The sequence below is a fragment of the Cordyceps javanica genome, chromosome 2, assembly GCF_051103115.1.
Source record: "Cordyceps javanica chromosome 2, complete sequence".
Lineage (NCBI taxonomy): Eukaryota > Fungi > Ascomycota > Sordariomycetes > Hypocreales > Cordycipitaceae > Cordyceps > Cordyceps javanica.
In genome coordinates this window covers 3,608,653-4,686,431 of record NC_139296.1, presented here as the reverse complement: position 1 = coordinate 4,686,431, position 1,077,779 = coordinate 3,608,653, and the positions used below count along the sequence as shown (strand labels likewise).

The 1,077,779-nt window shown below is 52.2% G+C and overlaps 305 protein-coding genes and 3 non-coding genes across 308 annotated transcripts; 159 read left to right on the top strand and 149 right to left on the bottom strand.

Moving 5' to 3' along the window:
- Positions 1–607: 607 nt before the first annotated feature.
- On the bottom strand, positions 608–2,356 carry V2A60_003894 (uncharacterized protein; the record flags this gene model as incomplete). The annotated part of the gene is made up of 1 exon (XM_083255219.1): positions 608–2,356. The coding sequence occupies one exon, from the start codon at positions 2,354–2,356 to the stop codon at positions 608–610; it is 1,749 nt and encodes a 582-aa protein (XP_083111345.1).
- A 3,229-nt stretch (positions 2,357–5,585) lies between these two features.
- Positions 5,586–5,771, bottom strand: V2A60_003893 (uncharacterized protein; the record flags this gene model as incomplete). Its single annotated transcript, XM_083255218.1, has 1 exon — positions 5,586–5,771. The coding sequence occupies one exon, from the start codon at positions 5,769–5,771 to the stop codon at positions 5,586–5,588; it is 186 nt and encodes a 61-aa protein (XP_083111344.1).
- Positions 5,772–15,544: 9,773 nt separating this feature from the next.
- V2A60_003892 (uncharacterized protein) lies at positions 15,545–17,195 on the bottom strand (the record flags this gene model as incomplete). The annotated part of the gene is made up of 3 exons (XM_083255217.1): positions 15,545–15,703; positions 16,226–16,721; positions 16,783–17,195. 3 exons carry the CDS (start codon positions 17,193–17,195, stop codon positions 15,545–15,547), a joined length of 1,068 nt encoding a protein of 355 aa, XP_083111343.1.
- A 690-nt stretch (positions 17,196–17,885) lies between these two features.
- V2A60_003891 (uncharacterized protein) lies at positions 17,886–18,452 on the bottom strand (the record flags this gene model as incomplete). The annotated part of the gene is made up of 1 exon (XM_083255216.1): positions 17,886–18,452. The coding sequence occupies one exon, from the start codon at positions 18,450–18,452 to the stop codon at positions 17,886–17,888; it is 567 nt and encodes a 188-aa protein (XP_083111342.1).
- A 6,901-nt stretch (positions 18,453–25,353) lies between these two features.
- On the bottom strand, positions 25,354–26,169 carry V2A60_003890 (cytochrome b5-like heme/steroid binding domain-containing protein; the record flags this gene model as incomplete). The annotated part of the gene is made up of 4 exons (XM_083255215.1): positions 25,354–25,535; positions 25,714–25,771; positions 25,828–25,862; positions 26,079–26,169. The coding sequence occupies 4 exons, from the start codon at positions 26,167–26,169 to the stop codon at positions 25,354–25,356; spliced, it is 366 nt and encodes a 121-aa protein (XP_083111341.1).
- A 552-nt stretch (positions 26,170–26,721) lies between these two features.
- On the top strand, positions 26,722–28,054 carry V2A60_003889 (uncharacterized protein; the record flags this gene model as incomplete). Its single annotated transcript, XM_083255214.1, has 2 exons — positions 26,722–26,789; positions 26,851–28,054. The coding sequence occupies 2 exons, from the start codon at positions 26,722–26,724 to the stop codon at positions 28,052–28,054; spliced, it is 1,272 nt and encodes a 423-aa protein (XP_083111340.1).
- Positions 28,055–34,848: 6,794 nt separating this feature from the next.
- On the top strand, positions 34,849–36,044 carry V2A60_003888 (bZIP transcription factor; the record flags this gene model as incomplete). The annotated part of the gene is made up of 3 exons (XM_083255213.1): positions 34,849–35,133; positions 35,210–35,437; positions 35,589–36,044. 3 exons carry the CDS (start codon positions 34,849–34,851, stop codon positions 36,042–36,044), a joined length of 969 nt encoding a protein of 322 aa, XP_083111339.1.
- An 809-nt stretch (positions 36,045–36,853) lies between these two features.
- Positions 36,854–38,550, bottom strand: V2A60_003887 (RAD52 DNA repair protein RADC; the record flags this gene model as incomplete). Its single annotated transcript, XM_083255212.1, has 3 exons — positions 36,854–37,638; positions 37,743–38,455; positions 38,543–38,550. 3 exons carry the CDS (start codon positions 38,548–38,550, stop codon positions 36,854–36,856), a joined length of 1,506 nt encoding a protein of 501 aa, XP_083111338.1.
- Positions 38,551–39,310: 760 nt separating this feature from the next.
- Positions 39,311–40,120, bottom strand: V2A60_003886 (Cut8 six-helix bundle-domain-containing protein; the record flags this gene model as incomplete). Its single annotated transcript, XM_083255211.1, has 1 exon — positions 39,311–40,120. The coding sequence occupies one exon, from the start codon at positions 40,118–40,120 to the stop codon at positions 39,311–39,313; it is 810 nt and encodes a 269-aa protein (XP_083111337.1).
- A 1,526-nt stretch (positions 40,121–41,646) lies between these two features.
- Positions 41,647–43,479, bottom strand: V2A60_003885 (general substrate transporter; the record flags this gene model as incomplete). Its single annotated transcript, XM_083255210.1, has 3 exons — positions 41,647–42,974; positions 43,052–43,337; positions 43,399–43,479. The coding sequence occupies 3 exons, from the start codon at positions 43,477–43,479 to the stop codon at positions 41,647–41,649; spliced, it is 1,695 nt and encodes a 564-aa protein (XP_083111336.1).
- A 777-nt stretch (positions 43,480–44,256) lies between these two features.
- On the top strand, positions 44,257–44,825 carry V2A60_003884 (P-loop containing nucleoside triphosphate hydrolase protein; the record flags this gene model as incomplete). The annotated part of the gene is made up of 2 exons (XM_083255209.1): positions 44,257–44,457; positions 44,508–44,825. The coding sequence occupies 2 exons, from the start codon at positions 44,257–44,259 to the stop codon at positions 44,823–44,825; spliced, it is 519 nt and encodes a 172-aa protein (XP_083111335.1).
- Positions 44,826–45,268: 443 nt separating this feature from the next.
- Positions 45,269–46,570, bottom strand: V2A60_003883 (transcription factor domain-containing protein; the record flags this gene model as incomplete). The annotated part of the gene is made up of 3 exons (XM_083255208.1): positions 45,269–45,584; positions 45,634–46,118; positions 46,169–46,570. 3 exons carry the CDS (start codon positions 46,568–46,570, stop codon positions 45,269–45,271), a joined length of 1,203 nt encoding a protein of 400 aa, XP_083111334.1.
- A 2,666-nt stretch (positions 46,571–49,236) lies between these two features.
- On the top strand, positions 49,237–50,045 carry V2A60_003882 (uncharacterized protein; the record flags this gene model as incomplete). Its single annotated transcript, XM_083255207.1, has 2 exons — positions 49,237–49,549; positions 49,609–50,045. 2 exons carry the CDS (start codon positions 49,237–49,239, stop codon positions 50,043–50,045), a joined length of 750 nt encoding a protein of 249 aa, XP_083111333.1.
- A 1,011-nt stretch (positions 50,046–51,056) lies between these two features.
- On the top strand, positions 51,057–52,280 carry V2A60_003881 (uncharacterized protein; the record flags this gene model as incomplete). The annotated part of the gene is made up of 1 exon (XM_083255206.1): positions 51,057–52,280. One exon carries the CDS (start codon positions 51,057–51,059, stop codon positions 52,278–52,280), a length of 1,224 nt encoding a protein of 407 aa, XP_083111332.1.
- A 268-nt stretch (positions 52,281–52,548) lies between these two features.
- On the top strand, positions 52,549–53,352 carry V2A60_003880 (uncharacterized protein; the record flags this gene model as incomplete). The annotated part of the gene is made up of 3 exons (XM_083255205.1): positions 52,549–52,595; positions 52,651–52,671; positions 52,737–53,352. 3 exons carry the CDS (start codon positions 52,549–52,551, stop codon positions 53,350–53,352), a joined length of 684 nt encoding a protein of 227 aa, XP_083111331.1.
- A 287-nt stretch (positions 53,353–53,639) lies between these two features.
- V2A60_003879 (uncharacterized protein) lies at positions 53,640–55,847 on the bottom strand (the record flags this gene model as incomplete). The annotated part of the gene is made up of 1 exon (XM_083255204.1): positions 53,640–55,847. The coding sequence occupies one exon, from the start codon at positions 55,845–55,847 to the stop codon at positions 53,640–53,642; it is 2,208 nt and encodes a 735-aa protein (XP_083111330.1).
- A 2,092-nt stretch (positions 55,848–57,939) lies between these two features.
- V2A60_003878 (TRAMP complex RNA-binding subunit) lies at positions 57,940–59,561 on the bottom strand (the record flags this gene model as incomplete). Its single annotated transcript, XM_083255203.1, has 3 exons — positions 57,940–57,989; positions 58,034–58,336; positions 58,694–59,561. The coding sequence occupies 3 exons, from the start codon at positions 59,559–59,561 to the stop codon at positions 57,940–57,942; spliced, it is 1,221 nt and encodes a 406-aa protein (XP_083111329.1).
- Positions 59,562–61,982: 2,421 nt separating this feature from the next.
- Positions 61,983–62,731, top strand: V2A60_003877 (ORMDL family-domain-containing protein; the record flags this gene model as incomplete). The annotated part of the gene is made up of 3 exons (XM_083255202.1): positions 61,983–62,121; positions 62,200–62,558; positions 62,681–62,731. 3 exons carry the CDS (start codon positions 61,983–61,985, stop codon positions 62,729–62,731), a joined length of 549 nt encoding a protein of 182 aa, XP_083111328.1.
- A 939-nt stretch (positions 62,732–63,670) lies between these two features.
- Positions 63,671–64,285, top strand: V2A60_003876 (uncharacterized protein; the record flags this gene model as incomplete). Its single annotated transcript, XM_083255201.1, has 1 exon — positions 63,671–64,285. The coding sequence occupies one exon, from the start codon at positions 63,671–63,673 to the stop codon at positions 64,283–64,285; it is 615 nt and encodes a 204-aa protein (XP_083111327.1).
- Positions 64,286–66,692: 2,407 nt separating this feature from the next.
- V2A60_003875 (actin cortical patch SUR7/pH-response regulator pali) lies at positions 66,693–67,707 on the bottom strand (the record flags this gene model as incomplete). The annotated part of the gene is made up of 2 exons (XM_083255200.1): positions 66,693–67,203; positions 67,520–67,707. The coding sequence occupies 2 exons, from the start codon at positions 67,705–67,707 to the stop codon at positions 66,693–66,695; spliced, it is 699 nt and encodes a 232-aa protein (XP_083111326.1).
- A 2,849-nt stretch (positions 67,708–70,556) lies between these two features.
- On the bottom strand, positions 70,557–71,382 carry V2A60_003874 (uncharacterized protein; the record flags this gene model as incomplete). Its single annotated transcript, XM_083255199.1, has 2 exons — positions 70,557–71,162; positions 71,224–71,382. The coding sequence occupies 2 exons, from the start codon at positions 71,380–71,382 to the stop codon at positions 70,557–70,559; spliced, it is 765 nt and encodes a 254-aa protein (XP_083111325.1).
- Positions 71,383–71,843: 461 nt separating this feature from the next.
- On the top strand, positions 71,844–73,982 carry V2A60_003873 (mediator of RNA polymerase II transcription subunit 1-domain-containing protein; the record flags this gene model as incomplete). Its single annotated transcript, XM_083255198.1, has 2 exons — positions 71,844–72,245; positions 72,300–73,982. 2 exons carry the CDS (start codon positions 71,844–71,846, stop codon positions 73,980–73,982), a joined length of 2,085 nt encoding a protein of 694 aa, XP_083111324.1.
- A 184-nt stretch (positions 73,983–74,166) lies between these two features.
- On the bottom strand, positions 74,167–75,396 carry V2A60_003872 (uncharacterized protein; the record flags this gene model as incomplete). The annotated part of the gene is made up of 1 exon (XM_083255197.1): positions 74,167–75,396. The coding sequence occupies one exon, from the start codon at positions 75,394–75,396 to the stop codon at positions 74,167–74,169; it is 1,230 nt and encodes a 409-aa protein (XP_083111323.1).
- Positions 75,397–77,411: 2,015 nt separating this feature from the next.
- On the bottom strand, positions 77,412–78,843 carry V2A60_003871 (methionyl-tRNA formyltransferase; the record flags this gene model as incomplete). The annotated part of the gene is made up of 4 exons (XM_083255196.1): positions 77,412–78,132; positions 78,201–78,316; positions 78,369–78,439; positions 78,534–78,843. The coding sequence occupies 4 exons, from the start codon at positions 78,841–78,843 to the stop codon at positions 77,412–77,414; spliced, it is 1,218 nt and encodes a 405-aa protein (XP_083111322.1).
- Positions 78,844–79,115: 272 nt separating this feature from the next.
- Positions 79,116–80,273, bottom strand: V2A60_003870 (uncharacterized protein; the record flags this gene model as incomplete). Its single annotated transcript, XM_083255195.1, has 2 exons — positions 79,116–80,183; positions 80,256–80,273. 2 exons carry the CDS (start codon positions 80,271–80,273, stop codon positions 79,116–79,118), a joined length of 1,086 nt encoding a protein of 361 aa, XP_083111321.1.
- A 723-nt stretch (positions 80,274–80,996) lies between these two features.
- Positions 80,997–83,281, bottom strand: V2A60_003869 (DUF3405 domain-containing protein; the record flags this gene model as incomplete). Its single annotated transcript, XM_083255194.1, has 2 exons — positions 80,997–82,896; positions 82,947–83,281. 2 exons carry the CDS (start codon positions 83,279–83,281, stop codon positions 80,997–80,999), a joined length of 2,235 nt encoding a protein of 744 aa, XP_083111320.1.
- Positions 83,282–87,633: 4,352 nt separating this feature from the next.
- V2A60_003868 (LIM domain-containing protein) lies at positions 87,634–89,918 on the bottom strand (the record flags this gene model as incomplete). Its single annotated transcript, XM_083255193.1, has 2 exons — positions 87,634–89,567; positions 89,648–89,918. 2 exons carry the CDS (start codon positions 89,916–89,918, stop codon positions 87,634–87,636), a joined length of 2,205 nt encoding a protein of 734 aa, XP_083111319.1.
- Positions 89,919–96,628: 6,710 nt separating this feature from the next.
- V2A60_003867 (uncharacterized protein) lies at positions 96,629–96,889 on the top strand (the record flags this gene model as incomplete). Its single annotated transcript, XM_083255192.1, has 1 exon — positions 96,629–96,889. The coding sequence occupies one exon, from the start codon at positions 96,629–96,631 to the stop codon at positions 96,887–96,889; it is 261 nt and encodes an 86-aa protein (XP_083111318.1).
- Positions 96,890–102,460: 5,571 nt separating this feature from the next.
- V2A60_003866 (inositol-3-phosphate synthase INO1) lies at positions 102,461–104,071 on the top strand (the record flags this gene model as incomplete). Its single annotated transcript, XM_083255191.1, has 1 exon — positions 102,461–104,071. One exon carries the CDS (start codon positions 102,461–102,463, stop codon positions 104,069–104,071), a length of 1,611 nt encoding a protein of 536 aa, XP_083111317.1.
- A 456-nt stretch (positions 104,072–104,527) lies between these two features.
- Positions 104,528–104,601, top strand: V2A60_003865. The gene has a single exon. It is a non-coding gene; the product is annotated as a tRNA-Val (tRNA).
- Positions 104,602–105,529: 928 nt separating this feature from the next.
- On the top strand, positions 105,530–109,511 carry V2A60_003864 (MRC1-like domain-containing protein; the record flags this gene model as incomplete). Its single annotated transcript, XM_083255190.1, has 2 exons — positions 105,530–108,396; positions 108,455–109,511. 2 exons carry the CDS (start codon positions 105,530–105,532, stop codon positions 109,509–109,511), a joined length of 3,924 nt encoding a protein of 1,307 aa, XP_083111316.1.
- Positions 109,512–109,937: 426 nt separating this feature from the next.
- On the bottom strand, positions 109,938–111,848 carry V2A60_003863 (ABC1 family-domain-containing protein; the record flags this gene model as incomplete). The annotated part of the gene is made up of 3 exons (XM_083255189.1): positions 109,938–111,257; positions 111,316–111,466; positions 111,526–111,848. The coding sequence occupies 3 exons, from the start codon at positions 111,846–111,848 to the stop codon at positions 109,938–109,940; spliced, it is 1,794 nt and encodes a 597-aa protein (XP_083111315.1).
- Positions 111,849–112,631: 783 nt separating this feature from the next.
- V2A60_003862 (uncharacterized protein) lies at positions 112,632–113,470 on the top strand (the record flags this gene model as incomplete). The annotated part of the gene is made up of 2 exons (XM_083255188.1): positions 112,632–113,015; positions 113,081–113,470. 2 exons carry the CDS (start codon positions 112,632–112,634, stop codon positions 113,468–113,470), a joined length of 774 nt encoding a protein of 257 aa, XP_083111314.1.
- A 581-nt stretch (positions 113,471–114,051) lies between these two features.
- V2A60_003861 (Pex19 protein family-domain-containing protein) lies at positions 114,052–115,301 on the bottom strand (the record flags this gene model as incomplete). The annotated part of the gene is made up of 4 exons (XM_083255187.1): positions 114,052–114,150; positions 114,212–114,745; positions 114,847–115,079; positions 115,145–115,301. The coding sequence occupies 4 exons, from the start codon at positions 115,299–115,301 to the stop codon at positions 114,052–114,054; spliced, it is 1,023 nt and encodes a 340-aa protein (XP_083111313.1).
- A 792-nt stretch (positions 115,302–116,093) lies between these two features.
- Positions 116,094–120,387, top strand: V2A60_003860 (uncharacterized protein; the record flags this gene model as incomplete). The annotated part of the gene is made up of 13 exons (XM_083255186.1): positions 116,094–116,128; positions 116,191–116,351; positions 116,420–116,443; positions 116,510–116,759; positions 118,131–118,181; positions 118,257–118,282; positions 118,345–118,371; positions 118,426–118,461; positions 118,522–118,670; positions 118,760–119,752; positions 119,808–120,091; positions 120,150–120,254; positions 120,345–120,387. The coding sequence occupies 13 exons, from the start codon at positions 116,094–116,096 to the stop codon at positions 120,385–120,387; spliced, it is 2,184 nt and encodes a 727-aa protein (XP_083111312.1).
- Positions 120,388–121,787: 1,400 nt separating this feature from the next.
- V2A60_003859 (eukaryotic porin/Tom40) lies at positions 121,788–123,203 on the top strand (the record flags this gene model as incomplete). Its single annotated transcript, XM_083255185.1, has 4 exons — positions 121,788–121,832; positions 122,069–122,312; positions 122,480–123,102; positions 123,174–123,203. The coding sequence occupies 4 exons, from the start codon at positions 121,788–121,790 to the stop codon at positions 123,201–123,203; spliced, it is 942 nt and encodes a 313-aa protein (XP_083111311.1).
- Positions 123,204–123,713: 510 nt separating this feature from the next.
- On the bottom strand, positions 123,714–124,898 carry V2A60_003858 (J domain-containing protein; the record flags this gene model as incomplete). The annotated part of the gene is made up of 2 exons (XM_083255184.1): positions 123,714–124,464; positions 124,558–124,898. The coding sequence occupies 2 exons, from the start codon at positions 124,896–124,898 to the stop codon at positions 123,714–123,716; spliced, it is 1,092 nt and encodes a 363-aa protein (XP_083111310.1).
- Positions 124,899–125,730: 832 nt separating this feature from the next.
- On the bottom strand, positions 125,731–127,357 carry V2A60_003857 (Zn(II)2Cys6 transcription factor domain-containing protein; the record flags this gene model as incomplete). The annotated part of the gene is made up of 3 exons (XM_083255183.1): positions 125,731–126,657; positions 126,741–127,070; positions 127,235–127,357. The coding sequence occupies 3 exons, from the start codon at positions 127,355–127,357 to the stop codon at positions 125,731–125,733; spliced, it is 1,380 nt and encodes a 459-aa protein (XP_083111309.1).
- Positions 127,358–128,573: 1,216 nt separating this feature from the next.
- V2A60_003856 (CVNH domain-containing protein) lies at positions 128,574–129,152 on the bottom strand (the record flags this gene model as incomplete). Its single annotated transcript, XM_083255182.1, has 3 exons — positions 128,574–128,617; positions 128,694–128,800; positions 128,902–129,152. The coding sequence occupies 3 exons, from the start codon at positions 129,150–129,152 to the stop codon at positions 128,574–128,576; spliced, it is 402 nt and encodes a 133-aa protein (XP_083111308.1).
- Positions 129,153–130,738: 1,586 nt separating this feature from the next.
- Positions 130,739–134,045, bottom strand: V2A60_003855 (DEAD/DEAH box helicase; the record flags this gene model as incomplete). The annotated part of the gene is made up of 2 exons (XM_083255181.1): positions 130,739–133,706; positions 133,762–134,045. 2 exons carry the CDS (start codon positions 134,043–134,045, stop codon positions 130,739–130,741), a joined length of 3,252 nt encoding a protein of 1,083 aa, XP_083111307.1.
- A 626-nt stretch (positions 134,046–134,671) lies between these two features.
- On the top strand, positions 134,672–135,632 carry V2A60_003854 (snoRNA-binding rRNA-processing protein IMP4; the record flags this gene model as incomplete). The annotated part of the gene is made up of 2 exons (XM_083255180.1): positions 134,672–134,680; positions 134,745–135,632. The coding sequence occupies 2 exons, from the start codon at positions 134,672–134,674 to the stop codon at positions 135,630–135,632; spliced, it is 897 nt and encodes a 298-aa protein (XP_083111306.1).
- Positions 135,633–137,584: 1,952 nt separating this feature from the next.
- Positions 137,585–138,846, top strand: V2A60_003853 (t-SNARE; the record flags this gene model as incomplete). Its single annotated transcript, XM_083255179.1, has 3 exons — positions 137,585–137,653; positions 137,855–138,397; positions 138,493–138,846. The coding sequence occupies 3 exons, from the start codon at positions 137,585–137,587 to the stop codon at positions 138,844–138,846; spliced, it is 966 nt and encodes a 321-aa protein (XP_083111305.1).
- A 1,122-nt stretch (positions 138,847–139,968) lies between these two features.
- V2A60_003852 (uncharacterized protein) lies at positions 139,969–141,935 on the bottom strand (the record flags this gene model as incomplete). Its single annotated transcript, XM_083255178.1, has 2 exons — positions 139,969–141,654; positions 141,750–141,935. 2 exons carry the CDS (start codon positions 141,933–141,935, stop codon positions 139,969–139,971), a joined length of 1,872 nt encoding a protein of 623 aa, XP_083111304.1.
- Positions 141,936–142,913: 978 nt separating this feature from the next.
- V2A60_003851 (aminotransferase class IV-domain-containing protein) lies at positions 142,914–143,809 on the top strand (the record flags this gene model as incomplete). The annotated part of the gene is made up of 2 exons (XM_083255177.1): positions 142,914–143,626; positions 143,680–143,809. The coding sequence occupies 2 exons, from the start codon at positions 142,914–142,916 to the stop codon at positions 143,807–143,809; spliced, it is 843 nt and encodes a 280-aa protein (XP_083111303.1).
- Positions 143,810–144,260: 451 nt separating this feature from the next.
- On the top strand, positions 144,261–146,710 carry V2A60_003850 (uncharacterized protein; the record flags this gene model as incomplete). Its single annotated transcript, XM_083255176.1, has 5 exons — positions 144,261–144,353; positions 144,455–144,727; positions 144,799–144,845; positions 145,196–145,754; positions 145,814–146,710. 5 exons carry the CDS (start codon positions 144,261–144,263, stop codon positions 146,708–146,710), a joined length of 1,869 nt encoding a protein of 622 aa, XP_083111302.1.
- A 123-nt stretch (positions 146,711–146,833) lies between these two features.
- Positions 146,834–148,328, bottom strand: V2A60_003849 (P-loop containing nucleoside triphosphate hydrolase protein; the record flags this gene model as incomplete). Its single annotated transcript, XM_083255175.1, has 4 exons — positions 146,834–146,863; positions 146,923–148,042; positions 148,150–148,159; positions 148,235–148,328. 4 exons carry the CDS (start codon positions 148,326–148,328, stop codon positions 146,834–146,836), a joined length of 1,254 nt encoding a protein of 417 aa, XP_083111301.1.
- A 422-nt stretch (positions 148,329–148,750) lies between these two features.
- On the top strand, positions 148,751–150,553 carry V2A60_003848 (cytochrome c lysine N-methyltransferase; the record flags this gene model as incomplete). Its single annotated transcript, XM_083255174.1, has 4 exons — positions 148,751–149,020; positions 149,080–149,268; positions 149,329–150,237; positions 150,428–150,553. The coding sequence occupies 4 exons, from the start codon at positions 148,751–148,753 to the stop codon at positions 150,551–150,553; spliced, it is 1,494 nt and encodes a 497-aa protein (XP_083111300.1).
- A 517-nt stretch (positions 150,554–151,070) lies between these two features.
- Positions 151,071–158,882, bottom strand: V2A60_003847 (type I polyketide synthase; the record flags this gene model as incomplete). Its single annotated transcript, XM_083255173.1, has 6 exons — positions 151,071–151,892; positions 151,944–158,001; positions 158,053–158,386; positions 158,444–158,501; positions 158,554–158,640; positions 158,706–158,882. 6 exons carry the CDS (start codon positions 158,880–158,882, stop codon positions 151,071–151,073), a joined length of 7,536 nt encoding a protein of 2,511 aa, XP_083111299.1.
- A 614-nt stretch (positions 158,883–159,496) lies between these two features.
- Positions 159,497–160,926, bottom strand: V2A60_003846 (FAD-dependent oxidoreductase; the record flags this gene model as incomplete). Its single annotated transcript, XM_083255172.1, has 3 exons — positions 159,497–160,108; positions 160,158–160,363; positions 160,425–160,926. The coding sequence occupies 3 exons, from the start codon at positions 160,924–160,926 to the stop codon at positions 159,497–159,499; spliced, it is 1,320 nt and encodes a 439-aa protein (XP_083111298.1).
- Positions 160,927–161,927: 1,001 nt separating this feature from the next.
- Positions 161,928–163,640, top strand: V2A60_003845 (fatty acid desaturase; the record flags this gene model as incomplete). Its single annotated transcript, XM_083255171.1, has 1 exon — positions 161,928–163,640. The coding sequence occupies one exon, from the start codon at positions 161,928–161,930 to the stop codon at positions 163,638–163,640; it is 1,713 nt and encodes a 570-aa protein (XP_083111297.1).
- Positions 163,641–164,861: 1,221 nt separating this feature from the next.
- Positions 164,862–171,017, top strand: V2A60_003844 (uncharacterized protein; the record flags this gene model as incomplete). Its single annotated transcript, XM_083255170.1, has 2 exons — positions 164,862–166,869; positions 167,077–171,017. The coding sequence occupies 2 exons, from the start codon at positions 164,862–164,864 to the stop codon at positions 171,015–171,017; spliced, it is 5,949 nt and encodes a 1,982-aa protein (XP_083111296.1).
- A 2,642-nt stretch (positions 171,018–173,659) lies between these two features.
- On the top strand, positions 173,660–176,524 carry V2A60_003843 (transcription factor domain-containing protein; the record flags this gene model as incomplete). The annotated part of the gene is made up of 4 exons (XM_083255169.1): positions 173,660–174,161; positions 174,264–174,861; positions 174,919–175,276; positions 175,331–176,524. 4 exons carry the CDS (start codon positions 173,660–173,662, stop codon positions 176,522–176,524), a joined length of 2,652 nt encoding a protein of 883 aa, XP_083111295.1.
- An 820-nt stretch (positions 176,525–177,344) lies between these two features.
- V2A60_003842 (PLC-like phosphodiesterase) lies at positions 177,345–178,834 on the top strand (the record flags this gene model as incomplete). Its single annotated transcript, XM_083255168.1, has 5 exons — positions 177,345–177,381; positions 177,532–177,725; positions 177,838–178,017; positions 178,085–178,189; positions 178,262–178,834. The coding sequence occupies 5 exons, from the start codon at positions 177,345–177,347 to the stop codon at positions 178,832–178,834; spliced, it is 1,089 nt and encodes a 362-aa protein (XP_083111294.1).
- Positions 178,835–179,812: 978 nt separating this feature from the next.
- V2A60_003841 (uncharacterized protein) lies at positions 179,813–181,829 on the bottom strand (the record flags this gene model as incomplete). The annotated part of the gene is made up of 4 exons (XM_083255167.1): positions 179,813–180,598; positions 180,648–180,784; positions 180,838–181,559; positions 181,663–181,829. The coding sequence occupies 4 exons, from the start codon at positions 181,827–181,829 to the stop codon at positions 179,813–179,815; spliced, it is 1,812 nt and encodes a 603-aa protein (XP_083111293.1).
- A 574-nt stretch (positions 181,830–182,403) lies between these two features.
- V2A60_003840 (ubiquinone biosynthesis protein COQ7-domain-containing protein) lies at positions 182,404–183,141 on the top strand (the record flags this gene model as incomplete). Its single annotated transcript, XM_083255166.1, has 1 exon — positions 182,404–183,141. The coding sequence occupies one exon, from the start codon at positions 182,404–182,406 to the stop codon at positions 183,139–183,141; it is 738 nt and encodes a 245-aa protein (XP_083111292.1).
- A 383-nt stretch (positions 183,142–183,524) lies between these two features.
- V2A60_003839 (uncharacterized protein) lies at positions 183,525–188,809 on the bottom strand (the record flags this gene model as incomplete). Its single annotated transcript, XM_083255165.1, has 2 exons — positions 183,525–183,531; positions 183,579–188,809. 2 exons carry the CDS (start codon positions 188,807–188,809, stop codon positions 183,525–183,527), a joined length of 5,238 nt encoding a protein of 1,745 aa, XP_083111291.1.
- A 2,194-nt stretch (positions 188,810–191,003) lies between these two features.
- On the bottom strand, positions 191,004–192,225 carry V2A60_003838 (uncharacterized protein; the record flags this gene model as incomplete). Its single annotated transcript, XM_083255164.1, has 2 exons — positions 191,004–191,336; positions 191,437–192,225. The coding sequence occupies 2 exons, from the start codon at positions 192,223–192,225 to the stop codon at positions 191,004–191,006; spliced, it is 1,122 nt and encodes a 373-aa protein (XP_083111290.1).
- Positions 192,226–197,318: 5,093 nt separating this feature from the next.
- V2A60_003837 (uncharacterized protein) lies at positions 197,319–199,256 on the top strand (the record flags this gene model as incomplete). The annotated part of the gene is made up of 3 exons (XM_083255163.1): positions 197,319–197,630; positions 197,760–197,868; positions 198,055–199,256. 3 exons carry the CDS (start codon positions 197,319–197,321, stop codon positions 199,254–199,256), a joined length of 1,623 nt encoding a protein of 540 aa, XP_083111289.1.
- Positions 199,257–200,586: 1,330 nt separating this feature from the next.
- Positions 200,587–202,598, top strand: V2A60_003836 (ergosterol biosynthesis ERG4/ERG24 family-domain-containing protein; the record flags this gene model as incomplete). The annotated part of the gene is made up of 3 exons (XM_083255162.1): positions 200,587–200,621; positions 200,807–202,526; positions 202,587–202,598. 3 exons carry the CDS (start codon positions 200,587–200,589, stop codon positions 202,596–202,598), a joined length of 1,767 nt encoding a protein of 588 aa, XP_083111288.1.
- Positions 202,599–203,515: 917 nt separating this feature from the next.
- On the bottom strand, positions 203,516–204,391 carry V2A60_003835 (H(+)-transporting V0 sector ATPase subunit c; the record flags this gene model as incomplete). The annotated part of the gene is made up of 5 exons (XM_083255161.1): positions 203,516–203,580; positions 203,631–203,891; positions 203,952–204,081; positions 204,202–204,214; positions 204,375–204,391. The coding sequence occupies 5 exons, from the start codon at positions 204,389–204,391 to the stop codon at positions 203,516–203,518; spliced, it is 486 nt and encodes a 161-aa protein (XP_083111287.1).
- Positions 204,392–207,181: 2,790 nt separating this feature from the next.
- Positions 207,182–208,822, bottom strand: V2A60_003834 (uncharacterized protein; the record flags this gene model as incomplete). Its single annotated transcript, XM_083255160.1, has 1 exon — positions 207,182–208,822. One exon carries the CDS (start codon positions 208,820–208,822, stop codon positions 207,182–207,184), a length of 1,641 nt encoding a protein of 546 aa, XP_083111286.1.
- Positions 208,823–210,460: 1,638 nt separating this feature from the next.
- V2A60_003833 (uncharacterized protein) lies at positions 210,461–210,947 on the top strand (the record flags this gene model as incomplete). The annotated part of the gene is made up of 3 exons (XM_083255159.1): positions 210,461–210,682; positions 210,743–210,831; positions 210,896–210,947. 3 exons carry the CDS (start codon positions 210,461–210,463, stop codon positions 210,945–210,947), a joined length of 363 nt encoding a protein of 120 aa, XP_083111285.1.
- A 13,510-nt stretch (positions 210,948–224,457) lies between these two features.
- Positions 224,458–227,370, top strand: V2A60_003832 (SacI homology domain-containing protein; the record flags this gene model as incomplete). The annotated part of the gene is made up of 3 exons (XM_083255158.1): positions 224,458–224,656; positions 224,707–226,459; positions 226,506–227,370. The coding sequence occupies 3 exons, from the start codon at positions 224,458–224,460 to the stop codon at positions 227,368–227,370; spliced, it is 2,817 nt and encodes a 938-aa protein (XP_083111284.1).
- Positions 227,371–227,438: 68 nt separating this feature from the next.
- On the bottom strand, positions 227,439–228,614 carry V2A60_003831 (uncharacterized protein; the record flags this gene model as incomplete). The annotated part of the gene is made up of 1 exon (XM_083255157.1): positions 227,439–228,614. One exon carries the CDS (start codon positions 228,612–228,614, stop codon positions 227,439–227,441), a length of 1,176 nt encoding a protein of 391 aa, XP_083111283.1.
- A 2,867-nt stretch (positions 228,615–231,481) lies between these two features.
- On the top strand, positions 231,482–232,553 carry V2A60_003830 (uncharacterized protein; the record flags this gene model as incomplete). The annotated part of the gene is made up of 2 exons (XM_083255156.1): positions 231,482–231,885; positions 231,977–232,553. 2 exons carry the CDS (start codon positions 231,482–231,484, stop codon positions 232,551–232,553), a joined length of 981 nt encoding a protein of 326 aa, XP_083111282.1.
- A 2,136-nt stretch (positions 232,554–234,689) lies between these two features.
- Positions 234,690–236,905, top strand: V2A60_003829 (CASC3/Barentsz eIF4AIII binding-domain-containing protein; the record flags this gene model as incomplete). Its single annotated transcript, XM_083255155.1, has 2 exons — positions 234,690–235,324; positions 235,399–236,905. 2 exons carry the CDS (start codon positions 234,690–234,692, stop codon positions 236,903–236,905), a joined length of 2,142 nt encoding a protein of 713 aa, XP_083111281.1.
- Positions 236,906–239,021: 2,116 nt separating this feature from the next.
- Positions 239,022–239,603, top strand: V2A60_003828 (DUF5308 domain-containing protein; the record flags this gene model as incomplete). The annotated part of the gene is made up of 1 exon (XM_083255154.1): positions 239,022–239,603. The coding sequence occupies one exon, from the start codon at positions 239,022–239,024 to the stop codon at positions 239,601–239,603; it is 582 nt and encodes a 193-aa protein (XP_083111280.1).
- Positions 239,604–242,944: 3,341 nt separating this feature from the next.
- V2A60_003827 (uncharacterized protein) lies at positions 242,945–245,580 on the top strand (the record flags this gene model as incomplete). The annotated part of the gene is made up of 3 exons (XM_083255153.1): positions 242,945–243,064; positions 243,160–244,000; positions 244,058–245,580. 3 exons carry the CDS (start codon positions 242,945–242,947, stop codon positions 245,578–245,580), a joined length of 2,484 nt encoding a protein of 827 aa, XP_083111279.1.
- A 1,369-nt stretch (positions 245,581–246,949) lies between these two features.
- V2A60_003826 (gamma-tubulin) lies at positions 246,950–253,158 on the top strand (the record flags this gene model as incomplete). The annotated part of the gene is made up of 7 exons (XM_083255152.1): positions 246,950–250,013; positions 250,067–250,578; positions 251,378–251,533; positions 251,700–251,882; positions 251,998–252,291; positions 252,367–252,831; positions 252,931–253,158. 7 exons carry the CDS (start codon positions 246,950–246,952, stop codon positions 253,156–253,158), a joined length of 4,902 nt encoding a protein of 1,633 aa, XP_083111278.1.
- A 1,502-nt stretch (positions 253,159–254,660) lies between these two features.
- Positions 254,661–254,939, top strand: V2A60_003825 (uncharacterized protein; the record flags this gene model as incomplete). The annotated part of the gene is made up of 1 exon (XM_083255151.1): positions 254,661–254,939. The coding sequence occupies one exon, from the start codon at positions 254,661–254,663 to the stop codon at positions 254,937–254,939; it is 279 nt and encodes a 92-aa protein (XP_083111277.1).
- Positions 254,940–255,510: 571 nt separating this feature from the next.
- On the top strand, positions 255,511–256,641 carry V2A60_003824 (metal-dependent protein hydrolase; the record flags this gene model as incomplete). Its single annotated transcript, XM_083255150.1, has 1 exon — positions 255,511–256,641. The coding sequence occupies one exon, from the start codon at positions 255,511–255,513 to the stop codon at positions 256,639–256,641; it is 1,131 nt and encodes a 376-aa protein (XP_083111276.1).
- A 931-nt stretch (positions 256,642–257,572) lies between these two features.
- V2A60_003823 (camp-regulated phosphoprotein/endosulfine conserved region-domain-containing protein) lies at positions 257,573–258,263 on the bottom strand (the record flags this gene model as incomplete). The annotated part of the gene is made up of 2 exons (XM_083255149.1): positions 257,573–258,061; positions 258,225–258,263. 2 exons carry the CDS (start codon positions 258,261–258,263, stop codon positions 257,573–257,575), a joined length of 528 nt encoding a protein of 175 aa, XP_083111275.1.
- A 2,711-nt stretch (positions 258,264–260,974) lies between these two features.
- Positions 260,975–263,504, top strand: V2A60_003822 (glutamate--cysteine ligase; the record flags this gene model as incomplete). Its single annotated transcript, XM_083255148.1, has 5 exons — positions 260,975–260,985; positions 261,092–261,164; positions 261,227–261,292; positions 261,360–261,511; positions 261,572–263,504. The coding sequence occupies 5 exons, from the start codon at positions 260,975–260,977 to the stop codon at positions 263,502–263,504; spliced, it is 2,235 nt and encodes a 744-aa protein (XP_083111274.1).
- An 835-nt stretch (positions 263,505–264,339) lies between these two features.
- V2A60_003821 (uncharacterized protein) lies at positions 264,340–264,999 on the top strand (the record flags this gene model as incomplete). The annotated part of the gene is made up of 2 exons (XM_083255147.1): positions 264,340–264,696; positions 264,817–264,999. The coding sequence occupies 2 exons, from the start codon at positions 264,340–264,342 to the stop codon at positions 264,997–264,999; spliced, it is 540 nt and encodes a 179-aa protein (XP_083111273.1).
- Positions 265,000–265,487: 488 nt separating this feature from the next.
- V2A60_003820 (phytanoyl-CoA dioxygenase family protein) lies at positions 265,488–266,555 on the top strand (the record flags this gene model as incomplete). Its single annotated transcript, XM_083255146.1, has 1 exon — positions 265,488–266,555. The coding sequence occupies one exon, from the start codon at positions 265,488–265,490 to the stop codon at positions 266,553–266,555; it is 1,068 nt and encodes a 355-aa protein (XP_083111272.1).
- A 365-nt stretch (positions 266,556–266,920) lies between these two features.
- V2A60_003819 (WKF domain-containing protein) lies at positions 266,921–268,198 on the bottom strand (the record flags this gene model as incomplete). The annotated part of the gene is made up of 1 exon (XM_083255145.1): positions 266,921–268,198. The coding sequence occupies one exon, from the start codon at positions 268,196–268,198 to the stop codon at positions 266,921–266,923; it is 1,278 nt and encodes a 425-aa protein (XP_083111271.1).
- Positions 268,199–268,787: 589 nt separating this feature from the next.
- On the top strand, positions 268,788–269,819 carry V2A60_003818 (proteasome core particle subunit alpha 1; the record flags this gene model as incomplete). Its single annotated transcript, XM_083255144.1, has 5 exons — positions 268,788–268,794; positions 268,869–268,928; positions 269,018–269,112; positions 269,165–269,377; positions 269,433–269,819. The coding sequence occupies 5 exons, from the start codon at positions 268,788–268,790 to the stop codon at positions 269,817–269,819; spliced, it is 762 nt and encodes a 253-aa protein (XP_083111270.1).
- Positions 269,820–271,945: 2,126 nt separating this feature from the next.
- Positions 271,946–272,257, top strand: V2A60_003817 (uncharacterized protein; the record flags this gene model as incomplete). The annotated part of the gene is made up of 1 exon (XM_083255143.1): positions 271,946–272,257. One exon carries the CDS (start codon positions 271,946–271,948, stop codon positions 272,255–272,257), a length of 312 nt encoding a protein of 103 aa, XP_083111269.1.
- Positions 272,258–273,574: 1,317 nt separating this feature from the next.
- Positions 273,575–274,412, bottom strand: V2A60_003816 (uncharacterized protein; the record flags this gene model as incomplete). The annotated part of the gene is made up of 4 exons (XM_083255142.1): positions 273,575–273,703; positions 273,833–274,001; positions 274,087–274,321; positions 274,403–274,412. The coding sequence occupies 4 exons, from the start codon at positions 274,410–274,412 to the stop codon at positions 273,575–273,577; spliced, it is 543 nt and encodes a 180-aa protein (XP_083111268.1).
- A 6,555-nt stretch (positions 274,413–280,967) lies between these two features.
- Positions 280,968–282,001, bottom strand: V2A60_003815 (TOR complex subunit LST8; the record flags this gene model as incomplete). Its single annotated transcript, XM_083255141.1, has 2 exons — positions 280,968–281,381; positions 281,453–282,001. The coding sequence occupies 2 exons, from the start codon at positions 281,999–282,001 to the stop codon at positions 280,968–280,970; spliced, it is 963 nt and encodes a 320-aa protein (XP_083111267.1).
- Positions 282,002–285,581: 3,580 nt separating this feature from the next.
- On the top strand, positions 285,582–286,724 carry V2A60_003814 (carbon-nitrogen hydrolase; the record flags this gene model as incomplete). Its single annotated transcript, XM_083255140.1, has 1 exon — positions 285,582–286,724. The coding sequence occupies one exon, from the start codon at positions 285,582–285,584 to the stop codon at positions 286,722–286,724; it is 1,143 nt and encodes a 380-aa protein (XP_083111266.1).
- A 247-nt stretch (positions 286,725–286,971) lies between these two features.
- Positions 286,972–288,503, bottom strand: V2A60_003813 (spermidine synthase; the record flags this gene model as incomplete). Its single annotated transcript, XM_083255139.1, has 4 exons — positions 286,972–287,249; positions 287,608–287,848; positions 287,931–288,259; positions 288,473–288,503. 4 exons carry the CDS (start codon positions 288,501–288,503, stop codon positions 286,972–286,974), a joined length of 879 nt encoding a protein of 292 aa, XP_083111265.1.
- A 7,216-nt stretch (positions 288,504–295,719) lies between these two features.
- V2A60_003812 (guanine nucleotide binding protein, alpha subunit) lies at positions 295,720–297,321 on the top strand (the record flags this gene model as incomplete). The annotated part of the gene is made up of 5 exons (XM_083255138.1): positions 295,720–295,834; positions 296,068–296,252; positions 296,405–296,490; positions 296,635–296,893; positions 296,977–297,321. The coding sequence occupies 5 exons, from the start codon at positions 295,720–295,722 to the stop codon at positions 297,319–297,321; spliced, it is 990 nt and encodes a 329-aa protein (XP_083111264.1).
- A 1,666-nt stretch (positions 297,322–298,987) lies between these two features.
- On the top strand, positions 298,988–302,019 carry V2A60_003811 (beta-glucosidase; the record flags this gene model as incomplete). The annotated part of the gene is made up of 6 exons (XM_083255137.1): positions 298,988–299,132; positions 299,245–299,503; positions 299,700–299,922; positions 300,090–300,193; positions 300,257–300,553; positions 300,624–302,019. 6 exons carry the CDS (start codon positions 298,988–298,990, stop codon positions 302,017–302,019), a joined length of 2,424 nt encoding a protein of 807 aa, XP_083111263.1.
- Positions 302,020–302,459: 440 nt separating this feature from the next.
- Positions 302,460–303,845, bottom strand: V2A60_003810 (interferon-related developmental regulator-domain-containing protein; the record flags this gene model as incomplete). The annotated part of the gene is made up of 1 exon (XM_083255136.1): positions 302,460–303,845. One exon carries the CDS (start codon positions 303,843–303,845, stop codon positions 302,460–302,462), a length of 1,386 nt encoding a protein of 461 aa, XP_083111262.1.
- Positions 303,846–307,008: 3,163 nt separating this feature from the next.
- V2A60_003809 (uncharacterized protein) lies at positions 307,009–307,693 on the bottom strand (the record flags this gene model as incomplete). The annotated part of the gene is made up of 3 exons (XM_083255135.1): positions 307,009–307,217; positions 307,320–307,408; positions 307,476–307,693. The coding sequence occupies 3 exons, from the start codon at positions 307,691–307,693 to the stop codon at positions 307,009–307,011; spliced, it is 516 nt and encodes a 171-aa protein (XP_083111261.1).
- Positions 307,694–309,380: 1,687 nt separating this feature from the next.
- V2A60_003808 (uncharacterized protein) lies at positions 309,381–310,944 on the top strand (the record flags this gene model as incomplete). The annotated part of the gene is made up of 4 exons (XM_083255134.1): positions 309,381–309,408; positions 309,479–309,684; positions 309,743–309,975; positions 310,029–310,944. The coding sequence occupies 4 exons, from the start codon at positions 309,381–309,383 to the stop codon at positions 310,942–310,944; spliced, it is 1,383 nt and encodes a 460-aa protein (XP_083111260.1).
- Positions 310,945–327,582: 16,638 nt separating this feature from the next.
- V2A60_003807 (uncharacterized protein) lies at positions 327,583–329,388 on the bottom strand (the record flags this gene model as incomplete). The annotated part of the gene is made up of 2 exons (XM_083255133.1): positions 327,583–328,953; positions 329,008–329,388. 2 exons carry the CDS (start codon positions 329,386–329,388, stop codon positions 327,583–327,585), a joined length of 1,752 nt encoding a protein of 583 aa, XP_083111259.1.
- Positions 329,389–329,595: 207 nt separating this feature from the next.
- On the top strand, positions 329,596–331,826 carry V2A60_003806 (uncharacterized protein; the record flags this gene model as incomplete). Its single annotated transcript, XM_083255132.1, has 5 exons — positions 329,596–329,881; positions 329,931–330,576; positions 330,623–331,471; positions 331,531–331,579; positions 331,638–331,826. 5 exons carry the CDS (start codon positions 329,596–329,598, stop codon positions 331,824–331,826), a joined length of 2,019 nt encoding a protein of 672 aa, XP_083111258.1.
- Positions 331,827–337,729: 5,903 nt separating this feature from the next.
- Positions 337,730–337,978, bottom strand: V2A60_003805 (uncharacterized protein; the record flags this gene model as incomplete). Its single annotated transcript, XM_083255131.1, has 1 exon — positions 337,730–337,978. One exon carries the CDS (start codon positions 337,976–337,978, stop codon positions 337,730–337,732), a length of 249 nt encoding a protein of 82 aa, XP_083111257.1.
- Positions 337,979–338,711: 733 nt separating this feature from the next.
- On the bottom strand, positions 338,712–339,464 carry V2A60_003804 (NYN domain-containing protein; the record flags this gene model as incomplete). Its single annotated transcript, XM_083255130.1, has 1 exon — positions 338,712–339,464. The coding sequence occupies one exon, from the start codon at positions 339,462–339,464 to the stop codon at positions 338,712–338,714; it is 753 nt and encodes a 250-aa protein (XP_083111256.1).
- Positions 339,465–349,260: 9,796 nt separating this feature from the next.
- Positions 349,261–349,668, top strand: V2A60_003803 (uncharacterized protein; the record flags this gene model as incomplete). Its single annotated transcript, XM_083255129.1, has 1 exon — positions 349,261–349,668. The coding sequence occupies one exon, from the start codon at positions 349,261–349,263 to the stop codon at positions 349,666–349,668; it is 408 nt and encodes a 135-aa protein (XP_083111255.1).
- A 2,914-nt stretch (positions 349,669–352,582) lies between these two features.
- On the bottom strand, positions 352,583–355,645 carry V2A60_003802 (tetratricopeptide repeat protein; the record flags this gene model as incomplete). Its single annotated transcript, XM_083255128.1, has 2 exons — positions 352,583–355,485; positions 355,540–355,645. The coding sequence occupies 2 exons, from the start codon at positions 355,643–355,645 to the stop codon at positions 352,583–352,585; spliced, it is 3,009 nt and encodes a 1,002-aa protein (XP_083111254.1).
- A 296-nt stretch (positions 355,646–355,941) lies between these two features.
- On the top strand, positions 355,942–357,009 carry V2A60_003801 (5'-methylthioadenosine/S-adenosylhomocysteine nucleosidase family protein; the record flags this gene model as incomplete). The annotated part of the gene is made up of 1 exon (XM_083255127.1): positions 355,942–357,009. One exon carries the CDS (start codon positions 355,942–355,944, stop codon positions 357,007–357,009), a length of 1,068 nt encoding a protein of 355 aa, XP_083111253.1.
- A 2,487-nt stretch (positions 357,010–359,496) lies between these two features.
- On the top strand, positions 359,497–363,063 carry V2A60_003800 (uncharacterized protein; the record flags this gene model as incomplete). The annotated part of the gene is made up of 2 exons (XM_083255126.1): positions 359,497–359,602; positions 359,657–363,063. The coding sequence occupies 2 exons, from the start codon at positions 359,497–359,499 to the stop codon at positions 363,061–363,063; spliced, it is 3,513 nt and encodes a 1,170-aa protein (XP_083111252.1).
- A 3,442-nt stretch (positions 363,064–366,505) lies between these two features.
- V2A60_003799 (uncharacterized protein) lies at positions 366,506–367,180 on the bottom strand (the record flags this gene model as incomplete). Its single annotated transcript, XM_083255125.1, has 1 exon — positions 366,506–367,180. One exon carries the CDS (start codon positions 367,178–367,180, stop codon positions 366,506–366,508), a length of 675 nt encoding a protein of 224 aa, XP_083111251.1.
- Positions 367,181–368,902: 1,722 nt separating this feature from the next.
- On the bottom strand, positions 368,903–369,351 carry V2A60_003798 (uncharacterized protein; the record flags this gene model as incomplete). The annotated part of the gene is made up of 2 exons (XM_083255124.1): positions 368,903–369,209; positions 369,260–369,351. The coding sequence occupies 2 exons, from the start codon at positions 369,349–369,351 to the stop codon at positions 368,903–368,905; spliced, it is 399 nt and encodes a 132-aa protein (XP_083111250.1).
- Positions 369,352–377,858: 8,507 nt separating this feature from the next.
- Positions 377,859–378,428, bottom strand: V2A60_003797 (ankyrin repeat domain-containing protein; the record flags this gene model as incomplete). Its single annotated transcript, XM_083255123.1, has 1 exon — positions 377,859–378,428. One exon carries the CDS (start codon positions 378,426–378,428, stop codon positions 377,859–377,861), a length of 570 nt encoding a protein of 189 aa, XP_083111249.1.
- A 1,537-nt stretch (positions 378,429–379,965) lies between these two features.
- V2A60_003796 (uncharacterized protein) lies at positions 379,966–380,444 on the bottom strand (the record flags this gene model as incomplete). Its single annotated transcript, XM_083255122.1, has 2 exons — positions 379,966–380,299; positions 380,350–380,444. The coding sequence occupies 2 exons, from the start codon at positions 380,442–380,444 to the stop codon at positions 379,966–379,968; spliced, it is 429 nt and encodes a 142-aa protein (XP_083111248.1).
- Positions 380,445–382,560: 2,116 nt separating this feature from the next.
- On the bottom strand, positions 382,561–383,055 carry V2A60_003795 (uncharacterized protein; the record flags this gene model as incomplete). Its single annotated transcript, XM_083255121.1, has 1 exon — positions 382,561–383,055. The coding sequence occupies one exon, from the start codon at positions 383,053–383,055 to the stop codon at positions 382,561–382,563; it is 495 nt and encodes a 164-aa protein (XP_083111247.1).
- Positions 383,056–387,110: 4,055 nt separating this feature from the next.
- Positions 387,111–388,916, bottom strand: V2A60_003794 (uncharacterized protein; the record flags this gene model as incomplete). The annotated part of the gene is made up of 4 exons (XM_083255120.1): positions 387,111–387,311; positions 387,370–387,988; positions 388,192–388,865; positions 388,911–388,916. The coding sequence occupies 4 exons, from the start codon at positions 388,914–388,916 to the stop codon at positions 387,111–387,113; spliced, it is 1,500 nt and encodes a 499-aa protein (XP_083111246.1).
- A 3,158-nt stretch (positions 388,917–392,074) lies between these two features.
- On the top strand, positions 392,075–393,401 carry V2A60_003793 (uncharacterized protein; the record flags this gene model as incomplete). The annotated part of the gene is made up of 2 exons (XM_083255119.1): positions 392,075–392,743; positions 393,321–393,401. 2 exons carry the CDS (start codon positions 392,075–392,077, stop codon positions 393,399–393,401), a joined length of 750 nt encoding a protein of 249 aa, XP_083111245.1.
- Positions 393,402–394,248: 847 nt separating this feature from the next.
- V2A60_003792 (uncharacterized protein) lies at positions 394,249–395,145 on the bottom strand (the record flags this gene model as incomplete). Its single annotated transcript, XM_083255118.1, has 1 exon — positions 394,249–395,145. The coding sequence occupies one exon, from the start codon at positions 395,143–395,145 to the stop codon at positions 394,249–394,251; it is 897 nt and encodes a 298-aa protein (XP_083111244.1).
- Positions 395,146–395,356: 211 nt separating this feature from the next.
- On the bottom strand, positions 395,357–400,788 carry V2A60_003791 (uncharacterized protein; the record flags this gene model as incomplete). Its single annotated transcript, XM_083255117.1, has 5 exons — positions 395,357–395,715; positions 395,846–395,939; positions 395,985–396,785; positions 396,838–397,059; positions 400,009–400,788. The coding sequence occupies 5 exons, from the start codon at positions 400,786–400,788 to the stop codon at positions 395,357–395,359; spliced, it is 2,256 nt and encodes a 751-aa protein (XP_083111243.1).
- A 3,512-nt stretch (positions 400,789–404,300) lies between these two features.
- V2A60_003790 (uncharacterized protein) lies at positions 404,301–406,637 on the top strand (the record flags this gene model as incomplete). The annotated part of the gene is made up of 1 exon (XM_083255116.1): positions 404,301–406,637. The coding sequence occupies one exon, from the start codon at positions 404,301–404,303 to the stop codon at positions 406,635–406,637; it is 2,337 nt and encodes a 778-aa protein (XP_083111242.1).
- A 1,808-nt stretch (positions 406,638–408,445) lies between these two features.
- Positions 408,446–409,100, bottom strand: V2A60_003789 (class I SAM-dependent methyltransferase; the record flags this gene model as incomplete). The annotated part of the gene is made up of 4 exons (XM_083255115.1): positions 408,446–408,599; positions 408,651–408,707; positions 408,760–408,911; positions 408,969–409,100. 4 exons carry the CDS (start codon positions 409,098–409,100, stop codon positions 408,446–408,448), a joined length of 495 nt encoding a protein of 164 aa, XP_083111241.1.
- Positions 409,101–414,050: 4,950 nt separating this feature from the next.
- Positions 414,051–414,203, top strand: V2A60_003788 (uncharacterized protein; the record flags this gene model as incomplete). The annotated part of the gene is made up of 1 exon (XM_083255114.1): positions 414,051–414,203. The coding sequence occupies one exon, from the start codon at positions 414,051–414,053 to the stop codon at positions 414,201–414,203; it is 153 nt and encodes a 50-aa protein (XP_083111240.1).
- A 323-nt stretch (positions 414,204–414,526) lies between these two features.
- Positions 414,527–415,945, bottom strand: V2A60_003787 (uncharacterized protein; the record flags this gene model as incomplete). The annotated part of the gene is made up of 1 exon (XM_083255113.1): positions 414,527–415,945. The coding sequence occupies one exon, from the start codon at positions 415,943–415,945 to the stop codon at positions 414,527–414,529; it is 1,419 nt and encodes a 472-aa protein (XP_083111239.1).
- Positions 415,946–419,620: 3,675 nt separating this feature from the next.
- Positions 419,621–420,154, bottom strand: V2A60_003786 (uncharacterized protein; the record flags this gene model as incomplete). Its single annotated transcript, XM_083255112.1, has 2 exons — positions 419,621–420,068; positions 420,123–420,154. 2 exons carry the CDS (start codon positions 420,152–420,154, stop codon positions 419,621–419,623), a joined length of 480 nt encoding a protein of 159 aa, XP_083111238.1.
- A 1,114-nt stretch (positions 420,155–421,268) lies between these two features.
- On the bottom strand, positions 421,269–423,940 carry V2A60_003785 (Gti1/Pac2 family protein; the record flags this gene model as incomplete). The annotated part of the gene is made up of 4 exons (XM_083255111.1): positions 421,269–421,452; positions 421,561–423,018; positions 423,073–423,138; positions 423,828–423,940. 4 exons carry the CDS (start codon positions 423,938–423,940, stop codon positions 421,269–421,271), a joined length of 1,821 nt encoding a protein of 606 aa, XP_083111237.1.
- Positions 423,941–431,649: 7,709 nt separating this feature from the next.
- On the top strand, positions 431,650–433,352 carry V2A60_003784 (uncharacterized protein; the record flags this gene model as incomplete). The annotated part of the gene is made up of 2 exons (XM_083255110.1): positions 431,650–432,287; positions 432,335–433,352. 2 exons carry the CDS (start codon positions 431,650–431,652, stop codon positions 433,350–433,352), a joined length of 1,656 nt encoding a protein of 551 aa, XP_083111236.1.
- Positions 433,353–441,616: 8,264 nt separating this feature from the next.
- On the top strand, positions 441,617–442,225 carry V2A60_003783 (uncharacterized protein; the record flags this gene model as incomplete). The annotated part of the gene is made up of 1 exon (XM_083255109.1): positions 441,617–442,225. One exon carries the CDS (start codon positions 441,617–441,619, stop codon positions 442,223–442,225), a length of 609 nt encoding a protein of 202 aa, XP_083111235.1.
- Positions 442,226–450,626: 8,401 nt separating this feature from the next.
- V2A60_003782 (uncharacterized protein) lies at positions 450,627–451,898 on the bottom strand (the record flags this gene model as incomplete). The annotated part of the gene is made up of 2 exons (XM_083255108.1): positions 450,627–451,097; positions 451,125–451,898. The coding sequence occupies 2 exons, from the start codon at positions 451,896–451,898 to the stop codon at positions 450,627–450,629; spliced, it is 1,245 nt and encodes a 414-aa protein (XP_083111234.1).
- Positions 451,899–484,560: 32,662 nt separating this feature from the next.
- V2A60_003781 (GATA-type transcription factor) lies at positions 484,561–485,945 on the top strand (the record flags this gene model as incomplete). The annotated part of the gene is made up of 3 exons (XM_083255107.1): positions 484,561–485,304; positions 485,394–485,699; positions 485,766–485,945. 3 exons carry the CDS (start codon positions 484,561–484,563, stop codon positions 485,943–485,945), a joined length of 1,230 nt encoding a protein of 409 aa, XP_083111233.1.
- Positions 485,946–500,379: 14,434 nt separating this feature from the next.
- On the bottom strand, positions 500,380–501,282 carry V2A60_003780 (uncharacterized protein; the record flags this gene model as incomplete). The annotated part of the gene is made up of 1 exon (XM_083255106.1): positions 500,380–501,282. One exon carries the CDS (start codon positions 501,280–501,282, stop codon positions 500,380–500,382), a length of 903 nt encoding a protein of 300 aa, XP_083111232.1.
- A 527-nt stretch (positions 501,283–501,809) lies between these two features.
- Positions 501,810–502,226, top strand: V2A60_003779 (uncharacterized protein; the record flags this gene model as incomplete). Its single annotated transcript, XM_083255105.1, has 1 exon — positions 501,810–502,226. One exon carries the CDS (start codon positions 501,810–501,812, stop codon positions 502,224–502,226), a length of 417 nt encoding a protein of 138 aa, XP_083111231.1.
- A 576-nt stretch (positions 502,227–502,802) lies between these two features.
- Positions 502,803–503,171, top strand: V2A60_003778 (uncharacterized protein; the record flags this gene model as incomplete). The annotated part of the gene is made up of 1 exon (XM_083255104.1): positions 502,803–503,171. The coding sequence occupies one exon, from the start codon at positions 502,803–502,805 to the stop codon at positions 503,169–503,171; it is 369 nt and encodes a 122-aa protein (XP_083111230.1).
- A 1,030-nt stretch (positions 503,172–504,201) lies between these two features.
- Positions 504,202–505,545, bottom strand: V2A60_003777 (FAD-dependent oxidoreductase; the record flags this gene model as incomplete). The annotated part of the gene is made up of 2 exons (XM_083255103.1): positions 504,202–505,377; positions 505,477–505,545. 2 exons carry the CDS (start codon positions 505,543–505,545, stop codon positions 504,202–504,204), a joined length of 1,245 nt encoding a protein of 414 aa, XP_083111229.1.
- A 2,187-nt stretch (positions 505,546–507,732) lies between these two features.
- Positions 507,733–508,779, top strand: V2A60_003776 (alpha/beta hydrolase; the record flags this gene model as incomplete). The annotated part of the gene is made up of 1 exon (XM_083255102.1): positions 507,733–508,779. One exon carries the CDS (start codon positions 507,733–507,735, stop codon positions 508,777–508,779), a length of 1,047 nt encoding a protein of 348 aa, XP_083111228.1.
- Positions 508,780–511,742: 2,963 nt separating this feature from the next.
- V2A60_003775 (Zn(II)2Cys6 transcription factor) lies at positions 511,743–513,596 on the top strand (the record flags this gene model as incomplete). The annotated part of the gene is made up of 1 exon (XM_083255101.1): positions 511,743–513,596. The coding sequence occupies one exon, from the start codon at positions 511,743–511,745 to the stop codon at positions 513,594–513,596; it is 1,854 nt and encodes a 617-aa protein (XP_083111227.1).
- Positions 513,597–513,946: 350 nt separating this feature from the next.
- On the bottom strand, positions 513,947–515,254 carry V2A60_003774 (uncharacterized protein; the record flags this gene model as incomplete). The annotated part of the gene is made up of 1 exon (XM_083255100.1): positions 513,947–515,254. The coding sequence occupies one exon, from the start codon at positions 515,252–515,254 to the stop codon at positions 513,947–513,949; it is 1,308 nt and encodes a 435-aa protein (XP_083111226.1).
- A 1,688-nt stretch (positions 515,255–516,942) lies between these two features.
- On the top strand, positions 516,943–517,365 carry V2A60_003773 (uncharacterized protein; the record flags this gene model as incomplete). The annotated part of the gene is made up of 1 exon (XM_083255099.1): positions 516,943–517,365. One exon carries the CDS (start codon positions 516,943–516,945, stop codon positions 517,363–517,365), a length of 423 nt encoding a protein of 140 aa, XP_083111225.1.
- Positions 517,366–519,097: 1,732 nt separating this feature from the next.
- Positions 519,098–520,561, top strand: V2A60_003772 (major facilitator superfamily domain-containing protein; the record flags this gene model as incomplete). The annotated part of the gene is made up of 1 exon (XM_083255098.1): positions 519,098–520,561. One exon carries the CDS (start codon positions 519,098–519,100, stop codon positions 520,559–520,561), a length of 1,464 nt encoding a protein of 487 aa, XP_083111224.1.
- A 2,232-nt stretch (positions 520,562–522,793) lies between these two features.
- V2A60_003771 (uncharacterized protein) lies at positions 522,794–523,906 on the top strand (the record flags this gene model as incomplete). The annotated part of the gene is made up of 1 exon (XM_083255097.1): positions 522,794–523,906. The coding sequence occupies one exon, from the start codon at positions 522,794–522,796 to the stop codon at positions 523,904–523,906; it is 1,113 nt and encodes a 370-aa protein (XP_083111223.1).
- A 773-nt stretch (positions 523,907–524,679) lies between these two features.
- On the top strand, positions 524,680–526,413 carry V2A60_003770 (uncharacterized protein; the record flags this gene model as incomplete). The annotated part of the gene is made up of 1 exon (XM_083255096.1): positions 524,680–526,413. One exon carries the CDS (start codon positions 524,680–524,682, stop codon positions 526,411–526,413), a length of 1,734 nt encoding a protein of 577 aa, XP_083111222.1.
- Positions 526,414–526,600: 187 nt separating this feature from the next.
- V2A60_003769 (phosphotransferase family protein) lies at positions 526,601–527,539 on the top strand (the record flags this gene model as incomplete). Its single annotated transcript, XM_083255095.1, has 1 exon — positions 526,601–527,539. One exon carries the CDS (start codon positions 526,601–526,603, stop codon positions 527,537–527,539), a length of 939 nt encoding a protein of 312 aa, XP_083111221.1.
- Positions 527,540–527,916: 377 nt separating this feature from the next.
- On the top strand, positions 527,917–529,074 carry V2A60_003768 (sepiapterin reductase family protein IRC24; the record flags this gene model as incomplete). The annotated part of the gene is made up of 5 exons (XM_083255094.1): positions 527,917–527,967; positions 528,040–528,346; positions 528,418–528,519; positions 528,597–528,824; positions 528,881–529,074. 5 exons carry the CDS (start codon positions 527,917–527,919, stop codon positions 529,072–529,074), a joined length of 882 nt encoding a protein of 293 aa, XP_083111220.1.
- Positions 529,075–529,133: 59 nt separating this feature from the next.
- Positions 529,134–530,287, bottom strand: V2A60_003767 (uncharacterized protein; the record flags this gene model as incomplete). The annotated part of the gene is made up of 3 exons (XM_083255093.1): positions 529,134–529,181; positions 529,234–529,739; positions 529,891–530,287. The coding sequence occupies 3 exons, from the start codon at positions 530,285–530,287 to the stop codon at positions 529,134–529,136; spliced, it is 951 nt and encodes a 316-aa protein (XP_083111219.1).
- A 1,952-nt stretch (positions 530,288–532,239) lies between these two features.
- On the top strand, positions 532,240–533,771 carry V2A60_003766 (MCT family MFS transporter; the record flags this gene model as incomplete). Its single annotated transcript, XM_083255092.1, has 5 exons — positions 532,240–532,432; positions 532,486–532,577; positions 532,627–532,811; positions 532,862–533,350; positions 533,402–533,771. 5 exons carry the CDS (start codon positions 532,240–532,242, stop codon positions 533,769–533,771), a joined length of 1,329 nt encoding a protein of 442 aa, XP_083111218.1.
- A 1,888-nt stretch (positions 533,772–535,659) lies between these two features.
- V2A60_003765 (uncharacterized protein) lies at positions 535,660–537,170 on the top strand (the record flags this gene model as incomplete). The annotated part of the gene is made up of 3 exons (XM_083255091.1): positions 535,660–536,608; positions 536,696–536,824; positions 536,920–537,170. The coding sequence occupies 3 exons, from the start codon at positions 535,660–535,662 to the stop codon at positions 537,168–537,170; spliced, it is 1,329 nt and encodes a 442-aa protein (XP_083111217.1).
- Positions 537,171–539,490: 2,320 nt separating this feature from the next.
- V2A60_003764 (5'-methylthioadenosine/S-adenosylhomocysteine nucleosidase family protein) lies at positions 539,491–541,543 on the top strand (the record flags this gene model as incomplete). Its single annotated transcript, XM_083255090.1, has 2 exons — positions 539,491–541,411; positions 541,527–541,543. The coding sequence occupies 2 exons, from the start codon at positions 539,491–539,493 to the stop codon at positions 541,541–541,543; spliced, it is 1,938 nt and encodes a 645-aa protein (XP_083111216.1).
- Positions 541,544–543,023: 1,480 nt separating this feature from the next.
- V2A60_003763 (uncharacterized protein) lies at positions 543,024–543,548 on the top strand (the record flags this gene model as incomplete). The annotated part of the gene is made up of 1 exon (XM_083255089.1): positions 543,024–543,548. The coding sequence occupies one exon, from the start codon at positions 543,024–543,026 to the stop codon at positions 543,546–543,548; it is 525 nt and encodes a 174-aa protein (XP_083111215.1).
- A 120-nt stretch (positions 543,549–543,668) lies between these two features.
- Positions 543,669–545,618, bottom strand: V2A60_003762 (arylsulfotransferase family protein; the record flags this gene model as incomplete). Its single annotated transcript, XM_083255088.1, has 2 exons — positions 543,669–545,012; positions 545,154–545,618. 2 exons carry the CDS (start codon positions 545,616–545,618, stop codon positions 543,669–543,671), a joined length of 1,809 nt encoding a protein of 602 aa, XP_083111214.1.
- Positions 545,619–546,714: 1,096 nt separating this feature from the next.
- On the bottom strand, positions 546,715–546,788 carry V2A60_003761. Its single transcript has one exon. It is a non-coding gene; the product is annotated as a tRNA-Val (tRNA).
- A 1,775-nt stretch (positions 546,789–548,563) lies between these two features.
- On the top strand, positions 548,564–551,020 carry V2A60_003760 (ankyrin repeat-containing domain protein; the record flags this gene model as incomplete). Its single annotated transcript, XM_083255087.1, has 2 exons — positions 548,564–549,348; positions 550,243–551,020. The coding sequence occupies 2 exons, from the start codon at positions 548,564–548,566 to the stop codon at positions 551,018–551,020; spliced, it is 1,563 nt and encodes a 520-aa protein (XP_083111213.1).
- A 355-nt stretch (positions 551,021–551,375) lies between these two features.
- On the bottom strand, positions 551,376–552,173 carry V2A60_003759 (uncharacterized protein; the record flags this gene model as incomplete). Its single annotated transcript, XM_083255086.1, has 1 exon — positions 551,376–552,173. One exon carries the CDS (start codon positions 552,171–552,173, stop codon positions 551,376–551,378), a length of 798 nt encoding a protein of 265 aa, XP_083111212.1.
- A 197-nt stretch (positions 552,174–552,370) lies between these two features.
- On the bottom strand, positions 552,371–553,051 carry V2A60_003758 (uncharacterized protein; the record flags this gene model as incomplete). The annotated part of the gene is made up of 3 exons (XM_083255085.1): positions 552,371–552,571; positions 552,622–552,734; positions 552,805–553,051. The coding sequence occupies 3 exons, from the start codon at positions 553,049–553,051 to the stop codon at positions 552,371–552,373; spliced, it is 561 nt and encodes a 186-aa protein (XP_083111211.1).
- A 4,546-nt stretch (positions 553,052–557,597) lies between these two features.
- On the top strand, positions 557,598–559,585 carry V2A60_003757 (sugar porter family MFS transporter; the record flags this gene model as incomplete). Its single annotated transcript, XM_083255084.1, has 2 exons — positions 557,598–558,100; positions 558,199–559,585. The coding sequence occupies 2 exons, from the start codon at positions 557,598–557,600 to the stop codon at positions 559,583–559,585; spliced, it is 1,890 nt and encodes a 629-aa protein (XP_083111210.1).
- Positions 559,586–560,231: 646 nt separating this feature from the next.
- Positions 560,232–564,439, bottom strand: V2A60_003756 (P-loop containing nucleoside triphosphate hydrolase protein; the record flags this gene model as incomplete). The annotated part of the gene is made up of 2 exons (XM_083255083.1): positions 560,232–562,577; positions 562,628–564,439. The coding sequence occupies 2 exons, from the start codon at positions 564,437–564,439 to the stop codon at positions 560,232–560,234; spliced, it is 4,158 nt and encodes a 1,385-aa protein (XP_083111209.1).
- A 1,559-nt stretch (positions 564,440–565,998) lies between these two features.
- V2A60_003755 (uncharacterized protein) lies at positions 565,999–566,637 on the bottom strand (the record flags this gene model as incomplete). The annotated part of the gene is made up of 1 exon (XM_083255082.1): positions 565,999–566,637. The coding sequence occupies one exon, from the start codon at positions 566,635–566,637 to the stop codon at positions 565,999–566,001; it is 639 nt and encodes a 212-aa protein (XP_083111208.1).
- A 346-nt stretch (positions 566,638–566,983) lies between these two features.
- V2A60_003754 (allantoinase) lies at positions 566,984–568,576 on the bottom strand (the record flags this gene model as incomplete). The annotated part of the gene is made up of 2 exons (XM_083255081.1): positions 566,984–568,003; positions 568,076–568,576. 2 exons carry the CDS (start codon positions 568,574–568,576, stop codon positions 566,984–566,986), a joined length of 1,521 nt encoding a protein of 506 aa, XP_083111207.1.
- Positions 568,577–569,712: 1,136 nt separating this feature from the next.
- On the bottom strand, positions 569,713–571,111 carry V2A60_003753 (trans-hexaprenyltranstransferase; the record flags this gene model as incomplete). The annotated part of the gene is made up of 2 exons (XM_083255080.1): positions 569,713–569,874; positions 569,930–571,111. 2 exons carry the CDS (start codon positions 571,109–571,111, stop codon positions 569,713–569,715), a joined length of 1,344 nt encoding a protein of 447 aa, XP_083111206.1.
- Positions 571,112–571,701: 590 nt separating this feature from the next.
- Positions 571,702–572,579, top strand: V2A60_003752 (endoplasmic reticulum-based factor for assembly of V-ATPase-domain-containing protein; the record flags this gene model as incomplete). The annotated part of the gene is made up of 2 exons (XM_083255079.1): positions 571,702–571,935; positions 572,004–572,579. 2 exons carry the CDS (start codon positions 571,702–571,704, stop codon positions 572,577–572,579), a joined length of 810 nt encoding a protein of 269 aa, XP_083111205.1.
- A 536-nt stretch (positions 572,580–573,115) lies between these two features.
- V2A60_003751 (C2H2-type zinc finger protein) lies at positions 573,116–573,993 on the top strand (the record flags this gene model as incomplete). The annotated part of the gene is made up of 2 exons (XM_083255078.1): positions 573,116–573,153; positions 573,213–573,993. The coding sequence occupies 2 exons, from the start codon at positions 573,116–573,118 to the stop codon at positions 573,991–573,993; spliced, it is 819 nt and encodes a 272-aa protein (XP_083111204.1).
- Positions 573,994–577,451: 3,458 nt separating this feature from the next.
- V2A60_003750 (uncharacterized protein) lies at positions 577,452–581,118 on the bottom strand (the record flags this gene model as incomplete). The annotated part of the gene is made up of 4 exons (XM_083255077.1): positions 577,452–578,121; positions 578,174–578,254; positions 578,310–578,740; positions 578,803–581,118. The coding sequence occupies 4 exons, from the start codon at positions 581,116–581,118 to the stop codon at positions 577,452–577,454; spliced, it is 3,498 nt and encodes a 1,165-aa protein (XP_083111203.1).
- Positions 581,119–582,594: 1,476 nt separating this feature from the next.
- On the bottom strand, positions 582,595–584,138 carry V2A60_003749 (uncharacterized protein; the record flags this gene model as incomplete). Its single annotated transcript, XM_083255076.1, has 2 exons — positions 582,595–583,869; positions 583,938–584,138. 2 exons carry the CDS (start codon positions 584,136–584,138, stop codon positions 582,595–582,597), a joined length of 1,476 nt encoding a protein of 491 aa, XP_083111202.1.
- Positions 584,139–585,057: 919 nt separating this feature from the next.
- Positions 585,058–587,283, top strand: V2A60_003748 (uncharacterized protein; the record flags this gene model as incomplete). The annotated part of the gene is made up of 4 exons (XM_083255075.1): positions 585,058–585,299; positions 585,391–585,844; positions 585,898–586,271; positions 586,341–587,283. 4 exons carry the CDS (start codon positions 585,058–585,060, stop codon positions 587,281–587,283), a joined length of 2,013 nt encoding a protein of 670 aa, XP_083111201.1.
- Positions 587,284–589,524: 2,241 nt separating this feature from the next.
- Positions 589,525–591,527, top strand: V2A60_003747 (uncharacterized protein; the record flags this gene model as incomplete). Its single annotated transcript, XM_083255074.1, has 5 exons — positions 589,525–589,562; positions 589,640–590,176; positions 590,232–590,417; positions 590,478–590,755; positions 590,806–591,527. The coding sequence occupies 5 exons, from the start codon at positions 589,525–589,527 to the stop codon at positions 591,525–591,527; spliced, it is 1,761 nt and encodes a 586-aa protein (XP_083111200.1).
- A 497-nt stretch (positions 591,528–592,024) lies between these two features.
- Positions 592,025–593,075, bottom strand: V2A60_003746 (nuclear pore complex assembly-domain-containing protein; the record flags this gene model as incomplete). The annotated part of the gene is made up of 3 exons (XM_083255073.1): positions 592,025–592,555; positions 592,623–592,858; positions 592,922–593,075. 3 exons carry the CDS (start codon positions 593,073–593,075, stop codon positions 592,025–592,027), a joined length of 921 nt encoding a protein of 306 aa, XP_083111199.1.
- An 832-nt stretch (positions 593,076–593,907) lies between these two features.
- V2A60_003745 (condensin subunit SMC4) lies at positions 593,908–598,586 on the top strand (the record flags this gene model as incomplete). The annotated part of the gene is made up of 3 exons (XM_083255072.1): positions 593,908–594,861; positions 594,914–598,252; positions 598,359–598,586. 3 exons carry the CDS (start codon positions 593,908–593,910, stop codon positions 598,584–598,586), a joined length of 4,521 nt encoding a protein of 1,506 aa, XP_083111198.1.
- A 599-nt stretch (positions 598,587–599,185) lies between these two features.
- On the top strand, positions 599,186–601,526 carry V2A60_003744 (uncharacterized protein; the record flags this gene model as incomplete). Its single annotated transcript, XM_083255071.1, has 3 exons — positions 599,186–599,401; positions 599,458–599,534; positions 599,591–601,526. 3 exons carry the CDS (start codon positions 599,186–599,188, stop codon positions 601,524–601,526), a joined length of 2,229 nt encoding a protein of 742 aa, XP_083111197.1.
- A 414-nt stretch (positions 601,527–601,940) lies between these two features.
- Positions 601,941–602,659, bottom strand: V2A60_003743 (40S ribosomal protein eS26; the record flags this gene model as incomplete). Its single annotated transcript, XM_083255070.1, has 4 exons — positions 601,941–602,040; positions 602,195–602,297; positions 602,370–602,497; positions 602,547–602,659. The coding sequence occupies 4 exons, from the start codon at positions 602,657–602,659 to the stop codon at positions 601,941–601,943; spliced, it is 444 nt and encodes a 147-aa protein (XP_083111196.1).
- Positions 602,660–603,458: 799 nt separating this feature from the next.
- Positions 603,459–603,985, top strand: V2A60_003742 (ubiquitin family-domain-containing protein; the record flags this gene model as incomplete). Its single annotated transcript, XM_083255069.1, has 2 exons — positions 603,459–603,833; positions 603,899–603,985. 2 exons carry the CDS (start codon positions 603,459–603,461, stop codon positions 603,983–603,985), a joined length of 462 nt encoding a protein of 153 aa, XP_083111195.1.
- Positions 603,986–604,848: 863 nt separating this feature from the next.
- V2A60_003741 (snoRNP complex protein NOP56) lies at positions 604,849–606,502 on the bottom strand (the record flags this gene model as incomplete). The annotated part of the gene is made up of 3 exons (XM_083255068.1): positions 604,849–605,076; positions 605,134–606,253; positions 606,333–606,502. The coding sequence occupies 3 exons, from the start codon at positions 606,500–606,502 to the stop codon at positions 604,849–604,851; spliced, it is 1,518 nt and encodes a 505-aa protein (XP_083111194.1).
- Positions 606,503–606,911: 409 nt separating this feature from the next.
- Positions 606,912–608,238, bottom strand: V2A60_003740 (glycoside hydrolase superfamily; the record flags this gene model as incomplete). Its single annotated transcript, XM_083255067.1, has 3 exons — positions 606,912–607,962; positions 608,032–608,133; positions 608,204–608,238. 3 exons carry the CDS (start codon positions 608,236–608,238, stop codon positions 606,912–606,914), a joined length of 1,188 nt encoding a protein of 395 aa, XP_083111193.1.
- Positions 608,239–609,374: 1,136 nt separating this feature from the next.
- V2A60_003739 (Mpv17/PMP22 family protein) lies at positions 609,375–610,267 on the bottom strand (the record flags this gene model as incomplete). The annotated part of the gene is made up of 2 exons (XM_083255066.1): positions 609,375–609,780; positions 609,846–610,267. 2 exons carry the CDS (start codon positions 610,265–610,267, stop codon positions 609,375–609,377), a joined length of 828 nt encoding a protein of 275 aa, XP_083111192.1.
- Positions 610,268–611,082: 815 nt separating this feature from the next.
- Positions 611,083–612,774, top strand: V2A60_003738 (uncharacterized protein; the record flags this gene model as incomplete). Its single annotated transcript, XM_083255065.1, has 1 exon — positions 611,083–612,774. The coding sequence occupies one exon, from the start codon at positions 611,083–611,085 to the stop codon at positions 612,772–612,774; it is 1,692 nt and encodes a 563-aa protein (XP_083111191.1).
- A 200-nt stretch (positions 612,775–612,974) lies between these two features.
- On the bottom strand, positions 612,975–615,116 carry V2A60_003737 (uncharacterized protein; the record flags this gene model as incomplete). Its single annotated transcript, XM_083255064.1, has 1 exon — positions 612,975–615,116. One exon carries the CDS (start codon positions 615,114–615,116, stop codon positions 612,975–612,977), a length of 2,142 nt encoding a protein of 713 aa, XP_083111190.1.
- A 1,583-nt stretch (positions 615,117–616,699) lies between these two features.
- On the top strand, positions 616,700–621,739 carry V2A60_003736 (Metallo-dependent phosphatase-like protein; the record flags this gene model as incomplete). Its single annotated transcript, XM_083255063.1, has 6 exons — positions 616,700–617,061; positions 617,117–617,806; positions 617,865–618,305; positions 618,360–618,825; positions 618,880–619,100; positions 620,089–621,739. The coding sequence occupies 6 exons, from the start codon at positions 616,700–616,702 to the stop codon at positions 621,737–621,739; spliced, it is 3,831 nt and encodes a 1,276-aa protein (XP_083111189.1).
- A 666-nt stretch (positions 621,740–622,405) lies between these two features.
- V2A60_003735 (fungal specific transcription factor domain-containing protein) lies at positions 622,406–624,624 on the top strand (the record flags this gene model as incomplete). Its single annotated transcript, XM_083255062.1, has 4 exons — positions 622,406–622,525; positions 622,594–622,679; positions 622,751–623,874; positions 623,930–624,624. The coding sequence occupies 4 exons, from the start codon at positions 622,406–622,408 to the stop codon at positions 624,622–624,624; spliced, it is 2,025 nt and encodes a 674-aa protein (XP_083111188.1).
- A 428-nt stretch (positions 624,625–625,052) lies between these two features.
- On the bottom strand, positions 625,053–626,971 carry V2A60_003734 (uncharacterized protein; the record flags this gene model as incomplete). The annotated part of the gene is made up of 5 exons (XM_083255061.1): positions 625,053–625,911; positions 625,973–626,580; positions 626,638–626,744; positions 626,802–626,870; positions 626,923–626,971. The coding sequence occupies 5 exons, from the start codon at positions 626,969–626,971 to the stop codon at positions 625,053–625,055; spliced, it is 1,692 nt and encodes a 563-aa protein (XP_083111187.1).
- A 4,536-nt stretch (positions 626,972–631,507) lies between these two features.
- Positions 631,508–633,232, top strand: V2A60_003733 (uncharacterized protein; the record flags this gene model as incomplete). Its single annotated transcript, XM_083255060.1, has 1 exon — positions 631,508–633,232. The coding sequence occupies one exon, from the start codon at positions 631,508–631,510 to the stop codon at positions 633,230–633,232; it is 1,725 nt and encodes a 574-aa protein (XP_083111186.1).
- Positions 633,233–633,801: 569 nt separating this feature from the next.
- Positions 633,802–635,522, bottom strand: V2A60_003732 (serine carboxypeptidase S28-domain-containing protein; the record flags this gene model as incomplete). The annotated part of the gene is made up of 2 exons (XM_083255059.1): positions 633,802–634,258; positions 634,327–635,522. 2 exons carry the CDS (start codon positions 635,520–635,522, stop codon positions 633,802–633,804), a joined length of 1,653 nt encoding a protein of 550 aa, XP_083111185.1.
- Positions 635,523–638,328: 2,806 nt separating this feature from the next.
- Positions 638,329–640,089, top strand: V2A60_003731 (major facilitator superfamily domain-containing protein; the record flags this gene model as incomplete). The annotated part of the gene is made up of 4 exons (XM_083255058.1): positions 638,329–638,613; positions 638,704–638,950; positions 639,056–639,135; positions 639,202–640,089. The coding sequence occupies 4 exons, from the start codon at positions 638,329–638,331 to the stop codon at positions 640,087–640,089; spliced, it is 1,500 nt and encodes a 499-aa protein (XP_083111184.1).
- Positions 640,090–641,864: 1,775 nt separating this feature from the next.
- V2A60_003730 (aspartic peptidase domain-containing protein) lies at positions 641,865–643,128 on the top strand (the record flags this gene model as incomplete). Its single annotated transcript, XM_083255057.1, has 2 exons — positions 641,865–642,150; positions 642,248–643,128. The coding sequence occupies 2 exons, from the start codon at positions 641,865–641,867 to the stop codon at positions 643,126–643,128; spliced, it is 1,167 nt and encodes a 388-aa protein (XP_083111183.1).
- A 1,152-nt stretch (positions 643,129–644,280) lies between these two features.
- On the top strand, positions 644,281–645,017 carry V2A60_003729 (uncharacterized protein; the record flags this gene model as incomplete). The annotated part of the gene is made up of 2 exons (XM_083255056.1): positions 644,281–644,287; positions 644,425–645,017. 2 exons carry the CDS (start codon positions 644,281–644,283, stop codon positions 645,015–645,017), a joined length of 600 nt encoding a protein of 199 aa, XP_083111182.1.
- A 183-nt stretch (positions 645,018–645,200) lies between these two features.
- V2A60_003728 (uncharacterized protein) lies at positions 645,201–645,683 on the bottom strand (the record flags this gene model as incomplete). Its single annotated transcript, XM_083255055.1, has 4 exons — positions 645,201–645,313; positions 645,385–645,496; positions 645,557–645,574; positions 645,636–645,683. 4 exons carry the CDS (start codon positions 645,681–645,683, stop codon positions 645,201–645,203), a joined length of 291 nt encoding a protein of 96 aa, XP_083111181.1.
- A 352-nt stretch (positions 645,684–646,035) lies between these two features.
- On the bottom strand, positions 646,036–646,545 carry V2A60_003727 (DUF1993 domain-containing protein; the record flags this gene model as incomplete). The annotated part of the gene is made up of 1 exon (XM_083255054.1): positions 646,036–646,545. One exon carries the CDS (start codon positions 646,543–646,545, stop codon positions 646,036–646,038), a length of 510 nt encoding a protein of 169 aa, XP_083111180.1.
- A 1,645-nt stretch (positions 646,546–648,190) lies between these two features.
- On the bottom strand, positions 648,191–649,943 carry V2A60_003726 (DUF1479 domain-containing protein; the record flags this gene model as incomplete). Its single annotated transcript, XM_083255053.1, has 3 exons — positions 648,191–648,513; positions 648,680–649,402; positions 649,499–649,943. The coding sequence occupies 3 exons, from the start codon at positions 649,941–649,943 to the stop codon at positions 648,191–648,193; spliced, it is 1,491 nt and encodes a 496-aa protein (XP_083111179.1).
- Positions 649,944–650,411: 468 nt separating this feature from the next.
- Positions 650,412–651,108, top strand: V2A60_003725 (uncharacterized protein; the record flags this gene model as incomplete). Its single annotated transcript, XM_083255052.1, has 2 exons — positions 650,412–650,824; positions 650,862–651,108. The coding sequence occupies 2 exons, from the start codon at positions 650,412–650,414 to the stop codon at positions 651,106–651,108; spliced, it is 660 nt and encodes a 219-aa protein (XP_083111178.1).
- Positions 651,109–651,610: 502 nt separating this feature from the next.
- Positions 651,611–655,957, bottom strand: V2A60_003724 (uncharacterized protein; the record flags this gene model as incomplete). The annotated part of the gene is made up of 1 exon (XM_083255051.1): positions 651,611–655,957. One exon carries the CDS (start codon positions 655,955–655,957, stop codon positions 651,611–651,613), a length of 4,347 nt encoding a protein of 1,448 aa, XP_083111177.1.
- A 1,791-nt stretch (positions 655,958–657,748) lies between these two features.
- V2A60_003723 (uncharacterized protein) lies at positions 657,749–658,269 on the bottom strand (the record flags this gene model as incomplete). The annotated part of the gene is made up of 3 exons (XM_083255050.1): positions 657,749–657,779; positions 657,868–657,967; positions 658,089–658,269. 3 exons carry the CDS (start codon positions 658,267–658,269, stop codon positions 657,749–657,751), a joined length of 312 nt encoding a protein of 103 aa, XP_083111176.1.
- A 1,683-nt stretch (positions 658,270–659,952) lies between these two features.
- Positions 659,953–660,908, bottom strand: V2A60_003722 (uncharacterized protein; the record flags this gene model as incomplete). Its single annotated transcript, XM_083255049.1, has 2 exons — positions 659,953–660,453; positions 660,516–660,908. 2 exons carry the CDS (start codon positions 660,906–660,908, stop codon positions 659,953–659,955), a joined length of 894 nt encoding a protein of 297 aa, XP_083111175.1.
- Positions 660,909–662,195: 1,287 nt separating this feature from the next.
- On the bottom strand, positions 662,196–662,859 carry V2A60_003721 (uncharacterized protein; the record flags this gene model as incomplete). Its single annotated transcript, XM_083255048.1, has 2 exons — positions 662,196–662,293; positions 662,388–662,859. The coding sequence occupies 2 exons, from the start codon at positions 662,857–662,859 to the stop codon at positions 662,196–662,198; spliced, it is 570 nt and encodes a 189-aa protein (XP_083111174.1).
- Positions 662,860–663,801: 942 nt separating this feature from the next.
- Positions 663,802–664,957, bottom strand: V2A60_003720 (uncharacterized protein; the record flags this gene model as incomplete). The annotated part of the gene is made up of 3 exons (XM_083255047.1): positions 663,802–664,111; positions 664,195–664,778; positions 664,883–664,957. The coding sequence occupies 3 exons, from the start codon at positions 664,955–664,957 to the stop codon at positions 663,802–663,804; spliced, it is 969 nt and encodes a 322-aa protein (XP_083111173.1).
- A 5,143-nt stretch (positions 664,958–670,100) lies between these two features.
- Positions 670,101–672,127, top strand: V2A60_003719 (uncharacterized protein; the record flags this gene model as incomplete). Its single annotated transcript, XM_083255046.1, has 3 exons — positions 670,101–670,243; positions 670,312–670,898; positions 671,004–672,127. The coding sequence occupies 3 exons, from the start codon at positions 670,101–670,103 to the stop codon at positions 672,125–672,127; spliced, it is 1,854 nt and encodes a 617-aa protein (XP_083111172.1).
- Positions 672,128–673,029: 902 nt separating this feature from the next.
- Positions 673,030–674,957, bottom strand: V2A60_003718 (uncharacterized protein; the record flags this gene model as incomplete). Its single annotated transcript, XM_083255045.1, has 2 exons — positions 673,030–674,582; positions 674,675–674,957. The coding sequence occupies 2 exons, from the start codon at positions 674,955–674,957 to the stop codon at positions 673,030–673,032; spliced, it is 1,836 nt and encodes a 611-aa protein (XP_083111171.1).
- Positions 674,958–675,392: 435 nt separating this feature from the next.
- On the bottom strand, positions 675,393–676,822 carry V2A60_003717 (AAA family ATPase VPS4; the record flags this gene model as incomplete). Its single annotated transcript, XM_083255044.1, has 3 exons — positions 675,393–675,614; positions 675,692–676,142; positions 676,200–676,822. The coding sequence occupies 3 exons, from the start codon at positions 676,820–676,822 to the stop codon at positions 675,393–675,395; spliced, it is 1,296 nt and encodes a 431-aa protein (XP_083111170.1).
- A 418-nt stretch (positions 676,823–677,240) lies between these two features.
- V2A60_003716 (tubulin-binding prefolding complex subunit YKE2) lies at positions 677,241–677,775 on the top strand (the record flags this gene model as incomplete). The annotated part of the gene is made up of 4 exons (XM_083255043.1): positions 677,241–677,307; positions 677,355–677,425; positions 677,478–677,602; positions 677,658–677,775. The coding sequence occupies 4 exons, from the start codon at positions 677,241–677,243 to the stop codon at positions 677,773–677,775; spliced, it is 381 nt and encodes a 126-aa protein (XP_083111169.1).
- Positions 677,776–678,382: 607 nt separating this feature from the next.
- On the top strand, positions 678,383–680,077 carry V2A60_003715 (AMSH-like ubiquitin thioesterase; the record flags this gene model as incomplete). The annotated part of the gene is made up of 3 exons (XM_083255042.1): positions 678,383–678,520; positions 678,590–679,830; positions 679,897–680,077. The coding sequence occupies 3 exons, from the start codon at positions 678,383–678,385 to the stop codon at positions 680,075–680,077; spliced, it is 1,560 nt and encodes a 519-aa protein (XP_083111168.1).
- Positions 680,078–681,898: 1,821 nt separating this feature from the next.
- On the top strand, positions 681,899–682,573 carry V2A60_003714 (heme peroxidase; the record flags this gene model as incomplete). Its single annotated transcript, XM_083255041.1, has 1 exon — positions 681,899–682,573. One exon carries the CDS (start codon positions 681,899–681,901, stop codon positions 682,571–682,573), a length of 675 nt encoding a protein of 224 aa, XP_083111167.1.
- Positions 682,574–684,008: 1,435 nt separating this feature from the next.
- V2A60_003713 (uncharacterized protein) lies at positions 684,009–686,815 on the bottom strand (the record flags this gene model as incomplete). The annotated part of the gene is made up of 4 exons (XM_083255040.1): positions 684,009–686,311; positions 686,377–686,458; positions 686,511–686,654; positions 686,753–686,815. 4 exons carry the CDS (start codon positions 686,813–686,815, stop codon positions 684,009–684,011), a joined length of 2,592 nt encoding a protein of 863 aa, XP_083111166.1.
- Positions 686,816–690,075: 3,260 nt separating this feature from the next.
- On the bottom strand, positions 690,076–691,788 carry V2A60_003712 (uncharacterized protein; the record flags this gene model as incomplete). Its single annotated transcript, XM_083255039.1, has 3 exons — positions 690,076–690,502; positions 690,598–691,580; positions 691,639–691,788. 3 exons carry the CDS (start codon positions 691,786–691,788, stop codon positions 690,076–690,078), a joined length of 1,560 nt encoding a protein of 519 aa, XP_083111165.1.
- Positions 691,789–692,446: 658 nt separating this feature from the next.
- Positions 692,447–693,669, top strand: V2A60_003711 (uncharacterized protein; the record flags this gene model as incomplete). Its single annotated transcript, XM_083255038.1, has 4 exons — positions 692,447–692,617; positions 692,676–692,766; positions 692,819–693,196; positions 693,251–693,669. The coding sequence occupies 4 exons, from the start codon at positions 692,447–692,449 to the stop codon at positions 693,667–693,669; spliced, it is 1,059 nt and encodes a 352-aa protein (XP_083111164.1).
- Positions 693,670–694,399: 730 nt separating this feature from the next.
- V2A60_003710 (glycosyl hydrolase) lies at positions 694,400–696,197 on the bottom strand (the record flags this gene model as incomplete). The annotated part of the gene is made up of 2 exons (XM_083255037.1): positions 694,400–695,680; positions 695,736–696,197. 2 exons carry the CDS (start codon positions 696,195–696,197, stop codon positions 694,400–694,402), a joined length of 1,743 nt encoding a protein of 580 aa, XP_083111163.1.
- A 1,282-nt stretch (positions 696,198–697,479) lies between these two features.
- Positions 697,480–701,108, top strand: V2A60_003709 (chitin synthase class II; the record flags this gene model as incomplete). The annotated part of the gene is made up of 3 exons (XM_083255036.1): positions 697,480–697,622; positions 698,187–699,868; positions 699,937–701,108. The coding sequence occupies 3 exons, from the start codon at positions 697,480–697,482 to the stop codon at positions 701,106–701,108; spliced, it is 2,997 nt and encodes a 998-aa protein (XP_083111162.1).
- A 779-nt stretch (positions 701,109–701,887) lies between these two features.
- On the bottom strand, positions 701,888–706,892 carry V2A60_003708 (sulfite reductase (NADPH) subunit beta; the record flags this gene model as incomplete). The annotated part of the gene is made up of 3 exons (XM_083255035.1): positions 701,888–706,297; positions 706,570–706,718; positions 706,847–706,892. 3 exons carry the CDS (start codon positions 706,890–706,892, stop codon positions 701,888–701,890), a joined length of 4,605 nt encoding a protein of 1,534 aa, XP_083111161.1.
- A 2,327-nt stretch (positions 706,893–709,219) lies between these two features.
- V2A60_003707 (Inositolphosphorylceramide synthase subunit Kei1-domain-containing protein) lies at positions 709,220–710,162 on the bottom strand (the record flags this gene model as incomplete). The annotated part of the gene is made up of 2 exons (XM_083255034.1): positions 709,220–709,954; positions 710,118–710,162. 2 exons carry the CDS (start codon positions 710,160–710,162, stop codon positions 709,220–709,222), a joined length of 780 nt encoding a protein of 259 aa, XP_083111160.1.
- An 835-nt stretch (positions 710,163–710,997) lies between these two features.
- On the top strand, positions 710,998–711,921 carry V2A60_003706 (ribose-5-phosphate isomerase RKI1; the record flags this gene model as incomplete). Its single annotated transcript, XM_083255033.1, has 2 exons — positions 710,998–711,403; positions 711,479–711,921. The coding sequence occupies 2 exons, from the start codon at positions 710,998–711,000 to the stop codon at positions 711,919–711,921; spliced, it is 849 nt and encodes a 282-aa protein (XP_083111159.1).
- A 324-nt stretch (positions 711,922–712,245) lies between these two features.
- Positions 712,246–713,162, bottom strand: V2A60_003705 (Rab family GTPase YPT6; the record flags this gene model as incomplete). Its single annotated transcript, XM_083255032.1, has 6 exons — positions 712,246–712,301; positions 712,353–712,631; positions 712,685–712,814; positions 712,883–712,971; positions 713,041–713,066; positions 713,116–713,162. The coding sequence occupies 6 exons, from the start codon at positions 713,160–713,162 to the stop codon at positions 712,246–712,248; spliced, it is 627 nt and encodes a 208-aa protein (XP_083111158.1).
- A 646-nt stretch (positions 713,163–713,808) lies between these two features.
- V2A60_003704 (ribosome biogenesis protein Nop53/GLTSCR2) lies at positions 713,809–715,223 on the top strand (the record flags this gene model as incomplete). Its single annotated transcript, XM_083255031.1, has 2 exons — positions 713,809–713,963; positions 714,059–715,223. 2 exons carry the CDS (start codon positions 713,809–713,811, stop codon positions 715,221–715,223), a joined length of 1,320 nt encoding a protein of 439 aa, XP_083111157.1.
- Positions 715,224–715,636: 413 nt separating this feature from the next.
- On the bottom strand, positions 715,637–717,803 carry V2A60_003703 (uncharacterized protein; the record flags this gene model as incomplete). The annotated part of the gene is made up of 2 exons (XM_083255030.1): positions 715,637–715,653; positions 715,724–717,803. 2 exons carry the CDS (start codon positions 717,801–717,803, stop codon positions 715,637–715,639), a joined length of 2,097 nt encoding a protein of 698 aa, XP_083111156.1.
- A 1,033-nt stretch (positions 717,804–718,836) lies between these two features.
- Positions 718,837–720,657, bottom strand: V2A60_003702 (uridine kinase family-domain-containing protein; the record flags this gene model as incomplete). Its single annotated transcript, XM_083255029.1, has 9 exons — positions 718,837–719,320; positions 719,377–719,608; positions 719,661–719,730; positions 719,785–719,870; positions 719,929–719,971; positions 720,033–720,177; positions 720,238–720,287; positions 720,345–720,422; positions 720,487–720,657. The coding sequence occupies 9 exons, from the start codon at positions 720,655–720,657 to the stop codon at positions 718,837–718,839; spliced, it is 1,359 nt and encodes a 452-aa protein (XP_083111155.1).
- A 10,827-nt stretch (positions 720,658–731,484) lies between these two features.
- On the top strand, positions 731,485–732,525 carry V2A60_003701 (basic helix-loop-helix domain-containing protein; the record flags this gene model as incomplete). The annotated part of the gene is made up of 1 exon (XM_083255028.1): positions 731,485–732,525. The coding sequence occupies one exon, from the start codon at positions 731,485–731,487 to the stop codon at positions 732,523–732,525; it is 1,041 nt and encodes a 346-aa protein (XP_083111154.1).
- Positions 732,526–733,945: 1,420 nt separating this feature from the next.
- V2A60_003700 (cell wall mannoprotein 1 family protein) lies at positions 733,946–734,482 on the top strand (the record flags this gene model as incomplete). The annotated part of the gene is made up of 1 exon (XM_083255027.1): positions 733,946–734,482. One exon carries the CDS (start codon positions 733,946–733,948, stop codon positions 734,480–734,482), a length of 537 nt encoding a protein of 178 aa, XP_083111153.1.
- Positions 734,483–735,099: 617 nt separating this feature from the next.
- On the bottom strand, positions 735,100–735,897 carry V2A60_003699 (cell wall mannoprotein 1 family protein; the record flags this gene model as incomplete). The annotated part of the gene is made up of 1 exon (XM_083255026.1): positions 735,100–735,897. One exon carries the CDS (start codon positions 735,895–735,897, stop codon positions 735,100–735,102), a length of 798 nt encoding a protein of 265 aa, XP_083111152.1.
- A 2,097-nt stretch (positions 735,898–737,994) lies between these two features.
- V2A60_003698 (cell wall mannoprotein 1 family protein) lies at positions 737,995–738,636 on the bottom strand (the record flags this gene model as incomplete). Its single annotated transcript, XM_083255025.1, has 1 exon — positions 737,995–738,636. The coding sequence occupies one exon, from the start codon at positions 738,634–738,636 to the stop codon at positions 737,995–737,997; it is 642 nt and encodes a 213-aa protein (XP_083111151.1).
- Positions 738,637–739,489: 853 nt separating this feature from the next.
- On the top strand, positions 739,490–741,312 carry V2A60_003697 (uncharacterized protein; the record flags this gene model as incomplete). The annotated part of the gene is made up of 5 exons (XM_083255024.1): positions 739,490–739,613; positions 739,680–740,194; positions 740,260–740,422; positions 740,475–741,183; positions 741,309–741,312. The coding sequence occupies 5 exons, from the start codon at positions 739,490–739,492 to the stop codon at positions 741,310–741,312; spliced, it is 1,515 nt and encodes a 504-aa protein (XP_083111150.1).
- Positions 741,313–741,801: 489 nt separating this feature from the next.
- On the bottom strand, positions 741,802–742,381 carry V2A60_003696 (cell wall mannoprotein 1 family protein; the record flags this gene model as incomplete). Its single annotated transcript, XM_083255023.1, has 2 exons — positions 741,802–741,809; positions 741,865–742,381. The coding sequence occupies 2 exons, from the start codon at positions 742,379–742,381 to the stop codon at positions 741,802–741,804; spliced, it is 525 nt and encodes a 174-aa protein (XP_083111149.1).
- Positions 742,382–742,796: 415 nt separating this feature from the next.
- On the top strand, positions 742,797–745,295 carry V2A60_003695 (uncharacterized protein; the record flags this gene model as incomplete). Its single annotated transcript, XM_083255022.1, has 4 exons — positions 742,797–742,860; positions 742,910–743,196; positions 743,332–743,670; positions 744,738–745,295. The coding sequence occupies 4 exons, from the start codon at positions 742,797–742,799 to the stop codon at positions 745,293–745,295; spliced, it is 1,248 nt and encodes a 415-aa protein (XP_083111148.1).
- A 698-nt stretch (positions 745,296–745,993) lies between these two features.
- V2A60_003694 (cell wall mannoprotein 1 family protein) lies at positions 745,994–746,572 on the bottom strand (the record flags this gene model as incomplete). Its single annotated transcript, XM_083255021.1, has 1 exon — positions 745,994–746,572. One exon carries the CDS (start codon positions 746,570–746,572, stop codon positions 745,994–745,996), a length of 579 nt encoding a protein of 192 aa, XP_083111147.1.
- Positions 746,573–747,570: 998 nt separating this feature from the next.
- Positions 747,571–748,404, top strand: V2A60_003693 (cell wall mannoprotein 1 family protein; the record flags this gene model as incomplete). The annotated part of the gene is made up of 1 exon (XM_083255020.1): positions 747,571–748,404. The coding sequence occupies one exon, from the start codon at positions 747,571–747,573 to the stop codon at positions 748,402–748,404; it is 834 nt and encodes a 277-aa protein (XP_083111146.1).
- Positions 748,405–748,614: 210 nt separating this feature from the next.
- V2A60_003692 (uncharacterized protein) lies at positions 748,615–749,133 on the bottom strand (the record flags this gene model as incomplete). The annotated part of the gene is made up of 1 exon (XM_083255019.1): positions 748,615–749,133. One exon carries the CDS (start codon positions 749,131–749,133, stop codon positions 748,615–748,617), a length of 519 nt encoding a protein of 172 aa, XP_083111145.1.
- Positions 749,134–750,626: 1,493 nt separating this feature from the next.
- V2A60_003691 (sterol desaturase family protein) lies at positions 750,627–751,673 on the bottom strand (the record flags this gene model as incomplete). The annotated part of the gene is made up of 1 exon (XM_083255018.1): positions 750,627–751,673. One exon carries the CDS (start codon positions 751,671–751,673, stop codon positions 750,627–750,629), a length of 1,047 nt encoding a protein of 348 aa, XP_083111144.1.
- A 1,619-nt stretch (positions 751,674–753,292) lies between these two features.
- V2A60_003690 (CTLH/CRA C-terminal to lish motif domain-containing protein) lies at positions 753,293–754,493 on the top strand (the record flags this gene model as incomplete). Its single annotated transcript, XM_083255017.1, has 4 exons — positions 753,293–753,295; positions 753,354–753,430; positions 753,640–753,835; positions 754,020–754,493. The coding sequence occupies 4 exons, from the start codon at positions 753,293–753,295 to the stop codon at positions 754,491–754,493; spliced, it is 750 nt and encodes a 249-aa protein (XP_083111143.1).
- Positions 754,494–754,869: 376 nt separating this feature from the next.
- On the bottom strand, positions 754,870–755,610 carry V2A60_003689 (ETC complex I subunit conserved region-domain-containing protein; the record flags this gene model as incomplete). The annotated part of the gene is made up of 3 exons (XM_083255016.1): positions 754,870–755,179; positions 755,255–755,359; positions 755,423–755,610. The coding sequence occupies 3 exons, from the start codon at positions 755,608–755,610 to the stop codon at positions 754,870–754,872; spliced, it is 603 nt and encodes a 200-aa protein (XP_083111142.1).
- A 349-nt stretch (positions 755,611–755,959) lies between these two features.
- Positions 755,960–756,685, top strand: V2A60_003688 (F1F0 ATP synthase subunit f; the record flags this gene model as incomplete). The annotated part of the gene is made up of 5 exons (XM_083255015.1): positions 755,960–756,007; positions 756,093–756,107; positions 756,284–756,434; positions 756,520–756,585; positions 756,660–756,685. 5 exons carry the CDS (start codon positions 755,960–755,962, stop codon positions 756,683–756,685), a joined length of 306 nt encoding a protein of 101 aa, XP_083111141.1.
- A 1,695-nt stretch (positions 756,686–758,380) lies between these two features.
- V2A60_003687 (uncharacterized protein) lies at positions 758,381–762,043 on the top strand (the record flags this gene model as incomplete). The annotated part of the gene is made up of 3 exons (XM_083255014.1): positions 758,381–758,443; positions 758,592–759,072; positions 759,141–762,043. 3 exons carry the CDS (start codon positions 758,381–758,383, stop codon positions 762,041–762,043), a joined length of 3,447 nt encoding a protein of 1,148 aa, XP_083111140.1.
- A 1,214-nt stretch (positions 762,044–763,257) lies between these two features.
- On the bottom strand, positions 763,258–766,201 carry V2A60_003686 (MCM DNA helicase complex subunit MCM6; the record flags this gene model as incomplete). The annotated part of the gene is made up of 2 exons (XM_083255013.1): positions 763,258–765,862; positions 765,930–766,201. 2 exons carry the CDS (start codon positions 766,199–766,201, stop codon positions 763,258–763,260), a joined length of 2,877 nt encoding a protein of 958 aa, XP_083111139.1.
- An 863-nt stretch (positions 766,202–767,064) lies between these two features.
- Positions 767,065–767,718, bottom strand: V2A60_003685 (ribonuclease H2 subunit C; the record flags this gene model as incomplete). The annotated part of the gene is made up of 3 exons (XM_083255012.1): positions 767,065–767,106; positions 767,211–767,473; positions 767,580–767,718. 3 exons carry the CDS (start codon positions 767,716–767,718, stop codon positions 767,065–767,067), a joined length of 444 nt encoding a protein of 147 aa, XP_083111138.1.
- A 1,796-nt stretch (positions 767,719–769,514) lies between these two features.
- Positions 769,515–771,158, top strand: V2A60_003684 (uncharacterized protein; the record flags this gene model as incomplete). The annotated part of the gene is made up of 4 exons (XM_083255011.1): positions 769,515–769,916; positions 769,994–770,667; positions 770,734–770,989; positions 771,048–771,158. The coding sequence occupies 4 exons, from the start codon at positions 769,515–769,517 to the stop codon at positions 771,156–771,158; spliced, it is 1,443 nt and encodes a 480-aa protein (XP_083111137.1).
- Positions 771,159–771,369: 211 nt separating this feature from the next.
- Positions 771,370–772,491, bottom strand: V2A60_003683 (3'-5' exonuclease; the record flags this gene model as incomplete). Its single annotated transcript, XM_083255010.1, has 1 exon — positions 771,370–772,491. One exon carries the CDS (start codon positions 772,489–772,491, stop codon positions 771,370–771,372), a length of 1,122 nt encoding a protein of 373 aa, XP_083111136.1.
- An 806-nt stretch (positions 772,492–773,297) lies between these two features.
- On the top strand, positions 773,298–774,800 carry V2A60_003682 (NuA4 histone acetyltransferase complex catalytic subunit ESA1; the record flags this gene model as incomplete). Its single annotated transcript, XM_083255009.1, has 1 exon — positions 773,298–774,800. The coding sequence occupies one exon, from the start codon at positions 773,298–773,300 to the stop codon at positions 774,798–774,800; it is 1,503 nt and encodes a 500-aa protein (XP_083111135.1).
- Positions 774,801–774,997: 197 nt separating this feature from the next.
- Positions 774,998–775,571, bottom strand: V2A60_003681 (uncharacterized protein; the record flags this gene model as incomplete). The annotated part of the gene is made up of 4 exons (XM_083255008.1): positions 774,998–775,100; positions 775,160–775,213; positions 775,346–775,425; positions 775,485–775,571. The coding sequence occupies 4 exons, from the start codon at positions 775,569–775,571 to the stop codon at positions 774,998–775,000; spliced, it is 324 nt and encodes a 107-aa protein (XP_083111134.1).
- A 1,031-nt stretch (positions 775,572–776,602) lies between these two features.
- Positions 776,603–778,391, top strand: V2A60_003680 (glycoside hydrolase family 125 protein; the record flags this gene model as incomplete). Its single annotated transcript, XM_083255007.1, has 3 exons — positions 776,603–776,730; positions 776,832–778,039; positions 778,105–778,391. The coding sequence occupies 3 exons, from the start codon at positions 776,603–776,605 to the stop codon at positions 778,389–778,391; spliced, it is 1,623 nt and encodes a 540-aa protein (XP_083111133.1).
- Positions 778,392–779,142: 751 nt separating this feature from the next.
- On the top strand, positions 779,143–780,592 carry V2A60_003679 (Snf7-domain-containing protein; the record flags this gene model as incomplete). Its single annotated transcript, XM_083255006.1, has 2 exons — positions 779,143–779,192; positions 779,272–780,592. The coding sequence occupies 2 exons, from the start codon at positions 779,143–779,145 to the stop codon at positions 780,590–780,592; spliced, it is 1,371 nt and encodes a 456-aa protein (XP_083111132.1).
- Positions 780,593–780,901: 309 nt separating this feature from the next.
- V2A60_003678 (uncharacterized protein) lies at positions 780,902–782,235 on the bottom strand (the record flags this gene model as incomplete). Its single annotated transcript, XM_083255005.1, has 2 exons — positions 780,902–781,689; positions 781,743–782,235. 2 exons carry the CDS (start codon positions 782,233–782,235, stop codon positions 780,902–780,904), a joined length of 1,281 nt encoding a protein of 426 aa, XP_083111131.1.
- A 425-nt stretch (positions 782,236–782,660) lies between these two features.
- Positions 782,661–784,164, top strand: V2A60_003677 (DNA polymerase subunit Cdc27; the record flags this gene model as incomplete). The annotated part of the gene is made up of 5 exons (XM_083255004.1): positions 782,661–782,714; positions 782,770–782,825; positions 782,875–783,071; positions 783,123–783,935; positions 783,992–784,164. 5 exons carry the CDS (start codon positions 782,661–782,663, stop codon positions 784,162–784,164), a joined length of 1,293 nt encoding a protein of 430 aa, XP_083111130.1.
- A 102-nt stretch (positions 784,165–784,266) lies between these two features.
- On the bottom strand, positions 784,267–785,754 carry V2A60_003676 (pyridoxal phosphate-dependent transferase; the record flags this gene model as incomplete). Its single annotated transcript, XM_083255003.1, has 2 exons — positions 784,267–785,184; positions 785,281–785,754. 2 exons carry the CDS (start codon positions 785,752–785,754, stop codon positions 784,267–784,269), a joined length of 1,392 nt encoding a protein of 463 aa, XP_083111129.1.
- Positions 785,755–786,368: 614 nt separating this feature from the next.
- V2A60_003675 (beta-lactamase/transpeptidase-like protein) lies at positions 786,369–787,550 on the top strand (the record flags this gene model as incomplete). The annotated part of the gene is made up of 1 exon (XM_083255002.1): positions 786,369–787,550. One exon carries the CDS (start codon positions 786,369–786,371, stop codon positions 787,548–787,550), a length of 1,182 nt encoding a protein of 393 aa, XP_083111128.1.
- Positions 787,551–788,310: 760 nt separating this feature from the next.
- V2A60_003674 (ER-golgi trafficking TRAPP I complex 85 kDa subunit-domain-containing protein) lies at positions 788,311–790,617 on the bottom strand (the record flags this gene model as incomplete). The annotated part of the gene is made up of 1 exon (XM_083255001.1): positions 788,311–790,617. One exon carries the CDS (start codon positions 790,615–790,617, stop codon positions 788,311–788,313), a length of 2,307 nt encoding a protein of 768 aa, XP_083111127.1.
- Positions 790,618–791,027: 410 nt separating this feature from the next.
- V2A60_003673 (Pre-mRNA-splicing factor of RES complex-domain-containing protein) lies at positions 791,028–792,005 on the top strand (the record flags this gene model as incomplete). The annotated part of the gene is made up of 1 exon (XM_083255000.1): positions 791,028–792,005. One exon carries the CDS (start codon positions 791,028–791,030, stop codon positions 792,003–792,005), a length of 978 nt encoding a protein of 325 aa, XP_083111126.1.
- Positions 792,006–792,286: 281 nt separating this feature from the next.
- V2A60_003672 (transcription factor IIF subunit TFG1) lies at positions 792,287–794,378 on the bottom strand (the record flags this gene model as incomplete). Its single annotated transcript, XM_083254999.1, has 3 exons — positions 792,287–792,498; positions 792,556–793,006; positions 793,059–794,378. 3 exons carry the CDS (start codon positions 794,376–794,378, stop codon positions 792,287–792,289), a joined length of 1,983 nt encoding a protein of 660 aa, XP_083111125.1.
- An 829-nt stretch (positions 794,379–795,207) lies between these two features.
- V2A60_003671 (uncharacterized protein) lies at positions 795,208–796,334 on the top strand (the record flags this gene model as incomplete). The annotated part of the gene is made up of 2 exons (XM_083254998.1): positions 795,208–795,658; positions 795,718–796,334. The coding sequence occupies 2 exons, from the start codon at positions 795,208–795,210 to the stop codon at positions 796,332–796,334; spliced, it is 1,068 nt and encodes a 355-aa protein (XP_083111124.1).
- A 1,902-nt stretch (positions 796,335–798,236) lies between these two features.
- On the top strand, positions 798,237–801,380 carry V2A60_003670 (uncharacterized protein; the record flags this gene model as incomplete). The annotated part of the gene is made up of 1 exon (XM_083254997.1): positions 798,237–801,380. The coding sequence occupies one exon, from the start codon at positions 798,237–798,239 to the stop codon at positions 801,378–801,380; it is 3,144 nt and encodes a 1,047-aa protein (XP_083111123.1).
- A 179-nt stretch (positions 801,381–801,559) lies between these two features.
- Positions 801,560–803,391, bottom strand: V2A60_003669 (XPG domain containing-domain-containing protein; the record flags this gene model as incomplete). The annotated part of the gene is made up of 2 exons (XM_083254996.1): positions 801,560–803,102; positions 803,183–803,391. The coding sequence occupies 2 exons, from the start codon at positions 803,389–803,391 to the stop codon at positions 801,560–801,562; spliced, it is 1,752 nt and encodes a 583-aa protein (XP_083111122.1).
- Positions 803,392–803,950: 559 nt separating this feature from the next.
- On the top strand, positions 803,951–805,577 carry V2A60_003668 (ribose phosphate diphosphokinase subunit PRS1; the record flags this gene model as incomplete). The annotated part of the gene is made up of 3 exons (XM_083254995.1): positions 803,951–804,061; positions 804,136–804,283; positions 804,355–805,577. The coding sequence occupies 3 exons, from the start codon at positions 803,951–803,953 to the stop codon at positions 805,575–805,577; spliced, it is 1,482 nt and encodes a 493-aa protein (XP_083111121.1).
- A 782-nt stretch (positions 805,578–806,359) lies between these two features.
- V2A60_003667 (uncharacterized protein) lies at positions 806,360–807,552 on the bottom strand (the record flags this gene model as incomplete). Its single annotated transcript, XM_083254994.1, has 5 exons — positions 806,360–806,401; positions 806,459–806,567; positions 806,651–806,706; positions 806,782–807,091; positions 807,221–807,552. 5 exons carry the CDS (start codon positions 807,550–807,552, stop codon positions 806,360–806,362), a joined length of 849 nt encoding a protein of 282 aa, XP_083111120.1.
- Positions 807,553–808,770: 1,218 nt separating this feature from the next.
- V2A60_003666 (heterokaryon incompatibility protein-domain-containing protein) lies at positions 808,771–811,629 on the top strand (the record flags this gene model as incomplete). Its single annotated transcript, XM_083254993.1, has 1 exon — positions 808,771–811,629. One exon carries the CDS (start codon positions 808,771–808,773, stop codon positions 811,627–811,629), a length of 2,859 nt encoding a protein of 952 aa, XP_083111119.1.
- Positions 811,630–811,809: 180 nt separating this feature from the next.
- V2A60_003665 (uncharacterized protein) lies at positions 811,810–812,556 on the bottom strand (the record flags this gene model as incomplete). The annotated part of the gene is made up of 3 exons (XM_083254992.1): positions 811,810–811,823; positions 811,858–812,253; positions 812,307–812,556. 3 exons carry the CDS (start codon positions 812,554–812,556, stop codon positions 811,810–811,812), a joined length of 660 nt encoding a protein of 219 aa, XP_083111118.1.
- A 503-nt stretch (positions 812,557–813,059) lies between these two features.
- On the bottom strand, positions 813,060–813,793 carry V2A60_003664 (uncharacterized protein; the record flags this gene model as incomplete). Its single annotated transcript, XM_083254991.1, has 3 exons — positions 813,060–813,232; positions 813,293–813,588; positions 813,639–813,793. The coding sequence occupies 3 exons, from the start codon at positions 813,791–813,793 to the stop codon at positions 813,060–813,062; spliced, it is 624 nt and encodes a 207-aa protein (XP_083111117.1).
- Positions 813,794–815,843: 2,050 nt separating this feature from the next.
- V2A60_003663 (uncharacterized protein) lies at positions 815,844–819,089 on the top strand (the record flags this gene model as incomplete). Its single annotated transcript, XM_083254990.1, has 7 exons — positions 815,844–816,021; positions 816,082–816,251; positions 816,302–816,874; positions 816,922–817,222; positions 817,278–817,398; positions 818,058–818,761; positions 818,848–819,089. 7 exons carry the CDS (start codon positions 815,844–815,846, stop codon positions 819,087–819,089), a joined length of 2,289 nt encoding a protein of 762 aa, XP_083111116.1.
- A 1,213-nt stretch (positions 819,090–820,302) lies between these two features.
- Positions 820,303–821,012, top strand: V2A60_003662 (uncharacterized protein; the record flags this gene model as incomplete). Its single annotated transcript, XM_083254989.1, has 2 exons — positions 820,303–820,580; positions 820,655–821,012. The coding sequence occupies 2 exons, from the start codon at positions 820,303–820,305 to the stop codon at positions 821,010–821,012; spliced, it is 636 nt and encodes a 211-aa protein (XP_083111115.1).
- Positions 821,013–822,200: 1,188 nt separating this feature from the next.
- Positions 822,201–824,323, top strand: V2A60_003661 (apyrase domain-containing protein; the record flags this gene model as incomplete). Its single annotated transcript, XM_083254988.1, has 2 exons — positions 822,201–822,222; positions 822,300–824,323. 2 exons carry the CDS (start codon positions 822,201–822,203, stop codon positions 824,321–824,323), a joined length of 2,046 nt encoding a protein of 681 aa, XP_083111114.1.
- A 526-nt stretch (positions 824,324–824,849) lies between these two features.
- V2A60_003660 (OPI10 family protein) lies at positions 824,850–825,554 on the bottom strand (the record flags this gene model as incomplete). Its single annotated transcript, XM_083254987.1, has 1 exon — positions 824,850–825,554. One exon carries the CDS (start codon positions 825,552–825,554, stop codon positions 824,850–824,852), a length of 705 nt encoding a protein of 234 aa, XP_083111113.1.
- A 2,022-nt stretch (positions 825,555–827,576) lies between these two features.
- Positions 827,577–829,211, top strand: V2A60_003659 (saccharopine dehydrogenase (NADP+, L-glutamate-forming); the record flags this gene model as incomplete). The annotated part of the gene is made up of 6 exons (XM_083254986.1): positions 827,577–828,271; positions 828,340–828,611; positions 828,665–828,774; positions 828,824–828,965; positions 829,025–829,130; positions 829,181–829,211. 6 exons carry the CDS (start codon positions 827,577–827,579, stop codon positions 829,209–829,211), a joined length of 1,356 nt encoding a protein of 451 aa, XP_083111112.1.
- Positions 829,212–829,848: 637 nt separating this feature from the next.
- V2A60_003658 (NUDIX hydrolase domain-like protein) lies at positions 829,849–830,949 on the top strand (the record flags this gene model as incomplete). Its single annotated transcript, XM_083254985.1, has 2 exons — positions 829,849–829,889; positions 829,995–830,949. The coding sequence occupies 2 exons, from the start codon at positions 829,849–829,851 to the stop codon at positions 830,947–830,949; spliced, it is 996 nt and encodes a 331-aa protein (XP_083111111.1).
- Positions 830,950–831,204: 255 nt separating this feature from the next.
- On the bottom strand, positions 831,205–831,769 carry V2A60_003657 (DNA-directed RNA polymerase core subunit RPB8; the record flags this gene model as incomplete). Its single annotated transcript, XM_083254984.1, has 2 exons — positions 831,205–831,310; positions 831,417–831,769. The coding sequence occupies 2 exons, from the start codon at positions 831,767–831,769 to the stop codon at positions 831,205–831,207; spliced, it is 459 nt and encodes a 152-aa protein (XP_083111110.1).
- An 867-nt stretch (positions 831,770–832,636) lies between these two features.
- Positions 832,637–833,822, top strand: V2A60_003656 (elongator complex protein 4; the record flags this gene model as incomplete). The annotated part of the gene is made up of 2 exons (XM_083254983.1): positions 832,637–833,069; positions 833,125–833,822. 2 exons carry the CDS (start codon positions 832,637–832,639, stop codon positions 833,820–833,822), a joined length of 1,131 nt encoding a protein of 376 aa, XP_083111109.1.
- A 452-nt stretch (positions 833,823–834,274) lies between these two features.
- V2A60_003655 (tRNA-intron endonuclease family protein) lies at positions 834,275–835,219 on the top strand (the record flags this gene model as incomplete). The annotated part of the gene is made up of 1 exon (XM_083254982.1): positions 834,275–835,219. One exon carries the CDS (start codon positions 834,275–834,277, stop codon positions 835,217–835,219), a length of 945 nt encoding a protein of 314 aa, XP_083111108.1.
- A 353-nt stretch (positions 835,220–835,572) lies between these two features.
- On the bottom strand, positions 835,573–840,460 carry V2A60_003654 (uncharacterized protein; the record flags this gene model as incomplete). The annotated part of the gene is made up of 4 exons (XM_083254981.1): positions 835,573–838,739; positions 838,780–838,795; positions 839,745–840,289; positions 840,343–840,460. The coding sequence occupies 4 exons, from the start codon at positions 840,458–840,460 to the stop codon at positions 835,573–835,575; spliced, it is 3,846 nt and encodes a 1,281-aa protein (XP_083111107.1).
- A 1,981-nt stretch (positions 840,461–842,441) lies between these two features.
- Positions 842,442–844,126, top strand: V2A60_003653 (Anp1-domain-containing protein; the record flags this gene model as incomplete). The annotated part of the gene is made up of 5 exons (XM_083254980.1): positions 842,442–842,515; positions 842,621–843,300; positions 843,353–843,672; positions 843,731–843,826; positions 843,911–844,126. 5 exons carry the CDS (start codon positions 842,442–842,444, stop codon positions 844,124–844,126), a joined length of 1,386 nt encoding a protein of 461 aa, XP_083111106.1.
- Positions 844,127–845,221: 1,095 nt separating this feature from the next.
- Positions 845,222–850,249, top strand: V2A60_003652 (uncharacterized protein; the record flags this gene model as incomplete). The annotated part of the gene is made up of 4 exons (XM_083254979.1): positions 845,222–845,663; positions 845,731–848,261; positions 848,318–849,826; positions 849,884–850,249. The coding sequence occupies 4 exons, from the start codon at positions 845,222–845,224 to the stop codon at positions 850,247–850,249; spliced, it is 4,848 nt and encodes a 1,615-aa protein (XP_083111105.1).
- Positions 850,250–851,069: 820 nt separating this feature from the next.
- V2A60_003651 (uncharacterized protein) lies at positions 851,070–855,673 on the top strand (the record flags this gene model as incomplete). The annotated part of the gene is made up of 4 exons (XM_083254978.1): positions 851,070–851,267; positions 851,362–854,181; positions 854,242–854,852; positions 854,908–855,673. The coding sequence occupies 4 exons, from the start codon at positions 851,070–851,072 to the stop codon at positions 855,671–855,673; spliced, it is 4,395 nt and encodes a 1,464-aa protein (XP_083111104.1).
- A 427-nt stretch (positions 855,674–856,100) lies between these two features.
- On the top strand, positions 856,101–859,208 carry V2A60_003650 (phosphatidylinositol-3,5-bisphosphate 5-phosphatase; the record flags this gene model as incomplete). The annotated part of the gene is made up of 1 exon (XM_083254977.1): positions 856,101–859,208. One exon carries the CDS (start codon positions 856,101–856,103, stop codon positions 859,206–859,208), a length of 3,108 nt encoding a protein of 1,035 aa, XP_083111103.1.
- Positions 859,209–859,324: 116 nt separating this feature from the next.
- On the bottom strand, positions 859,325–861,007 carry V2A60_003649 (Tti2 family protein; the record flags this gene model as incomplete). The annotated part of the gene is made up of 6 exons (XM_083254976.1): positions 859,325–859,399; positions 859,450–859,605; positions 859,689–860,141; positions 860,211–860,747; positions 860,803–860,852; positions 860,920–861,007. The coding sequence occupies 6 exons, from the start codon at positions 861,005–861,007 to the stop codon at positions 859,325–859,327; spliced, it is 1,359 nt and encodes a 452-aa protein (XP_083111102.1).
- Positions 861,008–861,464: 457 nt separating this feature from the next.
- Positions 861,465–863,113, bottom strand: V2A60_003648 (uncharacterized protein; the record flags this gene model as incomplete). The annotated part of the gene is made up of 2 exons (XM_083254975.1): positions 861,465–862,318; positions 862,375–863,113. 2 exons carry the CDS (start codon positions 863,111–863,113, stop codon positions 861,465–861,467), a joined length of 1,593 nt encoding a protein of 530 aa, XP_083111101.1.
- Positions 863,114–864,875: 1,762 nt separating this feature from the next.
- Positions 864,876–865,619, top strand: V2A60_003647 (uncharacterized protein; the record flags this gene model as incomplete). Its single annotated transcript, XM_083254974.1, has 1 exon — positions 864,876–865,619. The coding sequence occupies one exon, from the start codon at positions 864,876–864,878 to the stop codon at positions 865,617–865,619; it is 744 nt and encodes a 247-aa protein (XP_083111100.1).
- A 2,004-nt stretch (positions 865,620–867,623) lies between these two features.
- On the top strand, positions 867,624–872,467 carry V2A60_003646 (uncharacterized protein; the record flags this gene model as incomplete). Its single annotated transcript, XM_083254973.1, has 8 exons — positions 867,624–868,359; positions 869,031–869,264; positions 869,317–870,038; positions 870,111–870,273; positions 870,335–870,694; positions 870,750–871,665; positions 871,725–871,817; positions 871,879–872,467. The coding sequence occupies 8 exons, from the start codon at positions 867,624–867,626 to the stop codon at positions 872,465–872,467; spliced, it is 3,813 nt and encodes a 1,270-aa protein (XP_083111099.1).
- A 4,163-nt stretch (positions 872,468–876,630) lies between these two features.
- V2A60_003645 (uncharacterized protein) lies at positions 876,631–877,375 on the top strand (the record flags this gene model as incomplete). The annotated part of the gene is made up of 2 exons (XM_083254972.1): positions 876,631–876,751; positions 877,233–877,375. The coding sequence occupies 2 exons, from the start codon at positions 876,631–876,633 to the stop codon at positions 877,373–877,375; spliced, it is 264 nt and encodes an 87-aa protein (XP_083111098.1).
- Positions 877,376–878,182: 807 nt separating this feature from the next.
- V2A60_003644 (mRNA splicing protein SYF1) lies at positions 878,183–880,795 on the bottom strand (the record flags this gene model as incomplete). The annotated part of the gene is made up of 3 exons (XM_083254971.1): positions 878,183–880,450; positions 880,515–880,685; positions 880,739–880,795. 3 exons carry the CDS (start codon positions 880,793–880,795, stop codon positions 878,183–878,185), a joined length of 2,496 nt encoding a protein of 831 aa, XP_083111097.1.
- A 561-nt stretch (positions 880,796–881,356) lies between these two features.
- Positions 881,357–882,439, top strand: V2A60_003643 (H(+)-transporting V1 sector ATPase subunit D; the record flags this gene model as incomplete). The annotated part of the gene is made up of 6 exons (XM_083254970.1): positions 881,357–881,371; positions 881,427–881,539; positions 881,607–881,617; positions 881,680–882,054; positions 882,111–882,217; positions 882,275–882,439. The coding sequence occupies 6 exons, from the start codon at positions 881,357–881,359 to the stop codon at positions 882,437–882,439; spliced, it is 786 nt and encodes a 261-aa protein (XP_083111096.1).
- Positions 882,440–882,835: 396 nt separating this feature from the next.
- V2A60_003642 (U1A/U2B'/SNF family RNA-binding protein) lies at positions 882,836–883,827 on the bottom strand (the record flags this gene model as incomplete). Its single annotated transcript, XM_083254969.1, has 3 exons — positions 882,836–883,224; positions 883,376–883,689; positions 883,802–883,827. The coding sequence occupies 3 exons, from the start codon at positions 883,825–883,827 to the stop codon at positions 882,836–882,838; spliced, it is 729 nt and encodes a 242-aa protein (XP_083111095.1).
- Positions 883,828–884,634: 807 nt separating this feature from the next.
- Positions 884,635–886,131, bottom strand: V2A60_003641 (uncharacterized protein; the record flags this gene model as incomplete). Its single annotated transcript, XM_083254968.1, has 2 exons — positions 884,635–885,075; positions 885,142–886,131. The coding sequence occupies 2 exons, from the start codon at positions 886,129–886,131 to the stop codon at positions 884,635–884,637; spliced, it is 1,431 nt and encodes a 476-aa protein (XP_083111094.1).
- Positions 886,132–889,164: 3,033 nt separating this feature from the next.
- Positions 889,165–893,263, bottom strand: V2A60_003640 (uncharacterized protein; the record flags this gene model as incomplete). Its single annotated transcript, XM_083254967.1, has 3 exons — positions 889,165–889,239; positions 889,321–889,467; positions 889,526–893,263. 3 exons carry the CDS (start codon positions 893,261–893,263, stop codon positions 889,165–889,167), a joined length of 3,960 nt encoding a protein of 1,319 aa, XP_083111093.1.
- Positions 893,264–895,052: 1,789 nt separating this feature from the next.
- V2A60_003639 (uncharacterized protein) lies at positions 895,053–896,899 on the bottom strand (the record flags this gene model as incomplete). The annotated part of the gene is made up of 4 exons (XM_083254966.1): positions 895,053–895,314; positions 895,373–895,786; positions 895,845–896,254; positions 896,324–896,899. The coding sequence occupies 4 exons, from the start codon at positions 896,897–896,899 to the stop codon at positions 895,053–895,055; spliced, it is 1,662 nt and encodes a 553-aa protein (XP_083111092.1).
- Positions 896,900–897,831: 932 nt separating this feature from the next.
- Positions 897,832–899,655, top strand: V2A60_003638 (NAD(P)/FAD-dependent oxidoreductase; the record flags this gene model as incomplete). The annotated part of the gene is made up of 8 exons (XM_083254965.1): positions 897,832–897,865; positions 897,958–898,002; positions 898,074–898,177; positions 898,229–898,757; positions 898,808–899,055; positions 899,103–899,318; positions 899,369–899,461; positions 899,518–899,655. 8 exons carry the CDS (start codon positions 897,832–897,834, stop codon positions 899,653–899,655), a joined length of 1,407 nt encoding a protein of 468 aa, XP_083111091.1.
- Positions 899,656–899,828: 173 nt separating this feature from the next.
- V2A60_003637 (flavin monoamine oxidase family protein) lies at positions 899,829–901,652 on the bottom strand (the record flags this gene model as incomplete). Its single annotated transcript, XM_083254964.1, has 1 exon — positions 899,829–901,652. One exon carries the CDS (start codon positions 901,650–901,652, stop codon positions 899,829–899,831), a length of 1,824 nt encoding a protein of 607 aa, XP_083111090.1.
- A 766-nt stretch (positions 901,653–902,418) lies between these two features.
- On the top strand, positions 902,419–905,138 carry V2A60_003636 (uncharacterized protein; the record flags this gene model as incomplete). The annotated part of the gene is made up of 5 exons (XM_083254963.1): positions 902,419–902,698; positions 902,749–903,345; positions 903,396–903,491; positions 903,541–904,349; positions 904,767–905,138. 5 exons carry the CDS (start codon positions 902,419–902,421, stop codon positions 905,136–905,138), a joined length of 2,154 nt encoding a protein of 717 aa, XP_083111089.1.
- Positions 905,139–906,692: 1,554 nt separating this feature from the next.
- Positions 906,693–908,094, top strand: V2A60_003635 (peptidylprolyl isomerase RRD1; the record flags this gene model as incomplete). Its single annotated transcript, XM_083254962.1, has 2 exons — positions 906,693–907,375; positions 907,434–908,094. 2 exons carry the CDS (start codon positions 906,693–906,695, stop codon positions 908,092–908,094), a joined length of 1,344 nt encoding a protein of 447 aa, XP_083111088.1.
- A 312-nt stretch (positions 908,095–908,406) lies between these two features.
- On the bottom strand, positions 908,407–909,037 carry V2A60_003634 (uncharacterized protein; the record flags this gene model as incomplete). Its single annotated transcript, XM_083254961.1, has 3 exons — positions 908,407–908,540; positions 908,602–908,661; positions 908,743–909,037. 3 exons carry the CDS (start codon positions 909,035–909,037, stop codon positions 908,407–908,409), a joined length of 489 nt encoding a protein of 162 aa, XP_083111087.1.
- A 1,094-nt stretch (positions 909,038–910,131) lies between these two features.
- Positions 910,132–910,213, bottom strand: V2A60_003633. Its single transcript has one exon. It is a non-coding gene; the product is annotated as a tRNA-Pro (tRNA).
- An 820-nt stretch (positions 910,214–911,033) lies between these two features.
- On the bottom strand, positions 911,034–912,468 carry V2A60_003632 (S8 family peptidase; the record flags this gene model as incomplete). The annotated part of the gene is made up of 4 exons (XM_083254960.1): positions 911,034–911,759; positions 911,858–911,910; positions 911,991–912,123; positions 912,184–912,468. 4 exons carry the CDS (start codon positions 912,466–912,468, stop codon positions 911,034–911,036), a joined length of 1,197 nt encoding a protein of 398 aa, XP_083111086.1.
- An 8,405-nt stretch (positions 912,469–920,873) lies between these two features.
- Positions 920,874–921,197, top strand: V2A60_003631 (uncharacterized protein; the record flags this gene model as incomplete). Its single annotated transcript, XM_083254959.1, has 1 exon — positions 920,874–921,197. The coding sequence occupies one exon, from the start codon at positions 920,874–920,876 to the stop codon at positions 921,195–921,197; it is 324 nt and encodes a 107-aa protein (XP_083111085.1).
- Positions 921,198–921,786: 589 nt separating this feature from the next.
- V2A60_003630 (Six-hairpin glycosidase-like protein) lies at positions 921,787–924,333 on the bottom strand (the record flags this gene model as incomplete). The annotated part of the gene is made up of 1 exon (XM_083254958.1): positions 921,787–924,333. One exon carries the CDS (start codon positions 924,331–924,333, stop codon positions 921,787–921,789), a length of 2,547 nt encoding a protein of 848 aa, XP_083111084.1.
- Positions 924,334–926,130: 1,797 nt separating this feature from the next.
- Positions 926,131–927,652, top strand: V2A60_003629 (alpha/beta hydrolase; the record flags this gene model as incomplete). Its single annotated transcript, XM_083254957.1, has 5 exons — positions 926,131–926,520; positions 926,644–926,790; positions 926,882–927,209; positions 927,313–927,494; positions 927,554–927,652. 5 exons carry the CDS (start codon positions 926,131–926,133, stop codon positions 927,650–927,652), a joined length of 1,146 nt encoding a protein of 381 aa, XP_083111083.1.
- Positions 927,653–928,388: 736 nt separating this feature from the next.
- V2A60_003628 (uncharacterized protein) lies at positions 928,389–929,434 on the bottom strand (the record flags this gene model as incomplete). The annotated part of the gene is made up of 2 exons (XM_083254956.1): positions 928,389–928,824; positions 929,049–929,434. 2 exons carry the CDS (start codon positions 929,432–929,434, stop codon positions 928,389–928,391), a joined length of 822 nt encoding a protein of 273 aa, XP_083111082.1.
- Positions 929,435–932,044: 2,610 nt separating this feature from the next.
- Positions 932,045–934,522, top strand: V2A60_003627 (major facilitator superfamily domain-containing protein; the record flags this gene model as incomplete). Its single annotated transcript, XM_083254955.1, has 3 exons — positions 932,045–932,222; positions 932,294–933,053; positions 933,106–934,522. 3 exons carry the CDS (start codon positions 932,045–932,047, stop codon positions 934,520–934,522), a joined length of 2,355 nt encoding a protein of 784 aa, XP_083111081.1.
- A 541-nt stretch (positions 934,523–935,063) lies between these two features.
- Positions 935,064–936,594, top strand: V2A60_003626 (uncharacterized protein; the record flags this gene model as incomplete). The annotated part of the gene is made up of 3 exons (XM_083254954.1): positions 935,064–935,459; positions 935,806–936,123; positions 936,238–936,594. The coding sequence occupies 3 exons, from the start codon at positions 935,064–935,066 to the stop codon at positions 936,592–936,594; spliced, it is 1,071 nt and encodes a 356-aa protein (XP_083111080.1).
- An 836-nt stretch (positions 936,595–937,430) lies between these two features.
- Positions 937,431–941,601, bottom strand: V2A60_003625 (OPT oligopeptide transporter protein-domain-containing protein; the record flags this gene model as incomplete). The annotated part of the gene is made up of 4 exons (XM_083254953.1): positions 937,431–937,570; positions 937,684–937,755; positions 939,134–940,970; positions 941,053–941,601. 4 exons carry the CDS (start codon positions 941,599–941,601, stop codon positions 937,431–937,433), a joined length of 2,598 nt encoding a protein of 865 aa, XP_083111079.1.
- Positions 941,602–943,780: 2,179 nt separating this feature from the next.
- On the bottom strand, positions 943,781–944,810 carry V2A60_003624 (uncharacterized protein; the record flags this gene model as incomplete). The annotated part of the gene is made up of 3 exons (XM_083254952.1): positions 943,781–944,120; positions 944,217–944,491; positions 944,595–944,810. The coding sequence occupies 3 exons, from the start codon at positions 944,808–944,810 to the stop codon at positions 943,781–943,783; spliced, it is 831 nt and encodes a 276-aa protein (XP_083111078.1).
- Positions 944,811–948,084: 3,274 nt separating this feature from the next.
- Positions 948,085–949,316, top strand: V2A60_003623 (uncharacterized protein; the record flags this gene model as incomplete). The annotated part of the gene is made up of 3 exons (XM_083254951.1): positions 948,085–948,128; positions 948,194–948,485; positions 948,564–949,316. The coding sequence occupies 3 exons, from the start codon at positions 948,085–948,087 to the stop codon at positions 949,314–949,316; spliced, it is 1,089 nt and encodes a 362-aa protein (XP_083111077.1).
- An 8,149-nt stretch (positions 949,317–957,465) lies between these two features.
- On the top strand, positions 957,466–962,688 carry V2A60_003622 (ketopantoate reductase PanE/ApbA-domain-containing protein; the record flags this gene model as incomplete). Its single annotated transcript, XM_083254950.1, has 4 exons — positions 957,466–957,494; positions 960,390–960,430; positions 960,515–960,947; positions 961,023–962,688. 4 exons carry the CDS (start codon positions 957,466–957,468, stop codon positions 962,686–962,688), a joined length of 2,169 nt encoding a protein of 722 aa, XP_083111076.1.
- Positions 962,689–964,895: 2,207 nt separating this feature from the next.
- Positions 964,896–965,636, bottom strand: V2A60_003621 (ribonuclease P protein subunit RPR2; the record flags this gene model as incomplete). Its single annotated transcript, XM_083254949.1, has 1 exon — positions 964,896–965,636. One exon carries the CDS (start codon positions 965,634–965,636, stop codon positions 964,896–964,898), a length of 741 nt encoding a protein of 246 aa, XP_083111075.1.
- Positions 965,637–966,293: 657 nt separating this feature from the next.
- On the top strand, positions 966,294–968,498 carry V2A60_003620 (ATP-dependent RNA helicase SUB2; the record flags this gene model as incomplete). Its single annotated transcript, XM_083254948.1, has 4 exons — positions 966,294–966,513; positions 967,306–967,716; positions 967,769–968,387; positions 968,450–968,498. 4 exons carry the CDS (start codon positions 966,294–966,296, stop codon positions 968,496–968,498), a joined length of 1,299 nt encoding a protein of 432 aa, XP_083111074.1.
- An 8,385-nt stretch (positions 968,499–976,883) lies between these two features.
- On the top strand, positions 976,884–978,956 carry V2A60_003619 (cyclin family protein; the record flags this gene model as incomplete). Its single annotated transcript, XM_083254947.1, has 2 exons — positions 976,884–977,265; positions 977,338–978,956. The coding sequence occupies 2 exons, from the start codon at positions 976,884–976,886 to the stop codon at positions 978,954–978,956; spliced, it is 2,001 nt and encodes a 666-aa protein (XP_083111073.1).
- Positions 978,957–979,784: 828 nt separating this feature from the next.
- V2A60_003618 (uncharacterized protein) lies at positions 979,785–980,486 on the bottom strand (the record flags this gene model as incomplete). The annotated part of the gene is made up of 1 exon (XM_083254946.1): positions 979,785–980,486. One exon carries the CDS (start codon positions 980,484–980,486, stop codon positions 979,785–979,787), a length of 702 nt encoding a protein of 233 aa, XP_083111072.1.
- Positions 980,487–981,554: 1,068 nt separating this feature from the next.
- V2A60_003617 (uncharacterized protein) lies at positions 981,555–982,904 on the top strand (the record flags this gene model as incomplete). The annotated part of the gene is made up of 1 exon (XM_083254945.1): positions 981,555–982,904. One exon carries the CDS (start codon positions 981,555–981,557, stop codon positions 982,902–982,904), a length of 1,350 nt encoding a protein of 449 aa, XP_083111071.1.
- Positions 982,905–983,072: 168 nt separating this feature from the next.
- On the bottom strand, positions 983,073–984,945 carry V2A60_003616 (Fructosamine kinase-domain-containing protein; the record flags this gene model as incomplete). The annotated part of the gene is made up of 4 exons (XM_083254944.1): positions 983,073–983,208; positions 983,256–983,312; positions 983,379–983,505; positions 984,402–984,945. The coding sequence occupies 4 exons, from the start codon at positions 984,943–984,945 to the stop codon at positions 983,073–983,075; spliced, it is 864 nt and encodes a 287-aa protein (XP_083111070.1).
- Positions 984,946–985,476: 531 nt separating this feature from the next.
- On the bottom strand, positions 985,477–986,013 carry V2A60_003615 (cytidine deaminase-like protein; the record flags this gene model as incomplete). Its single annotated transcript, XM_083254943.1, has 1 exon — positions 985,477–986,013. The coding sequence occupies one exon, from the start codon at positions 986,011–986,013 to the stop codon at positions 985,477–985,479; it is 537 nt and encodes a 178-aa protein (XP_083111069.1).
- Positions 986,014–990,303: 4,290 nt separating this feature from the next.
- On the top strand, positions 990,304–994,363 carry V2A60_003614 (Oxysterol-binding protein-domain-containing protein; the record flags this gene model as incomplete). Its single annotated transcript, XM_083254942.1, has 3 exons — positions 990,304–990,323; positions 990,572–993,098; positions 993,149–994,363. 3 exons carry the CDS (start codon positions 990,304–990,306, stop codon positions 994,361–994,363), a joined length of 3,762 nt encoding a protein of 1,253 aa, XP_083111068.1.
- A 1,110-nt stretch (positions 994,364–995,473) lies between these two features.
- Positions 995,474–996,772, top strand: V2A60_003613 (thioesterase-like superfamily-domain-containing protein; the record flags this gene model as incomplete). Its single annotated transcript, XM_083254941.1, has 2 exons — positions 995,474–995,596; positions 995,759–996,772. The coding sequence occupies 2 exons, from the start codon at positions 995,474–995,476 to the stop codon at positions 996,770–996,772; spliced, it is 1,137 nt and encodes a 378-aa protein (XP_083111067.1).
- A 1,421-nt stretch (positions 996,773–998,193) lies between these two features.
- V2A60_003612 (uncharacterized protein) lies at positions 998,194–999,096 on the top strand (the record flags this gene model as incomplete). Its single annotated transcript, XM_083254940.1, has 1 exon — positions 998,194–999,096. One exon carries the CDS (start codon positions 998,194–998,196, stop codon positions 999,094–999,096), a length of 903 nt encoding a protein of 300 aa, XP_083111066.1.
- A 1,810-nt stretch (positions 999,097–1,000,906) lies between these two features.
- On the top strand, positions 1,000,907–1,002,561 carry V2A60_003611 (aspartic peptidase domain-containing protein; the record flags this gene model as incomplete). The annotated part of the gene is made up of 3 exons (XM_083254939.1): positions 1,000,907–1,001,237; positions 1,001,362–1,002,375; positions 1,002,440–1,002,561. The coding sequence occupies 3 exons, from the start codon at positions 1,000,907–1,000,909 to the stop codon at positions 1,002,559–1,002,561; spliced, it is 1,467 nt and encodes a 488-aa protein (XP_083111065.1).
- A 777-nt stretch (positions 1,002,562–1,003,338) lies between these two features.
- Positions 1,003,339–1,004,013, top strand: V2A60_003610 (uncharacterized protein; the record flags this gene model as incomplete). The annotated part of the gene is made up of 3 exons (XM_083254938.1): positions 1,003,339–1,003,541; positions 1,003,680–1,003,816; positions 1,003,925–1,004,013. The coding sequence occupies 3 exons, from the start codon at positions 1,003,339–1,003,341 to the stop codon at positions 1,004,011–1,004,013; spliced, it is 429 nt and encodes a 142-aa protein (XP_083111064.1).
- A 319-nt stretch (positions 1,004,014–1,004,332) lies between these two features.
- On the bottom strand, positions 1,004,333–1,005,013 carry V2A60_003609 (Molybdopterin biosynthesis MoaE; the record flags this gene model as incomplete). Its single annotated transcript, XM_083254937.1, has 2 exons — positions 1,004,333–1,004,682; positions 1,004,872–1,005,013. 2 exons carry the CDS (start codon positions 1,005,011–1,005,013, stop codon positions 1,004,333–1,004,335), a joined length of 492 nt encoding a protein of 163 aa, XP_083111063.1.
- Positions 1,005,014–1,006,677: 1,664 nt separating this feature from the next.
- On the top strand, positions 1,006,678–1,009,082 carry V2A60_003608 (uncharacterized protein; the record flags this gene model as incomplete). The annotated part of the gene is made up of 5 exons (XM_083254936.1): positions 1,006,678–1,007,019; positions 1,007,166–1,007,241; positions 1,007,293–1,007,495; positions 1,007,546–1,008,994; positions 1,009,047–1,009,082. The coding sequence occupies 5 exons, from the start codon at positions 1,006,678–1,006,680 to the stop codon at positions 1,009,080–1,009,082; spliced, it is 2,106 nt and encodes a 701-aa protein (XP_083111062.1).
- Positions 1,009,083–1,009,551: 469 nt separating this feature from the next.
- Positions 1,009,552–1,011,058, top strand: V2A60_003607 (WD40-repeat-containing domain protein; the record flags this gene model as incomplete). Its single annotated transcript, XM_083254935.1, has 2 exons — positions 1,009,552–1,009,648; positions 1,009,722–1,011,058. The coding sequence occupies 2 exons, from the start codon at positions 1,009,552–1,009,554 to the stop codon at positions 1,011,056–1,011,058; spliced, it is 1,434 nt and encodes a 477-aa protein (XP_083111061.1).
- Positions 1,011,059–1,011,264: 206 nt separating this feature from the next.
- V2A60_003606 (ribonuclease H-like domain-containing protein) lies at positions 1,011,265–1,013,044 on the bottom strand (the record flags this gene model as incomplete). The annotated part of the gene is made up of 2 exons (XM_083254934.1): positions 1,011,265–1,011,911; positions 1,011,985–1,013,044. 2 exons carry the CDS (start codon positions 1,013,042–1,013,044, stop codon positions 1,011,265–1,011,267), a joined length of 1,707 nt encoding a protein of 568 aa, XP_083111060.1.
- A 591-nt stretch (positions 1,013,045–1,013,635) lies between these two features.
- On the top strand, positions 1,013,636–1,014,162 carry V2A60_003605 (U6 snRNA-associated Sm-like protein LSm5; the record flags this gene model as incomplete). The annotated part of the gene is made up of 6 exons (XM_083254933.1): positions 1,013,636–1,013,660; positions 1,013,715–1,013,771; positions 1,013,835–1,013,873; positions 1,013,933–1,013,960; positions 1,014,010–1,014,073; positions 1,014,127–1,014,162. The coding sequence occupies 6 exons, from the start codon at positions 1,013,636–1,013,638 to the stop codon at positions 1,014,160–1,014,162; spliced, it is 249 nt and encodes an 82-aa protein (XP_083111059.1).
- Positions 1,014,163–1,014,526: 364 nt separating this feature from the next.
- Positions 1,014,527–1,015,134, bottom strand: V2A60_003604 (DNA-directed RNA polymerase II core subunit RPB11; the record flags this gene model as incomplete). The annotated part of the gene is made up of 4 exons (XM_083254932.1): positions 1,014,527–1,014,726; positions 1,014,791–1,014,901; positions 1,014,967–1,015,025; positions 1,015,118–1,015,134. The coding sequence occupies 4 exons, from the start codon at positions 1,015,132–1,015,134 to the stop codon at positions 1,014,527–1,014,529; spliced, it is 387 nt and encodes a 128-aa protein (XP_083111058.1).
- An 850-nt stretch (positions 1,015,135–1,015,984) lies between these two features.
- Positions 1,015,985–1,016,583, top strand: V2A60_003603 (MAPEG family protein; the record flags this gene model as incomplete). Its single annotated transcript, XM_083254931.1, has 3 exons — positions 1,015,985–1,016,014; positions 1,016,077–1,016,211; positions 1,016,296–1,016,583. 3 exons carry the CDS (start codon positions 1,015,985–1,015,987, stop codon positions 1,016,581–1,016,583), a joined length of 453 nt encoding a protein of 150 aa, XP_083111057.1.
- A 337-nt stretch (positions 1,016,584–1,016,920) lies between these two features.
- Positions 1,016,921–1,017,991, top strand: V2A60_003602 (S-adenosylmethionine-dependent methyltransferase; the record flags this gene model as incomplete). The annotated part of the gene is made up of 1 exon (XM_083254930.1): positions 1,016,921–1,017,991. One exon carries the CDS (start codon positions 1,016,921–1,016,923, stop codon positions 1,017,989–1,017,991), a length of 1,071 nt encoding a protein of 356 aa, XP_083111056.1.
- A 457-nt stretch (positions 1,017,992–1,018,448) lies between these two features.
- V2A60_003601 (peptidase family M41-domain-containing protein) lies at positions 1,018,449–1,021,115 on the top strand (the record flags this gene model as incomplete). The annotated part of the gene is made up of 1 exon (XM_083254929.1): positions 1,018,449–1,021,115. One exon carries the CDS (start codon positions 1,018,449–1,018,451, stop codon positions 1,021,113–1,021,115), a length of 2,667 nt encoding a protein of 888 aa, XP_083111055.1.
- Positions 1,021,116–1,021,922: 807 nt separating this feature from the next.
- On the top strand, positions 1,021,923–1,023,330 carry V2A60_003600 (uncharacterized protein; the record flags this gene model as incomplete). Its single annotated transcript, XM_083254928.1, has 2 exons — positions 1,021,923–1,022,493; positions 1,022,567–1,023,330. The coding sequence occupies 2 exons, from the start codon at positions 1,021,923–1,021,925 to the stop codon at positions 1,023,328–1,023,330; spliced, it is 1,335 nt and encodes a 444-aa protein (XP_083111054.1).
- Positions 1,023,331–1,024,074: 744 nt separating this feature from the next.
- V2A60_003599 (major facilitator superfamily domain-containing protein) lies at positions 1,024,075–1,025,864 on the top strand (the record flags this gene model as incomplete). The annotated part of the gene is made up of 2 exons (XM_083254927.1): positions 1,024,075–1,024,438; positions 1,024,531–1,025,864. 2 exons carry the CDS (start codon positions 1,024,075–1,024,077, stop codon positions 1,025,862–1,025,864), a joined length of 1,698 nt encoding a protein of 565 aa, XP_083111053.1.
- Positions 1,025,865–1,027,134: 1,270 nt separating this feature from the next.
- Positions 1,027,135–1,029,421, top strand: V2A60_003598 (HCO3 transporter family-domain-containing protein; the record flags this gene model as incomplete). The annotated part of the gene is made up of 5 exons (XM_083254926.1): positions 1,027,135–1,027,388; positions 1,027,471–1,027,606; positions 1,027,643–1,027,770; positions 1,027,856–1,028,343; positions 1,028,424–1,029,421. The coding sequence occupies 5 exons, from the start codon at positions 1,027,135–1,027,137 to the stop codon at positions 1,029,419–1,029,421; spliced, it is 2,004 nt and encodes a 667-aa protein (XP_083111052.1).
- A 300-nt stretch (positions 1,029,422–1,029,721) lies between these two features.
- Positions 1,029,722–1,033,259, bottom strand: V2A60_003597 (timeless protein-domain-containing protein; the record flags this gene model as incomplete). The annotated part of the gene is made up of 2 exons (XM_083254925.1): positions 1,029,722–1,033,126; positions 1,033,185–1,033,259. 2 exons carry the CDS (start codon positions 1,033,257–1,033,259, stop codon positions 1,029,722–1,029,724), a joined length of 3,480 nt encoding a protein of 1,159 aa, XP_083111051.1.
- Positions 1,033,260–1,033,952: 693 nt separating this feature from the next.
- On the top strand, positions 1,033,953–1,035,044 carry V2A60_003596 (3-hydroxyacyl-CoA dehydrogenase; the record flags this gene model as incomplete). The annotated part of the gene is made up of 3 exons (XM_083254924.1): positions 1,033,953–1,034,078; positions 1,034,155–1,034,254; positions 1,034,314–1,035,044. The coding sequence occupies 3 exons, from the start codon at positions 1,033,953–1,033,955 to the stop codon at positions 1,035,042–1,035,044; spliced, it is 957 nt and encodes a 318-aa protein (XP_083111050.1).
- Positions 1,035,045–1,035,211: 167 nt separating this feature from the next.
- V2A60_003595 (acyl-CoA dehydrogenase family protein) lies at positions 1,035,212–1,036,712 on the bottom strand (the record flags this gene model as incomplete). Its single annotated transcript, XM_083254923.1, has 3 exons — positions 1,035,212–1,035,953; positions 1,036,028–1,036,278; positions 1,036,356–1,036,712. 3 exons carry the CDS (start codon positions 1,036,710–1,036,712, stop codon positions 1,035,212–1,035,214), a joined length of 1,350 nt encoding a protein of 449 aa, XP_083111049.1.
- An 8,565-nt stretch (positions 1,036,713–1,045,277) lies between these two features.
- V2A60_003594 (homeobox domain-containing protein) lies at positions 1,045,278–1,046,931 on the top strand (the record flags this gene model as incomplete). The annotated part of the gene is made up of 4 exons (XM_083254922.1): positions 1,045,278–1,045,456; positions 1,045,511–1,045,648; positions 1,045,715–1,046,388; positions 1,046,450–1,046,931. 4 exons carry the CDS (start codon positions 1,045,278–1,045,280, stop codon positions 1,046,929–1,046,931), a joined length of 1,473 nt encoding a protein of 490 aa, XP_083111048.1.
- Positions 1,046,932–1,048,782: 1,851 nt separating this feature from the next.
- On the top strand, positions 1,048,783–1,050,027 carry V2A60_003593 (Rox3 mediator complex subunit-domain-containing protein; the record flags this gene model as incomplete). The annotated part of the gene is made up of 3 exons (XM_083254921.1): positions 1,048,783–1,049,089; positions 1,049,221–1,049,888; positions 1,049,956–1,050,027. 3 exons carry the CDS (start codon positions 1,048,783–1,048,785, stop codon positions 1,050,025–1,050,027), a joined length of 1,047 nt encoding a protein of 348 aa, XP_083111047.1.
- Positions 1,050,028–1,051,613: 1,586 nt separating this feature from the next.
- On the bottom strand, positions 1,051,614–1,054,710 carry V2A60_003592 (transcription factor domain-containing protein; the record flags this gene model as incomplete). The annotated part of the gene is made up of 6 exons (XM_083254920.1): positions 1,051,614–1,052,403; positions 1,052,456–1,053,692; positions 1,053,749–1,054,063; positions 1,054,138–1,054,202; positions 1,054,273–1,054,400; positions 1,054,516–1,054,710. 6 exons carry the CDS (start codon positions 1,054,708–1,054,710, stop codon positions 1,051,614–1,051,616), a joined length of 2,730 nt encoding a protein of 909 aa, XP_083111046.1.
- Positions 1,054,711–1,059,841: 5,131 nt separating this feature from the next.
- Positions 1,059,842–1,061,551, bottom strand: V2A60_003591 (uncharacterized protein; the record flags this gene model as incomplete). Its single annotated transcript, XM_083254919.1, has 1 exon — positions 1,059,842–1,061,551. One exon carries the CDS (start codon positions 1,061,549–1,061,551, stop codon positions 1,059,842–1,059,844), a length of 1,710 nt encoding a protein of 569 aa, XP_083111045.1.
- A 4,124-nt stretch (positions 1,061,552–1,065,675) lies between these two features.
- On the top strand, positions 1,065,676–1,067,316 carry V2A60_003590 (uncharacterized protein; the record flags this gene model as incomplete). The annotated part of the gene is made up of 1 exon (XM_083254918.1): positions 1,065,676–1,067,316. The coding sequence occupies one exon, from the start codon at positions 1,065,676–1,065,678 to the stop codon at positions 1,067,314–1,067,316; it is 1,641 nt and encodes a 546-aa protein (XP_083111044.1).
- A 529-nt stretch (positions 1,067,317–1,067,845) lies between these two features.
- V2A60_003589 (heterokaryon incompatibility protein-domain-containing protein) lies at positions 1,067,846–1,070,503 on the bottom strand (the record flags this gene model as incomplete). Its single annotated transcript, XM_083254917.1, has 1 exon — positions 1,067,846–1,070,503. The coding sequence occupies one exon, from the start codon at positions 1,070,501–1,070,503 to the stop codon at positions 1,067,846–1,067,848; it is 2,658 nt and encodes an 885-aa protein (XP_083111043.1).
- Positions 1,070,504–1,071,828: 1,325 nt separating this feature from the next.
- Positions 1,071,829–1,073,703, bottom strand: V2A60_003588 (uncharacterized protein; the record flags this gene model as incomplete). Its single annotated transcript, XM_083254916.1, has 3 exons — positions 1,071,829–1,071,921; positions 1,072,001–1,073,217; positions 1,073,298–1,073,703. The coding sequence occupies 3 exons, from the start codon at positions 1,073,701–1,073,703 to the stop codon at positions 1,071,829–1,071,831; spliced, it is 1,716 nt and encodes a 571-aa protein (XP_083111042.1).
- Positions 1,073,704–1,075,412: 1,709 nt separating this feature from the next.
- V2A60_003587 (P-loop containing nucleoside triphosphate hydrolase protein) lies at positions 1,075,413–1,077,486 on the bottom strand (the record flags this gene model as incomplete). Its single annotated transcript, XM_083254915.1, has 2 exons — positions 1,075,413–1,077,234; positions 1,077,293–1,077,486. 2 exons carry the CDS (start codon positions 1,077,484–1,077,486, stop codon positions 1,075,413–1,075,415), a joined length of 2,016 nt encoding a protein of 671 aa, XP_083111041.1.
- Positions 1,077,487–1,077,779: the final 293 nt, after the last annotated feature.

Genomic DNA, 1,077,779 nt, shown 5'->3' with positions numbered 1-1,077,779 from the left:
CGCCGCTCGTGGTCGTGGGTCATGACTGACGTTTGTCGACGATCATGACGAGTGCATTACATGTGAATTTTCCTTCTTCTTTCTTTCGTCTTTCGTCTTTCGTCTTCCTTCTTCCTCTTCGAGTACACGAAAGTAGCCGGTCTACAACGTTCGATGCTGACAAACTCTGCAAAATCACAACAAGACCAAAACGCAAGGAGGAGAGACGACGGCGATAAACGACCACGGGGCTTCCGTCGAGCATAGTTTTCTGTTCTCATATTTTTCCAAAATAATGAAATATTGATTTATAGTTCGTACCATTTCATAATGTTGTGAAACATCCAGCTATATAGTATAAACAAAGGAAACAATAGAATAAAAAGTGATACAAAGTTACATCCCGTGTTTGTTCAACTAGAAATGGTATAAAAACATAGAGGAAAAATGAACATTTGGGAGCAAGAGAAAAGAGATACATTCCAATTTATCCCAGTGTATCCCCAACAAGCACTCAAAAGAAGATAATGCAACCTGTATAATGGACAAATAAACCCGCTTCGCTAAAAGAAAAGACGCGTGACAGTGTGAATCCAGTAAATAATGGCCTCTCTATTCTTTTCCTCCGTCATGAACGGCTCCAGGCGATGCAGTCCTCGCCCTCGGCGTCCTCCTCGCCGGCGGCGTGTCGAGCCATTGATGCTCGGCGAGCGGCCGCCGAGGAGACGCTAGTGCGGGAGCGGCCGCCACGGGAGCTACCACCTTCGCCGCGGAGAGGATTGCACAGCTTCCAGGAGCCGTTGGAGGTCTGGCGTGTGACGTTGACGCCTTCGCTGGCGGCCCAGTCGGTGAGAGTCCAGTCGCCGGGACCGCCAAAGGTCACTGGAGGCTCCTCACCGGCGGCGGCGCGCTCGAGGTGGCAAGCAACATGCTCCATGCGGTCGTCCCACGCGTTGGGGCCGTGAAACTCAGAGGGACAGCCGGGGGCGGGGCACATCATGAAGCGAGGCAGCGTGCAGCGGGTGCGGGCGGCGTTCGCCTGGAGTTCGCGCATGCGGTCCTCGATCTCGCTGGGGATGACCCTTCTCGAGCCAGAGCCCATCACGGGGCTGCCCTCGGGAGCAAGGTGCATGCGGCGAATATGCTGAGTGTAGAGATCTTTGCGGTTGAAGATGGAGCCAAAGGCGGGAAGCGAGGCGGCGCGAGAGCGGGTAGAAGGCCCACGGGTCTGGCCGCAGGTTCCTTCGGTGCAGATCCAGTAGCGGAGAGCAAGGTGCTGCGAAGCAACATGGCGCTTCCACTCGTTCTTGGAGGCAAAACGCGAAGTGCAGCCAGCGTAGTGGAAGACGCAAAGAAGCGGTCTTGTGTGCTCGGACTTGATGTGCTTTTGCAGAGCAGGGATATCGCGGAATGACGCCTTGCAGTCCTTGCACTCGGGAGTGGCATTGTCTGTCAGAGTCTTCATAGAAGGAAGGGTGGTAGTGGTGGTGGAAGCTGGACTCGGGTAAGGCAAGAGGGTCTGGGAAGAGCGGCCAACACTGACGGGGGATGGGCGGCGCTGCTGCTGCTTCTTCATGTCACGGCTGTTTGTCTTGCGGGAGATGGAAACGGAGGAAGCGCGTGTGTTGGTTGTGGCGTCATCGCCAGTGCTGAAAGAAGAAGGGCTCGAGTGTCTAGCATCGCTGTCGATCGAGGGCACCAGCAAGCCAGAAAAGGCGTCGCTGTGTTGACTGAAGCCGCGGGGCACAGAGTTGGCAGCGCTGTTACTCAGGTCGCGACCGTAGGGGAGAGGAGCCATGGAAACAAAGGCAGGGTATGCGCTGCTAGTGGAAGTGGTGAGCAGATCGTCAGAAGAGTGCATGGCCGGCTGGTTTTCGAAACCAGCACCAAGGTGTGCAATTTGGGAAGCTTGGATGCTCGAACATGACATGTCCTGCGCAGCGTAGCTGTCGTAGTATGGAGCAACGCCACCGTTCCACGACTGGTGGTAGGACTTGTCGGTGTCGGACAGCATCGTGGACCAGTCTTCAGGTGTGCTAGGGCCGTGGGAGCTCTCCATGGGAAAGTCGCTTTCAATGGAGTGGCTGAGGAGGCTCTGAGTAGGCGAAGACAATGGTAGGTTGTAGGCGGTACCGTGCTGAAGTGTCGCGGTCTTGCTATCGTATGTGATGGGGTCGAAGTGGGAGACAGTCTCTGTGGTGTTGTACGCAGCAACAGGGTTCTGCATAGTAGAGTGGTAGCTAGAAGCGTCGCCAGCAAAGTGGGCAGACTCTTCAAGAGCAGCAGGGGAAATGGATCGAAGGTCGTCAAATGTCAGCGGCTGGTTGACAGCAGGCAGAGTGATTTGGAAGTTGTTGGGAGAACTTTGGGCCAGCATTCTGTCCCGAACAGAAGAGAGGAGGCGGAAACAGGCAGAATATATGCGGGCCAACGACAGGCAGAAGGGTGGGTGGGAGGGGAGGGGGCCAAAAACGTGAACGCAGGATTCGTTGGTGGCAGAGTGAGTCGAGCGGCGGCAGCGTTTCTATTTGGCTGCAGATGGCGGCTAGCGTAGAATAATGCCTGCAGCGGCACGTATTGCTATCTTCGGACAAGCTGAGGTGTGTGGGCAGCAGGTGGTCGGCACCGAATGTGATGCGTGAGTGAGTGAGTATGCGTGGACAGGTGGGTATCTCGTAGAGTTGAGGTTTGAAGAAGTCTGTGGACTGATTGATGATCGAAAGAGATTCGAGATGAGACCAGAGGGATGCGGACCAGAGATATATATTCTGCAAAAGAAGCAGATGCAACGATGTAAGGGTCCACCACAACCTCGTCAAGAAGCTCTGGGCTGGAATTGGGGGGAAGGGGCGTGTGAGTCCATCTCGTAGCTGAGGCGTGTAATGGAGCGTCTTCCTTAGATCGATGGAGATGGTTTTATTTTTATTTTATTTTCTTGAATGTCCTAGCAGTCGAGGTACTTAGCAAGCACCATTACGAGATCGGCCGCCAACTAACAGCCCAGCGGCTTCGCCTCGCCTGACCTGCCGACGACCGAGAGGGGGGTGGAAGACTTGCCTCGTTCAAGTTGCCTCGTTTATCCTACCACACGCCCCTCCTTCACGCCCATAGCAGTGGACTTGGGGCCCCTATATCGCCTCCGCTGAACCTCCGCAGCCCTAGCCAACTAGTCTCGTAGACTCATTTAGGAAAGGGCCGAACGGTCCACTGTCCTAGGCTTAACCTTGATGTGTAGGCCTCTCGAAAAGGCACAATGCTAACTCCGGCGAGCCCCAAGCGGAAGAGGCGTTGTACGAGGAGGCGTTTCGAGGGCGTCTTCGTGGTCGCCAATTTTAGACAGTACCAGCAACGACGTGCCATGCGGCGGTCAAGAAAGATCCGGGCAAGTACCAGCAGAATCTAATTAGCGGCTGTTATGCAAAAAGACACCCTCTTGGTGGTTCCATCAGCGAAAACGTCTGGTTCTTAGCCTGCGATTGCTCGTCCCCGCCCCGCAATAGACGATGTACGGATTACACTGTCTTGCACGTTATCCAAAAGCCCAGGGCGCAAGGCGGAAGATGCGCATAACGGGAGAGGGATGGGCACCTCCAGTCCACCGATGTTGGCGACAGGGACGCTGTTGCCATGTGTGCAGAGAAGCAAGGGGTCTCCCCCACTAGGGTCAATAATAACGCTACTGGTAGTTGCGGATTGGCTGGCATGTCACCTGGACCTCGTTTACCAACTGAGACGAGGTGCTGCATAGTGCTTGATTGCTGCACTGCAGCAGGCAACTTGCCCTGGTCAAACCAACTGGCTACGCTCTTCAGGAGCGCATTCGGCCCCCAGAGCCAAACCCCTTAAGGGAATATGATTGATATGAGGCTCACACGTCTAGCTTACGCAGTCGTATCGCACCCAGAACGTGGCAGAAGATGGAAGTTTGTTGGCTCAGCGACCTTTAGGACTCGGCCGACAAGTTGGCCAAGAAAGATCAAGACGGAAACTTTTGCGCGCTCAAGTTTCTGGGGGCAACTACTGGGTCCGATTTGAACCGGTATTGGCCAACTCTTGTGAGATTGTACGAAGCTGCTGCCGATGAATCGTTCGGACATGCCCCGTCTGGGGACTAAAATAGTGCGTTCCCTGTAATGTGTATCACAGGCAGTGAGGGGACTGCACTGACTGGCCTCTTGAGCAGTGAGTGCCAAAGTGTGTTCGACTCGTCCAACTGCGGCTTGTCGTACCAGTGTGGTTCTGCCGTAGTTGGCATGGCTTATCGGTGAGTATTCCGCCTTCCGGCCCCCCTGCGCCCGGTCGATAGCTGTCGACTGGTGCTAATATCCACTAGTGTCAGTGACGCGACAACAGATTGCGTAATGATGGGCCGCACCAAGTCGCACGCAACAGTGTTGGGGCCTGCTACCACTGCGGTGAGGTGATGTGCAGAAGGCTTCAGCACTCTCCATGGGCCCATGGCACTGTTGCGAGCAAAGCGACGGGCAGTCCGGGCAAGTAAGACTTTGCCGAGTCTCAAGTCTACAGCTGTAGAGATCTGCCACTGCAGCAGAGACACCAGGATCAAACCCCTCCCTCCCGTGGTAGCACTCTGTGCTGCCATGTCAAGTGGTCATCTTGGGTGCTCGAAAGTACCGGATTCCTGTCCGAGGGTCGAAAAGGACGCCAAAAATCAGGCAGCGCCTTAGCTGGAGCGGCGACAGGCACCCAAGCCAGAGTGCTTTTTGGTGCCCTTTCTACAGGGCTGAGAACCACATGGGGGCGTGCGGGCGGGCCGGGTTAAAATTTGGTTACGTAGTGAAGCCAGGCTGGCAACTCGTTCAGATCGCCCCAACTGCAACTGGGGCGATAGCTGATTTAGAATTCGAGGCGAGCCCAGGCGGAAGAGGGGCAAAAAAGGTATGCCAAATTATCAATGTAAACGAAATGGAGGGCCTCTGCCCGTCTGGTAAGCCAAGATTGGTGATACTAATAACTCTTACCGAGCCGGATTTGGTTCGGGAATCATTCTTCTCTCTCCTGCGCCGCTTGGCAGGGGTAGGTTATCGTTAGATGCTGGCGTCGAAAGGCTCTCTGGTCGATTTTGCCTGATGTGGAATCTGGCGATGGAGGCTGTGCCTAGACTGGCGGCGACTGCCATTTGCGTTAAGCTGAGACTTGGGATCGCGGCCAGCGTGATGCCCAATGCTTCACAACAGCATAGCCTATTTCAACTCCATTACAACTTTTGGTACCTGAGGATTTGCATGTGTTTTGGGCAGCGCGGGCCAATGTCTAAGTTGATGCTGACCAACTGCGTCGCACAGGGGGGCACTTCCCAGCCTTTTGTTTGCGGTACCGCCTGCATGCATGTCGCAGCAGGCCGAGTCAGTCAGCGCATAGGATGAGTGACGGAAGCATCGACATGAATTCCAGAAGCGAGCTAAACGAGGTGAGCGCAGGTCACTTTTAGCTGTCGCTGGGGACTGGGTGGTGGTGACTGACTCTATGATGCCAAGTTGCGTCGCAGACTGCAGTCAGCCGTTTGCCTTGGATTGCACAAATGCCAATTAAGGTTGCATTCTTCTTGTCCATTCATTTGACTCTGGCCATGATGACTCTATGCACTAAAACTCGTTTGCGTTGCCCGTCCGGTTGTGCGGGACTTGGCCATCGTTTAAAAAAGAATCCGGCGGGTAATATTCCGCTTTGCTGGAGCGTACGGGGTACACGACCACTTGTGATGGCGCGGCCACTTGGGAGAGTTTCTGTGGGCGGAAACATACGGGCATGCTTCTTGTTGGATTGGCCATGGCGGCCCATAGAACCAGGGAGCAGGGGTTGATGGTGGTGATGGTGAAGCGCGAAGCTACATATGTAGTAGTAAAGTAAAAGCGTTTTGGTGATGTGTGGAAGGTGCAAGGGGGGTGTGGCCAGTTGACGACCAGTAAAAAGCGCAGGTAGCGCGCCGGCCTTGAACTGCCCTGGGGCGGCTCGGTGGTAAGCTAAGTTGGTGGTTGGTGGTTTGGTGGTTGTCACAGCGGGCCAGGCAGGGTTACAAACGAGAAGGCCCGCTGGTGCAAGCTCATTATTACTGAGTAAGAAAAGAACCAGAGGGTGCTTTGTCATGAGGAGGTCGCCACCCGTGGCCAATCAGAAAGACTCAGTGCCGAGAATAAATGGGTCAGATTTCAACAACACATCAGAGCAGCGGCGGCTGATTGATTTCCCTACCTTCCCAGCCAAGCTACCTACCCAGGCATCCAGGGTGCCTATCGAGGCAGCCTAACTATTTACTTCAAATCTCCTACAGATTATGGAGGGTTGCAATAGGTAAAGGTGACAAGTAGATAGGGAGGTAGGTAGGTAACCAGTACTCAGTAAGTACACTGGGTTGATGGGGCACGGCACAGAACTGTCCACCACTAACTTATTATTGTGCCTCCTCAGAGAGGCTAGCTGGAAAGCAGGTTCCAGGTGACCACACTTGCTGCATGGCCCCCTAATAAGGTAAAGCAAGCCCGTCATCAGTGGGCTGAATCCCTGGAAACTCGGAAACTCGAGCCCCCCCCTTCCTCAGCATACTCAGTACACTAGTTAGTTAGGATGATGGGTGATGTGCATCCCAAAAGCTTGACCACAGCACAGCAGCAAGGCAGAGAGAGTACCGAGTAAGATGGTTGACGCTGCTGTTTCGACCTCATCAGCCCGGTCCCGGTCCCGTCTTCTGCTCTTTCCCCCCTCTTCTCTCCTCGGGACCAGAACAAGGGGGCGTGAGAGATGGCCTCTGCGGGATCCCTGCTAGAACATGCACTGACTGCTCATCGGCCAAGTCGACTTGGCAGGATGAAGCGCCCTGCACCACACCACCACCACCTTGCCAAAAAAAAGACGCGCAGCGCTGGGATCGCCCCCTCCCATTCGCGACCTTCTCTTTAGGAATCAAGTCATGCCTTGGATTCTGGTCAAGGCGACCGGTGAGTGCTGATTATCTTTGGATATCTGTGACTCTTGTTTGTGAGACGCATCAGCCACCCCCCTCTTGACGAAAATGGGACCAGCCGCACAGCGCATCGACACATCACGGATCACACGCTCCCTTCCCCTCGTCTCCCCATCCGTCATCCGTAGCCTTCCCGTGTTGGCCCTCTGCGGGTTTGATCGATTTCCAGATTCACAGGGGAGCAAGTAATAACGGCATGGCACTGCCCCCTCCCCGAAAATCATGGGCTGGCAAACCAGCTGCGCCCCCCGCGCGCATTGGGGGCGGGCCAAGAGAATGATACTTCCACCGCGGCGTTTTGCTTGGAGTGTGGGCGCTCAGTAACATGGTAATCTTTTTCTCGAATCCATCTCCTGCGTGTTTTCGGGCAATATCCACAGTCATATTCCCCACGAGCTCGTACACCTCGTGGTTAGGTACTGTTGCAATTCTGACTGCAGATGTCCTGCTCTCGCACTGCTGCAGGGCATACGCAGTGGTGCAGCGGGCGACGAAACGGGTTATTCGTGGCGCTGTGACTCAACAGCATCGTATAAATTAAATCCCCGAGGAAACAAAAATAGCATTGACTGGCTAGTCCAGTATGTTCCCACCACGGCATGTAGTTTGTCGCTACTCACTAATCTGTAGTTAGTACGTTGTATGTAGGGCTATCCGCTGACTAGGAACCTATACGACAGCGTGTTGTTACCTTTGTACTTCAACAACGCAGGGCTCTTTTTTCTCGTTTATGTTTCCGACTAGAGTGATGTATGAAGTCTACGGAAGAACGTTCTGGAATCTTTTTATTTTGGATCGTTTTGTGTAGTACCACACAGTAGATATGTACGATGATTGAAAGGATACCAGCTGGTTGTCGGGCGTCATCTCATGACCTGTGTCAGCCTAGCATAGTAGCAGTTCGGCATACGCTTGTTGGTTGACGACAGGCGACCGACCACAGCTCTACGGCGAACTACGGAGAAGAACCCCCCCTCCCAAAAGTAGGGAAGAGGCAGAGACTCAGAAGCTGAACATCCCGCATCACAGTGAAGATTCAACAATAATAGACGTCAGCAGCTGCATCTGAAACCCCCTACAACCCCGAAACATAGCTGGATGATAAAACTTCAGCTCACTCAATCTCTGGCATGCCAAGCGCACGTACACGCAAAGAAAAGCAAAACGCACAGAATAAAGAAAGAAAAAGCAAAACACAATGCCAAATGGGAAATAGTCGCCGCCCGGTCCCCTCGGCCGGCACTGGGAGCCTGTTTTACGCACAGTCTGATCTAGGCACCTGGCCTAGGGCAGGATGCAGATGTGTGATGAAAATAATAAGACACAGAAAAGGCGAAATGTCTCGCGGTTTTCCCATACTCCGCAATGCCCGCGGACTTTTGCCCGTCGCTTTGGCCCTCATCTTCCTCCGGGAAGGGGACCGGCCAGGGAGGAGGGGGGGGGGGAGGTAACCTGGCTGTCTGGGACAAGCAGTTCACGCCACAACGACTTGCAGAAAGACAAAAGCACAAATGACGGACACGCTAGAAAAAGAGGAGGCGAGTATTGAGCTGAATGGGGATACCCATTTGTTTCTCAATCATCCGCCCTCTAATTAACCTAATCCGAAAAGGCGACATCCGGCCGCACCCCTGCGCTGGAAACAAAAAAAAAAGAAAAGATGTTCAAAGCAGTTCTTCAGAAAATGGCACCAGGAGCATCAAGCTTACGGCCCCCATGGAGCTACCGTGTATATCTATCGCTGGTTGGTCGCCTCGAAGCGAATCTCAGCTACGCAGCCTGATATTTGGTTGAAATCGTCATTTTGATCGTGGGACCAAGGAAAACAAGCGGGAAACAAGGGATCCAAGGCGCAGGGCTCAGAGAAAAACCATGTACCCAGTACCGAGTATCATGACCACCTTGCACCCCCCCTGATCAATTGAGCGATGGCGCGTAGGACATAGGTACATATTCAACACACACACACACACAGAGCAACAGCTGCGCCTACCCCCGATACTCTCGGCCGACCGAGCTGACAAACCGGACGACAAGGGAGGATAGGGAGGATACTGACTGAGTAGGCCAATGGTGAAGAGGAAAGATGGAGACATTGGGGCCCCAGGAGTCGGGGGCAGGGGGGTCATGGGCACCTTTTGCAACGTCTATGTACAGATTATAGTTGACCGATTGGCAGCACACGCACACACACACTCACACAAACTGTAAGTGCCTCCCCACAGGCAGAGCAGATTGCCATGGCCATGAAACCAATCTTTCAAAACCCACTTTGAACGAAGATTAGCGTCTCTTATGGGTCCACGCCCCTCCCTCCCCCCGGCCACGGTCTTCTCCCGTGGCGCTGTCAAAAAAGGGCCCAAATGGTTGCACCCGCCATCTAGCGCGATGCTACCCACACCTGCTGCGACTTTGACAGCTGGGCTGCTGGTTGTGGCTGTTGTTGTGGTTGTACTGACTGGGTACCTAGTTTGCGAGTGTGAGAGGGGTTTCCGACTTGTACCCATGTCCGCTCCTTGGGCTGTTCTTGTTTTGGATATTCGTGCAGAACTACAACAAATACAAGTGAAATTACTCCAGGACTACCTAGATTGATTGGTATTATTCGAGGGGAGAAAAGCGACAAGGGACGGCATCAATGCAACTCATTTCCGCACCTCTGCAATCACCACAAGCCGCAACAAGCCAATTTTCCTTCTCACTCGCGCAACACACTACCTGCATAGTGAATCGGAAAATTATCAGAGGAAAGAATACCCTGGGAAAGTAATGCCCACAACCGAGGGGTGGTGATGGTGGCGGCGGCGGCGGCGGCGGGCGGACGTGGCGCGACCGCTTTGTAGCAAGGCAAAGGCCCCCCCCCCCCCCCCCCCCCCCCCCCCCCAAAAAAAGGAAGATGTGAAAGTAAACGACCCCCAAAACGGTTCCGGGGAGAAAGGCGAGCTTTTCCCCGATTCGTATAACACCGAGACATGTTTTGGGGGATAACTATTTGTAGCAGCAGCACCAGCAATAGTAGTGGTAGCTAGGTAGTTAGTAAGTACATGGCGCATTGGTAAGAACAGCAACAGCACACTCTATCGATACGATCGGCAAGGCAGAACCACAGGCAGAAAAACGGCAAGACTGGTCAAAACATTCTCTCTCTCTCCAAGACAACTCGTCACAACAAGAAGGGAGTTTTGTCGCACGCCACATGCAGGTTTCGTTCACCTCGTTTAGGAGAAAGGGCGAGAGGCAAAGGGGGGTTGGTATAGCTGATATGGGCAAAGCTGGACATCTATAGCGATGACGGGCGCGCGCGCGTGTGCGTGTGTGTGTGTGTGTGTGTGTGTCGGTCTGTCTTACGGCACCGCCGCGGACCATGCTTTCCCGGAAATTTAATCATTGAGAAATAAGATTTTCTGTACAAAATAACGTAAAAGTACAAGACTAGAGTGGCTAGAAAGCTATTGCATAGGTCCCAATGCACACACACACACACAAAAGTTCAATGGTGGCATGTACACACAAAAGTAAAGGTCCTTTTGTATTTGGCGTATGAGAGGGAGGGTGCGTGTGCGAGTGCGTGTGCGTATGCGACAAGGCAGAAAGAACGCGAAGGGGGGGGATTGTGAATCATCTGACGCAGACCAGACAGAGAGGGCTATACACGCGTCGCACACGTTTTCACCTTCTTTGGATCGCATTCTCCCTCTTGTTCTTCCTAGTTCGCAGCAAAGATCTACTGGGCATGTCATTGTCATGTACATGACGCAGCCGATGCTCGGGTAATCTCCCCTCCCCCTCCCCCATCCAACGGGGATGGATGGATATATGATGGATGGGCGTGCGGGTGTGCGGGTGTGCGGGTGTGTCGTTCGGGCACGTCCCGAAGCTAAGGAAGTAAAATAGAAATAAAAATAAAATCAAAACAGAATATGCAAGGATGCTGCAAGGGATCCCCTTCCAATGGATAGATTTGGTGCGATGTAGAAAAATAAAATAATAATTCGTCCTTTTTTTGCGAGTATTTTTTCTGCGCTTGGGGCGCGCGCCCGTCGATCGAGGCGAAGCTGACATGCCCGGGCGACAAACGTTGGTCGGGTGGGTGGTCAGCGAGTAGGAAAGTGAAAAAAAAAAAAAAAAAAAAAACGGAGATGAAGTGAATCAAACTAGACTAAGAAAAAAAAGATACTGGTACAAGAACCGATTTTCTTTCGGCCGGCACGGACGGAAAGAGGACAGGGGAGGGGGGGTGTTGCTCCAATCTGTCCGAGATGAGCGTACCAAGGACAAGTTTGGCTCTTCAACCCTGCTTTTGTCCACGCTGTGCCAAATTTTTTTGTTTTGATAAGCCAACACCACTACGACTACGGAAATTCCGCAGCACCAAAATCACGATGAACCCTTGTGGTTATATGGATTACAAAAGCAAAGAACAGAAAAGGAAAAGCCATGTCTTGCTCTGCAACGTGCAGAAGGTGGGGAAGTAGCCCCACTATAGACGAGGACCCGATATCCGGTTCCGCGACGGCGTAGATATCCACCATCCACATCATAACTCGCCCGTTACGATAATATACACAGACCTCTCCACTTAACTATGAAAAGTATCAGTACAGTTATTTTATTTTCATTTTATTTTTCCTCTCTCCCTCTCTTTATAGCACCGGAAATCTCTTTCCCCGTATCGCTACTGGTCAACAGTGATACCATCTACCCCGGGGAGGGGCGCGCGGCTTCGGGGTCGGCTTCGGGGTTACCAACGTCCACCACGCCTTGCCCGCACTGAATACCCAACTTGGCGGCGGCGGGCTTTCCCCGTCGTGGAGTCACCACACACACTGCCCGCCTCAGCTGCGCAAAGCTCACCCTCTCTTATTTCCTCTGTATGAGACGCCCTCCCTCCCTCCCTCTCGACCGCACACCTCCCCACGGGGATGCACTTGTCGTCCTTTTTTAATTGTCATCACTTCACTCTTCGTATTGGAGTTTTTTTCATCTTTGAGAAAAAAAAAACTGCAAGAAAGAAGGGGAGAAAAAAAAGTGGGCGCATACCTCAGAAATGTTAGGAAATTGAGGTGGCGGCGGCCGGCCCCCCCGTCTTCCTAATAAAAGAAGAACAAGATCCAGGCCATGGAATCAAGACGTCAGTCAGATAAGGCAAACACGGTTGGATGCAGGGCCTCGGAGAAAAATTGAGGGGGGAGGGGGAAGGGAGGGGGGTTCGAGCTTCCTTCCGCACTCATGGCTGCAGGACAAGTATTGTCCTGCCCTATGGCCATCACTAGGCAGCTTTTTTTTTAATGTTTCACATTTCTTTATTTATTCTCTTATTCTTATTCCGTTTTTTTTTCTTGCATACTTGTGCCTCTTTACCTTCTCTACAAATAGACTATAATCCACCATACCACAACTCACTACCTTGCTCCTCCACCTTTCTTTCCTTGCAACTCTCCTGCATGTCTCTCTTCTATTTTAGAGGTATAACTCCGCTATGGGTATGCAGATTATACGTTGCGAGGTACGCAAGCTCTTTTTTTTTTTTTTTTTTTTTCTTCATTGCACTAGTACCGTAGTCTCTTTCCGCTACTTCTCTGCCCTACCAGCCTGCCTAACGAACGGGGGAGCGTCCCCACTTAGAGTTATCAGACCCGCATTTTCGTGCATCTAAACCAATGGCAAAAACGTATTGACGAGGTGGGGAAAACGCTTTCAAAGCAAAGTTGCGCGTGGCCTTTCCCCACTTCAATCTTGTCTTCTCCCCCCAGAGCTCTCTTGGCCCTACCAACTATCAGTAGTAAAAACAAGTACTATCCTCCAGTACTGGTAGCTTGAAATATATACACTCACCCCTCCCCTCCTCGTCTCAGCCACTGTCTAGAACCGTAGCTATCTCCGGCGGAGGGCGGCGGCGCGACGCACGTTTACGCACAGAAGAGAAACAAGAGTCATTCCCTTGCTACCATTGCATAAGCTATTCAGACTCCAAGTCGAACCTCTCTTTGCGACGGCAAGGAAATATCTCCATTTTCTGTCTTTTCGAGTCGACTTTCTTTTTTCACAGGTCGTCTGTGACTTTATTTTGCCTCTCGTCATTTTTCTTTTCTAGACCTCCTCCCCTTTTTTGCCGTCTTGGCATTACCAAGAGAAATAAACTGTATGAATCGAAGCCAACATGGTAGACATGAAGGGAAAAATAAAACCCCGTCCAACAGGGACCTGGTTCCGCCCTGTGGGGTTTACTTTACCTCTATAACATGTCACCGATGCAGTTGACGACAAACCATCCTTGCCTCCCTCTATGCGCTTGTATTTATTTGCTCAATAACGATGAGAAATGACGATGAAAAATGATGACGCATTTTTCCTTTTTTTTTTTCTGATTTGTTTTTTTATTTTTTTGCTTTCCCTTTTGGTTCCGTCGGCCGCCGCTGGCTAGCCCTATGACGCCCGGTTTGATAATCTCGTCTCCGTCATGCGATGCCCTTGTCCATATACCCACCACAGCGCGCGCGCGCGCGCATGCACCCACATCAGGGCACCTATGTAGCGCCCCCCTCTCTTTTTCTCCTTCTCACTCGCGAAACCTACAGGGTACCCTTTTTTTTCTGGTTCGGTTCTTACCGCTTTGAGAAAATCGAGCCGCAGGGACAAATAACCATCTTCAAACCACAAAAAAAAAAAATTGGCCGTTCACAAAGCCAAGGTTCAGTTGGTCCCCCCAACGTAGGTAGGCGGCGGGCCCCTCTAGCCCTCCCCGCCCTGCCCGTTCAACACACCAAGTTTGGCCTAGCGCCTTTTCCTAACTTTGCTAGTGCTAGTAGAATACGCACCTGGGGACAACCTACAACCTAGTTCATAAGTTGGAACTGGGCCGGGAAAAGCGTCTAGATGCGCGACTGTTGGATACAATTCTGGCGCTTCCCATTGGTTGCTTACCCTTTTGTCTACTCTTCTCGCTTTCTGTTCCCCCCATTTGCCAAATTGAGGAAACCTCCCTCGTCTGCTACCAGTACTTCGCCCCCATGAGATACCTAGTCTGCCTCCACCTCTCCTCCCCCCCCTCCCTGTCTGCCTGCCGCCCTGCACAGCCGCTCATCGCACCGCATCACGACTGGTCAAGACTCGGTCCTCCCCTCCAACATGCTCGCGGAGCAACGAACCGACTACGGAAACCCTCTACTCCGGAACGCCCTGTTTGGCTGTTGTACGACCCCCAAAACTCTTCAACTCTGCCACCACATCGAGCAACCCCCCCCCTCCCGCTCCCCTCTCCGCCCTTGTGTATCTGTAGGGCCACAGGGGAAGCCGGCCGGACGAATTAAAAATAAATGGCCATACTCCTCGCATGTGGCTGGAAGGAACTTTTGACGTGCGGCTGCCATAATTAGCAGAAAACGGAACCAGCATTCTACCGGTCTTTGTCATCTGCTTCGTCATCGCACACGCCCTACACCCATCTTCTCGTCTGAAATCACCCTTTTAGTCTCGCCGGTCAGTTTTTGTATTTTCGAGCAACAAAGCTTCTATCCTCGCTCACTCCTCTAGCAATATTGCCGTAAAGGAGAGAAAAAAAAAGGAAAAAGAGGAAACAAGAGATACACGCCATAGCGTATAGTAGTTGGTGCTAGCTTGGCCTAAAAGCTGCCGAGTTATGGCCGGGTTCTAGTTCTCTGGCATCTTCTCTCCATGCTCCATGCACGCCACCACCATCTCACTCACCCACATCGTCATCACCCTACTATGTATATGTCCGCCCCAATCTCTTCAGCTCCGAAAAGCATATATTGAGCTTTTTACCAACAACGTAACCACACCCGTAGCCACGCAATCCTAGTACCGTTACATCTGCGTCTGCTTTAGTACAAAAACACCGCTCGTAATTCGTACCCTCCCACCTTCTCTCCCTGCTTAGTTTGAGCTTCATGCTCCGCTCGTCTATCTTCACCTCCGCGAGCTTCTCGACTCTGCGCTTCTGAAAATGGGAGGGGGGAGTGGATGTCTGACATGGCTGCCACGTGAATCATATTGTGCTTTGCGTCCGCCTCTTTTCCCCCCATCCTACACAAAGCCACGCCCGTTTCAGGCTTGCCCGGCAGTCCTCCGCCCCCAACTGTGTTGGTGCTCCTCTACCAGAGAACGGGCGTCATGGAAATCTGCAATAAGATCTATTCCACGTCAGAAACAAGTCCTGTCCCACCCCCTCGACGAGTGGCCCCCCCTCTGGAATCAATTAGCATCCCCGTGTTCCCAGCCGGTAATGTTGGTCAATTTCCTCCTTGTTGGCAAAGAACTGTCTGGCAGAGAGCAGCGCTGACGGACCTCGTCCGAGAGCCATCACCAAGGCAGAGTCCATACCCGGCCCCCTTGGTAGACTGCCATGCCCGCCGCCACACGCCCAACCATGTACTATAGGATCACGTTCAAAAGTTCCTCGTATACAACTACCCTGGACAACATCCCAGCTGAGGCTGCATCTACACCATTGTTGATCTTTCTGCTTCATACATACACAAACTGTTTTTGCCTAGCAAAAGCTCACCCTCTACTGCGTCAAGGGACATTTACCTATTTCATTTTGGTTCATTATTCATTTCTTCAATTCAGTAGCTTGTCAGAATATACCGTCAGCACCCAAATCCCTGCGGCCTTATCTGTGAACCGTCCGGCTCTGCCGTGCGGGTTCAATCGGTAGTCGCCAGATCCTCTCCAGCCTGCTCCTCTCCCGATGCCCATCATGGCCGCGCCAGCCTCGTCCTGTTTCCTGGTTATGTTAGCCCCCAACTGCATAGTGCATCCTTCTGCCCACTTTCCTCAGCTAAGCTCCAGCGGGCGCCCTACTGGGAATGCCATAGCCTGCGACGTGGAATGCCATGCTACTTGATATGCACCCCTGATCCTCTAGTCTACTTCCTTCTCGCTAACGACAATGGGTGTATGCAAAAGAAATCCAAATGACGCCCCCCAAATGCAAACTCCGTGTCCAGCCCCATGTATATTACACTGCCCATGATGGCTCATTATTCAGCATTGTCCGCCCTGCTTGCGGCTTGGTCATTGCCCTTCATTATTCATCTCCCATTCAGATCGTACAGCTCATCTTTGGCCAACGCGCTTCGAAGGGCGAATCCCGTATCCATCACGCGTCTCACCGCATCACTAGCATCAACGACTGCTCGCTACCCATGGTACGTCGGCCCGTTTTCGGGGGCGACAATCTGCATGCTCCGAGCCTTTCCGCTTGTTCGGCGTTTCGTTGCTTGTAGTCGTGCTCCGTACGCTTGCAGTGGCACTCATTTGATCCACCCGTCGACGAGTGTCTTCCTTCATCTGGTCTTCCAGAAATCGCCATTCACTCTTGTCCATCTTCTGAAGGCTGCCCTTACCAAACAGGTGACCATCGATATGATCAAATCGTCGACTCCAATGCGTGCCATTGCTGCTATCTTCCTGAACCATTAAATCGTCAATTTCAATTACCCGCATGCAAAAACCGCACCAAAACTTGGCATCGCATTGCCTCCCGATCCTACAGCTTTGTGCTCTTGACTGAAGGTCTTCACCGTGGACCATTTCGTGCGCCCCCATAAGATGCTGCAAAAATGTAAGCCGGTCCTCACAGATGGCAACGCAGCCATCTTCATCGCATGCCCAGGCATCCACGGGTTCATGTTGCCCGCTCTCGTGCCTTTTCCAGTCGTTTTTGCTACCAAAGCTCTTGCCACAAGCTTTCACTGTGCAGCCGTAGGGTCTGTCATGCCTCTTCATGTGCTTCCTAGTTGTATCATTAGTAAATGCTCCGTTCCGGCGCAAGATGCGCCAAAACTCTAGCTCACTTAAGCTCACAAGCTCGATTGCAGACTTTGTCGCACTGGCTGCATTCGTAGCGAGATTTGCAGCCCACACTTTCCTCTGGATCGTTGGCATTCTGTGCGATCTGCTTTTTGGCGTAAAGAGCTTGTTCAAGGAGCTCTAAAGGAAATGTTCCTAAATGATCTACAAGCTGTGATGTTGTCCAGCCCTCGTTGACCAAAGCATCATGGCTGAGTGCATCGACCTTTTGAGAACTTGCAGCGGTCAAATTCTCCCGGGGAGCACTGGAGCTGAATATGCTGCTGGCTTTGGGAGAGTACACTACTCGTGTCTCATCACCGGCACTCACATCTTGGCTTGGCGGCCCCTCCTGAACTGCAATTGGATAGCTGGTGTTGCTGGCCCTTGACGAGACAAAGATACCACCATTGGTCATTTGAATCGACGGTGTCGCGAACGATGGGCTACCAAAACCTGGCAGCTGATGTCCTTGCAGTGAGGCAACACTTTCGGGACCAAAACATATGCCAGTCGGCCTGGTATAACCTTGAAAGGATAGGTGCCGCGGGGTGGCATGTGAATGGCCATCGATTGAGAAGTCATACGATGCGTCTGAAACAATTGCGCTGGTTGCTTGTGGGGTTTGATATTGGGGTTGATCTACGTCCATTAGAGTAGATTCCGCAACATGGCTGTCTGTACCCGGTAGTTGTATATCAGGTAGGTCTTCAGATGGCGTCACCTCACTCGACGGTGCGGTGGTTCCGACACGTGGTTCCAATCTATGCTAAGGATTAAAAGACATACTTATAGGTAGGGATTCGGACGGGCTGGACTTACTTGACCCAATACTCAGCATCAGCAGCGTCGGGTGAAATGTCACGTCCATGGACCTTGGACATGTGGGTGCGAAAATTATCTTTCCGAATCCAAACTTTTGGCTGTGAGGCCCCAGCGCAATCCCCGAGAGTGCATTTATAGCCAAAGTTTGCCTCTTTGTGGACTGAGAATTTATGTCTTTGCAAATCGTTGGGTGTGCCAAATCCGTCCATGGCTTTGCTACAGTTGGGATAATTGCAACGATGCGGACGCGAATGACTCAGTGCATGTTTTCTGCAGGTGCTTGTTAGGAAAACTGAGGCGTCCGGATGCCATGTAGCGATACGTACTTGAGACTGGACTGGCTTTTGCAGGTCTTGTTACACTGGAGGCATTTGAAGGGCCCGCGATAGCCCGTTGCAGCCGTCGTGGTGGAAAAGGTGCTCGCAACCTCCATTGCGTCGTCTTGCATGGAAGGCATGTGGGGTCCCGGGTTGCTGATCTGAAAGCTGTTCAACAGCTGCTGCATATGTGCCGCACCGGCTGTCTCTTGGCTAGTGCCAGTGAATAAGAAAGTGTCTTCATATTGATAGCGTGCATCTTCCGGAGCCGACTCGGGGACTGTACCATCCTCTGACTGAAGATGGGAATAGCTCATGAGAGCGAATGAGTTTTGAGTGCTTGGACGAGATGGCCGCTGCTGACCAAGGGCGTTCCATGGTTCAGAGTGCGGCGCTTGAATCATGTCGGTTATGCTGGGGTCATTTAACATAGTGCCCCATGAAGGGTTTGCTTGCAGCTGCTGTGTATCCATGGCATCGGCAGTGTTGGGCGGCCAGGCCGAAGCAGTTGTCCCATGTTGGCTGTGGTTCATACTCGGATGCGCTTATTCAAGTGTATAGCGGAGCAGCGCGGCTGTGTGAGCGGCAGGCAAGGCTCTGCTGGGATCCAGTATACTGCGAGAGACGCTAGAGCAAGCGAGTATGTGGGCGCGGCTCGAAGCAGTGTTTTTGGGGGTGGCGTGGGCGAAGGTAGAAAAGGTGGCGAGGTCAATATCAGGAGGATTGTCTTTGGGACGGGCGGGAATGGCACGCCAGGCAGCAACGGGATTGGGCGGTGATGGCGGGTCTTGGTGTTGTGTCCAGCACAGCAGCGTTGGAAATATAAACAGGTCGCTAATGCACAAGTAGAAATTTTCAGATTTGCTAAGGGGGGAGGTTAGAGATGACGAAGCAGAAGATGATGATATATGATGAGGTCGATAAACAAAAAATGCAAAGCTTGGATGTTGAGAGTAGAAGGTAGGATAGGAAGAAAAAAGAAAGGGCCAGAGATGATGTGCAGAAGCCCAACTAATAAGCAAAACGGGCGGAGGACTGGCAGCGAGACGCTTTGCACTGGGCAGCTGGCAAAGTTGCATGCCGCTTTTGTGACAAACGGCCCATCATGGCATGCTGCTTTGTTTTAGCGTCGTACTGGGCTGAGCCTTACTAGGCGAACTGGTGAGTGGACTGTGGAGGGGGTCCTAAAGGAAGCACTAGGAGCTTCATCGGGCATGCACCCGCATCGCCGGGAGCTGGGCGCAGCAGCTTCGAGCCGCAGCACTGCCACCATGCAGGTCGCGATTGAGGTCGCTGTGACGGGGATGAGGGTTTGGCGATAATTATTTTGTGATGTATCCAAATCAGACTGACCCCGTTGATGGTTGAACTGGCAGACTCAGACTGGCGCTGTTTGGTGACGCCGCCCCTCGCACTACGTAGATGAGTGTACAGCTGCGCTTGCGACAAGTAACGTGACAAAGTAGGGAGCGAGTGTCAGTGCGACAGAGATTTCACATTCATTCCGATTTTACAATGCACTAATACACCGGAGACCAAATTGGGATGAGATTCAAGAGCAGTCCGAGAACAAGGCGATGGACAGGTACGACAGTCGTCTTGCATACTTACCTACTGCCTTTGTAAGTAATAAGTAAGTAAGTACTTTAGTGTATAGAATAAGGTAGGCAAGTACAGGGTTATCTTGGTACAATGCAGGTGGTACAGCTTACTGTGCTATAGGAAGTACTATCTTACCTACTCACGTGGTTGATTGGTACTCGTACGGGGTAAGTACCTAAGTTACTTACAGATTACTTACCTACCTACCTACCTAACTTGCTCAATAATACTTACTGGCTCAGTACACTTGGGTAACCAGAATTTACTAGGCCAGTATCAACTAAGTAGTTCCCATAACGTACGCGCCTACAATACTCCCTCACCAACAAATTGCAAAATTCAAGCCACTGACTGACACGTATCAACACGTCCACTTGTACAAGTACTCTGTTCGATCATCCTATTCGTGTAACTGGTCGGCCTTGTCCTGCTGACCACTCTCATATACTTGAACCCGACGTTGTCTAATAAACGGCGACGCCATGACGGACACCTCCGCGCCCATGCTCGTCCCCTCCCCCCGTGGGGCCGTATCGAAATTCCTTCCCTACCTAAAAGCGGCGCGGCCGTCTCTCTCTGTCTCTCTACTTATCCCGTTCCTACTGTGACTGACAGGGCATCGAGCAGACTCGCACGCGCATAGGGTTTTTGCGTCATGGCTTTTTGTTCTCCCAGCCCTTGTGCAACCATGGCTTGAACTGCTATTGGTAAGCCGCGTAGTCTATCAAAATACTTTTCGGGAGCTTCTCGTAAAATGACCTTGTTGTGACATGATGCGCCGTCATGTGCTGCTGCTGTGCAACTTTAGGGCAGTCTGTTAGTAGTAATTCTGTACCTAGCCAGTCGACTGAAATTGCCAGCGTGAAAGGGAACATGGAATTTCTCGAGACGCTTTTGCAGCACAGCAAGGGGGAGAGAAAAAAGAAAGAAAAAAAACCTCATAATCCTTCCGTGATCCTTCTACTTGCTCTACCCCAAGCATGGTCCGAAAATATACTTTATTAGTTCATGCTCTCACTTCGTCACTCCCCAATTTACTCAACGACTGCAAAACGAGGTGCGAACCGCAAGGCAACCCGCAAGGCAACCAACTTACTAGCGTGGTCCCGGCCGCATAACGGGCCGCCTGCAAGTTGCACGGGCTCAGCCTGCCTACCGTCTTGTCCGTCTGTGCCCGACGCCGTGATGAGCTTCACCGGAAGTTTCGACCAACTCTGGCCTGTTACCACGTAAAGGGTCTTTCATTTGCGCTATTAACAATCCCTCATAATCTGTACAAAACCAGTTTTGTATCGAAACAAGTTCGGAAGGCCGAACGATGGCGCAGTCTGCACTGCCCTCGACGGATTTGACACAAGAATGAATGACGTTTGTTTTTTCTCCTCTCTGGAGGCAATTCCAGCCCACCTTGCACTTCTCTGAAACTGATAAGTAGCCAGACGGGCAAGTTCTGACAAAAAAAAGATCGTTACAAAGGAAGAGCCGAGCGCTGTTACAAACACATTTCGCATCTACCCAAGGCTTAATGACATCACTTCGAAAGAATGCGAGTGGGTGTTGCAGAATCGACGTTTCCTCTGGGCTAACCATTTATACGGTGCTTCATGCCCAATCGGACCCCCTTGATGTGGCCCAAACCATTGTTCGTTCGGTCGAGAAAACCGTCTGTCACAGCTACGTGGCACAATAATATATGCGCCACTGCTGAACACTGTTCACATGGCCAAGGGACGATTTTGTCAAAGGGCAAAAAAGAGAGAGAAAAAAAGAAAGAAAGAGGAAGAAAAAGAAATAACTTTTACCCATTGACCGCGTGTGGTGTGCAAGACTCCAGCATGCACCGGCCAGGGTCTTTTGGCCGCCTGCTAGCACTTTTCCCTGCCGGTGGCTGAGCCAGCGGGCTGGTCCCGATAGGAGAGGTTGCAGATGGAAATATTTGCCCGTCAAGCGCAGCACCCGGCAACATGGTGTGCGTGCTGCAGAATCTGGAAATGCTGCTTGCTGCATGACCCATGAGAAGCGAACAAAGCCTTTTTCTGCCACAGAGCGCGCGCGGCACTCTCAAAGTGTCCCCTTTCCTCTTTCCTCGTGTGTCGCATTGCGTTTCGCAGCCGGAGAATGAAGACAAAAAAAAAACCTCCCTTGCCCTCTACCCCTAATACTGATTTACTCCTGCTTTTCTCACTCTTGGCTGCAAGAAAGAGAGCCGACGCGGCGCGTGGGTCTTTCGCAGTCTCACAAAAGTGTGGCAGGGCGGGTCACCGTGGTTGCAACTTGCGCCCATCAACCAGTTGCCAGTCCACTCACTTTGACTCGCAAGGACTGGCTGGCAGCTGCTATCAGCCCAGCCATAACCATCCATCCCACTCACATGTTTGAAACTGCGTGAAAGAAATCGCATACCCCTGTCACTTGTACATTTGCGGGTCATCCCTGATCCCCGGGGAACTTGGTCTTCAACTCCGGGGTTCAGCAGTCGTCCACTGTCACACGGTATTTTCCATTTCCGGACCCCAACGCCCTGCACATTGTGAACCCCAGCACTTTCCATATATTCTCGAATCTTCAGTCGCCCACCGGGGTCAGCAGCCTGATCAGTCGTTCAGACATCAACTATGCCACAGGGCCTCCCGCCGTTCCTGTCTTTTTCCCCTCATGGCCGTAGCTGCCGCAGTATATATAGTGTGAGAACCATTTGGGTACCGCCGGTTGCAGTCGAAGCAAGCGATTCCTAGGCATTACCTCATCAAGACCCATGACGTCTGACTGTGGGTAAAAATATCCCACCCACTCAGATGCAGGCGGATTGAAGCGGCTTTACCATGATGCAGTGCGCCCTTCAGATGCAGCCAAATCGGCCGCTAGGGATGCTGGCTTGTCCCAAGTTCCGCGATTTGGACTACATGCCCCCCCCCCTGGTAACTTCAACACTTGTAATATGGGGACCTCTACATCCATGGCCGTCAACATTACATCTGTGTGTTATGAGTCCATGGCTTGCTCCGTTGTGGCGCATGGGGTATTCCTTTTGTTCCTCTATTAAGACCTATAGATGCACCTCGACACCACAATCACACACGAGCTCGCTCTCGAGACCAGCCGCGTGCTCGGCAACTCGGACTGACATGGATTACGTGACGCAATGACGGAGCTTTGATCTGCCGGCTATGATCAACGCCACGTCGTTTGTGAAATCGCGTGCCTACCGAGGCCCTAGATGTCGTGCGCCGTATTCAACGTCCGTTATTGTCCGGAGGGTATCACAGCATGAGCCCATCAGATCGAATACTTCAATTCCCTGCAGGCACCAGATCGCTGATGCGGAACGGCAAGCGACTATTGCTGGGGTACAGCCATAGGCGGTCAATGGTGTCTTGATTCATGCCTGCTGCAGCTCTGGCGGTTGAATTGCCAGTGCTCTTTCCCCGTCTTTATGTTGAATGCTATTCTCCAGGACTTGGATTATCCACCCCGGCACTTTCAGTCTTGTACACACCCACTCGGGTTAGCTCGCTGCAGAAGAGCCAAGGGTGGCATCAAGCAGGCTCCAGCTCTTTCGGTAGTTGATGTTACTTTCAGCGCAAGAAAACCAGTGGCATGCCAATGAGGAGACACCCTCAAGACAACCTTGGACACATACGGACGAAAGGCCAAGGGTGTATTTGTGTCTCATCCTCCTTGCCATTGTGGCTACTCTATGCGGAAGACTCCTCGACTACTACGGAAACTGGCTGATATCAGACTGGTGCACCCCTATTGAGGAGGGAGGGTTATGAGACTGGGGATGCATAGCTGTATGGACTCATTGCTAGCTCATCCTTTCTTGAGACATGAGAGGAGGAGACCTTGCGCTGGGAAGTTGAGCTGGAAGAAGCCACAATTTCGAGTATAAAAGGCCCAAGCTCGTCTTGTAGTTTAGTTTTCAATCCTGATTCTCTGCATCTCGACTTGGTTCTCCGAAACACATCAAGAACTGCCCTTCCTCGCCCTTGCAGACCACTCGTCCCTTTCTGCGGCACAGACAGAAATCCAACCCTGCACTGTTGAAGCAGGACCAGCATACCGCATTGCTTGTATAGTGCAGTGAGAGAAGTTCTTCGCTTTCTATTCCCTGTCGTCATGTGCGACTTTGAAGAGTTCATCTTCACCTGCGGCCACAACGCTCTCAGCTTGAAAGCCTACTGTCACCAATCGCGCAACCATCCCCGACATGAGTGTAATAGTGTCAAACGTCTGCGCAACAGCTGGTTCCAAGAACGTCTCTGCAACCAATGTGCCAATGTAGTGAGAAACAATGGCCCTAGAACCGGCGGCGCAGGTCCCGGCCGCCACAACAAGGACTCTCGCGGCCCGTTTGTCCGCAACGAGGGAGAGTATCATCACTGGCAATGAAGACATCTATGACGCTCTTTGCCCATATCAATGTATCTTTGTTTTGTCTGGGGCGCAACCATGATGCCTTGAGAGTTCGTTCAGGACTTCTCTCGGTTTCTATTGGGGTGGGCAGGTACACTTGTGACTGGAGCGGCTGGAATGAATGAATGCACGCTTGATAATGGGGAGGATGCACCACGCACGCACTGGCTGATACTCCAATGCCTGTAATCTTTTGCTTTTTGTTGCTTCTTTAGTTGGCCGTTGTTAGCATAACTTCAATACTAGTTGCAAGCTTTCAGCTACAGATGTGTTGCTTCGAAACGCGTGTACCATTTCGACTGTCTCGTAAACGACATCCACAGCAATATAGAGAAGATTCTCCAAGCATAGTCCCCCCCCCATCATGTGTATGCTGCTTGGTGATAATGCACATGTCGGCTCTCACAAGACATACCGCCCACCATCTGAAGTCTACTTCGCAGACACAGCCAAGGGTAAAGGAGGAGACTGATGCGTTCCTTTTTGCCACGAAGCCAGGCACCACCACTACCGGTCTGTCTCACAAGAACTCCATTGGCAATAGGCTGCGATGACCAGCCGTTCCCGCCATACAGTACGCCACCGCGAGACTTGCTCAGCTCCGTTGACCAAGTACTCGCTGGTCACTCAGTCGGTAGCGCAATCGAGAGCCTTGCACATGCGCGGGGGTTTCATTGTTGTCGTCTTGGTGTGTGGCTGCGCCGCTACCACACTTAATCCCTGCAGGACTTTGAGACCTGCCTTGTTCAAAATCCCGATGCGGATGACGCGCGCCTTTCAACTTTTTGCCGATATATGCTGCTGCGTATTCCTCTACTGTTCTCTCGATGAGAATGAGTATCATGACCGGTTCTCCAGTATCGCAGAGTTTCTGCAAGTATCAAAGCTCGCACGACTTTGCACGTGCAGCCCTATCTGCTGTTGACCGGGGTAGCCGATTGACATTCTGAGTTCCGGGTACTCGGGTCGGCTTTGTGCAACCTCGACGCGCTGCATATTTCCCAAAGTGCCCCATCCTACCGAGAAAATGCAACATCCGACCCGAGACAGGGCACGGAAGCTGAGATGACTGCCGACGTACCTGATGGCGGAGTTCTGCCTTCAGTTGGAGACGGGAACGGTGCACGCTTTCATATCTACTTAGCCTGCCCTCTCAATCCCTTAGACTCAGATAGTTTCAAGAAAGAAAAGGAAATTAAAGGAGCGAAGAGGTCGGTGGATGTGGTGAATTTTGGGAAAGAGTTTTGCATTTTTTGAATTACTATGCCCCCCTTCCGCCGCAGACCAGGTGGACGTATCTAAAAGCGGGAGAAAGCTAGCGAGAATCGTTATTTTTGTTAAACTCGCCGTACCGTCTCACACTCTCTGTTTGCGCAACGAAAAGCGCATTACCCCTCATAGCCTGCTCCCGAGTTCCTAGTCCATATTCGTAGCACCGGCGACAACGCCCACAACGTTGTAACGCTTGGAGAAGAATGTGACCCAGTCATTGAGAACGCCCTTTTCCTTTTCACTAAGGGTTGACCAGTCGGCAACAACGTCTTCCGGCTTCGTCGAAGTCATGCCCAGAGCGCGGGAGGCATCCTTGCCAGTGAAGACTACGGGGTATGAGTGAGCATGCGTCAGCGCGCTGTAAGACGTACTTTGAACAGTAATCAACCGATTCTGCGTTCAATAGAGCCATTTGGGCTTCTCAATAGGCAAAAAAGAAAGCAGTATGCCCGCCCCCGGGGATAAACGCTTCGCACACCGATAGTGCAAGATAGGGTCACATACCGTGGTAGGCTTTGCCAGGCAGATACGAAGCGTTGCCAGTCACATCATACACCTTGCCCTGTATTCAAAGTATGAGAACTTGCTGTTGATATTTTGTGGGAGTCCAGAAAATACCTTGATGGCGACATAAATTTTGTCGCTGTCGACACCTGTGAGCACGCCACGGTCAGCCACTGCGTCTGTATGGGGGCAACTTGAAAAGTGGTCTAGCTTCGCGCGCTTCCGAATGCCTTTGAAGCATGGAATATTTTCCGAAGCACTCAAAGTTCTCTGCCTTTGTCATCGAAATCCAGAATCTGGCCGGCTTTGTAGCTCTCACGTGCAGTTGGGCGCCGGTCTTCGCGGGGACTCTTCGCATGACGTACCGTTGCATTTGGCCAGCTCCTCAACGGTGATGGGGTCGTCCTTTGGAGGGTTGAGCTGAACAGGCTCCTTCGGTTCGAATTTTCCGGCCATTTTAGAAGATTTGAGTTGTCACGGAGGTACTGTAAAGTGATTTGTATAATTTGAGCTCGTGATGCCTGCATTGCCAGCCGAGGAAGCCCTCCCCCACTATCCAATCCTCGGCCCGCAATTTCTGATGTGTACGCACGGACCAACTCAGATCATCAACTGCTTGCAACCGTCATTCTTTTTCTCGGGTGTTGAAATAAAAGGAACCAAGCTTTACCACCAAGCCCATCGGCGGACGGCCGCGCATCACAACACATAGCGCTGGGAGTGCATTAATTCGAAATGTCTGGACTTGTAGTTGCATCGCTGCGGCCTATTACGAGCCGATCATTGCGGCATGCAACGACTGGGCTGCTATCCATTCACGTCGCATCACGAAGCTCCAGCGCCCATTTCCGCTTCGTCGTTTTGTTGCCACCATGGAAGAAGCATCAGTCTACAAACGTGGGGGATGGGGCGCAAAAGAATGTACCCCAAAACAAACCACAAAAGGTGACCTTTCGCCAATTTGCAGGACGCGCTCTGGGTGCTGGACTGAGGAACCTCGCGTTTGCGATGAGTCCCAGGGGTATCAAACAGGCGTACAAAGACTCGCCCGGATCGACCTCCTTTGCCATCGTACTGTGAGTTACTATTGAACAGCTGAATAATCTACACTACGGGCTTATGCTGACGTCGACCCAGGCTTCTCATCACTCTCGGAATCAGCGCCGTCGCACTGAGGAGTTTCTATGCTCACTTTTATAACAACAAGATCAGCAAATACCCCGAACCTGTCGCGAATACCCTCAGACGAGCAATATATTACAGCAATTATGCGCCCGACCCCGAATTGGCGCTCAAATTCTACAAGAAAGCAATGCAGCAATGCGCCGAAATCGGACTGGACCCGTTCTCGGACGAAGTTCTCGGCATTCGCATCCAGGTGTCTGCTTGGCTTCAGCAGCTGGAAAATTACACGTCAAGCGGTGAGGTCCTCGAGTCGGTGTTGGCCGATTGCCGAAAATGGATCAGTGTAATGGAGAAATCTGTGGAAGAAGGCCAGGTGGACAAGAACGGCCATTACATTGATTCTTCGAATCTAGCCGATGTGAAGGATCTAAGTGAGAAAGATGCCACAGCGGCTAGCAACAGTGAACCTGTGGCCAAGGATGAAGAGCCGCAAACTCAACGCGAGACACTTTGGCGCAAGCGAGAGCGCTTGCTAGCTACGTCCGTCAAGACTGCCGTTGCTCTAGGGGAGCTTTACGCTGATGAGCACGTCCTGAAGCCGGAGAAGGCGACTGAGCACTTTGTATGGGCTGTTGAAACGACTCTTAAAGAGTTCAAGCGTCGGCGAAGCGAAGGAAAACAGCCCGGTGAGGAATCCTGGCTGACTCCAACAGAAGTTGGCGGTGCAATGGAGTCTCTTGGGCGAGATTACGAGCGCAAGTCGCAATTTCACTTGGCTATTCCTCTATTCTTCCAGGCACTCCGTCTGTGTGAGGTCCCGTGCCATCGCGCCGTCGTCATGAACAATCTGGCAGCGTCATTTGCACAGATTCCCGTCTCGTTCTTGTCGGGTGCTCTATCTGATGGTCTCAAGGAGCTTGAGAGCAGCGAAATGCCAAAGACTCGAGCAGAATGCCTCGAGGCTGCGGAGAGATGGGCAAAAGGCGCGTACATGCACGGTAATGACGTAAAGGGCGAGGAGCGTACGCCGGAGTGTGACGAGGCGTGCGCTGTGGCCCTATGCAACTGGGGAGATGTGGCAGCTATGCTTGGAAAGACGGCCGTGGCCAGGAAAAAGTACCAAGAGTGCATCGAATTGAGCAATAAGCTCGAATTCACGGACGGGGCCAAGCAGGCGGCAGACGGCCTGGAGAAACTCAACAAGAGCTCCAACTAAGGGACTAGCCGACAGCAATCGGTGTACCCTATATTTGGTAAACTCGAAACCAAGCCCGCAAGAAACATGACTTTTTGACACCGATAGCGTCCATGAGAGGCTACGGATGTTAGGTGGGATAAATCTGGACCAATTGCCCGACACCTTGGTGATATTCAGGATCTAGGAGGCTGGTATGCGCGTCAGCAAATACGGACATAATACTCTACTTTTTTGGGGTGGTTCAAGAACATGTATACTAGAAGTCTCATTGGAAGAAACGCGATGGGAGGATGCGAACTAGTAAAGAACGCACGAGCCAGGCAACGCCGCATGAGTTTGCCTCCCTACCACCTTCCTTTTCTGAATAATGCCGAGCTGAAGAACAGGGCGATGGGTAAACTTCTGCGGCAAGTCGTATGGGCTGTATCCTGTGTTGGGGGTGTGGCGTGGTAGAGAGGGGTGCATGGTGCTTGGTATGACGAGAAGGTCTATGACGGTTGACGGTCACGCCCCTACACAAGCCCAGCAGCATACGCAGCGGCAAGTAGACGCCACGGGACTATAGTACTGTCGAGATGACAGAGAAACCAGGCAAAATTGAAGCAGGCGCCGGAGGCGCCTACACCGCCCGGCAGGGGGCTCGCTCTACAAGGTTTCTATATATGGTTGTAGATGATGGCTGTGTAGACTGCGATCCGCGAAGTGCCTTGATAACTGCTGCGCCTTGCTGGGCTTGCCTCATTATTGGGGAATGCTCTGGGGCAAGGCGCACAAATCTCGGCGATCGGGCGAGGCCATGTAGCCAGTCGGCCTACAAGCAAATCGCTATGGGGGCCACATGGCTTACTGATTCAGGAGTACAGGTCTGTCAGTCATTGGGGTGGGCCATCTCGAGAGGGTCCCTTATTCAGTTATATACTCACTTGTATATTTGCACTGGCGGCCGTTTCATTCTATGCAGCGCCAGTAAGCAGAGGGCGTGGTGTCTCGTTCGCCTAGTCATTCTGGGCAAACACGTAGGCATCTGATTGCAGCTGTGTGTAGATGAAGCCGACTGTAAAGTAATACCAGTACAAATAGATCTTCAGAATTTACTTTCTTTGGGACTATGCTACTTCTGATAGGACTTTGGAGTCTTGTTACGGCACCTGGTGCTGGCCGGCTGAGAAACAACTGGGAGCAAGTGTCGCCGGAGATTAAATATAAATTACCAAACAGCCTCTGATAAAACAGCAGTCTAGCATGCAAGTCGAGTAGACTTACATTTTACTGGCGAAAGCATGGACTCTCCGTTTGGATCTGGCAAAGGAGGATCGTAACATGATGCCAAATGTGTGCAAGATCATACGTCCCTCACCCCCCCCCCCTCCCCTGCTTATCAGCCACGCAGTGTACGCAGGTGCGCTCGCGTGTACATGCACGAAAAAGGCTGCAACGGAAAACACAGCAAATACTCCTCAGTAGATCGAGGTGCAGCGTGGGAAGGGGGGTGTAGGCAGTTGTGCAGCGACGTGGCGTGCAGCTAGTGCGAGGCGCAAGCGCCACGGCTCGAAGCAGGCTTCCTGATGTCTCGACGCCGCCGCTCTCGGCTTTTGCGGAGGGACTTGCTACGAGGGAACGCGACGACGCTAATAATGATGCAATGGTGAAGAGGGAACTACTTTTTCTTGCGATATCCCAGCGGCGTTGCGGCTTGTCAAATGGTTTTTCTCCGCCAACGACCGAATAGACGCGAAGTCCGCATGTGAGATCCCGGTCCCACGAAGAACCCCGGTAATCATACACGAGCGACCAAACCAAAAGAAAAAAGAAAAAGGCCAAGATGGAGCAATGTGGTATTTTCATAAATTCAAGCTTTTCAGCAGTGAAAGTATTCAACAACAAATATACGCAAAACAACCTAGTTTTCTCGCAGCCGTCAGCAAGCGACACGTCGCGTGGACTCCTCCATGCATCCGCGGAGTGGGCATCTGGACCCGAGTCGGGGGCCTCTACCACAAACGCAAGCGAGCAATGCATGATGGATGCTGTTGCTTATTCGATGATAACATGCAAATGCAATGATATAGTTAGCTCGGAACCACGGGCTCGGGAGGTGGGGGGGTCGTGTAAGGTGCAGGCCAAGAAAAAGGTGGCCGTCAACAGGAATCGGATGGCCGACGAGGTTGCGTCCGAGCAAGCAGGATCGCCTTCAGCTAGGCCTGCTGATCCACAAACAAGGCGTGAAGGCGGTTTGGGCTGGATGCGGCAAGGGGGCGTGCGAGACGGACTCGACAGCAGCATGGTAGGCAGCGGCCGGACAAATGGTCCTGCTGCGAAATGGCTTGCCGGTATGGAGGATCCCAGGTGGCTGGTGAATCAGTCTCGTTCGAGGTTGCCGGCTTGTCTGGAATCTGGCTTCCATGCTCGTGGCCAAGTCGCCAAGCAGCTCGGACCAGTCAATCATGCCCAGAAACGATGAAAGCCGGTTGTCGCAGGACGATTCACTCTGTGTGCAACCCTAATTGGCCAGCGGAATCGCGGTAGAGTCACCTTTTACACCGGCAATGCTATGATATGATGCTCACATATGTAAAATCTAATGTAAATCTCGGAGTCTCCTTGGTTTTTCTGGAGCTGCAGTACTGTCTCGTTGTTGCACATGCTTCTCTTTGACGTACCAACCCGGGAGACTGGTTTGTCCTAGTTTGACTGTCGACAACCTAGGGAGCCTAGCTGGAGATGGAGAAATAAGTTCCAGGATTTCGGGGTTGACTCGGAGCGGGGAATTCCCGAGCTTGCCGGGGAGCTCTCAGAAAATGTATTGCTGATCAGGCTGCGTTCGTGCAGAGCAGAGCCCTACGAGCACCAGTAGGGCCTTTTTCGTTTCAAGCCCCCCCTCTCCCTCTCATCGGGCACCGGGCGAGCTCTTCTATGATTTTCTTTTTGCCGGCAAGAGAGATGTAGAATGGTTCTTCGTACGGAAAGGCACAAGCATTGGCAGTAGCAATGGTAATTGAGGGTGGATTGTACCGACCAGACTAAAGCTGCTCATTTTCCATGCCTGCATACAGCCATATACAATGTACTCAGTACTAATAGGAAGATGAGCTGCCAAGACTCTATATCCCGAAGAAAGACATACACTCAAGGTTCCATATGCCCATTGTACCACCTGGGACGCAGCGGCACTGCTCCTTTGTTCCTGCAGGTAGTCTCGGACAAGTCTAGCAGCCTGGTTTGCCGGCCGGGGCCACGCGCTGTTCTTGCTGTAGTCGGATTCTTAGCACAGAAAGGAAACCATTGCGAGCCAAACCAATCTGGTCCGTAAAAGGGATGAAAGTAAAACAGGGCAACGGCCGCTGCTATTGGCCCGCCCGCCAATGTGCTGCGCCAACCACATCGTCAAGTGACTTGCCGCCCCGACGTTGAAAGGGGGGGGGGCGCGTCCTTGCAAGATCTGACTTGCAGGTTCTGAGGAAGCCACACAGCAATCAGTCGCACGAACTTGGCCGTCAGGAACCCAAATTCGTGGTTGTCAAATGTGCGTGTGCATTTGTGTGTATGTGTGTGTGTGTATGCACTTGGACGAAGCCACCCACACCGTGATCCGACTAGCTGGCGATGCGCCGCCCCAGACAAGAGAGAATAAGGCTGCGGAGGCTGCAGCTAGACGAACGGTGGCGCAGAGCTAGTCTATTCTAGTCGCGGGTGTGTGATCGTTGAGCTTTATTGTTACTGAAGTGTGGCACGAGTTGTTGCCAGGGGAGCTTCAGACACGACCACCAGAACTGTTTCTCAAGGCTAGAGCAGGCACGGCAAGCTTGATAATCCGATGGCCCTCTTTGCTTGGCAGATCTGCTTCTTCTTTGATGAAACGGACCGAGCTGACTGGTGCTGGGACAAGACGCTTCTCCAGCTTGGGGTCCGCGGCTGCTGGGGGGGGGGGGGGGGGCGGCTTTCGCCTCGCTTCAACGGTCAGGAATAGCGAAGCCCTGGCGCAAGTGACAACTTGCTGCGCAGACACGGTCCTCGGAAGCGATGTCCTGGAAAGCCAATGACCCCCGGCCGAATACACCTAGCTCACTCGTGAGACAGAACCTCGTTGACGGTGACTTGTACGAGTTTTGATGCTCAGTCCAGCTGGCCGTCGCCCCGTACCGGTAACTCTACGATGCGCCGCTGGGCTTCACACTAAAGACCGTCAATAGTCAATGGGAAAACGGTCCTGCTGGGTTGCTCTGCCAATGAGATGGCAGGGTAGGTAGCTTAGATCGCTCTTGGGTCAAGTCTCGCCGGCCGGACCAGCACGTCTGGCCGGGTCGTGTCCGTGGCCAGCGACTTCAGCCTTTGCCGATGTTGCGGATTTGCGGCATCAAGTGCCGCCCCAATCGATTCCGTGTGGGAATCTGCGCAGTAGTAAACGAGGCCTTCTGTCTCCCACAGGGTCCACTAGTTAACCCCAATTCTCCCCTAGTCATGCCGATATTGCCTTGCGTACGGAGTACACTCTATGCACACCAGCCATCCAAGACGAGCCGTCCACCCCCTTCCTGCCCCCCGCTCCCACGCTCTCTGCCTGCAGCTTTGCCATGTGGTTTTTTTTTTCTTTGCTGCGAGGTTTCCCTTATCTGCAAGCTTGATGCGCCTCGATTGTATAAGTTGTGACAGCAAGCGAGCGAAAGGGGATTTGCGTCTAGTCCGCAGCTTTGATCTCGGCCGGTCTTGGCAGCATCTCGATCACGGCCAGTGAATGACAACGATAAAAATAGAAAGAAACAGAACCTGTACTGGTACGACGAAGACGATGGGTGGGGGAAGAAATTAAAAACAAAAAAAAAAGAAAATGAACCCAGTACAGCGACGATCTCACTAGGCTATGATCCAGGCGGCGACAAGGCAAGAAAAGACCGAGCCCGGAAACTAGTTTGCTCGTCACCTCCCCCCTTCATTATTCTGACTCCGCCGGCTCTAGTCCGCCTTGCATCTCAGCTACAAAGTATCAGTAGTAACCAGACCCCGGGGACCCCCCCCCCCTCAAGTCGACGCCTACCACTCCACAGTCTCGTCTGCGGCAATACCCTTGCTGGACCCATGTGGAGTTTATTAGTGACATGCCCTGGGGGGCGCGAGAGAGAGACACAAGGGGGGGGGGGGGCGTGCAGGGCAATCTGGGCGGAATACTGGTAGAAAAGGATGGGCTAACCCATTTGCCGGCTCTGGAGAGCTAATGCATGTAGACGACGGCGCCATGCCCGACTTGGCACCGGCCGAGGACTGGACATGGGGACAGGGGGAGCAAGGAACCAAGGTCAGACAATTTTCATCTACTTACACGTTGACATGTTCTAGTCTGTTGAAACTGGGTCGTCGCGGGCCTGCCCCAGGGCGTGCCAGGACAATCTAAGCGCTGGATGAAGCGATAAGGGAACAGACTTATACGTTAGCAAATAGGGAAAAAAAGCCCTTCCCGCGTCCGAGTATACATTTGCCAGTATGGACAATCTGTACCTGGTTAGGAAATCCCTGCTGACCATCAACTAATCACGAGAATGCCTGGTGCCCAGTGCCCACCACACCTCTTCTACCCCGTCTCTGTCTTATACCGATTGTTGACTGGATGGCTTTCCTGTTGTCGTGCTACTACTCAGTAGTTAGTTGGTATCTACTTATGACCTTGGTATGGCGGTGTTCAAGAAATCGTCAGGGCCCATCTTTGCCATTCAAGGACCGGCGCAGAGCTGTCGTCAGGCCCCCGGAGGCGAGGAGGAGGAGGGAGAGGGGGGGGGGGGGGGGGGGGGGGGGACGGAGGAAGTTATACAGAACTTGCCCACGCAAAGGCGTCCACTCGTCGCCTCATACGCCCACCGCCGCCGCCCATGTTCCCATGTCATTCCCACTCACTGCCGGTGACTTTTTGTCTCTCTATTTCTCTCTCTCTCTCTCATTTTTTTTTTTTTTTGAATACTAAGTACATCTCCAACCCCGCAGAATGTCCTTCTGGCCTACTTATTTCTCACCTTGCGCCTAGCCTTGAGTCGAAACCATTCCTGCTTCCCACCACCTTACCCGAAGCTCATCACAACTTTACAACTTGTGTGCGCCGAAATGATGCAAGTACACGCCAATCCGGTATGTTGAATCTCACTCATGCCCAATGCACACACACCCCTCATGGCCCGGTTCACCTGGGACACTTACACATGCATTTACACACTCATATGCAACACTATATACACACACACACGCTGTTATTCCATGTAGCCAAGTGGTTTTGCAGATACACTCCCTATTGGAGTCACAGAGATGGTCCTTCAGGAAGCAGTCCTGTGTCCCCTTGCCACACATCTCACGCCCCCCCTTCCAAAAAAAGCATGCGATATCCGGGATGCTCGCACCTCTCCACCCTAGCTATGGTTACGCCTAGGACTGTGAGGCGGTATTCGGGGTCCCAATTGGCCCAAACATCAATCCGTTGGTCTTATAGCGTACACTCCGGCAAGGCTGGCCTGCGACCTTCTTGAGGAGCGAGGTCGTCGTCTGCTCGAACGGGGGCCGAAGCTGTGCAAGGTAGTAGTTGGTATCCATGCCCAGCCAGGCACACTCCACCACCACCACCAACAGATGCCCGTCATCTCGACGGGCATCTTGAATTCCCTTTTATATCTGCCAGATGGCCCTCCATTCCCCCCCCATTCGACTTCCCATCTCATTATTATCCATTCCCCAGGCCTTGAACTCCCCCTCCCCCTTGTGCTGTGCTGTGCTTTTCCAAACTCCCAGATGCCCATCCGCCATTGCGGAATACCCTCGCACCAACCGGCAACGCAACCATGACCAAGCTCTCAGCCTCCCGCAGGGGTAGCTCCGCGGCCGCAACTCAGAGCCTCTCGTCGCTGCCCGGTGATGATGTGCTGTTCCTCTCCTCGGCCGACTGGGTGGCTGGCTTGAGCCTGGGCTCCCCATATGCCAACCCGATACCTCTGTCTCTTGCGCCGTCTCCCCCCCAGTCGACGTCACAGCTCACACCACTCACGCCTCACTCACAGTCGTCGCAACTTCACATGTTCCCCGACATGCCGGTGCCTACATTCGAACACGGTCATTATCTGGCTGTGGTAAGTCGTCCTTTCTTCTTTTTCACCCTGGTGTGTGAATGTGCTTCATAAATGACATCTAACACCGCCGTTGCAGAACTCACAACTTCCCTGGTCTTCCGACTCTCTCTTGGTACCTCCCCTGCATCATGACGTGTCGAGTCAAGGCAGCAGCCCCGAAGCCAGACTGCCTTCCGAGTCGCCCTCGTTCCTGGACGCAGACGGAGATGCAGAGACGCCGTCAGCCGCAGCCACAGAAGAACCCAAAAAGCCCAAACGGAGCCGTCCCAATCGCTACAAGAACGCGCCACCCGCCGTGATCCAAGTACGTCTCCGGGCTGCACACATTGCAACTTTGAACACCATCAGTTTCCCGTACCCCCCGTTTCTCAAACTCACCCTCTTTTTTCTTTCCCCTTGCATCCATCCATCTCGAATCGATTGTGCAAGATTTGCTGACATTGACGGACGGCCAGCGCCGGAGAGCCGCCAACCGAAAATCACAGCGTGCCTACCGCAAGCGCAAGGACGACCGCATCGCCGAGCTCGAGGAGCTCCTCAGCCAGGCCAACAAGCGCGAGCAGGAAATGGGCCGCGCGTACATGACGCTCCGCGCCGAGTACGAGCAGCTGCTCGTGATTGGAAGCCCAGACTCGAGTAGCAACAACAACCACCACCATGGTCGGTCCCCCAGCATCGCCAGCACGTCATGCACGGCAGCATCAGCATCGGCAGCAGCAGCAGCAGCAGCGACAGCCACGGCTGAGGAAGAGGAGGCCGCGTCGACCTTTCTAGCTCTGGCCGCCTTTGCACATCCAAACGTCGACGGCAGCCACGGGCTATCGCCCCAGCTAGCACATAACCCGCAGCACCCGCAGCAACCGGCATCATCTCCACACCTCCTCTCCGTCTACCCACCACCCCCGATGTGACGCGCGCAGGTACTCGTGGACTGTCCTGTGATTTCCGGGCCTTTTTTCCCTTTTCCTTTTCCCTTCCCATTCGCCCCCTCAGCCCTGTCACAGTTGCATGGTGTCATTCGCGCGCGCATGATTACCCTACGCCACCGTATACTGCTCTCTCTCCCTCTCGCATCAAGTCATGATATCAAGAGCGGGACAGCGAACTGTTGCTACAAGTACTTTTTTTTTTTGCATATTCACCCTCCTTACTTTTTGTCTGCAGCGCATAGTAGTGATGGTTTGCCACAATTATGCAGTTTGTCTTTTTTCTTATTCTTTTCTACTGTTTGAATTTTGGTATTCTATTCATAGATTTCACACATCGTGAGAAGTACGCTTCAGTATGACCATGAAGTTGTTCTGCTAGACCGGGGATGCCTTTTCTGTTTTGTCGTTGTGTGCTTGAGTTTACGGAGTTCGGTAGTTTCATGGCAAAATAATGCGTTTATTGACTGGTTAATGATACTGCCGCAGTTTGCCTCGAGGGATGGATGTCTCCGTTGAAAGGACTAAGCCAAATCTCGAACCTACTCTCCCTTAGAAAAGCAATGTCGAATTCAGACATGGATAGAAAGAGGACGGGACATGATATTCGCTATATATTGCATGCATTTGCGCAGCAAAATTAATCGGTGATATGAAAATGTTAAGCCCAACGCCACCAGAAACTCCTAAACGTCCATCATTGAGGTCGCCAAGTCTTGGGCTATTTTCTGAGATAACTCCCAAGAGCAGAAATAAGAGCAGAAAAAGAAAAAGAGCCCAAGAAGAAAACATAATTATGCCATTTTTTGCCGCTTCGTGTCAAGACCATCGGGTACCGCAACACCAGAAGCTGACACAGGTCCATTGGGTGGAATATCACTCAACGGCACCCGTGGCACATTTCCCTCACCCTGCCCGAGCGGCCGCTTCATCGTCGGTGGCTTGTACGAGTTCCGGTTCGCCAGCGGGCTTGCAGGGCCACCTGGCGCCCCAATCCTACGAGCATGGTCCAGACCAGGGTGAACGACGTGTCCCTTTGAAGCAAGTCCGCCAGCTGCGGTTGTGGCCGAAGTTCCCAAACCACCATGTGGCCCTGCTGCTGCCGATAACCGACTAGGAGTGGCAGCGCTCGAGCTGCCAGTTTGGCTCGGTGGCGGAACATGCTGTCCAGAGCGTGTTAGGGGTTTTGATGACGAGTGGTCAATGCCCGGCGTCTTTCGTATCGAGGGGCTCTCTGCCTTGGGGTTGAAGAGTTGTTGCTTGTTGGGTGGGATGCTGGAGCTCTGGTTCGCATCCACAGTAACAGCACGTGCCGAAAAGAATGCAGCTGCTGGTTCTCCGGCGCCGCCCGCCCCATTTAAAGGAGCTGCCGGTGCTGCGGCCGTGCCGTTACCTGCTGCGTGTCTGTGATGCTGAGGGTTGGGGGTCTGAGGGGCTGGTGGGCGTTGGTTGGATTGTTGTGCAGCCTTGCTGGCCTGCTGTTGTCTTGTTTTTGGCCCGGAAGGTACAGCTGCGACCGGTACTACAACTTCATCCGGATGGCCCTCCTCAGACACACAAAAATCTGCCTCGTCAAATTCTAACACATGTACCCCGTTAGCACCATTCTCTGCTTTTGTTTTTGTCACGCCAGAACTTCCATTCGTATTCATCGATAGCAACGAACGCAACGAACGCACTTACCACCTAGAAAGTCCTCAAATGACTCTGAAGCTTCTGCTTTAGCCGCCGCCGCCGCTGACGCGAATGACGAGGCAGAAGTAGAATCCGACTCGGCAGCCGCTGCTGCTGGCATCATGACTGTGGCCGGTGTCTCTTTCTTGACAAAATCCGAATGGCGATGTAGATTATCCTGGTCAAACTTCTTCACCGGCTGCGCCTTGATCTTGGTCACCTGTTTGACATAGTCCTGATCGTAGATGCAGTTGCCCAGAACGTTGCCGAAGCTGCGCAGCGTGCGCTTGAGCGCGTCAGTGGTGCCCTCCTTCTTGGCCTTTTCAAAGGCCATGGCCTTTCCGCGCGCATTTTCGATGGATCCGTAACCGATGTCCTCATGGTACGTGCCGTCCCGCAGCGTGATGCGCACAATGACGCTGAGGCCGATGCTGACGCGCTGCGTCTGCGGGTTCTCGTCGGCAAAGTCGACTTGGATATTTTGTATGGACGAGGACCAGCCATTGAAGCCAAAGATCTCGTTGGCCAAGCCGATGCATTTTTCGGCAGTCAGGTAGTGCACGCGGGATCCTCCCGGGCCGGCGCGCGACGAGATGTATTCGGGGCCGAGCTGCTTATCAAGGCGGAGCGATATGGTGGCAATATCTTTGGCAGTCCACTCCGAGATTCGTGGCTTGGTTTCCTCGTATGGGTTGGCCCATGCCTTGTGCTGGTCGCCTGGACTGTCGAGATAAGTAAAGTCAGCTTGTAAATCGAACCGTGAATAGTGGTAAGCCAGGCGTTTGCGGCGAGCTCAGTGAGAGACGTACGCAGGCATTTTATAAGCTAGATAAAAGTTGCACCATCAAGTTGTACTGTTATAGCGTATTCCAAGAGTAGTTTGAGCAAACAGAGTGTGCAAATAATATTTGGGCCGGCGTCTTGTCGTTTGGTAGATAATCGCGGTTGTTGAAAGATGTAGTCGCGTTCACACTGTCGCGCCTTGACAGGTAAACACGTGAGTAGGTTGGTAGTAGTGGGGGGTCCTACTAGATGGCCGCCACCCACACCTCCGCCACGATTCCACCACCAGCGCCATAATAAAAGTTCGGAGTATTGTTCGAAGCACTCTACCAGTATAATAGCACATTTATGAGGGTAGTATTGTAGAAATTTGTGTTAAATGTTCGGCGGGCTCTAAGCGCCCTTTATTTTGGTTCTCTCATAAAAGAGAGGTCTACCAGTCGTTCCACACCATCTACGGAGTACACCATCTCCAACTAGGAATAAATCCACAAATAAGGAGAGCAGATATTTCTCAAAAGAAAATGAACCTGTTTTGCCAAGAAATGATCAAAACCAAAGCATTCAAAAACAAAACGCCAATTCCATTCCGTGATGCGCAGAAAAGCCAAGTCCGGAGTCTATGCTAGTGTCCATGAATGCCAGATGAAATCTCATAAATAAACGTGTCGTGTCATGCATGCCGTGGGTGCCATATTGAATGTACCCTGGTCCCTTTGGTATCTGTATATGTCGGCTGTATGTGTTGGCCATTATGTGCTATTAGTTGGCTGCGTCCAAATTGGTCATGTCGTCTACCAGGGTCCGACCCGCACGGGAGAGCCGTAGGAGCCGGACATGATCTGATTCAGGATGGAACCTTGGTCATTGGTGTTTTGGTTGGGTCCGGAACCCATCCATCCAACACTGCTTGCCATGGCGGAGATGGCTCCGGCAAGACGGCCCCCAGACTGTTCGTTGTGTCTGTTGAGAGCCTGATCCCAACCATCAGAGTGAAGGTTGAAGCCACCAGCTCGCTTGCCAGCTTCATTGATGACAAGGGCCCAGGCTCTGGAAATATCGTCGTAAGCACAGTCCTTGTGGTGGCGGTAGGCTTGAGGTTCCCAGTCGGGCAGCTCATGGATCAGCTTGGTGGCCTGATCGAGAAATTCCAGGGACTTGGTCGGTTGTGTTTCAGTGGGAGGCAAGAATTGGGGCGTAAAATCGGCGATAGCGTCAACGAGTGCCACTAAAGGCTCCTTGACACGATAGTAGGTGTATTCAGCACTGCTGTTTCCGTAGGGGATGGAGCCGTTGAGCTTGTCCTGATATCGACGCAAGACCTCCAGAGCAGCGTCGACTGAGGGACGAGGAGCCTGGGTGACGACTTCGTGACCGATCTGAGGGTGCGACTCGCAAATCCTTTCGAGTACGGTGCGAAGCTGGTCGGTATCGAGGGTTTCAAGGAGTCTGGGTAAGTTGAGAGGTCGGCCGGTTATCTCGTTTGACCGTACTTTTTTCGAGGGCCTGGCAATGCTGCGTGGTTGTACGGCCGGAGAATTGACGGGAGACATGTTCTCATCGCCATCGCCGTCTTCGTCGGCTTTTCGTTTACGGTTGGCCATGTTGTGGAAAGGGGATTCTTTGGGGGGTGCCGTCGTTAGCATGGGTGGCCGACTGCACGGGCGGAGAGCCCAAGACATGGCTGGCCGGATGCAAGGGAGAGGACTCACGAGATCGCTGGGGAGACTGGCGAGGACTTTCGTGCTGGTGAGGAAAGACGGGCGGCTGCGGTGAGAGAAGAAGGTTCATGGTGCAGTGGTGGTAATGGTGATGACGACGACGGCGACGACGACTGGGTGGGTGGCCGCTTAAGTTCAAGGCTGGGTGCGTTTGCTCGGAACGATAAGTTTAGATTGTGAGGAGCGACGAGGCAGCACCAGGGCGTGAGCGTCTGGCCTCAGCTCCTCGATGCCGGCAGAGTGATGAAAGAAGGATAAAAACAGCAACGATGAAACAGCAACGGGCGCTCGTTGGTTTGCTGGGAGAGCGGAGAGGAGGAGAGAGAGAAAAAAGGGCTGAAAGGACCGGCGACTCAAGGGCAATGGGATTGGATTATGAGAGGCTTTTTGTTGTGGAGCAGCATGGTTTGCCGCGGTGACGAGTGGGCAGGCAGAGTTGGCCAGCGATGGTCCAGCTTGGGTGAGCGAGAGTGAGAGGTGAGCCTTTGGGCAGCCCAAGCGCCCCAAAAAACTCAAGCCACACGTGACGGCCTAAAGGAGGGTATCTAGGTAGGTAGGTAGGTATAGGTACCTATTATGCGACTACTGAGTACCCGATGGTGGGCGGGCATGGGGTTGTATGGGGTTGATGGGCAGCTTATTACTGGTACAGCGGGCGCACGCTACTACTTCTCGGCACGTACAGGTTCCCTTGGGGGTAGATTAGCACGAAAATGGCCAAAAACTGCAAGCCATGCAGCCCGGACTTGGTTGTGGCGGCCGTCCAGTTCACGGCAGTTGCTTTCCATGGCTTGGACAGTCGTGTGCCAGTCCAGCGTTGCAGCCACTGTGGCTCGCGGTGGCTCGCTGCCAGTTCGCTGTGGCACCCGCTGTGGCTCCATCGGGTCATCTTGCTGTGATGGCGGCATAACGCCAGACACTTCTCAGTCTTTCTCCATCACTCGGCCTCGACGCTTTCCGTGTCCGTGTCCGTCTCCTTGGCGGCTAGCTATACATTGACACTCATACACAGCCCGAAAAAGCTTCGCGATCCTCGCCAGTCAAAAAAAAATTACGTCAAAGACGCCGTGCCGGCTGACGCTAGTTTGTATCTCACACTACCCGGCTGCCCGGTTGCCTCAAGTGTGCTCGTGCACTTGCCAACTTGGCCCGCCCATCATGCAGCCATGGCTAGCCCTTTCAGTAGAGGTGCCAATCTCATCTTTTGGCAATAAACCCCCTGTTGGTCTATATACAATCGCCCTGGTACATTGGACTGTGCAGATCCCCATGGCGGCCCAGAAACGCACAACAATCAACCCAGCCCGCACAGTGCCGTCGATGTTAAACTCGTGCCACCTTTCTACCCAGTTCGCACCAGGACCAGACAATTATAGAAAACAGCCATGCCTTCCGAACAAAGAAAGAAACTATACTATAGTCGAGGAAGCTTTCTCATCTGCCTCAGGCTTGCTAGGCAGGGGGTCTTCCGGCAAACCCATCGCTGCTACGATGCCCATCAACCTTGTCTTTTCTTCATGCGCTGCAGAGTCTCCGAACACGACGTCCATGTCTTCGAGGCTCTTTCCACGAGTCTCAGGCACCCAAAAATATACAAAGAGGAATGACAAAAGACTAAATGCAGCAAAGAAGATATATGTTCCCCAGCCAATACTCTCGAGCATGCGAGGCGTGACCAGTCCAATGATGAAGTTGCACATCCATGTAGTACTAGTCGTGATAGCCATCGCCTTTGATCGGCTGCCTAGAGTAAAAATTTCTGACGGCAGTACCCATCCAATCGGCGCAAATGAATAGGAGAAGTTCACATCGTAGATATAGATGAATGCAATACCAGCCCAGCCGGCAGCCTTGTGATTGACCAGCGACGATCCGTAACCGCCAATGATGCCGCCAACAATGACCAGAGAGGCAAACGTGCCAGCCGCACCGCACAGTAAGAGTGGGCGCCGTCCGATCCTGTCAATGAAAAACACTGCCGGCAGTGTGGAGAGGGTGTTGACAATGCCATAGACGCCGGTGGCAAGCAGGCTGGACGTATTGCCGGTTAATCCTAGCTGTGCAAACATGCGCGGCGCATAATAAATGATTGCGTTGCATCCGATGAATTGCTGGAAAAACATGATGCAGCAGCCGATACCAAGCCGCTTGAATGCTGGCCATGTCGAGACGAGTGTGGCGTATTGGCAGGCCATGAGGGAGATTCCTGATTTGCCTGGGAACTTGTCTTCCCACAAAGACTCGTCGAATAACACTTCTGCCTTGATGGCGGCGTACTCGGAACGGATTGAATCGGTATCAGCATGGACGCGCCGCAACTTGGCCAGAGCGGCCAGCGCCTGGTCCTTTTTGTTGCGCATGACGAAGAAGCGCGGCGACTCGGGAAAGAAAACCATGCCTGCACCGAGGACAAGCGCTGGCACAATCTGAAGAGCAAGGGGGACTCTCCAGGCAGCGTCAGACTGTCCCGTGCATCCACCTGGGCCAACATCCTGCCGAGGGTCAAAAGCAGGAACCTCTGCACTACCACCGGTATACGGGATGCCGGGTGCGCAGCGATGCCCGCCAATGTACTGTGTTCCATATTCCAGCCAGTAACTGACGAGGATGCCGAGCGTGATGCTAAGCTGCTGGAGTACGACCAACGTGCCGCGGATATTTGGCGTCGACACTTCGGACATGTACATCGGCACGACCATGGTCAGCATACCCACGGCGAGACCGGCCACACCACGGCCTAATGCCCGTTGTTCAGCAAAAGTGAGGAACGATTTGGGGGGAGGGGGAGGGGGAGGCTCTTGATCATGTACTTACCAGCGAATAGCATGGAAATGGAGTCTGCACCAGCTTGAAAGGCAGAGCCAATGGTGAAGATTACAATGGCGAGTAGAATGGAACCTTTTCGACCCAGGTAGTCTGCGACGGGGCCGTTGATCAGAGACCCGAACCACGCACACAAGAGCAGCGTCGAGACGAACCAGCCCTGGAAGCCAGCGTCTAGGTAAATGCGCGGGAAGCGAGCGGCAAAAGACTCCATTGTCAGAATGCCGGACACGACGCCTTGGTCGTAACCGAAAAGAAACCCGCCCAGACTAGCAAACTGGTTCGTTGTTAGCTGATGTCCTTTCTTGGCGAGCGGGAACAGGGGAGTAGGAGCTTACGAGAGACAACCCAAAGACGTATGGGTTGTCGCGCAAAAGGCGCCATGTATTGTTGCTCTTTGCGCCGCCGCCGCCGCTCATTGCATCGGCTGGCTGTCCGTGATTCATTCTGGTGGTTTTCGAATCTTCTAGCGGCAACTAGTTGACATCCACCTTGAGGAATCCGGGGAAGAAGACGATGACGAGACGATCTTGGCCTAGAAAATCCGGGGATGCTGTATGATGAGATGATACCAGTACTTATACCCACGACGCAAGGCCTGTACCAACCCGGGAAAAAAAAAAGAAAAAAAAAAGTCCTATGCAAAAATCGGCCCAGGCGGGGGGTTTCTCCAAGCGACGAGTGGAGGAGCTGCCCGGACTACTGTAGTCCGGGGCTAATAACCGTACATGACTGACTGCCGGAGTGACTGCCCGGAGCACAGTGCTCCGGTGTGGCGCTGGCGGAATTACATGCAAGTATGGATGCAGACAACTAAAGAAGTAATTCGTATGATTGTACTTGACTACTGCACTGCAGGCGATTTTGCAGGGGTTCTTTATAACAGTGCACACAGTTCTTTCTTTTCCTTGTTCTTTTTTTTATCCCAAAAATATTAGGGCTAAAGGTGTTTGCGACTGGCAGGAAAGTTGCCTCTTGAACATCTGCTCGGAGATATTGTGGAGGGTGCCACCCAACGTTCAGTCTTGGACTCACAGTTGAGGGTCGTCCCCGGACCACTGTGTTCCTTGTAGATTCTAGAATGTCATGACCAGGCCTGAATACAGGAAAACCTGTTGCTTTGTTTCCTGTCACCTACTTGGTCGAGTTTTGGACTTGTCGAGAAATTATATTTTCGGGCAGAGCCCCTCCACAGAATGAAAAAAGATTTGGCCCAGACCACTACGATGCTGAGACAGCGGGTCAATCATCTATTGGAGCTGCAAAAGGGCTCTCCGAGGAACCGCGTCTTGATTGCCTTGGCCGGTGTGCCGGGTTCTGGCAAAAGCACAATCTCGGATGCGCTGATCCAAGACCTAATGAGGCACGGGATTGGAGAAGTTGCAGTTCTCCCCATGGTATGCGATGCACCGGCCGGAATCATTTTGCTTCTCTACTAACCAGTCAGGACGGTTTCCACTTCTCCCTCGCTACACTTTCTTCCTTTTTGGACCCCGATGAGGCTTTGCGACGACGAGGGGCACCATTCACGTTCAATGCAGATGGTTTCGTGGAGCTAGTGCTGCGCCTTAGAGCAATGCCAGTGACCATGGATGAGTCCGAAACTACCATCACCGCACCTAGTTTTGATCATGCCATTAAAGATCCCGTGCCAGATGCTATAGCCATTTCGTCTCGCACAAAAGTTGTCATCATAGAAGGCAACTATACGCTTCTCGACCGTGAGCCATGGAGCAAGATCTCTCAGGCGGTCGATGACAAGTAAGTACTTCTTTGCTTGTCGGATACCAAACTCTCCGCACCGCGCTTACTGGTCGATAGGTGGTTTGTCAATGTAGCACCCGATGTCGTAAGAGAGCGCTTGGCATTGCGGCACTTGAGAGCCGGGATCGAATCAACGAGAGAGGCAGCACTATTTCGGGCTGAAGAAAATGATATTCCCAACGGCGAGTACGTCAGATCACACTTGATCTGTCCCGATATCTACATTCAGGATCTCTGAATGTGGCCTTGTGTCTCCTTTGCTGAGCGGCAAGAATGTATGCCCGCGGCTGACTGGGACACTGATTTCTCCAGCATCTATTACCCTACCGCGGACTTTGAATTAGTTCCCGATTGTCCATTTTCACAATAAACAAAATATTGACCCGTCTTCCACTTTGATTTCGTCCAGCTGAGATACATGCAATCTCTTTTTGGTCCGCCGCGTTATTCTGGCATATAGTCAAAATCGGGCCAGTCAAACGTATTGAAGGCCTCATTTGCAGATTCAGGCCATGTCGAAAAGTCTAAAAACGAAGCATCAGGCTGCATATTCAGCCAATCTTCAGTCGTGACAATTTGCTCCGGTACAATGATGTCCAGGATATCTGCGCAGCGGCCTGCAAACTGATTGCCGGCGAATACATCGCGAAAGATGTGTCGTGCAGTCTTAAACTCTTGATGTCTCTTTGTCGACTCCAACGCTTCTTTGTCACCAATAATTGCCAGGCCAACGATTAGTGAAGCATGGAATGTAAAATAGCTAGACATGTCAGTATGTTATTGTCCTTGTATTCTTTGAAGCCCCTTACATCGAATACCAAGTAACGAGCGCAGTGATTTCGTGGTGTTTGGTATACTTCTCGATCGATTCGATCGTTGCGCTGGCAGCGGACATGGCGATTGCGCTACATTGCTCATTGACGCCGTTGGGAAGCCCCAAAACATGACCTCTGCGTCTCTCAACTGCCCGTCTCAGAAGCACTTCGCGGAAGACTATAATCTTAAGGTTCCAAAAACGCCACCATAAGCGTGCCCTATTGAAGTAGAAACCTGGCTCCGCAGACATTTGGTCGTCGTCGCCGTCTAGTCGCATATATCGTGGCAATGAGTCACACCATTCATCCAGGGTTCCATTCATCATCAAAGCTTCTTCTGGCGAAACACCTGACGATGAAAGAAGACGATTCGAGATGAAGTTGGACTTCACATGTAGCCGGCTCTGATGTCTCATGCCTGAATATAATGTTGGTCCATCCCATTCTACAGGTGGAATTTCGGTTGTGTCTGTAAGGTCCTGCGTTACGTCAGCAAGTTTCACAAATACTAAAGTTTGGAAATGACTACCTTATCATGAATATTGCGGACGGGATATACGTCCATAGCCTCCTCCCCGGGAAGCAGAATTGGCCGACCAAACGTAGTTGAAGCACCACTGTCAAACATGTACAAACCCCACCAAACCCGTCGGCGTATTTCTCGCTGCAGCGGGCCAATCTTCCAATTGGGCAATTCTCTATGTAAGCCAAGGCTGATGGCCATGCGCACAGCAAGCCCTAGAAAATTGGAACCGGTGTTGGGCTTGTTGCGCTTCTGAACCAAATTGCCGAGCAGGACTAGAGCTTGCACGAATGTTAAATCCGCGCCTCCGAATAATGACCTATCCTCCGAGAATGATAAAGCTCGGTGGTAGAGCTGGTCATCAAGCGCACTGTCGGCGTCATTGGCACACCATGCCCCGAGCGCCATGATAGTATGAAGCAACATCTGCCACGAAGGCCGCTGCGGACGTAGATGAGCCTCGTCGAGTTGTGCCCTGAATGCTGCTTCGTGGACGAACGGATAGCAAAGATGGTAAACGGAGAAGTAGCGGTCCACTAGGTTGTCCGTTATGTGCCGGGTTATGACCGCGGTATTCAGCCGTGAGTTCTCCGGTAAGGGATGACTTCTCAAGTGGTCAGTGAAGAGAGTTCCCGACTGACCAATCCAGAATAGCAGAGATCTGACAAAATACACGCCAGCCGTTGAACCTGCGGAATTCAGCAAAGTACGAAATTTTTTTCTTTTCCTGAAAAGGAGAGAACGCGCTACATACCCAAGTATCCAGCACCTCTCGGCTCAACGGAAAGCGATGCCATCCCATCAACAATCTCATGCACGTTTTCGTGCCAATCGAAGCCATCTGCTTCTTCCGGCACGGCTTCTGAGATGTCAATATGTGTGGCACTGCCTTGCGATATGCTCTTTCTTGATGCTAAGGCAATGGGAGGTTGCGCACGCGATGCTTGTTGCGATAACGCCGCATCGATATTGATTTCTGGGAGGAGCTGGCTAAACAAGCCTTCTACACGGGCCAGACGGTTCTCGACCTCCGTGAGGTGCCTGGTGATGGTAAGTATTCGCGCACAATTGGTACTATGCGATGGTAGCCTACGATCGAGTGAGCGGAGATCTATGGGTTCTGCCGCTGTAATGGCACGTTTCGCCATATCGTGTGCAAACACTACATGTTGGCCGCTCTTTTGAGCACTACAGTTGTGAGTTGAAGGTTGTGTTGGGCGAGGGGCTATTAGACTTACTCGAAGCCTCTTGATCCGACAATAATCACACTTGCTTGGTATTAGCTCCGCGAACACATGCTCGCAGGCGAAGTATGCTTACTGCTAAGCTTCTAATTGAGGAAGGTGATTGACCTGCCATACTATGCACCAAGGGTGTGCAGAGCAATGGAACATTGGAATCGTGTTTTTGTACACTCCTGAGCACGGATTATATCTAATAAGTTCGGTAAATAGCTTCGATATTCGTCGTTGGATACTTCAGGTAACCCCTCGGGTTGCTGGGTTCTGAGTACTGGACGTGTCGGAACAATCATTATCCGCCAGCTTCCTGCTGAAGCGAGTGGCTACTTACCAATCGCTACCCTATAGTGAATGTTGTAGAGCAATACTACAGAATGATTACGTTCCATGCACATCGATCATGCTACTCACCTAATTGAGGTAAATATTGAATTTACAGACATACAAGCATTGGAAAATAGTATTTTGTAGGCCGTTCATTGTTCTTGCAACGTCATAAGCAAGCCTCCATTGACCTGTCAAGCAGCAAACTTGCCAATGTAACGGCGACCGGCCGTTTCCGTTGATCTCTTCGCCCTTCTCCCCACCCTGTTCTTATGATGGACCTATCACAGTGCCATGATCAGCTTTCTCAATACATTGTACTATATTTTGTTGTCGGGAGATGTAGTAAGCAGGGAATTCGGGCTTGGCGCTGGTACTGATCGCCAAGCTTACATGTTGACTACTGGGTAGAGCAACTAGTTGGCTAATAATAATAAGCTGCTAATTTGGGAGTAGGCCATGCAAGTGTTCGATACTACCCAACCCAGAGCACCGATAGCACCATCTAAAATCAGTTGGCTGCCTCCGGCGGATTGTCTTGCCCAATGGTCGCGTTTTACTGTTTGCTGTGCAGTCAGGATATTCTATGGTAGCAACAACAAAGCGAGAAAATGCGCTCATCGACCGAGGAGTAGGCAGCCCTGCAGCTTCATTAATAATGTAAGCCGAGGGTGTCATGACACGTTAAACGTTGGGATTCCGCACAAAGCCCGCGGCTACAAGCCGAAGTTGGGTTGAGCTGCATTTAAAGCTATCGAACACGCCTTTGCCCGAGATCGGCTTTCGCATTCATGCTGATTGTATCGCCAACCAGAAAGCCTTGCTAGGCAAACCAGGATATTTCCATATTGTGGCTGGACAGAATGGCAAGCGGGGTTCCCAATTGCCTCTGCAACAACTCAGCCCTCTTGGCAACCGGGATAGTGTGAGCCTGCTCCACCACTTTGCCGCAGTTGGGCAATGATGGACGGTTGTCTTCCATCCGCCCTCATTCAGGTACTTGGGTCAACAGCGAGAGCCCGAAGCCCATCGCGAATAGCGAAGCTAATCCGACGACACACGTAATATTTTCTATTCTTGGGGCTCCGCGCATCAGATCGTGGCTGAGCAGCTCTGATGATTACTTGAGATCCTGGTAAAGAATAGATCCTGAGATTGAGTTGCAGAGACTCTAATTATAGTTGTGCTGTGAAACAGAAATTGGGTTGTGACAAGGAGCATCTAGTTACCTCTCATGCGTCCTCACTCCTCCTCCCTTGTACCCCAGCAAAGGCGCCCACATCCACAACATCCTTCCCAGTGGCAGTATCCATGACGTGTTGGCGGAAGGATTCATTGGTACGTACTATTTTTGGTCGTTCTGGAATATCATGTATTTATTAATGCTTCCAATCCCTCTTCGAGTTTCATAATCTCCCCATCTCAGATTACTCCCACACTTCCATTCACCAAAGCTGCACATCAAGATCAGGTTAAAAACTCTAAATCCATTTCACTTACATCGCCAGCATGCGCCACACCACCACCATCGCTCTAGCCATTGCCCAGTTTGTCCTTGGCGCTAATGCGGACGTTGACCTGGACATCGACGATGTGCCCACGTCTTGCAAGGCCATCTGCAGGCCGATTACCACACTCTCGGACAGGTGTGATGTAGACCTGCGCAGTGACAATGACCGCGATGAGCACCTCCTCCAGAACCAGTGCATTTGCACCAACAAGAGCTTCGACGTTGGCAAGATTGCTGCTCTCTGTGCCGATTGCATGCACCAGTCCCGGAAGCCGAAGCGTGACGACCACGCGGACAAGGATGACCTAAGGGGTATGTAGCTGCTCATGTCTCTCTCGCAGACCAGAAGCTAATTACAACTGCGCACTCAGACATTGACGAGATTCTTTCTGTGTGTGGCTTCTCCAGCACCACGTACAACGCGGCAGCAGCCAGCACCGAGGTCGCCAGTGTCACGGTCGATGTCACTCGTCCCACCGACGTTAGCCAGCTCACCACCACGATCGATCGCAGCCACCCTGCCACCGGAGGTGCCGGCGGCGGTGGCAGCAGTGCCACGGCCACTTCGTCGGGCCAGTCCGGACGGCCTACCTCAGCCGCATCGAGCAGCAGCGTCAGCGGCACCGCATCGGCACCTGGGACAACTGCGACCGTGGCCCAGACTTCTGGCAGCAGCCCTCAGTCCTCCGGTGCCTCAAGTTCCAGCGCGGCTGCTTCGTCGACGACCCCTAACGCCGCCGCCGCCGTGACAGCCCAGGCCGTCTACGCAGTAGGTGGCCTGGTTGCCGCAGCCTATCTTATGGTTTAAGCTAAGGCTATGGGGGATAAGATTGAGGATACTAGCGCAGTGAGGGCAGATTAACGATGTCTGTACACCGTCTTTGCCTCTGTCGTGCTCTTTTTCGTTGTTATATGTCACGACTTCACGACTAATGTAGTCTGTTTTCTACTTTACAGCACCATAGCTTACTTGATGATGAATGCTAGTATATCTTTGCAAAGAAAGATTCCCTAAATGCTCATTTACAGCTCATCCTGCTTTGAAATTCCTGATTGCCATTTTCCACTCAATTGTGCGTTGCGACGAAGTTTGCAAATTTGACAGAGATATGCAAGAGACCTATCTGAGTCGCAGCGCAATGCGTGCTATCGTCCATCAAAGGTCATACGATCTGCGAGGTACCAGCCACGCTATGAAATTATTCGACGACAGCCTCGACAAGCTGAAGGCTAGCTTCGTTTTTTACATAAGTTGCTAAGACAAGTGGAGGTGCTTCGAAGTGCGGCTTGACAAGCAATGTTAATGATATTTTCTCGAGATTGGTGAGCGAGATTCCCATAATGACCAAATCAAGCAGAAAGAAGGATTGTGTTACCGATGCCGCTTGACGGATAAACATATTTCATCGTGTGAGACTTCTTCGAGTCCGTACGGCGGTAGCACCAACTGTCACCACTACCGGCGTGGCTGGGTACACGAAAACCAGACACCATTGCCTGGCTGATATGAGTACCAATTTGGGCCATGCAGGCAATGATCAGAAAAGACTGGAAAACTCTCATATACTGAAACGGATAGTTCTCCAATATTTTCATTTGAAAGTGACCGTCATCCTCCAATAACACAAGTAGTGAGCTCTACGGAAACAGTACGTACCTTGCGACGATAAGCCTTATCGGCCCCAGGCCCAAAAAAATTTCTGCCAAAGTACTGGCGGGACGGAATTTGGAAGCCGTCCAGAATATATTATCTTTTGGGAACCATTTTCATTTTCTCTACAAGAGTCGTTTCCGCTAGAGCTATTTCTGCACTAATCCCATGTCCTCCGACGACAAGGAAATGTCCCCCGTGGACGTTGCGCCCGAGAGCAATGCCTCGAAGCGCAAGGCTGATGTCGAGGAGATCGAAGTTGATCTCGCAGCCCCCGAGCCGCCATCGAAACGCGCGCGTCGTGCGATGAAGAAAGGCAAAAGTGTTACCTCGAAAGCGAAAAAGGACAACGATAACAACGATCTCGAAGGTGAAGAACCCGCGAACAAGGACAAGAAAGACGATAAGGCGGCCCGCTCGGAACACGGCGTCTGGATTGGCAACCTGCGCTTCACCGTGACGCCGCAAGAGCTGCGTCAGTGGCTCATTGACAATTCAGGAGGCGTTCTTACCACTGAGATGATTACGCGCGTGAAGCTACCGCTGTCGAAGACGCCCGGCCGTGACAAAAACGAACCGCCGACCAACAAGGGCTTTGCCTATGTCGACTTTTCCGACGTTGGCGGCAAAGTCGCCGCCATTGCACTGTCAGAAACCGAGTGGCATGGCCGCCGATTACTGATAAAGGACTCCAAATCATACGAGGGCCGTCCGAAAAAAGAGCCCGAGGCGAAGGAGGATGGCGCCGAGGGCCGGAAAGGCTTGCAGCCCACCGTAGACCCTAACGCCAGCCGCAAGGTCTTTGTCGGCAACATGAGCTTCAAGACGACCGAGGAGGACGTGCGACGCAACTTTGAAAAATGCGGCGAGATTGAATGGGCCAAGATCGCGACCTTTGAAGACACGGGCAAATGCAAGGGCTACGGTTGGGTCAAGTTCAAGGAGGCCGAGGCTGCTGCGTGGGCGGTCAAGGGCTTTGTCAAGATCAAGGAGGCCGTCGAGACGGAAGACGATTTCCGTGATGACGTCGCCGGCGCCAGTGGCGACGACGACGATGACGAGAAGGATGAGGACGCAAAGGAAGCCAAGAAGAAGAACGGCCAGCAGCAGAAGCAGTTCAAGACGCGCAAGTGGTACGTTAACCGCATGCTCGGCCGCGAACTTAAACTCGAGCTGGCCGAGGACGACCAGGCCCGCTACAAGAAACGATTCGGCAAGGACAGGCCGGCCAACGCGGCCAATGGCGGCGGCGGGCAGCGCGGACCGCGTGAGGGTGGTGGCGATAGAAGACAGTACCGGCCCAAGAAGGCAGAGGGCGCAGAGGATATCCAGACGGCGCGACTGACGGGCAGAGTGGTTGAGCATACGGGCAGCAAGGTCACGTTTGATTAAACACTCTTGGTGTTGGGGGTTTTATAAAATGTCTCATGATAAATTTAGCGATTTTACAAGGAACAAAATTAGCATATGGAGAGAATAATTGTTACGACCTTGGGATTGAACTAGTGGGTTGCTTGTTAGCTTCTGTTCTCCGCGTCCGATGACGACCCCGCATCCGCTGGACCTGTGATGTATACCACGATTGGCATCGTGCATTCGTGATGGAACATCCTAATGAGTAACTTTCATCCGATTGGTTACCTAAGGAGTGTTGATGACCATGTATGAATCTCGAGTCACATTCACCCTTGACACAATATGCCCTTGGTAGGCTTACTTGCCGTCTCCTCACCTGCACTACGACTGACATATTTCTTTCAAGGACATACTTGGCAAAGGGAAGGTAATGATGATATCAGTTTTCCTAGCAATGTTTAGAATATGATGCTCAGACAAACCAATCCACAGAGTCAACGAAGCTCTTCAGCAGGTCCGCATCAGCGAGAATGGCCAAAAGGTCAACTTCACGCTCTACTTTGAGCCCTACCAGCTGTATCCCGACTTCCCCGACAGCGTGGACAAGAACGAGTGGTACCTCGCCAACAAGCACATGGGCAACGCGGACGCGCAGCGCCTCTACCAGGCGCACATGACGGACATGCTCGCGCCGGCGGGCGTCTCGCTCCGCTTCGGCGGCCGCATGGGCAACACGCTGCAGGCGCACCGCGTCCTGCAGCACTTCCAGGACGCGGCGCACGGCGGCACCGAGGCCCGGACGGGCCGGCTCGTCGAGGCGCTGTACGCGCGCTACTTTGCGCGGGAGCAGCACCCGGCCGCGGAGGAGACGCTCGTCGCGGCCTGCGTGGAGGCGGGCGTCGACGAGGCCGAGGCGCACCGGGTCGTGGCAGACAAGGACCTGGGGCTGCGGCAGGTCAAGGACCGGCTGCGGTCCAACGGGCAGGACGTGGACGCGGTGCCCGTGGTCACGGTGGAGGGGAGGCGGAGGGACCTCACGCTGACGGGTGCCAAGGAGGTGGCAGACTACGTCAAGGCGCTGCAGACGATTATCAAGGAAAGTTCGTAAAGGGCGGGCAGTCATCACAATGTGTATTTCAATTGGTGGATACTGAATGTGTCATGTATTTTGAAAGATTGTACGCTAGAAAAGATGAGAAAATACATGTTAATGACAGGAATGATGTGCATTCGAAAGAAAAGAAATATTGAAAAAGGAAGAAGAAGAAGAAGGGAAAAAAAGAGTGCATATGTCCAAGGCCGTCAGTGCTAAGTTCGTGATATTCATTACATACACTCTTTGGAAGCGTGTCTGCCATGACGACCCGTGAGTGTGAGTTGACTGCTCTGTTCGTCTTACGCGCGACTAAACATGAGCGGGACCATCGCCGTCTGACTGTCCATGGTGCGCCTGTCCTCGAGAACAAAGTCGCTGTTGCCGGTGTAGTAGCTGCTTGTGCCAGAGAGTAGGTCCCGGCCGGCCATCAGGCGACACGCCGCGACGGCGCCGTTATTACCAGCGCCGCCATGACTGTGGCTTTGGCCATGGCTGTGGTCGTGTCCGTGAGCCTGACGGTAGATGCTACCGTCGCCGCTCGGCCTGTGCCTTTTGGAGAACTCGCGCGTCAGCTTCGTCATGAGGGCGTCCTTGGCGCGCTGCAGAGCGCTGACGCGCGCGGCCGCGTCCTCGGCGAGCAGTCGGTGCGCCTCTTCCTGCTCGAGGTTGCGCTGCACGGCGGTGATGCCGTCGTCGACAGCGACACAGCCGCCGCCAGGCGATGAGGCCGCCGCCGCCGCCGCGCGCGCCGCGTGCGGGTCGTACACGGTGGGCTGCAGCAGCACCGGCTGCGGGTCAGCGGAGAGGATGGGCGGCGAGATGAAGGGGTCGGGAATGGGGGCCGCGCGGATCGTCTCGAGGGATGGTTTGTGCTGCGACAGGCCGGACGACGAGGACTGAGACGGGCGGCGGCGGCGCAGGAGGGAGGAGAAGGATGAGGAGGGAGATGGCTGCGAGGAGGAGGAGGAGTGGGAACGGGGTAGAGGTGGAGGTCGGGGAGGGGTCGTCTTCGGGTCAGGATCGCTGGTGCTTCTGCTGTGCTTGCGCTTGCTGCGGTGGTGCTCGTCGTGGTGCCCATGGTGACGATGGTGGTGCTTGGAGCGCTTCTTCTTTCTGATTCTGGTTGTGAAGCCCATGCTGGCCTCGCTGACCTGGCCCGTGGCGGCCATCTCCCCACTCAGCTCCTCAATGACCGTCTTTTCGTCGTCATCGAAGCCGTAAGCGCCAATGTCGAGCTCGAGCAGCTCCCTGCCGACAGCCGCGACGGCCGCACTGGGGCTAGGCAGCTCGTCGTCATCTTCGGCACTGTCGCCCGTGACCAGGTCGCACTGCGAGGCCGCGGCGAGGCCGCTGTGGGACCACTTGCGCTCCTCGCTTACGGGAGCGAGGGCCTCGTCCCAGCGGCCGTTGCCGGTGAGGGAGACGTTCTCAAAGTCGTACTCCTTGACGGTGGCCTGGTGGGCGCTGATGAGGTGGCGCAGCTGCGGCGCGTTCATGGCCGTGTTGCGGATCTGCAAGTAGCGCAGGGCGGGCATGTGGATGGGCGCGCGCGAGGGCCGGACGGGCAGCGGCGACATGGGCGAGGTGACCTCGTGGAAGAGCTTCTTGGAGGCGCGCGGCGCCGCGAAGAGCGGGTCGGCGGCGAGCGCGATGGGACACGGGCCCTTGGCGCCGACCCAGGCGAAGGAGAGCTTCTCGAGGCGCGGCGCGAGCGCGCGGATGTAGTCGTCGATGATTTTGAGGTGGTCCCGGCCCGGCGAGGCGCTGCCAAAGTCCCACGACTCGACAGACATGTGCAGCTTGCGGATCTGCTGCCAGCGGCGGCCGGCCGAGGGCACGCTGCCGATGCCGTTGACGTGGCGCAGGTACGTGAGCGCCGCGGGGTGCAGCGACGAGAGGGACAGCTTGTGCAGGGTGGTGAGGGGCGCGCGCTCGACGGCGATGCGCAGGCTGATGAGGGCGTAGTCGACAATGTCGCGGCGGTAGCGCTCAGCCGGGTTCTGGCCGGGACAGCGGACCGTCAGGTGGCGGATGCCGGCGAGGCGGGACAAGGCGTGGATGAAGCTCGGCACGTTGGTCGCCGCGTGGAACAGTGGCGGGTACTGCTGCGTGAGGATGTCGCCGAGCTCCGTGCTGGCGTACTTGGGCCGCGTGAGCGCCGAGCCCATGCTCGTGTGCGGCGTGTACAGGAAGCTGATCTCGCGGCCCGTCTCCGGGTGGATGAGGGGCGGCAAAAAGGTGGCGTCCGAGTGCGGCAGGTAAAAGGTGAGGTGCTCGACGTGGTGCCCGATGCGGCCGAGCGCCGCCACTCGGCACGGCTTGGTAAAGGTGTTGGCCGTAAAGGTGATGTGCACACGGGTGAAGAGCCGTTTCGTGAGCAGGTTGCAGCAGGCCGAGGAGGACTGCCGGACGGCGCAGAGGTCGCTGGTGGAGAGGAGTGGCAGGAGGCGGTCTTTGATGTGGTCGCTTCTCAAGAGGGCGAGAAACTGCTGTTCTGTGGACGCCATATCGGTCTCATTGGGTGGGCTGGGCTGGGCAGGACAGAAGGATGAATATAGTAGCTGGAGATATTTGGAGTGATGGGGATAAGTCGTTTGATGGTTGCATACAAGTGTTGCTGGTGTTACTGTTTTGATACTCACGAGTGAGAGCAAGTCTGGTGTTAGTCAAGTCAAGTTACTGAATAGCAACGCTGTCTCTTGACCGGCTGTCGTTGCAACAAAGAATGAATAACAAAGAATCAAGGCCACAAAAAGTGGCCACCCAGAAAGGGAAGCAGCAAGGTCGGTATATATCCCGACCATGACCCTCTTGACTGATCGTTCTACTTTCCATGCACTCCTGCGCGGGCATCATTTTCCCTCCACCTTCCACCTGCCTGCAGAGGGACTTGCATCCAGCCACGCACCTCAAAAGGTAAGCTTGTTCTACGGCATAGCACGAAAACGAAACGAAACGAACGCCACCCGACCAGGGGGAGTGGTTTCTCGATAGCGCTGGGGCGACAGAGCAGTACGACGGCGGGGGGGAAGAAGAGCGGCGGGGCCTTGAAGAAAGAGAGCTCGCGCGAGATTCGCGCACCGATTGGCCCACGCTCGTCGGGCTTCGTGAGCAAAAGGATGCAGCATCGTCGCTGCGGAGACTGGCCGTTGAATGGTCGGTGAGTGAACGAGAAAGAACCCTTGTCATGCCGCAGCTGCAGTAGCCTCGGGTTGCTTGGCTTGTGTAAGTGGCCTCGATGGCCAATCAGCTCCGCGAAACAATGGGGTTTATGCGTGAGCTTTTTTTTTTCCTTTCCGTGCAGGGCTGCCGATGTCCTGTCATCCAACGGGATGCTTCCCAACTGGCTTGGATCTGGGCGGAGAATTGGCGTTTGACCGCGATGCGTAGGCGTAGCCTTCGCGTTGTCGACCAATCAAAAGCGCGCATCTCGACGCGGGGCCGGGGATTTGGGTCGCGTGTGTCAGATCGCGGATCGCGCCGCGCCATGCGCCAAACCTTGCACGAGAATCCGCTGCAACGTTCCAGTTGATTCTTGTTTTTGCTTGAGTCATATTTGGTGGCGGGAGGGGGGACAAACCAATTGCGTTGTCAAGGTTGACAGTTGAATGTCTGCCATACCTCTTCGACACCCACTTGGCCACAAGGCCATTATGATATCCAATGAGTCGTCGATAGTGAGTGGCACGCTGAAAACAGTGTGCACCCCTTTGTTTCTCATCACATCCGTCTTCTAGGACCAGCGATTGGTCTTGCCCTCCCTAATTTCGTCCCTTTTCAACCATGTCCACGCTTATGCCAAAGATCTTTTGACTCAGGGCGAGGCCAAGCGCCGCCTGAGAACAGTGTTGCATGTGGGGAAATCCAAAGTCGTTATTTATTGTGGCGTTTGCAAACGAGTCAAGATGTTTCTGCACCAGAGAAGAGTAATCTTTCAATGTGAACCTGATACGCCTGTATCTAAGCAACCCCGTAGCGAAAATTGGAAATGGATGTGATGCGGCTGTGCGAGGCCGTGACCTCTATATACTATGCATGCGCCGGCGATGCCCAATCTTGACCAGCCTCACCGCATAATCGTGTACGGCCATTTCTACGGAACGGGCGGCTGCCTTGGCCACCAGTGCTTGATGCATAGTGCGTTATCCGGGCCGGATAGCCACCAAGGCTCCGTTAAATGATGACGTGTAAAACGGATAGCGGCTCGGGTAAGGTGCCATGGAGCCGTGCATGCATCTTGCTCATATCACCGTAGCCAACAACGCAAAGCAAACGCTTGCATGACACGAATGATGAGATCTTCAAGAATGGAATGTAGCCAATTGTACTCGATAAATGCCCTTGGGTATCGTAATAATGGTTCTAGATAGTCTCTGTCCGTGCTTCCTTTTCTACACACCATGCAGAAGAATGATAATGATACATGCCATAGCGCGTTTTCAGCATACTCATCGCCGTCCCCGTCCTCTTCCACCTCCACCTCCACCCCCACCTCCACGTCCGCCTCGGCCACGGGGCGGACCACCCCGTCCACGGGTATGACCACCGCGGCGGGAATCTCCCCTTGGCGGAGGTGGCGGGGGTGGCGGTGGCCCACGACTACTCCGTGAAGCTGGCGGCTTTGGGGGTAGTGACGGTGGCGGTCCCCGCTGGTGTCTAGCATAGTTGGACGTGCCCGGAGGTGGAGGATGACTCGGCGGTGGCAGTGGAGGAGGCGGGCCGGGGGGCAGCGGCGGTTGGACGGCGTGGCCTCCCGCAGTAGGCATCTGAATGTTGGTCGACATTTGCATACGACCCAGCGGCGGCCGTCGCTGTCGCGGTGCTGCTCGCTGGCTGAGCAGGTCCGTATCAGAGTCGTCGCTCTCCGAGTAGTGCACATTCAGGGCGCGAGCCGAAGGACCTCGTGCCATCTTAGCCTGTTGTCGACCTGTGTTGGGTTTCGCACGAAGGTGCAGGCTGGCAGCCTCCTCGATGGACTCGTTGCCACAATTGGCATCTATGAACAAATCTCGATTTCGCAGTGTCCAGGATGGATTGAAGGGTCGATTGCCCTTCTGCGAACAGTCCGACGCAAAGTGGTTCCGCGAGCCGCACGCTGCACAGGATGCCTGAATTGCAACTACGGGTAGCACGACATCTGCATTGGTATGGAACGATCGCCAAGGTTCTGTGCATTCACCTTCAAGATGAGTCTCCATCCCGCAATAGGCACATGCCAAACCCTCCTCCTTCGTCATGGCCAACTTTTCCACGCAGGATGAAGTCTCGTGACCAAGTTGTCGGCATTTTCCGCATCGAACCTGAATGGCTTTGCAGCTGAATGCCCAGTGATCAACTTCTCCGCAGAACTTACATTTCGAATGGCTGCAGGCGTCAGCGACGTGCCCTTTGCGGCCGCACAGAACGCACATTTCGGCAGCATCTTCAGCAGAGGGAAAGTATCGACGCTGCTCAGCTGTTGGTTGTCTCGCAGGGGCTGCTTCACCACTCTCTTTTATCGCAGCATCGTTGGTGTGGCCATTAGCAGGCTGGCCAGTTTCAAGCAGCGCCGACTCAGTAGGTTCGTATTCCGGCGAGTCGGCGACTTCGCCATCCTCGACGTCGTCTACCTGATTGCCAGGCTCAGAAGACGGTGGTTTGGCGTTTGCAAGAAGCATGGAGATTTTTCCCGACTCCTCCATGGCACGAATAGTCTGCTTAGCTGTTCTCTTCTTAGGAGGCTTCAGGCCGCTGTGTACATCAATGTAGTGGCCAAAGGCGGAAACAACTGTCGCAGGCTTGATCTCAGCCAAAGAATCGAAATTTGTTGTGCATAGGACGGTAGACCAATTCGAGACGCGATCTACCCAAGACCCTTCCTTCTTCCGTGAGAGCGCTGGCAGCTTCAGGCTCACCGCATCAGTTGTGAAGAGCGGCGGGTCCGAAGGAACGAATGATTTGGCACTGTCCTTGAGCTGGCTGTCTGATTGCCCGGATTGGCTACTGACGGACTTTGAAATGCTGTCCTCTATTTCTCCTTCCTCGGAGCCCTTGCTCGCATTGCTGCTGAGCGACAGGCGGCTGAGCCTGCGGCGCTTGGATGCATGAGAGGACTGATCATCCTCGACGTCGGAGCCATCGACGTCGGCTAATGATCTCTTTTCGACGTGGCTAGTCTCTTCTTCGCTGTCGCTGCCCCCCATACTAATAACATCGCCGGGAATTTGTTCTTCTGCAGCCATGGTGAAAGGGAGGCTGCAGGTGATCGCAAGTCATATGATGCTGCTCTTCCGCGAGTTTGCGCCTCAATGTGAAACAAAGCAGAGATGAGTACACCAACAGCCTCGCCATCCAGCTCGGTCCTCAATGGTATACCGGGAATAGTCTTCAGAGTCAAATTGGTGCGTAATAACGTAACTGTCGCAACACGAACCAAAAAAATGTCGGCGCGAGACGCGGCAGAGCCAATCTTCGCAAAAGTTGGCGCCCCACTGCAGAAGGAGCCGCCTGGGAAGCAGCGGATACATAGGCAAGCATGGCAACGGGTCTAGGTTAACCCGCGCCGGTAGCACGAACTGGTGACTGGCAAATGTGGACTGCCGGGACATAAATTCCCATCAGGTAATTTGGAGGAAAGTGAACAGGGGCGGGGGGTCCTATAGCCCTTGGACGATCTAGACTCATTGTATTTTGCCGTGTAGTTTTGTAGATGATGTCGCGTGGCAAAACAAATGATAGACTGGGAGAAGGAAGCAAAGTTTGCCTGAAACCCAACCGCGCGCTGTTCATTCTAGGCAAAGTCAACTTAACAACCAACGGGCCAATGTACCAAGGCGTGGTGCTATTCGAATCAATCTGTTTTCATTTTTGAGATGTCCTCTCCACCTTTGGGTTGGCTGTGTAATAAGGGGCACTAATGGGTTTCTGCAGCGGGTAACCTAACAACGGCTCCCAGAAGTCGGTGAGAGGTCGGGGGTGTGAGATGGAGAAATTCGTCTCTGCGTAGAATATCGAATGTCGCTTGCTCTTGATAATCAGATCGGCTGGTCATAAGCTTCCTTGCAGATGATGTCGCGATAACGCAATGCTGGTGCAGGTGTGTTGGAAAAAGAGTTGAACCTCAGCGCTGGGAATCAGTGATCTACAGAAGCAAACCAGAACCACTGTAGAACAGCAGCGACAAGCTTTATGGTCCCCTCCAAAGTGCATCGATTGCAGGAGGGGCAAGCATCCGGTCTGGCGTGGATGGATGGATGCTGGTGCAAGCGTGTTGTGCGTCTCGGTAAGGAGTACTGAGTACATGAGGAAGAGAGGGCGAGGCGCAGCGATTGGTATGTCTCGGATAGTAGCAAAGACTCTCGACATGTGTCTGCCAGTCTTGTATATCACGATCTTTCTTTTTCTCCTCGTAGTTGTCGTTGTAATTTGTCGACTTGGTAATATCCTTGCTCTGCAGTGCCTCCCTACATGGACTACTAGGTAGTATGGTGGTGAGCAGCTAGGTAGCATCAGGCCACAGTGGCAGCTGGCTTGTGATGAGGTTCTAGACAGGGTCCATGTCCACAAGAGGTACCGACTTGCCTGGGGTAGGTAAGACAGGTACTTACTTTGATTAGTATAGGCCAGGTTCCTGCCTAGCGTCCCAAGTCATCTCCCGCGCAAACACCACTGTCGACCACTGCAAACCATCAGCGCATTGGTCCCTTATCAACTCTGCCTATAAGAAAGTACCTGGTACCCTTACTTGCCTTGTGCAGTACCAAAAAGATACCTGCGTACCACCAATGACTGCCCCTCTAAGTAAGTTACAGCTCACTTACTCTTCAATTGAATACTTCCTCCCCGTTCCTTTTCCTGCAATAGTAGTAGCTGGAAAATCGTGATAACTACTAGTAATTACTGGTATTACGAACCCCTTCGCCCCCATCGCCACCCGCTAGCCAGAGCGCTAGCAACCGTCCTTCACGGTTCTTAACACGACCACCCCTCTCCCCTCTGCGCTAGTCGGTGCAAGCGCCAGTTCCTGCTGCCTCTGACTGGCTGCCTGCCCACTGGGTGCTGCCCCATACAGCTCGTTTCCTGTCACAAGGCCGCCTCGCCACACGCAAGCCTCCTCTTGCCTCAACATTTGACCGTTACTTTTCCTTGTTTCATTCGTTTTCTCTTCCATTCTGTTTTCGAACCAAGTCTTTTTGTTAATTTCTATCAACACCAACCCACGGCATACTTGTTCCAATCAGTCGCGCCGTACACACTACGCTCGCGCTCCCGACGATACCGAAGTCTCCTGCTTCAACCTTTCCCCCCTCTTCGAATAGCCTTTGGCCAAGAAACCTGCCCCAGTGGCCAATTATCTCGCCTTTACGCCAACATCCAGCGGAACTGCCCTGGACTTTTGAGAGTCCCTTCATCTGTTCCACTGCGTCACTTGACACTGTCGTTCGCTACACATCTCCCCGCCCCCGAGAACCTCTCCGACTCTCCCGACATCGCTCCGTCCTCTTCGTCTCATACACCAGGAACAGTCCATCGATTTCCTCACTTGCGGCTTGCGCAGTACCTAAATAAATACCGCCAAGCTGGCTTCTCCAACTCTTCTGCAGCCTACCGTGTCTTACGACGCTAGGACGAATCCTCCGCGCTCTGGAAGCGCCTACCTCGACATGGACGATAAGACCCCCGGCCGTCGCAGACGCTCCAGCAGCATCCTCCAGGTCTATCACGAACCCCCCGAGACGCTCGAACAAATCTCCGACCAGGCTGCTCTTCCCAATCTCAATGCAAACTGGACCAACGCAAAGGGTACGCCAATCTTGCCTCCCATGACCGCTTCGCTTGGTATTTTGTTGTCACGAGACCCGTACTGACCTGTCACTGCAGGAGCGTGGACCATTCATTTTGTTTTGATAGCATGCCTCAAAATATTTTACGACGTCATTCCTGGAGTCTCGCAAGAGACATCATGGACTCTGACCAACATCACCTACATGGTCGGTTCCTACATCATGTTCCACTATGTCCGAGGAGTCCCATTCGAATTCAATAGCGGCGCCTTCGATAACCTCAACATGTGGGAACAAATCGACAACGGTGCCCAGTACACACCCACCAAGAAATTCCTCCTCAGTGTCCCTATTGTGCTCTTTCTCCTGAGCACCCATTACACCCACTACGACCTGGCCTATTTCATCATCAACTTTTTGGCCGTCTTGGCTGTTATTATTCCCAAGCTTCCCTTTGTAAGTGAATCTTGAATATCTAGAGTGTCGTGTCGTCTCTTTTCCTGTTTCTTGATAGCCTTTTGGCGCATCTGAGTATAACGGACAATCTCGGCGAGTCATAGTGGCTAACTTGTTTGCAGAGCCATCGCATGCGCTTTGGCCTTTTCTCAGGTCTCCCGGAGGACGAGTAAATGATCGATACCGGTGTCAAGCGCCATTAGTGGCAGTGTGTCAAAAATGTTTAATTCAAGTTGTTGGGCTGGCAGAAAACCGTGGCTACAGGACGCGGGGAGTTGAGAGAGTGGCATTTACATATAGCGAGCATTATCCTTTTTGTGGCTTTTATTCCCCACTAGAAGAATTTTTCCATCTATCATGTTCCTTACTTGTCCACCTGCGTCGTTGGTACCTTGCATGCGTTCGGCTCGGTCTCCGAGAGAGGCCAAGAAGAAGTTGCGCAAGCTGCTTTGGGCGTCCAAGCCATCATTTGGCCACTTTGGAAGACGTGATGATGGCCACGCTTTGCGACTTTGACGCAATATCATTGGCTGGTCTGCGGACATGTCAACTTGAGACCGGCGCCGGAGGAAATTAGCGTTTGCCGGCGTCTAGCAGACGCAACGCCAGGCGGCCGCCGGCCAACATCACGGCGTCATACATGCGAGGGTTGCCCAGTGGTTGTTGGCCCCGACCACCAACACTGAAAAGTCAGTCGTCGCGCAGCTTTGCTGTTGGCCGGGAGGCTGGCATCGGTGGCAGACCGGCTCTACCCAATCCCGCCGCGTGATCCCCCAAGTCTCTGGCGTACCATGACGGATCCGTCTTGAAGGCTGGGGATGGTGACGGCGTCAAAAGATGCAAGAGTCTAGACAACTCTACTTTCGTCCTGCGCGGACCGCCCATTGTTTACCACTGTACCGATACTTGACCGGTCTGCATGTGAGCATGCAGGGCCTCTTTGATGGTCTATATAAACCCAGGACGCCTCTCATCTTAGAAACTATCGTTTCTTGCCCCTTCTCGTGACGAACCAACTACACTCGTTTTCTTCGATTTTTCCCAACTGAGCCTCTTGTCCCCAACCGCTGTCCTTTTTTTTTTACCCCTCTTGACCACCATCTCCCATCAAGATGCGTTTCACTGCCGCCACCGTCCTTGCTGTTGCCAGCGTCGTCGCCGCCAACGACATGTCCCAGCCCGCGGGCTCTTACACGCCGGCGACGACCCCTACCATGACACCCGTTGCCTCTTCCACGCCTTACACTGGAGGCGGCAGCAGCAGCAGCAGCAGCAGCTCGTACCACCATCACCACCACCACAGCAGCAGCAGCAGCAGCATGTACATGCCGCCCTCCGGCACCATGTCGCACCACTCGCACCACTCGCACCACACGCCCAAGCCCTCGAGCACCCACAAGACGGAGACGCACCGTCACTACACCTCGTCGGGCCACCACCACCACCACCACCACTCGAGCTCGTCGGCCTACCCGTCCGGCACCCCGGCCACCACCAAGAACCACCCTCACCACCCTCACCACCCTCGCCCCAGCCCTACCTCCTCCGCCAAGCACCCTAACCACGAGTACCCCAAGCCGTCGGGCAAAGGCAACAGCACCACCACCGGCGGCAACGGCAAGCCCCACCCCACCCAGCCCATGGTCGTCACCGGCGATGCCCCTTCGGCCGGTGTTGAGCTGGCCGCTGTCATGGCCGGTCTCGGCGCCGTGTTCGTCTTCCTGTAAGCGTATCTCGTCCCTGCTGCGGTCGAGAACTTACAGGGTGGGTCGTCGTGTAGAAAAGCTGCGTGACGGGTGCCGAGCTGGCCCCGATGACGTCTGGTGCCCTCCGGCGCGTTTCGGGCCGGGAGACGCGCGGAGGGGGGTGGGGCAGAGCCGGACGGTTTGGAATATACAGATTCTGAGACCGGAGCGGTTGTGGCGCAGGACTATTATTGGCTGAGGTGGTTTCTGTTCGCAGTCTAGGTTGGACAAACTGAAATTCGATTGGTTTATATTGCGGGGGATATGCTGGATTTACTCGTTGGTAACCTAGGCTTGACAAAGAGGCGGTAATTGAGGGTAATAATATGTTAGGTAGTAACAAGGCTCCCAGAGCTTGAATTTCATCTTCTTTGTTGGAAAATTTGCCGTCATCACTCTCTGTTGGCGTGGCCAAACGAGATGGCTTCGTTGTGCAAGTTGTTTCGTCGCTGTCGGCGGTGCCATGGTTTGAAAAAGTGCAATGAAGACGCTGCCGGCTGGTTATATGAATCTGTACGGGAGCAGTGAGTCCTACATCCGCGTATGTTTGCAGATGGAGCCTCAACGGCAAGGAGGTCAAGGCCCAAACACGGCCACGTTAATTACGTAGGGGCTACAGCTTCGCGAACTCGTGTTTTGGGGACTAACTAGCCTCGTCTTATAATTTGTGACTTGGTAGTTATGGCGGTCGTGTCGTCGCTATTGTTGTCAGGTTAGCTTTCCGAAAGAGACACTACCTGCCCACACGCCTCCAACTGGATAGTGCGTCTCAGCCTACCAAGATGTTTACAGAGCGACAGTCGGGATAGTATTGCAGCGGTGGTAGGTCAGCCCGAACCTCTCGCTTGCCCTCGATATAAAAGAACATTCTTTGTTGGGAGGGTGTTCACAGCAAAGTTGGTAGGGCTCGAGTTCACTCTACACGGAGCGCTTCCAAGTAACACCATTGGCGCGGTCAAAACGTCGAGTGCAGCAATATGGCTGGTGTGAACAACAAGGACTAACCAGACATATCGTGCCTATTCAGATGTAAAGCTGCGCCAAGATGCGGAGTGTGCCGGTTAGGCTGAGCATGGTGACAGTGGAAGATGCGACAGCTGCTTGGCGTTCCCCTAATAGTACACACGTCACCAACGTGGTCTGGACTAGGTCACCAGCGAAGCTTCTTGGTGTGCCAAGAGGGCTGGCGACGCTGTTTCGGCATGCCCATGTGCCTCCTGGTTCAATATCTGAAACGCAGAATCTGTTCGTCCCCCCCCTTCGTGTTCGCCCGCCTTTACTTCATCCGCAGTCGCAGTCATGTACTGACAGGTATCGGCCACTGGTGAGCAGAACCGGTGCGTTGCATTCCTCCTCAAACCGGCCTCATACTCCTGGGTGCAGACAAAAATGCACCGAGACCCGAGATGGCTGCTGGCGATGACCATTTTCTCTCTAGGCACGTAGGGTTCGGCATTTCTCGACCAAGGTGGAATGAGACACGTCCAAGCGGGGGTTGGCCCGGGTGGGTAGGTTATGCGACCAGCTCATCCACGCCAGGCGCTCAATGCGACGACGCATGACCAGCAGATGCAGACGTGGCAAGGGAGAGAGAGAGGTTGAGAGCAAAGAAGGGAGGGGGGAAGGACAGCCCAATCACAATGAGAGAAAAAAAAACAGCGCGATGTGACATGCAGAAGTCTGATGATGGAGAGATTGGGATTCTTATGCGCCATCGCTCGCGTACGTATGTTACCACACCACACAGCCAGCTTTTCAGCCTCTGATTTGCCATCGCTAGACTAGTCAGAGCAGGGGCATTTGAGCCCGCTTGGGCCGAGACGATGCGGTCAAAGTCTAGAAAACAAGGCAGAGTACGGAGTACTACGGTACATCTAGATGAGATCTCGCCGATTGGAGGCGGCGCGCCGAAAATGCAGTGAAAAGAAGCTAGTGGTCTACTGCACCAGTGTGGTGGGTGGCACACAAGCTCGTACAGCCGACGACAGATTCGCGATTCGAAACAGGACAGGGCAATACTCCAATATATGTTTTATTATCAGTGTGTATAGAAACTCGCATCAAGTCAAACGACCACGTCACGAGTCAGTGGGATATCATTGCTTCTTGTACACAAAAACGCGTCAAGCATAAACACTCCAAAACCAGCCGGAGAGACGAGCATTACATCATCATCAGCAGGCACAGCCAGAAATTAAGATTAGGAACCCATTACCACGTCCGACCCTCCTCCAGTACTTTTTCGTTGGCGTTGTGAGCCAAAGGGTCTGCACATAACCGTAGTTGTAGAAGAAGCAAGCTTCATCGCCGCCACGCGCGAGCATGGCATGGACGTTGGCGCCGCACAAGCGCCCCCAGAGCTGTCGTGCACGCCAGCAAGCCTCTTGCTCTAACGGCGCTGCCAAAACTTCTTCTTGGGGACGGTCGAGTCGGCGAAGCCGGCCTCCTGCTTGTGGGCGGCGTCGGGCTTGTTCTTGTTGCGCTTGCTGGCGCAGCAGCTGAGGAAGACGATGACGGTGGCGAAGAAGGAGGTGACGAGGGCGGCGACGACGCACCAGAGGGCGGAGCCGTAGGTGGCGTGGTTGCCGCGGACCTCGTTGACGCGGTGGTGGACGATGCTGAGGGCAGTGAAGTCGCAGGCCAGGGCGACAACGGTGACGATGAAGGTGATGCCGGACAGCACCGAGGCGGTGAAGGAGGAGATGACGTGGGTGCCGATGACGGCGAGGAGGAAGCCGATGAAGGACAGGATGGCACCGACGGGGTGCAGCACCATGACGCGGGTCAGGCCCGAGGCCGTGTTGCGGCCGACGGAGCCATTGTCGACCTGGCTGTCGACGCTGCGGATGAGGCGCAGGGGGTTGTAGCCGAGGTGGCGATGGCAGTAGTCAGACTGGCCACTGCAGAGGAAAAAGGTTGTTAGCGACTCAATTGATCGGGGAAATACCAGAGCGCCATGATTCAAAGGAACAAGGTAATTTAAAAGAAAAATGCGAGAGAGCATTGCTCAAGCTCTCTTGGCGCGTTTGCTTGAGCTTATCGCCGCCCGGTGGGACCCCCAATTGACCGTCCGGGAGGAGCCCGTCTCGGCGGCGTTGGCGCGAATGGGAGTGGGCTGCGAGATGAGCTCATGGTGGGGAACAGCAGGCAGGCTAGGCTGAAATGAAAGGGGGAAAAAGGCTAAGTAATAATTCGCCCAAAACAGAAGTCACTTACTCGTACATCTGGCAGTAACCAAATGAACCAAACGTCATGCGCTCCGTGTCGAGGCCGTCGCGGAAGCTGACCTTGAGGAGGGCCAGGTTGTTGACGACGGGCGAGGAGATGGACGCCACGAGGAGGAGAATGGCCGTGACGAGGAGCAGCAGCGTGCCAATGTGGTGAACACCGAGAAGGATACCCATTGTGGCGGTCTTGGTCTTGGTCTTGGTGTCTTGTTGTTGTTTTTCAGGCAAGCCTTTCTTTTCTTTTCTTTCAAGGGACGACGTCAAAAAGAGACACGACAAGGGGGGAGAGCTTCGTTTTTTCTTGTGATGTGATATATTTTGCGTGACAGGAAAAGAAAAGAAGGGAAAAGGAAAAAAAGAATCGAGAAAGGGAGTGTCCCGGGGAGGAGCGAGCTCATATAGCAAGCCAGATTTGGGGGTGGGCAAAGGGCCAAATGGTTTCACGGGCCAGACACACGCACACACACCGCAGAGCTCATCGATTGGCAACCTGGGCGTGCATGTTCGCATCTGGTCTAGTCCAAGGTAACGAGACAAGGCAAGACAGGAAAGAAACCGCACTAACGTTAGACTGGGGAACCGACCAAGCTGGACAAGAGGAGGAGAGGGGGGGGGGAACGGCAAGGCGGCCTCCTCGAGGTGAGCAAGTGAGGTCACTAGCTGGTTACCAATAGAGGACGGGGGGGAGGGATCCAGCTGGTAGCCAGCGAAGCAGCGGTGATGCTTTGCTGTTGGCAATGACGTTGACATGACCCAATTGCCGAAGCTTGGGCACACGGCGCGCCGCAGCAAGCAGCCACTTGTATTGGGTCTGATGAACCCTGCCCACGTTTTCTTTGACGTACCCGGCCCTCTTCTATATAATGCTATATAGATGACGGGAAAATCAAAATAAAATCAAGGATTCAAAGTAGAAGAATTGCTTCACAAAAGCAGTCTGGAAGCCTGCGCCGCGGTGACGAGGGCGTATCTGTCCTGCTGGTTTTGAAAGGGTAAATACAACCACCACATCCCATCGGGCCATCAAAGGCACGATCGGTATGCAGGCGCAAAGAAAAAAAAAACAGACTAAGGGGAGGGGGTCCTATAGGTTGATTGCACCAAAGCACGAAACTGGGTCCGCGCGCCGCTCGCAACACTATACCGGTAGCTATAGTTATGGCTCGGCAAGATGAGCACCGCCGCGCAGCCCCGATGCCCCGAGGGAGGTGGGTGGGTTTGTGGGATAGCGTCGCAGAACTTTACACACATTACAGGCATTACACTCTAGAGTTTGACGGAAGAAGCCCAAAAGAAGAAGAAGGGGAAAAAAAAGGAAAAAGAAGAAGAAAAGAGGACGCTGCGGATAGAGAACCGAGGACTCTAGCACGTAGCGCTGAATTCTCGTTTTTGCGCTCAGGTGCTCCAAGCTGGCCAGTCAAAGCTCCAACAATAAACTTTTTGTTTTCATCGAGAGAATCGGCTGCCCACCTCTTTCCGTCCCGCTCCTCCACCCCCCTGCTCAGCGTAAAAAAAATTATTCAAGCTGTTACAGAGTCAGAGTGTCATGCCATGTCGGGCGGCCAGCGCAATCACAAGTTGATTAGGTTTTTTTTTTTTTTTTTTTTTTTGCAAAGCCACACACAGCACAACGCCCAATCCCTGCAGAGCTCTCCACCACCACCTTAACCCCCCCGGCAGCGGCCAACTTTTGCCTTGGGAAAAAAACTACGGATAGAGATATTACTATTACACAGGTGACGGCGTTTGGAATTCCTCACTAGTCGACCCCAGCATAATTACATCTCTCGCCGCATGGTTGCTCTGTTACTTTAGCTGGCAAGCTACCGAGAGCTTGGTATTGGTAGCCGAGGAGCTTTCTTGCTAGTTTAAATGAGACTCGAGGTTTTAGCGTCGCCCAACGTCGCTGTGACGACTTTATGTTTTTAAATGAAAGAGTTCCACTCGAAGCCAACAAAGCTATGCTTGTTTCAAAACATGGGCCCTTTTCTCTCTCCCTCTCTCCCTCTCTCCCTCTCTCTCATCATCCTTGTCTGAGCCGAGATTGAAAAGATTCAAATAAAAAAGAAATAAAAAGTATTCTTGTTGTCGTAGGGCTCTCCGACTGGGGCGGCACCCGGAAGGGGGGCGGGCTCTTCATTAACTACACAGACGCCTCAACCAGTAACGGCCCCTTCTTGCCTTTTGCTTTCTCCCCCTTTCACTGCTTCGGCTCACTCAATTCGAGACGCAATACTCATGGATTTCTACCGCTGCGCCATGTATGTCATGTGCATGTGCATCATGGTGTCCCTGTGCATGTAGATGTACTAGCATGCACCTTGTCATTACATGTGCACTCTATCCTCGGCACCACTTCCATACTCACCACCCTGGCCCAGATGAGCATGGCCCCATCCAACGCCATCATCGATTGCCCAGCACCACTGCCCGCCGATCACTGACTGGTCACTACCGACACTCGAACCCATGGTCGTTATTTTGGCCCCCGTCTGTACTTACCAGTAGCTGGCTGGCTGCTCAGCGCGCGCGCCATCCATCTGTCTGAGGCTCAAGGTCCTGTCGAGTGTGTGTATTTCTCCCAGTACATCGGCTTGTGAAAATAGACGTTAAAAACCAAGGCAACCAAACGGGGAAAGGCGTGACTGTGACTGTCTGTTCCCCTTCAACCCATTCTCGCCAGCGGGGGGGGGGGGGGGGGGGGGGGGGCGTCCTCGTCCAACTTTCTTCTTGTTCCTTGCTTGATCCCAACGCGGCACTATTACGTAGCTTGCAGCCCAAACCGGGCCGGCACCCGTGCTCAGCCACAATATTCTCACGGCATCGTGTTCCGATTGTGGCCGTGCTCTTGTTGCCAGCCACGCCGCGTCACAGTACACACATTGGTGGGCTCCGGAGCAAACCGAACATTTTTCGAAGTCGTCGACGTAACTGACCCGCCGCGCCGCCTCGCAGTGTCGAAGTTCGTTGACTTGGGCAGCAATTGCCGGTTTTGTATTCATCTATATTATATGCAAATTTTTATTTTATTTTCTCCGCCGCGGTATCGGCGAAAATTTGGGCATGTCGGCGGCCGCGGCCATTTGCCCTGGTATCTGTTGCTTTCGTTCTAGTCGCTGCCGCATCGTATCCCTGGGCGCGTCTGGCGCCGCAGGCTTGACGTGCCAGTAGCACAGTCCCTTTTTCAACAGCGTATCGGGAAGCGTCTCCCGCAGCGCCATCACCGCAAAGGACTTGTCTGCCTCGTATCCGTCCGGCCAGCTGGTGTGCTCCGTCGCCTTGCTCGCCGCCCTGCCGTGGTCGTAGTCGCGCGCGGGACCAATGGTTAGCACGAACTCGCGCGTCTCGAAATCGACGCCGTGTTCATCAGAATCCTGTTCCTGCTGCCTTTGCTGCTCAGTCTGCTGCTGCTGCTGCTCCTCCTCCTCCTCTTCTCGGCCACTCTTGGCCACCCGTGTCTGGAATTCGATTCGAGGTTGCGTCGTGGACTCTGTCAGGCTTTGAAGCTGTCGCGCGCGCTGCTCAGGCTCGATTCGAGGCAGCGATATGTGGCATGCTATTGGGCTCAGGTGCGTGAGCGCCTTGGCTGTGTCTTCACTTCTCGTAACGGAAATGTATCGATTTGCTTCCATCTGAAACATCCAAAAGTCAGCGCGGCAGAGCCCTCGGCGGGATGAAGCATGTCTCGCCTACAACATTCTCTCTCCTGAAAATATCAATTGGGCCGTATTTTTGGAGAACTTGTAATATCGACCGTCGCTCGGCAAATGTCGACGGCGCGGGGGATATCACGACCCGTATTGACCTGCTAGCCAAACGGCTGTTGATAGCGCGAAACGGCGCCGACGCCATTGTTTGTTTGTATCGTGGCTGCGTATATGAAACTGAGATCACTGGTTGCGATGATTATGCTTCAAAGGTCACCGTTGACCGGTCTCGACCCAAGATTCTCATGTAGTTTCGGCGACGTTGATACCAGCGCAAGCCTTTTTGCCCCGGTCGCAGTCGCGAAAAGCTATTGTGGGGCTGCTCGCACGACGGCCAGAGCAAACGCCAGCCTTTTGCGTCTCGGCATCTGCCATGAGCCAAAACCAAACTTGCAACACCACGTCGGTGACTTCATTTCAAGACTCAATTCAGCTAACTTCACCTACTCCACTCCAAATACCTGAAGCGCTGCAGATACTTCTACACGCTGCAAATTGTCACCACGGCAGTAACCTGGTAGCCTCTGGCTACCGGCTCGTAACACCGTCCAACCGTACGCCGCACTCGATCCGACCCGACGCATCTGCAACACGACCGCATCTACAATGTCGACACCGACGCCGGCGGCCATGAAGCACGCGCCCTCGCAGCAGGGGCGCACTCCTTCAGGCCAGCAGGGCCGCACACCGTCACACTTTCCAGCGGCCACCCCGCCAGTCTCCACGCCCTTCAACGCCGCGCAGGCCGCCTTCTCTCCTCGTGGCCAGCACTCGTCGCCACAGCATGTTAAAAAATCGCCTGCTACTATGGGAATGACCGGCCAATCGACAATGTCATCACTCAATTTCGACAGCCCTTCGACAGCGGCGGCGATGGGTGCTCTCGTTATGGGAAACGGCTTCGACATGGGTCTGGAGGGCGTTGCTGGCCTCGACGGCGTCAGTGCTGCTTACGCCAGTGAAGAGGAGAAGCTACGTCGTCTAGAGAATATAATCAAAATGCTCAATGTACGATTTTGTCACTGACATGTGCACGGAGCGCATTCACTAATCTGGGTGTAGGAGAAGAAGGGCATGGTGAGCGAAGCCGGCCTGGAGCGACTCGCTCAACGACTCGGCATGGAGCTTCTCTCCGAAGAACACTCTACCCCGGGAGGCCGCAAAACGAAAACGTTGGCTATTGCTGGGTCTGCTGTCGCCCTCGACATTGTGTTGGACAACAACATTGTTCAGAATGCGACGCTTTCATACCACGGAAACGCAGACTCCGTCACCAAGCACATCGATGCCGCAAGCCAGATACTTCTCAAAGACCTTCAACTTCTTCCTGGTCAAAGCCCTCTCACGAAAACGCTAGAGCGGTTCGCTACCAATTTTGAGCGCCTTGCGAAACTGGATAAGCTCAGTATTGTTCCAGGGCTGGATTGCCACGAGGCGCTGGCGAAAATGTATTCTAGCCTGGAGCGCTTGCATGAATGGGACATGGAGCAACTGCGGCGGGATCACGTCATGGCTAGCAAGCCAGATTTTCTGATAGCAAGTGCTGCCATGTGCACCAAGCACGGCAATCCAGTCATGCATGAGCGCGGCCAGGTTGGCTTGGCTCTCCAGTACTGGAAAGAAAGAAGATTTGTCGCAGAACCAAAGGGTCAAGACATTAGTGACAAGAGCAAAGTATGGTCTATGCTCCTTGGCTGTGCTGCAATCGATGGCGTGGGACTACCACCTGCGCGGGTGTCAGAGACTTGGATCTCCAATGACATTGTCAAGCAAGACGACTTGGCTGACAATTCAACTCCCGTCCTTGACTGGCAGGAGCCTGAACATGTTTCATTGCCTCAAACTGACGAAAACAAAGACGCTGGCATGGACCTGCTCCAGGCCGATCTCTCCACTACGAGAGTGCCGCGTGTCATGTTCACAGCCACCTTTGATCCACCCGTCATACTTCCCCAGACGGAATGGGCGCGCCTTTACGCGCTTGCGGGTATTGAGCCGCCCAACATGAATCCGTCCAACGACTTCAACCGTCAACCGCCTACCTTTGACGCGCTGTTCTTTCCGCTAACGCCTGGCACGCGGCAAGACCCGAGCGAGGCCCGGACCATTGTTCGCAGACACCGAGTACCCATGATCAACACGTACAATGACTCCCTGACCAAGACGCATAAGAACAGCTTGTTCATCTACAAGCCCATATACTCGCAAGAACTATCGGAGCTGCCATTCGGACACCCCCGTCAGCTTGTTGAAATGCTCCCTGTCCTTCGCCAGTATGCATTTTTGTCAACGCTGCTTGAGAGCAGCTTCGGTCGGGAAGAAGCGTCTGCAACTGAGAGCAAGACCGAATCAAGCATGCAGGAGAATGGGGTTGAAGATTCGGATACCCGGACCATGAAGGATCAGCTCGCTGACTTTATGAACCCGGATGATACTGAAGCGAAAGCGCACAGTGGTATTCCGATCAGCGTTCCGGCAGATCTCTCACTCGACGTCATCCTTTGGGTTCATCCCTCGCCCCACATGCAGGTTGTCTTTCCCATGCGCAATACCACAGCCAACATAACTTTGAGCATCCTAGAAGGAGGACTGGTACAGATCATTCACGAAAATGTCATTGGCGAGGAACCCGGCCCCGTCAAGGAGATTAATGGAAGAAACGTCACGAGAGGGCAACTCGCCAAGGTGCTGGAGCATCTCGAAGATCTAAGCAAATGGGCAGAGTGGATTCGATCTCGGTTGTAAGATAGACTTTGTGAGGCGTCGACGACGAAAATGCATTCATGATACCCTTGGTTTACTGTGGTCCACATTTTGATGATGAAATGCTCTCGCTTTATTCCTATCTAATGAAACACAAATGGATATCTAGCTGAACAATGCTGGAAAAGGAAGGAAGGAACCATAGGAATCAATGGCAACAAAGACTCTAAGAAGAGGGCAAACGCGCCTTGGGCCACGTCGGCGTATCCGCAAACCACCGCGACCGATACAACGATTGCGGATATGTCAGCCCCGGTTGCAGCTGGCCGTTCTCGAGCAAGTTGATCTGGTTCGACGTGACGTCCTGCCAGGCAGCCTGCACGTACAGCACGTTGTTGTTGCCATCGATGCTCAGCGACTTGATGTCGGAGCGCGGCAGCGACTGGCCATTGGCGCCGACGCGGCTGTCGACGGGTGTGAAGCCCGGCAGGTACTTGGCGGCGACGCTGGCCCCGCTCTCAAACGTCTGCGAGGCAATGTCGAAGACGTGCAGGTCCGTATCGGTCGAGAGGAGCAGCTGACGGCGGCCGGGCACGCCCGTCATGTCGTGGCCGCCGTCCCACCAGCCGGCGTACTCGGTGCCGTTCCACTCCGTGTCGAGGGCGACGGCGCCGCCGGTGACGTTGTAGGCGTACGTCGGCTGCGTCTGGAACGCGCCGCGCGTGTACCGGTAGCCGTTGAGGGCCGACACCGAGGCCGCCGCGCCCGAGGGGTCCGCGCTGCTGCCCAAGCCCCAGAGCAGGCCGCCCTGCTCGTCCCAGACAAGGCCGTGCACGGCGGGCAGCAGGTTGAGGGACTGCACGGGCGCAGCGCCGGCCTGCAGGCCGGCCGACACGTTGAAGACGAGGATCGTGGCGTCCATGTTGGCCGTCGTCGTGGCGATGGCGACCTTGCCGTCGGGCACGAGCTCCAGGCTGTGCGTGTTGGACATGTCGTCCTGGTCGAGGCACACGCCGAACGTGACCTGCTTGTCCTGGCCGCCGCCGCCCGGCACGCGGCTAATCATGAGCGCCGCCGCGTTGTAGATGGTCAGCACGCTCTGGCCCCCGTTGGCCCATTTCGCCTCGGGCACCGCCGTCGGCGACTGGATGCAGGCGAGCAGGTCCGCGGGCATGCCCTGCTGCGCGGCCGCGTCGGCGGCGCTCCACGTCCACGACGGGTTGCCGTCGACGTCGTGGATGACAATCTGCGCGTCGGCCGTATCGTTGGCGTACAGGCCCGTGATGACCTGCGAGAGCGCCATGCCCGTCGGCACGGACTGCAGCGCGCGAAACGGACCCCTGCCAGGCGGCGAGGGCCGGCGCGGCGCGGCGGTGACAATGCATGTGAGGGCTGAACAGATAGCAATCGCGACCGACCGCAGCGAGAGTATGCGGGTTTGTGTTGATCGTGTCATTATGAGGTGGTGACTTGCACGGCGCTGTCACCGTAGTTTGGACTGATGGTGGTGAAGTAGTTGCACACAATATACTCAAGACAGCCGATCAGGTATGGGAGGAGCAGATCAGCACTGTATAGTCTCTATCAATTGATACGCAGTTTCTTTCTTGTTCAATCACAATCATCATAGATCACGGGCGGCGACGCCATTTATAAATGACGATCTGCGGGCAGTATCAACCGCCGAGCAGCGGCGCTCTCGCATCTATACGACGCAACCCCAGAAGCACCGACGTGTGTGCCGGCATGAACTTGCCGCTTCGCTTCTCCGGAGGCATACGCAATGATTTGCCAATGCCATTGTGGGTTAGCTGCCGTTATCTGGTCCCAGCGGCGGGCAGGCAAAAAAAGATTAAAAAAGTACAGCTGATGCTCACACGACAGCCCCCGACGCTACTCTACTCTAGCTCAGGAGTCAAAATAGCTGCTCGACCCGCCAACGCGTGGCGCTCGCAGGCCTACTGCCATGAAACTTGATGACGACGCACGCGAAGCTGTCCTGTGCCAGCGCCTGAAGAGCTGAGCAGCTTACCTGCAGGCGACTGGGGGTTGTTGTTCATTTAATTTTTTTCTTCTTTGGGCGAAATCTAGACTCGGATCGTGGCTAAATCGGTCTCACGTACACATGGACAACTTTTTTTTTTTGTCTCAACACAATGGGCCATCCATCGTATCGTACGCCACTTTTTAGACACTTGATGCACATCCAATTCTGGAGCCGCGACGACGTCATTAGAAAGCTTGGCAATGGTCTGTGAAGAGCGGCCGAAAAAAAAAAGAAAAAGAAAAACATCAAGGCTTGGCACAAAAAAAAAAGGTAAACCAGGAAACCGGCGCAACAGCTTCACTGGTGATGGCGGCGCCGACGCGGCGCCGGGATGTGGCGGGCGGCGGCGGCGGTGGCTTGCCCAGCTCTTGCACAGAGGCCGCGTCAGAAGCCGCGGTGTCACTCGCTGGGCCGGCGCCCCGCTCCTCAGTGCCGATGAAGCCGGTGTGGCTTGGTATTTCATTTTGGCGATTGGGTTTTTAAGCAGAAGAGGGGGGGGGGGTCATTTGCGTTGTGCCCCTTGTCAGTAGATGAAGTACTGGTAAGTCAGGCCCGCGCGCGCAAAGGGGAGACGGAAGGGGCGAAAGCAGAAGAAGGGAGAAACATGTCGTATTATTAGCTCTTTGCTGTCCTTTGCGAATTAGGGTTTGTGAGGCGCTTTCTTGGCGGGCTCTCTGGCGACTGACTCGTCGTTGGGCGGGCCCAAAACGGTAATTCGTCGTGCGACTACTGGTAGGTTATACTTGGAGGGAAAGCATAATTGACGCCGGTCAAACTCGTCGGAACTTGTACCAACCGAAGCTTTTGCGTCATGGCAATGGGAGTGAGTGCATACGACGGTGACATCACCTTGGGTGTATGGAAGATTTATTCCAGAACGAATGATGATCAAATGCATTTGAAAAATTTAGGGCGACTCCAGTAGCAGTTTCTTTTTCTTTTCTCTCCCGTGGTGCCTCGTAGGTTGGTAGCCCGTGATGATGCGGCTGAAGCTGGAAAGCCCTTACATTTGAGCCACAGGCGCGCTCTGTCTCTGGACTTTGACGGCGGTCCAATTTCCCAATGTATCGATGTAAACGCCCGCTTTATCCGTCCAGCCGGCGCTATTTCCGTCGTCGGTACTGGATGGCACTGCTTTGATAGGGCTCGCATTCGCCAATCTCAGGCGGTAACTTGTAGGGCGATGGCAGTAGCAGAGAGGATTCGCTGGGCAATTGCCGAAAGGACGGACGGCCTTGTTGCCAAGAGATGCCGTACAGGGGCGAGGACAAGCGCATGACTGTTGGGATAGAGAAGCACATCCGACATGAGCGAAAAATAGACCAGAAGGCGGCCAGGCTTGACGCGGAAGAAGACCGCGAGCTGCAAGTTCCAATACCGAGATGCTATACAAGTACAAATGACGGTGTAATATACAAACACTTTCACGAGCAATCTCGGAAAAGTGTCCTCAGTGCCGTGACGGCAGGTTTCTCACCTTCACCTTCCATTTTTGCCTTTTCCACGCCGATCCACGCGCCTTGGCCGTCCTCAAAGTAGCAGACGCCGGACGAGGCGTCGACCTTTACCCTGACGTCCTTGCTGGCATCCGTCCTCGCCGCCATGACCCGGATAAGCTGCTCCTTGTGAATCTGCGCCACGGCCTCGGCCGAGACGGCGCTGTCCTTTGTGAACAGCACCCTCTTGGTGGCCGCCGCGCCCGCGTCTCTGCCGGCAGCACCCGCCACCACGCCGCGCATCCACACCGCGCCAAACACGTTGAGCCTCCTGGTCCAGTCGTCCGCCCGCCACGCCGTCCAGTCCACCTCCGTGTCCGCCTTGGTGGTCTTGGGCGCGTGGACCAGCTCCTGGAGGCCCTCTCCCTCTGCCGGCCGCCGCTCGGGTGGTGCCCAGCCGGCGCTCTCGTGCGGCGGGACGTGCACGCCGTCGCGCAAGCCTTGGACCAGCATCGCGGCGCCACGCACGGCGAGGTCGTGCTTGAGTTCGTCAAAGGGCTGCTCGCGTTGTATGGGCACGCCGGGGGCGGGCGTCTGCGCGAGAATGGTGCCGTGGTCAAAGGACTTGGGGTCCAACGTCTGCAGCGAGACACCAGTGTATCGGTCCCCGCGAAGAAAGGCGTGGTGTATCGGTGCCGGACCACGCAGACTAGCTTGTGCGTTAGTGTGTACATTTTTCTGTACAAAAATTGAAGTAATCTTCCGAGATTGACTCACTGAGGGAGCAGTGAAGGATGAACATTCAAACCGCCATACTTTGCGGATGAGAGTATCCTAGGAGGCACAAAGAGTCCAAACGATACAGCAACGACCAAGTTGGTATCCCGAGGAAGCTACAAAATCCATCAGCTATTTGTGTCGGATTGGGTTGTACGTGAAGCGTACCGTCCAATCTCGGAACGTCTTTCTCTCGTGAATCGTCAGCCCCAGCTCTTGCGCGAGCTCTTTGCAGGGCACTACATGAATCAGCAAACCGGTTTCCCCCCTCAAAACCAAAAAAAAACTGTAGTAATTTGTACAGATGTAGCGAAATCTCGCCTGTTTTCATACCTTGTGCCATTTTTTTGAACCCTCTGCCCACCCTCTTCCCCGGCAGCACCATCACCTCAAGCCTCTCCACTAGCGCCTTGCTGCGCTGGTGCTCCGCGTGCAGCGCCTTGAGCGACTCGCAGCTAAACGCGTCGGAGCCGCAGAACAGGATCCGCAGAGCTTCGGACGTCTCCTTGGTGAGGGCCTTGGAGGTGGCGAAGCGCCGGATACGTGCGACGGTCTGCTGCAGGCAGGCCCACGCGATGCGGTGCTGGCAGCCCCCCGGCGCCGAGGGCAATACCGCGCGGCGGCGGAGGCTGTGTATGATCATGAGTGGCACAGTATGGCGGAGCTACAAGAGCGGATGCATTGGTACAAGAGCAAGGGCAAAGAGCATCACTTTTTTTTTTTGGCCCGGTCTTGACGCTTCGTAGCATGTATTTGGTGAGCTTTCCAGACCAGAGAGATCTTGGAGGTAGATCGCGTTTGTTGCAAGCCCGCTTTAATGCATCATCATCGCATTTACATCTCGTTCTCTCAGTTCATGACAATTTGGAACATAAGTATTTCATTGACTCTTTGTGGTTATTAATAAACACACATTTAACCTTCCAGTGATTCCACACTCCAGTCGCATGCCACAGTCCACTCTTCGCCTAGATGCACGTCCCACGCCGGCGCCGGCATGATCCTCAACACGCTGCCTTCCTTGACCATTCGCACGCTGCTGCCTCCCGCGAGGATGTAATTCTGCACCTCGCTTTCGCTTTCGCTTTTCGCCGATCCCCGAGTCAACACCCGTCCCTTCACTAGGTGCATCCTCGTTCCCAATCTGGCCTCTTCTACCAGCAGCCGGACAATGGCCGCCGGGTCGTCGCCGCCGACCGCCTCCCAGCCCTTGACCTCGGAGAGCAGGCCCTGAAGCTGGGAAGCGAGCCCCCCTGGGACGTACCTTGCGCCCCGGCGCGGCGGCGAGAACGGCGCGGCGTGCAGTCCGGTGCGGCCGCGTTGGTCCTGGGCGAGCAGCTCATCTTCGGGTGCGGGCTTGAAGCGCGGTGCCGCTTGGAATGTAGGCTGCTGCGCTGGTGGCCGTGTCCGTGTCCTATCTTCCACGTCATCGTCTTCATCTTCTTGCTCCAACTTGCATCCATCCTCGGAGACATCTGTGTCTGAAGAGTGAGTAGCTACCATGCGCGTCCTCACTGGCGACGCCGAGTCCGGCAATCGGCGCCGCTTCACAGGCGGCGTGCCAGCATCCTCGTGCAAGTGGTCCACCTTGGCATCTGACACCCCAACATCCTCCTCTCCATACTTGACTTTACTCTGGTAATCCCCTTGAATCGTTGCGTCGCTCTCCTCCTCCATCTCATGCCTGCTGCTCCCACTACTGGATGACTCCTCGACCTCCTGAGACGCCAGACTGCCCGCGTACGAGTCCACCTCGATGGAATCCGAAACAATGTCCCGTCCGTCGGAGCGCGCCACGTCGGCCACGCTGCTCTGCGACTGCGAGGCCCCGACATCAGCCTCCTCGACGTCTTCCATCTGCCTCGTCGCGGTCTGCGTGGAGCCGAAGCGCGGCGTGGACTGGAAGCGCATCGGCGTCGGCGTCGAGTGCGGAAGCTGCGACGACGCGGGGCGCTTGGTCAGAAAACGCCGCGGCGTGGGGGTCTTTTGATATCCCGTGTTAATTTCTGCGGCGCTTGGAGCACATAGAAGCGTGAAAGTGACTCGCTAACTTACAGAGGGAGGCGGCTTCATTATGAATGGAATTTGCGTGACGCCAAAGATGCCGATCCTACCGACGCCTGGCCACTATCATCCGTATCGCATATTGCCGTAGTCGTAATCCAACTAGAACCAAGTCTACATTTAACCAAAGATGGGCGGAAAACTACGTACCGCGCGGTTGATAAGATGCCGCATGCGCGCGTTCGTATGTTCAGTCCAAAATCGTGAGCATCCGGGTATGTTGACAGCGGAGTGCCCTTAAGTGGGGAGCGCCCACTCACAGCACAGCAACCTGTTGGTAAAGACCAGTAAGTCGAAAGTCGACAAACTATTTCGAACAAATTATATTTTACAAGTTATTTGCCAACTATCATATCAAGCCTATCTTTTAAGGGCCATCCGGTAGCAGTCTCTAAACCCAAAGTTCCACGTATCATGCTTGTGCCACCGTATCCTGCTCCAGATAAAGCAGAAAAGTAAACCAGAAAAATGCCTTCAAGTAATTCTAACACGAGAGATAGAAAAGGAGGAAAGAAAATGCAGAAGAACAAAGATCAAAGAATGAAAAGAAGGTCATGGCAACTCCAGGCTGTAGACGTTCTATCCAAATATCGCACGGTTCAAGACTCCAGAGCTGTGCAAGTCTTCAGCTACCACAAACTCGGTCTTAATGCATGGACAAAATATGAGATTGCTTTTTCAAGTAAGAGTTCCGCAGTCCGTATCGACTGCCGCGTATATAAAAAGGGCATATTAGCCGTACCCAAGATCGAAGCCAGAAGCGTGGCCCTTCTTTGTCGGCTCCGTATTCTTGACAGGGTGAAGCATGATGGAAGGCAAGCACGGGCGGCCATTGTATTTCTCCCACCGGGCGCCGCCAATGCCAGTATCCTCCCAACCCATCCAGTTGTTGAAGAGGCGGTTAGGAGGCTCGGCGCGATAGTACCACGTAGTGCCCTGGTATCGACGCTCGCGGCCCCATCCCATTGCACTGCCATAGCCTCCGGAGGCACCACCAGGACCAGCATTGAACCACTTGTTGACAAATGAACCGGTCCATTCGCGGTCCATGAAGACTGGTTGGGGGGCAAAGACGGCTTTGAGCCCATGATGTAGGGCCACCGTTTGCGGAGTCATCTCTGAGGCGACGTGGTTGCCACGCATATTTTCGGTATGCATCAAGCTGAGCAGGCGTTTCGAGATGCGGGAGTGCGTGACGATCGTCGCCCGTCTGGGAATATCTTCTCTTGGGTGACTGTCATCGCTGTAGCCCCAAATGTCTCCGCTCATGATCCACAGGCTATTGATCACGTTGAATATGGGACCGACGGTAATTAAATCCGCATCTTCTCCGACGCCCCATTCGTAATTATCCTGAGATGGTGTAGTAGGCGGCGTTGGCCCTTGTGGATTGATGAATGGCAAGTCTGGAGGACCCCATACAATATTGTCGCCATATTCTTCTTCGATTGACTCTCGAAAGGCAGTGTCGTAGTCACCGTGATACTCGGGAATGTACCACCGCTCGTTTCTCTCCCAGAGGCCTTTTCGGGGCTGCCTTTGCGCAAACTTGTGGATGTTGTCAAGCAAGTCATATAGGTGGCCGGTGTAACGAAAATCCATTTCCCAATTCCAGATGAATTCGAATTCTGGGTAATCGTAGCTGAACTTTTGCACCGACAGCCATTGCGCACTGTGGACATCTCGTTCGTAGTCGTCCTTCATTTCAGTGTAGATTTCTTTGATCGATTGGTCGTTCCAAAGAACAGTAATTCCGTGGAATTCGACAGGAATATGTTCGAAAAGCACTTGTTGATAGTCTACATGGCTCCCAAAAATGTCTTTGGAACCATCCTTGACCTGTACGAGCAGAAACACTTGGTACTCTCCGCCTGATTTCAGAGAAAGCTCGGTGATTAAGGCGCGAATATTTTGCTTGTCGTTTTCTGTATAACTTTTGCCGGTATACGAGCGCAACAGGACAGCAGTGCGGTTTTCCGTTCTGTATCGCGGTCTGGCTTCGACCGTTGTAGTATCAGACGGTATTGTGTCCTCAGACTGCGAGTCGCGGGCTTGGATAGAGACTTGAGTGTTTTTAGGAGTCGACTGGGCGGGAATAAATCGTTGGGTCTCGGGATATACAGCAAGGTATTTATCATGGCTGCTCGCGTGGTTCCTGTAACGTTTTGAGTTGCTCTCTGCGCATGTTCTCTGCAATCTACCCCAGTCGACTTTGTCCCAGTGCAGAGGCTGCAAACGACCACCGACTTCTTTCGTTTGATCGAGGAGTCCATAGGGGCCGAGTCTTGTTTCCCGCTCCCAACAAATATCGGGATCTAGGTTAAGTGCTGTGTAGCTGCCCATGAGATGCGTGGGAAAATTCTTTGGACGGCCTTTGAATACCATTACGTCTTCGATGTGTCTCCCATTGGCGCCTTTGCACGCAACATAGGGCGCGTAGCCATCAGCCTGCCACCCTTGGCTGTTGTAGCTTGGGTAAGGGTCGAAATGCACAAGTTCGTCCACGCCGTTCCTGATTTTGGTTCCCGAGCCAAATTTGCTAACGAGCTTTCTTGCATGCTCCTCAGTACGGTTATTCTTCTTCTCTAGCGTGGCCAAAGTCTTCCCGTAAATCTGGTTGGAGTTTTTGAGGCTTAGACTCGTCAGTACGCTAAAGAAAAAAAAAGTTGACATCAATCTTACTTGGCTGTCGCTCGGTACAGATATCGCCAGAGTTTGCGTTTGTCCTTTTCGTCCTGCAGGAGGCTAATTTCGCCCGGGCTTCGTTGAGTGCCGTCTTGCTCCGTCCCAGGTTGAACTGCGTTGGGGTCTTCATTGTCGTCAGGATCGCTCCAGTGCCTGATGTCGCTAATATTGAGATCCCAATAAGGAATGGAACCGTCGATCTTGTCGTAATGAAGATCTATCAGTGGCTTCTCCGCGTCTCCGAACAAGCCTATGCCATATTTTTCCCTATCGTGAACAATGCGCAAATCTGCTGAGCGACCGAGGAAGAGAAAACAAGTCATAAAGGCCATGGCCGCGGCAAAGAGTAAAATTCGAGGTCTAAATCCCGGTAGCCTCGAGCGACTTAGCCTGCTCGGGAGTCGGATGATCTTGTCCATTCTGCACTGATGTCGAGGTATGTGTCAAACAAGAAGTGGTCGATGATCTGCGGCCAGTACGGTCCTCGGGTAGCGCGCGAACAAAGAAAAGGCGGATAGAAAGAGTAGAGAGTAACTTAAGGGTGATTTTTGAGAGATTGAACTTGATAGAGGAATGGAATGGGATGTTGGTGCAAACAGTGATGATTGCCGTCGCTCCAGTTCACAACTGGCAGGAAGCATGTAGGCGAAAAGGACGCGCTACACCCACCAAGACTCGACACAGAACAGCGTGACTTACTAGCAGCTCTCACACTGTATATGCTGTATTGCTTCGCGTAAACAACTGGACTTCTGGCGGAATTTTTGAAAGAACGAATGAAAAAAGGGAAGAAGTCACTCAAAAGGGAGGGTGCTCGGCCCTGTTTGGGCGTTTGTAGAAGAGGCAACGCCAGCGGCGGCTTATAAACGTCTTTGCTAGAGCTTTGCTAGAGAATAGAGAGCAAAGCCAAGAAAAATGAAGAAAGAATGTGAAGTTTTGGCGGAAGTGCTCTCCCTTTCTTAGAAGAATTAAATCACTAGTATATGCCAGTCAAAGCCTTTGGGCCCCGGTAACAAGCATGAAGCAGTAGTGAAGGAAAGAAAGAAATAGTACCAATGTGTACGGGAACTGGTTATGGGGGTGGAATAAATATCAAATTCGAAAGCTTTATCAATCTTTCAACCACAGTTTTTTCCATGCCTATCTGCAGTACACGTATGCCCTGGGGTGGACGCATAACTAGGGGTCGGCGGCTGTATTGGGATAGGCACACGTAAACTGAAAATCACTGGGGTCCCAGTCTTGTCTGATGTTACTCGTTTTGGAAGCTCTGCCGGCAGATCAACTTTGGTAGGTTGGCGAGAACGGATGACGCCGCGGATATCGAGAACGGCCGCGCGCCGCGACAACAGATCACCCCGGATCCTTTCCTACTATCAGCTGAAGCTTCAAAGTCATACAGTAGTACTTTCCTTTGAAATGCAAGATACGCTCTCAGAAAACTCCATGCTCGACTTGTACTAGAACTCCATGCTCGACTTGCCTGTCTCTGTTCCGACGCTGAGCAGAGTTCCACTCGGTCCCGCTTGCACCGGTCGTGCCACGGCGCTAGCAGCCGTTGCTATTTGCCATCGAAATCCCAGTGATAAGAACTTGGAACTTGGGTGGATGGTAGTTTGTATATGCGACATAAGTGGTACGTGGCAGATGGGCCGCTTCGAATCGTCTGGTCAGGTTCGCCGCCAGTTTTGAGTGCAAGTCGTAAGGACTAGGACCAATAACTCGTACTCACTACGCCTCTCGTCGTCTTATTCGCAAAACTATCATCAGTCTAGATTTGATGCGAAACTTTGATCAACGGCTCCAAGTTGGTCACGCAATTGATCTACAGGGGGGATTCGTGGTTTGCTGCAGGGAAAGTGGCGCCGCGTATCACTGCCTCGGAGACTGTGCATCTCGCGATACACGCAGATACTCGGGCAGCAGCGATACGATCCATGCATAGAGACCATCAAAACTAAGAAAGCGGAGGTTTCAAATCGGCATACTAAATGGCTAGCTCCATTTCCCCCAGAAAGGCAGTTGCATCGTAGCTACTTCAAGAAGCTGCGGCTCAACGACATTCAAGGCATGTATGCAGCCCGAGTCGCAAATGTAACAGAGCAGAGCGTTGTAAATATGGGCGCGAATAATAAAAAGGAAAGATTGGCGGCTGGGTCTCTCCAAAACTTTGGTGGATTTCGCAGCTACAGAGATGGCACACGATCGTCACTTGGGAGCAGGGATTCTCATAGTATTGCGCAACGATTGCCCAGGAATCTGTCACTGATATACAGCATCAGACCAACAAGGATGGAGTGTAGTTGATTGACTGACTGGCTGCAGTAAAGCCAGTGACCAGGAATGAAGAGTTTGACCCTTCAAATATCCTGCACATGCACCGATTCAAAGCTGTACGAAATGCAAGTGAGCAAAGCTGCCTTTGAAGACTTTCACAAGTCATCTCGTTTCGTTCTGTCAACTTCTTTTCTTCCCTTCACCTGCGGTTAATCGGCATCTGGAGCTTGCGCGTTCTCCTTTTTTTAAAAAAAAAATGGACGGCGATCGCATGCCCACAGGTTCCAGCGCCAAGATGGCCAATGCCTGTAATTGCCGCCGCCCCAGCTCGTCGGACCACTGTTTAGTAACAGACCAAAGAAGGCAAAAGGGTGACGGGGGGGGCAACGCGCGGCGTTGATTCGAGTTGAGCAAGGCCCATACTGCCAGTAGCCTCCGGTTCCTAGCTTCCCGCACTTCCCGCTGATATTTGCAATGAATTGTCCGGTCCGCAAACACCAGACCTCATCTTGGTCCACCCGCAGTGTCTGCAGGGAAAAGACATGGGGAGCAGCCGAGGTGAAGGAGAGCTGCGAAGCCATGACCATCTCTGTCGCAAAGGTAGCAAAGAAACGAGAGGTGAATGGCTTTAATAGCTGGGGGCCAACTACTAAGTACTGCAAGCTGATAAATCGACGAACAGAGAAAGAACTCGAAGCGGCAAAGATCTAAGCTGGTTCTTTATCCACTCTCAAAGGAGGGACAAAATCATCCGAGTCCAGGGAATAACTACCCTTGCTCAGAGCGATAAAGCCTCCAGATGCCAAGACTCTACGGATTACCGAGAGCCTGATTTTTAGGCCAAGTATGCTGAAAATAGCTGAAGAGCCTACCACATTGGGAAGTGATTAAGCACTGAGTACAAGTTTTGCTCGCAGAGCCACGTCTAGTCTGGCATTTGTCCGCGGAAAGCCGCGGTGCCACCATTGTCGCCATTTCTTGGATGACGACTTGCGACCCAATCATCATCCTTTCATGATCCATGTCGCCCGCTCAGTGGCTACTTGGCGTAATGATGGGTGGCCAAGAAATTGGCATGGTCCATCCAACACTCAATTGACGACCAATAAAGAAACAATGGTCGCAAACGGGGGGGTTCTTCCAAGCTGCGCAGCATTTTACTTACTGTTACATGCCAACTAAAAAGCGAACTGAGCGCAATGTCCTGCAACCTGATTTGAGTCAGGAATCAGGGTTCCCGTTGTTCAAGTATCGCTTCTCTCGTGAAGGGGCCTGACCGTTGCATGTCAAGTTCCGGGGGGGGGGCCTCGTAAGCGCGGCATGGCCAAAGCCAAAACAACAACAAAGGCAGCCAGGTCTCCCGAAGAAAAGAAAGGAAAAAAGGAGAGAAAGAAAGAAAGCCCAAAATAAGCCCGGCTGCTTCGGTGACGCGTCAAAGATGCCACAGTTCCAGTTCTGGTGCACGTAGGTCTTCTACACTAGCAAACGCCACAACCCGCGAAGCCTCGGAGATGCCCCGGGCCCGGCACGCATTTTCTTGGTCGGTGTTTTCTTTTATTTATTTATTTTCACAGCTCACACACGCGTACGTTTTACCTGTCACATCCTCCTGCGAAAAAAAAGGCATGTACGCGCTGGCCAAAGATGTCTCTGTCCCAAAGGAGCCCAGTATGATACAAATATTGGGGAGCGTCATGTTTTTGCAGCTTCCCTCGCCCTTGGCCCCGAACAGGTTTCGACGACAAAAAGGACGCTGCACGCAGCCTACAATCACTCCGGGCATCTCGAGGCAGTCAGACAGACAGACAGACGGAGAAATCAATAAATCGTCAAACGCAATGTGCTTATTCCCACAAAAAGGGGGGTATCCCAAGTTCAACTACTGCTAAAACAAAAAACACGACAAAGCCTCGTGAGGCCTGTGGGCAGTGTACTATCCAAAAGCAGAACCGAGAAAAGAATAATCCCCTTGATCCTAATAATAATCCCAAAGAGTATCCCAAGCAGTACTTGGTAAACTGCCACAAAACAAAGTATACCGCAAAAAAAAAGAAGGGAAAAATTCTTATCGTCATCAGCAAACAGAAAAGAAAACGTACAAAGCCCCAAGATTAAATATAGATGCATTTTCAACGAAAAGAATTAAAGCAAAATAGAGAAATGAGACGAGAGCTTTCATGGATGAATGCTACATCCCCTAGCTCTTTTCCTCGCCTTTTCAAGTATGGTGAAATCGAGACACTATTCGGCAAGTAGGGGGTATCATAAGTTGGACAAGAAGCAGTCCAGGTGGGAAATCACGAATTTTCTTCTTCTTCTTCCGTCAGATCGTTTCGAGTTGACCGTGTCCAGCATTTCCGGGTATTCATAAGCCAGGTTTGCGCCACGCGCATTCGTATATGAGAATCTACATCACGCCGATGCGTGTCATGCGCTTGTTGAGACGTCCGCGGCTGCCCGGTGCCACGCCGTATGGGCCTCTCTCCATGCCGGCGCCGACGCCGCGGCTGGCCTGGCCTCCCCTGCCGTCTCTGCTTCTCGGCGGCGCGGGGGCCGCTCTCATCGACTGGCTGCCACCGCCTCTATAATCGGCCTCGACCGGGAAGGGCGGCGACAGCGGCGGCATCTCGCTCTCTACGCGGTGCCAGGCGTCGCGCTCGCAGTACGGCTTGCCGTCAACCTCAAAGTAGCCGTCGGACAGGGAGAGGCCGCAGTCGAGGCAGCGGAAGCAGCCGACGTGGTACTTCACGCGGGCCTCGTCCTCGGCATACTGGCCCTCGATGCCACGGTCGCAGGCGCCGCATAGGCTGCCGTTGAGCTTGTGGTAGTGAATCTCGCAATAGGGCCTGTCACGGTGGACGTAGAACTCGGCCGAAGTAAAAGGTCGCGAGCACGTTGAGCACACGAAACACGCCTTGTGGTACTTGCCCGTCAGGCGGCCATCGGCCGACGAGATGCTCTTGCCCGTGATGGGTCCGCGGCATGCCTTGCAGTCACCGCGCGATGGCGGGTTCACGCCGCCATCACGAGAGCCCTGACGAGAAGGTGCGGGGAGCGGCGAACGCATCGCGGCGCCGTACCGGTCGGATCGGGCGCTGCTGCTGTTGGCGTCGCTGTAGCCGTACTGCCTGGGCGGCGAGCCGTACCGGTCCCCCCGGCCGCCACCAGGAATACCCGACTGGATCGCCGGATCGTACCGGTCTCGAGGCGATGCGCTGTAGGGAGATTCCACGAAGCGGTCGGGTCCACGTTGAGGTGCCTGGATGGCAGGGTCGATTTGAAGCTTGGGGCGCGCATTTTCGCGTCGCGGCGGTGCGCTGTTGTCGGGCTTAGGGGGCTGCCGGGGCTGCCGGGGCCGACTTGCGAAACCAGGGTTGTTTCGCTCCGCGGAGCGATCGGGGCTGTTCTTCGCCGGCAAGTAGCTGTGCTCGCTCTGCGACGAGTAGCCCGAGGACATGGAGTCGGTAGGGGTGTGGTAGGGGTTGCGGATGCCAAACTCCTTGTCGAGATCGACGGAAGAGGTGTTGGATCTGGGCGTGATCAAACTCGTGCGAGGAGGCGGACGTCGCGAGGTATCGGGCCCCATGGACGGCTTGCGACGGACGTCGCTGCCTCTTGGCAGAGGTGCCGATGGGCGGCGCTGCATATCAGGCTGCAGGCCGAAACCTGGAGATCGATTTCCAGGCACATCGTTGGAGCTTGAGGAGCGTGGAAAGGTCTCTGCGCGGGCCATGCCCCGACTACTGGTATCGCCAAGTGCTGGTTCGTTGAAACCACCGTATCCATTCTTTCTGGCGGGTGGCTTCTGCTCGGGAACTGTCAGGTCAGGCAAGGAATCTAGTTGCTGCAGAGAGTCTGTCCTGTCTGGTATTGGTGTCTTGTTAGGGGCTGAAGGTCGACGGCCAGCATCGAGCGCAGCGCCAGCAAAGTCGTTTATACGCTGCAACAATCCAGTCGCCTCCTTGGACGGCTCCTGCTCCGGCTGCGTCTCGACGGGCTTCTCCGGCGGGGCGGATCGAGCGCCGAAGCCGCCGTACCCGCCAGCGATTTCGCCCATGCGCTGAAAGAATGAGGCTGCAGGCGCTTCTTTGGACGGCGGCTCTGTCGCCTCGGTGCTCTCTGGTTCTGGTGTCGGGTTGCCGAAGCCGCCGTAGCCTCCGGGTCGACGGCCGTAGCCTCGGGGGGATCGCTGTCCGTCATCTGGGTTGGCGATTTCCGGGGCATAGTCGTCGTTGAACCTTTTGCTTGCGCCGGAGCGTCGGCTTGGTGTTTTAGGTGAGGTATCGCGGGAGCTGCTGGAATGGCTGGTTGGTGAAATCTGCCCCTGGTTCAGATATCGGTCTGTGAGTGCTGTTAGTGAATCTGCCAGGTGCCACTTAGGTTGAGAATGATTCTGAATGTGTGGAGGAGGTTGTCCATACTTGCAGCTCTCGTGTCTACGGGAGGTGGCGTTTGTAAGTATTTGTTGCGCGTGGTCTGGTAAGCGCTTGCAAATGTTTCCTGAGCCCCGAGGGGAGGCGATACTATGATGCTGTCAGCGTCGGCGCGGGCCACCGAGGCTCGGAGCTCACTACATTCTGGAGTGTCTGGGACATTGCACAAGTGCTCTCCCATCATGGAAATTTCGACGTCATTTCCACATTGTGAGCACTTTATGGTTGGCAAAAACGCCGACTCTCGCGGCAAGGCCATGATGTGCTGGTAGGGCCTCGCCGGTCGTTCCTGCGGAGTGAATACAAAATCGCGTCGTATGTGGTGTTATTGCTTTGGTAATTCAGACATTGGATAGCGAAATGAGCCGGTTGAGGTTTCGCCTTTGTCGTCTTTGCAAAAAAGAAAAGAAAAGAAAAGAACAGGCGACGTAGCGGTTGGTGACTTTGCTGGAATTGTCCGTTTGTAATCCGTATAGTGGCGTGCTTCACCAACTACGTAGTGACTGTCGTTTCTGGAAGCCGTCTCTTTCTTTCCCTCTCTTGTTCTACTACCACGAATGAAACGACGAGAGTTGGCAAGATGGCTTGATGGATCGGTGCAGCAGACTATGTCTTGTTTTCTTTTGTATGGTGTTGTTGCGTTGTTGTGGACAAATCGGAGGCTTTGTTCGAGCAGAGGTTGTACACATGTAGGTGGATAAAGCTATTGGGCGGCCGGAGAGAAAGTGGCGGCGCTGAAGAAGTTACTCAACGTCCACGTGGGTTGAAACGAGGCGCGCATAAAACGCTGAGAGAGAGAGAAAAAAACGCGGTTTCCGGCTGCGTAGTACGGGAAGGAGGAAGAGAAACAGGAGTACGGGGGAGGGAAAAAATTAAAAAGAGGTTTTTGGAAACAAAGTCAGTTAGAGGGACAAGTCTTGGTGATGCGGACAGTGTCTCGAATGCAGAGAGTGGCTGCTTGGCTGGGGTTCGGCAAGGTCCAGTCCCAGCGTTATTAGTTCGTCTGGGCTGGGCTGGCTGGCTGGTCCCCTGACCGACCCTGACTGAGAACTTAGAAGGAGCTCCGCCGGCGGCCGGGTCCTGGTCCTTGGAGAACCACCTGGTCAGGAAGGGTTAGTCCGAAAATTTAAAGATGTGTGAAATAGATGGATAAATAAATAAATAAAAATACCAGCATATATTGGCTGGCGCGCCTTGGCCGTCTCCAGGTAGGTATTAGTACGGTCATGGTGGTGAGCCGGTGGTGGTTGGTTGTGCACGGATACGAGACTTGACAGTCTATTCCTGCCAACTAACCAACTCGGTACTAACTAACACTATACATACAAGGCTCAGGCGCTGCGGTGCGCGCGGTGGATGGCGACAACCTCGGTGATTCGTTACTTGTTCGTCAATGCAAGTATGGAGTGCGGATTAACGAGTACAGATTACTGAGTACAGATTACTGACTAAATGATCAATCGTTCCCTATACGTCCCTATACGTTCCCGAGGTTGCACGCTAGTCACTTGCCATGCCCTCACCTTGTTCTAGTCGCTACACGAGCAACCGCCCGTTGCCATGCACCATCAACAGTCGGCCAATAATAAGTGTCCATGACAAATTTTGAGAGCGACATCATTACTCGGACTGGCAATACTATCCAGACACATTCTCGCTGCGTACTCTGTCTCCATTTTTTTCTTGATTTTTTATTTTCTTCTTTGCTCCTTCTCCCTTGCGCAACACCAAGACAAGATATCAGCCACACATTTGGAGGACAAACGGGTCGACTACTGAGTAAGTAGGTGGTCTGACCAGCACCCACCAAACAAAGACTCCAAAAAAAATACCACCTCGCCACATAATGGACTACTGAGTACTTAATTCTTCCGTCCTCGTCTTCAGTTCAGGACCGTAACAACAAAAAGAAATTGCACGTCGACTGAAAAAGAGATTATAATAGACGAAAGCCCTGTCGTGCCCACAGTTTTGGCATTAGCGCCGCTGGGCCCTGAGTCCGTCCTCCGGTACCTGAAATTGCACGGACATGGCGCGCATAGCGCCAGGTATTAATGTATTTCATCGGTGCTGAATGACTTCAGCATTTCTATTTGCGCCAATAGCTGGCCTGTTTCTCGGCTGCCCTGATTCGGATCTAGTGGATTTGGCCCCTCTCAGAGTCTCGTGTCAGTGTATCCCAATAAACATCACCACCTCGTCTGCGCGCATTCTGGCTGCTCCCCCTTTCCGACCAAGCTCGCTCAAGGGATAACGCCACACCACACACTCACTCACACGCTTCTGCCATGTGCTTGGCAGTGTAAAAAAAGAAACACTTGCAGCAACGGTTGGCTCTTCACTCCCGCAAGACCAATATACTCATCAGTGCCAGCCGTGTCTGGTGAAAGACCCTCCCTTGGTTCGACAACCACGCGACCACTTTTAGTCGCGTGTACGGATTACACGGTCACAAATAAATTGCTCATTGAACTAATCATACATGCAGGCTCGGTTATGAGCCAGTAGTCGCCGATGACTTGGAATGCAATAACGGGCCATTGTGCAAATCTCCCCCCATGGTTCTCGATGTTACGGAGAACAAATCAGGTGTGGACCAGCCCTGGGCTTGGTAAAAAGTAGTCTATTTCCCTCTGGGCCTTTGGCCCCCCCCTTGCCCGTTCACGACTGGGATTGGACTCGATTGAGATACCAGTAGGCCACCGTGAGCCACCCACCCACCCTACCCTTTTCGCGAAGGAGTACAATGACCCTTCTTGGGCCGTGGAACCTGCTCTGAGTGATGTCATTGTGGTAGCATTCCTTAACAATCTGCTGGTTCCAGAAGGCCACCCGTAAGTAGCAAGTAGAGTAATATTCAATGCTGATAAATTGGCAATGGAAATGATGCGGGCGCGCGCGGCTGCATGAGAAAGGGAGCCGACTTTATCGACATTGGGTTTCAGTTGGTAGATGGACCAGCCCAGGATACTATAGTCCTTGGAGCCTGTCTCTCTCGTTGCCGGGTGAAGCCTAATAGTACTTACCCGTCAACGTCTGTACTAAGAAAGCACTGAGTAACAACCCCCCCTCGCATGTACCTTTGTCGTGATGGATCCCAATTCGAGGACAACTCCACTCGGCCCTGCTCTTCAGCATTGTACCTCGAAACCAGCCAACCAGCAGCCCCGATCCAACCCTATTCGAGGTCCCTGTCTTGCTTCCGACTACAGGGGGAGGGGCAATGGGAACCCGTCGTAACAGGTGTTAATATGTACGTTGTCAGGTTCGTGGGACCTTATATATTGTTGCTCTACCGTCGTCTCATGTTTCGATCAATTCCAGCATAGAGATGAGTAAAAGTCGCATGGAAGAAAGAACTCTCTCAAAACCCTCAATATCATTGGACTCTAATTAGTAAGTAACAGTCTGTTCAACCACATCCATCACCTGCAGATGGCATCCTCCAGCAGTTACCAGCTGCAATGCCTCCACCTCCTATACCACGAGGCTCATCCCCCCCCCCCCCCCCTGTCTTCATGTCTTGGTAGATCGGAAATGCTGTACCTCTTGACCAGCGGTGAGCTTCTCTTCCCACAAGTGGCATTAATCAGACACAAGCCACACCACCGTCCAAGCTCCTGCATCTCCCATTTCCCATAGCGCAACTTACAAGACACGACACGCAACACCCACCCTCTGAGCATGGTTCAACGCATCGTCGCCACCTCTCGAACCTGCCAAGCATGCGGAGTTGAGGGGGCCAAACAGTGTTATTGCCTATGCATGGCGCCAGTCTCTGAACTACTTACATGGAGATGTGCTTTGGTTGCATTCGAGTTTTTGCTCCTCTCGAACCGCAAAATCACAGCCTCAGTTTTTGTCACAGTGCATATTTCGTTGATCATCATCTTGACGTTCCCCACACTTTTTGCTCGTAGTGCGTGCGTCCTTGCCAGTAGCCAGGCTGCCAGGGTCCAGCTCACAGATGGCAGCACGCTTGGTACTGAGTAGTACCAGCATCAGTAGTTACCCATCAATGCAGCGCAGCTGTGGGCAGAGCCTCATAGTTGCTTTTTTTTTTTTTCCTTGGTTACTCCCGGCCGCACGATTGGTCTGCGGTGAGCAAGTCCAATGCAGGCAGGGTACCAGTATTATGCGTGCTTCGTATAAGTGCGGTTAGGTATGGGCTCGTTCGGAACACTCCGGCTAAACAGCCTCGCCAACCCTCCCTGCATTCTCCATCGGCATAATGACAGCGTGACAGGCCTAAAGGGCCTAGAATCTTTGCTCTAGCCGTTTATAGAATTACAGCTGTCTGATCACGATTTCTTTAATCATTGAACCCTGCCTGGCCACCAGTTCTACCATTGCAGCGCAATTGTCTGCCCACTTTGGCGCTTACTACAACCAAATGCGAATGGCTTATGCTTGTCGATGACTTTGTCTGCCAGTCATCAACCCTGTCTTTTCCATCACAACGTGCGATTTTCTCGCAAAGGCTTAGACTGTCTGACGGGCCCTCACGAAACAAAGTGCCTTTGTTTCCAGCGGTTTCAGGATCTAAAAACTAGTAGGGAAGGCTGGCATCTCTATCGCAAGTAGATGGAGAGGAAGAAAAAGGAAAGAATAAGAACAGCTCTACTAGGTACAAGTTCTGCATACAAAGGCATTCAGTCGAATTTGTACTGACAACCCGCTTACCGGGACCAGATCAATCACTATTTCTCACAGCTAGATGCTGAAACCTGCGCGCGTCACGAATCTGCCCCAGAGTCACCCATCGGCAGCGCCGTTTGTCCTGCATCATGCGCATGTGGGCACTTGTTGTTTCGCAAACAATTTTCCAAGAAACGTAAAATGACTCTTTAATCACATGTCCGTCGTGCCAACCCCCCATTTTCTGCAACAGTGTGTGAAAAGGCGCTGTGTGACGTCGAAGTTGACATGAAACACCGGGATCATGATACACCATAACCAGTGTCAGCGGCTAGAGGGGGCTGCGGCGGTTAGTCAATTAAACCGCCAACAAGTCACGAGGTCAATGACCAGTGCATGCTGACGAATTTTTTTTTTTTTTCTCTATGGGCGGGGGGGGGGGGGGGGGGGGTTTCGTTACAAGTCATGGCGATACCCAGCGAGCTGTCATGGCAGAGTCAAGTGTCAGCTGGTAGCTTCACTCGAGTGCCCATGACAAGCATCTACTATGCAGAGCCTCACACAGAATTAGAGTTTGCATTCTGACAGCGGCACAGCTGAGAAGCTTCTAATAATGGCCCGGAGTTTACCATTTCGGGTGCAATGTCAGCGACGGGTGCCGGGTAGCTGTCATTCCATAAATCTGCAGCAGTGGTGAAACGGACTTGTTGACAAGCCACCTCCATGTTTTTCTTCACGACCACACGAAACATGCAAGGTAAATCAGCTTCATGCGGCCCATAGAAGCTTGATCCATGCCTCTTTACGGGCTTCTTGATTTTCCCTGGCACTGTCGCGTGACAAAAAAGACCGGTCGCAATTATCCTGAGCGGTGTGCCGGGGTTTATGTGGGTGCGCTGATGCCGCGCCACGGAGGCCGGCAAGATCCACCACGACCACGGCCGGCGCGCGGCGAGGCAAACTCGGAGCCCGCGCCTTTGTCCCGCAATCTCGGAGCATGGACCGAAACGTGAAGAATTACGAGCTGCAACCGAACCTGCTAGCGCCATACGCGCTGCTATTTTTTCGCTTCGGGTCCCAATCAATGGCTGCGGTGCTATAATTATCCCCAGAGAGGGCGGCTCAGCCACGGCGGGCCGCGTTGACAGAAATCCGCCGACAAGGGTCCGTCCTCGACGGTCCACGACGGGCCAAAAAATTCAATAATCAACAAGACCAACACGAACTGTTCCATCTCTAGCTGAACAGAAGGGGGCGCAACCGATACCTAAAAAGAAACTGGCGGATTCTCTTATACGGGATCACTGACGCGTCCAAACTTTCCCCCGCAAGGGCGCGCCCAGTGACGAGCGTGGCGTCAAATGTCTAAATATATGGAATTGAGCGAGCCTTGGAATGTCACCGGCTGAAATTCTTAAAGCAAAGCTATAGACGCGGGTCGTCAATACGAGCGTTAGGTCTGGTCTTGTCGAATAGGATGTGCTCTTTCTTTCGTGGCAGACCGCCCATCACCACACGAGTTGGTTTTGTTGAGCTGTCCACCAGCAATCGTCTCCAACGGGGCATCATATACTACTATTACGAGTTATCTGATATAGCATACCACGCGAATGTACTGTTTGCAACCAAAGGGCGGGAATGCGACCAACGAGTGATGGATGGCGCAGTGGCAGGAGAGTCTTCTGGTACGGCATGCTGCGGGCTATCAGCGGAACGCCATTACTATCCCAACAACAACATCTGTTTATGATAGGACAGCATTTCAATGTAGTTACACAAAGATGAGTGACGGAAGAACATGGTAAACTAGAGTACTACAAAGCGTTGCGCTTCGAAGTTGGCGTCCGATATCTGAGCAGCCAGAGCGTCCGAAGGCCTTGCCGCATTCGTCAACATGCCATGAGCATCGCGGCAAGCTCCCCGTAGCTTCATCTAGAGAAAGTCTGTTATCTTGAGTGGAACACTTACATGCAGCCCATGCTGCCCTCCGCTCTCGCGTGGATTGCCAGCCGCCGCTAAGCCCGAGAAGCTTCGTGAGGCTTGGGCGCGCCATCCAAGTTCTGCTGCGGCGTGTCCGGGGGGGTTGGCTCGCATCACGTATGCGTCTCCTGTGGCGCTTTATCCAACATTCGATGACGGGGTCGAGGGCCCGTTCACCAAAAGAGTTAGCCATTCGAGGCCACGCAAGCGCTCCCGGACCGATATAACTAGAGGCCCTTTTGGCCCGTTGGGATTTCGTTACAATTTCGTTGCAATCTCTTTTAACCCATCTCACCTTGATCAACATCTCATTTTTTTGCTACTGATCCCCTCTACTACGACGTACCGAGGATGCTCGTCAAGACGTCCACGGTGCTCTGCGCCCTCAGCGTCGTTGCTCACGGCGCGCCGAAGCAGCTCCCCCTCGACAAGCACCGTCACCCCAGCGTGGACCGGGACCCCGTCACCATCCGGTGTGGCACCGGCTCCAACACCGAAGAGTGCCCGGCACGCTACAAGTGCACCGCGCCGCCCAACTGCGAGCGATACTTCCAGGGCGTCTTCTACGAGGGCTGCATCGGCACCTGCGTCCCCGACATGCCCGCTCTCTGAACCGCCCCCCCCCGGCGCAAACCAACGACGGAGCAGAGAAAGAGGACGACGACGAACAAGACAAAACAAAAAACCACAAAATTTACCCTTCTTGGCACGGGACAGCTGAAAATCCAACGATGCAATTCTACCCGACTCGTTTATCCACTTGCAAGATAGAGTTTGACGCGTCAGGACAAAGTCCTCGATGTGGGCGAGGGTGCGTAACGCCCCCACATCCCGACAACGCTTGGGGATTGTAGGAGAGCAGGAATATTGGCCTATTTTCTGTCTGTCTTTATTTACTGAATTGAATTGAATTTTTATTTTCCTTTTTCTGGGGAGGGCGGAAACAGAGACTGGGTGGGTCAGGTGGCGAACCGGCAGGCATGGCATGGCATTGCATTTTCAAGATACCACAACCACAGTACATACTGGTGCGCAACATAATATCGTTTTTCGGCTCTTTCTTCATGCTGGTGAATGAGGCCTTTCTTTTCTATAGTGACGTAGTACGAAACACTTGCCATTTGTAGTTACTCTCCGTCCACCATGGTGCCCCTCATCGCCACCAGGACAGCGTGCTGGCTGTGAAGGACAGGGTCCGTAGTGGGCGAAGATGTGTGGTATGCTGTGGTTGCTGAATGAATAGGGAACTGAATCCCTGTGAATAGGTAAACCATAGCGTAGACTACAGAGCTTCCACCGCGTTCTCAATAATCGTGCTCACACCGAGGTCGCTTTCGCTGCCTTCGGTTGTTGTCTACTCATTCATAGTTTGGCATTGTGACTGCGACTGAAGCACCGGGTCGGCCAGAAGCTCTAGTATTCTATCTTTTATCCCAATTATTAAGCTTCCCTGGATAGTGAAACATCTTGAGCACACACGCGTACGAGGTTGGCGCAGACTTGCCTCTGTACCTGTCTACAACCCTGCTGCACAGGTGTGGGTTGCCAACGAACGGTGCCCAGGTGGACGAAGCTAACTTCCCTTGCTGTGATGTTGTACTCTCGAACCAGCCATATTTGGAGACAAGTATCAGTGGTTCTAACTTGCTGTCTTTCTTTTCCACGCCGCCGATTGATCCACCGGCTAAATCAATGAGCTATTTACACTGTTTAATCAAATCGATTCAACTATTAGTCTACACCGTTGCACTATATCTTCGTACTAATAGATCCAGAGTCAGAAAGTAAGTAGCGTTCTATTTCATTGACGAGGTACGGCTATTGGAGCCTTTCAAATCAAAAACAATCGATAAGATGATGTGGCTCTGGTAATGATGGTTGGGGTGGGTGGCTGATGTTGCGGCAGGGCTTGATTTGGTGACGAGTTTGCGCGGAAGAACGAAAGAGGGAGAGAAGAGAGCCGCCTAGAATTCAAGTTCAGCCCACTATCAGTACTTGGTTGGAGCGAAAGTAACCAACTTGCCCTGCCAACCCACAATCTGTCCGGTTTCTAGCACGCACCAAAACCTGTCGTCTACGGATTTTACTCGATGCACCTGCAGTATCGCTAGCCACCCGCCATGAGCCCGTTGCATGCAACACGCTCCGCGACATCAGAGCAGTAGTACACTTCACAGTCGCCTGAAGACTTGCACTTGACAGTGGCGTCAGCGAGCACGGGACTCTTCTTGGACAGGCACTGGCACAAGCCGGTGCCGGTGCCGCCTCGCTCACGGACGGGGCACCCGATCGTGTGGCCGGCCCTCGCAGAAATTCCGCGAAAGAGAACGCTCTCTGACGGCTTATTCTCCCAATTTTGAAACTGTCAAAGCCGCCATGGTTCCTGATCAGTCTGGTGAGCACGGGGCTGGTGAGCACGGGGAATTATCATCAATTTTGAGAAACCGAAAAGTGGTTGCCAACTAGACACTATTGTCTAGGATGTCTTGGGATGCAAGCTTGTCCATCGTCGTACGTGTACCTTCTGCAGTCCCAGTCTTCCTCGCACGACATGTCCGCAGGCGGCTTCGCGGCGGCGGCGCTCCTTCATCAGTAGACCGGAAGCACCCGGGATCATTGCGCTTGACTTGGTCGCTGTCCGACCGGCACTCGAAAATAGGGTCGGGCATCTTCAGGAACGGCGACTGAGTCGGGGGCAAATGGCGGTCACCTCGCCAGAATACGACTACGTAACCAGATCGTGCCGGCCATCATCGTCGCATGTACAAGACGCTTCACCTCTCAGCACGAGATTCTTGATGACCTTGATCCTATGTACGCCCCAGTTGCGACTGACTCGCAGGATGTTATCTTGGTCTTCCTTGGCTTCGTAGTGATGCTTATCGTTGGCGTCGGCATCGGCGAGTTATGCATCTGCAGCGTTCTCGCCGACTCCCGTCTTGGCTGCGTACATTATGCTTGTGAAAGGTTCGCCCGGATCCTGGGCCAAACAGACGCAAAAGGGAGATGAGCCGGCCATGAAATTTGCCGTCCAAACCATTGCTACTCGAGTTGCGAAGCTGGCGGAAAGGGATACCGTCTGGCATTTTGTCTGGGAGCTCTTTTGGTAGCGCACTACATTGTGTGGTATGTTTGGTACTCCAGAAACTCCTCTCGGCAGTTAAAGGGGTCTGGTTCGAGGCCGGTGGCTTCTCTTTTTGTTTTGTGTCAACTTCTGACTTCACCATAGATACGCTTAGAGGTGTCTCGGCGAACTCACTACCTGCTCAGGGCGAACTACGAGACGGAGACGAGGACACGGCTGATGTTGTACGTAGTCATTCTATCTTGCGAAAGAAGAGCAATTTTCAAAGATGCACTAGTTTGAATTGCTTGTACTCTCTATATATGGCGCAACAATGCGGAACCTGAGGTTCGCGTTGCCATTTTATGGCGTCGTGTCGTCTGGTGTAAATGGCAAGCACAAGATACTTTGGCATATAAGCAACACGACGCTGGCTTTGGGGTTGGGGGGGTTGACTACTGGGGCTGGAATTTGTCCAGTGTGTCACCTCTGAGAGAAGAATCTTCACTTCCTTTTCTTCAGATAACTATCTAAAAGGAGGCGGCAGTGCTACTGTGATTCAGACTACTGGTGACGGAGCCTTTATGGCTTATCAGTACTGACCCGTGTGGGACGCCATAAACGGAGCCGTACCCAAGGCAAGCCGCAACATCGTTCTACTGTTGAACAAGGGGTACGAGAAACATCGAATGTATGGAGCTCAGAAAAATATTGATCTGAGAGGGAGGGTGTGCGGTCTTACAAGAGCGGTAAGTGGTGTTGACGGACGTGTCTCTCAGTAGGTCTTGGCAAGACGCCAGAATACATAGTACGGAGTCTGGGTATGTTCAACATCCCGGTAGTATCTTGATACCGCTAACGCTTTATGGAGCGTCCGTCAAACTGCGGTACGGCCAAAAGAGGCAAGCCCGAATGAGAGATACACCTTGAAAGACCCTGCAAGGGTGTAAATCTTTCGTCTTGGCAGCCGGTAGTCATGATCGACGAAACGCAGCTACCAGCGGTGCAAGACAAAAATGCTGTGGTCTAGAGGCGAGAAAACGACAGCCTGATAGTTCCCCTTTGGCGCGCCGCTCGCGTGGTCTGCAACGTCCCGGTTGTGGATAGACACATGGCCGGGCTCGACTATCTGCCGCGAGAGTGCGATTCCTTTGACATGACTACGGGCCTCCAGGGTAAGTACGGCTCGTGGCATGCGGCAACAGACATCAGCGACTTTCCCTACTGGATTTACTGATACTGATAGTACCAGTAAGTAGATGAGTAGCGACTCCTGGTAAATAGCATTTGAATCCCTTTTCAATGGCCATTGTACACAGCAATGAGCTGGTCTCGGCCCACCTTGGCTGTACCATGGAGATGGGTGACAGGAGGCCGAGCCGAGCCGAAGATGGCGGAATCAAAAGTAACACGTCAATTCGATAGTCAGTATCAGGAAAACGGAAAGTTTGTTACTGGTAGTACGGAGATGTCACTATCCGTCTTTATTTTTTCCTCTCATGTTTCGGTAGGACTCATCTCAGGATCTGTTGCGAGCGCCCTGTTGTCTTGGTGCTCTTGTGACAGTTGAGCCGAGGTGCCCAAAGCGTTGGGGCAGCTGGCAGGGCATGGCGGAGGCGGGAAGAAAAAGACTGGGGGTGTGTCGTGTGCCAGCTGCTACCAGTAAATACTGGTCAGTAGTGCGATACAACGGCAAGACAGGCGTGAGTACGGGAAAGACAAGGCACCGGCTGGTCAATTGAGCCCTGTGACGGATTGCTGAATTGAGGATGGTGCTTGTGGAGGGTCTGAGGGTGTCGGTTAATTATTACTGAGTACCAGTAAAGCAACATGCCCCTCGAGTTACCCCTCCTCTAAGTATATGAAGGAGGGCAGCACAATGTACAAACATAAGGTGCTATCATGACATTGAGTAGTTCAAGAAGAAACTAGTTTCCAAATGACATTTTTCCATAATATCCCCCTCCCTCCGTCCTTGAAAATCGAAATGCTGTGTAATAAAATGGTGCCTATTGCAGCCGCTGAATGCCCAAGTCGCCCGGGCAGTCAAGTACCGAGAGATACAGCGAGCACGCCCTGGGCCCGCAGGTAGCTTTTAGTTACGTACTGGTAGTCTGCAGGCGCCTGCATCTTCACCGCTTGACCGCTTCGCTGCCACTGGAGCGGATGGCGCATTTCTTTAATGACATTTAATCCACTGCCATTTTATTACTGGCAACTAGTCTCTGCCAAACCTGACCGCGGCGTGGGGCAACTGCGGTTCTACTGACCACCAAAGTACTTATCCAGCCGTCCAGCTGTCGGGACAGGAACAGGTACGGGGTACCTCGGGTTCGTCCTCATCCTGTTAGCCAGGTACATCTACCCTGTCCTCTGCTTCGCCCTGTCCTCCCGCAAAACTCACCCCGCCACAGAGGTACCTCCCTCCCATCCTCCCCCACGTCTTCGTCTTCGTCTTCCGTCCTCCCTGGCGCATCCGATGGTTCAACGCAGCCAGCCAATCGCAGCCAAGCGTCCGCCACCAAAAAGGTTGAGCCCCTCCAAAAGCCCATGCATGCATGTGCTGCTGCTTTTCTGCTTGCGTTACTCCGTACTGAGTATATCAACCCAACCCGAGCCTGCCCCCATTCTCTCCTGTTTTCTCCTCTTCACCAAAACACCAAAACACCAAAACCCAAGTCAACAAAGCTATCGTCTCTTTTGAGCACCCTAAAAATAACCTTCCCCAATCCAATCTCAGTCTCTTCGTCAATTATCTGTCGCTAGAACTGTCCTCGTCTCGAACCCACCCTCCAAAAACAACACAGACACTTTCTGATCGAGGCATCTATTTCCTCGGTCGCTAAAAAGCCGCCAAGACGTTTTCCAACCTCCTCAACTCGTAAGGCGACCCATTGAGATACTCGCGCAAATTATGAGCGCTCGTCACTTGTTTGACCAACACCGCTGACCCCCTTCCTCCAGGGTTCACCACCCGTTCGCAGGAGCCCGCTGCTCAGCCGACACTGGAGGAGCATCGGACTCGATCGAAACCCAGTAAATCGATCACTGCCAATTCAAGAAGCCTGCCCACTACTCTCAATTCTCGTCAATTCCGCCTCAACCCCAACTAGTCAATCATGGCTCCCCACGCGGAATCCAACAACGGCTCCTCGAACGGGTTGGTTGATGCTGCCGGCATCCCCGCCGCCAGCGTCGCCCCCACCTTCAAGGTCAACTCTCCCAACGTTACCTACACCGACTCGGAGATTCGATCCAAGTACACCTATCGCACCACCAGCGTCGACACCGACGCCAGCGGAAACTTTGTCGCTACTCCCAAGGAGACCCCTTATGAGTTCAAGGTCGAGCGCAAGGTCCCCAAGATCGGCATGATGCTGGTCGGCTGGGGCGGCAACAACGGCACCACCGTCACCGCTGGCATCCTTGCCAACCGCCGCAACCTCAGCTGGGAGACAAAGGAGGGCCCTCGCCAGTCCAACTACTACGGCTCTGTCGTCATGGGCTCGACCCTGAAGCTCGGCACCGACGCCAAGACCAGCAAGGAGATCAACATTCCCTTCCACAACATCCTTCCCATGGTCCACCCCAACGACATCACCATTGGCGGCTGGGACATCAGCAAGATGAACCTAGCCGACGCCATGGACCGCGCTCAGGTTCTCGAGCCCACTCTCAAGGCCCAGGTCAAGAAGGAGATGGTCGACATGGTTCCCCTACCTTCCGTCTACTATCCCGACTTCATTGCCGCCAACCAGGAGGACCGTGCCGACAACGTCCTCGAGGGCAGCAAGGCCTGCATGGCTCATGTGCAGCAGATCCAGACCGACATTCGCCAGTTCAAGGACAAAAACGCCCTCGACAAGGTCATTGTCATGTGGACCGCCAACACGGAACGCTACGCTGACCTTGTCCCCGGCGTCAACGACACCGCAGACAACCTCCTCAAGGCCATCGAGCAGGGCCACGAAGAGGTCTCTCCCTCTACCATTTTTGCTGTTGCTTGTATCCTCGAGGGCACCCCCTTCATCAACGGCTCTCCTCAGAACACCTTTGTTCCTGGTGCCATTGAGCTCGCCGAGAAGCACAACGCCTTCATCGGCGGTGATGACTTCAAGTCCGGCCAGACCAAGATGAAGTCTGCCCTCGTCGACTTCCTCATCAATGCTGGTATCAAGCTCACCTCGATCGCCAGCTACAACCACCTTGGGAACAACGACGGCAAGAACCTGAGCTCTCAGAAGCAGTTCCGTTCCAAGGAGATCTCCAAGTCCAACGTCGTTGACGACATGGTCGAGGCAAACTCTGTTCTCTACAAGCAGGGCGAGCATCCCGACCACTGCGTCGTCATCAAGTACATGCCTGCCGTCGCTGACAACAAGCGTGCCCTCGATGAGTACTACGCCGAGATCTTCATGGGAGGTCACCAGACCATTTCCCTCTTCAACATTTGCGAGGACTCTCTACTTGCCTCGCCCCTCATTATCGATCTTGTCATCATTGCTGAGATGATGACTCGTATTCAGTGGAAGTCTGCTGAAGGCGACTTCAAACAGTTCCACAGCGTTCTGAGCGTCCTCAGCTACATGCTCAAGGCTCCCTTGACCCCACCTGGCACCCCCGTTGTCAATGCTCTTGCCAAACAGCGTGCTGCTCTGACCAATATTTTCCGTGCCTGCGTTGGTCTCGAGCCCGAGTCTGACATGACCCTCGAGCACAAGCTCTTCTGATTCGACCTTGTGTATGCCTCACCCAAGCTACACCATGATGCTGTCTGAAAACTGACTGCTTAACTGCCAAATGAAAACGAAAAGAGAAAAAAAGAATTAAAAAGCAAGGAAATTAAAAAAAAATCGGTAGAGTAGCACAAGCCTGGATCCTGGCTGCGTTGTCAATAAACTACTTCTATCATCCTTTTTTCCCTTGTGAATGCTGTCCAACGTAATTTATCAACTACAGGCTGCGCAGAGTAAAATACCGAACAAGACATTAGATGTACGTCGCACACAATACACAGCCAGTATGCCTACAGTTATTGTTGGCTTAGCCCTCGCCCTGACCAATTAGAGGCCATCATCATCTGCCTGCTTGCACAGGTTCAACAAATAACAATGGCAATCGTGCTTACAGGAGCTGTATTAGTGTATAGTAGTCATTAAGGAAGCGTTCTTCAACAAGCAATAACGGATCCCGTGGTCTAGTTGGTTATGGCATCTCGTTAACACCGAGAAGGTCCCCGGTTCGAGCCCGGGCGGGATCACGCTTTTTTGCTTTTGGCAGCGAAAGTATTGGTTTTTTTACTAGTACATGTGCCATGCCCCCACCACCATCTTGTGATGGGTGCTCGACACGTCCGCGCACACGGCACTTCCACGTACACACCCAAAAAAAAAAAAGAATTTCATATTAATATATCTACTTCTTCAGTTAATTATAAATTTTTTGAAATAAATATAATAGTCATCTATATATAATTACTCTTAAGAATATTGTGATTATGATATGGCCTCGCAGAGGGCTATCTCAGGTCGTGATTACTGTTACATGTGCGCAGTCATTTCTGACTGGAAGCACGTGAAATCTTGCAAGTATTTAAGATAGTTACCATTTCTACTAGATTGACAGAATCAACTATCTACATGCTACTTCTGACCACATACTATGCAAAGTGACGTGCTCGTAGACTCGCGATCCTGTTAACTATTGACACAGTCAGAGAACGGAGGCCCGTCAACATTGACGAGCTACCGGTTGTTATCAGCTTCTAGCTGGTCACTTCTGGCGACCTTCCCGGGTCTAACAAAAGGAGTAGCTAACTACCTTCTGATAATATTTTATAAGGAAAGGTATATGACGGGTATGCTAGGTGGTTGTGTAACTCAAGTATTGCAACAAGCTGGAAAAGTGGGGGCGGGCACGGTACTGATGGGGCGGCGCGTGCCAGGTGTGGGCGGCTGTGGTGGGTGACCGCGTCGCGCGTCCCATTTACTAACTTAAAACCCACCGGCACCTCTTACATCAATTAAACTCCACCTTACCCTCTCTCTCAATTGCATATACATCATTCTTCTATCCTAATGCAGGACTGAAACCTCTTTCTACTACTCTGCTTCTGCTTCTTGCCACTACACCAACCTCGAAGCAGTTGCTTTATCTCCAGGAACCACTTAGAACCCTTCTGACGCGCCATGTCGGCGCCGTCCTCGCCCGCGTCTTCGCGTGAAGGCTCGCCAGCTCCCATGCTGACGCCTCGCTCGAAAATCAGGGCTCTCCTCGCTACTGTCGACAGCAGCGATGAAGACGGCGGTGCTCCTACACAACTAAACAAGGTTTCCGGTCCATCGGTCCGGTCCGCTCTTGCACAGCTAGACGACGACGACGACGACGATGACGAATCCGACATAGAGGTCCGTCCCCGAGGCAGACTCGCGGCCCGTATGCAGGCCAATAGCACATCCCCCAACGAAAAGAGGCCGCAAAACGCGCGCGAACGCGTAAGGCAAATGCTAGAACGCGAGGAGGAGCAGCAACAGACTCAGGAGGAGCCAGACGACGCCAACGATTTACCCGTTGCTCCTCGTCGCCTACAACGTCGCGCTCGCGAAGCCACACCAGATGAACAGCCCATCCTACATGATGAAAGCAATCCTTACAGTCCTGGGCTCTTTGTTTCGTCACCGGCAGGCCCTTCTCCATCTCGCCGCGCGCAGCAAGGCCAGTCTGATTCGGAGAGTGATGATTTACCGGCTGTCAAGTCAGATCGGTTCAAAGCCCTCGTCGAGCGGAAACGCCAGGAGCGCTTGGCCCGCGAGGCCAAGGAAGAGGCTGAGCGAGATGAGCGCCGCGCGCGTCAGGAGAAGCTGTCCTCTGAGCTTGACGGGCTCGACTCCAACGACGACGCCGTGTCCGACATTGACGACGATGAGGGGGGTCATACCTTGACACAAAAGTCAGCCCGTCCATCCCGCAAGGCCAGCAAAAAGGCAATTGAGGAAATGAATCGCGAGACGCAGCGCATGGCCCGAAGCATGCAGTTAGCCCACGAGGCCAAGACGCGAAAGAAGATTACAAAGAGCAGCCTCTTTGAGCGGTTCAATTTCCGACCGAATGGCCAGGATGGAGAGCCTATTGCTCTCGCCCAGCCTGCCAGTTCCAGCCGCCCTGCTACTCCCCAATCCGATGCAGAAATGGAAGATGCCGAAACGCCACCCAGCTCACCCCCATCAGCCAAGAAGGCCGCCGAAGTGCCCACTGCTGTCCAAACTGGGGCGGATGAAGCCGAAGATCTGCCTACGTTGGATGAAATTTCCGTCTCGGTCCTTGCTCAGCCTATCGACAAGGGCAAGGGTAAAGCCATTGAGGTCACCAGAGACCAGCTAACCGCGACTGATCAAACTAAGAAGCGTGTTCGCGTCCGCCTCCCCAATCTCATTAATACACTCACTGTCGACGCAGATGATGAGCTCGAAATTACTGCTACAGTTCAAGACAAGGTCAAGGCAGTCTTTGACAACGTGCCTGTCAAGGCTGCCCAGGAATCACGCTCGTTGCAAGTGCTGCGTGCTCTTGCGCTGGTCCAATCCCCAGACAGGAATCAAAACCGTCGCAGAAAGATCTCAACAGGCCTTACCAACCGCGAACTTCAGGTTTCTCTCCAGCAAAGGGCAAGAGAGCAGGCCAAACTGGAGAGAACCAGGAGACTGGATCTCCTAAAGTCTCAGGGCATTGTTGTCCAGACCATGGAGGAGCGTGAGAAGCAAATGGAAGAGGTGGAGGATATCGTGGCCAAGGCTCGCGAGGAGGTCCAGCGCCTCATGGAACAAGAGCGCGAGGCCGCCAAAAAAGAGAAGAAGGATGGCACCGCCGCTGACCCTCTTGCCTGGGATGACAGTGATGACGAGTATGAGGCTTCTGCAAATGGAGAGGAAGTTGAAGCTATCGAGCTGTCCGGATCGGAAGATGACGAAGGTGATGATGCTGATGACGAGAGTGATGCAGCTAATCCGCTTTTCGATGATGAAGCTGAAGACTCGGATGGCGGGGAGGAAACCAAGGCAATCGATGACGAGGACATGGAGGACGAGGCTGCAGCTCAAACCCGCCGCAGACGTGCCAGAAACGTCGCTATAGTCCTTTCGGACGACGAGGACGAAATGGAGATCAAGGCCACGCCCAAGCCAGCCAAGTTAACCAACCAGATCTCTCCTGCTTCAGCGAATGGCAACTCTCCAGCCGCGCCCGGCTCTGTTCTGCGATCTGCCAAGAAGACATTCATTCCTGGGCTCCCTGTTAAGGGACCGGCCGGCCTCGGGTTGACCCAGATATTTGCCGGCACCATGGACGACAGTCAAATGGGTACCGCCAACGGTCCTACCCAGTCCATGATGCCCGACTTTGATCAGTTCCCAGACTCCAACTTTTCGGCGCCTATGGATCAGCCGGACGACAACATTGTTGAGGATTCGCAGCGTCCAGAGACGCAGGGTGTCACGCAAGGTATCCGCCTTAACATGTCACAGTCACAGATGCACGGTCTTGACAGTCTCATGCGGGACTACCCCGACGAATCACAGACCATTGAGCTCTCGCAAGATGGTGGTTTTCAAGCATATACGCCCCTCAAAGAACGCTTCGTAGAGCCTCCATTCTCCACTGTGGCTACTGACATTATTGGTACAATGGAGGAAGGCCCCCAAGCTTCACCATTGTTGCGACGAGGCAAGCTTCGTCGCAAGGCTGATGTTGAAAAGGCCACTGAGCCTACTCAGCCTATTCCAACTGAAGTTCCCGCCACTGCCCCAGATGCTTTTGCCAAGCTTAAAGAAGAGGCTCGGCAAAAGGAGAAACGCCGCCCAGCAGATGCTTTTAACGCCAAGACAAGCAAAGCCAAAGAGATGGTTGAGCAGGAAGCTATGGAATCCGACGATGAGTACGCTGGTCTTGGTGGCGTTGACGGCGAAGACAGCGACAATGAGTCCACCGCCTCTGTGAAGGAGATGATTGACGATGCCACGGCAAACGATGCCGATGACAGCAAGCTAGCCGCCTTTTATGCGTAAGTAGCTCAACACGATGCATTCGATGCAAAGCGGACATGCACTGACCAATTTTAGCGATCGAGCTCGTGCTGAGGATGAGCAGCAGGTTGAGAAGTTGTTCAAGGATATTACGACGGGTATGCTGCGCCGCAAGCGGGGCGCCGACTATGACCTTTCCGACTCTGACGACGATGGCGAGGCTCGCCGACGTATGAAGCGCCGCCAGTTTGCCAAGATGCAAAAGGCGCTCTTTGCCGATGAGCGCGTCAAGAAGATGGCTGAGAATCCCGGCAACCAGGCTTTCCTTCGTACGATTGAGGACCGCGGCAGCGACGATGAGATGGATATCCTCGAGATTTACGAGTCACCTTCGCAGCGCGACTCGTCACAGTCTCCTGCTCCAGAGTCGCAGAACGCTGCCCAGCAGACGATTCCCGATAGTCAGCCACAGCAGCCCGCTCGTCAGGTACTCGGTGCTGCACAGGCAGGCGGCGAAAACGACAGAGCACCCGCCCGCATGCGCCGGACCAAGAATGCCAAGAAACCCTCCAACATTGGCGAGGTCCGCGAGACGCTGTCCAACCTGCTAGAGGAGCCCGACGCCTCGTTGATACCGGCAACCGAGGCTGGCTCAGACAGCGAAGGCGACGACGACGAAGGCGGTGGACCCCGCAGCAGTAACAAGGAGAATCGCTCTCCGCGACGCACAGTCGCCGGCGTCGTGGACCGCATCAGCCTCAAGAGGGGCAACTCCAACGCGTCGACTAGCAGCGGTCGACTTGCGTTTGCCTCGGCGGCGTCGGCGTCGACCTCGGGCGCCGCGTTCAAGGTACCGCCTCTGCTGCGCCGCGCGACGACCAACTCGTCCATCATGTCGACGGCAGCGAGTAGCACCACTTCCAGCAGCTCAGCTAGCACCGCGGCGCCGGGTGGCGGCTTTGGCGACGAGAAAATGATTAAAAGGGCGGCCGGTAAGCGCAGCGGCGTGGTGAGCCGCCACGCGGTACCGGCCAACGAGGGCCACGCGCGTATACAAGAGAGCGAGCGCCGCCGCGAGGAGAAGAAGATGAAGGGTGCAGAGAAGAGACTTGGTGTCGTGGGAGGACTATTGGGCCGCGGCTCATTTGCATGATGAGCCCTATGTTTTTTAGGCCATCTTCTGGCGTTTCAAGGATAACTGGGAATTACATTAGGGTGCGATCGGAGTTCTGAGGACAGGCATACTGGTAAAGGATTAAAAGTGGGTCATGTGCTTAATTAGGTATAGTTGGGCGCCAAATCGAGAAATCACGGACATCAGGCAATGGTTCGGCCGAAAGAAGCTTAGTGCATACATAACGCTATACCATAATAGGAGGGGCTACCCTCTCGGAAATAGGGCCACTCGGAAATAATGGCTTTGAATTATCAGTAGTTAAAATATGGGTCTATCCTCCGCTCTAGCCAATCAGAGGCCAGGGATTTTGTGCCTTCTTACGCAGGGTTAACACTTTGAGTTGTGTCTATATGTATATATATATGTACATTCTATTCTATCAGAAGCGCCCCCCATCTACAACTACTGTAGTGCGCCCACGCTACTCTTCAGCCCCAGCATGCGCTTGATGCTCAACCACAGCTCAAACACCTCGAGCTTGATCTCGACGCGCATGAGCGACGCCCAGGCCGACACGACGCGGACTGCGTTTGCCGGCCAGAAGAACGACCCCCCTCGCTCACGAATCTTGTCCAGCTGCTCGTAAAAAACGGTCCGCGTGCAGTAACGCGCGAGGATCATGAACGTGCGGATTGGCCCCTGACGTGTGTGCAGGTTCTCGTCGAGGCTGCGCGTCAGATCGTTGGTCTTGAGGATGAGGAGGATGATGCGGGGCACGCGGCTCAGCAGCTGCACCAGGTCGACAATGAGGCCCTCCTGCAGGGACGTCGACATGGCGGCCTCCTCGTCGTCGGTGCGCGACTGCAGGATGGACCCCTGCTTCGAGATGACGCTGTAGTCGCGCCCGGTAATGGCCGACGCGAAAAGAGGAAAGTCCTTGTCGGTGATGCCGGCGACTTCGTGCGCATAGCGCTTCATGCGGTCCATGTCACCGTCGATAACGGCCAGCCACATCTTGGCGTATGACCGGCGCAGCGCCAGCGGGATCTCGCGGTACAGGCCGTGGTCGTATAGGATCACGTCAAAGTTGGGCTTGCCGCTGAAGCCGCGGAAAGAGTCATTCTTGCGGATGGCGAGATTGCCACCGTGCGGATCGCAGTGTAGGGGCGCGCCGTCGCCGAAAATCATCTCGTTGAAGATGCGCGCCAGTGTAGCTGAGACCTCATCCCGGTCGATACCGTTGGCGTCCAGGTACGCCAAGTCGTCCGGGCGACGGCCAGCCTCGCAAGCCATGACAATTATGCGCTTGCGGGCCCAGACAACCTCGGGGATGATGAGCGGGAGGTATGGGATCTTGGCAAAGTGATCGCGCATGGACCGGGCGTTGATGGCCTCCTCCTGGAAGTCGAGCTCCTTGGGCAGCGACACGTCCATCTCTGACGATAACCACTCGAGGTCGTACTCGGGGAAGAAGCGCTTGAGCGTCGAAAAGGTATACTTGGTCAGCGCCAAGTCCAGCGGCGCCCACGCCTGCAGCTCCGGGTGCTGCACCTTGACGGCGACTTGTTGCCCGGACTCGCGGATTGTGGCTAGGTGCACTTGTGCGAGCGACGCGGCGCCGATTGGCTCGTGTGAGAATTCGGAAAAGTACTGCATCAGGTCCTCGCCTGTATCTTTTTTGTACATGGCTTCAATCGACTCGTACGAGGAGACGGGGCACTTGTCTTGAAGTGGAATGAAGGTGGTGGTCCACTCGGAGGGTAAGAGGTAGTTCATTGCGCTCTGCAAATGGGTCAGTATTTGTGAGATAGGCAATTGCTATATGCGTCAATGTGCGTACAAGATGTTGACCGAGCTTGATAAAGATGCCGCCGTTCCTCTCTAGCACCTTCAGAGTGCGTTCGGCGCATCGCTTATGGCACGCTTTGAGAACAGCTTCTTTTTCATCGTCGTTCTCAATTAGAGCTCTCTGGTTCAGTGTGGTGCGGTAACTATAGATTGCCGTTAGTTCACCGTCGCCCTTGAGGGAGTTCATGGGATCCTAGCATACTCGTTGATGCAGATGGCCAGACCAGCGACAACACGACCGCTGCGCTCAGCAGCCTCGTAGGCGCCTTTGATATCGTCGATAAAGGCAAGAGCCGTGACGCCGCCCACGGCCGCACCAGTCGATGCGAACAAGAGCGCTCTGCGCGGCCGGCGCTGCTGCTGCGACGAGCCATGCTTGCCCGTTGTCGAGGAGGCGAAGCGTCTGGTGGCGCCAAAGCGCGTATTCGGCTGGAGGAATTGCGGGAGCTGGCTCTTGCAGGTCGTACAAGTCCATTGGCGAGGACCAAGCCGCCTGGCAAATAAGGAGAGCGAGCAGCTGCTCATGGTGGGCGCTGAATGTCGTGGACTGTGTTGATGTTTGCCGGGGCCAGCCGAAGGGAGCCTTTTTCTTCGGGGGCGTTAGGAGTAAGCGTTGGGGCCAAAGGCTATCATCCTAATAAGCAGTAGATGGAATGCAGGAAGGAGCCACAATATGAATGATATCATCAATGTCCCAGCTTCACGGGAAAACTATAACAATTGATGATTGTGCCTGTGCAGAATGCACAAGATAAAGGCATGGAGTGACAGTCGCGACAAGCTCAACAATTTTTTTTTCGTAGCGTCAGCGCCGTGATTCGCCGAGGGCGGTCCCCCCGTCTCCGTCGGCTTTGACAGGCTCTACTTGGCTACTCAGTAATCAATCTGGAATCGTCCCGCACCTCTCGTACATGACGACGAGCCACGACTTGGAAGAGAATGTCTTGATTCGGCAAAAAAAAATCGCAACAAAAATTGCGATGAATACTTTTAGAACTAAGTCTGCTGTCTTTGATGATATAATTACGTATTTTTGAAGCAGTTTGGTGTCAAGCCAGACACGCTGCAAGCAATTAAGCTGGTACGTCAAGTGGCCGCTTGTATTTACCTCTTTACACGTGACGGCGCGACACTCAACGCGTCCGCTCCACCGGAAATCCCATTAAACGCTGAGACACACGTTCCATTGACAGAGCTTCTCATACTTACTACAGTTCCCCGCGCTTCGCTTTAATCGCCACCCCTTTGAGCGTCCGTTCCTTCCACCTCCTGTCGAAGTTTCCATCTCGCATTTTGTCGAGTTTTTATATGCCAGAAAGCAAGGACGAGCCCACCGTGTCAAAGAACATGCTGTCGTTTGCCCCAGCGCCCATCTTCACGGCCGGTTGGGACCACCACAGGCCAGCCGTCCCGTCCCCGCTGTCTTCCTCGCCGCTGCGCGCCTCATCGCCCCTCGGGCCGCAAGACAGACACGACGATGCTGACGGCAGCGACTCATTTGCGCTGCGCCAGACGCAGTCCTCGCCGATTCAGCCTCCCAAATTCAAGTACGCCGCGCGCGCGACGGCGAGCCGCAACCCGGTGCTGCGCCGGCGCGAGGACGCACAGCAGCAGCGGCGGGCCAATTTTTTGCGCAGCGTGCGCGAAAAGGCCGAGGATAAGGCGTGGCAACGGCGGGACATTGAGGGCCAGGTACGTTGACACACTCTGTTTTTCCTCTTCTTTTCCCTCGGTTCTCAGTCACTGACTGGCCATAGTTTCTCAAAACCAACTGGATTGCCGACATGGATCGCCTATCCCACGACGCGCCAGAGCTCTCCGAGGCGGATATAGAGGACGCTTCGAGCTTTCAGCCCGAGTCGATATGGCAGCAAGACGATATGGGTGATCAAGACATGGACGACGACGACGGCATGGTCGACGAGTACGCCGAGGATGCTGAGGTTGAGGCTCTTTTCTCGTCGTACCAACAACAACAACAGCAGCAGCAGCAAATGCGCTCACCGACGACTCGTCCGATATCTCCTTTCTTGTCCGACGACGAGTACGACGACATCTTTGAAGAGCTGCTGTCGGCAAAGGATATCGATCAGGCCATGCAAACACAACAGCATGCAGATCTGGCAGATCAAATGGATATGGAATAATGTGTACAAAGTAGCTTACTTGAAAGGGTATAAGGGGCGTTCTGGATATCTGGCTTTGCATTTTTTTTTGGCGTTTGTCTTTTTCCGGCATGGCAGTTTGGCGTTGCGGGAGCCACGGCTGTGGCTATTCACATATATATTTATGGATATGTGCTCAGGAAGCCACACTATCAAACTACCATACTACAATGCCCAGATGCTGAGTTCTTGTTTCTACCATGGTCCTCGCTTACGCGGTACATGTGGTTAGCTCACACAGTGGAAAAATGACCGGTCTACTAATCCACTTTGTATTCGCTCGAAGCCTAACGCGTGATAGTCTGTTTCTTGGTGTATGTGGTTGACAAATAGAAGAGGCCGCACTATACTGAGGTTAGATGGAGTAGCCATTCTCGAGAAAAAGTTGATGCTGAGATGGAATAGTTTTTCTTGAAGATGAGCTGATGTCGAGGATAGATTGCTTTATGATGATATGGAGAGAAATCAGGCGAGTCGTAGAATCAGAATGAACTTTGGTATACATGGAAACACAGGTTTTTGGTAGGAGCAAGGATTTTGTGGCAGATGCGCTGGCGGCTCTATTACTGTGGGTTACATTGCTCATCCGCGCCTGCAAAGGCTTCTTGTGCTGTGTCGAGGTCTCCCACCAGATCCGAGGGTGGTGAACCCAGATCCTGCATCTGTCGCCCATCAATGTCAGTATACGTGCGTATGATTTTCCCCAAAGGAAGCACCGCTCACCTTTTGCATGCGCTCCACGATATACTCCCTGTCGGCGGCGTTGGAGTCGGAGTAGGTGCTCGCCTCGAAGCGGGCGACAATCTCGTCGACCAGCACGTGCTGGTCCTGGTAGCGCTTGAGGTCCTCGGCGGGTGTCTTGTCGCGGTGGGTGGCCAGCCAGGAGGGGAACTTGTCGTGGAGCTCCTTCATGGGCTCGTAGAGGATCTCCTTGTTGGTCAGCTGCTCCATCATGCCCATGAGCATCTTGGAGAACTCCTCCTCGCCGCCCTCGCCGCCCGCGCCGCCCGCGCCCGAGGCCATCTGCTTGAGCAGCTCCGACATGAAGTCGTCAGAGCCGCCCGAGGCTGCGGCCGCCGTGGCCTGGTCGCCCGAGTTCTGCATGCGCTCCATGGTGCGCCGGATTGTGTCCTGGAAGGACTCCTCGGCGGCGGCAGTAGGGGGGGCGGTGCTGCCGGCCGCACCCGGAGCAGCGTCGCCGTCGGCGGCGGCAGCCATGTTCTTAAACATGCTCTCAAACTCGGCCTGCATCTCTGGCTATTGTCAGGTGGCGGGGGCGAGGAAGGCCTCGTTAGCAAAATCTAGTTTTTCGCTATTGGTTGTGCCTCGGTGAGTGCGGGTGGGTGAGTACTACATACCGACTTTTCAAGCTCACCGAGCAGGTTTGCCATGCCCGCCTGAAGCTGCTTGGCGAAATCTTCTTCCGTCAAATCTTCGGGGTTGACGGCGCCCTCGGCCTTTGCGCCGGCTTCGGCACCAGGCGCGCCGGCTACAGCTGCAGGAGCAGGAGCAGGAGCAGGAGAAGGAACCGCAGGCGACTCTGTGGGCTTTTTCGCGTCCAGCTTTACAGTCGAAAATTCATCCAGCATATCTAGGCACTTAATGTCAGTATTGTACTTCCGCGCCGATGGAAGAAGGAGTGAGAAGCGAGCTTACCATCCAAGTCATCCAGATCATCCTCATCAGGGTCCGGGACGTCGGCGGGAGCAACCGCGGTCGCGGGAGCGCTCGTGGATGTGGCGGGAGCTTCTGCAGCCTTTGACTCGACATCTTGTTTCCCGGCCTTGGCTGGCGCCGCAGCAGTCGGATCCATGGTGAGGGCGGGTATGTGTGTATGCGGTTGTGCTCTGCTGCTCTATCACAAGCCTCGACTTGCTATCCAGGTAATGACTAACCCCACATGCACCAGGATATGGCACCAAATAGCCGCAGGGCAGAACCAAAGTCTCTTATGTTTTTCTTTTGAAAAAAAAAAGAGAAAGGCCTTGATCAGAGGTATGGAGTAAAACGGACGGTTCGGGAAGAAGGAAATGCGGTGAGTTTGTAGATTTGGGTTTGGCCTGTCACGTCGGAGCGATGGGATGGTTATGCGGAAGGGTTTTGCGCGGGAGCAGCTATTGGGTGTTGAGCCGAGGGAACGCACTAGAACGGCTGGAGGCTTTGGTGTGACTAGTGAGTGAGTGAGCGACCACTGATGGTTGCTGAAGCAGACCCCGCGTACGGAATACAGGCCAGCCCCTCCAAGACGAGGGGCCTACAGTGGCGTCATTAGCTGGTTACAGGGCAATTTTGGAAAGTTCTACGCACCCACTGGTGCGTGGCACGAGTAGTTGGCTTTCGCCTGGGGAATCTGTCCTACTGAACTGCGGCTGTGCCTGTTGTGTGGCGGTGCGACCCCTCCATTCCTTGTCACAGCTAACTCCAAACTTGTGGAGGGCAAAGGTGAAGGGCAGCGGGTTCACTAGGTAATTAGTGCGTGACGGTGACTTGTTGACCAGAATAGCGTCACCTCCCACCAACATGTGCCGTTGCCAACAAGAAAAACCCCCTGCCGAATAACGACTACTTCGAGCGCTGCGAAAAAGAAGAGAAGAGAAAAGAAACGATGGCGCTGTGTCAGAACAGATTACAAGAGGAGCGGTAAGAGACCCCAACTGGTTCTCTCGTCTCAACCGCAAGCTGCTAACTCGTGCACGATACAGCAAGCAATGGCGGCGAGACCACCCGTTCGGCTTCTACGCGCGACCGATGCGCACAAAGGAAGGCATTTTAGATCTGAAGAACTGGGAGTGCGGTGTGCCCGGGAAAGAAAAAACGATTTGGGAGGGCGGCATGTTCAAGCTGACCATGGCCTTCCCCGAAGGTGAGGCTGAACGCGAGACGTGTTGTGTGACGTGGCGAGACTGACCAAACGTGTGCGTGCATGCTCAGAATACCCAACAAAGCCTCCAAAATGTACGTCGCGAACCGCCGGAAAGGCGAGTCAAGGGGGCGAGGCAAAGACTAACAAGACGTGGACAGGCAAATTCGTCCCGCCGCTATTCCACCCCAACGTGTACCCTTCTGGCACCGTGTGCCTGTCGATCCTCAACGAGGAGGAGGCCTGGAAGCCCGCCATCACAGTCAAGCAAATCATGATGGGCATACAGGACCTGCTCAACGATCCGAACCCCGAGTCGCCCGCGCAAGCCGAGGCGTATAACCTGTTTAAGCGCGACAGAGTCGAGTACGAGAAGCGCGTGCGCCGAGTGGTGCGCGAGAATCCGACGCCGTGAGGGGAGGGATGTGGGATACGGAAGTGAAAACCTTTTACAGCTCTCTCTTTTCTCAAACGACGACGTGAAAAGGAAAGAAGAGGGGAATTCACAGTCAAAAATACCAGGCGTTATATGGTGCTAGGCAGCGAAACGAATTATGCATGAAGGGCGATTGGAGGCGGGAAGGAGGTAGGATGGGACAAATGAACATGGCGAAGGAGCGGAGTGGAAATTTGTATAGTGGTAAGCATATGTTGCTCAAAAATTGCATAGGTTTTCTCTTTGTAATGAAAATGTGAGTGAAGTCGTGCGTGATGGCAAGGTCGATCGAGGAAGTCACATTGGAATATTGAGTACCTAGGTAGGTAGTAGGGAGTATGCATTACGAGACGCGGCGGCGACCTGGCGACACGAGAGGCAGGTCAATGCTCAAGGCCAGGTTTAGGTTGATTGGGGAGTAGCCGGCGGGGACCGGGATTATGATTTTCTTTTTTTTTTTCTTTTTTTTTTTTCATACTCAGTAGCTACATCGACTTGCTGGCTAGACAAGTTAAGAACTGGGGAAACGAGATGGGTGCAGGTTATTACTGTAGCAAAGACTGATAGTGTAAGAGTGAGTTGTGGGTGGGTGGTGGTTGTGGGAATCCGAGGTCGGCCGTTTGCGGCGGACATGCGCTGCCGCCCCCAGACAAACAGTTTCGGTGCGGTCAGAGCCTGGCAGTGGAACGGCACCGGCACCTTGACACCTGAGACTCGGTCAAAACAGTGATGGGGAAGAAGAAAAAAGGCGCTACTTAGGTACTGTTGGAAGAGCGCGGTCGGCGCGGTCCCTTATCAGCGACGAGTCAGTCTGGCCAGAAACAGCCAATCGAGGGAGCTGTGCGCAGCGCGGCACCAGCCAGACAGCCAGCGAGCGGCCAGCCAAAAGCTGTCAATCAGTACCTAGGTTAGTACCTACTAACTGAGGCGGTAGGTAGGTAGTTATTGTTAGTTATCTACCAGTAGGTCCGGTAAATAGGTACCTTGGTTTAAGGTATGACTCTTCCCGCACGCCAGTATCTGCGTTCCCCACGCCGCCTTCGGGCACGGGTGGGAAGCTTTCCAAACCCTTTTTTGGACCTTGTATCCTCCCGATCTCTGATCCTCTTCTTCTTCCAATTCTACAATCCAAGGAAGAAAAAAACCACAACCACCAGCAACCATGTGTGGCATCTTTGCTTGCTACCGGTACAGCCTCTCTTCCTTTCCCTTACCTGCTTGTTCTGGCTAGTAAAGGAGGGGCAATCGCATCGACCTTGCCTGCCCCTCCATCGCTCTGCGCGCACACTCGCATATGGCGCTTGGTCACAAGCTTGTTCCGATATTTGCTAACATCATGGCTGTAGTCATCCCGACGTCCAGAAATTCAAGCCCACGGCCCTGCGCCTGTCAAAACTGTAGGTGAACCCTCGTCTGCTTGCAGTCGTCCTTTTTTTGATGAAGAGGAAAGTCACACTGACACAATGCTGCAGAGTCCGCCACCGTGGTCCCGATTGGAGTGAGTCCCAACCGGCACACCAGAGAAAAAAAATCACCATGATGCTAACAATATCTGCGCAGGCGGTAACATCATCTCCAACGACACGAGTATGCTCAATTGGCCTCCCTAATCCCCCCAAAACCACATCACTGACCTTTTAGTCCTTTGCCATGAACGTCTCAGCATTGTCGGCGTCGGTAAGTTGCACGACTGAGTTTTCCTCCCCGCCTTGGCATCCCGTCTCACAAACCTCCCAGAGTCTGGCGCCCAGCCATTGACCAACGCCGACGACTCCATCGTCCTCGCCGTCAACGGAGAGATCTACAACCATCGTCTGATCCGAAAGAACCTCAAGGAGACGTATCACTTCAAGACGCACTCGGATTGCGAAGTCATTATTCCTCTGGTATGAATTCGCCGCTACCCCGCAGCGCACGCTTGACCCTCGGCACGCGAGCGAGTTTGGGCCGCCCGCTAACAGCATTGCGCTCCTAGTACATGGCCTACGACAGCGATGCCGCCGCTCACCTCGATGGCATGTTTTCGTTTGTCCTTTACGACAAGAAGCAGGACCGCGTCATTGCCGCCCGCGACCCTATTGGCATCACCACCTTCTACCAGGGCTGGTCCTGGAAGGAGCCCAACGCCGTCTACTTTGCCTCCGAGCTCAAGTGTCTAGCTTCCGTCTGCGATAAGATTGTCGCCTTCCCCCCTGGCCACGTCTACGACTCCAAGACTGGCGAGACGACGAGATACTTCAAGCCCACGTGGTGGGACCCCGCCAACGTGCCCTCGACACCCGTCGACTACCTGGCCATTCGTCATGGTCTGGAAAAGGCTGTTCGCAAGCGTCTCATGGCTGAGGTGCCTTATGGCGTGCTGCTCTCGGGAGGCTTGGACTCGAGCCTGGTGGCTTCCATTGCCCAGCGCGAGACGCTGCGCCAAAAGAAGCTCGCCATTGAGGCTAGCAAGGAGAAGAGCGCGGCGCACAACGCCGACAAGGGCGAGGGTCTGGTCGGTATCGACGATGACGATCATCTGGAAACCGTCACCTACCTGCCCCAGCTCAACTCGTTCTCGATTGGTCTGCCTGGCTCTCCTGACAACGAGGCCGCCCTCAAGGTTGCCGAGTTCCTCGGCACCAAGCACCACGTCATGACCTTTACCATTGAAGACGGGCTCAACGCCCTGTCCGACGTCATCTACCACCTCGAGACATTTGACGTGACAACAATTCGTGCCTCGACCCCGATGTACCTGCTGTCGCGCAAGATCAAGGCCATGGGCGTCAAGATGGTCCTCAGTGGCGAGGGCAGCGACGAGATCTTTGGCGGCTACCTGTATTTCCATGCCGCACCGGACAAGAAGGCATTCCACGAGGAGACGGTGCGCCGCGTCAAAAACCTGCACCTTGCCGACTGCCTGCGTGCCAACAAGTCGACCTCGGCCTGGGGTCTGGAGGCTCGTGTGCCATTTTTGGACAAGGAGGTGAGATTTGCCTTCATGCGCGCCCATCCGTGTCAATGCGAGCTAACCATGACAGTTCCTGGAAACCACCATGAACATTGACCCTGCGGACAAGATGATCAACAAGGAGCGCATGGAGAAGTACATTCTGCGCAAGGCCTTTGACACGTCGGACGAGCCTGATAACACGCCGTACCTGCCCGAATCGATCTTGTGGCGACAGAAGGAGCAATTTTCGGACGGCGTGGGATACGGATGGATCGACGCGCTCAAGGACACGGCGGAGCTGCACGTCACGGACGAGATGATGAAGAACCCCAAGGCAGAATGGGGAACGGACGTGCCTGACACGAAAGAGGGGTATGTGTGAATGGCGGGCGGGGGTTACGATGTGCGCACTATACTAACGCGAAGATAGTTACTGGTACCGTCTGATGTTTGACGAGCACTTCCCACCTCGCTGTGCCTCGACGGTCATGCGCTGGACGCCGACTTGGTCGAAGCAGTCCGACCCCAGTGGCCGGTGCGTATTCTCAATCCTTTGAAATAGTGCTGTATTGCTATTGCTATGGCGCTATAGTGCGGAACATGTTGGTCGCTAACCTGTTTATAGAGCCATCTCCACTCACAACCAAAAGTACGACAATGCGGCATAGATGTACCGGAATACAGGAGTTTCGAGTCTCACACCTTGGCCCAAGAGGGTCGATGGCCCTCGTATGCTGGATAGAGAAAAAAGTGTAGAACGAGATTTTTTAGCCGGATGGTATGGCTAGAAATGCAAAAGTAATCATGCTATACAAGGGACAATGTCTACATGTGAATCTTTGTCTGTAAATCAAGCGCACTGCTATTGGTTGAGCCTCTTTGGGGAGACCCGAGTCAGGACCGGGGTATATCAGCCACTGCGGGTGAGTAATAGCATGAAAGCTGGAATTTAGTGTTATGCATGGCCTTTGACATGTGTAATGAGACAGTACTGTTGAGTCACCAAGTAGTTAGCTTGTGGCTTTCATGATGCGGCTGATGGGAGGGGTTCTCTGAGCAGTCACGAGGTGCTTCTAGTTTTTGGGTGTTTGTTGGTTCGGAAGGGGAGGGGATGGGGAGATTGCGCGTGACATGGGGTTATTTGCCATGGGCGTTGCTACTTTTTCAAGAGCCATTGCAATTGTGCGGAGTAGAGGTTGAGAATATTTATAAGAAGAAAGAAAGAAACCAAAAAGAGATGCTTTGGGAATGGCTTTATTCGTACGAGTTTCTACTCCGGTAGTGTCCGATCACGTCAAAAAGTGAAGAGAAGCTCAAGAGGCCCATTCTGCCGGCGAATTAAAAAGCCCCCACGTGGAGAGAGGGATGTATGTGATCTGTGACTTGGGAGGGGGGGCAGAGGGGAGGGGAGAGTGTGAGTGGTGATTGTATTTATCCGTACTGAGCAGCATGGCAATGCTGAATTTCCACAGTGGCTTTTGACACCATAATTTGGACGTGATATTACATGCACAGCGTCCAGGGTCTTGTGTCCCTTTTTTTTTTTTTTTTTTTTGGTAGTGAGGCTTAGGCCGCACTGGTGAGGTACCGACCGAGTACTCTTCTCTGCACTGGTAGTAAGTAGCTCCTACGTAATAACGACACGGCAAAGCTGGAGGGCGGCCTGAGCCGTGAGGCTGCCTACCTAATAATAAACAGTCGGCTGATGTCGGGCCCAGGAAAAGAAAGTACCTCTGCAGTACTCCGTCAGCCCGTACATACAGGGCATACATGTGCGCTTGGCTGGTGCTGCAACATCCCGGAACAAGGGCTGGCCAATGGTACCTTGAGCTCTATGAAACCCCTCCCCCCTTCAATTAGTACCTAGCCTCCCCCCCGGGCCATCCATCCCCAACGTTTAGCTCACCCAGGCCTTTACTTTTAGCTCCAAGGCTGCGCCAAATTTGCTTGACACCTTTTCGCTTCCTTCCCTTTTCTCTCTTCACGTCCCAAAACACCCCCCAATCACCATCCAAACAACATCCTGCTTCCTCGTACCAGCTCGTACATCCTCACACTTTCAGCCATCATGTCTGTTCCCGCCTTCTCCGACATTGCCAAGCCGGCCAACGATGTACGTTTTTTTATTCTCTCCAGGAGCCGGGTTCCCCCTTCGGTTGCCCTGTTGTTGTCCCGGTGTTACCCGCGCGTTGTTGAGGGCAACTTTTTTTTCCTTGCTGTCGCTCTCTCCCCCTCCGTGATGGCATTTACCGCGCCTGGCTTGCGCGCCCGTCTCTTCCAATCGCGCGCAAAAGAAAATCAACAAAAGAAATCATGCTAATTCTCTTGCTCTCTGTTCCATAATTACAGCTCCTGAACAAGGACTTCTACCACCTGTCCGCCAGCACCTTTGAGTTCAAGGACACCGCCCCCAATGGCGTTGCCTTCAAGGTCACTGGCAAGTCCAGCCACGACAAGCAGACCTCTGCCGCTGTTAGTCTTGACGTCCCTTGCCATCCAATGCAAATTTCCATTTCCATGCGCCAGCCCGGCGCAAAGCTAACGAACCCTGCTCTCTTTCAGATTGAGGGAAAATACACCGACAAGCCTACCGGTACGGTTCCCACTCATACCCCGACGTTTCAAATCCCGCGCGCAAATCTTGAGGCGACCTCTCGCTGGCCACAAGCCTCGATCGATGTGATCCCACGCGCCGCGTAGCGAAATGGTCCCTCCCCAAAAAAAAGCATCCGACCTACTAACCTTTTCTTTGCTTGCCAGGCCTTACCCTCACCCAGACCTGGAACACCGCCAACGTCCTCGACACCAAGCTTGAGGTCAACGACACCCTCGCCAAGGGCCTGAAGCTTGAGGGTCTCTTCAACTTCCTCCCTGCCACCGCTGCCAAGGGCGCCAAGTTCAACCTGCTCTTCAAGCAGCCCGGCTTCCACGGCCGTGCCTTCTTCGACCTCCTCAAGGGTCCCACCGCCAACATTGACGCCGTTGTCGGCCACGAGGGCTTCCTCGCCGGTGCCTCGGCCGGTTACGACGTCAACAAGGCCGCCATCACCACCTACTCCGCCGCCGTCGGCTACGCCGCCCCCCAGTACAGCGCCGCCGTCACCGCAACCGACAACCTGAGCATCTTTGCCGCCTCGTACTACCACAAGGTCAACTCCCAGGTCGAGGCCGGCGCCAAGGCCACCTGGAACTCCAAGACCGGCAACGCCGTCGGCCTCGAGGTCGCCTCCAAGTACCGCATCGACCCCGTCTCCTTTGCCAAGGTCAAGCTCAACGACCGCGGTATCGCCGCCGTTGGCTACAACGTCCTCCTCCGCGAGGGTGTCACCCTGGGTCTTGGTGGCTCTTTTGATACTCAGAAGCTCGACCAGGCCACTCACAAGGTATGCGTGCTCGAAGACTCGACAGATTTTCAATTCAGCGGGCTAATACTTTCTTTTTTCTCTTTTTGCAGCTCGGTGCCAGCTTCACCTTCTCGGGTTAAATTTACCCTTGATTTCCCCCCTCCTGCGCCCGTAGGCTGTCGATTCTACAGCCTCCTGTACTACCCTACTAGATGCGTGCATTTTGCCCGTGGTTTATCTCGGATGTAGATGTAGAGTTGATACAAGAAAAAAAAGACTACTTTAATGATGTCCTTGGATGGATGATTTTAGACTATCTTCTTTCTTGGCTCTCGAAATCGTGGTGAAAGTGAAAGATAATGATCATGTCTACGTACAGATGGTTGTGCCATTTCGGCTTAGAATTGCTTGACTGGTGTTGGGGCCTGGGTGATTGCGTGATTGCTTGCATGGAAGACTAACATTATTACTGGATTCATAATTGTGATTTGTATTGTCTAGATGATAATGCAGAATCGAGCCCATTTTCTTGCTCGTGTAAATTTGTCAGTCGACCTTGGCATGTATATAGAGGTGTATATTCATATCTTTGCGGAAAAATCAATGAGCCACCACCAGCAAGGGAGGGGGAAATTCGAAGCACCGCTGTCCTAGTACTCCCTCTTCTTCTTCCCGCGCATTGTATTCCAGTACCACACCGGCACCAGCACCGTCGCTCCCAGGATGCCCAGCATGATGGCAAAGTGCGCCCCGAGGCTGGCCTGGGGCTCAAACTCGACGCCCTCCTCGTCCAGGGCCCGCCGGCGCCGCGCCCACCGCCGCTGGTCCTCCTTTTCGTGCGTCCGCCGGTGCGACTCCTTGTCAAAGTGCGGCGGCACGTCGTCCTCGTGCCTGTGAAACCGGCCCCCGGGTGCCTGCTGCGCGGTGAAGGCGTCTGCGGCTGCCGCTGCGGCGGCGGCGGCGTCGTCATAGCGGTAGTTGTCGCCGTAGTCGTTGCTACCCCTGCCGCGGCCCTCGGAGCTTGTGTAGTGCGCGGAGGATGAGGAGGAGGAGGAGGCAGCAGCGTGCTCGTAGGCGCGCCGTCGCTTCTCGGCGTGCTCGCCCCCGCCCCAGGCCCCGTTGCGGTAAAAGGACGGCGGGGGCCCGCGAAAGGTGCCCCGGCGCTTGGACAGGCCCGACGCCGGGCGGCCGCCGGCGGAGTGGTAGCTGGCGGAGTGGTAGGAGCCGTGCTGCGGCGCTCCGGAAGACGAGGGCGGTCGCAGGCGGGCCATGACGTCCCGGTCGTAGACGGCGCGCCGCGAAGGGTCCGAGAGGAGGGTGTAGGACTCGGAGAGGAGGGAAAAGGTTTGCGCGGCGTTGGGGTCGTCGCGGTTGGCGTCTGGGTGGTGCGCCTTGCTGAGCCTGTAAAATGACCTGTGTGTGAGGGATGATTTTTCGTTAGCCAAAGCTGTGGAGAAGGATAGAATACAGACGCATATGAAAGAGAGCACACACTTTTTGATTTCGCCGGGGGTGGCGGACGGCGAGACTTGCAGACGCTCGTAGTGGTTTCGCCTGGCGAGGTCGTGCCGCGTGCTCGCCGTGCAGCGAAACGACCGGCGCTGCTGCTGCTGCTGCTGGTGTGATGCCGGCGAGGTTACCGCCCGGAGACAGTTGGCTGAGACGGCGTAGCAGCTCAGATAGCAGCGCATGGTCTGCGTGCCGTCGACGGCACGGCTTCGACGTCGTTGTGGTGACGATGCCGTTGTCGGCTGTGGCGAGGCTGTCTTGGGCGAGGACGTCGTGGAGCGGAGGAACAGGCGCGGACATGGCGCCGCGCGCGCCAACGCAGCCATTGCTGGGGAGGTCCTTGTTCTTTGAATCGCGTGGCTTCGGGGTTTCTGGTGTTATCTCGTCATCGGAAGGCGGGGGTGGACAGGTCTGCATACAGAAAGTGGTGATTGTTGGGGGAAAGGTTGCTGCTTCACAAACGTCGATGTCATTTTATGGGGCGTGCCGCTCCTGGTGTACACACACCGCGCACCACACCAAACCGAGCAGAAAGCTCGGAGCCGAAAGAAGACGATTGATTTGGTAACGTTCCGCTGTAGATGAGATCTCGATAATCTACGCTGTAGTTTCTTTCTTTTTTATCCAATCAGTGAGAAGGCGATTTATCCCTGTTTATATCGCTTTTCCTATTCGACTCTGATGTATAAGACGGGCACAGTGACCACTTCCGCACCGATATATGCGAACCGCCGACATCGCCGAGTTTGACCTTGATGGCAACAGATGGGTGGGCAGCTGGAAGCCTGGTCACTCGATTCGCCCGTCTACTCGGAAAAACGCATATCAGGCACCTCTAAGACTACTGTGCATTCTGTGACCTTTTTTTTTTTGCCTCTGAAAAGACGATAGCATCACCAAAGTCATTCATCTGCTGAATAAGTGTACATATCAATCATCCCAAGGCTACTGCTTGTCAACTGAATTTGTATGTGAAAGACGTATAAACTGAGTCACAAAGTCACTCGATTATCGAAACAGTATATACAAGGTAAATGTGCAGAAAATGTATAAATCTTGCTCAGTAGTTGTACAGGCATATAATGCGCGGTCATGAAAACGTCGTCAGCATCCCATCGTACGGCAGACACAAAACATCCTCTTCACAGGCCGCCGCCGTTACACATACGGCGCCTCGGCCTCGTCAATCACCTCCTGCGGCCACACCTGCGTCAGCTTGCTCTTCCAAAAGTGCGCCAGCAGCGCCTGCCGCGGCCGCTCCAGCAGCCAGATCAGGTCCCCCATGTCGGCGTGCTCGCGGCGCAGGTGCATGGCGATGGCGAGGCCCTCGACGATGCACCGGAACTTGACCCACCACGCCGGGTACTCGACGAGCTTGGCGTGCCAGTAGGCGAGCAGCAGCATGGCGCGGGGGTCGCGCGCGCGCAGCAGCCGCTTGACGCCGGCGCCGACCTCCATGGGGAACACGAAGAGGCGCGCCCCGGCCTCGACGGTGACGTCGTCGTCGATAATCTGCGAGAGGTACGAGACGGCCCCGTGGTAGACGTTGGTCTCGACGGCCGAGCCGGGCTCGCCGACGCCGAACAGCGCGTAAAAGGCCCGCGGCAGGGCGTGCGGGCGGATCGGCGACAGCCCGGACGGCAGGTGCGCCGTGGCCATGTCGGCGTAAAAGTCGCGGAAGACGCTGTCCGGCCGGCCCAGGTCCGCCACCTCCCACACAATGTCCTTGCCCTGGTTCATGCGCAGCCAGTCGAGGTCCATGGCGTCGTCGGGCGCGCGCAGCGGCCACACCTCACGCGGGTCCAGCGAGTCGACGTTGGCGAAGCACGCGGTCGCGAGCATGGCCGCGCCCATCCACAGCGCGTCCCGCTCCGTCGACGAGATGGAAGACGAAGACGACGGCGAAGACGCCCGCCGTCCGAGAGGGAGCAGTTCTGTGAGTGTCTGCTTGAACATGGTCGCGCTGTGGTACATGTGCCGCGCCATGGTCGCGCCGTCGGACGGCCGCGGCGAGCCCGGAACGACGTTGATGTGGGAGTCTTGGAGCTGCGCGAAGCCAATGTAGATGTGATAGAGGTAGTTGTGCTAGATAGATGGAGAGAGAGAGTGAGGGAGGGAGGGAGTTAGTTTTTCTTGCCGCGTAGTAGGGGATACGGAATCAGACTCACGGCATTCGCCAGCATCATGCAGCGGTTCTTGTTCGCGTCGGCCTCCCCGCCGCCAAAGGTAAGTATTGTATTATGCACAAACCGGCTTACGAGCGCCTTGTCGCTCTGCCGCAGCACGTAGCTGCCCGTGCCCCCTACGATAGGTAACGACGAAGGGAGGACATGCATCATGGTGAGTTTTGGCGGCGGCAGCACTTCCAACTCGGCCGTCGGCGGCTCTAGACTGAATACCTGCTCATACGCCGGCTTCAGCGCCGGCGCTTGTGCTGAGTAGGTGCACGAGAGGCCCGCCGAGGTGCATCGGCTGCACGCTGGCTTTGATTCATCACACTAGCAAAGGCGAGGATGCAGTCAGCATACATGGCGGCCGCTTCAGGGGGGGGGGGGGGGGGTTGGCGCATGTAAGATGAAGCACTAGACTCGCCGATAGCCGAGAAGGGCGGTGCAGGGCGGCAGCGTGGGGATTGACAATATTAAGAACGGGTCGATCTTACTTTGACGCCGCGGAGTTTGCAGTTTGCGCATCCTAGTCGCGATTTCCGATGCGTCCTGCGCTGCCGCACGACAACGGCCTTTGACGTTTCCTCCTTGCCGGCGCCGGACGGCCCATGCGCCATGCCGATGCCTCCGCAAACTTTGCGCCCACTAGTTACCAACTGGGCTGAGAATTTGTCCGATCAATTAATAGCACCGCCTGGTCGGCCCGGTTGCTCACGGAGCTGTCGCGCTGGGGCGTGGTAGCTTGCTCGGACTATAGCGGTGCTCAAAGAGAAGCAGCCCGTCACGGTAGGCGAGGGGGGAAAGCGCTAGTGAAGATCGCGAACGGGATTCCCGAAGGAGTGAAGCTTACAACCTCGATGACTGATCTACCTGCGTGAGCAAAGATCCTTTCGCAACCTCGGTAGCCAAAAGGGCCAGCACGGCCAGCTTATGTACTGGAGCTAAGGGTGGCCCGAATTTGACGCAACGCGCGAGGAGAGGCTAGAGGGCTTGTGCCTTGGTGAGGTTTGATCGATTCCGATATTGATTGGGGGGCCCGGTATTTGGGCAAAGCTGTGACCGATTGGTGGCCGATTGGTGTGGACGTGCGCAAGCGCGGGGCGAGATTGGTCAACAATGGTGGCAGCAGACTGGCGGCGGCGGCGGAGGGCGGCGGCGGTTTCTTGGTTCGGAGATGCAAGGAGATTGCAGAAGAGGTACGAGTCTGAATGTAAGTGAAAACCAAAAGGTTGATTGCAAGAGTCGGCGTCGACTCGGTCACCGCGCAAGTGTACGGTTGCGAGACGTAATGCTCGGGCCTCCTCTTCGCTACCCCCAGCCCAGCCCGGGAACATGCTCCGCCAAGACTATATAACCTTGGTGGCAATTGAACTTTCCCACAACCCGCACGGCGAGTTGCCGTACCCGGAGCGATGATGCGACCCCCGAAAGGACGGGGGCGAAACGCTAGCTGGATTCGAACAGCTCCCGTGGTTGGCTGGCTGTACGAGAGCGACAGGGCTAGCTGCTGCAGGCGAGAAAGAATTATATAGACAATAGGCAATGATGGGCGGGTTGCCATATATGCCCATGTATTACTTCGGCTAATGGGAAAGGGCAGTTTCCACAGAAGCTGCAGGGCAACGCGTGTTAGTGCGGCGAAAGTGCAAGCCAAACCATTTCACATTCTCCAAGTCTGAGGAATTGATCGAATTACTAGGCAAAAACAAAAAGGCCCTGAAGGCTGAGCTGATTATAGCCCTCCTGTTCTACCTTGGCGCACGGAACTCTAGATGAGCTATAGATTAGCTAAAGTATCAAATGGAAGATTCTTGCATTACATTGATAACAAGGCTAGAAGCAGTCCATCTGGCCGTTGACGTTGCAAATGTAGTCATCTACACATACACCAATTAGCGTCCCTGGCTCAGCGTTCGAGACAAAGGCCTTTAGCAATCAAGAATAGAGACTCACTGAGGTTGATGGACGTAGTCGGGGTACCGCCGTTGCCGTCCCCGCACTCGGCGGTCAGCACGCCGTCCTCATACCGAATGTTGACGCACGAGTGTCCGAAGCCGCCCCTACCGAGACGCGCACATGATTAGCCGGGTGCGCGCGCGCGCCCCATGTAGCCTACTACGTCTACTTTTGTGTGTGTGCAGATCAGGGGAGAGAAGCATACTCGTCACTCTGCACCAGGCCGCCGTTGCGGTTGGTGAACTTGCTGTTGAGGTTGAAGAAACCATAGGCCCTGCCGCCGCGGTTGTCGCCACACCCGCCGTCGGCGTGCAGCCACGGCTCGCCGGCGTTGTCGCCCAGGAAGAGCAGCTCGAGGCCGGAGCACGAACCCAGGAAGTTTCTGCACTGCGCACTGGCTGAGACGATGCTCACGGCGGTGCCGAGCGCAGCGAGCATTCGCGGAACGATGGACATGGCTTCTCCGGGGGGGGGGGGGGGGTGCGTGTTTTTGTGTGTAGATGTAATGGGCAAATGGGGAAGGGAAAGATGGGATAGTGACTCTGTATTTGACGGGTACAACCTTTTCTAAATTGACAAGTGCATCATCAGGAAGACAAGGCCTGCTTGATATTACACAAGTCTCGACCAGGAGATGGACTTTGAATCCTTCCAAGCTAGCGTGGTATATTCACATTTCCAACGATACAACCCACCACCCCAAAAAGGCACCTTGATGCAACAGTGCTGACGGAAAAGGAGCCACTTCGATTGCCGAAGTGCGAGCCGGCCTTACTAAAGCAGCAAACAACACTTCTGTTTACGACTGAAGAGCCAAATCCAAATTGGCTGTGCTACTCTGAGAGAAAAAAAAATGGCAAGGCATCCCCGCATAATTGAATACTCTAGATCGACCCGCGATGCTAAGATCTCGATCAGCCACGTCAATGACCCCAATGTTTCCATCGCCAAGGCACACGGCCCCTTTCCAATAGGCTGAATGCTGAATATAAGCAATCAGAACCTCGGGAAAACCCCCCGCTGATGGATCTTGGTGTGGCCGCGGGTCAGCAAGGACGTCCTCGCCCGAACAAGGGCGTAAGCCGCATGCATCAGCCCAGCCTGACATTTTGTCATCATTGCTACGTTAAAACGTACTGAACCGATCATTGTTAACATCCTTTTCTAGCCAAGATTGTTTGCAGTTCGCGCCGCGCGGTGTGGGGGGGGGGGGGGCGAATAAGAACAGAAAACTCTGGCCGTGTTGCAAGTATCTGAGGAGCAAGGCTCCATTTTCCAGTCGATTGAGAAGAGACTGGGCCCCAAGCGATATTGACAACGTAAACGAGTGCTTCATCGCCTGATACGAGTCACCCTGAAACCTTCATCAAGCACAGTCCATGCTTATCCTACAACAACAAGAACCAGTCGACGCAAACCCGTGACAAGTAAAGAGCGAATATCAGTTGATTTGTCTATAAATATAGCAAGGGGCTGTGGAGATACATGACGGGTCGGCAGTCATACCATCGCGCCATGTCTACACCCAGCAGCAGACTTGCCAGCTGCGTCTAAATATATATCTTTTTTCTCCTATTCCTCATCAAACACAACCCCTCCGAGTCTCCATAAAGCAGCGCAATCGCTGGGAACCTTCCACTGCTTTGTTTTGATTTTGGTGAGATCGAGTTTAGAGCCACTCAAGGCTTTAATCTCACCAAGGAAAGTCAAAGCCGGAAAAGGTAGCCGACGGTGGCCATCGGATACGGGAGGGTCCAGTCCTTGTTGAAAAGACTGGTTCACGTCGTCGGGGCGCAAGGTGGCGGATTGACAGAGAAGCTTGTCGCCACACCGCGTGCACCTCGGCCATGTTTGCTGTGTTTGCTTCACATGCAATGCTGGCCCTTGCCGGAAGAGCAGCCTTGTGCAGCCATGAACGGGAGCATAGCTGGACAGTAAGTGGTCTGGTTGACTCTGCCCAAACTGTGCAAGTATTGGCCATCGACCCAAAAAAAGTGTAGTTCACCGAGCGCAAATATGGTGCGTCCTGGATCGTCGGCCCCTCAGTCGTAGCCACCGCCGACTTGGCTGTGGAAAGCGGTACTGACGCTCTTCTCGTCATCATCGTAACGACGTCCGCCGTAACGGTTTCCTGGAGGCATGCGGGCGCCGCTCTCGACGTACTGTCGCAGACGATCGCTCTGCGTGTAGGATATGGCGCGCATGCCCGTGACGGCATCTTGCAGGCCAGCGCCGAGACTAACTCCGCCCTGGCCCACGCCGCGGCTGCCAATGATGCTGGACGAGGCATCCGTGGTTTCGGAATTGGCTACACTCTCGCCGGCGACACTTTCGGTAGCGCGAGCGCGGCCCTTTGCACCTCGACTGGCTTGGGCACCGACGCCGGGAAGACCGGGCCAATGCTCGGGAGCAAAGTTGGAGAACATGGCAGGGAACGCCGTGTTGAGAGCTGCGCCACCAAATGTTGAGCCTTGGATAGAGGAGACATCATCGGGGACGTAGGACATCATGGAGCCAGAGTCAAAGTCGCGCATAGTGCCTGAGCCGTTGAAGCGTCCATTCTGATTCTGATAGCCACCAACTGGAAGCTGGTTAGTGGGTTTCGGTCGATGCGATCGCGGCTTGCTGAACTGGAGAAGGCACTGCTGGAAGTTGGTCAAGGGGCCCTCGACGAAGCAGCGACGGTCACGGAAGTGAGTGAGCAAATTGTACCAGAGCTCGTGCTTGGAAAGGACTCTGGGGTTGCCGAGAATCACCACACCATACTTGGCACGGGTGAGGGCGACGTTGAGACGGCGAGGATCAGACAAGAAACCAATACCTTGGTTCTCATTGGAACGCACGCAGGAAAGGACAATAAAATCTTTTTCGCGGCCCTGGAAGGCATCGACAGATGCAACCTCGACACTCTTGTAGTACTCCTTCTTGGAGGTACCCGAATTCTGCATAGTCGTAACAATGTAGCTTCGTTGGCCTTCGTACGGTGTAATGACACCGATCTCGGAGGGCTTGACACCTGCCTTGAAGAATCGGGTGACGATTTTCTCAACATTGGAAGCTTCCGTTCGGTTGAGATACGAGGTGCCGCTAGTAGAAATTTCTTCGTTGCCAATGTTGGACCAGAACATCATGGGCATCTCGGCAACTGGCCAGGGAAAGTCAACATCCTTTCGGATGCGCTGCTCTTGTGTAACACCATTCTGCAGACTGCCGTCGTAAAACATGTTGGAAGGAAACTCTGACAGGCAAGGATGCATACGGTATTGAGTGTTGAGGAGAATAGGCTGGAGGCGAAGCTGCATGAGACGCTCAAACAGAGACTGACTAAGCCCAGCCTTGGCCGCCTTTTTGTTCATGATGACAGGACCAAGCTGCTTGTGATCGCCGACAAGAACAACTTGTTTGCAGCCCAACATGAGGGGAATGATACATTCAGGCTCTGCAGACTGAGTAGACTCGTCAATGAGTACACTACGAAACTTCAATTTGGACAGACGAGGATCGCCAGCGCCAACGCAGGTGCAGCAAACAACGTCGGCGTTGTTGAGAATCTCTCGTTCAGCCGCCTTGGTCAACTGCCTAAACTTCTTTTCGTCTTGGCTGGAAAGTTCACCAGCCTCGCTCTTGAGCTGCGATAGCTTGGCGAATTCAGTATTGTGCTCCGACATCCGAACCTGCTCGTGCAGAGCAAGGAAGCTGACGGAGGATTCAACATCTTCGCGGGATTTGGCAGTCAATCGAACGACCTTTAGGCCAGTGCGGTGAATGCGCTCGCAGAGCTGATCGACGGCGACGTTGGAAGGCGCGCAAACGAGAACCTGGTTTCCGCTCATCTTGGACAAGTGATAGATGATGGTGGCAGATGTCACAGTCTTACCGGTGCCGGGGGGGCCCTGAATGAGACTGAGCGGCTTCTGAAGGACGGATCGAATCGCGTCGACTTGGCTCTGGTTCAAATCAGGAAGGCCTGGAGCAGACCACTTCTTAGGCAGGTTAGACTTCATAGGCTGCAGTTGAACGTCATGGCCGAGTAGTGTGTGAAAAATAAAACCAGAGACGCTCATGTCGTCGACGGCGAAAGTCTTCATGGCAAGCTGCATACGGTCGTAAGAGGTGGCTTTCCAGACATAGTCGGCCGAGAAGTTGTGTGAAAGGTCGGTTGGGACCGATCTGTCATTGCCAGTCTTACGCAGCTCAAGACAAACCTCGTCGGACTGACTGTTCGGAATCTTCATGACATAACCCACGCCCTGCCAAGACTCTCTGAGCTCGCCGTTGTAGCGAAGCAACATCTCATCACCAACGGCAAGCTTGACTTCTCCGGACTCAATCTTGCGTAAGTTGAAAGTTGCGAGATGTTTATTGTTGAGACCCTGCGACCATTCAACAGTCAAATTATCCTCAGATTGCGCTTCCTTGAGCTTTTTATCATAGTCGGATTCCATTTTCACAAGCGGACCAAAAATGTTTTGATAGTGGAACGCATCGTCGTATTTCAGGAGCACGGGATCGGGGTCATCGTCAACAGTCTGGCCTTTGTCGAGGTCGGAAATGGTAGCGTTGGGTTCCAACTTCCACATCTCCTCGAGGCGCGCAATCGTGTTGGGAGACATGTGGCGGGCGCGCAGCTGCTCGGCTTCGGAGGGAGCGCTGACAAGCCAATCGAGAAAAGCGCGCTCTTTGATCAATGGCTCCCAGCGAGAGGGATCCCAGTTCATATCCTTGTTGGAAGCCGATGCCGCGCAAGGCTGGCGACACAGCAGAACAACGACAGAATCAGATTTTGCAGGTATGAAGCCGAGAAGGAATGAATTCTTGGTGCCGCAGCTGTAGCATTCGAGAATGGTGTCGCCGAGGGCAGACTCTGGGTGAAGCTGGACTTCCTTGTGGCGGGCTCGGACCAGGTGGTTGATAATATGAGAGGAAGTACTGTTGCCGCGAGCGCTGCAAAACCATTTGTTGCAGATCAGACACTTGACGACGGAAGCAGGCGCGTGAATACCGCAGTACCTATGGTATGTTAGCTTGCGCTAGAGCATATGGGTGTTCCGAGAGGACCACCTACGCGCATGCATACGCGGGGAGCTCTTTCTCCTCCTCGGTGTTCTTGAGATTCAATCCCACCATTTCGTCGACTGGAATACTGCCTAAGCTATCATTGTCGTCCTCAAAGGCCTCGGTCTGGTTGTCATCGTCGTCGGCGCGTCGACGACCGCCATGGTCGCCGTACTTGCCATAGAGAAGACGCTCGTCAGGGTCAAGAGTGGAGAGATCGTCATTTCCAGCGTTGATAGCTGCTGCCGAGTCGGAGATCAGGTGGTTGCCAACATGAGTGAAGGCCCCCTCCATAGTGCTTGAGGTCGCGGTCGCGGTCGGGAGGTGGCGTGGTGTAGTTTTCTTTCACTAGCCCAGGTTAATATCACTAGTACGAGAATAACAGTTCAGAAGGGTACAAAAGTAGCACGTGGCACAGCTACAACAATTTCCAAGACTCACGAAATACCAATTATTGCCAGATAAACTCTGGAAGCACACGGGCGGTGCTCAGATGGGGGCTGAGAAAGAAGACGGTAGAAATCGTTTGCGGGAGCGATTCACATCATCGCGGGCAAGGTGGCGGCGGGAACAGGATGGAGGGCCTAGGCTGGCGAGTGCGCAGGTTTAGGAGGCGCTTGGAAGGGTAAAAAATGTCGGTACAAGCTGCGAGATGAGCAATCAGGCTTGAGTTTTTCCGGCCAGCAAGAGTCATAAAAGCCTTGCAGATGCGCAATTCGCCATCTCACCTTTGGCTCTTTCCAAGGCTACTTTACTTTGGTGGGACAATTCGCGTACACGTGATAAGCGGGAGCGCTATCGATAGCGCCTAAAAGTCTAAAGTTTTTGGCTGTACGAGTAGAACTACATTTTTTGGCCAGTCTCTTTACACAGCGGACGGGAATTTATTCAAGGCATAGAAGCCGCCAAAACACTTCAAGATGATGATTGTGAGTGCTCAAAAAGCCCCAGGGTACAGGTTAAAAAATGGAATACTAATTCATTGTCACACAGCGCAAGCAAGCCAGGCAACGGAGAGACTATCTCTACCGGCGCGCCGTCCTACTGCGCGATGCGGAAATCAGCGAAAAAAGAGCCAAGATGAGATCATCACTTGCATCAGGCAAGCCTCTAGACCCCGCCATTGCCAATGATAAATCTCTGCGAAAAGATTACCAGTATGACGAGTCGGCCGACAAGACGACGGCGGAGGAGCTAGACCTCGACGATGAATACGCCCAACTGTCTGGAATTGTCGACCCGCGCATCCTCGTTACGACCTCGCGCGACCCCTCGGCCAGGCTGGCGGCCTTTGCCAAAGAAATTCGTCTTCTTCTGCCGACTGCGATCCGCATGAACCGTGGCAACCTCATCTTGCCCGAGCTTGTGCGCTCTGCCAAGGCGTCTGGATTGTCAGACGTGATTTTGTTGCACGAGCACAGAGGTACACCGACGGCGATGACGCTATCCCATTTTCCCCATGGCCCGACCGTGTCATTTTCACTTCACAACGTCGTTTTGCGACACGACATTCCCGGCAGTGTTCGCGGCACTGTCAGCGAGTCATATCCCCATCTCATCTTTGACGGATTCACGACACCGCTGGGCAAGCGCATCGTCAAAGTATTGAAGCACATTTTTCCGCCACGGGAACCGATTACGAGCAAGAATAAAATGGGGAGCCGTGTGGTGACGTTTAAGAATATCGAGGATAGTATCGAGGTGCGACATCACGTGTTTGTGCGGACGGGTTACGACAGCGTGGAACTGGCAGAGGTTGGCCCGCGGATGACAATGCGACCATTTGAGATTCGATCAGGCACATTGGAGAATAAGGACGGCGACGTCGAGTGGCACCTGTCGCAGTACACGCGGACAGCGAAGAAGAAGAATTACCTGTAAGGGGAGGGGAATACGAACACGATACCCGGACCGACTATCAGAAGGATATCCGACGTGAGGCCGAGAGGAGGAAGGGCTTAAAACTTCGTGATCGCCACCAATCTTGTTGGCACAGACCCGCTCTAGGCTGCGAGATTTCGATACGGTGTGGCTAGCTACATGCGAAGTCGTGCATACAGAACACATTTGGCTTGTAGCAGTCGCCTCCAGGAAAATATGGCAGCGAGCCTAGGGTGTGGTGCGAGGTAGGAGGGTCTGGTTGACACTGTGAGACAGATAACTTTGTTAGAACTAGGCATCGAGATACTGAGTGGCATGGAGCCGGAGTGGATGTCTCGTGGTGTCAATTACCCAAGTCGGGGAAATCAGCACTCTTGTCAATAATGACTGTATATAAACGGAATGAAACAAAATCTTCAAGACATTTGCCATATTCAAAGGTCATATAACCAAAAATGCACTTGATTGGCAATGCTTCAAGTGGGTGGCCAACCTACAGAAATTAAGAGGATGTTTAGGAGAAACCTGTGATACCTAGGTATGCGACGCTGACTTGTAAATGACATTTGCAGTTCAGATATCAGCTAATAAGAAGGACATAAAATACAGTCAAAGAGCAAGAACCGCCCAAAACCCAGAGCATCAGACATTGAATGGAAAACACAGAGACTGGTCCACGAAAAGAGGCTGTGCAGACGCAGACTGCTTGAATTGGTCAGCCTTGAGCTTAGCCACAGCCTCGTTTGGGGCCGAGGGTTTCGGATTGGCGTGGCGCAGTCAAGGAGCAGGACGAATGACTGAATGCGAGCTTCGCAAGAGATCCCCGCCAAGCACGAAACTACCCCAAGGGTCCCTCTTCATTGAAGGAGGCGTTATGCAAGCAGAAAAAAAAGAGACAGCAGAAAAGCTGGCAGCCTAGAGAAAGCGCCACCTGCAGCTTGCGCGTTGCGGTGGCACAACGGAAGAGGACCCCTTGGATACCCACGTACCTACCCAGTAGTTATCTGCTAACTAACCGACATACTTCGTACTTGCCTTCCCACATTGCATGTATCCATCCTGCAACAAGAAAATCCTATTTTTGGGGGGGGTTTTTTTGGGCGCCCGTCATGTCATGTTTTAGCGGGAACCTCGGGCTCGGCAGTGAACGCTGGGTGTTTCTGGTTCTTTTTTTTTTGTTCCGGCTGGGCATGTGGGACGCTGGTCGGGGGATCAGGCAGCCTTTTAGCATTCAAACCTTTTTGTTTTATTTTGTTTTATAAATTAATTCTTGGCTTCTACGGCTGCTGACAGGGTCTGGTCCAGGACGGATGGTATGGGATGGAAAAGAAGTACTTAGCTCAATTGAAAAGCAAACAAAGAGGTATTTTTAAAGGTCTGATTAGTCACTACATTTGCGTAATTACGTTCCGCACATCTTCATCTCCTTTGATTATTAGAAGTGTTATTTTCTTCATCCGTTCTAGATACCCGTCACCTGCCGCCGCCGCCTCCACGGCCTAACTAAATAGGTAGCTAGTTACCTACTTACCTCGAAGCTACCACGACATTTATTACCTGCTACTTACCTTTCATGTACCTACTTGGTTAACCCTGCCAAAGTAGTTACCTACCAAGACGGATCTAGCTTGGGTCCAGTTCCAGTTCGTCATCACCACGAGGAAAGCGGCAAAGATACGCACCTCTCCCGCCAGCCCACCGCACCACAGCCTCTCTGCAACTGCAACAGGTGAAAGGGTACCTTTGCCTGCTTTCATTTTTTTACCTTTCTGTCCACCTCCGCCTCTCCCGTCGTTCTCGATCTTCTCTCCCTCTTCCACCATTCCCGAAGGTTTTTTTTTTACCCCATCGTTCTCGCGCCGGCCTCCTCCCATCATCGCCAATTGCGCATCGGAACCGGGTCGTAACCAACTTGCGCTGTTTGAATTTGCTTCCTCAGCCGCTCGCCCACCATGTCTTACGGCCAACCGAATCCATACCAACAAGCGCCAGCGCAAGAGGCTGGCCAAGGGTATGGCCAGGTACGTTTCCGTTTTTTTTTTCTCTGATATCTGGCTCTGTCGTCACTACTGGCGGAATGCGGCTTCGCCGCCCAGCTCCTCGCTGCGACAACTAGTTGCGGCCCATCCCAGTCACTGCGAATAGCTTCGAGGCAAACCAGATTTGCGCCCGGCGACTCCACGCCAATCCTGTTCCCACGCTAATTGTCTCTCCCTTCCCAGCCCAATCCGTACGCCCAGGACAACTATGAGCTCCAAGACAACCCGCAGACGTCCTCTTACCAGAATGCCGGCGTCCCGTCCAACAGCTCCCAGCAGCCTCTGTCACAGCAAGACTTCCTCGCCCGCGTGCAGTCACTTCGCAACGACATCAACCGCCTGACCGGCGACATTGAGACCATTGGCCAGCTGCACCAGCGCTCCCTCGGCGCCGCCGACCCTCAGGCAGACCAGCAGCTCGAGCAGTACGTCGCCCAGACCCAGGTCCGCAACACCGCCATCAAGGACGGCATCAAGGGCCTCGAGCGCGACCTCGCCCGCACCTCGGACGCCTCCCGCAAGACCAAGCAGACACAGCTCCAGTCCCTCAAGACCTTTTTCAAGTCCGAGCTCGACTCATACCAGAGCATCGAGCGCGAGTACAGGCAAAAATACAGGGAGCAGATCGCCCGGCAGTACCGTATCGTGAACCCGGACGCCTCGGAGCAGGAGGTCCAGCAGGCAACCGAAGCGGACTGGGGCAACGAGGGTGTTTTCCAGACGGCTGTAAGTTCTCTTTCCCCCTCTGCTACACTGCTTTTTTCTACGTGTGCTCTTTCGAATACAACGCCTTAAATAGTAACGCTAATTGGAATTGACAGCTTCGTACAAACCGTTCCGGCCACGCCTCCTCCGTCCTCGGCAACGTTCGCGCCCGCCATAATGAGCTCCAGCGCATCGAGCAGACCCTCGCCGAGCTCGCCATCTTGTACCAGGAGCTGGCCACCATGGTCGAGCAGCAGGAGACCGTCATCGCCGACGCTGAGAACAAGGGCCAAGACGTCGTCGACAACCTCGAGTCCGGCAACCAGCAGGTCGCACAGGCCAACAAGAGCGCCCGCAACCGCCGCAAGCTAAAGTGGTGGTGCTTCTTCATTGTCGTTCTCATCATCATTGCCGCCGTCCTGGGCATCGCCCTGGGCATCACGCTGACTAAGAACGCTACCAAGTCCTGAACCTGACGCAGCGGCAAAGAAGAAGAAGCCGAAGAAGCAGAAGAAAAGACAAGTATATATAAACATACATAGATGAGATGGCTCCGAGGAGGAGAGCCGCAGTTGTGTACAACTGCATACAACAACATCTATATCAGCGGAAATATTTTGCAATTTTGATTCGGACACCAGGCGGCGGGATCACACGCTAATGAGGAGGAAGCTAATCTGCACATCAACGAGATATATCAGACGAGGAAATGTATGTTTTTATGTAATCTTATATAGGAAAAATCTGATGTTTAAACAATCCTGGAGAGTATCAATGGTGGTGAAGCGTACCCGGTGCGGCAGTGAAATCTGCCATCTGGGCTAAACGTGAAAGCGAGATTGGAAACTCGCAGAATTTGCACAGCAAGGTTTGATTGGTAGTAATTACTTAGTAAACAAGGTCCAGATTCCCCTGCGCCATTGTTCGAGAGCATTGCGTTGGCGACAGGTACGTTTGAAACGGCGCTCTGGACACACACGCACACGCACACACACACAAATGAGACACACGTACGGATACATACATACACATACACGTATCATTTCGTCCCAGTGACATGCCAAATAAATACCCTACAGTATGTGCGAGAGAAGTCTTTGGTTCTTTTCCCCTCATTCATTGACGGAGAACGAAAGAGAAACAACAAGAATGATGAATTTTTAGAGAGAGAATAAAAAATGTACACGAGAAAGACGCGCCGCTGTTCTTTTTTTCCCCGCAAGTTGCAAAGATACAAAAAGGAATAAGGAAAATAACAAGGAAACAAGAAAAAAACGGCGGCCTCCCTCTTCGAATGATCCCTTTCTTTGCCACGCCCCGAGACACATTACAAGAGAAAAAAAAAAAGAAAAGAACCTTGCGTCTTTTCATTGTCGTTTTCCTCGCAAGGTTGTGTTGTTTTGACAAGCATTAATGAAATAGACCGTCGTCATGAGTATAGTTCCTCAACATCACCCATCTCTTTTCGCAACCCCGCTTCAGAGACACCATCGTACACTTTGGCTCACACCTTTTGGTTTCTTTTCCTGCTTCCTGGATTATTATAAGGCTGATAAAACCGTGGCCACGGTTCGACGTCATGGACCTTTTTTTTAAGCGCCCATACGCAGGCCGCCCGCGCCACCGGCTCCCGAAGCAGCAAGCTTGGCTGCTAGCTGGGGATACTTTTCGGTGACCTTGACCTGCGTTCTCGTGGCCTCGGCGTAGGAAAGGGCGTTGACAATCTCGCCTTCGGTGCGAGCAAGCTCGGCGGCACGCTCAAAGTATGTGAGGGCCTTGGCGACCTGGTTCTGCTGCAGAAGGAGTTGGGCCATGGTGGCCACAGCAATGTCGCATTCGGGGTCGATAATGAGAGCCTTCTCGCACAAGTTCTCGGCCTCCTTGAAATCCTGCTTCCACTGGAATAGAGCCAGCGCCTTGTTGATCAGGGGCAGCACGTTCATGGACATGGGCTTGGTTTGCTTCTCCATCTCCACGGCAGTGTCAAACTTCTCGACGGCTTCGGCATAATTGCCTTGGTCGAGCAGCAGCTCACCGTAGTAGTTGTACACGTCGGGGACCTTGGGGAAGTTCTTGACGCAGCGACGGAATGTGGCCATCGATGAGGCAATGGAGCCCATCTTGTACTGCGTAACGCCCAGCTGAATGTGGGAGAAGATGAAGTCTTTGTCCAGATCAATCGACTTCTGGTAGTCCTTTTGGGCCTCAGAGAGATCCCCTCTAATGAAATTGGCCTGGGCGCGATGGTAGTAAACATCGGGGTCGTTGGGGTCCTGCTTGAGGGCCTGGGCGAACTCGTTGTCGGCCTGCGCGGTCTCACCAAGCTCGAGGCTGATGCTGGCGTGCTTGATGTAGCTCTGAGTCATGCTAGGGTCGAGTTCAATGCTCTTGTTGAAATCCTCGGTGGCAGCGGCGTGGTCACCGAGAAGGGTGCGCATAGTACCGCGGCAGTTGTAGGCGAGAGCCTCGTTGTCGCCGAGCTCACCAAGCTCAAGAGCCTTTTCAAAAGCAAGACGAGCCTGCTCGTAGCCTGCCGAGGTGCGCTTCTCGAGGCCTTGGAGGCCGTGCTGCAGCTGACCGAGACCGGTATCGAGAGATAGCTCAGCAGAGTCCTCCAGGCCGGCGGGGCGAGGCTTGGGGCGGAAGCTCTGAAGGTAATTGCCGACAAAAATCGGGCTAGGGAGCTTGGCGGTGCGAGAAGCCATCATCTCCTTGGCCTTGACCTCGGCGAACGTCTTGAGCAGGCGCTCAACAGCCTGTGCGGTAGAATCGCTCTTGAAGTTATCAATGATACACGAGGCGGTAAAGTCGAGAAGGGCCTCAGGGTACATTTTCTTATGCTCGTAGGCAGTGGCGCGACGGTTGATAGCCTTGACGTAGTCAGGGTCCATGGTGATGGCGGCGGTGGTGTCCTCGATCACGGTGTCCCATTCGCTCATGGCGCTGTGGCAGGCAGCGCGGTTGGAATAGAAGACGGGATCGGGCTTGCAGAGGATGGCCTTGGTATAGAGATCGATGGCCTTGTTGTATGCCTTGTCGCCGTAGGCCTTGTTGCCGGCCTGCTTGAGCTTGGCAGCATACTCTTCGCGTTGCTGTTGGGTAAGTGTCTGAACAATGGCTTCGTCGACCTCGGGAAGCTCGTCCTCGGCCTGAACGGAGGCGGCTTTGGGTTGGGAGGATGCAGCAGCCGAATTGTTCTCTGCGGCTTTGCGCTCAGCTTCCTTGCGCTTGCGACGTTCTTTCTTGCTAAGCTTGGGAGCTCCGTCGTTCTTCGGTTTCTGTTGTTAAGGACGAATGTTGTCAGATGATGGCCAGGACGGAATTGACTGATCAATGACGTCGAATAGCTTGCTAGGGGTGGGACGCCACTCACAGAGTCCGAGTTAAGATAGTATACAGCACCGGCGCCCGTAATAACTACGGCAACGCCGGCAATGGTGTAGACGACGGCCTTATTCTCGGAAGCCCAGGATGTAATGCGATCCCAGGTGCTAGAGGGAGCGCTGACGGGCACCGCGACCGGGCGGACGGCCGGCATGGAAGGTAAGGGGTTTGACATGGCTGTGGAAAACTAGAATACAGTGCCCGGAAAGAAGAAATGAGTTAAAGGTATAGAGAAGGGTAAGACGCAAGGAAGAAGAAAAGCGCAACAGAAAGAAGCCCGTGATGCAGCGAATGGCAGACGGGAGAACTGATGCGAGTAAAGAGAGCTGTGGCAGCAGAAGCTTTTGGGTCACGTAGGTTAAAAAAAAAGACGATTCCAGCCGAGAGGTGGTGTGTCGTAATTTTGCGGCAGCTCACCTCTGAGAGGGATGCTGGGCTGACCAGCCAATTGCCAGAAGAGCCTGTATTAGTCATGCTTGACCGTTCCGCTGTTGTGACTGCAAACGCTCACTAGAAACGGGGCATCTCTGCACTACTTAGTACTCCGTACAGCGCCGGCTTATAGGCGAAAAGACCGCTACAAGGTCACAGAAAAAAGTTGGGTCTGGCTGAGTTGCCTGAGGCATTGAGCTTGTCAACAGTAACAACTACGGAATATCAAGATTATTGCATGCCATTCATTAATTAATATGGGGGCTTTCTCGTCAGTGTGATGTGCTACTACCTACTCCGTACATTGCATGAAAACAACAGCAAGCGGCTATCAGGAAAGAAGTCAAGTGAGTGCACCACAGTGTGCAGGCCACACAGTTGCGTAACAACGCACATTCGTTCCGAGTCCTCACAATGAAGAAAAATAGAAAAAGAAATTGATGTCTCTCTACTACATCTCCTGGTATTATCATCGTTCTATTAAGTCTCGCCTCATTCGCGCCGCCATGGATATATATATCTGCTTCTGAAGCCCTCAGCCCAGCCCTGGTGGATATCATATCACATAACTACCTTACAGAATGACTCCCTCTCCCGCTAAGAAAATGCGTGCCGTCATACATCCTCATTGCGCATTGTCCCGATAACTGTCTGTCAAAGGCAGTTCCCCCCCGACTATCGAATCTTGTCTCTCCATCCCAGCCTCACCGTAGCACTCGACATGCCTGGAACCGACGACTTTTACATCTTCACCTCGTTGCGCTATGACCCTAGCCTACAACAGGTACCCAGCCGTGGCTTTCAACATGCCTCATGGAATTATAACCACGTATCCCCCTTTTACTGTCTAGACTATCATCGCGATCGCCTGCTTCGAGCAGCCACCCACTGGGGGTGGCAGTCTGCCATGGATGCCCTCTCGGGCGAACAGGCTCTTACGAAGCTCGCCGATTCTGCCAACGAGTTCCTTGGCACGTCTCAGATGACGCCGGTGCGGCTTCAAATAATAGTACATGCCCACGGCACATTTGAATTTCAAAAGTTTGACACTCCAGATGCTTCCTTGGAGAATCTCTTTCCCCTGAGTCTTCCTGCACCGGGTGCAGAGCCAGGAAATATGGAGGCTAGCCGCACCGTTGTGTACGCGCTTCTGCGAGACGAGGCCGCCACTTCGCGCTCGGAATTTACGCATCATAAAACATCGAAGCGAGACATGTATAACGAGGCACGGGCCAGGGCCGGGATTAAGATGGGCGAGCGCAAGGAAGTACTCATAGTCAATGACGAGAATGGCGAGGTCATGGAGGGCAGCATCACCACCCCGTACTTTTGGAGGAACGGGAGGTGGGTTACGCCTCCAATTTCTGCCGAGTTCAGCCCCAACTTCGGCAGTGGGGGTAACAATGGAACATCGAGACGTTATGCCCTCGAAAAGTATGTCTATATCCGTGCCGGCTACTCGGGCCGGTCAGCTAACAGGAAAATAGCAAACTCGCTGTAGAAGAGCCCGTCAAGGCAGAGGCTCTAGTTGACGGCGAAGAATGCTGGATAAGTAACGGTGTGTCCGGCTTTATTGCGGCGCAGTTGCAGCTGAACAAGTACGCAGTTGGAAGATAGTTTCGGGGCAAGCATATCTCGGGACGTTAGTTAGATATCTGGGCGGGATGATCGGGCGTCAACGGTTTGCGCCAACCAATCACTATTTCCAATGAGAAACAGAGGCAAAGAGGATTGTGGCATTCTGGGTCGTGCAAGTTTTAAAAAAGCAAAGAAATCAGTACACATAGAAAAGGCCCCGCTGCCCCCTTATGAGAAGAGTCACCCGCAGGATATCATGCCTTATTAAATATTTTTTTTTAATTAGACTGATGCATATCGGCAGGCGACTTGGGGACTTGGAGGTCTGTACCTATATCAACAAGTGGGCCACAGCCACACGTGCCACAACGCGCCCTGGCATCACCACTACAGCCCAACTGCACTGTGCAACATCCTCCCTCTTGCCAGGATTTTAAAGAAATTCTGCATCTTTGCCATTTTGGCCTGCAGGACATTGCTGTAAGTCAGCATGCCTGCAGCACAGGCAGAGGCTGCCGTCAAGATCGGCCAGGATGAATATCGTGCAAAGCGTTACAAGCACGCTCTGGAACAGTTTACTAGGGTATGTCTATCTGGCTGTTAGGAGTGAGCTTCGAACGCCTCCGTGGCGCCTGTTGCCTTGCGAGGGTGGTCCGAACTGACCTGATTTTTCCATCCTCGTAGGCCATGCGCTTGTGTAAATGCAACCGCGGCATGAAGAGGGACCGCTGCTCATGCAAGAACTTTGAGGCGGTGGCGGACAAGGATGGGTCAATCTTCCACGAAGCTATGTATGTTTGCTCATGTTCTGTCGGAAAAATGTTCAACAAATGCGACAACCCAGTTCATATCAAAGCGCTCGACTACAGAGCAGCCACTTTTGAGTCTCTGAAGGAGCTCGATCGGGCCAGAAGAGACGCCGAATGGATACTGGAGCTTGCTCCTCGCTTTCCCGATGTATGCACGCGCCACTCTCATGATGGGTACCGCTTATTAAATAAATTGCAATAAGCTGACAAATTTAAAAGGGCTATCTACGATTGGGCAAAATTGCTCGTCTCCAGAAGAAAGATGAGTATGCATGGAAGGTGTACAGCGCCGGAGTTGAAGTCGGAAATGCCAATCGCATGGCCACCAGCCCAAAATTTCAAGTCGGTTTCCCTTGCCGCGTTGCCATAAGACCTGTTATTGATGAAGTTCTATACAGCAATTAAATAGCGCTCGGAACAAGCTTCACATGCGATTCTGCCGCAAAGACCCCGTCTTTCTACCCTCAGAATTGTTCGTCTGGATTCTCTCACACTGCAGCCTAGTACAGAGAGTGTAAGTATCACTGAAATGAAAAAAAAAAGGCGGAGGGGGCAGAAAAATAAAAGACAAATCCCCCCCTCTCATGGGAGATATCTACTGACAGTCTCTGTAAAGACGGTGCTTGAGAGTGTCCAAGCAGTGGCAGCGGACACTCACATCACGCGATTTCGCCAGTCTGTGGAAGAATCTCGACTTTACAGGCTCCTCGACACCTCGACGGCCGCCACGCATAGACTTTCTTCGTAATCTCGTCGCCAGTGCCAGACATGACATTCGAAGAATTGTTATCGAAGAGAAGAACCACCGGTTTCAACTTTCCCAAGCCAAGCTCTTCATTCTCTTACAGGGAGCAGCGCGGCTAGAGCATCTCGAGCTCAGCTTTCCTGACCATGCCCTCAGAATACCACCGACAGCGGGGCTTTGCAAAACCCTCAAAACGCTATCACTGAGGCTATTTACCGCGGAACCAAAGAAGCATATTGTTGGCCTGGACTACATACCTGTTTCTGCTTACCCGTTCGAGCTGCTCAACCCCGTGGCGGAGACAATAGAGACCCTCAATCTTTCTGGCCTGCCTATGAGTTGGTTCCGGGAGCAAGATGTGCCATTCATGCCCAACATAAAGAATCTGCGCTTGCAGATGCGCACAGGGTCGACGGCCATGTTCCCAATTGTAAGTTCTTGCCCAACGGGGCAGATGATGGTTTCAATGCGCTAACCTGCAACCCTCAGCTACACATGGGCTCGAAAACCCCTGCGTTGGAACAGCTCTGGCTGCAAGACACACTGCCCGACCGCTCCAGTGACTGGGAGGACCAGTGGAGCAATATCTGGCCCAATTTCAAAGCTCTCATTGTCGTTGCCAGTAATTCGAGCACGGCCGCTCGATTTGCTATTACTGTCATCATCTGCCTACTCTCTTCACTCAACCACGGTTATAAGCTGGAATATATCGATCTGGATCTGCCGTGGAGCCCTAACCCGGATGCCATCGCTATAGAGCCTCTTACTCTCGACCCGGGCCCAGCCATCCAGAAGGTCTGGAACATGTCCGGCACCGTGCTAGACCCCGAGAACAACTGGCAGAATGAATACAGAAGATTAGAGACCATCAGGCTAGCCAACGCCGTGCTGGACCCGGACAGTCTGCAACAAGTCGCCCAGAGCCAGGCAGCCGCCGGCCGGCTTCACACCCTGGATGTCGTGTTCCCGCCAGAGTCCCTCGCCACGCCGGCCGGGGCCGTCAGCTCAGCACATCTCGCAAAGTACGAATGGATTGCCGGCGCGCCGGGGATCCGCTGCATGTCCGTTTCGCAGTTTCGGTTCCGGCCATTCCCCAGGACGCCAGAGGACCTGCCGCTACCGACATTTCTCGCAACATTCCCTAGACTCGAGACGCTGGAGATTCGGTCAGACCACTACGATGAGTCGGAAATGTGCTCTGTGATTTCAGCCATTATAAAGGAAACAAAGACGATAAAACGTATATACCAGAACCAGATACGAGGAACATTGATGGACAGGCTCGGAACGGCGGCAGCGAAGCATGGTGTCAATATCATATTTGGTGAGCGGCCGAGGGAATGGCCTGTTCAGGTCACGCCAGAGCGAAGATCCATAGATACATGAGCAATACTCTGGTCACACCATGCTTTTGGTCATGTTCATCGCGTTCCTATAAAGTCAATATTAACCCATGCTGATGGAAGAACTCCTAGTTGGTACTTTTTGAGAGTGGCTCAAAAATGGCCTTTACCCCCTGCCGACCTTGAATGCAAGCACCTGTTTGTCTGTCAGTACCGGCACGGTACACAACTAGTTGATTTGAGTCGAGAACTTACATCATGCTTCCCAACAGAGACCACATCGTCTTCCGACACTCTCATGTTGCCCACGCCTTCCACATATGCCACTGGCGCGTCCCCCATGATTTTGCGCGCCACATCGCCCACCGTCGACCCCTTCTTCACTAACACGCAGTCTTTGAATACATTCTTGGTATCGTTCGCACCCGTCGTGAATGTCGACACGTTACGCACAGGGAAGACGGGCACCAGGCCCAGCAGCTCCGCCGCCTTGGAGAGCACCTGCACGACGCCGGTGGAGCCGAAGCGGTACAGCACCATGTCCTTGAGGTTCTCTATGCGGTTGCGGTTCTTCTCGTCCAGCTCCTTGAGACCGCCGCCGTCCGGGTCGCCCTGCTCGATCAGGTCCTCGCGCGTGTCGACAAACTCGCTGCCCTCGACGTACTTGATGTAGTTTTGCTTGGCCATCTTGCGCAGGAAGATTTCGGAAATGGCCGAGCACAGCACAATGCTGTTGGGGTCCTGCATCTTGGCAATCTTGGCAATGTTCTTGTCCGCGTCTGGGTGGTCGATCTTGTTGAGAGCGATGACGGTTGGGAACTTTTCGTCAATGAAGGCGTTGACGACGCGCTCGACCGTCTCGTTGGACCACTCTTCAAGCGGCTCCTTGAGCGCCATGCGGTCGAGCGTGCGGTTTACGACGGCCATCGTAGAGCCGTAGCCGGAAAACTGCAGCTGCAGCGTCTCGGCGGCCGTGGCTTTCACGGCGACGTGCCGCCGGCGCAAGGAGCCCCATTTTTGCAGCAGGTTGCCCAGGATCCAGGCGACAACCTCACTGCGCAGCCAGGCAATGTCTACCGAGGGGTCGTACCCGCGCGTCTCCTTGCCCTCGGCGTCGACGGTGCCCGAGGCGTCGACAACGTGGATCAGCGCGTCGGCGTGTCGCAGGTCGTCGAGGAACTTGTTGCCCAACCCCTTTCCCTCGTGCGCGCCGGGGACCAGCCCGGCCACGTCGAGTAGCTCGATCGGTACCGAGCGCCGGCCGTCGACGCACGCGCCGTAGTTCGGCTTGCACCGGTCAGACACATTGAAGCGCGCGCACGCGCAGTCTATTTGCAGGTAGCCGATCGCTCGCTGGGGGTCGATGGTTGTGAAGCTAGACAAGAGGAGGCGCGAGGGCTAGGTGGTTAGAATATCGATAAAGGACTGCAAGGAAGAAGGAGGGGTGCGTAGCGGTCGCAAGACGACTGGGAGGGCGCTCACGGAAAGTTGCCTGGCAGGATTGCGCATGTTAGCACGTCTTAACCATACAAGAGGCCCAGGCAGCTGTGGGAGGTGGATAACGTACCGACTTTGGAACTCGCATCAGTCAAGCTGTTCAGTGTACTGCTTTTACCCGCAGAGGGCTTTCCCACAAGTCCGATGAGGGGATCGCGAGGCATGGCGGGGTATATTTATGCGCAGAGAAGATGGGAACGAGAGGCGGGCCAAAGGCCAAAGGCTTACATGCGGTAGCCCTGTCTCGTCGTCTGAATTGGCACGTAAAGCACAATACCGGTTTCTAGTTAGCCCTGTGGCCCGACAAGTTCTTGTAGAAAGGCGCTTCTCTTGAAGCTAAATAAAAATTTCCATGCCACCATCTCACAGTACATTTTAGGCATGACGTACCGAATTTTGGTGGGGCATTTTGCCGCATAGAAGCTCCGCCCTGCAACGGAAGACTTCTGATTTGAGCTGATACTGTCAAAACAACTTTCACCACGCGTATTGTGACTGCTTTTTTCACATGATAAACAGGAAAAGAATAAATTAGACAAAAGCCTTTCCTCTCGGGCACCTGCACTGCAAAGGAGTCTTCTTCAGCATGGCTGCTTCCTCTCAACTGTCCATCGACTCTCTGCCAACATGGGCCACCCTACAGGATGTGAAGCTCCAGCAGGTGGCAATGCGCCGCATTAACGGTAAAGGCTATGGACTTGTGGCGGAGGATACATTAAATGCCTCGGAAGATGTGAACAAGACCTCTGAAATAATCAGAATCCCCGCCGAACTTGTTTTATCAGGAGAAGCTATCGAAGAGTATGCCAAGGTGGATCACCACTTCAAAGAGCTCATAGAGAAAGCTGGTCGAAAGGTATTTGCACGATACATTTGGCTTCGTTGACCAGGTCTTGGCTGATAGATTCTTCATAGTCGACCCGTCTTGACATTATGCTTTATCTGTTGGTACACATAGTTTCTGCTAGGCATATGGAGGACAAGACCAGACGATGCGTACCAACTCCGTGGACCGAATACATTAAATTTCTACCAAAGCATATTCCCGTCCCTACTTTGTGGTCGGAACCTCATCAGTTGCTTTTGAGAGGAACATCCTTGGAGGTATGCCATATTACGCTGAGAAGAAGATCTAATTGACTTCTGACAACTGATACGCCGCAGGATGCATTGTCTGCGAAAGTCATGGCGCTGGAAAGTGAGTTTGATAAGCTAAGGGATACATCCGCAAATATACCATTTTGGAATCGGTTACTTTGGGAAGAGGATGGAGCAACATTATCCGATTGGCTCCTCGTCGATGCCTGGTACAGATCAAGATGCCTAGAGCTCCCTCAAGCCAGTCACGCCATGGTGCCTGCGCTCGATATGGTGAACCATTCCGCCGATGGCGCGACAGCCTACTACGAAGAAGAGATTGGAGGTGACGTTTCGTTGAGGATCAGGCCGGGCGCTGTCGTTGCTGCGGGAGACGAGATCAACATATCGTACGGGGACAGCAAGTCGGCAGCCGAGATGCTATTTAGCTACGGCTTTTTCGACCCGGAGAGCAAGACGCGGCAGTTGACGCTGCAACTCGACGGCTTCGATGACGACCCGCTTGCCTTGGCGAAGCGACGCGTCTTCGGGGGCGCACCCGTCGTAACGCTCCGTCAGCCCGAAAATAGCGGCGATGATGCCAACGGCGGTAAGCTGTGGGACAGTGGCCTCGTGTATCTCATGTGCGTAAACGAGGAGGATGGACTTGACTTTCGCACCCTGCAAAACGATGCGGGTGACAGGGAGCTGAGAGTTTTCTGGCAGGAGGAGGATGTGACGGAACGCGCTGGCGACTTCGAGACACTGCTCCGAAGTCATCCATTGTGGGCACTCTTCCAGCTCCGGGCCGTGAGCGTGGTCCAGGATAAAGCGATGAACCAACTGGAGAAGCTCGCAGCCGCCCCGAGCAGTGAGCAACTTGGACCCTTGATTGCAGCAGACATTATCGATCAGGCTCATGTAGACCTGGTTGCCGCCCTCAAGGAAATCGAGCACTCTGTGCTTGAAGCCGTGGTGAATCAACTAGAAGAAGAGGTACGTTTTTGCAATTATTCCAAATTTGATATGCCCCCGCAAACCGAAGAAGATACCTTCACCCATACTTCCACTTACCCTCCTCCCTGTATACGCACATGTGTATCCACCCTTACATGATTGTTGTGCTATTATCATTGCTCGAAGAACTTGGAAACTCACATGCAAGGAAATCTTTCCGACGATCTAGAAAGCTCAACTTCTCGAGCACGAGAGTGTGGTGGCGTACTTCGAGTTGATGGAAGACGGTCAAAATGAGTTAGCACAGGATGATGATCCTCCTGCAGTGGCCAGCGGCGATGACGACTTCAGTTAAAGTAATTCTTGAACCTTCCACGATCTCCTCGAATTACACAAGTTTGAAAGCGAGAAAACATGGAGGGATTGGAACTTGGGCATGGTGGCCGCGGGCGCTTCTTCTGACAGCTTCCCGACAACACAGGCCTCTTGCATAGTGCCGCGGGAGATTTACAGAGGCAATACAATGTGAGCGGGAGGTCCCAGAGACTCAAAAGCGGCGCTCTATTGAAACCACTGATCAAGGAATCTAGGTAATGCCATCTTAGAACGCACAAATTTGATACATTGGGGCACGTCGATAGCTCAGCTATTGTGCACAATAAATCCGTTTCTAGTGGGGGTGCATAATGATCTATAATAATCTAATCATTCTATTAACAATATAGTGACCTAATCAAAGAACCTGAGTTCCACGAACGCAAACAGCGACTTATCTATTTGAGTCGTTTGAACCATACCAAACCTGTACTGTGCAGCGGCAACAAGCAGCGTCCACGTTGCCGCGACTTAGCAGAACTAGCACAGGCGTGAATCTACACCTTGAACTGGGGACTTTTGGCTGCAATCACACCGGCCAAAGAGCCTATTGATGTGCTCTGCATAATGTCAAAAATGGAAACCTCCGCGGCAGTCTGCTGAACGAGCATGTTGCGTAGCTCGATCGCGACTAGCGAATCGACACCATACTGTGCTGGCGCATTGGCTATCTCTACTTGATCGACCGGTATCATGAAGATTTCCGAGATCTTGTGTGCAATGGCAGATGAGATATGCTGGGCAGCTTCTTCCGGGGATTTTGCTTTGGCGAGCACATTGGCAAGAGAGTTGGCGCCTCCAGGCTGGTTCGAGGCTGCGCCAGCATCAGTTTCCGGCGGCCTCAGAGGAAGGAACCGCATATCGCGACCGAGCTGCGATTCACCGGTGGCATCCCAATGCGGACCGGGGCGGGCGTCCAGGCCGACCACGATCTGGGGCTCATAAGGGCTGTCAATGGCGCTACTTAGTACCGAGAGGACCTGCTCCTCATGTATGGGCGTGTATCCCACCCTCTGCAGATGGCCCAGGACACCCGAGTTTTCGGCAATGCCGATGCCCTTGACCGCGCCCAGATTGATAGACACAGCTGGAAGGCCATTCGATACCCGCCATCGAGCAAGTGCGTCTTGGTAAGAACCCCCGGCAGCATAGTTGGCCTGGCTAGCGTTTCCTGCCACTGCTACAGCAGACGAAAGAATAACGAAGAAGTCGAGCGAGTCGGGCAAGCAAAATTTTTTATGCAAATTCCACGTGCCGTCAACTTTTGGTTTGGTGGCTATTCGGTAGTCCTCAAAAGTCATACGTTCTAACAGAGTATCCTGTGAGAGCATTAGCGCGGAGTAGCATTCGATGAAAATTCTTGTGCTTACCTTCAGAACCATGGCACCCTGGATAATACCACGGATAGGTGGCAAATTGTCTTTGTTGCATTGGTGTACAGCGCGAGCGAGATCTTGGGCGTCGGAGACATCACAGCTTATGGCTTTGACAAGACATCCCGATTGTCCGAGCTCCTCGGCAAGCTTCGCCGCTTGCTCGCTCTTGCCAGCACTTCTGGATAGCACGACAATAAACCTAGCTCCTTGATCGGCCAACCAGCTAGCGATGGCGCGGCCGATGCCCCCCACGCCACCAATCAACAAATATGTTGCTGTTGGCGATATAATTGGCTTGGACGACAGTTGTCGAGTCAAGACCGTAGCATCCGCGTCCACTGACAGAACGGTTTTGATGCGATCGGCTGTCTGGAGATGGCGAAATGCTTGCACAGCGTTGGTGATAGGGTATGATGCGAAGAGAGGCGCTGGACGGATTGTGCTGTTCTCAATCAGCTCGGCGACTCTTGACATCGTGTGATAGACCTTGTTCGAATTTCGTTGCGCGAGTGAAAGCAGCGAACTCAGTGAGAATGTTGAAAAAGAGGTTGAAGCTTCCAGCAATCGCATGATGGAATTGCTGTAATCTTCCGGGTCGTTCTCTACAATGTCGATGAGATGACCAAAGGGAGCAAGTATTTTGGCATTTTCCTCAGACAGATGTCGAGTCTGTGAACCGAGGACAATATCTATTCCCAGGCCATTGGTGGCATCCAGCACTTGCGCCGTGAATGACGGGTCTTGTCTAGAAAGAATATGGTCTTTGGGAATACCATAGCGCTTTGAGATAAACTCTCGGTCTCCCTCACTTTCCGTCGTCACAAAAACCTCGCTGGTAGTAGCATATGCTACAACGATTGCAGCCTGGCCAACAGATGCCGCGGCGTCATGGATGAGGATGGTCTGATCAGTTCGCATGTGACCAATGTCAATGAGAGACATGTGCGCGATGCAAAAAGATGCCAAAACTGCTGCAGCCTCTTCAAAGTTGACATTCGAGGGTATACGGGTGATGCGGTCCCATGGCGTACATATGGCACCGCTAATATTCCCCTCTGGAACCAAGCCCATGACCCTGTCACCAACGGCGAAGCCTTTGGCACTTGCCTCCTCCCCTAAGCTTTTTATAATCCCAGAGAATTCAACGCCGATGTTTTCGTGATGCAAGCGACCAGAGACAATGTTGAGATCGCGAGTGTTGAGCCCGTAGGCGTGCGTCTCGACATACACCATGGCAGCGGCCAGTTCAGCTGGGTCTAAGCGAGGCTCGGTCTCTACAAACGAGAGAGTATCAAGCTTCCCGGGGGTACAGACACTTAAGCTGTGTGTTGGGCCAAGTTTATGCAGCGGCACAAGTGAAGAGTTTTCCACGTCTGTTTCGTCTAGAGGCGAAACAAGGTGGTTGCGGCCCAGATCATTGACAATACGTGGTATTTCAAGCAGGCCATCTCGCACAGCATACTCGTACTCACCCGCTAGAGATCCACGCGAAATCGCATTTAGGACCCCTGAGATGCCTTCGATATCCATATCCGTCCAGTCTGGTGCGCAGGGATCCAAATCGAGCACCACATACTGGCGGCCAAGGTATTCGCTTCGGGCAGCCCGGAGGAACCCAGCTGCAAGGCCAAGATCTGGCTTCTCGCAATCGACAAAACCGCCTCGCGTGACCCAGAGGAGTGAGCTGCACTTTGTTACCAGAGTCTTTATAGCCTCAAAGGTCTGTGTCCCGGCATCGCGCAGTACCGGTTGACAGAGCTCGCCGAGGAACACGCAGACCTTACCCTGGATTGCCTCTTCCGATACAGACTCAATATCTAGAACATGACTCTTATCAAGTACCGCGAAAGGTAACATTTTGGTGATTTTCGCCAGAAGCAACTCAATCCAAGACGTTGGTGGCGCATTCGAGGATTTGGCGGTGAGGATAGTAATGTCTATCGCCGCAGGCGGCGCAGGCTTATCACTCTTGGGTAGTGTGGTTAGCAACGTGTAGGTTTGCTGGAGGGAACTGCTACCGGGGTCCAACTGCATGAAGTCTATGCCACTGAAGCCTGCGTTCTTGAGCCTCAAATCCCACTCTGCCATGTTCAGTCTTGGGCTTGCTTCACTGCTGTTGGCTTCCCACCATGAAGGCACGAGCCCGAGAACAATGAGCGAATCGAGCTCACATTTCTGTACGCAAGCCACCAAGAGCTTTCCACCTGGTACCAAGAGAGATTCAATGTTTTCCAAAGCGCGGCTGCTCAACTTTTCGGCTGGTGCAATGATAACGTCGTAGGAGCTCACATTGAAAGTATCAGCGTCTGGTTGCTCAGTAATGTCGAGCGTATCAAAAGCCATGGAATCGCTGCACTTCTCCAAGATTTGTTTTGAATTCTCCAAGACCTCGACTGATTCACTGCTTAAGTGATAAAAAGCGCCCGTTGTGCTGAACACCTTTGCCATGCGGGAAGCGATACCGCTGTGTGTTGCGCCAATTTCCAAGACCCGACTGCGTGGCCGTTTATGTAAAGCTTTGCGCAGCAGACTAATAATCACTGAGTAATCTGTTTCGTGTTTCAAAGAGGAAGAGAGGATATCTTTGCCAAACGCATTGCCGACTGTCAATTCACCACGGAGTATATCCGGAAGACGGCTGCCGACACTGCAAAGCAACGCAGCTCGTTCACTCACACTCGACAATTGTTCAGCGGAAAGCTTACAGACTGACAGATCATGCATTGGAGAACGAAGCTGAAAAATGTCTTTAAGCGCCGCCAGGTAGTCACCATGATGCTGCGCAAGATGATTTGCTTCAGGCGTTGATTTGGATGCAAGTGTTTGCTCAATGAAGTATAGCGATAGCTGCTCCAACTTCATGTCCTCTTCTGTGCGCAATATCAATTTGCCAGGAACGTTTAAATCAATATCGCAGTCCCAGACAATCTTGCTGCACAAGATTGGATGCAGGGACTGCGTTACACCCGCACCCAGCGAACGCAGCTGCAGTCCCTGCACCTCAATAGCAGGAGCCCCCCGGTCAAGTACCGAGACATCTGCCTTGATGCCGTGGGGATCGGCGTAGTCGAGAATTGTTTGGCATTGCAAGTTGTGGCCTGTCTTGTTGCTTATTTTGCTCGAGATCCAAATCCGCTCGATTGACTGAAACACCCTAGGACTGGCCTGGCAGAAAGCAGCACCGGGAAGTGCAGTGAATGCAGACTGTGCAACGGCATCTAGCGTGGCAGGATGAATTATATAATCGCGAGGCAACTCAAACTCCATCGCTGTATCTGGCACGGTGATTGTACTTGTGGATCGGAGCTCTTTCTTCGACTGGTGGATGTCGCTGATGTTTCTAAATGTCGGGCCATATTTGATACCCATCAACTCCAGAGTCTTCCACATGTCATCAGGGTCAATTTGTCGCGAACTCCCCAATTTGAAATCCGAAGACAGTGGAGTTCGTAGCTCCTCTAATTCGACTAAGATCTGGCCACTGGCATGGCGCATCCACCTGTTGTCGGAGGAGATGGAATAAACTTCAAATTCGTGCCAAACTTGACCATCAGCTGATTTTTGATCATGTGCTGGGTAAAGCGTGGTTTGGATCTCAATGCCGTCGGATGAATCTGGTACCACAAGCGCTTGTTCCACGCTCATGTTTCGAATGTCATAACCCGATATCGTCTTGTCTTGCGCTCCTCGAGTCAGAGCAAGCTTTTGCGTAGCCGCCTCAATCGCTAGACATACAAAACCACAGCCAGGATACAGGATGATGGATTGAACTGCATGGTCTCTAAGCCATGGAGACTCCGTGGTTCTCAGTGTATGCCGCCAAACCGGCTTCTCGGGGTTTGCTCCGGTCACGAGTGACCCCAGCAACTCATGTGGAGGAAATGCCCGTTGACGTAGGGAGAGGTTGAATCGGGGCTCTGACCAATACCTTGTTTGATGATTCCAAGGATAAGATGGAAGATCAGTCATGACATGCAGTCCCTGGGTACCAGCTGGAAAGTTCACTGCTTCCATATTTAGTGGATAACCTTCTTTCAGCAAGTTTGAAGCGAGAGCTTGTAGAGACTCGACTGCGTGCGAATTTCTGACAAGACTACCATAGTATGGTAACTGAATATTTTCAAACTCTTCAAGTGCCATGATCTCTTTGATGGGGCCCCCAAGAGCAGTGTGCGGGCCAATCTCGACCAGAACGTCAACGCTCTGACTATCAGCATCATCCGTTATGTCGCCATGCACCATCTCGATGAAGGCGTCAACAAACTGGACAGGCTGCAGCAAGCTGCTAACCCAGTGATCCGGTCTAGCGATTTCTCTCGTATTTGTCATTCTGTAACCGGTGACAGGAGAAGAGAATGCGACGGGACCGACAGTTTTGGCTTTAGGCTCTTCCGTGGGCATCGCCTTCAGCGCCCGCCGATAGTCCTTGGCGATAGGTTCCATATGATGAGAGTGATAAGCAATGTCAACACGAAGCCGGCGGGAAAACACATTCTCGGCCTTGAGAATTGCGTCCAGTTCGTCCAGGGCTGTAGCGTCGCCTGCCACTGTCGTACTTGATGGGCTATTAACGCAAGCCACTACAACCCGGCCACTGTCAGTAAGCCGCTCAAAATACTTTGCGACATCGATGTGGCCAACACCAACGGCGAGCATTCCACCCTTTCCTGGCATTTCTGAAGTCATTTCGGCAGAAAGACTGCTTCTGTAGTACGCAATACCCATGCCAAGACGAAGACTGATAGCACCAACCGCATACGCCGCAGCAATTTCACCGCTAGAGTGGCTCGTAACTGCTGAGGGCTTTACTCCCCAGGTCTCAAGTAAGCGGACAAGAGCAATTTGCACCGCAGCACAAATTGGGATGCTAAAAGCAGTTTGATTGACTCTACTCGTGTCCCGATCGCGGCTGAGTTCTTGTAGTAGCGACCAGTCAGCGCCGAGCTCTTGCAGACAAGCGTCGGCTTCCTCAATAGTTTGCCTATATACAGGGTATGTAGTCATCAACTCTCGCCCCATGGCATACCACTGCGCACCTTGACCGGTGAAGATCATGCCAAGGCGTGGTGAATGCGGAGATCGTCGCCGTGGCTTGAACTTTGGTGTCTCGAGGGCCTCGGCGACAGCTTCAAGCCCTTGCAATACTGGAACAGGATAGGCTGAAACGTGGGAGAACAATGTGCGACGTTGTCCAAGCGTGAAAATGAGATTGTCAAGAAGCTTCTCGGGGTCGGTGGTTTGCTCGCTTTCTTTCTGACGAAGGAAAGCAGCTAGCTGAGAAATCATTGCCTCGTGTGCCCGTTCATCCTTGGCACTGACAACGACAATTTTATGCTCGTTGACGAAACGGCCTGATGTGAGATTGCTGGTGTGACGGCGACATGGCATCTTCTTCGCGCGTCTATCCGAAACGTAAACAGCTTCCTCGAGAATGACGTGCGCATTGGCACCTCCGTAGCCGAAATTGTTGACCGAGGCGCGCATAGCTTGCCCCGGAGCAATTGGCCACCTCTCCAGCTCGGTAACAACTTTCAAACGACGCTCATCCAGTTTCAGACTTTTATTCGGTTGCTCAAAATTGATAGAGGGGGGGAGCAAGCCTCGCTCCATAGCCAGCACCACTTTGATGACACTAGCCAGGCCACTTGTCGCTTCAGTGTGGCCTATATTTGTCTTGATCGAGCCTATTCGGAGTGGCTCTTGCCTCTCCTGAGTTTTGAAGACGGTCGAAATCGCACCGATCTCGATTGGGTCGCCAGTAGGGGTGCCAGTTCCGTGGGCCTCAAAGTACTGGGTGTCGCCCGGGTTTAGGCCAGCTTTTGCATAACAGTCTCGCATGAGTGACTCTTGAGCCGCTGGACTGGGTGAGGTCAGTGATTCTGTTTTTCCATCTTGGTTTAGAACCGATTCCCGGATAATAGCACGGATGGGGTCGCCAGCTGCGATGGCATCCGCGAGTCGCTTGAGAACAACTGTGGCAACTCCTTCACCACGTCCGTATCCATTGGCCCGTTGGTCAAAGCTGAAGCACTTTCCATCTGGTGATAGAAAACTGGAAGGACTGTTAGGAAACGTTGAAAATCACGGAGAAAAGGTACTGTACCCAAAAGATCCCAGAGCCTTAAAATTGTCAGGGTTGAGCAGAATATTGGCACCACCGACGATACTCATGTCACTTCCCCTGCTTCTCAAGTTCTCTACTGCCTGGTGAAGGGCCACAAGTGTTGTTGAACAGCCAGTATCAATAGTCATGCTAGCACCGCGAAGGTCGAAAAAGTGCGATATGCGGTTGGAGGCCATGGCAGAGCCAATGCCGGTGATGAAAGATCTAGGCAGGTTGTCCTCATCGCGAACCAACGAGTCCCTGTAGTCGTGGAAAAATGTGCCCGCAAAGACGGAAGTGTTTGATCCTGCAATGTCGCTCAATGCGAGTCCAGCTTTTACGAGTTCTATGTTAGTTTGTTTGGCAGAACATCATGTAGTGGGTGGCCTACCATTCTCCAGTGCCTCGTATACCGATTCCAACTGAAGTCTGAATTGAGGATCCAAGGTCTTCAGCAAGTTAGTAAAATATACTTTGGCAGGAAATAGAGAATATTCTCACAGTAGCAGTCTCAGCGGTGAAATTAAAAAAAGTTGCGTCGAATAAACCCGGGTCTTCTTTCAAGAAATGTCCACCTCGGATATGAGACTGTGCAATATGTCAATGTTTCTGTGCTGCATCAAGAGTAAATTATTGACCAACGGCCTACGTACAGTGCTGAGCTTCTCTCGAGCTGGATGGTACGCTCCAACGGGGTTGAACCGGGATTGTGGAATCTCGCTCCATGCACTCTGACCATTCTCAAGTAGCGACCACAGCTTGTCTGGGCTGGTTGCATCTCCTGAAAACCTGCAACTCAACCCGATAATAGCAACAGAGTCGTCTGCCATATTGGAAAGGTTTTGAACCAGGATGCTCACGCCTAGTTCTCAGCAGTATTCTGGCCAAAAAGACTGTTTTCTTATAAGGTCCTTGTTTACAAAGAAAAGGCGTTGATACCCGCCCCCAAGGCATAAGCAGCCTCATGATCCGCAGGCTGCTCGCTAAGCCACTTTGTAGGACATTCCCTTGCGATACCTAAAGATACATCAGAATTATGGATACACAAGTACAGGTACCTCAGCGGAGTTTTCCAATTCTGTATACTAAAAACATGGCTTGCATGTGGCCGACTAAGCACCTCGGACGAACTCCATGAGAGAGGGCTCTTGGCAGTCGGCAGTATACCGCGCTAGAGGTGGTCATTTACAGTAACTTGCTGATACACACATTATTACAGATAGATTGTCAATTGCGCCACGTCAGCCCAGATACCGCACCAGAGAAGCATGAGGCGAGCAGTTGACGATGCGCAGCTCTCCAGCATGATACGTATCACCGGAGACGTGGCATTTTGCGGATTTACATCGCCTACTTTGTTCTCGTGGTTTGTTTCCTTTTATCTGTATAGTTCCAGACTGGCTTAATATGGATTGTATTGACTCTGCTTGATGCAGAGACTCCCTTAATCAGCCAGCGCTATGTCACGGTCAAATTGCAGTCGAACTTCATCAACCATGCCATCTGCGTCGAACTGCCAAATCTTGCTTGTGCGCGCTTCAGCTTCAAGTTTGAATTTTTTCCCGTCATTTCCGGCCGATGGATCTCTCCACTGAAATATGACGCCCATCTCCCGAGAGCTCTGCACCAGCCATTGTGATCGCTGCAGGCGTACTGCGCTGAACGCTTGCAGCGCGGCTGGGATTGCTAACGTGTTGCTTTTGGAGCTTTGAATAGCAAAATCTACAGCGGAGGCCATTGCCAAGGCATCCTCGATGCCCATGGCGCCACCAGCGCCAAGAAATGGGGTACTTGCATGGGCAGCGTCACCGACAATTGCTACCCGACCATTGGCATAGGTGGATGCGGGATTGTCCGCCATGTCAAAGATGCCCCATTTCATAAGATTTTCCGGGAACTTAGAAACAAGCTCCCGAACAGGAGGGCTGAAATCTTTAAAGGCCTGGACGACCTCCTCGTGGGTCGCGGGTGCCACCATTTTCTTGCCATGACCCCACGGCTCGGGAGTGTAAATGACTGTGGTTAAATTGAGAACGGTAGAGTCGCCGTGCAGCATCTATAAATAGTGAGCAATTTGAAACAGAGTTAATTCGGGTTCCACTCACAGGATACGAGGGGACATATGCATTTGGACCAATGTGAATGCAAAAGTCAGAACCACCTTTGGCATCTCCCAGTATCTCCTTGGCGACAGAAACGGGGAGAACGGTGCGATACCCGACTTGATGTGTGAAACTGGCATAGGCAGCCGGATTATCACTGCCCAACAACAGCTGACGGGTTTTGGAATGTATGCCATCGCAGCCAAGCACTAAGAAGGTCCCAGTTAGTACTAACAGACAGTAATTCATTGCCAACACGTAGAGACTTACAAGCCTCGGCTTCGACGGTTGTATTGTCTGTAAACTTGAGGAGAACCGTCGACCGGTTTGGATCATCGACATATGTGTCTAGCTCCTTATTGAAGCAGGCCGAGCCCTCTGGTAACAGAGCGACCAGCTCGCGCATGAACTCAGATCTCATACAGCACCAATAATCTGTCCCAGGAGCGTCGAGGAGAAAGTGCAGAGCCTCCGGAGCTTGGCAAGCTTCTGCCGTCTTTGGAGTATAGCCATCCCAAAAGCCAAAATGATTTGCCTTGGCGACTCGGCGCAGAGCGTCCAGGACCTCAGGATGAAGGCGCTGCATGCTGCTCCGAGCGACGCTTGTCAGGGCAACACCGGCGCCAATCTCATGCCAGTCGGAGGCACGCTCATAGATGGTGAATGGAATGCCGCGATGGGCCAGGCCAAGGCCCAGGAGAACACCGATCAGCCCACCGCCGACAATGGCTATTGTAGGCGGCTTGCCAGCTTCCAAGCCATCCGTGGACATGATGATACTAGTTGGCAGTTGAGTTATCGACGACTTGTTGATACGGTTGGCAACGTATCGATTTTGGACAAGTATATTGCTGGTGCGGTGACCTATGTCAATGCAGGCTGCAAAGGATCAGGATCTCCATTACCGTTTAACAGCAGTTGGACACGCGCGGCTTTTTGCGCGAATGCCTGGGTATCCGGCACAGAAGTAGATCGTCTAGACCAATTGCCGGCCCATTCGGAGACATGACCACTTTCTCGCAAAACAACGAAAGATACGGACCGCGTCCTGACGACGAGGCTCGGCTCTCAACGAAATACTGGGGAATGGCCAAATGCAACTCGGTGACTGCCTTTTACAGCTGCTGATGGCGCCAGCAAACTCCACCGCCCTGCATGTTACATGCATGTGAAATTGAAGGCGTTCTTATCACGAGTAGGTCGAGCAATGTTGCGTGCAGGCTCTTTGCCTTTTACTCACAACTCTCCGAGCCCTGAGGCTATCCATCATACCATCCACCGTGAATTCAATTTTTCAGGCTAGGGCCTTGTATTTGGGGGCTAATGACAATCGGCCGTTGAGCGCCGCGCGCCGCTAGACCCGCGTAGGCGGGCCGTCTGACGGGAACTTGAAGCCAAACTGGATCTTCGGGCTTTTTACAGTTTTGATGTGCATTTTGTTTCGCGCAAGTCTCCGTTTCGCAGCCATGGAATCATGGTCCGAGTGACGCGGGGATAAGGAGGTGGCGGTTCGTCTGACAAGGATTCTCTTTCTAATCAAGGGCTGGTGCTGATGCAGGCAGCCTCCCTCCCTCAAGGGGCCTCCTCCACGTGATTCTGGTGGTTGGTAGTGCACTTCGGACGCACAACCGCGCGGCGCGGCGCAGTGCAAACACAGTCATCGCTCCTCGGGCTGTGGAAATCTTCATTCCATCAATCCGTCAGGCTGGCCGCGCGTCATCAACCAGACAGACTCTGAATCTGCCATCCTCGCAGCCCGTGTTCCACTGAATAATGGCACCCGCACGAGACCGAGTATTGTCCCGCAGAGACATTGAGGCCCTCATCGCCGATGGCCACAAAATTGTCCTGTTGAGGGGCCAGGTGCTCAAGGTTGACGCTTGGATTCCATATCATCCGGGCGGCGATAAGGCTATCCTGCACATGGTCGGTCGCGATGGTACCGATGAAATTGCGGCTCTGCACTCCAAGACTGCCCAGGCACAGATGCAAAGATACGTGATTGGCAAGATTGATGGACAATGGGAGAATTTCCTGCCCCCAATACAGGGAGGAATCTTCAGACCGCTTCTGCTCCACCAAGATAACCTCAAGCAAGAGCTTCTGGAGCAGGATAACAATCTTGATACCCCATCCAGCAGCTTGTCGGAGCGATCAACGTCGCCGTCACCAGTGTTTGACGCTCAATCTGACAGCGAGCATGTCCGTCTCAGACACCCGGCTGGTAGCAGTCTACCCCCGTCCCAAGCTTCATCGGTCTATTCATCCGAGTCTGAGCCGTCTACTGCCTCAACCAATCACTTCACATCTGCTGAAGCATCGATAGCCCATGCGATTTCGTCCAACCTCTCCATGTATCCTGGGCTCGATCAATGGTCTCAACATGAGGTGGCTATAAAATATCGCGAGCTTGGTGACAAGCTGGAAGAAAGCGGCTTGTATCAGTGCGCGTACGGAAATTACGCCGTTGAGCTTTTCCGATACCTATTCCTCTTTGCCCTCTTCCGCATATTCCTGCACTACTCTTACTTTACCTTGTCCAGCATCAGCCTTGGTCTTTTATGGCATCTACTAGCATTCACCGTGCACGATGCTGGCCATCTCAGCATCACCCATGATTTTCAAGTAGACACTTGCATTGGAATCTTCATCGCGGATTTCTTGGGAGGCCTTTCTATCGGATGGTGGAAGCGCAACCACAACGTCCATCACATAGCGACCAACGTACCAGAACATGACCCCGACATTCAGCATATGCCATTTTTTGCTATATCGTCTCAGTTCTTCAGCTCGCTCTACTCTACCTATTATGAACGCACCATGAAACTCGATTTCGCCGCTCGCTTCTTCATCAGGTATCAGCATTACCTCTACTACCCCATTCTGCTCATGGGCCGATTCAATCTGTACCGACTTGCGTGGTCGTACTTGCTGGACCCTCGACAATCGCCGCAAAAAGGGTCAGCACGCTGGCATCGATACTTGGAGATGAGTGGTCAAGTAGTCTTTTGGTACTGGTTTGGTTATCGTACTCTTTACCTCTCCGTTCCGACATGGTCGGCGCGGTTCGCCTTTCTCTTGGTCTCTCACATGGTTACCGCGCCATTGCACGTGCAGCTGACGCTCAGTCACTTTGCAATGTCAACCGCGGATGCAGGTGTTCAAGAGTCATTTGCGCAAAAAATGGTGCGGACAACGATGGACGTCGATTGTCCCGCTTGGCTTGATTTTATACATGGCGGTCTCAACTTTCAGGTTGTTCACCATTTGTTCCCACGTCTCCCGAGGCACAACCTGCGCCAGGCCCAGAAGTTGGTCAAGGCATTTTGCGATGATGTAGGCATCCCGTACGTGATTTTTACCTTTACGAACGGGAACAAAGAGGTGATCAGCAGACTTGGAGAGGTTGCTCAACAGCTGAAGATTATGCAAGAGTGCCAGCAAAGCGCCGCTAAAGACCTTGTCGAGGGTCGTCAACATCACTGAGCATATTTGCGTTTTGTTGTTATGATTCAAATATGTCACAAAGACCCAATAAAAGTTACACTCGCACAACATAGAATAATCATGCCCATACATGTGGCAATTTCCTTATTAGCAGATGACTGCACCACAAAGTCCGAAAAAATTTACGAATTCAGAATTTTCGCGGCTCCAGGAACAATGTGGCGTCGCCGCCATGACTAACATCTCAGAGACCCTCACGACCCTCTTGGTAATACACAACAACTGGGTCAGCGAGCCTTATTATCAGTAGTGACAAGAAAAAGAAGGCTCCCAGCCCGACGCCGGATGGGGCGAAAATGGAGACATTTTCGCTTGGTGAGGTATATTGCAATGCAGACTTGGCAAGGATGCTAGCTACGTCTTGGATGCCGCCGTTGTACCAGTACCTCCGATCACACTTGAAGGAAGTACACAGGCTGAAACTCGACCCTGACTAGCCCATTGAGCATAGTATGGCGAGGCGTGTTATTTCAGTAGACGTCGAAAGAGCCTCAGGGTTTTCAACTCGCCCAATAGCCGTATATAAAAAGATACTAAGGAGTTCTCCGGGAGGCATATTTATCACTCAAAGGTAGCACAACACATCTATCTTGTTTCTGGGTGAAACCTTTCTCCTTGCAGATATATTCCTTTTCTTTCCTAACTTTGACTGCGAAGTGTCACACACAGTATCGAGCAACTCACAGCACACACTCAGCAGCCACTATGAGTGAGTCGTTGCTGGTATTCGGCTCTCAGGTCGCATACAGTCCTCAAGTCCTACTTGAACTCAAAGAAAAGTTGCAAAACAGCTGCTCATATCAATGGGTACAGCACACTGTGTCAGAACTCCCAGCGTTCTGGGATGCTTTGGCAAAAGAGTTCCCGGACATGAGAGAAAGCGTTCCGGAAGCGAGGTCATTCCTACAAAACTTGGCTGGGTGGCTAAAGAGCACCGATTCTGATACTTTCTTTGAGGAACAAAACAATGTACCAAACGTGGCATTTGTACCCCTTATCGTGCTGGCCCAAATCACAGAATATCGCCAGTATCTGCTCTCCACCGCCACCAATAACAGCCTAGACCCCGATGATCTTCTCGCTAAAAGCCGGGCACCTGCACTTGGATTCTGCCTGGGTTTACTTACATCGTATGCTATCTCCAGTTCTCAAAGTATTAAAGAACTTGAGGCATACGGAGCAGTGGCTGTACGTCTAGCCATGGTCGCTGGCGCTTACAGCGACGCTCAACACGAGCAGAATCCACACAGAACATTCGCAATCGCCTGGACTAGCATCAAGTACAGAGAAGAGCTCCAACGTGTATTGGACAGTATCAGCCCGGAAGCGTACATCTCGGTGCTATTGGACGAGGCCCGCGCAACAGTCACTGTTTCGGAAAGAGCAGCAGCTAGATTCGTCAGAAAAGCGCGCGCCGCCGGTATCGTCTTATCGGACACGGGTTTTCGGGGGGAAATACACAGCCCTAAGCCTCAGTCCAAGGAGATGATCCAGAAGCTTATTGCCTTTTGCAATTCCTCAAAAGGCCTTCGTTTCGCAGATGCAGAAAAGCTTGCTAGGAGCACCTTCACCAACGCTGGTGATGGGGTGCCTATCTCATCGTCGCATTTTACACTTCAGGCACACGCTTTGGAGACCTTGTTCGCCAGGCAATGCAACTGGTACGACACCTTTGCAAGGATAAAGTCAACATATCTTCATGGAAACGAGGGAGCCGTCATTACATTCGGCCCTGATAGATGCCTGCCACCAACTCTGATTCGAGACATGGCTTCTCGCACATTGCACTTTAGCGATGTTCAGCAACAGTTTGCAATCCCATTTCAACATCACATCAGCAACGATGACCAGCTCCATGAGCCGCACAACGAGGATGAAAACGATTGCTATGATTCTGATGACGACGATGCGATTGTTATTGTTGGAATGTCAATAAAGGTTTCCGGAGCGGACGACCTTGATGAGTTCAGCCAGCTCTTGCGCACAGGAACATCTCGGCACGAAAAGGTCACCCGAGACCGCCTCAACTTTGATTCAGTTTTCCGAGAGCCAGACACGCGTGAATACTTTTGCAACTTTGTCGGCGATGTCGACGCCTTTGATCATAAATTCTTCAAGAAAAGCCCGCGCGAATCCGCCGCGATGGATCCCCAACACCGCTTGCTTCTTCAGGCGGCCTATCAGGCTGTGGAACAAGCGGGGATGTTTACTGAAGGATCACGAGCTATTGATGTTGAGGATCAGCCTCAGGATAAGAACCACGTTGGAGTGTATATAGGTTCCCCATCTGTGGACTATGAACACAATGTGGCGACTCATCCGCTGAATGCATTCATGGCCACGGGGAATCTGCAGAGCTATTTACCTGGCCGTGTCGCCAACTATTTTGGCTGGACAGGGCCAGCTATCGCATATGATACGGCTTGCTCATCCTCAGCAGTCGCCATCCACGCAGCGTGCAGTGGTCTGCGGAACCGCGAGTGTTATGCCGCACTGGCCGGAGGCGTCTGCATCCTCACAAACCCACACTGGTTTCAGAATCTGGCGGCAGCCAGCTTCTTAAGTCCCACGGGCCAATGCAAACCTTTTGATGAAAAGGGTGACGGATACTGCCGAGCCGAGGGTATCTCGTGTGTCCTTCTCAAGAGGATGGCCGATGCTCGAGCGGATGGCAACCCCATCCTGGGGAAGCTGGCTAGCATTGCGGTGTACCAGAACCACAACCACACGCCAATCTTTGTCCCGAGCTCTGTATCTTTAACACAGTTATTCGGGGACGTCGTAGCCAAAGCAAACATCTCGCCCGCAGACATCTCCCTCGTCGAGGCCCATGGCACTGGCACGGCAGTAGGAGACCCGGCAGAGTGGACGGCGCTGCGGAAAGCTGTTGGTGGTCCAATTCGGTCGCAGCCATTGCCCATTGGCTCAGTCAAAGGCCATGTTGGCCACACCGAAGGCGCTTCTGGCATGATTTCACTGGTGAAGGTGCTGATGATGATTCACGAGGGGTTCATCCCACCACAAGCAAGCTTCGACAAGCTCAACGCCACGATCAAGGCTGCGGACAACCGTGACATGATGGAAATCGTCACAAAGCTTCGGCACTGGGAAAGCAGCAATAAAGCAATTTTGATCAACAACTATGGAGCTTCGGGATCCAATGCCGCCATGGTAGTTAAATCTCCACACGCATCGAACCAGCAGAAAAGTGCGACAATCATGCAGAGCCGAGAGGGACGCTATCCATTCTTCATCTCTGGGCTTGACACACGCGCAGTAGCAAAATACGCTGCAAAATTACTTCTCATGATTGAAAAGAAACAAAATGCTTCTCTAGCAGACCTGTCTTTCAATATTAATAGACAGAGCAACCCTTACCTACCACACCGGCTACTTTTCCAATGTCGTTCCACAGAGGAGCTTCGAGAAAGACTGGCCGCTGTAAATGATAAAACCGTGCAAAAGGCACCGCCAGAGCGTCCGGTTGTGTTTTGCTTTGGTGGTCAAGTATCAACCTTTGTCGGCCTCGATCGCCAAGTCTTCGACTCAGTCGCAATCCTCCGCCGACACCTCAACAAGTGCGACGCAATTATCCGAAATGATCTGGGTTTAAACAGCATATTTCCCGATATATTTTCTCGTGAGCCTCTTCCAGATGCTGTACGCTTACAAGTCGCTCTGTTCTCCTTGCAGTATTCTTGCGCAAAGAGTTGGATCGACTGCGGGCTAGCGGGCAAGATTGCATGCGTTGTAGGTCATAGCTTTGGCGAGCTTACCGCACTATGCATTTCCGGCATTCTCAGTCTCAAGGATGCTCTCACTTTGGTGGCTCGTCGAGCACAGCTTGTCCATGAGGCTTGGGGCGATGAAAAGGGCAGTATGATGGCTGTCGAGGCGGATGAGCCACTCGTTCACGAACTTCTGGAGATGGCAAGAGAGGATTCAAATCACGCCGCGAACATAGCTTGCTACAACGGCCCACGAAGCTTCACCTTGTCGGGGTCGTCCCAGGCTATTGACAGTGTTGCTAAAGTGATTGCAAGCAACACTCGGTTTGCGAGCCTGAGAAGCAGGAGACTTAAGGTTACAAACGCATTTCACTCTTCGTTGGTCGACCCCCTGATCAGCCGGCTGGAAGAAATTGGCCACGAAATCACTTTCAAGGATCCCGTCATTCCTTTCGAGAGAGCCACCAAAGTGGCTCACTCTGGTTCAATAACAGCAAAGTTTGTCTCGGACCACATGCGTGAGCCGGTATTTTTCTCCCATGCCATCAAACGTATCGTTGCGAGGGAACCCTCAGCCATCTTTCTGGAAGCGGGCTCCAACTCGACCATCACAGCAATGGCTAGTCTCTCAGTCGCTAAAGAAAGTCAGTCGTATCATTTTGAGGCCTTTAATGTCACAAGTGGCAAGAGTACTAGCAGTCTGTGTGATTCGACGCTTTCACTTTGGAGGGAGGGTCTTCATGTCGCTTACTGGCCGCATCATTCCCTGCAGTTGAACGATTACTCTCACATCCTTCTGCCAGCGTACCAGTTTGAGAAGTCGCGCCACTGGATGGACTTCAAGTCCGCATCAGATATTGTCTCAGGGGTTTCCCAGCACTCAAAAGTGGCTGCCACCGACCCTGCGGCCCTGCCACTGTGGGAGTTTGAGGGCTTTCAGGGCGAGGACAGGGCGCGGCCACGCTTTCGCATCAACATAACGTCGGAGAAATTCAAGAAATTGGTCTCCGGTCATATTTTTGCCCACACTGCACCCGTGCTCTCCGGGACGGTCCAGTCAGACATATCTGTAGAGGCCTTGCTGAGCATACATCCCCAATGGAAGCAGCAGGGCATGATTCCATCAATGATTGAAGCCAAAATCCCAACCCCCATTTGCGTCGATTCGTCTCGAAAAGTTTGGGTCGATTATACAGCTCTAGACGCAGAACATACATTATGGCAACTCAACATTTCAAGCACCAGCGCCGACGGCACATCCCCGAGAAAGCATCTCCAAGGACGAATTCATATGAGGTCACCAACCGATGCCTCCTTCGTCTCCCAATTTGCGCGATTTGAGCGCTTGGTTCCTTACGAGCTGTGCACTAAACTCCTGGCAGAGGCGGGCGGACCGGATGTGGAAGTCTTGCAGGGAAGGCAGGTCTACAAGGCATTTTCAGAGTTCATCGAATACTCGGACGACTACAAGGCCATGCACTCTCTAGTCGGTAAACAGTTTGAGTGTGCTGGCAGGATACATAGGCGTCATGCGGGAGACAGCTATCTCGATATTGCGCTCCATGACTCCTTCAAGCAAGTTTCAGGTCTCTACCTGAACTGCATGTCCGATACCAACCCCGGCGAAACGCACATCGGCAGTGAAGTCGAACTTGTTATGCGCTCGCCACGCGGTATTTTAAAACCGGGACAAGACCAGGATGTTTGGCACGTGTATGCACGACACTCGCAAATCTCAGAAAAGGTATTCATGGCAGACAACTTTGTCTTTAATGCCGCAACCGGAGAGCTCGTCGAGGTCATTCTCGGTCTGATCTATACCAGAATGAGCACAGAGACAATGAGGCGGCTTTTGATGAACCTCACAAAAGATCAATGGGCTTTGCAGATGGATACAAGCCCGGCTCAAGAAGTGATTGCCGCACCCACTGCTACGGTCAGACACACTGTTGAGGCAAAAGTCTCAGAGGCGCGAATCCAGGAAAGCGAGCAAGAGCCCCCGACGGCCAGCATAAATCTTGGCCAAGAGGTCAAGAAGGTGATTGCTAGCGTTGTTGGTGCCGATACAAGCTCCATCACGGCCGACACAGAAGCTATCAGTCTCGGCATCGACTCCCTGATGGGCATAGAGCTGCTCCGAGAAGTCAAAGAAGCGTTTGACGTCAAGCTGGATCTTCCAGAGCTTCTTGCTGCCAAAACTGTCAAGGAAATCATCGCACTCATTGCACAAGCTCGGCCTGGCGCATTCAGCACTGTGGCCAGTGGTGACGGGGGTTTCGCTTCTGCTTCAAGCACAGGTGATGTACGATACACCCCCTCCCTCGGCTACGAGCCAGAAACTGATTTTTCTGATGATGCCTCAGATGTAAAGGATGGCGCCCATGCGGCCCAAGAAGAAAAAGGTTATTCGGCGCGTGAGGCTCTGGCCCGGGTCTACGTCACAGAGTTTACATCCGGATGGCAGCTTGCGCCACGCAACCATCGGGCTGTCAGCACATCAAATTCCGATAGCGCAGTTGTTCTTGTCACCGGGGCCACCGGAAGTCTGGGTGTGCATGTCGTCGCCGCTCTTGCCTCACATTCATCCGTTCAAACGGTCGTCTGTGTGAACCGGCGTCGTCCGTCACCGGTCGAAGCTCGCCAGGATGAAGCCTTTGCGGCTCGTGGCATCGTACTAGCAGATGAAGCTCGGTCCAAGTTGCGCATACTAGAAACAGACACGTCGCAGCCTAAACTTGGACTTGCAGACGCAGAGTACCAATGGCTCGCGCAAAACTGCACGCACATCGTCCACAGCGCCTGGCCTCTCAGTGGGTTGCGACCACTGTCAGGCTTCGTACCACAGTTCCATACGATGAGAGCCCTTCTTGACTTGGCCCTTGACATGTCCGTTCACCGCCGTGTCGGCTTCCAGCTTGTCAGCTCACTCAGCGTGGTTGGACTATCAAAGGAGCCCGTCGTGACGGAGGAATGTACCGAAATGGCTTCCGTGCTACCTCCGGGCTATGGTGAAGCAAAATGGGTGTGTGAAAGGATGCTCGACAGGACGCTTCGTCAGCACCCAGACGTTTTCCGGGCAATGGCTGTGCGGCCTGCTCAGATCGCCGGTTCTTCGATCAGCGGAACCTGGAACTCGGTTGAGCAGGTCCCGTTCATCTTCAAATCAGCGCAATCCCTTGGTACGTGGCCGGACCTGCCTGGCACGGTGCGATGGATTCCGGTGGACAAGGTCGCATCTATTATGGTCGATTTGCTGCACATCGATGACCAGATGGCGCCACCCCCTTACCCGATTTATCATATTGATGATCCAACGGGTCGCCCCTGGCAAGAAATATCGGATCTTGCAGCAGATATCCTGCATATTCCTCAAAGTCGGTTCACGTCATTCAACAAGTGGCTTGCTTTGGTGAGCGCTTCGCCCTTGCCCGAGACGGATAACCCGGCCGCAAGATTGGTCGACTTCCTGGCAGAGAATTTTGAGCGACTGTCATGCGGGGGTCTCGTTTTGGACACTGCAAGAACGTATGAACATTCGGCAACGATGCGTGCCCTTGCTCCTGTCAGCAATGAGGTGGTGAAACGCTATATTCAGGCGTGGAAACAGGCTGGCTTCCTGGCTATGTAGATGCTCAGTTCGATACGATGGCTGATCGGAGTCTCGCAGACTTCGTCATCGATCTCAAATGTGCATGCATCCGATTTCGCTTGAAAACTGGATCAGTTGAAGATGCGGCTAGATAGTAGGGCTGTGTTGTAAGCAACCGAAGCCATCATTTCCATAATGTGGGAAAGAGGACACTACCGAGTTATATATCAATACAAATATGAAATTGTTACATTTTTATAATTAAAGCTGTTTCATCAAGACGAAGAGTCGCAGCCCTCTCCTTTGCTCGGCTCACTTCCTAGCCTGCACCTGCGTATCCGAAAGATGGAGGACCAGCCAGGCCGCAGCAAGAGTTGCGAGAGGAAAATGTAAGCAGATTTTCAAATATGCTGGTGATTTTTAGCTAGAAAACAGTATCTATCAATTTTTTTTTTCTTTGTCATGCGAGCTATACATGGTCGATATCTCTCTTCTATGATTCGCCTTTAGCCTCATGAAATGCTACGGTTCACGTCGCCCGCACTAAAACTTTCTGTCGAATCGTAACATCAGTGCTATACCATTTTCAACATTTCTAGAGCAAGGTCTGCGCTGCCTATTGTTATTTGGTGACGGAGCTTCACAGCTCACCGAGTGAAGGATTCTCCGCGAAATAAAATTCGTAGCTATACAATGCCAAGGAGCCTCTGAGTGGCTTCAGGTTGCTTCATGAGGTATCGTTGCATTGAGAAACACAACACGGTCTTTTCAGATCCCTCAGCCACTGCTCTTTTCTAATTGGGGCTAATTTGGGAGAATTGAATATGCCACTCGGAAACTCAGGAGGGGACGTCGAGCCGAGAGCTGAATTAGACTTTGGCCAGGACCTGTCGCAGATCCTGGGGAAATGGGTGATTCGGTTGACTTTGGAAGAGACCAAAGCCACGCGCTCGCGGGGCACGGGGAGGGGGCAAGACTAGACTGATACGAGGAGTTGAAGAGCGATGACGTTCTGCAACGAGCCTATCCAGAGACGGGGGATGTGCTCTTGACAAGGGCAGGGGTTGTTGCGGTCACGATTTTGCGGTCACGATTTCAGCGATTCCGGAACAGCTAGCGAGGCATCTGTCTCGATGTTGGGGTCCGGCACGTTGCAACGGAGAGGGCCAAGCGGTCGTGCATGGCAACACATGATTACATCACCGTCGCGATTCCGACCACTGCAGTTTGGCGTGAATCAACTATCGGGGTGCTAGACTTGGAAAAGGTAAACTCAGGCGCCGCCGCCAGGACAAAGCCAAATTGCACCCGATGCACACACTCTCCCTCCATATCAATTCATCCCTCTCCTCCCCTTCCCCTCCCCTCCCCCCCCCCTTTTAGCTCGAGTCAAACAGGGCATGGCCCACCCCCGGAATTCCAGTTTTCGACGATTCGTGTAGTCGCTAGTTTAAAATTTCGAAACTTGTGAGTGGCTGGCCAAGGCTAATTAGTCCACTCCATGGCTTGCGTGTTGGTACTTAATAGTAGTAGCGGTGGTTACAGGCTTACAGCAACGAGCCTACTACCCAGTAGTCCACGTCGAGAAAGCCTCTCGCGGAAGGGAGACGGGGGGGGGGGCTTACTTTTAGGTCAGTCGGAACCAGCAGGAAGCCGTTGGCAGTTCTCGCTCAACCGGAGAGGTCGCGAATACGGCTAGGAACCTATGGTGGTGGTGGCGTGACACTCTCCACCTCCACCCCAGACGGAAGGGCCATTGTTGGCGTTGGTTTCTGGCCACGCGATGGAGGCTCGCTCGCTGCCCGTCCAAAGGTTGTTGAGACGCTCGAGCCCCTAGGAAAGCGAAGATCTCTGATGGATCATGGCAACGACGCGGACGACGTAGCGGTATTTGGTGGCGACGTGCTCCCCTTGCTCCCCTTGCTTCCCCGGCCTCCCCCGGCGTCTCACTTGTGGGTTCCGGCAGTTTATCCAACCACAGCTGCCGGCTTGCACATATTCATAATGAGAGTATAATAATCGCAGCAACTACTGGTAACTGCTGGTAACTAACCAGTAGCTAACCAGTATCCGTAGTCCGCGTACCCCGTTCCAATATGGGACCTGCCCAGACCCGCACCACATACGGCCCAATCTTTCTTCCTTCAAACTGGGGTAACCTTCCACTTGTTCTTCCCCTTCAATTATTACTCTTCACCACAGTGAGTATCAACAGGCTGCTCGTCTCATTCCCGAGATTTCTTCTCCAATACCAAGTAGCGACTCGTTTTGTGCCATCTTTCACCAAAGTCTCATCGCTATATCCCGCCAGTAGCGCGCCCGTCGCTGTATAAGATCGTCACTTCCGCTTACCCGAGCCACACGACTCGGCGATTCTTAGTCAACACGCTACTCTGCGCTCCCTTTTTCCACACCTTTGTCTTTCCGCTCACGGCAGCCAGTCAGCAACCTCCTTCGACCAAGCAAAAGAAGCCGCAGATAGACGCCCCAATCCAGGGCGAAAAACGCATGAGCCATTTCCCGCGACGGTGCTGCACCAGGACACTGGAAACTCCCCGAGGCTCTGCACGACAAAGACAAGCGAGGGGGGGGGAATAAAAAATCACCTCCCGACCTGGGCCAGCGAGCGCCACAATCCTCCACGCAACAATCCGCCGACCGTTGCGCGAAAATTGCCCAAGATGCCCGGCATCCTGCCCATGAAGGTGATCAAAGTCGGCACCAGCGCCCAGAGCCGCATCGCACAAGCCTGTGACCGCTGTCGCAGCAAAAAGATTCGCTGCGACGGCGTTCGCCCGACCTGCTCGCAATGTGCCAATGTCGGCTTCGAATGTCGCACCAGCGACAAGCTCTCTCGGCGCGCTTTTCCTCGAGGCTACACGGAATCTTTGGAGGAGCGCGTGCGTGCCCTGGAGACGGAAGTTCGCGAGTTGAAGGATTTACTGGACGAAAAGGACGAGAAGATTGACATGCTGTCCACCATGCACAAGGGCGCCCGCCGGCTCTCTATCGCGTCTACGTCGCCAGCGGCTCACCATGATGTAGTCGCAAACGGTAATGCCTCAAAAGATGCAGTTCCCGACAAGGAGGACACATTTCGCGTCCAAGCCTCACCATTGTTGCTCGGTGTGGAGAATTCCGATGCCTACTTCATGGGCGCTTCCAGCGGCCGCACATTCATCAGTACGTTGCTATTTGCTGACAGGACCAACTCTGCATCCTGCGCCTGTCTCTCAATTCTGTGTGCATAGTTTGCTGACTGGACATCTTTGCCCTCCCCGACAGCGGCCCTCAAGCGTAAGCTGCAAGAGAGTGGAAAGCCATGCAGTGAATTCAATCCCGAGGCTTTTCTGCATGTGCAAGGCTGCCCACCACTCACGCCTAACCCACCCGAGGCTTCTCTCAGAATACCACCTCGTCTCTTCACTGACAGATGCGTCAATGTCTACTTTCAGGAATGGGCATCCCTTTTCCCCGCCCTCCACAAGCCCACCTTCTTACGCATTTATGAGGAGTTTGTCGCCGATCCCGAAAAGATCAAGTGCAATTACAAGATTGCCCAACTGCATCTCGTCTTCAGCCTCGCCGGGCTTTCTTCCTCGGCCCCTGACTTGGATCAACTGGCAGCATGTGAACGGCAATGGGTGGCTGCACTCGAGGCAGTTCTTTTGGAAAACACCATGAGCGCTCTCCAGTGCTTGGTGCTTGCGCTTCTATACTGCTCCCTTACCGCCGACTACAGACGTCTCCAGCACTACAAATCCATAGCTGTCGGATTAGCATATCGCCTCGGTCTTCACCAGAGCCAAAAGCGATTTTCTTTTGGCGCGCTTACGCTCGAGACGCGAAAAAAAGTTTTCTGGACACTCTATACCGTCGACTGGTAGGCATCACTACTCTTGACTGCCGTCTCTGGGCACTGTCACTAACACCTTTCCAGCTTTTCTGCTGCCACGCTTGGCCTTCCTAAACTGCTGCGTGAGGATGACTTGCAGGTCGAATATCCCTCCGATACAGATGACGAATACGTCACCGAAAAGGGCTTCCAACCTACTCTTCCTGGCGAGCATACGCGTTTGTCCAGTGCGCTAGCGCTATTCCGCGCTACTCGTATCTTGGCCAAGGTTCTCGAGAAGAACTATCCGTCCGCCACTACCTACGATCTCTCGCTGCAGCAAATGACGGCTTTGGAGACCGAGTTGGATAGCTGGTATGATGCGCTACCGTCACACCTAAAACTGAGGTTTGCACAAGATAAACCATCCACTGATGTAACTGGAAGCCGATCTCCGCTTTTGGTGAGTAACAAAACGGATGCCCCGTAAACCATCTATGCATATTAATGAATTCAGGCACTTGCATACTACTTTATCCGCACTCTCATCTACCGACCTGCCATTGGGTCAGGCCTAGGTGGCAAGTCGGCCCCAGCCCTAATGTCCATTGCCGAGTCGAGCAAACACATTGTCCAGATCTCGGAGCTTCTAGAAGAGCGCAACCTGTCATTCTCGTTTTGTTTAAACAAGGGCGATCTACTGACCATCAGCGCGCTGGCGTTGCTGTACCAAGTTGTGGATCTCAAAGCAGAGAGCAAGCTGGCACGGGAGAGTCAGCGACTTGTCAACTCTGTGGTCCGCACCGTTGATCGGCTGCGGTCACCTGGGTGTGTCGATCTTCGACGAATAGCTAGCACACTTGTATCCATAGACGGGACATCATTGCCGTCGCCCGGTTCTTCACCGTCCAGCCAGCGTCGCAGCTCAGCCTCCAAGTCGCCCACGACAGAGCAGCCAAGAAGACGAAAGAGTGGGCTTGAGAAGCAGCAGACGCAACAAGTACAAGTGCAACACACCGCCGCACAGGGCAAGTCGAGACGGCTAACGATGCCGGTCTTGACTTCCCCGGACGCTGAGCTGGGAGCGATGCGCAGCCGCGACTCATTTGACAGCGTTCAGTCGGAGGGATTTGCGCGAACAGAAGACTTCATGTGCATGTCTCAACTGCCGACCGGCAGCCAGAATGCAAATGCACTCTTAGCAACTCGACCGAATCTCGACTACCTGTCCCTCAATACGACGCCTAATGGGTCCCGTTCGCACTCACCTGGTTCCAAGCAGCAGCTGCCGCTTGACCAACAGGCACAGATCCACCTGGCAAACATGATGACAAACACTCAATTCTCGAGCAAGGTTGCTGGCGTCAGCAACAACGAGTGGGAGGCGCTGTTGGGGTCGATGGAGGGCGGCATGGATAACATGTACAATGCCATCTACGGAGGTGCGACGCTAGTTAATGAGCCGGCGCTGGCAAACAAGACGGGCGAATGGTCGCCTGATTCGTGGGATCTCAGCAGCTTGGGTCTCGGTGATTTCACCGCGTCAGAGGCCCCGCAGAGCGTTCTGAGTCTGAGCGACGAGAGCCTGAGCTCTGGCGAGGAAGTCTCGCCACCTGCCATCGGCCAGCTAGGAGGAAGCTATCAGAAGCAGATGCGGGCTGCCGGTGGCGAACCTTTCAATATGGATGCACTTGATGGTTACTTGATGTGATTGGAATGTTTTGTCGCTGTCGACGATGAGCACTGTGTTTTCTTGGGAGTGGTTTTATACGGATTGGTTTATACGGAGTGGTAGCGACTACGGTTTCTTGGGTTTGATTCGCTGGCGTTGGATGCAAGTTTCATCTTGTTATTTACTCATGGCCACTTTAGGCTTACGACAATGTTATATACTGTTTTGTCCGAAATTGCTGATTGAACATGGTGCGACTCTTTCCGTGTCGGGCGGACACCAGCGTAAACTCCGTAGAGTCGACGCGCGGGGTCGTTACGTCACAGCTTCCAATTAAACCGTTTCTCATGCCAGGCTAATCTCTACATGCCAAGTTGCCGACGACTAGGATTACCTCTCATGTTGAATCGACGGAACCTCGATTTACCGCATGGTAGGAACTTCTTGTTGCAACCCTCAAGCCACCAAGCAGTAGGAACCCTCGCCTAGTGGAGCTGCCATTTGACATGCAATTTGTGCCTTTTTTTTTTGTTTTCCCCCTTTTCCTTGGATAAAATCCTCCCAGAAAGTCTGCCAATGCATTCGAGCGATACTAGACTCTACTCTTGGGCATAGCATGGAAATAGTCACGCGCTGAGATGGTCATTGCTGCCCCTGCACCTCCGGAGCGTGGGCGGAGTTGGTGGGGTTTCCGGGACTCCGCACGCTGCGCTATCTCCGGGAGGCGACGGGCGCGGCAAGCAAGCCGTTTTCATGTATAATGAGCAGATGAATCTTGCCTCTTACATTCTAAGTCTGCCATTTTTTCCCCCTTCCCCTTCTCCGCCCCCCATACGTATACGATAGATACATGGAACGCATGGACCCAGACTTACTCTTTGACGGCCTTCCAGACGGTACGTCTCTCCCAGTCCAACCTCGGCCAACCATTCCACGATCCCGCGACGGCCTTGTTCGCCGCAACGGCGGGAGAGGGGAGTTTACGGGAGAAGGGAAGAAGAGAGAGAAGGAAAAAAAAAGTCTTCCTGACTGATGATTCCTGTTAGCGCCGTTTGCGGCCGCCATACCCTCCGCCAGGAACCCGGCGCGCCTCCTGCCACAGACGGTCGCGCATCGCGGGTACAGGGCGCTGTGGCCGGAAAACAGCCTCGAGGCCATGCGTGCAGCGGTCCGGGCCGGCGCGCACGGCATCGAGACGGATGTGCACCTGACCAGAGACGGCGTCGTTGTCATGTCGCACGTAAGTTGTGTTCTTTTTTCTTTGTCCGCGTCTGGGAAGACCACGGCGGGGGTTTATGAGCTTTCCTCACTGACGATGAATGGGGGTCGGATCGGATCGGGGGGGAATGCAGGACGCCTCACTCAAACGCTGTTTCGGTGTGGAAAAGAAGATTTCCAGCTGCGACTGGGAGTACATCTCGACACTCAAGAGCTTGCGGCCGCCACATCTCGGCATGCCGCGGCTGGGCGACGTCTTGCGGCTCCTGAGGGAGGAAGGCATGGACAAGACGTGGTGTGTTCTCGATATCAAAGTGCGTTTTTTGCCCTCCAAGCCACTGCAGAAAATGTCGCTAATTATCAAGTGTTTTTTTTTGGCAGATTGATGATGATGCGGATCAGCTGCTTTCCAGCATCAAGCACGTCCTGGATGCAGTCAAGGGCCCTGTTCCATGGGAGCAGCGCATCCTCCTCGGCTGCTGGAATGTACGTTAACACACCCTTCTTCTCTGGATTCCGATCAGCCCCGGGCCAAGATCACTGATATTTAAGATGCAGGCCACGTACATCACCGCGGCCCGGCGCATCTTGCCCACGTTTCCCCTGTCGCACATTTCCTGGTCGCGGTCGTACTCGCAGCACTTTGGCGCCGCCATCCCCAACCTCGGGTACAGCCTGCACTTTGCGAACCTCTCGGGCGCGCGGGGCCGAGACTTTTTGCGGCGGGCGCGACACCGCGGCGGAGGCGGAGGCGGAGGGTCGGCCCCCGTCATGACGTGGACCGTCAACCAGGACAACTGGATGAGGTGGCTGCTGGACCGCAACGTGGTCCGCGACGGCCGGGGCACCGGCGGCGGTGGCGGCGCTCCCTCCGTGCGCGTGCTGGACGCCGTCATCACGGACGACCCCAGACACTTCCGGGAGGTGTGCGCGCAGTGGGAGGACGAGCTGGACGGGACGAGGGAGAGGCCACCGCGCGCAGGACTCGCGTCGCGGGTGAGGAGCGGTTGGGGCGAGGGCCTGGAGGCGGCCAAGTTTGCGCTGCTGTGGGTGGTGCTGCAGGTCGTGACGAGGTTCTCAAAGAGGCTGGACACCCTGCCCGATGTATTAATGAAGCGCAAGATGCGGTAGTCGGTGGATGTTGGAATGGGTTGAATGATGATTACGCAGTCATGTTAGACTTTGCCCCGTAGATTATAGACTTTTGCGGCTTGACAATACCAAATTGACTCTCGTTTAGAAATATACACGAATAGAATGATGTGGCAGATGTGGGAAATGGTATGGGTTCATGGCCTTACACGAGGCCGCGAGGCGAAGCTCTACTGTATTGAACTTGCCGATTTTAGCTTCTCGTCGTGCCTTGCTCGAGGCCATTCCACTTGGCATGCTATATATACTATGACAGATCTCAGCTGAATGAGGATGCCAGTTCCTAATTTGGAACGAGATCGTGCCACAGACATGATTAAAGACCAAAAGATTTCCACCGTGACAACCTGTTGGCCTGCTTTGATAAGGGTTTCAGGCTTTTTACCATGCATGGCGTGTGAATTCATCCCATTCTTCATACATCTCATCACTGACCGTTCCACGGTATCTATTCATACCTGAACAGTGCGTGGGCGCGCGCCAGGGCGAGCTCTACCAGCTCCTCTCGCAGGAGCAGGTAGTTGGTCCAAGCCACACCGTTGGAGGCTGGACAAAGACTCCTTCACGACGATTCCCGACCACCGAGAGAGCGAGTCACACATGACGGCAGCAGAAGCAAATGCAAAAAGTAGCAGAGAAGATCTTGTATAGGATGAAAAAATAGCAACAGACCCCCCCCCCTCTCATTCTCCAGAACGCCATTGGCCCTCCCCCATCGGCGGGCACAGAATGCTCAGCAGTATAAAACCCTTGTTGCCCACGAAATAAACGTCTTGCTCCAATTGCTAAGAAGACAAATAAAAATACGAAGAATACAGCTACAATGTCGGTATAGCCCAAGCCCAAGCCTTCCTTGCCTTTCTTCTTTTTTCTTTCTTTTGCGTCCAAGTCTACCCATGCCATCAACCAGAGAGAGAGAAAAAAGAAAAGAAAAGAAAAGAAAAGACTGCCTTTTTGTTAAATTTCAATATCAATATCCAGATCCAGCGACCCAATCACGTCGTCGTCCATCAGCGGCTTATGGATTGTTGGAAGACCCTTGCTGTCCGCCTGGCTCTTGTCCTGCAGCCTGGCCAGGTGCGGCAGCAGCGCCCCGGCCGTCGGCGGCTTCGTCGCCGTCACCGTCGGCGTTCCGTTGCCTGTCGCCGTCGCGGGCGTGCTGACGCCGCTGGCCGGCTTGCTGTCCCCGCCGGCGGCGGTCGATTCGTTGACGTCGTGCACAAACTTGGCCTTGGTGCGCAGGCGGCGCGAGGGGTCTTCCTGGACCATCTCGCCGCGGCTGAGCGACATTTCAATCTCGCGCGCCTTGGCCTTTTCGCGCAGCTGCGCCTTGCGGACGGCCTCCTGGTTCATGCGGCGGTTCTCCTTGTTCCGCGCGGCCAGGCGGTCCTGCTCGCTGGAGATCCTGGTGCTCTCGTGCGACGACTTGGTCGGGCCGAGACTCGTCTTAAAGGCCAGCCGTTGTGTTCCAAGCTTGTCCAGCTCCTCCTGCAGCTCCTGCATGCGCTCGTCGTGGCCGGCGACGGTAGCCTCCTCGAGCAGACGGGCGACACGTTCGCGCTCTGCTGGGTCAAAGCGCTTGCGCAGTTCGTTTCGTCGCGCCAACCGTGCCTTGATCTCCTCATTTGTCCAGTTGTGTGTGAGGAGATTGTTAATCTGGTCAACCTTGCTATTTAGGGCGAGCTTGAGCGGCATCTTGACATTTTCATTGTGGCACGTTACTTGGTAACGGTTCATTTCGTTCTGAAGACAAGTTAGACAGATTTCAGCTTCTGCATATCGCGCACCATACCTCTGTGAATTTGCCACTAGAGGCGGCAATGAAGGGAAATTCCTTAACAGCCTTGCCATGCGCCGCCTTGACATATTGATCCGTTACGAAGGTACCATTTGGACCACTCAGAGCATATGGTCTCCCGGTGGTGAAGCCTGCGTACGGTTAGCCTCCAAGTTCCTAACGCAGACGTCCGAATAGTGCATACCCTTTATAATAGCCATTCTGTACTGCTCCACGCCGGTTTCGGGATGAGGACCCAGAGCAATACGTATGAAGCAGCCTGTAATCGCGGGCTCGAAACCCGGTGTGAAGCACACTTGCGCAAACTCGTTGCGTCCCAGGCGCACCCTCTCAAAGTCGCGCAGCTCCGGCTTGGGCTCGTCCTTCTGCTCTTCCTTCTTTTCCGGAGTACGGGAGCCGCGTCGGTAGTCATCCTCACTCGCCTCATCGTCCGAGTCCCGCCGAGGCGAGTACGCGTCGCGGCGCCGTTCATGGTCCTCCCTGCGCTTCTGCTTGTCGGCTCTGGCTCGACGCAGCGCATCCATGGCCGTTCCGCCGGTGCGCCGCGACGACTTGCCGCGACGGTCCTCGTCGTCATCGTCAAGATCGGCGCTGTCGGCGCTACGCTTCTTCTTGGCCTTGCGCTCATCGTTTTGTGTATCCGTGACCATCTGGCGCAAAAGACGGTTCTGTCGCAGTCGCTCGATCTCGTTGGCACGGTCAGCCAAGATCTGCTCTCGCTCCAGTTCAGGCATCGCCATGATCTCTGCTTTTTCCGACTCGCTTCGAAACTTTCCGTCAACGGGATACTTTTCTTCATCATTGCCGCCGCCGCCAGTACCACGGGCTCTTGATTGCTCATCGTCCGAGTCCGATTCGTCCATGGGTGCCGAGTCTAGGGAGTTGGGTGAGCCAGGCCCTGAGTAGCTGTCCCGCGCGCGTTAGCATAGGTCGCTCATCCTCCCGTCAGGCCGTCATGGCATCCAGCAGTGCCATCATGAATGGCCCGCCGTGGTATATGGTCACTCACGCTTCACCTTCCTCCTCGGAGTCGCCATCGGCCGAATGCCTCGATTTTTTCGTCTTGGAGCCTCTCTTTGCTGGCGGCGACGCGGAGCGTCTACGGTCGACGACCGATCCCTCCGAATCGGAGTCGCCACCAGCAAGATCAAAGAGGTCAGCCTCGAAATCAGCCATTGTGTGAGACGGTTTCGCCGTGGACTGTTTCCCCTGGTCGGTAATTGGTGTCGCTGAAGGTAAAATGGAGGCAATTTTTTATCCGTGGTCGACCGACGGTGACGTGCGGGATGCGTTGCGGCCAACTCTTGTCGTCTAGTATTAGAAATGTGATGTAGGATGCATTTAAAAAGGAGGAGGACTGCCTGCGACCAGGACCGAAAATGACAGAAGAAGAAACGAAAAGGAATGAAAGGGGTGAGAGTTTTTCAGGGCCAGGGGCGAGGAGAGGCGCCTGGTTTTTAGGTGAATGAACAGCCAGCAGCGCGGCGGAAGTACAGTGCTGCAGTGGACGTTCTAGGTTTCGCGGCGCGACGCTGTGCAGCCACACGTGTGGCACTATAATATTGGTGGCACAGCAGCGGAAGGCGGCAGAAGCTTTTTTCCGCCTCGCCCGGTTCACTCAAAGGTGTGCCCACTGTAAAGTTGGTTACAGCTCCGATGCTCCACTGGGGCACATCAGCCCATTCATTCCATGACTTCACTGCCGTCGTCCTTTCAAGCTCATCATCACCACCAATCGGCCCTCTCGATAATGTCCGCCGTACCACGCATAGCCCGGCCCGCACGCCGCCGCCTGTGCACCTGCCCACGACCCTCCATCCGATCCTTTACCACCGCGCCAGCCCGCCTCTTCGCCACGCCGTCCTCCTCCTCCTCCTCCTCCTCCCCCTCCGGCGAAGCTCCGAAGCCGCGCAAGCCGCTCACGGCCGAGCAGCGCGACTTCCTGTCCTCGGCGCTGCGCGTCAACCAGGCGGGCGAGCTCGCGGCGACGCTCATCTACACGGCGCAGACGCCGCCCATTGTGCGCGCGCACCCGCACCTGCGGCCGCTCATGCGGCACATGTACGACCAGGAGGCCGCGCACCTCGCCACCTTCAACGCGCTGATCCACCGGCACCGCGTGCGCCCGACGGCGCTGTACCCGCTCTGGTCGGCCCTCGCCAGCGGCCTCGGCTGGTCCACGGCCGTTCTCGGCCGCGAGGCCGCCATGGCCTGCACCGAGGCCGTCGAGACCGAGATTGGCGGCCACTACAACGAGCAGATCCGCACCCTGCTGGAGATGGTCGCCGCGTGGGAGTCCGAGGGCTACGAGGTCGGCCCCGAGCTCACCGAGCTCATCGCCACGCTGCGGCGGATCCGCGACGAGGAGCTCGAGCACCTCGACCACGCCGTCGAGCATGATGCAAAAAAGGCCGACCCCCACTGGCTGCTCACCGGCGTCATCCGTGCAGGCTGTCGTGGTGCCATCTGGGTGAGCGAAAGGGTTTAAGTCTTTCCCCATCATTCTTTCAAAAAAAAAAACGAACATATTATCAGAGTGGCGGGCGAGTCGCATGTGGAGGAGCGTTCGAGCAACCATGTACCAGAATTTTTCAGTTTCTAAGAAATGAGTGTACGCTATAGAATTTGTATTATCACCATGTATAAACAACTTTGTCTGTTGTCTTCTATTATAATTGCAATGCTATGTTCTCTTGCACAAAAGAAAGTAAAGTATATTGTCAATGCATCTCAGCCAAAAAGACGATCAGCGCCACGCAATGCCATAGAGAAAAATCAAAACTAGAAAATGGGTCGGGTCCATTTCTGTCGAAAGTGTAGCGACAAGGCATATTGCCTACCAGTGAAAAGTCGCCGACGCGCATGGCGACATTAGTTACTACCAGAGTTTAGTATTGAATCATCACGTCTGTGTCGTTGACTTACTAAATCGCCAGCGGTGCAACACCGTCCACCTGGTAGCCCCAGTTGCCGTTGTGTTCTTCGGTAATGAGCCAGTCGTAGGGGAACTCGACAATGTTGCCCTGGATCATCTTCAAAAGACCCTCAGCCTCAGTTCGAGACGGCATTTCGTCGGCGCTCGACCAGCGGCGACTACTCTTAGTGGCCGCGCGGCGTCGCCTCTTAACGGAGCCGAATTGGGCCTGGGCCGCTGCCGTGGCAGTATCCTTCGTGGGCGGCTTCTCAAGGTTGGCAAATGTTGTCGTCTTGCGCTCGAGAGGTTCTGTGTTTGTAGACTGCTTCTCGGCTTCCGCGCCCACCTCGCGTTCGACATCTGCTGCTGCGGCCGGAGCTGCGGCCACCTTCTCTCCCAGGCCCTCTTCCTGATTCTCACCCGTGACGTTGGGGCTGGTGTGCTGGTCATGAAGATCGGCAGCTACCGTCTGCGTTTCCTCGCCCCTGAGATTTGCAAGCGCCTCCAGGTCCGGCACCGTGATGCCAATAGCACCGCTGCTTGCGGTGTGCTTCAGATTACCCCCAGCTTCGCTTGTGGCGTCTTGTTCTTCTGAGGCTGTACGGACTTCCATGCTCTCTTGAAACTTTTTGCCGTATGCAACAAAATCACGATACTCGGCCCATGTCTTGACCTCTGAATCCGGCATGCATCTGAATACCTTGCGATAAAGTTTGGTGTTGTTGCGGGCCACTCTGTTCCATATGTCATCAATAAACTCGGGCGCAATCGGGTCTTTCATGCAGTCTTTTGTGATCGTGGCCCTCTTGATGTCGGCGGCTAGGTAACGGAAGGCACCAAGGTCATCACCATGAATGTCGGCGTCACTAGTCTCAGGGAGCGTGGTCAGCTGGGCCGGTCGAAGCAGGTCCGCGTCGGCAGTGTGGTCGTCAAATGGCGGCAGAGGGGGAAGCTCCTTGTTCTCAGCAGTGATGTCCGGCGATTGATGCTCATGGCCGTGCGAATCCTTGGGCTGGGGCTCCGCCAAGGTACCTTTGCCCATGGAATCGCTGCTGCGGACGAGGAACTCGCGACCACCTACAACGACGGAGTCTCTCCCTTCATCAATACCAGCCTTCTCAGCAGCTTTCCAATGGTCGGGTCCGTGGCCAGAAACATCTCTAAGATGACGCTCAGCGAAAGCGGCGTCACTTTCCCTCTGTTTGCCCTTGTGTTTTCGCCTGAGCTCTTCATCTGATGACGACGATACGGGGTCCACCGCCTTCGCCATTTCGATGTCGAGTTCGTTGTTGAAGCTTCGCAGATGGTGCATTCCAGGATGGGTTGCCTTGCTAGACTCTCCGTTATACGCGCCATTCGGCGACCCGGACTTCTCGGCATAGATACTGTCCATTTGGTCCTCGAACCCTTCCTGGTTGACGTCATTTTCGCGTTCTTCTTCCAAGATTGCATCGGTGTCTAGACCCAGATGCTCTCGCATCAACCTCATGCGCAATGTGTGCGCGAATCTACCAACTTGGTACGGCTTGCCGCCCATTGTGGACCAAATCATGTCGGTATCTCGGACGATCGCGGCGACCTCCGAGTCACGATGACCGACCATGGAGCGCTCGTTGATATTGGCTGAACCGATGAGAGCCACGCGGTCATCCACGATAATCGTCTTGGCATGAATGTACAACTGTTCAGTAACCAATGCATCTGTGCTCAGTATACCCCACTGGCGAAGAGAGAAGAAATCAATGTATTCTTGGGGGTCTATTCCGGCGGCCCGAAGGCGGCCAAAGATGGAATTCTCGCCTCGGCATATGCTCTGTAACTGGCACATGATGATGAGTCGCACGCTCGTGCCTTCTTGCTCGTCGACAGTGTTTTGGAAACCCGGCATTAATGGGATGAGAATGATGCAGCGCCAGCTTTCTCCATTCTCGTGAGCTCGGACGATTCTGTGTACAATCGCGTCGCCGATTCTGTTGACGATGCGGGTGTTGTACGCCTCGGTACTGGAGATGAAGAACTGGTTCTCGATGTAGACAAGATGCTCTGAATCTTCAATCATCTTGATGTATGCAGTTTGGATACTATGCTCCGTTTCTTCTAGCCCGAGGGACCATGTGCTCGCAGATCTCAGAATTTGAACTTCACAAGTGCCCGTCAAACCCAGTGCTTCAAGCTCCTCGAAATTGGCTTCTGGGGGTGGGAGCAGGAACGGCAGAGGTCTGGTAGATTTGCGACCGCGGCGTAGATAGTTCCATCTCTGAACGAAGTGGCGTGTCAGATCACGAGCAGGCTGACCAACAACCTGCATGCCGATATCGTGCCATGGCATTCGGGGGACCTTGGAGCGGTCGTACATTTCCTCGTACGGTTCCGCGAGGCGGAAAAAATCTTGCACACGAGGGTTCGAGTAGTCCTTGCCGGGGAAGAGTTGACAGTGTTCCGCATCCTTTGGCGCGTCAGACACTTCGAAACCAGTCGGCTTATCGTCAACGATAGGATGCTGTGGGCAATCCCATCTACCAAAGCAAAGGTCCACACCACCAGTGAAAGCAACGTCGTGATCGACAATACAAATTTTTTCGTGGTGGGCAAAGAAAAATTGATTCTTCTTGAACTGGTTGGGCGATCGCTGGACAAAGATGTTGGGGTGCAGATTCAGCAGCGAAAATTTTGTGTACTCGGAATCAATGGGAATGGCCGCTTCGACGTTGCGGTAGATGATGACGAAGATTTTGACACCTTCGCGAGCCTTCTTTTGCAAGAGACGATCGAGGCGCCACTTTTGACTAATCGCAGCCGGTCGTCTCATGTACAGTTCGGGACTCAACCACCAGTCATGGATGTAGATGACGTCCCTGGCCATGTTGATGGCGCGAGAGACGTTCCACATGTAGTCGCGGCCGTCAACCAGCCACTGTGCGAAGACGCCTTGACGAACAGGAGCAAAGCTGTCGAATCGCTTCTTCTGAGACCAGACGGTTTCCCGGAGCATCTCACTGATTGACTCTTGAAACTGGCTCGTGATGACATGGTAGCGGGAGAAGAGGCGGACCTTGCGCTCCGAAGTTTTGAGTGTCAGGGTATGATGCTTTGATGGAGAAGCCTCCACTGTTAGGTCAATCTCTTTGTTCTTCTTGGAGGCGATTTGCTTGACGGTGTTTCTCTTCGCGGCGATGGTAAACTTGGAATCCACGAGATAGACATCATAAATGTTCATATTTTCGGGAGAATCGACGCAAACAATGTAGCTCTGGCGCACCAGGAACCACTTGCGGCTGTGACGAGCAATAACCTTGGCGGGTGTCAGCACACGGCGAAAGTCGAGACCCTTAGCAGACTGGATGTGCAGATAGCCTTCCTTGCCGTGATAGCTACCTTCAGCGGCAAGGCGGACACCGAGTGCAGAGAGTTCCAGAAAGCGGCAGAGGCGGTTACTATCGGCTCTGAACATGAGCCAGCGAATCATGCCGGACAAATACTGCTCCAAAGTGCGTCGCTGCTTCTCAACATAACGCTGGCGCATGGCCTCGGGGGTGCTGTCGCTTGGGCCCTCGCCATTGTCGGTGAAGCCGGTTGAGCGGCGCCTCATGCCGAGCATGTTGACGCGAGACCGTTTGCGGCGAGGATGTCGGTTGCCGCCCCCGTCGCTACCGGTAGCATAACCATCATCGCCAGCCGCAGCGTCACCTCCGTCTCTCGTATTGGGCTCTCTGCCGCTAGCCGCCTCCTCATCATCGCTGCTCTCCTCCTTGTCACGCGCACCTCGCAGGTAAGGGAAGAGGGAATAGGGAAATTTGGGCTGTTTGGGGCGTGCAGCCAGGTGTATTTGGCTTGGCAAATACATGTCGTTGTTCAAGGCGAACTTGTAACGGAAATGAAGATTATAGACATCTCGAACGCTGCGAACGACCGTCCAGACCATCCGGCTAGGGCCACTGCCGTACTCCAACTCAATGGTAAAATTCCAATGACGTTGGCTGTCGTCGTCGGGTACGGGGGCGCTGTGCGTAATGTTTAGCTTCAGCTGTTCCAGCAATACTGGGATTCTCTTATTCCCATGTTCATCTCGCTGGATCATGCTGGCAAACATGAGCACGGCAGGGGCACCGGCTCTGAGCTCGGCCATCAACTCGGCAGACTTGTAGTAGTCGAAGCGGTCATCCTTCTTTTGGCGCAAAAGTTTCAAAGTACTCTTTACTTGTCTCCATTTTTGGGCGCCAAAGTTGGACGCACGCTCCGAGTGAAAGAATGGTCTGCGCTGGATGATAGCATCGCCGTCGGATACACCACCGCCTCCAAAGACAGTGATGCGCCGCGTGTGACCATGACGACGGCCGATAACAGCTGAGCTCTCCAACGCCTCGATGTCGGTCTCAGGTTGCGCGACGCCAGCATTCACCCACGAATGACCACGCCTAACAAACGGACGCCGCTTGGCTCGCGGCGGAGCCTCACCTTCGGAAAGAACCTGGTTGTGTGCGGATGTGTCCGGCATGCTGGCACGGCGTCTCAGGAATCTGTGACTAAACACATCGCCATCGTTTGGAAATCTGAAAGGGGAGGTGGGAACCGATCCTTCACCCTTGACAAAACGGCGCATCCTGCGCTTCTTTTTCTTGACAGGTCCAGCGGGTTGTGCTTCATCTGCTTCCTCCTCGACATCGGCGTCAGCTTCACCGTCCATGTCTGCATCGGTCTCTTCCGCCTCTTCGCGCAAGGTGTCAGGCACTCGACCAGCAAAACGCCCAGCGGTGGGGGACGCCGCGGAGACCTGCGCACCGTCCAAGTCGAGAGGGGCAGGTTTCGGCGACTGCAGAGAGTTGGGTGTGAGCGACTTGAGCTTGGACATGATGGAACCGCCTCTCGACTTGGCAGCTTCAGGATTCTCAGCGGAGTTGTGTCGGGAGTGTGATGGTTGGAAATCTGGGGGGTCAAATCGGGCGAACTGGACACGGGCGCTACCGGGAGTACCAGGAGGAATCTGGCCGCCAGGGGTTCCAGGTGCTTCGGCATTTGAATCTGTGGCGTTTCGATGAGGCAACCCAGTAGATAAACTCGGAGGATGGCTTGACAGCGCGGGCACCTCCTTTTCTTGGCTGTTTACGTTGTCCGCCGCGGCGTCCTGCCTGGGCGTGGAGGTGGCAAGTCCCCCTCCAACAACAGGCGGCGTGTAGGGGTCATCGTTTGTCGGGGACTTCTGGGGCGATCGCGAGAATGGCGATACTGAGTCATCGCGGGCCATATTTGGGTCTCGGTACGCAAAGTTTCGCGCGGGACCGGGAGGGTATCGGACGAGGGGTGGTTCGGGTCGCAGATGGAAGCGGCTTGTCGGCCGTCAAAGCTCGAATCCAGACTCGGTCCGGAGAGGCATGAGACAGAAGCCCGTAGAAAGCCAAGTACGAACCGATTTATCGGCAGGCCTGGATCGCGCGGCGGTTGCCGACTAGGAAGTTGCCGCGGAGGCTCGATAGCAGCCAGGGACTGCGTACGGCGGCCACGGGCAACCAGGTACCGACAGCTCTAGTATCGTGACGTAGAACTGCCGTCGGTCGTAGGGCATGTGATTGACTAAAAGGGGCGGTCAAAAAGCAATGTCGTGAAGCGGCCGATACACGTGCGTGGAAGCTACGCGTAGAATTGGTGGCTAAAATAGTAAGTAGTTGGCGGGATTGAGCGTCAACGTCCGAATGACCCTGAACTAGGTACGGACGGAGGGTGCGATTGTGAGGCCGCAAGGGGTGTGGCGTCGCAGTGGCTTGTGAGTGGTCTTGGGGCAGGTGTTGGTGGCTGGGATTGGTTGGGCGAAAGCCAAGTAACTTGGAGCAAATTGCCACACAATCGCCATACGTTGCTGCTCAGAGATACCTACAGGCAGTGTGTCAACATTGTTGCAGGCTACTTACAGATGCTCCTAGGTACTTACCTACTTAGGTGTGCTGCACCTACTGGCTTGAAGAAGTCGTCATAGAGGCACGCCACACTAAAATGAAAAGTTGCAACTAACAAAGGCTAAAAAAAGGCAAAGGCAAACAAAAGAGGAAATAGACAGAAAAACAGAAAATTACTGATCCGGAAAGATCCAGTTGCCTCTTATTGGGCGGTAGTGGCCAAGCAGCCAAGTCGTTCTAGCCTCGGGCCGCACATGGCCACTCTTGATCGGGGCCATCGATTAAAAAAAGGGTTTGTCTAAGCCTTCTCGCAATGATCAGCCGCCTGGAAAATAGATAGAAAAAGAATAGATACTTACAGGACTGATCAGAAGTGGCCAGCCAATCCGCGTCTCTGCCTACTCCATTCTAGCCAACTACGGTAGTCCCATAAGGCTGCAGCTGCTACTACTGTGCGCCCGCCGCCTCAGGCCCAGATGGGCATGATGAATCAACGGGAGCCTCGTCGCATCTGACAGAGCGACAGATGTGCCCTGATCTGGGTAGCAGCATCCTGCCGGCTATTCTGCTCGATGCACACGAGGCTTCGTGCTATCGAACGGCATGACCATGACTCGACATGGAAACAGACACGATCACGACAATAGCATGCCAAGAACCTGGGCCAAATTTAACCGTTCCTCCTCATGTTCGGATCCCGAGGACCATTTACATAGGATGCCTACTATAACCTGCTGTTGGGTTCCAAGTAACTAACCTTGGGGGCCATGCCGCGGGACGCGCGCGCGCCCCAGGACCCCCAGTCCACCACCACGAATTAACGATGGGGGGCCGGCGCGGAAATAATACGGGCATTGCCATCATATGGTGCTGTGAGATATTGTGCATCTACGTATTCGCCCAACGTCATTGCATACATCAGACAGAGTATGCAGTTTGTGTAGGGTGGGAAGCAGACACGGCCAAACAATGCTACCTACGGTCAGCTCTGAAAAATGTACTCCGGTTGCACAACCCGACCCAAAAACCTAATGACGTGAGGAAACGCATGCGCACAAGTCAACCCAAAATAAAAGGTCAAAAAAAAAAAAAGCAAAGACCATGGCGTCTGAATCAGCAGCGTCGCCTTGTCCGCTCCTCGCCTCCCAACGACGGGAGCCTCAGCCTAGGATAATGGATAAAAAAAAACAGGCCGATTCGGCATCGTCGCGATAGATTCCTTGGTCCTAGCGTCATCGCGAGCACCTGAAGCGGGAAGTTACTCTATCCGCAGGAGGTGCCATCGCGCCATGGTATGGTGGTCAGCAATCTCACACGTCAGCAGCACTAGGCCATCGTCGGCTTCCGGGGTGGCTTGCACACCTCATCAGCCATCTCACGCACGTCTTCTGTGGGCCACTTCATGATCGGGAGCCCGTTGATCTCCGAAAAAAAAATCGAAATAAAATACAGTATATACATTTTGTATCAACATTAGAGCTGGTATCGCTATATACACAACGGGGGAGAGGGAAGGAAAACCACACAGAGACTCGTAAAGGCCGCCTTTTAGACTGGGTGCCATGGAGTATTTTGCTCCTCCGAGTGCGGCTTGTCCACTGATACGGAGTATTCCACCGATTTTACAATGCCCTCTTTTGGTAGAATGTTTTCGCTGCTGCCCGAGGTTTGGCTGGATCCCACCACGGTGCTCTTGTGGTTGGCGGAGCGCTTAACATCCTCCATGTGGTACATGTCTCTGCTCGCGCCTGGTTGTCTTGATAGTCTGGAGTTTTTGGACGCTTCGGTTTCGCGGCTGTTGGTCTTGTAACGTCTGTAGCTGAGATCTTTAGCCTTTTTGATAAAGACGGGTGCGAGGAACGGCAGCGAGGTAACCATGTTCTGCATAGCTTTGTTAGTTTTTTTTTCTTTTTTCTTTTTCTTTTTTTTTGCGCCGTCGGCAGATGAGGGAGCGATGCCAGCGGACGGGGCCAGTACTCACACCGACGTTGAACTCAATGACACCCCAGAGGACCAGCATGGTGGAGTTGCCGTCTCCAAAGGAGATGCGGTTGAGCTGCACCAGGCGCAGCACGGAGCAGATTGTGGTGAAGAGGCCGAGCAGGAAGACGCCGACGAGACCGGCCTTTTTGGCGTTTGGGATCTTGAGCGTGAGGAGGACGGGGATCGGCAGGACGGCGACGAGGACGTCGGAGATGATGGTGATGAGGGAGTAGATGAGGGAGGTCTGCGACAGGTTGACGCAGGTCGGGTTCGGGTCGCTGACGGTGAGCTTCCACGAGAAGCTGACGGGCTTGCAGGCAAAGATGAGGGCAAAGGCGCTGCCGAGGTGGCCGAGGAGGACGGCGACGATGGTGACCCAGATGAGGACGCGGTAGTTGCGCTTGCTGGTCGCCTGCAGCAGGCGGAGGTAGCTGATGAGCAGGGCGACCTTGAAGAGGCTGACGCCGAACTGGTAGATGGGCCGGCCGGCAAAGTTGACCTTTTTGTACGTCGAGGCGACGCCCGGGTCGTGGGAGCGCAGCTTGAGCGGCAGACCCAGGCCGTACTTTGTCTGGATAATGGTGAGGACCGAGTACACAAAGGCGAGGACAAAGGACGCGGCGGCGACGTAGTCGTCGGCCATGAGGCCGCGGCCGCGGACGCTCAGCCACAGGCGGAACCCGACGACGGCAAACGAGACGATGGTGAGGACGACGCAGACGGCGACAATGGTCCGCCACTGGGAGATGGCGTCCACCTCGGGCGTGACTTGAGAGACCCAGGTCATGACGGCGGCGGCGATGGTGACTTGTGCATATAAGTTCGGAGGGGGGCTGAGAGATGCTAAATCCAAGGTCCAAGGGGAAAAAACCAAAGGGGGCAGCAAATAATAAAACGAATGGCAAAAGTAGACGAGGGTATCAGCGAGTCAAATAGTAAAAAAGACCTTGCGAGAGAGGAGGAGGGGGGGCAGCGAGCTGCGAGCTGCGACGGATGACGGTAACGAATGTAACTCAAAGCACGTTCATGTCAGATTCTGTGTTTACACACTTTGCATCCCAAATCTCTTCCAAGGCTGTCTCTCTCTCTCTGGCCGTGACTGTGACGACTCGGGCGCGCGCGCCAATGAGACCCGAACCCTGCAGACGACGATTTAGGAAACAGGTGCCAAAGACCAAGTACTCTATGCGAAAAAAAGGGCGGCGTGTGTTGTTATAGACACATTTCATTGGAGAGTTTTGAAAACGGGCAAGGGAGTTTTAAGTATTACAGCTTATGGAGGGAGAGACGACGGGGAGAAACTATTCTTTTTTTTTTTCAAAAAAAAGACCAAAAAAAAACTCATATATTCTATTCTCTGACAATCAGGGCCCTCTTGCACAAAACTAGTGAGGGAGGCTCTACGGAGCTTGTACGGGAAGAGACCAAAAAGGAACAAGTTCAGTGTAATCTGTAGCATTTACGTAGCATGTAAATCCGTGAGTAGATGATGTCCCCCCGGCCCCGGCACTTTGGAGCGACATCCTAGCTTAGCCTTGATGCAGGTAAGCCAAAGTTCTCCACGGCAAAGACAGTCGACCAAACAGCCAGCCTACTAAGTAACACCGCGGTGGTCTTGGAGGCAAGGAGGGTAGGGGGGCTTTTCTCTCTCTTTTCTTTTCTCCTTTTTTTTTTTTTTTATTTCCCAACACTTGGCCTGCCCGAGAAGCGAGAGGAGATGGTGCCGGCGGCGCTAGTTGGAGGCGAGCCACCACCGAAATGGCGGCGCCAGTCCCCATAGCAAAGGGTGGCCACGAGCCAACGATTAACCCGTATTGGTCAAGGGCCGGTTGCAAGAAGAGAGGGGGTTGTTTTTTTTTTTTCGGGATGTCAGCATCCAGATTGCCAGGGTTGATGAAAGAACACGAGAGAGAGAGAGAGAGAGAGAGAGAGACAAAGGACAGGTAAAGGGTCAAGAAGGGCACAGCTAGGGGAGGGAGAGGAGAACAAGCACGGGATGCGGCGGTTACTATCTGGATTTTGCTTCTCAATGTCTCGAATACTAATAGACATTTTGAAGCCAGAGGAAAGAAAAAAGTCGGTCACTCCAATCGTTTTGTGACATTGGAAGAAAGTGGCAAAGAAGTTTTGTGTCAGAGGTATGCATTGGACTAGGCATTGTTTTCTGATTTTTACGCTCTCTCATATCCGTCTAAATGTCCGTCCGTCTGTTTATTTTCTCTACTCATTTTTCCCTTTGGATCCCTCGTCCTTCAGCTACCAAGCTAGATGAAGCGATTACGCTCGACGGGGTCATCGGCCGAAATTTGTCTCAGGCCAAGGGCGGCGCCCTCGTCGGAAGTTGACAAGACATCCCAGCCACAACTGTGACAGCATATACTTCAGTACGGATTACACGGAGGGTAAAAAAAAATAACAATGAAGCCACACAGGGCTGTTACAAAATACACCAAAGAAAAAAAAAGGAAAACGAAAAAAAGGAATCCCTACAAGGTCATCCAAACCGTGACCGAGAAGGGGGAAAATCAAGAACAGCTCCGCCAAAAAGGTTTCCCCCCGGCCCCCCGGCCAGCTCGCTCGCTCGCTTGCCTACTTACCCAGCGGAGCCAAACGAAGCGAAGGAAAACGAGAGCAGGCAATAGAAGCCGTCAGTGGAGTCTTTTCGTTGTCAAGTTGTCAAGTTGTCAACTATTACCAGTACGTAGTAGCCTGGCCGTCCACGAAAAAAAAAAGAACCCCGTCGATCACATCTTCAGCAAAGGCCAGGGCCAGGGCCAGGGTCTCCCCCCCCACCCTCCTTGAAATTGTATCAGTAGTTAGCTCTTACTTTTTTCCCCCCAAGAGTTGTTGACGTGTGTGTGTGTGCGTGTATGTCCTTGTTACATTGGTGTGAGAGGTTTGAGATGTGTCGGGACGGCATTGACGGTCGCAGCCTCTTGGAAGAAGCAAAATGATAATTATACCTACCCACCCACCCTACTTACTTACCCTGCCTCCATCATCTGAAAAGTGCCCCCAAAAAACCAAGCGAAATGGAATTTGCTCCATAGCGGGAGATCGATCTCCTGGAGCCCGCACGGTGATGTGCTGTGGTCGTGCCCAGCGCCGCGCCCACCCGTTCCCGCGCACCCACCAAAAGACGACGCCCACCTTGGCGGGACAAGGAAGATGAGTACAAGACGTCACGAATAACAAGTACAAGCACCAGAGTCCAGACGAGACCAGATTTTTTTTTCTGCACCCGGCGCATAAGAAAGAAGTCTATTGAAAAGATCGGTCCATCAATGGTTTGAATACCACGTCAACGACGACGTTTTTTTTTGGGTGCCTTGGCTTCCGCCTGTGTTGGTGCTGCACTAACTTGCTAGATTCAGGGCTAGCCACAGAAGCACTGTCGACTGTCCACTTCTCCCCTTGGCATCTTTGCAAACTTGTTCACAAGAACGAAAAATGAAAAATTGGAATCCTGTGATGCAAGGTCAAAAAAGAAAAGGAAAGAGAAAGAAAAAAAAATGGAGCTCTCAAATCAATGGTTCGCCGGATCGAGGCATCAAACATCCGTGGAACAAGACAAAGGCGGCGCAGCAATAGCTCTCGACTTGTTATTAATGTTACGTGATATCCGCAACGCCTCCCCCTTCCCCCTCCCCCTTGGCGGACCTTTTGCCTGGTAGGGGAGGCGAGGAAGCTGGGAAGAAAGCGAGTAAGTACTTTTGGGTATCCATAAGTTTCTTGTCATGGTGCTCTTGTAAGTACTATGTAATAACAGGGCCGAGTGGACCGAGCCTTGCGTCAGCCTTGGCAAAAAGAAGAAAAGAAAAAAAAGAAAAAAAAAGAAACGACGTCAAAATGATGTGCCGCTAGGTTGAGTTTGCCGTCACATCAACACCCATTCTCGGCCGGCCCGTTGTCGAGAAGCTCTGGGCTTGTGGTGCAGAGAGTGGCAGGGGAGGATATGCGGCCTGAAATTTGCGACTACTGATACCCACTGGTACCTATAGTTTGGATACTGGGTCGATACCTAGTAACGGCCCTTTTGTCCCTGCGCCATTGCGTTGCATTCTGCCACTCACTCCCACGATGCTACCATTGCCATGGTACGACATTCTTTGCGCAGACGATCCTTTGTCTGTCTGTCTGTCTCTCTCTCTCTCTGTCCCCTTCTCCCTGTCAGTAGTCGTATGACGTCGACATCCAGCCGCACCGGCCCATCCAAGCTTCAGTCAGAATGTCAGGTCTGCTCATCGCTTCGGTAAAGAACCGAAAGCTATTCAACAAAAAACGGGTAAAGAAATAAATGAAAATCAATAAAAGAGCCGCATCTTGATGCAACAACGTGGCAATGCCGCCGCATGCCATACATACACACACACACACACACGCACATGCACACCTAGTTGCCAAGTCCCACCATAACAGCGACACCCGCATGGGAATGGGGCCATCCGTACCAGTAGTGATGGCATGTCCGAACTGGCGAGCAGACTGATACATCAGGCCAGTGCTCCGTACTGGCCAGTACTAGCCAGTACTACCAGCTCAAACGACTTGGCCTGCGGTTCCTCCACCAAGTAGTTACTCGGCCGGTCAAGGGTCCCCTTCTCCGTTGCCACGCAGCAATTGATAAAAAAGAAAAGAAAAGAAAAAAAGAAGAAGGAAAGAAAACGCCACCGGGTTATGGCCAGTGGCGGCCCGCTTCTTTCTGGGTTGATCCCCTACCGATAATAAGCTCTAACTGCATTTCTCTTGGCTCTCTCTCTCTCTCTCTCTCCCAATTGGCCTGAATTTCGTTATGCGACGCAACCCACCTTTTCCAGAGGGAAATTGTCCCAGTTATTCATCAGTGCTAACTACTGATAGTCTAATCCGTACCTACTCGGTTTGTAGTTTCCTCACGTAAAAGCAGGCCAAACTACTTTTTACTTAGCGGCCCTCTTCGTTTCTTTTCTTTTCTTTTTCTTTTTCCTGGCCATTGAAAAGGAGGGAGCTCCGTCGGTATCCAGACATCAGGCGACGGGGGGATGTGGGCGCCGCCCGCGAGGCGGAGGGGGGAATGGATACTAATAGGATATGCGATGGACGGGGACGGATTTGGGTGGATGGATGGATGGATGGGGGAGGGGCCGTTTGCACACTCGCCTTTTGCTCGATGCAAGACCCAGTTGACATGCTCCCATTTCCTTTATTCGACTTGCGAGCTCGAGTTTCTGCCCTGTCCCAAAACACATCAAGTCCCGTTGCTCTATGCATACCCTTGCAATCAATATATGCATGCCGCCGCGTGGTTTATTTTATTTATTCATTTATTTTTTGAACAACTCCTCCCCCCTCCCAAGCCCGCTTAGCCGGAATTGATCAAACTTGACGGGAAGGGACGGTTGCTTTCAACACGAAAAAGGGTTTCCCTCTTTGGGTTGCTAAAAACCCGCGGACCGCTCCAAAAAAAAAAACGAACTTGACATTCAGACAAAAAGGAGACACAAGCCCCGGCTTTATCTTTATTCTACTTTTTTTCTTCTTCTTTCGATTCATATGAATCTCTTTTATCTTCATTTCCGCTCTTTAGACTGTGAGCTCGACACCTCTTGTGTATCCCAATTGCGTGTGTCGACGACCTACACTTCTGCAAGGGGGGCAAACCCACGACCAAAAGAAAAGGAAATACAAAAGACTCGCGGCCTTTGAGCCCTCTCAAGTTTTATCTTCTTCCTTCTTTTCTTTCTTTTTTTTTTAGCCTTCTTCTTATTTCCGGTTCTACACTCCCCCCTCCTCATCTGGAAGTCGTCGCCCATTACCCCCCCTCGGGCCCAAGTTGCAACCCGTTTTCCGAGACAAAACTGGCATACACATACACGGTTCTTTGTCAAACAGCCGCAAACAATGTCCGCCACGGAACCAAACGAAAAGAGCTTCGACGTCAACGAGCGCCCGGGCAGCTCGTCGTCGCCGTCGACCAGCGACAACGCCGCAGCCCATCATCCCGCGGCGGCCGGCAAGGACATGTCCGGCCGCCGCCGCAGCAGCAGCAGCACCGAGGTCGACGCGGCCTGGTTGTTCCTCGACGAGCACCGCGACGTGCCCGGCGTCGACGCCGTTGACCTCAAGAAGCTGCGCGCCCGCATCGACTGGCGCATCGTTCCCATCATGTTTGGCTGCTACACGATGCAGTTCCTCGACAAGGTCATCTACAACGTGAGTCTTTTTGACATCCGGCCGTGTGCATTCCCCCATCATCACCATCCACCAGAACCCTCCCATCGTTACACAGATGGCCAATTGCAAAGCTGACAAGAACTTTCTTTCTTCTTCTTCCGCATATAGTATGCTGCCGTCATGGGCATCAAAAAGGACCTGGACCTCACCGGCAACCGCTTCTCCAACGTTGCCACTTTCCTCTTTGTTGGTCTTCTCTGCTTTGAAATTCCCAACAGTAAGCTTACCCGCGCACACACGTCCCCCCCCCCTTCCCCCCAGTCTCCCTTCCCCTTTGGCAGGTCCACGATGACGCCGCCCGCGACAGTCATGATCAGCTTGGCCGTCGCAAATTTCCTAAGAGAAGAAGAAAAAAAGTTTATTGGTCCCCCGTGATGCTAACATGACCACCTTTGCGCCGCAGTCTACCTTTTGCAAAAGGTCCCGGCCGCCAAGTGGCTCGGCATCAACGTGACGCTCTGGGGCGTGGCGACGGCGTGCGGCGCCGCGGCGCACAACTACCCGAGCATCCTGGCGTCGCGCATCTTCCTGGGCATCTTCGAGGCCACCATCGCGCCGTCGCTGGCGCTCATCAGCAGCCAGTGGTACACCAAGTCGGAGCAGGCGCCGCGCTTCTCCTTCTGGTACCTCGGCCTCGGCTTCGGCCAGATCATCGGCGGCGTGCTGTCGTACGCCTTCCAGCACGTGTCCCCGGCGGCGCCGCTGGCCGGCTGGCGCGTCATGTTCGTCGTGCTGGGCTGCGTCACCGTCGCCATCGGCCTGTCCGTCGTCGCCCTCATCCCCGACACGCCGATGCAGGCGCGCTGGATGTCCGACGCCGAAAAGGTGGCCCTGCTCAAGCACGTCAGCGTCAACCAGACGGGCATCCGCAGCAGCCGCTTCCGCGCCGCCGAGCTCCTCGAGGGCCTGCTCGACGTGCAGATCTGGCTGCAGATCCTCATCACCGTCCTCTTCTCCGTCTCGAGCGGCGTCATCACCACCTACTCGGTCATGCTCATCGGCCAGATCACGCACGACGCCGCCAAGACGCCGGCCCAGAACTCGCAGCACGCCGCCCTCATGAACACGCCCTCGGGCGCCGTCTCCATCTTCTTCATCCTCATGATCGGATACGGCGTGCGCCGCAACTCGCACCGCTGGATGTGGATCCTCGCCTGCATCATCCCGGCCATCATCGGCGGCGCCCTCATGTCCTTCCTGCCCAAGACCAACCACGCCGGCCTGCTGGCGGGCGTCTACCTCGTCAACGCCGTCGTCGCCCCCATGCCCATGCAGTACAACTGGCTCATGGCCAACGTCGCCGGCGCCACCAAGCGCGCCTACTCGGTCGCTATGATCAGCGCCGCCTTCTCCATCGGCAACATCATCGGCCCGCAGACCTTCCAGGCCCGCGACGCGCCCGACTACCGGCCCGCCAAGCTCGCCCTCGTCTTCACCCAGGCCGGCAGCGCCCTCGTCACCATTGCCCTGTTTGCCTACTACGTCTGGGCCAACAAGCGCCGCGCCAGCCGTGCCCCGCGCCAGACCGAGGATCAGTTCATGGACAAGGAGGTGTGGGCAAGAATGACGGACAAGGAGAATCCCACGTTCCGTTACGAGTACTAGCCTCTAGGTCAAGGCTGGAGGTTTGGGGGGTGTAAAGTGCTCGTGTCGGAGTGTGTGGATGAAGTAGGGGGGGAAGGTTATTAATTTTTGTGTGAATAGGTTTTGTGTGATATAACTTGGTGTCCAGTGTCGTCATTGGGCTTGATCATTTACAAGTATGCATTTGACGCAGGGCGTGTCAGCATTCCCATCATTATACATTTTCTTTTATTCTCAATGTCATTTGAGCCAAACTCTGGTTGCAATCGTGTGTTTAACGTGTTCATCATGTATGCTACCATGTTGTACGTGCTTTGGTGGCATAACTTGTAATAGGCAAGCAAAAGTCCCAAGTACCAATGCCACTATACTGTGGTGGTTGCTCTGGTACCTACCGACCTACTAACCTACCAAGGTACCTGGCAGCTCAACCCCTGAGGCGACCCCCACCCGTTGTCAATGAGGGCGCTCAAGGCACGCTCGGGATCCGCGTACCTTTTCAGTTGGAAGAACCAAGTACTGAGAAAGTGATTATTCGCAGTACCTACTAGGTAGGTACCGAGGTAGGCACATAGAGTACTTGTGTTCTCGCCCGCGGCGCTGGACCGGCACTTTCTCGGCGCTGGACATTGCCTAAGGTACCTGCCGACGGCATCTGGTGCTCGAAATCACTGTAAATCCTTCGTTGCTCGGTGAGGTCCGCTAAACAATACTGTGTTGGTACCTGTGAGTAGGGGGCACCAAGGCACCAACCTATAGTGAACCCTACCTAGTACCAAGTTTTTACACTGATTTTACACTGATTTTACACTGATTTTCACACATCTGTCCACAGACTTAGCCAGTTCGGTACGCCCATAGCAATCATCTTGGCAGTTTATAGACAATAGAAAGCATATTCAACAAGAAAAAAAAAAGCCCCCATTTTCAAACGCATAGTCTGCGCCCCTCAAGAAACCTTCAGCGATCCGAGTACGAATAGCCAGCCCAAGCTTGTCCAGCCTGTCCCGTTGTCCCGCCCCTGTCTGGTCCACCTCGAGCCAGCCAACCAGCCAATGATATAACACGTCCCAGCAACCCTGTCGTGTTATTCGCATCGCGCGCGCCCCAACTCAATCTTTCCTTGCAATCTCGTCTCTCGGCGCAACAAGAAGCGGCAAAACCTCTTTCCTCTCCCACCTCTGTCCTTGTCCACTTCCTTGCTTGTCGTGGCGCACCTCACATCGGCGTCCCACGGATCGCTCGGGGGGCCTCAATTGATCCAATTTTTCCTGGTTCCTTCTCTTTTCGCTTCGCCTTCTTCTCCAGACCAACCATATAAGAGGTTCGGCTCGTCCCTGATTCTCCCATCATGTCAGGACGCTATTCCCTACGAGCGACGCCACGGTATGTCCCAGTGCTCCTACTCTTGATCCCTCTCCTTCCTTTCCTTGCTAGCTTCTGTTTCCTTTTTCTTTCTTATCTTCTTCTTTCCTCCACTTGATATTGCCCGTCTATGCACGAGCGTTTCTTGTGTGCGACAGCAATTGCAGTCTGTTTGGAGCCCTCCCCCACTGACAATCCATCCGCAGGAAAAAGGAGCTCTTCGATGGCATGATAGAGACGCCTGCCAAGACACGCTCTTCACGACGCCAATCTTCGTTTCCGCCTGAAGCATCTGACAACGACAACGAATCAGTTGCCCCCGCCTCCCCTGTCAAGTCGGCCGCGCGCTCTCGCTCCCTTCGCCGCCGCACCGTCGCCAAGTCTGACGACGAGCAGGCGCAAGATACCAAGAACACCGACGCACCCACGGAGACCAGAGAGAGCGAGTCTGTCCGATCCAGCAAGATGGAAAACGGCAAAGCATCTGCCAAGGGTGCGCAAAAGCGCGCCGTCTCGCGCCCTCGTACGCCCAAGCAGGAACCAGAAGTGCCGACGGCCGACCATGTCAAGGTCAGCGTCGTAGATGGCTGGAAACCCGGCCAGGACCCCAAGATTGACTACTCGGGCGAGTTTGAATTTGGTGGCTCCCTCGGCACTCTCTCCATGATGGTCTTCTTCCCCATCCTCATGTGGTACATGTGGGTAGGTGCCACCTACTACAACGGCAAGTTTCCCTCGCGCGAGGACGGCATGAGCTGGGCCGACTTTGGCCGCCACCTCGTCCACCTCGTCTACACCGGCGCGTTCCCCCACACCAAGGCATGGCTCTGGTACTGGTCCTACCTCATCTTCGAGGGCGCCTGCTACTGCCTCCTTCCCGGCGTCTGGGGCTACGGCAAGCCGCTGCCCTTCCTCGGTGGTAAGCAGTTGCCCTACTTTTGCAACGCCTACGCAAGCTTCTACTTCACTCTTGCCGTGCTCGCCGGCCTGCACTTTAGCGGCGTCTGGCCGCTGTACACCGCCATTGACGAGTTTGGCCCGCTGCTCTCCGTCGCCATCTTCAGCGGCTTTATCGTCGCCTTTGTCGCCTATTTCTCCGCCCTATACCGCGGCAAGCAGCACCGCATGACCGGCTACCCCATCTACGACTTCTTCATGGGCGCTGAGCTCAACCCTCGCATGTTTGGCATCCTCGACTTCAAAATGTTCTTCGAGGTCCGCATGCCCTGGTACATCCTGCTCATCCTCAGCCTCGGCGCCGCCGCCCGCCAGTACGAGCAGTACGGCTACGTCTCGGGCGAGGTCATGTTCCTCGTCATGGCCCACTACCTCTACGCCAACGCCTGCGCCAAGGGCGAGGAGCTCATCATCACCACCTGGGACATGTACTACGAAAAATGGGGTTTCATGCTCATCTTCTGGAACCTCGCTGGCGTGCCTCTCTCTTACTGCCACTGCACCATCTACCTCGCCAACCACGACCCCGCAGAGTACCGATGGAACCGCGTCGCCCTCACCTTGTTCTATGCCGCCTACCTTTTCTGGTATTGGGTCTGGGACAGCTGCAACTCGCAAAAGAACCGCTTTCGCGCCATGGAGCGCGGCAAGCTCGTCGCCCGCCGCACCTTTCCCCAGGTCCCCTGGCAGACCATTGAGAACCCAAAAATCATCAAGAGTCCTCAGGGCACCATCCTTGTCGATGGCTGGTACGGCCTGGCCCGCAAGATTCATTACACCTCCGACATTTGGTTCTCCATGTCCTGGGGTCTCATTACTGGCTTCGACAGCCCCTTTCCCTGGTTTTACCCCGTCTTCTTTCTCTGCATGATTGCCCACCGCGCCTCGCGTGATATTCATCGCTGCCGTCAAAAGTACGGCGAGGCATGGCTCGAGTATGAGCGTCGTGTGCCCTACCTCTTTATTCCTGTAAGCACCGCCTCTTTGCTCCTCTCCAGAATATTGTCTTTACTAACATGGCTAAACCAGTACGTCTTTTAAAGAGGCTGTTGCAAAAGCAATTCCTCATCTCTTGACAATTTCGTCAGAGCTCGCTCGCCGTTATCTTACTCTATTCAGAGCAGTTCAATCTCTCCAGACGTTTTTTTCTTTTTGAGCCGTTTGGCCTTCCTAATTTTTTTTTTCCTTTGCCTTTCTTGAACGGAATTCATTGTAAATATGATGCCACGCAGAAAACTACCATATCACACAAACACCTTTTAATGATGGGGAAAAGGGGGGCAATAGAGGTAGAATAGGTTTTGTTTCAATTGTTTCCTTTTTTTGGATTAATGATGTTGGCATGAAGAGGGCAGCAAAAACAATACAAATTGTGGTCAATGAAGAAAACAGATCCAATGAGGGATGATGAACATTCGAGTGCCAGGCCTGGCCAGACTTCTTAATAGGTTCTTTCTATTTCTCTCTTTTTTTAATGGCCAATTCAATTTTATCCGGAATGGTTGCAGCCAAGCCTCATGATAAAAAGAATGCAATACGACGACGTTTCATAGATCAGTGTCCTGTCTGGTGTCAAGACTCATAATACTCTGGTAGTGAACTCCTCACGGCCATGATAATGCACAAGGGCGTATTTTAACAAATGCATCTTCTTCAGCCTAGACTAGATCTTCTCCATACAGTTACGGTCTATAACGAGAAACACCTCCAAGGCCAATTCAATCCCTACCTGTCGCTATTGTACATGTACGACGTCTCCGTCTCCTTGATACCTGTTTCGACGCAAATTTCCTTTCCATCCGACACGCATCCATCTTATTTCCATTATAAAATGCGGACAGGATCAAAGTTTGAATCAAGCGCCTCCAAATTGTCTATTGTCACATTGAATGTTGGGACCGCAGCTTTTGGCCTTGATTAAATTGTCAAGCTTGCGGGCCCGTCACTTTCGTCGTTTCTCAACAGCTGACATCGGTGTTTGCCTTGGAGTTCATGAGCAGGGCAACAATGAGACCGTATAGACCTGTTATCTGTTAGAAATGTCTTGAGATGCCCGCATCTGCAGGGACCTACCGAGGACTTCGGCGAAAATGAGAATCAAAATCATGCCGACGAAGAGACGAGGTTGTTGGGCTGTACCACGGACACCAGCATCACCCACAATACCAATGGCAAAACCCGCAGCAAGACCAGCGAGACCGACGGACAGACCAGCACCAAACTGGATGAAACCAGTGTACAGAGGAAGCTTCTGCGTCAGGCCGTCGGAAATCAGGACGGAAACGACCAGACCGTAGATACCAATGATACCAGCCATAATGACAGGGACAATGTCTGGAGCTTGTGTTAGCTTTGCCGGAAATCATTCTCGAATCGGATTGGAGGATTGCGCACTCTTGACGATAAGGTCAGGGCGGAGGACACCCATGGCGGCGATACCAACACCAGACTTGGCGGTACCGTAGGAGGCACCAAGGCAGGTGAAGACAATGGCACAGGTGCAACCCATGGCACCAAAGAAGGGCTGTGATGTTTGTTAGTACATTTCTTTGACGTATCGCCGGTCGGCGATGAATGCTGGGCGGTCGGCTAGCAGCAGGCGGGAAGTCGCTCGAAACCGGTACTGGGTCGTGGGGGTACGAACCGCATAGACGGGGCTGCGATTCGGCATCAGTTAGCTTTGCATGTTTTGAAAAAGTGCTCTCCAGGAGGTTGCAGCGGGTTTCGCGGGGTTGCGGCGATAACAAGAGCTCGAAGCGATGGTCGGGGAGCTTCGAGGCCGCCTACCCCCCTCAAGGGCGGCAAACAGTGACGTACCAAAGATCGGTAGACATGGCGACGGCTATTGTGATTATGAAACAAAAGAGGGAAAGTTAATGACGAATTCGGAGCCTGGGTCGGTCGAGCTCGAGATGGGTCAGCAGCGAGGGTCTCGGGCGATGAGCTGTCGATGTCGCGATTAATGGGTGTGTGATGGTTGAGCAAGGTGACGTTCCCTGGCGACCGAAGCAGCTGGCGGCAGGTTTTGCGCACTGTGGCAGGAGTAACCACCTTACATAACAATCCGCCCCGCAACATCAATTACCCGCTCCGCACCAGGCCTTGTTGGCGGGCGGCGATTGGCTGGCTGGTGCCAGACTCCTTGTCTCGAGGCAATCAACTGCCTGAGCGTCGCTTCGAAAAGGCCGCTACTTGTTACTTATTAGTTGCTGGTTACCAAAATGGTGTAACTCGGATGGCAGCTTTATTCCACGATGGGTGGTGGGTTGCCTTATTGTGCGCCTTGCGACACCCAATGTCGATGCCATTACTGCATTCACTTTGTTCGCATCAAGTTTACAGTGAACAAGAATGTCCAGCACGCCTCGAAAATTGATACAATGCATTGATCCTACCGATGGAGAACACCAGGCGTAGCCTAAAGCCTGAAGTGCATTGGAAGCAACGTACAATTTCGTTCTCAGCTAGTTACCCAATGTGTCAACATTCGCGCGCGGGCACAGCCGCATCGCTCCCCGCCCCGGGCCTGCGCAAGCTGTCGCCAGGCTATGGAATCGAAAATTTGAGACACAAAAACATCTCTTCGCAGCCAGTGTGCCTGCATCATGCACAAGAAGACATTTCAGTGACTCGGCAAGGTCTAACCTGCAGGTCGCATCAGCTTTGCCCATCAACATGGTACCAGCCATGACGCTGTCTCCACATATCGAGGTGGGCGCCCCAGCCACCTGGCCTATTACCCCTATTCTATCACGTAGTAGGTTAAAGGTACCTTACTTTAGCTAGGGTCTATACCTATAAATAGGTATCTTTTCCTTTTATAAAAATTCTCTTTTATAATCCCTTAAAAAATAATAATTTAATTTTATTATATTATTTTATCTCTCTAATTTAACTATATAATTAAACCTATTAATTATTATTAGTATATTTAAATTTATTTATATTATAATAGTTATAAACTTAAGAGATTTAATTTAAATAAATTTTTAATTTTTAATAAATTCTTTTTTTATAATATAAATTATTTATTAATTAATTATCTAGAGTTTATTAATTATTTTTTTAATTATAATTTTTTTTTATTTTAAAGCTTAAAGGTCTTAAGATCTAAGATAAATAGTTTTACATTTTTTAAATATATATAAAGAATTTATATATTTAAGAAAATATTAACTTTATTATATTAAATATTCTAGATAATATTTTAATTAAATTAATATTTTTAAATAAAAATTTTATATAATAAAAATTTAATTAAATATAAAAAATATAATAATAAAATATAAATATTAATAAAGCTATTAAGATAGCTAATAAATATTATAATTATGTATTTAAAGATTATAATTTATATTATAATTTAATAAATATTATAAATATCTAGGTAATTAGTAATATTAGCTAGATTATTTAAAATTAGGTTAAATTTCTTATTTATTTTAATAATATTTTTAAAATATATATTTAAAAGATAAAATAAGTACTTATTTTATTTAATAAAAAAACTAAGAAAAATAAAATATATATTTATTAAACTATATTTAATTAAAAAAAAATTTATAGCTAGAAGCTATTAAAATAATTTAATTTATAAAAGAAAATATATAATAAAATAATAAAATATAAAATATAAAATTCTAAAGATTTAAAAAATTATAATAAAAAAAACTATAAATAGCTATTAAAGAATTATTTAATTTTATATATATTATTTATAATAAATAAAATTCTTTAACTTAAATATTAACCTTTTAATTAAAGGAAATAAAAAAAGAAATAAAATACTTAAAATAATATATCTTTAGAAAAGATTTAATATATATATAATATTGAAAATAACTTTTAATACTTAAGGTAATCTTCTTAAGCTTAAAAATAAGATAGTTATTATAGTTATACTAATAACTAATATTTCTCTAATTAGCTAAGTAATTATAAATAATATCTAAAATATATTTTTAAGTCTTAAGGGCTAGAGATATTCTCTTATAGCCTTTATCTTATTTAATATAAATATTAAAATATACTTAATTAATATTATTTTTATTTAATAAGAGAATATATAAAATAGAAAAAGGCTTTATTATAGCTAAAATAATAAACTTTTAGATTAATAAATATAATATTTAAATATTTAAATAAATATTAAAAGCTAGATTTTTTATATAAAACCTAATACTAAATAGATTATTATTATAAAAAGTTTTTAAACTAATATTATATTTATAAAGCTTTTATATTTTATAAATATATAACTTATAAGATATAATTATATCTTTTACTTAGATATAAATTAAAAAAAAAAATAAAATAACTCTTACTTAAAGATAATCTTTATATTTTTAAGTATAGCTTATTTAAATAAGAAGAAAAGCTTTATAAAAGTATTAACTTATATGCCTCGAGGTGAAACGCGTGCTCGTCGGTGTGGTGCCTGCGGTAAGACTGGCCACAATGCGCGCACTTGTGTAATAGATGTAGAAAGTACTGAGGAAGAGAATTCCGATTAATTTTAGATGATTTCTTATGTGGTGGTTGACTTATTAATGGTTGAAAGCTACAGGGTCTAGGAAGGTGCGCGACTCGCTTGTCTGCGCGACTCGCTTATCAGACACGCTATATCAGTAATAAGCTTGGTATTGTACCAACTCCTTTGTGTTAACCCCGTTCAGTGCATAGGGAACTTCGAAGCTGGGAGCAAGATGGCTCCTATCCACCGCGCCAAGGCCCTCAACTGGATTGTATGAGTACACCTCGGACCCAAACGGGTTCGGCGCTTCCCCCAAGACGTCATAGATGAACTTATTCGCAGCCCTATCGACGCTGACATAGCGTCCCTGGTTGACAAAGTACTCCCTGGATAGTTTGATATGTAGGCGCGGCCTCTGTTTTGGCGCGCGCTCCCGCCAGGAGAGATTGTCTCGCAGGCTCACGAGGAGCTGCGTGTAGCCACAGTCCTCCTCAAAAAATGCCATGTAGCTCACCTCCACGGAGCGAAGTAAAAACGACATTGCCTGTAGTAGCGCCACCAGCTCCGACTGCAGCACCAGGAACCCAGTAATGCCGAAATGCTGTAGATGTGGCCACCTTTTCACCGGAAGCACGCTTATCGGAAAAGCCTCCTCAGCCACCATCCCCTCCAGATCCCCGAGCCCCCCAGGGCAGCCGTGCACGTCAATATCCATGTTGCTCGAGAGAGAAAAGTGCTCCAGGTCCGTGGCGGCACTGAGGGCGTCTCTGAAGAGCCCGGTGCGGAACGCCGGCCATTCGTCCTCCTCCTGAGCGCCAGTGTAGAGGGCGAGGTCGAGGCGTCGGAACCCGGGCCTCGACAGGAGAGAGGCAAAGTCGACATACTCTTGGCACGGCTGGTCAAAGATGTGGCAGTTCATGCCCGTGCGGCGATGGTGTATCGCCATGACAAATTCCGACACGCTGTGCTGGTTGTGTTGCGATAGTGTCCTGAGCACGACACGGAAGCCACGCCAAATGTTCTTGTACTCTTCGAGGGTGCAACCATCGCCATATGTCATCTTGAAGCCATCATTGTCGTTCCACCTATACAGCGGCGGAGAACTCGTTCTTTCCTCGTCACCAGGCCAGCCGCGAGGGATAGGGTATGCAAAGGTATCTGGAAAGGCCCGCAGCATGGGTGTCTGGTACAGTGGGTTTCCTATGTACACGCCATGCGCCGCTGGCGTGAGGGTGATGCACTTCAGGGAAGGAAATCGTTGTAGACCGTATTGTAGGGCCTCAACATCCGAGTCCGAGTTTAAAACCTCGTTTTGCCCGAGTAGGAGCTCCCTGTAGTACTGCCAGCAGTCGTCGAGGCTCATGACATCCTCCGGTATCGTATTACCGTTCCAGCCATCCTCGACAACATCAAACCTCCACATCAAGGCGGCCCTCCTACCTATTTTGAACCACTCTGGGCAGTCTTCATTGGGTCTTTCTCCGGCTCGAATAAGTCCTTGACCTACTTCGTAATCAGCGTCAACGAGCCGCGCATCGTCCCAGACAATCTCTGTGACGTTTTTACGAAAATCGTCATGGTCGGCAATGGCTCGAAAGACTTGTATATTCAATGGGTTGGCGGAAAGAAAGACTCGCTGAAGCCTCAGAGGTACAATATCTCGGATAGCCCTATTTGCTCCTCGAAGGCGTTTGATGTCGCTGTTTGCCAGGTAGGACGTGACGGCAACCAGCAGCTCTTTTGGAAATCTAAGAAGTAAGCATGCTTCATTTCCGTTGTTATTTGAAGACATGCTCCTTTTTCGTCGCTGATTTGCCTTGTGTTGGTTGCGGGAGATGTTTGGGGCAGTTGGAGACGGTGCGGTTGTAAGACTGCGAATCGGCCTCCACCTAACTTCTTAAGTACCCGTCGGCTGGCCGAAAAGGGTGAAGGTTTCTCTAGGTTATTTTCTTAATAAACGAAATATATAGTAGAAGTTATGATAACGATATTCAATAGTCTTTATATAATCTACTAAAAAGCTTAGAAAAGACCTTTATATAAATACTAGTATACGTTTTATCTTAAACATAATAGATTAAGCTAGTATAGAAAGTATTTTATTAGGTTATAGTAGTAAAATAGCCCTTATTATTAGATAAGCTCTAAGAAGCTATCTCTATTAATATTAGATAATAGAGTCTAAGGCCTAAGTATTAGGTTTATTATAGGGGTATAAGTATAAAATTATATTATATAATAAATATAATAAATATAAGCTAATTTTTCTGATTATAATATATATACTCTTACCTATTTTAACCTAGGTTTAGAAATAAAGTTATATAGAAATATACTAGCTATACTAGGTACTTATAATAGTAGCTTAATTCTAAGTTATAGATAGGTCTATTTCTTAGGAAGTAAGTTAGGTTAAATAGCTATAGGGTAGCTAATAAGTAATTTATAGTAGTATTATAGGCTTATAAGTCTATTAAGAGATTAACTCTTAATAGTAGAACTATTACTTAGATTAATTAATAGAGATCTAGACTTCCTAGCTATAGAAATACCTCTTTCGTAAGTACCTATCTGTGACAAACGAACAAAGGATAGCAAGGCGGCCTGTTATGCAGCCACGGGGGAGGACCAGTGGCGCAGGAAGAGGCTGAGAAAGCACCTAGGGTACGAAGGTACAAGCAGACATAGTCACGTGATGGATCAGGAAGGATCGAACTGATCTAAACAGACTTATCGGACGAGCTTAGTCTGATCCAGTGCGACAGGATCAGAAGGGATCAGTATGATCTAAGTCTACAATAGAGAGATAGACGAGTACTTAAGAAGGAAGTATTCCCATAGCCAAGTAGTCTAGATCTCTATTGATTAATCTAAGTAATAGTTCTACTATTGAGAGTTAATCTCTTAACGACCGTTTAACGATACTGCTCAACGTGCTACCCTATAGCTTTAGCCTGACTCACTTCCTAAGAAACAGACTTACTGTAACTTAGATTTAAGCCATCGTTACATTTTGATTAATCCTATTTAGTAAGTTACCCTAAAACCTTAAGTAGCTAATATGTCTACCGAAAGCGGACCTACTACTAATAAAGCCGAAGTGCTTTAGAAACTTCTCGACTGAGTCGGTATCCTCGAGAGAGAGAATACCGAGCTCAAGAAAAGTGCCATAAAGTTTCGAGGGGAGATTAACGACCTCGAAGAAGCGAAGGACAAACTCGAAATCGGACTCAAAATCAAGGACAGCCTTGAAGCCGAGCCTCGAACCGATATGCCAAAATTTCCCAAACCAGTCCCATACGACAGTTATAAGGGAGACGTGAGGAACTTCCTCACCTAGGCAAGAGCTTACCTCCGAGTTAATCACCATACACTCAAGACACCCGAATCTCAAATCCTGTGTATTGGAAACCTCTTGACCGGAAAAGCGATGGAATGGTGGGAACCTACGCTACGAGACTATTTGAAACACGATGACGATTCAACCCGAAATATTGAAACTATCCACGTCTTTGGAGATTACGAAAACTTCGAGGATCGTATCCTCACTGCATTCGGAAACCCTGATGAGCATAAAGAAGCCACTCGACAACTTACCCGACTCAAGCAAACGGGATCTGCAGCTCATTACGCTAGGGAGTTTAAACGGATTGTAGCCAAGCTCAATTGGGGCAATGAACCTAAGATGGAGATTTTCTACTAAGGACTTAAGGAGGAAGTCAAGGACGACATCTATCGAGATGATCGACCTGAACTCTTTGACAATTTCGTGGACCAAGTCATCAAGGCAGATAACCGTCTGTATGAACGACGTCAGGAGAAGAGGGGAGGATCTAGTTACAAAAACATGCTAAAATTTCATAAGTCAAATACTAAGGCACAACGACACACCTCCACCGCATATGGTCATTATGTAGGACCTATGGAACTCGACGCCGTTAATAAAGAAAAGGGGAAAACCTGCTATAATTGTGGTAAGGTAGGACACTTCGCGAATAAGTGCCGAGCCCCGAAGAAGCAATGGAAGCCCGTGAAGGAATAGAAGATTCACGCGGCCAACCGCGAAAACTTGCCTATACGAAACATTAGTATGGCAAATAGCGAAGAATATATCTCCGACACCGAACAATACCTCGATGTGGATGATTACTACTCTGTAGATGATACTACTGAGGAGGGTGAAGATTGGGATTTTGGAACCCAACCAGTGCCAGAAGAAGAGCATGAGGAACACGGTATTCGACCGCCAGCGTACACAACGCAACTCGATTTACCTGATACCTATACGTGTGTTCCATACTCTCAGGTCCCTCAGCCACCAAGTACCCTTACTAGCGCTCTGTCGCTAGGGGAAGGAGACCCTGAGCTAGTAGGAGTTATGATCTACGGTTATGATATATCTGATCCTACGGTCTTAATTCGAAAACTACTCTTAGCGGAAGACGACAACACTGCGCAAACTAGCAAAACCACGGCTCTGCACCCAGCACTTAACCCTATGCACCGAGAACATACGATGATCTCTTGGGTATCGTGCTCACACGATAACTACAGAAGGTACCTGTGGAAGAAGCTTGAATATAGATGGTTTCCGCGACCCAATGGAAGACAAAACCTATATGGACCCTATTTAGAAACTGACCTACGACACTAGAAAGTATGGAGGAGAGACTCTAGAGGACTTATTCTATTAAGGAACATAGAAGTTTACTATGTTGAGGATGAAAACGCATATACTATCCGCGCTATGACCTCACGATACGAGGATATCGGAAACAGTGTAATTGCAACTAACTCGCCTAGCCCGAGTTCGACTAACATAGTAGGCAAGTAAGCAGAAAGCTGCTAAAGCTCTAACAGTACGGAAGATTACCACCGACAACTACGAAAGAAGGAACACGAATAAAAGAAGATTTCGGGAAACGATAACCGTCGTCGTAACTAAGACCGATTCTTCGACGGAGATCTAATAGGTCTCTATGTGTTGCAGACATCGGCAACACGGCGTACCTTATGATTACCATGAGCATCATGGGAAGAAAGATCCAGGCAATGATAGATAGTGGAGCATAAGGAAATTTTATCTCGCCGAATCTCGTCAACAGACTAAGATTGCCCTAGACTATGAAAGACGAGCCCTACCGACTTACGACTGTGGAAGGACGAGCGGTGGATTACGGCTAAGGAGTAGTCGACATGGAAGTTGCGCAGCTACTAGTCGACATACAAGGCACGAAACACCATGTTACCTTAGACATCATAGTGATCTCAAAACACGATGTTATATTAGGGATACCCTGGTTGCGAGCGAGTAATCCCCGAGTCAATTGGAGAACCGGCCAACTTCAATGGGATACGCCAGGATGCGATTACGGCAGGAAGAGCGGCCGCAGAAAGGCACCTTCACCGAATTATGACAGACCTCTAGGAATATATGTGATCACTAGAGAGTCAAAAGCTAAGATAACGGAGATTCCCGAGGAATACTCAAAGTATAGCAAGCTGTTCAGCGACGAGCTAGAAACAGGACTACCGGAGCATTCACGCTAGGACCATAAGATCAAACTCTAGCCCGGTACTGAACTAACGTTCAACAAGATATATCCCCAGAACCCCGAGCAGGACGCAGCACTCGAGGAGTATCTGGAGGAAATGTTACGAAAGGGATACATAAGACCATCAGAGTCCCCAGCAGGACACCTAGTCCTGTGGGTACCGAAGAAGAACGGAAAACTACGACCATGTATCGACTATCGACCACTTAACAAGATCATAATCAAGAATCGATATCCGTTACCACTCACAGTGGAAATACGAGATAAAGTTGGGAAAGCAAAATATTTCACTATACTTAACCTAAGAGGAGCCTATAACCTCATACGAATAAAAAAGGGCCACGAATGGATGATAGCGTTCAGAACTACTAAAGGACACTTTGAATATCTAGTGATACCTTTCGGACTTACTAACGCACCAGCAACGTTCCAGACCATGATCGACACGATCCTACGTAAACAAATCGGAGTATTTGTTGTGGTTTACCTTGACGATATCCTTATCTACTCGAATACCCTTGAGGAGCATAAATAACACGTACACGAGGTACTTCAAACCCTGTAAGATAACAAACTCCTAGTAGAAGCAGCCAAATGCAAGTTCCACCAACGTAGCGTATAATTCCTGGGATTTATTGTTACCCACGGAGAAATATAGATATGTCAAGACAAGATCAAAGCAATCAAGGAATAGCCAACACCAACAAACGTCAGAGACGTGAGAGCGTTCACTGTATTCGTGAACTTTTACCGAAAATTCCTGAAAGGATATGGAGATATATCGCGACCTCTCACTGACCTAACCAAGAAAGACGTTGAATTCAAGTGGACAGAAAAGGAAGAGAAATCCTTCACCACGATTAAAGAACTCGTTATACAGGAACCTATGATGAAAACACCTGATCCAGAGAGACCTTATGAAGTCGAGACCGACGCCTCGGACTATGCCCTTGGCGGATAGCTCGGACAACGAGATGACGAAGGGAGATTGCACCCAGTTGCCTTCTTCTCACAGAAACTCCACGGGCCTGAACTGAACTATGGCATTCACGATAAAGAACTTATGGCCATTATTTAGTGCTTTAAGGAATGGAGACACTATCTCGTAGGAGCAAAACATAAGATTAAAGTCTACACCGATCACAAAAATCTCATATCGTTTTTGACTACGAAAGACCTGAATAAAAGGCAAATCAGATGGTATAAAACCCTCATGGATTATGATTTCGAGATCATATACCGTAAAGGATCCGAAAACGGAAGAGTAGACGCGCTTAGCCAAAGAGAGGACTTAAAATCGGAAGAACAAGTGGACAATGTACCCTTATTACGCGCTACTAAGGATAGGAACCTTGTACTAGGCACCTGAGAAATTAACATTACCTAGCAGGTAAAGCTAGATAAGATATGGATACAACGAATTGCATCACACAGCAAAAACGACAACTACTTGGATAATTGGGAGACAAAAACGCACTTACGCAAGGAAGCGGGAAGCTTCTTATATAACGAACGGCAGTACGTCCCTAGTATACTTTAAGAGTAACTTATCAGAGAAATACACGAACACCCGTTACATGGACATCAGGGTGTGGGGAAAATAATCAGTCGACTAAGGAGATCATACGACTTTCCCAAAAGTAGAAAAATAGTATAACAAGTTATGGACAAATGCGACATTTGCCGAAAAGCAAAAGCAGCACAACACGCTCCTTACGGTAAACTACAGCCAATACCACTACCTAAAAGAGTATAGCAAATAGTCATAATGGATTTTATTGTCAAACTACCAAAATCCAAAGAACCAATGACAGGAGTCACTTACGATAGTATCCTGGTCATAGTGGATAAACTCACGAAATACGCTTATTATATTCCTTATATAGAATCTAGTAATATGAGAGATCTAGCGTATATGTTCTTTAAGACAGTTATCGCATAGCATGGCCTACTGACACGACTTATATTAGACTGAGATAAATTGTTCACGTCAAACTTCTAGAAATGCCTAATAGAAACAATAAAGATTAAGCAAGGCTTATCTACGGCATTCTACCCATAGTTAGACAGATAGACGGAAATCTTAAACTAAGTTCTTGAATAGTACCTACGAAGCTATGTCAACTATCGACAAGATAATTAGGTAGAATGGCTACTACTTGCATAATGGGCTTATAATAGCTCAGAAAACGAAAATATGAAGATGTTATCATTTAGGGCAAACTATGGATTTGACCCTATTATCGAAACATATGCGGCACGCAGTGTGCACGCGCTAGCAGCTATGGCACATATAGCAACGATCACTGAAACACAAAAACACTTATAGTAAGAATAGATATTTCTATAGAATCGAATAAAATACTATGTGGATAAAAAGAGATTGCCAGCGCCAATCCTAGAGGAGGGAGATAAAGTTTACCTTATCCGCAAAAACATCAAAACGAAACGACCTAGTGACAAACTCGACTGGAAGAAAATCGGACCATTCCTTATCAAACGAAAAATATCAGACACTAACTACGAACTATCCTTACCGGAGGGGATGAGAATCTATCCCATATTTCATGTGTTACTATTAGAAAAAGCACTAGATGATTCTACACTCGCTACAAGAATCACGGTAGAGAATACGGACGAATATGAAGTTAAGGAGATACTCAAGGCACGAGGGAACATGAAAAATCGTCAATATCTTATCAAATAGAAAGGATACCCTAACTCCGAAAACACATGGGAGCTAGCAGTAAACCTCAGGAACTGCCCAGACCTGTTACGGCAATTCTACCAGAAGGTAATAAAAATTCGGACGAAACCAGAAGACCTAAATCCATGAGGAACTCGGGTGACTGGTCGGCCATATAAGCTTCTAGCTCGGAACACTCCTGCGCTTCTAGCTTGTCGAGGCTCTTAACACCACGAGCTACTATCTCCGCTACCTTTTAACGAAGGAACTTTTCTTAACGACAAACCCTTTGGAGATGAGCCATCGCACGCTCTAGGTCCTCTTCGGCGGAAGCGCGCTCCTTGTCGAGACGGTCCTTCTCGCGAAGAACTCGAGCATAGGTATTAGAAGAAGTACCGCCTAGATTGCAGTTTGAATAACCCCGTAGTGCGCATTCGCTATAACGATCTTTTCCCTCAGCGACGATGCATTCGCGGTTATTTTGGCGACAAGAATTGCAAGACAGCATAATAAAACCAAAAGCGGTAATAAATTCGGACAGACGTTTGCGATCAACCTTTTGGTTCGGGTAAGACCGCTATTTGGTAATGCGGTTAGAAGGCATGTTAAAAGGATAAGGATGTAAGAGGGAGGGGAACCTACGACGGAGCTACGAAGTCTTAAGGACAAGACCCAAGGAAGAGGGGAATAATATGACAAACGAACAAAGGATAGCAAGGCGGCCTATTATGTAGCCACGGGGGAGGACCAGTGGCGCAGGAAGAGGCTGAGAAAGCACCTAGGGTACGAAGGTACAAGCAGACATAGTCACGTAATGGATCAGGAAGGATCGAACTAATCCAAACAGACTCATCGGACGAGCTTAGTCTGATCTAGTGCGACAGGATTAGAAGGGATTAGTATAATCTAAGTCTATAATAGAGAGATAGACGAGTACTTAAGAAGGAAGTATTCCCATAGCTAAGTAGTCTAGATCTCTATTGATCAATCTAAGCAATAGTTCTACTATTGAGAGTTAATCTCTTAACGACCGTTTAACGATACTGCTCAACGTGCTACCCTGTAGCTTCAGCCTGACTCACTTCCTAAGAAACAGACTTACTATGACTTAGATTTAAGCCATCGTTACACTATCTATCTTTCTATTATAGGCTTAGATTACTTAGATTACTAGTAATCCTAATAATCCTAATATTACCTTAGATTACTACTAGATTACTATAATCTATAGTAATCTAATTATATAACTTGGTATCCTAACTATATAACCCGTAGGTACTACTAGGCTACTTCTTTAGGCTACCCCCCTTAGCTACCCTGCGTAGCGCTTTAGTTTATAATACTATATAGTACTTTAGTTTATAATAGTACTTTACTAGCTAGCCTAGCTACTTTAAACCTTATATAGGTTATAATAAACTACTTTAATATATTTAAGTTATAGACTAGAATAGACCTATATTTATTGATCTATATAAATCTAGTAATTCCCCTAGTCTTTTACTATAGTAATAAGTAAGCTTCTTTATAATATATATATAAATAGAAGAATAATTCTATTAATTTTACTTTAACTATCCTTCTTATTAAATAATAACTTATATTTCTAATCTTTCTACTTCTATCTATTAAGCCTATTACTTATTAACCTTTAATATAAAGATTTAAAAAAAAGAAGTTTATAATCTTAAGGAAAAAGTATAATTAATATATATTAAATATAAGCTTTTTTAAAATATTTATTATTTTACTATTTAATTAATATCTTAGTTAATTTTCTTTATAGCTATTAATAATATATATTTAAAAGAACTAAAATAAGTATAATAATAAAACTTTTAAAATATAATATATATTATATAAATTAATATTTATCAAAATACTAAGAAAATATATCTTATAAATAATTATAATATCTAATAATAGCTTTAATTAGGGAATATATTAAAGTAAGTACCCTAGCTACCTAGCCTATTACCCTTATTCTATTATATAATAGGTTAAAGGTACTTTAATTTAGCTAAGGTCTATACTTATAAATAAGAATTTTTTTTATTAGAATTCTCTTTTATAATTGTAACGATGGCTTAAATCTAAGTCACAGTAAGTCTGTTTCTTAGGAAGTGAGTCAGGCTGAAGCTACAGGGTAGCACGTTGAGCAGTATCGTTAAACGGTCGTTAAGAGATTAACTCTCAATAGTAGAACTATTGCTTAGATTAATCAATAGAGATCTAGACTACTTAGCTATGGGAATACTTCCTTCTTAAGTACTCGTCTATCTCTCTATTATAGACTTAGATCATACTGATCCCTTCTAATCCTATCGCACTGGATTAGACTGAGCTCGTCCGATGAGTCTGTTTGGATTAGTTCGATCCTTCCTGATCTATCACGTGACTATGTCTGCTTATACCTTCATACCCTAGGTGCTTTCTTAGCCTCTTCCTGCGCCACTAGTCCTCCCCCGTGGCTACATAATAGGCCGCCTTGCTATCCTTTGTTCGTTTGTCATATTATTCCCCTCTTCCTTAGGTCTTGTCCTCAAGACTTCGTAGCTCCGTCGTAGGTTCCCCTCCCTCTTACATCCTTATCCTTTCAACATGCCTTCTAACCACATTACCAAACAGCGGTCTCGCCCGAACTAAAAGGTTGATCGCAAACGTCTGTCCGAATTTATTACCGCTTTTGGTTTTATTATGCCGTCTTGCAATTCTTGTCGCCAAAATAACCACGAATGCATCGTCGCTAAGGGAAAAGATCGTTGCAGCGAATGCGCACTGCGGGGTTATTTAAACTATAATCTAGGCGGTACTTCTTCTGATGCCTATGCTCGAGTTCTTCGCGAGAAGGACTATCTCGACAAGGAGCGCGCTTCTGCCGAAGAGGACCTAGAGCGTACGATGGCTTGTCTCCAAAGGGTTCGTCGTTAAGAAAAGTTCCTTCGTTAAAAGGTAGCGGAGATGGTGGCTCGTGGTGTTGAGAGCCTCGACGAGCTAGAAGCGCAGGAGCGTTCCGAGCTAGAAGCTTGTATGGCCGACTAGTTACCTGAGTTCCTCATGGATTTAGGTCTTCTGGTTTCGTCCGAATTTTTGTTGCCTTCTGGTGGAATTACCACAATAGGTCCGGGCAGTTCCTGAGGTTTACTACTAGCTCCTATGTGTTTTCGGAGTTAGGGTATCCTTTCTATTTGATGAGATATTAACGATTTTTTATGTTCCCTCGTGCCTTAAGTATCTCCTCAACTTCGTATTTGTCCGTATTCTCTACCGTGATTCTTATAGCGAGTGTAGAATTATCTAGTGCTTTTTCTAATAGTGACACATGAAATATGGGATAGATTCTTATCCCCTCCGGTAAGGATAGTTCGTAGTTGGTGTCTGATATTTTTCGTTTGATAAGGAACGGTCCGATTTTCTTCTAGTCGAGTTTGTCGCTAGGTCGTTTCGTTTTGATGTTTTTGCGGATGAGGTAAACTTTATCTCCCTCCTCTAGGATTGGCGCTAGTAATCTCTTTTTATCCGCATAGTATTTCATTCGATTCTGTAGAAATATCTATTCTTGCTGTAAGTGTTTTTGTGTTTTAGTGATCGTTGCTGTATGTGCCATAGCTACTAGCGCGTGCATACTGCGTGCCGCATGTGTTTCGATAATAGGGTCAAATCTATAGTTTGCCCTGAATGGTGATATCTTTATATTTTCGTTTTCTAAGCTATTATAAGCCCATTGTGCAAGTGGTAGCCATTCTACCCAATTGTCTTGTCGATAGTTGACATAGCTTCGTAGGTACTATTCAAGAACTTGGTTCAAGATTTCCGTCTGTCCGTCTGACTGTGGGTAGAATGCCGTAGATAAGCCTTGCTTAATCTTCATTGTTTCCATTAGGCATTTCTAGAAGTTTGACGTGAATAATTTGTCTTGGTCTGATATAAGTCGTGTTGGTAGGCCGTGCTGTGTGATAACTGTCTTGAAGAACATATACGCTAGATCTCTCGTATTGCTAGATTCTATGTAAGGAATGTAGTAAGCGTATTTTGTGAGTTTATCCACTATGACCAGGATACTGTCGTAAGTGACTCCTGTCATTGGTTCTTTGGATTTCGGTAGTTTGACGATAAAATCTATTGTGACTGTTTGCCATGCTCTTTTAGGTGGTGGTATTGGCTGTAGTTCACCGTAAGGAGCGTGTCGTGCTGCTTTTGCTTTTCGGCAAATGTCGCATTTGTCCATAACTTGTTATATTATTTTTCTGCTTTCGGGAAAGTCGTATGATCTCCTTAGTCGACTGATTGTTTTCCCCACACCCTGATGTCCATGTAACGGGTATTCGTGTATTTCTCTGACAAGTTGCTCTTGAAGTGTACTGGGGACGTACTGCCGTTCGTTGTACAAGAAGCTTCCCGCTTCCTTACGCAAGTACGTTTTTGTCTCCTAATTGTCTAAGTAGTTGTCGTTTTTGCTGTGTGATGCAATTCGTTGTATCCATGTCTTATCTGGCTTTACCTGCCAGGTAATGTTAATTTCTCGGGTGCCTAGCACAAGGTTCCTATCCTTGGTAGCGCGTAACAAGGGTGCATTGTCCACTTGTTCTTCCGATTTCAAGTCCTCTCTTCGGCTAAGCGCGTCTGCTCTTCCGTTTTTAGATCCTTTACGGTATATGATCTCGAAATCATAATCCGTGAGGGTTTCATACCATCTAATTTGCCTTTTATTTAGGTCTTTCGTGGTCAAAAACGATGTGAGATTTTTGTGATCGGTGTAGACTTTAATCTTATGTTTTGCTCCCACGAGATAGTGTCTCCATTCCTTAAAGCACTGAATGATGGCCATAAGTTCTTTGTCGTGAATGCCATAGTTTAGTTCAGGCCCGTGGAGTTTCTGTGAGAAGAAGGCAACTGGGTGTAATCTCCCTTCGTTATCTCGTTGTCCGAGCTGTCCGCCAAGGGCATAGTCCGAGGCGTTGGTCTCGACTTCATAAGGTCTCTCTGGATCAGGTGTTTTTATTATAGGTTCCTGTGTAACGAGTTCTTTGATCGTGGTGAAGGATTTCTCTTCCTTTTCTATCCACTTGAATTCAACGTCTTTCTTGGTTAGGTCAGTGAGAGGTCGCGATATATCTCCGTATCCTTTTAGGAATTTTCGGTAAAAGTTCACGAATGCAGTAAACGCTCTTACGTCTCTGACGTTTGTTGGTGTTGGCTATTCCTTGATTGCTTTGATCTTGTCTTGACATATCTGTATTTCTCCGTAGGTGATAATAAATCCTAGGAATTGTACGCTACGTTGGTGGAACTTGCATTTGGCTGCTTCCACTAGGAGTTTGTTGTCTTGCAGGGTTTGAAGTACCTCGTGTATGTGTTATTTGTGCTCCTTAAGGGTGTTCGAGTAGATGAGGATGTCGTCAAGGTAAACTACAACAAATACTCCGATTTGTTTGCGTAGGATCGTGTTGATCATGGTCTGGAACGTTGCTGGTGCGTTGGTAAGTCCGAAAGGCATTACTAGATATTCAAAGTGTCCTTTGGTGGTTCTGAACGCTATTATCTATTCGTGGCCCTTTTTCATTCGTATGAGGTTATAGGCTCCTCTTAGGTTAAGTATGGTAAAATATTTTACTTTCCTAACTTTGTCTCGTATTTCCACTGTGAGTAGTAACGGATATCGATTCTTGATTGTGATCTTGTTAAGTAGTCGATAGTCGATGCATGGTCGTAGTTTTCCGTTCTTCTTCGGTACCCACAGGACTAGGTGTCCTGCTGGGGACTCTGATGGTCTTATGTATCCCTTTCGTAATATTTCCTCTAGATACTCCTCGAGTGCTGTGTCCTGCTTGGGGTTCTGGGGATATATCTTGTTAAACGTTGGTTTAGTACCGGGCTAGAGTTTGATCTTATGGTCCTAGCGTGAATGCTCCGGTAGTCCTGTTTCTAGCTCGTCGCTGAATAGCTTGCTATACTTTGAGTATTCCTCGGGAATCTCCGTTGTCTTAGCTTTTGACTCTCTGGTGATTATATATATTCCTAGAGGTCTGTTATGATTCGGTGAAGGTGCCTTTCTGCGGCCGCTCTTCCTGCCATAATCGTATCCTAGCGTATCCTATTGAAGTTAGCCGGTTCTCTAATTGACTCGGGGATTACTCGCTCGTAACTAGGGTATCCCTAATATAACATCGTGTTTTGAGATCACTGTGATATCTAAGGTAACGTGGTGTTTCGTGCCTTGTATGTCGACTGGTAGCTGCGTAACTTCCATGTCGACTACTCCTTGGCCGTAATCCACTGCTCGTCCTTCCACAGTCGTAAGTCGGTAGGGCTCGTCTTTTATAGTCTAGGGCAATCTTAGTCTATTGACGAGATTTGGCGAGATAAAATTTCCTTGTGCTCCACTATCTATTATTGCCTGGATCTTTCTTCCCATGATGCTCATGGTAATTATAAGGTGTGTCGTATTGCCGATGTCTATAACATATAGAGACCTATTAGATCTCCGTCGAAGAATCGGTCTTAGTTACGACGACGGTTGTCGTTTCCTAAAATCTTCTTTTATTCGCGTTCCTTCTTTCGTAGTTATCGGTGGTAATCTTCCGTACTGTTAGAGCTTTGGCAGCTTTCTGCTTGCTTGCCTACTATGTTAGTCGAACTTGGGCTAGGCGAGTTAGTTGTAATTACACTATTTCCGATATCCTCGTATCGTGAGGTCATAACGCGGATAGTGTATGTGTTTTTATCCTCAACATAGTGAACTTCTATGTTCCTTAATAGAACAAGTCCTCTGGAGTCTCTCCTCCATACTTTCTAGTATCGTAGGTCAGTTTCTAAATAGGGTCTATATGGGTTTTGTCTTCTATTAGGTCGCGGAAACTATCTATATTCAAGCTTCTTCTACAGGTGCCTTCTATAGTTGTCGTGTGAGCACGATGCCCAAGAGATTATCGTATGTTCTCGGTGTATAGGGTTGAGTGCTAGGTGCAGAGCCGTGGTTTTGCTAGTTCGCGTAGTGTTATTGTCTTCCGCTGAGAGTAGTTTTCGAATTAAGACCGTAGGATTAGATATATCGTAACTGTGGATCATGACTCCTACTAGCTTAGGGTCTCCTTCCCCTAGCGATAGAGCACTAGTAAGGGTACTTAGTGGCTAAGGGACCTGAGAGTATGGAACACACGTATAGGTATCAGGTAAATCGAGTTGTGTTGTGTACGCTGGCGGTCGAATACCGTATTCCTCATGCTCTTCTTCTAGCACTGGTTGGGTTCCAAAATCCCAATCTTCACCCTCCTTAGTAGTATTATCTACAGAGTGGTAATTATCCGTATCGAGGTATCGTTTGGTGTCGGAGATATATTCTTCGCTGTTTGCCATACTAATGTTTCGTGTAGGTAAGTTTTCGCGGTTGGCTGCGTGAATCTTCTATTCCTTCACGGGCTTCCATTGCTTCTTCGGGGCTTGGCACTTGTTCGCGAAGTGTCCTACCTTACCACAATTATAGTAGGTTTTCCCCTTTTCTTTATTAACGGCGTTGAGTTCCATAGGTCCTGTATGATGACTATATGCGGTGGAGGTGTGTCGTTGTGCCTTAGTATTTGACTTATGAAATTTTGGTATGTTTTTGTAACTAGATCCTCCCCTCTTCTCCTAACGTCGTTCATATAGACGGTTGTCTGCCTTGATGACTTGGTCTACGAAATTATCAAAGAGTTTAGGTCGATTATCTTGATAGATATCGTCCTTGACTTCCTCCTTGAGTCCTTAGTAGAAAATCTCTATCTTAGGTTCATTGCCCTAATTGAGCTTGGCTGTAATCCGTTTAAACTCCCTAGCGTAATGAGCTGTAGATCCCGTTTGCTTGAGTCGGGTAAGTTGTTGAGTGGCTTCTTTGTGCTCATTAGGGTTTCCGAATGCAGTGAGGATACGATCCTCGAAGTTTTCGTAATCTCCAAAGACGTGGATAGTTTCAATATTTCGGGTTAAATCGTCATCGTGTTTCAAATAGTCTCGTAGCGTAGGTTCCCACCATTCCATCGCTTTTCCGGTTAAGAGGTTTCTAATACACAGGATTTGAGATTCGGGTGTCTTAAGTGTATAGTGATTAACTCGGAGGTAAGCTCTTGCCTAGGTAAGGAAGTTCCTCACGTCTCCCTTATAACCGTCGTATAGGACTGGTTTGGGAAATTTTGGCATATCGGTTCGAGGCTTGGCTTTAAGGCCGTCCTTGATTTTGAGTCCGATTTCGAGTTTGTCCTTCGCTTCTTCGAGGTCGTTAATCTCCCCTCGAAACTTTATGGCACTTTTCTTAAGCTCGGTATTCTCTCTCTCGAGGACACCGACTCGGTCGAGAAGTTTCTAAAGCACTTCGGCTTTATTGGTAGTAGGTCCGCTTTCGGTAGACATATTAGCTGCTCAAGGTTTTAGGGTAACTCACTGAATAGGATTGATCAAAATGTAACGATGGCTTAAATCTAAGTCACAGTAAGTCTGTTTCTTAGGAAGTGAGTTAGGCTAAAGCTACAGGGTAGCACGTTAAGTAGTATCGTTAAACGGTCGTTAAGAGATTAACTCTCAATAGTAGAACTATTGCTTAGATTGATTAATAGAGATCTAGACTACTTGGCTATGGGAATACTTCCTTCTTAAGTACTCGTCTATCTCTCTATTGTAGACTTGGATCATACTAATCCCTTCTGATCCTGTCGCACTGGATTAGACTGAGCTCGTCCGATGAGTCTGTTTGGATTAGTTCGATCCTTCCTGATCCATCACGTGACTATGTCTGCTTGTACCTTCGTACCCTAGGTGCTTTCTCAGCCTCTTCCTGCGCCACTGGTCCTCCCCCGTGGCTGCATAACAGGCCGCCTTGCTATCCTTTGTTCGTTTGTCACAATAATCTCTTAAGGAATAGTAATTTAATCCTATTATGCTATTTTATCTCTCTAATTTAGCTATATCATTAAGCCTATTAATTATTATTAGTATCATCAAGCCCACCTACGTTATGACACTATAATACTAGACTGCAGTCGCGTCGGACGCCGAGGCCGCTACCCCCACCGTATGTCATGGACATTTTAGTATAAACATAGTACCTCTACTATTCCTTTTTGCCATGAACACCTGTCGTAGGGACCTGGGTATCTTTCTCTCCCTGGTGGCCTGCTCTCATTCTTCGACGGTCGCGGCTTCGGTATTTTGACTATGCCCGGTATCGCGCGAAAGGTTCTGATTTGCGCCGCTGTAGATGGCCTGATCATCCAGCCGCTGTCCACCAAGGGTCAGCGCCCCTTCAAGCCCGTACAAATAAAATACGCCGATGCATCTATATCATCTGTTCCTAGAGAGCATATTCCAGAAATATCCGCTTCAGACTCTTCTTTTGAAGCTTTTGGCGTGATAGGTAAAAAAAGCTAGCCATCCCCTCTCAGATTACAGCCCTGACATCATCAGGCTTGATTACGGTCTCGAGACTTAGCTACCTTGTCACAATTACCCAGAGGAAACAGGTCGCGCACATATTCGGTTTCCCTGTCTATGTCGTAACCGGCGTCGCAGTCACCCCTTGCACCTCCCAACATGACGCGGCCGCCTCCATCAGCCGTACAGTGAGATGGCTTGATGATCGACCTACTACCGCAGATCAGGATGCCGGTAGCAGTGACGAGGACGTGGAACTACCCTCTGCATCAGCGGACGAAATTGACGATGGTGCAAGTGATGAAGGTGATAACGAGCTTACATCCTCTCGGAGTAGCGTCGCCGAGGATGTCATCCGTCGGAAGGGAAGCTATGGCAGGTTTGCACAACGCTGGTTCAGTGGCCGGGGCTGGACAGTGGACCAGAGACGAACCTTGGGTCTCAGTGATACCTCAAATAACCCAAAATCGCCAGAGACGGCAGGCGAGCCCAGAAAGCTACCAGTTAATGAGGATGACGCTGAGCGACCCGCTACCGCTTTGCTGCCGAAGCTCCTGAGAGCGATGTATCTATTCTTCGGCAAGTCTCAGAGCTTTTACTTCTCCTATGACATCGACATCACACGTCGACTCTCGGATAAAGCGCCAACCGCACAAGTCGACATTCCGATATACCGTCAAGCAGATGAAGTCTTCTTCTGGAATAAACACATGATTGATCCGCTCATCGAAGCTGGCCAAGATGGCCTTATTCTTCCACTCATGCAAGGCTTCGTTGGGCAGAAGACATTCATAGCCGACCGCAGCCCACCTCAAGTCGATGAGCCCAAAACGGAATCGGTTGAGCTAAGCAATCTCACCCCAAAGGAACCGTCGCTCGCTGAAACAGTCTCTGCCAGTGCGCGCAATTCGCTCGAGCTGCGTTCCTCTGAGAGCAAGTACTTTCTAACACTGATATCGCGCCGATCGACCAAGCGCGCAGGTCTGCGCTACTTGCGTCGCGGCATCGACGAGAATGGTTCCACGGCCAACATGGTTGAGACCGAGCAAATTTTATCCCGCTCAACCTGGGACACCTCATTCCCGATATACTCATTTCTCCAGATCCGAGGCAGCATCCCCTTATACTGGACCCAAACTGCGTACGCATTAAAACCCGTGCCTGTTCAACAACATTCGGCGGACGAAAACTACAAGGCATTGAAGATGCACTTTGAGAGCCTAGCAAGAAAGTACGGTCAAGTTCAGATCGTGAACTTGGTTGAGAAACAAGGAGTCGAGAAATCAATTGGCGGTGCGTATGAGAAAAACGTAGAGCGACTGAATGGCGAAGGTAGCTGTGGTGTTGTGCCATTTGAGTGGTTCGATTTTCATCATGCATGCCGTGGCATGAAGTTTGAGAATGTCAGCGACCTACTCTTCTTGCTCAAGGATAAATTGGAGGAGATGGGGAGCACTGTTCGAACGGGTGGCAATGTCACAAGTTCCCAAAGCGGAACTTTCCGTACCAATTGCATGGACTGTCTGGACCGAACCAACGTCTGTCAAAGTTCGTTCGCCAAACATATGCTCGAACTCCAGTTAAAAGCGGAAGGTATAGATATGAGTGCACAATTGGACCAAGAGACAATGTGGTTCAATACACTCTGGGCAGACAATGGCGACGCGGTTTCCAACCAGTATGCTTCGACTGCCGCTATGAAGGGGGACTATACACGCACCCGGAAGCGCAACTACATGGGCGCCTTAAATGACGCCGGTTTATCGCTCGCGCGCTTGTACTCGGGGTACGTTGGATGATCCGGTGCCAGGCATAATACTAATGAATCACAGAATGGTAAATGACTACTTCAGTCAGGCTGCCATAGACTTCCTCTTGGGCAACGTTACCGGCAAGGTGTTTGATGAATTCGAAGCCGACATGATGACCAAGGACCCTGCAGTCTCTGTTACGCGGATGCGCAACCGTGCAGTTGATCTCTGCCAGAAGCGAGTCATTGCCAATGCAGAAGAAGAGGTTCACGGCGGTTGGGTTCTCATTAGTCCCAACGCTGCAGACGTGGTAAAATCGTTCCCGATGGAAGAGGTGGTACTGCTATTAACGGATGCCGCGCTATATCTGTGCCGATTCGACTGGGGTCTCGACAAGGTATCATCATTCGAGCGGATCAATCTAGCAAATGCCACAGGTATCAAATTTGGTACCTACATCTCGTCCACAGTTTCAGCAGCCCACATGGATGAGCTGCGAAACGTCGGATTCGTGCTATCATATCAGCCGGGGAAAAGCGACGTCAAACGGACCAATACCCGAACCATGTCTTCGCAGCAAGACTTGACCGCCACACCAGCTTCAGGTCCTACGGAAAGCAGCGTGAAAAGGCAATCTGGGTTGGGTAGCCTCTTCTCTGCAAGGCCAAAGGGACCGACTGTGAGACAGTTTGCTTTCAAGGCTACCTATGCGGACTCGTCAACAGCGGCAATGCGACCCGGGCCAAAGCAAACAGAAATCCAGCAAGTTGTGACAATCTGTTCCGAAATCGAGAGGCTAGTCTTGGACAGACAACTCCTACAAGGCGGAGAAGAGCCAAGAAGCATCATCGAGAAGGGAGACATAATCTCTCTCGACTCTGCCAAGCGAGATACCGGGTTGCTTGAGCAACTTGGCCACTCTATCAAAAAGCTGGTCTGGGCATAGAGTAGAAACGTGCATGCCATTATGTTAATTAGGTAGCTTTACTTTTCATCATCATAGTTGAACATGAATTATGTCGCTGGCGTTTTTTCTAGCCTGTATAAATGTAGCTGATATCGCATATTCTCCAGTTGTATCGGATATGTCAACTGATCGGAGAGCCGGAACCAGATTGAATCGTGCGATTCCAGCCTCGTCCAGGGCTGCGCCGCGCTCGCCGGGTCCGTGAGCGTGTGGTGCAGCAGCCACTGCATCGGGTATCTCTTCTTGTCCTTGCCCAGCGCGGCCTCGGAGTAGCTCCCTGGGCTGTCGACGACGAGCAGCAGCGACCCGTCCGGCAGCGCCCCCTCCAGCCCCTTGAGGAACTCGGTCGTCTTGGCGATGCCCCCGCTCGTGTACAGCTCGTTGAGCGTAAACATGAGCGTCACCACGACGGCCGTGCTGCTCGTGTCCGCGGGCCCGAGGATGTCGGCCCAGCGGGCCCCCGTGATCTCGAGCGCGTCCTGCTGCAGGACCTGAAGGTGCAGCTGCGGCGGTTCCCCCAGCGTCGCCTCGAGAAGGGGTACGTTGGCGGCCTTGGCGGCGGCGGAGGCGTACTTGGACAGCGGCAGCGGCGCCGTGAGCGCGCCCTGCATCGTGGCCGCGACGCCGTCCCACGGCGCCGAGTCGAGCAGCGTGAGCTCCCCCCGACCGCCGCCGTCGCGCGAAGAAGACTCCCGCTGTGCGAGGAAGCTGGCGAAGGCGACGTGTTCGGCGGCGCACCCACCCACGCAAATCATCTTGGTGCGTCGCCGCGGCGGGCACGACGACGATGACAACGCTGACGGTGACAATGAGGGCGCAGGGGTCCGCGTGAGGTGCGGCGGGAGGTACGTCTCAAAGATGCCCGCGTAGCACAGCGCGCGTGTTGGGCTCCAGCGTGCGGCGTACGCGGCCAGGTAGTCGGTGCGGCCAAACGCGGTGGCAAAGTCGCGACGGAAGAGCGCCTGCTTGATCTCCTGCAGCAGCTGCGGAAACGAGGCCGCGGTGAGCACTGCGTCAAAGGCCGCCGCGAAGTGGTTCAGCAGGCGCTGCTGATGCGGTATGCTGAGCGACGACGCGGGCGCACCATCGCTTTCGGTGACGATGACGCTGCCGCTGCCGCCGCCGCTGTTGGAACCCTTGCTCGCAGTTGTGGTGGCGAGCGACTCTTTTGGTGTTGCCGAGACGGGCACGGCACCTCCACCCGCGGGTTTCTTCCGGGTCATGGTCTCACGATGATTCGATTTGGGCTGAAACGTCAATCCTTCTTCACTGTCCTTGACCTTCCGTCACCTGTGCGCACGGCTGTCAGTTGGCTGTTGCTGCGGCTCGTGGTTGTGGCGGGGAGTTTTTTTTTTTTTTTTCTGGAGCTCTGATGTTCTGTGTCGACTGCTCACGGCGCCAAGATGAGGCCAAGCCAAATCGTAACCAACGGTCATCGAGGCATTGCGCATGACATGGCTTGGGGTAAACCATTCAAATGCAGGATTCAAGATTGCAGCTGCCTCATTCGTTCTTTGTTTCTCCACATGCTCCTCTTGATAAAGAGGTATCTGGATCTTCCCCTTGGGAAAGCGTTGTTGTGTAATCCGTACCGTGGACCTCCAGCATCAGCCTTATTTAGACTCCGTACCACATGTAGGTCACTCATGTCTGATCTCGCTGATTCGCTTTCTTGCGTAATCTTTGGACCAGGCAGAACGAGGCTTAGCTGTAACTCGCGCGAACGCTTGTATTACAATACTTGAAAGAAGATCACGGGCGCGAATGTTATAGAAGTACTGGGATGGAACGCAAAAGACTGTTTTGGGTTACAAAACTAGCCTTCACAATAATTCCTCCTGTACGTCTGCTGCGGGTTGCCATATGTATCACCGGTTAATGTTCAACTTCTTCAGAAGCGCAAGTCATGCTAATCACACAGCGAAGCACAAACAAACAATATGTCTGTCACTTCAGCATCATATGACCAACAGAACACATCGTTCGTAGATATAAAAGGGCAGCTGAACTGTCTCTCATATTGCAGTCAGGTCATGCTTTGTTAGCGCCAGAACGACACAGCCTCGCAACATGTCTCTGACCCTGGATATTTCGCCCGATGGTCTCTTTGAGCCGCCATATCCATCGGAGACAGCATGTTATGAATATGCTCAAAGAGCCATCTTTACGGAAACGGACCCAATCCGAATCGCTTTGCATAGTTGGAATACTTACACCTTGGTATCCAAGCGTCAAATCGTTCAGTTTCGCAAACATCCAGTTCCAGTTGATCGGCCCACACTTCGTAAGATGGCAAAAGGTCACAGCTATTTGATGGGATTTCTCATTTCAGACACAATAAAGTTGGGCGATCTTTATGTATATAAAGGCCCTCACACTTTCATAGATACTCTGAGACCAGAAGATTCGCCCTCGCTGGTGCTTGAGAGCTCACCCATTCATTTCCTGGCGAAATCTCTCACAAGGTTTGTCACGCTTCCTGCCACAGTAGCATACCGTTACTTATAGCGATCTATAAGCTAATACAGGACTCCTAACAGTATGTATGTCAACTCTTTCCTGCACGGCGCGTGTGATGCATCGGCATTAGAGCGGAAAGAGTGGCTGTGCCAATATGAGACGTTATTAGAATACCTGGTGACGCATCTCCCAATGGAGCTGTTTGACTGGGTCAACTATGTCAGAAATAATCTTCAATCGCTCTTTATCGGCAAAGAGCCCTATCCCCTCGTCCTGAGTAATGGAAACGTCGACCGGTCCAACGTCGTTTGCAACAAACGTACGGGTGTGATCACAGCTTGCCTCGACTGGGACTATACCGAAACATGTCCGTTTGGCATGCACATGTCGCATTTTTTCAACTTTCTTGGCTCTCCTATGGACAATCAGCGTTGGTATGTGTCCGACCTTTACAAGGACATACGAAAGTCTTTGCTCGCGACGTTCCGTGAACGGCTAAAGGGGAAGTACAACTCACACTTTGCGGTGGCCGAGTGGCTGGGAATCTTACTGGACAGAAGGAATGGGTTCGGTTGGGTTGATACAAGTCAACTTTTAGACATGGAATCGGAGAGAAGCATCCTGTCTCTTAGTTATCTCAACGCCTACGCCAGGCAGCACGATATACCATTGGGGCAACAGACTGAAGTTGCACAAAAGAAGCTGGAGAGTCTTAGAGAGAGCAGCCTATACAATTTTTCTTAGCACGCCTTGTTGTGGTATACTGCTTTTGAACATCGAAATGAAACATCAATATCGCCCCCCGCCCCCCCCCCCAAAGCAGTAGTGCTCAATGTTTCTTTAATAGTGATGTTTGGTACACGTTTGCCCTATCCACTCGCCGCGCAATCGTGACACAGAACTAGGTAGCAAGGCATGGCTGTTAATTGAGTAGCCGTAGTCCCAGATATAACTGCCAGTCCTGATTTCAAGAATAGCAAAAGAACAACCTAAAGCGGCCTTAATGTCCAGATCTAGGGGAAAGCAGGGCAAAATTGCTTCAGTCCAAACCGAGCAATTTGCCATGACGGCAATACAAAATTATGGCTGCAAGACACTATGAATCGAGCCGTCAACCTATACAAGTTCGGTATGTTGTTCTTATCGACTTGAATGACGTCGTGACTTCAACGACGTAGCTGTAGCACCACCGAAAGCAAAGTCACACCTCGAGAACGGGGCAGGGAAACGCGGTCCTCTATGGAACAGTTGCTTTTCCTGAGAATGTCGCCTGCGACCCATCTATAAGTATTGCGGGGTTTCCAGTTGCAAGTCTGGAAGCAGGTCGTCAGCAGCAGTGTAGGTGGCGGCGCACACCACAGTATCGACCCGGTCTTGATCTCGTTTCAATATTAAGCCCGCGTGACAGCTCTTCTGCGTGATTCACTATGTGCAAATCTATAGCCGCCTGGTTACGATGTCGCACCCAGCGGAGCCCGAGGGAGGGCATCTTGCCGTATCAATCGTGGCACGCCGAATAAGCGCCACGGATTGCCATTATCGTATTACGACATAACGTATAAATGGTCTCAAGTCCTTTTCCCAAGAGCGCTCGAATAGTCTGACAGCAAGACCACCAAGACCGTCCAAGATGCTGTCCAGTGAGAGCACGAACAAGATAATGATTGCCTTGTTCTTCCGCGAGAGGCCCACGCCGACCCAAAAAGAGTGCGATGAGTTTGTACACAAAATTACACAGAGCACTCCTGATTTAGACCTGCTCCAGGGCGGGAGCAGTTATACCGTGCTGGCGGGCGACTCCTACATTGTTCATTTTCGCAAGCCAACGGGGCGGTTGGACCGTGAACTGCTTCGCCAAGCTAGAGAGACGTACGGCGAATACGTGCCGGAGTTTGTCGAAGAGCACAAGCTCGGTGATCTCTGGGTGTACAAGATTACTCGAATGCACGGTGTTCCAGTGTATACGATACGGGTCAATCTCTCCGGCGAAATCGACGAGTCGCCTTTGTGCCGCACAGTTCGAGACTTTGCGAGGTTGGTCAATTTTCTGCCCCAGGAGTCACATTACCCCCAAAAGCAGACAGCAAAGTACTAACAAATCACTCTTCTGATCCAACTTCCGCAGGTTTTGTGCTGCCGGATGGAAGACTCGGCCCGCAAACTTACCGCCACCGCGGGAGACACTGCAGGACGAGTATCTCACTGCGCTGGAGAAAATCAGCCGTCTCCTGCCGGACCGGTTCCAGGCTGGCGTGAGGCTGGCGCAGGACGCAGTTCCTCGACTGTTTGACGGGGACTGGCCGATGGTGATCAACAACGGCAACTTGATGCGCCCGAACATGCTGGTCCGGGACGCGTCGTCGGGGGCGCTGGCGGGCCTGGTCGCGTGGAGCACGGCCGAGGTGAGCCCCTGGGGCATGATGGTGCCCGCCATCGAGACGATTCTGGGGCACACGAACTACGAAGGGACCTGGACGCGGATCGATGGCTATGACCGGCTGCGCCGTCTCTTCCACGACGAGCTGGACCGGGAGCTCGGTTGGCGGGCGCCGGACAGCCGCCTCGACGGGGTATACGTGCTCGGGCTGCTCCTGCAAAAGACGCCGCACTCGCTCGGGAGCTGCTGGCAGGCGCTCGAGGGCGTGTTGCCGGACGGGCACCTGGCGGTGTCATTTCTAACGTCGGCGTTGCTTGATTATTAGAGGTTGTAGGGTGAGGGCAGCGGGGTTGGAAACTGGTGGCCGAGCGAGGCGTCTGTCGCGGAACACAATAGATAAGTCGATGCCTAACGTGTGCGCTGTGAATAACGAGGCGCTGGCGTTGACTTGCACAAGTTGGAGGCTTCTGTAGCCAGTGTTATTCTAGTCCGAATTATTCTTCTTCTTTTTCTGCATAAATTGAGGGAGAGAGTCTTGTGCTGCTGGCATAAGCTTAGGTTGGATAGTGGAATTGCATGAGTATTCGCCTTGGCAGGCCTCGCTATCATGCGTTGTCGGTTGTACTGTGTACCACATTATGTTGAAGGGATGCACCCAACACGCGTGGTAATGTCCGATAAAGAGAGGCACTATCTCTCCTAGAGCCGTCATCGAATGTTGATCAATTGATGCCCAGCTGAGTGCGACATGGTGCAAGCGATCTGGGATGGGTGCTGCTTTAAGGGTGCCCCGTGGTGTAGTACTGAGTAGCATTGCTGCCTCATATGCCTCGTACGGCGTGACAGGCTTGTAGAGTTTGGAGCTGGTCCTTAACCTGTGTTGCTATTCGTTCATTCATTCATTTATTTATTTATTTTTTTGCATGCCATGGCCATTAGTACTGCTTGGATGAAGCCACATGTCAGAGCATAACAATATGATTTCAGACTTTTGGCGTGTCTTTTGCAGATGCCTGCCTGCGGTTGAACCTTCGCCTGGCCCCGTCTTGCCCTGTGTCGATGACGTGCGGAGAGGGCTGTGACGTGCGGTGTTTGGTCGTGTTGGTGGCAGCCTAGGAGGGTTGAATTTTTTTCTTTTTGTTTTCCTTTCTGGCCATTTGGCTGACTCGAAATATGAGCATGTGCAACTGGAAAGAGTCAAATCTTCTCATTGTCTATGTATGTGTTCTGGCAGCCATTAAGCTACAATGGTGTGCCACAGAGGTGGCAGCATGAACAGCGATGGATTGTCTGGGTCCTTTTTGTATGGCATGGAGCAAATCTATATTTGTATGCAGAATGAAGATGAAACAAGTCGATCAGGACACGAAATTCCCTCGCCTATTAATAATAACAGGCCACATGCTGCATTCCACATTCCTCTGGGCCGAGAAGGAGGGAAGAGAAAGGCGGCGCTCAAGCTAAGCCTATTATGGAGTAGCGTGACAGCAATTAGAAACCTTCATCTGTAGTTCAGGCACTAGCATCGCCTGTAGCTCCTGTCGCCTCACGGCCATAACCTTTGTTTACCAACTCGTCAAGAAAGCCAAAATACCTTAAAGAAGTCTGACTAGTATAGTCCTTATTCACTAGGAACCTAATTTCGTTGACGACCCAAAAGAAAGAAAGTTTTGCCCATCTCTAGTGTACGCTTCTCGGCGACGCTGCCTTCCACGGCCGCCCAGCTGATCGACTGTAGAGTAGCTTTGCTGCCAAACTGCTAAAACTGCTGATTTAGCGCTAGTTTTAGCGGCTGCTCCCTCGCGCCAGCAGCTTAGGTAGTACTTACTGCGGCACTCTTTTTATTCGAATACTTGTGTGTACCTTCTCCCTCGCCCTGTTTCCCCGCACATTTCAAGTATCTAGGCAGTACCGCCTATGATGCTTGCCTCGCCCGTTCTCTGCCCATCAACCCAAAGATGGTGCTGCTTTTTTTTTCCTGGCTGTCCTGATTCATCCCATCGTTTCTTATCCTCTATTCCCATACCCACCATCCTCGCCATTTGCTTCTTCTCTTCCCTTGCCTTTTTTTGTCTTCTCTCCCTCTTCTTTCATCAAAGACGCTCCCTCCCCGCAAAGGGCCACCACCAAAGCCGCAGCTCCTTCTTTTCCCCGATCCAGACATCACCCCTCGTCCTCCGTGACGTTGACGACTACGGCCGCTTAACGCCCGCGAAGCTTCTTCCCCCTTCAGCCGTTGCGCGTCCTTCATATCCTCCGATTCTCTATCACGCTGAATTTCCATCATCACCAGCGCTCTTCATTCTTTATCTTCCTCCTCTTTCCTTTTTTTTGTTCATCCATCGGCTTCCTTTGCCGTACGCACCGAACCGCATGACCGTTCTGCGATCCCTTAGCTCGATTGCGACTGTGACACACTGTTTGTCCGTTCTCTCCTCCCTGCTGTAGGCTCTTTGCAGCCATGGCTCCCGTCCCTGGGCGCAGAAACTTGCTTGGCCACCGCCGTCGCGTCGAGGACGAGGATGATGGCCGCCCAGACGGGCTCGATGTCGATGACGACTCCCTGACAGATGGTACCATGGCCACCGACGACCACGATGCCGCCGACAGCGATACCAGCAACATAGAGGACGCCTCTCCTACATCCGGCCTCGCCCAGAATGCCACCAATGGCTCTGCCAAATCACACTCGCAGCGTCTCTCCAAATCTGCGCTCCATCCAGCCCCTGCTATCGCACCGGCCGCATCTATCGCGAATCCGCCGCCCACCGACAGCCAGAAACAGCCACAGCAGACACAAGTCAGTAAAGTTGTGCCATCGCCACCTAAATCCCCTTCCGCGCCTGTCATTGTCAGCTCTTCCTCGGCGATGAATCCCGCTGGTCGTGGACCAAGCGCACGACGCGGCAACGAAAATGATGAATACAAACGCCGGCGAGATCAGGACCCTTCATTTGTTCCTAATAGAGGCGCATTCATCATGCACGACTCCAGGCATGTCCCGGGTCATCTGAATAACGCTTTCCGCCCTTTCAACCGGGGTAGAGGTCGAGGTGGTCGCGGTGGTTTTTCCGGTAACAGCTATAACCGCATAGGGTACGCTTCACACTCCCAACCCATGTCATTATTGCGCTCTTGTCATTGTCCCGTCCTAACGATGCTTGTGATAGTCCAATGTACCCACCGCCAGACCCGACAACGAACTCGCCCTGGCCACATGATATGCATGACGCCGCTTCTATTCCGCATTCTCGCCACTCCCGTCAAGTGTCGGTAGACGAGGGACCGCCAAACGGCAACGGCTACATCCCGACCTGCCAAGAGAGCGCCACGCCCATCAACCGAACTCTGTCGACAGAAAAGCACATTGGAAATGTCCAAGTTCGCGTCCATCTTCCCCCATATGAAAGGGATCCCTCCGTATACTCTGGTATTCAGATGAAGCAGTACACCAAGCTGCCGGATCACCGACCACCGCTTCGTAGGGATAAGCCGGTCCGCATCTCACTTCCCGGGAAGGGTCCAAAATACATTTATCCGGCTTCAGACCGGTCATTCGACTTCATCCCCAGGGCTCTTCGACCTAACCAGCAGCAGCGTGGTCGTGGCAAGCCCAGATCCGGCTTTGGCTCCGTGAGCGGCTTCTCCCGCCGAACCAGCAATTTCGGTGGCAGCTATTATGGTAGCATGTACTCTCCCAGTCTGAACCTCAGTCGTCGGTCATCTATTGTCCACGACAGGGAATTTATGTTCTCGCCAACTGGGTCTGTCGTGTCTCGCGCGCATCCAGGAGATAGGCCTGTCGTTCGTCTCCCCCCTGCCGGACGAATGGACATGATGGCGGACATTGGTAACCAGTTTGGACCGCCTATGCCCATGTCTATGCATGTGCCTATTGCCGTGCCCGCTGCCATGTCCGTGCCCGCTGCCATGCCCGTGGCCATATCCATGCCTATGCAGGAAATACCACCACCAAGCAGGGTGGATGGCAGCTCGATGGACGCCTCAGTACCCGCACTGCCTATGCATCAACCTCGGCCGCAGAAGAACATTTCTGTGGCACACATTGAAACACCCAGCACGCCTCATGGCGGTCCCCCTTTTCAACAGGCCTTCCACCAGCAAGTTCCGGTGCAAGTCAGCGGTGGCTACCCGCCAGACGGCCACTCGAGGAAGCCGTCACATTCACAGCACGTATCTGGTACACCACTGTCGCATATTCCAGAGCGACCTGCACATGCTGTGCCGTTCAACGGCAACGCATACCCTCAGCAAGGCTACTACCAGGGGCCGCCTCAACCTGTGCAGCCCAGCCATCAAGGCTACTATTACCAGGGCGGCTACGCAGGAGGCGGCATGAATGGTCAAGCAAGCGGCTACCCTTCGAATGCACCAAGCCCAATGACTGGCAACTATGCGATGCAGGGTCAAATGGAGCAGCAAGCGAGCCAGCCGGGAGGCACTGCCGGGTCTAATAATCTCGTTGCACAAGAGGTCAACGGCATGGTATACTATTTTGACCCTTCCCAGATGCAACCACCGACGACGTTTCCTCCGTACCCACCGGCGCAGACCTATCCTACGAGCTCCATGGGCATGCACGGGATGATGACTCCCAGCCCCGACACCTTCTATTACCCTCATCCCGCGTCGGGCATGGTTTACTATCCACAGTAGGATTGTGGACCAGTCGATGGAGAGGTGTTGCTCCCTTGCCCTCCGTCATATTGTGCTTTCTTATCCTGATTGTTTCCTGGAGTCTACGAATATGTGGCACTGGGCGTCCATTGATGTATTGTCTTTTTCCCTCTTTTCTCTCATCCCCTTGATGGAGTTTGGACTGAACCAAAACAACCGAATGGATTTCACTTTTTTTTTCTTTTACTTGGCAACGGGGCAAAAACTAGCATGCTTGAGCCTATTTTGATGTCTTTTTTGTTTCTGCTCTGGCCATCATCGATTCTCAAACCCGACTCACCTTTTTCTTTTCGCCGTGATTCTTTCTTGTATTAGCCAGCTTTTGTCGCCGATCTTTGCTTCAGCCCACGGGCATTCTTTCCTGCTTTTGCTGCGGGCCAGCTCCGCCTAATTTTCACCTCTTGGATTCCCTTTACTATTCACGGCCGCCTATGCGCTTTTCCTACCATCATCCTTTCTCTCTCTTTCTATTTCTTTTGTTTTGCTAACCACCCGCGTTGGGCTGGCAACGATGCTCGGTCTGGCATGCGTTTTCTGTTTTGCTCTTTGAGGGAACACCGAAAAGCCGATGGCAATGGCAAAAATACCGGCGTCGGCTGTTTTCTACTGCAGGCTGGGCCTATCTTTCTATCTGCATGATGGACATGGGCTGGTATTGACGCGGAAGGAAGGCCGGATGTTGCCCTTTTTTTTTCTTGTATCCCCCTTGTCTCATGACCTCTTTTTCCTCTTTGGCTTTGACTGGTACATTGGTTTTTATTTTCATGGTAGCGGTGTTGGTGGTGTTCTTGATGGATATGGGTATTTCTTACTTGATTAGAGGCGAAAGAATTCTTTTTCCTCTCTACTTGTCTCATGGCTTTGGACACTGTCGATTAACCCGTATGTGTCTTTTGTGAGGCAACATGTATGAGCACTTGTAGTCTTGCGGTGAAGTGTTTCCGGCATTATGGCCCTGGGGCGATCGCGACCTTGTCGAAGCGGGCAAAAGCAAAGAGAGGCCAACAAAGCGTGCCCACTCGAACCGTTGTAAGAGTTGCTAGTACTGAGTAGTCTATACCATGTCGGCACATTCCCAACCACCAAACTCCATCGCCAAGACGGGGTCAGCCCCTCCAATATAGTAATTTAGCACGAACTAGTCAGTTTTACCCCCCGCCGCCGCGCCAGGCTAAGTATCTTGTCTGCCCGAATTTATATCCCTCGGACACTTTGCTTCTCATGCACAATGACGGAGCTGGGGGGGAGAGGGGGTGGGCGGGGGTGTGCTTGCCTCTCTCTGAGAAAGAAAGAGAGCGGGAAAGCGGGGAGAGAAACTGCAAATGACTCTCTCTCTCTCTCGCTCTCTCGCTCTCTTTGCCCCCAGAGAAAGGAAGGGAGGGGGGGGGCGTTGCTGCGTCCCTCTCTTGAGCTTCTTTTGGTTGCTTCCCCGCTCCGCAAGACTGATACATGGACAATGTGATATTACATCATATAACGCCTACGGCGGCTAATGCAGAAAAATAGAAAAGGAAACGGTACGCAACGGCTTTTTATGCCGAGGAATGCCAATACAGGTGTACAGACAGCCCAGCCCTTGTCGTCGTCACATTTTTATATCCTTGTCCGCATCGCATCAACTCTGCCCCCCCCCCCTGGACCAGATATTTTGCTCATCTTATCTATCCAACCCCCCTTTTCCCCGCATGTTCTGTCCGTGCATCTTGTGATTAGCATCTACCGCTTGGGAAGCCGTTCGCCGATATCCTGCACGCCATCACCCGCAGCACCACAAGCACGGCCACGCCATTTAATATACCAAAATCCCGACCCCTCTCCTCTGTTATATACCGCCACCACTTTTGTGACACCATCGTCTCTCTCTCTCTCTTTTTCTATTCATCCGCGGGCATAGCTCGCCTCCTAATCACCTTTTCTGGGTATATTCTTTTCTCGTTCCTACTCTTGATTTATTTTCTTCGTCTGTTTTTCGTCTTTTCGACAAATCCTCTCGCGATATATCCATCTATACATACACACGTACATACATACATCTATGCATATATATATATATATATACATATATCAAACGTCACAGCACACAAACTAGCACGACATGGCCGACCTTCCTGCGCAGCACCCGTCGCTGTCGCTGCACCTCGCCGACGACGCCCTCACCCCGCTCATCACGTCCTCGCGGTCCCGCGCGCACCTCGAGTCGCTCACGGCGCTGGCGACGTCGGCGCTGACGAGCCAGACGGCCGCTCACCGCGTCGGCATGGGCGCCGTCGAGCGCATCATGGTCGAGTACCCACCGCCCGCCGCCGCCGCCGTCGTCTTGCAGTCCTATCTGCACCCACCATCACCACCACCACCACCAACGTCCACCACTACCGGCTCCGCCGCTGCCGCCGCCGCCGCCGCCGAGCCGTCGCCTTTGGCCCAGGGCGAAAGCAGCATCGGCGGCAGCGGCAGCGGCAGCGGCAGCAGCAGCAACCGCGGCAACAGCGACGGCAGCGCGACGGGGGAAGAGGAAGGAGGGGAATACGAAAAGCAGCAGAGCGCGCCGCGGCTGGTGAGCGTGGTCGTGGCGAGGAGCCCGCAGGAGGCGCGCGAGGCACAGAGGGCCTCGGCCAGGCTGGAGAGGGTCGGGAGGGAGTTTCAGAGCCAGTGGAGCGCGACGGGCGCTTCGTCTTGAAATTTGATTCTTGTCTGGATAGCATGGCGCGCATGCATGGCGTCTTTTGTTTTTTGCTTTTAAGGTTCTTTATTTTTGGAACTTGCTTGGCCTCGGGAGTGCATTGCTTGGGAGTTGTGGCTGCTACCGAATCATCCGCGATGGCGTTTCCTTTGTATACGACTGTAGATATGCATGTTGGTTGGAGTACAATATCAACTACCATTAGCTGCATTGCTTTGCTTTTCTGGGGTTGATCTAATTCATTTCATCTCATTTCATTTCTCCCCCCTTTTTTCATCCGCACGAACCACAGTGGACAATATTGTTAGGTCCTCTGATGCATGACTCCTAGTGACGGGTAGGAGGAGGCTCTGCGAGCCATGGGATGACACATTCAAGTGTTGTTCCGAAACGTCCTCCACCAAACGAGAGCGCAGATGAGACAGAGGTCGTCCTTTGTATTTTGGACTGGCCACTCGCTGGCTACGCATTGTCGAATAGACGCGAATAAGAAACGAGCAGCTCTACTTGCCCTCAGATTCGTGCTTATAGCAGCCTGCAACCTGCGCACACCGGGAGAGCTGCATTTGATGTAATCGTCTGATGAAATGCTGCTTTGCATTCCGTGCGTGTCAAACTAGCACGATTATGCAAGCCATTGCATACACACACTACTTACTACTCCTGTATGAAAAATTGGATATAAATAGAAGTGGTCGTGTGAGCTGCAAAAGTCCCTTGCATCAGCCTCAGAAACGATGTGGCTATGCGCAATATGCTCAAGGGCCGACAGTCGGGGATATGACTTATTCGCGACATGACGGTTTGATATGCTCCGGAGATACGAGAGGAGCTAGATTCATCACGGCACACAGTCTAGTTTGCTAGCCTTGAATCATAGGTTGGTAGCCAAAGGGCAGCGGTAGGTTCTGGCAAAATGTTCATCGTAGTGTGGTGGACAAAGATGATGGTACGCCTGGACGGGAACAGCATCTACAATGACTACGTTGCTGTCGACACGGAGTTGAGCAGTTCCATGAGCCTCTAATGCCGTAAACGAGTGCCTTTGGCCCTTGAGCGGCGTCGCTTCCGCCATGTGAAGCCGGCCATCAGGGCTCGTTGATCTTCCGTCACACCATGTTTCGGGTCTGAGTAGCAGATGGGTGAGTGCTCGCGCAACTTGTTACCTTTGTTGGGTGGGCGGAAAGAAGAATCGCGTGGCACAGGAAGCCGGTAAAAGTCAAGACAGCGCGCATAGACGTGTCAACAGGGCGCGAAACTCTGTCTGAAGAAAAACAAAATCCGGCCGTCGCGTCGGAAAAAAAAAAGCGTGTGCTACTCGTTTATCGTGCAAGTCGTGGTAAGTAGGCCCGAGACCGAGAGGACGGACAAGGGGCGGGAAACAACGAGGGCTAGATAGATCCAGATCATGACGTGATCTATGCGACAGATTTGTTCAGGCGACGGATGGGCTCATGCTGGAAGCTTTGATGGCCTGGGCGTGGACTAGGGATGTTGGCATGCCTTTTTGCTCGCGGCTCGTCGCAGGCTAGATGCGAGGCGGTTGAAAGGACAACAATGTCGGCATCATTCAGTCAGAGGGGGGGGAACTTGTAGTATCATTTGAATAGGATGGTTTTGAATGCATGTACTCCGAACATGGCTTGCATGGCAAGTACTCAGTAATTCAAGTGCGGCGTGTCGGCTTCTGGTGGCGCAGAGGCTAGGCAGCCAGAGAGGAAATGGTGCGCTCCCGGCTCAGAGTCCCGCAAGACACGGCTCGGGTACAGTGCCAGTTACAGTATCCGTACTGAGAGGGCATGACTGAGAGGGCGCCTACGTACTCCGTACTATCAGTACATTGGAAGCTTGGTTAACCTATTAGGCTAGAATATATCCACCCCCGCACGATTGGCCTTTGAGATTGCGAGTTCTGGCGGCTGCCTTTTTGGGGGGGGAGGCGACAAAGGAATGGAGTATTCAAATTACTTGCCATCCATTTTGCCATCGAGTGGCGTAGACAGCTACGTAATCTGCTCTGTGTCTTATCAGCTGCCTAGAGAAGAGGAGAAAAGAAGAGGAAACAAGCACTCCGTAGAAAAGAAGAAAAAAAGAGGAATGAAAGCCGACGATTCCGGAATCCGTATCTCGGTAGCTACGGGGGGGACAGGTGGGTGATGTGGCCCTGCCCTGCAACCCAATACGTAAGGTAACTCAGTACCTATATACCGACCTACCTCCCCACGTCCATGCAGGCCAAGGTCCTTTGATGGATAGACAGCCCCGTTGCACAGCGAAAAGTAATAGCTTGACCGAAAATGCTTCAGGTGGCACAGCATCACTTTTTGTCTCTGCCTGCTACTGCAATCGTCCTGCTTAGGACTGGGCTTGCGGGCCGGCCGGGGCGGGACCAGGGTTCAGATTAGGTGGGCGGGCGAAACAAGCCAGCGCCTTCCAGGCCGTTCAGCCAGCGGCGGCATACTGAGCTCTCAAGAGGGAAAAAAAAAGCAAAAATGGACCAAAAAAAAAAGAACCATTTTTCATCCGTATTGATCAAGTAACTTGCTTTGCCTACCTATCTATGTAGTTGCCCATCAATATGTAGGTAGGTAAATAGATGAGTGGCTAGTCAAGTAATGTTGGCATACGTGCACTCACTGTTCCGTACGAGGACACGCAATCCCCTCTGATCTGGCTGCCTGGGGCCTGGTTAGCACCAACTCAGTGGCTAAACTGTCCCCTCCCACTATCCTCCCACTATCCTCCCACTATCCTCCTCCCAGCAGACCACTAGCAACTCACCAACCCTCGCCCTGCTACACCCCAAAACCCACCCCTTCAGCGGCACACATTGATACCTCCAAGACCCTGACCCGCTGTGACCAAAGTAGGTCATCCTGTCTCCTCTTTTACCGCCTCCGCCTTTCCCCCAAAGCTGCCTCTCCCCTCTCCATCATCCTCCTCTCCTCTCCCCATCACCGCCTGTTTCTTCATCCATCCATTTGGTCCTCGGCGGCATCGAGGGACTGCTCGAGGCTGCTTCATCAAATACTCCTCGCTCTCTCGGCAACCATCACCTGTGTTCTCCTCTTCGTACCTATTCTGTAGCGTGCCAGATTCGCTCCGTCAGTCGGTGACGCACCCCATCTATACATACATTTCCTGCATTCGTCCTAGTTGTAAGTCGGTCGGCCCGCTTCACTGTAGCCCGATCGCCAGCCAAACACACACACACACACACACACACACACGCTCACCTCGCCCGTCCGTCCGTCCGTCCGTCCGTCCGCACCGCCATCTCTCAATCTCTCGGTCTACAAACTAACACCATCTCTTGGAAACAGAGTCCATCTGCAATCATGTCAGCTACGCACGCTGGTCCCGACGCCATGGTCACCGTCAAGGTGACCTACGACGGCACTACCCGCCGAGTCAAGATGCCTCTGCGTGAGATGGTCCCTAGAATTCTCGAGGAGCACGTACGTTTCTCTTGTGATTCTCCTTGCTGCTGGTCGCTATTCGATGAGAGCGGCCAGCAGCCTCGTTGAACGCCCTCCGTACTAACACCGCTTAGATCCGAACCTTCCTGCACATTCCTGCCGACCGCAAGGCCATGGTCGAGAGATACTCCGACTCGGCGGGATCCTTTGTACTCCTTGACTCCTCAAATCTCCCAGTCTACAAGCAGCTCTACCGCGCTGCCAAGGCCAAGTCCAAGCTCAAGCTGCGCGTCACGCTGGTGGAGGAGCCAAAGACCGACGCCGAGCCTGTGTCCACGCCCATCACAGAACCCGTCCCTGCTACCCAGCCAGAGCCCCAGCCCTTCGTTCCGCAGTCTCTAAACCTGCCTCTGCGCAACTGCGGTCCCAGCATGGCCAAGCAGTACGACCCGGCGCTGCTCGCCAAGGCCGCCAGCATGGTTGCTGATCGTGAGGAGCTCCGCAAAGACTTTGAAAGCCGCCTTAGCTGCCTCATGAGCCGCCAATCTCTGAACCCCAGCTCTGCGGATGCCCCCGTTGCGCCTCAGGATCAGCCCAGTCCCGCCATCTACGCCGTCTGCTGCAATATCTGCAGCAAGAGCATCCCCGACGCCCACTATCACTGCTCCACCTGCGACGACGGCGATTTTGATCTCTGCCAGTCTTGCATTGACCAAGGCATCACCTGCAAGAGCGATAACCATTGGCTCATCAAGCGTTCCATCGTTGACGGCACCATTGTCAAGAGCAGCACCGAAAAAATCTCTCCCAAGCCAAAGGCCAAGATGGTGAGGCACGAGCCAAAGATGACCCCCGTCTCGTACTCCGACTCCCTTCTTCCCAGTCCGCCGGTCCAGGTTCCGCAGCCCTCCTTCCTGTCAATCCCTGCTTGCACGGCTTTTGGGCCTATGCGCACCTGCAACACTTGCCTTGCTGGTAAGTTAATCGCGCTGCATTTGCACTGTCCCGCATCCTGAGGCTAACAATTTGTAGAACTCCCCGAGGCCCAGTTCCTGCACTGCCAAAAGTGCGAAGACTTTGACCTTTGCCAGCCCTGCTTCTCGGCAAATTCTCATGGTCACCATCCCATGCACGGCTTTGCCCCGGCCGTTTCGGGCACTGTGATGCCCGACTACATCAACATTAAGATGGCTCCTGGCAGAAACCGCATGCACATGGCCATTTGCGATGGCTGTGACCAGAACATCTGCGGTGTTCGCCACAAGTGCCTTGACTGTCCTGACTGGGACTACTGCAGCGAGTGCGTGGAGAATGCCAACTTTATTCACCCCAACCACCGCTTTGCTGCTCTGTACGAGCCCCTCAACCCGACGCATGCTTGCTCTTCCCTGGAGCCGATGCACATGGGCATTTGCTGTGACGGTCCCCTTTGCAAGTCTTCTGGAGGCTGGCCCACCTACATCAAGGGCACCCGCTACAAGTGTGCCATCTGCCCTGATCTCGACTTCTGCGCAAACTGCGAGGCCAGCCCCGCCAATGATCACAACAATACGCACCCTCTCATCAAGTTCAAGAGTCCCGTCCGCCACGTCAGCGTTACCACAACTGCAGAGCACCAGGACGGTAGACAGCTGCAGGCTCTGGGTGATCGTTTCGAGGCTCACTCTCAAGCCCCTTCTAGCACAAACGCCGTCAACGCTGTGCAGACCGTTGTCGATGTGAAGCCGGAGGAGCCAGAGGAGACCATGAACAAGGAGGAGGTGAAGGAGGAGGAACCGCTTGTTCAGCTCGAAGACGTCCCTCGAGCCAGGGAGGAGACGCTGGAGACCTTCCAGGAGGAGCAGCTTAAGGCTTGCTTTGTCCGTGAGAGCGTGCCTGATGGTACCATACATGGACTGAACCACGTCTTTGAGCAAACCTGGACGCTCCGCAATGACGGAGCTATCCCTTGGCCTGCTGGCTGCGTGGTCAAATTTTCCGGTGGCGACTACATGGGTCACGTAGACTCGACTCACCCCGCGGGCATCTCTGACCTTGTGTCGGCCTCGCAGTCCACCATCTGCTACTCGCAGCTCGCTCCGGGTCAGGAGTTCCAGTTCACCGTGCTCCTGCGCACCCCTGCACGTGCTGGCAAGTTCATCTCGTACTGGCGTCTATGCACTGAGGACGGCTACCGATTCGGCGAGCGTCTGTGGTGCGAGGTCCAGGTTCGGTCTGTCAAGGCCGCCCCTCCCGCCCCTGTTTTTGAAGAGGAAGAGCAGGAGCAGGAGCAGGAGCCCGAGAAGGTCGACGAGTCTCAAGCCAGCAGCACCATGATTTTCCCCAAGTTGGAGAAGGAATCTCCCACCGCTAGCGTACACGAGGAGGCGAAGCTCACACCCACCTCGCACGTGGCCTCGTCGATTCCCAGCGCCATTGCTAGCCCGGCCACAAAATCCTATCTCGATTGGGATGGCTCCGATGACGGCTTCATGACGGATGAGGAGTATGACATTCTTGACGCTTCGGATGAGGAATACCTCGAGGAGCAACACAGGAAGATGATGAAGGAGTAGGCCGCTGCAAGCCAGGGACGATGGAATTGGACTGGTGTTTAGGGAAATTTGACTTTTATTGTTGTAATCTTGACTCGTGGACGGTATGCAGCGCCACTGTACTTTTTTTGTTTTAGTGAAGCTTTTCTTTTCTTTCATTTGTTTTCCATACATGTTTGTCTATTTCAAGGTCTTGATGTATGCAGCCGCCCGAATTGGACGGATGAGCTACAGGACGCCATTCTTTTATTATTTTGCTGGATTAGGAAAGAAATTGACACTGGTATCTGAGAATTGTCGTGTGTGTGTGTGTTTATCTTCATGACACGGAACGGTTCAACATCAGCCTCTACCTCCGCTACCTTGGGGACGTTCATGGAGCAAGTGCCTTGCAGAATGCAGCTTATACGCGAGGGACGATGGGGCCACAACAGGCCATCACCTAGCACTATAGTGTATCCGAGATGTAATGCGTAGTATAAAAACCATTGCTTGATAAATGCTTGAATTAATTGATTCTGTTCGACTCGGAGAATTCCATTTTTCCAGCTGTCAGTACTACCCTACAGTCAGTCGCCGAATTGTTCGCTGGTGGTTGATGCCTGAGGAAAGAAAGCGGGAGTCAGGTGGACCTCTGGCGGGGGTCGGGAGTCGATTGGTTGCAGTTGCTTCTCAGCGTCATTCGCACTAAGCTAGTTCGCACTGGGCTAGCTCGCACTGGGCAGACGTGGGCAGCTGGGGTTCTTTGCTCATTTTGCTCGTGGGCTGTCGTTCACAGGCCACAGGTAACTGCCTAGTCAACTAGTTTATTAGAAGAGTTGGGCGGCCCTCCCTCCCCCCGTTGTGGTGGCTTTTCTTTTTTTTTTTTAAACCCCCTTCTTCACCACAGCAAGCCTTGCCGTGAACGGCTCCGTGTGCATCCGCCTCCCACAACACCAAACAAAGGCTGGACCATCTTTCCCCCCCAGTCCGTCCCTTGTGCGCGCCCAGGTGTTTCCTTTCATCCTCTCAAGGCTAGCCAAACCGCCCATGCATCGGTTCCTGTGACACTGCATTGTTTCCTTTCTTCCTTTCCGCTGCATCTTGCGGGCGCCCGCGTCTTGAAGAGTTCACTCTCGCCTGCGCTGCTGCTGTGGCAACCCACCCCTTAGGAACCGTCGCACTCGGGGGGCACGTTTTTTTTTTTTTTTTTTCGCTGCCCTGGCACGGTGGTCACTGTCAGACGCGACGACCATCAACATCGCACCTGTGCAACGCGGACATTCATCGAAGTACTGCTTTCCCTGCCTTCATCATCATCTCGCGTCGCAATTCTGGTGTCCGCTGCCAAAAATCGACAGGCTGGTTTTGCACTTCGCCACACGCGTTCCGCCCTCCATCTCCTCACATCATGGTCACCTTCGCTTTGCCTGGCGATGGCGACGTCGCCCCGGCCACGAATGGCACGCCACGAGCGCGTCCTCCGCTGCCCTTTGCGAGGCGCACCTATGCTGGCGCTTCCCCCTTCGCCAAGGGTCCGTCGAAGCACCTCGGCACTCCCCAGTCCGCGCCGTCGCGCAGATTCTTCTCCAGCCGAGGCGAAACGCCGTCCAACTCGCTCAACAAGAGCTCCATCACGACTGCACGGAATATCTTCCAGGCCTCGGCCATCTCCGACAGCCCGCCCTCTGGCATCTTCTCACCCAACCTGCCTCAGAGCACCATGAAGAAGGTCTTCGCCCCTGGCGCGACACCCGAACCATCGCGAGTCTACAGAGAGTCGACAGCCAGTGCCGCGCCGCGCGGCATGGCGGCCAAGTCCTCAGACAAGGATCTTTTCCCTATGCGCATCTCGTCGCCGCCCCGCGAACTCACCGGTGAGATTCTCGCTCGCAAGGTTCCCAAGGAATGGAACTCCAAGGGGTCCATCTATGCCGATCAGTTCCTCGGCCACCTCTGCCCCCCGGATCTCGACGAAGAACAGCGGAGACAGTTCTTCTGCATTCTCGACCTCCGCCGCCTGAAATATGCTGCCAACGAGATTTTTGCGCGAAAGGACTGGAAGCTGAATGTCATCAACTTTGCCAAGGAATTCGAGAAGAGTAGAAGCATCATTCTGCTACGCTATGGTCTCTACGAATTTCAAAACGTCAAACCTTCAAAAGAAGTCTTGAAGCGATGGCGCCGCGAGCACGGCCTTCCCGAGCCAGAAGAGGATGAGGCGGAAGCACCTGTCGCGACCCCCTCCAAATCCGCCCCCTCCAAGAAGCGCAAGGCCGATGATGATCTCACCAAGGATGCGGCCGGCAGCGATGCCAACAGCTTTGGCAAACGCCAAACTACCGACAAGGTTGGCCAAGAACCGGCAGCCCCCATCGCCACGCCTCAACCCGCTGGCAAGAACAAGCGCAAGGCCTCTGCTGGCGAGGAGGATCAGCCTCTCAAGCGCTCCACGCCCTCTGCGACCAAGACCCTATTCGAGAAAATTGCCAACAAGTCCACCGGGTCAACCGAGACTTCCGCAGCCCGACCGAGCCCCTTTGCGTCTAAAGCTTCGGCAGGTAGTCTGGCTCGCTCTGTCTTCACCAACATCAAGGCTGGCGCCGGACAGGCTCCCGCTGCTGCTGCTCCTGCAGGAGGCAGTAACATCTTTGGTTATCTCTCCGATGCAAGCTCAGCCAAGAACAGTGGCGTCGATGCCGATTCAGAGAGCGATGCCGATTCTGACGAAAATGAGAGCCCTGATGCGGAGCAGAGCGAGGAGCAAAGCGCTGAGCCTAGTGTAGTTGAGGAAGCTTCTGCGTCTACCGCCGCTGGAGACTCCACCCGCGAGAGTACCCCGGCGCGTAGCCTGTTTGATCGTGTAACCAAGGGCACCGATGGTGAGCCTGTGCGTGCTGCTGAACCTAGCGAGGAGTCCCCTGCCGAGAATTCTGCAGCTGCCGACAAGACCTGGAATCCCAGCACCACACCTCTCAAATTTGCTCCGGCAGGCTCCCAGACCAGCAACCCCTTTGGTGGATCACAGGCCTCCAGCGCGTCTGCCCTGTTTGGCGCGAAGCCCGCTGCCCCAGCTACCGGAAATCTTTTTGGTGCTTCTAAACCAGCCGAGTCTGCTGAACAGTCAGCCGCGCCTGCTTCTGGCGCTAGCAACATTTTTGCCCCCAAGAGCACCGCCCCCTCCAACCTGTTTGGGGCCAAGCCAGCCATTGACAAGCCTGCTGCTCCTGCTGCCGACACTAGCAAAGATGGCGGCGAGTCTGACAAGGAGAACGACTCCCAGCCTGCCAAGAAGCCGGCTTTCGACTTCAAGCCTTCTGCCCCGACATCATCCACAGGCCTGTTCGGTGCCAAGCCTGCCGATACCGCAACAGAGCCGGCCAAACCCGCCTCAAGCCTGTTTGGCGCGGCTGCTGCTAAACCCGCTGGCTCGACCTTGTTCGGCGCGGCGGATAGTGCCAAGGAATCTACCAATTTTACGCCTGCTATGCAGTCATCGACACTCTTCGGTGCTAAGCCTTCCGAGCCTGCAAAACCTGCTTCTACCGAGACGTCGACCCCGACTACTGCCGCACCTCTATTTGGCGCTTCGAGCACAACCGCAACCAACAACCTTTTTGGTGCCGCGTCTGCCGCTCCTTCCAAGCCACTATTTGGTGCCACCGCCCCAAAGCTTGATGCTCCTGCTACCACCGGCCCGACCACCGCTGCACCCATCTTCAGCTTTGGCGGCAACTCGAACACCTCTACTACAGAGACCGCTCCTTCGAAGCCTCTTTTCGCGCCCAAGTCGCCGGAGGCAGCCAAGTCCAACTCTGCAGCCTTGTTTGGCAGCCCTATGAAGCAGGATGAACAGTCTCCCGCGAAGAAGGCGTTCACCGGCGGAACCTCGTCTGCGCCTGGCTCTTTCACTTTTGGAGGAGCAACTAGCGCGCCTTCTGTGAACCTATTTGGGGGCGCTGTGGGTGGTAACACAACGACAAATGGTAACACGTCGGTCTCGTTTGGAGCTACTCCCTCTACCAACAATGGATCGACCAGCTTCGGTTTCAACTTTGGAGGTGGCACTGCCAGCAGCACCGACGGCAACAGCACCAACACCAGCTTCAACAATCCGTTCTCTAGCAACGGCAACAGCCAGTCTAACAACCCTTCGAGCAGCGGCATGTTCAACTTTGGCGGCGGTGCAGCAACCCCGGCAGCGGGATCATCCACGACGTTCCAGTTTGGTAGCGCGGGAGGCGCGTCTGCTCCTAATGGGGGAGGATCCACGTTTGGAGGCAGCAATCAGGCTTCCGGCAGCTCCACGCCGCTATTCGGTGGTGCGGCTCCGGGTGGTGCTCCAGCCTTTAACTTTACAGCTGCCTCTCCCGCTCAGCCGCAGGGTGGCAACATGTTTGGCTCGAGCCAGGCCGCACCATCCTTTGGTGCCAGTCTGCAGCCTCCAATCGGTGGATCCTCTACCACCGGGACCAGTAAGTCTCGAATTCAGAACCGGAAAATCGCTCCGCTAAAGCGTCGGCTGTAGACTCGCCGTTGAACCTGGGCGGAGGCTCGAGTTTGGCGACCACGCCAGCCGCGGGTACTCCTGAACCCAGTACCCAAGCCGAAGCGAACAAAGACGGAAACGAAGACGAAGGTGAGAAGCATGAGCAAATCAACCTCACGGAAGGTGCCGAATCAGATGAAGAGGCCGTGCATGAGGTACGGGCCAAGGTTCTGGGGTTTGCGTCACCTGACGAGCAATCGGATGGTGAAAAGCCCAAGTCCAAAAGCCCATGGACGACAAAGGGAGTTGGGTTACTGCGTGTGCTGAAACACAAGGAGACGAATGCGGTGCGCTTGTTACTGAGAGCTGAGCCGCGAGGCAACGTCGCCATCAACAAGGCGCTGTTACCTGACGTCAAATACAAGCCTGATGGAAAGTACGTGCGCCTGGTGACTTCAAACGAGACTGGCGACGGACTGGAGACTTGGATGCTCCAAGTCAAGACTAAGGATCTGGCCAACTTGTTGGCGGAGGCCTTGGAGAAGAACAAGGTGCATAATAAGACGGATGAATAATAATGGGTGTCGGACATTGGGTTTGGTTTCGGCCCACGGGCCTGGAAATAGCATTTCAGACGGCTACGGTATACAGCCGCAAGGAGAACAAAAAGGTATAGTAATTTTTTTTTCCATTACTGGCTAGCATGAACGGCGTTTTAGAGTATCGAGGCTTTGCTTCTTCACCTGTTATATTACTGGGCAATCTGTCAAACGAGGGAGGCCATTTTCACTGTTCTGTTTATATTGTATTAGGGCCCTACAAATGGGAAAATATATGCATTTGCTTTTGATATAAATAAGTCTTTTGCTTCTGGTGACCGTTGTGAGCTGTAAAATAAGGAGCAGCATTGCCTTGCCGCTGAGAGCCTGTGTCTTAGTTGGTGGGGGAGCCACTGCCCAGTTTCCACCCAAAATGTGTCGCTCAGATGACATCGCGGGGCAAGCTTGATGCGCGTCGCGTTTCCCAAACCCGCAACTTTGACAGTGAACCAACCCCCGAACAACGACCCGCAGCAGCAGCCGAAGAAAATGCCACGGTACGGACGAGACTATATTGATTTACAAACGAGAACCGCTGCAAAAGCTAATCTCCTTGCCTCTTGATTTGTAGGGAGATCATTACGATACAGGCTGGACAGTGCGGTAACAGCAGTCAGTCTTGGCCCCCTCCCCCTTCTCCCCAGCTGGCCCTTTGGCGCAGCAGCAGAAGAAACTCACCATAATGGGAGAGTAAAAGCGACCAAATTGACCTAATTATCTCTCTGCGTGTTCGAAAACAGTTGGAAGTCAGTTCTGGCAGCAGCTCTGCCAGGAACACGGCATTAGCCAAGACGGCAATCTCGAGGACTTTGCGACCGAGGGCGGCGACCGCAAAGACGTTTTCTATTACCAGAGCGACGACACGCGATACATTCCTCGCGCGATTCTGATAGATCTGGAACCAAGGGTACATATTCCTCCTTGTCCAAGCCCTGATCTCTCTGCCTCTCTGGCGACCAGCCTTTTTGGAGAGCATCTAGGCTTGGCCACTGGAAGAGGCGAGGAAAAAGAAGTCATACGTGGGGGTCCCAGTTTGCTAACCTGCTACGGCTGCTATCGCTGCTCACTCTTAGGTCATCAACGGCATCCAGACAGGGCCATACAAGAACATTTACAACCCGGAAAACTTTTACATTGGAAAGAATGGCGTGGGCGCGGCCAACAACTGGGGTGACGGCTACCAGAGCGGCGAGGAGGTGTACGAGGAGATTGTGGAGATGATTGACCGAGAGGCAGACGGCAGTGACTCTCTCGAGGTGAGTTTCGCAACCCCCTCTTTCTTGTTGTCCCCAAAGACTCAGTCCCTACTGCGCGGGGGGCGGATGTCGACTCAGCGAGAGATGGCTAATGACCGAGTTCGTATTCCAATAGGGCTTCATGATGCTGCACTCGATTGCGGGCGGTACGGGCTCCGGGCTGGGCTCCTTTCTTCTCGAGCGCCTCAACGACCAGTTTCCGAAAAAGATTATCCAGACGTACTCTGTCTTCCCGGACACGACCAATGCGGGCGATGTGGTCGTGCACCCATACAACAGCATCCTGTCCATGCGACGCCTAACGCAAAACGCAGACTCGGTTGTGGTACTCGACAACGGCGCACTGTCGCGCATTGCGGCAGATCGGCTGCACGTTGAGAAGCCCTCCTTCCAGCAAACTAACCAGTTGGTGCGTCCTCCCCAACCTCTCCTTGCTTTCATGGTAACACACACATAACCGCCCACTAACGCTCGGCCTGTGCAGGTATCGACGGTCATGTCAGCAAGCACGACGACACTCCGGTACCCCGGGTACATGCACAACGACCTCGTCAGCATTCTGGCGTCGCTCATCCCCACACCGCGGTGCCATTTCCTGATGACGGCGTACACGCCGTTCACGGGAGATCAGGTAGAGCAGGCCAAGACGGTGCGCAAGACGACGGTGCTTGACGTAATGCGACGGCTGCTGCAGCCCAAGAACCGCATGGTGTCGACGGTGCCAGCCAAGAAGAGCTGCTACATCTCCATCCTCAACGTCATCCAAGGCGAGGTTGACCCGACCGACGTGCACAAGAGCCTACTGCGTATCCGTGAGCGCAAGCTGGCAACGTTTATCCCCTGGGGCCCCGCGAGCATCCAGGTGGCGCTGACCAAGAGGAGTCCTTATATTCCCATGAGCCATCGCGTGAGCGGCCTGATGCTGGCCAACCACACCTCGATTGCCACGGTGAGTGATTAACGGTTGTCCTCTACTTTGAGGCTTGGAGAAAAAAAATAGGAGTGTGCCTCCTAGAAAAAAAGTGCAAACTAACATGGACCTGGACAGCTTTTCAAACGCATTGTGAAGCAATACGACGGCATGCGCAAGCGCAACGCCTTCATGGAGGGCTACAAGAAGACGGCACCCTTCTCCGAGAACCTGCACGAGTTTGATGAGGCGCGTGAGGTGGTTGGCGACCTCATTGCCGAGTACGAGGCAGCCGAGGATCAGAACTACCTCAAGGGGGACCTGGCGGAGCCGACGAGTGCGGATAACGACCGGCGAATGACTTGATCTTGAGGGTCGGTTTTGTTCCTGTTGCGTGCGAGGATCTGCAATCTTTTGTTTTAAAATGGCCTCGGGGTTCTTCTAATGTAGAAACGATTTTTGGCGGCCTGTTGCGAGACTAGCTGGGCAGCTTTCATAGGCGTTTTTTGCGAGATTCTTTCATTTAATGATTCCTTTGATGAATGGCAAAATGGATAAGTTTTTGTAAACACTAGGCATCATTTGAATCGGTGAGATTTCTATAGCATACGAATTCATTAGGTGGTACATCTCAGTTTGGCGATGTTGGAGATGTGAATTGTCATGTTTGCTACAATGACATTTGATTTCATAACATTTCACCACGTTTTATGACAATATAATATGGAACATGGCGGAATAGCATGTTATCAGGCTCATGCTAAGAGTAGAACATGGGGCTAGTCGATATATAGTCATGAAATCACCAAGGCATGAAGCTCTGAAGGAGCAGTTCTGGACAGAGAAGGGGGGGAAGGGAGGATGTATATTCATAATAATGCCATGGCGCGACAGAAGACACAGAAACCGTACTCGAGATGATGGACCTTGTAGATCGAAACCAATCCCTATTCTTGTACATCACCACGTCAATCTTCAAGGGCCGTTGTGGCAAGAAGCGTGTGTGATTCGGGTTTATGATTACGGCGCAGAACGTCGTTATTTGACGTTCAAAAAAAAAAAAAACAAACAAAACAAGAAACAAAAACAAAAACAAAAGTTGTCATCGTTTCGCCAGTCACACGACGTTGCGGGCCCTGACCGTGAAATACCACCAGCCTTGTGACAGCTGGTTGTTATATAAGCAGTACAAGAACTGGCCATCTTTTCTTGGGATTCTTGTCCTTTTCTTTTGTCTCCCCTACAATGATCAACTGGTAATTTGGTGGCCATACCCAGCAGCAAAGTCGCTCGCCTTTTTTTTTTTCCAGTTTCTTTTTTTGGTATTGTGTACCCCCCCCCGTCTTAAATGGATGCTGGTGATATCATTCTGTGGAGGTTGTTGACCCTCCTTCCCCTCCACCCGCCCAAGAGGCAACGCACGCAAGCACGCAAACGGAGGAGACGCTCCGAAGGGGGCATCATATAGATCTGGCACTTTCTAAAACGGTGACCCGATTCGAATACGTGGGTATTGCTCAACGTCAAGATGACGATGGCATCAGATGCCGCTCTCTGCTGGGGGGGGGAGGGGAATTGACGTCAGTTGGGTGCTCTGTCAACTCGTCCTGGGTATAAAGAAGGGGTCTGGTCCCTGGGAAATCAAACAAGGCACACGAGCAACAGACTCCATACCAATCTTCACTTTCTCGCATCAAATTCCACGCCAATCCTCTCTCCTATCCGATTAAACCAAATCGAAAAACGTGTACGTTGCCAAGCTTTCTGCCCCCCCCCCAACCCCAAAACCAACTCCCGAGCCAGCCATTGACCAACTACAAGCAGCACCCCTCCATCAATCCATCCATTTCACCCACCTAACCTCCAACATGCCCGAGTCCAAGTCTGAGCAGATTGACCGCGTCAAGGCCAACCTCCCGCTGCCCGAGGACCCGCCGCGCGCGTCCGACTTCAACTCGGCCGACGCCAGCACCGTCAACGTCGGCAGCGGCCGCGTCGGCGGCAACCTGGGCACGTCGGACGCCTCGACGGCGGGACTGCGCGGGCCCGACACCAAGCGCAGCGAGGACACCGACATGTCCAACATTGGACGGCAGGGCGTCGAGGGACTGTCGCACCCTCCCAAGGACGCGGCGGCGTCGAAATAGAGCACCTTGCATGGGCAGAAAGAACAACAACTGGCGTTACTGGGGCTTTCAAAGTTACAATGCGAAAAAAGGGCATTTATAGGATTTTTTTTTTCTCTTGGCCTCATAAAATATATTACCACACATCTGATGCGAAAATGATCCTGGTGAATGTCCGTTAGTTAGTTAATGTCTTGCATGCGACTGGCTGGCCCAGCCGCCACCAACTCCATTCACTTTCCCCACCTCTGCAAGCTCTCAATCCTGCACCACCACCGGGAAAAAAAGATCCAATTAGTTCATAGAGCTTCTCGTCCTGCAAACGCCTTTTTATCTCTCCACTACTTGCTTCCCTCTTCTTTTTTTTCTTCGTTCTCTTCTTCTCTCTCTCCTTTCGCCCCTCGCTTCACTCTACATTGAGGCTTTCTTCATACCCTTTTCCTCCTCCTCCTCCTCCTCCTCCTCCTCCTCCTCGCCTCTCCAACAACCCGTCGCGGCCACCCGGTCCATGCTCCCTCTGTGCCTCCTTCGCCGCACTCTCACCACCACCACCACCACCACCACCACCACCACCACCACTTTAGCACGAACCATGGCCGAGTCGGCTCCCAAGCGCCTCAAGACGGGCGGCGTCCTCATCGGCACGCACAGCGGCCACTTCCACGCCGACGAGGCCCTCGCCGTCCACATGCTGCGCCAGCTGCCCGCCTACGCCGACGCCGGCCTCGTCCGCACCCGCGACCCGGCCGTGCTCGCGACGTGCCACACCGTCGTCGACGTCGGCGGCGAGTACGACGCCGCCCGCCACCGCTACGACCACCACCAGCGCGGCTTCGCCGTCACCTTTCCCGGCCGCCCGACCAAGCTGTCCTCGGCGGGGCTCGTCTTTCTGCACTTTGGCCGCGCCATCATTGCCCAGCGCCTGGCGGCCCAACAGCAGCAACAGCAGCAGCAGACCGAGACCGCGGCCGCGGGATCGGCAGATGAAGACGGCGCCGAGGTGACGCTGCTGCACCGGAAAATCTACGAGAGCTTCGTCGAGGCCCTCGACGCCCACGACAACGGCGTCGCCGTCTACGACCCGGCCGCCGTGGCCGCCGCCGGCCTCACCAAGCGCTTCTCGGACGGCGGCTTCGGCCTCGGCGCCGTGGTCGGCCGCCTCAACCCCAACTGGAACGACCCGCCCGCCGCCGACGCCGACGAGGCCCAGCGCCGCGAGGACGAGCGCTTCCTCGCCGCCAGCCGGCGCATCGGCGAAGAGTTTGACCGCGAGGTCGACTACTACGCGTCGGCGTGGCTGCCCGCCCGCGCCGTCGTCGCCGCCGCCTTTGCCCGCCGCGCCGAGCACGACGCCGACGGCCGCGTCCTCGTCCTCGACGGCCAGAGCGTCCCCTGGAAGGACCACCTCTACACCCTCGAGCAGCAGGCGGCCGAGGAGGGGAGCAGCAGCGCCGGCGCCGGCCGGAGCCCCGTGCTGTACGTGCTGTACCAGGAAAAGCCCGAGCCCGGCGCCAAGTGGCGCATCCAGTGCGTGCCCGAGTCCAAGGACTCGTTTGTCAGCCGCAAGCCCCTCCCTGAGGCCTGGCGCGGCTTCCGCGACGCCGAGCTCGACGCCATTGCCGGCGTTGAGGGTTGCGTCTTTGTCCACGCCGCGGGCTTCATCGGCGGCAACGCGACGTTTGAGGGCGCCAAGGCCATGGTCGCCAAGGCCCTCGCTGCGTGAACGGGAGAGAGAGAGAGGGGCATTACCGAGCAGAGTCATGCCATGAATAAGTATAAAATGTCGAGTGTTGAATTTTCAATTTTGGTGGCCAGAGATTTTGGTTTTACGAATCTCGGGGAAAAACTAAGGACAATAATGATTTCTTTCAAATTATACAGGGCAACAGGAGCCAAAAAGGAAAAAAATCAAAAGGGCATTCATTTCAGTTCTGAAAACAAGGTCATTGATCAACTAGTTAATTTTTCTGTCAACAAACTTACGTGTCAAACGAAGCAAAGTACAGAGTGTTGGAACCTTGAAAAAGGCTGACATAATTTCGCTCCTTACTTGATGAGAAAGAAAAACCTTTCCAATTTTTCTCATACATGATTCTCCTTTTTTTGGTCCCTATTTTCTCTCTCACTTTCCACTATGGAACCAGCCAGTTGTAGCCTACCTAGACATTGCAAGAGGCGCGATGACAGGAGAAAAAAGAAAAAGGAAAAACAAAGAAAAGAGAAGAATAGACAGAAACCAAAAAAGGCAAGAGGCAACAGAGCCTCGCAATTGACAAAAGAAATGGTAAGTAAAAAAGTCCCAGTAAAACGAAAGGTTGATCCAGATAAAGGACTGCTAGTCGCGGCGGGCACTTGTATTGCTCGCCTAGATGGACTTTGTGGACAAGAGAAACGCCGGCATTGTGCAACAAAAAAAGATTGAGTAACATGTTGGAAGAGAAGAGAAGAGAAGGTGACATAGTTGTCCAGTGGATGGGTTCGAGTAGTAAAGAAAGAGGGCCTTGGTCGAGAAAGGAAGCGTCATTCTTATACAGTGTTCCAGAATCCCTCTTGAGCCATAACATGAAAGGGCACGATTACAAGAAAGCGAGGTTTGGTGGGCCTCTGCATCGCTCGAATAGAAAGAAAAAGGTGAGAAGAGAGTTTCAGGCCTCTTATCTGCGGATCGGGATGCCAGCACCACCAGCCGCGACAGGTTCCGCCGGAGCGCTCGCCTTTGCCTGCTCATCCGAGGCCTTTTGAGTATCCTCAGTCTCGCTCGCCGACGTCTCACGATGCAGGAAGCTGCTCTCTTTGACGGGGCTGCCTGCGTGGAAGCCCTGGGGCATGGCGTTGATACCAGCAGCGGCGGCGGTGCCTGCGGGCGCGCTGGCACCACCAATGCCGAGGTGCTTGGGGATAGCACTGGCGCCGCCGTTGCTTCCTGTGTTGACTGGCGAGGAGAGGTGGGGGATGTTTTCGGGGACGGGGTGCTCCGAGCCGACGGCGCCGGCGTCGACGCTGTCGCCCTTGCCGGCCTTGGACATGGCGTAGTCGCCCGAGTCAAAGTACTTGCGCTCTTTGAGGTGCTTGGCGAAGTGGTCGGATCGCGAGGGGAGCTTTCCGTAGAGTCGGAAGAGGCGCTGCTCCTCGGGAGAGAGCGACTGCAGACAACAAAGTGGTTAGTCAAAGTTGGAAATGGTACCCAAGCGGCGCTGTCACGCTGGCTGCTCGTCACATGAGGCGGACGTGTTGATCCAGGGCAAGTGCGCGCATGCTGGTGGGGTGAGGCGGCGTTGCGTAGCAAACATGTTTTTTTTTCCATACCTTGACGTCAATCTTGTTCTTCTGAAGGAGGGGATTCATGGCTGCGATTAAAGATGTGTGTCTCGTAAGGAAAGGACAATAGGATGGTCGAAAAAAAAAGGGCTGTCTGGCCAAATCGCCCGCTCTTTCTGGGCTGCCACGGGAGTCTGGGCAGCTCCGACGGCAAAAAAAAAAAGTCGATGTTGTAGGGAGAGAGAAAGCGGGGTCGTAGTGCTGCGTCACCGTCAAGACGGCAACGATTCGATGGAACCGAGTCTTTTCTGGATGAGTGAGGCCGCGATGTCAGGACAGGGTGTTGCGGAATAGAAGAATGTGATGAGGGGGGCCGAGGATGAGATGAGAAAGGGAAGGACAGTCGAACAAAGTGCAGTTAGGCTAGTGGTGTAGGTAGGTAGGTGGTGTTTGTGTGGTGGTGACGAGCGACGGACGGCGAGTGACGGACGAGTGAGAGGGAGCGCGAGCGCGGGAGAGCTAGAAGGGCGGAGACGGCGCTAGTACGCCCTGGGCGAGCTTCCAGTGGAGTAGGTACAGTGAGTGGTACAGTGGCACAGTGGGCTGCAGCAGATTGCAGGTGCCTCGTTGCCTCCATACAGGTCGGCAAGTGCCAGCTTGCTTAGTGGGTGCCTACCTATTGTTAACCTAGATGTACAGTAGCACCTAGGTGGGGAGTTGCGGCAGTTTCGTTTCGGCGTATAGCAATATCTGCCCCCCCGACGCCCAAGAGCTAGAAACAGCGAGCGGGGCTTGACTGTATCGGGTCAATCTCTTTATCGGGTAGGCGGCGTCGAGGTCACCTGGCTCTGGTTTGCCATTTCAGTACTCGGTAAGTAACATGGTGTTTGGTTGGGGAGCGACAAAGGAAGAGGCAAGGAAGAGGCAAGGAAAGAAGAGATAGGAAACAATAATACACCAAAAAGCAAGGTTTTGTGAATTTAAAGACGGATGCATAATATTGGTATATTGTCTGAGTCGACTGGTCGTGTACAAGTGCCCCGCTGCATAAATGACTTTATTGTGTCCCATAGGTAGGATGCTGCGGATAGCAAGTACAAAGTTACTGGTACCTATCAGTACTAAAAGGCTTGATTAATGAGCTCTCGGTATACTCTGTACTCTGTACAGATACAGCCCACCAAATCGTGAAATCACCAATCTGTAATCCGTACCCGGTAGTTACTGATTGGAGCCGCCCATACGGATACATACAAGACCTGTTGATTTATGGCTCGGCCCGGTGGTTTCCATCCGCTGCCCACGCATCTTTCCTGCGTCTCATCCCATGTCTGACCCGGTGCTGCACGGCCTGCGACATGGCGCACGCAGGCTACGGGACAACGGACGGCGTGTCGCATTTCAGGTGCAGTCTTTCCGCCTGTATTATGTAGTTATAGCAAGGCAGCAGCGGCGACCCGTCTCCGGCCAGCAGCCACAGTTTCCGATGACGCCCTCCGAGCCGTGTTAACAGAGGGGGGGACCCTTGTCTTTCGGGTCCTGCATTTGTAAAGCACAAGAGCGAGAAAGAAAGACCAAAGAAAAAAAAGGAAAAAGAGGACAAGAAGAAAAAGACAAAACCCGCAGAATCTTTATCAGTGGCAACAAATGCCCACGACGATCCAAAGCATGTCCCTGCTCATGACCTTGCAGCCGACAGCCCGGTATCATGGCTTGGTTGACGACAAAGTACAGTAGAATGCCGCCGGCCTTGACAAGTCTTTGGGCCGGTCACATGATGGTTTGCTCAGACTGGTGCGTTCCTGTCAGTTTTTTTTTTTTCATTCTTTACCTTTCCGGAAAACCTTAATCTCTGTAGTAGGTCCAGCAGTTTGAAACATGACGGCAGATTCTCCATTTCATGTTGATTCTATTGTACCAGTACGAATGGCTCATTTCTGCTGCGGTTTGATGGATACAACGCCCAGTCTTGGGAAAATATCCACATCTGATCTTCCTTTTTTGGCGCGGACAATTGGATTTCTAAGCATCGTACAAAATTGAACGACTGACGCAGAGAAGGAAGAAAAAATCCGCTGTTTGGGAGGGGGGGAGCCTAAGAACCATGCTTCTCCACCACTGTTTTGCTGCAAAAGTGACTATGAAAAAACCAATCACGGCTAGCGTTCCGGGGGGGGAAGGCTTATTTTCATAATATTAGAGCCTTCTCAGCCTACATTTTGGCTTTTGAATTGGTAATCCATTGACAAACTTACAAGTGTGTGTTGAGAACCGGAATCGAGCACAAAACGAATTTCAATCATCATTTTGCTATTCAAAAAAAGAAAAGAGAACAAAAACCCTCCTTGTCCAAGACAGTCAAAGACCTCCTACCAGTCACCAAACCGTCCAGCGGAATCCCTCCTTTGCAGCCCGGGCCGTCGCCGCCTACTTCACCACACGGCCGGCCGGACATATCAAAAAACCGCCCATCTCCGCCCACCACACGGCCGCTTTTTTTTTGGTTGCTTTTTTCTTGCCCTCCGCCCTCTACTTGTACGGCTCTTCTCCGGCTTTGCAACTGTCTGTGATTCCACCCCGATTGGGCTGCAGTGCATCATTTAATCATTTTTCTTCTTCTTCTTTAAATTTGCGGCTGTCGTGTCTTGCATCCGCCTGCCGGCTGCAGCTTCCGCCTGCTCTGTCGCAGGTTGCGTCATATATACGACCAGTTGCGTTTTTGCTCTGCCTGCCCCTACTACCCGCCTTCTCTGCGTTCTTACATCCTCCGCTCGTCTCTCTTCCCTTCCATCATCGCGATGGGCTTGCTGTAAGTCGTTCCTCTCTTCTTCAAGTCCCAGCTCACTCCCGGGCACCAGGCCGTGCGAGACTTCTTCCTCTGCTTCTTCTTCTTTTTCGCTGACTTGCCGAGACAGTGCTCTGGGAACGGCGCTGGAGTGGCCCGAGGCCAAGAAACGTGCTGACCAGGTCCGCGCATGGGGTATCAAGGTATGTCTATGCTTACCGGTGGCCGTCGTCGTGTTTCATCTCATAGCTGACACCGGCGACAGCAACTGCTAGAAATCTGGAGCAAGGCCAAGGGCAAGGAACGCGACGCTCTGCTCTGGGGTGATGAGGTACGTCCACTCCAAAACTCATCGCGTCATCCACTCACGTACACTGACCGTCTTGACCACCCTGCAGGTTGAATACCTAGTTGTCAATTACACAAAAGACAACCAAAAAGTTTACCTGTCTCTGCGCCAGGCTGAGATTTTAAAGGCCCTCGCCGCAGACAAGGACCTGGCCCAAGACGGTGGCTGTGTGCCGGCGCTTCAGGATACGGACAGCAAAAAGTACACCCAGACGCCAAGTCTGAAAAATTCAAAAATCAGTTGGCTAACAACCTCGACCAGATCCAATGCTCTTCCCGTCTTTCACCCCGAGTTTGGCCGCTTCATGCTCGAGGCCACCCCCGGCAAACCATGGGGCATTGGCTTCAAGGAGCTTCTCGGCGTCGAGCCAGACATGAAGCTGCGGCGCAAAATCGCCAAGGAGCACATGCTCACCTCCGAATACCCCATCACCCTCACCACATACCCCCGCATTGGCGCGCCAGGACAGTTCACGGACCCTTACTACCCTCCCTCGGGCGACAGACTGCGATCCCAGTTTGTGCCCGATGAAATCGCCAACCCTCACATCCGGTTCCCCACGCTGGCCGCCAATATTCGCTCCCGACGAGGACGTAAAGTGCAGGTCAACGTTCCCATATTCCACGACAAGAATACGCCCAACCCGTGGAAGGATCCCACTGTCAACTACGATCTGCACAAGTTTCCAGAGGATGACGACGTGCGCAACGGCGCAGCTCCGGATAATTTCATCCACATGGACGCCATGGCTTTCGGAATGGGCAGCTGCTGTCTGCAAATTACATTCCAGGCCAAGAATATCAATGAGGGGCGTACTCTCTACGATCAACTAAGCCCGCTGGGTCCCATCATGCTTGCTCTGACAGCCGCGACTCCGATATACAAGGGCTTCCTCGCCGGCACCGACGTGAGGTGGAACCAGATCAGCAGGGCTGTCGACTGCAGAACACCCGAGGAGCTAGGAGAGAAGCCTCTCAAGAATGACCGCTGGAGGATTCCCAAGTCGCGATACGCCTCCAACTCTACATACATTTCTTTGGATCACAGACTCCGGGAGGAGTACATGGACCCGGATCTCGTCTTTGACCCCAAGATCAAGGCGGAGCTCATCAACGGTGGCATGGACGACCGCCTGGCCACGCATTTTGCCCACCTCTTTATCCGCGATCCCATTGTCATCTTCGAAGAGGACCTCCAGGAGCTTGACCTTTCCAAGACGGACCACTTTGAAAACATCCAGTCCACCAACTGGCAGCACATGCGCTTCAAGCCGCCCCCCGCCGAGAACAACATTGGCTGGCGTGTCGAGTTTCGGTCCATGGAGATTCAAGTCACCGACTTTGAAAACGCCGCGTTTTCCGTCTTCATGGTGCTCCTCACCCGTGCCATCCTCTCCTTTGACCTCAACTTTTACATTCCCATCAAAAAGGTCGACGAGAACATGGAGCGCGCGCACAACCTCGACGCCGTGCTCGGCGACAAGTTTTACTTTCGCAAAAACGTCTTTCCCAGCCGGCCATCGCGCGCCAACACCGTTTTCGGCGACGACACCAATGGCACCACCAACGGCAACGGCAATAACAGTAGCAGCCGCCCCGGGTCCCGCTATCCGAGCCGACCCGGTTCCCCCGGCGGCGGCCCCGTGGAGCTCGAGTACGCCGAGATGAGCATCGACGAGATTATCAACGGCTCTGCTGACGGCGAGTTCCCGGGCCTCGTGCCCATTGTCGAGAGCTATCTCGACAGCGTCAACGTCGACGTCGAGACGCGCTGCGAGCTGGCCACGTACCTGAGCCTGATCAGCAAGCGCGCCAGCGGCGAGCTCGACACGGCCGCTCGCTGGATCCGCAACTTTGTCGCCGCCCACCCGGCCTACCGGCAGGACAGCGTCGTCGGCGACGAGATCAACCACGACCTCATCGGCGCCGTCATTGCGCTATGCGAGCGCGAGGCGGCCGGCCGCGACTTTGCCGGGCTCGGCATCCCCGGCCTTCCCAAGCTCCTCGGCAGGTTCCGCGGCGGGTGCGGCTCCGAGGGAGACGAGGCGGCCGAGATGAATGGCGCGGTGGTGAATCATGGCGGGGACCCTGCCACGGAGGCGGGCGAGGGCGCAGTAATTCCCTCCACGGAGACGGAGTCGCCGGCCAAGAAGCGCAAGAGCGACTGGATCGAGGGCGCAGAACAGCAGCAATAATCTATCGCAAGCGGCTGGCCAATCAGAAAAGAACCTTGTATCATTTGATTTTCTTGCATGGCCATCCCACTGGTTGACGCTCTTCCATTTAAATTGGAGAGCATGGCGGTTTCACCATATATCAATACATAGTATACACAACTGACTATAAAACAAAAGCAAAAATTGACCCGAGTAGTCGCACACGTTGAATTGCGCTGACCATGGTCATGCGAGCGACCAAGTCTCATTGGTAGCCCGCCAAACAAAAAGAAGGGATTCAATTCATCCGGCAGGGTAGCAGAAACAACGATTACGCGACAGTGATGTCCAGAGGTCAAAAGGCCAGAGGAGTGAGTGAGGAGTGTGTGTGTGAGTGAGTGGGGCCGGCGTATGCGAATGAATGCCAGGCACCAGCTTTGAGCTCATGTGCCGCAACCGACAGAAGCCAACTTGCCATCTACAGACACCATCTCCTTTACCCCCCCCCCCTCATCGATAAAAGACAGATCGCCACCTCCGTGTTACCTTTTTGCCTCTTTGCGAGAAAAGGACCATGACGCGCGTTTCGGTATACTCTGCGGCCTTGGTCGCCTTTCTAGCTTGTACGTGTATACCAGGTTCCTGGGGCAGTGACGGCACCGTGACAGCTCCACAGCCACCACCCTACTTATCAGTACCCTACCATTATTGCTCGATACGCCCGGAATAACTCCCCCCCTTCCTCTATGCACCGTCTCGCATGCATGCGGCCATGACACCGCGCGCCAGGTCATATCATACGGAAGCCGCGTACAATAAAGGACGAGTTTGCTGACCATGTTTTGATCGGGCGCGCCCCCCAACAGCCGCCGCCATGATCCTGGCCTCGATCGCCATGCCCAACTGGATCGACTACGCCGTGACGACGGCCAAGGGCGACACCATCCGCAAGACCATTGGCCTGCACAGGAGCTGCTCGACGCTCGACGGCTACCGCTGCGCCCCGTACCCGACGGCGGGCCTGTGCCAGTCGGAGCGGCCCTACTTTTGCACCGTCTGGCGCACCACCGGCTGGCTGGCGTCCTTTTCCGTCGTCCTCGCCCTCGCCGGCCTCGTCTCCTTTGGCGTCGCCCTCGGCGGCGGAAAGTACAGGCGCGAGAGCGGCTGGCCCTTTGTCGCGGCGCTGGTCGCCACCTTTGCCGGGGTGCAGCTGATTGTAGTCTCTATTGTGGTGAGTGTCCTGTAATAGTGGCAACACTTGTCCTCCTCCTCCCCCCCTTGTTCACCAGACGGGTGGGAAAAAGAAAGAGAGGAACCACAGGCAAAGGCTGACCGAGGATTCGATTCGCAGGCCTATCTTTTCGACCACGACGACCAGTTTGTCATCCCGGGATGGCAGCTCGGCGCGTCGTGGTACCTGTCGCTATCCAGCGCGCTGCTAGGTATTGCCACAGTGGTGGGCTTGGTGCTGAGCACGTTCCTGCTCCCTCCAGAGGGCGGATACGAGTTCCTGGATGAGCCCATGGATGCCTGATTTCACCCCGCGGACCGAGCAGGAACCCTTGAAACACTTTTATTCACGACTGTACATTATTCTTGGCGGCGTTTGGAACGGGCATATGTATGCAAACACCTTGGGCAGATAAGATTGATGATATTGCGGCGCAGAACTGAACACGGGATAGCCAATAACTGGCATGCTTGCAAGCTTTCTTTTAAAAATTAATATCCAATTTCATGTCTCTTATCAGCCTCCACATCCTTACACAGTCGTAGATTTTACACAAGGTGGGGTGCATTTTCCCCGCGAACGGCCACTTCCGCCAACGTCTTCTCCACAACACTCTGACTACTAGAACCTGACCTATCAAGCAGCCTTCATTTCATCATACCAAGATTCACCAACCTTGCATGCCAAAAGTCTGATCCAACCCTTTGGAGTTTCAATCACATCCCGCCCTCTAAACCTAGAAACCCCCTCTTTGGCCTTGTTCCACTTTTTTCTGTCATTCCCGTTTCATGATGGCGGCCGCGGCTACCGCGTCCCCAGGTGGCGGCGGGCTCTCGGCCGAGCAACTCGCCCGGTTTGACAAGGACGGCTACCTCGTCATCCCCGGCGCGCTCGCGCCGGCCACCGTCTCGTCGCTCCTCGCCGAGACGCACAAGATGCTGGCCGAGTTTCCCATTGAGACGCATCCGCTCACGCGCTTCACCACCGGCGGCGGCGGCGGCGGTGACCGTGAGGATGCGGAGCACGTGGGCGACGACTACTTTCTCGAGTCGGGCGACAAGATCCGCTTCTTCTTCGAGGAGGACGCCTTTGACGCCGCGGGCACGCTCGTGAAACCCAAGGAAAAGGCAATCAACAAGATTGGGCACTGCCTGCACGGGCTGAGCGCCCCGTTTGCGGCCCTCATTGACGACGCGGCCATTGTCCGCGCCGCTACGGCGGCGGCCTCGGCGGCCAGTGGTGGTGGCACGACAACTACTACACCCGTCGTCAGCCCCGCCGCGATCGCGCGGAGCCTCGGCTTCCGCGACCCGCGGTGCCTGCAGAGCATGGTCATCTGCAAGCAGCCCGAGATTGGCGGCGCCGTGCCGCCGCACCAGGACTCGACGTTCCTCTACACGAGCCGCCCGTCCGCCGTCGGCTTCTGGTACGCGCTCGAGGACGCCACGCTCGACAACGGCTGCCTCAGCTTCCTGCCCGGGTCCCACCGCTGGGCGCCGGTCGCCAAGCGCCTGGTGCGCAGGGCCGGCGGCGGCGGCGGCGCCGGCGGCGGCGGCACCGAGATGGTGGACAATGACGGGCCGCGCTTTCCAGACGACGACAACGAGTCCGCCGCCGCCGCCGCCGCCGCCGCTCCTACCGCCCAGGACGACGAGGAGGAGCTGTACGTGCCGGGCGAGGTCCGCGCGGGCGACCTGGTCCTCATCCACGGCAACCTGCTGCACAAGAGCGAGAGGAACACGAGCCCCAAGGGCCGCATCATCTACACCTTTCACATCATCGAGGCGCACGGCACGGAATACGACGAGAGGAACTGGCTGCAGCCGCCCAAGCAGGGTTTCACCAAGCTCTATGCGTGAAAGTTTTCTTTGTCTTCTTGCTTGTACAACGCATAGCAATTCACGGAAATTATGAATGATGACCAAGGCGGAAAGAAACAAAAACACTTCTTGAAACTTTTCAAAGGGGTGTATGGAATTGTATTGGTGTCAAGTATGGAGTGAACCACATCTATCTGATCCGTCTATATGCCAAGTCTAACCATCGCTGAAATGTCACATCATGTACAAATGTAAAGGGACGAGAAAGAGAAGAGAAACAGAAAAACCAATCAAAATCAAAACAGAGTGCAACTTTTCCTTGTCCGTAAATGATGTCGTGATGCAAAAAAGAAAAGAAGAAGCAAAATGCCAAACACTTTTGTATATATCCCCGCCGAACAAGTCTACTTTGATGCCTTCTCTCCCTTGGTAGAAGTAACCTCAGTTTCGTCGTCAGAGTCCTCATCGTCAGAGTCGTCGTCATCGTCTGACGATGACGACGAGCTGCTCGAAGAGTCATCATCCATGTCCTCCTCCGCCTGGTCCTCGTCCTCTGAGCTGCTGTCGTCGCTGCTGCTGCTGCTGGTGTCAGAGCCGGTGCCCGCATCCGAGTCAGAGTCGGAGTCGCTGTCGTCGCTGTCGTCGCTGCTGCTATCGCTGCTGCTGGTGTCGCTGTCGTCCACGTTGGTGCGCAGCTTGCGGCGGCGCTTGCCGGCGATGCCGTTCGTCTTCGCATCGGCGACGGGAGACTTGGCCGTCTTGAGGGGGGCTCGGACGGTCGTGGTGCTGGCATCAGTCTCGTCGCCGTCGGACAGCGTTGCAATGACCATTTCCGCACGCATGCGCTTCACGAGTCGTCGGATGATGACGTCGGCGTCCTGCGCCGTCGTCACGTAGTCAATCTCGGCAAATGTCCTCTTCTTGCTGGCCGCCTTTTGCTGTGCCTCCAGGAAGCCGGCAAGCGCCGCTTCGTAAATCTCTTGCTTGCCGTCGGCGTCGGCGGTGCCTTCCGGAAAGGCGGCCCCACGATCGGTGTTATCTTTGAGGCGAATCGCCAGCGCCGTCTCTCGCAGTCTCATCCTGACAGCACCTTTGATATCATCAATGTAGTCGTAAAAGGAGCCAACGTCGGCAGGCGGGATACCGCTCTCAAAGACGGCCTTGATAAGAGTCGACTGGTGGTTCTTGTTGAACTTCCAGCTGTCCCGCGACGCCACCCAGTGACGAAGGTACTCGAGCGCGGGCCTGGTGTCGGCCGTGGGCTGCGCCTTTTTCTGCTTCTTGGGTGTCAGGCTCTTGCCGCCAGTCTTTTTGGCTGCTTTGGGTAACGGTTTCGCAGGCGTCTTTCGCGCCGTGGTCGAGCCTGGGGCAGCGGTCTTGTTGGTGGGCGTGTCGGCGAAGGCGACGGACTTCTTTCGTGTGAGCTGAGGCGTGGCATCTCCTGTCGATGATCGAGAAAAGTCTCTGCGAGGCTTTTTCGCAGAAAGAGGAGAGGAATAATCTGACGCGGCACTGGCTGTGTGCAGCTTTCTCTTGCCCTGCATGCTGCCCTGCTGGGCACGGTCTGGCTGCCCAACGGCCGGGGTCCCCTTTGCGGGCTCGTTTGCATTGGAGTGCTTAAGCTTGAGGCCCAATTTCTTCCAGGCCGGTGTGACCGTAGTGGCGTCTGTTGAACCGCTCATTTTGAGCTATTTTTCGAGCCCTGAATCCTGAATTTTGATAGTTTTCCGTCGTCGTGTGACGGGAGTAATTTCGTGGTTTGGGTCGCAATGGTTTTTTTTTTCTGGAGCGCGCCCGTCGCACTAACAACGATGCAAGGTTGGGGGCGTACTTGGCGCTTTCGCAGCTACAACCAGAGGTGTAGAGGAATGACAGGTTGAAGAAGATTTGCTGATTCTTCTGAAAGTACGGAAACCTAGGTCGACGATGGCAGGCTCGTGATGGCTGTAAAGGACGCCGCCGACCAGTCACTACTGTTATGGCCCTGTGTAGTTAGTTGACGCCGCGATGAGATTTCTGCCTCAGGACTCCACTCTATCGTTCTCAGGCACCCACCCGCCAGCCAGCGCCAACAAAGCTCCATCATTGCGTTGCGGATTCTAGGCAAGCTTGTGCTAACGCGTCCAGCGAGCTTCATCACTTGCGACTAGCCACCGCAACACCACACACACCGACCTCCATCCGATCATCATCGTCGATTTGCATCTTCCACCGCCCCTCAAAAACCAAGACAGTCAACATTGGCCAGGTCAGGGCCTGCAATTCGTCACAATGTCTGGTATGTCCCTAGCAAGCCTCGCTCGCAAGAGCTGCCGCTTCCGTCCCGAGATGATGCTGATTCTTGCTTTGTAGCCAGCGCATACGACAGACACATTACCATTTTCGCCGACAATGGCCGTCTCTACCAAGTCGGTACGTCTCAACGATTCGCGCGATGCGACACACCGCCGAGCAATCTGCCTCACGGCCACGACGACACTGGAAGCTGATCCAAATTACAGAGTACGCCTTCAAGGCCATCACAGCCGCAAACATCATGTCTGTAGGCATTCGAGGAAAAGACTGCGCCGTTGTTTTGTCGCAAAAGAAGGTCCCCGTACGTCCTGGCACTGCTCCGCGGACTTGAACAAAACTGACATATCGTACAGGATAAGCTGATCGACCCTGCCTCCGTCTCTCACATCTTCAAGATCTCCCCGGGCGTTGGCTGTGTTATTACCGGATCCATCGCCGATGCCAGAGCCTTTGCGCAAAGAGCGCAGGGAGAGGCTGCTGAGTTCCGATACAAATACGGTTACGAGATGCCTGCCGATGCCCTGGCCAAGCGTCTCGCCAATATCAGTCAGGTTTATACGCAAAGAGTATGTGTTTCCGTCGAGTGCCTTGGCTACAACATGATGCTAACAGTTCAATAAGGCTTATATGAGACCTTATGGTGTCGCCACAACCATCATCTCCCTCGACTCCGAGTACGGCCCTCAGCTGTTCAAGTGCGACCCCGCGGGATACTATATCGGATACAAGGGGACCGCGGCTGGACCCAAGCAACAGGAGGCTCTGAACCACCTTGAGAAGAAGCTGCGAAACAAGGAATGCGCCGAAGGCAACTGGGAAGAGGTGGTTGAGTTGGCCATTACAACCCTGGGTACGGTGCTGAGCATGGATTTCAAAAAGGGCGAGATTGAGATTGGCATTGTCGGTGGTCCCCGTGCCGATGGCAAGGAGGGCACGGATCCTGGCTTCCGCATGCTCACTGAAGATGAAATTGACGACCGCTTACAGGCTATTGCGGAGAAGGACTAATTTGGTGTCATGTCGGGACAGCTCGACCTTGTTTTACTAGCCCATAGAGCTTCTGTAATACAATAACAACGCAAAGTACCAAACCCATCGGGGTTGTTCTTGTATCATGTTCAGGAAGCATGTGATGTGAGACTGGCATCCTCAGCCTACCAGACGGCAACCTAAACCATTGGGACTAGCCGACGCTATTCCGGATGGGATACAGAGCAGGGGCTGATACTACGCAAGCCATGCAGGAAGCACGCATATGCGATCATCTAGCCCAGGTCGTTGGTTGCGCCCTATATGCCATTCCTAGTGGCTTCAAGCTGACGCAGTTGCTAGCACGGCTAGCCTGCTGCGTCGCAGTGAGGTGTCCTATGCAAAGTTCGTACAAGAGGACATATGCGGCAAAAATGACCAAGAAGAAGAAAATAAGGCAATATGAAACAAGACTCCACCATTTGAGAATTTGCCACATTGGGAAGACGTGCGACAATTTCATACTTGGTCCAGCGCTTCGTTTGAGGCCCGAGTAGAGACCATTCCTACCATTGTCAACGCCTGTACCAGAACAGCGGCACATACATCGCTTTTCGTACGACACCACCCTGATATTGCACATGGAGTGCTTCAGAGCTTTCTCCTTGTAGTATGATTCGGATGAAGACGACGTCATGGATCTTTAGTAATAACAAAAATCATGCTTTGTATGGATGCTTGGCCACACAAGAGCAATTTTTTTTACGAAAGTCTTTGGTTAGATTCTCTTCATAAACAGTTTATTAGTATATATAGTCAAGATTGGGCCTTGTGTTGTTGTTGTGGAAGTTCAAACGGCAGAGTATCCGGTATTGGCAAGCACTCTTTATCAAAATCACGTTGATGGACTGGCCAATGACAATTAAGCAAGCGGTCTTTCCCAAATTCCCTGTTTTTGGGGCACCAAGTGAGCGAGTTCCACGCGAAAGGTCCGTGTGAAGCATCCCTGAAGGGGAAAATCGTCGTATCGGCCAGGTTTCTGGGTACTGTTTTCAGATCTTATTCGCTCCGGTGGAGGCTGCCTTGACGTTGAGCTCTCGACTCGTGGAGAAAAGGTGCGCGCGAAGCGTCCATCCGGAAGACGACATGGTAAGCATTGGTGAGTCAAGGTGAAAGAGCTTGATATTTTCGTCGTATACTCGTATTGAGCACCGGACTATACGGCTTATGGCACCAGTTGCATGTGGTAGTATAAAGCAACTGTCGGCGCTCGTTTTCCGGACTATATTTTTAGTACATCCGGGAACAGCCCCTATAGACCATCGATAGGCTCGTCGAAGCGCAAGCGGAGAGAATGAAAAAACAAAATGAGCAATTTCCCATTTTCCTGCGGTAGCTTCACGCCCGAGGAACAATTGGCCCTTTTGCTGATGCTGGACAAACGCGCTCCCTCAAATGTGATTGGCGCCTGCGTGAGGTCCGGAGGCTGCCTGAACCCCCGCTTTATTCCCATAAAGGAAAAGCCGGCCAAACCGTTTCGGGCCAAGAAAAAGGCGGGGCTCGCCAATCCCCCAAATAAGTAAAGTTGTCGGGAAAATGCGCGGCCCGCAACGACCTCTCGTCATCATCCCATCCTGCCTGTCTCATCTGCAAGTTGCAAAACCAGTGGTTTATAGCCAGCTGGCGGGCTTCTTGTCTCTGCTTTTTGCTGTGTCGGTGCTACTCATCGCAGTATTTCTCTACTTCACTCTACATCTCCGCAGCTCAGCCGACCACCGAGCTGTCGCTGGCCAATCAATCAGGTCCCCCCCCCCCCCCCCCCCCCCTTGCATCCTATACCGATCTCTGCTGCGTCCATCGCGACGCAGTGAGGCTTGCCTGCGCGGTGCGAGGTGCCACACTTTATACAAGAGGGGCGATTTCGGTGGACGATCACTCTTGCCTTTCCAAGCTGTTGGGATCGGACCCCCTTCACAAGACTATAGCAGAAGCTGGAACTCATCTCCGCAGAGGGGACCCCCGTCGTCGTCACAAGGCCCCCATCGCTTAGCCCTAATTGCGTATCAAGAATCGCGGCTTCTCCATTTCGAGTTGTTGCTTTTGGGCTGCTCGGATTTCACAAACTACTTCTTTTTGGACCTGAGCCTTTCCAAAACTTTGACACAATGGATTCGCTCTCGCCTGGAGACAAGCCCCCTGTCCTCAACTATGTCCTCAGCTTTTTGCTGGTCGGCATCGCGTGGGGCGGCACTACTCCATTCATCAGACGAGCAGCCAAGTCGCACAAGCCCCCCCAACACCAACTTCTCGACGATCCGGCAGTCCAGGCCAGCTGGCTGCGTTCCAAACTCTACGGCGCCTTCTTTTCGGTCGTCGACTTGCTGCGGAACCCACGATACGCCGTTCCACTGCTGCTCAACCTGACCGGGAGCGTTTGGTTCTTCTTGCTGATTGGGCAAGCCGGTACGTTTGTCTAGCTCTTCCTGCCTGGGGTGCCCGAAACATGGCATGCGTACACCGGTGTCGCAGGAATAAAAAAACCATCTTTGTTACTTTTTTTTTTGTGTCTGAGAAACCGGAAACCCGCGGCACACCAAAAGGAGATGTCTGACTGACTATACGCTAACACGACTCGAATCCCGCCAGAACTTAGTCTCACTGTGCCGATAGTAAACACAATGGCATTTCTCTTTACCGTTCTCGGTGAATGGTTGGTAGAGGGTAAAGTCATCAGTAGAGGTACGGCCCCACGGTTACTATCTGCTAGAGGCAAATTCTGCCGGAAACCCGGTTCGCCGTTCGCCGGGAACTCTGGATCCATACTAACAAGTGATGCAGACACTGGTGCTGGGATGCTCCTTTCTTTAGTTGGCATTGCTCTTTGCGTATTTAGTAAGACGTAGTTGACACTGAGTTGCTTTTTTTTTTTTTTTTTTTGGTTGGGTAAGTAAGTAGAGTACTTGAACTCTTGGCGATGGACATTTTTCGCCATAAGTACTTGATAGAGATGAAAATAGATTAAGAAAAGAGATGGAATAATGCAACCTAGTATGAATAATCAATCCGTGACTCCTGGCTATGCAGTTCAGACAGTCAACACCCCTCTCGACAATTCGCCTCTGATGGTAATGTATACAAAGTCCTCGTATTATGACAGCCACGCTGGCCCTTTTATAGCGCATTCAGACTCTCTCCCCCCTTCCCCCCCGGCGGGCCACGTTGCCGGTCATGTTTCGGTGTATGCTTCGACTGACCGTTGGCTGTCCAGTTCTTCGCGGCCTGCCGCGATGGAAAAACAGGTGAGCCCACGTTTCAGTTTTTTTTTTTCCGGTGTGCAGACATGCGACAAGTGCGCTCTATTCGAGCAATCATCATCAGATACAACCCCTCACCTTTTTGTAAAACATCCTCGAGCCCGATGCCCTTTTCAAGACCCCGGGGTCCCGCATGCAGCGACAGAAACAACACCTTGGGAAACAGAGAAAAAAAAAAAAAGAAGACTGCAAAAACAGTTTGCTAGCGCCCGCCGGGCTAGCGACTTAGCCACTCACATCTCCCGTCTCGCCTTGCCTAAATTGGCCTTCCCCCACCCTTGAACAAGCCATACAACAGCCCCGGTCTCAGATTTTTAGTGTCTCCTAGCGTCCGGGAAATTAAAAGAGACAACCGACTTTGACCGTTTTTCACATAACTTGATTAGTCCTGGTCTTATAGTATGATGGTCGTCGTCGTCGTCGTCGTCGTCGCAAGTCGATTAACCAATTTTTGAGGCTCGGCGCAATGCAATAGGCAACTCAGGCGCGCGTACTCAGCCAGTTGACAATGTCATAGAGGCCCGGGTCCTCGACCGTCCAGCGGCCGAGGCTCTGGTCGCCGCTCAGCATATCCAGGTAGACAAACTCGTCTGTGATGTGCTGCAATTCCTGTCAAGAGTTGGCATTTTGACGTTTGACGTATGCGGCAACACGTCAATGGCGCAGCTGTCTCGGTTTCTGAACCCTCAAACGGCTTCGCTCCATCACATGATAAGAAGAAGGGAGGGGCTCACGTACCTGCTGCAATTGAACATCACAAGCGCGCAGGTGCACTTCGTTTGACGGATTGAGACTCCCACTGGAGTCGGTGATTTGCTTGCGGCCACTGATACATCGCTGCGCTGCCATTTGACGCAGGTAAATCTTTTGGGCCTCGTGGCGACGAGCATAAGCATCCAGCAAGACGCTAACACCCAAGGAGTATCCGGTTAAATCATGTGTACAGGTAGTATGGAATAGTTGGAGTAAGGGGGGGAAAGGGCCTGGCTCACTGTTGGAGTTCGAGCTTCTTCTGCTCGTGCTCATTCCGACCGACTGGGAGGGATACATCGGCAGAGCAGTCTAGGATGAACTGCCCGTCTGCGGCGCATTGGCGCAACAAGTCCCATGCCGGCGTGAAGTAGTCTGCCTGGCAAGGAGCGTTTGTGTTGATGGAGGCGATGCAATGCTGGAGATTGCGGAAATCTGACAAAACTTCGGCAACTCGGTGGATGCGATATTCGTTTACTACAGATTTCAGTCAAGCGTCCAACCCCAAAGGTACCAAACTGAGAAAGTATGATCAAAGGCCGAGAGAGTCGGACTTACAATCCCCCATCTCGAGACAGGCGTCATTCAGATTGGAACAGATCAAGTTTGACCAATTGATGCCAGCCAAGGCGGTGGAGGCGAAGAACTGGTAGCTATTCATATGAAGGATCTTCAAGATTCGTAGTGATGGGAGACGGAAACAAGAGAAAGAGATCAAAGGACGAGAGCCCTTATTATACTTGTTTATAAAGCAAGACGAATGCAGAATCACCGGAAAGAGACCTTGAGCATCGCCTGCAGTGGTGGAGAGGTGAAGGAAGGGGGCAGCGTGTATGAAACTATCCAGCTATCCAATCGTCGAGACTGAGACAAAGAACAGGCCCGAAAGGCACCGGTGAAGCGGCCGATTCGAATTGTTGTTTGAGTTGTTCTGAGCAATGACAGGACGAGATTGAGCCCCCAGAGGAGAAACTACAAGTGGCGCTTCGACCTTGATAAAGAGCAACACTTTTCTTTTTTTTTTTTTTTAAATGCAAGAGACCCTTCTCCGCTCCGCCAACGGGGGATGGGGGGACGAGGGGGGGGGGGCAAGGGGAAGAAAAGAGACGGGTGGATGTAGAAAAGCAAGACAGAAATAAGGCTTTTGTGGCTAAGATTTTGGAAGGGGGAGTGTGCGTCCTGGTCGGACGGGCTGATTGATGGATGTGCTGGGGGGGCAGGCAGGGCCTTTGACATGTATAGATTAGCGGTCCATGATTGGCGAGGAGGGAAACGGCGTGGTACTGATGGTCATGACATGGGAGCAGCAGGCAGGAAAAGAAGACAGTTGATATCCATCAGAGCTTGTCAATTGGGGGGGGTTGAGGGGGGACCAGAAGTTCCAGTTCCACATGGCAGGGTGGACAGAGAAGGCGTATATGCAAATGCAAATGCAGCATGGGTCGATATGTTTGCGGCTACACGCCCCTAGCTCTTTTTCCTCCCCTACGGTGTTCGCCGGGCTTGCAGCCTCTTTATTAGTGCTCTTCTTTTCAGAGGGTGTGTGTGTGTGTGTGTGTGTGTGTTTCTTTGCCAGCATCTTGTCTCTTCTGGACATGTCTCGATCAGCATTCGCTACCGATCCACTGATCAAGACAGCATGTCGTCCCGTAGACGAGGGAGTGAGTGTGTGGCTTGCTTGTAAGTAGGTCTACACTCCACACCACACACAATGCCGTCGTCTTCGGGTGCTCCGTTCACCTCAGCCCTCCCCTCCCCCTCCCTCCCCTTGGCCTCTTTCGTACCTTGCAGAGAGATTCTCAGGGCATGCCTACCATTCTGTCGTCATATATTTATTTTTTTGCCCAATCCGCCGTGTTAGTTTTTATTCCCGAGATTTTTTTCTTTTCTTTTCTTTTTTTTTCCCCTTTTAGCATCATCCCGCAGCACCATCTGCTTTTCCATGATAAGAATCGCCGGCACGGCCGAACCCCGTCGCAGTCCGGACATGTATGCCGCTTCTTGTTGCAAGTCCTCCTCAGTTCAACAAAAGCGCAACCCTTTGATGATGATGATGATGGTTTTTTTTTCATGTTTTCCAGCACACAATTACCCGTGGTGGCGCCTTGATATTGCCAGGCAATACTTGGTATTACATGGTAAAAAGGGGGAAAAACGTGAAATAAGTAGAAGATAAAAATAATCTGACAGGACCGGGCCGAAGGGGACCCTCAGAACCCACAGGAGAAGAACCGGGGCAGCGTCATCGTCACCGTGTCCATGGTGATGGGTTAGGAGAAAGCGGGCTTTTACCAATAGCAGAGACAGAGAGAGAGAGAGAGAGCGGAATGACGAAATATCAAACTTGGCTGCCCTCTCCAGCCCTGTCAACGGCGCTGCTCATCGTAATGATGCTGCCAGCCAGTCGCAGCGCTCGACGGGCCGTAACCAGAGAGGCGGATACAGCTGGGAGATCCTGGCCCAGCTGGACAAGCCCCCCCCCTCCCCTGGGACCGAAAGTCTTGCCAGAAATACCAATCGGAGAGTACAGGAGCGCAGAGGGAAAATAAAATAAAATAAAATAAAATAAAATAAAATAAAATAAAATAAAATAAGACTAGAGGATTTTCCGATCCTGCAGTTGTTCCCGCCCCGTTAAGTGGGCTTCTTCTGCCAGCAATACCGGGCGCGCGCCAACTAAACCACAAAGAGCAAAAAGTGCTTGCTTTCCAAGTACCAGTAGATGATGGATGCTCCAAGACTTGCCAATCTACTTGGATGATGTGCTCACGCGTGGGGGGGAACCAATGACGGGGAACCTACATGAAAAGGTTCCCCCCCCATCCATTCGGCGCTGGCACGGTTCAACTTTGGTATGTGCGAATAGACGAGATCTTCCAGCGCCCGCTTGCTTGCTGTGGCTTGCGTCGATGGGCTAGTTTACTGTATAATGGGGTCGGCATGCCCGAGTGTGCGATCAGGGCTCCCTCTCTGCGGGACTCTGTACGTTGTATGCGGTGTACTTGCGTCGAGGGTCGCTCAGTTCTTTTCCTTCCGTTTCTTCTCTCTCTCTGCTGCCGTACGCATGCGTCGGTGGTCATTTTCATGTCTGAATCGACCACTACTTCATTGCTGACACCATAGCGGCACAACTTTCGGCCAGTGCGACGCAGCCAAGGTGTGGTGATGATGATGATGATGATGCAACTCCCCTCCTACCCCCCCCCAAAATGATCGGCGGACAAGTCTGTAGCCTCGCAAGATCCACGTTGCGGGCCGGGACGCTCGGCCGGCAACCATGCTTTTTACGGCGCGAACCACTCAAAAAACCGCCCGTAGATGAAGATTGGTTCGCTCTGCTTGAAATGTTGGTAGCCCTCTTCCTCATTGGGTGTTGTTAGAAAACCGTTCCGACAAAGGGCCATTCGACTTGAATAAACGTTCAAAAAAATCGACTTTGGCCCTCAAAGACGAGCCTAGGTATCCGTAGAGAGACTCCCCTTATACGGCCCTGGCCGGTCCATGAAGAGCCCCCCCCGAGGCAACTTCCGCCCACCCGGGTGGCTTGTCCCGGGACGAGTTTTTTTGGACCCGCGAGAGGGGGGAAGTAGAAGCAAACCCCGCAAAAGTTTCCTAGCCGTTTTTTCTTTTTCCTTTTTTTTTTCTTTTCTTCTTCTTTAAAAAAAAACAAATTCCCTTCTTTTTGGACAAAGGTCCGGTATTTACTTTTAGTATCAGTAGATGATCCGCTAATACTCAGCAAGTCCCGGCTTATTAGTCTTGGTTTATGACCCCCGGCCGGGTTCACATCGTCGTCCAATTTCGCCTTGCCCATGGGTCTTTCGTCCAATGATGGTGCGAGAAGAGGCCTTACGACTGGTGACGAGGCTGATGAGTCTCAAAAAAGTAGGCCACCCTTACTTACCCACCCTTTTGAGAAGCAGTATCAAATCTTTGCAACTCGAGCTGCCAAGGCCGAGGACTCTTATTTTTTTTTTTCTGTCTCCTTCGTCTTGTTTTTGCGTTGTCATCAAGCACTCATGAGTACAGAAGTGGGCCGGATTCGAGCAGGAGAATGTGAAAAAGGACCACCAAAACGGGCGGGCCTGAAGGAAACAGCCAAGCCTTGACGGGTGAGGCATTCGCTAAGAAGCAGCTGTAAAGAAATCGCAGACTGAGGCTGATCACCAAGGCGGCCGCGGCTGGCCCTGTTCTTTCGCAGTACATTGCCGTAGCCAAGAGAACCTACTTACCTCGGGACTCGTTGCAAGATGCCGTCAACGTTGTATTCGAAAGAGGGGGGGGATTTACCTGTACATTGAGTAATACAGTCGAAATGGAAGCTTGGCTACGCTGCGATTTGACGGGCATGGTCTTCTATAGTTACCAAATGCTATTACAAGGCCTTGGCGCTGCGAAGTCCGATAGCTGTACGGAGTACCGCCGCCGCAGGGTAAAATCTCTGCCTCTGCGAATCTCCGTCGGGGCATGCATGCTCCCCAAATCCGGCGGCCTACATATGCATGTCGATTTACAGCAGCCCAGTTTCCCGTAGCTAATGATGCACAGCTACGCCTCTGTCCGCCGACGCCGACTCCGCCTCCTTTACCTATTTTCGCCAACGAGCCTAGAATGGCATGCGTACTGTCATCCCCTTGGCTGCCCCCCGCCCCCCCCCCCCCCGGGCTGTGGAAATAGTTGGCGTTTATCCATAGTTACTAGAGGCATTGGCAAGCCACCCATATACCAGAAATAGCAAAAAATCGGTGTTCCACGTGAGAGAGAGAGAGAGAGAGGGCCACCGGCCGAGGGCAAAGTCGTGCCGTGCAGGGCGCCGCCGGCCGGCCAGGGGGTGCACGAAAGCGGTTGCCAATACACTTTTCTTTTCTTTTCCCTTTTTTTTTTCTTCTTCTTCTTTCACGTCACAAAAAAAGACTGCAACCATCCAAACGAGATGCAAGCTGGGCTGGGCTTATTACCCAGCGCAGCGGCGGCGCGTAACTCCCGCATGAACTGGCGGGCTGCCCGCCCGTTGGCAAACTGGGCCAGGACGACTGCTGGTACTTATTACTACATAGTAGGTACTTACCGCAGGAACCGCAAAAGAGACTCTAGATATGCTCAAATGACTACTCCGTAGGTAGTTAGGGAACACGATCCCGCCCCGGCAACCGGCTTAGGCTCCCCCCCCTTCCCTTCCCTATAGTCAAGCCTCTATTGCCCATAAAAATCATTATATTAGTGGTGTCTTTTTTTTTTCCTTTTTCTTTTTTGAACATTTGGCGGTGCGCGCGCCGAAAACTCCGTTGAAGCGGGCATGGATCACGCCCATGAGCCCTGGCTGCCTTTCAAAATCAACCAATTTGTAATTAGTAATTAGTTTATTGCTTAACAAAAGACGGGTCGGGTGCATACTCAGCCTCGTGCAATCCCAAAAATCTCAGGTGGAAAGGGAAAGGGAAAAAAACAGTCTCCTCACCAGCCGCATGACATTGATGGCTCAGCTCCCAAGCCAGCCGCGGCTGCTAAAACCACAAAAGCAACCTTTTGTTCCGCGGACCATCTAGATCTTGACCCTCTCTTCCCCTATTTTTTTTTTCCCCTCTCGTGTTGCTCTTTGTTCTCCTCACCACACCACACACACCCCTTGGCGTAATTGGTAAAAGTCTCTCTGATGGTTCGATTTTTCCACATCTAGTATCAATTTCTTGCACCAGCTAGCTAGCTTCCCCCCTTCTACCGGACGTATAACGGGGGACCCTTCTCCAGACAGCCACAGGTTTTGTGCGTTCCGCAGTTTGAACATTCAAGAGCCTCGTCCCTCGAGTTTGGCCAATGATCGGTGGTTCGCCCGGGTCTGGTTAGGTATCCACGACGCTAGGTAGCGGGCATGGCTTTCCCAAGATCCTGGACAAGCTGATGGGCCATGTGCAATGAACCGCGATATAGAACCAAGCCACCGATGGCCAGGCACCTCCCTCTCGGGGCTGGCATGTTACATTGAAGCCCACCGTGTTACCAAGACTTACCCCCCCGTCTTTGTTTCTCGGGACAAGCGGATATACAGCATAGCGGCCGGCAACTCTCCGGACTCGAGGCTAGCTGGAAGGCCATGTGCATGGCCTGTCACGGGCTCACAAGACACAGCTCACCCTGACCCTGACACACGATCCGGCATGGGCCATCCAGCCCCCTGATTAAGCATTTGGGGAACAGACTAAAAACTTGGGATGGATGGGGGGGGGGGGATGCCGCACCCCCGTCGCCTTACCCGCGGCGGAGCCATACAGGGGGGCGTGGTCGACCTAGACTTTGCTAATCTGTACTATAACTAACTAGTTAGTCAACCATAAGTGCAAGGCTCCGGCGTGTGTCAAGTTGTCTCCAGCAAATCAGAGACAGAATATAATGATACGGGCAGGACAGTTGTGAACTGGCCATTGTCATTGGCTCATGCATGCCGGCGTCAGCCCTGTATAGACGCGAGCCATTCACAGCTCCTCCGTCTTCAGTCTACACCCGCGCCCCCTAAAAAACAAAAAAAAAAAAACTCGTTCCTGTTTCTCGCAACATCCTGGACAAGCTGAAGGCCAACTCATCGGCTGTCGTTGCCGGATCCACCAGTTACCGCGGAGAACTGCCCCGAGGAAGAAGACAAGGCGGACTTGGGCTGGGTTGCAGTGTGTCGTCATTGCCAAGGGACCGTTTGACAGTAAACAAAAAAAACTTGGCCGTTTCAATGCTCCCGACGAGGCTTTGCCAACGGGTGGTTTGTGCCATGGTTTGCCGCTACTTCCCCGCATCGAGTAACTAGTCATGAGCCGCCTTCTCAACTTGACAAACCAAGAACGGTGCCAGACAAATTAACCAAGCGGCTGCCATTGACAATGTGATTCCGTGAAGCCTAGCGATTGCGATTGACAGCGTCGAGTATCGTGTTTTTACACTCCTTGGTGAGGTTAGTTGACAATTGTATATTCATGGAAATTTGGTATAATGTGTGCATACATCTGGCATGAAAAAGGGAAATACAGCGTCATGAACAACCACCTAACCGTTATACAACCCACGAAGACGCCATACAAAACCTCATACGAGAAAATAAAACAATCAAGCTCCAACAAGATAGCCTAGCAGGTACTGACTACCGTGTTTCGGAGTAGTCGTTCAGGGCTACACAGACGGCCCCCCTATGGTGTCCATTGTATTGTCGTATGATTTGTTGGCTGTGAAGCTCCCAGAGCCGCGCATAGTGATCTGAGCATGCGGTGACGAGGTACGCCGAGTCTGCGCTGAAAGCACAATCCCAGACCCAGCGCTGATGCCCGGTGAGCGTGGCCTCGAGCGGTAGTGCTTTGGGCTGCTCGCCTGGCTTGGACGGACTGTCCTTGATTTCCCATATCTTGGCCGTGTGGTCGGCGCTGCAGGTGGCCAGCTTTTTGACGTCGGGCGAAAGGAGGATGCGGGTAATGTACTCCTTGTGTGCAGAAAAGTGTGTCACGGGCACCATGCGCGTGCCATTGTACTCCTGTTCAATCTTCCAGATAAAGACGTTGCCCTGGGACACGCAATGTCAGCAAAAAAATGACTTGTGCAAAGCAAAAGAGGCGGCATGCAAGGGATGCATACGCTGTTATTAGCGGCGCAGAGAAGCGTGCCGTCGCTTGCGACCGTGACGCTAGACACGGACACGTCCGCCTCGGGCGTCAGCTCATGGGCGCAGGTGTTTTCGGCGAGGTCCCAGACACGGACGTAGCCGGAGCGGTCGCAGCTGATGATCTCGCCCTGGTTGGGATGGATAACGACGTCGTTGGCGGGGCACCCGTGGCTGTAGCTGCGTTGAATTGTGCCGGTGCGAGTCTCCCAGATCTTGACGGTGCCATCCTCGGAGCTCGTCACCATCCATTTGCCCTCGCAGTGGAAGGCGACGCCGGTAATGTTGCCCGTGTGGCCCTCAAAGGTCAGCACGGGGCTCGGGTTCGTGGACTTGATGTCGTAGAGCTTGACGACCTGGTTGCCGGCGGCGGCGAGGTAGCGCTTGTCGGGTGAGATGCACAGACGGTTGACCTGCGAGTCTTGGTGCTGGATCGTGCGGGAGCAGATGCCGGAGAGCGCCTCCCAGAATCTGCGTTGGGGGACAAGTGCGCCCCTACGGTTAGCCAAGGCACGGATGATCATTGCGACCGACGTCAATGTATGGCGATTCGCCGCGGAGAAGAGCTTGCCTGATTGTGTGGTCGTAACCGGCTGGAGCGTATGCCATGCAACGGTCAGCTAGGTGCCCGGAGGCGGAGAAAGAGGGCGCGCAAAGCCCCGGACGTGACGAACCTGTGCAGAGTATCACGGACATGATGGGGCAGTGCCTATAGGAGCCTGCGATCCCGCAGCCTGCGACGCGCCTGGCTTTACGACGGAAAGAGGTCTAATGTAGGTAGGTAAAAGGACCAAAAACAAGGGTGGGCGCAGGGTGCGGGGCTGTCGAGACGATTGATGTTGTGTGAGGTAGTGTTTGCGTAGTTGAAGCTCAGGGCAGTGACGATTTTCTTTTTTAGGTGCATCGGGACCTGGTGTGGAGCTCCGCGCGACAGTTGCACATCCACAGTGCGCAACCCATGTCTGAGCACTAAGAAGGATGGTCTATCCAGCTACAAATAAAAAAAAAAGTTGTACATGCTTTGGATAGATCTTCAGCTGATAAGGTGGTTAAGCAATCATTTATACTCAATCGTAGCTATATTCACGCAGCCAAATGCATCTTTGGCAAAACTCTCCCCAGTTGCTCCCAACTGCTCCAAGTTGCTTCCTGTGGAATGACCTCGTTCGAATTGGTATATATTTCAGTACAATTAGGACAAAAGAAATGATGATATAGAAAAAAGGAAAAGAAAAGAGAAAACTTCCCAGCATTGCTCCACAGCATGTCATGGTGCCAAGGAAAATGTCACGCCGCGCGTTGTCCAGTTGGGGATATCAGCCCATTTCTGCTGGGCAGGGCATACATGGGCGTCGTTGTCATCTTCATTTCATTGATGATACGAGACGCTTCCAGGTCCGGCATGACAGCTATGACCCGGAGCCAGAACTCGGCTGACCTCCCGACCCTCGTTGCCCGGATCCCCGGCGGCCACTAGACGAGCCGCCCATTGTTTCCTGTGCGACTATCATGGAGGCTGGCAAGTCTGCGTATCGCAATCGGGGAAGTCGCACAGCCTGCTCGCTCGTATATCCCGGCGGCACCATGCGCACCATTGATCCTCCGCAGTATTTGCAATCGAAGGCGCTGCGAAGAAGGGATATGGGGTCAGCAACGCCGGCAAGAGCCGCCACCCGTGAAGAGAGAGAGGGGGGGGGGGGGGGGGGGGGAGAGAGCCTACGTTTTTTTGCTGCACATGATGCATAGTACCGGGCTGTAGCTCAAGAGTAAACCGACGTGATATTCCTCATGAAGCGCCGCCATGGAGCCGCTGGGTTTGCATGCAAAAATTATGTTGTCGAAAAACTCCAAATTTGCCAATCAAGAGGATGCAGCTGAAAAGTCAGATGCCAGCTGGTCGAACGAGTCGAAGAATGCGCGGAAATGTACGGAAAGAGGGGGAAAAAGGCAAAGAAAAGAAACAGGCACGCTCGGGAAGTACCATTGCTTATTATCCTCTACTCACGCACATTCACACTGAGCATCACAAGCTTTCGAGCGGTCTGACTGCTTGCAGCACCAGAGACGTTCGAGGCCGCACCACGTTGACACCGTAAATCTTCTTCTCTAAGCGAGTTTGTTTGACGTCTGTAGCACGCAAGTCAAAAGTCATGTGGCATAGTTTAGATTTAATCCCTTTTTTTTTTCTTTTTTTCGGGCCATTGGGAGGCCCTTCCGAAACCGTTCCTTTCGTTTCTCGACTTCCGCCGAATTCCGCCGCACCAAGAGGTTCCGCCAAACGGCCACTTGACCTGGAACGGGCTATAGAAGAAGAAACACGTCATGGCTCTCCGACGCATGGTTGCTTTTTCCCATCTGTAAACGGGTCCCTGCAGCGGGCGGCCGATGGCCGGCCCGACAGGTAGCTGCCTGCTTATTACCTTGACTAGTGGCCTACCCTGTTGAGGTAGGGTAGCATCCAGATATGTGAGCCTTTCTGATAGCACACCGGGTCGCCGACGACGGATTTTTTTCTCTTTTTTTTTCTTTGGTGGGAAGCTGGGAATCCCCGTGTTGCATTGGAAAGTTTAATATCGACTCCAGAAGACGATGAAGATCACGCGCTGCAACGGCTGCTGGGTTGTTTCACATGGGAAGCTACTCGCATGCGTGTGTTAGAGAATTATCCTAGCGCAGCACTCTCCCCCACCAACTCTTTGAAAGGTCGCTTGATCAACGAATATATATTTGCGTTTCTGGTCCAAGACGTCTGATAGGAAGCAAGGCAATGCGGAGGTATATGAGAGACGCCAATGGCAAAGCTTCAAGCCTCTCCCGTAGCGAGCTATAAGCGGAGGGAAGCGGCCGGGGGGGCTTCCGCAGTCGGAGTCAAGCCGCCTCGAACTCCATACTCCAACTTCAGTGTCGGCACTTGTCCAAAACTTTACAGTTGCCAGGAGGAATACCAGTATGACTCAGACTTATTAATAGGCTGCCTGGTGGTGGCAGTGGAACAGCAAGCGCAGTATGTTCTCTGGCGGCCAGAAACGGGGTGGCAAGGTTCCCCCACGAGTCCATGTGCAGTACAACCGGCCAATTATAGGAATATAGAATCGAGTCTCTCCGATTGCTGGCACCTCGGCGGAGCCTTTTCGGTCAACTATCAAGCAGACGTACAAACCATTGCAGGGTGAATACGCCCATGAGAGTATCGGGCAGTTCTTGACCGGCGGCGGGCTTTTTCGAGAATACCGAGAGGAAAAGCGTCAGAATAGGAACCGGCAATCCATACTACATTGCTCGTCAGGCCGACCCAGAAAGCGGTGATGAACTAAAAGGAGCGTAGGAGAGTGTCAATAGGGGAATGGGAAAATAAGGTTTTTTTCTTTCCAAGAGGCCCTGTTTTTGACAGCAGCAAACCCACCGCCACAATTGGTTTGACCACGATGCCTCGGCTTCCAATCTACAGCTCGCCAATCATGAATTTTTTCCGCGTTAAACAATTCAGAGGGGTGCGAGGGGGGTCAGTATACCCGCATGACAGGATCAGCGCAGCTTCCCGCTTGCGTCATTGCTCAGCTATGTACGGCCGGCTCTTTATCATCACAAGTTGACCAGGGTACTATTCGGCAGGGAACAGGGTTCTTCAACTTCAACGTACGAGCGACCCTTTCATGCCTTTTCCAATTCCCACAGCGTGGTGCTTCTTGTGACAGACAGCATTGCTAAAGTGGCATAATACCGGGCCCATTTAGATACCCCCCTTTCCCCCGGGTGGACTTGCCCTGTCATGAATGGTTGAGCACTGCGCACGAAACCGCAAATGGCGTTTCAATTCAACTATTCTACAAACGGTAGCGAGTAAGCAACCTCTCCGGTTTCCAGATCCGCCGCGGGCCTTGCTTGGCCGCCGACGCCCGCCTCACCGACGGCCTACCCGCCCCTCTGAGCAGCGGCGGTCGCTCGGCATTTGCTGTCCGCAAAAGCTGTTCGCTTGTCTCCGCAGCGTCCCTCCCTCCTCCTCCACCCCTGCTCCAACCCCGCGCCTTCCAACATCCGTCTTCCTCCCCCTCCCCCTCACCCCTGCACCCGACCTCATCGCGAATTCCCCCGCAGAGTCTGAGCATGAACAGACCTCTCCTGCGTTGCATCTCCTCCAGACTCAGCAGCAGCAAGGGTAGTAGCGTCTTCCTCGCCGGCGCCCCAACCGCCCACCGTCTCCCAGCTACCACCACCGCCGCCGCCGCCGCCGCCTCCGCCTCCGCAGCTCCCCGGTGCAACGACAACAACACCAGCCGCCTTCCAATCCGCAGGCCCTTCTCTACATCCGCCGCCCGCGCCATGGCCGCGTCGTACACGCCGAGCCCGGTGCTCCAAGTCCCGCGCGTCACCATTGCCTGCGTGCAGCTGGCCTCGGGCGCCGACAAGACGGCCAACCTCGAGCACGCTGCCGAGCAGGTCCGCCGGGCCGCGTCGTCGACGGGCGCCAAGATTGTCGTGCTGCCCGAGTGCTTCAACTCGCCGTACGGCACGAGCTTCTTTCCGACGTACGCCGAGGAGCTGGGGCCGTCCGTGTCGTCGCCGTCGCCGTCGTCGTCTCCGCCTTCCGTCGACCGGGCGCCCTCGTACCACGCCCTCGCCGCCATGGCGCGCGACAACGGCGTCTTCCTCGTCGGGGGCTCGATCCCGGAGCGCGACGGCGACGCCCTCTACAACACGAGCCTGACGTTTGGGCCCGACGGCGCGCTGCTGGCCGCGCACCGCAAGGTCCACCTCTTCGACATTGACATACCCGGCAAGATCACCTTTCGCGAGTCCGAGGTGCTGACGGCCGGCGACGCGCTCACGCTCGTCGACCTGCCCGGGTACGGCACCATCGCCGTCGCCATCTGCTACGACGTGCGCTTCCCGGAGCTGGCGACGGTGGCGGCCCGCCGCGGCGCCTTCGCCCTCGTCTACCCGGGCGCCTTCAACCTCACCACCGGCGCCCTGCACTGGGAGCTGCTGGCGCGCGCCCGCGCCGTCGACAACCAAATCTACGTCGCCGTCTGCAGCCCCGCCCGCGACATGGACGCCGGCTACCACGCCTGGGGCCACTCCATGGTCGTGAGCCCCATGGCCAAGATCCTGGCCGAGGCGCAGGAGACCGAGGCCATCATCAGCGCGGAGCTTGTCAGCGACGAGATTGAGGAAGCGCGCAAGAACATTCCGCTGCGCACGCAACGACGGTTTGACGTATATCCGGATGTAGCTCAGAAGAAGCAGTAGGAAAAAAAAAGCCAAGCAGAGGGAACAATTCACAGTGTATGTGGCGCACGGAACATAGCATAGCATTACTGCAAGTTTAATTGCCTTGAAAAATGGAGCCTATCAAGGCCAAACTTTTATCGTTATATATTGCCTCATGTCTGAATGACTTTTGGGCTAAATTTTCATATCGTTTTGATGGTATATTTCTTCTTTTCACCACACTATTTTCGCCGGCGCTGACCATGTTCCCGAACAAAGACCGCACCTATTGCAGGGCCTTCTTGGCAAAGTTGGGCAGGACAAAGCTGGCCTTGTGAATCTCGGCGTTATAGTAGCGGCACTTGGCCTCCTCCTCGGCGGGAGTCCAGGAGCGGACGGGCACCTTGACGTCGCGGGAGGCGTCCTTGCAGCAGACCATGAAGCCGATCTGGCCCGAGGGGTAGGTGGGGATGGTGGTGTAGGCGTATTCGACGACGGGGAAGATTTCCTTGCAGTCCTTCTTGAGCTGAGTGATGAGGGCGAGGTGAAGCCACTGGTTCTCGGCTGTGAAAAGGAGACAAAATCATGTTAGCGGCAGCCGGAGTAAACAATGAGAGTCCAAAAGATGACCGAATGTGAAATTTGGAACAAAGTCTCAGGAAAGAGAGTTCCTGCCATGACGGAACTACCGAGTGGCGAGTAGGGGTCTGGAAAAGTAGAGCACTTGCTTGTGGACGCGCGACTCTAGGAGCAGGGGAAGACAGCCAACAGGGCGGACATACAGTCCCCCAGCAGTCAGTCATGACGGACGAGGTTTCTGGAAAAGAAAGGGAAAAAAAAGGAATAGATCTCGTCGCTGTCGCCCATGCCCATCATCAAGAACGCGCGCCTCGACTTTTCCGCTGATAAATATGAGACATACAACCTTGAGTGGTGATGACGCCGCCCTCGCGGAGGGCGTCGTGGAGGAGCTGGAAGTAGGGCTTCTGGAAGAGACTCTCAGCGGGGCCTTCGGGGTCGGAAGAGTCGGTGATGATGACGTCGAAGCTGTTCTTGTAGTCGTTGAGGAACTTGAAGCCGTCGCCGATGTGGACGGTGCTCTTGCTGTGGGTGAGGCCGGAAGCCATCTCGGGCAGGAACTGCTTGGAGACGCGGGGGACAGCCTAATTTCAGAATCGGTGTCAGTCTTGGCTCCATGACGACGAGGGAGAAGCGCGGAGCTTGAGACGAAGCGGAAAAGTTTACCTCGTCAATGTCGCAGAGAATGGCCTCCTCGACGCAGTCGTGCTTGACGACCTCGCGGAGGACACCGCCGTCGCCGCCGCCAATGACGAGCACCTTCTTGGGGTTGGGGTGCGAGTTCATGGCGAGGTGGGTGATCATCTCCTGGTAGGAGAACTCGTCGCGCTCGGTGCACTGGATGACGTTGTCGAGGACGAGGACGTGGCCGTAGTCGGTCGACTTGAAGACGAGCACGTCCTGGTACTTGGACTTTTCGTGGTGCAGCACCTTCTCGACCTTGAGAGTCATGGCCTGGCCGGGCCACATGTTGGAGATTTCGCGGAACCAGCCATCTGGGCATATTAGCAATGCAACAATTCAATGATTGCAGACTTTTTAGTTTCGTTTCTTTCTCTTTTTTCCTCCCCTCCTGTTCAAGTATTGCAATGGCTTCGCTCGTCTTGTTCTCCCTCCTCCTGTCATGACGAGGAGGGGTAGCAACGGCGGGGTCAAAGCCACTTCATTTTTTTTTCTGATATTTGCAGGTAGCAAAAAAAAAAACGTACCCTTGATGGTAGGGTGAGTAATCTCAGACATTTTGTATGTGTGTAAAAGGGCCGGAGAGGACCAATTCGGCTGTAATAAAGAAGGAGAAGAAGGAAAACGTGATGGTGAAGGAAAAGGAATTGAGAAATGGCGCGCCGAAAGTCGAGCTGCAAAAGTTTTCCTCATGAGTGCTTGGCTCGTGTGTAGGTCGATAGAGGCCCAATGACAGTCTGGCGGGGTACCAATAAAAACTGCAAAAGAAGGGCGGGAAAAAAAATTTGGGCACCACCACCGTCATTTGGCGGGGCATCACCCAGCTTTACGGGAGCCCGCGGAGCGGCGTGAACAATATTGCCCAGAAGAGGAAATTTCGAGAGATTCTTGTCAGATGGCATCCTCTTATATGTTAAATGGACGTGAGCAGCAGCCATAATTTTCGAGGTACTCGCCGAGGTTCTAGCTCACTGCCTCGGAGCGTCGCCCTTCTCGTCGCCATCTCCATCCCACCAACCCGCCCGACAGTCCTCCCGCCCGCGCCCCCCCTCCCAAAACAGACTCCTCAGATTTCTTCTCCCTTTCAGTCCGATATAATCTGATACAATAGTGCTTGGCTGATTGATATGTGCGGCCTCTCGCCGGAAGGGGACGGGGGGCGCAGATCGTCGCACATCTTTGACACTGCGGCCGCATCCGCTGTCCTGCCGAGAGCCAATCGGAAGACGAGCCGCATGACCAAGAGAGACGAGGGGAAGGACAGAGAGAAAGGATATAAAGACGACGCAAGTCGACCGATGTTCCCAACTTGTTGACATGCCAGGTATTTCAAATTCTACCACCTTGCAGCATTACATGGAGTGTAACAAGCTCCTTTGTCGCAATGCCAACTGGCAAATGACTAAAGCTTTCCCATCGGCATAAACATTGAACGGGAATCCAGCTATGAGCTCGTATCGCTATTCGCTGCGGAGTACCTAGAGCCATGATGCCGCTCATCTACTACATACGGCTCTCGTTTGCGTAGCGTCGCCAATTCCAACTCGATCCGCCGCAATACTACTTGACCGCAGCAGTTGAAAACAACAAGGGTGGGCAGGTTGTGTGCTGCTACATCCTAAGAACGCCTCACTTTTCCTTGCTCGAGGTCTATGCACATCGCAGTCCCCGCACTAACAGCCACTTGACACGACTTGAAGTGCCAAACTTGGGCTTTCTGGAACGGCCAAGCAGCTCGTTGGTGACGGAGCGGGAGCCTAGCCAGTGCCAGTCAATGTCTGCTGCAGTCTGGCGCGGTTGCCCCCTTTGTCCTTGATACTGCCAAGCCAAGTTTCCCTCTGTGATTCCCCTTCCCGCTTCCACGACTGATGAGTAAGAGCGCGAGCTGGAGACGCACGCAAGAGCCGTATAAGTCCTCTTGCAGCGCGCAGCAAACCAATGTAACTCGGCGGACAGGAAAAAAAAGAACGCTGTCAATCCGACTCGCGCAATTTTAAACATCCTCTTCATTTTTTGTCATTCATGAAGACGGATTTCCGTTTTTCCAAAAATTTTTTTTTTTGCTCACTACAGTACTGTTTCGTATGCAATGAGTGCTGTGCATTACAGCTGATGTTCACGTTTTTGTGCATGAAAAGCCCTTGCTTGATATGCACCCTCCTGCCCCTGGGAAGGAGCGCTATGTATGCAGATGGGTAGGCTTGGTGAGTGAGACAATCCATATCATTGCTGTTGATATGCTTGCAGGGGGGGGGGGGGGGGGGGCTTGGTGAGAGAGTGAGACAATCCATATCATTGCTTCTGATGTGCTTTTGGGAAGGGAGGAGCCTTGCTGAACAAGGGGACTGAACACACCATGCCCCCGTCCCGATTGTGCGGTAAACCCCATTGTGCGTGGCTATCGCCTGTTTCTCCTTCGGGGCAGAACGGTTTTTACTCGGCATCCCGAGTCGTTCCAGTCTACCATGATTCTTCTCAAAGCGATGGGGTAAGATTTCATCTTTTGAACGTAACAATGAGGAAACGTAAGCGGTAGTCAGATGTTCCTTTCATTAGTGCATAGTTGGGGCCAAGAGATTGTTTTTTTTTGTAACGGAATGCGCAGCTGACGGAGCGAGCATACAGGACGAAATGGGTTGAGCGGGTTGGCTTTGGAAAGAAGCTGAAAGAAGCGCCATCAGGGGCAACGCGCGATACTTGGTGCCAGTAAGCAAGACCTCGTGGAGAGGGAGCTGGCTTGCTTTGCCAAATCTGGCCGGGCAATGCCGTGTTGTGCAGCAGCGCCGTGGCATGCAGGATATATGATATGTGATGCTCGTGGTACAATGCAAGACAGACTGTAGACATCAAAGACCGTGCGCGCATCCACGAAACGAGTGATTTGGCTTGGCTGCTTGGCTCGAGGCTGCAAAGCCGTCAACCGCCCCCCTCCCTTCCCCCCGAAGGGGTTCAGGGTCACGATCGACGAGGTAATGGGCTTGGATGTACCGCCGCGTTTCAACGGGCAACAGTCTGTTGGGCCGGAACATCCAATGTACCCCATATTTGTTACTCAAAGGATGCAGCGCAATTAATCAAGTACGGATCATCACAGACCTCAACCGACTCTTGACCCACAGCGGCACATTTCACAGCGTTTCTTGAAAATTGCAGCATCCTTGACTTGCTGGAGTTGCCCCCCCCCTTGTCCGTGCTGCCTTGTTGCCTTTGTTTGGGGTTCCACAGCTGCAAATGCTGCCGTTTTTAGCGTTATTGAACGTCTCTCGAGTTCTGGATAGGAGGGCTGGCGCTGCCGCAAGTTGGGACCAACGTTTTCAAGTGCGCAAGCTGTCGAGGGTTGGAGAGAGAAATAAACGCCCGCTGAGCTCTCGGCGTTGATGGGCGTACGCACGAGTACGGATACTGGCATGCAGAAAGTCCTGAGCAAGCTTAACTTCTGGGGCTGTCCATGAAGTCTCTCAAACGGTGCGCTTCATCAAGCCAAGGGCAAATCACTACTTATAAACTGGGGTTGTCCCGAACAGGCACCCACCGCGAAAGAGGTCGGGCGCTGGGAGAAACAAGGCACATACGAAGTGCTGTGGACTATGTACCAGCGAGCGCGCGCCAGTGAACAAATGGTGCAGCGATTTGGGGGCGTTGCGGCGTTGCACCCAGCCCTCCAGTCATCGCAATGGCTGCCCCGATGCCATGGTCATTGACTCATTGGTGACATGCAGGCCCCATAACTACTGCATGTCTCACCACGGGCCATCTGGGGGATATACAAATTACCATCGAGAAGCGCTACCATGTGGCATGTGTACATGTGCATCCTGGCTAGAGACTGAGATAGTTAGGGTCCGGTCTACTTGGATAACTAGGGCGCATTGCATACACGGCAGATCAGTAGATGCGGGTTGATGGGGGCGGCAGCCGCTTTGACGTAAAACGTGTACAGCGCAAAGAGCGGCCTCCCACCACAACTAACCAGGATGGAGAGAGAGAGGCCGGCTTATTATTGCGAAATGGCGGCGAGTGGGCGAGCGAGAGCGGGCGGGCCGTGGTGGCGGCGGCGGCGGGAGGCGGGAAGGCGGGAGGACGGACCACAGGTGACGCCAGCCGCGAAACGGAGGGCGTTTTACTAGCTGGAGTGACGAACTCTGGAGGCGGAATTCTTGCAGACCAGCCATACCTTGGCTTGGAAGGTGTCGTTGTGTTTGTAATGTGACATGCTTGGTGATGCACGGATTATCAGACTGGCATTGCTGTCGAAGGGTGCCCTGAAGCCAAGCCGGTAGAGCAAAGGCGGGGCAGCATCGCCAGGGACAGCGTCGTAGGAGCCTAGGAGGGCGAAAAGGTTAGCTTCTTTGGAACAAACAGCGACGGAAGCTGACGATGGTCTCAGAGTATCTAGCGCACGAGTATACTGCGTTCAGAGCGGCATGTAGCGTGCAGCTATAGGGCGATGATGGGGATGGAAAACAGATGGTGGTATTGATGGTCTTGTTCCGGCCATGGGACCAAAGTACGTGGCATCAACGACACGAAGGTGGCCAAACGGGGGCCAGTCAGGTGGCCCAGTGTGTGTCGAGTATATCAAGGTACCACTGTACCACGCAGCGTTGGGGGTCGCGAATCGGAAAATGCTATGCAAAAGAGAAGGAACACGGCTGGTTCGAGAAGTCAAGCCACTGGACTGGTTGGCAGGATTTGGCATCAATATAATTTGCATGATGTGGGTGGTGCAGATGCGGAGCAAGAGCTTGTTTGAGGCTTTGCAGAAGCAGGGCTGATGAGGGGCGGCGGAGGCGGAGGCGGCGGTGGACGCGCACAAGTGCGTGGTACTAAGTAGTTTGGCTGACTGGGTGGCTGGCTTTTCGTAGCGTGGCTTTCGAATGAGCTTTTATTAGATGCTATTATCCAGTTGGCCTTTTTTTTTTCCTTCTTTTTTCCTTCTCCTCTTTCTCCTGCCCAGTCCAAGACGTGAGACTGTTTTCAAGATTGCAGACTGCAGACGAGCTATATAGACATCAGCCAGACGGGCACGCAGGCAGGCATTGACTCAACCAGCAGGGGGACCAGGTACTGAGCAGTTGCTTACCGAGTACTTGATAGGCACGTCTCGTACGGGTGTCTACTATGTAGCCTGAGCACCCTGCCAGGGGAAGGCGGGTATGGGGGTTCGACTCCTCGTCCCGTGTTAAAAGCAGGAGGTTTTTTCTTTCTTTCTTGGCGTTAGCAGCCTGCCCGGGAAGGATGAACTAGGTAGGGCAATCCTATGCAATCCTTGGCAAATCCAGGGCGGCACGTTTGAGATGGCCAACTAGTTCACCAGCTAAAGGCTAACTAGTTGATCATCAGGTAGGTACCTACTTTTTGAGCCCTGTTATACTTAACTTATATGCTGCATGTCCGGAGATGGGGTTACAGCCGACCGACCGCATTGACTTGGGGCGACTGGGTTTTGAGCTGGGGGGCCGTCATCAAAGATCGCTGAGCCGGCGAATCATGTGATGGGACTGGTCAGTTGGACCGAGGAGATTTGTAGTCGTGGCAATCAGCAAGTAAGTAGGAGGAATACCTCACGGTACATACCGATTACCTGTTTCAATAATACAAGCAAGCGAGCCAGAAAGTCGGCAGAGGTCGAGACGGGTTCCATAGTTCAAAAGAACTCAAACCTGGGCACGAGCCAGGCCTGGTAACGTATAGTTATACTAATAGCATAAAATCAGTCAATGCTGTTCCAAGTGATAGGTGCTTACCAGTACTCCGTATACCGCAGATGATTCGGCAGGGCTCTGTCTGACACGGCCTGGTTACCTTGGTAAGTACTGATCCTAACTAGAGGAGGGCCTTGTACTGATAAGTACTCCGTACTGGCCGGTAGGTAGTACCAATTGAGTAATAAGCCCCTAGGCCCGCTGCCGTCCCGCTCTCATGCCCCTGGTATAATAAAGGCTATGCTCAGCAAGGAATACCAGTAAGTGTGTACTCAGTAAGCCCTGGCCGAGGCTGGATAAAAAATGAAGCAGAGGACAAAAGAAAGAAAGAAGGAGAGAGGGGACAGAAGAAAAGGTCCTCGATTGAACTGAAATATCTCTTGCTTCTTTCTCTCTGCGTCTCTCTGTCTCTGTCTCTCTTTCTCTAAATTTGCCGCTCCCCCCCCGTTTTTGCCCTCCTTCTATAAGTACCTTGCTTTTATCCCCGCTAAGTACAGTGCATTTTGCCAACGCCTACGGAGCACTTAGGTAAGTTCCTAGGTACCTTCCTACCTGTCCTAGGTCATCTGTACCTACTATTAGAATGAATTGAAGCAGAGGGGCAAGAATGATGCAAAATTTTAAACCGCCGCACCCGGAGCATGATGCATCAATCATCTCATCATCAAGCTATTCTGAATTCCATTTTTACGTCGTGCTGGTGCGGACCTGTGGTACTGGTAGTGCGATTGTGCTCCGTGCTCGATGCTACCCAACACACGCTGTCTCTGGGATGCTCGGCCCCGCTACCCGCCATTTCCCAGGGCCGCTAGACGGAAACCAGACTGCTGGGGCCCTTCATCCTCTTTTCTCTCTCACGCTCTCTCTTTCTATTTTTTTTTTTTTTTGTTAATTAATTATTAACTCGGTAACTATTACCTATACAGACAGACAGCCGACTCCAAAGTCAGCTTTGGGTTTGGTCCGCCGGCTTAGGGGGCACCTTGCCAGGTTTTGCTGCCTTTGGGCACTTGCATATACCTACTACTGACTCCTAGTACTGTTTGACTACCTACGTAGTACATACTTATCTGTTCCTCTGTATGGAGTACTCCGTACTCACTTACTTATAGATTACTCCTGATCTAGAATCTGCAAGTGTACAGCGTTGAGGACCCTGGCAGCCACCCCCCGTCCACTCTCTTCTATCAGTACCAGTACCCCTACCAAACCAGGGTCAGCTGCTTCTCGCTCTCTCACTCTCTGCCTCTCTCTTTTTTTTCCCTACTATTCGCGTGCCTCTTCTTTCATATGCCTCAGTACAGCTTCGGTATTTTTTTTTCTCACACCTCTCATCATTGGCTGAGTTCAAGGCTGGTACTGCCGCCAGTCAATCGTTTGGTTATTCATTCCTCAACACCACTGGAGCCTAACCACTAACTACCTACCTACCTACCTAGTACTAAGGTACCTTGGTTATTACCACCACCAGCTTCTGCTAAGCCGAGAAAGAGAAAACGCGCAGACACACCCCCCCAAAAAAAGAAAAGAAAAAAAGTCTCCAGACACTTGCGCCGCGCCTCGGCCAGACTTTACTTTGTCTTGCCACAACCAGCTCACTCCCCTCCCTTGCCATCTCGTGCTGCTACTACCCGTCAATTCCTCAATTCGCGCTTCTCGGTTACGCCTTTTTGTCCTTGAGCCCTGCCTTTTCAACTCGCCAACTCAATACCCTCCACTTCAACCGCCTCACCGGTTCTTCTCTATGCCGCAAGCCGTCGTCGCCCACCATACCAGCTTCATATAAACGCGACCCCTCGTCACACTCCCGCCCTATCGAGTCGTCGTCTTGTCCATCATCTCCTCTCGCCTCGTCCTCGTCGCCCCCGTCGCATTTGCCCTCGTCGCCGGACCCCGCAGGCCGCAATTCCACACAAGCTCGCCCGCCCGCCGCCCACCCGTCCGCCCGCCCGCCAGCCCGCCAGCCAGCCAGCTCATCCGCGAAACTGGCGCCCGCTTCCAATCCCTCCGATAGGTCTTGTAGCCGTCTTGGCTGTGGACGGGTGCTTCCTACCCTGACCTGTGCCGAAATGTGCTTCGGCAGTCGCAAAAGCGACAGTGGCGAGGCTCGCTCCCGCGAGCTCGATCGCATGATCCGTCAGGATGAACGTCGCATGTCCAAGGAGGTCAAACTTTTACTTCTTGGTGAGTTCGATGCTTACTCAACGCCAGCCTCCCAATCGCCTCACCCCTTCTCCCATAATTTTCCCATCCTCAACTCGTACTTTGCCTACGCACCAGCCCCAGCCTGCCTCGCCTGCAGCTCAGCCCATTTGCGCCGGAGTCGGGGCGCTCTGCTCTCCCAAATCCTCGCGAGCTTCTCGAAACCCCTTCTCCTACCTCTGACTCGCAGCGATTAATATATGTACAATTTATAGGGGCCGGAGAATCCGGAAAATCGACTATTCTAAAACAGATGAAGCTCATCTACTCTCAGGGTTTCAGCAAAAGCGAGCGACTCGACTGGAAACCAGTCGTTTTCAGCAATATCGTCCAGTCCTTCCGTACCATTCATGAGGCCATGTCGGAGCTCAACTACGAATTCGACAACCCTGATAATGAGGTAAGATCCCCCGCCACCTCTGACGCAACCTGGCCGCCGCTGCATGCCACGTTTTTTCTGCATTGCTCAGCTCGCGCACAAAAGCACCAGTCACATGTGGCACACGGAGCTGCAGTCCACGCTTACAGAGACACGGCTGACGATACCTGTAGAAATACATGGCCCGCATCCTTGTCGATCACGAAATCAGCCCCGAAGAAAAGCCCCCCCAAGACTACCTGGAACCCATCAAGATCCTGTGGCAAGACAGCGGTGTGAAAAGGGCCATTGCCAAGGGCAACGAATATGCGCTCCACGACAACCTAGCATAGTAAGTTGTGTATCCCGAATGCCGCGCGTCTTCTTGCTGTGGCTGTGTAGCGCAAATACTAATGTGAACCAGCTTCGTCGAGGATATTGACCGCATCTGGGCCGACGGCTACGTTCCCAACGACCAGGATCTCCTACGCTCGCGACTACGAACTACTGGCATCACAGAAACCACCTTCGACCTCGGCCAGCTGACATACCGCATGTTTGACGTTGGCGGTCAACGGTCTGAGCGGAAAAAGTGGATTCACTGTTTCGAAAACGTCAACTGCCTACTCTTTCTCGTCGCCATTAGCGGTTACGACCAGTGCCTGGTAGAGGACAAGGATGGGGTATGTGACGCGCATGCCTTGAGCTTCCCTGCGCGCTATACTCATGCAGGGATCCCGATCCATTGACTAACGCGTGACTGCAGAACCAAATGAACGAGGCCCTGATGCTGTGGGAGTCGATAGCCAACTCGCACTGGTTCACGCGGTCGTCCATGATTCTCTTTCTCAACAAGATGGACCTATTCCGTGAGAAGCTGCCGCGTAGCCCCATTAGCAAATACGGCTTCACCGACTACCACGGCCCGACGGACGACTACAAAGCCGCCAGCAAGTACTTTCTGGACAAGTTCAAGGCCTTGAGCCGTAATCCGGAAAAGGAGATATACGGCCACTTCACCAACGCTACCGACACCAACCTGCTCAAAATTACAATGGGCTCTGTGCAGGACATGATAATACAGCGCAACCTGAAGCAGCTGATACTATAAGCGGGAGTCGCAGCTGCTGCCGGCTTTCTTTTTCTTTCTTTTTTTCTTTGCCGCAATTGCTTTTCTTGTTTCATTTTGCCTCGTCCGATGCAACAGGCCGGTGCTTGAGGCGTTGCATCCACGTGGATGAATCTCATGTATGATTATGGTATTGTTACGGCCTTGCATACTACGTACGCCTTTCATCGGCGACTTTTTCTTTTCTCTCCCTTTATTCAATACCGCAATGACGGACCGGATGCCCATGGCGGAAACAAGAAGAGGAAGGAAAGCGACTCGATTCTGTTTCGGCAAGGACGGCGCCGAAAAAAATACCAAATGACAAAAAGGAGCCTTTTATTTATGGTGATACCCAGAGATGGATTGATAAGGACGGTCCGCCCGTTTTCTTTTTGTTTGTGGAAGTACATTTGAGTTGACGGGTCACAAGAGTTTTGAATGTTCTTTTTAAACTTTCTTGTTTACAATTTTTTTCTACAATTTTTGTCTGAGCGTTACTTTTCTACGTGGAATGTTTTTTTTTTAACCTTTTTTTTTCGGTGGCGCCGTCACGCTCTTGGCCCTATTACTTTTTGGTCTCGTAATCTCGTGGTCTATTGTTTCACTTGAATACATTTGTCCATCAGCCTCGTTATCGTTGTCAATCAGTGTAAAGGCCCTGGGACAAATTTGGACGCAAGACTCAAGGGAACAGAGCCACAGCACTTGCCTCTGCCGAGCGCGCTGCCAGAGTCTGTGATAAAAAGGAGAAGAAGAAGAAGAAGAAGAAGAAGAAGAAAGGACCGACAAGATGTAGTCGACGACTGACGACGAATTTGGGAGGCGACGCGAGCTTCACATGTACAGCTCACAAGCCCACTTTGCTTCGGTCCAGGATGATGAGCCAAGGTAGGCAGGCAAGCAGATTTTGCCCGCATATTTGGATCTGTCTGATAAGAAATGGGACCAGCCGAAAAGATTAAAAAAAAAAAGAATCTGGCTTCCAGCAATGGGCAAGACGATGAGCCAGCCCCCAGGTGGGGACGCAATCGGCATAGGCCGCCCGCCCCCAAGGAAGCTGTACTTGATAATGGGGGGTACAAGTTCCAATTCGGCCACATTAATACCACCCGAATACATCCCTCCCCCCGGTACTTGTTCTTTTTTATCTTCTATTTCTTTCATTAGTTCCTTTTCTGTTTATTTTTTTTTATTTCCTTTGGTTCTTGTTTGGCCCCCAAAGCGCCCCGACAGAGAGAGACACACACACACGCATCCTTGTCTTTTTTTCCCCGCAAAATCGAACTGTCATCGTTAGTCCCCAGGCGGAGGCGGGAGGGAGTCGACAAGGGAGGGGTCAAGTGCCAAAAGCCAAGCTGCCAAGTAACTAGTCGGTTGGTCAGTTGGAGCTTAACCTAGGTAGGTAGGGAACTTTCCCTCGTAGCTGCTTCTCGTGGTACATAGCTAGATAGCTTGCTGCTTGTATTTCCCAAAGCTGCAACAATTTCGGCCCCCGCCCCCCTTCGCTACTGCCTATTGTCATTGACCCATTTCGTCGCCGCACCGATCCGGGGGGGAGAAAGCATCGCGTGTACATCTCCATACATCGCGTTAAACAGCTTTCGAACCGCCACCAAAGGCGCAAAACGGTAGCTAGCCAAACAGACAAGACAGACAGACCAAGGTAATGGTTGCAGCGAGCTCTATCTGTGCTGCGGCCGGTCTGGCTTTTGCTGCTGCTGCTGCCGCCACTGCTGCCGCGTCCGCTTCGAGCGATGCCATTGCCAACGACACGTACTTTTACGGCCAGTCGCCACCCGTCTACCCGTCCCGTAAGCTCTCCCTACAATCTGTCCAAGCAAGAGCCTACGGAAAGGAGAACGGGAAGAAGAATATTCTTGATGTGCTAACTTTGCCGTGACCGGGGCGGCGGCGGGGGAGCAGCGGAGCTGGCAACCACCGCGGGCGGCCGTGTTTGGGCAGACGCCTTCGCAAAGGCCAGGGACCTCGTGTCCCGCATGACGCTCGAGGAAAAGGTCAGCCTCACCGGCGGCGCGTCCGGCGTCGACAATGGCTGCTCCGGCAACGTCGCCAACATCTCCCGGCTCGGCTTCCCCGGCATGTGTCTGAGCGATGCCGGCCAGGGCCTGCGCGCAACCGACTTTGTGAGCTCGTTTCCCAGCGGTGTTCACGTCGGAGCTAGGTGTGTGTGTGTTTTGACATGAAAACCCCCTCCTCTCTCCCTCTCTCTCTCTCTCTTTTGCTCTATTCGCTCTCTTGTTATTTTCTTGCTGCGAGCGAAGTATCACCTTCTTTCCTCGTTGGTTTTGGCTTTTTTTTTCTGCATTTCAGGTCGCTAACCACGCGGTCAACAAACGTGGACCAAAAAACGATAACAGCTGGAACAAAGACTTGACTGCCCGCAGAGGCGCCGCCATGGCCGACGAGTTCAAGAAAAAGGGCGTCAACGTCCTGCTCGGTCCCGTCGTCGGGCCCGCGTGGCGCGTCGCTCTCAGCGGCCGCAACTGGGAGGGCTTTGCCGCGGATCCGTACCTGTCCGGCTCCTTGGCTGCGCAGACCATTGTCGGCGTCCAAGGCCAGGGCGTCATTACCAGTACAAAGGTGCGATCCTCTCCCTCCCTCTCTCTCTCTCTCTCTCTCTCTCTCTCTCTCTCTCTCTCTCTCTCTCTCTCTCTCTCTACATATATATATAGAATCCTCCCCTTCTTCCATCCTAGGCATGAAAGCTCTATAGGTCGCTTCTAACAATTCCTCTTTCGGCTTTGCAGCATTTTGTCGGGAACGAGCAAGAAACCAACAGAAATCCAACCGGCGACGTTCAGTCCGTGTCATCCAATATTGACGACAAGACAATGCACGAGCTGTATCTCTGGTATGCAAGAAATTGAACATCTGCCTTCTCCCTCTACTAATACCAAATTCCTTCTCAACGCAGGCCCTTTCAAGATGCTGTCCACGCTGGCTCCGGCAACATCATGTGTTCCTATCAGCGCATCAACAACTCGTACGGCTGCGCCAACAGCAAAACCATGAACGGCTTTCTCAAGACGGAGCTAGGCTTCCAAGGATTCGTCGTCTCTGACTGGGGAGCCCAGCACACTGGCTACGCTGGTGCCCTGGCGGGCATGGACATGGCCATGCCTGACCCTGGCTCGTTCTGGGGAGACAAACTCGTCGAGTCAGTCAAGAATGGTTCCGTTCCAGAGTCGAGAATCGACGACATGGCGACAAGGTTCGTGTCTTTTGCTTTCTCCCAAAGTCCCAGAAAACTCAGAATATCATGTACTCATGTTTGAGCCCAGAATTCTCACCACCTGGTATCACTTCAAACAAGACGAGGCGTTTCCCAACCCAGGCTTCGGAGTGCCCAAGGACGTGACCCAGCCACACAAGATTGTCGACGCCCGTGACCCCGCGGCGAGCCCTGTCCTTCTCGATGGCGCCGTCGAAGGTCACGTTCTGGTCAAGAACACCAAAAACACGCTTCCGCTCGGGAAGCCGCGGCTTCTCTCCGCATTTGGCTACTCAGCCAAGACGCCCGACTCGTCCGCCCCTGGCGGTGGCATCAAGCTTTTACAGTGGCAGCTGGGCGCCAACACTATCGACGCCAACGAGGCCGTCTCCGCCGCCGTGAGCAACTCTAGCAAAGTGCCAGCCATTGGCATCAACGGCACGCTGTTTAGCGGCTGCGGTTCCGGCGCCACCACCCCAGCCAACGCCGTCTCACCATTTGAGGCCCTCAAGATGCGCGCACACCGCGACGGCACCGCGCTATTCAACGATTTTGCCTCGCCGTTCCCCGTCGTGGATCCAGCCTCGGACGCGTGCGTCGTTTTTGGCAACGCCTTTGCCTGTGAGGCGTACGACCGTCCCGCGCTGCTGGACTCGTACACCGACGACCTCGTCCGGGCCGTCGCCGGCCGCTGCGCCAGGACCATTGTCGTGCTGCACAACGCGGGCCCGCGCGTCGTTGACGCCTTCATCGAGCACGAAAACGTCACGGCCGTCGTGTTTGCCCACCTGCCCGGCCAGGAGTCTGGTCCGGCGCTCGTCTCCCTGCTCTACGGCGAGGCCAACCCCTCCGGCAAGCTGCCCTACACGCTCGCCAGGAAGGAGACTGACTATCCCGCGTTGCGGCCCAGCAAGCCCGAGAATGAAGATGGCGACGGCGGGCGCTTCCGCCTCTTTCCGCAGTCCAACTTTACCGAAGGCGTGTACACGGACTATCGCCACTTTGACAAGGAGAGTATCACGCCGCGGTTCGAGTTCGGCTTTGGCTTGAGCTACACAACCTTTAGTCTGTCCAACGTCGCCGTCCGTCGCGTCGACGGCGGCAACACCCGGGACGAGCATCCCACGGGAGCCGTGATCCCTGGCGGGCCCGCCGATCTCTGGGACAACCTCGTCACCGTCACGGCGGATGTGCGCAACACAGGCACCGCGCACGCCGGCGCCGAGGTGGTACAACTGTACGTCGGTATTCCTGGCGGCGGCGCGCCGGTACGCCAACTTCGCGGCTACGACAAAGTGCACCTGCAGCCCGGAGAGACCAGGACGGCCACCTTTGCCTTGACGCGCCGGGACCTCAGCGTGTGGAGCGTCGAGGCGCAAAAGTGGCAGCTCCGGCGCGGCACGTACACAATTGAGGTTGGCACGAGCAGCAGGGACCTACCTCTCAAAGCGTCCCTGGAGATTTAGCCAAGCTACGGGTTTGACTTTTTTCTTCGGTGTCAACCGTGTAGGGAGAGCATTCATAGTCTAAGAATCGATAATGAATATATTCTCTCTTCGTCAAGTCGGCAAACCTGTACTCATGACTCTATTTAGTGCTAATTTAGGTAGACGATGAGTGCCATATTATCACTCGTATAAGCAAGACGCGCAAAAAAAGCAACCCGGGAAAATCCGACTGTTTTCCCAGCCATGACAACGCCTCGTGTATATATATATCTGTATGCATGTTCTATTGTTAAACCCAGCCCGAGAGAGAAAAAAACGCAAAGGAAAGGTAGACGCAACAGCCAGAAATGACAAAATGCTATCCAAGCGTCGGAAGGACAAACTTTCCCACGCCCATGGCGTCATCACATGGGGTGGGGGATGTGAGAAGATGAGGAAATGGGGTTTTTTTTTTCTTTTCATTCCTTCTTCTTGCGAGCTCTTTTCGCATCATCGGCCGTGTATTCCTGCGTAAAGTTGGCGTCCTCCAGGCACTCGGACACGACGGGGTTGACAAACATGTGCTTGTCGAGGCCGCCGCGGAAGAGCAGCTTCATGAGGGTGACGCGAAAGTAGAGCGACCAGGTGTCGACGCGGGCGGCCCTGTTCTGGAGGCGCAGCTTGTAGCGGTAGCCGTACTCGGCGCGGCCGTCGTCGGTGCGCTGGGCGGGGGGCACGCGCTCGTCCTTTTCGGGCATGTAGAGGGCGGTGGAGTAGTAGGGGCCGACGCCGCGCTCGAGCGAGGTGACGACGCTGGTGAGGGCCTCGCGGAGCTCGCGGCGGGAGCGGCGCGAGGTCGACTTGGCGCTGAGGCGGGCGAGCTCGGCGATGCGGCCGACGAGGCGCTGGGGGTCGTACTGCAGCTGGAAGGGCTTGCCCGTCTCGGCCTCGTGGGCCTTGGAGGACTCGTAGACGAGGGCGACGCACATGGCGGCGTTGGACTGCACCTCGACGTCGGAGCTGTCGAGCTGGTCGGTCAGGGCGTCGATGGCGGCGTCGGCGTAGTCCGAGTAGTCGTCGACGTGGGCGGCGACGAAGCCCCAGGCGAGCAGCGCCGCGGCGACGACGGCGGCGTTGTCGTGGGCCTCGACGCTCTCGCCGTCGGTCTGGACAATGTCGACGAGGTACTCCATGGTCTCGAGCGCGGCGTCCTCGGCGCCGCCGCCGTACAGCACGCTCATGGCGAGGGCGTGGAGCGCCCACACGCGGCAGGCGTCGTCGTCCTCGTCAAGGAGGATCTGCCGGAGCGCCCGCGCGGCGCCCTCGTACACCTCCATGTCCTCGACCGTGCCGAGCGTGATGCAGTACGACTGCAGGCTGAGCAGGCGCTCGCGCGGCGAGTCGCCGCGGTTAGCGCCCTTGAGGAAGGCGTCGGTGAGCGACGCGGCCGCGCCGTCGAGCCAGAGGTGCGTGTCCTCGGAGTAGCGGGTGCGCATGAACCGGACAAAGGCGTCGAGGTACTGCTCGCGGAGCTCCGTGTTGTTGTGCTTGCGGTCCTGGATGGCCTGGAGGAGCGCGTCCGTGTCGAGCGCCGGGCCCGTCGCGCCGTCGTCGCCGGGCGTCTCGAGGGAGTCGGCCGAGTGGATGCTCGACATCATGTCGTCGAGGTCAAAGTCGCTGCCGTCCGAGTCGCTGTCCGAGGCCGGACGGCTGTGCGTGGTCGAGTGCGTGGGCGAGGTCAGCAGAGAGGCCATCGGGGAGCCGGACCCTTGAGGCGTGACGGCGCCCGAGGCACGCCCAGACTTGACGGCCTTGCGGGAGACGGTCTTGTTGCCCTTGAGGGCCTTGACTCTGGCGTGGTTCATGGTGGCGGTGTTTTGTGCGCAGGCGTGCGCGAGCCTAAGGCGGGGGATGGGCCGGAGAGAACTGCTCCGTTCCTTTGCACCTTGCGGGCCGCTTCTTTCTTGGTGTGCAGAGAGCGCGCAGAAGGGGGGGGACGTATCGGGACGACTCCGGGTTCAAAGGGTCAGGTTTATGACGTCGCGCAAGTTTGTCTTCCAGTATCGTGGGTTGATAGTGTTGTGGGGGAGGGGGAAGGTCTCTGGAGGGGCTATCGATCCGAGACGGTGTGTGGCGAGAATATCGTAGGTGCTCGGCGCATGTGGAATTATGATGGATGATGAGAATGGGGACAGACGGGCAACGGCGACGAGGTAGTTGCTGCGGCCGGGGGGGTTCTTATCGAAAGAGGGAAACAAAACAGGTAGTAGGGAGGATGCAGGTTATGAGGTGCGCGCAGAGAAAATCAAGGAAGAAATGCCATGGTCGGTTGAATGGCAAAATGCCGTGTGGCGGGCTGTGGCGGCGTGTGTGGGTTTTTGGCAAGATAGGGCAGCGACCCATGACGTTGACTTGGGATTTTAGCAGGTGAGCAGCTGGCAGCCTAGAAAAGGCAGGCAGGCAAGCAGGCTGGCGCTCGGCGCTAGAGCCAGTGGTGGATGCGCCATTACAGTGCATTTGTCAAACTGATGTACAGCAGGGTTGCGGGTAAGTAGTGCATGCGTTGGGTGTTGGGCCAGCATCGGTATCACGGCCTGAGATTTTCAGGTCGGATTTTATATGGAATATTGTGAGAATACGTAGCTTCAACTGACTGCATGAATAGTAACGCCTGGGCAGAAACGCCTGGGCAGACCGTACTTTACACACACAACAGTGAGTTGCCATGTCATACTTAGGACGTCCTACATACCTTGGGTACCTACCTACGCGCGCGAGGGGTGTTTTTTAACATAGTAATAATACGCTATCACGTAAAAAATGTCTTTTTACTGTCTAGTGAGACTGTCAGAGCATCTAGCACGTGTAGGAGTCAATATGAATTTATTCTGACATATCTGAGCAACTTGACAGTGTTACTAGACAGCAAGGAGACATTGCAAACGGGAGACGCTGTAGGGGCTATGTCAGAAAACACCCCCCTCCCGCGTAGGTACTATACCTACCTACTAGTAAGTAGAGGCTACTTAGAGACAGCTAGGTATATAGGTGCGTATGGTAGGTACCTACTACTTACTCCGGAATGGGAGCGGCCTTACCCCGCCAAATCCGATTTGACCCGCACGCACCCCACCTTGAATTGTCTTATCCATCCCGCCACGCCCGCTACCCGTGCCCGTCTGCCCGTCCATGCCGTCCCCATCCTTCCTCCTACTGAATAACTCGCCCATCCATCATCCACATCCCGACCGCTCATCCTATCGCTGCGGCATGTGCTCGGTCACTTGTCCCTGTTCATGTGCATCTCTCGCATCGAGTCTAAGACAGAGGTAGCCGCTACTCCTGCTGAGCCTCCCCTACAGGCTGCTTGCCATCATGGAGCTCAACGGCTACAAGTAAACAAGCCCTCCCGTTGTCAAGTCGCGCGGGGAGCAGGCCTCGCGACAACGAAGCCCAGTTACTAGCATCCAAAAGCAACATCTTCTCCGTGCCTAACCCTCAATTCCACATCGCAGGTCATGCACGCCAAAGTTACGGTGTAGCCCCAACGAGTGTGTTGACCATGCACACTGCAGGCACAGCGTCGCATTCCCGCGCTCCTGGCAGTCTAGTGCAAGCCACAGGCTCTCTAATCTACACTTACTACCCAGCAGTTTACCCATCAACCTCATCTCGCAGCCCACACTCGATGTGCGCATGCACCAAGTCCACATGACTACATCGCGCTTTGGGGTGTTGCCAAGTTGACGATTGAGGTTGGGCACCTTACCTATGGCGGCTTCGCCCCGTACAGCCGCATTGAAACCTCATTCTATGATAGAAAAAGCTCAAATTTTCCGCGAGGACCTATCTGTTGCAGCATGACCATGGCGGTTAGCACCCGATATACAGTCGACTAACTGTAGAGGGCAGCAGATGATAAACCCTGTTTGGAGGAAGCGTGATCGCCAACTTGACACTATCCCGAACAAGTCTCAGTCAGCCAAGTTCGAATAAATACTATGCAAAAGCGACATCTAGTTCGTTGGTCACTTACTCTGCCACAAGTGACTGGCGCGCTCCCACAGCATCTAGAAGTGGCGTCAAGGTCCGCTTGGCACTTGCAAGCTCTGGACAACCTTCAGTACAACCAGCGGAGGGGCGACCTTTTACGGAAAGGCTTGCGCCGGCCTATTTTTCGAGTACAAAATACGCTGCAAATACACTGAACAGAAGAGTAGCATCGGCTATCGCAAAGACAATGAAGAAAATTTCCGCCATCGTCTGTCTAGGTTTGCCATGATGTCACTAACCCAGAGGCAGAAAAGAGAAAGGCGGCAATGAGAGTTGGGCGCATCTCTAAAAGACTCCAAGATAAACTTGGACTTCCAGAGATGAGTATACCTTCTTTGATGGCGAAAGATGAATGAGGAGCGGTAGGCCGATGGCCACAGCGCAGACGACGGCGTCGCTCTTTATATAATGGTTTTCCCTCTGCGGATTATACGAACCCTACTGTTCTTGGCTTACTCTTGACGGCATTCATTTTTCATTCTCTGCCTATTCGAGGTCAGACCTGGGGAACTAGGAGTCGGCTCGGCTTCTCGCAGCTTTACTGCTAACGGAACGTAAAAGGATTCGCCACCGGAGACGCAACAGGTGACGAATCCTGCAGCGAAGGACACACAGTCATATTTTCAAAAATCGCAAGCAACGTGTGGAATTTATGATACAAGCTGTCGTCTGCTAGGCATACATCATGGTATGAAACTCAGCTGAGATATCTCTTCCGACCTGAGCAGAACAATGGACATGGCGTAGCTTTTATGGCCAACTCGACAGCACAGCATCACCCGCAACCAGCCCAGCCATAGCAACGCTTGCCTGCCATAGTTGCGATCCAATTTTCAAGTCCATAGCCTGCGCACTAGGGATCGCTCGCTCTGATCCATTGAGGTACGCTCCTCTGGTGTGACTGTTATGAAAAAGTGCCCGTAGGACGTCCGACGCAGACTTGGCCGTCGTTCGCAGCTGGCCGTTTGGCCACATCTAAGTCATGATGGGCGCCAGAGCGCTTCTAGCAATGTAGTTGATGATGATGCGCTCAAAAAAGGAGGCGCGTCGTATGATGTTGGAAGGCATAGCTCCGGGATCGAGAACGATGACTTGGATAGCTTGTAGCGCGGAGTCACTGTTGAGCCGTCGCTGAAGTTCTAGCATCTCGCGCAGACGAGGCGTAAGTATTAGGAGATTAGGCTCTATTCGGCTATAGAATTACTCACATTGCAATTGTTAGGCACAGCTTAGAAGCGCCATAGCGTCGCCTCCCGGCCATGGCGTCTTCACCCCCCCCAACGCACCACGCGCCAGCGGCTCGACCCCATCCCTGAGCAGTGGCCTGTATTGGTCTGGATACACAGCTTTCCCATCGAATCGTCGATCTTCGGGGCTGATATGAATCTCATTAGCTAGCAAGATATGTGCGACGGTTGCCCACTGTTTTGCGCCAGTCTTACTCGTGAAGCCAGCTTCCAATCGCTGATATGTGACCGCTCTGCTTGTCCATGCTCTGGAGAAGCAAAAGCACGAGCAAAACTTGGGAAAGGTAGTTGACCTGAAATGCCATGTCGAATCCGTCTTCGGTCTTTGTTTGCGTAGTGTGCTCTTGAAAGCCGGCGTTTAACACCAGCGCTCGAACAGGTGGTAACTTGCCCTCGGCGACGCGAGCGTTCATGTCTGCCGCAAATTGCCGTACATGAGGTAAGTGATCTAAATTCAAGGCTGATCCTTTGTCCTTTTTCTTGTTGATCTGACTTGTTTCGAGGATTCGCTTCAACGCTGTCGCATGGGCTCGATCGCGAACGGTATAAACACGGTGAAGAGATGAACATTCCGAACGAGAAAGGTGAGATGCAACCGCTGAGCCTAATCCGCCCTTGGCTCCAGTAAGAATTATAGTCCTAGTTTTGTTGGCGGGTTGGAGCGACTCGGTCTGCTGATTCAGGGCCATGGTATAGATAAGTGGCCGAAGAGAATCAGTCTGAACTGCAGGAGCCAAGGCCGGCGTACTTGGCTAGAAATAGACGTAGATGGTTTTTTCTCTTGCTATGGTATAGAGGCTTTAGCTCTGTACACTATTGGATTTTTTTATCATTAATTCGGAATCGGAGAAGGGTGGACTTTGGAATCGCAAGGCTGGGCTGGCACTGATAATCCGCAAAGCCGCAAAGCCGCAAAGCCTCGCCATGCTGGCTGCTTGGTTCGGTGCAATATGGCGGACGGCGATTGCAGTATATAGAGAGCAGGATTTTGGTGGTTTAGGATGCCTCACCCGAGTAAAATAGATTCACCAACCGTGGCGTGCCCGGGCCACAGCTCAGAGCCGTCGCGGCCGCCAACAGACATGCTTTAGTTGGCATGTCGTTGTCGTGTCGTTGTAAAATGTAACGAACAAAGGTCCGTGTGTCGCGAAATGCAGGATATGCTAACAGTGCCGAACAGCACATGGTATTTACCCAGGCAGGCCGGTACCAGGCTTGGGGCATTTCATGGCCAGCCTGCTTTTCCTCGCAAGACTAGCCGTCGCACGTTGTACTTGGTTGTTTAAACAGGAGGGTTGCATGACAACGTAGTTGCTACTTTTTGCTCATGTTTTGCGATTCACGTTTTTTCCATGGCAACAGGGGCACCGTAATGGATGACTCTCCAGGTCCTCGATAAGTGACGTACCCATAATTGGGTGGTACTAGGAATGGCATGCTGCACTATCAGTGGGTGAGGCCCTTGCGATAGTGCGTTTGTACTTGCCACAATCTCAGCCAGTAGAACAAATCAAATAGAGTCAGTCAATAGCAAGATGTACTCGAGTCTACGGTTGGTAAGCTCGAACATGATCTTTTTGCGATTTATGTAGGAAAATAAGCGTTTGATAGACTTGACGTTCTCTTTCGTGACCCCTCGTCTCTCATGCCGCACAGTACGTGTTTGACCCCGCGCTAAGCGGCGGGGCTGCTACTGATACACTACTAAATGACTACCTAACGGGCCTACGGGTGCCTAGAGTTTGGCCTTGTGACACTGTGCGTGGAGCCGTGCGTGGAGTCGTGGCCATCGATACCCTCACTCTTGCCCCACCCGCGTCTTCAACTTCGCCATCACTTTCACACGCAATCACGCCTCACTTCCTCGCTTTCAACTGCCTTTCTATTCCTTTTCAAGTGCTGTATCAAGGTGGGCGTCTTTCCACGGAGTCAACGGAGTCCTTGAAGACGCTCCTTCCTAAATTAACAATCGTCTCCGCCGCTGCCGCTGTCACTGCTGCGTACGCTCGTAGCCCGACCGACGTCGAGCCCTTAGCAAGCAAACAACCAACAAACCATCCTCCCTCACGTCTCGTCAAGTGATCTAAAAATCGAACCACCATGCCTGGAGCACTATCAGAAGGCGAAGGTAGGCTCGTTACAACCCAAAACAAGCGCTCCTACTAAATGACACCCCGCTCACGCTTACACAATCATAGTCATCGTCACGCTCTCGTGCCTCGCTCCGACAGCCTTGACATTTCCGCAGCGCAGGCTACTCTTGTCGAACCAACGAAGCTCGCTTTCTATCGGACGAGCTTCAAAGCGTAGTTCTACACTAGAATCTCGAATGTATAATGCCTGGATCGACGCTCCTGTCATGTCGCGACAGCATGCCGAGCTGAAATTGGACTCGCAAAGCCAAGTACGTTATGCGTTCTCTTTTTCTTTGTTTTTCATTTTCTTTGTTAACCCGTCTTCAGACAGTATTCATTCGAGATGTCGGCTCTTTACATGGAACCTTTCACAACGATATTAAACTACGCCGAGGCCAGTCCCAGGCCTTACACAATGGTGACCTACTCAAATTTGGCATTTCCATCGACCGTGGCCACGAAGTGTTTCCGCAGTGTACGATGAGAGTTGGTTTGGAATTCGCCCAACCTGGCCAACAGGCCGCGGTAGAAACTGGCAACCCGCCTACAGATGAGGCTACGTAAGCAAACGCCTGGCCTCACTGGATGGCGCTCGAATGCTAACACGGTATAGATTGCCTCAACCCACCGTATTCCAAGTACCCGACGATAGCGAGTCTGAAGATATGGACTTTGAAGATGATATGGATAGTCACGCTGCGTTTAGCAGCATTGACGATAGCGGCGACGACCCAACTCTCCAGACGGGCGCTGCTATTCTCGCTGAAAATAGTCTAGACCTCGTAGAATTCCGCGGCTTCGACACGACAGACCCTATCGACCTCACTTCTGAGCCAGACTTGATTTCCGAGGATAACCTGCCTAGTTCGAGCAGCCCTCTGTCAGACAACTCTAAATCAGCTGCCCGCAACACCGACTATACGCTTAATACGGTCGAGCTCGACGATTTGGAGTTAGGTACTCTAGATGACGTGTCAGTCACTCTGCCAAGCGACGGCTTTGCTCCTGCATTACAAGTTAAACACGGTGTCAGTCCCGGCACAACCTACAACAATGTGCCGGGAATGGATGGGCCACTCTCCGAGGACCAGCATCTGTCTGCCAGCTCAGAGATAACGCCACTCATGATAACAAGAGCCAAATCACTCGGCGAGTTATCTGGCAAGCTGGAGTATTTTATTGCGAGAGAGCAAAACAAACTACATCTTCAACATGCGATTACGCCACTCGAATTCCAGCCAGAAAAAGAAAACCTGATCAACGATGCTACTAAAGAACAAGAGGCCATGACCGAGAATATCTCGAGGAAACGGAAAGCTGATGAGATTTCGGACTCGGGTCCGCGTGAATCTCAGCCCATTCAATCTACTAATTTACCTCCTGAGGCTTTACCACAAGACATGGCGATCGAGGCTAATGTAGCCGCTTCGTATAAACGAGTCAAAACTGCTGCGGAGTACGTTGGGATCATGGCTATCGGAGGAATAGCCGTAATGACGGCCCTTATCGCGACAGCTCCGACCTTTTGATATTTTGCCTTGTCGGTTACAGATAGCTGAGCGCTGGTGTCTATTTTGACGGACTTGCTGTTACTTTCTTTCTTTCTTTCTCTTTGCGATGATGAATTTTCTCTGCTATATTGTTTTGCTTAGGTATATCATTGTCTTTCTTATGTGATTCAGAGGTAGCGCTATTGATTTTGGAGGATGTTCGGGTGAGTTTTTGGAATGGGTATGATTAGTTACCGCTCTCAGTTTTGGGAATTCCCCTATACCTGGCTTCTTCTTCAGTTTATTCGTCACGCTTATGCGCAATTATCATGTGCATCTTATATTATCACATTTATGTGTAGTAGCCCTGCCTATATCTAACCGTCGTCCACAAGATCAAATTGCCTCATGGTAGCATTGCACGCTATAACGTAGGACATTTTGAATTTATATCGCTAAATTACGGATAAAGTGCAGGTTCACCGCAAATGTGCCTCGAGTTCAGGCGGACACGAGCGCATTTTTTAGAGGTTAGGATGCCGCTTTTGGAGGCCAACTTGCGAAGCGCCGGCCACCTACCAGAACCACACCACCCCGTAATGCAGTAGCGCCTAATTAATTCTAACGGGGGCTCAGCGCATATAAGTTCACCACCGCGATCAGGTTGACGCGAACTGGCCTACTCGCTTAGGTGGCCTACTCGCTTGTGAATTACGTTATTGTTTAATGGTTATTTTTCCTCTTTAAAACCTAATTAAGTAGACTACTATTAAATTAGACTACTATTAAATTAGACTACTACTTTTATTAGTAAAGGGGTAAATATATATTAAGATACTCCCTTAGGTAATTACTGTCTATAGGCTATATATGAGGGTTAGGTGCTTAAGGGACTTTAGTCATAAGATGATCCTTATAGCTGTTGATGATAATGGAATTATCGCTGCCTTATCCCTGCTAGTTCGTTGGCAGCTCTGTTACGAACGATAGGAAGTGACGCAAGGCGACTGGGGAAGTAGCCTAGAAGGACGACCTTATGGCGCCTATAGACTCCCTGATTAGGCCTTATAGTCATGTAACCTTAATAGATTACTAGAGTGAGTAAGCTAATAAGCTATAAAGAGATTATAGGAGTAAGTAAGCCTATAATCTAAGGAATATAATAGAGAGGTAAACTATTATATAAGGAAAGAAGACTATAGCTAGTCTAGATAGTTTAGATCTCTATTAATTAATAATTATATACTAACTAAGTCTTAGCTTATATAGTACTTTTATAGGTTTAGTTAGGGAGGGAAAAAACTAAGTATTAGTAGAAAAACCCTTACTTCTATATTAGACCTATAGTAATCCCTTATAAGTATTATAGCTATAATAGTTAGGAACTACTAGAAAAGGTAACCTTAGGTAATTCTAAGAAATATAAAAGAGTATAATAGGCTATAGCCTAGTCCTAGATAGTTCTCTATTAGGTTTTAGCTAGTTCTATCTTATATCTAGCTTTCTTACTAAGCCCTTTATTATCTTTTTATATATTATACTATCTATTATTATTAACTATTTTCTTTTTTATATTATATTATCCTTATCTAAGCCTAGTTAGGCCCTAGTAGTAAATTAGTAAGTATTAGAAGATAAGATAGGGGAAAAGGAGGAGGCTAGTTTATATACTTATATTTATTTTTATTTTACTTTAGGCTATAAATACTTATAGGTCTATTTTTATTTATATTACTATAAAGTTAGTAAATAACTATTATAATATAATAGTTAGTTAGTAAGTATTATTTTTTAGTTATTATTATTTACTATACTTATAAGCTATTACCTAGGGTATTTATTTATAGTTATATAAGCTATTATTATTCTTAGCCTTTTTTCTTTCTTTTTTCTCTTTTTTTTTCTTAATTAACTTTATTAGTATAAGTACTATCTTACTAATTTTTATATATATATACTTATATATCTTCTAAGTATATCTATATTAATTATTATATATTCTAAAGCTAATAGCCTATAGATCTTATATTTTTTAAGTTATATATTATTATAAATATAATCTTACTAAGTTTACTTAATAGTCTAATTCTTAATTTAAATAATACTAGCTCTAATCTAGGGCTATTATAGTTCTATAGCTAATATTAATAGAGATATTATTATTATTATTATAATTATTATTATTATTATAATAAGTTATCTTTATTATATTATTATTATAATATTATATAAAGGCTATTAGTTTAGGGTACTAATCTTATAGTCTATTATTATTATATCTAGCTTAATTACTATTAGGGCTAATAAGAGGTTATTACTATTACTATTACTAAATAATAAATAAGGCTATAATAGGGCTAGGGGAAGTACTTACCCTAAAAATAAGAAGAAGAAGGTAAGTAAGGCTAAAGTAAGCCTATCTAAGACTATTATAAAGCTATATAATAAACTATATATATAATATATTATATATATAACTAAGGGATTATTTTATTATAGTTAGATTACTAAGACTTAGAAGGATAATAAGTATTATTATAAAGCTAAGATAAGGTTATTTTATTAATTTTCTTTTAGTAAAGATATATATATTTATATATATTATATATATATAACTAAAGTAGTTATATAATCCTATAAATATCTTATACTAGACCTAAGTTAAATATTAATTAAAATAGATTATTAATAAGTACTTATTTAATATTATTATTATTATTTATAAGTTTTTTATAAAGGTAATATAAGCTTATAGTAAGTTTATATTATTTATTATTATTAATAATACTTAATAGCCTTTAATATAATCTTTATATTAAGTCCTAGCCCTATCTAAGTATAGTTATTATAATATTATTATTATTATTACCCTTACCCTAGTATAAGTAATTATCTAAACTTTTATTATTAGCTATAATATAAGACCTTATTAGGTCCTAGCTAATCTCTTACTAATTAAGGGGTTAGCTAAGATATAGTAGATCTTATATTATAGATTTACTAACTAAGACCTTTTCCTAGTAGCCCTAATATAGGGCCTTCCTAGTACTATAAAAATATTAAAAAAGGATTTATACTAGTAGTCTAAGAGCTTAGCTAAGAGCTCTAGTATTAATAATAATACTAGTAATAATAAGGGGGGGGAGGAAAAAGAAGAGAAAGAAAAAGAGAAGAAGTAAGGGTAAGAGGGAGCTATACTAGCCCTAAGAGGGGGCTAGTTATAATAATTTACTTATTTTAATTTTTCCTTTATTTTTAATATATAGCTAATAAAGTATAATAAGGATAAGAGATAAATAGGGGTATATTAGGGCTATTAAGGGCTTATAAATTTTAAGTATTATTTTATTTTATTTTATAATATATAGCTAATAAAGTATAATAAGGGTATTTTAAGGGTAGGATAAGGCTAATAGGGGCCTAGGGAAAAGGAAAGTCAGTATAATACCTAATATCTTATTTTACTTTACTCTAGTTATATAATTCTATATTAGGGCTATAATAGGCTTATATTAATTAATAATTATATACTAACTAAGCCTTTAGCTTATATAGTATTACTATAGATTTAGTTAGGGAGGGAAAAAACTAAGTACTAGTAGAAAAACCCTTATTTCTATATTAGACCTATATTAGTCCTTTATATATACTATAACTATAGTAGTTAGGAGCTACTTAAGAAGGTAGCCCTAGGTAATCTTAAGAAATATAAAATTTTAATAAACCTAAGTATAGCCCCTAGTAGGTTTATATTAAGTTATATTTAGTCTTATCTTATGTCTATTACTATATCTATCTTCTTAGTAGTCCTTAGCCTATCCTACTCCTCTACTAGTATCCTACCCCCTCCTATATTATCCTCTTCTTTCTTATTCCTAGGCCTAGCCTAGCCCCTACGAGTATCTAGTAAGTAATAATAAATAAGGTAAAAAAAAGGGGAAGGCTAGTCTATATACTTATATTTATTATTACTTTACCTTAGGTTATAAATACTTATAGCCTACTATTATCTATACTACTATAAGGCTAGTATATAGCTATTATAGTATAATAGCTAACCTATAAGTATTATTTTCTAGCTCCTATTATTTACTATATCTATAGGCTATTACCTAGGGTATTTACTTATAGTAAGGTAAGCTATTATTATTCCTAGCCTCTTTCTTTTCTTTTTCCTTCCTTTTTCTTCTTAATTAATATTATTAATATAAATACTACCCTATTAATCCTTATATATATATACCTTTATACCCTCTAGGTATACCTATATTAGTTATTATATATTCTATAGCTAATAGCCTATAGATCCTATATTTTTTAAGCTATATATACTATTATAAATATATTCTTATTAATTTCCTAGTTAATCTAATCTTTAATTTAAATTATACTAGCTCTAATCTAAGGCTATTATAGTTCTATAGCTAATACTAATAGAAATATTATTACTATTATTATAACTACTATAGTAAGTTACCTCTATTATATTATTATTATAATATTATATAAGAGCTATTAGTTTAAGGTATTAATCCTTTAGACTATTACTATTAAGCCTAGCTTAACTACTTCTAGGGCTAATAGGGGGCTACTATTATTGCTATTACTAGATAAGTAGAGCTATAATAAGGCTAGGGGGGGTAACTACCCTAAAAATAAGAGAAAGAAGGTAGGTAAGGCTATAGTAAGCCTATCTAAGGCTATTATAGAGCTATATAATAAGCTATACGTATAATATATTATATATATAACTAGGGGGTTACTTTATTATAGTTAGGTCTTTAAGATCTAAAAGAGTAATAGGTATTATTATAGGGCTAGGATAAGGCTATTTTACTAACTTCCTCCTAATAAAGATATATATATTTATATATATTATATATATATAACTAAAGTAGTTATATATTATTATAAGTATCTTATACTAGACCTAAGTTAGATATTAACTAAGGTAGATTATTAATAAGTACTTATTTATTATTATTAATATTACCTATAAGTTCCTTATAAAAATAATATAAGCTTATAATAAGCTTATATTACTTACTATTACTAATAATACCTAATAGCCTTTAGTATAGTCTCTATACTAGGCCCTAGCCCTATCTAGGTATAGCTATTATAGCTTTATTATTACTACTACCCCTACTTTAATATAAGTAGTTATCTAGACCCCTACTATTAGCTATAGTATAAGACCCTATTAGGTCCTAGCTAATCCCTTACTAGCTAAGGGGTTAGCTAAGATTTAGTAGATCTTATACTATAGATTTACTAACTAAGAACTTTTCCTAGTAGCCCTAGTATAGGGCCTTCCTAGTACTATAGAGGTACTAGAGAAGGGCTTATACTAGTAGTCTAAGAGCTTAGCTAAGAGCTTTAGTATTAATAATAATACTAATAATAATAAGAAGAAAGGGGAAGAGGGGGGGAAGGAGAAAGAATAAAAGTAAGGGGGAGCTATACTAGCCCTAGGATAGGGCTAGTTATAATAATTTACTTATTTTAATTTTCCTTTATTTTTAATATATAGCTAGTAAAGTATAATAAGAGTAGGGAGTAGGTAAGGGTATACTAGGGCTACTAGGGGCTTATAAATTCTAAGTCTTATTTTTACTTTATTTTATAATATATAGTTAGTAAAGTATAATAGGGGTACTTTAGGGGTAGGATAGGGCTAGTAGGGGCCTAGGGGAAGAAGTATAAGTATATTACCTAGTATCTTATTTTACTTTACTCTAGCTACTTAATTCTATATTAGGGCTATAATAGGCCTATATTAATAACTAAATAAACTATATTCCTATTACTTCCTTAATATATTATAACTCTTTAGTTATATATCTAATCTAGGGCTATCCTAGCTCTAGTCTTATAAGTAAGTTAACCTTTAGAGGGTAAATATTTACCTTATAATTTATAATATAATCCTTAGGTTATCTAGTATAATTTCTACCTCTTATTAGTCTTATAGTAAGACTAGGTAAGGCCTATAATAAGAATAAGTAGAGTAGTAAAGTATAATATAATAGATATCCTCTAGGCCTATACTATATCTATATTCTAGAGATATTATCCTTAGTATTTTCTTATAGAAGAGAAAGTTATTAAGGCTAATTTTCCTTATATATATCTAAATAATTAGGATAATAAGGTAATATAGGAGAATAAGGAATAGGGCTCCCTAGGCTTTATAATAGAGCTATAGTAGTCTATAGATAGGAAATACTATCCTATACCTAGACTATTATTATTAAGTAGTTTTATATTTCTTCTACTTATAGCTAATCTATTATTAGAGCTATTATATAGTTCTCTTCTAGTCTAGTATTAGTTTTACTATAAGTATATATAGTAGGTTTTTATATAGGTCTATAAGGGGGGGGGTAGGTTTTAGTCTCTAGTATTATTACTAGGTAAGAGGGAATATTCTTATAGCCTACGTAAATATATATTAGAGCTACTCTATAGCCTTATTAGTTTCTTAGTAGAGTAAGATCCTAGCTTTCTATATTATAAAGTATAGGTCTAGTAATAGGACCTATAGTTTAGTTTTAATATAATAAGCTAGGGTAGCTTAGAATATACTTATAACTTTCCTAAGGTAGTTTACCTAGAGGTAGTTAAGTCTTATAGTAGGGCTATATAGCCTCTTCCTATAAGTATACTATACTATAAGACTATAGGTAATAATAGGCTAGATAACCTATAAGTAGATCTCTTAAGTACCTCTATTATAGGGCTCTTATATTATCCTAATAGATAAGTATAGGGTAGCTATTACTAATACTATTTTAGCTCTTACCTCCTTTTCCTAAGCTAATTACTTTAGGGAGTCCTAGAGTTATATACTAAGGAGCTTTATTATTCTTCTTAGTAATATTTCCTAGCTATTTAGCTAGAGCTCTTATAGTCCTATACCTTATTTATACTAGAAATAGATAAGCGAGAATTTTTCTACTAAGAATATTAGGTTATATTACTTAGCTTACCTCTAGTATATCTCCTAAGAGATATAGAGCTATACTATTACTATTAGCTAGTCCTTACTTATACTTAATATATTTATATTATCTATAAACCTAATAGGGAGTAGGCCTAGGGCTATCTTTAGATCTTAATATAGAATACTAAAGAATAATATAAAGAAGATTAGGAAGAGGGAGGACTCTTAGGGAATACCCCTATTAACTACCTATATTAGGGCTAGCTTACTATTAATATAGAGCTATATTATATACCTTACTAGGAAGAACTTAATAACTAATATAAAGGTTAGTAGAAAGTTAAACTTAGCTATAAGCTATACTAGGATAGTATATATTATATAATTAAAAGCCCTAGCTATATCTAGTTATACTAGTAATATATACTTACCTTAAGCTTATACCTAGTATATAACTTTAAGTATAATAATAATTACTATCTTTATAGACTTATTTCTTCTATTACTTATCTAGCTATCTAGTAGGAGCTAATATACTTCTACTATAAGTATTATATAGTCTACTAATATCTTCTTAAAGAGTTTACTAGTTATATTAAATAAGATAATTAACTACTAGCTTTTTATTATCCTAAGTTCTATAGGAGTTTTCCCTAGCTTCTAGAGAATAACTATTATCTTATACTAGTATTATACTAAGAAATAACTAACTATAAGGGTAGATATTAATAAGGCTATTAGGGTATAAGTAAGTAGCTTCCTAAGAGCCTTAAGGAAGCTATAGGGTATATTATTAGGGCCTAGGGTATTATCTAATATATATCCTATAAGGGTAGTAATAACCTCCTCCTCTATAATAAGTTCTAGGAAACTCCTTCTATCTTATAGCTTAGGGGTATATTAGGGCTAATCTAGTATAGTCTTACTTATTAGTTTTAGGGGAAAGAATTTAATTTCTAATATCTTTACTTTTTCTTCTCTTATTAAAGCTAGGGGATAGCTTAGTTAGTTTAATAGTAGGACTATACTAAGCCCCTACTCTTATATATATTATTTTACTTATCTATATTAGTTCTAGAGCTTAGAGAGATTTTTTCTTACTTTATCTAGATATATCCTTTATACTATATATTATATCTTATAGAGTACCTAGGCCTATATTATTATTACCTTATATATAATTTCCTAGTCCTTAGGGGAGTTTATTCTTTTAGCTTACTATTATACTTTATATATTATTTTAACTTACTAGGTAACCTTAGGAGTTTACTATAGGGCTATATAAGTACCTTTTAGTTTTCTTATTAGGACTATACTTTTAATTATTCTCTAGAGCTCTTCTACTAAGGTATTAAAAGTTTTATCTATATCCTTACTTATTACTTATAGGGCTATAGCTATAGTAGGGAGCTATACTATAGCCTTAGTAGTTACTCTTTCTTTATTAATTTTTTATTATTAATAATATAATAAAATAAGGGTAGTTTAAGTACTAATCTTAAGTAATTAGGGAAAGTAGTTAGACCTAGCTAGGGTCTAGTATAGGCTCCTTATTCTTCTATTAAAGGCTATAGATACCTATACTAGGTTAATAGTATTTTATCTTTTACTAGGCTAGGACTATATATAAATATTAAATAATATTACTAGCTTAGTACTAAGGTAGGCTATAGTCTTAACTATTATATCTATATATATTAAGTACCTAGTATATTTATCCTATAAGGGGTAATAGAGGTTAAAGTTACCTATAATAATATAGGGGCTATTTATTACTATTAGCCTACTTAAGAGCTTATTTAGGTTCTCCTTAGGGGTAGTATATATATTAGTAATTATTAGTAATAGTCTTTTAAACTAGATATAATAACTATCTTTATTAGCCTTAGCCTCCTAAGTCCCTAGATTATATTAATAGTATATATAAGTACTTACCTAGCCTTCTTCCTAAAGGAGGTAATATAGGGCTATAGTAGGATAGGGTAAATAATAGCCTAGTACTACTTCTTATATTATTATAATATCTAGCTAGGCCTTACTATAAAGTATAACTAGGATATTCTAGCTTTATTTATAGATATTCTAGGAAAGGATTCTTATCTTAGGTAAGTAGAATAATAATAATCTCTAGTAAGGCCTATATTAAGGATATTATAATCCTCTATATTATAGTAAAAGGAAGTTTATTAGTTTATATTAGCCTTATATTCTAGGCCCCTATAGGATATCCCCTTAGTCTTAGCTCTATATTAGACCTATAATACTTATATAGTAAAGAAGCTTATAATAAGTATAATAAATAAGTATATAACTTATAGCTCTTAAATACTAATAGTCTATAGTTATAGGCTACTTAAGCCCTAGTATATTATAATTTTATAATAGAATAGGCTTAGGCTTATATTAAGTATTCTTCTTTATAGTTATAGTATCTCTCTTTAATTAGCCCTTTTTAGGTAGGATAGTCTATATCTTCTAGGTAATACCTAGAATTATAATAGCTATATTGTTAGAGGTTAACGAGCGATAGGCTTGGTAAATGGAAGTGGAAGGATCGGAAACACGGGTTATCGTTTGGTAAGAAGGATGGTCGAAGTAAAATCGATAAAATCGTTCTTCTATTCATGCGTGCGTCGTAAAGAAGCTTGCTTATTTCTATAGCAAAAGGTATAGGGAATTACTGGATCTATATAGACGAAAAATGTGGGTCTATTCCAGTCTATGACTCGAACGAATTCAAGTGGTTCGTCATGACCTTATATAAGGTTTAAAGTGGCTGGGGTGGCTGGTAAGGTACCTGGTATAGCTAGTGTAATTCTGTATAACTTTAATTCTGAACCTAGGTTAAAATAGGTAAGAGTATATGTGTTATAACGAGAAAAATTAGCTTATTTTTATTATAATTATTATATAATATAATATTCAGTTTATACCCCTATAATCTAGGTTACTATCCTAAAGGGAATAACTAATATAGTCCTAAACTAGCTTAGGCATATTAGTATATTATCTATACCTAATAAGTAATATCTATAATAGTCTTATAGTAGATAGTATATATTAAAGTTACTAATAATTACTTAGGGAGGTTCTTCTCTTAGTATATATATATTAGCTATAGGTAAGAGCTAGTATAGCTTAGCTCTAGGCTTAGAGTATATATAGTTTATTATTAGGGGGGGGTTTTAGAAATATATTTTATAAGTATCTAGGGTAGTAATAGCCTCCTATATATATTATATATATTACTTATAAATATAGGTAACTACCCTCCTATTTACTTATAGCCTATAGTATAGAGCTAAGGTAGGGGTAAGTAAGGGGTAACTAAGCACTACTTCCTATAAGGTAATAATATCTAGTTAATCTTTAGAGTATAGGGCTAACTATATATTAGTATTTAATTTATATATATTCTATAAAAGGATCCTTATTAGAGTATCTAGGTAGTACTAGGTTAAGGTTAATTAGGGAGCTAGTTAGAATTACTATAGAGGTAGGTAAAGGGGGGGGCCCTATTAGGGCTATTAAGCCCTATAATAGTTAAAAGGAGATTATATTAGTCTAGGCTAGAAAGAGGGGGTATTATAGTATAGATAAGGAGCTAGGGGAATACTCCCTTAGGCATAAGCTACTTATAGTCTACTTTAAAGAGGAGGATACTTATAGGGCTTAGGGTTCCCTCTTAGGTATTTATTAAACTTTAAACTATATAGGTTAGAACTAGTAGGTATTATTAGCCTAGGCCTACTACTATTCTATTATAAGGTAAACTTAGGCCTATACTAGATAATTACCTTAGTAGTTTATATATTTCTCTTTTATTAGGTCTATCTAGGCTAAGTAGGGCTTAGGTCTATTATAAGCCTAGCTAGTATACTAGCTATATCTATTAAATTTCTCTAAATAAGAGTATATAATATAGCTAAACCTATAGTACTAGAAGTATTATAGGGGCTAGACTAACTCTACATAAGGCTTATACTAGAAGACCTAGGTATTAAAGAATACTCCTTATTTATATAGCTAGTTTATGCTTATAGTATTATAAATACTAATTATAAGGGCTACTTTTATACTACTTATAGCCTAGGGCTAGTAAGCTTTTACTATAACTATATTAACTTTATTATAGGCTAAGAGAGTAGTTTTAAGGTTAATTATATTATATAGTATCTCTAAGATAAGTATACCCTTAACGATTATTAAGTAAATACGCTAGGCTAGCTATGCCTCTAGGCTAAAGGTAGTCTTAACCTAGGCTTTATCTTTAATATATTTCTTCGTATTATTATAGAAGGAGAGGATAATATCTCTAGAGGGGAGCTATCTTATAGCTACTATAGCCTCCTTATAGAGAGTATAGTTAACTATATTAATAACCTCCTAGGGGGTCTAGTCCTTAATCTTATCTAAGTACTTATAGGCACTAACGAGTAGCTCCCTCTTATACTAGGTAGGTACTAGTTTTACTTAGGGGGTAGTCTAGGGCTACTATATAGCTACCTTAGTATATATATAAGGGGGTTAAAGTATATTAATATTTATCTATATAAGGGTTTCTTTTATAACTACTATAATAGTCATAGTCTTAAGGGGGGTAGTATACTAGGCTAGATTAGGTATAACGTATATATATACTACTACGATTTTCTTAAGTAGGGTTTAAGTAGCTTATTAGTTAGAATCCTTTACTAAGGAGAGAAGCTCTTTTTCTAGTAATTTCTAGCTTTTATTCCTCTATTGAGGTAGTACTATTGCGAGCATGTCCTATTAGAGCTACGTAGCGTTTTTGCCTCTAATCGTGACTTCGTTCGTATTTCTATCTACGCCTACTACTACGTTAGTATGGCTCTATACTAGTATTACCGTAGGATTAGGATAGATATAAATAGTTAATAAATTACCTTCTTTTAATTTTATTAGCGTAATAGGCTTATAATAGGTATATACCTCTTTTCACTTATAAAGATGTTTTATATAAAATAAAATTAGAAAAGTAAGATAATTTATTATACTTAACTTAAAAGGAGCTTATAATCTTATATAAATAAAAGAAGGCTATAAGTAGATAATTATATTTAGAATTATTAAAGAATATTATAAATACCTAGTAATATCTTTTAGACTTACTAATATACTAATAATATTCTAGATTATAATTAATATAATCCTATATAAATAAATTAGAGTATTTATTATAGTTTATCTTAATAATATCCTTATTTACTTAAATATGCTTAAGAAATATAAATAATATATATATAAAGTATTTTAAACCTTATAAGATAATAAACTCTTAGTAGAAATAGCTAAATATAAGTTCTACTAGAATAGTATATAGTTCCTAGGATTTATAATTACCTATAAAGAAGTATAAATATATTAAAATAAGATTAAAGTAATTAAGGAATAGCTAATATTAATAAATATTAAAAATATAAGAGTATTTATTATATTTATAAACTTTTACTAAAAATTCCTAAAAGGATATAGAGATATATTATAACCTCTTACTAACTTAACTAAGAAAGATATTAAATTTAAGTAAATAGAAAAGGAAGAAAAATCCTTTACTATAATTAAAGAACTTATTATATAAAAACCTATAATAAAAATACCTAATCCTAAGAAATCTTATAAAATTAAAATAGATATCTTAGATTATGCCTTTAGTAGATAGCTTAGATAATAAGATAATAAAAGAAGATTATACCTAGTTACCTTCTTCTTATAGAAACTCTATAGACCTAAATTAAACTAAAGTATTTATAATAAAGAACTTATAGCTATTATTTAGTATTTTAAGGAATAAAGATATTATCTTATAAAAATAAAATATAAGATTAAAGTCTATATTAATTATAAAAACTTGATATTATTTTTAACTATAAAAAACCTAAATAAAAGATAAATTAGATAATATAAAACCCTTATAGATTATAACTTTAAAATTATATACTATAAAGAATCTAAAAATAGAAGAATAAACTATAATAGTAGCTTAAATCTAAGTTATAGATAGGTCTATTTCTTAGGAAGTAAGTTAGGTTAAATAGCTATAGGATAGCTAATAAGTAATTTATAATAGTATTATAAGCTTATAAGTCTATTAAGAGATTAACTCTTAATAGTAGAACTATTACTTAGATTAATTAATAGAGATCTAGACTACCTAGTTATTAGAATACTTCTTCCTTAAGTACTTATCTATCTCTTTATTATAAACTTAGATTAGTTCCTATAGACTAATCCTACGATTAGTAGTCCCTACTAATTGTCCGTTTAGTTAGGTCCTACTAAGCTATAGCTTAGTGGTCCTTACTAATCCCTATGATTATGTGACCCTTTGTCCTGTTTTGGCTTATTACGTAGGCGCCCGTCTAGCCCTTCTCATAGGCTGCCTAAGCTACCTTATATTTCCTTTCTATTATTCATAATATAGATATACTTAGCTAAAGAGAAGACTTAAAATTCGAAAAATAAGTAGATAATATACCCTTATTATATATTACTAAGGATAGGAACTTTATACTAGGTACCTAAGAAATTAATATTACCTAGTAGGTAAAGCTAGATAGGACCTAGATATAATAAATTATATTATATAATAAAAATAATAACTACTTAGATAATTAGGAGATAAAAATATACTTATATAAGAAAATAGAAAACTTCTTATATAATAAATAATAATATATCTTTAGTATACTTTAAGAGTAACTTATTAGAGAAATATATAAATACTTATTATATAGATATTAGGATATAGGGAAAATAATAAGTTAACTAAAAAGATTATATAACTTTCCTAAAAGTAAAAAAATAATATAATAAGTTATAGATAAATATAATATTTATTAAAAAGTAAAAGTAATATAATATACTTTTTATAATAAACTATAGCTAGTATTATTACCTAAAAGAGTATAGTAAATAGTTATAATAGATTTTATTATTAAATTATTAAAATCTAAAGAACTAATAATAAGAGTTAGTTATAATAGTATTCTAGTTATAATAAATAAATTTATAAAATATACTTATTATATTCCTTATATAAAATCTAGTAATATAAAAGATCTAGTATATATATTCTATAAAATAGTTATTATATAATATAGTTTACTAATATAACTTATATTAGACTAAGATAAATTATTTATATTAAACTTCTAGAAATACTTAATAGAAATAATAAAGATTAAATAAAGCTTATTTATAGTATTCTACCTATAGTTAGATAAATAGATAAAAATCTTAAACTAAGTTCTTAAATAATATCTATAAAGCTATATTAACTATCGATAAGATAATTAGGTAGAATAGCTATTACTTATATAATAGGCTTATAATAGCTTAGAAAATAAAAATATAAAGATATTACTATTTAGGGTAAACTATAAATTTAATCCTATTATTAAAATATATATAATATATAATATATATATACTAATAGCTATAATATATATAATAATAATTATTAAAATATAAAAATACTTATAATAAGAATAAATATTTCTATAGAATTAAATAAAATATTATATAAATAAAAAAAGATTACTAGTACTAATCCTAGAGGAGGAAGATAAAGTTTACTTTATCTATAAAAATATTAAAATAAAATAACCTAGTAATAAACTTAACTAGAAGAAAATTAGACTATTCCTTATTAAATAAAAAATATTAAATACTAACTATAAACTATTTTTATTTAATAGAATAAAAATTTACCCTATTTTTTATATATTATTACTTAAAAAAGTACTAGATAATTCTATACTTATTATAAGAATTATAGTAGAAAATATAAATAAATATAAAATTAAGAAAATACTTAAGGTATAAGGAAATATTAAGAAATATAAATATCTTATTAAATAGAAAAGATACCTAAACTCTAAAAATACCTAAGAACTTATAAAGAATCTTATAAATTATTTAAACCTATTAAAGGATTTTTACTAATAGTTAGTAAGGGGCCTAGCTTAGGAATCTTACTTAAGCTAAACTATAACTAGTTAGGCTTATTAAGAATACCTAGTACCTATAGGTTATAAATAACCTATTATTTATAAGAGCTTAAGGTAGGAAGGATATTATCCTCCTTATTTAGCTCTTATATACCTTACTTAAATAACTTCTAGCTCTTATTCTTTATTGAATAATAAGTTTTATAGATTTATATTAAATAATTTACTACTTAAGAAAGCTAGACTTATAGCTTAACTAAGTACTCCTTAGCCTTCTCCTTAGTATTATCTAGTTTCTTCTACTATATAAGTAAATATAAAACTAGAAAAATAAATTAGTAAGAAATATATAATAAAAGGAAGGATAAGACCTATAAGAGAATACTACTAGTATACTATTATAAGAATAACTATAGTAGATATACTCCTTATAATATATCTTACTATTAGTAAGGTAGTACTTTAACTAATAGTTAAAATAATAAGTATATAATATCTTAGTATCTTAACTATAAAAAGTAATAAAGGACCTTAGGGTATCTTACTTATTAGACTTTTAGGAATAAGGTTTCTCTATATAACCTAATATATTATTAATATATAATAATAAAGGAAGGAAGTTCTATATACCTATTAAATAGATAGCTAGAATAGGAATAGTAGCTTTAAGGATAAACCTAATAAAAGAGAAGTATTATATTATAAATAATAGGAAGTAATATAAGATAACTAGGGAAGTAGCCTAGAAGGATAACCTTATAATACCTATAAACTCCCTAATTAGGCTTTATAATTATATAACCTTAATAGATTACTAGAGTAAGTAAGCTAGTAAGCTACGAAGGGATTATAGGAGTAAGTAAGCCTATAATCTAAGGAATATAATAGAAAGGTAAACTATTATATAAAGAAAGAAGACTATAGCTAGTCTAGATAGTTTAGATTTTTATTAATTAATTTAAGTAATAGTTCTACTATTAAGAGTTAATCTCTTAATAGACTTATAAGCCTATAATACTACTATAAACTACTTATTAGCTACCCTATAGCTATTTAACCTAACTTACTTCCTAAGAAATAGATCTATCTATGACTTAGATTTAAGCTACTATTATAAGCTTGTCTCTTATATATCTACTTTCTTATATGTGACTCCCCTATGTCCTAGCTAATACCTATTCCCTAATACTAAATAATAAATTAAGGCCTTTAGAGGTGTTATATAGTTATATATTACTAGTACTAATGGTATTTAGAGGTATAGGTGTTATATTATTAGGTATATAGGTAGAATTTATATTTATCTTAGGTATAGTCTATTCTACTATCTATCTATGTAAAATTATAAGGTAGGGTATATTTAATAATATAGAAGAATAATAGAGGAATATAGTTGTGTGTTCCTCTTTAGAGCTATAGGGTAGTATATATTTAGATGCGATAAAGTAAAGGGACGAAAAGAGCCGCGTATAGCCCTGCGCCGAGCGAAGCGAGGAGAAAAAAAAGCCGAGCGCAGCGTTAACCCGAAAGAAAAGAAACTGAATTAATAACTCGTCTCGTCTCATGCAGTTTGACGAGCAGCCTAGGAGCTCAAGCTGCCGTCGTCTTTCTCTCTCACAGGTCTAGTTGTAGCCCGCTCAGCTCTCCAAATCTGATTAGTCCAGCCAGTCTAACGGTTTCCATTTTAGGCAATCTACGGATTACACTGTTACACAAAATAACCTTTATATCTCTTAGTCCATTACATTTCTTGGTTTGTTACATTTCTTGACTCAAATACCCGACATCTTTCTCAAGCCTCAGCACGACCTGATGATAAAACTCCTGGCAAAACGCCTCATTCTCCAGATTGGCCGTGTTGAAGACGTTGTCGAGACACCACCGCACAGCGCCCGCGTACCCCGCCCCGCCGCTCTCCAGCACGCGGTCACGGAGCCGGCTGCCGGCCTCGTATCGCGCGACGATGCCGTTCATGTTCATCTCGACGTCGGTTGGGATGTCTAAATCGGCGATGGTCCGACCGATAATGACTTGGATGAGCAGCGCGCCGAGAGAGAGGATGATGAGGTTGACGGGGCGCTGCGGGGCGTGGCTCGGGTCGAACGATTCGTGTAAGTCGTTTTTTGTGATGAAGGGCGGTTCGGCAGGGAGAGGGCCGGAGAGGAGGCTGACGTCGGCGCGGAGAAAGACAAAGTCGTCGAGGGTGACGACGCGGGGCAGCCAGGGTGTCTTGTACAGGTGCAGGACGCACGTCGCAATGGCGAGGGCGACTTGAAGCTTTCGTTCGTAGTCCAGGTCCATGCCGCCGTGCATAGGCTCATCGAGTAGCTCTCGAAGCGTGACAGGTCTGACAATGTCGGCGGCTTGTGATCGAGGGTAGAGTGAGAAGTTGCGGGTCGCGTCTGTGATGTATCCGTGGCAGTCTGTGGCCAGGGTTTGCCGCGTGATAATGTCCCTGCATAGATTGGAGATGTGTTCTTGTGCATGCGAAGCCATTGTAGGCATGGCAAGCAGCGTCCTAGACGCATCAACCAAGGTTCGCGCCGAGGGCGCCAAGTGAGAGCCTGAGCCCGACGACGCAGACCAGCCTACTCGTTTCGACGTTTTCGGCGCTGCTATTGGCACGCAGGGAGCTGATCGAACAGTTACATTGGTTTCGATGCTTTGTACCCGCAGATCAAACGTGTTCCATCGCGGTGTCTGGCTTTGCACCGCAGCCGCGCTATTCTCCATAGCCGAGCCACTCTCCGTCACGCCATGCGAGCCAAAAGCAACATAAAAGCTAAACCCTTTCGCTACATCTTCTTCCGCATCGCCGGGAACGAGGATGGCTTTCCGTGGGACCAGCTCTAAGCATACCTGGTGCGGTATGAGGCAGTCACAGGTAGTCGCGTTCCAGAGGGCGCGGAATAGGCTCCCGGCGAGCCCGCGGATCAGCTTGATCAGACGGGCCTGCGACCTCGTCCGCCTACTGGATTCCATCCCGCAGTTCTGGTTGGCGAGATCGTGCAAGATCGCGTTGCTCGTCTTGATGCGGTCGATGATGTACTGGTAGTCTTTCTTCTTGAGCGTGAAGGACGCACCACGCTTAAGCTCTCTCAATATCGACGCGCGGTCTTTAATCGACGTCTACACTTACAATATCAGCATCGCAACACCCTGCGCCCGCACTAAAAGACTCACCTTGCCGTTGGCCTGGATGCTCAGCATATCTCTCAACTCCACCGCCGCCTTTTGCATCTCTAACATCTGCCCCTCAAAAGTCGCCGACGACGACCACAGCCGCAGCCGGAGCTGCTCTCTGTACGGCTTCCACTCCGCCCCAAACGGCTTATTAATCAGCTCGTCGATGAGCGAGTACGGCACCACCCCGTCGAGAAGCATCTCGCACGTGGTTCGCAGCCGGACCTGCTCCGTCTCGAGGTCCTGCACTAGGCAACGCAGGTCGCGCTCGATGTGCCGCATGGACGAGAGCAGGGTGCGGTAGCCCTGGACGGCTTCGACGGCGGCGGGGAGGACGCCGAGGACGCCGAGGACGACGCCGATGACCTCGAAGCCGGACATGCTGGTGGTGGGGTTGGTGGGCGATGTGGAGGAGGGCGAGGAGGAGGAGTAGACGAGGCTGAGATGCGGCCCGAGCCGCTACCCGGCACACGTGCCACGAGGCTGCATGGGCGGTTGAGCGGGGTGGCCAGCTGTCGTAAGATTTCCATCAGGAAATCATTTTCCGTCGTTCTTTGTAATGTATTGCGATGCGCTGTCATTGTCGTCATGAAAAACGTACAGCTTGAATCGGGGCCGGCGGAGTCGCGCTTCGCCGTGCTTGTCAACCGAGGCCTCGCGCTGTTCAAGTCGCTCGTGGCAGGATTAGACGATGACATCATCAACCGCTCTGTAGTCGTCTCATTCGCGGCCAAGTTTAAGCTCTGGGCGAGTAGCCTCGGCGCACATCGCTCGTCTGGCAGCCGGTCGCTCGAGTATCGGCTGCGGGATGCGTCTTTTATCCGCAACCACATCCTATCGCTGCTGCAGGACCTTTGCGAGTCCCTCAATGAAGGTGAGCCCAAGAATAGCTCATGTCGATCAAATGCACTGACATTGGCTAGCCGTTTCGTTGATCACTGAAGACGACGCGCCGCTCGTGAGAGAAGAAGCGCCAGATGCGACCCTGGAGGAGCTGGCAGAGTACTTCCAAAACGAAGAAGAGGAAACAGACGAGATGGAAGCGATCGTGAAAAGCATCGAGCACGAGATCAACTGCTTGCTGCGTTTATCTGTCACGATACGAAATCCAGCGCCTCACGATCACTTCAAGTCCCGCGCGGGCGCCGAGATTGTCCACCACTTCAAGCATTGGGACCTGCAACACATCCAGGCCAAGTTTCCCGACGCGGACTCGCACGTCCAGGAGCGGCTGGCCGAAGCGACGTCTCGTCGGCGACAGTACCTTAAATATCGAGAGGAACACACTGTCCGTCTGGCAGACGGGCTGGAAGAGGAGGCTGCGCCAGCCGTGGAGCGCGCAACGACTCTGGCCTCGTCACTGCCTGAGCACTTGAAAGGGCCTCAGGGTCCGATAGAGCCGTTAATGAGCGACAATATATCCGAGGCCTCTGGGACATCGTACGCTACCTCTGTCTCTTCGACGAATCGGCTGCGCGTGCCACCGGTCCCGGCGGAGCATGAGGATGGGCCGATTAAATGCCCGTACTGCCACATGTTTATCCTAGTACGCAACCGCAGCGACTGGAAGTAAGTGCCCTCTCTACTGAAAGATGCCAGCATCTAACGACCCCAGGCGCCACGTCTTTCGCGATGTTCAGCCGTACGTCTGCCTCCAAAAGGACTGCTCCGCTCCAGACCACCTCTACCCGCGCCGCGCCCACTGGATGGCGCATATGAAGACCGAGCACTGGAAAATTTGTCACTGCGCCTTTGGCTGCCCGGGGCTATTTGACTCTGCGAAAGAACTGCAGGCGCATCTGCAGGCGACGCACGGGCAGGACATGTCGGACGCATACCTAGCCAGTCTCGAGAGTCTCAGCGGAAGGGCGGATGCCGCCAAGCCAAGGGAGACATGCCCGCTGTGTGTCAGCTTCTGGTGCGGGTCGGCGAAAAAGTACGAAGAGCATGTAGGACGACACCTGGAGGAACTGGCGCTTTTCGCACTGCCGAGCGCGGGAGACGACGACGAGGGCGAGGGGAGCGAGGAAGAGGGGGACAGTCGAGCCGGCAGCGATGGTGATGTCGTCGTCGAATCTGCATTCGAGGATGAGGATTTCATTCCAGCTACGGCTGGAATGAAGCCGACTGGCGGGCGACACGGCGACGACGACGGGAGCGTGCGGAGAGTGGCCGAGGAGAATGATCATGCCACCGATTCCGAGACTTCCTCAACATACGATGGCCCCTTTCTCAAAGCTGTGAGCATGGATGACCCTTCTCTTGGTGATTGGATAACGCTTGACACGATGCCTTCCGAGCGAGCTCAGCGCTTGCTTGACTTGGCCTTGCGGGAGGGACGCAGGGTTGACGAGAATAGCCGTGCCGCTCGTGGTGATGAATTTCCAGTTGGACTTGGCATGGAGCTGATGACTCTGCGACTCGCGGACGGCTCTCCTGCTTCGCTGGACACTGCCGAGGACTTGTGATGTGGTCCGATTATGAATGCAGACGCTTCCCGCTGCTGCTGGCCTCGTTTGGCAGCGACTGGAACGCCATCGCCAGCCATCTCAAGTTCAAGACCGCCGTCGTGGTAAGCGCTCGCGTCCCCATCCTCCGCCTTGTCCGCGTGCTGACACGATCATTGTCAGGCTAAGAATTATTACACGTGGCTCAAAAATGAATCGCATCCCGAGTGGGAGGGCATCGTTCGGGAAGCCGACGCCAAGCGGATGCGCGGCGAAGAGATGCCACGCCTGCCGCCTGTAAGACGCGTCGTTGAGGGACAGGACGGGAAATTGGTGGATGCATCCGACCTGCCAATACGGGTTTCGTACTAGGAAGACGTTTACGAGACGCCAGATACGCTTCCGGCCTCTGTGACTGTCGTAGATGCTTCCCGGGCCTCTAATGCAGATTTAACACTATCTAATCAAGTCAGCCGGGCCGGGTCCCCGAGACCTGATACCGCAGCCTTGAGGGAACGGTCATACGCCAGATGGAAAGCTGACGGCCGCTGCGAGCAGCACCCTGTGAGGTGACCCGAATCTGCCGGCCCATCGCTGTACGGATCGACTCCCTTGCCTGGACCAGCACTCAACTCTGGTTCTTGCAGATGCGCGAACAGCCAGCTGTCCAATGTTGATTTCGTATGCGCCCATCCCCGCCCCGAACAAGCTCGAGCGTGCACGGTCACAACGCACCTCAACATCGAGCTATCCTCTTAGCTATGATTGCGCTGTCCCGGCGATCGCACACGGCAAAACGTGCTGCCATTATATCATCAGCCCTCAGCAAAGCGGGGTTGCTGACGGCTGTGCGGCTATGGCAATCTGCAAATTCAGTTGGATCAAATGTGCATGGCTTTTTTCCCGACCAGCACGCCGGCAGGGACTTTCGTGTCCACCTTCCCCGTCCTATGGATTTATCTCGAACGCCGGTTTCGGGTTCACGTGACGCGCATGTGTACTCTCAACTCCTGTCCGGGAATGATGGGTCAGACGGACTCTGCTCGAGAGGCGCTCATCACATAGTTCATACAATTTATGTTCTCTCATGTTCTAATTGCTAGTGTCTAAAGTCGTGAACGCTGTCAATCACCGAAGCTTGGTTGACACACTGACTTAGGCTCAGCCGCAGCATACATGGCGATGGCAACAAGTCTAAAGTTTCCAATGTTTTGCCGCAGCAGCCGCGCCAGGCTGGTCACTTGGTGGACTTCGCTCCTTGAGCAAGCAATCAAGCTGATTTATAACTCTGCGCTCGTCCAACAAAGAAATGCTTCGATACTCCACGACAAATCCGTTATCGGCCTCAAACGTTTCCACAAATCGTCTGGGAACCCAACTTCGGTACATGAAGATCTCATTGTCGCCGCTGCCAATAACCCTGCCGCTGCCAATAACCCTCGCCCACGCACCCGGTCGGCCCCGGTCACCGCTCCTCAACATCTCCTGCGCCATCGCTGCCATCATCAATGCTATTTGCGCGTCCTCTTCATCTTTTTGGGGTCTGATGCGAGCGTACTCCTCAGCCCGACGTCTTCTGTTTTCCTTCTCCTCCTCTCCTTTGGCTGTTGGAAGCAAAGTCATTGGGTGTTTTGCCCTCCTCTGTGCCATCTTCGCGAATTCGGTATATGCTACCACTGAACCTGTGGATGGATCATGAAAGACGCCATCTGTGTATACCTTTGACGTAGAATTTCCGTATCGCAGCTGAAGCCTCGTTTTCTGCCTGCCCTCCCGTGGCTGCAGTCCGTACGGTGCAAGTAGCGACGTCATTGCAATTCGCCCCGCCTCCCCATAATGGTACCCCAACTCTTTCACAATGCTTAGTCGCGAGGGCTCATACAGAGACTTTTCCTGACTCGCCGAGGTCTTCTTGCGCGTCCTCTGGAAGTGTACGCCAAATATCTTCTTATCGGCTTCGCTGCAGTATAGCGACAATTTGGTATATGGTGAGTTCCAAAGGTGCTCACCCGACGTTGTCGGTCTGGTGGCGCTTCCGTCGATTGGCCGATGTTTTCCTCGTTTCGTTGGTGTACGCCCGTCGTCGTCAGGATTGAGCTTGCGCTTCGAGCCAACCTCTCCGTCAACTTGCAATGGTCGGCTTGGCACATCCATGATGGCTCCTTCTCCGAATTCTTTACGGGGTCGTTCTCGGTTACAAGCGTGCTTTGTTGACACTCGTGCAGATGTATGTCGATGTTAAGGCTGGGGTGGAGGCGTTCTCGTCCGCCCGATCCTTAGCGGCGGCCGCAGCTTCACGTGACAACGCGTCTTCATCGCGACAATGCAGAGACGTGCCCCGCACCTGTTTCGTTGCCGCTCGACAAGTTGCTTTTTTTCACGGTTGTTTGTCGATAAACAACATCACAGTTCTCGGACACCACTCTCACCAACCCAGTATTGGTATCTGGCCTGGCGTCTACCTTCGTCCATGCCAAAGTCATGTCCGTGCCGCTCGATCCCGAACTCCCTCAAAACGTTGCGCAACTCGCAACCCCGCATGGCGCTCTTGTTCTATTAAACCTTGATGATAGGTTAGGAGCCTCCGCCAGCCAATGGAACCGCAAGGAACTGGTAGCATTTAGGGTATGTAAACATGCCAAAGCTTGGCAGACACGTATTCTATTGCCTTTACGCGACGATCATGACCAATCGTGTCCAAACTGCCGCCCCGAGAACTCATCCTCTCAGCAAGTTCATCTTCACATGCTGCAGCAGGTTCGCACACGTTTTTTCGGACTTCGCACCGCCTCCGAATCTTTCTTGTACAGCCTTCCCGCTGGTCGCTTTCGCCTCGCACTGGCCAGATTAATTCGGTCTGATGTTCGAGATGAAGAGAGGAACTATTCCACCCGTGAAGGTGCTGGTAACAGGCAAGCCGCTCATTATCCCGGTTTTGTACCCTCATCCACGATCCCAATCCCAGAATCCTTATCCCCTGTGTGGCCCTCTTCGTCCGAATATAGTGGTAGTCACGCTAGCGTCCCTCTGGACGACGACTAGAACGAGACCTGCGCTCGCAAACCAGAGGTACTTGTAGCCGAGCTGGCTAAGGAACTCTTCTCCCTATCTCTGTACTTAGTGCTAAAATAACCTTATCCCGAGGAAGAGTATTGCTTTCGCCTAGAGAGCTATTTATCAATGGCCTTGATTGCTGGCATAGCTATTGTCGGCGCCGATGATGGTGGCCTCTGTAAAAAGCGTCTCCTGTCCTCTTCCTGGACTACTGTTTATCTGTCTCTCATCGTGGGTGAATGTAAGCTGGCATCCTAGAACCTTTTTTATGATAACGATAAAGAAAGGTATTTTCCTGTCTTAACTACTAAGGCTCTGGCTTAAGTTGTTGGGGAGGCTGTTACGACCTGGAAGGAATATAGCGATATAGAACTATTCCGTGATGGGTTCGATCTCCCCTTCTGCTAACCTAAACCTACTCCCTAGCTAACTAGCTCGCTTGATGTAGCGTCTATTCCTATATCTGTAATGGCACATTTATCCGTTTCTTCCATTTTGGCTTTGGCTCTCGCTACGCCGAATACTTGGACGTATTAACGGTGGACGCGTAACTAGATCTTGTCCGAAATTATCTAGAAGACATATGCGTTCGTGTATCTAGTACGAAGTGGCTGGACCTTGAGGAGCCTGACGACGTTATTCTCTCTATTTGCCATATACTTACTCGATTGCGCCTGGAAGAGGGTTATGAGGCTGTACCTCCGTCAGAAGCTACGCTAGATTTAGGGATGGAAATATCTTGTACCTCGTCCGAATTAGATTATTCTGTCGAGATGTGAGGGGCTTCTAAACGAGGCTTATCGCGCCTGGCAATAGGAAGGAAAGACTAATAGGTCGGCTTATCTTCTCATGTGCGTGCTGGGTACACTTATTTATAGATGTGGTCGCCGCTATTCTGCAAAGTGCTACGGTGACTGCATGTCGCTTCTCTTTGCCTTCGCATCTCGCACGTAAGCGTGGATTGTGGCTATGGTAATCATTTGAAGGCCATACTCGAGAGGTTGTAAAACGTTCCGTGTGAGCTGTTCGATTCCATGGGCCAACAGAGTATCCGAAGGGCCTCTGCCCTATAGTGCCCTATCTACGTCTCACAGCATTCAGAAGCGCGGCTCAAGTTTGGCAGATGGTATCCTTGGAACATGATGTCTCTTCGTTTGGTGCGATTTTTCCTTGTTCAGACATGCACGCTCCCCGACACGCTCCGAATCCGGCCACAGGCTTCACGGCTCAGGTGTTGGGTACCTGCCGCGACGCGTACCCTGGGCTGCCAGGGTGCCCGGCCTTTGTACCTTCTGGCAGTTCTGGCAGCGCAGTCTCTGCTGTCTTGTACCTCGACGCGTTTGCTGGCTAACGTGCACGCTGGTACAAGGACAGCGCATCCAAACCTCGGCGCGTACGTACATTGCGCGGGTCGGCGTATCTGGGCCGTTCTGCACTGTGCGGGTGCGAATAGCCACTGGGTGATTATCGTCTTGCTCCCCGCAGCTTTTAGGCGTATCAGCGCCCGGCTTATGCAAGACGAAACGACTCGCACATGCCTTCGACCACGGCGGGATTATCGTCCCGCTGCCTCCCGCACCACCGTAGGCAGCAGCTCCCCGCACAGCGGAGAGTAGTGGCGCTACCGAGGACGTTCCTACTGGCGTTGCCCTGGCAAGATCGTGCAATGTGTAGTGGCTGTGCGATGTGTAGCGACTGTGCAATGTGTAGAGCATAATGTCCATAGGAGTCAGTCTCGCCCACAGATGGAATATTAATAAGTTATGCGCGATTATGGATGGATTTTCTGGGGGTTATTTTTCGTCGCGAAACCCAGACCGCAAACCCCGATGTGGAAATGCTGTTGGTGGGTACTGTAATCAGCCGTACGTCGACGTGCCGGCTAGGAAACTAATGGACAATGATCGGTCAAGCTAGTTATTAATAGTCATCAGTAGTAAACAACGTGGAACGCGAGCTGCTGGGATGGAAAGACGAGGTGGAAGTGATCGGAGAACGACAGGAATCAGTGGAATGGATGAGTTGAATAGTCAAATAGCTACTTAGACATAGCTAGTGAGCCCTATTGGCGGGAAACCACCGGGCGTAATAAAACAATGAATGAATGTACAGAGAAGGGCGAAACAAATGTCACACTTTTAGTTAACAAGAATAATAGTGGCAGCCATTTTAGCCTGTGACGTAGCGCCGCCGGATATCCACTAGGTACCCGAAACTCCTTCGTGGGGTAAATGTGCGATTAAACTTAGCTGTTAGTTTCCCATATATGCACCAGTTGTTGCTCTATTACGACAAAATTACCTTTCGGCGATGGCGTAGAAATCCCCCTCCTATCCTGAGCTTTTTCTGCCTAGAAATACGGCATTCAATCAGTTTCTGCCCATGTAGTCTCATTATTGCCGAGGGAAAAAAAAGGTATAATACGGCATAATACAATAGAGCGGCTAGTTCCATCCAACTTGCAAAGAAGCCAAGTGCTACGCCGCTAAAATCGCTGCCTGGACCATTGGTAGGCTTAACTTTTTCTGTATCTTTGCAAGACGCCATTTAATACTTCGGTGGCCGGTTGATACGGTGAATGGTATCGACGAACCGCAATTGGAGCCAACTACAAAGATCACTGAAGCTCTCTGACGAGTGCTGCGTGTCCAACTTTAAGCAAATGCATCGCATCTCGCTAGCCCGATGAATTTCAACGGCGACACCGCGAGATGGAGCGACTCTGACGATGAGGCCGCTCGCACCTCAATGACAGACTGGCCCGTGGAGGAGGTGATAGGGGAAGAGATGATAGATGGGAAAAAGTACTACTGGGTAGTTCGGGAGCCTTCTCTCGTTAGTGAAGCGGATGCTGCAAACTCGAAGCGCTTGATTGAAGAACGGGAAACTCGCAAAAAACTACACCGCGCACAGGCTGCAACGCAACTAGCGAAAGCAATGAGGGAGAGAGTCGGAGATGGGCAATGTGAGGCCTCAAGAAGACATTAAAGTCTTGTCAATATTAATTTTTATATTTCACAAACACTGTCCCTCAGTTGTTTTCCTGAAGCGGCATGAGCAGAGCCAACCATCATCGCCCGTCTACTTTGTCATGAATGTGGCGCACGCAGCTTTCTACTATGCTGGGTGCCACGAACCAACGATGTGTGACAAGTCCACAGAGCAACACCAGGCAGCCGTCCGGATAACACAGCACAAGCTCTTCGGTAATAGCTTCCTGATTAAGTGATGTCGGAGGCGTGCAGGCGCTTGTATCGCGATAAGAATTCCGCGACAGACTCATAATCACCACTAATCATAGTCTGCAGTTTCGTGAGACTTGTGTCCAGGTTCGCAATGATTTGGTGCAGTTGCAGCCCCATTCTGATTTCATTCAAATCAAAGTTTCGTTGCCATCTTTCGAGCTCTGCATCGCCGAAGCGCATCTCGACGTCTTCCGTGCTCGTCTTTCCCATGTCAATGGACCTCATGATGACAAACTGTTGTTACGAGCTTGCTGCCGATCCCGTAAAAACCGAATTGAGGGCCACAGCTGCCCCTAGTCCTTCACGAAAGGCAAGGCCAACCGCTGCTTCTAGCCGTTGTGGCTGCTAGCCATCTTCAAGACCACCACCGCGGAACAGAAATGATCGACCGCACTAAGCCGAGCAAAGGGCAGATGAATAGAGCGTAATCCGTACCATCATCTAAGTAGGTTAGGCATACATGTCGCATCGAAGCCAGACCAGAATCCCGTCTGGCTCGTAGAGTATCACCACTAGTTACGGAAATCTGTTGGCTGGTTCAATCACTTAGTTTCTACTGAGTTTCTTAACAAATTGAAGGTAGTTTCCTCATATTGTATTTGGTTTGAACTAGAGCAAGTGCCGGCTTGTTGGCATGCGCCTTTGGCGGGAGACTGTACCTCTGTATCAGTGAGAAAGAAACATTATTATTACAATGTGAAAAGATAGAACCATGACTATGCATCTGCGATATGCATTGAGAAGAAAAAGAGTTTTTCCCCACAAATACGTGCCCTGCCAACGTAGCACAGGAGACCAAGTATCACGAGGCTTGACGTAAGGAGTAAAAGGTAGGGCGTCTTCGCACAAAGTGTTCAGCGGATCGAACACACCTTGACATTGTCAGTGCTGACTGGTTCGCGGCCCAGAGGCGAGGTTGTAACTGCGGAAGACAAGTGGAGGGTTGGATTTCTGCAGACTAAAGCGTGGTTATTTGTCTTTTACGGGCGTACGGAAGATCTGGCTTCCCTTTGCCAGGGCTCCGGCGACAAATTTCGAAAGTGTTGTCGAGAGCAGCCATCAGATCGGTAAGCTTCCTATGCCCATAATTGCGAGGATCAAAATCCGGGTGTCTCTTCACCATGATATCGCCTATTTCGCAAATGCCTGCCCATCCATCATGGTCTGACGTTGCCTCTGCAGCCGCTCGAAGTAAATCAGCAACGTTTCTGAGATTCTCTTCGGCATGTTCAGTGCTTCCACCATTCGATTCGTCCTCGACCTGTGTTATCATGTGGCTATTAGGTGTCAGATTCTCCACATAGATGAATTTGTTACACGCAGAAACAAATGGCTTCGGTGTCGTGCGAACTCCACAGCCATACACAGTCAGTCCTGACTCTCGAATTCGTGACGCAAGGCGCGTAAAGTCGCTGTCGCTAGACACCAGGCAGAAGCCGTCCAATTGTCGTGAATGTAGCAGATCCATCGCGTCAATGATCATGGCTGCATCTGTCGAATTTTTACCTTTCGTATAGGCGAACTGCTGCATCGGCTGTATCGAGTTTTCGAGTAACTGTTCTTTCCACCCTTTGAGAGTTGGCTCCGTCCAATCACCGTACGCCCTCTTGACACTCGCCGTACCATATTTTGCGACTTCTGCCAAGACCAGGCCCGCCTTGCAAGGCTGTGCGTTATCCGCGTCAATCAACACAGCAATTTTATTTGACATGACGTTCACTGTTTATGAAACGTCAAACTTCGTAGTCTTCCCTTGACGGGCCAAATTCCACGACCAATTGCCAGTGCGCTTTGGCCGGAAATGGAAAGCATCACGTGCTACACTACACTCTAAAACCTATCTGCACCATCTGATTTAGAATTTCATTTGACGTTTCCAGTGTAGAGCGGATGGCCCTACTTGGATTCGCACGATGTGCCTAGCAAAGGTTTGCACCCTTTATTAAATTGGCCTGGTTTCTCCTGGCAGAGATCAACTCGATGGCGTCCCCCCGCCCCACCAAGAAATGGGGAATGCAATCGATGCAAACGGTGTTTGGTTTACAATACGCTGCACTAGAGCTATGAGGAAGGTTTAAACAGAAAGCTTCTGCGCTTGTGATTATCCTTCATCGTTGCCTCAGACACAGAAAGCGGCTGGCTGACACTATCGATCGTCGCTTTTCCGCATATCAATATCAATGGTGCAGCTATCAGAGCTTCCTAGCGAGCTTCAAAGCGAGATCGCTTATAATCTGACGTTTCCCGACAATGCCAACCTCAAGCGCACTTGTCGGCAATTTTGTGGATTGATTCATTTAGATCAAGCCGCGCAGATGGAGGCGGAGAACTCGCCTTACGCCGTGGAAAAAGGCTTGTTTGCTTGCAGCGATTGTCGCCGTCTTCTTCCATCGCAGCGTTTTGCAGATAAGATGATCAAAAGAAGTAGGCGACGTGGTGGCTCGGAGGCGTGGACCAGATTTTGCGTCGATTATGGGGTGACTCCAAGAGGACAGAATTGTAGCCGACGATATACACCGGGCGCCCATATCTCTATACAAAGCATGCACTACCTTCCCGCTAAGATAGAATAAAAGGTTACCTCTCTAAGTTTTAGTACACTCTATCATCTCTCTTTAATACCGTAAAAATCGTTATAGGTGTCGTAGGTTTCTAATATAATAATTTTAGTAGGGTGTATTTTTGCTGCTGCTGAGAGAGCTAGAAATAAAAAGCCTCTAATAAGATTAATATTTTTATTATTAAAATAAATAAAATAAATAATAATATTACCTAATAATATAAATTACTAATTAGTAAAAAAAGATATACTATTAAAGCTAAGGTACTTATTTACTTAACCTAATAAAAGTTAATATTATAATAGCTACTAACTATCTACTATAATAGTTAGTAAGACTTAAAAGACTCCTAATCTACCTTTTTAGTAAAAAGAGTATAAATATTAAGAAGTATATATTTAGATATTTTAAAGATAAGGTAGGTAATATAAGCTAAATTAAGTTAAAAAAGAAGATATTATAAAGACTATATAAAAGCTATAATAATAAAGGAGAATAAAAAAATAAAAGATTAAAAAGATATAAAAGAGAAAAGTAAGAATAAAGGTAAAAGAGAAGAAATAGGTAAAAGTACTATTTATAAATATATATATATATACTACTAGATATTATAAATTATAAATATATTTACTATAATAATCTACTAATTAATATAATTAATATAATTAATATAGTTTATTAATATTTTATTATAATACTTATATAAAAAGGTACATCTTTTTTTAGCCTTTTTTAATCTTTTTCTTTTTTATAATATTATTAGATCCTTTACTCCTTTATCTTATCTACTATTTTACTAAATTATAATATTATAAAACTACTTATATTATTTTATTTATTTTAATTTTTATTACTTTTATTTTTTTATAAAAAGTACTATTAGACCTTACCTATAATTTTATTATTTTCTTTTATATATTTCTTTATATTTTCTATTTTCTTATTATATTTTAATTAATATATTAATAAGTTATTATACTTTTTTTTTATATTATATATTTCTTTTATCTTTTTATTTTTTTATTATTCTCTTTTAGTTTATATTTAGTTTATATTAATTAATAATTATATACTAACTAAGCCTTTAGCTTATATAATACTACTATAGATTTAGTTAGGGAGGGGAAAAACTAAGTACTAATAGAAAAACCCTTACTTCTATATTAGACCTATATTAGTCCCTTATATATACTATAGCTATAGTAGTTAGGAGCTACTAGAGAAGGTAGCCCTAGGTAATCCTAAGAAATATAAAATTTTAATAGACCTAGGTATAGCCCTTAGTAGGTCTATACTAGGTTATGTTTAGTCTTATCTTATATCTATTACTATGTCTATCTTCTTAGTAGTCCTTAGCCTATCCTACTCCTCTACTAGTATCTTACCCCCTCCTATATTATCCTCTTCCCTCTTATTCCTAGGCTTAGTCTAGCCCCTATAAGTATCTAGTAGATAATAATAGATAGGGTAGAAAAAAGAGAAAAGCTAGTCTATATACTTATATTTATTATTACTTTATCTTAGGTTATAAATACTTATAGCCTATTACTATTTATACTACTATAGGGCTAATATATAGCTATTATAGTATAGTAATTAACCTATAAGTATTATTTTCTAGCTCTTATTATTTACTATACTTATAGGCTATTATCTAGGGTATTTATTTATAGTAAGATAAGCTATTATTATTCCTAGCCTCTTTTTTTTCTTTTTCTTTCCTTTCTTTTCTTAATTAATATTATTAGTATAAGTACTATCCTATTAATCCCTATATATATATACCTTTATACTCTCTAGATATACCTATACTAGTTATTATATATTCTATAGCTAATAGCCTATAGATCTTATATTTTTTAAGCTATATATACTATTATAAGTATACTCTTATTAATTTCCTAGTTAATCTAATTCTTAATTTAAATTATACTAGCTCTAATCTAGGGCTACTATAGTTCTATAGCTAATACTAATAAAAATATTACTATTACTACTATAACTATTATAGTAAGTTATCTTTATTATATTATTACTATAGTATTATATAAGGGCTATTAGTTTAGGATACTAATCCTCTAGATTATTACTATTAAGCTTAGCTTAACTATTTCTAGGGCTAATAGGGGGCTATTATTACTACTACTACTAGATAAGTAGGGCTATAATAGGGCTAGGGGGGGTAATTATCCTAAAAATAAGAGGAAGAAGATAGGTAAGGCTATAGTAAGCCTATCTAAGGCTATTATAGAGCTATATAATAAGCTATATATATAATATATTATATATATAACTAAGGGGTTATTTTATTATAGCTAGGTCTCTAAGATCTAGAAGAGTAATAGGTACTATTATAGGGCTAGGATAGGGCTATTTTATTAACTTCCTCCTAGTAAAAATATATATATTTATATATATTATATATATATAGCTAAAGTAGTTATATATTATTATAAATATCTTATACTAAACCTAAGTTAGGTACTAATTAAGGTAGATTATTAATAAGTACTTACTTATTATTACTAATATTACTTATAAGTTTCTTATAAAGATAATATAGGCCTATAGTAGGCTTATATTACTTACTACTACTAATAATACCTAGTAGTTTTTAATATAGTCTCTATACTAGGCCCTAGCCTTATCTAGGTATAGCTACTATAGCTTTATTACTATTATTACTCTTACTTTAATATAGGTAGTTATTTAGACCCCTATTATTAGCTATAGTATAGGACCCTATTAGGTCCTAGCTAATCCCTTACTAGCTAAGGGGTTAGCTAAGATTTAGTAGATCTTATACTATAGATTTACTAACTAAGAACTTTTCCTAGTAGCCCTAGTATAGGGCTTTCTTAGTATTATAGAGATACTAGAGAAGGGCCTATACTAGTAGTCTAAGAGCTTAGCTAAGAGCTTTAGTACTAATAATAGCACTAATAATAATAAGGAGAGAGAGGAAGAGGAGGGGGAAAAGAAAAAGTAAGGGTAAGGGAGAATTATACTAGCCTTAGGATAGGGCTAGTTATAATAATTTACTTATTTTAATTTTCCTTTATTTTTAATATATAGCTAGTAAAGTATAATAAGGATAGGGAGTAGGTAGGGGTATACTAGGGCTACTAGGGGCCTATAAATTCTAAGTCTTATTTTTATTTTATTTTATAATATATAGCTAGTAAAGTATAATAAGAATATTTTAGGGGTAGGATAAGGCTAGTAAGGGCCTAGGGGGAGGGATATAGATATACTACCTAATATCTTATTTTACTTTACTTTAGTTATTTAATTTTATATTAGGGCTATAATAGGCTTATATTAATAACTAAATAAATTATATTCTTATTACTTCCTTAATATATTATAACTTCTTAGTTATATACCTAATCTAGGGCTATCCTAGCTCTAGTCCTATAAGTAAGTTAACCTTTAAAGAGTAAATATCTATCTTATAATCTATAGTATAGTCCTTAGGTTATCTAATATAATTTCTATCTCTTATTAATCCTATAGTAAGACTAAGTAAGGCCTATAATAGGAATAGGTAGAATAGTAGAGTATAATATAGTAGATATCCTCTAGGCCTATACTATATTTATACTCTAGAGATATTATCCCTAGTATTTTCCTATAGAAAAGGAAGTTATTAAGGCTAATTTTCCCTATATATATCTAAATAATTAGGGTAGTAAGGTAGCGTAAGAGGGTAAAGAATAGGGCCCCCTAGGCTTTATAATAAAGCTATAGTAATTTATAGATAGAGAATACTATCCTATACTTAGACTATTACTATTAAGTAGTTTTATATTCCTCCTACTTATAGCTAGTCTACTATTAGAGCTATTATATAACTCCCTTCTAGTTTAATATTAGTTTTACTATAAGTATATATAGTAGGTTCCTATATAGGTCTATAAGGGGGGGTAGGTTTTAGTCTCTAGTATTATCGCTAGGTAAGGGGGAGTATTTTTATAGCTTATATAAATATATATTAGAGCTACTCTATAGCCCTATTAATTTCCTAGTAGAGTAGGGTCCTAGCCTTCTATATTATAAGGTATAAGTCTAGTAGTAGGATCTATAGTTTAGTTTTAATATAATAAGCTAGGGTAGCTTAGAATATACCTATAACCTTCCTAAGGTAGTTTACCTAAAGGTAGTTAAGTCCTATAGTAGGGCTATATAGCCTCTCCCTATAGGTATACTATATTATAAGACTATAGGTAATAATAGGCTAGATAGCCTATAAGTAGATCTCTTAAGTATCTCTATTATAAGGCCTCTATACTATCCTAATAGATAGGTATAGGATAGCTATTATTAATATTACTTTAGCTTTTATTTCCTTTTCCTAAGTTAATTACTTTAAAGAGTTCTAAAGTTATATACTAAGGAGCTTTATTATTTTTCTTAATAATATTTCCTAGCTATTTAACTAGAGCCCCTATAGTCTTATACCTTATTTATATTAGAAATAGATAAGTAAGAATTTTTCTACTAAGAATATTAGGCTATACTACTTAGCCTACCTCTAGTATACCTCCTAAGAAGTATAGAGCTATATTATTACTATTAGCTAGTCCTTACTTATACTTAGTATATTTATATTATTTATAAACCTAATAGGGAGTAGGCCTAGGGCTATCTCTAGATCTTAGTATAGAATATTAAAGAATAATATAAAGAGGATTAGGGAGAGGGGGAACCCTTAGGAAATACCCTTATTAACTACTTATATTAGGGCTAGCTTACTATTAATATAAAGTTATATTATATATTTTATTAGGAAAGACTTAATAATTAATATAAAGGTTAATAGAAAGCTAAACTTAGCTATAAGCTATACTAGGATAGTATATATTATATAATTAAAAGCCCTAGCTATATCTAGTTATACTAGTAATATATACTTACCTTAGGCCTATACCTAGTATATAACTTTAAGTATAATAATAATTACTATTTCTATAGACCTATTCCTTCTATTACCTATCTAGCTATCTAGTAGGAGTTAATATATTTTTATTATAAATACTATATAATTTACTAATATCTTCTTAAAGAGTTTACTAGTTATATTAAGTAGGGTAATTAGCTACTAGCCTTTTACTATCCTAAGTTCTATAAGAGTTTTCCCTAGCTTCTAGAGAATAACTATTATCCTATACTAATATTATACTAGAAAATAACTAGCTATAAGAATAGATATTAGTAGGGCTACTAGGATATAGGTAAGTAGCTTCCTAAGGGCCTTAAGGAAGCTATAGAGTATACTATTAGGGCCTAGGGTATTATCTAATATATATCCTATAAGGGTAGTAATAACCTCTTCCTCTATAATAAATTCTAGGAAGCTTTTTCTATCTTATAGCTTAGGGGTATATTAGGGCTAATTTAGTATAGTCTTACTTATTAGTTTTAGGGAAAAGAATTTAGTTCCTAGTATCTTTACTTTTTCTTCTCTTATTAAAGCTAGGAAATAGCTTAGTTAGTCTAATAATAGGACTATACTAAGCCTTTACTCTTATATATATTACTTTACTTATCTATATTAATTCTAGAGCTTAGAGGAGTCTTTTCTTACTTTATCTAGATATATTCTCTATATTATATATTATGCCTTATAGAGTACTTAGGCCTATATTATTATTACCTTATATATAATTTCTTAATCCCTAAGGGAGTTTATTCTTTTAGCTTATTATTATACCTTATATATTACTTTAACTTTCTAAGTAACCTTAGGGGTTTATTATAAGACTATATAGGTATCTTTTAACTTCCTTATTAGGACTATACTTTTAACTATTCTCTAGAGCTCTTTTACTAAGGTATTAAAAGCTTTATCTATATCCTTACTTATTACCTATAGGGCTATAGCTATAATAGGGAGCTATATTATAGCCTTAGTAGCTACTCTCTTTCTATTAATTTTCTATTACTAATAGTATAATAAAGTAAGGGTAGTTTAGGTACTAATCTTAAGTAATTAAGGGAAGTAATTAGACTTAGCTAAGGTCTAGTATAAGCTCCCTATTCTTTTACTAAGAGCTATAGATACTTATGCTAGGTTAATAGTACTTTATCTTTTACTAGGCTAGGACTATATATAGGTATTAAATAGTATTACTAGCTTAATACTAAGGTAGGCTATAATCTTAATTATTATATTTATATATATTAAGTACCTAGTATATTTATCCTATAGGGGATAATAGAAGTTAAAGTTATCTATAATAGTATAAGGGCTATTTATTATTATTAGCTTACTTAAGAGTCTATTTAGGTCCTCCCTAGGGGTAATATATATATTAATAATTATTAGTAATAGTCTTTTAAACTAGATATAATAGCTATCTTTATTAGCTTTAGCCTCTTAGGTCCCTAGATTATATTAATAATATATATAAGTACTTACCTAGCCCCCTCCCTAAAGGAGGTAATATAGGGCTATAGTAGGGTAGGATAAGTAATAGCCTAGTATTACCTCTTATATTACTATAATATCTAGCTAGGCCTTACTATAAAGTATAACTAGGATATTCTAGCTTTATTTATAGATATTCTAGGAAAAAATCCTTATCTTAGGTAAGTAAGATAATAATAATCTCTAATAGGGCCTATATTAGGGATATTATAGTCCTCTATACTATAGTAAAAGGAAGTTTATTAGTTTATATTAGCCTTATATTCTAAGCCCTTATAGGATATCCTCTTAGTCTTAGCTTTATATTAGACCTATAGTACTTATATAATAAGGAAGCCTATAGTAAGTATAGTAAGTAGGTATATAGCCTATAACTCTTAAATATTAATAGTTTATAGCTATAGACTACTTAAGCCCTAGTATATTATAATTCTATAATAGGGTAGGCTTAGGCTTATATTAGGTATTTTCCTTTATAATTATAATATCTCTCTTTAGTTAGCCCTTTTTAGGTAAGATAGTCTATATCTTCTAGGTAATACCTAGAACTATAATAGCTATATAGTATATTCTTCTTATAGAAGTAGATAATATATTTAAAACTATAATAATTAAAGTATTATTAGAGCTATATTATCTTTAAGTAGGGCTTATAGTAGAATACCTCCTAACTAGAAGGAGTGTGTGAATTCTGGTCTCCTGACGTGGCCTGTGCAGGGCGACTTATGCGTGTGTGCCTGGGTGAGCGTGGTCTATGGCGTCGCGCGACCTGCGCGACCTGCGCGACCTACAAAATCCTGTAACCTGATTGCAGCATTTGGATTATACCAAGAATAGAATGTTGACCGACCGGTTGAAGTAGCCGCCAAGATGAAAAAAGTCCCTATTAGGTATAAGAGGGCCTGCCCGCCCGGTGCGTCCTAGTATTTTTGTCATTCCTTTCCATATTTATCCTAAATCCCCGTCCCCTGTTTATGCGAGGGATGACTGATAGCTATGGGCGCAAGAAAGAACCCGATCGAAATCATCAACCGCGCCCAGTCTAATGGCTTTCGGAGCGGTCAATACCAAGAAGAGGACAAGAAAAGGGGCCTACGAGAGTATGATACAAAAACTTTAGGCGCACAAGACCAAGTTCTTGAAAAATATACTATGTAAGTTATTCGATTCATATTAATAATTATGTGCTAAAGGCTTAGTAGTTGGGCGTTTAAATTCCTAAATAAAGGTATTACAGACTTGAAGGAATACGAGACGTTACTACTTTGTAAGGACGCATCGCTTCCAGAGATCTATCAACTTAAAGATTTTTGGCGATTTTACAAAGATCAGGCTCAAGGCAGATTAAGTGAACGGCCGACAGCCCGAAGCTTAAAGGCCAGCGCGAAAAACTTTAACGGCGGTTTTAAACGACGTACCGGTGGTAGTGTACCTGCTGAAACTATCTCGGAAATCAACCTTGTAAGTTCTCTACCTCTTCATTCTACAATTGCCACTAATAAATCTAGTGGATAGGGAGCTCGCTTACATTCGAGGAGGGAAGTGGTGTTAAGGACATTGAACGACCAAAATATAACTACAAACCACAAGACCTAGACCGCAACCTTAAAGCACTGTGGACCCGAAGCGATATTGGCGTCCGACATGAACGAGAGAGGTTCCAGTTTCACTTCCTTCTTCTCCTGTTCTGCGATAGCGGAGCTCGACGCAACGGCCTTTTTAAGGCAGGAATACCGTACAAAGTAGGTCCGTTTTTCACGAGAATTTAAGTTTTACTAACTTAAAAAGGATATTGAGCTGGTTCTAGAACGACACGACGGGGTTCCCCGGTTTTTTTTCGAGCTTAACCAGCGCACAGTAAAAAATAACAAAGATCCCGCAAATAAGCGGTAAGTATCTAGGCAAATACGAAAGACAACACAGCTAATATACCCAGTTTCGGCGTCACAGGTAGAGAGCATCGACTACTGCGCTATAATGCGGTTTTTTTCCTTCTCCATTTTGCCATCGCTGATGGCGCCTTGGACCTTGACTTCTTCACCCAAATACTCGACGGCAGGGGCGATGGACCAATTGAGTGGAATGAAGCTGCCCTCGAGCTACCCGTTTGCCGCAGCGTTGACAGAAACGGTTGCCTGACATCAGAAGCGATGACGTTCCCTGTTTTTGGACGGGTTTTGAAAAAGGTCTTCATGGGGGAGTACAATTTCGATCGCGCCTCGATGCATATGATTCGAAGAGAGTTAGGAAAACAGTTAGACAGTGAGTACTAAGATAACTGCTGCTGAACTTGCTACTCATTTATTCTTATAGACAGATATACCGCGACAGAAAGATCGCAGCATGTGCTACATAATGATAACCGAATCTTCGGCCAAAGCTATGTAGCTTTCGTATCATCATGCGACGGCTTGGCAGCCTTCATGCGAGAGACCGCGGATCACACCGCCGTGGAATACTTTCAGGGTTTACATCGCTTCCACCAACCCGGCATGCCAGTCAGGCTTCCTGCCGCGATGTTGGCAAAGCTGGAAACCAGCTCAGAACTAGCAGAATATGACAACGAAATAAAACTTGCTGTCGGCCCAGATGCGAAAGCCAAGGCGCAGAGAGCCCGTCAATACGCCGTCAAACGACTGCGAAAGAAAATGCTACAAGAGTATCGAGAAGAATGCTTGAAAACGCTACGAAAGGACCGGCTCATCAATGGCTGCCATACAGTGAATGACACTGTCGACCCGCTTAACCAGGTATTTCCGGAAAAGAGGCGTGTAAGCGCTGCGATGACCAGCGATGAAGAGGAATTCTGCGTCATGGAAGACGCATTACACTTATTAACAATGTCTTCCGAGAGATATCATCGAGCTCGCGAAACTCCGCAGAATGGATTATGCCCTTACTGCGGCATCAATATTTCACAGTAAGTAATCACAACTTTTAAATAGTGGCAGCGCTAATTTATTTTTTAGTCTCTCACGGCGTAACCTTCACATCCACCATTGTCGAAGAGACAAAGTAGCCCAGGAACTCGGCGTTCTGTTCTCAAGGTTAACATTTTGCTATTTTTGCAACGAGTTTTTCACCCCAACGGAGTGGGAGCAAGATTGCCAGAGACATTTGTCGAACTTCCTTGTTCACTGCGGCTCTTTGACGTACCGGCACACCTTGGTCCGTCCCGCGTTCTGCTTACTCTGTATGCAGTCTGATAGGTTGGCCGCAGGCGAGCGATTAAGATACTGGGACAGGGACGTCAAAGCACTTGACCACATTGATCAATCTCACGGCTGGCACTGGACTTGCATCCATTGCAACTTTACTTCAGACAGCAAGGAATCCGGACGTAACCATCTGCTTGATGCTCACGGCTACCAATTTCGCCGTGCAAAAGCCAACGTAATCATATCGGCTGAGTATGATAAGTCAATGGACGAGCTTTGTTCTGACATGAGCTGTGGCCAGAGCGTCAAAAGCCTTGGAACGCTTGACCACTGCGGCGCCTTCTCTCCCGATCATGGTCCAGAAGCAGAAGAAATGGAAACGAATCTCGATATACGGATATTAGACGATTTTACACCATCTCTAGAGTGGTCAGACAGCTCGGATGACGTTGTGAATAGACTAATGGACGAATGGATATCGTTACCTGCGACGCCGTCATCTGTGTTTACTGAACCAGAACACCCGGAAGACGATCCGATGATAGGTCGAACAGGGAGATCGTCATCGCAAGCCATTTCACCGGGACAGAACTACATCGAAGACAAGTTAACGATGGATCCGACCGATCCTAGAGCACCATACTATCTACTTCCCACTCGATTCGACACAGCTTACATGAAAAGCGACAAGACTATTAATCCTCTAGAAACGACAACCAAATCGGAATGGGAGCAACATGCTAGGACAGATTGCACTCAATTCGAAGAGCAGCCACTATGCGTTTCGATACCGCCAACGCGCCAAGAAATTGTTATCGAGCTGAGGCCAGTCCGCAACCGCGAGGAATACGAAAGCTTAGAAGATCTCGCCTCGACAGCTGAAGAAGGAACCGCCCTAATTCAAAGGACTAAAAAGCGAGATCGACTCGGGCTTGCCTTGGACAGCACATCGAAGCATGTCCGATCACGAAATCCAGGAGTGAGCGGCCAAGGGAAGAAAACGCGTCGCGCGCGAATCAGCTTTACCCCCAACGAGGATCGGCTTCTCAGGAAACTGAGGGCCGACCCAACGCTCACATGGGAAAAGATACATGCTCTTTTCAGTATGGAATTTCCTGGCCGGCGCTCTCAGGGAGCATTGCAGGTACATTACTCCACAAAAATGTAGCGTCGACTTTAATTTTGCGGATAGAACTAGTATATTAAGCAACACATAATGAACTATGCCTTAATATTTTTATATTATCTTAGTGATAATTCTTGAAAATTGTTCTAAAGTCCGTATTTTTCTAAACATCTATCAAACGATTCTTGACTACTATAGATTATTGTCGTATAATCCTGCCCGTGATTACTTTTAATTCAAATATGATCCGATCTCGTGGGTTGTTTTCGGTTGAACTTTACTATCCCTAGTGGCACCAACTTCGAGCTCTTAGCTTCGAGGAAGTTATGGACTTCTATTTACAGGTTAATTAGACTCTACAATACGTCTGTATTTTGATGATCTAGCGCCTTGTGAGTTATCTAATAAAAAAATTCGTAACGATGCTATTGAATGCTATCATGGATGCCGTTTTTTCAAGCTCCCTAGCTCAGCCGATTGAGGCCAGGAAGAGGGTACGTGCTAGGCCACGTGCCTCGCAAGTGACCACTTCCTCGCTCCTGCGCCCGTATTCTAGTTAGACTCTTCTTCTTCATCATCAAAAGAAGCACCACTCTCTGAATAAGACTGTTACTATTGTTGTTCATCATCATCATCGTGCCCCTATCGTCGCCCAGTGCACCACAGTACGTACGATGACCCTGTTGATCTCAGCCTGGGCGATGACGGGACCCAGGATAACTCTATTGAGCTTGATTGAGGATCGTACAATATATTTCCTTTCAATTATTATAAATTCCCTGCCTTGCTGCTGAAGCACCCAGCCAAATAGCTATGCTGTGGAAGCGTTAGCTGCAAGTGCAGCTAACCTAGGACGATAGCTGGCACCTTCCCGTGGTGTTCTAGGTCAGTAACAAGTCTGTCTCGTACGAAACAGCTTGTGGAGCGAAGACCAGCTAATTCGGGTAGATGAAATAGTTTTGCGTACATAAGTGATGCTCTCAATGTGTGATAGAATGATGCCGTGATGCTACTTCTTTGTGATTGAAAAGTTGGAGGAAATGTACGAGCTTTTGGCAAGAAAAAAAAAAAGGCAGCTCGAACGTACAACCTTCGCAAAAAAAGAAGAGGACGCATAGGCATTCCGCACACGGTCATCATGTGCAGAATGCCCATGATGCCAGAAGAGCGATAAATTTTGTTCGTCAAGGTTCGTACGGTAGGTCAACAAAAATAACATCGGTCCCAACGTGGCGAGCCACCCTGTGTGGCGAGCCAAATTGCAGGTGCTTAGACTTTCTATCAACCTATACCTCACCCACAGTGATCCACTTGCTTAAATCTTCATAATTTAATCACTAAGCTACCCTTACAATATTCTAGCGCTTCAGATTTGAAAATTTCGCAGGCTTCGTGGTGTAGTTGCCTGCTTAAGAGAATGCCTCCTCTAGCACCTCAGCGTACGGGTATGATAATAAATCTCCACTTGTTTTAAGGCATAACCAACTTGTCGTAGTTTGTACATTTCAACAAAAATTCCTGTTAATTGAATATCAGCACTGTTGCTGACATATACTAATCTACACTAGAACTAGTCCATGTCTCTAGGGTTTTTAACGATAATAGAGTGTATGGGTGCTTCTGGCCAAGGATTCGCTGTTGAGCTAGAACACAGTCCTTCATCATGGCTAGAGCCTCACAGTCCCGGCCTTGAGATTTCCAGGTATGAGCAAGGCTAGCCATGCTGGTCAGCGTGTCGGGATGGTCCGCCCCGAGCTTGGTCTTGCGAGTCTCCATTACTTGCACAAACAGCTTCTCTGCCTCTTCCCACCGGCCTTGGTTCCTGTACGTCGATGCCAGGTTACCCATGCTGGTCAGCGTGGAGGGATGGTCCGCCCCGAGCTTAGCCTGAGAAGTCTCCATTACTTGCACGTCCAGCTTCTCTGCCTCTTCCCACCGGCCTTGGTTCCTGTACGTCGATGCCAGATTACCCATGCTGATCAGCGTGTCGGGATGGTCCGCCCCGAGCTTGGTCTTGCGAGTCTCCATCACCCGCACCTCCAGCTTCTCTGCCTCTTTCCACCGGCCTTGGTTCCAAAACGTCAACGCCAGGTTACCCATGCTGATCAGCGTGTCGAGATGGTCCGCCCCGAGCTTGGTCTTGCGAGTCTCCATCACCCGCACCTCCAGCTTCTCTGCCTCTTTCCACCGGCCTTGGTTCCAAAACGTCAACGCCAGGTTACCCATGCTGGTCAGCGTGGAGGGATGGTCCGCCCCGAGCTTAGCCTGAGAAGTCTCCGTCACCTGCACAAATAGCTTCTCGGCCTCTTCCCACCGGCCTTGGTTCATATACGTCGATGCCAGGTTACCCATGCTGGTCAGCGTGTCGGGATGGTCCGCCCCGAGCTTAGCCTGAGAAGTCTCCATTACTTGCACGTCCAGCTTCTCTGCCTCTTCCCACCGGCCTTGGTTCCTGTACGTCGATGCCAGGTTACCCATGCTGGTCAGCGTGGAGGGATGGTCCGCCCCGAGCTTAGCCTGAGAAGTCTCCATTACTTGCACGTCCAGCTTCTCTGCCTCTTCCCACCGGCCTTGGTTCCTGTACGTCGATGCCAGATTACCCATGCTGGTCAGCGTGGAGGGATGGTCCGCCCCGAGCTTGGTCTTGCAAGTCTCCATCACCTGCACAAACAGCTTCTCGGTCTCTTCCCACCGGCCTTGGTTCATATACGTCGACGCCAGGTTAGCCATGCTGGTCAGCGTGGAGGGATGGTCCGCCCCGAGCTTGGTCTTGCAAGTCTCCATCACCTGCACAAACAGCTTCTCTGCCTCTTCCCACCGGCCTTGGTCCATATACGTCAACGCCAGGTTACCCATGCTGGTCAGCGTGTCGGGATGATCCGCCCCGAGCTTGGTCTTGCGAGTCTCCATCACCTGCACCTCCAATGCTTCCGCTGCCTCCCACATGCCTTGGAGCTTATAGCCCGAAGCCACCATTGCCATACTCCACATCGAATCTTCGTGCTCTGTCCCCAGTATCTTCTCCCGCACTCTCCTCACTTTCACCCCCAGTGACAGCGTATCAGCCCCATTCCCCATTCTCCACGCATACCACGCCGCCTTGTACATGATGGAAGCCCACTCGAGCAACGAGTCCCGAGCTTTTGGCCGCTGCCCCACGGCTGATTTGGCATGCGGAAACAGTTCTTGCCATGCTGCCCAATTCTCATACTCCCCTGTCGGAGCTTCTGCACATAGATTAGAAATAAACTGCTGTTTCCATTTCTCCAACTGTCCGCGAGCTTCAAGCCATTTCCGCGTCGCTAACTGTACCAGAGCATGCATTTCGAAGCTTGTTATGCCTATCTCCGACACAAGCGAGAAATTTCGCAAAATCACCATGTCTGTCTCGAGCTCTTCACCCTGCGTAGACTGCGAACGCTGATCCTCGTCGCTATCCATATCGCTCTCCATGTTGCTATCCATGTTGCTATCCAAGTCGTGCCCCTCCTGTGATCTATTGTCTTCCTGCTCCCTCCCGCATCGCAGCAACCTCCTCGGAATGCCTTGCCGGTCGAAAAAGCTCATCAACGAGAGCAAGTCCGCCGCGGACGGCCGCATCTTGCGGATGTGATCGAATGATATTTGCCATGTAATCAGAATCGCACTCGACGCGCCCCCATCTCGCCACAGATCTCCGCCATCATGTGCCAAAAGCTTCGTCTTCTTGCGCTCGCTCTCTTGAAAATTCGCTAGATATTGTCTGATGGACGCCTGCTGTCCTCTCTCCTGGATATAGGCCGCCGCCTGGCTGATAGCAAGCGGAACACAGTCTAGTGCTTTAACAAGATCCGCCCCTGCATTTTTATCCGACAGACTTCCTAGTCTTTTCTCCAAGAGGGTTAGCGCTTCATTCTCCACCATAGGCCCAATCGCGATCGCATCTTGGCGCCTGCCCACTAGTCGCACTGCCACATCTTGATCGCGCGTTGTGATCACCACCGATCCGTTCCGGCTTTGCGGTATGTATGTCGCCAACGGCTTCTCGGCCGCCGCATCTCCTTTCGTCGGAAAGAATACGTCACCATCATCGGCACTGTCGAGCACTAAAACCCATCGGCCGTTCCGTTCGAAGGACAGCCAGTTGTATACAAGCCGGGGAACATCTGCGTTGGGTTGGTTCCGCCCCGGGAGCTTAACAGCATCGGCTATGGTCTTGAAGCCCTCTTCGACGCGCGCTCGCGTACCGGCGTGGATCCAGAACACCCATATATCATCGTGTTTCTCGGTCAGTCGGTGGGCAAACTCGATGGCCAGCTGCGACTTGCCCACGCCTCCTAGGCCCACTAGGGCCACGCGGCCGGCTAGCTCGGCGCATCGGCGGGCAATCTGGTCGAGAATGTCGCCACGGTCGACGAAATCGGGGTCGCGACGAAAGGGGATCGAGGCAAACGGCTGCGGCGGTGTCTCGGCTCGTTCTAGGCAGTCAGTGCAGGTTCGCCAACATCACGCAACATGGCCGAGCTGCTCACCTAGCGGTTGGTTGAACGTGAACGTCGCGGGACCGTGCAAATGGTTCCCGGCTACGACATTGTGGGCATCGATCCCGTCAAAGTGGCTCGTGCTGGGTGGGGCCATCGCGGGGTATTTAGAATCCCGCACTTGCCATAGGAAGCTAACGGCTTCCCATATGATGGATGGGTAACGACACTTGATTTATATTCAGTTTGATATGGAAAGCATCTCCTGGGATGGATGTATCAGGCCTCACGCCAGACAGCCTGATCACGTGGCAGATTAATTTCCCCCTCCCTCAGCCACAGTGGCTGCCCAGCACTCTTTGATGTCTGATATCTCACTCATCGTCCAGATCTGCCCTCTGATCACGCGAATTTGCACAAGCTAACATTAGAATCTTCTGTGCTATTATCAGAATGGGAATCCTGAATCCGGAACTATATACCGTCGTATGGATTGCCCCCCTCGAGATTGAAGCTCAGGCTGCCCTTCATCTGATGGACGACCGGCATAAGGGCAGATTCCCTGTGGGTCGCGGCGACGACTACGTATTCCATGCTGGCACAATGTGTGGTCATAACGTTGTCGTAGCGACGCTGCCGGCAGGTCAAGAATACGGCACTGGGTCTGCAGGGGCTCTCGCCGGTCAGGTGAAGAAGTTCTTTCCCAATCTCTGGTTTGGATTGTTGGTTGGCGTGGCTGCCGGGCTTCCCAGCCTCTCCCGAACCCCTCCGCGCGACATCCGACTCGGAGACGTTCTTGTCGCTCTCCCAAGCGGCGACAGTGCTGGTTTGATTGCGTATGAGCTAGGAAAAGAAACCGAGGACGGCTTCCAACCGTTACATTTCGGCCACGTACTCGCCACTACGGAGCCGATTGTCCGCGCAGCGATCGGCAGCATTAAGATCAACGCACCGAACGATACCGAAGTCTTCCTTCCTTTTTACGAGACGATCGAAGAAAAGGAGCATGTGGCTGGCAATTTCGCTGACCCTGGTCAAGAGGCGGACAAGCTGTATTATACCGACGCCGATGGGTTGGAGAAACTCGTGGAACGAGCGCCACGTCCGCCTTCAAGACGTACTCGAGTGTGGTACGGGCCAATAGGCTCTGGAGAGAAACTGATGAAGAATGCCTGGAAAAGGGATGAGCTTCGCGACAAGTACGATGTTATTGGCCTCGAAATGGAAGCTGCAGGAACTATGAACAGAATACCCGTAGGGGTCATACGAGGCGTTTGTGACTATGGTGATATGCATAAAAACAAGGAGTGGCAACCATATGCCGCGGCTATGGCAGCTGCATATGCCAAAGCGGTCTTATACGAGATACCGGCTTCTGTGAAGGCTCCTACACATTCACAGGCTCAGACGCAGGCTGAGCAAGCAGATAGTCGATTGCAGTCGACTTATGGCACAATCAATGGACACAATGTGATTATTGGATGGAAATCTCAGGGGCAGACGAATTTAAACTTTTCTTGAAATATTCCATAGTACGTATAGATGCCCGCTACGGCTTAGTCCATCGAATTCAACGACCGCTACCGCCCGTACTATACAGTTGGCTGACTAGAGTGGCAGAGTCACGACGAGCAGCATCCAACGTGTCCACGGACTGCATTGCTACATCGGCGCTATTGGCGCTCTCTGACCTGCCGGCACAACTCCATACTCAATCGGCCCTTTATACATCCAAGTCACTAGGGCTCTCAGTCCTAGCGCATTTATTTCTTGTTCACCTTCCGCAGCCTGTTTTTCGTCTATCCGCAACACCTTCGGCTCCGGCGCATATGGCCTCGGCGTACTGCTCTCCCTCTTGCTCCCACTTTCATTCTTGCCCACGGGAGCTCTTTTCGCCTTTCTGCTCTTTGCAGCTTTCTTGGCCTCCTTCGCTGCCTTTTTAATCTCTCTCGCGACCTCTTTCGCCGCACGCTCTGCTCGTGCCGTCTCAAGGTCCTCATAAGTCATCACCCTCGCCGTGCCTAGTATTTCTGACTTCGTTGACCGGCGAACTTTGGCTTCGTTGTTCATCTGAGTTAAGAATTGGTTATGGTCATGAAGGAGAGCACGCTCGGCAAAGGATAGTTGGGCGGCATTGGTAAGCTTCTGTAAGTGCCTTTGTGGGCGTTGTTTGCTCGTCTCGTCAAGCATATTAGCATCTTGTTGGATTAGATTATGCAGCGACGCAACAGCTTCTGCCGACACTGGTGTTGCAGCTGTTCGCGGTACTTGATCTTGTATACAGGAACCCATGTTTACCTCACACACTCTTGGGGCGGTGAGATGCATTGAGAGGCTTCGGTATATCACAGAGGACCTTGTCTGGGCTGAAGGGAAATAAGCCGGCTTTGGCCCATCCAGCTCGTATGTTCCTAGATGTGAGCGCTTACTCCCGTGCAGGGCTATACAAGTAGGTGAAATGCTCTTTACCGATTGTTCCCACATATCCTCTCTCAAGCCGTTCGACCTGCTCTCGATAGGCTGCTTTTAATAGACCAAACACCGAGACGTCACAGGGCTAGAGCTTATGAGAGGTATGAGAAGGGAGGCGGCACAGGATGATATCATTTGCGAAACAGAACTCTAAGATTTCGAGGGTTTCATGCGTCCCGAAGCCGTCACATATTAGTACCCGTGGCTTCTGATTAGCACGTTCCTTGGTCTAGGGGTCAAAACAAGCTTAAGCCACTGTAAGCTGAGATAGGAGTCGGTATACCCACTCTCGGAGTACGCATAATGCCATCTGGGAGTTTGGTGTGTGCTCCAGTTGGCTCGATGAGTTGACGCAGGCCAAATGATCATTGGGTTTAGATACCTACCATCACCACTCACGCATTCGACAGCTGTGACTCTGGTTCGCTTAACACGTGCGCCTCGATACCCTCGCGGGTTATCTTTACTGACAAGGACTTTCACGGAGTTTAGCTTGGAAAGCATCACCCCACTCTCATCCATATTATACACGTTCTCTTGCAGGACATTCGGGTCCTCTAATACTTTTCCGATGACCTTAAACCGATATAAGACCTTTTTGTAGATGTCGTAACGGTTCCAGTCTAGCGATCCGCCTTTACTCGCTTTGAGCTCTGGGTGGCGTTTGTAGAAGGACTGAGGCCAGTTCCTACCTGGGGCTTTACGTGGTCTGGCTGCCGCGGCCGGCCGTCGACAGGCAAGATTATATGCTATTGGGCCTAGGTGTTTGATACGGACAGGGCGCTCAAGAGTATCTTGTTGTACCAAAAATTTGACAAGAGCTTTTTTTTCTCGGGGATGGAGATCATGTTGGCTTCGGGCTTTCTCTTCGATAGACCGTCGTCCACATGCGCGATGCTGAAGGGTAGTGCGAGCAACATCACCATGATTTGCTAAAGCACGGAATGATTTACGCATACCAGGAGGAACATTCTGTGCTAGTACCTGACTGGCTCTGTCCATGTTTTTATTATATTTTGATGGCCGAAAAGGACGTAAACAAGAGCGTAATGAAGCGATGGACAAGTTCCCGGGCGGTGCTAGGCAGGCCTTCTGGAACCTTCTCTCTTGCCCCACAGTCAATCTAAAAAAACAAGTAAACAAGTGACACGGGCGCTAACCATACCTGACCAGCATGTATGTTGCCAGAATAGTCGTCAAAGTAGCAGACGGTATATAGTTCCGGATTAAGGATTTCCATCCTGATAATAACACAGAAGATTCTAATGTTAGCTTGTGCAAATTCGCGTGATCAGAGGGCAGATCTGGACGATGAGTGAGATATCAGACATCAAAGAGTGCTGGGCAGCCACTGTGGCTGAGGGAGGGGGAAATTAATCTGCCACGTGATCAGGCTGTCTGGCGTGAGGCCTGATACATCCATCCCAGGAGATGCTTTCCATATCAAACTGAATATAAATCAAGTGTCGTTACCCATCCATCATATGGGAAGCCGTTAGCTTCCTATGGCAAGTGCGGGATTCTAAATACCCCGCGATGGCCCCACCCAGCACGAGCCACTTTGACGGGATCGATGCCCACAATGTCGTAGCCGGGAACCATTTGCACGGTCCCGCGACGTTCACGTTCAACCAACCGCTAGGTGAGCAGCTCGGCCATGTTGCGTGATGTTGGCGAACCTGCACTGACTGCCTAGAACGAGCCGAGACACCGCCGCAGCCGTTTGCCTCGATCCCCTTTCGTCGCGACCCCGATTTCGTCGACCGTGGCGACATTCTCGACCAGATTGCCCGCCGATGCGCCGAGCTAGCCGGCCGCGTGGCCCTAGTGGGCCTAGGAGGCGTGGGCAAGTCGCAGCTGGCCATCGAGTTTGCCCACCGACTGACCGAGAAACACGATGATATATGGGTGTTCTGGATCCACGCCGGTACGCGAGCGCGCGTCGAAGAGGGCTTCAAGACCATAGCCGATGCTGTTAAGCTCCCGGGGCGGAACCAACCCAACGCAGATGTTCCCCGGCTTGTATACAACTGGCTGTCCTTCGAACGGAACGGCCGATGGGTTTTAGTGCTCGACAGTGCCGATGATGGTGACGTATTCTTTCCGACGAAAGGAGATGCGGCGGCCGAGAAGCCGTTGGCGACATACATACCGCAAAGCCGGAACGGATCGGTGGTGATCACAACGCGCGATCAAGATGTGGCAGTGCGACTAGTGGGCAGGCGCCAAGATGCGATCGCGATTGGGCCTATGGTGGAGAATGAAGCGCTAACCCTCTTGGAGAAAAGACTAGGAAGTCTGTCGGATAAAAATGCAGGGGCGGATCTTGTTAAAGCACTAGACTGTGTTCCGCTTGCTATCAGCCAGGCGGCGGCCTATATCCAGGAGAGAGGACAGCAGGCGTCCATCAGACAATATCTAGCGAATTTTCAAGAGAGCGAGCGCAAGAAGACGAAGCTTTTGGCACATGATGGCGGAGATCTGTGGCGAGATGGGGGCGCGTCGAGTGCGATTCTGATTACATGGCAAATATCATTCGATCACATCCGCAAGATGCGGCCGTCCGCGGCGGACTTGCTCTCGTTGATGAGCTTTTTCGACCGGCAAGGCATTCCGAGGAGGTTGCTGCGATGCGGGAGGGAGCAGGAAGACAATAGATCACAGGAGGGGCACGACTTGGATAGCAACATGGATAGCAACATGGAGAGCGATATGGATAGCGACGAGGATCAGCGTTCGCAGTCTACGCAGGGTGAAGAGCTCGAGACAGACATGGTGATTTTGCGAAATTTCTCGCTTGTGTCGGAGATAGGCATAACAAGCTTCGAAATGCATGCTCTGGTACAGTTAGCGACGCGGAAATGGCTTGAAGCTCGCGGACAGTTGGAGAAATGGAAACAGCAGTTTATTTCTAATCTATGTGCAGAAGCTCCGACAGGGGAGCATGAGAATTGGGCAGCATGGCAAGAACTGTTTCCGCATGCCAAATCAGCCGTGGGGCAGCGGCCAAAAGCTCGGGACTCGTTGCTCGAGTGGGCTTCCATCATGTACATGGCGGCGTGGTATGCGTGGAGAATGGGGAATGGGGCTGATACGCTGTCACTGGGGGTGAAAGTGAGGAGAGTGCGGGAGAAGATACTGGGGACAGAGCACGAAGATTCGATGTGGAGTATGGCAATGGTGGCTTCGGGCTATAAGCTCCAAGGCATGTGGGAGGCGGCGGAAGCATTGGAGGTGCGGGTGATGGAGACTCGCAAGACCAAGCTCGGGGCGGACCATCCCTCCACGCTGACCAGCATGGCTAACCTGGCATCGACGTATATGAACCAAGGCCGGTGGGAAGAGGCCGAGAAGATGGACGTGCAGGTGACGGAGACTCGCAAGACCAAGCTCGGGGCGGACCATCCCGACACGCTGACCAGCATGGCTAACCTGGCGTCGACGTACAGGAACCAAGGCCGGTGGGAAAAGGCAGAGAAGCTGTTTGTGCAGGTGATGGAGACTCGCAAGACCAAGCTCGGGGCGGACCATCCCTCCACGCTGACCAGCATGGGTAACCTGGCATCGACGTATATGAACCAAGGCCGGTGGGAAGAGGCAGAGAAGCTGTTGGTGCATGTGATGGAGACTTCTCAGACCAAGCTCGGGGCGGATCATCCCGACACGCTGACCAGCATGGCTAGCCTGGCATCGACGTATATGAACCAAGGCCGGTGGGAAGAGGCCGAGAAGCTGTTTGTGCAGGTGATGGAGACTCGCAAGACCAAGCTCGGGGCGGACCATCCCTCCACGCTGACCAGCATGGGTAACCTGGCATCGACGTACAGGAACCAAGGCCGGTGGGAAGAGGCCGAGAAGCTGGACGTGCAGGTGATGGAGACTTGGAAGACCAAGCTCGGGGCGGACCATCCCGACACGCTGACCAGCATGGGTAACCTGGCGTCGACGTACAGGAACCAAGGCCGGTGGGAAGAGGCCGAGAAGCTGGACGTGCAGGTGACGGAGGCTCGCAAGACCAAGCTCGGGGCGGACCATCCCTCCACGCTGACCAGCATGGCTAACCTGGCGTTGACGTATATGAACCAAGGCCGGTGGGAAGAGGCAGAGAAGCTGTTGGTGCATGTGATGGAGACTCGCAAGACCAAGCTCAGGGCGGACCATCCCTCCACGCTGACCAGCATGGCTAACCTGGCGTCGACGTACAGGAACCAAGGCCGGTGGGAAGAGGCCGAGAAGCTGTTTGTGCAGGTGATGGAGACTCGCAAGACCAAGCTCGGGGCGGACCATCCCTCCACGCTGACCAGCATGGGTAACCTGGCATCGACGTACAGGAACCAAGGCCGGTGGGAAGAGGCCGAGAAGCTGGAGGTGCAGGTGATGGAGACTTGCAAGACCAAGCTCGGGGCGGACCATCCCGACACGCTGACCAGCATGGGTAACCTGGCATCGACGTACAGGAATCAAGGCCGGTGGGAAGAGGCCGAGAAGCTGTTTGTGCAGGTGATGGAGACTCGCAAGACCAAGCTCGGGGCGGACCATCCCTCCACGCTGACCATCATGGCCAATCTGGCATCGACGTACAGGAACCAAGGCCGGTGGGAAGAGGCAGAGAAGCTGTTTGTGCATGTGGTGGAGACTTCTCAGACCAAGCTCAGGGCGGATCATCCCGACACGCTGACCAGCATGGCTAGCCTGGCATCGACGTATATGAACCAAGGCCGGTGGGAAGAGGCCGAGAAGCTGTTTGTGCATGTGATGGAGACTCGCAAGACCAAGCTCAGGGCGGACCATCCCGACACGCTGACCAGCATGGCTAACCTGGCGTCGACGTACAGGAACCAAGGTCGGTGGGAAGAGGCAGAGAAGATGGAGGTGCGGGTGATGGAGACTTCTCAGGCTAAGCTCGGGGCGGACCATCCCGACACGCTGACCAGCATGGCTAGCCTTGCTCATACCTGGAAATCTCAAGGCCGGGACTGTGAGGCTCTAGCCATGATGAAGGACTGTGTTCTAGCTCAACAGCAAATCCTTGGCCAGAAGCACCCATACACTCTATCATCGTTAGAAACCCTAGAGACATGGACTAGTTCTAGTGTAGATTAGTATATGTTGGCGTCCGTCATGAACGAGAGAGGTTTCAGTTTCACTTCCTTCTTCTCCTATTTTGCGATAGCGGAGCCCGACGTAACGGCCTTTTCAACGCAGGAATATCGTACAAGGTAAGTCATTGAGTATATGTGCTTAACTGTCACTCACCGAAAAATGATATCGAGCTGGTTCTGGAACGACGCGATGGGGTTCCCCGTTTTTTTTTCAAGCTTAACCAGCGCACCGTGAAGAACAACAAAGATCCCACAAACAGGCGGTTAGTTGCTAGGCTAAGACAAGCACCAGTAGCTGACAGACCCAGTTTCGGCGTTACTGGCCGAGAGCATCGAGTACTGCGCTATAATGCAGTGTTTTTCCTTCTCCATTTTGCCATTGCTGATGGCGCCTTGGACCTTGATTTCTTCACCCAAGTACTCGACGGCAGGGGCGATGGACCAATTGAGTAGAATGAGGCGGCCCTCGAGCTTCCTGTCTGCCGGACCGTTAACAGGAACGGTTGCCTGATATCAGAAGCGATGACACTCGCTGTTTTTGAGAGAGTTTTGAAAAAAGTGTTTATGGGGGAGTACAATTTTGATCGAGCCTCAATGCATATGATAAGAACAGAGCTAGGAAAACAACTAGACAGTGGGTACTGGGATGACTGACGTCTGCTGAGTTTGATACTCATTATTATGACAGACAGATATACTCCGACAGAAAGATCGCAGCATGTACTACATAATGATAACCGAATCTTCGGTCAAAGCTATGTAGCTTTCGTCTCATCGTGCGACGGCTTGGCGGCCTTCATGCGAGAGACTGCAGATCACACTGCTGTGGAATACTTCCAGGGCCTGCATCGCTTTCACCAATCCGGCATGCCAGTCAGACTTCCTGCCGCGATGTTGGCAGAAGTGGAAAGCAGCTCTGAACTGGCAATGTGTGATGATGAAATAAAGTTTGCTGTCGACCCAGATGCAAGAGCAAAGGCGCAGAGGGCTCGTCAATACGCCTTGAAACGACTCCGAAAGAAAGCGCTGCAAGAGCATCGAGAAGAATGCTTGAAAGCGCTGCGAAAAGATCGGCTCATTTATGGCTGCCGCACAGCGAATGACACTATTGATCCGCTGAACCAGGTGTTTCCCGAAAAAAGGCGCGTAAGCGCAGCGATGATCAGCGATGATGAGGAGCTCTGCGTCATGGAAGATGCATTGCACTTGCTGACGATGTCTTCTGAGAGATACCATCGGGCTCGCGAAACTCCACGGAATGGGTTATGCCCCTACTGCGACATAAACGTTTCACAGTCAGTAACGACAACTTTGAGTAACGGCAGCACTAACTCGTTTACCAGTCTCGCACGGCGTAACCTTCACATCCACCATTGCCGAAGCGACAAAGTAGCCCAAGAACTCGGCGTTCTGTTCTCAAAGTTGACGTTTTGCTACTTTTGCGACGAGTTCTACACCCCAACGGAGTGGGAACAGGATTGTCAGAGACATTTATCGAACTCTCTGGTTCACTGCGGCTCTTTAACCTACCGGCACACTTTGGTCCGTCCAGCGTTCTGTCTACTCTGCGCGCAGTCTGATGGTCTGGTAGCAGGCGAGCGATTAAGGTATTGGGACAGGAAAGTCAAAGCACTTGACCACATTGACCAATCTCACGGCTGGCACTGGACTTGTGTACACTGCAACTTTGTATCAGAAAGAAAGGAGTCCGGACGCGACCATCTCAATGACTCTCATGGCTACCAATTTCGACGATCAAAAGTCGATGTGGCAGTGGCGGTTGAGTATGATAAGTCAATGAACGAGGCTTCGTCTGACCTGAGCCGCGATCAGAGCGTCAAAAGCCAAGGAACACTTGATTACTGCGACGCCTTCTCGCACGATCATGACCCGGAAGCAACAGCAGAAATGGTAGATTTGACTTCACATGGCGAGTTTTTGGCAATAAGCCTCGATACACGGACATTGCGTCGTTGCACACCGCCTCGAGAGTGGTCAGAAAGCCCAGAAGACATTATGGAAAGAGCCATGGACGAATGGATATCGTTACCTACAACACCTCTACCTCTGTTTACTAAATCGGAGCAATCATACCCTGACGATGTCTTGACATTGCCTCGGAAAGAGAGACTACCCTCACAACTTGAATCAGCGGGACAAAACTACGAAGATGAGGTCACAATGGTTACCAGTAACCCCAGAGCACCTTATTATCTTCTTCCAACCCCGTTTGACACGGATTACTTGAAGAGCGAAAAGACCACTCATCCCGCGGAACCGATAGTCGAGATGGAATGGGAGCACCACACTGAGGCAGATTGCACTCAATCTATAAGGCAGCCACTATGCGTTTCGGAACTACCTACGCGCCAAAACTTCGTTATCGAGCTGCGACCAGTCAGCAACCGCGAGGATTACGGGCATTTGGACCGTACCTCACACGAAGAAGAGAGTGGCTACAAGTCGCAGTCAGCCCAACGACGGGAATCAAGAGTGAGATACCGAGTGAATAAAATCCGCCGCGCAAGAATACAATTCGCCTTAGATGAGGATCAACTTCTCTAGAAACTAAGAGCTGATCCAACGGTTACATGGGAAAAGATACATCAACTTAGCATAGAATTTCCTGGCTTGCGCTCTCAAGGAGCATTGCAGGTACATTACTCCACGAGACTGCGGCATCGACCTGAACTCTGCGAAAAGGCCTAGGAAATTGGCAATAATAAATATTGTTTCGGCTTTCATGTTTCACAAGGAACCATTCTCATCCAATGAGTGATGAAGAAGTTGAACACTCAAATCCCTGTTTTTCTATACAACTCTCAGAGTGTTGTTGACGACTATAAAAGGCCGTTATATACTCTTGACTTTTACGACTCTCGATTAAAATGTGAAGCGATCTCGTAGTTTGTTTCGTGTAAACTCCACTCCCCTAAGAGCGGTACTAGCTTCAGCCCTTGGCGTCAAAGAAGTCACAGACCTCTATTTTGCAGGATCAATCAGACTTTGCAATGTATTTGTGAAACGCTGGTTCGGCGCTTTGTGCTGCAGAAAGAATTCCCCAGGGTGGCCTTGAGGTGATGGAGGGGCTGCTGCGCGAGAAGCGCGTCAAGATCGAGGCAGAGTATGGTCAGATTTGTACCGCTTGAGCACCCTTAAACAGCACACGTAAATTTGAGCCAATGGGCACCATCCCTCGTCATGGTGAATGAAGATGGCATTCTTTAATATAGTGATACGCGTAAAACGCATACAAGCGTCTAACTTCGCGAGCGCATCTCAATTATCTGACAGCCAGCTACATGGTAACCTATCGACTGGACCCGCACGCCCTCTGGTTCACATCACCATCCTACACCTCCATCTTGTGTCTCCGCCTTAACTACTCCATAGTGCAGTAACAAGCCGGCCAATATGGCCAAACTCAAGTGGCAGTTTAGTAGTTAGGCGCCGGTCCGAAATGTACCGTGGACGGTTCCGTTGTAGTCGATGTACTCCACCGTTACGTTGCGGCCCTTCAACATGCGTTTGTCTCTTGCCTCAAAGTCGAGCGCCATGGCAACGTAGTCTTTTGTTGTCATGCTTTCGAAATTGTTGGCGAATCGGTCGCTCTCTAGCCATACAGAGATTGTGTGTACATTGTTGAAAACCGCCATCCGCTCCAAGCATGCGTCAAGGTCCTCATTCCACGAGCTGCCTTCAAACATGACCTTTCCGATAGCATCCAGCTGAGTGCCGTAGTAGTCGCCCATTTCATTTACAAATTCGGTATTCGTCTCATGTGTGAAGAGAATCACATCCAGGTCGCGTCGAAACGGAGCAGCGGAAGCGCTGATAAGGTCATGCTTCAGCTCCACGTAACGATCCGGATGCTGGCTGGCCAGTGCACGACGTCGTGCAGACTCGCGCTTGCTTTCATTATCGGGCGCTTGGTTTTCCATTAACTCCTCGGAGGTATCTCGCAGCAGGACAATAGAGCGCCTGCCTGCGATGCGTAGATAGAGCAGACTAACGGCAGGCTCCGAGTCGGAATCATCGCCCGGCACAGCGTCGTCCGCTTCGTCTTGCATAGCAAAATGCCATACAAGGGGCTCCTCGTCAAAAATAATGGAAGACATTGCAATTGTCGTTGCGGTTGACTGTCTGGAAAAAGTTGCTTTTGGAAGAATGGTTGTGAGCTTGTTGGTGAACTTGGTTGGTTGGCTGCCGAGTCAATGATGGCCCTGCACTTTTTGTCATCACGGGAAGTATGACAAGGCTGTGGCACGCACCAATAGCAGCCATGCAGCTGGTTATTATCTAAGCAATCCACAATGTTATTTAGAACGATTTTTTGTTTTACAGCGTATGGCCACGGACTTGTGCCCCGGCTGGGGCAAAAGGCCTTGACTAGGAAGAGCCGCAAGCATGCCACACGCCAATGGGGGGGGGGGGGGGACAAGTGGGAGCTCTGGCTGCCTTTCGCAGTGACTGGGGTCTGTTCAATCTCAGCTGCCGCACTCTGGTGCCGGCACCGAAACTGTACGGCAGGAGCTTGAACGAATGTCACTTTGTTCTCAAAAAGATTGATGAACGGGATGATTGATAGAGGTAAGAAAATTGAATTCTTTAATGTTTTTTATGACAATATGCTAATTGCTCCCAGAATTCATCTTCGTTGGAGACATCGCCGAAATTCCATCGTGGCCTGCATGAAGTTTTCATAGTTGGCGGTTCAGCAAGCTATACCATATTAAATGGTCTAGAACTAATTCGACTCAGTTGTGGCTTTTGTGTTCTTCGTTTATTTCACCGTGCAATTTCAAGACCGAGGGTTCGCCGATTGGTTACCGACTAGCTGGGACCAATAGCAAGCGATAACAGCCTTACAACGTTACAGTTTCTCATCCCTTCGTTTTTCAAAAGTGACCAGTTGTTTTACGAGAGTTAATACTCAATGTAGAAGTAACGCAATACATGTGAAAAAAAACGACTCGTAATTTCCAAGGCGGACGCGTCTGCAGCCTACAAGTGTCGCCTGCCTGCCCACCACCAGAACAGCCCCGAACTATGACCCCTGTAGGTCTGCTCGAGTCTCCTTCAGCTTTTCCGGTTCTCTGAAACCGCCAAAACCACAAATTCATTATTTATGTGTTTTCTGACACTCCTCCGCCGTTGACTGCCAGCCACTGTTGTGACCCACTGCGATCCTAAGACAGCCGTTCTCTGTGTAACGGGCAAGCCGCTTGAGCGGCGGCTGTGCCGCCGAGCTTCTAGAACCTTCCATTGATCGAAGCTATAGAAGTGCTGTCATGCTCTCATAAAGTTGATTCACTTTCTTTGCTCTTCATCTTGATAGAAAACAGCATAGGAACTAGATAGTTGAATCAACTTACTAGCGGCCTTTCACACTCTGATCGTAACTCGTCAATCTGCTTGAGCAGTTGCGCATTCTTGGCATCTAGATTCTTCAGTTGCGCACGTAGAACAGCATACTCTGTCGTAAAGACCAATGCCGCGGCATCGTCGAAGAGGCCATGGGCCGGTCGGGGAGGACGTTGCGGTGCGATGTCTTCACGACCATGTTGCGAGAATTCAGTAATATTCGAAGAGTTTTGACTGTATAGTGAGAAGTTTTGGCTTTTCGACTTGCAGCTACGTACGTAGGTCAGACTTTCCGGTATCGCAGGCAGTGGCTTGTTGCTTGACATTATTTCAGATCACCCATCAATAGTTGAAGATGCTACAGACAAAATGAGACCCGTTCAAGGATGTGCATCAGAGAAACTTGGGATATATAGTACTGATACTAAATGAGACTAACAACAGAGTAAGCAGTGCAGGTTGCGCCGCCTTGGCGGCTAACACTGTCTGTTCCAACCGTAGTATGGCGGAGGGTTGATCTCCATTACGTCCTCCTCCCCGTCACTACTGTTATCCTCGGTAAGACTAGTAGTATCTGAGCTATCACCGAAGTCGTCGTTGGACTCAACATTCGAGATATTGTCTGAGATGCACATCTTCAAATTGCACTCTTCTTGTTTTGCCATACGGTGTTCTTGCAGAGCCATGCGCTCTTCCTGTTTAAGCAGCCTCTCTGCCTGTGCCGCTAACTGCTGCTGAAGCTGCGCAATCTTTTCCGTCAGCTTTGCTTCTGAAGCAGAAAGACTATTCATAATGTCAGCCAGCATGTCAGAATAGCTGAATTACTGACTTACGCAGCATTGCAGTTGTGATGGCCAGGCTCAGGGAACATCGAGTTCATGATGCCATCATCGTCGAGGTAAAAAGCGTAGTCGTTGGATGCCATGGTGTGTAACTAATAGTTAGATTGATGATATTTTCTGTCTAGGAAGGAACAATCAAATTTGTACCGGTAATTGATACCTTAAATATTTAGAAACTGAGGGCTGCCCTAGCATCATATGCAGGCGCTTAAGTGCAGATGCCAGAAAACAAATCCTGGCAGCAACTTTCGGACAACCAAAAACTATACCCTGAAATTATTATCACACTTTCCCACCACTCAGTTTCGAAAACAGTAAATCTTAAACCGGTTCCTGATAGGTAAATCGTTTCACTATAAAGTACTGGTAAGGCTTGCTGACTTCATCTCTATTCAGCCTTTTCCTCTACTCAAGATAAAACATGCATCAAACCACCTTAGCTACTATCGTTATGACCTTCGCCACCTTTGTAGCCTCTCAAGTAATACCCACAATCTACCTTTAGAACCCATTATTGAATGTGGTGGCAGGCTCGGAACTTACAGCGAAAATAACCGCTACATCTACTCGGCGCTATCTGGTGGAGCTCGCTTTTAGCGACACCACGTACTTGCCGGTCACTTGGGTCGTTTAGCTCCTTAGGATATGCGGGTGTGGAGATAGCAACTATAATGTGTTCTTGGCTAACGGAACGGCGAATCTCGAAAACACCCCCGTCCAACAGACTGGGGTTGTCCAATGCTCTTATCCCAACCCTACAACACTTCTAACGCAGACACCACTTTCGCCTACGGATTTCTCAACTAGCCGAAGTGTACCGAGTAGTAACTACGAGTCAGCATCAACGGTTTCGGCTGGCCTGACTCCGTTCAATGGTAGCGCTGGTCTAACGGCCTCTGCCGGTACGCCGCCGGTACGCCCTCCGCTACGCCGATCGAGGCCAGTGAGCGCTCATTGAGCTCCACAAGCAACTTGAGCAGGCACAGGCCCCAATCTGCTCCAATCTCCAGCATGGTCAGAACACCCTCTTCGGGGCCTCTAGACCGAGGCACTTTTGGACACAGCCAATGACTAAGTTACAGACAGGGGTCGCAACCACAGCGACAGCCCCGAGCGGCGCAAGTCCGGAGGTCTATACAGGCAAAAGCTCCGTGAATCCAGCCTCGATCCTGCCGTCAAACACACCCTTGGTGAGCCAATGGCACCCAGTAATAGGCCCGTCACAGTCACTGTGACGGCCTGCGCGCCGCCACCAACACGCCAGGTTACCACGGTCGCGTCGCAGTGAGCAGTTCATAAATAGACAGTTCTCGTTATGAGGGGGGGTTCTGCTTAAGTCTCGTCCAAATATGTGCCTCTGATTTCCGTAGTTGACCTCTGGAACCTTCCTCGATACTAGACGCTCGTATTTCTGGCTCACCTCCTTGTAAGGCCCGGGAGGCAAGAGCATAAACCTGCATTAGAATCTGTCATTTCGAGTCTGCTGTCGTAAAATCTGCATTCAAGGAAGGGATTGTCTAAAGGGATTGTTTGAGGGAACTGAGAGGATGCTGCAGGAACATGACGCATGAGGGGAGCTACTGGGCGTGGAACATCACAATGCGGATTGGCACTCGCCCCTCCGTAGTCACACAGGGCGCGTAGGCGTCTTTTAAGCCAGTTAGAAGTTACATGCGCCTAGGTAGTTGTGGCACTCACTGTGCACTCATTCACTCAAATGGATGCAAATAAAGAGCAATTATTTCACTTCACTTTACTTTTTTGTAACAAATTGAAAATAATAATATTAAGGACACGACGTGAGAAATTGCTCGTGAAGCCGCCTAAGCAGTGGCATCTTGCTTGGGTCCAACCACCGCTCAGCTCTTTAGTTCAGGATGCCTGGGAAGACCATTTTTCGTGAGCGCACGACAAGGTAGCACAGCGATGTTGAACTTACGGCAGAGGCCAACCAATACGGTTGCATAATACGTCAATGTATTATCTGCTTTTCATGGTGCGATTCCTGAAAACCGAACCGCAAAGCTCATGCTCTTTCAGAAGAGCAGAAATAGCACCTTCTATACTCATAATCATTCGCTTCGTTCTTTCGACTGTCGCCGGGTACTGTTTTTGTTGTTGCCATCTAGAAACGTCGGCGGCCATTTTAGTTAATCGACGTCGTTTTCGAGCAATAGTCGCGCACAAGGTGCATGTGTCGGGTTGATGGGCTACATCGTAGACCAGCTTCAGCCCGCAAGTTTCGCCAATCCTGTGCTCTTTTGTGCATTGTTGCCGAAATGTACCCCACCTCCAGAAACCACAGGCCCAGACTTTTTGGTCAAAGAAACACATAATAAATAATTTCATAAAAACTCTGCTAAGAGGTTGGCGTTGTTCGAAAAGAGTCGTAGCAGCAGGGCCAACGCAACTATTTCTTGTTGGTACGGACGAGCGACAAGGCTTTGCCAAGTGGGGAGCAGGCCGACTCGGCTGCCCTTGGCGGAGTAATGCAGATCACCTGAAGGGCACATGCTACGCACCCTTTCCACAGCAAGTAAGCCAACAGAACAGTCGGGAAAATCCCAATTGATGAGAATGGTGGTAGCAAACCAGCAAATGCCCGAGATACCGGCTAAAATGAGACACGTATCTGGGCTATGTATTCGTGGATCAACGTAGACAGATAGTATGATATAGACACAAGCAAAGATAGACCAGGCGCTGCAACGTGGAACCAAGATGTACCCATGATCTACCTGATCTAGGTCACCTCCATAGACTAGAACTATCATCTGTCAGCCTATAGGCAGGCTTGAGAGAATAGGTGATTATTATACTTACTGTAGAGAGAGTCAGCTCAACACTGACGAGCGGTGTAAGAACGGTGTGAGTAATGAGGGGCACCCGTGGATATTGAGCTCTGGCCATTATACCTGGCGAACTTCGAAGAGCGGTTATGACAGAAATGAATAACAGACAGAAACAGAATTTATTATGGGAATCCTGTACATGGCCTAAATAGCATAACCCTTGGCAGTATCGGCTCCCACCGAGCCAATCGGCAGCGTACCCGAAACTCCAATTCTGGGGCAAGCCTCAGTGTTGAGTTCTTACACACCAGATTTCCACTCTCGTCCAACTGCAAAGCTATGGAAGGCCAAGAAAATAGTCACACAATTAGTCTTGTGCAGAAGCAGTATAACTGAGAGCTGTGAAAGAGCCGTTTAATATCACCGACAGTCGAGGGCCAGATTGCTGTGCTACATGCCCTACAAGTTTCAGAGGTCCACTGACGATTGTGAGCACTTTTCTAGCATGTCGCCGAAGAAAGAAGTGGCATCATCGTGCATCGGCTTATTTTTGATAATTTTGGCAAGTATAATTAGTGGCTAAGTATGACAATTCTGGTATTAAAATCAAGTTGTTTGTTCGACCTGCATCGCCACATCCATCTGTGCTCAACAAGGCGTCACTTTCTGCGGGTTCAAAAAGATGTATCGTCATCTGGTCGTATCTTTCCGTTGTCAGACCACAAAAGAAATATGATCGGCTCATACGGGGACGACGCTACGTAGAACACGGGCTGGATTCCCCGCGGCCACAACAAAAGGAGGAACATCCTACCCATGACGTTAGCACTTGTTTTGGCATCAAGAACAGACTTCACGAACTTCAGCGACAACCGAGCCAGCCATAACAGTGGCACCTTTGCCAATGATCTTACCAGGCAAGATCGTCACATTTCCCCCAATCCAGCAATCTGAATCAACGATGACTCCTTTGGCGAAATGAATGCCCCGACAAGTTTGGCGGTATCGAGGGTCTGTAGATATCTCCTCGGTATAAATGCTGACACTGGGACCAATTACACTATTGTCGCCAACATGTATACGTCCCGCATCATTAAAGACACAGTTATGCTTAATTGATACGTTCCGGCCAAAAATGATGTTATAACCGTAGTCGCAATGGAAGGGAGCTTCAATAGAAACTTGTGAAGGAGCACTGCAGAGTTCCCCGAGAGCTGGTGGCTGCGATCCTGAGGCCAGCTCACCAAATCTTATCGTTTCCAAGAAGCGATGAGTGTGTTCCTCAATCGAAGCTCCTGTTCTGACAATAGTGTTGAAAAGTCGACAAGACATTGCGGCACGATCACGTTCAAGGCTTAGCTCCTGGTCAAAGTGACAGAACCCATAACCTGTAAGCATTTTTCCTTTCTCGGTAGACCTTCTCGTAGCAATTGGTAGAGCATTCAGACAGCCGTTTCGCTCTGTAGCCGCATATGAGAGGGTCATTTGCGCTACTGCCCGAGGGCTGCTAGCAATAGAGCGCGTGACAGGAAGGATCATGTCCTTTTGTGGTAGTCTGAAGTTGCCGTTCGAGTTTTCATTATGCGGAGGTTCAATGGTCGTAGTAGTGTTATCTCGAATGCTCGGTGCAGAATATCCTGCACAATGATAATTGCCTCTTTCGCAGTTGTAACCTACCGCAAGTTAGTGTTTGATATAGCGCAAGCGATAATAACACGTACATATAGGTTTTGCCTCGTCACATTTCTTCTTTCGTTTGCGGCAGGTAAAACAGCCTGTTTTTGTTCGAGTGGAGAACCTTCGTTGGCGCTTCTTCGCACCAGATTGCAATCCGACATGTATGCTGGACGCTGAAGCAGCTTGATCAGAGTGCCTTTCCGAATGGGAGACTCTCTGTTCGGACTGACTGGATTTTTGCGGAATGAGGAGTTCCTTGATAGAGGCCGGGCGATTCCTTGCAGCTGACTGGCAATAAGGGACCGGGCCACTGTACGTGGCGTCTGTCTGACATCCTGCCTCACCTGTTTCCTCTCCCGATTTGCTGCTATTTCGAAAATCTCTCGTAGAGAAGGTATTGTAGGAGAATTCTGGCGGGAAATTCTCAGTAGAAGGCGAGAGAGATGAGAGCGATGATGCATGGCGGCTTGGCTCAGCTGCTCTGGATGGCGAAGTTGAATTCGTAAGCGTAGAGGTTGGTGTCGAATGCTCGACAGTCATATTTAGCGCGGTGGACCCCGGCATGGTTCAAAAATGTTCATGATTCTTGGACTTAAAGCAGAAAAGCGGCAACAGTCTAGGTTGAACACCTACGGCTTTAGTGTCGCTCATCGAATATGTTGTGAGGCATGTTGGGTTTAATAAGGCAGTCGCGATCCTGTCGCCGACGAACATGGGAGCATTTGATAGGTTCGGTCTCAGCCGAAGTGGGCCAAAGTGAAAGGCAGTCTACCGATTGGTTCGTCAGCCAACGAAAGAGAAGATTTAATATAGAAGACTCGGTATTATAATAAGAAAGCTTGTATTAGAATATCCTGAGAGAAGTTTGACGCATGAGCTAGCCGCCGGAGTTCTCTCGAATCACAACAATATGGATCCCAAGATACAAAAATAGGATAACAAAGAAAACACCGTTGGCGGCTAAAGCGGTTCCGTGATTCGTTATGGAATCGTTCCACTAGTGAATCATGTCAATATATTCAGGAAACAGGAAACGTGCCTGAAAGCGAGTAGAAATTTAAATCGCTTTGCATATCAGCTGCTCCTAGATTATTCTCACCCTGGTTTAAGCAGAACAAGTCATGGCAAGAACAAATAATATCGAGCGCACTGAGTGGAGAGCCCGCTGCAGATCGAAGCTGGCTGAGCATCTAAGTATTCTTGCAGGCGAAGTCTGCCGCGAAATCGACTAACAATTGACAGGGACTCAGCTTGGGATAAGTATTGATCCGGCCAATGTCAGGCTGCTGCCTCAGAGCGACGACCCTTATTCTTGGGTGGCATTTGAAGGAAAAGAAAGTTTGTTCGAGCCAAAATTGTTTCAGAGGCATTTGAGCAAGCTCTCTATAGGCCCCCTCATGGAACTATGTCGCGGGGTTGGAAACACTTTTCGAGCAGTCTCTAGTTCGCATGAATCCGACACTAACAGCGGGAACGCGCGTCTCATCTCAAATGACCAATCAACAAATTTGATGAGTGACATGGCACGGCTGAAAAGAGAGCTCAAAAGGCTCAAACGCAAGAAGGACGGACTAGCACGTCAGAATAAGAGACAAAGAATGCTGATCGCGAAATTCAAGTCTATTGCTCATGGCATTCTTCAAGCCGCATCCGATGTTTCTGTATAATACATTTCTTATTTGCATATTGAAGATATCCTAGTAACATCCTGTGACAGTTGCACCGCGTTTCAGATCTTTAGAGTAGTCAGTGTATTTATTTTTAGTACCACAAGAGAATTTCTCTCGTATGGCCTATTTCCTTGTACTTTTTTCCTGAAAATAGTAATGAGCAGTCCGTAATCAGAAATGAGGTTCAACTCCATAACGGTCAACTCTTGAACTATTTGACTGCATTTTGTGATACTCCCACTTCTGTGCCTCATTTCTAGCATCAAAGCAATCATGGAAGAATGGACTATTGCCTATCGTAAGCCTGGCGGCATTTTTGCATGGCTCGGTTTCTTGAGTGTCGATATAGAAATCTTGTCATTGCGATTTCATCCGGTGTCTGGACGAACATACCAGTCTTCCGTTCGGCGGGATCGCGTCAGCCGCGAAAAGATACAGATGCTCGAGCCAGCTGTTCGAACCATTGTTCAAAGAGTGCTGGAGCAACGCCAAACGCACACATGCTCCGCTAGAGATGATTGGGATCTATTCAATCTCGACGCTCGCACTCTGGTGCCGACTCCCCGACTTTATGGCGACAGCTTGCATGAGTGCCACTTTGTTCTGATGAGGACGAATGAAATTTTCTAACTGGTGAGAACGTAACGGCTATTGTTCTAGTGCTAGTTCAACACTCTAATTACTGCCAGGATCTTTTGTTCAACTTTCAGTCGGCTTCATATCCATTTGAGACAATTGACTTGAAACGCAAAGTTCCGTGCCACTGCCGACGTTGCCACAAGTGCAATGCACTATACAAAAATGTTAGCACAGCCAGATAGTTAATAGAAAATCAGCTACACACGATCTTCAAGTTTCTTCGTTCTAGCAGCCAAGAACTGGAACCGTCGTTGGAGTTCCATGATGGCCTGCATGAGATTGTCGTGACACCCACAAGATGCTGGTAAGGTGACACGGAAAATGGTGGGTCCGGGCCAGCGACGATCAAACATCCCATCTGCATTAGTTAGAGGAGGAGTCAAGGGAGTAATTGGGGTTGCCGGCATGGATGCGCTTTGGCTATCCGTCGCTATTGGGCTTGAGGTATCAGACATTGCTAGAGACGCTGCCATGGCCGGTGGCAACCATTTGTTGCTCCAAATAGGTGACACAGATCTTTATATACTGATTGACACAACTTTTGGAACGCCCTAGTTGCCACTGCCTGCGCCGTCTATGGTCGTATGACTCATTATGGACGCCTGCGGTAAGCGTCCCGATAATATGAGCGCGACGCTTGCTGCCTGTTATTCTACGGTTCGTGAAGCTTGGTGATCGTGTGTGAAAGGCCATGGAATCCGCTAAACCAATCGGCTTGGTACCTTCATCGCCGCTCCACAATACTCGGGGCTGACGAAACAAATCGACTGCTTTCCACGAGAATCGGTAGTGTTCCGGACCAATCGGCTGACTACCTCTAGCATTCGTAACTCTCCGACCGATCGGCTGCGGACCGCGAGAATTACCATGCTCTTAGTCCACCCGGCTGTGCACCATCGCAACCGATAGGTTGCCAAATGGAGACGGTCGTGTAATTTGCATCCGATTGGCTTGCGGTGAGGATTTTGCGTGGTCTAGCTGTTGCCTGGATCACTGCACCTCGAGCTTTAACGTTTGCCAACTATGGGCGGCCTGCCATTTCGTGAGGCAGATTAACTGGCCATGACATGGCTGTGGCTACATATACACAAAAGTCGAACCCCTTTAATTTAAATCATTGAATCATGGATTGGCCCAATTGTGAGTTTCACGACTCGTGAAAGTATATATATCCTCCATGAAACTTTTGACCCGCCAGAGTGGACTTTTTTCACTGTGCTAAATTCAGCATTGTAATTATTATAGAATTGTTACCATAAGAGACAGAAAATTGAGGCTCCCATGATCCAAATAGAAGTTGGCATTCTGATTTTAGGACTCTCTGTGTTATGACCCGAAGAAACAAAGTAGCCCAGGCACATAGCTACACCCTCACCCGGTTTATCAGCAGTTGGTCTATCTCGTATGCGGGTACAGCATTATATCCAGCTATATCTATCGAAAAGCATTGAGCAGGTTTTATTATCTTGGTCTGAATGTCGTTTTCAGTCATACTTTGGTTCGAAGGCTCTCTTATCATAAGTCGTGACCTTCCCATGAGATACTCTGGCTTATTAGTCTCTAGAGCCATATATGCCTCTACCATTATTGGAGTTCCGATATGGGTGGCATTCTTCCTGACAGTCTGCGAGCCGACTGAAATACTCGTTGAATGAATAGTTTCGGTCATGCCACAAGACGTTGGAGGAGTTTTATTTTCCACCGAGGAAGTGGTCACGGGTTTATAATAAACTACCGCCAGCCATGGCAGAGTAGCGAAATGAAGGTCATAATATGAAAGTACATTTTCGAACAGTACGCAAATTATCTAATCTATTTGATCTTTGAGCCTCGCAAGACAGCTTCCATTTCGGGCGACAGAGCCACAATGTCATGTCCAATCTCTGCACCAAAGCCTAGTAAGATTTCGACAATGTCGATGAAGTCTCTTGCGACTGCGAAATACAAAGCTGTTCGCCCGAACTCTCCCCGAACATTGGGATCAGCCCCATGCTGAAGAAGCAGTTGAAGCTGCGGTAGATTATCAGCCTGGGCCGCAACGATCAAAGGCGTGTTAAGGGCAAAGTTCCTATCGTTGAGTAACGCGACGAGACTTTTTGATAAGAAATTGCCAGACAGAAGTATCTGTAAGAGCTTTTGCCCTGATGAATTTTGTGCCAGAACCCCGCCTCCAGATAGGATGTGGATAGCTGTATTTCCACCACGTCCCGGAACGAAAGGATCAACTCCAGTGCTGAGAAACTCCATGAGAGTCTCCGTCTTGTCACATGCAAAGTATTTAGAGGGGGTATTCAAGAGCATGTGAAGTACTCGATCGCCCTTTTGGCCTGGCAGTTCGGGATTCATATTGATGTTGGCAGCGCCGGAAAGGGCAACGATCATGTGTGGCCCTTTCAGACAAGCTTCATATATCATCCACGAGTCTGCCGGAATTATATGAAAGGCATTTTCTTGAACTTGTAGTCGAACAAGGGCTGCGTCGTTGTTCAGAATGGCGTAAAGAATCTGCGAGCAATGAGAAGACATAGGGACGATAAGTGCGGCGGGAAGTGAAAAGAATGGTCATGACCAAAAGTTACCTAAGAATGGACTCGAAACGACTATAGACTTTCTGTTATTTGCTGCTCAAGAGAAAAAGGCAAAGCTTACGCAATAAAGCCTGGGGCTGGATTTGTGCTGCATCGGCGCGAGCCGATCCAATCGGCTCAGCGCCTCCTCCATAATACTTTCCGGAAAAAAAATCATCTCGCTGTACACAGATATAGGGGGAAGCACCCGCGTTAATGAGTCGTGCGGGCTAGGTTATGCGTGACACGAAAAGCACCAATCGGTATGCTGCCTTGCGCTCTTCACAGGTCAATATGTTGGCTGGTCTGCCCAGCGAGCGGAGCTCTCCGTAAAGTGTGTCACACACCTCAGAGATGATGGCACAAAATGCGGCTTTGCACAGCCCAGACTTGTCTTGACTCAGTTGTGGCTTATTCCTGGTTCTTTTGCCTGCTGTCATGCCCGAGAGATTCGCCGATTGGTTTCCCATTATTCGGGTGATCCAATAGCAACGCAAAGCTCCCCTACAACGTCACAATTTGTCATCTTTCGTTTAGTGGATTCGAAAATCCGTTTTTGGTATGTATTGCATGTATCTAATATTAATGCAGAAAAATATCACCCAAAAAAGATCGGATCGTCGTTGCCGAGTCGAAGCTGCTTGCTGCCTAACTTGTTTGCAGGTCCCGCCCATCCTGCACATCGCTATCTGGACAGACCCGAGCCAAACCCCCCTCTAAATCTGCTCGAGTGTCTTTCAGTCTTTTGCGATTCTCTGAAACGACTAGGACCACGTAGCCCATTATGTCTTTCAGCGTCCTCTGGCAAACTTCAGCTGTTGACTGCCAGCATTTTACTGCTTTCTTGAGACTGCAATTCTCGATTTCCATGTCATCGAGCTGTTTAAGAAGTAACCCATTTTCCACTTGCAGGTCATGCAGTTGTCTGCGTAGGATACCATGCTCTATCATATAGTCGCGAGTGTCGCCATCGTCGAAGAGACCGACGGCTGGTCGAGCGGGTTGTACTGGCGGATTATGTTGGCGAGCATGTTGCGGGACGTCGATTGAATTCGATGCATTTCCAGCGGCCTCAGTTTCGCTGTATACTGAAGAAGACTGGCTGTTTGTTTTGCGGCCGCGTACATTGGGCATGAACCCGGGTAACGCGGGGAGTGGTTTGTCAGTTGCCTTCATTGTAGATGTCTAATGTTAAAGACAGCCACGTTATCTAAAAGTCACCTGAAATACCATAGACAAAACAGAATGAATTTGGTGGAGAAAGAGGCTCTACCATACATGTTATTAGCTCTGGCGAACACTAAAAATAAAGAGAATATCGGCACCAGTGTAGGCGGACACCGCCACGGCGTCTAAGGCAGTCTGCTCCAGCCGTAGGGCGGAGGGTTCATGTCCATGGCATCCTCCTCCTCCTCTTCCTCGCTACTGTCGTCTGCAGTAGCACTAGTGCAATCTGAGCTATCACTAAATTCATCATCTGATTCGATGCTTTGGATGTTTCTATCCGCGAGACGCATGTTTAAGATGCGCTCTTCCTGTCTGGCCATGCGGTCTTCTTGCAGAGCCATGCGCTCTTCCTGCTTTTGAAGCCTTTCTTGTTTTGCCGCTGACTGCTGCTGTAGAACCTCAACAAGCTGCCGAAGTTGGGTAATTTCTGTCATCAGTTTTGCTTCCAATGACACAAGGCTGCGGAGTTGTTTAGCGAAATGTCTCGCATGCACGAAAGGCTAACTTACGCGGCGTTGCAGGTTTCATGGTTGGTGTCAGTGAACATTGAGTTCATGAAGCCATCATTGTCGAGGATGAAGGTGTAGTCGCTGTTAGAGTTCATTGTGCTTCTTGGAAAGCGGAGGTGAAAGATTGCAGGTTGTCTGTGGAGAGACAAACGGATGATGCACGGGCAAGCGGCACCTTATGTAGAAATGAAGGCGCACGTACTATCTCCCCCTGGCGCGTAATGCAGATGCTAGGAATCGTTTTCAGAGAGTGGCTTTAGGAAACCGGGAAATTCAAACTCTGGAAACCAGATTATGCTTTCGCGTAGCCAGTCCTAAAGCTAGGGGCATGAAATCGGAAATCGATAACCGGGCGATGTGCAATAAATAAGTTCGCTTGATCCGTTTCTGCTCGCAGCTTTTTTCTCTTTATGTCGAGTTAGAAAGCAATATGCTGCAAAAGAACATCATCGCCATCATTATGACTTTCGCCACGTTTGCATCCTCTCAAGCAACGCCCGCAATCTGCCTCTGGGACCCTGTGCTCAATGTGGCGGCAGGCTCCGAGCTAACGGCGAAAATAACCGCTGCCTCTCCTCAACGCTGTCTAGCGGAGCTCGCTTTTGGCGATGGCACATATTTGCCGATCACTTGGTCATTCAGCGCCTCAGGATGCGCGGGAGTGGAGACAGCAACCATTACATTGCCAAACGGTGTTCCTAACGGGGATGCGTTCATTACGTGGTAGGGAGGAAAGAGAAAATAAAACAAGGCTGGGCCAAACTAACAAGCTATGACAGGGATTGTGCAGGAGATAACACCGCAACTTGCATTCACGTATCTTTGGTCAATGGCACAGGAAATCTCGACGGCACCGCGACCCAGCAGACTGGAGTTGTCAGGTGTTCTGATTCCAGCCCTGCAACATTCCTAACGCGGACATCCACCTCATCAAGTACTATTTCAACGGGCCAGAGCTTCCCGGATCACAATTCCGTAACAGCTTCTACCGGCGTGGCCGCCTCGACACCATCTAACGGGAGCGTTGGTCCAAGTCCAACGGCCTCACTCGGTACGACAGCCGCGGTTTACCTGACAGCGAGCGGGCGCTCATTGAATCCAACAAGCGGGTGGAGCATGCCGAGCACCCCGAGCACCCCATTCACGCCAATCACCAGCCCAGTCAGTACACCCTCTTCCAAATCCTTCAGTTAGAACATAACCAATAACTGAGTTGCAGACTGTATTCGCAATCACAGCGGTAGCTTCATCTAGCAGCAGCGCGAGCGCCGTGGTCACCACTGGAAAAGAGCCTCTTAGTCTGGCCTCGCCCCCACCGTCAGATACTTCTAGTGGGTTGATGGCGACCGGTGAGGGAGTTACAGTGACTGCCTGCGGGACGCCACCAACAAGAAAGGGCACCATGAGCGCTTCGCCCTGAGCGTCTACAAATAGACCATTCTCGCACTTTACCGAGCTGGCCTCGGACCAAATTAACAACCTTCCAATCGTTTTTCTGGCCTTTACTATAAGTTTCTCCATTTTGTTTTTCTTCGAAACCCTCAATTTCTGCCTATCTCAACATGCCTACTGAAAGGGCTTGGCCGACAAATGTTTACGATGCGAAGGGCTCACTCTCAGCTAAGAGCGACGATTCTACCAAGCCGCGAGGGCCGACAGGCAATAATGGATTCAGGTTAGCTGTATATGACCCGGAAAATGCCATTAGCTCGCCGTCGAGCGTGCCTCCAAACGTGCCTTCAAGCATGCCTCCAAACGTACCGCCGAGCGAGCCTCCAAGCGAGCCTCCAAGCGAGCCTCCAAGCAAGCCTCCAAGCGGTAATATATCTGCTCAGATAGGCGCAAATGCACCAACCCTGCCGCCAAGCACGAATAATCTTGGTGCATTTGTTCATCAGTTGCCTCTTATTCCGGCATTTCAAACTGCAACTGTAACGCTTCATGGAACTGCAGCCAATGCCCAGCCAATGCCAGATCCAGTCACAGAGCGCCGCTTAAAGGCTGTGGAAACAACTGTCACCGGTTTGAAAGCAGAAATTCGGACTTTGAAACACTTTCGGCGATCTGGGGGACATTCGAAGAAGAGAAAGACATCACGAGGGGCATGATTTTAGTTCATCGTTTAGTTCTCATAGTTCATATAGCTTGAAATGGCATTTCTTCTTAATTCCACATCGACCAAAAGCGTTCAAATTTTCGCAAGCTATCTCTCTACCTAAGTCTGCGTGTAGAATCATGACCGCTATACTGCCGGAGCATAGAGGCGACGAGCTGGATCCACTGCTGGGGCTGCTCCTCGCCTCCTGGATCGCTGTTATAGTACTCCCAGCCCATTATGCCACCAATTTTCCCATATTCTTCACGCAGAGCATTAAGCGTCTGACTCAGTTCTGACAACGGAATGTACCCATAGCCGTTGTTGGGCGAAGTTAGCTGACCGACCACAATCCTTTGTGGCTTCCAGCCTGCAGCTATCACTTTTCGAAAATCGTTAGGTGTAGACATTGTTCCGAATCCGCTGTAGAATTGCGCGTTGTAGAACGTGATATCGGTACCGACAGTAGCTTCTAGAGCTGGATAACTAAACCCGCTAAGATTTGCATCATCCAGAAGGGCTGAAGCAACTGGCGCTAGAGTAATGATGAAATCACTTCCGAAATCGTTTCGCAACCTGCGAATCAGTCGAGTGACACCGTTCAGAGACATTGGTTCTTCAATATCAAGGTCTATGCCGTCCAATCGGGTTGCTTTTATCATTTCGTAGAGCTGCTGATAATATATGTCGAATACGGCGTCGTCGCCGTCCAATGTCGCTGGGGTAAAAGAGCCCGTTGCGGCACCTCCAACCATCCCCATCACCTTTACACCCGCGACTTTCATCAGCTCAACCTCTGCCCAAAGAGTTGCGAATACCGGGTCTTTCGGGTCGTGGTCATTCAGACGGATTCCAGAGCCTTCGTTTATATGAAAGGCAGCGACAACAAGATGCGTTACAGAAGATTTGTGTTCTTCAATGAGTGGCAAGATAGAAACCGGGCGTCCGTCGAAATGGTGAGTCGATTGGACATATAGAACCAAATGAGGTCCTGCTAAGGCGAGACAGCGGGGTATTGAAGTTCTGGCGAGGGCTAGAACTAGAAGAAATAAGGCAATGGCCGTGATAGACAGTCTGGGCACTCGAAAAGCCATAATCGCTTGCAGTATATGAGTGCGACAGATGCCATCCACAGATACAAGGCTGAGAGGTCATTAATATAGCACAAGGGAGAGTCTTGCCGGTTCCACGTAGACAGGCCTGGGCAAAAGAACAATATAAACTGCATCCAACCAAATACAACACCGCCAGGATCCTGAGATGATACTATCTTTAGCTCGCTTGAATGCGGCTGGAACACAGCCGATTGGTAGCTCGGCCCCTTCTGCTTGAAGGGCTGCCTGCCTCAATGGCAGTTGAGCTGAACTCCGTGACCGTTTTGTACCGGTAGGCACACGTTTCAATATTCTGATCAAAATTGCTACGGCTACCGGAACGCGAACGCATCACCGCTTATAGTTCTTACTCGGAGACTTCTGCCAAGATACCTGTTGCAAGGTGAACTGCACACGCAAGGCAGCGGGTTGCTGGCCGCACCGCACTCGTCCGCGCGAGGCTATCGAGCCCGTGTCGGCTCGCAAGCCGGCCACCACCTCCAGCTAGCAAAAAGCGTAGATATACTATATTACTCGTATGATTGAGGGATGCATGGTCATACAATGTCGTAATAAGGCAGTCAGTACAGCCAGTCAAGATCGCTACGCCGGATTAAGAATTGACAATGTCCTCCTTAGATCGTTCCGTCTGCCTTGAATCACGAAGATCTGGTCGTAGTACTTCGTACCACTTAGCGAAATATAATAAACCCCCTTCACAGAAACTGTGATATCTTCACAAGGTAAGTGGGAGAATCGTTATGTGGAACGACAAATCAACTACCCTACACATTCAGCAAATAATGCGCGGCTCTCAACATTTGAAATCTAAACCACACTGACATGTCAATCCCATGTATTTATTCAGACGCTAGAGTCCTATATGGTGACATAGCTACAAACGTAGCGATTCTTACTCTTTGTGAACCCATCTGCGACCCTCGAGCTCTTGTTGGGACCAAGCTACCTGTAAACAAGATCCAGTATTCAGACAATAAACGTCTACTTCCCGTCTTTTGCTGGGTTCTTCCGCGTGATCGAACGTCCACGGACTTCCACGGCGACTGGGACATTTTCCCATAGTCTTCCGGGAGGCGTTGGAGTCGTTGGAGTTTCGGGGACTGGTTCGCGCTGCATGACCCGGTCCATTAGCGCCACACGATAAATAGAGCTATCACGTACCTGTTTGCGGTCCATTTCTCTGATTCTGAGCTCAAGATAGCCCCAGACCTGCTGCAATCGGGCTACGTTCTCGTTTACGGCATATGAGAGACAATCTAACTCGGAGCGAACATGTCGCAGAGTTGCCTGCATCGAAAGGACCTCTTCAGTGGAGAAATGGAGTTCCATACTTGCGATATGTTGTTAGCACTTTGGCTGCTTCCATGTTGGCGTGATCTAGTTATCTTATTTATATTTGTGGTGTTTGTACTTTCATGAATCCTAGTCACTGCCATTTAAAAATAGAATCCAACAACTAAGTATTGTGTGAATACAGCATGATCAAGTGCCGGAAGGATGCAAAGACAGAGAGCATCTAAAAATAGGCGTTCCTTCTACACAATCCAGTGTAGTAAAGTGAGGGTTTCAAAACATAAGTTGTCCAAAAATAGGCACGTCATCATCGTCGTATCAGTGAAGATGGGCGGGCCAGAACCACTAGAAATAGAAGTTGGCTCGACGCCACAATTTCTAGAGCCTGGTACAGCTTTTGATCAGCATCGGCCGTGGTATTCTACTGTAACAAGACTCGTAGTGACTCGTCAATATTATTCCGCCCCCATATTTTGACTCTGTTGTATCCACGGAAGTATTGACACGCAATCTAATTATAGACTTGCCTCGACGTTCTTATTTAGCACATGTTACAAGTCACCCGAAAACAGTGACGGCGAAAACGTCATTGACTTTTATGAACGTCTATGGTAAGTGAGGTGAGCCCCAGTGGCCACATAGTCGCCGCTCTATGACATGACCGGCTTCGGAAGCTAATCAGATAAACTATATACTTCTGGGTAATAGTCTTCCTCTTCTTCTTCCGCTGGAAAACTGCCACCGTAAGCCCTGCTGTCGCTTGATTCCGATGTTGGTGGCGATCGCGGCGGACTGTCTTGAAACTGGCCCAGTCAGTGATCACTGTGAGCGATTCCCTTTCAGATGAACCCTTACCACGTTCCCGAGCGTCATCGTTAGCTGACCACTCAATTCATTTGGAATTGCGTCGTTCGCCATGATTGTCATGACCAGTTCATGTTGCAGGGAGCATACTGCGATAGCTACGTTCCTAGACAGATAGTCATTCAGCCCTGAAGACTGAGAGAGAAAAGTCAAGGTCTGGAGAGACTTTTGGAGCACAGCAATCAGATCATGAAGCATGCGGAGTTCTGCGGCCGACATTTTGAATATAGCGAGCCGTGCTGAGTGGATGTATAAGATGTGTCAAGGCAGAACGAAGTGCCCCAAAGCAAATGAATGGCCGAATTTTGGCTAACAATTGTGGATGGGGAGCTAGCTAGTTTAATTGTGAGAGATACCTATGTAGGCGGTTTCTTCTAAATACTTAAGTGCGTGGGACTTCAAGCTCTCCCCTGCTGGAGGTACTGGTCTAATCAAGTTGAGGGACGCTGCCGATTGGCTCGGCTTTCGCCGAGCCACGGAAAGGCAAAGCGCCGATTGGTTCAGTATTAAGCGATAGTGACTGATGATTACATTGTCTTTCGCCTTGATCTGGTCAGCCTCAAGCTTCGCCTCCACATCAACGATGATCGCGAACATCGCTGTCATAGTTTCTCAAGTTCTTAGGACTAGGGACTACTTGTGTTTATCCATGTGCATTGTTGTTCCTACACCCAAAAAAAGCGAATTTGAATTTATAAAGAACGGTATATTCATTCTCACACTATCGGCTGAAACTCATTTTGTTTCTCTCAAATGAGAACGATACATTTGAGGTCTGGACACTGCTACTTACCCTCCCTTTCTTGACCAAAACACAAAAGTAAAATAGAAAAGCCAGCCTGCTGGCTTTTATACGCGACGGATACTTTGCAGTTAGCGCCACCACGAGGGTGTAGAGGAGCCCCGCCGATAACCTTGGCTACCTGCAACTAAATTTCGTGACTCTGATGCCTGACGCGATCCGTTTTGTCGCGGTCGCGCATGCTCCAATTGCCGTGGTGGTGTTGGAAGATGCGAGCCTCCGCGATATCCCTGGCTGGCGGCTTGGTACGGAGGCGGCCCAGGTACCTGGAAATGCGACGCTGGAGGCGGCGGGTAACCCTGAGAATATCGGGGCGGCCAAGGCCACTGGAACGGCCCATGCACAGGTTGCTCTAAGTTCATTGGATCCTGTGGGTATGCAAATGTGTATGGCCAAGATGCCTGTTCCCGTTCCGCAGCAAATTGGTTGCTCGGTGATTGCTGATACGGTTGCGAAGGGTTCCAAGGTGTCCCAGCTGCATAGGGAGGCGGTCCGCTCGGATGGCCTGGAGGATTATACCAAGCTGGTGGGGCTCCATTTGCAGCGGAAATGCCTTCAAAGCTGGGGTGCAGCGCTGCTGGCGTATTTTGGTTCAATGGCTCAGACGAGGCTGCATTGGCCTGAAAATGCCTTGATGGAGTTCGGCGCTGCCCTTGGCTGTCCCTTTGACTCTGCGGCCAATGCCCTTGGCGCCGTGATAGCGCACTCGGTGGCTGTGTCGGGGTCGGGGCAGGTGAGAGAGGGTCTTGCGGAGGACGGTCGCTTCCGGGCCGCTTCCGCGGCCGATTCCAAACTGGGACATGCTCATCGAGGAATGCATTGAGAGCAGAGGCACCTATGCATTCTTTCACCTCTGATTTGGTGAACCAGATTTCCTCAGGGGCGTACCAGATGAGGAAAGTGTCCCCTTTCTTTTCTAGTCCCTTGCCAACCGAAAAACATAACTGATGAGGAGGTGCCTTCGCTAGATCCAACCCGAATAGCTCCGTCTGATCGCCATAGGGGACCTCTGCGACCTGCTTCCCCTTCTTTTGGCTGTACATTTGGCTCACATACTTGTAGGGCCCAGGAGGGAAGAGCATAAATCTGCTCCCTTGACCGGAGGGAACCTCGAAAGCCAACGAATTCTTGCGGACCTTCCCTTTCAATAGCCCCCATTTACGTTTCGCATCAATTGGGTCGCTTATCTCGTGCCAGAGTTCTGGGAACTCTTGTTTCGAAGGCATAGTGTCAGGGTGGGATGCGAAGCAAGGAGGTCGTACAACATATCCAGCCTCATCGACCCCATTTTCTTGTTCCCACTGGTCTGGATCAAATTCGCTGCCGTCATCTTCAAAACATTGGTCTGTTTCATTCGCTTCTCTCCTCGGTGTTGGTGGAGGTGTATAATCGCCCTGTGCCGCCGTAGCACCCGATCGGCTGGGAGGTGATTCGGCATTGGGTCTGGCAACATTGCGAGGAGCAGATGACCTGAAGGGTGGCGACCTTTGTAACAGTGGCGTACTGTCACTGCCAATCGAGATTGGCGAATCCGGGCCCGGGTGTGGAGTTGGCTCTTCATGAATACCGCCAAGAGCATTGTCTCGTCTGTGCATACCAAATATGTTTGAGCCCAAGTTGCGACCCCCTGCTGTTCCCGCAGTATGTGATGCTTCATCGTTTGCACTTTGTACTGATGGTTGCCTGTAGCCGTGGGGCGTAGTGCCCCGCATAGGCACTGCAGGGTGCGTAGATGTAGCTGGCTGTGAGGCAGCGCGCTGCGTCGTAGTAGGCTGAGATGCGGCGGGCCCAGATCCAGCGGGCCGGGACGCAGCAGGTTCAGATGTAGCGGGCCAAGATGTAACGGACTGAGATGTGACGGGCTGAGATTCAGCGGGCTGGGGCGTAGCAGGTTTAGACGTAGCGGGCTGTGAACCAGCAGGCTGCGAACCAGCGGGCTGGGGCGTAGCAGGTCTAGACGTAGCGGGCTGTGAACCAGCGGGCTGTGAACCAGTAGGTTGAGAACCAGCGGGCTGTGAACCAGCATGCTGCGAACCAGCGGGCTGGGGTGTAGCAGGTTTAGACGTAGCGGGCTGTGAACCTGCAGGTTGTGAACCTGCAGGTTGTGAACCAGCTGGCTGTGAACCAGCAGGCTGCGAACCAGCGTGCTGGGGCGTAGCAGGTTTAGACGTAGCGGGCTGTGAACCAGCAGGCTGCGAACCAGCGGGCTGGGGCGTAGCAGGTTTAGACGTAGCGGGCCGTGAACCTGCAGGTTGTGAACCAGCGGGCTGGGGTGTAGCAGCTTTAGACGTAGCAGGCTGTGACATAGTGGGTTGCGCTGGCTGGGGGCTAGCTGACCGAGGGCTAGCTGACTGAGTTGTTGTTTGTCTTGTCGATGGTGTTGGTGATTCACCGACATCGCCTTTGGAGCCGCCCAGAAAGTAATTGGCCGCCGTTTTTAATATAGACTTCGGTTGTGCGGCATCATTTGAGGGCGCCGCACCTGGGCTGGCGTCAGTGCTGGCGTGCTGCGGTGTAACCTCCGCCAGCTTCGAATTGGCCTCTTTCGCCCAATTTTCCAACCAGCTGTCAAACTTGTTGGAAGAAAAAAGACCAAGAAGGCGAGGCTCATCTCGAGCTGGTTCTGGTACATCACCAAGCCTCGCCAGGAGGTCTCGGTGCTCGTTGCTTACTTTCTCATGACCAGCGCTCTTATCTGCAACGAGATTCCGTAGTTGCCTCACCTGTCTCTGAAAACTTGCTAGATCTTTTGCCATGTCGCCGTGCAAGTTTTCATTTACCTGATTGCATTGAGCGTCGCAGTTTGTCTTAATATACCGTCAGTGAAAGGTTCGAAAGCGAAATCCGGATTCCCGGGTGTGATACTCGGTAAACTGGATAAAACTTTCGCTTTACGGTCGTAAATATTACGGAATCTGTTTCAACAGCAACGTTCAAACTATTTATATTTATATCTAGTGGAAACGGGTTGATTCTACGAAACACTTGTTAATCCTCATCCTTGGGCCTATCACTGTCCATCTATTCTACACTGGTCTTGGCTCAGGCATGTCGTCGCCACCGCAGCCAGAAGCTGGCGCAGCAAGCGGGCTTGGCTTGCAGAGAGGCGCTGGATCCAGAATTTATCATGAAACGGATAATCAGCCGCCACGCGCCGCAGACCCCGAAGAGGATTCTGCGCCTCTCGATGTTGACCAAGAGAGAGATGCTGAGTTCACAATTTATCTCGACACAGAAAATCACATACCGCGCACTGCAGACGGCGAACAGAGCTCTGTGCCTCCCAATGTACTACGCGAGCTTTCCATGCCTCCACCGCCGTACGAGCGAGGCGCCGAACAGGCCGGCGGCACAAGTGGTATGGAAATTATCGAGCAGCTGCAACGCTACAAAAATATCGCAAGCGTGTTGCGTGAAGCCTTAGCTGGAAGGTCATCCATTTTTACAGAGACTGAGATCGGCCTGGCATGCAGCTATATGTGTAGCACGACACGGGACAACCTGATATCAGCTCGTTTCGAAACAGCTGAACAAGGGGCCCATGTTTTTGCTCAGTACAGCCGGGCCCTAGATCTTTTTCAGACAGCAGTGATGGGGGCCCATATCGACTGGCAGCGCATGTTTTTGGAAAACGAGGTCAGACCTCATATTACTGCATCGGCAGTGATAGACTTTTTACTTGTCACCCACATTTTGCTCCCAAGAATGCAGGGGCTTGTCGACTTTATGGATGAGTTTGCGTCTCCATAGTCCAGACTTCTATTTTCTCTATATAAATCATTTTATTATGTGCTTTACCATGCCATACGTGTTGTGCAACTGGCTTGCTCGTGTTCGCAACAATGGACTGTCAAGCAAAAACATGTATCGACAGGACGTCCCGAGCTTTCCTACCTCCCATAATTAGGCAGATTGGTCTAGCCGCTAGTCAGATATATTTGTCACAGATCGTTACTTGGAATGGTGATCAATTCACATGTCTATCGTGCCTTTATTTGTACTACGCCTGTGTAAATGAGTGGCGGTATGTGACTGCGCTAGAAGGTAGCTAAAAGCGCGGAATGCGGTTTTAGGTAGCGAGACGATAAAATGTGTACACAACGCGTTTTTTCGTTTCTCCAAAACTGCTACTTAGATAGAGGTAGTCTCTCTCGGGAATATAAAGGTAGTATTCTGCGTGGAATTGATAAATGGTGGTATACTTAAGCCCGGAGTGAATCAGAACGAGCGGGTTGCTTCCCATCGACTACCTCCTATCTCAAAAATCATGACGGAGAGCTCAGCAGCGCGATCTACACATAATACTGACTCAGAAATCTCAAACCATCTGTTACAGCAATTGCATGATCGTCTACAGTCGGAGCTGAATATAGCTGACTACTTTGACAATGACGACGAGCAGTGGCTAGCGGTGGAGGTGTTGCGAAGGCCCGTCGACACTGCAATGCACGAATAGATTAAAGCAGCCATACGATCAGTTCCTCCGTTGTCAAAAACGTCAAAACAAAGTCTTGGGGACATACGGGCTTTCTGTCAAGCCGTCGCCGCCACCATGCTTCGCTTCGAAGGCGCAAAGAGCGTTTTGTTTCTTCAACTTTATAGTTCAAAAAATCCGTCGGATGCGAAACTTCGTCATTATGCCCTCTTATAGGCACGAGCAGATTCGAACGAAGAGACGTGACGGATACACGCGGATTATGAATGCACACTCTTGCCGCATGACAGATACAGCTATTTTTGACAGAGTCGTTGAAAACACGACTCCTATGTTGAGTCTCACCCCGGAGCAACTCCATCACAGCATCAGGCTACCTATGCCTGCTGAACTATCTTTCCTGGCTGGTCTGTGTAATGACCTAAGCTAAACCCTCCTGGAAGTGGCCTATTTTTCTGAGAAGTCTCATGAAAATCCGGAAGAGTTCTATAGAACTCTAAATGATGCGGAACTGAAGCATATCTACATGTTTAGCAAAAGTATTGTCCCCGTTTTGCGGCAAACTGTGTGCTTGAATTTCCCACCAGCGCTCAGTTTATCTTCTTATAAGTAGCAATAGGCACCTGAATGTTAAGACTGGATTAGTGCTCAAGTAGGTAAAGCCAGCCTATTTTCAGCAGGGATTATGTGGTGACATCCTGTAAGCCGCAGTTCTGATTGCCATCTCAAACTCACGTCCAACAGTAAATTGTACAACCATCATAGAGCTACCCTTGGTGTGGCAAACACGGCTGGCTGTCACCTCTTGCCGCCTGGCCTGGCTGGCCCAGTCAGTTGTGAGTACACTCCACCAGCAAGCTCTGACACAAATCGAGAAACCAAATTGCAAGACCTGTTAACGAAAAAGTACGCCAGTCTGCCTATTTTTAGTTGACCAATAGCAGTCTAGCCCACTACTTAAGATGGAAGGCGCTTACCATTCCCCTGACCCTCTCCGGTCGAGCGTATCGCGGTACCCCTAACCCTGCCCAAGGGGCGGTTCTTGCATAAATACAGCAATTGCGCCGGTCTAAGAAGTCAAAATTCGGGTTTCAAAACAGATATTCTATATTCTGCACATCATGGCTTTCTCTCAGACCCAGGATAGAGCCAAGCGCACATCGCCAAGCCGCTTTCCTTCCCACTGGTCGCGCAAGCTCAGCGACCGCACCGGGGGGCTGTTCAAGAAAGCCAACACGCTATTCCATCTCGAGCAAGCCAGAGTCGCAGTTTTTGTCAGTTCTGGTGGGCATTTCAGTGGCTATCTGAGCCATGGCCCCGCGGACTGGCCGGAGCCGCATCAGCTGGTGGCTTCGTGCAACGTCGCTCTGACTACACCAGATGACCTTGACACTGTGTCACAACGCTATGCGAGCCGTTCGCAGTCAATAGTCTCGACGGCAAGCAGCAATGCAATGACAAGTGGTGGTGAGCAGGACTCTATCATGCAGCTACTGTCGACACTCGAGGAAGAACCTGAGGCTACCACTAGTGCTTCGCTGCCCGCTACCATATCCGGTGCCAATGCATCACTCCTAGACTTCGACCACGACCCGTCCATCAAGGTCTGGACCTCTCCTTCGACACCTGAGCAAATTTCAAAGGCGTCAGAATCGAAAGTTCCTACCGCTCCGATGAGCACGGAGACTCCATTCGAATGTAGAAGTAGCCAGCCCGGCTCGATTTACTTGCGCACAAGTGGCGGCCGAAACTCTCCGAATCATGCTGCAGGAAACTCCAAGCTCAAATCGGTAAGCTTGACGGACGGTAGGGTGCAGAAAAGGCGGGGGGCAGCGAGCGGGAAGATCACGCATGGAGCGACGACCAGGTCTCGTGGGTCTCGTGTGTCAAAAGGCAGGCGTTGATCTCACGATGGAAATGGGATGCTGGTTATCTCAAAAGGCTTAAATTGCACTATGGGTCGTTCACATTAGCTCTAGTAGCTGTTTCTGTATTGCACTTATTTGATCGTCAAGATTTTCGCCCATATCAGTGAAAACAGTCGCGGCATCTTCGTTGTCAGCCACGTCGGTATTACAGCCTTTTTGCCTCACTGAAAGCTCAAAGAAAGGAGTTGGAGAGTTTGCGACATCCAGCGTTGTCTCACTTTTCCACAATCCATCTATCCGTACGCGCACAATGTCTTCGAGCGCACGAATCGTGATTGGTATGGAATGGGAAAAGCTCGGTTCAGTGGACGACGAATACATGCGCCAGTCGGAGGCGTTGCACAAAAAAGACCTGTGGCATGCGCCAGATACTTCACAGTACATCTTGACGGAGTGATCCAGTAGTGTGTGGACCACAGCATTCTGATGGCGCCCGTAGGCAAGGCGGCACTTCAATGTCAGCCGGCACGGAAATGGTGGTCCTGATGCCTCGGCCGGTAGTGTTTGCACCTCCATATAAAATAGCCCTGCAAACATTCTCTGCACGGCCTCGCGAGGGCTGTGGCTGTCACAATTGATCAAAAGAGCCGGCTTGCACTGCCATATCAGCTCACACTCGTGGTCAATGGTGGACGCCACTGTAGTGGCAATGGACCCTCGCCTTTGCAACGACCGGTTCCAGCGTCTCTGTACTCTGGCGCGCAGGCTGTTGCCTTCAAACACGGAGTAATTTGTAGCACTTTTGATGCCAGTCTGAATCGCGACGAAGCCCTTTCCTCGTTCTAGGCCACGCGCCGAAAACTTTGTTCTTCGGGCTTTGAGCTTCCGGGAACAGTCGGGGAGAGATACGTTATGGATGAAGTAGTCCTCCACCAGCCACGCGCCTAGCAATTGTAAGTGCGTGCTTGAAATGGTGCAGGGACAACTTACACTCTTCGGCACACACGACAAGGTCAAAATACTCCCCAATACACCCCAAAAGGTTATCTCTCACTTCCCTCAGCCACTGTAAAACGGACCCGGGCGTACCAGACAAGCCTAGTGCGCGGACACCAACAAGGACAGGGTTGGCAGTCGGTGGACCGCAGGGCGCTCCGCAGCGTGGGCAGCTCAGCGGATCGTATACAGCTAGACAGGAGTCGCAAAGCTGATGGAGGCACGGCAGCTGGCAGGTCGGTATTTTGAGCATGCACATATTACACCCTGGCAACTGGATATGCCCCCGCTGTATAAGTTGTTTGTGCTGCTCGAGGATCGACACTTCTCTCTGCCGGTGCCGTCGAACAATCTGCAAGAAAGGGCCCAATGCGGCTTGCATCAATTCGGAACGCTGTGCACAGCTTTTGAGCAAGCGCCCACCGAAACTTTCAAAAACTAGGCCAGGGGACGAAACTGTAGCTGTTAGTGGATACCTGGTCTGGATATTCGTAATGGCGCAGCTGCGTACCATAGGCGTCATCTCGGTAGGCATTCACAGCCAGACAGGATGCGATGGCCTCGACGTGTTCCGCTCTGATCTCGTCCAAAGAGCGGATGAATTTGATCAAGTAATTCTGCGCCGCTGTCGTAACTTGGGTATGTACACCGCATGCTTGAACATAGTCGAAGCTGTCAGCTTTATAATTATCGACGGCATGTTGGCACAGGCGCTGAAAGCCTCGTTGCGAGAGGCCAAACCCGCAGTTCCAGCGCTCCTCGGTGGTCAGAGCAGCAGATCGAAAAACGTCCGACCAGCTATCTGGTGGCCGCTTCTGAGCAATCTGCACTGATCGAAATCGCGCTCTCCAGCGGTCAGATATCTGATGCCGACTGTGGCCCTCTTGCGGATGTTCGACCCGAACCATGTCAAGAAGCTCGTCAGTGACATGATTATCGAAAGTCTCCTGCACGCAGTCCTTGACCGTTAGAACGATGAGCGACGGTGGCAGCAGGTCGTTAACACGGGGAGAAAACCGGCACAGTCCAGCTACCACTCTCGCGGCCTGCGCCATATCGCCAAGAGCGTCGGCAAAGAGTACAACCGTAGAGCTCAGAGGAAATATGGCTCTAGCAAGGAAATAATCAATTTGCGACGGCATCCATTGCACCTGGCGTATTTTTCGACACCAAGCGCTTCCAGAGTCCACAACCAGCACGTCTTCGGCCATTCGGAGGCGGACCCCTGGCAAAGTGCCCAGATCGCGGGACAGAGCAGTGATGGCCAGAAGCTCGGCCGCGCCACCAATGTTAAGAACTAGATGCCTGGCTGAGTGCATCGACGACATGATGTGTAAGGTTGATGAACGCTGCCACTTCCGCAGCCCTCTGGCGGAGTATTTTATCAAAATGGTACACAAAAAAAACCATTTTCAGTATATTGTAACTTGTTGCATTCATTGGAAAGACTGATAGCTGTTTCTCGAAATGGCGGACCAGCCGCTCGCCCAGCTTGTACATAATTGCCTACTCAAACTACTATAGCACTATCCACTGGGTCTACACGAATGAGGTGTTTCCCATCTCGCCTACCACACTTCTGTAGTGGGCATGTGTGCGCACTACGTGCACTTCCCGTCGTGAGTCGGCGGTACGTCCTCGAGTAGCCGAAGCCTCTCGCAGCTTGAGCGGGGGCGGTAGTAGTGTTGCTTGGGCTCTAACCCCGCTAGCTTCATCGTTGGCAGCCGCAACGCCAACGCTCACATCAGTAGCAATCGCAGACTCGCTCTTACTGCTGACAGTCTCGACTCCACCACGCCCATCTCGTGGCTGGTAATCGAACTCGACGTAGCGTGAGCGATGCGGCTGGAGTGATGCCAGCTCACTGATTTTACGCCGAAAATCGAGCGTGCCAGACACTGGCTAGAATTAGCAGATCGTCGTGAATTGGGAGAATTAGACACCCACCAGCAACCGCACATTTGCCAGGGTGGGAATTTGAATGATAGGTTATAAAGCTCTTTAACGTTAAATACCAACGTGCTTCACAAACCACGAATAGTGCTTTTTGTTCCTCATTCATTTCGCGAATTTCGGCGGCAAGTTGATTCGTCGGATCGAAAATCCATATTTTCAAAATGTTCTATACTCGTTAGACTGGTAGTTTGAACCCACGATGGGTACTGACCTTGGTCTCATCGATTGCGGCCAGCCGACTGAGCGCTCCTTGTATCCAGTGGATATCGGCAGAGCTTGTTAATACCCAGTACAGGTTGAGTCTGCTTGTTTTATCCCTATACAGAGTTTGCCGTTCAAATGGTTGGCTCCTCATCTGTCGCCGCATCGCCGAATCAGACGCATAGCGCTCGACGATAGCCATTACTTGCGGCATGGCGGCCGCGATGCCAGTACCCTGGGCTGCTAGGAGAACGGTACTAAAACGATGAAGCCCTATTTCTCGACCGTATGGTCCTTCCACAAGGAGCTCACAGTCATCCCGGCCGAGAGTTGGCATGTTGTGATCTTCGACTAAGAATGTCAGCTCCTTAGCGTAGAGCGAATTTCTAGCCCAGCCCTGCCCTGGTTTGTACGGCTTCCAGTCAAACAACACCATCGGCTCACCACGAAGACGCCGCAGCCCTGATCCTTTGAAGTGGAGATAGAAATACGCGCCCGGGTGCACCAGAACCGGACGTGACAATGGAACAGTTACGAGAGATGCGCTGTGCAGCGTTTGAATTGTGGCTATGCTTCTGAGCGAGCGATAGTGTCTGTGAGCAAAGCCTGCAGCCCACGCGAGCGCTGCGATAGTGAGTGGGAGCTTCGACGCGAGGGAGTCCGGCCATGGCCGGATTAGCCAAAGGTGGAAGATGAGAAAGATGATTACTGTGAGAACAAATATCATGTGGACTCCGGCGAAAACTGCCATGTGCAGCTTTCTAACCCAGAGCAATGAAGAGATAGCCAGGAGCAGTATAATGATAAAAGCCTAGACAGTGTTAGCGGCGAACAGCTATTGCACGAGGAAAGTGTGCACGTACGATGAGTCCGCATATTGCTTGAGCAGTCCTAGGCATCCCAGTCTTGAGAACAAGGCCTGAGTGAACGATAGCCTCCAGAAATGATATCCTAGCAAACCATTTGTGCGCAAAAAAATGTTGTTGGGATGACAGATTCAACGACTCGATGAGAATTCGCGTGCGCCCGCTGAGCAGCGAAGGGACAAGGTTGACGGTGCTGGCTACCGCAGAGCGTCTGCTCACCTGTGAGCTGCGATCAGCGGTACAGATAAAAAATGTATTGGCAAATATGTAGAGGCCCAGTAACGCGTAGCGACAAATGCGCTCGCTACCCAGGACGTGCAGAGCACGCGTTGGAAGGATGAGACCATTCCGTTGAATGTCTCCAGAGAGCAGAGGCAATGCATCTTCCAGGCAATGAAGCACTTGACGCAACAGCCACGGTGGCCATCGCAGAAAAATAACGATTAGAGCAACGGCGAAAAGGCAAATCACGGCAATGTCGGTTGTGTTGAGGACCATCTCGTGAATGTGTAGCTGTCCCTGAAGTGTAGATGTAGTCGGCATATCGTGATTGCTGTTATCATTCGGCTAGCGTAGTCTAGATCGATGTGTTTTATGTATTCTTAAAATGGTATCCTAGAGTTGGGTTTTCCCGCACGCACAAGATGTTATGCAGGTTATTTTAAGCCGACCAATCGGTACAGAACTCCGACAATGCCGCAACCGCCACAGTGCATTTGCAGGGGTTGGTGTTAGCCTAGCTAGCCTGCCTCTACTCGGGGACACTAACGCTACTCCGTAGAATGCTCAGAAACCCTGTTGCGGGGTGGGCGTCGGACCACGCCTCGCTGTAACCATCTACTCTGCTTCCGCTCGCAGTGTTGCTAGTATATTTGGACCCTACTCTATCAGTACGGACATACGGAGCTTGTAGGCACGACATTTCTAGCAGCATATTATCTTGGTGAGTGGCTTAATGAAAACCGTGTGCTGTGCGAGGGCTCAGTCTGCGAACTGTATCTCATTTGCCTGCCTAGTCTAAATGCCACAGATAATCATGCAACAGCTTCCTCATAATTCAATGGATGAAAACTCATCATCGCTGTCGTCGAAACCTTGCCATTGCGACGAGCGCTTCTCGCTCCTAGGTTGCCTTTGCAGAAACCCATGTATCATATTTATGTTGGGAGTCCGTGGCGCAGTTTCGTCTGCGATGATGTCACTACCAGGACGCAATTGGGCAGGCAGACTAGATCTCGAGGAAGTGGAAGCAGTGGCCGCCCGCAAGGACAGTTGTGGTTCTATGCTTTCGTGCGTGTTTTTGTCGGTTGGAGCGACAGGCCCCGCTTCGACAAGATGGTGCAAGGAAGAGCGAGGTACGGACAGCAAACTGTTCTCGCCATCCCAACTCACATCGCTGAACGGGGCTGAAGTATCGCTGCTAGGTCGAGGCATCAGAGATGGTTGAGGTGATATTTGGCTCATGACGCTAGAGCGACAAGGACTTGAATCTGAGCACTCCCGGATTGGAATGGTCGAACATGCTGATTTCCTACGTTCGCTTTGCTTCCGGCTACGGCGGATTCGCCATTTCCGTCGACGCTTTGAGCACTTGCCTCGTACCCGCCTTTGGCTCGACAAAGACCCGAAGGATGCATCACCTGGCTGACGCCATGAAATTGTTGACCTACCACGAGAACTCGTTGAAAACCGTGGATTTTCCAATGGCTCGTGTATAGAGGGTTCGCTCGATCGAGCAGACGCGATATGACGATCGGATATAGCCTGACGCCATTCTTCAACATTTGCAGCAGACTGAGTGGCGGCTAGCCCTGGCATTGGCCGTTGTTCCAACTCTTCCTCGTGCTGGGGAATGATCCAGTGATCTATATGTGCACTTTGATTTTGCACAGATTCTCCAGATATGAAAGCCGTACCATTGGTGTGCTGCCTCTGATGCTGGGGCCTTTCGGGATGCCATGCTTTACCATTGTCTCTGCCGCCATTGAGTGACAAAGACCGCACCACATTGGCGGTGGAAACATCAGTGTCCACATTGTTTCCAGACGCACGGATCATACCCTTTCGCGCACTACTTCCTGGCTCAAAGTTCTGGGCTTGTATGGTCTGGGTGACGTTGGTTGTGCTTCGCTCCTGCGCTGCATATTCCCGATTCGCCTGGACACCGACTCCATTCTCACAATTTAGTTCTGGATCATTTTGAATGTCCTGCATTGTCTCGTCACTGCCCGCTGCACTCAGACCTGTATGTACCGCCCGAGGGTGGGAGTCGCAGCAGTAAGTTCCAGTAGCTGCAGCGATTGGCTGTGATGTAGAGGAAAGTGGACAGATGGACAGTTGTTTTCTAGCTGTTTCGATGATGGTCTCTTGGAGGTATACCGGCGGACGTGAAGAATCAAGTTCGAAGTGAAACGGTTCGAAGAATGTTCTTACGAAGTCTCCTAATATGAAAGCTGTGGTCACGTAAGACGTTTGCGACAAACTCCTTATAGTTGGTAGAAATGCTTGCGTCTGCATAATGTGATATACTCCCTGGTATGGTTTGCCCCATCTGCGATATGGACGGATCAGTAGCTTGGCTTCATTGGTAGATGCTGTAGCGCGAGGCTGACGCCACTGTCCACTGGATTGAGCCATGGAGCCAACTGTAGCTGGATCAAACTCCAACGTATCGAAACCTAGCAATTTGGCTCTTTGATGGAAAGCAGCTATGCAGTAAAGGTTGATGGAGAGTAACATTTTCTCACCCTTTTCCACCTTCGGCTTTGCGTTTGCGAGGTACGGAAATAGGCGGAGAGCTGATAAAAGGAGCTGAACGTAGGAAATGGCAAACGAAGGTGGTCCGTGGGCAGGCTGGAAAACACCTTCAGTCGTCTCAACAAGAGGTGCCTTCGCCCTCCAGCAGCTCTGGAGCGTCGCAGCCAATGACATTTGTTTGGCTTTCGCCGTCGCCCGAAGACTTTTCGGAATGAGATAAGTCCAAAGTATTCCCGCTGCAACACCTAGATGTTCCATGTTCATATGCAAGGACCGGAGGCTGTGGATCAGACCAGTCTCCTTAAACACGCAGTGCTCCATGTCTTGCAACGGGGATGCATCGGAAACGCTGCTTGAATGTCGACGCTGTTGAAATAACGAAGCTATCCAAGCTTGATCCTCTGTGCTCACGGAAGGTGCCCGGCCCTCGAGCGCCGCAACGGTATCTTTGTCGAGCAAATCGAGCCTGCGTCCGTCTGTGATGCGCGACCATTGCTTGTGAATTTTATCCAACCCTGCGCAAAGTTCATCATCAAGGCGCTTATCAAATATTTTGAGAAAGTAACTCAGATGAAGAGATTCGATGACGCCATTCAGCGGGATCAGCCTATCGAGAGCCTCCATAACGGCTGGTCGTTTCTTGATGTAGAAGAACGCTTTTTGCTTGGTTATGCTGAGTCTCTCATGCCACTCGCAGAAGTTGACATGATCGCCACCGTAGCCTCTTAGCTTTGTGTATATTTCACCATCAGAGTTGGTAATCTCATGCTGGTACTGCTCCGTTCGGCATTTTACGATGTTAATGCTGTGCGAGTTGGTTGAGTGCAGCCTAATAGTCCAACAAGAAGACGGGTCAATTCTCTTCGCAGCGTCAACTCGGTGTCGCCCCTGTGTAAATGCGATCGTTTGTTGTTCCACAAGTGGGTACTCTTCCCGCGAATTGATGCCGCCAAGCTGCGATCGACTCAGCTTCAAGTCACAGAGAAGGCCTTCTTCCGCATTCTGCTCTATGTAGCCATCAATCCAGTGTCGCCGTTCGGCATGATTTACTGATGTCCTCCTGAAGAGTCTTTCCAGTTGATCTGTCTGCTTTTGGTTGTAAGGCTTCTCTCCGGTGCCCGGATTGAAAACCAAATTCGCAAGTGGTACTCGGATAATGCCAATAAATTTGATGTCGCCTTGGCTTTCCATGATGAAGAGGTTGTGCAGTCACCCAAGGACACATGCTGCTGATCGCGAAGATTAGAGACATACCAGATGACATGGCTCCCATAATCAAATATTCTAAACTGGTAAGTCAAATACGAGAACATCGATAGAATTAAGCGACAGCCGGGGGTTCATATTGCAATCATGTTCCTGAACTCCGAGATGCGGATAGGGCCACATCACTACACCAATTCCAGTATGTACTTGGCCAATAAGAGTATCGTCTATTTGTGGAGTTCGAGGTTGCCAATTGCACTGCCTTTAGTCTCGTGTTGCACGCGTCCTATTTCTTTACGCCCTCGATAGCTTATCGCACGCCTCCTGCTATCATACGAAAGCGTACTGCAGGCCTCCTGCAATCATGCGAAAGCGTACTGCACGCCTCTTACTTTCATACGAAAGCGTATCGCACGCCTCCTGCTATCATACAAAAGCGTACTGCACGCCTCTTACTTTCATACGAAAGCGTATCGCACGCCTCCTGCTATCATACGAAAGCGCATGAAGGTAGGAGGTGTGCAATACGCTGTAGTATAGAGGAGTGTTTAACAGTAGAGGGTGCACCTACCCCCAAGGAGGTTGCACCTACCCACCCAGGAGGCTGCACCTACCCCTAAGTGGGACCTTGACCAGCCTGTAAGTAAGGGGTTGCGCCCGCCTCTAAGAGAAGGTCGCACCTACCGTCAGGCAGCAGGTTGCATCTACCTCTGAAGAGAAGGTGCATACCTGCCTTCATACGAGGGCGTATAAAAGCAGGAGGCGTGCAGTACGCTTTCGTATGATTGCAGGAGGTGGGCGATACGCTTTCGTATGATTGCAGGAGGTGGGCGATACGCTTTCATATGAAAGTAGGAGGCGTGCAGTACGCTTTCGTATGATTGCAGGAGGTGGGCGATACGCTTTCGTACGATTGCAGGAGGCGTGCAGTACGCTTTTGTATGAAAGTAGGGGGCGTGTAGTACGCTTTCGTATGATTGCAGGAGGCGTGTAGTACGCTTTCGTATGATTGCAGGAGGCCTGCAGTACGCTTTCGTATGAAAGTAGGGGGCGTGTAGTACGCTTTCGTAGAATAGCAGGAGGCCTGCAGTACAAAGGCGTATTGGGGGCCTCACCTTCATAATGAAAGTGGGCGCCCTTTCAACGTCGTCGCATGAGAATAAGAGGTGTGCCTTAATAAGACGGAGTCCGGAGCCAGCCGCCGTTATCAAACGCCCAGGGGCGAAACTCTCATTCTCGCTTCCGTGGTAGAAAGCCGATTGGTTATTCTCCGAGTGCGCGCGGCACACACTACTGAGGTGACAGACAGGCGACAACCTCGAAAAAAATGTTCCAGCCTGTCTGATCAATGCTGTTCTGGTTGGCCTTGAAAAAGCGGAGCCCCGAAAACGCTGTGCCAGCGTGACGTCGAAAGATCCCTATTTCCGAAACTGTGATCTTAGAGTGGAAATCCCAATATTGACATATGGATGAGAGTAAAATCCAGAAGGAATTACAGATCTTGATTTCAGTTTACAGAATATCACTGCCAGGTCATTCTATCTATTGTCCCACGTGTCAAGAATAAATAAAATGTCACAGCAGTTTTATTTGCAGCAACACCGGCTACCTCGCTCAGCAACACCTCCCATAAGATATCATGTCTTCAAGCTCCTACGACGCTGTAAGCACCCAGCTTGGCCTACAGAATGTCAGGCCAGAGAATTTAGAACGGTACGATTTATATTTGTCAAGACGCGACTACTTGCTAATTGTATGGCCAGCTTTTTATGTCAAGGCCACGTGGTTTTCATCTTTGGTAGTTCTGGGGCTAAGGTAGACATGCACCTTGGACTTCTACAGGAAGTGTCGGCTCCGCTTAATCTGCTGGTCGCAAATCGGCACCCATCGAAGCATGTCGAGTTGAGAGACGTCGAAGAAGATGTCTTTTTGCGTTTCTGTCAATTTTCTTACACTGGCACATACAAAGGGTTCGACATGAGGGCAGACGAACAGCTTGTTAGGAAATGCGCCGAGCAGCCGAAAGCCCCTGGTTTGTTCGCCAATCTCAAGATCGGCCAGGAGTCATCAAGTCCAATATTTGGGCTGTCACGCTTTGGAGAGCATGCTCCCAAGTTACCTTATTCGCTTGCTTCTTTCCAGGCCGCTGCTATTGGTTGGGCCAGCCCCGACTCCTGGTGCGGCTTTTGCAAGCCGAATATAGAGGCTGTCCAAGTGCCCTGCAAACGCAAATTGTGCTCATGTGGTCTCAAAAGAGCTACTTATAATAAATTGGAAGCCATTTCCAGCTTTATTAGCAGCTATGCAAAAAAAATCGAATCTGTCCCACAAGTTCAGCAAGAGGGCCAGGTGGTGCGCTTTGGCTTGATAGGCCACGCAAGGGTCTGGGACTTTGCCCAACAATACGGTATTCCAGCATTGATGGAATTGGCCTGTAAAAATATCGCGCACGAGCTCACCTACTTGACCGTCTCGGCTCTTACATTTATGCCAATCATGACAAACCTCGTCCATCATGTGTATGGCCGCGACACGACGGACGGGCACGCGATACGTGGGCTCGTGGCCCAGTTCACGGCTTGCATAGCCGATGATGTCATTGCGTTCACGGGCTGGGCCGAACTCTTAAAGAAATTTCCAGCCTTTGCTAGAGACTACGCTCATCAAGTGACTCTTCGACTGGCCTGAGAAATGTATGTTGGGTAGTACGTTATGTCACGAATGAGAAGATTCCCAATCGATACTCCCTGAAGCCGTCATTGAGTACATTTTGGCCGCATCAACGGCGCAAGTTATATAGCCCGTATTTGACACGTATTTCAGTGTTTCTCTACCGCAATGGGATGCTGGCGGCATTATGCCTTGATCTTGCTCAGAATAGTAGACACGGCGACGCGTTTGCACGCCTCTTGGGAGCGTCGACCAAGTGTAGCTTGCAACACCAGATAGTCAACCTGTCACTCCGCAACTCAACCGCATTGGTAGCGATTACTTGTGAAGCTTTACTCGCAGCGTCATTTACAATTTGACTTATGCTTCAAATTAACACGCGGCGTGGCAATCGCTTTACGTTGGCCGATGCTCTGATTTTGAGCAGTGAACGGCTGTTTGGTGACGAATCTGATAGCGCCTTGGCGAGTGCGTCGAGCCCAGTGCGATCTGGACCGGCCCTCCCTCCGGTGAGGGCGGTCTGTTGAGCCAACCTCTTGCTAGAAAGGGTCCATGTCAGGTTGCGAAAAAACCCAACGCAAAAAGAGCAACAAAAAGACCAAAATCTCGGATCTGCTTTACGTACGCAGTTCGCAATGTCGTTTCCGGACTTTGGCGTGGCGTACACGCAAACCCAAGTGGCAAAAACAGCATGTTAGAAACAGCCTCTCAATTTCCGATGTCTATTTTTTCCCAACGCTTGTATAACTCAAATGCCTATATAAAATATCCGACAACTTAGCGAAGCACTACCGCTTTTTGGTTTCTTTCCATGCTCTACACAAACAATGGGTTTCATAGGTATTGTTGAAGTTCCTGTCGCTAACCTTCTCTTTTTTAAAGTGGATGAGCAACGACTGCATGACGATGTGGATCGGCGCCGCTTCGAAGAGCCTCTTCGAGATACGCACAGGCTTCCCACCGACATGAGGCATCTTATTGCAGGGTATGTCGACATCTCCGAAACAAACACGATTCTTCACGAAGCTGGCATCTCATTCTCAGAGATTGAACGGCAGAACAATAATGGCATGTACCCATTGATTGAAAATGCCATTGTGCGATATACGCATGGACAACATCTTATTGCAGCTGCCGTTGCTATCAATTCCACAGCACGAAGGGCCGTGAGGTTATATCAAACAACTATCGGGCGCCTTCCCTGGAAACCAGCTGTGCAGAGACGCACGGAGAAGTACCAACCTGAGGAACTACACACGGACGGTCATATTTACCTCAAACTCAAAATGTTTCAATATGAAGGATGGGACTATAATGAGTGGTACCAACGTCTAACAAGACCAAAGAGGATCGGCATGGAAGCAATTGACGAGAGAGTCGCCATATCCGTTGAATTAAACAAACTCACGGAGATGCCGGCTGTTCTTGATGCGCTTTACTTGAATGGTATCCAGAAGTCCTTTGTCCTGCGCTTAGACGAAGAACTTCTTGCTGGCATCAGGAACCTCCACTCGGAGTGGCTCAGACTTGCGCGCGGCAATCAGAACATCTTGACGCAAATGGACAAGAAAACGGTGAATGCATTGGCTGGGCGTGCTCCGCTCGTCTGTCACGAGGACCGCTTGGCAATTGATGTCATGTTCAGCTCGGGACAAGTTTTTCCAAGGGTGGACAATCCGGAAGAACGTGAGGCCTTGCGACTCCGCGTGCAGCAATCAAGCGGCCTCATACCGAGTCTGTTGTCACTGCAGTGTAATCTGCGGTTTTTGGGTATTGCAGCCAAGATCATATGGCAATATCTTATACCAAAAAGCCTAAGGCTGAAGGCGAAGCAGTCTAAGCTTTCACTGAGGGCCACATTGCGCGGATGCTGGACTTCAACTGTGCCTTATATCGAGATCCGCGAAGGAGAATTTGTATCCGCAACGGGGCCACCTAACTTTGACCTGGTCTATATACAATTATTTCTCGCAGCCATCCGTCAATTCCCGTATCTGAGCTGCTTCCAACCAAAGATGGAGAGAGGAGAAACAACCCAATTCACACACGATCCACATCACGTAGCCCTCTTTGTTCAGCGCGCCAAATTCCTTGGTATACATACGTCCACCATAGATGAGAACATCAAGGCTTTCACCCCCGACGAGAATTATGCGCCGCATTCACAGTTCCGAAATCTACTTGATGAGTCAGAAGTCCTCTCTCGGCTTGAAAATCGTTGGGGCAGGCCCTCGGCGAGCATCTACTGGAGAATCCGACAAGAAGGCTTCCTTCCTACTATAGCTGCCCACACGGCAGAGTCACGACTCAGTGCGATATTTGTACTGCGGAGCACATTGGCGTGCTGTTTCTACGTGCCGCCATTCGACATCGATTTCGCACAGGGTATTCACTCCCTCACTCCACGGCCAAAGCGGGCTCGCTACCGCCAACTGGAGACAATCAGGGAAGAGGACGAGCCCGATACAGCGGCTTTTTCCCGGCCAGGCAAGAGAATTAAGTTGGATGTTTCCATGCCGGTTGCTAAACCTCGGACAACTGCAAGAAGCTCATCCGGTATCTCTATGCCAGATGCCAGTCCTCTAGCAAGAAGCTCGTCCGACATTTCCATGCCAGACGCCAGTCCGCTGTGGGACGCAAAAAGCTCGTCCGACATTTCCATGCCAGATGCCAGTCCTCTAGCAAGAAGCTCATCCGATATCTCCATGCCAGATGCCAGTCCTCTAGCAAGAAGCTCGTCCGACATTTCCATGCCAGACGCAAGTCCTCTCTCTCCGGACCATCACAATACCGTGGCAATCACTCATCAGCTAAGTTTCAGCCGAGATACACTGCTGGCGCAGCCAGATTGGCGCCGGGAGAGGGGAATTTGCGGGGCTGATGATACTCTTCTCACAGCTACAATGCTTGAACACACTATGCCGTACTCGCAAAACGATCCACGCCGCGTGTCTGAGCGCCCAATTGCCACCATACCGCCGTCAATGAGCATCAGTGGCCTTCAGAGTATATCCTCACCACCCCAGCCCTCTTATATCCACAGCAACTCGTCTCCACGCAATACGCCCCGCAGCGCAATACCAATACAGTCGGAACATCGCTTCTCAAATTGGCAAGATTTTGCTAATAGCGATGACGAATATGATTCTATCGACTTCGACTAGCCTTGTGCAACACGCAACACGAAAGTGTGTGCTGAACCGCTGCGCTTTGGCAGTCAACGGCAACTTTCGCTAGTCTGACCCACCGGATCATACCCAGACACAGTTTGACGTACAAGGCAACCACTTCGCATTCATGTTATACATGAGCGAATTGGTCAACATGTTTTTTCTCCTAAGCCAATGCTCCAATTTTGCTCCACTAGGCCAGCACAACTAGGCAGGAAGCTCAAGATGTGGCCAATAACGTCAAGAGAGTGGCACAGAAGCAAGTCTGGCCACGAGCATGCCTACTGTTCAGATGCCTGGGGCAGTCTGGAGGCGGGGAACAACGAGTTTTCTAGCATCCAGGGGTTGAGCGCCCTCCGCAAGCTCCTTGAACTAGCCGTCTGACTTCGGAATTCGTCTTCTATACTTTCATCATTCTCTTATTTGACGAGATCTATGCGTGCCTATTTGCACGAGCAACAAGCTTCTACTCCTGGCGACTATAAAATGCTCAGATCATCTGTAGCAATCGTCAACGTTGAGGGTTCGCCAATTGTTTAATCACGAGTAGAATAAGAAGGTGGGGAAAAGTCGAACCATTTGCTATCGTCGGTTAGTTCAGTCGGCTACCAGCTATGTACACACAAAAGATCGATTCCTGGAGTCTGCACTCAACGTGTATGGGCTGGTACAGCCAATTTTCTCATCACACGCGTAATTCTGCATAGAAAGGTACACGCGAAGTCGTTCTCGGCGTCTTCTCACTGGGGTCTTGTGAACGGCTACAATATTGGTCAGCTACCCTTTGCGCGAACGAACGAGCTCTATCTTTAGCTGTGAAAAAGACAGTGCGCTGGCTACCCACCCAGTTAAACGGACCACTGGGGGGCGTGCCTCTTTATTTCCTTGAAAGACTGCATCGCCTCACATTACCATCTGCACATTCTTTACAGCTCATCTATTTACTCGTAAGATGAAAGTTCTATGTGGGGCCCATAGATTATTGAGACAGCGTCTCACATCGCACGGTGTATGTTGCTAAGACTACTTTACTGGGTGCGAAGAAGTATAATTTTGCTCGAAAAATGATAACCATTTGGCCCCAATTACGCGGGCATCTATTTCCCGTTCGAGTCCTATCCCCAAACAAAATACCCACATAGCAAATATATGTCTATAAAGAGGCTGCCTTTCAGCCTTTACTCCTGATCGCTCGTATCAGAAACCCATCATCAGCAACCTTTCAGCCATACTGCGGCTGTGGGCTTTTGAGCCGTCCAGACATGCCTGCCAATTTTTAACACCGGCTGTATCTGAAGACGCCGCCAGAGGCTTGACTTACATGTTGAAGTATGCATGAAGCTGTAAATTGCAGCTCTCTCGCTTGACCCGTGCCTGAAGTTTTTTAATTTCGCAAATGGTCATGCAGCATTTTTCCACCAAAGGGGCCAGACTCATCGCCTCTATGCCCTCGGTCAAGCAAAGATTGAACCAGTTGGCCACTAACCTCTCGCGCGTGTCATTGCACCACGGGCTAACACAACATCGAATTATCGTCTCCTCAAAACCCACGTAGCCCGCAGCCTCTAACATACGCTGCACCTTCCGACTCGAAACTCTAGCACTCCGCTGAAAATGGTCCATTCCCTCCAAAAACTTTTGCGACCACTCGAGCAAGGCAGAGCTCTCTGGAATATTGGCACTTTCCCATCGAGGCACCCAATCGATTTCAACTTGCTCGATAAAGCCCCCGGGTGCCGTGTGTCTATTAGAAATCCGGTCAAAGGTCTTGTTTCAGCACGATGGAATAGCCAGAAAAGAACTCACTCGAAAGCCTTTTGATACGTTGCCGGCCACGCATCGTTGTCGATGCTGCCTAACAGAAGCCTCATATGTACCAGATCACAATTCTTGAGAAGCGTTGTCCAATCGGTGTCTTCGATGTCGAATTGCAGAATAGTCAGATTGGGCGGGATGCTAGACTCTATTAGCATACCCAGCATGCAACTGTGCGGAATGTCGACCAACAAAGCTGGCTGAATCATATTGAGGTCAACTGCCATGACATGGGACTCTGGAAGGATACTGAAGCTTGAGTTAGCGATCCGAATAAGTATATGCAAAAGTTGATTCTTACTCCTCAGCCACTTGAATGGCCCAAATACCCGTTCCAGTCCCAAGATCCAAAACGCGTGTTGAGCTACCACGCCTTACGGGGCATGAGAAAGCCTGGTCGCAGCGCGCCAAAAGGAAGAATTTGTTCAGCATATCGAGCCGGTTCAGCTCTTCCTACACAGACTTGTTAAGGCCGTACGGCATATACTGGCGAGAAAATGTTGAGCGTACAGCATCGATGGGGAACTGGTATGAGTCTTTCCAGGCTCCATAATATCGGTCATGTTTCCAGTAGCCTTCTCCGAAGGCCACACCGGAGCTGCTGCGGAATCTGCACGGCAGCTGTTTGGATTGTGTTGGCATTCTGGGCCAGAATTTGCCTTGTTGGATGCCTTTTTTTTTCTTCGCAGGAGCGAGTTGGTGCGCTGCAAACGGCTACTGTCGATCGCCACCAACACAAGCCACTTGCGCTAGCTGTTAGGGTGGGGACAGGCGTCACTCGCAAGCCAGCCAATACACACTGGAATCAATGGGCAGAGAGCATGAATAGGAGGATAGCGCGCAGTTTTCGCCGTTAGCAAAGCCGTGGCAACTGAGCAGTGTAATGGGGTTTGATTGAAGTCATTTTGTATTGGACTTTCAAGCGCCGGGAAATTTCAAACTTGCGATTAAAGTAGATTTTCCACGAGCATAGGAAGTGTCAATTGATGTATGGAGCAAGTTGAACAGCAAAATACCATGGCTCTTGTCCCTCGCCACAACCTATTTTCCCTCATCGTGAGAAGTGTTTTCCTTTCTTCATGTAGTATCGGTACCGCGGCGATACCGATCCATGTTGTCTTCGTACACATCGTCGGTTGAGGCGTTGGAGCCGTCCTCGGCGTCTGCATCGCATTCGGAGCCTGCTGTTGAATCAGGCACAACAGTCATCTTCCGTGGCTCATCAGAATTCCATAACACTTTCAATGCCGCCGCCAATCTGCAATCCCACAGCAGACTGGCGATGTTTTTTAGTTCGACGTGACAGGGCGGATAGAGGCCGCAATGTGCACAAAGTACCGCAATCGTTGCGATAGCGACAATCGTCAGGCCATCTTTCTCATCGCACTTTGCCGAGGCAATCTGTTCCCCAGGGGTCTTCTCGAGCATTACTTTTAATGTATCTTCGTACTCGCCAGTTTCTTTCAGCGTTGAAATTTGTAGCCGTGGCCATATTGATGGCAGAAGCCCGCGTGTGGCCGTTGCAATTTCCGTCGAGAAAGAGCAGAAGTCTGTTGCATTTCTCACGATGTTCCATAGTTTTGCTATGCTTTCAGTGTCTTTTGCAGCAAGGTCGCTTGCTCGGTGTAAAGTGTCGGTTAAAGACTCGTCCATGGTTGGTATGTTTGAGGATCGGAGTAATAAGTAGAAGAATGAGCGCGGCATTGCGTTTATAATATAGTTTGTATCCACACCTTTACTAGAGACACCAATCACAACAGAGAAGCCGTTCCAAAGACTTTTGCCTCCAATTTCTCCGCGTCTCGAGATAAAAGCCGTTATCAGCAGGGTGATTCTCTTCTGGCGGGCCCTCTTCTCATCTACATTTGCAAACTTACACGGACGAGGCATCATCTTATCGTTGAGCCCGAAAGGCGATTCGCCCACTCCTGTGACATAGTTTCTCACATAACTCAGCCGCGGTTTCGACTTGCTCCCCATAGGAGCTGCCAACGTCGAGGACAGTTGTATCTTAGTACCGTGAATCTCAAGCTGGATCTTGCTGTAACCAGTTCCAGTAAAACCCGGTTTGGACCAATAAATATATATTTTGAAGCAGGTGCCGCACCCACCGATCCATTGATTGTTCTGTCAGTGAAATATTTCTCCGGTGTCAGAACAAAGTTACGGCGATACTTGTAGATGCCGCGCCTAGGGAATCCCATTCTGTTGTGACTGATCACGACTAAACCAATCATACTGATTAAGGAGAGAAGTAGACAGATGTGTGTATAAGATCGAGACAATGGATAAGCTGTTTAACAGCTGTTCTGAGAGCCAGCGAGAGGGAACATCTGTGGCCAGCCAAGCCTGGACTGGGGAACGTTATTTTCGGCGCCATAGCAAATGCTCGCGTTTTCTCGAACTGTTTCTTCGCAATTTCCTCATCGGTAGTATACTTGTTGGCCAGCGCAGCAGCGCTGGCATCGTTTTGGCCAGCTAGGGTTGATTGCTTAAGGGGGTTGGTAGGTGAACCATAGCCCAGAAGCGAGCAGATAAGGGAGATAGCGATATAGCACCTATGATATATATATCAGTAAATTTAATTGATAAAGCGGTTAGTATTATTCTGCGCAAGAGTAGCTTCCGGTCCCCACACTCTGTTCTCAAATCGGCAACATAGTAAAAAAGCATGCATGCATCACAAAACCTCCATAAACCGCCGAATCTTGATAAAAAACCATCGTAACTTGAGTAATAGAGAATTCCATTACTCAAGTTGAATTTTTAACTCATTTTTTATTTAATATCAGGACTTTGGTGGTGGTGAAGTTTTACTACAACGTATCTTGAGAGGAAGCTACTTTTGAGCAGAATAAAACCTACCCTCTATGTAGCCACTCTTTCTGCTTCTCCGCGATATTCTGATCCAGACTAGTATCAAGGAATTTGTTGATAATGCTATCGAGTTCGTTGTGGTTTTTTTCCATAGTGTTATCGTGTTTGTCGTTTCTTTTTTTCATCGCAGAAAACAGGATAGCATGCACCCTAAGAAAACCGTCGTCGCCATGAATCTAGGTAACTAGGCGTTTCCAAAATTCGGTCGAAAAGACTTGACATGCTATCCACAGCGCTCGGCAATGGGGCTATGACGCATAGTGACTTGTTGTAGTAGTATAGCTGTTGCAGAGTATCGGGATAAGCCAGAATACCGAGTTGGCAATAAGGCTCTCCAACCTCTGGCGAGTAGTCTGAAGCTTTTGTATACCAGTATCGGGAAATGCGAGTCCAACTTTCGCGATCCTTGATGTCATTCTCAATGTCGTTCTCAATGTTGTCGTCCTCAATCATCTCGCGACCCCGGATCTCGTTAATAGCTAAACGGTATCCGCCCAGATCCCCAAAGCATTTAGCCCAAGTGAAAGTAAATTGGGGAGCGACTTCGTAGTAAACCTTTATGGTGATATATGCAATGCGAATAAATCCGAGCATATGTTCCCGTGAAGCTGGCAGCCTTTTGTAGAGGAACTGGAGAAATGAATGAACACCGTGGTGATATATCCGCTCAGGTGTGTTATAACTATTAGGAAGATCACGTTGCTTCTCATTTGATGATGGTTGCCGGCAAACGAGAAAGAAATCGAGATGTTCGTATAATAGCGTCTGATGTAAAAGGGTCAACTTTTGATATTGCTCCATATTGAGCTCTCGATGTTCTGCGATCTTCGTATCTGGATAAGAAAATAGTTCAACACATTTGTTTTCGACTATCATTATCCCCTCATAAACCCCTTTTACCTCACCATCTAGCTGCTCCTGGGAGAGGCGTTTTGTGTCGGGCTGGCGTACGAATGTGAAACCAGGCATAGTAGACATGTCAGCAGGGTGCGCTTCGCAAGTGCACCCTGAGGGAGGGCGTTCGCCAGGCCCACCCCTGGGCTCATTTGCTAGCTGTTGTTCTCGCAGTGAAGCAGTTGGAGATGGCGGGCCGGGGATTAACGAGGAACAGTTTGACTGAACGTCTTCACTGTCCGAATTGATTTTTTTGCGACCAAGCAAAAACATGGGAGCCAGGTAAGACAACAAATGTATTCGATACGAACGAAAAGCATAGGGAAAATAAGCTCAGAATGAGATAGCTTCTTAACGTGGAGTGCCGTCAAAATAGATGAGATCTCGCCCAGGAACTCGAAAGTTGCCTTCGTTCTTATTCAAACTCTCGAAAGTTGCCTCATACCAAACCAAACCGTCAATATACGTCTTCAATTCAGTAAGAAAAACCTTGCAACTCGCTGCTGTCTTTTTTTCCTGTTAGTAGGCTTGTGGGTAGCTTCGGTGTCTGCCTGCATCTCGCTGACTTACAGTTAAATATATTTCTGACCTCTGCACAATGCCTGCTTTCAAGATAGCAGCCAGTGTTTCCACTTCTAAAGAGTCTTCATAGGGAATACTAGGAAGTAGAAGCCCAGCAAGAAATGCACAGACCATAAGTATGTGGATGGCCTTTTTAGCTTGCAAGCGTATTGCAAGTTCTATGCCTTCAAAGCAGGGTAACTTTGCTGCGGCTTGGAGCAAGTACTGGCACACTTGTATCGTATGTGCCATCTCTCTAAGTCTGAACTCAGGTACTGGAATTTCTTCAGGGGGCTTCTCTGCTAAGTGCACTTTCCCGATGGAAGGCATTTTGACACTCCGGCAAACACTCGCGAGAATGGCACTGTGCTCCCCTTTAGGCAGGACAGCCGCGGAACGTCCGACAAAGTAGGCATATTGGATGGTATTTGCTTTCATGGCGCTTTGTCGTCTGCCAGGGAGAGTCCCTTTGGAGAGGGATTTATCCTTTACTTATAAGCCGGCATTTACTGATCGAGCATCGACGACTCAGAGCCATGAACAACTATCCATGTAGCTCCAATAATACTACGTTCTGTCTTACAGAGCCCCAAATATTATGTGCCAGACAAGGTCGACGAGGGAGAGCCATCAATAACGTATTCAATATAGAAGAGGGTATCTACCCATACACAGTTAAATCGACTCCTTATGTTATTTAAATTTCTCTTTTATGTTATCTTTCATCTTTTGTTTTCGTTGATATCTATCATGTTCTCGGAGCTGGTTGGCTCTTGGCCTGTGACGGGCTGAGCCCGTGGTGGCTCGGCTTGCGCTCTCGCCGTCTGCCCCGGTCCGATGGCCCGTGGCTCCCGGCCCATTAAGCGAAATTAGCTCAGGCGAGTCAAGGAGCTCCTTGAGCTCCTTGAGCCCCCCTTTCTTATTTTGTTTCCTTTCTTCTTCAGCTTTTGGATACTCTTAGTAGTCGCTCAGTCAGTTGTCAATATACTCGGCTGAGTTACATGGCCTTTAGTACTGGGAACGATGTTATGAACGGAATTAATAGCTAGTGATGCATGGTGACGCCAAATTCGAACTATAAAAGAACGGGGTGGCCACTATGTAACACCGAAAGAACAAGATTTTCTAGCAAAGCATTATCAATCTTCTGATATTCACTAAAACCCAAAACTCAACGTACGAGGAGCCCTCTCTGTCCGTACGGCCTGACTCGCTAACGAATCGTATGAGCGATCAGCTACTGTACCTATTTCCACGAAAATGGCCGACTCGATCAGGATTCCTAGTGATGAAGAGCAGAAGCGCATGGAGGAAGCCGCAAAAGCAAGCAAGGAAAAGCGCGAGCAGGCTGAGAAGGAGCGTATTGAGAGGGAACGTCAGGCCGCTCTCCAGACGCTCACTGGTGGCAAGTAATTGTCGATGTCGATGTGCGTTAAGGAATGCGGCAGGCACGAAGGTGAAGGGATAGATAGTGACGAATACACTGCGTGATCGCTCGGATAATCTCCATGATAACTTTATTGATCGCTGGGGAAGACTTCCTCCTCCCCAACTCTTCCTAGTCCGTGACATGTGGTTTAGCCAGGAGGAAGGAGCAGAGATACGGCAAACCAGGGCTGTCGACCAACTCGGCAATCCACGGTGGGTTATTATCTGAGCGTAAATATAAGACGCGCGTTTATTGTTTCTATAGTAGAGTTAAACCTCCAAAAAAACTAGACACCGTATATTAATAATCAAGGCCTGCCCGCTGATTTTCTGCTGACCCCAATACTGATCAAAGCATGCTCATACTCTGCGATCTTAGGCCCGACCTGCTGTACATACCTTTCCATCTCAACCCTTACCTCAGCCGGAAGTTCAGGCGTAATGCCGCCCGGATGAAGTTGGTAGACTATAGCCCAATACAGGGCGTCCGTATAGTTCAAGCGGTGAAGCCCAAAGTTAAGCCAGACCCTTTTGGTATCCCAAGAGTCACGCATCCTAGCGGACAGCGCCATTTGTTCGGAGGGCCCTAGCTTTTGTTCCTCACGTTCCATAGCGTCTAAAAATTGTTCGAGTATAGGTTCGTACTCTTGCAAAAACCAAGCAAAGTAGCCTGCGTCAAGAGCAGAACCTGGTAGTATTCTGAAAAGTGAAAGTGGCGGATCGCAAGCAAATTGTATTGGCATTGCGTTGGTGAACTCGAAGTCGAAGACACCAAGTATTTGTCCTGTTGTAGGTTCGACCGTCATATTACGCGGATCGAGATCTGGATTAAAGGCACGGAAGGTACTGAAGGTACATTGCGGAAAAAAACTAGAGGAGTTCGATAGCTGTGCAAAGTAGTATCGAGCTTGGAAACGCAGACGTGCAATATCCGCAGAGCTGAGGGTATCGTGACCTTCTGCCGCCTGCTTGGGCGGGTTGTTCAGGTTACGTGAGTTCCAGAGACATATTGACTGCTGATCCTGAACGAACTTGAGATAGTCTGAGGTGTTTGTGAACTTCTCAGTAGGCCAGTCGTTGGTCGGATAGTCGAGAACCTCATGAACGAGCTGGTGCATATCGACGGTGAGGGGGCGCTCCATGCTCCACTGTCCAGTCGTTTGGTCCTTAGTAACCGACCCAATGCCTTCGCACGGTACGCGAAAAATTTCAAGATAGAACGAAGCAATTTGTTGATAGATTGTCGATACTAGCTTCTTCGAAGGCGCTCTAGTCAGGAATTCGCGGAGGTTATCGCCCGATGCCCAGTCCATTAAGATATAAGGGAGCTGCAGAGGCGAAAGATGGCCTGGCTCTATGCCATAACTATGCACATAGGGGACCGGAATAGTTGTCTTTTCCTTCAAGAACATCATCCAAGAGGCTTCATTCGCAATTTTCTCCGCGGTGAGGGTTCCGGCTGAGTGACCAGGTTTAGGCATTTTAAGAGCGACGTCGCTGCCACCCGACCTAAAGCTAAAGCGGGCCACCATGTTATATGAGCCTTCGCGAATGCTTCCCGGCACAAATAACGCATGGCCACGATCCGCAATACGGGCGGTGACGAATTTTTCTAGAGTAGGTATATGTTCTTCCTCGAGGCCGTTACGCCAGTCCTTATACTGATCTCTACCTTGCGCGTAGAGCACAGCATCGCAAGAGACAGCAAGCAAGTTGGTTGTGTCCATGTCGACGAATCTAGACGACTGCAGGTGAGATGGGGGCGGTATGGCGGCTATGGTGACGTAAAGCTTTGATGGCGAATAGACGCGCGAGTGTGTTGAGGCAGGTAGAATTCATGGGCGCGGATGAAGGTCGGCGAGTAAGGTCCCAAGCGAGGCATTATGAGAAGGGGCTTTAGCTTTTATGTGCATCAGAGGGAGCGGCCTTGGTCCACACATCCGTCTTCTGATTCGCGCTCCGGCCATGTCAGTGGGCTGGCTGGCCGCCTAACAGCGACCACCTCACCTCACCTAGGTGCCTGAGCAGTCTTGGTATAAGCACCGCCATCCGACAAAAAAGAGCCGCCAGCGCAAACTCGCCGCGCTCTCAACAACCCACCGTAAAGGCGAAATTGGTGGCTATGGTTTTAATTACGCTACGGTCTAAATAGTAGTCAATCAGATCAAGAATAGCGAAACCGCATCGTCTAGCTAAGCAAAGTCTTTCACAGTGGTCCCGAAATAACCCTAAAGGTTACTAATATAAAAGCTCAAACTAAAAGAGAATATTTGCTCAGTAATATTAATAAAATATATAATATTCAATTTGTCTATTGATCTAATATAATAACCGGAGCTCCTGGGCCACGCTTTGCGGCATCTTTGTGCCATAGTATAACTCCCATAAATCGTGAAGCACCGACATCCAGAATCCAACCCCGGTGCGAAGATACAAATCACATTCGACATCCTCTCTTTCGGCTATGCTGACATCAAGAGGCTCGCAGTCATGTCTGCATAGCTGATGAACAAGTTCCATCAATTCGAAATCCTCCGTTTCGGCTATGCTAGCACCAAGAGGCTCGTGGTCATGTCTGTATATCTGACCATCATGTGCCATTGGCTTCTGGTTATGACCAGCCGTATTTTGCAGTTTGACGGCGATTTGCTTTAACCTGGCAACCTCCCCGTGACCATTCTGTGCATGAATCGCATCGTTAAGACGTAACATTTGCACCGTGTGTTCTGCAACACCTTTGCGTTTTTCTTGTCGTTCATCGCCTTTGATCAACTCACATACTCCCTTATCCCAATGCTCTTCTCGTTTTTGAATGTCGGCAAATTCGAGACGACATTGAGGACAGAATATTAAAAACGGATGGAAATCTTTAAGATGATCCATCACGCTGTGCACCGACGTCAAATTATCATCAGGGCATTGATCGTATAAATCGGCATTCATGCTGAAGAGAGGGCAGCTTGGGTGAAAAAACCCATGCAGGGTGATCAATCCATCTTCGTCTCTTAGCTCTTCCAGTCGAGTCAACGGTGGAAGTCTATTGACCGGCGGGTGTACGTATTTTGCGGCTTTTACCAGGTCTCTGTTCATAGAAAGATATGACTGGAGAGCTCAGTAGTAATAGTAGCAGACGCAAAATCATATCTGGTGGGAACAGGCTAGAAGAACAGGGCGGAGGAGTCGTCTTTATACTCGTAAATTTTATAAGTGAGGCACAGACTAAGGCAGGGACAGTTGATCATCTCGTGTCCGTAAGGCAAGGCGATGTTGTAAGTACCCAAGTATGACCGCAGGCAAGAGAACTCTCAAGAGAAGCTCAAATGCCTCGAAATTGGCTGTGAGCTGAAAGCTTGCATGCTTGCCTCGCCAGAGGTCCTCAGTTATTTGAGTCAGCTTTACTCGCTGCCCATCCCACATCACCATTAGCCGAGATTTTTCAGTGCAAATTCAAGTGCATTTATATGCTCCTGATTCGTATCTGTTAGATTGAGAATGCCAAGGACTTCCAACTCCCTGCATGTTGTTAGAGTGCACCGCTGGGGCTGACAGATGAGCATACCGGCAAATGACCCGACGCCTCTGGTCAGATTCCAACGTTGGCGATACGGATATAAAATCCGCGCAAATGTTTTGAACCTCTTCTGTATGGGAAGTTTCGTTTTTTTGAGAAGCGTAAATGAATAGATATGCACGAGAAAGATATGTGTATTCGTCATGCTTCAACGTCGCGCTGAGAACTCGCGAGATTTACTCCTTGTCTCCATGCTTGGAATGTCTCCGCTTTCGTACGGGTAATGCTGTACTCCTTCGGAGGCAACTGCCCCAAGATATGGAACGTCATTGCCAGTGTTAACCGGTCCTCTTGTTGCAAAAGTGGAGAAGATTGTTCACTATTTATGTTAGCAGCCGTATTAGGGGTAGCTGGATTGTTATTACCAGAGCAGCCCGACCACTAGCCAAAGGGCAATTCGCACGTGAGGTCCTTCTGCGAACTCGTCTCGAAGCCAGCTGTATTCATCAGTAGGGTTGCCTATCAGAGTATTGCCGAGCAGTCCCGTTCCACTTACTGTCTTTTGATCTTCGCCCACACCGCATGAATGCGGCCACAGAGCCCTTGATAATGCTCCAGATATGCCTCAACTATGAGAACTTTTAAATGAGTATTCTCGTTCCAGTTTGGCCAGTCTTGTGGTAGTATCGGTAAAGATCGAGACATATGGTATTGAGATCCTCGGAAGAGAGACCCAACCCAGGAAACAAAGCAGATCGGGTCATCCCACGACTTGGGATGCAGCAGAGGTTCCAGTTCGTCTTTAGAAAAAACACCAAGGCGGCGTATGTGGTCGATCCCGGTAATGAAGTCGTTCATCATGGCAACCTTGCCTGCCCTGTGAAATAGAGCAGTCTCCGTGGATGCGCGGCGTGTTCTTATATGAGGGGCGGGTGGAATGAATTAGGAGAAATGTTGGGCTTAATGGTGGCTGGTTCCATTTGGGCAGTGTCAGAGGAATCGGCGCACATGAACTGGTTTGAGCAACCAGATCATGTGTGAAGGACGGCAGAGAGACTGAATTTGAGCTAACTTAAGACTAATAACCTGAATATTTGAACTGTGATGCTTACTGCCCCTGATATTTAATTGCTGATTGGAGCTCTGGGCTCAGCATATCTCGCACTTACACGGCCATGGCACAAGAGGTGCAGACAACATACAGATGTACAGTTCTCGTAATAGCTATGATTTATTGCTGTGTATTCACTTTTTCTTCGGTGTGGATTCTTGTCGCAAATAGCCGTGACATCCCTTGTACGATTCCTTACCGACTCTTGCAAGCAGCAATTGCCTACTGCGTTGCTGTCTCCGAAGTATGTACCCCTGTATTACAGAAGCCGGCTACTAACGTGTAATCCGCAACGCCTTCTCAGCTTGTGGCTTTAGGTACGATAGCATATTTGATTGGACGGAGAAGCTGTTTTATGAGATACAAGGCGCCAGCGTAGAATAACTTGCAAAATAGTCGAGCAGGTCAGGGCGCTAGTTACGTGTCAATGTTAACATGTCTTCTACGATTGAGCACGGAATACATAGCGCTACAATGTCTAGACAATGAAGGTACCTACCAGCATTGCCACATATATTAGCCATAAGCACAACTCCACGTTGGCGACGCTACCAAAGGTTGCTCTTGATTCGATCATCATTGTCAGTGGAGGAACACGTCGGCGGGATATGGCTTCGCCGTCTTCCACCACGGTCAGCTTTTTGCATGTGCATTTACTCTGTAGCATTCAACACATAGTAGCATAAATAGACTTCTATTCCACATCTTTGATTCTATCAATGCGAAAGGCGGAAACATGTGTTTTTCAGCAATGCGTAACGGAAAGGCGGGCAAGCGCTGCTATATCTCAGTGATGGTGTTGTTGAATGCTGCTTTCATACGCGACTCGAATCCGCTAATCTGTTCTTTTCTCGCTTCAATGATTTCATCAGCCTCGTCATAAAGCTGCAATCTCTCAGAAGACCTTTCAATGAGCTTCTGCATGGATTTGCCAGAGCCCGGTAGTCGTTGCTCTAGAAACTGAAGAGGCTCGAAGACGGCATACCTCCAGAGGCGATTTGGTAGAGAGTACCTGGTGGCGATCCTCCCAGGGCCCTTGCCAGTGTCCGGTTTCTTACGGAAATTCTGGTAAGCTTCGCGCCAGGCATCATGCCGGCAGAAAAGGTTATGCACGAGCTTGTCAAAGCCTGCGTATTCTTCGCCGTTGAGTTGTAGAGAGCGGTCCGAACAAAGCGCCCTGACTGCCGACTCTACGGCATTCAGGATTTCATACTCCCGTTTGACGATCCTGGTAGAGGCAGTTAAGTTAGTGGTGGGATAACGAAATGTGAGGGGTACGGACTTATGCGCTTGCGGAGATACTTCATCAGCCATTTCTGCTGAAGAGCTATCCTTTCCTAATCTACTCGAGTTATTAGAAACGCTTCGTTGTTATATTGGCTTCTCTTACTCGCTTGCTTGTGGGTTCATTGTCTAAGCTCAGAGGGACGATCGAAAGAGGGAATTTGAGCGCAAGATCTTTATAATTGTCGTTCATAGAAGTGGGCAATGTCAAACTTATATTTGTTTTGCGCAGGCAGTCTATTTATGTTGTTTACGTGTGCCGCGGCTTGGTTGAATGCCTGATTTTGTCATGCAAAGCGGAAGTATATTCATAGAATGTACTCCCCGCAGCTCATGCCAGCAGCAAACCTTATCCTCACAGGTCTTCGTTCTGTGCTTGCGCCCTTGACAAACCCGGCGTCTCCAACAATGCCACCATATGAGTATGGAGGCACAGATGAAGGCCATGACTTTGTAGCTGGAGACGGGATGGACATGATTGTCTGGCCTACACAGGAAGGAAGCTGCCAGTAGCTATTCGGCTATGGCGCCTCTGCCCCCTCCCCGATATTTTATCACGAGAATTATACAAAAGAGACAGACACTCAAAAATAAGAAACAATGAACAACTCAGACGAATTATGTGTTATGTTTACATGCGATCAAACGAAGATCCGGCCAGTGGTCGAGAAGGTCATCGCATCTCTTCCGTCGCTCACTATGGCTCCGGTCAGGCAGACACGAAATGCCATATACTCACATTATGATAATACGGGGAGACGGGATATATATAGTGTAAATAGATTGCTCGTTAAGAATCCGCTCGCTGAACCGGCGGTCCGGTTTGCGCACGCCAGACCGCAGCCACGGTCCGGTTCCGCGGCAGGAAACCGCGGTTACACTAATAGTGCATGCTCATCAGCAACTGTTACTGGCTGGCTAGCCTCTATCGGCTACGAATTACGTCAGCTGGCTAGATGTGTCAGGACCACGATATGTGTCAGGGCTAGCGATAAGTATCAGGGCTATAATATAATTCTAAGCCTAACATAATTCAGCTATTTCTAGGACCTTTGAATCATGTCCTTAGCTTAATAAAGATAACTTTAGCAAATATCAAAAGCCTCGATAGGTGCAGCAACTCGCGTTCACAGGCCACCCACACCTACCATTGGGGGTAGGCGCCCTTCCCTCCTTTCTGGCGACGCGATTCGGCCACGACACGGCCCGTGACGGCCAGAATCCGCCGGGAAAGGACCTTCTGGAGGCGCTGGCGCTGCGCTGGCACCTTGAAGTGATGCTGGATTGATTTGTACGCGAGAGCAGAGCCCCTTGAGTGCTCCACCGCCCTATGTGTTACCTAACTTGGCTAGCATGGGTGCGCTTCAAATTCCCAAAAAGTTCGGTGGAGTGGATTGGCCCCGTTAGGCCACTGGACATGATTCTGAGCATAATACTGCTGCTGGTCGGAGTCGCCCTCCGGGGGCTCGAAGTTCCATGCAGTGCCATTGAGGCTGTAGGAATGGTTGACGCTGTCGTCGGCCGGGATTGCGTTCGACTCCGACCTCAACCCGCGAGACATCGGAAATGAGGATGCTTGTGTGGAGGGGGCCGCCCCTTGGTGTTGCTGTGTCATGTAATATGCTCGCAGGGCAAGATAGGAATTGCTGGCCATAGGCCGGGCCTCGGTACCGCTGGAGCCAAAAGGCATGCCGATATCTGACCGATGGCCTGACGCATCATACAGGGAGGCGCGTCTAGAAGACGAAGCCTGTGGCATATTGCGAGGAAACTCAGGATTGACTGCAGCAGAAACAAACCGATCGCCTCTATTAGGGTCGAGAGTGTAATTGCCCACTGGGTTTGCTGGGTAGGACATTTGCTGCAGCATTGCGGCCTGAAAAGCCGAGTTCGTAACGTGACCTGGGTAGCCGTTATGCGTATCTGGAGGCTGTTGTGGGAACATGTATGCAGCAGGCGAGCTGCCTTGATGGCCTTGCTGGGTATTGCTTATCGCGGTCTGTAGGTTGCCATGCAGCATGGCACGGGGAAGGACACCATTGCTGTTGCCGATCGAGCCCTGGTCGAAAGCGTACTGGGCAGGCACAGCTCCAGTATGCTCGGCAACTGCATACTCAACCCCGTCAACGGGAGTTCGGAAATTTTGAGAGAGGAGGAGTTCAGGGCGAGGAGTAACGGTTCGCGTCATGATGCTCTCGGTTGGAGTCTCAAACTTCCCTGATGCAATATCATCCACGTTATAATAGCTGACCATGTGATGGGCGACGCCCTGGAAGCAAATGCTGATGGTCTTCTTCACCAGCCCATCATTCTTGAAATGGTACGAATCCACGAGGGAGCCGATCAGGGATCGTTCCTGGTCCTCGCTGGTGCTGTACGGCATATTCGGATGTGATGCTTGTTCGGACTTGGCGATACCTTGTGATGATTCCTTGTTCTTCTTCAGAGCTCGTCTCTTTTCACCCGGGGCGAAGGACTTTTCGAGTTCCCTGTAGATCAAGAAGTTGCCAAGAATGCGGCTGGGACTCCATGAGACCCCGTCAGTCCAACGTTTGATTCCAGAATAATGCTCCTCGTAGATGAAAATGCTGCCGCTCTTGATGAGGTCCTGACGCTCACGGTCGTGAGGACGGCGGGGGACACGAGGTAGCATACCATTCAAGCACGACTCAAAGAGCACAAGAGCATCCAGAGTACTGGCTATATGCCCCCGGAATGTAGGGGTCAATGACGCCGATTGATTTTCCGAAAACAGAGCGTTATTGGCATATTGTACCGCTGGGTTCTCCTGTAGCTTGCGCGTAAAGACAGAGTTCGAGTGAATAGCACTGCTGGAATTGTTGTCGGCTTCACCGTCCGTGTTGTCGGCGTCCGTATTGTCGTCGGCACTATTTCTGTAGTGTGTTAGGATTGGAAGAAGAAACACATCGCCGTCGCCGTCATCATACCTTGGCTCGTGATCTATCGGCTCAGGCTGCGGGGACGTAAAGTAGTCACACTTGCGCGAGAGACGACTACAACGGTAGCAGCTTGGTTTTTGCTCGTCACATTTTTTTTTATCAATCCTAGTAATTGTTAGTAAGTCGCAATACTATTTGTTTTAAATGTATAGAAAAGCTATCACTTACCTGCCTGGAGTCTGTTAGAGCTGAAGAGAATATATTGTTAAGCGTTCACTTACAGTTGCGACACCCTGTCTTTGCTCTTGTAATTTTTTTTCTGCCGATACCTGCGCTGAAGCCTTCCGCAGTCGTGTACTTCAACCCTATTCTGGTGCACTCTACCCCGCGACATTTGCAGTGAAAGCAAACACCATCGTCGGAAACAGAGAAACACGCGTTTTTCCCTTTTTGGCAGAAGTCGCACTAGAGCGTTGATACTTATTAGCTTTCTCGTTTTTAGATTTTCTAGGTAAGTTGGCGACTCACAGGCTTAGATTGTATACCCCGTCGGCGTGTAGCTTTCTGCTGCTGCATTTTATCGCTATGCGGCCAGGGATCGCGAATGGATGATAGATATGTATTTAGTGGACGGGAGAGCATGGCTTATATACATGAAAGGGACAAAAAGGACGGACATGTTGGGCCTTTCCGCTTTCGAAGGAGTCAATCCAGCTACTTCCAGCCACATAATAATGGACAGGGTCCGTCGAAGACAGATCAACTCAAACCACCGCTTGTTCTGGGGGCCCATCCCCACGTACCGATACGTGGTCAAGCTCCTCCAAGCCCGGATCACAACAGCCGTTTCCTGATTTCTCTGCCCACTCTTAGCGGCGCCCTCTTGGTGTCCCTGGCCACCGTTAGTGACAAACATAGCAAGAAGTGAATAGAGAATGAGATGCTGTGCAACTCAGACTAAGAGAATAGGAACGACTACCCAAGCTTCACTCATAAGAAGGCGACGTAGAGTCTGCGCTTGATCTGCTAATACGCTTATTATTAAAGAGAGTGGTTTATATAAGTGATGGCCTCGCGAGCAAAAGCCTACGTGAAAATAGTATATAATATGCTGGCTTTGGGGAGAAATGCCGACTTCCCACCTGCTATAGTGTGGATAGGTGGCAGCAATCTGTAGTCTGCTCCATTTTCCTACAATAGCTCTTAATCCATGTTGTATAGCGCTGATGCTTTACCGGCGTTTTAGATATTGCGTCTTTTGCCCACCTAATGATAACATCTTTTCGCGCCGAGGCTTGAATAGATGTATCTGGGGATAGGTATCTCGCGGCGAGAGAATCTTCTCCGTCGTGTTATCCGAAGTGTCATGTAGTCGGAGGGTTGAAGGCGTTATCTTATCCGGGCAGGCCTGGGCCGTTTCTATGTTTGCGTTACGGTCGAAAACGTCATCCGTTGCATCGGAGCTGTCTGCATCGTATTCAGACCCCGCTGTCGAATCAGGTATGACCGTCTTCTCCCCATCACGAACTGCAATACTGAATGCGGCATCATTATGGGAGTGAGATGTAAAACCGGGGGAGATGTCGTTGTCCGCCTTCCGAGTCTTTGGGTTGCATTGGTCCGTCTCTTCAAGATATTTCCTCTTAGTTCCTCGGGCCCGTTTTGTGTCTGGAAGCTTCTCTTCAGGGGGCGATGCCATGATCAGACAGTGCTGATAGCCGTTTTTGCCGTAAAGGATTGTTATGGTCTTGAATCGGAGGGGCTTTTGAGAGAAAAGCACCGTTATATATGATCTAGGCCTGGGAGACTGCCTCTTATATGTGTATTCAAGAATAACCGGGTCATCGAAGTGCTCCTGCTTATTTCACAGCGGTTTGCAAGAAGGCTAGATTGCTGCTGTAGACTATATGCTCTCGCTAAACAGATTGAGGAACCACCTCCCCCTCCGCACTTAGTTCTCTAGCAGGGTGTAGAATTTGGTCGCGATGAGTGCCAAATGGAGCAAGCACGAGCCAGTAATTGCCTATTTTAAACCAGACGCAAGCAGAGGTTTCTTTCAAGTGTGCTCGAAACTTCTCATCCCCTTGTTGCTTTCTGAGATGCTCAAGCCTAACCTGAATTTGGTGAAGCGCACGTTGATCATTCGCATCATATTTCTGTGCCTCGAACTCAACGGCAGTCAACAGGCACTCGTTATTATCGTACATTTTCAATACCACATCGTACTTCGGTAGGTGGTACGAAATCTGTTTTTCTTTATTCCTGGTGAATATATCCAGCTTGATAGTCGTAACATTCTATGTTCCATCAGTTATGCTCCGTTATCTTAGAAACGAGCTTTTTTAGACGTGATACCTTCTCGTCTCCTGGCTCATTCCCCTTGATCCGTAGAAGTTCGTGTGTGGTAACCATTTCAGAGTAGTCTTAATGGACAGACGCCATGAAGTGTATGATCCAAAAAAAAAAAAAAAGCAGAGTATTGCAGCTGGCGTTTTGTCCCTATTTATACTGAACGCAAGCGGCCATTAGCTGCAGAAGAAAATGGCATTGAACAGCATCCGTGGAAGCGGTTGGCTGGGCCACCAACTCACCGAGGGACAGCTACGACTGCTATCTGGCAGCGAATTGTAGGCCTTACTCTTAGGTTTCGCTGGAGTGTCCTTGTTTTCTTTTGTAGAGACGGTTTCCACACGCTTCTCATGTGTCATTTGAACGAGCGACATATTTAGCTAAGAAGAGTCTTAAAGGGACAAAGAATTGATTTATCTCTACAAGAAGAGGAGAATGCGACAGATATAGAGAAGAATATGTATTTGTAAGCTCTTTACCCTCGCACCAATATTTGCTACTCTGATCCGTTTGCACTTGAACTGTTTTTCAATAGGTTACAGCATTCCCATTCCGTAGGCAGTAAACCCACAAAATGTGAAAGAAAATCTCGTATACCCACTCCATAGAAATCTAAGAGAAACGTGAGATAACTTTCGGAAGCTTGCTCATTTCCGACAATTGCCTCATACATACAACAAAATAACACCGCACAAACTATGGCGTCACAACGGTCCAGGTGTAAGCCATGCATTAACTGCTTAACAGCCACTATGTTGTTCTTAGACGCTTTGTCTAAGTATCTTTGAACAACATCTGGCGTCTCCTGTGAAACTTTCGCAGCTAGAAGCAATACAAGGGTGCGTTTAGCCATGTGCATAGCCTCCGCACCAGCATCGAGCTGTGTGGCCTATCGCTGTTCAGTCCTTTACCCGCCTTCCTTCCCTGGACCAGCCAATCGCTATCAGATGTACGTAACGACTTTCTTACTGATCAAGTACTGCTAATTGCAGCTGTCGACCGATTCCTTCCAAATGCGCCTGAAAAATTTTGCTGCGTAAAATAGTCAGGATCGCAGTGAGCGGTTTTTGTAAGCATATTCACCTTCGCTTCTGTGGGCTGCCAAACATGTAATGGACGGGACAGGCTTTCAGTGGGCAGTCGCTACACTTGTACCGCGCATCATCCACACACTTGGTAGCGTTACATTTTCCAATACAAGTCTTCGTCTCGCAGACGCTGTGTGGTTTTGTAGCAGGGTCGTTCATATTAAAGTGGTGATATTTATGCTGATTAGACAGAAGAGAGCTCAAGAAAGACGACGACATTGTCCGGGCATTTTGCTTCGCGACAAGAATAGGTTGATTCCGAGTTTGTTGTCAATTATCTGAACAAGGAGGCTGCTACTTATATGTGCTCCTGGGCATACGGCTTTAGACATCCGCCTGGATCCATCTGTCGCGCATGATATTTCCAACTGTCACGTTATGTGAGGCAGTTAGCTGTCATTGATTCTGTTGTTCTTGAGAAGCTTGTCCTTCTAATCTGCTAGACGGGTTCACGTCATTTATCTAAGTTTGAAGAAGGCGTCCCAGCCACCTGACGAAGTCAGGGAGGCTGGCCAGCCTTCCAAACTCTGATATCCATGATTTTATGACATCCAGCAATTACGTCAAGCCTGCTTGTCCTTTCAACAGAGGCAGAGTTATCCGACACCAACCCAGCGCATTTGCAGGTGACTGCGTAATGCTTGTGAGAACAGATGAACAGACCACGAATTTCAAGCTTTTCCAAATATTGTAAATATCCATCTAGAACACATAATCTAAACAAAATTCTGCGCTACAGCGGCGGCGCTCGGCGAGATTGGGAGAATATTCTGTATGAGCTCATGTACACTGTCACGGTCTGAGCAACTCGAACCACCAAGGTGCGATTGGCAACCAAGATGCGATTGGCTATGGGAAGCAACAGAATCAGGCTGCGGACGACCACGCGCTTTCTGTCTTCGCATTCTTTTTTCAGCGTTGATTTCAACCAATGAGTTCAGTCCCCCAGAATATAACACTACCAATGGTATCATAGACTGGCATCCGTATTGAATTTGCTGTAGAGTTGGTATATCCTTGGCAGCGACAGCTATAAGGCCCATCTGAATACCGACAGCAGCCAAGGCAGGGAAAAAGAAAAGCGGCCATCGGCGCGTAGCTTCTTCGATAGAGAGTTGACTGTATAATATGGCGAGATATACGACAACATGAACCGACTTGAAAAGCCAAAGCCATTGCCATTGCCCTCCTGTCCTCATGTAACTCCAGAATCCAGGGGCCAAGACCATAATAGCTGACAGCCCGTATGCGCCGGCTATCACAACGGACATTCGAGTCGTCCAGTAAGGATTGAAGTGAATAGACAAATGGCACTAGCCAGGTTAGAATAAGTTGTTATACAACTAGGGGTAAATACTCACCAGCTCCAGACTAACACAAATACAATTGCATAGACGCCAAGTGTCGAATATAAAATAAACAACATACTTGTTTGATCTTTGATGCAAAAAAAAGAATAGTGCTGTGAATACTAAGAATAAAACTGAAAAAGCATAAATTTTATACTTGACGAAGGATGTGTTGGGCCTAAGCGCAGAGAGGCTGGGGGGACTGGAGCTGCGAGAAATCTCCAAGACAAGCCCCAAGTAGCCTATAATCAGTGCGGAATCAATCAGCACTTGGCTGTAAGCCAAAGGCGTAATTTCTTGCATGGTGAAGGGCGGTGAGAGCGTTCCCGCAGGTCCTGGGGCGTCCGCCTCCTTATAAGTCGGTCTCCTGCGTGCGGATAGTGGATTCGGCAGAGCCACATCCGACAAACTTATGTGATTTGTGTATATAGAGCCTAGCTGAGTGCAAGAAAGGTCATCTCCATCCTTTTCAAGGAGCTTAATTCCGCACGGTGTTCACGCATCTGCCCTTTACCTAAATATTCTTGCATATAGCCTTGCATAAATCTGAGCAACTCCTGCTGTGCGAGTATAGCAGAGTCAAGCTCGCACAGCCGGACCTTAACGCCTTGTGCCACGGTTCGAATGAATGCAATCTCTCTATTTTAGTTAGTCGGTGGTTCTAGCAAGCAACGCCATCAACGTCATACCTTTGCAAGCTCAGTATCCTGCGAAAGATGTTTTCATCCTTCTGTAGATGTGTTACATGATTGATGACTTCGTTCAGAAAAGCTTGTGCATAACGCTTTGTCTGGGCATCTCCCACTAGCTGCTTCCTTGCCAACTCAATGTACGCTGAATACCACGGATAGCAAGCCACAATGTCCAAAATACTACCGGAACCCTCTAGAGTGAATCTTAGAGGGACCTCTAATCTCTGTTGAGATCTTTGTGACTGCCATATCGTATGCTGGATGAGGCAGGACTGTAAACGTCCAACATAACTCGAAGCTAGAGCTTTGCCCATCTGCGGGAGCAGCCATTCGAAAAGCTGAGTTAGATCCAGACTCAAAAGGAACGAAATTGCTGGCATCGGTAGAGAAAATCTTTCTGGAGAAAGAGGTAGCGTTTCACTTTGTGCGGTTAGTCGACCATTAGGAGGCCTGGCGGAAGAAACTTACAAGAGCATAAGCCAAGCACTTGTCAGTTTTACCAGCTCCTTCCACTCTCGGGGTTCATAACTGTTAATACATTTGTCAACAGCGAACCGGAAAAATGATCATAGTGCGTACCTTGCTTGTCTTTCACAGGCAGATAACAGCACTGCCTGTACCCTCCCAGTAGGCATACCAGTACAAAGGTGATACAAAAAGGTGAAACTCATTCTTTCAATTATCCAAGGCAAGGTTGTGGATGATAGAGTGGATTCTGCAAATCTCTGCCATTTGCACTGTTCGAACTGGTCTATATTCGTGTTTCCTTGGAAGCGAAGCTGAGCGGCGGCCGGGGTCTGCTCAAAGAGTCGGTGTCCGAGACGTAACACTGTAGCGGCGAATCCAATGCCGAAGTCTTGGCTAACAACGGTAAAACTCTCTTCACTTGGCTCCTGAACAAGAGAGCAAACTAGATTGTTCAAATCATCTGGCGTTATAATCGGATAGACAGGCAGGACGTTCTCGTAGATGATGGACATGTAGCTCGGGAACGCTTGTAGTGCCATATCAAGGTCGGGTTGCAACTGAACAATGTCAATTCTTTGTCATTCAAGACAAAAAATGTTGGGACATAGAGCCTACTTGAGCTAACAGAGACAAAATACTAGTCATAGTGGCGACGTAGTTGATTAGTAGCATGGTTTGCTTGGTGATCTCGGTATGAAGCGAGAAGGGTTCTGAAAGACAAAATAGGGGGGACTTTATATATAGAAGAAACAGTTAACGAAAGTACCAAGCCACAAGTAACAGAATAGAAACACCGAATCAATATCGCAACGCTTCGCATTCATAGCGCTATTCGTTATAGTACTTGTAACGAGTTCATCTGATCCAGGCAGTATGTGCCCAGTAGTAGCAGCCATGATTCGGTACAAACGCCGGTCGATCATCCATTGAGTGGCGCGCAAAACAGACTACTAGCCGAACCGTCGACGATGATGTGTCGAAAGTGGCCAGTGCAGCTTCCATTTGACCGCTGCTAATGTGACTGCCACTCATCCTCGGGCTCATGCAGAGACGCCTCATTTTGCGTGGCCTTGTCAAAATTAGTATTTACAATATTGAAAGGAAAGAAAAAATGCGAGAATGTGGTCAGAAACCTCTGACACCATTCCTGGCAACGTGCGAAATGAGGCCGTGCATTTGGAAATGGAGTGCAGCCTCGGTGGGGATGTCCTTCATCTCACGCTTTAGATCCTTGTGAGTTCTTTTCCAAATTGAACTTTTTTTTTCAAGGAGACTGTTGAGTTTCTTCTCGACATGATCCATGCGACCTGGAACATTGTTTGGTCGAAGGTTGGGAGGCATTGTCTTTCGTGGACGCGATATTTGGCTTTGTTACGTTGGCAGTGCCGGAATAAAAGGGCTACACTGGCCGTTGATTGATGGAATTGATTTTGCAGTTCAAAAAACAAGATTGCTGCTTCTCTCTAGTTAGGGGGTTGGGGAGTATCGCACGTTATATGTCTAATTATAGAGTGCCACTCGATTCGTCGGACATTGTTGATGCTGTGTTCCTAGCGTTCATATACGCACCAAAAGGCCGCATGCTCCTCAAAGACCAGCTAAACGAGACTCCGCACTGCGATAGAAGCTTTCCGCGAGCTTGCATTGCTGATTGGCTGCCCCAGCGCTCTCAACTCGTGGCTCGACTGTCCGGGTGTAGATATGTGATTGCGCACAATACTGTCCGTGGACTGGTTCCCACGGGACTGGCCGATGCCCAGCTGTGAGTAAAGACGCTGCATCAATATCATCGTTATTAAGTTGAGCATCGAATGACATGAATACTGTATATCATGAAGGAGGGGCAGTTGTTTCGCCAGAAGAGATGCTTCGGTCGCTGCAAATACTGATATGGCTGGCCAACTAAGCAACTGTCAGCTACGAATATACGTACAGTGTGGAGGAGTATGTATCTGCTCAGCTCCGTGTCGTCAATGGTAAGAAGCGTAAGTAATGCCACTGCCAGGATACACGTCACGAGGCAGATAACACACCTAGCTTTAAGCAAAGTAGTCACATGCTTGCTTCGGGCGAAGTCTGCAGCGTGATACACTAATTCGAATAAGTACACAAAAAGTGCAGAGATGCATTCCGAATGGTCGACTGTGTACTGCATTGTGAAGGGCGGTGTGGCTTGTATGTCGAATGCATGCTGTCGGGGATGCCGAGTCATATGTAGTGTCTGCAGGAGGGAGTCTGCCCAGTCTCGTCGGTTGCTCCAGCGTGATATGGCTGGCCCATTGAGAGAATTGTCAGCATTCATAGCCGATTCGTAAAGAACGATATGGCAAGCGCTGTAGCTCAAAACTTGGGGCTATTCATCTGTAGCCCGCACTGCAAGCCTACTCTAAGACGTTCCCACGCTTTGTCACACATTCTCGCGGTATAACGGGGGCCAACACTACGCTATGTAGGACTTTATCGGTATAAACCAGTGCTCAGTAAAGATCATGGGCTGCATGACACTAATCCGAATGCGCAAAGACTTGCACCGGCGGTGCAAGTCTTTATCTTTACGGACTAGCGTTCAAGGTCAGCTTGGCCGTAGACTTATGGGTGGTCGTAAACATTCCCACCTCCTAATCTCGTCATCCATCAATTCTCCTTCCTTCTTACTTGTTACCAGACACTAGTTCAAACATGAAAAAGAAGGCTTCAGGTGCTGCTATCAAAATCGCCAGTGTCGGCCAGTTGATTGAGGGCCTAGAGAAATATCCTCCGACCGTCCTATTAGACGACGTGGACCGTGAATTCCTCAAGGCTATTATGAGCCGTGTCAGACACATACTCGAAGCATCTTGGTCAACACGGAACCTACGCGGTGCGCTCACGATCAACGCTTTGTCTATCCACGAAGATGTGAAGAGACAGTTCAACTCTTGGATAAACGAGCCTAGCACGTTCTGGCACCCGGAGTCATATGGGGTTGAGAAGTACAGCGAACGGATCTCAGCGTCAGAAAAAGCGCAAGCTTTTTATCTAGAAGTTTTGGGGTTGCGTGGGGAGGTAGAGAAGCATAAAGTTCGTTGGAGACTCAGCACTATTTCTGCGTATCTTGACTATGATAGGGTCTCGAGCGAAAGAATCACGACATTACAGGTGAAACAGTATCTGGAAAAACTTCAATGTTCTGCAAATGAACAAGATGTTCAGAAATGCAAGGAGATCCTATCGGGCGGGCGGCGAAGATTCGAATTCTGCCAACGAACAGGCGCCACTACCGACGGCAGGAAAGGATGCTATGGCCCGATGTTTTTAGAGGGTATACCCGACGAAATGTATGTCTCCAGCTCACTCTAGGTCCTACGACTGACAAAAAGTATAGTTGGGAGAAGAGAAACGGCATGGTCAAATTGGACGCCGAGGCTCTTCAGACCCACCTCGGCAAGCTCAAGATTCAATCGTGGTCGGAGTCTTCTCGTTGCAATGAGGTTACCGAAAAGCTGCTTCAGTTTAACGAGAACCTGTTTTCTGATAGCACACGACCCACACGGGCAGATCGAGCGCCAGGTCAAAACAAAAGAAAACGGCAACGCCACACTGGCCCGTTTCACGCTTCTCATGAGGCGATAGACAACCAGTCTCCGCAAGACGCAGCCACTACGAACCCACAACAAGGGCTCGCATTCACGTCTTCAGAAAGTGTAGTGTCATCTACCGAACATATGGGAACGACCGCAACGGCAGATAGAGGAAGGAACCCCACAATCCCAGCTGTGGCCTTAACCGAGCACGAAAGTGCTGCCGTACCGTGGATTTCTCCACAGAATACTGAACATCGTCTCCTTTCGACCCCTCAACGCCAATACGATCCTGTTCGTGACGCTGATGACACAGACGCGGCGATTACCTCTCGTAATCATACTGGGCTCAACAACTACAGCAACAACAGTCTGACTTTGGCCAACAGTTTTGTGGACCATTTTACGCCACCAGAGTATGATCCATCGGCTCCTACAGGTGAGCAAGGCAACTGCCTTGACGCATCCTCAGTCTTGAACCAGCAGGTCGGGGGACGGCAGATGGTTGGAGTCGAAGATCGCATTCCTACTGCTGTGCCTTCTGCCAATGGCAGCGGGACAACACCTGCGGAAGCGCTTACTGCCATCAACTTGAATAATACTATGCCAGATGACTGGCATTGCTGGCTCCTTCCGGATGGCGAATCGGGAAACGATGGTCTTTTGGCCACGAGCGAAGATCTCACTCTCGCCGCTCCGCCGTGCGCCAACGACGGAGGGACCACCACAACACCTATGGAAGCGTTTGCCGACATCGACTTGAACATTCTCGACCTCGACTCGCGTCATTGGGTTTTCCCAGACGGCGAACTAGGAGGGTAATGTGGCCACGAGCGACTAGTACAGCCAGTAGAAGACTCACCGTCCTCTCAAGTCGGTAATACATTCTATTCACAAACTTCAGCTAGTCTATATCGATTCTTCTTTGTTCCAGCCGCATGTGATAAACGCGTTCGCTGTCACGTTACAGGCAAAATGTCAGGCTCATGAGGTATAGGCAAATAATACAGATGCTATAGCTGACTATGTAGGCTGTCAGGCCTCAAAGAACCATTTAGTACACAACGCTCTCTTGAACAGCCAATTCAATGCTGTTCTATTTCTCTTGCGGCTTTTTCTCCGGCTTGTACGTTAATTTCGCCAAGAGCAAATCTATACGATCCGGGTAGTTGCCCTCATTGGTTGGTATTCCAAGTATCACGCCTTCATCCAACACAAAGGCTGTGCCCCTGGAGCAGGGATAGTTTGATACTTCGTCCCTCCCCATTCCTTCGCCTTCCATTTTTCCATCCCTCTTTGTGATCAGTGCGATGTGCTTATCAGGTGGCTCACAAGACAATAGTACAGCGATGCTCCGTTCAGCCGGAGATCTAAGCACTTGTGATTTAGGACCACGCTGGAGCGTAATTGTAATGGCGTCTATGTGAAGACGTTCGCCCTGCTGTTTTTTCATATGAGCCTAGCTAGTTAGCATTTCTCTCATTATTTTTGATAGTTATACTATACCAGAACTTCTTGGCTGAATGTCTTGATGATATAATTAACTAAATGCTGTTCCTGCTCTTGCGTGAGCGAAAATGGATCTGGCTTTAGTGTACCGCCACTGGCACTCTGCATGGTGTTATGCCGCAGTGCCTCTAGACCCAGCCCAGGGGCATTATCTGGCAGCCTGATAAGTGTGTATTTGGCCATGGTGAAATAAAAAGTAGATGGTCGCGGCTCGTAATGGCAGGAGGCAGCTGGTAGAGCGGCCGATGAGGTATTATATCTTGGTAGATGTGGGTCTAACAGAAGCCTAAAGTTTCGTGAGAGCGGAACATCTTCGGGTTAGGCTTTTGAATCACGAGGACACTGCATGGTCGCACACAACCATTAGCTACCTGAGGATATCCACCACGCATGCCCTAGAAACTCAGGCTTCGTGCTGATCAATGACATACAGGTTTGCCTCAGGCTAGTACGGAGGCCTATAGGGGACACTGTTGCGAAACCCGGAAAGGCACAATTGAAGGCGTACACGGTCTAAGACAGTCCCCGCAGTACTTTGGACCAGTCCGTAGGCTACACTAATTTCAGCCTCAATTGCAGCTATCATTCGGGCAGCATTTTGTTTTTATTTCCATCTACCGTAACAGAAATAATCACGAAGCATAGCCAGCTGTAATGGTCCAACATAAGAGCATTCACAATTCAGGGCGACTGATATGAGTATCACAAAGCTAAGGTTCAAGAAGTATGAGGTGAAAGAGACTACCTAAGCTCGCCGCACCTAATTTTATCTGTCAGTAGGCCTAGTTAGAGGTGGGCACTGAGTTATGAGTGGTAATCGAGCCTCATCCAGCTCAGCCCATAACACTAGCTTTCTAGGCAGCGCCGACAACAATTTCACTTCACTGTATTTATAGAGCATATCTATAGAGTCACTCCTGATAAACCCACGAGTGATGGAAGTTAATATAATTCGCATCTAAGATCCAGGAATCACCGTCGTCATAGACTGTTTCAGCTGTAGTAGTGCTCGCGCTGTTCTCTTCTTCTTCTGAAGGTGGCATACTTGGCGTTGTAGATTGCGTAGAATTGTGTCTGCTATGGGCTGTTACTAAGGCAGGCGAATCTTGATATTGGTCATAGTTAGTAAGTGAGGTATCAGGGTAAAAGTGAATTCGTGGGGGTGCGTACTTGGTGGGCACGAAGTGCCACAGCGGGAATTCCCATCAGGCGCATCTTGCAATCGGAGAGTTCCCATGCTTGCGGCCAATGTATTGGCCGATCCCGTAGGTACGTCAGGCGGAAACTTGCCTTCCGCAGTCACCGTAACATTGTCAATAGGTTGCAGTGTGGTGTTGCTAGATGCGCTGTGTGGGAGTCTATGAGTAAAACAATCAACAGGAAACACTCGACTTAGGCACTTACTCAGGGACATGCTCTCTATTTCGACCTTCTTGACGGTCTTTCTTCCTCATGCTACCCTGCACTTTGGGCTGGCGGCCACCCGTAACGGTGGAATCAGAGCGTGGCTGTCTATTACCAGTGTTAATGATTGACTGAAGAAGCGGCACTGCCAACAAGTACGTTGCCTGATTTCGCTTCTCTTCTTGATTGTGAGCCATAGTCAATGTAAAGCAAGAGAATAATGAAAGTATAGGGGATTGTTTGATAGTCTACTGTCCCCGGAAGCAGCTTGTATTCTACAGGCTGTGGGCTTTATATAGACGGCGAACGGGAGGACTGCCTTACCCAATTACACTTCCCACATTCCGCCTTCATTTAGAGGTCATGGATCAAGAGACCTGCATGCAGGGACTGACAGTGCTGCAAGTGTACCCTTCATCTAGAAATCGTGATCACTTCTCACATCCCATCTTCGTTGAACGATGATGGATTAAGAGATAATGATACAAGTCTAGCAAAGATCCTGCAAGCCACATCACACTCGAGCCTAGCTTTCCATGCGAAACCGAACATAAGGGTGCAATCGACGGCGCTTCACTCTGATGAGGTTTGCTTGGTGGAGACGGGGTGTGGAGAGCTGTCAGTGACACTTGAATCACAAACAAGAAGAGTGGCTAGGCCCGAACAACCTCGCTAGGCCGACTCTCCGAGATGCACCGGTCAACGCATGGGGCCTGTGCGTTAAGCCGTGGTGGGGAAGGGAAAAACTAGCCCGCAATTCCGATCGTAACCCAATATGGAACAGTAACGCGACGCGTCCCTCTTATTTGCCTATGTCAGCTGATATTAAGACTCCCTATATCTACGCAGTACGCCCCGCACCTGAAAACTCCATAGCAGGAGTGATCCTCACGTTCGCAATGGGCCAACAATTCAGCAAAGACACTCGTTCCCGATTGGAACACTGCACTTTGGAGGAATTACTTGATGATGAGAAAGTAGGTGAACTCCACACTTGAAGATCTTCCATGCTAACAAAGTCGTAGTATGTAGAGGAGCTGGAACAGCATCTTCCAATGTTGCCAAATCGACCGCACAGCAATCTTGTCAAAGTATTGATATCAACGCGATTTCAATCGAAACCACCTCCAGATAATAGAAATTCGCGCGCATATAAACTCCGTTCGTTATGGGCAATTCAGAACAGCGACTTAAAAGTTTCTGAAAGCGTTGCAGAAGCTTTAAAACAAAATCGCTGTGGCCTTTGGCATCGGCCAGCCGCTTACGGTCTTGACTTTCAATCCCCCATGGAATATTACGAGTACACATGCAATGTGGAAACACGCCGTGTACTCGATAGAATTTTATGGAGATTTCTTGTAACTTCATACTTTGATATAATCTCGGAGCTCGACTCCACGAAGCAACGACTATCCACTACTGAAAACGGTGGCCTTGCTTTGGCCGTTTCCGTTATTTGCCAATCAGGCAAGCATGATCCTGCCGTTGTTCGAAGGAAGCTGATGGGATGGGTGAAAATTGGACGAAGATATCGTGGATATATGAACGCCCTTGGCACTGGATGCTTAATTGTTTTTCCGGAGAAAATAAGTGATCTCGTGTAAGTGTGTGTGACTACCATTTGTTGAAACGCTTCTGACAGTTTCCAAGATGGGAACAGTATGTCCCAATGAAAGGTTCCGAGCTTGAAAAAGTTATACAGTTTCTTCGGAGCCTCAACATTGACTGCATATGCGACGAAGGGGGCTGGAATGAGTTGAGTGACAGGATTCTTCAAGATCTCCGTGAACCTTTCCGTAAGTTTGTCACCTTTCAATTTCGGCCTCACTCCAAAACTCGAAGCAGATACACTGCGAGACTCTCTCCTGTGCCGGCTGCTGGCCATACCGACATACACGGAAGCAAGCAATCAACTTCAGCGAAGTCACTTGACTGTAGACCAAGAAATGCCACAAATAGAGTGGCGAAGCGAGGGGTGAGCAAGGCTGCGCGGCAAGAGCTGCGTGGCACCATCGGGAGACTTCCGACTCAACAAATCCAAGATTCGGGTCGTTTGGATAATTGTGCCACTTCAGTATCTCGTCAGAATATCTGCAGCTCAAGACTTCTCGGTTCTCATGGGTACGGCATCCGTCATGAGATGGCCTGCTACGGTGAGTCTGGCGCGCAGCCACTGCACACAGCCACGAATCAGCAATGCAGCGACACGCAATCTTTCAGAGAACATAGCCATACGCAGTCGCGGGAGAGCTTTGGGGACATTTTGGCATCAAGCGCCGTACCAAAGCTGTGCCCCGCAACTCAACCTATGCACCACAAGATAACTCCTCCTGGCCTTGAACTTCAAGGACAACGCCATGCGGAGGAGGAATTGACACCAGAAGAGCTCGGAGCTGGTAATTCACAAGAGCGAACAGCCATCACTATCCGACCAACTGGCCTCCACGAGCATGTTACGAGATTCATGGACGAGGATCACACCCGGTTTCAAATAACACATGATAGTTCGATAGTGCCAATTGGAGCGCTCACGGCTTCTCTCGGTAAGCATTGCGTCATCTCGGAACTTCGCGGAAGATCTAATAGATTGAAGGGGTGATTCAGTTCGAGAAGAATCTCCTCCAGCAGATCGTCCTCGATAGTCCCGCTGCTATTTTAGGCGACATATGGTTCGGCAGCCTGCCCGGGTTGATACCATTCGTTTCACTCAGGCTGTCAGAGGCATTGGGAGACGTCATCAAGCCATCCGGTCGAGAGGTCTTCATACGTTCACCCACTCCCGATGCTAATAAGACATATAACTATGCATACTCGCTCAATTCACAGTCTTTTATGGAATTGATTCAGAGAGACGGCTTCGGTGGGACATTCTGGAATGAAACAAATGGGGAAGCATTTGTATCGGTTGAAGTTATGGATCAGAAACTGGCGGCAGACTTCTTTGAAGCTTGTAGGGAAGCCAATCGAGGCCTCCCTATGAGCCCATGCATCTAATTTCTAATTACTTCAATTAATCAGCCATCCACAAATAATCATCTGTCTTCATCACCCTTGTTCATTCATCATCGATCCGTCACCGCTTCTTATCACGATGAACTCCTATCATCTTATGAGAGACAGGTTAGTACCTGAGTTCCCATGTCATCCAGATACTTGTTTTTAAGCTTCTGTCTTCTCTGGAGTTGATAATCGGCAATGAATACATGTTGAAAACTGCTGCCTACCAGGCAGCAGCGGTTAGTAGTCAGGCGTAAAGAAATACTGACTACACTTTAGCCGGCAATACTACCACACCTTCAGCCTCTAAGATCCGTAACACATCTGACGCACCATTCGCCTTGGCCTTTGTGACTTTGTGATGCTGTCCCTGTACGATTACGCACCGTGTCTCACCGTCCTTATCGACTGCTCCATCTTCCGTGACAGCCCAAACTGTTTCGAGAAAATCAAACTGCCCTTTCACTACTGCTTCCTTAAGCAAGAGACTGCCTGCATCAAAAGAAAACTCCATCATTTTCTCGCTCTGCCCCTGTATCGCCTCGAGTCCTATAGAATGTTCCAAGTTGTTCGCGCAAAGGCAGTTTGCGATTTCGGTAAAAAAATGGGCATCGATGTCAGTAGACACTGGCGGCCCTTCGCGGAATTCAGATGGAAATAGCATGGCGTCATTTTTATCTTCATTCGAACTGGTAGTTGTGTTCACTGAAAGAACATGAGGATGGATCCTTTCCAAATCGACGTCGGAAATTGGTGTAGATTTGGTCCAGAATCCCAAGTCCTCCGCAATGCTCACGCCAAGTAATACTTGGCCATCAGGAATCGTAGTATGGCGATGGAGAAGTCGCAGTCGGAAATGGCTCTGGGCGTTGTACTTGGCAAATATTGCACAAAGTTTCTCGACTGCGTCAGAAAAAATGTCTATCTTGGGAAATGCTGTGTCGGGGGGGAATCCGTTGTGACTATTCGAAACTCAGTGGAAAGTTGCAAACTATAGGCTCTTGCTTACATTCTTGCCGAGAACCTCAGTATCTCCTCAGTAACACCGGCGCTAGGTATTAGGACATCTCCCATCGTAAAACAATATCCTTCAGATTTGTTAAGGTTTCGTGAATGTCTGACGAAGGGGAGGAAGATAAGGCAACTTTGCTGCGGCTGTATAAGCTCAGCTGAGTATCCGTATCTTGCCTTTTGCAATGACACAATGTCGGATATTGTTGCTGTCCAAGGCGAACGGGGGCTGGTGTCATAATATATTCATGCTCAGAAAATGAGCGAATACCATGACCTGTGAGCCTCTGTGAGTCCCTATGGAGGGGCCGCTGGATGTCTTGTCATGTGATGTGGGGCGTCATGGGTTCCTTCGGCGTAAAAAATAAAGGCAACGGTGGCGAAGAATTGCCTCCGTGACGTGTCAAGCAATTCAACTAGCACTCTCTGTGGCATGACCGTTGTCGCTGTTTCACTCAGAGCAGTACCCGTCCAGTCGCCATGCGGCCGGGAATCCTACATTTCCCTTCCTCTGCAGTCTTCATGTTTTTTTCCCTCCTTTTTGGCGCGACTTTCTAGCATACGTTACTTGTATTATGTGTTGCTGTACTTTGCCAGAGGCTCGAAAGCCGCGACTGAGGAGGACAAGGATGAGTGAGTAAACAAAGAAAGCTAACATGCCGGTGACAAGAGACTGCGATGTGTAAGCAAGCATAGGATGCCAATATAGTAGCCAAATACTGTTATAACGCTGGGTCTTCACTAATTTGCCAGCCAAATTCAACTGTTAGTTAGGTGCTTAGTGGGCCTAGTGGCTGCAGAGGCAGAGGCAGCCGCATGGTCTGACTGAAAGGTGAATGTGCGGACTTTCGCTCGAAATGCATGGTCGGTTGTAGAGCTCACGCAGGCACAACCGGCCAATCATTAGCGGCTGGCCCTGAAGTGCTATAAATATGTAGAACTTGCGTGAAGTGACCCCACCTCTCTGCCTCAGGCAATAATTGGTCAGCTTCAACCGTGGGGTCTAGCGGCTGGCATCGTCACGACCTTGGGGATGGCCAGCTTCCCTAAATAAAAGGCGTTGTTGCCAGTCAGCATTTCGCGTCGCCATGGCCATCACTCGAGCGCAGTTGGCGACCCAAAAAGGGCACGCATCATTAGTGCGAAAAGATCAAGGTACGTGTTTCATGAAGCGCCGAAGAGACCCTCGTTGACAACAAAATAGGAAAGAGACCCAAGGGCATTCAGAAGCAAAGACGGACGACACGACTCCCAAAATATCTTAAACGCGATCACCCGCAAGTTTCCACTGTCGGAAAGATCCCATCTCCGAAAGTATAGTCGTTCCATTTTTTTTTTTTTTTTGCAAGCACGAGAACTAATTCTCACAGGCATTATCACAGGGCTCTGCGCCTCGCAGACGTGGCACGAAACGACCTGCCGACGCGATCGGTCACGATTGTGATTCCCCTCAGAAGCGGTATCGGCGATCCTCCGGATTCAAATCTGTGGGAGATTCTGTCGATAGCCCAGCGAACAATTTTAGCAACGTCTGCAAGCCGACCGACCCAATATATTTTTGGGCACAAGAAGGAAGGTGGCCGAAGGAATATTTTGAATCGAAGATGGAGCATCTACTTGCACGGAAGAAATCTCTGTCATCTCTAAGCCGCAAGAGATCAAATTCTGCCACTTCCACGACACCCAGCGATCAGAAGCCGAGAGAAGAGAAAAGTGCGCCCTATAGAGACGTGAGGTATGAGCTTCTACTCCAAACGAAGGGCACATATATGGATGTTTCGGAACATGACATCACGCATACGAGCAAGCGCTTTATCTCAGACCTCTTAGAAGAAGACCAACCAGTTCCTAACGATACAATATTCGACGAGATTACTTTCGCGGACGCTTGTCGCAACTTGGGTGGGAAGAATGAAGCCAGGGTCATTCAGGATATATCTCGACTGATAGTCCCATCGGCCGAAACCTTAGCTTTACGTACCAAGCATCTCAAACATCTCATCGAGAGTGTCAACGAAGGATGGAACAACTCAATCTCCCTAACTGGGACTCGCCCCCAACCTGACTATTCCGTGGGCTTTAGGCGGGATGCATTTAGCGAAGACCAGTTGACCAAGCTATCACCCTTCATTGGCGATTTTATCGGTGGAGATCGTTCCTTCTTCATGGCGACATACTACATGTACTTCCCTTTCCTGACTTGCGAGGTGAAATGCGGTGCTGCAGCGCTGGATGTGGCGGACCGTCAAAACGCCCATAGCATGACCCTTGCGGTACGGGCTGTCACCGAGCTCTTCCGTGCAGTGAAGCGCGAGACCGAGGTACACCGGGAAATCTTGGCCTTTTCTGTCTCCCACGACCACAGGTCGGTGCGGATCTACGGTCACTATCCAGTGATAGATGGGAAGGATACGAAGTACTATCGCCACCCAATCCGCACGTTTGACTTCACAGAATTGGACGGCAAAGAGAGGTGGACAGCTTATCGATTCACGAAAAGTGTGTACGACTCCTGGATGCCGTCTCATTTCAAGAAGATATGCTCAGCTATCGACCAGCTCCCGGCCGACTTGGACTTCGATGACCCATCCCTTCCATCAACAGGGCTGTCCCAGGGCTTGGAAAGCCATCATCTTTCGCAGTCGGATATCGAATCGACTTCACAGCACGTCGAGAAAGACAGCCAGTCAAGCAGTGCTAAGCCAGGGAAAGTTACCCCAAGCACGTCATTTACAGATTCGGGAACGGCTAAGAAGAGGAAGGGCAAGAAGTAATATGTATCTGTAAAGTGAGAGGTGGTTCTAGCGGAACAATATTCTTCCTGCAACGCCTTTCAGAAAGGCGCTCTTGTGGGCGTCGGAAAATGGATTTGCCACTATCGCGGGATGTAAAACTATCAATCAAAGGTCTTTAAATTATCATAAAAAGAGCTTTACTGAACCATGGTCTCTTAGAGGCGCCGACATCGACGCAACAGGAGGACATGGCCGAACACCGCTAATGTACGCCGCTTAGCGTGGCCACATTGCTGCGAGTAGACTTCGTTACATCTTGTCATCGTGGCGCAACGCAAACTGTATCTGGCTAGTGTATGGTTCACGCGTTACGGCATCGGAAAAAGAGCATGCCGAAAGTCGAAAAACGGATAACAGTTTTCTGCAAAGATGCCTGGCTCGCGCAGCTGAAGCGGGTCGCGCGACACACCTGAGCGGAGCTCACCCAGGTCGCGCGGCGTCGCGCGATTGGGCGGACGGGCGAAGGATTTCCGCACGGTCATGCTAATGCCTAGGTATTAAGGAAAAGTCCTTAGGTATAGAGGTAGTTAGTAGTAATTACTTTATATACCCCTATAATTAGCGTAATTTTTAAGTTAGGGTTATAGTAGCTCCCTAGTAAGTATATAATAATAATATTTATATAATTAAGTACTAATAAGGTTATATAAAAGTTTATAATATTATAAGGGATATTCTTCTTAAGAACTCCCTTAATTACTATAGAGTAGACTTACTAGGCTAGGTATATAGCTAAGTTAAATATATCCTAGACCTAGGCTATATCCTAGGTATATTCCTTAGTATTACTATAGAAGGTAATAGTAAAGTTACTTAATAAGAGGTGCCTAGCTACTATTATAGTATCCCCTTATAGGGATTAGTTTACTATTACTACTATAACTTATAGTATCTAGTCCTTAACTTCTAAGTATAATTTCCTTATATTAATTATTAATTTATTAAAGTATTAGGCTAGGACTAGCTTTATAGTAGGTATAGGAGGGGGCTATTTTTTTAATATTAGGTTATTAGTTACCTATACCTAGGAGTATAGCTAGAGTTTAGCTATAGTTTTAGTAATAATATACTCTATATTAGCCTCTTATAGGGGGTATACTATAGTTATATTAAGGGTATTAGAGGTATTATTCCTTACTATTTCCTTAAGGGAAATTAAGAGATTAAGGTATTCTACCTTATACTAGCTTAAGATTTACCTAAGGATCTTCTCTTTAAGAGTTTTAGTAGTATTAAGGTAGTCCTATAGTAGGAGTATATTAGTTAAAGTATTTACGTTTAATGCGTTATTCTCTATAGTTAGGAGAGTAGATATTATAGTGTTTATGTTTCCCCCTTACTAGGCTTAATCTAGGTCTAGTAGATAATTAATTTTAGAGTTATTTTCTATTTTATCCTTTTCTTACTAATTTTAACTCTAAAGTAGTTATATAATAGGTATACTATAGGTTTATTATAATAAAGATTATTTAGTTTATATTAAAAGTCTTTAAAATAGTTATTACTTATATTATTTATATAAAAAAAAGTAAAAAGAATAAGAAGTATTTCTTTTTAATAAAAAGAAGATAATTAATCATATTTTTTAAAAGATATATTTAGAGTACTTATTAATTTATTATTTAAAAATAAAGTAACTAGTATTTAATCTAACTCTTTCTTTTAATTAGAAAAAACCCTTTATAATAGTAGCTTAAATCTAAGTTATAAATAAGTCTATTTCTTAGGAAGTAAGTTAGGTTAAATAGCTATAGGGTAGCTAATAAGTAGTTTATAGTAATATTATAGGCTTATAAGTCTATTAAGAGATTAACTCTTAATAGTAAAACTATTACTTAGATTAATTAATAGAGATCTAGACTACCTAGCTATAGAAATACCTCCTTCTTAAGTACCTATCTATCTCTTTATTATAGGCTTAGATTACTTAGATTACCTATAATCTTAGTAATCTTAATATTATCTTAGATTATAGCTAGATTACTATAATCCCTAGTAATCTAGTTATATAACTTAGTATCCTAACTATATAACCTATAGGCACTACTAGGCTACTTCTTTAGGCTATTTCCTTAGCTACCCTACGTAGTACTCTAGTTTATAATACCCCTTTCTTATAAGTTTTAAAAAGCCTACTATAATATCTTAAACTACTTTATAATCCTTAAAGATTAATAAGATATATATATTAAAAGTTATTATAAACTTTATAAATCTTTCTTAAAAAATAAATAAGCTAAAAGTAATAGTCTTCTTAAAGTACTTATAATTATTATATAAAAACTTAATAATATTATAATTATATTTAATATAAAGTTTATTATTAAAGACTACTTATATTTAAAAATATAAAAATTAAGCTTAAATTATATAATAATAAGACTTAATCTAAAGTTTATAAATATAAAAATACTATTTAATAAAAACCTAAAGCTATAATATTTAATATAATAAAATATAATAAGCTATTAATTAATAATTATATACTAACTAAGCCTTAGCTTATATAATACTTCTATAGATTTAGTTAAGGAGGGAAAAAACTAAGTACTAATAGAAAAACCCTTATTTCTATATTAAACCTATAGTAGTCTTTTATAAGTATTATAGCTATAATAGTTAGGAATTACTAGAAAAGGTAACCCTAGGTAATCCTAAGAAATATAAAAGAGTATAATAGGCTATAGCCTAGTCCTAGATAGTTCCCTATTAGGTTTTAGCTAGTCTTATCTTATATCTAGCTTTTCTACTAGGCTCTCTATCATCTCTTTATATATTATATTATTTATTATTATTAACTATTTTCTTTTTTATATTATATTATCCTTATCTAGGCCTAGTTAGGCCTTAGTAATATACTAGTAGGTATTAGGAGATAAGGTAAGAGAAAAGAAGAAGGCTAGTTTATATACTTATATTTATTTTTACTTTACTTTAGGCTATAAATACTTATAGGTTTACTTTTATTTATATTATTATAGGGCTAGTAAGTAGTTATTATAGTATAATAGCTAGTTAATAAGTATTATTTTTTAGTTATTATTATTTATTATACTTATAAACTATTACCTAGGGTATTTATTTATAGTTATATAAGTTATTATTATTCTTAGCCTTTTTTTTTTCTTTTTTCTCTTTTTTCTTCTTAATTAACCTTATTAATATAAATATTACCTTACTAATTTCTATATATATATACCTATATATCTTCTAAGTATACTTATATTAATTATTATATATTCTAAAGTTAATAGCCTATAAATCTTATATTTTTTAAGCTATATATTATTATAAGTATAATCCTATTAAGTTTACTTAATAATTTAATCTTTAATTTAAATAATACTAGCTTTAATCTAGGGTTACTATAGTTCTATAGCTAATACTAATAAAAATATTATTATTACTATTATAATTATTATTATTACTATAATAAGTTATCTTTATTATATTATTATTATAATATTATATAGGGGCTATTAGTTTAGGGTATTAATCTTATAGTCTATTACTATTATACTTAGCTTAATCATTACTAGGGCTAATAGGGGGTTATTATTATTATTATTACTAGATAATAAGTAAAGCTATAATAAGGCTAGGGGGGGTACTTACCCTAAAAATAAGAAAAAGAAGATAAGTAAGGCTATAGTAAGCCTATCTAAGATTATTATAAAACTATATAATAAACTATATATATAATATATTATATATATAACTAAGAGGTTATTTTATTATAGTTAGGTTATTAAGACCTAGAAGGATAGTAGGTACTATTATAAAGCTAGGATAAGGCTATTTTACTAATTTCTTCCTAGTAAAGATATATATATTTATATATATTATATATATATAACTAAAGTAGTTATATAATCCTATAAGTATTTTATACTAGACCTAAGTTAGGTATTAATTAAAATAAATTATTAATAAATATTTATTTAATATTATTATTATTATCTATAAGTTCTTTATAAAGATAATATAAGCTTATAATAGGTTTATATTATTTATTATTATTAATAATACCTAATAACCTTTAGTATAATCTCTATACTAAGCCTTAGCTTTATCTAAGTATAGTTACTATAGTATTATTATTATTATTATCCTTACCCTAGTATAAGTAGTTATCTAGACCCCTACTATTAGCTATAATATAAGACCTTATTAGGTCCTAGTTAATCTCTTATTAGTTAAGGGGTTAACTAAGATATAATAGATTTTATATTATAAATTTACTAATTAGGACCTTTTTCTAATAGCCCTAGTATAGGGCCTTCCTAGTACTATAGAGATACTAAAGAAGGACTTATACTAGTAGTCTAAGAGCTTAGCTAAGAGCTCTAGTACTAACGATAATACTAGTAATAATAAGGGGAGAAAGAAGAAGGAGAAGGAAGAAAAGAAGGGGGAGGAGGAGAAGAAGAAGGAATAAGAGTAAGGGAGAGCTATACTAGCCCTAGGAAAGGGCTAGTTATAATAATTTACTTATTTTAATTTTTCCTTTATTTTTAATATATAGCTAATAAAATATAATAAGGGTAAGGAATAAGTAAGGGTATACTAGGGCTACTAAGGGCTTATAAATTTTAAGTATTATTTTACTTTATTTTATAATATATAACTAATAAAGTATAATAAGAGTACTTTAGGGATAAGATAGGGCTAGTAAGGGCTTAAGGGAAAAGAGGGTAAGTATAATACTTAATATCTTATTTTACTCTACTTTAGCTATATAATTTTATATTAAGGCTATAATAAGCTTATATTAATAACTAAATAACTTATATTTCTATTACTTTTCTAATATATTATAACTCCTTTATTATATACTTAACCTAGGGCTATCTTAGCTTTAGTCTTATAAGTAAGTTAACCTTTAGAGAATAAATATTTACTTTATAATTTATAATATAATTTTTAAGTTATCTAGTATAATTTCTACCTTTTATTAATCCTATAATAAGACTAGGTAAAGTCTATAATAGAAATAAATAGAATAATAAAATATATTATAATAAATATTTTCTAGGCCTATACTATATTTATATTTTAAAAATATTATCCTTAGTACTTTTTTATAAAAAAGGAAGTTATTAAGGCTAATTTTCTTTATATATATTTATATAATTAAAGTAATAAGATAATATAAGAAGATAAAAAATAAAGCCTCCTAGGCTTTATAATAAAGTTATAATAGTTTATAAATAGGGAATATTATCTTATACTTAGATTATTATTATTAAATAGTTTTATATTTTTCTTATTTATAGCTAATCTATTATTAAAGCTATTATATAGCTCTCTTTTAGTCTAATATTAGTTTTATTATAAGTATATATAGTAGATTCCTATATAGGCTTATAAGGGGGGGGGTAGGCTTTAATCTCTAGTATTATTATTAGGTAAGGGAAAGTATTCTTATAGCTTATATAAATATATATTAGAGCTACTCTATAACTCTATTAGTTTCTTAATAAAGTAAGGTCCTAGCCTTTTATATTATAAGATATAAGTCTAGAGGTAAGACCTATAGTTTAGTTTTAATATAGTAAGCTAGGGTAGCTTAGAATATACTTATAATTTTCTTAAGATAATTTACCTAAAGATAGTTAAGTTTTATAGTAGGGCTATATAGCCTTTCTTTATAAGTATATTATATTATAAGACTATAAATAATAATAGGCTAAATAGCCTATAAGTAAATTTCCTAAGTACTTTTATTATAAAGCCCTTATATTATTTTAATAGATAAGTATAAGGTAATTATTATTAATATTACTTTAGCTCTTATCTTCTTTTCCTAAGTTAATTACTTTAAGAAGTCTTAGAGTTATATACTAAGGAGCTTTATTATTCTTCTTAATAATATTTCCTAGCTATCTAGCTAAAGCCCCTATAGTCTTATACCTTATCTATACTAGAAGTAAATAAATAAGAATTTTTCTACTAAGAATATTAGACTATATTACTTAGCTTACCTCTAGTATACCTCCTAAGAAGTATAAAGCTATATTATTATTATTAGCTAGTCCTTATTTATACTTAGTATATTTATATTATCTATAAACCTAATAAGGAGTAAGCTTAGGGCTATCTTTAGATCCTAGTATAGAGTACTAGAGGATAATATAAAGAGGATTAGGGAGAAGAGAAACCCTTAGGAAATACTCCTATTAACTACCTATATTAGGGCTAGTTTATTATTAATATAAAGCTATATTATATACCTTACTAAGAAAGACTTAATAACTAATATAAAGATTAGTAAAAAGCTAAACTTAACTATAAGCTATACTAGGATAATATATACTATATAATTAAAAGCCCTAGCTATATTTAGTTATATTAATAATATACACCTACCTTAAGCTTATACCTAGTATATAACTTTAAATATAATAATAATTATTATTTCTATAGACCTATTTTTTCTATTACCTATTTAGCTATTTAGTAGGAGCTAGTATATTTCTATTATAAGTATAATATAATCTACTAGTATTTTCTTAAAGAGTTTATTAGTTATATTAAATAAGGTAATTAGCTACTAGCTTTTTATTATCCTAAGTTCTATAGGAATTTTCCCTAACTTCTAGAGAATAATTATTATCTTATATTAGTATTATATTAAGAAATAACTAGCTATAAGGATAGATATTAGTAAGGCTATTAGAGTATAGGTAAGTAGCTTCCTAAGGGCCTTAAGAAAGTTATAAGGTATATTATTAGGGCCTAGGGTATTATTTAATATATATCCTATAAGGGTAATAATAACCTTCTCCTCTATAATAAGTTCTAGGAAACTCCTTCTATCTTATAACTTAGGGATATATTAGGGTTAATCTAATATAGTCTTATTTATTAGTTTTAGGGGAAAGAATTTAGTTCTTAGTATCTTTACTTTTTCTTCTCTTATTAAAGCTAGAGGATAGCTTAGTTAGTCTAATAATAGGACTATATTAGGCCCCTACCCCTATATATATTACTTTACCTATCTATATTAATTCTAGAGTTTAGAGGGGTTCTTTCTTACTTTATCTAGATATATCCTCTATATTATATATTATGCCTTATAGAGTACCTAGGCCTATATTATTATTACCTTATATATAGTTTCCTAGTCCTTAGGGGAGTTTATTCTTTTTACTTACTACTATACCTTATATATTACTTTAACTTCCTAAGTAACCTCGTTTTTAACTATATTATATATAACTAATTTATAACTAACTTATTATTATGAATGCTATTATATAGGACATGGGGACTAAGCTAGGTTACCTAGATAGCCTAGCTATAGACCTAATTAGGATAAAAGGTTATATAATAACTTATTAGATTATAGAGATAATCTAGTAATATAGGATTATTAGAATAGTTAGATAAGCTATATAATCTAAGCCTATAATAGAGAGATAGATAAGTACTTAAGAAAGAGGTATTTTCTATAGCTAGGTAGTCTAGATCTTTATTAATTAATCTAAGTAATAATTCTATTATTAAGAGTTCTACTCTTAATAACTATTTAATAATATTACTTAAATATATTACCCTATAGCTTTAAGCCTAACTTACTTCCTAAGAAATAGACTAACTATAACTTAGATTTAAGCTATTATTATATTTATAAAGTAATAAAGATATCTTAATATATATTATAAGTAGTTAATAATTTATTTATATTTAATATTTTTTATAATATTAGATAAAAAAGACTACTTTATTATATAAGTACTTTATATTAATTCTTAAAGTAAGGGGCACCTTAGCTAAGGGTGCCCTCCCTGAGCTTAACTAGCTAAGGTACCCTTAGTTAAGGTGCATCCACCTTTTCCACAGCTAAAGGGATAGCTAGTCTATTCTCTTTTTTATAAACACTTTACTTATATATTCTGATTTATGGTTATTTTGCCCGAAAAACGAGCCCTAAAAGCCCGACACGTGAATTCCTGATTTTTGCAGGTTATGTTGCGTGTGCTACTTGTGTTTTGGCCCTCTTGCAGTTGGAGTACTAATATCCCACCGTAGATGTCGGGTCTGCAGTTTGCCTAATATCCTACCATTAGGGTAGATGCGTAGGTGAGGTGGTGCGCACAGTAAAACTGGTGTCCTTAACAAGTCCCATTCAATATTATATCTAGAAGTACCATGTTTACTATATAGCGACACTAGTAAGCAGGGCAATAGCTAGGCCTGTGGCTTATGCAAACTTTTCGATTCCTTGCGCGTCCTTGTGCTTGCCATGTTTTCTCCTACGATTAGACGACCATCACCCTCAGCGCAACTGCGTCGCCATAACCTGGCAAACGCAAAGTTCAAGTCAAATGGGAGTTGCAGTCCTTGTCAGCAGGCATCCGGCAACATTTGGAACCCTTCATAGACGGCGTCGAGTTCTACACGAGTTCTTGCCCGTGTCAGGCGAGTCAGGCGAGCTGGCTTTGCTGGGAGTGGCAGGCGGGCTGACCTCACTAGGAGTGGCAGGCGGGCTGACCTCACTAGGAGTGGGATATTTGCTAATACTGGTAAACAAAACGTTGACCTGTTTGAGGAACGTGATCTCGGCTTCTTCGCTGACAGACTGATCCTCCTTCAACTCGTTCAGCGCAGGGGTAGCAGCTTCAGCCACGACATCATCGACCTTCTTGGAACCTTGGATGACCACCACCTCGAGCTCCTTGATGCTGAGGGATGAAGCCATGCAAACACCGTCGCAGTCGATGGTAGGGAGGTTAGATGCCTCCTTCTTGGGAACAGTGGTAACCGAATCCTTGAGAGGGATAGCAGGGCTGATCGCGGACACAATGGTGAAGACGTCGGGGGTGGTAAAGTTGCAAATGGACTTGATCTAGCGATATTCAGTCACGGTTTGCACATCGAATTCACCATGAGCTTTGACGGTGAGGGTGTCGTTTTGCAGCTTGGCAGACGAGTAGTATCCCAGATGGCCAGTAATCTCAAAGGTGAACTCTTTAAGCTCTACCTCCATAGTTGTGGATTCGGGGTACTTCTTGCCATCTAGATCAAAGCTTCCAATGTTCTGCGTCTCGAGGCGGTCCGTGTAGTACTGCTCGATAGGCACAGTCTTGTTGGTCTCGCCAGGACCCTTGAGGAGCTTGTCCCAACATGCCCATCCGGAGAGCGTTTCGTTGCTGTGCTGGCACTTGCTGCCGCCAATGGCAGCTTGGACGTATCCATCCCACACGTTGGTTTTAGGCACGTCGTCCTTGATAAAGGCCTGCTGGCCCTCGGCCCATCTCTTTGAGTACCAGTTGAACTGGTCCTCCGAGAGGTAGCCATGGCTCTTTTTGCAGGACAGGCAGCCTTGCACATCGCGGAAGTAGGAGCTGCCACGTCCTGTCAGGCACTCGCTATAGGCCCTCCGATCCTTTTCTGAAGGGTCGCTCGCTAGATGTGTCACCTTTTCGCACTTGAGAGCAATGGCCTGCTCGGAAAGACACGGGGGAATAATCTCGCTACCCCCAAGCTCGTAGGTGCCTGGCGGGTGGCACTTGTCGCCAATCTTGGCCTCTCCTTGAATTCGGTTGCCAACGTTCTCATCCTTCAGGACCTGTCTCTGGATGACGGAGGCAGAGACGACATCGAGAGCCGCCAGCGCGGCGGCAAGGACCGCAGATTTAACAAGCATCCTGGAAATACGGATTCGGTTTAAAAATAAACGAGAGACACAGGGGAATTGGTAGGCAAAGACAATATAAGAACTCAAAGACTTGTTGAGTTGAGGTTGAAGGAAACGACTAGTTACTCGGTGGGTAGATGAAGACTCATATATAGAGAAGCCTCGTGGAAGGGTTTGTAAAAGGCGCCCTATTCTATAACCCATAAAACCCTGTTTCAATTTCTTTTTACAATTTAAGACATTTATGCATCATGCAAGCAGCATGTTGAAATACTGTGTAAGGCTGTACCAAGCGCTAGACCAACCAGTATGGAGTACAAAGTCGAGTAATGCATTTGTAAAGGCCTCGTAATCCGCTAGACATAGTAGATGGTAGAAAGTGCCGATAAAATGAAGCCCTGCAAATAATGTATGCTGCGGCGCCAAGACTCGGCATGGCATGATGCATTCAGTAGGCAAATGACTAATTGAATTATGCAGGTCCGTCTATGTACAGATTTTTTTTGGCTGTTGCTACAGGGAATCAAGAACCGCTGAAACATTTTTATGATTATCAGTGCCATAACGTGGGCCAATAGTGTCCTCTCTGACTCATGGAATGGACCTTTATCATGCCGGGTCGTCGTATTTCTAGAGCCAACAACCTTAGAAGTCATCCACCACTGCTCTAACAGCTGTTCATAAATTACAGACGGATCGAGGCGATTAACATAGTTAGTTATCATGATTAAGGTCGTGATAACGGGACATTCCTTATTACGTTGTTGCGTGATTTAAAGGGGGTTCAGGGCCGACGGCAATATTATTCTAAGACATCTACTTTAGAAAATATTTCGTAGGAGCTTATGAAAGCACCATAGGTGGAATAGAGCTCGATGCATTATATTGCTAAGTTTGCCCCCCCACCCCCAACGTTATAGGAGCTTATAGGTTACTTAGACCGGGTCAGCCCTCTTAGTTAGGAGCGCTGGCAGCGAACGTTTAAAATAATAATATATCCGCGACGCAGCGATTAATGCCACTACCTAACTAATTAGGCCTGTCTTTTCCGCCAATTACAGCAGAGGCGCTAAGAGAACTAAAACTTTCCAACGGGGACAGAAACACGGTCAAAAGCAGACCCAGCTGTTTGTGACTTTAGTGTCGTCCTTTTATATCACAAGATGATGTGCTGCAGGTAGATGTCCACGCAATAATTAGCTCTTCCATTAGTCCTTGCAGTCCATCGGGCACATTCTTAGAAGGATTGATGTTGACTTCGGGGGTTCGGGAGTTTGTTTTAGTCTAACTGCCCATGGCTATAATGTCAGTTCAATTATCCCCCTTTCGCCAGCTTCTTAGACAGCTCGGTTATGACTTATATCGTCCGGAGTCACTCGTTCTCATTTGCGATTTAGCACTTTTTTTAAAGTCTCATTGCAAAATAACCACCCAATAAGCCAATGCGCGAATGTTGAAGTGGTACGGCGCAGTGGCAGCTTCGTTTCTGGACGACCATGAACGAGGATCCGTGTACTGGCCGGCCAGCTCCACCACTTTTACTATACAGCTGGCTTAATGCAATTCTTCTTGGTGGTCGTTATTTTGCGGCATAGGCCATTCTCCAATATCTTCGCTCTAATTATAATATATCGCATATTTTCATAAAATGTTCTTATGCTTAGGATCACGCGTTTTAGGGATAGAATATTATCCTTAATCCAGGCCCTTATCACTATATCGCCGACGTCCCTAAACAAGGCATAGCTAGCAAAAGCATCTATAACGAAGTCCCTATCAGCCCTGCTCTAAGCTAGCGCTCTATACTAAAGCTAAACGACATCCTTAGCACAAACAAGGCGGCAAAATTTCTCATCATATAACATAATAGTTTTCCATATTCTTTTAATATGCTTCCAGAAGTTAACAATCGCGAAGTCTAAATAGGCTACCAGGTGTTTTGCCTAGTTCCCTAGCTATAAGCCACTCCAGTGCCCAGGAAACAAGAGCATAGAATCAAGTACTTCCATAATAGAGGGTCGCCTAAGCATGATAGACAAAACTTTTTTTTTGGAGGGCGAGAGTGCATCCATCCAAGCTTAGGCGACGGCGATATTTTCCGGCACATCAGTGCGAGACATATAAAACCTGATGCTGCGGAAGACAACTCCGTCGCAAGATTCTCGCGGTTTCGCTATAATGGTCAGCTACATCTTGTGGCGAGCCCTGGGTAGCTTGCGTGGGAGGGAAGTGGCCTGGTCTTATAGAAATCTATAAAGCGGCAGGTGCGAAAAGTGGATTCGTCTGCCTGAAGAAGAAGGCGGTGAAGCGGGGCAGCGAATTTGCAACGAACTACTTTACAGCTGTTGATTTGAGTCCCTCCAAGTATAGCTTCTTTATCTATTCCCTGGTCATGTTTTGATTATACGTTTTTGATAAATTGATAGGACTCGTGTACTTTGGCCGAATATAGATATAGTCATTAACGTGCCTACTTGAACAACGAGACGTCTGACTTCAGAGTGCTATAGGCTTGGTTCAACCTGAGCTCATATCTCTGTGTTGAACGTGTTTTTTAACGACGAAAAGAAAGCAAATACAAGTCTATCTATCAATACGATCAGTTTAATGCATATAGGACTACCAGAGCCGGAACAAACGGGAAACCACAGTGTTAGGTTCACGAGGGGTATACTATCTCGCCGATGGCTGATACTGTTGATATTGCAATACATTAACAACACTCCAAACACATGGCTCTGAAACTTACATGGCGCCACTGATCCACATAGGCACCGTTCCTTCTACTTCTTTTCTCTCGCCTCATAACTTCTATTCTTATTCAAAGGTAAGACAGTTCTCGAGTATGCAGGGGTTACACCGTTTTTTTCGTACGAGTGGGTTGTACTCGCACTCTCGTGTATGCTCTCGATCCAGAATGTGGAAATTAGAAGACTATAGGAACCCTGGCTGCCCCGGCCCCCCGGGACGAGGACCATTGCGCCACTACCCATTAGTTTTTTTTTTCTTTTTCCATGATATACTATCCCGATCGGCCCTCGTCTTTTCTGTCTTGGGTTCTTCGCCGTTCGTAACCTCGTTCCACAAGGCACGAGGTAAGCCACACACACACGCATACACGCCACATGCCGCACTCGACAAAGGAACGCCATTTCCTGAAAAGATCAAGCTCCCGGGAAATGAAGGACTTTTAACAAGGGGAGACTGGTTCCCCTTCCCCCTCCCCCCCCTGTTCGTCGTCTGCCTCGCCTCGGAAGGATCAATAAGTAGGTCTGCCACCACGACGTCCGCCGGGGCCCGGTAACCGGGACCAGTCAGACGGATGTATCCGCCCTCCCTGTGCTCTCATGGCACTAAATAAATAAGTAGAGCGAAACGGCACCACCCACTTTCCATCTGACGAGGGTGCAAGGCTGGCTGCCTCTGGGTCAACCAGCCAGCCAGCCACACCCCCATCCGTCGCTCCCCCAAAAGAATTCATGGTCCGCGGACACACGCTTAAAACGTCCAAAACACTGAACCTTTTTTTTATTTAATTTGATATTCTTTTTAGTCATTCTGAACGAGCACATATGGAAGCGGCCGAGACAAAAAAAAAAAAAGTCCACTTGCCTGCCGGAAAAAGCCCTGTTGCTCAGCGCGCCGCCCCCAGAGCTTGGCACCGAGATTCCAAACCAAGCACCGCTGGTTCGGGCAGGATCCGGGTTCGGGAGACGACGTCGTTGCCCTTTTCTGGTTTCTTGGGCCTTGCTGAAAGGGGTCTTTTTTGAAAGCTCAGCGACGGCAAAGTTCCAAAACAAGTTGGCCGATGCAACCCTTTAACAATATACAAAAAAAAAGCGAACGGTGTGTCTGGTCTGTCCGCGTGTTACGCGGCCGGGCCCCTTCTATTCCAACCAGGAGCTTAAAGCCACAGGCACGTATCATGTTTTAATCTTTTTTTTTTTTAACTTTTTCACACCTCAATTTCCATCACATGTTTGGGTATGTGGGCGATTGCCTGCATAGATTTATTGGATCAGTTGACCCGTGTAAACGTCTGACAACAGGGGCGAGCGGATAGGCTTGGGCTTGGCTTGCAGTGAGGCGCCGTGTAAGAATAAACCTCGCGTATGTACTAGTGATATAATAAAACAAGAGGGTGTTAATGTAAGTAGTAGGGGTCCGGAATGATACGTATCACTGGATGAGATTTATCCGACGATTCCTGGCCGCCGCCCCCCCTCGTCCTCCCGGGAAAAATAAATAAATAACGTGAAGTAGGCCGGATCGCGTGGGCTTATCAAACGCTTTCCTCATCCCGTATTTTCTGGGAGAGGGGCGGACCTAATCATGCTTACTCGTCTTAATAATGCGCCGCAGACTGTTGCAGGGAAGCAGTTCAACGAATCGAGATTAAGCTTCTCTCCGTATGCACACGCCCGCCCTTTCTTCGTGGAACGGAGCCAGCTGTCGTGGGGACGTTGCAGTTCTTCCGTCGATTCAGCCCTCCCCTTCCCCCCCCCCCCCTCTCTCTTCTTTGTGGGAGCCGGTGCTGGTAGCAGTTGGTCGGAGCGCGGGCGCGGCGTCCGACGTACCGGCTGCCTGCCATCTCTGGCCAAAGTTCCTGCTTGTAGAGCAAGGCTTATCATTTGCAGCCTAGAGCTTTTCTTGTTGGAGAGATGGCTTACAGTGCTGCTGTGTGTGTGTGTGTCGGCGTGGGCCCCCCCCCCTTGCTACCACCTTTTGAGCCTATCGTCTCTGCCGCGGAGCGCGCCGGCGTGACGCCAGCCCGCCCTTTTGCTCCGGAACTGCTCGTATCCAAGGCTGCGTCTTTTGTTACAGGTAATCCAACATGCGGTGTGAGGACGTTCAAGCACCGTAGCTTAGTTTCGGGTGGATATCAAGCCTGGGTCGAGGGCGCAGAGTCAAAGTCCACGTCTCCCATCACTATGACGTGCTCTGAATTTTGTACTTGACACGCCCCGGTCAGCGTAGAAGTAAGGAAAGACACGGATTCGTGGTGGGGATGTTCTTCCTTTTGCATCCTCACTTGATAACTACGAGACAAACTTTGGTCTAACGTGATGTGCACCTCTTACTTGGCTTCGATGGTCTTGAGAGGGAAGATATCGCAGGCTCGGCTTAGGTAGAAAGCATAGTTCTAGTGATATGGGTGATCTGTTTGCCAATATACACGGTTTTGGTAGGGAACTACTGTTCACAGCATCTTCGCGAGCCCCGACTCGGACTTGTTCGCCGTTGCGGTCCGCGTTATTTGATAACATGTTTGGTCAAGCAAGGTACAAAGCTACGTAAGCTTGGGCACCCTCGCTACAATACCAGATTTCCGAGAAGGCTTTCGTAGATTGTGATGTTGATATGGTAGTTCAGGTCGCAAGGGCTGGGCCAAGTTATCAAACGAGGTACTGGAACTCACAAATGCCGAAAGCATTGTCTGCAAAGATGCCTACCTTATACGTGCGGGCCATATGCCGCGCAGCTGGTTCGTCCTCTTACACTCTAACCTTCTGCCGGCAAGACAGACGCAACACATTGAATAATCACACTATGCCTTTTTTCTAGTTATACAGCCGTTATACTCACTTCCTCATCAACGGAGTAGCATCAGCCTTTGAAAAGAACTCTACCATTGGGGTGAGTCCGTACTATGTGGCATCATATATGGTATTAAATGATCTTGTTGCCAGTTCAGACCTACGTTAGGTAGACATGGAACAAATAATACCCAAATGTTGCGGTCTGTCCCGGCCAACTGCTCATCCGTACATGCCATGGGGCTACACAGGCCGTATTGGGATCTTGCTTCGTTCATGGCTGCCCGATACTCGCTCCAGAATATGTGCAAGGCATAGCATCTTCTTTCTCGAGCCCTTGTTTGGTGTGGTTCCAGGCTCATTTTGCTGGCTACCAAGCTCTACCGTTACCGAAGCTTCCCCGTTGAGCACTGGAATGGACTTTGCAGCAGCCAGAAAGCATGTCCTACTATATACAGATGTACCCAGTGCATAGGCCTCAATCTCTTTGTTGAGACTTATCCCCACTCCTTTGGTTACTTTGTTTCGCTTCAAGCTTAGAGTCGAGACCATCGTCTTGAAATTCGTAAAAGCCCATGCCAGCAAAACCCGTATGGGACGAGTCCGGCAGAAACACCGTCGCGCGATGCTCCCTCGGAATGAGCGAGCCCTGTCATCTGGCACAGACTAGAGACGAACATTTTCCATAGCAACGAGAGGGTGTTTCGATACTGTTTGCCTAGATGTTGCCTGCCGTGGCCCTGGGGGATGGGGGCCGGGTTACTGCGATGCAAAGCTTCAGAGCCAAAATGAGTAGTTCGGATACCGACCGACAACGATAGCCTCGTGCTAATCGAACATTGGCGCAAGAAGAAAAATATCAACCGCAGACAAAATTTGCTGGACGTTTGGGTAGTACCAAGGAGAGGTGTGGCGTGTCTCGCCTTATATTAGGGAGGGGGGCCGATCTTGAGCGTTGCAACCCCGGCAGTTGCGAGCGAGATTGTCACCAACCAAGTTTCACCATTACGCAGCAGAAACTATTTTCCGGCTTTTTTTTTTTTTTGTTTGCTGTTGCTCTACATGTGTGTGTGTGTCCTCTTTGTCTCACTAGATGTATAGATGTAGATTCCCGGGGCCTCGGCAAAGTCCCCTCGCAAACAGCAGCGGCACGTGTGTGCCTGGCGTGCGTTTCTTTCCCGAAATGAGAGGTTTCACTGGCGTCAGCACATGGCGAGACCAGGAAATCATGAAGAGAGACACTATGTAGAAAAGAGAAGAGGGCGTGGATAAGCACAAGAAAGACATTTTGTAGAATGGTGGCTCAAACATGATCCTGTGGGAGCCAGCAGAAAGGTTCTCCCCAGCCAAGGGGCAGATGGAAGGTTACTTTCTCAGACGGACCATGAACGTCGTGCGTTGGTCCTTTTTTCTTGTTTTGAGGGAAACGCTAGAGGACAAGGAAAGGCCCTACAGCTACCTGTTCTCCCCTTCGTCTGTCGACACGTTTCCCCTGTTTACAACAACCCAGTAGGTTGATCGACGTGCTGACCGTACGCCTACGGGACGGGGGGGCCACAAGATCAAAGGTACAGACTGTACGGAGTACTCCTTTGCAAATCCTGGTGATGCTAGTTCTTCTCCATGCTCGCCCACGTAGGAGTCTGCTTGCGTGACCTTGGCAACAGGGATCGCATAGATCGCGGGCCGGAAAAATCTCCCCATGACAGCCCATTTGTATTACACAGAATGTATCACCCTACTCCGACGCTTCGTACATTGGTGTTCAACTCACCGCCCTCCGTTTCGTCTGTTACCATTTGACGACCCCTCCGTCCATGCCTGTCAGAATAGCCTGGCGGCAACCGCGTGAATGAAAGTATGCTCGTACCAGGCGAACAGCTGCCCTTTTACTCCTGTACCATGCGCGTGTCTTGGTCGTCAGATACACCCTTCTGCTCTCTCTTTATCCTCTTGTGGCGATGGGGGCCGGCGAGAAAGCAGTCTGCATGTGCACGCGTCTATTGCATGTGAAGCTTGACCCTTTCCAGCCTTTCTCTGGTCGTCTTTTGACGGTTGGTCGGGCCCCGTGCGACTCCCCGAGCATGCTATAGGGAAGATACCCTGATGGAAGTTACAGTCTGTGTTTTCGCTGAAACATATCTCCTATCGTTTGCGTCCCTGGCTTAGCACCACGCTCTCTGATTTGTTCAGCTCATGAGGCCGTTACTGTTAGAGGAAGCTGTCGGTTCTGAACTATCAGTTTCAACGATATGTTATCATATTGTCTTAACAAAGTTGATGGGCCAGCAGGATAACTTTAATCACGATAAAACAGATTGAACCAATGTATATGCACAGTCGTTCGTTGAGTTGATAATTTCCGTTCCAGTCACGGCCTACCCTATACCACTTGCAACTACAGAGTATATTGTTCAGATCTGCACATAACTAACGGTGTAGTTCTGCCCAACTCGGTATTTTTCATAGCTGTATAGGCCCCAACATGTCACACCGCACCCAGAGCTGTTGATGGAGAAAGGTCCTGGCCGTTTTTACTCTCAGCAGAGCTTACAGTGACGGCTCAACTTGTTCCACAGACTACGCCGAGGCGATCTTGGTCCTACTATGTACCTATGATCTATGGCACCCCCACAGCATCGCCCATCTCTATTCGGGTATTACTTAATCTGTGCAGTAGTAAAGTTGCAGGGTTTCGCCGGCAGGCAAGACTCGGCGCGCGTACTAGTACATGGTCGCATCGTCTCTTCCGTGCTCAAGTTATTATTGCTTTTGTCTTGCTGGACTCTAGTAAAAAAGGCTGCGCGCGGTGAAGGTCGCCCCCCCCCCCCCTCTAGGATTAGTCTTCTTTGGGGAATTCATCAACATCGAGCAAATGACTTTGCTGGTTCGTCATACTAGTAAGTAAACGAACGAACCAGGATGACAAACGAACGAGAAACAAAAAAAGAACCCGCCGGGCGCGCCTTGGCTGATTAGATGGTAAGCTTTGTCGACGGGCTAAATCGACTGGAACCCCCCCCTTCCCAATCCTTCAAGGCGTAACAGCCTCATCTGGTAGAAGATGTCCCAGCTACTGGTGATTTGTGTGGATTTGGCGTTTTGTTGGCTAGCCCGGGTACGCAACCCGTGAGTGAAGAGGGGGGGGGGGGGGTGACTTGGTCCTTTACGCGAAGCCGCTTTGGTGTACGGCGCAGGCTGACTGACTGACTGACTGACAATTTATGCCATCCAAAATTAATTTTTTTTTTAAAAAAAAAGGAAAAGAAAAGGCTGGACGACGTGCAGCAACGGGTCAGCATCCCAAAATGGTTGCTTGCCGGGTTCTCTCTATAAACGACCTATTTTAGCACCAGTCTAACGGCGTGATTTGAGATTGCCAGAAAGGTGTCGACGTCAAAGTCGCCTGTTGCTCAAACATGCTGCTCGGTAGCGAGAAGGAGGAGGAGGAGGGGTGTGCGCGTACAGAGAGTTGAGACTGGCGATCTGCTTGTCTGACGGGCGCGACCGCTTGCCAAGATTTGATCCATGTGCTGCCCATGAGAGAGAGAAGGGGGGTGAGCGCGGGCGGCGCCCGCGCGTGCGAGAAATGCCGCAGGGTGTCTCTTTGTCCACTCTCTCTCTCTTTTCTGTTACTTCTCCTTCTCGTCACAGGCTAACGACGAAAATGGCAGCTATCCGGAGAAGCGCAACTCGAGGTCTCGTGTCAACTGCCGACTCGCGACTTCTGCGCACCGCGCTACTCAGCCCTCGAAGAGAGTCCCCTATCGGCGGAGCAAGGGGGCAGTTTGATGGGGAATGGGATTGTTCAAATGGGCAGAGGAGTGGAATGAGTCAAGGACATCGAACAACTCTGATACGACAATGTATTTTCAGAATAGTAGATTGTGCTATATAGCCTTGGTAAAAAAAAAAAAAAAATCTCGTTCCCAATCTACCAGTAGAGTTTTTTTCCTTTCTTGGAGAAGAAGAAAAAAAATTAAAATCCAATAATAATTCAATAATAATCCAACGGCCAGACACACGCACACACACACACCCCCATGTTTATCATCGGAGAAGGAAGGGAGGGGCGTAATCGATCTGCGCATGTGCTGACCAACTCCGCTACCGTATATTGCTGTTAGCCTGGTGGTCGAATCGCGCAGATGCCGTGCTGAAAGCCAATCTGGTGGTCGTGGGCTGCTGCTAGTTTGGGGAGGGAAAGGAGGGGGGGGGGGGGGGTTTCTGGCTGGACGGGAAGATGAGGAACAATGTAACGTCGGGAGAAGACCGAGGCTAACCATGACGAGTAACAATCAACTGACCAAGTGGATGGTACTGCCAGATCTGACGTACCCTCGTGTCTGTGTTTCGATCTAGTGTGCCCCCCCCCTCCCTCTTCCTTCTCCGGCCTAGGAAGGGGTCCAAGTTGTGTGCCTTTTGCGTCACAAGGTTGCCGGGCCTGTTGTGTACCTCTTCTTCTACTGTTCCTTCACTGTGGTTGGTGTCTTGATCGGGTGAAAAGGGCACGTACGGGCTTTGATTCGATGTTGCCAAGCAAGACGGAAGCACAGGACCACTGCGCCGGATTTCCTTGTCCAACTGCAACTCTTCCACGGTTTGCTTTCCCTTCTTCCTTTTCACTTTTACCAAGTACACGGTGGGTGGGTGGGTGGAGAGGAAGAGAGGGAGAGAGAGAGAGAGAGAGCCAACATTGCCTCGTAGCAGCTGCAGGCAATGTAATCCGTGCTCCCGTACGGAGTACTGCAAAGAAGCACGTTCAATGCTCACGCGGCCAAAAAGCCTCTTGTCTCTGCCAATTCCTCGGAGTAACTTTTTCAAATCAGGGTCTTGCGCTTTTACAACACACCACATTCATGCGTCCTCTGTGCATATATTACAGCCCAGAAAAAATAAATAAAAACTTTACTTCTTTATCTGGGGTCGGATGAGTCTGTTCACAGCTCGGCTCGATAAGCTATGACAAGGTGGGGACCTGTATAAGCTGGGCATATTGATTCTGCCCGACAGTAGCTCAAGTTTGTTCAAGCAACCTTGTGAATAGGAAACGCCTGATTGAAACTTTGCCAGAAGAAATAAAAACAAAAACCCCCAAAAGTTAATTAGTAGTGATCAAGTTCATGGTCCTCCAGTGAGCGCCGGTTGTGGAGACTTGGAGTAGTTGGCTGTTGCTTATTTGTCCTTGGCAGAGCTGGTGTGCCAAGCTATAGACAGGATGCGCAAGGTTTAAACAAGCAAGCCACACCGACCCGAGTGTGTGTCAGCGTGTGTGCGCGCATGCGCCCGGCGGCCATCTCTCTCCATCCTGTACGAAAGCGGTGGCTTTTTGTTGAACTGTACTCAGCTGGGGCTGGCATAATCGGCGATACGGCGGCGGCGGCGGCGGCGGCGCGAACTGGGCGACCGCGTCCCCCCCCCCCCCCGGTCGCGATCCAAGATCCCCCCTGCGATCCCAAGGGATCACACAATACTGACTGCCAGGTGTACGGATTACTTGGTAGAAAACCTTGCAAAGGGGGCTACACAACAAAACTGTTGCGACGGCAAAGGCGGCTGCGGCTGGCTTTGGCACGTTATGAACGGGGGTCCGATGCGATGAGGGATGGGCAAGGGGAGGCGGCTCGTTGCAGAAGAAATGACGGCATGTTCGATGGAACCGTATTTTTCACAAGTACGCTTTTTTTGCTCTTTCTAGTCTCGTGATCTCTCCCTCTCTCTCTACTGATGCGCCTGAGCTGAGCTGGGCCCGACCAGGCGGAAACTCTACTTACTTACTTACTGGGTACATTGGGGGGGAAAGGGGGAGAAGAAGTACGGATAGACAAATGAACTGCCCATGATCCATCCGTCCATGGGCAGTGAAAATGCCATACGACGATGCCTGACTAGCCATGCCATCCTCCTCCCCGCCTCGTAATCATCGGTGCTGATGGCGGGCTGGTGCGTGCCCATCACGGCCAAGGATTTTTTTTTTACTTTTTTATTTCTACTATTAGAATTTTTATTTTTGGCAAGACCGGCTGGTTTTTGGCCAGTGGACTTGGCTTACTGGTTAATGAAATGGGCTTTTCGGTCGCCTAGGACCGCGTGCCAAGAGCGCGGTAGCGCAACGCCGCAGCCACACACCGCAGCAGAAGTGACGAACCAATCCCCCAGAAGAAAACTTGACCTGGGTTCAGTACCCGGGGCCACCAAGGGAAAGGAGATGGAGGCCACCCCCCCGAGAGGGGCAGTCGGGGGGGGGGCGTGTTTGCCTTGAGCTGACGATGCCCGCTCGTAGGGAACAGGTGATGTACTGATAAACAGGCATCAAAACCCTGACCCCCACAGGCAACGATGAAAAAGACAAGAGTCGGTGTTCAAAAGCCCGGGCCAAAGGGCAAGGGGGGGCATTACTGAGTAAGTATGATCTTGCAAAGAAAAAGAAAGGGGGGAGGGGCGTGTAGGTGCACCTGTCCCCCCCCCCCCCCCAATCGGCGACCTACTAATACTCAGTACATGGTTCCCTTTCTACTGAGTATGGAAAGCGTCGGAATGGTCTTGAGCATGTACTTTCCGCTACTACCGGCCGGCGAAGCCCGGTTGTCGAACGCCCGGCAACCGGCCCGTTTCAGTTTACCCTCGTATGAACGTTTGCGAGTTTCTTTCTTCTTTTGCTGTTTCTTTTTCTTCCTTTGTCATTTCTTCTCTCCCTCTTCTTTTCTAGAACGTCGTAGTATTATATGCAGGGGTCCTTTTTTTCTGACGTGGCCTCTGGCCGAACAGGACTTGTTCGTGTAAATAGTTTTTTTTTAAAAAAAAAGCTTAATAGAATGTGGAACGGGGCGCGACGGCCATGCAAGATACGATCTTGTGCTACTAGGTTCACAGAACCCCCCCCAAAAAAGAAAAAAAAAGAAAGGAAAGTTTGTTAGGTCGCAGCCCGATTTGTCAGGTAATCCAATCAAAGAAGAGGGCGGGTATGGCCGTCGTCGCTCGGTGCTGCCCGTGAGAGGTGTAGAGGTGCTTTCAGGTCCCCGTGAGGTGGCCGCGACCGGGCCGGAAAATCCGACCCTCTGTCACCGTAACATGCCCGCCCAGTGCTCGCGTCGCGCCATCATTCCGACCAGGGCCGCGATTGTCGAGGTACGAAATCAAAGTTCGTTTCGTGAACCATTTTTAGCTGAGACATGTCATGGTTGGGGCGTAGTTTCGCGTCCGTCGGGTAAAAAAAAAAAAGACGACCGGGGGGGTGGCGGACCAGCAAGGAGATCCGGAGCGTTGGCCGGACAGGTTTTTTGTTGTTGGATGAGAGCGGCGATATTTTTATCTTTTTGTCGCAATTCTTGTTGCCTTTCCTAACCGGAAGGGGGCGCATGCCTTGGTGTTTTGGAGTTGGCCGCAGAGTGCAGGCAACGGACAGCCACCCGGTGGCTGACAGCGCTGTGTGTTGGAGGTGATCCCTCATATCGCATATTGGCTTACAGCTAGCCATGCGCATCGACATGGTGTAGGGAGCCGAGTCAATAGTCAGGCAAACCGGTAAAGAGTAAGTAGATACAAGACGCATGATGGTGATGGGCTGGGCTAAAGAGGGCAAAACATCAGCCGGATTGTTTGCAGTCAGATCCTGCCTGATGTGCAAGGCACCGTCACACTCACGTCCCCGTTCCGGGTGTAACGAAAAAACGAAAGAAGAGCTGAAGAAGAAGGAGGAGGAGGAGGAAAAAACAAGGTTCGACAAGTATAGAGTTAACAGACAAACACTCTCCCTCCCTTTGTGCATGATTCATTTCCCAACATCATGCTATGGTACAGAGTTTATGGGCTTATTCACCTGTAATATTGTCTGCAGGCGCTATCGAATCAGGGCAAAGGGAAGAGAAGAGATCTAGCATCGCGGCGCGATCAGGCGATCGGGAAGGGGGGGGGGGGAGATACAGCCCCACTGAAGGAAGATGACAGCATACTGAGTACTGACTGGTACGTGTGAGACGTCACAAGGGAGAATGAGGAGAGGGAAAGATAGAAAGACGAGAAATGTGGTGGCAAGAAGTGATGACCGTTTGCCACTGGCGACGCTCTTTATCCAGAAAAGAAAAAAACACATAAACGACGCCCTCTCAGTGACTTGCGAGCCTCAACATTGTTTGATGCTTCCTGTCAAGCCTCAAGACGTGCTCAAGCTGTGGCTGACTAGCGTGGCTGGCTTGTGATTGTGTGGCTAGCTGTGTGGCTAACTAGTGTGGCTGCCTGGTGTGGCTTGAGGCTGGCTGGCTTCCAACTCGGCCGCGCTTCTCTCGCTACACCCCCCCTTCTTCACCCTTTACACCCCCTTCCAGGGTCTCCCTGCAGATTAACACGGGCCCGATTATTTGATATCTGTTATTAATATCAACCAGTTCGTTTTTATTTCTTTTTTTCATCGACTTTTTTTTTTCAATTTCTTTTTTAGCTCATTGGATCTCCATCGCAGAAACCAGTACCCGCCCTGAGCATCGCCCGGCCGCCCGCCCACCTCGCCTCGTCAGGCTGGGGGAGCTTTCCCAGTCAAGACCAATCGGACACGCCGATGGGACGTCGCAATATACGATGGAGAGCGGAGCTTCTGCAATCCTAATGGGCGACCCTGTCCGGTGGTTGGGAATCTAATATCCAAATCTTTCAAGGATGATGATGTCTGGGTGTGTGTGCCTGCGTGTATGGATATGGATGCGTGTATGTGTTCTTTACTGGTATGTGGCAGCCGGGCGAAACGAAAACCATAAAATCAAAATCATGGAAACTCACAAGCTGAGCCAAAAAAAAAAAAAAAAAAAGAATGCAAGGGCGCGGGCGCCCCATGATGTATCATGTGTCCAACATTGAGCCAAAAAAAAATGAATCAAGTAAACGGCCGCCTCAAGACTTTCCGAGAGAACCCCGTCCAACAAGGCCATCACGCGGGCTCTCTCTGGAACCCTGCCAAGGAGGTTCCTCGAAATGGCAGCAGGCTGCGCGCAAAAAAAATATAATAATAATAATAAAATAGTAAAAATGTGGTGTGGTTGATGACTTATGCGTCAACGATCCTATGTCGCCCGACCAGCGTCAATGCAGGCTAACCCGCATGCTCTGCCCAAAATATAGCCGATCCTGTACGCGACATGTATCATTTGAAACGTTCAGCATCATCATGCACATGCTAAAAAGAAAATGAACGAACAACGATGGGGCTCGGGACCTGGAGGCAGCGAAAAGAGACGCATCCATCTACTGGTATCCATGGCCACCTTCCCACCGCCGGTGCATTCTCAAGACCAAACGAGGCTCGCAGCCAAAAGAGTCACCCGCCCCTTCTCTCTTCATGCAGAATTGGTCATAATTCTCCTACATCTAATATTGATTTTCCGCACACACACACATACACACGCACATGCACACCCACCCACCTACCTTCAGCGCATCGTACATGGAATGATGGAAATATAGAATTTGCCAGAATAAACTTTGCATAGCGTATACCCAGCTCTTTGTATCATTACTTCTTTTTCAAAGGAAAAAGAAGGGGGAAAATAATGAGGAATCACAAAGCAAGTAAATATGGCTTGACAAGAGATTTGCCAAGGCGCCATTATGCTAAAACGCAAGAAGAAATTGACACATAAAGAAGAATAAAGGAAAAAAAAGAAAACTCTTTTTGAACACATTGAACTCCCGGAAGATTGTTGCACTAGTACGAGCGCTAATACAATGCTCAGACCAGAATTGTCCGGGAAACGCATGTTGGCGATGATCGAACGACAAGTCCTCGTATCCAGTCCCAACGTTTGAATGAGTCATCAAACACCACGTTATGCTATAACCTTGATACTCTGCGTCGCGATTCAGGTAATCGTATCGGGCGTCTGGTCACCTGGTGTGTGTATACGCGACCCGTGTTCCGGAGACACGGTCATTCCAATGGCGGTCTGCCTCTGCACTACAGGGTGAGCCCGGCGGCCTCAGGCGAGGCCACGACATCGTACCAGGAGCCGTCGTCCGTGGCATATATCCTCATCGGGGCGGGGAGGGGGGTCCATTACTCACGGGATAATGATGCGAAACGAGTCATCCCACGCTTATCAATCGGACGCGGCCCATGCAACGCTCCAGAGATTTGCTTGCACGATGAGGCTCGGAACGATGGCGTTTTGCTTTCCGCCTGCATGGGGAGGGGGGGGTGAGGCGCGCCAAACAGTGTCGATGGCGACATGCTTGAAGGTGGGTTGAGAAAGCCAAGCCAGACTGCAACCCCGGACCACATTGGAATCCGAATGACAAACCGACGTTGAAATTCGATTCGTCAAGATTACTTCCCCTTGGCGTTTTTTTTTCTGTTGCTCTGATTTGTAGTGTCGCCTTTCGAAATACCATGTCTCAAATATGGAGTTTTGTTACACGCTCGGCGTGAACGGTACCGAGTGGTTCCGGTAGGCTATTCAGTCTACGTTGACCAGAGACAACCCAGTTGGTTCCTACAAGACATAGAAGGCCGTCACGCTGTTCCAGTGGCCGAGACTGAAAGACAACCGATCCCCTTCTTGGTGTTTAATGAGGCCCTCTGGTGAGACTGGTGAAATCTTCACCGGCCGTGCCCTACCGCCCAGACGAGTCTGAATAACAATGGCCTGTTTTCCTGTCTTGGCCGTCCTCTCGCCAGCCAATCTGCCGAACCCCCAAAACAGAGTTCATGCATAGCCGTGTGTGGGGAGAAAGGGGGGTCGGGTTGGTTCAGTTTGGCTCTTGGTCGTTGCTCCGTACGCAACACCGTGCACTGGACATCTCGGCCGGAGCTCGGAAACGTTGACGGACAAGACACATTAAAAAAAAGAAAAGCAAGAGAGACACCGCGTTGGGGACTTGATTCGGTGCCCAATGCGAAACGGCCGAGCACCCCAATAGATGACAGGCCCTTTTTTTTTTTTTTTTTTTTTTTTTTGCATCTTCCCCTTTCAGTTCATGTGCATGAACCGGGATGACGACAAGCTCGCTAGCAAGTCGAAGCGAGAGGTGAGCTAAAAAAGGTAAAACGAGATGCCAAGATGCCAAAAAGTCTGCAAAAGGGGAAAAAAAGAGTGCGCAACATCGCCGATCCAAATGCCGGGGGTGTTTTAGGGAGGAGGAGGAGGTGGAGGGGGGGGGGGCTCGCTCACTTTCCGTATGCGCGCGCCGATCTGAGGCCAAAGAAAAAAAAAAAGTCCATATTTCCCCAACATGGACAATTCATGCTTACTGATACGCGCGAGCGCGCGCGCTGAGATGGGCTGGCACTTGAAGCTAAAACCTGAGAGGGTTTCCGTGCTCAAGGGAAGGGAAGGGGGGGGACCGTGCTGGCTGGCTGTGCTGGCTGGCTGTGCTGGCTTTTGGCCTTGTTCCAAGTAACGGACGACAGCCGAGAAAAAGTTGCAAACTAGTTAGCCGACGGGTTTGGAGAAGGGGGGGAAAGGGCTTGGCGGTGATGCGTTGGTGGCGTGAGCGTCCGTGTCATTGTTGGTCATGAGGAAATCAATCCCCCATCCGATCCGCCGGCGCGGATACGGGTGATTTATCCAAGTTGATCCAACTCAGACACACACACACACACATATGCCGAGCTGCCAACTCTTGAAAAAGACCGGGGGAGAGAAGAGGCATAAAGGAGCATTTTCATCGCAAAGAACTTTCCGCAACAAAATTAAAAATAAATTAAATAAAATGAAATAAAAACAAGAAAAGATGCCATCCTGTAGGCGAGACAAGACAAATGGCAAAAAAGCCGCATCTCGCCTCCCCGCATAATTGATGCAACGCTCGTGTTTAAACTCTATATTCCGATCTTTGTACAACTACCGCTTTTTTTTCTTTTTTTCCTGGTCCTCTTCAAAAACCCACCATCCTGAGGATGATGAACCCTTTTCTGTTTTGGAATCACAAACTACCTGCCAGAAACAGAAACCGGGCTCCCTTTGGCGCGCTAATGTCAGCCCGGGACGATGGAATGCGGGAGCTGCTTTCTCGTAAGATGAGAAATGAAATAATAATAATAAAAAAGAAACCGAGAGTTTTACCTTTTTCCCATTTTTGTTTTTGAACAAGGAAGATGCTTGCTACTTTGATACTGGCGGAGACCTTCTTTTCCCTAAACCCCCACATCGCGAAACAGACCGATTTGAGCTTGGTCCCGAGTCGTATGACAGCGGGATGATGACCAATTGCCACGAGAGAAAAAAAAAAGGAAAAGAAAAGAGGAGGAGCACAACGGGGTTTGTTTTCTAGCGTGTCAGAAAAAGGGTTCGAGGTTCATCTCCACAGCAGTCCCGATAGCCGGGGGGGGGGGGGGAGGGGTTCGGGAGAGCGGGCCAACAAGGTCTTGCTTTTGACCTGCCAAAAGAAGAACGAGAGAGAAAAAAAAAGACGAGGTAGTAGGACAACAGGAAAAAAAAAGGAGAAAATACCCCGGCAGTTGGTTACTATCTCGGGTGGTTTTTCTTTTCTTTTCTTTTTTTTTTTTTTTTTTTGATGTGGTACCTTAGCTTCCGTCAAAACTTGATACATCTACGTCAACATATGCTGTACAACGGTCGAGTTATACGAAACAGTCTGATAGTCTTGCCTACTTTTTGATCAAGTTTTTTTTTCCTTTATTTTTTTTGCCAAACTAGTGAGTAGGTTTTACCCTCTATTCTTTACTTAAACAACAAAAAGAAAGCGGCATAAATACCTCTTTCGCTCCGTTTCTCTCTCTCTCTCTCTGTGGCTTGTCTCATTGACAACGCCCCCCCGCGCCGCTACTATTGTGGCAAACAATAGAACAAAGTCGTACTTCTTTGCGGAAACTTTAACTTCTTTCGCTCTCCCTCCCTCCCTCTCTCTCTCTCTCTTTTGGCCTGCATCGACAAATCCCGCGCTAGTCGAAATCTGGCTGAAAAAGAACTAGTCAATCGGGCGCGCCGTCGCATCACAAAAAAAAAGTGAAATAGGCTACTGGGTGGTGGGATCGCCCATCACTTGGCGACGACGCTACCTGCCTGCGAGGGACAAGACCAAAAGAAAAAAAAAAGGCTATCCGAGCTGTAGATGGCCTTTGTATGTGTGTGTGTGTGTGTTAATGAATTCTTTTCGGGGCGGGAGGGGCGTTCCGAGTTCGCTGACCAACGCTCTGGGTAATGGGAATCAATGTTCATCTCCCGACGCAAAGAGTCTCAAGTTCCGTCCATCTCTGTTTACATCAATATCTTGATCCACCGGCGCATGATGTACTTTTTTTTCTTTTTCTTTTCCTTTTTCTTTACTTTTTTTCCAACAAAATTTCTACGAGCCTTGAATTCCATCTCATCTGGGAGCATCCGCTACATACTATTACAACATGGAAATGTGTCGCATCTATTCCGTTGCAGGGATATATTTCCCTCCCTATACCAATCTACCATGTCACGATCCCCAGGCGCAAGGGGGGGGGTTGGGTAAGTTTGAAAAAGGTCCGGGATGGCCTTTTCTCAACAGGCCCACGGCTCCTCCCTTGCGACCGACCCTCTGTCGTCTGTGGTATACGTAGTAATCGGTACTCGTCATTGGCATCATGGAATAGGTAGGAAACAAAAGACTCCGCTGGGGTGGCTAGTCATGAACCTGGACCTTTTTCGATGCGCTCGTCTCCTCCCAAACATGGGCAATTCCAATCACTCATCTCGCTTCGCCCATCGTTCTGGAAGCTCCCCCTGCCACGTGTGACCCAATCTGGTGTATCCGCCCGCCCGCCCGCCTGATTCTTCTGATTCTTCTGATTCTTCTGATTCTTTTTTCTTCCTTCTATCCTTCCCTGGCCCGCCATCACCCATCCATGTCGCTGTTACACCACCTCGCGCCCTCTCGAGCTACGTATGTAGAAGAACAAGAAGCAAGAGTCGTAAAAGCAGGCGTGATACCAAGATAAAACCCGCTTTTGCCCATCAGGCTTCGCCTCTTCTTCTGCATCATGATGATCCTTGCCCTCAATGGGGGGGGGGGGGTTCGTGCTTGAGTCTGAGGTCTGTCCTGTCGTGCCTGCCCTGCGGAAAGCGCCGTCTGTCGAGACTTGAGACGACGATCCTCTTTCTCTCCTGTTCCTGTCTCATCGGTTCCAGCGAGATGCATGCCCGCCTATCGGCAATCTCCTGTTTTTTTCGTCTTTCTGGCCAGTATGATTTTCTCACCCTCCTTCCCATGTCGGCTGGCCGAGGCGCGAAGAATCCATGTCTGGCATGGACCCATACCCCCCCCCTCATCATCATCATCCCCTTACTGAGTACCTGCTGCTGCTCTCCACCCTTCCTTCACTGGGCACACGCTCCAGGTTGCCGCCTTTGGCCGCCCATGTGTCCTGAGTAAGTAGGACAGTCACTCTTTTGTTTTACCGGCGGTGATGGCTCATCCTATCATCGGCCAACCACGGGTATCGTAGTATCATACACTGGCGCGGTCCTGGGCCGCCTCCACACACACACACACACACACACCCAATCACCCTGACGCGCGCGCCGATGAAAGCAAAGACCATGCGAGTCATGGGGGGGGGGGGGGGGGGGGGGCTCATGGTCTTGGTAATCTGCACACGCTGGCAATTTCTGCGAATGGCGTTGCAGAGAAAGCAAAAGACGCAGCCAACAGAGGCCAGAACGCCTCCCCCGGCCCCGATATTGCATCGCGCCGTGGTATACCGGCTGGGGGAAAGTCAAGCCGTCCGAGCACACACACACACACACCTCTCCCATCGGACCAGGCAGGCAAAAAGTTTGCACTGCATGGGTCGACAATACAAGGGTTTTGCGGGCGTCCCTTTGTTCAATCGCCCCTTACTCGGTAATGCTCCCCTGATGCCTCATCAGCGTTGACCAGCCCCGTCGCCTCGGGGCCACCGGCCGCAAGACAAAAGAGATTCAAAACTGTTTTGCCACCCCACCGATCATCTGCAGCTCGGGCCAGCCGCAAAAGCGCCAGCCTGCTCTGTCTGGCCTGGGCTTGGATTTGCTTGACTGGTCATACTCGGATACCCGTAATGTCAATTGCCGTCTTCAAAACCCGAGCTGGGCATCATCGGCAAGCAAAGCGAACCCAGCCCCAGCCCCCCAGCCCCAGCCCAAAACCAATCCGCACAGCCCTGGCGCGCCCATCGTCGCAAACGTCTCGTCGAATCAAGACGGGTGCCGATCGGCATCGAGGCCTTATCTGCACAGCAAAAACCAAGGCCGCGTACACACACTTTCGACCTAGTCTCTCCCTCTTAGTAACTACTATTACCACTAGTCTACCGTCGGTAGATCTTTTTGTCCCAGCCATGTACTTGGTGCGTGACTGATAGCATCTCGTCACCGATACCCCAAGCATCATCATTCGCTTCACAGCAGGGCTTGTCTGTCTGCCTTCCTGCCTGCCTGCCTACCTACCTGCCTGCCTGATACAGTGTGTTGCGCGGCATAAGAGGGTGCGGCATAAAAGAGTGTGCCCAGCCTCGTACGCGAGACTAGCCACAGAGGTTATTAAAAAATGTCACCAGAAGAGGGTGTGTCACGGAGTAGAGGTCGATTTCGAGACTAGCTCCGAGGCAAGGGCCAGCCTGCCTCTCCGATATTGTGCATTGCAGGTTCCTGCACAGTCACACCCACGCATCGGCTGCCTGACCTGACGTGTTGGACCAGATGCTGGCTGCAACAACGCTTTGCCTGTGATACATCCAGCCTTGCCGCACGGGGGAGATTTTGCTGCGCCGCCGAGGGTTCAGCTCACCGCCTCCTCTGGGGCGTCGCTAGCATCGTTACACATATGTGCATCGCAACGCTGCTGCTTCTGGTGCTGCTACTGCTACCACACATTAAGTAGTCGGCCGGGAACGAAAAGTAAATCAATAGCGGAGGGAGCTAACGCGGCGATCCATTATGCTCGTCAGAGCGTCGGCGGTGGTGGTGGTTGGTTGGTTGATTGGTTGGTTGGCCTGGTGCTACACACGCCGCGCACCAGAGCATCTATGAGCTAATCGGCCTTTCTTTTGGCGGGACACGGGCAAACATGGTCCATCTGGGCGGGCAGACCTCGGGGACAACGCAGCAGCCGCCCCGCGCAAATCGAGAGAAATGCTGAAGAGCGGGCACCAGGCTGGGAGGAACGGGCTGGCTTGTCTACGTTGCCAAAAAGAGTGCCATGTAACGCTGTTGGAAGAGGGTGTGGACGATGAGCCCAAACCTAAACAAGGCAGGCAGCCACTTTTTAGGTCAAGTCACAAGGGAGGGAGAAGGAGGATGGAAGGAGGGCGACCTATTGGCCGATGGGGATTTTTTTCAGACTCTCACGTAGCCGTAATGTCGTATCTGATGCAGCAATTTGGGTGGTCCTTGCGAAATAACCTGCAGCATACCATATGCATGTGAGCACCGCACACATGTAGCAGTACGTAAGTACTGAGTAGAGCTGAGCCGTCATGAAAAACCTTTGGCCAAGACACAGGGTCTGTCGCATGATGACCAAGGGGAAACATTGAAGAACAATCCTTTCAGTTTTGGTGGTGGTGGTGGTGGTGGTGGTGGTGTTGGTGGCTCTGCTCCGTTACAGTTAGATTAATCCGTACATGATGTCTTTTTTTCCCCCCCTTTTACAGATTATGAGTAAGTAGTTGTGGTACAGGAAAAGAGGAAACAAAAGAGGAAAGTAAAAAAACCCCCCCGCAGGCTCTTTACCCGCTCGCCAACCGTTGGCTCATCAATCACGTACACAGGGGATCGAAATCGCGATCCAAGACACCTGAACGAGTAATCAATTTAGACAAGAAAAAGCAAAAAAAGTACTGGCAAGCAAAAAAGGGTGTGTGCATATGTATGCTCCAAGACTGGTGGTGCACATCTACAATGTGTGTGTGTGTGTGTGGCTCCCGCTTGAGAAAGGACCATTGAACTAAACTAAGCTACTTTTACTGGTAGCTTTGCCAGCAAATGGCATATCCATTTTCTTTTGGTAATGTGATGAGACAAAAAAAAGCAGGCAAATTATGTCTACAGCAAAGCAACTGTAGCGGCGGGAAAAAAAAAAGAAAAAGGACCAAAATTTCGTACTCGGGCTGAACCCCCTCCCAAAAGAGAGAGAGAGAGAAAGAGCTTTTACATCAGTAGACACTTTTGATATGGGCAGCCGGAGCCGACATTGTCTGTAGGCCATGGAAGGAAAAGAAGCGACAACAACGAATATTGCCACGTTCTCTTTTCCTTTCTGTTGGATGCCTCTTTTTGTGGCGAGACAAGTTGAAACGCGTTGATATTTGTCCCTCTCTCTCATTTATCACAGCGCATCATGAACGGGGGGTGGTGTATATGTACTGCAATCTGTAATCCGTACTCGAGGCGTTATTGTCCAAAATCAGTTCAATTACCTACCACCACTCACACAACATCAAGCACCCCCCCCCCCCCCATGTTTGTGCGACAAGGAACAAAGAAATGAATAAACCGAGAGCCTGCTTGGATTTTACCTACGAATGTTGGGGAAAGGGACGGGGGGGGCGAAAGGAAAAAAAAAAGATGATTTAATTATGTATATAAAAAATCAAATCGAAATGGCGCCGCGCGCGCGCGCTCTCATTCTCTCATCCGCCAAATTAACACCAAAGGACCCGACGACCGCGGCGGCGGCGGCGGCGGCGCGGGCGGCGGCGGCGGCGCGGGCGGCGTCGCATCGGACTACATCAGGACAAACAAGGCTGCCGGGGACCTCCCCTTCCCCCTCCCCTAGTCCATTTTGTTTCTCGTCCCCTTTTTTTTTTGGTTCTTTCTTCTTCTTTCTTCTAGTTTTATTCAAAAATGTCAATTCTCCTCCAACTGCCTATCGTGGTCATGGTTGTCGGTTCGGTCTACTTTTTTTGCCGTCCGCCCCCCCCTCCCCCTCTCTCGCCCCTAGCTGAACAAGACACTACCTCTCCCCCCCTCCCCCTTCCCGGGTTAATTTAAGTAGGCCAAAAAAAAGTTGTCGTGTATTCTTTTTGGGTGTGCGTGTGATTGGTAATGGGGACTATGATTGGGAAGAGAGGGGTGTGTGTGTGTGTGGGATGTGCACGAAAGCGATACATGCATCTGATCTGTGAGAGAGATCAATGGACGCAAAGCGTGTCAGCCCGGGCCGCCGCTGGCCCTTTTTTTTTTTATTATTTTGTTTTTCGCCGACTAATTTGTACTTTTTCTTCATATTGCGAAACGCGGAGGATGCAAGATGTGCCCGGCCGGACGTCGCTGCTGGGCCTTGTTCACGCCCCCCCCCTCTTCCCTGTCATTCACTCTCCGTTCATGACAGATCCATATGCAGAAATTTAAATTGACATGAGTGAAGAGTGCCTTTTTCATCATGTTTCTGCGATTCGCAACCAGGCACACACACACTCTCTCTCTCTCTCTGGGAGACACAAATGCATACCACACAGCCTGATATGAACGAGATGGATCCCCAAATGCAACAACCTGCGAGCCTCGTATACGCGCTCCTTTTCTTCCCTGTAAGTGAAAACGAAAAAAAAAACGGTATTTTTGGCGGACCGCCTCTTTTCTTCCTTTTTTACTTTGCGTCGGATCACAGATGTAACAATAGAAAAAGGAAGATGAATTTAACCCCCCAGTCCTATCCCCCCCCACCCCCTTCCGGCCCTCCTTTCTCCCCGCTCAACTAGAGCCTGACGTAGTCTTTTTTTTTTTTCTTTGATAAGGTAAACTAGTTAGCAAGTGGGCGGGCGGCATAACTTTGACCTTGGTAGGCTGCTTCGTGACTGGCGCGCTTCGTGACAAACAAGAAACAGAAAAGGAAAGAGAGTGTGTGAGAGTAAGTGAGTGTGAGAGAGAGAGAGAGAGGGTTGGTGTGTGTAAAGACCGCGCCTTGTGTTTCCCCTCCCCTTACCTCCCCGCAATCTCTTTTTTTTTTCCGTTTTTTTGTGACGTTCGGGTGGGCGTTGTTGTTTGCTTGATTAACCATCTCAGCCAACATGACGCTTGGCCGCCGCCGCCGCCGCCCGAGAAAAGGCAGCCTTGGCGAGAACGTTGCACGTTTCCCCCTTCCGCCAAGCTTCGTTGACAAACGGAGATTGTGTACTCTGTATATTGCTTTTTTTTTTCTTTCTTGCTTGCAAAAGGCTCCCTCCGCTCTCCGCTCTCCGCTCTCCGCCGTCTCCCACGCGTTTTGCGAGGGAGGGGAGAGGAGGAGGAACCCGGCCTGACAGAAAATGACTTGACGCCCGCGCATGCCGGCCGCAAGTCGCCGCCGCATACACGCACCCTCCTCCTACTCCTTCTCTCTTATACCCACTCGCATCACCGCCGGGTGTAACTCGTCACAGGGTTTCTCTGATTTTGAGCCGATGATGAGCGCAACGGCCGACACCCCCCCTCGTCCCCCTCCCCGCCTTCCTCCCTCATCTTACCTTGCGCATCTCGGCCGGGAACTGTCTCTGAGATTCCTTTGCTTGTTTCTTTTTTCTTTTCTAATTCGCCCGAAACGGCAAATAATGAAGCGACCTGAGCTTAAGCGAGGGGGGGAGAGGGAGAGAGCGATAGAAAGACATGTGACACACACACGCACATACACGGCCCAACTTCTAACCCAAACTAACAAAAGCCCGATGCATCTTGATTTGGTAGCGGCCTCGTGACCGACCTAAACGCCTTGGGCAAAGAACAACATAAAAGAGCTGCCAACCTTCCGTCCGTTCCGAGATGCGAGGGAGGGTAGGGTGGACATGGGGAGGGGGGGGGGACTTTTGGTCTCAGATCAAAGAACCCAAACCTCTCTTCTGCGGCCGTCTCGTTTCTTCCTGCCCGCCAAGATGAGGTTTTTTTTTTCTGGGGAGGGGGGTTGTAATGCAGACCAGGGCATCGGACCTGTGGCGTTTCTCTAGAATGTAGGAGGCTTGAATCATGGTATGGGATTTTTTTTTACTTTGCAAGGCCAGCCTTGGAGCACTACTAGATGGCCATGCACTGGCTTTTCTCATAACCTTCAATTCTTTAGCGAGCTTGAAGAAGAAGAAGAAGAAGAAGAAGAAAACGAAGGAATTAAAAAAAGAAAGAGTCTCATCCGCATGATCAGCCCTCGGCTCGTCTGTAAGAGGTAACCTTGCGTCGACCCGTTGGCCGATTCAACTCGTGACAACCCAAATCGGCCGAAGCAAATCGGCCGAAGCGGCGATTTTTTTTTTGTTTCTGGCAAAAAGACAATGATGCAATTGTCTGAGGGAGAGGCAAGCAAGGCAAGATTGTTATGAGGTGGTGGCAAGATTGTTATGAGGTGGTGTGAAGGGGAAAAAAGAAATGAAACTAGTGCTGCATCCTGTCCTCTGTTGGTGAATCGAAAAGGAAGGGATGAAAGGCGGGGAGGGCGAGGATGGAGGACAAGAACGGCAGCGAATGCAACCTACCAACAGAGACGTTGCCGCTGTCGATTTTGCTTTCTTTTTCTTCTTTGCCTTTTTTTTTTTGCTTTTTTAATGTAAATTAGCCGCATTCACGCAGAAAAACTCGGTTCTCTTGCGCTTTTCTGACCAGGCTGCCGCACAAAGCCTTTCCCGTCTTGCAGTATACTATTAGTACCGAGCACCTACTTACTTTGCATCGCCAGCCCAGCCTTTTGCAACACCAGCTGAGGCGAGGCTAATAAAGTGGACTCGCGCCCTCTGCCCCAAATGAGGATGGCGGCGCGCGGCGCCCCCTTCTACATGACCTGCGGCTGTTGTCAGGCTCGGTTGACCGACGTATCCAAACGAGGATAACGAGAGAGGGAGGGGGAGGGAGAGAGTGGTAGTGAGAGTGACAAAGAGAAAGAGAGAGAGACTGAGTGAGTGAATGAGAAGGGGGGCACTTGTTGGCTGAGAGAGACACAACAAGGCGACAGTCAACCAAGATGTTGAGAACATGACCAGCCATCCGAGGAAACCTCCCTTTCCGTTTCTTCTTTTCTTCTTCTTCTTCTTCTATTCTCCGATTGGTGTCTCGTGTCTATCGCCGAGGATCAATTGATGCAGGGTGACGAGACAAATGATTCCCCTTCCCCCTTACCTCCCTTCATCTGCCGCTGACGAACTTCCTAAAGCGGAAAAAAGACCGGCGTACCGTTTAGTCTTTGCCAGTACTCCGTACCATGAGCAAGTAAGTACTGGTAGGGCGTCCTACTTTTATTTTATTATAATCATCTTATATTATTTTTGCCCATTTATTTTGTCAAAGATGGTGCTCATATTTTAGATGAAGAAGAGGCTAGGGCTGGTGGCAGAAAACCTAAACCTGCCCTGGCCGCAGTCCTTTCCCCCCCAGCCGCTGCGCCGGGCTTTGTCCCAAAGAAGAATGCCCAGAATGAAAAGAGGCTTTTTTTGCACTGGGTCTGCAAGGCGCAAGAAGAAACGGAGAGCGGACGGACGGACTCATGGAGAGGAAAAAGAAAGAGACACAAACCCACACAGGCACTTGTAGCCCCAGCTGAGCAGCCCCATAACAACAGTTCCACGATGAGGCGTATATTGGCTCCATCTGCTGACGCTGCGCCGACAGGCATCCCAAGTTTTGGGTTGGCTTTTTTTTTCTTTTTTTTTCGATATCATTACGGGCACTACAAGCTTCTCGACGCCTCTTGTTCTTCTGCTCGGTGGATACAAATGGGCTCTCTTTGCGAGGGGCAAGTTCATGCGAAAGCAGCACACCACATGGCAGAACCCTCGCCCCTGTCTCCCAAGGGCGGGAGTGACATGGCGTCGCTTCGTCGAAAACGAAGGCGGCGCTTTTCGGTCAAGAAAGAAACAAAAAAAGCAAGATACCTGACGAGGTCAAGCCGGCAAATGAAGGTATTTGGAAGGTTTTCATGGTCTCGCGGCAAGAAGAGGCGGTAGGGTGGGGAGTCGACAAGGGCATCGGGCTCCGAGAGAGAGAGAGCGAGACCTGGCTCGAAGAGAAAGAGAGATGTGCGAAAGAGACTGAGACAAAAACGCCACAACGTTTTTTTTACTGGAGAGATTTCTTGGCTGCATGTCGCCATTACGTAGGTGGGAAAGATGGGGGGGGGGCAAAACGGCTGGCTTCATCAGAGAGTGGTGGGCAAAACACACAAAAACACGACAAAGAAGCAAAGCAAGGCGATCAAGATTGGTTTTGGCAGATACGATATGGTACCAGTACAATACGTGCCACGAGTCAGGCGGCTTCTTCCGCGTACCGCACCCTTGGGGCGCGCGCGCGACGCCCGGGGCCGGGGGGGGGGTTACACCGTAAAATGACAGGATGAACCGCCGCCGCCGCATCACGACAACGGGGCCGGGGTGGCGGGGCAAGATCCATTTTCCACGAGTTATTTTCTTGGCCCAGACGTGGATACGCAGTGGTCGAAAAGAGAAGGAAGGAAGAAGAAGAATAGTGCGGATCACGAATGTGTGTACGGAGTACAAGGTCATCGCCTGATGTACGAGTAGATTTGCCATGGCTGGAAGCAGAGGGGGGGAGGGGAATGGATGAAATGGGGAGAGCGGGCTCTTGGTTTGACTCGGTCAGATTTCACAAAAGTCCCCCACCCCCTTTTTTTTCTATCTTGTCTTTTACCAATCTGACCCTCTTTCATCGAGTCATCATCTCTATAGTAGAACCACACGCGCATGATCCAAGTCTTTTTTCTATTCATGTTCGGCAGTGCTTCCCTAGTAATCTAGGAGGGGGAGAGAGGCGACTGAGGGGAGGGGGGAAGGGGAGACGCGCGATGGTATAAACTGTAATCCGTCCCCATCTTGCATATTATATATCGATTTTTTTTTTGTTTTTTTCTCGCAAAGAGCCAAGAAGCGGCAGTTGCGGAAAAAGCCAGCCAGCCAGCTAGTCAAAAGCTAGTCATGTATATCGTGGCGCGCCAGTTCAGCCAGGGCGGGCTGACTATGGACAACCAAGACAACCGACGGACAAATGGAGAGAAGGAATTTATCGTTTCGGTGACGAGACAGATTGGGCAAAGTTTATGAGAGAGAGGAAAAAAAAAAAAAAAAAAAGGACAATCGCTGCGCCGCGTCCAACACACACACACTTTTGATACCTTCTCTCCGTCCCCTCTTTTATCGTGGGCCGACTTATATGTCCAAACGTATGACCCAGAAAAGCGAACCCAAACTAAAAAAGGAAAAAGGGAATCTGCATAAGCCTCGATTTACTCGGAGGATCCTCCAGCTGAACTAGTGGGAAGGATTAAGAATCAGGAAGGAGGGCGCAAAAAAAAAAAAAAAAAAAAAAAAAAAGAGGGTAAAAGGCAGAGTCAGGCTGCGACGGGGAGGAGATTGCGGCGGGACGCGCCCCCCAGCCTAGAGTCGGAGAGTGAGTGAAGAGACGGACAGGCAGACAGAGAGAGAGAGAGTGTGAGAGAGAGATTCCCGGCTGAGCCGCCCCGTGACGACCAGGGGTGTATGTGTGTGTGCGTAGGTTTTGGGAGGCTGCGCATGTGCGGAAAGAGAGTCGTGTTTGGCGCGCCAGTGCGGTTTTGATTTCCCTTTTGCCAGATGTGGCAAATCCCGCCGCTCTTTTCAATAAAAAAAAAAGCCCCCCCTTCCCCCGTTGGCCGTCTACTTGCTTGCCCTTTTGTGTTGTTGCGGGAGACTTTTTTTTTTTAACATCTCCCTCTTGTGTTGTCTTTTGTGTGTGCGCGTGTGCGTGTGTGTGTGTGTGTATCTGCGTATGCGCAATGCGTCTCTGGACGAGGCTGGCGCGGCTTTTCCAATCCGCCGTCTGGTGACATGCTCAGCCTGCAGCCAGACCAGACCAGGCTGTACAAAGCAAGTACTAAATTAATAGGCAGACGGGCTCGTTTGTGAGCAATGCGCGCCTCCACCACCACCACCACCACTATCCAACCCTTGCCCCCCCTCTTCCTCGGTCGATGTCACTCATCTCGGGGGAAAGATGCTGGTTTGGTTTGGTTTGTGTCGTGTTGCTTCCTCGCATGAAGAATGCGTTTATTAGTACGCCTTTCTCTGCCGCAAAGGCCGTGCGCGAGATTACATGGATTGACGAGGCAAAAGGGTTCGATGGCAATGTGGACGATGAACCATTCGCCAAACTCTTTTTTTTTTTTTTTGGTTCTTCGCTTTCTTTTCTTTTCCTGGCTTAGGCTAGGCAGGGAAAGTGGACTATCGCTCATGAGTGTCGGCTCTTCGGGCTTTTAGGATTGCTCAAGACGGGGAATGGAAATGTGCGCGAGATGAGACGTGGCCCCAGCTGATGGCCTCACTTTTCACGTTACAACGACGATGATGGCAATAATAATATTGATTATAATAATCATAATAATATTCATTTGCCATCACCACATCCTTGGTATTCCTGCTTATGAACGTGCTTCATTCACCATGGTCTCCTGCTGGTAGTAGTTACGGAGTGGCGGGTTTCGCGATGACATGCCAACACGCAACCGCCGCCGGCTACAGCTTCCAGTGGCTTTTTTTTTCCGGGGCTCAAGTCTTCTATTTGTTCCTGCCCCCCAAAGAAAATGATGGAAAAACGCCACGCCACGAGGGAAACATCCCTGACTCTTCTCCGTCCATCGGATCTTACTTCTTTACGGTTACAGTGGCTGGGGAGGGGGGGGCGGCGGCTGATGAGGAGACCTGGTGTGTGAGATTTCCGTCGGAGATGGGCTAGCTCTAGAAACCGAGGTAATCGTACATGCTTCGGAACTTGTCCACTAAGGATATGGTAAGAGAAAAAAAAAAAAGGGGGGGGGGGGGGGGGGGGCAGTGCGAAATAAGAGCACAAGAGAAAATAAAAATAATAATAAACAAATGAGTCGGATCGGACGATCAATCAAGACAAGAGGAGTAGGAAACGATAGAAAAGGAAGAGAGGGAGGAAGGGAAGGGAGAGGGTTCTAAGAATAAAAAATAAAGGGTAGCAATGGGCATCTGAAATCGGAGGGGGCTTTAGATTTCGCGAATCGTTAAAGGACCAAGGCCATCCATCCATCGGCCAGGCTAGACAGATGCCAGATGCCAGATGATGGATGGGTGCAAAGAAGATTACGGCACGCGCATCTCGTCTATCGAGGAATTAGAGAAGAAAAGATGAAACAGTCTTTTTTTCGGCCAGGTTCCGTGCTTCGTGGCCTCCCCTACCTAGTGTCATGGGATAGAGACGGGAGGAGGGCCACAAAAGGTGACGATGGATTGACTGGATGGGCCTTTTGATGTCCAGTGTCCTCAAGTCTCAAAGGCATGCGAGAAGCGGCCTTTTCACGAGGCACAAGGGGGGGTGAAGGGTGGGAGGAAAACTTCGGCCAACGGAGATGAATGCGCACAGATGGGGGGAGGGCAGAGGGGGAAGGGGAGCACGGGATGCTGGTATCAGTCAAACCGAGTGGCACAAGGAGAGCAAGAGAGAGATCTGTGCTGCGTTGCCTATTTCATTTTATTTCATTTTATTACTATTTTTTTTTTTTTTGGTTGTTGCGGGTGGCCTTGTGATGCCTTTTGCTGGGGAGTGAGGGGAGGGTTCGCGACGAGATGGCCGATTTGTCGTCTACTCGAGTTATCGTGGTTGTGATGGTAGTGGTGATGACGAGAAGGAGGAGGAGGAGGTGGTGGTGGTGGCGGCAGGCATCGCATCGCCTTGCATCGCAAGCTTGGAGCGCATCTCGCGCGACAGTGCGTTGGAACAAGAAGAAGAAGAAAAAGAAGAGGAAGAGGAGGAGGAGATTCAATGGCCATCGATGGAGAGACGATGATGACAAACAGAGGCGGGCAACAGGCAACGGGCAGCAGGCAACGGGCAGGCAATGGGAAATGGGCGAGACTTAATCTCTGCTCTGCACTCCGTAATCCGTAATCCGTACTCTACTAGTAATGCGTACATGCATGGGGAGAATCGACCAGTCCGACCAAGGACGGAACGTCCATGGATGGATGCCATCCAAGACATCAGTTACCTGTCGTCAACCTGCCCGCGCGATTCATCCAAAACCGTGCCCCATCTTTTTCCTTTTGGCTAATTTATCGTTCTCTTGGTTCTCTTTTATTTAATTTTTTTGCTTTATTTTATTCCTACTCGCATCGTTGGTCTTGTCCTCACACCAGCGTCGCCGACCGGACCCCCCCTCCCCACCTGGTCCATACAGGTACACCTCTCTCTTTGCACCTCACCCCCTCTCTCTTCTGCTCACCAAAAGAGAGAGGGGAAGCAAGAGTGTCGTTTCTGCCCCCCACCCCCTCCCCGAATATGACACCCTCGTCAATATACCCCCCCCCCCCCCGGCGCTGCGTTGGCCGAGGTCCTTTGCTGTCACCCCCCCTTTTATCCCCACTATTACACCTCGTGCCCCTCCTCCGATTCCCTTTGAATTCTTTTTTTTTTATTATTCTTCTTGTTCCCTTCTCACATCTGCCAAGTCAGATGTATCGACGGGCCTAAAAACGCGCCAGATCCTCTGTTCTTACCCAACACATAAAAAAAAAAAAAAGACAGGGCCCCATCCTCCATAGCCATCCACGCCCCCCTTTCTACCTGTATTCCCTCGCGACCGATGCGGTGGCCGTCCTACCCCCCCTCCCTCTCCCTCTCTCCCCCCATCAAACCCCATCCGCTTCTCCCCCATCTTTGGTGTCATTGCCACGCGCATTCTGGAAACGGGCGACTCCAGCAAGCACCGCCCGGCAAAGCTCCGTCTGACTGGGCACCCTGTAGTACACAGCAGTAGCTCCTCTAGCTCGGAAGGCAAGATTTAGGGAAAGCCTAATGAGGAACCCCCCCCTCCCAAAAACATGAAAGGAAGAAAGAAAGCGAGAGAGGAGCGGCCCTCAGTATAACGTACACGCCCGTTACTACCAACACACACACACACAAACGCACACCATTCCACCAAGCCAACCTTTATTACCACCCTCCCCCCCCCCCCCGTCGTCCTCGTCTAACTTGCCATAACACATATTAACAAGCCTGCCCCAACATCATCGTCCTTTGACTTTGATTCTCCCATCTTTCAACCTTTGTCCACACACACACACACATACAGATACCTACTACCAACAACAGTAGGCTTTGTCTTGGTCGACGGCTTGCCCAACCAATACTCAATCAAGCAACCATCACAACCTCCAGTACGCTCACCAACAAACTACACACACAGCAGTTGCAAGTCACCAGCCGGCCATGGCAGCTGCCTCTGTGCTCACACCAAGCTCTCATTATCAACCGCCGTCCTTTGCCGCCTCGACCTACCCGTCTCACTCGTCCGGCTCTCCCACGCCAGCCATGATCTCCTCCTCCGAACCCCGTCGCCCAGCCGACGACAGCAACTCCAACGAGCCGCCTGCTCGCCAGTCGCTGCCCTCCATCTCCGAAGTCATCTCGGGTGCCCGCCCCGGCCAGTACCCTCCTCCTCACAGCAGCCTGCCGCCCCAGCCCAGCTCCGGCGGCCTGCCCTCGCCCTTTGCTCCTCCTTCTCGCCAGTACAACGACTCGGACAAGCACTCGCGCTCCCCCCAGCCTCTACACCCGGCCTCGTTTCCCTCGAGGCAGGACGCCATTCCCGCCTTTGCCGACTCTCCCAGACCTCCCTTCACCGGTCGCCCCGGCCTGCCTCCAGTCACTGATCGCAGACCTACGCCTCCCGGCAAGCCAGATGGTCCCGGCCACGGCCCTGTCCACCACGATCACCGCTCCGTCTCGGGCGGCTACCCTCAGCCTCCTGCTCCCACCTCGCATCCCTACCAGCCCGCTCATCTGCCTCCAGGCCAGATGCCCCTGCCCGGATACCCCATCTCTCCCCGCCACGAGCACTACGACGCTCCCCGTCCCCAAACCCACGGCGAGCCTGCTCCCTACGCGCGCAGCAGGTACGAGGCTGCTCCCAGACACTACGAGAACTGGACCTACCACGAGTCCTTTAGCAGGGTACGTTGAAGAAGCTTTGGGCGGCCTAAACTTGGCCGGCTTGCCATCTCAAAACCCTCTGTGTGTTGCTAACAAGATGTCCTACCTAGATTGGGTCCAACTCTCGAACACTCTTCAACTTTGCCGAGGCCTACGGTCGTGCCGCCCAAGAGCAGCAAGGAGGCCAGCCCGCCGTCGAGCGTCTGCCCAGCGAACGCGAGGTCAATGAGATGCTCGCCAACGTCGACTACATTAAGCGCTCCCTCGAGCAGGTTCGCGACATTGTTCAACACACGGAGCGTGCCCGCGAAGGAGCCAAGGCCAAGAGCGCCTACGAAGAGAGCCACGACGTCAACATGTACAACGACGGCATGAAGCCGCACTACCCAGTCAATGAGGTCAAGAAGCGCCGAGGTGTAAGTTTTTTTTCTTCGACGATGCCCTGTACGCATCCCAGTTCACGTGACTAACAAATCGCACAGCGTGCTGCCCCTCCCGGTCGCTGCCACAGCTGCAATAGAATCGATACTCCGGAATGGCGACGTGGCCCCGACGGCGCCCGTACCCTGTGCAACGCCTGCGGTCTGCACTACGCCAAACTTGAGCGCAAGCGCCAGCTAGAAGCACGTTCGCTTCGGCCCAAGACGGAAGAGCGCAATTAGGAGATGTGGATGGGTGGCGCAGATTCGTCTGCCTAACAAAGAAGCCCCGGTGGGGTCCCGCGGCCGTCAATTGACCCCAGTGCGCCCTCGACGCCTGCGCTCTGGCCAGGTCTCTGATCTGCGCACATGGAAGACACAAAACAGAGCCAGGGGTGCCGATTTTTCTTTGGCAAGACTCTGACGAGTCCAACTTGTCAAACAAGAGGAGGCTTGTTTAGAACCCGAAATCGGCCGCAGGGCTACAGGCTAACGTCACGACATGTCGATTCGAGTTGACTTGAATCCCGTTGACGCACACGGCTCCAGAAGAAGAAGAAGAAAAAAACCAAAATACCCCCAAAAATCATTTTTCCTCGGCGAAGGAATCTGATGAAGAGCAGCGCACGAGATGCGCGCATGTTGCAACTACAATACCTCGAAGGATGACTTGAGCGAAAGGGGGATGTGGATCGGGGCATTCATTATCGGCGTTTTGTTTTTTTGTTTTTTATTTGTTTGGCCTTGTTTTCTCCAAATCATTGACTAGTTTGGGATGGATTCTTGAGTTGATGTCTTTTCCTTTCTTTTCCTTTTTTTTCTTTTTTTGAACATGATTGTTCAATTTTGGGAATGTGGCTGTGCCCGGCCGGTGGGCTGGTTGCAAACCCTCTCTTTCCACTGTGGCGGTAACGTCTTTTTTTCTGTATGTTACAGTGTTGTGAACCGGCATGGCAAAGTCTTGTCCATTCGTTGATAACCTTGGGGAGTTGGTTCGGGTTTTTGTTTTTGTTTTTGTTTTGTTTTTGTCTTTTTCCGTCGTTGCGTTTGAACAATATCATTGGGACGGCCAGCTTTGTGAAATTTTTTGGGGCTTTGTTTTTCAGCTAGTTATAGACTCATGGCTACAGAACAGGGTGGAGAAGAGAGGGGGGAGAGATTACGGCAACGCAGTCTTGACAGTAAATATGCAAATGAAACAGGAATTTCCATTTTAAAAAAAAAGGAAATCATCATGCAAACGTGTGCAAGAGCGTAACATCGCGTGGCGATTATAGATCTATGACGACGGGCTTCCCCCAAGGTTTCTTAGCGTTGTATGCTAATCGTCTCTTGAGCGACGAAACCAAAGGCTAGCGAAATACGGAATCAATTTTCCCAACCCCAAATGTACATGTGTGTTTTTGCATCAAACCACCTAAGTTAGAGAAAATGGTGGGCACTCTGAGGGAGAGACGGGCTTGTGGACACTTGGGCTTGTCTGGAATGCAACACTGTTGAGTCAAAAGAATACTACATGTGCGTGTGAGTGTGAGTGTGAGCGAGTGAGTGAGTGTATGCATGCATGCATGTATGTGTATGTGTGATGGGGTTCTTGAGAGTCAGCTCCCATTGACAAGCTGAAAAAAACACATACACACATACACATGCACACAACATCGGGGAAGAAACAGGTCTCTTTTTTTTTGCCCCAAACCCTCAAGTCCGAGGAGGACATTTCGGCAAAAGGGGGGGGGAGGAGGGGGGAAAAAGTCGCCGGCCGGAATAGGGGACGGCTTGTCAGGTTTACCATGCTTGGCTGAACCGAGATTTTGTTTCGGACTTTTTTTTTTTTTTTCGGGACAGATGGCTTTTTATTTATTCATTTTTGATATTTTCCCTTTCTTTTCCCTCAGATGATGAAATGTCGCATAATCATTGGGCAGCGAATTTTGGGTTTAGCAGCCAGAAATAAATAATTAAATTTTGAAAAAAGAATCAAAAAAGAAGAAGAAAAAAAAGAGAGAAAGAGACTATCAGCACTTACATGCCAACCGCGGCGCTGCCCTTGGCCACCCTCGAATGCTAAAACTTGACTCCTCCCTTTTCTCCTCTCTCTCTCTCTCTCTCTCTCTCTCTCTCTCTCTGTTTGGACCGGCTGAAACCTTTTTTTCTTGGTGTCGATTTAGGGGGGGGGGGACGCGTTAGCGCCGATGACAGATCTCATGGGGCCTAATCCAATCGTGCCCCAAAAAATAATAATAATACTAATGAGAGGGCACTGCAAACTCTCGACTGCGTTTCTTGTACGGTCATCGATGGCATTGATGGAGAGTTGCAAGGTGAAAATACGAAAATATGAGATAAAACAGACGAGACGAAATAGATATTCAAAAGAAATGTAGAAAGATATTTCATCGAGTGCACGCTCATTCTTGTCCTTCTCCTTCTCACTCACTCCCTCAATCTCCCTCCCTCTCTCTAGTCTCTCTATTTTACCTTTTCACTTGAACTTCATCTTGGTCCCCTCCTTTGTTGGCCTAGTGCAGATCACTCTCTTTGGGCCTGCACGTCCTTCCCCCCTTCCCCTCTGCTCTGCCCCCATGGGCAAATCGCCATCGACAAAATGACTCGACCTTGCATCCATCATGTCTAGCCTCACCTTTTCGGCCCCCCTCTCCCAAAAAAGGCCGGGCATCCCATGTTTCGCTCGCCTCTTTTTTTTTTTTTTTTTCCTTTTTTTCCTCTTCTTTTTTTTTGGTTCATATACAGAGAAAGAGGAGAGGGGGAAAAAAGAAAGAAAGAAAGCCCCTGGAGTAATTGTGCATGATGCCGTTGTCGCTGGGCTATTTCGGGGAACCACAGTGACATGTTCCGGATGCACCGTCGCGGCGCCGCGTGGCGCAAACCCAGCTGAGTTCAGGAATGCGACGATGAGGAGAGGAGGGGGTAGGGGGGCGTATAAACATTGTTTTCCTTTTCAAGATCTGATTTCCTTTTTCACCTTTTTTTTTACTTTTTTTTTTTGCCTCCGTCTCCTTTGTCATTTCTTTTGGGAACCTCGTGATCATAAGGAATGCGGCCACAACTATGACAAGGAGTTGAATCACATCATGGGCAGAAACTCAATCGCGATCGCTTTTTTGCTTTTTTCAGCGCAAACTAAAAAGGGAACCAAGCCACTACTACTAGTAGCTCTAGACATACAGCCTGTAGCTTGCTTGCATCATAACTTGCATCAGTGGACAATTGAAGCCAGGAAGGAAGAGGGAAACGTGTCATGTAGAAATGGGCCCGATGCGTGATGCAATAAACATGCACAGGATTCGAAGCCTACCAAGTTGCCTTTCTTTCTCTCTCTCTCCTATTCCCTCACCCAACGGATAGCGTCCTCGTAAGTAAAACGAGGTTGCATACTACGGGAAAGGGGATCATCAAAACCGACAGCCTTTTTCCCAAGAAGAAGTCAACACCGCGGCGACTTTCCTTGTTCTCAAGATTTTCCCAAAAAAAAAAAAAAAGATTACATGTAAAGTATTACGAAGACCGAGAAGAGAGACACAAACAAGAAAAGAAGAATGGGAGTTGACCGACCCGAGACACAAAATGGTCCTGCCCCCTCCGAGAAAGACCCTCGATTCAACGGTACGCCAAAAAGGCCACACAACATCGGGGCACGGAAGAGACAAGCAATGGTCAAGGAGAAACCCACCACCTATTTTTACTTTTTTTTTTTTTCTCCCCCAACTTGTAAGGAATGTGGACTAGTTGACTAGCTATGAGAAAACATCGGGGCTACTATACGACTCCGGCTGGCGGTGCCGCGTCATTCAGTCATTCATTAACTCATCCCTTGAACTTGAACCCCCCCTCCCCCTAAAGACAGTGCTTTGTAAGGGGAAGGGGGTGATTGTGGTGGGGGCAAGAGACCGAGTCTGCCAGCATTCCTCTCCGTCAGGCGGAGAAAAGGAAAAACATGTACTTACACAATCCTGCCCATCAGTCATTGTGTAATTTGGACTGGCCTGGGGAGTTTTTTTATTTTGGCTCTCTCTTTCATTCTTTTGGTGTGTAGGATTTGGTCAAGAAGGAAAAACTGGTGATTGGAAGCCCCCGGCAAAGATGGGAATCCATGGCGCGCCAAAGTTTGTTTCAGGGAAAAACTACCCCATGATAGATAGGGTGATGGTGGCTTTTTTCAAGATTGGCGAGTGGCTGGGCAAAGCTCGGAAAAAGTTGGTCAGTTGCGATGTACGAGGGGGGAAAAGGTGCAGAATAAAAACAGGAAAAACGAAGAAAAGGAAACAGAGATATCGGAAACTACTCAGAAGGGGAAAAGGGGTCGGCCCAAGTAGTCAAAAATAAATCGACAAATATCAAATCTTTTGGCGTGGTTGCAGGTTTCACGCCATTGCGCTGCCTCTGTCAAGGGCACTTTGCTTTGAAAAACGGCTTTTTTTTTCCCTTTCCCTTTGCCAAAGGAAAAAAAAATGAAGATAAAATCTGCCCACGGGCTTTTTTTCTTTTCTTTTTCTTTTTCTTTTTTCCCCCCAGCGAGCCGCCGCCTCTGCATCAACATTCCCCCCGCGGGGGGTTCCAAGTCAGAAATTGACATGGCCCGTATGTTAGCTGAGCAATGCTCCCCCCCCCCGGGGCCCCCCCGGCCGAACTGCCCCTCTCCTTTCAGGGAACGGGGGGTACAGACTGACACGCCGGATCGCGCGCGCACCCGTCCGCGGGGAGGGGTGTTTTCTGTTTTGCTTTTATTTTGATTTTATTTTTTGTGGTGGTGGTGGTGGTGGTGGTCGTCGTCGTCGTCGTGGAAGAAAGAAAAGCAAATTATCAATTCCACAAGCCTGTTGCCCCCGACCACCCCGACCACCCCCAAAAACACCCGTCCCAGCCCCCGGTGAGAACAAGACCTGTCATTTTTTTTTTATATATGGCGCTTGTGCGACCAAGAAACGGCCAAAAGAAAGGTGTAGTGTACTACTGGGTAGTAGTCTGTACATGTCTGTTGTGTGTGTCGTGCAGAGAGACCATGGCATGGACGAGGGGAGAGCACATGCAAGGCATTTATTATTAGCTAGGCTCGCAAATACCCTTTTTTCCCAGTGGCTTGGGAAGAGGGAGAAAAGGGGCGTCTTTCTAGTTTTCTTCTCTTTGATGAACACGGGGGCTGTTATCCTGCCTTCTTCTTTTATTTCCTTTTTTTTTCTCCCTCGTGGTGGCTTGACGCTGTCGCATCAGGTATGGAAGCAAAAGAAAAAGAGAACACGTTTTCAGTGCTTGCTCTCAATATATCCGTATCTACTCAATATTCAAAGACTGAGATAAGAAGGAATAGAAAGAGAAACAGGGGGAAAGCATTGCATCCGTATTGTGACCCCGACTTACACTTGAACTCAAGTTGCAACAACGAAATGAAGCTACGTCTTTCTAGTTTACAGTTGACGCAGATGCATCTAAGCGTGTCTTGCTTTTTACCCGGCATAGAGACCCTCACTTTTCTTTTCTTGTTTCTCTTGTTTCTCCTATCTCAGCCTCTTTTTTTTTTTTTTTTGTTCTTTTGCGCCCATGCAAACAGTTTGGGTCATCTTTTAAAAATGACCCTTACCCTTACCCGAGGCTGTAAAAATGACAAGGGGGGGAGCGGGGGGAGGGTTCTGTGAACTGCAGAAAGGAGATGAGATCCAAACGACCAAATCACCGGGAATTTCTTGTTCACTGTCTTATTTTTTTTTCTCGGCCGCGGCTTTTTTCAGCGAGCCAACCCCTCTCCCCCCAACATCCTTTGTTTTATGACGGTGATATCTCAAACGCCATAATATTTGGTCACCGATCGCCCAAAGATGATCCGAGCACAAACAAGACTGAAAGGAAAAATAAATATAAAAAAAATTAAATAAAAAAAATGGAACAGACAAAGGTCTGTAGAACGTTTGGTAGCCTCAACCCCGGGGTGCGGCCGGCGCGTGCACGGTTGCAGGAATGCGATGGATCTGACAGCGCACACATGCAGTTAATCTATGCAGTGCAAGTATCGAAGTAAAATAAATGAAAATTAAAAGAAAAAAAAGAGGCACGCAAGGGCGGAAGAGAGGGAGGGAGGAGGAGGGGGGGTGGACGTTGACTTGAGCGGCGGCGCCTTTTCCTTTGACGATGTTGTTGTCCGTCACATGTGTGTTGCCCCCTTGGGCCATCGTCGCCATCGCTGCCGCCACCGCCACCGCCGTCGCCCAAGTCATCTCTCTTGCTCGAGACAAGGGCAGAACTTTTTGGACCCGTATATTTTTTATCCTTTTTTTTTTTTTCGAAAATAAACTCTGGCGCCGTTTGCCCGGGCTAGAGTCGCTGCGGCCCTTGCGACTCTGCAATCTATCGCAGACGGCATATGCCTCGTCTCCCCCCCTGCCTTTCCTCCCCTCATTCAGCTCGATCAAGGCCCCCTCCCAAGGCAGGGGCCTTGTCAAATGTTGCTATTTCCCTCTAACCCCCTGCCCTTGGGCGGCTTGGCGTTGGAATGCGTACCTGCCATTTGCCAGTGAAAACAGACCAGAATGTCACATCCCTTGATCCGACTGGACTCTTTTACGCACCTCGGCTTTCTGTCTACATTTGCGGTCGCTCCCGTCGTACGGTTCCGAGTGCTTGCTTCAGCTGCAAAAAATGTTTTAATTATTTTTATCCTCTCTGTTCGACTCTTATTATAGCATACAGCAGCAACTACAGCAGCCACAGCACACCCCTCCCCCCTTCTCTCTCTTCCGAGATTGTCCGCTCCAACCTGCCGTCCCCCTCATTGTTCGCCCGCCATCGTCTTTGTGGCCGTTGTGTGTGCAACCGTGCAACTCTGTCAGAGCTCACAAAGGCTAGCTGCAGGATGGATCTCAAATCCTCTTTTTTTTTTCTCGTTGGCTCCGAAAACGGGCCAGGGGTGGGCTTGCTGAAAATGGGCGAGCACATGTAGTACATGGACCCTTTGTCATATGCCCATCGGGGCTCACCGCTGACAAGATCCTCCAGCTCGCCCGTCCTTCGTGTCACTGTGATGATGGAAACGGGCCACGAGATATCCGAACGGTCATGACACGTTTGCTGTGTAATCCCGATGCCTCTTGTTTCTTTTGTTCTCTGCTCGCTGTACCACGCTGCTCTTGCGCTCGTCCTGTTCTCGCGCCTCCACAGCCTGCGATGGACGTTTGTTTCATCATTTTCTTTGCTTCGCCTCCGCAGCAGCCAAAAAAACAATATCCCCCACGGCCAGAATTCTTACCAATGTTACCTGACAAGCCGACTGTCACTCGCCAAGTCACCCAAAACCGCGCTGTCGGCGGGTACGATGGGAGGGGCTGGGTTGTATTAGTTGCGGGTGGGCGAGACAGAAAGCAACGCCACCGAGGCGCCATCGCTCGCCAGGCCTCTCTCCTTTGCTTTTCTCGCACATGCGCCGGGCGGGAGAGGAGCAAGTCAAGGGGTTTGTGATGCCCACCGACGCTCCACTGCTAGATGCATGTGGCCATGACTGTAGTCGATAGACGAGCGTCGCCTTGGTGGCACAGGACACGCATCCAATTCAGCCAGCCGACCATGGCCCGCGCCGCCTCAGACACCGAACCTGCAGGTCGTTGAACCGGCGCCGTCTTTTCCGCGCGCTGGGCGCTGTGTCACGTCTTTAGCCGATCCGTCTCGAAAAGCCTGAGACTTGCTTTTTGTGGTGTGTGTTTGTGCATGCGCGTTCGAACGCCGTTTTATTCTCTTTTGCGAGTGTCCACCACATTCTTCTCAAGAGCGCGAAAGCCACTCTCCTAATCTCTTTCCCCCCCTCCTCGTCTTAGCTCTGGTCGTCCCTTGTCGTTGCGTGCTGCGAAGGTGGTGTGAGCGCGATGAACGGGCCGTCGGGTAGATTGGGTGGGGATCGCCGTTGGGCGGTCTTGGCAGGCAGTTGCGCATAACCAAACAGCCCCTTGCAACGTTCAGTCGATGACTTGCATTCAGTGGCACCATCGCATACAAACAAAGGAAAGCATAAGTCATGTTGCTCCCGTCTGCTGGTAGCCACGTATGTCCTTTCCTGCACATAAAACAGTCGTCTTGTCTCGAACTGCTCAAGCCCGCGTGCTGCCTACCACATACGCAACGTCAATCAAGCGACTCCGCTCTACCACCAGCCATCACACGAAGTGGCCTCCCCTCGATAGCCCAACGCTGAATCGCGCCCAGCTGTGGAGAAGCAAAGAAGGCGTCATGAGACATCGAGTACCATCCGCGACTGATCAATATTTTCGAGATGCAAAGTGAACTCCATGGCGCATAGTGCCCACCGCGCCACCGCCCAAGTCTCAGCCTTTTTTTCTCTCTCCCGCGGCTGCACGATTTTCCGAGACCTGATGCTCGCCCTCGCTTCACTACTGATACGCAGCTCTTCACACTCGGCCGAGCCGTGTGTACAAGGAACTGCTCTTCCAATACGCGGTACGTGGGTCTCACGATGCCATCTCGGTTAGCTAACCGCAGGGACCCAACCAGTAAGAACCCTTGACCCTGCTGCAGACTGAGGCATGCGAGGATATGCCCAGATAGAATATCCTTGGTGACTCAGTAATCAAGTTCCATTATTGTGTCATCACACGCTAATACTGCGCGAGGTATGGAGTAATCGACGACACACTATCAACCCGCCAAGAGACCATCAACCCACCAGAAAGGAAAAAGGAGACCAAACGTGCAGATGCCCGCCGCTACGCCTCTCCAGCGAGTACGGATGACGCCAAGTGTCATGCCGACTATTTCTCGCATGGCTGTGTTCGAGATTTGACTTAGATGTAAAAGCTGCTTGTCCATGCTACGCCGCTTTGCGCTACAGGAGAAGCTCATGTGGCCGTGGTTTCACCTCCCCCTTGTGAGCGCCGCATTCCAGCTACTCAGTCGGGCACCATTCCCCATCCGCGTCCGGCAGTTGCAATATGGCGCTAATACTCCAGGCTGGTGGCATTAGCACCAAGTGTTGACACTTGTCCAACGCATTTGGCGAGTCGGCTGCAGACCTTGCCAACTTGCCAGCATTCAGTCTTTGAGCGGTAGGCTGCGCGATGATGGCTAGAAACTATCCGGAAGCCGTGTCAAGATTGAATCACAGCATCGGCCAAGCATCAGTTCGCGACGGCGCCACCACAGTGTCTGGCTTGTTTCCAGATCGGACATGTGTCGGGATTGTCACAAATGCCAGTCGCCGGTCTACAGCTCGCCCATACTGCGATTCAGGTCAGATGCCATTCCAGGCGTGCGATTAAATTGTTACATGATGATACTCTCGCCCCATCTCTCCAGCATGTCTTGCATGGATCTTGATCTCGACATTTTGATACAGTTGTCGCACACGCCCCCGTGTCGGTTTTTCCTCTTCTGTGCTAGCGTCGGCGCCGGCTTGCCCTCTGTCTCTTACTGGCCTGGCTGCGCTTTGGCGCATCTAGCCCGGATCTCGCTTCCGCTGCAGCTAATGCCAATCTTTCTCCCAGTCGGGCACCCGTGGCGGCGCCCAAACCACGCACTCCGAGGTCTCCCTCCTGAAACACTGCCAGCCTGACGCGGATCCCACGCACTTATGATAGCAGCTTGTTCGGTTGTCTCGCATTAGGTCGTGTCTGAGGATAAATTCCTCCGAGATTACGAAATTCGGCAATCTTGCGTCGTTGCCGGCCGGAATGGCGTCGGGTCATTATACTCATTGCGAGTATTTTGCCAGGGCAGCCGGTTGAGCCATTATTGGCCGACCATTGCACATCAGACTGGCGCCTACGGCGGGTCGACACATCATGTTAGAGCTGAGAGACGATCAAACTGATGCGTCACCTGCACGGCTAGTCAACTACAGAGGAGAGAGTCCACCCACAGGGTCCGGTCCATAAGGCAGCAAGTATACCACAACCCGGCAGAGTTTTCAAGACCTATAGCTCGTTTCGTCTGTTTTCATATGGACATGGTTCTGTCTATACAGTCATTAATCCGTCTACCCTGTTTAGTGGGCCAAGTTCGTCATGTCTCGCCCGGAATCATCGCTGCTTGGTGCTTGCTTTTTGCTCTTCCTGCCCACTAAGTATGCCACAGCTGCTCTGGTGGTAAACTCCTCGGCAACGGACCATCGCTGATGCAACGTACGACTGTGCCGGGAGAGTCGCCCACATTCCAGGATCGTTCAGCTTGGCGGTATGGAGTCAGGAGACGCTGCAAGCACAATGTCTCAAGACCCGTCGTCTCTTATTTTTCCATCGACTGGGGGCGTCATTATTCAGGTAAAGCCATGCAGGAAAATCCCACCCCACACCCACCCTGAGTAATGCCAATCAATGTGGGAAAGATCTGGACTTGCACGCACACCGCTATCATTGTTGTCATGCCGGACTAAGAGATTACGTTTAATGCTTAATTCGTCTCCCTCTGATAAAGTCCCTCATCGAAAGCCTTGGGAGACCTGCAGAACAAGAGGCGAGAAGTAAATGAAGAGAAAAAGCAAATGCAGCTGTCTCGGCTGCAGACAATGACTCGGCTTAGGGTGCCGCAGCTGCGGCGAACATGAAGACATCGATTGCGTGTAGTACCACCGTACTAGATCAAACGTCGCGGAGCCGATGCTGCAACAGCTCAGGTCACGCTATGCCACCAAGTGCTATGCTATGATTGAGTTGACCAGGTCTACCTGAACTCTGCGTTGACGTGTGCTGGCTAGATTACGTGCCATCGCATGGAGGACTATTGGGTGGGCTTTTTAGAGCGTTGCATCGCTACGATCTCCCCGGCCAGCCATACGGTGTCATTCACATCTGCCGAGGCCTCGTCAGAGACACACCCATGCGCAGCAGACTCATTTCACTCAAATACGGCAAGACCCGGCGCAAGACCCGTGTGAGAGGCGATAACTTTGGAGACAAAAATCCACTGTGATGGGAGCCATCCTAGTTGACTCAAGGGTCGTATTAGCAGAGTCGTGATGCAACGCATCGCAGGGTGCAGCAAGCGGCCTATGGTCGTTCACAACTGGAATTTACTGGCCCCTACCCACCGCTATTGATATAGAGGCGTGTGTTTAGGCAGGTGCAATCTCCCCTCACTCATCTTGCCTCACCAAAGTTGCATTCTAGGCTGCCCCGTGCGTTTTCTTCTGGAAACTGCTTCTTCATCATTGTAATAGTAGTGCGGAGTTTCGCCGGCAGGCAAAAAGGGTCCAGGAAACCAATGGGGCACTGGAACAAGGACAGGGGTAGCCTTGTCGATTGGCTGCTGACGGCGGAGTACTTATCATGTTCACTTTTTTGGGGGGGATCTTTAGCGTGGCCGTCATTGAACGCCCAGCCCACCGCAAAGTTGTCGGTGATCCAAATGGTAGGCGCAGCGCGACCACAGTGGCGATGCTAGTCTAGCCCTGTTGCGTCACGATGAACTGGCGGCTTGCCCCATCTCGTCGTATCTGATTACCTAGTTGGCCAGGTCGGGTAAAAATAGGCAAGCAGCGGCCATTTTCAACTCCTGATTGGGGATCCCGAACCTCCGAAGCAACTGAATCGCGGCAGCGTACTGTTGGAAACCAACCAGGTGGGTTTGGCGATGATAACCCCATGTGTACTCAGTACTGACTGAGACGTCCTCCCCCTGACGCGACGTAAACCGTGGTTTGTTGCGAGTTACTACTGTCTCTGGCCAACGGCAGGATTTGTGGACGGATGGCCCTCGCGCTGCTTCGTTCGGGAAGAAGCCGGAACACAGGAAAGGGGGCCGCAGCGCTCACAGCAGCCCATCGTTGCCGATTTCAAAAGAACCGAGGTGATGGGTCCACGAGCAACGAGCACTATTATGGTTGCTTAGCGGGATCGACCTTGGGGCTGAAAAAGGCAATTCTGTGCGATTTCCAGGCACCGATCATCCCCTCGTGCTCCTGCCCAGGCAGAGAGAGGATGTTCGGCATTTGCGCAGCCCGAGGACTCGGGAAAGCGATACACGAATGTGCAGTCGCCGTACAAGGGTATATTCTTCTTACCCTTGTCGGCACAGCCTCATCTTCCGTTCTGTGGGCGCACACCCTATCTTGACAGCTGAGCCTTGCCTGCCTCGATGTCAGCGCTAAACTGCGCAACCTCAAGAATTGCTTCTATGCATTGGCCGACAATTACTCACAGGCACGCAAAATAAGCAGAGGGTATATCAAGGGAAAACAGCTCTTTCAACTTCCATAAAAGGCATCAGCTTGACCGCCTCTCCCGGCTGAATTGGGGTGTATGATTGTGACCCACAGGTTCATTCCACAACGGTAATATCTCTCGAGTCAGGCTCTGCATCATTGGCAAATGCAAGCAGCTGGGAAACGAGGCTCCTTTACAGCTGTCCGCGGTGATTCGTTCCCATCCCGAAACAGATGTCAAAACAATCCACCAATATCTACATCGGACTATGGGCCCCCGTCGCATCTTAGATTTTTTGCTCGCGTGACCTAGTTCGCAGTGGATACGGCGCGCGCCGTAGGATGAGCTAACAAAGGAACCCTGCTATACGATTCGCGCTTTTGGTGCCTGTCGGACTATGCTAGCGTCGGGTTTTTGCAGCGCTGCTCTGGGAGATGGCCGCGCGGAATACGGGACTCTCGAAAGAGGTTGCAAGCCCGAGTCTGGGGCAGCGAAAACCCCCCATCCAGAGCCGGATGTTCCGAAGATTTGAGCTCGTTTCCGGCGACGTTCTCCTTGCGACCCCCCTTCCGACACGGCACGACAGCCGGGAGATGATCAACACGGCGAACAGTTTTCTTAGCCCGCGTATTTTTGTATACGCTCGATCTAAACGAGTTGGTCTCTTGTTAGCCTCCCGCAGCCCCCCTTTTTCGCCTAGTTGCCATCTATGACGATATGATGGTTCTTTTGTTAGCTGGACGTTGTTCCCGACACTCGTAGCAACTAGAACTCGGTTCGGTAGGGTGGCTTTTCACTCAACCCACCGTCGCTTCTTGTTGTGGACGCGACGGGCGAGTAATGGCCATACCGGATGGCTCTTGAAAATTTGTGGATTTTATTCCCATTCCCGTGCCCTCACGATACATCCGATGTATGGATCTGGGTAGACGCACCAGGGCCAAGCTCTAGAACCCTTCTAGGCCTCTTTCTTGTTCTCCCTTGTCATCCACTTTTCCTGTCCTGGTCTTCCGTGCCAGGTACTTGGACGCACACCGCACCCCCCACCATCGCGACGAGTCAGCAGAGTCGTCTCATTCCTTTGACTATGCGACTCCCTTTTTTTGGGGGGGGCGGTGAGAGGCCCTCTTTGGAAATCTGTAGCTTGAGGTGGCCCATCGTGGAGCTGAGGGGAGGAGGGGGGAAGGGGGGGGGGGGGGGGGGGACGTGGCTGCCGGCTGTGGAGTGAGAACTCGAATGGGGGTGGCGGCAAGAGATCAACTTGTTTGGTGCTCGTATTTTGCACCGCCACGGAACAAATAGTGCAAGGCAATGGCCGGTGAATGATAGATCTTGACCATCAAAGCACAGCTTAGTTGAACGTAACACTCTCGGCATGACTGAGCTTCTGTATTTGTGATGAACGCTGACCCCAACAAGCACCAGCCAGCCAAGCTGAGTGCCAGACTTGCTGCCAAGCATACTGTCTTTAGCTTTGGATTTGACTCTGCTGAGAAGGACGAATCGCATGTAATAAACTTGAACATTTCGGAATCCAACCCGGGCATATCAGTTTGGTCCCGAAACATGTAAATCTGAATGTAGTAGGGAAGCGATGGTGATGGTGATTGAGCGTGCGAGATGCATTACGGGTATAGGGTAGGTCTACTAGCACCTGCAAAAGGGCCCAGCTCCCTCTCACTCTCCCAGGCGGACCGCCCGAACAGTATCGGTGCATTGTGAATCTATTCGAAACAAAGCCGGAAAGCCGGTAAATTGGCCCTGGAGAACGAAGTTGGCTTGTCCACGCTGAGTTCCGTCCCAGTATCCGGGTCATCTCTTCGTACCTTCGAAGTGGTAGTCGGTAGCTCGCGTTACACGTCCTCGTCAGGAGGTTCTTCTACAACCCTGAAATTCTTACGACATGAACCTACATGTTCTGTTGTTTCCGGACCGTATCTATGCTTCCAAATCTTTCAAATCATAGTAGAACACCGACTGTCCCTGCACCGTTCACGTTCTCACCACGCCTACCGATTCTTTTGGGGATACCCTATACTTCTCTACATGTCCCGTCTTATCGTCCTTGGGTCTTGCCCGTCTGTCCCGTGGGTTCGTACAACTTTGACGTAAAACTCTCGTCTAACTCGTCGTTGAGCTTCGGGGGGTGTACAAATTTGGCCGCCAGCCACCCAAATACCACACGCGAGCCGACGAGAGAAGAGCAGGAGCCCCGTTCCTTGATACGGATGGGCGTCCCTATCCCCGATGCGACTGCAAGCTGAGCACAATTCGGGTGTGGCCTAGCCGGCGCAGCTCGGGGTTGTAGCGGTAATTTCTTGCAAAGAGCTACTGCCAAGGGGCAACGCATGGGCGGAATGAGGCGGGTAGAGGGCATCATCTCGTTACTGCCTGACCGGATAAATGTGTATGCTCTTGAGCAGGTCTGTCCGTCCGTCTTCGTACAGTGTTCAATGTATTGCCACCTGTGCCACCGCACGAGCTTTGCCCTGTCGGCCATCGCAGCGGCACGGGTCCGTGTTTCTCTAAGCGACGACCGTCTTGGCAGGATCGAAGCCTCCGGACGCGGTGGTGCGCTTCGGCCGGTGGCCCTCCACGGCGTCCGGGTTCGGGGGGAAGACGTAGCCGCGCTGGTTGGCCACGACCCGGACGCCCCCGCGCACCATGTCGACCGAGTAGTGCGTGTGGCCAAACACCCACGTCCGCACCACCGGCGCCCAGCCGGCGCCGTCGACGAGCATCTCCGTGGCAAACGCCGATGCCAGCGGCCCGCCCTCGTGTTCCGGGAGGGAGGTGCCTTGCAGGCACGGTGCGTGATGCGTTGCGACGAGCACGCGCCTCTGACCACCGCTACCGCTACCGCTACCGCTACCGCCGCCGTCGCCGCCGTCGCCGTCCAGGCTGGCGACTTGCGCGCGCAGCCACGCCGCGTCCTCGCGGTGCGCGGCGCAGTGCGCGGCGACGGTCCAGCCGCCCGTCACCTTGCGAAAGTCGGCCACGCGGGCCTGTACCAGGGCGGCGCGGTCCGCGGCGACGTCCGACCACAGCGTGCAGCCGAGGACGGTGAGCCGCGACCGCGGGCTGTCCCAGCGGGCGCGGTGCAGGAGGACCAGCCGCGGCGCGAGGGCCGGGTCGGCGGCGAGGCGGCGCGCCGCGTCGAGCCCGGCCGCGCGGCTCAGCCCGTAGAACTCGTGGTTGCCGAGGACGAGCAGCACGGCCTCGTAGCGCGCCGTCTGCGCGGCCAGGAAGGCCCGGTAGCCGTCGTAGTCGACGAGGCGGCCGACGTCGCCCGCCAGGAGCAGGTACGGCGCCGTGGCGGGGAACGTGAAGGCGGCGTACTGCTGGCCGACCTCGAGGTGCAGGTCAGAGAGGATCTGCACGCGGCTATACCATGATCGGCGCAGAAGCCTCAAGAGAGATGATCTCATTGTATTCCTGCCTGGGAGGTTAGACGAAGATGACAGCAAGGTGTACATGGCTCGGTCGGTAGGCAGGGTAGTACCTGCAAGTGGAGCAGCTTGTGTGGGTCCGGCACCAACCTCCCTAGGCGCCGTTGTGGATGGTGAGCTTAGATTCGACGTCAGAAAGCCATTGGATCTTGCCGCGGCTTTCAAACAATCATGTCGGCGCTAGAAGCTGTGAGCCGCATACTTGGTGACTGTAATTTACCAGTATGTATCGTTGGCGAGCTGGCATTGAATTATTACAACGTCCCTCGGGTTATTCTTGTCTGTTAACCTCCATCTCCCCCTTAAAGCCCCCAGCTAATGTAGCGATGCAGGAATTGGAATTCTGCGTCTCGAGTGGTTTTTTGATCCTTGCAGCGGCAAAACTGTGCCTTTCAGGCAAATTTGAGCCCTGCGAGCCAGAGCCCGTAATCAATGTCTATACAGAGTACAAACGCGGCTTTCCCCGTCTGAGAACAACGTTTCTGCCCGGCAGGCAGCAGACCATCATGATATTCACCGCACATACGTATGGGCTGCAACCACTAGAAGAGAGTATTGTGAGACCTCGGGAGAAGGACTGCCATTTCAGCAAAGAAGTGGAAGAGCTCAGCGCAGAGGAGATGGCTGTCCTGACGTTGCCCCGCCTGGCTCCGTTTCTGGCCGGCCTGGCCGCCAAATTTCTCTTTGCAAAGGACGATGTCGCCATGATTGCTGTCCAGGAACTCATTGACGGCATGGACCTGGACGAAAGTTGGGTGAGCAGTCGGCTGCAAGACTGCGAGCCCGCGGTGCGCCGTCTTATCCTCCAGGAGATAGACGGCAAGCCCTTTAGGATGGACCACTTCTCGGAGAACGAAGTGACGTGTTTTATCAGGGATCAAGAGGAAGCAACCCATGTCAAATTAATTACTGGGTATATGTGACTGACTGAACGGCTGGCGAGCCACGTATTTGGCGGGGTTCGCTGTGACCAATGATGCTGCGTGCAGCTGTTTAACCGCCAACCGTGTCTATGCATGAGGCCACATTGCCAGAAGCGTGTGTTTGGCAGCTCCTCTTTCAACCATTCTGAACAATTTCAGTCTCTTCCGAACTCCTTCTTTCCTGCGGCTCGTGTGAAGCGGTGAATCAAGAGCGACTCAACGGCGCCGCCATTGCCTTGCATCGCGCTCTCTACGAGCCACGGTATGAACTTTGGAATCTTTGGAGACTGTGCCGTAATCACGTTTGCGAGCAACCGAACCTCAAAGGATGTTGACTGTCTAGTAGCTGCCTCCAATGATCAGGCGATCAGGCTTCTGGATGGCAAGCATGACTCTGTGTCTGTATCGCAGAACCGTCAGGATTACGTTGCTTTTCTCTGGTCAGATGAACCGGACAGGCGCAGAGCAGTCTTGATAGAGATATTCTGTGAGCAGTTTCCAGGTGCGTGAACACACATCGTATGGACATCCAGCATGCATGGTCATCGTTGGGAAATGGCAGGATCCCAATATTCCATGTCTACCCTATCGCCGAAGAACCAAGTCATCCGCGGCACTACGTTTGGACAAGCCACGTCCAAGTTCCTTGCCGTGTTTCACTTATTCAAAGGCAAGCTCCGGGCCGCGGCAACCCGCAGTAAATTCCATGACGCGGTGGATTTGCGGGCGCTAGAAAGTAAGCACGGGGAGGAGATCAAACTACAGAGCAGGGACCTCGATTTGAGCTATGTTGGGCTTGCCATCAAGCGGTATCCCGAGCTCGGGTATCTTTTCCAAAGACTGGAGGTGGATGTCATCCGCGCCAAGGAACTGTCCAAAGACATTGACCTTGCTAAGCTGCCCCCGCCGGCACTCGGGGGCGTTCAGCGCGGCCTGCTTGCATAGAGTCTCACATCATGGAGTAGGCTAAGGTGAAAAGTGCCGTGCGAAGCGCGAAAGTAGTGTGCGCAAAGAGCACGCAGAATTCAACGGATCAGACTAGGTATGCAACTTGTTGAGCAAGGCGATTCGTCGCAAAGGCCAAGCTAGCGACCAACCGAAGTAGAAGCCTGAATACAACGACTGTAGTCCCCTTTGACAAGATTCGGCGCTGCTCCTTAGTATGCGCCATCACTCACAAAGCAGACGGGCTGCAAGAACCCATGCTACCCTCACGGGCTGGACAGATCCAATAGCTTGTTTAAGCTGTGATGAGTGCCTAAACTCTTTTAAAGGATTGGTCTGTGATTTGTTCGAAGAGCTGTGTTATCGATGGCTCTTCCCGGCCATCCATTGGCGTCTGTTTAAAACAGATACATCTCGGCAGGACGTTCTCGATCGAGGTACATGTAGACAGTAGAGTACTATACTTGATTCGTTGGATAATGAGCAAGCGATGTATGCCTGTGAACAAAAGATACAGTGGTGAACATGCAGTAGAGTAAAGTAAAGACACCCGGAGGAGAGCATAGCGACGTTATGGACAGATTAGTAAGTAAGCCGAGGTCTTGGCTTTCAAGGGAAATAAAAGAGGGAGACAAGTTTACTAATATTCAAGATGAAGAATTTTGGCGCGTTCCTTTCAATTTCAAGCTCGCCTATCTAAGCCGAGCAAACAGCCATATTGGAGCAACTCTACCATCTAACCCGAACACTTCAAGGCTTGGATCAAGATGTGCTTTTCCTTTTTAGTGATGGGAACTCTTGGACAGTGTGCTGCATAGTAATATATCTGGATGCTAAACTTGGTCGGTGACTACATTGTCGGTCGTTGTCCTCAGGATAGAGCACTTCGCACATGGTAGTACATGTGTTTGCCGTACCTGGCACGACTATGATTGATAAACAGAACACTGCATGCCGGTATGTACTCTTATTATATTAGTCGTCATGCAACGAAGGAAGAAGGATTCTATTTTCTTTTCTCGGGCCAGTGTCATTGCTTGATGGCTCGTCGCTTGAGAACGGCCGAGTTCTCATCGAGGCAGTGGAGGTCGTGGGCGTCGAGGCAGGCCTCGCGGCTGAGCAGGGCGGCCGGGTTGGTGCGCTCGACCAGCTCGGCCTGGTAGGCGTCGAGGGCGTGCTCGAGGGTGGCGGTGCCGGCGGCGACGGAGGCGAGGGCGTGGCAGAGGTTGCGGGCGTCGAGGAGGCCGTGGTTGGCGGCCTCGCCGCGGTACATGGTCATGGCGTGGGCGGCGTCGCCGGCGAGGGTGACGCGGCCGCGGCGGCCGTCCCAGGGCCGGCAGGGCCAGTCCTGCAGCAGGATCTCCATGACGGGGGCGTCGGCGGGCAGCTTGGCGACGACGTCGCGCAGGGTGGGGTGGAAGTCGCGGGCGCGGCGCTTCATGAGGGCGACGCGGTCGGCGTCGGCGGCGGGGACCTCGTCGGCGGGCGCGGCGGCGAGCCAGGACTGCATGAACTGGAAGCTGTAGGCCTCGCGGCCGGTGCCGAGGGTGCCGTTGACCTCGGGGCTGTCGATGAGCGAGACCCACAGGTAGTTGCCGGTGGTCGGGTGGCAGCCCTGGAAAAGGAGGGGGTCGATGTCGAGCAGCGCGCGGGCCTCGGCGGCGGGGAGGGTGAGGGTCGCGCCGACGAGGCGGGCGGGCAGCTGGTGGTTGCGGTAGTCGTCGGGGAGCAGGAACTTGCGGGTCCGGGAGCCGGAGCCCTCGATGCCGACGAGGATGCTGCCGTCGGCGGTGGTGCCGTCGGTAAAGGTGGCGCGGACGCCCGAGGGAGAGGAGGAGGAGGAGGATGAGTCGGAAGAAGAAGACGAATCAAGAATGTCAATGGCGTCGAGGCGCTTCCCCCAATGGACGTGCTCGGCGACGTCGCGGAGGAGCAGCTTGCGCAGCTTCTCGCGGTTCACGCGGCGACGGTAGTTGGGGGGGATGTGAAACTTGGGCTCGAGGGTCTCGAGGTTGAGAAAGACAAAATTGCCCGTGTCGTTGCGGCCGACGCTGGGGTCGACCTGCACGGCGTCGAGGCCGCGCATGGTGTCCTCGTCGAGGAGCTCGCTGAGAAAGGGCAGGGCCCAGTGGAGGGTGATGGCCCAACCGTGGGGGCGGGCATCGATGTGCTCGTCGCGTTCGTAGATTTCAAAGGGGATTCCATTCTGGGATTATTGAGAAACAAGTTATTAGTCCAAGTTTTTCTTTATTCATCTTTTTTTTTTCTAAAAAGAAAAAAAGTTTCTTTATTTCTCTTTATTCACCTTTTTGAGGCCGTGCGCCAAAGCCAGGCCAACAACACCCGCGCCGATGATGAGGACGGGCTTGTCCATGATGGGATGTGCGGGGTAATAAGCGAGGGGAAAATGGAGATTCGTCCTGGTCAATCACGCACAAAAAAAAAGCAAGGCCTCGAGTAGGAGTGCCACGGGTTCAAATAGAGAAACAACGCTGAGGGAACAAGGGACAAGAGGGAGAGAGAGCGGGAAAAAAAAAGAGAGAGAGAGAAGCCGACGAGGGGCACAAACAGCGGCGCGCGGCGCAGGTTGGATGTGCGTCTGTGTAGGTGGTTTAGTTGGTCATAGGTTGCAGATTAGTTTTTGTGGCTTGCTCGGGTTTGGTTCGTACCTATAAAATAGCGGGTGCGGCGTTGGTTGTAGGGGCTGGGCTGGGCCGAGCTGGGGTAAGGATAGAGCAAGACGGGGCAAAAGAAAAAAAAAAGAAAAGAGGGAAAATCCCAGAGTCGAACCTGGCACCAGAGGGATATATGTTTTTAATTTGCTTTTCAAAAAACAAAAGAAGACAAAAGGGTCCTCTGGGATATTGTCAGGCAAGTGGCACGATTCGCGAATTACGAGGTACCTGCAGATTGCATGTATCTCGGTACCCTGATGAGAGCCAGTGCCTGTGTCAGTGCAGGTCCAGTGAATGCAGGCCCAGTCAGTACAGGTCAAGTTGGTGTAGGTCCAGTCCGTTGCAGGTCTAAGCTAACTACCTACTAAGTGACAACCGTTTGGTGTACTGATATTCGAGCTTTGGCCGGCGGCAGGGGTCCAAAGTGGGCGGACAGACATGGGTGGGCTTTTCATCACGTCAGCAATTGCCAATTCCATGACAGGATTTTATGAATGAAAGAGAGGGGGAAATGGGAAGCAGTTGATTTTGGCATGGCTCGCGGTTTTTTTTTTTTCACCTTATTTTCTTCTTCTTCTTCTTCTTCTTCTTCTTCTTCTTCTTCTTCTTCTTTCTTGCCCCCATTGTCACCAAGTGTGTAAATAGCCAACTACCTCATCCGCCAACCTTGAATAGCTAGGTACCTAAGTACAAGGTAAGTACGGAGAACTAAGGTAGCAGCCTGGCAGGTACCTGGGTTAGTGCCAGGCAGGGATGGTCGGTCGTCCATTGGCTGGCTGGCGCCGTCCTTGGCCATGATGCTTTCTTTTTGCAGGGGAAGAAAAAGAAAAACTCCCCATCGATGGAGCAGTCGGAAAGTTCGATCCAAATATATACTATCAATGTCGAGAATAACTGCACCAATAAAAGACACATGTACAGGCTATATAATACAGAAGAACTACTCCGTACAGAGTGATTGACACAGTGACACTAAATAAAGTCCAACAACCCCTCCAGGTGGTTCCACTCCCCACCTGAGAAGGAGAAGAATACTGGGTGGCCCGTCGCATCATCCACAAGCGAGGGGGTTTGAGGGGCGCTTTTGCTGCCTGCCTGCCACATGGCACACTCTATACTTTATACCTATCAGCGTGCTTTCCTGAACCCTTGAACGGGCGGGCATCGAACGGGAACGAAGTAGTGGGCTTGGTGACGGGATGGTGATGGATCGGGGGCCGAGGGTGGGCTGTCTTGATTATTTGTTACTGATACTCTTTTTTCGTCTTTGCTTTTGTTCTTTCCGGTAGAGACCAATCTCGAGGGTCGTAAGTAAATAGGTAGGTTAATTCCCTCCCTCCCCTTTGCCAACTGCAGATACCTACCACTGACCAGGGATGGCAAGTTGCACCTCTGAGACCCAGCCTTTACTAAAAAGATGGCCTGGTGCGCGCCGTCGGCTAGTGCGCGCGGCGCAGCGCTGTAACCTGCTGTGACCTGCTGTACATTTTCTACTCTACTCAGCACAGCCTGTCAAGTAGTGTAAGTACCAAGGTAATTCTAGGTAGGTACAAACAGAAGACGGCTCCAGGGACTGCGACCCCGCCGCTCACTCCTCCTCCGGCGGCGTTGTCCGGTCCGGCGGCCGCAGACCAGCCAGTCTCAACCCCCGCTATGCCAGCCCGTTCTCCGCCCAAAAATCGTTCGTTGCCCAGCCCAGCTTTTTTTTTGCTGCTGTAGTTGCGGCTCGTTTAATACCAAACCACTCACTCATATATACCTCTTTCTTCTTTGCTCATCGCCATTTTATAAGTACCATTTGCCCCCGATTCTTCCAATCCAAATCATCCTCTCTGTTTCCCAGACCGCGGCCCTCCTACAAAACACACATATACACACCCGTCATCATGGCCGACAAGTCTCACGAGCCCGTCCAACCCATCCACCCCTCGATGGAGGGCAAGCTCGACCCCGTCTTCGTCGAGCTCTACAACGACAACGTCGCGTACAAGCCCAACAGCGGGCCGATTGACCTGGCGGTGCTGCGCAAGCACTACTCGCAGCTGTACAGCTACGGCACCGGCCCCGCCCCCGAGGCCGCGCGGACCTACGACACGACGTTTCCCCTCGACGACGGCTCCGGCGCCGAGCTCGGCCTGCGCGTCTACGAGCCGGACTCACCCGGGCCCTGGCCCGTCCACGTCGACTTCCACGGCGGCGGCTGGGGCCTGGGCGACCTCGACACCGAGGCGCACATCTGCAAGCACATCTGCAAGCAGGCCAACGTGGCCGTCATCGACGTCGCCTACCGCCTCGTCCCCGAGCACCCGTACCCGGCCCAGATCACGGACAGCTGGGCGGCGCTGCAGCACATTCACGCGCACGGCGCCGCGCGCTTCAACATCCGGCCCGACAGCATCTCCGTCGGCGGCGTCTCGGCCGGCGGCTGCATCGCGCTCGCGCTCGCCCACCTGGCGCGCGACGCGGGCCTCCCGCTGCGCCTGGTGGCCGCGGGCACCCCCGTCGTCGACGACCTGCCGGCGTCGCCCGCCGACTCGCCGCACGCGTCGATGCGCGAGAACGAGTTCGCCCCGACGCTCAACTGGGCGCGCCTGGCCTACTTCAACCGCTTCAAGTTCGCGCCCGAGGACGCGGGCCCCGACGCCGTCCGCGCCGCCAAGGCCCGCGCCGGCTGGTTCGCCAACCTGCTCGACGCGCCCGACTTTGCGGGCTTGGCGCCGCGCACCGTCATCTTCACCGCCGGCGCCGACCCCCTCCGCGACGAGGGCGAGGCCTACGCCCGCAAGCTGGCCGAGCACGGCAACGAGGTCGTCCTCAGGCGCTTCGTCGCCGTCCCGCACCCCTTTATGCACATGGACGGCAGCCTGAAGCAGGGGCGCGAGTTTATCGACGAGACGGCGCGTTACGTCCGTCTGGCCCACTGGGATCAGTAGTTGGGGGAATGAATGGAAAAATAAAAAAAGATTATAAAAAAGGAAAAAAGAAAGAAAAAGAAAAGAACCTATAAGCTAGCTGAAACAGGCAATATAGTCGAGCACAATGAATGTAGTAATGACCAGACGCCAGACAGTTGATGTGGTGAAATCTGGAGTGACGAGTCTCGAGACGTTTTTGCAACGACACGCTACACTACACATTTACACGTATCATATTCCTACATGTATATACATGTACATGTATATACATGTACATGTATACATACATCAATATATACAGAGAATCTATAGACGCCTCACACACTCTCTCTTACTGGTACACACCATAACGACGAGCCGAGACGCAACAGAGTGAAACAGCCCCACAACCACATCGAGCAAATATGCCCGACAGAGGCGAGCTGCATCATCACAAGGCTGCACAGAAGGATTCCGGCGTGGCTTCTAGCTCAAGAGGCGCCCACGTGTTTCAGCTGCAGTCAGCACAGAAAAAAAAGAAAAAGTGATGCAAGTGTGTCTCTGTTTTCGGCGATATGGGGGAGGGGGAGGGGGAGGGGGAAGGACGACGAGGAGAAGAAGAAGAAGGAAGAGAAAAAGAAAGGCGAGGGACAACCTGTTGAATATCGACACGCGCGTTGCGCTTTTCGCCCTCTTTTCCCGGGAAATGTTCGTCTTTCATCTACCTGGGATGGCCCCCATGTATTTTACTTGGTACTTGGTAACTATCAGTATTAGCACTAAGTATGTAGCACTGACGCACTGGCTGTGCTGGGCTCGGCGATTTAATTTTGGGCATTGCAAAACGATGGCACAGTAAAAGGCGCAGAGGGACGGCCCGCCGGAGTCAATCGTGGGTCATTGTGTCCTCTATTTGTCTAGTGTTTTTTCTTCTTCTTCTTCTTCTTCTTCGTCTTCTTCTTCCCCTCTACCAAAACTGGGCAATATTCAATAATGCAACCGGAAATGACCGTGCGGAGAATGTCCTACAGGGGATGCGGGCGCACTGTGCCGCCGGGGAGGGGCCAAGGGGAGGGAGGGGGGATTTCAGCGTGGGCGCAACGTGGTAACATGGGGCGGGCTGGGGGGCTTGGGTGCTTGGGTGGGCGGCGGTGCCGATAATTAGCGGAGAGAGTGAGGCCCCCGTATCAAGAAAAGAGGAGCGGCTCTCGCGTGTTTGTTGCAAGAATGAATCCATTGGGTCAAGAGATGGTACCATATAGGCAAATAGGGTGAAATAGGCAGGATTTTTTCTTTCTTTTGCTTCTTCTTCTCCCCCCGTCCCCCCCCTCCCCGTACGGAGTATAGACCATGGTCGGCGCGAGGCCCTCGTAGAGGAAAAAAAAAACGGGTGTGGCTGCTGTGACTGCAACTTCAGCCGGGCTGGATGGCAGATGGCTACCTACCTACATTACCTCTCTCTACCTATAGTTATAGGTGCGGGACTTTTGCTTGGATGGGATGGCCGGAAGTTTCAATTTTGTGTCGCTGATTTTTTTCATTCTTTATTTTCATTTCCACTTTGGTTTCTTCTTGCTTCCGATGATTGATTGCTTTCGGTGTCGTCTCAGTGTGTGGTGTGATGTGTTGCCCATTCCCCCCCCCTTTTTCGCAGCATGCAACCAGATGCAAAATTGGCCCGTCAGAGATGGTCTAGTTGGGCAGATTTGTGGAATCATTAGGTACCTGAGCTGGTGACGTAGGGCATCCTATCGTCTACCTGGGTAAGCAAGTGTGATGTGCATTTCTGCATCTGGTGCCACGCGAACCGTGTTGCATCTCGGGTGGCCTTGTTGATGCTTTTGTGGTGCCGAGTTGCTTCTGTGGTGCTTCTGCGATGCTTCTGCGGTGCTTCTGCGATGCTTCTGCTATGCTTCTGCGATGCTTCTGCTATGCTTCTGCTATGCTTCTGCCATGCTTCCATCATCGCCCCCTTGATATCTTGCAAATCGTTCCGTACGGAACTAGGCGCCCAAGTAGACCCATTCAGACCAATGTACCAGCAACCACCGTACCAGCCTACTGGTAGACACAGAGACGCATCCTTGATCCCATATAGCCTCCATTATACCTTTATACCTTGTACTTAAACTCCAACTACTCAATCGGTACGGTTGACTACTAGTACGGAGCCGTACTGGGTAGCTACATGCATATATGCGTTCTGATAATCCGATACCAGCACCTTCTTATCAATCAAATTGAAAATACAGTGCATCATCTATTGCGCACTGTACGGCCTCTCAAAAACCCCCCCCCCCTTCTCTTTCCCCTTCAGCCAACAATGAGCTAAACCTACCCGGGCCCGAGGCGCTGATAAAACAAGAGGGGATCGGCAATCCTTCTTTCGCTCTTCGCCCGTCCATCCTGTTCGCCCGTCCCTTCTTCTTTCTCAGTTCTCGGCTGCGGATAGTGGATATCCCAGATCATCCAACTAACAGAATCCATACCCTGGCATCCTGGTAACCTGGTCCTCGGCCCCCCCCCCCCCTCCCTTCTGCTCTTCCTCCTACTCCTCCTCTCTCCAGTTCTTCCCGCTGACCAAGCCCGCTCACCAGCCCGCAAAGCCCGCTTTGCCGCTCCATCGCCCTGGTTAGCCCCCATGCCCGTCCCGATGCCCATTCTCATCGTTGCATTTCCCTCTTTGCTCTTCCATCGCCTCGACCGCTTTGTGCGCCCTCTGATCCGTTGCCGCATACACACCCGTCTTTCACTGCTCTCCAATTTCGAAACCTCGTTTCTCGCCTCTGTCCGCTTCCGATCGCTTTGAATATCTGCTACCCGCGCGGCTTAGTCCGCTTCTGACGAGACGAAAAAAAAAACCGTCCGAAAGAGCGCACCAACACCCGAGTCCCCCCTCCCGCCCCCTTCCCCTCTCCCGACGCCAAGAGATAAATGCAAAGGGAGGAAGCAAAAAAACAAAAGGATACATCGCTCGTCCGACGCTCAGATTTGACGACGCCATGGGCTCCGACAGCCGGCCTGTGTGCCATCGCTGCGCCCAAATCAAACAGGCCTGCGACGGCAACTTGCCCTGCGCCCGATGCGTGCGACTGAGCCTGCCATGTATGCCGCGCGATGCCGTCGGCGCCGGCGATGGCTATCCAGGGTCTACGGGCGACATGCCCAAGGCTCGCATCCGCCGCGTACAGACGGGCTGTCTCATGTGTAAGCGTCGCAAGAAAAAGTGCGACGAGACCAAGCCTCGCTGTGGCGATTGTCGCCGCCTGTGTCTGGACTGCGCTTGGCCCGCCGAGCGCTCCAAGGATAAGTCTCCGAGCATATCTTCCCACAAGGACTTTTCCTCGGAAAGGCTGGCCGGCAACAACCCGGTCACAGTTGACATACCCCTCCGCCAGAGCCCGAGCCCCAGCCCCAGCTCGAGCAGCTCGCCGCACTCCAACGGGAGTGCCAACGGGAGGAGTAATAGTAATGCTAGCAGCTACAACGCCGATGTCAAGCCAAGCCTTGCCGTCATCAAGCGAGACGGCTCCGCATCCGAAGGCGAGGCAGTCTCCGACAAGGTCTCCTGGGACCTGTCCACCTCGCCACCCACCTGGGTGGAAGCCTTTACTCCCGTCAGCAACGGCAGCGCCCATGATGCCTTGGATGCCAGCCAACCAACGCTCTCCGTATATATCCCCCAATTGCTCCCCCAACTTCAAACAACAAACGACCGCGCATTGATGAACCATTACTCCACCATCGTCTCCTCCATACTCTCAAGAAGAAGTTCGACAAACAATCCGTATAATCACTACCTGCTGCCCATGGCACAGGGTAACGACCTCGTCCTCCACTGCATCCTCGCCCTCTCAGCGAATCACTGGCGCAAGCTGCAGCCCACGCTCGGCAGCCGAGGTCTCTATCACCAGGGCAAAGCAGCATCGGCGCTGGCCCAGCTGTTACCCCACGTCGACAAGCAGAGCGCCGACATTGCCCTCGTCGCCAGTCTGCTGCTGTGCATGACCGAGTTGTTTGACGGCACCAGCGAAGGATGGAAGCTGCACCTCAAGGGCGCCAAACGACTCTTGATCACCCTCATGACGCAGCAAGGCGAGATGCTGACCGGACACTACAAGTTTCTCCTAAGGCTGGCCAGGTTTCTCGACTCGGCCGCCACGACATCAACCTGTCGCCCGCCTCTGATTGGAGACGAGGAAGCCGAGGCGGCAACGCTCAACCGCCTGTCTTTCAGCCCCGACGAGGACGACTCGGCCGTGTACGGCATACCCAAGGAGCTGTTTCACCTGCTCGACCTTGTCAACACCCTCGCCGACAAGCGCAAGACGAGGGTGGACCGCGCGTCCGAGGCCGCCTTTCGCGAGGAGGCCCAGCACGTCGAAGAGCGCATCAACCACTGGTCCTACGAGTACGGCGGCATGTCGCGGGCCGTCTACGCGCGGTCCCCGAGCGGCGACGATGTGCTTCACGCCGCCGTCGCCTTTGAGAACGCCGTCCGCCTGCGCCTCCACCAGGTCGTCGAGGGCTACGAGCTGACCGACCCCAAGGTCGACCAGTGCGTCGGCGCCATCCTCGACGCCGTGCAGAAAATCCGCTACGGCAGCCCCCTCGAAGCCTGCGTGCTCTTCCCCCTCGTCATGGCCGGCGGCGCCTGCTCCAAGTACGAGCACAGGCTCATCATCCAGGACCGGCTGCTCGTCATGGAGAGGACCTGCGGCTTTGGCTACGTCTTCAACGCCCGCGACCTGGTCGAGCGCGTCTGGTCCCGCCGCGATGATACGGCGGGTACCGGTGCCATTGTCAACTGGGCCCGCATCCGCTATGAAGAGATGCACGGGCTGGTTGTCTTTTAAAGTGTAACGGGAAGCTATCTCTGTAGACTGCGACCTTCTTCTTCCTTCTCCTCCTCCTCCTCCCCTTGTTCTTCTTCTCCTTTGCCATCCTCTTCTTCTTCTCCCTCTTCTTCTTTTCTCATTTCTTCTTTCTCTCCACATAGACTTGGGTTTTTTCTTCATAGGTCTGGACGTGCACTTGACGAACACACACACACACACACACACACACACAATGAGCTGGCGCTGATTTCATTTCTTCATTTTCGTTTCTATTTTACATATATGTACACTGGATATATACCGCAAAATGATGCCATATTTTTCAGCCTCGACCTGCTCTTTTCTCGTGCCCCGTACATGCATCATGTCTATGCCGTTGTTGTTTGTTCAACCTGGTTTGCGTGCTCTCGTGCCGTGGCCTCCTGCTCCTTGCGATACTCGGCCACCACCTCGGCCACGTGGGCGTCCATGTCGTAGCCGCAGACCTCCTCGATGGTCAGCTTGCCCGGGCGATCGCTGGCGCTGCTCCAGCCGATGCGCTCCCGTATGTCGGTGCGGGCGCGGCGGCTGGCCTCCTGGAGGCGCGTGGCCCTGGGCTTCCGGACGCGCTCGTAGAGGGCCAGCTTGTCGGGCACGTCGAGGTCGGCGTAGCGGGGCGAGAAGAGGATGCCGAGCGCGCCGGCGTCCTCGACGGCCATGCAGGCGCCCTGGGACTGGTCCGGCATCATGGGGTGGGCGGCGTCGCCGAGCAGGGCGGCGCGGCCGCGGCCGCCCGGGCTCGTCCAGCGCGCGTACGGCTCGTGGTTGTAGAGGCGCCACATCTTGATGTCGTCGGCGTGGCGGAAGAGGAGGCGCAGCCGGGGGTCGAGGCCGGGAAAGGTGGCGGCCAGCTTGTCGCCGGTGGCGTCGAGGTCCCAGCCGTCCGGGGTGGCGTCGTTGAGGGCGGCGGCGTAGAAGCAGTAGCAGCTGACGACGTCGTTGCCGGCGCAGGGGCTCATGACGATCTTGTCGATGCCGTCGCCGCCCCAGAACTCGATGGCGCTGGCGTCGGCAAAGTCGCGCAGGCCGAGGGCGGCGAGGGCGTCGCGGCCGATGATGCAGCGGTAGCAGCACGAGTCGGAGGGGGACACGTCGGGCACGACGCCGAGGTCGGGGCGGAGCGCGCTACGGATGCCGTCGGCGCAGACGACGACGTCGTGCGTCGCCGTCTGGCCGTTGTCGAAGCGGAGGCGGCCGGCGTCGGGGTCGAGCGCCGTGGCCTTGTGCCAGGTCTTGAGGGTCACGGGCGCGCCGGCACCGGTGGGCGCGACGGCCGTGTCCTTGAGCACCCGGTGCAGGTCGATGCGGTGAAAGTTGTTGTAGTCGGTGCCGAAGCGCGCGCGGTAGTCGCCGAGCGGGTACGTGCCGGTGACGGCGCCCGTCGCCCAGTCGTGGCGGACGAGGCTGCGCAGGACGACGGGCCGGGCGGCGGCGACGTCGACGCCCCACGCCTCGAGCAGGCGCGACCCGTTGGACGCCAGCGACAGCGAGGCCCCGACCTCGCCGCCAAAGTCGAACCGCTCGTACACGGTCACGGCGTGGCCGGCCCGGCGGAGCGCGATGGCGGCCGACAGGCCCCCGAGGCCGGACCCGACGATGCCGATGTCGTAGGTGGGAGCGGGAGCGGGGTTCGTCATGACCACCGGGGGGAGGGGGGTTAAAGGTGTATTTATATACAACAAGCAGATTAAAAAAAAAGAAAGAAAAAGAAGAGGAGGAGGAGGAGGAGAGGAGGAGGGGGGGAAGAAGGAGGAAAGAGAGAAAAAAAGAGAGGAAAGTTGTAGCCTTTGCCAATAAAGAGTTTTATAAGTGGACGCAGAAAATGTCTCCGAGCAATCATAATACTAGTTGAAAACATCAGGCCGTTTCTTGAGGCCCGGCGGAAAAAGGGTCCCAGGACCGCGGCTCACCCCAGAATCGCCGTCCCGCGGGCGGTCCGATGCACGATCTTGACTCGTTTTCCCGACAGCAGACAGTTGTTGCGGGCGCGGGCGCCGCGCGCAAGGGAGGGACAACCGATAAGGAAGTAGGGCGAGGTGGTCCCGTCTTGATGCCATATTTTGCATGGACCGTCGGTCCCAATGATGGGCATGAGCGGCACTAACCTCCCGATGGGGGTGGGGAGAGCGATCCGCGGCACCGCAACGGGTGGGAACCCATGTACATGCAGCGCGCAGCGTTGCGCCACGGGGAGGACCCTGAACAAATGATGCGACGGTGCAGGTGCGGGTTTACTGTTTGCGATTCCTTGGGTTGATGAGGTGGCCGCACGCAGTTTGTCGGCTTGCCAGTCTACTCAGTATTAATGGCGACATTTGCACGTTTGGCGCTGTCGTCCATGACCGTTCCAGGACTGAAAGAGATATGAAAAAAAAATGAGAAGAAAAAATCACGCGGGTTCATTCTACTGCATGTTGCTGTCGCGACTCGGTGTACATTGCGCCGTGAGCTGGTGGTGGTGATGGCTTGTTGACCCAAGTCTGAACGCGAGCGGGGAACAACAAGCTGCCGTCTACGGTTGATTGGACGGCATGAAATATAAGTACGGGGTACGATACTCAATACGGAGTAGATATTTCTGCAAACCCAATGCAACAAGTGGTGACTTGTGCAAAAGGTCTACGACACGGACACGGCGGCAGGCCAATGCTGCCGGCGGCATGTGGTCCAGCGGCCGTGTCTCGTCAGCAACGACACACAGCTACACTAGAAAACGTACTTGTTATAGCTCTTATATCTAAATAACTAAAAATAAGTAAAGTATAAGATGAATATCAGAAATAATTCTTTTTAAAAAAATCTAAAGTCTAAAAAGATAGGATTATTAATTTTTCTTTTATTAATTAGAAAATAATTTTAAGTTTTAAATATAAAAATATTAAAAAAATATTTATTAAATAATTAAATAAAATTTCTTAGGATTATCTTTTCTAATTATAAAATTTTAAAAAAAATAGTATTTTAAAGATTCATTATACATTCTATTAAAGGTTAGGGTAAGTAGGGTTTTATTAGTATTTGCCTATTATCTTCTGTAAAAACACTAAGCAGGCCACTCTGCCATGGTGACCACTTTGCCCTCCAACACCCACTTCGAGGAAGTGGGTGTGTGGCACATGTACCACCAGTATGACGGATAACACGAAGAGAGAAAAACAAAGAAAAGTACGTGCGGATTATACACGTGGCTTCCTGTCTTATTAGGCAGGGTGCTGGACAGCTCCGCGACCACCTCGGTTCCAACTCAACTTTCCTTCTCCGCCACAGGGTGTATTCTGCCCCGAAAAAAAAAAAGAAGGAAAAAAAAGTGTTCAAACATCAACCAATGTCCAAGTCGGCGGCCGCCGCGGACAAGGAGAAGCGCGTCGTGGCATGCCTCCAGTACATCAGCGCCAACCCTCTGTGCCCGATCCAGAAGGCGGCCCGGGAGTTTGACCTGTCGCGGAGCATGGTCCGGCGTCGTCTCGAGGGCGTGACGCCGCGGCAGAAGAGGCGCGCGCACAACGCCAAGCTCTCCGAGGCCGAGGAGGACGGCATCTTGCGCGAGCTGGCCCGGCTCGCCGCTGCCGCCGAGGCCGCCGGCGGCGGCGCCGGGGCCGGCCCCCCCACCCCCACTCCCAAGAAATGGGTGACGGAGACGGCCAACGCAATCATCCTGCGCCGGGCAGCCGAGAGCGGCGACGCCGGTCCTCGTCAGGCCGCGCTGGGTGGACGCCTTCCTCGCACGGCACCAGCTCGCGGTGCATGATGGCAAGATTATCCTGCCGACCGGTCGACGAGAGGCACCGGACCCGGAAAACACCGTCATTTGAAAGGGAGGGGGGGGGGCGCAGCGCATGCATGCATGCATGCATCCTGGCCTGGGTATTATTGGGATTCTACAATGATTCGATGAGTGAGTGAAGTGGGTGCGGGCAGGGTAGGTGTAAGCTCTACTGGTCACTAGTTTCGCATCACATCGTCGCCCCATGAATGTGGACCGATTATCGCCTGCAAAAACCTCAAGTCGCCCGCGCTCGCGCACGTGGAGTACTTTTTGGGGAAAACCTGCCAGGCAACTCATTCGCGGCGGACATGTTTACGTTTTTGCACGTGGGAATGACCCTCCCCCCTATACCATCCCATGTCGGAAAGGACAAGCGCAAGTGTACGAAATGCCGTCCATGAAGTTGCCCGGGCATAGCTGGGAGCTGCTGCATGCCAGCGGTAAATAGATTTGAGGGTCCGGTCCAGCCTTAGCAAGTAGCACCAATATCAATACTTACTTGATCAGCTTCCAAAAAGCAGATAAATAGAGTGCCACCAACGGTCTGATACGATAACATGGGGCCGGTCCTCTCCTCCCCCCCAAAAAAGGGCCCGTGAGGTCAATGCATCTGACATTGGGGGAAAATCGGAAAAAGTAAAAGAAGAGAATCTTTAGTAGCAAAAAGATATGGGGCTTGCTGGTGTGATGGCAGTGGCGAAAAGTATTGATGCTTTTTTTTTATGCAAGTCTCACCAGATAGAATGATTTCGTCTGACTTGTCTGGCTTTTTTTATTGGGAGCACAAGATTTGAATAGAAAACGAAAAAAAAAAAAACGAAAAAAAAAAACGAAAAAAAAAAAAAAACGAAAAAAAAAATGAAAAAAGAAAAAAGAAAAAAAAGAGCCTCCTCCCGGTTGTTGGAAATGATGATGGAGCACCACCACGCTTTACACCGAGCCACATGTCAAGGGGACCCCTCTCTGTCAGCAAAATGATCAGGTCTAGCGTTACATTGGAAACAAATCAACGGTCCACAGATGAACCCAAAATATGCAGGCCACCGACTGAAGAATAATTCCCGTGGTCCCTGTTGCCTGTTTCGGCCCAGGTAATAAGAAGTACACCATTGCAAGCTCGGCCTGGCGCCGCCGCCGGGAAGACTCCGTTAACTCGGTTAGCTAGTCGGAGTTGGCGTCTGTAATGGGCAATTTTTTTTCCTTTTTTTTTTCTTCTGGTTGTTCCACTTGCCGCGCTGGCAACTACCGTCTGACGTCTAATCACGCCAGTCTCTTTGTCGGCACTGGCTTGTTCTTTCTCTCTCTCTCTCTTTCTCTTCTCTCTCGCCCATCGACCACAATACATTTCGAAATGCGCCCGGCACCAACCTGAAGCCCCTTTTTGCATCTCTCAAAAGGGTTTTCGAGCCTTTTTTCGAGTATTGGCAAATGCAATTGCGGTTTCCCATGGCAGTCACTGGCGCAGCGTACTTTTAAAAGGTGCGAATCTTGACCTAAAACGTACTGGTGGTCGTGAGACGGAGAGGCCCGAGACAAAAAGAAGAAGAATAAGAAAAAAAAAGCCACAAGCCGTCACCTTGTCACGCCAGCCAGAAGAGAGTCTAGATTCTTCCAAGATTGTAAGCCAACCAGCAGCACCGAGGCTTGCTGCCTCGCTCTCTCCCGTCCCGTTTCATTCTCTCGGATCAACGACAGCTCGCATCAAATTTGCAACATGTCGACAATGGACGATGAGGGCTACGGGTCGAGCCACGCGCCGCTGATGGAGCGCGACCCGGCCGAGCTCCAGCGCATCTACCGAAAGATTGACCGGGTGGTGCTGCCGCTCATGTTCATGTGCTACTTTCTCGAGTTCCTCGACAAGATCCTGATTGGGTACGCCAACGTCATGGGGCTCGAGGCGGACCTCGGCCTCGCGCCGGGCCAGTTCCAGTGGCTGGCGACGGTGCTGTACGTCGGCATGGCGGCCGGGCAGCTGCCGCAGGCGGCGCTGATCCAGCGCTACCCCGTCAGCCGGGTGCTCGGGGCCAACGTCTTCCTCTGGGGCGTGCTGGTCTGCTGCATGGCGGCCGCGCGCGACTTTGCGGGCATCGCGGCACTGCGCGCCCTCCTCGGCGCGCTCGAGGCCGTCGTCGCGCCGGCGCTCATCATGGTGACGACGCAGTGGTACACCAAGCGGCAGGCCGTCCCGCGCATGGGCCTCTGGTACAGCGGCGTCGGCGTCGGCCAGATCGTCGGCGGGCTCATCTCGTGGGCCGCCCAGCACGCCCCCCGGCACGCGTCCTCGGTGCAGAGCTGGCGCATCATGTTTGCCGCTGCCGGCGTCGTCAACGTGCTCACCGGCGTCGCCGTCTTTTTCCTCCTCCCCCGGAGCCTGGCGTCGGCCACGTTTCTCAGCGAGCGGGAGAAGGCGGTGGTGCGCGACAGCCTGCTGATGGACCAGGCGGGCAACGGCCAAAAGGTCTTTCGCTGGTCCGGCATCCGGGAGGCGCTGGGCGACCTGCAGGTGCTGCTCTTTGTCCTCTTCACCCTGGCCACCGTCATCCCCGCCGGCTTCATCACCTCCTTCTCCGCCGTGGTCATCCGCGGCTTCGACTTCAGCCCGATGCAGTCGGCGCTGCTCAACATGCCCTCGGGCGTCGTCACGATCCTCGGCACCACGCTCTCGACGGCGGCGATCCTGCACGACGTCCCCCGCTGGCTCGGCATCGTGGCGCTGCTCGTCCCCAGCATGCTCGGCGCCGGGCTCATGTCGTTTGCGACGGGGTCCAGGGCCGCCGCCCTGACGGGCGTGTACCTGGTCAACCTCGACATTGCGCCGCTCGTCCTCGTCTTCAGCATGGTGGGCGCCAATGTGCGCGGGTACACGAAGAAGGTGGCGGTGACGGGCCTGGTGTCCCTCGCCAACGCCTGCGCCAGCATCATCGGCCCGCAGACGTTTCGGCCGCAGGACGCGCCGCAGTACGTCCCCGCCAAGATTACCGTCTTTTGCGTCACCGGCACGGGCATCGTCGTCGCGGTCCTCCTGCGCCTCTTGTACGGGGCGCGCAACCGCAGAAACGCGGCGGCGAGAAGAGCGGCCCTGGATGCCATTGATCGCGGCGAGGCGGAAGCGACGCAAGTTTTGAACGAGGAAGAAACAGACTTGAAAAATACAAAGTTTGTATACATGTACTAAAAGACGATGAAAGAAAGGAAAAAGCTAGTTATCCGTAGGTTTTAATAGAACTATAATAAAAACAGCTTGCTTTGCAGACACAGCGTCCGAGGTCAAGGAGAATTCTGGCACACTTTTTTTTTTTTTTCTTCGTTGGGCACCTCGGTGATTTAATTGGGGGGGAGGAGGCACTGGAAAATCCTAAAAGTGTCACAATGCATCATTATTTCTCAGCCTCGAGGTGGTTGTATCACAATTGACAAGCAGGAAGCGACCCGACACCAACTTTCTGCAATGAGCAAGGTGCAGGCAGATATCGACTACTTTTCGCCTTGGCCTTGCATGCAAGTTGATGCAAGGCCAAGGCGGCGGCTTTGGAAAGCCGTTGAGCTCTGAGCTGCTGCCCTTGGCGGAGTACCCAATCAAGTAAGTATTGTATTCCGACGGTCTTTGATCAATGCGAGAATTACTCTTCGTACATACATGGTCGTCCCCATCTTACCGGTATCGATCCTGTGCGGAGAGGTCGGTGACATGTCCCGCGGAATGTAGCATAAGAGAACAAAGCTGACAACGTCATCCGCCACAAAAGCAAAAAAAAAAAGAGACCAACGGTCGGTATGTACAAAAAGGCCCCCCTTGACCTTGACTAGCGGACGTCGCTGAGCGTTATCCGACGCAAGCCACCGGCTCTGGCGCGCAAAATGGCCCCAAACCAGCGGGACAGTGGCCCTTTGCCCTCCACTGCCGTCGGCACTCAGTGAGGGGAGGAGGGCGTGATCGGCCAGTCAGGGCTTCTCCCGTACAAGGTCGCCCCATGATCATTTGAAAGCTTGGGATGAAGAGCAGCCAACACCAAGTACAGTAATTATATGTGTGATTCAACAGCTTTCTCCGGGGCTTGCACCATCTGGACATTTGGCGGGGGGAGGCCCCCCCCCCCATCTCCATTGTCTCACCACGATCTGATGGACTTGTCCAGATGACGGCAAAGAAAGGGCAAGGGAAAAAAATGGGGACGCATCTCGGATCATAGGAGTCGCACCCGGCGGAATCGCGCTTTTTTCTGCCCCCCCGTGTACTGTAGGTATATACCAGTATCTTGCAGTGACAATAGGCTCTCTCTCTCTCTCGCCCGCACATTCCGACGGCTGCAGTGCCTGCGCTAGAACAGAGTATGTGTCCCGGAAGGGGGGGGGGGGGGGGGGGGGGGGAGCGAATGGGCTGGCCGACGCCGTTACCAGCGCCGACCCGCGGAAGAAATTATGGCATTTTGACTGACAGCGTCACAAAAAACAAATGAGCCTCGTTATTTCTTTCCTTGTTTAGCTTGGGAGACGATCGCAAATCTCTCCGAGTCGAGCAAGGCAGTAGGAGGGAGGGAGGGGCCGGCCGGCGGAGAGGAGGGGGCGCGGTCAGAAGGCCTTGCTGTTTTGACGTGTCTCCTCTTCTCTTGTCGGCCGCGGAAAATTGAGAAAATGGGATGAGAGAGCAATGAGCCCTGAGCAGTGAGTGAGTGACAAGGCCAAGCACAACGGGAGCGACATCCGAAAGGCTGGGCAAAAATGTCAAACACAAATGCGTCGCCCCGCGAACCAATCGTAAAGCTTGTTTTCCCACTGCCATGGTTCCTTGCCTTGAAGAAAGGGGGGGGGGGGGTTATTACCTTACTTATCACGCTATGCGACGCAACCACGGTCCACGGTCAGCCAAGAGAACAGAGGCGTAAAAAAAAAAGCCCACAAAAAAACTCGTGGAAGGGATCATACCTGTAAGTAGCTGAGTAGTAGCGCCCAGCGTCGGACCGCCGAGTTGGAGAAGAATGATTCGAGGCGGGCTCGTGTACTTACGGAGTACCGAGTAGAACGTGTTTAGTTTTCAAAGGTGCCCGAATTCTGGGCCCTTTCTCGGTGAAGTGGCGGATGAAAAAGGAGTCAAAAGAGCCGTCATTTTCCTCTTCACCATCCTCACGCCAGAGATTTCGGCTTCTACATGACAACTCCAAGAGGCTTCGCAGGCACACACACACACACACACAGACGCACACCTACCTGACATTACCGGAACAAACTTGTATCCTGTGACTTTCCGACCTTGTCACATTGACCGTCTTTGATAAATAAATTGAGCAATCATCTGTCCGGAAGCAGTCCCGGCTTTGCATCTGTGGCCGGCCTTCACGACTGGGGGAGAAAAAAGCTCGTCACCAAACGCGACTAAGACGAGGCCCCTTCACATCCTTGAACCACAGGCATGCCCTCAAAGGTCGACATGCCCATCGAGGCGCCGGCCCTCGTGGCGGTGACGGGCGCCAACGGCTTCATCGCGCAGCACTGCATCGCGGCGCTGCTGGCAAAGGGCTACCGCGTCGTCGGCACCGTGCGCTCCGAGGCCAAGACGGAGAGCGTGCGGCAGGCGCACGGCGCGCACCCGAAGCTGTCCGTCGTGACGGTCGGCGACATCACCGACGCGGGCCGGTACCGCGACGTGCTGGGCCCGCTGTCGCCGTCGGCCGTCCTGCACCTGGCGGCGCCCTTTCGCTACGACGCGACCGACTTTGAGAGGGATCTCATGGTGCCGGCCGTGCGCGGTGCGACGGCCGTCCTCGAGGCCTGCGCCGGCATCCGCTCCGTCAAGCGCGTCGTGCACACGAGCAGCTTCGCCTGCATCTACGACGCCGCCGCCGGACCCCGGCCCGGCAAGCGGTACACGGCCGACGACTGGAGCCCGCTGACGTACCGCGACGGCGTCGACGCGCCCGACGCGCCCACCGCCTACCGCGCCAGCAAGACGGCCGCCGAGCGCGCCGCCTGGCGCTTCATGGACGACGACGTCGCCAACAACCAGGTCGTCGGCTTCGACCTCGTCAGCCTCTGCCCGGCCATGGTCTTTGGCCCCTTCCTGGCCAAGTCGAGGCCCCGCGCCATCGCCGACGTCAACACGAGCAACCGCATCGTCTGGGCCGCCGTCAGCGCCGGCCGCGACGGCCCCGTCCCGCCCACAAGGGGCCCCGTCTGGGTCGACGTCCGCGACGTCGCCGACGCACACGTCAGGGCCCTCGTCGTGCCCGAGGCCGGCGGCCGCCGCTACCTCCTCGCCCAGGGCGTCTACTGTAACCAGGAGCTCGCCGACGTGGCCCGCCGCGTCGTCCCCGCCGCGACGGCGCCACCCCAGTCGCAGTCGCAGTCGCTCCACGACAGGATCCCGCTCGGCGAGCCGGGCAGGCGCGAGGCCGACACGCACTTTGGCGTCGACGCCTCCGAGACGGAGCGCGTCCTCGGCATCTCCTGGCGAGGCCTCGACGACTGCCTGCGGGCGCTGGTGCCGCAGCTTTTCGAGATTGAGGAGCAGCAGGGCAGGCAATGACGAGGGTTTAATTTCTACGGTGAGCTACGTTGCCAAACGCTGCCAAACAAAAAAGATGAAAAAAAAAAAAAGAATGAAGAAAAAAAGGCATGTCGAGCATTTGAATCTTGCATGGGCGCTTTTTTTTTACTTGGTGCTTTGAGACTGACGGAAGACGGTTGCTCTTCTCTGACACGGAGTTTTGGGAGTAGATGTACATAATCGGCTCGCATGGGTTTAGTTTTGCAGCGTATGAATCCTTCATGACAGCGCGCGCGCAGGCCAAATATTTGGTCACAGAAGAATATATGCGCTCCGAATTTATTTCGCTTTCGTATCGTATCCTTCTACTCTTACTCAGTATGTCGCTCGCTGCTAGCGGGAGGAATGTACGTGACATGGCATCGGACCTGAAGATTGTGGATGATCAAGGTTTGGGACAAGATGCGTATTATTGTACGCATCTTGTGATTAGACACTACTCACGAGATGCCATTATATTTTCATCATTGCGCTTCTCCCTGTTCACGGGAAAGGGTGGCGTTCAGGTTGCCCTCATTCCACCTACAGGGTGAGTGTGCGTCAGCGCTGCCACGTAGAGTTGAGTGCACTGGGCTTGGCTTCCTCTCGTTAACCGCTTCTGCCCACCTCCTCTTCACGGCAACGTCCCCCATAACAGCATCAATCATAAAACCATCGACATCGGCCAATTGAACCGGGGATTGGGCCCAATCTCGCGCATCCAAAAGGGAAAGTAGTATACACTGTGACGTCAGTACCGAATCGAGGCACGCATGGAAAAGCAGCCGCTCCTGGGAGGGCCACCGGTCCAACCCCGAGAGGCCCGTCGTCAACGGCCAGCGCGCAGGACGGCACTCTTGGTCGCAGTAGTCATCCTTTGGGTCTTGATATCCGGGATACATCTCATCTCTCATCATCATGAAGTTTCGTGGCCGCGCAGAGAACCAGAGCTTCGGGAATATGCTGGCGAGTCGATCAAGTGGCGGCTGTGCGGTGACATCACGGGCCACGACCTCGAGTGCGCCACTGTCGACGTGCCAATGGACCAGTTCAACAAGACGAATTCCGGGGGAAAATTCTTCACGATACCGCTCGTGCGCATGCGCGGCAGTAAAGCCGTCAAGAACCTGCTTGTGAACCCCGGCGGGCCGGGCGCCAGCGGCGTCGGCTTCGTCTACAGCGCGGGCGACAAGCTCAACAGGCTCGTCGGGGAACAGTTTCACATCGTAGGGTTCGATCCGAGAGGCGTGAACGCTTCGACGGCGACGGCGACGTGCTTTGTCGATGCCGAGTCGCGAGAGAAGCTGAGGCCGAGGCGCACGACAGATCTCATCAGGGACAGTCCCTATCTGTACGCGTGGTCCACCAACTATCTGCGCGGCTGCCGAGAGAATGCCGCCGAGCATTTCAAGTACGTCAACACACCGCAGACGGCCGCGGACATGAATCACATCATCGACGCCCTCGGACAGGACACCATGTTTTACTGGGGCATAAGCTACGGCTCACTGCTCGGCCAGGTGTACGCTACGCTCTTTCCCGAGCGCGCAGGGCGCATTGTCATTGACGGCATCACGGATCAGTTCTCTTGGTTTGAGAAATTGATGGACACGAAACGCTATGCCGACACTGATGTCGTCGTGGATGGCTTCTTTGGCGAGTGCATCCGTGCAGGGGAGGCCTGCGCGTTGAGCAAGTTTGGCAAGACTGGTCCGGCACTTCGGAAGAACGTCACTCGTGTCATAAACTCGCTGTATGGGCATCCGGCCAGCGTATATGTCAACGGTACCGTGTATGGTGTTTTGGATGATTTCGCAGCGCGGATCAGAGGCCTCTTCCAAGAAATGTACACGCCCTCGCACTGGCCCGCGCTCGCCGGGCGGCTCGCGGATCTCCAAGTGGGCAACGCGACCGGCATGTTCATGTCATACGCCAAAGAAGACGACCCCTTTGACAATCTGCCAGAAGCCAACCTGGCTGTTCAGATGAACGATGGCCGCTCCGGGCCGGATTTCTGGCCGCAGCCGCGGATGGACTTGATGGAGAAGCTACTTCCATACTTTGACAAGTACCGGCTTGCCCTCGGCGACATGCTGGACTTGCACCTGAAACAGCAGTGGACCGTGCCGAGCACGCATTCCTATGTGCCGAGGCAAAGAGTCGAAACTGCGTCGCCGCTGCTGATCCTGTCGACGACCCACGACCCTGTCTGTCCGTATACCGGCGCACAGGTCGCGCAGAGAGTCTTTGCCGGATCGCGCATTGTTGCTCTTGACGCCTACGGCCATGCGTCCGTTGCGATGCCTTCTTTGTGCATGGCAAAGTACCTGCGCGGATATCTGCTCAACGGTAGTCTACCGGAAGAGAACGTTGTGTGCAAGCGTGACGGGGCATATTTTCCAGGGAGAGACGGGGGCGCAGCGCCTTACAGTTTAGAAGAGCAAGACATTTTGGCTGCACAAAGGGCTCTATCGGATCAAATTGGCATGTCTCTAACGATACAGTAGAAGGTTGTAAATACGTATAAAATAAATGAAATTCGTTAGCAATTGATTGTCATCACATTTTACATGTAATGTTTGGCCAGCCCAGGATTTGGCCAGCCCAGGATTCGGCGTGACTCACCTCCTACCATGCAGGACGTCGGTACGCTGGGTAAATCCTAGACCACCATGATTTTGTGACCAATCCACCATGCCGAGGAACATGGAACTCACAGAAGATGCTATCTTGCGTCTTCTCGCAACAGTCGACGATGTGCCGAAGCCGATCAGCCAGATCGTACGTAGCGGAGAAGGCGGGGAACATCTAGTCTGGCTCATCGATGATGCTTTCGTGCTTCGTATACGAGCCGACGGGCAAGACGATACACTATTACGTCGAGAAGAAGCAATATTGGCGTTTCTAAAATCCTTGGAGCATAAATCTACGATAATACCGACTTGCCTTGGGATCGGTGTGCTGGACGATGACGAGCGTCGCCCGTACGGCTTATACCGCAAGGTGGCGGGCGTTTCAATCGAGTCTTCACCCCACAGCGTCAACGCAACCACGGAAGAGGACCTCGCTCGGATGCTTCTACTGTTGAGAAGAGCCTCCACCGACAGCGTACGAGGATTGGGCCTGCCAGACGCAGAGCCGGCCGACTTGTCTGCGCTCCGCCGGCGCGCGCTCAACGCTTGGCAGCGGCTAACAAGTGACAACGGTCGTCTCGGGGGTACTCTGGCGCGGGGCGTGGACATTGGCCAGGCGCTGCGTCTTCCAGAATCGGCGGTGAATAGTAGTAGACCCCACGAGCGGCCCGTCCTTGTGCACGCAGACCTCAAGGGCGAGCACGTCTTTGTCGATCCCAACACAGGCAATCTCACGGGTGTCATTGACTGGAGCGATGCCTGCGTCGGGCACCCTTCCGTTGACATCCACGGCTTGGCGATTAGTGTGGGAGCGGCCGCCGCATCGCGCATCGCTCGCAGAGCCGGGTACGACGACGGTGACGCCGTAGTAGCACGAGGGGCGTTTACGGCGCGCTGCGACTCCATCATCCGCCTGGACGCCATCCTGCATGGAAACGACGACTCCCCGGAGTGGCTAGTACGCCTGCAACTGGAACGGGCGCTGGAACCGGTGCAATAGAGTTGGAACTCTGACGATGAAGGTCGGCAGTGCCCCGGAAAGATGAAGATCAAAAGTGACCTAGTCGATGACATCAAGGGATATTGAATTAGTGATCAGTGTAAGAATGAGCATCATCTTGTGTAGCGTCCCATTTTGGAATGAGCCAGCCGCTCACTCTTGCACACGCGGCGTGGTCATAGACTTGTAACCCCGCTATGTCCGGCGGTTGCGGACATCATTATAAATCACAAAACGAATTTCAACGAATCAATTCGAGATATTTTCATCCTGATACGTATTTAAAAAACCCAGGCTACTTTTTTTGCTGTACAAACTGACAGCTCGAGACCAATCGCTACAAGTTGAACCGGCCATCAAAAGACGAGATATCAACAATGGCATCTGCCGCAAAGACCATAGTCGCCACCGGCGTCTCCTCGGGTTTGGTAGGTCCTTGAAGACTTTTTTTTTCCTTTTTCGGTGACTGAATGCGCGTTTATTCTGACCCTCTTGTATAGGGATTCGAGGCGCTCAAGCAGCTCCTCGCGGCGCCGCAGCCGTATCGCGTGGTGCTGGGCGCCAGGAACACGTCGGGCATGGACGAGTCGCTCAGAGACACCGCGTTCGAATCCACCAACAAGGTCGAGGTGCTCCCCCTCGATTTGGCCGATCTCAAAGGGACAAGGACCTTTGCCGAAGCGGCTCTGCAAAAGATTGGCGACGCCAAGATTGACTACCTTTTCCTCAACGCCGCAGTTACGGACCCGGCCGTGGCGAACCCGCGTGGCTACAGATGGTGCGAGTCCGCCGTGGTGAACCATGTTGGTAAGGATCCTTTTATTTATTTCTTTTTTTTCCCCGCATTTCACTGGACTGGCTGGACTGACTTGGAGAAGCTCAATTCTATCTGGTGCATCTTTTGCGCGAGAAACTCGAGGCCTCCAAGGCACGCATTGTATTCGTCTCCTCGGGTGCCGCAACATCTGTTTCTGATCCCAGTAAGTGGCCGGCCTTGTGGAAAGCTGGCCTTGCGCGCCGCGTGCATAATTGACTGACGCCATGATTCCTTCAACAGGCAATGTAGAAAATGCATTGAGTTCCGGTTCTGGCGCTACGGGATTATCGCTATACTCCATGACCAAGTTTGTTCAGCTCCTGGGCGCGCACTGGTGGCGTCGCGAGCTCACGGGCGTCTGCGACGTCGTCGCCGTCTCCCCGGGCCTCGTTCCCGGAACAGGACTCGGGCGTGGTGGCGGCATCTCGCTGCCAACCGGATCGCCCGATGCCAAGACTGTTCCGCAAGGTATGCTTTACTGCTTGCAAGGGCCGGCAACGGGGGTTGATGCTAATCTGAACCAGGCGCTCAAAGCATGCTTGCTGCTCTCACACGATCAGACTTTCCCGAGGACCCTGACCGCATTTTCTTGACCAGCTGGGGTGAGTGGTGGGACAAGTCTGTCTTTGAAAAGACGCTGGACAAGCAGTTGCAGGACAAATGGTCGTTTTCCAAGGAGGATATTGAGAAGGAGGCCGGAATTTTGGCTCAAGGCTAAAACTAGGCTCTGGTTTCGCAACTATTCTGAGCTATATATTTACTGCCCTACACGCTCATTTAAAAGATTGCGACCCCATTGGGGGGGCTGGCTACACCACCCTTGATCTAGATATTGTCAGCTCCCTCTAGACGCGCGTTTCTCGCTCAGCAGACTTACATAAATTGGCATGCTGCTAAAGAAAAATGTCCATCTCTGCCTCTTGTGGCATTCTTGACTGAGTCGCTTTAGATTAAACAATTCACCTATAGGCATGCCCCAGCCCGGAAGCAGCCACTCGTGGAGGAGGAACTCGGTCTTTGGGAACGGCAGGGCCTCCAAGGCTGGCTGGTCGCCGGCGACGGCCGCGAATCCGTTTTCCCAGATCCATCGGAGCGTCTCCCTGGAGCTCTCCAGCCCGATGGAGTGCGGAGCGTATTCCTTTGTGAGCTGCGCCTTGGCTTCTCCCGTCAGGCCGTCGTAGGACTCGGTGTATCCGGTGCGGATGAAGAGGATGTCGCCCTGCTCAAAGGCGGTGGTGCCCTGGCTTGCCGCGACCTCGGTCAGGGCCTCGGCCGTGATGGAGTAGCTGCTGTGCACGTCGACTTTGAGACCCTTTGTCTCGGCCCAGGAAGCCCAGTCGAGCAGCACGCCGCGGCCCACCACGCCCCCGGTTTCGACCCATGCTGCCATGTCGCGCGGCGCGCGGCGCGCCTTTGATCAGTTCCGTAATTACTGGTTTACTGGTACGTGCCTGGCAAGCTTGCAGCTGCAGCTGCAGCAGCGGGGGGGGGAGGGCGGGGACCGCGGCCAGAGCAGAGAGACTTAGGGACTTACCATGAGTGCCAATCTTGTTGGAGTTGAGAATCTGCTCCTGGGTCGTGCCGTTGTAAAAGGCGCCCCGGGCGCTGCCGTAGTGGCGGAAGCCGTCCCACTGGGTGCTCGACTGCGTGTTGAAGGCGACGACGTCGTCGTTGACGGCCCTCGGGGCCTTGTGGAGGATGCTGTGCCGCAGGGCCTGGCGCCCGAACGCGGGCGGCTGCATGCTGCCCAGGGGCCAGTCCGTGGCGACGCGCGTGCCGTCGACGATTTCCCTGGCGGCGCGGGCCGTGGCCGCGGGCGTGAGCAGGTTGAGCGCGCCGAGCTCGTCGTCGTCGCCGTACAGACCCCACGCGTTGCCTGGGGGTCCGTCCTTGCGGAGCGGGAGCGAGTCAAAGGACGGTCTGGAGGGCATTGTTTCTTTTTAAAAAAAAAAAATCTTTAGGCGACAGACTTTGCAAAAAGTTTACGGGTGAATATAAATGATTACAGAGTTTGGCAAATGAATACCGGCATCGTCGAAGAAAAAAAGAGGGGGATACGACAAAACTCCGGATGCCGAGGTGCATCTTGTACGCCCACGCCCGCGGATCGGTGGCACGAAAAGCTAGCGGCCTTGGGTAAGTTTTTTAGTTGTCAGATTTCCCTGGTTTGATGGGATGGCGACTTTGGGCAAAAGTTCCAACAGTTGGGGCATTTTGGTCAGTATCGGCTACATTATGATGACAATGTTTCTTGATGAGAGAAATCCACGTCACTGCCTCGCGACTGGCGTGGAAGCGAGGCCTTTTGCAGTTGGGGGCAAACTGACGCGGAGTGAATGTGGCCTTTTCTGCTCGCGAGTCGGACCATCTTTGTCTAGTAGTATAAAGTTGAGATGGCAACTTTGACAGAGTTGCATCCGAGAACCCGGAACCATCGTCAGGCCCGTGCGAACAAGTCAAGACCGGCCAATCAGAATACAGATGTGGTGTTGCTGCGAGTGCTGACCCTTGTGAAAGCTGCAGTTTCGAGCTAGTTCTTTCTACGGAGTACTGAAATTCCATTTCCTCGATCCGCAGTTAGTTATTAGGGAGAATTACTGTTCGTACTTGTGCTAGCGCTACTTGCAGGTGATTCTCTGGAATGATTTGGCTGTCACTTGTCGGAAAGTAGATGTATGATGCTTGTCTCGCATTTTTTTTCTCCGTCGTCTCAGTCTCATGCCAACCGGGAAACCTCTTGTCTTTTATTAGAAAAAAAAAAGTTTATGGCGCCTTGGTCTTCTGATTGGCCGCACGGGCATCTTCAACGCCCGAGTTTAGTCGTTGATGCTCCCCGTGCTTGTTTTTGTTTAAACGCAAAACTAACGTTGACTCGCATGTCAGGATCTAGTGCTGCGACGTCAAAGACTGTCCAACTCATGACTGACAAGAAAGATGCCCATGATTGTAACGGTCCATTCTGCTGCACATATGATGTGATGATGCCTTGGCCACTGCTGCCCTCGCATCCAATGCCGAATCGGGTAAGATGTAAGTACACTCTGAGCGAGAAGAGATGGAGAGGTAACGAGTACCTGAGAACGGCAGCAAAACGCATCAGATTCATAGGTACTGATATATATTTTTTAATAAAAAAGAAAGAAAGAAAAGAAAAGCCCTTTCTGGTCCACTGACTCGATCGTTTGGAACTGGGCAGCTGCAAACCACCAGGCCAATAGGCCATTCGCTGGCTGCTGGCCGTCAGTCGCCCTTCAACACGTCGTCGTTTGCTCCAACCGACAACTTCGCGTTCGCATCCGCAGCGTCCTTGCGATTGCTGTCAGGCCTTTGATCGTTCTTTTTTTTTTAAACTCCTCTCCTCTCTTTCGTTTCTCTACTCTCGTCATTCTTTTCTCCAGTCACTCTTTTGTTTTTTCTACTGCAACGCTTTTTGTATCTGCCACCTTTCGAGTTGCCAACCTTTCTTACAGTGTTGCCGTTTTACAGTTTGAGCCGTCTTGGTATGCAACTCCGCCCTCGATGCGACCTAGCTCGTCGCATACTACTGACACCATTGCATTGGGCGCTACCGGATTCCATTGGACAAGTCGTCGAATGTAATATTCCGTGCCTGGCTTTGCTCTCATGGGACCTGTTATGGTGCCCTCGCCCATTGGCACGCTGATGTGCCGAACAAATTTGTACCCGTAGCGGCCTTCGCGGATCGTGATGACGCGCGGGCGGACAATTGATTCATTGAAATTGTTATATAAAATGGCAAGAGAGCGCAAGAAAAGGGAGGATCCTTGCTAACTCATACTCGACTCTAGCTTTGCACTCTCCGACCAGCTTCTCCCCGTCCGTCACAGCAGCATCTCTGCAAACCTGCGTTTAAACAGCCAGCATGGCTCAACGTTCTCAGAGCAAAGAAACACTCGACATTGTCTCCCCTCGTCCAATCTCCCCCGATTCTCCCGGCCTTTCCTCGATCGATTCGTTTTCGCCTCATGAGCCACATCATATCGGGGTCCCGGATAGTGGCCGTCGGGCCTGGTTGGTAGTCCTTGGTGGCTTCATTAACTTTACAGCTTCATTTGGTGAGTTGCTGAAGCGCCGACATGAGAGCCCGACTAACCAACATGTGGGAAAGGTCTTCTCAACGCCTTTGGCACCTACGAATCTCGCTATGAGGAATCTCTACAGTTGAATACTTCTACCATTACTTGGATTGGCAGTGCGCAGGTGCGGTTCCCATCAATGTCCACGCCGGGCCACAACTAATACCACACAGATGTTTGTCCTGTTCCTCAGCGGTATTGCTATAGGCCCAGCATTCGACAAATGGGGCTCTCGAAAACTCATGCTCTCTGGCACCTTCCTCTGCCTGGTCTCCTTCATCGCCTGCAGCTTCGCTACCAAGTTCTACCAGCTGCTTCTCGTCCAAGGCTTCCTGTTTGGCCTAGGCTGCGCATTACAGTGAGTAGCTTCCTTGTTAGACCACTTTTGAAATGATTCTCATGTTTCAGATTCTACCCCACTACGAGTGCTGTCTCGGAATGGTTCGACAAGAAACGCGGCTTTGCACTCGGTCTCGTCGTTTCTGGAGCCTCCGCTGGTGGAATTATCTGGCCCATGCTCCTCAACAGTTTGTTTATTCGGGTTGAAGACTCCAGCACCCATCGCATTACCGCAGGAATCGCCACCCCTTTGATGCTCCTCTCCTGTGTTCTAGTCAGGGAACGCAAAGATATTGCCGGACATGACACAGCCGGAAACGAAATTAAGGCTTCGCAGACGTCCATCTCCAAGGCAATCTGGGACGCGCGTTTTCTCGGCCTCAGCAGTGCACTACTTTTCATTAACTGTGGAATGATGGTGCCTTTCTTTTACATACCCCAGTACGCCAAAGAAAACGGCGTGGATGGCACCATGGCGAACAACCTGCTTGCCATCTCCTACGCCGCCTCCCTGGTCGGCCGCATATTCACTGGATGGGTCGCGGATCATATGGGCAGGTACGCTACATACAGATGGCCAAATCACAAGAATCGAGCTGACTTTTTTAGATTCAATATGCTGCTCGTGATATCCGCCCTGACTAGTATCGCAACTTTGTGTTTTGTTTGGGCCACGGCACTACCAACTCTGGTCATCTTTTCGCTGTTGTTTGGATTTTCGTCTGGTGGTATAGTGCCCCTTGGATCTGCCTGCGTGGCGCAGACAACCCCAGATATGGGCTACATTGGACTTCGCATCGGCGTCATGATGGCCATCTGTTCGGTAGGCACTCTTGCTGGGGGCCCAGCTACCGGCGCCATCAAAGATGCAACCCAGCAGTGGGGTGGAGTCTTTATATTTTGTGCTGCTCTCGTTATGACTGGCACTTGTGTGCTGTTTACCATCAGGATGCTCTTTAAGAAGCGCCTTGTATTCTAGATGGCGTGTGCCGGGCAGAGTTGGCATTGTCTTTGGCTACATGCTGGGGCGGGTGTTTAGGAACGACGGCGCACGCTACGACTTGCGATGATTAATGTATCAATACTTGAAAACCGACTTGATCCCGCCGTGATAGATGGATATATCGTAAATGCAAAAGGAATGCATGCTATATTAGCCTAGCGCTGCAGCAGCTTGGAGACCAGAGGGAGAGGAGTCACAGGTCTCACTCATGCCCATCCGAGAGTTTACCAGGTCTGTCCAATAAGTCGCCTTCGATTGGCGCCCGAAGGCGCCGATCGCCCTAGCATGCCGAACGTTTATCTTTTTTCTCCGTCGGTTTTGTGGGACAAGGTTTTGACTCTGATGCTACCCCTTTTGCCCTTTTGCCCTTGAAGGCAAAGCTCATGACGGGTGCAAGTCGCCTCGCGCCAAACGCTAATAAGGGTTGGGATGGCAGCTGCGACATTCTCCGCTTTTTATCTCATATGACGGAGAAAAAAAAGAGTCGTAGTGGCAGATAGTGATGTGGTATTTTTTTCCTCGTCTTCCCCCCATCATCTGCATACAAAGCAAAGCAGATGACTATGGGATCGATGCGACGTAAACGAACCTTGTTAGCCCACAATCGCCGGTCACCAGCAAGATGCGGGTTTTACTGGTTTTAGTAGATTACTTCGGCGGCTGCATTTATTAGTCTTGTTGGACATGTAGAATTTTGGATTGCCTTGTTGGGCTCTCTGCCCGCGGCATCTCACTGACAGCCCCTTCATACATACCTCTGCACCAAAAGTGCAATCCGACTGCTTGTTATTTTAAAAGCAGGACTTTTGAAACGGAATCTCGAGGTATGCGGAGAGTAACGCGTACTACATCTGTAAAAGCTCCGATGTTTCATGGGGCGCTGGCTCTCGATGGCCCGTATTCTCCAAGTTTGTTACAGTGAGACCTTTGAATTCCGTAGCCATATACGTCGAAACTCAAGGGACGCAGATTCCGTCCAGAGCTCTTTGGGGAATTAGTCCCCTTGCTTTTTTTTTTATTTTTTTTTTTTCATTCACGTCATATGGATTCTTTTTCATGCGACCCAAAGAATTCTTTGTCGCCCATGTATGTGTTGGGCAAAAAGGCCATCAAGAGCAGTGACACAAGGCGACGTGAGATGAGGCTTTTGTCCAAGCATGACGGCCGCGAAACACACAAGGGTTCCGATACAAGAACAAGTGTGACGTGACCTGGCAGGGAAACCTCACTGTAGAAACATACCCAGCAGTTCTGTAGACGGTAGAACCAGGGTTTTGCTGGTCCGCGACAGACATAATTTCTGCAAGAAGAGCAGAGATGCACCCTGCCGCGACATGCTGGCCACGCTCCTACAATGGTGAATCTATTGAACACGGCTCATTATTGTTGCAGAAGTGTTGTTATTTTCTCAGCAGCAGTTGTCATGGTAAAGAATGGAGCAATTTTGCATCTAGACACTCGGTCAAAATCTCATTGAATAACGTTTGACTTGACCAGCAAACACGACAATAGCGTCTTTGCACCAATTTTTTCCTTTTGTTCAAGTTGCGGCCTGACTTGTAGTAGCTGATTTGGGAGTGAACGTTTTGGATCAGTCTTCTTTGCATCATATGAGACGTCAGGTGAGGATGCTGTGCAACTGGTATCGTGAGGCTTGCCTGGTTGAGCTCTCATAGCCAAGGCAGCATTCAAATAGCATTTATCAACACCGATGCGTCCAGCTCTGGAATAAACTTGAGTTCTTTACCTTTTAACTCTGGCTATTACACCTTTTTCTTATTTTTTGATTTTCCTTGATTCTTTGCGTCGTGGTTACCTCGCTTTCTGCACACTCATCTCGCTCCCCCCCAACTGGCAAGCTTCCATGGCATCACGACACTCCCTCATGGAGAACCTCGCAGTCAACCTGGAAGCGCTGCACATCCTCGAAAGCAACCGGGACGGGCTCCGGTTCTCGCCCCCCGACGGCTTCCGGAGAAGCCCCGTCCCGCGCTACCTGTTTCGCGTGTGCTCGCCCAACTCGGCGGGCCGCACGACGCTCGACGTCGTCGAGAGCGCGAGCGCGGCGTCGTCGTACCACGCGTCGCGGACGTGCCTCTTCCGCATGGACGACGCCAAGCTCGCCGCCGACATGGTCTCGAAGCACCTGCGGTGGCTGCCGCCCCGGGCCGCCGACAACCTGGTGTCGTGGACCAGCTCCCTGCTCGCGGCGCTCGTGTACGTCTTTTACCGGCGGGCCCGCTGCTCGGAGCGGCTCCGCGACATCTCCGTCTTCGTCGTCGACACGTGGGCTTTCCGGGAGGACACCTTTGCGCGCGACCTGGACCTCATCCGCGCCTTTGCGCGGCACGACGACGGCGACCTGGCCAGCCTCGCGGGCCTGCGCCGCCGCCGCAGGCACGGCCGCTGGGCGGGCTCCTACTCCTTGGGCGAGTACCTCACGCAGGGCGCCCTCAGCCTCGCGGGCCGCTGCGCGCGCGTCACGGCCCAGGACATGGTCGACTGCGGGCTGCTGGAGCTGCATCCCCGCTTCGCCGAGTTTGCGCGGTGGGCAAAGGGCGACGAGGCCTGGGCCGAGCTTGTCATTGAGCTGCGCGAGCCCTTTTACACGCGCCCTGCGAGTTCTGCTCCTGCTGCTGCTGTCGGTGGCCGTCGTGTATTTCCCAACGATGCCCAGATCATGAGCCGCATAGGTAACCTCTTTGGCGTAGGCTGGCGCGCGCCCATTGCCGTGGCACTGCTCTCGCTCGCGCCGAACCGGACGGGCGCGGTCGAGCTGCTCCTGAACTTTGGGCTCCTCGGCCAGGTCTGGGGTATGCTTTTTTTTACGCTGGCTACATCTGTGTGCGTCATCGTACCGGGGATGGATCAGACGCTGACCAAGTCATGCCCGTGATTAGATCCCACCAAAGAAGCCTGTCTCGACTCGGCGACGGGCGTCGATCCAGACAATACGCTGCCAGAGGTGGCCGAGTTTATATACAATCTCAACGACTGCTACCTGGAGTTCGCCGAGGTAAGAGTGCGGTGTGAGTATTACCCGTTCCCAACCATCCATCCATCCATCCATCTACACGCCCGCCTCGTCTGGCCCGAGTACGGCTGACCGGACGATCCTGCCAAGCCTACATCGACCAGGTAGCCGAGACGCTGGACGCGGCGCAGCGTCTCATCAGCAAGGCAGACAAGGTGCGGCAGCCGCCGAGGGACTTTGCTGCGACAGCGCGACGGTCGAGCCTGTTCAGGCTTGTCCGCGCATTGAGCGAGTTGGCGCATCATGGCCTGCCCGAGGAGAATGTCACTGGCGTGGTGACGAGCGCGAGCAGCGATGAGTGCACCAGCGACGAGACTGGTCGCGGTGCGTGGTCACTATAGCAACCTATACGGGCTGACAGAGATTTTTTTCGCGTTTATTTTCGAACAATATCCAGGCGAAAATGCGCCGCCCTATTGCGCCAGAAATCAATACCCGAGAGAGAGTTGTTTGCAAATTCTATTCAGAGTCGAACATTGTAGTAAATTATTTCTAAAAAAGACCTTTCATGATTCTGTTCTATTTATTCAACTTGTAAGCAGCGAGAAAAGTTTGTTCACACTTCAACTTCCAGCTGATCTGTCACGACAAAGAGGCTTCATTCAGAGAGTGTTCCAGTGCTGAAAATTCGAATCGTGTCAGTGTGATAACGGGGCAGGTCTCGTAGCATTTGAGGAAAGTTGAAGACTACCATTGGCAAAAGTTGAACGTTCCTTGTTTCCAGAGTCTGTTTCATGTGAGCCAGCTTGGGACAACGATCCAGTTCCATCCCAAACGAGAGTTTGTCTCCTTGTGACTGCGTTCCTTCACCGAGCTTTGGCCAGCAGACTACCAGCCTCTCGCGACCGGTCTCCTCTGGTTTTATATTTCGCCAGTGAGCTCTGGACGAGAAGCACCATGCAAGACCAGTTTCTCCGTAGAAAGCCGATTGGGCTACCACCCAGGGGGGTTGGAAGCACCAGAAAACGTTTTTGAGATTGGGGAGCCGGTGGTTGATCAGTTGCTGCAAAAAAACATTCATCTTGTGGAAAGAAGTATCTCGTATTGCTACGTTGACAACGTTTGCGCGGAACATTTCAAGTGCCGCTGAATGGAACAGTGCGCAAGGGACTATGTCTGTCCCGATGCTGAAAGTGGCAGTTTTGTTATGAAAAGTGTAGCCGTGCTCCCAAGGCGGATCCAGGAGGAATACGTCTGTGGCCGGGTCAACACGGGTCGCGAACATGCCTTCAATCTCGGCGTCCATCGCCGAAAGTACCAAAGGGAATTCTCGCGCGACCATGGCACGCGACGCTCTGTTGACGGCCGCCAGTCGCCGGAGTGAAGCAGTTGTGCGCCGACGATATGCAGTCATGCATACGCAGAGCCGGACGTACTCAACATGGCCAAACCTGTGCCCAAATTCAAAGGCCAATATTCGTTGCTTCAGTTGTCGGCAGCAAAACTGCCAGACCTTGTCTTGTACGTGCAATGGGAGATCCGTAAAGCCGGCCGACTCTTTCGACCACGGTCCGAATAGGGGCCGACGCAGCGGCGACGGTCTCTGCGGCGCCCGTGAGATGCTATTCCGAGTGCGGGAGGCTTTGCTGAACATGTTTGTCTGTTTTCTGCACAAAGGTCAAGACTATCAACCGTAATTCGTCTGTGTCACGAATGCTCAACTGCGAAACCACACTGGCAATCAGAAAACACACCTGAGCGCGAGTAGTGGTGGCTCGTACTAACACTAGGGCATATAGTAAGAGCGTCAGCTGCAGTAGAAAATATCATATGATGATAGCGGCTCATTTGAAAGAGATGGAGGAAGATTCGTAGATAAGTGCGGTCGCGAGGAAACCATTCTAGGTCACAAAGAAGGCAGGGGCGGCCACGTAGGTAGACCTGTGCCGAGTCCGGGTCAACGGACAACTCGTTCTACAAAAAGCAATGCAATCATCGCTTTTGCTTGTTGTTGATACCGAAATAAATTGTCTCCCGGTATGTTGAGATCTGATCTTGATAGTCGTTACTCTTTCTTCGTCTGTCTCCCTAAGCTTTGATCAGGAGCGACCATCTACATCTCGACATCGCTCAACGAAATGCAATCCACCTATCTGAATAGATCGAAGACTGCTCCGACTTATTGTGTCAATATCGAGATCAACTCTTAGTAGAACTCCCACTACAAGTGGTTCATGTAATCTTGGGGTCGTGCACTTGGGGAAAAGCAGCAGATTCTGACAGTTGAGATCAGACTCTACGCCAACAAATTTCTGTACCCGCAACATCTAATATTCATTTACTTGCTTACCAGCACCTTGCAGTCAGAACGCCCCAGCTTTACTGCCTCATGGCAGTCAACAACGAAATACGTGAGCGTGCCCTCGACCTGCTTCCACACACGATGCTTGTGCGTCACCCGAGAAGCAACGTTGCTTGCACACTGCGTACGCACAAAAATCGTCATCTTCTCTTATTTCATGTTTTCTAGGTCCCCAGGAGCAAGGCTGCGGATACCAGCTGCATCAATAGGGTGCGCTGCAGAGCCTGATTGGCTGTGAATTACCAACTCGTCACGAGGACCAGCCATTGAAGAAACCCCGCCTCAGCTTTCGATCGAATGTGTTTCTCAGCGCACATGAAGCAATTTCTAGACACCGCAAAGACAGAGTGCCGGCCGCGATGTCGAGACCAGCGGCTGCCTCGAGGCAGCGTGAAAGCTACACCGTAGCATTTATTTGTGCCCTCAGCTTTGAAATGAGCGCTATTCGTTATCAGTTGGATTGCGAGCATCCGGCCTTGCCCCGGCAGCCTGGCGATTCGAATCTGTACATCGTAGGCGAGCTTCTCGGCCACAATGTGGTTCTTGCATGGCTTTCTGGCAGACAAGGCAAAGGCGCCGCGGCGACGGTTGCCACCAACATGAATCGCAGTTTTCCAGCCATAGAATGGCGATTCCTTGTTGGTATTGCCGGAGGTATACCAAGCTCAAAGCATGATATTCGACTTGGTGATGTGGTCATCGGTATACCTCATGGTCAGCACGGCGGCGTGGTTCAATACGACCTGGGCAAGGACCATGAAGACGATTTTGAGCTCAAAGGGTTTCTAGTGCCTCCACCAACGGACCTGCTAGGCGCGGTTGAGCTAATGCAGTCGAACCACGTTACGAGAGACAACAAAATAGAAGATTTTTTACTCGAGATGCTACAGCGGGGACCGCGTCTGTGTATTTACCGACGGCCGTCCGCAGAAGAGGATATTTTATTCGAATCGGACTATCCGCACCCCCGCGATGCCATTCATTCCACATGTCAAAGCTGTGACCGAAAGAGAATTGTGAGCCGACCCCCCCGACATCCGCCTGGGTCTGAGATACACTATGGTCTGATAGCTTCCGGGGATCGTGTCATGAAGAGTGGTACAAAGAGGCAGGCCGCGGCAAGCACCGTGGGCGACATACTCTGTTTTGAAATGGAAGCGGCCGGGATTGCTACCGAATTTGGCTGTGTCGTCATTCGTGGTATTTCTGACTATGCTGATTCTCACAAAAATGACAGTTGGCAACACTATGCAGCAGCGGCGGCGGCGGCGACTGCTAAGGAACTACTTTCATGTATGCCGCGGAGTCCTGAACATGACCGTAACGTGACCGGGTTGGTAGTGCAGGAGGACAAGTCATCCCGGCTACAGTATGCACAAGAATGCGCCAGGTCACTGGCCTTTGGGGAGATGAATGACCGAGCCAACGATACCAACATCACCGCTGCCGACGGAACTTTGGGGTGGCTGCTCGACCACCCTGCCTGTGTAGACTGGTCAGCTCAAAATCGAGCGCTGCTGTGGATCAAGGGCAAGCCCGGCTCAGGCAAATCAACCTTGATTAGATACTTCTTGGACGCAGTGGAAAGTACAACTCGGATTCGCCACGATGTTCTCATCTTATCCTTCCTCTTTCACGGTCGCGGCGTGGAGCTCCAAAAATCACCCCTGGGACTCTTTCGATCACTGCTTTACCAGTTGATCAGCCAACTCCCGGACGCGGAACCGGATCTAGTCGCACTCTTTCGGCATCGGAACGATACGGTAGGCGGTTACGGTGAAAAGTGGCACTGGCAGCTCCGCGAACTACAGGACGCCTTTCGTCGCGCTCTTTGTAGAATTTTGAAACGTCGGCCAGTCTGGGTGTTTGTAGATGCGCTGGACGAATGCGGCAAGCAGAATGCGGTTGCCCTTGTCACACATTTCCAATCCGTGTTGAACTCGGTCCCGGCTGCGACTTTCCAGTTCCTGATTTGCTTTACGTGTCGTCACTATCCGGTTTTGTCTTCAGACTCGGCTTACGAAATCACACTCGAGCAAGAAAACGAACAAGATATCTCTCAATACGTTCGGAAACAGCTTTCGGGGCTAGACGACCGGGCCACATCCGTGATTGCAGACTCCATCACCACTCAAGCCTGTGGCGTTTTCATGTGGGCTGCTATCGTGGTAGAGAAGGTACTGGAGCTCGAGCGTGAAGGAGCAGGCTTGAGGAGAATCGAAAGAGAGATCCGCTCCACGCCCTCGGGCTTATTCAATCTATATTTAGAACTTGTTCGAGGTATGAGTGAGAGATCGGCCTCGCTGAAGCTAGTACAGTGGATCTGCTTTTCATATCGGCCGTTATTTCTAGATGAGCTACGGTGGGCTTTGGTCATCGATGCTAATCGCAACAGCTCCATCAGATCATTAGAGCAGGCTCAGGAAATGGACGACTACATTGATGACTGCGACAGGATGGCGAGACGGCTGAAGAGCCTCAGTTGCGGCCTTGCCGAGGTTGTCTCCTCAGCAGACATCCATGTTGTACAGTTCATTCACCAGTCCGTTCGCGATTTCTTCATTGAAAAAGGCCTGGAGGCGTTGAATGGCAGTCTCGACCTACCCGAGATGGACATCAACCTAATAGTCGGGAACGCACATTATCAGATTTCTAGAACCTGTTTACGATACACTATCATGAGCGAGCCTGATCAGGCACGAGTCCAGGACTCTCCGGCGGACTCTCCATTATGCTTCCCTCTCCTGCTTTATGCCGAAGCGTCGTGGATACAGCATGCCAAAGAAAGCGAATTGAACGGCATTTCCCAAGAGGATCTTCTAGCCTATTTTGACTGGCCATCGACAATGAGGTTTGTTCCCCAAGCCTCACAACAAGCCTCTCAACAAGCCTCTCAACAAGCCTCTCAACAAGCCTCTCAACAATCCCTGCTTGACTATCATATCTGTGGCAGGATGACAAGCCTGCTGCATGTAGTGTGTCAGTATGGATTATTGACTCCGTTGGAGCGGATCCTGAGCTTTCGAGGACAAATGGATGTTGGATTGAGCGCACTGGACGAATGGGGCTTTACGCCGCCTTTCACAGCGGCCCATTTCGGACAGGCTGCTGTCATTGCGCTGCTGTTGAACCTTGAAGAAGTCGATGTTGACATGACGGACTCTTTGGGCAATACTCTGTTGCTCACAGCCACTGGACGAGGCCATGCTGAGCTGGTAAGAATATTAGTCGAAAAGGGAGCCGACGTTAATAAAAAGGATCGCTTTGGGGCGACACCGCTAGGTGAGGCCTCTGCACAGGGCAATATTGAAAGCGTGAAATTGCTACTTCGAAACGGAGCCAATATCAGCGCAGAAAGAGAGCACACCTTGACACCTTTACACAGCGCGGCCGCAAAAGGTCGCTGTGAAGTAGTTCAGATGCTTCTACAGAACGGCGCGAATATAGAAGCGAGAGCACACGGCGGGAAAACGCCCCTGCATGCAGCCGTTGAAACTGACTGCCGTCAAACCGTTGAAATGCTACTTCGAAATGGAGCTGACTATAAAGCGAAGACTATCGTGGGAGAAACTCCGCTGCAGTTAGCTTTGTTGAGCGCTAGCGATAAGGTTCTATCAATGATCATTAGCACCATTGCCGTAGACACGGAGGGGGGGACGCCACTTGTGGGCAAGTTGTATCCGCGACTGTACTCTTCAAAGCTTGTTTTCTCTTCCTTTGGACATGAATGCCTATACCTTGGTCATGATGACAGGGAAGCGTGCTATCGAGACTACAAGTCTTTGAGGCGGCGGCGGACGTACCGGAAAGCACTGGGGTCCTTCACATTACCAAGCGACCATGAATGGAAGAGAGTACATTTTCAAGTCGCCCAATGGTGGCGGACACAGCCATGGAGAGAGCCATGGAGACGGCCATGGAGACAGCCATGGAGACAGCCATGGGGACGGTCATACAGACTGACATGGAGACAGCCACGGTCATACAGACTGCCATGGAGACAGCCATTGAGACTGTCTCAGAGGGAGTCATTGAGATGGCCATGGAGACAGCCATGGAGACGGCCATGGAGACGGCCATGGAGACGGCAATTGAGACTGCCATTGAGACGGCCAAGGAGACAACCGTGGAGACAGAGATGGAGACAGCCATGGGAACAGCCACGAATACGGCCATGGAGATGGCAATTGAGACTGCCAGTGAGAAGGCCATGGAGACAACCATGGAGACAGAGATGGAGACAGCCATGGAGACATCCATGGAGACAACCAGGGAGACATCCATGGAGACAGCCATGGAGACAACCATGGTTGCAGCCATGGAGACAACCATGATTGCAGCCATGGATGTAACTATAGAGACAGCCATAGAGACAGAGACGGAAAGAGTCGACTCTCATAGATTACGATTCTATTGACATCTATATCAAATCTAAAAGTTGCTTGCCGTCCCAATGCCTTGAAAAAAAAAATAAGAAAAGATCCATCGCGATGCAATCGAACAGCTCAGCAGCGAGCTGAACAAGACAAAATGTTTTTCAGTGCTCCATTTCCACAGGTCTGTATCCTGTAGATGAGGACTTCTCGGCGTATCGTCTACGACACGACAAGACGCCCGCGACGAGCATCACGCACGCCATGACGACGCCGGCCGCGGCGCCGACGACGAGCAGGTCAATGGCGCCAATCAGCAGCGACCAGCGGCCGGGCGGCTCGACCTCGGCCGTCGTCCCGAGCGTGATGCCTCCCACGTCGACGGCCTGCGCGCGGATCCTGCTGTAGGACCTCGTCAGGTTGGCGGCGCGGAACTCGGACTCGAAGCGCTCCTTGGGAATCTCGGCGACGTCCTCAAAGTCGGCGTCGTCGGCGTCGGTGCCGGCGTCGGTGCCGGCGTCGGCCGCCCGCGTGCTGCGACGACCCTGGAGCCGCCAGGAGGCCACCTCGGTCGCGCCGTTCCAGCTGACGTAGATGCCGCGGCCGGCGACGGCGATGCTGGGAGGGTCCAGCGGCTTGCCGACCCAGCCGCCCTTGTAGGCGCGGTAGGAGCTGAGGGGCTGGAAGGAGAAGAGGGCGGCGGGCGCGAAGCGGGCGTCGCAGAGGACCTCGCCGTCGGCGGCGAACTCGGTGAAGGCGGCGCTGCTGCCCCAGCCGACGAGCACGTTGCCCGACTCGAGCACCTGGGCGTTGCCCTGCGAAAAGGCCATGATCTGCTGCGGGTGCCGGTAGGCGGTGTGGAGGGTGACGTTCATGGCGGCAAAGTCGGCCTGCAGCCGCAGGCCGCGGGATTCGGTGCGCGCCGCCTTGGGGTTGTAGGCGTTGTTGTCGAGGAGCGTGATGGTGTCATCGTCATGGAGTCGGGCGTGGTGCTGCCAGGCAAAGAGGACGTTGGTGCCGCGCGGGACAATGTCAAACTGGTTCATGGCGCCGCCCATGTGCCAGATGGGCTCGCCGCTCGTGCCGTTAATGTATGTCAGGGAGGAGGTGTGTCGGCCGGAGACGAGGTAGTTGCCCTTGGGGTCTTTTTGCACGCTGTTGATATGATAGTAGTCGAATGCGGCGTCGGGCGTGTTGCCGCAGCCGAGAAAGGCCTTCTTGGGGTCGTCGCTGCAGCCCTCGATGGGCTTCTTGGACGTGTGTACGGGGATGTGGTCGGAGGCTTTCCATTGGAACAGCACGGTTCCGGTCTCGAGTTCAATCTCTTGAAAGATGCCGTCGAGGATGTAGCCCTGCGCAGCTCCGCCCACTGGGGAGAGGTCGGCCGGGATCGGGTTGTAGACGGTCAGAAGGGCGGTTCCGTTGGGGGTGAGCTCAAACTCGTGCATGTCGCCATACTCGAAGCCGGGAGCCGATATATTGTGACGAATTGTATATGTGTCGTCCATCTAGAGCGGAGCGTTAGCATTAAAACTGGGAGCGCGATCCAAGTCTGCGACTTGGCGGTGGGCTGCTGGCAGCGGCGGGGAGGATTGGGCCGTCCGTCCCATCGCGGAAGCCCGTCGGGCTGGGAATAATAATAGACGTACCAGGTACCACGAGCCCTGCTTGCCGCCGCCGTCCGGGGCGCCGGCCCAAAAGGTCAGCAACTTTTCGCCCTTGTACTCCTGGACGCGAAAGTCGTGGACCTCGGCGGCGACGCGGGGCTGGCGCCAGACGAGCTCGCCGGCGTGGTCGAGGATGACGGCGCCGGGCTCGGTGTCGGAGCCGCGGGTGGCGAGGAAGAGGTGCTCGCGGGAGCAGCGGCGGTCGTCGCGGGCGAGGAAGCGGACGTCGATGGACTCGTGGTCAAAGGAGTGGTAGCGGCGCATCGGGGCCATGCCCGAGGAGCCCATGTCGACCCAGGACCAGTCGCTGCGCCAGTGCACGCGACCCAGCGCCGGCGAGGACCGGTGCAGGAGCAGGCCCGCGGCGACGAGGACGGCGAGCGCCGCGAGCAGCAGCCGCCTGCGCAGCAGCCACAGCAGCGGCGGCGCCAGCAGCAGCTTGGACATGGCTTTTTTTTTTCTTTTATTGTTATGTCGAGTGCGGAGCGGCGGCGGCGGCGGAAGGGAGGTGGAGGTCCGAAGCAAGAGGCATCATGCAACCTCCCGGCTTGGCGATGAGGAGCGACGAAAGGGCGCGAGGGCGGTAAGTAGATGGTGGGAATAGCCTGACAACGTGGAGCTGAGTGCTAAGTACTGAGTAGTATTATGTATTCGAGCCGTCGAGGCAAGAAGCGAATTTGCGTCTCGTGTTTCGGCTCTCGGCGCCTTGGCAGGAGTAGAATAGTCCGGCTGTCAGAAAAAGGATTATGGTGCTGACTCGAGGGGGGGGGGGCCAGGTTTTGTGGGTTGTGTCGACTGGGGACGACCCAAATGCCACTTTGCAACGGCTGCTATGAAATGAAAGTCTTGATTATCAACTCTTGGTTCAAACGGCTATTACAAAAAAAAAGAAAGGAAAGGAAAAAGCAAAAGAATTGTGTCTATGTGTGCAAACGCACGCGTTCCCCCGTAGCTGCCATTGACCACCCATGACGTCAATGCCTAGAACTCTTTGAGTACATCGTATCGCGTTGGGGACTCGTTCATAGTCGCCAAAGACAGTCAAGCTTGGTAGAATTGGGAATCAAAATAATTCTTCGTTCCTCACGCATGATACAGTGGACAGCATTCGTCTTCCGCTTTCCAGTCCAGAAAGAGCGTGCTCGGTTCAGCCACTCTGTTTATGCACCTACAGACAATGCATGAGTTCAGTGTGATGACGTGAAACATTTCCTAGACACCAGTGTGAACACGAGTTCACTACACTGCACCTTGAGACAGTCGTGTCATATCATGGGCTCATATAGACAGTCGGCTCCAGCATATCATGAGATGCGCGGAATGCGACTGTGTAATTGGCGTGTTATCGCCCATGTCATCATCGTATGAATAAAGTTTTGCCACTAATACAACCAAAGCCAGCCAGTCTTCGGACGGAAATGGCAAAAGCTCACAAAAAGAAACAAGGTTTACCAAAAGGAAAAAAAAAGCAGCACAGTCGATCACTCCTAATCGAGAAATAAACGGGCGAGACCCAGAACAAAAAAAAGGAAACAAAAAAACGTGATCCCGCCCGGGCTCGAACCGGGGACCTTCTCGGTGTTAACGAGATGCCATAACCAACTAGACCACGGGATCCGATGAGTTATTGTTGAACGGCGGTCGCTTATTTATGATTTTGAATGTATAAAAAAATTTTCAGATCGTCATTGAATGCAGGGTAGCGAGTCAGTGCAAAGTCGTGCCGAGTCGGGCTTTATCGCGGTACGGGCTGTTCGGGGAATAAATCAAAACTCGACAATTTATTGGGCCAAGTGGAAATCGAATTCATGCAATCGAAAATACTACTTGTCTTTTTGCATTGTACCATGATACAACTCGCATGGTGGCACTGGTCACTTAAAAGATAGTCTTGGGACGAAAAGTTGCAATATGCCTGGCTCAACCAAGTCTTTCATGCTCTAATTCTGCAGACATTTATTTTTCTCCCACATTTTTTTTTTGGTATTGACTTGGCACGTTACTAAATCGCTTGACGGCAACAGTCTTATGTCGAGGCTCAGGGAGCTCCTGACTCGGGCTGATAAGCTGACCCAGGACAAAACAATGCCCAGTGGTGTTGCTACTTCTTTTCGGAATCAAGTTATCCTCTTGCCCCATGCTTGATATTACAAAGGAAAAAAGCAAAAAAGGCTAGAGGATGAGGGTGGAGAGCGGATGGAGAGCTTGGGCGGAAATGAAGTGCACAGCCCCATGCTTATTCGCTTTGTGTCGTGCATAGCAGCAATAAACAACGACAAATTAGCCCTACGTATTAGATGGGTATGGCAGTCTATTCTATTTTTGGCTATAGACTGGCGCAACAACCCAACGGCCTGCGCATCTGCAATGCGACCCTACCTGCGATGCTGCATGCCTTGCGCGCGGCGCAGACCGAGTACCTACTCCGTATAGGTAGGGCGGATTCGACGCTTGATTCCACACGCTGCCAGCACAGTTTTGCTCTAATTTTAACCTCATGATTCCTCTAATCACTGCTCACTCCTTGCTCTGAGAATGATCGATTGCCAACGAAAATTGTCAAGCCCGCTTACCGCCTTTGTTGTTCTCCCCGCAGCCAGACACTTGCAGCGCCAGCCTCAGCCCAAGTAGAAAGTATCAGTAGTTACCACGTAAGAAAACAGGCTACCAATCCAGAATCGTACCGAAAGCAGAGTTAGATAGTATCCGTGAGCCAATGATAGGCGTTTTGGAACGTTGGCGCAAGGCTTCTCTACAGTGACCATACAGCCTGGCTCGGCTCCCCCACCCCACCGCCTGGGGCGTCTATTTTGAGAGCCTCACGCTATATACAATGGAACTTACAGTCAACCGACCAACCACAAGAGCCCGGTAGTCAGCCACACACCAGTCAACTCTTGATTCCCAACTGCGGTGAGTAACCCTAGTTCGAATCATTGTTTCTAGACTTGATTTTTTCTTGTTTCCCGCTTAGCCCCGTTTAGCTCTTGCTTACACGAAGTTCCACCGACGAGGCCAGCCATCCCATGCCCAACCCGACAGGCACAAAGCTCATGACAGCCTCACGGGTGGTGCACATTCCGGTCGCTAGCACCATCATCGCTCGGCCTAGGCGGTGCATGCAAGGCTGTTGCCGAAATTAGACTCGAATCCATCGTGGGAGTGATGAGCCGGAGCAAACTGGCTCTCCAGAGGAGCAAGGCTGAGCCCCCAGAGCCGTGTATATAGTCGAGGCTTTGCGGCGTCTTTGAAATCAAATGTTTCCTCATCCTCAAAACAAGATCTAAGATTCTCTACAAGGGTTACTCTCATCTCCGCCAAGCCGTACCAAGCAGAAGAGAAAAGAAACAAACAAACAAAACAAAAAAATTCCGCAGGCCCCTTTCATCGCCATGTACTTTGCCTCCGCTTCCACCCTCGCCTTCCTTGCCGGCGCCGCCCTGGCCGCTCCCAGCGGTATTGCGCGGGACATTGACATCAACGCCGTCATCCCGCCCGTCGTGCCGGTCAACACGCGGGGCGCCGACGCCGACCTCATCGCCAAGCTCATGACGAGCCCGACGGCGCTCGATCGCTCCAAGCTGCTCGACCGGCCGGGCGACTGGGTCTTTGACTTCAAGGACGTCAACGCGGCGGGCCGCTCCGAGGCCAAGGGCCGGGGCGGCCTCTCCATCGCCGCCACGGCCAAGACGTTCCCCGCGCTCATCGGCAACGGCGCGTCCATGACGGTCGCCTTCCTCGGCCCGTGCGGCATGAACACGGCCCACGTCCACCCGCGCGCCACCGAGCTCAACGTCGTCGTCCAGGGCCGCCTCGTGACCAACTTTGTGCTCGAGAACGGCGCCGCGCCCGTCGCCAACACCATGAGCACCTTTCAGATGGCCGTCTTCCCCCAGGGCGCCATCCACCAAGAGTTCAACCCGGACTGCACCGACGCCGTCTTCGTCGCCGCCTTTCCCGACGCCGACGCCGGCGTCAGCCAGGTCGCGCAGAACTTCTTCAGCCTGCGACCGGACGTGGTGGGCGCGACCCTGGGCGGCGCGCAGACGCTCAACGGAAAGGACATTGAGACCTTTCGCCATGCCATCCCCGACAACATTGCCCTGGGCATCGATGCGTGCCTGAACAAGTGCGGCATTCAGCGCAATGCGAAGCGTGACTTGAGCGAGCTGTTTGAGTGATGACGATGACGATGATGATGATGATGATGCAGCGCTCCGTATTTTCTTGTTTCTCTTCTTTTGTACATAGTGGAATCATAATGATTATAAGAACATATCACTGATTTTGCCGCAAGGACAAATGCAGCTGTGACAGTTGACCGCGACCCTGTAGTTTGGCACGTCTAGAGCGTCTGGTACGTAAAAGTAATAAATCAATATCAGCTCAGAAATTGTCCCGGCCGTCGGCTATTGTCTCACCTGCTGCGTTTGAGGATGAGTAGTCAGGCCACCTTGAAGTCTGCCGCCACGGCAAAGGCGACGCGCGCAGTCTCGTGGTGGACGCCACCATTGTCAAGTATAATAAACGGAATGAGTAAAGTCTCCGAGTCCGGCTAGGCAGGCTACCAGAGACGTATCTTCTCGGCTTTGCCAGGTCTGATGTTCGATTGTTCTTTGGTTGCGCAGGCTGAGCATACCGACTGCGAATTTTTGGCTGTTGATTGACGTGTGCAATCGCTTGTCGTTGTCGTTGCTGTCATGGCGTGAGTTTCCTGACACCCGAGAATTGTGGGCACAAGGCTGTTTTTTTTTTCAGATCTCCTTTCTGAAATTTCCAGAAGTCATTGATTTGGACAAGACAGATTCGTCCGTTGTAGCTTCTCGGCGCACCAAAAGTTCAAAGCAGACGTTGTTGAGTGGGGTGTTTGGTGCCATTGCATCGTGGCATCCACACTCAGTCGCGTCACTCCATCCGCACCCAACTACATAGACCTTGCTGGCGAGGCTCTCCAAGTTCCCCGTTGCACCTCTGCCGCGGCCGATTCTAACATGACAAGCCATTCAATATGTACACTCAAGCTGTCCAGCCTCTCTACCCGCCCGCTTCGCAAAGCTAACAGTCCCGCCAGGATTGACCCCGCGATCCGCCTACGACGCGCCATCCACGCCGGCGACGCCCTGCTCGTCAAGCGCATCCTCAAGTCCCACCCGCGGCTCGTGCACAACCCCGACACGTCGGCGGCCGGGCTCTCCAACTCGAACCTGCACCTGGCCGCGTCGCTCGGCCACCGCGCGACGTGCGAGGCGCTGCTCGCCGCCGGCCACGAGGACCCGACGCCGGCCCTCAACGAGAAGCACCAGACGGCGCTGATGCTGGCCGCCGCCGCCGGCCACAGCGAGGTGGTGCACCTGCTGTGCGAGAGCGACCCGCGCTCCGTGCTGCGCCGCGACGGCCGCGGCCGCGACGCCATCATGGACGCCAGCGCCGGCGGCCACGACACCGTCCTGCAGCTGCTCCTGACCTACGCGCCCGGCGGCCCCGTCGAGGCCGTCCAGAGGGCCGACGCCGAGGGCAACACGGCGCTGCACTTTGCCAGCGGCAACGGGAGCCTGCTGTGCCTGCGCACGCTGCTGGCCGCGGGCGCCGACGCCGAGCGCCGCAACGTCTGGAACTGGACCGCCACGGCCTACAGTGCGACTGTCCAGGCCGAGGTCTACCTCAAAGGTCTGGTCTCGGAGGCAGGGAGACGGCAAAAGGCAACTGTGGAGAAGCAGCAGCAGCAGCAGCAGCAACAGCAACAGAAACAGCAGCAGCAGCAGCAGCAGCAGCAGCAGCAGATCTCGCCGCGGAAGATTGGCCTGGGCATGGTGAGAGTTGTGCCGGATGACAGCGATGATGATGAGTAACAAAATAACTTGCATTGCACTTTAAAGGGGAAGCGCAGCGATATTTGACTTGATTGAGTTTTATTTCCAATGGTTTTTCAGCATCGTGGGCTCCAAACCCGGGCTTCTGTGCTGTGATTTAAGCAAATTTCATCATATTTGTAGATCAATTACCAGCTAAAGAGCAACCTTTTTTTCTCGTCGACTGTCGCACGCCATTCATGGGCAGTAAATCCAAACAAGGCAGACAAATATCAAGACATCTAACGTCATTTTGGAAACCTTTTCCAAACACCATTCAAAGGCAAAGTTGAGCTTGTGCCATCGAACAAACTCTCTTTGCGACAACATAGAGGCCTCCTACTTACTCATGTCTTTAATCCTTGCAAAACCACAGACACACAATCGGCTTCTCATGGGCGTTGCCCGTCCTCGTCATGTCCCAACCGACGTCCTTGATCGTCTTCTTCATCATGTCTCTGTCGTCGCCGCTGATGGCCAGTCCCTTGTACCACTTGCCGCTGCCGCCGCCAATGACCTCGAAGCACTTGTTCTTCTTGGCGACGGGGTTCGTGCAGCCGAAGCCCTTGAGCAGCTCCGCCATGGTGGTGGTGCAGGGGATGTGCGTCGCCTTGAAGGGGATCTGCGCCGTGGGCGGGAGCTGCCAGGGCGGGGTGCTCGTCTTGAAGATGTGCGCCTTGGTGTGCTCGGCGGGGAAGAAGTAGTTGTAGCCGGGCTCGCAGCCCACGCCGCCGGAACTGTTGGTCATTTGCGCCGCCGGCATGCCGGGGTCGATGACGGGGTAGGGCTGCGGCTGCCGCGGGAGCACGTTGCCCGTGCCGTTGGGCTGGTAGGAAAACGTCTGCTGCGTGCAGAAGCCTACCGAGGGCACCTGCTGCTGGATGGGTGCCGCCATCATGGGTATCGGCATGCCGCCGCCGCCGCCGGCGGCTTGTGGGTAAAAGGTCGGAGCTGCCATGTAACCACCACCGTAAGCAGCCATGCCTGGATAGCCTGCGCACTGGGGAACCATACCAAAATTGTAACCCGGACCGCCCATGTACGGGATGTAGGCCTGCCCTTGGGCCGGCATCGGGCCGGCGCCCTGAGGCGCAAAATTGGGACGGCCGCCGTGGTTGTCACGGCCGGTGACGGGATTCCAACCTCCAGACATTGGCGTTTTGCGGGAGGACGGTTCGAGAATGAGACTGGTACGGTGCGAGAGTCAATTCGACTGCCAAGTATTGACCCAGCGGCGCTCTTGTGGGTTGAAAGACGTGTACCAGTGGCCGGAGCCGGGGGGGCAGCTGGTCGGAGCGAAGTGTTGGGTTGAGCCAAAGGTGCTTGCAGCGTGAATGGCGCGATTCTGTGTTATATAGGGTCGATATTGTAGGCTCGTGTGATGGACCGGAAGGACTTGATGGTGGGCGTGGTCTTGATACTGTGATTGCGGATGGTGGACGTGGTTTGCTGCAGGGAGATGCTGCAGGTGATACTGTGCAACAGGCGCACGATGCTGTTGATGGTGTAAGGGGTACTGCTGATATCCGTTTTGTGTATAGTTGATGTTCCCTATGTATCATGTAAGCGACAATTCTTTGGGCTATTCCGAGTCGGAAAACCATACCAAAGTATCCAACAGATGCTGCAGAAGCAGTCTCGTCGGCTCGCGTGCGATCCTGTTGGAGCTGCGGAATGGACTCGCGACGCTCCTCTCGAGGGAAGTGGACGATCTCTATGACATTTGTTAGGACAAAACATCAAAATGAAAGGGCTCAGCCCCGAGCAGAAAGATGAGGACGCACCTTGACCCGTAGCAAAGCTTGTTCGGTTTCTCGGCACAATCTTGTAGAGGAGGACGCGCCGGCTCCAGACGGGCTGCCCGCGATCGTTGTAAAACGCAGCCGTGACGCGGGAAAAGAAGCAGAGCGGGATGCCCCGGCCGGTGGCGATGCGCAGGCACGAGACGATGCGGAACGTGCAGGCGGACAGCGGCAGGACACCTGGCGCGAAGGATATGGTCTGGACGCGAATGTGTTCTCGGATCCGCATAAGGGCGGCACAAAACCCTTGCCTCGAAACACGAGAAGCGGGGATCAGAGGCAAGGAATCTGACCGGATGAGGAGGGCAAACAAATTCCAGCACGAGAAGCGAAAGTCGTGCAACGGACAAGCTGGCTGCAAAAAAGAAAAAGATGGTGTGAGGAGTAGCATCTTGCAAAACGTCTGTGGCAGGGCAGCAAGGACCCCCCCTTTAATACTTGTGCATCTGTATTCGTGATTCATCTATGCCGATTGGCAGACGCGAGGCGTCTGGTGATTCATAGTATATGGTTGCGTCCGGGTCGCTATGACGAGGTGCCCGAGAGAGACCGGGTAGAGCGGCGGTGGGCAGCCGGCGTGTGTGACGGGAGAGAGGCGGCGACAGCGGTGAACGATTAGCCATGATGGGTGATGCACAGAAACCGCCTGGAAAGAATGGAAGACGACCGATGAAGACAATACAGATGCGCGCTCTCGATTTCGAACTTGACAGGAAGACCTGACGCTTTGGTGTGTGTGTGTGTGTGCGTGTGTGTAAATCTCGCTCCTGAATCTGAGCGCGATCACAAAGGAATGTGTTTCTATATCTTTGGTATTGTTGTATTTTCGTCAAAGATTTGACGAAATGATGTTTACTCTACCAGTTTACCGAGATTTGAATTGATCTCATCCAAAGGCTCTGATCACAAATGCATCCATCATCACAGGCGTGACATCAGCTACGTTTACAACATCAGTTATGAGGAGAAGTAGACTCTCCGAGTCAGCCCAAGCAACTGAATGGCTAGGATACCGGTGTCCGGCTGGGAATTGAAGGCACACACAAGCTACCAACTACCCGCCAAGAGACTAGTTCCTGCAAAACTATAAACATTGGCAAAGGATTCATGCCAAGATTTGTTTAATATATTTGTAAATACAATATGAATAATCATGATGGTTTCTTTCCGTCTTGGCTTCGCGTGACCAATGTGCGGTAAACTCCAGCGTGGCATGTCGCAAAAGACAAGCCCCAACTCGTATCCCTATTGCCCAGCCTGGCGCCTCCGTACGGTGATCTGGCATCTTAGAAACGGCTGATCTCAGAAGAAGATCTAGTCAATTGATATTCAGAGTGTTTGCGTAGCTGCGTTTCCTTTCTGCTTGAAAGTTGAGGGTGCACTGCATGTCCTCAAAATCGATGGGCACATTGAAACGGATGATGCGTGCTGGTTTTGTGGCGACTGCTGAGCCATTAGACTCGAAGAAATCACTCATAAATTCATTGATCACTTTGTTTTACAAGATATTTACAAAATCGACCGAATGGCTTCACCCATGAATGGGCCAGAACGGCCCTTACATTGCGTGGTGGGACGGTGTACGACAACCGACAAGAGGTGAAGTGGACATCGGAGGCGACGCTGGGCAAACCGAAGAGATGGTGTGAGCGATTTTGTCTTTTTTGACCGTCATTGAAACCATAAAATGAACCTCTAGACCGCATATGCATGGATGAAGCGCGGACTGCGGAACTGCCGTTGTGCCACGTCAAACGCCATCTGCTGTTGGTCAAAGCACCATGTCGATTTGGGGATGAGCCATCACAGCCCAGAATAGGCAGCAACATTATGAAATAGAGTTGGCGCGAAATACCCAAGACTGACCCGCCAGTGGCAGACGTTGAGATGGCTGTTTGAGGCTCGGACCGTCGCCCTGCAGTTGGGTATCAGCCACGAGACTGGAGACGCAGCTTGGAACGGTGAAAGTGCCATGCTGAATTATTGCCATATACAAGATACAAAGAGGCCATTATAGACCCGACGAATTTTTTTTGACAGACCTACTTGTTTTGTTAATGAATCTTGAGGGCTTTCATGACGAGCGCCGATTGTCTTGAATGTGAGACCTCATGTAGAGCGAAGCCGGATGCGGCATTGCCAAGTTTGGAAAGCCGGAACTGGCAGTCTCGCATTGAGCATGCCAGAGGGCGGAGCGGCCGACACTGGATACAATCAGTTGAGCGAGACCGCAGCGATAGATTTGCCTGGGCCATGACCTGAAAAAGGCTGCGTCTTCGGCTTTCTGCGGGAGCGCTGTGGCGTTGACCCGTCAACTAACTACATGGCTGGCTTGCACATAAAACTAACTCTGCAACGGAAATCAACGGCTTGCGTCCTCGGGCCTGAGATCAACATGAGGAGCCAGTAGTTCCTGGAAAGTGGCGCGCCTGTCAAGACCCAGAGCTCTCGGCTCTTTACTATCGATCCATTGAACATGCTAGTTGGCTAGTTATTAGCAGTTGGCAGCGCCAGGGGCGTGAAGTGGATTATATGAAGGAGACAATTGAACCACTTTTCATCAGGCAGCAGAATAACGAGCGAATGAACGGACGTCTCTCCATTCTCCCCGTGGGGTACGGCGCATGATGAGCACGGGGTATTGCCGACCGCTAATGAACCCCCGACTGCCGGCTGTACGAAAGCAAGGAGTTTTTTAGCGAAAGTGTATAACCCCAAGCCTGGATGATCGGCTGTTAAGCTCCGGTGATGCGCATTGTTGTAAGTTCGCGCGGCATAGCGTATGGTTGAGACGTCCAACGGCCGAGGCAGAGAAGCAGTACAGTGCACGATGCAAGTTATAATCATAGCAAACCCTAGTTAATTGGTTGACGGCTTCAGGAACCAGAAGCCCATCAGCGGTTCAAAGGTGCCATGTTCGATTTTTTTCCCATGTGGGACAGGTGAGGCACGGGACATCTTGGCAACCAGCCGATCCGGACCCCATCGCGCCCTTTTTCATCCAGTCAACGATGTAATAATTCTGTTGCCTGAAAATGGAGCCAACAGACGCCACTTCTGCTGACTGTTTCTATAACAAGTGGGACGCGATGCAGGGCTAGTCGACTCTACAGAGATGGTGGCGTGGTGGCGTGGTGGCGTGCAGTCGGTTCCGTCACAAAAAGTCAAGAGGTTTGGGGGTTTTTTTTGGAGGCGAGGTAACCAAGGTGGCAAAAAAAAAAAAAAGGCATAATTGGGATAAATTGGGATAAATTGGGGGCTCGAGTGATTTGCTGAAATGCAAGCAGCTGAGACGAGATGGCGAGATGGAAAAAGAAAAGGTGTCTTGCGGTGTTGTTCCGGGAACAATGGTCTGGAATGTCGTCATTGCGGTGATTTCCATTCTGGGGAGCCGCAGGGCGCACCGCCGGTTGCAGAGTGACTCGGTGGCTTTTTTTTTTTTTTTTTTTTGGCACAATCCACACCTCGTGCAATACCGATTCTCATGGGGATAAAAACAGGCTGACAGGTACCTAACTACCTGAACTTGCGCTATTTCAGAGTCACGCTGCTCAAATATGGGCAATTCGGACCGTCCCACGGGGTACTGACAAGGCGGCGAGCTGGGTGAGACAATCGATCCCCATTCACACTGCACAATAAAGCCGACCATGGGATCTGTTCAACGTATCGGGCACGCTTGCATGTACCGAGTATGAAAGCAATGCTTTTGCCGTCGCTTACATCTTGGCGGTGTACCAGGATGGTGAGCAGGGTCATCCTTATTGCCCCCTCTCCCACTCAATAGAACAAAAGGGCTAAACATGACGTCGCATTCTCGGGCCACCAGACAAGGTTATGGAGATGGGCGAGGCTTCGAACCATGTGCTCCCCAGATTTCCTAATGCGGTAACTCATCAACAAGCTGTGTAAAAAAACAAAAACACAGAGTCTCTCTTCAGCTCCCTCTTGCCATTCATCCATACCTGTCGAAGAGTGCGTCTTTCATAGATGAGAGGTATAAATAGATCTTTCGCTTACGGTAATTCGAGCACAAACAAGCAAAAAGGCGAACCAACAAAATTATAATAGTCTCACTGTCAGTGTTGATCGCTCGGGCTCCCCGGCCATTCCACTCCGGCGCCGCCATGCGGAAAGCCCCCCTCCCTTCCCCCGCGCAGCGCCGCAACAATTGAAACTAATTTACTAATCTGTACGGAGTAGTCGAGTGGTGACCAAAACTCCAGAGGGCCCAGACCGAGTAGCAAAATAAGGCTCCGCTACTCCAGGGCCGGCGCCGCGTCGCTTCGTGGTATAACCCCCCCCCACTGGCATGCACATTTGGCCGCACTGGGCAAGGGGGAGGCCAAAAGCGCTGAGATGGTTTCCTGAAAAAACTAACCTGTTTCCATGTAGCCTTGTCCTTGTTTTAGCCTGGTACAGCGTAGTCTTGGCGTTGTGCTTTGTCTATCCGCAACCATAAATCTCCATTCTCGACACGGATCCTGGGGTCGAGTGACCGTATAATCCGTACTCCATCCTCACTCCCACATTTTTCCATTTATACTTTAGACATTCCCCCGCTGTTGATCATGGAAAATCCTTTTAAACTATTCTTCTTGTTCTAGACATTCTATCCTAGCGACCCTTGTGTGTGCCCTTGTCACATCCATTTTGGGGCCTCTTGCTTCCTTCTCCCCCTCCCCTCTACTTGGGGATATACACTCTTGTGCTCACGCACAAAGAGACAAACGCTTTCCCACTCTCCTCACGAGCTCAGAAAGCTCCACACAAAAATGTCCGACGACATCAGCAAAGCCGCCGTCGCGGACATGTATGCCGAAAAGGGCACCACCCACGCCGAGGAGGTCGTCGTCGAGCGTAATCTCGAGGCGCGCATACGCAACCCCCTCGAGGGCATCCCCCGCGACGAGCTCATGCGCAACGTCGAGGAGTTTGCCCGCGCGCGCGGCCTCTCGGAGCACATCTCGGTGCTGCGCAAGGGCGCGCTCGTCGCGCAGGACCCGACCGACCTCGACCGGATCGACGGCGCCGAGACGCTGACGGCCGCCGAGAGGGCCGTCCTGGAGCGCGAGCGGTCCAACAGGTGGGCCATGCCCGCGCGCCTGTTCTGGACCATTGCCATGTGCTCCATCGGCGCCGCCGTCCAGGGCTGGGACCAGACCGGCGCCAACGGCGCCACCATCTTCTTCCCCAGCTACTACGGCATCGGCGGCGACAGCGCCCGGGAGCAGATCCTCGTCGGTCTCATCAATGCCGCTCCTTATATCGGTAGCGCGTAAGTGTCACCCCCCTCTTTCCGTCTTGCCCTCCTGCCGTTCATGTCGCGCGACCAGAAAGTGCGCTGCTAACACGAACCTCGTATGCGTTGGGCAGCTTCATCGGGTGCTGGCTCTCCGACCCGCTCAACAACTACTTTGGCCGCCGCGGCACCATCTGGTTCTCGGCGCACTTTTGCATCTGGCCCGTCATCGGCTCCGCCTTCTGCCACACGTGGGAGCAGCAGCTCGCCTGCCGGCTGCTCATGGGCATCGGCATGGGGGCCAAGGCCTCGACGGTGCCCATCTACGCGGCCGAGAACGCGCCCACGTCCATCCGCGGCGCCCTCGTCATGTCGTGGCAGATGTGGACCGCCTTTGGCATCATGCTCGGCACCGCCTTCAACCTCGCCGTCTTCCACGTGCCGCACATCAACTGGCGCCTCATGCTCGGCGCCCCCTTCATCCCCGCCGTCCCGCTCCTCGTCGGCATCTACCTGTGCCCCGAGTCGCCGCGCTGGTACATGAAGAAGGGCCGCTTCGCCGACGCGTGGAGGGCCATGTCGGTGCTGCGCTTCGACGAGATCCAGGTCGCCCGCGACGTCTTCTACATTGGCACGCAGCTCGAGATGGAGGAGCGCCTCGCGAGCAGGGCCAGCTTCGTCGGCCGCTTCACGCAGCTCTTTACCGTCCCGCGCGTGCGCCGCGCCAACCTTGCCGCCTTCACCACCATGCTGGCCCAGCAAATGTGCGGCATCAACATCATCGCCTTTTACTCAACCTCCATCTTCAAGGAGTCCGGCCTTACCGAGTTCAAGGCCATGATCGGCTCCTTTGGGTTCGGCCTGGTCAACTGGCTCTTTGCGTTTCCCGCCTTCTGGACCATTGATACCTTTGGCCGCCGTAGCCTGCTGCTCTTCACCTTTCCCCAGATGTTCTGGACCCTACTCGCAGCTGGGCTCTGTACCCTTATCGACAAGGACATGGGCGACGTCCGTACCGGTCTCGTCTGCCTCTTCGTCTTCCTCTTTGCCGCGTTTTACTCACCAGGAGAAGGCCCAGTGCCCTTCACATATTCAAGCGAGGTGTATCCCCTTCAGAATCGCGAAATGGGCATGGGCTTCGCCGTGGCTACATGTCTCTTCTGGGCCGCCGTTCTCGGCACGTCGTTCCCCTTTCTGCTCCATGAGGCGAAGCCCGTCGGCGCCTTTGGCGTCTACGCCGGCTTCAACGTCGTCGCGTTTGTACTCATCTTCTTATTCGTCCCCGAGACCATGCAGCGCTCCCTCGAGGAACTCGACTGGATCTTTGCAGTTCCCGTCCGCAAGTTTGCCCACTACCAGGTCACCGTCGAGTTGCCCTGGTTCTTCAAGCGCTATGTGCTGTTCCAGAAAAACGCCACCAAGCCTCCTCTATATCACTTCGAAACCGTAGACCAGACCAGGCTGGACGGTCGCAACACAGCACATCTGACTAGCTCGGACGATGAGAAGCGCTCCTACTAGATTGATCATCATGATTCGCTTGTTCTTGGTTGTTGGATTGTTTTCGTCACTTGATACCTTATTATCTGCACATATATTAGGTCGGTTATGACCAAATCGAATGTTCCGTACAAATATACGTTAGGAAATTGGGGAGCATTGCTATTTGCGCGTGGAGGATCTCTACTACTACACGAGGTACCTATTTAAATATGAGAATCACATACAAATTGAAGAATCTTCCTACGGCATCAGAAAGTCTCTGAAAGCAAGCCTCCTGAGGAGCCTATATATGGGAACCTTGACCTGTTGAAATGGGGTTGCGCTATTTTGAATTATATGTGTCTCAAAAACTTTAACAAACTTTGATTAACAAATAATGGTTGCTTTTCGGAGGTTGTTTTCAAGTACATGTCTTAATGTAATAACACGTCGACTTGAACAATTCCGCATGGCCTCGTGCAAATGAGAATCCCCAAATGTAAACATTACATATAGAATTCCCCGCGTTTTCTTTCCGCAGAGACGCCAGAATATCTCGGAGCTTCATGATATTCAAAAACATGATATACTATGTAAGCATAGGGCATATATGCAAGAATTCGAGTCGGGCGTGTGAGCGCGCGCTGGGGTGTTGAAAAAAAAAGAAGCGTCGCAACGCCAGCCATCACATCTCTACCCTCTTCTTGTCCTTCCAGCGAGCCCTAGTCACTCTCAGCAGCGCCCACGCGATCAGTCTATAAATCACCACGCACGCTAGGAGACAGTAAGCATTTACGTTGGGATCCACGTCAAAGTTGTACAGATCAAGCACCTGCTCGCCTGAGGTGATGGGACACGACCCGTCAGGCAGCGTCTGCTCGCCTGTGCAGTGAAACTCGACGCCGCGCATCGCGTACGGTGCCATGGCGCGCGTAGCGTAGCGAATCGGGGACAGGTAGTTGACGGCGTTGAACGCCTCGGGCATGTTGATGGACAGGACGCCGGCCATGCCGTTGGCGACGGAGAGGAAGACGCCCATGATGTTGACGGCGAAGCCCGTGTGCGCAAACAGCGTGTTGAACATGATGCCGAGGCTCTCGCCGCACGACACGACGCCGAAGCAGCCGAAAAATGTGGCAAAGTAGAGCGACGCCGTCTCGGGGTTGCGCACCGCAAAGGTGGAGAAAAGCCCGTAGATGAGGCAGCTGAGGACTTCAAAGGGCAGTTCGAGGATTGTGTACGACAAGAGGAACGCGTCGACGCCGTACACGCCGTCGTCGTCCTCGCGGTAAAAGACGTCGCGCTCTGCGGGGTACACGGCCACGTTCTGCAGCATGCCGACAAAATAGAAAGCTCCGACCTGCTGCACGTAGCCCATGCGATTCTGCACGGAAAAGTAGTCGTGCTTGAACGGCGCGAAGAAGAGGGTGAAGACACCGGCCAGGCCGGCCACTTGCATCGTGCGCGCGAGAATGAGCTCCGGCTGGCGGCGGGTGTTGATGATGGCGCGGCGGAGAAGAAGAGGGAGGGCTTTGACAAGCGATGTGCGCTTACGCACAAGAGCTCCGAGTTCCGCCGGTGTAGAAAGGTTGGCCCGGTTGAAAGAGCGGCGAGGCGCCGTTGCGAAAGTACCTTGAGCCTCGGTGGCATCCTTGTCTCTGTGTGATGCTGGCTGCGCCTTTTCGATAGACTCTCCTTTGGCCGCATCAATCTGGATGCCAGCAGTTTGAACATTTTGTTTTCCACTTGGTTCGTCGGTCTCCTCATGAATTGGCGACAGTCGCGGCTCCTGAACAGCATTGGCACTTGGGTCGAGATCTTTGTCCCAACTTTCGATCAGCTTCTTTACCCGCTCACGGCTTTCAGCCTCGACCTGTTCTTGTTGCAAGTCGACGGTAATCATGTCCAGTGCAAAGTCGGCCGGATTGGTATTCTTTGGGCACTCATACCCGTGCCTGCCAAAATATCCGAGCATGTCTTTGCCAGCACCTGCATATACCGGGTGACCGCCACGAGACAGTAGTAAAACGTTGCCAAAATGCCTAAACAGATCAGATCGCGCTTGGTGGATAGTGAGAATCAGTGTACGTCCCTCATTTGCGAGACCTTGCAGCACTTCCATGATTGAACTGGCTGTGAAGGCATCCAAGCCAGAAGTAGGCTCATCGAGAAGCAACACGCGCGGGTCCGTCAGGACCTGAACAGCGATGCTAGCACGCCGCTTCTCACCACCAGATATACCCTTGATCATGTCATTTCCTACTAGATTGTTTGCGCAGTCCTTCAGACCCATCTTGAGCAGCACTTCTTCCGCTCGACGATATTTCTCTTCTGTACTCATAAATGACGGTAGGCGCAGACCGGCCGCAAATCGGAGCGTTTCTCGTACAGTAAGAGACGGCAGAAGTGCGTCGTCATCTTGGCAGACATATGAGCAGACAGAGCGGATAACAGAGTCCGAGGGAACCGCCTCATTGAATGTTAGTTTACCAGATGGTCGATACTTGGTGCCTACAGAATTTCGAAGCCTCAGTGCCATCGCGTTGAGAAGTGATGTTTTCCCACTGCCGGAAGGACCCATTATTACGTTCAAAGTACCAGCTTGGAAGGTCGTCGTGATAGGATTGACGATCAGACGTCTCGGAAGAGATTTGCCAGTGGCCGCCTTCTTGTCCAAGGCCAGCGCAAATTTGTATAGGCCAACATCGATAGCCCTGATTTCGCCAATTGAACGTGCCGTCATCTTTTCTTTGCCGGCAGACAAATCAGTATCCGTTGTTCGAGCTCGAGCAATTGTCATCTCCACCTTGAGAAATGTGAGGCCGATTGTGGATAACAGTAAGAAGAATGCAATGAACGAGGCAAGCGCAACAATCGGTCTTGTAATCCAATTGGTAGGAAAACCTAGCGACTTCATGATATATCTTCCAGTATACTGCTCGCAGGCAGGGTTATCTCTGCCGCCAGAATACGGGCAGTCGTAGAAGCTTCCTTGGAACTCGTTTGCGCAATAAGCACTGAAGGCATAAAACTATCCACAAGCGTTAGCTGTGATTCATCGCGACTTGATTCAAGACATACATTGTACGCCGCCCATTTAATCCACCTGACATAAACTGGAATACTGCTGGATTGCACAAACATGCCGCATGCTATGCTCTGAATAGTGTAGACCAGGTTGGCCATCAGGCTTGCTCCAGGAAAGTGTCGAACTGCCGTTACACACGCCATGGCACACGTCACCGAAACATATTGGTTGAGCAGAGTTATGGCGAAGAAGGTGAAGAACTTGCCCACATCACGGTCGAATCCTGACATAAAGTACATGAACACGGAGAAAATGAATGGAACTGGTATATCCTCAGTGGGCATTCGCGCAATTCGGCGAGACAAGATGAATGGGAGAGGGTCAACGCAATTTTCGGAGTTCTCGCGGTCAAAGGTGGGCATATCGATGGTGAGCCTGTATACCTCGAACAGTAGGATCAGGTAGCCTTGCAAGCCAGCAGTAATGTAAAGCCCACCTTGACGAGACCTGATGCCAGCTTGGTCGCGACCGACATTCCAAAACATGTAGCCTGTGATTGCGCCAAGCAGGACGGCCTCGAGAATGGCAGCCGTCATGCCCATCGGGTCGCGATAGGTGACTTTAAAAGTTCGACTGGTCAGAACCCGCAGCTGGCGCAAGAACCCAGCCCTCTCCTCGTGTCCATGTGAACAGATGCGATGGTGGCGGCGATGCGGTTGACTGACTACGCCACCCATGGGTAGAAATACCTTTTCGCTCTCATGACCCCAATTTCGCTTCAAGTTTTCGACGCGCAGGCTGCTCTCCGTCTCCAACTCTGGGGTGCGATTATCAATGGCGGCAATGTCAATGACGAACTCGGCCGGGTTGACAAACGCCGGAATGGGAAAGCCTTGGGTTTCAAACCAAGGTATGCACTCGGATGCGCAACCGGAATATACAGGGCTCCCTCTGGTCAAGATAATGATATTATCAAACAAATTCCAAATTTCCGAACGAGGCTGGTGAATGGTGGTAATGATTGTGCGACCCTTTTTGGCCAAGGTTTTCAAGGTCCGAACAAGTTGATATGCACTCGTAGCGTCCAGTCCAGTAGTCGGCTCGTCGAGGAAGAGGACGGACGGGTTTGCAAGGAGCTGAACGCCGATGCTGACGCGACGCTTTTCGCCGCCCGAGCATCCGCGGTGCTGTGAGTTTCCGATTCTCGTCTCTGCGCATTCCTTGAGGCCCAGTTCGCGTATGACCTCCTCTACAATACGCCATCGGTCTTTGCGCACCATACTCGACGGCAGACGAAGATCCGCTGCGTACCGTAGAGTCTCACGCACGGTCAAAGTCGGGAGTAGAATATCTTGCTGCATGACATAGGCATGACGCACGTTTTGCACGCCAGTCTCGCCGTTGAAGGTGACGGTTCCTTCCTGGTGCAGGCGCGAGCTGACCATGCGCTCTGCCATGGTGTTGAGCAGCGTCGTCTTTCCTGAGCCGCTGCCGCCAATGATCGCTGTTAGACTGCCGGGGACCAAGTCGGCATTGACGGAATGGAGAAGAGTCTTCATTTCGGGATCAGTTTTGAAGTTCGAACGAAATAGACTGGGATAAGTGGAAGGAGCGAGCCAGGACGGAGCGGTATTGACGGACACCTCGAGATCACGGATCTGTACTTGGACGCTGGCAACATCATCGAGGGAAAGCTGACCCGCGCCGGACAGCGAGAAGTGTCGCGTAGCATTCTCTTTTTTCTGATTACTGTTCTGTTCCATGGAAGTAGCGATAGAGCTTGCTCTATCTGTTCTGTCGCTTTCGCCGCCAAATTCCACAGGAACTGCCGGCACCTGAGCCTTTTTCTCACCGTGAGAAGCCATGGACTCAGGTAGAGAGTGCTCAAAGTCGTTTGAAACGAAAGCGATGGTGAGCTAGGGCGAGGTGGAAAGGCACCTTTTTGAAAAGCTTCGACAATCGATCTACACCACTGTAGTGTGCTACATACCCGATATGCATCTAAGACATTGGCTGTCGATTGTAAACGAAGCCGAGACAATGTAGATCTTCTGTCGGGCGGTGTAGAGAGCAAAGGAGGCGCGAGGAAGGTTTCGATCTCGTCCTGGATCAACAGGCGGGGCGTGCCATATCAAGTCACGAAGGCTTGCAGTAACAGCACAGCATGTATGACATTCACGACTGCTAGTTGAATTGTGAAGTTTCGAGTTTGGTAGATTGGGGGAGGAGGGTCTGGCAGGTCTGGAGGCGGGCTTCTTACTCCACCAAAGGCGCCGGCGTGGAGCGTAGAAGCTGGAGGTGGGGAGGCGGAGGGGCGTCGGAGGCTTTAAATGGTGGCTTGACAGGGCCGAATTGGCGCTGTAATTCTCAGACAGGGTATAATGATTTGGGCCCTCCAATTCACCTGTAGCATTTTATGCGATTGAGGAATATAAAGGCGGAAAGGAGCGCAGTTAAAGGCGAGGTGCCCCAGATGACAGCTCGTGGCCACCGGCCAGTGTCGACCTCGAAGCTACCCCAAGCTTTCAATGACATTGTTCCGTCGGCAAAACTGGGTCTTGGCCTTAAATTGTCGATACGCGTATTCTCCGTATGGTAAACAATGAAAGTAGCCAGACAGCATTCAGACAGCTACAGCCCAATGCAATCAAGCCGGGCCAACGTTCCGACCGTCGGCAACACCCAAAGTCCGGCACTTCCGCGTGCTCAAGGCTCTATGCTGGTACACAGGGAGGGCACCAGGCTACCAAACTCATATGCTGAAGAGATTACTGCGCAGCCATCAAATGGGCGCCACGTGGGGTAAGGCTAGGGTCGTGGCGCCAAGTAGGCCGACCTCGTGGCGTCCCAAATGGGTGAACCATTGCGCTTTTGGAGGGTGTGCGGCCACCCTCTTTCGTCGCGGCCTAAAAGTAGGAGAGCGAAAATCAGGCCATTGCTGCATAATCTCTCAAAAAGAGACAATCTTGTATATAAAAGGAAAAACGCATCCATGAGACCTTCGTTTCTGCAGGGAGGGTCGATCATGCTCGCTCGCTGCATATACCTGCGCAAGGTACGGCATGAACTTTTTTTTTTCTTTTTGGGCATCGCCACATCCTGCTGCTGGGTTGAAACAAGCATCACAAGGCACAAATACACACCAATTGTTTGCCGCTAGTTCATCAATATCGCGGCTCCAAGACACTTGTTTCATTCTTCTATGCAAAGGTGTTGCCCGATCCAAGCTCTTCTGACGTTGGTGTTTCACTCATCGAGTAAAGGCCGTCACCGTCTTGGTCGCAGGATCAATACATAATCAACATACGCAAAATAAAGCCATTGCGTTTCGATCAATGACGTAAATCCAGTCGGTCACATCGTTTTCGTAGCCATCTGTCGCATCTCCGCGCTCGCCCGCTCTCCCCTTCCCCCGCGGCAAATCTCACTTGAGGTCCTCAATCGGGTCGATCGGACCCTCATCGTCATCTCCGTAGTCCGACTCGTCGTCGTCCGGGTGGCCGTGAAGGATCCCGGACGCCATGTCCGCGACCAGACTCCACTCAAACGCAAACGGCGGCTCCGACTCGACCGAGTCGAAGAAGTTGATGACGTTGGGCGACGACGGGTCGAACCAGAGCTCCGCCTCGGCCGGGAGGGCCTGCCCGTTGTCCGCGAAGCCGTAGCCCTCAAAGTGCTTCTGCCGCTGCGCCAGCAGCCACGGGTGCGCCTGCTGCACGTACTCGCGGATCGTGATGTGCTCCGCCCCCGGGGCCGCCCTCACGTCGAGGCTCGCCGCCGTCCCCGCGACCGCCTCGCTCGCGTCTCCGTCGACGCCCAGGTACGTCGCCTCCTCGATGCGCAGCGTGAGCCGCGCGGTCGGCGGGTCGCTGCACGGCGCGCCGCCAATCTCGTGCAGTGTGCCGTCGGCCGCCTGCAGCGGTCGCTGCGCGGAATCGGCGTCCTCGGGGTTGTCGAGCACCTGCACGCAAGCCAGCGCTGCTGGGCCGTCGGCGATTTGCCAACGCAGGCGCAGGAATTCGATGGAGGGCTGGACCTCGTCCACGTCGCTGCTGTCGGCCATTGGTAGTGATGTTGCTATGCAGGTGAGAATACAGGATAAAATTTGTGTCGCTGGTGAGCAGTTGCGATTTCCTATTAGGTGTTTCTAGCCCAGCAACAAGTTTTTTTTACGCGCGCGCCGCACAACAAAGTCGGTGGAGTGGCGTCGTTTGCAGTGGAACAACATCGTCAGCCAGCAGAGATGGGGAAGGTGAAAATCTAAAGCACCTTGAACCCGAATATCAAGGATTAGCTATGCGTAAAGTCTATACTATTTATATGATTTAATTTTTTTCTTCCTCTCATATGGCATCTATACTTTAAACGAAAATATCGCAACTCTTACACGTAATGCACCACCATCCTCGTTACGTTCTCTTCTCGGTAATGGTCTTGCCCACGGGCTTTTCCGTGACCAAGCCATCCTTGCCCGCGCCGTGCTCAAAGATTTTCGTACCACGCAGCCATGTCTCCTTGACGCGGCCCGTAAACTCGTGGCCCTCCCACGGCGAGCAGCGGTTCTTCCAGCGCATGTCGCCCTGCGAGAACGTCCACAGCTCTTGGTCGTCAAAAACGCAAATGTCAGCGTCCAGGCCAGCTCGGAGCGCACCCTTGCGGTGCTCGAGCCCGACCTGCTCGGCCGTCGCCTGACAGCAGAGACGTACCATGTCGACTAGGGTGGGCACTGCGACCGGCGAGGAAGCGGAAGCGGCCGCGGCCGCGCGAGCTTTGGCAGATGAGTGGAAGATGGGCAGGCCGAGTCCGACGGACGAGATACCACCCCAGGCGGCGAAGAAGTCACCACGCGCATCACCATTCTTCTGCTTCTCAGACTTTGCACTGTCGACAGCCTCCTTTTGCAGGTGGGGAGGCAGGAGCTTCAGCTCGGGCGTGCACGGCGAGTGGTCCGAGACAACGGTCGTGATGCACGAGTCGGCGGCGACGAGCTCCGCCCACAGGCCGTCGCGGTTCTTGCCCTCGCGGATCGGCGGGCAGCACTTGTGCCGCGTGTCGCCCTTTTCAATCTCTTCCGACGAGAGGCCCAGGTAGTGGAAGCACGTCTCGGCGGTGATGTGGGTGCCCTTGGCGCGCGCGTCCTTGAGAAGCGGAATCACCTGCGTGGCGGAGAGGTGGACGATGTGGAGGTGCAACCGCGGCGCGAGGTGTGCGAGCGAGAGGATCTCCTCGACGGCGCACGTCTCGAACGAGGGCGGGCGCGAGTCAAGGAAGGACTGGTAGGCGGTGGCGTCGGCGCTGGTCGCGTCGACTTTTGGCGCGCCCTCGTGCGGCACCATTTCGGCGTGGAACATGAGCGTCGTGGGCGAGTCTTTGAGCGTCTCCATGGCGAGGGCGACGTCTTTTCCAGTCACGGCGGGGAATTCGTCGACCTAGTATTCACTGTTTAGAAACGGGTACACGAGGCGCAGGACTCGGAAACCCTTGCGAGTGCTTGTACTTACACCAGATGCAATCAGGAAGCCCTTGAAGCCGCGGACACCAGCCTCGACGAGAGGCTTCAGCTCATGGGCATTGCCGGGAATGACGCCGCCGTAGAAGCCGACGTCCACCCAGCACTGCCCTTCGCTTGCCGCCAGCTTCTCCTTGAAGCCTTGAATCGTGGTGGTGGGTGGGATCGCGTTCAGCGGCATGTCAATGACGGTCGTCACGCCGCCGCTGGCCGCCGCCCGCGTGCCCGTCCAGAAGCCCTCCCACTCGGTGCGGCCCGGCTCGTTCAGGTGAACGTGGGCGTCGACCAGGCCCGGGAGCAGCACCTTGGGGGAGTGGTCAATGTAGGTGGCGTCGCTGGGGAAGTCGCTTCTTGGCAGGACCCTAGGCTCGACCGAGACAATCTTGCCGGTGGCTGGAGAAATGGCAATTGTCGCTGGAGACTCCGCGAGCGATCCGTCGAGACCGGGGAGAACCGCCCGCGAGGACACAATTATCGTGAGAGGACCTGACATGTTTTGCACCGTGTGTTTGTCTCTTGCTCCTTGATCTCGGCAATGTTGAAGATGGTGGGGGCGGGGTAGTAGCTGCTCTCGGAAGATTGATTGTGATGGTCTGTCTGCCTTGTAGAGAAGCCTGAGCCTGTATTTAGGAGAGGGCTCTGCCAGTGTATTGACTCCCAAATTCTCAGAAGAAAATAAAAACAAAGAAAAAGGCTATGCTCGTGTCAATGAGGGAAAACGAATTGGGCTGCGCATCGGTTTTTAGTAAGTTTAGAGAAGGCGGTTCGGCTTGGGGAAATGTGGCGCCGTCGGCCGGTGCCGGTTGGCCTAGCTTGGCTGGAGGCTCGGCGCGCCGGGTGTCTGTGAGGAACAACCAGCGGCCAGGGCATATCTACGTGTCGGCCGTTATGACCTGAATTGCTCGTTTCCTATAGATGTGTATTATTATTTTTTCAACGTCATGATTCATTGATCAGCCGGAGACTGGCGGAAAGAGAAATTTTCCATGCGCCGAGAACGTCTCCTGACACATCGTGCAGCACTTCACCTACAAGTGCATTGTCGGACTTGGCCGCCAACCGAACAAGTGACACCTCATTGCTCAATAGCCAAGTGGGCCAGAGTGAAGTGGCAGCCTCTCTCAAAGAAAAACGAAACAAAGAAAAAAGGAAACGCAGACCAATCCAACCTGCTCTAGATCCGAAGCAATGTCATCAGCGGTCTGTTGCATGCGGCTTCACATTCAAGTTGGTGGGTGCTTGCAAGGGTCTTCCAGAAACGCCCCATGTACCTGATATTTCAAGTCGTCTAAACAAAATGCCTAGATTAAACAAAAAGAGCTGAGTCTCATGGCAATCCCTGCCCTTTGGCAGAAAAGGCCTCATTTTTCCTGGCTTTTCAAAGCATCCAACCCAAAGCGGCGCCCTGCATCTGCATATGTGCAATCATACATACCCCTTCCCCCTTGCAAAAAGATCAACTCTAATGGCAACAGTTTCGTACATATTCTCCTCTCTATCCGTCAAGCCGTTTTCTAGTTACAGTGTGGAAAATAAAATGCTATTTGTACATGGCGAGTAGAGCGTACAAGGGCCAAGACATGTCGTTGTCGCCTCTATTAGTCGTTTTCAAAAGTGAGTGTTTTGCGTTTATTTCTTGCGCTTGACCGTCTTTTCGGCCATTTCGATGAGACCATCTTTGGCTTCACTATCTGGAAAGTGCGCAATTGCAGCAATGGCCTTTTCGGAGTAGTCGTGTGCCAGGGCGCGCGTCTGCTCGATGCCGTCACTTTGAAGGACCAGGTCACGGGCCTGCGAGAGATTAGTCAATGGTTCAAAGGAGCGAGGGTCGGTTAGGATCACGTACGCGCTGGACATCACCCTCCTTCTCAAACTTGCGTCCGACAAGGGCGCCAAGCTCGGGGTTCTCCTTCCAAGCAAAGAGAAGTGGCGCGGTGGCAAGGCCAAGCTCAAGATCAGCACCCGCGGGCTTGCCGAGGTCCTTGTCTGAACGAGTGTAATCGAGCATGTCGTCAACTAGCTGGAATGCCAGTCCAAGATTTCGGCCGTAGGAATAGGCAGCATCGACGGTGGCAACGTCAGTGTTGCCGAGCAGAGCAGCGGCACGGCAAGACTTGGAGATGAGACTCGCCGTCTTCAGATACGTTTTTTGGAGGTAGTAGCTGAGGGTTTCCTCGGACCATTTCGGGTTGCGCTCATCCCGCTCAGTGTTCTTCAGCTGCATGAACTCGCCTTCTACAAGATTGGCAATGACGGTAGCCAGGAGCTCAACAACTTCGGCGTTGCGCAGCCGGGCCAGGGCGACGGAGGCTCTGCCAAGTAAAAAGTCTCCGGCAAGCACGGCCATCTTGTTGCCGAACTCGAGGTTGGCAGATGGAGAGCCACGGCGCGCCTCAGAGTGGTCAATGACATCGTCGTGAAGTAGGGAAGCGGTATGGATGAGCTCGGCAATCTCGGCTAGGCGTCTCTGACTGGGAAGAATATCCAGTTCGGGGTTGGCCATGTCAGCCTCCGGGGCCGTCAACGGCAGCGCCGATGGGTTGAAGTCACCGAGAATCTGGCCAGGCGATATTGAAGAATCGATGCCACGTGCGGTCTGCGGGCTGTCGCTGTGCGGGTTCTTGGGGCAAAGGTGCGTGGCCCTGCTCATCAGCAGGACAATCAAGGGCCGGACATGTTTGCCCTCAGCTTGGGTATAGTATTTTGCGACTCGGTCGAGAGAAGGGTGGCCAGAGCCTAGAAGCTTGCGAATATTCCCTGTGAGAAACTTCATCTCCTTGGCGACTGTCCGAAGGGGGTCGATGGCCATGGTATCCTTGCCGGCCTTTTTGACAACGTTTCCCACGACATTAGAGGCAACCTGCACCGCCGCGGCCCACGCTGAATCTTTTTTCGATGTAGAGTGAATGCTGGCTCGATACACTCGAGATGGCTCCTGTGGCAGTCGGCAGAGCACACAGGGCGATGCTACAGTCCTCCGGGCCGCGGCCTGGGTAAGGGCGGACGAGGATCGTTGACGTAGACTCATCGTAAGAGGAACACAGCTCCCCAAACTCGAGAAAAAAAGGTAAACGAGTACTTCCTGGGATATATGATACTGGTAATTCGGTCTTCCGAGTGCGCCGAAGATCCCGGGAGCTCAATTGGCGGCGCAATGTGATATGATGCTCAAACACTCATGGAGCAAGAACGCCAGCAATTAATTATCGCTGGCCAAACTTTTGCATCCGCTTTCAGGCGCGACGGCGGGTCAATCCGGAGCTCCACTAAGATACTACAAACATGGCCCTTATTGGCCAAAGACCATGAGCACTAGTTCGATAGAGGGAAGCTTTTTTGAGCGCCTTTTCTTATAGTGCAGTTTTGGGATCGATTCTGGGTCCATGTCTGGTGACGGGAGCCTGTGCCGGCTTCCAGTTTTGCCCATGTGGCCGTATGGTGGGTTGAAGGCTGCTGCCTGCAACTCCCGTTCATCGCCTTTATTATTCGCACTTCGTGCGCACGGCCTGCGCATACTTGCTCTCGAATTACATGGCGCAAAAATAACCAAAGAAAAAAAAAGACCTATTCTGTCAATTGACTTGGGATCCCTGCGACACCATATCTACGCTTCCCATCATGGTGCTCCTAACCATGACGCAGTCCGTTGTGGACTGCCTCGCCACCATCGATGTACACACCACGATACCTAGCGAGTCTAGCGATCCATCTCTAATCACTCCCGCAATCGGCAACCCGATATCACATAGCCAAATACTGCAACTCTCGAAGAGCCAAAAGACATTTCGGTTGGAGGAGCTGTTGCGAGGCTCGCAAGTCTACGTGGCGCCGCCCGCACCCAAGCCTGCAAAGGTACTCACAGAGCAAATCACTTTTCTTGTCGCCATCTAGAAGGTAAACTTGCTTACAACAAGCCATAGTCACCTGAATACGTAGCCCTCATGGCCAAGCTTCGCCGAGAGGAGGATGCCCGCGCTTACGAACGAATGATCAACCCTCCCATACCGCTCGAGACCTTCAAAGATCGGTTTCCAGACTCGGCGCGATCGTTTGCTGCTGTGAACAAGCCAACAAGTGACGCAGACCTCGGCGACGATGATGTTACATACAACGAAATACATAGGCAGGTCATGTTGCTGATCAACTTCCTCGTCAGCATCGCCGGCGTAGCTGCAACCCTCTGGATTCTTGGTCGGTGGTGGAGCCTCCCAGCCCGTATATTTCTTACTATGGGTGGAAGTATACTGGTTGCCATCGCCGAAGTCGCGGTATATGGTGGTTACGTGTGGCGCATGGACGAGGCCAAGCGGAAAGGCGACTCTAGGCCAGAGCGAAGAGAGGTTGTGCAGACCTGGGTTGTAGGTAACGGTGAAGATGGCAAGGAGAAGGAGGATATGGCCGTCTTGGTACCTGAAAAAACGGACGGCATTGACCATCAATTAAAGCGAAGGATAGTAAAAAGTGCGGTCGCGGGCTCAAAACCTGCCATTGAATAATATTACTTCTAATATGATCAAGCCCTCAAAAGCTAACATCAGATTGTTATCAAAATGGGGATCTCCTGCCCATTGTCTGCCTACTATCCGCACTTACGGATTATGAACAGACACAAAAGAGATGTACAGATGTTCAGACGTACAGATGTATATTTGTTTTAAAACCCGAGCCGTGCCTAGCACACATACATTACTGGTAACGCGAAATGGTTGCCCTGCAGCCACTACTAGCGCAAACTTATCAAAGTGGTACGCGCTTTCCTGGTGGCGTCGCGTCTTTCGTGTCGCGCGCCGCGTTCTTAAACTGGTGTGGGCCAGCCATTTTCGAGGGAAGCCATCTTTGGAGATGCAGCTCTCGCAAAAGTATTCTTAAATACTCCGTACAATTCTGGATAATCTGCTTTCTGAACTCGATTTCAGTCCTGTTCCGATAATTGTTTCCGAGTTCCATCATCCCATCCTTCCAACTTCGCCCCTCCACCATTGCTTCCACATCATCTCCATCGCCTCTTGCCAGCAAACGGCATTCGTTGACCATGTTAGCCATGGTCAACTCATCACCAGAATACGCCATGTGAGTACTCAGCCAGCCTCCTTATGCCATTCTCCGTGCACAGGACTCATGCCTGCCAGAACAAAGCCAGGTATCAGACCGCTGTCGCGAAAGCGCGACAAGCCTCTACGCACATATGGCAGGCAGCCGACAGCAACGCCAGAGCCTCGGTCAGAGCCTCCGACCAAACGGGCTCGAACAACATATGCAGTCGATGGTGACAAGAATATCAAGCCACTTGGCATTACTGTACCGGAAGATTGTGTGCCTGTTGTCATACCCGTCTTCAGAGCAAGGGAGCGGTCTACCGCGGAGGAAGACGGAGAAAACCAAACAACCTCCAAGCCAGAGCCCAACGTGCCTGCCAAGCGATCGATACTCAATTACTTCAAACCTGTCATGACTCATCTCACGCCAATAAAACCCCCGACGATGAACCGCTTGCCGGATGCGGAACCTGCCGAGATCAAGAAAGCTGAACCAGTATCGAGACGGCGACAGCTGCGAATTCAGTCGAGACCGTCTATTAAACCCGATGATGAGGTTGACAACGCCTCCGGCAACATCCACAAATGCGAGGGAGATGGTGTTCGTAACGCAATTGAGGGAGAACCGCGCCAAAAACGCAAACGACGGCTGGGCGGCGGTTGTTCAGACGGCTCCGAACCCAAACGTCTCAGGCGGAAATCCTGGCCTACAGAGGTGCAAACTACGCTCAACATCTCAAACCAGGCCGCCTTTTCTGAATGCAAAATTTGCGATACAGTGTGGAATCCATTATACCCCGACGACGTCAAATGCCACACAAAACGGCACGCCGCCCACCTAAGGACGAAGAAAAAGACTCGAGATGACTTTTAGCGTAATGATTACTGTTTTGCATTAATTTACACCCCTTTTTGATTTGCTACTCTCCTATGCTATATGGCCATGTCTGGGACCGGGGCGGCAAGTCATTTCTACAGTCTTCTCGGAGGCGAGCTTGCAGACACCGACAAATTCGTGAATCGAGTGATGCAGCAGCATTGTGATTGACAACAGTGATAATTCCATTTCCCTGCGAATGACCATTCCGAATTTCTTCCCTCATTTGCCTCCCTCATTTGCCTCGTTGCCGCCGCTGCCGTCGAGGATGGTGTCCTATGATAGCACTGGGTTGCGCCCGACAAACATGCCGCGTTGCGAGCGTAAGCGACTTTCAAATCTCTCTTGGCGCATGAAGAGAGCATCTCGTTCCGAAATTCAGCTGTTGGTCAGTGGCAGGGTTCCCGCGTCGCTCCTGCCCCCGAAGTGTCGTCGTCCCAGCCCAAGCAGCACCGTGCCACAGATGCGCGAAAGTCGCCTACTCCGGGGGTGGAGATTTATCCTTCGAAGTGGCTAAAAGACATTGGCATTGCAAAAACCAGCATCGACGCAGTCTGCAACTACCCAGGCCGGACCGGAGGCAAGCTCATTAGCTGGAGCAGCAGCGCCCGTGGACAGCGGCAGTGCTCAAGGATGCTGCGTCTGCCACGGGGGATAGAATGTGAGCTCTGAAGTACGAGTGCGTCGTGGTCACAATTATATAGACTGCGTACCCCGCCTTGTTCGTTAGACAGCCACAACTACCGGCGAACCGGCCCGCCACGTCCGGTGGCGAGAACATTCCTTCTGCGCCAGTCAACCCTGGAACCCAGAGGAACGTTGCCGGGTCGCTCGGTGCGTACCGATCTGAGGGCACTGATATCATCGATCGACTGAGGGGTGTTTGCAGAAAAATTCATCAACACTCTCTGATAAGTTACTGCTCCTGATGAAAATACCCTGTGCCCCTCCACTGGCCCAGAAGATTCTAGGTACAAGGGGCTCCCACCAGTCTCCCGAAAAGCAAGAACTTGGCTCTAACAAGATCAAGGGTATGCCAATCTTGTGGGCAGAGTATCAACTTCCATTTTGTTACAAGATCTAGTCTTGTTTCAAATATATGTGTATTTCCTGACCCACGTTGATCAGCTTGGTCGCTATCTGATCTAGGAAAGCAATTGGACAGCTGACCTCGGTCTGTCTGAGCCAAGCAATCGCAGCGTTTGCACGTTCTTACATGGCGATGCCTATGTTTGACTGATTTCATTTTGATGCTTCAAAGCCAAGCGGCACTCGCTGCTGCAACTATTCAATGATTTTGAACCCGTCTTATCCGATTTTCCCGTGCTGGCACTGAACATAGCCGTACGTTGAACTAAGCCAAGGAGGTCTCTTCCGCAACGGCGATACGATACCGGCAACCTTTCTACGAGGGTAAATACTGCGTTAGTTGAGTATACGAACTTTCCGTTTGTCGTAGACAGAATCATGCTTCGTTTCGTTCTTAGTTTATGTCATTGTCACATGCCACCTTTGCTTCACACAAGTCAGTTCAGTAGCCAAGGTGAGTCGCACCGGCATGCCTACAAACAGAGGCATTCCTGATAAACACATATTCTTCAAACGCTTCCAGGCTTTCCACTTCTTCTAATACTCGATATTTTTTGCTTTGAAGCCACACTTCTTCGCTTGACTTTCTGGCTCGCAGCTGTTGCCTCCTAAAATGGCCGAGCCTCTTGATGCTTCTGAACAGCTTGCTTGGCAGCTAATGCAGTTGGAATTGAAGGAAGTTCAGTCTGGGCTGAAAGGCAAAGGGCACTCGGATGAGCCAGACGGCTTTGCCTTGGCTCTGCAGCTGCAGATTTCTCAAATCGATAGTCAAACTCGCATTCTGCAAGATAGAGAGTATTGTCGCCAGTTTTTCGCACAGCCGAACAGAGGGAACCGCGCTGCCGGTACCGCAACGCAGACCGAGCCGAAAACTGCAGCTGCTGCTGGTCCATCTGGACAAAGCACTGCCTCATCTGCAGCTTCTACGCCTTTGAGCACTCCGGCGACGTCTGTGGTCGAAGCCGCCGACGATGGGCAACCAGAGAGCAGCAAATCGGCAGCATCCAGAACCCAGGAGACTTCAGTAACGGCTGATGACGGCCTTGAACAGGTCTGTGCAGCCTGCAGCGAGCCTTTAGGAGATGAACTCGCTGTGTCCGCGCCTTGTGGTCATAACTATTGTCCGGACTGTCTAACTTGCCTCTTTGAGAGTGCAACAACCGATGAGTCTTTGTTCCCTCCCAGATGCTGCAAGCAGCCGATTCCGCTAGACGCTACAAGAAAGTGGCTTCCTGAAGAGCTCATTATTGAGTTTGAAAGAAAAGCCCTGGAGTTTGCTACGTTGGACCGAACTTATTGCTCCAACGTTCAGTGCTCTTTGTTCATCCCACCCCGACAAATCGTTTCAGACCGTGGATACTGCGAATCATGCGAGCAATGGACTTGTACAATCTGCAAGAGCCCTGAACACGGCGGCATGTGCCCTGACGACCCTTGCAGAGCCGAGATCTTGGCCGTGGCAAAAGAAAACGGCTGGCAGCAGTGCTATGGGTGCAAACGGCTTGTCGAGCTAAACGTTGGATGCAACCACATGAGTAAGTACAACAGTCTCATGATCGGCACCCCAACCAATCTAACAGAGCCGACTGGTAGCTTGCCGTTGCGGGAGTCAGTTCTGCTACAAATGTGGCGCGAAATGGCGTACATGCACGTGTGCGCAGTGGAGTGAGAGCCTTCTTGTTGAGCGAGCTGAGCAGCTCGTCAACCGAGGCATGTTTGGCGGGAATAGTAATGCCGGTGCTGTGCGAGCAGCCCGGCGCCACATCCAACAAACACACGCGTGTGGGCATCCGAGTTGGAGCTATCGTTTTGGAGGAGGTCGATGCGAGGAATGCCGAGACCATCTACCAACTTTTCTTTTTGAATGCGACGGCTGCAACATCAGGGCATGCAAAAGATGCAAGCTCAATCGACTGTAAAATGGATGTGGCAGTTGCCGAATATTACCTTTGTCAAGGCAAGCAAGTGTGGGGTGTCTGCTATTGTCTGCTAGGAGAATTTTGGAGGGATTCTAATTGAGAGAAAAGATAACATTGTGAAAGCTTTCACATTTCTTCATACCGGTCAAGTTGATCTTGTGAGGGGAATTTGCATTAGCAGAGCTATCAGTTACAAGAAGAAGCGGCCACAACAAGGAAAACGGATCATGTTCTTACGAATCCATAAGACTTTTCAGTATCTCTTGTTTTCAGTCCTACAGATTTATGAGATCGTGTCAGACGAAGATGTATTTATTATTGCAATGTCTCTCAGAATACTATCGTTGGCAAAGGGTCGGTTGCATTACCGCGTATCATTATTCTCGCAAATCTACCATGACTCCAAGAAACGGTACGGGCATTACCAAACTAACTCGAGGCATTACTCTACTCATCGCCACTCTCGACATTGGAGAGCTTGTTAAAGTCTGTCTCGACCATCACCCGGCCGTCCTTGAGCACCGCCACAGCATCTATGCCTTCACGCAGCCTTCCAAGAAGCCCACCCAGTCTGTGAGACACGAAAATGACCGTATGGCCCTCGGCCACGAATTCTTTCTCGACAACATCATAGACTTTGGTCTCGGTTGTAGAGTCCATGGAAGCTGTGACTTCGTCCAAGAGAACGATCGGTCTGGCTCTCTGTGAGTGGTCATCCCCTGTGTCAGAGTAACAGCGCGACACTGCTAGTCGATGCTTCTGCGCAACAGCGCGCGCGAGCGCAAAGAGCTGCTGCTGGCCGACCGACATGGCTGGGAGGTTGGAGAGCTTCTGGTCGAGAATGTCGGCGGCCTCAGCATCAGTGTCAGAAAAGACGTTCCAGATACCAGTAGATTTGAGGGCGTCCCTCAAATTTCTGTCTCTGACTGTACCGGTAGGATCCAGATTGAATCGCAATGAGGCATCCTTGAACACGACGCTGTCCTGGGGCACAGCAATAAAGCAGCGGCTGCGTACAATAGATCGAGGTACAACAAGGATGTTTATTCCATCCACATTGATCGAACCGGTACTTTCGATCAATCTCAGAAGTGACATGAAAATTGTGCTCTTACCACTGTTTTCTTCAGTTCAGTTTTACTATCAAAAGCATGGTGAGTATTTCTTACCTGCCCGTCCGGCCGCAAACGACCAGTTTCTGCCCCGCCTTGGCGATCAAGTCAACGTTGCTGAGTACATTATGTCTGATGCTGTGGACAGAGGTTAGTCAATGTTCATTCACGTTCACCAGTTCAGATATCTCACCTGTATCCTGTAGCCAGATCCTTCAGCACTAATTCACCACGAGCCGGCCATGATTTGTCAGGAATCAAAGCCTCGCCGGATAGATCTTCCTGTGGTGTCATTTCCTCGACACTTTTGAGGCGCGATATGGCGCCAAGCGAAACCTCCAAGTCGGTGAAGCCGAGCACCAGAGATACAAGTGTAGAGTTTGTCAAGATCACGAGGTTCAATGCGACGCCAACACGGGTGCCTCGTCCACTGCCTCCCAGAACCGCAAACGCGACGATCGCAACGGCGACAGCGTTGACAATTAGCTCCAGTACTATCAGCAGCCATCTGTTGAGGCAACGCATGAGGAAGACTGGGCGCATGGACAGATCGATAGCGTTGATGTTGCGCTGTTCGACAGCACGCTGCCATCCAAAGGCTCGTATCGTAGGTAGCCCGTCGATCTGCAGCGTCAATGGTAAGCGACTCGAGACATCGTCACAATTTCTTACGCGGATACACATACGGTTTCGTGGAAGCAGGAATACAAACTAGCCTTGGCTTCGAGGTCCAGCACACGAAGCTGACGAGAGGTCCGGAGATACACTCGCTGAACAAAATAGATTACGAGCGCGCAGAGAGGCACTGCGTATGCGAACGTGGTCTGAACAAGAGACATGACAATTATCTGCGCCGTCATCTTGCAGCACTGGGTCGCAAAGCGTGCAAACGAGTTGGGGAGCTGCCGATCGACCAAGTCAATGTCTTGGCTGAAGCGGTTCAGCGTGACACCGATGTCCGTAGCGACAAAATATGAGAGAGGCGCGCCCAATATTTTGACAGCAAGAGCATCATGCAGGTGCGTGCCGGATCGCTTCGCCAGCAGGCATAGCGTGGTCCACATGTGAACTGATGTGGCCGCCCACGCCATGAATGCAATGAGGAGGTAACCTACGGCGAAGACTGCAGTATTAGAGCCGTCACTATCGGCCCAGAACTTGATCCAGTAGGTGGGTATGGTGTTGAAGAAGGCATACGTCGCCGTGGTACCAACGACGGCAATTGGTGCCACTAGGCCGGTTGACTTTAGGTAGAATGCATAGAGTGATATGTCACCCGTCTGTCGATACAGGTCATTGTGGGCATCCCTTTTAGTTTGAGTCTTATCCGGACGTGTAGGCGCCGAGGAAGCAGGGGAATCGTCTTCTACGCTGAACTTGCGCAACGCATCAACATATGGTTCCATTTCCTTCGCCGTGCCCTCACGCGACACCATGCCCTTCTCTAGCAGGATGATATGGTCGGCAAAATGGAAGTATTGGGCAGAGTTTGTGATCCACAGGACCGCGGCGCCATTTTTGCGCAGCAGTCCAGCAGGCCCGATGAGGTTCTCGATCACTTGGCTTTCAGTCGTCCCATCGAGGGCTGCAAAGCTGTCGTCAAGGACAACAATATCCTCTCCAGCATACAGCAGCCGGGCAAGTGCAATTCGTTGCTTCTGGCCACCAGAAAGGTTGACGCCTCGGCTTCCAATGTGCAAGCCGTCATGGCCTTCATGGAATTGGCTGAGATCATAATCCAGACAACAGGCCTTGACAACAGATTTATACTTTGCCTCGTCAACAGACGCATCGAATGCGCAGATTACTTCTTTCATTGTACCAGCCATGACCCATGGATTTTGGTCACAAAATCCAATCTTTTTTGAGGATAACCGCACTAGGCCCTTCGCCGCGGGTAGCTCGCCGAGGATAGCTTTGCCGAGAACAGACTTGCCGCTACCGACAGGGCCACAGCAGACCGTGACGGAGCCATGGGATAGCTTCAAATTGATATTTCTCAAGATGGGCTGCGAATTTTTGCCATTTACCGTGACATCCGTAAGTGAAACCGCATTGCTGTAGTTGGTCCCGGCTGGTCGGACCTCTGCTTCAAGGCTACGAGTATCCTCCAGGGGTGATGCCATGAGGAATTCTTGGAAGCGTTCGAAACTGGATGCAACAGAAACAATGCGCGGATAGATGGTCATGATCATGTTGGCAGGGTGCGTCACTATGGAGAGCGCCGCAACAGTGGTAAACAGAACTGCCGTATCGAGAGGAGCGTTTTTGAAATGAGAGACGATTGCAAAGAGCGCGACTGTTATGGCAGGAGAGAACAAACCGAGTGCGTTTGCGCTGGAATTGTATTGGCAATCCATGAAACGCTTCTCTCCAGCCCGCGCAAGCTCGTCGTTTCTCAAGTCGGCAATATAGGAAAGCAGTGCCTCTGTGATTCCCAGCGCTTTGACGCTCTTCATCGATCCCAGGATAGACCCGAGGGCTCCAATTCGACGCTCGGTTGCCTCATTCCAGTTTCTTTGACGACTGCGGATGTTCTTGGCGACAAATTTGCTCACTCGAGAGCAGAATAGAATGATAATCAGTGGTACGGGCCAGAGCCACTTGACCTGGTCTCCCAGAATGAGAAGACCAAAGGTCACCTCAAGTACCCTGCCCACCAGGTCATGAAACATGGATGGAGCCTCGGCGATGGCATCCACATCAGTACTCATCACAGTCGTGGCTTTCCCCGTGTCTGCGGCGTCGGCAGCGGTGCCCAACGTCTTGTGATAGACGAGAGATGTAAGAGAGCTTTTAACACTGAGCTGAAGCCTTGCGGTCCTGTACAAGTACTGCGAGCTCGAGAATGTCGATCCGAGATACACTGACACGGCCGCGAGAATCAAGTAGCGCTCAGAGCACGAACTCTGACGACTAGGTGACTCGATGTAGCGGATGACAGCTTTGATGAGCAGTGGCTGACTACAGTTGAAAATGACCATGAAAATTCTAGGAATCATCGTGGCGACGAATTTCCACGTATATGTCTCGAGCAGAACCTTGCATAACGTTGTTTTAGTCTCCGGTCTCGCTGGGGAAAATTAGCAGGCCAGATGCATTCTGGGTGGCAATGAGTAATCACCTCTGTCTTTCCACGCTTGTTTTATCCTTTCGTTTAAGCCAGCAGCCTGGAGATGGGAGTCCAAGGGCGGCATGTCCTCATTTCGAAATATCTGCTTGTTCCCTCGAGCCAGCAGCTCATTGATCCACCAGAACGAGACGGCGCTGAACAAGTTCGCAGTTTCGACAGGCGGCAGTGATCTATACTGGGGTAGAAAAATAGACCGCTTGGAAGTGCATTCTAGGATTAAAAGGACAAGTTGCATGACGCCTATTGCTGGTACGAAGCATTCCGAATACTCCAGGTTCCTCGCCACGGTCAAATTCGATATGGTAGAGAGATTCGAGCATCCTGCGATAAGGAGATAAAGTAGGAGCCGGCTCGACGATCTAAGCGCTCTCCTGTGACACACAAATGAAAGCAAAGCCACTTCTATTGCGGCAAAAAAGGACAGCGCGGCAGCGCCAACCACTGGCAGACTGTTAGGCCGCGCGAGAAGTGCACCGAGATGTGCAAGAGTCCCCGTAATGAGGGCGCAGCTAGTAATCTACACCTTGCACATCAGTATTCTTATTTCGTAGCCTCACCGTGAAGGAGCAGCACTCACAAGTTTCGCCGTTCCTAGTGAGCCAGGTCGGACTTTGACATCGGATCGGCGTGCTTTGAGCCATGCCTGGGGTAGCAATAGGAGAAAGACCGATGAGATCGCAACGGACTGATCCACTCGATTCAGCGGCACGATGCACTCCATGAATTATATCCTGATAAAAAACCAGCCTGGATGAGGGTGTTCATCGGGCCTTGTACGTCGGCGGAGGGCATGTTGTGATATTAACGCGAATTCGGGGACTTTTGTAAGACACTAAAGCGAGATGAGGCGTCAGCCACAGGGGTTAGGCCGCTCTTATACGAGATGCAAGGCAGACGCCAACACTATATTTAAGGCTGGCAGCGCCTCATGAGCTGACCAAAATCTAAGCTACCAAGCTACTTCTTCGTTGATTGCTGTTGCTAATCGCCGGGTTCTTCTTCTGTCGCGTCAGGCTAGTTCGTGTAGCTGGCTAACTACTTGAGTTGGCAGGCAAAGGCATGCGATAGCGCGCGACTCATGTGGACCTCGGGAATCGACCTTCAATCATGTAAAATCAGAACGCTGTCTGTCTTGCCAGAGGCGTGACTCTATTTGGGTTTTCAATTTGCTCGGAAACTCCAGGCTTTTGTATTGCTGCCGACCTTGGCCGATACCAAAAAAAAATTAAGGAAAGACTAACCATGGAGGTTGCAAAATGATAGATCACAAAGATACTGGAAAATCACAGCACGCTCAAAAAAAATTCATAAATACAAGGCTAATGATTACAGATGCTTCTATACCTTACTCTTCCGCCAGCTTGCCCTCCTGCATTGCAGGCCCGGGCGACCCCTCTTCCTCCTCTGCCACAGTCTTCTCTGAGATTGTGAGGACCATTGGCAGCACGATGATCAACGAGCCGATGCAGAGGCCCCAGTCCATGGCTAGCTGCTTCATGGGTGCCAGCTGCAGCGCGTTGAGTCTCCACGCCATGGCGGCGCCGGCGGACTGAAGGCCCTTGTACATGCCGACGAGCACGGCAGCACGGGACGTGCTGTTGGACTCGGTACCGATGAGCCAGTACGCGAACCCTTGCCAGAGGGCGTCGTAGCATCCGTAGAAGATGTACAGGAACATGGGGCCGACGGCTCTTTTGCTGTCCTTGAAGTCAAGGGTCTGCTTGCCGCCCTCGGCGAAAAATTTGTCCTGCCAGAGCTGGAACTGGTAGCCGCCGCCCCAAATGATCATGCCGGTCGCGAGGACAAAGAACCACCCGAGGCGGGCACGGTTGGGTCTGCTGAGCATGGGAAGATCCAGGATGAGACCAATCAGCAGCCCACCGGCCATTTGCGAAAACCAGTACATTGCTCCGTTGAGAGACCGCGTGCGAAGGTTGAAAGTGAAGCCGTTGACGTTGTTCTGCTGGTAGCTGTAAAATACGTTGGCGGAGAAGAACAGGGGAATCATGCAGGCCACGCGCCACCGCATGAGTGTGTTGATGGTCATCTTAAACGTGCCCATGATTGTGGTGTTTTCGGTTTCGACAGCTCTGTGGAGCTGCGCCAGACGAATGTGCTTTGGTGAGCAGATGAAGAAGCCCAGAGCCCACCCAAAGACCATGATGACCATGAGAGCAATGTACGTGGAATCACTGACCGTGCCGGCAGTGTTGTTGTAGTTGAGGCTGAACGAGACCAGCGATCCGATACCTCCTCCAAAGTTGAAGATGACCCAAAAGACAGCAATGGCGCGGCCCTTTTGGGATTCGTCGACATATGTAGTCATGATGGCGCCCTGAACAATCCAGATGAGCGCAGCGCCGATACCAAGGACGGCACCGGAGCCAATAACGAAAGCACCATTGCCGCTGTGGTTGAAGTTGAGCAGACTGCCGCTGTACAGGGCGTACGCCCATCCACCGAGGAGGAAGCAGATTCGGGGTCCGGTAAGTGAGAAGATGGGGCCGACAATGAGGAGAGATGCTACGGCAGTGGTAGCCAAGAGAGCAACGGTGGCATTCGCGGCGACGGTCGGGTCAACTTGACCAGAGCCTCCAATGCCGGTAAGAGCGTTGTACATCTGTAAAAGTCTCAGCTTTCTGTGACGGCGTCTTTTTGTTTTCTTCTTCTCTTGTTCGCGTGACATACCCCGGGAAGACAGAAGCAGATGACAGAGATGAGTATGATTTGCGTCCAGGGATGAGAGTAGAAGCGCATCATCTTGCTCTGGTGTTGGCCCTGCTCTAGCTCTGAACTGGTTGGTGAGACTGCGCCGGCGCCAGCGGCGTTGTCCTCGATGTGGTCGTTGGCGGAAGGCATCTTCTCGAGTTCGTGCGCCGGCTGCGCCATTGTTGAATACAGGATTTCTGGGGAAAAAAATAGATTGAGGAGTCCCAGACGCAGATAATGTCAGACAATCTGGGGAAAGCGGTGCAAGGCAGAGCTGGGGACTCTTATAAGGCAGCGGATATTCGCCTCAGACATGCACGACCCCCCGGACTGGTTGCTACGGGCGAGACGAGAAACTGGTTGTACCCTTGGTTGGCGAGCGTCCCTGTCCTTGCGCATACCAGTAAGTATCCAGTAGTTACCCCCAAAGTTGAGCCTCGCTACTAGCGTCGACCGATGAAAACTCAGCTTCACACCACACGTTACATCTTAGCATTTCACCCCACAACTTCTCTTTCCGCCCAGTCCCGGCGGAGTGGAATTGCTGGTCTTGGAGGTGGGGATAGGAGGAACCCAATCTCCAATGAGACCAAGAACTCGAATGGGGGAGTCGTGGGGAAGACGAGCTCTGCTGTTGGAAAAAATAACGGCAGTTTTGTTTGGGGTCGGGCAGCCGGCACAGTTATCATTCTATGGGAATAACGTGTATAGAGGACTCCAAGTCCGCGGAGTGCTGACGGGCCTCGCATCCTGCACCGACGTCGCGGTGGCGCACCGGTTTTGCCCAAATCAGGCATGACTCGCCGTGAAGGCGTCTCGGTTCCCGGCGCACCAAATTGCCTGCCTGCGTACGGGTCTGGCATGGGAAAAACGGCAGCGTTTAGCGTTGTCGTGGCGGCGTGGCGTCCCTGTACTCGGCCTCCATGCTGCGTTTCTGACACTTGTTGTCATTGACAGTTGCGTCGCTTCCAATTTTGGTCGATTTCCGCATGATATACTGCCCCTTGTGCATAGATAGCTGCGCTTCTCATCTCCGGTTCCCTGCCTTCCTCGCACCAATCTCCCAAAGCAAAAGCTATACCGGTAACTGCGTCCCAACATGTCGTCGCCCGCAACCGTTGAGCTGGACAGCCTACAGACTGAGAACAGGAACCCAAGGACCACGACAATTGACAAGGTATCCACGGAGGAACTCTGTCGCATCCTGCATGAGGAGGATTGTCGTGTGCCGGCAGCCATAACACCGTGCCTGCCTGCGATCGCCGGAGCGATTGACGCGCTGACTGAAAGAGTGCGCAAGGGGGGTCGCATATTCTACATTGGTGCCGGCACTAGCGGGAGGTACGTTTGTTCTTATGCCAAGTTGACAGCGAATATAATATTGGATTATATTGGCCTCGGCGGGGAGGTGCTTGACTGACCAGGTCGACAGGTTAGGTGTGTTGGATGCTTCCGAGATTCCTCCAACGTATTCAAGCTCCCCAAACCAATTTATTGCATTGATCGCAGGGGGCGACTATGCGCTGCGCAACGCTAAAGAGGGCGCCGAGGATGACCGATCCGCTGCCAAGACTGATCTTGAGGCGTTTAATTTCAAGCCAGGCGTGGACTCCTTGATTGGCATCGCGTCGTCAGGCCGAACACCGTATGTCCTCGGGGGCTTGGAGTATGCTAGGTTGATCGGATGCACTACTGTAGGTGTTGTCTGTGTGCAGCCGTCTGCTGTTGCGGCCGAAGGCAATGCAGACTATCTCGTCAGTGCCGTCACCGGCCCCGAGTCGGTGACGGGCAGCACCAGGATGAAAGCCGGCACCGCTACGAAGCTGGTCTTGAACATGATAAGCACGGGTATCATGATCAAGTTGGGTAAGACCTATGGCAATCTGGTGAGCCCAAGAGCCCAAACTGGGACGGTTGGCCCAGCTGACACGACACATAGATGGTGGATCTGAAAGCCACGAATATCAAGTTGCGGCAGCGTGCCCGCAACATTCTAAGAGCCATTGGTGGCCAAAGTTGTAATCACTCTGATGAAGAGCTAGATGCTGTCCTTGCAGCCAGTCGTGGCAGCACCAAGCTCGCTGCCGTGGTGATTGTCTTGGGGGTTACCGTGGCAGAAGCGGAACTGCGTCTTGCGCGAAACAATGGCGTCCTCGCCCAGGTATTCGCTGAAGACGAAGTCGCATCAGCCACAGCGACCGATAACGACACTGGTATCGTCCTTTGCGTTGATGCGGGGGGGACCAGCTGCAAGGCTACGATAATATCCGAGGACGGGGCAGTCGGGACAGGCATTGGAGGGCCATGTAACGTGTAAGTACACCGCGAGTTGTTGCGAGCCGTTGGCGTCTGACCATCACCTACTTACTCTCTATCCCGCAGAACCAGCATTGGCCTCGATGCCTGTCTGTCTGCGATTTCCGGCGCTATTCAGCAAGCGGTAGACTCATGTCCAGCGACAAAGGGGCGCCGATTCTCGTCAATCGCATTCGCCGCAGCTTGGGTTGGCATCGCCGGTTATGACCCGCCTGCAGCACAGCCGTCGATCAACTCTGGGCTTTCGAAACTACTGAATCTCAAGGTCGGTGCCGGGCTTGACGTGACTACGGATATTGACCTTTTGCCTGTCGCGTCGGCTTCGGAAGAGCACGTGGAGTCCGTCATCGTCTTGGTAGCAGGCACGGGCTCCGTAGGGATGAGCTTTCGCCGGGAAAACGGCCGGTTCGTTCGCACAGGCCGTGCCGGTGGCTGGGGCTACATGCTGGGCGACGACGGTTCCGGCTACGGCATCGGTCGGGAGGCGCTGCGGCTGGCGCTGCGTGCGAGCGAGGTGTGCCGCATGCGCAAGGACGCGCGTGCGCCGGCCCAACCCGTGCCGCAGCTGGCAGCTGCGATATTCGACCACTTCAGGGCGCAGTTCCCAGAGGCAAAGCCCGAGGATTTACTCAGCACGGTCATGGTACCTGACCTTGCTCCGCAGCAGCCCGGGGATGCCGTGATGGACAGGGCCAGTCGAATTGCCGGGGTAGCCAAGACGGTCTTGGCAATGGCGGGAGCAAATGAGGATGCTGACCGCATCATTGCGGCCGGGGCCGACAGCCTGGCAGAAGTCGCAGCTTTGCTCGTCTCTAGTCAAGGGATTGAGCCGTCAAAGGCCAGCCTAGTGCTGGCGGGAGGTCTAATGCAGGATGAGGGATACCGCAGACGGGTAGTAGGCTCCGTCGAAAAGGCAGGGTACCGGTTTCAGCATATCCAAGCTGTGAACCAGCCGGCCATGAACGGCGCGCGATTTCTATCAGAGTCGATCAATAATAAGCTGCAGTAGCCCTGGCAAGTGGTGAGACATGCTGTCTTGGCCTGTACTCTCACCATCTGAATAGACACTACTTGACGCCTTTGAAAGTTGAACCTTTGAAAGTTCAAACCCCGGTCTCTTTTCTTTTCTCTCTTTCGGGCGTGAGGCTATATCCCCAGTTGGGGCATTGGGGGAGGGGGCAACTGTCTCGACTGAATCGCGCACATTCTATATCGGGCGAGAGGAGATGCGGCTCAACCGCTGTCAAGAAAGGCTATTTCTTGCATACCCGCACTAATTGTAACGTTTAAATCGGGTAGCGATGGCACATACCAGCACATCTTGTGGGCCACTCACGTTGTATTGAATTTGCTGGCATCGCAAACACCTTGTCCCTCCACAATGGAGACGACTGGAGTCTGCGCTCTCGTTTCTCCTTCGCCACGGGGCCCCGTCATCTTTCCGTTGGGGTCCCCCTCACAATTTTTTTTGCAAATCCATCAGACCTGGTCCTCGTTTCAACTGGAGCCCCCTTTTTTTCCCCCGCGAAATGAGGAAAGCATGGCGCTCGTGACTGGACGAAAATTTCACGCGGTTCTGTCGGGGGAAAAGCAAGATGGAGGGAGAAGATATTTGCGCGCCTCGGACACTCCACTTTCGGTGACGTTTTTGAGGCTGCCCGGCTGTGCCGAATAATAAAGTACAAACGCCACACAACAAAATTTACGATGGTGGCATGCACCGGCTTTGGGAATGCGACTAAGTAGGTAAATAAGTAAGTACGGATCTTGGCAAAGTCGTAAAGGTGGGCTCCTAAATGCCCCCCAAAAGCAGAGAGCATCCATGCAATATTTGACCATGACGCAGCCTTCTTTGACCGGATTCTAGAACATTGCCCCCTTTGTCAATTTACGTCAAGGAAACAAGCAGCAATGCCACGTGTATTGCGCAATCTCTGCGTACTCAGTATTGCGGAATTTCTCGCACTATATGAACGAGCTTAGAAACTCGCCAGAAACGTGCCCTTTTTTCTTTAGAGAGGTATTGAGTACCATGTAAGAAAAGCACGGACTTGGCTTCCGCTGCCCTACTATTAGCTTGGACTCGGGTCGGGAACATTTCAAGGCAAGAACGCTGCGATGATGCCGTTACCCAAGTTGAACCCAGTTTCCCATCCCATTCACCGCATCCTCGACGTCTGTCGTAGACTAGAGGTCAGTTCACTTTCGATAATCACCTCAACCTTGTACGGGACGATGCGTTTACGTCATCGATGTCTCTTTCGCCGTGTACGTCGCCGTATTCTCCTGCGAATGGCTGAAACCAGGTTGGCCGGCGGCCAACTTGGAATCGAGAATACAACTCAACACAAAGCGCCCCCCTTGTCCATTCTACGGGGCCTGAGGGGTATGAGTATGTCACTGTTGTGGGAGATGCAAGCGTGAAAATAGTCCGCTGGATATTATCCCTACTCAGCTGCCTATCAGTTTGCGCAGTTCAATTTCAACTCGGGATTAGTTGTGCTTGCTAGCAGGGTAACCAAGCAGGGAGGGCATGCTGGTAAGTTGTAACTATGGCATCGGTCATCTCAAGGTCCCACACTCTCTCTACTGAAGTCATGCAAATACAAGACATTCCGTAACTACCAGTCACTAAGTACAGATTATAAACCCATCAATCCGTAAAATAAAATACAAAAGCGGTTTGATACTTGGGTCATCACGAGATGTGCACTGAGAAATTGAGCCAATGTGATGGGCTGTGCTTACTGCAATCAGCGTAGATATCCGTGTCGTCTTCGGATATAGAATGACCGCATTTATCAGCAAGTACAGTAGTGGCATTTCTGCGACGGCAACAGTTGGGAAAAATAAAACGAAAAACAAGAAAAAAAAAGTCATCACTCACACACGTAAAACGGCTCGGCTAGCCAAATTTCCAATCGAGAATTTTTCAGACCAAGAAATTTACCAAAAGGGCACACGCGCGAGAGCGCCGAATTCAATGACTGTGGCTTGTTGGGAGTTCTCTACAGCAGAACGCTGGACATGAACAGAGCGGCCGATTCTCACAGCCACCCCGGAAAGCGCAACGCGACCGCTTGCGAGCACTGTCGCGCAGCCAAGGCCAGGTGCCGTCCAAGCGAGCAACCTGGGATCTGTCAAAGGTGCGCCACAGCAGGCGACGGGTTGATGCTGTTGGGGCCCCGATCAAGGCTTGAGCCGCGCGCGCTAATAACGGCTCTTGCAGATGTTTCGTCGCGAAAAGAGAATGCATCTCTCGAACCAAAGCCCGCCCGCGCAGGGGACGTCAGTCGTCTACGTAAGTTGTTCTCGCGGCAGTCCTGCAGAGAAGAAGATGGTTTGGCTCATCGTCTCCGCATCAGCGCCGCAGAAGCAGAATCTGTGTCGGAACCGCCGTCCGGCCAGCCTACAACCTTTTCCATCGACACCTTTGTACCGGCGAAGCCACGCGGGATTGATGAATACGAGAGCTTGCGAGAAATACACGCTCAGTCGTTTGATGATGTGTTCGATGATGACAGCGCTGCTCCGGAGACTTTGAATCCGAGTCTCTCAACCGCCTCACCATCTGTTACCTCCAGCACATCTCGCGCCGCCCATGACATATGGCGCAGACCTCAGTTCAACACAGCATCCGCGCAAGAGCTTCTCAAAAAATTCACTTGTATCTCGCGCAGTCTGCCCTTTCTCAGGCTAGCCAGCGACTGCACTTTACCTCGGCTTGCTGCGACTCAGCCTTTTGTCCTGCTTGCCATCCTGACAGTCACATCGGGATCAGGGTCCGTCCAGAAGCACTCGTTGTACGATGACGAATTTCGAAAGATCCTCGGCTTGAAATATGTTTGCGGGGGCGATGGAAGCCTAGAGCTGCTCCGCGGTCTTCTCATTTACTGTGCATGGTAGGGCTACCGAGACGGCAACTGGTCTCGGCCTGTGCTAACGACAGGACTTCAGGTATCCGTTTCATCTCAAGCCGAAAAACTCTCAACTAGCTCGATGCATGCGCATGGCCTCAGACATTGTGCACGACCTGAACTTGGACGAGAATTTCCTCTCCTCTCAACTCTGGGGCCAGGGAGTACGCACTGACGACTTGGACAGGATTCGGACGTACCTTGCCTACGTCTATTTGGTGTCCACGTAAGCTTTGGCCATTCGCCGTGCACTGGAAAGAATACTAAAGTATCTGTACTGCCACAGGTATATTACTGTATGGAAAGGTGATCGGTTCGTTAGCACTAGGCAGCCTCTTTGGGCAGCTACGGCGGTCAATATCTTGGAGCAATGTGCTGAGAATGATGAAGATCGGAAATTGGCCATCCTAGCTCGTGTTTCGAATCTGTTCCCAGAAGCTGCTAGGGCTGTCAATGATAGAGAGAGCATGGATATAAGAGAAGGCCAGCTTATTCTCGTTGGTCTCTCACAACAGTACCAGCAGATGCGGGATAGTCTCTCGGTCCGCTTTCCAAGCATTCTAGGTAGGCCGCGACAACCCTCAAAATAGCGAGCACGGCTAACAACTTGTCAGACGAAGCTACGGTCCGTATGCAAATGATATACTTCGAGATATATCTCGAGGTTGGGGGTCTGCTTGCGTTTCCTGTTGCAAGAACGGCACTTTCGGCCAAGAGAGCGCGTTTCGCACCAGCGCCCGACGAGATGAAAAGCTCGGTGAAGAAGCTCCGAGCTTTCCTTGACCTGGTGTCGGCGCTCGATGATGCTGCCATGGTTGCGTTCACCGTCAATGACTGGACGCGCCTGATAATCGTCCTGACGCTCGCGTTTCGTCTGTCCTTTCCGGTTGCGCTGTGTCCGGATTTTGACTGGCCCTCGGCGCGCGAGGAGATTCGGCTGGAGCCGTTCCTGCTCAGGTTTTCGCGCGGTTCCGCCGAGGGCACCGACCCAAACGGCATTTTGGCGGCGAACCGCGTCGTCTTGGGCATTCTCGCGTCGAAATTCAGCCAGAGACAGAAGTCACTCGCGGGCGAAGCCTCTGCTGCGGCGCCATGGGGCAGGAGCGCGGGATGTCCCGTGATGGGCGGGAGCGGCGGTGCGACCATTGCGCAATGGGACTTGGGGCTGGACCAGACGCCTGTGCTATCGACAGATCCCGATATGCCGGATGTGCTCCCCATGCTGCACAACATGTGGGAAACTGGCGGCGTGGCATGGCAAGACCTGGACAAGATTCCGTGGGACTCCTTTGGCGACCAGGTGGACGTTGGGGCGAACAATTGGGTCATGAAATAACAACTTATCCAAGACCGCACTGTGCCAGCGCCCAACTATTCAGAAATAGCTATATCTGTTTAACGAAAGACATGCTATTTTCAACTGTCTGAAATGTTAAAATGCAATCCCAGTGTTCGATTCCGTGCAGTTAAGCATTTCCCACTGTAACTTACGGACTGGATCCGCAACGAGTACCGGCGCGGTGACAGGATATTTAGTAAATGCTCAACTTGTACCAGGAGTGCTGCGAGCACGCGGGTATCTTCCACATCCTATCTCATGACAATGGGACAAAAGAATTCTCCCCTCAGAAATCAAGTTGAAAAATATTTAGCGAGCCAAAAGCGACAGTTACCAGCTCAAAAAAAGACTACATAAGCATCTCGTGGTCAGTGTAGGGTAAGGGACCTCGCCTCTACCCTTTTCATTCACGTTTACAAAAATAAAAACAAGACATTTTCAACGCCTACGCTATGCCTGATACAATGTCGACTTCCAGACGTCTGGTAAATTCGTTACTCCAAATGGCCCTCTACGCCGCTCTTGATCCCTTCCAGCACAGCCGCCCACTCTTTGTTAGCTTTGTACCTGGTTAATTCCTCAAACCTGTCGCACGCAATGCGGCGCACCAGCAACATGTCTTTGGCTCGTTTCAAAGTGCGACCTTCTCCATGGGAAAGGAAGTCTTCAAACCAGGCATCCTCGGAAATGTCAAAAGGGAGAAATACAAGCTCGCTGGCCTGGCTCGTGATTTCGTCGTCCTTGCTTCCTTCCAGCACCGAGGCAATCAGTCTCTGGAAGAGCTGCTCGCGGGCATGATCAGGGAATGTGCGCGAGTATAGAAGTGCCTCTGTAACATTTGTTCTCGCCATGGCGTCGAATAGGAGCTCTACAGCAGTTGACGACTTGAGGACAGGTCGGACTGATGTGTAATAGGCAAGCGGGAGAGTATAGTCGTTGTCCGGCGCGTGTTGAACAAGTGCGATGATTATGTCGTCGGAGAAATCGGGGCCGAGAGATGGATGCGAGACGTATTCGAGCGCGCTCTAAAGAAAGAAAAAAAAAATCAATGGTCAGTTTCGCGGGGCAAGGCCGAATAGAAGGGTCACGTACCGAGAATTCTAGGTGATCCAGGTACCAAAGGCCCTGCATGAATAGCTGGTAGTTGGTCGGAAGGCCAGAAGCGGCGAGAAACTCCTGCGAGATATACGGAGGGCCATTGACGCCGTCGAAATCGAGTAATACGTAGTAGAACAGCGATAGCTTATGATGCGTTGACATGGCGGCATCACACACGCTCTGGTGAAGCTGCTTGAGCGCATTGTCAGTTTTTGGCGGGTAGACCTTGGCTGGAGGGTAGGACGTTAGTGTTCCGAGACTAGGTACGCATGAAATTGCCGGCCAGAACGAACCTTTTGCGATGCCAAGAGCGCGCAAGACTCGGTCGATGAAGAGGACGCCCGACAGCGTCTTGCGATGGGCGTCGATGTCTTGTTGCAGTTTGCGGTCGTACGGGCTGTGCAAGCTGGCAGGAAAGACTTGCTGGAATTGTGTATAGTCGAGCATGATGAACGAGTTGTGCAGAAATGGCAAATGAGCGGACCAGAGGTTATGGATGGAGTTCTCGTCAAGAGTATCTGTGAGAAGCTCGAGCTTTGTACGATCAAAAATCACGTGTAGTGTAGCTACATCTTGGTGCTATCACGGCGCCCCACTACGTATCTTACGCCAGTGTCGCGGCGTTGATGCGGAAAAGCCTCCGGAAGTAAGAGATATGTTCCCGTCATGGGAGATTGGTAGTACAATCTCGAGGTTGGATGATAGTAGCGAGGTTTATAGCAAGTAGAAGTTAAAGTATGGCAGTTCTACTTTTGCTGAGCTATGTTGCTACTCGAGGCAACGCGCGTAAAGAAGCTCTACTAACATGTATTTACTAAGAGACCATAATTCCTCCGGGACTCGGCATACAGAAGGCCAAAGAGACGATAGAACATTCTCAAAAGAATAACAATATGCACCGTAGCTTTTTAAAAGAAAGTTAAAGAATAATAATAATAATAAAAATGTCATTATAAATAATGCAGACTCCTGACTTGCATGGACAGTCGGCCGGCCCACTCTCTTCAGCTAGTAACTAGCCTGTGAGTGGTCGCGCTGGGGCCATTGTTTACAAATCCCCAATTCGGGCAATTCCAAACAAAAAAAAACCACTTAGTCTAGCTCAGGCACAACACGCGCGGGGTGACCACGACTGACTTCATCACTAACCACAGCAGATTACCCTTTGCAAAAGTGGACTGCGTCCAACAACATTTTTTTTTCTTCCTAATTGTTTTTTTGCAACGTACGACATATAACAGACCGACTTACGCGCACACCTGCGACCGCCATAATCACCATGTCGGCCGCGCCAACACGGTCGTCCCGACGCGTTGCCACTCGCCGCAGGGCCGTTGTTGACTCTGACGACGAGCTTTCGGTCATCAGCAAGACCCAAGACGACGAGCCAGATGAGCTCGACCAAGATATTTCCCAGCTTCCGCAGCGCAGGACGCGAGCCGGTCGTGCCTCGATGGCCCCAACCACATCCGCTAGACCAAAGGCGACGAGGACGGCGCGCAAGACGTCCGCCCCCATCCTGAAAGCAAAGCCGGAGCCCGAATCGACGCCGGAGCCTGAAGATAAGCTCCGACTCGCGCCTGCTGCCGAACAAGATGAAAATTCCGCCGCTGAAGTGGCAGGCGGCACTGTCAAGACGGAGCCCGCTCCCTCAGAGTCGCCGAAGCGCTCCCGCCGAAGCGCCACACCGCGGACGTCTGTGGCCGAGGTGCCCAAGCTCGCGCCGCCGCAGACACCCAGTAGCAAGCCCCTGGCACCCCAGATTGGGGCGCCTACGCCGGCACCAGCGTCCAATGCCTCGCCTCTTGCCGACATTACCAACATGAACACGCGCCTCCCGGATGTCACACAGTCTGTCAAGCCGATGAGGTCCATGGACACATTTCTTGACAAGCCGCTCGACATTGTTGTCAAGCAGCGCACAATGGCAATTCCCTTGGTCGAAGATACTACGCCTAAATCTCGAATCGTCATCACGTACCTCATTCTCACAAACTTCAAGAGTTACGCAGGGCGCCAAGAAGTTGGCCCTTTCCACGCTACGTTTTCGTCGGTGGTTGGTCCAAACGGATCCGGAAAGTCCAACGTTATCGATTCACTCCTTTTCGTCTTTGGATTCCGCGCGAGCAAGATGCGACAGGGCAAGATCTCTGCTCTTATCCACAACTCGGCGCAGTACCCCGATCTCGACCACTGTGAGGTCGCTGTTCACTTTCAGGAAGTCATGGATCAGGTTCGTCGTGCTACGATTTCTTCATCTCTTCATTGCGCTAATGTTATTGCAGCCTGGCGGTGGCCATGTTGTCATCCCCGACTCCGAATTAATCATCTCCCGCAAAGCGTTCCGAAATAACTCGAGCAAATATTACATCAACAACAAAGGCTCCGATTTTACAACTGTTACCACTCTCTTGAAAGACAAGGGCGTAGATTTGGACCACAAACGTTTCCTAATTCTTCAAGGTGAAGTGGAGTCTATTGCTCAGATGAAGTCCAAGGCAGCAAATGAGCACGAGGACGGTCTTTTGGAATACCTTGAAGACATCATCGGCACCTCTAAATACAAGACACCCATCGAAGAGTCAGCCGCCGAGGTCGAGGCTCTCAACGATATTTGTGTAGAGAAGAGCAGCCGAGTGCAACACGTCGAAAAGGAAAAGAGCAGTCTCGAGGGAAAAAAGGACATTGCGCTAGCTTTCATTCGCGATGAGAATGAACTCATTATCAAACAATCTGCGCTCTACCAACTCTTCTTACACGAATGCAACGAGAATATCATGGTCACAGAAGAAGCCATCAACCAAATGCAGGCCCAGCTCGATGACGAACTCGAGAAACACCAAGGCAGCGAGACACTCATCAAGGATCTCCAGAAGCAATACAAACAAGGCAGCAAAGAGGTTGATGCCCAAGATAAGGAAACACAAGCTCTTGCGAAAGAGCTGGCACAGTTTGACCAAGAGCGGGTCAAATTTGATGAGAAGAAGAAGTTTCTTGATGACAAGCGCAAGAAGTTTGAGCGCACAATCTCCAACGCTGAGAAGGATTCTGCAACTGCCGATGACACAATCGCCGACAGCACCAAGACTATGGAGAAAAGCACCAAAGATGTCACGGAACTTGAGGCTCAAATTGAAGCCGAGGAAGCCCAGTTGATCAAGATCCGAGAAGGGTTACAGGGCAAAACGCAAAAGTTTTCCGACCAAATTGCAGTCAAGCAGAAGACTCTGGAACCGTGGTTGGAGAAAATCAATGAGAAGCAGTCCGCTATTGCTGTTGCCGAAAGTGAGCTGACTATTCTTCAAGACAAGGAGAATGCCGGCGCCGTTGCTCTCCAGGAACTAGAGGCAAAGATCGATGGCATTGAGACAACAAAGGTAGACAAGGCCAAGGAACTCAAGGCATGCGAAGCTCAGAGGTCAAAGTTGGCCAAGGAGGCGGAAAAGATGCAGTCAGAGCTCGACATTCTTTCCGAACAGGAACCAAAAATGCGAGCTAAGATCTCCAGCACCAGACAAAAGGCTGACGAGGCGCGCTCGAGCCTCGCGAGCACCCAGACAAAGGGCAATGTTCTCGCCGCTCTTATGCGCATGCGCGAATCTGGACGTATCGAGGGATTCCATGGCCGTCTTGGAAATCTCGGTACTATCGATGAAAAGTACGATATTGCTGTATCGACCGCTTGCGGCGCGCTGGACAATTTCGTTACCGAGACTGTTGAATCTGGCCAACAGTGCATCGAGCATCTCCGCAAGAACAACCTTGGTCGAGGCAACTTTATCTGCCTGGACAAGCTTAAAGACCGAAACTTGGCCCCGATTCAGACACCGGAGAATGCCCCACGCTTGTTTGACCTCGTCAAGCCCCAGAATGACCGCTTCCGCCCTGCATTTTACCATGCTATGCAGGACACCCTTGTAGCAGTGGATCTGGCCCAGGCCAACCGGATCGCTTATGGCGCCAAGCGCTGGCGAGTTGTCACGTTAGCTGGTGAGCTGATTGATAAGTCTGGTACCATGTCCGGCGGTGGCACAACTGTCAAGAGGGGTCTCATGTCGTCCAAGCTCAGTGGCGATGTCACAAAGGAGCAGGTTGCCAAGCTGGAGCAAGATAGAGACACCTGGGAGGCCAAGTTTCAAGACTTCCAAGAGTACCAACGAGAATGCGAAACCCGCATGAGAGAAATCAACGATGAAATACCCGCCCTCGAAACCAAGATTCAGAAACTCGAACTCGAAGTAGAGAGCGCCACTCGAAACATCGCCGATCTGCGGCGCCACATCAAATCCGTCAGCCAGGAGTACCAGCCCTCTGCTACTGATGCTTCAAGGATCAAAGAGCTGCAGAAGGAAATTGCTTCGCTTAACTCCGGAATCGAGAAGCTTCGGGGTGAAACTTCCAGCGTTGAGGAGGAGATCAAAGCACTGCAGGACAAAATCATGGAAGTCGGTGGTGAGAAGTTGCGTATGCAGCGTGCCCTTGTTGATGGCTTGAAAGACCAGATTGCGTCCCATAACGAGGAAATTTCCTTCGCTGAGGTTCGCAAAGCCAAGGCTGAGAAGCAAAAAATCAAGCTTGAAAAGGACATGGCGAAAGCTAGCAAAGAACGCGACGCTGCAGTGGCTGAGCTTGAGAAGCTTGACGACGACATCAGTAATCAGGGCAACAGGGCTGATGAGCTTCGTCAGAATGTTGACGAAGCACGGGCTGCTCTGGCTACTAAGAAAGCTCAGCTTCAGGAATTGAAGGAGGAGTTGGATGTAAAGACCTCCGAGCTTAACGAAACTCGTGCCGTCGAGATCGAGATGCGCAACAAGCTAGAGGAGAACCAAAAGGCACTTGTCGAGAACCAGAAACGTCAACGCTACTGGGACGACAAACTCTCCAAACTAGTCCTCCAAGATATCAATGACCTCATTGGCGAATCAGCACCGGAGCGAGGGACGCCCGCACCAGACGCTGCCCAAGACAAGAGTCGGGTCGAGTCCGAAGACGTTGAGATGGGTGAGCCCGAGGAGGCTGACGAGGGCGATGTGAGCATGGATGACGTGGAGCAACCTCAAACTGAGCGACCTGACCGTTCAGTGCACCAGCCGCAGGAGTTGCCTCAGTACACTCCGGATGAACTTGCCGAGATGAGTAAAGAAACCCTCAAAGGTGAAATTGCTGCTCTCGAGGAGAAGACACAAAACGTTGCCGTTGACCTCGGTGTTCTCGCCGAATACCGCCGCCGAGTCGAGGAACATGCCGCCAGGTCCTCTGATCTTCAGTCCGCTCTGGACCAACGTGACTCCGCCAAGAAACGTTGTGATGACCTGCGACGTATGCGGCTGGAGGGTTTCATGGCCGGCTTCAGCGCCATCTCTCTGCGCCTCAAGGAAATGTATCAGATGATCACCATGGGCGGTAATGCTGAGCTCGAACTCGTCGACAGCCTGGATCCCTTCAGTGAAGGCATTCTGTTCAGCGTCATGCCTCCCAAAAAGAGCTGGAAGAATATCGGTAATCTCTCAGGTGGCGAGAAGACTCTCAGCAGTCTTGCGTTGGTGTTTGCTCTGCATCACTACAAGCCCACGCCACTTTACGTCATGGATGAAATCGATGCTGCCCTGGACTTCAGAAACGTAAGTTTACCCATTTGAGTGTCTCTGGTCGGAGACCAACGGCCGCTCGCCAAATATTACCATCTTGATCTTGTTTTCTTTTCAGCGCTGACGCCCTTGTCCACAGGTTTCCATTGTCGCAAACTATATTAAGGAGCGCACCAAAAACGCACAGTTTATCGTCATTTCACTCCGAAACAACATGTTTGAGCTTGCTGCTCGTCTAGTTGGCGTGTACAAGGTCAACCATATGACCAAGAGTGTGACAATCGAGAACCAAGACTTCATTGCCCGCCCGCAGCCACAACAACGGTCAGCTATGGGTGGCCATACAACAACGCTGGCGCTGAGATGACGGAGCACCTAGTCGTTACCCGTGTCGCTTCTTTCTATAAATTTGTACATATGTTGCTGGTTACGACGATTACCGATTTTTTTTTAATGAGAGGGGCAGATGAACGCAGGATGATGTTTATTCTTTTCGTCACGATTTTGGCATATAAGCTTGTATATATAGACTGCATGCGATTGGAGAATAACCATGGTCCTATGGAGGAGAAGTTTGACGGGTACAATTTCAGTTGCTTGCTAGTTTTTGATGTTCACATGAAATTTTCTTCGGTTGTGACCCTACGAGACGGTAGGACAGGACTCGCCTCTGCTTTTCGCGGGCTCCTCTCTCCGACAGAGACAGATGCAGTGCACACGAGTTGACATGGCCTCGTCGCATTCTGCCCCTGTGTCGCCAGAGTTGACAGGGTCTTGGCCTCGGTTGTGCTACCACGTTCGCGAGAGGCTCAAACCGGATACCAGGCTTGAATATTGTCGCCAATGCAAACAATTCTCAGCTGTCAACGGAACTGACTTGCAATTATAAATGTTGGGTAGCGCCTCCTGAGGTTGGAAGTGAGGGAGGAAGACAGCCAGTCATCGACTCTTGCTGAATCACTAGTCATGTGGCGACCAATTCTTATTCTGTTCACTGCACTCCGTGTCACAGCGCTTCCAGCTGCGAATGAGTACGATGAATGCAAACGAAATGACCTTTACGAGTCTCTGCAGCGGGACGGCGAGTCCTTTTGCACCAGGCTCCTAGACCCTGAGTGCTACACTTCTGTCACCACACCAGCCAAATACGCAACCTACGACGCTGGCAAGCTATCTTCTTATGTAAGGGAAAGCGTACACGTTTCCAGGAGACAGTCCTCGGTTAACCATTGTACTAGTGCTCGTGTATTTATGAGCCGTGCCACCGTCATACCACAAGCTCAACAACCGAGTCGCTTCCACCATACACGCAAACGTACGTCTGACTCTGGGTCAAGGGCAACGCTCAAAAATAACACGTTAATGCTGCAGGTCTTCGCATTCGCAGAGTTCGACATCGTTTCCGGCGTCGAATAGCTCGTCGACCCATACTCATGCTCCCGGACCGCCTTGGAGCACGACGAACACGACATTACCGACGGCCACCGCACCGTATCCATCGAAAAATGAGACCATCACTATTATCCCAGCACCTACTACTACAAGTTCTGAAGCGGGCGTCACCTCTGTGACGGCACTGCCGGGCAACACGACCTCTACTCAGACATCAAGTGCGACGTCACCGACGTCTTCCGAGACGAGAGTCACCTCTGTGACTGTTGTCCCTGGAAACACAACATCAACCCAGGAATCAACCACTGCGTCGCCGACATCGCCTTTATCGGATATAACATCTACTACCGTCTTGTCTTCGGATACCTCCTCGACTCTATGGTCCAATACTTCGTCTCTGACGTCACAGGTACCAGTGTCCCTGACGACCGTTCCTGTTAACACTACATCTACTGTGGGATCAAACACGACATCGCCAACAGCGACACCGACGCCGACAACATTCCCCGTTGCCAATTTTACCAGCGTACTGCGCGGGCCGGCCCCATCCTCTCAGGCGTGTCATCACCGCCCAGGAGCCCGTGACGGCGCTACGCACGTTGCAGCACTGCAGAATGAGGAAATCCGGCGGCAGAATCTCACGCTGGCGTTTCCGTACGTAGGGTCGGTCAGCTTTGACGATGACAACATCACGCCTCTCTACCTTTCCGTGCGCGATGCGGCCAAAGGGTCGCATCTCATCGACGTCTCCGACCCTTCCGCCGTGACGATATTTGATTCAAGGAACAATTCGCTGCGACTGAATCTGACCGGAATTCATTTGGTTACTGGGCACTGCAACCTGACGGTTTCCTACCTCATCGACAACATGTACGGACAGCTTGCGCAGCAGTCTCTCGAGTTGTGTTCGAAGGGTCCAAAGAACCTGCTGGCCGGCGAGCAGACATTTACGCAGACGCTTGTCCTTCGTGACCAGTGTGATGGCCCGGTCGGACCCAGGGTCAGGAGGTACCCGGATCTGCGCGTCGATGATGAACAGTGCATCGCTGTCCCGACCGACAACACCAACGGAACATGGACATTTGACTGCCCATGGCAAAGCGCAGGGTCCACTGTGCAGAGGTGCATGTCGTCGCTTACCCGAAACGCCATAGAGTTCTTGCTGTATGATCCGTTCAATGGCGGCTGCGCCGATGTCTCCAGCGTTGTCACGTTGCTCGAGGCGTCCGCGCAGGACATGCTCAACATGACGGCAATCCAGCAGGAGCTTTACAACCAGATCGGAAACGACACAAGCCTGCTCCACAAGGTAGACGACACGGTCATGTACTACCTGCAGCTGTGGGAGACGCTCAAGAGCACGCTGTCCAAGACCCGCGGCCTCAACCCGGGCCGCGGGAGCAACCTGAAGCAGTACCTGGACACGTACAACCGCTACCGCAACTTTGCGGCCGACGCCTGCGCGAGCCTCAACGGCTCCGTCGCGCCGGCCGTCCTGAGCCTGACCGCCGGCAGCAGCACGATCCCGGTACTGGCCTCTCTGCAGGACATGCCGGTCGCGGGTGGCAACCCTCTGGCGGCCCGCGTCCAGGACCCCGCCAAGATTGCGTGCTGTCCGAACGGTGGCGTTGCCGTCACGGACCCCGACACGGGCAGGTGTGCGTATCCTTCTGCGGCGCTCGTGCCCGGCACGGACTGCGTGTGCGGGAAGACGGCCAACCTGGCGTCGGTGGCGTTCCGGTACCGACAGTGCGACAACTTTGTCAGCCAGTGCCAGGCGGATTCGGACTGCGCCGCGGCTGGCTATCCCGGCTACCAGTGCCTCATCGGGAGCTGCTGCGGCCAAGGCGTATGCTTTGACCCGTTTGAATGCTCCCGTCCCGATGTTGTTTTGCTCCCGGGTAGTGTGGAGTGAGTGAGTGAGCGAGCCAGGAAGATAGATGCGCGAGGCTGCGATTGGCCTTAGCTGTCCGATTTGAGAGAGATTGAAATGCCTTATTGCGTTGTATGCGTTCTGTTGTTGTTGTTCTGGAACTTGGCGAGTATCTTCTAGTATACTGCCTAGGTAATTGCAATTGGTGCGCGAGAAGATCGAAACATCACTAGCACGATAAGACAAAATCCAACATGTATGCTCATCAATGATCAATGCCTGAAAGGTCTGGATTTTGAACGTGAAAACTACTCTAAAGCTTCACAACCCTAGTTCATCTAATCCGTACTCTTGTTTCATATGCAGACGTCGTATAAACACAGCCCAGACTCCTTTTTTCCCAGCCAAAGATCACATCAAAAAAGTTGCTTCATTTTTTAGTCATTCTGCCTTGGCTTAAGCCTTAGGGGCAGAAGGGGTGACCTTCTTGGCATCACGGTTGAAGCGGACACGGGGAGGAGGGGCACGGTTGCGGCGGCCGACACGGGATCGGACACTGCGGGGTTCACTTGTTAGCACAACATGTTCTTTCGGCCAAGGGGTAATACTCTTGAGGAGCGTTTTTCAAATGCGCCAAGGTTCATCTGAAGCACATACGCCGCCTGGGAAAGGCTGGCGCAGTTGTCACACTCCCGGAGAAGACAACGTACCGGACAATCTTGCCGTGGATGGCGCAAGAGACGCAGTACTGCAGCTTAAGGTACATCTTGGGCACGGTGTACTCGGCGAAGACCGAGGCATCGGAGATGTCACCTGGACAAAGTGTTAGCAAATTTGGTCGACTTTGGGGCGCGAGATGCCGAAGCAGAGCAATGATAGACGTACGAATAGCAGCAGACTCGACCATGTTGCGGATGGTGAAGCGCTTGATGGCCTTGTCCTTGGGAGTGCAGCGAGCGCAGTTGCTGCAGCGGATAGGGTTGACGTGGCCGCGGCCCTTCTTGTTGCGGCCGCTGGGAGAATATTAGCAAACTGTGCTCTCAAAGACACACACAAGGCTACTTGATTTTCATCATCAAGTTTGGGGACATCGAGGGGGAGCTTGAATCCTGATAAGAAGCGCGCGTGTCAGGGAACGGGTTCGGTTCGTACTTATTCTTTCTCTTCTTGACCATCTTGACGGTATCTAGTAATGTATTGTTAGTGTCAAGGTTCGTGATGAATTGGTGGCGCGGCGCGGGCCAACATACTGAATTGCTAATGCCGTTGTGATTGAGGAAGCAAGAAATTCAGGAAACTGCCTGGTGGAATTTGAAGTCGCTAGTACCCAGCAGAGCCCACGCTAAGAACCAAACACAGAAAACCCACAAAAGTTGCACACAAGCGAGAGTGTAGAGGGCTTCCACAATGCCCCACCTTCGGCCAGTACAGCCAGTGGAAAAGGGCAAGGGCGATCCAAACCGAACCCTAGGTCATGTGATGCCACCTGCCGGCCTGGTAGCGGCCCTAGCGAATATTGCATTTGCGGGCCGCCACCACAGCAGGACGTTTTCTTTCCTCTCCAACCCGCAACACATCTGAGGATTGCTTAGGACGGCAAAGAACATTTTGTCGAGGTATGTCTGAAAGATGCTGCATCGCGATCGTCTTCCCTTCGTGATGGGAGTAGAATTACTCTCGTCATGAGCCTCTCTTCGCTCTCCCCGATATGAAATGAGAACGACTTCTATCTCGATCGAAATGAGCCGGTCTTCGAGCCCGCGCGCGCGCACACAACGTGAATGAGAACAAGGACGATACAGGTCTACAATCAACATCTACTACCCATTGTTCTTTGCGACAGTGTCACTTTGCTCTCTGAACGTGCTCGCCGCGCCGGCCGATGACCAGGGAAGACTAGTACCGATCTGCAGCAGTCTGCAAATAACTTGAACGGGGACGTTGGCATCTAACATTCGTTATCAAGCAGGCAAGATGCAGATTTTCGTCAAGACCCTGACGGGGAAGACTATCACCCTTGAGGTGGAGTCTTCCGACACCATCGACAACGTCAAGTCGAAGATCCAGGACAAGGAGGGCATCCCCCCTGACCAGCAGCGCCTGATCTTTGCTGGCAAGCAGCTCGAGGATGGCCGCACCCTGAGCGACTACAACATCCAGAAGGAGTCCACCCTTCATCTTGTCCTACGCCTTCGTGGTGGTGGCAAGAAGCGCAAGAAGAAGGTCTACACCACCCCCAAGAAGATCAAGCACAAGCGCAAGAAGACCAAGCTGGCCGTCCTCAAGTACTACAAGGTGGACGGCTCTGGTGGCATCGAGCGCCTCCGTCGCGAGTGCCCTGCTGACACCGTATGTTTCCTTTGAAATCAACCTAGCCACAACTTAAGACAATTTGCTAACTCGTTCTCAAATAGTGCGGTGCCGGTGTCTTCATGGCCGCCATGGCTGACCGCCAGTACTGTGGCCGTTGCCACCTTACCTACGTCTTTGACAAGCAATAAATTACTCCTTTGCCATAGAAATGTTTATGGAATGACTTTGAGGCGACCTTTTTTCGGCGCTTGGGACGACCAGATTAAAAGTGGCGTTGATGTAGCATATGGTGCATCCGGCTTAGGGTAATGAAATGCTTGATTTAAGATGACCCAAAACAAAAAAATTATATCCCCCATACATTTTCGCTGCTCTACTGTGATTGATCGCGTACTTGAAAGAACGGGATGCTGCCGTTATACGCTGCGAAAACGCTGCGAGGGAGGAGACCTCTTATTCCCTGTGCAGATTTTTTTTCTGTGGCGGGCGCTCGCCTAGCTCGGCACTCAGCCCGAGGCTGGAGGCGACGCCAGGGGTATGGCCAATTGACAAGCACACATCCCTTTCATGTGGTTTTCCTCCTTGCGCTTGGAAATCTACTTTTGATTCAAACCATAGTATTCATTGCCATTGTTTATTTTTTTCTGGTGCGAAGCGGGGATGGGAGCGTTCATTACCCGGAACGACAACAGCTCGAGGATACAGGTAGAACAAGATACAACAATAAATAAAATAAAGAGAAGACGAAAACCGTTATGCCCAAAACGCCATATGCCGAAATAGATCAAACAAGAGAAGAAAAAGTCAGAGCAAGAAAAGGCCGAAAAAAACTCCCCACCGAGTAACACACAAACAAGCCATCTAGTGAAGCGCATCGAGTCCTTGAGAGTGGACAGGGAGAGCTGCGGAAAAGAAACGCCGTACAAGTGAAAAAGCGTTGCACCAACTTCCTTTTGCCAGTCGTCATATACAATCATGCGCCGTCCGGTGCGGACTCTGTGAATCCGGACCAAAAGAGAATGCTTATCCGTTTCCAGGTGTCCGTCTGTGCTTACTCGTCATCGGCAGCCTCCGACTTTCTCTTCTTCTTCTTCTTCTTCTTCTCGCCGTCGTCCTTGGGCGCGGCATCTTCGTCATCGTCGTGCTTGCGCTTCTTGTCCTTCTTGTCCTTCTTTTCCTTCTTTTCCTTCTTGTCCTTCTTCGCCTTCTTGGGGGTGGCGCTGGCGTCAACCATCTCCTCGTCCTCGTCGGCATCGCCAAGAGAAGCCATGACGGATTTCTGAGTTGGACTGTTAGTAAAGCGTCTGCCACCACCATACGACCAGAATAGACTTACCATGACATCGGCGTTCTTGGTAGGACGCTTGCCGGAGGCGTAAAACTCCAGGCGATCCTCGACCTGCTGGCGGAGAGCCTCACCCCAGCGGGTGGAGGGGTTCTCGGAGAAGCTGTCGATGCGGGTGGCGATACTGCACTTGTTGGCAAGGTATCTGGAGATGCGGCCCTTGTTGCGCGCGCCAGCCTTGCCGATGAAGCTGCTGTGATAGATCAAACCGTACTTGGGAGTGTTGCTCTTGCTCTTGAGGGCGCGGAAAAGGGCCTTTTCAGCACCAAGAATCTGCAGAGTGGAGGCGGGGTATTTGGACAGGTTTGTGAGCGAACCAGCGTGGGAGATGAGACGGGCAGCAACAGGGGTGCCAATGAGAGCCTGCAGGTTGGGAGCGACCTGGTTCATCTTGCTCTCGAGGTAACCACCGGTGGTTTTGCGGTTGTTGGCCTGCTTGACAACGGCTGTGGCGAGTTGGGTGATGATTTCGAGATCGGCGGGGAGAATGTCAAAGCCCATGGAGACCTTGGCGGCATCAATAATGGCCTGGGCCTTTTCACCGTCTTCCTCCAGATATTGGGCCAGGTCGTCGCGCTTGTCGTCGGTCAGGCTCTTCTTGTCGCCAATGGCGAGGACGAGCTTGGCATAAGTCAAGTTGTCAGAGACAATCTTGATCAGCTCAGGGAAGTGCCATCCGTACCATTCGCGGACGCGCATGAAGAACTGGTTCACGCCCTTGTCCTGGAAGTCGAGGGTGGCGCTGGCCTGGATGATGTGGTTATCGTTCTTGGTGACGCTGAACTTGACCTTGGCACGGGAGTAGGCGTGGCCCATGCCAAGACCGGCCTTCTCGATATCACCAGTCTTGAGGTCGCTCAGCAGTTTGTCGGCGTGCTGGCGGATGCCGCGAATAACGTCGGAGACTACTTCCGAGGTGTCGGCGGTCTCGCACTCCAGGCCGGAGAATTCACCCTTGATGGCACCGGCAAGGTTCTTCTCCGAGACGCCGAGGGTGACCTTGCTCTTCTTGCCGCTCTTGGGGAGGTTGAGCTCGAGAACGGACTTGAGGTACTCGGAGCAGATACCCTCGGAAACAAGGTTGATGTTCTCGAGAGCTTCAACATGGCCACTGAGGGAAGAATTTACATTAGTCAAAACTCATACGGGCAAGATTTTGCAAGCGCGAGCCGCCTTGAGAGTTGCATTACCGGAAAGGGCTAAAGTTGACCAGCTTGACCATCTTGCCAAACTTGGCCAAATCATTGACGGCAGCCTGAGTCTCCTTCAGCTTCAAGCCCACAGCATCCGACTGATGCACCACCTGGAAGAGGGCATAGCCCACTGGGGACTCGTATAAAGCGTAATCGATGTGCGACATCTTGATTCGTCGCTGGTTGCGCCGCAATTGAGTCGAAAAACAGGCGTCCTGACTGTAGTTTTGGTGTAGTCGGAAATTCCCTGGACAATTTTTTTGCACTTTTTCTTCAGAGGAAAATTTCTGGAGCTTCGAAGCCAGACCAATGGGGTGTGGTCAAGGATAGAAAGTGGGTACATATCACGTGGAGATAGCCAACCATATCACGCATCAGTTGCGACGGGTCGTTTATTTTCTACAACACTCTGATAATCTTTTATATCGTAACGATGATCGTATTTTTGCTATGCTCGGGCCAAGGGTTGTAAACAAGGGAGGAAGGAAACTGCTCGCTGCGGTGGCGTGGACTGCGGAAGTGTACACACAAGATGAGCGCATGCTAGGCTCCATCACCTCGACTGGTACAAAACGCTCAGTTATTGTCAGGCAATCCATTCCTCAAGTTATCGTACTTGGTTTCAGGATAAGAAATGCAGTTTTGCTGTTGCTTGAGGGCACCAGGTCCGCCAAACTCGCCCACGACGGTTTGAATGAGCGAGTCGTCCCCTGCCTTGTCCGCACTGCTCTCCCACCACATACCGCCGCCTAGCCCGCGTTCTTTGATGAACTGGGCTTTGATCTTTGCGAGCTCCGGAGTATCATATGTGACGAGTGTGCGTGACCCAGGATTGTAGCAGTAAGTAGCGCATGCATCGTCATCCTTGTGCTCCTCTGCACCCTCTAGAGGAAGCTTCTTGTAGTCATACACGCCTTGCTCCCAGGTGCCCTGTCCCACACCTTGGAAGGGCTGGCCGATGCCGTCACAGTTCTCAAATGCACGGCCATACAAGGGCATGCCGAGAACCAGCTTGTCAGGAGCAACGCCATTTTGAGTGTAGTAGTCGACGGCTGCCACAGTAGAGAATGGGGTGCATGCTGGAAGGTCCTGGCAAGGATACAAGTTTGCCTGGTGTCCACTGGTTTTGTCCCAAGAACCGGCGTAATCATATGCCATCAAGTTCCAGAAGTCCAGGTACGCATCCATTCCCGCAATGTCGAGCTTCTGGAAGTTGTCGGGTCCCGCTGGGCAAGCCACCGACAGCTCAAAGTGGTAGTTGTCGGCGGCTCTGGCAGAGTACTCGTCCAACTGCTTGCGAACCGCAGCAAGTAGCTCAACAAAGTGGCCAGCCTCTTCTTGCGTCTTGGGATATTCCCAGTCGATATCAATACCATCAAAACCAAGATTCTTGACGAGCTCGACGCAAGATTTAGCAAAGGTGTCTCGACCTTCTGGAGTGCTAGCCGGAGCGGCGAAGTTGGAGCTATATGTCCAGCCACCAATGGAGAGCAGCACTTTGAAGTTTCGGTTGCGTTTTTTTAAGATGTTGAGTTGCTTGAGGCAGCCATACAAATTGGTGCCAGAATCGTTCCACGAATCCCCTTCCCAATGGATGTCGGTATCCGCCCAGCCATCAGTCATGAAGCTATTGGCCAACGGTGTAAGTACTCAGTAGGCGGGCTTGTGGTTGCGCAGTCTCAACCGGAAAACTTACACCTCGCCATTCTCGCTGCGAACATTGGCAAACGAATACAAAACGTGCGTCAGGTTCTCGACTGGGAGATCTTGCGGAAGATGCTTACGGGCGTAAATAGCCCTGACGTGCCACGGTGGTTAGCGTTCGAATGCAATGCCTGTGGCCAGCCCCGGCTCCTCGTCAGTCATACCAGTTGACGTAGTATGCTACGGATCGATGATTCATCTTGGGAGACGTTTTGAGGACGGATAGAGAGTTGAAAGAAAACAAAACTGAGACGACGAGGATTGAGACGGAAATAATATGCAAGCAGGCCATGAGCAGGTGCGAGGAGGCGGTGCATGCAGGTTGCCGTCTTGGGCGGGGGTCCCCTCATGCCAAGGAACCACACTTATACGGCCACGTCGGTTGATGTAAATCGCAGTCTTAAAAAATACAAACTTTAGTGCAAAAACACTGAACAGTAACTTATGTCTCTAAAAATTCTCCGCCGGTAGCCAATAGGTGTTGGGATAATAGTCCGATAGGCCGCTTTGGTTGCCACATGGACGTGGGCCCGACACCTTTGAGAGGCAAACATGGCAAAGCGAGAGTTTATCAGTATTAGGTACGTTGCTATGCAGCTTCATGGACCAGATGATGGCTGCTGATGCTCTGTTCCTTTTCCTTGTTTCTTCCTAGAAGCCTCTGAGAAAATAAAAATATGAATAAACATCATTTTTGGATCCAACATCGCTCTTGGTTTTTGTTCACCCCCCAGTGCTGATGGCGGTGAAGGCGTAGGGACCGCTGAAGCCCCTGTAGCTGTCTCTCAAGTCCCAACGCTCCCGCTATATGGACAGGCATACAGAAAACTCCAGGGAATAATGGCTGTGAATGTACGGTCACGCGCTTTTTGAAATTGATTCCGAGTTCCAAACATCAAATTTCCTTCGACAGGGCCTTGTAATAGTTTATGTTTTATAATAGTACCATGATCTTTTGCGCATGCGGGGTTGAATGAGCCAGTGCAGGGTCGAAATCATCAAGGAAGATGTAAACGTTTGAAGCGCCAGCATGTAGCCAATGCCGATGACATCTGACAGTCTCTATCTTATAATCGCGTCTTTCCTGGGGGGTTTCTTTCTTTCTTCCTCTTTTGAAGGCCCGAATTCTTGAGTACTTGTTTTGAATAATTATAGAATCATGATAAAATCAGCGAGAGCCAATTGAAGAGATGAAATCTTGGTCTATATAGTCTATATCTAAGGTGATGCTCTTCTAGCTCACCTTTTCCCATGTCCCCAAGCAACCTAAACGCCGAAAGAATATCGCAAAGCGAATGAGAGAACTCCTCAACAGTTTGCTGTGGTTGTGATTTACTAGGCTGCTACAGCAGCTTGAATAAACTCTGCTTGTATTTGCTCACGGACAATCTCATGCTCTGCCTTCTCTTTGAGCTCGGCCTGTCGATTCATCCAACTCAGATAAGTCTGCCAGCCAATGGCTATGAGACCACTGAACAGGGCGCGATACTCCAAAGGAACATACGAGAGGTTGAAAGCCACCGCGGCAGGCCAAACCTTCCAAGAGTTTTGCCAGCTGCGCGGGACGGTATCCTGAAGGCGCTGGATGGTGCCCGAGAAGCTCTCACCGGAAAGCAGAGCCTGCATGCCAAAGAAATACGTCGGGAATGCCACTGCAAAGGTGACTTGATTGAAAGCAACCTTGGCGGCAATTGACAACGCCTTGGACTTGTAGTTGAAGTAGCGGGCCAGTACATGAAACCTGATACGCACGTTAGTGTCATTCTGGGGGTTCTCGCGAAATCAAAGACAGTTCTTGAAGCTTACCAGCGATACTGTGGGATTGCAAAGAGAGCACCGATAAACGTGGTTCGCGTTGTCCGGATGGGATCGTATTCAGCTCCGCTGATGTTCTGGGCGCTCACGTCTGCGACTATGAAGATGACCATTGCGCTCAGGGTCTGGACAACATACGGCCGCTTCTTCTGGGCCCGCCCAAAAGCCGTCCCCAGCTGGGTGAGAGGCCCCATGCGCATCCATATCGAGGTGGGCGCGGCGCTCTTGGCCGTCGTCTCGGTAGCTGTGCTTGCGCCCGCTGCGCTTGCGGCGTCCGCGCTAGTCTTTGCTGCCTTCGCCTTCTCTGGGGTCTTTGGCTGCGATGACGAGTTTGCTCTCAACTGATGCTGTACGTGGCGTCGCGGCACCAGCAAGCGCTGTCGCAGGGGCGTCTGTACCAGAGAGGAGCGCATCGCATCTGGGGCTGCGTGTGATGGACTAGAGTTTCCGAATCCCACTCGGTGTCTGCGGTGAAAGGTAACCACTGCGCTGCCTGCGGCGGCCTCGAGCTATTATGTCCCTTTCGTAACGGCATGTATTATTAAGATTTCGTGATTGCGCCCTCGGATATCCGAGCGACCAGTCACAGCACTGCCGCGAAAAAGGCGTGACCCATATTTTGCTGGTTGGTTGGGGAGCCGGGTCTGGCTGACGGATCAGCACTGGTCGGCTTTAACCGGATCAAGCTTCACTGTTGTCGGGTCTCACGGCTTCTTGCTTAACATTGGCATGCTTTTGCTATCTATCCTGCAGAAGAACCTAAGAAATAGGGATTGACTTGTCGAGCAAGATAGACCTCGCTTACCCCATAGACTGGCGTGTTCTTGGACACTCGCTCATGACTCACTGCTACTCGGGACTCAACGCAATCGTGTGTAGCTTGATGGGGCACATGCATTTCGGAATATATGAACAAAGAAATTGGATTGAATATGGATACTGGCAATGAGACAAACTTCGATCGTGCTGCAAGGTAAGAGCTGCATCTCGCATGGCAACTTGGCAGCGCCGTACCAGTAGGTCCTCAACTAAAAGTGCGAGACGCTAATTATAGCTACCTGGCCTTTTGACATTGTAAACAGCCGGAGAACGTTGCGGGTTCAGCACCCGGCTCCAAGCCAAGTAGTTCCCGTGCCTCAATGCACCTTCACCACCACGGCACGTCGCCATAAAGAGTGATGAGCGAGCCCAGTTTTGTCAAAACATTATCCTTTGTGACTGGGTAAAAATGGATGCCGTATGGGTGACGTATCCCACTACAGCCATGAGCGATGAATATCAAGAGTCCATGCCGGACCGAGTTAGACGGGTTGGCCTGGACATTGAGGAAATCGAGCGATATTACCGGGTTTCTGTCTCGCCGCAAAGGCACCAACGACTGCGTCAGTTTTTGAGCAATGAGCTCGATTCGCTTTTCAGCCTTGACTTCCACCAGCTGTCCAAACAGGACCAGGTCGACTTCTTGCAGCTCCGCAACTACCTTCAGCGAACCACGCAGCAGCTCCAGGCTGAGCGAGAGCTCAACTCGCAGATCGAACACATTTTTCCATTTTCCGACATCATTGTGGAGCTATCACAGGCGCGTGAAGCTGTCAAGCCACTCGAGAGCTCCTACCTCGCAGACCAAGTTAATGCCGTCACAAAATTGGCAGAACGGGCACGGGAGGACGTAATCGCTGGCAAGATAAAGTCTACAAAGACTGGGGCATTCAAAGCGTCAAAAGTCATCGCTGAACTCCGAAGCCATCTAGAGGAGCTGAAACACTTTTATAGCTCGTATGATCCATCCTTCGATTGGTGGGTTGCCACGCCACTGAAGCAGGCTGTGAATGCATTGCAGGATCACAAAACTGCTGTTGAGCGGCACCTTGTCGGCATTGGACCCGATGGTCAGGACGAAATCATCGGCCAGCCAATCGGAAGAGAAGCCCTTCTCGTCGAACTTGAGGCTGAGATGATTGCATATAGCCCCGAGGAGCTGCTGGATCTCGCCCATGACATCTTCCAGTGGTGCGAGGTGCAGATGAAGAAGGCGTCCAACGAGCTCGGATTCGGCGACAACTGGAAACGGGCGCTTGATTACGTCAAGACGCAGTTTGTACCCCCCGGCGAGCAGCCTGCGTTCGCCAAGTCGCTCGCTCTCGAGGGTGCCGCGTTCGTCAAGAAGCACGACCTCGTCACCGTGCCGCGCATCGCCGACGAGACGTATCGCGCCAACATGATGAGCGCCGAGATGCAAAAGGTGGCCCCCTTCTTCCTGGGCGGTTCCGGGATCCTCATCGCCTACCCCCTCGCGGACATGGAGCACGACCTCAAGAAGATGGTCCTGCGCGGCAACAACCGGCACTTTTCGCGCGCCACCGTCTTCCACGAACTGGTGCCGGGCCACCGGCTGCAGCACTACTACACGGCCCGCTACAACAGCCACCGCAACCTGTTCTCGACGCCGTTCTGGATGGAGGGCTGGGCGCTCTACTGGGAGATGCTGCTGTGGAACCGCGGCGACTTCTTCGTCGCGCCCGAGGACCGCGTCGGCACCATGTTCTGGCGCATGCACCGCTGCGCGCGCATCATCTTCTCGCTCAAGTTCCACCTCGGCGCGTGGACGCCCCGGCAGTGCGTCGACCTGCTCGTCGACGGCGTCGGCCACGAGCGCTCCACGGCCGAGGGCGAGGTCCGGCGCTCCTTTGCCGGCGACTACCCGCCGCTCTACCAGGCCGGTTATCTCCTCGGCGCGCTGCAGTTTGACAGGCTGCGCGATGAAGTGCTGCGGGAGAAACGATTCTCGGAGAAGCAGTTTCATGACAGCATCATGCGGGGAGGCATAATGTCGGTCGAGATGATTCGCGCCGTTTTCCTCGGCCTGCCATTGTCGCCCGACTATAAGCCTCAGTGGCGATTCTACGAGAAACAGGCATGAGAAGTGGGAAATCAGTGAAAAACAGCGTATTTTTTTTCTCTATGAAAACGGCTCATTAAATATATGTATATTGTGACAAAGGAAACTTAAATAAGAGAGGGTCCAAGCATGACGCTCGTCGGACATGCTTCACATGCAATGCTATTCTCAAACGGAGATGCCATTTCGCCTCGACGCCAGTACGATGCAAACACTTTTTTTCAAAACATTTCACATTCGTCCTCATCCAGCAAGCCAAGACCGCTGTCCGGACGCCTGCGACCCTTGGTGCCCGAGGCGCGGCGGGCCAGCTCGCCACTCAGAAGCCTTGCCGGGCGCGGCGCGCCGCCGGCACCCTCGCCCTCGTCGTGCGCGGAGCGCTTCCTCTTGGGTGTGTGCAGGAGGTCCTTGCTCATTTCCAGGACGCGCTGCAGCTCCTCCTTCATGGAATCCATGGCAGCCTTGGCCTTGGCCTGCTGCGCGTGCATCTCGGCCCTGAGCCCGCCGTTCTCGACGCGCAGGGCGCGGATGACGTCGTGCGACTCGCGGAGGGACTCGTTGATGCGATCAATCTCAACGCGGAGCTCCATGACGCGGGCGTCCCGGAGGGCAAGGCCCCGGCCGTGCGACTGGTTGAGCTTGACGACGTGCCTTGTGTGCTTGTCTTGCTCATCCGACATGTCTTGCAGCAGCTGCTCCGCCTGCTTGACCGCCTCTTTGATCTTGTCTTCCAGTTCTGCAATGGTCCTGTCTCTGGACTCGATGGTTTGAACGTTGCTTTCATTTTCGGCATCATGCTCCTTGGCTGCGTGGGTCTTCTCTTGGTCGGTTCTCTGCACGAGCTTCTCTAGTTCCTTCATGTCGCGATCGTAAATGTCAATGGCTCCCTTGAGTCTCTGGTTGGCAACCTCGAGTTCGTGTATGCGAACATCGGCGGCCCGAATGATCTTCTCTCCTTTGCTCATCTCGGCCTTGAGCTGGTCCATGGCTGTAACACGTCCATCAAGTTGCTTGCGAAGGGATTGCTCGATGGCATGGTACTCGTCGATACTGTCCTCGCCCTCCTTGACGCGCCTAGCGAGATCTCGCAAGTTACTCAACAGCAGGTCGAGAACTTCTGCACCGTGCGAGGTAAGTGGCAGCGAAATCTCGCCCGGCGTGAGGTATTCAAGCTCAAGTCTGGCCGCGCGGAAGCCCGAGACAATCGACGCCAACATCTGTTCAGCATCTTTTCCTGCGAAACCAATCTCACCGATGGTGACAGAAAGCTGCTCAAGAGCAGTGGCACGATCTGTCATATCTTCCAACATGCGAAGAATCTGCTTCTCGATGCTGTCCAAGTTTGCGTCCGAGGCGGCGATGTCCATGGCCTCGGGGACCGCGGCGGACAGACGGTTTTTAAGGCGCGCCTGAAAGCCTTTGTAAGATTCCAAGGTAGTTGTGAGCTTGGAAACTTCAAGTTGAAGCGAAGATATTTGTTCTTCCAAGTTTTCACGATCAGGGTCCGGGAAGCATGCCTGGACGGCGGCGTGTGATGTTGGTGTCTGAGGGAGGCGACAAAAATGGGAGGATGGTGTCCCAGGAATCATCGGGCTTGTGGCTGGCGGTGTGGGAAACGAGGAGCGAACCTTTGACGGGGTGCTGACCTGAAGCTGGGCCTGGGTCGCATCCCCAAAGTGGTCACCATCGAGATCCATGTCGAAATATTCATCTTCAGCGTATGGGTCTCTGGCAGCCAGGGTCCAGTCATATGTGCGACTTTCGTTCAGCTCCGTTGGGGCACGCTGATCCAACTCGTGCTGAAGCTGCTCGACCTGCTTCTCGAGATCCCAAATGCGCTCAGTGTCAATGACGATGGTGGCGTTTTGCAGCTCGTAGATTTCGGCATCCTTGGATTTGACCTGGCCCTTGAGCTTCTCAATCTCCGTCCGAGAGAACTGCACCAGCTTCTTCTTTTGCATTTCCATCTTGTTGAGCATGGCGCGGAAACTACTGCGCCTCGCTTGCCTCTCAACACGGCCGTCAATTGTGTGACGGATCGGGGCCAAGAAAGGGTTTGCATCGTGTCGGGACGGGGCGGCAGGTCCAGGGGCAGGGGCAGGGCTGGAGTTGCGTAGCGGAGTTCCCGAGCGTCTGCGGCGAGGTGTAGCAAACGCAGTCCGGCGCATCATGGGAGTCAAGCCAGATGCAGGCCCGGGGTCAGAGAAGCGGACCGTACGCTTCCTTCGACCAGGAGTCTTCGGGGCAGTGACCTCTGGCATGTCCTCGGTCTTGACCGAAACAGCTGGGGTGCTTCGACGAGAGCGCCGAATGGCAATGGGCAGATCGAGATCCTCCATATTCGCGTCCGACGTGTTTGCCATTGAAGCCCTCACAAGTCCTCCCAAGGCCTGTTAGAGAGAGAAAGAAGAGAGTGAGAGATATCGCCAGTGTAATGGGGAGGAGGAAAGGTTGAGGTGGATGGCGGCCCCAAATAGCCGAAACAGCGACCCTGTTTTGTTGGCAGTCGAGACTACAAAACAATGACAGCGTGCTGAAGCTTGCGTCTTCCTTACACGGAGACGTGTCGCGCAAGACGAAATGTCCACTAACAGAAGCATCTGCAGGTTGTTGTCCTTTGTTTACCTATTTCCTATTTAGGCATGGCGCCCGGGCCTCTGTACCGGGCCGGCCCCACGCATCGACCGTGAATTAACAGCCAGCCGTTGGGGCAGCTGGCAGGGATTCGCGCTATTGCGGGTGCGTTGATGGGACTCTGTGAGCTCCGTTGAACGCGTCGCTGTCGTGAGACATGGAAACCGTGATTGTTTTTGTTGTTGTTGTCGTGGCGAAGCCTGACGCGGGGTGAGCTGATACACCGGCGGGGCTAACCGCGAAGCTGCTCTACACCGAGGGAGTAATAGGTGAGCCTGACAAATGGGTAGAAGAAACCGTAACTATCGGCCGAATAGCTTTCAAGCGTTATACTGCAACCCATTGTTGGAATTTAGCTTTGGCTTCCATGTACGGAGTAACGTCCTTTAAAATATGGTGTCTTCAGCATCAAGGATGTTCTGACCTGTGATTGGCCAGTGTATCCTTCGGCTCCGTCTTTATCTTACTCAAACCAGTTCCTTAATCACTCCGTAGATATTTCCAATTCAGTCTCAACAATGCGATCAAACCTTTGCGATCCGAAGACAACTCCGGCTTATCATGTTCAAAACTGAAGCAAAGGTGTGATCTGAAAACTACTGTACCACAATGGCCAGCTCTAGCGAACCAACTGGGATGGCCGAGTTCATCACCTCTGAATGAAGCCTGCGTTATTATCGCCGGCATTGACCGATGACTTTCTTACGTGACGCCCAACCATGAGAGAGATTTATTTTCTGAAGGATCCCCTTTCCTACTGCTGCACTGTCCTACAAGCCGCCTTCTCGCGGCAGCCCTGAAATCAGAGATTTCAGCTGGTGAAGCTCGCTCCACCCACGTGTTCCTGCACCATCTCCACCGCTGCGGTGGCATCAGCGAATAAAGGAGGCCAAATTTCCAATAAATCTACCCGACATATCCCCAAGGGGTTTGCCGGGCGTAAGCCGGTCTCGAGGATTCCCGCCCACCCGGATAATGCGGCACGGCGGCAGCAAGGAGAGAGATGCCATGTGCTCGACTCCCCAGCCGCCATAGGCCGTGCCTGCCAACCATGACGGGCATCGTCCTCGATGTCGCTGTGCAGAAGGCCCTTGCCCGTCGTAGCCTTTCCTGATTCATCACCGTCCAGAATAACTAGTCTACGCCACACGCGACTTCGCGGATGAGGCCGGCCGACCAAATGAGGCCTTCATCGTGTCTCTTAAAGATGTCTTTGCCGCCCATTGCAGCTCTTCTAGCGCCTTGGAGAAACTGTAATGCGACCCAAGAATTGTCAAGTAACTTCCTTTGAGCCTTGGACCCTGTACGCACAATGACAAGCATCAAAGTGACAGTCACTGCCGCCGTTGGCCTTCTCTCTGCTATAGCCAAGGCGGTGCCAACTGTTGACGAGACCTATCCATATGCTGGACCTGAGACCCCAGTTGGCGACTGGGTCAATCCTACCGTCAAAGGCAATGGAAAAGGTTACATGCGCCTCGTCGAGCCGCCCGCCGTGAAGCCAGCTTCCTCGAGCCCGACCAACAACATCAATGTCATCTCCCTGTCCTACGCTGGTAGCACCGGCGTCAACATTCATTACCAGACGCCTTTTGGTCTCGGCAGCGCGCCGTCTGTACGCTGGGGTACCAGCCGCGACGCTCTGGACCAAACCGCCAACGGCGCAAGCCACTCGTAGGTCGTTTCTCTCAGTTGGCGGCATAAACTTTCCTGCTAAGACTAAAGTCAGGTACGATCGCACGCCGCCATGCTCCGAAGTCGCCGTCACTCAGTGCAGCCAGCACTACCATGACGTCCAGATCAAGGACCTGAAGCCTGATACCACGTACTACTATAAGATTACTGCCGCCAATGGCACGACCGCCTCCGACGTGTTGAGCTTTCAGACTGCCCGTCCCGCTGGAAGCAAGAAGAGCTTCACCATCGGCGTGCTCAACGACATGGGCTACACCAATGCCGGCGGCACTTACAAGCAGCTGGGTAAAGCCATTGACGAGGGTCTGGCGTTTGCCTGGCACGGCGGCGATATCAGTTACGCAGACGACTGGTATAGTGGCATCATACCATGCGAGAGCAGCTGGCCTGTCTGCTACAACGGGTCCAGCACCCAGCTGCCCAGCGGAATCACTCCGGACTACGACAAGCCTCTTCCCGCCGGCGAGATTCCCACCCAGGGCACGCCAAACGGTGGTGACATGTCGGCGCTCTACGAGTCCAACTGGGACCTCTGGCAGCAGTGGATGACTCCCATCACCTCCAAGGTACCATACATGGTGCTTCCTGGAAACCATGAGGCCGCCTGTGCCGAGTTTGACGGTCCCGATCAGATCCTCGCCGCCTATCTCAACCACAACCGACCGAACAGTACTGCTCCCAAGTCTGATAAACTCACTTACTACAGCTGTCCTCCATCCCAACGGTACTACGACACCCACTGGCAAGCCACACGCCTGTTCGCTGCTAACCCATGGCAATAGTAACTACACAGCTTATCAGCATCGCTTCCGTATGCCTGGAAGCGAGTCTGGCGGCGTCAGCAACTTTTGGTACTCGTTTGACTATGGCCTCGCGCACTTTATCTCGTTTAATGGCGAGACCGACTATCCGAACAGCCCAGAGGCGTCTTTTGCTCGCGATGTCAAGGGGGGTGAGAAGGCGCCGAAGGCGAATGAGACGTACATTACCGACAGCGGCCCATTCGGCGCTGTGCATGGAAACATTACCAAGAAGGAGTCCTACGAGCAGTACAAGTGGCTGCAGGATGATCTGGCAAAGGTCAACCGAACCAAGACACCTTGGGTCATTGCCATGAGCCACCGTCCCATGTACAGCTCACAAGTCTCAGCCTACCAGCAGCACATGCGCAACGCCTTTGAGGACTTGTTCCTGAAATACGGCGTGGATGCCTACCTCTCCGGGTAACGCTTTACACATGCATCACGCAGACGTGACCATGCTAACCCGTCTTGTAGTCACATCCATTGGTACGAGCGCACATTTCCTCTCGGCCGAAACGGCACTATCGACAAGGGAGCCATTGTCAACAACAACACCTTCTACGCCAATGAGGGCGTTTCCATAACCCACATCATCAACGGCATGGCCGGCAACATCGAAAGCCACGCAGAGTTGTCCAAGGCCAAGCAGCCGCTCGACATTACTTGCATCTTTGACCAGACGCACTACGGCTTCAGCAAGTTGACAGTCGTCAATGAGACGGTTTTGACCTGGTCTTTCGTCAAGGGTGGCGACGGCTCCTCTGGTGATGACTTGACGCTGATCCGCAAAGCGGCGAGCCACACTGCCACGTCGTCCACGGCCACGTCGGCGCCGACTGCGGGTGTGACCGTGGTCACGGAGACGGTCGACTCGTACACGACATACTGCCCTGGCCCAACAACCATCACCGAGGGCACACATACTTATGCTATCCCCAAGGTACTTGACTCGCTACAACAACAGCCCCCTCAGACGTGTATTGACGAATCATAGGCAACCACTTTGACAATCACCGACTGTCCTTGCACCCGTACCTATACCTATACTAGCCGCAGTGCTGCGAGCGGAAACGGCACCCACCCCGCCAAGACCCCTGTTCAGCAATCGGCATCCGTGACGGCGCCGGCAAGTGCAGGAGCTCCGCCGAGCAGCGTCCTGACTAGTGCTCCCGTCACTGGCACTGCCAACGCCGGTCGTCGGTCAACTGCTCTTTGGTACGTTGCTACTGCAATGGTTGCTGCACTTTTGTTTTAGATAGCGTCAAGGGCGTGTGTATATCCTAGGATGGAATGATCAGCCCGAGTTGTATGCGATTCAGATTTGAGGTTTACATGGACGTCCGAGTCCGGTTGCCCTGTTGTGCGCCGAGAATCCGGCCTAGATCCCCGGTTCGCCGCACTGCGTGTACTGGCCCGACCAAAAAATAGATAGACAAATAAGTGATAAACGTAGTGCTGTAAGACATTTTGACAGCCGTCATCTCATTGACTCGATACTGGTAAAGGGTTCCATGTCAAGCACCGCACTAAGCTCCTCATAGCCCAGCCGGCCAGCCATTGACTGAGCCTAGATGCCTACTTTTTCAAAATGTATGAAAAACCCTGATTTGTACGCCTGCATGCCCCCTATAAGTATTGATTTACCACATTAGCGGCATCAAGGGGTGGGTACCACACCAGTTGGTGAAGTATTTTGGTATATACTAATAGCAGTTCGACAGATAACTTATTAACTAGCAGGCGTTAGCGGGGCCAAGGATTGCAGCTCGGCAAGTCTACGTCGCCCTCCAAGCCGCTTTGGCCTAGGTCAATTAATTCTGCAGTCATTGATACCACGCTGCACGCTTCTCGATGGATCATGCTATAACTAGCCAGGGTACGGAGTAGCCGAAGATATCTTTCGCTAAGTCTCCAAGTAGTCTTGATCTATCTGTTAGGTAAGAAAATACAACGAGTCGCCCCGCACGATATGCCAAAGTGTGTCCTTCCATGATGCTGCAACATCATTTTTGCAGAATTCAAGTGAAGATGGGCGACGGAGCCTTTCCGGGGTCTCAACCAGAGATAGCCTCCTGCCAATTGTAGCAATCATCTCCAGTGTCGGTCCACAGAGGTTCCTGGCCGCTAAGATATGTAATAAAAGCACGCCGCCTGCTTAGCCGTCTGGTAGTGGTTTTTTGGGTGCAGGAATTAATCTTACAAGTCCATCATCTTCGCTGAAAGATATGAAACGTCAATTCTCGACTAGTCGACGCGTGCTGGGCGCATGCTGCGTCGCCTTCCAAATCGCTCTTTGCTTGGCCAGTGGCAACTTTCCAGCACTGCTTGACGTGACACTTGACGAGTTACGGCAGGGACTTGACGGGGGCAGTTTTTCCAGCGTTGATCTGACCAAGGCCTATATTGCTCGAATCAACGAGGTCAATGCGCAGCTGCATGCTGTCAACGAGATCAACCCCGATGCCTTGATCATTGCTGCTGAGCGGGACGAGGAGCGCAAGAAGGGCAGAGTCGGCCCTCTGCACGGCATTCCTATCCTCATTAAAGATAACATTGCTACCGATGACAAGATGAACAATACTGCAGGCTCCTTTGCCTTGGTCGGCGCCAAGGTGCCGGAAGACAGCACTGTGGCAGCCAAGCTGCGCAAAGCTGGCGCAATCATTCTTGGCAAGGCTAACCTTTCGCAATGGGCCAACTTTCGCAGTGAGAATTTCAGCTCGGGATGGTCGTCAGTCGGCAGACAAGCCATTGGAGCTTACTTTCCTGGCCAGGACCCTTTTGGCTCATCGTCTGGGAGCGCCATCTCGTCTTCAGTAGGCCTGGCCTGGGCTTGTCTCGGTACGGAGACTGACGGCTCCATCATCTCGCCCTCGCAACATGGTAATCTTGTTGGCATCAAGCCCTCTGTAGGTCTCACCTCGCGGTATCTTGTGGTGCCCATCTCGGAGCACCAAGACACTGTGGGACCGATGGCAAGAACGGTCAGGGACGCTGCGCATCTGCTCGGCGCCATCGCCGGAAAGGATAAGAATGACAACTATACGTCTGCCATACCATTTGGTAGCAAGCTCCCTGACTACGCGGCGGCCTGCAAAATGTCCGGGCTGAAGGGCAAGCGTATTGGCATCCCGAGGAATTTGATGGGCGACGATTCGGGGTTTCCCGCGGTTGTTGAAAAGACTTTTGCTGAAACGATTGAGCTCTTGAGGTCGAGCGGTGCGGTCATTGTCGACATTAAGTTTGGTCACTTCGACGAGCTTGGACCTGCCAGGGACATTGTCCTAAAGGCAGACTTTGTCACGGACCTGCCGAAACTATACCTGGAAAAGCTTCTCACAAACCCGAACAACATCACATCTCTCGCAGACCTACAGTCATTTACACATAGTAATTCTGGGGAGGACTGGCCGGAGCGAGACACCCGCGTCTGGGAGTCGGCGCTGAAGTTGGGATTCGGCAACGACTCGCCGCAGTTCCGGGAGGCGTACCAAAAGGTGCAGTACTTCGCCGGCGAGCGAGGCTTAGCGGGTGCTTTGAAGAACAGCTCTCTGGATGCAGTATTTGCACCGTCAAGCATCATTTCCTACTTTGCCGCTCCCCTGGGCCATCCAGTCATTACGGTGCCGATTGGTCGCATGCCGGATGACACGCCCGTGACTCGCAACGCCTTCGGAAATTTGAACGCGACGGCGCCCAACCAACCATTTGGTGTTGGGTTTGCCGGTGATCATTTTAGCGAGGAGGCCCTGATCGGTATGGCTTACGCTTTGGAGCAGCAAACGCAAGTGCGCACCAAGATTCATCCGATTGTCGCCCCCAAAACGGAACTGAGTGACGTAGTAGGCAAGTGAGCAGATGTAGTTGGAATAAGGGTAATGATTCAGGGAAGGAATATACTCGAGTGAAAATTATCCTATAGTAGCCATGTCTAGCAATGACTTGGTTGTAATCCGAAAACATTTGTTTGCAAGTATCTGCGATGACCCAAGAAAGATCACTGAAGAAGGGTGTTTGCTAATAAATGAAAGTACGTAGTCCTTGACATAAGGTTGCTTTGCTGGTGGCTGGCAGTGGTTCTTCGTTCCTCGAATTAGTGGGGTGGCCCGCTAATTGCTTGCTGAATAATCCAGTCTTCAGCCCCGGAACGGCGTAAAACAGTGGCTGCCAGCAGGAGCAGCTGGTGTCTGTGGCTTGTACCGACCTTAAACCTACAGTGGATGGGTGGCTATTATTTATAGCGCTCTCAGTAAGTACTTTGGGACTCTTTTAGATACCTTGGCTTGCTTGGGTCCTTTTACTTCCGTCTTGCAGCCCCATCGTGGTTTGCTTAGACCAAGAACTTCATCACAAACGGAGAAAAACACTTCAACGACAAATAGGACATCACAGGACAGCGAAGCTGCGCTCCGTATCCTGTGCGTCATTCAATGCGCATCGTTGACACCAATCAGAATGACTTCTGCGCATCATAGCTGAATCACCGGACATTCCGCCAGTAATAAACGCCGTTTGGAACCATGTCAACACCCGTCAGCAGCAAAAAAGTAAAATTTGTCGCCGCTGACCCGTCTCGCGGCGGCCTCCCCGTGAAGCGCAAACAGGTCCAGCACGCATGCGAGTCCTGTCGCCGCAAGAAGGTATGAGGACAGTTTCCTTCCAAAATTGGCCACTTCCGACAGACCGCTTGACTGACACTTGGCGGTAGCGGAGATGTATCCATGCAGATGATGCGGTGGATGAGCCGTCCCCGGAGGAAAGTCGTGGTCCCGATTCTTCGCCGTCCCACGCATCGTAAGTCCCGTCTTGCACACACCGATGCCCTTGGATGGGACATGTGTGGGAAAAGCACTAATTCAACCCAGGCCCGTCAACCATGGCCGCAGCGTCACACCAGTGAGCCGCGCCTCCTTGCCGCCAGTCGCGAATGGCATTATTGGCCGCCAGCAACAGCTGCCGTTTCCGCAAGCCAACCGTCTGAATGGAGGGGGCCTCCAGCGCCAATCCCAGGGCGGGTCCTTCGGCACCAGGTCATCTCGTTTTGTCGGTGACCTGAACCCCGAGGGCATGTTCATTGAGGCAACAGCCTCCGTCTCAGCACGAGAATCCTCCCAGAAAGGCGACGTCGGGATATGGCTCCCTGTTGGCAGCAGCCAGTCATCCCAGTTCATCACTTCTCGCCCACCCCCAGTAATGGACAGGTTTCTACTTCCTTTTGTCCAGGAACACTGCCTGTCCTGTTTGCCCCCCGAAGCCGACTACGCAAAGCTCAAGGCAACATTTCTTCAAAAGATCCACCCCATATTCCCTGTTCTCTCTCTATCATCACTCAACGATTCTACAAGCAATCCCGCAAACGTCATCCAGCGCCAACTTGTATGTCTAGCCGCTGGAAGCGATCCAGACATGACGCAATACCTGCACCTGCAAAACAAGGGCAGCGCCCTATTATCTCCGCAGGAGTACTCGCAAGCGCTTTCGTCGTCCGTTAGAGCCATCCTAGAAACCAGCCTCATTACTGATAGGGTGGCGCATATTCAAGCCCTGGCGATGCTTTCTTTTTACGTTCAACCCACGTGCGCCGAGGAGGCCGATTTGCCCGCACAGTTGGGTGGTCGGGCTATACACCACATCCAAACCCTGGGTCTTCACTTGCTGCGCTACGACGCCCCCAACTGCGATGACCTGAATAATTTGTTTTGTGCGGTCTGGGCGTTGGACCGCATCAATGCCGCCATGTATGGCCGCCCCTGCTTACTTCACGAGAGAGATATCGGTGCAGACCTGGAGGCTTGTATTCGCAAGCGACCACCCTGCTTTAGACTTTTTCTATCCGTCATCCAATGGCTTGACCAAGTTGTAGAGCTATATCGACCAGGACCTAGCGAAGAGGCTTCTGGCGTCGATAAGGTGGCCTACATTGACCTCCCAGTCCTGGAAGCGATGATTGTGAACGCAGACGCACTCAAAGTTTCTTCCTCATTAATCGGTATGGCATTTGCCTGACATTCACTCCATCTTTGCAAATCTGACACTACTTCTAGCTACGATAGAGACTTTCTATCATGCCGTCATTATTCTCTCTTGCCGACTTCCGCGGCCAGGCACAGCACCCGCTGCTTGCACCCTTCCTCCACCTTCAGCCAACGCCCGCCGGTCACTTGCAGCGGAAAGAATTGCATGTGCAGTTCCGCGTGACTGTCTCAGTCCTGCGCCGTTTGTCCCTTATGCCGTCTCGCTCGCCCTGAGTGTAGAATATCGAAAAATGCGTCACAGTCGACTCCCAATGTTTCGTGCTAGGGCAATGAGCTCCTTCAAGCGGAACTGCGAGCTGCTGCGACGCTATAGCAACCATTTCTGGAACGCCAGTGTTGTGGCAGGACTGGGTGAGCGAGTCCTGAAGGAAATGGAGCGTGCAGCTACCACCCTCAATAAGGATCACACGCCCCCCGTTACTGCGGCAGAGTCCAACCCAAACAGCGGTACGCAAAGCACGCCCACTGCGGGAATTACAGAATTACCGCTACACGACCCTGACAACATCAATGCCGCTATTGATTCCGCAATTGGTATGGACAATACTGTCAACTTCTCCCTCGTGGACCCCGTGTCTGGTCAGGACGTCTTTGGCCACATCGACCCAAGCTTCAATCTCGATGCTGTAGAGGATGCTTTGGAGGCGAATCTGGACATTGGTTTGCCATTCACTTGGGGTGACTGGGGCCATTATGCAACTTGAAAACTTTCGCCGCACTTCATCGATACGTCTATGCCCAGCGGCTGCAATTGTGTAGCAAAAAGCGTGGCCTCGACTACACTCACCACGCCCCGAGTGCTGGTGTTGGCACGCCGTGACCAAAGTAGTACGCTACTGCAACTTTTGCCTCAGGTCCTCAGAGAACCCCGACAATATATAGACATAGAGTCGCTCTCATGGAATTGTTGCACCTCTCCTTTGGGTTCTATCGTCACACGCCACACTCAGGAAATGAGATACACAAGGTCGAAGCATCAGATCTTGGGGCAAAATGAATAAAAAAAGAGTGACTGAAGTTGGATTTTCTGTCGGACTTGGTCCCTCATGGTTTATCCATCTACCCATCTCCATCTTAAATTTATTAGGCAACCGTACAAGGCGAATTCAGAAGAAAATGTACTCCCTCTGATTTATACCCTGTCATCCTCAGCGTACTGAATTGTGCGAAGCCGCGACTTGTCCTTTTCATCTTCATACCCATCCATAGCATACATCTTCCTCGCCGGTGGGTCGCGTATCACGGGCAGCTGTGAGGCATCAAACACGGGGCGGCTGAACCGATTGTAGGCAATGAATGTATCTCGGTTACCGGGGACCGCATTTACCGGCGTTGCGACAGTCATGGACACGCGGCGAAGCTCGATTGGGTCTTCCTTTATGGGCTCAATACCCATGTATGTATAGATGATGTTAAGCGCCGGAATGGACAAGCCGTGCACCACAATGGAGAAAATGACCAGCCAGTACACAACAGGCCCAATAGCCCTGGTGAGGTTCGTCTCTTCCGCATCACCTGCGCCGAGCTTGGGAAACAGGTGTCTGCTATGTTCGAGGTAGAAAACGGCACCAACGCCAATCGGTCCAAAGTAGCCCATGAAGAGCGCTTCTTTCCAGTTTTTGCAGGTTTCGGGCATCAACTTGTATGTGATGAAAATGGCGGGAATCCGGCGGAAAAGCAGAACTAGGAATCCAAGAAGCACGAGGCGGCCGTATGTGAGGCCAGTGCCCTCAGGGTCGTTGAAATCAGACCAAGGTATGACCGTACCAATGTACATGAAGCCACCAAAGTTGAGCAAGACATCGATACAAGAGTTGACCTCGTCGTGACGCCTCTGCGTCTCCTCGAGGTATTCGCCGTCCCAGTTTAGCGCGCTGCCAGCGACGAAGCAGGCGAGCAGGTCATCCGTTCCGATCGCACCACATGTTCCAATAAGGAACAGACCAAGAGCAGCAGGGAAGAGAAGATACGACTCAGTGTCGATCCATTTGCTATAGCGCATTAGCGTTGCGCCGTTGTTTGGTGCAGGCGATGGATGGGTTAATCGCTTACCGCTTGAGCGCGTATTTGACAATCCTGCAGGAGCCAAAGCCAATGACCGCACCGTATGCGATGGACAGAAGAACAATGTAGAGCCAGGTCTCGACGAACCAATTTGTCAAAGCCACACCGACACCGCCACCCAGCCGGCCAACTTCATCTCCAGCGCGAGGCACAAGCATCTTAGCTGCTGCACCGGCCGATTTCGCGACTGTGCCAACCGCTTCATCCGTGTTTCCTGCACTGGGAATGTCGGCGTGGCGGATCAAGTACACAGCCAGCATCAGAAAAAGGAAGCCGAAGCCATCATTTGCACCAGCCTCGGCGGAGATGATTTCTCGCATCGGTCGTGCCACGTATTTGTCTGCAAAGGGGCCCTTTGCGACAGCCTGTGACAGAATTGGATCCGTAGTGGTGACGCAGGACGCGATGACGAGAGTGGCCAGAAGTGTGACCTTGGGCACCGTGGCCAGCATGCAGAGGCTTGTGCAGAGCCACATGATGGTCATGATGGGCAGTAGGCAGAGTGCCATTTCCTTCCACCGATTCCAGGTGTATTTGGCAGGAAGTTGGTATCCCGCTATCACTAGCTGTATACCAATCATGACTCGAGTAACACCCTATGGCGGACAAGTGAGCGGTGTGAACAGTCGTTTGGACATGTTACGGCGACAAACCAGCGTAATTTCAGGCGTCTGCCCTTTTTCCCCGGAACCCCATCGGTCGCTGTCGAGGAATTTGGCCGCTATAGGCCCTAGCAGTATTCCAAGAATCACAGCAGGAACTGATGGTGGCATTATTGTCAGTTCACCGGAGTTCATTTGGCCGGTCTGATACTTACGGGCTTCTCCCAGATACCACACTTGCTTGAGCTTCACAGAGATGACCCCGGCGAGGATTATGAAGGCACCTGGCGCATTGTCAGTATGGTGCTAACCGAAGTCGCGTTAGAGGCTTCCCACCTAGAACACCCAAGACGATGTTGAGCTCGCTGACGTCGAGTACCGGCATTGCGGCGTGAAAGGACTGGCGGGATGAGATGTTCTTGTAATGATTACTAGTAGTTGGCAGTACTTCTTTTGTCCAGCAACAAGAAGTTTTTTCGATCAAATTTAACTAAACAGAAAGAAAGTAGCGATGCAAAGAGATGCAGAAAGCTTCGAGCAAATCACGAACACGATAGTAAGCCAGGCCAGATATTCGTCGCGCTCAACACCACGAATTGCCAATACGAAATGCTGACTTGGAAAAACAGTAGTTACCCTTTAGTTTGGGAGACTAATTTTGGTCCGAGAAGTTGCAAGCAGGATAGAAAACAAACGGGGAGCGGCATTCGAGTTATACCAATCTGGCTTCCGGGGTACGAACGGCAGTGATAGGAATGTAAGACTATTTGGAAAGTTGTGGGTACACCTTCTTCAATTTGGATACCCTGATGAGAGACATGGCGTCTCCGGGGAACAGGGTAACAAGCCAGCTATGAAAATAGAACAGGACCAGATCAAGGGGTAACAGGAGCTTCGACTAGACAGATCTGCGGAGTGCCTTGCTGTACCCGAGTGACCTAGTTAGTCCTCTGAATGCCTGAAATCATGACGATCAGCTAATCCATTTGCGATATTATTTGACCAAATATTCCACTGGTAGATGCAAGTGCGCATAGGAATGAAAGGCCAAGTAACTCTCGCTATGGCTGACATGGAGACGAGTATCTTCACATTCAAGAACGCCAGAGAAGAACAACCCTCTCAGAGCGTGGTTAAGAAGTAACCAAAAACCCAATAAAATGCATGCATGTTTCGGCCAAGCACAGGCTTCGATACTTGCCACGGAGCCGATGCACTCAATGTTTACAGTCTCTTCCAAGCGCACCTTTCATCTTGGAGACGGGGCGCGCCGCGCGATGGAAAGCGCATCACCGCCAGCCACCCCGCCGCAAGAGATTTCGTACTCTTGAATATCTGCGGGAAGTTATGGCAAAAAGGTCTCTTGGCGTGCCGCTTTTTGGAATACCGCCCAGAAATGCCCAGCCCAAGGCCGTGCTCGAGGGTGGGTTATCCCGGACGCCCTCGGAGCTACCAAGAAGCGCGGCCAAGGACGGCTGCAGCGGTGCGTATCCGAGCCAAAGGAGATGTAAAAAACATAGCAAAGAATGGTTCTGTTCTTCGTCTGTGCGACGACGAGTTTTCGGACCTATTGTAAAAGAGGGTTTCCGTGCTTTGCTACGGTGGTGAGTGGTTAGGCGGCGAGTTGCGTGTAAGCCGATCTTTGACGTTAAATTTAGGTCGTCCGGGAACACGGCCTCGTCCGAGGATCATTATTTCCGCAGTGAGCATCTGGCAGTAACACAGACCATGAACAACTGCTGGGATGTGTGACATTGCCTACCAGCTAGCCTTCTCCAACTCCCCAGTATACCAAACACCAGGACGCGGTACCTGTCTGGCCTTACTCTACCCCCGGGTTACGCCACCGGAAGGGGGTAGCAGGACATATTTCCGAGTTTATTCCACGGCAACTGACTGTTTCGGGTCGCAAGAGCTAAGCGAGTGGCTGGTGCTGATACAAATGCGCAGCCTTGGCCGGCCGAGGTGAGCGAGACGGTGCCGCGGAGCAAGACTCCGGTCCTCAGCCACGGAGCCGACGTAGAGCGTTGAACGTCCCGGGCCGGGCTCTACTCGAGAAAACTCTGAATTTACATATACATGTCGAGGAATCGTGAGTGCGCGACCGACATATCGGATGGCAACTGTCCCCCGTCCTACCAGTCCTGCGGTGTCGCATGACATGATCACGCCCTCGTCTTGAGAAATTGCAGCGTGGAGGGAACGGAAGTATACTTTTTGCCCCCATTCCCTCACTTGAGATGCTGAACATGTGAATTTCAGCGGACTTGGCACATATACCAGTGTGATACGATGAGACAGTGGCCGAGGTTAAGCTTGCGTATACCAAGACATCCCATACAGTAGTGCCTCGGCGGCAACCACTTTTCTGTTTCCCAAAAGATTAATGATGATCCACCTGCTCACCGGGCTGACGGGAGACCAGGGCAGGCTTGACAGTTTATAATTGGGAGGGCAAGTCGCCAGGGCCGGCTCGCTTCAGCTGAGTCTCGGCGAGGCTCGGCGCCAATTCCACACTAGATGTGAGCTTCATGATTGCACACAACGCTTAGTTGCCGCTTCTTCACGGGGAGAGACTGCACCTCCAGCGCCAATCAGCTGTATTCTTCTGCAGCCATCTTCTGAGAGATGGAACTCTGACAGGATTTGCTCCAACCATCTCTCGGGTTTACCTCAAAGGTGCTTGCTTACGTGTAAGACGGCTGCTTGTGAGCACATCAAGAACGAAAGACGGGAATCAGCCCGTCGCTGTGTTCAGATCAGACGCAAACTTGTACATCCAGCCGATAGAGTCAGAAGCCAGCCGCGGATCTCCATTGTCAATGATGTGTACGCAATGACAACTCCTCTGCTGCCAAGGGCAGGGCGGGCCCGCCTTTTTTGGGAAGCTCCGCAACACGACGACGTGGTATATCTTGGCCGAGACAGCGGCGTACTCCTTGCCCTGTCGCGAATCCTAAGCCACTCTCAATGCTGACATATTGTTGATTGTTGCAATTTCGAAATTGAAAGTTGTATTGGTTAAACAATCCTTCGTAGTTTGTGTTTGCGCCATTCTCGATACCCCAATATCTGACCTGGGTTGTAACGATGCGGAGAATGGCGACTAGTATGCGGCTGAAACTGTTCTTGGCGTGGGCAAAAAAGGGACGAAAGATGGGGAAACGGTTCCGATAATTGAGTATCGTAAACGCGCCTCGAGAGGTTTGGGCTGTGCGCATGCTCTGTCTGCCCCCAGCACTCTTCGTTCTCCGAGCGACGCCTTTTTATTCTCAGACTCTGTACCCGACCCTCTGCATAATACGTTGCGCTTTCTTTGCGCTTGCATCAATTCCTCATTTACGTCTGCAATTTCTTGGCCTTGCCTCAGATCTAGCCCACACGCACGCCAATGCTCGGCGAAGCGTTCACTGCCTCTCAACTGCCCAGCCGCGCCCCACGATTAGGAGAGTTGACGGAACCAGAAACGGGGACTGTTTTGTATCTATAATGCTACTGCCAATATACAATCACATGTACCGTGCGCACGATAGACAGTGGCGGGTTTGATGGGGAATAGTCTTGGCTGATGATCGCAATTAGTTTCCATCGTGTTGTGATGGATACAACTTGACCCCGAAATTGGCCCTCCTGTTACTGTATATGAGAAGCTTTTGGGAAATAGATCTTGTTCTATATTCCGAACCAGTCCATGCCCTCGTCAAACCTTGGACTTCTTTCATCTTAGAGTGCTCACTATGCCTTTGTAAAGCTGTCGTTGTCCGGGTTCGGCTGTCTCCCAAACCAATACTGCGGATGAAGTAGTGTCAGACAAACACACATAATAACCATGGGTATACTATCCAAAGCAATAAAAACGCCTTCCGCGGAAGCAAGTCGACCGTTAAATCCGTCGCTCAGTTCAGCGACTCGCCAGCATGATCTGACAAATAAACAGCCCGCCGCAGCACCGGCGCCTATGTTTCACGTAAGCCGACACTCAACAGGTAGATACTGCCCCGAACAAAACAAATCGACTCACCAAGTAGGTACCAACGTTTGTCGCTCAAGTTCAAGGGCCAGCCGACGCGCCGGTAGATGAAGAAGAGCAGGAGACAGAAGACTGCGGTACACAGCACTTGCGTTGCCAAACCCGCAATCATCAAGTCTACGCCCACCGGGCTCGACGCAAAGATGGCCGCCAACGACCCACCGCAGCCGATGAAGCAAAGACACATGAAATCACCTAGTATAAAAAGGCTGGCGAACCAACGCGGGCCGATGCTGCCGAAGCGCGCCTTGTGATATTGGCGTTGCAGGCTGCTGATGCCCAGATAAAGAGACGAGGAAAGAAAGGTTGGGCCGAGCGTTAATCCTATTATATACCTTTTCAAGTTAGCAGATTTCAATTTCCGACAAACAGAAGAGATGGTAGTACATGATGTATGCGTTCTTGTTCGTTCGGCTGTGGGCGAGCTGAACCTTCGCAATGTAGCCAAGCATCTCCAAAAGCAGCCCGCAGACCATTCCGATCGCATACCCATGGTACTTTCGAAATAGTGCTGCCAAGACTAGATGCAAACCAAATAGAACTGCAAAAATACTGCAAAACACGGCGCTCGGTGCCAGGAGCGGCGTGAAAGGCAACGCCCCGATGCCATTTGGCGGGGTGTCTGTTGAGTTGAAAGTGGAATTCATTGCCAATTTTGTTCAAGATATCGATTCGAATCCCAAAAAGTAGATTATCCCTGATATCTAAAATCTGAAAGAAGCAACACCTTTTTAATTGCAATCCAGCGGCTCTGGCCAGCGTCACGCCGCTCAACTACCGCTTAGCTTCCGCTAAAGCGCCGTTGAATCCCCGCAAAGTCGCCGCCCATCTTCACCTCGGGTGCTGCTGCCTCGCGGACACTGCACAACGAAACTTCTCTCCGCGACAAATATGCGGCTGAAACGCGGCGTCGAGCGCGAATCATGCGATTTCTGTCATGGCAGGAAGATCAAATGCGACAGGCCGCTGCGCGCCGCGAGCGGCATTCATACTTGCTCGGCATGTGCACGGCGAGACATTGCCTGCCGAGTCGACGACTCTGGGGACATTCGCCTCCAGAAACGGAGACTCAACTCGCAAAAAGATGTATCCTCTATAGATGGGCAGCACGTTCCATCCAGTGCCTGGTTGTCCCCGCCGAGGGTCGCGGACTCCTCGCCCGCGGTCGCGCCAGAATCAACGGCGATTCCCGACACAGCTGAAGAGGCCCAGACGGCCCTTTTTGATCTCAACGCAGAGAGTGCCTTCTTCCTAGACCAAATTTTTGTGGGAAACCTTTGCTCTGAATTGCTCTACGATAACTATACGGGATTAGCGATGGACATTCCAATAGTTCCTACGGCAACGCCTCGTCTAGATGTAGCCCCCGGAATAGATCACTATCAAGATTTGTGGCGCGATGGCGCATTATCATTCGACGTTTTCATGCTGGCTGTCCGGGGATACTTTGGATTTGCGGCACTTGCCTTACCTATCACGTTCGAAGACGCCTTCTGGAGCGACGTGCAAGCTTCTACGGCCAGCGCCGCATTCGTTTGCGCAGTTGCCTGTCGAGGTATGCCATTTACCGAACATGATGAAAAATGGCTACTGCAGAAACAATTGGCGATAAAGTTCAAGAATCTGTTCTTGCAGAAGCAGCAGGACGATCCGAACAATACACCGTTGGATGATATTGAGGCACTGGCGCTCATGGTCGACTTTCCGTTCGATGAGGATGATGTATCCGGCCTAGAGCGTCTGTTTCTATCGAAGAAATCCCTTGTCCTGATGACGTTACAATTGGGCCATTCGACAGAGGCGGGAACGCTTTCTCGTGCTTCAGAGCGGCATTCTCTTCTCTTTTGGCATGTGTACGGACTTGACGCCTTCGCCTGCCTCGACTCCAAGACTGCGTCTCGCATCCCAGAGGCAGAGACGTTACCTCACCTGAGAAACACCGGGTCTGGATACTTGGACGCGGTACTTTCTTTGGCTCTGGTTGCGCGCGCTATCCTCCAGAAGCTGTGTGAGTCAGCCCGCCATGGCGTCAGATACGCCGACGTCGAGTCGCTCTACAAGCAGCTCGAACATTGGAGAGACTCTTCCTGCCCGCCGCACTTGCGCCGATGGCGCGGTGACGAGGGAGAAGCACCAAGTCAGCACCTCAATGTCCAGAGAGGTGTGCTGCACCTGCTGCGAATCAACTGCTACATGCAGATCGAGAACTGGACCGACGAGCACGGCGTTGCCGTGAAGACGATGGCAGACATGATGACAGGGCCGCGGGTCGAGTACGAGAGTCTTTGCGCAGTAAGCGAAGGCGCAGAGATGGCTGCGTGGATGAACAGTTGTCTCGTGGGGGGCTACGCGTTGGTTGATCTCGCCCCGAACATCCTGCGAGACATCAATGCCGGGCTCGGCGTCTGGACCTGCTTGCACGGCATGCAATCGCGCGCAAAACCTACGTATCGCGTCCATGGCCACGATACTGGCGCCGTCGCGGGAGCAAGCTTGGAGGTGGCAGCATTGTTTCGTTCAGCTGTTGCAAAGGCTGTTTCGCACTGCGATACAGCAATTGTACTTGGTAGAATTGATGCGAAGATGGCATTTTTGAGAGAGTCGGGGAATAGTTGAATAGTTTTAATACATGTACAGACTTTGATTGAGCTACTTTGCTAACAGACGTTGTAGTTGCTCGTATACGTTAGTAGAGCAATGGCAGTAGTCGAGCTTCAGCTTTTCCAGTTAGCCGGGGATTTTTGTAGCGAGTTGAGTGGCTCAAGCCTACGAACTGGAAAGCTCGCTTTTGGCACCCAAGTTTTGAACGGTCTTCTTCCGACGTCAGCGATAGTCTCCCTCACCACAACCTTTTTTCTGGTTTTCTTCTGACTTGACGGAACTTGTCTCCAATGTCAGATGAGTATAATCGGTCCCGTGGCTTGGTGTAATCCTCGGCACCGGACGCGCACACTGCTTTCTAGGGTAGGCGCCAAGTGCGAGCCTTACTGTATGTTCGGACAATAAAACAGAGACAAAGGTGGCTGGCTGTACGTACAGCGAATATTGATTGTATTACGTTATCAATATATTTATGCACTCATGATTGAAATTGAAAAGTGTCCAAAAAATATTTATGACTACGACAAGCTACTTATTTACTTTATTACTTGTCGCAGTATTGACCTCGCGCGGGGTAGCTCGGCCTAAAACCCAGGTTGGGGTATTCCCTTCTCCTCGTAGAAATCTTCTACCCAGGAAGTAATGATGCCAATGACGTTTTGCGTTATCTCATGCAGCGCATCATTGCTGAGTGTATTAGCCATGACCAGGTCCGGGCAATGGGCCGCTTTGGGCACGACAAAAACCGGCACCTCCGGCGTCGACTTGAGCGGACCGCCCGGCCGAAAGTTTGATGACACGCTCTCTGGTAGCCATGGGTCATACTCGCCATTCACATGCACCAGGCGCGTCGAGTTGACATGGTTCCAGCCGCCTGTACGCTCTACGATTTGCTCGGTGGTGCGTCCGCGCTTCAGACCGTAGCTGTACCCATCCTCGTCCGGGAAGAACCGCTCACATTGGTCGCGCAGTGACTGCGTCGTCACATGGCGAGATACGAGGCCCGTATCGCCAGGGAACGAGCCCTGCCATTGTTGGAATCTGTTCAAACAATTTCGGTCAGCCGCCGCAAAATCTCGTCCAAGGAAACAGAAAGGCAGTTGACTTACGGCTCGTTGCATGACATCCACTGCCATTGCAGGTTCCACTGATTACGAACACTGCGATCAGTGAAGAAGGGGCTGCTCATGTTATGAGTATCCCAGCAGGCAACGGTGTTGTGGTCGCCCTTCCAGTAGCTACCCCAGTTCTTTGCACAGTTCCCGGGGACACGAACCTCGCGGAACCACCTTGCGAGGCCGGCGGCGGCGGCGCATTTGCCGACACCGTTTTCGTCCGGGATAGGAGCCGCCGCGCTGCTGCCATTGCCTCCTCCCGCTACGCCCTCAATGTAGTCGCACATCTGGAACAGAGGAATGTTTTTCGAGGTGAACTGGGTGCCCTGCCAGCTCTGGAGACCGTCGGCAAGCGCCCAGCCGAAATCGTCATCCTCGAGACCCGGGAAGCCAAACTTTTCCTTGAGAGCATCTTTGCGGGCCTGGTCACCCGAGGAGAGGCGGTCGTCAATGTACTTGATGGCGAGCTTCATGTCCTTGCTGCAGTTTCGCGGCATCGCGGCCTCGATGGGGGCGTAGTACTGCCAATAATCGGCGATTGGCTGAACGACAGCCGATACCGCATGGTAGGCCCAAAAAGTGCCGGGATACAGCTTGTTGATCCAGCCGGCGAGGGCGCCGGGGTACGAGCCTCCACTGAAAACCCACGGGGCCTTGTCCGGGTGCGATGATCCGTCCAGGTCAAAGGGGAGCTTGGCGTTGCGCGCAAAGTATATCGTATCCCGCATTGCATTGTCGAGAGTGAGATAGCGCATATTCTTCGTGGTCATCTTGTCAAACGGGGAGCTCTCGCCCCAGTACCGATGCTCGAGCACAATCGACGCGCCCTTGATTTCCTGCGCAAAGGTGCCGTCAAGGGTATAATTTGTGGTGTACCAGACCATGACATCGGCTGCTTCCTCGCCCGGGCCTGTCAGTACGACAGGGGATCCAGGACCCGCGTAGAATTCGGCATTGACCCAGTAGCGCTGCTTAAAGGTGCCCAGAGACGGGTTGTCATGGTCAATGAGCTGGTCAAACGTGCCGTTTTGAATCGGGCACGGCGTTCCTCTGGGGTAAAGACCGTAGCAGTAAGCAGCATCGGAAACCTTTTCGAGGGCCGGTCGGACAGGCCGTCCACGCGTCCCGGCTGCAGACACGGAGGCGACAAGGGCCACTCCAGCGAGTGCCGCCGCAAGAAATCGACACATTCCGGGGGGGGAGGCCAGGCCGCCAAACGTCTTGTAGCAAAGCCCGTGTAGATTAGGAATGTTGATGAAGAAGAACGAAAGCGCGCGGGGGAGAAAAGGACATGACCGAATATCGTGAGCGGTGACCCCTCGTGCTATATAGGCATATTGGCGCACATTATGCTGCACGCGTCCGGGAACAGATGAAGAAGGTCAAATGGCATCCTACATCCTAGTTAGGAAGGTCACCTCTGAAAAGCGATTTCGATTGGCAAATAGTTTCCGGGATTTGCATGCCTGATGATCCGCTCACTAGTTATCACTTATCATGGGGCTGGGCTGAACCCTGAGCTTAGTAGCCCTCTTATTACGACGGAGAAGCTGGTATTGGAAAAATCATCTAGAGCTGACAATGGCATTCAAGAGTAGAGCTGTTGAAGAAGAAAGTTCCCCCTGTAGGTAATTTTGAGCAAGACTTGCTACTGCCGACCGTGATGAATGCTTGAAGCGATCACCTGTTTTCGGCCGAGTGACACCCCCCCCCCCCCCCGGTCATCCGATGTTACTCAGTAACAGACAGCTCCGCCTCTCAACGGAATGTGCCCACGCGCTGTAACCTGCAAGCAATTGAAGTAACGTGTACGGAGCAGCCTAGTGTGCTAAATTATGCCTATAACAGATGCTACGTCTCGCAGGTCTCACTTGTGCTAGTCCACCAACTGCCCATTCTAGCACAATCTTAGTATTGATCGATGAGCTAAAAATTCACGGCAGAACTCGGCAAGCCTCGAAGACTTTCAGATAAGGCAGCAACGAGCGCTGGACTGTTCGGCGGTGTACTCGGTGCCACGAGCGGGCGCAGGTTGAGGTTGCGCCCGCTGTCGCGACTAATAATAGAAGAATAGCATCTGTACAACGGTTTTACGGCAACATGCACCCACTTGGAATCAGTTGCAGGATTCTCATGTAGATTATCATAATTTACTAAATACGAGGACTTCAGCGAGCACAGAAAAGACTTGTACGCCGCAGTACTGTTACAGCATCGGGCTTGTAAGCCACATGATCCTGGCCACCGCTTCGGAGGCTCGTGCCTTGAAATTTATTAGCAACAAATGGATACTGGAATAAATAACAATATGAACAGTAGGCTTCGCTTATCTCCATATCCCTGTTTGTTCGGGTTGTAAACGCAGCCGCGCAAGACATGTACTTCCAGCCCATCGAGATTGTAAGATTGAAAGACGTTGATGATGTAACGGTGAAGGCGTTTTCCGCGCCACGGATCAAACACAGCACACAGCTTGGCAGGCCGCGAGATACAGTATAGAATACCGGGCGGCGTCGCAGGTGAGACACTGATTGTTGTTGGTCGGGTGTTAGTTGTACAAGCCGATCTGCCAGGAAGCAATCTCGCTGCTTACTGGACTATGACCGAGTCCATTGTTTGCATGGTTCCATCATACACATGCCACGGGGGGGGGGGGGGGGGGGGGGGGGGCATTTCGCGCCATCCGAAGCTGCCACACTCTCGCGAAAAGGGCCAAGACGGTTGCGACGACAGAAGCTAGGTGACAATGATTGACTGCTGCCCCAATATGAGCATCACTTTGGCACGTTCGGGACAAAGAGGACGGGGGAGTTTCATCTCTCAAAGACAGCAATTACAAAGAGCGCCTGCAACTACTGAGTAACCAATAAAGAAGCACAGAAGGAACTGGCCAGCCTCGGCTCCGCGTCACACGAGACCCATCTGTCTTTTGACTCTTGGCAAACAACCTGGCGCCGCCACCTTTTTTTTGGCCTTGAGAGTTTTATAGCGACGGCCGCTCGACGACTTCTGGCGCGGTTGGCCGCCCCAAGTCCCTGCCGGCGGCGCACCCTTTTCATCTGCTGCCTTTCTAGCCGCATCAGGCTATTGATCTGTCCAAAAGATGGCTATTGAAATTGGCTCCTGGCCGGGCGAGCGATGCGCAGGCTGCGGGCGCGACCGGCTGGCTGACTGAGTGGCAGTCTTGCTCGAGATTCGGGAGATTGGGGACAAGTAGGTACTATTATTGAGGTTGCAAAAGGTGGCTGCCGTTAGCCTTGCAGCCAACTTTGAGCCTGAAGTGCCCTCCCCCAGACGCCCTTTGTTCCACCTCGGTCTAGTTTGATGGGCGCATGTGTGGCTCCCTTCCCCCCCCTGCTCCATCACACAGTTGCTCATGCGAATCAGTGCGCCGGGCGGAAAGGCGCACCACACAGGAACGGTGCTACGGGCTGAGGGGGCGGCATCTCCTCATCATCTTGTCGCAGCAAAGCCAGTGACTACATGCCACACACAACAGCTCCGGCCGATAAAGACAACTTTGTTGGTGGCGATGTTTGCAGCCAGCGCCAAGAAGTGTCTTCTAGACCGGACCAACTAGTGAACCTAGTGGCTTAGCGTGAAATGATAGCGCGCAAACTGGCCCTGGCCAGAATTAAGCATACAACAACTTCCCCGCAATCTTGGTGTTGTCGAGATGGGGGCATATGGGTGGGACTATCTTGGGTCGGTCGAGGGGGCAAGCATGATGTGATGTGCGCTCCTCACCGGCTGTGGGGTCGGGAAGTAGAGCCATGTCTTGGAGATGCATTGTTGAGACGGTTCGGAGCCGGGAAAGAAGAAGAAAAAAAGTATAAAGACGGGCTGGTCGCCCACCCTCCCTTGCGACCTGAACAGTGCTCACCCTGTCTTGTAGCCTTCTTGTCTCGCTAGTTACACAAAGAGAGAGAGCCTTGTACCTGTACAGAGAGTACCTACATTGTGATACTCAAATTCTCATTCACCTCAAATCTCAACATGGCCCAAGAGACCAGGCACGCCGGTGCCGTGGAAAAGGACCCCTCGGATGTATTCCACTTGGAGAAGAATGGAAGTGTGCTGGCCGACGGCGACTCTGGCCAAGGCAATGGCAATGGCGGCTTCACTGAACAAGAGCAGCGCAGCATCATGAAGCGTATTGATCGCCGCCTTGTCCTCACAGTGGGCGCGCTGTACTGTGTCAGCCTGATGGACAGAGTCAACATGAGCGCCGCCAACATCGCGGGTATGGCCAAGGCGCTGGAGCTGACTGGCTACCGATATGTGAGATGGATCCTCCATTCCCAAAACCATTTATTTATCTATTTTCATCTGTCGGAGCCAAGTTTACTGACTATGCGTGGCATCTTCTAGGCTATTGCAAATCTCGTCTTCTTTGTCACATACATTGTCTTCCAGCCGCCATCGACCGTCTTGATCCGTGCTGCCGGCCCTCGCCGCCATCTTTCCATCATTACCTTTCTTTGGGGTGTAGTCACCCTGGGCATGGGCTTCACCAAGAACCATAGCCAAATCTCCGCACTTCGCGCCATTCTTGGCATTTTCGAGGCTGGTTTCTTTCCCAGCGCCGTGTACTTGCTGAGCACTTGGTACACGCGATGTAAGTCACCAACCACTCTTTGGTTGCTTTTGCGGGCCATCCTTTTCCCCTTTTGCCGCACCAAATTTTTTTTTATCAACATGTTGCTGACCCTGCATGGCATAGATGACGTCGGCAAGCGATACTCCGTCTTCTACATTGTAGGCTGCCTGGCAGCCGCCTTCTCTGGCATTCTTTGCTACGGTGTATGTGAACTCCCCATTACTATACCCCATTGTCACAAATAACGTATACTGATCCGCTTCCATCAGGTTATGCAACTCGACGGAAGGGCCAACCTAGCCGGCTGGAGTTGGATCTTTGTTGTCCAGGGTCTCATCACCGTGACTTTGGCTGTAATCGCCTACTGGCTCCTGGTCGATTTTCCCGACTCGGACCGCCCTACGTGGAAGTTCCTGAACAAGGCCGAGCTGAACTGGGTGGTGTCGCGCATTCAACAGGATCGCGGCGACTCCAAAGTGTCCAAGTTTGAGCTGAAAAAGTTCTTTGGCAACGCGCTCGACCTCAAGATCTGGGCCTTTGCCATGATCTTCTTCAACACGACCACCATCACCTATGCCCTGGCGTACACGCTGCCCATCATCCTCATCCAGAACATGGGCTTCACGGTCGGTCAGGCCCAGTGTCTCGTCGCACCGCCGTACGCCTTTGCCGGCATCGTCATGTACATCAGCGCCGCGCTCGGCGACCGTTTCCGCGTCCGCGGGCCGCTCATCATCTTCAACATGCTGCTGTGCCTGGTCGGCCTGCCCATCATGGGCTGGCACAAGACGGCCGGCGTGCGCTACTTTGGCGTCTTCCTCGTCACGGCCGGCGCCAACTGCAACGTTCCCACCATCATGTCCTTCCAGGCCAACAACCTGCGCGGCCAGTGGAAGCGTGCCTTTTGCAGCGCCACCCTCGTCGGGTTTGGCGGCATCGGCGGCATCGCAGGCAGTCTCATCTTCAGAGACCAGGACAAGGCCACGGGCTACAAGCCTGGCATGTATGCCTGCATCGCATGCGCTGCTCTGAACGTGTTGCTCGTTATCTGCTGTGATCTAGGGTTCAAGCTTGCCAATGACAGGGCGGACAAGGGAGGGAAAGTTCCTGAGAGCCAGGAGGATAATGATGCCCCTGATTTCCGATATACCTACTAAGTGCAGTCGCTTGTATGTACCTGAGAGACTAGACGGTTATTTAAACTTTTGTAATTGAAGCTTTTCATCAAGTCTGCATTTTGCCACACATCAACTTCACGTTTACGTTTCTCGTACCGCGGGGGGTTGGGCGGATAGTTCGGTGTGAGCCCCCGCCCCCTCCGTCTTCGTCAAATATCCCATTCGAGTAATATGTCTGACGACGCCTCACACCAAAGAGTCCGCGGGCTTGATAGAAAGGTGGAGAGCGTGAAATCTTGGCATGGAGGTTTGTCGATAGTTTCCCCTCACCTTTAGTGCAGTTACGGCTCGATAAATGTTCGCACCATGAGTAGGCTTCAAGGGCGGCAGGATCTCAACGGCCTGGCTGAGCACTACTAGGACTCACAAAGAAATTATGCGAAACTCGGGCTTCCTACAACACCTCATGGTGCAAATCTACCCGACTCGCCGCTCCAGGTTGAGGTGCTACTACAAGATGACTGTCATTGCGAATTCAAGAGTAAGGAAAGCCGCTAGCGCAGGCCAAAACGTCTTGTTGACTAATTTAGGGACCAATGAACTACTACCAGTAACTGTCGTGCTAAATATAAACTAGCTGCTAGCGAGTAGGGTTGGCTGACTGGTAACACTGCACTGATAGATAGATGCCCGAGGGAATCTGCGGCAAGATGGAGCCGAGCGAAGGCTCATGTATTATATTTTGTCGTTGAATATGCATTATGTCGTATATATTGAACTGTATTGCGCCTTGTGCAGGCGGGACTGGGATTACGACGCAACTGCTCGACTACCGTCCTACACCAATCGGCGTTAGCCACCATGGCGTCGTATATACAGACTTGACTGCATAGCTGCACTCGCGATATTCAGGAGCTCTACTGTATTGAGTTAGAAACAGTGCAAGACCTTCTTTCCCGTGCTTTCCTTCTGTTGAAGGAAAAGCAAATCATTGTTTAGCTTCGTTGGACCTCGAAAGCGGCGGTGTTGTGTCTTGTCCAGTCAAGGCCCGCGACAACTAGCCGGAGCTCGCCGCTCCGTATTGGCTGAGGTTTCGCGATGGATCGGGGCGGGCTCGGCAACGCCATATGCGATCCTGTAGACGTGACGAGGCCATCTCGCTATCAGTATGACCGGAGGGGCCTTGGGGGCCTCATGGCAAACGCTGACATTACTACGAAACGTTGATGCGCGCGAGCGCTCTGACCATCCAACGAAGATCCCTACCTCTTTCGGCAAAGCCGCACATGTTTCTTGGAGCCGCCGACATCTTGCACCATATCTGTAAACCAAACCGTTCGCACGCCGCCAGGGTCCCTCCCTCCTCTCAGCAAGCACGGCCGGGCACGCACCGGACCCGACGCCAACAACGAGATTTCCTGTCATGTCAGCAAGATGTCGCCGCTAGAGAAGCTGAGTTGCCCGATTTGGCAGGTAAAAGGCCAGCGTCTCGAAGCGACTGCACACGATCACACGCTAAACCATCCTCACCAAGTAGCACGTCACCAGATTTTCATAGTCGTGCTTCGTGTTGTCCGGATAGAACGGCAGAGTTTAGGGTTTCGAGGGACAGCGTCAAGCTGATGGGCTTGAATCATCATGAAGGGTTTTTTTTTGAAATTTTGAAATTTCACTGTCGTCTGCCGTCATTGGTTTGGTCTATAAAATGGTCGGCCGTCGCCGTCTATCTCGAGCAGTGTAGATATCAACAACAAGAATCACATCCTTCAACACGTTACAATCGAACCCACTGCAAACTGAACTAATAAGACACTATGCGCTTCACATCCCTGTCTCTCATCGTCGCGGCCGATGCCATCTTGGCATCGCCGGTTGAGCGGGCTGCCAAGCCCGCGACAGTGCCCCTGAAGCACGTCGTCAAAGTCAGCTCGGCGAGTGGCCTTATCGAGAGAGGCCAGGCCCGCATCAGCAAGATCAACGGTGCCCAGACGACTTTTGGAAATGTCGACGCCTCTGGCCCTGCTGAGAACGACGACGTCAGCTACATTGCCTCGGTTGCCATTGGCAATGCCAACTGGAATCTCATTGTCGACACCGGCTGTAAGTGCCTGGCCAAAAAAACAAAAAAAAAAAAAAAAAAAAAAAAAAAATCTAGCACGTTGTGACTGCTCTTGTTGCTAACTCGAGAGACAAACAGCGTCCAACACCTGGACCGGTGCTCAGAGCTCCTATGTGCCGCACTCCACCGGTAATGCCACCGGCGGCGTCGTCTCCGTCAGCTACGGATCCGGTCAGTTCTCCGGCGCCGAGTACGTCGACAAGGTCAGCTTCGCCGGCCTCACCGTCAAGTCGCAGTCCATCGGATCCGCCACCTCTTCGCGCGGCTTCAACGGGGTCGACGGCATCTTTGGCCTCGGCCCCGTCGGTCTCACCAAGAACACCGTCTCCAACGAGGCGACGGTCCCCACGTTCCTGGACAACCTGTACAGGCAAGGGTCCATCCCGAGCGAGGTGCTGGGCGTCTACTTCAGCCCCGAAAACGGCGCCGACACCGACGAAAACAACGGCGAGCTCACCCTCGGCGGCACCGACAGCACCAAGTACGCGGGCTCCGTCAGCTACGTCCCGACTCTCAAGACGGGCGCCGCGGCCGCGTACTGGGGCGTCAGCATCGCCCGCTTCAGCTACGGCTCGACCGTGCTCGCGTCCGGGGCCACCGGCATCGTCGACACCGGCACGACCCTCGTCTACATCCCCTCGGCCGCCTACAGCAAGTTCCTCTCCGCCAGCGGCGGCAAGACCGACAGCAGCTCCGGCCTCGCCTCCTTCACCAAGAAGCCCACGGCCAGCTTTAGCATCACTCTGGGCTCCAGCACGTACGCCCTCACCCCTGACCAGTATCTGGTCCCCGCCGCCCAGTACGGCAACTTTGGCCTCGCCTCCGGCAAGTACTACGCCTGGATCAACGACGGCGGCAGCAGCGGTGTCAACACCATCATCGGCCAAAAGTTCCTGGAGAACTACTACTCCGTTTATGACACCACCAATGCCCGCATCGGCTTTGCCAAGGCTGCCTAGGGGCATGAGTGTCAAGAGGTTTGATGGCCCGCAGACGTACCGATGATTCCTGGAATATATGTATCCATCTATGCTCAGGCTTTGGTTTCCATTTCAAAGTCTCGGGCGATCGAACTAGACAATGATTTACGCGAACAAGATCTTTGGTTTATTAGAGGCTAGAAATCAATCTACTTGCAGATTAAACAACTTTGGCTAGTATAAGTCTGGATACCTCTTGGTGACTAATTTCCATAATGCGCGATGAGTAGCCAAGTGACATGACCAGCAGTTTCCGCACTCCTGATAGTTTCAAGCCATCTATGACGCGAGAAGCGCATTTAGCAGCTTGTATTAGTAGCCACATAGCTTGGATCCCAAAAAGTGGACGACATTGATCTATGCACTCAACATCAATCAATCACAAAGGCCCATTACAAGTAATTCAGACAAGCTCAATTCACTTCGAGGCAGAGGCGAAGAGCATACTCCATCGGAAGAAACCAGTCTGGGAGAAGGCTCAAATAGGAAAAATTACATGGACACGGCTGAAACTTGACGCGCAACCTTGGAAATAAAAAGGCCAGCATGAGTATCCCTTACAATCGCCCGGGTGGCGCAGCTCTCTGTTCTAATTTGGCCCGATCCGGCTACGGTCAAATCCTCAGCCGCCATGGGCTTGTCAGTAAAATACTCAAATCGGAAAGGCGTCGTAGGGCAGCCGAAAAGCAGAGTTACGGGAATAGCACTCCGTGGGGAGTTTTTGTGAGGTCGCCATCCGTGGCTGACTGTCATTCCGTCAAGTATTTAACTAGACTCTTGCGAATGTAGTGTTGACGCGTCAAGACCGACTTTCCATCAATACCTATCGTTTTTTTTTCTTCATTCCAAGTCACCAGAATCATCTGAAAATGACTACCCAAGCGAGTTCCGAAGCTTCACGCGGGCTATTGAGCAGTCTACATCGCCTGTCGATGCGGCCCGTTTCTCCATCACCACACCACGCCGGGAAGATGCCCACAGAGACTAGAGCCCGCTATGAAAAGATTTTTATACAAGAATGCCAAGGCAAGCCCTACCTCACCGGCATCGAGGCCGCCATCATTTTTCTCGACAGTCACTTGCACAAACTCGTGTTGTCGAACATATGGGAGCAAGCCGATGTCACTCGCGATGGGAGGTTCTCATGTGATGAATTTTGTCTTGCCATGTGGCTGATAGAAAAAGAGAAGGGATATCATCCATCGGTAACGCAGCATCCATATCTGACACATGCATCTACCCACCAAGCCCTGAATCCTTGGACACAGCCGCCAGCCTATCCCCAGAGCCCGCAGCACAACTTCCAGTCTGGCCATTTCGCACATACAGACTCGCAGCGTCCCGAATCGCAATCTCCATTGCCGGCGGCACATGCTCAGACAGCTGCAGACAATCCTTACGTTCCACAACCCATCGGGCAGCAGACCATGGTCGAACCGATGATCTGTCAGGGCTGTGACGCAGGTCTAGTGCCCGGAGACATCGCATATTGCTGTGATGAGTGCAAGAACGGGGTGAGCACATTTTGCGAACCGTGCCATCGCAGCGGTAAGCGATGCTATCACGGGGTTACGCCAGCCAAGCTGGAAGCCAGCAGGGATCTCAAGAATGAAGACAAGGACGGCGACTTTGGCTTCGGCCTCAAGTGCGACGGTTGCAAAACGAAACTTAAACAGGGTATGCTATGCTGGCACTGCAAACGATGTTTCGACCCCAATTTCTGCAAAGACTGCTGGAAGAGGCGTGACAAACGGTGCAAGCACGCTAGTCAGGGAAAAGTCCAGCTGCGCAAAGTCGGCAAGTCCTCGGTGACTACTGAGGATATTCTGGATGGCCTTGATACAGTCGGTAGTATTCTTGGGGGATAGGGTGGACGTGACGGGTGTCCAATGCAGCCCAAGTCAACCGATGTATGCTCTCCGAGTCGACACGCAATCGAGGCAGTGGCCCGCGATCAGTAGAGGTGGTTTGTCGAATTGCTTCGCACAGGCTATGTTGTGCCGGCAGAGCGACGTGGCAGAGCCGTCTCCTCGACAGAGTACGTGGTTGCCTCATTTGTAAGGGGGCTTGTCAACATCGGTCGGTTTGCCGCGGGCTTGGTTGCGAAGTTCGTCAACAAAGTGCTTCAGAAAGCTGCGAGCTCGAGCAGGTGCGTTGGGATCCGCTGAATAAAATAGCCGTTAGTAAACAGAAATGCGAGAGCAAAGTTCGCTTTCAGAGAGATCCGTTGCGTACCAGTAGCCTCGCCAGGGGCGAGCGGCTCATGCGGGTGGCGACCGTGCTGCTTTTCGTCGATAAACTTGTGGATGCGACCGACACCTCGATGGAAGCCGGGACGTCGAAGAATCTGCCGAGTTGTCAGATACAATGTCGTGCGCGGAAGTCCTGTAGCAGGTTGGCATCATACAGCAGCAACAATACGATCCTGTAGAGTCAAGTTAGCACACTGGGCAAGGTGTTTTCGGACGCTGGTGGAAACCACGAACCTCGAACGCTATGATGATACGCATAGCCCAGACGAATGGGTGTGCCATGGTGGGCAAGTTGATCTGCAATGGCTGCGAAAGCGCTGTTCGCTGGAAAGTCGAAAAGCGCCACTGAGAGTACCAACAGCGAGTTATAGGCTCTCGAGATGGCACGTCTGGCTGACTAACGCCCTCCATTCAAACTACCACTAATTACTTAGGTAGTGGTACTCTGTACTTTCAACAGGATCACAAGCATTCAGCGAAAAAGGAAGCCGCGTGCAACAATGCAAATTGGATAAATTTATTTTCATCATCAACTTTTAAGCGCATCTGCGCATCTAGTCCTGTTCAAACCAGCCTATGTGAAACGACCTGCGCTGCATTGGTATGGTTGTTTTCCGTGCACCACCATGCCGATTTACAGAGCAACGTGCTTGCCGAGGAAAGAGGTGAGGTAGTCCATCTTGCCCAGGGGGACACCCTCCTTGCGCAGAATGTTGTACGCGGTGGCCAGGTGAAAGTAGAGGTTGGGGGTGACGTAGCCGGCGTTGTAGGTGAGGCCCGTCATCTGGGCAGTCTTGCCAGGGCCGAGACCGACGCTGACAGCCTCGCCGGCGCGCGTGTTGACCGTCTCCTTGGAGACCTTTTCGAGAGCGGCGCGGGACTCGGCGATGCGGGCGTGGAAGTCGGCAAAGCTCTTGAGGTTGTTGTCCATGGTGGGGGGCTCCTGGCCGGTGAGGCGCGAGGCCAGCTTGATGCCCAGGTCGGTCACAATGAAGATCTGGAACGCCAGAGGGAACATGTCCTCGTGGATGCGGGCCTCGGGGAGGGCAGCGGCGTTGGGAGCAGCCTCAGCCTTCTTGAGGATGGCAGACAAGCTGTCAAGGACCTCGAGGGCCTGGCCAATGGAGACGTCGTAGAAGCTCATGGTTGCGGATGGTGAAATTGGTGTGCGGAGTGTGACGAGTGAAGAAGAGTAGAGGTTGATGCAATACAATTTCGAAATGATGCAAGTGGGAAAGCTCAAAGCCTTTTATAAACAGACCATCGTCGGTTCTTTCCTCCGAGACCCCTCCTCCTCTAGCTCTTTCCTAGTCGGCCTCCAGACATTTGATACAGCCCGCTTGTCCATGACCTCCTGCCTCCCCTCCATCGTCTCCTCCAAGTCCGCTTGAGCATCCACATCACTGCGACTTCTCACCGTGTTAGATCCATCACCTCCACTCCACTGCCGCAAACTAGCCCGCACGGGATGGCTAGCCTCGTCATTGGGTGCTACGGCTGGCAGCGGTGTCTCGAACTTGTTTACTAATGGTCGATGTGCTCCCAAGAAAGGTTGACTAATTAGAAAGCAAAGGAAGAACAAGGATAGTTTCCCCGCAATAGGCGGAGAGTACTGGTAGAAGTTGAGGCGCTGATACGGCTTGTCGGGTGGACGGTCGGAGGTCAGCCTTGGTGCGATGTACAAGTGGCTGCTTTTAGCGGCAGACTGGCACCTTGCGGACACTTTGACAGCCAATCAGTCATTTACGTGGCATTGGATGCACATTCAATAAGCCCAGGTTCAAGTAGTACTCAGTAGCTACCTATACATCGGGCGACTTCTCTCAGGGGCCAGCAGTGCACCCTTGAACTATGGTAATTTAGTTACTTTACCAGTTGTGTTTGAAACGGGATCAAAGCCTTGTATAAAGCTGCTGCTTCGTAAGCAGGGCTTGCTTTTATGACATGTCCGAACTCTGGAACTTGTATTTAATACAAGGCAGTGGGGGCATATGAATGAGTGTTTAGCCTTGCAATAATGCAGATTTTCTCTTCCTCTGAGCCGCAACTGCCACAGTCGTGTACTTGGAATAGCTGACACTAATGCGGTTGGAAATGCATGCCGATGTGATCTGCGACACCGAAGTAGATAGTACCACCTACAGCTTGTAGCAGTAAGACGCCGTAGATACGCGTACCATAGTTGCTGCAAGCCAGCTGCTGAAGTGTTACTTGATCAATTTTGCGAAATCTGTACATGGAACGGGCAGAGCTATGAAGTATCGTTTCCTCCAATCCACCATCGCCAAATACACATCACACAGGACACAGCATACAATGCATGCTTACGGGGAAGCCTACCACAGCAGTAGAGCCGAAACAACGTCTCGCAAAGCAACCCCATTACCAGAGCCACCGGCCTCCAGGGCCGGAACTTGCTATTTTCATCATCAACGTCGTGGCCGCACAACGTCGCCGACTTGCGCCGCAAATCCTACACTGCGGAGTTTCAGGCTCTCCCCACCTCTCACTGTGACATGTCGGCTTACAAATGCGAAATGGCCCTGGCCGTGGGCCGTCGCACCTTGCTGACCACGAGAGAGACAAATCTATGGAATCAACCGTGGAGATTTGCTATTATTGGTTTTATTACCTACGACACGGCGACGGGCCGGCAACTGGATAGTTTCACGTGCGCTACCAACCCTACGTCACGGCCCGGCCCGGACCTCCAATAGGCTTAACCTCTTTCCTCTGTGTTCTTTTTTTTTTCAGGTTGTTTTTTTTTCACACCTCTTCTTTGGTCCTTGTCAAAATCCAAGAATGGCATTGGCTTGGGCAACGACCTCGCGCTGACCCGGCGTCGCGGTCGGCGCGGCCTCCAGCTTCTCGAGACCCATGGAGCGCAGGGCGTCGCGGCCGGCCCACTGTCGGAGCATCTCCTCAGTCGGCCGGTTCGCGTGCCGAGCCTCGCCCTCGCCGCCGGGAAAGTCGGGGCCCGGCGTGCCGCGGCGCCAGGCCTCGCGCTGTCGCGCCACGTACTGCGCGTTGATGGCCGTCACCGGGCAGACGGGTATGTACAGGACGCTCGAGTCGGACGCGCCCTGATGCACCTTGTCGACGGCGTGAATCGCTACCGCAAAGGAACACAGTCCTGATTAGCCGGTGAACCCCTCGGAGTCAAAGTTTGGCACAATGACAGGCAAAAAAAAAAAAAAAAAAAAAAAAAAAAAAAGGCAAGGTATGACCGACGAGAAGAGACAGAACAGAATACACATGCTGCTGGTTGAAAAACTCACTGTCGCAGTGCCAGGCCACGAAATCGCCCGGCTTGATCTCCGGGACGTGTACCATGGTCCTCTCAAGCTCCAGATGGGGGTGCAATTCGTCCGTGAGCTCCTGGCCGTGGCCCGGGCTGGCGCCCTGCAAGTCGCTCGTCATGCGGTCCTCGCCCATGAGCGCCCAGTTAGCCTCGTCCAGGTACCCGGCCCGGGTGCTGTCCCGGTCGACGGCCGCGAACAGGGGCCGCAGCAGCACGTACGCGGCGGCGCGGTGCATGAGCGGGTGCACCAGCAGCGTGCCCTCGGCGGGCCGCGTGCGGCTCATGCTCAGCCAGCCCTGCCACATGCGGAAGGCGGAGCAGGCGCCGAGCCCGTCGTAGAGGTTGTTGACGGCGGCGACGCGGCCGCTCGCGTCCCACGGGTCGTAGCGCTCCCACGCGCCGTCAAAGACGGCGTCGTAGACGCCGCCGCGCCCGTAGCCCTCGGGCTCCCACCGCTCCACGCTGCCGCCGTCCATGTGCGGGCCGAGCGCAAAGGTGGCGTCCCCGGGCTGCCGGATCCGCAGCCGGTCCGCGTACGACAGCGGCTCCGTGACGGATATGGGGCTCGTCGGGTCCGATGCGTGCCACAGCGCCCCCATCAGCCGCTGCTGTACGCGCATAAAGTTCGGGTGCGAGCGGGCTTTGAGCTGCGGCGCCGACCAGTACAGTTCGTATACCTGCGGGCTATCGGCCGGGAAGGCTGTCCCGCGAATATCAGTACATTGCAGATGGCAGAGGATCGTGTCCGTCGAGGCAATTCTCGCGGGCTGCGGGTGGATAGTTTCCTCACACGTACCTCTAGTCCATGGGTTCTTTTTCACGTATTCTTCCACCTCTTCCTTGTAGGCTCGGGCCTCGGCCTCGGGCACCACGCCTCTCACAACCACGGCGCCGCGCTTCTTGATTTCACCCTCGAGGCTGCTTAGGCCGCTCTCGAGGTCTGCAAACTCAATCTGCGGCACGACTTGGGATCCTTTCTGTGCAATAATTTCATTCTCCCGCTTAAGGTCCCGGAGCAAGCGGTTCCAGCTCTCCGTGATCTGCTTTTCCCGGCCGCGCACCAAGTCACACTTGAGCGTTCTGAAACGGTCGGGCAATGGATCGCGCTTGGCACCCGAAAGGGACACAAACGCATCAGAAATATCGCCTTCTTTTTTGGAAGACTTCTGAACGGCGGCTCCGCCCGCGGCGACGGTGGCCAGCGTACGCCGCTGGCACTTGGGCATATAGGATCGCAACATGTTACCGTATCCTAGGTCAACGGCAAGACAAGGCAGGATAAAGGCAAAAATAGAGAACAACAGAAGATGAAGGCTTGAATTAATCAAAACACTGTTAAGGGGGTGTAAAGTGCGTAATTTTCAGCCGTTGTTTTGGGTTGCTTTTATACGAAAAGGTTACCGTGCGGTAGTTCCGAATTAGGAAGTCCGCCTCCAACCCCCCAACCACGAATCGAACTTACACTCCGCACCTCCTCCGGCGCCTTCTCACTGGTACTTGATCCTATAGCAGCCGGCGGCAAGAATGACATAGAGTTGTCTTTGTACACCCCTACTACAAGCATCTGTTCTGTTGAATCCCACATCTCAAGTACAAAACTCTTGCCCAATCTTGGTAGCCATGGCTTCTCCTCCAGCCCCCACCACCGTCCTCATGTCGCTGCCCAAGCTGGCCGGCCTCATGGACCACTCCTTCTCCTGCACCCGACCATGACCGACGCGGAGGTGGAGGCCGGGCTCGCCCTCGCGCGGGCGGCACGGCGTGGCGACGGCCTGCGTCAAGCCGTCCAGCGTGCCCGTCGCCGTCCAGCACCTCGCGGGCTTCGGGCGTGGGCGTCTGCGCCGTGGTCGGCTTTCCCGCACGGCAGCTCGACCACGTCGGTCAAGGATCTACGAGGCGGCGGAGGCGCTTCGGCGACAGGCGCCCGCGAGATCGACATGGTCGTCAACGTCGGGCAAGGTGTTAGGCGGGCAGTGGCCCGTACATGGAGCACGAGGTTGACGACGTCAACCGCGTGGTGCGGAGCCGCGGCGCGCTGTTCGAGGTCATTCTTCGAGAACGACTACCTGCAGGAGGCGCACATTGTGCGCCTCTGCGAGCTGTGCACGTGCCTCGGCGTCGCGTTCGTCAAGACGAGCTCCGGGTACGGCTTCGTCAAGGGCGCCGACGGGCTGGTACTGGTACGACGGCGTCACGGCCGCGCACCTCCGGCTGATGCGCGCCGCCGCCGGGTCGGACGTCCAGGTCAAGGCGGCGGGCGGCGTGCGCACGTTCGACGACGTGCTGCGCGCGGTCACGCTCGACGCCACGCGCATCGGCGCCACGGCCACGGCGGCCATCGTGGAGGAGGCCACGGCGAGAGGCGTCACGGCGGAGGCGGAGGCGGACATTCAAGTCAAGTGGTGATGATGATGATGATATTGATAATGACGAAGCAAGAATTGTTTAGAGGCGTAGAAGAAAGTAATAGGTTCCAAATCTTTTCCGAAATGGACTCTGTCAATTCAAAAAAAAAAAAAAGTTAAATAAAAGAAAGAAGAGAGAACAAGATAAAATGTAAAAGAAAACCTCGCTTTCCCATGACAAAAACAATCACGTTATTTTTTTCATTCTCTTTTTTTTGGTTGCAAAGCATGCCGGGCGTGTGTAGTCGTGAAGATAAAAAGACCGTTAAAAAGAAGTTGTTGTACATGAGGGGCCGACAAATAACGAGAAGAAAGAAGCCAGCAGGCCCGCATGGAAAAGGCCTACCGTGTCTCAGAAGCCCCGAGAAGAAGAGTATTTTCCTAGTAAAAGACGCAATGAGCAAAGAGATACGCACGCATGAGCCCGTCCGCTTCCTCCTAAAGAAACGCCGCAAAATGCTCTCGGCCTATTGCCTTGTCGTGCCGGCAAGTGGGAAGCCGCCCTACTCCGCCATCTGCCTCCGTTGGATCTTGCTGCGAAGGCCCTTGTTCTCCTCTTCCAGGTCGCCCAAGCGCTGGCGCGCCGCGTCTCGCTCCTGGTCTCTCCTTTCGCGCTCCGTGCGGAGCTTAGCCTCGAGGTTCTTGAGGCGCAGCATCAGGGGCGTGTCCTTGTAGCTGCCAGAGGCTGTTGCTGCCGCTGCCGCTGCCGCTGCGTCGCCACCCTTGGGGACCTCGACGAGACCAAGGCTGGCCGAATCCGACCCGGTTGCTGCCTGGCTGCCGCGGTGGTGAATCGACGGGATTCGGCTTTCCTTAGAGGAGCGCGATCCGGCCCGCTCCTTGTCGCGCTCGCCGGGGCCGCGGTGAACCGCTGGTGAGGGGGACCCTCCGGCACTGCCCGATCGCGGCGAGTCGCTGCCGTGCTGTGCGGCCGCCCGCGCGCGGACGTTGGTGGCTGTCTTGAGCGTCTCGTACTCGACCTTGAGCTTCTGGTACGAGTGCTCGACGCGCGTCAGGCGGCCCCTTAGCTCCTGCGACGTCATGGAGCCCATGGCACCGGCTGCGATCTGGTTGCGCACGAGCGTCTCGACGCGGTCGAGCCGCTTGGCGCGCAGTTCGAGGTTGTTCTCCAGCGCTTGGTATTCGCGCGTGAGGTCGCGTTCGACCGAGTTGATCTTGGATTCGAACGACTTGAGCATGTTCTCAATCATCTTGATGGCGGCCATGAGGTTCTTCGTAAATCCAGGCAGGCGACTCGAGACGACCTCAACGCTCGGCACTGCTTGCTTATCGACCAGCGTGTGGCTGTGCGCCCACTCCCTGCCACACAGCACGCTGAGTCGCTTCCAGAGCTGCAGCAAGAGCTCGTTGCGCTCCATCAGCTGCTCTCGCGCGCTCTGCTCGAGCATGGCCAGTTTGCGTCTTTCCTGGCCGCGCGTGTTCTCTAGCTCGGCGATGCGGACATCTTGCGTGCTGGCAGTGCGGGACAGATGTTGGTGTGTCCTTTGGAATGTCTCATAGTCGGCCTTTGTGTGTCGGTGCGCGAGCCTCTCCTTCTCCAGCATCTCGCTAGCTTTTTGGCTCTCTAGGCCAAGAGACTCAAGCAAGGCATCACGCTGCTTGATGAGGCGGTCCTTTTCGACCACAGACGCCTTGGCAACGTCGAGTTCCCGAACAGTATTCTCCAGGTCCCGTTGAATTCTAGCAATGGATCCCAGAAGAGACGATCTTGTGCCGTTGAGATCTCCCAGCGTGACTCGCAGGTTGTTTTCCAGCTCCTGGAGGCGCTCCTTCCAGGCAGTGGCCTCAACCTCGCGCGAAGACAGGCTCTTGCGCAGTTTTCGCGCTTCGTCTTTGGCAGCAGATGCCTCGCGGTTGAGCTCATTGACAAACTGCTGTACCTCCTCCTTCTCCTGGTTCGCCACCATTTCGCGCTGCGCGCGCTCCTGCTGCAACCGCTCGTCAAGCTCCTTGGCTCTGTCCCTTTCATCTCGCAAGCTTTGCTCGGCGTTGGCGATGGCCGCCTCGAGATCGCCGATGCGAATCTTGTCGGCTTCCTGCTCTTCGCGCAGGAAGGCAATCTCGCTCTGGGAGGATTCTTGTTGCACCGACAAGCGGCGATTCTTTTCCGATTCTTCGCTAAGTTTCTGCTCAAATGCCTCGAGTTCGCGGTTGGAGGATTCAATCTCCGCCTCGAGCTGCTGGATTCGGCGAAGCTTTTTGTTTTGCTCGTCCTCCAAGCCGACGAGCGACTGGCTCATGTCACGCATAGCGTTTTGTAGGGCGTCGAAATTTTCGACGCGGTCGGCGAGATCAGCCTGTAGTACTTCGATATCTCTCACTCTTTGCTCAACCTCTCCCTCTAACCCGTCGATTTCTGATTGTGCCTCTAGGCGTAGCGACTCAAACTCCTCCTCGATTCGGCTGTGATCATGAAGGGCAGTGTCGCGCTCAGCCTGCAGCGCCACCAGGTCATTCATGGCAACGTCAAGTTCCTCTTGAAGAGAAACGACGGCATTTTCGGCCTCGCGCTTTCCAGTCACCACCATCTCGAAATCGTTCATGCACGCATCCAGCTCGCGCTGCAGTTCTTGGTTGTGCATCTTGACTTCATTCATGCGATCCCTGGCCTCGGCCAATCTGTTTTCCAGGTCCTCGCGTTCTGCATCTTCCACAGCAGTGGGCAGCGTACGGGCACTCACACGGGAAGGTGAGTCATAACGGGCACCGGCCCTAGATGCAGAACGCTCGAGGATGCTGTCTGCTGTTGAGGCCGCACCGCTGCGACCTTGCGAGATTTTGAGATCCTCGATTTCCTGCTGGAGACGATCCTTTTCTCGGTTGCGCGACGTAAGCATAGAAGTCTGCGCGCCAACTTCGCGTCGCAGCTCAGCATTCTCGTGGCGCAGCTTCTCGCTCTCACGCCGAAGCTCGTCGACCAGCGTGCTAGCGGCGCTGAATCCGGCGTTGGAGCTCTCCAAGTCTGCCGGCTTGCTTGGCGAAAAGGGTCGGTCTCGCTGGCGTTTGGCAATGTTGTAGATGTTGGTAGTGTGACCACTTTGCATAGCGGCCATTTCCTTTTTTAATTTGAACACTTCGTCACGCAGTCTCACATTGTCGTCCTCTGTCTGTTCGCGATGCGCAGTTTCCTGCTCCAGCAGATCCCTCCAGACGTCGGCTTCTTCCTGACGATCGATCTTCTCGCCAGTGCGCTCGCCAAGGCTTTTAACGATGTCTGCGAGCTTCTTCTTCTCAGACTCTTTGCTCATGCGCTCGGTGCGAAGCTTCTCGATTTCGACGGCGTATTCTTCCACGCGCTCGCGAAGGAAAATCAGCTCCTGCTCGCGCTCCCAGGCTTCTTGGTCGTTGAGGCGGCTTGCTTGGTCGGTGCTGGATCCGCCAGTACTGGGTCGCTCTTCGTCTTCCTTGACGCGCTTCTCAAGCTCCTTGACGCGTTTCCGTAGAACCTTGTTGTCACGCTGGAGGACGGCCAGTGAGGTTTTGAGTTCGACATTTTCTGAGATCATTTCTTTGATACCTTCTTCTGAAAGTTTGTCCAGGCGCTCGCTGAGGAACATGACTTTGAGTTTCAGGTCGAAATTCTCTTTGGAGAGCTTCTCGATTGTGCTGCTCTGCTCCTTCAGTGTAAGGCTTTTCCCGGTGCGCGACACGGTACCAGCGCCTGAACTACTATTTGCCGGCTTAAACGGGGTTTCCAAGCCAGATCGGAACTTGTACTCCTTGGCCAACGATTCGGGGACGTGGACATTTTTTACATGCTGGGCAATGACGGTGTCTGTGGGTGTGGCATTGAGGTTCTCTCTCGAGGCTTTGGGTGTCTTTAGCGGATCAAATCGAGAGTTGACTGGCCGGGCTGGACTATCGACCTCGGGCAGAGACTCTAGCTGCTGAGAGGTGTCGCCAAAGTCATCCATGCCCACGCCAGAGGCCATGCTGCCAATGCTGACCGTTCGTGACATCAGGCCGCCCGAGAACCGCGGCATGCCCATGGCGGGCATGACACCGCCAGACTGTAACGCCAAGTCAATGTCGTGATTGGAGGTGAGATCGCCTTCGTCCAGGGAGTCTGCATTTGTGAGAAAGGACGAGGTAGAGGATCGCTGACTGCCAAAGCGGCTACGCAAGTATTTGGGGCGTTGTTTGCGCAGCGCGAAACCTGGCGTGCTACCGGCATCGATACGATCGGAACGTTGCGACTGGGACCAGCGGCCGTCATTGGGGTCGAGGCTGGAGGCAAACGACTCGTCGCCGACTGCGCCATTGTCGTCCTCCACGTCCAGGCCTTGTCGCGTGGCGTTGCTGGCCATGCTCACAGCGCGCGACACGGTCCGGGCTGCAGCCGCGGCGGTAGGGGACGAGTCAAAGGCTTCGAGGTTGGAGGTCGTGTTGCTGACGGCGGTGGTATCGGGCTCCTCGGCGTGGTGGGCAGGCTGCGTGGTTGGTCTGTCGACCTTTTGAGGCGAGTCGAAGAGGAAGGTGTCGTCAGTTGCCGGCTCGCCGTTGGCGGGAGCTGTCGGGATAGGAGACAGGACCGGGAGGAAGCTCGACTCGACATCTTTCAGGTGCTGCCTCACGGCGGCTTCGGAGACGTTGTCGTCGGGGGCGACGGTGTTGTCCATAGGCGCGGCGTCGAGGAAGCTGCTTTCCGGAACCGCGGTGCGCCGCGATTGGTGCGACGCGCGTGTGGGTGTATTCACAGCCAGCGCGGCGACGGTGGACGGCGACGGGTTTGCGTCGTTGAGGCGGCCCGCGTTGCCCGAGACGTCGTCGCGCGTGGCAGTCGAGGGGCGGGACATTGGGCCGCCAGGAGTGTCAGTCGAGTCAGCCATGCTGCATCTTGGAAGCCGGCGACGAAGTTCAGGAGCGCGAGAAGAAGAAAAAGGGTGTTTTGCAAAGAGAGGGTTGACAAAGGGGCGTGATCGTTTTTTTTTTTTTTTTTTGCGGCGATGGCAGCTGTGTGAGTTACTCGGGCGTCAAGGCGCGTGTCGGTACTTGTTTGGAGAGGTCAAGTGAGAGGACGTGCAATCATATATCGGAACCTGTGACTTAAAAAAAAAGAAAGAATGAAAGCTCTATGATGGGCTAAAAGAGAAGAGTACATGTGAGGACGCAAGCCGATAGAAGCCTCGTGGTGCTTGAGATGGCATGGGAGCCCAAGGACGTGGCAGATGCCTTTTTTTCCTTGGGCCTGGGACGAGGACGCGACGAAGCGAGACGCTTAGCGTAACTGATGTGGAGGGGGCAGAGACAAGCATCATGGTGGATTCCTGGGGGAACTGAGGCCCGTGGCCCGTTGAGGCTCCCCTGCATGTAGCATGGGTAATTCTTGTCTTACCAGTATTGTAATTCTTTAAACTTTCTTGTTATTCTAGTCATTATTTTTTTTTCTTATTTTTATTTTGCGATTCAAGAATTGCCTGGAAAAGGCCCAAGTTTTTCATGACTGATGGAAAATATATGGTATGGATACTGAGTAACAAGGTACGGTTGGCGTTTCCCCAGGCACCTTAGTAGGCCGCTGCCCCTGGGCGGGCGCTGCAACTCCCCCTACCTCCCCTGTAACAGAGGCCTGTGATGCGACCTCAGCAAGGCCCTCCTGCAGCCACTGTAGCAAACGCCTGTAACGTGCTGTATTTCCGCCGCCAGGGGGCTGCTGATCGCCGGTTGCCCTGCCAGCGCACGTCCAAGTCCTCCAGCCAAAGCTTACGCCACAAGCCGAACCGTCTAACTGTAGTACCGTGTACATGTTAGTTGGCTCACGGAAAAGTCTGAAGAATTCAGGATCACTTTTTAAAAAAAATACGTATACAGGCAAAAGCTGGTTAACAACGTATTAGTAACAGCAGTGTACGTTGTTTTCCCTCATACGCTTCCATCGTCTGTTATCTGTTATCTGTTAGTTGCAACTTGCACCGCCACATCCCATCTCCACCGCTAGCTCCTCAGCCTAGGAGCTATCCTGATGATCTGTACTCCGTACGGAGTACATAAGACTGTCTTCGTGGCAGATGGAGGATGTTTATTACTCTAGCTGCATACGCTTGAAAGCACAATGCGTCGAGCACTAGCTACCTACCCTACATCATAGCAACAGAATCGTAAATTGGCCCTGCAAGAATTAGCAGCAGGTCGCGGCTCGGTACGACTCGCCAGCAGCACAGACAACTCTACTCGTCAGGGCATCAGGACCACAAAAGAAAGGCCGCACCCCAACCATCCCGTCAGTACGGAGTACTTGGGCAAAGCTTTCATTCTTTCTCCCCCATCGTTGTTGCTTTTAAGCTTTGGTGCTCCCCACAGTGACGCAAGCGTTTTCGTCTCACCAGCTCAACAGCTATCAGTAACGGCACTAACAAACCGCTCTCTGCTCGCTGCAACAAACAAGCTGCAGAGACAGCATCGGCAGCCCCTCGTCATGGTAAAGGTCCATGTTATCAGTCACAAAGTGATTCTGTCACGAAGGAACTTATTTCTGTGGGAACATTAAGTGGTATATTCACGGTCGCAAAGTTGCGACTATTCTATTGCCGCCACGAGTGGTCGCCAGCGCCCTGAGGCGGCAGCCCATCCGGGTTTCCTTCTCCTTTATCAATCAATGGGGCGGCATGGATTTTTTGTCTTTAGTTGGAGAACTTTTCGGGAACCTTGTTTCTGTAAATCCGGACGTATCCCCCTTGTCAGTTGCAATATCTTCACAGGGTTATTTAGTTTTTAACGGAGGCGCCGGCCGAAGACTTACCCAGAGTACTTTTCATAGGCGTTGCGCATGCCGTCGCCAATCTTCTCCTCGGTGTTGCGGTCAATGTTGTAACCGGCCTTCTTGGAGGCGAATCCGATACCTGTTTAATTGCAAAGGAACAAGGCACGTCAGCGAAACGAAAAGGAAACCCCCTCCCCGAACTTCTTGACAAAGTCTGGTTGGAGTGCACCGCGTCGAGCAGCGCTTATTAGCTTACTTACCCTTGTCAAGGTAGTCCTCCTTGCCGGGGTCGGTGCTGCTGCCGCCCTGCTGCTGCTGGTTGTCGCCGCCCTGGTTCTGGTTCTGCTGCTGGTTGCTGTCGCCGCCCTGGTTCTGCTGGTTGTTGCTGCCCGAGTTGCCCTTGTTGAGAGCGTCACCGGCGGCCTTCTTGATGAAATCCATTGTGATGTAGAGGTGGGTGGAGAGAGGATTGTCAAAGTGGTGAAGATGGAAGGACAAGTAATAGTAGTAGTAGTAGTAGGAGATGTGTAAAAAAGCGTATTATAATGTAGCAAAAGGGAAATGGAAAGGATACACGCGGGATAAGGATGCAGGGTCCGTCCATCTTATACCTTTTCCAACTGCCCGCACCCGAACCCAGCAGCTTCCAACTTCCCCTCTTCGATCTGGACGGGAACGCAAATGCTATCCATCAGGCGTTTCCCTCTACAGCCAAGCCTACGGAAGATCCGAACCCAAGAGAGAGCTCACCAACACTGTGAAGGAGAGGGAGGGGGGGGGGAGCTAGCTTGGAGGCCACCCAACCAACCATTCCAGCAGATGCGAACACCCACTTCCTCGCCTGCAGGTGCGCGCGATACGTCATGCAGACAAGCTTTATTACCCTCCACCCTCTGCCAGATTTTATCACAAGCAAGGGGTCCACAGCTGGAAGCTCTCCAAAAAATCCCAGCTTTGCCAGGACTCTCTGGTCCAAGTAGCGCGGCCGGCGCAAGGACAAATGCTTCGGGGTGGTGCCCAAAGTGACGCTAGACGTGGAACTAAAACCAGCTTGTACGGCAAGGACGGCAGCGACTTTTTTACGTTCGTGGTTCATACAGGCACCTGGTTTTACGGTGGCCTGCAAGCAGGGACACGTTACCGAAGCGACAAGGCCAACACTTGCTGTTCGCTGCAGCACTCCGTGATCTGTGACGCAGTAGCGACTTGAATGCAGGTGACGAAGAACCTCTCCCTCTGCCAGTATGCCGCAATGCCCGACCCTTTGCTCCATCCAATGCGATGCCCCTCTATCGCATGTGGGCAGCGAAGCCCAGTAAGTAGTGCTGCTCACTGATTCGCGAGGATCAAAGACGCACACACACAAAAAAAGCAAAGTGAGCTTACGAGCTCGCCAAGTTCCGAAAAGAACATAGAACTCGACCAACCAACCACCCCTCCATGACTTCATAAATGTGGGAAACCACGTCAAGCACGGCGATGGGCACCAATGCGCGTCGCCGGTGCGACTGTCCTATCATGTAGTTTGGCCTCTTCCCGCCGCATACTATCAGCATCGCTTCATTGTACCATGTTATTCATGCGATTTGTAGACTCATAAAACAATTCATTGGAGAAGGGGGGACACTGTGATGAGGGGTCGATTTCCGCTGGAGGGGCGCCGGCGGCGGCGGGGGGGCGCGTTGGACATCGTCGACAGCTGGTTCTAGGCCAGCGCCAGCCTTGTGGCTGCTCCCCCCCTCCCCAAACGCAGCTGAGCAGGGGAGGAGAGGGGTTGACGTGAAGAAAGCTAGCCTCGCACTGCCTGAATGGGTTTCTGGGAGGCGAAGAGAAGATGCCAGTCCAGCTGAGATGGCGGGGCCCGCGCGAGCTTTGTCCGTTTCGAGGACTACCGTGGTGACCTTGTAATCGAAAAGGCGGCTTGCCCGATACAGGGTGCACGAATGGCCTTTCTATCTTTCAGGTACATATTACATCATTGATATTCACAAAAGGGCCCTTTTGGGCTTTCTGGCCCCCTCTTTTTTTTTGGTTCCAGGAAATCAATCTCGCAGCGATTGAGCCCATCTCAACTGAGCTGCCCCGATACTCAGAGCATGTCAAAGACAAGTAAGCCGAGACTCTTTATCCGTACAAGTCGTTCCAGAAGTAAATGTCATCCAGCACGTCCTGCGGCAGGTTGAGATGGGCATACGTCTCTTTCGAGGGGCTCCGGATGCGCAGGTGCACCGCCTCGGCAGCGTCCCGGCCGAACCAGCCCGCCATCTCCCAGTCCACCACGGCCACAATCTTGCCCTGGTCGACAATCAGGTTCGACTGCGACAAGTCGTTGTGCGTCAGCGTGCACGGGAACTGCGGTAATCGCGCGCCGTTCCCCAACAGAATCTCCCGTTCGAGCTCCCGGATGCCGCGGTTGGCCACCGGGTCCGGGTCGGCCACGATGTAACTGGGACAGCCGTCGGGCTGCTGCGAATGGTCGGATGCCTTGACGGCTTCGAGCGCCGCCAAGACGCCGCGAGCCTGTTCTTTGAATGAGCGTTTCTCCGATCCCGGCAGATACCTCCACGCGACGTTCAATCCGACGCCCGGGATTCTCTGCTGCACCAGCACGCTCCTACCCTGAATCTATCACGAGATTGGAAACGTCAGTTCAAAAGCATTTTCAGGGGGTCCGGAGGCGAGCCCACCTCGCCGGCAAAGTAGATTTCGGGGACCATGATTCCCAATTGATTCAGAATCGGCTTGGCCAGTTTGGTTGCTGCGACTTCATTTTTGTCTGCCAGCGTATAATCTCTCCCCGCTTCCTCTTTCAGATGCGTAGATTTGATGATGACGGTCCCCAGCGCAAAGACGTCGCGACCACCCGTCTCATTCTCGTAAATGAGATTCTCCGGCGTGCATCTGGTCAAAACAGAGGCCCAGTATGCGATCGATGCCGGGGTGGTTGAGTTGACATGCTGCGAGTCCGGTGTGAAGTCCGTGGGTTGTGGCTGGTAACGACCGTACAAAGGCTCGTCACGGTACGGGTCCGTCGGGGGGATTTTTTGAGGATCGGCTTCGTACGGGTTTGGCTGTGACATGTTTGCAACGGCCGAGTTGTAGTCAAGACGGAATCGAAAGCTGAGCTGACTTGAAAACAACAGGTCCAGTCTTGGAAGAAGACAACATTCGGTCGCTGTTGCCTGGTAGTGGTGGGGTTGGTTGTCAACAGCAGTCAACGGTCCGCGCACCAGAACAAGGGGCATTCAAAGGCAGTCAGTAAACTAAGCCATGACGACCTTTTTCCTTCTCAACCGCCAGTCAACAGCCTAGCCCCCTTCTTATAATTAGCATTGGCTTCGAAACAAGTCAAGGTCTATGAAATGCAGAGACCTCCCCCACTGCCCACCAGCCCCATGACCTTGTCACAGCCCCAGCGCTTACACAGAGGCGGGTGCTTGGCTAAGCCTCGCCACTACCTATCTTCCGTCGACCTCTTCCTCGAGCAGCTATATCAGAACCAAGCTCCGGATATTACTATTCACTGGTGACAAATAATCGACCTTGAAGCAACTGTACCATCATGACTGCGCGCAGCCAAAGACAGTATATTCGTAGCGAGCCTCTGGGCCACCTCATTGACGATCAGTGTCATTCCGGGAGAGTGAAGCGGACTTTGTAGCTGAGCCTCGTCCTTGAATACAGTGCTATTGATGCGACCGATTATGCGACCGGCTAAAAAGGTCGAGATGTCGGCCGGGCAAAGCACATCAGCAGTTCCGAAATATTGATCAGGCGCTTCCCTGTTCTAGGCAGAAATTCCACTGCCTTTTTATCCTTTGGGATAAGGTGCCGTCCTCGTCAAAACAATGGCTGGGTAGGAAGACAAGTGAATGTGATTGCAAAATATTCTATAAGTTGAGCCCAGGGCTGCTTTCTCTTTTGTTTCTCATCATTACACTCTATACTGCTGCTTTGTCTTGATACTGCAAGTAACAATTTACACATAAGACCCCAAAAATCATCTACACTTGAAATCAACCGATACCATGGCTACTCGTTGCTCTGTTTGTGGTGGTTGGATGAACACTACCGCTGGTGGCGTGCACCAGTGTCCTGGCAGCGGGCCAAAGAACAGGGAAATCGGAAGCACCGCTGTCGAGGAGATTGACAACGTGCCTGAGCTTATTGCTGTTGAACTTTGATCTTTGGCATCTGTACGTATTACCCTCGACTAAGAAACATGCCACTAACAGCTGCGAGACAGTCGGTCAGAGACGGGCGAAAGGAGTCTTTCAACAAGAGACGCTCTGTAGAGATGGGAAAAATAATGTGCAATTATATAGTCTAGCTTAGTACAACATATTACGAGAAGACTCCGTCGGATTTCATGAACGCTTAAACACCTGATACGCTATAATCATGACCCATATCAGAAAAATGGCACCGGTTAAACTCATTGCAAAGACGAGGTACCACGTTTGACCTGCCAGCGGGTTAGCATTTCCATTCAAACCCCCCTTTTTACTCCTCGCCATGAAGAAAAGGAACGAAAAGAAGAAGAAGAAGAAAAAACTTACATATGTTCCGTTGTTGCATCCACGCCAGCGTCTCCATGTCGGGCGCGTGCGGGCTCTGGTTCCACACCTGCAAGCTGCAGACGCTCTGCACGCCGCCCGCGCCCCAGAGCGCGTTGGCGCTGGCGACGAGGCCGACCATCCACAGCACCAGCAGCGCAAACGCGCCAATCATGACAATGGCCGGCAGCAGGCGGCGGTACCAGATCAGCCACATGACGGCGAGCAGGAAGGCGACGGCGACGGCGGCGACGGTGACGTAGTAGGGCAGGTACCACGGCACGGGGAGGCCCATCTGCGTCTGCGTCTGCAGCAAGGAGCCGAAGACGCCGAGGATGGACGACGAGGCGAGGAGCATGACGAAGAGCCAGATGTTGATCTGGTAGGGCGGCCAGTCGTACGTCCGGACGTGCACGATGCGCCGGTGGTGCTCGTGCCCGACGGAGCTGGGCGTGAGCGTCGAGGAGAGGACCATGGCGGCGGCGGCGGCGGCGGCGAAGATGGGCGGCGCGATGCGATGCGAGACTTTTTATAGCAAAAACAGTGGTGGAGGGGGTTTTTTTTTTTCTCGCTCCTCACTGAAACGAGTCTTCTGCCAATTCGAAATCGGTTCACGTGTGTCAAGTCCCGCCACGTCCTTCTGAGTTGGTTGTGCCTCTCTCTTCGCAGCGCGCGGCAGCGGTCTTGTAGTTGTTTGTTGCGACTCGGTTGGCGGGGGAGGGCGTGGGGTCGGTACTTTGTTCAATGTGATCTGGGCGGGCCGGCAAGCAGTAGTGTTTCACTCTCTCAGCGGTTCAAGGTCGAGACGGATAGACTCGCAATGACGTGCGTCAGAATCGCAGCGAAGTCGCATGTCGATCAAGTTGAAATGTAGAAAGGAAAAAAAAAAGACAAAAGGTAAACATGGGTGGCACAATCTGCATGACGGCAAACGGTGTACAAGCTAAGGTAGGTAACTCAGGTTGCAGGGGTGGCTGGGCTTTGTTGGATGGTGGTGGGTGCGGGCAACAAGCCCCCCTCCCCAGCCACACGCGGCGGCGGCGCCCTGTCGGCGTTTTGCATCTCAAACATGCATATGTACGTCATGTGCGATTTCTCTAATTTGACCATCACGACGCGACTAAGAGAGAAATGACAAAAAGTACAAGTGATTTTTAAAAACAAACAAACAAACGAGAAAAATAAGAATATTCAATTGAATATGTAAATAAATATCGTGACAGACGTTGGCTTTCTACCTATTTTTCGTTACTAGGGAGTTTCCATCTCATTAAATGCATTCTTTTCATATGCCACCTAGAACGCCAGACCAAGTTGAAAACCGTCAATGCCCTCTTTGACAAAAGAAAGAAAGAAAACCGGGCGTAGCAGCATCGCTTGCGCTCTTATATGTTGTGATTTTTTTTGGTGTACATGTTTACAGCAGAGTCTCGCCGAGCGCACAGCGGACGAGGGAGCATCCGGCCCCAATGGTGGCCTTGGCACCCTCCTCAGTGGCGGCGAGCTCGGGGTTGACCTCGACGAGGTCGATGGCGACGAGGCTGCCGGTCTGGTGGACGGACTCGCAAATGTAGTCGCCCTCACGCAGAGTCAGGCCGCCGCGGACCGGGGTGCCGGTACTAGGCGCCCACATGGGGTCGAGTGCGTCGACATCAAAGGACAGGTGGATGGGCGTATCGTTGCCGATGTGGGCAAGGGCCATCTCCACGACCCGGCCAATTCCATAGCTGTTGAAAATATGTTAGCGGGAACAAACGTCTCCTCAATTGTGCGTCAGAAGAAGAGAGGGGGAGAAAAAGCAAAAGCGTACCGGTCCACGTCAAACATGGAAAAGGCCTTGACATTGTTTTCGCGAAGAATCTTCTTCTCGTCCTTGTCAACATCACGGAGGCCAATGTAAACGAGCTTGGCAATGTTGAGGCGCATATCCTCCTTGAGCCAGCCAAAGTACTCGTCCTTGTCGTCCTTGGCGAGGCCGGTAAGGAAGGCGAGGGGCATGCCGTGGATGTTGCCCGAGTCGGAGCCCTCGGGGGTGTTGATGTCGGAGTGGGCGTCGACCCAGATGACGGCGATCTCGCGGCCGAGGCGCTCGCGGGTGGCCTTGGCGGTGCCGGCAATGGTGCCGATGGCGACCGAGTGGTCACCGCCGAGGGTGAGGGTCAGACGGCCCTGCGACGAGTGGTTGTAGGTGGCCTCGGCGATCTTGCGGTTGACGGCGGAGACGAGCAGCGGGTTCTTCATGCCGCGGTAGTCGGGATCGGCGGCCGGGGCCAGGTCCTTGTAGAACTGCACCTCGGAGTCGCCGTGGAGGTTGTACTCGAGCTCCTCCTTGATCTGGGTGAGGAGGCCGGACTCGATGAGGGCCGAGGGCCCGTTGTCCACACCGGCCTTGGGCTGTATTTTCGGCGCAAAGTGTGTTAGTAGTGGGGGCTGTTTGCTGTCCCGGTTCTCACGGCGCATTTCCGATCGCGGGTGAGCAGAGCAGAGGAGACGCATACCTGACCACCGGAGAAACCGACGGCGACGACGCCGAGGTCCTGGGGGTTGCTGAGGAACTTGCTGGGAACGTTCATGACTGTGGTGTTGTTGGTGGTGGGGAGTTTTAGCCGCGGCGAAGAGGGTGGTAAAGAGAACGCGGGAGTCTTGTTCTGTTGGGCGAGCAGCTACAACACTTGAGCAACAAGGGAGAAGAGCAAGAGAAAGAAGAGGATGAGAGAAGCAAGATTGACAGTCTCTTTCTCCAAAAGGCGGAACACAAGATTGGGTTGGTCGGAGGAGGGGGCGCGGACAGAGCAAGCTTTTTATTTGAGGGCACAGAAGTGGGCGCGGTCAGGAAGTAACAACTTGACCGAGTAGGATGTGAGGCCCCCCCCCCCCCCCTCCTCTTCTCCTCGGTGGTTCTCCAACAGGACCGCCCGGCGTTTCGGCGGGGGACGCGGAATCCGTGAAAAAAAGACAGCAAAAAAGGCGAGGGGATAAAAAAAAGTGGCTAAGTAGACGCCCCTCCATATGACGGCCAACGTGATGAGCAAGGGCACGAAGCTATACCTCTAAAGTTAAGTGGAAGAGGATGCCCGCAGGACGTGTGGATGAAGCTATGCCGTTAAAGGTGCGCAGAGCGCGGCGGAGACGAGGCGAGACATGAAAATCAATAATTTTTTTTAAAAAAAAATTACAAGACGGCATGATGGTTTTAGATTGTGGAGAGCGGTAGTTGGCCAGGTATGGGTTCAATCGGCACTGGATGAAGGTACAGTAGTAGTTGGACTCTTTTCCTTGTGGTAAACCCATCATGGTTAGTACTTGTGAGTGCGTGCGTGCGTGCGTGCGTGCGTGTGTGAGTGAGGATGCTGCTTACTGGGTACCTTGATTCGGTACTCAATATTCAGTCCGTTTGCGCCGGGCTGCGCCGTTTGCGAAGCCCGTCTTGCTCACGGGGTCCCCCGGGCTAGTTTTGCAGGGCACGTAATGGTCAGCAGACCTTGAAAGCCGTGGCCACTGTGGGTGGCGGCACGGCATACAAAAATTGGCTGAACATTGTGTGCCTTGACTGCTATCCGGCCTTGTGCAGCTTGGATGCATACCATATTGATTTCTCGGTGCGATGTGAGTGTAAAACGCCAGCTGCGTCTACGCCGAAGCGCTTTTGCTGCAGCTGCTCCTCGACATTGGGCTACTGCCAGTGTGGTCAGTAGTACGCTACGAGGTAGGTACCTACCTGGTACCTAGAACTACTCCGCCCACAGCGCTCCTCCCGCGTCGAGATGGGCCCCGCAAGGCCGGCCAGCGCCTCTCCCCCCTCCCCCGGGGCGGCGGCGACGGGCGGTGTATCCGATCACAAAACGGGCGCTGGACAAGAAGAATCCTGGGGAGGGAAGAGGGGGGTTCCTCGGGGAAAGGACCAGGTCCGGATTCGATCTTGCCATAGATACGACTCTGAATTAGTTGATGATTTGATATTGGCAGCAGCTTGCTGGCCAAGCCCCTGCGCTGCATCGGCGTGTTGGGCTGGCTGTGCGAGTAAGGCGCCGCTGTCGTGGCCCCCCTCCAAGACATTTGGCCCCTCCGAAAACATGAACAATGACGACACAGCGGAAGGCTGTACCTGCGCCGTAGGGAGTGACGAGAATTCGCCCAAGGGAGGGTAGTGAAACCATGCCGGTCGCCTCTCTGGCAATTGATGGACTCTGGGTACATGTAGAAACGATGGGTGTCGATGAAATAAACCGCATCAATCAGCCTACCCAGAAATTATATCATGGCTTGTTTAAACTCGGAGAAAAGACGACTAAATCACCACAAAATTGTCATGCAAGTGTGTTCATTGCTGCATGCAGGGACTTGCCAAAAAGCCATTGTAGCCAACACAATCCCACACACACACAGACGAGTAAAGCCACAAGTAAAGCCGGTGGTAGCCATGAGTTTCAATGCTTTCCTCGTCTACGCTAAATAATAGAGGGCTTGTGCCAAGCCTGTCAAGGGGGCGAAGGCGCCACATTACAAGGCACAGACAGCGCTTTCTTCAGCAGCCGTCATGCGGGCCTTGTTGCTGGAACCCCCCTAACCCCGGCAGGCTGGTCCCCTAATGGCAGGTACACGCGCTGTAGTGCAGAATCTGTTGCCCGACCAGGTACCAGGTACTCTGCAAGTCGAAGCGCTCGCCTTTCTTTCCTTGCACGGCAATTCCACTGGTGCTCTGGCGTTTAACCAGCAGCCAGACAGATGTCTGAGGTAGCAGCCATCTTGCTTGGGTCCCCAATGTACCCGAACCCTTGCAGCAGACGGCATCACCACATAGCGCAAACGACTCCAGGCTCTGGGCCATCCCAGGCCTTTTGGCAAACATGACCTTTTTCTCAGCCATATTTACCGCGTACAAGTACTACTCTTGGCCCGTTCTGCGTCTCCGTCTCCTCGCATCATCCAGCTCTCATCGTGCAGCGATACTTGTGCCCGTTGGAGCAGCACACTGTCTCGCTCTATCCAATCTCACCAACTACGCAAACGCGCGCGCACACACGCACACACACATACACACACATACAGCCGCGCGCGTACATCACGATGCGCACAAGACAGCACCAATCCCGGCCAAAAAATTCACCAACGACCATGTGGATCTCCCGTGTTAGCCGCCCCGATGCATCGCGAAACCAGGCTCTCAGCTGACAGACCAGGGCGGACAACCGCAGACGAAACTACTCACACAAGGAGCAAGGAAAAGAAGAGTCCAAATCGGGCCTCTGCCAGGCACCCGGCTAGGATTGGACTGGGCGGGCCAGCTACGTAGCCTCGCACTCATTCGAGGGTTATCTGTGGGGTGCTAGATGCTACCAGTAGTTACCGACTGGTAGGTACTGGTAAACGCCTGGTCGGCAGCTTTCTGATCAGGTTTCTGCAGATGACAAATCAAGTTGGGGGAATCGGCTGCGCTGGCACTGTCCAACAGTTCTCATGTTTAGCGTTGTCGTTGGCATGGGTAGGCATTGTTATGCAAACTGAGCGAGACACAAAAAGTCAGAGTCAAGGAGGGGCAGCAGAGCCTCAACCATCCATCGCCAGCGGAGGTCACGCGACGGTCTGTTTCGCGTAGGGATGGGAATAAGATGCTTCCAGAAAAGGGTTACGGCCAACGCCGTCTCTGGTGGCGATCATCATTCAGTCGTGCCACCAAGCCACGTGTACTTGGGAGACATGACATGGTGAGACTCGCAGGTCAATACCAACCGAGGTACGGATAGAGATTATCAAATTGGCAGAGGAAAAGACACTGGCAAGTTGGAAAAATGGGCACTTTTGGATATTTTTGCTGATACCCCCTGGTCTACTGCCCACCAACAGGTAGAAGAAGCATTGCCAAAACTCGAGGAACAGAGGCCAGAAAGAATCCGCATCAGAACAAGCCAACTTCACTGGGAGACAAAAAAGTTGACAATAAACCATAAAGACGGAGTACAATCGATCAGTCGCCTACTTATTGGTACTAATGCCAGTAAGTAGACCAGTTAATCACCTCAACAGGTTGCGCTAGCCCAGGGGTATCAATCATAAATGGAAAGGTCAGCGCCTGTAGCCTGGCGATGCAAATCTCTGACCTGGGCCAATCGAGCCTCACAACCAACCACGCAGTGTAGCATTCACCCACCCAAGACGAAAGAAGCCGGGGGCCAGACACAAGACCGCCATCCGGAGCTACTGGGGGGCTTATCTTTGCGTGCTCTGGTGTGCTGCCATTGGTGCCAAGTCATGGACAAAGTATCAGAGGAATTTAATTCCTATGCCAGGCAGGGATGGATCAGTTGTTCATCACGGTTGGACCTTGGCTTGGCCTATCTTGGTCATGCCGTATCCAATGACGTGCTTACCCAGCATGACTACCTACGTGGCTGGGCGACGAAGGCGTAGGTAATTATACTCAGTAACTGGTGGTTCTGTAACTAACCAAGCCATACCTACCTTAGATACCTTAGGTACTAACCTACTGCTCAATTGTCACTAACTACTGACGCTAGTACCTAGGTGAGTCGACCATGTGTGCGGCCCGAGAAACCGTTTGTCGCAGAATCTGTCTTGTATATTTTTAGCTTTTGTTTTCTCTTCTTCCTTGCTTCTTTTCTTCGCTTCTCCTCGACTCTGACCCCGCCTCTCCTTCCCCTTTGTTGTAGTCGGCTCCGCCACCGGCCAATCTTGGAGGTTGCGTAATGCGAGTGACAGCCCTCTCTTCACTCAAATTAATCGTTGATCTCTACCCTCTTCCATTTCATCCAGTTACGCATCTTTACTTATTACATGGACCAAGCTACCTAGTCTGACACTCAGTCCGCCCCTCCTCCCCGCTCTATCTCCCCTGATGTGCAAACGCCCCAATAAATTCTTGATTGCTTTGCCTTTTCCGCGTTGCATACTCGTCAATTACCCGCATCATCACTCTGTAATCCGTGGTCCAACTGTCGCTAGTTAGTTACGTAGCACATGCTGTTTCTGATTGATCTTGTATCCCCCCTTCCCTTCTCTCCCCTCCTCATCTTCATCTTATTCTTCTTCTCTCAATTTTCCTGTTTCGTTTCCTGGTCCTCTTTCTCTTCCGCCTTCTTTTTTGCTCTGTCTCCTACTTCCCCTTTGCCTTTCCATCGCCCGTCAACTCACAGTTTTTCTTGGCGCGCATGCAGACACACTTTGCAACTTTGTCAGGTTTCCCTTGCCAACAAACAGCTCCCGGACCTCGTGCACACAACTCCTTTTCCGCCTTCCTCATTTCCCTCGTATTGACACCGTCTTTTCTTTATTTTTCCTTTTCATTTTTCCGTCTTACCCTTCCTTCACCCTGCTTCGCCGACTAACGAGTATCCATCCCGCTGCTCTCGTGCCTTGGCTACTTGGCACACAAACGCCACCAACACATCTACATCCGCCACCCCAACATTCGACCGACGCTCCCGTTTGTTCTTTGAGCCGCACTCTGGTGTTGCTCTACATCATCGAATTGACTCGACCGTCGCCCCCCCATTCATACTCCCTCCCTCTTCCCTGAAGACTTGACGATTCTGTGATGCCTCTTGCCTCAGCTCCAATTTCGAGCGCCACCATCTCTTAGTGCCGCTTGCACGGATACTCGGCAACCTAACAACACAAGCTGACGACGCTCGCCGCGACTCTTTCGTCACCGCCAACAAGCCCAGTCCTCGCTTGAGCTTCGACAGAGAAAAACTCACCATGATGCTTCGGCCGTCTGGCATTATTCGCTACCTAGGCATTGCCTTGATTATGCTCTTTGCGCTTCACGCCTTGAACAATAATGTCTACGAAATCACAATCTCCAATCTCCGTCGCCCGGCCGGTGGCCGTGTCTACACAGGGTACTCATCCACTACTGTTTTGCCAACACGCTTTTTGATTGTGATTCTAACATGGGTTTCAATTCCAGACCTGACAAGCATCATCCTATTGACGGCCTGATATTCGACGCCCAAAAAAAGTTTGCCCGGCTCCTTAGCAAGGAAACGAAGACCGTTCTAGAAGCCGCCCAGGCATACCGCAAACGCCGCGGCCGACATCCGCCGCCCGGCTTTGGCGAATGGTTTGAGTTTGCCCAGTCCAATGACGCCGTCATTGTTGAAGAATTTTTTGACCAAATCTACCACGACCTTGAGCCGTTTTGGGGCGTCGACCCAGCCTACATGCGCCGCGAGTCCCAAGCCTTTGACATGACCATTCGTGTCCGCGACGGCAATGCCACCTCGACTTCTACATGGTTCTGGACGGAAATTTGGCTCAGGCTCATCAAAAAGATTGAGCATGTGCTGCCCGACATGGACATCCCCCTCAACGCCATGGATGAGCCCCGCATCATTGCGCCATACGAGGACATTCAACATTACATGGCCAAGGCCGCCAAAACGAAGCTTTTCACCGATCCCGAGAAAGTAATCGGCAAATTTCAATCGTTAACGACCAGTGCTGATGCGGACAATGGCGAGGTGCTCGATAAGCAATGGGAAGGCCCAGAGACAAGTGAGCAAACCCCCGAATATCATCAGCCTAAAGAAAATGGAATAAAAGAGGGAAAAGCCCCTCCCTCGTATACATGTACTAACAAAGTTCACTTTCCATCAACAGACCCTTTTTGGAACCTCGTTCGCCGAGGCTGCCCGCCCGATAGCCCGGCTCGCAAGACCGCCGCGCAGACCGACTTTGGCCGCACGCCCGTCTTCCACACGTCGTACGCCAAGCCGCACTCGTATCGTGGCTACGTCGCCAACAGCTCCCTCTCGCGGGACGTGTGCCACCAGCCGGACCTGCAGGGCCTCGAGGGCATCTTCATCGAACCGCTATCGACGAGCACCACCAAGGTGCTGTTTCCGCTCTTTGGCGGCTCCAAGCTGGCCGTCAACAACGAAATCCTCATCCCGGCCGCCATGTACTACGATGGCGAGAAGCGCTTCACCGGCGGCGACGAGCACGGCGGCGCCTGGGCCGGCAAGACCTCCGGCGTCGTCTGGCGCGGCGTCGGCACCGGCGGCCGCAATCACGCCAACACCTGGAAGGGCTTCCACCGCCACCGCTTCGTCGCCATGAACAACGGCACCACGCTGCGCGCCGCGGAGCGCCGAAACGCGCCGTCGCCGCCCGAAAACTTTGCCCTGCCGGACAGCTCCGTCTACCGTGTGCGCGCCCAGGCTGAGGGTCGCTTGGGCGACTGGATCTCCAGCGTGACCGACGTCGGGCTCGTCGACCTCCTCTGCACGCCGAGCCAGCCGGACCACGGCTGCGTCTACAACGACCACGCGTTCGCTCCCGTGCAGGGCATCGACCTCACCAAGCAGTTCGACACCAAGATCCTGCCCGACGTGGACGGCAACTCGTACTCGGGCCGCTACATTGGTTTTCTGCGCTCCACCTCCCTGCCGTTCAAGGCCACCGTCTGGCGCGAGTGGCACGACAGCCGCCTCGTCCCCTGGAAGCACTTTGTCCCCATGGACAACCGCTTCACCGACTACTACGGCCTTCTCGACTACTTTCTCGGCTACCGGGGCGTCGGCGCCCACGACGCCGCCGCCGAGCGCATCGCCACCGATGGCAAGGAGTGGGCCGAGCGCGTCCTTCGCAAGGAGGACATGGAGATTTACGTCCTCCGCCTGCTGCTCGAGTACGGCCGCCTGCTCGACGACCGCAGGGAATCGATGGGCTGGGTCCAGGACGTTCTGGCCGAGCCCTCTCTGATGCGCAACTGGAACCAGTAATGACTTGGACTTTTTTGTTTTCTTCTACTCTCTTGAAAATGAAAGCCTTGAGTCCCCGGTATCATTTGTCCATTTTTGATAGGAACCCCGAACTCGTCGATTCCCTCTCCGCCTTCTCACGTTTATTTCACTCATCCTAAAATTACAGCATGAGCAGACACTCTGCATGACACATCGGCATCTCATGGCAATTTCTTTCCATTTCGCTACGTCAAACAACATTCGTATTCTTTCATTTCTTTTTGGCATTGAAAAGGCAAAATCAGCTGGCCGCTGCTGGATGTTTTATACCTATTGTGTCGCGGACCAGCACCGCACGGTTTTTTTGTCCTGGCATTTCTTTCTTGTACGGTGTTTGGGCGTGCCATTCAACTTGCCCGGATTTTGGGTCTTCCTTTTTTTTTTACCCTCGTCTTCTGTTGCTTCAAAACTCTGCATCCGACCCTTTGAAATTCAGCACGCATCATCACGGGGGGTTTTGTTTCGTGTTTTGAGACGCTCCAGTCTTGCACATCAGACACGGGGCCGTAACCAGCTTTTTCAATGACTACTTGCTCCCCATTGTACTTTTGACCACTTTGGTCTCGTCTCTTTTCTATTAGGGTACTACCACACAGCTGGGCTGTCAGTTGGGCAAGGCAGCTTTAAAAAAAGCAAAACCCACTGTACAGTGCGAGGTGCTGCTGAAAAGAAGAAGCAAGCAAGAAATACAGCTATTCACATCATCGAATTTGAGATATCCATATCATTTCTGTCATGTGACGTGTTTGAAAGTATATAAATAAACAGTTGATACCACACATACACACTCACACTCACACAAGTGCCTCTATTTCTCGTCTACATATTAAACAGCTGATGGTAGTATTCAGGTAAATTATACATGTAAAGTAATCCATTTGTTAGAATCCCAAGCCCTGTGCACCGGACTTGGTGTCCTCGTCGTCGGCCACATCCACCTCCTCCGACCAGCGGCTGAGGAGCTGCGTGTACGGCGGGCGAAACGGCCAGTCCATCCACGCGCCGAGGATCTCGAGCCACTGCGCCTCGTTGACGCAGCGCGCGAGCACGCGACCAGCGCCCGAGAGCGGAGAGCCGCCCCTGCGCGGGTCGTCAAAGCTCGGGCAGCGCGGCCGCTCGCTGCCGAAGCCGCCCCAGAGGCGCTCCAGCCCGTCCTCGAGCGGGCCGAGGACGTTGGCGAACCAGAGGTGCAGCAACACGTCCGACATGGCACCGGAGCGCGGTGTCGCGGGGCCGTATTGCCGCAGGAGCGGCGCCACGGCTTTGGGCTGCATGTCGAGCAGCGTCGTCGGCGCGTTGGGGAAGAACTCGGTCGACCGCGCGACGAGCGGCTCATAGGCGCGGCGGTCCCATAGCAGCGCGGGCGGGGCCTGCCGGAACAGGTGGTGGTTATCGGCCAGCCGCTGGTACTCGGCCGCCTTGTTCTTGGGCAGCCGGGCCACGGCGGCCGTGTAGGCGGCGTCCTGCGCGGCAAAGTCGGCGGTGCCAGCAAGGGCGATCGCCGCGGCGCGCTGCCGCAAAAGGGCGCCGAACCGGTCGGCGAGCTTGTGCTCGTGCCTGTCCCGGTACTCGAGCTGCCGCCGGCGCAGAAGCTCTGAGCTGGGGCTGTCCGGTCCCTCGGTGGACCGCAGGCGGGCGAGTTCCTCGACGTAGGGCCGCGCGAGCTGCGGCGTTTCCCAATCCGCGAGCTTCCTGCCCATCAGCGCCACCGGGTCCGCCCGGATGCGCCTGTAAGTCTCCGTCTGGCGGTGCGCCGGCATCTCGAGGCCGGATGCCTCCATCCTGGCCATGGCACCCGCGCACGATTCCACATTCAGCCACTCGTCGCGCAGGGCCATGCGGCCGTGGACGTCGAAAGCGGCGCCGCAGACCTCGTGGAGCCAGTCGCACGAGAGCTCGGCCTCGAAGGCGCTGCGGCGGCGCCGCAGGATGCTGCGCGGCAGCACGCGGTGCTTGTCCTCGTCGTTGGTCCAGATGAGGAAGCGCACGAGCCCGTACTGCTGCAGAAGGCTGCTCTGCCGGATGCTCGACAGAAACTGGTACAGAACCATGGTGCCGACGTTGTCGAAGCCCCAGTACGGCCGCTTCGGGCACATGGAAAGGTTCGCGGTCACGAGCAGCGTGTCGTTGCGCTGCGGGGGTGATTCCGCGCGGGGCGTGACCTTTGTCTGCGTGGTGAAGCGGGAGGCGACGACATGCTCGAGATTTTCCCAGATGATGCCCGATTTCTGAATGAGCTCGACGTTGGGTTTCGAGACAAGGTCGCCAAGAAATGGTTGGTAAAAGTCGGCGTCGAGATCGAGGAGGATGTGCTTGCGCGGCTGCACGGCCTCATGCAGCGCTTTGCTCCATAGCCCGGTCCCTGGGTTCAGGTCAAGCAGGTCGCATCCGGCGTGTCGCTTGAGCGAGTGTCCAATGTAGTTGATGATGTCGGCTGCGGCAAAGTGATTGGCTGTTAGCAGATTGGCAGAAATAGAGCAGGCACGGCACTATAGAAAGTGCAATGGGGGGCCAGGGGGAACCCACAGCAGAGCTCCTCGTTTACTATGTTAACTCGTCGCGTGTCAACAGGCGACTTCTTGGATGCGCGCGATCGTGTACTGCGCCAGAGACCAGTCCTCAAGAGCTGTTCGGCGACATTGGTCTCGGCTGCGAGCCAGTCGACAGGTGGCGAGCGACCCCGAGCTTTGGAAACGACGGTCCTTGAAGCCTGACGCCTAGGGCATCTCCAGCTGCCAAGCAGCTTACGTGTGGCGGCGCGTGTGTATACTGGGCCACCGATCATCAAGCTGGGAAGGCTGCGCTTCATCGAGTCATCGAGAAGCCATGTTCAAGTTGTTGGTGAAGTGGATACCTCGAAGTTGAGAGAGCTGCAAGTGCTGTGGACTCGAAACTCGCTACCTGTGCCAAGCCCCACGCTTTCAACAACACCCTGATAAACCAGGTACCTATTATTACCTGGCCTGGCCGCCAAAAGCTGATCAAAGGAGAAAGTTAAATAGAATATAGACAAGCAAGGCTTTTCATCGAGTGAGCAAAAGGTAAACTGTTCTTTTATATCGTACAGTAGAAGGGCCAATCATTTTATTTGCTCCTCTCGTAGCTTGCATGCTCGCTTCACAATTCAGCATAAACTCAAAAAAGAGTCCCTCAAATAGATGCAAAATATCTCTGAAAACTCCCAAAGACGCCGCTATGCTGTATACAACCGATTGAAGTAGGCCACGCAAGTTGCAAAGGGAAATTAAGCACCTTCACTGCCAAACTCGTTGGTCCACGCGACTTGCTTTTCAATATCGTCTTTAGACACGGTTGGGTGAGAATCCTCCAGGGCCACCTCAAAGTCCTGCAGTGCCACATCGGGGGCGAGAAGCTCGTCCGACTTTACGTCATCGTAGGTCATTTCAATCTTTTCAGGGTCCCCCGGCGAGCACGGCGTCAGCATACGATTGCCGTCCTTCATGACCTGGTGATGATTACGTGTTAGTATTGCCCACCTCGGCGCGAAGACGGGTTCACATGATTGGAAAAGGTGAAACATACCGCTTTAAAATGTGTGGCTTGAAGGATCTTACGGACAGGACGCATCAAAGCATGCTGGACAACATTGGAGATGTCACTGCCGGAGAAGCCGTCCGACTTGGAGGCGAGCGTGTTGTAGTCACTCGACTGCAGTGCCGTATCCGTATCGCCAATCGCAAGCTTAAACATGCGCGCGCGTCCGTTGTTGTCGGGTAGGCCAATGTGCACGCGCCGCTGGAATCTTCGGCGAATGGCGGCGTCGAGTTGCCAGGGGATGTTGGTGGCACCGAGGACGAGGATGCCCTTGCTGTCGTTGCCGACACCGTCCATCTGCACCAGGATCTCTGTCTTGATACGTCGCGAGGCCTCAGACTCGCCTTCACCACGAGGACCACATAGGGCGTCGATCTCGTCGATGAAGATGACGGAGGGCTTGTTTTCTCTCGCCATGGAGAATAATAGCTTGACGAGTCTGAGCGAGGTTATTAGCAACGACACGCCCCATGAATGCCTTGAGAGACTGGCTCACCTTTCACTTTCACCCATCCACTTGCTGACCAGGTCCGAACTGCTTATACTGAAAAATGTGCTGTTTGCTTCTGTAGCAACGGCTTTGGCCAGATAACTCTTACCGGTACCGGGAGGGCCGTACAGCAGGATGCCCTTCCAGGCTTGCCGCTTGCCCTGGAACAAGCTGGGGAATTTTATGGGAAGCACGACGGCCTCCTTGAGGGTTTCTTTGGCGGCCTCGAGACCCGCAATGTCTTCCCACCGCACGTTTGGCCGCTCCTGCAGAATCGCGCCGGACAGGGCGTTTCTCAGCTTCTTATTGTCGTCGTCGTCGTTGGAGCCCTTGCTTTTGCCGCCCGCACTCGAGCCGTTGGCGCCCATCAGACCCTTGCCGCCGTTGGTGTTGTTGTCCGCCTCGGCCTGCAAGAACTGCTTCAGCTTCTCGGCGCGGTCGAGGTACGTCGCCATCTTTTCCTGCATGGTGGTCTTGAGCGCCTTGTTCTTCTCCCACTTGAGCGCCTTGACCCATAGCTCCATGGAGGACATGTACAGGTCAAAGGCCTTCTGGTACTCCTTGTTGTGGTCGGCCGCGATAGCCTTTTGCACCTCGGCGATGGCGCGGTCTCGGAAGTTTGTCGACATTTTTGCACGGGCGGGTTGTCACCGCGAGCGTCGTGCAGGTGATGTGTAATTCGGGTTGCGCGGCGCGCGGAGGGTAGCAAATTAGCACCAGACGAAGGCCGGCTCGCGTGTGCGTGAGTAGGTGAGCTCGGTGTTGGCGGGTTTCGATTGTGGGCGTCTGCCTGAATTGCTCGAGTCGTCACCGGTCTGTGGCTGCCTCTGTCGCCAGTCAAACATTGGCGGGGTAACATGTACCTATCGGGGCGACTCCAACGCTGCCCATAGCGGGGCAACCTTTTGGAGAGAGCAAAGCTCAAGCGACTATAACAGAATCGTGCCAGCGGAATTTAGTGGTGAAGAGATTTCTCTGCCGTATATTCTGGAGTTGGATGGAATTGTCATTGAGGTGAAAAAGAGCGGGATTGCATTGCTCATCATCATGGCTCAAGTGCGAGCTCAGCTTCAGACTCTCTCAGAGGAGTATCAAAAACTTCAACAGGGCGAGTGTATCGGCGAATCGACTGTTGCGGCATCTTCTGACTGCGAATTACAGATCTTCAGGCTTCTGTTGACTCGAGACAAAAGCTCGATGGCCAACGTCAAGAAAATCTGAGCGTGCAAAAGGTACAATCGCAGCATCGCCCAGGTCCCCTCAACATTAGCTCACCTCGTATAGGAATTCGAAACGCTCGCTGAGGATGAGACAATTTACAAAGTTTCTGGGCCTGTTCTTCTAAAGCAGGAAAAGTTTGAAGCGGAAAACACTGTCAAGGGAAGACTCGACTTTATCAGCAACGAGATGTAGGTTCTCTTGCCTGCCTTTGTGGCACTTTCCAGCATCCGCTAACGTGTACAGGTCGCGTCTCGACTCACAGATCAAAGAAACCCAGGGAAAGATTGATAAGAAGCGGACAGAAATTATTCAGGTCCAAACAGCTGCCCAACAAGCTGGTGGAAACGGCGGCGGGCAGTGAAGGGAAAAGCGGTTTGGCAAATTGGCATAAGTGGCAATATCAACATACACTTCAAAATATCAGAATATACTTGAAATATCAAAAGATGCAATTTCCACCCAAATTCGATCTGTTTCGCCAGCATGGAATCACGTCTTTGCAATAACACATGCTAGCCGCCGCCTTATGTACCTTTCGGACGACGACAGAGCCGTCTTGGTGGTACAAAAACTCGCGTAAAAAGGCTTTCGAGATGCCGTGACAAATCTACTTTTACGAAGTCATTTAGAAAAAAGAATTCAACATCTCGTCCTAACACCGTCCAATCCTTCTAAGTTCTTCCAAAATATGTGTTGTGACAGACAAGCTCAGGCAGACATCATTAGACAGCCCCGTCAAATGCATACCCTGCATGCGTTGGGTGGCGCGTCATTCTGCAACGCTTCCCAGGCACCAGCTCTGCAGCTACCCCTCCAAGCCCACCATCGGCAACAATTTTTGCCCTGCCGTGGCACTTGCAACTCTTGCCACGGGCCGACGACCAACTTGAGATGCTTTTCTCTTCTATCGTCTTCCCATAGGGAGAGCACTGGTGGCTTTCGATTTATCAGGCGGCCGAATTTCTAACATGGATGCGTCATCTGCAATGCGGCCTGGCAAGCCGCCTAGCATCCAGGAGCTTGTGGCCCAGGCCGAGAACTTTGCTTTCAACGTCAATATACCGCTACGACACTGGATACGGACGGCAGAGACGCTCTGCCAAGAGGTATGCTATCCGGGCATACGCTGTAGCGTTGCGCTCTTAAAATCCCGACACACTAACCCTGATGATTAGGCCGCGTTTGCCATGTCCGACACCGATTACGGCCGAGCCTACATGATGCTCTACCGACACTCTGTTCTGGTGCTAAACTATTTGGCCACGCACCCAGAGTACAAAGACCCTCTCGGCCGCAAGTCGGTCAAGGCCCTGCAAGCCCGCATTGGTGATGTCATTCAAGAGCTGGAAATGCTCAAACCTGCGATTGAGGGTAGCCGCCAAGAATGGGAACGAATGCAGCCAGAGAAACCACAATATCCTGTGTCTACTACCGACGGCGCAGCGTCCTCATACACCGGATATGCGGCCCGGGACCCTACACTACGGCGGCAGACTACCATCCTCGACGCCGCAGAGCACCAGGACCTGGCCGTGGACCTTGCGCAAGAAGAGCTCGAACGCCGGACCCGTGTGCGGCGGACCAAGCAAGACAATTTCAATTCTCGAACCACATCGCTCCGACCGTACTTTGAGAGCTGGCGAAATGATTACCTTGGCAGAACGGAAGATGTTGATTTGCAGCAGCAAATGGCCGCCGTTCGCAGCAATCTCGATCGCAACGCTGCGGCGTCGAGCGATGCGGATGCACCTGAGGGTTTATCCGATGCTAGACAGTACCATTATCCCTCGGTTTCTAGATCACGTCCGATCGAGCTCGAGCGCGAGCAGCAGCCTGCCGTACCACCCAAGTTCCCTGCTCTCGTGCCGGAGAGACCACCCAAGGAAGTAGCACAAACATGGCATGCGGGCGACGAGCCGCCTGTACCCCCACCCAACTATAACACGTCATCCGGGCCAGCAAGACCCCCAAAGGCGGCTCTTTCGGCACCCGAGGTACCCAAGAAAGAACGACTCACTTTCAAACCCGGCGCGTATCTGGAGAATGGAGATCCAATCAGGTCCATGTTCATCCCCAGCAAACTCCGCAGGACGTTTTTGGAGGTTGCGGCGAAGAACACGGCGGCAGGGCTTGAGATGTGTGGCATTCTCTGCGGGAGCCCTGTCAACAACGCACTGTTTGTGCGCTGCCTCATCATACCTGACCAAAAGTGCACGTCGGATACGGTGGAGACGGTCAATGAAGGGACCCTGGCTGAGTATTGCATGAACGAGGACCTTCTGGTGCTAGGGTGGATTCACACGCACCCGACTCAGACGTGCTTTATGAGCTCACGAGACTTGCATACGCATGCCGGATATCAAATTATGATGCCTGAAAGCGTAGCCATTGTTTGCGCACCCAAGTTCAAGCCTTCGTATGTGTATTGATTGGTTGGAAAGGTCTGTAGCCAGACGTTGAACGTTTTACTAACGGTTGTTAGGTATGGCATTTTTCGGCTAACACACCCGCCTGGGCTAAATCATATTCTGGACTGCAAGCAGACGAGTACATTTCACCCGCACTCGATTGACAACCTGTACTGCGAGACGGAGCATCCCACCGGGCACGTGTATGAGAGCGACAAGCTGCCGTTTTATGTACAGGACTTGAGAACGCAATGAGGAACGTACTGATACCAGCAGTGCGTGGGTGGCAACACCTGCATGGCCATGTATGATACCCATGTCTTTATGAGTAACAGTTTAGTGCATAATGTCAATGATTGCAAGGGCGCTGATGATTTTTGTCCGTCAATCTAAGTACCAGTATAAGACGGCTAGTTTGGGCCAGGCTAACGTCGCAGCGTTGCCAAAGTGTGCGTGTGTGTGTGCATGCATTGAGGTTTATGCTGTGTCGTCACAGCTATGCCAGCAGTAACGATGAGTGCCTGGACTACGAGATTGCCTACTTACATTGGACGGCAGACGACAAGCATCTTGCGACAAGAAAGCAGGACCCCTGAGACTGATGGCTATGGAAGATGCGGAACGAGCCGACTGCACGGAAAAGCAAGTGCGTCAAGGCCTGAGTCTGAACTGTCGTACCTGGAGGCTGGAGTCATGCCATGTGAGGTGGTGGCGCCGTTTCCGCAAGTGGTCGGCGATGACTCGGCACTTGTACACACGATCAGTGCTGAAAGGGTACATCTCATTTTTTTTGTGAAACTACTCTGTGGGGTATTTTGGATTCTAGTAAACTTTAAACAAACAAAGAAGGACGATGGCGGAGAAGAAATGAGAGTTCGTCGCCCTGGGTAGGGGTCGGGAGGCCCACAGCCGATGAAGAGGTAGGGGACTCGTCTATGCATGTATGGATGGAAATGTCACACGGGATGGGGGTGACTGACGCTCTTTGGATTGAAACGTCCCTTTTTATATTAGGTTGCTGGAAGGGCGAAGAGGAGAAAATTAAAGCACAGTTGGTCAAGAATTCCTTTGATCAGCAAATCGACCGGCTGACTAACTTATAGTGCCTGTTTCGGAATACCCTCCCTAGAGTGTTGAACAGGATTCTTCAAAGGGGACAAGAGGGAGGACAGCAAAAAGTGTAACGTGGCACTGGGGGTTAGTTAATGAATGCTCTGTGAGAAAAATGCTCTGGAACCAATTGGAAAAGGCCGCTAACGAGGTTTCTGCAGAGTGCGCCCATGTTACAACGATGAAGAAACAGGTTTGCGCCAACTTGCTGGGTATCAGATTTTGGGGGCAATGCGTTCCGTATATTGCATCTCGTATAGTACCCTTCATTATCGGCATACCTACGTCCCTTCATTACCTTTCCCTACTGAGTACCAGTACTCCAGAGGTAGCGGTAGGCACCTGATACCGTCATCATGTAACCAACCCTTGTTCTCCATGCTGATGGCTAGCCTCCGTACCTTGTACGGTGGACCAGCCGCACCCGGAAACAGGAAAGAAAGATGAGGCGCTAATAAGTACCAGTAACTTGTTAGCTACCCAGTATTAAGGGGGTTCGACAGTTGCCGCCCCAGGGGGACAATGATTCGCTGACAAGACGTAATCCCTGAAACCAGCATACAAAGGCACAAGAGGGAAAACAAGCAAATCATTTTCCCAGCGCCTGGTCAGACCATGCATTCTACCCGTTGTGCGAGCGGAGGACACCTTTCTGTCTCAGAGAAAACTCAAAACTATCAGTCGTCCCGTTGCTTCCTTTTCCCCCCATCCTTCTCTACTGATATATCCCCCCACGCCAAAGTATCTGTATCCCCCTTGATCTCTTTGAACTCGCTCTATAAATACAACTTGCATTCGACCTCGCGCACCACAACAATATGAAATCCGTACTGTCCCATCTACTCGACTGAAGCCAGGCTTCTTTTCTTACCCTTGTCCTTGTCCTTCTTCTTCTCCCTCCTTGTCTTCTTCTCATCCTCATTCTCCTTCTTCTTTTCTGTAGCAGGACCTACAACCAACACGACTATGAAGCTCTCCTCCTCCCTCCTCTGCGTTACGACCCTGCAGCTCGCGGGCATCGTCATCGCCGCCCCCGCCCCCGCCTCCTCCGGCACCGCCTCCGCGCCCCCCGCCGCGGGGCCCTCCCTCACGGCCGACATGATCAAGGCCATCGCCCCGGGCTCCGCGAGCTGCAGGAAGGACGAGCCCGACGCGCGCAGCGCCGGCCAGGCCGTGAGCTTCATCGCCAAGTCCATGCAGGACAACGGCGTCACCGACCCGCGCGAGGTGGCCGCCGTGCTGAGCCTCATGGCCTTTGAGTCGGGCGACTTCCGCTACAAGCGCAACGTCTTCCCCGGCCGCCCCGGTCAGGGCACCGCCAACATGCAAATGGCCAGCTTCAACCTCCTCTACGCCCAGTCCCTGCCGGCCGTCCGCGACCAGGTCGCCGACGTCAAGACCACCGACGGCCTGCCCGCGGACAAGCTCAACGCCATCCTCGACCTCGTCACCCCCGACGAGTACAACTTTGGCAGCGGGCCCTGGTTCCTCACCACCCAGTGCGCCCCCGACGTCCGCGAGAAGCTCAGGGCCGACATCGACACGGGCTTCGCCGCGTACATGAAGTGCGTCGGCGTCGAGGTGACGGACGACAGGAAGCAATATCTGACTCGTGCCAAGAAGGCCTTTGGATTGGAGTAGGGGGGTGTTGTTATTGTTGGTGGTGGCCCTAGCGGTTCAGCGAGCTTGTCAAGGCTGCTTTTTTTATACCGCTGCTGGCCAGTACATATAGTTACACAGACTCCTTTATAAATCTCAATGTATGTGTGACGGAAAGAAACTCTTATAACGAAAGCTCTTCTTTGCCCCGTGTATGAACCGTGAACAAGCCCGCAGGGCAAGCTCCCATCCCAGAGTAGTAGTCTAGTGTAAGCTGTTACATCTTGGATTCCGCCACTTTGGCTGCTATGGCCGGTGCAAATCCAGGGATCGCCCTTTGTCATGGCGCGCAAATAAGCCTCTCTCTTGGCGACTCGCTCCAGATATACGAGAATCGCGTCGTATTCTTCCAGCGAACAGGGTATGAAGAGCCGCACAGTCGTCAGGGCAAAGACGTTCATGATGTCGGCCGCAGTAAAGCGCTCCCCGGCCAGCCACGGGCTGGTCCTGAGACGCCCGCCCAGAATCCGCAGAGCCTGGCGCATTTTTCTCAATCAGCAACACGTCCCGTATTCTGTTTGATGTCCTCTTCAACCAACAGTGCTTGTCGCTCAGGAGGGCATTGCATTGTTTTTGCGTCGCGCGAATACGTCTTCAAAATCATAATAGAGGCCCAGCTCTTCACAGAGCCACACAATACGCTCTGATTGAGACTTCTGCAAATGGTGAAGAGTCAGCATGTTGTGTTTTTTTTTGACAAAAAAAACGAAAGAAAAATACATCTTTCGAGTTTTCAAGAAAAACATGTTTGGATTCTCACGTCTTTTAAACTGGTGATAGTGCTCAAGTTCGGCATCAGGCTCCGGAACTTTCCTATAGCGTCACCGTTGACCCGCTGGAGAACAGGCTGGATTCCCTTCTATGAGTCAACACATACAAACACTGGATAGCATCGCCGTTCTGAAAGACCAACTTGAACAAAGTTGCTCGGGAGGCAGCCTGCTCGGTTTTTGTCGGTTGTTCAACTGGAACCAGCCCGCCCTGTGCGACAACACAAAACGCATACTTTCAGCAGAACAATCTGCCGCGGGTAAGAAAAAGTAGCCCGTTGCTGGAGACTGCCAAGTACATATCAAAGACTTGATCTCGTATTATCCACTACAATTACCTGTTGTGAAAACAGTAAATGCCCCGGCTTACCATATTCTTCCTTGGGGTTGCTTGTCTTTCTTGCCTTGCCCTTTTCCTCACTTTACAGGAGATCTACATGGTATTTAGGCACTTCTCATGAGCCAATTCTTCTGTCTGCGAGTAGACATATGCAGTTTGGGGGGTATATTCCGTAACATGATTGGCAATCTCATCAAATGGCACTTCCCGGTGCCCTATATACAAATAATCCATTCGCCCTTATGTAAAGTATGCGTTCCCACTAATGACAGAATGGAACAGCCAGACGAAGCCAGCAAGAGGCAAATTAAACATTGTATGTGCCCGGGGCAGGACCAAAGAATTCGCCCTTGGCAAGGTGTTTTAGACGGCAGGCAACGTTTGATGGATCTTCGCAATGGCTTTGAACAATGTCGTTACCCCACCAGGAGACCTCGTAGCCATTATATGCGACTGCGAAGAACTGAATGATACCCGAGATGGCAATACCGCAGGACAGAGCAGCCGATAGGACAAAATTGTACTTGGACCACCACCCCAGAAAACGCTTGCGCATGTAGATCCAGGATAGGGCCGCAGGTGGAACGGCAGCCCACATGTAGCTAATGTTGTAAGGAGCCCAATGAATGCCACCGAAAAGCATGACCACAGGATGCGTTTTGCGAAGGACCGGGTTGTTGGGGTATTTCTTCCCCAGTGCCCAGAATACGAGAACGACAACAACACCAAGAGGAAATCCGAGCAGAGTCGCGGCGTATTGGCCACCAACACCCCAGAGTCTTTTTGGGCCAACAGTTCCCCATAAGACGGCGGCAGTGAAGAACGTGGTCTCGTTGGGGCAGTAGAAACGGAACGGAGCGTTCTCTGTACAGACATCCTTTAGCGTAATTTGATAGGTCAACACGCCTACGGCCACAAAGGTGGTTGCCAGTGTAGGGACCATCTGGGCAAAAAAGGTAATGCGAGGGGGGATCTTGAGGTAATGTGCGAGTTTCAGGTCCTTGGCAAAGGCCTGCGCCTGTAAACACGTGATAACACCATACGTCTTGAAAAAACACATGGCTAGGGCGTTGCCTTCAACCCAAGAACCACCAATGAACTCTGCCAGAACATTGAGACTGACTTGCACACCAGTCATGGCGTAGATAATGCCCGTCGGCACAATGAAGATGAGAGTCAGGGCAATTCCAAAGAAGATTGTTCCAGGACTGGTATTGGTAGGGTAGTGAACAATGCCAGCAACTCCAACAGCAATGGCAAAGACAAGACAGATACCATACCACCACTCAGGCACTTCCTTGTACGACTTCATGAGACGGTTGTGAACGTCCAAAACACGATCCTCTTTAGTGTCTTTCCTTCGGCGGACTGTATTCCATAGCTCCTTCAGGCCCATCGAAATTTCTAAACGGTGGTACAGGATGGCATGTGTGATGGACGCAGTGTATACACTGAAGAAGAACATATAGACGACAATGTTTCCAGATGACAAGAAAGGCGGCGAGTAGTCTTGATATTTTTCAAGGTCCATGATGCCCCGGGAATCAAGAACTCTCGTGACGTTGTATCGCTTCGCAAAATGGTCCCAGGGAGAATTGGATGTGATTGGGAGATACCCGGTGTTCCATGCATTGCTGAAGTAGATACCAATGACGATGAACATGCTGAAGAACATGCCCACGAACATGTTGAAGGTGCTGAAAAATGGAATGACTAGAGGATCTGTGAAAAAGGACGCAATATTCCAGTCAAACGTCGGAATAGGGTTGATTCCGAGACCGTTTCGGGAGCCGGTGATAGTGGTCAGCAGTTTGTTATCCGGAGCAATCCATGTCATCCATGTAAAGTATGATAACGCGGCGAAAAGTGTATTGGGAACCCAAAAGTAGATAAACATCAGGCCGAAAACGATGGAAAAGAACTTTAGGCGGCTGATTCTCCAAAAGCTTTTGAGGGGCCCAGCAACACCAGTGTTCGTATCGTCATGGAAAGAAGCATTCAGAGCAATAGTGACGAGAGCTTCTGGCCAGACACAGAATGAGGGATAAACAAGAAATCGACGGGTGATGCCCGCCAGGCTATAACCGATAAAGTTGGTAGAAAGTGCAATCAGCGTCTGGTAGCCAAAGTTAATTGCCCAGGGCTGGTTGAAGAACTTGGGTAGTGCCTGGATCCAGATGATACTACTGGTATATGTACCACCGAGAGAGATGCTGGCCATGATGGTGATGAGCATGTGTTCTTTCTTGTTGAAAGGGCCGGGGTTGAGGCTATGGCGAACGCCAAAGAGGGTAAAGCCGACATCGGGCAAAATAGCCTCGCAAAACTTGCCCAGGGGATAGGCCAGCAGCTGAGGAACGTTTGAGGTGACCGAAATGGCAGGCATGCGAATACCAAAGAAAATATTGACGAACGCGCAGGCGACGGCAAGGATAATACCGATAAGCCAAGCTCGGATGGTGGAAACAGGAGTCGTGGGGTCGTCGTGGTTGTCGACAACGGCGCGAACTTCAGCGTAGGGAGAGTTGTTGGTAATAAGAGCGGCTTCAATCTTCATCTCGTTGATGAGCTCCTCGTGGTCATCTGGGTTGGTGAAAACATCCTCGTTCTCTATTGGAAAAAAGAGACCGATTAGTCGCGTTGCGCCTACGACCTTGCGCCTCGTGTATACATACCTAAGAACTCTTCAATCTCCCGGATAACATTGATTGGAAAGTTGGGGTCGCGACCATGGAGCTTCAACACTCGTGCCATCATCTATGCAAGCCGGTTTAGTCGACAGCTTCATCAAGGTGGTCGCAAAACTCACGCTTCGCAAGTCGTCGAGTGAATAAGTAGCTGCGAGCTCCTTGGCCTCGAGCAGGTCGTCCTCTGTGACGTCGAGGTGGCGCTCCGTCTTCTCAATACCATCTTCACTGAGCTCGACACTGTGGTCATTGTGTCGTACTTGGTTCTGTTGCGTACACCGTCATGATTAGCCACTGGTGATTGACAATTTGGGGGCCAAGCAGCAGCTCCGCCGGCGCGCAAAGCGCAGCCGCGACGACATACATCTTTCTCAGTAACCACGCCCGGCTCCACCGTTGTGGTGAGCTGATCTGCTTTCTCGGCCATCGCGAGCGATCTGTTTCAAAGTTCGTTCGCGATGAATCCAGTCTATGCAAGACTGGTCTTCACGAGCAAGTTGAAGGAACTGGAAAGAGAGAAAGTCATCGCCGGCCCGGGGGGGCCAAGAAGGCGGCAAAGGGCTAATATTTATCAAGAGCGCCAAAAGTGCCAGCCAGTAAGGCTGCCAAGATGGGGGCGACTAGATCAGAATGCGGCAGAGCGATGGAACAGTAAAGCTGGACGGCACAGTCGCTAGCCCCGGCACGTACGAGGCGATTGTCTCGGTATTGGCCCACACATGCCCACAAAGCCAGACAGGCCCATGAACCTCCGAAAGTAACCTTCCTTTATTCCTTGGTACATCTGCATGGGCAGGATGAGCGTGCCCGGTTGCCCCGGCTGCCCGGGGGGCTAATAAGCTACGGATAGACTGAGGCATATTAGACTCAATATAAGCATGCAGATATCCGGGGGACGACCAGGTGGCCACCGATAATGCCTTGGAGGGCAGGGGAGGGTCGGCTCCATCCAAAAAGAGATGGTTGTGGTGCCGTCTCCTCAATTGTAAGCTGTCGATCCAATGCATCTTCACGAATCATGGCAGTGAACTCGGACAGGAGGCCGGCCAGAGTAGGATCGGCTCGAGTGCCCATGGGACCAGGCTCTATCACTGCATAGTTACAGCAACGCTGAACAGCCACAAACAACCACTCTTTACTGGTTACGGTGGCATTCATCTCCTGATGACGAGGCACACAAAGTTGTGTCGTGATTGATGAGCCGCCGACGGACCTTTGAGACAGCCTCGTTGCTAATACTACTCCAAGCTCAGGCAGGCGAGGATACGCGAGCGGCGCAGCATAAACATCATTGATGAGCTGCATGTCTCGCCCTAAAGTTCCATCCAGCCCGGCAGCTGCAAACCTCTGCAAGCCTCTGCGAACAACAAGTGCCATGCGGCTCCTTCCTTCTGGTAACTACTTACAGGATGATGCTGGGGATATTTTGCAGCTCTCCGCGGCAGCAGCACGAGTGGCGTTACCAACAGGGCCAGAGGGCTGAATGCCTCGCGCGCCACTGCCGATGGCGCTGATGTTCTTTTTTTTTTTTTTATTCCCACGGCCGGCATAGGTGCCAGCCAAGCCACGCAGCGCCTTTCGGGGCAAGGCCGAGGTTAGCGACAACGGCACAGCGTCGCCCGCCCCCTGACATCGCCACCGGGTTAGCCTATCGGGGGTGCCATAACTAGTTAATTAGTTGGAGCAAAGCGCCCTCTTGGTATGGGTGGGTGGGCTCTTCTTGTTCCCGAGGCCGCGGCGGAGAGCCCTGCGCTACCCAAGGATCTCGGGTCAGCAAAAGCTAGCCGGCACGCTTGGCCGTGGCTTTCGAGCCACCGACGCGATGCCAAGGATAGGGATGATAGGGACCGATACCTTGTTATAAAGCTGGCAGCTTTTTGATGCCAGCTCGTGAAAATCATGCTCTGCCATTTTGCCGCTCTGGGCAGTTTCGGCAGAATAAAGCCCACAGTTTCCCTCCTCTACTTGGCAGTGCTAAGACACCACGGACGGCAGAGCTGACCAGGGACTTTCGTAGCTTTCCAACTATGGAGTAGATTTTCCATGCCGACTGGGTCAAATTTCAGACAAGGCTCACTAGGCCGTCTTGCTAAAGTGGTCTGCTCCGCACTGCCGCTTGGCGAATCACTAGTTTGAACAAGTGCGCAGAACAACATCATGAAGAACGGGATGGAGTAAGGGACTTTTGCTGTTTAGTAGGAGGGCGTACATGGGCAATGTTCAAGTTTTTGTATCGGCACCAAAGAGTTCCTGCCCAGTTCAGTTCAGTCGCAATATACTAGTTACTGGCCACGAGAATACGCCTGCTGGAGCCTGTCATGTCAATCCTACTGAGTAACACACATTCCTGCAACGGTAGAGGCCTGGTGCCAGCAGGGTACGGCGTCCTCAGCTGAAAGCCCCCTGGCCGGTTCATTTAGCTCAGCCCTAGCCCAAGCCGGTAGTCATTTTTCATGCATCAGTATTCAGCTCGATCTCCTGGGCGCTCCCTGGATGCTCATTGACCAATGTGCTGGGCTCTCCCCTCGAATGACGCCGCTTGCTCGAGGATCCAGGACTTGCCACAATCAAAGTTGTACTTGTGAGCGAGCCTGCCATCAACTGCATTTCGCCAGCCCACTGCATCTCGAAGTCACTATCGGGTACCATGTGGGTAGTTGGTGAGTGGACGCTTTCAATACTTGAACATTTGATTAAACGGTAGAAGCGACCCTCATGGGGCAAGTCGCGTATAGAGTATTTGTTAAACACAGCTGCAGCACACACTGGGGCTTCATGGTGCGAGTTTGGACAGAAACCTGGAGAACGGATCAGGCTCGGCTCCCGCCGCCGTGTGCACTTTTGTACTGTTCGTGACCCGAAAGCCACAAAAGTGCTTTTTGACTAACTAGTCAACGGTCTACTGATCCCAACGTGTGTGGGTAGTCTTAATAGCAAAGTGAATAAGGAGTTGTGATCTCTTTTTCTGGAGCACTATCCGTACTTTGCTTCGTTATACATGGTTGCGTGGGCCTCTATAGGTCGGCGGCCCAGGAGAATCCATTTCATGGCTGGTGAGCCTGGTTTCATTTGTCCATGAGAGCTGTTTGTCCTCTATGACATTGCTCTAGCTGTGAGCGTCTTGGGTGGCCGAAAGCCGGGTAACGATAGTAGCGCTTGGTCTCGTGAATCAGCGACAACCTTATTCCCAAGGCGCGCCTGGATCGCCAAGCACTTTTACTCCGGTGGCGTGTTATTAAGTCGCGTTCCCCAAGCCGCTCGAGTTAAAATTCCAGCCCTTGGTTATTACGCAGTTATAGCTGCAATACTAATATGCAGCGCAAAGCCACAGAGCCACTTTCCCATGGACATCAGGCCATGTCGAACCCCGCATCTTAACAACGCCAAGCCAACTCTTGATCATCTTGATGGGGACAGCAGACTAGGCACACCCGACCTCGGAGCGTCGTCGCGCCAGTTTGAGCGGCCTGGGTGGCCCCAATAAGCCTTTTGAGCGTGTTGACGGTCGCCATGTTGGCACTTGGCACCTTTACAGGACAAACTTTGGGCAGTAGAGGTGGGTGGGTAGCCAAAATGCAACGGTACGATAAAGGGAACAGATCAGCAAGGAGTGCTGGTATTAGAGAGCTGCGCACAACATCCGTTACCATCATACAGCAGCACCATGGCCGTTCCACACGTAACTTTCTAACCTTGCTTTGACAAAAGGATGGTACCCTCGTATACTCCATCGTTTCTCAGGGTCAGCTCCACGCCAGTCGGGCTGCCATCAACACCAAACTTGAACTGCGCAGCATCACTGCGATCTCTGGTGCCGGTGTGAAGCCACGTTCCCCTTGCCAGCCAGTAGTCGCCAGAGACATGCTCCAGATGCATCTTGTAGGCAAAGAAGCAGTCGCCGCGCTCGGCTTCCAGGACCTTGACCCCGGCCTTGTCAGGGTGATTGGCCTCGGCAAAATCAAAAGTGCCATAGCCGGGATGATGGTATCTACCAGCAAGCTTACTCGTGTCTGCAAAAGGCGACAGGGCCTGTTCCGGGGGTGGTCGATTGGGGTACAGAATGTCGAGGGCGTTGGCAGCTTTTTCCTTTCTTGCCTTGATGGCTTCATTTATCCTATTTTTTAAGGGTTGACATTTTTTCCCGTCAGTTTTCCAGCGTCCTGTCTGTCTGTCTGTTGTTTGCGCTCCCGGGGGCGTACGAAAACTTACTTGGCCTCGTGATCGACTCGTTCATTCTCTGCCACTCCAAGCTTGTCTTGGATAAGGCGCTTGGAGACAATGGTCGTCACCGCAATCGCGGCGTTGAAGGAGTTTGAAAAGGCAACCACGCCGTACTGGGCCTCTGGTATCCAAAACACGCCCGAGCCAAAGGTTCCCGTCGAGCCCATGTGCTCGTACACGGTCTTGCTGGCCGTCGACGACCGACCCCATCCCAGCGCGTAATGCGACACGGACTTGTCGTCGGCGCTGCACATCGACAACGGCGTCCGGATCTGCCTGTGCGTGGCCGCGCTCAGGGGCGCCTCCTGACGGAGCAGGCATCTCACCCATTTCGCGTGGTCGGCGACGCTGGAGATCATGCCCCCCGCGCCGGAAACGACGCGCGCCGGCGCCAGCGGCAACGCCTTGTAGGCCTCCTTCTCCTCATCCCAAAACAGGCTCGTCGCAAGATGCTCCGGCGCCGCCCGGGCGTCCTGTTCGTCCATGTACGTGGCATGCATGCCCAGCGGGGCCCAGATGTGCTCCTTGAACAGGTCGCCCAGCCATTTCCCCGTCAGGGTCTCGGCCACGTGAGCCAGCACGACATACATGTGGTTGGAGTAGAGGAAGTCCCGCCTCGGCTGGTTCACAAATGGCAGGTCGCGCATGCTGCGCACGCATTCCTTGGCACCCGACGGGCGGCGTCCGTCTCGCTCGCTCAGATGCGAGAGGTCGTGCGCGGAGAACCCGGTCAGGTGGCCGGCGGCATCGCGCAGCGTGGCGTGTGCCGTCGTCCACTCGTCTTGCAGTACGAAATCGTCGCGGATGATGGATGCAATCGGGGTGTCCCAGCCCCTGGCCAGCTCCGGATACTTCTGGCTCTGGATGAGGTGGTCTATCAACGCCGCGGTGAAAGCCTTGGTGCACGAGCCCGTGTAGTACAGACAATCCTCGGTAGCCGGGACGTCCGGGAGCGAGGCGTAGCCATATCCCTATCTCCAAGTTAGGCCCCCCCAGTTGCTTCGAAATGCACGGTGTCGGTGAGCGCACCTGCGTGAATATCTCATCCCCATCGATGACGGCAAGTGCTACCCCAGGTGCGTTGTGCCTCTCAAGGAGCTCATTCACGAATTTTCCAAATTCGTCGTTGAAGGGATTCGTAACAGAGCCGGCCGCGTCGACGGCCTCGTCTTGGGCCATGTCTGCGATTTGTACAGAGTACAGCAGCGTTCTTTACAGCGCTTTTCGGCGAGGGATCGTGTTTCAACAGTGTTCATGATTTCCTCGGATTTTGCGTCTTTTAATATACGAGTGAGAGCGCTACTTGCTTATATGCCACGTTACCTAGAGACTCCCCCATGTGGCTGTCTGGTGGCTGTTGCAACGCTTCATGGTAGCCAGAGCCTTGTTGAAGCGGGGCTACCTACATACGCGATGAGCAAATCTGCCTCTATTTTTAAACTGGCGCGGGTTGATGAGGAAAATCGCACATCGTGCTCAAGGAGAGCTTGATTACCGTTTTGGCCAGGCGCAAAGACATGATTGGACGGTTTTGTGGCGCAGAAGCGGAAAGGAGGCTGTTCACCCCCTTATCCCTCCCTATCCACTCAGAAGCCTAGACCGCGCTACTTATCGTATCAAATTTTAATCACGAGAGAAGGCATTCTCTCTCTGTAAGCAAATACTCCTTTTTTTTCGGTGCTCGTCAAGGTATTGCTGGTCTGAATAATCACATCGTGAGCCGGAAGACTGGCCCGCATTCCTCGACCGGACTTGATCTTCTTGTGCAATCTGTGACACTGCATCAGTCTTTTTAGAAGCGGGAAAGCTAGCAAATAGATTTGTCCCGGGTGAAGCCATGACCGTCAACAGCAGTCCGCCAGCAGGACCTGCTCCCGCGGGTCTGATTAGCAACTCCAATGCCTCAATCTTGGCATACTGCGTCGCCTCCATTAGTATGACCGCGGTCAACAAGTACATCTTTTCCGGCGGATCGTGGAATCTCACCTTCTTCTGCCTCACGGTTCAAGTGAGTCCCATGTTTTTCTGTATGGCACGCGTCCTCTGCTGAATACCGAATGACATAGTCCGTTGTCTGCCTCATCGCCGTTCTCATCGGAAAGCGCTTTGGCATGGTCACCACTCTGGCGGCATACGATTCCCTCAAGGCCAAAAAGTGTAGGTTCTCTGGAACCCCTCAGCGTAGTCCCAACGTGCTGACCAGTGCAAGGGTTTCCATTGTCCATCTTGCTCGTTGGAATGATTTACTCTGGCGCCAAATCGCTTCAGTATCTCAGCCTACCGGTGTACACAATCTTTAAAAATTTGACAATCATCGTCATTGCGTACGGCGAGAATTTCTTTTTCGGCACCAAGGTCTCGCGCCTCATCCTGGTCTCGTTCGGCTTGATGGTGCTGAGTTCAGTCATTGCTGCTTGGGCCGACATCCAGGCGGCAATCAACGGTCTGCACTCTCTCGATACCACGGCTGCCACAGCGCAGCTCACAGCCGGCTACACATGGATGGGCATCAATGTGTTCTGCACCTCGGCCTTTTTGATCGGCTCGCGCAAAGTAATGAAGGCGTTCAACTTCAGCGACGTCGACAGTAAGCCATGACTCAACTTGTCGTCGTCTGAATCCCACGCTAACATCTGTATAGCCATGTTTTACAACAACCTACTTTCTATCCCGGTTCTCATTCTGGCGTCCGTGTTTCTGGAGGACTGGTCGAGCGAAAACGTCACTCGAAACTTTCCGCCAGAGACACGGACAGTCCTCATCATCAGCATGATCTACTCCGGTCTCGGGACTATTTTCATTTCTTACACGACGGCCTGGTGCATCCGTGTCACTTCCTCGACGACATACTCCATGGTCGGCGCTCTCAACAAGCTGCCCATGGCCGTCACGGGCTTCATCTTCTTCGGCGCCCCCGTCACCCTTGGCAGCGTCTCGGCCGTCTTCATTGCATTCGTCAGCGGTATCGTATATGCGTGGGCAAAGGTGGTGCAGAATGAAAAGGTCAAGCTGGCGTTGCCAACCACAAACAACGCCACCGAGAAGGATATGAAAGTCTGAGGGCCAAGTTGGGCATCCGATGACACGATATCAATATAGACTTGGAATTCCTGTATAATAATTAGAATACATAAAAGTAATCATGTTGTTTACGTATTGGTCACTCAGTTCAGTGTTACATTCTTCCAGCGTTGGATCAAGTTTGGCCCACATGCTCACTCAGGCCCCGCGAGTTCAGATCGGCCAACAGCAACACCGACTCGGAGTAACAAGAATCAAATGCACGGCATCATTATAAGACTCTGAACTTTCAATCTTCGAAGCATCTTATATTAACTCAGCAATCTTCGCAAGAAAAAGCTCACGGATTCATCTACCCACATGAATGTGGACAGTATGATGTAACGCGTGCTTGGTGTTTTCAGGTGCAGATGCAAAGTTGTTTTTTTTTTAAATCCTTTATGCGGACTTTTTTTTTTGGAACTATTTTAATCGCGTTGATTGTTAAATTATCTTCTCGAGCCAGCACAATCATCACAAAATGGCTGCAGATTTTGAGCAGCAATCGTACTGGCACGATCGTTTCAGCTCGGAGACTGCCTTCGAGTGGCTCCTCTCATCCTCGGAATTTCTCAGTCTGATATGTCCTCTGCTGGCCATTCTCGGTCGCTCGTCCGAGATCCTTCGCATTGGCTCCGGCACCAGCGACCTGCACAACCACCTGCGACGGCGCGGATTCCTCAACGTGGTCATGCCACCTCATCAATATACATAATCCGTTGCCGGGTACTCATACCGCGACAGCGAGCAACCGGCTTGTCTTTTCACTGGCAGTAGCATTGCCAGTTTGGTTGCCATACACCAGCCCCTCGTCTCCATTGGCCATCCTTGCCCAAGCACTCTCCAATGCGTGCACGCGTACGCTGACGTTGGCTCCTTTGGGCATGTCCGACGTGCCCAGAACCATCAAGGTAAGCGGCTGCGTGGTGAAGTAATTGACTGTCGCGCTGTCAATCCCGCCATCGAGGAAGACTTCGAGAATGGACCGATCAACGATGCCGCTCATGCGCCACGAATCCCCGTCAATCAGACTGTTTGTCGAAAATTTGTCGGTGAAGAATACGTCGTCAAAGCCCTTGGCGCCACCTCGGTCGAGGAAGAAAGGATTGTCACCACCGAGGTAGTAGCCGCCGCGGACAAACTCGCCCGTTGTGGCCGCAATCAGTGTAAAATTGAGCGTTGCAGACCCGGAAATTCCGGTTTGGGGGATGCCCGTGATGTTTGCTTCCCAGTATATCGCGTTGGAGTCGACGCGAGAAAAGTCTACAGTGAGGCTGTCGTTGACCAGGCTGTTGCTGGTGGCCAGCTGCGAGCCCATGACCGGGTCCAAACTGTATGGCTCCGTCACAAGCTTCCAACCGACTCGCTTCGCCTTTGTCAGGTAACAGCGACGAGGCACCGTCATGGCACTTCTCCATCCTTCTTCGCCCGTAGGGACGACTTGCGTGTACTGCCAATTTGAGGCCCAACCCAGATACACTGGGAGCTCGTCTTCGGCGGTGCCATAAAAGAACTGGCCGGCATAGTTGTCTTTGCCAAAGTCGGCAATCCTAGCGGCATTATCGACGGCCGTAAAATGAGTACCGTTAAAGTGGCCTGGATAATATTGGGCGATGGAGCCACCGAGCGGCGCTCCCGGGTTGACGCTAATCGCCAATAGCCACATGTCGTCCTGCTTCTTGCCTTGCGAATCCAAATACGGCATTTGCACCAGGTTGGGGCACTCCCATTGCAGGGTCAATAGACCACTGTTGGAGAAGTTGCTCGCATGTGTCCATTCCTTGAGGTCTGGAGAGGTGAAGATGCCAATCTCGAATTCCTGGGCGTAGGCTACCACCATGACCCAATGGTGCTTGTACCAGATGACTTTTGGGTCGCGAAATTGCGAAGAGTTGCTAGGTATGACCGGGTTATTGTGATATGGGATGAATGTATATCCTCCGTCACGGGAGTATGCAATAGCTTGGGTTTGAGGACCGGGACTGCCATCCTGGCCATACTCGGCGAGGGTCTGCAGCTGTCAGAGGGTGCGAGGCCATCTAGGGTGCTTATAGAGGTGAGCTTACATAAATGGCAACAACGCCGTTTTTCTGGTTTGGAAAGAATCCCGAAGTATTATCGGGATCGGTGACGGCACTGCCGGAGAAGACATACTGAGTCTTATTTGGGGGAAACAGGGCAATAGGCTGATTGAGCCAGTGGTAGAGGTCCTCGGACGTGGCATGACCCCAGTGCTGGTTCCCGGCGACAACCCCAGTCGGGTTATATTGATAGTAGAGATGCCATACTCCTTCATCGTCTCTAAACATTCCGTTGGGGTCGTTCATGAAATGCTTGGGAGGGGAAAAGTGAACCTGTGGGCGATACCGGCCATGATAGTCACCTGTGATGGGCACGCCAGTAGGCACATTGGGGTTGATGTAGGTCGACACAGCGGCATCGTTAGAGGTCCATGAGGCGTTGGTAGCCACACAGGTATTAGCCAGGCTCAAGGTGCCAGCCAACGAGATGGGCTGCAGCAGATGCATGGTTGAGGCGCGTCCCGACGCGGAGGAGCAGGTTCCGAGGTGTGAAGGCGAGGAAGCATGTTGAGAGCGCGGGTGCGGCTTTGAGGGTCATTTATTATTACATCGAGTATACCCGGTTAGCAGGCCCGGCAAAGCATAAAGTCGGCGGGGAAGGGACTAAAATAATAGTTAGCTGGGGAGTTGATTAGAGGTGTGAAGAGGCTGTTGCCCCACGATCGTCTCCGCAGGTGTACTCAGTGGGCTAACTAACTTGGAGATGCCGGACCGACGAGATTTTGGATGCGGTGTGGTGTGGCGAGTCAGAAGGCGCAAGTATGTTGGCGGAAGGGCCAGTTCCGTTTGTGGAGTTTCGAATACGAAGTCAATACTTGAATCTATTTCTTTTTCTTTTTTGCTTCTGCTTTTTTTCCTAGGCAGGCGCTGTGAAGACATAGGTGCATGCTCTTATGATGCTAGCAACGGATTGACCATGCCTCTTTTGTGGTGATGCCCACTTGAGAGACCAAACGCGGAGGATACCACAGCGCTGAAGGGTATCAATGTAAAACGAAGGAAAAGCCAAAGTAAAACAAATTCAAGAGCTTGAATAAAGACTTGCGACCCTGGCAACCGAATGATTTTCTATTCGTTACTTTGCTCCTCTTTATTATTTTTGGACAACCAACCTTGATCATTCCCGTATTATGACATACCCTGTAGCGCTCATTCATCCGTTTGCAACCATGCTCAGTACCAGACCACTAATAGTACAACAACAATGGCCCTAATGAAGGCACAAAGAAGAGCAAATAACAAATTTCCGACATAGCATCTAGCTCATTGTCAGGGTCCCCAATGACGGCATCAGGGTCATGAATTTGGCTCTGAAGCCCGCTGTGTCGGTCCCTTGCATTAGGCTTTGCGTACGTCGACGCCCTTGTTGCCCGGTCAACCGGGCTGCGGCCACTCCACTACTGGTGGTCCCAAACCAAACAAAGGGCCATGCAAACGCGCACGCATGACCTTGAGAGTATGCCTATGGAATCTCATCTCGTCGTTTGCAAGTCTTCCAATCTTGCTGCCTACATGTCATCTTTTTTACTTTTGCCATTTCTTTTTGCTGCCCTCTGACGAGACTGGTTCTTGTTTAGTTTTCACATTGACTCAATCGCATAGTTAGTCCTCATCTCACTCGGGTATTGGCGCATTCCCGCTGCCCCTCCACCTACCGGCTGTCTTGCACGAGCCGTACCAGCATTCCAGGCACAACAAGCTCAACAAAGCTTCCATCCTAGTCAACATCATGGACCGCCCAAATACCCCTTCCAAGCCGCCCGACTACAGCCTGCACACATATGACGACGATCATGATACTCCCAGCGGCACAAACTCAGCAGCCGTCAGACTATTGACCTCGGTGGAATCACCCATTGAAGAGTCCAGACCGTACGTATACAGCAAACGCTCAATTGAGCCTTCATCATCAGCGCCGCCTTGTCCCTCGCAGTTTTGGCCTGCAACTCGGCAGAAATCAGTCACAGTTCCGGCCATTGCTCTGCTGCGCCATGATCAAGACTCTCGCTTTTCACATCTCGAAACCCCGTCACTTCCGCAAGCACAACCCAAGACCCATGCCACGTCACTGTCCAAGATTCCCATTCGACCAAACGTTGCAAAGCTGCAAGAGAAGAATAGTGTCGGCCTTTCTATTTCAAGACTGCGAGCCGCCGTCATACCGGCAAAGCTGTCGCAAGCTCTCCCGAGGCTACCGGCTGGGCCGAGTGAGCGTTTCCAACTCCAGCGAGCTGGCAGTGACGCTCAAGTCCCGTCAAATACCTCATCAAGAATCAAGCATTGCCCAAATTCCCAGCCGCCGTCAAAGCTCCAGCGAGCTCATAGCGATGCGACATCACGACCGCCAGCTTCGCCCAACGGCAGAGGAGTCCCCGTCTCAAAGCCACTTCCCATTTCATCTTCACCCGTAAATTGCCGCTTACTCTATTCCTCTAGTACCTTTGGCGATCCTTCAACTCGAAGATCGTATCAAGCATATCAGCCCAGTGTCACATCGTCACCCTCTCGGGCAAGCTCTTTCAAAGAGGACACACGAGCCATGCCTCCCCCGGACTCTACATACGTGCCCTTTGCCAACCGGGATAGCGGCGGCTCACCACAGAGGCCATGGACGCCTTCGTCAAGAGTCTCCGAGTTTTCTCGCCCACCACCAACCAACTTATCATTCGAACCCTCCGATTTGAACGGTAGTCCGCGACCCGGCACACCTTCCTCAAGATATGGTGGTAGTCCTAGACGCCCACTGCCTCCTGCACCTCTCTTCTCCTCACCGTCTCGCGACTCACAAGCCTTTGCCGACGATGCAACAATAGACATTCCTCTCGACGGCGCCGACGATGTCTTTGGCCCCGGTTCCGATCTTAGCGAGTCCCGTCCTCTCCCAACTACCCGCGACTCGTTTCACTCAGAATCGCAGGAAACGCTAAATGGAGGAGAGGAGGAATTGTTTGAAAAAGGCGAATTCTACGGACCGGCGCCTGATGGAGCTCAAGAGCGACGAGGTGTGCGCGCTCCTCAGATGTCGCGAAAGGAAGTCCAGCTCATCAACGGTGAGCTGGTTCTCGAGTGTAAAATCCCCACGATTTTGTACAGTTTCCTGCCACGCCGGGACGAGGTGGAATTCACGCATATGAGATACACCGCCGTCACTTGCGACCCGGATGACTTTGTTGAACGAGGATACAAACTCAGGCAATCCATTGGCCGAACTACTCGCGAGACCGAACTCTTCATTTGTATCACCATGTACAATGAGGATGAGATCTGTTTTACACGTACCATGCACGCTGTCATGAAGAACATTTCACACTTCTGCTCCCGTTCTCGCTCACGCACTTGGGGTGAGACTGGCTGGCACAAAATCGTGGTCTGCGTCATCTGCGACGGTCGACCCAAAATCCACCCCCGGACGCTCGATGCCCTGGCTGCAATGGGTGTTTTTCAGCACGGCATTGCCAAAAACTTTGTCAACAACCGCGCGGTCCAGGCTCACGTGTACGAATACACCACGCAAGTGTCCCTCGATTCGGATCTTAAGTTCAAGGGCGCTGAGAAGGGCATTGTCCCTTGCCAGATGATTTTCTGTCTCAAGGAAAAGAACCGTGGCAAGCTCAACTCTCACAGATGGTTCTTCAATGCTTTTGGCCGGGCACTTAACCCCAACATTTGCATTCTGCTTGATGTTGGTACCCGCCCTGGTGGAAATTCCCTCTACCACCTTTGGAAGGCATTCGACACCGACTCCAACGTGGCTGGCGCGTGCGGTGAAATCAAGGCCATGAAGGGGAAGTACGGTTCTAGTCTTCTCAATCCCCTCGTTGCTTCTCAGAATTTCGAGTACAAAATGTCCAACATTCTGGATAAGCCACTCGAGTCTGTCTTTGGCTACATTACTGTGCTTCCCGGCGCACTGAGTGCTTACCGATACCATGCTCTGCAGAATGACGAGCATGGGCATGGGCCTCTTAGCCAGTACTTCAAGGGTGAGACTCTTCATGGGCAGCATGCAGATGTATTTACTGCCAACATGTATCTCGCAGAAGATCGTATTCTCTGCTGGGAGCTGGTCGCCAAGAGGGGCGAGCGATGGGTTTTGAAATATGTCAAGGGCTGCACCGGTGAAACTGACGTTCCAGGCAAGTAATAAAGATCTTCGGTTCGTGGCCATTTAGCTAACATGAGGTAGACGCTGTTCCTGAATTCATATCGCAACGTCGACGATGGCTCAATGGCGCATTTTTTGCTGCCGTGTACTCTCTCGTCAACTTTAGGCAAATCATTAGCACCGATCACACCATTGCGCGCAAAATTCTTCTCTACATGGAGTTCGTCTACCAGGCCTGCCAGCTGCTTTTTACCTACTTTTCGCTCGCCAACTTTTACCTCACTTTCTTTTTCGTCGCTGGCGGCTTAACGGATAAAACCGTCGATCCTTTTGGCCACAACATAGGAACAGTCATCTTTATCATTCTTCGGTATACTTGTGTTTTACTCATTGCTACGCAATTCATTTTGTCGCTAGGCAATCGACCACAAGGCGCAAAGAAGATGTACCTGGCCAGTATGATCATATATGCCATCATCATGGCGTATACCACATTCGCAGTCATCTACATTGTGATACGTCAACTGACGGACGAGAAAAACCTGGAAAAATTCAGCATCGGCAACAATGTCTTTACTAATCTGATCGTCTCTCTGACCTCCACTGTCGGCCTGTACATTCTCATGTCAGTGGTGTACCTGGATCCCTGGCACATGATGACGTCGTCCCTGCAATACTTTATGCTTTTGCCCAGTTATATTTGCACGCTGCAAGTGTACGCATTCTGCAACACGCACGATATCACGTGGGGTACCAAGGGCGACAATGTGATCAAGACAGATCTCGGTGGTGCTGTGGGCAAAGGTCAGACGGTCGAGCTGGAGATGCCCAGCGAGCAGCTGGACATTGACAGCGGCTACGACGAGGCGCTCCGCAATCTCCGCGATCGCGTCACAGTCGCCAAGCCTGGCGTCAGCGAGTCGCAGCTCCAGGAGGACTACTACAAGAGCGTGCGTACCTACATGGTGGTGACGTGGATGGTGGCCAACGGCATCCTCGCCATGGCCGTGTCCGAGATTTATAGCAACAAGGGCATCGGCGACAACTTTTATCTGCGCTTCATTCTCTGGAGTGTCGCCGCGCTCGCCGTCTTCCGCGCCCTCGGCTCCACCACCTTTGCCATTATCAACCTCGTCAACACCATTGTCGAGGGCAGGATACGCATGAGCCTCAAGGCGCCCAAATGGATGGGCGGCTGGGGCGAGAAGATGAGCGAGGCGGCCAGTAGCGTCGGCAGCAGCCTGAAGCGTTAGTACCAGGGATGTGAAAACAAGGCGCATTTAAAATGAGCGACTTTGTCGCACGGGACTTTTGTATTGATTTGTTGTGTTTTTTCGATATCTGCATTGGTCGACCGACCGACCATGTGAACTTGAAGCTTGTTTGCGTTGATTATCGGCGGGTGTTTTCTTTTTGTTTCTTTATTTTGTTCTGTGGTTTTTGCAATGTACATGTTTGGACAAGGATAACCCTGTTGAGAAGAAATCTTTCCACGTCGTGATGGGCAGAGGTTCCCGATGGGAATTCTAATGTAGGAAATGAGTATTTTCAAATGAAGAGATTTTTTGCATGACACCAATTGTTTTGGTTACGTTCTCCTTTTGTCATCTCGTCCCTTGCTTGTCCCTCAATCGTGATAAATCGTCAACACAAAGTTGTAGAGTGATGAGATAAAGGGGCGATAATTTTTCAACCTTTTTTTTATTACATGTTCTTTTTTACTTATCAAATGCAACAAAAAGAAAAGGTGAACAACATCAAGTGAAAGAAGAAAGAGAAAAAAAGAAAGAAATCCGTCATGTGTACATGTGTCCCGACTATCATCATTCTTTTTCAACATCCCAATCTAAATGTATGTAAACAACCAGGGAAAAAACCAAAAAGAGGAGGGTGGAGGGGGGATAAAAACAATTCCTCATTACCATGAACAGCATGCAACATGATTCGCAAAAAAAAAATAAAGAGATAGTCACAAAGAGACGAAGGAGTAGGGAGAGGAACAGGGAGATGAACAGGGCGAGAAAGAGAAACATTACTCCTCGTCCGACTCCTCCTCGGCCACGCCATCGTGAAAGTTTTGCCCGTCCGTCGTGGCCTTGATGACGCCGACGCGGATGCAGAAATCGCCAAAGCGCTCGCCGTCCTCGCGCTCGACGGCGTAGCGCTTGAGGAGGGGCCTCATGATGGCGAGGATCTCGTCCTCCTTGATGCTGGAGCGGTAGAGCTTGTTGAGGCGCTGGCCGTGGTAGCCGCCGCCGAGGTACATGTTGTAGGCGCCGTAGGCCTTGCCGACAAAGGCGACCTCGGCGAGCCAGGGGCGGGCGCAGCCGTTGGGGCAGCCCGTCATGCGCATGACGATGGAGTCCTGGCGGAGGCCCGTCTCCTCGAGGCAGCCCTCGAGCTTGGAGATGAGCACGGGCAGGTACCGCTCCGACTCGGCCATGGCGAGGCCGCAGGTGGGAAAGGCGACGCAGGCCGAGGAGCTCAGGCGCAGGCCGGAGAACTGGACATTGTCGAGCTTGTACTCCTTCATGAGCGCCTTGATGGCGTCGAGGTCCCGGTCCTCGACGTTGCTGAGGATGAGGTGCTGGTTGCCCGTCAGGCGGAACTCGCCCTTGTGCACCTTGGCAATCTCGCGCAGGCCCGTCTTCATTCGGAACTCGGGCGTGTCCTCGATGCGACCGTTTTCGATGAAAAAGGTAAAGTGGTTGAGGCCCGTCTCGTCCTTGACCCAGCCAAAGGTGTCGACGTTGGACTTGAATTCAAACGGCCTCTCAGCCTCAAACTGCTTGCCCCAGAGCTCCTCGACCTTGCCGCGGAACACGTCGACGCCCATGTCGTCAATGGTGTACTTGAGACGCGCGTGCTTGCGGTTCTTGCGGTCACCGTGGTCGCGCTGCACAAGCATGATCTTCTCGCAGGCAATGTGGACGTCCTCGGTCTTGCAGTAGCCAAACATTCTGCCTGTCTGGGGGTACGTCTTCTTGTTGTTGTGCGTGGCACCCATGCCGCCACCGGCCAGCACGTTGAAGCCTTCGAGGTTGCCATCCTTGCCCTTGATGGCAATCAGACCGATGTCGTGCGCGTAGACGTCAGTGTCGTTGTGGGGGGGGATGGCAATGGTAATCTTGAACTTTCGGGGCAGATAGGTAGGTCCGTACAGGGGCTCAAAGTCCTGGATGGCCTCGCCGGCGACCTGCGTCTTCTTGTCGTCCTCATCCGTCAGCCAAATCTCGTGGTAGGCGTTGGTCGAGGGTAGCAGGTGGTCGCTGATCTTCTGGGAGCAGGCAAAGACCTGGCGATGGTACTTGGACTGCGTAGGCAGAGAGCTGCACATGACGTTTCGGTTGACATCACCGCAAGCGGCAATCGTCGTCATCAGAGCGCGATTGATGGCCTGCATGGCAGGCTTGAGCTTGCCCTTGACGACGCCGTGGAACTGGAAGGTCTGGCGGGTGGTGAGCTTCATCGTCTCGTTGCCAAGCTCATTCGCAATGTCATCCATCTGCACCCACTGCTTGGGGGTAGAAACACCACCAGGTAGACGGCATCGGATCATGAAAGAGTAGGCGGGCTCCAGACCCTGGGCCTTTCTCTCATCACGGACATCACGGTCGTCCTGCATGTAGGTGCCGTGGAACTTGGTGAGCTGCTGGTCAGCAGCGGATATGGCGCCGGTGGAAGGATCTGCAAGGCCTTCAAGAATAGTACCGCGGAGGAAGTTGGAAGCAAGCTTGATATCTTCGTTGGTGATGGGTGGCGGCTCGTCAGGGAGACCATCGACGTTGTCGACGCCGAGAGCCTGCCAAATCTTGGGCTCCCACTCCGCATAACCCGTCTGATAGGCATCGGGGTCCTGGTCGTCACCCAGACCAATGTCGGCCAGGCGCTTACCACCAAGATTCGTCAGAACACGGTCCAGATCCTTGGCGGGCTTGTTGTAGTAAATCTTGTCTTCTTTGCGGGGCCAGTAGTGGCTGTCACCGAGGCCGAAGATGGAGTAGTTGACTGTCGCCAGGTCAAGATCAGTGTTGTCCTTGACAGCTTCCCAGAAAGCGAGACCGTTCTGGGGAAACTCTCCTTGGCCGGCTGTAGAGGTGAGGAATACAATGTTCTCCTCAGTAGGGAGATCCTCCAGAGGATAGTCCTCCATGGCCAGAACAGTCGTCTTCAGGCCACGAGCACGACCTCTGTTACCAAGTCTCTTTGCCAGTGAGGTGGCGTTGCCATTGTCAGAGGCGTAGAGAATTGTGAGGGGCGCTCCCAAAAGCCCCTCAAGGAGCTGGTTGTAAGCATCCTTGGCCTTGCGCTTCTGCTGAGCACGCACTTCGGTGCCAAAGTCCTGGGCCAGACTAGCGGCAAACTTGGGCTCCTTGTTCATGAGCTGGGTGAGTTGGTTGTCGCGAGCAAGGAAAGTCTTGAGCTCCTTCTTGATAAGCTCCGAGTCGAGCGAGAAGTTGGGTTCGCCCTTCTTCTCATTGTTAGGGTTCCAGCGGTAGAGGGGCCAGTATCCGGCATCGACAGCCTTCTTGGTCTCCTGCAGAACGGTGAGCGGAGAGTCGGATTCGCCATAGTAAGGCAGGTAAGCCAGAACAACGGAGGGGCCGTCGAACTTGTCAGCCTCGAGCATGGCCTGAAGGACCTGGGTATAGGAGCTGTACACAGCAGTCGAGGCGACGTAGACGTTGCCAAAGTTCATAGCATAAAGACCAATGTCCTTTTTCCTGCGGTTGGCGTCGGTGTTGGACTTTTCAGAGTAGGGGGTGGAGTCGATGATGAGCATGTTAACATTCTCACCGGAAGCCAGGACATGGTGAACACCAGAATTACCAAGGTCATAGGACCAGGCATCGGAGCCGACAAGCCAGAGGGATTCTTTGCGGAAGAGACCCTGGCTCTTGAGAAGTTTCCGGGAAATGGGTGAGCCGTCGGTCTGGAGGCGGGCGATGACGTCGTCAGCCATCTCGGTAGACTTGGACAGGTCGTCCGAGGCGACAGCCCACTTGGCGAGCCAGTTCTTGGGACTGTCGGTGAGGAATTGATTGCTCTTGGCAGCCTCCTTGACCTCGGCGACAAAGTCCTTTCGCAGGTCCTTGCGGGCAATGAGCGAACCGAAGCCGAATTCGGGCGTGGCGGCGACGGTGGAGGAGATGCCGGTGTTTTGTGATCGGAGGGCGTTGGCAATGTACGTGCGCTTGCCAAAGAGCTGGTCGAGGATCTTGGTGTAGGCGGTCTCGAGAGCAGGCATGGAGAGGACATAGTCGCTGCGCTCGGCGGGGGCGTCGCGGACACCCACCTCGAGGTTCTGGAGAGGCGCGTCGGATGTGAGGTTCTGGAGGATGCCGCGGAGGGCCTGATCGGCAGCCTGGGCGGCAATGTAGCCGAGCTGGTGGCCAACGATGGTCTCGACGCCGCCAGAGCCAGTCTTGACGGAGGAGACGACGTCAATCAGCAGAGGACCCCATTTGGTGGTCTTGCGGTGGATCTGCTCGAGAACGGCGATGCGCTTGATGGTCTTGGGGAGGGCGTCGACGAGCTTGGAGCCGAGCCAGGGTCGGTAGAGGCGAGGGGTGACGATGCCAGTGTTGGCGAAGATCTCGTCGGGCTTGGCGTGGTCAATGACTTGGGCAAAGGTGCCGGTATCGGAGCCGAAGACGAAGAGGCAGTTTTGGGCATCGTCCGGGCCGGTGTATTCGAAAGCGCTGTACTGGCGGCCGACGGCGGAGTTGAGGCTCGCCCAGATGCGGGTGGCGCATGTGTAAATGTCCTCGGAGGTGACCGGGGGCGGGGCCGACTCGACCGTGGTGGCGACGGAGGAGGGGGCGCCGGGGGTGCCAGTGTCACTCGCCTGGCTGGACTTGACAGAAGTGCCAGCCGATGTCAGCTTGGAAGCATCAGCGCTCGGAGGGTGGCGCAGGTTGGCGACGCTGTCCGAGGTGGTGCCATTGAGGGCCACTTCTGGGTGGTCGGACGAGACGGCGACATGGCCGTCGTCTGCATACAAGGCAGAGGCAGGGACGGAGGCGGACTGGAAGCGGCGGACGCTGTCGAGATCGAGGAGATTGCCAACGACAGAGGGGTCCTCTACGGTAATGGGCTCATCGTTGGCAGAGGTATCGGGGGCGAAGAAGTGAATGACGCCCTTGCCGGTGCGGACGGCGAGGGCGTGTGCGGTGACGGCCATGTCCTGGGCATCTTGGAGGGTCTCGGACTGGACAAAGGTCCAACCCGAGTTGCGGATGGCTGTTACGACGGAGTAGTCGGCAAAGTTGCGAGGCTGGAGGGCAACGTGGAGGACTACGGGATAGTTGGCCAGCTTGTAGAGATGTGTGATGGCGGGCAAGAGGACGGAGGAGGGTGTGGTGACGGAGACGAGCTTGCCGGAGCGGATCGGGGTGAAGACGGCGAGCAGTGGGTCAGCATTGTGGCGGACGGAGAGGATCTGCAGCAAGTCAGCAATGAAAAGTCAATGAAATTTGGTGGATAAAGCGGTATTCAATTGAGGGGTGAGAGGGCATGATTTGGGATATGCATTGGGTTGGTCGGGTCATCGGGTGACGTGCTTCGGGCCGTCGTGCCAATGGTTTCTTGGGAAGCCGAGGAGGCCAAAAAAAAAACCCCCCCAAAAAAAGTGGTGGCGGTGGTGCCAGCGGGCAGTACAGGCGGTCGGTAGTGGGCAAAAGGCAAACGGGCAGCAGCTGGAGCGTGACTTACATCCGGGACAGCGCCAGCGGCAGCAGCGACAAGGCTGCGGTCTTTGCGAGCAGCGTATCGTTTGAGGTGAGAGGAGAATTCAGAGTCGGTGGCGAGTGAAGGCTGAACAGAAACGACGAGGTCGGAGGCGAGGTATGCGATTCTGGCGACTGGGCGTTTGTTAGCATATGAGTGGTTGATGCCGCAGGTAGTCCGTCGTGGGTAGGCAGAGCCAGGAAGAGAGAAAGAGATGAAGAGAGGAGAATGGATAGAGAGGGAAGAGACAATAAAGACATACCAGCCTCTTGCGGCGTGCGCACCTTGTGCTGGGCAGCAGCCTCCATGATTGCAGTGTTGGCTTGCCTCCAACAGACAAGTAAAGGAGGACAAGGGCAACGACAGCAACAACAGGACGGGTGTGGGAGGATGGGGAGCCAAGAAGCACAAAGGTGTAGATTATAAGAAAGAAGGGGGAAAAGAGAATAATGAAGAAGAAAAGAAGAGAGGAAGGAGAAGAAGAAGAGGAAGGGAAGGAAAAAACAGGGGACCGGTGATGGGAGAATCAGACTTTCTGGAACCGGGACGGCTGGCACATGGCGAGCGAGGGAGCGAGCGTCGAGCAAGCAAGCAAGCAAGCAGACAAAAAAGAGGCTTGATGGGCTCTGGTGAGGTAAACTAGTTCAATGTAGTTTTTTTCAACTGCCTATGCAACTAGCATCTGGGAGCAAATCAATGCTCCCAATCAATTGCTCTCAAGGTGGGGGATGTGGCCTGCGAGAGGGAGGCCGGGATGTCCATCGGCGCCGCAAACAAAACAGCCTGGGGAAGAAAGCTCCGAAACCGCCTATACGTATTACAGTGCAGTTTTGGGGCTTTCTACAGCACTCGCTCTCTGGCAGTCTACACCACTAAACGCCACTGAAAGTTTCCAGCATGGCAACCTCTCCGACCGCTGAAACCACTGAAACCACCCCGAAATGTACTTACTTAGGTAGACACGGTCAAAGTAGCAATACCGGCCCTTCGCCGCATGTGGAACCCCCCTCCTCGACCCGCCCGTCGACTTTGTCCCGCCCAGTAGGCCGCCAGCTAAATGCCTGTTCCCCGCAGGTCAGCCAGTTTTCTGTGAATTGCGTGATTGCCTAGTGCAATGTTCGTGCTTTTCCCTTTTTTTTTTTCGGTTGCCTTGACAGATTTGAATAACAGTCATTTGTACAGAGTACAGAGTAAACCACGCGACACGGCTATGCGTCGGGCCGGATCGTGCAATGATGGCAATTGGCTTTCTCTCTCTCTCTCTCTCTCTCTCTCCCTGTCGCTCTTTTTTTTTTTTTTTCTCCATTTTTTACTTTTATATTTTCTTTTACTTTCTCCCGACCCTCGTCTCTCCACGTCCGTCGTTAATGTACATGCAGTGGTGTCCTGCAACCTATGTACATACATCAAAGTTCCCTTGACACATGCCCATCTCTCTAGCTTGCCGCTTCTGGATTACAAATGGCCCACCACCATTCGTCAACCTAAAAATACCAGATAAAAAAAGGAAAATACCCCTCCATGATTTGCATACATGCCATTTCTTCTGCTCTCTTGTTACTCGGCAACTTGATCAAAGAATGGATAGAAGAAAAGTACCAAAAAATGCACAAGAAAACAAATCCCCCCTCTCCAATCACGTAATTGCTTCCTCCATCTACTGATACATCAGGCATACACCCTACTCAATTCCTATTGGCATCCTTTATTTTCTACACACCCTTTTTTTTTTCCTTTCCGCCCCCCCCCTGGTTCCCGAATCCATTTCTCCTCTCCTCCCCCGACCTTCCGACTTGCCCTCAACCGCCGACGAACCGAGCGGGAGCCACCATGTTCAGCCATCACGAACAATTACAACGCACATCTCCCCCCCAAACACCGCCAACGTCCCCACTCCAGCCTCCATTCTCCCTCTGAGCGCTTCCCCCCCCAAGAATGGTGAGCCCCAGGGTCACAATGGCGTCATCCAACCCTGGTTCTCCTACTGGTACATGACCGACGACCTTGCCATCTTGCCACCATCTTGTTCAACACCCAATGACAAATCGTCCTTGATGATTCATGTGTATCAGCATTTACATTCCTCTGGACACCATTCACCTCTCATCATCCTTTTTGCCTTTATTTTTTTTTTTTTCATTTTCATCTATTTTTAAACCTTTTCACAACCCTCTTTTCAAAATAAAATTGTATACATTATCTATTTCCTATCGCATGCTTCCTATTAAAATGCTGCACCCAAGGAATCCAAGGGACAAAAAATGAAAAAAAAAAAAAAGACAACAAGGCCCAAATAAATATATACGCCTCCCAAATATATCCCTACAACGTGCTGGCCATCACAAACACACGTCACGCCGGGCACTCACGTTAGCTGTCAGCCGAGGATGCACTCAAAAACACCCGACCAGTATTTCCACCCTTTCCAACTCCATGTGTCAGCCGTCAAAGAAATGTCTTCCTTCTCCTACTCTTCCACCTCTCTTCCATCCCTACCCAGCTGCCAGCCAGCTCCCACACGGCAGCCACTCAACGGCATCGTTAGACACTGCGCACGGACAGGAAAGAGTCCGATTCAATCTCTCTTTCCAGCCAGCAAACCATATCAACGACCTGTCCGTAGCCAGGCACTCGATCAGACCTCGCCGGCCAGTGTGCCCGGCTCGTTGGCCTTGCGCTGCCTGTCGCTGTGGCCCGACCAGCCATTATCCTCGAGGTGACCGAGCCAGTATGTCCGCCCAAACGACACCATCACCCGGCCCAGCCGGCCGCGTCGGCCCTCCCCGTCCGGCAGGTCCGGCGCAAACGGGCCGTCGTGGTCGTCCACCCCGGGCCCCTCCATAATCATCAGCTGCATGTACTTTTGCAGCGACTGCCTCGCGTACGCCATGACGATGAGGCTAAAGTACACGCGGATCAGCGTCACCGCCGCGATGAAGATCATGCTCATAGCAGTCTCCTGCGGCACCACCTTGCCGTGGATCGCGCTCTCCTTCTTCAGTCCCTGGATGCTCTCCATCACCGTGCTCGACAGGCCCGACGGCCGCGTCTCCGACTCGGTCGCCGTGCTGTGAAAGTACCAGTCCAGCCCAAACGCCCCCGTGTACGCCGCGTTGATACACGCGTCCAGCACGTAGACCCACGCCAGCGCCAGGCACTCAAACGGGCTCTGCCGCCGGATGTGCGGGATGAGCACCACCAGCAGGCCCAGCACCCCGATCGAGTACACGTACGTCGACAGCTGCAGCAGCGACAGCTGGTACCCGGTCAGGATCGCGAGCAGCCCATACACCCCCGTCACCTTGTTGAACACGAGCGCGAGCGAGATGAGTTCGGTCCCGGTCTGCAAGCTGATGCAGCCAAACAGCGTCTATCGGCGTCGATAGAAGAAACAAAAGTTAGTAAAACGTTGCCCTCGTGACCAGTTTCCCCTTTTCGTTCCATAGGCATCCAGCGGCATTCCCTGTTTCGTCACGCGCCGTGGGGAAAAGAGAGGGAGAGAGAGCCAAGGAGCCGTATAGAAGTCAACGTACCGTTGGCCGCGGCACGCGAAGATATAGCCGCGTAAGCTTAGACATGTTGGTGGCAGTGCGACTTTAAATGGTTGTTTTTTCAAAATAGTTCGAGACAAAAGGAGAAGTTGGATCAAGATTATGGCCCGGAGAAAAAAAAAGAGCAGAAACCCGGTCAATGGAGTGGTGCTAGCATGGGGATCTGACATCAAATGAGGCCCACTTGGTCCGTGGCTGCCGAGATCAAGACTGCACTGCCAAAGGAGCACAAATTATAGTCACGTGTCTGGTCATGTGACTTCTATTCATGACGGCTTCTTCCAATACAGTAGCTTGGCTGTTAGGAGCCGGCTTCGGTGGGGACACGGAGCTTGGGACCGCAGCAATGGCGTCACAAGCCATCCACACTCTCACCTCTGCTCAGTCTGACTGGATCTCTTCATGTAGCAGTCTGTCAATTGGTCTCCAGTCTCTTGGTGCAAAACGTTACCCATCAGGTAGACGGACCCAATCGCTTTCATCCGAGATTTCTTTTCGTTTTTTTTTTCTTCCTTCTTCCTTCTTCCTTCTTCCCCTTCTTCCCCTTCTTCTCGTCGTGTTTAACTTACTGACTCGCCCAGCCTCTGAGAGTTTCTCAACTAACTGTGACATATCACCACTCGGCAATTGTACACGTTTAATGAGAAATATTCTCAGAATCTACCACCACCACACCTACATAACACAATCTCAATCTCCATTGCGCATCATCCTCCCAACTGCGCAACTCGCTGGCGCCAAGTCGTACGTGACGCAGACCAGCCAGCCAAGCTGCCGGAGCAGAAACACCTCGACCGCCGGATCGCTACCCTGCACCTTACGTCCTAGGCTTCCTCGCCCTCATCTACCACACTCGTGCACCATGGCCACCGACGCGGCGGCCCTCATCGAGTCCTCCAAAAAGGCCGCGGCCTACCAGGCCGTCGAGGACCACCTCCTGCCCTCGTACAAGTTTGTCGGCATCGGGTCCGGCAGCACCGTCGTCTACGTCGTCGACGCCATCAAGGCCAAAGGTCCCTCCTTCTACGGCGGCATGACCTTCGTCCCCACCGGCAGCCAGTCCAAGGGCCTCATCACCAAGGCCGGTTTCCGCATGGCCAACCTGGACGAGCGTCCCGTGGTCGGCGGCAAGGCCGTGTCTCTCGACGTGGCCTTTGACGGCGCCGACGAGGTCGACGAGGAGCTCAACCTCATCAAGGGCGGCGGCGCCTGCCTCTTCCAAGAAAAGCTCGTTGCTGCTGCCGCCAAGAAATTTGTCGCCGTTGCCGGTAAGCACAGTTTGCGAACAAGGGACAAAAGTCCAAGACCCGGACAGGACAAAACCACTGACACACATTTCGTAGATTCGCGCAAGCAGTCGCCCCGCCTCTGCACAAAGTGGAAAGCGATTCCCATTGAAGTCCTGCCCATGGCTGCTCCAGATGTGCTCAACACACTCATCGACATGGGATCAACAAATCCTGCCGTACGATCCGGCCTGCCAAGCAAGGCCGGCGAGTGTGTGAGCGACAATGGCATGTGGATCATTGACGCCCCCTTCCCCTCCCTGCTGCTGCCCAAGGACCTAAACGACGCCCAGGACGGCTCCGGCCAGGGTGGCGTCTGGGAGATCAATAAGCTTGCCGACGCTCTTATCAAACTGCCCGGTATCGTCGAGATTGGCCTCTTCTATGGCTTCAACGGCGATGAGGCCGTCAAGACGAACCAGGTGCTGCCCGCGCAGAAGCCCATTGCCGCCTACTTTGGCCTGCCTACCGGCGAGGTCCACGTACAAAAAGCTGCATAGCGGCCGAGTCTGACGCGCTGCTACAATTCTCTCCTTGCACAAGGTAGTTTAGAAATGGGCGATACACAGAAAGACAAAAATAATAATCAAAAACTAAAAACGTCCACAAATGCTCAAACATCCGCATATGCCAAAATGGTATTAGTTTATATGTATAAAGATCATAGGCTCGTACTTTTTTGCTCGGGACTAGTAAAACCAGCTCTATGCTCAGATGCGCCAGCCATGCACAACAGATACCCTGGTGAGCGGCCGGGTTTAGTCGCTCCAATACGAAGCGGTTCGCGTATTCCGGCCGCCATCAGATTTTCTTGTCCGCATCGTCTAGCATGAGCAGCCCTCTTGGGTCTGCTGAGCGGTGTTGGTCTTGACATCGATTACTGTCATCACGTTAGAATGGCGCTGGCCTTGGGCATCATGAGGGTACATACTTTGGCTTGAGGCTTGAGCCGCAGCATCTGTGCCCTCCATTCCGGGCAGGGCCTGTGCTATTCTCTTGAACAGGTTCTTGACGTTGTGACCCAGCTTGGCACTCGTTTCGACAAACATTAGGTTGTTCTTCTTGGCTTCATCTTCGCCCTGTTGCGTCGTGACCTCGCGCTTGTCGTTCAGATCAGTCTTGTTGCCTACTAGAACAATGATGACGTCGTTGCCTCGCTCGGCTCGAACATCGTCAATCCACTTCTTCGTGTTCTGGAACGATTTCGCGTCTAGTCAATTGCGGTTAGCCACTCGCCGCAATACACTTGCGTGGTCCTCGTACTTGACACGTCGTAGACTACGACCGCGACACTTGAATCGCGAATATAAGAAGGGATCAAGCTTCGGAATCGTTCTTGGCCGGCCGTGTCCCAGAGTTGCAACCGCACAGTTCTATCCTCAAGATACATCGTCTACCAGCCCGGGATTGTTAGCAGTGGGATCAGCGATGACGATTGCGGTGGCGCGCGAGATCCCTCACCTTGGAGAAGAAATCGATGCCGACCGTGGCCTGGTACATGTTGTCGAAGCAGTCGTACATGAATCTCGTGATCAAAGCCGTCTTGCCGACTGTCGCATGTCTCAATTAGCCACAAGGTAACCCCTCTCACGGCAGCGACGCAGCGCATGCCAACTTACCGCTCTGCTCGCCGAGAAACACCAGCCTGAGACAATTAGCACATGATGGACAACAGCAGCATCGACAAAACGCACTTGAACTTCTTCAAGGGGTTGTTGTAGGAGCCGCCCGCTTGCGCCATGTTGGAATTCGGGTGCCTGATTCGCCTTGGCAAGGAGAGCTTGAACGGGTTGCGGCAACTGGCGAGGAGTGGCGAGGTTCGAAAGGTGTCGTGGTGATGAATTAAAGGGGGCAGATGTAAAAAATGATATTGCTGGCTCAAGTAGAACAGTACGATGCAGGACAAGGTCGACTGTGGCGGAGTTGATTGCGGAGAGAACGGAGGTAACCCCCAATGGCTGGTTCGTCAGGCGTATTCGTGCACCGAATCGGTAAGAACAGCCCGATGTCTGGGCCTTCAAAGGACAGACAGCGTTCGCGACCGGGGCACCCCCTAGAGACTGCACGTGCCGCCTGGAGCAGCGCTCCAGGCCTGGTTGTGAGGGCCTGTAGCCTCCCTGTGGTTCTACCGGACTTGGGTACCAGTGTACCACTAGGCCCGGCTCCGCCCTTAATAAGCCGGGCTGGCCGTGCCAATAAGTCGGCTTGTCGCTGCCGATAACACTGTGTGCGCTGGAGGGGTTATCGCTGCCCCATAAAAAATTCAAAAGTTCAATGGTGCAAGGTCGACGAAGGTCGCTGGCCCAGACTGGCTACGGGCAAAACTAGCCATCGAATTTTTGATACAGGGTTTCTTGATCCTGAAAAGACGAAAAAAGTCGGCCAAAATGCCCGTTATAAAACCTCTGAGCTCCGGCTCGCATGATGCGCCAAGTCAATATAAACAGACCTCCAGAAAGGGCAAGAAGGCCTGGAGAAAAAATGTCGACGTGACCGAAGTGCAGCAGGGTCTTGAAGAATTGAACGAGGAGATTATTCAAGGGTAAGAATCACCGCACCCCAAACCTAACACTGCCAAGGCAATGCACTGGCTTTTTTTCAAGACGCTGACTTGTTTTCCTTTTTCTCTCATGGTAGTGGTGTTATCCGAGAAAGAGACTCTGCCGACCTCTTCGCCATCGATGTCAAAGGCGACTCGCAAATTTCGAAAAAGTTTCCCAAACATGCTAAAAAGAGTCTCAAGGCCGATGAGATTCTCAACAAGCGATCCGCCGTACCGGCAGTTTCTATGCGCAAGCGAGCAGGCGACAAGACGACGAATGGACTGCTTCCCATAAAGCGTCAACGTACCGACTGGGTATCGCACAAGGAGCTGTCCAGGCTCAAGCGCGTCGCCGACGGACAGCACGATACTGCCATACAGGTCAACGACGCCACATTTGACCTGTGGGACGCACCGGAAGAAGCGCCCGCGGCCAATCTCGACCATACGAAACTTGACGTCAAGGTACCCAAGACCATGAAGCAGGCGCCCATCTCTCTGGTGGCCAGCGGCAAGGCCGTGCCCGCCGTCCAGAAGCCGTCCGGCGGCTACAGCTACAACCCAGTATTCACAGACTACGAGGAGCGCCTCGCGCAGGAGGGCGAAAAGGCGGTCGAGGACGAAAAGAAGCGCCTGGCCGCCGAGGAGGCTGCCAGGCTGAAGCAGGAAGCGGCCGCCAGGTCGGCCGCCGAGGCCGAGGCTGCCGACGAGCGCGCCAACATGTCCGAGTGGGAGGAGGACTCCGAGTGGGAGGGCTTCCAGAGCGGCGTCGAGGACGAGGGCTCCAGCATCGCCGCCAAGCGACCCAAGCGCAAGACGCAGGCCCAGCGCAACCGCATCAAGCGCCGCCAGGTGGAGGAGCAGCTCGCCAAGCACAAGGCCGCCATGAAGGCGCGCCACATCCAGGAGGCGCGCATCCGCGAGATCGCCCAAGAGGTGGAAGGCACGGAGCTGGCCCGCGCCGAGGCGCTCCTCCGCGCCGGGGACAGCGACAGCGAGACCGAGCTGCGCAGCACCGAGAAGCTGCGCAGACGGCAGCTCGGCAAGTACAAGCTGCCGGAGCGCGACCTCGAGCTCGTGCTGCCCGATGAGCTGCAGGACTCGCTGCGCCTGCTCCGGCCCGAGGGCAACCTCCTCAAGGACCGCTACCGCAGCTTGCTCGTCCGCGGCAAGGTCGAGAGCCGCCGGCACATCCCCTTCCACAAGCAGGCCAAGAGGAAGACGACAGAGAAGTGGACGCACAAGGACTTTGTCTTGTAAATACCACGAGAAACGATGAAACACAAATAGAGCAAGAAGAAGAGAAGAAAAAAAGCGGCTGGGTCTTTATATATGTTGGGTGGCGTAGGAAAACAGAATTTCACGCTTGGCATACTTGATTCATACTTGCACATGATTTTTTCATGGTCTTTGTATTGTTTTTCTTTGGGGGTCATTTGCACATCTTTTGATATACGAGCATATGCGGTAGACGATTTTTTTTTTCAAAATAATTCTCTCGAGTCGTGCGACGAAATGACCAACATTCTAAAAAAACAAAAACCCCAGAGCCTTGCATGCATGCATGGCGCTTTTAACCGGTGATCGCTTTTGCGATTTCTCTTTTTATCAAGTCTTTGATATCTATTATATAACCCTCACCGTCCTCGCTGTCAAACACAGCCTCATCCTGTCTAGAAGCTCATGAGATCTGTTGTAAAAGGTCAGCCAACACTGCCGCGTTGTTCATGTAATCATGAATGAAGAAAGAAAAAACTTACCTCTCCCAAATAGCCCTCTCTTGGCCCAGTCCATGGCCATGAGACACCTGGTGCGGAAGCTGACGCTCTGCGCAAAGTATACCGACCGCCAGGCGTAGACGGCCCACAGGCCACCGGTGAAGCTCCAGCCGTCGCCGAGGTCAAAGACGGCCGAGTTGCCGACGTACGCCAGGCTGCCGAGGTGGCGGTATTCAAAGGCCTTGAAAGCAGCGGCGTCGAGGTCGCCGTCGCGGACGTCGTTGACCTCGAGGCCCCTCGACAGGTGAGCCATCTTGTTGAGCTTCTGGCCCAGGTACACGCCCTGCTGGTTGGCGCGTTGCGCTGTGGCAGGGAGCGAGGTGAGCTTGCTGTCGATCTGGGTGAGGAGCTCGCGGAGCTCGCCAAAGTCGAGGGTGCCGGATTGGTCCTTGTCAAACTCCTGGAAAAGCTTGTCAAGACGCCTCAAGTGGGAGACGGCCTGCGGGAAGCGCTGCTTGACCTCCATGGCGACCTTGCGCCAGTCGCTAAAGTGCAGGTGCATCGTCTCGGGGTCCTTGCCGTGCTTGTAGGCAATGCTGCGCAGCACGTTGATGACGTGGTCCGCGACATTGTTCTGCACAGTGGAGCAATCTCCGATGGCGTAGACGTCGCCAAGAGGGGACCCCTTGAGGCGCAGGTGAGTGTCTGTCTCGAGGGCTCGCTTGTTTGTCTGGAAGTTGCCCAGAGTCTTTGCAATCTTCTGCGCAAACGCCGTCTGGGACACGCCGGTAGACCAGAGGCAGAACCCAATGGGAAGTTCCTTGGTGACGACGCTGCCGTCGGGCTGCTTCTGCGAAAAGACAATCTTATCCGGGTGGACCTCTTGGACGCGGGAATTGGTAAGGACGTCAACGTGGTCGCGGGCGAAGCGCTTCTCGGCATATTTGGATACTTCTTCGTCGTAGGTGTTGAGGATATGGCTGCGGCTTTGGATCAGGTGAACAGAGATTTCGTTGCGAAGCAGGCGTGGGAAGTTGCGGGTCAAGTCCTCGTTGAGGAGGTCGTAGAGCTCGGCGGCGAATTCGACGCCAGTGGGACCGCCGCCGCTGATACAAAAGGAGAGAAGACGACGGCGCTCGGTATCCGAGGTGGTGGGCAAGCAGGCAAGCTCGAGATTGTGAATGATCTTGTTTCGAATCATTCTGGCGTCATTGATGTCCTTGAGAAAGAAGGCGTTCTCCAGGCCCTTGACACCGTGTGGGTTGGTGACGGAGCCGACGGCAACAACCAGCTTGTCATAGGGGACGTAAAAGTGCGTTCTATTGCCGTCTAAGTCTGTCTGCGATACCTCGACGAGCTTTTCATTGAAGCACACATCCTCGGCGCTGGCCCGAATAAAGTGGCCATGGATGCGACCCAGTATGCGTCGGATCGGCTCGACGAGGGATCGAGACTCGAGAGTTCCCACAGTCGCAGAAGGCAGCATGGGCGTGAAGAGGAAGTAGTTGGTGGGCGAGATGACGGTGACGTGGTAGTCGTTGGCGTGTAGCTCCTTGAGCAGAGCGACGCCGCCCCAGCCGCCTCCGAGGATGACGAGCTTGGGCTTGTCCTGGTTGTCGCTCTTGCCATTATTGTCATTATCGTCGATGAGAACGTCGGCGATGGGCAGATTCTTGGGACCGCCGCGGCGCGGCTGCAGCGCGAGCTGGCCCACGGTGATGTCACCGGCATCCGCGCACTCCTTGTACGTGGTCGAGTCGTAGATGAAGAAGGCCGTGACAAGGATGCCGCCGACGGCAATGGACGTGCCGATCCATGCCATCATCCGATAGCAAAAGTTGAGCGTCCATGACTGCCGCTGAGGCAACGGCTTGCCGGAGAGTGCGCGAGCATGGACCAGGGCGGCTGCTGCTGCTGCCGCTGCTGGGGGTTGTTGTGGACGGCGTTGGCCCTGGGCGGCCTGGAGGGCCGGTGACGACGTCGCGCCATGAAGCCGGGTCATGGTTCTGGAGTCGGCCGCAAAGGGCAGCAAGACAGGCTGGGAGAATAAAGAGGCATGCGACGACGGCTTCAGCGCCCGACGGACAGCCGCGCTGCCGACGGGACGAAGCGGCGCAGCCATGACACCACCAAGGGTTTGAAGGAGCTTTCGTTGGAGAGACGCAAACGCAGCTACGGCGAGCTAGAGCTTGGCGGCAGACCGTGGCTGGCCCGGTAGTTGATGAGAGGGAAGCGTTTCCGAAGCAATTGACCCAGAAAGACGCAGCAATGCGACGCAACGACGGGGTAATGAACGAAAGAGAGTCGAAACACAAAAAAAAAAGATCGAGGCAAATGAGTAACCGGCCGTCGCGGCGTTGACGGAAAAGGCGCTGGGTCGCTGATAGCAAACCGGTTTAGGCGCTGGTGTAGCTGGCTAGCACGGCACGGGTAGTGGCGTCATAGGCATGGTAATGATAGTGGGGAGAAGGGGGGGGGGGGGCACTTTTTAGCGAGAGCGAGGGAGCCTTTTGGCACTGAGAACGCGCTGGGCTACATAGTCAGCCACTGTGGCTGGTGGTTGTTTGGCCTTTACAGCGCCTTTTTCGGGAGATTTTCGTCTGTTAAAGCGCTGTGGACCGCCTGAAGAATCAATGGGCTCATCGGCGCGCCGCTCTCCACCAGGTACGCCAAGGGCGATCCGGCTGCTCCGGCATTTGTAGAGACGCAGCAACAAGAAAACAAAAGACCTGGGTTCTTTTCCTTTTTTCCTTCTCTTTGATTTTCCCCATCGTTGTTGTGTAATGTAATCCATGATGAGCGTTTTTCTGCCTTTTATTTTAGCTTGTCATCGCATGGGTTGACTTCAGTTGCCGTCGCCCATATCCAAGCCACAAGCTATTGACCCCGCGGAGATGAGGTCGGTATCCGCAGCTCGGATTCGATCGCCGTGATAGGCCCTCGATAGAGTCAGTCCTCTTACACTCGACTTCACTGCACGAAAGGTTTACGAAAGGTTCAATATCAGCGTTTAAACATGCAACACGCCAGACCGGCACACGGTCAAGAATATAGGCCCGGTGCTATATGCTCATATGCAAAAAAAAAAAAAATGCCAACCACTTTCCCCCACGGTTGAGAGTCAACCCCCGAATTGAACCCGGACAACGCCAGGTCTAGCAGCGAAAATAGCGCTTCTCAACCCATCGTTGCTCCTGATCCGCCAAGATGTTCACCACGACCACACGGATATCCGGAAATACAGTCATCAGACGGTGCAGTCCGATCCTGCCGGCCGAGTATGTCGCGAGCACAATCTTGTTGAGGGCCACCCCGTGATCGACCAGCACCTGGACGGCCATGAGCGCTGCGCCGCCGCTCGCCATCTGCGTGTCCAGGAGCAGGACGCTCTCGTGCGTGGCAATGTCTTCCGGAAGCTTCAGGTAGTGCAGCTCCGGCTCACCTGTCTTGAAGCTGGACTGGATCAGGAGCCGACCGGTCCGGCAATCCGGAATCGTGCGCTTCAGCGCCGACTCGAATGCCGATCCGCCGCGCAGCACAATGACGGCACTGACCTCGCCCTTGGGTGCGAGACCATTGTATTCGTAGCCCTGCGGTGTATTGATGGACAGACTCTGAAATTGGACATTGTTGAGCGCTCTGCATCTGTTAGCGATTGTCCCGCTTTGGGGAGGCGAGGCGTGCGAGACACTTACTGCTCAAGCACCAGCGCCGCCAGCCTGTCAAAGTAAAAGATAAAGTCCTCGGCCGACGTATCAATGTCCTGCAGAATCGTGTTCATGGCCTTGATTTGCCGCGTACCGTTCAGCACAACAACGTGATCCGAAAGCGGCTGCTCCTTGCATTCCGCTTCCAGTCTCGACAGTGCCTCCCGGTGGTGTCTGGACTTTTCGACTAATTTCTTATCGATAAATTGCACCATCATGTCTGCATCCATTGTCAGACATGCCTCTGCACAGCGTCAAAGGGCCTTTCTTACCAAGCGCAACCCGATTCTCGATGCCTCGTGGGACGATGAGATCCGCAACCTTTCGCTGCGGCTCAACATACTACACTTTGGTCAGTCAAAAGATCAGCCGTCCAACCGGAGTGCAAGAGTGTACCTTTTCAAAATTAGGCTTCACATAAGCAAACCACTGCTTGATGCATCCCTCAATGTCTCGACCACGCTCGCGGACGTCTCGTACGACTAAGGCACGCATGTCTTAGTCGGGGTTGCACCACATACTTTGCAACCAGACACTTACTTCTGCGTGACAAACACGTGTCTCCGTCAGCCTCACAATATATCTGCGTACGTGTTAGCGCCCCGTGAAGATGACCGCGTTCCGTGACGGTGGTCGTCACCTACACCCATGTCCAGCAGCTCCAGAACCCGTGGGTCGTACAGGGCGAAGATGCCTTCCAGGACAAGAACGTGCGGGGAATAAATGGATGTTGTGTGCTCCATGCGTTGATGTTTGGCGAACGAATATACAGGGATATCGGCACGTTTGCTGCGCGTCATGTGTCTGAGCATACGGCGTCACTAGCGCATCACGCAGGCATGCACTTACCCGGCTTTGAGATCCCTGAGGCGCTCAACCAAGACGTCGAAATCGATGGCCTTGAAGCTGCGGTTAACGTCAAGAACAGGCGAAGAAGAAACTTGGGGTCATCGTACCTCGGGGGAGTCAAAGTCGTAGTCGTTGGCAAAGGCTAGCTTTGACTGCTCAGGCGTGAGAGTTTTGTAAAATGAGTCCTATTTTCCGGTCAGTACCCATGCCCGCGACCGAGTAAAAGGGACGGCATGTAAGAGACCGCACCATAGATAAGATCACAACCCATGGTAGATTGAGCTTCTTCACAATGGCCTGAGAAAGAGTCGACTTGCCAGAGCCGGAGCTCCCCGCCACACCAATGATGCTAACGTCGGCCCATGGGGGCGCATAGTAGGCTCGCTTCTGCACCGTGACATGACTCTCCAGATTCGACATGATTTGCTCTGCCAGGTGCACAGCGGACAGGCGTGCAGTTCAACTTGACAGGCAAATGTTTCGCACTAGTTTATCGTCGAGAATATCCACAGTCCGAGATACGCCCTCGCGTGATCCACCTGGAGACAGCCGCGGGGAGGGCAGCGATGAAAGGGTCGCGGCTCCAAAGACGAGACAACAAGTGGCGTCTCTGAGCGACGATAGACCTGGTAGGCGGGTAGCAAATTCTGAGCCAGCCAAGCAAAAGTTGAGAGTCTGAATCTTCGTCACGATGAGCTCGAAGATAGCTAGGCCTGCCTGGAGTCTTGCTTCTAGGCAGAGACTCTGATTGGCTGACGCGCCTTTCCTCGGCATTGTGTCACGTGTACCATTAACACGGCGGGCCTCGAACGAAACATCGCGCATCTGTACACCATTACGATGCACCATAATAGGTAGTCTGTGAACTGCAATCTGGGGTTTCATCGGTGAGAGCAATAGCACTTTAAAAGTCCCCCCACCACTTCTGCCTAATAGCCTCCATTTCAAGTTCCTTTGGCCAGGGATCAATGAATGTGGCTACAAGGTTCTGCCAGGCTATTCTCGTCTTGCTTCCAAGCCAAGCAGACGTATATTCCCAATAGCATGGAAGCCAGCCCGAGAATTCCCAGTCGATAATTGCTTCAATTTTACCGTTTAAAATCATGATATTAAATGGGTTTAAATCACCGTGTGTAAACACGGGCATTTCCCACTCCCGATCTTGCATAGCTACCATGCGCTTAATGTCGGCCCAGTCCTGATCAGTAACGTGTTGCGGTTTTTGTTCTGGTTGAAGTCCCTCTCTTAGCCAGTAATGAAATGCCTGTGTCGAGTGAAATGGTCCAAACCTTGGTTCGGGTCGGAGAATACGAGAGTCTCGTAGCGAGCCTCCCATGCAGTTCTGGATGGCAGTTCCCGGGGCAGGGATCGCACGCAGCTCTTCAAGCATATGCCGAAGTTGTATGAAAACATGTTTGAGCTCCGTGTCGGACAGGGTTGGCCAGGCATCAGCCAGTGTTTTGCCACGGACGCGTTCCATAACGATATAAGTTATATCCTTACGGGTGAATGAACAATAGATGCGGGGTAGTGGAATTTTTGTCTGGGCAGCGATAAAAGCCATGCTCTCTGCTTCTGCAAGGTTGATATTTTTGCCTTTTTTCACAATAATTCTGCTCGAGATTGGGACACAGGGGCCATCGAATTTGTAGAATCGGGATGTGGTTTTCAGGGCAACAAGTGTAAGCCATCGGCGTATTGCGGTATTATTAATAGCTGATTTATTGGCATCTTGACGTTTTGCGTGGGCCACGCTCATCCTGCATGTCAAGGCTGTAGTTGAGTGGTTGTAGGAGCGATGTTTTTCTATTTGTACATTTCTTGAACTCTGCGGCATTGATACCTTCTGACAATCCGGCCTGATGGAAAAACCTAAAATCCGGCTGTCAAGCCAAGTCTTCGTCCGGCAATACACATTAATGACTTGGTACCTATAAATCCCAACCTAAGCTATGTCCGCCGATTGGCCAGGAGATCCTATCATTGCGCTTTGGGTTTTTACAAAATGCCAGCAGCACCTCCGAGAGGTGACGATTTTGCAGTCTTGTGGAACAAATTATGGATTAGTCTTTGGGGGATAATACTGGCCTAGCTCCACCTCAAGATTGATCACTCTCTCGTAGCTTTGTTGAGGAATGCACTTGCAACGCATTGTAATGTGTATGCTTCATCCAAGTACAGTGCAGTTCAGGTTCAGTGGCTGTTTCTTAATACCTGGAGAAACATTGGAGCAGCCATTTCTGACCAATATGAGAACTACACAGCGTATACAGTGCATATGGTACTGTAGCCGAAAATGCCTTTTCGACCATTCTCTTGAACTCTAGTAAAAGAAATAACGGGCAGCCAAAAGTGGGCAGAGTATAGTTGTGAGCTATCTAGGTAGTCTTTACTGTAACCTTAGGGCACTAAGGAAGTGCCTGCGCCTGCACCAGCCTGCTCCGGCTTCCGTTCCACTGACACGCACCACTGACATGCTCAGGTCACGGTGCACATATCCAAGAGAGAAAAAAGAAAAAAGAGAAAACTCACTAGCATTAGTATTAATAGTAATTTTGATTCCCTTTTACATAAACCGCCCGTGATTTAGAGCCGAGGCATCTCACGTCGACTTTTAGACAGATCAGAGCCGCATGTTGGGTGTGAGCCAGTCTACTTTGCTCGCTACTCAATCCGCGCTGCGCACCATCTCAACTCAGCCTGGTCCACCCTTCCCCGCATCAACCTTTAGCCCATCATGGACAGCCAAATCGCTCGAGAGATTAACCTCTAGAGACTAGCCTATGTAAGCTCTTCTACTACGCTATTTTCTTTCTTTCTTTCTTTTTTTTTTTTTTTGCTTTTCTTATTTCATTTCATTTCATTTCATTCTTTTATTTTATTTTCTAGCAGGGTCTACAGTTGTCGTCTTGAACCGCGACACGCCCAGCCACCACGCAGAATGTCGAACAACTATGAGAAAACCGCAGAGAAGGAGCTACTAGTCGATTCGGTCAGTGAATTCATTGACAATCCTTGCGTTAACAACGAAGATGCGCTGCATGCTAAACGCTATCTAAGGGTGCATCCCGAGGCGAGTTTGCGACTGTTTTCATTAAAAATTGATATTGCATTTTCAATTTTCTAATATTCACGTTTCTTACTTGAAACAGTTGAAATATTATCATAAATACCATCATCTATTTTTTTTACAGCACTTTGTAGCATTAAATTAATATTATGAAATCATCCTCCAACATCAACATCGTCACCTCACAACCCCGATTCATACTAGATTTATTGGTGTTCTGTCCATGATTATATATAGCAAAGGAAATATTGCATGGTGTTCTCAACAAGTCATCAGAAAAGCCTATGCCGCCTTGCTCAAATACTATGTGGGCGATGGTGAGGCTATGACTGATGAGACGAATCGAATTGCGGGGTACACCGTGGCTTTGACCTAGCGCATGATATGCAACTTGAGGTTTTTCTTCTTCATATATATGTTCAAAACTTACACAATATCAAAGTGAACCCAAAAACAAACGCAAAGACATATTTTAGAGCAAATCTTGACTTGGCAATGACATCTTCCACACCACTTGAATCACGCTGTCAAGAGGAGGCCCCGGATCAGCCTTGCGAAATCTGTGAACTGATCCTACAATTCCTGCATGGATCTGATTCGGAGCAGAACTATGGAGAGCTTGGATCTTTCGAGGAGTTAACCTCAGGAAAATGCAAGAAGCATGCTCGCTTCATCCGCAGCTATGTCCCATTGTACAACAACTCGGTCGATCGTGATTTTCCTTATAAAACAAGCGATATCACTTTGCAAAAAATACATAGAAAAGGAGCAGTTCTTGTGTTCACTGACAGAGTAAGTAGATATGAAACATTGACGAAGGCATTCTCATTCCTCGCGCCAAGAAAGGAATTGGAGGTTGGAGATGATCAGCCCCAAGGCTCATCTTTGGTCGACGTGAGCCCCATAAGGGGTCTGAAAATAGATTCGACATCGTCAAAGGCATTCACAGTCCTTGCCCCAAGAAAGGAATTGGAGGCTGGAGATGACCAGCCCCAAGGTTCATCTTGGATCGACCTGAACACTATAAGGGGTTGGATGGACGTTTGTTATACACGACACAAAGAATGTGCGAGGTTGACTAGTAGCCAACAACTCAGGGAGCACTGTCCGTCGTATCTGATCGATCTGAAATCGTTTTGTTTAGTCAAAGGCTCACAAGCTATGAGTTATTGGGCGCTCAGCTACGTTTGGGGCGGCGTTTCTCAACTTCTTCTGTCAACGACAACGGTTGACATGCTCCAGCAACCGCAGTCTTTGCATGAAACGAATGCACAGCTGCAAATTCCGCTCACAGTCCGCCATGCCATGGCATTGGCAAAGACATTGGGCTCCAAATACTTTTGGGTAGACTCCCTATGTATCATACAAGATGATGACGATCTACGAAATGTTGAGCTTTCGAACATGTCGAGCATTTTCGATCGAGCATCTGTTGTTATTGTGGCAGGCAACGGGTCACACGCCAATCACGGGCTACCAGGGTTATACAATATTTCTAGCCCGCGAGATCTAGATGAGTCCCACGTACTGGACAATGGCGCAAGGATAGTAGAACTCCGCTTACCTGCCCAAAACAGTCGCAGTTTGGGAGCATCCTCGCTGCGGAAATGGAAGTCTAGAGGTTGGACATTTCAAGAGTCTTTCTTTTCACGGCGCAAGCTCTTCTTCTATGATGGACATGTGGGGTGGGAGTGCTCCAGGCAGTGTGGGCTCGAAGCATTAGGCTCGGAGACAACGCGTGCCATGACTGACATTTCCATCGAGCATTCCCTCAACTATCAACTATCTCGTATCCAAAGACATCGTCAACTTGGAGGAGAGGTGTGGCAAATTGACGGTGTAATCGCTAACATAACCGACTTCAACGCAAGAGAGTTTACTTACCCCGAGGACGCCCTGGATGCTTTCTCCGGCATTGCTTCATTCTGGCACAGCAAATCAAATGGGGCTCTAGGCTTTGTTTCTGGACTTCCTCTACCTTTCTTCAGCTTGTCATTATTATGGCATGATGGAGCTGCCAACACCCGCAGAGAGCCAAGCAAAGGAAGACCTGGTTATTGTCTTCCAAGCTGGAGCTGGGTTGGTTGGGAAAACGCAAATCCTGTTAAATACTGGGATTCAGTAACTCTGTGCCAAGTCCAATTCAGAAATATTGGTAAAGTGTCGTCCTGGAGAGACAAGGTGAATAGCTCAGTGCAATGGAAAGCTCACGCGGCTATAAACAGAAGAGAAAACATTGACCTGTCTGACAAATGGGCACTTACAAGAGACCGCTACACTAATAACGTGACGGAGCCCGTTCCAACGGGCTGGACTAGACACACGCTGTCTCCGGAACATAGTCAAGAAATACGCGAAAAACATATTCGCAGGCTCCTTGACTCTGACTGGGGCAGTCGGGATATCGACAACAACGTTTGCCACCCAGTCTGCTATTACAGCCACAAATCAGACCCTCATGGCAAGTACCTCTTCCCACGCCCAGTCTCTCGCGTGTCAGAAAAGCAGAGGCATTCACACATTCAGCTCATTTCATGCAACACCCTTCGTGTATATCTGACTGTGGGAGTCTTGCTGAAAAACTACGGCCGCAAAGGTCATACATGCGAGCTTCATGACAAGGATGGCGAGCTAGTGGGAGCTCTCGACTGCCTGCATGTGTTGCTTCCTGATGGTCAAGCAGGTTTCTATCCTTCTCCAGGGTCAGAAGTAGAATTAGTCGAGGTCGCCCATGGCACTAAAATGCTAGAACCATATACACAAAGAGGAGAACAGGATATCCCTGAACTGAGAGAAGAGGACTGGCCGATAGAGGGTAGTACCTATGAGTATATTTGGGTGTTGGGTATTGTGTGGCAACAAGGTATAGCCTACCGCGATAGTATTGGTAGAGTCATGAGAGATCAATGGGTTAAGCTCAAGAAAGATAGAATAGATCTAGTTTTGGGATAGAGAGCTGTTGTTAATGTAGTGACAGCAAAAAATTCAGCTGCGTCGAAGTGCTCGAATTGCTAGCCTAGGAAGCAGATAAAATAAAATAAAAAATTAATTACATATTGCAAGAGACTTTTCTCCAACGACCAAATTTCTTTAATTTTTTGCGTGAGTATGTTGCAAATTTTGGAGTTTAAGAGACTCTGGCAAATCGTCAGCATCCGTGGTTCCGATGCAAAACTTCCTCACCTGTACTGTGTACTCTGTGTACTCTGTGTACTTCTGATCATTGGTTAAAAATGGCTGCTCCAATTTTCCCCCAGGTATTAAAAAAAAAGGCCACTGAACCTGAACTCCACTGTATGCTCTATTTTCCTCATCTATGTTCTTTTGCTCAAAATCAGCTTGATCCCGTATTCTCTGTCTTGTAAAGTTAGCGTAGGTAGGTATAATACATTGCAGATCATTATCTGTCAGACTCTTTTAAGGCGCTAGCGAGACGGTTGGGCGCTGTATCTTGGTGGTTTAGCAGTGGCTAGTGGGTACCTTATACTGTACTTGTGTACCTTATGTATCTGAATCTACTAAGTAGGTAGTAATTGTGAAAGTGGATAGGGGACTAACCTGAGTTACTGCCCTACGCTATCTTGACCATTATTTCAGACATAATCGTCGCTATCTTACCTATCCCACTTCTTTACAAGCTTAATATCTGCGCAGAGAAAAAGGCAGGACTAATTGCAGTTTTTCCGCATCCAGTTCGGTGATAAGAACTCCACTATGCTGGTCGTGCGGGGCGTTATTGAGTTCAGCGTGGGGACCTGTCTGTCGTACTATGTATGCCCCGGTATATTGATAGATTCTTTGCAAGATCTAGATGAGATGATTTTTTTCGGGCTTTATTATGTCATCATTAGGATAAGTCTGCTCTTCTCCATTACCGCCTCTTCAAGCTTCTTTTCTCACACAAGTTGTTCCTCGCGCAACACCTTCCAGTCTGGCGCTTCGGGAAGTGACCTTCTTTGCGCCTACGCCAACGCGATGAGTAGGCTACAGATGTACGGATCCCGATGGGCCCTGCGAGGCTGTAGAGCCTTCTCCTTCTTGCGCCTCACGATGAGTCCGGCTCCGTAGTTTTGACTAGCCCTCTCTTTATCCCCATGCACCCACTTGTGTCGTACCTTAGATATCGCGTCCAAGTTGGTAGAAATTATCAATCTGCCTCCTGTCTTGGTGGTCCATATGCCTTGCACATGTAAACGGCAGATAGTCTCCCCTCTGAACTATATCTCGATTCGGCCCTAATCTCTAGCACACGAGTGTTAGCTCCTTAATGCTTCTGCGTCTTCTTGCTCTTCTCGTTTCCTCTCTCGGGGCGGAACTAAGTCTGCGTTAGCCTAAAGCTATGTAGCAAACATACTGTTGCTGTTCTCTGTAGGTCCGCGCCCCAGCCAACTAAGCACTCTATCGTACTGAGACTGTCTTGCACGTCCTAAGGGAGGTCTGTCGTCGGCATATGTTCGTCGTTATTCGCATTGGACCTAGCTTGAATGCCCGAGCCCGGGCGACCAAGAGGTTTCGCCTTGTGAAAATGGACGCCTAGTAGCTGTAGATGGTGTGGCGTCTAGGCAATCGGGTGTACGTAGAGACGACGCTGACAATTAGCTCGCATGGCGGCATCGAGAGACACTAGTAGTGCAGACGGGCAATGCTGCTCGTGTTGCGCAGGTCGGACGTATTGACGCTTTGCAGCTGGCGTAGTCACGGCGTCAGGCATGGCTATAGTAATGCGTTTGCACGACGATACCGCAGACATGGTCTTGTCATGATCTAGCGAAAATTCTGGTGGTGCTTCTATCATGAGAGCCATTGTGTTCGTGAGAGCAGCGAGCTACCTTGCTACCTAAGATGTCATTAACATGCTTTGCTGTCTTTGTTTTGTGTTGCTATGTTTTGTAGTCGCGGATAGTCGGATACATAGTGACATGATACAGATAACCTGTCCCAGATCCACCAGGTAAAACATAAAGTCACCAGGCAGAAGTAAGCTCTTCAATCAATCAAGAAATCTCTTTTCTCCTTCTCCCTCTGCTCCTACTTTGCTGTAACACTTTCTTCTTCTGTCTATATAGGGCAGCCTAGAAAAATAACAGAGACATGCTAGCTGTGCTTAACAGGTGATACTGCTGTCACGTTTCGTGACTCAGTCCGAGCAAAGCGCGCAAAGTAACTAAGAGGATACGGATAGGCAGAAAAAGAAGAAAAGAGTAAAAGAGAGATTCATAACGTCTGCAATGCAGATCCAGGTCTTGCGAGTGTGTAAATCAACATGTATTTATATAGTCGGGAAGTGAGCCTTTTCTCTGCTGCCCATGGCTTTCTGCTGGACAAGTCGGCAGAACTCAGAAATACACTTAATATTGACTCATGATAATTCGGCGAGTGCAATCAATATGATGCTTAGCTTAGAGCTTTTGCAAGTGACGTGTTGCCTCCGCACTTGTCCTAATGCTACTTCATCATTGTTCTGCCGACAGTTGCAAGCAGGCTTCAGTAAATGAAAACTAGAAGTTGTCAATGGAATCTATTCCCCAAATTCCGTAGGAGACCAGCCTGTGATGGTACATTTTTGGGTAAATTTCCAGCATTTTCCAAAAGGCGGCTTGCACATGACTGGTGGATGATGGAGGCAGCCAATACCCCCGACTGTATCCATATTACCATGAGATGTTGGCGTCGTGTGCGTATTACGATCGGCCGCCTGAGCTTGCAAGCGACTGATGGCACATCCAACCGTTATCAAGCACGACATGTATTAGATACAGTCCTTGGAACTTCAAACAATGACTGTGGGTCGCAAACTGGTGGTAGATTGGCCAACTTGACACTGACTGGCCTCCGCATGTTTGATGAATAATGCTTTCCGCAATCACGTCCGTTTTGAAACAGTTTGTGGCAAGCTTGATCTTGTTTAGGACAGGTGACACGCGGTCGCTCATGAAGCCGGGACAGAAGCCAGCCCAACACCTGCTTTGCGACCATAACAAAGGATGCACAGAGTCACCTCCGTCTTTTTACAGTCTCCTATATCAATCTCGTTTTATTGCCCAAAATGTCTCACGGATGACAAGTGAGACAATCGCAGAGGTCAAGGACGGCCCGGTGCATTCCTGCGTAGTGCCCATGCGCCCTGCTCATCGCTTTCAATGCATCATGTACTTGTTCCAGTTTGCCGAGGCGACATTTTGTGCGCGTTTCTCTCTTATTATTTTTCTTCTCCAAAACCGAGGTACGATGTTTTCTTGAAGTTACTGCTCTGCTCAACAACTTTGGTTGGGGTGTGTGGCACCACGACGGACGGGTAATGTTGGGATCTTTGTCCTTGTAGCGTCGGGGCTTGAGGCGGGTCAGCGTATCCAAAGTCGCCTCGAGTAAAAATGCACTGCTGCAGCCCTAAATGAGTACATATGTGTAACATGGCCTGAAAAGAGGTATATTTTTCCGGCACGCTAGGAACATGTGGCAAGCCGAGGCGTATTGTGTCAAACAAGGCGAACGCCGTGAAAACGGGAGATCAACATTGGACTGTCTGCTCATCTCGGCGCCCCTCATCCTCAGGTATGTCGTCCATTTGCATAATTCTTTTTTTTTTTTTGGATAAATTGGTATACGCTAGTGCTGTGTCGTTTTAGAGCTTGCACAGAAACAAGCGATTTAGGCAAGATTCGCCGGCTGCCGGAAAGTTTACTGTCATGCTATCAGTATAGTGATTGCTATTATGACGACGGTGCCTGACTGTGTGATGAGAGAGCAAAAGCAACATAACAGACCAGATGAAAATATGCTTCTTTAATCCAAAATATCTACGGGCTCAGGCATCGTGAGACCTTGGTAGCGCGCAGCCAGGATGCTCTTCCGTCACCCGCTGCCCACGATCTGCCGCTTCTGTTGTTTGTATCGGTCCCGATGTCTTCCGGTTTCTGATACGGCAGATACCCTTGCAAATTGCCCCTCTAAACGACCCCAGAGAAACTACATAGTACCTCATTGTCCGAGCTCTATGGGGCTATAGGAGCAGTATGAGTACCGTAGAAGACTCGTGGTTCCGTCTTGGAATATGATCTACAAATGCAACTTGGTCACAAATACTATCATTGACAAGGCGGGGTTGATGTATAATGTCAAAACTACGCGAGTTGGAGCTGTCCTGCACGGCCTTCGGCGCGAAGAGGGATCGCAGGAGGTAGTAAAGACACCCTTGGGGGCGGCTCTAGGAGGACCAGCCCTGGGAAGAATTGGCTCCGGTCTGGTACAGATTACTGGACAACGATTCATCTCCCTGCCAAGACGGGAAAACAGGTTGTGCACCTGAGGAGTCAGTGGCCAACTTGCAGGGATACATCTCCGCACGCGGTGATGAGGGGGCTCTCGTTTCGTCGTTTCGTCGTTTTTCGCGTCTCGGTCAATGGTCGTCCCTGTCGCACGAGTAAAGCGGATGGGTGTGAGTACCCCGCCTCCTGGCTAATTAATCCAGATCTGTCTGTTCTTTGACTGTGACAGGTCCAAGGGGGGGAGGGGATTGAGTTTGCGGCATGTGAGCCAAGACGACCATTAACTACTGATAGCTCTCCATCGTCATCGCTCTCTCTACTCTCCACCCCCGCGTCCGTGGGCTTTGACTGCGGCTTAGCTTCTTCTGCAAACCTTGTGCGTCTGCAATTCTACACATGGGGTCAACTGACGCCTCAAACAGAGACAGCGGGAAGCCTGGAAAGGCAATGATCGCCGACGCTATCCATCCAACTGCCAGGGTGACAACGGCCCTACCAAACCTATCCTTCGAGACTCCCCACTGCTGCTAATAAATCCTTCGATGCCAGGCTTCTGGGCGAGACATTACTGGACCTCACCTAATGGCATTTCTGAGGCTCGTTGAAGTCTTCTTCCTGCCAACCGGCGACGGTTAGCTGGACAGATAAATTCCCCGCGATCGCCTGCCACTAGTTCGGAGCCTCCTTCGTAAGGAACGCCATTGCTTGTTGTGCGTACGCATGGATGCGAAATACTCTCCCGACTTATCTATATGCAACCAAGTACGTGCCGAGAATCTTCTGGAGTTGCTTTTTCCCAGATTAGAAAACAGACTTTGATTCGGTGCCATGAATGCACGCTGACAAACTGCAGCTGACATGTATTCAACAACCCAATTCGGCCAGATAGGCTGGCCACCATCTTGCACGGCAATGCCATACCCTGATAACGCTTCCAACTCCTTGCCGGTCACGCTAGCTGATCCGCGTGGCACACCGTTCGTTACCTTTGTGCAAGGTCCTTACGCAAACCAAGGCTTCTATTACGAAATGAGCCCTGACAACCAAGGCCATGATCCTGATTCCCGTAACTTACAAAGGGACACAGAGGGTCAGTCGGACGCCAACCAAGATATGACGTTCTACCCAAATCAACCCCGGTACTTGCTGAAGTCGGACGTTGCAGCCATGACTGGGCAACCAAATACTTCTGGAAGCCCGCCGTCTCATCTACTTCACCAGACATCAATCGACTTCAAGGAGGACATGCTACGAAATCGACATACAGACAGTAACGAGAATACTTTCATGGAGTGGTATTACCCGCCCACCAAGGGGTCATCACCTCGGAGCTTTGCCGAAAACACAGTGCAGTGGGGTAGCGACTCTATGTTTGACAATCAATCTAGAGGCACACGGCGCAGAGTTGGCGTGCGACAACTCACCCAATTCAGACTCCAATTGATGCCGGATGATGATGAGGAGGAAGAGGAGGAGGAGGAGGAAGAAGAAGAGGAAGAGGAAGAGGAGGAAGAAGGACAAGACGCCGACGCGGAAGACGCGCAGTCGACAGGATGTAGGTCTAGCCAAGCTCGCAGTCCCGCCTCCTCCGTCAGGAAGGTGGCGAGCGGCCGGAGCAGACGCAACGTCCCCAAGAGAGCATATGCAGACAACTCTGCATCGTCTGCCTCGGCGCCTTTAACGTCCAACAAAACCGAAACCAGAGGGCAGAGGAAGAAGCTCACGATCGAGCAGAAGAGAAGCAACCACATCCGGCACGAGAAGAAACGGCGCGGACTTATACGCGATGGATTCAATGATCTCACGGAGCTCGTTCCAGAGCTCAGGGGAGGGACATGGTCGAGATCCAAGATTCTGTTCAAAGCAGTCGAGTACTTGAATTCTCTGTTGGAGAGGAACGAAGCTTTGCAAGAACAGTTGGACGCCCTGACGACTAGGAACCAAGACAACTAAGGGCAAGGTGGCGCTCCTAACCGTGCTCCGAAGCACCAACATATTGTAAATGGCAAGATTGACACTCAAAAAATCAATGAACTTATTTTCAAGCCACGTGGCTACACCTATAAACCTAGAATGAGTCTCTTGCTGCTACTTTTCGCACGCTTAGCAAGGAGCCTTTGAGAAGCTCCTCTTAAACCTTGGGACGATGCCCACCCGCCATCACTTACTAAACGATTGTCAGGCACACTCGTCTCCCGATCATATGAGATGGATCTGACAAAGAGCCTCAGTCTGGTACGGTGGCCGGCACAAGGAGCTGCGCAAGCGCTCAAACAGTCGATCCAGTAAAATGTGTGTGTTAATCAAGCGGTTGATCCCGCGGTGGGCTGACTTTCTGATTCTGAGGCTATACCAGGAAAAGCCATGACAGGGCGCTAGTGTCATCCGTCCTGTAAATTCTGCTCCGCGCCTTCCCCCCAGGTAATATCGCTTGCGTCGATGGCACGGCCGGCAACTGGGTAGGGCAAGCTACAGAGTTGCAGAGTCATGTACAGGGGTGGTTGATTGATGTGTCGACGAGGATCAGTCTCCAGCCATGCTCGTAGATCTCTGCCTATTGAAAGTTGGTCCGGCTGTCGTCTAGACCAGCCCTGTACTAGCTCTGAGCTAGTCCCTGCAACCACGAATTCTATTCGTACCCTGTATCATCGCTCAGCCTGCCGGGAGGCTCAACAAAGAAGCACATATGTGCTCGACCGAAGGAAAAAGCGATGAGGAGGGGGGGGGGGGGGCGCCCAGCCTTCCACTAGCCTACCCACCCATCGCCCCTCAAATCATCTAGGAACCTAGTAGAGGATCATCCAGGCACACAGAATGTGGGGTGGCGTGTGTTTTGGCATTCTACGTCAACATCTTGGCTCACTCTAGCCCGTTCCGATGTACTCTTGACAGATTGAGGCAGCTTGCAGTGAGTGTGCTCGCTGATATCTTGCCTGGAAGCGGGCAAAGCGCCATCCCATCCACCAGATGCAGCGCTCGGACGTGCCATTGTGGGCTTGACAACCCGGATCTCGGTCAGTCTTGGGCGCACGAGTGTGCCCATTTGCGTCGGCACTTGTTAAAACCTTCAACAATACGTAGCGCATGTGTACGTACACGTCCAGACGATGGCTGCAAAGTCTAGGACGTCAGTTGGCGAAGTTTGATGTGTCTCATGGTTCGGGGACATCACTATCCAAATACGTGTCATGTAGAGTCCATCCAGCCACTATGATCCCGTGATAGTAACAAGGTTTACACTATGAATGGCGAGACCTGACTACACAAACAAGAGTCACGGCCAGCAAGCCAGGATTTATTCTATAAAGCTCAGCAATTCTAGTTCTTTCTCCAAGCTCTGAGAGTTCTCCAACTCAATCCAACAATCTCAAGGATGCACTTCTCCGGCCCCCTTCTTCTGATCACAGCCTTTGCAGGCGCTCATGGGCTTGTTATCCAGCGCGATGCGCAGCCAGTCATTAATGTTCTGAATGCCGTCAAGACCGATATTGACGGTCTGGACGGTGCTGTCAAGAGCTGGACCGGCGACCCGACCCCGGTCCTTGATGCCTCCAAGAAGCTGGTGGCTACCATTAGCGAGGGTACGGCTACTATCCAGAGTACCGCTAATCTCTCGCTCGGCGAGGCCGTCAACATGCTTGGCCCTGTCAAGGCACTCAAGCAACATTCACAGACCCTCGGCAACGACATCAGAGGAAAGAAGGAAGGCATCGAGAAAGCTGGACTTTGCGGCCTCGTTCGCAACGAAATCGCCACCATCGGTGACAAGAGCGAGGGCCTGATCAACGCCACTGTTTCCAAGGTCCCACAAGGTGCCCAGAGCATTGCCAAGGGCCATGCCCAGGGAATCCTTGACGTCCTCGCGGATGTTCAGAGGGCCTTTTCTCCCGAAAACTGCAAGAAGGTTTAGACTGAGAAAGGGTGCTGGTTCATTTCGGGCTTGACTTATTGAAAGATTTTGTTTAGCCAAAGTGACATTCTTGTTGCTTAGAAGATCTCTTCTGGATCACAAATATTAGTTAATTAATGCTTAATACAAAAGACTGTGACCTCAATTCTGCCGCAAACATCTCTCAAAGGGGCTATTGACTAGTACGTGATGCTCCTAAGCTTTAAGCTTCAGCGATTTTTCATACGTCCGCTCCGTTGAAACTGTTGTTACAGAGCTGGTGAGAGAGAATCTTCGGACATTGGCGAGAAAAAAGTAGCAAAAGAATTTTGAAAGACTACTAGTTTATAAAGCACGGATTGAACCACAGCTGTGGCTGCATGAAAGAAAAAAGGGCAGAATTAAATTGGTTCAAGTGCTATTTGAACTATCAGACAGATGTGATGATATTATACAAAAAGTATGCCAACGACTTATCCCATTGCGATTCTCTTGATGTTCATACAATTGTATCCTTGTCCCAGTTCCCTGAAATAGCCCTCGCAAGAAGAGTAATACCTATGAAGCTCATCCAAAGTCCATACCATGGATTTACCGACCAAACTTGTATCTAAAGCTACTCTATCGTTGCCACAGACCTACAGTAGCAGAGCGGCAGCAGCGATGCCAGCAATACCCAGAGGCGCGATAGCAGCGGCACCAGCGGTGACCACGGGAGGCCCAGTGCTGACCGGGCCAGAAGAGCTGCTCGCGGAGACGGTTCCGGCAGCACTGGAAGATTTGCTGGGCTGAGGAGCCGGGGTAGCTGGTGAAGAGGCGGAGCCAGTTGGTGCAGCAGATGAAGAGCCAGCCGCAGACGAGCTGGGCGTAGAGCCAGTGGGCGAGCCCCCGCCATTGCCACTGTCCTTGCAGTTCTCCTCACTGAACGCGTCAACGCTGTCTTGGAGATCCTTGGTGAGGGGGGCGGAGAGCTGGGAGGCAATCTGCTGAGCTTCCTGAGGGACCTTGGAGACGACGGCCTTGAGCAAAGCCTGGGAGGCGTCGTTGACATTGCCGACCTGGGTGCGGACAAGCACGCACTCGCCCTCCTTCTCGACCGTGGCACGAAAGTTCTTTAGGTCAGCGACCAGGGCATCGGCGCTCTTGCTCAGGTCCTGAACGGGGCCGGTGAGCGTGACGGCGTCGTTGAGCTCGAGCTCGGCGGAGCCGTCGACCTTGGTCTTTCCATCCTTCAGGACGGAGACAAGGTCATTGGAAGCTTTGAGGAGAGCAGATTTGTCGCCACTGTAGCTTTTGACAGCCGAGTCGAGAGACTCAAGATTCTTCTTGACATCGCTAAGAATTGACGTGATGGTGGACGCATCACGAGGAACAACCACGTTGGTGTTAATGGCAAGAGCACCAGTAATGGCGCATGCGACGATAGAGTACTTCATCTTGGTATGGAGGGCTGGAGTAGGTCAATTTGGTAAAGGGTAATGCAGCAGTTTGTAGAAATGCAGAATGTGACTGAAACGACCGAGTTTTTGAGAAAGGGCAATGGGCAGATGAAGGAGGAACTTGTTTCGACTCGTCAAGTTTTGGAGCTCTACTCGCTTTATTTATCTAGACAGCCGTTCAAGCTTGGGAGTCAGAAATTCTGTTCATGGTTCAGTCATGACCACTCTAGGTCGGTTCTGCATCTTTCCCACTCTGGACATATGTAGTCGACGGTGCCGAGGCGGCACCCGCGCATACAGCAAGTCCAGAGGCATGTCTGTGCGCCGACATTCGGATGATGATTTCCCCCCCATACCTTGCCCTGGAAAAGATCTCCGAATTCCTGTTTCCAAGTTGCCCTGAAATTTGGCAGGGCATGTCCGGCGGGCTTTCCACGTCTCGCGAGTAGTCGGAAGCAGGCCACACTGTAACAAGTCAATGTACTTTAAACTCTATCAATAGCGCCCACCAAATTACTTGACCAACTGTTGACGCCATCATGACACATAAGACAATCAGGCAACGGGCCATCGAGCTGCACATTGATCATGAGCACAGTACATACGACTGACACCTTTCGGAGCAACTTCGCCACTTGAATTAACAGGGGCCAAGGTGATGACACTAATGCCGGACAGACCACTGTAGCCGAATGAGGCTTGGGAGACGATAGTATCTCTCATAGCCAATCACAGATACTATGTGGCAGCATGCCATGGTGGAGTGTTGGGGTTCCATCTTTGTGCAGATTACGCCATCACCCTGGACGACCAGGGGCTTGAAATAGATGTTTCGATTGATTTTGAGCATATCAAGAAGCCTTCCAAGTACCGCAAATAAGATCCTAAGCCCTGCGGAGGGTACAAAACCAAACACGTGGGGAAACACTGGCTCGAATGTCTGGACAGTCGGTCCGTTGTCCAGTGGCACATGTAATGTGTTTTTCGGGGCTGCTCCTATAACCGGTACGTTCAATTGAGTAATGAGACACAGTAAGAGTAGAATTCCGGATGCACTGCCAAGCCTCTTGGTCTGAAGAAGAGCCGCATTCGAAGCATTCGAATCGGTAAAGGATAGATCCATGATGTCCTTGCCGCGTTTCAGTACTACATGTGCGCCCGAGATCATATTGGCACTTTGCTGCCTTTGCCCTGTGCTTATTAGGCATACACCCCCTCCTAGCCGGCTCACGCCATGTAGCATCGTCTCCTTAATGTGCGGGGGATGTGACCACCACGGCAACGCACGGCCGGGGCCAGTGCATCCGGCCAAGCCTTCCGCGGAACCTCCAGGCGAGCCAGTCAGCCCAGTCACCCAACCCAGTGAGATGCCATCCGACATTGTGTGCTCCACACTAACTACTCACTGGCGTGCCCCTGACCGTTGCATCTTGAGACAGGCTTTCCTACTTAGCTGCTGGAGAGCACCCAGAGCTATGGGGCTCACATGTAGCTTCTGTTCTGCCGATAAGCATGCTTGCTCTGGAGGCGGCCTCGGGAGCAGCCAGACAACATGTGCGGGGGGGGGCGCTGGAACTCTTTTTAGTCGGAGATTCGCCTCCGCTGCGCCGAAACCGCGCATCATGGCGCAATTTGAGCCTGGGCAAGCATCTTGTTCAAGCCCAGCTTGCAATTGGTGGAGAAGGCGCGAAACCCTGCAGTTGCACTACTGGCTTTCAAGCTAGACAATAATTGTAATTTTGCAAAAGCACGAGCTCGGCGAGCGGTTGGAGACTCGACTATGTTGCCATTCCTGCACCGTTGGTACAAAGACCTGTTCAGCAATTACAGCCAGACTTACCCACGACGTCAGTGTAAGCGCACGATAGAGCAGTTTCAGTTGCTAAACACTCTGATCAAAATATTGACGAAAATAGCCGATTCGGGACCATTCTCTTTTCTATACTAACCTACATATCCCCAAATAAGCATTTCTTCATCCGTGTCTTGATACCTCACTACATCTGTTCTGTAATAGAAGTAAAATACAAGCATAACCCCCCGGAACATGTTGATGATGTGGCAATTCAATGGGAAAAGATAAACATAGTCTTATCAGATGACCAAGTAAATAGCTACTAGAGAAAAACACAGATTGCAGAAGGTGTTGGGAACTTCAAAGGCTAAATGTGATGCTGAAGATGTAGCAGTCTCATTTCGACCATTGACACAGTTCTGAGTCGAGAAGTCGTTCTGTATATCCTTCAGAGAGTCCGTTATACCCTGAGATAGCGCTTCTGATATATCCCGTGCGGCCGAAGGCACCTTGCTGTTGACTGCTTTGATCAATGCAGTTGCACCTTGGTTGATATTTCCTATTTGCAGTCGAACGACGTCGCAAAGATTCTGCTTCTCTATCGATCCCTTGAGTTTTGCCATGTTCTGAGTGAGGTCTGTCGATAAAGATGACAGCTTGTGCACAGGTGCTATCAAATGAACAGTCTCGATGAAGGTGAGATTGCTTGTAGAGTTGACAGCAGCCGTTCCGCCTCGGATAGCTTGGACGATGCGATCAGAGGCCTTCAGGAGCGTGGCCGGATCCGCGCCCCCAGAATTGGCCACATCGGATAGGCCATTCACACTGTCCGTAACGTTGGATAGCACTGCCGCGACAGTGTTGAAGTCTCGCGCCGCCAGCGGCTCTGATGGAGATGCGAAAGCGAAGGCGGCAAATGATAGTATAAGTGAAGGTCGCATTCTGGAGAGCGAACCAAAGAGAATGATTCCAGAGAGTAGAGACAAGAGATGTGCAAAAGTTTCTGAAGCCAAGCTAGCAGGTTGTTCGCAGACGTCGATCGTGAATGTAATATTGAGAGATTACATAGCCACAAGAAGAAGCAGAGAGTGCCCGTGAAATAACTACACATACGGCATGGCAATGAGATATTAAACCGTAGTAGTGACAGAAAACACAATGGAAACCTACATCTCTGTGGAGGGGTTTTTTACAGATCTGCTCCAATTCCCCCAGCTTTGACCCGAATTGGCCGCCGGAGCATGTGCGCTACATATGTAGCCGCTCCGTTACCGAGGACTTCAGCACTATAATATCAACAAAGCACAAACACTGCATATGTGATTACAAACTTGTACGATTGAAAGATGCGCTAGTAAGCTGATCAATGTCCCATGCGCCATCTTCCCCATCTTTTCATTTCTTCAAGACGCTGCTACCACATACATGACCTACGGAACTTGATCGATCATCTCCATAAACCGCGGCTAGATCAATATTTCGGCGGCTTTCCCCTACTCCGAATGAAATCTGGGCCTCCATCGCATATCTTGGCAGGCAGCCTTGGAAGTCAAAGCTGCAGATGATCCCCTCCGCGTCTGACTTATACATGTGCACGGTTCACAAAGTTTCCACTCGAGTTGTTTCGTCGGCTCGTTCAGAGGTTTTTATACGCCACAGCTCCTATACTCCTACAAGTTCCTGTCATCAGTTAGCTTTCACAGCTTTCACCATACAGGTTGCGATATGGCGCCCCTCTCAAAGCTCTTTTCTCGCTCAAATGAGAAGCTAAGCCCGCAAACAACGGCAGAAATCATGGTCGAACAGAGGGAAGATGCAGATTCTTCTGGTGCAAAGAATCATGCCAAGGAGTTTCACCCGAGTGACACTGCGCAGCCGCAAATTCCCCTGATTCCCATGCCCACGGCAGATCCAAGAGGTTTTGCCAGCCCCCTTGAAATTCTATGAAAAAACGCCGCGCGCAGAACTGACCTTTTTTTTTTAGATCCTCTGAACCTCTCCACGGGGAGGAAACTGGCAGCACTCGGCTCCCTTTGCCTCTTCGGGGCCATGGCGGCCGCGGCGGAGCTGGTGCTCGGCGCTGTGCTGCCCGTCTTCAGCTTTCAGTATGCCGGCATCGACCCGAAGCTGCTGACCAAAGTTCACCTGCCCGAGGGCATCAATGCGCTCACCATCCTTGCCGAGTTTCCTGGGCCGCCAATCTGGAAAATCTACCTGTTGGCGTCTCTTCCAATCCTGATGATGGGCGCTACCAATGTCATTCTCATCCCCCTCGCCATTGCTACCGGGCGCAGAAACGTTCTGCTCATTACCGGCGTAGTCGCACTGGCAGGCTGTGTGGGATCCGGGTTTAGCACCTCTTTGGCAACGCACATTGTCTGCCGTGTCATTCAGGCTGTCGGTGCAGGCACCATTGAAAGTCTCATTCCTTTCATTCTCCAGGATATTATTTTCTATCACCAACGTAACGCTGCCATCAGTGTCGTCTTTGCCACCCAGGTAAGCTTCTTCCTCTCTGGCGGTCCGCAGATCCATTCCTTGAAGCTAATTCTTGTCGCTTCCAGGGTTTAATTATTGTTGCTCTGGGAGTGGCCGCGCCCTATATTATCGGATACGCAGACTGGAGAGTCATCTACTTTGCAACTGCCATTGCTGGGTTCGTCTTTTGGATTTGCATCTTCTTCTTCTTGCCCGAGACAAAGTTTGATCGCTCGGATGATGAAAACAGTAAGCTCTCTGACAGTATCATATCAGTCTCCGGTGTCTAACGTAGCATCAGAGGGAATTCCGGCCGTGCCTCTTCGACCAGGCCAAAACCGCCCCGATATCGATCATGTCAGCTACCCACCTCGCTCCTTCAAAGACGATATAAAGCTATTTCAGTGCAAGATAGACTGGCGCGGTGGAATAGATGCTCTCTATGACTGCCTCCGGACTTTCTTCTTCCCTCATATGCTATTCGTCACCCTACTGAACTCGGCCGTCATTGCCATGGCGCTCGCTGCTGGGTATACAACAGCCCCGCAACTACTTGCTGACCCTTGGAGCTGGAACTTTTATCATCTCGGTTTCTGTTTGTTCCCGCTCATTGTCGCTGCTGGCGCCTCTTTTCTCATCTCTGGTTGGGGCGCCGATCAGGTTGCCAACTGGCTGGCGCGGAAGAACGGCAAACGAAACCCAGAGTTTCAAGCCCTCAACCTGCTTATCCCGTGTTTTGTCGGTCTTGTAGGATGCATCATCTTTGCCATCTCCGGTGATAACCCCGCAAAGTATCATTGGATGTTGTTCCTCCTTGGACTTGGTATGATTGCATTCGCTTTCCTTGCCACAAACACAATTGGCATTGTTTACGTTCTCGAATCTTATCCTCATCTCACTGGGCCGGCTCTGGTCAACATTTCGTCTTTTCGTCTCATGGTGGCCTTTGTGCTCTCTTTCCGGGTCTCGGAGTGGGTTGCAGAGCTCGGGTATCTGAAGACCTTTGTCATGTACGCAGGAATCCTCGGGGCGTTCATTCTATTTATTCCAATTATTTACAAATGGGGCCCGAGCTGGAGGAAACGTTGGCCTGCACTTCCAAGAAGGTAGCTTTGAGGCTGACCTGCAATGTCAGATAGGCTGAGCGGCGTACGGCAGATGAACCGAGAATACCATGTTTCGCAAAGGCCTTTTATTTTATTTACGTTGATCCCACTGAGTAAAGCAATCTACTTGCCACTGAATGAGAGTTTCAGTAACAGAAGCAGGAACGTCTGTCACCTCCTTCTACTGGTCTGAATGACTCTACAAGAACAAAAGCCCCAGTGTCGTGGTAGTAAGATCGTCAGAAGCTATTGGTGACTAAATGGGGAACAAGTACCTACCTAGAGCCTTGCTTCATCTGTCAAGATCTGAGAGGGGCGAAAATACGTCTCTTCCAATGTTCATCAGTGGTAGTGAGTCAACAGGTTAAACGTAGTGAGAGAAAGAGGTTGGTTGTCATGTCATGAAATAGGGTATATCGGCATACTGGTAGAATAATACCAAGACACGCTAATTGCCTATCATTGCGATTCTAAAAACCTCACTGCTACTTAGGTTCTCAGCTCCTCCAGAAAGGCAAAAACTCATGTTTCTACTTGCTGTTAGAATTGATAAACGATGATACACAAAAAGGTTCATCTACTTACTCTTTCCACCATAAGCTATGATGGCGGCATTGAACGCATCGTCAATTTCGGTGAGCACCTGTTGCGTCACCTCTTGAAAATCGCTACTGAGCTTGCCTGCCACTTCCTTCCCAAGCGCGTCCGAGTCCTGTTTCAACTGGTACAGACATGCTAATACCACGAGGTGGAGCTCCTGCAAGTTGCTTTTGAGATTGGTGATTGACTCCAGCACGCTGTTGATGACGGGCTGCATATTCAAGAAGTCCCCGCCAATGTCAATCGATTGGTCCTGAAAGGGAGGCGAGGCCCTCGTATCCTCTGCAGTGTCAAGAAGCAGCTTGTGCACCTGCACAGAATCGACCTCGAGCTGCAGCGACCGAGCAATGCCCAACGAGCCGGCTTGGATACCCTTTGCGTTCGTGTCTAGGCTCTGGAGCACGGCGCTGATGTTGGCGATGTCGTCTCGAACGGTTTGGAAATCGGCTCCTTTCGCCACGGCCAAGAGCCCGAAAGCGCCGAATATTCCAAGAGATCGCATGATTTTTTTTTATGGTGCAAGATTATCTGAGATATTTGGGAAAAGCTATTACATCGGATGTATTGACGGGTTGCGCTGGATTAAAAACTAATAAGACGAGCGCAGACAGCGCGATCCAGTCTAGCCTACAACGCCACCCCAGTTTAGCTGTCAAGGGGTTGCATTCGGGCAGCTACACCTACATATGTGGTGGTTTTTAACAATGGATATTTACCGAGGCATGGCTATCCCTTTCTCCAGATAGCCCTTCAATGCCATAGCACATGGCTCGAGGCACTTATCGACGGTAATACAGTATTTGTTGGATGTGCCATTTATATCACAACAGAGCTCAACGGCAACAGTACTGTTTTACAGACAATTGAATCAAACTTCTGCAGCTCATCTCAGATTTTCATTCTGCTAACACTTCAAAATGCGTTGGTTTTCCTTCCCACTAATTGGCCTCGTCCATGCGGTGGCCTACGCTCAGGCGCCAGGTAAGTTCAGAATTTATCTTGCATATACCATGGAAAGAGACCTAAGCAGGGAATTTTGAAGTGTCTCCGGATTTATTCGATAAGATGGTGCGCTATACGGCATTCTCTGCCGCTGCGTATCAAGTCGATTGTCAGACGCCGCCGTTTGGCTCCAAGATTGTGCAAGCCGTCGAAGACGCCGACACTGGTACCCGGGTGGCAATCTTCCGTGATGAAACAGAGAAGGAGATAATAGTCGCATTCCGCGGTACTTCCTCGCCTCGGGAGCTCGACTCTGACCTTGCCTTCACTCTTGTCCCGCTCAGTGTGCCTGGTACGAATTGCTCCGATTGCAAAGTAAGTCAACACCTTTGCCCAAACTTGATTGACCCAACTTGAAAACAATAACCTGATGCAACAATCTTACAGGTACACGATGGCTTCCAAAGATGCTATGCTTCGGTCATGAAACCGCTTGTAACTACTCTACAGGGTCTGCTATGCGACGCTGATTGGAGATTTGTTGTTACTGGCCATTCTCTCGGCGGCGGTATTTCCGCGATAGCGGCAGCTTCATTCGTGGGTCTTGGCTTCAATGTGTCCCAAGTATTTACATTTGGTGAGCCGCGCAACGGCGATGCAGCCTGGGCCAAGTACGCAAGCGCGGTAGTGGCCGATGATCAATATTTCCGTGTGACGCATTCCACGGACGGAATACCGCAGATTCCACCTACTGTTCTGGGTTATGTGCATCATTCTCCCGAGTACTTTCAGATCGAGGAATCAAATAATACAGCTGAGTCGACTTGGAAGTGCGAAATTGACTCGCCGGTAAGGCCCTCCTCCCCCACTCATTTGATTGAAGCATCCTTGCGTGGTGAGACTAACGTGTTAAACGACAGAAATGCAATGCTGGTCAGAAACCGGGAACTACTTTGATCAATAATGCGCATATATCATATAGCAACACCGTGGTTGGCAGCTCCTTGTTTGTGCCTGCATGCGGCGCAGTCTGGCCATGAATAGGATGATTTGTATAGGCCAACGCGTGGCAAAGGGTACCTCGGAGGTCTTGGAAAGATGCAGCGCCATAATCAATCAGAACTTGCGCTGAACCTTGCATAGCATTGCTTAATCACCGTCTAGGCTTGGAGCAAATATACAGAATGATTGCTAATACTATGCGGCGCATACTCATAATCCACGAGCTGGCTGCCCTGCTGTTTCTGAAATTCGCTTCTCGTGCTAATTCTGGCTCGTTGGTGCTTTATTCATCATATGGTACCGAGTAATCTAGACTCTTTTTACATTATTCTGCGAAACAAAAGGTAGAGATGGTGCCCCTATGGCGCCCCCATGTCGAATACAGGTATGCCACTGACTCCGGTGCTTGGCAAATCTCGATGGCGAAATCACGAGGGCAGGCAAAGATCCTCATCGGGTACCCTACACATCTCTCGATATTTCCAGCAAGCCCTGGCGTTTCCTGGTCGTTATCCCGGCAGTCTGAGTGGGGGGATCTGCGCGGCCCAAGCCGAGAAAAGCTCACATGTACTTGACCATTCCACTAGCCAGGAGGAGGAGACTGAAGCATATGTACAGGTTGCTGGAGATCACCACTACAATAAAATTGCTGTCGTTAAATTATTGCCGTGAGGGTAGCATTTACACCCTGTACCTACCATCTGCTGCTCCTTCGAGACACGACAAGACCTGCCATTGAAGTCCGAGGCCTTGGTCCATGCAAGCTCACATGCGCTAATCCATAGATACGACTAACAAAGAGTAAGTAACGACACTGTTGTTTCTTGAGCCCTTTCATGTTATCTCACGACCCTGATCCTGTTCTGTTCGCTGGCACCCAAACTTATCTGTTCAGCATCATTTGAACACACAAGCCTCTCGTGCTCAATACCAGAATGCATCCCAAGACGCTCATACCGTTTCTCGTCGCGCCAGCCATGGGCAACTTTCTGCGGCGCGATGAGAAGAGCGTAATCGATTCCATATCGTCTATATCGGAACAACTCACCGCAATGAACGCGACCCTTGATAAGATACAGGGTGCCGACGACGCCCAAGCGGCCGTGGACTTCCAGAACCAGGCCACGCAGCTGCAGAGCAATCTTCAGACAGCGACGGACTCTGCCAAGAGCTCGGCTGCCTTCACCGGCGAGGAGTCATCGAACGTTGCTTACTCGGTCGTGGGCATCACGGATGTCACGTATGCCGTGCTGGGAAAGGTGGCCGTGAAGCGCGACGTATTCAATAAACTCGGTGGGAGCGCAATAACCGATCTCGTTCGAGATGAGCTGCAAGGCCTGCAAAACTCCACGCTTGGCTTCGGCGCGGCATTGACGGACAAATTTGTCAAGGCTGTACAGGACGTCGCACCGCTTCTGATCTCGTCGTTGGAGTTTCACTTTTACCAGACTATCCAGGTCTACACAAAGTAGAGAGTGGGCTCGGGCGGTCGCTCTGCGATCATGCATCATGATTTTGTGGCCAGGCTGGGGCGTCCTATTTCATGGCAGAGAAGAGAACGAGCAGACTTATTTCCAACTTTGGGTCCGACCCGCTTCAGTAGCAAGAATACCATGTATTTCATGCAGTCAAATGTTAATAATGCCCAACGGCCCCTCAGTGGTTGATCTTTAAAGTGCTGCATGGATAAAAAGCTACAGCACAGTTGCGAAGGGTAGGGGTTCTATTTGAAGCGTTACCCTGTACGTACGCGGCCCGATGGGCGGCACTACCAGGAACAAAACAAATGGTGATCATTCTTTCTATACTTTGGAGGACGTGGTCAACGCTTCAGACAAGAGTTCAACGTCCACGGCCTGCTGATGGGAACCTCTGCACTACGCTTCGGTTATTTGGTTTGCCATGCTGTGAGGCGACGTCATGTCGCCAGACTCGCCGCCATTCTGAGCACCAACATAGGAAATTTTGTGAATGCGTGCATATTACAATGGCTCATTGTATGTTATATTGGATCACTTGTTTTGTTCATGTACTTTATGGTGGGCTTTTATGACACTGCAAGATTGGTTGTCATGAAAATCGGTTCCATAGACTTTTCATTTCTTGTCAAGCTACGCTATCTGCATGGAAAAAGAAATAAAACTTTCCGCCAGCTCTTCGCCAGTTCCGCTCAAATGTGGCGAGCCAGACGGCTGGATCGGCTCATGCCAGGTAGGCCTGGCAAGGCCGAGCCACCACCGCCATAGGCTGCAATGCCTCTGTCGAACTGCTCGTTGATCTGGCCGACGAGCTGAGTGGCAACATCCTTGAAGTCTGCCGGGACCTTTGCAATGATTGCATCGCCCAGTGCCGCCGTTGCCTTCTTGAGGTCCTTGATCTGGCCGGTCGCAATCGGCGTTACAATGACCAACTTGTCAAACTTGGGCTTGACTGCGATGAAGGCGTCGATGGATTTGGTCGCGTCCGTGATGATGATGTTGACAGTGTCCGCCAGGCTGAGAGTGTCGTCAGAGGTGAGAGGCTGCGAGTCGTTGGCGACCTTGTTTGCCTTCTCAATGTTGGACTTGAGGGCCAGGCTCGCGCCGAGGATGGGGATGGAGCCAAAGATGTCGCCCGAGAAGCCGGTCAAGGAAGCAGTCAGAGAGTTGATTCTTGTGTCAACAGTCTTCAATGCGCTGTTGATGGCTGCCCCATCGGCCAAGACTGTGGCAGCCAGGGCGATCGGCGCGACGAGGTTAGAGAGGAGCATCTTTTTGAAGTGTAATTGAGGTGAATGAAGATTAGTGAAGGATGATCAACTCCAAAGTCAGCATCTTAAGAGACAATTGGGAGTATTTATAGGCGATCATCACTCAAGCAACATCAACGTACAAGCTCAGGCCGTGGTGTAGTGATGTTTGGTGCTTGTGACTGTGAGTTGTCAACCGTCAGACGCTCGAGCTTTCCTGCCACCCTGGGCCATCCTGTTTTACAGAGGTGAGATTGAATGAAAAACATTTACCGTAAACTGCAAAATTATTCTGATTCGGGAGATTTACAGTTACACTGACACTTGGTGCCTCGGCGATCAAATGCTGATCATCACATATGCGTTACGAACAAAGGCATCTGTGCGCAGACATATGTACTTGCAGCATCCCGCAATTCGTGCCACTCCAAGCCAGCAAATTGTCTAACCCGCAATTTCAATTGCTCAAGTAATAACATTTGGCGCAAATTAACCAAACAAAAGCGTACTAGTCTTGGGCTGCTCAGGAATCCTGCGCGCAAGGATGCCGCCCGGCTTATGCCGCCACGCTGATCATATGTGGCTATTCCCCAGAAAAGCCCGTGTGTTCTCCCAATTCCCCCGCATCCCCTGGTAGATGATGCAGTGCTAACAAGCGTTCTTAGATTCAAGGTCTCTATTGGACAATGAACGGCTGAAAGCCACACTTTAGCCACTAGCCCACTGGTTCCGTTGAACACCGGCTGGGAGCTATGTATCTAGGTCGAGAACAATGCCATATGATGGTGGCAGAAAGAAACAGCACGGCAGCTGCATTTCAACTTAGCTTGGTCAAGGTGGTTTCTCGGCTGTTGAATGCGCTCACATGTAGTCATGTTCATTCTGTCAGTAATTGGACCAGGTACATAAACAGTCAAACAGGCCAGCTCTTCTTTCCATGACAACAGAGTTTCTTCGGCACCTTCGCATATCCTACGCTTTGTTTACCCATTTGCATCAACAGAAAGTATACCTACACAATGAAGGTCTCTTCCCTGCTCTTCCTGGTCGGCGGCGTCGCTGCCAGCGTCGTCCGTCGTGACCTGGCCACCATTACCGGCGTCCTCAGCGGCATCGGAGCTGACCTTGACGGCCTGAACACCGCCACAAAGAGCTTCAACGGAGATCCTTCCGGCCTGCTTGATGCCTCCAACAAGGCTATCCAGGATCTGAAGGACGGCGATGCCAAGATCCAGCCTCTGCCTGGCCTCACCCTCAACGAAGCTCTCGGCCTCACCGGGCCCGCCAAGGACCTGCAGACCAAAGGTGACGCCTTGCTCGCTTCCATCAAGGATAAGAAGGCTGCCATTGCCGCGGCAGGTCTGTGTGATGTCACGCTACTCCAAGTCACCGACCTGGAAACCGCCTCGAACGCGCTGATCAAGACCGTGGTGTCCAAGGTCCCGGCAGCTGCGCAGTCGATTGCTCAGGGCCTCGTCGCGCCTCTCCAGAAGGATCTGGCCGATGCCAAGGATCTGTTCAGCCCTGCCAACTGCCAGAATGGCAGTGGTGGTGGTGGTGGTGGCAGCCCGAGCACCAAGCCGACCTCGGCTCCCACGTCCAGCAAGCCGTCCGGCGGTTCCACGTCGGCTCCTACTGTTCCTGCGACTACGCCAACTGCCACCATTCCCACCACCGTTCCTACCACCACGGCAGGTCCGGGAAACGGCACCTGTCCTGCTGCCTCCACCGTCACTGTCACTGCAACTGACACCAAGGACTGTACACCCAATCCTACTTGCACGAAAACAGCCCCGGTCACTGTCACAACCACCACCAAGGCTTGCCCGACTGGATCTAAGCTGCCGTGGTAAAGGTGAAATATGAATTCTTGGCCTTGGTCGAGACATCGTCTCATTGTGCCAACTTGTCTGGTCGAGCCGTGATGTTTTGGCTTTCGCCTCTTAAACGATTTGATACTTGTGTTGGACCAGTACTGAAGCGATGGAGAGTCTCAAGATTATATTTGGAATGTGTTTAAAATTAGTACTGCGCTGCTATTGGCAATGTCATTTTCATGATTTTCATGCGGCTACCACTACTTCAATACTACCCATTATCTGTTTCAGCCAATTTTCCTCTTCGACGTCTACCCCGACGAATCTTGTCTCGCCACTTAACACGTCCCCCGTAACAAGACCATGCAGAGCGAGACTTGATTCACCACGCTGTACATAGGTCGCTCCCTTTTGCTCCCCAATCCGTTGTCCATTCTTATCTTGAACCTCGTATATCACAGTGCCCAGGTCGAGCTCGAACTGGGACGGATTCATCATGGATATGATACTTTTCGATCCGTCCGTGCCTGGTTCCATTTTGAGGAGGGTGGTTTGAAGGGATTTGAGGCCCTTGAGATGAATCACTTTGTTGTAGACAATAGTAGTCTTCATCCCCATCGACTTGACGGTTGTGTGCCCATTTGCCAGTTGCAGAGTCAAGTCCTCATCTCTCATGATGGCTGCAACAAAAGCTTTGAACGCTTCCATGTCGATAATGTTTACCGGTTGCTCGACGATTGCAATGTCCGCGCCAAAAGATCCCATCTTTATGGAGGGCACAGTCAAACGGCCGAATGCACCACATGGTCCCACGAGATCAACTGTCATTTCTGCAATAGTAGCCGTCGTCACCCCAATTTTTGTTGCTTTTCCTTTCAAGGATATCAAGAAAGAGCTGAGACCAGGTTAGTTCCTGTGCATCATGGAAGCTTTGGTAGCTCACTCTTTGGTGGCATTGGTAATCTTGATCAGATCAATCTCCAATTTGCTTTTATTCAGAATTGATTGAGCTATAGCGTTCATTTTGAAAAGATTTGCAAAATCTTTCGGTTTTGATTTTATCAAGTTATTCAAAAGTAATTGGGTATAGATTGCGAAAAGTGGTTCCTGGTATAAGAGAGAGGGCAAATTGTCGTGTGAGGCAAATGGTTTGATGCTATTCTAGGAATTTGGGGAAAACGTGCGACCAGCAGATTATATACATTGGAATATACACATGCTGTCGCCATTGCTTCAAGTCGTCTCAACTGTCGCCGTTTCCAAATTGTTGAGGTGCACAGACGCATGCGTGTTGAGCTGCGCGTACGCGCTGTGTTTCTCGGATCAGGTCACTGATGCCGCGTCATTCAATCAATGCCTTATACTGCTCGAATGGAGTCACTATCACATGTCTGCCTTTTTTTTTGGTTGCACATCCATCATGATCCATGTCGTTTCGATGAGTCATGTCACATGTCTGCATCTCCTAGTTAGCGTATCCCTGCGACAACCACAAGCAGGTTTGGAAATCCTCACTTGTGTGGAACTTTTGATTACTTCTGACTGCTTTCTTAAAGCAACATGGTCTACGAATACAGGTACAGCTATACTCGTCGTCACAATTTCGTGATCGGCATGTACTACCACTTGCCTGGTTTCTCGACAACAAAACAACTCTTTTGTAACCCACTCGCTTCATACACTGGTTCTCTGGTTTCATCTAAAAACTCGAGCCCTATAATTCTTTCCTCCTTGTTCTCTATTCTCTCATCATGTGGCAGCCTCCAGTATAAGGCTGAGATGCCGATCTACTATTTCTCCGGGCGCCCCATGTTGAGACCCGCCTTTACGTCGCAGCGTGAGTGCTCAAGCTCAAGTGCAGCCCTACAGAACAAGGCACCACTCCGCTAATTATCCGTCGGCGCAGTCGTTGCAACTATACGAGTACAGAGTAAAATGTTTCAAATTATCAACAATTCATATTACGTGTGAAGACTGTTACATATAAAGCTTGCCATCACCTCAAGGGCAGAAAATCTTGCAAGCAAAAGAATATAGATCAACAATAGAGAATATCTTCTAGTTATATATCAACTCTAAAACCTATATATATATATGCTATTGGTGCCCCTATCCAGAAGATAGGTCTTCATTAAACCAAGTATTGTGTCTTTCTTTCTTCCTCTTCCTCCCGCTTTCCTGTGTCAACACCCCCCACACGCCCAAGCTTACTAGACATCTCTTATTTGCCCCTCCCCTTGAAGCTTTCTCAGTTGTGATTAAAAGATGGGCATCGAAATCTGTGCGTTCCATTCGATATTGTCGTTATAGCACTCGATGCGATCACGACAAGTACCAAAAACTCGATCCCACAATCTGGTCTGCTTGCCATAGTTGGCACTCGACTTCCATCCCTTGCGGTGATGCAAGTCATGGTCCTCGATGATAAGCTCCGCCGAACACTTGCGGAGCAGCCAGTTGAACGGGTTCGGCGGTGTAGCAGCCATGCGGAGACCACTATGGCCAGCTAATTCGGCCCAGACGATGTACTGGTGGCACACCCACCACTCGTAGAACCCCATTGGGAAGCCCATCAACTTCATCGTAAAGTAAGCCAGCAACGGGATGCCGGCAATGTCGAATATCTCTTGCTCAGTATCTGCATACAAAGTAAGAAGAGGATTCGGGTGCTTTGTCAAATGGTGGGTGCGGTGATATTGCCAGAGTCCGTCAACAGTGTGCATCAACCGATGGTACCAATAAAACCAAAAGTCGAGAATGATTGCGTAGAGCCCAGTCTCCAAAGGAAGGAGATATATATTCATAGACCCAGGGGTCTTATTAATCTGGTATGCCAAGAAGACGGTAAAGACTGGTCGGAAAGTGGACGTCGACACGAGCGATCGAAACACTTTGAAGACGCTGTTGTCCGGGACGCCATCGCGCTCATGGACATCACCATCGAGAAAACCGATCTGCTCGCCGATTTTTCGCAAAATGTGCAGCTCTCGGATAGCATTGAGCTTAAAGGCGAGGCTGTAGAGTACAACAGCCTGCCACATGTTCAAGTTGCGGCCGGTGTAGACGTAATAGAAATGATGCAGCAACACCGGTGCAAAGGCATGCGCAAGAATCCATCGATGCTGGTACCAGTCGTTGAGGTACGGCACCTTGTCAGTCTTTGGGTGGACCGGGATAGGCTTTTCGAGATCAATATGATGGAGCTGGAATATCTCATAAAACCAATGGAAAATATTCCACTCTGAGCGGTCTTTCTGCCTCCAGGTGGATGCAATGGAGTCTTTCGGGTTCCGCTGCACACTCATCCTGCAATGATGTTTGTATCAAGACTTAGAAGATGAGTTCGTATCCAAAAGTAAATTTCAGGTCTCCTATGCAGGTAAAAAGTCGAATTGAGATTGTTATGTGGGAGACAGTAGTCGCTGATGCTGTTTCCAGAGGGTGGCTTTAGGACCTTATATTCACAGGCAACCCGTAGATGCGCGTTGAAATTAGAACTTACAGCTTCGCAACACAGCGGCGCTAGCCCAACATGATTTGGTTTTCTCCCCGAGGCATACGTGTCGCCGCGCGTAAGAGTCGCATTCTCAACTGGCTGTCGACACGCATCACATGTACAGCCTCGGCAATGCAATCGGCAGCTCTGCCCAGATGGTTTGGGTACCAATACTTTTATTCTCGTATAGAGAAGCAAAGTCGCCAAATTTGATGAGAAAGATTTTCTAAAAAAAGTTGCAAAATGGCCTGGACAAGATTTTTCACACGCTGCATCGCCAAGTTCGGAGCAGTCGAGGCTACCCTATATTCGACAATCTCTCTTTTCATTCCAATCAACATATTCATGTTCCTTCGACTACAGTAATAATGGTCAGAGAGGTTTGTTGGAACATCACGCATGTGAGTAATGATTTCTTTTCTTTGCCATGATAGATGCTTGGTCTGTCTGTGGTGGGCTAGCATGTATACTTACTGGGACGTGCTATTTTGGAAAAGGACATGGGCGGGGCGATGGCGTAAAGCAGCCGTCACTAGATCTACCGAAAGCTACTGGGTAGGCGTTAACCCCAACCCAAATAGCTAAGAAGCAGTAGGATCGCGGTCTACTCTGCCAAGCTTATCGTGCCACGCGTTGCTGACGAACCGAGGTTGGAATGAAAACCGGTGGGCGTAGACGTGCTTGCGCTATCTCAATGGTGAAACATAGCTACCTAGCTTTTGCTGTCTATCTACTCCGTACCAATAGGCTCATTGATTCAGCCCTAAAAAACCTCTGGCGGACAAGGCTGAGGCCACATTTGACGACGTCGACTAACGACTTCCAGACCAGCTGCGCACAAGGCCAAGCCAGCCCCTTTCCACCATCCGTACTGAGATAGACGGTGGGTGTTCGGCTTGTCTACTTCACAAGCCATGTAGTTGAGGTGACTGTAGCGGTCCCTCGGTCTAGTAGCATTTCATAGCTACAGCACGGAACACGATGTCTGTTCAAGTGTAGTCAGAGTTCCATACCATGCTATTCGCGTTTGTCTCCTAATTGTCTGCAATCTCTATCCTTTCAAGCCTTGTGTAATAGGTCCGTTGTTTCCTCCGTATCTAGGGGGAACGAGGGTTCGGTAAAAGGTGGGGCTTGTCCTCCACCACGGAACGCTTTAACCTGCCTTCCGAAATTTCTATTGCTTCAATCCACTTCGCGCTGGCTGCTCAATCTTCTCCATTACCAGCTTTTTCACCTCTACGAACCAGCTGGTTCATTCCTTCATTGCACACCCATGAACTTGAGAGGACGACTGCGTACTGCAGAACTCTCCTCTCCAGCTCCGACACATGCAAAGACGATAGAAAAGTGTGACCTCGCCAGCTGGTCTCGTGAGGAGCTGCCGCGCGTTCTGTCCATTTCTCCCTACCGTCAGCAGCATTCGTCATCATGGTACGAGATTTCTTCCAACACTTCTTCATGGCGATAACTCACCAATGATTTTTGATAGACTTCTTCTGTTTCCACAGCCACTTCGGCAAAACATGTCTTCGAAAGACGTGTTGACGATATCAAGTCACCAAAAAGGTAAATGAACCCTTCCTTGCTCCTACCCCACACGACTTCCGCCTAGCACACTTGCCTCGCATGATGATTTGTATCAAATGGGAATCTCTCCTAGATATTAATGCGGAGAAACCGATATCTATTCTTCTTAATCTGACAGGCAAAATTACTACACCTTCCTCCATTCTACTGCCCTACTCTATGACGCAGCTAACCGTTGCGAGCACTAGTGATATCAATGCCTTGATTCTAGACTACCTGACCATGGAGGGCTATCCCAATGCTGCAGCAAAATTTTCCAAAGAGGCAAACCTGCAGCCTCAGCAGGACATTGCTTCAATCCGGGCCCGACAGGCAATACAAAATTGCATTCATAGCGGTAACATACAATCTGCTATTGAGATGCTCAATGAACTGGACCCTGAGGTAAGCAATATTGCCTTTGTTCAATACCCTTGCATGATTAAAACAAGAGTTATACATGCACCACGCATATGGGCCGGCATCGGTCCGTGATGATAAACAACCACTTCTTTAATGACTTTCCTCCTTGACTCAAACCTTATGTTCGTAAAATCGGTCTGGAATCAACGCTAATCACCGACCGCAGATCTTAGATGCAGACAAAGCACTACACTTCTCTCTACTACGTTTGCAGCTTGTCGAGCTCATTAGGGGTTGTAACGCCACGGGGGGCGACATCAGCCCAGCGCTGAAATTTGCCACGGAGCAGCTAGGGCCCCGTGCTCCTACAAACCCCAGATTCCTTGAGGAGCTAGAAAAGACTATGGCTCTTCTATTGTTCCCTCCCGAAACTCTGGAGCCTCAACTGGCCGCACTGCTTAATCCGGAGCTTCGCCGAGATGCTGCGGATAGTGTCAACCGCGCGATTTTGGAGCAGCAGTCAATGAGACGTGAGGCGGCGATCCGCCAGCTGGTCAAAATGCGGGCATGGGCAGAGTCTGCAGCCCGGGATCGTGGCGTCAGTTTACCCGAACGGCTGGACGTGGGCCTGACCACTGATGAAGCGGAACGCCGCCATGCAAATCCTGAGAATGGGCATGAACCTATGGTCACGGTATGATGAATATGATTATGAACGGTATAGGCGTTTACTTGTTTAAAGGATCTGGGATCCGACTATGTATTTTGTACAACTCTTCAGTAGCGATTTTTTCGGAGTTTGGGCCTGCTACACGACAATCAATGCTTGCTACAGGTGTAGCCTTTTGTTTCTTCTTCCAATTTTTTTGAACACCGGGTGATTCAATGCCGTACTGACGAGAATTTTTCATATTGGCTACGTTTTCTTAATCACTTGACTCGACTGGCGAATTGTGCAGGCGCGTGTCGATGAGCACCTGTGGCAGCGTCTGAACAGAACAGGTTTGACCAAAGTTCTTGTTAATTAAACAAACGAGATATTTACATAGTGTTTAAAGATCAACGAGCACGATACTCTACTTCGTGCGGATATGCTTGAGCTTGCGTGCGCTGTAGAGGAAGTTGTTGGCGTAGGCCTTGGGGGTGAACTTGCGCACGTTGGGTTCTTGCACGAAGAATTCGTAGCCCTGCTTCTCGGCAAAGTGAATGGCGTCCTCCTTGGTCTCGAAGCTGAGATGTGTGCCCTGCATGAAGTCCCCGGACGACTGCCATCCCATCAGCGGGTTTTCCCAACGGTGACCCTTGGGAAGGATATCCCAGTCCATGCGCCAGTCGTGGCCCCTCCAGGTTCCAGACTGTGTGGCAGCCTTTGTCTCCTTGTATATTCTGCGGCAGATTAGAAATGTGTCGTTTCTGGGAGGACCGGAAGACTGAAGCGCCATTTTCGAAGGGGGAGCTTACCTGACGGTACGAGCCTGGAGCTCCATGGGAGCGCCGGAGGTGACAGCGGCGGAGCGAATGTCGTCTGTGCCATCCTGAACGGCCCTGGGTACGGGAGTGAAGGTCCTGCGGCCATCAGTCAGCACTGTTGAAAGTTTTGAGCATCGAAGGGGAGTTGGAAGCGCTCACGAGGTGGCCTTATCGTGGGGACTGTCGAAGTCGGGCTGGTTGGCGTCGCTCGGCGTGCCGGTAACCTCCTTCTCGCTGTGCTTCGCGATGGAGCTTTGGAGGCGTCGGGTGGCCATGGGCGCGGCCAGACGCGGCGCGGTGGCGCTTCGCAAAATGCGGGCAACGCCTTGAGATCGTAGAGCAGGCATGATGGATTGTTGTTGCTGCTCAATTGACAACAAAGGAGTGGCCTTTTTTTTCTTCTCTCCTCGAGATGAGTAGGTGCGGCGTTGATGGATACTGGAGCACAGGTTCTGGCGTTGGTGGCGCAAAGCAGATAAGGGTGGGTGGTGATTGGCTGACAATGGAGCGACGTTTTGCCGGGACGAGTGCTTTTCGGAACGGCGACTGTCTAGCCTGGTGCACCAGCATCACCACCACTCTCAATTCGCAAAGCCATCTGACATTGAGCAGCTCGCACGACCGTCGACGGAACGAAGCGGCAGGAAAAATCAACTTGAGTGTGATATATACAGATTTCAGCCAACCACCGACATCATGAGCTTCGTCACCCGCCGTGGTCTTTCCACCCTCATCCCCCCCAAGGTGAGCAACCGCCATTTTTCGCTGACCCCCCCGTGACGTCCCGGAGCTGGTCTTGACGGCCAATTGCTAACCAAACTCCCAACAGGTCGCCTCTCCCAAGGTACGAAGCTAATTCCCCCCACTACCGACGACTTTCTTCACGACGCTGGCGATGCGAGACGCAGTTCAATGGCCAATTGAGCTATCGCCGAGACGCGCCGAAGACGTCCCAGCTCGCGGCAACAGTGTGGCATCGCCTACCTCGAAATCAACGACACTAACATGGAAAATCTTTAGGCCATTGGTGGCGCTCCTGACGCTCTGCGCATGCAGCGTGTCGTCAGCTTCTACGAGAAGCTTCCTCGTGGTGCCGCCCCTGAGGCCAAGGCCAAGGGTCTTCTCGGCCGCTACCAGGCTCGCTACTTCGGCAAGAAGGCCTCTGCTACCCGTATGGATCATCTTCCCCGAAAGCCGGGCTTCGCACAAGAAGCGCCGCTGTTGTGTACAGGAATAGTCTACTAATAGGTCGCTAGCCATTATCCACGCCATCGTCTTCCTCGTCGGCATCGGTTACGCCCAGAACTACTACTTCCACCTGCGTATGACTCCCCTGAGAATCAACTGAAGAGGCTGAACTATAGACGATGACTCGTTTGCTGACTGATGACTGCAGGCCACCACAAAAACAACGCTCACTAAGGAGCGTACTTGGTAAAGCGAAGAACATTTGGTGACAACTGAAGGGTTGTGTAAATAGACTCTTAGAGGGTGTTGTCATGCCACACCTGTACTTCCTTTTGTAACAACTCAGACATTCTTGAAATATCTTGACACTGCCATGTTGGACTTGTGCATGTTATACGGATAGCTGGCTTGGCTGCGGAGATGTCAGATATCCGTCTCGCGCATGGACTGGCTGCCTGCACTGTGCACTGCAATGTTCAGCTGACTGTCAATGGGCAGCATGAGCTGAAGACAAAAAGCGATCCATTGTCAGACGAGGTATGCAGACCTATATATCACCATGAACGAGTACGTATCAAAATAGCTGCATAGTTGCGTGGAGCGCTGGGCATCGGTACGTGAGGACGCGCCACTGTTAGGCCGCAATGATTCGGTCAAAAAATGGGGACGTGACGCGCGCGCATAATACACCGCTTCTAGCAGATAGTAATGGAGCTGAACGTCGAAGTTGATATAAAAAATTTTCTTGAGCAAGAAATGTGCAAGCTGGGGTGCCGCAGTTGCTGCGGAGGGCCAAAAAAAAACCGTTGTTGTGTCTGAGGCAGCGCAGTGATACAGTGGATGCAGTGGAGGATGTGCGCTGCAAAACAGGGCAATGGTTCCAGGAAAACAAAAACTTGAGAATGAAATGCATACATAAGAACGAATTTATGCCTCCTTTTGGCATCTTCAATGGATGCCTTGGAGGAGATCTTACATATATGGCCAGTTCAATGCCAAGTTACACTTCAAACAGAAACAAACAAGATGAATAGGTACCTAAGTAAGTACTAAGGTTCCCAGATACCAGCGGCCTGCCAACAGGTACCTAGGCACCCAGGAGGTACTTAGCGCATTATACTCCGTACCGGGAGCTGGTTGATACAGCGGACCCGAATCATTCTCAGCAAATCACCAATCATCGCCCTATGCACCCATGTACCAAGGTACCGAAGTCCCTACCAGTAAGGTACTTACTTAGGCAGGGTCCGCCAGCAGCCAGCTGAGTACAAAGGTAGCCTGCTGTTTCCCCAAGGTGAGATGCATATTGCCTCTGCACGCTCAGCCGGCAGGAGTTCTGAGAGAAAAACAAGAACACAGCCACGTGATACCTCTCGGAAGGGCCGGTCAGTAACAAGTACTGGAACCGTTACAAAGGAGTGTCTTTGGCTCATTGCAAGGCGGAACACAGTCGTCGTTACAGCGGTGTCACCTGACTGGCGTCAAGCGATACTTTATTAGGCGGCAGTGCTTGAAGCAGCTAACATTCCACGCTAGCCCTGATTCGTCCGGCAGCCCCCAGCGTCCGGCCGCAGTAAAAGCAGGAACCTCCATTGCAAGCCATATCTCACCCTGCCATTTAGTCACACCTGGCGACACTCCCCCCCCCCAGACTTGGACCAATTCGAGGCTTCCGACAACAGGCACCGCCCTGCAACCCGCGATCATCTTTCATCGTCTGCAAGCTCTTCATTCGCGTCTCGAGAACCACAAGAAGCCCTCATCGACCGGCAAGACCTTTACCATCACCCGCCGTTTCCCCAGCCTCCGCCCGTCTCGGCGCCGCTGCACCTACCTGCCTATAGCTGAGCAGTGTCTGTCGACCGACGATCTGGCCCAACAGTCGTCGTCCCCCTCGCGAGCGGCGCACGCCTGTATCCAAGACGGATGATGGCCACAGAGCCCGTATATAACAAGCTAGCTGAAGTTTCTGTCCCGCACCGACTAAGTGACGTGAGTGCTACTGCCCATTGATTGCCAGGGCGTCTCGTCGTTCGCGGTTTGCGCCGCTTGTGCCCTTTTCGCCAAAGAAGCCGGCAGCAGCCCTGGCCCATCACGACGCCCAGCCACGAATGCTAACCTGTCCGCTTTCCTAATCTAGCATCCAAACGGTGCCCAGCATGGCGTCGACTACTCTGCTTTAAACGGCGGCAGTTTCCACAACATCGAGGATATAGCCAACAAACGCATCACAACTGTCGAAGATCAATTACATTCCACCGACGTTAGTGTAAGCGGCGGATCCGATACGGAAGCGTCACGAGCAAAAGATGGCGACAAGAGCCACAGCCGAACTGGCTCTGCAGCCAGGAGGCCTGCCACCTTCAAGGCCGTCTCCGTCAACAAGACATTCTTGGCCGCCAAGGCGAATAGCTCGAGTATAGCCTCGAAAACGACAGAACGACCCTCTGGTGGCGCCAGCACGCCACCTCCCGGTTCATCAGCTTTATCGGCTTCTCGACCCAGGCTTGTTGCCAAAGCTGGTAGCGGCACGAGAGACTCAATGCCACGTTTCGCTACCCTGAATGGCGGCAAGTCAGGATCCGTACCAGACGCCAACGCAGTCTGGAACAAGAATCGACGTATGTATCACTGTCACTACTTGGACCCGACACAAGCAAGCCATTGCCCAGTTGCTGACCAGACCAAGCGCCGGAGCCCAAAAAATTCACAGACGAAGAGCTCAAGAAATACGGTATTCATATGGCTAGTCGCCTTAATGAAGACGATGCACAAGGGCAGAACAAATGGGCAGATATCGATGATGATGACGAAGACTGGGCCCCAGAAGCAATCACATGGGGCGACGGCACAAAGACGAAACTGCCACATCCCGATGAGCATGCACCTCCTGACGATGTCCCAGATGTATCACAAGAACAATTTCACTCAAAGCATCATTTCACCGAACGAACTACCCAACCAGAGTACATCGCACCGAAACCTACCGGTCTACCTTCCGGGAAAGGCCTCGTGCTCAAGGGCGCTACCCAGGACCGCCCTGCTCTGGTTGCAAAGCCACCACAACCAACCGCTCCCGCCAAATCCCCCTGGGCTCAGCTGCCTCCCGTTGAACGGCCACAGCAGCCATGGAGTGAATCAACCGGATCACCTCGAGGCTCTTATAAGGAGCCATCGCCGCTAAAGATGATGGGCCACCCGCCCAAAGAGATTGCTGCGGATGATTTTAACCGTTCTTCCTGGAGAGATAGTCACGGCGGTAATGGCGGGCGCGAACTCTATAACTCCCAGTCTGGACGACTTGAACCGGTTCCAGACCGCCGCGGATCCATGCTTTCTGACCATTCAGGCCGGCAGCCCTCAGTTCTCCAGCGACAAGCTATGGATCACCCAGAGCCATCCAGCGCTTTTCAAACTACCCGTACCAACCAGGAGGGCTCCTTCAACAGGAGAAGAGCATCCTCTAATGTCAGTGGTGGTAGCGGACTTCTGCAGCGTGGCCAGCGTGGTACCGAGGGACAGCAACAGCACCCTGTCGAGGACCGCGGGCCTCGTCGGCCATCGTTCTCTGGCTCGAATGAAGGTCGCTATAACCAACAAGCCATGAGCGGCCCTAATCGGCAGCACCCTCCTTGGAACAATCTGGAAATGCCAGATCTCACGCAGATGGAGTCGCAAATGCCAGAGGAAGACGATGTTGAGTATCAGAAGAAGCTCATGAAGGAACGTATCGAGCTTGCCCGAAAACGTCGACAAGAGGAAGTGGCCCGCGAAGAGGCGGCGCGCAAGGAACGTATTCAAAAGAAGCTCGAAGCGCTCGGTCCTGCACCCGAGAAGAAGAACGACAAGAAGGAAAGTGTCAGCCGCGATGAAGCTAGGCCGACCCAAGTTCATCGTCGCGAGGCATCTATCGACCGTCAGCCCCTGCATCAAACCGGTCCAGGCACCAAAGACTCGACATCAAGACGTGTCTCGCAGAATCAGGATCAACAACAGCCTGCGGAATCATGGGCTGGCACTAGCCCGCGGCCAGACAGATTATCTGCTTGGTCGGCCGGGGCGAATGGCTTGGGAAGGAATGTCTGGGGTTCTCCAGATAACGACCGCGGGCTTGGCAATGGAACGTTCAATCCTGATTTGGGCCGAATCCCTGGCGCGACTGGCACAGCAATTCAACCCAGCAATGGCCCACAACCGCTGTCACTACCTGCAGCGATGCAAACGGCTCCCATCGGATCACGGACCTCTCGATATGATGCGCCAGGATCAGATCTTGCTAGCAAATGGGTTGCTGCTGTTGCCGACAGCGACCAGAAGTTGAGCGCTGCTAGATTGGCCGAGCACGCTAAAATGGAACGCCAGCTTACAGAAAGAGGCATATCTGCTGATGATGCTCAGCCGGTGATAAAGGAAACGTGGCGACAGGTTCACGCACCTGGCGATGGCACACGTCAAGTCCTGAAATCCACCGAGGTGCAAATGCATAACGCCCATGCCTGGAAGGCCTCCCGAGAAGACTCCAGGCCTGGAAATCAGCCAGCCCCTACCGCTCCTGCTGGAGTCATTGGATCTGCGCCACCGCATATGCTTCCGCAAAATGCTAATGCATCTACGCAACCACGGACATCTCGTTTCTTCCCCGCAAAGGAGCAGCGCCCGGGCTCACCACCAGATACGATCAGGTCATCTTCGCCGTCAGCACCCCCACCTACAATGGAAGGACATCCTGCATACGAGGGCGATGCTAGACGTCCCCAAGTCTCCCTGCCAAAGCCGCAACCTATTGTGAAGCTTCCACCTGCCGCCAGCCATCACCACACGCCCGCTAGCCGGCAGCAGCCTGTTTGGGGTAACAAAGGGCAGCCAGATGGCCGCGGACCTCACCCGTACGGCCATCAATCTCAACGAAGTGCGGAGAGTTCCCAAGAGCAATGGCAAGATCGTATTAACAGCCTTCTACACAAGGCCTCACCCCCCAAGCCAACCATTGGTCTCTACGTTGTCAATGTCGCTAGCCGCTCTGGCTATGAACACAATGGGCCAGGAACTGCCGCAACAGTGGTACTGCCGGGAAGCCCGCGTCAACCGCAACGAACCCTGTCCGCTCAAAAACCTCCTGAATCCAAACCGATGGCCGAGGAATGCTTTGAGGAGCAAGAAATGGGGTCTCTTCCTATAATTCGACTTCCTAATAAGACTCCTGAGGCTGCATGGCTGCCCATCGTGGTTCAATTCAAGTCTCTACCTAAGCGGTACCTTGTTCACGCCGCTATTATGGAGCCGTTCCGCATCGCTGATGAGCACTCTGGCAACTCGAGCATAATCCGCGTTCATCTTCCAGGCATGCCGGAGCAAAAGACCATCGCCATTCCCCAATCGGCAAGCTCCTCACGTGGCGGTCGTGGCAACGGAAGACCATCTCCTCGCCAGCGCGGTTCTGGACGGGGCGGAAAACGAGAAGTATCCAACTCTCATGGGGACTCGCCTACCGGCCATGGTCGTGGCAGCCGTGGAAGTTTTCGCGGAAAGTCTTCTGATAACTGGAACCGCAACGCAACTCGAGCCCAGGCTCAAACGCAGCTCTCGGCTTAGTGAAATTTCCAGCTGGTAGCTCTTTGAGCTCGAATCCAGTTGGACTAATGGCATCAATCATTTGTCAAGGGGCATGGTGCCTGCACAAGACAATGCCGCAGGACTTGACTCCGAATCATCAATACAAACCTCAACCAGGTGCAAAACGATGCTGCTATTCAGACAGAGATTAGCCAGCCCAAATGTACAACCTTGAGTATTATGAACATGTGCTCGTTCGGAACGGATCGGATGTGTCGGTTTCCAGCTTTGCACTGTACGCTAGCCGTGGTCTCTATTCCTTATTGAGACTATCATCAATTCGGATGCGTCGCATCTTGTTTTCGAAACACCTTGGTGCGATAAGGACATGTTCTTTTTTTTTTTGTGTTTTTTCCTTCTTAAGAGTTTTGATATGTTGTTCGCCTTGATAATCGTGTGAACTGGAGCGGGACAAAACTATCTTTTGCTTGGTCCTTTGAACCTTATTTTTCCTCTTTGACACCATCAGCGTGTCCTTGACGAACTTTGATATTGCTGGGGGATTTAGAGATCGAAATGAGGGGGACGAGGGGAAGTCGAGCAGGCCAGTGCCTTGTAACTACGAAAGGGTGGGATGCGGCACGGTAGTCTCGGAACTACTGGTGCAGTCTTGGTTCCCAAGGGCGAAATGGAAGCAAGGCAAGGGAAGAGCAGAGAATATGGGCGAATGCGACAATGATGTCTCGTTGCGACTTTCACCTCTCTATCCCTCTTGTCGCTTGTAATGTCAAGTCAGCATAACATGGACACGTAGACACATAGCCGCAGATGCGGCATTGCAGGAGAAGAAGAATGAGGAAGAATAGTTTTTGTCTTGTTACAATTGTAAAGAAATTTCGCCAACGCCACCAAGCTGAACCATTAACCATCCCCTTCCTAGATGGACTGTGAACAGGCATAGCAGCGTATGCGCTCAAATGTGCTCATATGTAAAGTAAAGACTTCGTGAAATTACATGCCATCTACAGTCATGAAAGAAAATTCCCAGTCCCATGCCGTTCTTCCCACACGTCATCATGAAAGAGAAAGAAAAAAACAAAAAAAACAAAGCCACGAAACAAGCGCCGCCAATATCATGAACCCAAACCAACACTCATACTCCATGCAGACATAGACGTCCAAGAAGACCCACCCCCGCGCCGCCGGTCCAGGTCGAAACAAAGCCATCTTTTTTTCTTGCTGGTTTTTTCCTTTTAAAAGTCCTCCACGGCGCAGTTGGGGTGGAGCACGTAGACAATGTCGTCGTCGACGGCCGACGAGGTAGCCGCGGAGCCGGCTTCGGCGAGGCCCTCGCCGCGGAGGGCCATGAGGACGTTTTCGCGGACCATCTTCTTGAGGACCATGACGGCGAGGGCCTTTTCGGCGTGGTAGTCGTCCTCGCCGGCGAGCTCGGTCTCCACCTGCTCGAGGTACCAGGCGACGAGGGCGGCGCCGGGGACGCCGTCGCCGCTGCCACTCTCGTCCGAGTTGACGCGGTGCACGAACAGGTTGACCATCTTGATGTATTTTTCGTACGTAATCTTGCGCTTGGTACGGCCCGACGAGGAGGCGGCGGCGGCGGCGTTAGCATCTGCCATGGCCGCGTCCGCGTCGTCGTCGTTGGTCTCAACGTCCATGCCGGACGCGGCGGCTGCCGCGCGGCGGAGGACATCGCCGCTCTCGGGCTCCTCCATCTCTCCATCCATCTCGACATCGTCGTGCTCAACGGAGATGATGCTCTGGCGGAGCAGGTTAAAGGCCTCGACGACCATTTCGGGGCCAATGTTTTCGACGCAGTTGACCTTGGCAATGGCCTCGGAGAGGCGGATCATGCTCTCGAGCTGGCGCACCGTGATGCGGTACGAGTTCTTGCCGATGCCACCCTGGGCGTCGTCCCGGCGCAGCTCGCGGTACTTTTCGACGAGCACCTCCTTGGACTCGTCGGTGAACTCGGGCCGAAAGGTGCGGGCGAAGCGAATGTAGCGCTGCAGCTGCTCGGTGCTGAACTCGGGCTCGACGGCCTCGTCGCGGTGCTGGTGTATGCCGACAATGTGGTTGGCGAGGTGGCGGTCGACCTGCTCGTTACACTCGTCAAGCACCACGAAGAAGAGGTCGAAGCGCGACATGATGGGCGCCGACATGTTGATGTTGGTGCGCAGCGTGGCTTTGCGGTCGTAGCGGCCGCCGACGGGGTTGGCAGCCGCGAGGATGCTGGTGCGCGCGTTGAGTGTGGCCTGGATGCCAGCCTTGGCAATGGAGATGGTCTGCTGCTCCATGGCTTCGTGAATGGCGACCTGGTCCGCAATGTCCATCTTGTCAAACTCGTCAATGGCGCAGATGCCATTATCCGCCAGCATGAGCGCACCGGCTTCAATGGTAAACTCGCCCGTCTCCTCATCCTTGACCACAGCGGCCGTCAGACCAGCGGCAGACGAGGCCTTTCCGGATGTATAGACGGCACGGGGAGCAAAAGAGCAGATGTACTTGAGGAACTGGGACTTGGAGGTGGATGGATCACCGACAATGCAGATATTGATATCACCACGCAGCTGCATGCCTTCAGGAGTGGTCTTGCTGACACCCGACATGAGCTGCAGCAGGAGGCCCTTTTTGACGACTTCGTGGCCATATACCATTGGGGCAATTGACTGAACCAGACGAGAGTATATGTGGTCGCCGTGCACCATGGCTCGGAGATCTTCGATTTCGGAATGGTTCATGGACGACAGGATGGTAGCTTGAGCCTGCTCGACGCTTTGCTTGTCGTCGGGGTCGGTGTTTTGGGTCATGGCAGCGATGGCGTCTGCTGCGGCAGCGGCAGCAGACCTGCCAGTTGACGTGGTATCGGGACTCACCATGCAGGAGAGGAATGCTAGTCTGTAGGTGAGATCGCGGACACCCAGGGTCTTGAGACCCGTGACACCAGCACCGCCAGCCTCGCCGCGTTGTGGCGCACCACGATCGTCACGAACCGCGCTGGGCTTCAGACCCGGAAGGCCGAGCTGACTGACGTCGGGCACAACGATCAACGCGCCCGTGAAGATGCACTTCTCGCCAGCCTTGGCGCGGTCGACGATTTCGCCACGGAGAATGACATCCATTGTACGAGGCATAGAGCCAGTGGGGATCTCGGAGCTGTTTTCTTGCACACGCAGCTTTTGCCAGTCCACAAAGGTGCTGCGGCGGATATCCAGCTGCCAAGCCACACGATTGTTGCAAGTGGTGTTGGGGCACTGCGTGGGTTCGGTGTAGCGGAAGGTTTGCTCGACATTCTGCACGACGGCACGGCAGGCCTCGCAGACAAAGGTAGCGAGCGACAGCTCGGGACGGACTTCGGACGTTCTCGTGACGGTACCGGAGATGGAGAGCAGCTGGCCAATGTTGGCGGCGCGGAGGCTGCGGACGCGCGAGACGAGCGGCAGGTTGTAAAATGCGACGGAAAAGAGTTTGTCGGTCTGCTGATGCTCGTTCATGCGGTGTGTGGAATCGGACTGGCCGGCAGAACCCATCTGGCTGGCTGCCGAGGTGGACACAGCACTCGACATTGAGGTGGGCTGTCTGTGGTCACGGTAGTACTGAGGCTCATACTTGGCAATGAGCTGGTTGAGCGCCGCGGTGATGAAAGGGAGGAAGCGGTAGTATTGGCGCATGACACCGTCGGCCAAACTACCGTTTTCCCATGAAGCCAAGTGTTTGAAGTCGACGTAGAAGGTCGACAGCGAGTATGATCGCATGGCTCTTATTTGAGCGATGTAGAATTTATCTGTGGTGACGGCGCTAGAGGCGGGCGCGCCAGAAAGAACAGGCTCTTCGGTGAAGCTGCGCAAAGCCAATGTCAGTATAAGGTCTGCTGTGCATGCTCGAGTTTTGATCCAGAATATCGTACCTCTCAACAAAGGCGGCGAAATGCTCCTGGACGAGGGCGCCGATGCGGTCCTGCACGCGGGGTACATGTGTCTGATTGTTTGGGCGGCTGCTGCGAGGTATCTGATCGTCGGCGAAGCCTTCTGTGCCATCCTCGCTGGGGGCTCCGAGGTTCTCTGAAGGCGGTCCGCGAGGCCGTGCAGATGAAGAGGACGGAAAGCCCATGTTTCGCCGGTGCGGCGCAACGGACGGAGCGTCCGACATCATGAACCCGGCGTCGCTCGAGGGAGCCATGATGGGTTGGTGTGGGTGAGCGGTGTGCGCTGCGTCTATCGGTTCGCAGGGGATATTTGGTGCAAGATGAAAGTTGCGCAAAAAGAGAAACACGGATCAACGATTCTGACGGTGGTGAAGCGTAATGAAAAAAAAGTCGTCAACTTTTCCAGAGGGCGAGAAATGATGGAAGCCTATTACCAGAGTGTGAAATGCGATGGGGCAGTTAGTTGGTGGTGGTGGTGGTGGGAGGGTGGGACATGGGAAACACTTTACGCGAAAACGCGTCAGAGACGCGTTCGAGGGGCTGCCCTGGACGCGACTTTTAATTGATTTGCCGCGAGAGCCACAACGAGGGCAGAGAGCGTGGGGCGCTGCGCAAGGGCGAGATGAGTGTCAAAGAGAACTACGATGTATTCAGCAGAAAAATGATTGCTTCGTAGCTGGTATTTATCTATGCTTGCATCTTATAAGTGTACATTATGTCGTGTGGGCTTTAGCTACCGTAGTCGAAAGAGTACTCCGTACTGGATAGCCTAATCGGCGCCTCACTGCCTAGGTACGCTGCACGTAGCCAGCACAACGATGGCTGCCATGCGCACGGGATCAGTCGTGTCTTCATAGTAATGGCCGAACATTGTAATGACCCTGGCGTGTTTTCAAGGTGACTCCAGTATCTCGAGTGATTTGTGCGAGGACCAGAAGATTGCCGTAACATGTATGCCCATCTATTTGCAGTAATTACGCGTGCACTTGAACTCGTCAAGTCACGTACTGTAGAGTGCGCATATTTGCGCAGCATGCAGTAGATTTCCGAGTCGCGTCCGCCCCCATGACCTCGTGCGACTCGTTATCATCATGTAAGCTTCGCGTAAGAGTTGTTCTTATGTCGTCTTGTCGCTGTTCTCGTCCTCGAAGTCATGAATCTGTTCCCGTGTCAGTCGTGCTTCTGACAAGATTACCACGCACGACGTGGAATTTCAATACTTGCCTTTTTTGAGACTTGCAACCATTCCTCAACGCTTCGCACGTACGGGTCTGCCGCAGCGGTGGCCATGGACTCGTGGGACCAAATCACCATGTCGTCAAACTTGCCCGTCACCCGCATCGCGCCGACGGTTTCCATAGCGACCACATCGTCATCATGGACCCCTTGGCCGTCAGTCGACAGTGGCGTTTCCTTTTTCAACTCGTCGGCAGCGCGCTCGACAACTACGCCACGGTAGCCGGGGGGTAGAGGCAGCGTCTTGCCCTTTAGTTTTCGGCCGCGAAAGTATGCTTCTTTGCTATCGTCTACAGAGAATGGCAGTGTGTAAGTAGGGTCCCTTCGTTTGTCCTTTTTGGTTTTACTTGATTTAATTCTTACCAGCGTTACGCTAGCAAGTGTCGATTTTCGTACCTGGGTTGCTCACAGGCTTCCAGTATGCGCCAACGGGGTCGACGGGGCCATCGTGATGAATGCGGCAGGGTAGCAGATTGGCAGTCACATTTTTTATTTCGGAGCCTTCCTCAAGGGACATCATCGTAGGGCTACTCATTTTGAAAGAAATCGGGTTCTGAAAGGTGCAATTTGAGTATAAGACGAGGCTTGAAGAAGTACAGTCAGGATCTTGCAAGCTCCCAGCTAAACACAGGGTTCGGCGCGTGTGCACGTGATGGCAGACACAGAACAGGCATCTTGGCCTGGCAACTGGTCAAGCTGCGACACATTCACTTATAAACCACAATAAAAGGACTTTTTTTCTTTTATTTTGCACATTCCAGGAAATCGCCGACCCCTCGTCCTATTCACGTTGAAATGGCGTCTGCGCAAGCCCAAATGGCCAGCTTGTGTTCACTGCCAGAATTGATAACACCGGCGACGGGAGGCCGACCATTGCCAATACCGTCTGGCCCAAATGTGCGGACTCTGTCTGAAGGGCTGTTGACTGGTTGGTGGGAAACAAGAGAAGAAAAAGACGTCTGCAAATTATAGCCTGGATTTTGTCACAAAATTCAAAGCCATGTATGTTGACTCAACATGTCGGAGCCCACCCAGTCACACCACGCAGCGTAGACCATCACCATGCAACCACTCGGATATCGCAATATAATAAAGTACTTTGGGTTATTACCCGCTGCATGGCCTTTATTGCCTGCAGCTTGGCCTGCGACTTGTCTACATCCTGCCACCTCCAATATTTCTCCTGCACGCCAGATTGACGTCATCCGACGCGGCTCTCTCTCTCTCTGTCTCTCTCTTTCTCCCATTTTTTCAGATGCAGCAACCTGGGATGGATAACCGACTTGTGCATCTTGCCGAAAAAAAAGGGTCATCTGGTTTCTGTTTCAGGAACTAAAAAAAAAAAATGGTGGCGATGCCGGGTGTTGGGGAGTGGCGTTGCATCCTACACGGAGCCCGACTCCGCGTGTGGACGCGCTATGACGGGCCTCGTCTCCGGATCGTGTCAAGTACATGGGCTGCCCGGTAACATGCACAGTTTCAGGGTCGAGCACCTTGTTATCTGTACTCTGTAACCAGTTGTACGTTACGTATGTACACTGGCCGAACTGGTTACTGATCACGCACGGCTCTCACCCGTTTCTACGCAATACTTGACTTGCAACTCCCCGCACCCTCCCCCCCCCCCGATGTCTGAGACGGCTTCGTCTTGCTTGCATCAGGGCGCGGGCGCGCATGCGAGCAGTGGGACAAAAAAGTACGTACTTATCACCTAGGTAGTATTCTCGCACTCGACGAATCAAAAGTCGCGTCCAGCCACCATCATCCCGTTGGTCTTGTTTCCGTCGTCCGGCCCTCTCTTTCCATGACGCTTTGGAATCAAAATCTCTCGGCCGCTAGAAGGGACGGGCTAGCTTATTATCCCACTTCTTTTTTTTTTCCCTGTGGAGATTGGGAGAAAGAGTCCATCTCGCTCTCGGCTTGCTGGGCTCCCGAGGGCCAGATTGGTGCAACTCTCACCCGATCGCGAGCCCGTGCTAGTCATAATCCACATCGTCAAGTAAAGCCAGTTTGGCAGCCCAGTTGCCCCCCCCCCCCCTCATCTGCGGCCAATACTAAAGTGGCGCTCCCCGACGATGCGTTTCCCAATGTGTTAAGATAGCCAGTGGTTTCCAGGATCGGACTGTTGTTAGAGCGCTGCGTCCAAGCTTACCCCCCCTCCCTCCCTCCCGGCCGGCGACTTTGTTCTTAAGGCCTCGTCGGAACGGGCAGGCCCAAGTAGCTGTATATGTATAGTATCCGTCGCCACCTCCCCCGTCCCCGCCGGATCGTAAACAGTTGTAGCAACTAGCCGGCCTCGTTTGTTTGTGCTGTGCAATCCCCATTGAAGCAATGGTTCCGTTTCCTTCACTCCCCGCCGTCATCACGGCGCCGGCGACTCGCGCCGTCGAGGCCGCCCGAGGTGTCATCGGTGGTCTTACATGGAAGCCGGCCCTGGCCGTCGCACGTCCCGCGCTGCTCTCCCTCCTGTCCAAGATTGAGATTGGTACTCTTCTGCTCGTCGACGAGCCCGCCGGCACCCGACACGTCTTTGGCCAGAAGCTCGACGGCAGCATGGATCTGTCCAATGTCGAGGCCAGCGCAACGCGCCGCGCCACCACCGTGCCTCGAGTCGAGGTCATTGTCAAGAATGACGCCTTTTGGATGCGCCTGTTTCTCTTTGGCGACATGGGATTCTCGGAAGCCTTCATGCTCGGCGACGTCGAATGCCAGGACCTGACGTCCTTCTTCCAAGTATGCCCCTAGCCATGACGAACGCTCCGACTCATGATTCGGCGTGTGCACAGCTAATTTAAAATGCCCACACGCAGCTCTTCATCGCCAACAGAGAACAGCTGGGCGACGGCGTGACTTGGATATCCAGCATATCGGACGCCATTTCGGCCGTGGCTCGTGCCAACAATGCCCTGGGCAGCGCGCTCCTCAACATCTCCGCACATTACGACATCAGCAACGACATGTTTGCCGCCTTCCTCTCCCCCGACATGACATATTCCTGCGCCGTATGGGACCGCCTGGGCGACATCACAAGGACGGACAGCAAAGAGTCGCTGGAGAATGCGCAACTCCGCAAGCTTCACCGCTTCGTCGACGGCTGCCGAATCAAGCCGGACGACCACGTCCTGGAGATTGGCACCGGATGGGGCTCGTTTGCCATTGAGGCTGTGTCCAGGACAGGATGCCGTGTCACCAGCTTGACGCTTTCCAAAGAACAAAAGTCCCTAGCAGAAGAGCGGATAGCGGCAGCCGGGTTACAAGACCGCATCACGGTGCTTCTGTGCGATTATAGAGAGCTCCAACTACCCGACGGCAAACGATTCGACAAGATTGTCTCCATTGAGATGCTCGAGGCCGTGGGGAGGGAATATCTGGCAACATATTTTAGCTGCATCGACAGGTTCCTCAAGGAAGATGGCGGCGTCGCCATGTTTCAGTGCATCACAATGCCGGAATGCCGATGCGAGGCGTATGCGAAAAAGACAGAGTACGCACCATTAACCCCCCCCGCGCGCTTATTAGCATGCATCATTGTCGCTCATCACGTCTCTAGCTTTATTTCGCACTACATCTTCCCGGGAGGTTATCTCCCCTCGACTGCAGAGCTTCTCAAGCACATCACTACGCAGTCCAAGGGGACACTGATTGTCGAAAACGTCGAAAACATTGGCGGCCACTACGCCCGGACGCTGCGCCTGTGGCGGGAGCAGTTCATGGGCACCTTTGAGAGCAAGATCCGGCCGGCTCTTCTGAGACAGCATCCTGACATGACAAAGGAAGCCGTCAATGTTTTCAAAAGAAAGTGGGAGGTGAGCATAATAGTTGCGACGAACCCTGCGAGACGCAAGCCGTGCTAACCAGTGGCAGTACTACTTTACCTACTGCGAGGCAGGTTTCATCACAAAGACCCTCGGCGATGTCATCATTACTGTAGGACGCGAGCGAACACTTGAATTCATGGAGGGCATCCCTCTGTAACGGCCGATCGACAGCGACTTGGTTTTTCTTTTCTGTATACCTTTCATATCATGTGAACGGCTCTCTCTCTCTCTCTCTCTCTCTCTCTCTATACATATATATACATTTTTATGCGCTTTGGTGGGTATCGAGATGCAGCTTATATACACGACTTGTCTTTTTTTCGCGTCATGGTAGATTCTGGCATAAAAAAACAATAACCATATTTTCTTTACCGCTTCTTCTTCTTCTTCTTGGCCATTTTTGTACTTGAGCTGCCCGGCATCGCAGCCGCCGGTTTTGACCCGTATCGATTGGCGTGATCCACGTCAAACTCGGACTTGTTCCGCCGAAACAGCAGCATCGTCACGCGCGCGTCCTCGACGCTGGAGTGGGCGCCGTCCTGGATCTCGACGTCGAGGAGCGTCTGCGCGAGGACGCGCAGCGCCGGCTTGCGCCCGTGGGCGTGGCGCCGGAAGGCGGCGTGGCGGGCCGTGTCGCGGATGTCGCGCGGCGGGTGGCTGAGCCGCAGCGCGTCGAGGTCGTGGCGGACGTCGTGGGCGACGAGGACGCGGCCGTCGAGCAGGGCGGCCACGTCGCGCTGCACGTCGGCAAAGTCGCGCGCGGCGGCCATCTCCCGCGGCGAGACGCCGCTCACGGGCGTGCGCCAGTCCGTCACCCGCTCGCGCGGCCGCACGTACGAGTCGTAGACCTGCCGGCCGTGGAAGTCGACGACGCTGACGCGCGCGAGCGCCGACTCGTGCCCGCCCGGGCCGACCCCGACCATCTCGCAGTCCATGGCGACGTACTTGCCCAGCTCGAGGCCCGGCGTCAGACCCGCGTTGACCTTGTCGTTTTGCCTTGCCATCACCATAGAGCTGTCCCGGGAGCCGAGCTGGTACGCTTCGGCGAGGGCCTCGGGGGAGATGCCGCTCGCCGCGCCCCAGAGAGCGGCCGAGGGGCGCAAGCCGTGCTTTGGCTCATCCTTTGCCATGGCGCTTTGAGCTGCGCCCATCCTGCTGCCGCCGCCGGCGCGACCACTCCCGATGCCGTTTAATCTCTTGAGTACAGACTCCCGCGGGCTCTTACTCGCTGCGCTGACCGATTTGCTGCTGCTGCTGCTGCCGCTTCTGCTTCCGCTTTTCGGCTTCTTAGCCTTTTTGGGGGCACTGGACAAGTCTTGGTCTGCCTTGCGCTTCGCGCTGGGTTTAGACTCTGCTTCGCCCTTGAGTTTTGCCTGGAGTTTTTTCCAGTTGGATGATAGGCTAGCCATGATTTTGTCTCTGGAAATCAATTCATAGCGCTGTTTTCGGCCAAATATGACGCGGTTGACGGTGGTCTGCCAAGCTGGCATTGCTCACGGTAGAGTTTAAAAATCTTGGTTTCGGGCGCGCCTACGATGGGTTAGTTATGTGTGGGCCACACTGGTTGTGTAAGTCTACCAGAGCACAACGACTTGTACAGGGTCATTCCACCTCCAATGTTCTACTTTGTCTCAAAAAAAAATTGAGGAGCAGATGAGTAGTTTTATCTCATCCTGAATAGTTTATGACGAGTAAGACGAAGCATCTGACCCCGCGCTCTTTTTCTGGCGAGCACGTTGCCATGAACGGTTCTCGTAAGCTGATGGGGCGCTGGCTACTGCAAGAACACAACAAAGTACCAAGTGTTTTGTATACTAGTGTTCCTCTTGTTTTCGGAACGATTCAGATCCAGCGTCCGGTTCCTGGACAATCTCTCAATTGCCAGATGATACAGTGATGAGACGTGTGTTGAGAGAAGCCGTTCGCTTTAAGCCATTCTTCACACTGAGCAGCAATAGTAGCACCATCGATCGATTCGGATTAAGTGCCGTAGGTAAGCCCCATTAAAGCGTTTGAAGTCGTCGCAATTGATTTTGGAACATTTCACACAAGTTTTGGGTGATGCATGTATAGGTAGCTTGGCTGCAAGACTGACTCGTTAACTAGTTGCAGGCTTGGGCGTGGGGTCCTTTGTCACCGCCTGCCTAGCTCGACGCCACCCGCCACTTGGTTCGTTTTCTGCCGTTGCGCAAGCACCGTAAAGTCATCCTCTGCATCTCGTTTCTTTCGCGTGCGCATCGCAAGCTCCCTATCGTTTCCATCAATCTTGCCCGCGCCCCGACCACTTTTCATCGAGATGACTGCAGGCCCATCCAATGGAGAGCCAGCTGTCGGCGCTGACGTGCCACGCCTCAAGTCCTTTGCCACGCCCGACACACTAGCAACTGGCGTCATTGCATGGGTTAACAAGGACGGCCAGCCGCGCCGCGCCGAGATTCTGAGCATCAAACAGACCAAGAGCGGCAAGCAATTCTACTGCAACTTTGACAACTTCAACAAACGTCTGGACGAATGGGTCCCTCTGGCACGCATCGACCTGTCGCAGGAGGTCGAGTGGCCGAATCCCGACAAAGACAAGCCTAAAGAGGGCAACAAGAAAAAGGTGCCCTCGGGCGCCATCAAGAAAGCGGCGGTTGCCAAGAAGAACCAAAAGAGGCCCGGAAAACGTGAGGATTCGATAAAATCGGAAGCGACGACACCGCACCCATGGAGCGACTTCGTTGAATCGCAGCGCAAGTCTGCCTCGGTCGGCCCCGACGGCGATTTGCAGGCCCTCGACAGCGCTGGGCCCGGCACGACCCCCGCGGCGACACCAGCCGGCGGTGACGAGATGGACATTGATGAAAAGGAGGAGGACAAGGAGGAGTTCAGCCGCGAGGAGGAAATTGAGAAGCTCAGAACTTCCGGCTCCATGACACAAAACCCGACCGAGGTCTCGCGCATTCGAAATATTTCCAAGGTGCAGTTTGGCAAATTTGATCTGTTTCCCTGGTACTTTTCACCTTACCCGGAGTCGTTCAGCGGCGAGGACATCATCTTCATCTGCGAGTTTTGTCTGAGCTACTACGGTGACGAGTTCTCCTTCGACCGCCACCGTCGCAAGTGCACGCTCCAACACCCACCCGGCAACGAAATATACAGAGACGACTACGTATCTTTTTTTGAGATTGATGGCAGACGTCAACGAACGTGGTGCCGAAATCTGTGCTTGGTGTCGAAAATGTTCTTGGATCACAAGACGTTGTATTATGATGTCGACCCATTCTTGTTTTACGTCATGGCTGCGCGCACCGACAAGGGCTTCCCGTTTGTGGGATATTTCTCCAAAGAAAAGGAAAGCGCAGACGGCTACAATGTTGCATGCATCTTAACATTGCCGCAATACCAGAGAAAAGGCTACGGACGACTCCTCATCCAGTTTTCGTATGAGCTGTCCAAGATTGAAGGCAAGCTGGGGTCTCCCGAGAAACCACTTTCTGATTTGGGACTACTCAGTTATCGTCAATACTGGGCAGAGAACATTCTAGACTTGCTGGTTGGCGCCTGTGAGCGTGGGGAGAAGGTGACAATTGAGGCGATTTCGTCGGCGCTGGCGATGACGACGGTGGACGTGGAGCATACACTGCAGGCAATGAAGATGCAAGTGTACCACAAGAGTGATCACAAGATTGTGATTCCTGAAAAGCTGATTGAGCAGCGAGAAAAGCGACTCCTCAAGCCGAGACGCACTCTGGATCCTGCCAAGGTGCAGTGGAAGCCGCCGGTGTTTACAGCATCTAGCCGTACGTGGGGATGGTAGACGGGGGCGCGCATTCAGCTTGGCGTGGGCAGCAGTGCGCAAACCAGAAATACAATATATCATGATACCCAATTTAGTAAATCAATAAGAATAGTAAAAAGAAGATGGCTGCAGCAAAAAAAAAGTTTGTTTTTATTATGGTGTTGTTTGTTCTAAGAAAAATAGATATCACGGACGAAGAATCTGTACTTGCGTTTTCACCGAAACGGGCAGTAGATGGACTGGAAGTTGAGCTGAGTGATGTTATAGACACCACCCCCAAGCCTATGATCGAACAGCTCATCGTAGCAATCAAGATGTCTGGCCATTCGTCAGCTATATTGTTCAAGACCGGCTGAGGCGAGAGGGCAAGCACATACTGATAGAGTCGGCACTGTGCCCAAGGAGCGACGATGGCTTGGTTCCAGAGGGGCCTGCGAGGTGTTAATGTCCGATGCGGTGACTGGGTGATTTCCCTATATTCTTTGCTTTGCTTTTCCTTTTTCCTTCTTTGTTTCTTTTTCTTCGCTCTTTTGCTCTTTTGTGACATGAGTATCTACACTCACTTTAGAATGCCGAGGTTGGAACAAGGCTGGCCTGCCGCGATATCCCAATACCCCGAGCCCCTGACGGGATTTAAGCGGATCTATACGTTTGTGTATCAGTCTCTGATGCGAGCATGATGGCCAATCAAGATGTCCTTACAGCAACACCACTAGGGAGCGTGATGTCGTCGGCGATGGCACCAAGAGCGACGGCAACGACGCCCATGAGAAGGGTAACGAGACGCATGATGATCTATGCAAGTGTCGACTCACGCATAATTGTCCTGACACCAGGGAAAGATAAATGGAAGCACGGATACGAGAGAAAGAACTCTTGGTTATTTATAGTGACATTCGGGATTTCGCGTCTTCTTACTTCCCGGTAGTAGCGGCTTTACGGCATTTCATCTCCCCATGTTCGGCCCGCCGGCCACGTTTTCGAGGTCCGAGCCACGATGATATGGGATACTTGTCGGAGTACTGATTGTGGTAGTCCATCCCATGGCCTTTCAAAAGAGAACCCTATACTTATTTGGCCCTCTGGGGCTACAACTTGTGTGCCTCCAACTGCATTTAGAGTTTTGTCGGACCTCACGCTTGAAGGGTACCCTGCAGGTGAGCCAATGCCTAATGCAGGTGTCGTCCCAAATAAGCGATGATCTGAGCGTCTGGCATCCGAAGAAGAACGGGATATCGATTGATGGGCCCCCAGTTTCGATATAAATTAGTTGGTCTCATTGGTAGTCAGTGGAAATGCAAATGGCCCGAGGTAATAAACCGGCTAGAGTCGCATCGAGTCGCATCGACCTGGGCGAGGCTCGGATCAGCGTGTCTGTGCTGTGAACTTTTTGTTCCCTATGAGTGATTGGGCAAAAGTCCAGACTCTCCAGACTCCAAGTGCCAGTACGGTAGGCTCCAGAATACAATTGAGTAATGAATAGTGATTATTCAAGACATTCGACCAGTGCAGTTCCAGGCACACGCCAGGGTCGGTGTCAACGGCAAACGGTTCAGCGGCGAACCGAAGATGCCCACTATGACGCGCTAAAATGGAGCCACGCAGCCTCGCCTAAAACCCGCTGGGGCATGCGATGCGCAAAGAGCTCTGAGCTCCTTCCAACCTGCCAACTGCCTGGCACCTGGTTGCTGCCAAGTTGACCAACCATCAGGCTTGTCTCTCCCTCGCGCATATTGTCTCAGCCATACCATTAAACCTGGTTTCTCCGAAAACTTGACGCCGCAGGATTCATCACAGGGCACCCCGTCGTAACTGGCGCCATGGCTGCGCGGTGGCTCGCCGGGTTGCTGGCCGTCGTCGCTGCTGTTTACGCAGACGCCGGGGAGCCAAAGCAAGCTCCTCTTAGCAAGGCTTGTCCTAATTATGCTACTTACGCTACCTACTTGCAGTACGTCTTCATATGCATTATGCGCCGAGACAGTCAAAGGAGGATTCGGAGCAGGAGACCGGGGCGACCATGGTTGGCGCGCGCAGCTAACCTGTCAATAGTCGCCCTCTGAGCACCGGCAAGCTCCAGCTTCCCTTCCAAAGACCTTCTCCCGAATGCCGGACATTTCACTCCGAAGCTATCGAAAAGGTCATACACGACGTCACCTCGCGTATCCAGGACGCAGACCTGGCACGCCTCTTCGAGAACGCCTTCCCCTCGACCACCGACACCACGGTCAGATTCCACAGCAAGGACAAGGACCAGGGCTTCGTCCGCATGACCGGCTCTCGATGGGCCGAGGACGACGACGCCTGGAACGGGCCCCAGAGCTTTGTCATCACCGGCGACATCATTGCTGAGTGGCTGCGCGACTCGACAAACCAGCTGCGCCCGTACCAGGAGCTCGCCGCCAAGGACCCGGCCATCTTCGAGCTGATCCTCGGCGCCATCAACACGCAGTCCGAGTACGTCATCGCGGCACCCTACTGCAACGCGTTTCAGCCGCCGCCCATCAGCGACCTGCCTGTCACGGCCAATGGCCAGGACGATGTCGTCTACCCGGCCTACGAGCCGAGCGCCGTTTTCGAGTGCAAGTACGAGCTTGACTCGCTCGCACACTTCCTCAAGATTGGAAACGACTTTTACGAGCACACGGGCTCCTCCGACTTTGTCACCAAGCGGTGGTTTCTGGCAGTCGAGTCTGTTTTGCAAGTCCTCGAAGAGCAGTCACGACCAACGTTTGACGAGGACGGCCACTACGTGAGAAACAGCTATTCCTTTCAACGCAAGACTACTGCGGGGACTGAGACGCTCAACCTCGGGGGTGTGGGCAACCCTCTCAACGGCGGTACCGGTCTCGTGCGGTCGGCTTTTCGCCCCAGCGACGATGCCACCATTCTCGGCTTCTTCATCCCGGCCAACGCAATGATGTCAGTTGAATTGAGCCGGGCTGCTACCATGCTGAATAAAATTGGCAAAATTTCTGTAGGCACTGAGCTCGAGAAATGGAGTAAAACGATGCGCCAAGGTGTCATGGAACACGGAATCGTTGAGCACAAGATATTTGGCAAGGTCTTTGCGTACGAAGTAGATGGTTTTGGCTCATCCATCATCATGGACGATGCAAACTACCCTTCGCTGCTGGCGTTGCCGTTGATGGGTTTTGTCGACGTCAAGGACCCTGTTTACCAAAATACCCGCAAGATGCTTCTCAGCAAGCGAGGAAACCCATACTACCTTACTGGTAAGGAGTTCAAGGGTATCGGAGGTGAGTTCATATCCCTGTAGCTGCCAGTATTCACAGTGTAGTGCACTCCTAACATACAGAAACAGGTCCTCATATCGGTCTGAGGAATGCGTGGCCCATGAGCTTGCTGGTCCAAGCCCAGACATCTGACGATGACGAAGAGATTATGGAGTGCGTCAACATGGTCCTTGGCGCCTCTCTCAGAGGCCTCGTCCACGAGAGTGTCGATGTCAACTACGTCGCCCAATATACGCGCAGCTGGTTTGCTTGGGCCAATGGTGTTTTTGCCGTGACCATTCTCGACTTGGCCAAGCGCAAGCCTCACCTCATCTTTGGACGTGGCGCGGAGCCCTACCATATCGGCGCGGCCTGAGGGAATAGCGTAGGCATGCTAGAGTAGAAATGAATTGAATGAACTACCCTATGATTTGTTTATACTTGTTTTCTCTTGCGCTTACCTGCGACTACAGGCTGGTATATGGTGAACAGCGAGAGTGGACAACCTCGGCCCCTGCACCACTAGTTGGATTGTGCACATCTGTGACGCAAGAGATGGTGCATCCTGATTTTTGCGTTGACCCAAAGAGGCTTCGGCTGCCTTGAGACCATCGTACATGGATACATTATGTGTGAATTAGGTGTAGGGCTCATTTTCCCTCGTTGATTTTCAAAGTTGTACATGCTGGGTAGGTCATTCTCAAGCCGCCGCCTGCCGGTCCGCTTACAAGCCTGGCAGGAAAGCGGGCATTTGTAGTAGTTGAGGTTTAGATTGTAAAATTTGGATAAAAAGGTCATGTCTTGGAGAGAATATTCGCATGCTGCTAGGTTCACTTTTATAATATATGGTAGAGTTACGATTCTAGACTTATTAATACCCGAAGCTGAAGGTGCTAGCGAGCTAGGTATGCTGGCATCCACATGGGCACCAAACGTGTACTACTGTCTACTACATACCTCATCGCTGGGGACAACCACCATTCACGGCACAAAACATGTCGCAGCTGGTAGCCTTCATCCAGCTACTTTAACCCCCTTTATGATTCATAGGTTTATCTGGCCATCACTCGTTTGTCTTCTTGGGCCATCCGGCACTTTGTTATTTCCACGACAGACAGCTCGCCACCATGGGTGAGCTTGCCGAGTTTCTCGCCCAGAATGACACCAATTTTCGAAAGTACATCTCCTCCGCCCCTCCTTGCTCGTGTGGCCTGTTTCCCCCCCGGCCGGTGCTGATACTCTTTGCCTTGTTACAGAGCCAGGCTACCCGCCCTGTACGCCGACTTCCGACCGCAGCGAACGCTCAACCCCGACGGCTACAGCGCCAACGTGACGGCGTGGCGGCACGCGCTGTCGCTGCTGGCGAGCCGCGGCCTCCTGTCGCAAGGCGCCGGCGCAGACATGCTAGTACTCGACCTCGAAGACTCGCTGCTGCGGAAGCTGGAGAGCCGGCAGTTTGGGCAGCCGCTGGCCCTCGGCACCGTGGTCCGCGAGTCCGTCGCCGCCCACGCCATGTTCCCGCTGCAGACGTTCCTCCAGGCGCAGCAGAGCGTCTTCCAGAGGAGCTGGTCCGGCGTGCCATGGGCCGTCGTGGGCTGGACGCTGCGGCAGATGGGCATCGTGGACCCGTCCAGGGGCGACGACACGCTGCCCAAGGGCCGGTACGTGCTGCTCGAGAACGTGGAGGCGGCGACGAGGCAGTTTAGCGACATCATGGCCGAGCACACGTCCAAATTCGATCGCGTCTTTACAAAGTCACAGTTCTACAACACGTTTGCTTCGGACCTGATTTCCGGTCAGCGGCTGTCCGAGGCGGACATGAACGTGTTGCTGTGCTATCTGTCCCGGGACAAGGGCATCGTAGAGTACGACGGCCGCATCGTGCGGGTCAGGGGCGTCGGGGACCAGGCCGGCATCACAGACGACGACCGAGCCATCGCGTCGCTGAAGGAGGTCACGCTCCGGGTCAAGCACCAGGCCGACCTCCTGAGCGCCCGGATCGACGAGCTCGAGCTGGACGCGAAGCGGGCCCTCGCGCGCAAGAGCAAGGTGTCGGCGCTGGCCGCGCTGCGGCAGAAGAAGGCGGCCGAGCAGACGCTGTCGACGCGCTACGCGACGCTCAGCCAGCTCGAGGAGACGGCCGACAGGATCGAGCAGGCCGCCGACAACGTCGCCGTCGTGCGGGCCCTCGAGGCGTCGAGCGGCGTGCTGCGCGGCCTCAACGCCCGGGTCGGCGCGCCTGACCGCGTCGACGCCGTCATGGACGAGCTGCGCGACCGCGTCGCCGACACGGACGAGCTCGCCGCCATCCTGGCCGAGTCCACCGGCGCGCCCGTCGACGAGGGCGAGATTGACGACGAGCTCGCCGCCATGGAGCGCGAGGCCGAGGCCAAGCAGGAGGAGGAGGCCGAGAAGGAGAAGGAGGAGGAGCGGGAGCAGTCGAGGCGCGCCGACGCGGCCCAGGAGGCCGTCGACAGCCTCCCCGAGGTGCCCGCGGCGTCGCCGCAAAAGCAGCCCGCGAGAGAAAAGTCGCCCACCTCGGAAACTGGCATCGGGAAGCTGTCGCTTACAGAATAGACAGATGGAAAACGTGCGTGGGTGGGTGCGTGCGTGTACAGGTTTTTGTTATATAGACAGGTACCGTCCTCGGAGGAGACGGCACAGGCTGTAATATTAATGCTACATCATTCAATCATTTTTTTCTATGCCACCATGCCACTGCGCGCACCCGCAGTTTTTTTCAAAACTCCCCGTTCCCTTGTGATACCAAACAACCAAAAACGCCGTCCCATTTGGTATAGGAATGGGAAATCTAAAATGCGCACCGCCAAAAAATAATACATGCACACTGCTCCTAGTGTTTTCGACCTGGATAGAGTAAGCCTGTCACGAATACTGCTCCTGCATGACTCCATTGGCTTGGCTTGAGATTGGTTCGAGATCTGCCTCTCCACACACGGTTGTGCTTGCCTTGCCTGCTGCCTCTGTAACCGGCGACGCTCGAACCAACGCGGCGGTCTGCGCATCGTCCGCGGCCCCGTCGCCCCGCGCGTCCTTGTTCTCCTCCGGCTCCGCCGCCGCTTTCTCCTCCTCTTCGGCCGCGGCATCGTCCGCCTTCTTCTGCGCCGCGAGCCTGCTCCTGCGCGCGTTCGCAATCAGGTCCTTGAACGAGTCGTCGTGCCTGGCGGCCCATGCCGCGCCGTCAAAGTCCTTGTCCTTGACGGCGGCGGCGGCGGCCTGCGCGGCGCCGCGACCCGGCGCGGGTGCTTTGCCGCCCTGCGTGCGCTCCCACACGTCCAGGTCGCGCAGCAGCTCGGCGCGCCGCCGCGGCCGCGCGGCGTCGCAGTTGGCGTTCCAGATCGTGAGCCACTCCTTGTGGCGCCGCTCCAGGAGCGGCCGCGGCCCCTGGTTGGAGATGCCAATCTCGGCGAGCTTCTTGCGCAGCGCCTGCTCCTTGAAGATGGAGTAGCTGAGCGACGGCAGCCGTTCGAGCGTGTTCTGCTGCTGGCGCTGCATCTGACCCGTCAGCAGGGTTTGCGGCGTCGGAGCATCGCTGTTGGGTTTTCGTGGGCTTGCTTTCGGGCCGTCGGGTCCGGGGCACGATTCGAGGTGCGAAAAGACTTGCCACTCCTTCATTCTCCGTTGGCACATGGGGCAGGGTACCAGCCCATCACCTTGCAACAGCTTTGTTAGTCACAATGTCGTTGCTTTGCAGAAATCAACGTACTGTTTTCTGGTTCGTAATCCTCGTCCTCAGAGTCCTCGACCACATCCGCGCTCGGCGCAGGTGGTGTAGCCTCAGCGCGGCTACTTATCCTGGCCGAGGACCGTAGGCGCTTTGAGTGCGGCTCGGGTTGTGAGCTCTCGGTGTCGTCGGCCTTTCGCTTTGGCGACTGTTTCTTCTTCTCGACACTGGCGCCACGCGCAAACTTGAGCGCCGCCTCCCTAGCTTCGGAGAATGCGGCAACAGTCTGCTCCATGCACCAGTTGCTCCGAAGCTTCAGCTCTTGATCTGTGGCGCGGCAGAGTGGACACTTGCTGTCGTTGGAGAGCGCACGCCGGATGCATATCGAGCAGAATGTGTGGGCGCACGACGTAATCATGGGAGTTCTGTAAAAGTCTTTGCACACTTCGCATCGTAGTGCCGATTCGACCGCAGACAGGCCGGATAATGGCGTCGAAAGCCAGTCGGTCGAGTCTGCAACATCGTCGGCGGGCATCGTTGGCGCCGCGTGAACAGGACCCTCGAGCCTATCTCAGGATACAGGCGGTATTCAACGGCCCTTGTACGCACTGTGTTCAGACTCTGTAGCACCAGACAGTTATGAATGAGCTATTTGGGCTGAGAAATGTCAATCTGAGATCGCCTGACGGCCAATGTGCAAGCACAGCTAGATTGGCGAAATGACCATGCGCGTTGCGTGAGTGGGCGCCGTATAGTCTATCATCCCACTGAAGTAACGGATACTTAGTGGACGGCGGTCGCTACAAACAGTTCCCCTAACCCGACCGTTAGTGGGCGATGGCGTCACGTGCGGACGCGTTCCACTTCACGCGTCTCCAATATACCTTCTAACCATCTTCTATCACGGTAGGCAAGAGTCGGCGCAACGATATAAGTGTCTTGAATCTCATGAGAGGCGAGATGGATGAGCACAAAAAATTTCTTGCCGATCGCATATTAAGCGAAGAGCGTCCGGTATGTGTGGTTCACTCTCTACCGAATACAGGAGCCTCTATTAACCTGGGTACAGATCACTTATCGTATATTGAGCCGCGCGCTCGATGTCAATGTCAATACGGCAAAGGAGTATGTCCCGAGCCTCAAAATCTGAGAAATCGTCACTGACACAATCTAGAATGCTGTATGATTTCTACAAATACCAGAATGCGCTGCGTGCCGATTCCGTTCATGCCACCTACCTTGTCTATGGAGTCAAGGATCCTGCATTGCAGCCAGATATGGATGTTGAGATGGGTAGCTCTCAGGCAGAGTCTCTCACCGACAATGTTCCAACAAGCACAATGACTCTTGTCAGCGATGACAAACTTCGAGGTTGGCATTAGCTAATCTACTCTCAATTGCATCTTGCTAACAGTCTTCAAGGAACTCTTTCTAAATACACCAAGGTGACTGCTATTCACATTTACAGCTTAGCTCCCAGTCCCCAAAAAGACTTCGTCTTGCTAGCCGACGTTGCCAAATCTATTTCTGAGTACGCCACAAACGAGGATGCCGCCGTCTTATCTGAGAAATATGGTACGATTTACAACCCCCACACACGGCGGAGGGAGCGAAAGAGGAACGTAACAGCGCCGGCTCCCACATCAGCTGCCGTCAAGAAGCCAGAATCCACGATGAAGCCTATTGGGAAACCTACCGCGGCCGTCCAAGTTCCCATGAAGAAGGAGCCTGCGCCGAGCGCGCCTGTCAAGCAGGAGACACCTTTCTCTAGTTCAGCCAAGAGCACACCTGCGCCCAAGAAGAGCGGTGGCGGCGGTATTATGCAATCTTTTGCCAAGGCAGCTTCTAAACCACCAAAGGCCAAGCCAGCAGTGAAGAAAGAAGAGGAGGATAAGGCGATGGCTCTCAGCGATGACGGTGAGGCCGACGCCGACGACATGCCTGCACCGAAGAAGACCGCTGCCGAGACAGAATCTTTGCGGCAAGCAAAGAGAAAGCGTGAAGAGGACCTGCGGCGAATGATGGAGGAAGATGAAGAGGAGGAAGAGGAAGACAAGGACCCAGAAGATGCCGAGATGGAAGAGCCGGAGCCGGAACCAGAGCCAGAGCCGGAACCAATTAAAGAAGAAAAGCAAGAACCAGAGGAGGTTGTTTCTACATCTTCCAATGGCCGTCGTCGTGGCAAGCGTCGTGTAATGAAGAAGAAGCGAATCTTGGACGACCAAGGATATATGGGTAAGCTTACTATCTACAATCACGTCCAGGCCTTTTCTTTTCTAACAAACTGCTAGTCACCATCCAAGAAGCTGCATGGGAGTCCTTCTCTGAAGATGATACTCCGGCGCCTGCGAAGAAGGAAACGTCGACAAGCTCTACACCCACGTCATCAGGCGCAAAGCCCAAGAAAGCGCCGGCAGCCAAAGGCAGCCAAGGAAACATCATGTCGTTTTTTGCAAAGAAGTAGCAATCAGATGTGTAATAATAATGATCATACTTTGGCTTCTGTTTAGGGATTGATCATCGGTGTCTCGCCACTTTTCGCTGCCCCTTCTTCTGATGAGCTCGTCTATACGTGCTGCTTCATGTCTCCGTTTTTACAGAGCACCTGTTTCTCCAGAGCTTTGTAGCGCTCCTTGTTCTGTGCAATACGAACCAATACCTTCTCTAGCCTCTTTATGCCCTCTAGCAAGTCCTCCTCCGCGAGCCACGAGAAGCACAGCCGAAAATGATCGTCAAACGCCGTTTTGGTTTCCTCACCCTGCACAGTGAACATGTTGCCGTATCCAATGATGACGTTCTCCTCCGTGCTGGCCACATGCGCGACCAGGTCCGCCGAGAAGCCCGGCCCCAACTTCAACCACAGAAAATAGCCGCCAAAGGACTTGGCGGCGCCCGTCAGGCTGGACTCACGGTACGTGACGCCGTGCGGCGCGAGGTGCCTGCGCACCGCGTCCAGGAGCAGGCCATGCCGTCGCTGCAGCGCGGGCCGCAGGACCTGGTCGATGTTGCGCTCCAGCTCGCCACTGGCCACGAGATCCGAGAGCATGCCGGCGCAGAGCTGGCTCGGCGCGCCTCCGGATCTTGTCGATCCCGTGCTGGCGAGGCCGGCCACAAAGGCGGGAGATGCCTCGGCCCAACCAGTGCGGACACCGGGACCGGAGATTTTGCTAAAGGAGCCGTTGCTCACGGTGTGCCGAAACCCTTGAGGGTCATTTTCGGCGCACGGCATGGCAAAGTCAATGTCGCAGAGCCGCGGCAAGCTCATCTCCGGGGGACGTTCGACTTTGACGGGGCCTTGGAGCGGCCACTGCAGAAAGTCGTAGACGTCATCGCAAATGATGAGGGCGTCATACTTGCGCGCCAGCCGCACCAGGGCCTCGCGACGAGCAACAGGCATTGACTTGCCCGAGGGGTTGGCGCATGTCGGCACGACATAGATCAAATGCCGGTAGAACTTGCGTTTTGGGTGAGGGAGCTTGGTAGGCTACGAGGAGTTAATCTTGGTTTACAAACGACGACTAACAAGACAGGGGGGGGGGGGAAGAAAAGGGGAGCAATTAAGACATGAAGGATCACAAACCTTGCCGAAATCCTTGCCCTTTTCTTCCTGCTCCAGCGCCTGGATCCTCTCCTCCAGTGCGTCGACGTCGACACCATCGTCGTCCTCGGGCGTGGCCCGCACACGGCCCCCGCCGAAGCCGGCGTCGTTGAAGATGGGGACCGCGAGGTGGTAGACGGGCGCGACGGCCCAGACGGCGCGCGTGGCGTGGACGTCGCTGAAGCTCTGCAGGATGCAAGCGAGGTTCTGGCTGGCGCCGCCGGTGATGCAGATGCGCTCCGCATCCGGGGCGACACGGTAGTGCCGGCCGAGCCAGGCGGCCAGGCCCTGGCGCAGCGGCGCGTACCCCTCGTCGGCGCCGTACTCGAGCACCGGCGTGTACACGGCCGGCCGGTCCGCGCTCAGCACCCGCTGGCAGGCAGCCGCCAGCTGCTCGGCGGGCAGCAGCTCGGGGGCCGGCCAACCACGGAGGAAGTTGATCTGCGTCTTCTGCATGGTGGTTCAGGGGAGGGAGGGGGGGGGGGGGGGTTGGAAAGTCGAGTAACCGCTTGCGCCGTGCTGCTTCGGGGAGGGGGGGCAGGGCAAAACTCGCACCAACTCGGCCTAATGGGTGAGTGGCGCAGCGAAGAATCCCTGGCTAGGCGTTGAACACTAAGTAACTAGCCCGCTTGCACAATAAACTAACGGGGTTCTTAGTGACCAAGTCAATCGTGGCAAGTCCGTCGCCCGAGTGGTCGGCGGGCAGGTGTTATCCACCTCTCCGCTCGCTTTCCCCCAAGTTGCGGACCTTTGTAGAAGTCCGATTGACCCCGTATTGGTTGCGACAAGGCACCTTTTCCGCGGAATGACGAGTACGCGTAACCAATGAGGGTTGTCTACCAGCGCAGAATTGCCGATGCATTAGCACCCTTGTCGGGTGGTGTTCAATGGTGCCGCGGCGTTGCTCAACGAACAATACGTCTCCGGTCCCTGACGCCCCGAGCCGAAGGCACCATCTCTTATAAATACGCTGCCACGTAACTAGGCTGGCTTAGAAGGGGCTCATTGCAAACTATAGCTGCTAATTGACCTGTCTTTTCTTCAGTATATTGATCACAGCGTGTACAAAAATGGCGCAAGTCCAGGGCACTAATGACGAACGCTTCGCGGAGCTTCGCAAGATCTTCCAAGAGCGCCTCGACTCCGGCGACGATCTCGGCGCCTCCATCACCGTGAACATTGACGGCAAGAATGTCGTAGACCTCTGGGGCGGCTACACCAGCAGCGAGCGCAGCCAGCCCTGGGAAGAGAACACCATTGTCAACGTGTGGTCGTCGAGCAAGACCATCATATCCCTCGCCATTCTGATGCTTGTGGACCGCGGCCTCCTCGACGTGCACGAAAACGTCGCCAAATACTGGCCCGAGTTCGCCGCCAACGGCAAGGAGAGCATCAAGGTGCGCCACCTGCTCTCGCACACGTCGGGCCTGAGCGGCTGGGAGGCGCCGCTCGCGCGCGAGGACCTGTACGACCGTGAGAGGGCCACCGCGCTGCTGGCCGCGCAGGCGCCGTGGTGGGAGGCCGGCACCGCCTCGGGCTACCACAGCCTCACCATGGGCTTCCTCCTCGGCGAGCTGGTGGTGCGCGTGACGGGCCGGACCATGCGGCAGTTCGTCGCCGACGAGATCGCCGCGCCGCTCGGGGTCGACTTCCAGCTCGGCGCCCGGGAGGAGGACTGGCCGCGCGTGGCGACGCTCGACACGGGCGGCCAGGGCGACATGGTGCTGCCGCCCGGCGCGCCGGAGCTCACCGTCAAGTCCCTCAACAACCCGATGCCCAACGGCAACCACGCCAACTCGGAGGCCTGGCGGCGGGCCGAGATTGGCGCCGCCAACGGCCACACCAACTCGCGCGCCCTGGCACGGATCATGTCGGCCGTCGCGCTCGGCGGCGAGGTCGACGGCGTGCGCCTGCTGTCGCCCGCCACCATCGACCTCATCTTCCAGGAGCAGGCCCACGGCGTCGACCTGGTCCTCCACAAGAACGTCCAGTTCGGCATCGGCTACGGCATCTGCACCGCGGGCGACTCGGCCACCAACCAGTTCCTGCCCAGGGGCCGCATCTGCTACTGGAGCGGCTGGGGCGGCTCGACCGTCGCGGCCGACACGGAGAGGCGGCTGACCTTTTCGTACACGATGAACAAGATGTGGATAAACGAGGGCACGCTGGGCAACCCAAACACCGTCGCCTACGGTAGAGCCGTCTATGCTGCGCTGGGTGTCAAGGTCGGCACGCTGGAGGCAGAGCCATGAATCAGATGAGCGTGCTGAGCGCGCTGTTACTTCTGCGTTGATATAGAAGACAAACAAACATAGGCATTAGACAGAAGAATCCAAACAATATATCTACCTTATGTGGGCATGGCCATCTCTCATGACGTAGGCATGTGTTTCGGCTCTAGCCCGACTTGGCTGTTGTCTTGTTTTCTTATTTGCCTGTAACTCATCGAAATGCGTGCCAGCTTCTCGCAGTGCTGTGGGATGCGCTGCTCCAGTTCCATGTTGCAACTATCCATCAGTGTATCGAACCTTTGGGTCAACGACCAATGATTCATCTTACATCCAGCTGTATTCCATGCACAGCGAGTCCATGTCTCGCATGATACAAGTCTAACCCCCCTCATGGCCAATGTATTAATGACTTTGGTCGAGTGTAGAGTGATAAGCTTGTACGATAGGTTCTCGAAACGCTCGGTTCCTAAATTCATGCTCAATCAACGCAAAGCTATGGGCAGTGAGCGGTGGCCGAGTGTTGAAAGATGTTATTGACAACTCTGCCAGCTGCGATTGGATCTCGATGGGGCGTTAAACCCCCGTCGTCATCGGGCGGCGTTCCAGACACCCACCATACTTCACAGGCCTTGGGAGCATTATGGTTAATCTTTTGGAATGACGAATGATCGAATATAAAAGTTCATTATTGTACAGGGGCTGAGAAGGAAGAACATGATTCTCTATGTCTATGCAACCGAGGCCCTACTGCAACATGGAGTATGGTTAGTCAATGTGCTGTTCAATTGAAGCCTTCTTGGCTAGTATCAGGAGCTGGGCTATCCACACGCTCAGCGCGAAGTGGTGCTGTTTCTAGCCCCCCGCGAGCAACGATACTGGGTCTTCGCAGGTGCGTATCTGTAAGCGCCTCGCTCTCCTCTTCAATCTCGCTCTGCGACTCGTTGAGAACAGATTCGTCCGTTGCCTCATCTATATGACCAAGTCGGTCCGCAAGCTCACGCTGAAGTCCGTCCACGTAAGCCATGGCGGCGGCGAATTGCGTGACATCGTCTTGCCCTGTCCTCGGACGGTAAGTGTTTTGTGCTTCGGTGAGGCAACGCTGTGCGGGGATGAACTTGGACTGTTCCGCCCACGCCTCCGCGGCCAAAAGGCCCCAGGCGGCAGACTTGCGCCGACGACTACCCCAGTTCCAACTACCGATGCCGGTCTTGGAGGCATAACATATAGCAAGGCGTTCTTTGGTGAGAGCATCGCCTATTCTGCCCGGGATGCGCGACTCTAGTAGTCGTAAGCCCCATCTGCCAGCGTCATCGATGTTCGAGCCGCCTCTTAGACGCAAAAGCTCGAGGCCGAGTGTAAGACTTCGCAAGGCGCCATATGGGCTACTACATCTAGTCTGGTAGGAGTAGAATGCTGACTCGAGCATCTGATCAATGGTCTCCGATCGCGTCTTCGAGGTCAGCTGTTGGGGCATCATGAGCAAGCTAATGGCAGCCATTTCATTAGCCGCGGCATAGTATTTCCACGCCTTTGCTTCGCTGAAGTCTGGTCTTAGTAAATCGTATGTTGAATAAGCCAGTTTCCAGTCTCGTAGCATAAAGGCAAAGTCTGCCAATTTTCGCATGATTGCTTCCGCGGCAGTCGCATGGTAAAATCCCGCAGGGTCATATATGTCCTTATTGCTAGCGCCAACCGAAGTTCGACCTCCGCCGCCGAATCCAGTCCATTTACGCGACAGGTTCATGAATTTGCCAGTAATTCCTCTTCGTCGGGACGCTACTTGATCGTTCCATACCGACATGTGTCTTTCCATGGTAGGAACGATGGATTGTGTGACCATTTCTTTGACAAAAGTGCGGATTGCGGTCGCGTCAGATTCGAATATATACTGGGATGGGTCATCAAAATCTTCGTCGTCTTCACTGCGTTTAATGTCGTAAAGTTCCTCCGATGCAGTCATCCAATCACTACGAGGCAATGGAATGCTGTCGTCATCTGTTTCCGCGCTTTGGCTGGATCGTAGACGTAAAAGATGGCAATGCAGGCCAAGGTGCCGTTTCATCTGTTCAAACAGCGCCATAGACCTTGTAATATCTCCATTTTCCTCATCGTGAACAAGCACGTAATATCGTAAATATTCTCCATCAACCCAAGGAGGCAACCTGTGGTCGCCCTGGTTCGTCTCGGCGTACAGTCGACGCAGTTCTTCGATGGGTGTTTCATTGCGTGAACTAATCGCAACCACGCAGGCGACTGGGTGCGCAAAGGTTTCGTGGGGTGTTATTGGCAGACCGGATAATAGCCGTCGAATGTACAAAGCGTAGTATGGTGATGCACTTTCCACATCAAGTCCTTGTCTTCTCAAAATTTCGTGATTGGGCGACGTTTGGAAAGCGTGTTCCGCGAACGCCAGATGCTTGTCAACCACCGATTCAACACTAGACAATACAGCTTTGTCTCTGGCCGACGCAGACTGTAGACCGTTCTTCTCGTCTATCGAGGATGGCCTCTGACCCGAAATGGCAGGGTCTGGGTGTTCTATGTTGTCCCCAAACTTTGTGAAGCGGATGGAGAAGTCCTCTGCGACGCGGCTGACTCCATTGCTATCGCGCACATTAACCTTGCCTTGTATCCGCTCTCCGAATGGTCGAAGTAGCTCCCATATGCCATTCTTGAATCCCTTTTCGCGAATCATAGCTTCGGTATCTGCCGAGGGGTATACAGCCACGTGAGGGACAAAGGCCCTCAGTACTAGACTGAGCGGCTCTCCGGGACTGTCGCCAGCATTTTCGGGGAGACCGCGCCCCTGACTAACGTCAAACACGGTGTTTGCCAGGTATTGAGAAGGCGAACCGCGACCGGACGGGGACATGGATCGGGAGCCGGGCGGTGAGAGCGTTGAGGCGTAGAGTGAGGCGGCTGACGGGTTGCCCCTACGAAACGGTAGCGAGATGTCACTCTGCGACATGGAAAGGGGATCACCCGCAGGAACGACCTGCCCTCTCTTCGGCACCTGAAGCACAGAGGCCGCTGTCGGGAGTGTCTTGATCGGCTCCGTGGGCGGCTCATCTCGTCGAGGTTGCGCCATGGGAGGCGGATTGGGCGGCGCTACGTCCGGGCCGAGCTTCGTTGTGTGTTTGGACGATGCATGTGGCGTGACAAGAAGAAGCAAGGGTGCGCGCTATGCTTTTTCTGTAAGTGATTCATTCGGCATGTTATTTTGGCAGACAAAAATAGGCAAAAGCCGTTGGAGTGGCGCGCGATCGGGTTATCTCCTACTCCCGGGAATCTTTGGGAACACGTTCCTGGCCAAGCTGCCGCCCGACGCCATCCCACATTGCTCTAGCGGGGCACAGCTGCGGCCAGGTTTCTTGATAGCTGCATATTGTCACTGCCAACCGATGGCGCAACAGTTGCAGCTTTTTTTTTTCCCGCCTGTACCAAGACTTCCAATCAAAAGCTTGTCAATTCTGATTGCCGTTGATCACTCTATAAATAATGCCTTCTGACTTGTCAAATTATCTTGCCTCCAAATATCTCGTCGCCGATGCGAAGCCAAAGAAGAAGAAGCGCAAGCAAGCTGCAGCATCCAGCGGCCTGCTGATAACCGACGACGACGACGGCAGCTGGGGTCAAGCAGCACAGGCCGATGAAGATGCCGAGGACGGGCCTGTGACGGTGTCAGGCGCGTCTGCGGAATTCCGTCGAGCGAAGAAGAACAATTGGAAGACCCTGGGCGGAGGCGTTGCGAACAAGGACAAGGATGAGGCGGCGGCCGCGGACGCGATCCTAGCTTCGGCCGCGGCCGAATCTGCGGCCGCAAGAGCAGAAGACGAAGAGATGCCCTTGGTGGAGGAAGCAGATATCAGCGTCGCCAAGATGAGCGACGGCACGCACGCGGGCCTGCAGTCCGCGGTCACAGTCTCGGCGCAGCTGCGACGGCGACAGCAGGAGGAGCGCAAGGAGTTTGAGCGGCACCGCAGAAACGCCAAGGAGGAGGAGACGGTGTACAGAGACGCGACCGGCCGGCGGATCGACATCTCCATGAAGCGCGCCGAGGCGCGCCGCGCGGCCGCCGAGGCGGAGGAGAAAGAGAGGCTGGCCAAGGAGGCCCTCAAGGGCGAGGTGCAGCAGGAGGAGGCGCGCCGCCGCCGCGAGCAGCTCGAGGACGCCAAGCTGATGCCCCTCGCCAGGACGGCCGACGACGAGGAGATGAACAGGGAGCTCAGGGAGCAGGCGAGGTGGAACGACCCCATGACGCAGTTCATGAGCGGCAAGGAATCCGCGGCCAAGGGCAAGTCCAAGCGGCGACCAGTCTACGCGGGCGCGGCGCCGCCCAATCGCTACGGCATCAAGCCCGGTTATCGCTGGGACGGCGTGGACAGAGGCACAGGCTTCGAAGCGGAACGATTCAAGGCCTTGAACCGGAGAAAGAGAAACGAGGGGCTCGACTACGCATGGCAGATGGATGAGTAAAAGAGGCAAAAAGACAAGAACGAAATGAAGAATAGATACCCGCTGTCAGTTGGATGAGGTCATCTTAGTCAACACTGCCAACAGCACCACAATGGCATCATGTAACATCAATTACTACTGTGAAATAATGCATGAATTAAATAAATCTACGGCAAAGTCTGTGCCCCTGCCAGTCGTCCGGACCGTGAGATGCGAGAAGGGTCAGAAATGAGCTAGCACAACGCCACTACTTAAGAAACAGAACTCTGCTTGCGCATGTTTGCAATCTCGACTTGCACGTGCTACTTGCGCTTGCGCAGAAGCTTATCGGGCCCATATTCGCAGAGCCGGGTGACAAGTTTGATCCAATCGGCCTTGGCCATTTGACCGGGCTTAATGCCGACGCGAGACTGGAACGGCTTGATGAGCTCGACAATGCTGATGCCGCCATCGGGAATCTTCTCCAGAATCTCCCATGGCTCTATACCTGCAGACGAGGGCGGCGGTGATGCACCTACTGTACCAGTCAGCTCCAAAGTGGATAGAGAAGCCGTCAAGGCACAAGACTTACCAGCAGGGATAGGGCTTCCAGCCCGAGACGCGGTTGGCGTCCCCTTGGCGCTACCTACGAGCTTAATCTTCTTTCTGGGGCCAGCGCCGTCTGACATTTCACCAGCCGTGGCCTCACCATCACTAGTAGATCCAGCGCCAAGCTTCTTCTTGAGTGCAGCGCCGGGAACGGGTGTTCCGGCGCGACTACCAGGTGCTGTGACTGCCGTCTTTTTCATCTTCTTACGTGATGACTCGTTGCCGCTAGATTCGGAGAGTGCAGGGGATCCTGCCCGCTTCAGAGACTTGCCCTTCTTGTCCCCATGCTTGTGTTTGCCTTGTGGTGTGGTAGAACCTTGCGCGCCTGACACCTTGGGCTTGCCTTTGTCGTCCTTTTCGTCCTTATTGTCGCCATCCTTCTTTTCGTCTTCTTTCTGATCCTCATTCTCTTCATCCGAGGAGTCATCATCCGACTGCAACATGTTAGCATTGTTGGAACAGAATGCGGTTCGACAGAAGGCATACAGAGCTGCTCCAAGGGTTGTCCTCAGAATTGTCACTTTCATATATGTCTTCGCGATCTCTCTTGATGAGCGCTTTTCGGGTGGCTTTGCCAAATTTTTGGCGTTCTAGCTCCTCTTTCAGCTGTTGCTGAAGCTCTTGGTCAACCTGGCCCTCATCTCCATCACCAAACAAATTAGCACCGAGCTGTTCGCGTCGGATTCGGTCCTTGGAATCTTTTGTGTCCTCGTCATCATTGCGTTCAAACATGGGCGCTTCATCGTCATCCTGAAATTCGTCTCCAGACATGTCGATCTCGTCATGCTCCATCTTTTCTGCCCGCGACGCTGCCTTGAAGGTATCACTTTCAGTTTTGATCATCCCCGAGCCGTACAGCATTCGTCGCGTAGCTGCCAGATCCTGCTGACCAGTCTTCTTCTCTTCATCCTTCATTACCCATCTACCAACGTCAACCTTTCTGTTCATGTACTCTTCCGCCTGATCAATAGTGAATGCTTGAAAGTGCGGCTTTGCCGTGAAACGATACCACTTCTCCAGCGGTACCATGCGGAAGACGGACTGGTCAATCACGAATGCAACGCTAGATTCGGAGAGGGCCGCAACGTAAGAGCCAACCCAAACATTCTTGCCATCGACATCCTCGAGATGCCATGGTAAGGCCTCTTCATAACGTAAATCGGATTCCTTCTTCGCGGCAGCAGTGCGTGGCCCTCTGTTGAATACTGTCCGCTCCTCCTTTTGCTTCTTTGGTTTTTTGGGCACCACTTCTTTGGCGACAGGCGCGATCTTGGCTTGGTTAACGGCACGTTGCGCCTCCTTTTCCGCCTTGATCTGTGCCAGCCTCTCTTTTTCTTGCTCATCAACCGGGGGGCGCTGGGGTAGTTCTTCTTTGACCACTCTCCCTGGCGGAGGTAGACGAGCGTCTCGCCGGTGCAGGGTTACGGGCCGCGCGAACTCGTCTTGATCGGTCGGGTCGATAGGCTTCCCATCGGACTTGGTCGAAGATAGCTTCATTAGATGATAGCGAATTCCGTCTAGCAGTGCCTTTTTGGTCGTCATGATTGGGATATCGGTGTATTGGTACGGTGGGGGCGGCTCGGACCATCCGCCATACTGTTTGCGCAGCTCCTCGAGACTTTGTCGATTACCATTCGGCGCGTTTGCTCGTGAAGGACCAGCGGCTATCGTCGCTGACGAGGGCTTCTGTCCTGGCGGTTTGGCAGTGGCAGAGGGGGTCGGGCGAGGCCTCGGGCGCATCGGGCGCAGAGGATTCGGCTTCCTTTTGGGGGGCCCATTTGCGGCTTTGGGCGGTGGAGCGCTCATTTTGGCTGCAGAGAACGATGAAAGTCGTAATCAGTGATGGAAATAGCGAGTGAAGTGCGTCGCCGAGTGATTGCGCTGAGCAGCAGGCAGAATCAGACGCTCACACGTGGACCCGTAGCGGCGCGTGCTAGCGTCGCACCGCCTGCGCGATGTGGTGGTTGTACGACGGCAATTGAGCTGTACGGAGTGATGCCTCGGATATCACTGCGTGGTATATACGAGTTTGACGGTTTGGCCGCGTGGTGGTGGATGAAGGATCACGGTGGTTGCCTGAGAGAAGTACGTGTGGTAGCAAACACGATGACGCTGGAGCTAAGTTACTTAGTTGGTGTGCTTTTTGGGGGGCCAGCGCATGCGGCGAGAGCTGAGCGCTGACCATGTTCCACGCCTTGAGACTTGCAAGGAAGAAGTTTAGTGACTGATTTGGCCTAGCTTGCGGATATAGCTCGCCCTATTAGATATTTTCTCTAACTAAACGATATTATAGGTATAATATTGATATACGTATGTGAACTTGTTCTAAGATGATTAAAAATACAAGATGCATTCTGTGTTTTTAAATAGTCACCTCAGTATATACTCGTCTACTCCGTACTCTAAGCAGCATATCTACTACTTTTGCTAATGCAACGCTTTTGACTAAAAAGGTTGTTATTTTTATATTGGTTTTAACTGTTATAATGTGCCTAAAAGTGGGGGCGGGCACGGTTAATCTAACGCATTTCTCAAGATGCATCATGATCCTGGCTCTGAATAATCCGCCCTTATTGGAGTGGTTTCGGCGGCTCACTTACAACCTCAAGCAGCGGACCGCCTGATATCAATTCACATGAGCGTCCGCTCGGGTAAAAGCGCGTCCCACCGCGCAGCCATACGCAAAAACACGCCGGACAAGGACGCCGCCGGTTCTACATATAGCAAATTGTTGAGCCCCTTGGTCTCTACGGCACTGCATGATCTCAACTACTTTGACCATCACGATCCCAAGATATCAGACAACGAACTGAGAGGACGCCTGGAAAAGTTCTTGCAGAGTAACCAGCACATCAAGTCGGTTCGCAGAGTCGTCTGTGAGTGTCGATCACTTGATGTCAACAATGAGGCAGTGTCGCAAATCAGGGCCTGGGAGAGGAGCGCCGGCCGCTCACCCTCCATCGCGACCTCGCGAAGGAGTATCGAGCATCCGGTGCAGACTAGTGTGCCAGCCCCCGTTTGCGAAAAGTGCCAAGAGGTGAACCTGGTTGAGGGGCTCTTATCCGAGGACATTGAAGCATCGCCTTGTGAGTCCCTCCTTGTTGCCACGGCAGGAACACGCGCCATTGCTGACAGTCAACCATAGCAAACCCCCGGATGCCCGTGCTCGTACCATTTTTGGTGCAGCACCACGTCTGTCTAGCCGTGCAGAGCGCCATGGAGGCCGTCTGCTTCGCCGTCGTGCAGAGTCACAGGCCCAAACTCCTGCGCGAGCGCCGATGGGACTGCCCCGAGGCCGCGAGCCTCCCCGCCTGGCTTGATGCCATCAGCAGCGGCCTCGACGACTCGGCCCTGCCGGCGCATATTTTCGGCGACTGGCGCGCGCGTTGCGCCCTGGCTCTGCACGAGGCCGCCGTTGAGCGCCGCCGCCTGTCCTACGACGTGCTGCGGCAGGGAATCCGCGCCGTGCTCGGCATCATGCAGTCGTTGCCGGCCGAGACGCTCGCGCCCGCTCAAGTCTACGCGCAGAACGTGTGCCTCGTCGCCAGGCAGCTCCGCGACCAGATGCGCGGCCTCGAGTCCATCGCCAGCGAGTGCCAAGCCTCGCTCGACGAGAACCTCGCTCAGATTGCGGCTAGGCGGGCCGAGCTCGACCTCGAGGAGTCCAAGGCCCGGCAGCAGGCCCGAGACGCAATGGCCGAGTACGAGGCCAAGTGGGACGCCGAGTACAAAGCGACCATGTCAGCACAGGAGACATTCTAGTCACGGCAAAGCTGACAAAGATTGTGGCGAGGATGGCAAAGGCAAGGAACTCGCGATGGCGCAGTGCCAACTTGTAGCAGAATGAGAAGTCAACCAAATTACTGTCGAGCATAGATCTCATCAGACCAAGGCGAGTTTGGGCCTGCTGGGCTATATTTCGTCGTCAGATGTCTATTAGCCCAAATTTATCAAACTTGGCACAGTCATATTCCGTCTACAGATTATCGTTTTCTTTTTCGCATGACGCAACTCACCCGGGAGTTTTGCGTTGACATGTGCGCCATCTGTCTGTCTACTTGGCGGTTTATTATCGAGTTCTGGCTCCAACTACACGGCCAAACTCGGAGCTTCTACAACACCCCTTGAAGATGATATGATGTTTGCTCCACGAGGTTCAATCCATAAGCACGGGGGATGAGCATGGATCGCCCACATGGCCATCAACGGCCGACAAAAGGGGTAAGGCAACTCCGTCTCGCATTATCTAGAGTGGCCAGGTAATAGACAGAGACTGCTTCTTACACTACATGAGTAGAATGAGCAAAGCTGGTGCCAAATAGTTGATGGAAGTCCCCAACAGCCTCAATAAGCTTTAAATCAAAATCCGTCAGAAATTACAGATTTTTGTGTGATTTGGCGGCTGGCCCCAATATGGGCTTGATAAAACGATTTATGCTGGTCTTGGTGTGGCCGTCTCTCACAGATTCCTTGCTCTCGTAGAGCAGATGAATAGTATTAATTATGACGCTGGTATGGCTAGCCAGCGTACGTGGCCGGGGCTGATTCCTTTCAGCATCAAGTGTCTTGGCTCGGGAGTCAATTCCAATATGCCAAGAAATGAATTTTTTAAAAGATAGTTATAAGTATGATGCTCGGTATATGTCAGAAAACACCCGCTGCCGCCTTGGCAGATGGCAGAAGTTGTACTTATTACTTAGCTTTTATTACCTAGGTAGTTACTCAGTACCTACTCCGTAGGTACCTTATAACTTATTGGTAGCAAGTCACACCCCACTGTAGGTAGAACCAGTTCTGGTGCTGGCCCCACTAAATACAGGGCTGTTGATAGCACGCCAACTCTGCTCTGGCGCATCACCACCAGCCATCCTGGAGAGGTACTTCTGACTGCACTGAAGTTTACACGACGTGATAAGTACCACCCCAGTTGCCGCTTCTCCTCACGCATCGTCTTCTCTTCAGCTACTTCATTATCTACCTACCAACATACATACAAATAGCCACGGCGGGCCTCAGCAGTCCCGGATTTACGGAAAGAAAATTCTCAAGTGTCATGGCGTAATCACTATGCCTGGCTCAGTCCAACCCGTCTTCTGCATCGCTCTTCCGAGACACGCTTGAGCAAACCGCGCCAGGTACAGCACCGTGTTGCATTCGAATCGTTGGTTGCCGGGGCCCAGCTCCCACACCAACCCATCCCTGGCAAACAAAGCATTCATCCGGCTCCCGCAAATCACCTCGGATCTTTCCTTGCCTCCTTCGCGCTCGCATCTGCCACGCACTACATAGTTACTACTTACTTCGTTCTCTCGATTCGATTTGCAAGAGCCATGTGGTGGGGCCTACTAAGCTGTCTCTAGCTCGCGCCGTCTTCGTCACATTGCATGGTGCCTGGATTTCTCCAGCGCGCGACACAGATCCGTTCTATCACCACCGGCAAAATTCATCAAGCTACCCCATGGCGCTCGTGCCTGGATTGAGCCCTTCCTTGCTGCATCTTTCCACGCCAGATTGCGCCTGAAACTCTTTGCTGCCGGATCCTGCACATAGAGACGCTGTGCCCCGAGCAAGCTGAGTCGCTCAGTCTGACGTAGCCTCCCTCACACAGACGCATTGCATTCTGGTGTTGAATGTGCCTTTACCATTCTAACTCACCTCGCCGCGATGTCTTCCTATGCGGGCAAAAATTATACGACACCGAGGAGCAACTACGTAGCTTCTGGATTGGAAGATGACCTTCACAGGCTCGCCTTGGGTGACCCCTCCGGGGCTCCGATCGAATTCTCACAACAAAGCCCCGTTCCACGACCTGTTGGCGCCGCTGCTGGCGGACCAGTGCGCTTACCACCACCTGGCTTTGGTCCAGGGCCTGTCCAGCCAGCGGCGATCCAGAATGAAGCGCGCAACCTTGAGCAGAAACCGCCTGGCCGAAAACGACCAAACCAGGCGCAGAGAAGGCAGATGAGCTCCCAACTATCTATCCCCGTTGACACTCGACCCGCGCCCCAATCGCCTAAGTGGCGTGGACATGACCAGAGATCCAATCAAGGCGGCCAACACGCGCCCTTTCCGCGCCACCAGCACACCATGTCGCACCCTCACTCCAATCCAGGCCACTTCAGATCTCACCAGCAAGACCATAGCCCTTGGAATGATGGCCTTGCCGCTCCTCATGGTGGCAGTAATCTTCTGCATGGCCCCTCTGGCTACGTAAACCATCAACCACAGCCTCATCGAAATGGACAAAATGAAAATCGCCCACGACACAACTCAGGTATGCATGGACATCGATACGGTAGATCGCCCTTCAGCCAAGAGGAAATACTCTCCCAGTCTACGCTTCTTGAAAAGCTTTGCTTTAAAACCTTGGCCAGCTCCGAGATCGATCGGTCAGAAATTGCGGAAAAAGAAGCATTTCGTCAACGTATTGAGTCAATCTGTCGTCAGGTTATTACAGAGCACGAACGGAGCACCCATGCCAACCCGGATTTTCCGCCGCTTTCTGTCCAGCTCAAGTGCTTTGGTAGTTTGTCATCTGGCTTTGCAACCAAGGCTTCTGATATGGACCTTGGCCTTTTATCTCCCCTCTCGCACATCGAGCCGGATGCTGCAGGATCGCCGATCCCGAGACTAATCGAAAAGGCATTCCTGGATGCTGGTATCGGGGCTCGCCTGCTTAGTCGTACCAGAGTCCCTATTATCAAGCTATGTGAATCTCCTCCGGAGCGTTTGCTGAAAGATCTTCTCACTCAGCGAGAAAAATGGGAAGCTGGCTTGGATCAAGACCATAACGAGTCACATGATGAGGATGAGCAAGCTCTTGGCCAAAACCTCGAGGCCAAGGATGAGGAATCTACAGAACAAGGACAAGACGTCGATTCCATAGATCTGTCCAGATTTCAAATTCCAGATGAATCAGGACAGCTACACGAGTTCCATATTCGGCAAACATCCAAGCACAACCTCGCTGGCTACCACGGCTTGGCCAAACGCGTCCTGCGCAAGGCGGGCGGACGCGACGTCACCTTGTCTAATTTACGAGACTTTACGCCGTACGATTGGATGGTGTTGAACCAAGTTTGTCGGGCTTTCGTTCACGGTCTTGCCGACGCAACTCTTCGGCATAATTTGACAAAGTATCCGTCTCTTGCATTCGAGACAGCTACCGGACTCTCACATAATCGCTCACTGCTTGGTGTATCTGTTCAAGTAGAAGGTGAACAGGTCATCCAATTGTGGCACAATTGGCCGCTTTCCTACACCCTCGCTGCACTCGATCCCATCAGCGAGCAATATATCGGTCTCTGGCACGAGCTGCAATGTAGGCAGAACTTTGGCGAGGATCCCATCTCTTATGCGAAAGAGCTCCAACTTGCTCTTGAACGACTCAAGAAGCTCCCATCGTTCCAACTTTTACTGTTTGAACAAAGCCAACAGGAATCTGTGACGCAGTACTATGAACGGATGTTGACCATCATCAAACATCTCAAGATATCCAGGCTGGATAATACCGATGAGTTCAAGCGGGAAGCTGTTCACAAATATACTTCAGGAATTTTGCACGAGGACGTCCGTAACGACGTCAGATCTTGGCAGTCATCAAGCGGTGCTTGGGATTTGGACGTCATCGCCTGCAAGCACAGGTGCTTGCAGCTAGCTGCAGATCTCGAAAGGGCCTTGAACAAAAAGCTGTACGAAGGTGCCGCTTCCGCGGACGTAAGCCGCTGCATTGACCTTCTACGGGGCCCCTTGGTGGAAGCTGTAGGTCCATCAGGCTCTCGTGCTCTCGTCATCTCACTCGGTGACGACGAGACGAACCAGTTATTCTCCAGGATCAGATTTATACCCGATCCTCACACAATAGCCCCGAATCAGCCCCGTGACAGGTATCGCGATCCTCTGGAGTTTCCTAAGCATGGTGCTGGTGTTCAGTGCGACATCAATTTTTCTGCCCATCTCGCACTAGAGAATACGACTCTCCTTCGCTGCTATGCCTATACAGACCCGCGAGTTCGGCCAATGGTATTGTTCGTCAAACACTGGGCCAAGGTTCGTGGCATCAACTCGGGTTATAGAGGCACACTATCCAGCTACGGTTACGTGTTGATGGTGCTACACTACCTCGTCAACGTTGCATCGCCATTCGTTTGCCCAAATCTGCAACAAGTAGGTCTCCCAGACCAGCCTGCCGTCTGCAAGGGCTACAACGTGAGCTTTTGGCGCGATGAAGCGGCTATCACTCAGTTGGCTCACTCGAACCAAATAAACCAAAACGGGCAAGCTATTGGGTATCTCCTGCGCGGGTTTTTCGAGTATTATGCGCAAAACGGCGCTCTGAGCACTGTGCCGGGTCGCGGCTTCGACTGGGGACGAGATGTGCTCAGCTTGCGATCCCGCGGTGGTCTTCTAACAAAACAAGACAAGGGCTGGACTGGCGCAAAAACTGTTTATCAAGCGCAAGATCCAAATGAATCGTCAGTGAGGCCCCCGGCAAACGCAGCAGATGGCACACCCGAGCAAGTGGGCACGGTTCCAAAGACAACAGCTGTCAAAGAGATACGACTTCGCTATCTCTTCGCAATCGAAGATCCCTTTGAGGTTGAGCACAACGTCGCCCGCACCGTTACACATAACGGCATTGTGTCAATCCGAGATGAATTCCGCAGAGCCTGGAGAATCATCCAGGCTGCTGGCCAAGGGCTGCCACACGATGACCTGTTGGAAGATGCCAACCAGGAGGGTGTTCAGTTTCTACGGTCGCTTTATGAGATACACGGTTGGACGATGACGGACGATTACGGAAGATGACTTGGAGTTGCAGTGTACGGTTTACCTCTATCTTGGAAATGAGCAGTGTTGAAGAGAATCTAGTCACACACGAGGCCAGATGCATAATATAATGTGGTTGCATATGAGGTGAATACGTTTGGGGTATCTCATTCTATAATAGTTTGCAGTAACACGTGAATTTAAGCGACCATACCAATTCACTCCATCGGTAATAAGTCAAACATGTTACTAGTTGCTGTGTTTCTTGTCGACTTCTTCGAGACCCCGCCGTCGATAGCTTTCTGTTTCTTGGTCCGCTTGCCGGATGTTTTGCACTCTGTCTGCGACTTTGGCAATTCGACGAAATGGGCCAGGACTTGTCGAATCTTGCCCGCCGGGGTCGCGCTGAGCATCTCACTCACGCCCCTCACGCCCGGCGAGTCTTGCAGCGGCGGCAGCGCATCCAGCGCCTCCACCAGCCGCGAAAGGGGTGCCGCCGGGCCGGCGGCTCGTTTTGCGTCGGGCGGGCTCGCGCGGACCAGCTGACGGAGCATGCGCAGCGAGTAGTACGTTGCCTGCAGCTGCGCCACGAAATGCGCAAAGCTCCACGCGACCGTCGCCGCGCTCTCGCTCGGCCACTGGGCTTGCTGCTGCAGCAGCACTTCCGCGGCGAACGGTGACCTCGCGTCTGCCGCTGAACCGCGAATGTCGAGCACGGCGTACGCGAGCAGCCAGTAGAGAGAGTCCCGGCTCCCCGGCAGGAGCTTGGCGAGACTATGGAGAGTGTCTGCCAGTTCTGAAACTTGCGAACGGATAGACGACTGGGTGAGCAGGGGCACCTGGCGGCCGCTCTGGTCTGGTGTCTGGACCCTCCGATACTCGTGTACGGGGCCGCAGATTGCGGGTGAAAGCATGCTCCGTGCGAGGGAGTAGGCTACTTGTCTGATATATCTACTGTTTTCCCACGCTGTGCCCTTTTCAGGGTTGTCAATAAGTACCGGGAGGAACATTCGAAAGGTAGTGGCCACCGCAGCTGATGGCTGTTGCGACATCTCCAAAAGCAGCTCCGACCAGCGCGGGTCGAGCTCGTCGAGCATAAGCGTGTCTCCCGAGCTGAAGATTGGGATAACGGCTCGTTCTTCTTCGCTATACTGAATGCAGAACTCTGTATAGCTTTGCCTGTCTCTGACGGGCTCCGAGCATGCTCGTACCAGCATGGCAGTCGTGGTGTGCACCGAGCATGAACGCTCGTAGGCGAAGCGACGAATATTCGAGATGCCAGAGAGTCCGAGCGTGCGGAAAATCTCCCGCGGACGATATACAGCCGCTCTCACAACGCCGTCATTGTCCCGGTAGATGTCTCGCAGCAGCGCGACGCCTCCCGCGCCGAGATCATGTACAAGTAGGTCAGAGTCGGAAGTAATCACGATTCCTCCGGCTTCTGCCACGGCTTTCGCACAATAGCCGTCCGCCTCACCAGGAACCACTTTGACGACGGGGCTGTACTTGTCGGAGCGCTGCAGCGCTTCAATGATTGCAGGCACCAGGAAGCTTGGTGCCTCGAGCGGCTTGTTCTTGGGCCTGCCATTCTTGAAGGCATCTACGGAGCTGGCCTCGAGGGGTTCAGTTATATGGTATCTCGGACAGCCACGGGGGCTGTAGCCACGAAACAACGCTAGTTGAGATGTGCTCTTGACAGCTCTTTGCATCCGAACTGGCAATTTGCTGCTTGGCAGATAACCATCAAAGTAAATAGTCCTTCTACATAGCACCAGTCAGCAAGGGCGTCGGGGGGGTTACATGCAGCCATTTTCCGCGATGAAGCCAGTGTGACGTCTTACATGACTACATTCTGCGAGGCCAGATTATTCAGCCAGTTTGCAGCAGTGGCGCCCAATAATTGATACGAAGGGTGATCGACGCCATTGACGCGGCACACATGTAGGATATGATGCGCGAGGCCGGGCCCATCGATTACCACGTCCACATCCTGGAGCACTGCATGCTGCACGTATGGCTCCAATGTCGAGATGAGATGCGGAATGCCCATGGCCAGCCACCCAGACAGCCTAACAAGGCAAGGGTATGCGCCCTGGTCGCAACGTGAGGCGGCGGTCCTGCGCGGCCAAGAGAGTTGTCGGTCGCAAATCGGGGAGTGGCACCCGGTGTTAGTAGAGAAGGGCTGGCTCCTACAAAAGCCACATGACACTTTGGTGTTTCCTCAGTGTCTATCTTGGGGCTGCCCAAAAAATAGGTATCTCAAGAGTCCCGGTTCAGTTGTCCTATCACGGGCAGCTGAATCGTGCTGTCGTAATAAGTTCTCTATTTAACAGGGCTCGTGAGCCACAGTCCCACCGATAGCGGGGGCTAATTAGCACTGTATTTTGGATGCTATAACCAGACGCCCAGCGGGCTAAAATGGAGCATATGGCCCCGTAGTGCCTCAAATCGTCAACGTGCACTGCAGTATTTTCGCACAGTGCCCCATCACAGCCGGCGGGTCAAGGTTCAGTGGCAGAAAAAAAAAAACTGCCGCCCAAGTTTTCTTGTCTTTGTCTAGCTTTCTTGTGTCGGTCCATGCCTATGGCGTGAGCTTGAACAGAGAGACAATGCGCAACACGCTCATTTTCGCGGGCAATTCATGCCCTGTTCTCACAAAGCAGATTTGTGAGAACCTGGGTATGCAGCTGGCCGACGCAGAGCTGACCCAATTCTCCAATGTGAGCTTCCTGGCCGATTTTGAACCGTCGATGGTTGGAAACGCACGGCGAGGCTAACTTCCTATGGTCCAAAGGGCGAGACAAGCGTACGGATTCTCACCAGCGTCCGAGAAAAGGATGTCTTCGTCGTCCAGTCGGGCAGCCCCAAGATCAACGACTCCATCATGGAGCTGCTCATCATGATCAATGCCTGCAAAGGCGGCTCGGCCAACAAGATCACAGGTATGGGCTGAGTCACTACTGCTGCGATTGATCTTGGGAGCTTTGTTTGGCTGACAGTTGCTTGTCTTCAGCGGTCCTTCCGTACTTCCCCTACAGTCGGCAGTCCAAGAAGAAATCTCACCGAGGTGCTATTACCGCCCGGATGTTGGCGAACCTGCTCAACGTTGCTGGTGTCAAGCACGTTATCACGGTCGACCTGCACGCACAACAGATGCAAGGTTTCTTCCGCTGTCCGGTTGACAACCTGCATGCAGAGCCCATCATTGCCCGATGGATTCGCCGCAACGTGCCACAATGGAAGGAGGCCGTCGTCGTTTCAAAAAATGCGGGCGGCACGAAGCGTGTGACGTCTCTGGCCGACGCGCTCAAGCTCAACTTTGGTATGGTGACGACGGACCGTAAGCGAAGTACCAACATGTCCCATAGCATGATCATGAACCACTTTGATACGGAAGATCGGACGCCGGCTCTGGAGACATCAACCTCGGCAAGTATCCGCCCCAACCGGGATGCCGAAGAGGTATTTGCCTCTCAGCAAGCCGAGGCTAGGCAAGCGGTCGCCACGGCCGACTCGCAAGGGTCCCCCAAGCGATCCCATGCAGCCACAGCGAGGCTCGCGAGCGGAAACGTTACGCCAACCCGCAATGGCAGCACCACGCCGTCTACAAGCTCGACCGGCCAAGCTGCCCAGGATGAAGATGGCTACGATGACCACCGGCCCCAGGAGATAACTCGCGGAAGACTTGTTCATGGACACGTCGTCGAGGATGACTTTCCCTCTCCCGAGCAAGAACAGAGCGACGCTGAGGAAGATCCTATGGCCATGTCGCGCGCATCCTCCTTTTTCGTTCCTGAAAAGCAGGCGCTTGGCGGAAGCAGTGACCCCACTGCTAGCTCTGACGAGGAGGATCATGTCTACCAAGACACCAAGACAGAACACATGATAACCCTCGTGGGGGATGTGAAGAACAAAACTGTCTTCATAGTAGATGACATGATTGACAAGCCCGGATCGTGGATTGCCGCTGCGGAGACAGTTGTCAAGCGAGGCCGAGCCAAGAGGGTGTACTGCATTGCTACGCACGGCGTGTTTGGAGGGGACTGTCTGGAGCGACTGCAGGCGTGCGAGTGCATCGACTCGATTGTCGTGACCAACAGTTTCCCCATTAGCCAGGACCGCGTCAAGGGCATCACCAAGCTGGTCATCCTCGACCTGTCGATTCTGCTCTCGGAGGCTATCCGACGGAATCACTACGGAGAGTCGATCTCGCCTCTATACCAGCACACTGACTAGGGTCGCTCTGCATAACTAGCAGAATGTGACGATGCATTTGCATAACGGCGGCTCACATTGATTTGAAAGGCCATGATTTCATCATATCTCGATTGCTTTTTTTTTTACTTGAGCGTGGCGTCTTTGGAAGGTAATTTGCAGTAGCTGCTTGTCCTTTTTGGGGTCGCTTCTTCTTTTTCTTGTTCCGGGCGAGCAGCAGGTAGAATGGCAAACATGACGTGTTTTGCAGTTCCCCTCCGTCGCCAACCCCCGTGACTTTCTTTTCTTCTTTACGTGAAGAGGGCATCTGCGAGCTTTTGCAGTCTTTCCTTTGCGTAGATTTCTGAAAGGAAGGACTGACAAAGAGTCCCAGAACCCTCACTACGCAAACATGCACCCTCCCCAAAAAAAAAAACACCCCGGTGGTGCTGCCACTTTCGGCAGCAAGGGCCCGATTCATCTCAGAATGGGCTCTTAACGGAACATCGGTAGATTGAACTCTCGTTCTTAGAAGGCCCCTTACTCTGGTCGCTTTTTTTGGTGGCCTTGCCTTCGGGCAAGTGGGTGAGGGGCAAGAGAAATTTTCGAACATGTCAAAAAGCTCGTGCATCATATCGTAGTTTTTATCTTTGTATATCTGGTTTATTCTCATAGCTGTATTCAATAACATGTCCTACCAATTCGACCAGATGACGTTTTTCCTCACGTGTCTATAATTTATGTCGGTTGTGTGCTCTATTTTTCTCTCGTCTTGTTTTCTGCTACCACCCCCGCGCAGTCCTGGTTGTCTGCGACGAAACTTACTAGGCGGTCTTGCGGTACATGTTGGCAGGACCAGTACCGGCCTACACATATTTCTGTTAATTTTGGATGCGTCAAATAACAGCGCAAGACTGGCTCACCTGAACCGTGGGGAAAATGAGGGAATCGGCAACGACGACATTCTGGCGGCGTGTGACGTTGAAGACAATGACCTCGGCAATGTCTTGGGCGGTCAGGGGTTCCATGCCGCTATGGATGGTTATATGATTAACAGGAGGGAACAAAAAAAAAGAAGACATGTAGAGTTTGGCCTCAAAAGGCTGTAGACTTACGCATACGTAGCATCGGCCTTGGCCTTGTCGCCACGGAAGCGAACTACGGAGAATTCCTAGCAAGACGTCAGCCCCGTGCAGAAAAAAAAAAGGTTGTTGTTATCAGAGTAGATAAAGGCAAGATTGCGTACCGTCTCGGTCGCACCAGGGTCAACCTCCATGACACGGATCTTGGTGTTGATGGTCTCGCGGCGCAGGCTGTCGGTGAAGCTGCGGACGGCGGCCTTGGTGGCGCAGTAGATGGAGCCTCCGGCGTAGGGTTCGCGGCCGGCAATGGAGCCAATGTTGACAATGTCACCGGCGCCGCCATCCGAGCGGGCAAAGAAGATGGGCAGGACGGCCTGTGTGACGTTGATGAGGCCCGTCACGTTTGTGTCGAACATGACGTTGATGTCGGCTTCGGCAATGTTGCCTGCGGTCTCGACACCACGGACACCACCACTGCTTGCATTGTAAGCTTGTATAGTCTTGGAAATTTCTTTTTTTTTCCTTTGATATTTTTTCTTTTTCGGATCCACGAGTGTTTGCGGGTTTTGGGGGCCACCAGGGAGTAGGGGGGGAGGATCTTACGCATTGTTGATGAGAACATCGATATTCTTAAACTCCTCTGGCAGCTTGTCCACAAAGGTGCGGACCTCGTCGGGCTTGCTGACGTCGAGCTGCAGGGGCAGGATCTTGACGCCGTCCCCGACCTGCTTGGTGATTGCGGCGGCAATCTCACGGATGGTGTCGACGCGGCGGGCGGCGAGGATCAGGCGCAGGTCGCGCGGCTGGGCGAGGGCGAACTCGAGGGCGCAGGCCTGGCCGATGCCGGCCGAGGCGCCGGTGATGAGGATGGTCTTGCCGGCGAGGCGCTGGCCGGCGGTGGCGGTGACGACTTGCGAGGTGGCGGTAGTAGACATTGTGCGCGCGGTGCTGGCGAGTCGGGAGGCGGGCGACGACGAGTCTTGTCGGCAGCGATTGGCGGCGAGGAAGGGTGCGGGCCGCGGTCGGGGTTGCAAGAGGACGGAAACTCGCGGTGTTTGCGGGATTGCGGGGGAGGGGGAGGAGAAGGGGGATGTCGACAGTAAGCTGCGCGATGACGAGACAACGCCGAGAGATGGGATAGAGGCTTTGCGGGAGCGGGAGAGGCACACGGCGAAGCGATGGATCGAATAGAATGAGAGGCTCATGGAGGAAGAATGTGCCGGCTCAGAGGTGATTAGAATCGATTGGTCAGAAAGTCGATGCGATCAAGGTTCGCCCGTCGGTTTGGTGCTTTTGTGTGGGGGCCGTCGGCTGGTAGTGCTTGAAGTTGCTGGCGATGGCAGCCAAGCTTGGAGTAGGTAGTTAGTTACCTTGGAGAGGGCGGGGTTTGGTGACAAATTGTCGATGTGATAACAACGTATTTACTAAACAGAGTTGTCATTGAGTTTTGGTATGTATTGCTATGATGTAATGGCTGAGTCGAAGCTCTGAGTTCCTTGTTAGTCTCGGGGTCTAGAGCTAATAATAACGTTGCCAAGTACGTAGTGATCTCTATTATATGGGACATTTTATCTCGGACACTGAATCTTTTGCCGTACCTTGTGCCCCTGTTTTTGCCCATTGTTTCTTTTGTTCTTCTTGACTCATTTCAATTGCATGACACTTTCGTAATAGGAAACGTTGATGTTTACCAGCTTTTGGCACAGAGAGGCCGCCTAGTAATGAGCTTCAACTGTGGCGCAGAGCCGACCGTTGTGCCCGATGCCACGCTGCTTCAACCACACCCCGTCGCGCCGAGTCTGCCGAAACGGCTGCGTTTGATTGATTTTCCATCGCAGCCCTCTTCTGCATACATTGTACAAATTCTGACAAGCGCCGAATCTAATATTAGCGATCACCTTGCATCAGATGCAAATTGCTCTGTGAAAACGCCTAGCCACTTCTCCGCCGCCTCAAATTCCAGCCTTGCCTGTGGCGGTGCGATATGCAGGCCTCTCCTCTCACCTCTTGCTATTAGCCCATTGGGGACCCTGCTGCAACTTCCACACGCCGCTTATTTATTACTTAGCAGCTGTCTTCTTTTTCCCTAGGCTTCTCCTCTTCGCCATGAATCCCATCCAAACACAGGCGTTGCCTGCCACGCACGGCTCAGCATGTCTGCTTTCGATTTCTCCACGTTTCAATACGATCCGTTGCCGACTCCCACCAGTATTCGCCTCTTGACTGTGCGCAATCCGCTCGCCAAGGCGTCCCCTACAGTCTGTGGCGTGACTCTGCTGTCTTGCAAGCTCTCTACCGTCGACCTCAAGGACAAGCCCGACTTCAACTGCCTCTCCTACACTTGGGGGAACCCAAATCCTTTAGACGAGAGTGTAGACGGCAGCGAGGACCCATATGCTCCGCACAACCTGTGGCCCATTGCCGTCAACGGGCGCTTGTTCTTCATCACAAAGAATCTTTACGATAGCCTGCGCCAACTCAGGGTAGACGAGTGGTCTGACGATCTCGAGGTCGACTCGCGCTATGAGCCCTACAACAAGACCAGGATCATCCAGGCCGCCGAGGAGGGCAGATACGACGATGTCGAGGATTGCATCCGTCACGGTGCCAATGTACACAACTCGGACTGTTTTGGTGAGACTGCCCTGCATTACGCCGCAGAAAATGGTCATCTGGAGATTGTCGAGCTCTTGCTCGCTCATGGCGCCGATCGCACCGTCATCGACAGCACCGACCGCACGCCTCTGGACTGCTGCGTGCAGCGCAAACGCAGGCGCTACCTCGACATTGCCCGCATACTCGAGGACGTTTCGCAAACTTCCGCGACAGTCTCGGGCCCGGCAGTGCAGCACCGTAGATCCATGCCCATTTGGATCGACGCAATCTGCGTTAACCAGAGGGATCTGCTCGAGAGAAACATTCAGGTTTCCATGATGACCGAGATATACGGACAAGCTCAGTCGGTCATCATTTGGCTCGGTGGTTTTGATTCCGAGGCTGCAGGCGAGCTCTATCACACTTTGCCGACAATCTTGTCCTCTTCGCCCGAGTGCTTTAAACGCTCTTGGGAAGCTTGGCATCGACGTCGAAGGAATGGGGAGAGCGACGACGACGACAAAGAGATTCAGAATGGAACCATACTCTCTTCCGCCAGTATAACCACTGTGCTGGAATTTGTCCGCAGGTCCTTCTTTCACCGAATATGGGTTCTACAGGAAGTCGCCCTGGCGCGAAACGTGCGTATCATGTTCGGAGGCGACGATCTTCCGTGGACTGCGCTGTTCCAGGTATTTCAGTCCGCCATCGATTTCGAGTATGTCGGCATGAGATACAATACACCCCTCATAAAATATCGCTACGGCGACATGGGAACTTTAGCATGGTCGATGGCTGATGTGCGACTACACTCGCGGCGCACAAAACTTGAGGACACCATTGTGACGACGCAGTTGCAGTCTCTGCGAGAGAACAATCCAGACTTCGTGGCCATGGAAGACAGTTGGTGGCATTCGAAGCTGTCTCTCGCGACACTCATCGCCCTGACTTGGAATTTTGCTGCCACAGATCCCCGCGACAAAATCTTTGCACTGTTGGGTATCTCGCAGCCCATTCCGGGTGACACCCCCATTGTTGCAGACTATCACAAGTCCATAACCGAGGTCTTCACACAGGTCGCCAAGGCGTATGTTCAGGCGAAGGGAGACAACCGCTACCAAGACTGGAGAAGCGGCGAAATTGAGGACTTTGAACCACTCGAGGCTCTTTCCTTTGTTCAGGACATTAGCGAGTGTCACGACGGCTGGTGCTGGGTGCGCCCGTTCGCCGATACTCATAACCTGCTTCCCCGGCCGGATGACTTGCCGTCCTGGGTGCCGTCGTTCCACTGGCCTCTATCCACGAGGCGCCTCTTCAGCACCAGATTCCGCGCCGGCGGCACGACCGTGCCGCACATTTACCCCTTCGACTCGGATATACTGTGGCTCGATGCCCTTATGGTGGACACAATAACAAACGTAGAGATACAGCGCCATGACGAGACGCGCTGCTACTGCGGCACGGTCAATGTCATGGAGTGGCTCAAGACCATGGCCACCATTGACCCAATCTACCCGACCGGCTGCGACCGCGTCGAGGCCCTGTGGCAGGTTCTCAGCGCAAACTGCTACCTGAAACGGTCCTTCCCTCTCACAGTCTACAGCTACGCCGAAGACCCCGTTGGGGAGGACTTTGCCGATTACATCAAGACTGCTCTGCCGAGCGAGCTTGTGGACCGCGAACTCTGCGATGATGACGGCGTTCTGGACCCGACGACGGCAGATTGGCTACGTGAGGTGTTTGGCCAAGACACTTCTGGCTCATTTCCCGACGTGGAGGATGTCTTGGCCGCGGTGAAGCAGGCCAAGGAGGAAAAGGACAATGAGAGCGAGGAGGAGGAGGAGGAGGAGGAGGAGGCGGAAGAAGAATCGAGAGGGCAGGAGAGTGGAGGGGAAGACGACTACGAGGACGTGGCCGAGAGAGGAGAGCATGAACAGGAACGGGAAAGCAAGGCAAACGAAGATGAGGGCGGTGAACGAGTTGAGGCAGAGGCGGTCAGCGCGGGTAGCTGCGGAGAAGGCCAACCCAACTACGTCGACGAGCAAGCTCGGGATGGTGACGGCGCGGCCGAGATTGCTACCCCCATAGACGATAGCGGACAGGAGCCTGCGGAAAGGGACGAGGAAGACGGGAAGAGCGACGATGGGGTCAACTCGTTCGAGTACTTCATGTGGTGCGTCTGGCCGCTGCGCCGCGTCATGTCCACGGCCAAAGGCTATCTCGGCCTCGTCCCGCGTGTCGCGCAACCGGGGGACCAGGTATGGCTCTTTGCCGGCGGCCGCACACCCTACATTCTTCGGCCGACAAACCAGCCAGGTCAATATACCTTCATCGGCGAAGCCTACGTACACGGCATAATGGATGGCGAGGCCGCCGAGGGCAGATACAACAGCTTCAGGCCTGTCCAACTCGTTTGAAGCACTGCATCTCTAATTTCCGAAAATAAATGGCGTAAAGAATGAATTAAAGTCTATTTGATACATATGCTAAATCAACAACCAGACTCGTGCCAACAAGAGTAGTGTACTGCTCCATTCACTCCATAACGTATCCAACCCTGCTGTCCAGCCGGCATTCATGCGTGCATGCCATGCTGTCTACTCCATACCATCTGTCGGACATGTTTGTAAGTTATCTTTGCTTACCCTCATCTTGCTTTTTTGTCGTGCTATTCTTCGGACTGATGAGAGCATCGCCCTTGGCACGTCGGCTCTCTTCTTCACGAAACAGTTTGGCACGCTGTTCATTCATATCTAGTCGCGTTTGACGGAAGCCCAGCACGGAAAACAGTACTGCAATGCCCGCAATGATGGTAGATATCCGCATGCCGGTTTGGAAGGCTGCCGAGTATGCTGCTATAACGGCAAGCTGCTTTTCCGGATCGACGTCCTCTAATCGTCCACTGAAAACTCCCATATCTTCTGGCGAAACCTGTCCACCCAGTGCCTCTGTTATTTGATTTCGAAGAAGTATAGAAGCGGTAGCTATACCAATGCTTCCGCCAAGAATTCTCATTTGTGCCACAATACCATGGGCCGGGGCTGTAGACCTCAAGTCAGGCTATTGGCCACAAATGTAGGGGGATAATACTTACAGGAGTCAGCAATCGGGACCTCAAAGCTAACTAGCATCGTAGCTGCAGCAGTAGATAGCCCGAATCCTAGCCCAGAAAACACCAAGAAACCTAGAGCTTTGGCATCATCCGCACTGCTATGAACCGTAGAAAGCAGGCCGCACCCGAGCAAAGTGAGGCAGCAGCCACCGGCAATAGTTTCAGAAAGGAAATTTTTTTTTCCATTGAGAATGCCGGCAATAATACTTCCAAGAGCTGAACCTCCGATCATAGGAAGAAGTTGAAGGCCGCTCACCAGAACGGATTTGCCGCTTGCAACCTGACCACGAGTCGGGAATGTGAAGAGTATTTGAAGATAAGGATAGCTGATAAGCAAAGTTGCGATGGCTGCGGTGGTGTAGTGTCGATTTCGAAATAATTTGAAAGGAAGGGCAGGCACAAGGTGTTTTCCGACTTGTCCATTGTTCACCAAAAAAGCCCACACAAATACACCAGCCCAGCACAGCAAGCCGATGATAATCGGAGCAATGAAGGCAGACTTGTTGAAAATGTTGGAGTAGGTGGTACCGGCGTTTTGGAAAGCAAATACAACCAAAACAGAGGCGGCGATGATGAGAATGGTGCCGAGGAAATCAAAATTCTTCCATTGTAGTCGCTTTGCAGGATTGCGCTGCCCCTTGGTTGGCCAGCCAAATAGAAATATGGCCATTGATAGCACACAAATTGGGCCACTGTTTAAGTTAGCATGCAATATCGAGTTGGTAGCACTTTGACTTACTTGATCCAGAAGATCCAGCGCCACCGCGTGTATTGGGTAAGTAGACCACCCAGAACGGGTCCAAGAACGCCAGAGGCCGCAATCACCATTCCGATTAAAGAACCAATGAACTTGAGATAGTCTTGAGGACATATTTCCGGGAGAATAATCATGTTCAAGGAGTATAAACCTGGCGAGCGTCAGATAGTGTAGCGAGCATGTGCAAAGAAAGGTTGGGTGAGCGACGAACCAGAACCTCCGATACCCTGTATTGTTCTGAAGGCAATGAGTTGAGGGATGCTTTGTGCAAAGCCACTGGCCATAGAAAAGGCAAAAAATAGGACGTATGCTAGAAGAAATGCATCGCGTCTGCCAATGACGTCCGAGACGTGAGCAAAGGCCACGGCAAACCCGAGATAAGCTAAGGTGTACGCGAGAGCTATCCAGTTGACAGTGCGAAGGTCTCCAAGTTCGGTTCCGATCGTGTAGAGAGCTGTTGCCACAATAGAAGAGTCGATGATGGACAAGAACAATCCAAGACAGAGACTGGGATGACTTGTTAGCGGGGTATTATTTCTAATGGATGATGCGCGTACCCAACACTGAGAACCCAGAAGCGCGCAGGAGATACCTGACAAGTAGACGGAGGCTCCTGGTAGGAGGATTTTGGCTCTTCATCAAAAGGGCATTTGATGGGAGTTGTTTCGGTTGAGGGTGCCTTTTCTGGCTTCTTAAAGAATGGGGGGCCCATCTTGGTCTGGGCTGAGTGTAATCTGTCCGTAGACAAGCTTGAAAAGAGAGACGAGAGGTTAGCCTCGTTGGCCGTGGTGTTTTTTTATGTTACTGCAGCTATGAGAGGTGAAGAAATCCGGTGAAAAGGGCGAGAGCCACATCCAAAACAAAGTCGTATAATAGCGAGTGTCGAAGAAAGAGCAAGCAATATTTGGGGCGAGTAAAGGCGAGTATGCTTGACGAGAACCGAGCAACCAGCAGCCAGCAACCAGCAACCAGCAGCCAGCACAGCCGATTCCCCCGGCTACAGAGCGAAGAGTTAGGAGAAAAGTTCAGGATCGATGATGAGGAAGGCACCTCTTTCCAACTCCGTTTGCCGACGGCCGGCGACCGAAGTTAATACAAGCCAGTGGCAGCTGGCAGCTGGCAGCGTGACAAGCGAACGCCACAAGCATCCAAGCGATGGCGCAGCAGCGAGAGATGAAGGTTGCATTAAAATCACCAACGCAGAGTGATCAGAATGTGGGCAGGCAACAGCCGCAACCTATATGTCTAGCAAGTCTACAAGTCAAAGACGCCAGATTGCAACGCACATGCTCAGTAACTTGCACCCGCCACAACTGCAAGTGCAGGATAATGGGGTCAAAAGTCCCATCGGCTTGATGTCGCAGCCGAACGAGCACGAGCACACCACGCACAGCGAGACCGACCAGACCATGATAAATGGCGGGGCCAGAGCAGGTCGAGAAAGTATATTCGAGCAGACTGGGGCTCGGAGACAAGCCGTCTTGTTATTGACCCATGAGGGTCCATTTGCTGCATCGCGAGGAATTACCCATGCTGCGGTGGCGCTCCATTGCACCAGCCTCAGACGGAAACCAGACAGCGATGCCTGTCATCAGCCAACTTTGCTCTCCTACCGGAACATGACGGCTGTATGCTAGGGGGGATGGTGCTGTCACTGTGCTTGTGTAATAGCAACGATAGCTCCGATTTGGGGTCCCGAGCCTGTCATGCCCACCATTGGCCATGTACGAGATGTACAAGCGACGCTGTACCGTGTTGTCCAACACACCGCTGACGCCTTTCAGTGCTGTGCACACTGGTAGATAAGATGAGGAAGAGACGTTTTCCGTCTTCATTTACCTAGGTACGATTGCAGCAGACGGCCGGTAAGGTGTCGCTTCCAGGGCGGAACCGAACGCATTTCACGTCAGATATTTGGGTACAGACAGGGTCTGGAGCCACTGTGATGGGCCGTGGCTGCATTGCCTCGCTAAACGGACGTCTCTGAGTGGCTTGTGAGCTGCAAGTCTTTGACATGTTGTGCCTCACACAAAGCCGTCGGCCAAGCTATTCCTGATGCAGGGAGTCTGCGTGGCTTCTCTCTGTTGTGGTTGCGGGCGGCGGGTGGCGGCGGAAACATGGGACTGTAACTTATTAGTTATATTAGTAAGTGATAGTTAATAAAGCAAACCCACCATTGCGGCCGCTAAGCACGGGTATCGACACTTCATCCGACATTCTGGTTAGGTATCTAGCAACCAGGTATCAATCTGTACAGATCACAGAGTAGACGGCAAATTCATAAATCAAACCTAACTCTGTGCTCCGTACGCGAGAGATAATAGCACTAAATACCGGGTGTGATTGCTTTTGAAAGATTCACTGTCCATTTTTTTTCGTACCCAATTACTGTACCCGCACTGTCCCCCCTGACAACTGCCCGTCGGGCGTTGAAGGTTCTTGACATGCACCACCAATTCTTCCCTCATTCACATGAGTCCCGCGCAAACGGCGCAGACTTATCAATTGAAGGCGCTCACACTTTTATGCCTTTGCGGCCTCTATCCAGATACATACCTATATATTCACATAGGCCGTAGGAGCATGCAAACAGGCAACAGAGCAACACTGTGCGAACGCAATCATCCGCCACCAGCAGCCCAAGGCTGGCACTGTGCTCACTTTGGGTTGGTGGGGGTGGGTTAGCTTGTTGCATACGCCGCGCCAGCTAGAGCTACCATCGGAGAGAGCATATTCAAGATACCAGCCAATCTCACATCAAAATGTCGCAGGAGGCACCTCTGCAGGGGGGCCCAACGGATAAAGAGAGGAAGTACGATAGACAACTTCGTCTGTGGGCTGCCTCGGGGCAAGCCGCCCTCGAGTCATCCAATATTCTCCTTGTCAACTCCGGTTCTGGCACCGTAGGCGTCGAAACGCTCAAGAACCTCGTCCTCCCAGGTACACCCAAGAGGTCTCGCAATCGCTGCATTTGCGGCCACTAATGATCTGTCGCTACAGGAATTGGCCAATTCACCATCGTAGACGATGCTGTCGTAGAGGACGCCGATCTTGGCGTCAACTTCTTTCTTGACGAGTCAAGTCTCGGCAAACCACGCGCCCAGTGTACCACCGAATACCTTCTCGAGCTCAATCCTGAAGTCTCAGGCGAATGGCATCCCAAGTCACCGGTAAGCTGCTACACTTCCAGTAATCTCGCGTGAGCTAACATTCAGGCCAGGGCGAGTCAGACCTTAAAGCGGTGCTCTCAAACGCGACTCCATATACGATAATACTATACACGCTACCGTTGCCATCCGAGACAATACAGACACTTGAAGAGTACAGTCTTCTTCACAGAATCCCTTTGGTAGCCATGCGCTCCGTGGGCTTCTACGGCTATTTCCGTATCGCACTCACCAGTGTCTTTCCAGTTGTAGACACGCACCCCGACGAGACGTCAACTGCCGACCTCCGACTTCTCACCCCATGGCCAGAGCTATCACAGTTTGCGCAAGAACTGACAAGGGACCTCGACGGTTTGGACGATCATCTGCACGGCCATGTGCCCCTTGTGGCTATTTTGCTGCACTACCTGGAGACTTGGAAACGAAATCATGACGGCGCACTACCTACAGCCTACTCTGACAAGATTGCTTTCCGAAACCTTGTCTCCGACGGTATGCGTAGGAACAATGCAGAAGGAGGAGAGGAGAACTTTGAGGAGGCAGTCGGTGCTGTCATGAAGCACGTAACACCTCAGTCCCTGCCTAGCTCCCTACGCGAGGTATTCGAATATGACGACAGCAATAAGGTAAGCCATATAAATGTATTGCGCAACTTTTACTGATTTTCTCTGAGACCAAATCCTCGTTTTGGATAGTCGCGGAAGCAGTGTCCCAATTCTATCAGAAACATGGTCAACTGCCTGTGACTGGCGGACTTCCCGACATGAAGGCACAGTCGAGCGTATACATCCAGCTCCAGAGCATATACAAGAGCAAAGCTCGTCAAGATGCCAGCGAGGTCCTGGGTATTGCTCAGAGCCTTGCGGGTGACATTGTGACTGACCCCTCCGAGGTGGAGCAATTTTGCAAGAATGCACGATTCATTAAGCTCATCAATCCTGCCCAAAATGTGCCAAAACTAGAAGACATTGTTGGTGTGTACAAGATGTATTGCTATCGACCAGACGTCAGCTAATGCGGGTTACGTAGCGAATGAGCTGAGCCAAGACGAAATCGCAGCCATTGCAGGCCCGGAGCTGCAGTCTTCTTTGATATCGTTATATCTCGCGCTTAGCCTTGCCCCGGATGTACTTGCACCCTCTGCGGAAGAGTTGCAAAGGGCAATATACGCTCGTGCTCCAGCGTTACAGGGCCACGAGAGAACGAAGCAAGTTACTGAAGAAGTAGCACGCGCTGAAGGAGGCGAAATGCACAACATTTCAGCTGTCCTTGGAGGCATGGTGGCCCAGGAAGTGATCAAGGTTGTAACTCAACAATATATACCGGTAGATAATACCTGTATTTTCGACGGCATTGAGAGTCGCTGCCAGGTACTTCGTACATAGACCAGGATAGATTTGGTCAAATTGGGGCAAAAGACAAAAGACATGACTTGAGAACATTAACGTCGTGGACACCAGGCGCACCAGTCATGATGATCTTTAGCAAAATGATGAGGTTAGCAGGTTGGCGAGGTGTGCCGTAGTCAGCCAAAGGTAGACAGAGATAGGAGGCGCGATTGCGACTGGTTGCCGAGAAGACCCTCCCCTAGATCAAGTCGCTGCGCCGGCGCATCGAACAGACCCTGCTCACCAGCGCACAAAGATTTTGCGAGAAATCGCATCGCAATTGACGTTATGGACCTGCCGTTGACTTGTAACAATCTGAAATGCAGAGCTGAGCTTAACGATCGTGCATTAGTCACGACGTGTAGGTATGCGGCATGTACCTTGCACCGTTGCCAACCGGTGCTAATCAGCGCCAATGTAGCCATATTTTCTGTTTGGAGTGCACAACTCGCTTCTGCCTCTCCGGAAAAGATCGTCAGAACCGAGTCCCATGTCCAGCCTGCGATACGCAGCTGAGCAGTCCCGACGACGCCGTGATTTCGAACCTCAAACCGTCCGAGGCGTACAAGACGAGCGTACTCAGCGGTCTCTCGCCCAGCATCATCATGGAGTGTGCCGGACGCGCACTCAGCTTCTGGGCATACCAAACGACGCAGAACATCTACTACCAGCAGTACCTCTACAAGACGCTGACGGAGAAGTACTCGGCGCTCAACAGCCGGCTCGAACAGACGGTCAACGAGGCCAACGCGCAGATTGAGACGCTGCAGCGCAAGATTAGCGGCCTGACTACCGAAAACGAAGACTCCAGGAAGAAGAATGAAGAGCTCTCCAAAGCCTACAAGGAGAAGAACCGTCAGTTGCTGCAAACGCAGGAGCTGCACGACAAGCTTCGGCACACGGTGGAGATGGGCAACATTCAGCGAGCCGCCACAGACGCTATCGATTCTAGATTCCAACAGCAGCCATCTTCGAGGCATTTTGCGCCACAAAACGCTGCAACGTATCATAGTTCGAACCCACGGCCGGGGAGTGTCGCGGGTTTTCGCGGTTATGGCGCAGATGCCGATCCGAGACGCACATCCGAAGGGGGTATCCGTGGCGGTCCGATGGACACGGGCCATGGTTCATGGAGACGGGACGGGTCTGTAACGGGTACTATACTTGTCCCTAGTTATAGATGGCTGGATGAAGGCTGATGCTGTTTCTAGGACATGTGCCAAATGCGCCTCCGACCTTTTCGCGATTTGGAGCAAGGGGAGTCTTGGACGGCGAGCGCGGATTGGGAATGGGACATGCACCAAACACTGCGGAGCAAAGGAGGCATCTTGAGCTCACTGGTGCAGGCAAGCATATTGGAGGTCTCAGTTCAGGGATCAAGGTCAGTCAAGCGATGAGCAACGGTGGATTGCAGCATGCGACGGATAGCTTCATGGGGATACGAAACATTTAGATGTCGATACTGGCTGGTTGTATTGCACTGTGCCGTTTTCCGTTCCTCTTTTCTTGTGGCACGCTATGTTTATCGTCTGTTCTCTCCTGAATGAACCAGCATCTTCAATCAACTGCAGTCACATTGAGGAGTGACGTGCTCTTGTTAGGCAAGAGAGTCGCGTTCTCGAGTGTAGGGTAAGCGCAGGCTAGTACGGAGTAAAACGAGAGTGAGTAACCTTGCATGGCCCGGCGAGATTGTGTTTGTCTCGAAGCGAAAAGGAATAAAAATCTGGGTCAGTGGTACGAGATTGAATGCGATTTAATGCAATGTTAGATTCTGCTTTCTGTTTGCTGATCATGGCGATGAAAAGGCGACACACGTTGGGCACGTCGGCCCGGACGCGGATTGGGTTGGCAGCCTCATGGCCGCTTGCAGACAACGCCAGCTAACCACTGATTGCTGTCGTGAGAGACATGTTGAACAAACTGACCCGACTGCAAGCCCCTCAATGTTGACGCTTTTCTGTCGCTGATGGGTGGTCACGTATCATTTATTATATGTAACGCCAGAGTAGTGCTCAACACTTCCCCAGAGGGAGTTAGATCGCCAATCGGCTCGGTATCAGCCGAAAACGACACGGATGTAAGTTAGGCCGTTGCGCCAGTCATGATTGGCAGGCCGCTTCTACTCTTCTGACTAAATATAGATAGTTTTGCATTTATTGAACAAAGACCAGGGGCCCCGTGTGCATGGGGGCGGGGGTGGCTACGTTTGTTGGCCTTGCGAATCAAGTTTGAGAAAACTAGAAGCAGAAGAAATGTACTGCTAGACGATCAGAGCGAGTAAAAGGCATATACAATCCTCCAGCCAAATTGGTGTCTCCTTACCAGGGCCCGATCAAGCCATAAAATGGCCAACATGTGCAGCCTGACTTGTAAGATTGCTGGCAAGGCCTCCGGACTCAGCTCGATAAGGTAGGTAGGTACCTAGATGCTACGTACTTAAGGTACAATATTAGGGTTGGTGCTACCCTAGGTAGTTTGTACCTAGCAGGTACTAACTCCGTGCCAACGTGCCTACACAGCGCTGTTAGCGCTTCGGAACAACCTCCCGGCGCGGCAATCAAGTGTCCTGCCCAGGCCTGGCCGGAAAAAACTTGTACCATGCCTCACCGAAGCCAGGAATACTTGACGGACTTGCGAGGGTCACACAGCGCTAGGGGTCTGAAAGTATGAATGAACACTCGCAGAGTACCAAAGAGGCATTGCCGTCTGTACCGACTCAACAGTCGGGACCCGATGGCCTCATCGATACACAGGCGGGGAGGAAATATTGGGAAAACGCGGAAGCCAGCACCGATGGCATGCTGGGCGGCATACCGACCTTTCAAGCGTACAGCCACATCTCGCGGACCGATATCCTGGGCTCCCGGTCATTCCTGGCGAGACTCAACATTGGCATCAAAGGCGATCGTTGCACTGTCAAGAGCGCCGTAGACGCAGGGGCAGGGTACGTGGGTTTCGAAAGAGAGGAGAGGGAAAAATTTTTGCGATGCTGTTGCTGACTTGCGTGCGCATGGGCAGAATTGGACGGATCACAAAAGACCTACTTCTATCGATCGCCGAGGAAGTTGACGTAGTGGAGCCCATTGCGCGGTTCACGGAGCCGCTGAAAAGTATCAAAGGCGTAAGGAATATCTTCAACGTCGGGCTAGAAGAATGGCAGCCTGCGGAGGGCGACGAGTATGATCTCATATGGACACAGTGGTGTCTGGGACACCTCACCGACGAGCAGGTTGTGAAGTACCTCGAGGTGTGCAAGACGGTCCTGAGGCGAGGGACTGGCTGGATCATTGTCAAGGAAAACCTGAGCACTGGCGTGGACGACATGTTTGACTCGACAGACAGCAGCGTCACAAGGTATGAAAAGCCTCTCCTCTAGATGCGAGAGAGCCTTGACTAATATCAGACAATGATGACAGACGAGACGAAAAGTTTCGAGCATTGTTTGAACAGGCAGGACTAAGACTAGTGCGGACAGATTTGCAGCGCGTCAGCCCCCTGCAGTCTTGTAGACGACTTCTTCCGGTGCGCATGTACGCTCTGAAACCGCGATAAGGCACGCCACACTCTTTTATTCCCATGGAACGTGGAAAAGAAGGAGAAGGAGGAGGAGGAGGACAAGAAGAAGAAGAAGAAGAAGAAGAAGAAGAAGAAGAAAAAAGAGAAAAAAAAGAGCCATGAACAAGTTTGGATGGCTCGCAAAGCCAGCCGGGGCATGGTTTCAGCGACATTGTGATTACGAGGATTTCGACACGGGATGGGTGCCAGGATTAGCACAGCGCTAAAACACTTTAGGAGGCTGCTCTCAGCCACCGAATCAGACCACGTTGCCCCGCCGGGTAGGCAAGAGGATCTGCACCGTTGCGTGGTAATTTTGCATTTATCCGGCCTAGGCTGACTGGGTTGCCTGCATTGCTTGTCCGTCCGGTAACGGTGGGGGAACGAAAAAAAAAAGTGGCGTAAAATGAATACGTAGTCGTTCTGTGTGGCTGCTTCGTGCCAGCCAGCCAGCCAATCAGCCAATCAGCCAATCCGCCAATCCGCCAATTTGGCCAGTTGGGCCAGTTGGTTACCAGGTACCTATCTAACCTGGTACCTGCTTGCCTGCGCAATCCAGCTTTCCTCCACCTGCAAAAACCCCCCAATCGCTTCATTCGTCCATTTTTCTTCTTCTTCACTGTTCGCCAGGCTGCGACTCTCTTTTACGCCCTTTGCGGCAACACTCGTTCTACATTTGGGGTCATTTTATCCTATTGCACTCGCTGCGATTGCGCGTCGTGAAACCCGTCTCGTTGTCTGTTCGTGTCGTGTCTCGTCGTGTCTTTTGCGCTGGTCGTGTCCCCCCATTATAGCCAGCGACCCCCCGACGCCCCTGACAGGCGACAACATACGACTCTGTCCTCTTCACGACAGGGACGCCGACGATACAAACAAAAAAATAATTGCCTTCCCCCGTTGAGCTAATTTAATCGATAATTCAACCGAACATTCGACCCTTTTGCGCACACTCCTCCACAATTTGCCCCAATCACATTTACGCCAATGCCCTTGAGGTCCAATCTACGCCATGGGTAAACACGGCAAAAACTGTAAGAATCCGAACCCCCCATTCCCCTGGGCGCATCCCTTATCTTCTTCTCGTCAATTTCTCCGCACTCAAACATAGCGCTGACCGTTGAATTCCCCGGAAACGCAGCCCAATACGGCGTAGTTCTCGATGCTGGTTCCTCGGGGACGCGCGTCTACGTCTACAAATGGAGGAACCCTTCGGCACCCCCCAAACACGATGACGACGATGATGACCAAGTACGCTCGCTACCGAAGATACATCTCAAGAAAAACCACAAAATTCATCCAGGAATCTCAACCTTTGCCGACTCTGTGGACTCGGTCGGCCATGATCACCTCAAGGAGCTCGTCGACGTGGCCCTCAAAAAAGTGCCCTCACACAAGATACCCGAAACACCAATCTTCCTCATGGCCACAGCTGGTGTGAGATTCCTACCCGAACACAAGCAAAAGGCTCTTCTCGGTGCCGTCTGCTCCTATTTCCGAGCCAATACGAAATTTCAGCTGCCGGATTGCGACGTCCACGTCCAGGTCATTCCTGGCGAGACCGAAGGCCTCTACGGTTGGATCGCCGCCAACTATCTCCTCGGCGGCTTTGAACAACCTGACCAACACCAGCACAGCAAGGGACACCACACATATGGTTTCCTCGACATGGGTGGCGCCTCGGCCCAAATCGCCTTTGCGCCTAATGCCACAGAAGCCAAGAAACACGCCGACGATCTGAAATTAGTTCGCATGCGCAAGCTCGATGGCTCTTCTGTCGAATACAAAGTCTTTACATCTACCTGGCTCGGCTATGGTGCAAACAAAGCTCGGGAGCGCTTCATCGAGAAGCTGACGGACGAGTATGATACCACCGTTCTCGAGATACCGGACCCCTGTCTTCCTCGGGGTCTGCGAACGACAACCAAAGGAGCCATCCTTGACTCTTCTGCGAGCAGCGAGCAGCAGGTCCTTCTTGGCACAGGAAAGTTTGACGAGTGTGTGCGCAAAACATATCCCTTATTAGGAAAGGAAAAGCCGTGCGAGGACTCCCCTTGCCTGCTCAACGGCCAGCACGCGCCCGCCATTGATTTCGACATCAACCACTTCGTGGGTGTGTCGGAATACTGGCACACGACTCATGGTGTTTTCGGAAAGGAGGACGTGGCCTACGACCTGGCCACCTACCAGAAAAAGGTGCTCGAATACTGCGGTAGAGACTGGCTGTCGATCAAAGGCGACGTTGTTGCCCGTAAGAAGACAAATGAAGAAAAGTTGGCCAACGCTCAGCAAGCCTGTTTCAAGGCGTCGTGGCTTATCAACATGCTTCACGATGGGATTGGCATCCCGCGAATCGGCGTTGAGGGCTCCGTAAATGGCACACGTGCCGGCGCTGATGAGAAGGGCTTCCGCGACCCTTTCCAGCCTGTCGACACCATCCACGACATGGAAGTCAGCTGGACGCTTGGCAAAATGGTTCTATATGCCACTGGGCAAATCCCTGCCCGTGATACCAAGCTTCCTGTTGGCTTCGGCAGCAACATAGGCTCCGGCGTCCCCACCGACTTTGAACACGCCGGATCTGTGCCAATCCCCATTGGTCCCAAGCTGGGAGGTAGTGATGACTACGACGACGACGACGACGCGCATCGTTCGTCGGGCTCCGTTCTGCCGTTTTTGACATTCCTATTACTTCTGATGGCCCTGGCGTACTGGTTCAGAAAGCCTGACCGGCGACACAAGTTCCTTTCCTGGGCCCGTCGCTCACGAAGAAATGGAAAGGGTTCCCGTGGCTTCATCGATACGCTGCTGCGACGCCCAACCATTACATACGAGCGTGTTTTGGAAGAGGGCGAAGCTCCCGAATTTGAGCTGGGTGGCGTCGACTCGGACGAAAACGATCACTCTGATAGTACGGAAAGCTCCAAGGGTGGCAGAAGCTCTGGGCTCGTGACGCCTAAGCTGAACCTGGAGCGATTTGACGACTTCCGCATGCCGCATGCCATGGATCGCACAGGATTGGTGGTACGAACAGAAAGCCGAGAGCGCCTCGGGCCGAGTCTCCAAATGCTGAACGCCGGACGACGCAGTCGCAACGTTAGCCCCACGCGAATGAAGAGCACACTGGTCGCTTGACCCTGATGAAGCATTTGAGGATGGTATTTGATTTTCTACATCCAAAGCGTCGGCGTTTTTCCTTTTTTTTTTTTCATGTGCTAGAGCAGGACAGATGTTTGTGCACACCTTCTTTGTCGATATTCTTAATATGGCGTTGTATTCGGGGGGAAAGATGCCGCAGCCCGTGACTGATATCACAGGCTATCATCGTAATTCATGGCAGGGACTGTCGTGGGTGATTGTTGGCAAGGTTTTGGATTTCTATATTCTTATATTGGAGTGCGCGAATTGAGAGCGTGTGTGGAATTTGAAGGAGGTCTAGGTACATAGATTGCCGTATTGTACAATGCAACAAGTCGGCGACCCGGCCGTTGGCTGCGAATCGTACAAGTATATTGAAAGCAACAAGACGAAACAAAATACAGTGAATAAGTGAAAGAAGAAGGAACAAGAAAACGCCCAGCCATATGAAAACACCAGATTGATTCACGTCGCCAAAATGGAAGGATGAAGACGTGCCAAAAAAAAAAAAAACTTGAGAGCTCTAATCGGATTGCTTTTCCAGGAAGCTGGGATCGTTGCGTACGCGGTTCTCAAATTTGCGCCACCACTCCTCAAAGGCCTTGAGCGGCACGACCTCGACGCCGCCCGGACCGGCGGTGCCGCTGAAGCCCGTGAGGAAGTTGAAGGCGTTTTGTATGATGCGCTGCGCCAACACCACTGTCGACGGTTGCTGCTGCTGCTGCTGCTGCTGTGTAGAAGCCGACGACGCGCTCTTGCCTGCTCCGAGCTGCTGGAGCTTCTGCGCCACCTCGGCCTCGGGCTCGATGGACACGCCAATCACCAGTCCACTGTTGTTGTTGTTGTTGCTCTGTGCCCCTTGATCTGACGCGCCTCCGCCTCCGCCGCCGACTTTGAACACGGCGCTCTCCTTGCCCGGGCCGATGGCGCCGAGAAATTGAAACGGCGACGGCGACGACGTGCCGGTACCGCTGCTGGCCTGCTCGACCTGGGCCGCGGTCGAGAGGTAGATGGCGGCGGCGGTGCCGGGCGGCAGCGAGACGCCGGGGAGCAGGAACAGCACGAGGTGGGAAAAGGCGCGGCGCTGCTGCTGCAGCTGCTGCGGCGAGGGGAGCGCGTAGAGGAGCGACGTGGGCGACGGCGTCGAGGTCGGCTCGGTGATGAGCGGCAGGCCAGCGGGGATGAGGCCGAACAGGGGTGGCGGCGGCGACGACGGCGTGCCGGACATTGGCCTGGTGCGAGTCTCCGTGGACCGGGGGAACCGGGGGGGGGGGGTTGAAATTCCGAGCGGCGAGAAAAGGAACCAAATTCTCAATTGAATGTGGCCGTTTTTGTTTTTGAGGCTGTAAAGTTGAAAAAAAAAAAAAGTTGCAATGGGAGCAGTCGTGGAGGAGAAACGGTAGTTGACGTGCGCGCGCAAGAATGAAGAGGAAAGAAGACAAAGAGAGAGAGAGAGAGCTATGACGATTGGAGGGGTAGCTTTTCCTTTCTTCCTTTTTTTTTTCTCTTGACCTTTTTAAGGTGCGGGGGCAGGGAGTTGAGCTAGATGCGGGAAGCATCTAGTACCATCCGGGCTCGACCGGGGTGGTAACTAGCTGCAACCCCAGATTGACTAGGAAGAAAGCAAAAGAAAACGGAAAACGGGTCAAAAGGCCCGTCTGTGTCATCGAAACTTGCAGCTTGGTGCACTTTATGGAGAGGAGAATATCAAAGATGCCTGTTGGTCTGGAGCAGACCATGGTGCTGTCCGCGTCATCTCAGATGCCTCTGCTCTGCCAGCTAGGGTTGTACAAGCCGTCCGTATTGCGCCACACAAGGGTATGCGATCAAATACATGTCTGCTGAGGCACATTGTAATAATTTGCCTTGAACCGTCAAAGCAATCTTTACAGTAAGCTGCGTTGTCGTCTCCATGGACTCTGTTGCGCGCACAAGCATTGTGGAGCGCAGCGGCCATCTACTACGAAAAGGCCACACGGCTTCACATCTCGTCGCAGCTACAACCATCCCGCTACGTCCATCCGCCTGGCCGCTCACTTGCCGACTACGGCGGCTGTGCAAACCATGGTCCTCTCCATACTGGTATTCGCCGGTATGTGCGGTGGGCCCCCCGTCCTCGGAAAGCCGGCCGCGATCCACGATGAGCACCCCCGATCAAACAGGTTCACGACACCGAGTCGAGGGAAGACTATGCTGACAGTGGTGCTCGAAACTCGCTCGTAATAATTTCCATAATCTTCGATCGGTTGATGCGTCGACCGAGCTCGTAGACTCGTCGAGAAGCTCCAGACCAGTGCCACTACCCCGGCCGATGAAGTTGGCCTCATTCAGCGGCTCCCGCAAGGCGAGGAGAGGCAGAACAGACACCGATTTGTAACTGCGAGACTGTCCGCAAAGTGCAACCCTTCCCCTCCATCAATTGCTGACTGTCAGATCACAAAGGGCGTAGGCCGATGGCAAGCCCACCTGACTTGCCCATGCATTCGGGGCGGTAAACCTCGCCTACGGTGGCCAGGACTCGTTTGGCCAAGTATTCTTGCCTGGCTTGTTCGCCGACTCTATGCTTTGAGCCAAAGTGCAAATACGAGTCAGTGACCGCTCCCAGTGGACGTCTCCGTGGCATTATGGAAGGCAAACAAAAGCAAACAGCATTTAGCTTAGTGCCGTCAGCGTCACAAGTGAAGGACCCGACATGGACGCATCAGAGAAGCTCAGCCACTAGAACGAGGCAGACGACGTTGTAAAGGTATCCAAGAGGGAGAATGAGCACATGCTGCATCGATCCGGGTTGGTGAAGAGGAGGATGGACCAAAGCTGGTGGGATCAAGACTAGTACAAGAGAAGTTGGGACCGAGATGAACCCAAATGAACCCAAATGGATCGATTGTCCATTCTGAATAAAGTCGAGTCTTTGCGTTCTCCAATGATTCTCTCCATACCATCTCTGTGGATGGGCTGGCTGGTTGGCTGCACTGCTCCGATTGTGCATGCGGCTGGATCTCGCACTTCCCTCCGACCTTCTCGCCGTCACGCAAGGCCGAACCCGGAAGTGCCTTGGTGGGGAACTGTGCCCCTCGCACTACGTAGATGGCCCAACCAAGTGAATCTGCCCCTCCTCGACTAACACCTTTTTCTTGTTTCCTTCACTCTTCTTCCTCCCGACTTGTTTTGATTTCGTTTTTTTTTCTCCCATTCAGCTCCGACATCAACCCATTGTTTTCTCTCTTGCAACGGAAATTTCAATCGCATCATGTCTCAGTCTGTCCTGATTCTCGGCTCCGGCTTCGTCGCCACTCCCGCCGTCGAGGTCCTCTCCAAGGCCGGCATCCAGGTCACCGTCGCCTGCCGCACCCTGTCCACGGCCCAGGCCCTGGCCGGCAACTACGCCAACACCAAGGCCGTCAGCCTCGATGTCAACGACACGGCCGCCCTCGAGGCCGCCGTCGCCGCCCACGACCTGACCGTCTCCCTCATCCCCTACACCTTCCACGCCGTCGTCATCAAGGCCGCCATCAAGGCCAAGAAGCACGTCGTCACCACCTCGTACGTCTCCCCGGCCATGATGGAGCTCGACGCCGAGGCCAAGGCCGCCGGCATCACCGTCATGAACGAGATTGGCCTCGACCCGGGCATCGACCACCTCTACGCCGTCGACCTGATCGAGCGCGTCCACAACGCCGGCGGCAAGATCCTCTCCTTCAAGAGCTTCTGCGGCGGCCTGACCGCCCCCGAAAACTCCGACAACCCCCTCGGCTACAAGTTCAGCTGGAGCTCGCGCGGTGTTCTCCTCGCCCTCAAGAACAACGCCAAGTACGTCGAGGACGGCAAGATTGTCGAGGTGTCGGGCCTCGACCTCATGGACACGGCCAAGACCTACCACACCGGTTTCACTGGCTTCAACTTTGTAGCCTATGGTAACCGTGACAGCTCCGGCTACCTCGAGCGGTATGTACAGACAAGATTGCCCGAGCAACTCACTTCCCCCAGCAATCTTGGCTAACACGTCGCGCTAGCTACCACATCCCCGAGGCCCAAACCTGCGTCCGTGGCACTCTCCGCTACGCCGGCTTCCCCCCATTCATCAAGACCCTTGTCGACATTGGCTTCCTCGACGACCAACCCAAGGATTTCCTCAACGAGGCTATCCCCTGGAACGAGGCTCTTGCCAAGGTTGCCGGTGCCAAGTCCAGCAGCGAGGATGACCTGGTCGCCGCCATTTCGGCCAAGGCTACGACCTTCAAGACTGCCGAGGTCAAGAGCCAACTGATCAAGGACCTCAAGTGGCGTATGTAGTCACCCCATTTTCCAAAGAGCTCTGCTAACCTGCCCTTTGTCTAGTCGGCATCTTCTCCACCACCAAGATCACCCCCCGCGGTAACCCTCTCGACACGCTCTGCGCTACCCTTGAGGACAAAATGACCTTCCAGGAGGGCGAGCGTGACATGGTCGTAAGTTCAGGGTGCATGCTGGAGACGAAGATGAATGCTTACTTTTTAGTTCCTCCAACACATGTTCGAGGTTGAGAACAAGGACGGCAGCAAAAACACCATCTCCTCCACCCTCTGCGAGTATGGTGCTCCCATTGGTTCCGGCGGCCCTTCAGCCATGGCCAAGCTTGTCGGTATTCCCGGCGCTGTTGGTATGTAGCACTCCCAATTCCCGCTTCAGCACTTTTTTACTCACAGAAAAAAACAACAGCTGTCCAGCAGGTTCTCAACGGTACCATCTCTGAGCGTGGTATTCTTGCTCCCATGAACTCCAAGCTCAACACCCCCATCATGAAGGAGCTCGACGAGAAATACGGGTAAGTTGAAGAGGGCCTGAATGGGCAAAGTCAAGTCTAACGTCTATAAGCATCAAATGCACTGAGAAGATTCTCAACTAAGCCGTAGGCGCGAAAGTATACCCCAGTTCAAGCCAAAAAATTCCAACAGACCTGGACAGCACTTGAAGAAGCCAAATAACTGGCGCCATGTTGTTTCAAGTCAACAGACAAGCCAAACCTTGTCGCAGAAAAAGTTTGCAAAATTATGATTCATAGAATGAACAAGATGTAGTCATGGATTTACGACGCATTTAAAAGTCAAAAAGCCGTACAAGATTGTAATCGAGTTATCAAATCTCCGTTGACATCATGTGTCGCAGATTAAATGAGAATCTTTATATCTATGAGCCTGACCACGCCAATGAAAAGGCTGTGACTCGTGAACACTTCGTCACAATGATCATCTCCCTGATCCTATCAAAAGATGCTGCTGTGACGCGTATCTGGCGGCATGGTGAGGCATCGGGCTTGCTCTGCAGCACCAGCTTCACAGCTCCACTCCGTGCCACTTCAGCCTGACTCTGCGCTAGATACTGTCTTTCCTCAGACTTCCCATCACTGACTCCTCGGCAGTCTTAATCTGTCTTTGCAAGTATTTTTGCCCAGGATATTCCCATCCCATTTACACAGAACCTCCCACCACGAATTATCGAGAGCCGCCAAGAGGAGCGACATAGAAAGCCAAGTGCAGACTGCCATGACGAAGTCCAACCTAGATCTTGTGAATGATACGGATGGGTGAGTGAAATCTGCTGCCACCACATTTTTGTCACCAATCATGTCTTATTTGTTTCTATAATACATGTAGATTTACAAAGTCGGACCTGGTGCTGACTCGCACAGCTTTCCTTACGGGGATGGACCCATCACCATCAACGGCCAGGGCCTCTTCACCCTGCTCTGGCGCGACGCCGACGGCGACTACCCGATCGGCTACGTGCTTGACCGAGTCGTCGATGCGTTTGCCAGGCTCCCCGCGTCGCTGACGGGCAACATGCAGGCGGACCGGGCGGCGCGGACGCTACGCATGTTCCAGGACCTCGACGGCGAGCCGGCGCGGACGGCGGCCGTCGCGGCGCTGACGCGGCACCTGCGCGAGCAGGACGCGTTCCCGCTGCTCCGGGGCTGGCGCGACGAGCCGTGGCCGGTGCACGGGCGGCGCGGGGGCGAGCTGCTCTTCAGCGTGGAGCGGGCGGCGGCGGGCCTCCTGGGCGTGGTGCGCTACGGCGTGCACCTGACGGCGTACGTCGAGGACGCGGCGGCGCCGCACGGCCTGCGCCTGTGGGTGCCGCGGCGCGCGGCCACCAAGTCGACTTTCCCGGGCATGCTCGACAACACGGTCGCGGGCGGCCTGACGACGGGCGAGGACCCGTTCGAGTGCGTCGTGCGCGAGGCCGACGAGGAGGCGAGCCTGCCGGAAGCCGTCGTCCGCGCCGGCGCCGCGCCCGCCGGCCTCATCACCTACATGTACGTCACCGACGGGCCCAACAACGGCGAGGCCGGCTTCGTCTACCCCGAGGTCGAGTGGGCGTACGACCTGCGCCTGCCGCCCGACGTGGTGCCCCGGCCCAAGGACGGCGAGGTCGACGAGTTTTACCTCTGCGACGTCGACACCGTCAAGCGCGACCTGGCGGCCGGCGAGTACAAGACCAACTGCGCCGTCGTCATGCTCGACTTCTTCATCCGCCGCGGCATCCTGACGGCCGAGGAGGAGCCGCAGCTGGCGGAGATCCAGAGAAGGATGCGCAGAGAGCTGCCGTTCCCGGGGCCGCATTGGAAAAACTGGCACGGTGCTTGAGGTTTCGGGGAAAAGAAAAGTTTATGAAATGCGATTGGTATTGAAAGAATTTTTTTTTATAATGTAGATAAAAAAAAGCCCGCCTCGTCTAATCAGTAGGAAGAGGCAGGCAACCAATATGCTGAAAAAATAGACCCCGAAATGCCAAATTATAACGCCGCTATTCTTTTTCTCTTTGCCTTCTTCTCTTCGCTTTCTGTTTTGCTTCTTTTTTTTGCAAGAATCTTGTCCTCGTCGTGAGTCTGAGCGTCGCTTTTATTTCTTAATCAAAAGGTACACGTTATCGACTCGCAGAGGGGTGAGCTTCTTGACAGGACCCTGCAGCGACATGAGCAGGCCGCCAAAGGAGACGTAGGCATTGCTGGGAAAGGGGGGAGGAAACGTTAGCACGTAAAATAATAAACGTCTTGTTCCTCGCACAGTGACCACGACAGCAAAGCCGTGCGACTGTGCGGGGTCTTACTCACATGGTCGCGCCGTCAAACGTCTCCTCGAACTTGTAAATCTTGCCGTAGCAGACGTAGTCGTACAGGTCGGCGAGCGTGGCCGGGGCGTCGCCGCCCTTGCCCACGTCCCGCCAGCCCTTGTCGTCGTCGCGCGCGCCGTCGGGCGAGAGGGTGGTGCTGAGGACGACGTGCAGCGAGTCGGAGACGGCGCAGGGGAAGAGCTCCATGTTGATGTCGAGCACCATGACGGTCTGCGAGTCGCTCGAGGTGCACGAGATGCGCGCCACGCGGTCATATTTGGACTGGTCGTACTCGGTGATGGTGAAGCTCTCCTCGAAGAGGGTGGCATCGCCGCCGGCGCCGGCGCCAGACATGGTTCCTTATGTGTGTTTGTGTGTGTGTTTGTGTGCGTGTTTGTTTGAGAAAGATTTGCGAGAGATGGGAAGTCGACAAGGAGAGGTTGCGTGCAGCGGTAATTGAGTCTTCGGGTAGGTAGGTAGGTCTTGGGATATTGTTCTGTATTGCTCGAAGTCGTCGAAAGGCCGTCGGCACAAAGCTGCTAGAGGCGGCAGAAAAATAATCAGAGGGGCAGAACAAAGGCGGTAGATGGGTGGCACTGCGATAAGTGCATATAATTAATTCCCTACGAGTGGCAGGTGGAAGAAAAGCGGTTTTATTCTAGCAATAGAGCAGTATTAATTTTTTATCTCTTTCAAACATAGTCAGGACAGATCTTAATATCATTGTGTCCGTATTTAAAACATACATTCGTGCTGTCGTCATGATAACTCTCACTCATCTGTAGCTTAGCACGGCCAGACAGATGGTCGTATTGTCCTCCTCCACAACAGGCAAGCCGTCCTCTAATCATTGCAAAGATATGGACATCGTGCCGAAACTTATAAATAACACGTAGTTCTAAAAAAATGTCAACATAAACTTATTTCCTGCTTACTTTAGCCAGAAGGCCATTGCGACGCCGCAGTTGTACTACTGGATACCCGCTCCATGTGAGGTTGAGTGGGCACCAACACGACTCACCAAGTCAATAAGCCTACCTTCAAACAAACTGGACGCATCGGCGCCATTCACACTCTTGACCGCACATTTTCGACGGTATTTTGCGTGTGTCCTCCCTCTACATCAAGCGTGCGTGTTTCAGCTTTAATTGTCTCGGCAACTGTCCTCCCTCAGCGGCCGCGCAACGCTCAAGCGCTCAAATTTTTTTTGCACTGCTCATCATGTCCTTTCGCAAGCGCGGAGTCGTCTTGGGGAATCCCCGAACGCCGACAGTCGCCAAGGTAGAAAAGTCCCTCCCCGCCGGCACTCGTCCATCACCGCACGATGGGCGTCTCACTACCTCATCCGGCACGCAGTCGCTGGATCAGCTGCTGGCGGGCCACGCTGGCCTACCGATGGGCACCTCGCTTCTCATAGAAGAAACAGGCACAACCGATTTCGGCGGCATGCTCCTGCGTTATTATGCTGCTGAGGGTATGGTCCAAGGTCATTACGTTCATGCCCTTGGCTTTGACGATTCTTGGCGCCGAGAATTGCCAGGCCTGGGTAGCGAGACCAAAGACAAGACTGCCAGGGCCGACTCGTCTTCTGACAGCAAAATGAAGATTGCCTGGCGGTATGAGACTTTGGGAAACAGAGTCTCGCCGTCTCGAGGTAAGCCCAAACGTCAGTTCCTGATGTAGACATTCATCATGCTAATCCGTTGCAGAGCCCACGCAAACTGCGGTACCGCAACATGACGCAGCTGTACCATTTTGTCACACATTTAACCTCACAAAAAAGCTGCAAAGCAGCGACATCAAGGGTCAACTTTTCGGATCCCCGATTATGAGTACTCTATCACAGTCTTCTACATTCTTTCGAGATTTTCTAGCGTCAGTCGCCTCAAAACTGCTCAACTCGCCGCCGTCTACTATCCATAGGGTAGTTGTTCCCAGCCTCTTGTCACCCACCTTGTACCCGTCCTACGCATGTAACCCGCAGGAGGTGCTGCAATTTCTCCACGGTCTCCGAGGTCTTCTGCGCCAGTACCACACGAGACTGACTGCGGTCATTACCCTGCCAATATCGCTGTATCCCAGAGCCAATGGCCTCACAAGATGGGCCGAGCTTCTCTGCGATGGTGTGCTCGAGCTGGTGCCGCTCGGCCACCAGATACAAGTCAGCCGCGATCCAACCAGTGAAGACAAGGCACAAGGCCTTTTGCGGGTGCACAGTCTGCCAATCTTTCACGAACGAGGAGGAGGACTCGACGAAGGCTGGCGCCGCGAGGACCTGTCGTTCAAGCTTAGCGCCTCCACTGGCCTCATCATCACGCCGTACAGCCTTCCCCCAGTGGGAGAAGATGAACAGCAAGCTAAAGAAGCTGCCGAAGCTGAGAAGAAGAAAAAATCACTTGAATTTTAAAAAGTTTCTTTCTTGCCAACCGTCATAGTCATTGCCGACATATACGCTATCGCCCCGCTATGTGCATATTGAGCCTAGAAGGGTAGGCCGCCTTCATATCCACTTCCGGCACCAAATAAAAATTTAGCTCTTCACCTACAGCTTCAGCACTTTCTTCTTTCTCAATCAATCCTACGATAAACACACGCGCAGGACGTGGGTGAGCACAGGGTAAGTCTTTCGATATCTTTATCGTTCTTGCACAAAATCCTCTCATCCTGTACATCCGGGATTTACATGATTATCACCTTGAATATCTGTCAATCCACTGAACTTCTGTGACGACACATTCAAACATTACGAAGACGACTTATGACTCTTTCCCACTCAAACCATTACTTTTACAAATCTCTTGCTAGCGCTCAATAAGAAACACCCCGCTAACATGGCATTGGTTTTTGTTCCAGAGACGAATGGCTGCCTCGGAGGCACCGTTTCCTGTGCGGGTCGCCCGCATCGCCGGCCGCTACCTAGTCTTCGACAATGCGGCGGCGGCGGTGCTGCGCCGGCAGGTCAACACCAATGGCGTGCTGGTCGGCACGGCGCCGCAGCAGCCGACGCAAAACATCTTTCTGGGCCTCCCCCTGGAGCTGCGGCCCGAAGAGGTCGAGGCCCTGGTGCACCAAGGCGCCGCGTATGTCGTAGATGGCGCCGCCGCGCACCGAGACACCCTCCAATCGTATCGGGACCCGGCCAGGCGGCAAGCGTATATAGACTCCCTCCGCAAGCAAAAAGAAACTGCCCAAGTCGCGCTCGCCCAGCGCAGCGCCGAGCGCGCCGCCGAAGTGGCCGATAAACTGAAGCGCGGGAACAACAAGAAAGGCGCCGCGGCGGCTGCTGCTGCTGCGGCGGCGGCAGTCAGCACCGCAGATGTGCTAGACCACGCCGACGGCACCGCAGCTGTGCCGGCGCAAGTAAAGACAATTGGCGTGACACCGACGTCCAGTACCGACCTCGTACCCGCTTACGCCCTCCCTGAGCGTCGCCCTGCCGATGAGCTGTCGCTGGAGGAGGCCGCCGCGCCGCTGTGCAGGCACCTGCTTAGCAACGGCTACCACATGACGCCCGGCCTGCGTTTCGGCGCCCAGTACAGCGTATATCCTGGTGATCCCCTTCGCTTCCACGCGCACTTCATGGCCAGCCAGTACGGCTGGGACGAGCCCATCCCCATTCTAGACATTGTGGCCTGTGGTCGGCTCGCAACGGCCGTCAAGAAGGCGTTCCTGTTTGGTGGCGAGCAACCTGCGGCGGCTGCTGCTGCTGCTGCTACCAGTTCTGCACCGGTGGCGGCGGCGGAAGAGGGACGACGCTCCGAGGCCCAGGTCAGGACCTTTTGCTTGGAATGGGCCGCCATGTAACACAATGGTTTCTGCGATGTTATCACTTTCCCGACCTCCGTTGCGAGTGACGCGTGTTTTAGAACAGGAGACAATTTAGAAGAGAAAATACCCCTTAGAGTTGAATTGAAAATTCATGCAACCAAAAGAACACTACTGCAATCGTACCAATCAATAATCAAACTATCCGGGGCACGTTGCAACAGTCGTCTCCAAAGAGAAGAGTAGCCGCCTCCGTCATATACAAATGTACCCCCCCGTCTCTAGTTTCTGAGTAAACAAGTAACTTTGTGTCGCACCAGCATATCCGTAACGATGAACAAATACAGCCACTATGCATTGTTTTCCAGTGTTCTCTCCTGTCTTTCTTGCTTCTACGGAACGTAGATTCTGCTAAAGCTGAGAACATCACGGCGGCAGCACACGCACTTGTCAAAATTGTTCATGGCCAGTGACACGCGGCAGTCGTCGCAGAGGCTCAGACAGCGGCAGGGCCACACGATGATGGTGCGCGCGGCGCTTTGGCATACAACGCACAGCGGGCCCTGCTCATCGGTGCTGCTGCTGCCGCTGGCGGCAACGACGTCTGACGACGCGGTGGCGGCGGCGACGGGGCCGGTGCTTCTGGTTGGCGTTTGCGGCGGCGGCCGGGCGGCCTCTTCGCGGCGTGACAGCAAGAGTTGCTCGAGCAGCACCTCCTCCTCGTCAGAGTCAAGCTTAGTGCGGATGTCGCGGCTGGTCGCGCTGGACACGGTCATGGGAAGAGGCGCCGGTGTGGCAATGTCTGAGGCGGTGGGTGTGCCGCCGGGGCGGCGCGGACTCGTCAGGATGCTAGTTCTGCGGAGCTGCTCGAGGCGGCGGAAGCGCCCTCGCGTCATGACTCCATCGCTGACGAGGTGCGCTGCAAGTGTGGTAGCTTCCTCTCGCTCCTCTCGGTTCGTGGGACGCAATAGGCGGGCGAGATCCGACATTCCCATGGGGCTGTCGGCCACGGGCGTGTTTTCGCGTGTCCTGCGAGGCGATCGCTGCGTAGGCGTCTTTTGGCCGCCGTCTTCTTCGTCATCAGCCGGCTCCCAAGGGTTTCTGTCGTTTTCGACATCGCTGTCAGCCGCCGAGGTTGACTGAGAGATCACGCTGGTGGTGTCCCAGTCCTCGTCGTCGACATGGCTGGGGGCATAATCACCGCTGGAGTCTCCGGAGCCCCACCATCCGCCTTCTATGAAGTAGCTGTACAAGTCTTTATCAAGGTTCTCTTCACTGACATTGTGTCCGATGCGTCTAAACTCAGCCTCGACATCAATCCCCTCGCTCCTAGAAATGCGCCCATTGCGACTGATGAAGATGGTGCGGCTTGAATGCTGGCTTGTGAAAGCCGGCTTTGATTTGTCTTTCGTCGTCTTTGACCTCTCTGCGAGCCACATGAGCCAGCCAGGTGGCCTTCGGATACGGACAAGTCTAAGCATCCATAATGTCAAAAGAGCAGAGACACGCCCGACAAGCTTGAATATGCTGAGAAAAAAGTCGAGTGCCATCACCCATCTTGAACTTCTATCTGCTGCACCAACACCGGCTCGGAAGCTTCGCTCCGCACGACCCTTGGGTACTTTTTGTGCAGCCCTTTCCCGAGCATAGCCATTTGGGGCCACGACGGGGCCGTCCTTGACGGGTATCAGGCCAATGGCTCCAATGCGATCATACTGTGAACTAGCATGACCAAGTCCAACCCATTGTCTTTGCATCTCTTCGGCTTCTCTGTAGCGAGCCTCCTCGAGCCATGTATGACGCTTCAAATTTACGCCGTTGTCCTCGTTCAGGTAGACAGCTTCGCTAGCCATTGTGATAGCCGCAAAGCCGGTACGCAGAAGAGCTGTGTAGAAGTCCATGTCTCTCGTGATTCTGACCTCTGCAAAAGAGACATTTGCTTGCATGTTTTCATGAGCATAAATGAGTCGCTGTCTAAATGACATTGAAGAGCGCTCCTGATTAGGCGGCGGGGAGAGTGCAGATAATAGCAAAGCAAGACCGTATATGATGAAACATAGTAGTATGCCGCCGAACACCAAAACGTGAGGCACAAAGCCAATGATGCAAACGGTAGGGAATCGTAAGAGGCCCTGAGAGGTAGGATCTTCGAGATCAAAAGAAAAAGCGCTCCAAACAATGCTTCCCATAAAGCAAATACCCCAGAAGCCAGTGTTGACGAGCCGATACTTGGCTTGTAGGTCAAATAACCCGAGGATATGGCTTGTGAGATGCGTCATGGATGACAAGAAGGCAACGAGAAGCACCTCAGGAGGCGTGTTGACCCGTCTAATCAGCATCGACTTCGTGAGGAGGTTGACCGCCACGCCGGTAGCGGACGACGAATCGGTCGATTCTGAATGTGGCTTGGAGTCCCAATTGAGTTGTGCAAGCTGGTTGCTGATGGTTGCGTCGGCTTCGGCAAATGCGAGGGATTGCTCGAACAGCGTCATGCCCGTTTCCGCCGAGAGGGTCCTACCTTGGACCGCGCAAGACACGGTTTCGATGAAGTGACTGAGGCAAAATGTACCAAACAGCGGCCACATGGCAGAGAGCGACCCTACCAACTGGGACGGCTTCGCTTGGTCCGCCACCGGGATCATATTGATAGCTGCACAGGACTGTTGATCCGTCGCACCGAAAAGTAGAATGGAACTTAAGGTATTCAAGAAGTGGTTTGTATGCGCATGCAAGAAGCGTGAGTGTTTAGTAGGGTCTCCCCATCGAAGCTCCGCAAAGTTGGCAGAGGTTTGGCACTGCATCGACATGAGGAGGCGGCGCACCTGCATCACGAGGAGGACGATGGGGAGGAAGCGAAGCAGCAATCTTAGCTTCCACTGTAGACGTAGTCTACGACGAGTCGCAGCAAAGATGTGTGTTCGGTTGAGTATTAGTGCCATGGCGATGCAGGACATGGCCCACCGGCTGGTAGCGTAGGAGAAGACGCTGCCCAAGCTGCGTGCGTTCTCCAGAGATAGAAATGCCGGAGAATCATGTACAGGCACCGCCGCTGCGGGAGATGTGTTGCTTTCCATAATGTTGTATGTGGCAGCAGAGGTGGTCCCAAGTAAGCTGTTGTCGGTATTAGGCGCAAGATTAGGCTGGTCAGCCAGGTTAAGGTAAGAGCCGAGCTTCTCCAGAATCCGGGGTCCTGCCCAGACCAGATCGTCAAACGACGGCGCATAGCGAGTCATATTGGTAGCCCAGGCGGAGAGGTTGGACCATCCTCCCAGGCTGGCGACACCGGCGACAGGAGCCGAGGGCACAAGATGCGGTTCCTCCATTTCCGTTGGGCGAACGTGAATGTTCCGGGGCCGGGCGGCGTGGCCCAGCCGCAGTGTAGCTGTCGGAAGCGATAAATCGGTCGTCGATGGAGGAAAGGGAGGATATGGTCGCTCTGTGAAGGCCGAGGGATAATAGTAAACGATGGCGGACGAAGAACCGCAGCGGCCGAGCCTAATTGCGAGTGGTGAGGTGAATGGGGAGCCGGAGAGGCTCGCGTGTGCTTGTAGACTTGATACTGCGCTGTTGTAGGTAACTAGTCCGCTGCTGTGACGTACCACGGTACCTGGCAACCTGAGGTAAAAGTGGTAAGTAGGTACCGCCGTTTGGGTACCTCCGTTGGTACATGCTCATGTACCTAGGTATTGAAATGGACGTGGGTGCATTACAACTTACTCGCACGCTAATAGGAACGCGATGGCGAAATAAGATACTAATTTAACTACGGAGCGTATAAATATAGATGGAAATATAAGAAAAGTCACGATTTTTTGACTTTATGTTTTTTATTATTATTACAAAATACAAGAGACAATTATTACACGTATCGTATGAAAGTACTGTTCTAACCTATTGTTATTTGATCTCAACTTTATATAGGTTATCTAAATATTGCCTCATCACATAGCTAGAATAAGCTTAAAATCATTAACAAAGAATAATCCTAGAAGATGCGTTGTTACTCGGCAGATTCATAGTTGTTATTCTTCTTCGAGAGGCTGTTGTAGACACCCTCAACAGTATACGCCAAGTGATCCCCTCGTTAATGTTGCAGTCGAAGATCGCAATACTGGAGATGAACCTCTTCTTGGTCACCTCGATGATCCTTTACGGGCCAGCTTTCCCTTTGTTGCCTGGCCAATCATCCGAAAGATGCATGCGTAATTGCGTTGATATGTATCACGTCAAGGGCACACCTTGAAGCCTCTCTTCGCGTATGGTATTGTACACTGTATTCTCTCAGGATTTGAAGACTATTGGGTATATCTACAGACTGTGGTAGCAACGCCCGCCAAGAAAGATGTGAGCTGAGGCATTCGAGCAAGCAAGCTTGTTATTGAGCTGTCATGGCCTCGCCTAGCGATGCCGAGATAGCCTGACACGTGCCCTTGCTCGCATGCACCGCTCTCGATATAAGAAGCTGCTGGGCTGCTGCATCTGACGGTTGCACGCGCCCCTTGAACCAGAGATTTGTGATTTCGTCTCGAGAAGGGAGATATGCCACACAACACGCTGCCAATACCTGACCATGTTCAGAGGGTACGGGATCAAGGACGACGGTATGCTCATCGCTCTCGTCCTCAATAACCATGGCGGCAACACCTCCAGCCACCGTGTCAACACAGTCGATGCCGGCATCGGCAATGGCCGCAGAGGCGACAGTGATGCAGCCGCTCAAGACGTTCATCATTTCCCAGCCCTCGATTCCTTGGTCCTGGGCGGCCTGGCGAGTGAGCTCGCCCTCAATGATGGTAACAACAACGTCCACGCCGCTCTTGGGCCAGCGATCAGCGATCAAAGTACCACGAAGGGCCGTCTCGAGATGTGTACTGAGATCTCGTTCACTGGAGTCACGCAGGTAGCCACGCCGTTGCTTTGTTGCGAACGGAGCATACTTGACGTGTGTTGATAGAACCATGTGAGGCGAGAACGGAGCTGATCGAGGTAATGATCTTGGGCCATGTACTGTGCAAGTGAGCTTCATACCGGACCCTGAAGAGCCTTGTCTAGGTTCAAATTCCAGGTAGGCAGAACCAGATGCAGAAGGGGTGACCCCGGTTTTTAAGTCTTGATACAGTCAACGTACTGTTCAAAGCATCACCTACAGCAAAAAAACTCACAGATAGCTCTGATGCCGTTCTCGGCCCGGCTTCTTCGGTTCGGAACAAAGTCATCGTCGTCATAAACGGGAGGAACCGTTGTGCCCGAAGGGCCATTTACTCTCCTTCTATCGGCCATGGCTTATTTATCGATATAATTGAATGCTTCGAGCTGCAAGAAACCGTGAAGCTCTCTACCTACCCAAGCAACAGTGCATCTAGTTAGCGGGGCGGCTGTTTGCCAAAAAATTTGCCCATGCACATAACGAGTCGCCCCACTCACGGCCATACTCGAGCTACTTAGAGGAGCGCGCTCAAATTTCTCCTTCTCTCTTTCTCTCTTCCAAGCTCGAGCAACTTTTGCAATTTACATGCTCCTTAGCTACTCAGACAATCTACGAAAGCGTCTGGTTGAAGCTTGAGAGGTAGCTTGTGAATAAAGGAGCTTCTGCTGCTTGTACCGAGATCAGCGCAATGTGCTGCTACTGAAACGGTAAGCTCGAAAACACCCAACAGCTTCTGGTGCTGCAACGTCTCGAGACCAAATGATGATATTATCACCACTGTTCCCGCGAGCACCTGAGCGTTTGAACAACATGCACTACCATCTGATCACGGTCCTCTCGACGCGCACGCTAGACGGCTCGTTACTGCGATGTACACGGAGCCAAGCTAATCGTCGAGGCAGTACCGGAAGGCAAGTAACGGCGTGTACCTGACTTTTGGTGCACAGCTTTCCCTCTTTTTGGTAAGTTGAACATTTGTTTCTATTTTTCTTTTGCCACACTTTACCGGCTACGTCCGTGATGAGAAACCTTTTCATTCAGTTCTGCTTCTGAACTCCCTGATGACTCCTAAATTACCAAACCAAGATCTCTGATGATGTCCTTCTACTCTACCGTTTTCTTTCACCACCCTGTTTCGACACTGGCTAACCATGCTGAAGAGACAGACAATACCAGACGAAGCTTGAACTTGAGTAATCGCCATACTAGGTAGGCAACCCCAGATGCAGATTCTCCCCAGCAGCCGTCGCACGACCTGATGACAACAAGTTCTATCCATTCTACTAATCCATCCTGGCCGAGTTAGCCCTCCCGCACTGGAGTAGATCCTTGGATTTGCGAAGAAAGTTGTGGAGTTGCTTAATTGGCGTAATTCTACTTCCGTGTCTGGTCTGGCCTTGACTCCGTTTTGGGGTCATTGCTGCGCCGGGCCGGCTGGGATGGCTGAGTAAATCGGCTTGTCTGATCAAAGTGTTCGCACATGATTTATTGTACAGCCTTGTGATAGTCGTTGTTTGCTAACTGCTAAGGCTATAGACTCGTAAATAGGTCCAAGTACCAAGTTTGTAGATTGCCAGTCTTGCGAGTATCGACACCAAAGTAAGTACATATGATGCCCATATCGGGAAGAACAAAGTTGCGGTTTGAAACATGTGTTTGGTCCTCGTAGCCTTGGCCTGTGTGACAGGTGTAATTGCCATGGGAGCCGTGGGCGATCTGGCAATTTCATGGAATGGTCACGCGTCTCACATGTTTTTCTTTTTGTAAAGCGTGGGCAACTGATCGCCATTTTTGAACTAAAGAGTGGCCATGATAACTTGTTCCAACCATTTTGCTATTTAAGCAAACCGTGCACCCGTGATACTACCAAGCGCTGAGCACAGAAGATCAATACTTGGTGTTTGCACAGTCTGTCAGTGGGTTGCCATGCGGCCTGGCGCCTGTTTCGTGTTGCTCCAGGGGCTGCCCAGAAAAGACCTGTCGGCCACAGGTACTTGAGGGGTATGCGAGTCTACTTTTGATGGTCCTCTCGCGCAAGGACTTTTGGCGGTATACGAACACTATTAAGGTACATCCAACGAGGCTGTGGGTACCGACAGCATTCCTCGCCCCCAAGCCCCTTACGCCGCTAGCCCTTTACGCAGGGGCGGCACTAAATTGTTAGCAGTAGCGCAGTGCAGCAACACCTGGCAAAAAGCTGCCACGATTGAAATCAGACAATCGCGCCCCCTTTACTGACCTTCAATCTTCTTGACGCCAAGCACCAGCATACACAGCGAGTCACGCATCCCTGCGCGTGAACCTCGTAGAACAACCGGATCAGCCGTCGCCATGATGCCTCGACACCACTCCGGAGGGTTTGCCAATGGCTACCCAAGGGGCGATACTTTTGATATTTCGCCGCATAGGTGCGTGAGCCTCTTTGAGTTGGCGCCATCGCGATTGTTTCCAGCGACTTCACCTCCCTCTGCATGTAGCACGCACACTGATACGAGCTCTCGTCGTGATTACAGATTCCAGCCTCGCGCATCAGGCCCCGCTTCTCGCCGCCGCAGAAAGCTTCTTGTTCGCATCGGTATTGCAGCGGTTCTCGTCACAGCATTATGTCTTTTCTTTGGACCGTCGGTCTCCCTCGCGTCTGTCTTGTCGCTGGGCTTTCTCGGTGGTGATCCCGACTTCGACCTGGAAACCGTACGATACTACGATCTGAACAATGTTGGCGGGACAGCCCGAGGATGGGAGAGAGAAGAGCGCATTCTTCTCTGCGTTCCGCTCCGTGACGCCTCGGCGCATCTGCCCATGTTCTTCTCGCACCTGCGCAACTTTACCTATCCACACAACCTCATAGATCTGGCATTCCTCGTCTCCGACTCCAAGGACAACACACTTCAGCTTCTAGTCGACAACATGAATTCGATCCAGAATGACGAGGACCCCAGACAGCCCTACGGAGAGATTTCTATAATCGAGAAGGACTTTGGTCAAAAGGTCAATCAGGATGTCGAAAGTCGACACGGTTTCGCCGCCCAGGCTAGCCGTAGAAAGCTGATGGCCCAGGCCAGAAACTGGCTTCTTAGTGCCGCTCTGCGACCCTACCACTCGTGGGTCTACTGGCGAGATGTTGATGTAGAAACGGCTCCGTTCACCATCCTCGAAGATCTGATGCGTCACAACAAGGATGTCATCGTACCTAGTGAGTCTCCTCTGGCCTTGAAGTTGACATACCGGCGCTGACCATGACTCAGACGTTTGGCGACCCCTGCCGGACTGGCTTGGCGGCGAACAGCCTTACGATTTGAACTCGTGGCAAGAATCCGAGACGGCACTCGCACTGGCCGACACTTTGGACGAAGATGCTGTCATCGTCGAGGGATATGCCGAATATGCCACTTGGCGACCCCACCTTGCCTATCTCCGTGATCCCTATGGTGACCCTGATATGGAAATGGAGATTGATGGTGTTGGTGGCGTCAGTATCCTGGCCAAGGCAAAGGTCTTCCGCAGTGGTGTCCATTTCCCGGCCTTTAGCTTCGAGAAGCATGCTGAAACCGAAGGATTCGGCAAGGTAAGACACCTTGAGCTTCTTTCTGGTCCTGTCCTGGTCATATTAACCGAGCATACAGATGGCGAGAAAGATGAAGTTTTCCGTGGTTGGACTGCCTCACTACACCATATGGCATCTTTACGAGCCTAGTGTGGACGATATTAAGCACATGGAGGTATGTACACTGAATAGATATATATATATATATATATCTATGATTCGACACTTTTGTCAGTGTAGTGACTAACAGGTTGGACAGGAAATGGAGGCTGAGCGAAAACTCAAGGAACAGGAAGAGGAAGAGAGGAGAGTCAAAGAGCAGAAGCTGAAAGAGACTTTCGGCGACAGTCAGAGCGAGTGGGAGCAAGACAAGGCTCAAATGCAAAATCTCGAGTCTCAGCGCAAGGCTGGCCAGGCAGGGGAAGAGCCCAAGGGTGCCGCTGCCAAGGCCGCGGATGCCGCTGGCGGCAAATGAAGGGTGTCTTTATATTGACGGAGCGATAAGATGGTTCATCATGGGTAGACGGGACGAGGTTGGAACCTCTGAAAAGCCACTGCATGTGCTGGTGATTCTTTCATTTTGGTCCTCATTTTTCTGATATTCTTTATTTTGTACAGTACTATATCTTCGCATTGGAGCGATGGGGCCTGCACTTGTCCAAGCCGCGGCTGGCAAGCCATGAAGACGGCCTGAGACTCTGCCTACAGCTCACTATTTCTAGCGGCGTTTTTTGGGACAAAAACACAGGATGATGGCGAGATGGGTTTGGAAATTTAGAGTCCAGACTGACTATTTGAATACGATTTTTTTTCTCTTCATCTACGTGAGTGGTGATGCTCGAGGTGAACTGTCTAGATTGAATCAGCCCGGCCAGCATCCCACCAGCAGGGACATGACGCATGACGCAGGACAAGACATTGTCAAAAGGAGACAAAATTCAACTACCACTCTGTCTTCCAAGAGACTTGATCCGATTAAATATTCATTGTAGACTTGGGGTATTAACCTCAGGACTACGGCGTGTCCTCGACCGCTGGTCACTGTTGACCATTTGTTAGTAAGGTGCAGGCGCCTACAAAATAATTAACACGTATTGTCGATGAGACTCCGCCGATCCAGTGGAGCCTCGGGGCGGCCAATTGCTGCCAGCGGCTTTGTACTCACTACCTAAGTACTGCCTATATACTAACAAGGTACAAACTGTACCTGCTTCCTGCCACGGCACACCTACCAACCTAGGTACCAACCTACTTGTCTACTATATGCACACCAGCTCAAGAAAGCTTCTCTGAGGCATCGCCAGTCAGCAACCCGCCATTGGTGCCCAACACAATTTGCGGCACGTCTCTCATGCTTCAAGAGTGACAGTGTCTTTTCTGTCCATCTCGATAGCTGGTGCGTCGGCTTCTTCTGCCTTGTCCCCCCGCCCCTGACCCGACTCCGTTGGTCTTGGCTCGCCGCCGACGATCCTGCCCTGTCACCGTGGCCACCTGGCAATTCGCCTCGCACCCTTCCCGCAGCGTTGCTAACACGGCATCATATCATCTTGTCGCTTGATAAGATCAGATCATGAGCCACGATGCTCAGCTCTCCTCCGCCGCCATGGGGCTCAACCTCCCCGCCGAACCGCCTCTAGAGGCCGAGATCCTGCACATCGACGCACCTCGCATGCAGTATCGGAGCCGCCCCGTCTCGGTCGCCGTCGATCCCGTTTCCCTTGTCATTTCCGAATGTATATCCATTACCTCGGCGATCCAGAAGCACGCCCGCTCGCCACACTCGTCCGTGTCCGCCATTCTCGGAGGCAACCCAAACCCCATCAACCTCGGTGCGCCAAGCTCCGGCCCCAAGCCCAGGCGCAAGTCTCAGATAGGAGGTGCTGGCTCCGACACCCAGGACCTCACAATAAACACGAGATGGGGTCTTCGCGGGCAAAAGGGCAAGAGCATGCAAGATGACCCCATGATCTCGGGGTTTGGCGCCCTGCGTCACGATATTGCCGGCGTCAAAGGTACGAAAACCGACCTCGTGCTTATTGCGACCAAGAGTCACAACGTACTGACCAGCCATTTGTGTAGATATTTGCACTTTCGATGCGCCCGCACTACTCGCCCCATTCCTTCTCGTCATTCAAGCAAAGGGCACCGCCGCGCCAATAACGATTCTGGCCCTCGGAGCTCTCCGAAAATTCTTGGCCTACGGGTTTGTCTGCGCCACCTCGCCGCGATTCGCGCTCGCAATGCAGTCACTCTCCTCCGCTGTAACACACTGTCAATTCGATGTAAGCGATTCGGCGCAGGGAGAAGTCGTTCTTCTCATGATCCTCAACCTCATGGAGGACATGATGTCCGGCCCTGGTGGAGACATCCTGAGTGATGAGAGCGTCTGTGACATGATGGGCCGTGGACTTGCCATTTGCTCCCAGCCACGCTTCTCGCCCGTTCTGCGCAGGACAGCTGAGGCTGCCATGGTCAGAATGTGTCAAATTATCTTCGAGGATGTGAAACACCTCGACGTTGAAATCAGCGACGACTCCGACGCCTTCGACCCAAAAGATGACAACTTGCATATGGAGACACATGCATCCGCCACCACTCCCGAACAACGCGACTCGACGTCGATCTCGGTACCTGACGAAGCCGAGAAGCAACTCGAAGCGACAAAAGCGCAAGACGACGACCAAGATACCCCGACCGCCGAGCCTGAAAACGACGACGAAACTGAGTCTAGCGATGATTCAGAGTCGATGGATCTGAAACCCTACTCGTTGCCCTCTGTCCGCGAGCTTTTCCGTGTGCTGGTCAACTTCCTGGACCCGAATGACAGACACCACACCGACACTATGAGAGTCATGGCACTCAGAATCATCCATGTGGCTTTTGAAGTGGCCGGGCCGTTCATTGCCCGACACCCCGCACTGGCAACTATTGCAGAAGATAAACTGTGTTCTTATCTCTTTCAACTAGTACGATCGGACAACATGGCCATCCTTCAGGAGTCCCTCATTGTTGCCGGCACGATGCTTGCTACGTGTCGCGGCGTCTTGAAGCTGCAGCAAGAGCTCTTCCTCTCTTACTTGGTGGCCTGCCTGCACCCTACTGTTCCCATTCCTCGCGATACGGGTATCGAAGCTTCTCTTTTTGCAGGCATTCCCGAAACGCCAAAGCTTGTCAAGCCGCCATCCTCGCAAGCCGGTAGTGGCCGCGCCACGCCGGTCGCTATCAAAGATAGACAAAAGCTTGGTATGGAAGGTGGATCGCGTAAGCCGGATGCTAGGCAGGCTATGGTTGAGAGTATTGGCGTTCTCTCGCGCATGCCAACCTTTGTGGCCGAGCTCTTTGTCAACTATGACTGCGATGTGGACAGAGCCGACTTGTGTGAGGATATGATTGGGTTGCTCTCCCGCAACGCTCTTCCTGACTCTGCCACTTGGAGCACTACAAGCGTCCCGCCTCTGTGCCTCGATGCACTTTTGAGGTACATCCAGTTCGTCGCTGAGAGACTCGACAAGGACCCTGTCATAGAGGGCTACACCCATCCCGATGTTCTTCGAGAGCAACGCCGAAGAAAGAAGATTATCATCAAAGGTACGAGTATGTTCAATGAAAAGCCAAAGAATGGTCTTGGATATCTAGAGGCACAGGGCATTTTGAAGAGTGCGCAAGACCCCGCAGAAGTCGCCGCATTCTTGAAAGAAACGTCACGAGTATCCAAGTCGGTTCTCGGCGAATATCTCTCCAAGACGGGCAATGAAAAAGTTTTGAAGGAATTCCTGGATCTCTTTGACTTTTCTGGAAAGCGCCTTGACGAAGGTCTTCGGCTGCTGTTGGAATCCTTCCGTCTTCCTGGCGAGGCACAACTGATTGCCAACATTGTCGAAAGCTTCTCCGAGAAATACTGCACCTGCGATACACCCGAGCAGGTTGCCAACAAGGATGCCGCTTACGTCTTGAGTTATGCGATCATCTTGCTGAATACCGACCAGCATAACCCAACGCTCAAGGCGAACAAACGCATGACTGTTGAGGACTTCTCTCGAAATCTACGTGGCGTTAATGATGGCAAGAACTTTTCGCCTGAATATCTTTCCGACATTTACGAGTCAATCAAGTCAAACGAAATCATCTTGCCAGACGAGCACGATAACCAGCACGCATTTGACTACGCCTGGAGAGAGCTTTTACTGAAGACGGAGTCAGCTGGCAATCTTGTCGTCTGCGACACCAATATTTATGATGCCGACATGTTTGCAGCAACATGGAAGCCGATTGTCTCTACACTCTCATACGTCTTCATGTCTGCCAGTGATGACGCTGTCTTTGCCAGAATAGTGACTGGTTTTGACGAATGCGCTCGCATTGCGGCCAAGTACAACAACGTGGAAGCCCTCGATCAGATTGTGTATTGTCTCAGCTACATGACGACCCTAGCAACAGACACCACTTTCAACACAGCACTGAACACGGAAGTACAGGTAGGCGAGACTAGTGTCATGGTTAGTGAGCTGGCGGTCAAGCTCGGCCGTGATTTCCGTGCGCAGCTGGCTACGCTCGTTCTCTTCCGCGTTGTAACTGGCAGTGAGCACATCATACAGAATAGCTGGAAACATGTGAGTCTCCGATCTTGCATTCTAATGCAGAACATGTAGGCTGATGCAACTCACAGGTCATCCGTATATGGGTCAATCTCTTTTCTAACTCGCTGACATCCCAATTTGGCTCACCTAGCCTCCCTGCTCTCGGATTGCCCGTCATTCCTCTGCAGTCGCCGTCACAAGTTATTGACCGTGGAGTGCGGACGTCTGATGCTGGCTTTTTCTCCGCTTTCACCTCATACATCTCTAGTTATGCCGCAGACGATCCTCCCGAGCCGTCTGATGAAGAGTTGGAAAGCACGCTATGCACAGTCGATTGTATCAATTCTTGCAAGCTTGATGATGTTTTCAGAAATGTCGCAAAGTTACCGGTCGCTTCTACGAAACTGATTGTTTCTGGTCTCTTGGAGCAGCTTCCGGACGATGACAGCGCAACAATCATGAGTGTGAAACAGGACAATATGCCGAACCCTCCCCCTACTGTCCATGCTGCAGCTACTGGACCCCCCAAGTATGATCCTTCGGTCGCATACATTCTTGAATTTTCTACACTTCTGGCCACTAGAGACCCTGAGTCGGTTGACGAAATCGCGGAGCAAGTATTTCGCACAGTGCAAGGAATCTTGCGTCACTCATCTCAGTGGCATGCGATTACCGTTTCACGTGCCGTCTTTTACGCACTGCGCATACTAAAGGATGGATACGATCACGATATTGTCAATGTTCCCAGGTTGCTGCACACTATTTCGGGGCTGCCTCAGGATGTCCTCGCCAAGACTTCGAGTACAATCTTGCATGGCTTAGCTGCGTGTACCGAGGAGCCAGGTCCGCTGCGAAGCGAAATGATGACGTCGCCTGACTTTTGGGCAACACTGCGCGTCCTCGCCACCAGTCGCGAGTCTGCTGCACAGGTATTCGAGATTCTCGAGAAGGGGACCTCAGGCTCGCCGCCAGCCATCATGGCAGATAACTACATGGCGGCTGTTGCTTTACTCGACCAGTTTGCTTCAAGCGCGAACCCACTGGCGTCGGATAAGCAAGTAGAACAAGAACGGCGACGACACGATCAGCCTCGTAGAGAAGCCAAGGTTGACAGCGCCGCGGTTGAGCGCGGCCGCAAGGCTATTGACAGCCTCTACAGCATGACAACACTCGTACCACAGCTGATTCAGCAGTCACAGCTGGAAAGCGGTGAAGCTTGGTCTACCTACTGGCTGCCTATATTTCAGTCTCTGATGCATCAATGTGGAAATCCATGCCGGGAAGTTCGTCAATTGGCATTCTCTTCGCTGCACCGCTCACTCCTCTCGGCGGAGCTTACCACTAGCGACCCGCAGGAGTGGACGGCCATATTCAGCAAGGTCCTCTTCCCCCTTATTCTGCGCCTGCTGAAGCCTGAGGTCTTTTCGGCCGATCGTGAGGGCATGAGCAAGTTGCGTGTGCAGGCCACGTCACTTCTCTGCAAAGTCTTTCTGCACTATCTGACCTTGCTCGCGGAATGGGAAGGGCTCCTTCCATTGTGGACCAAAATAATCGAGATCATGGATCGTCTCATGAATAGCGGCCAAGGAGACACCTTGGTAAGTTCAGTATAATGATGAGTTGCAAAAGCATGCAATATGCTTACTATTTTATAGGAAGAGGCAGTTCGAGAAAACCTCAAAAACGTGATTCTCTTTATGGAGAGCAATGGAGTCTTGGTGCCCCCCACCGAGGACACTACGAGAAAAGAGATCTGGGATGAAACTTGGAAGCGTGTGGACCGTTTCTTGCCGGATCTGCGAGCCGAGATTGCACCCGCACCAGTAGAACCGCAACCAGAGCCAAAGGCCAGTACAGACGAATCCGTGGCTAGAGAATCCGCGGATACTTTGCCGCGTCCGGACCCCCAGGGGCAGACGACCGCTGCCGAGGACGCAAGCCAGACAGCCGCCCCAGAGGAACCGGCTGCTGAAGAAACGCAAATCGAGCAGGCGGGTGAGAAGGAGCAAGGTGTGGATTGAAATGAGGCGATTTAATATTTTACGGGCTATAAAAGCGTGCATAACACATACGCGGCCCATTTTTTCATTCGCATTCTGTCTAGTTGGGTTTGGCCCTGAATTTCTGTGCATATTAGGTTGGCTGCAGTAGTGGTACTGCACTGTCACTCCTCGTAAGCTTGAAATTTCAAAATAGCATGGAGTGGGGAGAAAGAAGGGGAGAAAAAAAGGAAAGGTTTAGAGCTATGTAATGAAGGAATAGAAGTGAGACTTGTAATGGTTAGAAGACATCCTCGCCCAGGAATGGCTGCTTGTTACTGCCCACTGGCTGTTATCAATGGCTTCGATATTAACGATCAGCTGAACAAAACTACAGTTTACAAACTTGGACATTTTTAGTGAAGGGCCAGTTTTTCTGTTCTGGTGCCGCCCATCTGGAGCCGATGATGCACCCGGGAGGATCCTTGATGAGCCTCAAAGGAAGACCCTTGCCATAACCCTGCAAACTCGGCTCTTTTTTGCTGTAATTACGGAACTTTCCAATATCCCAAACTGAGTAATAATAGCGTTGTGCTCCATCTCATGCAGGAAACCCACCAAATTGGAGCAGGTGCCGAAATTTCACGAGAGCGGCTTTTGTCGATGAGCCTTGTAATGGAAAGCGTCGGCTTTTGGAAAAAGCTAATGGGTCTCTTTTGGGTTCTCCCCCCTCTTGAGGGGGTATGTCTATTTTGCTAAGCCGTTTCTCAGCTTCTTTGAGGATTTAATCTTGCTTTGATGAAGCAATCGCTGTTTGATATACGTCGGCCACAACTCCGTGCAAGCCTCAAGAGCCAAAGAAATGTCCTTTGCCGAGTCGGCAAGCCAAAGCTTGTTCCAGATCAACGAGAAACAGTTTGACTTCAACCTCCGCTTCGAACAAGTATTTTTCTCGATAATACCCTCAGCCATCTTCATTGTCGCCTCGCTATGGAGAGCGCTGTTCCAGGCTAGTCGGCCGGTTGTGGTTGCCGCTCCCGTCTTTCAAGCTGTCAAGGTGGTATGGTACACCCGTGCGCTGACACGGAGAAACTCAATGAGTTCAGCTTGGAGAATGTCGATGGAGAAGCTGACACGGCTGTTCTTTATCCTAGACTATCGCCGCGGTGTATACTGCTATCGAGCTGGCGCTGCTCATCGTCGCCGCCCGCGGTGGCCTCTTGACGACACAGACGTTTGTGGCTTCGTCTTCTCTCAGACTCGTCGCCGCCCTGCTCATGGTATTGCTGAGTTATGTGGACCACGGCAAGAGTTTGCGGCCGTCTGCGCTTCTCAATCTACACGTCCTCGTCACGCTGATCCTTGACGTTGCGCAGGCGAGAACGCTGTTGTTGCTCTCCTCGGGCAACCCCCACCACAGCGGCCCTGAGCTCGCGTACAGCGCCCTTTTTGTCGTCGCGGTCGTGGTAAAGCTTGTGATTCTTATACTTGAGTCGCGGAACAAAGCGAAATGGGCACAGCTCAACGGAAAAGAGCGCAGCCCGGAGGAAACCAGCGGCATCTTCTCGCTCGGCGTCTTCTCCTGGCTGAGCGGCATCTTCCTCGTGGGCTACAAGAAGGTCATGACCGCCGACGACCTCTTCCCGCTCGACAGCGCGCTCGACAGCGGGCGCCTGCACGCGAAATTCGTCGGGAATCTGCGGGCTGCCGCGCTGAAAGACGATAGGTTCGCGCTGCTCAAGGCTCTGGCGTGGACAATGAGAGGCACCATCCTGCTCGCCATCGTGCCCCGGCTGTGCCTCCTCGGCTTCACGTTTAGCCAGCCGTTCTTCATCGAGAGCCTGCTCGACGCGCTGTCCCTGTCCGTCGTGCCGGCCAATATCAGCTACGGCCTCGTGGCTGCCGCGTTCTTCATCTACGCCGGCATCGCCGTCTCGACCGCCTTTTACTGGTACTACCACTACCGCATGCTGGCCATGGCACGCGCCATGCTCGTCACCGAGATCTACGCCCACTCCGCCAGACTACCGGACGGCCGGGCGGGCGACAATGCTGCCGTGACGCTGATGAGCACGGACTGGGAGCGCATCAACGACGGCTTCAAGGCGGTGCACGACATATGGGCGAGCCTGGCCCAAGTCGGCCTCGCCTCGTGGATGCTGCACCGGCAGCTGGGCCGCATCTTCTTCGCGCCGCTAGGCATCGTCCTCGTCAGCTTCGCCGGCGTCACTCTCGTCTCGCGCTTCACGGGTGCCTCTCAGAGGGTATGGATGAAGGGCGTTGAGAAGCGCGTGGGCTTGACGGCGACGACGGTGGGCCACATGAAGAACCTCAAGATATCAGGTCTTTCGTCTACAATTGAGGCTCTTATACAGAAACTCAGGGTGGAAGAGCTCGCGGCGGGATCGCTCTTTCGCCAGCTCACAGTCGTTGCGGTCGCATTCGGTTTTGCCCCAATGGTTCTCTCGCCACCACTGACACTTGCTTTTTCACAGGGAACTCTGGATGCTACGAGAACTTTTACGAGCTTGTCTTATCTTGTATTACTCACCCTGCCTCTCGGCATTGTCTTTCAGCAAATTCCCCTGCTTATTGGTGCTATTGCATGCATTGGCCGCATCCAAGACTTCTTTGCGCGTGAGACACACGAAGACTACCGAACGGTTTCCGTAAACGATCAACCCAGCTCTGAAGGAGAATCCATGTATGATGGATATGCTATTGAGATTGTAAACGGAAAATTCGGGTGGGAAACAGACAAACCCGTCTTACAGGATGTCAATGTCGCAATACCTCAATCGTCTCTGGTCATTGTAGTCGGGCCTGTCGCGTCCGGCAAGTCGACGTTCTGCAAAGCGCTACTGGGTGAGTCGGCCTATCATGAAGGCAGTGTGACATTCAGACCTGGCAGTCCACAGATTGGTTACTGTGATCAGTCGCCATTCTTATTCAACGGCTCGATCCGAGACAACATCCTTGGCCACTCCGAATTCGACGCAGAACGCTACAGTGAAGTAACTGAAGCGACTGCTCTTCGTTTTGATATCGACAACCTTCGGCAAGGCGACAGGACCAATGTCGGCTCGGACGGTATAACACTCTCTGGTGGCCAAAGGCAGCGCGTTTCTCTCGCCCGCGCATTATACTTGGAAACCGCAATTCTAGTATTCGATGACGTGTTCAGCGGGCTAGATGCTGATACCGAAGATGTTGTGTTCCGTCGAGTTTTTGGACCAGCTGGCCTGCTTCGTAGGCGGCGCTCTACAGTTATCCTGTGCACGCATAGCGTCAGGCACCTGCCTGCTGCCGACCACATCATCGCCCTTGGTGCTAGAACGATCGCAGAGCAAGGCAGCTTTGCAGATCTCGTGGACGATCCGGGAAGCTACGTAAATCGCCTCCGCGTCGGGTCAGAATCTTCCAGTGAAGCAGGGTCCGAGGAAACAGTCGCGTCGGGCAAGGCTGAAGTGGATGTGAAGCTGCCCCAGGTCGACGTTGCAATCACAACACAGGCCGACGACAAGATGGGTGCAGATCTCACGCGCCAACGAGGTGATTCTACCATGTACAAACACTATGCTACGAGTATGGGTATTTTTACCTCGACTGCCGGCATTGCTTTTACCGCAGCTTATGGTGTTCTTGATAGCTACCCCAACGTTTGGCTCAAGTATTGGTCTGACGACGCCACCAAGGGGTTCATACATCATTCCTTTGGGTACTATGCTACTGTGTACGCTGCGCTTATGCTTGCTGCCATGGCCTGTCTCATTATCTCCGTCATATTGTTCTTAGTAATCGGTGTAAAGCGTGCGGGTGCAAATCTTCATCAAACTGCCATCACCACCATGATTGGTGCGCCGCTCTCTTTCTTCACAGCCACAGATACTGGCGTTGTCACCAACCTGTTTTCCCAGGACCTGAATCTCGTCGACACTGAGCTACCTATGGCCTTGATCAATTGCTTATTCGCGGTAGGTTTGGTCCACGCATCAACGTCGCCTAATGCTCAAGCTAACTGGCAGCGGGCGTAGTTCTTCCAAGCGCTTGGTCAGGCGTGCGTCATGCTTACTGCATCACCTTACATTGCCATCACATATCCGTTTCTGGTTATAGTCTTGTTTCTTTTGGCAAAAGTCTATCTGCGCACATCTAGACAGATGCGACTACTCGATCTGGAGGCCAAGAGCCCGCTATACACACACTTTCTCGACACGATCAAGGGTGTCGTTAGCATGCGCGCATTTGCCGTTGTTCCGGAAAATATCGTTAGGAATAATCATCTGCTAAACGCTAGCCAACGCCCGGCGTATTTGCTCGCCATGATGCAGCAATGGCTGACGCTCGTTCTTGGCATTGTTGTCGCGGTCCTAGCGATGGCATTGACGTCACTCGCTACGCGTATGCACTCCAGCTCTGGATTTACTGGCGCGTCCATGGTGACACTGATGAGCTTTGGCGAGAGCCTGACGATGATTGTCCAATTTTACACGCGCCTCGAGACCTCCATGGGCGCGGTTACGCGGCTCAAAACGTTCAGCGCAACCGTTCAGCCGGAAAACAGAAAACATGAGGTCCTGATCCCCGCCCCAGACTGGCCTCGGAAGGGTGAAATCAGGATTGAAAGCGTTTCTGCGAGTTATGAGTAAGTGTCACGTTAACTGCGGGGATGAGCCCGACATTAATCCCATGAAAAATAGAGTGGCCGAGTCCAAAACTACCGACGCTTCTCACCTAGCCTTGAGAAACATCAATCTGAACATACTTGCTGGCGAGAAAGTAGCCGTTTGCGGCCGTACCGGCAGCGGAAAGTCCAGCTTCGTTGCCCTACTGCTGAAGCTTCTTGATCCTGTCCCAGATTCGGTTGGTGGCGTGTTCGTCGACGGCATTGCTCTCAGCAGCATCCAGCGTTGTGCTTTGCGGCAGCGTATTCTATCCATCCCGCAAGAAGCAGTGTTCTTGCCAGATGGGTCTACGTTTCAGGAAAACTTGGATCCAGCTGAACGCGCCACAGCCGACGACTGCACAGCGGTGTTGAAAGTGGTTGCCCTCTGGGATTTCGTCCAGGCGCGAGGCGGTCTGAAATCCTGCGTGAGCTCCGGGACTCTCAGTGCTGGGCAGCGACAGCTCCTGTCGCTCGGTCGTACTGTGCTTGGGCGGCGCCTTCGGGCGAGAGACCAGGGCATCGACGAAGGTTCTGTTGAGTCCGAGGGTGGTATTTTGCTTCTTGATGAGGTAAACTCGAGCGTAGACGTCGAGACTGAACGCATCATGCAAGAGGTGATTGAGCGTGAGTTTAGAAAGTATACAGTTGTCGCAGTAAGCCATCGCTTGGATATGATTATGGATTTCGACAAGGTCGTCGTCATGGAAAAGGGTGAGATTGTCGAGAACGGCCATCCTGCGACACTTTCCCAGCAAGAAGGATCTCGTTTCAGAGACTTAATCAAGGCCTCTCATAAATAATAAATCGAACCTATTGTAGTTGACTCGGATGGGTTTACCAACTTCAGCTTATGGTGATTTTACTCTCCATTTAGGAAGGGCGTCTTTTCTTCTGAATTTTGATTTTTTTTTTCTTTTGCCACCTATTCCGTAGCTATGTCATCGAAAAGTATCACAAGTTTGCTTATAGTCAACTTGAAGCAGTCTTTGCCGTGACGCTTGCTGGATATAGTAATTGTGAGTCTCACTTACACCCAGCTCGACAAGGTGGGGCAGTTGCGCGACCAACATCAACAGCTCGCCTCCCGTGGTCACAAGCTCCAACCTTGCAGGTGACATTACGAAGACGAGCACGTCACCGATCGCCACACGTTTTCGCTCAAACTCAGGATCTATACAGACAGTATTACGCGGCAGGTCATGCCCTCATGATTCTGCGTCGCCTATCATGGCGGAGCTCCCACTTGGCTCACCAAGCGCTGCAGTTCTAGCAGATCCGCCCGCCGCCGAGCCACAGACACCGACCCCTCAAGCCGAGACCGAGGAGCCACCTTCCCCTACGTTTCCGCAGCTGCAAAACTCAGAAGATACGAATCAAGACTCGAAAAACGCCAAGTCGACAGATAAAAGCGGTACCGGCGCACCTGGTCCTGGCGGCACCGGAGGGGCCACTTCCCTGGATGATTACGATGGCGACCCGGCCGTAGCAGAGCCGTTCGTGCGCACGTCAAGCCCTGAACCGAGCATTCGAGCGGCAGAGCCATCAGGCGGCATGTCAACGCACGATAGCGGGGATCTACGCTCCGAGGATGGCCGTTGCGAGGACAAGAACGGCGGCGAGGGCCACGGCGCGGACCACGACGACGACGAGCCCACATCCGACAGACTTCTTTACAAAATGCACAAGTTCAGCTTGTACGAGACTGCTAGCCGCTACTACGTGGTTGGTGTTGACGTCAGCGAGAAGCGGTACCGCATCCTCAAGATTGACCGCACGACTGAGGGCAGCGAGGAGCCCAGCATGACGGACGACAAGATTGTCTACACGCTCAAGGAGATGAACCAGCTACTCGATACCATCGACGACGGCAACAAGGGTACCGGCGGCATCAAACTACGCTGCACGACGTGGGGCCTGCTGGGCTTCATCCGTTTCACGGGCTGCTACTACATGCTGCTCATCACGAAGAAGAGCACCGTCGCCATGGTTGGTGGCCACTACATCTATCAGGTCGAGGGTACGGAGCTCATCCCGCTAGCAACGGGCAAGTCGTCCAAGCCGGAAGCGAGGAACAATAGTGCCGAGGAAACGCGCTTTCTGTCCATCTTCAACAGCTTAGATTTGACAAGATCGTTTTACTACAGCTACTCCTACGATGTCACGCATACACTGCAGCGCAATATCATGCGAGAGAGAGCCTGCATCGCACAGGGTATCGTTCCACAAACAGATGGGGAGCTAAATTCCATGTTCGTGTGGAACAACTATCTGTTGCGGCCGATTGCGGCTGTCATCAAGAACCCGTTTGACTGGTGTCGCCCGATTATTCATGGATATGTCGACCAGGCTGCCTTGTCCATCTATGGCCGCACGGCGTATATTACTGTTATCGCCAGGCGATCTCGTCACTTTGCCGGTGCTCGCTTCTTGAAGCGTGGCGCGAATGATTTGGGCTACGTCGCGAATGACGTCGAGACGGAGCAAATCGTGGCCGAATGCCAGACCACCTCGTTTCATGCTCCTGGGCCACGCCTATACTGCAGCCCACAATATACATCATATGTGCAGCATCGAGGCAGCATACCTCTTCACTGGACGCAAGACAGCACCGGCGTTACGCCAAAGCCGCCCATCGAGCTCAACCTCGTCGACCCTTTCTACAGTGCTGCGGCCCTGCATTTCGACGACCTTTTCCAGCGATACGGCGCGCCCATCTACGTGCTCAACCTGATCAAAGCCAAGGAACGACAGCCACGAGAGTCCAAGCTCCTCGACGAATACACCTACTGCATCGACTACCTCAACCAGTTCCTTCCGGACGGCAAGAAAATCATTCACAAGGCTTGGGACATGAGCCGTGCTTCCAAGGTCCGCGGTGGTGATGTCATCGGAAACCTGGAAACGATTGCCGATAGCGTTCTCGAGGCGACGGGTTTCTTCCAGAACGGCGACGGCGTGTCGGTCCCCCTCGCGGCGCAAAACGGCGTTGCACGGACAAACTGCATCGATTGCCTGGACCGCACCAATGCCGCGCAGTTTGTCATTGGAAAGCGTGCCCTGGGACACCAACTGCATGCGCTTGGAATTCTCCAAGACACCTCCATCGAGTATGACACGGACGCGGTCAATCTGTTCACGCACATGTGGCACGATCACGGTGACACAATTGCCGTCCAGTACGGCGGCTCCCAGCTAGTCAACACGATGGAGACGTACCGCAAAATCAACCAGTGGACGAGTCACTCGCGCGACATGATTGAAAGTTTCAAGCGCTACTATAATAATTCATTTCTCGATAACCAGCGCCAAGAGGCTTACAACTTGTTCCTGGGCAACTACATCTACAGGGCAGGGCAGCCGATGCTGTGGGATCTCACCACCGACTACTACTTGCATCACTCGAATCCGCGAGACTGGACGCCGAGCAACAGTAGAAAATATATACACTGGTTCGATCCAGCGCACCTACGGGAGAGGAACGCGGCAAGCGCCGTGGTCCCGGTACGAAGCGCGCCTGTGCCGAAGCCCGTTGAATTCTTTGACGATTATTGGCTAGAATACTACCGCCCATCGACGCTATCATCCTTTCCCAAGATGTTTGCCTTCAAAATGAACTCGACCATCAAATACATCCCCCTCAAATCCACTCAGGATGGGAAATACGACCTCAGCCCGTTTCGTGTGCGCATCGAGCAGCATGACGTCGAGGCTGACAAGCGCAAGGCGGCCAGGAAGAGCGCCATTAATCCAAACAAGACGTCCAGCTCGCCTTTGTCACAAGTTTCCATATCTGACAATGGAGCGCCCTCCATAGCCTCTGACAAGGCAGCACCCAGGGGCATGTCGCTCGGTCGTTGGCTGCATCCGGCGCAGGAGAAGACCCTGGGTCTGATCAACGCGATGGACACAGTTGACGAGTTGGACATTGCCGGGGCCACCAAGATGAAGCCGACAGCTCTGGAAAAATCAAAAGCTGAGCAGTGGACCTTCACCAAGGCGGTAAAGGACTCCCTAAACCCATCAGTTGATCAGCACGAGGCCGATGACTACGCACGCTACATCCACCATCCGCAAAACCTGCCGCTGGTAGTGTCGAGCGACACGCCCGTTGACATGGATTCGTCCGAGTACCAGGACTACATCCATGGCGGGTGGCAGGATCGCGGCCTCATAGTCAGCGGCAGCGAGGAAGAAGTGGACCTCTACGCGGAGTTGCTCAAGATTGGAGAGAACCCGCTGACGGTGACGGAAGAGGATGCGCCAAAGAAGAGGTACAAGGCCTACAGGAAGTGGCTGAGGGGCAAGTCTTTCTTCAAGCAGCAGCCCTTGGACTGAGCCTGTGTATTTGCCCTCAAGCCATAGACTTTTCCGGCTGGAATGGGGCAAAAAGCGGCTTGAGAGTTGGCGTAATTTGCACAATTTTAGCAAACTTTTCCAACGGCAGCGCCTGGTCAACCCCCCTCCACAACGATGCCATCAAGGCCATCGTCTTTTTCAGTTCCTGGCCGAGAATCTCCAGGTCGGGGCTGCCACGACTGTCATCAGAATCATGTACATTAACCCAACATCGACAAACAATGTTGATGATGTGCTCGGCGTGCGGCGTGCCGACTATACGCGGCCAGCAATTGAGGATCGTAGAATTTAGCGCTTGTGCCGCGGCGACCACAGCAGGGACATAGGCCAACGCAAAGGCATCTGCCAGCACAGGGGCAAATAGATCTAGCAAGTTCTGCCACAAGTATTAGCGATCGTTTCTGCCACGGTTTTTTTTCATACATGTAGTAATGAGAATACGTCAAGAGTCTCACGTACCTGTAAGTGCTTAACAGCGTAAACCTGCAACGCCTCGACAACCTGCGCCGTCACCCGCATCAGCACCTCGACAACGCGGATGTGCTGTGATGCGTGGAGGTAACCCGCCAAAACGCCCTCACGCAGAGTCTTGTCCAGAAGCGCGCGCCGATTGCGATCGGTAGGGTCGGCGTCGGCCGCGACGGCCAGCGTGCGCAGCGTGCGATAGGCAGAGCGCAGTAGCGCGACGGACTCGTCCTCGGGCGTCAGCGTCGGCAGGAAGAGCAGTGATGGGAACACAGACTCCTCGAACACGGAGTCGATGCCGGATGTGCGGAGGACCTCGCGGGGGCACTTGGCGAGGAAGCGGTTGAGGATGTCGATGCCACGCTGCCGGACGGCGACGTCATTGTCCTCTGCGAGGGTGACGAGCACGGGGACATATAGGGGCCAGTGCTGCTTGATCGTGGTAGTCTGTGCACACCGCGTTCAGTGATAAGGCATGACAGAGGATAGCATGTGGGGGATGCGGGGATGCTTTACCTCGGATGCTTCCACGGCCCAGTCGAAGACGGTGACGACGTAGGGTCCGGCTTCTTTCCAGGCGGCTTTGTGCGCATGGAAGCTCCCTTCAGGCGGCGGCTCGCGGTATAGCGCCGGGCGGCCTTGCGCTGTAATTGAGGCTGAGCTTTTGGAGAAGATTGGCCGCAGGTAGTGTTGAAGCAGGTCCCTAGTGATGAACTCTTGCCTCTTCTGCGCTCCAGCTAGATATCGGTCGAGCAAGCGCGCCGCGGTGGAGGCGGCCGCTGTGGTGGACCAGGGTTGGCTGGCGTCGACGAACGGGATCAGTGATCGCAAAAGGTCATCGCTCACGCCCTCCAGCCCTGCATCAGCTAGAGTGTGCAGAGCGGCCAGAGCTGCCTCGGCGCAGGTTGCCCAGGCGAGGGCGTCGGTGCCCTCCCAAGCTGCGGGCGGCTTCAGGGTCTCTGCAAGCGCATCTATGATTGCAGTGGTCTCCGACTTGAATGTATTTCCATGATCAAGCTGTAAGATTGACAATGCCGCATCCCGTCGCAGTGACTATCCCGACGGTCAGTCAGTTGCCAGTAGTGCGCAGTGAACAAGTGAAACATACACGGTCCCCGGACGCAAGGTTTTTGAGAATATCCTCGGCTGAAAATGATTCTACATAGAGTTTGGGATTAGTCCTCTATCGAGCTTCGAAATCCGAAAATTTATGGAACTGCCTTACCCTTGCCAAGCTCTTTCACTCGGTTCCGGTTGTCGCTACCGAGCAACTGGTCTGTGTTCATGGTCTGGCCATTTGTGCTTCGGGCCATGGCGCCACCAGACCTTGCAACTTCTCTTATCGTCCTCAATTCTTATATCTGGTCAATTTTCCAACAATACAGCCTGTCAAGCTCGTGATGGGGAGCTTTGGTGAAAGAGCGGCGACGTATAAAAGTGAAGGATGAGCTTCCGAAGCTTCTGGAGCTTAAGAGCATAGTGCGAAATAGGGTGCGGCGCAGGGTAAGAGCATAGTGCGAAATAGGGTGCGGCGCAGATACACGCACAGTGGCGAGACGCTGGCTATCCTCGGATTGATATCAGTAACATTGAGGTCTCCTTTTTGCAGTGCAGGAAACCTGGATCTGTTAAAATTCATCTTTTTTTCATAATTCATAGGTTTTGGTTCTACGATTGGTATATGGTCTAACTTTTCACATGAAAAATTTCTCAGTGCTGGGTGAAGCTGTGCAAACACGCAAGCAGCCGAGTCGTCTCCCCTTCTGTCTTTCATGATTGAGCATCTGGAATACCCAGTTCCTTTCTCCGCTGCCTCACCTCCTCGATGGCAGGTGTCGGGTCTGTCTCGTTTGGGTTCCGCAGCTGCCAAGCCACACACACGTCGAGCGCCTGACCCGTCCACTTGCCTGGCTTGACGCCGAGCGCCTTGGCGAGCTCGCGGCCATCGAGCAGTCGCTTGAGCTGCGGCGCGTCCATGACGTCAATCTCGACGAGGTGATCGAGGAACTTTTGCCACTCGCCGACGAAGGCGTCACGCTTTGTCGCGTGCGCGCCCGCCTGGCTGACACCCTCCTCGCCAGCGCCGGGCCAGACGCTCAGGCGTTCAAGTGCTTCGGTCAGCAGCGCGGCGAGGACCTGCAGTCGCCAGGAGCCGCCCTGCGCGTCCCACCGGCGGATGGCCATGCCGAACCGGTCGCGCTCGCAGATGTGCGCGGCGCCGTCGAGGACGTCCTTTTTGAGGCTGAGGATCTCGTCGAGGTGGCGGTGCGAGGCGGCCATGATGTCGGTGAGCTTGTTGGCAGCCTTGTAGCCCTCGCGCGCAATGACACCGACGGGGGGCAGGGCGTTGGCCTTCTTCTTCGTCCCAGGCGGGTCCTGCACGCGCATCCATGGGCTGACGGCAGCGAGGTTCCATGCTATCCAGCGGTATTCGTCGGTGTGGATTAGAGCGGCAGCAATGGATCCTGGCGTTCGTGTCTGGAGAATGTCATCGAGACCATTGTACGCAACTGGCCATCTGGTAATGTCCGGTTGCTGCAGATCTGGGCGTGTGGGGTCTGTGAATATGGCGTGGTACAGGCCAATGTCATCAATGAGCTGCAGTGCCAAGCGGGGATGGTTATCTATGATGATTGTCAATCTTGGGGTTTGAGGATATCCGGGAACATGATGATCATACCTTGCAGCATCTTTTCGAGCTCTTGTCCAACACGTTCGCGGCTGATTTTGACCTTTAATGCCTCCAACACAGTCGTATCGGCCATGACCATTCTTGTCCCTTGATCGATGGAAAAGTCTAGCCTGCTCGAGAAGCGCACCAGACGCAGAACACGTAGCGGATCATCCTTGAAGGTCTGTAGAGGTTCCAGCGGGGTACGAATAATTCTCTTTTCCATATCAGCCAAGCCGCCCGTAAAGTCTTCCACCTGCTCCGTGTTGAGGTTGTAAAACAGGGCGTTGATGGTGGCGTCGCGACGAACGGCGTCCTCCTCGGCGGAGCCAAACTCCATCTGCGGGTTGCGACTGTCATCGGCATACGTCTCCTTGCGGAGGTTGACAAAGTCGAGATCCAGACCAAAGAGGCGCAGAATGGCCGTCTCCAGATGCTTGGACTTGTCGGGTTGACGCGCGACGGTGTGCGGGCTGCCAATGTCCCCCTGCACGAGGTTGTGAGCCGCGATGACGTCCTGCTTCTGGCAGTGCTCGCGCAAGTGTGCGGTGAACTGGCCGCCGGTCATGTTGTTGATGGCGACGTCAATGTCGTGGCTCGCAGAGCCCAGAAGCTTGTCGCGCACCCAGCCGCCGGCCCAGCGCAGGACAACGGGCTCCGGCCCGTCGATGGACTGGGCCACGTCGACGAGGAGGTTGCGCAGACGGCGCTCGCGCGGGTCGAGCTGGATCTTGGTGGAAATGGGCATCTTGGCGTGAGACGGACCGTGAAGTAGGGCGTCGAGCTTCCTTTTCATGACACGGAGGGGGAGGCGGCAGCACAGGAGCATGAATCACTTGATGGGCGCCGCCGCTACTGTGCTGGTATGCTGATGTACTTGCGCAGGTCCCCAAGGGACTGACTGCGGGGAGTGGGTTCTTTGCGTTGCAATGACTGGAAATAGGCTGCGGCCAACGGTTGAGGTCGGTGCGAGTGTATGACTGAAGTTGTGACTCTTTGCGGTGTCGTTGATGAGTAACAATCGCGCCTTTGAAAATATGCGCGCTTGTCGTCTTGCCTGGTGGAGCACCAAGATGCCTAGAATGAGCTGGTAAAAAGGTGCGCCAATGTTGAAAGGATTAGTGCATGTCGAACGCTCATAACAGCCACATGTAAATGCAGGAGAATCTATACATGTTACTTTTTTTTTTTTCTTGTCTTTTCTTTTGTGCCCATCTAGCCTAAGCAGCCGTCGACGGTTGGGCCAAGAGAACCATGTTCACGGCGCGCCGACAGGGCAGATGCTAAAGTGTAAGTAGGGTTAGGGTTATAGCTGCTCCAGAGAGAATAGGGTTGACTCTTCTTTGGCCTTGCCTTTGACTGTTCGGCAGCCAAGTAACGACAGCACCAAATAACGCCGCTTGGTCAAAGTCAATAAAGGGCAAGTACGCACTGGTCCCTGACTAATCCGACTATTCGAATTTCGGCTTCAAAACTTATGTGCCGAGTTTCGCTTGCATTCGCAGTGATTAAGCCGCATCGGTTGGAAAAAGCGGCCTATCTGATGCTGAGCGTGCGCGGGGTCGCCTGGTGCTCACGACGCGCATTTGCCTTGCCTGTTGCGGAAGCCGTGGCAGCTGAAACCCCTGACGGGCTCTGTACGTCACCTAAGACGGGCAGAGATTTGTTTTTGCCTCTTGCGTCCTAGCCAGACACCGCTCATCGGTCATGAACACCATGCGCCTCAAGCCCAGATACGTCCGTATGGAGAAGGACGACCTTGCTTGGGAAAATAGTGACACAGACGCCGACAATTGGGAGAGGTCACTACACAATGCGGAAACTTACCGTGCAGTTGCCCACCTGATCATGAGATATAGGCCTGGAGTACCGATGGAGCTCCACCGACCGATTCGAGGCGGATACAACATTGCTTTTCGGTTACAGTTCAGGGACGGCTCATCGGCATTGATGAGAATTCCTCGCAAAGGTAATCTGCGTTCACGGACTACCAATGGCACATTCAACACTGCTAATATTGGATAGGCATTGTTAAGTTCCCTGAGGAGAAGGTTAGCTACGAAGTGGCTACTATGCGTTACGTAGCTACAAACACCACGATTCCAGTGCCACGTATATATCACCACGGAACTGGTGCAGAAAATCCTACTGGTCTTGGTCCTTTTATTATTATGGACTATATAGATCATGAAAGAACTATATCTGACGCTTTAAACGATCCACTTCTTCCACACGACGAACCCCATACCTTGGACGATAATATTAGCGAACCTAAACTTAGGTTCCTCTACGGGCAGATGGCGAACATTCTACTACAGCTATCTACACTATCATTTCCACAAATTGGTTCACTAGTCCAGGGCGGGCTAGTCCAGGGCAGGCATGGCCCAACCTCAGCTTCTGGCCGGCCTCTTATCCAAAATATGAACTCTCTAGTCGAGTTCGCTAGTGTGCCACCGGAATTCCTTCCCTCACAGCCCTACACTTCATCTAAGCAATGGTACTCCGCAATGGCCGATATGCATATGTTACAAGCGGCTTTGCAGCGCAATGATGCCATCTTAGATGAGGACGATGCGCGCGATAAATTTGTCTCACGTCGGCTGTTTCAACGACTAGTAATGGGCGGCCAGTTGGAAACTGGTGGTGGCTATGAACTCGACGCTGAATTTCGATTGTACTCTGAGGACTTGCGCCCGTCCAACGTTTTGATCGATGAAAACCTTCGAGTGGTCGGTGTTATAGACTGGGAATTTGCTTACGCTGCGCCGGCGCAATTTTCCTTGGATCCGCCATGGTGGCTGTTACTGAAAAGCCCAGAATATTGGCCTGGGGGTTATGTACCATGGATGGAGGCGTACGAGCCTCGACTGAATACTTTTCTGAGCGTTTTAGAGGATGAGGAGAAGAAGATGTTTCATACCGGTGGTTCGATATCCGCCTACCCCAGCCCCGTCCCTTTATCACAGCAAATGCGGAGGAGGTGGGACGATCGATCTTGGTTGATCAATTATGCAGCTAAAAACAGCTGGGTATTCGACTTTATATTCTGGAGGTTCATTGACCCTAGCAGCTACGGACACAATGAGTTGGGTGACCATCACGCCAGACTTGATATTTTGAGCGAGCGCGAGGTGGCTACCATGGACGGTTTTATCAAGTTGAAAATGCGACAACTTGAGAATAGAGCATTAGTTTTAACGGATAAGCGGGACGACGCCGCAGTGGCCATGGTATCCAAACTCATAGACTAACTCGACAATCGCACAGCCCTGCGTTCCATACGAATCTACCTGCTCTGGCCGTTTCCGGCGTTTTCCTGGGCTCGAGATACTTTGTGCCTTCTCTTACTACCTAACTCTTAGTATTTCCTAGATAACAATGGGCACAAAACTTGCACACAACTGTCAGCAGCCGAAATCCACCAAGTTCAAATACAATGTTTGCCGACTTTGATCTCTACCACTGTGCGTGAGGCATCACCACAGCGAAACCAAGCCATCCAATGTATAGGGATATCAGAACCTCTCTACATTGAAAGACATCATTTGCTTCCTAAAACCGAACCGCGCTCGGCCGATGCAATTTCCAGCTCATAAGCGCCAGCCTCAAGCTTGTGGATGGTATTCATGCCCCCACCAAGCAGCAAGTTGTGTTCTTGGCGCGTAGCTGTCGGGATCAAGTAGGGATCAGAAACTCGCACACTCTGGACAAGACATTTCACGGCCTTGTTGTCACTTACTGGGTAAGCCCACAGCCACAAAATTCGTCAAAAGGACGCAAGCTACAAGGTGCATAAGCAGCTTCATAATCATCGTCATGATGCGAGATGGGACACGCCGCCGGGTAGCAGAATACGTTGAGATGATTTGAGAAGAAAGATTTCTGCGGCATGTCAGCTGGCCGGTCACTATATAACATAACAAATGAGTTCTGCCAATGGACGCGTGGCGTCATAAACGCCAGACGTCACATCCTGTCAAACTTGAACGGATTGTGTGGCACTCCAATTTGTTGGTACTGTTTACGTAGCTACTCACTGCAGAGGAACTTTTGCTAGGAAACGGTACCGATACTCCCGTCTAGGGCTATGCAATAAATAACTAATTAGTTACCCCCCATAACTCCGTGCAGCAATATCGAACCCCCGGCAGCCTCATCAGAGTGGGCCAGATGTTGCATCGGGTTGAGAGGGGACACGGCCTTGTGATCTCACTACTGACATGCATACGTGCTCGCCTCTCTTCGACAAGGGGCAGTTTGTCAGTTCCAAAGGGTTAGCACACAACATTGATGCATTGCTTGTGGCGTGTTTCCTTTCTGTCAACCCGAATAGCTGGTGTTGAGACAAAGGTTGGTCAAGTTGCGCCGCACGAGACACATGGCGAGGAAAGCTCTCACGAATCCAAAGACATCCATCCATACGTTTATTATTATCCACATCGAAACCTAATATAGCGCAAGCCACACTCTTAATTGTCTACAGCTACTTTTGCCCACCCAACCACGTACACTACTTACGACGGCCAGCCGTCCAACACTGGCCAGGGCTTTGGCGTGAAAAGAGACGCTGAAACTGATGAGCAAACCCTCTTCATCTGAGCAGCACCAGTCCAGGGACGCAAGGCACTCTTTGCTCACTGTCGGACCGCATCGCATGTCACCATCCGGTTTCCACATTCAATAGTGACGGGCGCCAAGAACAGTTCTCCGCGCCTCATAGGCAGACATCTCCGAAGGAACAGTGAGGGGGAGGGGCGCTCCAATCCGCCTGCAACCCTGTTTTCTGTATGCTCGGGAATGCAAGGTCGTCACAGGGTTGCCGGAGCACGTCCGTCCGACAAAAGTTCCCATCCCATCATCTCAACGACGGGTGCGTTCTCCACGAACCTAAAAATCACTATGCTGTGAATGTACCAAGCATGCACACGCCTGCTGCCCAGTCATTGTACATTAAACACGCTGCGCGCGCACTCGCTGCACATGCAGCCATCTCAGGCCGTCCGTCTTCTTGGCCAATCGTAGCGCTGACCCCTCGTCGCGAGATCCATGGCGCGTGGCTCGCCCGCGGGAGATTGTCTATTGTATACGGCGATTCAAAAGGTGCCGCCTCTCTTCTCTGCTTTGCTTCCTTGATTTTCGCCAGATGTCCTAATTCCGACGTGCGATTCCCATGCTGTGTTTCGGCAGCATCCTGCGTGATAGTACGCTGCACTCCTTTCCCCAATTCCTAAGCCACCGAGGCAGGCGTGTTCATGATGCCTTCTTCGTTGTTCCAGTCAGATGTCCTTTTTGGACCCCAGCTGCCTGGCCACTTTGACTTCACCGTCCTCTTCGAGCATACCATGCTCGGGCTGGTTCCGGCTAGCCTCCTCGTGTTGGCTACTCCCTTCTACGTGAAAGGCCTTGCATGTGCTGAGCGCCAGGTCAGACCAGGAAATCTCCTGCCGAGCAAAATCATGTGTGGCCTTGCGCTCGTCGGCATGCAGGCTACCACCATTGCGCTTTGGCACAATACAGACTACTTTCGCGCGCCTGTAACCGTTGCTGCCTCGTCCATGTCGCTTGTCGCTTCAATATGTACCATGTTCATCATTGCGACTACGCACATGTACTCGCTACGGCCATCTTCCTTTTTAAGCATATTTTTCTCCATCACCATGTTGTTCGACATCACCATGGCTAGGTCCTATTTTCTTAGAGACAACCTTGACGCTATTGCCGCTCTCCAGGTTTGCGTTGCCGTTCTGAAGCTTATACTCATCAGTCTGGAAGAAGTGCCGAAGCGCAGTCTTTTTGTGTCGCGAGAACACCAGACTAGAGTCTCTGTCGAAAGCACCTCTGGCTTTTGGAACAGGTCTCTTTTTATCTGGTTAAATCCTCTTCTTATTTTTGGTTGGAGTAATACCTTTACGCTCGATAACCTGCCTGATATTGGTGACGAATTTGCATCGGAGAGACTGTTTGATCGATTTTCGCCGCATTGGGGTAAAGGTAAGTACAGTTTTGTCCGCATCTCGTCTTGTGCTTTGCTGACCTTATCAAGCCGAAAAGTCGTCACGGCTCGCTCTACTCGTAGCTTTGCTTCACACTTTGAAGTGGCAATTCTACAAAGTGTTCCTCCCCCGCCTCCTATTCATTGGTTTTGTTATAGCGCAACCTTTTCTTCTGCTTCGAACAGTAGAGGCAGTAGGGCAGAAACACGCGGATCAGAACTCTACTAGCGGTCTTATTGGTGCTGGAGGCCTTATTTATTTCGGTCTTGCTGTAAGTCTGCACCGCAATGTTCAGCCAGACACGCCTCTTCTCACAAAATACCATGTTTGCAGATTACGAGAACCATTTATGAGCACTGGGGCTTTCGTGTTGTTACGTCCGTTCGGGGCATACTCGTAACAGCTATATACGACAAAACCCAGCGACTTAGTGCTGAAGCACTAGAGACTGGAAATGCCGTCACATTAATGAGTACAGACGTTGCGGGCACCGAAGACATCATTTCACTAGCTTACGAGTCTTGCTCGTGTATAATCCAAGTCGCCTTGGGGATTTGGGTGCTGTATACCTTTATTGGGGCCGCTTGTTTTCTCATCATCTTGCCTACCCTATGTATAAATGCCACTCTCATTCGCCTAGTACTTTTAAAGACTGACCTACTCCTTTAGTAACATTCATTGGATCTATCTTGACTGGCAAAAAGATATCTGGCGCCCGAGCCGCTTGGAACGCGGAAACCGAGAAACGTGTCGCCGCAACGTCAAATATGCTTGCTCAACTCAAAAGTGTCAAGTCTATGGGACTGTCGGGCGCCCTTTCGAAATACATTGAGCATAAGCGTGAGGTTGAGATTGCTACCTCTCTACGAGAGCGCTACTCGCTTCTCTGGGTCTTTTCTTTTGGTACGCTATCAATGCCGCATCTCTTCATTCCGCTACTCACTCAAACCAATAGGTGCGGTCAACTTCACAATTACCCCAGCAATTGTCTTCGCGGGTGCGTACTTCTGGACCCGCGCCGATCATCCCATGTCTGTCGCGGAAGTCTTCGCTATCCTAGCTGTGCTAGCAATCTCTTCAAACCCCCTTATCGACTTATTCAGGTCGGTCACGCTATGGTCTGCGGCTTTCGCCTCCATCACAAGGATCCAAAGATTTCTCCTACAACCGGACCGAGCTGATCCCCGTGATGCTCCCTTGCGACAGGACGTGGCTGCTGATGGAGAGAAATCCGCGCCTCCGGCACCTGCAGCTTCTGCTGAGCGAAAGCAGTTTGCTTTTGAGCTGTCCGATGTTTCTGTCACGTCTCCCACCACAGGCCCTGTCCTTCGTGAGGTGACCTTTAGAATTCCATGGTCATCGCACACTATGATGTGGGGTCCTATAAACTGTGGCAAGTCTACGTTGCTTAAACTTTTGCTGGGCGAGGTGGAGCTGAACGGAGGAACTGTATCGGCCGGCTCAGTTGATATTGCCTACTGCGGTCAGGAAACTTGGATAGAGAACACGACTTGTCAGCAAGCTATTCTAGGGGCCCGTCAGTTGATCCCGGCCTTCTACGACGAGGTGGTGCGAGCATGCGCTCTGGATGCGGACTTTGAACAAGTGCCTGATGGCGACCAGACTCGGACAGGAAGCGGAGGCTGCAGCCTCAGTGGAGGTCAGCGTCAACGTCTGGTAAGTCTTTATGTTGTCAAGATGAAGGGCAAAATCACGCTTGAACAGTCTACTGACTCATGGTCGATACAGGGCCTGGCGCGTTCAGCCTATGCGCAGAAAGAAATTATCATTGTAGACGACTTGTTCAGTGCCGTGGACCCAGAGACGGCGGGCGAGATCTATACTCGGCTCTTTGGTCCTCAGGGCATCGTCCGCAGATGGAACTGTACAGTCATTATCACAACAAACCGACGTGAGTATTGTACTGCTCCGGCCACCAAGATGGATTAAATAGTCTCTGACCAATCGTATAGTTGAGCTTCTGGACTACGCAGACAAAATCTTGCAAATTTCCAAGAATGGCCGCGTGCAGGAGCAACACGACACTCAGTCAGACGGGTCGTCGGCTGGTGTTGAGAGCAGCGATGATGAGTCCGCAGTTGGTGGTGCTGCTGATGGCCGGCAGCAGGTTGGAACCGATGCTAATGAGGGCGTAGATACTGAGTTACCCGAGGTACATGTCAAGGAAGACGACAGTGGCCCCCAACCCAAGGATGAGGGTTCAGGCGGTGATCTATCCGTCTATAAATACTTTTTGGGCTCGGCCGGGATATTGGCTGTCGTCTTTTGGATGTTCATTGCTATGATAGCAGCAGTTGGCGAATGGCTGCCCGGTACGTCGTCTTTCTCGTCCAGACTACTAAATGGCTTCTCTTACCGTGGCTCTAGTCATTTATTTGCGAATTTGGTTCGTGAGAGACGCCGAGAGTAGGCTCTCATTTACAGGTTACGGCGTCTTTGCAGTGGCATCCGTCGTTTTCAACGTTTTGAACGGCGCGTTTTACTTTCGCTTCGTCTTCCCGAAAACCGCCAAGGAGATGCATCGAAGGCTTCTGAAAGCGGTATTGGGCGCCACGCCGGAATTCATCAGCGATACGGACTCTGGAAATCTGCTCAACAGGTTCAGCCAAGACATCACTCTGGTCACGTCCAAGTTGGCCCTTCTCGCGAACCAGTTTGTCTTCTTGACCTTTACAACACTCGTCGAGATTGGCATGATTGCCGCCGGCTCCCCGTACGCGGTGCCAATCATGCTGTTCATCCTCACGGTCCTATCCGCCATACAGTTCTTCTACCTGCGGAGCTCGAGACAGTTACGGCAGCTTGAGCTCGAGGCATCTTCGTCGCTATTTACTCGGTTTACAGAAACGAGCGAAGGGATTCACCATGTCCGTAGCTTTGGTTGGCAGGAAAGCTTTCGCCGCAAGCTTTACGCAGAGCTAGACCGGTCCCAAAAGCCGACCTATCTGCTGTATTGCATTCAACGGTGGCTGACACTGACCATGGATCTCACTTCGACCGTCGCTAGCCTTGTCCTCATCAGCCTATCGCTTCGCCTTCCCCGCGCTACATCAGACGCCGCGGTTGGCCTTGCTATGCTCAGCCTGATAGGTTTCAGCAGCACCGCCACGGGATTTATCCAGACCTGGACGGCATTCGAAACAAGTCTGGGCGCCGTTCGCCGTATCAAGCTGTTTGTGGCCGGCACGCCCCAGGAGAAGGATACTCTTTCTGGACCGCCACTGCCCGAAAATTGGCCCGCCAAGGGACAAATTGACTTTAACGCTGTGTCTGCCTCGTACAAGTCAGTCATTTTCACGCCAGCGCCGGGTGCTAAAATGTATGCTAACTGCTTCTTGGCAGGACTACGGATGGCGGATCACATACAGCTCTGCAAAGTACGACTGTTACTATCCCAGCTGGGCAAAAGGTTGGAATAATGGGTCGCACTGGGAGGTCAGTAGTTGCTCGTTGACGAGTGCAAATGTTTACGCGGCGGCTAAGCTTTTGTTTGCAGTGGCAAGTCAACAATGCTGTCCACCATTCTTCGCATGGTAGAGCACACGGGAAGTGTCAGCATTGACGGCCGCAACACGCGCCATGTTCCGCGGGAGCTGCTTCGCTCACGCATCACAACCATTACCCAGGAGGGCCTCCGACTCAGAGCCACATTACGATTCAACGTCTACCCGTTCGAGGGCGCGCAGCCCACCGACGACCAGATGATTGACGTGCTCCAAAGAGTCGAGCTCTGGGACCACGCGAACCTCGGCGGTGGTCTGGACGCTCAGTACGCCGCCATGGCGTTTTCCGCGTCGCAGAAGCAGCTCATGTTCCTCGCTCGCGGCATCCTGCACCAGACCGTGGCGCGTACCCAGATTGTGATTCTTGACGAGGTGACGAGCAGCTTGACGCTGGAGGCGGAGCGGGACATGCGCAGGATCATTGACCAAGCTTTTGCAGGCTGCACCGTCCTGCTTGTTTCCCACCGTCGCGAGTCATTCCTGTCGACCGAATTCGTGCTGCAGTTTCGTTCTGGCCAGTTATTTAGCATGATGCGCCGGCGAAGCACCAATGGAGAATGGGTCGAGGTGAAAGACTTCTAGAGAATAGCGTGCCTGCGGGTCGTCTTGATGATGCAAGACTTTGGATATTTCCGGACCTTTTTTTTTTGGCTAATTTCTGCCATGCGTGCTGTCAGTTGATGTTTCTCGTTTCATGCAATATTGTATCTGGCAGTAGATGAGGATTTGAGACGGAACTTTTACAAGGTTTATGCTCTCTTTAACACTGTAGATTATAAGAAACCGGGGCAGAGGAAAGGTAGCTTGTACAAGCCTTGACAACCAAGGCAGAATAGTTCATCTCCGAGTGCATTTGTCCCGCGTGCAAATGCCCGGTGCCCGATCCGGACATTTCGGCTGTGTATTATTGCAGCTGGCACAGCGAAGATGGCGGGGTGCAGGAAGCTTGGGCAGAACACGCCACGGGACAGTATCCGCTCAATATTGGGAAGAATAGAGAAATGATCCAGATACAAAATCCACGTATAGCACGGTCAAACAATGCGAGCGCCCTGGCTGCATAACAGCCCCATTGGGCTCCGAACGAGACAACAACAACATGGAGCTGGCGTATCACAGCGAAGCGATGGTTGACCATGGGGTGTCATCAATGTCTTACACAGGCATCGAGATTCTACAAACGGAGGAGGTGAAAGGGTTGGTATACGTAACGAAAAGGAGTTGGAAATTGCAAATCCGCAAGTCAATCAGTGCTTGGTCGGAGGATCGGCGGGGGAAAGCAGCTTCTTTTTTGGCATATTTTTGTGCCTGGTAAAGGACAGTTCTCGTTCTTACCCTCCACACTGCTCTGTAATGAGAAACAGAAGTGGGAATACTGCCGTACCGCAAGCAAGCCGCCTCTGTTTTCTCTTCCAACACTCTTCGTAGTTTTAAGCCATGTCCTAGGCCCGTTTCATTATTGAGCAGCCATGGCATGGGCTGTTGCGTTTAGTTTTATTCTTTTCGAGCCGCTTCTCAGTCCTGCCCAACTGTTGGAGCGTTGCTAGAAGGCATCTACCGTCCGAAAGAGGTGCAGAGCGACGCAAATGCAGGGCTGGGGTCGGGCAAGCAAGACAACAGGCGCGCCGGGGCCGGGGGCCAATTGTATCTGGTCTATCACAATGTTGAAGAATGCTCACATCTCACTCTGTTGCCGAGGATGGCGGGGCGGGCGGGATGGCACACACAAGCAGACACAGACACACATACAAACTCATCTACTTACAAAACCAGCTGGCTCTTCCCATCAAGGCCTAATCTCAGTCACGTAACGGTGGCTTGCATCGAGGCGTGAGCCCCCGGGGAAAAGACACGCGTCGTGCGATAAGAGGATGAATTCTGGGTATCGAATGCAAGCATAGGGTGCTATTCCCAAAAAAGAAGGGGAGGATAAAATGAACAAGAAGCTCGTCACCGTGGCGAAGCAGTCCGGCCGGAGTGGGCTGCAGCGGGCCCAATGCTGCCGGCCTGGACATTCTTGGCGGGCTTGTTCCCCGACGACGCTTGGGTGGTGAGTGGTACTAACTAGTTGCAGGTTCGGTTCTGTACGATGGGGATATTGGAGCGGGAAAAGAGGGTGACGCCTTACAAAGTAAAGGTGAGTATCGTGTGCAAAGTTGTCTGGACGGTTCCTGGGGTAACGATGACGACTTGGCTTGTGCAAAGACGCCGCCACCACCACTACATATTTCGACAGAGGGGAGGGGGGTTGATTGAGTGCGGCATACACCATGGATCATAGATGTCATTTCAGAATGGCATCAAGTGATGGGTGAGGGTAGCAGCCGTCGTCAGCAGAGACAACGGACAAGGCGCAGCCCTTTATCTGGCATCTGTGGCTACCGCTGCTGCCATGTTACTCTTGTCGTGGAGACGTGATTTCTCGGCAGAAAGGGGGCCCCGATAAACATCCAGCCAGGACCCATCGTCAGCAGGAACGATTCTCTCGGCAGCTCAAACGTTTTATCTACCAGCTTCTGAATTCTGCGCTGTTTTGTGTGTGTGTGTGTGTGTTGTAGGCCGCTGCGCCACCAAGTAGACTAGACTATCAACTCTTTTTTTTTTTTTTTTCGTCGAGGCCCAAGAGCGAGAGAGAGCGCGTGCCTGGGTTCCCAGCGGTCCATCACGAGACCATGAACTGTGTATGTTGAGGATCGTCATTGCTGTCGCCCTACGGTTGCGCCACCGTCACCAGAGCGGCGCGGGCGAAAGCCGGCCGGGACAAGACTTGCGTGAATTTTACCCGTCTCCAAATATTTCTAGTTTGGTGGACGGGAAGGGAAAAAAAAAAGCAATGCTTTTTTTTTTTTTTGTAAAATGAACACGGCCAGAATTGATAGAAAAAACCTCACTCAAAGGAGAGGGGAGGGAAGATTGAAGCTATAGACAAAATTGGCCTGGCGCGATGACGTCCCGCCCGCCGATGAGCGAACGATGGGACAGACAGAAAATGAAGGGGGGGAGGGGGTGTTTGCGCCGGCGCCGGCGCAGAGCTATCCGAATAGAGGCAAAAAGCAAGGTAAAAAAAAAAGGGTCACGGCGTTCTTTTTCTCCAACGTATAAGAAAGGGTGAAATTTCGCGCATAGCAGAGAGAGAGAGAGAGAGGCCGCCTGTGCGGTGCTGCGGCGACGCTGCGGCGACGGGACCCGTGAAGCCCGGCATACCGTTTCGGCGAAGCAAGGAAAAAGAAAATGGCAACTTTGCTTTTTGTTTCTCGATGCAGCCTAGCGAGGTAGTTAGTGGTGGTGTCTCTCAGCGAGAACTCGTGTAAGTTGTGGCTGATGTTGGGTTGAGGATGTAATGTGTCTGTCTGTCTGCCGGTAGAGTTTCTTTAGTCGGCGGCGCAAAGGCCATGATGAGCTTGAGTGATTGGAGTCGTCAAGAATAGAAAAAGTCTATTCAAGTTGAAGAAAGAAATAAAAAAAGAGAGACGGACAAATGATGGTGCAGCATCACAGCAGATCCCCCGTTCCTATCCATCCCTCCATCCTTTTTCTTTTTGTCCCCCTTCAAGGCCCTTTCATCATGGGGTTGAAGAAATTGGTTAGAAATCACTGGCCAACTAGTGGTTCGTGATCAGGTTTTGGCCCGTGACGTCAAAACTATAAGACAGAGAGGGAGGGGAGGAGGAGGAGGAGATCGCGCCTCGGGTCTGGAGGAGCGCAAGCAGCCGTCCCAATCACATCAATGGCAAGGCGTGTGCGAACAGGGTTTCGTTTTTTTTTAACTTGTTTTAAGAAAGAAAAAAAAAAGAGAAACGGCGGGGATCAAGGAGGGTGGCTGCGCTGGGCTGAGCTGGTGGTTTGATCAATGCTCTTGGGGCTAACTACTGACTAACAGTGAGGCAGTGGCAGGTGAGTGAGTGTGAGGAATTTGAAAATAAAAATAAGTAAATAAAATAAAAGCTCCCCACACACACACTCACACTTACACACCCCTACCTAGGATGAGGCCATGCCAGATTCGTGTGGCAAAAAGGGTTGCGTCGTTTTGCTCCAAACCAAACTAGTGCGATGAGGCGGGGGTGAGGAGACAAGAACCAGAGAGGGCACAGCCATTGTACCGTGTGATTGAGGGTGATGAGGAGGATGGATGGATGAGAGAGGCTAGTGGCGTGTACGTGAATGCAAATGCAAATGGGTGTTTATTAGTGGTGAGGTGAGGTGAGGTGAGGGGGATTCAAGATTTGGTGTGAGTGTGTGAGTGTGTGTATGTAGAGGAGGTCATTCCAATATAAAAAGAGCCCGCCCATCTTGTGGTGGCAATGTCTCTTTCGTCACACCCTGCCTATTTCATCCTTGGCTGGACCATAATTGAAATTCATTTCTTTCCATTTCCATTTCTCTGTCTCTCTCATCTCTCTCTCCATTCCCCTTCTCTCTCTCCATCTCGCTCCATCTCTCTCCACCTCTCTCTCTCTCTCTCTTCATTTCCAATTTGGACCAAAAACTGGCAAAGGCGTGTACATGATCCCACTGTTGCGCGGTCAAGTCGTCGGTTGACTAACACGGGTGAAACTTGGAGGCAGCAGATATCAAAAGTCGTCATTTCGACAGACTGGTAGAGAACTCGATCAAGCCCCAATTTCCAACTTGAAAAGCGAGAGAAAAAAACCACCTTTTTTACCAATACCTCTCCGTATCATCAACAAATCCTCTGCACCAAGAAGGAAAAAGAAAGAATCAGAAAAACACAACCTGCAATCATGGCCAGCGAAGACGCCACCACGACAGCCACCATCACCGACCAAACCACCCCAGTGGTGCTCACAGAGTCTCCGGTTGCCTCTGTTCCCAAGCAAGACCGCCGCATGAGCGACGAATGGGGTGGGTTTTTTTTATCTCCTCTGCATCTCTCAATTTCATTCTGCAAGATTATTTTTTTTTTCCTTTTTTTTTTTCTCCTTTTTTTTCTCCTTTTTTCCCTCCCATCACACAGACACTCCCCCGCCCACCCACGCAACAAGGCCGCCTTGCCGCCCCGCTGAAAGACCGCTGTACCGAAAGTACCGAAAACGCTATATTCCAGCACAGGGTCCCCCGTCCCCGCCCCCGCACCCCCTAGCTTGGCACCTAATTGCAGGCGCTAAAACGAATCATCCTCCCCCATCCCCCTGCTATACGCTATTGGTATATACTGGTCTCGACGGCCATTGAAAAGTTGCCATCAATTTTCCCACATTTCCAACCACAAGACTTTCAACATTTGATTTTTACTTGTTTTCTCGATTTCCTTTACTTGTTTTTTTTTTAATTTCTTCTTCTTTTTTAAAAAGTAAAATCAAAAGCTCACAAACTCTCAATCCAGACGCCGCCAAGGTCCCTCCCAGCCGTTTCCAGAAACGAAAGGGCTCCATCTACGCCACCCCCAGCTCCCGCGACGGCCACGTCGACCGCAACTACCAAGAAAAGTATCACGCCAAGATTGCCGAGATGACCAAGAGCAAGTAGTCGCAAAGGACAAGGAGCAAGACTCTCCAGTGCACAATCTTGTATGGCCAGGACCAAAATTCATAATCGTCCTTGACTGATGATTTGTTGTCCGATGATCTGCAAGGAGAACGATGAGCAAGCGGCCCTCGGAACGCATACCAGTTGAAGAAGAAAAAAAAAAGAAGAAAAAAAAAGGAAAAAGCAAAACAAGTTCACAAGGCTGCTGCTGCTTTAGTGCTGCGCTCGCACTATTCTCAACAGCCCAATTTACTTGACTACCATCTTTCATCTATTGTACTCTTTACACATCACATTACTTGATTCTGCAATTTAGCCAATTTCATGTCATAGTATACACGGCACGAAACAAAAACCGGGTGTTATTTTATTTTATTTTTTTCATATATTTATTCTCCCTCGGTGATGATGCTCTAGTTTATATGTTCCCAGCTCCAGATCGCCTCTTCCCTTTGCACCTCCTAACTGAATAACCATTGAAAAAAACCCAAGTGCATCAAATGCTCCCACGATACAACGAGGTAAAAAAGAAGAAAGAAAGAAAGAAAGAAGAAAAAAAGTTCAACGAGACAACACAATCGAGCAGTATAAAAAGACAGGCAAGAAGAAAAAAAAAGAAAACTGTGGGCAAGTTGGTCGCCCTCAAAGAATGTCCATGGAATAACCAAGGAAAAACTAAAAACAAATCTTTGGTAGCACCAAATAACAAAGGAAAACGGAATAAAACTTGCAGAGATTCAAGGTGCTAGTCAGTCTCCTGACTCAAGCATCAAAATGTCTCCCTTGTCAAAACAAAAATGCGCCACGTTACTCATCATCGCCGCTGTCAATGTCAATCGCATCTGGATTAGCAGCTGCGACGGCCGGCTTGTCATCTTGCACACCACCCCCCACAGGTCCCGTGCTCGCGGCCACAAACCCTTGCGGCGCCCGAGCCTGTCGCTCCAGCGCCGCCATGGCGTCTTGCGTCTCGCCGTCCACCTCGCGGCCTGCTGCTGCTGCTGCCGCCGCCGCCGCCTGGCTCTTGGCCAGCGCCTGTGACGCAATAAAGTTGACATCGGTGTTGTACTGCGCCTGCACACTGCGCTTGATCCGCAGCATCTCTTTGAACGTGTCTTCGTTGCCGTGCTGCACCTCAAACGACTCCCACTTGCTCCAAAAGTCCGCGTTGGTGCGAGGATCGCAAAACTGCGACGCGTGGCCAAAGATGGCCCGCGCGCGGTCGATTTCGCCCAGGCGCTTCTCCATGTCGGCAAACTTGAGGCACATGTCCTTGGCCTCCTCGTCTGGCAGTGCCGTGATGGCACGCTCGTAAATAGGCCGCGTCGACGGAAGGCCAAAGTTGGAGGCCGACTTGGTAATGTAAAAGTTAAACATGTCAGCCCGGTCTTCGTCCGAGACGGCTCTGGTCGCACGCTCATAGATGCGCATCGCGTGCCGTGCCAGTCCTCGCTCCTCCTCCAGGTTGCCGTACATCAGGTAGATCGTCTTGGCAAACTTGGGCGGACAATCCTCCACCGCTTGCTCGAACAAGTCACGCAGTCGCTCAATCCCAATCTTGCGGTCCACGGCCTTTGTCAAGTACATGTTCCACAGCTCAAACGCCACGGGGTAGCTGAACAGGTCCAGCCCTCTCTCGTAAATCTTGAACGACTCCTCGAAATACTCATTCTCCTCCAGTAGATTAGCATAGTTGACCACTGTCTGCGGCGTGGCGATGCGCAGTTCAAAAATGCGCTCGTAAACCTTCTTCACATCTTCCAGTGTCGACACACTCTCGACAAGGTCCACGTAGAAGCTCCACAACTTCCAACTCTTGTGAACACGCTGCTGCGGTGAGAGCGTCTCGTCAAAGTAATCCACGTTGGATCGCTTCGGTGCCTGGACAGCCTTGGCCATGATCCTAACAGCCTCATCAAAGTCTTCGTTTCGTAGCTCCATCTCTGCCCATTCGATCCACATATCTGCAAGCTCGGCAACCGACTTGAACGGCACCTTGACAGCCTTGTCCATGATGACTCGGGCAGTGCGGATATCGCCTCCTGCCTCGTAGAACTTTGCATAATTAGTCCAAAGTTGATGAAACGGGCCGATGGCATGCTTGGGTTGAATTTTCGCGATGGCGTCTGTGTAAGTCTGCACGACCTCGGCTTTGTTGTCGCCCCACAGTGCCACTCGCTTCTCCCATTCCAGCACTTGGTTAGGATTCTGTCGGAGTAGCACGTCGTTGAGGAGAAACGGGCGTCGGTCCATCAGGTGCTCGAACCGCATCATGCGAATGTCCAGCTCAAAGTCTGCTTCCTCGTCGTCGACGCCTTTCTGGGTGCGGGCAGTCGCCATCTCCATCAAAGCACCAATCACAGACTCTTCAAACTCCACATACGAGTCAAAGATGAGCGTAAAGTCGCGGACCGTCATGACACTGGTGATTCCCTCTTCAAAGGTGTCGCGTGCACGCTCAAAACTACCACATCGGATCCAGTAGGTTGCCAGGCCGGCCCAGAGCTTGCCTCGCTGATCCGAAAATCGGGCGATTCCGCTGCGGATGATGGCTTCCACATCGATGCCAGTTTCGTGGCCGGTTCGGACATCACGAGCATGGCTTACGAGCAACTCCACCAGCTCGTTCCACAGTTCAAAGTGTCCCTTGCCGGTTTTGCTCACGAACCGCGTGTTGTTGAGAATCTTGATGTACGTCGTCGCAGCCTCGGTGTACAGTCGGTTCTTGACAAGAAGCTCAATAAAGTCCTCGGCATGCTCCGGGTGCACCTGCATGTAGCGACGCCAGATCTTGACGGCGGTCTCGCCCGACGCCGCGTTCGCAAAGGGAATGTACAGTGCCCAGATGCGGTTGTGCTGTGTAATCGGAAGCGCGCGCAGGGCCCGGTCAAAAACTCGACGGGCAATTGTCACGATTGGCTGCTTCATTAGAAAAGAGAGGTACATTTCCCAAATTCGCGGCATCTTGTTGAGCAGAATGAGAGCCTGTTCGAAAAGTGCATTGACCTTGTTGTATTCGTTGTTGAACATGGCAGAGTTCAGTTTCGAAACATGTTTAACACGGAACTCTAGGTACTGCGATTTGTCAGTCATGAGCAGGATTTTCTAGCTTTGACAATGGCGACGCCATCAAACTCACCATTTTCCACAGCTTGTACGATCGCGGCAGTTGGGCGCAGGCGCGCGCCATGACAAAGGCCTTTTCGTGTGCGTTTCCATAGCGAGACTTGAATTCGATATACACAAGCCATGGCTTGACTGTCGACGGGTCGCGAATGATGTCCTGTTCGTAGACAGAGTCCTCGTTTGTCTGCAGAGCTGTAAGTCTCAGGTCACATGCCCACTAAACGTGAAAAGACTTACCACAAGGTGAAGGCTTTGGCGCTGATGCGCCTGTCCATTTGCTACCATAGCTGTCATGCTGAAAATAATGCGTTCGGTGCCACAGGAAAGCACAGAGGGCGAATATTGTCACAGCTGGTGCAGGGAACTTTGCAGGAGTTTATGCGGCGTTGCAGTGCATGTTGGTGCCGCACGGTCAGGAATCGAGTTTGATCGTGCGCTCTCGATTCTCAGAGCGGTGACGCACGACACGGCTATGGCATTGGCCTCCGGGATTGTCGACAAGGGGAAGCTTTTGCTGAGCACGATTCGCGTCGTGTGAAAAAGAGGCTGGCGCTGGCTGCAAACATGGGACGCTTGCTGGCGCCTAGCAAAATCGCTGGCATTGTTAGTTGCATTTAATGCGGGGCCTCATGTTGGAGTGTGGGCGTACGGAGTACTCAGTATTGCAATAGTGAAGCACCCTACTGATACGCTGGCTGGCTGGCCGGACCTGGCAAGCTGTGACGTTGGCAGCAGTGGGGCGGGTCCGACAGCCTCCCAAGACCATTCGCTTCGCTTGCTATCAGGTCCATTGTGAACGTTGTCACTTGCTTCTCGTCAATCTATCCCTAGGCGCCCCGTCATTCATTCTCCAACATGTCTGGCGCATCTGTGAGTGGTTTGGAGTGCCGCGACGAGTATGAGCAGATACTAAGAACTGGTGCAGGATCGCGAGCCAGTCTTCCCGACTCGGCAGTCGCTGGGTATCATGAAGGCGAAGCTCAAGGGAGCTGAGACTGGCCACAGTCTGCTGAAGAGAAAGAGTGAAGCCCTGACAAAGTGAGTGTCCGCGACAAGTCATTGATACGGTGGTTGATTCGGACCTTGACTGACTGGTCCACTTTAGACGTTTCCGAGGTTCGTCTTGACCGAAGCCAGCTACGATCCAATCCCGTTACTAATGATGCGATGCACGACAGAGATCACGAGAAGAATAGACGAAGCCAAGCGCAAGATGGGACGGGTCATGCAGATTGCCGCCTTCTCCCTAGCCGAGGTCACATACGCCGTCGGAGGCGATATTGGGTACCAGGTGCAGGAGTCGGCCAAGTCTGCCCGTTTCCGCCTGCGAACTCGCCAAGACAACGTATCCGGTGTCTTGCTACCCGCGTTCGAGAGCTATCTGACTGAAGGAAATAACGATTTCGGTCTTACAGGTCTTGGCAAGGGAGGTCAACAAGTGCAGCGCTGCCGCGAAACATATGCCCGCGCAGTGGAAGCTCTGGTCGAACTTGCGAGCTTGCAGACGGCCTTTGTCATCCTTGACGAGGTCATCAAGGTCGTCAACAGACGAGGTGAGATGGAAAACGGCACCCGCTTCGCAATCGCGCCCTGCTGACAGTCGACAAAGTCAATGCTATTGAGCATGTCATCATACCCCGCACCGAGAACACCATTAAATACATCAACTCCGAGCTGGATGAGGTTGACCGTGAGGAGTTTTACAGACTGAAGAAGGTACAGTGATCTCAAACATGCCGGCGGGCTTCCACTGCAGGGTCTAACCAAATACAGGTCGCCAACAAGAAACAACGAGACAACGCTGCTGCCGATGCAGAGATGAAGGCAAAGCGCCTGGCGCAAGCCAAGGCCGAAGGGGGCGACGCCGTGGACGAGGCTACCAAAGATGAGCCTGCAGATATTCTGGCAGCCGAGGAGGACGATGATGTCATCTTTTAAAGTACAGAGCATTGTCCACGGTGAGCAAATCGCCTTGTACCTGAGACACCAAGCCCGGGTTGTTGCGACCAGTTGTTATAGTAGATTCTTGATAATAGTTGAATTAGCATCATCTTTATTGGACACAACGTCCATCTTTCTTACTTCATTGTGCTTTGTCCGGCTTTGAGGAGCTCTCAAGGTTAAAATGGGTATAGATTACCACCGAAAATTTGAAAACGCATACAATTAGTGCACTGGCAATGGAAGAACAAATTGCTGCATTATTTGCGTCTTGTACGTAACAAATGTTGCCCTGTCTCTACAGTACATATTGGCCACACAGCCAGCTCTGCACCTCTTTCTTTATATTGAACCACGCTAAAATTACAGATTCCGCGCACCCCCGGCCGTTTTCTATTGCCGCTGGTACGTGACCTTGATGTTCCTGTCGCCCAGCGCCATGCCCGCCGTGTTCTCCTTGGCCGCGACGGCGCCCTGCTCGGCGTCGTACTCGACAAAGGCGATGCCGCGGCGGCCGGGCACGAGGCGCACCTCGCGGAAGCCGTCGAAGCGGCCAAAAATGCCCGTGAGGGCCTCGACGTCGTACTCTTCGGGGACGTTCTGCAGGAACAGGATCTTGTTGGGCGGCAGGTACTCGTCGGGGATGACGGCCGCCTGCGCGACCGACGTCGACTTGAGCCCCGAGGGCTTGGCAATCTTGGACGGCCGCCCGTCGGCGCCGGTGCCCGCGCCGCGCTTCCCTTGCCTGGGGCCCTCGGCGGCCTCGGCAGCCTTTTTCTTCTCTGCGTTGTTTGAAAGAAGAATGGTTAGCATGATTTCTCTAGTTCCTTTTTCGCGGAGACCATTGTCCGAGACCATTGTTCCTCGCAAATCAACACAAGATCCCTCCCCCTCTTCCGGTGACAGTCTCGGGGGGCAGCGCAAACACGTTACCTTTTTCGGCCAGCCTATGCTGCTTGTGCGCTTCGAGCTCGGCGGGCGAGCCGCTCATCTCGACCGTCTTGTCGCTGCGCGAGCGGGCCATGGCCAGCCGCATGGGCTTGTCGAAGAGCGGGAAGCCGTTGATCTCGTCGACGGCCTCGCGCGCGCCGGCCGGCGTGTCGAGGACGACAAACGCCTGGCCCTTGGCCTTGAGGTTCGTCTTGGCGACAACGTCGACGACCTGGCCAAACTCGGAAAACACGGTGCGCAGCGCGCTGGCCAGGGGCTCGGGCTTGACGCGCTCCTCGAGGTTCTGGACGTAGACACTGCTCTCCGGGGAAGGGGGGGGTTTCGCCCGGTGGTGGTTAGCCTTGCTCTGTCCGGGACAACAATCGTCCCTTCACTTGCGCCGCGTGTCGGGGGTGCAATGACACGCACGTGGAGATGGGCGCTTGTTCCGCCATGGCTGCGGTTTTGTGGTTCTCGGGGGTGCTGGGAAAAAGAGTCTGGCCGTTTGTTGCTTTCGTCTCCTTTTTCGCTTGTATATCCCCTGCGCCGGTTGTGAGGGTACAAAAGAGTTGTGTCGCTGGATTGAATGTTTGTCGCAGGCAGCTTTTCGCAACGCTAGCCGTTTGCGCTGCGGTTGAGGACTTGCACTTAACGGGGTCATGTGGCTGCCTGGTTGCAGGCGTGAACTACCCTATCCCAAGTACTGTTTGAGGAAATGAATGTTTGCATGCTTGTTTCGGTAATATTTTTATTTATTTATTTTTCTGGAAGCATACCCACCTATTGGCAAATTCTACGAAAGTCATGTGTAAGAGGAAGATTTGGTATCTGGGTTGATACTTGATAGTCTTAAGGACGGATGCCTTCATAGACGATTGTGGAAGTTCTCATTGTCAAGGTCGAAATCCATGCAGCACTCATTATGACCAAGGCTCAATTGACCACGACATGATATGATTTATCATGCTCTCAACACATATGGATGCAATTCGACGTGAATCAAAAAGTATATTATATTATAACGCATATTTTCGTCTCCCAGTATAGATTACTATGCTTCCAATTCTTCTATGAAACAAAGATTGGGCCAAATGTCAAAACTCCGTGGCTCATGAATTCAAAAAAGACTGACAAAATGCTCCGAGTCCGAGGGTATATAATGCACACACGATGGAATAATCTTCAAGCCTCAAAACAGAATGGCCCCTGAACAGATACGTCCCTGCGACCAAAATTGTACAATGAAACGCACAACTGAAGAATCATGCTTCCTCGGTGGTAGTTGTAGTGGTGTCGCTTCTCTGCGCCTTATCTGGCGGCGGCGTTGTGGAGGGTGACGTGTGTGGCATCGGGGTGCTGGCACCGTCGACCTTGCCGGCCTGCCACTCAAGACGCTCGCGAACCATGTCGGCCTTGCACCAGAAGACGGAGATGATGCCCCAGATGACCATCCAGAGAAAGGGAACGGCCCAGCAGATGCCATACGCCGCCGTGGCGGGGACGGGGTGAATGACGGCAATGACGGTGAGGGGGATGGCAATGATGATGGCCGGGATGCTCCAGAAAATGGACTGGATGTAGAGCATGCGACGGAAGCGAGGACTGGCTTTATAGCGAGCGGCAAGGGCCTCGCGAAAGGGACGACCGGCACCAGCATTGACGGCAACGACGTCTTCGATGAAGTAATACACGGGTGGCAGCACCTGGGCAAACAAGAGTCAGCACTAGCTATAGAGGCACAACTTTGAGCTGTCGACCATGACACATACCTTTCCGCCTTTGGGTGTAGAGCTGAGTCGGAAGGGGGCCACCCAGCCCATCTGATGGTAGAGCAGGATCAAGATCATGACACCGCCGATGGAGTAGAGGATTGCGGGTGCAGGCATGGAGAGCACGCGAAGCCAGACAATGTGCGGTACACTACCGACGACAAAGAGGGCGGTGACGGCGGTGATGGTGATGACGGACGTGTAGGTGACGACGTCAAAGCACCACCTGCTGTTCGTTCCTAGAGGGCGATAGAAGCGCTCCTTTTTGATCAGGCGCAGGGTACGGATCGCAAACTCGAGATAGGTCGGGCCGCCCCAAATGGTGGTGACGACGGCAAAGATGATGTAGCCCTCGACGTTGCCGGCGTACCACATGCCGTAGTAGAGGGCGATGGGGATGGCGCAGGCGTCGACGAAGACGAGGAAGGCGAAGAGGAAGAGCCGCCAGCGGCGCCAGCCGTGGTGCCAGGTGAAGGGAAGCTGGGGCAGCAGGCTGGGATTGTCGTCGTAATACTCCTCGAGCGTCTTGGCGCGACGCTGCCACTCGGCGCGGGTGGCGGCGCGGGAGTCGTAGTAGGCGCTGGCGGACTCTCGGCGCGCGTACGAGAGGCTGCGGCGCGGGGGCGGATCATTGACGGCGGTGCCGCCGGCAGCAGCAGCGGGCGGCGACGTCGTCTTGGTGACGGTGTGACGGTTGGCGTCGGTCGAGTGACGCTTCGGCCGCACGACGGCGGAGAGGGTGATGGAACGACGCGGCGGCCGGTCGTCTGCGGCGCCGCCTGGGTGGTCAATGGAGGCTGATCGCAGTATAGCATTGGAAATGGGCGGCGCCTCTCGCGTCGTCGTCGTCGTCGTCGTCTCGTCGTTGCTCGGAAGCTGGGCGATCGGGACGCGCGGAACAGGCGGCAGCTGGGAAGATGTCGAGGCGGCAGCGGGAGACGTCGGGGTCGAGCCCCCGTGGACGGAGCTGCCGCGACGAATCTCTGGCATGGCAGCGGTCGATTAGGAAGGGACCGAAACGATGAGATTGCCTTTTTTGATGCTGAGAGGATTTGGAAGCTCGAGGGAGGAAAGGAAGGAGGAAAGGAAAAGGAGACGTGGGGGGCGGATAACCTGGCCAAACGGAGTTTTCGAACCGGAACAGTTTGGCCGGCACCAAGCAAAAGGACGGAACGGGATTTTTCTATAATGGAAAGAAGAAAATAGAATGAAAAAAAAGTGACAATGACGGGTGGGGTGAAATAAAAAGAAGCGCAAAAATATGCTTGCACCTCTAGAATGATGGCATGTCTTGTCCTTGTTTGGATTGCTCTACCCATCCATCTACGGTGCCATCCATGTAGGTACGGCGCTGGTCGGGTTTAATTTTTGCCTCCCACCAACAACAAGTCTCGGCGTCAGCGATGGGTGAAAATAAAGAAAATACTAGGAAACTCGCCTCCCCCCTGCTAGCGGCTCAGCACCCACAACAGAGTTGCGACTTGATGATGCAACGAGTTGTCGCTGATAGGCTGCCTTGCCTTCTGCCACCCCTTAAATAGCCTCTTGCAGGCGCCACAGTTGCGCCAATGCGCTCAATGTTTGCGCCCAACCAAGGCTTTCGATTTCTCCTGGCACCACCGCCCCCGGTTTTGTTCCCGCCCGGGCAAGATCTACTGATACTTACTGGCTTCAATGATGGCCAAGACGTCGCTAAATGGTAGTGCCTAGAGGTGCAGTGGATGATGAAATCCCCACCACACCAGACGGCAACCGACACTGTAAGTGTCGTAGCCTCGTCTGAGGATCCTGGGCAAGTATTTTCTTGCGCAAGACGTATAATATTTCAGAGTTGGGCAAGCTTTAGCATGTGAATTGATTGAAAGTACGCAGTGCTTTGGTAGTCTGTATTAATAAGGGACTTGTGCGCCAAAAGGCGAGCTTAAAGACAGATCTGGGGATAAGGTATAGAGTCAAACTAGCTTGCAGTTTATATAAATGGTGATGAAAAGACAAAGTTGCAATCAGATTTCGTTATTTTCGTCGTATATAGGTCAGAACGTACCAGACGCTGCCAGTCATTCAGTACTGGGCTGTCCATCTGTCGCTGCAGGTGGGCGACTACCTTTGAACCGTTTGTGAACTTTATCAGGTGCATGCAGGGAGCCTTGGTCCACTTACACCATTGACACGGCCGCTGCTTCCGTGGTTCAGGCGTACTTATCTGAAGCCCGAGGAGACCCAGGATGGGCCCATTTTCGTGCCCTCGCTCACGGTCTCGCAGCACAAGGTCCTGGATGAATCCGGGAAAGCTGCCTGCTCCTGGTCCGAGGTGCGGGAGATTTCTTACTTTCGCGAAATCATTGAAGAGTTTCGGCGAACATGGACGACAAGCCGCTACCAGGAGGCACTGCATTTGCTCATTTTGATGCCTTCTCTACGCGGACCATGTCGATGGGGGAACAGGGTTTCAACAGAACGGCCGTACCGAGAGATCTAACATGCGCCTCGGAAGGTGACTACAAGCGATGTAATAAAGGACTTGTTAGACTTCGCGAGTACAATACTGCGGCACTTGCAGCTATTTGATGCCACCCTACGGTAGTTAGGCTGTTGCGGCGGAGCTTGTGGCGCTCTCAAAATACGTTACAGTGTCCCATCATGTCAAATCGAAGCCTATCGACTACAAAATAGTGGGGGATAATAGGATCCGCTCATTACAGGTAGGCTGCTGTACTCCGTACTGGTCCCGATGCTTATACCACTCGTAGCGAAATTCATGCCGACTGTTATACGAATATAACTGCTTCGGATGAGGCGGGGCTTTGACCAACTACCTTGCTTTTCTAGGTAGACCCTGGTAGACATCCGGACTATTCATCTCAGACAACTCGTTATACTATCGGGAAATGAATGACAACTATATGACGGATGCATCGGAGCTCAGCCCTGCTCTGAGAGACCCTCCGCGGGCATCTGTCCACCGGCAGTGGCTTGCATCAAAATTGTGAGTGAGATGGTTTTGCGAAATTGCAAAAATAAATACATCAAAAGAGCCAGAATAATCCAGTTTATGAACCGCTCGTTGATTTTGCGGTACGTGATGCATGGGCCATGTCTTGTATGTCCTCTTATGTCCCGTACACACACGACACCTTATGGTCGCACGCTGCTAGACGAGCTGATCCAGCTACAGCACAATCATGACAAGCTAAATGTTGAAATGCACATTAAAGACGCGAGACTAACGTAGATTGAGATTGAAATGAAGACATGATGGGCACTTGTACAGAGAGAAAATGGGTCACCGCATGCTTCACTTGGGTCATACACAAGGTCTCCCTTTGTCGCGGCTTCTCGCCCTCGTCGCTAAAACAGCTCGTTGAGCAGTTCCGTCAGTGCCTCCACCCCCCGGCTCCATGGCCCTGAGCCGCGCGCGCTCTCGAACCGCGCCATCTTGACGTAGTGTTCCAGCACGGAACATATTCCAAATCTCACACCGCATCTGACATGCCAATGTGTCTGGGGACCATACCTGCTTGGCCAGTCAGGCCCTGTACAAGACTGCCTGCTCGCCCGCGAGCCGATCGATACTTGGACGTACTCTTATCCTAACCGAATAAGGAAACAAGCTACTACTTCATGAAAGCAATCACCAACAGTGGGTTAAACGGGGTTTGAAAGGGTTAATACTAAATATCATGGGGTATCGTCACTCCGTGTTCCCGAGTCGTGCCCAATAGCAAAAATATGAAGCACGCTCGGCAAGGCAAGAGGTGGGCGCGCACAAGCGATGGAAAGATTACAGGTAAAAGACAGCATTTACGCGCGCCTGACAAAAGGAACAGCACCAATTCGCCGCATCCATATTTCATATGCGTGGCGCCAGCCCACAAAAGAAAGCCCTCCTATTACGTCCTCATGAGAGCCCAACACGTTGTTTATGAGCTCTGTGACTGAGGGCTGGTGATAGATTGCAACAGCCTAGCTATCTGTTAGCATATAGAACTCTTCTTTTTTCTTCTTGGAAAGGGTCTTGTATGCCTACTGGAGGTTGCGATCCCTCATTTCACGGTCAAGAGAATCGATTTGCTTGGCCGTCACGCGGGCCCTAGAGAGCTGCACGCCTCAGAATTAGTAACCATCGTCAACTGTAGGCGCACCTCGGGAGAGCGCTGGATCAAGCAGGGAACTTCGTACCGATGCCAGTGCTAGCGAGGAGTGATCGTTGTCGGCCTCACCTTGAGAGGAAGCGTCTTCCGTCGCCAGGTTTTCCTTCTCTTCATCGCCAGCGCCGGCAAATTTGCTGGCGGCCAGGCCCTTCGGTTTGCTAGGTGTTGCCTTTGCCTATTTCCTCTTGTCAGCACTGCACATTCAATATTTGCTTCTCAACATATCACTTTACCTTTGCCTCTGCCAACTCTGCGTCCTTGACATTGACTAGAGCATTCAGTTCTTCAAGTTTCTTCTCCGACGACTCAAGCTTGGCAATGGTCTCCTCTAGCTCTGACTCGAGCTGTTTGGTCTTCTTCGATGCCTCTTCAACCAGAGCGGTCATGCTATCGTTCAGATCGCGGTAGTCAGACTTGGCCGTGTGCTCCTTGGTCGCGGCCTCTTCTCGAGCAGCTTCGAGATCTCGTCGAACCTGCTGGCTCGTCTCGTCAGACTTTTTGAGTTTCTCGAGGGCTTCTTGCAGCTGAGTTTGCTTGTCCGTGATTTCACTGGCGGCAGAAGCGAGTTTTGCCTCAAATTCCTGCTCCGAGCTTTCCATCTGCTTCTTCAATGAGTCCGCGACAGAAGTATCTGGCTTGGCGCTCTTGACAGCGTCCAATTCAGCAAGAGCAGTCATAAGCTCCACTTTTCCATGGGCAAGCTGTTGGCTAATGTCCTCGATTTCATCTTGGGCCTTGCTCAGTGCTTCCTTGGCTGATTCCAAGCCCTGCTGCAGCTCAGTGTTGGATGCAGTGAGAGCGGCAGCCTTGTCTTCGAGGCTGGCAGTAGTCTGGCGGTGCTCAGCCATGACATCCTCTATCGTCTTTGAGTGCAAGGCCGACAGTTCATCAAGATCTTTGCGCGCATTGATGCCGTGCGTTTTCATGGCATCCAAGGCATCCTGATGCATGTTCATAAGCTTCTCAACCTCGTTGGTGTGTGCCTCTTCGAGTTCTAGGCGCGCGGATTCAATTGCGTTTGAAGCACCGGCCTCGGCGTCATCGAGGGCAGATTGAGCAGCCTCGAGCTCGGCCTTGAGTGAGGCTAGCTCCTCGGCGTGCTTCTTACCGGCCTGATCCTTCAAAGTGGCAGCGTCAGATTCAAAAGCCAAGAGTCTCTCGCTGAGCTCAGCCTTCTCCTTCGTGAGGTTATCCAAATCCTGTGCATGGGCTGCTCTGAGCTGCTCCATGTTTGTAGTGTGTACAGCGTCAGTGTCACTCTTGGCGAGATCCAGTTGTTCCAGGTGCTGTGCCCGGAGTTTCTCGAGCTGTTGCTCATGCTCTGCAGACGTCTGATCAAATTTACCCTGATGCTCAGCTCTGACAGTCTCTAGAAGAGTCTGCAGCTTTGCATCAGCCTCATTAAGCGCCTTGGTGTGTGCAGACTCGACTGCAAGGAGCTCTTCAGCATGATCAGCCTTCAATTTCTCGAGGCTCTGGAGGTGGGTATCGCTGATGGAGGAGGCGTCAGCTTTGGCGGCACCAAGCTCCTGGGCATGGCTGTCACGCAGCTCGCTCAGTGTCTTTTCATGCTGGAGCTTGAGCTCCTCGAGATCGCGGTGAGATTCAGTCGCAGAGGAGAGTTCAGCCCTGACAGCGTCGAGCTCCGTAGCATGAGCTGCACGCAACTCATTGACCTTCTGCTCGTGCTCGGTGTTGATGTCCCGAACATTGTCCACGTGGTTTGCACGAGCAGCTTCCTCTGCATCTTGTTTGGCTGTAGACAACTCACTTGCATGAGCCTGACGAAGATTGTCGATGAATTTTTGATGCTCAGTCTTTAGCGCGTCTAGGCTGTCCTTATGGGCTTCACTGGCGGTGGTAGCATCGGCCTCGACGACACCGAGTTTCTGAGCATGGGATTCGGAAAGCTCATCAATGGCTTGTTGGTGCGCAGACTTGAGAGCTTCGATAACTTCCAGATGCGATCCGCTGGCAGAGGCAGCTTCGGTCCTGGCGGCCTCGAGCTCAATAGCATGGCTACTACGCAATTCCGTCAGAATGTTTTCGTGCTCAGCCTTCAGAGCATCGAGACTTTTAGTGTGCGATTCGCCGGCAGACGTAGCCTCAGTCTTGGCGGCTTCGAGCTCACTGGCATGGCTATGACGCAATTCCATCAAAGCATTTTCATGCTCAGCTTTCAAGGTGTCAAGGCTTTTAGAGTGGGATTCGCTAGCGGAAAAGGCATCAGCTTTGGCGGCCTCAAGCTCCTTGGCGTGACTATCGCGCAACTCGGCAAGTGTAGCTTGGTGTGCAGTCTTGAGAGACTCTAGACTCTCAAGGTGGGATTCGCTGGCAGTGGAGACATCGGCCTTGGCACCGGCGAGCTCCTTGGCGTGGCTCTCGTAAAGATCATCGAGCGCCTTTTGGTGTTCGGCGCTCTTGGTTTCAAAAGAAGCGATAGCATCAGCGTGTAGAGCCTTTGCATCGGCAAGCTCCTTGGCGTGCGTCTCAACAACTTCGACCGATGATGCTTTGAGGGCGGCATGCTGCTCTTCGAGTTCTGCGGAAGAGGCTTTAAGGGTCTCATGCTGTCCCTCAAGTTCCTCGTACTTGCGTTTGAAGAAAGCATCGCCGCGCAGGCTTTCAATTTCGTTCTCATAGTCCTGAGAAATCTGCTTCATGCGCACATCATGCATAGTCTTGAGTTTTGCAATGTCGCCATCCTTGTCAGCGAGCGATGTTTGGATATCGCTATTTTTTTGCTGCAGCTGCTCCAGGGCGTCATTTGCGGAGGCGAGTTCCGCAGTCTTGGCGTCAAGCTCCCTTTGCAGCTCAGTGGTTACGCTGTCGGATGCTCGCTCGGCGCTATACCTAACGTCGCTCAACTCTTTTTTGGTGCTGTCAAGCTCGGCTTGAAGGGCAGCCAGCTGCTCATCGGACTTGGTCTTATCGCCGTTGGCAGCGGTCAGCTCCTCGATCTTCTTTTCCAGCTCGGCAATGGCGGCCCCATGGCCCGACTTGAGCTCCGCCAGCGCGCTATCGCGGTCTGAAGAGGCAGACTGATTTTGCGCGAGAGTAGTCGTGGCCTCGTCAAGGGCCTTGGTCTTCTCCTCCAAGCTCACTTCGAGAGCTTGGCGGGCGTCAAGGGCCTCGGTAAGCTGAGCCTTGAGGGCTGAAACAGTGGTGTCGTGCTCCGACTTGAGCGTAGAGATAGCATCATCATCTTGCGTAGGTATCGGGGTCTCGACGGGTTCGGCTGGCCTGTCGGTCTGATCGCGGAGCTCGGCAATGGTTAGTTCAGAAGTCTTGATCTGGTCGTTGAGCGAAGCAATCTCGGCTTCCTTGGAAGCAAGCTCAGTCTTGAGCTGTTCGAGCTCTCGAGATGTATCGCTGGGGGTGCCGGCCCGCGAAGCGGGACGGGCAGCCAGACGCGGTCCTGCAGCAGAGGATACGCCTCCGGCGGTGGAAAGTCTCGGCTTCACGGTGGACGTTGCGGCCGTGGGAGTAGACCGAGAAGCAGTGGTGCGGGCCAGCGTTCCGGAGAGAGAAGATCGGCTGGCAGTGGAAGCTGCAGTAGCAACAGGTTTCCTAGCGGTGCCCGAAGTAGGGACAGCTGGCTTCCTCTCAGTGGCGGACTTGCCCGGGCTGTTGGCGAGAGTGCTGGCTCGCCTCGAAGTAGGGGTGGAGGTGGCAGGCTTCCTCTCATCCTCGCTGGCACTGACGCTGGCGCGGCTGCGGTGGGTAGCGGTGGTCGACGAGGATGTTGGGCGGCGAGCAGCCCCGGTAGTGGCCGTGGTCGACGAGGGTGGGCGAGTAGGGGGCTTTCCGAGACCGGCGGCGGCGGTGGTCTTTGCGGAGGCAGCCGTCGAGGTGGCCGTGACTGGACGGCGAGAAGCAGAAGTGGCCGTAGCCGCCGTTGCTCTCGAGGAGGTTGCGGTGCCAGGAGCGCGCGGCGACGCGGTCTTGGGAGCGGCGGCACTACTCGACATGGTGAGTGTGTGGCTAGGATGCTACAGAACTGCACTTTTTTTTTTCTCTTTTCCAAAGCAATGCAGCAGTGCAGGGTATCAAAGAAACGAAAATACAATAAAAAAGATGCTCAATGTAGATGTAAAGAGGGGGGAGAAGGGCGAGGATAGGCGGTGCAATAGTTGGCCCAAGCAATGGAAATATATTATGAGGGCCCTCTTTTGTATGACCAGGGGAAAACCGAGAGCTACCTTAGCTTAGCTAGCTGGCTTGGTATGTACCTAGTACGTACCGAGCTAGTGGTGGGAGGACACTCAGGACAGGCTCCAAGGACTTACGGTCTACCTATGGAAAGGCGGTGGTACCAGGCAACACCCTGGTTTTTACCTGAGGTTACCCAGATAAGGCAGGGTCATACCTTGTATGCAAGTCACAGTTGGGTATTGAATAACTACCAGGACCAGTAAGTACTCAGAACTTAGGTGGGTGATGGAGGCAAGGTGGCATGTGGTTAGTGGATGTGGAGGGAGAGGGGTTTATTAGGGGTCGCCCGCCAGCATCATTAGGTACCTACATAGGTACTCAGTATCCGTACTCCGTACTAAGTTAGGTACTTACCAGTTGCCTGCCTTTCTACCCAAGTATTGTTGCCAACCCCGAGTACAAGTTCTACGACCTCCTGATAATGATGTTTGGTCTCGCCAACTGTACCAATCACCTGCCAGTCGAAACTCACATCTGTTGTTTTTTCAGAGCTCCTTCATCCTCACTGGCATCCGGTTTACAGATGCACCACCACAAGGCCCAAACAGTGGGCTGGCGTCGTTGGATCACCAACTGACCAGGACAGAATCATGGAACACAGACATGCGGTTTCAGGATGGCATCCAAACGAAACTAAAGAAATGCAAATTCCCAAGAGAAGGCAGAGGACAAAGCCAATCAAAGACCACGGTACCGTTCACTCAAATTTAAACAACCGGGGGTGTCACTATTAGCTCAACCAACGAATCAGGGGTCTCGTGGCCACAACGTCGTATCAGTACTGGTACTCCGTACTGACCGATATTTTCTCTTTGCACAATAAGTACTTATGATGTGAATTGATCTGGCAGTGTACCTTTTGGCATCAGCAAACACGCAAGCCGACAGCCACACCTACGCTGCTTCATTGGGGCCATCTGCGTCTGATGTTACTGGTCTTCCCGCATTGCCTCATGCAAGCTGTCAAACGTATAAAGTTCCGGGTAGTCAGGAACCCGTCGTAACCCGCTTTACTATCCACCAAGTACTAACGTTATTTGCCGGACATGAAGCAATTACACATCATCAACAATGCCTGCGTACCTAACCCAACAGCACCGTTAGCGACCGGTAGACTTTTCATCTTGTGCATGTTGATTCGGTGGAAATTTGACGCCTCTCTTCCCCTGAGCTACTGATTAGCACAACTGACCATCATCAGCCACAGCGCCGTTTGTCCGCCACATCAAGAGCAGCTGCGGCGTCGCCCCACCACCGCCAAGCTTTCGCCCTCTCATCAGCAGAGGACAAACACCAAACGGAAGATACCTTACTGCCTACATCCAAACAGCAAAAAGCATCGTGCAGCTCGGAACAGCCAGTCAATTCATTATAGGTACCTGCGGCATTCCCTCGGTATAGCCCGCTTCCATCCTCAGCATCGGAGCTCAATTGTCTGTCCGTCGCCATGACTCCCACCTCCGTCCGCTTCCCACGCAATCTGCCCGGCATATGAGCCAGTACTAGGCACCGTGTCTCGCCTTTGACTACATACATGTCGCCCATCTAAAGCGGGTATACGAAGCGCAGGTTCTGACGGTCCGTCAAGTCGAGATCGTCATTCTTCAGGTGCACAATCTCGCTGCCCACCTCGAGAACATCATTGTCGCTGTCGCTGCCTCGCTCTGCAAGTATTGCGGCACGCTTCTTATTCTCGTTTTGCAGGTAAAATCGAATAATGAGACACATTATGGGAGAGATGAACCAAAAGGCCGTCATGAACGCCCATGGCAGAATGTAGCGCGGCTTGTACTTGGACTGCCAAAATCTAGACGTCTGCGTATCAGCACTAGAGTCTCGTCCTCGCCAACTTTGTTGATACTTACTCGGGAGAAATCATGTTGGCAACCGAGGCAGCGACAATGCATGTGGACATGACATAAAGCTTCTTGGTGTAGCCAATGGTCGTCGTGCCAGCCCACGAAAGGCCCAACAGGTACGACGGTTTAAACGTCGAAATCTGCGTACCAACTACCAATGCAATCTTGTTGGACCATGGTGCAGTCAGCATGATCAAGCCCCCAACGAAGCAAGGAATGTACGAAATAGCGCAGGTGTAGCCCACACCCAGATCTGTCAAGTACAGCATCGCCGCCGATACGAGAATGAGAAACGAACCCCACAGCGGCTTGGCAATGTTAAACAGAGCACTCTGCGCGGGAGTAAATCCGAATCCAACCAGAATCAGCGGAAGCTGCTGCGAGGTATTGTTGGGCAGCTCGTTGAAGAACATGTGGAAACTACACGCGCGTCGTCAGCTCGTTAATGTCTAGTGATACCCAACAAGTCAGGACCTACATGAAGAGCCAGCTCTTGGGATCAGTGAAGCACTCGCGAACCTGCGACCACTTGAACGTCTTGTTGCTGATTCCCGCATGCGTTGCACGAATCGTATCAATCGTATGTATCTTCTCATCCACCGTTAGCCATTTGGCCTCAACGGGCGAGTTGGGCAGCCAAATGGTGAGGGGAATGACGACGATGAATGTCAGGATGACACAGATGATGTGCATCCACTTCCACGAACTGAGGTTACCGGCAAGTGAATGGTTGTTGTCGTCGAGGATGAGCCTGTAAGAGACCATGGTGAGGAGAACATTGGCAAAGCTGCCCGATGCCCACCACAACAGCTGAACCCAAGGGCTCTTCTTGGGCGGGAAAAAGGCCTGATGCAAGACTGTCGTCGACGGCACAATCTGGGATTCGGCCTGCCAAGCAACAACTACAAGTTAGTGACTGAGACTTGGGAGTTTGTGTAACATGTGCGAGTTGCTTACCATGCCAAGAAGAAATCGGAGCGCGATCATCTGCGGGTAGTTCTTGGCAAGTGGATGCATCCCCAGCAGCAGGGCCCATATAGCCAAGGAACCGACGATGAACTGCTTCTGACCAACGCGCTGCGCGAGAGCCGCGCCAGGCCAGAGGGCAATCAGATAGCCGGCAAAGAAGATGACGAACAGGTGATTGAACTGGTCCTTTTTGATGTTGACATCCTGTAGAATTCCCATGGTACTGGCCTGGGAGAGCGTCGATTTGTCCAGATGGATCAAAAACGCAACCCACCATGTCTGCATCAGAAGAAACCAAAAATTCTTCCGAGTCACCTTCTTGGCTTCGTGCGGTGTGAGGGCACGGGCAGAGGGCTTATGCTCGTTGTACCAGAGGGTCGTGTCATCAATGTCACGTCTAGTGACAAAGTGCAGGGCGCGGCCATCCTTGGAGTCTTTTTCGGTCACGGCGTTGACTTCGTTTCCTGTTGTGTTCTTGGGAGACCCAACGTCGGAGCCGGAATCCTCGACGGGCTCAAGGACCTCGCTTGGGCCTTTGGGCATCTCCTTCTTGTTGTCGGCCATTTTGGTAGGCGCTGTGAATAAGACGCACGGCAATAGGGCCTGGAGCAACTAAAGACGGGTGAAAAGAGAAAGATGGAATCTTTCTAGGGTTTCTCGCGGGGAAGGATTTGGTACTGAGTATTGCCAAGGTTGCATCCGACCGCTGCAAGGCACTGAGACAAGCCAGCCTTTATGCGAAATCTGCGCCCTTCTGCTGGCAGGCGTTACAGTTTCGTCCAAACTACCCATTTACCATTCGCCTCGGTCATCAGCTAGTCAGGAAAGTGCTCAGATAATTGCCACAAGCTCACACTTCCGGTGATTAGGGACCAGGGACTGGGGAAGAGGGGGGGGGGAGCTGAACGGCCAAATGCTTACCAGAGTGCAACCAACGTGGTATGTGTCCGAGAACACACCAGACATCAAGGTGGCACTAGGCTATACATTCTTCTTCCATCCTTGATCCTGTTCAGCCTCAACGACTAACGCGGGTTTTCCTCCGCTGGTCAAGGCGGGATGTTTTTCTGGTATCCTCTTCGGCCAATAACATGAATGAGCCTGTTCTCGGTCGCCCAATCCGCGGCCAATGTTTCTCGGTACGGTACAAAGCACCACAAAAAAAAAGCTAAAGTTAACCATAAAGGTTCGCCGATAGTGTTTCTGACCCGCAACCTGGCAGCCGAATGTGACGATCATGGCGGTCTCTCCCGGCTGGGCACATTAGCAACAGGGCACCTAGTTAGCGGGACGCGGCCGAACCCCGCAGCCTCGTGTTTGTCGTCGTCCTGCTCGAATCAAAAGCCATGCGAATCCCAGCAGTCGTCGCCATTCCGAAAATAAGGATCGAATACATTTACCCTTACTTTTGCTCTTAAATCCTGATACGCTTATGCTGCAGCCCCTCCTTCACCCCACTATTCATTGGTCCGCGGCAACGTCCCTCTATTGCTGAAATGAGTGAGACCAAGTCTATCGCCGTGGTTGGTGGTACGTGTCACGCGAGGCCCCCCTTGATGCCATGTTTTCCCTCGAAGCCTTTTTTACGATGAGAAAGTGTGACTAATTGATATTGCTCTCAGCTGGAATTTTTGGTCTTTCCTTGGCCGTTGCGCTACGCGAAAAGGGTAAGTCGTCTTGAGCCTTTGGCGACCCTTCATGTTGCCACTGCTCACACCCCGAACCTTCTTTGGTCTAGGCCACACTGTTACTGTCTTCGATCGTCATCCTTACGATGAGACCCAGTACGATCCTGTCGCCGACGAAAATGTTCAGGCAGCGTCTGTGGACCACAACAAGATTGTGAGCTTCAAGTGTTAGCACCCCATGGCTGTAAATGCTAACGTGACCTAGTTTCGCGCCTCGTACGGAACAAAGCTGCATTACCAACGTCTGGCACTAGAAAGTCGTCAAGAATGGGTTGCTATCAACAAGTCTTCTGACGCCGAGCTGTTCGTTCCCAGTGGCATGCTCCGTGTCCAGCCCTCGGAAGAGCTCGGGGCTTTGGAAAAGGAGACCCTTGCCAACATGGAACGCGATGGCATCCGTGACACCCAATTTGTCAAGAGCCTCGTGGAAGACAGGCAACGTGCCAAGGCGGGAGGCTGGGATGCCAAGCTCCTTGACTTTCCTATTCCGGACAGTAGTGATGCACGAACTTATGAAGCCGTACTGGATTCTCTTGGTGGTTTCATGCGCTGCTCAAATGCCTGCCTATACTTTCATAAATTAGCTTCCTCCATTGGCGTCCAGTTCATATTCGGAAACGAGCATGGCGCCGTTGAATCCATCTTAGAGGAAGCAGTTGGCAACGAAAAAAAGGCTGTGGGAGTACAGACCAAAGACGGCGTCACCCACAAGGCTGATGTAGTGGCTGTTGCAGGCGAGTCGTTGTGCAACGGAAATTTTATTCAACCTTCTAACATTTCACAGGTGGCTCATTTACCACGCAGCTCATCCCCGATCTGTCGACGCACCTTGAATCATCTGCTGGTAGTCTCGCCACTTTCAAAATCGATGAGCAGAACAAGGATCTTTGGGAGAAGTACTCCCCTGAAAACTTTCCCGTCATTACGTGGAAGAGCACTCCTCGAAACAAAACGGGAAAAGACACTGGCAGCGTTTACGTCCTCCCAAGAACTCCAGATGGTCTAGTCAAAATTGGGTTTCGAGGCATCAAGGTCAGTAGTTATGATGATATCCATATCATTTGCTAATCTCTTTGCAGTTTACCAACTTTCAGCCAGCACCAGAAGGCGTGCCATTCGTACAAGATGGCAAGTGGTCCATCCCGATGTCAGCCAAAGACTCCTGCACGATTCCCGATGCAGCTGAAGACTCGATCCGCCAATTTGTAAAGATATTTTTGGCCGACTTTGATGAATCCCCCTTCCATTCGACCAAGCTTTGCTGGTACACCGACTCATTGGATAATTCTTTCGTGGTGCGTATTAGCGACGCAGTGGACCAAATTCTAGTCTTAACGCGACACAGATCGATCATGTCCCGACTTACACGAACAACTCACTCTTCGTCTGCACCGGCGGCAGCGGCCACGGCGCCAAATTTTTACCTGTGCTCGGAAAGGTATCATGAACATGATGATGCTATTTATATGAAACCAATCACTGACATTTGATAAGCACGCCGCGGACATTCTGCAGAACGGCGACAAAGCCACAAGCTTCATGCGTCCTTTTTGGCGCTGGCGACCCCACGCCCAACGACGCAACGGGCTCGAGGAGGGGCCTGATGGCCCAAGAAACATTGGCCGGACATGAGCGGAATATAGCACCATCGAGATTATATTTGTGCATTCTTAGTATCATTCGCGAGACATTGACGAATCATGGAAATTTCACTCAAATATTCAAGAGATGATGCATTTTATTTTACAGCTGCATCCAGAGCTAGTCTACCGCACTCAAAAGTATCCCACCTCATCCGAATTCTATCAACTTTTCTCTGAAGCCGTCTTTGCACCGTAAATCCAGCGGCCCATCCATTCTCTATTGACCTTTTTCGCCTCATCCACCATGCCGAGCTCAAGCAGCAGCTGGACCGTGCCACGGACCGACGAGTGCAGCGACGAGCTGATCCAGGCGTGGGTGGGCGCGGTGTGCTCGCCGATGAAGATGGTGTTGAACTCGGTGCGGTGGTAGGCGGGAATGTAGAGGCGGTGCTGCTCAATGTCCGGGCGGCACCACGACGTGGCCGTGTGCTCGTCCTCGAGCCAGCAGAGCTTCTCGTACTGGCCCGTGTAGTAGTCGCGCGCCTGGTCGCCGTGCAGGCTCACGACGGCGTCGAGCACCGTCTGGGCGTACTCGTCGTCGCTGAAGCTCACGTAGCGGTCGCTCCAGTCGCCGCCGCGGTACTGCGTGATGAGGCCCGGGCGCGCCGTCTCGTTGAGGCCGTAGACAGGGTAGTAGAGCGCGCCGACGGCGTTGGACGCGGGCTGCGAGTAGCCGCCCAGGATGGGCCGCGCGCCGCGCTCCCAGAAGCGCTCCGAGAAGAGCAGCGCCAGCTTGCAGGCCGACTTGAAGCGCAGGCCCGCCTCGCTGATGGCGCGACCCAGCACCGACGAGAACGGCGGCAGGTCCATGAATCGCGTCATGGTGAAGGGCACCGCCACGATGGCGTAGTCGTAGTCCTTGTGCAGCAGCGTGCGGTTGGTCACGCTCGGGTACCAGGAGAGCCGGGTGCCCGTCTGGCGGCCGCTGCCGCTGCCGGCGTCGCCGTCGTGGCCGTATACGGGCTCGATCTTGCGGATCTTGCGGTTGAGCGTCAGCCGGTCACGCACGTGCGGGACGAATGCGTCGGTGATGCGGTTGAAGCCGCCGTCGACGCACTTCCACTCGGTCTCGCCGAGGGCGCCGGCGGAGCCGTCCTGGGCCAGGTTGGAGTTGTGGTGCAGCTCGTCCCAGAAGATGTCGTAGTCGGTCTCGGTCCAGATGGCGTCGGTCACGTTCTCGCCGGCGTGCAGCCTCACGCGCATCCAGGCCTGCTCGCTGAGGTCGTCGAGGCCCTGGCCCATGGCCCAGGCGTGCGCGCGCCACACGTCGCGCTGGATGAAGCGGAGGGTCTCCTCCCTCTTCAGGAGGGCGTTCATCTCGGCCTTGACCTCCTTGTACTCGGCCGTGTCCATGGAGGCGGGCTTGGCCAGGCGGGGGTCGGCCGCCACCTCGGCGCGCGTCGGGATGCGGCCGTCGGCGTGGCGGCCCGTGCCGCGGGCCAGCAGCTCGTTGGGGTGGTGCTGGATCCAGGGGATGAAGTCGATCCTGTACCGGGGGTCGTCGCCGTTCATGCGGTTGAGCGTGTCGGCGAGCTGGAACGTCATGCGGTGGTCCGTGTACTCGTGCGTCGAGTTGTCGCTCTTGTACGTGACGCTCCACGGCAGCCGCATCGGGCCCATCTCGGCGAACTCGCCGGTGCCGCCGACGAACTTGGTGCGGAAGCGGCCGCCCACGCGCTCGCTGGCCTCGACAATCTCCCAGTTGTGCACGCCGACGCTGTCGAGCATCAGCGCCGTGGCGAGCCCGGAGACGCCGCCGCCGACGATGGCGATGGTGACATTGTCGCGGCGGGGGATGGACGTGCAGTTGATGGCGTCGACACCCTGGAACCACGCGCCCAAGGAGTCAAAGTCTTGGAGCAGAGGACGTCCGCAGGTCTCGTTGGCGGAGCCGGTGGTGCTTCCGGAGAGAGGCTTGGCATTGACAGAACCAATGCTCGCGAGAGCAGCCACCAGCTGTATGCTGGCCGTGCGGAAGTTGCCCATTGCGCTTACTGAGCCCGTATGCTTGACGGCCAATATGACATGGCACAGCGTTACTCTAAATATAAGCCTAATCTCTATTCAAGAGTCCCATGAAGTCATTCTGGTCCCCGAAATATGTCTCATTCGGCCCTGACACTATTTCGTCGAATAGTAAACTATATGCATAGATCCTAGCTAACTGCGCATGGGCATGGGTCCTAGTACCGGCATTTGTCTGGTCACCCTGATGGTCCCTAACTGGGGCATGACGATATCCACACAATGCAGCCCATGCATGACCAGGGGGGGCATGCTAACTAGAGATTGATAAGTTTGTCGAACCACCGATTACGGATCATCCTTTTCAGATCCATTTGCCTGCCCAGGGAGGAAGTCGAAGCGGTACCACGGCAACACGGCAGTTGCAAAGGAACAATTCTGGTTCCTCTCGGTGTCAGCCCGTGAACTAAGTCCTGTGGATAGCTAAAGTCGCTCTCAGGGTTCTTGATCTTCATAGGGAACCTCTCAAATAAGCAAGGTAACGTAACTCTCAGGGTATGATCAATTGCTTAGCGCGATGAGGCTGCTATGTGATTTCTACCTGCCGGCCCATATCAGTGCTGCTATAAGCAAATCAAAGAAAGTTCAACCTGACTAAATAAATGAAGTGAAAACTTTGATGTCGTGCAGATTCTATACAGTTCCACAAGCATGTTTTTTTCTACCTTAAAGTGCCCATGCCACTACAGCAAAACCGGCGCACCACACCACGCATTGCGTAAGCGACATGAAGGTATTGCGTCTTCTAGGGCAGCTGCATCTCGTGGCTGCCACCACCACGCGGGTGATATCGACTGGTAGCACCGTCGTCATCGGTGGCATCCATTACTTTGTTCCGCCATGGCAGGCAGGCAAAGTCAGCAATACACCCGTTGCGGATGCAGATGGCCTTGTTCCAGTTACCGTGGTCAACACAAGGGCCGAATCTTTGAGCGAGTCACATCTTTCTCAAATTACAGAAAACTTCTTGAACAATGACGATGTCATCCAGAAAGACTTTTTGAAAGGCACGTCGTCGCACTGGCACGCTGCCTCGAGTTCTGCTGACCGCTTCAAGTCGTGTATCTGGTGCAAGAGTCGGCCACTAGTAGTGCGCAGCCGATTTCATTAAACAACACGACGACAGTGGTGAGGGAAGTCTCGAAAAATGGCACCGTACCCGACGGGCCTTATTTTCTATCGCATTCTGGGGCACTATACCCAGCGTACCGGTTGTACACAGACTTCGCCGGCGCGTTCAGCGAGACGAGCATTACCGCGCCAGATGGATCGCACGCCGTGTTGCCGGCGAACGTACCCGGGCAGTCGTTGGCCGTTGCTGTTCCGTCCCGTCTGTCCTTTAAAAAGAGTGCGGCAAAGCCGCTTGCTGGCGTCCGTCTCGGAGTCAAGGACATATACGACATTGCCGGCCTCAAGACGTCCAACGGCAACCGCGCGTGGTACCAACTGTACCCCGAGGCCAGCCAGACAGCCAGCGCTGTTCAGAAGCTTGTCGATGCTGGTGCGGTAATCATTGGCAAGATGAAGACGAGCCAGTTTGCGAATGGGCAAACGGCGACGGCGGACTGGGTTGACTACCTGGCCCCGTTCAATCCGCGAGGCGACGGGTATCTCGATCCGTCATCCTCGTCCGCAGGCCCGGCCGCAGGAGAAGGTGCGTGAAGAGTCTGAAGCTATCCGAGCTCATTCTGACATTTCTTCTAGCTTCGTATCCGTGGCTCGATATCACACTGGGATCGGATACGGGAGGTAGCATTCGCAGCCCCAGCCAGCTACAAGGCATATACGGAAACCGCCCAAGTGAGGAATACTTTTTTTACGTTCTCGGACAACGTGCTAACTCTACCAGGCCATGGACTAGCCTCATTGGATCATACAATGCCTCTTTCTCCGACATTCGATACCGCTGGACTTTTGGCTCGCGATCCCATTCTTTGGTGCGACGCCGCAGCTGCTCTCTATCAGCCTGAAATGACCACTTATACCACTTATCCCAAGCACATCCTCGCCGCAGGCTTTCCTACCGGCACCGAAAAGAAGCTTGACCAAATGTTGCATGCATTTCTGAGCAGCTTGGCGCAGCTCTTGTCCGCCAGCGTCTCCGAGTTCAACCTGACCGAGACCTGGGCGCGGACAAGCCCCGACGCCGAGCCGCTGCTCACCATGATCAACAGCACGTACGAGGTGTTGCCGGCCAAGGAACAGGGCAGGCTGGTGCGCGATCCGTTCTACGCAGACTACGCGGCCCGCTACGACGGACGACTGCCACACGTGAACCCCGCGCCGCTGCGCCGCTGGGCGCTCGGTGACGGTTCCGGCGCGACGCTCGAGGAGGCCGTCGCGAACAAGACGCGCTTCATGGACTGGTTCAACGGAAACGTTCTGAAAAGACGGGACGATGCGAGCTGCTCGAGCGACCTGTTCGTGTACGTGCCGCGGACGCCGGCCCCGAAATACAGGGACACCTACTGGACCGGCCCGCAGGCCCCCGGCGCCTTCTCCACGAGCCGCATTTCGGTCATGGCAGAGGTCCCGGACATTGTCATTCCGATTGGCGAGATGGAGTACGAGTCCAAGGTGACGAACCACACGGAGCAGTTGCCTGTGACGGTGGACTTGATGGCAGCCCGGGGATGTGACGGCATGCTATTTTCGCTGGTCAGAAAAATGCACGAGAGCGGAATGATAGCAAGAGTCGAGACTGGGCGGAGTTTGGTTCATGGTGGCGACATCTTATATTAGGAGGCGAGCTGTAGAGCAATAGATCCCATGACAATCTGCCACAGTTGATGCTCTCTTCAGTCTTGGCCTATTTTCCATGTAGGGGCATAGAATGCAAAATGTCTTTGGTATAGCGACTACTCTCCGGGGCGATCATCGCTTCCTTTGCCACAAAAGCAATAGCGACTTGTCATGCCTTTCATGTCGAAACATACGAGTTCAATGGCGTCTATATGCATGCATATGTAGTAATTTTTGCTCTTACCTTCCTTCATCTCAAATACAATCCTGAAGAGTATTTTTTCACAGCAAAAGGCCGAGTGCCATTGCACTTCTTTACTACCTCCCCACCAGAATACTCTCAACCTGACGTGCCGCCGCGGCGCCGTCAGTCGTACCGGGGCTCATGGCCGCAACGTCCGCTCCCGCGAAGCCCATCCTCCCATGGCCCTCGCGAATCCCGACCGCGCCGGGCGGAGCAAGTGGCGCGGCGCGTGCATCATCCCACCTGCCTCGCGGGAACCTCGTCCGCGGATCCCGCAAACAGCCTGCTCAAGGAAGTCGTGCGTCGTCCTCTCGATCCTGTCCGTGTGGACGTGGCCGTCCGCGAGCTGGCGGAAGGGCTTCAGACTCGAAGGGGCGGGTTGGACCCCAGTGCTTGTAGCCGGCACCGACGACGACGGCATCGTAAACGGTCATGTCTGTCATGTCGCAGCTCTTCTTTGATGGTAATGCTTCTGAGCTGGCTCTTTAAGTGTTATGCCGGGAAAATATCTTCTGGCTGCATTTGAGTCGGCTGTTCGTCTGGCTTGAGTATTGTCTGAGCCAGGGCCGGCGCGGCGCTTGAATACCACCCACTGGCCATTTCCGCTGCCATACGACACGATTCGTCGTCGTTTCTCAGTCCACCTCCTCCCGGCCACCCGATCTCTCATTTTGAGGCGAGCTTAACGCAATCGAATACGGGTACAGAGAGGGTCGCTACCTGCTAGGCACCTGTGGTGTAGATCCCCGCCGCCGTGTGCCGGCGTACGAGGGCCCGAGCATATGGTTATCCGGGCCAGTGTAAGTGGGACATTGGAACACAGATGGATGATCAATGCTTAATGATATATCATATCATCATCTGCCATGATTTGCTGATGGTGGATTACATTAATTGCTCCCCCACCCTCTCTTCTCGTCCCTTCTCTTCTTTGTCCCGCCCTCTGCGTAGCATGCTGCTCTGCTGAGGTGACAGCCTCCCTCCGGGGCGAAATGGATGCTCAAGACAGAAGCGTCGATGCCATATTTCAGGTCGACTGGCGACTGGCGACTGTTCTAAGCGTCAGATGGCCGATTGTGGGCCTTTTCCCGGCGGCCACCAGATTTCGATATCTAGGAATCATGTCCCATTTCTTGTACAGTAGTGTCCGGGTTCCAAAGGCCCCGGTTTGGCTGGTTAAACTCAGAGATGTATGCCACGTCGCCGGCTTCACAAAGAAATGCGTGCTAGACAGTCAGTAATGGCATTGCGAGTAATGATCAGAAACTGGCGGGGTGCAACCGCAAGAAAAGGCAAGCGATCCTATCCCGCGAGTGATAGTTTTCAGGGTCCTCCCCAGAACAAGCAATCTCGGTCTTAGTAGCCGCATCATAATCTAACTAATACATATAGCTACTGAGGGCCTACGCAACAAGAAGCTTTTATCAAGTGGCTTACTGGCCATTTTTATATGCCTTGTTACTCTTCAACATTCCTGTAGCTGCCTTTTAATTTTGATTGAATGCGACGCATTCCGTATCTTTATGTGACTAAGCTCCCTGTAAATCTGTGCTTCTCATGTGTAACAGAGCATGTTCCGATTCAACCCTACTGACGTTCTTTCGGAGCCGTCTCCGGGTGGGCCAGTCCATACGTCCGTCCGTCCGGGTGCCTAAGCATTCGAGCCGGCTTGCCCGCCATGTTTGCACCAATCTGCTGCCCGATTTCGCGATTAAACTATAGACGCTTTAAAGATGCTCCAAGAAGAAAAAAAAAGGCTAGGAAGTAAAAAAAAAAAAAATTCTACACCCAACGAGATTCATGTAGTGGGAAATCAGCGGCTGTGGTCCCCTTGTAACAGCGTCTAGGCACCGTGCTTCAGTGCCTACGATGACTAACTACAGCGAACCCACAGTGCATATCCACAACAGAACAACCAACCACGACTTTGAATCGACGAACCTCTCTTAATCTCGCATCAACCACGATCACGTTGGTTTAAAAACAAAAGTAGCATCATCTTCCCGGTACAAGACATGTCCGTCATGCCCCTCAGGCTAGAGGTCCTGGACCGCGCCTCCCTGCCCGAGTTCACCACACCGGTCAAGCGCATCCACGAGAGCAGCGACGTGCCCGAGTTCCTCACCAGCCTGGCCTACCGCGACATTGGCGTCTTCATCATGCAGCTCAACCACGCCGTGTGCCCTCGCCGGCGCAGGGACACACCCGTGCCTCAGACCTTTGTCTTGCCGCCCTCCTCTTCCTCCTCGAAACAGGAGCAGCACAGCAGCATCAGCAGGCCCGTATCGGCGCTCCAGGACCTGCTCGCCGACGTTGAGCGTCTCATCGAGCGGGCCCCTCCCGCGCCGGGACCGCGCCGGTTCGGCAACCTGAGCTTCCGCACGTGGCACTCGCTGCTGGGCGACGAGGCCGAGGCGATGCTGACGAGGGGCGCTCTGGGCGAGACGATGGCGGCGGCGGTGGCGGCGGGCGGCGGCGAGGCGGCGCGCAGGGAGGTCGCGAGCTACCTGCTAGGCGGCTTCGGCAGCGCCCAGCGTCTCGACTACGGTACCGGCCACGAGCTGAGCTTTGTGGCCTTCCTGGGGTGCTTGTGGAAGCTCGGCCACTTTACCACCGACAAGCCCGAGGCGGAGATGGAGCGAGAAATCGTATTTTCTGTTATTGAACCGCAAGTGATCCGACCCAGCGCTCAAGAGGTGCAAGCACAGAGCGAGAGAGAGAGACACGCATGGAGAGGCTGACCTTGGGGAAAATAGATACCTGGCGCTTGTCCGGAAGCTCATCACCACGTACACGCTGGAGCCGGCTGGCTCTCACGGGGTATGGGGGCTGGACGACCACTCTTTTGTACCGTACATATTCGGCTCTGCGCAGCTGACACGGCCCATCGACGAGAGTGACCCCATGCCTCTGGAGGGTTCCGTCAGAGGCGCACCCAAGACGGGTGATGTGACAAAAGCTCTGGTTGTCGAGGACAACCGCCAATCAAACATGTACTTTTCCGCCATCGGCTTCATCAACGACATAAAAAAGGGCCCGTTCTGGGAGCACAGCCCGATGCTGTTCGACATTTCGGGTGTCAAAGACGGTTGGGGCAAGATTAACAAAGGCATGATCAAAATGTATAATGCAGAGGTGCTGTCCAAGTTTCCCGTCGTGCAGCACTTTCCGTTTGGCTCTCTCTTCTCATGGAATAGAGACCCCAACGCGCAAAACCTGGCGGCACAGTCTGGTCCGTCGGCTGCCGCTGCGACCACGACCGCGCCATGGGTTCAAACATCGCGGGTGCCGTCAATATCTGCAACAACGGCTGGGTCAACAGCCCGCATGCCGCCGCCTCTACAGCGCCCTGGGCCACCACCAGACGCAGGAACTACAGGCGGGATGCCGGCGACGAAGGCTCCATGGGCTAAATAGATAGACACGGTAACTCTTGGGCAAGAAAATACTAGATTTACGCTGTTGAGAAAAAGATTATTAAGGAAACTAAAAAGCAAAAGAATAACTAGTGGGAATATAGCAGTCGAGGCAACTCATTATACCAACGCGCAGGGTATCATTGCAGTGCAGCGTGGCGGGTATCCAGTAGCTCGCAAACAAAACACAGACAGAAAGCGTGGGACCAAGAAGCGTTGTCGAGATAGCGAGACGCGGTGCGCACTTGTGCGTCGTCTTGGACCGAGTCATGGCCGTGGGGCAGGGACCATGATATCGAGATCGAGGACCGCCTCAGGCCGCAGTGGGAGCGGGAGCAGGAGCGGGCGCGGGCGCGGGGGTAGCGGCGGGGGTAGCGGCGGGTTTTTCGACGGGCACGGCGGCCTCGGGGACGGCGGCCTCGGGGACGGCAGTGGCCTCGGCAGCAGCTAAAGTCAATGGTGATTAGTTTTCGGCATGAGGATTCCTCGTCAGTAGATTCCGGCATACCTGCGGGAGCCTCAGTGGCATCCTTGGCAGCGGCCTCGGTAGCCTGTGGGGCATCGGCAGCTGAGGCGTCCACATTATTAGCTCAAAGCCATCGCCAAAGGGCGTTTTGAGTTGCGACAGCAAAAATCAGGCAAAACATACCAGGAGCTGTAGGGGCAGCAGTGGCATCAGCTGGCACAGCAGGAGCTGCCGCGGCCTCCGTCTTGGTGGCGTCAGCTGCAGCAGGGGCCGCAGTAGTCTTAGTCGCAGCAGTCTCGGTCGCGGCGGGCTTGTCCTGGGTCTTGTTCTTGTTGAGCTTCTTCTTGATGAGTTCTTGGACCTTGTTCTTGAGGTTCTCAAGAGCGCCGAACGCTTCGGAGAATGGCTGCATCAGTAACTGCCTAGTGGCTCCCGGGACAAGGGTCGAGCTGGGAAAAGACTCACGAATGCCACCCATTTTGATGTGTGCGTTTGCGGAAAAGCCTTTTGAGCGTGTGTGTTTACGGTTGGAAACGCTTCTGGTGCGAGTAAAATGTCCAATAGAATTTTGGAGCTGCCGATGTTGATAGAGACAAAAAGGTTGGAAAAACGGTCAGCGAGTACAAGGAGAAGAAATGTCGGGCCTCTGCCCAAGCCAGAGAGGCAGCCTGCACGTTACCTGCCTCTCTTTTGGTTGGCGCACAAACGGAAGCCACACTCTTGAGGTGGCACACCAATGGCCTGTACAGCCTCAATAGCCAGCCATATCAGAATGCACTCACCCAAGTATAGCTGCAGCTTGTTGTCTCGGGTAGCGTGGAAGCTGGACTAGGCAAGTAGAATAATTTGAATCAAGGAGGAAAAAACCTACTCTGCCACCGCAGGCAAAACGGTGGACGGCAACCTCTTTTTATCCCAGACATGGTCCCCCGTCGTTGTACATGAACTAGCGGCAGCCACAATGCCTTCAGACGATCAGGCCCCGCCCGAGCGTCTTATTGCACCCACGAGGGCCTTCTGCGACACATTGCAGGGTGTCTGTCTGCACGTTGGCACGCACGAGGGGGGCGGTTTGATGTTGATGCAATTGTCCAGCTGATTCAACAGCTCAATACCTCTTATTACTCTAACTAGGTGGAGAGCCTCGTGATGGTTTCGACACGACTGCGGCCAACCCCAAGCTGGCTAGTATGCTGCGAAAACAGAGAAAGAAAAATTCCCGCGAAAAGAAGAAAAGGAAAAAAGAAAGAAAGAAAAGAAACAACAGGAGAGAAAAAGGCGGCAAGGCTTGCACTGCATTACCCCCGTTTCTATTGGCCATTTATCAACATCCACGGCGGCACAGCTCCGTATCAGCCCAGTACAGCCAATCAATCATTTGAAGACAGCCTTTTCGACCAACCAGAAGCTCCAGTGACGACTTGCCGGTTTCACCCCCGCGCTCTTTTCCTTTTATTTCCGCGACTTTTCCACGTGCAAACCCTGGCCGGGTGATATGAGCTCGTTCTCTTTCATTCCGTAGCAAAAAAATGAAACCATCCTCAAAAGAGAGAGCAAAAAAGAAATCATTCGGGGCCTGACCGGGGATTGAACCCGGGACCTCTCGCATAATTGTGGACCCAAAGCGAGAATCATACCACTAGACCATCAGGCCGAAGTGCCTAGCACTTTTTAGGATGGAGCCTCGATATTTCCAAATATCAACGCCTGGCCACATGGGTCTTGCGACTTGTTTTTGGTTCTTGGATTTTGATGGTCTAATTGGGTGGTCGAATGTCACGTTGAGTGTCCCATCCAGCCTCGCCAGGGAAACAAGTAAAGTATGTAAAAGGCATGTCCGTGAGATGTATATACGCTGAATTGCTGATTCTCCATGGTTCTCGAGAGTACATGTTTATATATTTACCAATATGTCATTTCGATCACTTGTATACGGATATTCTCGCCGTAAGCGTAGTGAGCTCAAAGGTCTTGGAACTATCCATACACTGAAGCAAGTTTCGCCAAAAAAAAAGAGGTGGGATCCGGCGCGCCTCAATGCGATTCATTCCTTCACAATCTAAATTATTTCAATTGATATATTATACATCTTCTACAGTTTTTGAGAGTGGACAGCGATAACCTGTCAACCTGTCTTGCCAAGGCCAGCCCGGCCCATTGTTGAAAGTATTAGGGTTCGGGTTAGGGTTGTAAGCTAGCAGTTGAACAAGAGAATGCTGCAGCGTGCTTCCTGGTGAACCAAGTATACTATATTACGAATATCGCTTTTGCGACATGACTTGGGTATCAAAAGACAAAAATGTGATATCCTGATGAAAATAATCCTTTGTGTTACAGTTCACAAGGTCTCTTGGAAGCATTGTAAAATTGGTGTAATATAAACATTTCATTTTCTCGTATGTATAGCAGTATATGAGTTTTTACTATTTGACAATTCTGTAACCCATACTGGCTTGTTTATGGCTGTTTGGCGATTATCTGGCCTGGTCGTTCTGAGCGAGCAGGTTCTTGGTGCCGGAGCGCACGCCCGAGATGGCGTCCTTGAGGGAGATGCTCTGGAGGTACTCGCACATGCCCGAGGCCGACCTGCCCAGGCCCATGAAGTAGGCGGCGAGGCCGGCAATGTGCGGGGTCGCCATGGAGGTGCCGGACATGGTGGTGGTGCCGCCGCCGGTCCGCGTGCTGACGACGTTGACGCCGGGGCCGTGAATGTCGAGCACGGAGCCGTAGTTGGAGAAGCTGGCGATGCGGTCGCTGCTGTCGCTGGCGCCGACGGTGCAGGCCGACGGCTCCGACGCGGGCGAGACGTTGCGCGCGTCAATGGGGATGTTGTTGTCGTCGCCGTTGCCGGCCGCGACGGCCACGAAGAAGCCCTTGCGGACGAGCGCCGCGACGGCGTCGTTGGACGCCTGCGAGAAGCCGCCGCCCAGGCTCATGTTGACGACGACGCCCTTGGGGCAGTTGCGGCTCGCCGCGTCCTGGGCCACGTACTCGAGGCCGCGGATGATGCCGTCGTTGGGGCCCTGGCACTTGCCGGTGGAGCTGTTGTATTCGAGCACCTTGACGCCGAGCAGCGACGTCTTCTTGGCCACGCCGTAGGTGTTGCTGCCGATGGTGCCCGCAACGTGGGTGCCGTGGCCGCAGGTGTCGCCGGCCTGGCCGATGAACGCCTTGATCTGCTTGGCGCGGCCGCCAAAATCCTGAGCATTCGGTTAGATTGCCAGTTTCAATCGTCGATTGAGTGCCCGTAGAACAGGACCCTGTCCACAGGCTTGACGTCTGAGAGAATTCGACTTACGGGGTGGGAAGCGTCAATGCCGCTGTCGACAATGTAGCTGCAGGTTCCGGCTCCTAGTATGGCAACGTCAGTACAAAGTTCTCAGCCAGTCGGGCAAGGCAGTGATTTGCCCCGTATCAACAATTGTTCTTACCAGCAGTGGAGTCGTAAATGTAGTTGGTGGCGCCAGTGTTTCTGTGGGAGATGCGAGAGAGACCCCAAGGGGACTGGTTCTGGGTGACGGGAGCGAAAGCCTCCATCTTGGCATTCTGCTCCACATACTCGACCTGCAAAGGGCATTAGTTTCCATGGTCCGAAAAGAGAGGGCTATTCTCCGGGCAACCTACATCCGGGTGGTCACGAATGAGATCGAGGGTCGTAGCATCAAGGTGGCCAGAGAAGCCCTTGAAAACCTCGCTAAAGACCTCACCGGCGGCCTCGGGCAGCGCCTTCATGGCCTCCTCGACAGCGGCAAGGTCGCTGCCCTCCTTGAACTTGACGACATACTGGTCCGCAACCAGGTTCTGGGCGCTGACGCCGCGAGGAACAAGGAGAGGGGCGGGCTCGGATCTCTTGGCCGTGGGGACGGCCGTGGCCAGAGGCAAGATGGAGAGGAGAACAGACAGACGCATGTTGATGATGATGTGGCGTGTGGGTAATGGAAACCTGGGTGAAGCTCTGGGGCTGTACTGGCGATGATCTGTTGGGACCTGGATTGCTGAGACAAGTCATCAATTCGAAGCGGGCAAAAAGTCTGTATTTATATTCGCAATTCGGCGAGCGAAGCTTCTCCACGAAACAGTGGTCATTGCTACCGCGATAGACTATCTGCCTCGTTCATGATGCTTATCAGCGCTTCGCCTTATTGAGAAGGTCATTTGGTCGCGCTCCCGTCTGGCAAACCTACGGCCCAGTCACGACCCCCAAAGTCTAGACCATAAACGCCATCAAAGCGCTTCCACGGTTTCTACAGTTTCCCTTTTTGTATAGCGTCGTCTTGGCATCGATGAACTAGGGATTCAGCCACGTCTTGGCGCAAAGTCAGCGTTGGCCGATCACTTCCGTACGAGGCAGTCCTGGTCGCTCGCGCCAGCTAGTTACGGCATGTCGGGGTTGCGGTTATGCATGATTTAGGCTATCGCGCGGATATGAACCAACAGGTTTTTATTACCCCCGTTACCACCGTAGCAAATCCTCCGAAGTTTGGGGTTAGATTTGGGGCGCGCCCCTTTCTCCACAACGCAATTGAGTTCTATCTCGACGCCGATTGCGCCCGTTCTTGGGGGAGTCGTCGTCCGGACAGCTTTGGCGAGCAGCGTTGGATCGAGGCCAGATCACGAAAGTGAATGACGTAAAAGCCCATGCCATGACATATGGAATCTCATCCAATCTAGTTACTATTTGCAATGCCAAGAGTTGGGTTGCTACGCGCCTTCAGCAGCCAGGCTTCAACGTAATTCATTCCATTCGGCTTCATCATGTTGGCATGTAACAGTATTTACTTTCAACGTTTTCAAACCGAGCCAACGTACAAACACTAAACTGCAATTCGGCACTGGAAGATGCAAATTCAGACAACTTCGTGGATGCTCAGTTGCCAACTGATCAACTAGTCTACCAATATTACCACCTCGCGCCGCGCTAACCTAAGCTGCGAGGCCTTTGGTTCGGCAATTACTCTGCCATCTTAGTCCAACCTTTGTGTCCTCTTGGCGTGCCTTGACAATACCCAAATCTGATTATTCCCAAGTGGATCGACAGGAACCTTCCTAAACAAGTTAATGGGCGTTGTTTATTCGAAAATGTTGTCGAACGGGGTTGGTCCTGTTGCTCTGACAAGCTCGATTTTAGGTAAGTGTCCTTTCTATCGTTTACTCAATGGTTACACGTTCGATTTAGTCAAGCAGCCAATTTTAGAGTGGCAAAAGCCGTTTTACTCCTCCCTTCCGAGCCTCGCCACCGCCACGTGCTAGACGAGATGTAGTTTCGGCATTGAGTTGTTTCGTCCTCCAACATTTTGTAAGATTGTCACTACATCATTACAATTCACTGAAATCCACAAGCGTTGGGCGGTTGGTAGGCTACCCGTCGATATCGGTGATAAGTAATGGTTAATATGTAATAGAACATCTGTCCAAAGTCATGCATTGATGAAAACGCGCAACATGAGCCCGTTTGCATCTATAGTTTCTAGGCAAATACCAGCTCTTATTCATTATTTTATCAAATATGTATCGCATCCAACACTTGCTGCAGTGGCGTCGAGTTCTATTAGACTAGAAAAAAACAAGCACTTTGATATGAAGTTCGGGGTTGGCGATTAGCAATGGCAAAAGTGTACTAAAGCTGCTTCAGAACTAATGCCCTTCGAGTATCGCCGTAGCTCATTTCACATGTCTATGCATTTAGAGGATAGCATTGCTAGATTTAACCTCACCCTTCGCAGGATTCTAGGAGATGTATGCGTTCGTGTGGCTGGTTCAAAGTCGTTGGATCTCGAGAAGCCTGGCGGTATTACATTCTCCATTTGCTCTATACTGACTCGATTGCGACTGGAAGAACATCATGAAGCTACACCTTCACAAGCCACGCTAAATGGACTAATAGAAGCCGTTTGTAAGTTAGATTATGCTATCAGGATATGAATGGCTTCTAAACGAGGCTCGTCGCATCTAGACACGGGGAGGAACGACTGATAGGTCGGCTCATCGTCTTACGGACGTGCTGGCTGCACTTATTGCTGGATTTGGTCGCTGCTATTCTGCAATGTTCTATGGAGATCTGATGCTGCTTCTCTTCGTACCTTGGCATCTCGTACGTGAGCGTGGATTGTGGCCATGAAAATACTTTGGAGTTCGTACTTGATAGGTCGTAAATACTGTTTAGTGTGCGGTGCTCAACTTCATGGGCTGTTATGGTATGTGATGGGTGTCTGCCTTATGAATAGTGCCCTCTATATGTCCCGCATTATTGAGAAGTGCGAGCTGAGTCTTGCTAGAAGGTATTCTTAGAATGCAATGTCTCTTCGCGTGGTGCTCTAATTGCTCGTGTAAACACGCACGTGCCCGGATACAATCCAAATTCGGCCAGTGAGCTAACCGTTCTCCTCATGGCTCATTAGCGGCCTCGACAGACATTGAAACGACTCGGGTAGACTACTCTGGGTGCGAAGTTTGTACAAGTACTTCAGCCGACTCGCACAGCAATCCTTTGGTGGCGGGTGCTGGTCCAATAGAGGAGTGCGTGTGCCGCGAGGTTTCATGTGCACGCCTACAAAGAGTCGGCATCCTTTTTGTACTTGTGGAAAGACGTATTTTTATATGAAAGAAGCAGTGTATTTCGCTGGGATAAGCGAAATAGGGGATACGCGTTCGGATATAACTACTAATTCGGTTACCTAACTGCTAAATCAATGTTTGAATTAAAGACATTCTCCATCTCGACGATAACTTTATTGAAATCGCAACCGACTAAGCGCCACTACTTTTACGGCTGCTTCTTTTGCGTCTCCCTCCTGCAGTCTTTTCCCCTCCAACTCTCACCAGCTTCCGTCTCCGTTTCTTCCTTCCTTTGTATTCCTCGCTTGCATTCCTGGCTGTGTCCTTTTCCTGTTCCTTTTTATATTCCTGATATTCGGCTCTTTCTTCCAAGAAATCGAGTATCCTGATTGATCTGATCTGTTGACACATACCCTCAAAGTCTAATGTTACTGCAGACAGAAACGTGGAGTGGATGTCGCGACGCGAAAAGACTTCACGCGATTCCGGTTCGAATCTGTCATCGCTCAATCTTTTATGCTTCCATTCAGTCCATATATCCATTGTTACCAGAACCAGGGCAAGTGTTGCTCCCAGAGCATTGGTCGGCTTATTAGGGTCGTTTAAAAAAAAATGCATGGGAAAGTCTTCCCATTCGACATGGCGGAGCTTTCCGTTAGCGCTGATTATCGTCCTGTCGCATACAGGGTAACGGGTTTCCTTCATGTCTTTGGCATCGCGGAGAATCATCAAGTGGATTTCCCGATGAAATGATGCATCAAACTGCCCATTCCTAGCAAGTGATTCCAATAGGTGCGGGTGTCTATCAGGGGCAGTGTCCGGGCTGGACCTCAAGCAACTGCATACGAAGCAATATTCATCGTAGATTCGGCCCGAGTATTGATCCATCACGCGCTTCTTCGCTAATTTCATCTCGACGGGAAGTGTCTCCGTACCGTTGTGCTCTTTACTGTATATAGATATTTCGATGTCGCCAAGCCTGGGGATTTTCGAAACGACATGAGCTGCTGCTGCAGTGTCTAGGCCGCACTTCTCGGGCATTGATACGATCACTTTTTCAAGATTTTCGCAAGATTTTCGTAATAGGTCAATGAGGTCTGTGGTGTCCTGGTCTGGCCCGGAGTCATCAGGACAGAGGTTGACATCGATGTGGACGACCTTGATTTTTTTGGCGTTTGAACCAATATTGTGGATGAATGTCGCAGTGTGATTCGATTTGAAGATGCGAAGATCGAAACAATTTTTGCCGTAAAAGATATCGAGGGCTTCAGCGCTGATGCCTCTATTCAACGATAGTAAGCCTGGCGTGAGTGGTCCCAAGTAAGAATGTCCCCACGGGTCAATCTTTCCGACGCACAAGACATCCCGAAATATTTGATCACGAAGCTCTATCGGAAGCCTCTCCATCTTGATTAACTAAGCGCGAATGAGACGATTTGACGGGCGCTCGATGCTGATGATTTGCGCGTGGAGTCTCTTTCGAGGAAAAATCGTTCGTTGCAGCCCCCGGGATGAAAGTTTTGATGAGACGAAAGTCGTTGAATCCTGGCCAACTTATACCCGAGAGACAAGTCACTCAAGAATGCCAGCAGCAGCCACTATGGCTGCCTGTTGGCCATGCGACTCCGCCAACGGTTCGCAAGAGCACGTCTTTGGGCGCGAGAGGGACCAAAGAGCGCCCGTTTGATGTCACCATGTTTGATTTGTTAAAGTAGCACGCGCCGGCAAGCTTGCGATGATAGTTGGACTGCACAACATTTAGCGAGTGGTATATATTACCTTGACTCGGACAACGAAGATGACAAAGGGCAAAGCGTCGCAAGAACACGGAGACATCAAAGAAAGCATAGGAGTGCCGGTCTGCGTCACCTAGAGAGGCGGCAAAGTGGTGGCACAAAGCATGGAGAGCCAGTGGATACGTGATATCTAGCTCAAGACAAAGCCATGGCTATGGGTCTTCCATTTTGAAACTATTTCTCTCTGTTTTACGCGCTTGGCCAAACGTCTCGCAAAATTGTATATTAATAATATGCTACACGACGTACGTCATTCCTCGTTGAGCTTCATGAATGCCCTCCCCCCACCCCTTGTCGTTTTAATTCTCAGACCAGTCTCCTGACACTTCAGTCTCGTAATACAGCAGCAAGGTAACTCGTAATCACAATTTGGGACTTTTCGATCTAATCCGCACGATGTGTGCACAAGTCACGATAATTACTACCTCCTCATCAGGCAGTTCCAGATGCCCAATGTACCGCTCATGAATATACCTGCCGTTTTCAACCTACCTGAGCCCCAGAGCTTTCCAGATTGTCTCAGAAAGTGAGCCAAGTCTAACTCATTTACCATGGAACCTCCTTGTCAAAGCACGCATTTCCTTGGTGCCTGGGTGTTGATGAGAACGGAGCAATTGATCTTTCTTCCAATCACTGTCTTGAAGAAGATCGGCTTTTGACCTGACAACGAGGAACGGCTGCATAACTCGAATGCTCAATCGAGATCAAGCTGCCTAGCAACGAAAATATAAGAAGCTTGACGAGTGCTATGGACGATAGCCATCAGCTTACCCTACCCAAGCGACCTGAATGCACCAGCAGGAGAATGTCGAACAATTTAATTTCTGATTCTATTAACAATTTTTTTTGCCGACGTACGTCGAGTTCCACCTCTGAGAATATCATGAATGGGGATTGACTATATGCTTTTGTGGGCAAGGCAAGTTGCCCTAGTTGTTGTCGTCTCTGTAGTACCAGTCGGCGCTGCTCCTCGGTGGCTATTCGAGACGCCACGGAGAGCATTCACAATCAATGATTTTCCAGTTCCAGCCTGAACACAAATGTCGACATGGATCTGCCCTTTCTCGAGGTTCTCCTGTCGGCGCTCGACATTGATGCGCTCTGGATCGATGCGTCTTGGTGGGAAGTCTTCATAACCAAATGTCCACGCGCAAAGCTGGGCCGGAGGAGCAACCATCAATGCCGCAGTTGAATCCGGCCAGGTACAAGAACAAACCAGCGACAAAGAAAGAAAGCCCGGCTGCCGTACTCTGAATGGAGTTCTACCCGTCGGCTTCATTCATCATGCGGCGGGCCTTTGCCATGACGGCCATGTCTGGCCGGGTCGCCAACTCCCAGACGTTGTTATATACCGAGTCAGGAGACGTCTCTTGAAGTCTGGATTTCTCAACCGGAAAACACCCAGGTTGTTTTTCTGCAGATTCAACTTCTTACGAGGGATGAATCAAGCCCTGAAGACGTTGGTTAGGCTGTGGTGCGGGGTTGGGCTGCTCATGTTCCCATGCATGAAAGCGGGCTGCTGGCCTGTTCTGTAACTACATTTCATTTGAAAGATAGTTAGTGTCTGTAGCAAATCACGGCAGTGCCAAGATAAACTGGAATCATAACTGTTGATACACGGTATCATTCGCACGACTAATCCTTCTCTTCAATCTGGTACCGCGCCGGCTTGCGGTGCTTTTTGGTCATTCTTTCCCTTGAATCAATACCCTCCCTTACTATCATGATCTGCGTCCCAAGGTAAGACTTGTAATCAGCCTCGACAAGGTCCAAGTCTATGCAGAACGGTTTCGAGTGTATACGGAGGAAGAATTCTTTTTTACCTCGCGCGATGAAAACGTTTAGTGGGAGCTAGCTGTATGCCTATTGGACCATGAATATTTATTGCTAAGCCTATGCTTTGATCGGAATCACTTTCGTCCATGATAAAAAATGTGTCGATGGGACATTTCGATCGCCGCTCGTGGAGGAAGTCGTTCTTTGGCAACATATTGTGATATACGGCGCGGCCACTCAGCGCCGAGGTGACCGTGTGCCAGGGCACTTACTAGTTGGGGGATAGGGAATCCTATCACATGCAGAAGAGTATTTATATAACATCAAGCCATCACCTATGATCTGTGATAGGCTGTAAGACGTGCATCGCTGAGGCTGGCTGTAAAGCGTGCGCCGCTGAGGCTGGCTGTAAGACATGCATCGCTGAGGCTGGCTGTAAGACGGGCATCGCTGAACTGCGACCCTACAATGTCGCAAGGTGAAATCGCGCTAGATCTTCCGGGCCAATATGAACGATATGACGCAAGACCTGTACTTCTTTGCGGTGCTGTCTTCCAGTGGGATTGCAGTTACCGTTCGTGGCAAACGCAATGGCCAGCAGTTGTTACCGTTAGTCCGGCACGTCTTGCTTCGAACCATGAGTGTTTGCCGATTATCGGCGCCATCTGTGTAGCAGAAACTAAGAGGGAGCTGCTATGTTATATCCGTCTTACTGTCATCCTACAGAACGGTGATGCATGTGTTCACTGGTTCGACCTTTGTTTCCACAAGACTCGTTATCAATTGGCAAACGACTTGAAATGGGCGGCTTAATCTTTATGTATCTGCTTGGGTAGAGAGCGCCTTTCGCCCCGTGCCCGAGGGAGGAGGTACAGCTTTGGCCCAAGTCATCTTCCGAGTTGTGCCGGCCAAAAGATGGACAGAGCTTGTAGAAATAGCCAGCTGGGGCATACAGACCCGACCGAGCCCAGTGGATTTTCTTCAGTTTCATTTGAATTTGTATGCAACGACACGCCCCAACGAACCCAGCTGGATCGCTGGCGGTACTCGACCATGCACGTCGAGGCATCCCGGCGACCCGCCCCGCGCTGAAACTCCGTATAGCGTTCGGGATCATCGGGCGCATTTCAGCCAGCCATAAAATGAAGCATGTCCAGTCATAGCTGTCCAGGCCTCCAGCGGGCGATCCTCAAATGTGATATTCTGCTGGCCCACCTTGCCCGATACTTGACGCTCCCTTCCATGTATCGAGAGTTCAAGTAGACGTCGCCTGGATGGATTTATACAAGTTAAGGTTTGTGCAGCTACGGCGCGCGCGCGAGGAGGTGGAATGTATTTTATTGGACTGATGCTCCAGAAGGAACAAGGACTGGCGGCGAAGCTGTAGTCGTGAATATGCAGACTCGACTGCGGCGCTAGACAAAGGTCAGCACTTCACATAATCTTTAAAACTAATACAAAATGAAATGTGACTTCGCTTAGCTTCAATCCGAAGAAGCGCAATATATTGTCTAGCCAGGATAGCAACTACCGGTATCTGTACCTCATGTGTCCCTTGTCTTACATAGAGCCTTGTTATGTAGTCATGTTCCCCATATCTCTGCATGCGCCCTGCTTCTCGCAGGATCTGTTACGCATGGGCTGATGCGTATATTCAATCAAGAGCCGTATCATATATCAGATCCGTCAACCTGTACGCCTCGTCAATGGATGGGCTGACATTGCCGGTGATGAGCATCTTGCTGCCGGAGTCATTCACAAAGCGGCAAGTTGGTTGTGGCGGGCCGGACAGCAGCATTCGCATCAACGTCATAGTTGCCGCCAACGTTACTCGCATTGTTGTACTGAACCTCGTAAAGAGCTGCAGAAGACACGGGGTTGCCGATGATAGTCTGCCATCGGAACGCGTTGGTGGCCATCTGGCTGTCCCCTCTCTTGGCATTGTCAGCCGGGAAGTCCACCTTGACCCTGGCCTGTCGACTCTCGCCTGAATCAAAAGTATAAAAGGTCTGTGATCTCAAGATGAATACGATGAACCATTAAATCTCTTTCCTCACCTCAGCTGCCGGAACCGACGTTTTCACATTCATCACCAAAGCACCCAAACAGGTATGAGAAGCATACTGTACACGAAGCAGCATTTCCTGCCTGCTAACTCCATTCAGTACCAACAAAACAGCAACAACAATGGAAGTCTGGACCGAGAATAAGGATCACTCCGTGGAAGGCCACACCCTAACGGGCACACTCAATTTCAAGGGCGAAAGGATCTGGGGCCCCAGGGGCTGCCACGAAAACACGGTCCGTCTGGGAACGGCCCTTCAACAGGCCGACTGGCGCTTTGCCATGACATTCGAGAGCAAGAACCATTCGGTCGAGGGACACATTCGCTACATCAGCGTCAAGGACTGGAACGGGAGAGTCATCCTGGACAAGCTCAGCACCCACGACTCGATGGATTCTCTAGCCAGAGTTGTCATGGAGAAAATTAGAGAGAGCGGGCCTCCTTGAAGGTTTTTTTAACGATGGTTTAAAACGTCTTCTCAGTCTATTTGAATCGAGGACAAGGTCATTCAACTGACTCGCTTTGGACAGCCTGGAGATGCTTTCAACATGCATTGTGGACTCTGACATCTGGTGTTGAGGATTGGCTTTTTACTTGATTATTTCCAATCAAACAATTCATCAGTAATCTTCTTGTCCTCTGAACTTTAGGCCTTTGGGGTGTCTGTGTAAGCACAAGTCATGCTGTAGAGCTATCAACAGATCGCTTTATAACAAGCTTTCCAACACTTCAGTCTCCACCTCGACATCCTTCCATTTGCTGAAAGTTCAAAGTTAGTGCATCAATTCATTTCATTTCATTCGACTTTGCATTCAAAGTTGCTGGATTTAATTCCATCGCTGGAGAGCTCCCACTTTGGTCACCAGTTGAGGACCACCATGTAATGTAGGGTGGTGTCAAAGTTCGTACATTGCAAGGCTTTTGAAGTTTGTCGTCGCTGTGCCGACAGCTTATTATTGCTGCTCTATGTTTTGGCGGACGGGGACCATGCATTCAAGGTTCCTCTTGTTTTACTGCTCATGGAAAAGTGTGACATCAGCAACCCTCGATGGCGGCGGGTAGAACACTCCACAAGTTGCTTTCGGCCCCGTCGTCCTCGCGCAGCACGACGTTGGCCGAGTTGCTCGTCGAGTTGGCCTCGATGCCCGCCACCAGGCCGCTGCCCTTGTTCCGGAGCAGGAAGCGGCCGCTTCCCTGCGCCTGCACCTTCCACAGCTGACGCGGCGCGGGTCCCTCGCCATTGTCGTCGTAATCGTAGTCGTCCTGCACCAGGTTCGTGTTGTTGTTCGCGCCGTCATCGCCGCGCGAGGCGACCGCGAGCACGAGCCCGCTGTTGAGGTTCTCGACGGTGCTCCAGCCGCCCGCGGCCGGCGCGAAGCGCCAGTGGTGGTCCCGCGTGCCGTTGTCGTCGTACTGCTGCACGCGCGCGCCGGGCGTGCCGAGCATCCGCTCGACGCCCATGAGCTTGCCGCTGTGCTCGCCGCGCAGGTGGAACAGGGCCGCCGTCCAGACCTCGAGCTCGGACAGGCCCCAGCCCTGCCCGGCCGATCCCCCCGGGTTCGGCGCGACGACCCGGAGCTGCGACGCGGCGAGGGCCGGAAACGTCACCCGGATCTCCTCGTTGGACGAGCCGGGCGTCGCCGCCTTGCTGCGCTGCTGGCCCGGAACGGTCTCCCACGTGCCGCTGCTGTTGCCGCCGCCGCCGCCGTCGTCGTCGTTCCGGTAGTACTGGAGGTCGTAGCGGTCCGGGATGCGGACGCCGCCGCCGTCGTCGTAAAAGTAGAGCCGGACGTCGCAGAGCGACTGCGTCCGGCGGAGGTCGACGCCAAAGTAGTCCGTCGCGTTGGGGCTGTCGTACGAGGTCCAGCGGCTGTTGGACGGCACGGCCGTCCTCCAGACGTTGCCGTCAATGGCCCGCATCGGGTCGTCGAACCCGGACGTGTACGAGGCAAAGGCCCGGGACAGCCGCGCGTCGTTCTGCGTGTTGGCGGCAATGTTGACCTTGAGGGTCGGGGCCCGCGGGATGGCGGGCGTCACGCGGATCGTCAGCTCCTCGACCGTGTCGCGATGCGCGGAGAGCGCCCCGTCGACGAAGACGCTGAAGCCCTTTCCCTGACCGTATCGGGTGCCCGACTCGTCCCACAGCACCGTCACGCTCCGCCCGTGATACGCCACGTTCTCGACGGCAAAGTACGCCCACGACGGGGGCACCAGCGGGCGGACGACCAGGGTGTCGCCAGCCTGGCCGCGGAGCCCCAGCAGTCCCGCGAGCACATTGTCGACGAATGTGGAGTGGTTGTAATCCTCGCTGTGGTCGCGTCCGTCGTAGATCCATCTGTCCTCGGCGGGGTGGTGAGCCTCGGCCACGTACGGCTTGCCGCCCTTGTAGAGCGTCTTTGCGTACGTCTCCAGCATGGCGACATAGTCTGACGGGGTGATTGTGCTCTGCCGGTGGTACTCGTGCAGCAGCGTCTCGACCGCGGTGAGCGTCTGCGAGGTGGCAAAGGGCCACGAGGGCCCGTCCCAGCGGCAGCAGCCGTCGGCCTCGTGCATGTACCACTTGCTCCTCTGCTCGAGCGTGGTCGGCCCAAACGTCGACAGGAACCCGCGGGCGTCCGTCAGCTGCGCAAACGGTTCCGTCGAGAAGTTGCCGGGCGGCATGGCAAACATCCAGGGCAGGAAGCCCATGATTTCGCGATCCTGCAGCAGCTTCCGGCCAAAGTCGCGGTCGCGGTGCATAAAGAACTTCTTGTCCTCGTTCCACAGATGGGTCTGCAGGGCCTGCCTCAGAGACGCGGCGCGCTGCTCGTACTCGGCCTGCAGGTCCTCCTCCGCGTCGCCGACCAGCGCGGCGATGGCGGCGATGGCGCGCGCGTCGCCGTACTGGTACGCGTTGATGGTCGGGCGGAACCCGGCGCCGCCGTGGTACGGGTCGCCGCCGGGGGACTCGTACGACGCCGCCGTGTACTCGGTGGCGTCCCAGACGGGGACCTGCCAGTAGAGCCCGAGGTCGGGGCTGAAGTGGCTGTCCCAGCCGCGGTACTGCCGGACCAGGTTGCCCAGCTGGCCCGCGGTGAAGTTGCGGTCCCCGGTGACGAGGTACCGCTTCCAGACGGCGCTGGCCGCCCAGAAGCTGTACTCGTGGGCCCAGTCGTGCGTGTCCTTGTTGAGCTCCTCCGTCGCCGGCTTCGGGAGCTGCCCCGGACCGGCCAGCCAGTAGTTGACCAGGTCCCGGCCGTACCCGAGGTCGCGCACCCACCGGCCCTCGACAATGTGGTGCCCGGCGGCGGCGACGATGCCGCCAAACGGGGCCCCGTACGAGGCCGGGTGCAGGAACTCGGTGGCGAGGTAGCCGTGCTGGGCTCCCGTGTAAGCCAGGTGCTCCTTGTAGGTCTGCCAGCGATAGTAGTAGACGTCCTGGATCTGCGGGCTCGGGATGTCAATCAGCGGGATGTTTTGCTCATACCAGTCTGGGTTCTCAACCCCAGAAAGCAATTCAGTATGATTCAGGAAACTAGTACCGGCAGCCAGCACTTGCTGCCAGACTGGCAGGGATGCTAGAAGCAGCGCGACCCGCAGCATATTGGCAGATTTGGGACAAGATATGAATGAGTCGAATGCAGCAACATGGTCTTGTTTTCAGACTGGAATTTCGCACATTAAATACACGGAACTTCGTGAAAACTCCCCTTGCCAAGTAGACTGCACACGATAAAACTCCAGCGCATGTGCGCAAACCGTTCTCACGATGTGTGCCAAGCTCCCTGCCCACCACGCGATCCTCCCCGCGGGACCTCACTAACACGTATCATGGGATCGTGCGCTTGAGCATCAAAGCATCGTTTACTCGTCTCATGTCCCTGGAACTTGCCATTTCTCTGGTTTCTCGGCCCAATTTGCACTAGAAGATTGTTCTTTTCGCCGAACCTGCCGTCACGCACAAAAGTCCCATGGCATCTAGACTCTATACCGACTTCCTGACTAGCGTTTGGCACAGGTCTGAACTTGGTTTCGTAAAGGTGCGACGTTCTGGCTGGCAGAGCACTACTACTGCTACTACTACTAGAGAGCTCCTTTATGCGGAGAAAAGTATATTCAGTGCCCGCTGCAGTCTCGCCTGTGCCGTTCACTGCCCTTCTTGTTTGGTCTGGAGGTCGATGGACGGAAGCGACCGCAACGGGTCAGGTAAAGAGGTTCACAAATCCACGGCAACATAATTTCTGCGACGCTGTGACCAAGATCATCAGGGGCATCGAGTGTAGGGCTAGTCTACTAGGCTTTCCTTGGCTGGGAAGAATAGAACAATGCTTTGATTTAGCTTGTTGCAGGTGTGGTTGCAGCGTTACATTTTTCTGTGTGGCCACTGGTCAGCAGGTCTATCGGGTGTGATGGGAGGTCTTGTAAAACGGGCTCGCAAAGGATACAGCAACTCTAATTCTGGTTCAAGGCTTCGCTACAAAGGTCAAGACATGCTACTCTGTAATTCTTTGGCCCGGGAAGAAAGCTGGCATGTCCCATCCGTCCTGCGGAGCAGCCGTAACGGAATTATACTCGGCAAGACACTGGTTGCGCCGGACCTAGAAGTGAAGCGCTAGTTGAACCGGGTAGTATCTGGTGGTCGCATGGCGTCACGCGTCACTTTGAAATACTGGACTGACCGACTCGGGGATTCACTAAGCGTGCGAGAAATCTGTCACGAAAATCTCCTGTCTCTTGTGTCTCTACTGCCGTCTTGCAATGCCCTAGTTAGTCCGTACAGTGAAGCAAGCGGCATTCATCGCACTTGTTAGTGCTGACGCCAATAGCGATGCATCAGCAGAGATCGGGAAATGAATTGGACAGCCCGGCGAATCGAGTTTGTTAAAGGCCCCCAAGGGGGCGGGGGCTTGGAAAACAACGGGAACTTGACCACGGCGTGTCTAATGCTGGTAACCCGTATTCCACCAATGAGCTAAATCTACTCGGAGAAATCAAAAGTACGGTAAAGGCCGTCCGACCGGCCGGCCTCACTAACCAGGACTGGTTCGGGTGGTCCAGTCTTCGGCCCTGGCAGCTCGGGTCGTATGTTGGGGATTCTCCGACCTGCATCTCACGAGCGGTGCCGATGTGGCGAGGACCAAGGGAAAAGGTTGAGGCCGCAATTTCGCGTCCAGGTGTTGCGGAGATTATTACTTCATTGGAAGAGTCCGTGGCCGCAAGAACAGGGCCGGCGATTGATCAATTTTCGAGTAAATGCAGAAAGCTGAGATGTATAAAAGGCACTCAGTAAAAGCTCTTCTCAGGGTGGCGACGGGCTCGTATCTTTTGGTATTCCCTCTCCTTATACAAGTCTGACATCCACACATTGTGCTGCTGTGATATCCCTCTTTTCTTTGCATCATGCATCTGCCACTACGTGCGCTGCTCCTCGCAGCAGCGAGCAGCAGCCTGGTCGTCGCGGCGACGGCGGCCCCGTCCAACTCACACAATAGTAACACATCTAGCTTTGATCCGTCATCGTACGAGAAGCGCTTCGTCCGGTGCCCGGCTGTCGACCGCGGCGGGGGGCTCGCACCGGTCAACATCGATCTGAAGCTCGCCTACCTCGACATCAACCCCAATGCGAGCAAAGTCATCGTTATGTCGCACGGGTGGCCCTCGCTGTGGACGACGTACCGCAACCAGATCCAGACTCTGGGTAAGGAGTATCGCCTCTTGATCCCCGAACACCGCGGCTACGGCGACTCCGAGCATCCGCGTGACCTGTTTGAGTCGAATACCATGCCCGACGTGGGTTCTTTTCTTTTTCTTCTTCTTTTCTCTCTGCCGATCTTCCCTCTGCACTTGGGCCCTATTTCGCCAATATTCCGGGCGCTTTGTGGCAAGCTGGCTGACCTGTAGCCCTTTTTATAGTTTGTCAATGACTTCATGTGCGTCATGGACCATGCCGGTGTCAAGGCGGGCGTCTGTATGGGCAACGATTTCGGTGCGCAGGTGTGCTGGGAAGCTGCTCGCAGCCGGCCGGACCGCTTCATCGGCGTGTTCAACGCCGTCGTGCCGGTACGCTCCATCGCTTCATTTTTTTCCCTTTGATGCGCTCAAGCCCATCTCGACGCGGCTCCCCTTGTCTAACGATTTGTTTTGTGAATAGTACGTCTCTAGCGCGTTCGACTTTGTGCCTACGGAGAAGCTGGTTGAGCTAGCAGCCGGTTTCGGGTACCAGCTGTACCTGTCCAACAATGCGACCGGCGGCGCCGTCGAGATGGACGCCGATCCACGTAACGCGATTCGTTCGTGTGCGCAGATTGCCAGCTCTCAAGTTCCCGACTCCTTTCTCAAAGATCAGACCAGTTTCCTCGGCGCGTGGCGCATGGCCAACCAAAAGGCAGGCCGCACCGACATTCCGGCCTCGGGTATCATGTCCAAGGTGGTGGAGGATTACATGGTAGCTTCTTACCAGAAACAGGGATTCTACAATAGTATGCGCTCCTCCAGTTCGATTCTGTATCTTCGTTCACCGACGGGTTGATGAGACTTGAGATGTGTGATCCGTCTGCTAATCTCGTTGCGTGTCTCCATCAGCATTCAACGGATACCAACGTCGCAACCGCTATGACACCTGGCGTTTTGAACGGGCGCAGGGCAACTATACACTGTCGCAGCCGACCTTTGTGCTGTACCCTACCAAAGATCCCGTCGCTGATTGGGCGGGTGTTGCTTTGGCCTTGGGATCGTACAAGTTCCTCACAAATCACTACAATGCGGTGGGTGAAGCTTTGCGCGTCTGCGACGTACCGTAGCTTGCTAACAAGTTGGTGGATAGACGATTGATACCGCTCACTGGCCTCAGGAGGAGCGCCCGGCAGCTTACGACGCCCTCTTTCGGGAGTGGATTGGCAATGTCACCTTTCCAACGGAGTGAACATTTTTCAAAAGGGCTCGATGACTAGGTAGAAAGCTGTCGTAATGAAGATGGTGGATGCGCTCGTAATTGGGACTTTGTTAGTGTCCAGTGACTGGGTAATGTTTGTACATGGAAGAATTGTCGAAGAGGAAAATGGAAGAAGGCGATGGATGACGTCTATCAATGGACTGGTAACACGCAGTCTCGACCACTGCGATAACTGTGTTGAGGGGATGTCGTAGATGTCATCAGGTCGTGGATGTTGTCAAGGATACCGTCGAGTCGTGAATTCCGTCAAGTCGTAGATGCCGTCAAATCTTATATTTTCAAGTACTAGATACCGCCGAGTGGCAGATGCCGTCAAGTCTCGGATGTCAAGTCTTGGATGTCAAGTCGTGAATGATGATGTCTCCATTTGCTACCTGCCTCGGGTACGGCTTTGGTGAATGGCTGGCGGCTTGGCGGTGGAGAGCTAGCGTGCCCCATTTGCTGCGTGATGATGTAGACGTGCATACAAAGGACGTGGGAACGGCGTAGTGCGGATGTTTAAAAGGATGTGGCATTGACAAGGAAACCTAGAAGTGTGGTTTATGCGTTTGTTTGCATGTGGAAGAGACTAATTATAAAACCGGGGGGCCATGGCAGCATTACTCGGTCACTTGGTGGCTATGTCAAGCCATTTGATACTGTTTGGTGACGCGGGAGGTTGCCGAGAAGGGGGTTTTTGAGAGCGCGATCAAGAGCGGCGGGTTGTCTACTTGGGTCCGCGAAACAAGCCTCCGAACGAGGGAGCGGAGGCGCCGCCGCCACGGCCGCCATGGCGACGAGCTTCATTTTGGATCCATTGGGTGAGAAACTCACGATCCGCCATGCGTCTGGCGTCGGTTATCTTGGTGGTGGTCTGGGCCTCGCCGGCGTCGAAGCTGAGGAGGGTGGGTATGGAGGTGATCATATATGTCATGGCGAGACTTTGGGAGCCTGCAGACATGATGTCTGGACTGTCAAACTCTATCGGTGCGAATGTGACGCCGCCAAGGTCCTCGCCAACACCAGACTCGACGAGGGAGCGGATGAGGGGCTCAACGGTGCGGCAGGTTGGGCACCAGGATGCGGTCCAAAAGGTCAGCAGGGGAATGCGCGACGAGGAAGACGAGGCGAGATATGTTTGGAAAGTATCATTGTTGCGAACTCTGCACGGAGAGTGAGTGACTTGGTCAGATGAGATTAAATCGAGGTGTGGCGTGAGAAGAGGGGGTCAAGCTAGTACAAGGGAAGTTGTTGAAGGAAAAAATGGAGGGGTGGTCGTAAAAGAATCATAGGAAACCCCGTGAGGAAAGAAAAAGTCACCAGGCATGGATGGCATAAAGAGGTACTGGTAGTGAGTACAGAGGAGGAGAGGACGAGTTTAACGTACGGGGAAAAGACTTGGTTCTTGGCGTTACGCGAGACGGATGTGGAAAAGGCGGCGGCGGCATGGCCCGAGTAGGAATGATGGTGATGTGTGTGCGGGCATGACCACGCGGGACGAAGCCGGGGTTGGCGCTGCGTCAGACGACGAGGACGACTGGGTGCGGCAAAGGCGGCGGCGGCGGCGGAGGGGGCGGTGACGATAAACTCAGAAGCAGGCCCGGCAGATGGTGGAGGCGGGGGGGCTGATGCAGAGAAGCGGACGGTGGTGTGGATTGGGCGACGACTCGTGATGCAGGCGGATCGACGCGCGGAGACGGCGAGCATGGTTAGGGCGGGTTTGGTGGTGGTGGTGATTGTGGTGATGTTGATGGTGTTGATGGTGGGCGGCATGGTTATGGACACCAGGATGGAACCAGGGTCGAGATGGAGATGGAACGAGGTCGAGATGGAGATGGAACGAGGTCGAGCTGGAGATGGAACGAGGCCGACGAAATTTGATCCGGCCGGAAAGGGAGGGATTGACAACAAGTCAAGGGTCGGTGGTCGGCTGAGAGGAAACGACGTCGAGGCTCTTGGGGGAGGGCAGGGGTGGTTGTTGATGTCTCAGAGGGCGCTGCCTAGGCTTGCTACTCATAGATAATGTTGGGGGCTGGAACGCAAGCGTGGGCGTTGATGTTGATGTTGTTATTGTTTGTTGTTGGCTGGAATCATGATTCAAGGCGACGATGAGATGTGAGCGAGTTGCTTGATACCGTGATGAGGCGGGGTAAATTGGTCATTTGGTATTGACTTGTCCCCAAGTTGTTGCGTCCTGAGGCTGCGAGAGGTACATTGGTAGGACGTATTTATCCGCCTACTTGGGAAGCAAGGTTTGCAGACGTCCAGCCATCTACTGCGGACCTGGAGCTTACTGAATTTTGGACAAGATATTAATAAACAATTGGGGAATGCAAATCCATATGCCTCGTCCTTTCCGAGACGTCATGGCTGCCTCGGTGGGCTGGCGAATGGTGATGATGATTTAGGGGTCTGCTGAACAATGGCGGTGGGGGGGAGGGGAGGGGGAAGCGTGCATGCAAGGCCATGGGGACAGGTTTAGGGACACGAGATGCCGAGATGTTGCCGTAACTAGATAATCCGTATACTCAGTACATACATGATGCATGCAGATGGATGGCATGGGTTGCAGGGTATTTATTAGTGTGGATGGTGATGTGGATGGGCTGTGGTGGATGATGTGGATGGTGATGCGGATAGCGTCCAGGTAAATCTGGTCGGCTCGACTGCATCTGCTGGCTGGACTTATATATTACTGAGTAACGCTCTGGCAGTTTGGAATTGTAGTATTTATTTATTTTAAAGAAAGTATTTCTTATGGGAAATACTAGCCCACCAGATAAATCTTTCAGTCTGGAGGGCTGATGGTATTCACTTACGTGCTTTCTTTTAGTCTTGATTCTTAAATACTATCCTGTTGCAATCCCCATCTCTCCCTTTGCATCTCATATTCTTGCTCGTGTATTTTCCCTTTCATCACTTGTTTCTTCTTTCAGCTGCACGTCAAAGATGGCTCCCGCACAAAACTCGCCATCATTCCCATGCATCCCATACATGATACATATTGTAGGTAATGAATAATAAATGCAGCCACAACGTAGGTACCAACCAACTACTCCGTACTTGCTACCGTTATCCGTATATACGAATGCGCCATGTAAATGCACTCCATGCCGCCGACCCGCCTCGGCGTCGCCACGCCGCAACATATTGCATCGTATTGGCTGCCTTGTCCTCGCTCACACATGGGCGCTCCACGTCTCCCTTTTTTTGTCTCTGTTTTTGTCTCTGTTTCTCATCTCTCTCGCTGTCTCTACCTACTGCCCGCCTGGATACTTGTAGTGATGATAAGATATCAATACTCGGTATCAGTACAGCCTCGTCGGCTCGCCTCCACACCACCTCTACCAACTCGACAAGGTACTCACTCGACTCGTTCATGCCCGTCCACCGCAGCCCTTTACAAATCATCACAACCCCATCATCTCCAATCCGTACTGACAAACTTGCTTCCCCCAACCAGGCCTTGTCTTCTCCTCATCTTCACTCACTTTTCATCGCACCCTCAACCCCCTTTTGTGAGTCTCTCTCTCTGCCTGCAACTCTTTCCCGCCTTGCCTGTCATCTTCACTACTGGTAGCTTTTATACCCGCCGCCCTCGACTCACTCGTCTTCACCTGTTGCGCCTCATCGTCGCACTGGTCGCAGTGGCTTGCCAAGATGACCCTTCCCCCAGCCGCCACCCACCTCATCCACCTCATCCACAACCCTTGAACTTGTCACTTCTTCTCCATAACAAACTAGCTTTGACTAGCCTTTTGCCATGCTTGCTCCCTTTTTTTTTCCTGCCCTCTTTTCTTTTTAAGCTCAAGCCTAACAATTATACATTTCCATCTTGCAGCATCTCTCGGCCACGCCTGCCACTAGTTGGTCTCCGCTTCACGCCCCAACTCCTACCTTGACTGAACCTTGCCCGACTACTCACCACCACCTATCGACTACTTTCCTCATTGCTCTCTTCAGCTTCTTCTACTTCCTCCTCCTCCTCCCCCCTCCTCCTCCTCTTCTTCTCAATCATCATCGTCATCATTATCATCTCTCAACCTCATCTGCTTGCCTAGGTTACCGCTCTCGCCTCTGCCGGCTCGGCATCTTCCGCCCACGCCCAGAGCAGAGAGTTTACTACCTACACTACGCATTTCATAACTGTCATACGTATCATCGCCCTGCTTCTCTCGCCTCCCCTGCCTGCCACACTCGCAGCAAATCGTCTTTATATCTTTTCCTCCTTTCCCTCCTCTCCCTCCTCTAGTCGCATCTCCTCATCCACCCCTCTCAGAGAGGCCCCGACTCTTTCTCTCCGTCCGACCCCTCCGCGGCTGTTCAACCTGCTCCTGTTGTCCTTCCTTGTCGGCTCATCTACTCTTCACCATCGCCGCAACAATGTCCTCGTCAGACCCATCCGTGTCCGGTGAAAAACCCTCTGACCCCGGCCGCCGCTGGGTCCTGAGTCATCTCTTCGCCAGACGCTCTGCCCCCAATGATTCAGAGACCAGCCAGCCACCCACTTCGAAATGGAGTATGGGCGTTCTCAATGACCCCAACACCGTCGAAGTTCCAGGTAAGACGCGTCTTCCCTCAACCACCCTCAACCGTCCGCCTTGTAATGCCCTCTAACATTATTCTTGTCAGGCTCCGTTTTGTTGCTTGCCGCCCATCGCAATGAGCCCCTCGGCTTACGCAACATCCATGCTCGCAATTCCCACTCGTCCATTCCTGCTGGCTTCCCTGTTGATATGCCCATGACCCCTGGCGGTACCCGTCCTCTGCATAGCGCTTCTAGCACGCCTGCCAACAAGTCCGTCCCGGCCCCGGAGGAGGCGAAAAAGACGACCCAGAATGGCGAAATCATCTTGGATCCCCAGCCCGAGGATTCCGTCAATGACCCCCTCAATTGGCCATCTTGGCGTCGCGATACTGCTCTCTTGTCTCTCGGCTTCTACTGCATGCTCGGCGGTGGTGTCACTCCTCTCATTGCTGCTGGTTTCACAGATGTCGCTCGTGAATACAACGTCGAGGTCGAAACTGTCGCCCTCACCACAGGCCTCTACATGATGGGTCTAGGTCTTGGCTCAGTATTCGCATCCCCGACCGCTATCCTTTTCGGAAAACGTCCCGTTTATCTTGCTAGTGCCGTTCTGTTCATCGGGACGTCGCTCTGGGCTGGGTGGTCTCCCTCGTTCTCCTCCCTCATTGCCGCCCGCGTTTTCCAAGGTGTCGCAATCAGTCCAGTCGAGTGCTTGCCGTCTGCAACCATTGCCGAGATTTTTTTCCTCCACGAGCGTGCGTTTCGCATCGGAATTTACACACTGCTGCTTCTCGGTGGTAAAAACCTTGTACCACTCGTCAGCGCCGCCATCATTGGCCGCTTCGGCTGGCGTTGGGTCTTTTGGTAAGTTGAGCCCATGTCATGTGAACAACACGACGGAGCTGACCAACTACAGGATCATGGCCATGATAGTTGGGCTCGCAGGTATCCTGCTGTTCCTCTTTGTTCCCGAGACTTTTTGGGATCGCACCCCGACAAGAAAGTCATCCAGTCGACCAAACTTTTTTCGCCGCATTTCTTCTCGGTACGGCCCGCACAAGATGGCCGTGCCGCCGGCCCCAGCCATGTCCTCGGAGAGGCCTCATTCTCCAGGGGCTGAAGACCGTCACCGTGATCAGCACGTCGGCTTCGCTCCTGCCACAGAGCATCAATTACGAGACGACCCTGTTGCTAGTCCGTCAACTGTTCACCACAAAAATCTTCATGTGGGCTTCTCTGAAGCGTCTGATGTGGAAAAGCAGCTGGAAAGCGACGTCTCTGGATCAAGGCAGCAGGATACGCAGCCATCCATCACTGTTTCGAAGCCTCATCATGCACCTACTACATCTGCCGCCGACGGATCCAGGACGGGCCCCTCGGCCATCACTCGAATGAGCCACCAAAATACACAGGATTCGAGCCATTTGCAAACACCAGACGGTCGCGGTAGTATTGGCAATGCATCTGGTAGTGACTATTTCTCTGGCCAGAACGCTGCAGATGGGGAAACTATTTCGGCCACGAATCTTTCTTCTCCTCCGAAAATCCGCCAATATACTCACAACCTACGCCAGCAGCCTGCTCAGTCATTTGTCCAACAGCTGAAACCATATCACGGACGTCTCAATGGCGACAAGTGGCACAAGGTTCTTGTCCGACCGTTTGTGCTCTTTGCTTATCCCGCTGTTCTGTGGTCCTCGGTCGTCTACGCATGCTCCATCGGCTGGCTCATCGTCATATCTGAAACCATGGCCATCATCTACCGCAATCCGGAGACGTACAACTTTACTGCTCTTCAAACAGGACTGGTGTATGTCTCCCCCTTTGTCGGAGGCATCCTCGGAACCGGTGTCGCCGGAAAAATCAGTGACATTATTGTCAAGGCCATGGCACGCCGCAACGGTGGCCTTTATGAGCCAGAATTTCGACTGGTTATGACTATTCCCATCCTCATCACGACTTGCATCGGCTTGATGGGCTTTGGGTGGTCAGCTGAAGATCAAGACCACTGGATTGTTCCAACTGTGTTCTTTGGCGTCGTGTCCTTTGGCTGCTCCCTTGGTTCGACGACGTCGATTACGTTCTGCGTCGACAGCTACCGCCAGTACGCGGGTGAGGCTCTTGTGACTCTCAACTTTTCCAAAAACGTTTTGCATGGATTAGTTTTCAGTCTCTTTGTCAGCCACTGGCTGGCCGATGACGGCCCAAAGATGGTGTATATCTGGATTGGTATCATTCAGCTGATTCTTCTCCTCTTTACGATTCCTCTCTTCATTTATGGCAAGCGACTACGCATGTGGACGGTTCGCAAGAACCTGATGGAGAAGTTTTAGTTTGTTTTAGACCACTTTTAATTGTGCATAACCTATCATCGCCAACTGCATTATGGGATGTGTTGTCTTTGCAACACGGTTGTTTTGTTTTGTTCTTGTTTCTGTGCATGGAAATGTCTTGCATGGTTGGGCACCCTCGATTGATATAGTTTTGGCTAGACTTATGAATACTCGACGACTTTTGAAAGAGACGATAATACCAGACGACCTGTTGAAAACATTGAAAGTACTTTTGCCGCAAAATGTACAAGAAACATCTGCTTTTACCCGTAAAATATCGATATCAGCAGAGTGCCAACTGGTGGAAAGTATTGGCCGTGTAGACAGTGCGAGCTATACCGTCCCCGCCCCCACCACTCAAACATTTTATTAGAGCACATGAAGGTAGCCGCTACATGTAGAATCTTACTTGGCAAAGCATTCTTTCACCCTCTTGCCTTTCTTTTTCTATAATCTCATACGTTTAATTTCTACAGAGTCCGCAGGCAGACGAAAGTGGTGTGTGTGTGTGTGTGTTTTGCTGTTTTGCAAAGAACCAAACATGTCCGCCTCGTCGCCCGCACCACCACCACCACCACTACCACTGACGACGACGACGGCGGCCGCGGCCGCGGCGGCGCGGCGACCGCAGCAGCAGTCGGCACCGGCACCGTCGTCATCATCCTCATCGTCATCCCGAATGCCCGCGCTTCTCGAGCCGCACGTGGCGCGCGGCCCGCTCGCGCGCGACGAGGGCTCCCTCACCGTCGTCACATGGGTGCAGGGCGCGAGCGCCAACTGGCTGGTGCTGCGCTATCTCTACACGCTTCTGGGAGGAGGAGGTGGTGGTGGAGGAGGAGGGCGGGGAGTGAGCGGTGACGAAAATGTTGGGTCGGGGGTTGTGCTGGTGAGCTTCATGCGCGATGCGAGATTCTGGGCTGATGGGTGCGCGAGACTGGTAAGCTTCCTTTTCTTCTTCTTCTTCTTCTTCTTCTTCTTCTTCTTCTTCTTCTTCTTCTTCTTCTTCTTCTTCTTCTTCTTTCTTTTTTTGTCACATGCGGTCCGTTTGGGGGTAGGATTTAGAGTAAGAGGGTTGAGAAAACGAGAGTAAGAGAGAGTGTGTGTGTGTGTGTGTGAAAGAGAGGCGTGAGAGAGCATGTGAAAGAGAGTTTGTAGAAGGGTGTGTGTGTGAGCCTCCAGAAGCCACAAGGCAACAGTTGTCGAATGATTTCCCGGATGATTCGGATACCACCAGGAGAGAAGGCTTACAACGCTAACTTGTGTGTTTTTCCTCGTCTGCTCAGGGCATGGATCTAGACGCCCTCCGCAGGAGCGGACGTTTCAGCTTCGTCGACGGACTCACGAGTCTCTACGCGCCGCCAGCGGGCACAGCAGGCCGCAACGAACACGACGGCGTGATCGTGGGCGATGATGGCACGACCAGCGCCATCCAGACGCAGGTAGAGGCCGCTATGGCGCGGCTCGCACCGCAGTCCAAAAAGACACTGATCTTGGACGGCCTCGACGCCTACGTCGCGACGACGACGACGACGACAATTCCTGTCAATGGCAGCAGCAGCGCCTTTTCCGACGCTGACAGCCTGCTCATGCGCCTGCGCGAGGTGCGTTATACACACACATACACACACACACATATATATATACACACTTATATGCAGTTTCCAATTTTGTGCCTGAGCTAACACAGTTTCTGTTTCATTCTTTTCGCCCTACAGAATGCGCATTCTACACTCGTCACGTTGGCCGCCGACGAGCCCTTGATACGGGCCGCGGTACGGCAACAGCAGCAGCAGCAGCAAGGCACGACGACGACGGCGGCGACGACGACGACGACGGGATTAGAGCGGAAGCAAGCCGCCCTAGTCCTAGGCCAGGCGCACGCCGCCGACCAGGTCGTCTCGCTGCGGCGCCTCGATACCGGCGCAGCGGCCGACGTCAGCGGCGTGCTGCGCGTCGCGACCAAGCGGGCCGCCGGCGACGGCGGCGGCGACGGCGACGCCCAGGAGGAGGATGAGCTTCTGTACCACGTCTCTGGCGACGGCACCGTGCGTGTCTTTGAGAGAGGTGCGTGAAGGCTGACCGCGGCGTCGTGGCAGTTGCGCGCACGCTGGTGAAGGGGACGGATGGCAACCTCTTTTGTGCTCAAAGATGGTGGCGATTCTACGTTGACGGACTTGATCTTTTTTTTTCTGCTTACTTTTTTGAGACATTGGGTCGAATACAACGGCATCTTCTCTATTGCGATTTAATAAAGTGTACGGCAAAAAGAAATTGGGCGAGCGCTGAGGCCTCAATGTCAATGAGGCGGGATGGCCAGTGTGAAGAAGCATCATGTTTTACTTTGTATTTTGCCTCTTCTCCTTGCCACTCTGACGGGTTCAGCGTTGCGGTAGTTGACGAAATTCGACAGTTCAAGTTCTGTTCCCTTACGCAAGGAACCAGACAAGGAACTCCACGGCAAGGTCCAGTATAAGGAGTACCGTTCCCATTTTATCAATTTTGCTTAGCAGCTAAGCCGACCCCCCTTCTTTATACTCCCCCGGAGAAGTCTTGTCACTCTCGCGTTTCTCGCGAAGCGAGACGTTGCAAACAAAGTAGAGGACGGCAAGTCAATAAGCGGGTTCAAGTTTGGAATGCATTGTTGGTTTCTTTGTTGTTGTTTGTTTTTTTATACTCCGAGAAATCAACATGAAGAAAAAGGTAAATAGAAAACCCATAGGCAGACCGTTCAAGAATCGAGAGAGCCTCTGACTCCCCAAAATCCATGCCAACGCATCGTCTCAACACCCTCCCCAAAAAAACAAAAAAGGTCGTGAATTATTTCTCTTTTTCCCAGTCTATCGGAGGTCGGGATCTTTTTTTCGCTTTGATATAATCGTTTTGTGACAGTGACATATGAAAACGATCTTTACTCCTTAGAGGAGCCGCGGGCGCCGCTGGGCTGGCCGGACTGGAAGCCGTTCTTGAAGCGGCGGGAGACGTCCTTGAGGTAGCGCGTGCGGCCGGTGCCAACAGTCTTTCTGCGCTTGGCCTTCTCGCTCCAGTTGACTGCAGGAAAAGAAAAGATGCGTTAGCTTGGGTGTCTTGTATGAGACTCCGGCACGTCCGTCTTTCTGACATCGGTCCGTGCGTAGGACATGAGGATGAGAATAGAAACGTACACTTGCGGATCTTAGCGCTGGGGTAGCCGCAAGAAGCGCACTCCTTCTTCTGGGCAGAGAGAGAGCGGCGACCTAGAAGAGGGCAAGTCAGCATACGATGTTTCGTGGACGGGTTGAGTGACGCTCGGTCGAGACATCTCAAGAGTCGGTTCAATGGCAGACGCGCGAGGTCAGTGCTCTGGTCAAGCCCGAATCGTCTCTCTGCTCCTATCTAGAGCTCGAATAGACACGTATTGCCGGCGCATCTAGCGTCGCAAGCGGGTGAGGGTTTGAGCATGGACGTATCCCTGATGAGCATTTCCGAATCGATGACCAAAAAGCAGAGGCGTCGCGCGTGACCATGTTTGTGCCGAATCGAGTTCCGTCTCGTATTGAAGCCAGGGGATGGATAGAAGGGGGAAACTAACCGCATCGTCGGCACAGAACGTGCGACTTGTTGTGGCGTTTACCGAAACTGGAGGTACCCTTGGCTATAGATAACAGTCAGCCTCAATGCCGTCTCTTCCATAAGGAACGAATGCTCGTAAGGATTGAAGCGAGAATAAATCGACGAGAGCCGTTCCCCAATTGATGCCGTGTCCGGGCCGGTCGGCCGTGCAACGTCGCGTGCCATGCTTCCGCATGACAAATGTCTCCTCAGTCTTGGACACAACAAATCCGCAACGCAGTAGCTGTTCCTTGGCCTCTCCTCCGTCGTCTTCAATATCCTGGCCTTGCTTCGCCCTCGTTCGACCCCGGCAGCACAGCAGAAACCTTGCCAAAGGGGATTACGGATTCTCTCGTCGATTTTTTTCTCCGATTCAATACATCACTGAGCATTCGCATGCGATAAAAACGTACTCATCTTGTCGGTGTTGCTATGGTCGTTAGTGGGATGAATAGAACCAGACTGCAAATTTGGGTCGTGAGGTAGAGGCAACGAGTGAGGAGGGCTTTTTTTTCGGTGGACGGCAGGTGCGAAAAGAGTGGGGTTGACCGCCCACAAAAGAAGACCTAAAATTGCGTCTGCCCGGGGAGCCTTGGGTGGCCGAGCCCTAACTTTGATCATGCCAAACTCGCCTGACATCCATTCGTCGAGGGTCTCACGTGACCATACCCTTGCGCGGATTTGCGCTAGACCAAATTGGGCGCCTTGTCCTGTAGTCTTTGTTTGGCGCTGATGCCAGCAAATGATAACATAGCGTTGCAGTGAACACTCCTACGCAACAAGACTTTAACACAATACTAAAAGAAAATGGTTCAAATTAGGTGCATTCATATTCATTGTATGCTAGGTATCCAAAGAAGAGAAATATGCAGAAATCAATACGCCCATACTCCATCGCAACTATACAGAACGAAATACGGATGCCATCATAACGCTTTCATATCGACAATTTTTCATGGAAATCAACATCGCATCACGGATCATTGGCGAGTCAGTAGATGCGCGTATCTCAACGCCAACTACTAGGACCGAATGTTTCGCCGGGCGGTGGCTGTTTGGCAATCGCTGTGCCATGATGATCAAGAGTGTGCAATGCCCCTACATTGCCCCACCACTGCGGTGCCATCGTCTTGGTCAAGTACAGCGTGAAGAAGATGACGAGGGTGCAGACAATGAGACCACAGTCGAGCGCAGCCGAGGTTATGTAGTTGTACTGAAGCCACCAGCCAGTGTAGCGGCGTCTGATGAAAAAGTTGAAGACAACACCAACGATGCCCCAGCAGAGGTAAATGTAGACGGTGGCGGGAGGAAGCTGGCCGGCACCACCGAAGATGAGGGGGGTGCTGATGTATCGCAAGAACGACTTAGGCCAGCGGCGGGCCAACAACCAGGTGAGAATCGGCGTCACGGCGCCGACCAGCCAGAACCATTGCAGAGACGAGTAGATGGCGCCACTGCTGAAGATGCGGGCGGGACCGATGGCACCCCAGACAACAGAGGCCGTATAGAAGACGCGTCCGCCAGGGCAAGTGAACCTGTCTTTCTGGTCGCGAGAGCAGACATCGGGAATATTGACAAGAGCCCAGTTCATGAGCAGAATCTGCACAATGGCAGACCAGATGGAAGCGATAAGCTGCGAGGCAAACATGACTCGGGGAGGGACCTTCATGTAATGGCCAAGCTTGAGGTCCTGGGCAAAGTAGAGGGCCTGCGACATGGAGACGTAGCCGTAATTCTTAAACATCATCATAGCGAGGGGGCGTCCGGGGACCATGTAACCGATGATAAACTCGGTCAAGACATTAAGGCCAAGCTGCATGTTAGTGATGGCCTGGACGAGACCAATGGGGATGAGCCAGATGATAGGTAGCAGAATGCAGACGACGAAGGCCCAGGCGGGGAACCCCGTGTCCCAGCCGGCGACAACACCAAAGGAGAGGGCCATCATGACAACGAAAAGGGCGGCGTACCACCAGTCTTCGGCGTCGCGGTACTTTTTCATGAGACGCATGTGGACGTCGTCCTCCTGATGACGTGCCATCTTGAACTGAGCCCATATCTCCTTGCCGTGGTAGAGAGCAACGTGAATGAGGACTGCGGAGACGGCGGCGAACGAGGTGCCGTATGCGAGCGCAAATTGAGTAGGAAGGAAGAGTGGGGAGTATTCGTGGTACGCGGTCTCGTTGAAGTGAAAATCGGCATCAATGATGCGCGAAATATTGTAAGGTTTGCCCATATTATCAAATGAGTCGCCCGCCTGCACGGGAACGTAGTCGGAGAACCAGGTGCCGCTGAAATGGATGCCGCAGGAGAGGAAGACAAAGGTAGCCAAGACACCAAGAATGACGTTGAAAATGGCGTGGAAAGGCGGGATGAGGGGTGAGCCAACATAGCCGCTGATGACAGTCCAGTCAAAGGTGATGGGCATCAGGCCATAACCGTGGGCAGCACCAAAAATCTTGTTGACGACGACGTTGTTTGGGGCGATCCAGCAGATCCAGGTAAAGTAGGAGAGTCCTTGAAAAATCCAGCCCGGGAACCAGTACCAGACAAAGGCCGAGGTGCCGATGATGAGGAAAAGGCGATAGCGGCCAATGGACCAGCCATTCGTCTTGGCCGGGTCGGATGGCGAGTGGTCATGCAGACTGTAGAACAGAGCACAGTTGACGAGGTCTGCAGGCCAAATCATGGCGGCAGGCCAGACGAGGAATCGACGGGCAAGACCGGCAAGACCATAGCCGGTACAGAGGGTGGTGATTCCAAAGAGCATCTGAAAGGCCATGCTGAAGGTCTGGTTGTAAAAGATGCGCTGGGTCAGGAGAACGTCTGTGGCGTAGAGGACACCACCAGCATAGGAAGCCTAATAATTGACAGGGTGAGCAACGACGAAGGAATCATTGGCAGGTAGGGTCGTGAATTATAAAATGAGTGTTTTTACTTACATTGGACATGGCAACAATGACTACGTGCTCCTTAAAGTTGAACTTGCCGGGACGCAGGTTGAACTTGAGGCCAAAGACATTCCAGACGCGGTCAGGCATGATGAGATCCCAGCCGAGACCTATGGGGTAGGCGATGAGCTGAATGACATAGGTGTTGATGGTGATGGTGGGATCTCGCAGAGAGAAGAGCATGTTGATGCCGGAACCGAGAGTACAGAGGAACATGCCGATGACCCAGGCGCGGACGGTGTTGGCGGGGACATCAACGTCGTAGTTGCGAACGACGGCGCGGACCTCGGGGTAGGGGCTGTTGTCCTCCATGAGAGCGTGCTCAATCTCAATGCCCTTTTCGGCATTGCAGGTGGCGATGGCGGCATCCAGGTCGTTGAGCTCGTCGATGGGAAAGTTGGGATCAAACTTGTGCATCTTTTCGAACTCGTGCAGGTGCTTGAGCTGCTCCATGCCGGCGACGTCGAGGTCGGTAGAATAGGCCGGGATGGGGGTGATTTCCTCGGCCTCGTGCCGCTTGCGAAAGAGTTTAGGGACCATGGTGGCGGCGACGGCGGCGACGGCGGCGAAGGCGTTGGGTTTTGGTATAAGTTTGGAGATCGGAACGAGTTGTATTGGCAATGGTGTTGGCGATGGTGTTGGCGATGGTGTTGGCGGGGAACGGAGGCGAGGCCAGGCCTGGTGTGGGCACGGCCCAGCCGTTGAGAAGAAGGGAAGTGAAGAAGGCCGGGGGTACCAAAATGTCTAGGTATGTACAAGATGCTCAAGATGCTGTCCAGGACGACGACGACGATGACAGCGAGCAACGGGACCTAAAGGGAACACGAAACCGTTTGTCGCCCTTGATCTGCTGGGCAGGGCTGGACAAGAGCTTTGAGAGAAAGTCGTTGAGTGAGAAGAGGACGACGGCTGAAGAAAGAGGGGGAGTCGAGGCCTTTGTGTGGAACAGGCCGGGGGGGAGAGAGAGTGAGAGCCTGAACAACCTGGGGAGAGCGAGTTTGGCGTGCTGGGCAGTGGGGAGGGGAGGGGGGGGCATGGGGAGGTTCAGTGGGTGGAGCACCATCCAGCCCCGGCTTTGTAAGGGTTCATTTGATACTAACTCTACGGAGTACTGAGTAGTAGGTACCGGGGGCTGACAGGGCAGGGCGGAGATGCCGCTGAAATGCCAACCTTTTTTAAAGAAAAAAAAATCCTGTGGTGGTGCTCGTGTGAGGGACATGGAAATTTTATTTCGTATCAGTAGTTGCAAGGCAAGGTGGAGGAAAGGCCGGCCGTCCGGTGCGGGCAGCCAGCATCAACAGTGAGACGAGGGAACTTTTGTATTGTCTGCAGTGGAAGCAAACAGTGATGAGTGAGTGCACCAGCGCGGCAACGAAAGGAGGAGAGCAGCGGCAGATACCAGGCTAGATGACTTATTAAAGAGTATCAGTAGCATGTAATCTGTAATAAGTTATAGTGTATTTGCTACCAGGACGAATACCCCGTATCTTACGGATCATTATATACATTGGTATCTACTCCGTAATGCCCATGGCCCATGGGATACTCAGGCCGTGCCGGCGGTCTCATGCGCCGCCGCCGCAATGGCGCAGATCACTGAGTTGAGTGAGCAAGCGGGTCAGTGAGTGAGTGACGAGAAGAGTGCAGTGAATGTGATGAGTGAGTGAGTGAGTGCCCTGTGCTCTGGTGGCGTCGCCGCTAAACAACGCCTCTCTTTTTACTCAGTATTTTCTGTTGCGCCGCGCACTCTCCAAGTCTGATTCGGTACTAATCACTCTGTCAATCTGTATCCGTACTCGGCACAGATAAGCCATGCCCCCTTGACTCTTATCCTCACAGGCCAGCAATCATCCCCAGCCTACGGAGTACTGTGCCTCCGATGCCTCCCCATCTACCCAGCAACCTAGTAACAGCCGTGGCTCTGCCCGCTCCATCCCTTCTACAGAGTACAGCAGTATCAGTGTGAGTGAGTAGCCCCGGACCCCTTCCTCGCTGACCTGCCTAAATGAGCGTAGCTGAACATGCTTGGGTCCTTTTGCATCACACCCTCTCGACAAGAGCACACCACACCACTACCTCCGCCGCCCGCCGCCGCCGCCTCCGCCGCCACGGCTAATAAGTACTCATTATCAACAGCCAATGGTAAAATTTCCGTGCCAATATGTAACCGCATTTGCATGGGCTGTTTTCCATCTCGCACTCTGTTTTTTCTTTTTTTTTTTTACCCTTTTGTTGCGCCAGTCACAGTGGCAGCCGAGAATGAACCCCGACTGTGGCTCCGCGGCTGTCTCCGTTGTGCCTCGCCGCAATATCCGTAAAATTGTCTGGTCCATGTCCTCTTGTTGTTTTGCGACTTTCATTAACAGATACATTGCCAGACTGCATTCGACTCTACTGAGTAGACATGACTGCCAGCAGCCATCAAGCCCCTCTTTCCGCCATTAAACTACCTATCCTGAGCGACGCCCGTCATCTATGCATGGATGTGACGGGCAGCTCCTGTCGATCAGCACCCATGCCACTACTTATTACTCCACGCTTTTATTCTTGCATCTTGTTAAAACATGATTACCAGGTGATTCTACTCTGCCCTGCTATCTGTGCCCGCAATACTCCCCCGTTCCCTTTTTATTTTTCATTATCCGTCATATATCTTCATCAGCTGGTTTCTTTGCCTTATGCTCCTCCTCTACTCCGTACTCGGCCCATCGTCCTCTCCTCACTTGGGATCCAAGTCGGCTGCAGGGCCCATTGACGCGTCATATACCGTTGGTCGCCCATGCGTGATCTGATTCCATTCGTCGGATGCCTGTACCGCCTTTGCATACTCCTGGACCCCGGCCGGCAGCAGTTCCTGCCGCTTATTGTCCAGCAGCCGGATCATGAGCGCCGACGCGTACGCATCCAGAATCGTCGGTTGCTGCCCGAAGATCCACCGTGATCCTTCCGTTTTGTGCTCCTCGATCATCTCCGCTAGCTCCGCCATGAATCCAGACACGTGCGTCTCTACTTGCGCAATGTGATCCGCCTCTATCGTCCTGCTATGCAGCGTGTCGTGACTGTCGCTCGTGTCAGCTTCTTGCCAGCGTGATATGACCAGCCCTCTCCCATGAGCAACACGGTGGCCGGGGCTGCCCCCGGACCGAGATACCTACAAGATGGATTTGATTTCTAGGGCTCGTCGGTGCTTTTCTGAAATGCTGGAATCTTCGAGCATCGCAGCAGCAACGTTCGGTATACCATTGGCCGCTGCTTCCGGTGGTATATTGAGCGCCTTGAAATGAAAGCTATACATCTTCTCCATCAACTTGTCAATGGTTTCCTTGTGCGCAGCCGGAACCAGCTCGGGCTGCTTCTCGCAAAGCCACTTGGCGATTTGCTGGCTGTCACTCAGTCCCGATGCAAGCAGAGTCGATGTCAGAGAAGGCACCTGATTAAAACAGCCGTGAGTAAAGGCGCCGCTCTACATTTTCTCGCCGTCTCATATGGCGCTCTCACGCAATTCCTCCCCCGCTACGCAGCTGCCAACATACCTGTCCTTTTGAATTCACCTTGGTCAGGTACTCTTCTCCTAAATTCTCCTGCGCCTGAAGGTTGACGAATTTCAATTGCACTCGAGGCGCATTTTCACTGTTTAGCTGTCTCCCTAATCCGAGTGCGAACCGCACCATGAGCGAATACAATGAAAAGGGAAAGTAGTGAAGCGTGTAGTCGCCCTCGCTGTCTGATGACTTGTTGTCGTTGGCCATTGTATCGATGAAAAATATCACACTGACGCAGAACCGGGCGTCTGTCTATACGTCGTCGCAACTTGATGTCCACCCGAGCAGTTGCTTGCAACTTGGGTCAGCAGTCTGTCGCAACACCCGAGAAGATAAGAAGCGCTGGTGTAAGACTGTTTGCCTTTATGCTTCCAAGAGAGCGTAGATCTCTTCTGTGCTCACCGGGCCTCGGATATGTTTTCAATATGTGCCAAACTCAAACTGCGAGAAGGAGAGAGAGAGGAAGGGGAAAGATAAAATGGCCCTGCGCCTTGTGCATTTTGCAGGGTCGAGCAGCCGACGGCGGCGCACACTCGCCGGAGGAACTAGCCCAAACTCGGGAAGGAAAAGGGTGGAGGGTTGGGATGTGGCGACGCGCTAGTTGATCGAGTTTCCTTGATTTTTCTGGACACGGCCGACCCTTTTTCCCAATTCCATGTCAGGTCCCCCAGCATTCGGTAAAAAGAGGCTCAGCGAGACACGGGCGCAGCAGAATCTAGGCTTCCGGGACGGCATGCCCGATGCAGCCGTCACACTACCGGTCTACGGATGGTCAGGGGGTGTGGCAACCTCCAGGGTGGTTTTATACAGCCTCGCGGCATGCAATACACTACAATCAAGAGACCATATTCGAATTCGCTCTCGAGAAGCTGGCGGGCAATGTCAACCGTTTACACCCGTTGCCATCTGCTTGCTCTGGTCAAACCGAGACGACTTCTCGTGATGGACGATGATGTCTTTCGCTGAAATAGCATTGGGCTTGATAAGGCATGTAGCAGATTAGACGAGCCGAGCGACCTTGCGCAATTGGCACAACAGAGAAACACATACTAGAAGACACATGCAAACTCACTCTGGCGCGCGTGAGCTCAAGCAGGCGCTCGGCCACCGGCAAGACCCATCCATCTATCTTGTCCATCCAAGGGCGCGGAACCCGGAAGCACCAGGTTTTTGAGCCCTGCCGGCCATTTCAAGGGTCCCTCCGTCTCTGCTTCAGTAGATTCTTCAAAAGCAGAAACCGGCCGGCGTTTTCCTTTTCTGCGCGGCTCATCGTATCGTTTCTTTTCCCCGAGCGCACACTTGACCGAAACGGCAAGTACAAGTAGAAAACGGCCACCGTAAGCGCCACGTTCGGTTGAGCTCGTCTCGACCGTCCCGAGTGCGCGCGCCGCCGGCGGAGGGCCGGCTGGTGGCCCGCGGCGTGTTGTCCGGCCCGGCGACGCTGTCCTACGTCGGCTTTTCAACTTTTCTTCGGCCGTCGGGGCGGGTCCTCTGCGGCCTGCTCTGTGACAAGCTCGGGGGCGCCGCTCAACACGCTCCTCCTGTGCCTGCTTATCAATGCTGTGAGCATGCTGGCCATTTTGGCCGCTGTCGACCGCGCTGGCACCGCTGGCCCTTTTCGTTATAGACAAAGGTTTAGCTGTGTTCAGTTAGCTCTTGATCATTCGTAAACTGCGTCACACACTTGACTCGCTCATATCGGAATCCCATGGTGCGCATAAGCACCTGCACGAGTTACCGTGTGAGATGAAGATCAGCAATCATACATCAATAAAATTTGATTCACGAGATGGATGTGCTTGAGAGATTATCTGGTCACCGTGCTGCTATTTTGGGTACGATTCATGATTGAGGTATGTATTGATTGGAATTGCATCATTCTTCATTATAATTGTAACCCAAATGGGGAGATACTTGAACTTTTTGATCAATTTCATTTTTTTTTCTATTTTGAACACTTTTATGGTGTGGGATAAGCCGTAAACACCTTCGTAATTAGAGCTACCCCTGAGATAGTGAGATACAACTTGGCCGTAGGGAGTGCCTCGCCTGATCGCGGTTCATACCAAACGTTGCCCGGCCAAGCCCTGCTGCGACCATTTCAAGTCTTCCCGAGAGCCGCCCATCACAAATTGATCAAATTACAGCTCTTCATGAGGCACCATCATCCCATCTTGCGAGATCCGTGGTGTCGCCAGTGCCTGGCAAGTGACGCAGTGTGGATGTTCATATGCGACTTGGCTCACGAGCTACAATCAACTAATTTCTCGTCTTTTGGTTGTACAGCATCGTCACAAAAACGTTTTTGGTCCATCAATACTAACAGCGACGCCTAGAAGTGGTGCCGCGTATTGTCAGGGTGCATTTTTTTTAACTGACTCCACGCTTGACCTGTCCATGGATGCTGCCTTGAGTGAAGGGATATATCAAGTCTTGTATTCCATACTATTCCCTTTTAAATCAAGACTGGTGAACGCCCCTGAGGCTGGCTACATCTCGTAGCATCCACGGCTCTGCTGTCACCCTCTCGTACAGTTGACGCGTCGAGTCTCTGCTGCCTTAGATTACTATGGTACAAGCAGACGAGACTAACCAGCTCGATCCCCGTACCTAGTCCTTGCTCGTTTCCATACTATATTCATCTTTGTGATTCGCGAATTCAGATCCCTTTAAGGTGTCTTGTATCTGCAAATTTTACGCCATCTCCTGCCTAGGCCAGGCATCCGGTGCCACGGCAGAGTCACAGCCGGCGCGTCCCCCCTGTCTTTGAAGGCATCGTATAACTCAAATACTTGGCTTCCCAGCTCGGAGTATGGGCTTTATAGAGTGACTGACCCGGCCATTGAATAATGTTCAAGATGCAATTGCTTGATTTTGGCGAAAAAAACTACGGAACCTAGACAAACACTTCAGTCCGTCGGAGCATTGCAATACCTATGTCATCCAAGATTGTATAGGCCCACTGGAACAGGGTTTCCGTGAATTATTTCAAGCCTCAATTGACATTGTATGATTACGTTCAGGACTACCAATCTTCTAGTATGAGTCAAGTCTTACCAAGCAGAGCCTTGGAAGGGGACAGACAACAAGAAGGAAGAGCCACCAATCGACGAGCGGGAATAAGCAGGATCTAACACTCAGCGGAAAACTCTTTTGTGCCATTTTTTTCCTGCTTCTTTCTTGATCCCGTCAACTCAGCTACATGAGCTTAAACCACATTGGCATTGGTAAGTCGCCATTTGTAAGCGCGGCGGATGGCGACATTAGTAATTCAGAACCGTGCCGGAGAGAAAAGCTCCGCTATGACTTTACCAGAGCCATGGAAAGTTTCAAGCGGTCTAGGGCTAGACTACAGGATAGCTTCTTTTTATCTGGCAAAGCATAAATACCGAGGGCACTCCCAATTTTAGCTCTCGGTGGAAACAGTTTCTGGTAGTTTTCCCTCGCAATTCGTGATTCAGCCCTGTCTCCCCTTGCTAACATGTCGCCCACAAAGGTTCTCGTCACCGGTGCCACTGGATACGTGTAAGTGGTGAACTCTGGCCTGCAGAAGCAACGTTTTTTGACTGACAGCGTTGATGCCTTGGCAGTGGTGGCTCCGTACTGTCGACCCTTCTCAATTCGCCAAACCCTGATGTCAAGGCCCTGTCCATCTCAGCGCTGGTGCGCCAACAAGAGCAGGCCGATGTACTGAGGGCCAAGGGCGTCAACGGCATCGTGTTCTCGGGCCTCGACGACACGGATGTTGCACGACGGGTTGCTAGTGAAAACGACATTGTGATTAATACTGCGTCCGCTTTCCACGCCGAGGCCGCCGAAGCGATCATCAACGGCCTCGCAGACAGGCAAAAGGCTACTGGCAAGAAGTCGGTCCTCATTCATGTCAGTTTACCTGGGTCCATTATTCCGCGGTGCAGCGTCCGTCAAGAGACATCGAAATCACTAACGGTTTTGGTGCAGACCTCTGGTACATCGTCAATCGGAGACCGTCCCATTACTGGGCGATATACCGAGACGCACGTGTTTGACGACTCCAAAGACGACATCTACGCGTACTTGCGCAAGCGCGAGGATATCGAGCCATACCAGCAGCGCACCACCGATCTGGTGGTTCTCGAGCAGGGGGAGGATGCGGGCATCACCACCTACATCCTGATGTCACCCACCATCTACGGCATCGGCAGCGGTCTGTTCAACCGCACCTCCATCCAGATCGACGCCATCATCCGCGCCGCGCAGCGCGACGGCGTCACCACCGTGATCGGCGCCGGCAAGGCTCACTGGGACCACGTGCACATTGAAGACCTCGCCCGTCTGTACGAGCTGCTGCTGGCGCGCGTGCTCGCCGTCACCGGGGCCTCCGCCCCCGGCGGCGCCGGCGCCGGCGACCTGCCGCCCTCCAACAAACGCGGCATCTACTTCAACGAGACGGGCCACCACTCCTGGCGCGAGGTCTCGGAGCGCGTCGCCGCCGCCGGCAAGCAGGTCGGGCGGCTGGCAACGGCCGAGGTGCGCGAGGAGACGCTCGAGGCCGCCTCGCCAAAGCTGGGCAAGACGCTGACGCCCTTTGTGGCGGAGCTGGGGTTCTCGTCGTCTGCGCGCACGCAGGCGTCGCGAGCGCGCCAGCTTCTGGGATGGACACCGCAAAAGAACCGCAGGGACTTTGAGGACAGCTTCGTTGCGGAGTGGGACTATCTGGCGGGTGAGTTTTAGAGGAAAGCTCTCCGTGCCTTTGGAGACGGGTGTATGATTGTCTGCGGGGAGGGAGCCTGGGTCGATTGGATGAATACTCCACGGGTTGGGTCGGCTATGATGATGTCGAGTGAGCCTATTCCGCTGTCACATGGCAGTCATCATTCCCTCGATATTCATCCGCCCGTTGCAGGAAACAGTTTTCCATCGATGACAACTTTGTTTCGGATTGGGTCATTTGCATAAGGAGGCTGAACCATGTGTGGTTGCCCTCGTTCCCGCGTTGACATGAGACTATGAGATGCATTGAGATTGCGGATTGACGGCATAATCATGTCTACTGATAGCGTTACCACGGAATTAGTATCCGTCTTCAGCTATCAAAGCCAGAAGCAAACAACAATACTAGGTTCCACGATATAATTAAGCGCCACAACGTACTGTCCAACTTTTGCTTGTCTAGTCTATCCTGTAGGGTAGGTGATTGGCCAAGTGCTCTAGTCTCGCCAATCGCATCTTTGAGCATTTACACGCACAGAGAAAAAGGGAAAGAAAAGAGAGGAGACGGCAAGACAAAGGGGTTGACCCCTCCTCGAGACCTCTCTACCCCTTATTTTCTGCCCGTTAGCAAAAAACGTGAAGAAAGTGAGACGAACAAGGGAAAAAGAAAAAGACCAGGCGAACATCAACAAGGAGCCCCGTCCGGACTTGGCTGCCTCCGAGAGATGCATCGAGATGCGCAGGCCGCAGCTACCGATAAAGCAATGAGCAATGGCAAGAGGTGGGGGGTGTGCAACATTTTTTCAATTAATTTTTTATGGACAAGAAAGCGCCTCGTTCGTTCCAAAACTTTGCCCTTGTCGCCACGGGCTCTAACTTGTCCATCTATCCACTACACATGGGAAAGACGCGGGGCTGTACCGTACAATGAAAATCCGAAAAGTAGCCGGAGACGGGGGATTCTTAATCTCTCGAAAGAGAAAAAGGAAAAAAAAAGAAAAAAGAGCATGATGTCATGCCACTTTGACCCCTGGTCATCTATGAGAAAAAGCCCAACCAGGGCAAGGAGGAGTGGGTATTCGCATCTAGGCTTTAAACAGACGGAGAGAATGGCAAATTTACTATCCGCGTATTTCCCCTTTTGACAGGTAGAAAGTAAGGCATGATTACTGACTAGGCAGACGAGAATGCCGCGGCTTGTGCTGGTGAGGAACAGGCTTTTGCGGTGGGGGGGAGAGGCCATGATCAATCCATGGTGCCATTTGCTAACCACATATTAATCAATGGTGGCTGACTTGTCTGAATGGCCCAAAACGCCCTTTTGTTAGCGCGTTTTCTTTGTTTAGTCTTCATTGGGCTGTGTATTCTTGAACTGGACCCTCAAAGTCGCCGTCCTCCTCCAAGGCGCGGACGCGACCGTCCGTGCCGCAAGCAAGGCCCTTCCTTTCTTTCCGCGATTGCTATAAGTAGAAAGACGGACGAACCAGTAAATGAAGCTCTTGCTTTCCACTCCTCCTCCTCCTCCTCCTCCTCCCCCTATTTTTTTTTCTCCTTCTCTTTCCGTGCCGTCCGGTCGTCTTACGGGTGTAATGTACATGACGAGATTACCAGGCCGCATTGCCTAGTAAAAAGTACCTGTCAGGTCCGCAATAATCAGAAAAAAATAAAGACATGGAGGCTGAGAAAGGTACTGGCATTTCCCTCCTCACCCACGGAGCGACCAAGGAAAAATTGAGTTTTCGCCGCATGGGGTGTGCGTAGTGCGCTGGGGCTGCTTGTAAATCCGTTGCTCTGTGCGGAATTGGTATCAGGAGGGGGGGGTTCTGTTCTGTTCTTTTCTTTCTTTTCTTTCCCTTGCCTTCCCATCTCTGCGATGGATGTCCCATTAAACCCAGTTCTCCAGCGTAATCGACATTCTCGGCCTGTATTTTCAGGTCCCTTGTTCATCAATGACTGTCACGGGCACAGCATACATGTAGAGTGAACAAGGCTGGCTCGTCATCACACCGGAGCTTTCCATCTCCCCGCTCGTCGCTCCGTTGGAATTTTGGATGGCCTTGGTCTCCGGCCTTTGCACGATAAGTACCTATTAAACTTCTGTACTTGTAACGGGCGGGTACAGGGGTCGGGTCGTTTTGTTGGAGGCAGGATTTGGTGGCGTGTGAGGAGTGAGTGGGCTTTTTTTTTTTTTTTTTTGGTTGATGCAAGGTACTCAATTCTGATGGCGTGCTTTCTGCCGTTTCTGTGCCTGAGTAAGATGAAGGAGCAAGCAGCCTGTAGCCACTCAGAACCAATTTCTCCCCAACCTCGATATCAATGCGAGCACTTGGCGCAGAGGGCTAAATTAAGCGCCGACATTGCCCGGGGGACATGGACGGATAACTGTTCTGTGACAGATGTACGTCTCCAGTGCAGCATCGGAAATTAACGAAGAAAAAAAATGTGTCAACGGCTGAGATTGGATGAGACAGGCGTCCATGTCGAATCTACTTTGTAGACATGCAGGCCAAGTAATTTCGAATGACGAGATGGCCTGCCAGTCTGGTGACCAAGCAGCCTGGCCAGCTGGTAATGTATCCGTACTCAGTTTTCAGCCCCAAAGACAATCAGCCTTTCCCAGTCGACTTGGACTACTAAATCGCCGACAGCATACTCTGTACGCGGACGTCTGTCTATCTGGTCAACTGGTCTGCAACGGCCACTAGCAAAACACGACTGCTGCGAGGTTGCACCTTTGAATCGAGCCAAGATTGACTGTCTTGTCCACATCCAACCCGTCGCCGTCCTTGCTGGGATCTCTTTCTCGTTTTCTGGTAGGCACATGCCAGCCCCGATGTGCGTCATGCACTGGAATTGTACAGGAACCCCTGGGGTCGGGTTGGACCGCATCGCAAGCCTATAGAACTGATTGCGAGCAATAATAAATGTACTCTAGTATGTGTCCACTACAAACTTTGGGATGAAGAACATGTCCATTGTAGCAAAACACACACACACACACACACACACACGCAAAAAAGAGCGTAGAGTTGTTGTATAATAATCAACCAGGTGGAAAGATGATCAACGCAATCGCAAAACGAGTCACCCGTGTCCACATGCTGTTGCTTGCGGCAAGCAATAATGACTGCCTGTGCAGTTCATCAGCCACACGAAAAAAATAATAATAATAATTGTGGTGTCATATTGGCAATACAAAGCATGAAGGCTGGCACAATCTATAGTCAACATCTCGGTACTGACGGATGGCCACATCGGCGACACGTTGCCGTGCTAACGGGCAGCAGAGACAACCAGGCTGCCAGGTAGTGAGTACTGAGTACTTGGCACGGAAGCCCAGCATTACTTTGGCCGGAAATAGCAACACATCCAAGCAGGGGCAAGGGGAGGGAGGGCATTTGCCGGCAACCTCGCCAGGCTAGCCCTACTCACTCAATAGACCCATTCACGTCCTACAGGCAAGTTGGCAACTACCAGTAGTAACTACTGATACGGGCACAGCCTCCGCTCCGCCCTCTTTTTCATCTACTATGTACAAGGCAGTGTATATCAACCCTACAGGGAGAGAGTGGGCGGTAGGGTTGGCTAGGTGGGCTTCGACTCTCTCCCAAGTCTCATGTTGCAATTTGAAGCTTTCGAGGGTAAAAGAAATGTCTCTGCTGATCTCACTATCAATCCATCAAGCAAGCAAGCAGGAACAAGACGTATCTTCAGGCTAAAATAAATAAATGAATAAAGCACAACCGTACACGTACCTTTTCGCCCCTGTTTCTTCCTGCTAGTTATTGCCCCCCCGTCCCCTCCCCTGTACATCAAAAAAAGATCCCCACTGGCTAAGACTTCGGACCAGGCCGCCGCGAACTCTTTTGCGCCAGGGTGAGAGAGCCGGACTATTGTGCCCGTAGTGGCGCCCGCGAAGGCGCAGGGGGGCGGGATGGACCAACTATCAAGTAACTCAACTATTGACTAGTTGGTAAAAGGCTCAGGTACTCTTTTCCCTTCCCGGTCATCTTTTGCAGAATGAGCAGGCGCTGCAAATATTAAAAAAAAAAATGAAGAAAAAAACGCCTCCTTGGTGATTGGTGAAATGCAAGCAAATCTTGCCGCCTCTGAGCCTGCACGCTCTCGTATCGCGGAGCTGCCTACCACTTACGACACGGCACGGCAAATGGGGACTGGGTTCTATCTTGGCCAAGCTCTCCGAAATTATGAGAATTGCTGCCAAAGGTCTGTCTTGAGCTGCACGCGTCGGGACCTTGCGCCCACACACGCACATATGCGGGGCGGTTCCATACCAGATGCCGTCCATCACTGCCACAGTAGTGCTATCAGTACTTGTGCTACTTACCAGTACAAGCCTCGTTTCTGCTGATGAAACCTGTGGGTGTTGTTGACATCGACATGAAAACACTGCGTGCAAAAATTTCTGTGTTGGTTGCTATCCGTGGCACGACACGAAAAAAAAAAAGGTTTACTCGTGGCCGAGGGCGCGGAATACTGTGGTCTCTTGTCAATGTACTGGTAAACAGCATTCGTGGGGGGAGACTCTCCGCAAGCTCCCGCGAGCAGCAGCTGCGGCCTGTAAGCTCTAGCGTGTGCCTGCATATGTATTCGTACATGACTGATAAGTGGCGAAGACGGCAAGTTATGCAATTCTGCTGCTGACGAATTTGTTTTGGGCAGCCTGGGCAACCAGTCGCAGCCGCCGACTTGATAGGTTGCATCGTTGGCATGACAGTGTAGTTCCTCAGCAGGCCACTGGATTGAGCACCGGGGGCCAAACCGATGTGAAGCAGTCGCTTCAAGGGAAAATAAACAAGATGAGATGAAATAAAACACACACAGTGGCCAAAGCCCCATGTAATATTCAACGCGAGGCTGCAATCGATGACACCCCTCCGTCGTGTTTGAGTGGGTAATTGCGTCGCCTGCCCCACGAAGATGGCATTCATTATCCGCTCATGCCGCTTCGGCGGCGGCGCCCTGGCACCCCATTTGGCCCACGGCAACAAGCTTGCTTGCTTGCCTTGCTTGCTTTGCCATCTTGCTTGCTTGCTTTGGCTTTGGCTGCTTGCCTTGGCCTAGCTTCCCTTGCCTGCCTGCTTGCCTTGCCTGCTTGCCTTGCCCTGCTTGGCAAGGGACACATGGCCAGAAAAACTGCTGGCCATGCCTTTTCCGGCCATTGGCAGATGTTCCTTTTACTAATACAAGTTAGCCCGCACCAACCCCGGTTTCTATCCGAGGCGAATTGGACTGACGACTTGTGGTCTTTTGGCTTGGCGACGAGAGACAAGATCTTGTTCTGTCTACGCAACATGTGCGATCGACAAGACTTGCAGCGGAAGAGAAATAAAAAAGAAAAAAGAAGAAAAGAAGGTCGGACCCAGCTCCTTTCGGAGCGAGAGCCGGACGGGACCATTCGTTCTGGTGATTTCGATACGCACTCCATGTGTCTGTTTTTGTTTTGTCTGTCTTGTTGGCTAGGAAAAGCCACTCCCGTTCCGCTCCCGCAGCATCGCGACGATCTAGCCGAGAGTTGCTCATTGTTGTGATGAAGCAACAACGAAACTCTATATCCGGTGTTTGAATAACCTGTCCATGTCCATGTTGTTGTTGTTGCGTGTGGTAACTGGGTCGTCGTTTCGCCACTTGCCCCATATCCCAACACCGTTCATCTTGGTCTCTCTTTTGGTCGCGTGCCACCGGGCTGCCTGTCCTACGTCTCCCGTCTGGTTCGCCCTTTCCGATATCGTTCTACATCGACGAGATAACGTTGAGTTTAAAAAAAAGCAAAGGTCTAGATTTCCCCCCCCCCCCCCCCTTGTCCGATTTGTCTGAGGGGGGGAACCGGGGCGGAACATGCGACATTGGAGGGAGAACGGCACAATGGGGACGCTTGGCAGGCCTCTATCAACAGACCCTTGGAAGTTGAAAAAAAGGAATCGTAGAGCGCATGCCTGCTGCCTGCCTGGGCAGCCATGCATGGTTGATTCGGACGCAAAGTCACGCCATGGTGCCATGATTTGTCCAAGCGGAGAAGGACAGTGGTTTTTTTTTTTCCATTCTTCTCATATCCAACTTGAGCGAGCGGTAGGCAGAAGCAGTAACTTAGTAGGCAAAAAGGGTTGCTGGCTAGTGCATGGTTTTGGCTCCAACTCAAACTCAGGGTTCTTGTACCAGTAAATGCCCTCTTCCCCAGCTTTAGTGGGTGCTCGTCAATATCTACCAACCCGATATCCCTTGCCGTGGGCCAAGCAGGGTGCCGGACCCGGCAAGCATGATGATATTCTAGCTCTTTGTCACTTTTTAAAGCCCCTTCGGGTTTACGTGCAGGAGCCTGACGTAGGAAAACCTCGTATTCTGGCCCGGGCTTGTAGTCTTTGTCGCTATTTTTCACTTGTGGCTTGGCCGGTCTTTTTTTTTTTAAACCCTCTACGCTTTGCCCCATACTTGCCTTGTGTCTCTCTTTTTTTTGTTTTCTTGCTCTCTCTTTTTTTTCTTTCTTTTCTTTTTCTGTCTTTCTTCTGCTTCTTTCGGCTTCTTGATTCATTGATTGGGTTCAATTTTCTTTGCCCGTTTCTTTCGCTTCCCGACGACCCTCTCCTCAGTTTCCCCCTGACACATCCTCTGGATGCGTTTGTCATCCCTCGAAGAAACCCTGAAGATTGTCGCAACTCCCATCAGCTTTGCGGAAACATCAGTCATCCCATGTCGAACTGACGATTCATCCAGCTGCATCGTCAGTAAAGTCCAGGTGAATCGGACAGTCAAGAAACGGCCAGGACCTTGACGAGTGATCGAACCCGACCAAACACACGACACGTGCAACCACACGCATCATCATCATCATTATCATCGTCTGATATTTGAGCTGTTTTTTCCCTTGCGACCAAACGACACTACGTAACTTGAGCGATCAAAGTTGCTCCTACTCGAAACCGAGCCGCACTCGGGCGCATAGCCTTATTATTACTCCGACATTGGCAATCACATTATTCGACAGCACAGTACCCCAGGTTGGACCCGCAATCACAGCCCACTCGAAGGCTTGTCCTCGTCGAACTGCTCGATCTCAAGAGCCAAGGAAACAGACAGGATACGGACATTTCCTTTGCCCGGTTTCTCTGCTTCCGCTCGGTAGTTCACCAGAGCTGGAATTTCCGGTCGCCATTTCCAACGATAGCCTATCTACATCTCTCGATTCCCGTACTACGCCCGAATATTCTGGCAACCCGACCGACCTGCAGCGCCGACCGTCGAACCATAATTCAGCTCGTCCGCCACTGACCCGATCAAGCCATCCGGACCAAATTTTCGGAAGAAAAAATCTCAAAAAAAAAAAAAATTCGACACAGCTACCCAAGTAGTTGGGGCTTTTGCAGCACCGGGGAATTTGCGTGCCTGATTTAGCATCTGCCTACAGAGTTTAACCTACAGCGCTACGGGTGAGTGCTAACTTGTTTCTTACCCACTGTCCGCTCCCGAACCCACACACCACCACACCAAAGCATAAAGCACAAAAAAAATAAGGGACGAACGAGCGAAATAAGAGAAAAAGCAAGGACACAGGATAACGAGAAGCATGCAAACTCAAGTGAGAGAGCATTCCAGCATATCGCATAGCGCTACCATCCCGCGCCATATACCGAGGAGTGTTGGCGAAGCAGAGAGAGCACTCCAATGACAAGTGTCCTGAGGAGCTCGCAAAGAGACAAGCGACGGCCTTCATTTTTTTTTTTCACAAAAAAATATGGGGGGGCTTTTGTTCTTTTTTTTTCTGGATAGGCGGATCCTCAATCGGCGCTACTCCTGATGAGGATTTGCTCTTGAGCTTCCGGTCAATCCGTTATTGAAAAGAGGGCTGTGACTGAGTCGTCAAACTCGCCCACTCTGGTGAAAGTCTTCATTGGGCGAGGGGGGCGGCTCTCTCTTTTCTATTCCCGTTTCGATTACAGTATGTCAGACTGGGTCTGTCAGACGGGGGGTTTGCCATTCCTCCAAGTCGATCCTGCGCAGTACGCGTCGAGGTTGTTGAACGCAGCCTCGGTTTGTTGTCGCAAGCAGTTGCTCGGTTGAGATGGACTACTTGATGAGCGACGGATTGAACCGTCTTTTGTCTCGCCCGTTGCCCGCTCTACTCTACACCGTTGTTCTTTATTTGGTCATTGCAATGCACCTCGGATTACCATTACTGGTACCGTAAGGCATCTATCCTTGCATCCTTCTAGAGACACCACCAAGGCACATACATACCTTGCCTGGCATTGGGTAGCTACTGGCAGCAAGCTACTGAGTACCCAGTACAAGAAACTGGCACACCCCCTCCAAGCCGCGGTTTCCGCAACCCAGTTGCCCAGACAGGACAGGCAAGGCCTATTTTCAGCGCAACAGGGCTTAACAGTGGGACATGACAGTTGCAGTGCCACTGTGCCACCCGCACCCGCAGCCTGCGCCCCTTTCTAGCGATTTGCAACCGGTACCTAAGTTGCTAAGATGCCTTGGCAAGGTACCAGGTACCAAGTACAGTTTTTTTGGGCGCCTGGTCAGATCCTGCGAAAAAAAAAAACGTGTTGAGGCTGTTTTGGCAAATTTCCTTGCCACTAGTACAAACACGGATGGATCCTGTCGAGGTACAAGCAGAGTCCCAGCCACCTGTCGACATGGCAGTTGCAGCGGCAGTATTAGCAGCAGCGGCAGTAATCGCACCAGCAGCAACTGCAGCTGCAACTGCAGCTGCAACTGCTTGCCTGCTTGCCTACCTGCCTGCTTCTGCAGCACGCGTTGCGCTGACCTTTACTGGACTCCCTCTCCGTCTCCCTGCTTGCCCTATTTACTTTGATATACCAACTTGCCCATCCATCGGAGGAATCATACCCCCCCCTTCTCCCTCCCCCCTTCCAAATAGTCCAGTTGCCCGCGCTGAGCGACAGGAAAAAGCAAGGAAAATTCACCCCCTCCCCCAAGGACCTGCTGCGTTGCGTTGCGTTACGCTGGCTTGCTGGCTGGCTGGCTGGCTGGCTGACCTTGCACTGCAGCGCTGCAGCTCTACTCAGTACCCAGTACAGCAGGCAAGGATTACCAACCAACGGCCCACGACTCTCTCCTCGCCCATGTCCATGACCCAGACAGATTCTGGCACCCCTCAAAGACATTTTTCCCGCAAATCCTCCTTGACCCCTGTTCCCCCTCCCCTCCTCTTCATTTCCCCCCCGTCCGCCCACTCGCATCGTCCCACCATCGCTGGCCCTCGTTGAACATCCTGGTCTGTGGCTCTGTCGCTCCGCCGTGCCGGCCACGCTTTCTCCTTCTCATATTGCATCTCAGCAAGAAAAACTCAAACTGCCCTGCCCTGCCCTGCCTGGCCTTTCCTGGCTGCCCCCACCTGCCCTCTCTTTCTCACCCTCTTTGCCTCTCTCTCTTCGCGACGCTCTCACTCTGGCTCGTCGCCCTGGCCCCGTCACTGTGTTCCAGCGCCTCCCTCTTTCCCACCTTTCCTTGTACTACGACCACAACCTAACAACCTAGCACCCTTTGGTTTCTGACGCCGTCACAGTTTTTGCCCACCCGCTCTGGCCAACCACGTCGGCGACTAGGTACTCTCGCTCGTCCCACGTCTCTCATACCAGCCCTCTTCCCGTCACTCGTTTGAAAATCCCTATTACCGTCCCGGAAAACACACTGTTCGACGTTGCTCCGTTGCACCAAGCATTGCCAAGTTGCTGCCGTATTCCCCCTCGAGCCTGCTTCTTCTACCACCACTGCCTTCTTGTCGCTGCTAATCTCTACTCTGCTCCGGGTTCATCTATCCTGCTCGGCCGCCCTGCATCTCCAATCTCCTCCCCACGCGTCTCTTGGCTCTCAGCGCTCGGCCCACCTTGCAACCGTCACACACCTTGACGATATCCCACCACCACATTCCGTCGACGCTACCAACCTATCAGTACTTAGCAACCACGCTCAGCCTGTGACCGTCGCAGTTCACACCCCCCTGCCATTACTGCTCCATCGCTTGCCGACCCTCCCAGTCTACCAGACCAGCTCAGCAGGCTCGCTCACTTTCAGCCGCCCCTGGCACCTCGCATTCAGATCCCATCGCCGCCGAATCATACACCCCCCCTTCGACCGGTTACCGAGATTGCCTCATTGCTTGCTAGTTGACACCTCCAGCTATCCTCCTATAGGATCTGTCGCCTTGGTCCGGAGAACCTCTTCCCCGCGGTCGACTCTGTGCCGCCGAATACGCAGTTGCTCCCTTGTTGGACGGCTGCTTTATTAGCTCTGCCCTGCGAGAGCTAAGAAACTAAACTCGGACCTTTGAACGCTTGGCCGCCAACTCTAGTCTGCTAGGCCGCATCGGGCCATACCTACTAAACCATGGCACCTATGACACCCCGTCTCAAGATTCTTTCAGGTTCGTCCATCCATCAGCCCAAGCCCAACTCTCCCACCCCTCTCCCACCCCCCTCCCAAGTAAAAAAACCTACATTCAGTCCCCAAATTCCCATCTTTGCTGCATTGCATTGTTCTCGCTGTCGTGCAACTCTTACCCCGGTTGCTTTGCTGGCGAATACTAAACAGCCCCAACTTCACACCGTCACCACACTCTCTTCTTTGTCTTGGGGGCGGCAACCTTTTACTTTCTCTCCAGCCCACTTTGTCTCTCGCCTACCATTTCCATACCAGTCGTTCTACTCTCCAGACTTTTAATCTCCTTTTTCACTCTCACTTCCTTTCCTTCTCTGCACCCAATCCGACAAACCTCGCGAGTCGGTCTTTGAGACTTTCACTTTATTCCCTTCGCATCACCTGCGCCAGGCGATTGCTCCCCGCCACGCCACGGCGCGCTTCTGCCCATCATGAGCAACAATGAGCTAATGCAAGTATGTTCAGTCGGCGGAAATCCAGTCTCTGCCTTTCTTTCTTGGCGACTCCAAGCGACAAACGCTTGCGATGTCACGCTAGTCTGGAAATCGGGATACGAGCATGTTTCTCAATATGGCATCTCTTTCAAGTAGGTTACTGTCATGGTGCCCGGCACATCCGGCCGACACTATTTTTCCATTCAACAGTGATCGCATTGCTGACAATTCGCAGGTCGCCCATCTTCGGCAACGAACGCTTCAAACCGCGACATGGTGCGTATCTCATCGATCTCTGGAGCCTGAGAGGACGACCCCTTTTGTTTTCTCGATTCGAAACCTAACATGCTACTTCTCCAGTTGTTCGAAACCCCGAAGACGCTTCTACTGTTCGCGATGGCCCTTTCGACTACGTCGTCTTGTGCGTCAAGGCTCTCCCCGATGTCTATGACTTGGCCGCTGTCATTGATTCCGTCGTCACTCCCCAACACACCTGCATTCTTGTCAACACAACACACACACTCGGCGTCGAAGCTGCCATCGAAGAGCGTTATCCTACAAATGTCGTTCTCTCATTAGTATCTGGTGCTGAGCTTACTCAGCTTGGCCCAAGTGAATTTGAGCACAAAGGTTCGACTGATATCTGGGTTGGCCCAGCCAACAAGCAGAGCAATATCCCCCAGGCCATTCAAGAGGACATGGCGCAGGCTCTCGCCATGACTCTCAGCACCGGCCAGGTTGACTGCAAGGTGTCGCCCAACATTCGTCAGCAGCAATATCAACGCGTTATCGGGTACGTATTCTTTTTGTCCTTGACTCTTGACGCTTCCGCATCTTTGCCATGTCCGCTAATGTTGCCATCTCCTAGCCCAATTGCCTTCCACCCTGTCAGCGTACTGTTCGAAACGCCCAACCACGCTCTACTCTTGGACAAGGTCGGCGTCAAGGACATGATTACCGGCATCATTGATGAGCTACTGGTGCTTGCCGAGACCAACGGCTGCAAATTCGATCTTGACTTCAAACAGAGGATAATGGACGACATGACAAAGGCAAACCTCCCGGACAGCATCATGTGGCAAGACTATGTCGCTCGACGCCCCATGGAGATCGAGACCTATTTGGGGTCGCCCATAAAGCTGGCTCATGAAGCCAAGGTCCCCGTTCCCAGAATTGAGACGCTCTATGCCATCATGCACAACTTGAATGTGGTTAATAGAAACCGCCCCAAGAATGGGGACGTTCAAGGCGCTATGCCTCCAAGCTCCCCCACCGTTGGCCAACCTCCACGCATGCCATCCCAGAATGGCCATCGCCCCATGATGGGCGGCATGCCCAATGGAAACGGCATGGGACCGCGCCAGGTCCGTCCCCGCAACTCCTCCAACTTTGGTCCGCCCGGCCCCATGCGGCGTGGACCTCCTCCTATGAATGGCGGCCCAAACGGCATGAATCGCCCGCCGCAGCACATGAACGGGGGCTCCCGGGCTCCCTCTCGACGCGGATCCATGGATGGCAATGACTTGGAAGAGTTCTCTCATCTTGTCCTCTATGACGACATTCCCGAAGGCCATGAGCAAAACTATGGCGCTGAAAATGGTGACATTGCTCTACGTGAGAGAGAGCTGCAGGTCAGGCAGAGAGAAATGGCTATGAAGGAGCATGAGATGCGTATGCGACGTGGTCATCCTCCGGGCCCTCCGGGCCCTCCGGGCCCGCGCCGTGGCCCCCATCCCATGCGCCACAGCACTCAGATGTTTGATGACGACGACGATGACGACTATTTCGACCACCCCGTGGGTCCTGGCATGCCTGCTATCGATGCCGACAATTTCGACATGATGAGCGTAACGTCGCGGAAAAATCGTAAAGCTCCCGGTCCTCCTCCATCCCAAATCCGCCGCAACCCTGAGTTTGATGCACCCCCGCCTTCCCGCGGCAGCCGGTTCCGACCTAGTTTTGGCCGAAACCGTTCGAGCCAGATTGCAGCGATACCTATGATGACAGACAATATCCTTGATGATCCACTTATGAGCTGCTCGTCGAATCGCTATGGTACTGTCGACCGAGGCGCCATGAACAGCGGCTCCCGAGCCAACTCCCTGACGGCCTCGAGACTTGATGAGCTGCAATACGGCCAGGCTCCCGGTGGCCCTCCGGGCATGAACTACGGACGTCGCGCGAGCCAATCTCCGGGAAATCCCTACAGCCCCTCGATACGCGGCGGTAGCGGCAGACCTTCACCACCCAACGGATACGGCCCTCCCATGAACGGCCGCCCTTCTCCGCCCGACGGCGTTCGGCAGCCGATTCCTCGCTATCCGCCCGGCCAAGGCAATGCAGTTGCACCTCAGCAAGTTGAACAGCATATTGGGGTGAGCGCCCTCCATCCACCAAAGACTAGAAATGTGCGAAGTCTGACTGGTAGTGCGAGTGCTAGCGCGGGCAGTGGTGAAATCGACTCCGAAAACTCGGCACGCAGCAGCCAGACGAGCCTCCCTCATGCACCACCGGCAGCGACCAGCGTCCACTAATAAAAATCGGACGATGATGGAAGTGCTGCAGGAAGCATGTCAGAGTTTACGTGACCGATAGTTGCGTGTGAAGATAACGTTGGGCCCTGACGAGGCGTGGATCATTCTTCTTTATTTCCTCTTTGCTTTTACACTTGCGAAAAAATAACACAGCGTTGGAGTTGGGTTTGGTTTGGCAACAGCGAAAAATGCCAAACCATCAGACGACCTCTGGTTTTTCCTGTGGACTTTGCCGAGTCCTGTATATATGGCTGAAAGAAGGAACGGCAGCAACTGCCCAACCGGTTTGATAATATTGCATCCGAGCAAGAACTTTGGTTCTTTAATTTCAAAACATCGAGCGGCCGATTTCATCAAGGACCAAGCTCACCTGAAGGCCCGCACTTGCTTGCCTATACCGCTCACCTATTCTACCATGGCCTTGGAGAGCAGGTATACAGTCGCTACACTTTGAGAATATCGCACGGCGCGAAAAATAGATTGGGAAAAGTGTCGATGGGCATGATGTTATTCGGTGTCTCTTCTCTACTTCTCCTTCTCCTTTTGAAGCTTCCTTCACGAGGCCAGCATCCATGCCACGGTATCGGCGCACCTCTAGGAACTACGACAGGCATCATTTTTTTTTTCTTGTTTCATTACTCACCAACACACGCACACATATTATAGTCTGGGGATCCTTTTCCTTGTTTGTTTGTTTTTTTTATAATACTGTCTGGTTATATGCCAACCTCTTGTGCCGTTTGAAACAAAGTGTTGCAACGGGCATTTGGCAGGGAAAATGGTCATGTTAGTTGGTATGAGATACTTGATCTCAAGGACGATGCGGTCCGTTGGGTCTGACAAAACTTGTGGTATACAAATGCACAAGACAGCGAATATTGGAGCGTCCAGATAATAGGGTGCCTCATTTGAATAATTCGAAGTTGAACTTATCACTTTTCATACATCGGCAACAATGGGTAGCGAGCATGTAGTTATTTGTGCGTACCGATCTAGCTACCTACTTAGACTGCAGCATCCGTCCGTCACTGGCTCGAACGCGCACCAAGTGTGCGGGTCACGTGGGCTCTCGTGCTGTGGCCATCTGTTACGAAAGGTTGTGACGCGTTGACGCGGCATCTGGTGCTGTAGAGAGCAGCTCTTGCAAATAACGAATTACAAATAAAGAATTTGGCAAGAATACCTTGTCGCCATTCTTTTTCAAACCAGACCAGTCTCTCTTGAATTTTGTCGTCACCTGTCACCTGTCCTTGTCAAGGGGGGTTTGCAACTGTGACGTGGTATCTCGAAACAATTGCTACCAGCGGCTGGCTTTAAGAAAAAGGTCGGAGGGGAACTTTTTTTCCCATCTATGTCCAACTTCACACCATCACAGAGCTTGGTTTCCCTCTGAAAATGGCGACAAGAAATATCGGCGGCGGCGGTGGTGGGAACCGACAAAGCATGGCCATTGCAGCCGCAGGTGGACAGATGAAGTCGAGACAACTTGTACGTTTGTTTGTTTGTTCTTTTTTTTTTCTTTTTTTTTTCTTTTTTTTTTCGATTTCGTTTTCGCTTTCCCAAAGAAGAATCTATTTTGCATGGTAAAGAGGGCGAGATGGCATGAGCTGGCTAACTCTCTTCTTTCTCTCTCTGTCTCTGTCTCTGGACTTAGAGCCATTTACATTCGCAGCTCGCACAGCTCTCGGCAAACCTCTCGGACACGGAGAATCTGTTGCGCATGACGAGCGTGCAGGCGGAGGCGATGAGGGGTCTAGGCAGTTGGCACGGCGCATTGTAAGTTGTGCAACGTTTTTTTTTTTTGCCCTTTTTTTTTTTTTGCCCTTTTATTCCTTCTTCTTCTTCTTCTTCTTCTTCTTCTTCTTCTGTTTGCTTTCCCTCATTTGTCATTATGACGGGTGTTTCAGGCAAAAATTATATTGAAAGAGAGAGAGAAAAAAAGGCGGGAAGCAAGATTATTGATACGATATAGATTCATGGCAGCGAGTCGGGTGCTAGGCGAAGAAAGTGTAAAAGAGGGTGGTGGAAAGTAGCATACGGCAGAAAAATAAGAAAAGAAGGAAAAAGGATGCCGTGTATAGAATAATGAATAATGATGGCAAGTTTTACGCTTAACAATGTATATTCATGGTGGCCTTGTGTGCCGGGTATCATTCCTATTCCTAGGCAGGGGGGGGCTTGTCCCATTCGACAGGGGGAGCCCTTCATCAGCTCTCCGATGCTCTCATGCCCGCGGCTTCGCGCTGGCTCGTTTGGGCTGCCGCCGTGGCGCCCGCCACTGCATCTTCCCCGACCACCCGCAGGCTCCTGCTCCGCAGATGCCTCCTCCGAGGCTCGCCCACGGCGAAGCGCTTCACGCCGCCGCACGTGCGGCAGCGGACGGCGAGGACGTCGGCCCAGGGCTTGCGCCCGCCCCGGCTCGCGTTTTCCACCACGGCGTCGCAGGTCCGGCCCTCGACGAGCAGCGCGTCGCAGTACCGGCAGACGGTGCGCTTCATCTCGGGGCGCTGGCGGATCATCACCTTGAGCGTGACGGCCCGCATGTCGGCGAGGAGGCTCCGGGACATGTTTCGCAGGGCCGTGCATTGCTGCTGCTCCTGCTGCTGCTGCTCCTGCTGCTGCTGCTCCTGCTGCTCCTGCGACTTCTGCTGCTTCTGCGGCTGCTCCTGGTTCTGCGGCTGCTGGTCCGCGGTGGTGCGTGCCGCCTGCGTCTGGCTGGGCAAGGCGGCGTCGTCGTCATCGTCGTCGTCTCTTGCCGGTTGGGTCAGACTTGGGGCTTCTGCAGACCCGGTGCCTGCTAGACCTTTCGCGCCGTCACCATCGGGCGCGTTGCGACTCAGAGGCTGTAGGGAAGCCGTCGCGAGAAAGGCTGCGGCTTGGTACAGGTAGGACGCTCTGGTGTAGATGTGTCTGTTTTGGACTCCGGGTGGCGCCTTGGCCTTGGCCATTTCTACCTCGAGCAATCCAGACAGGATCTGCGTAACCCGCCCAAGATTGCAATGTTGATTCCTAATGAGAGCGGAATTATTAGCCAACCGTACACAGGGCGGTCGCAAACTCTGCCCGTCGCAGCCTAGCGCGCTTCGGTCACCCGTCCCGTGGGCCGTTGCACAGTGTAAACACTAGGCCGCACTCGTGCCGTGTTGATCACGTGACTTGGTTCTAGGTGGCCCATGCTCGCCCAAGGCAAGCTTGCTCCCTTGCATGCTCTTAACAGGCTCCCCCCCCCCAATCCCCTCCATCAGCCATCGTCTTCAGAACAAGTTCGCCAGGGAATCGCGCGCTGCTTGTCCGTCAGACCAGACACATTTATTCTCTCTTCCAATCCTTCTAGTCTCGTCTCATTATTTCTGTATTGTTCCACTACTCAGGCTCTTTGCACCCTCCTGTCTGTCAACAACACGTGTCGCCACCAACAGCAAAAGCCAAACGCAGGCTTTTCTCTCTACTTTCCACTCTCCCGCGCCGCTGGACGACACGCCTTTTTAGCGACTCGACGATCCTTTGCGCGAACGCAGCTTGTCGATTTCTCTTCCGCCCTTGCCTTTGGATTCGTTAACCGAGGACCTTACTCGTTCACACACAACCACTAAACATCGCCCATCATGTCTCACGAGGAGGATCTGATTGATTATTCCGACGAGGAAATCGGCGCCAATGAGACCGCCAACGCCGGCACCAAGAAGAGCGAGCTCGCCGCCAACAGCAACGTTGACAAGAAGGGTAGCTATGTTGGCATTCACTCCACCGGTTTTCGCGACTTCCTGCTGAAGCCCGAGCTTCTGCGCGCCATCGGAGACTGCGGTTTCGAGCATCCATCGGAGGGTCAGTCTTGATATCATCGCACACATTCTAATTACCCACAAACAAAGCATCCATCCCTCCATCCCTCCCCCTTTCCTCCTTGACCTGGCGTCTTTCTCCCTTCTTGATACAAGGGAGTGAAGACGGGAAAAGGGAATAGTCCGTCCATCTCGCAATGTGCGCGTAACAGCAACTTAAGCCATTGTTGGCGTCTTCGGGACAGCGCACAATGGCTTGAGTCATCCGGTCGCGCTTGGAAGAAAGCAAGGCTGTGGATGGCTGCGCATGAGCCTCGAAGCCTTTTGGATCGACGCCCCGGACCTTGGTGTACCTGAAATATGGCCCCGGTCCGTTGAACTACGAACGCGCAACTTCATGAGGAGACCGTCTAGTATGGCCGTCATCTTTATTGAACAGCAGTCGCTAGCGCATCGAGCGATACCTCTCGCCGTCCTTGTCTGTATACGACAAAGATGCAAGCGAAGCACAATCAGTCCTGGTGGGCGAATCTTCTTGGGTAGGAGATGCCAAGCAGACCGTTGGTGAAAGACGGCTAGGCAAGCTCCCTTGATCGATGCACAATGACTCATTGACATCGGTCGTGGCGTAGTACATGGAAAGCCAGACATGCTTACAAGACCTCGAACGAGGTTGTGGGTGTCTGTGCCCAACAGGACTGCGCCTGTATGGCTGTGCATGCGATTACATGCTTGCGACTGCATTGCGACGATGGACGGACCTATCATTGATTCACACGCCACTCGTTTCGTTTCCACTTAGCAAGACAAATTTCTAACATCCCTCGATCGACAGTCCAACAAACCTGCATTCCTCAGGCTCTCCTCGGCGGTGATATCATCTGCCAGGCCAAGTCAGGTCTCGGCAAAACTGCCGTCTTTGTTCTCGCCACCCTGCAGCAGGTCGAGCCTGTCAATGGAGAGGTATCGGTTGTGGTCATGTGCCACACTCGTGAGCTGGCCTATCAGATTCGCGATGAATACAACCGTTTCAGCAAGTACATGCCCGACATCAAGACTGGTGTCTTTTACGGCGGTACCCCTATCAAGACCGACATGGAGACTCTTAAGAACAAAGACACTTGCCCTCACATCATTGTTGGCACTCCCGGTCGTCTCAAGGCTCTTGTCCGTGACAAGGCTCTCCGCCTGGGCAGCGTTCGCATCTTTGTTCTTGACGAGTGCGACAAGATGCTTGACCAGCCTGGTAAGCCAACGCCGAACATGTCGGATGTGAAGAGGTAACTAACAGTACACAGATATGCGTACCGATGTCCAAGACGTCTTCCGCGCTACTCCCCACCAGAAACAGGTGATGATGTTCTCGGCCACTCTGTCGGAGGAGGTCAAACCCATCTGCAAGAAATTTATGCAGAATCCTACTGAGCACTACGTTGATGAGGATACCAAGCTTACGCTGCACGGTCTGCAGCAGTACTACATCAAGCTTGACGAGAAGGAAAAGAACCGCAAGCTCAATGACCTTCTCGACGAGCTTCAGTTCAACCAGGTTATCATTTTTGTCAAGAGCACTGTTCGCGCTACTGAGCTGGACAAGTTGCTGCGCGAGTGCAACTTCCCGTCGATTGCTGTGCACTCGGGCGTCAGCCAGGAGGAGCGCATTCGCCGATACAAGGAGTTCAAGGAGTTCAAGAAGCGTATCTGCGTCGCCACCGACGTTTTCGGTCGTGGTATCGATATCGAGCGTATCAACCTGGCCATCAACTACGACCTGTCCGCCGATGCCAGCTCCTACCTTCACCGTGTCGGCCGTGCCGGTCGATTCGGTACCAAGGGTCTCGCCATCTCTTTTATCAGCAGTGAAGATGACCAGAAGGTTCTCGGCGAGATTGAGAAGCGCTTCGAGGTCGCTCTTCCGTAAGCACTACTACACTACCATTGCACGATGAAAGGGCACTTTTATGCTAACAAGACGATAGTGAGTTTCCCAAGGAGGGTGTCGATGCCAGCACGTACATGGCTTCTTAGACGACGTCATCTTGGCTTTGACACGGTTACATGATGTCGCGGCTTTTGCTGTGAAGAAGATGTCTCGATGAACTTTACTGGGAATAAAGAAACTTGGGAAACAGGTGATAAAAAAAAGGAATAATCTGTATGCGACTTTGCAGTGCTGTATCGTTTAGGATTTGCTACGTTTGATTTACAATGAGATTGAACTGTGACGTTTGATTGCACAAGGTGCATAGTTGCCACTGTGATTGATGATGGATGAGATGGTGACTGTGGTCAGCCCGGCTCGTCCAACCTGTTTGCCATTCACCCGGTTCCAGGCGTGAGCTTATCATGCAACACGGACATGCATGTCGGTATGTTTTCTAGGCAGCACCCACGCACTGGTTTGCGGCTGGCCCGCTGGTGGATGTGATGAAGCTGCAAAGAAAGCCAGCCTTGCGGGCAAGGACAGCCATCAGCAGCAACAGCAGCAGCAGCGGCAGCAGGGGCTTTACACAACTAATCAGTCGAGGCTTTGTCCAATGCCGATGGGATTGTGCGCAGATACAGCCCTCGCAAGAAGAAGCAGTTGCCGCCAGGGGAACGTTTTCAGCTCAAATGTTGCACAAGGAGAGAGAAAAAAAAGTGAGGCGGTTAATGTGCCTGGTCAGTCTGCCTGCCTGCCTGCCTGCCTCGCTCTTGGTGTCTCAACACATCACTCACGCCTTGTCTTATATGGTCCTAGCCAGAAGGGGACCAGGGACCTCCGGGGCCAAGTGTGTATTCTATGTATAGCTCCAAGACAGGTTTATCGTGTGAATACCGGAATCACTTTACAACAGTTGAACCAGAAATGTGCCCAAGCTGAAATGTGCCCAAGCTGCACAGGGCAGGATGAAAAGAAGCGCGCTTGCCGTCGCGAGTAAAAGTTGCCTTTCCCCTTCCCCTCCCCCAACCTGGCTTTTGCCACATTTTACTTATGGTAGCGAACGTGAGAAGAGAATCAAAAAGAGAAAAAAGAGAAAAAAGGTAACACGAATCCACATAAAAGACCTAAACGATGACTCTTGACTTGGACGAAGCGCACGTCTCACAAGATCACGTCTCATGAGCGAGCTCTTCGCCCGGTTTGCTGCCTGCCTGGCGTGGCCAGGGCGGGCGATGTCGGAGGAGCCAAGCGTTTCTTCATTTCTCTGCTTTCGGCAACGCTTGGCTCCGCATCCATCTCGAACCCACCGAGGATCGGACCAACATCTCTTTCCTACTGAAATGTCGACAATTATTCATGTTCAAGTTCCTATTCTCGTCCGATCCGCTCTCGGAATGACAGTATAAGTAGGAAGGGGGGGGGGGTTGCTTTGGACAAGGAAGGGGCCGGTAAGAATGCCGGCCGAGAGAACATTCGGGGCTCGTTATTTGGACATGAACACCCATCCCCCCAGGTCAACGCACGAGCAGTGCAAGTACTAATATAAGTCGCTTGTCCAACAATTTGTGCGTTTTTTTTTTTTCTTGGCTTTGGGCGGGCGGGTATATCTTGGATGCCATCCGGTCCTTTGCACGCGCTCGGTTCTTGCAGCTCGGCCGAAGCAGCATCGCAGGTATCAGACACTTGTTCACATTTCACTCTTTACTTGGCTCACCCTTTGAGCGTTATTTTTTTGGCTTTTGTTTATTTTTTCGGTCTGGGCAAGGCTTGGCTTTGCCGGGATGTTTACAAGTTTGCAAAAAGAAAATAAAACCATATTCTAACCAAAAGTTTGCTCAACTTACGGCATGTAAAAGCCATGTAGCCTGCCGTTTGGTGGGTGTCGATAATAAAAGCTTTACCAGTACAGAGAGTTAAAGTTGCGGGCTAATAAATATCAAGGTGGCACACACACGCACACACCCAAGCAGTATAGGTTTCGAGGTCGTCCGTCAGGCTTGCGGTTTTACAGTGAAGCTGTAAGTACAGTGGACAAGTGCCGCCACCACCACCACCACCACCACCACCATCACCGTCCGTCAGATTGGAGCCAAAACCGATCATACAGCCAACGGCGGTCATCTGTTTTTCCTCACTGCAGCTACATGGAGAGCTGTGTGTTTTTTTTTTTCGGCGCAAGTGACCACCTGTTCACCAGTGGAAAAAAAAAAGCCTTTGCCGGCCACACGGATGATTCTTCTCCCTCATTATGATTCAGCCCCCCCTTCCCCTCCCCCCGTGGCGTAACGGGCCACGAGGAGGTGAGAATGACGTGCATGACCAGGGGGGCGGGTTGGATGGGAGCCTACGGCAGAAGCGGGTGATTCGGTATCCCGTCATCGTGAATTTCTTATTTAACTGAAGTGATTTCAAAAATATGCTGGGCATTGCTCCTAGGCAGGCGGTCATCCGGGCGGCGCGAGCCTGAATCCAACCAGGATTGGGGGGTTAAGTAGCGGGCGCGGTCTGGGCAGCTACATCACCACCAAAAGCGAACTGTAACTATTGGAGCCTGGGGGGGGGGGGGGGGGGGGGCTTTGAAGGAGGACGTGAGTGGGGAGTCCGGCCTTTTCGTCCCTGAGAGTCGCGCCACCGACTTGCGTTGAGTCATCGGGAGGGAGCAACAGCCCAGCAGCAGCATCAGCAGCAACAGCAGCAACAGGCGATATTTTTGGCAAGTATCGTGTCTCGGTCCAGCATCTTGGGAGTACATAGGGGAGGGGTGTTGATCCTATTCAGCCAAGACGGATGGCCGGCCAGAAAACTTTGTTGTGCTTAGCTGGCCGGGGGAGGAAACGGCCGGCTGCTTTTGGCTTTTCAACGGGGTTCGGTGAATCTCCAAAAGGAACACACAAGTGCCCTCTCAGTACTTACAGATCTGGCTTGCGGTAAGAATAAGTTTCTTGCCAGCAGATGAAGAGGGCCCAGAGTTGAGTACGGGTCGCATATTAGGGAAAAAAAAAGAGAAAGAAAGAAAAGACAAGAAAGTCGATAGTTTGAACCAACCACAGCCGCTGGCAGCAGAAACATTATGCAGTGCGCAACAGGTCCGGCGAGCTTGGGCCGGCGCAACCAAGGCGACATATGAGAGAGAGGCCTTGAACAGGCGGCAGCTGAATTCCGCCTGCTAGCAAAGACGGCGAGCCTACATGCAGCTTAGCTTTTTATTTTTCGTCTTTCTTCTTCTTGCATTCTTTAAAAAAAGAGTAACCAACCTACTAGTATTTGTGCTGATTCCATTAATCGTCCATGTGACTTGGTTTCTTTTTTTCCCCTTGGCCAGGCAACTATACGTATAGTCTTGGTTGCCTCGAGCCGGGGGAGGCCAAGTTGGACATTGTGCCCAAGTGGGTGTGTACCGTCGCCATTCCCGATACATCCACGGATGACTGTGGGCTGTTGCCTTGTATGTGCTGCTGGGAGTTTGCCCAGTTCGCCACGGGCAGGGGGTGGACTCCGGCTGTCCGGATGTGACAAGAACGCAACCTGTTCTGGCCTCTACCTACTTACCTATTGCTAGGTGACTGGTGACCGTTCGGCGTTGAGTAAGTGGGAGGCAGGTAGCTAGCAAGCTTAGTAGGTAGTTACAGATTACCTGGGTAGCAATGAGTAACTTGCTTACCTACTAACTTACTGATAGGTAAGTAGGCCGTGACAACCAAGCCGCCGGGACTACTTAGACTGTGGCTGCAATGCCGAGGGAGTTCACTGCCAGTCTCAGTAAACATAGCACCTCTTACCCCACGAGGCGAGATTCCCAATGAAAAGGAGGCGACAGGATGACTGTCGTGGGCCATCGATGGCAGCTTATATTATAGGGATATCATCGATGCCCGTTATCTCGTAGCAACCTGTTGGGGCGAGCATACGTTTGCGAGAAGCGTGTCAGTCAGTCGGCTACGCCGGCTCAGTAGAGCATGTAGACGCCGCACAAGCTTGATGCGTGTACTCCGTAGCCCACCTCCCCATGGTAAGCCACAATCATGGAAAAGAACACGCGTTGTCCTTATTATTCAAGACGCCGTCAGAAATGTTCTGGCTTGGCCATGCTCGAAACTCTATTTCATCTCGCAAACGCAGTCTTCCGGCATCACGGAGGAGATTGGCCAAATGCAGAAGGCGGTCAATCTCTGGGCCCACATGCTGTCTTTCAACCACTCACCATCAGGTATTACTAACAGAGCTCTAAGTGGAGGCATTCTTGGTCAACTGCTTCGGCTGTCCAATGTGAGAATTATTGGGTGGAGAGGCACGATGCCTCGGCGTTGGCCGCACCAGAGAACGTGTGGCTTGCTATGTAAGTACCTGGAGACTACTTGAGACTTGGAAGCAAGTCGGTCAATATTGTGAGCACACCCCTGAAATTGATACGTCGGTCTAATGCAATAAACTCGATGACTTTTTTTTTCTTTCGCCAAAGCAGGACAGATGAAGCAGCCGTTGTGTCGGCGTGCAGGTTTAATTGAAGGGACTCGTACAGGGTAGCGAGGTTGCAGGCAGGGAACTGTGGCAAATTACAGGGGGGGGGGGCGAATATTCCAGAGGCTGTTGTCGTCGCTAGGTGACGCTGGGTGATTCTGCCCAGGCCCCCGAGGTCCGACCCTCCCCCACCAAAGGCGCATCCGTACTTGGATGCTTGGCCTGCCAGCCTACTAGGTACCTAAGTAAGTACTGGTTACTCAGTTGCATTGGCCAAGGACGGAAACTGGACCAGGAGGAAAAATAATCCCGTCCTCAGGCACCAACCCAAACTACATGATTCGGCGGCGGCATCCGCGTACTTACTGGTTTAAATACTCAGTAGATCGGGAGGTAGATAAGTAAGTACCGGTAAGTAGTTGCTTGGTGCATCTGACATGACTTGCCGTGCATGTACCATGACGGAGGAGTGGAAGCTTTGAGGAGACGAGAGGCATCGCCGAGCAATGTGGCCAAGAGCAAGCAAGGTCTTTGTCCTTGTCTTCTTCTCCCATCCCATGACGCCAAGCCAAACGCGGTGGCGGCGAAGGTTGACGATTTTTTTTTCCTTTTTTTAACTTACCCTTTCCTGTCTGTTTTCAGGTTTGCATTTTTTTCCCAACAAATATTTGGTACCAAAAGGATAAGTAATAAAAATCAAGTCCAAGCAAAAGCCAAGCTTGTCACAGATGGTCTCTCCTGTGTGGCCTGCTACGCAAAGTGACGCGATTCTACATGGGCCCCCGACAAACAGGCCACATTAGTGAATAAGATGATGCGAACTGCAATATAGGTTGCGGGGAATGCTATTTACCGGTACCAGTAGAGGTCGTGATGAGAGCAGTCATTTTTTTCCCCTCGCCACAGCGGAAACGGCGGGAAAGAAAGTGTGTGTACTCCGTGTACCAGTATGTGTGTAATATGTGCAAGTTGGCTGGGCTGGGCTGGGCTGGGCTGTCGACTCATGATCCCCCCCCGGCCTCCCCTCCCCAGCATTGCAAATATGGTTCTCTTTAGATGGCCATGCCTAATCAATCATAAAGATTTCGTCGTGTCCGCCACCCATTTCGGCGCCCAAGCAGAATCCAGAGACACGCTAAAAAGCACTTTTGCCCCTCCTTCTCTTCCTTTGACCACCGGGCTGAGCAGGCTGGCAGGGGGGCGGGATGTGGGTTGATGGGCTGTGACAAAAAGCGCAATTGTACCAGTAGACACTTTGGCTCAGGAAGCAGAACTGGAAAAGAAGGACAAAAAAAGAAAGAAAAAAGAAAAGGAAAGCGCCAAGGAAAATATGGCGAATAAAAATCCAGGGGAAAAGGTAGGTGTGACGAGAGTTTGCTAACGTGTTTCTGTGTCTGTGTCTGTGATTGCCATCTATCAGTACTGGGTACTAGGTACTTATAATAAACTGCTTAAGTGCCTAGGTACCTAAGTACTCGGCCGGCTCTGACAAGGCAGCAAGTATTGGAAGTATTCTGGAGCAAGCGTGGCGGGCAGAGTGAATGGGAGAGGGGAGGCGACGCTTGAGCCACATAGGCAGCACCGCCTGTTGACTACAGAGTAATCCGTAAGTAATCCATACTTACTTACAGACTTCTTTTCTCTCTTTTACTCCCAGCCCCGTAATCTGTACTTGCTAATCTGTACAGAGTACATGGCACAAGGCCCTGTCCACGGTGCATCATCGCAGCCACGCCCAGTTGGCCACTTTGCAGGGCCCGCGCTGCGCCCCACTCCACTGGCGGAGCCACTAGGCTCCGCCGTGGCCTCGGTGGCCAATCGAGTGGCGGTAGGTTCCAGTGCTAGTCCGTTTCTGTCCGCGGCGCCGTAGCGAGTTGAGCCAAGTTGAATCAAGGGGAGTCTGGCGCTTCCCGCCCCCCTGCCAGTTGTTCAACCTTTCCCTTCCTTCTCTCCCAGCTGGCAGAAATCAGAAAGTTGCCCTGCAAAAACAGAGGCAAAACGGCCCTTTGCCACGCCCGCCGTACCAAGTCTCTCTCTCTGGCCTCTTCTTGGCTTTGCAGCCAGCCTAACCTCTTCTGTCTCTCTCACTCATCCTACCTACTGAGTATCAGTAAGTAAGTACCAGGTTACTGCTCTTGATACTCTGTGCCCGGGTGCGGGTAAGTAGGTACCTCACTCGTAGTCCCATCATACTGGTGGTACCTCTTCTACTTGGCCACCTCACCTCACCTTGCCTCGCCGCACCACACGCCCACACCCACTTCTTGCCCCCCCCCCCCCCCTCCCCTTCTCCCCTACTCCCACCCAACCTTTGTCATTCTCATTCCGTCGTTCCTCAAAACTAAGCCGTGACCCTCGTCGTGACTCTTCGTTTCCCTCCTCCCATCGAACTGCAAAGTCGTCGTCGCGATGAAGTTCGAACTCGCCCTGTAAACGACCAGCGACTCGTTGAAGTCTGCTTTGGTTCATCTCTCCACTCCACGGCGCATCACTCTAACATATTCTCGACATTTTATTTTGTTCTTTTTTTATACTGTACTATTTTATTTATTTATTCATTTCTATTTTCTCGATCCCACTCGAACCGACTTTCCGCCACGCTCGCAGCGACATTCACTTGTACCTTGCGACCGCACACCGGACAAAACAGCAAAAAAACGAACAAGACTGTTTGTTAGCAAACCGCGCACAAACAATCTATTTGACTATCTTGCCGACACACGTCAATACTCAAAACAGAAAAAAGGAAAGGAAGGACAAAAAGCAGCAAGGATCAAGATCGATTTTTGCCCGACTTCTCGTCATACCGATACCATCCGCGAGATTCAGAGCCTACGCTTTCGCTGTGTTACTCACACAATCGATTTCTTGCCGATAGCAGCCAGACCACTTTACAGCAGCCTAATAGGTGCCTAGTGTCCTCTGCACAGCTCCCTCCCCCCTCCCTGCTAGGCTAGCCTTCTCTGCCTCTTTTGCCCCCCCGGGAACAGCGCTGACACTCACTGTTTGCCCCCTCCCTCCCGCCTGCATACTCCTCCGAAACCGCCTGTGGCCCACTGCCATCAATCATCCCTCTCCCGTTGTCTGCCTGCTAGGTGCTGTTCTGCCTGCACATTCAGCTCCCGCGTGGCCACTGCCAACCACACCACCACACCAGACACCACCTGTTTTTCGCTACCTCTTTCGCCACCCCCGTGAAGAGAGCCCGAAAAAGAGTCACACAGCCTCCAGTACCCACACGGCACCGCGCCTCCTAGGCTGTCACCATCGGCCTCGCCTTCGCCTGGCCTACCAAACGGTAAAAGAGTCACATCTTTACCCGTCTCTCCCTCCCCTCCGTTATATACCTTCTTTGTCGGCGCTCTCCCGTCCCCTTGCAGCCGCACATCACCCTATCCCGTACCTGCATATCAATCACCAAACGGTCGCGACTTCATTGTCACCAACCAACCCCCCGGTTTTGGTTTCCGACTCACCACCACTCACTCCGCTCGCCACCCTACGACAACACGCTCACGCTCACACGCACGCACGCACACACGCCTACACTGCGTCACCACCCTCTGACTCGATACTCATTCTCTCTCCATCTCTCTGTGTCACCTCGGCTCGTCAAATGGTTGATTTGATTTAAACAGTCGCCCAACCTCCATTTCTTCAGATTATACAGTCCTGACGAAATGCCTCTTGCATCCCACACAACTATCCCAGTCGCCGTCTCTGCCTCGTCTACCGGTTCCATCGTTATTGTGAAGAAAGCCTTTACAGGCTTCGACGTTTAGCTATCTCTTCTCCACATCACACCTTCTCGACACTAGCTCTTGTCTGAGTTGCATCTGCGCAACTTCGACATTGGCTAGCTCTACTTGGACACGGTAACCTCCGACATTTACTCGACGGTAATTCAACGATTCGTCTCTTGGTTTGACATAGCCAGACGGCGACTGGAATATATACGATACTCGGCTTGAAAATCCCATCTACGCCCTTCAAGCCCCCCTTTCATAATACTATATACATCACCCTTCAAAATGCAGGTCGACAACGATATCTCGCCGACCTATGTCTCCATCCACAACCAATACGCCACCTATAACAACATCCTGACATCCTCCGTCTCGACCACCAACTCCACCTGGTCTGACACGGCCTCCCAATCCTCCGATGACACCTCTCTTTCCTCCACTTCCGACTCCGACTCTTGCGACCCCTACTTCCGCAAGCACGCCGCCCCGGCCCAGACGGTCAACTATCGATCGGCCCTGAACAAGGCCGTCGTTTCTGACGCTCTCCCCAAAGAGTTGCGCCAGAACCCTCGTCGCTCTGGTCCTGGATCCCGCGCACGAGCTGTCTGTCCTCCCGCCCTAGTCCGTCAATGCGACCGCAAGGTCAACTTTGTCGACTCTCTTGTTGGTATGTTTTTGCGCAACCCGTTTTCTTGCAGCCTCTTTCCAGAATGCTCCTCTCACACAATCACCCATACAGACTCGTCGACGCAAATCGTCGAGGCAATCTGGCCCCTCTCCTCCGCGGCATGCCGCTCCGAGCTCGGTAGCAAGGCAGTCCTGCCTCTGCGCACCTTCATCCAGGAGACTCTGCGCCGCTCGCGCACCAGCTACTCCACCCTGCAGGTTGCCCTCTACTATCTCATTCTCATCAAGCCCTATGTCCCCAAGTACAACTTCACCATGGAGCAGCCTGACGACCGTCATGCCGACCGAGCCCTCCAGTGTGGACGTCGCATGTTCCTCGCCGCCTTGATTCTCGCCTCCAAGTACCTTCAGGACCGCAACTACTCCGCTCGCGCCTGGAGCAAGATTTCAGGCCTCAACACCAACGAAATCAACCAGAACGAAATCTCTTTCCTCCTCGCTGTCAACTGGAAGCTGCATATCGCCGACGACGTTTTTCAGCGTTGGACCGAGATTGTTCTCAAGTACACGCCTCCTCCCTCGCCCCCCTCGCCCGGTGCCGCCCAAAGCGTGTCCCAGCAGGGCATTGAGTGGAGGAACCTGATCCTCAGACTCAACCCGGAGCTAACCAACATTGATGGTTTGCTGCCTCTGGCGAGTCCCAAGCGCAGCGATCTTTGTGCGCTCTCTCCCCGTAGCATCCTGAACCCTCCCGCGGATGGCCGCGCCGCCCTCGTCGCTGCCGTCGATACTACGCCCAAGGCTTTCACCTCGGTTCCCGTCGCGGTTGCGGAGCCGCTGGGCACCCCCGCCTACGCTACCGGCCGCCTCGCTCCCGCTCTTGGTCTTCTGCCAACCCCCCGTCTGACTCCGCAGACCAACGGCCTCTGCACTCCTGCTGTGAGTGCGGGTCCGTACAAGAAGCCCAGCGCCATGTGCCTCGCCATGGCTCAAGCCAACTCGGTCACCAGTACTCATCACCTCGACCGCCTCCCCATCTCGGTGACATCGTCTCCGCAGATATTTTGCCCGCCTCGACGCTCTTCTCTTGCCAACTCTGTCTCCACAGCCTCGTCTCCCGAGTCCATGATATCGGATGTCTCTCGTTCTTCCCGCTCTTCCTCCATCTCGTCTGTCTCGTCCCTCGCTAGCGCGACCCTCAACTCCAAGTTGGCGGCTCCGTCGCGATTCCGTGCGGTCAAGGCGATGAGTGAGAGAAGCTGCCAGAAGCCGACCGTCCCATCCGTTCCCGAGGACTTTGACGAGCACATGTTCTCGTCCTCGCCCGAATCGTATACCGGCCCGGTTACGAAGCTCGGTAGCCTGTCCTTGGACACGCCTCTGGCTAGACGCGAAGAAGAGCTTGAAGAGATGAGAGATCCTGTCTGTGACGCTGCCCGCGCCTTGCAAGACCTCCACCACCAGGATCTCCACTCTGCGGACTCGACGCCGATTGCTCGTCTCAGTCGCAAACGCACCCGTCCTGCGCTCATGGACGACTGTCTTCAGGAAAATGTCCGTCATCTCCTCCATGGTACTTACCCCGCCCCTGAGGCTCAGGCCACGTGGAACATGACCTCTTCCCGCAAGAGGATGTGCTGCTCTACAGAGGCCGCAAACGGCTTCCAGGCTGCCAACCCTGGCTCAGTCCTTGGTCATGGCCAAGGTATCTGGGAGGGCATCCTGAACTAGAGCTTGATAAGATGCTTTACTATAATACCAGAAATGGTGCATACAAGTGCTGAAAGGTTTAATTGCGCCTCGGCGGCAATAATTTCCTCGTCATACTCAGCATCCTTATCTATTCCCTTTGTTCCTGACATGGCACTTTTTCTTGTTACACTTTGTTTTTATTCTGGAGTGGAGAACGGAGTCATGGCAACCGGTGCTTTTTCTGCGATACCACAACGCCTTGGTGCAATTCCTTTTGTTACCCCCCAATCATTCACCAAGCGCGCTCGATAGAACATGGGCGAATCCTGCGCACCGCATTTTCTGCCGTTGCATCAGGCTGCCCACGGTTTTCTGGGTTGGACCGACAAAAAAAGCTCACAAAGTTTAATAATTGCATGCATCGTCCAAGGATCTGGACACGATACAGGATGATGATTAGCGATGACTAGTTTCGTTGAACTAAAAGGGGACGAGGTAGAGCTGTTGATACTTGTACGAATATAGACGATTGGCTTGCTTGTTGAATCATTCCTGAACATGACGTGATTGCTGTTACTTGGCCCGTTGATTCTCCTCCATTTGGTGGCGACACTTGATCATTCTCATGCAAGGTCACACACATGTCGACAAATACCTGTTATCAGAATGCTCGAAATCAGATGGTAATCATTAAGCATCATGACCTCCTTATCTAACGGAACCAAAATAATATCGTATTGAATCGCGCAAAACAACTTGGTATAGGGATGAAAACATGAGGTAAATAGCCGCCCTATGCGAGTGAGGGGGGGGGCCTACGGGACAAAACACTACCGGCCAGCCTTGTCCCTGCATCGAATTGACTTATTATCCGCCACCTGCCGCACCGGCTCTTGCCCTCCTCTTTCTCGCCTTTTCGTAAACCGCCAGCATGGTCGCCGTCACCATGAGGTCAAACGCCGGCCCGTACTCGACGTCGATCTGCAGGACGCCGCACGAGGACCACCCGCGCCGGGCCGTGAAGACGGCCACGACCTGCTGCTGCTGCTGCTGCTGCTGCTGCTGCTCCGTCGTGACGTCGACGAGCTTGAGGTCGCGCATCGACAGCGGCGAGGACTTCATGCCGTGGGCGCTGACCCTGTGCGTGCGCCGCCACACAAACGTCCTCTTTTCGCTGCTGTTCCCGCCGCCGTTCCCGCCGCCGGCGCCGGCGGGGGGGAGGGACATGGACCACTCGTACGCGGACGTGTCCCGCGACGAGCGGCGCAGCTCCTCCCACACGACGGCCCCGGCCCCGGCTCCGGCTCCGGCCCCGGCTCCGGCGGCCGTGGGTGGTGAGTTTGGGTCGCCGAGCCCGATCTGGGCGTTGAAGGAGAAGCGCGGCAGGTGCGCGACGGCGACGACGGCGCCGCTCGCGTCGCTGCCGGCGTGCAGCGTCAGGTCGGCCTTGTCGCGCGTGAAGAGGGACTGGTCGACGTGGTAGAGCGGCTGGCCGTCCGGGTCGAGCACCGTGTAGTGCCGGCTGAATGGGCTGCGATTGATTTTGAATTGGCGTGGTGTTGTTGACATGTTGTGAGAGGCGCACCCTTTTTTCTTTTTGGGCTTTCGATTTGTTTGATGCAAGGCTGAAAATTTCTAAAGTGATGAAGCACCGAATGACGAGAGAGACTTGGTTGTATCATATACATGCACAATCCGTTAGCTTTTACCAGTTTCCTTGTTTTTTTACCCCTTTCGAAGCACTAGTGGCAGCGCGTTCATCTGCAATACGGTGTATACGGAGAGAGAGCATTGACAAAATGCGGGTGGAGATTGACGTTTGCGTGATGCGCAGGGACCAAAACTCAGTCTGGCACATTCAACAACGTTGACGTCGTGTTTCCGAGTAGAGTATCGATTCATGCTCGACCACAGGCGCTCTAGAATAGAGAGGACGGACGGCCTACCTATTCGTCGACAGCTCTGGGCAGATCGCCCGTTGACCGGGACGCCCATCATCGGCAGTCAACAACAGCTCTGAGGGGCACGAACGACCAAGACGAGACTAGGCAAACCTTGTTTATTCTCCTTTTGGAGAAATTGCAGGAGTGCGATTCATTACCCACACTAGATCTTGACTCCACGATAGCTCTAGGAAAACATGAGTCGCCGATGTAGCGTACCTGGTCTGGCCGCTCCATTAGCACCGCATATCACCATCGTCGTTCACGCAGCAGACGCAAAATATACAAATTACAAGTAATGGCTGTCAATCGCGCATGAAGCCTTCATCATCACCATTTCCGGCAACACCGACGAGCCGTACGGTTCATCGCTGTCTCAATGGTGTGGAGATGATGCTAAAATCACGCAATTGATACACGACGCCACGAAAAAAGGCAAGACCGGCCAAAAAAAAAATATGGACTGCAGGTATCGGATGAATATGGCCATGTTTCTCTGTTTCCGTAACATGTATCAAAATCAACACCTTACTTGAAGTTTTGGCCATACCAGGGACGCGTTGTCAGGTCAACTTCATCTCGTTTTCTTGGTCCTCTGCGTCTCATTGTACTAGTCGTGCTGTCGCGTGCCGGCCCGACCAACTAAACCCAACAGCGGTCTGACGCCTCGCGCAACGGGCGCCCAACAGTCATCATGATGCGTGCTTGTTCTGCGCTCTCGCGAGCTGCCGGCTCATCGCGCGCCGCGACGCTCCCCCGCAGCGCCCGGACTCTGGCGACCGTCGCCACCGCGTCCCGCAGCCACAAGGTCGTCGTCGTCGGCGCCGGCGCGGCCGGCTCCAGCGTGAGCCACCAGCTGCTGCGCTCCGGGCGGTACGCGAGCGACGACATCGCCGTCGTCGACCCGGCCGAGTGGCACCACTACCAGCCCGGATGGACGCTCGTCGGCGGCGGCCTCAAGGACAAGGACGACCTGCGGATGCGCGTCACGGACGTGCTGGACCCCAGGCTCAAGCTCTACCACCAGGGCGTGCAGGGCTTCGACCCTGAGGACAACGCCGTCACGCTGTCTGGCGGCGACAGGCTGCAGTACGAGCAGCTCGTCGTCTGCCCCGGCATCGGCATCCACTACGACAAGATCAAGGGCCTGCCCGAGGCGCTGGCGGATCCGGCCCTGCCCGTCTCCACCGTCTACGGTTACGAGGGCGCCGACAAGGTCTTTGGCACCGTCGAGAAGCTGCGCAGCGGCAGGGCACTCTTCACGCAGCCCGCCGGCATGATCAAGTGCGCCGGCGCGCCCCAAAAGGTCATGTGGCTGGCCCTGGACCACTGGAAGCGCGCGGGCCTGTACAAGGCCGGCGGCGGCGGCACGTCGGACGTCAGCATCACCTTTGCCACGGCGACGCCCGCCATGTTCGGCGTGCCCAAGTACAGCGCCGCGCTCGAGGCGCTGCGCGTGGAGCGCGGAGTCGAGGGCCTCTTCCAGCACGACCTGGTCGAGGTCGACGGCGACAAGGCCGTCTTTGCACTCGCCGACGGCTCCAAGACGACGCGCCAGTTCGACCTGCTGCACGCGGTGCCCAAGATGGGGCCCCACGCCTTCGTCGCCGGCAGCCCGCTCGCCGACGCCGCGGGCCTGGTGGACGTGGACCAGGCGACGCTGCGCCACAAGACGCACGCCAACGTGTGGGCGCTCGGCGACGCCTCCAACCTGCCGACGGCCAAGACGGCCGCGGCCGTCACGGCCCAGGCGCCCGTCGTCGTGGCCAACCTGCTGAGCGCGCTCGAGGGCCGGTCGGCGGCGCCGCCGCCCGCCGCGTACGACGGCTACACGTCGTGCCCGCTGACGACCGAGTACGGCAGGGTGCTGCTCGCCGAGTTCAAGTACGGCGGCGAGCCCAAGGAGACGTTTGCCGGCCTCGGCATCGACCAGGCGACCCCGAACCGCGCCTTTTACCACCTCAAGAAGGACTTTTTCCCGTGGGTGTACAAGAATCACATGGTCAAGGGCAACTGGGGCGGTCCCAAGGGCTTCATCCGATAGAAGATGAAAGGAATAGCAAACTACAAGTAAATCAGAGGTGAGACAAAAAAAAAAAACTCTCGAAGCAGCTCTGATATAACAGCCATGTTGCTTTGCTTTGCTTTCTATAGATATATATATATACGGGAGCTGAAAAAAAAAGAATGTAGAAATACAAGCGCTTTGAGCTTATGATAACATCTTATCATGATCGACTGTATAGGTGCCGGGGTAAAGCGATGTAGCTTGAGACATGTCGTCCTGCTCCTCTTTCGTGGAATCGCTTCCATATCTTTCGACGAGATCTCGCATGACATCAATGACCCTAAAACGTAAGTGGAGGGTTTGTAGCAAAAGGGCATGGTACCTTACTGTTTTCTGAGGTCAACACTCGCAGGAAATAGAGCAGACACATGGGTATCGAACCGCCTACACAATTTGTGAGTAGACGTCCAACGAGAGGAAAAAAAGGGAGAAGAGCAAAGGTGAATTCACAGTCTGTAGAGATCCAGTCGGCCGAAAAAGTCCTCCTCTGGCTTGGAGATTGGCTGCTGCGAAATGTAGGCTGCAATGTACTCCTCCCCAAACCTGTTGCATGGTGGCCGCCACTGCCCAAATTCGTCTGGGAAAAAGCCCGCAACCGTTAGTTAACGTCGGTCACCCACTTCTCGGCACCACCCACTTCTCGGCACCCTTTTTACACCAAAACACTACATTTTTAAATACCTATATTAGCCCTACCTATTCTTTTTTAAATATATAATAAATACTATAATATTATTTTTTACTTAATCTATATACATAGAAGTTTATATACTTTTTTATACAGAACCTAATTTTAGCTAGATTTTTAAAGATAAAGAAAATCCTTTACTTTAAAAATCTATAGAAAAAAACCTATTTTTTATATCTTAAATAGATATAGAAATAAAATAGCCCTAGAAGTATAATAATTCTAGATAGTTCTTATACTAATTCTTTAAATTTATTATTTTTCTTTATCAATATATTAAATTTTTATTAATTATAAGAATTAATTTAAGTTTTAAAAATTCATTTTTTCCCTTTTTTTTCTTTTTTAAGTATAATTAATTATATATAATATAATCTAGTATTTTTCTTAATCTATAATATATAATATAGTTAATAATAATTTATTATATTTAGTTTATATTTTTAATAATTATCTTTAAAAAGTAAAAAGTAAAAGAAAAGTATTAAGGTTTACTAGTAAAATACTAATAAACCTTAACATTTATTTTTAAAAAAGTTATATAATTATCCTAATTTCCTATAATTTTATTTCTTAGTAGTCTTTATATAATTATATAGGATATACTATAAAGAAATTAATATATATTTTATTTACTACTTATATACTTTTTCTACTATAATATAGGCTGTTAAAAAGTGGTACTTTTGGTGTAAAAAGGGTGCCGAGAAGTGGGTGGTGCCGAGAAGTGGGTGACCGACGTTAGTGCTTGCTGGATGCTGCATGTACGCTGAAGGCCGACTTACACTCGTGGTGAGCATAGAAGCAGCACGCATCAAAGATGAGAAGCTGGCCACTATTGACATCTATCCCGGAATTGGCATACCACAGGTCGCCGTGCACCAGCGACGGTCTCAGCGATCGGCCGTTGCTCTCCAGCGGCCGTAGCAGGCGAGGAATCACCCTGGCGAACAGCTTATCGGATAGCGCAGACAGCTGTGCACTTTGGCCGTTTCTTTCAATCTCCAGATCCAAGGCATAGCGCATGCTCTTGGCGAAGAAGACTTCCCAGCTGTCTTCCCACCCGACCCTCTGAGGAAGATTGCCCGCGTACGTGGTCGTGTGGAAGCCAAACCTGCCCGAGGGAGACTCCCCATCTTGATGCAGCCTTGCGAGTAAGCGAGTAAAATCGGCGGGATCGGGCATGTTGTCAATCATCTCGCGATACTCGCACAGGTAGAAATACGTGTCAGGTATCGTGGCGTATTGCCCCCAAGCGATGGGCCTTGGAACAAAGCCCGGCACGACACTGTGAATCGTTTTCATCGATTCAAACTCGCCCATGACCATGTTCCTACCTACATCCGTCGATATTACCTTGATAAAGTACGATTGGGATGTGCCGTCGCCTCGTTCAACGTCAATGCGACCTGTCCTGGCCCAAAAGCTGACATTGAAGCCTTCCGTCGCAGTGACTTTGGCATCACAGGGCAGCTCTATGAACCCCCCCCCATTAGGCTCTGAACACGATTTGAGGCAAAAAGACGGAGGTAATACCGACCTTTTTGCACAGACGGGTCAACTTTGGTGTTGCCAGCACCAAACTCAAACTCTCCTTGGCCGTGGTAATTCATTTCCAGTGGTTCCGTCTATCAGTGCAGGGTGAAAAATTGTCAGTCGGATAACACGCACGGGTGAGATGCGGGGGTGTGAGCCCTTTGCGCTTTCGGCGGCTGCTACAGTTCATCCAGCTATCCGCAACGCTTTTTTTTTTTCAAAGGTACGATGAATTTCTCATATAAGCCAACTCTGGTTGTGACCACCCTTGATTTATCCCAAAGATGTGAGGTTTACAGCCTACTGTGTGGCAAAGAACAAGATCTAGTGTCCCGCCGTAGATATAGCAGTAATTCTGTCACGCCAATGTTCGACAGGATACACGACGTTGACACCGGCGTCTTCTAGCCTCTTCTGCCCATCATTATTGGCGATGAATGTACCCGGCTCTCGAATACCAACATAGACCGTCTTGATAGCACCATTGAGTCGCAGAATCCGTGTTGCACACGTCGTGTTGCCGCTCAATCGTTCATTGCAAGGCTCCATGGTTGTGTAGAGGACAGTGTTGGGGGGGAGGACTTGATGGATGAGGGCTTCCGGGAGATTGTTTTCGTCCGAGATCTTGATGAAGCAGCATTGCTCCGCGTGTGTCGTCCCCTTGTCGCCCTTGTAGTCGCGTGGATACTCGAGGGAATATCCGGTAGACAGGACCTGACCAGTGTCCTCGTCCACGAGCACCGCACCGACGCAAAATTTGTTGCCAGCGGGCGGCGACTTCTGAGCCTCTACTAGCGCGAGTTCCATGAAGCCTTCGTGGTCTCGCACAGCGATTGCGGGATAGCGCGTTTGAGACTGCATCTTGGTCTGTGCTTGCCAGATACACCGAGGAGAGAGAAGGAGAAAGTGGTATGATGGCGACGGGTTAAAAATTTGCGTAAAAGGAAGAGCCTCGCAGCTGAAGGCCCTCAGCTGATTGGCTGCAGTTTGCAGGTCTCGTGCGGATGGCAGTGGTGATTGCTCAAGCGGGGGTTGTGCGACCCAGGCAGCCAGGCTATGTTCGGCCCATACGCAACGCAAGACGCGATTATGACCGAGCTCTTGTCTAACAGGCACGGCCCATGCTCTGTCGCATGAGTACTGGGGTTAAGCTCAGGCAGCATGGTAAATCGATGCCCTGATCTTGTTTCTGGCAAACAGCGCGACTAACAGTGGCATATCGCCAATCCAGTGCTTCCGATGGCAGAAACGCACCGATTCGGATCTATCGCAGGCAGCCTCAAGTCGCCCCAGCCCAGTCATCTCTGGAGGCCTATTTTCACGTACAAGATCAAGCTCAAGAGCATACTTGGTGGCCTGAGCCAGAAAAGTCGGCTGGAAGCCTGGGGTTGAGTCGGCTACACTGTCTTGATAACCCTACATTCGACTTTGTCTTTGTCCATGGACTCGGCGGGGATTAAAAGAAGACATGGAACGCATCGGGCGTAAACTTTTGGCCCCAAGAATGGCTTCCAAAGGACCCCGCATTCAATACTGTACGGATACACACCTACGGGTACAGTTCCGACTATCGCAAAGGAAAAGGAGACTGCCTCAATATCCACCACTTCGGTGAGGGTTTCCTAGCAGCCATCAGCACCTCGCCCTATATTGCAAACTCTGATACCAATATCGTTGCTATTGGACACAGTCTGGGCGGTCTCGTGATAAAGAAGGCCTTCATCTTGGCGAAGCATGATGCAATACACGGTTCTCTTGCCGATAGGTTCGTGGCAATCTACTTTCTGGCGATGCCACATCGCGGTGCCGACTCAGCCAAGCTTCTCAAAAACATTTTGCGGGTAGCCCACGACCGACCGTACGTTGGCGATTTGGACCCCAAATCCTCTACGAGTAAAGTCATCAACGATGATTTCAGACATGTTTCCTCGAATTGAAGCCTGTGGTCTTTTTACGAGACGCAGCATATGAAAATGTTCGGTTCCCTCATTGTTGAGTCAAAGTCTGCATTACCGGGATACTGCGAGGAGAACCAGGTGCCGAAAGCAGCAGATCATCGCTCCATATGCAAGTTTGGTTCAACATTGGATCCCAATTACGTTCTATTGGCCAATGCCCTTGCAACCACCGTATCGGTTACCCCTCAAGAGTCGGATGCGGAGACAAAACATCGCGATATGAAGCAACTGGGCAAGTATCTGGAAGCTGCAGATGTTCTAGACGATGACTTTTCTCGGCTATGTGAGTTACGCCAGCACTCATCCTGTGGTTGGATCTTGAGCAAAAAGGATTTCGTCGATTGGATGAATGATGACTTGTCAGAACATAACAATCTTATGGATCAAGGGAAAACCTGCTAGTGGAAAGTCGGTCCTTGCAAGCTTCATTATTGAACATTTACACCAAGCCGAGAAAACATGCAGCTTCTTTTTCTTCGAGCATGGAGACAAGCGGAAGTCTACGCTTCAAGGCTGCCTGCGATACTGGGCATATCAGATGGCAGATGTTGAACGAGGCTGCCGCGAAGAATTATTGAAAATGGTGGCCGACGGCGTTCAAATGACGCACATGGATGAGCGCACAGTGTGGAGGATGATCTTTCAGTCTGGGTTGCTGAAGAAACTCCAGTCATCACACTACATGGTGATCGACGCACTGGATGAGTGCTCAAATATTAGCGTCTTCTTCAACACAATACTTACTTCCCAGCCTCGATCCTAAAACCCAAATGAAAATTTTGTTTCCGAGTCACGATACGCCAAATATCAGCCAGGCACTTATTTGGATGTCTAGCATCTCATTTTCTAGCTTGGCAATCGCCGAAGAGGACACACTGCCAGATCTGCGCCGGATCGTTGAGGATAAGATACGGGTACTTCCTGCGGTGCAACCAGAGAGTCAAGATGTGTTTTGCCATATTTTAGCGGCTACACTGTTAAAATTCTGGCGTGGAACGACTTATCTGAAGTTGGGGTATTCGATCTTGAGATTTCTGAGGCGTTGAGGGACTTTACACAACCCAGAAAGGCGATGATGTGCTCGATGGGAGAAACACATACACTATATTGGAGCTGTTAAATCCTACGAGGGGCTTATGTTGCATCGAAGCCTTGAAAAGAGCGGAGAGATCAACATGTTATCCCAGCGAACCAAATCAGGAAGCTGTTACGGGGGTCTATGGAGCATTCACGTCGACATCCGGCTTTGCGTCGAACCAAACAGCTCGAGGTCTGCACGATGGAAACAAAGCGCTGAAGCTATGTGAAGTGGCTACGAGGCCCATGGAAATATCACAAACTCTCGAGGTGAATCAATCGGGAGCCCTCGTGTTCATGAACGAAGATTCGTGGATTTGTTCCATGGATCTGAGAGAGCAGCACGACATGGCGCTTTTGCATCCCCCAGACGACAATGAAAACCGAACAACAAGGCACTTTTTTCTACCGCATACTTGGTTCGCTGGAAGAAAAGGCATGATGAGCGCGGTTCTGGGAAAACCGAGTGAGAGAACAATCTTATATCTTGACTTGTAGTAGAATGGGGTTGTCTAGCCATCTACCTACCTTGACGACTTACTAATATCCCCAAGCCTGCCATGGATTAGATATTGTTTAGAAGCACACCTTTCTTTCGGAGATGAAGCTGAAAATGAGGGCTGAGGAGAAAAACATCCCTCGTGATTGAGACTCGCAAGGCGGAGAGAGAGAGAGAGCTGTATTCCGTCCGGAATAGGAGAATGTCAAGAGCCGCTTGAGAAAAAGCAGACTTGACAGAAGAAATGCTTGTGGCCATTTTTTTTTTTTCGCGGTAAAGCCATGGTCGTCATCAGCAGCGAGCGAATTGCGGCAACCAGCTGTACGACAGTGCAGTATTGCGTTGTGTACTGACATGGTCCACCCGATTAGCAAGGATCTGGCAGATCTGGATGAGCAAATGACAGGTTTTCACAGTTTCGGGATTTTTACTGTTGGGTGGTTGGTCGATTGAAGTTGCATGGTGCAAACTTACAAACCCCCACGTCGGACCTGGGCTTCTCTGGCTTCGCCTGCGGGCGCAGCGAGTTTACCCAAGGGATGCCAAGTACCTGAACTCTAAACAGTTGCAGTGGTTATCCGTGCTGTGCGAACCAATGATCGGCATAGTATCTGCACCAAAGCGGCTAGCCTTGTGCCGAACGATGCAGGAAGCAGACGTCATTGCTGCGGCGCTGGCAGCCTCTACGCATCAACGTGCCAGGGGTGGCTGCATTTGGCTGTGACCAGCGCCGCCCCAAGGCCAGTACGCAGTAGTAGTTAGTGATCCCCAAGAGGCCGTCAGTGTGCGCCAGTTTGCGCCACTTGCTGTCGAACAACGAGCTGTTACGTCTTCGGGACCGTCAGAATTCGGCATGATCTGATATTTGTGGTGGTGAGTGGTGTAAATGTCGTGGTGGAAATTGCTGCGTTTGTGATGCTGCCAGTTGGAGTACCTCAACGCCCCGCCTCCGCCTTGCACACACCACCGTAGTTCCTCCATCATCACCATCACCATCATCGTCGTCGTCGTCGTCGTCTTCACTGATATCGAGCCGGTTACTTGAGCACAGGGTCTACATTAGTACCGCCATCAAACTTACCATTCAGCGTTTACCCGACCTCTTTGATTGTGCGTCTAGCCTGGCCGCTGCTTAAGCTTTCCATCATCCACACCATTCTGGCCCACCACTTCCTGCCAGACCAAGCAGCCAGCCAGCTCTGGGCTGTTGTTGGTACTTGCCTTAGTATTCCCGCCCAGGTCAGTTCTTATCAGTCCCTGTCTGGTCTTGTTCTCATTCCTTGTTCCACCGTCCCACTGCGCGCTGCTGTCATCATGGGCGCAATGCGTACCTAGCGTTCCTGGCACGACAGACCGCCTTCCCTCGGCCCGCCTCGAGCTGTTGCACCCAGCTCATCAGCTCCGCAAGGGAGCTAAGTAGCTCCTGGCCCTGCGAGGCCTGGCCTGACCTGGCCTGGTCGCTGCCCCTCATCTTCGACAAAGAGACACCCCCCCCTCCTCCAAAAGGGCTGCTGCGAAATTAGGGGCAGTAAATTAAACCAAAATTCTTCGGTGAAATTAACAATCGCTCTTACAGCCCAACAAAGCAAATACAGGGCCAATCGATCAGACTTCAACATGTCGGACGCTGGTGATAGGTACGTGACTTTCTCAGGTTCGCCATGGCGAGCAGCTGCACTTGACCCTCCTCGGTTACTTGAACTCTCGTCCCCTTCCGTCAGTCCACATGCTTGTTTCCTAGGCGCGTAGTGGACCAACCGACCACACTGCTCAAGTGGTCGTTCAATCGCCATCCCGCCTTGATAGTCTCTCCCCCGCCCCGTTCATCCTTTCCGGTCCCGATCGCAAGGCTGACTCTGTTTCCCTTCTCTTTTCCATCAAATAGTACGCACAAGCGTTCCAGATCTTCGGCAGCCCTCGCCTTGCTCAGACGACGAGACACCCGCGACGAAGAGTCGGGCTCCGACGACTCTCGCTCCACTGCTGGAGGCGCAGCACCTACCAAGCACTCCTCCTCGATCCTACCTCTTTCGCGCGCCATCTCTCACACAAGCAAGCTCTCCTTGAGTAGAACACCCTCCCAACATCAACAAACACAACAACAGCAGCAGCAGCCCCCGCTGCAGCAAGCGCCGCCCGTCATGAAGCCGGCAGCCCCCGCTCATGACAAGGTTCCCAGCCTTGAGCAGTCTGTCAGGAAGTTTCGCGTTGTTGAGGCCCTACGCAACGGCGACACGGCTGCCATTTCAAAAATCATTCGCGAGTCTGCTGATGGCGCCCGCCGCGCCAGCGTATCCTCCAATGCCACCTCCGCCACCACCGCACCGCCAGCTCTTGACGATACAACCGTCCTCCACCTCGCCATCCAGTGCGCCGAGTTTCCCGTCATCGAATATGTCCTGTCTGATGGAGCCGGAATGATCGATGTCAATGCGCGTGACCGGGACGGTAATACCCCCCTTCATATTGCTGCTAGCCACGGCCGCACTGCCGCTGTGAAGCTTCTCCTTGAGCAAAAGGGCATCAACGAAGCCCTCGTCAACCTACAGGGCAAGTTCCCCATCGATCTCGCCAAAACCCCCGAAATATTTCAGCTTCTTCAGCTGTCGCGCTCGCTTTATACCGACTCAAAAGTACGACAGGTTCAGGAGCTCATTGCCAAGGGTGACTACGACACCCTAGCGCAGGTCCTTGAGGAGCCTCGCCTCAAGGCTGTGCTTGACATCAATAGCCCCGAGTTCGTGTCCGAGCCTGCTACTCTGCAGACTGGCGGCACCCTGCTCCACGAAGCTGCGCGCCAGAAGAACATCGCTCTTATTCAAGTCCTGCTTCTCCATGGCGCCGACCCCTTTCGCCGTGACCGCAAAGGCAAGCTGGCGCAGTCCATCTCCCATGACGATTCCATCAAGTCCATTCTCAAAAAGTCTCCCGCTGCCGTGGCCGCGCAGAGGGGTATTCAGGAAAAGGCTGTACTCGGTCAGGCTGCAACACAAGGCGCAGCTGCCGGTGCCGGTGGCGAGCTCGTAGCTGGCAAGGAAGCCCGCGAGATGAAGGGTTACCTCAAGAAATGGACCAATTACCGCAAGGGCTACCAATTGCGATGGTTTGTTCTTGAGGATGGAGTGTTGAGTTACTACAAGCATCAGGATGATGCCGGTTCCGCTTGTCGTGGCGCTATCAATATGCGCATCGCTAGACTTCATATGAGCCCCGATGAGAAGACCAAGTTTGAAATCATTGGCAAGTCCTCGGTCAAGTACACGCTCAAAGCTAATCACGAAGTCGAGGCGAAGCGTTGGTTCTGGGCCCTCAACAACTCGATCCAGTGGACAAAGGATCAGGCCAAGGAGGAGGAGAAGCAGACAGCTCGAAATGCCGAGCTTCTCCGTCAGGCCAAGGCCGATCCCAATGCCCTTTCGGTACAGGAATCACATAGCGAGAGTGCGAGCATCTCCGATCGCCGCCAAAGTAGCTCCCACCTGCCGACGCGCTCAGTCTCAAGCGCCAAGCTCTCCCCACAAAAGAATGATGTCACCAGAGCGAGTACTACTGGTAGTGTCGACGAAGAAGACGCGTTGGATGCTACAACCGATGGTGGAGTGTCGCGCGCTAACGATGGCGCCGCCGTGATGATTGGAGAGGAAGACGACGACGACTACGACGAACATAGCGTACGCCAAGACCCCAGGGCGACCAAGGACGCTCTCAACATTACCGCGCAGTCTGCCAAGCTGCAGCTCGAGACAATGACGGGCGTTCACAATGCTCTCATGGCTGAGCTGTCCCAGCGCCCTGCTACCCCCCTCTCCGATACCAAGGTCACACAGGCTCTTTCAACATACGACGCAGCTATTCGCAGCATGACGGGTCTCATTGGAGATCTTTTGAGGATCTCCAAGGATCGTGATGCATTTTGGAAATACAAACTTGAGCGCGAAACCAATATGCGGCAGATGTGGGAAGAGAGCATGGCTCAGGTTGCACGTGAACAGGAGGTTCTCGAAGCCCGCGTGGATGAATCAGAGAAGAAGCGCAAGCTTACCAAGAAGGCTCTACGTGAAGTCATGGAGGGAAGCACACCCCTGGAGGGAACTCCCGTGTTGGAAAAGGCGCTAGAGGATGTCCAGGTCGCTCCTACGTCGCCTGGCATCCGCAGCATCACGCGGCAGAAGACAGCGCTCGATCAAGTCGCGGACTTTTCCGATTCTGATTCCGACGACGGGGAGGAGTTCTTTGATGCAGTCGATTCTGGTGAGGTGGAGGTCACCGAGCTTCCCGAGTCACAGCCCACCGAACCGCAAGCCGTGGTCTCGTCCAGCATGGATCTTAGCCCGTCGTTCAAGGGCTATGAGAATGGCATCCGACACCGGCTCAAGATGGACGCGGATGATCGTCCCAAAATTTCTCTATGGGTTAGTTCTTTGCAGGCCTGCAACAGTGACGCTAGTCTAACACTTTACAGGGTATTCTCAAATCGATGATTGGCAAGGACATGACCAAGATGACGTTGCCCGTGTCCTTTAACGAGCCCACGTCCCTGCTGTACCGATGTGGCGAGGACATGGAGTATTCTGACCTCCTGGACATGGCGGCTTCCCGCCCCGACTCCCTAGAGCGTCTGATCTACGTCGCTGCGTTTGCTGCTAGTGAATACGCGTCGAGTATTGGACGTGTAGCCAAACCCTTTAATCCTCTACTTGGAGAGACTTTCGAATATGTTCGTCCCGACAAGAACTACCGCTTCTTTACGGAGCAGGTCAGCCACCACCCGCCCATAGGTGCAGCGTGGGCCGAATCTCCCAACTGGACCTACTGGGGAGAGTCGAATGTCAAGTCCAAGTTCTATGGCAAGTCCTTTGACGTCGCCCACCTGGGCACTTGGTTCCTCAGGGTCAGGCCTACAAGCGGTGGCAAGGAAGACTTTTACTCGTGGAAGAAGGTCACCTCGTCAGTCATTGGCATCATCACTGGCAATCCTACGATTGATCACTATGGCACCATGGAGGTGAAGAACTGGACAACAGGCGAGGTTGCAATTCTCGAGATGAAGCCTCGGGGCTGGAAGGTGTCTAGTGCATACCAGGTTGCGGGCAAGGTCATGGATGCGGATGGTGGAGTGCGCTTCAGCATGGGCGGCCGATGGAATTCGAAACTGTACGCGCGCCTGACGCCGGGTTACGAAGCCAACCTCGACGCTTCAGGCAAGGGGAGCAGCGATGAACAGGTCCACAGCGGGGGCATGACGGACCCGAACCGGGCGTACCTGGTGTGGCAGGCGAACGAGCGACCTACCGGGATCCCCTTCAACCTGACGCCATTCGTGCTCACATTCAACCACATCGATGATAAGCTACGGGAGTGGATTGCGCCTACGGATTCACGACTGAGACCGGACCAGCGTGCGATGGAGGATGGCGAATACGACTTTGCGGCGACGGAGAAGAACCGACTGGAGGAGAACCAGCGGGCGCGGCGGCGCAAGCGTGAGCAGAAGGGGGAGCACTTTACGCCGGCATGGTTCAGCAGAGCACGCTGCGAGGTGACGGGCGAGCCGTACTGGCAGTTCAACCACGAGTACTGGAAGAAGCGTGAAAAGGCCGGACCGGATGGTGATGCGGATGTCTGGGCAGGCCTGGAGCCCATCTTTCAGGACGAGGCAGAGCCTGCGGAAGAGTAGGGTATGATGTGATGGCAGTCGAGAGGCTAGCTAGCACACAGGGAGCATGCGTAGATAGCAGTAGATGGCAGTAGATGGCAGTAGATGGCAATTGACATGCATGGTTATCAATCAAAAAAGAGGAGACGGGTGGCATTGTTGACCAATTACTGATTCAAAGTGACTGCTATTTGCATGCCGTGTGCGTGGCGCGCTGGTCAATCTGGCCAGTCAAAGGCGGGATCCAGGTACCCGTGCGGCCGTCGGGGGGGCCCAGGGTGAACGGAGTTTTTTTGTAGATGGAACGTCAGCAAGAAAAGCTGGGAGGAGCACATAGCTAGCTTTTGATTGGTGGCTGATGCATGAAAAAGTCCGGGGAAACAAGTGCACCAACAAGCAAGCAAGACGCAAAGAGGGATTGCTAATACTAATAATAACTAATGGCCGAGACGACCGGCCCCGCCCAGAACCGAGGGAAAGGAGCAAGTCCGCGGCAGGTTTCCCGACAAGGCCGGCCCAGTTTTGACAATCAGGTCAACTACCTAACTTGGCACTTATTAGGTACTGTAAGTAGTTGGCAGTTACTCGGGGCAGCTCTCTCAGCTCTGTTGGTGTCGCAATGATTCCCTGATAAATAACGGTCTTGATCATTGGCAAACCGGGCACTCCTACTAGGCTGCCAGCCAGTCAGCCAACCAACTAGTTACTTGGCCCGTCAGCCAGCCATTGGCGAAACCAGCATCCCATCTCCATCAGTCAGTCAGTCAGTCCGTCGGTCTTCAGTCAGTGCCTCGGCTAAATCAAGCGACAAATAAATGGTGGCATTGCTACAACCCAAAAAGCTCGGCCCGCCCCAAATTTCACATCATCCCTTTTTTTTTTGTTCCTCTTGTCCACTTGCACAATAACGTCATCGCTCTTACAAACTACAGCCGACCATATTATTTCTCGTCCTTTTACCTCTTTTTTTTTTTAAACACCCATTTTTTCTTCGAAGCGACACGTCAAGCGCCGGCCAGCCAATCATCATCACCTGGTGGTATTACATGCACTGGCCGTTTTACGACAGCGATTCGTAACTAGAGGCAAAAAAAAAAAAAAAAGACAAATACAAACAAGCACAAAAAAAGCATGCCCGATACGAAACCTCCGTGGGACGAGCGGACAACGCTGCTACGGCCACCGCCTCCGGACCCGAACAAGGCGCCGATTGAAAATGTGCTGGAGGTGACGGAGCTGGCCGTCCTGGGACCTGTACGTGTTTCGGCCTCTATTGACTGTTTTCCCGCACTGCCAAGGCTGTTTACTGTTGCAATGGAGCACAGACTCGAAAGGAGAGAGAGAGAGAGAGAGAGAGAGAGAGAAAACATGCACCTGTTTTTGAACAATTTCTAACCACGGCACCAAAACTCACAGGACATCTTTACCAACACACGCGAACCGTGGCACCCGCCGGGGGCGCGGGGCATCTACGGAGGGTCCGTGATTGCGCAGTGCCTGGCGTCGGCGCAAAAGACGGTGCCGGCCGACTTTCTCGTGCACTCGTGCCACTGCTACTTCTTGCTGGCCGGGTCCGGGACGACGCCGATCCTGTTCCACGTGGAGCGGGTGCGTGACGGGCGGTCGTTTGCGACGCGGACGGTGCAGGCGCGACAGCGCGGGCGGTGCATCTTCACGACGACGATTTCGTTTACGCGCGAGGGCAGCGCGGGCGAGGGCCAGGTGCACCACGCGGCGGCGCTGCCGGCGGGCGTGACGGCGCCGCCCGAGGACTGGGACGGGGAGGCCGAGTGGGAGAGGCACGGGCCGGTGCAGTCGCTGACGGTGCCGCGGGGCGAGGTCAATGACGATGACAAGTCGGTGCCCATGGACCAGCGGCGGCACCTGCGCTGGTCGCGCATGCGCGGCCGCATCTCCCCCGACGGCGGGCACCAGGCGCACCTCAACGCGCTGGCGTACATGTCGGACAGCTGGTTCATCGGGACCGTGTCGCGGCTGCACCGGCTGTGGCGGATGCCGTTTGCGCCGTCCGACGTGCCGGACCTGCCGGAGAATGTGCGCACGCAGGTGATGAATATCCTGGAGAGCGACGGCTTCACGGGCGGCAGCGGAGGCAGCGGAGGCAGCGGAAGCGGCGGCAGCGGTAGTGACGAGGGCGGCGACGGCGACGACTACGTGGCCGCGTGGGAGGCGCGGCCCAAGCTGGGCATGATGGTCAGTTTGGACCACAGCATCTACTTCCACGAGCCCCGGCGGGTGCGCGCCGACGAGTGGATGCTGAGCGAGATGCAGAGCCCCTGGAGCGGCGACGGCCGGGGCTTCGTGCTGCAAAAGATTTTCGCGGCCGACGGGACGCTGCTGGCGAGCTGCATGCAGGAGGGCGTGGTCCGGCTTGACAACAAGGGTCGGGAGAAGGGAGCCAAGATGTAAAAAATGAAGAGAAAAAAAGAGACAAACAAAATAGATACAAAATAGATGTAAAAAAAACCCAGTCATGATTATAAAGAGGGTTGGGGTTATAGGGGATGGAATGGGTAGTACATTACCAGCTTGGTAGACTGAGGGATTGCTTTTTCCTTTTTATTTTCTTTTTTTTTTCGCACTGGCTGGCGGCAGCGCTTTTCCGTCTTTTGTTACGAGTCTAACATTTTGGCCTCGCGTCAAAGCAGTGTTGCATATAAGATTCACACGCACTTCCTGTACAAGTGATGAAATCAGCATGGACAGCAAAGGTACTCCTACAGTTGGTTTTTCGTGCAGCTCTACGAAAGGGCAGGGGTGAGTAAGTTTTCAACTTTTTTTTTCTTTTTTGAAAAAGGGGAAAAAAAAGTAAATGCACTGGAATTGGTCATACGTCTAGCTGAAGAATTAAAAATAAAATTAAGCTCCTAGTGCATGAGTTCATCTGATATGTTGTGTACCAGCGATTGTCTGTGCGACGGGGATGGGGAGCGAGGCCTGGATGTGACTCCAGTGAAAAGGCCTACACGACGATTGAAGGACAGATGACTGGGGGGTTACATTGTACTGAGTAAGTAGCAAAGACCCAAAAAATTGGGCAACGTCCTTGATCGGCTGGTCATGACTCTCAGTGACGGAAACCTTACAGATGGAGATTGATCCTTTGTCCGTATAACCAGGGGCGGCGGGCGGAGGGCAAACCCGCGGGGCCAATTTGTGTACTGAGTAATAGCTTTTGGTACTCCGTAGTCGGGATGGGGCCATGGGAAGTTAGATGATTGTGGATCCTTTCTTCTTTCTCCTGTTTTTTTTTTCTTTCATCAATCATTATATTGACAAGTCTAATATTAAACATGGGGGAGGAAAATCGGAAATGCGGCCAGCCTGGCCTGCCATGCGGCGTCTGTCAGTCAGCCCTGCACCTGGCGGGCGGGTCGCAACGTTTGGGGTGGGGGTGGGCAGGCAGCAGGGCGAGGGCGCGGCACGGGTACCGAAATGATGAAATGTAGTCAGTATCCGTACTGAGTGGAGTGCTTGATGACTGATAGGGCGGAGGGTTTTCTTACTCGGGGTTGATTTCCGGGAGAATTGGAAATAAAAATCAGAGAGACTGGAGTGCAAGTTGTTTCATGGTAGGTTGGTGGCTATACTAAGTATATTTGGGGTCTGAGCAGTAGGTAGGAAAACGGGCCGGCCGTGGCTTGTCACCCTGCACTTTTAACCTTCAATTTGCAGTTTGGCGTTGTGCTGACCACCCCACGTCGACCATTTGCTATGTTGATCTCGTCTCCTCTCCTCGCCCACACTTCGACCCGCCCACGACCAGGTCCAAGGCCATTCTTCTTCCATGGCTCAGCGACGACCCGGACACAGAGACTGGAGCTGGAGAGATGAAGACGGTCTTCTCGGGGCAATTCGCGCGGCGGTGCAACTTTCGTAAATCACAATGGAGCAACCGAGGGCTCGATGACAGCGAGGAGGGCTTCTCTGCGTATTTCGAGGCAAACAGGCGCATATACGAAGGGATAGGTGCGCAAGCGATGGCGTCGGCCCCCTCGTTCAACGAGACCGTCCGGCGGCGGTGGCAACACATGCCAGCATCCCGACAACTACCCGACGGTCAGCCGTTCTCTGTCTACAAGAACGCCGTCCAGACACGTCTCACACCTCACCACTTCACGCGACGTCCTCGGCTGATGAATAATCCACACAAACAGGATGTATGGACCAACTGGCTCGAGTATCTCGACTTTGAGAAGTGGTGTCTGGAGCCGTTGTTGGCTGCCATTGCAGAATCTCTGGAGCAGCAATCAAGCAGGCCAGTGGCTTCAAGTTTCACACGGCCTCGGGGGCGTACGCGTGCCAAGACTGTCAGCCCAGCCAAGGAGTTGGAAGCAACCCAAGCAGAGCTGGATGCGAGCAACAACAGTTCGATCCACGACTTTGTTCGAGAGACGAAACCGCACGAGCGCGAACAAGCAGCTGCCTTTTACCAAATGCATCGGGTGGAGTGGGTTATCAGGGAAGCGCGCCTGATGGAGGCTGAAATGTCCCGGCAGAGAGGGACGGCGAAGAGGAACACCAAGGGCGACAGTGCGAGAGAGAGCAAGAAGAAGAGACGGCGTGATGACGAGGAAGAGCTCGTACCCCCCGCGTCACAGTCACAATCGAAGAGGTCCAGGCGAGGAGGAGTCGGTAGTGAAAATGCGGCTTCGGGTGCAACAAGGGACGGGCCTCACACTCGAAGCCTTCGTCGAAGTGCTCGTCTTGCTAACCTGCGAAACGGAGTTTGAGTCGGCTGCAACTGCAAACAGAGACTGCTCCGAGAGCCCATCATTTTCGTATCTTGGAAATGCGTCTCTGCGGACGGCCGGTATTGTAGACTCCCGCACTTCGCTGGTTTAATGAGGGCAACAAACCAATGTTGAAAAGAATCCCTCCGTGTGTCAACTGGCGGACCTCCACCAAGCTATATCTGCGCCAAGATGCATGCACACCCTGGTCGGTGTTCGTGACAGACATGGAAACATTGTATTAAAGACCTTCAGATTGGGTACGTCTATTCAAATGTACTGTACAGGCACGCAGTGATGACGGCTGAGGCGCCATCAGGAAGCACGTGGCGAGAACGGCCAGGGCATTATTACATGGCAATGGTGAGTATAGGGTGCCATCGAGAGAGCCTGCTCGTCCCAACCCGGGGGCAAATTGATTCGACAGCGGGCCCCCCCCCCCCCCCCCCCCCCACTGCCAAGGTGTGTGATGTACGGAGTAAACTTTGGACTGTGTCGGACAATAACAGCATGGTTGGCCTTGGCATTTTCTCAGCTGGCTTTTTAATTATGCCGACTGGGAGGATCTTTTTTTCTTCTTCTTTTGTGTGTGTGAAAGTGCAATCATCATTTTTTTAAGTCTAGTTGGCTGGGAATGTAACACGGCATTGCAGACAGCAGTAAAATAACAGAACGAGGGCGGCAACGAGACTGATGGACAAACTGCGACTCGAGTCCGTAGCAGATCTCGGGGTGATGATCACCAAGTACCTACAAGGGGGGTAGCCGACGATGTGGCGGATGATGCATGCTCGCCACCAGCGGGCCTTTTTTTCTCTCTCTCTTTATTCTTTTTATTAGTCACGTTTCTTTTGTGCCAAGCAGCACTGCCCACCCATAAACTTTCTTCTTCCCCAGTCAGACAAGGCTGTACACGACGGCGCCAGCCCCCCAAAGAATGAATGGACTGGAGACGTTGCGACGGGTACTACCAGTAACCAGTCACACCGGTGACCAGTACCGAGCACCGAACTGCACAGTACGGGCGATTTAGTGATTTTAGTGATTTTAGTAGTCAACTACGGACGCCCAACTTAATTAGCGTCTCGGCAGCAGCACTGACGATCCGTAGTCGAGCATCGAGGCACAAAGGCAACCGACCTGCATCGCCTTGCCTTGCCGGGCGTGGCCAGGTTGCTTTGGTTGTTGGCTGCTTAACGAGTATCGATGCGAATAGGATACCTGCCAGCCTGCCTATGCCAACTTCTTGGGCCAACCCTACCGAGTACCAAGCAAGTACGTGCACGCCTGTAACCCCCCCATGTGCTTGCAGCCCACCTCTCGCCCGCCTTTCGCCCGCCCGACCCAAAAATAACCTCCTTTGTTGTACCCGCCTCAGCCCAAAAATTGAAAATTGCCCGCCTGCCTAATTACCATTCATCTTGGAGAAATAAAATAAAATAAAAGTAGTCCCTGCCAGCCTAATCTGTACCTACCTGCCTATCAGCCTCCCAGCCTACCTACCTAAATAAGGTAGCTCCCGACTCTCTCTCACACACACTCCTGTTTGTACTTGTTTTCTTCCCCTACTGAGTACTTCCTCCTCCTCCTCTTCTTCTTCCTCTATTCGAATCAGTACAACAGAGCATACTGTCGACATCTCCAACGACTGCCTCCTCCTCCTCCTCCTCCTACGCGCCTAGCTGGACGCTGCCGTTCCCTTCAACCCGCCCAAACAAAACGGCCCGTCCGCTGCGCAGACTCTCTTCTCCTGCCTCTCTCTGTCTCTCTCTCTCGCTCTCTCTCGCCCATTTCCCTTTCCTCTGCAACAATGCGCAACCTTTTGACTCTCTCCGCCCTGCTGGGCGTCACTACCGCCGGTACCGTTAGCGTCGATGTTCGAAAGCAGCTCCCCGCAGAACTGCAAGAGATTCTCAAAATTCACCGGCGCGCCGGCAGCGATCCCATTGTCCAACTCCAGGCCATCAACAACGTTACCGGCGGCGGCTACTACGGCGACCTCGGCATCGGCACCCCCCCGCAGGTCCTGTCGTTTCATCTCGACACCGGCTCGAGCGATACCTGGGTCAACCTCAAGGGAATCGACTTTTGTGAAGAAGGTCGTCCCGAACTTGGCCTTCCTCCTTCTTGCTTGAAGCAGTGTATGTCCCAGGCACCCAGAGCTTTTCCCACCTTTGGCCCGTCTTTTTTTATCCTTTTTTAATAGTTTTGGGTTCTCGACTCGCAGTCGATATCCATCTTCATGGCTAACAAATCACCCCACAGTCGACCCCAAATCCAGTTCCACCTTCAAAACCACCATCAGAAATGGCTTCAAGATCAAGTACCTCGACAATAGTAGTTCCTCGGGCGATTACTTCAACGACACCGTCACCATCGGTGACTCCATCACCATCAAGCAGCAGCAGCTTGGCCTCGCCAGGCAAAGCGGTACTGCCACCGGCCTCATGGGTCTCGGTATGAGCGTCGGCGTCGCCGCCAGGAAGGAGTATCCTACCATTGTCGACAATCTCGTCTCCCAGGGCCACATCGAGACCGCCGCCTTCAGTCTCTACCTCGACTCCATCACCGAGAGCCATGGCAGCTTTCTCTTTGGCGGCATCGACTCCAAAAAGTACTTTGGCGACCTCGCTACCCTCCCTCTGGTCCCCGATGACATTCACGGCTCCGATAACGTCACCTCGTACGCCGTCAACCTCGGCAGCTTCTCCGTCGACGGCATGTCTCTTCCCAGCCTCAAGACCAAGGCCATTCTCGACACTGGTGCCACCCTGGTTCTGCTTCCTGGCCGCGTCGTCGACCCCGTCCACGAGAAGCTCGGCGTCCTCTCCATCCCTAGCCTTTCCACGCCCTTTATCGACTGCGCTGCCGCTAACAAGGACACCAAGACCAAGTTCAACTTTCAATTTGACGGCAAGACCATTTCCGTCCCCCTCAAGGAAATGATTATCAATTCTTTCGAGGGCCACCAGGACATCTTCAAGGATCCGAGATTGGGGGGCCGGTTCAAGAACATGGACAAGGTCTGCATGTTTGGCATCGCCAGTGCCGACCACTACAAGATTCCCCAACAGTCTGACCCCTACAGCACTGGTAGCAGCTCTTCCCAGGGGCCCGAGTACGCCCTGCTCGGCGACACATTCCTGCGCTCCGCCTATGTCGTCTACAATCTGGCCCGCCAGGAGGTCTCGATTGCCCAGGCGTACCCGAAGTCGAATGAGACAAACATTGTCACGCTCAAGGCCAACAGCGCCATCCCTGCCATCAAGGGCATGGACTGTACGTTTTCCTGCCCTACACCCCCACACTGTATAACATGACCACGCTAACTCTGTGCCTGTAGCGCCTGCCGAGAATGATGAAAAGAAAAGCGCTGCCGGCCTTGTCCGCCCGCCTTCGGCGACGACGGCGGCGGCCGCTGTCGTATTGCTGGGGCTTGCCGCCACTGCTGTCGGGGCTCTATGAGTAGACTGAGCTTGTGACAATTTCCAGGACAATTCCCGAAATATATTTGTATATAATGTGAATGCATACACAGAGGAGGGAGAGCTACTTTGCATGTGGGCTACGGCGCACTTCTGGAGGTTATGGGGATGTCGCCGACCATTTTACATGGAGTTGAGATACCAAGTCGGTTACGTTATGAGAGCATGAGGGGGTTATGTTGAGCACAAGACCACTGGCATATTGCGGATTTTCTTGAATCTATTTATTCTAGGCATACGTTTTTAATCTTTGATGATACAGAATCCCACTTTAATCCAGATGCAAATGTGCGATGGTGAATGACGTGCCCTGTCGGGCACCCTGATGGCCAGAAGCAGTTCGTGCGGGACGAGTGTTGCAGTGTGCTGTGGTGATTTGGTACCCGTCCATCTTGAAAAGGGAACCCTTTTGGACAACTTTGTCATTCTCTTTATAGAGCAAAGAGTCCCGGGACAAAAGGGTGCATTTTTCCTTGGCTTGCTCTGGTTCCTTTGAATCTCTCTTTTTTTTTTCTTTCTTTTTTTCCTGTTCTTTACCTTTCCGACATCCTCCTCCTCGCTACATTGCGCTGGCAGTCTCTTTTACTCGATTACGTCTCTCTCTCTGTCCGTCTGTCTCTCTCTGTATCTTTCTCTCATATCCTGTCCGACAATACGAAAGCAGAGTGTCGCATGCCCCCGCAATAACGACGGCGAAGAAGAATAAAATTAAAAAAAAAAGGAAAAGAATTCTCTCCAACCACACAAACCATAAATCATGGAAGAATGCTGCTGCGACCGCGACGACCTCGACAAGATTTCAAAGGGCTGGTCCATTGCCATGTTCTACTCCAAGGAGCGCCTGCGACGCGTCTACGAGCTCGACGACGCCCAGCTGGGCAAGGCCGTCGACGATGGCAAGCTCGTCCTCGAGACGCTGTGCCTCTTTGTGCACGCCTGCATCAAGCGGGGACAGTACAGGTGCGTTTTCTTGTTGAAGACGAAGCAAGGGAAAAAGGAAGAAAGAAGCAAGGACAAAAAAAGAAAGGAAGAAGAAAGAAATGAATAAGAAGACGAAAAAAAAAAAAGAGACGCTGACCATGGAAAACGAGCACACAGACTACCGGCCGAGTTTTGGCGTGTATTACAAGTCGAGTACGGCATCGTCGTCTACCCCTCGGCCTTGACCGACGACATTGACGTCCAGGGCCTAGGCGTGGACGTTACCTTTACCGACGCCTACTCAAAACACATTAGTATGTGGCCAATCTATTGTCAAACTCCCCGTTGTCTCCTTTTTTTTCATCTTTTTTTGTTTTCTTTTCTTCTTCTTGCGCATTCGTCACTAACAACACCAATCGTAGTCATGTTTGGTCGATGCGGCGATTCCTGCCACCCGCCGCCGTGCCCGTTTCAATACCTGCAGGAACCTCCGCCCGTGTATCAAAAATAAATGACGAAAATGAGATGAATATATAAATGGGCGAATGACGCAGCTGAGAGATGGAAACGAATGAGAGAGGAGACTTGTGCACAATGTGAAGCAACTATATAAGGTGGTGGCTGTTGGATGGATGGATGGATGGATGGTTGGGTGGTCAATTGGTTGCAGCAACGGCGTGTAATAGAAAGGGAGGGAGCACAGGGGCCTTGGGCCTGTTGTTCCATGTTGACGAAAGCATGAAGGCGTAGGAAATGATTTATCGAGCATTTTTGTATTTGATTTATTTCAATTTATCTTTTTTTTTTATTAAAAAAAGCAGTGTTCCAATTCACTCCACCACCTTGGCGCCCACGGCACCGTCCCGGTTGGCGCGCCAGACGCCCTCCTCGCCCTCAAACTCCTCGCGCTTCCACACCTCCACCTTGGCCTTGCACTGCTCGAGCGCGGCCTCGCCCGCGCGCCAGGCCGCCTGCCGGTGCGCCGACGACACGGCCACGAGGATGCTCTCCTCGCCGATGGGCACACTGCCGAGGCGGTGCACCATGGCCACCCCGTGCAGCCCGTGCTCGGCGCGGACCGCCTCCGCAATGGCCAGCATCGACCGCAGCGCCCGCGGGTGGTACGCCGTGTACTGCAGCTCCTTGACGGGCTTGCCGGCAAAGTTGTCCCTGGTGGTTCCTGGGCACGATGAGCGTTTTGAGCCGAGATGACATGAGAGAGAGAGGGGAAAAAAGAAAGACGGGGGAAAGAGAAAGAGAAAGAAGGGGAAAAGCAAAGTAAAGTAAAGCAAGCAAGCAAGCAAGCAAAGAAGAAAAAAAGAAAAAAAAAAGAAAAAAAAAGACGCTCGAGTAACAAAGGTAGGCATACCGGCAAAGAGAACAATGGCTCCGGCGGCGGGACTGCGCACAAGGTCCATGACGGCCGATGCCGAGAGCGGCGCGTGCGTCAGCGCAACGTGGCACCCGTCCGACGAGGCCTGCCACGGGTCCGAGTCCTGCTGCGCGGCCATGGCTCGGGGGTATGGCTGGGGAATTAGCTGGACGAGCGAATAAAACGGTGGAAGCGTACTGCGTAGAGAGTGCGGACAAGGACGGGGGGGGGTTTGGGAGACAAAATGCCCCGCCACGTTGCCCCTCGCTCGGTCAGCCGGCCCTCCACCGGCCGGGGGAGTGACTGAGGGGTGGGCGCGCCGCCCGCGTCGCCGGATAGGGCGCGCCTGTTAAGTATAGGCATTGAGCCAACACAACTCAAGACGCATGGCAATTCCGATTCAGAACGAATTTTTCAGAGAAAGGGAGAAGAGTTATCAATTTGAAATGTCACATGTATATATATGTATATATATGTATACATATATTCTTTCCCTATATTTCTCTATTTTCCCATACATTTCTTTCGTGGCCGCGATGCGTTTTAAACCCGGGTACAGCAAGGGATCGGCACGGCACGGGCTGTTATTCATGACGGCACGCTCATACGGCTTGTCCGCCCAGAAGAAGCATCTGGCTCCTGACAGACGCCCCCCGGCCCCCGACTCATCCCACAGCGTGACCTGGCAGCATCTCCCCCAAAAAGCCTTGATATGATCAGCTACCTGCTCAAGTGCCATGCGTTGGTCGACAGGCCAGCGTTGGAGCTGCCGTGCTGCAACATCTTCCCCGCCCTGCATTTACAGGAACTCATTTACAAGGCGTATATGGTTTTAGAGAGTACGAATGCTGAAAATTTAACAGTTCGATGGAAAAAATATATTCCCGTGTTTCCTATTGAATTGATACAAATCTTATTAATTTTGACAATTCTTCATATTGGCTCGCAGAGAATGAGCAATGTGCGAGAATGCCTGTGTAAAAGTGACCAAACTTGAGCAACTATCATTCATAAAGCTTCATGGCCCAGCCGTCATCTAACTTCGATAAAAGGCGTGCCTAGGCAATCACTCTGTTGAGCATTCGCTTCCCAAACGACAAACTGATATCAACCCACCGTGGAACCTTTACTTCCCTTGTCTTTACACATAAATAAAAAGGGAAAAAGGAAAAAGACTAGTGCAGATAACGGAACTTGGAAGAAAAACCAAACTTGATTTTTCTTTTCTCTTCAAACATCACAAGTCTCTTTGTTACGTCTGCATTCCACAGTGGGCAATCTGCCCCAAGAAGCCGGCAACACAAGGTCATCTCCACTCCGGGCTGCAGCGCTAAAACGTACGTACAACTTCGCATCAGCAACCAACCAACTGTAGCAACATTTCATCACAAACGGAGACAAAGCAGCAGCAACACCACCACCACCACCACCAGTGCGACTGGCATTCACCCCAAATACAAACCGCCACTATGAGTGACGCTTACGACGCGCGTCACTCTGTTCACGGCCGCCCTCACTCCAGAGACGGCCGAGACCTGGATCGGGCGTCCGACCGGCACAGCCAAGACAGACGAGACGATTACTCGCGACCGCGGCAGGGTAAACACCTAACCTGAACCTCTCGCCGGAGATTTTCTTTTTCGACCAATCTTACCATCTCCGACGAACCTACACCACGCAGCATCAGGCGAGCAGCTATTTCGAGCACCGTGTGCTAACTTCCCCCCCTCAGGACGGCGAGATTCATCGAGATCTCCTCCCAGGCAAGAGTTACAAAGGAAAACTGGCTGGCAGCAGAGAAATATGCCACAAGATACACCGTATGAGGAACACCCACGCAATCATGGCCGAGTTGGCAACGACAGTGGTGGCTATGGCCGCGACCACAGGGAGCGAGAATATACACAGGACGACTATGAATCCATGTACGACGACGGACACCACGACGACTCCAGTGGCAGGCGCTACGACAATGAAAGGAGTGCTTCGAATCGCGGCAGATCAGGTGACCAAGACGACACCAGACATCGCTCACGTTCCCGGGGGAGGTATCGCGGCCGTTCCCGGAGCCCTGGTCGCGATCCTGGCCGACCTTCAGACACTGTGATTCTCGAGGGGCTCCCACGTAGCATCTCACAAAATGAGGTTCGTTATACAAGGAATCAGGACACCGAGACTATCGCCTACGATGCTTCCACGATTTCCCAACCGGTTGCCATTTGGCATATGCGCCATGCTGTCCAGCAATGCTTGCGAGATGATCTCAAGACTAATTCAGAGCGAACAACTAGCTTCGTGAAAGTCTCTTGAACAATTCAATTGCTTCAGAGAACCCATCGTTTGATATCCGCATACCCTCATCCAAAGGTGTGTACTCGTCAGATCCTCGACGCGCATGTCAATCACTAACTGCCCCAGGTCATCGGCGTGCCTTTATTCAGTTCGATCATATCGATCGTGCAGTTGACTTTGTTCAAGAGCACTATCCAAAAATTCTTATTACTTTGAGACATTCAACTGATGAGGCACCAGACGGCCAATTTGATGCGTACTTGCATTATGCACGACCCAGAGACGATGCTGAATCGCGGGCTCCTAATGCAGACTGGGTTTGCCCTCAGGTATGTTAAGATGGGAAATCACTTGGCAAGCCATCTGCTAATGAACAAAGTGCGAGGCCTCAAACTTTTCTACTAGAAGCGTTTGTCGAGGTTGCGGGTGTTACCCGTCTGGTGTCCACTGGGAACAGAGCCTCACCGGCGCCGCAGATGCGGCAGATTTTCCCTCCCAGATTCTTGTGGTATTTCCCCTTCCGTCATTTGTAGATGAAGAAATGCTTGCTCGGGAGATGAAGAGGCTCGAACTTGAGAAGACGGGACCCGCCAAAACAGGTGGCGATGCACCGAAGCTCAAGTCAACCGCCCCAACCAGTACAGGGCAGGGCTATGGCGCCTCGCAAGGCTCACTGCACCGAGTCTTTCTCATGCGTGATTCGCAAACCAGAGAAACCTTCAAATACGGGTTTGCCGAATTCTGGACCGTGGAAGATGCTGCGTCTGCCGTGAAGAAATTCACCATGGCCCGAAACTTTAGCATAGCTGGCTGTGCAGTGACCATCTCCACGATTCACATGGGAGTCTTTCTGCAAGACGATCAAGAACCAACCTCTGCAACAGAAGACATGTCGTTCCATCCACTTTTCAACCCATCAATCCGCGTGCGCTACAGGGACGACCATGTCTACCCCAGTCAGCTGATGGTTGCGCCTGAGCCCCCTGCCAGCATCCAAGAAAAGATAACCGCTGAAGATCAAGATGAGGCAAAACGAGCAAAGAAGCGCAAGGCAGACAGCAATCTTGGTAATTCGGCGAAAAAGCCGCTCGCCATGGCTGGAAAAATGGCAATGTGGCAGCGCAAACACGATGAAATTCGTGGGCAGAATACGTCTCAAGAAGGCCCATCTACAACCACAGACAGTTCCAGGTCTCAACCGTCCAAGCTCTCATCAGCGAATGCGACTATCAAAATATCGCTTTCTTCTACGTCCAAATTGATTGGTCAACCAGATGCACAGCCTGCAGAGGCTGAGGCAGATGCACCGGCGCCTCTGCCAGATAAGAATACAGAAGCAGCACCCGAGTTATACACGGATCGAGACCGGCTCATGTGTCTCATTTGTATGCGGAAATACAAGTCCGCCGACGAGGTCAACATCCACGAGAGATCGCGGAATCACAAGACGGCCATGGAAGATGCAGAGCTAGTCAAGGCTGCACTACCTCGCCTCGCTGTGCGCGACAAGCGGTTACAGAAACATGGAAAGCCCGGTGCGGTATCTGACTCGGGCAGCACAGGCGATAACTCTGCCACCGCAGACAGCCAGTATCGCGACCGTGCCAAAGAGCGCCGCGAGGCGTTCAGACAGCCGAAGAAGCCAACACCACAGCACGAGCCATCAAAGGACAAGCCCGCTTCTACAGCTCCGACTACCACTGCTACCCCCAGCGCATCCAAGGGCGCAAACTTGCTCGCAAAAATGGGCTGGACCGCGGGCGCAGGACTGGGTGCGAATGGCGAGGGACGGACCGAGGTCATCGAGACGAATGCATACCAAGAAGGTGTAGGTCTCGGTGCCGAGGGGGGGAACCTGGGTGACGCAGCTGAACGTGCAGGCCGTCAAACGCGAGGAGGATATGCAGAGTATGTAAGCTCTGTACAGGACAAGGCTCGGCAACGATACAACAAGCTTGAATAGGATGAGATGACGAGAACAGGAGAGTGGACTTGACAGGACACGGGGGAACTGCATAATAAACGATTATTTGTCTAATACATGATATTCTACTCGAATGACTGTGATGAACTTTTTCGTCAATAATCAATCGCCTTTGAGGCTTTGACTGATGACAAGCTCAGCCTCGCAGACTCCATTGGCTTGGACAACCACTCGCAGCTCCCCGCAGTGGAGCCCAGGCGCAAGGCTGACAACCAGCGGCATCCAATTTTTTTTTTTTTTAGTTTCTGGTGTGCAAATTTACATAAAGGCAGATAGATAGATTCCTTGCCCATCCTCCGCAGCAGAAACCTCGCCGTTTCGAACCTCGATGCCGGATTTGAAGAATACATGATTGGATAGAAGCTCTATAAAACTGCAGCGCTGAAAATTTACTCGCCAGAATGGACACCTCGACCGCCCAGGTCAAGGTGGTTTTCACCACCAACGAGGCCGACTTGGAGCTTCCCGAAGCCAAGCGACAATTGCTCGTCCCAGCCGGTATGCGCAACGCCAGAACGCAGAGCTTTGCTTCGAGCGACGGGGATAAAAAATCAGACTGACCAAGGCACAGACATCAAGCGCTATGGCCTCTCTCGCATCCTCAACTCCGAGTCCATGCTCGACACCTCGTCTCCGATCCCGCTCGACTTTCTCGCCAACGGCACCTTTCTCACAACCTCGATCGAGGAGTACCTCGCCAGCGAGGGCCTCTCCTCGGAAAGCACACTGACGCTGCAGTACGTGCGCAGCCTGCTGCCGCCGTCGTACGAGGCCAGCTTCGAGCACGACGACTGGGTCGGCGCCGTTGACTGCCTGTCGGCGACGTCGGCGGCGGGCCGGGTCGGCGACGGCGGGGGCGCCGTCCGGGAGCGCGTGGTCAGCGCCTCGTACGACGGCCTCGTGCGGGTGTGGAACCCCCAGGGCGAGGTCGTCGCGACGTCGGCGGCGGGCGCGGGCGGCGGCCACTCGCTGCGCCTCAACGCCGTGCGGTGGCTGTCGGCCAAGCAGGTGGCCTCGGCCGGCCTGGACCGCAAGGTCGTCGTGTGGGACTACGCCGAGTCGGACGACGGCTTCTCGGGCTCGCTGCGGCCCAACATGGAGCTCTGGGGCCACGGCAAGGCCGTCCTCGCCGTGGACGCGAGCCTCTCGACGCGCCGCCTCCTGACGGCCTCGTCGGACGGCCAGATCGGCCTGTGGTCGACGTCGAAGCGCACCGCGCCGCAGGCCGACCCCGAGAGCCTGCCCGCGGCGCACACCACCAAGAAGGCCAGGCTCGCCGGCGCGGCGACGACGGCGCAGCGCGGCCCGCTCGCCCTCATCCCCGCGCACGACGAGCCCGTCACCGCGGCCCTCTTCCACCCGCACGACCCGACGGTCGCCTACACGGCGTCCGAGGACCGCACCGTCAGGACCATTGACCTGACGACGCAGCGGCCCGTCGCGCGCCTCGCCACGATGCACCCGCTGCTGTGCGCCGCCGCCCTGCCCGACAAGAACCTCGTCGCGGCGGGCTCCTCGGCGCGCCACATCACGCTGCTCGACCCGCGCGAGTCGGCGGCCGCGACGGCCGCCATGACGCTGCGCGGCCACGTCAACATGGTCGTCTCGCTCGCCGCCTCGCCCGACAACGGATACTCGCTCGTCTCGGGCGCCCACGACGGCACCTGCAGGGTGTGGGACCTGCGCAGCAGCAGCGCGCGCCCCGGCACCGCCGACGAGGGCGGCGGCACCGTCTGCCAGCCCGTCTACACCATCGCCAGGGAGTGGCTCAGGGGCAAGAAGCTGCCCCCCGCCGGCGACGGCGCAAAGGTGCTGAGCGTCGCCTGGGACAAGACCTGGGGCATCGTGAGCGCCGGCGAGGACAAGAAGGTGCAGATCAACAGGGGACGGGGCCTGCTGGCGGAGTAGTAGACGATGCGACGCGGGAGGGACACAAGATGCATGTACATAGAACTATGGATGGTTTCAGGACAACGAAAAATTGATTTTCAAGGTTACGCTACTATCCCGTGTCAATGAACCCAAGTGAGGCCCTGAGTAGATTGAGGCATGTACACAATGTGTGCCGTTCTATTTGGTGTATGGCTGTTATATCTATCGAATCGTCGTAAAGGTCATGTCCCCGCCTGCGAGCACTGATTTACAACGGCGCGGTATTTACCACCGGCGAGCGTAGGATGCAGAAGTGACAAGACTTCCCTGCGCAGGCGCGCTTTTGGGTATTCCAGCCTCTCCGCCAGGATGGCATCGAGAATATATGTAATGACCGTGCCAGTCTGAAGAGGCGGGTCACGAAGCAGACCGGCGACATCGGCCGGCGTCAGGTCGTCGTTTGTCTGCCATATATAGAACGCACGGAGCGATGAAGGAGTTGCAAGCAAGCGGCCGCCGGGCCGGGTAGACCGCCGCTGAGCCACTCTGGCTTCGGCAGCCTCTACCCTGACGTCGCGCGCCGCGGTTTGGTCATTGGCGGTTCTGGCACAAGACTGTGCCGTGCTGGCAGAAGTAGCTGCAACAGCCAGCTCCAGCATCGCCTCCTCGATGGAGCCATCGCTAAAATCTGAGCCAATCGAGCCCTCTACGGACTCGAGATCCGAATCAACATCGGACTCGGCGTCAGAAACAACCGGCGTAGGCGGGATCGGAATGGGAAGCCCGAGCTCGGCATGACGCGGCCGGTCTGGCGTGGGATCCATGGCGCGTCGTCTTTCTTCCAGGACATGAAATAACTGGAGACCGGCATAGGCATCGGCGGCAGAATCTGGACTACAGTTCAGCGGCTGCCGCGCAACACGCACGATGAGAAAGAGGGAGAGAGAGAGAGAGTCACTTACATGTGAGCTGTTTCGACGTCAACGGCTTGGACCAGTTGCTGCCTCGTACCGACTGGCCCTTGAACAGCGGTAGCTTCAAAACCTCCTGCACCTGCGTCGACAGCGCCACGGGCACCTTGTTGATGAGCTTCCGCCGCTGCTCGTCGCGCGCGTGCTTGACCAGCTTGTACAGGTGGCTCAGCTCGACGATGCCCCTCGTCTTCACGCCGAGGAAGTTTCGGAGCCGCGTGCAGTCGGCCTGTATGTGCACGCCGACCTTTTCCACCGCGGCGTCCTCCATAATGGCGCGAAAGGTGGGCGCGACAAAGTCGTCCTTGGGAAACAGCGCGACGTGGAAGAGGCCGATGCGGCTGGGGCTGGCGATCTGGATGAGGGACACGTTCTCCCGGGGGCCACCTCCGCGCCGGGCGTACGCCACCCACTCGAGGTCGAAGCCGAGGACGGGCTCGTTGAGAAAGTACGTCTGGCAGATGTGCTCCATGGTGTGCTTGCTGGTGCAGTAGTGCACCTTGACGTTTTGCGTGGTGCCATCTGCGGCGGTGCTCTTGTACATGGCGTGAGACCAAAAGGAGCCCGGGCTGTCTTTGGGCTGATCAAGAGCAGCTTGGAAGAGTTCTTTGGAGATGTTAAAGTCCAGAGACGTGACTGGAGGTTCAACAGTTGAGCGACATTCTTTGGCTGAGCTGCACCCAGTTGGGTGCGAAGTCGGCTGTTTGCGCACCGTATAAGTCGCAAGGGCCGTCTTGCTAGCAACTTCTATAACCCTAGTCGCAGTAATGACAGACGATATTGGCTGCTTCTCCTGGCACCGCTTTGGAGGTGCCTTGTCCGGTGTCGCAGAGGCCTGTAGAGGCTGTGGCGTGCTGGGGGCGCTGGGCGGACCATCGCAGCTTGTTGCAGTGGTGGCTTCTTGGGACTGGAAGAAGCGCTTAAAATCCAGCATGGGATACAGAGGCGGAGTCTCGCTTTCTGGTGCGAATCGAATTCCCGTGCCTGGTTTCCAAAGATTGGCCTTTGGGCGGCCGGCGCCCAACGTTAGCCCTCGAGCTCCAGTGTTCATGCCGAACGGGGTATTGGCTGCATTCAATGTCGATATTCCGGCTGTGGTGTTGCCTTGACGAGAACGGCCCGCCAGCATCTGCGCAGCAGCACGCGCATTCTTATTATTACGCCCCATTGAGAAGCGCCCTACCTAACCATTGTCGGGTCCCTTGCCCGCAGCGAAGCGCTGGTCTTCCAGGCAGCAATGCGGGTAATGGTAACAGTGCAGGCCCAGGCGGCCCGTTATGCGACCGCAATTCACGGTGGCTGGGCGAGAAGAGCACCGTCGACGGGTGGTTCAGTGGCAGCACCACGGCAGTATCCACTGACTACCTACCTGGGTACCTATAAGGTATTTAGTTAGGTACCTGCCTACAGTGGGCGAGCCACCATAGATGTCCTTAGTCAGCAGCGTTTGAGCACGTGCACCGCCAGCTCAAGAACTCTGTGGGCTACTGGTGATTCCTGGTAAGTCTTGTTTGAAGAACAGCACAAACGATATAACTGAGCCTCGCATTCATCGACCAGAAAAATCTACGTTGGCGTCATTCCTTCATAGTCCCTCTTACTTCAACTTGACCAGGGGTCATCCATTCACAAATCGCTCGATATGGCCTCTCAATTACTACCCCTCGGTGAGTGGACAAGGATATCGAGTTTCTCTGAATGCGGAAGCTGATTATGAGAAGAACTCATCGACAAGTGTGTCGGATCGAGAATCTGGGTCATTATGAAGGGCGAGAAAGGTGAGAGTTCTGTCGAAAGGACCAGAGGCTGAGCTTCCGGAGACATGCTAACTCTCGACACAGAGTTTAGTGGTACCCTTGTTGGTTTCGACGACTATGTCAGTAAGTTTGGCTCTCTCTCTTGGCTCTCTGCCTATCTGAGGTAACACTAACAATTTCAGACATGGTCCTAGAGGATGTCACAGAGTTGTAGGGAAACCTATTTGGGCGAACAATGAAACCAAACTGACCACTGTAGCGACTACACCGGCAACCACACAAAGCTGTCCAAAATTCTGTTAAACGGCAATAATATCTGCATGGTATGCGACTCATGGCACTCGAGTATAGAAGACAGTACTAATTGCTTGTCTAGCTGATCCCCGGTGGCGAGGGCCCTGGCGAGGCCTGATTGAGATGGATTGGTACGGATTGAAACGAGGGGACGACGAAAATTACGCGGCTCCACTTGAAGCTGCTAGATTCTAATGAATTGCTGATGAATTGAAACGCCCTTGCTATTCAGCTACTGCTAGCAAAAGAACAAGATGCCAAGAAGCATCGCAGTTACGCTTGCAGGTAAATGAGCGCCATCTGGCAGACATCACTATGCAGAAAAAGGATCGAACAGAAGAAATGAATGAATGCAGTATATGTTCAAAGTCAAGTGCAAGAAAGCATATGCAAAAACGCCGCTTTTGTGTTTATTAACCTGATCGTATTGATAAAGAGGACACCCCAACGCCTTGAATAACCTTGCCACCACAGGCCCCTCCTTACAGACCGTTGGATTGCATATTCGCCTGATTCCCAGTGTTGGCAATGCGCCGCAGCTCCCATTCTCGGGTGAACTTTTGATGCAACATTTCGAGCTGGTTGATGAGCTTCTCGCAGACGGCGGTGAAGACGTCGCGGGAGGTCACCGTGCCGTCCGTTTGTACACGGATGAACAACTCGGGGACGTTAGGGTGACCGACTGCGACTTGTTAGCAATTTTACATGAAAATAGCTGTGGCAAGAGGTACATTAGGGGGACGTACGCTTGTAGCCAGCCATCAGCACGTTGGGGTGCATTTTGAGGTGCTCGGAGAGCAGGTTGCCAAGGGTATGGTCCTCCTTTTTAAGCAAGAAATCTGATGTGTTGGACATGCCTGTGGTTTTTTTTTTTAGCTTTTTTTTCCCCCAACACTTGTCAGACAGAGACGCATGCACTCACCAGAGTAGACCTTTTCCTCAATCTTCTTCTCACCCTCGGCGAGCAGGAAGAGTTCGAAACTGGGGCCTGGTCAGTATAGAACTTGGCGCAATTTTCAAAACCAGTCATCTGATATCGAATTGGAATTCTCCGTCGATGCGCAGAAACCTACCGATCAGGCGCGTTCATGGTGGCGGCTAGTTGACCAGAGAGTCGTGTGTCGTGTGAGGTCAAGGTAGGTGGTAAGTGTATGACGGTTTGAATTGGTGCTTTGCGCCCAAATTCTCAATGCAAGGACAATTGGGAGTTATTGAACACGACTGCGCTCAATGCCAATTCGAATTTCGTGGATTGGCGATGTCGACGCCAAATTTGGTAGGTTTTCAGAGTGCGCAATCAACGGCTCACTGAGTCGCGATTAGGTGTTTGAAAGGGTGGATAAAAATCGGCTAAACTGCGCCACGGCGCACCTCCTGGACGTCGCTACAGTGTGTGGAACACCACTGTACTAGCACAAATTACAGCAGACACGAGCCACTGCAGCGATCTACTACTAGTGGCGCAACGAGTTGGTAGACCCTGAAGGGTCTCATACTTATGTATCACGTCCCATTTTGTGCAACGGGTAAATCAGATTGCGCATTTCCATCGGTTGGCATGACAATTGATCAAGGACGAAAGTTGACCGCAGGGCGAGCTGGCTCAACTACTCGTAGCAGCAAGGAACGGTGAGGCTTGTAAAGATCTTAATGTGTTCATTGTGCTGGACAGTTGTTTGTATGGGGTTCAATCGCAGAGCATATCCCGTCGGATGAATGAGAGAGCAAGCCAATAGCCCGCTCGCCCAAGTCTCAACCCGAAATGTAATTGGTCCTCGTCGCACTTTTGACTTGGCGACGGCCTCGGATCGGCGTTAACGGGGGCTTAGCGTAGCACGGTCCATCTATAAAGGTTATCGACTCCTTACCGTAGCGATGCAACGATCCCCTTTTACCATATGCATAGCCATTTCCACCGCCCGTGCATCACAAATTGCGGAATGTCGACCCCAAATCTTTCTTTCTTTACAGTAAGATGACCGATGATATCATCTGATGCAAAAAAATGTGACTGCATACTTACTCCCAGCAGCTGCCCGCCGTGCTTCTGGGTACCTGTATCGGCCCGCATGGCTACGCCATCTTGAATGCACGAAAGCACTACGACAACGCCTATCCCCGCAGATTCAACGATGCGATAGCCGGATCAGAGGAACTTGACAAAGAGGTAAGCTGCATATAGGAGCGTCGTAGCCAGAAGCGTCTCCTCCATGCCCCCAATGGCCCCACGCTGACCCCCGGCGGGTTGTAGACCAAAGCCCGCGTCCTTCGCGCTCAAGGCGCATCGGACAACAGCTTCGAGACTCTGGGCTACTTTGCTGCTGCAGTTGTTGCCGGTAACTATGCTGGCTTGGATAATTCGACGCTCAACTTTCTCAGCATCGGATACTTGATCACCCGCCTCGCCTATGTTGTAACATATATTAAGCTACAAGACAACCGCATTTATCACATCCTGCGCAGCGTCTTTTGGGAAACGGCGTTCTGCTTCTCATCTGCGCTCTGGATTAAAGCCGGCTTAAAGATGATGAGAAAGTAGTCATCTTGGGCCTCTCGCTGTGTTTTGGTGACGCCAAGTACGGATACTCGACCTTGATACTCTACCTTGATAGTTTTAAACAGCTGGAAACCTCCTGACATGAGTGGGAACCAAAAAAGAAAAGAAAAGAAAAAGAAAAAAGACCCGTGACTGGAAACATCCTCAATATATATGTTTTGTGCTCGATATCAGTTGCATACTGCGTCTTGTTGGATGAAATGCTGACGTGGGGCGCAGAACTCGAGTCAAATCTTCCAAGGGGCTGATAACCAACAGCAATCTTGCATCAAACAAAACACGCGCTTCGTGGACGCCAATGGAATCATCTTAGCAGCCGATGCCGCGAACCCCGCCTCGGCTTTTTCGGCAGGCCGCAAAACACTCGCCCCATGCTGCCACGCTACTTCTTGCTTGCAAGAGCTTGCCCCTCGCGCTCAACGAGTTGCGCTGGATCAGGGAGCATGTCATTTTAACCGCCAAGCCTGCGCAGCGAGAGCAGCGCTTACTTGCGCTTTGCCGCCAGAGGAGCCGGGGCATCCCGCTTCAATATGTCCTAAAGTCGCAACCATTTGGCCCTCTGGAAATCAAGTGCAGGCCTGGTGTGCTCATTCCGCGGCCAGAAACGGAGGCTTATACATATCATCTCGCGGGCATGGCGAAGCGTCTCGCACATTCGAGGGGCTTACAGGAGCTCAAAGTGCTCGACTTTTGCACCGGCACCGGCTGCATACCTTTACTTTTATTTTCTCTGCTCCAGCACTCGTTCAGCACCTTGCAGGTTCAAGGTGTCGATGTCTCGACAGAAGCCGTTCATTTGGCACAAGAAAATCTGGTTGCGAACGCCAGCCTAGGGCACCTGAACATTGTCCCTGGCCAAAAGCAGGTGAAAATCACCCAAGGCGACATCTTTAGCGACTCGGAGATGAAAAGTATCCTCTCTCAGAGTTGGGACATTTTGACCTCGAATCCACCATACATCTCCCTCGACGTCTGGCACAGCGGCCGCGGCCAGCTCGGCCATTCCGTTCGCAAGTTTGAGCCTGCGTTAGCCCTGGTGCCTGGCGCCCATCTCGAGCCGCCACCAGGGTGGCAAAGTTCAGACGTCTTTTACGCTAGGCTGCTCGACATCGCATACCGTATCAAGCCGAAGCTGCTACTATTGGAAATCGGTGACGAACCACAGGCCCTACGGGTGGCGAGGAATTATCTGGCTCACCCGCTCGCCAGCGTCTCTACCATTGAGATTTGGCGCGACACGCCAGATGTGCAAAGCAGTAGTTATTGTCAGAAAATTGGGGTTGTATCCCACCAAGGCCAGACTCATCCGATCCCAATTAAAGGCAGTGGCAATGCCCGATCGATAATGATCAAGAGCGTTGGCGCCTCTCAGCCTTCTGAAGAGAGGTAGTGTGTAACGAATGAGTGGCGCTGGAGACGCAGTCACTAGCAGAGCAGAAACACCTGGAAATCAGAACAAATAATTCAAGACCAGTTATATTGAAATATATATAATATCATGATATCTAACAATTATTTCTCTTCGCAACCGCCCTGCTTCGTGATGCAACTCCGGTGCCGAACGCAAAGTCCGCCGCTGATGAGTCACGTGAACATCATGTAATTTTGAGCATGCGCTGCCCCATACCATGAGCGAGCTTCCAGTTTGGAGCAACCTCCATCGCCAATTCCACTCAACCAACACCTGATTGCTTGACTTTGCAACAACTGGATGTCTATCATCCGCAGAAGTCTTCTCTGAGTCGTTGAACAAGTGACTTACGCAGCTCATGAGGTAGCTTCAACCACTCAAACAGCTCACCCGTCACCCGGCCGGTGGTTCCGCAAACTGCGCAACTATCACCAAAATGTCGCGCCTCCTACGACAATCAGGCCAGCTGACTCGGCTCTTGCGAGTCTCGCAGAGAGCTAGTGTGCAGCGTGGCGTGCGTCTGACCTCACTCTCCCGAGCGACCGCCGTCCCGATCCTGCGAAATAGCCACGCCAACCAGCTGCGATGCTACTCCTCAGAACCTCCTCGCCACGAGAATAACCCAGAGCCCAGAAAGGATGGGAATCAGCCAAAAGACGAAAACACAAACGAGAAGAATAAGCCCGAGGTCCAGGAAGATGCTACCAAGCAGGAGGCATCCAAGTCTTTCCCCTTGTTGCCCGGCTGGATTTACTTGACCAAAGATGAGATCAAGCAGATGCAAGTCTTTTATCAGGTAGTCCCCGAGGCTCAAAGAGTGCAGCTGGACGAAATACTCAAGGGCATCGAAGAAACTGGAGCCCCTGCAGAAATAAGAGATATTCTCGCCAAGCTAAGAAAGGGCCCCGGCAATTTGTCCATCATGGACAAGGGTCGTCTCATGCGCTGTGTTTTCGCCATGGCCGAGCGTTTGGCTGCATGGGAAGTAGAGAAAGAAAAAGGTCAGACTGGCACCTTCACACAAAACAAACTTGGCGACTCTGGACAACATCCCAGCAACCAAGGCCAGAACCAAAATCAAGGACGCCCGGGCGATGAAAATAGCAAAACGATCAACGTTCGAATCAGCCTGATGCAGACTGTCCTTCTTCTCGGTATTATCATGTACTCGCTGGATTCTTTCGGTGGCTCCATGTCTCAGAAGCAAATCACCTGGCAAGAGATGCGTAAAGCATTCCTAGACAAGGGCCTCGTTCAGAAGTTGATTGTTGTCAATGGCTCCCAAGTTCGCGTCGAACTTCATCCCACAGCTGATCAAGGCGACGATAGGAGACAATATGTCTTTTCCATTGGATCTGTTGAGTCCTTTGAGAAGAAGTTGGAAGAGGCCCAGGATCAGCTCGGCATTCCCCAAAGTGAGCGCATTCCCGTCAGTTACGAGGCGGGTGGCAGCACGATAGGCAACATCCTCCTCGCCTTTGGTCCCACGCTATTGTTCATCGGTCTGATTCTCTACACACAACGCTCTATGGGAGGTCGCGGTGGTGCTGGCGGCATGTTCAACTTTGGCAAGAGCAAGGCCAAGAAGTTCAATGCCGAGAGCGCTGTCAAGGTCAAATTCGCCGATGTCGCTGGCCTCGAGGAGGCCAAGACAGAAATTATGGAGTTTGTCAGCTTCCTGAAGCAACCCGAGAAATTCGAGAAGCTCGGCGCCAAGATTCCTCGTGGCGCTATTCTTGCTGGCCCTCCCGGTACTGGTAAGACGCTGCTCGCTAAAGCCACTGCTGGTGAGTCTGGGGTGCCATTCTTCAGTGTCAGTGGCTCCGAATTTGTAGAGATGTTTGTCGGTGTCGGTCCATCCCGCGTCCGTGATCTCTTTGCTGAAGGCCGCAAAAACGCTCCTTGCATCATCTTCATTGACGAAATCGACGCCATCGGACGAGCGCGACAAGACAGCGGCAAGGGCTTCGGAGGCAATGATGAGCGTGAAGCTACTCTGAACCAGATCCTGACAGAGATGGATGGTTTCAATACCAGAGAGCAGGTTGTCGTTCTTGCTGGTACCAACCGCGCTGATGTTTTGGACAAGGCGCTGATGCGTCCCGGTCGATTCGACAGACACATTTACGTGGATCGCCCTACAATGAGCGGGCGCCAAGAGATCTTTAAAGTCTATCTCAAGAAGATTGTGACCAGCGAAGACATTGAACACCTAGTTGGACGTCTGTCTACACTCACTCCTGGCTTTTCCGGTGCCGACATCTCCAACGTTGTCAACGAAGCGGCCCTGATCGCTGCTCGCGCCAACGCCGACGAAGTTAAGATGGAGCACTTTGAGCGCGCCATCGAGCGTGTCATTGGTGGTCTTGAGCGCAAGTCCCTGGTGCTTAAGCCTGAGGAGAAGAAGACTGTTGCCTACCACGAGGCCGGCCACGCCATCTGCGGTTGGTTCTTGCAACATGCTGATCCCCTGCTGAAAGTCTCCATCATCCCTCGTGGACAGGGTGCCTTGGGTTACGCCCAGTATCTGCCTCAGGATGCCTACCTCATGAGCACAAATCAGCTCATGGACCGCATGGCCATGACCATGGGTGGACGTGTCTCGGAGGAGCTCCACTTTCCTACAGTCACGACCGGAGCAAGTGATGACTTCAAAAAGGTCAGCCAGATGGCGCGTAGCATGGTCACCCAATGGGGCATGTCCGACGTCGTCGGCCCTGTTCACTTCGATAACGACCCGAACCGCATGCACAAGCCGTTTGCGGAGTCTACAGCTCAACAGATCGACCAGGAAGTGCACAGAATCGTAGACGAGGCCTACAAGCGCTGCAAGGATCTCCTGATAGAGAAGAAGAGGGAGGTTGGCCTCATCGCAGAGGAGCTCCTCACTAAAGAGGTGCTCGTACGTGACGACATGGTGCGTATCCTGGGCAAGCGGCCGTTTGAGGACAACGAAGATTTCGAGAAATACTTTGGTGGCAGCAAGGAGAAGAGCGCGCCGCCACCGTTCCCCGACGATGGCGCCTCGCCTGCGCCTGGTGACTCCCCACAACCTTCGCCGGCTTTCAAGGAGCTGTCGAGATCGGAACAGAGCAGGCTATAATGAGCTACTGTGTCCTATTTATTGCATAGTTTCAAGCCGGTGTTGGGAAATTTGGATGTGTGCAGGGCTTTGTGCGCTCATCATCTACTACCCTCTCAACTCTACAAAAAGGAAGGGAAAGTAAGGGAACTTTCTAAAACAACCAGAAAACCCATGTCTTGTGTATTTTTTTTTTCGGGGCGTTTGCGTCTTGGTGGTTGCGCCAACTCCTCATCCTTTGTAACATGTACTCTAAAGGCTAGATAGAAGACTTTTTGTTCAAAATACGTCTCAAATATAGACCAGTGGACGCGATTCTGCCAAAATGTACGAGACATCAGTGGAACGTCGCTATCGCGTCCATCCCCGCGCATGAAGCGGCCTGGGATCGAGTGACGGCTTCATAGATATCAGTTCATAGATGGAACTCCGCAACGGGATGAAGAGGCGTTGTTTTTCTTTTGTGCAGATCAGAAGCGGCTCACAGCCCGACCGCTGATCTACAACCTCGACATTCTGTAACCTGGCTACAGCCTTGTCCAGACCAAGGTTCTGACACTGGTTGACATGCTGATTAATGCACCAATTGACGCGCTGATTAATTGTATTCACAACTGAATTATTGGATAAGTAGTTAGTAGGCAACGCCTATGGAGCCATGATGTGGAATCTTTACTTATCCGAAAGAACACGCGGACTTGGCAGTATCGCAATGATCCTCAACATCTTTCGACCATGTATTATTTTAACCCCCCTCCCCCTTTCTTCTTGTCATGTCGGTCGAATTGGGCCCCCCTATTCTATCCAAAGCTGTAAGAATCTTCCTAGATGAATTCCAAGAGACAAGAACACGGTTCCGAACCATCGATGATTGGGGAAGACAGCAGCAGCACGCTACAACCCTCCCCTGACGTGTCGTCTTCAGAGGAACAAGAGGATAATGCACAACCTCCTGCACCACCGGATGGGGGTTTCATGGCTTGGATGCAGGTTGCTGGCGCCTGGGCAATCACGTTCAACGTCCTCGGCTTGCTCAACGCGTACAGTCAGTTTCAGAGCATCTACGAGACGAGCCTCCTCAAGGACAAGTCCGCTTCGACGATTGCCTGGATCGGCTCCGCCCAGTTTCTCGTCTGCTACCTCGTCTGCATATTGACCGGCCCCCTGCTGGACGCGGGGCATCTCCACCAGCTGCTCGGCGTCGGGACCGGCGTCGCAGTCTTTGGCCTGATGATGGTCAGCCTGTGTCGCGCATACTACGAGTTCTTCCTGGCCCAGACCATCGTGACAGGCATCGGCTTCGGCCTCGTATTCTTGCCGGCGTCGTCGGTCGTGTCGCAGTGGTTTTCCGCGCGCACCCCTCTCGCGATCGGCATCGCAGTGAGCGGATCGAGTATTGGTAACGTCGCGATAGGATAACTAGCCATGAGGGAGAGGAACTTGTTGCGACTGACGCCTCGTCTTCTCTTCAGGTGCAGTCGTATATCCTATACTACTTCAACGTCTATCCGTGCGGATTGGGTTTCCGTGGACGGTACGGATCATAGGGTTCATGGTCCTCGGCACCATGGTTTTCGCCGCTGCCGTTATGCGCGTACGAGTTGCAAAGAATCCACAGAAGAGAAGAGTGATCGACCTCGGGCATTTCAAGGACATGCCCTACCTCATTGCTTGTCTGAGTTTCTTTGTCAATTTCCTAGGACTGTATGTATTTTACTACTACATCTCGCTATATGCAACCGAGGTGGCTGGCATGGACCAGAATCTTGCCGACTACCTCCTCCCCATCCTGAATGCCGGATCTTTTCTCGGCCGTCTGATCCCTAACTGGATGGCCGGACGCTATGGGCTCATGAACGTACAGATCATCTTCGGGCTGATTTCCGGAGCCCTAGCTTTTGCTCTTCTGGGCATCAAAACCCCGGGTGGTGTCGTCGCGTTCACCGTCATCTACGGCTTCGTCTCTGCACCATACGTGTCTCTCCCCATCCCCATAGTGACGAGCCTCTCGCCCGACAAGAGCGTATGGGCAACACGATTGGGGATGAGCTTTGCCATCATCGGCGTCGGCGCATTGATCGGTAGTCCTGCAGCAGGCGCGATCCTCGGGAGCAGCAACGCTAGGAACTGGACCGGACTGATTGTTTGGTGTGGCGCCATGTTCTTGGCCTCCACGGCCATCCTGACTACTGTGCGCACTATGAAAGTAGGATGCAAGCTATTTGTAATAGTCTGAACAAGACGACGGAACGGTTGCTCCTGGGCTGCCAGGGCGGTTTATAGGGTCAGCCAACGTCTTTGCCAGATTTTTAATCATAATTTCCAAAAATTAAAGCTACAGCAGAAAGCGAGCGAAGACGGGGGGGCCTTTTTTAAGATGACAAGAATGAGTATACGCAACGATAGCCGAATGGGCGGGCTCGAGCAGGCCGACCAAGAATTTGATGAATAGATGAAGGTGAATTTTCCATAGTAATGATGGGAATATCAAGAATGAAAGCATATGAAAAAAAAAAGAAAAAAAAAGGATGGCCCAAAGTCACTACAATGCTAGTCACACCAAACAATGTCGAGTGACGCTTACTTTTTTCCCGTCTTCCAGACGGCCGCTGTTGCGTGCCACGTTTTAAGCTAGCGGGTTCCGTCAAAGGCTGAGAACTATTTTTTTCCCCATCGCCGGTTGCGTTTTTATCGGTCAGAGAAAATGCGAAGATCGCATGCTGCTGTTTTTCTCGATCTCCAGTCGTCGCACCAGCGTGCCGAATGCATGACGCCTGCCCGTGATGGACGGCTGGGCAGCTAGCGCAGCAACGCCCACGTCATACATAAAGGAGCATAGATCATGACATTTACTATGATCGCCTTCTTTTTTTTTTTCCGTGATTGCTTCTTTTTTTTTTCTTCCACGATCGTTGAATTAAAAAAAAATCCCATTTGGTGGCTGCGGCTCCTTGTCTTGGAAAGAAGAAAAAAAAAAGCAATGTATAAGACAAAGACTCTGACCTCGACAGACTCGGCCGCTTCTGTCGGCCTTGTCGAGCAGCCATCATCAACCATGGACCTGTCCGATCTTCGCGGGCTGTCGCTCTACCAGCGGAAATGCACCCTCATCAACCGCGAGATCGACTCGTACGGCATGGGCCGGTACCAGTGGTGCGTGTGGGCGCTCTGCGGCTGCGGCTACTTCATCGACCTCCTCTGGGCGCAGGCGTTTGGCCTCGTCCTGAGCCCGCTGCAGCAGGAGCTGGGCTTTGGCGACGGCAGGTCGGGCAACATTGCCACCAGCTTCAACGCTGGCCTCACGGCCGGTGCCTTTTTCTGGGGCTTCATGGCGGATATCATCGGTACGTCTCCAGAGCCGCCCCCCGGTCGCGCGCGCGCCGGCCGTTGTTCTTGTCTAATGCAACGAGGCGAGGTAATATTAACCATGAACCAGGCCGTAGATGGGCGTTTAACCTGACATGCCTGGTCTCGTCCGTGTTTGGTCTGTGCCTCGGCGCTTCCGAGACGTACACGACCTTTCTCGTCCTCACGGCCTTTGTCGGCTTCGGCGTCGGCGGCAACATCCCGGTCGACTCGGCCATCTTTCTCGAGTTTGTGCCTCGCAACCGCCGTTTCCTGCTCGCGTGCCTGTCGCTCTTCCAGCCGCTCGGCGTCATCGTCTCGAGCGCCATCGCCTTTGGCTTCATCCCCAACTACTCGTGCTCGCCCAACTTCTCCGAGCCGGATCCGCTCCCCTCGTGCCACGACGTCGACGTCGCCGCCGCCGCCGCCGCCGCCGCCGGCGCGCGCTGCTGCGCGAGAAACAGCAACAAGGGCTGGCGCTATGTGCTCTTCACCACCGGCGCGCTCTCGCTGGCCGTGTTTGCGCTCCGCTTCCTGGTCTTCACGTTCAAGGAGACGCCCAAGTTCCTCGTCTACTCGGGCCGCGACGCCGAGGCCATCGCCACCATGCGATACATTACGGGCGGCAAGGGGAGCGACTGTCGTCTCACGGCCGAGGTGTTTGAGACGCTTGAGCGCGACTACGAGACGGAAATCAGCAGCAGGAGGAGCTCTCAGTCTGATGTTTTGATCCCGGGAACGGATGATCGCAACAGTGCATATGCGAGAATCGCCAAGGCCTTGTCTCCTTACAAAGTCTTCTTCAGTAGCTGGGGCATGGCCCGATTGACCATCTTGGTGTGGTTGACGTATGCCATGGACTTCTCTGGGTTTACCGTCGCGGGCTTCTATTTGCCCAGAATCCTCGCTCTCAAGAATGGCGCCGCCAATGTGAGCCTCAAATTCACCTATGCCGCCTACATTTACACATATGCGCCGGGCATTCTCGGTGTCTTTGCCGGCGCTCTCATGTACAATGTGCCAGCGTTCGGCCGAAAGTGGACCATGGTATTCTCATCGGCCCTCATGGGCACATCTATATTTCTGCTGGCAACTGTCGACTCAGTCGCCAAACGAGAAGGACTGTTTACGCTCGAGTATTTCTTCCAGTCCATGTTCAACGCCGTCTTGTACGGCTGGACACCAGAAGCGTTCCCGGCGCCGATACGTGGCGCCGCGTGCGGCATCGCAGGATTCTGGGGCAGATTGTTCGGCATTGTCAGTCCCCTGATAGCGCAGAGCTTGTATGGCAGGGCAAAGAACGGCGATGGTGGTGACGTGAATGCTGTTTTGTACCTGGCTGGTGGCATCACCTTGGGTTGCGTACTGAGCACGGCACTGTTGCCGTCCAAGCTGATGGAGTCGGAGGACGAAACTGAGCGATGAACTTGACGCGCCACGAAAACGAAACATGTATATTATTAGATATTACCCGTATTTATTCTCGCTATGCGGAGGCTGTGTGGGATGGGCATCATTCAGTATAAGGGAGTGATGTTAATCCTCGAGACTTTCAATAAAGCATGCTTCCTCGACATGCTTCATTCAATGACAAAGGCAGAGTTTTTGGCCCATCTATCCAGAGTAAGACCATTTCGATAATCCACAGTCGTGCTCCTCCACGGCGATCCCGAGGATACATGGGGAAGCTGTGGCCTTGACTTACTCAATTCCTCGCAAAATGCAGCACAGTGCCTGCAAAGTCGGCAGTGTCATTCATCAACTGTTTAGTGGTCTTCACCTCCATCTACACAAGTTTTGGTCTCTTGCCTCATGAGGGGCATCAAATAAAGCAAACTGACAGTTGCCTGAAACGTCTGGGTAGTGATTCTCGAACAGATGCGCTGGATGCCTGTAACACAAATAGAAATTATCTGAAAATAATAATAATGAAGAATTTCTTTGCAGTCTGTTCAAATTCGGGCAATGTGCCGATAGCCGTTACAACGCGGGCCATACTACTTTTCTACTGAGAAGGAGCGAGGGCTTTAGGGAGCTCAGGAATTATGCCTTTCCAGCTCACTGCAGAGGCTCTTCTTTTCCATATTCAAGACTGTCATAAATGTAAATGTCTCACGCACGACTTTCTCGGGTGAAAATCTTCATGTATTAGTTGCCACCCTGACTGATTACAAGGTAGAGGAGCGAATCACAGTGTTAGCCTGAGCTTGAGTCAGAGGTCGCGCCGCCTACACCAGCGCTTTACTAAGTGCCGACTCATGCCAAGAGCCTACTCAGTAGGCTAGGGCAGTTCTCGGGCGCAGCAAACCTTAATCTCCTCCCACTTTACGCCTTCATTTTCCGTACATCGCAGTCGCATCGCTGCAGGCCATAGAGCAAGTGCCAATTCGTCTCTTCGATCTGGCCCATACGATTCCCATAGCCCCGCTACCTATTTCTCTTGTCCCGCCTTTGTTGAGTCACGCCGGCCCAAACGCGCGACCCTGAGAAGCGCGACCTCTGACCTCGACAGGGGACGGACGTGCTATAATGCCGCTCATTTCCAGGGACGGCCCTGTTCAATAAAGAGAGGAACAACAGAAAAAGAAGACGTGACCAATTGGCTTCTCCGACCGTTCCTATTTACTCTCCGTTTCATTGTCAAGTTTGAGAGACCTCAATCAGCAACACAGCGACGGGCTTCAACAGCGACGTCATGGACACCACTGCCACGGCTCATGGCCCCGACGAGGCCCATGTCCTCCCAGTGACTGAACAGCAGGCGCCGCAAATGCCAACAGCCGCGACGGCCAAGAAGAAGGAGAGTCAGGGTGCAGCATGGTGGCATATTCATCCCTTTCGCGGCATGATCAATGACCTTCGCCGGCGCACGCCCTACTATCCGAGCGACTGGACAGACGCTTGGGACTATCGCGTTGTCCCGGCCACGGTGTATATGTACTTTGCCAAGTAAGGGAGAAGCGAGATTCCATTCCCAATTATTCAATCATATGCATCATCTACATGTGCTAAAGTTGTTGTTCACGTGCAGCATCTTACCCGCTCTGGCCTTTTCCCTGGACATGTTCCAAAACACGGCATCAAACTATGGCGTCAACGAGGTGCTGCTATCGTCCGTTCTTGGATCCGTCGTATTTGCTCTGGCGGCTGCGCAGCCACTCGTCATTGTTGGCGTGACTGGACCAATCACTGTCTTCAACTAGTACGCGGCTCAGCGTCTCCCCATCTCGCACCAGAAGCGCATTGTGTCGCTAACCAACCGCAGCACCGTCTACGACATTATGCATCCGACGGGCGTCGACTACCTTGGCTTCATGGGCTGGATCGGCATGTAAGTCTTTTTTTTTTTTTGACACGGACGAGACCAAGTCATCCAGTTCGAATGCTGACCCGATTCATTTCCGCCCCCGCCCCAGATGGTCCCTCATTCTGCACTGGATTCTCGCCGTCGCCAACTCGTGCAACTGGCTCCGCTGGGTGACGCGCTTCCCGTGCGACATCTTTGGCTTCTACGTCGCCTGCATCTACCTGCAAAAGGGCGTGCAGGTCCTCGAGAGGCTCGGTCACGGCGCAGACTTTTACCTCTCCATTGCTGTTGCCCTCCTCGTCTTCATCGTCTCCTACATCTGCGCCGAGCTCGGCACCAGCAGCCTCTTCCGCCACGAGGTCCGCGTCTTCCTCAAGGACTACGGCACGCCGCTCACGATTGTCTTCTTCACCGGCTTCGTGCACTTTGGCCGCATGCAGGAAGTGCCGCTGCAGCGTCTGCCTACCGGCATCGCGTTCGAGCCGACCATCCAGCGCAGCTGGGTCGTCAAATTTTGGGAGCTCAGCGTCGGCGACGTCTTCACGGCGCTGCCCTTTGCCATTCTGCTCACCATTCTCTTCTGGTTCGACCACAATGGTAAGGCAAAACGAGAAGCCCCCCTCCCAGTCGCCGTCTCTATACTTTATATCTGTACTAACAACAGCTCCCCTCTCCAGTCTCGTCGCTCATTGCCCAAGGCAGCGAATTTCCTCTCCGCAAACCCGCCGGCTTTCACTGGGACCTGTTCCTGCTGGGGCTGACCACTGGTGTTGCCGGTCTCCTCGGGCTGCCCTTCCCCAACGGGCTCATCCCGCAGGCGCCCTTCCACACCGAGTCCCTCTGCGTCACGCGGTCCGTCAAGCAGCTCGACGAGAAGGGCAACGACAAGGGCGACTTCGCCTTCGAGGCCACCCACGTCGTCGAGCAGCGCGTCTCCAACCTCGCCCAGGGTCTGCTCACCCTCGGCACCATGACGGGCCCGCTGCTCGTCGTCCTCCACCTCATCCCCCACGGCGTCCTCGCCGGGCTCTTCTTCATCATGGGCTTTCAAGCGCTCGAGGCCAACGGCATCACCACCAAGCTCATGTTCCTCGCCCGCGACCGCCACCTCACGCCCACGGCCGCCCCGCTGCGCGCTGTCGAGCGCCGTGCCGCCATATGGTGGTTTGTTGCCGTGGAGCTCGTCGGCTTCGCCGCCACGTTTGCCATTACGCAGACCGTCGCCGCCGTCGGCTTCCCCGTCTTCATCCTCGCGCTGATCCCCATCCGCGCCGTGCTGTTGCCGCGCTTCTTCAGCCAGCAGGAGCTCGCGCTGCTCGACGCCCCCACCGCGTCCGACTTCACCATGGAGGGCATCGGCGGCGCCTGGGGCGGCGCCGTCGTCGCCTCGTCCGGCGGCGAAGCCACTCCACGAAACAGCAATGGTAGCGCCGAGCCGCAGCGTTCCCGAAGCCATGGTGTAATGCGTCCCGGCAGCCGCGACGACGTCTCGCCCGGGCCTGGCAGCGCGTTCCGTCGCCGCAGGGGTAGCGTGACCCATGACGGCGTCTTTGCGAGCCCGGGCAGTCCACGCAAGAGCCAGGAAGACATGGCCGAGCTGGGCCGCATGCCCAGCGGGCAGAGCACGGCGACCAGACGCAGCGCAGGGCGCAGACCAAGCGCGACGCAAAGGTAAAACGGGTGTATCAACACGCATTGAGACTGGTCTCATTGCCTCGCAGTATTGGTGGCTGATGTCACATTTGGATACCATGGCGTTTATCCAGTGCAGGTGGCCCATCTTCAAAATAGTCATCATCACATTCATCTAATACAATTTCCATGCTATTTAATATAGTCAATACATTGTACATCCGCTCGTTCTATGCCCCGTATACAATTACGCCCTAACAATGTCTCGCTCAATGGGGAGTATGCCCGTTGCCCAAACGCCCGACCTGGTATTATCCCAGAAAATGAAAACTGCACGTTCTTCTTATTCATCATCGTCGCTGTCAATGACGAAGCCACCTCGGACGCGCGCCCTCCGGGCTGTGGAAGTTGGCACCGCAGTACCGTTTTCTTCGCCATCGCTGCGCTCAGCGATCGCTGCCACAGTCTCGGAGGCGACAGCCTCTTCGTCATCAAGACCGCCCATACCCACGTCTTCGTCGTCTTCTGTGGCCGGACTAAGTCTTCGTCTCTTGGGCCTCTCCTTCTCGCTACCGTCCTCGACAATATCTTCGGTTTCACTGCCGTCTGCTGTAATCTGGCTGCCAAGTGTGTGCTGCGTGAAATTGATATCATCGAGTTCGTCCTCGTCACCACTATCGTCATGCAGTAGCGCTTTCGATTTGCGCTTTGCGGCACGGCGCACAAACGCAGTGTCATCATCGTCCGCAAAGCCTCGTACGGCAGACTTGGCGGCCTGCTCTGCTCGGGACTTGATGGCACGCTCCCGCGCAAAGAATGCTTCGTCCTCGTCAGAGTCGAAGTCGTCGTCTCCGGCTTTTACGTAGAGCGCAGATTTGATCTTGAGTGCCTTTTCCCTTTCTTTATCCCGCCGCTTACGAGCACGGTCTTCGCGTTCTTGGTCGTCAATTTCCTGTGACGCGCTTCGTTTTTTCCGAGATTTTTTGGGCCTCTTCGCTTCGTCAATCACTCGTCGCGCTGTTGGTCCGCCTGCAGGAAACATGACACCATCATCCAAGAAGTCATCGAGGCCGTCATCGTCATCAGCATTGTCGTCATCAAAAGCCGCCTTCTTACGCGGGACCGTCTTGCGCTTCAGCTGTTGCTCAGCAGAAGCTCCGTCCTCAAATGTGAGCGGACTAAATTCTGCTTGGTTGATATAGTGAAGCGCATCTTTCAGCTGGTCTGCGGTGATTTCAGCTGGGATGATCCAGATTGAATCCAGTGTCTCCTCAGTTGCAGGGCCCAGGAGCCGCGCACCAGCGAGGTTCAGCAAGAGGCGCAGATAGGGATTCTTGAGCATCGCCGATCGCCTCGCGGCGCTATCCGGACGAACAGTAAATATTGGCGGGAGTTTGGGTTCTTGTGGCATCTCGCCCGCTTCGGCATCATCCGAGGGTGTCTCTGTTTCGAGCAGTCCATCATTCGCGTTGCTCCAAGAGCGGCGTTCAATTTCTGCAGTGTTCAGAACATTTTTTACCCACTGGACGTGATCTGCTTCATTCTTGTCGAGCAAAGCGCCGACTGCGATGCCGACCTGTTGATCATGCTCGGTGGTGTGCTTGAAAACTAGTTCAGCAGCGGGGCGAGGTTGTGCCCTGAGGGCAGACGTCTGTTTGTCATAGCCATATTCAAGGAAGAAAGCAGTCGCAGGGAGCTTGCTAAACAGCATCTCAACAATAAGCTCGGGGCGGTCTGCAATCTTCTTGAAGCATTTACGGAAAAGCTGTTTGATCAACTCTTCCCAGTCTTTGAACATTTTTGAAGACGTATCCAAAGCATCCGGGCCCTTGACCATGTTTGACAGCATGTGAAGCACATCAACTCGGAAGATCATCACGCTCATATCTTGCTTGAACGCTAATCGGTAAAAGTATCGATGCGCTCGCTTGAGTTGCACATTGTTGAGCTCACGATAGTACTTGGTAAACGCGATAAACGTATCTACCACGCCCTGAGGTGTGAAACGTGATGTAAACCGGTTGAAGTCGAATTTCCGTTCCTTTGAGGTCCGCTCCACAGCTGCTTCATCTTGTTCGGAGTCGTCGTTTTGTTCATCGTCAACGCCGTTTTGCTGGGTCTCCGCCTTCTTCTTTCTCCGCGCGCGTTTCCTGGATCGAATCTGCATGTCGGAATTTTGCTTTGAGTATGCTTCTAGAACACGCAAGAAGTGATGTACCAATTCCGTGGCGGCATCGAGGTACTCGAAGCCCTGGTCTTTGTACGTTCGTGCAATGTTGGCTATTACGTCGTGTGTCGATTCTTCGTAGAAGAGACGGCTCAAAACGTTTTCTGCGATTTCCTGATCGTCTTCGGTTCCCTCTTCCGCCATTTCTTGAATTGTGAGCAGAATTTGAGTGAAGCAGCGCATCGCCGCGGATAGCGAATGCCAATCTTTGTAGTCGTACGATTCGTGAAGTCCTTTGCTGAGCGTAATGAACATTTCTTGATTCAAGACGCTCGCTATCAGATTGAAACTGCTGACTTCCTCCGCGGTGCCCTTCCCCTTCCCCTTGCTGCGTTTGCGGCGCAATCGTTCTGCTTCGAGGAACCAAGAGATGAGGTAGAAGAACTGGCGCCTATGAAAAGCCATGATATGTGGTGCTTCCCGGTCGATAGATTTGCGGATATGCAGAAACAAGGGGTTGAAGCCGGAATCGAGAAACTCCTCCACAAATGCACGAAGCTGCTTGGCTGCGCTTGGAGTCAAAGCTGTCGGAAGACCCAGGTCCTTTTCGTCCTTATTTTCCTTTTTACCCCGCCGAGCAGGGCGGAAAGTCTTGCTGTCATCCATCTTTTTGTTTCTCGCCGAGGCATCCGCCAGCGCATCCTGTCCTGATAGGGACGTCATTTTGCCGTCTTCTCGCTTGACCCAGACCATGGTTCCGAAACGGTTATGCCTTGTAGGACCCTTTCTATTGGATGCCTGGAGCATGGCAGATTCCTTCTTCATGAGACTCGACAGCTCTCCTGCCTTGGCCTTGTTCAATTGGCTTTCATCCATGAAAAGCGTGTCAACATCGACTTGCTTCACAAGGTGGTACAAAATTTCCATGACAGTTGTATCCTCGGTTCTGAAATCTTCGCCCATGTTGGACGCGATGGTGAGCAGAACAATGAAGACATCTTGGTAGGAGAAGGCGTCTATCGTGGTGGAACGAGAAATCTGGGTCTCGTCGCCATCAAACTTGACACCAGGCGACGGCGCAATCATGGCCATATTTCGCAGGAAGAAGAGAACGAGCTTGATGATGCCCTGGTCTCTCGGGGTTCGATCGGAAATGGGCATGGCCATGGAGGGGAGAGCAGATCTTACGGCCGAGTGCAAGAGTCTGGCACCGTCAAAGTTTATGATGGCGCTTTTATACTGCAACTGGGCAAGTTCGAGGACGGGAATGTGTCTGTGATGGTTGACGGTCATCTTCTCCTTGTCTTGGTCAATTGGCCAAGTAAGTGGAACCAGGACTTCGAAGCAGGACAGCACGATTCTGCTTTTGAACTTGTTGTCCATCGAGTCTTCGGGCCATTTTGCCAGGATGGGGATCAGGTCGCCCTGTATAATGTTGCCCTCGTAGAGACATCGCGCAACATCCATTCGGTTCGTCTTTTCGTCATAGAATCGGATCCATCGTTTGATGTCGCGCAAGACCTCGAGAGCATCGTCACCAAGCTGATATTGGCCATCGTCGTCGGTGCTGATTCCTCCGAGCTAGCAGACGCTGAATTAGTACAGGAGCGGGTAGGTGAGAAGTTGAGGCAAAACTAACGGCGGAAATAAGACTGGTGATGTGCGCTCTGACTTCAGGATGGACAATGTCGTGTCCTCCGTCCGGCAGCTCCATAATGAACGGTGTTTGCCGCGAAACAGAGGATCGTATGTATCGACAATGGGCGGCGTTTGTGGTAACTGTCTAGCCTGGCTTGCAGTCTGGAGCAATTTACGCGTCGGTAGGCGTGAGACGCGTCGCAGCGTTGCGTTAAGTAGCAACGGCATTTATTGGGAAAGTACCTTGTCGCCCAAACGAGCAAAAGAGGTACATGCCCACCACTAGCTACCAAAAGAGCAAGACGCGTTTGCCCCGGACAGCACCCGTAAGGCATTTTAGCGCTGCATAACCAGCTACCTACCTACGTAACTAAGGTACTTAGGGCCACTGTGAAAAGGCACTGAATTTGGAGAGCGGGGTTCCCTTGGGGTCGTTTTTGGCGTCTCAAACGTGCTAAAAATCTGTACTTACAGAGGCACCTGCTAATGCTAGGTACCTAAGTACCCTCGTAGGTACCTTGCCAGACCAACGTCAGTAGGTAGGTAGCTAACAACGCAGGTCGGCGGCCACTTTGGAGCTCGGAATCGGCTAGCCACTGACTGCTCCCCCCCGCGAAAATTACTGTCAACGGTGTGAAAGCCGAGATTACCCGCGACGCCCGCCGCTCTTGGCCCTCAAACCCGTAACCCGTGCCCAGCAAACATCGGCTTAGCCATTCGCATCCGAACATCATCACTGACCACCCCAATTCACACCGAAACCGCAAGAATGGCCGCCTCAACTCTGCGCATGCGTGCGCTGCACGTCTCCCGCCAGGCTCGCAGCTTCAGCACCACCCGTCGCCAGTATGCAGCGGAGGTTAAGCAGCTCGGCGTCGTTGGCGCCGGCCAGATGGTAAGCACCGTGCCCGCATGTGACGAGAATCAACGAGGTTGAAGAACAGAACTGCAGCAGCTAATTGGGTTACAAGGGTCTCGGAATCGCTCTCGTTGCTGCGCAGAGGGCTAATGTCCCGGTCACAATCGTAGATGCGTCCGACAAGGCTCTGTCCAAGGGTCTCGCTTTCGCCGGTACGCAACGACTTTGTCGGCCCCGAGCTCCAAGGCCACTCGCTTACACTACATCTTAGACAAGCTCCTCGCAAAGGATGTCGCCAAGGAGAGAATCACAAAGGATCAGGCTACCGAGATTCGTGGCCGCCTGACCGGCTCTACCAAGGTCGAGGACCTCTCCTCCGTCGACTTTGTCATCGAGGCTGTTCCCGAGATCCCTCAGCTCAAGTTTGACATATTCGCCAACCTTGCCAAGATTTGCCCTTCGCACGCCATTCTCGCCACCAACACCTCTTCCATCTCCATTACCAAGATTGCCGCCGCCACTACCACCGACCCTACCGACACCTCGGCCTCGTCCCGCGTCGTCTCCACCCACTTCATGAACCCTGTCCCTATCCAGAAGGGTGTTGAGATTATCAGCGGCCTCCAGACCAGCAAGGAGACTCTGGACACCGCCATCGAGTTCTGCAAGAAGATGGGCAAGATCACCTCCGTCTCTGCAGATACCCCTGGCTTCCTGGCCAACCGCATCCTGATGCCTTACATCAACGAGGCCGTCATCTGCCTCGAGACCAACGTAGGCGACCGCGACTCCATCGACGCGATCATGAAGAACGGCACCAACGTTCCCATGGGCCCTCTTCAACTCGCCGACTTTATTGGTCTCGACACTTGTCTCTCAATCATGAAGGTTCTCTACAACGAGACTGGCGACTCCAAGTACCGCCCCAGCGTCCTTCTCGGAAAGATGGTTGATGCTGGCTGGCTCGGTAAGAAGAGTGGCAAGGGCTTTTATGATTACTGAACCAGCAAAGCATGCGTGTCATTTGTATCAGGATATCTCAAGATAAAAGCGCTGCTTTAATATGAATTGTCAAAACATGATGCATTCTCACTTTGAAGCCCGCATGTGCTCTAGTTCGTGATTTCCAAGTACTATTTTGAGGAATATGATTGTGGTAGATTACAAAGTTACAAGCGGGACTTGTTGCCCAGGAGCTGCGTTTGAAGCTGGTAGATCTTCAACATTTGACGAATGCCGAGGTCGAGCAACACATCCTCGCTGCCACCGGGGATTCGCATACCAGGGACTTCTCGGTAAATCTTCTCGACCACCTCACCCTGGCCGCTGCGTGTGTAGCCGTTGCCACCAAAGAGCAGGATGGAGCAGCTGGCGACCTCGTCAAAGACGCGGCCGCCGAGGGCCTTGGCCATGGCAACGGCGCCGCCGAGCCTGAGATCGGACTCGGCCTTGGTCATGTTGCCCATCTGGTAGACGAGCTGGTCGACCCAGGCAGAGTAGGCCTCCAGCTGGGACCCGGCACCGGCGAGGCGGTGGCGGACGACGGCGTTGTCGATGAGCGTCTTGCCAAAGGCCTCGCGCTTCATGACGTACTCGAAGGCGGTGCTGAGCGCAACACGGCACTGGCGGACGACGCCCATGCAGATGCTCATGCGCTCGTGGTTGAAGTTGGTCATGATGTAGGTCATGCCCAGGCCCTCCTCGCCGATCAAGTTCTCCACGGGGACCTTGACCTCGTCCATGTCGATAAAGGTGGTGCCGGCGCTGATCTGGCCGCCAACCTTGAGGCGGCGCATCTCGACGCCGGGATGGCCCTTGAGGGGAACGAGGAGCAGCGACAGGCCGCCAGCGCCTTCGTCGCCGGTGCGGACAGCCATGGTGGCGTAGTCGGACCAGACTCCGTTGGTGATCCTGCATCAAGAAAAAGTCAGCGAGATCACATCCCTGGCCATTGCTCGAAAGAGTAAAATCTTGTCGCTGCTCACCACTTCTTCTGGCCGTTGACAATGTAGTGCTTGCCATCGGGCGTTTTTCTGGCGGTTGTGGTGATGTTGGCGACGTCGGAACCAGCGTCGGGCTCAGTAATGGCAATGCAGATGCGTTTCTTGCCAGAAACAATCTCGGGGACGACACGCTCCTGGAGCTCCTTGCTGCCGAACTTGAAGATGGGAGGCAGACCGTAAGCAACACCCACAGTCAGCGAGCCAGGAGGACCAGCAAGACCGGAGCCCATCATCTATCCAGCGAGGTTTCCGCCCGTCAGTCTATACACGAGATGCGGAGAAATGCGCACGGTCAAATCTTTCAACTCACCTCGTCAGCAAAGATGGCAGAGTGGGTGTAGTTCCAGTCCTCGACTTTGACACCGCCGGGCATCTCGTGGATGCCAAGGCGCTTCAGCCAGTCGACCGGCAGCGGCGCGGGCAAGGTCGCGGGGAGGAAGCCAGCCGCAACCCATCTCTGGTAGAGATCCTCGGGGACACTCTCATCGCGCTCCCACTCCAGCGCGTGCTTGGTGATGTTCTCACTGATCCAGGCTCGGGCGACCTTTTGGAAGCGGCGATGCGACTCGCTGTGGTACGGGGACGGCAGGCCGGCCAGGTACGGGGGCTCGGAAAAGGGCAGCACAGCCGGAGCGGAAGTGAGGGCTTTCTGGTACTCAGCGTTCATGATGGGCGATGCTTTTCTGGATGTGAAAGGGACTCTTGATCGAGAGGCAAGGCAGGGGGAAGGATGACGACCGTCCAGGATTTTGCTCTTATAGCCGATTGTCAGATGCTTTTTGGGCAGCTTTCTGGGGGTTAGCGCGTCATCTAGCGCCGCATCGCCCGCCCCCGCGCGGAACCGAGGCCCGTCCACCTTGCCGTCCATATAGCCGAACCTTTGATGAAAACGGTTAAACATCAGCCACCACGGGGGTTGTTGAGCAAAGACAATGGCCGGTAAAGCCACGAATTGACGAGGCTATGCTGAATCTATGAATATTAGGACACGCAATAAGGCATTGCGGCTGCGGCTTGTGCTCTTTCATCATGTCGCCGACACGGCTAGGTCGCCGCTAGCTCAAGCTTCAGACTTCACCTAACCTATACGCACTGAGAGAGGTCTCGTCAGATATTATGAGGAAACTTGGACTTTCCAGAACGCACGTTTTCCGGATGCGCAGTGCTTGGAAGAGCGGATTCTGATAATTGGTATTCTGTATCGAGTCGTCCAGCCAGTTTGGACTTCACTTGGACACTTGCACTGATGGTCCTCTCGTTCGCACGCACGAAATGTGGAAATAGTAGCCGCCTATAAAGGAACTGTGTTGGTAAAAATAGAACGCGCGTGCAATGCCGCCTAACTCGAGAATCTGTATACATATGAAGATCGCTTTCAACAAAGATGCGTCACGCTAGAAACCAACACTGACCAGGACTACTCACAGTACGCCACAACATCATGAGTTGCAGCGCCATGGTAATGCTCTTGGTATATGATCAATGATAGTCCTTGAAAGGACCCGTAGCTAAACCTCGCAGGAGTTTCTACAGTTTTCTTCAATACTTGGCCGTGTAATCACATTTCTAAACGCATGTTATTGGGCCTTCTATGCCCATATATATAAGTACTTGTCTCTGTTAAATCCCTGGTCGAGGGTTGCGTAAGGTTAGCGCAACGCAGCTATCCTCAGGGCGACCCCCGCGGAGTATTTATACCTGCTTTGTCATGTCTCACATTTTACTTTGCGACGAACTCCTACTATAGAGTGCCGAGCTGAGACACTCACTCCCTGGACTTTCTAGAAAACAAGCAAGACAGAGAGGATTGTCTGACTGATCTAGTGAGAGGGCCTCTTTGCTCCCCTGGCAGGAAGTGGAGGGCGGTAGTCTCAGCCCGTTCAACGTGACAGAATCATGATATCGCCGTCATGCGGGTCACAGCACACAAATCAAAAGGGGCGTCATCGGCCGGAGAGAAAATAGATATGATTCGAAAACCAGGCAAGTCAAAGACTATCTCCACCTGCAGAATCGGAACTAGTTCGGGTCATCGGGACTTTTTTTTTTTTTTTTTTCTGATAGCTGTGGTCTACATACATGACGCCGTCGCCACAAGTACGCATAACCTGTAGGCCTAAGGCGTCACCACCACCACGGTAAACTTGTCCAGATCCGGCACCAACTCCCCAACTCCCCTGTTCCCTGCAACGCACCGCTATCTGAACGGGCGGCTGTAGCCTAGATCAGTCAGGCCAATTACAAAACTGACAGAAGTGACGGGAGAGTCCAAGGGCCCTGAATCAAGCGCCACGAAGCCATGTGGAAGGCTGTGGGCTGTGCGCTAGCCAGCTGACCCAGGCTAGGGAACGAGACAGTGCGCGCTGTGCAAGTCCAACGTATCCATAATATAAAAGTGAGACTGCCTGTGGACTATTTATGGCTGCCACGCGGGGTACGTAGAGGATGCCAAAAAGTTTCCCTTGGCGGGACGACAATTTGTTCATGGCACATCTGCATATCAGTTCAATTTGGATCTTCTGTAGCGATTGCGGTGTGAGTAAAATGAAGTCTCCCCTTAATAAGCTTCAAATAACTATGTTCTATTGAGATGTGTTTCAATTTCATTTAAAAAAGAGAGATGCATTGCCTTGCCGTTATTGCTGGTAATAACAGGGCGCATGAGCATGAATGGAACTGACCAAGCTGTACGAGGATATCACCCTGACTTATTTCCACTCACCACGACGCATGAATTGGACCTAGCCCAGAACAGAAGGCCAAGAGCTCACTGCCAGATTGGGCAGGTTCACTGCAGGACCGTTCCAACACCCAATCGACCAGCATGTTGAAACGAATTGCAGTGTTGCGATGGCCGCATGCCGTTGACAGCGCCGGAATCGACAAAAAGGCATGGAGTGCGCTACTGCTGAGTACCAGTAGTAAGCCACTTAATTTATTTTCTCCAGCAGTCCATGTCTAGCCAGAAACCTCAACTTTGATGACACGGCACACGTGTGTGCGGTATGCCTATCGATCACTCAAGCGGTGTGGTGGACTGGACAGGGGCTAGAGGGGGGACAGATGGATGTCATGATGGATAGCTACTACCCAGTAAAGTAAGTACTCAGTACGGAGTACTGGTAGACATGAGGTTGCCACCCGGGACCGGGCTTTGGCTGGGCGGCTGCCGCACGCCCCCACGACAGACGTGATGCCTTCTGCTTCTGGAATTGCTACCTGCAAGGTAGGACCTAGTAAAGGTAACCATGGTATATATTAATTAACTGGCCCCAATAGCAACATTGGTCGGCTCTCCCACAGGCCCCTTTTCCTGCAGAAACTGGGCTGATTCTGTGTGGACGGATCGCGGGGGGCACACATGTGCCGCACACCACTTGTCTCCAGAGCGCGCGCAATAAGTATGTCTTGCCCACACTGGAGAGGGCGGCAGTACCCCAACCATGGGAAGAGGAGAATCGGAAAGATATATTGGATTGCGTATGCGATCTCTGATGCCAATTTGCATCGGCGAGACAGGAGAGGCCAGAGACTCGGGGAACGGGAATCCTGTGTCACAAGGTGTTTGAAACGGCGAGAGAGAACTATAACAAGGCTCTGTGGTTCTTGATTACTACTCCGCTGGGTCCAATGGTTACATCAAACAAAGAAAGCAAGTCGGCCATGGGTTGAATGTCGAGACAGCAGCCTGCTGCCATGTGGTTGCCGTCACCCCCTCTTCCCGTTGATTGCCCCCGGTAAGACGGGCTGTGGAGGGTGTCTGCTGGGCCACCTGCTCATGGGTATCTTTGTTCCGGTTGGACACGGCGACCAAATTATGTGCATGCCTGGCAAGTACTTACGGAGTACAGGACAATGCGACGCGTTGTGGACGCCTCCAGCCAAGCTCTATGCGCCGTGCCTGTTACCGACAGGCACAATTGCCTTGATGTCGCAACTGCCATCGTGTCACAAGTGACATGATGACATGAGCTGCGGGAACGTCTCTGGGACAAGATGCAGGCATGGCTGTCGCCATTTGTCTGGGGCTTTGATAAACGACGATACCGTGGCACAAACCTCTCAACCTCGGCCAGAAGCGAGGCCACCTGGTCACGTCGCCTGCCGAAGCCAGCGAGAGAACCGTCCAGACTGTGGTGCTCCGCGCCCGTACGGGAGAGACCGGCCAGTAGTCGGTGTGTCTGGACCGAACAGGGGGCGCGCTGGCAAGCACGGCAAAACGGGCGGTGGTCCTGCTGAATTTGTGTCGAAATGCCTAGATGACAAAGGGTGTCACTCCTTGGCGTTGAATGTTCCCATGAAAGATCAGCGACGGGTGGGTGGCATTTCGGGCAACAGTCAATGACGACGCGCCGTAAGTGGCTGGGAGTTCTGTCGGCATCCAAAGCCCAGGGAATTGTTTAGCTGTGGCTGTCCCCTGGTCTCGCTTTACCCTGTTGTGCGCTTGAACCTCCGAGCAAGCTGGTACTGATAATAAAGTCAAAGGACCATGGGAGGAGATGGGCGATGGCCACATTCTGGCTTCGCAGGTCAAGCCCAAGGATAGGGATAAGTACTCAGTACCATTGACCCCCTTTTTGAAGAAGAGAAAAAAAAAAAAGAAGCACGCCAGCGACAAAAGCCGAGGGTTGCAACACAGCGAGAGACTCGTCCGGCCGGCCAGGTTGACCGGCGATCCGCTGTGCTACAGTTGAAACATCATGGCGTGCTTCTCGATCTCATTGCCAGGTCAGGCCAGTGAAGGGGAAGCCGTCGCGAAGGACTGGAGAGTGTATACAATGTGGAGTCCAGTCACAGTGATGAGGAGCTCCAAGGCGGCGACCATTCTATTCACCAGTCGACCAGTCGGCCAGTCGACCAGTCAGACAGAGAGGAGTTTGTCAAGACAGAGTCTCTCAGTCTCTTTGGCAGGAGCCGTGGGCGCATTTCGCTCCACTCCACCAAGTGCAAGCCTCCAGAGACGGACAGGTTTAAAATAAGACCCCGGCTTCAACCACAAAGGAGCCCTCCCCGGCCACCCACCCATCCATCTCGTCGACCCCGGTCACCAGTGGACTCTTGACTGGCAACGGGCGGGACGACGAGAAAAAAGAAATGAAGGACTACCACACGCCACACGCCCCCATAAAGTGGACTCCTAGCGTGAGGTTATCCGGTTCGAGCCCACAAGGCAATGCACGCGAGAGAAGCCGTCGACGGGCGGACCTGCGGCGGGTCCAACGCCTAGCTTACTGGTACTGAGTACTCCGTACTGTCACTGGCACTGGCACTGGCACTAGAATCCGGCAGTATGAGAGAACTTTGGTCCCAATCCAGCTCGTCCAGGGCTTCAGACAACCCACACTCTCTTGTCAAAGGTGTTGAGAGTCTGTGGTTGCCGTTCCACTCCATTCCAGGCCCGTCGCCTCGTGTCCTCGCTCCGCCCTGGACGCACCCCGGCGCCCGATTGGCGCAACAGCTGGCTTGAGTACCAACGCGATGAAACCGCCAGTAGCTCAAACAAAGCTTAAGCCGGAAGACCCGCGGGCGTCGGCCGTCGTGCGCCCCAGTACCAGTCCCATGGCGTGCTCAAACTGGTTTGCGTGTGGCGTGGCACGTTTCTATGCCATCGCTGTCGGATAGCTGAGGCCAGAGATGGCAGCCGCACAAACGCCAGCAACTCGGGACGGCTTGAATCTGACACTGCAAGTATCTACTACGGCGACGACGACGACGACGACGACGGCGGCGGCGGCGAGCTGAAAGCTCGATACTCTCTCTCTCTCTCTCTCTCAGGCGTTGCAGAAACACACACTTCGGCCTTGTTGATTGCGGCGCTGACAGAGGCGGCAAAGCTTCAGCTTTCTGCGGAACCTCGCCGGTAACATCCCTTACCTACCTGCCTTCCGTCTCCAAGACGCCACGGCAGAAGCCCTCAAACGAGACCTCTCTCCGTTGTCATATGCCCCACTGCCTTCTACCAAACCTAACTGGACTTGCATGGTTACACTGCTGCTGCTGCTGCTGCTGCTGCTGCTGCTGCAGCCCCTCGCCTTTTATTTCTCCTAGCTTCTTGCAGGGATCTTGACCGGGGACTGGGTTGATAGTCCATCTGGTCATTGTCTGCGGCTGCCAGCGGCCATCGCCAGTCATGGGACGGGTCAGCTTCCTGTGAAGACGGGAACCGGATGAAAGCCAGACTTGGCCCAGAATTTCGGACATTGCGGCGGGCTACTTCTGAATTAGGTTCATGCTCCAAGTTGACCACACTGACTGTGGATGCGGATGTGGGTGTGACTCCTCTGCGCCATTGGATCTCGCATTGGACTGCCACTACGCCGCGTTATCTCATCTGACTCTCCAATATAGGTTACCCAGAGCCTGGCGACTCTTGCTGCCCGTTCTGGAAACCAGGCTCAGGCCTACTTGTACCAAGAGAAAAACAATGTGCTTTCGTACAGATGCCTGGCCGTAGTCTTTGCACTCACGGCCTTGCCTCTCGGTCCACAACTCTAGCATTTCCCCAGGCTGCTGCCGTCGTGTGTGCTTGGGTGAGACGGGACTCTTCTCACTCACCTTCCATCACCAAGTACAATCACGGAATGCAAGGCTTTGCCAGTTCAAAGAACCCGATGCACTTTGACGCCTCCATGACAAGCCACGCAGCGTTCTGAAGAGTAACTACTGGAGCAACCCGCACCCATGCGTGGTTGGCCCCCACCAACGGCCACGGCCTTCATCAATATCCTTGCTCCCAAAAGGAAGGACTGGCTCCAAATTAGCTCTAGTGCAATGCTGTAACGGAATTTTACTGATAATGAACTGACAGGGTCCGAATCAAACACCCCTCCCCCATACGCCCCATGCGACCCGTTGCATGCTCCATACCCTGCGTGACAGAATGGGTTCTCCTGCAAGCTGCCCAACTCTCATTGGTCTGGCATACGGCAACTTGGGCAAATTTGTTGCCCTTGTACAGATTACATGTTGTCTGCATGCCTTCTGGCCACACACCGTACTGTACTCGTACGTGCATACACTCCTTGGGCCATGTGTCCAGAATAACATGGCATGGGCCGCTAGAACGGCTGCCTCAGCCGAGGTGAGCCTAGAAACATGGATCCTGCTCCATCTTCCCATGCCTTGATTCCTTGGCTGAACCTTCCCAGGGCCAGCCTAGCTCTGATGCGGAGGTACCATGGATGGTGGCATAGTCTAATTATATCGCTGCTATTGTTCCGTGGTGGTTCCATCCTTGATCTTAGCATTGCTTTTGCGTGAACTCTCAGTTCACATACTGGTAGTCCTTGTTACCTGCTTACCTTGTTGCGAAATTACTATTCTTTCAAGGGAAGGCAAGTGACGATCTTGGAGCAAGGCGACACTTCGGCCTGGCCTGTTCACCCTTCCTCCCGCCTCGTCGGACCAAGGCGGCATCAACATTCCCAAATTGCGACTTGTCATACAACCAAGGTGCACCTGGCGGCTGCGGACAGCTCTTCATCGCACTTGTCTCGTCCTATTAACTCTGGATCAGGATAGCGGATTGCGGTTCCATCCGCTCAGCTAACAACCCGCCTCGCATGACGGCGCCGGGCACACAGGCCAAGCAAGAGCGTACGCAAGAGAGCCGCCCCCTGGTGGATTGGGCGTCAAGAGCAAAAGTTCTGCTCTTTCTCCCTCCCGACATCACACACGCCTCCTCTCTCGTAAACGGAAAGGCGTCCTTTCTTGTTCGCCATTGACTTTCTGTGCCTCAGTGGAGTTTTATCCCGGGGTGGGCTGGCTCACCTACCCGTTGGCTGGCTGGCTGCAATCTACTAACAACTGAGCGCCTCGAATCGAGTCGAGCAGCCTTAAAAGGCCTATGCATAAGTCTCGTACCAGTGGCAACACTCCTTCAAGCATTCGAGGCCATTCCCCCACAAGTTTACTCTCCACCGCCATCTTCATCCTTGTTCTTTGGGGAAAGGGTATAAATTAAAACAAGCAAGGCAAGCTTTCAGGACTGCCTAATTTGCGTTTAGAAGAGCGTCCCTGCTGCCCAGAAGAGGCTGACCCGCCCTTTTGCTTTCCAGCGAAGCCCGCCTCCAGAGTGGCTGCCGACGTTGCCCTCCTAACCCTAGCAATAGCATTACGGTCATCTCCAACTGTGAAAGAGAGGCCTGGTGGCTTCCAAACGAGCCATCCTTTTGATCTTGACCTGTTCCATCGATTCTTGAGTCGTGTGGACTTGGGAAAAGACGGCCTTGCTTTACGCGTGTGCGGTGTTAGCAGTGCAATCTGCTGGTGCAGAGGAGACAATCCGACGCTGACCCATGGCCTGACTGCTTCTTTTATTCCAGGGGTAGATATATCACCATCTACACTTTTTCTCAAACCGCTTAAGAAGGTGTCTCTCGTCTTGCTGCGTCCCCGATTCCTCGCTCCCCTTCCGGCTGAGCAGAACTTGCCTATTGCCTGGCGCGTATCGAAGCGACGATTACTCTCCAGAAGACCTGGCGTTTCAAGGAGAACGGTTGTTTGATCGAAGGATTTACCTGGCAGCGCCTCCGCCACCTTGGTAGTAGCACAAAGCGCGATTCAGCGTCGCAGAGTGTCGGCTTTATCAGAGAAACGAAACGAGAGCCACGAAAGACGATGCTGCAGCGGATTCTTTGAAGATCTTCAACCATCAACTTCGTACCATCTAATCGCCCAACTCAAACCATTCAAGAGAAGCAAAATATCATCGTCTATTTTTTCTTTCATTTGTCGGTTGGTCCATCTGATTTCGTTTCCATTTTTCGATTGCTGTTCAATACCAATGTTTGCGACGCAACTTTGCGAACCTATTGCACACAAGTGGCCTCTGGAAAAGTATTCGCCATCGTTTCCAGAACAAATACGGCCTCGTATGGCAGATCCGCACGGGATAGGGTCCTCAACAAAGCCAGTCTGGCCGGAGGAAGGGATGTACCTGCAACGAGGAGGGACGAGTCACCCTCAACAACTCTTTCCGACAGCGCAAGACTCCGCCTCGGAAAAAGGGAATTCTGATGCTCTAGCGGAAAGCCACGAGACTCCCGCCCATGGGCATAGCTTTGGGGAATACCAAGGCTACAGTCATGGCTACGACCCAGGGTCGTCTCGATTCCGTACCAGGACTTCACCATCTGCGCCGAGCATCATAACCGAACCCCCCAGCTACAGGGGAATGCATAGCTCAGATCATCTTTGGAAGAGTCGACTAGATGCAAGAGGCGATGGTAGCATGGGGCACTATGGTGCTGGTGGTGCGGGAGGCCCAACTGCACCAGCCTCCTTGGGGATGGGACATGGCGAAGGCGACGAGTACTCTGACGACGGAGACGCTGCTGAGGGAGAGTCCGAAGGGATGCCGCAGACTGCTGCGGAGAGGCTGGCTTCGCGGAGGAAGATGAAACGATTCAGGTATTCTAGCACACACCGAAGCCTTTGCTCGTCTGTCAACTAACCGACGGTTAGACTCACACATCAACAAACTCGATTTCTGATGAGCGAATTTGCAAAGCAACCTCATCCTGATGCTGCGCATCGAGATCGACTTTCCAGAGAGATTCCAGGGCTGAGCCCACGACAGGTTCAAGTCTGGTTCCAGAACAGGTCCGTTTCGGTTGCATGTGCAAAATCGCGTTCATTTCCAGCTCTGCTAACATACAGGACTTGTAGACGCGCCAAGATAAAGAGACTCAACGCTGATGATCGCGAGAGAGTAGTACAAATGAGGGCAGTACCAGAAAACTTCGACAACGTCCAAGCGCTGCACTCCCCCTACGGCGCGGTGCAAGCCTACGACTCAGCGCTGCCACACGCTTCGAGCCACCATCAACCACACATGTACGGGGCTCAGCACCCTCGTGCTCTCATGGTCGATGTACGGCGCACCGAAGGAGAGGGCCACCCGATGCAATCGACCGGTCTAACGCCGGTATTTGGTGGCATCGGCTTTGGCCAGAATCACGTCTCAGGCATGCTGGAGACGAACCCAATGCTTTCGTCGCCTCCAGCTTTTGGCCCAAACGACAGATACACATATGGGGCGAGACAACCTGTGGTTGGCATCGCCGAAGCCAAGGGCTCATCTACAAGTAGCCCTGTCAACGAAGGCGACCACCGGCCCGGCCCGAGACCACTGCGACCAGCCGGGCTAGCTGACCCTCTCGGAAGAGGGCGGTCCGCCTCGTTGCAGTCTACCATGGGATCGTCTGTCTACTGGCGAGGAAGCGCGCTCGGTGACGTGGCCGAAGTGCAAGACCCCGCCTCGGAGCACGGGAGCGAAGGCCCAGCACCGCCTCTGCAGACCTCGACATCAGGAATGGGCCTCAATACCCTATTTTACGGCGGTGGGTACTAGCCAGCATATGGTAGCATGCAACGATGATTAACGCCTGTATTATCATTCAGGTGACACGTCGACACAGCCGTCAAGTGCCACAGGTGACATGGGGCCCCGTCACGATCAATTTCCTCGCAGTAGAGCACCTCCCGCGCCATTCCCGCTCGAGGGCCGCGTTGGGTACACCGAGATGGGGCAGCAGCCGATGCTGTCTCCCATCCGGACGGACATGGCACGGCCGACGGCATCGATTCATGCAGGGGCGACGTACACGCCTAGCTACACGTCGCCGTTGCCCGCACCAGGCGGTTTGAGCGCGCCGAGTACGAGGCTGCTTGAGCCACGGGATCAGATGCCGCAGTTTGGGTACAACTCTGGCGACACGTCGGGCACGGCTGTTCACCCCTTCCCCGCGCAAGCAACAAGCGAGGGCGTGGAACAGCGGGCATTTTTCCCATCTGAGACGCCGTCGGCGCAATTTTCGCGGCCCGGGAGTGTTCTGCCGTATGGAGAGTCGGCAGAGGAATCTGATGGCACCAAGCGGGAGTAGCGCATTGACATCTGCGTGACGACTGTTTCCAACCATCTACGCATGCGACCATCTTTATTCTTTTCTTTATTCATCTTACTTTCATCTACATCACCTTTCTTTGTATATATATCGGAGCTACCAGTCCAGGTTCCGGGCCCAGGAGAAGCAACAGGATTGCTCGGCGAGAAGCAAGCATTTGGGCTTTGGCAGTATATATATGTAGCGCATATTCGAGTATAAAAGTTGACCGCTGGTGCTTGCGAATTCGGCCTGTGCGGCTGTGGATCTCTAAATCATGCAGTATCTAGGCAGTGAGAACTGTCAGTTGTCAGTCAAGACTTACAAGGACAGGTCTGTTGAGGTAGTGATGGGGTGGATATTGACTTCAGAGTTTCATTTGCCGAATAAATTGTCCTCCTGCAGCCAAGCGGTTATTGCACCCATTTTCGTGGGGCAGCAACGACGAACAAGGCAAATAGGTTTACCAGATGTAATGGATCATCATTGAAAGATCAAGGCCGGATTAAAGGCTTCATACGAAAGGGAGACTGGAACATACCGTCCGTCACCTCTCGCCGCGTGACGCATGGATCTGATGATATCCATACACGGCCCGGAATGTTGATTCTACGATCCCGCGCTACAATGAACGAACGAGCACGATAACAAACGGACATGTTCCCCATTGCTTCAACTGCTGTCGAAAATAATACAAATGCAAATGAGAGGTAATGTAACTTGCATCAGGTCATCATCGTTTCATGGTAGCCGCACGAGGGGCCCTCGTGATGATGGTTTTAGGCAAGGTTAATCGGTCTCGACCGGGCCATCGCAATCGCCAGCAGCAAAGGAAAAATGATGCCGAGCTGACAATATGTAAATAGTGTGGGCGGTCTTGGTTTTGTTTAGATGAAGAAGAAGAGAAAAGGAAAATTTGGCCCAGCAAATCGCCGAGGTGTGAAAAGGCTACGGTGGGCGGGCCCGACCAGACGTATCACGTGATCCTACCAAGCCGTATTTTTTGCACACCTGGTGTTGTACAGTGTGACTATACGGTGTGAGAATACCGCATCATTTCATCTAGGCAACTGAGCCGTCATTGTCTTTAGCAAAAGCCCTAGCACACTATCCACTATCCATCACTGGGATTAGTTGGATCTTGTGACAGCCCCCACTATAAATCGCACTGTGCTTCACAGGTGTGGTAATACTGAAGGAGCTGTGGCACTCAGCTCACGCCCCAAACGTATTGCCTTAGATTTCAGGCTACATATTTCTGCCAGCCGCTCCCTCGCTCGCCGCCCATCTCCGCCTCCGTCCGTCGCCCGACGCTGCCATAATATTGTCATCAACCCTCAACCCTTGGCCGTCGCGAGCATCACGCCCTTTGTCACGACGCCGCGCCGCCTACGAACCGAAGAAAAACTCTCTGCACCTAACCCTCACAATCGTTACCCCCTCCTGTGTTCGCCTCTGCCGCCAACCCCACGTCAACGAGACGAACCGCTACGCCCACCGCGCATTCAACGCCATTTTCTGGTTGCGCTCTGTGTCGCGCTCACCTGCGCCGAAACGCATCGATCTTGGGCTAGGAAACGTCAGTGTACGGTTATCTGAGGCTTTTTCTTTCGATCCATCGCATTTTTTATCCCACCCACCCCCGAAAAGGGCTCCGACCCTCTGACGGAAACCCCGAGCAGTGTATGACGGTCGACAGCTGAAGGGAAGGCTTCGCCTAGTCCAATCCGATTTTGCCAGCCGGCAAATTTGGCGCGACACCATCTCTCTTTCGAACCCATCACGCCTTCCTCGCGATATTCTGCTCCTCCCATTCTCCCACGAGGCGAAATTTGACCGAGAAACCGCGAGATGTCGTTCCATCCGCAGACCCCACAGAGTCCTTCGCAACCATCGCCAGCCACGCACCCCGACTCCATGGCCACCGCCAACCCGGCTCCCACGGGTCCTACCACGCTTCCTACACCCGCACACAGCGTCACTGGCAGTATTTCCCATCAGTCCGACACTGCGATGATCGATGAGTTCCCCCACAAGCGGAAGCGTCCGCTCGATGATGTCGGGGAACGTGACCAAAAGAAGGTCCAATACGACCATCGGCTTGGCATTGAGGACTTGCATCTTGATGTCGGGCCAAAGTACATGCTGCTCCAAAGAAGTAAGGAACCCATTTGCTACGCAAGTTTTTTCCTGCCCCCCGCATTCGGGTGAGATGCCAGGGGCGATTACTGCTTGGTAAATTTTTGTACAGTGAAGAATCCTTGTGTTGACAATGCCGTTCCGCTACAGCTTACGAGGACCAGTTCCCGCTATTGACCGGGGACTTGTACGAGCAGTTTGACTTGGCAGACCTAGCGGCAGAAGTGGCCCGAGAGAAGCCGAACGGTGAGAAGAACGCCCTCCGCAAAACGTACAAGGGACATATCAAGCGCCTCGGCGTTGCGGGACATTTTGACGTACAGAAGAAGAAGGAGGACGCGCCATCCGATTTCATGGCCATGCTGCAGGTGCCTGATTTGGAGTGGAATGTGCACCAGGTCAAGGGTCGCGAGATTGGCGACGGCCTGTCCGAGGCTACGATGGCTAGCTTGGCCCGCGCCATGACACTTTCCAAGGGTCCCATTGCACGATCTGTCTGGGACACCTCTGTTCTTGGAGACATGGCCCCCAACAACACGAATCATGGCAACAACGGAGAGACGAGCAAACCCTCAGGCCTCTCCAAGGCAACGGCGCCAAGTACGCCGGCCGCCACGACGCCGTCCGCTACGGATCGGCCCCGGGGTAACGGGCCGCCTGGCTCGGACCCATTGCGGCCGCGCAGAAATATCAAGAAACGGACGTATGGGGATAGCAGCTACGAAGGCTACGGCGAAGGATTCCCCGACGACGACGGCGGTGCCGACACGGGATATTCTACGGGAGAGGGCGAGGGCGGGCAGAAGCGTCGCAAAAAGGTAGGCATACGATCAGCAGCATTTTGGCTTAACGCTCATGGTTATAATTGCTAATAAACACGAGCAGAATTCAGGAGCCACCCCGCCATACCCCCCGGTACGACAGCATAGCTACGGGCCGGGCATGGTCGGTGCATAGACGGGCTGTCTTCAATCACTCGTCTTCCTTTATTACCACGACTTGTCCTTCCACATTTGCTCTGCTCTGCAAATACGTTCATATCATCACACGAAACTTTTTCACTTTCATCATTAAATACAATCAGGGGGGGACAAAAAAAGGATGCGGGACAAGTCTTGACCGCGGTGTTTTGTACAGGGTTATTCTTTTCACGACAACATGAGGGGAGTTCACGGCCTTTACCTTGTTTTTTTTTCTTGCTTTTTCTTAGAGGTTTGAGCTGGTTCACACTCTTGGCTTTGTTTTTCCTTGCAAAGTTTCTTTGTTTGTCACGCCAACCATGATCCTCTTTCTATTTCTTGCCCTCCTGTTGAGAGGTTATGGCAGGAGACAGGCTGGTTGCTTTCTGATGTTTCCATAACTTTCTTCTTCTTTTTTTGCATTTCTCTCTTCTCTTCTTTTTTTTTTCTTACTAGCATGGCGTTAGGGGAAAAAGAGTGTGTCTCAACATCGATATCTTTATCACGGCTTTTTTTCCTTTTTTCCTTTTTTTCCTTTTCTCCCCTTTTCTTTTTGGTTTTGGTGTGTGCCTGCGTGTCTGTGTGTCCATCAGTGCCTGGTTTGGGTAACAATACGCGCATATATGTATATATGCACGCAACGCACACAGAAAACTTTGCAGTCTTCAAGGACAAAAAAAGCCATGCCTCACACAAAAGACGTTTGAATCTTTTTGTTGTTGCCCGGGGCTTGTACCACAGTTTCGTCTTTTTTGTCTTCTTTTTTTTAATATTGCTACACCAGAAAGCTGACTGTTTTTCAACCTTCTTTCTTTGTCGCCTGTATGCCCTCACTTTTCGGCGTCCACTTGAGCAATCTGCTCCTGGTGTCTTCTGAATCACCTCTTGTTCGCCGTCAAGTCTTCCGAAGCTATCGCCCCCTTTTCAGTGCTCGAGGGTAGGATGGTGATAGGGACGATGGGTTAGCCGGCTCTCTGCTCGGTGCATCTTTTCTTTTTTTTTTTTTTTACTTTCTTTCCCAGTCTTTAGATACCTGCACATGCTCTTCACGATGATTATTTTTTCTTCCAGACAGACAGACATATATAAAAAGAGCAAGCTTCCAAAAAAAGAGAAGGCCGCGCTTCCCCCTTAAACTCTCGTAGTCTGTGCATGAGTGGATAATGCCGTCCTGCTCGGTGGTGTTTGAGTGATTGCTACACTGCTCGAGGATTTCTAGACAGTCGTCGAAACCCAATCTTTCCAAGCCAGGTGGACTAGGGCTCAAATCATGTTGTTGCGTTGCTTGGTCTATCTGTGACAATTTATGTGAATTTCCCAATCACTCGTTCCTACCCTCGACTGACGTGTAATACTCTTCATTATCTCAAATGAGTTCATGTTCGAATTAAAAAAGTCTTTTCTCAAAAACAAGAGGGGAAAGATCGTCAACGCTCCGATAATCTATCTTAAACAACATTATACATGACGGAAGAGGGAAATAGATAAATAAAAAAACTCCAACCAGGCTCTGATATCCAATTCATTTTCATTGCAGCCTCCATCTGTCTTGCAGTACGTTGCAACATTCGCCCACCTCCTTCATTACTGGGGCGGCAAATCACCAAAGTTGCCATTCTCGACAGACGGGTAAGCGCCACCGCTCATCTCAGCCCAGTTCCAATCTAAAGTCATGGGCAGCGCAAACAGGTCCTGCGGTAGCAAAGGCTGGTGAAACGGCGCATCCAGGGACATGGCTGATGGGTCACCGGGGAAGCCACTCATACCATTGAACGAGTCAAAGTCACCATTTTGAGGAAGCTGTTGTTGTTGTTGTCGTTGCTGTTGCTGCTGTCGTTGTCGTTGCTGCTGCTGCTGCTGCTGCTGTTGTTGTTGCTGATGTTGATGTTGCTGATGCTGCTGCTGCTGCTGATACTGGTGGTGCGCCTGCGCCTGTGCATCATGGTTTGGGTTGCCGTTAGTCGGTGAGCGATGGTCATCGGCAGGTGATGTCGCCGCGACAGGGCCCCACGACGAGGAGCGGTGGGTGCGAACTGGTGGTGACAGCTCCTCGATGGTGGTCGGGATGGGAACTTCGGAGGTGTCGAGGTTCTTGGAGCTGGCCTTGACCTTGCCGTCTGTGCGGCGCTTTCGTCGGAAGGACTGGTCATTTTCGGCCTTGTCAATGACGAGCTTGGCGATGCGCACAAACTCGGAGCAGACGCCCAGCATGCGGTGGACACCACCTTGCTCTGCTTCTTGACCAAGCATGGAAAGGAAGGTGACGACCAAGTCCATGAGCCGCGTATCGTTCTTGGCGCGCACATCGAGCGGGTTTTGAAGAATGTTTCCAAAGAGCGTTACCAGCGCGGAGACGGGAAAGTAGAGAATGAGCCTGTACTGTGGTTAGCAACTTTACGCTTTGTTAAGAAAATACGGTCACGAACCAGACGCATGCAAAGTCGCCCTGAGGCACGTATTTCAATAGAGAGATGGATGCTCGCGCGGCCGCTGTGGAGAGAGCAGCAGAAGAAAACACACGGGGGTTCAAGGGTCGGGCGTTGAGGCCTTGGATGGCGTAATTGGCCAGGCGACTCGTCCAGTAGCCGTGGTGGACCGACATGCGGTGAATGGTCGTGAGGCAGTTGTAGTATGCAAAATGCAGCATGACAACATGCAAGATCAGAGGGGTGTGAGAAGCCTTGATTTCGTGTTCGGGGCGGAACTCGATTGGGATGCGATCCTTCCAGTCTTCAAGCTGTTGGTCTAGTTCACCAATCGTGTTGAGGAGCTCGCCGTCAGACTGCTTGGTAGCCTTGGTCGAGTACAGGCGCTTATACACGTTGCTTTCGATGACGGCAAACTCGCACATGACGCGGAAAAGGTTCATCTTTCCCTTGCCATCAGCCAGGGGGATGTTTCCAATATTGTCATCTGGGTCGGCATCTGGCAAATCAACATTCATGTCGTCATCGTCTTGTGCGGGTGGTCGCCCTGATCGCAGGCAAAGATCCTTGTCAAGCATGTAGGCGATCCAAAAGACCCTCTTCCGCTGCTCTATCTCGATTGGATTGAGATTGAACCCGGATCCACGCTTGTGCAGGCCTATACTGTGGGAGAGGCGGATGGCGGCGGCGATGAGCAAGAACGAAGGCTGCGGGTTGGGGGTTCCCTGCATGAAGAGAGCCATGCCTAGCAGGGCTTGGACGGAGAGAAGATCTGTGTTGCGCATGGTCAATTCGGAGAAGACGCCCATGGCGTTCTTTAGGTAGGCCCAGGCTTTTTCGTCTTCCTCCTGAGGCACGAGGTTGCTCATGACGCGCAGGCGGTGGGCAATGGCCAGAGCACAGTTCAAACTAGCCCACCATCCGGAACCCTGGTAAGGATTGGAAGAATACTGGCGCTCGACGAGATGCATAAAGGTGGGCTGATGGAAGAGGGGAAACATGCAGTTGAAGTTTTCAAAGTAATCGGTGAGGAGTGAGAGCGCCTCCTGCTTGGGCGGAAGGGGTCTGAAGACGGGGCGCTGAAACAAGTCGCCAAAGACTTCAGGTTTCCAGTTGGTCCATTTGTGGTCGTCGACGGAGACCTCAGAAATCATTTCCTGGAAGGAGTCGTCGCCGGTTCTCGTGTTGACCCACTGGATGCCTTTGGGGGAAAATATGGAAAAGCCGGAGGATGACCCTGTAGCGTATTAGTTGCACTGGACAGCGACGGCGAGTCGATACGAGGAGACGCACCAATGTATCGAGTTTCTCCGCTCTGGTTTGTGACGAGTGAGCACATCATTTCCGAGAGAGCCTCGACTTCCTCGTGACCCTCATCGTCGCTCTCCTTGGAGGGCTTGTCTTCGGCGGACAGAGCAGACTTGCGCTGGTCCGCCGCTTCTTTGCCGGGAGAGGGGAGCGAGCTTTGGGGCGTAGCGTTGTCGACATGGAGAGGGGAGATTGGCGGGCTGTTTGAGCCAATGGCGAGGGAGGCTTGTCTAGACTTTTCCTGCAATTTCTTTTCGAGAGCGCCGAGGTCGGCATCTGGATCGTCGTCGTTCAATACACCTGTGGGTAGTAGATGTGAGCCGATGTAGGTGGGATGAGAGGGGCGGCGACTATGCGCCGTCGATGAGAGGTACCTGAGAGGCGAAGCAGCTGCTCCATTCGACCGAGGCGGTTCTCGAGGCCTTCAATGTATTTGGCGCTAGAGGCGGGAGGCTGATCAGCGTCGAATTCGGGTTGCCAGAGAGCATCTGGTGGTTTGGGGAATTTACCCTTTAGGGGGGCTGCGCTTCTTCTCGACCTGTGTGAAGGCGCAATCGGTCTTGTAAGTGGTGCAGTTTGTGCAGGCAGGTAGCTTGCCGTCGCACTTGATCTTTTTCTTGCGACACATATCACAGGCCTGTTTATTGGGCGGGTTGTCAGTCCAAGGTGAGCTTTTGTGTGCAGCGCGACAGGTCGTGTGACAGGGAATGCGGCATGGGTGGACGCAGCTAGGTAGGTAGACGGGTACTTGCCCTGGCGATGCGACGTCTCTTGGCGTCGGTGGTGTCTTCCATGAGCAGCTGGGCATCGGAAAACATGTGAGCAGTCATGTCGGGGATGTGGGCCATGTTGGGCATGCCATCCTGGGCGTAAGAGCCAAAGATTTGAGGCGGCTGGTTCATCAATGGCGGCCCGGAGCCGGGCATCTGGAAGCCCATGTGGTCCATGATCGGGACGCTGGGGAGCAGCGGGTCAGGCTGCAGTTACGATGCGCGGCCGGGGGCGGGTGGTGAGGCAGGCGACAGGTAGTAGCGGTGATGTATGGCGAGATGTATGTAGAAAGAGCAGCGGCGCGGCGCGGCGCGGCGGGGTTGGAGATGGGTGATGGTGGTGGTGGTGGCGATGGTAGATCGAGATTGGTCTTTGCGTCTGTGTGTATTTGCTTGGTTGGTAGGTAGCGGAGGGAATGTAACAAGCGGCACAGCGGCGGCGGCGGCGGCAAGACTTTTTCGAGTCAGTTGGGTAGGTAAAATAGTGCGGTCTCGGACGGCCGGTCTGTCGAATGGCAGGTAATGGGTAGGCGGGTGGTGATGGTGTGGAGGCAACAGGCTATGGAGAGGATCGAGGGACGGTGGTCTTGTTGAGGAAAGGCCCCGTGATGGAATTCTTTTGCGAAAGAACGGTTGTGTTTGAGGGGGAGTGGAATGGTAAAGAGGAGAGAAAAAAAAGGTAAATCGGAAAAGCAAATTGAATGGAAGAAGGAAAGAGAGTGGATGGGGAGGAGGAGTAAGAAAAGAAGAACGACGCGGACGGACCGGAGTTGGGAATCGAAGCGTCGGAGGCTGAGAGAGGAGGGGGGGGGGCGGTTCAAGGGCGGAGGGGACAGAGCGGGCAGGTAAAGCGGAGGAGTGAGGGAGTAAGGGAGTGCGAGTACCTGGGAGGAGAGTAAACTAGTTGACAAGGTACCTAGGAGCAGGAGGAGTTGAGGAGCGGACGAGTTGGAGAGTTGGGGAGGAGGAGAGAGCTAAGGCAAACCAGGGTGATATTTGGTGCATTGCTTGTTTCTACCAGTACATCGTAGTTGTATACTTGGATGGTGGGCAAGAGATGGGGCAAGTTAATACTTCGATGAGCATCTTGACAGCAAAGAAAAAAAAAAAAAAAAAAGTGCCTTGGCAGGTAGGTAACTTGTTCGGCAAGTCCCTGTCAAAGGGCACAAGAAGACGAATAAGAAGAAGAGGAGAGAGCGTCGCGGGGGCGGTTTTTTTTTTTTTCTTGGGCGAAATCGCGCCACTGAAAACCGAGTGTTCCGGGCGGGCCTCCTGTAACTGCTTACCTTCTACTTACTTACCGCCTACTCAGTAATCCCTACCTAGGTATGTAGCTGGAAGCCTCGATGACCAGGCCAAATCTGTACCTTATTATCAGTAGGTAGGGACCTACCCTAAGTCACTTGTCCACCCAACCTACTTACCTACCTAGACAGCTGGACAACTGGCGGGATTCAACACAATCCAAATACGCTAAACGACCTCTTCTTTTCTTTTCCTTCTGTCTCATCTTATTTTTTTCTTGACACATGCCAGACGGAGCTCGGTGCTGCAAAGCTTGAGAGAGCTGCCGCCAGCTACCTACTCACTGGAGATGGCTAACCAATATCGTGATTCGAGGGAAAAAGGACGCAATAATCTGTACTACCTAGGTTGGTAGTTATCCAAGTAAGTAGAACATAGACATGCAAGTAGCTAGGTACGTTGAAACGGTAATGTATACCTTTCTTTCATCCCCTTTCTCTCTCTCTCTCTCTCTCCTTCTCTCTCTTCATCTCATTCATTCATCTATTCAGCCATCTATACATCATCATTTTTACCCCGTCCAATACCCTCTACCCTTCACTCCCCCCCCCCCCCCCTTCTCTCAGCTCAGCCTCTTTGCATAACCATGAACCATTATGCTATAGCGAGTCCACACCAACCCGTTGACCCTTTGAAATGTAGATGCCCAACTGCAACCCCCAGAAGAAAGACGGGGGGGGGAGGGGGAGAAAGAGTGGGCGAATTTTGGCTCTTTTTCTTTTTCTTTTTTGTTCTTTCTTTGATTTTCTGTTCTCTTATCTTCTTTCCTCTTCTTTTTATTTTTTTCCTTTTCTTTTTTCTTCCCTTTTGTTCCTTTACTCATCATGTTGAAACTCCAACGGTCACGCCTTGTCGCGAGATTTGTGATGAGACTACTCGAAGCCGTTTTTCCGCTTTGGCTGCTACTGGTGCTGCTCCTGGTGCTGCCCACAGGGGTTCAAGAGGGCTGATTAGTGATTATACCCTTGTCTTGTTTCTCAATGACGAAATACTGATAATACTGGTAGTGTAAAAGCCGTCCCCCCCCCGGCTCACCCAGTCCTCCACCTCCTCAGCGCGATGCCCAGCAATTCGAGATTCTTCACATGCACGGTCCTCAAATCTAGTAGTAATTGCCATTGAGTAAAATGCTGACATTTGGATACCTTTGTATTCTGGGTCTCTGGCTCCTTCCCCCCTCGACCCCGCGACGTGCCCCCACACATGTTATAGCTGGGTACTCCGTACCTTAGCTGCTTTAGAGTACTTACATACTTATCCTCTCCGTTGGCCCTTATCGCCGTGGGTAATCAACTCATTCGTCAAAATGGCAATTGACTTTTTTCACCTTTGTCTCAATTGATACATTATGACGGTCTCGGAGACACGCATTTAGAAAAGAGGAGGAAGAAGAAGAAGGAGGAGGAGGAGATCAGAAAGGGAAAAAAGAGAAAAAAACAGCCAAGCTCGTCGTCATGTGCCTCCGATCCATGCCTTGTAAGTTGCCACCACCCAGGCCGCCCCATCGCCCACCTTCCAGTTCCAGGACACACACCCATCGACGATCCTGCCCGCTTCTCTACAGACCAGTCAGCCCACCCAAGTGGCCGTTGTTAATAAATCCTTTTTTTAATAAAAAAATAGAGATGGAGAGAGAGTGCGTGAGTGAGTAAGTGGGACACAGACTCACACTCACTCACTCACACACACTTACACACACTTACACACACGCCTACATTCCCGAGTACACTGCGGTGCTACCTTGCTTCCCTCGTCGTTGCCAAGCATTATGCATCAATGATACCTGAACAAGAGACGCGTCCGGCCATGAATGCTACGTCACAGCCAGACTGACCCAGTTGGCTCTTGAAATTGCTCATCTGTCGATTGTGCATCAAGATGACCTAGTCAAAACAGAATACATGTATTGATATTCATTCATTGATTTCTTGTTTAAAAAAACACAGAACAAAAAGGCTGAAAGCTCACAGTCCATGGTAAAAAAAAAAGTACACGGGCCGGACTTATACGAGTACGACTCAGTCTTAAAGAGTGCCTCATAGCGTCCCCCCTCCTCCTTCCCGCTAGTTAACTAGTAGATCTAGTAGCGTCACGCCGAACTACAACAAACTACCTTATTACTTAGTTGCTAGCCCAAGGCAGCCAAACTGAAAGATTATACGAAGTACAGTGACAGCTTTTCTTGTTTTACCCTTGTGCTGGCCAGGCTTTTGTTACTTCCATCCCCCTCCCTCTCATCGAAGCCAATTGATTCATTGATAAACCTTACGTGGAAAAAATCTACGTAGGAAGCTAATCTGTTTTCGTATTTGGAATAGGCAGGTCCAAATCTTACAACTACCGCGTTCTTCTTCCACTTTTACTTCTTCCTTTTCTTTTTTTTCTTCTCTGGCCTACAATTTTCCATCCACTCCTTCACAAACGTCAACCTATTCATTCTTTCTTGCGCGCATAAACTTGGCAAGAAAATGATTCCATAGCCGGCCCCCCCCTTCCTCCTGCCTGTTTCTGGAAAGAAAATGATTCCACATCAAACAAAAGCCACCACCAGAAACCAGACAGAGAGAGGAAGGAAGAGAGAGAAAGCTGGGCAACTGGGTCAGAAAAGAACAACAGCCCCCCCTACTTCAGACGTTTGTTTCACCAGCGGCAACGCTCTCAGCCACTCTCAACTCTTTCCTTTGAACCCCCCCCCCCAAAACTGTTGCCTACCACTTGCTGATGGCAACTCCCAACTATAGCTTTCTTGCCATTTTTAATAGCAAAGCCAGCCCGCCATGGCTAGTGCATTAAAATACATTCCCATCAGAGAGAACCTTGACAGCAATTTTTGAAACATGGCTGTGCAAAATTCAAGGCCTTTCTTTACTTTTCCTCCCCCGGCCTCTTGCTCGAGTTGATCGTAGTCCATCCATCCCGACCACTCCGTAAATCCATCTTTGCTGTCAGTCAGTCCTGTCAACCCTGCCAACAAGACGCGGCATTGACAGAAAAGAGCCATCGACCCAAAGCTGCCCCCCGCCCCCCCCAAGGGTCCAGCCGTTTGGTCCCGATCCCCGAACACGCCTGAAACGCATCCGAATCACACGCGCAGAGTCCGGGTAAACCTTGTTTCCTCTCGTCCGTCTACCCATTCCTTTCATCCCTCGCGCGCGCGCGGGGGGGGGGGGGGGGGGGGGGACATATAAACTAAGCAAAAGAAAATAATGAAAAAAAAATTAATAGAAAAAGTAGAAAAAGTAGAGAAGAAAAAAAACCCCCGATTGCCATATAGTTTGTACCACCTGTCGACGAACCAACGGGCCAGGCAGGCCCACGCCCGGCTACCATGCCGAGAGACAACCAACATGTGCATAAATTTCCGTCTCCAGCAATCCACGTAATTTTAATCTTCATCACTCTTTGCCTCTTCTCAAACGGAAAGCTCTCCAAATCGCAAAGTCCGCAGTATCTGCATTTGCAATTCCAGTTACATCATCTCTGTCACGTCGCAGAGCCCAGCGGACTCCCGTCCACACCACAGACCCCAATGCTGGCTGCTTCACTCTATCTCTAGTGCACAGCAATTACACAAAACTTGAATTTCTGTCCTTTATCAACTATGTAATTTTTCTCTTCTTCCGCCGCCGCTGCTGCTGCTACTGCTGCTGCTGCTGCTACTAGACAAAATATACATTATAGCAGAAAAAAAATTGCACAATCATAGGTGCTGGGACTCGGTATCGCTGCCCATCATCCTATGCAAACGCCGAGTTATAAATAAGATGAAACATGAAATAAAAAAGACCAAAGAGAATAGTCAAGAGGTAAATCCAAAGGCAATTTCCGGCCCAGTAATATCCAAGACTGTCCCAGTTGGCAAGAATATGCTGGCATAGACTGCCACCAAAGATAGTGATAAATGTAAAAACCATATACAGGTCCAAGAAGAGAAGATGGTGAAAACGGAGAGAACGAGGGAACACAAAGATGCTCGTGGTACGTAGCCACTTGTAGAAATCAATCATGATATGCCCTCCTGAAACCGGGAGCTGGATCCTCGTGTGCTGCCACTAGATCCAGGGCGCCTGGGTGGCGAGTCGCTTTTCGGCATGGGTGGTGATGCCGCGGGGTCGGCGAACGGGTTGGCTTCCGTCACTGGCGTCCGTGCAGGTCCCGATCGGATGATGGGTATACCGCTTATCGGCCGCATAGGACTGCCGAGTGCAAAGGGCTCGTCACCGCGGCTGAAGGGTTCGGAGGATTGTGAATACCCGCTCATGGTGCTTTCGCGTGGATCCGAATACCCGTCACCACCCGTGTAGAGGACAGATGGCAGCTTGCGACCCGACACACGGTAGAAGCCTCGCTCGCCACCGGAGGCTCCCTCAGGCATATCGGGCGCTACCTCTGCGGCGCGCCTTGATTGGTTCTTGTTGGCCAATGCCGAAAAAGCCGCGTTGAACGATGAGGCGGCAGCGTTTCGCTCAGCCATGGCGTTGGTAGCATGGCTTCCGGGAGCGGGCAGAGCTGCCAGACCTCGAGCTTCCGTGCTGCTAGGAAGTGACTCGCTGCCCCCCTTCCTCTTCTTGTAACGTAGGGCGAGCATGACGAGCAGGGCAAGGAAGGCCACGCCTGCGATGCTTCCCACTACACCGCCAACAATTTCTTTTTGCTGGGTCGTCAGCGGATCGTTGCCCGAGGCAGACGAGGTGGAAGAAGTCTCGGCGCTGCCGGCGACCGTGGGGATGACCGTCGGAGAGTTCCAGGTTGGAGTCGAGCCGTAGGTAGATGAATATGACAATGTTTCGGTGTCCGTGTCCGTTGACGTGTCCGTTGACGTGCTTGTTGATCTGTCAGACGAGGATGTTAAGGCTCGAAAGCTGGATTGCGTCGAAGATGTAGTGTGGTTGGTGGGCTGGGTCCATGAGGCTGGCCTGGTCTTTGAATTAGATGGGGTGCTGGCAAGGGTCATGTTACCCCAGACAGTTCCATTGCTCGTATCGGACAAGGAAGGGAAGCCGGAGAGTGGCGAGGGGGAGATGAGAGCTGAGCTGGGCTGCGAGAACGTCGAGGTCGTGGTCGCTAGCGTGGACAATGAAGCGCTTCCCGAGCCCGGAACAAGACTGCTCTGGTTCAGGTCCGTGGCCGAAACAGGACCAGACTGCGACATGATCTCGCCCGTGCCTGGGTCGACGACGACGGTATTTGGGGTGGCATATTGGGTAGAAGTCGAAATGGGCGAGCCAGAGTAGTCGACTACTTGGATGATGGAAATGGTCTGGACGACCTGGGTGACGTAAGGTGATGTGGCATCTGTGGCATCGGCAGTGCGGGCCGCAAGAGAAGTCTCCAGGGCGGCGGAGTGGGTAGGGGCGTCCAGCGAGGAGGAATTGCTGGCTGTGCTGCCGTCTTGACGGGACTGGGTGGTGATGGACTCGGAGGAACTGGTAGCGGCGCTGCTGTCTTGATGGGAGTGGGTGAGGATATATTCGGACACCAGGGGCGGTGAGGCACTGAGAGAGGAAGTTTGGTGCTGTTCGTCGGCGCGGTGGTGGTCGGTGACGTCTTGGTGGCCGGGTTGGTCATGCGCATGTGTGGAGTGAGCGTGGCGATGGTCGTGCAAATGCACAGAAGAGCGAGTGTGGGATCCCGAAGTAGAGGACGGCGAAGGATGGACAGAATTAGAATCACGGGCCTGAAGGAGTGAAGGCCGGCGAGGACGGTTAGTCATGACGGGCAATTCGTCAGAGAGCGGCGCAGCGGTGGCCAGGCAGTCGTGTTCACGGGCTGCGGGGGCTCTTGGCTGACGACGACGGGTGTTTCTATTTTTCGACACGCGGCTGGGGCATCATGAACTAGGCAGGGCGGAGTGGTTGACGACGTCGACGTGTGGCGGTAGCGACGCTGGATACGACTCAGTCGGGGACTAGCCGCGCCGAGGTAGTCTGCCTTGGAAGTCGAGGGGCGGGAATCGAAAGAAAACGCTACTTGATTAATGGGTTGCGTAGCTTAATATAAAAAAAATCAGATGGACGTTTTTTTTCTCGGTGCCGTATTGCGATGGAGTTTGCGAGCGAGTGTTGGGTGATTTTTTTTCTTTGTTTTCCTTTCTTGTTTGGAGTCGTCGTACCGGTTGGCCGCTAGTTGAAACGGGTCGCTGAATGGACGAGGGGCGAATAGCACTGAGAAGAAATGAAAGAAAAAATCGAATAAAGGAGCGAATGGCGACGAAATAAAAAAAAGACTGATCCTTAGCAGTCTACCATCAACGTCAATTGCATAAACATGACGAGCGAACCCGGACGCGAAAGGTCGAGATTGAGGCTAGAGAAGAGGAAAAGAGGAAAAAGGGACAGAAAGGGAAGGGTACTGGTAAAGGTACCTAGGTAGGTAAGGTAAGTTAGGTTAGTAACAAACGGGGAGTGGGAGCAGAGGGCAGGCAAGCAAGCAAGGTACCCAAGCCGAGTGCCTACCAGGCACCAACATAAGACTTAGGTAAGTAGTAACTTAGCTGCTTAGGTACCTCTTCGGGTGCTACCGCACCTGCGCACCTACCTTGGGTACCTCAGTACTTGTTAATTAGAGGTGCCTACTTAGCTTGATAAGTGGAGGGTGGGTGAGTGGGAATGGAGAACCGGGAATGGGAAACGCATCTGGCTCCTGGTATGAGCGTGCGCTCGAGATGAACCTGCCCGCCACCGACTGGCCTGAAGAAGAGGCAGCGCATAGGTATTCGAGGCTGTCATCTGTACTGTTTGGGCATCTTGTTTCGCTAGGCACACGGACACGGGACACGGAACATGTACTTGGCTGGTCGGAACAAGGACGGACACGAAGTACCTCGTTTCAATGAGCCGAAATACGGTTAAGTTGGGGGCCTGCTTGATAAAGGTAGGTACATACTACGGATACGCATGACAATGGCACGCCGAGACTTGCTGTGGACATGGACAGACAGTGGGCAGCGGGCCGTGGGCACTATTGGAACTGTGTGTACTGGTACGGAGTACTTGGTACTTATGTGTGTGGACGGAATGGGCAGCCAGCTAATACTTGATTGCACGGGCCTGAATGAAGCCTTGACATTTTTTCTCTTCACATCTTGCTCATCTTCTTGCACTTTTAGCTCTCCCATCATCTCACCACCCTCTTCTTTGTTGACTCTTTGTCAGTCTTGTTTGTCCCCGAGTTTTTTCGTCTTTGTTCTTTGTCCCCTCTCTCTCTTTCTCACTCTCCCCTTCTCGTACCATTCGCTGGTGCTGAGAGCCAGGCACCAACCAACCAGGCTTGCTGGGGGGGGGGGGGAGGGGCTTCTAAAAAAGGATTCCCTCATTTCCTAAAGCCCCATCAAAACAATGAAAATAGATTATACTGGTAGAATAAAAAAAAGGCTCCCCTCTGCCGCACCACCCACACTCAATCACGCACCACGGCCCGCACGACCTGGTCAACTGGTTTGCTGGCCTTGTGTAAGTACTCAAAGATGTGACTTTGGTAAGTAATCTGGCCATATTGCCATACTGCCATGTTACTGAGTACGGAGCGCTCCGTTCGCAGAAGCAAAAAAGGGAGATGCTTGCAAGGGTCACGGCCAATAAAAGCCGACGCTGCCACGACACCCGGTCAAACGAGCCTAGCTTCAATGCCAAGTGAATTAATACGGGAAGCCAGTCTTTGGCTCAGCGTGCCAGCCAGCCAACCAGCCAACCAGCCAAAGAGGGAAAAAAAAAAAAGAGATTCCATTCCCAATTCGCTGGCTGCCGCACAAGCCTCTGCCTCCCCCCTCCCCGCTTCCTCATCCGTATCCGAGCCTCTCAAACACATTACCAGGCTGTCAACTCCTCTCATCTCTCTTGTTCTCGTAAACGCCCCAGAGATCATCTTTAGCACAAACAGCCATCGACGGTTCGTTAGTACGGATTGCTTGTCCGTAGTTTTCCTTTTTCTTTCTCTTTATTCCCCTTTCTCCTTTTCTTTTTGTTCTTCTCCCCACCTTGCACAACCCGCTGTCAAATCACGACCGAGGCTACCAGTATAGACTTGTTTCTCACCCCCCCCCCCAAAAAAAAATCACACACAATCAATAAATTGACTAGACTGCGGCTGAAGTATTGGTGCTGCTCGTTCCGTTCTTCCCTGTGACGCTGGCTCGGTCGGGCTAATGAAAAGCCACAAACCATCCAGAACCACATTCCACGACGGCCGTCTCTACCAAACCGCGTTGCACTTCGGAACGCGCCTAAGCAATAAGTAAGTACCTGCCAGGTACGGATAGATGCTCTCGAAATTACTATTCTAGCATCTTCACGTGTACCCAGTCGACACGCGTTCTTGCGCCCTACCCCCTCCGAATAAAGTGCCTGTCTCCGCTATACCCAGACTGTCAGCTCCCTTCAATCTGCCGCCTCCTATTCTGCAACCCATATCAGACCAGTACACCTGCCGCTGTATTATATCCTATTTTCCTACGGAGTACTATTGCCACAATTGCTGTTCAAACTAAGTACTTACTTACGACTATTCTTATTCACCCCGATGAAGCCGACCACACTCGAGCCTTGTTCCTCACCTCATGCCACTCGCCTTGCATAGCGTTATGCCATCTCGCATAGCCCCTGATTCATAATTCATAATCTACTATGGGTTGCCCACGCCGGTTCCAAACACGCGCGCTGCCCTTTGCCAGCTCCATCCATTCAAGGCAAGTACTTGGCAAGTTTCAGTAATCTACTTATACTGGCAAGTACCTAGGTAGGTAGGTTGGTAGGTAGGGCAAGGTACATACCTAGGTAGCTACAGCAATAAGTAAAAAAAAAACCGCTTGGGTACCACAATAGCCTAGGTACTTACAGGCAGCCGCCAGCCCTGTGCCACACTGCATCTCATTTATCAGCCCAAATACTCTCGCGCCACAGCTTCGCTCTACTTATCAGCTCATCACGACTGAGAGCACCAGCTGCTCAGCTACTCTTCTGCTATTTCAGCGATGCGCGTCACCATCCAGATGTAGAATCTCGCAAAAAGTAATCTCGGCCAGTCCATGGCGCTTCTCTTCTCCATCATCAAAGAGATCCTTCTGTGATACTCACCACCATCCTCAAGCGCCATTGTCTTTACCTCCAAGTAGCGCAAAAATCAAGCCACAGGCCGGGGACCCAATGGGGGAGCCACCTGCATTCTGTACCCTTGCTTGCGCCCAACGTCATCACCACCCAACATCCCAGCCAGCGGTACTGAGTATGCACCTGCCGATAGGGGCATCCCTCGTCATGTCTCAGTAGCACTGTATGTAGTACAGCCAGTTCGACTCGATACTTAACGGCTTCCAACTCTCTAAGCGCAACATGACGTCGCCTCCTGCCTTGCCGCCCCGACGACAACCCGCGCAGGCCTCGTCGTCCCCGTCCCAACATGGATATGGCGGCCTCCTGTCGCCATCCCTGGTTGGCAATGCGTATTCCATCAATCTGCATGCTTCGGACCCCCGAACATCATCATCTCAGTCACTGATAGCACCAGCCAAAGAATCTGATACCAGACGCTCGCTCCTCGTCATATATATCCATGGCTTTTATGGCAATGACCAGTCGTTTCGGTCATTCCCGGCACACGTACATGCTTTTCTTACCGAGCTTCTATCCGAAACTCACCTCGTTCATTCCAAAATATACCCCCGTTATAAAACCTACAGAGCCATACAAGTTGCAAGGGACAACTTTAGTGCTTGGCTCGAGCCCCATGTGTCTCCCACCACTGATGTCATTCTTGTTGGTCACTCCATGGGAGGCTTGCTGGCTGCTGAGGTTGTTCTGATGGTAATCCTCCCATGTCCGGGCAGTGCGCAAGAGTACACTAATGTATGCCATCCAGCCCAATCGCAGCACCCGTCTCCTTCAACCATTCAAGCATCGCATTCTAGGTACGTTGTCTCTAGATTCGCCATTTCTGGGCCTTCACCCCGGAATAGTAGTGTCCGGCTTGTCGAGCTTGTTCCAGCCTACGCCAAAATCCGACAAAGATGCCACCGAGTCTTCCGAAACCTCTCTTACCGTGGACCCGTCAACGAGCGACTTGCAGCTACCACTCTCCGATACTACATCTAACAATGCCACTACAACATCATCTCCACCACCAGCCCAGCTCAATGAGTTATACGACCCTCCCTACTTCAATGACCTTCCATTCAGGGAGAAGCCGCTTATCTCAAGACTCCGGCATTTTGCTTCCAAGCACAAGACCGAAGGCATATTCAATGCGATAGGCAATCACATTGTTTCTCACCTAGAATTTGGTGGCTGCATGGCTGATTATCCAGAGCTTTCTTCACGTTACAAACGCATACGAGCTCTAGAAGATGTCGATGAGCTCAAGGCAATATCCGAAGGCCATCCAGCTGCGGCGCATAGACGTGTTCGGTTTGTCAACTACTATACGTTATCGCCAGGCCGTCCCAAGCCGTCACCGCAGATCGACTCGGCGGGTGTCGCCAGCCTTTCAACGTCAACACTAGGCTTAGATGAACAAGAGGCAGACAAGGAGCAGTCCTGTGCAGTCCAGGATCAAACAGACTCAGATTTCTGTCCCGGTTCCGGAAAACCAGTGAGCTCGGGCCGGGCTGCGGTTGATAGCATCTTCGACGGTGAAGATCTTTACGAGGCGGACGAGACCAGTCCACGGTCAGACGAGATTCCAACAGTTGAAAATCCGCGGGAGAGTCAAGTAATGGATCATGACCATGTATCCGAAAACGATGGCCACGTGTCTATGCTGCACCTAGACCCTACCCCAATACCCGACGAAGAAGAAGAGGGTCGCGTGGCAGCAAATGAGGAACCTCATGAGGCTGATGTCCCTCCAGCGGCGGAAATCAAGCCAAGCCTAGATCTCGCACCTATTCCACCTGACCCGAAAGAGCCTACACCCCCCGACTTGACCAAGTACACAGATAAAGATGCCCGCAAGCAGGCAGAAAAAGAGGCCAAGCGGGAGCAGAAAGCCTACCAGCAAGCCATCAAGGACCGCAACAAAGCCATCCGCGAACGAGAGAAGCTTCTCGAAAAGCGTCGCAGGAAATCGGAAAAAGAAGCCCAGCGGCTTCAAAAACAGTCTCTTCGAGAAGCGCAAGAGGCGCAAAAACACCGTGACGACGCGGAAGCAGCCCTCGGCGCAAAACACACGGCCACCGAGTCCGCATCAACAAGCGTCGCCACTGCGTCTGGCCGAAATGCCCAGGACAAAACACCGCCACATCCTGCCGACGAGCAGCCCAAGAAGCTGCGCAAATTCTGCTCGCTGCCGAGAAGGCACAATGGACAGCGCGACCCGACATGGGTCGACGTGTACATGGCCGACGTGGACGAGGTCGGCGCGCACTGCGGGCTCTTTGCGCCGGGGCCGCACTACGACAAGCTCGTGGGCGACGTCGGCAGCCGGATCATGACATGGGTGCACGACGACATGTCGACGAGGGCCGCCATAGACATGCAATCAAGCTAGTGTTTCTTTTTTCTTTTCTTCTTGTTTTCTCTTTTTCTTTTCTTGAGCTGCCAGAGCTTCGTCCCATGGCGTCTCGATGCACCAACACGTACGTAACTCGCCGCATACCAGATGCACGCAGTACACTCCTCGTAGTCACTCACACCCACCACCCGCAAGACTGGTCCTCAAAACACACATAAAGTTTGCCTTTTGCATTGATTGGCACATGTTCCAACATGGGCCACGGAAGAGCTTTGGCATCTATGAGAAGCAACAGTTTTTGGCATGTATTTCGGGCCGAGCAAAATCTACCTCGTCTAACTCTATCGAGACCAGTAGCGTATGTTCATTTATCATCTATATACATTTTATGCGACCTGGCGTTGGTAACGTATACATGTATATAGATACAAAAGTAAAAAAAAAAAAACAAAAGGCCATCCTTGTTTTGGTTCCTCCATTATTTTGTGCGCCGGCTCCCAATGCTGTGCGTCAATGAACAACAAATAAATACAACGTCCTTGTTCAAGTCATATTATCCCGGCCTTTAGTAAAGGTCAAGCTCTCGCAACTTGGTCTCAAGGCTCATCTTCTCCCCCGAGACAGAGGCTATGCCGCTGAGGGTGGCCTCACCATCCTCTTCACCCTTGCATTCCTTCATTATAAACTCTGTCAATTTGAAATCAAAGACTCCCAGTCGCACAAGTGGCTGTTCCGACTGCCAGGATTTCGGTGCACATAGGAGTGCTGTGACGTGGTGCTCCGCTTCGACTATCGGTGCCTTCATCTCCGGACTGGTCTCAGTGGGACGCCAATTCCTTCCCGTCAGAAGCATGGCGGTAACCGTAAATTCCCGGTCCGAAATCTCGGCGGCTGCGCCAGAGTCTGCATTGGCGTGCGTGTGAGAGGAACGGACGAGTAGGAGTATAGTTTCTCGTGCCGCCTGGTCGAACACATCAGCAGGTTCGCTAACCTGCCAATCATCAGCCTTTTTTGTAACTTTTATGTCAAAGCAAAAGGTCTTGATGCGTAAAAAGGTTATGGGCTCCGCACGGCGCGAGATGGCTACGCCGTCAATCTCCCACGAAACCAGCAAGCCGTCCGCAAAGCCCACAGAGATCTCTGTGCAAGGAGGCGCGCATAAGCCGTCGGCCACGGCTAAGGGTTGATCACTCGTGTGTGGTATGCAGAACGAATGGCCGCTCTGCGAAATAGGCTGGTCCGCTCTGATGCGCCACGATAGCCACGTCCAAGAAGGAAAATGGGCAGGATTTTCAAGGTAGCAGGGCTCCAAATCGCTGTTGGCATCTCGGCTTGACGAAACAAATCGACCCGACCACATCCAGCTCATCGCGATAGCCAGACGATCCGTCTGGCTAACAACTTTCAGATTGGTGAAAGAGTCGGGGTCGAAAAGTGGCAGCCCCATAAAGGTATCGATACGAGCATTGTCCTTTGTTGCATACGCCCGGGATAGTCCACGAAACGCATCCAGGCGATCCTGCGACCTACAAAGTTCACGTGTCATGTATGTTCCTATTAGAGTTCGAATATCGGTGCTGTCGATGCCGTCCGGGGGAAAGATGCGTCCTAGATTGAAGCTTGGGGCAAGACGGAGTGGTATACTGATACTCTCGTGGCAGTGAAGCGCGCCGCATTGAAAATAGGCCTGGGAGGGCGTGAGGATGAGACGTCGTCGTGCTAGGAGACCTTCCTGCAGTGCCCAGGCATTGTTTGCCCATCGAGAGGCGGCAACTTCAACATCAGGGCGCAAGAGCGAGGTCGTGAACAAACCGCTTTCATTTTGGAGCGAAAGCTGGTCCTGATCGCGGGGAACGCTCACACCTGGGATGCCATGGGCAATGCCGTCGCCAGCCGCCACAATCAGGGTCAATACAGACCGCGCAAACACTTCTCCGACCAAGTCCAGCTGCTGCCTTCTCTCCAGCTTATTTTCTCGTGGGGGGAGACAATAGTGATCGATCCATAAATACTGAAATCCCAATGAACGGGTTAGTGTGAGCGAGTCTTCAAATAATGCTGGCAATGTTGCTGGTAGTTTGATGGGCTCGCCAACAGACTCCAGCTCGGAATCACCTAGTGCGTAGCTGAGTGTAACGTATTCGTAGCTTTGCATCTTCAGATCTGCTACCGCAATGACTTTGCGGCTTTCCACGTCAATGAGAGTCAGTGGTGCTTTGCCCAGAGCGGATAGGTTAACGGCACAGCGTTCTTCGGTGTGATTCTCGTTGCAATAGTCGATCCAACAGCGTGGTAAAGAGGCATCGAGTAGCGCAGGAACTGTGCGGCCCCGTAATAGGGTAGACGGTGGTTGGTGCGATGAACGCTGGCTGGATTGTGTCCCGGTCTCGCTTCCGGCTCCGTCCTCCCGAGATGATTCCAAGTAACCGTCGACGTGTGTGTCATCGTCGGCGGCGCGCAATATATAGCCACGGGGAAGTGACTTGTTCTTCGTCGTCACTTCAAACAAGACCGCCCGGCCAAGCTCATGCTTCTGGCTAATGCCGAGTCGCTCAAAAGCGTGTCTGATGCGAAAGTACGGAGTGAATGTGCTAGTGGCGGACAGTTGGCGGGTTTCCGTGTCTGATAGATTGAGAGACTCGGTAGTGATGGGAGTTTCCGACCCTTCTGTGCCGGTGCCGGTGCTGGTGCCAGGTATATGACCGATCATGGCTTGGAAGAAGGTACAGTACGGGCAGTTGGACTCGTCCTTGAGAGTATGGGCCAGCGGCACCCACGGTCTTGCCTCACCTGGTTTCCAGTCAAAAAGTCTTGGGAACCCAATCGCTGCGCAGGGCTCACATAGAAGCTGGGCACTGTCGGCAGTACCATGTCCATTGGCGGCGGCGGCGGCGGCGGCGGCGGCCTCCGATCCGGTGCCTGAAGCCTCGTCGGCCGCATCTTCATTTTCCTTGCCAACAGAATGCCCGTTTTTTGCATTTGCACCCGTCCCATTTCCGTGCTCATGACGCGCATCATTCTTCGCATCTGACAGCACCCCAACGACAATCCGACTAGCCCCAGTTCTGGTCGGCCTCTTCGTAGGGATTCCCTTGCGCGGAGTGAGCTGGTGGTGGTCGCGCGCATTTTCCAGTCCTGGGCCAGCTAAACCCTTTTGCTTGCCAGAACCATTTTCGCCACGGCCCTGCAGGCGCCGGGGCAAAATCTTGGTAAACTTTTTCATATATATGGACAACGTCCTTGGGTGCTGGGGGCGGTCCTCCCACACCCCTAGCCGTTTTCTTATGCGTTCCTGGTCGGCCTTTGACAGAACTCCTTTTCTGCTCAACTATCTCGCTTGTTCGCTCCCTAGTTTTCTGGAAAGCAAGAGAAGAAAAAGACGGTGGCGGCCCTTGTCAGAGTGACGATGCAAGGCCAAATTTCATTTTGCCTTTTTTTTTTCTTCCGGCACACCCACAGGGTGCGATGAGTTGAAAAGGGGCGTAAGAGGCGTTGTGTTGAGGAAGAAAAACAGAGCTCGACTGAGTGGGTGATGGATGTCTGGGCAGCGTCGATAGTCGGGTACATAGAGGCACAAAGAGGGCACACCAAATACACTAACAAAGCATCGATGCTCTTTGTACCTTTTAGCTTCCTTTCCCCACGGAAGTCACTTGGCAGGTGCTTTGGAAGCCGCCCGCCCGGCGGCAGGAGCGCGTGTAAGAGCAGCAGTGTGACAGTAACTCCCGCACGAGATGGTAATTTATTAATGATCTAATCGCCAGATGCAGCAGTGGACGCGGAGGTAGTTGACAAGTTCATCACCAAGTACCAGCAGACCGCAGAGATGGGTTGAGGCACACAGGCCCAGAATCAGGGCCCAAGATGTCCACTCACTGAGTAGGGATTCGCCTGCCCAGTCTAATTCATGGCCGTTGCTTTTCCCCACTACTCGCAGGTTGCGTCGCGCGGGCTTTTGTGCCTGCGGCCCATACTGGTAGAGATGGATTTCTCACAGTGGTTCTATCTAAGTAGGGTCCAGGGTCCAAGTGTGACCAGTCGGTAGTTAAGTCGGGGCTCGGGAGCTCGCGCCGCCGTCATTACCAGTGCAAGGTCTTGCTCTCATCTCCCTCGGACTCGGGTCTCCTGCGTATTGCGGCAACCCGTCGCAATCCATCCATCGCGCTCGCTTTCAGGGGGCTTTCTTGGACTGACTCGTCGCCTCGCTAATACTAAAGGGACTGGTGCAAAGTGGCCGAGCATCCACCCCCCATCTATGAAGCTTACTGTTCAATACTAGGACGTTCTAGGACAAGGAAGACAGGAACCCGCGCCATCCGAAGTCTGCAATGACGCCTATTATGCTGTCAATAGTGGATATCGGCAAAGGCAGTCCGGCAGCATTCCTGTCTGTCCCAAGGGCTGATCAATGGAATCAAACGCGCATTAGTGCCTCGGAAATATATTCACACTTGGTTTCGATGTCGAGACATTTGCTACAATTTCTATTCTCCTGCAAGAAGCGGAAACAATGACACCTGGAGTAAAAGCGCGCGTAGACGAGATTGCTTATGCGAATGCCAAAGTGTGGTCGTCTCTGATGATGCCCACAACACCAAGCCCGACATCGCCTCCAGCCACACAGGGACCCTTGACGAAAATCTGCACGTATATAGGTTAGCAAATCGTAGTCCATTTCTCGTACATTTCTCATAGCACGGAGGGGTTGAGAATAGCTTACTTCGCCTTCGGCCTGCTCGTCCGTCGTCTTATGGCTGCCTGAATCCTTGAGGATCACCTCGACGCTGCTCGTTGGCGAACCAAAGTGTCCTTTTACATCACCGATTTCGGCGCGGTAATCATAAAATGCCGTCTGAGCAACCGCGCCTGCAACCTTGGCCGCCGCGAGCGCATACACGATCCTCGCGCCAGTCAGGATGCGCAGATCCGTCAACACAGCCGGCGACAGACCTGGCGTCTGCTGACTCCCCGCACGATCAGCCGTGTAGATCAATCGTAGCTGACCCGGCGTGGTACCCAGCGCAGGCTTAGCGGCCGCCGCAAACGCAGATAGCACGTTGGCCGTGGCCATGATACCCTCATTAACCAGCTTGCGCTTCGACAGCGAGTGAGCCAGCTTGCCCAGCGGCGAGGGGAGCTTGGCCATGGCGCGTGAATGCGTCTGCAAGAGGGCTGCGGGGTCCGCAACGATGACAGTCGGCGCGATGCCTTGCGTGGCCACGGTCAGATCGACGACACGCGGTCCGGCAGCTGCATTGAGCGCAACAGAAGCGTTCGAGTACAGGGCGGCCAGCGTGAGGATCAGAGTGTTGATCTTGGTCAGGGCGGAGGCAGGGAGGAACAAGTCGGCGTTAGTGAGGCGCTCTTTGGTCGGAATGGCGGCGAGTTGGCCCGCAATGCCGGCCACCAGGTTAGCCTGCGAGAAGCGCACCATATCCAATTGCAGGGCGTCGGGCTTGCCACTTTGCCAAAAGGTGACCAGATCACCCACGGCGGCATCAGCGCCCGTATCCGTGGCGGCAGCCGGGAGCTCGCGGCCGGCATCAGCGGGGGCGTCGCGCACAATATCCTGCCAGGTGGCGACGCTAACGCTGCTGCCAATGCCCTCGGGGACCTCGTTCCAGTCCATGTGGGCGCTGCCCTGGTCCACGACCCAAATGAGCTGGCGCAGACCCTGGTACGCCTTGACAACGGCGTCAAAGGGGAACTCGCCGGTGGCGGTGATGACGGTGTCCACGGCGGACCGGCGCAGCATCGACACGAGCTGGTCTTGGGGCACGTCAAAGGGAATGAGCACCGCCGTCAGGTTCTTGCTGAATGCGCAAGCGAACAGCGCAGCGAGCAGCTCGATCGAGTTGGGGAGGTAGATGGCGACGCGGATACCGCCCTGCTCGGTAATGTGCTGGCCGATGAGGTTGATCTGTCTAGTAACGTCGTCTGCATACAGGTCAGCAGCCAGAAATATATCGAAACGGCCACGCCGCGGCGCTCATGTCGCCGCCTCTCACGCGTCTTACCAAGATTATGCTCCTCGATATTTTGCGAGCCGTGCACCGTCAGAAGCTTGCCCTTGGCACCTGCGTCGCCACCGAGTACGACTTTGCGCCAGACGTCGCGAAGGTCGCCATCGCGGCCGCGCGACCATTTGGAGGCACCGGCCGACTTCACATTGAGCCCGGCGTTGAGCGGCATGCCGTGCGGCGCCAAAGGCGAACGGTATATAGCGCTCTCGCCCTCGTTGCGCACCGTTGAGGCCGTCGACTGGCGCGCCAGCAAAATCGGGTGCACATCCGGGTCAGCCGCGTGCAAAATGCGGTAGCCGAGAATGGCCACGAGCACTGTCACCAAGGCCGTCGAGTAGCCGTTCCACTGGCCAAAGAGGCCGGTGAGGCCGGCATCGATCGTCTCGAGGACGCTGCTCATCCTGATCTGTTAACAGACTTTGTGTGTGTTGCGATTTCCGCGCCACTCGCTCTCGCGTTGTGTCGGTCGCTAGGGTGCCCAAGAGGCGGCAGCAGGTGTACGCTATCTGACAGTGCTTATAGTCTGTTGAAAGTGGCAGCAATGTGTCGTGCCAGGATATTGTGCCAGGATCTCGTGTCGGGAGAGTTTCTCGAGGCTTTGCAATGGAGAGAGGGGAAAAGTTACTCTGGCGGCAACGGGGACGGACGCGCAGCTTGCTTACCTTCCCACCTTATTACTTGGTACTAATAGTACCCCAGCGCCTAGGTAACTTCAGGTCCGCTGCAGTGGGTTTCAAGGTTCCCAAGTTGCCGTCCGAAGCTCGGCCAGCGGGGCGATCCGTCCCCAAGCATATCGAAACAAGTGGCAACTCTGGCACCGGGAATAATTCGTAATCAACATTGATTAAAATATCAATATCAATATTAATATTAAGAATATCAACATTGGTAGTAAGTTCAGTTCCTTGACTCAAGATCGGGCACTACAATTCGAGACGCATCATCGTTGGCAGCAAAGGCAAGAGCATCGCTACTACAGTCGGGCAGACATCGCGCACAGTCGCTCAGGATAATACCATCACCACGCCATACACACACGGCTCAATTGATTTGCGAGTACAGATTACAAAACATTCGAATTTTTTTGTTTTTTACCCCTGGACTGCCCAGTCCACTCTGGTTGTCTGTCTATCACGGGGGCATAGCCCATGTACAAAAGTCTCGTCTGCGGCCTCTTCTGTCAAGAGGCCCTCGCCTTGGCAAGCCGTCCCCTCTTCTTCATCTTCTTCTCCAGCCAAGTCAAAACCTTTCATGCCCCACGTCCTCATGACTGTCAAAGAGCAATAACATATATTACCATGCCATCCCAACCGAAATCCATCGAACTTTTGTTGTCGAGATGCACGCTCTCATGCTCTTCGATTTTGAAACACAGAAAACCAATATGTTGACCGCTCCAGTCTAATGCTTATCGCTCTTAAAAAAACATAAGAATCCCTTTCCACAGGCATCCCTTCTTGTGCCGTGGCCGAGCGTCAAGCACATACCGACCGGAAAACCGAGTAATCCACTTTTGTCTATAAAGCACGACGAGAACATGACCTCTCGTATGAAAATGAGGAAACCAATAAAGCCATGTTTCCTCGGGTGAGGGGGGTATTTCCCAACGTAGAAAGCAAAAAAAAGCAAATCGTAGTGCCGTGAAAATGAATCTAGTCTGTCTCTGCCAGATTCTGTCGCACCACGCTCTGCCGGCGTGTCCTTGTTCAAATTCCTCACGTCTCCGTCTATGGGTATCAAGCGAGGAGGAAGTTGAAATCAAACAAATGCAATCTATCACATACGTGTCGTGAAATGCCCCGGGACCGTAACCCGAACGCTAAGAAGGAGTGAAAACCGTCACTCAGTAGCGCAGGTCATGATGCCGCCGTGTCGCCAGAAAGAAAAATCAAATGCAATAGCGTCCAAGAGGTCGTTAAAAAATAAAACACATGGCGGAAAAAAAAGTCGACGAAGAAGAAAAATCAATGCAGACTGTCGCAGTGTGGAACCGAAACAGTCTGAGAAAGCACATGACAGAGCACTGTCTAGCAGAGAATCCACGAGGTTTCTCCAGCTGCGGCTACCAGTTTTGCTGACCCGATAGCACACAATGGCTGACGCCATCGTCTACCACCAGGACTGGTTGCCAGGGCCGCTGGGGTTGCCGTAACCTCCACCGCCGCCACCGCCGTAGCTGCCGCCACCGTAGCTATTGCCGCCGCCGTAGCCACCGCCGCCACCGTTGTAGCCGCCACCTTGACCACCGCTGAAGCCGCCACCACCCTGGTTGCCTCCGAAACCGCCGCCGCCGCCGCCACCACCACCGAACTTGCGGTAATCACGGTTGGCAGCACCACGGCCGCCACCACCACCGCCACCACGAGAGCGGCCGCCGCGACCGCCACCGAAGGAGGACTCACGGGCAATAGCTTCCAGGAATGAGGGAACCTCCTGGTTAGCTTCCTTGAGCAGCTCCATGAGCTCGCGAACAACACCACGGTTGCCACGGTTGAAGAAAGCAGTAGCAATACCAGTGTTACCAGCACGGCCGGTACGACCGATGCGATGAACGTAATCGTCAATATCAGTGGGCAGGTCGTAGTTGATGACATGGGTGACGTTGGGGATATCAAGACCACGAGCGGCAACGGCAGTAGCGACCATAATGGGGCAACGGCCATTACGGAAGAACTCGAGAGCACGCTCACGCTCACGCTGGGTGCGGTCACCATGGATGGAGGTGGCAGGGAAGCTTTGGTTGATGAGGAAGTCGGAGAGGGAATCAGCCATGCGCTTGGTCTCGACGAAAATGAGGGTGAGGCCGCCAGCGTGGGTGTGGAGAATGTCAAGGAGAACGGAGCGCTTGTCGACATCCTCGACGTATTCAACCTTCTGAGTGATGTTCTCGGAGGTAGAGCCAACACGACCAACGGAAAGGAAGACGTAGTCCTTGAGGAAATCGCGGGCAAGCATCTGAATGTCGCGAGGGAAGGTGGCCGAGAACATGAGCGTCTGGCGATCATTGACGGCGGGCATATCCTCACCCTCAACAATGCGGCGGATCTGGGGCTCGAAACCCATATCCAACATGCGATCGGCCTCGTCGAGAACAAGGTACTTAATGTTGCACAGCGAGATGCGGCCACGCTCAATGAGATCGACCAGACGACCAGGAGTGGCAACGAGCAGATCGCAGCCACGCTCAATCTGACGGAGCTGAGAACCGATATCGGCACCACCATACACAACACAAGGACGGACCCAAGAGCGGTAGGCAAACTTGCGAGACTCATCGTAGATCTGAGAAACCAGCTCACGAGTGGGTGCTAGGATAAGAGCGGTAGGATAGGCCTTGCGCTGGCGACCGAACTGGCCGGGGGCATTGCCGGGGATGGCAGACGGTCCATTGAGGAAGGACTGGGCGAGAATGGGGAAAAGGAAACCACCAGTCTTGCCGGAGCCGGTCTGGGCACAGGCCATCAGATCACGGCCGCCCATGACAATGGGGATCGAGTACTTCTGAACAGGTGTGGGGATCTTGTAGCGGGCAAGCTCGATGTTGCGGCAAAGATGTTCATCCAGGGGAGGTGAAGTGAACTGGTGAACAGGCTCAGGGACGTCATGGCCAGAAGCCTCGACAGGGATGTCGTCGTACTTCTCAAAGTTGATACCGGTGTGCTGCTTGGAAGGGTCGTCGGCAGTGCCAAAAAGCTCACGCTCAACGCGAGGATTGGCAGGACCGGGGATGTGCTTGCCATCGCGCCACTGGCCATCACCGGAGCCACGGGCAGCATAGCCGCCGCCGCCGCCGCCGCCGCCGTGGCCACCCTCGTGGCCACCGCCACCAGAGTAACCACCACGGCCGCCCCAGCCACCACGTCGGTTGTTACCCTGGTAGCCGCCGCCTTCGCCGCCGTAGTTTCTACCACCACCATATCCGCCCTGGTTTCTGTGAAAGGGTTAGTAAAGAGGGCCGAAAGGATACTGATTCCAACTGTCTAACATACCCAGACCAAGAGCCGCCACCGTTGGTGGGAGCGGGGCCGGGGGCAGGACCGTTTGCCGCCGGGGCAGCAGGAGGAGGGCCAGCGCTGGCACCACCGCGACCACGCAGGTGAGGAGGAATGTAGGAGCGCTGCTGGGCAGCACTCTGCTGGCCGTCAGCAATGCTGAGGCCGTTCATGTTGAGCTGGTCCGCCATGTTCACGTGTGGGATCGACAAGGTGACTCGTATGAGTTCGAATCGGTGTTCAAGTAAACGTCGTTGGATAGATTTCGGACAATATTACCCTCAGATCTTCAAAGAGAGTAACTCGGGATACCTGCGTCGAACAGAAGAGACAGGCCAATATGTAGACAAGATTCAGAAAGGGAAAGAAAACGGAAGTCGATGTTATTCCGTCAGGTGTCCCGCGTAAAATTTTAGATCAGGGCAGCACTCGCAGAAACAAGTGCCAGCTGCTTTCTTCAAAAGAAACACAATATCTTCAAAGG